The sequence below is a fragment of the Pan troglodytes genome, chromosome 21 (genome assembly GCF_028858775.2).
Source record: "Pan troglodytes isolate AG18354 chromosome 21, NHGRI_mPanTro3-v2.0_pri, whole genome shotgun sequence".
Classification (NCBI taxonomy): domain Eukaryota; kingdom Metazoa; phylum Chordata; class Mammalia; order Primates; family Hominidae; genus Pan; species Pan troglodytes.
In genome coordinates, this window is record NC_072419.2 from 14485889 (window position 1) to 15639321 (window position 1153433).

Consider the following 1153433-nt stretch of genomic DNA (forward strand, 5'->3'; position numbering starts at 1 on the left):
TGAAATATGGGGCATCCATGAAATTCAGGGCTTCTGCACGATATAAAATTTAGCTGATTACAAACATACACATTTGGCTTTAACATGGAACATTAAGGCCAAATTGACAGCTAATTGTTTTATTCATTCTGTATATTTGAGGTTTACAACATGATGTTATGAGATACATATACACAGAAAAATGGTTACAGTAGGGAGGCAAATGTAATATATGTATCATCTCACCCGTAGTTACTTTTTTGTGTGTATGACAAGAACAGCTAAAATCAACTTATTTAACAAAAATTCCTAATATGATACAATTTTATTAACTTTAGTCCTCATTTTGCACGTTTGCTTTCTAGACCAGGGGTCCCAAACCCCCCAGCATGGACTGGTACCGGTCCGTGGCCTGTTAGGAACCAAGCTGCACAGCAGGAGGTGAGCAGCCGGTGAGCAAGCTTTACAGCCTGAGCTCCGCCTCCTATTGTGAACTGCACATGCGAGGGATCTAGGTTGCGCCACTCCTTATGAGAATCTAATGCCTGACCATCTGAGGTGGAACAGTTTCATTCCAAAACCATCCACCTACCCCCACTGCCCATGGAAAAATTGTATTCCACAAAACTTGTCCCTGGTGCCGAAAAGGTTAGGGACCCTGTTGTAGACTTATGTATCCTACGTGTCTACTATTTTGTATCCTTTGACCTATATCACCCCTTTTCCTCTTCCCTGCTTCCCACTAGTGGTATTCACTGTTTCATTCTCTAGCTCTGGGCATTTGAAATCTTTTTTAAAACAAAATCCCACCTATAAGTGAAATAATGCAATAATTTCCCTTTTGTGCCTGGCTTATTTCACTTAGCATAATGTTCTCTGGGTTCTACTGCAAATGACAGGATTTCCTTCTCTTATAAGGCTGAATAATATTTCATTGTGTGTATATCTATACATTTTCCTTATCCATTTGTCTCTTAATGGGCATTTAGGTTTACCATTAATTCTTTTTTTTTTTTTTTTTTTTTTTTTTTTTTTTTTTTGAGATGGAGTCTTTCTCTGTCTCCCAGGCTGGAGTGCAGTGGTGTGATCTCGGCTCACTGCAGCCTCTACCTCCCAGGTTCAAGAGATTATTCTGCCTCAGCCTCCCAAGTAACTGGGACTACAGGCATGTCCACCACGCCTGGCTAATTTTTGTATTTTTATTTAGTAAAGATGGGGTTTCACCATATTGGCCAGGCTGGTCTCAAACTCCTGACCTCAAGTGATCCAACCACCTCAGCCTCCCAGAGTGCTGGGATTGCAGGTGTGAGCCACTAATTCTTAGAGTCTTATCTTTTCCTGGAGAGGGTATAGGGAAGTGCTATTCCAAAAGACCTGTGGTCTCAGTCTATAATTTCACTCAATCATGGAACACCTGGAGAAGATTCACATTAGTAGGATATGCTTGAGAAAGCAATGATTTTAACTACAGTTAGACCTGAGTTTCAAACTAGGAGCCGCCACTTAAAGCTGCTTGCCAGTTGTTCACTATCTACATTCCAACCACCTACACCTGTAGGAGAACTTGCTCTTGAACTTGGAGCCTGCTTTTTTCATAAACATAGCATGCCAAATAGTATAGTTCCATACCCTGTGGAACAGCCCTCAACCACGAGCCCAAGAAAGTTCATTCTTCTGGTGGGATTACTCCTAGGATTATGTTCTACATTGCAGGTTTCAGTTATCCACAGTGTGAGCTGGTTGATAATCTATGCTGTGTTGGCTATGTTCCTTTTTTGTTTGTTTGTTTGTTTTTTGTTTTGAGATGGAGTCTCGCCCCGTCACCAGACTGGAGTGAAGTGGCGCAATCTCGGCTCACTGCAACCTCCGCCTCCCAGGTTCAAGCAATTCTCCTGCCTCAGCCTCCCGAGTAGCTGGGATTACAGGCTCATGCCACCACACCCAGCTGATTTTTGTGTTTTTAGTAGAGATGGGGTTTCACCATGTTGGCCAGGATAGTCTTGATCTCTTGACCTCGTGATCCGCCCACCTCAGCCTCCCAAAGTGCTGGGATTACAGGCATGAGTCACCGTGCCCGGCCTGGCTGCCTTCCCTTCTAATCAGACTTCCCTACTCCTCATTGGTGCTCCCTTCACCTCCCAAATAAACTCCTTGCATTTGAATGCTTGCCTCTCAGTCTCCTTTTGGTGAAACTCAAACCAAGACAAAGAGAAATATTCATCCCTACCCTGAGGAGTGACTGTGAGGACAAAGGATATATCATCGCTTAAACACCTGGCATATAGTAGGCACAGTTGACCTTTGAACAAAAAAAAGGTTCCACTTATATGTAGATTTTCTTTAGATTCTTCCACCCCTGAGACAGCAAAACCAACTTCTCCTCTTCCTCCTGCTCCTCATTCTACACAATGTGAAGATGACAAGGATGAAGAGTTTTGATGTTCCACTTACACTTTATGAATAGTAAATATATTTTCCCTTCCTTATGATTTTCTTAATAACATTTTCTTTTTTCTAGCTTGCTTTATTGTAAGAATACAGTTTATAACACATGTAACATATAAAATATGTGTAAGTTGATTTTGTTATTGGTAAGGCTTCCAGTCAACAGTAGGCTACTAGTTGTTAAGTTTTGGGGGAGTCGAAAGTTATACACGGTGGGTCGGTACCTCTAACCCCCATATTGTTCAATGATAAACTGTATTTCATTAATATTACCCACTCTCATCTTCTCAATATACTTTACCAACACATTTTTCCGAAAGACTTTTGTTTAATGTCAATTATATAAGGACAATTCCCTAATGTAGGAGAGATTGGACAAAGGGATTCTTGAGCTTCTGGAAGGCCATTGCCATTTTTCTTCAAGTAAGTTAATCCCTTTGAGTATTTCTTTGCTAGATTTGCAATTAGTCCAATTTATTTTCTACACCCCCAAGAGAAGTGTCTTTCATAAATAATGTATGTTTATATTATCAGATCTTTTTGAAAATTGCCTTATCCCATGCTTCATAAGGCTTTATATGGTAGAAAGAATAGGGTGTAAAATCATATCTTACAGTGGATAAGTACCCTTTGAGTATATTTTGGAGAAGGAAAATCGTCTAAGATGAAGAAGAATACTAAGGGGTTCAGTATGTAATCTGTGACTTAGTTTTGACCTGTGGCCACAGAGTGAACACAAAGCACAGTCACCTGTTACATGAAATTCCCATGCTGTGGGTCACCAAAAGGAGCAGGAGAGAGGATATGGATCAAATCTATTTTTACTACTGACAAAGCAACTAGAAACCAAAGATGCAGGCTCCATAGCAGCCTATTAGGCAAACTGGGAATGAAACCAGAACCAAAAATATAAGCCATTAGGTCTTTCCCAGCTGTAATGATATAGTATATAAAAAATAAAGGGTTTTAATTTAATCAAAGGGTCATATGCTGTTAAAATTGACATAGAATTTTATAGTACATAGGTTTATTCTCAAAGTTCACAAATGCTTACTTTTTGCATCAATGTAGTGACAGATAAAATGACATTAAAATCGCTATTAGGATGTGAAAAATCTGCCAATAAGATAAGCAAGTTCTAAATAATTCAGTTTCATAGTTAACAAAATTATTATGAAAATGTGGTCAAAGGGATCTTAAATTATGGCTTATAACTCATTCAAAATGTAAAGATTAAAGCATGACCTTTTATCTGCATATTTATGTGCAAATTTAGCATTTATTAAAATAATTAGCATCCTGCAACTAACGTGATTAGAATGAAGAGGCAATCTAACATTGTTAATCAGGTCAAGTCCTGGTGAAACTAAAGAAGACACATAAAGGCCATTGGTTCTTAAAGTGTGGCTTTGAACCAGCAGCATCAGCATCACCTAGGAAGTTATTAGAAATGCAAGTTCCAGGCGTCATCCTAGTCCTACTGAATCAGAAACTCTACAGCTATTTGTGCTGTAACAAGCCTTCCAGGTGATTTGATGCACAATATTGTTTGAGGACCATGGTTTAGGCGAGATGGAATGTAAAGGGGGACTTTTTTCTTAAGAGGCTTATTCTTTTTTATAATTTCAACTTTTATCTTAGATACCGAGGCACATATGCAGCTTTGTTACCTGGGGATATGGAATGATGCTGAGGTTTGGGGTACAAATCCTGTCACCTGGGTAGTGATCACAGCACTCAATAGGTAGTTTTTCAATCCATGCTCCCGTCCCTCTCTCCCCACTGTAGTAGCCTGCAGTGTGTGTTGTTCTCATATTTATGTCCATGTGTGCTCAATGTTTAGCTTCCACTTCTAAGTAAGAACATGCAGTATTTGGTTTTCTACTCTTGCATTAACTCACTTAGGATTATGGCGTCCAACCATCTCCATGTTGCTGCAAAGGACATTATTCCATTCTTTTTTATGGCTGTACAGCATTCCATGGTATATATGTACCACATTTTCTTTATCCAATCTACCACTGAAGAGCACCTGGATTGATTCCATGTATTTGCTATTGTGAAAACTGCATCAGTGAACATATGGGTGTATGTGTCCTTTTGGTAGAATGATTTATTTTCCCTTGGGTATATACCAGTAATGGTATTGCTGGGTCGAATGGTAGCTCTATTTTAAGTCCTTTGAGAAATCTCCAGACTGCTTTCCACAGTGGCTGTACTAATTTACATTCCCACCAACAATGTATAAACATTCTCTTTTCTTCACAGACTGTCCAACATCTGTTGTTTTTTTGACCTTTTACTAATAGCCAGTCCGACTGGTGTAAAATGGTATCTCATTGTGATTTTGATTTGCATTTTTCTGATGATTAGAGATGCTGAGAATTTTTTTATGTTTCTTGGCTGCTTGTCTGTCTTCTTTTGAGGAGTATCTGCTCATATACTTTGCCCATTTTTTAATGAGGTTATTTGTTTCTTGCTTGTTGATTTCTTTGTGTTCCCTATAGATTCTGGATATTAAGCCTTTATTGGATGCATAATTTGCAAATATCTTCTCCCATTCTGTAGGTTGTCTACTTACCCTGTTAATAGTTTCTTTTGCTGTGCAGAAGCTTTTTAGTTTAATTAGGTCCCACTTTTCCATTTTTGTTTTTATTGAAATTGCTTTTGGGAACTTAGCCAAAAATTTCTTGCCAGGGCCAATGTCAAGAAGAGTGTTTCCTAGCTTGTCTTCTAGTAATTTTATAGTTTGAAGTCTTACATTTAAATCTGTGATCCATGTTTAGTTAATTTTTGTATATGGTGAAAGGGGTCCAGCTTCAGTCTTTGGCATGTGGCTGGCCAGCTATCCCAGGACAATTTATTGAATAGAGAGTCCTTTCCCCATTGCTTGTTTTTGTCAGCCTTGGCAAGAGTCAAATGGTTGTAGGTGTGTGGCATATTTCTGAGTTTTCTTTTCTGTTCCATTAGTCTATGTGTCTGTTTTTGTACTAGTACTATATTATTTTGTTTACTGTAGCTTTATAGTATAGTTCGAAGTGGGGTGGTGTGATGCCTCCAGCTTTGTTCTTTTTGCTTAGGATTGCTTTGGCTATTTGGGCTCTTTTTTGGTTCCATGTGAATTTTAGAAGTTTTTGTTGTTGTTGTTGTTGTTGTTGCTGTTGTTGTTTTTTCTAATTCTGTGAAGCATGACATTGGTAGTTTGATAGGAATAGTGTTGAATTTGTAGATTGCTTTTGGCAGTATGGCTGTTTTTATGATATTAACTCTTCCAATCCATGAGCATGGAATGTTTTTCCATTTATTTATGTCATCTTTGATTTCTTTCAGCAGGGTTTATAGTCTCCTCGTACAGCACTTTCACCTCCCTGATTAGCTGTATTACTAGGTATTTCATTTCTTTTGTGGCTATTGTAAGTGGAATTGTGTTCTTGCTTTCACTCTCATCCTGGACATTGTTGATGTATAGAAATGTGACTTATTTTTATACATTGATTTTGTATCGTGAAACCTTACTAAAGTCACTTATGAGTTCTAGGAGCCTTTTGGCAGAGCTTATAGGATTTTCTAGGCATAGAATTCTATCATCAGTGAAAAGAGATAGTTTGATTACTTCTTTTCCTATTTGGGTGCCTTTTATTTTTTTCTCTTGTTTGATTCCTCTGGCTAGGACTTCCAATACTATGTTAAATAGACATGGTGAGAGTGGGAAATCTTTGTCTTGTTCCAGTTTTCAAGGGGAATGGTTTGAACTTTTGCCCATTAGGTATAATGTTGGCTGTGTATTTGTCATAGATGGCTGTTATTATTTTGAGGTATTTTCCTTCAATACCTAATCTGTTAAGGGTTTTTGTCATAAAGTGATGTTACATTTTATCTCATGCTTTTTCTGCATCTATTGAGATAATCATATAGATTTTGCTTTTAATTGTATTTATGTGGTGAATCACATTTATTTATTTTTGCATGTATTTCCTACTTGATTATGGTGTATGAACTTTTCGATGTGCTGCTGGGTACAGTTTGCTAATATTTCGTTGAGAATTTTCACATCTATGTTCATCAGTGATATTGGCCTGAACCTTTTTTTCTGTTGTGTCTGTGCCAGATTTTGGTATCAGGCTGATTGTGGCTTCACAGAATGAGTGAGGAGATTCTTCTCAAATTTTTGAATAGTTTCAGTAGGATTGGAATCAGTTCTTCTTTGCACATCTGGCAGAATTTGGCTGTGAAACCGTCTGGTTCAGGTCTTTTTTTTTCTTGGTATGTTCTTTATTACTCATTCAATTTCAGAAGCTGATATTGGTCTGTTCAGGGTTTCAATATCTTCCTAATTCAATCTCAGGAATTTGTGCGCTTCCACGAATTTATCCATTTCCTTTAGATATTCTAATTTGTGTGCAAAGAGTTGTGCATAGTAGTCTCGGAGGATCTTTTGTATTTCTGTATTCTTGTATTTTGTATTTCTGTAGTTGTAATATTGCCTCTGTTATTTCTGGTTATGCTTATTTGGATCTTCTCTTTTTCTTTGTTAGTCTAGCTGGTAGTTGATCAATCTTTTTTTTTTTTTTTTTAACAACCAACTCTTGGTTTCATTGATGTTTTGTTTGTATTTTTGCATCTCAATTTCATTAAACTCTTCTCTAATTTAGCTCTTCTTTTCTTCTGCTAGATTTGAGGCTAGTTTATTCTCTTTTTTTCAGTTCCTTTAGATGTAGAGCTAGTCTGTTGATTTGAAATCTTTCTAACTTCGTGATGAAGGCACTTAGGGCTACAAACTTTCCTCTTAACAATGCATTGGCTGCATCCCAGGGATTTTGCTAAGTTGTGTTCCTATTTTCATTAATTTCAAAGAACTTTTTTATTTCTGCCTTAATTTCAATGTTTACTCAGGAATTATTCAGGAGCAAGTTGTTTAACCTCCATGTATTTCGGTGGTGTTGAGAGATTATCTTGATAATGATTTCTGGTTTTATTGCACGTAGTCTGAGAGTGTGCATGGTGTGATTTCAATTCTTTGAATTTATTGAGACTGGCTTTATGACTGAGCATGTGGTCAACCTTAGAACATGTTCCATGTGCAGATGAGAAAAATATATATTCTGTGGTTGCTGGGTGGAGTGTTCTGTAGATGACTATTAGGTCCAACTGGTGAAGAGTTGACCTTTTCCAGAGTTTCTTTGTTGGTTTTCTCCCTTGATAATCTGTCTAACACCATCAGTGGGGTATTGAAGTCTCCTCTATTAGTGTGGGATCACCAAGTCTTTCCTTAGGCCAAGAACTTGCTTAATTAAACAGGGGGCCCCAGACTGGGTGCTTATATATGTATGATAGTTAAGGCTTCTTGTTGGATTATACCCTTTATCTTTATGTAATGCCCTTTGCTGTCCTTAATATTTATTGGCATAATGTCTGTTTTATCTGATGTAAGAATAGTGACTCCTACTCTTTTTTGTTTTCCATTTGAATGGTAAACCTTTCTTCATCCTTTTACTTTGAGTCATTGGTGTCATTACATGTGCAATGGGTCTCTTGAAGGACAACAGATGATAAGGTCTTATCAGTTTATCCAGCCTACAACTCTATGTATTTTAAGTGGGGCATTTGGCACATTTGCATTTAAGGTTAGTATTGATATGTGTGATTTTAATCCTGTCATCATGTTGTTAGCTGGTTGTTACATAGACTTAATTGTGCAGTTGTTTTATAGTGCCTGTGGGCTATGTGCTTACACGTGTTTTTGCGGAAGCAGGTATCATTCTTTTGATTCCATGTTTTGCACTCCCTAAGGGCCTCTTGTAAGACTGCTCTAATGAAATGTACTCTTTCAGCATTTGTTTATCTAAGAAGTATTTTATTTTTCCTTCACTTATGAAGCTTAGTTTGGTTGGATATGAAATTCTTGTTTGAAATTTCTTTTCTTTTAGGGCACTGAAAATAGACCCTTAAACTCTTCTGGCTTGTAAGGTTTCTTCTGAGAGGTCTGCTTCTAGCCTGATGGGGTTCTTCCATAAGTCACCTGCCCCTTCTCCCAGCTGCCTTTAAGATTGTTTTCTTTTGCATTGTCATTGGTGAATCTGATGACTGTGTGCCTTGGGGATGGTCATCTTGTATAGTATCTAGCTGAGGTTCTCTGTATTTCTTGGATTTGCATGTCAACTGCTTTAGAGAGATTAGGAACATTTTCACAAATTATCTCTTCATTAAATATATTTTCCAGGTTGTTCATTTCCTCTCTTTCTCTCTCAGGAATGCCAATGAGCTGTAGATTTGGTCTCTTTACATAATCCCATATTTCTTGGAAGTTTTATTCATCTTTCTTATTTCTTTCTTCTTTATTTTTGTCTGACGAGTTGATTTGAAGAACTGGTCTTTGAGCTCTGAGATTCTTGCCTCATCTTGTTCTTTTCTGCTGTTAATACTTACAACTGTTCTACGAATTCTTATAGTGATTTTTGCAGTTCAAGGAATTTAGTTTAGGTCTTTCTTGAAATGGCTACTTTGTCTTTCAACTCGAATCATTTTACTGGATTGCTTGGCTTCCTTGGATTGAGTTTTAACTTATTCCTGGATCTCAATGAGCTTCCTTGCCATCCAGATTCTGAATTCTATGTCTGTCTTTTCAGACTTTCACACTGGTTAAGAACCATTGCTGGAAAGCTAGTGGGCTCATTTGAAGGTAGGAGGACACTGACTTTTTGGATTGCCAGAGTTCTTACACTGATTCTTTTGTATCTGGGAGAGTTGATGTTCCTTTGACTGTGTTATACATTGAATATAGTCCATTGGCTTCATTTCTGGAAGTATTCAGAGAGCTAATGCTCTGTACAGGGTCTTTGTTGTTGAATTATTGTAAATATTATGGCTTCGATGAATGGAGGAACACCAGGTTTTTTGTCTTGAGTTGAATTAGATAAGACATGAGCACACATAAGAAGGTTAAATTAAAAAAAAAAAAATCCACTTTTTTTCTTTTTGTACTACTGCAGCCCAGCAGTTGATTTGGAGTACCATCTTAGTAGGCAAATTCTGAAATGCAGTCCCCACATTGCTTAATCTCTTGGTGGATAGAATGAAAAGCAGTGGTTGGAGATTAGAACAGCTTTTGTTAATTTGCAATGATTGCATTGTTAAAATATCTCACATTCTTTCAGACACAATACATTCTTTAAAACTTCTCTCCAGGTCTCTGAAGTCAGATGCTAAAGAGGCACACCACAGCAAAACAAGTTCAGGTCTTTTCAAGCTGCTAAATGTTACATTTGCACACTCATCACACCCACTCTCCCCACAAGTTTGGGAATCAGAATGGTAAACATCAATGCAAATGGCATCTGCTGGGTTCAGGCCCCCTCCTTCACCATGGCCAGAAGAATAGGCTTTGGTGTTTTTTGTGTTTTCTTGCCACTGGACTTAATAAAATCTTAACTTCTAATCCTCCCTAATATCCCAACAAAATCTGCAGAATAGGCTAGGCATGGTGGCTCACGCCTGTAATCCCAGCACTTTGGAGGCCGAGGCGGGCGGATCACCTGAGGTTGGGAGTTTGAGACCAGCCTGACCAACATGGAGAAACCCCATCTCTACTAAAAATACAAAAAAAATTATCTGGGCGTGGTGGCATATGCCTGTAATCCCAGCACTTGGGAAGCTGGCACAGGAGAATTGCTTGAACCCTGGAGGCAGAAGTTGTGGTGAGCCGAGACGGCACCATTGCACTCTAGCCTGTGCAACAAGAGTGAAACTCCATCTCAAAAAAGAAAAAAAAAAGAAAAAAAAATCTGCAGAATGTCCCGACATCTCCACAACCTATAGATATTTTCCAAACCACAAGGCCATCTTGAGGAACTCTCTCCTGTTCCTTTCTCTCAAGGGTAACTAAGCACAACCTAGAAGGAAGCAATAAGAACTTCACATCCTCAACTGGATTTTTTTCATTATTTGTCACAGATGTAATTTATACTATTACATCTATTACTATTACATTGTTTAGAGAAATGTCATATTTCCTGTTTTTATCTTTTTAAGAGGCATTTTATTTTAAATGAGGGATAGAGTTTGGTTGAGTCTTAGTTATTTCCATCCTTCTAGACATTAGAAGAGGTTAAGTTGTCTCAAGCACTAATGGCTGGGAGAAACGAGTATCCTGGACAGCTGGAAAGAGTGCCCCTTACAAGTATAAAAACCATTTCATTGTGGTTTTACTTTACATCTTTTTTTTTTTAATACATGTGCACAACCTGCAGGTTTGTTACATATGTATACATGCGCCATGTTGGTGTGCTGCACCCATTAACTCATCATTTACATTAGGTATATCTCCTAATGCTATCCCTCCCCCCCTCCCCCCACCCCATGACAGGCCCCAGTGTGCGATGTTCCCCACCCTGTGTCCAAGTGTTCTCATTGTTCAATTCCTACCTACGAGTGAGAACATGCGGTGTTTGGTTTCCTGTCCTTGCGATAGTTTGCTCAGAATGATGGTTTCCAGTTTCTTCCATGTCCCTACAAAGGACATGAACTCATCATTTTTTATGGCTGCATAGTATTCCATGGTGTATATGTGCCACATTTTCTTAATCCAGTCTATCATTGATGGACATTTGGGTTGGTTCCAAGTCTTTGCTGTTGAGAATAGTGCTGCAATAAACAGATGTGTGCATGTTTCTTTATAGTAGCATGATTTATAATCCTCTGGGTATATACCCAGTAATAGGATAACTGGGTCAAATGGTATTTCTAGTTCTAGATCCTTGAGGAATCGCCACACTGTCTTCCACAATGGTTGAACTAGTTTACAGTCCCACCAACAGTGTAAAAGTTTTCCTATTTCTACACATCCTCTCCAGCACCTGTTGTTTACTGACTTTTTAATGATTGCCATTCTAACTAGTGTGAGATGGTATCTCATTGTGGTTTTGATTTGTATTTCTCTGATGGCCAGTGGTGATGAGCATTTTTTCATGTGTCTGTTGGCTGCATAGACATCTTCTTTTGAGAAGTGTCTGTTCGTATCCTTTGCCCACTTTTTGAATGAGTTTGTTTGACTTTTTCTTGTAAATTTGTTTAAGTTCTTTGTAGATTCTGAATATTAGCCCTTTGTCAGATGGGTAGATTGTGAAAATTTTCTCCCATTCTGTAGGTTGCCTGTTCACTCTGATGGTAGTTTCTTTTGCTGTGCAGAAGCTCTTTAGTTTAATTAGATCCCATTTGTCTATTTTGGCTTTTGTTGCCATTGCTTTTGGTGTTTTACTCATCAAGCCCTTGCCCATGCCTAGGACCTGAATGGTATGGCCTAGGTTTTCTTCTAGGGTTTTTATGGTTATAGGTCTAACATTTAAGTCTTTAATCCATCTTGAATTAGTTTTTGTATAAGGTGTAAGGAAGGGATCCAGTTTCAGGTTTCTACATATGGCTAGCCAGTTTTCCCAGCACCATTTATTAAATAGGGAATCCTTTCCCCATTGCGTGTTTTTCTCAGGTTTGTCAAAGATCAGATGGCTGTAGATGTGTGGTATTATTTCTGAGGGCTCTGTTCTGTTCCATTGGTCTATATCTCTGTTTTGGTACCAGTACCATGCTGTTTTGCTTACTGTAGCCTTGTAATATAGTTTGAAGCCAGGTAGGGTGATGCCTCCAGCTTTGTTCTTTTGGCTTAGGATTGTCTTGGCAATGAGGGCTCTTTCTTGGTTCCATATGAACTTTAAAGTGGTTTTTTCCAATTCTGTGAAGAAAGTCATTGGTAGCTTGATGGGGATGGCATTGAATCTATAAATTACCTTGGGTAGTATGGCCATTTTCATGTTATTGATTTTTCTATCCATGAGTATGGAATGTTCTTCCATTTGTTTGGGTCCTCTTTTATTTCATTGAGCAGTGGTTTGTAGTTCTCCTTGAAGAGATCCTTCACATCCCTTGTAAGTTGGATTCCTATGTATTTTATTCTCTTTTTAGCAATTGTGAATGGGAGTTCACTCATGATTTGGCTCTCTGTTTGTCTGTTATTGGCGTACAGGAATGCTTGTGATTTTTGCACATTGATTTTGTATCCTGAGACTTTGCCAAAGTTGCTAATCAACTTAAGAAGATTTTGGGCTGAGACGATGGGGTTTTCTAAATATACCATCATGTCATCTGCAAACAGGGACGATTTGACTTCCTCTTTTCCTAATTGAATACCCTTTATTTCTTTCTCCTGTCTGATTGCCATGGCCAGAACTTCCAACCCTATGTTGAATAGGAGTGGGAGAGAGGGCATCCCTGTCTTGTGCCAGTTTTCAAAGGGAATGCTTCCAGTTTTTGCCCATTCAGTATGATATTGGCTGTGGGTTTGTCATAAATAGCTCTTATTATTTTGAGATACGTCCCGTCAATACCTAGTTTATTGAGAGTTTTTAGCAGGAAGGGCTGTTGAAGTTTGTCAAAGGCCTTTTCTGCATCTATTGAGATAATCATGTGGATTTTGTCTTGGTTCTGTTTATATGCTGGATTATGTTTATTGATTTGCATATGTTGAACAAGCCTTGCATCCCAGGGATTAAGCCAACTTGATCATGGTGGATAAGCTTTTTGATGTGCTGCTGGATTCGGTTTGCCAGTATTTTATTAAGGATTTTTGCATCGATGTTCATCAGGGATATTGGTCTAATATTCTCTTTTTTTGTTGTGTCTCTGCCAGGCTTTGGTATCACGATGATGCGGGCCTCATAAAATGAGTTAGGGAGGATTCCCTCTTTTTCTATTGATTGGAATAGGTTCAGAAGGAATGGTACCAGCTCCTCTTTGTACCTCTGGTAGAATTCGGCTGTGAATCCATCTGGTCCTGGACTTTTTTTGGTTGGTAGGCTATTAATTATTGCCTCAATTTCAGAGCCTGTTATTGGTCTATTCAGGGATTCAACTTCTTCCTGGTTTAGTCTTCGGAGGGTGTATGTGTCCAGGAATTTATCTATTTCTTCTAGGTTGTCTAGTTTATTTGCGTAGAGGTGTTTATAGTATTCTCTGATGGTAGTTTGTATTTCTGTGGGATCAGTGGTGATATCTCCTTTATCATTTTTTATTGTGTCTATTTGATTCTTCTCTCTTTTCTTCTTTATTAGTCTGGCTAGAGGTCTATCAATTTTGTTGATTTTTTCAAAAAACCAGCTCCTGGATTCATTGATTTTTTGAAGAGGTTTTTTTTGTGTCTCTATCTGCTTCAGTTCTGCTCTGATCTTAGTTATTTCTTCTGCTAGCTTTTGAATGTATTTGCTCTCGCTTCTCTAGTTCTTTTAATTGTGATGTTAGGGTGTTGATTTTAGATCTCTCCCGCTTTCTCTTGTGGGCATGTAGTGCTATACATTTCCTTCTACACACTGCTTTAAATGTGTCCCAGAGATTCTGGTATGTTGTGCCTTTGTTCTCATTGGTTTCAAAGAAGATCTTTATTTCTGCCTTCATTTTGTTATGTACCCAGTAGTCATTCAGGAGCAGGTTGTTCAGTTTCCATGTAGTTGTGCGGTTTTGAGTGAGTTTCTTAATCCTGAATTCTAATTTGATTGCACTGTGGTCTGAGAGACAGTTTGTTATGATTTCTGTTCTTTTACATTTGCTGCGGAGTGCTTCCAACTATGTGGTCAATTTTGGAAAAAGTGCAATGTGGTGCTGAGAAGAATGTATATTCTGTTGATTTGGGGTGGAGAGTTCTGTAGATGTCTGTTAGGTCTGCTTTGTGCAGAGCTGAGTTCAAGTCCTGGATATCCTTGTTAACTTTCTGTCTTGTTGATCTGTCTAATGTTGACAGTAGGGTGTTAAAGTCTCCCATTATTATCGTGTGGGAGTTTAAGTCTCTTTGTAGGTCTCTAAGGACTTGCTTTATGAATCTGGGTGCTCCTGTATTGGGTGCATATATATTTAGGATAGTTAGCTCTTCTTGTTGAATGGATCCCTTTACCATTATGTAATGGCTTTCTTTGTCTCTTTTGATCTTTGTTGGTTTAAAGTCTGTTTTATCAGAGACTAGGATTGCAACCCCTGCCGTTTTTCATTTTCCATTTCCTTGGTAGATCTTCTTCCATCCCTTTATTTTGAGCCTATGTGTGCCTCTGCACGTGATATGGGTCTCCTGAATACCGCACACGGATGGGTCTTGACTCTGTATCCAATTTGCCAGTCTGTGTCTTTTAATGGAGGCATTTAGCCTATTTACATTTAAGGTTAATATTGTTATGTGAGAATTTGATCCTGTCATTATGATGTTAGCTGGTTATTTTGCTCATTAGTTGATGCAGTTTCTTCCTAGCATCAATGGTGTTTACAATTTGGCATGTTTTTGCAGTGGCTGGTACTGGTTGTTCCTTTCTATGTTTAGTGCTTCCTTCAGGAGCTCTTGTAAGGCAGACTTGGTGGTGACAAAATCTCTGAGCATTTGCTTGTCTGTAAAGTATTTTATTTCTCCTTCACTTATGAAGCTTACTTTGGCTGGATATGAAATTCTGGGGTGAAAATTCTTTTCTTTAAGAATGATGATTATTGGCCCCCACTCTCTTCTAGTTTGTAGAGTTTCTGCCAAGAGATCCACTGTTAGTCTGCTGGGCTTCCCTTTGTGGATAACCCGACCTTTCTCTCTGGCTGCCCTTAACATTTTTTCCTTCATTTCAACCTTGGTGAATCTGACAATTATGTGTCTTGGGTTGCTCTTCTCGAGGACTATCTTTGTGGTGTTCTCTGTATTTCCTGAATTTGCATGTTGGCCTGCCTTGCTAGGTTGGGGAAGTTCTCCTGGATAATATCCTGAAGAGTGTTTTCCAACTTGGTTCTATTCTCCCCGTCACTTTCAGATACACCAATCAAATGTAGATTTGGTCTTTTCACATAGTCCTGTGGGGAAAAGAAAGAGAGATCAGATTATTACTGTTTCCATGTAGAAAGAAGTAGACATAGGAGACTCCATTTTGTTCTGTACTAAGAAAAATTCTTCTGCCTTGAGATGCTGTTAATCTGTAACCTTACCCCCAACCCTGTGCTCCCTGAAACATGTGCTGTGTCAACTCAGGGTTAAATGGATTAAGGGCTGTGCAAGATGTGCTTTGTAAACAAATGCTTGAAGGCAGCATGCTCCTTAAGAGTCATCACCACTCCCTAATCTCAAGTACACAGGGACACAAAACACTGCGGAAGTCCGCAGGGACCTCTGCCTAGGAAAGCCAGGTATTGTCCAAGGTTTCTCCCCATGTGATAGTCTGAAATACGGCCTCGTGGAAAGGGAAAGACCTGACCGTCCCCCAGCCCGACACCCGTAAATGGTCTGTGCTGAGGAGGATTAGTAAAAGAGGAAGGAACGCCTCTTTGCAGTTGAGACAAGAGGAAGGCATCTGTCTCCTGCCCATCCCTGGGCAATGGAATGTCTTGTTAAACCCGATTGTATATTCCATCTACTGAGATAGAGGAAAACCGCCTTAGGGATGGAGTTGGGACACGCGGGCAGCAATACTGCTCTTTAAGGCATTGAGATGTTTATGTGTATACATAGCTAAAGCACAGGACTTAATTCTTTACCTTGTTTATGATGCAGAGACTTTTGTTCACGTTTTTACCTGCTGACCTTCTCTCCACTATTATCCTATGACCCTGCCACATCCCCCTCTCTGAGAAACTCCCAATAATGATCAATAAATACTAAGGGAACTCAGAGGCTGGTGTGGATCCTCCATATGCTGAATGCCGGTCCCCTGGGCCCCCTTTTTCTTTCTCTATACTTTGTCTCTGTGTCTCTTTCTTTTCCAAGTCTCTCATTCCACGTAACGAGAAACAACCACAGGTGTGGAGGGGCAACCCACCCCTTCATAGTCCCATATTTCTTATAGGCTTTGTTCATTTCTTTTTACTCTTTTTTCTCTAAACTTCTCTTCTTGCTTCATTTTATTCATTTGATCTTCAATCACAGATACCCTTTCTTCCACTTGATCGAATTGGCTACTGAAGCTTGTGCATGCATCACGTTGTTCTCGTGCTATGGTTTTCAGCTCCATCAGGTCATTTAAGGTCTTCTCTATGCTGTTTATTCTAGTTAGCCATTCGTCTAATCTTTTTTCAAGGTTTTTAGCTTCCTTGTGATGGGTTCAACCATCCTCCTTTAGCTCAGAGAATTTTGTTATTACTGATCTTCTGAAACCTACTTCTGTCAACTCATCAAAGTCATTTTCCATCCAGCTTTGTTCCATTGCTGGCAAGGAGCTGCGATCCTTTGGAGGAAAGGAGGCACTCTGGTTTTTAGAATTTTCAACTTTTCTGCTCAGATTTCTCCTCATCTTTGTGGTTTTATCTACCTTTGGTCTTTGATGATGGTAACCTAAAGAAGGGGTTTTGGTGTGGATGTCCTTTTTGTTGATGTTGATGCTATTCCTTTCTGTTTGTTAGTGTTCCTTCTAACAGTCAGGACCCTCAGCTGCAGGTCTGTTGGATTTTGCTGGAGGTCCACCCCAAACCCTGTTTTCCTGGGTATCATCAGCGGAGGCTGCAGAACAGCAAATATTGCAGAACAGCTAATGTTGCTGCCTGATCCTTCCTCTGGAAGCTTCATCTCAGAGGGTCACCCGGCTGTATGAGGTGTCAGTGAGCTCCTACTGGGAGGTGTCTCCCAGTTAGGCTAATCGGGGGTCAGTGACCCACTTGAGGAGGCAGTCTATCCGTTCTCAGATCTCAAACTCCATGCTGGGAGAACCACTGCTCTCTTCCAAGCTGTCAGACAGGGACGTTTAAGTCTGCAGAAGTTTCTGCTGCCTTTTGTTCAGCTATACCCTGCCCCCAGAGGTGGAGTCTACAGAGGCAGGCAGGCCTCCTTGAGCTGCAGTGGGCTCCATCCAGTTTGAGCTTCCCAGCCACTTTGTTTACCTAGTCAAGCCTCAGCAATCACAGACCCCCTACCCCAGCCTCACTGCCGCCTCACTGCTGCCTCACAGTTCGATCTCGGACTGCTGTGCTAGCAGTGAGCAAGGCTCCATGGGCATGGGACCCACCAAGCCATGTGCGGGATATAATCTCCTGGTGTGCCATTTGCTAAGACCGTTGGAAAAGTGCGGTATTAGGGTGGGAGTGTCCCGATTTTCCAGGTACTGTGTGTCATGGCTTCCCTTAGCTAGGAAAGGGAATTCCCCAACCCCTTGCACTTCCCAGTTGAGGTGATGCCCCACCCTGCTTCGGCTCACACTCCGTAGGCAGCACCCACTGTCCAACCAGTCCCAGTGAGATGAACCTGGTACCTCAGTTGGAAATGCAGAAATCACCTGTCTTCTGTGTTGCACTCACTGGGAGCTGTAGACTGGAGCTGTTCTTATTCGGCCATCTTGAAACAATCCTCACTTTATATCTTTTTATATGTTTATTGGCCTTTAATTTTTTCACTTTTTTGAAATGTCTTTAGCCTTTTTTTATATTACAGTTGTTGTTGTTGTTATTGATTGATAGGCTTTCTTTATACTTTTTTGGACATAGATCTTTGAGATTATATGTGTATGAGTTACATTTTTCCTAGGTTTACTTGTTTTCACACATGAATAATGCCAATGTCAGCCTCAAACCTGCATAATTGAGAGCATGTGGTTGGTTATTCTGGTTTTTTTCTCTTTCTTCCTCTCTCTCCCTCCCTCCCTCCCTTCCCTTTTAGTTCTTTCTTTCCTTACTTTTTCTCTCCTTGTTTTCATATTTACTTATTCACTCATTTATTTTTAAAGACAGTGTCTGACACTGTCACCCAGGTGGGAACGCAGGGGCACAATCGAAGCTCACTACAGCCTCAAACTCCTTTGTTCAAGCCACTCTCCCACCTCAGCCTCCTGCATAGCTAGGACTAAAGACACATGCCACCACAGTTGGCTTGATTTTTTTGTTGTTGTTTTTTTCTGGTAGACACAGGGTCTTGCTATGTTGCCTGGCCTACCTGGTCTCAAACTACTAGCCTCAAGAGATCTTCCCACCTCTGCCTCCCAAAGTACTGGGATTACAAGCATGTACAACTGTGCCCCCCACTCTTCATCTTTAACTTAATGTTCTTTGTCTTCTTTTATTTCTTCTTCCCTTTTCTCTCCCTCCTCACCTTTATTTTCTTCTTCTTGTTCCTCTTTCTCTCTCACTCTGTCTTTCCATGTTGCAATCATAACCTAGTCCTAGATAGGCAAGTGGCCTTTAGCTAGATTTTTTAGGGTTTTGTTTTTGTTTTTGTTTTGTTTTTCTGGTTCACGCTCTAAATGTGTTGCCCTTTGAGGTCCTGGATTTAAGCTAGGCTGAATAGGTATGCCAGTGGTTACAAGCTTCTGGGAAAGATCTCCCTCTTTCATGCTCTATAACAACAATACAACTTGGCAAGGTGTTGCCTGGGGGTGGGGTGAAGATAGAAATGAGAGTGAGAAGTGTTTGCATGTATTGCTCAATTAGCTCAAGTTAACAATCTTTTCAGTACTCACCTTTAAAGTAATATGCTTTGCCTGCACTTCCCCCAGCAACCATGAAGCCATTAAAAATAGAGCTCCAATGCAGGATTGGGTTCAGCACATGCTCTTGGGGGTAAAGCAGCTTTAGGACTCTGTTTACTTCTCCAGGTTCTTACTCTCACAGATTTTGGTCTGTTTATTCATTATTATTTTATGAGCATTTTGATATCTTCAGAAATATAATTTGTTATATCTCAAATAACTACTGTTTTTAGCAGGATGATTGAACTGGTATATTTTAGATCCCTCAGCATGAATATGGGAAACAAATCATTCCACTACTAACTACTGGTCATAAATTATTAGTTTTGTTTGGTTTTATTTCATTATCCCATACCCAGTATGGAAATTTTCCCTTGGATCACCACCTGCATTGAAGGATTTTCCTCTACTATCCTTCCACTGAGGATGTCATCTTTCAGATTCCCATCATTACATGGAAGTCTCTATGCCTTAGTCTCCGCATCCACATGTAGCTACACACAGGTGCTCTATAACGGCTTAGTAGATGATCTTGAGGAAATCGTGTGCTTCAGTGTCATTTACCTGCCTGTTGAGGTTGTACTTGTTTTTGGTAGTTCTTTTCGTTTTATTTTATATTTGGGTTCTTGAGAATATCCATTACTTTCTTGCTATTTCAGCCACACATAGTAAAATATGCTTATAACATTTTATCTCACATCTGTAGATGTTTTGTAAAAGACTTTACTTCAGTAAAGCTAGTCCACGTATTTCTAAACATTTTAATTATGGTTTTAATTATGGACCTGTTGTTGTACAGAAATTTAAATGTTTATTATAGTGAAAGATATCAATAGTGCTACTGAGGATCTGGGCTTTTTAATCTCGTTTGGAAAATCCTTCTGCAGTCTTAAAAACATTTTCTCATGTTTTCTTCCATCTGGACCTGATCTTTGTGCACTGTGTAATCACTATTTTATTTCTGTTAGCAAAGTGGGCCAAATATTTGGTTTAACAAATATATCCAGTTCTTTCCTTCAAGGCACATAGTGAAATTGCATGTACTAGTTTCCTTGTGGATAGGGCCATGCTGGTTCTGGGCCATATGACCAGTTCAGGACAATGAATTGTTAATGTCTGATGATCACCAAATTGGGGTTGAAGCATTTAATTGCCAGTGCAAGACCTGTCTTAGCTCTCTTTTCCTTGGCAGATCAGCAAGCTGTATTCTAATGGTAGCTGCTTTGTCAGCCTGGTGAAGATGAGAAGAGTCCCAGGCAATACATTACTGGCAAATAGTATGTCACTTTGAATGCCAAAAATTATATCTTTGATATCCAAAGTCACATAATGTATCCTAGTCTTACTGATATACATAAGGTCCAAGATAAGAATTAATTTATTTTTCCAAATAAGTAACCTCACTCTCACCCTCACTCATCTCACCCTCACTGAGTGAAAAGCCCCTCTTTCTCCATTCATTTAATGATACTTGTTAAGACAGAATATTTCATACCATGGATATAACCAAAAACTAATGTTTCTGTTTAATCAAAAAAAATTTCCCATGTAGACATAAACATATTTTCAAGGTTAATGATGGAATAAGATGGATAATGGATGCTAGAAATTATATTTTCTGTAAGCAGCATGCAGAAATCTCCAAAGGAGGCTATTTCTAAAACACAGTTGTAATTGGAACCAGTGAGCGAGAGTAGGCTGCTAATGGGATGTCATTCTTTGATTTTAGAGATCAGGAATCCAAATTGAAATACCTTAAACAGTACAGTTTTGTTTAAACTGTAGTCTTCTGCTAGGAAGAAAAGTTCCCAATATTTAAAATGGGACAATTTCTTCAGGTAGATAATTTGAATTTAGAGAGGAAGGGTAGCTTTACCTGAAAGGTGATGCTGAAAGGAAATCACTGCACTTGGAGGCACATCCTGGAATAGATTCTCATCCTGCAGGCTGCTTGTCTTAGAGGATGAGACACAGATGTGTGTGGTATTCCTAGAGGTATTGAATTATTTAACCCTTTTATGAATTTTATTGATGACTTTTTTTTTTTTTTTTTTGAGACAGGGTCTCACTCTGTCATCTAGGCTGGAGTGCAGTGGTATGATCATGGCTAGCAACCTTGAACTCCTGGACTCAAGTGATCCTCCAGCCTCAGCCTCCTGAGTAGCTAGGACCACATCACACCCCTGCCCCACCACATGCCCACTGCCCAGCTAATTTAAAAAAATTTTGTAGAGACTGACTCTGGGTCTGACTATGTTGCCCGAGCTGGTCTGGAACTCCTGGCCTCAAGCAGTCCTCTCACCTCAGCCTCTACGGATGACTATTAATAGCATATTTATAAATGTAACATTTAAAAATATATGTAAATTATTTCTGATCACTAAATGCTGAGTCATATTGAAGCATATTCGAAAACTAGAAAATCGTTAGGACGAATTTCTTTTGGAAATTACTAAAAAAGAGTATATTGTTATGTGAAATATGTGTGGGAGCCATGCAAATGTATTATAAGCATATGGACTTGGGAAAAGAAGCACACTGAATGAATTTTTACCCCTTCTCTCCTCATTTTGTCCATAAGTGTAAAAAATTAAAAACTCATTCTTTTTAAGACATGTAAAATGGTTTTAAAAACATTCTGATACTTCAACTCAATTGCTGGAAATATCCTTTGTGGTAAGCAAAGATAGTTGCCTATTCACAAAAGATAGCATAATAAGAAAACAATATTTGGCCAGGTGTGGTGGCTCATGCCTGTAATCCCAGCACTTTGGGAGGCCGAGGCGGGTGGATCACCTGAGGTCAGGAGTTCGAAACCAGCCTAGCCAACATGGTGAAACCCCGTCTCTACTAAAAATACAAAAACTAAGCTGGGCATCATGGTGGGTGCCTGTAATCCCAGGTACTCAGGAGGCTGAGGTTGGAGAATCACTTGAACCTGGGAGGCAGAGGTTGCAGTGAGCCCAGATCATGCCATTCCACTCCAGCCTGGGCAACAGAGCAAGACTCCATCTCAAAAAAAAAAAGAAAGAAAGAAAACAATGTTTATCTTCTACTTTATTATTATGGAGGGATTGTTTGGCAGGACTGTTTCTTTTATCTGCTTTGGTACCGTTAGTAGCAAATGTTCAGTGTGACCAACATAAGCTAATGATGTGAGGACTGATACTAATAATTTTTTAAAATTCTCAATGGAAATCATGAGTTTACCCAGCATTAGGTTTCATAAGCTATAATAATATAGTCTCTTTGCTTTTCACTGTAAATATATTCATTGAATATAATATTATATTGGTATGTATTATATAATATGATTATGCATAATATATCATTCTAATATATACAATTAATATGTAAACTCACTCAACAAAAGATATACAGATCTTCAGCTAAGGCAAAATTGGAAAACATTAATTCTTCTTACGAAAGGCAATTTCTGTGGTTGTCCCTTCTTTAGAAACATTGGGTCCAGTTGCATGAAGGGTGACGGAAATAATAAATGAAGTCTTCATTCCTCAGTAGCAAACACTGGAACTACCACCCTGATCTATGCAGAGAATGTTTCAGCATCATTCTCTGCCAGTTAACTCCAGTATTCATATATTACCAAGTGTTTTTTTGTGTGTGTGTGAATTAATATTAAATCTAGGTACATCAAGAATCTTCCAAATTTTATATTGTCAGGTCCTAGGAAACAGAAACGATGGTTAAATCTCATATTAGTACACTAGACTACCCAACTGGCATGTGTTTTATTTGTTAATAAATAAAATTTTAAAAATGCTCTCCATCTTCCACCGGTCACCTTGCCACTCCCCTAAATAACTTAAGACGGCTGGCTTGGCTGGGAGGCCCACTCTTTGCCCTTCCCATCTTCTTTCCTCTTTCTGTTCAGAATGCAGAAAGATCCAGCAGTGTCTTGGGATGATGAGATGCCACGAGAGTGGGGGCCAGAGATAAAGGTGACAGGGCAGAAAGAGACAGGATTCTGGGTCCTGAGGCCCACAAAGATGCCATACAAACCCCCAACCGCTTGCCTCCTGACTTCTTTCACACAGCAGAACATGACCTCCCATATGTTTGGAATGTCTTTTTTTTTTTTGAGATGGAGTCTCGCTCTGTCGCCCAGGCTGGAGTGCAGTGGTGCAATCTCGGCTCACTGCAAGCTCCGCCTCCTGGGTTCACGCCATTCTCCTGCCTTAGCCTCCCTAATAGCTGGGACTACAGGCGCCCGCCACCACGCCCGGCTAATTTTTTGTATCTTTAGTAGAGACAGGGTTTCACCGTGTTAGCCAGGATCTCCTGACCTCATGATCCGCCCTCCTCGGCCTCCCAAAGTGCTGGGATTACAGGCGTGAGCCACCGCAACCGGCCTGGGGTGTCTTTTACTAGCATCCAAACGCAGCTCCTCAGTGACCCAGATCTCAGTTCACTGTGATGCCCAAGACAGGATGTAATAAGGTTAACAACAAGATATATATTTTATTTACATACATAGATACACGCACATATACTATACACACAATGTTTTATATATACAAATAAATGAAATTGCAGTTTACCTTACATATAAACTCAGCTGTAATTTATGGTTAGCTGAAAGTTAATTGTAGCAATAGTCTAATATAGTATCTGTAAGACCAGAGATACTAGAAGTCATTGAAATTAGTCTCATGGAGTAAAATCCCAGAAATACGCATTAGAAGTGATTCTTGTTTTGTTTTCTCTAGGATGGGTGTGTGTATATGTGTGCATATTCTGTGATTTTTATACTCAATATTATAAGAAAAATCTTGATTTGACAATTCATTTCTGGTTCTTATCAACTGAAATATTTTCTCAAACTCCTGGCCTCAAGCAATCTTCTCGCCTCAGCCTCCCAAAGTGCTAGGATTACAGGCATGAGCCACCGTGCCCAGCCTCAAGTGAAATTTTCTAAAGTAATCAAACACTGTCAGCGAGAGCGGAACAGAAACTCTGAGAATATTCGAAGTGCCCAAGAATGTAGCTTCTGATGCCACAAGAGTAGAATGATGGATTGCCCTCCAGTTTCCTTGTAAAATCCTACTATAAAACCATGTGCCAAAAAAATGGAGGACCTCATAGTTTGTTACATTATAAAGAGATAAAATATCTAATCAACTGCAAAGACAGGTCACTTTGCATTTTGAAATCCTAACTGAAGAAGTTATCTGCTCTATACAAAAAGATAGATACAAGACAAATATTCTAACCTTGAACCCCAGCATCTAAGTGGATATTAACCCTAACAGTTGTGTCAGGGTACTGCCAATGGGATTCTGTCCTGAGTAATGGGCCTTTTTTCTTAATGAACCCATTTAACAGCTGTCAAGTTCAAAGAAAGACTCAATGTGTTAAATGAGACCATCACTATCCCAGATCTCTCCTGGATATTAAAAAACAAAAGAATGTCCAAGGTTCTGTAAACTCTTATGAATTTACCTTATGTGAATAGCCTCATTATAATAAGGAAAACAAAGACTGCTTGTCAACTTCTATGCAGCACCCAGGGAAGTATACCTATTTTCATTATAGAAAATAAAAACAGACCATTTTTCAGGTGTTCCATTTTTTATGTCTCTGTAAAGCCCCAGCAATGGGTAACTCAGAGGCACATCATAGGTTTTTCCATGGTTGGCTTTCTTTCCAAGTTACAATGAGACAATGTTATAATAAAACCTTGTTGGTGGGCCAGGTGTGGTAGCTCACACCTGTAATCCCAATACTTTAGGAGACTGAGGCTGGAGGATCCCTTGAGGCTAGGAGTTCGAGGCCAGCCTTGGAAACATAGCAAGACCCTATCTATTCAATTAGAAGAAAAAGAGAGGCCTGGCTCTGTGGCTCACGCCTGTAATCCCAGCACTTTGGGAGGCCGAGGCAGGCAGATCACGAGGTCATGAGATCGAGACCATCCCAGCTAACACAGTGAAACCCCGTCTCTGACTAAAAATACAAAAAAAAACTAGCTGGGCGTGGTGGCAGGTGCCTGTAGTCCCAGCTACTCAGGAGGCTGAGGCAAGAGAATGGCATGAACCCGGGAGGCAGAGCTTGCAGTGAGCCAAGATATTGCCACTGCACTCCAGCCTGGGTGACAGAGCAAGACTCTGTCTCAAAAAAAAAAAAAAAAAAAGAGAGAGAGAGAAAGAAAGAAAAAGAAATCTTGCAGCTCTTTTATTTTCTCAGCCTTGCTTTACCCACTGTGGAATAACTCCTGAAATTTAAATGAACAGAGATTTAAGAATTCTACCTTACCCCTTCCTTAAGAGAGAAAAATCACACACAAAATAGAAATATTGATAATAATATGGTGAATTTGCAGCAGAAAGAGAATTAGAAAAAAAAATCTATCTGAACATTTTCAATATCAAGCGACTGTCAAAATATTATCTAAGTCAATTGTTCCCTCTGACCTCTTATGTCACTTCTGGAAACAATAACATTAGCCTCGTTTTCACACAAGTCCTCAGCACACACGCTTCTACCTTTTTCTCCACTTTAGTATCTGCATTTATCTCTTTAGTTAGACAGTCGTTAGACAACATTGGGAAGCAGGCCAGCTCACAGTTCTTACCCCTTTTATCTTAATAGGATTTTCCAGAAATCATGTGGATAGATATGATACAAATTATTCTGCCCCTTCAGCTTTCAGTAACAGGAAAGTTTCTGTTAATTAGGTTTCAGTATTGTTAGGCATCAGTATTTTCCAGAAAAGAGATAGCATCATTTCCAATTTACAGGAAACAATTTCTCAGTGGACAGTTGAAAAAGCATAGAAATATAAAGTGATGGACTTAAAAATTACGGTCATATAGTCAGATTTTTATTTTAGTCAACATTTCTAAGTAGAAAGAAAATGCATTTTTATGATTCTTCTAGTCTGGAGTTATCTACTGCTGAAAAAAATCTAATAATATTATTAATAAATGGTTCCTGCACATAGAGGATATGTAAGGTCTCAAAATGTTTAGATACATATAAAATGAGCAGTACTTGGAATTCAAATTTGACTAGTGAGGCACATAATCTATCAGTCTATCTGCCTTTTTTTCACCGCCTTTGTTTGGCACACTTACAGAAAAGCAACAACTTCCAAAGTAGTTTCCCAAACTAGGTTCCATGGATTTCTGATAAATATTCCTTCACAGAGAGTATCTATATGTAGGAAAAAAATATATGTGTGATTCAATGGAAAATTACGATTGTTTAGATCACAACACTCCAGATTATCTGATACTTATCTGTCATTATCTTTGAGCTATTTTACAACCCTATCAGTTGTAGATGTCTGATGGAAATACAAAATAAGATATTCAGTTCTAACAGTAGCTTAATCCAATAATTTCATCTTTCATGATCATTCACCCATGATGCACAAGCCAAAACCTAGGAAACATTACTAATTCTTTTCCCTTTCATCATCGACATCTAATGCAGTAAAAAGTCCTATTTGTTTTAACATGGAAATTATATCCCAATTCCCACCATTAAATAGCGTGTGAATTTCAACCATCCTCATCCAAGCCTCATCCTCTCTCATTTGAACTAATGACCAGATGATGAAACTTAAAAACTTAAGTCAGCCAGGCATGGTGGCTCATGCCTGTTATCTTGGCAGTACAAGAGGTCAAGGCAGGAGGATCCCTTAAAGCCTTAAAGCTCGCCACCAGCTGGGGCAAGAAAATGAGACCTCCTGTCTCTAAAAAAAAAAAATTTAAATTAGCCGGCATGGTGGCATGTGCCTGTAGTCACGGCTACTCAGGAGGGTGAGGCAGGAGCCCAGGATGTGATGTAATGCTGAAAGTAAAGATTGGAATGATAGAACACAAGCCACAGAATGCTGGCAGTCTCTAGAAGCTGGAAGAGCCAATTTCTTCCCTGAAGCCTCCAGAAGGAATGCCATTTACTGACACTCTGATTTTAGCTGCCTAAGACTCATAACTTCTGACTTCCAGAATTGTAAGATAATAAATTTGGGTTATTTTAAGCCACTAAACTTGTGAAAATTTGTTACTGCAGCAATAGCAAATCAAGATAGATGCATTCAGTACATATTGGCTTAAGGAATCCATTCCTCAACAGAGGCACTATATAGTCAGGTGCTGCAGAACAATGTTTTGGTCAGCACACATGCAGACAGAGCTCATATATGACAGTGGTCCCATAAGATTATAATACCATATTTTTACAGAACCTTTTCTATGTTTGGATACATTTAAATAAACAAATAACATTGTGTTACAATCGCCTACAGTATTGAGCACACTAATATGGTGTGCAGGTTTGTAGACTAGGAGTAATAGGCTCCATATAGCTTAAGTGTGTAGTAGGGTCTACGATATAGATTTGTTCACTCTATGATGTTCTTAACAATAAAATTGCCTAATGACATATTTCTCAGAATGTGTCTTCATCATTAAGCAATGTGTGACTGCAATAATGATTTGGCGCACAGATTGAGAACTAAGACTTTTGGGGTTCAAATCTCATCTCATAATGAGATAGTGTATGTAAAACACTCAATAAATGCCAACTATATTACTGTTGTGTTTTATAGCTCAATGAGAAGTCCTCGTCCTGTTTCTTAACACTGGCTGCACATTAAAATCACTTGAAGAGGTAAAAGATGTTCATGCTTTATCTCCGGAAAGCAGGGCCAGCTACATAATTTGCAAGCTCCATGCAAAGTGAAAATGCAGGGCATGGTGGCTCATGCCTGTAATCCCAATATTTTGGGAGGCCAAGGTGGGAGAATCGCTGAAACCCAGGAATTCAAGACCAGCCTGGGCAACATAGCGAGCCCCCATCTCTACTAAAAAATACAAAAATTAGCCGAACATGGTGGCACGTGCCTGTAGTCCCAATTACTCGGGAGGCTGAGGCAGGAGGGTTATTGCTTGAGCCCAGGAGGTCAAGGCTGCAGTGAGCCACAATTATACCACTGCAATTCAGCCTGGGTGACAAAATGAGATCTTGTCTCAATAATACTAATAAAATACAATAACACCAACAACATAGCATCTAAGCACAGCTCTGGGCCCTTCTGGGCATGGAATCCTATGGGACTGCAGTCACATCCTTAGAGGCCCACCTTGCTCAAGGGATTGTGAAATAATTCTGAAATAAATTATCTGTAACGTTTAAAAGCCAAGTTATTCTAGTATAAAATCCCAATTGAGAACCACCAGTGTAGTCCAACAATATCATTTAATAAATAAAAATTACTGAGTCCCGTGTCCAATGCTGGCTTCCCAGAATCTCCCTACAACAACCTATTCATAGGACAAAGTTGAGCTTATAGATTACTACGGTATCACAGCACTACCTCAACAGTCTTAATTAATTGTATCTCAGAGGGAGGAATAGCAAAATTGGGAGATTTATTGATATTTGGAAGTTTCCTTTAAGTATTTCTTTGAGAGTGGCAGGAGGATTGGTTAGGCCTGGGTAAGGATCAGAGTACAATAGCGTAGGATCAGTGAACACTGTAAGGCAAAAAAACTTGAACAGTATCATTTGATGCCTTCTATTGAAAAGTCTGATTAGTCTTTTAGAAAGTTTCTGGAGAAAACACAATATAGTTATTTGTAACTTTCATCTTTCTGATCAAGTGTTTTCTGGAATAATAAAATTATGTTGATGAAGACTGTGGAATAATCAAGTCAGATTAATTTGGATACTAAGCCATAGATAGCTTGGATTCTGAACAGAAGGGTTAAATGATTTACACAGTATTACGCAAGTAGTGGGTAAGTCGAGGGAGACCTTAAGTGTTCTGACTCAAAGGCAGTGCTCACACCAGGCTGCTTCTACAGAACACAGGAATCTGAATCAAACCACTCACGTTATCATAATTTTCACAAAACACATTTCAAAAGACAGTATCCTCAATTGGCATTACACTTCCAAAAAAATTGTAAAGTAGCAACTTTCAATTGGATTATTATAACAGAAAAGCTCAAAGTATTCATTTTTCATCATTAAAGAGCTATTTTCCAGTCCAAAGGTAAATTATGAGAGTTTCTGAGGATTTTGAAATGGTGCCACACTTAGGTAATAACAAATCTGTAAATCTCATGGTTAAGTTTATAGCAGAAAACACTGAGTTGGTTCAGGAAATCAGAATTCAGAAGGCTTCATAAATTATTATTTTATGGCGGTTACTGTAAATTGAGACATATTCTAGTCTTTCAGCCTAAGTGCTTTCTTTCTTATTTTTTTTGTCAAATGATGCAGCAATGCATGTTTTAGAAAATTTTACAAGAACTCTCAATCTTTCTGTGTTCACTGAGTTATGTCAAGAATAGAAGTCATTGTTGAATTTTAGCTAAACTAGAGAAGTTGTAGTTCTAAAGAATCAGCCCGCACTTGTGCAAACTTTCACAATAAGTCTTCTCGAGTATCCCATTGGCTGTAGATTTTTTTCTTTTACAAAAAAGAAAACTAATTAAGAATGATCTCTGTGACTGGAAGGCTATATCCTTGAGTAGAGAAGAATGAAATGAGACGAACTAATTCCTCTGGATAAATTTTTACATATAAAATTAAATTGCTTTCAGAATTAAATACTTTGGCCATTCCATACTCTTGTTTGGTAACATTATGACAGTGACATGGAGAGAAAAAAAGTGGCAGAAGGACAATTCTTTTCTTATGCTGGAGTAGCAAGTGTGAGATTTTCTTTTTCTACACCCTCAAGGCTAACTCACTTCTGGGCATACAGGAAAAACTGAATGGAATTAATGTCACTAACTTGGAAACTCAGTATAACATCTTTCACTCAAATGTGAACTTGCTATAAGTAAATGTTGGGGAAGGAAAGAAGAACAATTGTCTTATTTCTGGTTTTAGATCGAAGACCCAAAGATGGTGATGGTGAGGTAGTCAACAAAAATATAGTCCACAGAGGTAACAAATTATATCAGCTTTAATTTGTAAGTGTTTGATGATTTCCTCCTGGCCTCAGCAAGGAATAACATAGCTTTCTCCTGTTTCTTCCTTCGTCTGCTCCACCTACCCTTTGACCCTATTATACAAACTCAGGGCAGTCAGGTAAAGAGGAAAGAGAAATTAGAAATATTTGTAGTGGAAAAGGTTGAGACTTACAAAAGGAGAAAAATTGGGCTTGAAAGAGAAGGAGAAGGAAAAAAGCAAGAGCTTATGCAAAAAGCATGGAAGGGAAAGTTTGTGAGGGAAGAAAATGGAGAATGGGAAAGAAGGTAGAAGTCGAAGAATAGCCCCAGGGACCCATGTATGAGAGAGTAGAATAATAAAAGAAATGCGTGGAGCTTTTAAGAAATGTTAGTCTAGATAATAAATTAGACTCTCATTATTTTTCCAGAGATAAAATAATTTGTTTCTGGCTCCTGGGCTGAGTTTCATGGGCTAGAAATACTGGGCCATGAAGAGTCATGGAATTTAGATGGGTTACATTCTAGACATGAATCCACAGGTCTTTGAGTGTATGTTGTGATACCCAATTGCACCTTGATTTAAATTATTACCTGAGTCAATAGTGTATACTTGGCAGGAAAACCAGACTCTTGGAACAACAGAATAAATAAATGAGAAATTAAGAGTGAGTTCTTATAACTCCAGAAAGCCCAAGCAATGTGGTTGAGGCTTTGATAAAATAAAAACTGTAATTTGGTAGGGAGGAGGACAGACACATGGTTCCAATTTGAAAATCAGACTTATGAAACAAACATAATGCAGTAAAATTGAGATTATCTTTAAAAGAAAAATATCCCTTGTGAAACTGCAAACTTGACATTAAGTTTAAGACAGCTTCAGTGGCCCTCTCATTTCTCAAGAACATACATTGCATTCCTCACAGAGGCAGACAGCCAGTGTCAATCCTGCTTGGAGCAGTCAAATCCGCTGCCTGCCCTACTGTGCTGAGCACATTCATTCCAAAGGCATCTGGCTGCTGCCATGGAAGTCAACTTCAACCAGGCTTTGGAACTGTTGCAACAGGCTAATAGCTCCCAGAAACTTGAGAAATTTGTGGAAAATAACAGGCCAAGGAAGGGCCAAATCAAAAAACCTTGAGTTGTGATTTGAGCATTGCACTAAAATGTTATAAGATGTATGGACACAAAAATAAGAAATGCAGCACCTACTATCCTACACCAGGGGCAATTTATAAAGTTAAAGCTAGAAAAGCTGCCATTCATGTTATAGATGTTTCTGAGAGGATGTACCCATAAGAAGTAAGTGGCTAAAAGAATTCCTAAGGTGGAATGTCTGCCAGGAGTGATGGAAGGAGGCTTGGCAAATGTCCTGGTTGGAGCAGATGGGTGAGCAAACCATGATTTTCTGGGTTTTAATCCTGAAGCAAGAGTCATATGACCTCTCATTATTGGTGAAGATGACCTAACCTGAGGAGGACAATGAATGAAATGTAACGCCTCCAAGACCATCTAATGGGGCTCACACTGGAGGCTTTGAGCAGATTTAGGGAGCTAGAAGTCATAGTAAAGCTACTCCATCTTCGTTAGTCTTTTTATAAGGGTGAACATAAGCAGGATCCAAATCCTAAGCATGGGCCCACAGAGAGCTCTTCTTGGAGACTGGGCACCAATTTGCCTCCAGGGCAAGCAGGTTTCCTGCAATGAGAGATTTTAAGAACTCAACATGGATGAGTCCACATGAGGGTCACCCCTGTCTGCCTAGCCAAACTGGGAGGACTGGACATGATTGGTGTTTACTTCTATCGTGGAGAAGAGGAGCATCTAGTGATAGTTTCCACCCTGAGGGTATTTAATACTAAATCATCTTTCCTTACCCGAGGAATGGGGACTGGAGGAGAGGACTAGAAAGTCTCCAAATGGGGAAGGGGGAGGGAGAGTGTCATTAAATCCTAAATGTAATATGTTGGCCATCAGGGAGTTCTCCCATTCTCTGCTTACAATGTTTGCAGAGAGGACAATGATGAATTTTGGTGGAGGAAGCTAAGCTTGAACTTCTTTGCGAAGTGCCTGACAGGAACTTTGATCTACCCAGTATACATTAGAGAAGTTAGGGGGCAGCAGATGTAAAGTGTAATAGACACATAGGCTCAGCTCCTTCTGACACATGGATATTCATGGCCTCCCACCCACCTCCTCCCCAGTCAAGGAAAATTCTGGCAATGCCATTTTGGTATTTACTACTTTCCTGGAGCTCCATGGCTTTATTATGCAGTGAGAAGAATCTTATAAGCAGAGATGGGATATCTATGTTAGAAGGGAACTGTGGAGAAAGGAGCTTTCTCTCAGGAGTAAAGACGGAGAAGTAGTAGGTAAGAGGAGAGTGGTTAGGAAAAGAGAACAATTAGTGTTTGCACTTTGGAAACACCCTAGAGAATTTTCAGGCATAAAGACAAAAAGAGGGGAAGTGGAGCAGGAGGATAGCTTTGGGGACTAAAAGAGGCAAAGAATGAAAGAAAAATGAGTCAATTTTCACTTTTGATAGCTAGATTACAGTCCTTTGAATGTGATAGTCCACAATGATAAAGCTTTATGAACCTCAGGATTTACTAAAACTATGGCTTTCTATCTCATAGCAAAAAAAGGTAGAAAACCCACCATCCAACCTAGGAACTCAACCTCTACCAGTTAACTTCCCCCAGCATTTACACTTACTTCCAGGATTGCATCATTCTGATTTCAGAACTTGGATAGACCAAGGCTGAGTTTCAGTGTCTGTGGGGTCTGCTGACTTATGGTTCATCCTTATTCCTAATGTGAGTCCTTCACAGGCCCTCCCATCCTTAGCCAATCCCTGTCCCCTCAGAAGACAAAGCCCTCATAACCATCACTCAGCCTCTCAACACACCCCCTACCCCTACTCCAGGAACAGTAAATGCCCTCAGGAGAAAAACAGCCCCAAACAACAGGATCACATTCCTGACGTTAAAATTTCTCCTGGATCTTGGCCTGATATCCTTCATCATCTTGTATACTTTGATGCCTTCAAGTGTGTAGCTATACATATATTTTAAATTCAGCTTTCCTAGTTGTCTTCATTGGGAGGAGTGGTTAAAATTGTCTAGACCTTCATTAGTGGATGTGGAAGTCTTTTATTATCCCCATTGCAAATATGAGGCACAGAGAAGTTGGGTAACTTACTCAAGTTCACACCGCTGGCAAGTGGCAGATCCCAGAGTCTTCCTGGGATCCAACCCCAGGAAGACTTGTTCTAGTGTTTGTGTTCTCAAACATCTACTCCTTGCTAGGGTAATATATGTTGCTTTCTGGTGATAAAAGAACAAATCTTGGGAAATCCTGAGGAATATATTTCTAACATTTTGGCATTTCTCCCAAAGATTATTAGTAAAATAGTCCAGGGAATGTCTCACAATCAAAATATTCAAAGGACCAGCTAAGAACTAGAAAATCCCTCTGTGTCTATCAATAGTGGAAGGTATAAGCAACACATTGAATATTTATACAATGAAATACTACACACCAATAAAAAGAATTGAACTACTGACACATGCAAGATGGATGAACCTAAAATACATTATTTTGAGGGGAAAAAGTGCCTAATTCTTTTGTGTTATGTGTTACGTGCTTATTTTTCTTTTAATTTAAAACTTCTATTTAACAATTTTATCCCAAGGATTTAGGCAAGTCTCACCTTGCTATCTGATAAATAGTTTCCTTGTGTGATTTGTAACTTTGAATTACAAGTTTATTTTAAGTGAGACTTCATCTATGGGAATCTTTATGCCAGACTGAGGGTGTTTTCAAGAGCAGCTCTGTGCTTGCTTCTGCTAGTATATCCACCCCGCCGCCCCACCATGTACACATCCCGCCAACCCCATTAGCGTTTTTATGAGAATTGTTTTGGTTTAGGTCCTTTTGAGACTATGAAGCTACTGTAAATTCAAACTCCAAGTTGTGTAAGGTCAGACCATTGATTGTGATTTCTTAGGGAAGTCTATTATTTTTCAACACATAGACCAGGCCAAGACAGAAAAGGTTTCTTGAAGTGTCTATGTTCTAGTGAGATTTTTTTATTTCACCAAGGATGTAGCTGGGAATTTTATGTAGTTTCAGTTCCAGCTTTCTAACTTCGCTATAGTCAGGGCTTTTGCATCCTATACCTACACGGACAATAAAATGTACTCTCCCTGGTTACCTAAGGGAGCAGCTGCTCTCTCCACCACCACTGGTGGCAGTTCCAGTATCAGGTCATATTTATTGACCTCTTGGTTTTTGGCTTTGTGAATTTTTCTTACTCTCTTTTGAGCTCAGTTCTATCTTTAAAAAGATACTGGTTATATTTTAGCCAGCATTTCTAGTTTTTGTAGTGGGATGGTTTTCAAATAATGTATTTCACAATATCACTTTTCAAGTAAGTTTGGAAATGCTAGAAACTAAACTTATCCTTGGAGATTCACATGATTAGCCTTTTAAAGGTCAGGCACCACCAAGCCCGGCTAATTTTTGTATCCCTTATAGAGACGGAGTTTCGTCATGCTGCCCAGGCTGGTCTCGAACTCCTGAACTCAAACAATCCACCCACCTCAGCCTTCCAAAGTGCTGGGATCACAGGGCTGAGCCACTGTGCCCAGCCTACTGATTGGGATATCAAAGATATTGAAATGAGAAAAAGCTCATGCAAAGATTAGTAAGAAACTGTGCCTCCATCCCTCCCTCAAAAAAAAGAAAATGAGGGCAAGAATCTACCATGACATTCTCTTTGAGATAAATGCTATCTTCTGTTTCCATACATGCTGCTTACAGTTTGGTTGTGTGTGCCTAAGGGGTCCCACACCACCTCAGCCTCCACAGCCCCTAATTAGCCCTCCTGGTCACATATACCATCTACACCCTCAGCCTAGGTCAGGTTCCTTTTTATAAACTCATATAGCATTTGTTAACTTTTTCACTTGTAACTCTTTTCCTGCTAATATTCACCTTCCCAAGTAAAATACAAACTCCATGAAATGACAATTCTCGGTTTGAAAACTCTGGTACCTTGAAGAGCCACAGTGGTCAAGTCCAGCAGGAAGACCTCCAGCACTGGGGCCATATGTACTCTGTCCTCTCCTGCCATATGTGCATTCATACTATGTCCCAGGAGCTTACTCTATAGAAGGTCCTAGGCTCACAAAGGTGGGCAAGAAAAAGTCATTGTGGCAAGAGATTGCTAGCTCTCAAGTTCCCTTTGTTCTTAAGCACACAGCAAGATTACACATCCTAGTCTTCCTTTAAGTTAGGTATGACCCTGTGACTAAGTCCTCTCACAGGAAATGTGAACATAAATGATGCACGTGCGGCAGCCTTGCTTTAAAATCTCTCAGCAATGTTCCTCCATCTCTTACTCCTCTGACTGACTGGGATGGAAATGATCACAGCCACCTTAGCAGCCACATTTTTTTTGGTTGTTTGTTTTGAGATGGAGTCTCGCACTGTTGCCAAGGCTGGAGTGCAAAGGCATGATCATGGCTCACTGTAATCTCTGCCTCCCGAGTTCAATTAATTCTCCTGCCTCAGCCTCCTGAGTAGCTGGGATTATAGGCACCTGCCATTACGCCTGGCTTATTTTTGTATTTTTAGTAGAGACAGGGTTTCACCATGTTACTAAGGCTGGTCTCGAACTCCTGATCTCAGGTGATCTACCTCCCTCGGCCTCCCAAAGTGCTGGGATTACAGGCATAAGCCACCATGCCCGGCCCAGCAGCCACATGTTAAACAGCAAAGCCTCCCTTGACCTTGAGGCCCAGAAAAACCTGCATGGGACAGAGCCTGCCTGGGATGCCTGGCCTGGGCTACGTGAATCAGTAATACAATTGTTGTTCTTAAAGCCCCCGAGATTTGCGGGTCTGTTAGCACAGGCTGGACTGTCGTAATACAGTTATCAATCTCAAGAAGCTCACATGTTCCAAGAAAGAATTTCTATTACTGTGAAATATGTTCCAAAGAGCATTCAAGACTAGAGCAAAGCAGGGGGTTAAATTTGTAATTCAGTGTTGTTGGCTTGAAAGCTGCATTTTGCTATAGGCAAGGATGAATAACCAAAGTCATCTAGGCAGACAGCACGACAGACATTTTTCTCTGTATAGGCAAATAAGCATTCTGAGCCAGTATCTCTGAGGGAGGGCCTTGGTGGTATGCAGGTTTAATAACTGTCTTCTCACTACACACATCCCCCAACATCTTCCAAAAGACAAAAATCAAATCTCCATTGTTTCAGTCTCTGAGGGTGTTTCAAGGACCCACCTTACCACCTTGATGCTTTTCCACTATAGTTGTGGGGAGAGTTAGGTGTAGAAGGGAGTTTTCTGAAAGCCCCAAAGACAAGACCAATCCATAGTGTCTTGGGGGATTAGTAGCATCCCTTGCCATCTGGCTACCCCAAGACCTCAGGACAGAGGGAGACCCCAGAGGTTTCTGATGGCAACACACTGGCTGGAAGAGCCTTGGATCTTTGGACCCTGCCTTGGTTTTGTGCACTTTCCAGAGCAACTAAAGGGCACATGGTCTGAGTTTCACCGAGTCAGGAAGGGAGAAAGAGAGAGAATGAATGAACAGACTAGATGGAGGATGGACACGAAGGAAAATTTTTTTTAACAAATTAATATTTTTTGCTGCCTAGGCAAATGGCTTTTGTGAAAACACTTGTATGAAAAGCAATACACCATTTGTTTTTACTTACCAATCACTATCATTAGGTTTTGATGCAAATGGGAATTTACAATAAAATGAAACAAATAGGATCAGGGGTTATATACAATACTGTGATCAAGTGATTTGTGATTCAGGAAATGTACTGCTTGAAACACATATCTGGATTTCTCATTCCAATTGCTGCAGATGCTATTTGAGGAAGCAAAGAATACAGAAAGAAAAATAATTAGGTTCATTAGGCTAAGACTAATACCAGTAATATAAACAACAAATTTATAACATATTGCATTGCAAATAAGCAATGTTTTTAGTATAAAAATTGCATTTCCACAAAGAAGCTAATAACAAATACGATTAAACCACTTCAGAAACACGTCAAAGTTGTATGAGTCACACATATACAGTGTCACAGTCTACATAAAGCTTTACTGAGAATAAGCCATCTGAAGGGCATGTCCCAGGCTGAAGCGATCAAAGGGCTTTTCAACTGAAGTTCTTACTTCCGGAAAGCTGTTCAAAAAGCTGCCCATCAGGTTCAGCAGGCTTGATGACTCCAAATTTGGCTTTTTAAGACAAGCTAAAATCTCCTCCAGAGAATCAAAATGTAGGACTGAGGTAAAGAGATATTAAACAAGAAGGAACTTTTCTGTTGGCATAAGAGATTTGAATGAATTCTTTCGAAAATGTTGGTACATTTGACAGGATGGGTCAACCACATATTCATAATACTGACAGAAATAACACTGTAACACCAAGATGAGGGACACAGATAACCTATTGATACGAGCAACAGAACCAGCCTCCCTCTTCTTTCTCTCACGTCATACTAAAGATTTTATGCTGAAATCTCAGGTTTACCGTAACTTTTCCACCTTTTTTAAAAATTTATTTTTCTCTGGACTTCTGTTTCCATCCTATGAAACAACATACCAGCTCCACTACTGACGCATTTGGTAATAAAAAGTCACATGGTAAGTATTTGCCTTAAAAATGACTTTTATCATCTACCCCAAAGGTGTTTTTACAGGATGCAGGTTCTGTAGACTGACATATTCCCAAATCATATTAGAACATCACAGCTGTCAACAAGGAATTTTGGCCATAAAAAGTCAAATTTTGTTTTTTTCCACTATCAAAAGCCAACTCAGCTGAAGCTTATCTATTTTCTACTACAGTAGTTATTTTGAATGTATAGAGTAAAAGAGGCCTGTGGCTAACAGACAGGGATTCCATGCACAAGAGCTTTTAAGTATGTGCCCAGGCAGTGCAAGGCCCTGTGAACCCAACAGGCCCTGTCCCTCAACCCATCCAATGACTATACTTCAAAGGGAAAGAAAGATGTGGATTGCCTGTATGTTGCTTCAATATGAGATCTCTGAGCAAGCTGGGTTGGTTTAGCAGATCTAGCAAGAGACAAATAATAAGAGAAACCAACATAAAGGTAATCAGAAGTTTCAAACTTTCCTTCTAATTGATGAAAAGATACCCTGCTCCAACTCCCCAAACATAAAGCACTGCACATTCCCATTCCAAAACCAGTTACCTGCATTGCATTCACCTAATTTTAATTTACATAAAATACCATTCTGTGACTAAATAACTGATACTGCAATAGAGGGAAGCATGATTTTAATTTTCTTTTTTTTTTAGATTTTAAAAATCAAAATCATGTTTCCATGCACTTGAGTTCTGGATCAAATATATTATCTACAGAAAAAATCCACAAACTCTTATTGAAATGTTCATATAAAGTTTAAATTATTTCAGGTTGGCTTTTCTCCTTTAGTTTTATATTCATTAAGTATTGAAAACAAACCTAAAATCTTCAAGTGGAAAGATATTAAATTAAATTTTGTTGGAAAAAAAACCCATCTTTGCCATGATGTTAAAAAAGGGAAAATCAGGAAAAATGGTTCCCACAGATATTTAAAGTTTTAATGGGTCCTCTTCTCCAAGATGTTTTTCTCCTCACCCTTCAATTTTTTTAAAAAGTATTGCTGAGAAAGAAAGTACATTTTCTGCCAGGTACGGTGGCTCACACCTGTAATCCCAGCACTTTGGGAGGCTGAGGCGGGTGGATCACCTGAGGTCAGGAGTTCAAGACCAGTCTGACCAACATGGCGAAACCCCGTCTCTACTAAAAATACAAAATTAGCCAGGCATGGTGGCACATGCCTGTAATCCCAGCTACCTGGGAGGCTGAGGCAGGAGAATCCCTTGAACTAGGGAGGTGGAGGTTGTAGTAAGCCAAGATTGTGCCATTGCAGCCTGGGCGACAAGAGTGAAACTCTATCTCAAAAAAAAAAAAAAGAAAATACATTTTTCTTATTATATAATTAGATATAGGTCAAATATCCCTTATCCAAAATGTGTGGGACCAGAAGTGTTTCAAATGTTTTTGGATTTGGGGATTTTTGTATATATATAATGAGGTATCTTGGGAGTAGACCCAAGTCTAAACACAAAATTCATTTGTTTTATATACACCTTATACAACATAGCTTGAAGGTAATTTTATCCAATATTTTTAATAATCTTGGGCATGGAACAAAGTTTTGATTGCACTGTAACTGCCACCTGTCAAATGAGGTCAGGTGTAAAATTTTCCACTTCTGACGGAATGTTGGAACTCAAAGTTTAAGATTTTGGAGCATTTGGGGTTTTGGATTGTTGGAATGGAATGTTCAACCTGTACTATTTGGGGTCCGGTTGGAAATTGGCTTTACATTTTTAAAAGCCAGTGTAGACTGTATTTCTGCCTTACCTTCTCTCTAGTCAAATACTCCACTAAAAAAATGAATATTACAGTTTGAGAGGGAGACATTATATAGAAAAGCCAAACTATGAAACCATTCTTATTCCATAATACCTCTGAACCTGAGTTTACTGCTCTTTGAGAACTCTGTTTCAGCTGATTATAAGAGAAAGAAACCCAGTGACACGAGGGCAGGCAGGCCCCGCTCTGCTCTGATCGAGAAAAGCTTCCTGATGTCAGGGAGATGGAACTGCCACCATCAGAACCATGGCACTTTGGGTGAAGGTGTGTCAGCGACCAAGGGGGCAGGAAATGGGCAGTGACTAAGGGGGCAGGAAACAGGCAGGCACATGGCAAGGTTCTCCCAGCCCATCAGCCCAGTGATGGCCTCGATCTTGAAGCTGCACTACTGTCTGAAAAGCACAATTACTGGTGACTCTTAACAAACTTCAGCATACTGGGGAAGGAGACTGTCAAGTAACTGAATTGGAAAGATGAAAAAGAACCATCTCTAAAAGTTGATGCTGTCAGAAGAATAACCTCCTTTGTGCAAGTCTTGCAACATCTTCATTCAACCACAGGAGGGCAGAGAGTTTCAGAACCTCCCCCACCAGTGAGCTCCATGCTCACAATTAATACAAGGAAAGGGTTATCTAAACAGCCAGATAGAAATATACTGTACGTTCCTTTTTAAAGACGACAGAAACTTTTAGAATTTCATAAACCTGTACTCATTATTCTGTCTGGATCCAAGGAGCATAGAATCAACTTTAGGCATCTTTCGTATGCTTGGAATCGAATTTCATGAATTTATTCTAACAAATAAATCAGGTAAGAGAGAAGTAGATGGATAGATTTTTTTTTTTTTAAAGAAATTAGCCTCCCTGGGTACTTACAGCAGATTGAGTATTGAGAGATTTACAAAGATATAATTCTTTGGAAGATTACAGACGATGGAAACAAAATCAAATCTTTCACTTTCAGGTACTGGAGTTCATTAATTCTTTCACCAAAAGCACATCACTGAAGGAAAATCAGAAGTGGTTTTTTAGCTATTATTAAAGTAGTTCAAGACCCAGGGAACCCCTTGAGATGAAAACAAAACAGTATTCAACTTTTCTTCACAAGACTACCTTGTACTGGCAAGACTTAGAGGACTTCTGGCTTGAAAAATATTGCTTAGAAAACTTAAAAAAAAATCAACAACAACTATATTTTGGACGAAACAATTTTTTTTAATCTGTCTTGTAAAATCCTTACTTCCTTTTGAGTCTCTGATGGCTACAACATTTCATTTGAGATGTTTGGCAGTCACCGCTTCAGGGGTTATGGTTACTGATTATCTAAACCCCTTAGGTCAGAATGAACAAACACAGTTCATGTAAACCTGGCTGTTATTGGAGTCCTCTGACCAAGAGATAATAGTGAAGAGTGTGGAGAGCCTGAATGCCCATGGTGGAAATGCTGGAAAAATTAAAGGTAAGAAATAAAACATAGCACAGGAGATTCAGAGGGCTGGGATGACTTCTGAGCTGCTCTCTATACCCAAGGCCCTTTCAATTTCTAGCTGTGAAAGATTTTTCATGCACTGTGGTGCCTGATGTTTCCTGCAATTTGACAAAAATAAATACTTTACACAAGAAAAGGATGCAAGGCTTCTACGTTACACTTTGGGGATGCTCAGGAGCCAAGGCTCCTGCTTGGCTTTCATTTCACAGGGCCTGCAGCCTTGTCTCTGGAAGGTGCTGATTAGGACTGGGAATGGCCTCCTCTGGTCGAGACTCTCTGACCCCTAAGTAAATGAACTTGTTCCCATCCCAGTCTCCAAACAGATCCCAACACTACGTTTGTTTTTCTATATCCTGATTGTCACACCTGGAAGACTCTCCTTAGTATACATGAGGCTTACTGCCATGAGACCAAATGACTAGAGAGCATCTTTTAAGAGAAGCTTGCTCATTCAGGAAAAATTAAGGATTTGGTACAAACTGCAGGCCAAAGGGAAGCTGACATATTGTTTTGGTGTGTATTCTTGAAAACGCATCATTAAATCTACAGTCCCTTGTCAGCATGCTGACTTTTACGCTGCCTCAAGGAGTCTTCCACCACCTCTGTGTCAGCTGGGCAGGGTTGCTCAGAGATGCCTTCTTCAGCCTCCTCAGGCTCTACTTCCTCCCGGGTCACACCGTCCTCTCCTGGGGGCCCCTGGTCATTGGCCTCACTTCTCTCCTCATCCACACCAGCAGCCAGGTTGTCCTCCTCCTCTTCTTCCTCTGCTTCATCCTCATCGCCAAGATCTTCTTTCTCTTCTTCATCATCTACAAGGCTGTCTTTGTTTTCTTCTTCATTTGAATCATCTTTTTCCTCCTCCGCATCCTGTAACTGTTCAGCTCTATGAGCCTCCTCTGATCTCCGATTCTGCTCTATGAAGGGAAGAAAGAGGAATATCCTCTGAATAAACAATGGTAATTCGGTAATCAATTGAGTGTGTTTAGCTGTGAAATAAAAATAGAGGGTAAGTGACAGTTTTTTCTATCTTGAAACTATGGTCATACAGGACAGATTCTCTGGTTGGCATCCTAGCCCCATTTAGGGCTTCTCCACCTGTCTCTGGAGATTTCATGGACCATAATGACTTCAGCAGGGCATGTGGGCAGCAAGGGCAAAGTTTCCTTTACGCTCGGTATTTTGTGTCTTGTAGAAAGCTCAGTGACCCTATTGGTCATGGTGATTGGTTCAGAAATGTGACATGCTAAGCCACTCAAAGTACTCCACAGAGGTTCTGGGCCAGAGTCAGGAGAAATAGCCTCTTTTTCTTCAGGGATTTTTAAACAGAGAAAATGCACAAGGACTATCAACAGCTCTTATGAATAAGCCACACAGACAGAGAAACCTAACATCACTTGGGCCGTGCTTGAAGCTAGAATGTCCCTGGGCTTTTCAGTTATGTGAGCTAATAAATTTTCATTTGTTTTCCTAAAATCCTTGATATTGGGTTTCTATTACTTTTAAGAAATCTAAGAATCATATTTTCAAATTATCAATGGAAGTCTCAAAGCCTCAAAAACTTCAAGAACTAAAAAGAAACATGAGCTTATTTAAACTCCCACATAAAATTCAACAATTAGAAAGTCTCATGAACATCTTTATGCAGTCTCAAAAATAGTCTGGAATAAAGACATGCAAATCCAGAGGCACCTGGCCCCAGAAGAAGTGTGGAGCAGTGCAAGGATTTGGGAAGACTGCTTTCAAAGGACTTAGAAGAGTTACTAGCACAGCAGACGCAGTATATATTGAGTTTCCCTTCTTCCCTTCTAGCTCTAGTTAGCATAAAGGAAAATATGACACTGATTAATGAAGAGCACATACTTAAAAAGAAAAAGCAATTGCCAAAATGAAATATTTCCTAATTTAAGAAAGGGAGAAAATAATTTTGTTCAAATCTACCTAGAAAACATATTTTAAGAAATTTGGTAGTGATGATTTGGTCACCTAGTAAATCACAGAGAAAACCCACTATCTATATGAGCACAAAAAGGCACATCACAGAATTCCAAAAACACTCTAGATCACAGGAGCTTATCCTACTTACCAGAACGCTCGGATAAATGCCTTGGAAGTGGCACATAGAAACATTCTGATATTACCACCAAGACCTGGAAGGAAAAAAGTGATTTTACAGTGAATAGATAGGACATTTATTACCAAAGGACCTCAAAATTAGGCCTTGCTTCTATAATCAGATATTCTTAGACTAATAATTAGCAGCTAGTCAAAAGTCTTCACAAGAGACAAGGATATAATTAAGAATTTCCTACTTTTCAAATGTGACATAATACAGGAAAATATTAATTTAGAAAGTGGTCACAAAGCCAAAAGTCTACAGAGAACCTACTATAAATAGATGAACCAAGCAGGTATAAGAAGATAGACACTATGAACCAAGTCTTTTTAAATACACTATTCTGGACAACCAAACCACTCTGTATATAGGCTGCCCCTCACCAACGGGTAACCCCTGATTGAATGGAAGAACATTTCACAAATGTTACAGCCAGCTGTGGGTGGGGAAGGATTGAGGATGACTTTGAAGGAGGCGGCATTTAATGCCCTGGGCAGTCAGGAGAGAACAGCAGCACCGCCTGGCTGCTCTAAGCTAAACTAAGTTGGATCTCCATGGGGGTCTTGGATCCAGAGAAAGCCCTGAATGTCAAACTGAGGAGACCCAGGAGGTGGGGCAATGAGTTGCAGGAAGGCTTGGTGGGTTGGAGAACAATAAGCTCTAAGCCATTAAATCAATTTGAACAACAAAGAGAAAAAAACATTCCATCTGAAATGATTCAGGTTTGAAAACCTTACCTTTTAATGTGATAGTTATACGCTTACTGGCTATTCTAGGACATAATGTTTTTTTCTGACTTTTCTTTTTTATTTATAATTGACACACAGTAACTATATATACTGATGGGGTACAATGTGATGTTTCAATGCATGTATTACAGTATAATGATCAAATCAGTGTAATTACCATATCCATCATCTTAATTTATCCTACTCTTCTATTCTGGAAAATTGTACACTCAACAATTTTATCTCAGGTTTAGTCTATCTAATTTACTCATTTAATTTTGACTCAGGTGGTGAGGTTACAAAAAAAAAAATTTAGATCCTAGCTTCCCAACAGACATGTCATCCTTCAAGGAGTCTGGGCCATTCAGAGCCAGCCTCAGGCAGCTTTGTCCCTCAGTATTCCTTTACCCTGGCATGCTACATAAATATTCTCTATGTGGCTAAGATATGAAAACAATTGACCAACACTTTTCTATCATCCTAGAAGTTAACAAAAATGTCATTCTGGAATAGATGATTTAAATTGGGATAAGAATGCAGCTGTTTCAAATTGTGTAACTCACAAAACAGAAGTTGAAAGTACATAAGAAATTAAAGGTTACTAAAAGCAAAAATTCTAGCAGTTGTGTGTTTACTTTAATATACTTAACAGTTATAGAAAAGGCATTCTGTGTGTGTGTATATATATGTGTGTGTGTGTGTGTGTGTGTGTGTATATATATATATATATTTTTTTTTTTTTTTTTTTTTTGAGACAGGGTCTAGCTCTGTCACCCAGGCTGGAGTACAGTGGCAAGATTATGGCTCACAGCAGCCTCGAACTCCTGGGCTCAAGTGATCCTCCCACCTCAGCCTCCCGAGTAGCTGGGACTACAGGTGTGTGCGACCATGCCAGGCTAATTTTTGTATTTTTTGTAGAGACAGGGTTTTACCATGTTGCCAAGGCTGGTCTCAAACTCCTGGGCTCAAATGATCCACCTGCCTCAGCCTCCCAGAGTGCCAGGATTACAGGCCTGAGCCACTGTGCCCAGCCTAAAACAGGTACTTTGAACACAGATATGTGTTTGTTATTTTTTGGAAACTTATTAACAGTAAATGTATGAATCTTTTATAATTTATGATTCATATGCTTTGAAATTATTATTTCGTTAATAAAGTTAATAATATTTTGTTAAAGTTATTTTCTTATTAAGGAAGGGTAGTCTATCTCACTTAATCACTTGAACAGGCTAGAATCACTCTCTCCTTTCTTCAGGCCAAGCCTCCAATAACCTTTCTACACTGATTATCTGAATCTAGGTTTCCAAAGGAATCTAAGGCATAGGCAGGCAGGCCTGACTCAATTTCATGGACTTAAAGTCAACATCAAAAATAATATTCTAAAACTCTAAGCATTTTCACTAGTCTTCCAACAGGGTCACACACAACCTACATTCCCTATAACTCCATCATTGACTCGCCTGGGACCTCATACTGTTTCCCCCTACAAAAACCTCACACTATGGTAGCCCCAAAATACACTGCTAGAAAAATCTCGCACCAGACAACAGATGGGAGAAGCACAGACAATCACATTCTATTTATATCTGGTGTCAAATCCCTTTAGACGAGAGCAATGGGGACATGTTAATTAGCAAAAAGATGAATGCAACAGAACAGAACATACCCAGGACCTAATGAAGGACATATACAGGTATCTAAGTAAGTCCCATTCTTATCCCTGAAGTTAACATCAGGAGCCAAGTTTCAAAGATAAGCCATGATATGTATTAAGCATGTTCATGGAAAAGTCAAATCGAGCCTCCTTGGCCTCTTGGGGTTATGACTTACTATAAGTCAATTGTTAACATTTTTAAAAAGAACTTGCTAAAGAGCCAAAATTCATTATAAAATATAAGGATAGACTTTAAGATAATCTTACCTTAAAGTCTGTTCTTTGACATAAATTTTTAGTAATCATCAATTATTCCCATTACAGTGTTTAGGAACTATGTGTTTAGTATACAATATAAAGGTTTTTAAAAACTTTTTGGTTTAATTAGGGTTTAAAATGCAATCAAACTAATCAGGATTAGGTTAAGAGAAATAAAAAATAACAAGAAGTACAACATGCTGAACATTTATAGTTGCCTATGTAGTTAGATAAATAAATTTATTATTCAACTCTTGCCTGAAATACCTGGGGAGAAAATACCTGGGGAGATATATACTGCATACTGATTTTCATGCCCAAAGAATAATTGTGTTTTTTTAACTACATTATCTATCTCAGGAAAACCAGAGTGTATGCATAAGCAGCTAGTCAGGATTAGTTTAACTGGAGGATAAGAACAACAACAACAACAATCTTGCATCTACCCAAGGAACAAATTCAAAACATTGGCCTTATCACTACAGTGTTTCTAATTAAGCAGGCAATGTGTGAAATCACAGCTGACTCAGTTGTCTTAGAAACTATCAATTCTCGTAAGGTCTCCTTTTTTTTTTTTTTTTTTTTTTACTGTCTATAGGCAGTACACATCTTCAAAATACTTAAGGGATAGGATTAGGGGATAAGAATTTAATAAATTTTCTGTTATATCTCACATTACCATTGAATGCAGTCTCAAACAAGCAAATGCTATTTAACTACTTAGATTGCACAAAATACTATTTTTCATGTGCTTTTTCTTTCTTGGCTGCCTTTTAGTTGTACATGAAATTCATTTTGCCTTAAAGATAGAAAAAGTTTGGTATTATCTCTTACCAGACCCATAAAAAGGCCAAAAACCAAGGTGGCTATGACGAAAAAGACATAAGAACACCAAGCAGGAATTCCAAGAGTCACTGTGAAATAGTTGTGAAGATGCTGGAATCAGAAGAAAAAAAATAAAACATTAATTTTTAAGAGAACCAAAAATATTTCAATCTCTCTCTCTAGCTGTTGTTTCTACATACATAGGTTCCCACAAAGCTTTATGTATCTAAATGACTCTTAAAGAACAAGTCAATTTTATAATATTGGGAAACTGAGAGTAGTAATTAAGGTCATTACTAAAAAAAAAAGTTATACTTGCTTAGAGTTCATAATCTGGATAGAATTCTGGTAGAATCGTTTTGATAGTCCTTTCTTCCATCATGATGGATGCTTTTGGCCCTCCTCCCCTAATAATTATATACATCTCAATGTTTACTTATAATAGGGCATTCATGAACAAATTAAACTTTTTGGGCCTCTGACTTTTTAGTAAAACTAAATTACGACTTACAGAACGTCAATCATTTAAAATGTCTCCATACCTCTTTTTCCTAATTAGACTCATTGCTCTACACCTATTCATCCTTTCAAAGTTTGCTAAATTACCAGAAAACATAAAATGTAACAGTAGACAGAAGAAAGTTTTTCTGATTAATTTATTATGAGCAAATGAGATTCCAGCAGTATTTGAATAGAGTGTATATCCCTTCATGCTTACTGTTCCCTAAGACTCTATTTGATGACAAACACTCTAAAAATGAGTGAAGGGACATAATCACAGCTAGAAAGTATTTACATGCTAAATCATAAAGAAATTAACAGATATGAACTTGCTATTTCAAAGTCAAAACCTACTTAGATGTAGAGTTGCAGGAGCCATGCTTCCTCACAATGACTTAGTCATTTGTTTAAGACCCTGACAGCTTCAAAAATGGCCATTAAAATTCAAGTAACTACTGGATACAGGATGATATGGCTCCAAATATCATCAGCAAGAGAGGTAATGACAATGACTTCCCTAGAACCAGTAAGGTTGATGAAAATGAGTCCAAGTTTCTATTTTAATTTCCTATTTCTTAAAATCTAAATCACTCCCATTGGTTTCTTATTTTATGTCAATGCAATTAAAAAACATTTTATTCTGGATTAATTTGGAATGATAAAGAACAAAGCTTGTAAACTGATTTAGCAAAATCTGAAATATCTCTCTACAATTTCTTATTCAGCAGAAGAGATAGAGCTAAAGACGCAGCAAGTAGTTTAAACACTGACACATGGAATCAAAGTGTTAAATCAGTATTTGTTGAATAAGGAAAAGATGCATCAAATGCCTGAGCTATTTATTCATACGAAAGGCAAACACACTCTCAAACTGTAAAGCTGGCATCTGTCCTCTGTTGATGGCACTGGTCATCAGTGTGTGTTTAGCCAGGACAACTGTTTATTAAGAGTAACTTGGCTGGACGCGGTGACTCACGCCTGTAATCCCAGCACTTTGGAAGGCAGAGGCGGGCAGATCACGAAGTCAGGAGTTCGAGACCAGCCTGACCAACATGGTGAAACCCTGTCTCTACTAAAAATACAAAAATCAGCTGGGCGTAGTGGCAAGCGCCTGTAATCCTAGCTACTCAGGGGATTGAGGCAGGAGAATTGCTTGAACCCGGGAGGCGGAGGGAGTGGGCTGAGATTGCGCCACTGCACTCCAGCCTGGGTGACAGGGCAAGACTCCGTCTCAAGAAAAAAAAAAAAAAAGTAACTTAGCATTTTACAACTCAGCAAGCAAAAGGCGTGTTTGAGATATCAAAACATCATTTCATTCAAACTCTTTTCAAAGAAAGTTTTAAAATTTACTGTATAGTTTCCTACTTTAGAAAATACTGTGTATTAAGCTTATGCTTTTCTTGGAGGACTCAGTATCATCAAGATTAAACCCTGAAATGTGCCAAAGAATTAGAAGATGGTCAAAGTCAATCTGCCTCTGTGTCAACCCATGAATGTATTCTAGAACTTGCTTTATAAGTATCTGCTGATTTATCTTACTCATATGGTTAGGAAAAATAATGTGCAGTTTTAAGTCCTTCTATACAGTATCTCATGCCCTTTCTGCAAAATAAATGATTAATGCAACTCTCAGGAAACTTTCTAAATTATTTTTTAATTTCATTAAATCATTTGCTTTTGAAGCATTGCATTCTGACTCAAACAGTACTTTCAAAACATCCTCTTATTTTAATAAGCTGCACTTCAATTTTCTTGTATCAATTTCCTCTTTAAAGGAATTTGAGTTTCTTGGAGAAACTCTGCCATCTTCTGGTCTTTTAGGTCATTATTAGTAACTATTCATTAATCAGGTTGTACTTTCACAACTACAGATATAAGTATTTATCTGTTTACTTTGTCTGAGTCTACAACGGCTTTAAAGCCCCTTATGAGTGTTAGGATTAGTGGTACCATGTTCTTGAAGTTTTGCTTTATATATGTTTCCAAAGGAATAGCTTATTAAATAAAATCCAATTCAGTTTTAGATCATTGTGTTTCTGTTTCTTTAACTACCAGGCAAAGTGACAGTTTTCACTTGTGGAAAATACTGATCCTTATTCAATATTATATGTGCTTACCACAAGGAAATATCTCATGCTGTTCACTGAAAATGCACAAAAATGTAAACTGATGGGTATGATACCTTATACTATTGTACTAGATGAATAAGAAAGTATCTTACTCGGGCTGGGCGCAGTGGCTCACGCCTGTAATCCCAGCACTTTGGAAGGCCGAGGCGGGTGAATCACGAGGTCAGGAGTTCGAGACCAGCCTGGCCAATATGGTGAAACCCTGTCTCTAACAAAAATACAAAAATTAGTGGGGCTTGGTGGCAGGCGCCTGTAGTCCCAGCTATTTGGGAGGCTGGGGCAGGAGAATTGCTTGAACCCGGTAGGCGGAGGTTGCAGTGAGCTGAGATCGCCCCACTGCACTCCAGCCTGGGTGACACAGTGAGACTCTGCCTCAAAAAAAAAAAAAATCTTAGTCTGTTCACTGAAAATGCACTAAAATGTCATCTGATGGGTGTGATACCTTGTACTATCATAGTACATGATTAAGTTAGAGCTAACTTTTGGCTACATACATATTTGAGTGAGAAGATGAAATTAAAACATCATTACAACAGAATAAATGAGAAGAGCATTCTAATCAGTGGTCAGACAGACTTAAGGAAGACAGCCAAGCCAAGGCCTCCATGCATCTGAGGTAGAGCCTTCCCTCCCCAGAAAGGCAAGCACTCCCTCTGGAAGTCTAAACTACTGCAGGTTGGATTAAATACTGCTTAGTCACACCCACTCATCCAGCCCAGTGTTGCAGAGTCTCATTCAAACCTAGACTGGCCCTGAAGGACAGAGAGCCTTTGGATTTAGAGTTCACCTGTGTCATAGGATATACTCTCTGAGGAGTTCTGGAACAAGCCCTTTATCTCTTTCAGACACAGATCAGAATCCCCAAAATATCTTCCCTGCAAGGAAACAGCTAGAAAAGACTCTTCAATGATGGCCAAGGGTTCACCTCTTTCATGTTTTAGCTCTTAGCACTTGTAACAAAACATAACCTTGCAGCCTCTTGTAGGATCTATGAAAGGTACCTTACAGATGTGCACCACTGTCCCACTATAACATTCTACAAAACATTCTAAACATTTTTATACGAAAAAAACATTGAGAAGAGGCATGCTATGTAAATCACAGAAGAATGTTTTCAAGTTTTAAAATACACTTTGTTCTTCTCTAGTCTAAATGTTCATGGCTTTTAATTCTCATCATCAGATATTTTAAATAAAGCCTTAAGTTTTCTGTCACGTCATTCTAATAAAAAGGGAAGGTAGCATCCATCACACAGATTGTCCTCCCAAGGATGTAGCACATCTTATTTTAGCTAAAATCTGCCATATGCCTACATCCTCTCAAAACGACAGTAACATTTAGGAAAGGGAAGTTACATCCTATATTATCAGTGAGCAGCAGAGATTCACCAAATCCAATAAAAAATGCTTTAAATACATTTAAATGCTAAACTTAGTTAGCAAAAGCATATACAGGTTGAGTATCCCTTATTCCAAATGCTTGGGACCAGACATGCTTCAGATTTCTGATTTTTTCAGATTTTTGCATTACACTTACCAGGTGAACATCACAAATCCAAAAATCGGAAATTCAAAATGCTCCAGTGAGCACTTCCTTTAAGTGTCATGTTGGTGCTCAAACAGTTTCAGATTATGGAGCATTTTGGATTTTGGATTTTTGGATTTGGGGATGCTCAACCTATATGCTGAGCAACTGCCACGGAACCCTATTTTAAGCCTGCTATCAGCATTGGCTAAAAAAATTAACAAAAGTTAAAGTATTCCATGTTGGCTATAAAGAGAAGGAAAAAGTAAAATAATGAAGACAATAATGATTAATACATATAACTAACAAAAAGCAATTATCAAGCACATTAACTAGGTACCAGATTCTGCACTAGGCACTCAAAGGGTTCTAGGAACAAGTCTATGGCCGGAAAAAAAAAAAATAGGATTCAGAGGCCTACACATAAGGTGTGAAACAATGATGTGTTTCTGGAAGAGAAGGATAGTGCCACTCTGTAGCACTGTAGCCAACTGTGAAAAGAGGGAAGACAGAAGACTGGACAGTCTCTCTCCACACATGTGCCACACACAAAACCCAAGAACTTCTAATCCTAACTATGCCACCAGACTTGGCAGTGATGCTTCCTGAAGTTCAATCTTCTGCACATTGCTTTTATGATATTCACCTCACCTTGTACTATCCATTAGAGTATTAACATTTTTCATTTAGTCACTAAGTTGCATACAATTTTAAAGAAATTGGATATTGCTACTATAATATAAAATCAATATCAATTTTGTCCTTTGAAGATGTCAACTCTCTGAGAAACTCCTCTAACTGTCCCATCTCCTAGGCCTCAGTGACTCCATCTGTGAGATGGGTAAAATGTTGAGACTATTTGTGAGGATAGATATTAACAGCTAATGAGGTAATTACTTCTGTGAGTTTATATAAAAATTAAAATATACAGGTGAGCGCCATCATGAGTGAATTGGAAAGAAAATTTAAATTTAGTGATGGAAAGAACACTGGAGATCATCTACTCTTGTCCATATTGTGGTATGAATGACATATCGAGGATCCCTGGGATTCAGGGTAACAGCAGGAAGCTGACAGGAACTGCCTCATAAGACTATTCAAGGGACTTTCTCACCTCAACAGTTTACTCAAGCAAGAACATAGGGGAGGTTGGTATGAAGTTAAGAAGGCCAAATGCAAACCAAACCAACTCCTGAGTTGATAGGAATTCGGCCATGTGAGTGTCTCATCACCAGGTGATCCTAGAATCTTGAGGACCAGCTTTTATCTCCAGAATGTGCAACCTAGCAAGTTGGCTTCACTTCTAAGGCAGAAAGAAACCCAAGCCCCTTAAGGAATCACTAATTCAGTAGGCTCTGATCTTCTAGATATCTTCTAGATAATTACTAGCTCAATAGGCTCTGATCTAAACATATTGTTTTCATTTTTTCATTACAGAAAAAAATAGAAGTTATAGAAAAAACGTTTTTAAAAATCACCCATATCAGAGAAAACTACTGTTGATCTCTAAGCATTTTCCTATATACACACAAAAACGCCATATAAACATCCGTTATACTGTTTTGTCATCTTCCCTGCAGATATACTTACATCTAACAAGCTACCCATCCAGGGAAGACTGTTGCTGAGGAAAGACTGATTTCCATCTGTACATGTATCCAGATATTTCAGTAAGATAAAGAGACTATGGATAGGCATAAACAATCTTGTCTCACTGGCATTAGCCATTCTACGTCTTTCCTTCTTCCATCTTTATAATCTTCTTTCTCTGAGACTTTACACTTTTTTGGTTCCACCTTCCATCCCTAGTCTATTTCTGTCTCACCATGTACAGTTGTTTCTTCTGTTCATTATTAATATATTTGCATTGTAGTTTCATATGATCTAGACATGAGTTAAAAAACAAATAAGTTTGCCACAATTATACATTCAACATTGATTTGAGGAACTCTGACTAAAGGAAGAGTCAGCTAAATGAGCTAACTGAGCAGGCAGGGCAGTCAGCTGGAAGGATTCACTGAGTAAGTGGCTCTATAAAGACAGGAAGGCAAGACCATAACTAAAGGTGGAAGTGGGAACCAGAGACCTGATGGGTAGCCAAGGACTGGGTCTCTTTAGGTCAGAGATTATATACCTTATAAATAAGAGGACAAGAGCCAAATTCTAGAAATACAGGTGGCAAGAGACCTACCTACAGATTTGATGAAAGGATGGGGACTTATTTCTAAGAATAAATCACAAAAGTTGGCAAGAGGCTTGGGGAGGCTACATGCTGATATGGAGGGCAGTATCAGATTTCACAAATTATTAAGGTAATGCACACACACACACACACACACACACACGGAGATCAAAATAACACTGTATCATTTGCGTTCTTTTATGTGCAACTCTCTTCCATTCCCCTACATACACACACCCTACAATCAGGACAAATGTTTTAGTGATCCCAATAAATATAAATGGATTAAATTCATCAGTTAAAAGAATTATATCTTGCTATATACTTTTTATAAGATTTATTTAAAACATAATAAAAAGGTTGAAAATAGAAAAATTACTCCATGCAAATGCTTATAAAAAAGAAAACACATGGTATTAATACTAGATAAAACTATTTTATAATTATACATTTATATAATTGTACATTTTGCATTCTACATTTTACAATTATAAAATGTAATTACTTGTGTGCCAAATTTTAGTTTATCTTATAAAATGATCATTTTTGGTTCCTTTTGGAAATATCTGGAAAGAAATTATTAATATACATTTATATAACATATATATTCTACTTCTCAATCATTAAGAAAAACATATTCATTAGTTATTCAGACATGGATCACATTCTGTTCTCCAAACAGCTCTTTCTCTCCAGTTTAATGCATCCACACAGAATACATCTGTGTTGCCCATAGCTGGGCACTGTGTGTACAAAGATAAAACACCCACTCCTGGCCTTGACACACTCTAAATGTTACACATTGTAATCATCTGCATGACATAATGAAAAACTGTAACTCCTTATTTAAACTTGTTTGTCTAAGCTCCAAATTACAAGCTATATGAGGTCAGGGCCATTATGTATCTTCCCTGCTATCGTCTTTGAAAGTAAAACTTCTCTTTTACAGTCAATGAAGGCCATAATCAGCTTCCATCTAAGCTCTTCTTAACCTGCAGAACAAATTCTATTGCACTTATCATAGGTTTGGTGCTAAAATTTCACAGTCAATGCTGCCTGACAACCATCTATTACAATTTTTCTGTTGAATTAGACAGTATAATGCTACACGGCTCAAACAGCCATCAGGCTACATGATTTTGTCAGTCTTTAATATCGACATACTGCAAAAGGCAGAATCTCTTTTCAATTCCCAGTTTGCAATTCATAATTCTTAGCCCTTGATTAAAGTTCTCACCAATGTTAAGAAAGCAGCAGAAGGAAACCACATGAAATTCAAACTATCTGGAGAGGGGGAAATATTAGTTATTTTTTATTGTGAGACAAATGCCAAAAAAAGTTAAATTTTAACCTGAAAGACTGAAACCAAGTCTTCAATTAGCCTCTGTTGTAAAAAATAAACAACCAAAAAACCTTGTGGTAGGTATTCTATCTCACAAGGCAGAATATAAATGGAACTGAGAAAGTGGAATACGAAAGGTTTTTCTTAAATGTCTTTCAACATATATGAATGTGTATGAGAAACAGAAAAAGAGTCTTCACAAACTCTGAATATTATGTTCCAAACGTGACACCATAACCTACAATCATAGCATAGAAAAGACATATATAGGGAGACTCGCTTCTAAGACTTTTTGAAATATTTTGAGCTATATTTAATTCCAGAGCAATTTTGTTCAATCTGGTTGGATTTAGTCCTCCCCTACAGAGAAGGGAAATAAAAAGTTATGGGACATACTCAACATTATATAATGGTTCAAAAATTAAACCTGAATAACAGTTCTAACCCACTGAAATGACTCAGAGAAATTATACGATCACATATAGCAGGGGTCTACTACTTAAAGGCCAGATTGTAAATATTACAGGCTTGTGAACCACAATTCTCTGTGTCTGTCACAACTATTCAACTGTACCATTGTAGCATGAAAGCAGTCATAGACAATAGGTAATGAATAAATGTAGCTGTGTTCCAATAAAATTTTATTTACAAAAACAGGTAGCCCATCCACAGGCTAGAGTTTGTTAATCCCTGACATACAGAACTACTTTCAGTCTTAGACAATCTTTCCTTTGTAGGGAGATATGCCTACAAAGAAATACATAAGATAAAGTAAAATCACATAAGCCGTTTTGCTTGGATGAAAGACTCCACCACTGATTTAAGAAAATAAGACCTCGACACAGTAGTTACAGGTTCCTGTTCAGATTATGCCCTTCTACATGAAGACATTACCACTGGAAACCCCACATGAGAGTAGTTGCATGGCTTAAGAAAAAAAGTGAAATTATAAATGTACTTATAAATGTTTGTTTTCCTATTGCTTAAAAGCTGTATTTTTATTCTTAACAACCTCTCTGCAAATATAAACGTTTTATTTAAGATTACTTACCCATATCTTGCCAGAGATGCTAAAAAGACCAGCCATTCCAGACATCCTTAAAAAAAAATAAAGAGAAGAAACAGTGATCATATATACTCTAAAAAAAAAAAAAAAAATGAAAATCAGGTCAGGAGGACTGGTCTATTTCCCTCCACTTCTTGCTAAATATTGCCCCCTCTCCCAGATTCATATCTGTTCTTACAGAGCTTAGATTCAGTGGCTATCATTTGAATAACTCTGCTGTAAATCTATTCCAACTCCTTGGCCCTTTCTCCTTTCATTGTGCCTACCCGGCAAAAATCTCAACACTGAGCAGCTGAATGTCTCCAGGGAAAAAACATCACATAACCAGATGACAGTTCTTTCTGCTTCATAGTCCCAAACCTAAGTGGACACGTAATACTGTCCAGCACTTTCTAAGCTCTAAGAAAATAGCTCATTTCCTTTTCCTTCTCTTCAAAACGTACACATCTTCCCATCCCCATGTACTCAGCTAACAAGCACTCCTCATATGTCACTGTGAAATCAAAAGCCACCATGTGCTTTCTCTCATCTTCCCACTACCAAATCTGAGCCTGGGTATCCACCTGCATCCACCTTCTCTTGTTATGACAGGAAAAGTCTAACTCTCTTATCACAGTCCAGTTCCTCCACTTGTGCCTTGGATCCTATCCATTTTGTCTTATTAGGACTTGGTTCTTTCTCTCATCCTCCCTTCCTGCACGAGCAACTTCTCTCTCTCTCCTAGAACAGTCTCACTGGCATATGAACATGCTCTACTCTCTTTTACCCTTTAAAAGGAGTATCCCTGGACCTCACATGACCCTCCAGCTTCACAGATAAATTTCTCCAGATTACTCTACACATGCTGTTTCTTCTCTACTGTACCTTTAATCGATTAATATCTGGCTTCCACCCTCACCACTACAGGAACAGATTGTCAAGGCCATGATGACCTCACCATGTTTCATTCAATGTCCATGTCTCAGACCTGATCTCCCTTCGCCTCTTAGTAACATGGGATACAAGAGACTACGCCCTTCTTCTTGAACAGTCATTTGGCTTCTGGAAAATGGCAGACCTTGGTTTTCATGTTGCCTCTCTGGTACTCATTTTCAGTTTCCTTTGGCTGACTTCTCAACATAGTTTCTTAATTTGGGGGTGGCCCATGACTCATCCTCAAGTACTCTTCTCTTTTTCCTTCTTTCTAGGTGTTCCCCTCACCTCAACATTGTCTGTAGGTTTTTTTGTGTTCCTGAATTCTTCATGGGGACCCATTTCCATGCATCTGATATGCTTTGAATCTGTATCCCCACCCAAATCGTATGTTCAATTTGTGAGATATGATAAGGTTTCCCTTCAAGTAGCCTAATCAATCTTTTAATTCAGAGTTAACCACCCCCTCTTTTTTTCCTTTTTCCTTTCTGCCTTTGTTAAATGCGCAGGCATGCCACAATACCAGGCGTTATCAGTACCAACTCACATTCCTTTCCTTATTAAAAAAAAAACAACTTTCTGACTCACTACAGACACCCTTTCCCCTTTCCTCTTTCTTCTATGTGCCCACCTTATCTTAAAAAATTCAAATGTTTAGCCAACTAAAATCAGTTTAGATTATACATCTGACCCCAGCCAATAAAAAAAGGATACAGGGGCAAGACTTGCGTCAAAAATAAAGGCTCTCGTACTCCTTTGTTCAAGTGTGCTCTCATGGCGACTGGCCAAAAAGGCACCCCTCTGCGCAAAAATAAAATTGCTTTGCTAAATATCCTTTGTTCAAGTGTTCAATTTCTTAAAATTGTAAGCGTTATTCCTAACAAATTGTAATCCCTAATGCTGGAGGTGGGGTCTGGTGGAAAGAGATTGGATCATGGGGGCGGATTCTCATGAATAGTTTAGCACCATCCACTTGGTGCTATTCTCTTGATAATGAGTGATCTCTCAGGAGATTTGGTTGTTTAACAGTGTGTGGCACCTCCATCCTTCTCCCTTGCTCCTACTCTGGCCATGTGATGTTATGTGCTTCCCCTTCGCCTTCCACCATGATTATAAGTTTCCTGAAGCCTCCCCAGAAGCCAAGCAGATGCCAGCATCATCCTTCCTGTACAGCCTGTAGAACCATGAGCCAATTAAACATCTTTTCTTTATAAATTACCCAGTCTCAAGTATTCCTTTATAGCAATGCAAGAATGGACTAATACAGCATCCACCATGACAGTTCTACAAAGTCTGCATCTCAAACCCAACAAGTTTTATACAGAATCCTTAATTTTCTCTTGCCCAAGGCAATAACAAGTACCAAGATCCATCATGTACTCAAACCAGAAACTTGTAAGTTTTTATTAATGAATCCTTCTTCTCCTTCACCTTGGCCAAGCCTACCTTCATAACATATTTAAAATCCACTCAGCCTCTCCATCCCCACATCCCCACTGCTGCCACCTGACACAAACTACCACTCTAAGCCTCGACTCACTTCATCCATTCTTGCCCTCTCCAATCTCCTCTCCTAAGGGTCACCTTCTCCTTGTGTATGCTTATCACTTCCAACTTCTTTCCTGTGGCCACAGGCCCTGCATGATCTGGCTTCAGCCTGCCCCTCTTACTCAGCTCATCCTACATTCCCTTCCACTATGCTTGACCCTGGTCACCATTCTGCTCCTTAAGTACACCAAGCTCCTTTCCAAACTGGGGCTTATGCATATGCCATACCCATTCCTGGGAATAATCTTCCCTCTGCTCTTTGCCTAAGCTAGTTCCTTCTATCATTCAGATCTCACCTAGAGGCGTCCCTTCAGAGAAATGTCTCCTACTCCCTCCATCTAGAAGAGCAGGTCCATAACCCCAGAGCTATCCCATCTTTGTAAAATATGTTGTTGTGTTTTTTATCCACCCTTATCCCAACTATGATTCTCTGTACCTGAGGTGAATGTCTGTCTTGTTCAGTGTTGAATACCTAGCACCTAGGAAAGCATCTGGCTAAATCAGTGCTCAAATGGTTGTAGAATGAAATGTGAGAGTTGTTTTTAGAGTAAGCTATGTGTTTCCTTAATATTAATATAGATGCCACTAGATGATTTACTCCTGAAATATTGCTTGATTTGCTCCTTTTTGAGTAGGGAAATTTCTTACACTTGTATATACTAATATAAAATTATCTATATATATGACAATCCATTCAAAACTAAAACCAACTGTGGAAAAAGCTGTTATGGTTTGGCCTAATCTACCTCACCAAGTATTATACAGTTTGCCATCAAGGCCAAAGCTATCCCCTGTGGTGTTTTGCAAGGCAGCCAAAGACTCCACAGGTTTTGTTTTCCACATAATATATAATAGCAATTCCTTCATAAACTATAATTCAATAAACGGTTATTCCTCTGTCTCATCAATAACTTAAAAGGAAGAAAGAATGGTAAATGATGTTCAATGCCATATTTTGTAAAGAGAAAAATAGTCATTGTGGCTTAGTGTAAAAGCTGGAAAAGAGGCGTTCTGTAACCCACTCAAATCTGGCTACTTAATTCCCAGTATACTAAAAACCAGCTGAAACATATGTAGGTCACAAAATCAGAAATACTGCATGGGCTAAGCATGGCCATGAGTAATCTGGGTAATTGGAAGTAAATGTGAAGAAAAACATAGGCTTTTTTGAGACCCACAGGCTATTAACTTAAAACCTCCTGTTTTATTAGTAACACCTTGTCTTAAAAAATTGAGTTACGTTAGAGAAGCCGGGGATTTCCAGCCAGTCAGAGGCTCAACTGATTGCCATTTCTTCTCTAAGATATAATTCTGCAGGTCTTCAAAGATTCCTGGGCCACGATAACGGCGGAATATCCCATCCTTTGCACTATAAATTATGAAAACAAGTAGAAAGCAAATGCATTAAAATAACAGATGTTACAGATAATAAAAATTAAAATAGCTACTGGTGATACATCTGAACGCCATCTGAATTTTAAATTGACTCAACTGAAAAATATACATAGACATAAATCAGAAAGAGTTAATAAGCTTTACTATAAGTGAGAAATTCAAACCTAAAAGCGTTAACATTCTACGTTATCACCGTACAAAGTGTGACTAAAAGCAGAGTTCTTGGCAGTGTTTAATATGCCAAGTTACTTTTTATTATTTTTGCTACCAATTACTTTTTCTCTTACAATAGCAAAACAGCCATTGTTATCAAGTTTAAAACATTGTATCCACATTTTCAAATTTATGTCGTTCAAGGCCCTCTCCTCAAACATCAACAAAAAATCTCATACCCCCCTTCAACCTGGCCTCCCTCTCACCTACTTGCAGCAATCAGGGCCCCCAGGGAAGAGTCTAGGCTTGCTATTTTCTCCTCTTTATGTCTCATTCACTACTTGGTACAACTGGGGGTTCTGCTCCCAGGACTCCCTTGAAACCACTCATATTGGGGGTCTCCAATGACCCCTAAGTGCCGTATCCATTTCTGTTTCCTTCACCTGTTACTGGCATTGTTCATTCACTGCTGAATACCACTTCTTTCTTCCTTTTGCTTGGCTTTCATGACAGGAGCTCTCTGGACTTCTTCCTACTGCTCTGAGCATTCCTTCTCCATTTCCTTCACTCACTGTCTTCCTTGCAGATGTCCTAATGTTGGCGAATCCCAGGTTCCATCCTTGACCTGCTTCCCTTCCCCACCATACATGTTCTCTCTAGATATATTTCAACTTTTACCTCAATGCTGAGGAATTCTCAATATGTATCTCCAGTCTAGATCTTTCTTCTGAACTCTGGATCCTGACATCAAACTGTACCTAGACTTCTCCATTTGGAACTGGGAAGGGCAAGTCACACTTATCTTTTGGATTTTTGTCTCTATCTTCCAAACCTCCTCTTATTTTAATGGCTCCTAATCTTGAAGGCAGGCAATAGCTTTTACTAAGTTAGTTACACATGGCCTGTTGGTAGTCATCATAGACTCTTCCTTCCCACAGCTAATCAGTCACCAAGTCCCACTGATCCTACCTCCTAAGTATCTCTGGAATTCACTACTTTCTTTATCTTTCCCCTGCCTGTACCTGAGTCTCTCTGGCCTCATCACTCAGCATGATCCAGCTATACCTGTGGTCCAGCCATAAAGAACTAGTTCAAAGTTCTCAAAAGGTAGCTCATTCTCTCTTGGGCTTTTTTATGCTATCTCCTTTAACTGGAAAGACTTTCTCTACCTTGTTGGCTTAATGCATTCCTACTTAGATATTAAGAATTACCCCACCTCTGATATCACCAGAGAAATCTCTGACTTCTCCTGCTCACCTACGCCTGACATTAGGACCTCTGTCTCTGCAGCACTCCAGGAAAGCTTCTCTTGTCACAGCTCTCACTCAGAGCACACCAGCCTTGTTTCCCTCACATGTTAAGCTGAATGAGTGGCAGTCATGGAAGACAACTTAGAATTCCTGGTACACATCTGTTGATTTCTAATATTTGCAAGATTAGAAGATTATTTAAACTTACTGAAAAAATGCTGGGAGAGTGGTGACAAAGAAGCGGCCACTCAAACCTACAAGAAGCATAAACAGAACAAAAGTTACACTTAAGTCCTCCAAAAAAAGCATTCTTGAGCTCACTTTCATAATCACATTATTAAAATCACTGCAATTATTGACTCACATTTACTATTTTTTTTGACTTACAGAAATTTCATTTCTACCTATTTTTATTACCTAACACTTTCTAGTAACTGACATACAACTTGCATCACTTGGATTGTAAGGAGGCTGAAAGGATAGGATTTAGAGTCATGCAAACTGGGGTTTTGCAAAGTTAAATACCGACTTACCCATTTCCTAACTTTATAACTTTAGATTATTTAACCTTTCTTAGTCTCAGTCACCTTTTTTCTATAAAATGGGTATATAAAAGCCTAACTTAATGGTTCTAAAGTTAGATTAGGGCAAGTGTTATTAGGCTTAGCATGGTGCTGGGTACATAGTGAAGGACTCAACAAACTATTGGTATGATTACATCAGTTATCAGTTTAAAAAGAATAAGTAATATGAAATGATTAAGATCATGTATAATGTTTGTACATTTATAAAATCTGTAAGTACTGTAAAGGGAATATATGTATGTGAAAAATATTTTTTCCAATTTGTTTTAGCAAACCTTTACTGAACACTAAGTACATATCAAATGCTATGCTATGTGCATGTAAAGACAAAGATAAATAAAACCCTTAGTACCTCAACAAATATTTACCAAGCACCTTCTTTGTTCCAGAGACCGCGGTTACCACTCAAGACACATGGATGAATAAAAACATGTACAACCTTTATTCTCACAGAGCTTATAGTCTAGTAGCAGAAGGAAATAACTTATTCAAATAATCACAATCACAACCACAAACAGAGAATGAAAATATTAAAAAAAAGAGTAGGTACGCAAAAAAATGCTGAATGAGACTAGGAGTAAAGAACAGATCCTTGCCCTTTAAATGTTACAAATAAATAATATTTGCATGGGCACCAAGAATGAGTAAAGAGAATGAAAGCTTAAGGATCCTCCTGGCCAACATGGAAACAGGACAGAGGCATCATTTTAACATTTTCCATCACAGCTGCCTTTCCCACTGTAGAACAATGTGGACAAAATCAAATACCCATTCAAATTAAGTTGCTCAAATCATACATCCCTGTGGTAACTTGCAATTCAAAACACTGAAGCTTTACTTTTAATAACATGGAAAATTTACTTTCACCCATTTTATAAATTAAATCCATATTCAACATAATTTAGTAACAAATGATGCATCTTCTCAAAGAATTCTATATTTTATTTCATTTCAGACCAAGTGGATTCCAAAACATCTCAATTGTATTTAAAAGGAAACACAATACTCTGGATTAGTAAAAGTCAATGTCACAAAAAGAAACATTTACTACAAAAATTTGTCATTGTACATTGGAAAAAAAAGTTTTGTCACCAGTAACATACACGTGAGTGACCCAAAAATAGGTCAACTGAGGATTGTAATAAGCGCATTTTCATCTCTCACATTGCTCAGGATTTCACCCTGGAGGGGAACAAGGGTATCCTACAGTATACTTCCAATTCTAAATTGCCAGGGGAAAAAGTACTGTTATTCCTAAATACTTAAAAAACTAGTATATGCCTTTGGTTTAAGATAATTATTATGAACAGCTTCATACATTACTTCTTACCTAGCTATAGTTCCTTATGACCAGCCAAAAATTTTATCTAAAGACAGTTACGGTATTAAGAATGTATATTTTATTTGTATGGTTTTTTAAAATGGAATGAAGAAATTAAATAGTATCTCATCACCTCTTAAAGTTTTTTACTTAGATTTTATTTTTATCAGAATAAAGAGACAAGATTTCTATTAAATGTTAGGTATCACTTAAAGTGATTTTTTAACTTGCTCTTTTGTATGTTCTTAGTCATCACTGGCTATGACAATAAATAAACAAGTAAATAAGTAGAAAAATATTTCATAAAACACATTTAATTATACAATATACAAAACATTTCCAGATTCAGGAGGCTTTAGTCTTAAGTCTTTTAGAAATTGCATCTCATTTCAGAAAACATAAATTATCTTTACAAATAAATGTACTCATGAAAATCAGTGAGTACCAAGAAAAAGTATCAAAGTCACGGATGGTCTCTGAGGTTTTTCTGCATCTTTCTGGTTCTGGCTAAAAGGAATAACAGGAGAGTTCTTCCCAAAATTGCTAGATTAAAGGGTATAATAACTTTATGTCTCTTGATATGAATTGCTATGTTGTTTCAGTGACTACTGTACCAATTTACAAGGCCATCAATTAAGGTTTATTAAAATAAAGACCAATAAATCATATCACCTCAAGATTGCTTTCATTTATGTTTGTCAATATTTCTTCAAATGACAACCTATGTGGAATATTAACAATGAGGTTGCAGCACCCAACTCAGACACGAGTTCAGTTTGCTGTCTGGAATAATATTCTGTCATATAATGATATATTCAGTAAAATCAACAACAACAAGATCCAGAACAGTCGAAGTCTTCCTTGGATGATGACATGCTACTAAATCCCTGTAGATCCAACACCATAAGAAATTCATCTCAAAAAAAAAAAAAAGTAACTTCTGGGAGGCTAAAAGACATCCGAAAACTCTGGGTCTCATCTCAGTACTCCAAAAATGTCTTCTAACCTTTAACACTGATTCTATGACGTGTCAAGGGAAATTTTCATTACCTGAAAATTAAAACATGACCACTTGGAACACAGAAGCACCATCTGAGGTTGTGGCTTCAGGGTTTAATAACATTAAGTTAAATGTGGATCTTGACAAAGAATTTGAACATCATAATAGCAGCTTGTCTCAGGACAATAGTTCACTGCAATAACTTCAGTAAGCTTGGAAGAAACAAGTATACTCCTAAGCTTTTCAGTAAAAAAGATAAAGTTAGGCCACAAAGCCTTCCAAAATTTCTACATGCCTTTTTTACTTTAAGGGTAACTTCCACTTTAAAATGAAGACTGTGACGCAACATAAAGTAGGCACAAACGGAGAATGCAGGACAGATTTTAACACTGTATCAGAAACCTTATCTTAAACACATGCAGCAAAAGAAAGAAAAATTAAAAGCTTAGAGAAAGAAAAAAATTATGGAAGAGAATTACATTTTGATAAGCCAAAACACAACAGAAATTATTTAGGTTCAGTATTAAGAAAACAGAGATAGCTAATAGCTATCTATTAGCCATTGTTGTACTATTTATTAGCATGTTATCTTTGTCATGTTACTAAACCTATCCTGGCCTCAGTTTTCTGAGTAAGACAGAGATAAACAGTTTGTTCTTCACAGGGTTGTTATGAAGCTAAAATGCATGTCAGTGTATAGCACAATCACAGGCTGAAGTAAATGCTTACTAAATGTTATTATCACCAAAGAGGGTAGCAGAAGGAAAACACAATGAAAAAAAGGAGAACTAATGAAAAAAAGGAGAATTAACCTTACTTTTGAGATTGAAATAAGGTTGTCAACATAATAGAAAACAAGATAAAATTTACATTTATAAAATTTAAAATATAACACTAAAGTACAGTAAACTAAATTGGCTTCTGCATTAATCAGTAGTTTTAAAGACAATGCTTACACTTGGCTGTGGCAGGAGACTGGCTTACCTCTAATCTAGTGAAATAGCCATCACTCAAGGGTGATCTATGAGCAGCTGCTGTTTTCCTGACCTTGACAACTAAGCTCATCTGCATGGAACAGAAGGTTCAAGTATATACTCATTAAATTTAATTTCCCAAAGTCAACTCAACTGACACATCACCTGATCTATGCAGTATTAAACAGGCAATGTAATGTAACCTAATCTAAGGGCTGCCCTTTCCTCGGCTTCTACATCTCAGCCATAAAAATGCAACATGATTATAGTCTCTAGTTTTGATGATATGGGAGAGGGCAGGGAAGTGCTGGGAGGGGAAAGACGGGCCCCTGGAGAGGGCTCCACCCTCGGGGCTGTGCCCATGGACCTAGGCGAGGACAGGCATTTCTGTTTTTGTGCCCAAATGTTGCATTTCCGAAGACCACCCTGGCCCGCCATGCTCCCATCCTGTGCATATATAAACCCTGAGTCTCTAGCAGGCACACAAACAAGCAGCTGGGAGTCAAGAGGAAGACATCGGCAGAAGAACACACAGCGGCTGGACATCGAGAGGACATTGAGAGGAGCACACCAGCAGAAGAACACACCAGCAGACACTGGCAAGTCGACCCGCAGAACAACGGAAAGTTTGGCCAGGGTAGTTGGAGGACAGCCCAGCCGCTGGGTGGCCCAACTCCAGGGGAAAACCACCACCTTCCCACTCCATCCCCGTTCTGGCCTCCCCATCCACCTCGCTGAGAGCTACTTCCACTCAATAAAACCTTGCACTCATTCTCCAAGCCCACATGTGATCCGATTCTTCTGGTACACCAAGGCAAGAAGCCCTCTGTCCCTGTGATAAGGCAGGGGGGGTCTAATTGAGCTGACGAACACAAGCCACCTATGGATGGCTAAACTGAAAGAGCACACGGTAACACACGCCCACTGGGGCTTCAGCTGCAAACATTCACCCCTTTATGCTGCCGTGGGATCGGAGCCCCACAGCCTGCCTGTCTGCATGTTCCCCCTCGAGGTTTGAGCAGCGGGCACAAAGAAGCAAGCCACACCCCCAACGCACACCCTGTGAGGGGAGAAGGGAACTTTTCTCGTTTCATTGATAAATCTGAAATCTTACCTTGCTTAAAATACTTAAAAGAATATCTTAATAGATCTACTGATGGAAGAGTTTAAGAATAACTAAAGAGTATGCATGACACTTCAAAATTATTGTTTCCCCTCTTTAAATTTTACTTACAGGGAAAGAATTGAAATTATTCCTTACTAGCACTTCTGTGGCAAGGCAAGAATATACTAATGAAGATCTGCAACCAAATAGAAATTTGTATACAGAAATACACAGTAAAGTGCTCAACTGTGGGGAAAAATAATATCATTTCAATGAATTTTTACTATTCATTCAAGACGTTAGTGTTTGTAAAAAGTAAATAAATAAACTGCTTCCAAGATAGAGGCAAACTGCCCTGGAGGCTTGCCAGTGGGTTAGTATCACATTAAGACAATCTTTCTACACTTGGCTACCAGACCCTCCTACTTCTCCCTCTCTATCTCACTAATTTTCCTTCTCCTATGATGGAACTTCTTCTTCTTTTTTTTTTTTTTTTTTTTTTTGAGACAAAGTTATGTTCTTGTTGCCCAGCCTGGAGTGCAATGGCGCTATCTCGGCTCACTGCAACCTCTGCCTCCCGGGTTCAAGCGATTCTCCATTCTCGTGCCTCAGCCTCCCAAGTAGCTGGAATTATAGGCACCCGCCACCACACCCAGCTAATTTTTTGTATTTTTAGTAGAGAAAAGGTTTCACCACATTGGCCAGGCTGGTCTTGAACTCCTGACCTAAGTTGATCCGCTCGCCTCGGCCTCCCAGAGTGCTGGGATTACAGGCGTGAGCCACTGCACCTGGCTGCAACTTCTTTTTTTCTAAATGTTGCAGTGGCCTGTTCTCACTACTCTGGCACATACAGATCATAGATAATCTGAATTTTTCTTCTAGCTCCAATGCCAAGTATATTGATGGTCCTCAAACTTATATCTCTAGTTCATCTCTATTTGGATATCTATTTAACATCCCAAACTTAGCCCCTGTCCCAAACCTACTTCTCCTCAGTCTTCTCCATTTTCTCCTTTTCCACCCCCTCTGGCAACCAATCCAACAGAAAATCCTAGTATCTCAAGAATCCCACCACTTAACACTGCTGTTACTGGTCCAAGCCACCATCTTCTCAACTCTGGACTACTGATTTACCTCCTAACCATTCTCCCTGCTTTCTTCTGATCCCCTGTAGTCAATTTTTTCACATAGCTGCCAAAGGAATTATTTTAAAATATAAATCATATCATATCTCTCTCCTGCTCCAATCTTCCAGTAGCTCCCTATCATACTTTGTAGAAAATCTAAACTCCTTGTCATGGCCAACAAGACCTCACAGGGTGTGGTCCCTAGCTACTTCTCCATCCCCATTTATCTCAAGTACTCCACTGCTGGTCCTATTGTTCTCCAAATAAGCCAAGTACACTCCTACCTGCACATGGTGTTTGCTCTGCCTGGAATGCTCCTCCCACAAAGCTTTTTGAAATTTACTTCCTCAATTTATCAAGACCTCTGGCTAAACAGGTCTTGATAAATTGAAACCTATTTATCTCTGGTCCTTCCCTGGCCATCCTAATTTAAGAGGTAGCTCCAATCATTTTGTACATTTTTATCCTACGTTTTCTTCATATCCCTTACCACCATCTGACATTATTTGCCAATTTTCTTTTGTTACTATTTATCTCCTCCACTAGAATGTAGCTCCATGAGGAGCAAGGCTTCTGTCCTCCTTATTCACCTTTGTATCACTGGTATCTAGAACAGGGCCTGTTTATGGTAGAAACTCAAATACTTGTTGAATAAACACCTTACTTCTAATCACTATTAAAAGATTAACTGAAAGCATTAAATTTGTAATTCAAAGTAAAATTATAAATTTAAAACAGTATAATATGAAATGAAATATTTTCTATGTCTCTCAAATAATCATGCATGTAGAAGTTTATCTCCTAATTTTTATTTATGAGTTGCACTTTTAAAATTTTTATCATTTAAAATAATTCTAGAGCCTCTGCCTATAAAAAATTGTTCAAACACATAAAATAATAATCTTTTATTAGACTTTGTTTTTTCAATATTCCTACAGAATACCAGAAGTTTTTCCTTCTTCTTTTAATATTTCAAGTATATATATTTCAGATATACATAAAACCAAGTCAACACTGAATGTATTAATATTTCTTAAAATCAATTTCTCTCTTATTTCGTTATCAAGAAAACCTAATCAATTCATAATGTTAAAAATAACTGTAAGTCTACATTTTTAGAAGGAAAGACTATATTTAATTAAACATAAGATTTGTGAACCCATCACAAGGCTGTTTAATTCTTTTAATTCAAATTATGCTATAAATTCTGAGCAGGTGTGCCAAATTCCTGAACTGCAAATTGACCAGCTGCATTTTTAAGAAACCCATCATAAAATGTGCATGGTGCCCAGTAATTAACAAGTCTTATACCTGATTTTATTTTACTTAAACTCTAAAGATGAAAACAAGTTTCTGGCAAAAAAGCATCTGCAATGATTTAGCCTCCAAACAGAATTAACTTATTATAACAGCCAAAACCATGAACTAACAGCTTTTATTGTCCATCTCTAGATGGAGGACAATGCTTACAAAGATAGAGGAATGAGGATTCATGGCTTTTAATAGAAATCTCGCTCCACGGGTTTGCTGACACATCAATTTTAACATGTACCATCTATTCTGTTATCCAAGTAACTGGTACTTCATTATTTAAGTGTTTTTTGAACTCACAGTTTATTATAGAAAATGAATGTCTACACTTCTATACCCATCTTCTTTTTGCCCTTATAAAAGGATGAAAGGATGCAGTAGGTATAAATTGAATGTCAATGAAAAAGATGACTGTTAAAATTTGAAAATAGCCACATTTTAGAGATTTAGATTATAAAAGGCCATCTTTTCTTCTCAGTTTATATATAATATACAGTTGTTTTAAAACTACAAACAAATTTATTGTATATATCTTTTCAGAATTTAAAAGTCTCTGTATCACTCCACTCTTTGGGGTAAAAATGATTCATTCATGTGAAAAATTATATCATTCACAGCTAATCAGTGTAGACAGAATGACAGAACTAGAAATTCACTCTCTGGAACCACAGTGAAATATAATATCTGATTCAGGCAAGAGCATCATGGATCTTAAAACCCCAAAAAATCATCCCAGAGGTTACTTGCTAATCACAATGTGAGATCCTTTCTTCATAATTGAGATACTTAGTGTCACCACCATATCCAAGTGCTCAAAATTGGCATTACTAATGGTGATAGCATATCCCTTCTAATGAGATGTAATATGAAGTCACAGCATCATCTTAGAAGTACTCTTGCCATAAATGTCTAAGCTAAATCATGCATCTAAACTCTCAGTTTGCAGAAAATACTCGTATAAGTTAATATTCCTATAAGTTCCATGTCACCATAAGGAAACACCTAGGAAAATTGTAGCTTTTTCTTTTCAGAATATCAATGTCATTTTAAAAAATGAGGGATAATTGTTGATTGCAAGAGACTAAAAAGACATAACAACCAAATGTAATTTATGAACCATGATTGGATCCTCAGTCAAAAAACTGTAAAAAAAAAAAAAAAGACACATGGGAAATAATTAAGAAGCCTTTAACGTGCTAAAGAATTGAAGGGTAAATTATCATGATGTTGATAACTTACTTTCAAATGATTCAGCAAAATAAAAATAGAAAAAATAGAAATATATATGCAAATATGTATGTGCAAACACATACACGTAAAGACAGATCCAAGTATGCAAAAAATGTAATCTGCTAATTAAAGGTGGCCAGTTCATGGGTAATCAATATCCCAGACTCCCAACTTTTCTATATGCTTGAAAAAAATTCAAAATAAAAAGTCGGTAAACTTTTGCATTTTATGTTCAACATTCACAGTACCTGGTTCTTGAATGACATCTACCTTCCCCACACTGATCTGAAGTATTTCACCATTCTTTGCAAAAGCCTCCCATTCTGAATCAGTCTGCTGGCAGGATGGACACCATGGGGCGTAACTATAAGAAAAGAATAAGAATTATATTGATAAATATACAGAAGAAATCTGCAAAACAAAATAGAGAAATCGAGTAAATTAAAAAATCAATTATTAAAAAAGGGAAATTATAAAAGGAGGCTTTTCCAAAGTCATTTGATATAGAAAAACAGAAGCACATTGTCCCCACTAGGATTTAATGTATGAATGTCAATTCTGTAGGAAAAAATTTGGCCAAAGTTTGAGAATATTTCCAATAATTATTATTATCCATAAACATTTTATTTCAATGCTATTCATACAATTATGTTTCTCTCCAGATAGCTTTTGATCTTTGAGGGTAAGAGCTCTTTTTAGTGCCCCACTAAAGGAGAACAATTTTCACAGGGTGACCCTAAACTAGCCAAACCAGTTTCAAATCCATCAAAGCTACAGATCTGATGGGCAGAGACCAAATCTGTTGTTTGAGCATCCTCAAGAATGTTTCCAAGATCTGTGGTAATTCTGAACATTCTGAAAAGGAAAGTAGAAGCTATAGGCTAAACCAGCTCTACCCAACACTTTCTTAAATTTAGCAGAATTTAAAAATACCTTGGCTTTCAAGTCAGAACCCTACTTTTTACAGTTATTTTTCATTCAATAAATACTAAGAAAGCATTATGGTAGAAGCTGAGGCTACAATTGTGAAGGAGATTTGGTGCCTCCTCTCCTTGTGGATGGTACAATCCAGAAATGAACAGAGATAAGCATGGGGGGCAAACATCATATTATTCTTATTTTTGCGTCTGTTTAAAATTTTTCATAATAAAGTCTTGAATAAATAGAGAAATATACCAACTTGTGGGTAAGCAGGCTGAGCATTTTTAAAATGCCAATTCCCTCCAATTTATTTTTCATTTGTTCCATTCCTGAATTGTTTTTACAAAATGTGGCACCTATTATTTCTGTATTAAGGGAGGAAAGGGGCCAGGGGAGAGAAAGAGAAGTAGAAAAGAATGCCTGCCAATAGAATATAACACTCACACACACAAAATGCCTTAGGAAGGGAAACAAAGTAAGGGGAAAAGTACAAAACTGATCAAATCCTGTAACAAGATTTAGGCTCAGAGGTGCCTGTCAGGTCATCATTTACAAATCCCTTCAAAATTCTGAACTGTGCAAAAGCATGCTGGTAAGTATCATTAAAAAAAAAAAAAATCAATGCAATGACACATATAAACCAACTTTGCTGATTAACAAAACAAAAAAAAACTGAAATTGGGCAAGATTTTGATCTTTCGCATTATAAAAGATGAGTCAGGGGTTAAAAAGCGAAGACTAGGGGAAGGAATGCATTTATTTCACAAAAAGTACTGAAAATTAGGCAGAACCCAGAAGAGAATGGGCTACCCAAAGACAAAGCATTCATTACTTTCTCCAGACAGGCCCCAGAAGCAGCAAGACTTAGCAAGCACAGTTGTTCACCATCTCTAGAAAAGACTACTATATAGCTAATTCCAAGATCATGCTAAAACATCATTAATCTTCCCATTACAGCTCACTGTCCAAATCCTGAGATCCAGAAGACAGGAACAACAAAATAATCTGCTGACATCTTTGAATGTAGATTTTTTTAAACCTTCGTGTCTCTGTATTTCCAAGGCAAAGTACATTCTTGATATACAGTAGGTGTTCAATAAATGTTTGCTGAATAAACAAGTGTATCAACTTTAATGAAAATCATATTCTTCATCTGAGAAAATAAGTTATTTTCTATGTAGTTTCTAAATATCCAAGTAACAGAAGAGACTCAGGCAGTTGGCAAACTTTAGGAAAAAAAGGAATTCTGAATTATCAAGTACATTTCAACAAGCGTTCCATGATATTGGATAAGAGCTCTGCCAGAACAATCAGAAAGATCAACCAGGAATTAATCATGATATTCTGGGCAGGTTAATAATCTCTCCATGCCTCAGTTTCCTCAACTGTAAAATGGGATAATAACAGTAGCTACCTTAGGTTACTGAGAGATCAGATGAAATACGAAGCAGGCACATATTTATTTAATAGGAGCAACCATTAATACAAATTTCATTTGTAATACTGCTTGGGGTTCAAGACACTTTTACGATGCATTAGCTCATCTGACCTTACAGCCTCACTCCCAAACAGACAAAGCAGGTATAGAGATGTGCTTAAGACCACTCAGAGCAAGAACACAGATGGAGGTATTTCTTTGATAAAAATCGTCAAGGAATATAAAACTCAACATCAACATTCAGAGGGAGAGAGAAGTTATAAGAAAGTAACAAGAATAAGGAAGTTGTCTTGAAGTATAATATAATATAATGAACTTCAGATCCTCTTTATTTCCCTAGGACGCTCTTTGCATATAAATCACAGGCACATTTGCTGCATCAGTAATTATTAAATCATGCATGTTTCATAATTTAAAAAATACAGGACTTAATCTCTAGATAGGCTATTACTAAGTTGGTTTTTGGTGAAACTGACCTTCAGATATACAATTATAATGCATCCTCGGATATGCCATTGAGGTAATTTTAGATATGCCATTTCTACATAGCTGGTATCCACTGGTCTGTGGCATTGTTAATGCCATTATTTCACAGATTTAATCACAGCTGATTTGTGTTGGAATGCACCCAGATGTTCTTTCAGTGGTAGAGATAAGCCAGCTCTGAGTCTTTAGCATGGGAACTGGTCCATTGTTGCTGCAGTTTTTAAAGTTTTTAATATTCTTTTGTATCTAAAGAACAGTAATTTGTATAAGAATTTAGAAACTAAGTAAAATATCTCTAGGGACAAAATGAATGCAAGGATCAGTCATGTGACCTTCATGTTCCTCTCTCACTCTGTGTACACATAGATACATATATATATAATTTATGTATATATGCATAAATTAAACACATCAGAAAGAATTGAACATGATCTTCATTAAATTTATTTCAAACTAGTTCACACTGGCAATCTTCTCCTAAGAACTATAAAAGATATGACCTGCCATAACTTTGTCTCTTACACATAATCCTTAAGAGCCTCCAAGAGCAATTAGCTCCATTATAGTCATATAAACTGTAAATTGTTATCTTTTCTACTGAACTTTTGTTGACTTGTTTGCAGGTCACAGTGGTATGTAAAATTAGTAAACTTCATAAACATATTTGAAATATATTCCAGATAGCCGAAAAGCTCTGGTAAATTACACCAACTTACATGTCAGTGCAATGTTTTTAGCCATTTCTGGGAAACAAAATTCAACAGCATGTTTTTGTTGTCCACGTTTTTTGTTCAACAGAATGTTTTTGTTGTCCACGTTGTCCGTGTTTTGTTGATGGAACGAGGTTGAAGGACCTTGAATCTTTTATTCCATGAACTTACTGAATTTGGTTTAAGATTTCATTAGGTGTGCTAAATATTTCAGAGAAGGACTTACTTATATTTATTTCCTAGAAAGGAAATTTTATTAACGATAAATTTTTATTTACCAATAATGAACAACTCTTCTTCTGTCTTGACTCTAATTTCACCAGTGTTTCTCAGTACACTCTCTTTTCTCCTGACTTTTTCTTATCTTTGCAGAAATGAGACAGTCAGTAACAGATCCAGTCAATTTTCACTTAGTAGAACTTACTTTGATCAAAATGCTCAGAATACTCAGCAACAATGAAGAGGAAAGAGGTATACTAGGTTCATCTTTCTATGACTTAATAAAGGAAACTAAATCAAAGTGTCAACAAAAGATGCCTTAACTACATCAAGTGTTATTCTTCCTTTTGGCAAATGTGGAATGACCCATGAATTGAAAGCCTTATGCTCAAATTTATTTCTTTGGACAATAATTTCTAGAACGTGTTATCACAAAAGGTAGAGGAAACAAAAACTGGCAGCTCTATGAAAATCATGACACCTGCTAGAGAAAGTGGAATTCATGACTTTCACTAGAATTAACACTCCACGAAGCAGTGACTGCTGCATGACTTGCACCACAGAACAGAACCTGGAAGGTCCTAGGCCACCACAATAAATATTCCATCAGTGAACAAATGGGAGATGATAGTAATTATCCTTAAGACTTCAGAAAATATATAAAGATGTCTCCTTCAGTGATATGCTTGAAGAAGTGCCTGATAAAAGAGCAATTAATCTATTATTCACTCATTTACCTAGTCACAAAGTATTTTTTGAACACAAACTACTTGTTAAGTTATTAAAGCTTTGGAGATAAACAGGGAAGGAAAAAAATAACCTTGTTCCTTTACTTAAAAGCTTATAATAGAGGTAGTCAAAGAAAGACCTAGTACAAAAGCATATCAATAAATGTGTAATTACTGGTTGTGATAGGACCATGCAAGACACAACCAAAGCATAGTAAGAAAGAATTTTCCTGGGGCATTGCGATGATGGGAAGGCAGGGCACCTGTTTAAGTGGTGAACAATGTCAGGAACGAGTATACAGTAAAAATGTTCTTTACTTGCAGAAACTAGAGAGATGGTAAAAGCTTGGATGGGCCTTAGAATCCAGCAAGAACAAGGCCTGCCCTCATGTGAGTCAGGGTGCTGGCTAGCTGAGGGCCAAAGCAAGAGTCCACCAGGCCCTGTGCCTTCCTCCAGGCTCCCCAGGAGAACTGGGAACTGCAGATCAGAAACTGCAAAGCTCAGGCCTGCATTATAGTTATGGCCTTGCTCCCCACTTACTAAGGATCTGGCATTAGCCAGCTTCTTTTTTTTTTTCATCTCCACTAGTCAGTAAGAATGGGAATAATACCGCACTAGATTGCTGGAATGATCAAATAGAACAGTTATTTGGAACATGTGATGTAAGCAATGTAACTGTGAACTGTGATTGTGATGATGAGGAAGTGGAGGAGGTGGATGGAAGTGATAAGGATGACAAGTTTTAATGAGGCTTTAAACCCTTTGTGGAAACTATCTAAAATCAAACATTCGCATGTTTTTAAATACCCATAAAAGTATCTAGAGCAGTGGTTTTCAATTAGAAGCATTTGGAAGTATGCACAGGGAATGGGAGTTACAATTTTTTGATGTCGCATGACTGAGACTACTACTAGAATATAATGGGCAAGTATGCCAAAGGTTCTGCAACATGTGGGCCATTCCCGCACACCAAAGAACTGTCCACCCAAAATGCCAATAGTGTCCTGTTGGGAAGCACTGATGAATGTCGAACACAGAGGAAGCATTCATTAAACATTTACTAAATAAATGAACATAACTTATACTACATATTTCCTTCAGAGCACAATCTCTTGGAAGGCTCATTCTTCTTCACCTTCCCAGCTCCCCAACACTGAACCTGACACACAAGCATTTAGTGAGTTATCTCTCAAACATTCCATCAAGACATCAAGACAATCTATTAAACTGCAAGAAATTCTAACTTGACATGGGCAAGTTAAGGTAATGATGTTCAACACATTCTCTCCAGGTATAAAGGAAGGCTGGAAAGATAATACTAAAACCTAGATGTCCTATGGAAATAAACAAAGCTTTGCTCCATCACCAGGTGTTTAATTTAAATTTTGAAACATGATCATTCCAAAAACAAAAATAAGAAAAGGCAATAATTTATAAAGATTTATATGCTTTACAGAGGTAAATTAACCCAAAGACATACTTTTCTTCTGAGTATCAGCTTGAACCTCAGAATTAAGCCACTTGGCTATCTATTTCTTCTGGGGGAAAAAGCCACCAGAATGTATCATATTACATACTTCCGTGTTTCAAAAGAACAAAAGTCATTTTCTCCAGGACTGACATAATGAGAGCCAAGCAAATGTTGAAAGTAGCAAAAGGTTGCAAAGGAACTGAATGAAGAGTAGTATAAAACAATGGCAATAGAGAAAAGCATGCATCATACAGTAGTTTAAAGATTAGATCATTTTTCCTAATTCAGAAAAAGGGCAAACGAGTATACAATAAGCCCATAGCCGGGTGCCTGTATTCCCAGCTACTTGGGAGGCTGAGGCAGGAGAATTGCTTGAGCCCGGGAGGCAGAGGGTACACTGAGCTGAAATCGCGCCACTGCACTCCAGCCTGGGCGACAAAGTGAGACTCCATCTAAAAAATAATAATAATAACAATAAGCCCATAGCATTAAAGAAAATGTATGTAGCAATGGGAGAACTTTTCAGATTTCTAAAAACATCAGAATAGAAACGGTGAATTACTGCAAATATACTTTTAACTCATACATTTTTAAAACACTGGAAATTCAATTGCAAGAATCCAAAAAATTGACTGTTTGAAAGACTAAGAAAAAATAACCAAATTTAATTTCATAATAGAAGCTTTTCATGTCTCAGGGCTGCCAAATACTGCTAGATTCTTAAGAATAAATTATCTATACCAATATAACCAGAAACTGCATTAGAGGGGATCTGTATGACGTGGCGTATAAAAGAAAAAATTCCCAGATGAAAGAGCGCATATAAGCAAATGAACAAATACAGAACTGTCATTCAAAGTAATGAATACATTTTGATATCGGAAAGCTTCTCAATCTGTGTCTTTAAAGAAGTTAACTACAACAAAAGCTTCTCAATCTGTTTCTTTAAAGAAGTTAACTACAACATCTTTGAACTACTAACAACTTCCATTTATGTGTGACCAGTTCATCTGAACTAAGTGTTAAGATGAAGCTAATTTTAATGCATTTTGTTTTTCTCTGTTATATACATAAAAAAAAATCTGGTAACGTATAGGCTATTTAAATGAATTCTTAGAAATTCATAGCAGGCCTCTAGTGGTACCGAGGATATAATGAATTTTATATTTTTTTAAGTACTGGAGTTTTTTTCACAGCAAGGAGGAAGAGTATCACCTGATAATACAGAAAAAAATAGATCACAAATAGATAAGAACCAAAATATTTCTTCAGGATGAGCACTTGGGTTTTAGTATGTATAAAGAAGTTGGATGGAATGGTTTGGATCAATTTTCCTTGACAGCCTTGCTTCCTAGCCACCTATTCTGAAGTGCACTCGATAAAAAGAGAATGGCTACTAAAATGACCTTGTGTCTACACAGCTTACTTCCAGATTACAAGACTCATCTGGCATCACAGGCCAAGCATATTCCATACAACTGGACACATGACAAACTCAGAGCAATTGATTACTATGTTTAGGTTTATACATTCATAAAAAAGTAAAATTTGAACCATCAACATGGCCAAGCACAGATGTTGTTGGCTCTCACTCACTTAAAAACTTATTGAGGCTTTAGTGTTCTTAATTCTATTACAAAAAAAAAAGCAATTCCAAAAGGAACCATAGAGGAGTTGAGGTCATTAAAAAGGAGGAGGCCTTTCTGTTTTAACTTTCGTTACATACATATGCAAACTCAGTTTTACCCTGAAAGATGACATCTAGGAAAAAGTCCATTTTGTAAGCACCTACTGAAAAGAGAACTTTCTGTAGTATTGGCTGACAAAATGCAGTTTATCTCAAACTCTTAAAATTATTACAAACATGGAAGTCTTAACACAGCTCCACTTATTTTAAAAGTTTCTCAAATAGAATATGACCCCCTCACCTTCTTCCAAAAATAGTTAAGTGGAATATTTTAATAATTCATGTCTACAGTCCCCTTTAATAATTTCACTGATTTATTATGACACCAAGGGTATTTCATTTGGAGGTCTAAAATATCCCCTTCTTTGTGACTAAGAGGTAAATGCACATTTGAAGGGGTGATATGCCTTATGTTCTTCGAGCAATGTAATCTGCTGTGTGACATAAATTTTGGCTCTGATCTCACACTGAGGTTTTCACTCCATAGGCACCTGCTTGCAATTTAAATTGAAAGAATCAAAACTTGGTCTTGGATAAAGGAAAGATCCAATTTTCTCTCTGTGTCCTCAACGTAAAACAAAGATTCAATAGTAGTATACAGATTGCCAGAAACCACAGGCTAAAGAGATGTGGCAATTTCCTGAAAGATTTTATGTTTGGGGGGTGGGGGCGGGAGGGGGGCAGGTAGGGTGTAAAGGAGTTGGGGGGGGGGAGAGAGAGAGAGACAGAGAGAGAGAGAGAGACAGAGAGAGAGAGAGTCTCAGCAATCATTTCCCGGGACATTCTTCATTTTCCCTGCAAGCCCACCATGATGGTCTCTCAAGCCCGCTCAGACATCTGCCCACCGTCCACTGCAAGCCTCTTTCAAATGGTCACTTCCTATTATAAGGTTAAACTATAATCAACAAATCCCTTTCTTTCTCCTAACTCAAAACTGTAGTTTCCCATCTCCTTAAAGAAAAGGCACTATCCACCATTTGCCTTCTATTGTTAAAAGGGACAATGCGTATCTTCTTTTCTTTATGGCACAATTATTAATATTACTCAGAAAGTCCTACCTTTACAAGTTATAATAAATATCAACATTTATTTGAAATCATATTGTAAAATTTAAAAGGCATCCATATTTATGTTTTATTTTCACAATGACATCTCAAGGTCTTCAAACGGAAGACTACGACACAAATGGCCTGCCTTCACCGTGCTGCAATTTCTTCAACAGGTAACTTGCTTAGCCTGTGCTACGTATTCATACTGCACATGGATGTCACTGAATGTCCCTTCTCTTCCAATACATATCCGTATCTAAAAGCACACAGTTTGCTTGCAGATTTTCTCCCTTCCCTTCTCCTCCCTATGGGAAGCTGCCCACTCCACCCCGAAAACACTGTCCCCCAAAGCAAGAGGACGCGCTGCACCCTCGGCTGTCACCGCGAGGGCTCGGCGCGCATGCGCGGCGCGAGCGGCCCGGCCCCACAGCCGCAGGTCGTTGGTAAGGCGGGTCCGCGGACCCCAGGTCGAGCCCAGCGGCAGTGCAGGATCGCAAGCGGCCCGGCACCGGCGCCGCAGGTTGTTGGCAAGCCTGGTCCGGGGTTTTAGGTTGAGCCCAAGCGGCAATGCGGGATCGCCACCGGGCCGCGCGGGCTTGGGAGGGTGACGCCCGCGAGGACACTGCGGCGTCCGGGGCGGGCGGGCACACTCACAATTTCAGCATCCACTCGCCCTCCATCACCAGCGTCCAGTTGGAGGCGGTCATGGGCTGGACCCGGCTCTGCTCCGGCGGCAGCGCGGCCTCCTCGGGGCCTGCCGTCGCCGCCACAGCCGCGATCCAGGCGGCCAGGAGCGCCGTTAGCTGCGGGCCGCAGCGCCCACCCGCCATGTTGGGCGCCGAGCGAGGCTTCTCGGCGGGGAGTGTGGGGAAGGGCAGCGGCCGGCCCGCAGCCTCGCTCGCCCGCCCGGGTTTTTCAAGGAAGCGGGAGACGCAAGGGCCACCCCGCCTACGCCTGGCGGCGCAGACAGGCGGTGCTCGCAATGCCGCGGAGGACGCCACCTCTTATCGCCGCTTGCCCGTCGAGGCCACGCCCCCTCCCGCCCCCACTTGCCGTTGCCCGGGGTGTCGGTTACCCCAGCAACCACCGCCCTTTCTTCCTGACCGCCAAGCTGACAATAAACAGATGACCCAATGTTGCCCAAGTTAGAGCATGCACCGCTGCTGCCCAGGCCTCCAATAAGGGCAGGGTTGGCGCGTGTGGGCTTCTCTAAAGGGAAACATGGCAAGTAATTTTAAAATCCATCCCCTCTTCAATGATAGCAAATATAAAAGCAACGGGCTGCAAAGTACACGTATGTTTAATGAAAAATGGAGGGACGTGGTGAGTATCTCTTGCTGAAGAGAGAGGAAAATTTAAGTACTCTCTACATGTGTATACTGAAGCATCACTAATTTAGGATATTGATGAAACTAGCCTGTGCAATTGCATTTTTTTTTACAAAAAATGTTAATTTCATAGAAACTCTTAAAAACATGGGTACTAACCGATAAAATGAGTCAGTTAAGACTATTGCCACCTGCAGTAAAATGGACCTCACATTTCTCTTGACTACAGTTTTGTCAGATCTAAAATGAGGGTAGCCTTAAGTGATTTCCAAATTTCTTTCCAGGTCACATTAGATGAATCTGTACCTTGGGACCACCACACCGTTAATATATAAGACTGGATTACAATTAAAGGATGAGGAAGCTTTCTCAAAGGGTGCTTTATATGTGTTTACTAGTTGTGCAAACCATGAACCTCGGTAGTGTGGTTAATAGATCATGAAAAGGATGTGGTTTCTGCCCTCGGCTTAAAACAAAGACAGCAATAAGACTAAAAGTACTTCAGGGCACATGAGAGCAAATTTCAATCAATACTTATAGGAGAGGGAAATTAATTTTGCCTGAAGAGAAGATCTGGCCTGCATTATGCATTAATTAGTATTAGCTAAAAACTATGTGGACCCAGCCCTTATCATTAAACTAAAACACTCAAGGGTTTACAAACTATTGAAATTTAAGGAAATGTCTTTGCAATGAATGCTACTAAGACTCACTGTTATTAAGTACATACATATCAATTCCATAAACTCAATGGAAAACATTTTACTGTGCTTATAAAAAGAAGTGACTCATAAACAGGAATTCTGTCATTTTATCACTTTCATGATAGAATGATGTGTAGAATTTGTTTTACAATACTCCAGAAATAAAATATAGGGAATGGAAAGAAGATAGGTGAAAGAAAAGTGGTGCAACATCAGTCAGTGTTGAAGCTAAGTTCATTTTGCTACTTTACCTACTCATGCATATGTTGGAAAATTTACAAAATGAAAAGCTAAAAGGAGAGAGAGCATCTGCAGCATAAAAGACAGCCATTACCAAAGCATTTCCTATCTTTAACAAAAACTGAAGTCTTAGCCTTCAGACTAAGGATGGTAGGAAGAAAGTAGCAAGGAAGTATGGGACTGACCTTGCCGTAAGGAGTCATAGACCAGGGTAAGGGACCTGTTGCTGTCAGACCATGATTGGCATCTTAACCCTGACACTTCCTAGCCATGTGATTTGGGGCTAAAACTAGTCAACACCAAAGTTCTCTTAAAATACGGGTAGTAATAGAACCTGCTTCAAAAGGTGGCTGTGAAGATTATATGAGATAAGAATAATGCCTAGCACATATTCTAACTCAAAAAGCTTATATATTAGGTTGGTGCAAACATAATTGTGGTTTTTGCCACAATATTGCCAACACTAATATTATTATTTGGAGGCAACAATACGCTGTAATGTCTATTTTTCCTATACTAAAGTTAACTTCACTTAGCATGATACACAATGCCTCTCACAGCCCAGCTTCAGTTTTGCCCACTTTACATTCCACTATTCCCAGAGTTCTCTGTGTCCTAGTAACACAAAGCTACTCCCCATTCCCAAAGCACATTGTGTACTTCAGTGTCTCCTTGCTCCTTCATTCTGATTAGAACACTCTTCTCCAGTTGTCCAGTGAATCATTCAGTCTCTGTCATGTAGTCCACACTGTACCTCTGATAGCTCATGCAGAATGAGCTGCTGTCTCTTCTCAGATCCAATTGCTCTTCTGTATAACTGATATGGTTTGGCTCTGTGTCCCCATCCAAATCTCATTTTGTAGCTCCCCTAATTCCCACGTGTTGTGGGAGGGACCCCATGGGAGATAATTGAATCATGGGGGTGGGTCTTTCCCATGTTGTTCTCGTGATAGTGAATAAGTCTCGTGAGATCTGATGGTTTTAAAAATGGTAATTTCCCTGCACAAGCTGTCTCTCTTTTGGCCTGCTGCCATCCATGTAAGACATGACTTACTCCTCCTTGCCTTCCACCATGATTGTGAGGCTTCCCCAGCCATGAGGAACTGTGAGTTGAATAAACACTTTTTCCTGTATAAATTACCCAGTCTCGGGTATGTCTTTATCAACAGCATGAAAATGGACTAATACAATAACTTCACCACATACCTTTCACAGTATAATGTATTTATATGTAGCTATCACCCTCTACCCTCACTCCTCCAACCACTACTAAAAACTCTTCAAGGTCAAGGGCTTTACCTTGTATATCTTTGTGTCCCCTGTATTGCAGAATACCCATCATATAGGTGTACTTGGGATAGACAGCTTCTGGCACTCCTCCCAAGATCTCTCCCTCCTGGTATTCAGGCCCTTGTGTGATCCTTTCCTCTTGAGTGTGGGTTGGGCCTGGTGACCCACTTCTAACAGAAGATGGGAAAACTGATGGATTATCACTTCTCTTTTAAGGTTACAAAAACCTGAGACTTCCATTTTGCTGGAACCTTCTTTTCCTCTTGCACACTCACTCTGCGACTCTGTGTGGAGAGCTCCAAGTGACAAGGGAGGTCTGCAGCCTAAGCAACTGACACCTCAGCCCAACAGCCCTCAAAGAACTGGATCTTCAAACAACCACATGAGTGACCTAGAAGCAAATCTGTCACCAGTGCTCTTGAGACGGGTGAGCCTTATAAATGACCCAGAACCAGGGGGCAAAGCTTAGCTTAGCTGGGACCTCCACCCACGGAAACTGTGAGGTAATCAATGTTGTTACATAATATCAAGCCACTAAGATTTGGGGCAATTTGTTATGCTGTAATGCTATGCTAGGTCAGTGTGTGATCCATGTTTATGTTTAAAACGTGGATTTACAGGTTTAAGAAGATTGGTACCTGGTACTAGGAGAAAGGGCTTTTTCCCCCAGAGTGATGGTGGCACTGCAGGGCAGCTATGATTGCACAAAAATATGTGGTTCCTAGTAGGCAAAGGAATTCCTAGGACTCTAATGAAGTAACATCATTAGCAGGAGAGAGGGGAAGAAGAGTGTGGTAGATCCTATCTAGTCCCCCTCTCTTTCCCTGCCCCACAGAGGAGGATGCTCCTACACCCCTCAGAAGTTAGTCATATTTATATGAATTGGCCAATGGGCTACAAATGGAAGGGGTGGGTATGTATCATTTCCAGGCTGAAGTATTTAATCACCGGCACAAAATGTCCCAGTGTTCTGTTCTCCTGCCGTGGAAATTTTAGAGAAAAGATCATGATCTAAGAGTCTACAAGACCAGAGCAGCCTAAATTGCTGAGCTGCCTGGTGGAGAATAGCAGCATTGGGTGGTTCCCAGGATTCTTAAAAGGACTTTACAAAGGTAAGAAATACGTTTTCACTATGAGAGATTATTCAGGTTAACTATTTCTGCCTAATCAACCATCCCAAAACTCACCTTTCATGGTTTTGGGGGTTCAAGAGCTCAGCTGGGCTATATTTGCTTGTACTCTTTTATATGGTGGCAGACCCCTGGAGGCCGAGGCCAGAATTAGTTGAAGTCCCTTGCACCCACATCTGGCACTTAGTGTAGGCTGGCTGGAACAGCTGGGGACTGCACAGGCATTGCTCTTATGCACGCAGTCTCTCCATGTGGCTGGCTTCGGCTTCCTTCAGCATGGCAGTTTGAGGGCTGTCATACTTAATTTCTCTAGAGCAAGAGTTCCCAGAAGGTGGAAACTGCATTGCTCTGGAAGTCTAAGAGTGTGGTTTCTACCTCATTCTATTAGTCAAGGCACTGAAGACACACCAGACTGAAGGGGAGAGGAATTAGACTATCCTTTAATAAGAAGCAGCAAAATAAATTGCAGCCATACTATCAAAAAGCCACTCTGAAAATTTGGAATTGTCACTGAAGCATAGTCTAGCCTATTTTGACTAACTCACTGCCTTCCTTTGAATACTTATTTATGAACAGCTGAGAGTTCTTTATTTTGGAGGGGAGGTGATATTTTCAGAGAGCAGAGTAAGAACTGCCTCTCCGTTTTTACCTTCTGTGAGTAGGTCCTGTAAGATGCATCTTATGCAAAGGTATTGGAGAAAATGATTTTCAAGCCTGTGGGCGGGTAGATGGATTGATGCCTTGGTATTTAAGTGTTCATTAAATGTTACAGAATTTTTGTTAAGCTTATTGAAAAAAAGATTCAAAAGTGTATGTTGAGAATTATGTAAACACACCTATTTTACCCTTGAATAATGGAGTAGGAAACGATTTACCAAGAGGGATAAAACTTATATTCTAATGGTAGAAAATTTTAATACATAGCTATAGACAATGCCTTGATAAAAGTAGGTCAGGACTTGATATTAAGAGGATAATCAATGAAAGATAAGGAGATGATATTCAGATTACAAACTCTGTAATAATAGGGTATAGTTATACGATGGTTTTCCTAACGAAGATGGTAAAACCAGTGTGGAAATATTAAATAAGTTAAGCAATGCTGTAAAATTAGTCCATAAAGTAATAATAGTACAAAAATTTAATTACACAAACAGATTTGCTAAATGCCTTACAGGAACAAGAGGTAGAATGGAGAATTTAAATAGGACACAGTAATATTTCCTAGAACAGATGGTAGAAGAAACCATGAATGATGAAAATACACTGAATTGCACCCAGGCTTGTGCCTAGAGACAAATCCAGAAGACTTGATAAGCCTCTAAGAAGCAACCCCAGGACAATGTCATGGTGCAAGAAAATCATCTAATTATTTTCAGAACTAATGAATGAGCTGAGGAAAAGAGCAGTTACATGCAAGAGAAACATACAAATCAATTATTTTCCTGTACACTGCTTAGAATTAATTTTAAAATGTAGTGTAGACAAAGATCTCATTCAATAGCAAAAAAAAAACCCTTATGTTTCAAAAAACTAATAGAAATATAAAAGACATAGAAAAAACTGCAGGACCTTATATGACAATTATCATAAATTAATCTATAAATCTATAAATCTAATGCAATACCATTGCAAATCTCACCAAGTTCTCTTCTATAGAATTCTAAAGATCTACCTTAAAAATAATGCTTAAAACCAGCCAACAGGATTTTGAAAACGAATAATGATGTAGGTCTTGGCCCTCTTAGATATTAAAATCTGCTATAAAGTTACAATTGAAGAGGGAGGTATTGACATGAGAAGAAGCAAATAAATGAATGGTTCAGAATGAAGACTCAAAAAACAAAACCATACGCTTACGGGTATTTAGATATGTTAAAGGTGGTATATTAGTCAGGATAAGATAGACTTAAGCAGCAGTAAAAAAACAACCCCTAAAATCTCAGAGGCTTAACTCAAAAAGCTAAGTTCTCTTTTGTGCAAAATTGACTTTGGGACGAAGAGGTTCTGTAGGGAAACTATAACTTGGGGAGGGTCTACACAATACACATTGCTTAAATCTTGTATCTCTGCTGTCTCAACATGAAACTTTTTCCATGATCACAGAAATGTAAAAGGCGGCAAGAAGCTTTTTCTTTCTTATCCACAAGTAACACCTACCAATCCAGCTCATAGGCCATTGGCCAGAACTAATCATAAGACCTCGCCTAAAAGAAAGAAAAGATGGTCTAACATGGGAACTAAATATTGATGAACATAATAATGCTCACACATGACATTTCAAACCAGTGGGAGAAATTGGACTAATATACAATAGTGTTAGAACAATTTCCTCTTCATTAAGAAAAAAAAGTATATCTCTACCTCAATCTATATCCAAAATAAGTTCTAGATCCACTAATGAAAGAGCACAAAATTTAAACTGCTCTTGGAAAAGTGTTTGGAAAATAATTATATAATCATCTAGTGGGCAAAGCCTTCCTACGTAACATATGAAACACAGAAGCTATAAAAGGGCTTTAGGAAATTTGCCACACAATTAAAAAAACATCAAGCAAAGTCAAACCAGGTGAAATGATCTGAACTATAGATAGCACTCAAAGGTTTAGTGTCACTGAAATTCAAAAAGTTCTACAAATAATTAAGAAAAAGATATTCAAACCAGCTGGAAAATATGGAATATTATATTACTTATAGAAGAACAAAAAACAAATGACATATGTATATGAAAAGCAGTTCATACATACTGCTGATCAGAAATATACATTTTATACCAATACAGTTTGTTGGATGATTCCTTTTGGGGTTAAAGCAATTGTGATTAGGACTAGCCATGCTGTTATTGTAAAACCTTCAGTGGACTCAAATCACAACAGCTTACGTTTTGTAATTATTTCCCCCTTTCATTTTTTTTATTATACTTTCTGATTACATGATATTGGGAGACTGGCATGTGTCAATTTTAAGGTAAGAGTAAATGGAAATGAAATATTGGTATAATATTCTATACCAATTGTGTGCCTCAAATTGTACATTAAGGAAACAAGAAAAACAACTTCAGTGTATGAAAAATTTGCCTCAGTAATGTTTGCTGCTCTCTAATAATCACCAGTCCCTAGATGTCATTTTGATTAATACAATTTCTTAAAGTTTTTAATGTATTTACCTACACTTTTCTTTTTGTTAGTACCTTTTGTGACCTATTTAATAATTTTTTTTTCCTTAATGTAAGGCTACAAAGCTACTTTTCCTATATTATCCCTAAAAGTTTTCCAATTGTGCCTTCATTTTTTCAGGCCTTTTCACTCTTTAACTTTTTAATACTGTGAAGTAGGAGTTTAATTTAATCTTTTCTCAAATGGGTCCCCAGTTGTACCAGAAACACTTAGTGAACTGTAGTAACTTTCCCTAGTAATCTACCACTCTGTGGTAGTCTATTGGTACACATGTAATTCAATTTCTGAGTTGTCTGTTTTGTTTCATTGAACTATTTGTCTTTCCTGTACTAACACCATACTGTTTTAATTAGTATATTTCATGGCACATTTTGATATCTGATAGATAAAATTGTACCCCTTTGTCTTCTTTATTAGTTCCTTGGGTGTTCTTTTCTATTTTTTCATATACATTTTAGAATTATTTCATTTTAGCTAATCCTAAAATCAAACAAACAAAAATTGCTTATTAGTTTTATTGGGGTTGCATTGGTTATATAAATTCAGGTAGAGTACTCCTTTTAATACACCTTAACGTCCTTCATTAAAGTTTTATATTTTCTCTATATAGATTATACAATTATTCGTCATATTAACTACTAATTATTCAACTTTTAATTCTATTTTAAATGGTCTTTTTATCATTTTTTTCAAACTGTATTTCTGGTACATAAAAATACAAATGTTTTTGTATATGTATATAAGTTTTATAAACACCAATCTTGCTAAACTCTTACTAATTTTTAAAAAATTGTCTGAAGCTTTGTGGCCAGAAGAGTTCTAAGATGATCCCTAAGATTTCTGCTCTCTGGTGGGCACTCCCTTTGCGTGTGGGCAGGGCCTGTGAGTATGATGGGATGTCACTCCATGAATAGGTTTAGCTGTGTGGCAAAGATAAAAGGATTTTGCAGATGTGATTAAGGTCTCCAATTAGCTGACTTTGAGCTAATCAACACGGGCTTATTCTGGACAGGCCTGGCCTAATCAATTAAGAGCTCTTAAGGAGTGAATGGGCTCTTCCTGAAAAAACAGCTTCTGCTAACCCTGAAAAAGCAAACAACCACCCTGTGAACTGCTATGGAGAGAGATGGCCTCTAACAGCTGAGGACCTCAGTCCTACAACCACAAGAAACTGATTTCTGCCAACAACATGAATGAACTTGGAAAAGGCCCCTGAGCTCCAGATGAGAACACCCAGGTCAACTCAGGTCATGAGCAGAGAACCCTGTTATATTCTCCTTGGCTTGTGATCCATAAACAATGAGATTATAAATGTGTGGTTTTTAAGCCATTAGGTTTGTGGTAACTTGTTACACAAGCCTCTTTTAGATTCTTTACATACACAAATATATTCTAAACGAATAATGAGTCTTCCTTTCCCATCTTTATACCATTTACTTCTTATTCTTCCCTTACCGCTTTAAGACCTCTAGTATAAAGTTGACTAGAAAAGGTGGTAGTGGCATTATTGTGTAGTTCTTTATATCAAAGGGAAGATTTTCAATGTTTTGATGTTAAGTATGACACTTACTATAGGTTTTTCATAGATGCTCTTTAATCAGTTTAAGCAATTCTTGTCTATCCCTAGAATTATTGTCAGGAATAAATGTTGACTTTTATCGAACACTGTTTCTGCACCTTTTAAAAATATCATATTTTTTCCTTCAAATGGTTACTGTGTTGAATTATATTAGCAGACATTCTAATGTTAAAGTAACCTATCATTCCAGAGAAAAGGAGGTGAGAATAGCAGTTTAGTTATGATGCTGTATCCTGTAGGGGTGGGTTGCCCCTACACACCTGTGGGTGTTTCTCGTAAGGTGGAACGAGAGACTTGGGAAAGAAAAAGACACAGAGACAAAGTATAGAGAAAGAAATAAGGGGACCCGGGGAACCAGCGTTCAGCATATGGAGGATCCCCTATGGAGGATCCCGCCAGCCTCTGAGTTCCCTTAGTATTTATTGATCATTTGTGGGTGTTTCTCCAAAAGGGGGATGTGTCAGGGTCACAAGACAATTGTGGGGAGAGGGTCAGCAGACAAACACGTGAACAAAGGTCTTTGCATCATAGACAATGTAAAGGATTAAGTGCTGTGCTTTTAGATATGCATACACATAAACATCTCAATGCCTTACAGAGCAGTATTGCTGCCCGCAGGTCCCACCTCCGGCCCTAAGGTGGTTTTTCCCTATCTCAGTAGATGGAGCATACAATCGGGTTTTATACCGAGACATTCCATTGCCCAGGGACAGGCAGGAGACAGATGCCTTCCTCTTGTCTCAACTGCAAGAGGCATTCCTTCCTCTTTTACTAATCCTCCTCAGCACAGACCCTTTACGGGTGTCGGGCTGGGGGACGGTCAGGTCTTTCCCTTCCCACGAGGCCATATTTCAGACTATCACATGGGGAGAAACCTTGGACAATACCTGGCTTTCCTAGGCAGAGGTCCCTGCGGCCTTCCGCAGTTTTTGTGTCCCTGGGTACTTGAGATTAGGGAGTGGTGATGACTCTTAAGGAGCATGCTGCCTTCAAGCATCTGTTTAACAAAGCACATCTTGCACCGCCCTTAATCCATTTAACTCTGAGTTGACACAGCACATGTTTCAGAGAGCACGGGGTTGGGGGTAAGGTTATAGATGAACAGAATCTCAAGGCAGAAGAATTTTTCTTAGTACAGAACAAAATGGAGTCTCCTATGTCTACTTCTTTCTACATAGACACAGTAACAATCTGATCTCTCTTGCTTTTCCCCACAGTATCCCTTTTATAAATTCTTGGATTCAATTTGCCAATATTTGGTCTAAGATTTTTGCATTATGTTAATGACTGGAAATGAGTCTTAATTTTCCTTTATTTTTCTGGCTTCTTTGTGTTTCGATATCAAGAATATGCAAGTCTCATGCAATAAATTATATGGAAGAGTTGGTTAAGATTGCATTTTTTTTCCTTACATGTCTTATAGAAATGAGTGGTAAAATATCTGAAAATGGAGCACTACTGAAGAATTGGATATGGTTTCTTCAGGTTGTAAAGAAAAATATGTTAAGTATGCTAACACTTAGAAACACTCAAATATAGCAAGCTAAAGTTGTTTAATCAATTAACCACTTTTGTAGAAACATATCTGCAGAAATGGAATGAGACTATAAATTAGTGTTTCCTGAACATATTTCACTATCAAACACTTCTTCAATTTCAGTTTGTAAAATAAAATGTATTTTGTTTATTTAAAACTTTCTTCTTTCATTCAAAGATCCAACACAAAGAATGTGTTTAGTCTAGCGTTTTATAAACATGAAATCCTGAATATGACAAATGCATGCTGAATTTCAATATTTAATCGGCATACATCAGTTTGTTAATAAATGTTCCTTATGTATTAAAGCTCAGATTTTGCATTTATGATGCATGAAGAATTATAAATCATGTGGTTTCATCCCGTTGCAAGAATACAATGCCACACTCAAAAGTAATCTCAAAATACTTGTATTTCTCAAGTCTTTTGAAAGGGACACTTAAGCCACATAGTGCTTCTTAAAATAAATAAATAAATAAATAAAATAAAATTCTATTTCTTTTCCTACCCAATACCTTCTACATCAAAGCTGTTCTTAAGTCTTTCTCTAATGCATGCACATACACACACATACACACACACACCCCTAAAAAACATAACACTTTTCTTAGACCTTGGTCTCTTGTTCCTCTCTTCCTTCAACAAGAGCCACTGAAGTTACACATTCTCTCAAGGATGGGAGAGAAGAGACTGAAGAAGACAAAACAGACTTCACTTCAGCAGCCAAGTGGAAAGCTGGGAACACAGATAAACATGAGCCTCGTGGGCTTCCTATTATACATGGATAGACCACACCATTTATAAAGGCGAATTATGGCACGCTAACAAGAGCAATTATGTGTACCGATTTGGCAAATTTTACTTGTATTTCTGAAGATTTTCTAGGTTATTTTATCCTCTTGATTAATTTTTTCTTCGATAATGCACCTATCAATTTTCTGTGGACTAGTAGGTTTCCAAGAAACATGATTTCCACAAAATGTACTGTTTTTTAAAGCATCATTTAGTATTTGGACATCTTTTTAAATTACTTCCTTCAAATCACTATCTTTTAGGTGACTTAGAAATGTCCTTGTTGAAGATGTACTGAATAATAAAGTTTGTAGGTGCAGCCTATAGCCCAGTGTCAACCATATAAAAGATATTTGAATATTGTTTGTGGCTTTAATTCATCACAGGCCTTTATGACTTTTAGTCATGTGAGTTTATATGGATAACTTCAGCTTCACATACGTCATAGACATCTCATAAGTTCATATTTGCAAATGATCAGCTGAGGTTTTATTAAGAAGAGCATAGTAAAATAAGCTGCAGTTAATTTATTGACAGAAATTAAAGCCATAGCTCTCCTTCTATTGCTAATGAAAACTATTTTGTAGTCTCCAAAAGACAAGATTTAGAATATATATCGAACACTTCCACTTGTTAATATGGGATTCTATTTCAAACACTGTGAATTCGTGAACAAGTTAAGAGAGAGGATGTAGGGTTATCATGGATGTTCTGAAGTGGGTTGTTCACTCTTTCATAATTTATCAAGCTACGTGCTTGTGGTTTGTATACATTCCAATATTTGGATTTTCCTTTAATTAAAGTATTTGAAATTCGTGTTGTTGAAGTTTATTAACATGATATAATGTTGATCATTTAGGAAATTATAATAAATAGGTTATAAAGTAGCCCATTTAGTGTGATATCATGTTGGAAAAATATATGTTTAATCAGAAAGAAAAAATAGTTGAAGGGTATACACCAACAGCTTGCTAGTGGTTAATGAAATTGAAAGGTTTTCTAGTGGTTAACAAAAAGCATTGTAGTGTGTGCTGTAGCTAATACAGTTTGTAGACATTTCTTTTTCTTTTTTTTTTTTCTGAGACAGAATCTCTGTAGTCCAGGCTACAGAGTGGTGCTGTGGTGCGATCTCGGCTCACTGCAACCTCTCCCTCCTGAGTTCAAATGATTCTCCTGCCTCAGCCTCCTGAATAGCTGAGACTACAGGCATATGCCACTACGCCAGGAGAATTTTTCGTAATTTTAGTAGAGACGGTTTCACCATGTTGGGCCAGGCTGTTCTCAAACTCCTGGCCTCAGGTGATCCACCCACCTCAGCCTCCCAAAATACTGGGATTACAGGCGTAAGCCGTCACACCCAGCTCATTTTGTAGACATTTCGACATCAGGACACAAAAAGCTTCCTCATTTTTTAATGGCTTCTATGTATTTATGACTAATTGAATCAATTTTCCATTGATGGCATTTAGGTAGTTTCTAAGCTTTTACTCCTGTAAATAACGTTGCAAGGAAAATCTTGTACATACACTGCATTGCATATTTGTAAGTACATCTGTAGAATAGTTTTCTAGAAGTAGAATTGCTGACTTCAAGGAAATATGCATCTTAATTTTGACAGCCAGGTGCTCCACAGCAATGGTGCTCCATGGAGTTTGTCTCAATTATGCCCCTGTAAGCAATGTATGAAAGTACCTGTTTCCATGCATCTTTGCTAATGAAGTTTGTAGTCACCTCATTTGTCTCTGAAACTTAAAGCAAAATATGTAAAAAGCACAAGGACAAATATTTTGGTAGTATTATAAGTGATTGACTCTCCTTTTGTCTTTTCTTTTTAGCTTTTGTAAGATTTTCAAATTAACAGGAAAAAAAATCAAATTATAGAACAGTATTTATACTATACCACCATTGGTGTAAAAAGGGTTAGGAAAAGAATAAAAGTATGTATGTATGTATGTATGTGCTTAATCATCCTTTAGGAGTCCAGGTAACATACAGACTGTCACAAATCAGAGATACATTTCCCTACGGCATGCTTTATTTAGGAATGGCAAGGGCCTATGCAATTAAAACACTCAGATGCAGCAGAGAGGCCTGGGGAGTCATGGTGGCTCCACAGGTGCTGCCACCTAGAAAGCCTTTCTTTTGGTGAAATTACAGAACTGTGAAGCATTTCCATTATAGACCTGGATACTGCCCATGCCCAGCCTACTTGAACTCCTGGGAGCTCCCCCTCCTGAGTGATTCAGGGTTCTATTTACTATGGTATCCTAAGCCAGGACTGCCTTCTAATGGCCCTTCAGAGATAATGCCTCTTCCTCCTATAAATATCAGTTAAGTCTGTTTATCTTGAGGTCCAGATGACTTGGAAGTTAGACTAGATTCCCTGCCTTTCTCCTAGGGACATGTCCCCTAAAAAAAAAAAATCCAAAAGTGAGTGGATTTCAAGTAGCCAACTTAATCCTTCCTTTTAGAAGGATACACAACAGTATTTTAGGGATGCAGGAGAGCTGAGATCAGGATAAGATGGAGATTTTAAAGTGAATTTTTTTGGGGCCATGTAAGTGTATTACTTATTTTAAAATGATTACATAACTATAATTAACAAAAGTAATAAAGTAGAAGCCTGCAATTTATAACCAATACCACAAGATATTTTTGGATTCCAATTGTATCTATATTCATGGAAAATGCTTCTATGCATGGCTAATCTAATTTTGGTAATGGAGTATTTGGCATAGAGAAGATTGGGACCGAGGAGGAGAATGTGACAAGATTAAAACCCTTGAGAACATTATAGATTCTTGTGTTTGGTTTTGGATCTCTGCCTAATCAAAGCCTTTTTTTTTTTCCCTCCTGAAATATATTAGTGGATTTTATGTGCTTTTTGAATGTATTAATGACATTACCATTTTTAAGTTTGCCCATTGTATTTGTAACTGTGCTTTCTGACGTAATGGAAAGGCTTCAGGACATCACCATATTAATCCTGTCTTTGTTACTTTATGGCCTTAAGAAAGACAAAACTTTTTTGTCTCGGGTGCAGATATAGTATGGGATGATGAGGAAAGCCAGACAGACCTAGGATTTAGGCTGGACTTGGCCTGCCCTTGCTGTTTATGTGACTCAACTTCTCTGAGTTTCACTAACCTGATCCCCATCTGTAAAATGGGACTATCTGTGCCAACTGTTTTAGCCTACATTCCCTAGAAAACAAAGCCTATGGCCAGGATGAAACCATCGATATTTAATTTGGGGGGTAGGAGGGCAAAAATCTGGAGCAGCAAGTAAGAGAAAGAAGAAACATGAGGCAAAAGGATATAGAGAGGCATGGTAATCAGCAGCTGTATCCACTTGGCACAAGATTTCCTGGATGGTTAAAAAGATAATCCATGCATCCAAGGAGGAAAAGGGAATACAATTGGCTGAGCTTCACACATCTCTTTCCCACTGGCTGGAGTTTGCCTCCGTGGACTTTACCTCCCTGCACCATCTAGTGACATCCTTTGGCCCCTTCAGCTGCATCTTGGAATGCCATATGCCAAGTCCTGTGGTGTGACATTTCACTGAAGTCCTTGAGTGGCTGGAGGAGTCAGAACTCCAGATGAGTCTGCCTGGCTGCTTTGTGGTGGCCAAAAGGGAAGTTCCAGCATTCATGAGACAAGTAACCGTCAGCCCCAGGAGGTGGGCATGAGCCGGAGCAGAGTTGGCATTGTGTGGAAGTGGCTGAGACAGAGAGTAGCTGAGGTTCTGGAAGGTGGCTGGTGCCCAGAGAATTGTGGACATGTATAATAACATTTGCATCCAATATACCCAGCTTGCTTTGTGTGTGTGTATAATGGCTAAATAAAATAAACTATTTCATACCTCATATATAGAGGTACTCAACAATGCTAGTTCCTTCAAATGTTGTTTGGTGAGAGGCCCGTCTATAAAAGCAGCCACCAAGTGCCAAAGGAGCGAAGAAACCAAAGAATGAGGCAAACAAATCTAGTTTATTGGTAAAAGATATTTTACTGGGGGAACTTACAGACTGAAGCAGTGGTCTTGGGCGGCCACAGGACAGATATATCTCTGCACCTTTACTCCCAGACCCAGGACTCATATACCATACAGAAATGTATAAATGCTCTGTACAAGGCAATTAAAGGCAACCCTCCAGAACAGGCAAGAATACTGTGTGCACCATAGCCTATAATTTGTGCAATAACATCAAGGATGACATATTCTTAACTAGGGACAGTAAATAAAGTAGGAATCAGGAGGCATTCACAGGACTGGGAGTAATCAGAAGTCAACATGGTGGATTAGCATCCAAGATGCAGTCACTTTTGTCTCCATAAATGGATATAACAGCTATTGTAATTTTTTATTAGGGATACAATTAAAACTAAGAATATATTAGGTATGTTTTCTTTGAACATTCCAGAAAACTCCTCTAGTAATCACCTAGTTTTAATAATTAGCAATGTTTTCTACACCTCCATCTTTATTGCAGCACTATTCACAATAGCCAAGATATGGAATCAATCTAAGTGTCCATCAACAGATTAAGAAAATGTGGTGTATGTATACACAATAGAATATTGTTCAGTCATAAAGAAGAATGAAATCCTGTCATTCAAAGCAATATGGACAAGGCTGGAGGACATATGCCAAGTGAAGTAAGTCAGGCATATGCTAAGAAAAATAAATACCATATGTCCTAACTCATACGTGGGAGCTTAAAAAAGCTGAGCTCATAGAAGCAGAGAATAGAATTGTGGTTATTAGAAGCTGGGAAAGGTAAAGGGTGGAGGAAGGGGAGAGATAATGGATACAAAATTACAGCTAGATAGGAGGAATGAGTTCTAGTGTTCTACAGCACTGTAGGGTGATATAGTTAACAATATAGTGTATGTTTTCAAATAGGTAGAAGAGGATTTTGAATGTTCTCAACATAAAGAAATGATAAACATTTGAGGCAATGGATATGTTAATTACCTTGATTTGATTACTACATATTGTGTATAGGTATCAAAATACACTATACACTATATTGACACAATTATTATTCAGTTTTTAAAAAGGAATAATAATTAGCCATATTGTTATTCTTGCTTTGTTAATATCTCCCTTCACATTGCTTTTGCTACAAATTTTAAAGCAAATTCTTGGTATAATAGTTTTTTAACAACAAAAAATTCAGAGCTTATTACTAACAAGTAAGGACTTTTTAAACAAATGAAATCACCTTGGTATTATCATATCTAGTAAAATGAACAAAATTTATTCAAGATTTGGGAGATTTCTTGTTTTGTTTTGCTTTATTCTCCACAGATAATGTGTCTTCCTATCAATGCAGAAATAGATGATCACAAGGGAGGAGAAATGTCCCAGGAGGGCAGACACCAGTACAAAAGGGTCTCTATTGCCTTCCCTTTCCCTCCTTTTTCTACCTCCTCTACCTGTAGTTCCATCTCAGCCTGCTGAGCCACGACTATCTCTTCAACCACAATTGACTCTTTCGCCTCCACTAAATGCTGCTTACGTGGCTCCTGTCCATTCAGTTCCCATGACCGCCACCTCTGCCCCTTTTTGCTTCACTTTTTCACTGGTATAACTTCCACATTTTGGCGGCCAATTTGACTACACAGTCACTTAGCTTCAGGAGACCAAGTAATCTCATTACCTACAAGAGACTTAAGCCTAGTCAGGTCCATCTATTACATAATAGAAGACACTCAGGTTTGGGAAAGTTAAACAAATTATTCAGCTCTTTCCATTAGGTGTATAAGATTATACTTTTTTCTCTTATGTAGATTTTTTGCCTGAATCCAGCACTTTAACCCCTCAATATCATGTTAAAGCTTGGCTTTGTGCTTGTACAGATATTCTTCCTAGCTTAGCTTCATCAAAAATTTTTCTAAGCCTGCTTTTTATATTTTCAACCAGGATTTGTTAAGAATATTCAGAAGCCTAAAGTAGTTAGTCCACCTGAGACCTTTTTTGAGGATACCATCTGGTCATTGGTTCTGATGGTTCAATCCGAATTGCTTAATGCTGTCTGATATTCAGATCACCCCGGTTTCTTAAACATGTCTTCTAACTGTTGATATGATCAGGCTGTAAGGTTGACACATTGTTTTTGGTTGATGTGTCTATAAATTTTAGCAGTAACAGACCCTCTTTCCATACCCCACAATTCTATATCATTTATGTTTTGAAGAAATGTGCCAATTTGTCCTGTAGAAGTTTCTCAGTTTTAATTAATATCATGTCGTCAAATCCACTTCCATCTTTCACTCCTGGCAACTATGACCTGTTATTGGTTGGTATAGTTTTGTTTAACAGAATGTCATATAAATGGAATCATAATATGTAGACTTTTAAGTTTGGCATGTTTCATATAACATAACGCATTTGCGATTCATCCATGTTGCTGTGCGTATCAGTAGTTTGACGAATGTACTCCATTGCTTGTGTATCTATTCTCTAGTTAAGGAACATTTAGTTTATTTCTAGTTTTTGGCAATTGTGAATAAAGCTATTACATACATTTAAGTAGAGGGTTTGGTGTGAATTTACGTTTTCATTTGATTTGAATGGAATTTCTCTGTCCAATAATAAAGGCATGTTTAACTTTATAGAAAACTGCCAGTAGGAAGTACCATTTTGTATTCCCATGAGCAATGGATGAAAATTTGAGTTGTTCCACATCCTCATCGGCAATTGGAATTGTCGGGATTTTATTTTGTTTTAGTATTTTAGTTATTGTAATACGAATGTATATAAAGGACTATTATTCTAGCATAAAATGAAAGAATCGATACATGGTACAACATGGATGAAAAAGCATTATGCTAAGCAAAACAAGCCAGAAGACACAAAAGGACAAACATTGTTGGATTTCACTTTATGAAATAGCTACAGCAGGCAAATTCATAAAGACAGAAAGTAGATTAGAGGTTACTGGAGGTGTCTGTCCTCTGTGCGTCTACAGTTTCATTCTCAGCCTCAGCACTCTCCCAACAGGCCACAGCCACAATACCAGTGTCATAGAATTGGCCACTCCCGGGGGTAAAAGGGTGGAGTTTGCCCCACTTAGGGAGAGATGAGTAATGTTTTTCATCATTTTAAAAAACAGTTTCTGAAAAACTGATAGAACATTAAGGTGACCATAAAAACTCTAAACGTTCAGTTCTCTGATGTGAGCAAGAAAACATGCTACACATTTACAGGTAATATATAAGGTATTTAGGAAGTCTTTTATTTTGTTGCTGCTGCTGCTGCTGTTTTTAAAGTACAAATGTGGAGTTCAGCTTAAGGTGTGTGAAAACTGAGCAGCCTTTTCTTTATTGGTAAGTAAAATAATAAATAGCAGGTAACCAAACAAGAGAAAACATGTTTAAGAAATATACACGCATAGAAATATACACAAGTTTTATTTTTAAATAAGTTTAGACTTACCGGCATACAGTTCCTATTTGGGGTGATACATAAGTTTAGCAACTAGATATCAGTAATACTTGCACCATATTTTCAATATAATTAATGGTGCTAAATTGTATACTTAAAAGCTATTCAAATGGCAAATTTTGTGTTATGTATATTTTACCATAATTTAAAAGTAATTATAAAAATCTAAAAACAAAAACAGATTTTTCAGATCAATTTTGATCAATTTTAGGAAGACAGTAAAAGGAAAGAATTGTTGGCCAGGCCTGGTGGCTCATACCTGTAATCCCAGCACTTTGGGAGGGCAAGCAGGGCAGATCGCTTGAACTCAGGAGTTTGAGACCAGCCTGACCAACATGGTGAAAACCCATCTCTACTAAAAGTACAAAAATTAGCCAAGCATAGTGGCGGGCAACTTTAATCCTAGCTACTCAGGAGGCTGAGGCAAGAGAATCGCTTGAACCTGGGAGGTGGAGGCTGCAGTGAGCCAAGATCATGCCACTGCACTCCAGCCAGGGTAACAGAGGGAAACTCTGTCTCAAAAATAAAAAAAAGAATTGTTGAGCGTTCTAAGGTTTCATGCACTGTTGGACTGCACTATCAAGATAGAACTCATGGGAAAAGAGAAAAAGGAGTATAGGAAGAAGTGGGAGACATTCATTGGGTTTTGATGACATTGAATTTGAGATTGTTACAGGCTATTGGTAATATGATTATGGAAATCCATTTGAAAATCATTAGCATTTAGCGTTAGCTGAAAAAACTAGAATGATAATTAAAAATCGAGATGATTTTAGGAAAAGTTAACCTCCTCTCCCAGTCTAATAAATTTGGTTACATTATACAAAAAAAAAAAAAAAAATCAGATGGAAAACAGCTCCCTTCTTACAGTAGTCATAATTCTTTTCTTGACTTTTCTCAAAAAGGAAAAATTAGGGTCAACATTGTTGTGCCACTTCATAGCAACAATCTAATTTGGTTTTCTTTTGTTTATTGCCAAAAACTTAATTAGATACATAATCCACGGTCATTATTTGTCTATTAACTCCAGGGGACAATAGGCTTTTGAAGGCCGGTTTAGAGAATCAACTTACGTGCCCTTGTGCCTTCTGTGTGAGTGGGGATTGTGGCTAAGACCCCTAGATACATATCAACAGAAAAGATTAATGGGCTTTACCCTGGAATGACCTCACTGTGATGGCATCCCAAGCCAAGGTTCAAATGAGGTAACACATGACCTTAGTATAGTTTAAAGCTCTATATAAATGTTATTTATTATTATTATTGTTATAATAAACTTAGGCTGGGTCAGTGGAACAGCTTGTATCTTTAGCAAAACCATCTTAAAAGGAAGCTCAGTAGTGTGAAGACTTTATGTGTGTGATACTAGCAGGTTTCTCTAAGGACTAAATGTCTCTGACATAGTTCCTTAACTAGTACCTGAACAAACTGCGCCATTAGTGTGTTGAGGGATCTTCAGCCTCAGCAATAATAACATATTGGACCAGATAGTTCTTTGTGTGGTGGGTTGTTCCGTGCATTTTAAGATGTTTACTAGCATCCTTGGCCTCTACCCACTAGATGCCAGTTCCACCTTCCCAGTCCTGACAATCAAAACCATCTGCAAATATTGAGAAATATTTCCTGGAGGTCCAAATTGCCTCCTGCTGAAATACCTCTGTAGACATTTACATCTTGTCTCATTTATAACAGAGATAAATAGTATTCAAGAGCAATGCTCCAATTGTTATGTAATCGGACTATTGACCTCCAGAGATGCTGAATGAGAGATGTTTAACTACTGGAGAGCAAGAAAGTTGTTCAAAGTGCAGCAGTTGATACCAGAACACCTATCAGCACAGGGTGCAATTGGAGCAATCCAATGGAGCTATTATGTAGGGTGATCAGGTCAAGATTTTCTCACCACTGGAGGCGTCTGTCCTCTCTGCATCTACAGTTTCATTCTCAGCCTCAGCACTCTCCCAACAGGCCACAGTCACAATACCAGTGTCATAGAATTGGTCACTCAAGGGGGGGAAAAGGGTGGAGTTTGCCCCACTTAGGGAGAGATCAGTAACATTTTTCATCATTTTATAAAACAGTTTCTGAAAACCTGATAGAACATTAAGGCGACCACAAAAGTAAAAACTGATAGAACATTAAGGTGACCATAAAAACTCCAAACATTCAGTTCTCTGATGTGAGCAAGAAAACATGCTACACATTTACAGGTAATATATAAGGTATTTAGGAAATCTTTTATTTTGTTGTTGCTGCTGCTGTTTTTAAAGTACAAATGTGGAGTTCAGCATAAGGTGTGTGAAAACTGAGCAACCTTTTCTGTATCGGTAAGTAAAATAAGAAATAGAAGGTAACTAAACAAGAGAAAACATGTTTAATAAATATACATGCATAGATATATACGTAAGTTTTATTTTTGAATAAGTTTAGACTTACAGAAATGTAAAAATAATACATGTATAGTTCCCACGTGGCCCCTCATCAGTTTCCTCTGATGTTAACATCTTGTAATCATCAACACAAGGATATTAATATTGATACAATATTATTAACAAAGTTACCTTATTTGAAGTTCACCAGTTTTTCCAGTAGTGTTTGTTTTTCTGTTCCCAAATCTAATTCAAGGTCCTACATTGCATTTAGTTGTCATGTCCACTTGGTCTCCTCCAATATGCAACATTTCCTCAGTCTATCCTTGTTTTTATGGTCTTGGCAGGTAGATGGTTCCTCCATTTGGGTTGATGTGATTTTTTTTCTCAGGATTAGGTTGAGGTTCTGCATTTTTGGCAAGAATACCACAGACGTGATGCTGTACCTTTCTCAGTGCAGCCTATGAGGTGGTTCATGAAGAAAATGTATCATATTATCAGTGAATGTTATCCTCGTTCCCTTAGTGAAGGTGGTACCTGCCAGCTTCTACACTGTAATGGTAATATTTTTCTATTTATATTTTATTAATATCTTGGAGAAGACACTTTGAGACTATGCATATATCTAGCTTCTCAAACTTTTGCCTACAAAGTTTAGTATTTTATCAGCGGATCTTGCCTACAACCATTATTTTTCTGGTACTTGCCTAGAAAGATTGTCCATTTCCTTCATTCCTTCTACATTCATTCATTAGAATTCTTCTCTAAGTAGAGCTTTCCACACGCCCACCCTCCATTTATTTATATCTTCCAATAATTACTCTCTTAGCATGAGTGCAAGGATATTTCTTAATTCTCTTCTATCATTATGTGTTTAGTTGTACAGATTGTTCTAGTTTGGCTGTTGGGTGCCTTTTCGAGTTGTGCGTGTGTCTATGTGACATGCCCACACCCTTTTCTGAGCATCTCTTGCCTTCTGGCACCTTCAGAGGTTCCAGGCTCATCTTGTATTTTTAAAACTAAATCTTCTGTTTTTTTTAATTTAAAAATGCGTATTGAAAGGGTTTTCATGCAGTAAATAAAAAAGAACTAGGATTTACAAAAGCCAAGTAATTATCCTAAAAAAAAAATGACAATTTTGAGGCTGGGTGTGGTGGCGCATGCCTGTAATCCGAGCACTTTGGGAGGCTGAGGCGGGTGGATCACCTGAGGTCAGGCGTTCAAGACCAGCCTGGCCAACATGGTGAAACCCCATCTCTACCAAAAAATACAAAAGTTAGCCGGTGTGGTGGTGCTCGCTTGTAGTCCTAGTTGCTCGGGAGACTGAGCGGGATCGCTTGAACCCAGGAGGCGGAGGATGCAGTGAGCCAAGATCGCGCCACTGCAGTCCAGCCTAGGCGACAGAATGAGACCCTGTCTCAAATAATAATAATAATAATAATAATTTTGAAAGAGAAGTGGTAGATCTGGGGAGGAAAATATGAAGAGAACCTACAGAAGGACAGTGCAAATGTGCAAGAAACAGGTTAATCTGGGAAGAGGAACAAGTGAGAGCAGAGAGAAATAATTTTTACAAAAAATTTAAATATCATTAAAGCACAGTAAATGAAAAAAGAAAATTAACCAGAAAAGAGAAGTACATTGATGTTTTTACAGCAAGGAGTAATTTAAATCTGAGTTAATATAACATTTGAGCCTTTTATAATGTTATAATTAATATTCATTTGTACTATGAATACATTTATGAAAATTTGAGGAAATATCCAAGATTCCAATCTTGGGTTGCTCAGGATCTCTTGATTTTAGAATTTGTTAAATTTGTGGACGGCTCCCTTCTCTGAGACAAAACCTACTTTGGCTAGATTTTTTTTTTAAATGAGATAAAGGAAGAAAAATGATCAGAAGACTTTATAAGCCCTTTCCTCCTTATCAATTACAATGCCAAGCCTTGGTTAGCCATTACCCGTTCTGGTTTTGGTCCGTTCCCTGAAGGTAGTGATCTTAAGTTCTAACTCTGGGCTCAAGCTGGTGTTGATCTCCCTAGTCGCCAGGGAATGGTGACTCCTGAGGTGGCTCTGCCCCTCTAACCATGTCCCTGCTGTTTCCACAGAAGCTCTGTGCTAGACAAGTTCTCCTTAGGGTAGGAATTGTGGGCTGTAGATGAAATCCAGTCCCACCAGAAACAAAGACATGCTACAGGGCATAAAAATAAAAACAAAAGTCCTGGAACAGACTTGGTTGCACTTCCAATCAGTGGGGAAATGATGGCTTTTGTACTGGAAGATGTAATGTTATTAAACTGGATAAACAAAGTCAGATTTCTTCCTCACACTATATGATCAACTGAGTGTGAGTAGGTAATGATTTTTTAAGAAGTACTGAAAAAAAAAGGGCACAAGTAAAATTTGCCTACAACAAAATTGTGAGTTCCTGTTCAATGTAGGACATCACAGACAATTTTTGGGAGAAGTTAAATGTTCTTTCAAAAATGTTAAGATATTAATATCAATAATATCCAAAGATATAAAGAAAAGAATAGGTACCCAATAGAAAAATGGGCAAAATATATGAATAAGGAATTCACAGTAGAAACAAAAATGACTAACAATTATATGAAGATGGACTTTACCACACTGGAAATCAGAATATTGAGATGTAACAGTAAGGACTTCAGCAAAGACAATCCCCCACAGGCATATATATCAAATATTGATAAGGCTGTGGGGAAATGGGAAGCCCTTCTGCACTCAGGGTAGAAGTCTGGACAGTATCGTATACTGAAGAGAAATCATTACTTTGTGAAATCATATCTGTAAAATCCCTATAGTTTACAGATATGAAAATCCCTGAGAATATAAACCAGGGAAATTCCTGCATGAGGGTCATATGTAAAGGTGCTTTATGTAAACATTACTTGTGGTACCAAGAGGAGGAGGCAACCTGGTTTTCTATCACCAGAAAAAATGGAAACAAAAAAGTGGGAATACTATGGACACACTAGTCACAAATAATTGGAAGTAGAAACAGTAAGGGGAAGAACCTAAGAAGAGCTTAGATGAAAATAAATAAGAAACCGAATGAAATTGAGAGTGAAACAGTGGGGGAGAGGAGAGTGTAACAAAATAGAGGGGCTTTGTATAAAATAAAGATCGTGTCCCAAGAATTGAGATATGTGATTATTTTAACTCTGCACCCTGTAAACCCAAACCTAACATTTCTGCATTTTTTCCTCTGTGCAGATATGCAGCTTGTTTTATTTAATCTATGTGATGCCTCTGTGATGAATGAACATTAAGGTCAAGGCAAAAATAATTGTATATCCCATATACCTCCTGTTTTATACTCAGCACATTTATTTAAAAATAATTTTGAGTCACTTAGCCAGACCAAAAAACAATAAATTCAATTATAATGATCAACACACATGCTTATAAATTTAAGATAAATTAGAAAACGATGTTATAGAAACGTATTCACTTAATCACATGGCCTTTCCTACAAGAATGAGTTAAGGCTCATATGTCTTTCAAAGTTTAACTGGTGTGCCTTTTTGATATTATGCCAAAAGAACTTTAAAAGCAAAATTTTATTCTTATTTTATTTTTTCAGGGTATTCTTATTAAATCTGATTGTCACTCTTCTAATTGCTACTGAAACCAGGGAAAAAAAGCTCAGAAAAGATGTCATATATCTTCAAATTGTTTAAAGAAAATTAATCACAGATAATTTTCACATTTTTATCTAAAAGAAGATATTATAAATATTGTTTCTGAAGCAACATATACCTTTGATGTGCTAAGAGGAAAATGAAAATTGTTTCTAAAGTGAAGATAATGTAGGTTTCTAAGTGAAATAATGCATAAACATGTTTTATATTCGCTTTCACACCCTTCTTTTAAAGTCTAAATAAGAAAGCTTATAATTAATATATAAACTGCCCACATCACTCATTCTACTGCATACTGACCAAAAACAAAGAGAGAAAATCACATTCTATGGCATGTGGTTCCTGAGGTAAGGTTGAATCCTCCCGGACAGGTGAGTTCTGAATCGCTTCCTGCTGATTGGTTCTAGCTGATTTTAATATTGTTGCCGCTAGATGGCGATAGAGATTATAACTACGCAGTCAAATCTTGCATGCAGTGGAATCTTCTCAGTATTCCGTTATTCATGCACCGATTTATTTATTCCAAAGTATTCTTTATTATACAAATATTATTATGACTCAGATAACTGCAAGTTACTATGAATTCCTAGAGGACAGAAATCTTTTCTTCTTTTTTTGCAATTTTTAATACTTCACATAAGCATAATATCTATATTTAAAATGATATTGCTGGGCGCGGTGACTTACGCTTGTAATACCAGCACTTTAGGAAGGCAAGGCAGGAGGATCGCTTGAGCTCAGGAGTTCGAGACCAGCCTGAGCAACAGAGTAAGACCGTCTCTACAGAAAAATTTAAAAATTAGCTGGGGCCTGGTGGTGAACACCTGTGTTCCCAGCTACTTGGGGGGCTGAGACAGGAGGATTGCCTGAGCCCAAGAGGTCGAGGCTGTAGTGCGCCATGATAACACCACTGCATTCCAGCCTAGGTGACAGTGTGAGATCCTGTCCCCCCAAAATATTAATATAATATTAATATTATATTAATAATAATATAGGTAATAATAATAATATAGGTTTATATGTATAAATTATATATACTATATGCATTATATATAAATTTAAAGTAATGCAGAGGGCAAGTGTTAAACAGCAACATATATACCTTTGCTTATTGTCTTGTAAATAAAGGCTAAGTCCAGAACTTGGCTGACTTTCCAACTTGCAGAATCAATTTTTTGTTTACCCACCTAGGACAGAGTCTGAAAAACAACAAGAACTCAATAAATATTTGTCATATGAATGAATGTATTCAGTTGGCTGTTGTCTCTCCATTCTTCTTAAGCTAATTATCATTCTAGTAATATGCTATTTCTTTTAAATGGCAATTAAGTGATACTGAATTTGCCACTTGTAACAGGGTATCAAATACAATCACAGAGTCACTAAATTGTGTCTTTGTTTCATCTCCTTAATCATATTTTCCCACACTTGCTTTAAAAGTTTCCTTGTCATAGTGATTAAACACAAAGGGGAGTGAAGAAACTATAATTCTTCAAGTGTCTAAAATCAGATGATGCTGAAATGGATCATGTGCTTACTAAATAAGACACAGAGTAAATTCCATATCTGCTTGGAGCATGTGACTTCCTGTGTAACGTGGAGAAGCCACTCAAAATCACTTAATCACCATATAACAAAAGAGGCCCGTTTAATTATGTGAGGATGTGTAGAATATGTTTAGTTAATAGCTATATATTTCCTATTATTGTCTTCTCATTTCCAGTGAGCAGTCTATTTCTGACCTAGTATTACGTTTTAGAATTAACTTTAATATGTAGCCAACTTCTCATGCCGTGAGGATCCTCCTCTGAGCTCAGAGACACCAACATCCGCTACTAATTGTCCTCCTCAGAGGTCGGGGTCCCAGCCCCACGGGGATCCTTCTCCAAGATGAATTAACATCCCTCTATAGAGGTCTGAGTTTCAGCTCACAGGGTCCCTTCTCTACAGTTCTCATTTTAATCAGTCCGATACCTTGCCTATGTTCTCCTAGCCCATGGGATGGTCCTTGTTTCCTGCAGCTCCAATTCAGTGATACCTTCTTTTGCCCTTTATTTATTCACTGCTGCGTTACACTTCTTTACATTGAATTCCTCACCGTCAACAGAACTGGTGCAGTTTGTGTCTCCTGAGTAGACACTGACTGATAAACCCCTCTCTTCATCTGAAGTGCTCTTCTAATCCTCTCTATTGAAATCTTGGTGAATTTCTGATCTAAGACAATAAGAATTAAACCAATACGTAGTAAACATTTATATTTATTCTGCAAATAAAAGAGCTTCTTAATGATAGGACAGAAAAAACACAAAGGGAGACTTAACAAACACGTCACCAATTTTGGCTAAATATTTACCTTGATTCTACAACAAAAACATATTTTTACAAACATTATTACTTAAACTGACTGGAAAAATACAGTTCAAGAACTCCTAAAAAGAGAAGACACTTTGATCCTGAAACTGAAAACATTAGTATCCTATATAATCGTGAAAGGAAATTGGATATGTTTAATGAATCCTGACTATTACATTGTTCATAGTTAGCAAGAACAGATTATATTTTATAAAACTTCTTGCTTCTCGGGGTCAAACTAAACCATTTGGACATTTCTTTCTCATTCACCAGCATGACTTTTTCAAAAATTAGCCACAGTTTAATTGGGAAGAAGTTCTGTCAGGAAAATTAAATTAGCTGGGATGCAGATTCAAGGATTATGATTTCTTATCTATTTTGGTAGCTTCTGTTTATCTGTAACATTTCTCAGATAATGGACTACAGTAGATGGCTCAGTTTTATTTTGTTTAATGAGATGTTGAGGTTGCTTTTCTTATTTAGCATATAAATTACTGTAACTACTGATTTTTGAAGAGTCACATTTTTTCTTTTAATGAACCTACCTTTACTGAACTTTTTTCGGATTACATAATGCTTGCTTTTTAAAACAATTTAGAAGATACATCAAATTATACAAAAGAAAGTAGAAGTTGCCTGAAATCTCACTATCCTATTATGTATGCACATTAATTTACATAATTTTATATAAAAATGGAATATAATGAATTTTTTCATATCACTTTGTAAAACTTTTTGGCATTACCTTTTAATGCTGACCATGAGGACAGCCTGCAACCCAGCAATCCCAGCCCTAGGTATACACCCTAGAGACACCCTTGCCCATATGCCCCAGGAGACATATACAGGGATGTTCATAATAGCCCCAAAGAGAGTAAAAGGAAAATAGAATCTCAGGACTCCAAACTCACTATGCTGAAGAGAAAGTTAAGCTTGGGAACTGAGTCATGCAAAAACCTCCTTCCTTTCATTCACAAAGTGATGGCTATAATTTCACAGGCTTACTTTATGTAAAAGGTAGATTTACTGAGCACAAGATGAGTGCATAACTGACTTTTTCTTCTATTCCCTTCTTTTCCCATGTAAAATGTAGATTCACTGAGTGCTAATCAGAACTTCACAAGAATGTAACCACTTGCTTCCTTGCCTATCCACCCTTCTATTTTTTTTTCTTTTTTCTTTTTCTCTCTCTCTCCTGCTTGCTCTTTACCCTTTAACTATTGAAATCCCCAAACCCTCAAGCTTTTTTTCCTGGAAAAAGCACAAGCTCCCCAAGATTTTTTGGGGAAAAACACAAGTCACAGGTTCTACTGTGACTTGAATTTCTTTTTCCCAGGCATGCCCTCCACCTTGGCAAAATAAAATTCTAATTGACTGAGATCTGCTTCCATCACTTTTTGGTCTACTGAAGGGGCAACACACCTGTCCATCAATAGGACTGGAAGCACCAGACAATTGTGCCTTTCATCTTATGTGATATTTCTTTATCCTGTTAAGGCTTTCAATCTTAAACTCTCTCTCATGTGCTATTAATATTGTAAAACTTGTGTTCTTTTTATTTTTGTCTTGGAACTACAGTGTCAGTATTAAAATTTCCCTTTTTCTTAAAGAAATGTTTTCCTCCTTTCTTAAATTTTGTACAAATTTATTCTTCAAGTTCAGGAAGTTTACCAGGGAATTCCAGATTTCATTTATTCAGCTCTGTCAGGAGCTCATTTCATCCTTTAACCATGAAGAAACTATCTTGCCTCCACTTAGGGTGGTTTTTTTCTATTATTTAATTATTGCCTCCCCCTCATCTGTTCCTATTTACAGCATATTAGAGTTTCTGGAGTTTCACTCCAAATTGCTTTTGGTTTACCTCTTGATGGCCAAAATCCTTGTAATGTGTTTGTGTTTAGAGAAATTTAAAAACACAGGGTCTTCTTGCCTGTTATATCTGGTCTGCTGGAGTCTGGCTGTGTCGCCCAGGCTGGAGTGCAGTGAGGCAATCTTGGCTCACAGGTTCAAGCAATTCTTCTGCCTCAGCCTCCTGCATAGCTGGCACTACAGGCGTGTGCCACCACGCCCAGCTAATTTTTGTATTTTTAGTAGAGACAGGGTTTCACCATGTTGGCCCAGATGGTCTCCATCTCCTGACCTCGTGATCTTCCCGCCTCGGCCTCCCAAAGTGCTAGGCGTGAGCCACTGCACCCGGCCTGCTCTTGTTTTCAATCTTTCTCCTGAATTATAAAATTTGAAAATGATTTGTTTTTGTTTTCAAAAGAACTTTATTTTGTAATTAAATCTTTGTACATCTCTATTTATTGACTTACCAACTTTAGATTGTTAGTTAAAGTTGTCATCTGTTTCCTGGAGTGGTTATTTTTGCTGGAAGCTACCTGTGGAGGGTGATCGGACCCATATCTTCCTTCCTGTGACTTCTGGGTTCACCTCACTTTATTATTATTTTTCTGCCTCCTGTGGATGACTCACCCTTAAGTCTAGCCTTAAGTAAATATTTGATATCTACCAGGAGCATTCAGGAAAAAAAAATCACACCTATTGGTGATGGATCAGAGGAATTCCCATTAAAGTCTTAAGGCAAGGATAGTTGCTATCATGGTCACTGCGCTGGTGATCATAACCAAAATAATATGACAAGAAAGAAATTAGGTACATTGATTAGAAGTGAAATGAAAAGACTGACATTATTTACTGATGATATCATCTGCCCAGAAAATCTAACCATATCAACCAAAATATTGTTAGAACTAGTAAGATAATTTATCAAGATGGTCAGATGTAAGACTAACCTACAAATCTCAGGTAGCATTCGATACCAGTAATAAATATTACAAAATATTTAGAAATAAATCTATCAAGAAATAAGTGTAAGACATAAGAAGAAAATTAGGAAACTCTACAAAAGGGAAGAAAAGGTAATGAGTATATAGAGAACCATGCAAAAATCTTAGATAAGAAAATTCCATATTATAAATATTTCAATTCTCCACACATTATGCTATAAATTCAATGCAACTACAAATAAAATTCACTTTGGAAATTGTTATAAAATCTTGAGAAACTATATTTAAATCTCATCTGGAGGAGAAAAAATAAAGATAAAAATAGCTAATGTACTTTTTATACAAAACAAAAATAATAAGGCATTACTTTCCTAGTCTGCTATCAGAACTTATTCTAAACCTGCAGTCATTAAAACAGTGTGGCAATAATTTTAGAAAATATGGAAGAGTCAGATAGACTAAATAGGCCAAAAGCCGGACCTCTTTTGCGTGGGAAATTCAATAGGTGATAAAGATGGCATTTTAAATTAGAAACCAAAGGATGAATTCTTCAGTAAAGTATATTGAGATTGTAAATTCTGCATTTGGAAGAAAAATAAATTCGATTAACTGCTTCAAATTTGTTACAGATCAGGTTCTTCGGGAAGCAGTTTATGAGACAGGGATGTGTTGGCAGGAAGTTTTTTGGGGAGTTGCTCTTTAGATCGACACCTGGGGAATGTAAAGGAATCAGCAGTGCGCCCCAGGAAATGTCGAGCTGCAGTTTAGGCTCAGTTGAGGCCTGGGCCAACCCTAAAGGGAGCTGTGAAGCTGGGGTGTCCCTTCAGAGCTGTACAGTGCTGGGGTCAGAGGGCCAGCATTTATAGTCCCACAAGGATCAGTCATTGGATGTGGGCTGGCCCCAAGAAGGGAGCATGAACTTGGGCGAGGCAGCTCTCCCCCGCTGAGAGGGTTGACACTACAACATTCACAAAATGAATTCCAGATGTATCTAAAAAACAATGGTACGAAACTAAGATATGGGGTGTGAGTTTTTTAAAAAGTAGAATATATCATAATATAGGGTAAGAAGGCATTTCAAATGATAAATGAATTTGACAACTAAAAGATTGAGAAAGTCTATAAACATATTTTAACATAAAGTCAAATGGCACACTGGGAAAAAAATATTTGCAATGTGTTTTAATCAATATGTGATGCACAGAATGCAACAAAAAGTAGCTTTCCTTTTGATTTCCAAAAGACAACTTCAAAATTTTTTTATTCTTTTTTTGAGATGGAGTCTTACTTATTGCCCAGGCTGGAGTGCAGTGGTGTGATCTCAGCTCACTGCAATCTCCACCTCCTGGGTTCAAGAGATTCTTGTGCCTCAGCCTCCCGAGTACCAGGAATTACAGGCACCCACCACCATACCCAGCTAATTTTTGTATTTTTAGTAGATAAGTGGTTTCACCATGTTGCCCAGGCTGGTCTCAAATTCCTGACCTCATTTGACCTGCCCACTTTGGCCTCCCAAAGTGCTGGGATTACAGGCAAGAGCCATCACACCCAGCCTCTCAAAATTATTGAGTAGAAGCTTCAGAGGGCCCCACGACTTTTCTGTCCTATGTTCATGTGAAGTCGAAAACACACTCTCATTTTAGTTCAGGATATTAATCAACACTTCGAACTTCCTTCTGGGATAAGATTTCTCCTCCTTCTCGCCAGCTCTGTGCTGCATTTGGTGGGGCCCCCGGCCATTAGAGAGGGGGATGTGGTTGGCTTCTGTTTGTTCTTTTATTTCATCTTCCCTCATACCCTCTAGCTAGCTGTGGCTTTAGACCCTGCCTGGCAGAAAAGGGTGGGCAGGAGGAAGGAGAGGTGAAGATATGGAGCTGGAAAACTTCCACTTTGCTGGGGATGGATTTTGTCACCGCTGACTTCTTGTGTTCTGGGGCTGGCTGATGTTTAAAGGGAACTCTCTTACATAAGATATTTGGTGGGGTTTTTGGATACCCCAATGGCCTCTCTCAACCCCAGCCACAGCATTCGCACCTTCCTGGTTCATGCCTCCGATTCACTGGTGGACTATACCTCAGACTCTTGCTGTTAGAGCTCCCACATCCTTCCAGATCATTTAAGCACAGTTGAGAAAGACACTCACATTCTTGGACCCACTGTGAGTGGAAAAATATTTCCTTCCCCAATGTAGCCCTTTACAGTCTCTCTAACTAGTTTGTCACCGTCTAGACCTCTTGAACAAGAGGCAGACAGTAGTCTGCTTTTTCCCACCTGCAACCGCATGGAGAATGTTGCTCCTTGGTGTGAAGGGAAGGAAGGAGCTTTGCTGGTTCTGTGGGGCCTGGGCTCAGGCAGGAGGACTTGCACCAGGCAGAGCCTCTGTTAAGAAATCCCTTACGAATCCCTGTCCATCTTCTCAACCTGCTGTGCATAAAGATTTTCATTTGTTTGTTTTAGGTTCAAATGTATTCTTTTTGAGAACATCCTGTCACGATATATAACTGAAAAGTGATTACCGCCCAGAATTCATAAGGAGCTTCTACAAATCAACAAGAAAAAGACAAATAGCACAGTAGAGGAATGTGGGAATGGTATATACAGACAAATACAGAAGGAGAATTAAACAAAGAAAAGATGCTCAAAGTCACTGATCATCATCAGAATAGAACTGAACTCAATTGGCACTTGGATGTCAAAATTAAAGAGATTTAAAGCATCTAGTTTGGCAAAAATGTAGGGAAGTAGATGCTCTCATGCACTGTAGTGGGAGTATGAATTGGCATTTTGACAAGGACTACACAAATTTTTGGAAAATGTTATTTGGCCATATAATTAAAAATTCAAGTCCTCATACCCTGCAATCCATTAGAAGAGACTATATTACGTTTTCCAGTGATGAGTGAAAATGGACCATCAGAGATCAGGAAAATATGCACAGTTGTAAAACAGAGATTTATTTTTGTGCACATCTGATTTGTGATTATTGAAGTGTTTGCAGCATCTGTTTTACCCATGTTTTTATGAGAATATATTCCTGCAACACTTACGCACTTAAATTTAAGAAGTCGTTTCATTTTATTATTGTTTTGCAGTAACGTAGTTCCACAAATACATTTGTTTTACAAAACATAAAATGATTTCATCATCACACTCTGCTCTTTCCCGGGCTACTAGCTTTAGAGGAGGTAAGCAACACCTTCTTAACAATCATTTAATTGCAGCTTGGGAAGAATTACAAAATCACAGAATTAGACAAGCACGACATTTCTTTCAGCCCTGGTTTACCCATTTCACTAGGTCATCACCTATATTCTTTTGAGATTAAAAAAATCAGATTAAATTCTAATTTTCATATTAAAATTGTTTCATATTAAAATTGTAGAAATAAAATTTTCTACAGCCAATCCATATTCAAATAATCTTCTGCTTAAGAAGGTGTCTCCGTGGCCCATTTCCTCTTCCATAGAGTTGCCCTTCTAAGAGAACTTGGGCCTCAACAATCATATTTCCATTAAAACGGGACCGTGTCCAACCTATTTCTACAGCTAATTGGATCTTGATGTTCAGGTGACCCAAGGTATATTAATCAAAATGTCTCTCTTCAGTATCTGGGAGTAAGATTGGGACACTAAAGAGTCTGGACTCGTTGCTTGAACAGGAAACAGAAACAAGAGAGTTAGACGTGTATTCAGAAGGAGTTCAAATTATTCTGCAGAGAGGAAAAAATAAAAGCAGACACACAGAGAGAAGTTGAGAAGGAGACAAGGTACAGCTGCCTACTCCCCTAATTCCATAATGGCTTATTCCGTAACGGTTCATAGTCGTTTTCTTTGTATTGGAAATAATCACTATCAGTAATAACATTTATTGAGCATGTACTGTTTGCCAGAAACTATTCTAACCACTTTACATATGATATACTGTCTCTTTCAATCTCTATAGCAGCCAGATGACTAAGGACTCTTACAACCCTATAAATGGAGGCAGAGTTTATCTACCTGTGGCCTCAGAACTAGTAATGCAAATAGCAACAATCTGAACCCAGGCTGAATGACTCCAGAGCCTAGATTTGCTCTCTCCTTATCTCTCTTAATTAGCTTTTCTTTTAATTTTGTTCCCTGCTACCACAAGTCCTTATTTTGAAAATTCCCTCTTTGTCCCTAATATTTTCTTTAGCGTCACTCCCACCCACCGAGGATAAAATCTGCATCATGTTTTGCTTTGAGTTGTCAGATTCTTTTAGTCTCCTTCAATCTAAAATAGACCCCGATGTTTTGTTGTGTTTTGTTTGTTTGTTGGCTTTCTGTCCCATGCCTGTTCACGGTTATCTACTGTTGCATAACAAACTACCCTAAAAGCTTAGCAACTTAATGCCATTAAAAAACAACCATTTAATTTTGGCCATAGATACTGTGAATATAAAAAAAATGGACAGGGCACAGTGGAGATGGCTTGTCTTTGCTCCATGATGCTGGTGCTTCAGCACCTGAGTAGCTGGAGGCTGGAATGCCCTGGAGTGTTCTTCATTGACATGCCTAGGGCTTGGGCTTGAATGATTCTAGGATTGGATTCAGCTGTGACTATCACTCGGAACACTCACACATGGCTTTTCCATGTGGCTTGGGCTTCCTTACAACATGGTGGCTGCAGGGTAGTTAGACATCTTACATAACTGCTCATGGCTTCATGACCACATATTCCAACACTACATTCAGAAGCTGCAAGGCCTTTAATAACCTAGCCTCAGAGTCACATGCTGTCACTTCAGCTCTACTGTGTTGATCAAAACAGTCACAGAGGAGGGAACCCAGACAACCCCCCTCCCCCATATATTATTGGGAATAGTGTCAAGGAATTTACATCCATGGTTTAAAACTACCACAATATCCTTGATATTTTTGAAGCATCCAGGTCAGTTAAACAGATTTTGAACTGTCATGTCATATTGTTGCCTTCTACAAGTTATCCTGTTGACTTTCCAATTTTTATTTTCTAACTCTAGTTTGAAGTGGATTTCTGTTAAAACTTAAAGAGCTCTAAACAATAATGAAGAATATTTCAAATGTTTTAATTGTGCTGAACTCTTAAGTATATTGTGCTAGTAGCAAGCAGGCATGTCTTCAACAAAACTGCTGTTTATTGTTGAAGAAAAAGGCTATGACCTTCACTTTCTCTTGCTCACATCACCGAATCAAAAAACAACATGTAATGCCTATAACTCAGAAGGAATATTGAATCGTAACATCTTCTGGCATGCATCACAGCATATTGCAGGGAGAAAAAGAAGACTGGTGTGCCATTTTTTTAATTGTTATTTTACTTTGAGTTTTGGTATATACATGCCAAATGGGCAGGTTTATTACATAGGAATATATGTGCCATGGTGGTTTGCTGTACCTATCAACCCATCGTCTAGGTTTTAAGCCACACATCCATTAGTTATTTGTCCTAATGCTCTCCATCCCCTTTCTCCCCATTCCCCAAAAGTCCCTAGTGTATGATGTTCCTCCCTGTGTCCATGTGTTCTCACTGTTCGGCTCCCACTTATGAGTGAGAACATGCGGTGTTTGGTTTTCTGATCCTGTGTGACTTTGCTGAGGATGATGGTTTCCAGCTTCATCCATGTCCCTGCAAAGGGCATGAACTCATTCTTTTTACGGCTGCATAGTATTCCATGGTGTATATGTGCCACATTTTCTTTATCCAGTCTATCATTGATGGGCATTTGGGTTGGTTCCAAGTCTTTGCTATTGTAAATAGTACTGCAATAAACATACGTGTGTGGTGTGCCATTCTTTTAACAAAAATTCTAAGGATATGAAATTCTCAACCAAGAAAATTTTTTAAATAAGGTTTATTGATATATTATATAAATGCATAATTTATATATGGTAAAATTTACCCCTTTGTGGTATGAAATTCTGTGAGTTTTGACAAAATGTAGTGTGTAGTCAGTCACGGAAACACCACCACAATTAAGATATAGAACAATTCCATTTACTTCAAATGATTCCCTACTGTGCCTTCATAGTCAATTCCCTTTACCCACTCTCAGCCTCTGGCAACTACTGATCTCATTTTTAACATTGTAGTCTAAAATTTTCCAGAAGGCCATATCTGTGGAATCAAACTGTATGCAGCTGTTTGGGTTTGGCATCTTTCACTTATCACAATACATTTGAGATTCATTCATGTTGTTGCATTTATTCGTAACTCATTCTCTTTTATTGCTTAGTTGTATTCCACTGTATGAAGGTACACAATTTTTTCTTCCATTCTCCCACCAAGGGAAATTTGGGTTGATTTTAACACAGAACTTTTTTTTATATATAAAACAGCAGACTTGGGTAAAAACGAATCTTGTTATAGAGTCTTTAATTTCTTAACTCTTCTCATATTCAGGTCATCCTGAGTTTCTTATTAATAAAATTTAGAAATCATCAGTCTGAAAGGAATGATGACAGTTTTGAGGCAGCACTGGTCTTTTCCTAATCAATCTTTTTCCCACTGAATTCTTTTCAGTTTGATGCAATTGCTCCTGTTTCTTAACAAGCACGATTATGGAAAGTGTTAAAAGAGGATTATGATCTGATTGGTGACAGCTGGCTTCATAACAATTGGATGAACAAAGGATTATCTAAGTGTACAACTTTAAAAAATAGGGCCAGGAGCTGGGTCAGAGGATGAAACAAACACCCTCTTTGGCTGACTTTTAAGCTTTAGGTCCTCAAATGATGCTGTTGCTTGGGTAATCGTGGACTTGCTGCAGGATCAAGAGGGAACAGGCAGTGGGAGGCACTAGAGAGAAAGAACATGATGAATATTTCGGTTTTTTCCATTATCCAGCTCCCTTTCTGCAATAATCAGAGTCATTTCACATGGTGTGCATGATTTCAATAGGTTAGAAACTAATTTTAAATCCATTAAAAATGAGCCCATGTCAGCATTGTCTCCATGACCTCTTGCCTTTAAAACTACTGAGAACAATGCTGCCTCGCTGATTTTCTCATGCTATTGTATCATTTGGCATAAAACAGGTGCGCCATAGATGTTTCATTGTCAGCTCAACATAATGTACCTGCACAATTCTCTAATTTCACTGTCAATGGAGCAATCTTTTGTCCTTTGTTAAAAAGGTCTCAAAATCACTGTAAGTAATGCCAATGCATATTGAATTTAAGTCAAATAATACATTTTTGCCTTTCCCACTAACTTTGAATCTTTAAAAAGCAAAATCTGAAAAATTAGAGATGAGCCCTGGTGTGAGTCACTCTTGCTAAATGTCTCTGGTTTTGTGACGTCAATATTTCTAAAAAGAAGAAAAAAATAGTAGGAAAAATTTTGAAAGTTCTTCATTACGCTTGAAGTCTCAAGTCTTTTGTCTTCTATTTATTTTCAGTTCTTTTTTTTTTTTTACAATAATCTTTTCCTTAAAGGAGTTTCCATTGAAAAACAAAATGAGTATCAATGTGGATTCACATGCGACCATCTGTTTCCTTTCCCACCTAGCTTCCTAATAATGCTACTTTCTTAGTACCTCTCTTGAGCAGTGTCTTGGTGAGGTACATAACTAGATACTTACAGAGTTATTCATAGTTACCTCAGCCAGGATCACAAAATGCACACTTATTTGTCTATGCTGATCAGTTTTTGTGCAATGAATGGGAATGAAAATTGATTCCATTATTTTTGTTATACATATAAGTTAAAGAGTCCAAAAGAGAAAACACAAAAGCATAATGAGGAAATGAAAAAGACAACTTGGGACTTTGGGGGTTCCAAATTGATGTTTCAAAATGTATCTGACAATTGAGGACTCAATTCCTGAGAGGAGGATTTTTTTTTCTTCTTTTTTTGTTTTTTAAATTTTACTTTAAGTTCTGGGATATATGTGCGGAATGTCCAGGTTTGTTACATAGGTATACATGTGCCATGGTGGTTTGCTGCACCTATCAACCAGTCTTCTAGGTTTTAAGCCTCTCATGCACTAGGTATTTCTCCTAATGCTATCCTCCCCTTTCCCCTGACCGCACCAACAGGGCCCGGTGTGTGATGTTCCCCTCCCTGTGTCCATGTGTTCTCATTGTTCAACTCCTACTTATGAGTGAGAACATGTGGTGTTTGGTTTTCTGGTGCTGTGTTAGTTTGCTGAAGATGATGGCTTGAGAGGAGAATGTTTTGAGAGAGAAGAGGCTATTTGAACATTCACATTGTGAGAGAGGTCTTGAGAAGAGTCGTAGAGAATGAGGTAGGTGGGTTGAGGGACCTAATACTTCTGGCAACATTTCTCTGACTACCTTTCTCTTCTTCAACTTAGCAGAAAAAGAGGGACTTTTGGATATGCTGGAGATTGACAGTGGCTTTAATAATGTGTTAATATCATTCAATAAAAATAGTTATCATATACCTGTTATGTATTTCCAGGGACTATTTTATGCATTGAGGTAATCATAAGCCAAACAACACAAAATCACTGTCCTCGTGGAGCTTACATTTGAGTGGTCAGAGGTAGTTAAATAAGCAAAACTTTAAAATGACATAGGTAATAATATCAGTGGTGAAAATAAAGTAAGGTACTGAGGTGGACAGAAGTTGCTATTTTATTTTATTATTATTTTTTCTTTTTTTTCTTTTTTTTATTATACATTAAGTTTTAGGGTACATGTGCACAACGTGCAGGTTAGTTACATATGTACACATGTGCCATGTTGGTGTGCTGCACCTATTAACTCGTCATTTAACATTAGGTATATCTCCTAATGCTATCTCCTCCCCCCTCCTCCCACCCCACAACAGGCCCCAGTGTGTGATGTTCCCCTTTCTGCATCCATGTGTTCTCATTGTTCACTTCCCACCTATGAGTGAGAACATGCAGTGTTTGGTTTTTTTTCTTTGCGATAGTTTGCTGAGAATGATGGTTTCCAGCTTCATCCATGTCCCTACAAAGGACATGAACTCATCATTTTTTATGGCTGCATAGTATTCCATGGTGTATATGTGCCACATTTTCTTAATCCAGTCTATCATTGTTGGACATTTGGGTTGGTTCCAAGTCTTTGCTACTGTGAATAGTGCCACAATAAACATGCATGTGCGTGTGTCTTTATAGCAGCATGATTTATAATCCTTTGGGTGTATACCCAGAAATGGGATTGCTGTGTCAAATGGTATTTCTAGTTCTAGATCCCTGAAGAATCGCCACACTGACTTCCACAATGGTTGAACTAGTTTACAGTCCCACCAACAGTGTAAAAGTGTTCCTATTTCTCCACATCCTCTCCAGCACCTGTTGTTCCCTGAGTTTTTAATGATTGCCATTCTTTTTAAATAGGGACATGAGGGTGGGTCTCTCTGATGAGATGACTTTTAAGCAGAGGCTTAAAGGAAATGAGGAAGCGAGCTTTGTAGCTATCTTTGGAGAGACAGCATTTGCTGCAGATGAAAGAGTTTGGGGCAGAGGCTCTGAGGCTGGAAAGAGTGTCATGTGTTTGAACAGCTGCAAGGAGACTCTGAGGCTGAGCTTGGTTAGGAAGAGCAAGAGTGGTGGAGGTTGAGACCAGAGCATAGCAGGGACATTTTGTTGTGACATTTAAACTCTACATTATTTCCAACTCACCATTTGACCTCAAGTCAATCTGACAATTGTGCATTAACTGAAGAGCTATTTTGTGATGAAGTTGCTTCATGTTCACAGTTTGACTGCTGAGTTTCAGCCTCAGATCACAATGTAAGACATTAAATCTTTACTCTTACCTATAAAATTTCAATTGAAGAACAATATACATATTGAAAAGTGCAAAACTTCTATGTGTGAAGCTTGGTGAATGTTCACAAACTGAACACATCCATATAGCCAATATCCAGATCAAGAAATAGAACATTCTTCTACCTCTCGAGGGTAACCACTGTTCTCACTTCCACCATTTGTATTACATTTACCTCTTTTAGAACTCTATATAAATGGAATAAAATATGTATTCTTTAGCATCTGACTTCTTTTGCTCATTATATTTATAAGGTCCCTCTATGTTATTGCACATAGTTAAATTTTGCTCTTTCTCTTTGCCATGTGCGAATTATGTTGTAAATACACCATAATTTATTTATTCATTCTGATATTGGTGGGCATTAGTAATTTTTAGTTTTAGCTATTACAAATATTGTTGCAATGAACATCCTTGTCCATATTTTTTTATGAACATATTTGTGCATTTTTGTGGGCATTTAATTGGGAGTCAAATTTGTGGCTTAAAGGATATGCATATGTTTACCTTTAGTAGATTATGCTGAACAGTTTTCTAAAGCTATTTACCAATTTTTTCTCCTATTAGCAGTGTGGGAGAATTTCTATTATTCCATCTGAGACAACTGATATTGTTGTGTGTCCTTTTCATTTTAGCCATTCTATGTAGAGGTGTATGATTGTAATTTTATTGTTTTCTTTTTCTTTTCTGTTTTTTTTTTTTTTTTTTTTGAGACATAGTCTTGCTCTGTTGTCCGGGCTGGAGTGCAGTGGTGGGATCTCGGGTCACTGCAGCCTCTGCCTCCCAGGTTCAAGCAATTCTCCGGCCTCAGCCTCCCGGATACCTGGGACTACAGGAGCGTGTCATCACACCCAGCTAATTTTTAGTAGAGATGGGGTTTCACCATGTTGGCCAGCCTGGTTTCGAATCCCTGACCTCAAGTGATCCATCCGCCTCAGCCTCCCAAAGTGCTGGGATTACAGGCATGAGCCACCAGGCCTGGCCTCCTTTGATGATTAATAAAGTTTGTCACCTCATATTTTTGCTGGCAACTCAGTGTTTATTTCTGAAAAATAGTTTATCAGTAACTTCAAAAGTGGTTGTGAGAATTATAAATGGGAATAATAACAACACAGGGTGGGACAGGACTGCATGAAAGTGTCCATGTGAAAATACTTAATATGATGCAAAGCAGAGAATAAAAGCTAAATTAAAATTATGTATTATTGTTCTCATTTTATGAGATAAACAAAGAATAAGTGCAAAATATGATGGAAACTTTGGCACTAAATATTCCACTTGAAGAAATCCAGAAGCAGTGATGGGTGAAAACAAAGAAAAGATGAATCACTTTGATAGAACAAATAGGAACAAAAATGGCACTGGAACAGAAATAAATGAATCAAAATAACTTCAGAGGCTGCACCCTTTTTATTTCAAATTATAAATTCAGTGTTGAACATCAAGTAAGAGTCAAAATAATGACATTAAATAAAGCTTCATCTTTAACAACTTCTATGCACTTTAGTTTTCATTATTGACATATCTTATTGAACTAGATATTTTCATCTTCGCCCTGTGAATTCATACTCTTTGAATATAAGTAAAATGCATTTTGTTACATTCAGTACAATTCATCTGTGGCTAATTTTTACAATTTATCATCATTAAGTATCTGTTGAGTCATTAAGTGGAGTCTGGCCCGAATTAGGCCAACCCAATGCATAGGTAGAAGAAACAGGAATCAGCATGGTGGAATGCTAATACCAAAACTTTGTATCTGATCACAACATTAAAGGACAAGGAGAATTTAATGGAGTCAAAGGCAAAACAGATGTATCAAGCCACTAAAATAATAGCAATAAAAGAACAGACGCAATATTGCACATGTTAGGTGCAAGGAATGATGCAGTCTAGAAATACAGCTGTGTAATAGGTGAGTGGAGGGATGAAGGCTGCAAAGGTATAAAGGAGCAAGATTATGAGGGATCTTGACTTCATGCTGAATTTGTTCTGTAGCCTTTAGGGACTTGTGAAATGATTCTGAATTGAGAAATGAGGAATGACACGTACGTATTCTGGTAAGGTTACTTTGGGAATCTTGCACATAATAGATGAAGCGGCCCTTGGGTTAGGAATGACAAAGTTTTAAAGACTGCCAGAGAAGAGTGGGTATTTTATGCATAGATTTTTCTATGTATACACAGATTCTCTTTCTTGGCATCTCCACTCCAACCTAATCTAAATGAGGAATCATCAGCACCATATTAAGAGAGTAATTAAATGAAAGCATAATAATTAACGTATATCCATATTTTTAATGCCCTTAAAATAGAAAAAAGCAATCTTCCAAATAATATATACATTTAATGGGTCTCCTTACACTATTCTTTTGTCAACTCTTTGTATTACTATAATTTATTCATTCAAAATATATATATATTTTTAAATCTCTTACTATGTTTCAGGCACAGTTCTAGCACTGGAATGTAGCAGTATACACAACAGACTGAAAAACCTCAAGAAATTTAGTGATTATCCAAAAAATAACTTCCCCCCCAAAATTCACAGCAACTTCATTATGTATTTACTTTCTCCTTCCCTTTGTCAAGGACAACTACAGCTAAACATACCCATTATTGTAATATACAACCTGCATTAGGCTTGGCAACTACCATAGGCCAAGAGACACCTGTCTCATATAGATAAGTGGCCATTAGGATTTAGCATAACTCTGCTAACTGTAAAATGCTAAGTAAACATTAATGTGTCTCTGTAATTCAGTAAGTGAAGCCTATATTTTATGGATAGAATTTAATTCGTGTTCAAAACTGCTTTAATTTTTCACATCATGAGAGCTTTTGACATTGCACAGTTCATTTTCCCAAAAAGGACAGTGAGTCCTTAAAATAATTATTTAACTAACCTCTGAGTGAACTGGCTCTGCTGTCACTGCTAAAATTTGGATGTACTCATTGTATTAATAGGTTTTGGCTCATTTCTGCTTCTTCCATCTTTGAAGACTAGATCTTTTTCTCAGTGGGCTACATTGTGAAAAGATAAAAGGCATTTTTAAAAATAAATCCCACTGTTACTTCTATTATTTCCTCTTAGAATTTCATTCTGGAATCTAACATAGTTAAATCATAAAATAGATGGCATTGAAGATGCTTCATCATTGTGAGAAATTCCCTTATATAATGTTAGCTGGCTCACACTGTTAAAACTGTCTGATATTTTATCTCAGTCCTAGAAAAGTTCCCAGGATTAGAAGCAAATACAGTAGAGGCTTTTCTTCAACTGATCATTAAAATTCAAAATGTTTACTACTAACATGTTTGCAAATTTGTATTTGAAAATCATATTTGGACATGTTTTGATCTTATTTGAACTATGACCTCTGTGTATTATAAATCTTGCTTTGAAAATCCATTGTTATTGTTACATATTTTCTGCTGCTTTGATAAATATAATTCCTCACTTCAATAAGGCAAATTCCTGCCAGAATATCAAGATTCACAAGTTGCCCAAAACACTATAATTTCATCGAAATAAAGCAAAATGTTTCAGAATAGCCATCTGGAACAAATCCAGAATTTAAGAAATATTCTTAACTTGGATGAGCAAAATTTCTGTGCAATAGGGTTCTGTTCCATTGTATTTATAGGTTTAACAGATGCCTTCACATATGTTCTTTTCCTCTGAGAAAACATGAAGAAAGCTAAATATCTGTAGAAATTCCTGAGAAAGTATGTTTTAAGGAAAACTGTCTATGTGGAGAGAAAAAAATAAAAATAAAATGAACAGATTTTTGTTTTTCTCAACACTGACTAGTTTCCTTGAAAAGGTTCCAGTAGGGGAAATCATAAAATAAAATTACAAATAAGGTAGCTTGCTAAAATTATTATGCATGAAAAACTTCCTCTACAGTGTGTTCCAGATGAAAGGAATTTATATCCATATTTCAGTGTTAGTCATATCTTCACTACATAATTCGTTCCGTTCCATTATGTATTCCACTACCTTCCCATGAGATCCTGAATCTTTTTATACACCAGAACTCCAAGATTTTATTTGCAGTATTGGCTTAATTTTTTTAAACATATGAATAAGATGTTTTGTATGCATTTTTATTTTTAACACCACGCTGAGTATATTCCAGGCACACCATGTCTATATGAGAAGGTTACATAAAAAAAAAAAAAATCACATGGTCATGCTTAAAGAAATGAAATGCAGAGTTTACTTCTCACTCTACTGAAGGTCAAAGTTTATTTCTCACTTTACTGTAGTTCAAAGTTTAAACTTCTCACTCTGCTGACGTTCTAAATTTATTTCTCACTTTACTGAACACTGCAAGATATAAACAAATCTCTTTAAAAATAAACCACCAAGAGTGTATTGGAGATGAGCGTCCACTGTGTTATTTCTTTGAGTGAAAGTCAATCATGTGACTAGAGCTACACGGACTTTAAAAACAAGCTGATTGAACATGGCGTTTAAAATATCTGAAAAATATAAAGGCATGCATATTTTAACCTTGGCTTTGGATATTAAGAGTGAGCCCAAATCATCCTAATTGTGGTTGACTGAAGCTATCAGGATGGTATTCCACAGTTTACGACTCCTGCCAGGCCACAGTATTTCCAGGCTCCAAGGTCAGCAATCATCCCGTACTTGTTCCCACAGCACCCATCATTGGAGGAGGGTGTAGAGAGACTTATGCCCCTTTTTTACTTCTGAGAGCTAAAACGTTGCCTGTTCAACTGCATCACATGAGACAGACCTTCAGAGTCGCTGTTTCCCTGTATGGAAACCAAGGAAAGAAAGCCATCAAACGATTCTGTAACTAAAGAGAACAAATTTAAAGAAAATAATTTCCTTCCACTGGGATATAAAATTTTATAAGAAATAATAAGATTTAAGTAGAAAAATATTTTCTATTTTTAACTGGATACATACACAGGAAAATTCAGTGAATAGATTGCAGACATATTATTTTAGAAGTTTTAAAGAGCATAGCTCAAAAATATATTTGTGAATTCTTTTCAAAATTCTTTTATTTCTCATAGAAAACTTTATATGCTACTTGATGTTTATTTTATACTGCTTTCTTCTTATTTTCTAAGGATGTGAACCCTTTTAATAAAAATGAAGGACAAGTAAATTTGTCATTCTTATATGTTAAACTTACATGTTAAACTTTAAATATGAAAAAAATTTCCTTTATTTACAGTAAGATAAGTTAATGTTTTTAGCATGTCTACTAAGTGCTAGGCACTGGGTTGTAGAAATTCATATCAAAATTTTTTTCATTAGAGTGAGGAAATGGATGAGAAAGTCTATAAATAATAAGAGGTAGGATGTGGTTATTGCAAATAGCTGGCATAGACAATACATAAAATGAAAATTTAAAGGAGATAAATTACTTGAGGTTAGGCACGCAGGGAGGGTTTTATGGGAAAGTAAAGAATGAAATAATATTCTAAAGTGGAAAAACATTCATTCATTCCACAAACTTCCTAAAAGTACCTTATGTACGCAAGGAAATTCTCAAACTTCTGTGGGAACAATAGTAAACACATATGGCTGTGGCCTGAAGACACTTAGAGTTTGGTAGGTTCATCAGTTGTTTATTGCCAGACAATGCTGCATTGTGATAATCATAAAACCTTGGTGGCCTACAACTAGAAACATTTATTTAGTTCGCAAGTTCATGGTTTTGATGATCTTGGCTGGACTCGCTTGCTCCCACCTGGGCTTGTTCCTGTGTCTGAGGTCAGCTATGGGTTGCTAAGGTTGCTCTGTGGGTCTTGGTGGGGTCTGCTTATATGGATTGGGGCAGAGGGCAGAAGGGAGCCGGCAGTTGCCAGATGCCCTGGGTTGACAAAACTTTGGCATATTTCATCTGTCAGCAGGAAATTTTCTACTTATGTCACTTTGACTAACATCCCATTGGTCAAAACAAGTGACACGGTCATGTCTAGTGTCAGAATAAGAAGATACAGCAAGATTAACAAGGTAAAGAGCATGGGTACTGAAGGGGGCAAAGCACTGGGGCCTTTGATGAAATCTCTCTACCAAAGCGACGGAAATGCAAACTACAAGCTTTGTTTGCTTAAGGAAGGGATACATTCACTTGGGATTTAAGAGTAGAATCAGGATAAATTCAATCTGCGGTGGGTTTGTGAAAAAATTTTCAAAGTAAATACAATTTGAGTAGGATTTTGAAGAAAGGATTCGATGTGAGAAAATTTCTATAGATTTAGTGGAGCAAAGACACAGAAAGCAGGTCAGAAAGCAGTCAGCCAAGCCAGGTGACAAAAGAGACACCAATTTGACTCCAGCCTTAGGTTAGGGTAGTGAAAAATCTTGAGAACAAGATTTCCAACACAGACTCAAGTGAGAGTTTAATTTTTTTGGAATGCTTAGCTAAGGAGTCTGGATTTTATTTGTAGGCAACAGGAGTCTTAAAAATTTGCAAACAGAGGTATGCCTTTTCTCAGGATAGCTGATATCCAAAGGGGAACTTGTGTTCAGCTATATAAGTCTGCTACTACTTATGCTCAAAATATTTATTAGCCCTAACCAGAGCATCCCCACTGCATGGAATTTCTTTAATAATGATATAAACTGAGGTGGAAAGAGTTAAGATGTTAATGGACACTGATGCATGCAGTTTTGAAAATGACTTCTGGAGTAAGTTGTGGCTCATTCTTGTTTCATACACTGATTTTGCAAAGTCTTGAAATGTTTTTATGGCAAATAGAAAAAATTAAGACTACTCCAGATAAATAGGAATTATGGTTCCTAGTTAAAAAGTAGGAACTGGAACAAAATACAAAGGAATTTTAGAATAAGATATACTTTCTTACGTGATATACAATCTAATGGGAAGAGAAAGCATAGTGTTAAAATATGTTACAACAATTTTACGTGATAGAGGTGCTTGAAAGAGTTTTGGGATCACTAATAAGAGAGGTCTTATGGGATGAAATTTTTAGTGAACTGCATAGTAATTTCATTTGTACTTATTCTAGGACAGCCTAGGACAGAACTGTTTGAATTATAGAGTAGATGCCATCGATACCCTGTCTACAACCTTCAGATCTTATCGCTTCTGTGTCCACTGGCCTACTTTCAGCTGCAGGTATCTGCATCGCTTTGCTGGAGAATGTTATCCAAAGCTGCTGATGTCCTTTCTGCTTCACTGCCCATGTACATGGAGGTCTGAAAATGACAAGGAAATAATACCCGTAGAGAGAATCCTCAATCTATGATTGAAGGAATTGGCATGTAATAAATGCCTTGCTCCTCAATTGGGGTAACTCTTGGGTGTGTGTTCTACACTGTCTCTTAGAGTTCCCCAGCAAGATTGATTTTTAGTAAACTCACAATGGTTACTTGCCGGATAGCACACCATTTATTGACTCCCTTCTCCTCCATGTCTCACTTCCCCACTTCCGTATGCGTACCTCCTGGATCACCTCCCAGATAAGCTTCTTGCAGCCAAATGCTTATATTGGAGTCTGCTAATGCCGGAACCCAAATGAAGACATATGGTATACATGTAATTGATTTTGTGTTAGCCAGTCATGTCATGTTTGACTAACACTGAAAATGATGCATGTGTATATACAGAAGTGATGGGAATGACTAGAGAACTACTGAAACATAAAAGCTCTCCTGAGCCACACTTGTACCGGTCTTCTCTCGAGATGCTTAAGGCTCCACTTTACCTTCACCAACAAATTAGCCTAACATTATCTTTTATGGTCAATGATATTCCATTCTAGCTCATTCTAATACAATTAGAGCCTACTGAAAGTGATTTTTTAAATGTAGAGAGATTTATTTGGAAAAAATACAATTCCATTTACATTGCTTTTGTTGTCTAGGCAGTACAAAGCTTTAGGTGGGACACGATAACCAGAGATGTGTTCCATAATTGGTGATGAGAGACAGCCACTAGCATAAGTGAAAGACCATTTTCACTTGGTCTTTCACTTAGGACTCATTTTGTAGTCCCTCTCTTTCAGCCATGAAATTTCCAGAAAGAATCACAAATTTGATTTTATAAGAATGATCTCAAGGGACGCTTAGTAACACCTATTTTTATATTTTTTTTTTGTGAAGTAATAATAATTCCCTCATCTCATGTTAAAATCAGGAGAAGTAAAGGCAGGAGCTACTACAGGGTCATATATGAGAAGCTTATTCATTGGTCGTAGTTAATTATCTTCTCGATTCCTAATTACATAACTGGAAGAAAATAGCCTTTTAGTCCAAGGATCAAAGCTGCCGTGGTTTTTCTCAAAATGAAAGCCCTTATTAAGACAAAATACAATGAATTAAAAATTTTCCCAATTTTAACCCCATAAAATTATATTCCCAAATTATATTTATTTACCAAGTCAATTCACACTTTCCAAGTCAGTTTGTTTCTAGCTCCTTGCAGCTTCCTTATCACAAGCACATACGAGAGTAATGAGTAATGTACAGACCTGGAAAATGGACCGCCCATTAAAACAACCAGGATAAATAAGAAAGTATGACCCTGTCCTCAAAGGCAGGACTGAAGAGATGACACATTAAAAAGTACAACGACTTCCTTCCTATCCCTGGAACATCAAGAGTACTTCTGTCAAAAATTGAACTGGTATCCTCCTTAGCTGTAAAATATAATGCCTACATTAAATCAAGATATGAAAAAAACAATTTTAAAACATTAGTAATTCTTATGCAGCATAACCTAATTAAACAAATTACTTTTAGAAGTGAGCAGTGTCTGTCAGATGTCCAATTTTTAAAGTTGCTATTACTAGTTCCATTTCATAGATAATGAAATTGAGAAGTTACGAAACTCTCCCGAAGCTTGTATTTCTGGATCTAGAAACGATGTCATTAACCATCATATGATAGCTAAAAAGAAACAGGGTCCAGGAAGAATGTAAGATACCATCTGTTAATTTGAAAAGCAGATGAAGAGATTGGGAACATGAGGTACTGCCCCGCTGGGCTACAGTAACTCCTTTGAACAGAGAATAAGCCAGTCTTAATTTCATTAGATTAGCTTCAGTTATTCGTAATTTATGGTACACTGTTAAATTTATGAAAAGAATAAAAATTCAAAACAGACATTGCCTTTGAAAATACATGAAGTATTTTTTTTTCATGTCATTTGTTATGTCTTTGTCCTATGGCCAATTATATATATTTAGGGAGAAACAAACAAGTGAGGGAAATCTCATTCCAGAAACTTTCTACTCAGTTACTTTTCAACCTTTCATTATGTAAGGTCAATCTTGAAAGCAAAACATCATCTGATCATATGAGAGTTTTCACGTTAATGAAATGACTGTGATAATATCTAACTAATCATCAAAAGGGGCACTAGTTCTTACTTTTACCCAGTCCCATTATTTTTCTTTTTCCATTGTTTGTTTGGCTATATCTCGTAGATTTCATGAAAGACAAATGGCTGAGATAAAAATGTAAGCCATCAACACATTGTACACATCTTTTAGTGATGTTACTTACTTTCTGTAAGGAGCAACATACCATAGTCAAGTTGTGCCAAATCTACCGATTAAATAATGTCAAAATCTTAATAAACCCTGGTAACTTTGTCTAGTAGTAAATACACACTCATCAAATAACGAAAAATGTTAAAGTCATTAAAATAGGAACAATTTCATAGAACTTCTCTCCTGGTACCCTTGGTGACAGGGAGACCAGTCGGTCACAAAGATAAGGTATTCACCTAAGATTAAGCCATAAAATCCACAAATAATTGAAGTCCAACAAACCAGACACTGGGACTGAACCTATTAGTGGCACTTGACATATAACATGGGTCTTAGATTGTGTTCTCCAGAAGCAAACCGTGAGACCAGGGTACATGTGCAAATGATTTATTAAGTGGGTGTTCCCAGAAGAAACTGGTTAGGAAGAGGCAGAAAGAGAGTAGGGAAGGGGAGGAAGTTAAGCAAAGGTATAATTTCAAGTGAAGTGCCAACCTTCACTTGAAGGTACCCTGATCCCAAGGGTACCTCTAAAGCTTAAGTTGTATGGTGGAGTTGGCCCCGCTTCAAGACAAAGGAAGCGGAGTTGTTTTGTTTGTTTGTTTGTTTTTACTCCAGTGGCAGTCAGTTATTGGCTACAGATTGCCTCTAGGGAGACGTGAAAACCTAAGTATTTCTGACACCTTAAGAACCTGATGAAATAGCCTTATGGTGGTCCTTTGAAGAAGGTTATAGGTGTGAGTTGTTAGGAGTGAAGCACATAAAAGCAGAGAAGTAGGGACATAAAACCTGTAAAGGTTAGCCAAAGGCTTCTGGAGTTGGGGACAGCAACAGCACCTACTACGTATATACGGGGTCATGATAGCACTAGTCATAATGCCAATTAATATTTGAGGTTAGTTTTGCTACATTAGCCAGCTGTCTTGGTAAAATAGAAAACCCAGTGTGGCCGTCTTATTGCAAAAAGGGCTGAATTTGCCCCACGCTGTGAGCCAGCCATAGTTTGATGATCTCTGATCAAGATTAATGGTAAAAAATAAACTTGCTACACAATGGGTACCACTGTTAACACTGAATTCCAGGATTTGCTGCCTAAGCTAAACAAGGCAAATCTACCGTGTGACCCCATTGATGAAGTGTTGCCCATAGCACCAAAAATATAAATTCAATCCATAAAAGTCAAAGTAATTCTTTTTTTCTTTTTAAAGTTTTCTGTTCCCATTAACTCAGCATTTCCCTGCACTTTCAACAAGACAATTTGCAGAAGAAAGAGAACCTCTAAACTAAAAAGGGAAACAGAATTAAATACGCATGTTTCTACTGTAGGACTTCTTACTAGTATTAACGTACATTGTAAATCCCCAAGAAGGGTGATACTAAATACAAAAAAGTAAGAGTAGAAAGAAATTTTAAGTTCTGACAATTTTTTAAAAACCCTAGATCAAACACCATTCTAAATGGAGAAACATTTAAAATATTATTTTCAAAATTAATTCTGAGGACTTCTTCTATCATTACTTTTACTTATTGTATTAGAAGTCTTGGCCAGTATAATAAGAGAAGAGAAAGAAATGAGAAACATAAGAATTTGAAGCAGGAATTACAGTACATCTCTCATTAGTTGCACGGGATGGTTGTTGACATGGGAAGCATTGTGAACTCACAGACAGATTATTAGATTTAATAGAATTTATTAAGTTGGTTAGTTATGAGATTAATAATAAAAAGTCATTTATATATTTATATATTAATAATAGTGCAAACTATTAGACAACATGAAGAAAAATATACCACATCTTATAATAGAATAAATCTAATAGAAGATATGCATGACCTCAATGGAGAAATTATAAAGTTATATTAATAGATATTAAAGAAGACATAAATAAATGAAGATTTTCAAGATTAAGAAGAGAAATATTATAAGTATTCTATTTTTTCCCCAATTGACTTACAGAGTCCATGCATTTCCAATCAACATACCAACAGAATTCTACTTGGAAATTGACAAGATAATGGTACAATTTTAACAGGGAAATATAATAGGCCAGGAATAGTCAGAATCCTTTTGAAGAAGTAAGCAAAAAGAGAAGATGAGCTGTACCAGGAATCCAGACATACTATGAAAAAAAATGGAATTTAGGACAGGAAGGTAATGGGATAGTGGGATAAATATTAATCAAAGGAATTGACAGAAGCACAGTTCCCAGTAAATAATGAACTTTGGTTCATAGCAGAAGAGAAATGGATAGACTGTTCAATAATACTCACAGAACTACAGAAAGTGGTTAGCAATTTGGAAAACAATGCAGTTGGATTTTATATTCCACCTCATATTAAAAAATAAACTCCTGTCAAATTAAAGTCTTAAAGGTTTTTAAAATTTAGAAAATATAGATACATATCTAGAATCAGGAAAAGAAAACCAAGAAAAATTATGAATATAGGATTCAGGATGACGGTTATCTACGGCGATGAGTGGTAAGAATGGGACGGGAAGGAACCATATTTACGTAGGTAGTTATCAAAATTTTAGCTTTTTTGTTGGATAGTTGGCTGATGAGTGTATATTATTTAAGATAATAAATTAAATAACAAAATAAAACCACAAAAGCATGTTATATATGAGAGTATCACAAACTCAGGGTTGTAATTAATCCATTTATGTAAAACTAAGGTCCTAATTCATAAACATACTATTGTTTTTAACATATTAATGCTTCACAATTCAGTATACATGAGAAAAGAAACATCATAACATAATGGCTTTTAGCACGGACATTGGGGTTAGGGACACATGGGTTGACATCCTGAATTTGCTCTTTAAAGCTAACTGGCTCTGCAAAGTTTGTTAATAATTTTAAAGCCTCAATTTCTTCATCTGTAAAAAAAAAAATAAACAATACCTTACTTGGCTTGGTTTTGAGGTTTTAAAACAAGAACATAAAATCATTGTTGCCAGTGATTCCCAATATTTCACAAAAGCTTTTCAAATAGAAGAGGAGAGTCTGCATAGGCATCTCTGGGTAGAAGTAGAAGGAATCTTCCACAAGCATAAGCTATCTTTAGACTCTGTTCTACCTCTCTCAAATTTCATGCTAACTTTGACTATTTTAAAGTTCTCTTTCTAAAATGTTTTAAATCTCTTATCATGGGTGGAAATAGGGAAAAATAAAACTAAGAGAAGATACAGTGATCCTCAGTTTGTGAACTTGTGTGTGCGTGTGTGAGAGTGCACGTGCTGTAGCAGGGAGGTCCCAATTTACACTTGGCTCCGGGGGTGACGGGCCACAAGCTAAAAATGTGAATCATCAGGACGGTGCCGCCTTCTGGAAAGGTGGAAATGTCTTTAGCATATCTAAAGGCAGGTGTGTTCAGTTGGGCTATTGAATCATGCTTTGAAGTTTGCTGGGATTCTAATGAACTCTCAGAGGACCAAAAAAGAAAGTAGTCAATTCTCCATGTCTTACTAGAATAGATAAGAAAAGATGTTTTAAAATTTGTAAAAGGTAGGTACATGCAGTTCATCACTTCCGTGGTGACAGGGCCTTTGAGGAGCAGGGCTGGCTTCCATGGGTGGAATCATTGGAGGTCCCAAATTAAGAGGTCATGTATTCAATATTCAATATGAATATAAACAGAGTAATAGATCCTTGCTGGCCCAAAATGATCCCAGTCACAGCATGTCTCAGCAGAAAGAATGGAGATCTCAAAAATGGATGCACTTTGCATCAAGGAAAAACAGTAGCAAGAGCCAAGTTAGAGCTTAAGTCACCACAATTCCTACCCACCAGGAGTGTAAGTCTGAAATCCACTTTATGGATTACCAAATTCTTTCAACCAAATTCATCAATGCTGTGATGTGAAGACAGCTTGAAGTCACAGGAATTTCACATTGGATCTCCATGGGAGAAGACTTAAAACAAATTCTAATTTAATTTTAGCAAGAAATTAAAATGATACTCCTTGTACTCACATTTTCATGGAACAATTTATATCTGTTTCTATTATGTTAATATAGGAGAAATAATGTTGAATCAAGTCTTGCCATGTCAGAAGATTGGGCTAAACTGAAGAGAGCTGATACACAGGCAATGTCTCTTTTCCATTTTAATAATCCAATTTGTAAGAATTCAGACTTGCCCAAACAGAGCATTGGAACCAATTTTATATAAAAAGACATAATTTAGAGTAGTAACAAAATCTGTTAAGTACCTAAGAATAAATGTGAAAAAGCTGTGTAAGTCCTTTTGGGGGAAAAATTATTTAAACAAGTTGGTAAAGGAACAAAAGAAAGGCCTGAATAAATGGTGAGGTATATCCTAACCTGGGTGAAAGAATTCAATATAAAAGATGGCATTTCTCTCCATTCTATCCATAATAGGGAATATATTTGACAAAATTTATCAAAGAACTTGACAAACTCATTCTAGAATTAGGGAAGAGAAAAACTACAAGAGTAACCAAGACACCATTCCCTTTTTTTTTGTTTTTTTTGGAGACAGTGTCTCACTCTGTCCCAGGCTAGAGTGCAGTGGCACAATCTCAGCTCACTGCAACCTCTGCCTTCCGAGTTCAAGCGTTCAGGTGACTCTCCCACCTCAGCCTCCCAAGTAGCTGAGACCACAGGCACATGCCACCATACCCAGCTAATTTTTGTAGTTTTTGGTATAGATGGGGTTTCATCATGTTGGCCATGCTGGTCTTGAACTCCTGACTTCAAGTGATACACCCGTTTCAGCCTCCCTGCTGGGATTACAGACATGAGCCATTGCACTGGGCCCCAAAACTATTTTTTAAAAGTAGAAGAAGGAGGGGTAATTTGCCTATCAGTTACCAAGATACATGATATACCTATAATAATTAAGAGAATGTATTTTTAAAAGATAAGGTAACAATGGTGCTCAAATAGAGAAAGACACCAAAAGCAAAAAAAGAAATAAAATCATGTATGGGGCATTGATACATGAAAGTAAAGAGACTTCAAATTTGTGGGGGCAGAATGCTGCTGGGATATTTGGTTTTCTGTATGAAACAGGATAACTTGTAATTCATATCATGAAATAAAACAAAACTTGATAAAGATTAGCTTTAAAACAAAGTAAAACTATAAAAGTCTAGCCTATTATCTTAACTACCTCAGAATACAGAATGATTTTTGAAAAAAGAGATAAAGAAAAAATTAAAACAATAAACAGAGATTATCATAACAAAAAACTGATATATTGAATTGCATCATAATTAAAAGCTCTGTACATACAAGAAACTGCAATAGGCAAGTTCTATGATGTGCTCCTATTATCTCTTTCTCTTGGTATTCATGACTTTAGATAATCCCCTCTGGAGTAACTTGCTTCTAACAAACAGAATACCTCCACATCGAGGTCATGTCATTTCCGTGATTAGATTACAAAAGATTCTGATTACCATCTTGCTAGCACACTTTCTCCCTTGCTTACTTTACTGAAGCAAGTTGCCTTGTTGCCTTGCTAACAGCCAGGCAGGAAGTAAGGCCCTCAGTTCAGCATTCAATACTACCAAAACCACATAAGTGAACTTGGAAGCTGATCCTTCCTCAGTTGATCCTTTGGTTTAGCCCCAGCCCTGAGTAATATCCTGATTGCAGCCTTGTGAAACACCCTGAAGCAGGGGAGGCCACAGCTAGGCCAAGTCAGATTCCTGACCCACAGGAAATGTCAGATAATAAATGTGTGTAGTTTTAAGCTGCTACATTTGTGATAATTTGCTTCACAGCAGTAGATAACTCCTATAGAGGCCATGAGCAGGTAGGTATGAGTCAGAGTGGAACGAGGCATTACAACACATATTACAGTCAAAGTTAAACCTTTGACTTAAGATTACATAAGAAACTTCTACAAGTTATTATAACATAAAACAACTCAATAGAAAAATGGGCAAATGAAATGATCAGGCAATTCATAGAATAGAATCTTGCGTTGACAATAAACATGAAACAATGGTTATCCTCACTAGCATTCAGGGAAATGAAACTTAAAGAACAAATAATATTTCATATCTGTCTAATTAGACAAAATTTTAAACAGTTTGATAAAGTCAAGTGTGTTCTGAATATGTAGAAATGAGAATTGACAGACACTGTTGGTAAAGTGTAAATTGTCCCAACTGTTCTGTGAAGCAAGTTAGCACTATTTTTTAAAAATTAAAAGATGCGTAATTATGACCCAGCATTTTCATTTCTAGGTATATGCTTAAGAAGATATGAGCAAGGATATTTATTCTGACTTTTTTTGCAATAGTGAAAAATAGGAAACGGCTCAAATGCACATCAATAGTAGAATGATCTAGACATTAGACATGCTTAGCCGTAACATACAGCAATTACAACAAATACATTGGATCTGTAATATTTATATAGATCCCAAAAAAGGACATTGAAAAAAATAAATTAAATAACATAATACATGATGTGACATTATTTATGTAATTGAAAAATTAAAAAATAATATGAATTAAATACTGTGACGATATATCATAAGATCTTTATTATTATTATTCAAAAACCAACCAAATTCATCAGGGTCATCACCTTGGGAAAGAAAAGAAAAGAGTGATCCTGGGGGAAATCCAAATTTTTTTATTTTATTTTTATATCTGTTTTTATCATTTTTATTTTATTCTTTCAAAGGAATTATATTTTATCTATATTAATTATATTTATCTATACAAAATATAAGCTGGTTCAAATTTTGGGTGGTGGTACAGAGATGTTTGTTATCCTTGCCTTTTGGGGGGGATATTAATTTTCAAAATAAAATAAATTAAAAACTAAAATATTAAAGATAAAATTATTGTGTGGCAATTATTTCCTCATTGCATGAGTGATGCCCAAGAGTGCCATTGAAAAGAGATTTCCAGAAAATGGCTGAAATACATACATGACAAGGTTTCTGACTGCTGTGAGTGAAAATTTCAATGAAGAAATTTCCTTGCTTGAAAGTCTTATCACGTATCGCCATGATGTAAGACTGGAAAGGTGGTGTATGTGTATTTGCTGTTTCAACACTAATGTAGCCTTCTTTCCACACTAAAGGATTTGGAGATAAATATTCCTCACAATCAGCTCTCTTTAACTCACGACTTCACATATCATTGCTATAATCTGATTGTATGATTTTTCATTTGCCATTGTGTAACAAACTACGTCAAATCTCAGTGGTTTAAAACAACAACTTATTATTTTTCACGGGTGTATGATTCAGCTTAGTGGTTCTGCTGATCTTGGCCAGGCTCATTCATGTATCTGATGTCAACTTTGGGTTTGGCTGGGACTGGATGATTTAGCACGGCTTCAATAGGACCATGACCATCTGGATCCAGTCCATATATTTCTCATCCTCCTTCAGGTTAACCCAAACACATTCTTATGGTAATGCCAGGGGTCCGAGAAAGAAAGTGGAAATACCCAAGTGCTTTTTCAAAGCTTGCTTGAGTCAAGCCACCGGTTCAAGGAAAGAATCAGTACAGGGTAGCACTATTACAGTATATAGTTGCCAGGAGGTGTGAAAAAATGGGGACATTAACATAGCCAATCTACCATAATACGTAAAAACTGTCGGTTTTCCTTGTAGCTCTTATAATAAGATTTACTAAGTTGGTCAACTTTGGAAACCACCACATTGTTTTTAAATCGGCAACTTTATATTATTTGTGGACAAATAACACTCCAGGCAGTCCCCAAATTAACATATTTTATTTCCTGATGTGAATAATGGAAGTCCTGCAGGTGAGTTCACTCCCCTCCACAGTTCTAGTCTACTCCAATAGAGACCAGGAATCACAAATAGAAGAGACAGCAGTCCTGTCCACTTTGGCCTTACAGCATTGGAGGGTTTTCAGCTGCCAGTTGAGGTTGCGATGTCCTAATTTTGAAGCAACTCTGGATGGTGGGGTAGCACCTTGCTTTGTGCTAGATTCTCCTCAAGGTCAAATTGACCCTCTGAGGGATAGATCTGTGTTCTTTTAGCCCCTTACTTGGATATTTTCCAGGTTCTATTGGGTCCCAGAATGGTAGAGAGACACAATTTGCTGTTGGTAGCCCTTTGATGGAGATTAAGACTGCAGTGGAACAGAACTTCTAGGGGCCACCATACCTTTCACTGATACTCTTCTACGAAAGGGTGTCCTACAGGCAGGTGAGATGCTATCCACACTAGTGAAAGGATCATTGCTGTTTAGACACCTGGCAAGGAGAGACACTAGCTACCATCAAAACCATAGCTGAAAACATCCTTGGGTTGTTAGGACCAATGAGAAGAGACATAAATCCTGGCTATTAGAATTCTCCGTGCCCAGGCCTTTCAGTTCATACACAGTAAAATTCTTTGGCTTGAGGCAGACCTAGTTTTACTATTTAAATAATTCTTACTTCAGAAACACTAGTCTCCTCCATGGATTGCTCTGCTAAACTCAAATATTGGATCTGATTTTTGGATCAACTAATCTCTGGACTTATAACTTTATTTCAAGTTATCTGTAGCTCTCTGCTGCTCCTGGATCTTTGTGGCTGTCACTGTGGTTTCAGCCTTACAAATCTCTCATTTAGCAGGAAGCATTTAGATTCCTGCTTCCCAGGAGATCCAGAGTATCTCGTATAAATTAACCTGCCTCCTCTATCTGAGACTAGCTCTGACAATCAAGCAATTACCTGCTCACAGCACCTTCCTTTGACATTACAACTTTGCCTAAATGATAAGTATTTAAAACACACATTAAAAAACCATTTTTATTATCCCAGTCATTGGATAGGCAGAGAAAACCAGGTGACAGGCTCTTTGAGGTTAAGTGTATAATTTTCAGAGGATTGAAAGGCTTCATTCAGGATGAATACAAGTTAGTTCCGTTGTAGATGTGGCCCCACATTTCCACACATAAATCTCAGTCCATACTTCATTCACTACAAATACACACGACAATTAATAACACACACACACACATATATGAATACATATGAATAATACAAATTCAGCCTTAATCCTTTCATGAACAGCCCTTTGCTCAGTACCCACCTCGTGCCAGGTACAGTGCCCAGTGCTGAGTTATATCAAAAGAAAATGAAGACAAACATGATATGGTTTCAGTTCTTAAGCACCTGTGTGGTTTTAAGGCAGGAACAGCTATAGGAAAAAATGAGCATTTTGGCATCAGTACATTTTTTGTAATTTTGCATAAATATACACACATGTTATTCATCATCAGAACTCAGAGAACATGGAGAAGTTGTTTGCAATTCACAAGGCCAAAGCAGTTTTTAAGCCTTCAGAGATGCTTTAAATAAAAGTTCCAGGACGGAATTTATCAGAAGCAGGCCTATTGCGTACTTGGAAAAGATAACTAAGGTGAGTCAGCTCCTGGCTTTTTCTTTTGATATAACTCAGATGACTGTGATTTTGCCAAAGTTATAAATGGCCAGCAGGCCCTTTGCTGAAACATATTTTCTTTATCCTGAACTGTAAGTTTTATATCTTCTACCTTGGTAAATTTTATGCACGTCAATTAGAAGAGGCATTTTAGAGAAAAGGCATAGATGCATGTTGAACAGTGATACCTGTCTCACTACTCAACATCCTCATTTGTACCTTGTTTAAATTACATTTTTGGAAATTCTCCATATGGATAATTATGAATTGATAAAGGATTCTTTCAACTGATGTCTACATTCAGCACTAGAAAGATTATTAAATAATCTCTCCCACATTGTTGCCATTAATGATTTCACTCTGAGCCAGGTTTGATACTTATAGAAACAACTGAGTGTTAGCATATCATTTCACTTTCAATAATTTGAAACATAGGGTGATACCAATTTCTGAGATGTATACTCAGACCTCAAGTAAAAAAGACAGAAGCAGAGTAAAAGAATGGCAGAGAGAGAGAGAGAGAGAGAGAGAGAGAGAGAGAGAGAGAGAGAAGGAATGAATTTCCTATCTAGATTCCAGAGATAGAAAAGGGCTTAATTCTTTAACAATATTAGAAGGACATAACTTTTCTTCCCACTCACTGGAGTGACCCTTGAAATGTGGAAAGAATCTATTATCATTATTTTAAAGGCCTAAAGCAGAACCGTATATTTAAAAGCATATGCCTAACACTTTTAGAAAGCATGAGACATTACAAAAGAATGCAAGCCATAAAACATAATTATTTTTCAGCATTTAAGGAATTGATTTTACTCACTTAAGGAGTTGGGAATGGGTATACATCAGTTCCTAATAATTAGTAATATAATTGGCAAAAAGTGATTATATAATACCTGAAGTCAGCCAAACATGGACAACCTAATATGGTCAGGAAAAACAATAACCCTTAGGATGCTAAACAGGAGGTCTGGTCTACATTTTTAGAAGGGATGTGGACACAAGGTTTAGTATTTCATGTTGGTGTCTCTAAACTTAATATGGGTATTTCCCAGGATGTAAAGAAAGCTAATCATTTACTCTGTAAACATTTGTTTTATATGTTTATTCTAGTAAATAACAGGAATATTGGGCATTGAGTCATTACACAGAATGAATTTTTGTCATTGTTTGGAAGGACACTTGTTTATTATAAAACGTTTTTGAAAATAGATATTCAATTGAAAGGACCGCATTCCTGTCTATTTCTGAAAATGGTCAATTTTCTAGTTAATTACTGGACAAGATGTTGTTCTGCTGGAGGACACTGGTCATGAACTCCCTTTGGCTCTCAGAAAAGTCAAGTGGCTGCCTTCCTGTGTCTGCCTCTCCCCAGGAAATCACGGACTAAAGTCAGAATCCTGAACTCTCTTATCAACAACCTTAAATGCTGGGAGCAAAATCTGACGTCATGAGTGTCCATATCTTTCCTGCTTTCTGGAAATGTCTGTTGGATCACCCATGGAAATGTGTAAGAGGAAAATGAGCAATAGGGATTTTTCAATTTGTTAGGTAGAACTAGTGCTTCCAGTTAATTATTCATTTATATTCCCCCTATGGCTTTTAGATAAGTTTTATATTATTTATTTTTATTACACGAATTCATATGTAGATTCTATTGCCAAATTTTGTTCCTAAAATAGCAAATAAAACTAAAGAGCTTTTGAGTGATCACCAAACCCATACCCTTCATACTATATCTTTTTATTCCTTTTGCCGTGCATATACATTGTATGTGACTGTGTATGGATGTGTGTGTATGCATTCATATACTTATAAACTATATGTAAAACATATGGTTAAACATTTTTTCCATATAGTTTGGCTATTTGCATTTCCTCCACATTAATGTCCTGTCTATAACATTCAAATGAAGAGCTTATCAAAATATAAATATACAGGGATTTTTGATATATGAATTATTTCATAGGTTTTATCACTGTACAGGTCACTTAGAAAGATTTTAGACATCTTTCCTTGTCAGAGCATAGAGAACTACCAATTTCTTTAAAATTGCTGAATAGGTTTTCCATAGAGTATATTTAACAGATTTTATTCAAATATTCCCTTTTTGTGCCTCTTTGCACATGTTTCAGGTTTTTCTAGCATAACCAGAAGTAGAATTGTTCAAAGGAACTACATATTTTAATTCTAATTTTAAAGGAATTCTGTGAAATTCTCCTTCAAAATAGCTGCACTAAATTATTCCCAGCAGTCATGCATGAAAGTTAATGTATCTCTCATCCTTGCCAACACTTGAGACTGACAAAGTTTTAATTTTTTGCCAAGTTGATGCAAATTATTGCATCAAATTTTGTTCAAATTTTCAGTTCCCTGGGTAACAAGTGCAGTTGAGCATATTTTCCGTATAGTTATTGGTCAGTTGCATTTCTTACCTTAAATTTCCAATTTATGAAATTCAAATAAATGCAATTATTATTGTTATAGTATTATTTTTGTCTATCTTTTACCTATGAAAGTATTTTCTTGTCAAATTGAAGAAATTACTTATATATCTTGAATATCTATTTAATTTGCGTTATAAATGATTTCCCTGTTTTATGGTTTGTCTTTTAATTTCAATAATCACATATTTTATAATATAAAACCTTAAAATTATGATTTAAGTTTGTCAGACTTTTTCTTTATAGCATTGTCAGACCTTTTCAAAGCCACAAACATACTCTCATTTTTGTTAAAGTTTTTTTTATATATGTTGATTTTAATCCATCTGGAATTATTTTTTGTAAGTGGTGGGTGGAAGGTAGGGTTTGAATTTTATTGTTTCCAGATGGAAAATCTGTTGCCCAAAATCGTTTAGTGACTACTTTATTCTCTTGCTGATAGGAGATGCCACCTCATTTACATATGAAATTCTCATAGATGCACATGTACTCTTGACCAATTTCTCCCATTTAAATTTATAAAATTATACCACTTACAAATATTAGAAATTCAACTACTATTGGCAATAATTATGCTCTTCATTCATTTAATAATGTTTACTGTTTACTGCATGTCTATTATGTGCCAATCCCACTATTCTAAGCCTTGGGAGAGAGCAATTAGCAAAATAGACTAAGGCCCTGCACTCATCGCTGTTATGTCTGTAAGGGGTGGTGGGCCAGAGAGCACCACACAACCGACAGGTATGATGTAGCTGAACTGCAGGGTGTCAAACTTAAAAAAATGTTGACATTCTCTTATATAAAGGTCTCATCCATTTTATCTTCACCAAGATAAGGTATCTGGTGTGTTTTTTTTCTTTGGGACAGAGTCTCGCTGTGTTGTCCAGACTGGAGAGCAGTGGTGTGACTTCGGCTCACTGAAACTTCCGCCTCCCAGGTTCAAGTAATTCTCCTACCTCAGCCTCCTGAATAGCTGTGATTACAGGCATGTGTCACCACACCTGGCTAATTTTTGTAGTTTTAGTAGAGATGGGATTTCACCATGGTGGTCAGGCTTGTCTCGAACTCCTGACCTCGTGATCTGCCTGCCTCAGCCTCCCAAAGTGCTGGGATTATAGGCGTGAACCACCGCGCCTGGCCTAACTTACTTATTTCTAAACTTCACATCAGAGGTGATCACTATGCAACACTCTGAAGCTATAGAAAAAGTACATGGCAAGTCCTTTTTCCTCAAAAAATTTGAAATCAATCTGAGGAAATGAGACAGCAACAATCAAAAGGATATGATATAAATAGTCAAAGGGCCTAATAAATGAAAGGCTTCAAGATAGTACAGCGTTAATTTTAATATTAATAAAATAAACAACAAAAACCATGCCAACCTGAGGGACCAGGTCTTTGTGCTGTGGACAGATTGGTCTAAACTCTACTCTAGTTATAAGTATACAAATGATTGGATACAAAAGCATGGCATTCTTGATCGGGGAATTTCATTAGTTTTACTGAAAAAAAGAAAAGGATGTGTCATTAGAGAATAGATGGAAAAAAGTAGTATAGAGTGAGCTTTTAGAGGTCCTTAAATAGCTAAGTAGTTTGTATCTTATCTACATCAAGGGAAATCAAAAGAAAACTTTTCAGCAGAAGAACATGGTCAATGTGTAACTTCAATGAACCAGTGGTCCTGGAAACCTTGAAGATAAGACTTCTCTAGACAAAAATCTGTCTTCTTTACCTTAACTTTTCTTTACATTTTTCTCTTCTCCCAAAGATGCTCAGTATCCTTGGGCTGACCTTTTCTCTATATTAGTGCCTTTTGGTATTTTGGACACTCCAGAAATACAAAATATTCTTCTCTATTTCTCAACTCCCAAGGAAAAATTAAATAGCCTCTGCCACATATATAATGAATCTAAAGATAAACCTCAAGCACAGATTATCATGGCTGCTCTTGAACCTACCTCTCCTGTAAAATACATTTGCATGTAACATGAGTTGCTGAAGAAAGTCAAGAGACAAAAATCTCTTTGCTCAAAAGTGTATGAGAATTTCTGTTTCTGGGGTAGCCTGGGAGGAGAGATGCTTTTGTCTCTGGGTAAGCTTTAGGTCTTGTGGTAGCCTCTAAAATGATTTCCAATGATCCCCACCTCTGGGCTTTCCTCTGTTCATGTCATCCCCTTTTCTGAAATGTAGCCTGGACTTCTGACAAACAGGGTACGGCAAAAGTGATGAGATGTCACTTCCAAGATTAGGTTATAAAAGACTGTTTTCCATCTTGCCTGTTCTCTCTGGCTCTCTCTTTAGGTGATAATGAATGCAAGCCAACTGCTATGTTGTAAACTGAGTGATAGAAGGCCCCTATGGAAAGGGACTCAAGGAGGACCCAGTCTACCAGCTAATGAGGGCATGAATACTGTTAACAAACATGAGAGTGAATTTGCCCCTAGTGGAGGTTTGAGCTGGCTGCAGCATTAGTTTGATTGCAGCCTTGTGAGAAACTTCCAGACAGAAGACCCAGCAAAGCCACACCCAAATTCCTGACCCAAAGAATCTGTGAGATCATAAATAATTTATTGCTTTGACAAGCTGCTAAGTTTTGGGTAATTTGTTGTTCATCAAACATAACTAATACAGGCCACCTCCCAGCGGAACATTTTGTAGCTGTTGTAGGACTCACAGAATGTTGGCATAGGAAGAGATTGAAATCAACTGAATTTATGCCCTGTTAGATGTTTGAGACCCCTGTAATTTCCTGCTTAGAGATGGTCAAGTAAGACTTGCACATCTCCCATGCTGTAAACATCTTAACACAATTTTCGGTTGACTCTGGAAATTTCCCCTGTAATAGTCTGTTAATAATGATGAACTTTTATGCCTCCATGATCAACTGTCGTTCATGTTGGCTTCTCATTTGTGATAAGAAAAATTATATTATCTATTAAAATTGATGGGAAAGGAAAAGTATGTCGTTTAGAAGATCATCATTCTTGGTCTAACTCGTCTTTCTGTAGCTGAGTTTCCCGTGTAACAACATGTAATCTCAGAAAATTGAAATGTAAAATGTCAACATAAATGTGCTCTGAAGCCATGATAAAAAGTGAAAAATGAATTGTCTCTGTAGTTGTAATAAATACCCACAAATATTTCTTTTTTAAAAAAAGATAAAATACATCTAACAAATTGTATAGTCATGTCAGTGATTTGGCTTTTTTAGGAAGAAAATCTGCACAATGATATTCCATAAACTCATAACATTAATAACAAGCTCTCCATTAATAACAAGCATGAGACAGCTGCACTGCATCTTGAAATCCCACAGCATTTCCCAACTGCACTGCTAACAAATTGAAGTCATACACCCAAATGTGGTGAAGCAATCCATTTACTAGCAGCTGTGAAACACTGGTCAGCTGAAACAGACTCTGAAGATAATTTAACTGGCAAAGGCAATTGAAAAAATACTGCACTCATGGATGATTTGTGAATCTGAGGCTATTGATAGCCTGCCCTTATCCCTTGGGACTCATCCCTGCACTGTGAAGGCTGCTTATTTCAAACACCTGCTGCTCTCTGCCTGTGAGCTTTAATTCTGACCTATGTTCAGGGCAAACCAGAAATGCTGGAGGAAGGATAATGTTCTTTATCCAAGCTTCAACCAATGTTGGAGTAGAAGTTGGAAGATAGATACACCATCTCCCTTCATTTCTGTTGGTGTAACTTCAATGTATATTCTACATTGTCTCCCAGAGTCTCCCCTCCCACCTACACACATTTAAGCAGCAGTTGCCCACAGTAGGAACTGCTTTATAATGTAGCCTTTATTGCCTGACTTTCCTTCCTTATCTTATTTTTCTACCCCACTACTAGTGTTTCCTGCGATCACTTCTAATAACTAGCAATGTCCCGAATATCACTCAAAGTATTTGGACTCAAATCCATGTCTCCACTTCGGTTGCTAGGGAAACCCAACCTAAGACAACTTATTTGGCAGTTGCACATTTAAACCAGGTATTATACCCAAAGAATTTGGGAAGTTTTATACCCACTGAAATGCTTAACAACAGAGGACACAAAATGCAGCAAGTTTTCTCGAGTAAGGAGCCAAAACCAGACTTGGGACATTACCTTTTGAATTTTTGTTACATTTTCTTTTACATATCTTCAATTTTGAAGTGGTTCCAGAAGTCCATTAGCTTTTGTTACAACAGAGATTTCCAACATAGTCTTCAAACCTTCATGAAACAGAGGGTTAAATATAGTATTCCACAACCCAAAGAGACTGTGGATATATGTATCCACAGAAAGTTTCACAATATTAGCAATAACTATACCTTAATAAATGCTTATTATGGGACAGGAAATGTGTTATTATACATATTTACCCTTTCTGTGTTCAAAATAACCTTAAGCTTTAGGTTATTTTGTTCTTGTTGTCTTATTTTGTCATTTTCTAACAGATTTATTGTTGACATAAATGACATAAAATATTTACATAAAGTACAATTTGACAACTCTAGACATATGTATATACCCATGAAATAATTATCATCATTAGGATAGTGAATATACCCCAAGCTCCCAGAAACTTTCTCATGATCCTTTGTAATTCCTGTCTATTCCTTACCTCTTCTCCCCTGCCTTCCTCAGGCAACAGCCAGAATAGATTAATTTACATTTTCTAGAATCTTATGTAAATGAAATAATACAGAATGTACTCTTGCTATCTGACTTCTTTCATTCATAATTATTTTGAGATGCATCCGTATTATATATATATCTATAATTCACTCTTTTATTGTTGAGTTTATTCTGCTGTATGGACCTACTACAATTTGCTTATCCATTCACCAGTTGAAAAACTACATTTTTAAAAATCCATTTACCTGTTGACTTATTCTTTCCAGCACTTTTGATTATTATAAATGTAAACATTTTTGTATAAGGTTTTGTATGTATATAGGCTTTCATTTTGGAGATATAAATAGCAGTGCAATTACTAGATTGTATGGTAAATATATGTATAACATTTTAAGAAATTGCCATTGTATCATTTTATATTCCCACCAACAATGTATGACAATTCCAGTTTTCCACATCCTCACCAACACTTGATATTATTAGGCCTTTAATTTTTAGCAGTTCTTACAGTGTGTAGTGGTATCTCATTGTAGGTTTAATTTGCATTTACTATTGATTGACGTTGAACATCTTTTCATCCGCTTATTTGTCCTCTGCATATCTTCTTTGGTGTTCAAGTAATTTGCCAATTTTTATTGATTTGGAGTTTTTTGTATTATTATTTGGATTTGAGGGTTATTTACTTATTCTTCACACAAATCCTTTATCCAATATATGTTTGTCAAATATTTCTCACATTCTGAGGTTCATTTTTTTCATTCTGTAAATACCGTTTTTTGAAAATAATTTTTAATTTTGATGAAGTCCAATTTGTCAATGTTTTCTTGTATGAACTATGCTTTAGGCATCTTATCTAAGAACTCTGCCTAACCAAAGGTCATAAAGGCTTTTTCCTTTGTTTTCTTCAAGATGTTTTAAAGTTTTAAGTTTAATATTGAAATCTACGATTCATTTTGAATTAATCTGTATATATACTAAGAGATATGGATCAAAATTTATTTTTTGTTTATTCAATATATCCAGTACTACTTGTTTAAAAGACTATTCATTCTCCACTGATTTTCCTTTGCGCCTGTTCCTAAAATCAATGGTCAATGAATATGTAGGTCTATTTATGGAATTTCTATTCTGATCTATTATTATCGTTGTCTACCGTAACACAAACATGACACTGTCTTAATTATTATAGCTTTATAAGTATTGAAATCCAGTAGAGTTACTCCTCCAAATTTGCTTTTCTTTTTAGTTATTTTGGCTATTTCAGGTCCTTTGCACTTTCCTTTGAATTTTAGAATCTTGTCAATTTCACAATAAAATGCCTACTCTGGTTTTGATTGAGATTGCGTTGAATCTATTCATCAAATTGGAGAAAATTGCCATATTAACAACATGAATCTTTAGATTCATGAGCATGAGATGTCTTTCTATTTATTTAGATCTTCTTTAATTTCTCTCAGTAATATGTTGCAGTTAAAATTGTAGTTTTCAATGATTAGCACTGCCACATCTTTATTCAGGCTTATCCTTAAGTACTTTGCATTTTTGATGCTATTGTAAGTGGTGTTATTTTAATTTCTGAATAGTCACTGCTAATATATAGAACAATAATTGATTTTTGTGTATTGCTTGTACTCTGAAATCCTGTTCAAGTCAATTATTAGTTCTAGGAGCTTTTTTTGTAGATTTATTTGGATTTTCAAGATATAATCTAGCTGTCTTTGAATGAAGACAGTTTTACTTCTTCCTGTCCAGTTGGAACAATTTTAATTTCTTTTTCTTGCTGTATTCAGTAGATGAAATCTCCAGTACAAACTTAAATAGAAATGGTGAGAGTGAACATCATTGTCTTGCTCCTGATCTTAGGAAGAAAGCATTTAGTCTTTCACCATTAACTATGATGTTAGTTGTGGGTTTATTGTAGATGTTGTTTATCATGTTAAGTAACTTCCCTTATGTTGCTAGTTTGCTAACAATTAATCTAGGAATGGATACTAGATTTTATCAAATCCTCTTTCTGCATTTATCGACAAGGTCGTGGGGTTCCTTTTAGGTCTACTAATATTGTGCATTACATTGACTAATTTTTTTTAATGTTACATAAACCCTGCAATCAATGGATAAAACCTAATTATCCATGATATATTACCTTTTTTATTTATCAAGTGATTTCATTCGCTAAAATTTTGTTTAGAATGTTTGCACATGCATTTCTGAGGGATACTGGTCTACATATAATATAACGTATCTTGTCCGTCTTCTGTATTATTAGTAGTGCTACTTCATACAATGGGTTGGGAAATATTCCCTGCTCACCAATTTTCTGGATGTTTTTGTATGAAAATTGATATCATTTCTTCCTTAAATGTTTGCTAGACTTCAGCAGTGAAGCCAGTTAAGCCTGGAGTTTCCTTTGTGGGAATGATTTTAATTACAAATTCAATTTCTTTAAAAGATATAGGGCTATTCCACTTACATATTTTTCTTACATGAGCTTTAGTCATTTGTTTCTTTTAAATTATTTGTGCATTTAATTTTTTGTTGAATTTATTAGCGTGCAGTTGTTCATAATATTTCCTTGTTATCCTTTTAAGATCTGTAAAATTTGCAGTAATATCACCTCTCTAATTCTTAATTCTTATAATTTGTGTCTTCTCACTTTTTTTTTCCTGGTCTGTCTGCCAAGAGGTTTATCAGCTCTATTAATCTTCTCAAAAAATCAGCCTTTGGTATTTATTTTTCTCTGTTATTTTTCTGTCTTGTATTCCATTGATTTCCAGTATGATTTTTGTTATTTCCTTTCTTCTGCTTATGTTAATCTGTTCTTTGTTTTCTAGTTTCTTAGATGGAGGTTAAGATAATTGACTTAGGATCTTTCTTGTTTTATAAAATAGGATTTGAGTACTGTAAAATTACCAGTAAATGCTGATTTTAGAGCATCTCACAAATTTTGAAATGTTTTGTTTTAATTTTAATTCAGTCTAAAATATTTCCTAATTTATCTTTTGATTTCTTTTTTAACTTATGGATTATTAGAAGTTATTACCAAATAATTGTGGATTTTTTAGAGTTTTTTAATGTTAATGATGTTTATTTTTCTCCCAAGTTGACAGAGAATGTATTTTGCATGATATGAATCCATTTTCATTTATTGAGATTTATTTTAATGCCCAGAATATTATCTATCTTAGCAAATGTTTTCTGTGTACTTGATAGTAATGGGTATTCTCCTATTGTTGGGTTGGGTTTCTAGAAATGTAAATTAAATCAAGTAGGGTGATTATGTTGTTCAAACTTCTGTATTCTTACTATTCTCTGTTTTGTTCTACCATTTGTTGAGAGAGACATATTGACATATTTGACTATAATTGTGGATTTACTCATTTTTTCCTATGGTTCTATCGGTTTTCACTTATGTATTTTCAAATTCTGTTATTAAATGCATAAACAATGAGGATTGTTACATCCTCTTGATGTGTTGACGGCTTTATCATTGTGAAATGATCTTCTTTATATCTGTAATATTTTTTACTCTAAAACTGCCTTTTTCTGATATTCACATAATCTCTTCAGCTTTCTTTTGCTTAGAATGAGCACAGTATATTTATATTTTTTCACTCTTTTAGTTTTAACTTGTTTATTATTTCATTAAATTATATTTTGTTTTACACAATATAAAGTTGGGGCCTTATGATTTTCCAATATAGTACATTTGCTTTTTAGTAGGAGTGCTTGAAACATTTGCATTCAATGTAATTACTGTTATGCTTAGATTTAAGTCTGTCACCTTGCTATTTATTTTGCATTTGTCTCATCTCCCTTTTTCCTTTTTCCATTGTTTGGATTAAGTATTTTGTGATTTTATCTCCTTTGTTGGCTTACTAGGTATAATTTCTTGTTGCATTTGCTTAGTGGTCTTTTTTGGGTTTGTAACATGCATCTCTAACTTAACACATTCTACCATCAACTGATAATATAGTCAGTATAGAGTTTAACAATCTTAACAATCGTATATACCATTTCATATCTCCTCTCCCAAATCTTGATTGTTACATTTTTACTTATGTTATAAATCCCACACTACATTATTATTTTTGTTTAAACAATAAATTTTCTTTTAATACAATTTAAATAATAAGAAAAATAATTCGCTTATATTTACCCACATAGTTAACATTGCCAGTGTTTTTCATTTCTTTGTGGGTCTATATTTCTACCTGCTGTCATTTTTCTTTTGTTAAGAAAACTTCCATTAAGATTTCTTGTAACATAGATCTGTTGGAGATGAATTCTTTCGACTATTGTGTGTTTGAAAAAAATTCATTATTTCATATTTGTGTTTAAAATATGGTTTTTTTTCTGGGCATTTGGAACTCTGAGTTAACAGGCTTGGGGGGAGAATGGGCAAGGTTTCAGAATTTTCAAGCTGTTGCTCCCTTGTCTTCTCTCTTGCATTGTTTTCTGAGAATAATATTTTTGTTCATCTATATAGATATCTTTTTTTCTTGCTATTTAAAAATTTTTCTCATTATTACCGAGTTTGAGCAATTTGATCAAGCTGTACCCAGGTATACTTTCTTCTTCTTCTCCTTCTTCTTCTTCTTCTTCTTCTTCCTTCTCCTTCTCCTTCTCCTTCTCCTTCTCCTTCTCCTTCTCCTTCTCCTTCTCCTTCTTCTTCTTCTTCTTCTTCTTCTTCTTCTTCTTCTTCTTCTTCTTCTTCTTCTTTTTGGTGTTCATTGAACTTCTTGGATCTTTGGTTTTTCATTATTCATCAAATTGGGAAAAAATATCAGTTTTGTTTCTTTAAAAACCCTGCTTTTTGGCATCTCTATTTACTTGTGTAGGTAAGCAACGTGAAGTTGTTCCTTAGCTCTTGGCATTTCATTTCGGATAGTTTGTATTGCTATGTCTTCACATTTTCTAACAATTTACTCTGTAATGCTCAATCAGCTATTAATCTCATCCAGTGTATTTTTTATCTTAGACATTATAGGTTTCATTCTTAGATGTGTAATCTGATCTTTCATTTCTCTATTTATCTTTTTGAATCTATGGAAGCTGCCTTAATGTCCTTGCCTGCTAATTCTAATATCTGTGTTAGTTCTGGATTATTTTCAATTAATTGATTTTTCTTCTCATTGTGAATCTTATTTTCCTGTTTCCTTTTAAGCCTAGCAATTTTCTATTGGATAGCTGGCATTGATTGCAAATTTTATCCTTTTGTGTGTTAATATTTATATATTACTATAAATGTGTCCTGTAGCTTTATTATAGAAGAGAGTTAAGTTACTTAGAAACAGTTTAATCCTTTCAGGTCTTGCTTTTATAACTTGTTAAGTGAATCCATAGGATACTTAGTCGAAGGTTAATTATTCTTTACTACTGAGGCACTGTATCCAATGTTATATGAATTTTGATGTTCTCCAGTCTGGCTAGTTGGTACAGCCACTGTTCTCAGCCCTGTGTGAGTGTTAGACGATGTTCATTCTAATCCTTTTGACTCATTCTTTCCTTGGTCTCAGGTAATCTCTATAGAAGCAAGTGCCGATCACTGCTCTGCTGAGTAGCCACAGGACACCCCTTGCATATTTCTGGAATGCTGTCTCTATTCAGCTCTCCCGTTTCCAACACTTTGTCAAGAGAACTGTAGACAACTTGTACTCTCCACACACAGCTCCTTCTCCTCAACTTAAGGCCAGAATATTCTGGGCTTTCCCTGGGATTCTCCCTCTCTTTGCCAAGGCATAAAAATTCATAGAATGGGGCCACTTAACGACTCACCTCCTTGGTTTCATGTCTCTCTGGGATTGCCATTCTTGCTTGTCTAATGTCCAGTGTCTTGAAAACCATAGTTAATATATTTCATCCAGTTGGTTTTATTGTTTCTGATGGAAAGATAAATCTGATCCCTATTATTCTATTGTTGCTGGAACCAGAAGTCCCCTGCAATTCCTTATTGCAATTTAATAAATGAATAAACTAAAACACAGGGAGTATCTTGCTTAAGGTCACACAGTATTAAGTGGTAAGGGCAGAATTCAAACATAGAATTTCAAATTCCAGAGCATTTACTCTTCACTACTACTCTACAGTTTATGTAAATCATATTTCAGTCCTTGCCACCTAGTTAATACTCAACAACTATTACTTTTAATATTATTGATAATAACAAGAAAGCTATTAAATTGAGGCAAAAAACGTACATGGAACAAAAAAATTAAAAGATCAGATTACTTACATACAGGCAAGGGACTCTAAATCACATAAAGTAATAACATAAAAAACAACAGTAATTCAGGTACAGACATTAAAGAATTTTTTTCAAATAGTTAAAGTTGAGCAAGAAAATATGGATCTAAATCTTAACACAATAAATTCAGATTAGGCTTCAGGAAGAAATTCTAATTGTGGAACATTTTAGAAACCTTTACTTGGGTTGCAAAAAACCAACAAAACATTTTAGAACGTTTAGAAACAAACTGAGCTCCTCTGCATTTCACACTAAGGCCATTGCACGGCATCCGGGTCCTTTTGCTCCTCTTGGGAGTCCCTTTTTCACAGTTTCTGCCTTAGGGAAAGGTCATCACCCCAGTTTTTCTCTTGCATTATTTTCACCTTTATCTGTTTCTTCCAGAGATTCTAGTGAAAAGCTGAGAAGACTGCACTGTGAATCAGATATACATACATATATCCCTGAAGGTGTTCTCCAGTGAGGACTCCCCCGAAAGCCACTGACTTAAACCTTCTCAAGACTGATTCCTGGAAAATGTAAATAGCTCACTTTTTGGAAATCATGCGAATGAGAGGCCCAGATGATAATGTAAAAGCATTACCAGAGTTAAGGGGAAAAAATAAGTTAGGTCAGTCACTAGTTTATCATCACATGTGTTTTATTTTTTTTTAATGGGGGCATCTTTATCATTTTGTTTCTGATGAATATATAAAAGTGTATACTGGACTACGCTCTCTATATATGCACATATTATATATGTACATACATAACATACACACGCACACACACACAGACGTGCACACACACACGCACACATACATATCCACAAAAGGCTGAGAAACTTGAAGTGACAGCTTTCAATCTCTCCTCCAGTCCTTTGATTCTGTCTAATTAAATCTAGCCATTTCTCATACATTGCAGTAGCTGGCAGGTAATATTCATCATTTGGCAGCCAAGAAGGTGATGTTTATTGCAAACCTTGAGAGTGAGAAAAAATACTATAATAGTTCCTTTTCTTCCCAATCTGCCTCCATACAGCTAGAGATTAAAATTAATACTGTAAAACATCTGGCTTAGGGCCTGGTACAGAATAGGAGCCTAATAACTGACACCACACATTTCTATGAATGAAAATTTTTGGGAAATAAAAATGTTACTGATGGAGGGAATGAAATCAATTAGAAAGAAAAAGAAAGAATGGGGAGGACAGGGTAGCATGGCACTCAGAACAATTTTTTGCTCAATCAGAAATTGGAAAATGAGTAGAATGTATAGATAAGACAATGATGAACATAAGCAATCAATTTTTTGGTTTAATTAAGGTCAAGTTAACAACATATCCCAGGGGACTAAAAGTTACAAGGCACTCAGTAAGTGTAGTTAAACACCATCTCAATGGACCCTTGGGACAATCTCCATTTTCAAGAGGATTTGGAAGCTCCTGAATCAAGAAGTGAAGTGCAAAACTAAAGGTTTCAATATGAACAATGAGATCACATGGACACAGGAAGGGGAATATCACCCTCTGGGGACTGTGGTGGGGTGGGGGGAGGGGGAAGGGATAGCATTGGGAGATATACCTAATGCTAGATGACGAGTTAGTGGGTGCAGCGCACCAGCATGGCACATGTATACATATGTAACTAACCTGCACAATGTGCACATGTACCCTAAAACTTAAAGTATAAAAAAAAAAAAAAAGACTAGTGGAAGGGAGGAGAGAGCAAGTATGTTTTACAGAAGATACTTCAGGATAAATGATAAATCAGGCTTGGAGGACAAACGCCTCTCTCACTATCATCTTTTCTCATCTTTGGTAATTCCATACTGGCCCGAGTGGCTTTATTCTAACTTGCTTACTAATGCTTCAATTTTAAAAAATGTTTTTGCTGATTTAACCTTGTTGAAACAGGAATCAAGTATATAAAATACAACGAATATTTAATGGAATACTCATATATTTTATCAAACAATTTTACATGGTAAATATAAACTTCCTGTTACTTTTTCCTTTAAAAAAAAACTATTCTCAAATATATCATAGTGTATCTCATATCCCCACCACCATGAAATTTTTTGACTGAGATTTGCTCTTTTCTTTTGCACCCAATTAGTAGTTTTGTTCCCGAATCCACTGTACTGAGTCACTCACATCTGTAGAGCCCTCATGGTTTTTCCTCACCTTTTCAGACAATAGAAATATGATCATTGCAGGCAATGGGTTGTTATCTGCAACTCCCAGGAGACACAGTTCCTTAGATATTCCAAATATTTCATCACAGGCCACAGCATCGTACATTTAGGAAAGAATGGGAAAGAATTGCATATCCACCTGTGCATGATATTTCTGTAGTTGCAAAAATTATTCTAGAGAAATTGCATTTTCCTCCTCCTTCTTATCATTTAATAGCATGCTTTGAAGTGCATACATCCTCTGGGAAGATATGCTGTCTGCCCAATGGGGTTGCTGCTAAGAAAAGGCCCTGACTGACCGTTTCCATCAAACCCACATCAACCCTTTTTGAAGACCGAGCTTTTAATCATGTATGTATTTAGCTCTGAATTGAAAAATAAATGGTATTCAGGGCTAAGTGACTTAGCAAACAAATGATGCGTGGAAATTACATAGCCGTGTACTCTCTTGAATTGTCCCACAGAATTGGTTTAATGAGATGGAGATGACAATTAACTTTTTCCAATTAACATGTCTCTAATTCAACATTCAGTTGCTGAATGTCAAAGAAAGCTCCACAAATCATTCAGGGGTCAACAACTAAATGCTGTGAGCAGAGTTTTTAATGATCTTACTTTCTCGTTTTAATATGAATTTCATTATTACATTAACATCCTCTTCCCATTTCAAAACATTAGACCGGTGGGCACTGCCCCTCCTTTGCTCCAAAAATGCAGAGAAAACAATAGCATTTAGAAATCGGAGAACTTCAAAGAACTTCTTTATTTTTGTCTAGATAGGAATAATTGCAACAGTCCAAGACCATGACATTTGGGGTCAAAAGAATTGGATTTGAATCTTGATTCTTCCCTTCCTAGCCGAGAGACATTCTGCAAAGTGCATAGTCTCTGGTTCATTTTCTGTAAAGTGGGAGAAATATTAACCATTTTTTAAAGAGCTGTCATGAGGATCAAATAGGTTAACATACATAAAATGTCTGACAATGTCAATTCCTCCTATTTTAATGTAAACACAATATTGTGAGTTAAAATCTTATTAACTGCCATAGTTAGAGGGATCGGGGTGGTGTCCATATTTCCCTGCCAGAATTTATAGGTTGCAGTGACACACGTGTCAACTTATTATTATAAGGAGTCTTATCCTCTGTGAGTAGATTTTCATAATTTTTCTTAGTATTTCTCAACTCATTACAGTTCTGTAGGCAATTGTCATGCTATATACAGAAAAGCTAGAGAAGTACTTGATAATTTGTCTAAAGCTTAGCAGATTCTTTGACTCTTCTAGCCTACCCTGTGGCATGTTCTGATTCAACTGTACTTTTAGCTTCTGGGTTCCCCCAAATCACACCTTATCATCTAAATCTATGATATTGAACATTTTAAACTCCAAGTGCTCATAAGTAAAAAATAACTTATACATACCATCTATAAAATAGATTTATTTATAAATGATATGTATGCACTTCTGTACTAATGCAATCCATACATTTTAAAACATGGATTACAAAATAAACATAAATAAAAGTGCTCATATTTTCCTTACATATTACAGTAGATCATCTTGCACATCCCTTGGTGTGCATTTCTTTTGAGATATAACGCTTCTCCTGTTGCAAGTTGTATGATGGTGGGGAATGAATGAGGCAGAGCAGTTGATGCTAGAAATTATCATTGCTTTGTTTTAAATTGTTAAAACTTCTTTATAAGGCTATACATTGGCCATATTTTTGCTGTAGCAGATTCTTTTACTCTCATTTTACAGGCAGCCAAATCAGGCTTCTTTACTTTGCCAACGAGAACTGGAGGGAACTGGGCTCTTGGCTGAATGCCAGCCAACACTTTTACTAGCTTCATGTTTTTGTTACCAAACATTACATCGTGTCCTTTGAGATTTACAAAGTTGGCTTCGATCCCCAGACTGAATTCTGTGCAAATTTTCTTGCCCTCTCTAAGATTTCCACAAGTTCCACAGAAGGTTTATATCCCCATGGTTACCTCTCCCTTCACTTTCTCATTGTGAAATTCTCTATCTTGTTTACTTCTTGCTACCCTGCAGGGGTTCTGTCCTCTCACCTTGAACCTACCCAGGAGAGAAACATGGGTCACCAGCATAGGAAATTACTATAATAGCTGGAAGAGCTATATCACACTGCGGAGGAGCAGATATTTACAAATAAATATTACTTATCTTCTCATATTTATTCTTAAATATTCTCCCAGTCTTGAGCAAACTTTTTCAAAGAGGTGAATTGCAGGACAAGGGAGGCCAACATTAGAGTTGTGCAATAGCACTTCAAATAACAATTGTTGATCCTTGCGTCACTATACCAATATGCCACATCGTGACGTGTGATACAAGTAATTTATTCATAACAGACTATGACTAATACATATTATTACTAAATCAGAATGGAATCAGGGCTACTCTCATAAAAATGTCATTTTCACTTCCTTGAATTGTTATACAAATTACAGAGTAGGAGAGAAAGTGGTAGCATTGCAACAAGTGTGCTGGGAATGGTGCATAAAACTGGTGCATCTCTGAGAGTTGCCCCATATGTGAACTTTAACCATGCTTAAAGCTTCAGCAAGAAAATGTTAACTCTCACTCATTTAGACCAATGAATCTCCAGTATGGTATCCATAATCAATGAGCAAGTAAGTTGATTCAGTGGGTCAAAAATTAAATATTATAACTTATACTAATACTTACTTTTATCTCATACTTTAAAATTTATCTTTTGTTTGCATGTAAATGTAAAAATACATGCAAAAGTTTTAAAACACAGCCATAAGTTATTTGACATTTTTCTCATCAAGATTTGGGTCTATGTTCCCTCCCCTTGAATTTAAATTTTTGTATAAATAGAGGGTGGCCAAAGAGATGCTATGTGACTTTCAAGGCTAGGTCATAAAAGGTGATGCAGGCTTCACCTTGTTTACTGGAACACTTGCTCTTGCAACCCTGAACCACTATGTAATGAGTCCAAACATCCTGAGATCCCCATGCTGTGAGGGAGCCCAACCTACAAGGAGAGTTCTCATGTAGGCACTCTGGTCCATCACAAATCCCAGGTGAACCCAGCCTAAGCACCAGACATGTAAGCAGAGAAGCTTTCAGATGATCCCATACTTCAGCATTTTGAGTCACTTTCAGCTATTTGAGATTTCCTGTTGAAACTCCAGCCATTAAGGAACCAATGCAAAACAACCTCTGTCCACATTTCTGACTCAGAGTACATGAGCATAAAAAAAAAGTTTGTTGTTTTATGCTATTAAGTTTTGTGGGTTTTTTTAATGCAGCATTAGATAATTTAAAATCCAAACAATATATCAATATATTAGTACATTTAAACAATTTACAGATAGATTTACGTTGTTACAGTGTATACAAAACAAATTTTACAGATGGAATGAGAGCAGGATCAAGGGGCTTGAAGACCACTGAGCTCAATAGCAGAGAGTGAGCCAGGGCGTATAGAAACTAAAGGTAGACAGGAAGAATGTGTAAACAGATGGGCTAATGTGATCCAAAAATAGAGCTGAACATCAGATAGGAAATAGTATATTGGCTAATCAGTAATTATAAATCAAATTGGCAAATGCAAGAATCAAAGACGTGACAGAGATTAGGTAAAACAAATCCAATTGCATAGGTAGAGAATTAGGTAACAGATCTCAGAGACTTTCTCAGGTGACCTAGAGACAAAGGCAAAAATTCAGTGCTGCCAAGAGCTTACACGCACTTTCTCTTAGAGTAGAAACAAACTTCAGGCTTGTGAAGCAGTGGAAGCAAGTGAATAAAAGCACCACATTGAAACAAAGATTGTAGAGGCAGCACTGAGAATGCTGGCAAGTAAGGATTTTCTCGACCAGGAGTAACCTGTTACTTTGTCTCAGGGCTCTGCACATTTCCTTGAAAGTAATGAGATATAATTCATTGATCCTACACTCACTCCATCAGTAAAATTTATTTTGTATACACTGTGACAATGTAGATCTATCTGCAAATTATTTAAATGTACTAATATATTGATATGTTATGTTGTTTGAATTTTAGATTAATGTTGCATTGAAAAATACCATAAAATACATACCATAAAATTTTACCTATTAAGAAAGTATATTTTAATAGGTAAAAAAAGTTATGATGTTTGCATAACTTTGTGAATATACTAAAAAGCACTGTTTTTGTTGTAGTATATTCACAAAGTTATGCAAATATCACCACTCTCTAATTCCAGAATATTTTCATCATCCCTAAAATAAACTCTATCCATTAGCAGTGACCACAGTCTCTCCTCCCAGCTCCTACCAAACTCAAATCTACTTTCTGTCTCTTACAATTTGCCTATTCTGGACATTTCATTATAAATAGAATCATACAACATGTGGCCTTTTGTGTCTGGCTTCCTTCTCTTAGCATACGGTTTTCAAGGTTTATCCATGCTACAGCAGGTATCAGTACTTCACTGATTTTTGTAGTTGAATAATATTCTATTGTACTACATTTTGTTTATCTGCTCATCAGTTGATGGAAATTTGGGTTATTTCCACTCTTTGGATATTATAAATCATACTTTTATGAATATTTTTGTACACATTTTTGCATGAATATATGTTTTCAATTATTTTGGCCATACACCTAGGAGTGCAATCGCTAGATTGTATGGTAACTTTAACTTTTTGAGAAACATTCTGTTTTTCAGAGGTTGAAAATTTTACATTCCCACCAGCAATGTGTACAGCTTTCAATTTCTATACATCTTCACCATTTGTCACTTATTATTATCTATTTTTTAAAATTATAGTCACTCTAGAAGTTGGGACATCTCATTGTGGTTTTGATTTGCATTTCTCTGATTAGCTAATAATATTGAGAGTCTGTTCATGTGCTCATTGGACATGACTAAGTTAAGTTTAATTTAGCTTTTGAGATGTATGTTTTGTACAGCAGGTGATAAAATTAATGTATGAAAGAACCATGTCTGTTTTGCTCACCTTTCTTCCCTAATGCCTGGTGCACAGGAGAGCTGTGTCTATTCGCTGACTGAGAAATTGATAAGACAAATGAGTGAATGGACAGGCATCCTCCTTTATAATGGTAAAGGAACTCAAAGTTGCTCAACATTAATGGTGTGTGAAAAGAATAAAAGATTTTGTCATTTTGTCTAGATTCACTTTTTCTTGAAATTCTAGCTCAGGGTTTCTTTCCAGTACAAAGGATACAACCGTTAGGAATTACACAATGTTCTGTGTGTCCCTAAACTGGTCAGTCTTTCTCAACATATTTCAATAAGGGGAGAGAAATTTATCTCAAACATTGTCAAATATGACAGGGTTGTTTGCTGTGGCAAATGATCCCCAGCTACAACATTATCATTGTGTGTTCACTCTGGGATCTGCCACACTTGGTCATAGAGCCCAGAGGGGGTTATAGTCAAAGACTCACCTATTTGGTGCTTGTTCACCCACCATCTCCCATTCAGTTAAACCTGGCGAATATCCCACAGAAGATGCTTAATATCATTGAGAGACAGCTGATTTAGGTCTACAGCTGGCCTGTCTCTATTACGGATTTCTTGCTTTTATTCCACAGCGTGGATAACCCACATGATCTGTATTTTCAGCATGACACAATATTCAAGAATATTGAAAATGATTCAGTCAAAGAGATGACCAGTTCTTACTGGAGGACCACTTTCCTTTTATCATGGCTATTGTAATAAATGGCATTCTTATACACTCTTTGAAACAAAGGATTAAAAATGATCTTTTCTTCATGCCCACCAGCAGCAAGAGTTACCTGCTTGCCCTACATTAAAACAATAATGGATAGTACCAGGTTGTTCACTCTTTTACTTTTAAAACTTACTGCAGCCTTCAAAAGCTTTTTGCTCTTTGATAGAATATTTCAACGTGATCAGAAAGACTACCTTGCTTTGAGATGAAGTTTAGGCTTTGTCTTTTGAGAAGTATACCCAGCAAGTTGGTAAAGCCAGAAAACTGCAGTTGTTGAGATTTAATGCATTGAGTTTGTTTTTCTGTTGAGCAGTTGTTATATAAAGCCACTCTATTAAGCCAGGAACACTGGAGGAACTGGTTTATCTTTGACTTTTGAATTTTGGGGAAGTTCCAATTTCCTACAACTTTCAATCTTTCTATGTTGCTGATTTGTAGGAAGTCATGTTGTTTCATTATCACTTGAGATATTAGTATCTATATATTATGAACATGAGCCTGAATCCTCCAAACATTTTTAAAAAGATGCCAGCATATCTAATATGAAGTTGAACTTGCTACCTCTTATATTGTTTTTCCCTATAAACACACAGAATAGTGGATACCCATGCATTTTCCAATACTGCCTAGTGAATTGCAGGGTGTTCTTTATATAATCTATCAGCAGTAAAACATCCTGAAACATGTAGTAATTGCTTAGGTCAAATAATGTAATATATCTTTGATGCGCTGAAATAGACAATGAAGAGTACTAGCTTTTCAGTGATGCCTAGGTGGAAATATACTTCCACAAATTTCTGTTGAGGCCGTGTCTGAATGGGTTCACTGAGGGGAGACAGAGTTACATACCATGTATGTTGAGAAAAACTCGACAGTGTTAGCTTTCTGCTACTAGCGCTTCATGAACTATTACTATTTTTTTTTTCCAGTGGACCCTTATTGGAAAAATCTCATGCTCACAGTTTCCTGTAGGGGGATCTAGCACTGGATTGGATCAATGTCTTTAGGGCTCATTGATCAAGAGTTTTTCAATGATTAAAAGAATAGTTTTCTGTCATGCTTATGGTGGCTAAGAAATTACATTTGACTATAAGAGTTGCTTTATTTTTTCACATTCTATAAAGTCAGCTGGCACTCAATAGTACTTTGGAACAGTGACTGGATATTTGCCAGTGATCTGATGATGACATAGTGGAATCAGAACATTCTGATACTCCTTTGTTTGTTTGGGATTTCATCTTCAAACTCCATCAATCAACATGTAAAGAAAAAGATGGAAATTCACATTCACAATAGCTTACTTTCAACTGGCTTGTACTAGTATCTATTAGAATTTTTTAAATGGTGTCCTATAACCTTCTCTCAAGAGATGCTTAAGCTAATGGTATGCTTGAACTAGCCCACACTGTCTTGCAAAGCCAATTGGATGCATCTCTTCATGACTAAGAATGCACTTACTTCAGGTTGGCAACTTGCAGTCACCAATGGATAGAGTATTAACATAATAGAAATGGGCAAATGCTACAAATCAGGGTGCTACTTTCCTCCAGAGTGTTAGTTGTTAAACATTTAGTGGTCCATCGCTGATTATACCACTTGTTTCTAAGAAAAACTATTAGGAGAGGACCTAATGCATGACATTGTGATTTGTGTCATATGACCTTGGTAATCTGCAGTCCTAATTTTGATCCCTCTAGACACTAAGGCAAGTATTCAAGTACAAGTAATTTTTTGGGAGTTTAGAGAACAGCAGCTGGGGACTTGGGAGCTGAGGCTGGGAACAGAAAGCAACCAACACAAGATTCATTCTTAAGTCAGCTACCAAGGTGGGCAACTCCTAAAACTAATAATTGAAGTCAACATGGTTACAGGATTCAAGACAAACATATTAGAATCAATTGTATTGATATACTAGCAATAAACACATGAACACTGAAATTAAAAATGTAACATCACTTAAAATTGCTCAAAAATACAATTCTTAAGAGTACCTCTAAAAACCATGTACAGTACTTATAAGGTGAAAGTTCACAATGATGATTAAGGAAATCAAAGAAAATCTGAATAAAGATGCATACTACATTCATAGATTGAATGAATCAACACAGGAAAGATGTCAATTATCCCCAAAATTACATACAGTTTTAATGCAATTCCTGTCAAAAGCCCAGCAATTTCTTTAGTAGATATGGAAGAAACTATTCTAAAATTTGTATGGGGAGGGAGACAAACTGAGAGGGATCAGTCTTCTTGATTCTAGGAATTTTTAAAGAGCTATAGTAATCAAACCCGTGTAGCACTGACAAGAGGAATAGACACACCAATCAATGGAACAGAATAGAGAATCCAGAAATAGATTCATACAAGTATGCCCAATTGGTATTTTGACGAATTTACCAAAGCAATTCAATGGAGGAAAAATAGCCTTTCCAATAAGTGGCAAGTGGTGTTGAAGCAATTGGAAATCCAGAAAGAAAGAGAGAAAGAGGAAGAGAGAGAGAGAGACAGAGACAGAGAGATAGAGAGAGAAAGAGAAAGGAAGAAAGACAAAGGGAAGAAAAAGAAAAAGAACCCCAACCTAAACCTCACACTTTATTCAGAAATTACTCAAAATTGATCACAGATTTAAATACAGTATACAAATCTATAAAATTTTAGAAACCTAAGAGAAAATCTTTGGCATATAAGACTAGGCAAAGCATTCTTAGACTTGACACCAAAAACATGATCCAAAAAAGGAAAAAATTGTAAATGAAACTTCAAATTTAAAAGTTTTACTCTGCAAAAACCCTGTTGAAAGGATGAAAAGAGAAGATACAGAGTGAGAGAAAATATTTGCAAACCACATATGCAAAGAAGGACTAGTTTCTAGAATATACAAAAAGAACTGCCAAAACTCAACAAAACAAGCAATCAAATTAGAACATGGTCAAAAGACATGAAGAGACATTTCATGAAAGAAGATACACAGATGGCAAACAAATACATAAAAAGTTGTTCAACATCATTAACTATTTTGGAAATACAAACTAAAACCCCAATGAGACATCATAGCGTGCCTGTCATAAGAGTTAAAATAAAAAAAAAATTGATAATACCAAATGATGGCAATGTTGTAGAGAAATGAGATCACTTGTACATTGATGAATAGAATGCAAAATGGTACAGTTACTCTAAAAAACAGTTTGACAGTTTCTTTAAAAACTAAGCATGCAACTCCCATATACAACCCTGCAATTGTACTCCTGGGCATTTGTCCCAGAGAAATCAAGATTTACGTGTACTAAAAAACCTGTATATAGATATTTATAACAGCTTTATTTATAATAGCACAAAGCTGGAAACAATCGGGTGTTCTTTATAATGGGTTAAAGGTTAAACATTCAGTTATATATTCAAACCATGGACTAATAATCAGCAATAAAAACAAGTTATTGATACATGCAAACACATAGGTGGATCTCCACAGTATTATGCTGAGTGAAAAAGGGCCAATTTGAAAAGTTCATATACTATATGATTCCATTTAGATAACATTTTGAAATGACAAAGTTAAAGAAATGGAGAACAGATTGGTAGTTGCCAGAGTTAGGGAGGGCTTGGAGTCCAAAGCTAAGTGAGTGAAGCTACAAAAGGACAACAGGTAAAAGTATTCCCTTTTCTCTGCAGCCCTGGCATCTGTTTTTTGTTTTTGTTTTTTTTTTTTGACTTTGTAATAATAGCCATTTTGACTGGTGTGAGATAGTATCTCATTTCGGTTTTGATTTGCATTTTTCTGATGATTAGTGATTTGGAGCATTTTTTCATATGTTTGTTGGATACTCGTATGTTTTCTTTTAAGAAGTGTATGTTTTGCTGGGTGTGGTGGCTCACACCTGTAATCCCAGCACTTTGGGAGGCTGAGGCGGGCGGATCACCTGAGGTCAGGAGTTTGAGACCAACCTGACCAACATGGAGAAACCCCATCTCTACTAAAAACACAAAATTAGGTGGGTGTGGTGGCCCATGCTTATAGTCCCAGCTACTGGAGAGGCTGAGGCAGGAGAATCGCTTGAACCCAGGAGGTGGAGGTTGCAGTGAGCTGAGATCACGCCATTGTACTCCAGCCTGGGCAACAAGAGCAAAACTCTGTCTCAAAAAAACAAAAAACAAAAACTAAATAAAAAAGAAGTGTTTGTTAATGTACTTTGCCTATTAACTTTTTGGTGTGCTGTTGGATTCAGTTTGCTAGTATTTTGTTGAGGATGATTCCATCTATGTTCATCAGGGATATCACCCTGTAGTTTTCTTTTTTGTTGTTGTGTCTTTGCAAGGTTTTGGTATCAGGGTGATGCTGGCTTTGTAGAATGAGTCAGGGAGGAGTCCCTCTTCCTTGATTTTTTTGGAATAGTTTCAGAAGAATTGGTATTGGCTCTTCTTTGTATGTCTGCTACAATTTGGCTGTGAATCCATCTGATCCAGGGCTTTTTTTGGTTGGTAGGGTTTTTTTAATTACTGATTTAATTTCAGAACTTGATATTGGTCTGCCCAGGGTTTCAATTTCTTCCTGATTCAATCTTGGAAGGTTGGGTGTTTCCAGGAATTTATTTATTTCCTCTAGATTTTCTGGTTTGTGTGTGTAGAGGTATTCATTATAGTCTCTGAGGATCTTTTGTATTTTGGTGGGATCAATTGTAACATCATCTTTGCTGTTTCTGATTGTGCTTATTTGGATCTTCTGTTTTTCTTGTTAATCTAGCTAGTGGTCTATTGATCTTGTTTATCCTTTGAAAAAGCCAATTTTTGGTTTTGTTGATTCTTTGTATGATTTTTTGGGTCTCAATTTCATTTGGTTCTGCTCTGATTCCAGTTATTTATTTTCTTCTGCTAACTTTGGATTAGTTTGTTCTTGTTTTGCTGGTTCCTCTAGATGTGATGTCAGATCATTAATGTGAGATCTTTCTAACTTTTTGAGGCAGGCATTTATTGCTATAAACTTTCCTCTTAACACTGCTCTGCTGCATCATAGAGATTTTGCTGTTGTGTCTCTATTTTCATTTTATTTAAAAATTTTTTTTATTTCTGCCTTAATTTCATTGGTTACTCATAAGCCATTCAGGAGAAAATTTGTTTAATTTCCATGTAATTGTGTGGGTTTCAAAGATTATCTTGGTATTGATTTATATTTTTATTTCACTGTGGTGTGAGAGTTTGCTTGGTATACTTTTTATATTTTTTAACTTATTGAGACTTGCTTTATGGCCAAGCATGTCTTTACCAAGCATGGTAAATCTTGGAATATATTCCATGTGCAGATAAAAAAAATGTATGTTCTATGGTTGATGGGTGGAGTGTTCTGTAGATGTATATTAGAGCCAATTGGTCAAATGTTGAGTTTAAGTCCAGAATTTCTTTGTTAGTTTTCTGCCTCGATGATCTACGTAACACTGACAGTGGGGTGTTGAAGTCCCCCACTATTAATGTGTGGCCGTCAAAGCCTTTCATAAGTCTAGAAGTACTTATTTTATGAATCTGGGTACTCCAATGTTGGTTGTGTATATACTTAAAATAATGAAGTCTTCTTATTGAATTCAACTGTTTATCATTATGTAATTCCCTTCTTTATCCTGTTTTTTACTGTTGTTGGTTTAATATCTGTTTTATGTAGTATAAAAATAGCGACCCCTGCTCTTTTTTGTTTTCCATTTGTATGCTAGATCTTTCTCCAACCCTTTACTTTGAGCCTATGGATATTGTTACATGTGAGCTGGGTCTCTTGAAGACAGCAGAAGGATGGGTATTTTTTTTTTAAAATCCCATTTGCCATTCTGTGCCTTTTAACTGCAGTGTTTGGACAATTTACATTCAATGTCAATATTGATGTGAAGTTTTGATCCTATCGTGAGATTGTTAGCTGGTTGCTTTGTAGTTCCTACTGTGTGGTGGCTTTATAAGTTCTGTATGCTAGGCACTTAAGTGTGTTTTTATGGTAGCAAATATTGTTCTTTTATTTCCATGTTCAGAACTCATTTCATGATTTTTTTTGGAAAGCTGGTCTAGTGGTAATTAATTCCCTTAGTGCTTGCTTGTCTGTAAAAGATTTTATTTCTCTTTTGCTTATTAAGCTTAGTTTGGTGAGATATGAAATCTTGGTTGAAATTTCTTTTTTTAAAGAATGCTGAAAATAGGCCCCCAATGTCTCCTGGCTTGTAAGATTTCTGCTGAGAAGCCTGCTGTTAGTCTGATGGAGTTCCCTTTGCACATGATCTGACATTTTCTCTAGCTGCCTTTAAGATTTTTTTCTTTATTGTTGACCTTGGATAGTCTGGTGACTATATGCCTTAGTGATGTTTATTTTGTATTGTATCTTGCAAGTATTCTCCGGATTTCTTGTATCTGGACATCTACCTCTGTAGCAAGACAAGGGAAAACTTTATTGACTTATTACCTTAAATATGTTTTCCAGGTTGTTTACATTTTCTCTTTCTCCTTCAGGAGTGCCAATATTTTGTAAGTGTGGTTGCTTTACACAATCCCATATTTCTTGAAGATTTTGTTTATTTTAAAAGCTTCTTTTTTCTTTACTTTTGTCTGACTGGGTTAGTTTGAAAGGCCAGTCTTCAAGTTCTGAAATTCTTTTTTCCGCTTGGTCCAGTCTATTGACAATGGTTTCAGTTGTATTGTGAAATTCCTTAAGTAAGAAAATTCAATTCTAGAAGCTCGAATTGATTTCTTTTTAAGATGTTTATCTCTTTCTTCATTTCCTGAATTATGTTACGAATTCCTTTGTGTTGATTTTCAACCGTGTCTTCTATCTTACTGAGCTTCTTTGAAATACATGCTTTGAATTATTTATCTGTCATTTCTGAGTTTTCATTTTGGTTAGGGACTTTTGCTGGAGATTTAGGGTGATCCTTTTGTGGTGTCACTACATTCAGATTTTTCATGGTGCCAAAATTCTTGTGCTGGTTCCTTCTCATCTGGATATGCTGGCACTGCTAATTTTTGTAATTATTTTCATGTGGGTAGGATTTTTTTCCTTTGTACTTCTTTACCTGTAATATTGTTTTGTTTTGTTTTTTTCCCTTTCCCTCCTGTACCTCCCACAGGGGATGCAGCTATAGAGAATGGGTAGGGTCTTTTGGCTTTGCTTCTATAGCCCTATGCACTTCTTTTGGCAGGTTTTATTTTGGGCTGTGCAATTTGACTACAGGTGCAATTTAATCTAGATGCATACAAAGTCAGCCATTCCTTGGTGATCTGGCAGTGTGGCTGTGCAAGGATTTTAGTCTTGGGCCAGAGATTGGAGCACTTGCTCTAGAACAGGGTAGAGGCCTGAACAGCCGGAACTGTGGAACATGTTCCAGTAGGCAATGGAATTGTGTTCTCCCCCATCACAAGCTTGGGGTGGGAGGAGAACTGCTACAGCTGTAGTTTCTCCTGGGTGGTGAGACTTGCAGCCAGGACCCCCTTGGTGACCTGGAACTAGTCTGCGTGTGCCATTTCTGGGTGCCCTAGGCTGTTGCCCTGAGACTTTGGTACAGCAGAACACTCTTCACTCCACCCACAGGCAGAAATACAGGCATTTGGACACCCACTTGGCTGGACCAGCAGCCTGAGTTGCCCCACCCTTCTTGGACATAGATCATGGTGCGGCAGGGCCATTGCTGATCCATGCCCAGGAAGATCTCTAGGCATTCGGAGCACCTGCTTGCCTGGATCAACAGCCTAAGCTGTCTCACCCTTCATGGACATAGATTGTGGTGCAGCAGGACTCTCTCTGCTCCATGCCCAGGAAGATCTCCAGGCATCTGGAGCACCCAATCTCTGAGATTAGGAGTTTATGCCACTCCCCATCCTTATGCAGAGAATTTGGAGCCAAGGAGGTTTTCCAGCTCTATCCCTAGACACTTCTCTGTGCACTTGGTGGTTGCTGACTGGATTCTCCCTCAGTACTGGTGCATTCCGCTCTTGATATTGGGTTTGGGAAAATGTCTGCAGCTTTTCCCACTGTCTTTCCCTTACAGCAACTCTGAGCCTCTCCCCAAGTTAGCTCCAGGGCTTGGGAGAAACAAAGTGTTCTCCCTTGGCCTCGGTTGCATAGTCCCCAGTGGAAAGGTGAGTTACAGTGGAAAGTTCTCTGCCTTTCTCACACACTGAAGCTTTTCTCACTTTTTTCAGCCGGATGCCATCATGGGGGCTGTTTGCTAGCGTTTTCCTCCCTGGATCTGTGGCGTCCTTCACAATTCCAGTGGATTCCCATTTTCCTTCTCGAATTAAAGCTCACAGAGTTGATTCACACACAGGTTCTTGTTTTTGCAAGTGGCTAAGGCACGCTACAAGCCTCAAGTCCACCATCTTGGGGGAATAACACAACACACTCATTTTTTTATTGATTTCAAATATGAATCTCTTTCAATTTATCCAGATTTTGGTGAGCAGTGAGGCTTTTGGGAAGACAACATATATTTTAATTTGGCAATGGAAATTGCCCCATTTCTCAATGGAAAATTGTTGTTATAATTTCTGTGGTTATTTCTACTAGTTCTCAATTTCCCACCCCCAATTTCTGTGTTATCTTTCTGAGTCTTCTATTATATAAATATTGTCCCTCCTCAACTGACCCTTGATGATTTTAACTTTCTTTTAAAATAATTTTTCTCTTTTTTTTCCCTTTGTATTTGTGCTATTAGTTTGGGCATTTCATGGTGTCTTCCTAAAACAATAGCCACAGAGTGAGCCAGGTTTAACATAAGTCAGATTAGAACATTCTTCGTGCAAATCTTCCTCCCTATCTTTCTGAGAACCAAAACCAAAGTCCTTGAATTCACCTATAAAACCCTTCATGATTTGCCTCTGGAACCTCTCTGGCTCCACTTTGCACTACTCTCACCCTCACTCATTCCACTCTAGCTATACAGCCTCTTTGCTCTTTCTCCCGTGCCCCAGCACACCACTGCCTTATGGATAAATTCTGCACAAGGTGTTCCCTCTCCCTGGAACTCTATTTCCCCTATATACCCTCTTGATCCCACTCCCTTGTTTCTCTCAAATCTTTATTTGTATCTTAATTTCACAATGATGCCGACATGATAGTGCCATTTAATTCCAAAATCTGCCTCCTTCCCCAGTATTTCCCATGTCCATTTCCCTGCATGTTTATTTGTTGCCTGCCATACTCTGATTTTCATTTGTTCATTATGTTTGTGTTTATTGCCTGTCCCCTGCAGCTAGTAGGTCAGTTCTGCAAGGATGTGATTCTGTGTCTGTGTTGTTCATTTGTATAACTCACACCCCTTGTACATGGTACTAGAACAAGGCACATAGTAGGTATTTAATTAATATTTGTTGAATGAATGAATAACTTTTTGTCCTAGGAAATGAAATTATTTGTTTTACTTCTGACTCTTTAATTAAACGTATTCAGTAATTCTATTTCAAATGTACATAAACTATTTTTCTTGAATCGTTTCTTAATTATAGCTTCCTATTTTGTTATAGTTGCAAAATTATTTCATATTACTCTGAAAATTGTAATTAGAATATTTCAAAGTTCATTTTTCCTTAAATTTTCTTAAGAGAAAAGGTGAATTTAAATGTAAATTTCTAATTTATTTAGTCCTTTTCATTTTAAATTAGATATCAATATGCAATAATCAAGACTTGTCAGTGCTAGATACTTAAATAAAATTTGCTTAAGCAAAGAAAGAATTCTTTCATTCCCCGCTGATGTACTAGGAAAGTCCATGGGTATATATGTCTTCATGTATGTCTGAATCATGTATTTCACTGTCTGTCTTTTGGATAAGCTCTCTTCTCATGGTTGGCAGGTTGGCTACCAATAGCATAAGATTTTCATCTGTCAATGTGCTAACTTCAGGGTTATGTGGGAGTTTTTTTCTGTTAGTTGCAGCAGAATAATTTCAATGCAGATCCTGAATGGCCTACCTTGAGTCACATGACTAATCTTAAGCCAAACCTTGTGACCAAGTGTTTGGGATTCTCTACTTTTTCAGGCCTGGGTCTCATGTTCACAAGGTAGAAAGAGGTAAGTGATGAACAACCCCTGCTAAACTACATGGATTAAGTTCTCCAAAAGGAAGAGATATTTTTATTACTTTAAGAAAGGGTAGGCAAAAACTGTGCATCAGACATAATCTCTGTGCATTTTAAGAGTTGAAAACAATTCTTATTTTTGGATCAGATATCTTTAGTTGTAATGCTAGATAAGGATACAGAAGAGCTTATCTTCGGGGATAGCTACTCAAATACAACCAATTAACTATTTTATTAATTACTATTTCAATTAATAAAAGCAATATACAGGATCTTCAAACTCCTATCTGGGAAGTTATTTATTATTCAATAGAATCATCAGGATTCCACTAACTTCATGACTTAATATTTGTAGTCTATCACAAATACTGCTTGCTGAATATGAGATTAAATTTATATAATTAGATGTTCAAGGTATTTGTTCTTATTTCTTTTTTTTTTATTATACTTTTAGTTTTAGGGTACATGTGCACAATGTGCAGGTTAGTTACATATGTATACATGTGCCATGCTGGTGCGCTGCACACACTAACTCATCATCTAGCATTAGGTATATCTCCCAATGCTATCCCTCCCCCCTCCCCCGACCCCACAACAGGCCCCAGAGTGTGATGTTCCCCTTCCTGTGTCCATGTGTTCTCATTGTTCAATTCCCACCTATGAGTGAGAATATGCATTGTTTGGTTTTTTGTTCTTGCGATAGTTTACTGAGAATGATGATTTCCAATTTCATCCATGTCCCTACAAAGGACATGAACTCATCATTTTTTATGGCTGCATAGTATTCCATGGTGTATATGTGCCACATTTTCTTAATCCAGTCTATCATTGTTGGACATTTGGGTTGGTTCCAAGTCTTTGCTATTGTGAATAATGCGGCAATAAACATACGTGTGCATGTGTCTTTATAGCAGCATGATTTATAGTCCTTTGGGTATATACCCAGTAATGGGATGGCTGGGTCAAATGGTATTTCTAGTTCTAGATCCCTGAGGAATCGCCACACTGACTTCCACAATGGTTGAACTAGTTTACAGTCCCACCAACAGTGTAAAAGTGTTCCTATTTCTCCACATCCTCTCCAGCACCTGTTGTTTCCTGACTTTTTAATGATTGCCATTCTAACTGGTGTGAGATGGTATCTCATTGTGGTTTTGATTTGCATTTCTCTGATGGCCAGTGATGGTGAGCATTTTTTCATGTGTTTTTTGGCTGCATAAATGTCTTCTTTTGAGAAGTGTCTGTTCATGTCCTTCGCCCACTTTTTGATGGGGTTGTTTGTTTTTTTCTTGTAAATTTGTTTGAGTTCATTGTAGATTCTGGATATTAGCCCTTTGTTGGATGAGTAGGTTGCGAAAATTTTCTCCCATTTTGTAGGTTGCCTGTTCACTCTGATGGTAGGTTGCCTGTTCACTCTGATGGCAGTTTCTTTCGCTGTGCAGAAGCTCTTTAGTTTAATTAGATCCCATTTGTCAATTTTGGCTCTTGTTGCCATTGCTTTTGGTGTTTTAGACATGAAGTCCTTGCCCATGCCTATGTCGTGAATGGTAAACCCTAGGTTTTCTTCTAGGGTTTTTATAGTTTTAGGTCTAACATTTAAGTCTTTAATCCATCTTGAATTGATTTTTGTATAAGGTGTAAGGAAGGGATCCAGTTTCAGCTTTCTACATATGCCTAGCCAGTTTTCCCAGTACCATGTATTAAATAGGGAATCCTTTCCCCATTGCTTTTCTCAGGTTTGTCAAAGATCAGATAGTTGTAGATATGTGACGTTATTCCTGAGGGCTCTATTCTGTTCCATTGATTTATATCTCTGTTTTGGTACCAGTACCATGCTGTTTTGGTTACTGTAGCCTTGTAGTATAGTTTGAAGTCAGGTAGTGTGATGTCTCCAGCTTTGTTCTTTTGACTTAGCATTGACTTGGCGATGCGGGCTCTTTTTTGGTTCCATATGAACTTTAAAGTAGTTTTTTCCAATTCTGTGAAGAAAGTCATTGGTAGCTTGATGGGGATAGCATTGAATCTATAAATTACCTTGGGCAGTATGGCCATTTTCACCATATTGATTCTTCCTACCCATGAGCATGGAATGTTCCATTTGTTTGTATCCTCTTTTATTTCCTGAGCAGTGGTTTGTAGTTCTCCTTGAAGAGGTCCTTCACATCCCTTGTAAGTTGGATTTCTAGTTATTTTATTCTCTTTGAAGCAATTGTGAATGGGAGTTCACTCATGATTTGGCTCTCTGTTTGTCTGTTGTTGGTGTATAAGAATTCTTGTGATTTTTGTACATTGATTTTGTATCCTGAGACTTTGCTGAAGTTGCTTATCAGCTTAAGGAGATTTTGGGCTGAGACAATGGGGTTTTCTAGATATAAAATCATGTCATCTGCAAACAGGGACAATTTGACTTCCTCTTTTCCTAATTGAATACCCTTTATTTCTTTCTCCTGCCTAATTGCCCTGGCCAGAACTTCCAACACTATGTTGAATAGGAGTGGTGAGAGAGGGCATCCCTGTCTTGTGCCAGTTTTCAAAGGGAATGCTTCCAGTTTTTGCCCATTCAGTATGATATTGGCTATGGGTTTGTCATAGATAGCTCTTATTATTTTGAGATATGTCCCATCAATACCTAATTTATTGAGAGTTTTTAGCATGAAGGGTTGTTGAATTTTGTCAAAGGCCTTTTCTGCATCTATTGAGATAATCATGTGGTTTTTGTCTTTGGTTCTGTTTATATGCTGGATTACATTTATTGATTTGCGTATATTGAACCAGCCTTGCATCCCAGGGATGAAGCTCACTTGATCATGGTGGATAAGCTTTTTGATGTGCTGCTGGATTCGGTTTGCCAGTATTTTATTGAGGATTTTTGCATCAATTTTCATAAAGGATATTGGTCTAAAATTCTCTTTTTTGATTGTGTCTCTGCCTGGCTTTGGTATCAGGATGATGCTGGCCTCATAAAATGAGTTAGGGAGGATTCCCTCTTTTTCTATTGATTGGAATAGTTTCAGAAGGAATGGTACCAGTTCCTCCTTGTACCTCTGGTAGAATTCGGTTGTGAGTCCATCTGGTCCTGGACTCTTTTTGGTTGGTAAGCTATTGATTATTGCCACAATTTCAGAGCCTGTTATTGGTCTATTCAGAGATTCAACTTCTTCCTGGTTTAGTCTTGGGAGAGTGTATGTGTCGAGGAATTTATCCATTTCTTCCAGATTTTCTAGTTTATTTGCGTAGAGGTGTTTGTAGTATTCTCTGATGGTAGTTTGTATTTCTGTGGGATCGGTGGTGATATCCCCTTTATCATTTTTTATTGCATCTATTTGATTCTTCTCTCTTTTTTTCTTTATTAGTCTTGCCAGCAGTTTATCAATTTTGTTGATCCTTTCCAAAAAACCAGCTCCTGGATTCATTAATTTTTTGAAAGGTTTTTTGTGTCTCTCTTTCCTTCAGTTCTGCTTTGATTTTAGTTATTTCTTGCCTTCTGCTAGCTTTTGAATGTGTTTACTCTTGCTTTTCTAGTTCTTTTAATTGTGATGTTAGGGTGTCAATTTTGGATCTTTCCTGCTTTCTCTTGTGGGCATTTAGTGCTATAAATTTCCCTCTACACACTGCTTTGAATGCGTCCTAGAGATTCTGGTATGTTGTGTCTTTGTTCTCATTGGTTTCAAAGAACATCTTTATTTCTGCCTTCATTTCGTTATGTACCCAGTAGTCATTCAGGAGTAGGTTGTTCAGTTTCCATGTAGTTGAGCGGTTTTGAGTGAGATTCTTAATCCTGAGTTCTACTTTGATTGCACTGTGGTCTGAGAGATAGTTTGTTATAATTTCTGTTCTTTTACATTTGCTGAGGAGAGCTTTACTTCCAAGTATGTGGTCAATTTTGGAATAGGTGTGGTGTGGTGCTGAAAAAAATGTATATTCTGTTGATTTGGGGTGGAGACTTCAGTAGATGTCTATTAGGTCTGCTTGGTGCAGAGCTGAGTTCAATTCCTGGGTATCCTTGTTGACTTTCTGTCTCGTTGATCTGTCTAATGTTGACAGTGGGGTGTTAAAGTCTCCCATTATTAATGTGTGGGAGTCTAAGTCTCTTTGTAGGTCACTCAGGACTTGCTTTATGAATCTGGGTGCTCCTGTATTGGGTGCATATATATTTAGGATAGTTAGCTCTTCTTGTTGAATTGATCCCTTTACCATTATGTAATGGCCTTCTTTGTCTCTTTTGATCTTTGTTGGTTTAAAGTCTGTTTTATCAGAGACTAGGATTGCAACCCCTGCCTTTTTTTGTTTTCCATTTGCTTGGTAGATCTTCCTCCATCCTTTTATTTTGAGCCTATGTGTGTCTCTGCACGTGAGATGGGTTTCCTGAATACAGCACACTGATGGGTCTTGACTCTTTATACATTTTGCCAGTCTGTGTCTTTTAATTGGCGCATTTAGTCCATTTACATTTAAAGTTAATATTGTTATGTGTGAATTTGATCCTGTCATTATGATGTTAGCTCATTATTTTGCTCGTTAGTTGATGCAGTTTCTTCCTAGTCTTGATGGTCTTTACATTTTGGTATGATTTTGCAGCAGCTGGTACCGGTTGTTCCTTTCCATGTTTAGCGCTTCCTTCAGGAGCTCTTTTAGGGCAGGCCTGGTGGTGACAAAATCTCTCAGCATTTGCTTGTCTGTAAAGTATTTTATTTCTCCTTTGCTTATGAAGCTTAGTTTAGCTGGATATGAAATTCTGGGGTGAAAATTCTTTTCTTTAAGAATGTTGAATATTGGCCCCCACTCTCTTCTGGCTTGTAGAGTTTCTGCCCAGAGATCCGCTGTTAGTCTGATGGGCTTCCCTTTGAGGGTAACCCGACCTTTCTCTCTGGCTGCCCTTAACATTTTTTCCTTCATTTCAGCTTTGGTGAATCTGACAATTATGTGTCTTGGAGTTGCTCTTCTTGAGGAGTATCTTTGTGGCATTCTCTATATTTCCTGAATCTGAATGTTAGCCTGCCTTGCCAGATTGGGGAAGTTCTCCTGGATAATATCCTGCAGAGTGTTTTCCAACTTGGTTCCATTCTCCCCGTCACTTTCAGGTACACCAATCAGACGTAGATTTGGTCTTTTCACATAGTCCCATATTTCTTGGAGGCTTTGCTCGTTTCTTTTTATTCTTTTTTCTCTAAACTTCCCTTCTCGCTTCATTTCATTCATTTCATCTTCCATCACTGATACCCTTTCTTCCAGTTGATCGCATCGGCTCCTGAGGCTTCTGCATTCTTCATGTAGTTCTCGAGCCTTGGTTTTCAGCTCCATCAGCTCCCTTAAGCACTTCTCTGTATTGGTTATTCTAGTTATACATTCTTCTAAACTTTTTTCAAAGTTTTAAACTTCTTTGCCTTTGGTTTGAATGTCCTCCCATAGCTCGGAGTAATTTGATCATCTGAAGCCTTCTTCTCTCAGCTTGTCAAGATCATTCTCCATCCAGCTTTGTTCCGTTGCTGGTGAGGAACTGCGTTCCTTTGGAGGAGGAGAGGCACTCTGCTTTTTAGAGTTTCCAGATTTTCTGCTCTGTTTTTTCCCCATCTTTGTGGTTTTATCTACTTTTGGTCTTTGATGATGGTGATGTACAGATGGGTTTTTGGTGTGGATGTCCTTTCTGTTTGTTAGTTTTCCTTCTAACAGACAGGACCCTCAGCTGCAGGTCTGTTGGAATACCCTGCCGTGTGAGGTGTCAGTGTGCCCCTGCTGGGGGGTGCCTCCCAGTTAGGCTGCTCGGGGGTCAGGGGTCAGGGACCCACTTGAGGAGGCAGTCTGCCCATTCTCAGATCTCCAGCTGCGTGCTGGGAGAACCACTGCTCTCTTCAAAGCTGTCAGACAGGGACATTTAAGTCTGCAGAGGTTACTGCTGTCTTTTTGTGTGTCTGTGCCCTGCCCCCAGAGGTGGAGCCTACAGAGGCAGGCAGGCCTCCTTGAGCTGTGGTGGGCTCCACCCAGTTCGAGCTTCCAGGCTGCTTTGTTTACCTAATCAAGCCTGGGCAATGGCGGGCGCCCCTCCCCCAGCCTCGCTGCCGCCTTGCAGTTTGATCTCAGACTGCTGTGCTAGCAACCAGCGAGACTCCGTGGGCGTAGGACCCTCCGAGCCAGGTGAGTGATATAATCTCGTGGTGCGCCGTTTTTTAAGCCCGTCGGAAAAGCGCAGTATTCGGGTGGGAGTGACCCGATTTTCCAGGTGCGTCCATCACCCCTTTCTTTGACTCGGAAAGGGAACTCCCTGACCCCTTGCGCTTCCCAGGTGAGGCAATGCCTCGCCCTGCTTCGGCTCGCGCACGGTGCGCGCACCCACTGACCTGCGCCCACTGTCTGGCGCTCCCTAGTGAGATGAACCCGGTACCTCAGATGGAAATGCAGAAATCACCCGCCTTCTGCGTCGCTCACGCTGGGAGCTGTAGACCGGAGCTGTTCCTATTCGGCCATCTTGGCTCCTCTCTTCATTCTTATTTCTATAAACCCATGCTAAACAAAATTTTTCCTCGAGGACAATAATGTCTAAGTTGCTGATAACTGTCAGAAACAAACACTATAACTAATTCATTTTAAATCAGTAAAGAGTAAAGCAAGTAACATAATAACACAACATGATAGTAATACTTCTAGTAGTAATAACTTTACTGTTAAATATTCTTAAATATTTCAAAATATTTTCACCTGTATCATCTAATCACTGCGTATCTCATTTCATGAAAATTGACAGGAAAACTGAGGGTCACTGTGAGTAAATATAACATTTATACATACCACCACATAGCTTTTATCATATTGTACAAGATATCTTTGTTTTTATCTCTATCTCACCTGTTAAGATTAGGAGCTAGATGAAGATGAATATCTTGTATTACATTTTTTTTTAAATTTGCAAGTCCTAGCCAGTGCCTGGCATAGATCAGATGATTTTTCCCAGAAAAGGTTTTCAAAATAGAATTTAGTTGTCTGTGGTCGCAAAGCTAAGTCACATATGGCAGGGATGAAAACCAAGTTCTTGTGCTTTTCAATACAGCATGTAGATTGCTCTTTGAAATGCAATCAACACATCACATCTGCTTTTAAATAAGTGAACAGAAAAGCCTGGAGTGGGTCTAGTGAGATGCCATCCAACGGAGTGTGAATCAGGGGTCTTGGCAGGAAGCAGATGACACATTCAAGCTGGGTGATTGATGAAGGTTGATAAAAGAACTATTACAAAGTTTAGAGTGAAAAAACAAGGGATGCAGGACACTGCCTGAGCCACATAATAACATCAGAGAGCTACTACCACTCCTAAACCTGAGGAAGTGAAAAGAAGTGGCTCCCAGAACCTGTGGAGAGAGCTGTGAGGGCAACTTGACTGGAGCTTGACAGTAGATGGGACCAGCAGATTTACTGAGATCCAGCCGGCAGGGAGCCAGGGGAATAAATACTCTGACATCACACTCCTTCCTTCCTCCCATCTCATCCTGATGTACACTTTGGCTGAAGCCACCAGAAGACAGAGAGCAAGGTACCCCTGGTACTTTGAGATATTCATTCAGCTTAGCGTCCCAAAGGCTAGGGCAGACAGCAGGGTAGAGAAGGACGGGGTCAACAGAAGACCTTCAACGTGGAGAGTTTGCTACCTCAAGCCTTAGTGATAGAAGTCAAAATTCACTTGACTACTTGGCCTATGCTTGATTGGAGACTGAGGAAGCTGATGTCCTTGGAAGGACCTGGTGTGCTAACTGGGCTGCTGCCAATCTTTGGAAGAGTAACTTGTTCTTGTTAAGAAGCATAACCAGATGGGGTCCAAGGTTTAACTTCCCACTTTCATGGTGTGCAGCTGTCAGTTGTGGCTACAATCCTGTATTGCAGAGGGTTGCAGGCTGTAATTTTGTGTCCAAGACCTTCCAGAGAACAACTAGCATACTCTGTGCACAATAAGTACAGGCTCGATCTAGCCACACTGCTAGCATCAAAGCGTATTCTTCATTAATTGAATGTGACAGTGCACTTACCCTTCCTTTTTGAGAGAACAAAATACTGATTCAAAGATTGTTCTGACTATGAACTCCAACAACACACACAATAGAAGCCAATGAATCAGTTTGGTCTATTTGTTCATGAATAGATTCTTCTGTGTAGTGTATCACAGTGAGTTCTAACTTGCAAAGTCTTAACACTGCTCACTCGAGTTAAGCCAGCAGTAGACTTCCCTTTAACTTATTTGGCATGGATTTTCCTCTTGGGCCATGATGATCTCAGCTACATTAGTGTGCAACTTGTACACAGAGAATGTTAAGGAAATGACCTGAATAAATCTCTTTCAAGTAAAGGGCCAGACTCAGGCTTCTGGTATTTGTGTCTAAAAACTGGGATGAACCATATCTGGTTCCATCATTGTATGATCCTGGTGACCTCATTAGCCCCTCTAAACTTTGGTATTTCCTTCTATGGAGAGAGACATTTAACTTCCCTTCCTACATCCTCAGGGTTTGGAAATCTCACAAGTGCCACCAAATTATGAGATAGTATAACCATATAGCATACAGTTATCAAATATAAATATTAATACTAAGTATCTGAAAACATGTACATTTGTCTTTTGTTTTCTGCTGAATAGTGCCTGGGACTCACAAGGTATGTCTTTACACTAGACTAAAGGAAAGGTCTTTTATTTTATGAAAAGTTGCATGAAAATGGAAAAGTCACTTACTTCTTTTAAGATTCAAATTTCCTATGTAAGAAATAGGTATGATGAGAATATTTACCTCCAGAATTTTCTCAGAAACTAAAAGAAAAGAATAAGTACTTAAAAAAATCAAGTCATAAAAATGAAAGTTGCTCCTGAAGTTACTGTAGGTGATACGTCAATTTATTTTCATGTTACTTAAATAGTGTTTGTTACCCCTGACTAATATTAGAGTCAGGATCCCAGTCTATAAAAATGGAAGGTTTCAGAATTTCAACAAAGAACATATGAAAGTCATGACCTGAATAACTTTGGTAAAGTAGAAGCAAACTCTGGATTTGCAAAGAGAAAGAACACCAAAGAACGAATGGAAAACAAACAAAAAAGTCTTTTATAGGCTTAGTGAGATTTTGGTTTAATAATTAGTGATATCCATATGCATATCTTTTATCTATTGCTATGACAATGCTGTGTTATAACCACCCTAAAACTCAGTGGTTTAAGACAACAGACATTTATTACCGCTAATGAGTACGTGGGTCAGATGGACCAGTCTTTTGGTATTGGCTGAGCACACTCACACATCTGCAGTCAGATGTGGGGTGGAAAGGCAGCTCCCTTGAACTTGGCTGAGCTCTCTCACATATTTGGGAGTGGGCTGGCCTTAAGCAGGTCTAGATTAGGATCAGCTGAAATGACTAAGCTTTTCTTCTTTGGTTTCTCACATCCCTCCAGCAGGCTCGCTAGGGCTTATATCCTTATGGTCCCTGGGCATGGTTGAGGCATAGTCTCAGAATTGACCTATTTCACTTTGGCACCATCCTTCTGAACAAATTAGTTACAAGACCAGCCCAGATTAAAGAAGCAGCCAAAAAGACTCGACTGCTGAATGGGAGTAGGTGCAAAATTACATTGCAAAAGGTGTAGATACAGGGAAAGGAGGAGAATTAGGGCCACTTTTGCATTCAGTCTACCATACTATTCTACTTGAATTTCCTTATGAGCAGAAGGCAAAGGCTTATAAACATCTGGAAAGCTTCAGAAATCTGGACACTGCTGCAGGAGCATGCCACCATAACCGGCAGGCTATGTAGAGCAAGCCAAATTTGTACTTAGAGGGATCTATAAGACTTGCCAACTATTTTTATGAATGTACGAGTTTGGCTGACATACATTTTCTAATATCTGAAACATCCCATTTGTGCCACTTGAGCAAACAAATCAGACACAATAACTGGTGGTGTGATCCCCTTCTCAGCCATCCTTATCACAGGAGAATTAAGTTGCTATTTATTTTACATATTCGATTTAATTTACAGAATACATTTATGTCATTGTCAATTTTTGTCTTACTTGCTTATATTTTTAAAGGAAGGAAAGTTATCTTTACCTACTCATATTTGGAAACATGGTCCCTAATACAAAGGGTAGTTGTATAGCACATTTACTCTTATTTGTAAACACCAAAATAGTATGTGGGGGCAGGGGGAGGAGTACTTACAATTCTTTGCTTCTGCAGCTGTAGACAATTTCTTCATTTAAACATGGAGTTCTAAAGAGGAATTTAGATCAATTACAATAATATTTTGTTGCCTGGCCTTGTTAATAACAAAATTTTTGCTTGCATAAATTGCATACAGAGAAAATAGGATTAAAGAATATTATGGGGAAAATGAAATGAATAACGACAATGGAATCACTTAAATCACTGCAGAAAAATGTAAAATTATATAATTAAGAAAGCTATAACCCCACTGATTCTTTCAGATATTTCAGAATACAGCCAAGGCAGCTTCTCAGCCATGGTCACTCCCAAGATAAGATTTGAAGTTATGAAATGTAGCAGTCATGCATTTAGAGGAGTTGAACATTTTCTAACCAGTCATGAAGTGAGAAAATAATCTTACATGTTAGGCTTCAACTTGCAACGTTTTTACTAGTTCTAGTCATGATTTAAAGCATCAGAATATTGTATGCGTTATGTATGTAGCAAGAGTTACATGGGGAAACTACTGCTACTTCAGCAGTTCATTTTCCAGAGTTTGAATTAAAATCCTTGTTTCTCTCAATTTTTCTTTCTGTTTGCCTGCTGAATTGCTTTTGAGTCCAAAGGCCCGTGCCAATCTACATGCTCTGTGTAGAGATTAAAATCTTGTGCAAGCCTTGGATTTAAGAGTTCTGTTTTGGCTTTTATCTCTCCAGTGTTACTAATTGTCTATTTTAACCTCCTATCCACTGAATTCATGTATTTATTTAAGTAGAATATTTATAGCATTTTAAAATAATAACAATAATGTTTAAATCTTATGTTGGAGAAAGCTAAAATTTGGGGTTAAATCCTGGCTCCTACCTTACTAATTATATGACATTGATAAGGGTTTACATCCCAAAACCTTTTTTTCCTCACCTTTAAATTGGAGATAATAATGTTGCTTACCTTAAAAGATTGTTGTAAATAATACAATCAGGTAGCATTCGTAAAGTAAACACGTAGTAAAAATTCTATAAATAATGATAGCCAGAAGTCACACTTTAAAACACACCAGTATCTTAATCCATGGAAGAATCTTTGCTAGGGAATATGACCGACATAAGAGAAAAAAAACTAAAAATATGGATATGGAAGTTACTCATCCAAAAGCCCAGTCTGATTATCCTACAGTATGAGCCACATGTAATGAGCCCTGTCTATGCACCTCAAGCTTTCAATCGGCATTTTTCTCTTGTTTCACTTTTTGAAAAATAAACCGGCAGCCAAAAAATCATCAGATATTTATGGGAAGTGTCTAATTGACACTTGACATCGTGATGACATGATGAAAATCAGAGGCAAAGCAAGCAGCAGGGAGCAACCAGGTGGAGCAAAGACCAGGTGAGACAAAGATCAGCCTTCAGAAGACTTTAAAAATAAACAAAGTAGATCAACATTATGGAGACAACTCGAAATGAGACTAGGATGCTATAAAAATGATCATTCAGAGAACAAAAACAGTTCTTCAAAATTAAATACATGATAGCAGAGAGGAAAACTGAAGCAGAAGAGTTGAAAGATAAAGTTAGAAAATGCCGTAGAGGGTATAGCAAAAAGATAAAAACATGGAAGACAGGAAAGAATATATAATAAAATTAGAGGACCAGTCTAGGAGGTCTGATATCCAAAACATGAGTCTGCTAGAAAGAAAATGAAGGAGAAGAAGTAAGCAATGAAATAATTCTAGAACATTTCCCAGAATTGTAAGTCATGATTTTCTAAATTAAAAGAGCCTAATTAATGTTCAGCATAGTGAATGAAAATAACCCAAACCACAGTCCAAAACTCACATAAAATCAGAACTCTGGGGACAAAGAGGAATAGCAATAAATTTCCAGGTATAAAATCCCACAAAAACCAAACAAGTTTTCATATGGAGGACCAAGGAATACAATTAGACTTTTCAAAAGCAATATTGCTAAAAGACAATGGGAGAAAGAAAGCCTTCCAAATTTTGAGAGAATATGATTTCTAAACTAGAATGTTTCTGTTTGGCCAGTGTATCAATTAATCATGAAGGGCAGAATAAAGGCATTTTGGTACCCGTCAGCTTTCAAATATTTTACTTCCCTTGCACAATTTCTCAGGAAGCCATATAAAGAAAAACCCATGAAATCTTGTTGGGTTGAGCAAAAATGAAGGCAAGAATTAGGAGTTCCAATAGAGCCATGAGACGAAGGGAATTCTCAGCCTGATGATGAAAGGGACCTCCAGAAGATAGTGGTGCAGAGACCCAGAGGACAAAGAGAATCCACACTGGAGCAGGGCAGAAGTCTCCAGAAAAGGCCTCGTCCAGAAGGAGAGATTGAAAGAATATTCAACCTGTTTGCATTTATCACAAGGAGGCTATCTCTGCCTTGAATTAGTGGTAAGGACAAAAGGAGCTGATCAAATGATAAAACAAAGCGTGCAGAACAAAATATTCAGGAAATGAAAGGTAATTATGGCAACTGCATAATTCAGACTCACCTGTAAATATATATATATTTATAAATAAGTATATATATATATATCCTTATATAATATTAAGGAACTATATATAGTATTATATATCATATCTAATAATTACAATGTGAACATGAAATATTGAGCTAACCAAAATGAAGATAAATCCATCTTTATGATGGTATTATAAGGGCAGGAGAAAGAGGGAGAGGATGGTGAAAAAAGACATTTGTCGTCTTCTATACCGAGAAGGCAACAGATAATGAACAGAGTGAATCAGTAATCAGCAGTATATTATTTTGCAATATGTGGCTAAATGCCAAAGAATCAGCTAGAATAATTAAAAGTACTTGCATCTAAAGAGAGGGAAGTTGTGTAGATGTAGGATAAAAAGCTGCTTCTATTTATAAGCATCTTTGTAGATTTATTTGATTCTTAAAAGTTGTTGGTATAATTTGATGGAAATAAAACCTAAACGTTGGAAACAATGAATCTATGACATTACTCTTATTAGTTCAGTGTTTTAAAAAATAAAGACAAATATTTTTCCAAATAAACAATTTGTTGGCATTTTTAAACATGAACATATTGACATATAGACACACACACGTGTGTTTGCATACAAATTTACATCATCATCATACAAAGCAACTATTTTCTAAATGTAAAACACATTTTTTTCTGTGAGTACTGCAGTGCTTGTCTAACCTTTATCTGTAGATTTTATTGTACATTCTTGAGAACCCAAACCTGTTAAACAACTTTACAGCTAAGTCTTGGCAGCAGGAAAGCAGTGACCAACATTATCCTCTGCATCCTTCCCCTGGATCTATTTTATTACTAAATATATATACATACATACATACATATATATATATATATATATATTTGGAAGCATGCATATGTATGCTTCCAAAACTAGACCAAAATAATAACTGGTCTTATTAAAATATATAAAAGGCTTCAACTAAATGAAAGATCAAAAATTAAATATGTGTAAATGAGACAAATAATTACGTAAACAGTCTCATGTTTAAAATTCAAATATCAAGTGTTATCAACTTACAATCCTGTAGTGCCATTTTTCTAAGTAGCATTGGTCATTGTACTGTGAGGCCAAAAAATCAATTCTCTCAACATTCAGGCATAAAAAAGGGAAGGCATTAAGATAAATTAACTCTCTGAGTATAGAAATTAGGCAGTGTGTTAGCTTTGTCATGTTGTTCAATCTTAATTTCCACCACAGCACCTCAAACGATATTCTAACATGAATAACTAAGTGATTAGTATGTTTCCCATGCAATGTGGTATCAACGTAGATATTTTTGCCTGACCTCAATAGCCCATCAAAGCTCAGCATGTTACTCCAGTAAACAGAGTTGGTCTCAGCTATTCTGTAAAGCATAAACATCTTTGGAAACGAGGCTTGATATACATGCCTAGAAGGCACTGTGATTATTTTATGTATAATAAAATAGTCAAATTTTCTGCAATGCCAAGATATTCTTTGATAAGAAATTAGTTCCTAAGGAAGCTGGAACCAGGATGCCGGGACACTAGAGAATCACTTACCTGACTGTGGCGCTAATAGATCCCACATAACTCCAATGTGCACACAACCCCCTGGTCTTCTGGTACCTAAGTTACCCTCTGATACAGTAGGATTGGAGTGGGGTCCAAGATTCTGTATTTCTAAGAAGCTCCAAGCAATGTTGATGCTGCTGGTCTATGGACCACACGCTGAGTAACCAGGCACTAAATGATATCATAAGCTGCTCATTTACTACATTGCCAAATTTCATATGTTGGCACAGAAGGCAGAAATCTAATAATAGATTCCATTAGATTTTCTATCACATAGTAGGAACTCAGCATATTTTGGGTAACTATACTACCCTTGGAAATGTATAGGGAAATCCTAGAGAACAGGTCTTAGCTATATTTAGTGAGAGCTAGGCTATTATCTGTATATGCTTGGTGCAGTTTTGCATTTACAAATAATGCTAATGAGAAGTGCTATTCACAGAATTTCTCAAGTATTTTCAGAGATTAATTTGCATAGTTATAAATTAGATGTCCCAAATATTATTTTATGGGTAACGTGTATTTTGCAAGATGATTTCCTTAGAGAGAGAGAGGGAGAGAGAGAGTGTGTGTGTGTGTGTGTGAATTAGCTGTTGCCAGGCTATTTTTGTTGCTACATGGTTGTTATGGGCCAAAATCTTTTATTCACTTATCTTTAACTAGTTTAGTCTGTTGCCTATCTTCATATATAAAACATATTCTGCTTCAGATCTGTTGTAGTATATGGGTTTACTTGTTTATAGTATAGTAGTGGAATTTACTAAAGCTGCATATTATATATCACAGAGAAATAAATAAATGAGACTTTTATAAAACAGTAAATGCTCAATTATTTTAGGGTAGACTGTGAAAGTTTCAAGAAATCTTGAGATTACTTCTTCTTGTAAGGGTTGGCAAACTATAACCCATGGGCCAAATCCAGCCTGCTACCTGTTTTTGTAAATAAACTTTTATTGGAATACAGACACACTCTTTCATTTACACATTGTCTATGGCTGTTTTTCATCTACAATGGGAGAGTTGGGAGAGTTGGGTAGTAATGACAGAGATCATACGGCCCACAAAGCCTAAAATATTTCCTCTCTGACTTTTGCTGAAAATGTTTGTCCATCCTGCCATACAACTAAAGATTATATTCTAATACCTTAATTTGAAAAGGTAACAGGAGATAGCTTTATAACCTTCACTTGGTAAGATTAGAATTAGACTGTAGGATGATTACAAATCCTATCTTTTTTCTCTCTTTGGAAGATGCAGTGGCAATATATCTCAAATCACAGAATAGAATCTGTTAGGGAAGGGGGAGATTCTCTTCATTGCCTTTATTTGCAACTTAATTTTTCTTTACCACTCCAAAAAAAGGGGACTATTTGCTTTTTTTTTTTTTTTTTGACATGGAGTCTCCCTTTGTGGCCCAGGCTGGAGTGCAGTGGGGCGATCTAGCTCACTGCAAGCTCCGCCTCCCAGGTTCATGCCATTGTCCTGCCTCAGCCTCCCGAGTAGCTGGGACCACAGGCGCCCACCACCACACCCGGTTAATTTTTTGTATTTTTAGTAGAGACGGGGTTTCACCGTGTTAGCCAGGATGGTCTCAATCTCCTGATCTTGTGATCTGCCCGCCTTGGCCTCCGAAAGTGCTCCGATTACAGGCATGAGCCACTGCGCTCTGCTGTGGGGACTATTTGTTTTTCAAGTGTTTTCAGTTATTTTTGTCTATAGTCAAGAAAAAAAGCGGGTGTTTTATGCATCTTCATCTTGATGATTTGAATTTTTTACTACAATTTTAATTTAATCATTTTCCAAGTTATTTATCTTTTCTCTATTTTTAACATAACCAATGTCATCTCTTGCTTGACTTAGCTGTTCTTTCCTGTTCTTTGTACATGTTTGCATATGTGCATTTGATATTTAATAGGTACCAATGGGCATAAGATATAGTAAGGGAATGTATATACATTTAAAACTTATCTGGATTTACCCAACATACATAGGTACAATTTGAATTTAATTCAGTTGATTCAAAACTTTAGTGTCTTAAACCGCTAACCTAGAACCTCTTTTTGTGAATGCAAAAAAATCCCAGCTCAACATTATTCCTTATCTGTATGATTCAGTTTGGCATTACAAAACTAGGTCAACAATGATGTAGGATTATTTACTTATTTCAGTTTTCACAGTCTGAGAGAACCTGGAATAAATTTGAGTCATGCTATTTAGTTAAATGAAGAATGAAATTGTCCAAAGCCTTGTTCATCAATTCCCTAGCATATTATAATATCAACATTAACAAAAAAGATGTGTATTCAAGTGAGAAAAAGCTAAACTTCATAATAGAGTATCTGTAAATCACCATAGATTGACATTCATGGTGACACCTACTTTAATTATGTAGCTGCTACAATAGCATTGGGACTAATTTTTAAATAAAATGCATCACTATGTAAGTTCCTTCGTTACCTACTTTTGGAAATACTTTGAGTACAATTATTCTCCATAAAAACCAATATTTCTATACTGGTCCTGGGGAGGCCAGGTGGGGCAAAATTATTTCAAATTTTGGAGGAATGAATGAGAACCAGCAATTTATTCAGGAACAGAACCTTGGGGGAAATACTTGAAAAAAACAAAAGACATTTTTCCCAACCTGCTGGCACAGAGCTTAGAAAGGCAATTGAAGAACTGATGTAGAACAAAGCAATAGTGCCAGTGTTCGGTATTTGCCGCTAGATCAGTGAGAGTTGATTGTGGTTGCATAGGATGGAAATTGCTAAATTATAGGGGTTTAAACAAGCTAGGAACTTTTTTTCTGTCATTTAAAATCTAGATGATCCAGGATGGTGTGGTGGTTTGGAGACCCAAGGATTTCTTTCTTCTCTACTAGTCTAGCTCCTGGCTTTCATGCTCAAGGTCACCTCCTAGCTGGAACTTCAGCCCTTGAGTGGCCATTCCAGGCCACAGGAAGGAGGAAGGGGGAAGGTGAACAAAACACATTGTGACTTCAAATTGGGAGTCCTGCTACTGATGGACACTAGGAAAATAGATATTGGATGGCAACTAGAAATCTCTAACACAGCTCCTTTGAAAAGTGACTTTACCCCCTCCTTTGTATGCTTTAAAGAATAATAGGAATAGTTATAACCAATAAAAAAGTCAAAGAGTTTGCTTTTAGTTTCCTAAGATGGTGCCACTACAGTGAAATGAGGGAATGCTAGAAAGAGAAATCTTGATGAAGCAAAATCATGTTGTTCTTTGTTAAAATTTCTACAAAAATGTGAAAAGGTGATTATTCATATTTTATAGTTGTCACTGTATCGGTAATGGTGGTTGAAGTCTTTGTATACAAAAGGGAGGCACTGAAGTGTGGAATTTAACTCCAGCAAAATTTGGAAGAGGATTTTTACCCCAAACAAATTGAAAGGCAAAAAGATGTTTTTTAAAATGCAAATCTGTTTACAGTGCCCTGAGGTGAAAATAAAATGAAACTTCCTTTAAATCCTGTTGCTTACAACAATAGATATCATTAGAGACCTAAAGCTCAGTGATTTTATTTGAAGTGAGAGAGAATTGGGGGTATGCTGGTGTTTATTTTTATAGAACAGGGAAGATACATATCTGGAAGATAAACTGACTCATGAAGATTATATATTTACACTGGTGTGTCTCAGTTACTATATCTGAGGGCCCAGAGATGACGGAGAAGGAAATAGGGTGAGGTGAGTGCTTCTTACCATCCTGAGGCATCATTTCCGCAGTCTTCTCTGCAAACACCTGCATTTTCCATGAAATCTGGATTGTGCTGAGAGTGTCTCTCCTTAAACATTTTTTGGATCTGAGCTTCCAAATTCTTTTTTTGAAATTGCGTTTAAGGCGATCAGCCAGATTTCAATGAAAGCCTTTGCTTTATATGAAGCATAAAGTAGAGTTTAAATGAACAGAAGGTCATTTGTCTTGTTTTTCAAAAAGAAAAAAAAAAAACCTCACCATTTTTGTAACATAACTAAAGCAATCTGAAGGCTTTTTTCTTTTGTGTGATAGAATTTAGAGAAACGTACTGTGCTATCAAGAAAGGGTTCAAATAAGAGCTTCTAAGGAAGATGTTCTTCTCCATGTGTGGGTGATAATTTTAAGTTGTCTTCCTTTGAGACTCTGCCTCTGTCAGTGTTTTACTTGATAACAGAACTCACTGAGTCAGAAGCTGGCAATTTCATCATGATGCATTTTCTTATTTACCATTCAAGAGGTGTAAGCCTTATCTCTTGTATTAATGTGAAAAGTAATGAAAATAATGATGCCAATGGCATTTAATTCTTGGCTCTAATACTTTATAAGTGTGCCTCTTGTTCACATAATTTACTGGGCAGGGGAACAAGTCATCAGGGTGACCTTTTTCCATGGAGTTAATCAGGGACTCAAACTAACAGAAGCTCTGCCTGCTTCAGTGCGTGGCTTCCAAGGTCACCACCAGGATCACCTTCATTCTGGCCAGCCAGGCAGGGAAGAGCATGGATCAGCACATATGGGAGGGTTTGACCTGCCAAAGGCTACTGACTGTAACCCAGATGTGGTTATTATAAAGCTGGTTCTGGGTAGTTTTTCTCCATATCTCTCTTATATCAAAAAAGGTGAGTTAAAGGAGCCCTGATTCTTAGATGCAATTAGAACTCATTTATTCATGATGGAAAAGAGCTTTTCAATTCTAGAAGGTTAGAGACGAAAATGAATATGATTAAAGTTTATAGAATCAATGCAGCCAAAAAGAAGTTTACTAAATCACAGACCACAGAATTAGAATGCTGTCTTTTAAGACTAAAAGAGTTATTTAGGGCATAGAAAGGGAATATAGTAGAATTTCAGAATAACCATATGTGTGTTAACTACTATTGATTACCGCTGTGACAGGGACTTTGATATATGATTTCATTTAATCTTTGCAATACCTCTTTAAGACAGCTTACTGTGGTGGTTAAATATGTAGGCTCTGGGGTCAAACTGCCTAGTTTAAATTCTGGTTCACTCACTTACTAGCTGGAAAATGTTGAACAACTACTTAACACTTCTCTGACTCAGATTACCCAGCTATAAAGTGGAGATAATAGTAACCCGGCTCCTAGGGGTTAATATGACAGTGAATGCATTAAAAATGTAAAACCCTGAGAAGAGTATGTGACATAAAAAGCTTTGACATTATTATTATTTCTCCATTTACATATTAGGATATTGTATTTCAGAAGAGATAAGAGACTTTCCCACGGTTACATACGTAGTAATTGGTAGAACTGGCTGTTAAAAGATATGTCTATTCAAATCAAAACACTGTCCTTCCCACTGTGGCAGGCCTCAAGTGAGTTATGAGCTGACAAGAGACTGGAGTACATACCACAATCTAGTTTCTAGGGAAATTAGGACTATTTATATTACACTGTGGTTAAAAGGAGAGAGAAACTACTCATATCTGCCTTATAAGTTGTAGAAGTATCTACCATGGTAGTTAAGAGTCTAGGTTCTAAAGTCAGACTTCCTAGGTCTCCATCTCAATTCCGAATTTTGTAACTGGAGGAGGTTAATCCATCCTCCAAACTTTAGTATATAAATCAGTAAAATAGCATACAATAATATTATCTACCAGATCAGCTGAGAGTAACAATAAAGCTTAAATAATAAAGAGATTTATTATCTCACTCATTAAAAAGTCTAAAGAAAATTTAAAGGGTTTAAAAAGCTCATGAAGGACCAGGTTTCTTTGCATCTTTCTTGTCAGTGTCCTCTTTACATAACAATATGAGACAGAGAAAGAGAATTTCCCTGAAGACATTAGTCAGAACTGAGCCCCTCATATAGCTCCTAAACCAGTTACAGACAAAGGGGAATGGAATTATTGACATTAGTTTAGGCCAATCATAGTTTGTTCCTTGGAAAGAGAGAGGGGCCATGTTTCCTAAGCATGACGGCCACCCAAATTAAGTCGGGGTTTGCTTACAAGAAAAAGAGGGTGGAGAGTGGTGTTGAATAGGAAGGGTTATGTTTTTGAGTGTCTGGGAAGTGCTTAGCTTAGTGCTCTGACCCACAGTGAGTGCTCAATAAAGGTTAGCTTTGCCAGCTCCCTGAGGCTGACATTCCCAGAGGGCAATTCTGTGCTCTCACAAAAAACAGACCTTCCTATTGTTTCAAAAAACAGTACACAGCACCGAACTTGACGGATCACAGGCCTGGCTCACACAATTTTGGATTTCTTACAGATCCCTTTGCATAGCAAAAATCTCCACACTTGGACACAGGAAGGGGAACATCACACACCGGGAACGGTTGTGGGGTGGGGGGAGGGGGGAGGGATAGCATTAGGAGATATACCTAATGCTAAATGACGAGTTAATGGGTGCAGCACACCAACATGGCACGTGTATACATATGTAACAAACCTGAACGTTGTGCACACGTACCCTAAAACTTAAAGTATAATAATAATAATTTAAAAAAAGAATGGGAAAAAAAAAACAAAAAAACTCCACACTTTAGAAACATTTCTCTCTTGTATACTGAACAAAAGGTGTGGAAAATGAGGGAGTTAAACCATGCTGCTTCAAGCATCATGCTACATGTTGAAGGGATTTATCCTGTAGTTCTCCTTTAACAAACGGCGTCATTTTGCTGGCTGAAGAAACTCTTGCAGCCCATGTTTGTCTTGAAGACAAATCCTGTTCAGATTTCTACAGCGTTCTCTCCTTTTTACATCCACGTTCACAGCAACAGCTGGGAGGAATCAGGGATGCTAGATGAAATACTCAACTATCCATTGCCAATAATGGTGGTTACCAAATGACTCCCAAGTCAGTGCCATTCAACAATGAACGTTTATTGTGTTCATGAGTCGGCAGGTTGGCTGAGTCAGGGAGATCTAGGATGGTTTCTACTGGACTTGCTTCCAAGCTGTAAATGGGGCTTAGGTCTGTCCTGATTGTCTCCTTAGATCAGAGGCTCCCTGAGGCATGTTTATCTCATGGAAATGATAAGAAACCCAAGAGGGAAAGCCCAACCTCAAAGCATATTTTGAGCCTTTGCTAATATCACATCTTCAAACATGCCATTGGCCAAAGCAAGTCACATTGTCCAACATCAATGGGATGGATAAATAAACAGGGTGTCTAGTAAAAACTGTAAGGTCACAAAGAAAAATGTGTGGACACAGAAAGGAGCAGGGAGCAGAGAGCTATGATGCAATAAACTACCACAGGAGGCTCAATCTACTTTCTTATTTTGCTTAGAGCTCATTGTAACTCTCCCATCTCCTCTTCTAGTGAGCGCAGCCCTGTCTTGCCTTCCTAAGCCACTGTGACAGGTAAAACCTATTTGGCCAATAATCTTTCCAGTAAATAACAAACAGATAGAAGGAGAAAAGGAAAAGAAAGGAAAGGAAAGGAAAGGAAAGGAAAACAATTTGGTATGATCAGTTGTAAGGACAATTGAGAAGTTCTGGAGCCCTGGAAGCAGAGTTTCATTGCAGTACTCTGAAGTAGAGAAAATCGACTTGAGACGGTGACTGATACCTTCTGTGAGGTAATTAGCAAGCCAAGGCTGCTGGCTAGAGGGACTGTGGACCATTCAGGTTTTAGTTTAGGGACATGTGATCAAAATGAAACCAGTCAGTTTTTCATGAAATTCTTTGTAGCAAGTGGCTTCCAAGCACAAGGCAAGACCCTCAAATGACAGCAAGAGTCATGGGTCTTGTTCACCAGGTTATCCATGGTGATTACAAAAGTGGCTAGTATACAGCTGGCTACCAATAAGTATATTTTAAATGCATTGAAATATTTAATAGCAAATTTCTGTATTGGATTTTGGTAATCTTTTGACTGAGTTCATAAGCATTGGGCCTTGGAGTCCTGAGGGCAGAGAACAGGGAGAATGAAGAATTAAGAGAACGTAGTGTTTCTCTCCATTTTTCTCTCTTCGTATTCTTTCTTCTTTTTAAAAATCAACTTTCTTGAGATATAATTTATTTAAAACAAACTGCACTCAATTTAGGCGTACTTACAGAACTTACAAGTTTTGATAAACACACACGCGATATAGAACATTTCCGACATGCTCATCAGGTGCTCGTAGCCCTTCCCTGTCCATCTCTACCTATCCCTGGCCACAGGCAAGCTTTCTGTCAACATAGAATATCTTGCACATTCTGCAATTCCTACACATGGAATCAGGCAGCATACAGTCTATCGTGTCCGGCTTCTTTTACAAAGCTTAAAGTCGCGATTCATCCCTGCCCTTGCATGCCCACTCATTTTTATTGTGGAATAGTATTCCAATATTTGGGCATACCACAGTTTGTTTATCCATTCACCTGTTGATTGACATTTGCAGGCTACTAAGAAGAAAGTTCTTCACATCACTTTACAAGTCCCTGCGGACTTAAACGTTTTCATTTCTTTTGGACAAATACTTAGGAGTGGAATTTCTAGGTTGTATGATAAGTAAATATCTTACTGTATAAGAAACTATTCTCCAAAGTGGTTTTACTATTTTATATTCCCTCCAGCAATGAACAAGAGTTCCAAGCTATTTCTCTCTCTCTCCGCCCCCCCCACCTCCCGCGTCTCTCTCTCTCTTCTTTCTCTCTCTCTCTCTTCTCTCTCACACTCACTCACTCTCTCTCTCCCTCTCCCTCTCCTCTCTCTCCTTAATAATAATAAAAAAGAGTTCCAGTTGCTCCACATCCTTTCAAGCATTTGGTATTACCAGTCTTTAAAATTTTACCCATTCTGGTCCTCCTCTTTCCCTTCTTCCCTCCCTCCCTTTCTTTCTTGAATTGAGAAATGTTTGTGGAAGGAGTGAAGACAAACATTCCTGGACCTATGTTCCTAAATGAGCAAGTTTCTATTAATAAGACTCTCCCCCGCCCGCCACACATCCTACACACTCAAGGAGAGGAGCGGGAGAGGGCATCCTCTTTCTTCCTCGGAAAATAAAACCTTTGCTTTCTTTAGGATGGGCTTTCTGTCTCAAAAGCACAACGTAACCGTTTGCCCGGGTTTCAAGATCAGCGCGCTGCAAACTCTCAGGCGCGGAGAGGTTTCCTCAAAGAGCCTCTCAACTGCGCTCTTCTCTGCTGATAAATGATAATTCTCTTCAAAAAGCTGGTTTGTGGCCGGCGCTGGAGAGCTCCAGCTAGAGCCAAAAGCCAGGGGTTGCCTCTTTGGTTCCTCCCGATGGGCCCCTTTTCCCACCCAGTTGGGATCCAAAGACGCTCCGGAGCTCGAGCCCAAATTCCCAAGAAAACCCCAAAGAGCGTAAGGCTCCTGGGGACCCCTAGGACCTCTGCAACCAGGGCACGGGGCATGCTCAGAGCGAATGCGGGAGGCAGGCGTTGGCTGCAATGGGGCTCGGGAGCCAGGAGGTGCCGCTGCGTCCCCGCTTCCTGGCGCCTGACCCAGCGTGCAAAGTTGGGCTGGGAGCCGCGGGGGGAAGGAAGGACCCAGCGAGCGAGGGTGGCGGGGAAGGGGGGCGGGGGGGAGGAGGAGGGAGGAGGGAAAAGAGCGGTTAGGGGGGGCGCCGGGCGTGTGTCACTCGCTCTCTCCCTCTGTGTATAGAGGATGTGCTGAATGGTGCGCTTTGAGGCGGCGGCGGCGGAGGAGCAGAATCCGCCGCGACTGGCAGCCTCGGCTGACCGGCTCGGCTTCTCTTCGCCTTCCGAGGCTCCTCATCCACCGCGGGCTCCAGACCTCGCGTCCCGCCCGGGGCATGGCCGGGCGCTGCGCCCCCGCGCGCTCTGCCTGCTGAGCGGCGCCGGAGGGAGGTGCGGAGGCCGGGAGGCCGGGGAGGCCGGCGGGGAGCAGAGTCGAGCGCCTCCGGAGCAGAGAAAGGAGCCCGCGCCCCGCGCCCCGCGCCCCGCGCGCGGTCCCCAGTCCCTGCCGCGCTCGCCCGGGCCGCCCGGAGCCCAGATGAGCCCAGATGGCCGGGGCTCAACCCGGAGTGCACGCCTTGCAACTCAAGCCCGTGTGCGTGTCCGACAGCCTCAAGAAGGGCACCAAATTCGTCAAGTGGGATGATGTAAGTATTGGGGCGGCCCGAGTCGGGGCGCTGGCTCGGGCACCGGGCAGGGCGGGCGTCGTGGGGGTGGGGCAAGGGGCGCGTTATGCAATGGGCGCACTGGGAGCGGGCAGGGGCAGCCTCGGGCGCACAGGTTGGCATCTGCCAAAGCGGATGTCCAAGGGCAGAAGCTTTGCGCGCGCTCCTGTTTCATCGGGCTTCAGTAGTTGCCATCCTTTCTGGGTCTGGCAGGCGCCCCCTGAGGGTCTTACATCTTTTGGGCCAGTGGAGAGGGAGGGGCAAGCTTTGCCTGGTGACAGGTCCTGAGAGTTCGGAAAGTAGGGAGTGTGAAGTTGGGACCAACTGGAAAGCGCCTGGTGTGAACAAATCGCGTCCCTCTCCGCCTGCGGACGCACCCCCTATTACCTCTTTTGCCCGATTTCAAGAAGGAAGGGCCTGAAGTTCAAAACACTTTAGTGATTGCGAACCCTCTTGGCGCTTTTGTGGGAGCCCACGCGGCGGAGGACACAACGGTCCAGCCAACAGGTGGTCGTTGATGCCAAACTTCAGCGCCTGGCTCCGGAGTGAGGGTCCCTGAAAAGGGCTGCAGGGACACATCTGGGGAGGGCGTGAACAGAATGGGGGCCCTTGAGGGGTCCTGGGGGGCTCATGGGCCTGCAGGCAAGTGGGGAGGGCTGACTTTTGAGAACTGAGCTGATTGGAGTCTTCTGCCTGAAATAGACAGGTTGAGAGTTTGCCCCACGATTTACCTGCACCATTTGCCAGGTAGGGCAGAGCCTAGCCCAGCGCCGGGGTCTCTAATGCTTTACGAGCGGCCCAGACCCCAGGACTTCAAATGACTTCCCCTTCCCCTCTACCCCAGTTGTCTTCAAAACACGTAAATTAGTTATCCAGCTGAAAACATGCGAATCTTCGGATGGAGAACATTATGGTATCAGTTTTATGTCCTGGGTGTCATTCTAAAGGTTCGATAAGAAAAACCTACTGAAATAAACCCGAGTTGCCAGGCTCTAAGCAAATTTAAGTCCAAATGACTAATACATCTCTTAATCAGAAGGAATTATAGGAGAATGAGGCGTTCTTCTTGCCGAAAAGATTTTCCACCTAGTAAATTATAGCCTGTTATCCTCTAGGGTATTTTTCTTTAATCTTCTTAAGCCATTTTCCAGTGTCTGAAAACAATTTAAATATTCCAGGTAGTGAATCCAATTACTTAGCTGAGTGCGTCTGTGTCTATATTTTGTCCAGCTGGAAGCGCAAACGGAACTTGGAGTATGAACCACAGCTTCCTTGAAAGCTTGTGCCAATTATTAAATGCTGTAGGCAAGGATGTAAACATACATCTTTTTACCATGGGCTTCACACTTTTCTTCTTTCTGTTCCAGTCTAATTGTACTGAATGTTTCTGTAAATGGAATAGAATCTAAACAATAAATTCAGACGCAGATTAAATGCTTTGTGTCAGGGAAAAAAAAGACAAAGAAAATGCAGTTCAGCAATAAACAAGACGGTCTTGCCCATTTTGAGATCCTTGAATAGAGAGGTGATGTGATGATGGATTTACTGAGAAAGAGAGTGAAGGGCAGAGGAAAGAGAAAGAGACTTTGCAGAATTTAGAAAAGGGAGTTTCAGCGTAAGCTCTGGATTTGTATACAGTGATGATTCTAAACTGTATTTTAAATAATTCTCTATAATTTCTTGTTTGGGAGAGAATAGCCAACATCACATTGAGAATGAAAGTATTCTATGAAAACACATTTTGGTATATCCAGGTAGATGACTTTCATTATGTGCATTTCTGTAACACATATTTCTTGCTCACCTATTACTGCCAATCTTAGACTGGATCCTGGGGTGGTGAAAAAAGTAGACAAAATCCCTGCTGCTACGGACCTTACATGCTAGGTGGAGGAGACAAAAATCATCAAAAACCCCAATGAGAGAGAGATTGGGTGATGCGTTGAGGGTAATAGAGAGGACGTTAGTGAAATACCGACCAAAGAAGAAGTTGAAAAGAGCTCCCTCTGAGCATTGCAGCAGTGAGTTTCCAAGGAAGCCCTCCTGGAAGGAAGGACATAGTCACTAAGGAGAAGACCAGAAGAATTTCAGGTCTTTTTTAAAAAAAAAAAAAAACAAAACCTAGACTGCACTCAGGAGTCAAGTTATCTGGAATATAATGAGCTATCTTGCAGGCTCTTTGGTTCTCTGGGTCTTCATGCTGATCAGTGGACTACAAGGGACCCAGCCTTTCTTAGGGTTGCCTTTTTCTTCCCCAGGCATCCCTTTTCTACTCTTCTCAGCTCGTATTTGCCCTTCCAGAATCAAGCCAGTTCAAGTTATCTGGCTATTTATATTGTACCTTAGTGAGACAGTGTGTTGAAGACAAAAAAGAACCAGATCTTGAATCAAAGGCCTGAGTTTACCTCCTAGTTCTTTCACCAGTAAGCTGCATGACTTTAGGCAAATCACTTAGCTTCTCTGTATTTTTGCTGCTTCTTGTGTAAAAGCGTGGTAATGTTACAGGCATTCAAAAATGATGAATTTGGGGCTGTTTAGGATGTGAAGAAATTATCTCTTGTTCCTGAAGTGATTAAAGCAGTATAATCACTGGTCTTGTTGTTTTGACCACCATATGGAATGGAAGATGTCACCCAGAGGTTGCAGTGCCATGCATAATTTGCTGGCCACCTACCAAGTCACAGTGAGGCTGTGGATGCTCTAAGGGTGGTAGTCAAAAGCTTTAACATAGGCACTAAACAATCACAACAGACAGCAGGGGGGTAATAGATCCTGGAGATACCCTGTTGTACCAGGGCCAGGCGTTAATATTTTTGCTGCTTGGTCATGGGGAGGTCTGGGAGTCCCCAGGGTCTGTGGATGGGTGGGTAGGTAGCTGGAGTTTTTTGACTATTTCAGTATTTTAGAACTCATGGTGTATATTGTCTGAACATCAAGGCTATACCTGTCCTTCTGAACTTGGCATGAAGATACAGGACTGACCTAATGATATTTAAAAAATTCAACCTCATGTCTTTGCTTTTGTTTTGCATTTGTCTGTTAGCAGGCTCTGGTGGTAGGAGGTGGGTGTAAAGGATTATGGATATTTGTGGGAGAATTCTGGTGAGGTAGACAGTGGAAGGAGAGTTACTTTCTTGATCTAAGCTAGGGAGCTTGGGAGATTGTGAGAGAAGCTCCTCTCTCTTCTGGATCTTGGCCTTGGTCTGTATTGGGCAGGACATGGAGAGAAAGAGCAAGGACTGTAAACTGTGCAATAGGACCCCCAGCCACTGATTTGGCCCTGTTTTCCATGCCTAAGCACTCTGTCTCACTGTCGCACAACCTCTGAGGGATGGAAGGGTTTTCATTTATTTATTCCTTCTGTTTCTTCATTCTTACCTTTCAAATTCAGATCTTACTGTGGGCAGGTTGCTTAATGCATCCCAACTTCAGTTTCCTCAACGGTAACATGCAAATTGTAATATTTCCTAACTCAGAACAGCTGTTGAGGTTAAATGAATGAATGCATATGCATTGCTTTGTATAAAGCCTGACATACAGGCAACCTTCAATAAAACATGTTTTTAAAAGTTATTGTCGGCCGGGCGCGGTGGCTCAAGCCTGTAATCCTAGCACTTTGGGAAGCCGAGGCGGGTAGATCACAAGATCAGGAGATCGAGACCATCCTGGCTAACACGGTGAAACCCCCTCTCTACTAAAAATACAAAAAATTAGCCGGGCGTGGTGGCGGGCGCCTGTAGTCCCAGCTGCTCAGGAGGCTGAGGCAGGAGAATGGCGTGAACCTGGGAGGCGGAGCTTGCAGTGAGCTGAGATCGCGCCACTGCACTCCAGCCTGGGCGACAGAGCAAGACTCTGTCTCAAAAAAAAAAAAAAAAAAAGTTATTGTCCCTCAAAAATAAGATGGACATGAATTTTATCAAAGTGATTAGCAGGTGTTCCATGGCTCTTTTATTCTACTAGTGGAAAAATTCAGACCTTACTTCCATTCCCTTTAATGTGTGTTTTGATTTTATACTTTATAATTTGGAGAAAAATCAGGTTTCTCACCTTCTTTTAAAAATCCAGGTGTTTCACGGAAAATAAGTACGTAATTTAGAGCAGGATCCATTCTCTACAGCAAGTCAGTTTACAAATAATCCAAAAGTTTATTTTTACTTAAATTCCATATAAAATATATTTATGTATATATGTGTATATAATTTAACATTGCACGTTCTGTCTTACAAGCATATTCTAACATGGAAAAATAATTGCTAGACTAAGTTGTCTGAGAAGTCTGATGAAACTCAGAAGTTTGGATTTGCATTAATGCCACCTGGATTTGAATCAAGTAACTCCCTCCTTTACCACACCTCCAACCCCCACAGCTAAAACAGGTAATTTAAGAAATACTAGTATATTGCACACTTCCCAGCATCCTACACAAAAGCTTAGAACTTTTGCATTATGTGGAATCTGCTGTTCCAGTTTCCAAAATGATGACAAGTAAATGATGACAAGATGACACTCACAAGATTAATGAGAGAGCAGAGGGGAAAAGGGTTTGCGAGGTGGGAATTTAGTAGCATTCACTCTGGAAAGGTTATGGGAAACAGAGGAAACTTCTCTGAGTTGGTAGCTGGCTGATGTGGATGGAGCAACTACAAAGTGCAAGGTGGATTTTAGAATGGAAGGCTAGCAGATGCCCTCTAAGGAGCCACTTAAATTTGCCCAGTTATGTCCATTTTTCTTGTCCAAAGAGCTTTGAGAATTTCTCATTGGCAGTCAATAATTACTGTAATCTAAGTGTAAGAGCATAACTCTTTTGCAAGCAAATCAATAAAACTACTTGAAACTTTTTAAAAAATCAGTGTGACATGCATACAACAAAACACACAAATCCTGTGTCCAGCTGGATCCATTTTCACAAAGTGAACATTGCCATGTCATCAGTACCAGATCAAGAAACAGCATCACTTGCCCCAGAATTCCTGAGTGCTCTCTTCCAGTCCCTACATCCCCTTCTAAGGGTAACCCTTATCTTGACTTCTAACTTTATAGTTTGGTTTTGCTTGTTTTTAATCTAATAAGCTATTTTTACTTTGAATGAAAACTTTAAAAAAAACCTCTTCAGCCTAAAGCATTTTTATTATTGCTGAACTGATCCTCTTGAACAACAGCAACAAAAGTGACTTACAGTCAGTTTAGATGGCCATTGATTCTGTTCTTGTCTGTCCCAAGTCTGGGAAGTACAGCAGGTATAGTAAATGCCCTGAAGGAGCAAACAGTTCAACAAAACCCTAGTAATTTACAGAGGAAATGTAATGCCTTCAGGCTGTTATTGGCATGGCAAAGCTGACTAGTACAGTACTGTTGCTGGAATATAATTTTCTCTCATAGGTTTTCTCTCTTATCTTGCTTAACACTAATATTTCCCCACCTATGGTGAATGAGGATAATTTGCAGTGGCTATTAGTTTCATTTGAAAGTTTAGCCTATCAGTAAATAGCTTCAAGTTATATTTATCTGCAATGGTATATAAATGGAATGGGAACATTTTACTTTTTTATGTGGGATTTGGTAAACTGTAAATGTTTCCTTATCAGAATTGTTTCATGTTATCATGAACAAGAAGCGCCAGCAGAAAATGGAAGGGGATTGCTGGTGAATTGTTGACTAACGCTATGGGTCTCCACTTAAATAACAAACCCCTGGTAACTGAAATCATTGGTCTTCTTGTTACTGGAGCTAATAATTAGGTTCATGCAACCTTTCAGATCATATCATAAATTCCAAATGCTCAGGCATATTTCACAGTCTATTCCATCTAATCTTTTCCCTTTCTGTTCTATGTCTGATCCCCCTAAGCAGAGCCTTGTGCCCCTATGTGTAAGTAGGCAAAGGAAATATAGACATATTTCTGAGGTCATTTACATATATGACCATAAAAAAGCCATTGATTTTTGTAACTAACTAACTGAAATAGGATATAAAGGAACTAACTAATTGGAATAGATTATAAAGGATGCTTATGTTCTTTAAGAGTCTCTCTGGTTTTCCTCTGATCTCTTTAAGAGCTAATGTTTGATTTTATTATCATTACCACGTGTTAATTCTCAAAATTTTTATTTAAATTTGTATTCCAAAAATGGTTTGCATGTACCTATTAATTGAGGTTGACTAAATCTATACATTTATCAAGAAACTAAATTATTATAAATTGAGTAACAAACTATTATATAAAATTGGAAAAAAGTTATTTTTTTATATTACAATTATTTATATTACAACAGAAATAAAAGCATCCTACATCTGTCTTTTATTTCAAGGGTTTTTTTTTTTTTTTTTTTTTGAGACAGAGTCTTGCTCTGTCACCCAGGCTGGAGTGAAGTGGCACCATCTCGGCTCACTGCCAACCTCTGCCGCCGGGTTCAAGCGATTCTCGTGCCTCAGCCTCCGGAGCATCTGGGATTACAGGCACACGCCACCATGCCCGGCTAATTTATTTTTATTTTTATTTTTAGTAGAGACGGGGGTTTTGCCATGTTGGCCAGGCTGGTCTGGAACTCCTGACCTCGGGTAATCTGCCCGCCTCGGCCTCCCAAAGTGCTAGGATTACAGGTGTGAGCCACCGCACCTGGCCTTCAAGGGCTTTTTTTTGTTTACAATATTTGGTTAATGTTCTGTTTCTTTTTACTGAATTGACGTTTAATGTACAAGATCACAGAAAGTGGATTAGTTAGTAAAGAAAACATTTACCTGAAGTAGTCACATGGATGTCAATATATAGCATTGATATCTAGAAGATTAAGATATTATTTTGCCATTTAAAAAAAAACAATTTTTTTTGGAAGTTGTCTATGAAATAGTTAAGAGTAAGGGAAATTTAATTTAATTTTAATCCATTTTATAGAAGAAGCTATATGAGCTCATGAAGCTGGAAAACCATAGAGCGAATCAGCAATTGATCTGGTCAAAAAATGTTAAAGATGCCAATCATGATCCTCCCTAGGTGTGCTGTGTTGGATATGGTTGAATCTCACATAGCATCGATTCCTACATCCTCTTAGTAGGACTTCTTATAATACAAAGTCTGGACTTCTAAAGCTACATTTACCAGACTCCTTTTTGATGAACATTCTTCTTGAAAATTAATATTTCCACCAAATAAATTCATGCATATGAGATATGGAGGGCAGAAACATTAAAGGGGCCAATTTCCTGCATCCTTTGGGTTGTTTCTACAGATACGTGAGATGCTAAAAGAGGTGGGACTTTCTGTAATAGTTCTTCAGTGTCTCTGAGAGGCAGTGGTGACAGTGGCCACTCCCTGCTGGCAGCTTACACTTCTTTGGCTTCAACAAAGCTGGTGTTTTTTTTTTGGACCCCGGGAGTTCCTTCTTGATTTCTCACCTTTCTGAATGTGGTAGATACAATAGCTCTCCTCAAGGGTCTGTGCTGCTATGTTCTGAGATCATTCATGGAGAGCCAACCTAAAGCCTGCTCCTCCAACCCTTCCAGTTTTTCTGTCAAGTGCTTACTTTATATTAAGTCCCTTTATCTTCAAAATTCAAGGAAATTTCTGTTTCTCGCACCAAATCCTGGCTGATATGGCCTTTTGTGGTTCTAGGATTTCACAGCTTTCAGTCCTAAATACAATAATCATCTAAGTATCCTACATAGTTTTCTCCTTCAGTACTACCGTTGAGTAAAATGAAGTTTTACTGTAATATTTCCTCTGGAATTCAATATCCAGACTAAGTCCTAATAGCAGGCATTCATGCTTATATAGCAGCCCTGCTTACCCCTGTTCAGTCATCAAGACCACCTCGGGTGGTAGGAAAAAGAGCAAGGGTTCGTCTTTTGCATTTCACATAGAAGTAAATCGAGGCTAGTGATTGTGATTTGTCGAAGGGCACATAACTAAGTAGATCTGGAATAGGAATTTAAAACTACGTCTCCTGGCCAAATTCAGTGTCCTTTCCAGTCTACCATGATGTCCCCGAACAGGGTCCTTTTAGTAACAACAACAACAACAAAAAACTTTTTATTTTTTTATTTTTTTTTAGATGGAGTTTTGCTCTTTTTGCCCAGGCTGGAGTGCAATGGCGCAATCTCGGCTCACCGCAACCTCTGCCTCCCCAGTTCAAGCGATTCTCCTGCCTCAGCCTCCTGAGTAGCTGAGATTACAGGCTTGTGCCACCACGCCCAGCTAATTTTGTAGTTTTAGTAGAGATAGGGTTTCTCCATGTTGGTCAGGCTGGTCTCAAACTCCTGATGTCATGATCCACCCGCCTCAGCCTCCCAAAGTGCTGGGATTATAGATGTGAGCCACCGAACGTGGCCAACAAAAAGCTTTTAATAGAGTCTAAATGAATACAAGTTTAAAGAGATTGATAGACTTTTCCAAAGAATCTCTGTTATTTTTAGGATTCATACATATGAAGCTTAGATCCCTGCAAACTCAGTTTTTGAGCTATTGTCTTCAAAATAGCTCTTTTTCATGGTGTATGTACAGTCCGTTTTTGTCTACACTGTGCAAGATGTGTGAGCATTGGAAAACCTCATTGCTGCTTTGAGACAAAAAGGTCAGGCCAGCTGCAGTGGCTCACGCCTGTAATCCCAGCATATTGGGAAGCCAAGGCAGGTGGATCACTTGAGGTCAAGAGTTCAAGACCAGCCTGGCCAATATGATGAAACCCCGTCTCTACTAGAATACAAAAATTAGCTGGGTGTGGTGGCGCACACCTGTAATCCCGACCACTCGAGAGGCTGAGGCAGAAGAATCACTTAAACCCAGGAGGCAGGCAGAGGTTTCAGTGAGCCAAGATCGCGCCACTGCATTCCAGCCTGGGCGACACAGCGATACTCCGAAAAAAAAAAAAAAAAAAAAGAGGGGGCAATGTATGCTCTATAGTCTTTAAAGATATTCTACATCAGTCAGTCAGCGTGGAAACATGCATGTGGAAAGACAGGTATTCAGGTATGATGTTAAAGGTCTTTTTTTCATTGTCGAGTAAGTGACATTTCTGCATTCAGCAAGACTCTTTATATCTGTTACTCCACCTTTTCTTCTTCTCGACATACGCGTAAATGTTGTCTTTTGCTGATTCCTATTTAGGCTTGTCCCATGGCCTCTCATAGAAATCATGGACCGTGAAAGAATAAGAATATGGTAGACATGAAGGAAATGTAGAGGGTGAGTTGCCTGCTCTCAAGCACGATGCAGAATGCAAGACAGTGTCAACTGAGAGGCCAGATCATATTACTTGTGCAGGGAGGTAGATAGGCCTTGTTTATATTACAACTAGAGCAGGACTTCTGGAGGGCTATAGCTTTATAATTATCATTATTATTTTTTTCCCTAGGGGAGAGCATAGGCCTGGCACTGGGAGGTGCTGATGCTCAGGGGATATTTGTGGAATGAAGGAACTGTCTGGTGTTTGTCTGGCTCACAGTGGGTTCACACAGGGGAGTGTGCAGCCTTGAGGCAGACCTGGAGGGCAGTCATGCTCCTATGAGACCTTTGTGACCTTTGAGGTGTTGTGTTACATTGGTTGGAACACCTTGCTCCTTGTCCTTCCATTCCATCTGAAATCTCCTAGGGTCCTAAGGGACTCTGTGGCCTTCTTAAATGGGATTTCTCCATGTGTGTTTGAGAAGGAAACTATTTATTGGCAATGCAGAGCTCACTGCTGTTACAGTGCTGATTTCATTTAAGGTCCAAATATGTCTTAAGATTGAGTGTATACTACACTGCAATTCAATATTGGTTGAAAGTGATGATGCTTAATGTATTTATTTCTCATATTCTAAATTTTACCATTAGTTCCTATTTTTCTGAAAAACATGCTCACCCATACACCCAAATATTGCAATGAAAAGCCCTTAAAGAAATTCAGAAGCGTTGGGAGTGACAGAACAAAAGATGCATGGTTGTGAAAACATCCTATCGCGATAATGATTCACAGAGAGAAAAAAGAATACTTGTGCTTTATTGCTAAAGTGAGAAAAGTAACAAGACATAGTTCTAAACCTGATTTATAATGAACTTCCACCTACACTATTCTTTGTGTACAGAGGCAATGGAAGTCCCTGGAACAATGCTTTTCATTTCCTCCTTTCTCCACTCCTCGTTTAATGTACTTGGGCCACCTCCATTATTCCAGCTGCCCTCCTGCCCCTGAGAAATACCTCACCTTCTGCATTTATATTTTGGAGCTCGACCTTCCTGGCATCTCTGAATCCTGACTTCATTATTATCTGACACCACTCCCCTTTCTTTGAACAGTGTCTATATGAGTTTCCCCTCAGTTGAAGCTTTCCTAAGAACATAGCAATATGCCTTTACTAGTAAAATTCCCAACCTCAAAACCAACACAATGTTCCCCAGTCCCTTTTCCTCCTTTAGTTACCGTCTTCTTCTTCATCTCCTTCCCTCTACTATGCAAGTGTAACTTATAGTCACTGTCTCCCTGTCCTCACCTCCTACCCACTTCTTCTCAGCCTTCCAGAGTCTTTTTCTGCCCTCACCACTACTTTGAAATTTCTTTATCATGGCTGTGGGCAACATGGCTCCCAGCAACCCCAACTGATGTTTTTCAGAATCTTCCTTGTTTTTATTTGCTGCAGTACCTTCCACCCCTTCATCCATTCATTCACCAGTCATACTTTAAAAATGTACTCATGTCTCTTTTAAGCATTGTGCTAGTGTTGTGGATTGATGATGATTAATGATTTCATGCCTGCCCTTATTGGGGAGACAGATGCTAAGCAAATAGAGGTACAATTATTTTCATTATAACTGCTATGAAGGAAAAAAAGTACAAGTGAGTATAGGAAGCATGGAAGGTTTCCCTGGAAAATTCTATTTATGACAAGTGGGATTTAGGCCAGCATGAGTAGAAGAATGTGTCAGGTGGAGGGAACAGCAGGTGTGGGTATTCCAAAGAGCCAAGGAACACAAGATTTTGAAGGAGAGAAGCAGAATTAGCACAGGAGAGTGCGGCTCAGATAATGTGGTTGGATGGCAAGGGCCTGCATATATACTGCGTAGGTCCTTGCAGGATCTTAGACGTATAAAGTCAACCAGAAACCATCAAAACCATGTTTTCAACCCTGGCACCATTGACATTTGGTCCCAGTAGTTTTTTGTTGTGGAGTCTGGCCTGTGTATTATACGATATTTACCAGCATCCCTCGCTCTAGATACTGGGTGTCAGTTGCAAAGCCTCCCAGTAGTGACAACCAAAATTGTCTCCAGACATTGCCAAAAGTCCCCTGGGGTGCAAAATTGCTCCCAGTCGAGAACCACTGATGAAAATGATCAGTGATATACTATGCTTTTAAAAGTATCCGGCCAGTTCACTGCCCTCCCCGCCACCCCAAAGGCCAATAAGTACATGAAAAGATGTTTAACATCATTAGTCATTGGAGAAATGCAAATTAAAAAACACATTGAGGTGCCACTGCATACCCACCAGAGCTATATGTTACTGAAATTATTGGTTTTTCTCATCTGATGCCCCCACTAAGCCAGGAGCACCTCGGTTGATTTGGGATCTGGGCTTTAATTTGGTTCTCTCGTGGATTATCTGAAGGATCTTGCATGACACTTGAAGAACAATTCTTCCAACATTTCCCTACATTGTGTTAAAAGGGATTTTTCTGCTTGTTCTGTAGGAAGCCAGTATCTTCACATTGCTTCTCTCCACTGTTTTGCATCCTCTACTCTGGACCTTCTTCATCTCTTCTGCTTTTCTTTATTTTGGGAAATTTCAGAGTAGAGACACTCCTGGAGGAAAAGTCTCATCAATGCTGATACACATGGATGTTTTACTTAAATGATCTTAATTCCTCACCTGGCATCCAAGACTATGTTTATAATGTTTTCATTTCATAGTCAGGGCTGTATTGCTCATGTTTAGTTTGACAGGCATCACATCTGATTTTCTGTGACCCTGAGAACTCTTTGTCCGTTGCATAGCTGTTTTCCCCCCAGTGTCTCTATTTGCTGTATTTGGCCCTGCTGCTTCCTGATGCAAGTCTTGGGCAATCCCTGTGGAACATCGCTTGTTACTTTTCCTGTTGACTCTGTGGTATCGATTAGTTTAGACGTGCATGCCTCTATTCATGTGTGTTCTCTTGTAATACCATAAAAACATGAGAATCGCTGTGGAGTGAGAATTGTGGTCAACCTTGGCCAGGAGACTTTCTGACAGTGGTGCTGAGGAATGTGCCATGGGTCTGTGGACTGGCCCTTGACATGAGCCTTGAGGTTTAGGGTTATGCTTTGTAGTAGTTTACTAAGACTTCCATAGCAAAGGACCATAGCCTGGGTGGATTACACAACGGAAATTTATTTTCTCACAGTTTGGGAGGAAGTGGGAGATAAAGGTGTCAGCAGGGTTGCTTCCTGCTGAGGGCCGTGAGGGAAGGATGTGTGCCAGGCCTCTCATCTTGGCTGGTAGATGGCCTGCTTCTCCCTGCATCTTCACATCATTTTCCTTCTGTACATGCCTGTGTCCAGATGTTCTCTTCTTATAAGGACACCAGTCATACTGGATTAGGGCCCACTCTAAGGCCTCCTTTTAACTTAATCATATCTGTAAAGACCCTATCTCTAAATAAGATCACACTTTGAGGTACTGGGGATTAGGACTTCAACATGTGAGTTGTTGGGGAGGAGGCCACGATAAACCTGGTGACATACCTCCGCCTGGTAAAGCGTAGCTCAGAGGGTAGCAACATGACAGCTCTAGTTAGATATTGAAGAACTGACACTTAGAGAAGAAGTTAGATTTATTTTGTACTACTTAAATGTTAAAAATTAAATGGTAGCTGCATATGTGGATAAAACCATAAACTGCCTTGCTGGAATTGTGTGACAAGAGCACTGAGATTGCTTTGTGAGAAATCTCCCTGTTAAAGAGTGTCCCTGTGAAGGTTTGGAGTTGCCCTGCCTAACAGAAATATAACGTGAGCCACATAGGACACTTGTAAATGTTCTAGTAGCCTCATTAAAACAAGTAAAAAAGAAACAGATGGAATTAATATGAATACTATATTTAATTTAATCCACTGTAGCCATTTTGACATGTAATCAATGTCAGAAATCATTAGTGAGCTATTTTCTATTCCTGTTTCCATTCTTAGTCTTTGAAATCTTGCAGCACATCTTAGTCTCAGCAGTCGCATTTCAAGTGCTCAGTAGTCACAAGGGAGCCACAGCAGCTCCTGTACTGGACAGCACCAGTATAGGGCATCCATTCTCAACAGGGGCCATGTCGCTTCCAAGGAAACGAAAAGTGGTTTTGGGGAACAAAAGAAATCTTCTTACTGTTTTTGTTTTTGTTTTTGTTTTTGTTTTGGTATAAAGCACAGTTATACATACAGCATATAAACAGATATTCAGCCTATCTGCAATATTGAAATGTCATGGGGGATGATTAGAAAAATAAAAACCTAAAAAGCCTCCCTTGCAGGGCAATAATGGAAAAAGTTGAGAAGCACTGTTATAGAGCGTGTACTTGAAGGTTTAATTTCCAGTGCTTCCCATACCAGCTTAACTGGCTTTCCTTGAGGAAGTTACTTAGCACAAGCCTTGGTCTAGGTATCTGTAAAATGGGAATAATAATAGTGTCTACCTCTTAAGTTATTGTAAGTATTAAAGGAGAAAAGCCACGTGAAGTTCACCACAGTGATTGGCTCAGAGCAAATGTTGAGAATGTATCAGTTACTATTCAGTCAGGGATTTTTATAAAAAGGTATACTGGTATTAGAAGTGAGTTTGGATTAGTAGTGCCTTTGTCATTTCATCTCAGTTTCTTTAGTATTTATTATTGACTTATATCAGTGCATTGATGAGCAAATCATTGTAATGTTAATGTTGATTCCAGTGACTCTTTTTTTTCTTGCTGAATTGTTTCTCATTCTTCAGGATTTCGAGGTTTTGTTAAGGTCTTTTGCTTTGCCCCTTGATTGTTTTTGATTTGGCTTAAAGACTCTTTAGAGATTCATGTAAATTACTAAATAACATCTTAATTACTATATTAATCTTCACTATTGATGATATAGGAATGACAGTAAAACATATTCTATCAAATAAAGAGCAGCAAGTAGAAATTTACTGAACATTATCTGCTATTACTAACTTAAGACAAGTATGTTTATTGGTTTTCTTTTTTACAGACAAACATTTATCAGAAAAAATATCTTATAACTTTAAGTAAATTAGAGTTGAATTCTTAGAAGCAATAGACTCACAAGATACGGTTTGCCTGCATTCTAAGGTCACAGGTGTTCTTGGAGGTAAACATCATCCTATTCCTGACCCAAAGCCTCACCTATTGTAGGCCTACATCCATGGTTTTGTAAGTGTGGCCCCTGGACCAACAGCATCAGCATCACCATGAGCTTCTTAGAAGTCCAGATTTTCAGACTCCGTCCCAGAGCTACTAAATGAGGGACTCTGGAGAAAGAGCCCAGCAATCTGTGTTTTTACAAGATCTCTCAGTGAACTTGATGCATATGCAAGTTTAAAAACCACAATCTTATGAAATACACACATGTTATAGATGTTGATGGAGAGGTAAAGGATTAAAATATAGACCATCTGAGAGCTGTCTTCATCATTCTACAGTCAAAGGTCCCAAGAGTCGCAACCCATCTGCAGCTCCTTTGTCAGTGAAGGATGGTCACATATTTCAAGTTTCAAACCTGGGCGTATGTTCTGACAATTAAGAATATTTGGGATCTGGGTTGAGTGGCTACTTTGGTATGGGGAGAATATAGATACTAGCAGCTATGTGGGAGGTGGGAAAACAAGCAGGTGGAATTGAAAATAGACATTCATATATTTCTGGGTCAGATCCTACTTTGCATGGCAAGAATGCCAAGTTCCAGCTGATCTTGGAATGTTAGAGGTGATTATGAAGGAAGTGGGCAGGGAGCCAAGATAAATGATCACTTAACAGAGGAACTGTGGCCGGAAGAGTGGGGTCAAGAAAACATTGAACAAAGAAGGGTTAATTTTGAAGGAGGGGAAGGAATAAGCTAGAAATGGAAGTATCTGAAACAAACTAGGCAGCATAGAACAGTGTTCCTAAATATAAATTTTGAAAAGTTTTTTTTTTTTTTTTTGAGACGGAGTCTCGCTCTGTCACCCAGGCTGGAGTGCAGTGGTGCGATCTCAGCTCACTGCAAGCTCTGCCTCCCGGGTTCATGCCATTCTCCTGCCTCAGCCTCCCTGAGAAGTTTTATTCTGCTCACTTAAATATTTGATTGTATGGGATCCTTGCAGGGAATCGCCACCAAGATTTTGATTAGAATTTTGTCAGATGCTCTGATAAGAAAAGAAACTGACCTGAAAAAGATAAGTTACACCTACAGTTTATTCTAAAGTCCTCTAGAAGTGGGAATGTGTGCTGTGTGCAGCCTGTCAAAACTTTTATTTTGGCAACTTCTAGAAGTAACAAAACAGGACTGAAAATATTGCTATGATTTATTGGAAACATTGGTGTGAGCTGTTATGCATGCAATCTCATGAAAGAAGCCTAAACTATTTTAAAAATTAGTCTTTCATTATAATATCAAGTTTATTTCCAAATGTCTTTTTTTGACATTTAGAAGTAATGGGGAAATTTAAAAATTCTAGCTGAAGTTCCTTGCAACAGCACAGTCCTTGTAAAAGATATTTTTCAAACTGCATGTTAAGGATGTATATATGGAATATCAGCATAAAACAGAATGGCAGTTCCTCAAAAAATTAAACATAGTACTATCATATGATCCAGTAATTCCACTTCTGGGTATATACTGAAACCAAGGACTCAGATAGATATTTGTGCCCCTATGTTCATAACAGCATTATTCACAATAGCCAAAATGTGGAAACAACCTAGATATTCATCAGTGGATGAATGGATAAACAAGACATGGCATATACATAAATGGAATATTATTCATCTTTAAACAGGAAGGAGATATGACACATGCTCCATGAATGAAGTTTTAGGGCTTTATGCCAAATAAAATAAGCCAAACACAAAAGGACAAATATTATACAATTTTACTTATATAACTACTTAGAATACTCAAATTATTTAATTACCTGGAGTAGTCAAATTCATGGATACAGAAAGTAAGACTGATGGTTGCCAGGTTATAGGGGCAAGAGGGAATGAGGAGTTAGTATTTAATGCATGTGGCATTTCAATTTGGGAAGGTTTAAAGTTCTGAAGATGGATGGTGCTGATGGCAGCACAGCAAGGTGAATGCATGTAATACCACTGAAAGGCATATTAGAAAAGAGTAAATGTTATGTTCTGTATATTTTACTACAGTAACACAGAATATCCTGATAAACTTACATTTAGTATTTTGATACATCTGTTTTTAATTATAATCCACTATAATAATAATGAACATTTTTATGTGGCAAACATGCCCAGATGCTTTACCCCAAATTATCCTAGCTATTTCTCACAGCAACCTTCTGAGTTAGGTATTATGATTATCCCCTTCTTTTTTCAGTTGTGTAAAGCTATGCACTGAGATGGGACAGGCAGGAATTTGAACCCAGAGAACATTTTCCAGAACCAGGCTCTTACAATAAAACTTAATATGTAGATTAAAATCATTCATACTGCTCTGCCCATTAGGAAGAAAAAAGTCCCAAATGCCAAAATTATCTCTGCAAGTTCTAATTTTCATTACAAGTTCTTTTAATAAGCTAGATGATACGACACACTATGGTTATGTGTATGAAAAAATTGAAAAAACTGGCAATTTATGTCTCTCTAAAAGATGCAATTCCTGCAAAGGCCTGAGTGTTTCAGTATAAAAATCCATATCCAGTGACATGTATTTTCTTGTGCAGATGGTATGTCTTTCTGAAAATTGCTAAGAGAAAAGAACACATATTTTAGAAATGTTTAATATTATAATTACAATGTATCCAAGTTTTGCTTTATACTATGCATGCTTTAAACTCAGAAGACTATTTACCTATGATGTTTTATTTTAGCATGTAAAATTGAAATTTGCAACAAGTTTGTATGTATCTTTCTGAATATGTAGAAGATGGCCTTATTTACTGTTACCTTGGAAACAGTGATGCTCAAATACTATGTTTTACTCTATTACAATTAAAAATCATTTTATGGAACAAATGTAATTTAAAATACTATTCTTAAGCATGGATTTTAGTTAATATTAATCATAAAAATAAGTAATGATGTTTAGTGTTAAAATTACTTGAAAAGCTAAGTATAGATTTTTAATAGAAAACATACCTTAATCAATAAATCATAATGCTTTTTCCCTTACAAGTTATGTATAAGTCTTCTGATTATTAGGAAAGAACCTCAGTTACATAATGGATAATTCCATGAAGTTAAAAATGCCATGTCTAATTTCTTTTGAAATTTTTCTTAATAATTGACTACTTTGGAGAATCTCTACAATTATTACTTCTTAAATAACTCCTGGATAGATTTTTCTACAGTGATATATGTTGATATTCATGTTTCTTCTTACATTTCTAGGACTCAACTATTGTTACTCCAATTATTTTGAGGACTGACCCTCAGGGATTTTTCTTTTACTGGACAGATCAGAACAAGGTAAGAAATGAGGTACGCCTTTCTTACATTTTTCAGTCGTTTACTACTTTGAAAAGTATTTATGTATCTTATCTATAGAAGAACATCCATTTCACAGATCTTTTGCAGTTTATTTAAAGGTTCTACTTTTAAAGAATATCTAAGGTATTCTTAGGACTTAGGACTTTTCAAAGTCACTAGTTTGAAATATTAGATTTGCTAAATTCTAGAGCAATTGGTATTTTTGGTTCTGTTTATATTATGTGTTAGGATAAGAACAGGGAAATTTGAATTACATTTGGTGTAGCACATAATTAGTCAGCGTTACTGATTTAAGTCCCCACCCATAAAGGATGAAGAAAAATGATGAGAAAATAACTTTTGACCCAATAGCCTTACCCCTTGGCTTTTCTTTCTCTCTCTTTTCCCCTGTGCTGTTCATTAAGGACTCTCTCAGAATCAGCAGGAATTTGGCCCTGATAATTTGTTCATGTCAGAAAACCAAGAATAAAATTCCTTTAGCCTATTCCTTCAGTTGTCAGGAATTTCTTACTAAATTAGCTTTCTGCCCACAATAGCATGAATTTATTATCTCATTTGTTATGAAACCAATTGATGATTCTGTACTGAATTATTAAAAAGTAGAATATCTGCTGATCATAACATTTATTTGGAGTTTAATGGGCAGTTAGATGATGAGAACACTCATGGAAAGTGGTTATTATTTCAAGCATCGTTGCCACAGTCCTACACTTGAACCTCAGAGGCCACAGAATATAGAATGTTTTTGTTCTCTAAGTTTTGATATATGGAGAAATGGGATAGGGCTTACTGAGAATGCTAAATACATACTGGAAACAATAGAATAGTAATAGTATACCATTAAAATAGCTGGAACCTCCACAGTTACTGATGAAGGAGGAACAAATTGTTAGCTCTTTCAAAACTCTACTTTAGTTTCTTATATCCAAAGTTCCTGGAGTTGCCTGTCAGCTTTGCCTTCTGTCTCTGAGGCAAGCTCAATTATACCTGTGTCTGGTCTCAGGGCCACTCCTGAATGAGCCTGTTTACACATCATTCAAAAGGTGAATTTCAGTCTTGTTGTCCTGGAGTTAGACTCTAAATCACTGTGCCCTGGAACCATGTGTGGCTGTAGAAGTGGAGGTAAACCACAGACCCTATGCTAATGTCAAAAATTGTATGAGTAAGATTTCCTACTTAACGCTTACATTTATTATTGGGTGTGTTAATCACTTTGGCTTAGACATTCTGTTTGGTTTCCTGCTGTTATGTGTAAAACAATGGCTTGCAAGAGGTTTTGTTTTTTGGGTGTTTTTTTCTTCTCCTAAAGGATATTTTTAGAACTGTTGAAACTATATTCATGAACGATGTACTTATAATGCCTAGAGCATTTCTAAAGGTTGGGTATTGGTACGAGAGACCAAACTGTCAGTTTGATTTTTCAACTTGTAGATCAAGCTTCTATAAAAGCAACGGAAGATATTCTGGGATTTTTAAATAATTCATGGCAACTCAGTTAAGCTCCCCTCTAGACCAATCATCAATATTTATATCCTTAATAAAGAAAAAGGGTTTAGGACCAAAGGCTCTTTGTTGCATCTGTATTGTGAACCCAGTATTTTGACCCATGCTTATTTTCAAATGTAGGAAAATTTGTTTTCATTTTTTACACAAACTTTTAAATCTTGGTTGTAATGCTGTTTATGACCAAGCGAAACAGATAATGTGGTAGCAATTCCTTTTATCACGTTATTGCTTTTCTTTTCATGGATATTACTCTTACAGTTCTAGCCAAGAGATAGAAATAGTAAATTTTACTTTTCACTTTCTAAATGCCAAAGTCATCTCTCAGTCATTTATCAGAATTTGGAGGCTTATTTCTTAGTGATCATATATCTTAGAATCCAAAAGATGAGAGGATTTAAGAAAAAAAAATTAAACTTACCATGCTTTCAAGTTTGTCATTTTCTTTCTGGCTTGAAGCCCAGCCCTGGAACCAGTAAGAGTGATTCATCCACTTTTAGGAGATGGACGACTCCAAGTGATGAATTAGAGTAAATGTGTGCTAGAAGAAATGGTGCATGCAAATAAAAGATGGCACGCCAAGCTTTTAGTGGGTATTTTTGCATAAGATCATTTGAAGGTACATGAATGAATGGTACATTCATGATGCTACTTAGAGGGCCACTTTTTAAAAAATATTTTTTATCTGGCAATTAGTTTTAGGAATCTGCCACATGTACCATAGAGATAATCTCTCAGAAAACAAAAAAAAAATGTGATACCTTTAAGTTTATCCCTTGATTTTATACACTGTGTTTTCCATTGGTTGGGAAGGTTGCACTGGTATTTATTGTAATATGCCTCTCTTCTTCCTTTGGGCTTCTTCCAATATATTCCCTCTTTGGTCCACGAAGCTTATACCAAAGCACTTGGATTAGCAATCATCTGAGGCCTAGTCTGCTCAGAGGTGAGCAGAAATCCCTAGCAGAGGGGATTTTACAAGTGTTTTTTATTTTTCTTTTTTATAGCATTGGAGGTACATGGCCACATTTTATGATGTTCTATGCATGTCCTTCTCTTGTCATGGCTACATCAGATCTTGTATCAGAGCCACTTATTTCAAGCCACTGGCTTTCCCCTCTGTAGACAATGACATGCTACCTTCCAAAACCCCTCCTTTGATTTGTCACCACAGAAATGATAGGTGACAAAGAAGACAGCACAGATGATGAATTTAGGAATTAAAAACTAAAGCTAGCGAGTCATTTTTAGGTAGCAGAAATGTGCTTTAGTGAAACACTGACAGGATGTTTGGAGTTGGTGGAAGCAGATAAATATGAATATCATTTTTAGGGATAAATGTTCATGCTTTGTACCAGCTCTGGACTTATTTTAATAATTCTTTTCACTGTATTGTTGGCTCTGTAAATCTTATTGAATAAAATGAGCAAAAATGAGTTTCTGAATATGACTATTTTAAGCAGAGTGGTTTTTCTTGTGTAAGTGTAGGTGATGTGAAGAGGATGAATTTATCTGTAAGTCATGGGTGAGAAGGGAGTCCTGCACAGCCTGAGTACTTGAGAGGTGGCCTACATTAGGCTATAACTTTTCTTTGGATCCGTGCCATGTGAACACTAGAAACCAACACAGGAAGTGTTAGCTGTGAAAACCACGTGAACTATAAGAATCTGCTCCACCGGTTTTGAAAGAAAGGCTAAAGAAGAAAAAAGTGTCAATGTTAAAGAGCTAACCAAAACCTATCCTGCTAGAATATGAAAAAAATTAGACCTTTGTCTTGCAACCTGATGCCCTGCTTCTGTGCCAAGGTTGGTGTAAAAATAAAACTAGTCACCACTAGTTCAGATCCAAGAAGTTCAATATAGTTCAGTAAACCCTTCCTTGTCTTCATAAAACTGGAGCTTGGGGGAAGGGAAAAGGAACACATCATTAAATTTGAAAAGGAATGGGAGGAAGAACACACGTTTTACATGAAGAACTCCCATTACTTTCTTTTTTGTTACAAATTTTATTTATTTTTAATATTGTGGATAATATACAAATATCTTTTTATCTGTAAAATAGTAAAGCAATGTAACTATCTTTAAACCGCACTCTCCCATTGACTCCAATCCTAGTTCTCTATTCAGAGTCAACTAATAGTAATAGCTTCATGGTTTCTTTCTAGGTCTCTTTTGAATAAATTTGTGCATGTGTAACTATGGAAATATTTCATTTTGTTTTGCTTATGTCCATTTTTATACTGTCACATCATATTAACCATTCCACAATTTCCTTTTCACCATATAGTGTGTCTTAGAGAACTTTTCAAGTTAGTACATGTGTGTCTATATCATTCCGTTAAATTGGTCTATCTTAGGGAATTTTTCATGTTAGTACATGTGTATGTATCACATTCTTTCATATTGCTCTATCGTATGTTAAAGAATTGATTACCACATTTTATTTAAGAATACAGAAGTTCTCACTGATGGATTCTTGGTGTTTGTCTCTAATTTGGGGTTACAAAGAATCCTATAATATGGAGTAATAGTCAGCTGTGTGTAGCCCTCTCTGGGAATATGGGTCAGGGATTCCCTAAGGTAAATGCTCAGAAGTGCGATTGCTGATTTAAGGCTATACCTATCCTAAATTATAATGAATGGCTGTACCATTTTATAACCCTACCTGTCTTATATGAGTGGAACTGTTTTCTTAAGCCCAACAAACAGTAATAGGAAATATTTTAATTTCTGCCCAACTGATGCAACTGTTATATCACCTTGTTTTAATCTGCCATTGCCTGATTTGCTAGTAAACTGTGTATATTATCATACATTTATTGATCATTTCAGTTTTTCCTTACATGGATTGCCTATTTATATCTCTTGCCCTTGTGTGGCCAGTTCTCTGTGTATTCTAGATGTACTCCTTTAGCTGTTATAAATGTTGCAATTACACTCTTCCTGTCTGTGGTTTGTCTTTGACTTTCTTAACATCTAATTTAGGGGTAACAAAAGATGACTTGAAGCTTTAAATTTTGATGTAGTTACATTCCAACTACCTCCCCACTTTTTGCTTCCTTTAAGATATTTCTGATTCCTTCTCATCACCATTATTAATCTAGGTTTTTAATCCATATGTAATGTATTATGAGGACTGGTGTAAGGTGGAGCTCTAACTTCAGTTTCTTCATATCACTCGTAGAGCTGACATTTCACTACCTGGTTTGGATGGCCCAAAGATCTGTTATGTTTTAATGCCTGTGGACTGCTGGGTTCTGATTTCCTACTTCATTCTTATCTCATTTATTTTCTGCCTTTCTTACTTTGTGGTTCAAAATTGTAATTCTTTTTGTTTACCTGTGATCCTATATTAGAGATTTAAATTTATACCTGCATATTTAGTCATTTCTGGAGACTTAGGACAAGAAAGATTGGTTCTACCATTCATGCCATCTGCCATCTTGTTCTGCCCTGTGAATTTGCATGAGACACCATTCTGGATGTTTGTACAGAGTGATGATTCAGTTTCCATTAATGGCAACCATAGATAGTCTTCTCTTATGATAACCTTAAATTTCTACAGAGTTCAAAAGCAAAGTTTAAAAGTTAAATATTTACATAAGTCACAGTGACATTTTTCAGCATGAGTCCAGAGTTCAAAAATATTTTGAATGATGCATCATAAATGTCAACAAGAAAATCTAGTGATTTCCTATTAAAAATAGTCTGGCTTCCATAAAGAACTACTGGGTACCACACATTTCATTAATGATTTTTAGCAGTGGGGCTTTCTCTTTGGGATATGCTTCTCTAGGGTATCCCAAAATTGTCACCTTTGACCCTTCTTGTGTATAGTAAATGGGATAGGTCATTCAAGAGTCCACTGAGTGATTAAATGCAATGATGTAGTTATAAATTTAGAAGATAAGTGCTATTTATTTTATTTGGTAGCTTTCTCTAAAAGTTGAAACAATAACTTACATTATCTGGGAAAAAAACCAGCAAAATTCACGTGAGGATTGCTTTGTGAGGCCTGGGATTGTTCCTTGGCCTGGAGCAGTGTGTCAGTCATTGTTGACTAAGCAGCAGCATCTGGGGACTAAGTCCTTTCCTTCACCTTCCTTGAATTTCCTTCACCAGTATTGATGATATTAATAGCTAGAACAGACACAGTGCCATACCCGCACCCTCTTCCTCACCACTCCTGAGAACATAAGCCGGGCTCCAGTGGCTGGCCAGTGCCTGCATTCTTTTGCGTTGTCTGGCTACTAGAACTCATGTTGCTACCCATGCAGCTGCCCAGAAGTTCCTGGCAATTCACACTCACCCTCACCAATGGGATTCAGTGGATAAATACCACAGCTCCCTCACCTCTTGGGTGGGATAACTTAAAGGTGCATTCTTTATATTATATCCCAGAACTCTCTAGTGGGATTAAGCCCAGTTACCCACAGCGGCAACTGGCTTGAAAATGTTCCCCTTATGGGCTTCCTTCCCTTCCTGTCTCACTTCTCCACTCCTGATTGTGTTCTAAAACCACCTCTAAAATAAACTACTTTTACTAGAATCCTTATCTAGGAACTGCTTAATGCAGATGCACAGTGCTTAACAACTTAATATAGATGCCCCCAAATGAAGGGTTTTAAAATGATTCCTTGGTTAAGAGAGATTGGAACATATTAGGTGAACACTTTTATTTGAAGCCAAGTCTGATTTTCCTAAAACAGTCCTAATTTGGGAAGCCCAAAGCTGGTTGAGGAAACCAGCTTTGAAGCTGTGACAGATGTGGATTGTCACAGTCTGGCTCTGCTGTGTATTTAATGAGTCACCCTCAGTGAATCTCTTTAAAAATCAAAGCCTTGGTTTCATTATCTATAAGGTGGGTATTACTCTCTTAGTGTTGTTGTGAACATTCAATGTGTAAAATGAATGACTTAGCATAACACCTGCTACTTTGTAAACTCTCCATCCTTTGTGGTGGCTTTTATTATTGCTACATAATAAACAATTACTCTCTGACCAAACAATTGTCCATAAGTATTAGAGACCACAAAAATGTGCTGTTTTGAAAACCAAGTGACCATTTATTTATGTATATCTTTTTATTCCTTTTTTCTTCTTCAAGGCAACACTGACTTGTTTTCTATTTAGACTCTGCTGTGGTCTTTTGATCTGAAACATTGAAGCTTAGGTCTGTTTGGGCAAATAAGATGTTTATTTATGTATTTCATAATGTTGTGGGAACAGAGCCATGGAAGGCAAAAGAAGGATTTATTGTTTAAAAGACTTTCCCTCTGGGGATAATTCGCTAATAAATACTCCATCATAGGTGAAAGTTTCTTGGACCCTTGGAAATTTGAAGCATCATATGGAACAACTTTTAAGATGATTTAGAGGACTTTGATAGGAGAAAATTGTATTATTCACAAGAAAAATTGGACACAATCATGGTTGCCTGTGCCTTTTTCCTAAGATAATCACTTTAGGATTGTGACAACTACATGGGCATCAGGCCACTCCTCTTCCTCCCTACTGACCAAGACCTTAGAGATTAAACCTTTAGTGTTTTTGAGGATAGTTTAGCCACTAAGCCAAGGTTCAGCTTGCTGAGGAACAAATCTATCCTCACCATATCAACTTCCAGGTTAAGTTTTTCCATTTTTATTAACATTATCTTCTTTTCACTTCTGTGACTCCTCAAAGATTTTGCACCAGTGAACTCTGGCTAGCGTAGAATAGACATGTCATGATGCCTTAGCTTATGTAGACACAACATACAAATAAATGTTATTAGAATGGAATCATTTACAAGTTCTTCTTAGAGGATGTGATGCATGATTTTTTGGTAGAATTTCTAATTGAAGTGTAGCCTTTTAAAGTATATTTTAAAATTAGGCTAGTCATTTTGAGATGGTTTCATTGCAGCTTCTTTGGAATCATTTTTAGAGTAGAAATGCATTAGTATAATTTTTATGTCACCATCACCACACTTCATTATGGGCATAACAACAGCAATGCTTGTTTTAATACATTGTCACCAGAGTTTAGAAACAGGTAATACCACAAAAATTCATTACTCCTAATATAATTTAATTACAAAATTGTTCCTTGGTTTCATAAGTTGCATATATTTAGCTCTTCCCACTACTTTAGGAGAAATTAAATTGGATACTTTCCATGCTGTGAAGCTATTATAATGGAATATTTGTACTTTTTGATGCCAAAAAATGGTTCAAGACAATGGATTGGCAGAATATGTGAAGGAAATGCATTCTGCATATTGTTCATAATTTTACTTCCTGTTACGGAGAAAATTCCTTTGACTTTGTTACAAATAGAATCCCCGGGTACTTGGTATTGATATAATGCCATGCTCTTTTGTTTGAATTACAAATGTTGTAGGTAGAGTAGGCATTTTTGGTCGTTCTGTAGTTCATTTTCTTGCCAACTCAAGATTGTTGATGGTACTGATGGAGACATTATTGTATTAGTCCATTTTCATGCTGCTGATAAGGCATACTTGAGACTGGGCAGTTTACAAAAGAAAGAGGTCTCACCCACAACATACGGGAAATCAAGCTGAGATTTGGGTAGGGACACAGGCAAACCATATCATTCTGCCCCTGGAGCTTCCCAAATCTCGTGTCCTAATATTTCAAAACAAATCATGCCTTTCCAACAGTCCCCCAAAGTCTTAACTCATTTCAGCATTAACTCAAAAGTCCACAGTCCCAAGTCTAATCTGAGATAAAGCAATTCCCTTCTGCCTATGAGCCTGTAAAATCGAAAGCTAGTTACTTTCTAGATACAATGGAGGTATAGGCATTGGGTAAATAGAGCCATTCCAAATGGGAGAAATTGGCCAAAACAAAGGGGCTACAGGCCTCATGCAAGTCCAAAATCTAGCAGGGTGGTCAAATCTTAAAGCTCCAAAATGATCTCCTTTGACTCCGTGTCTCACATCCAGGTCACGCTGATGCAAGAGATGGGCTCCCGTGGCCTTGGGCAACTCCGCCCCTGTGGCTTTGCAGGGTACAGCCCCCTTCCTGCCTTCATGGGCTGGCATTGAGTGTCTGTGGCTTTTCCAGGGGCATGGTGCAAGTTGTAGGTGGATCTACCATTCTAGAGTCTGGAGGATGGTGGCCTTCTTCTCACAGCTCCACTAGGCAGTGCCCCAGTTGGGACTGGGGGCTCCAACCCCACATTTCCCTTCTGCACTGCCCTAGCCGAGACTCTCCATGAGAGCGCCACCCCAGCAGCAAGCTTCTGCCTGGACATCCAGGTGTTTCCATACATCCTCTTAAATCTAGGCAGAGGTTCCCGAACCTCAATTCTTGACTTCTGTGTACCCACAGGCTCAACACCATGTGGAAGCTGTCAAGGCTTGGTGCTTGCACTTTCTGAAGCCATGGCCCATGTTCTATATTGGCCCCTTTCAGACACAGCTAGAGTGGCAGGGATGTAGGGCACCAAGTCCCTGGGCTACACACAGCACAGGGACCCTGGTTCCAGCCCACAAAACCATTTTTTCCTCCTAGGCCTCTGGGCCTATGATGGGAGGGGCTGCCATGAAGACATCTGACATGCCCTGGAGCCATTTTCCCCATTGTCTTGAGGATTAACATTTGGCTTCTTGTTACTTATGCAAATTTCTGCAGCCGGCTTGAACTTCTCCTCAGAAAATGGGATTTCATTTTCTATTGCATTGTCAGGCTGCAAATTTTCTGAACTTTTATGCTCTGTTTCCCTTATAAAACTAAATATCTTTAACAGTACCCAAGCCACCTCTTGAATGCTTTGCTGGTTAGAAATTTCTTCCACCAGGCCGGGCGTGGTGGCTCATACCTGTAATCCCAGCACTTTGGGAGGCTGAGGTGGGTGGATCACCTGAGGTTGGGAGTTCGGAACCAGCCTGACCAACATGGAGAAACCCCATCTCTACTAAAAACACAAAATTAGCCAGTCATGGTGGCACATGCCTGTAATCCCAGCTACCTGGGAAGGCTGAGGCAGGTGAATCACTTGAACCTGGGAAGTGGAGGTTGCAGTGAGCCAAGATCGTGCCATTGTACTCCAGCCTGGGCAACAAGAGTGAAACTCCATCTCAAAAAAAAAAAAAAAAAAAAAAAAAAAATTTCTTCCACCAGATACCCTAAATCATCTCTCTCTAGTTCAAAGTTCTCTAAATCTCCAGGGCAGGGGAAAAATGCTGCCAGTCTCTATGCTAAAACATAACAAGAGTCACCTTTGCTCCAGTTCCCAATGAGTTCCTCATCTCCATCTGAGACCACCTCAGCCTGGATCTTATTGTTCATATCATTATCAGCATTTTTGTCAAAGCCATTCAACAAGTCTCTAGGAAGTTCCAAACTTTTCCACATTTTCCTGTCTTCTTCTGAGCCTTCCAAACTGTTCTAACCTCTGCTTTTTACCCAGTTCCAAAGTTGCTTCCCCATTTTTGGGTATCTTTTCAGCAATACCACACTACTGGTACAATTTACTGTATTAGGCCATTTTCATGCCACTGATAAAGACATACCCAAGACTGGACAATTTATAAAAGAAAGAGGTATAATAGGATTACAGTTCCACGTGGCTGGGGAGGCCTCACAATCATAGTGGAAGGTGAGAGGTACGTCTCACATGGTGTCAGGCAAGAGAAAAGGGCTTCTACAGGGAAACTCCCATTTTTAAAACCATTAGATCTTGTGAGACTTATTCACTATCATGAGAACAGCACAGGAAAGACCTGCCCCCATGATTCCATTACCTCCCACCAGGTCCCTCCTACAACATGGGGGAATTCAAGATGAGATTTGGGTGGGGACACAGCCAAACCTATCACTTGTCAAGCTCTTTCTATATTTAATCAGCAAGACAAGTCTCTTTTTGTCTTTTGGTAAAATAAATTTAGATTGATAGTTGGATTATTTAAACATTTACCACACACACACAAAATATTAAAATAAATAATTACTTTCTTCCACTTTAAAATATTTTAAATTTACTTTAAGTAATGTAAAAGGCAAAAATGCAAACTTTGAACAACTGACTTATTAGGACGCTGGTACCTATTATAAATAAGTTTCTCAAATCTAGCAAAGTATGTAATATTCACTAATTTACTTTGCACATACCTTTTTATCGTTGTTATCATTATCCTTGTTATCCTTAGCATCACCAACAGCAAACACATATATGCTGTTTTATCCTTGCCAGACACAATTCTAATAGTATATAGTCTGTATATTTATAGCATATACGTATTTTTATACATATATTTATATAGTATATGTAGCATAGGTATACTTATAGTCTATAATAGTATGTATATAGTGCATATATGCTACATATATACATACATAGTGTGTCTATATGCCGTGCTACGTATATACATACATAGTGTGTGTATACTTACACATATATATAGTGTGTGTTAACAGACCTATGCAATTTCGTCATTTCCATAATCCTATGAATGACAGTGCTACTATTATCTACATTTAAAAGTGAGTAAACTGAAGTGTGAACAGAGGTTATGTCATGATCCCTGGTGGTACAGTTGGTTAATGGCAGAGTCAGGAATAGAAACAACAGTGGCAGTGCAGTCTGGCTCTATGTTCTGGCTCTTAACTTTTTGATGTTTAAAGAACCTGTTTAATATGTAAAGTTAAGTTTGCCTGCAGGATTTTTTTCCTTGGATTTGTTTGAAAAAGAAACCTCAGTAGGCCTAGTACATTTGCTAGGAACAGACAAACTGTATGAAGAAGGTATTCTCAAGTTGGGCTGCACAATGAAATCACAGGGGGAGCCTCAAAGGACGCTGCTGCCTGGGCTTCCTGTCTCCAGAGAATCTGACTTAATTGGTCTGGGATGTGGTCAGAACGTTGGACTTTTTTTTTTTTTTGAAAGCTCCTCATTTGATTCTAATGTACAGCCAAGGTGAACACAGATAGAAAGCAAGCTGACCTTACAAATTAATTCAGTAAACTTCCTGAAAGGATGTGCTCACTTTGCCTTTCCTGCCTGTGACGTGGCCTACTTTCTGCTCAGAAGTAACACTCCACATGAGCAACTACAGGCCCTACCAGATTCTGAATTATTTGACTATGACTGGATAATATTCCTTACACTGTGCTTAGTAAGGCAATAAATTATTAGGATTTTTTTAGAATTAGTCTCAATATCTAAGGTTGAATCAAAATAGTTTTTTATTATATTCTGTCGATGAAAATTTTTTTAACTTTCCATTCCCTGAATGTTACAGGTATTAGCTGTTTGTTTTATCGTTACCAAACATGTCCTCAGAATTCAAGTCCTGTTTATTAACCTTATATTTGTGTTTTTTGAGACCCTTGTTTAGATCACAGTACTGTGTAAATTCCATACTTAATTAAATTAGCTGCACCCTTGAATGAGTGAATGTGGTTTTAAGAATGAGTTCACGTCCTTTGTAGGGACATGGATGAAATTGGAAATCATCATTCTCAGTAAACTATCGCAAGAACAAAAAACCAAACACCGCATATTCTCACTCATAGGTGGGAATTGAACAATGAGATCACATGGACACAGGAAGGGGAATATCACACTCTGGGGACTGTGGTGGGGTGGGGGGTGGGGGGAGGGATAGCATTGGGAGATATACCTAATGCTAGATGACGAGTTAGTGGGTGCAGCGCACCAGCATGGCACATGTATACATATGTAACTAACCTGCACAATGTGCACATGTACCCTAAAACTTAAAGTATAATAAAAAATAAATAAATAAATAAATAAATAAAAAGAATGACCTTATGTAACTATTTTATTTTATAGCTAATTTTTCATTTCTGGGATACAAAGGCAGATGTTATCTTATTAAATTGTAGCATTATGTCATTTCTTATCAATTTGTAGGAATCCTTCCTTAACTGAGACATACACTCAACTGGGCAAACCAGAGAGAGCTAGATAATTTCAGGTGTGATAGGAAGTTTGCCTTTCATCACCTCTACACGATACATTTCAGGATAGTAAAATTCACATTTCTCCTGTTAGAATGTTTGGTTTTTTATTCTGCTTCTATAGGGAATGGGGATTGTGGTAATGATTTTTCATGAGATTTCTCCCTGGCATTGTGCAAAACTCCACTTAGGAACAGTGGTCTGGAAATTATATTGCATCACGGCAAACAATGCACCTGTGTGAAATGAATGCTTAAGTGAAAAGTTTTATGGGACAGAACTAGTTGCTATGCTAAGAAACTAATGACTGTGCTGGTATACATAATAGATTCTATTTTTAGATGAACATTTGGTCCTATAGCATGGCTTCATTATGCAAGAGGACAGAAGTTTCAGCGTTATATTGTGAATATTGAGACATTAACATATCAGAGTATATGCCTTCTTAGATACTAAAGTGACTTTTTCATATATTTTAACCCTGACATAGTTCATAACTAGAGGAAAAAAGTAAAGAACAAAAACAGAATTTCAAAATAATTTCAGGTCTGGTGTTTGTAGGTTGAGTTTTTCCAACAGTTGACTGCAAGGAAAGGATTCAAGTTCAAGTGGTTCATTTGGGAGGTGACCCCAGAAAGTGTGGGCAGGGCCATGGGGAAGTGAGATAGGCAAGGGAAGACAGCCATTAAAGGGTGCACTATTAAATAAGTTACCATGGTGTACAAGTGAAGCTCCGTCCCATTGGAGAGCCCTGGGAGACAGAGCAGAGAGGAGAGGGAGCAGTGGTATACCCACCAGTTCCTAATAATCAGTGACTGGGGGCAGCTCTCTCAGGGGTTATTTTCTCAGCTCTTCTGCCAGCCTCTCCTGGAGACTGAGGGGCTTCCAGGCCAGTGGGCCCTAGGCTTTGAGAAATCCCTCAGACATAGATGCAGCTGGAAGCTGTCCGTTGGCATACATGAAAACACATGGGCACCACCAGCAGCAGCCACTCTGGTGGCTTTAATTTCTGGTAAGTCAGACTTTTAAAATCTATATTGCAGTGTGCAAACTGGAGCCTGCACCCATTCACGAACAGTTCTTGCTTGGCCTGTGCAAATAATTAAATACATAAACATGAGTTGCCAGCATTTAAAAATCTGCAGGTTCATATACAGATCTGAATTTCTCAAAAAATCAGAAGGCATGGAAATGCCGGCCGACATACCCCCATGGCCACATTTGGCTGGGGCAGTGCAGCAGCTGCCTGCTTTAGACAGGGTGTGTGGTATGCAATCTGCCACATTTCCCACCAGGCTAACCTACCTAATTTACATGAACTTTTAAGCTCATTTAGATGTTTGAGTATAAATATCGGGCCTCTATGGTAACATCCTATACTGGAAGCTTCAATAAGCTAATGATTGCAAAGCTTCATATGGAATGAGGTTAATTCTGTCACAGTGGGCCTATTGGAGTGCTGTGGCATAAAGACTAGATTTTTACAGTGGAAAAATGGCTGAAGGTCAGCATATCCAGGTCTTGCTCGTAATGGCCATAAGCAAAGCAATTATGCTCCAATCCCAATTCTTCTCTGTGATATATGGATCTAAAGTGTAGGAGCCCTGAGGTCCCTCTCTGACTTAAAAGGCTATTATTCCAAAGTGAGTTTCAGGTGTCATTTTGCTAGGTAAGATTTATAAATATGAGTCCTTGGCAAAGGATTTTCATGTCGAATTGGGCCATTAATCTAGGGAAAATAAGAATGGTGGACTCCAGGACACCAGGCAGAATGACTTCCCTTGGTTCCCTTGGTTGAATGAATGGGATTAACTTCACCCCCAGATCAAGGCAGTGAGCATTGACTGGTTTAGCCAACCAATGTAGTCCACCCTTTTCTCACCGTAGAGCTGTGCTGTCTCATACAGTAGCCTCTAGACTCATGTCACTGTTTACAGTTGTTTTAATTAATTAAAATTAAATTAAAAATTCAGTTTCTCAATCCCACTACCTACCTTTCAGGTGCTCACTAGCCACCTGTGCCCAGGTGCCATTTCCATCATTGCAGAATATGTTATTGGACATCACTGCACAGAGCTTGGATCAGGAATGGCTCTTCAGAGCCAATGCAAAGTTTCTTGCAATAAGAAGCTTCCTTGAACTTGTGGGGAAAGAAACTTTCCTTCTTTTTCTGGATTATGTGCTGCAAGGATGTAATATCTGGACTCACTTTTGTTATCTTGTTCCCATGAAAGAAGATATTGGAGTAGCTCAGATGCCACTTTGGGAGCTCAAAGGGGAAGCTAGCCCTGCAGAAGACAAGCCAGTGAAGAACCAAGTCCTTAATGATGTCATTTGAGATACCAGATCAGTCCATTTCAATTCCATGAATGAATCAATCCCCTTCATAGGCTATGCCAGTTTAAGATAGAGTGTTCGTCCCTTTGCAGTTAGAATTACTGACTGACACATTGGACAATCATTTATTTGAAGGAAGGCAGAGACTCAGGTGTTAAGGATCCAGCTAACATCTGGCCCATAAACTTGAAAGAGAAATAAAAGCGGGAATAGAATGTGTTAACTCTGTCAGTGGCTATCATTCCCTGTACAAGACATTATTGTTAGTTTTGTATAGTTTTCTAATCTGGGCTTTAACATTTCAAGGATAATTTTAGTGGCTTCTAGCCATCATGAGGAAAGAACATATCTTGAGAAACATGGGGAAGATTGAAAACTGTACAGAGAATATAAGTTTTTGGCAATGTTGTATGTTAACCTAATAGCCTTAATGGTACCACGATAATTTCTGGGGAAGGAAAGTAGAACTTATTAATAAACTGTTGTGCTGCAGACATTGTGCCAAGGTACCTTATGTGGACAAACTATCACATGAATTCATCAATTGATTGATTTTTTTCCATTTTGCATTGAGGAAACTGAGGCTATGGAGAGGGTGATTTTTACCCTGGAAGACTCTCTCTAACCCTGCCAATTTAGAATGAAACCCTCTCTTCTGTTCTTCTGGAATACCTTGTGCCTTCCTTTACCTTAGCACTTTTAATGCTATGTTGATTCTGTCTGACTCTTTTTCCTTTCCCAGTGGATGATGAAGGCCTTGAATTCAGGGACTTTACCCCATTTGTTTGGCATTTTGAATACACTGCTAACATACAGTCACTGCTCAATCGATGTGTGTCAAATGAATGAGACTTACAAAGGCTGTGCATCTTGTCTAAGGTTACAGGTTACTAAATGGTGGAAAGCCAGATCTGTCAGGTCCAAAGCCAATGACCTTTCGATAGTTCATTCATTAAAACCCTCTCCTTCTTGTTTAAATCTCCAGCTGTCTTACTCTTAGCAGTTTATGTGACCTCTGCCTCCTGGAGAAGAGAGAAAACACAGTATTCCCTGCCACCAGACCTAATAGCACACTTTCATTTACAGCTGCTTTCCTCTGTCTCCCTCTTCCTTTCCCAGCCCATCCTTTCCACTTTGACCCTGGACCCTAGCTTCCCAATGATTTCACACTAAAATTGATCCCTTCCCTTTCTTATGTTGTCAATATTTCCCCTGTAACCAGATCTGTACATCAATATTAAACATGACATGCTTACCCATCTTAAAAGAAAACCCTATATCCCCTCTTGACCCTCACTGACTACTTCCTTTCTTTCTCGCTTTCACTCATAGCAAGCTTCTTCAAAGACCTGCCTATGCTCTCCCCATTATTCTCACCTTTCACCAACTTTTCAATCCATATCAACCTGGATTCTGTACCCACTACTCCTCCAAGTTAGTCTTTCTTAACCCATCAATGACCTTCACATTTTAAAACATGCTGGCCATCTTGAGCTCTGTGGTGCTTGATTACTTTTATATAATTTTACATTGTTGATAACCCCATTTTCCTCGAAACACTTTCTTTTCTTGTCTTTCTTTTTCTCCTACCTCTTCCTACCTCTTCAGCCACATGTTCACAATCTACTTTACTGGCTGTAAGTTGCAGTCCTTCTCTACTCACATGTTAGGGAATCTCACCTGCACTTAAAACTTATTTTACCATCTGGATACATTGGCTCCCAATTTCATATCACCTTCCAATACCCTGTTCCTGAGATACCGGAAAGCAAACATTTCCAAGATTGGTATCATGTTCTTCCTCCCTTAAACCCTGACCTGGTCCTGGTCACAGAGTGGCACAGTCCTGAACCCTGAAAGTCTTCCTTAACACCTTCTTTTCCACCTTCCCTCCAAGTTCTTGGCCCCTTTCCTTTTGTGCTCCGTCCACAATAGCCGCCTTCTGTTTCCCTAGACACGGCATATTTCTTTCTGCTGAAATTTTTCACAATACTTTTCCTCTGCTTGGAACACATGTTTTCTCCCCATGGATTAGCCCCTCCCCTGCTTCACCACACTTCTCACAGTTGTAATCAAATGTTTTTTACATAGTTATGTAATATCTAGCTCCCGTATTAGGTTTTTGACTCAATGAGAGCAGAGTCCAGAGTTGTCCTTGTCTGTGTTTAAGACCTGGCTCTCTTGGTGGGGAAAGTAACTTGTAGCATTCGCCAATTTCCATGGTGTAAATACTGTAGTGTCTGATTTCGAGATATGGATACTTCATCACTGAACACAGATTTGGAAAGTGAAGGGTACAGTTGGGTCTCATAAGCTTACAAGCTTGCCCCAGCTCACTGCCAGGGCAGATGCTTGTCTGTCTTATTGACTGCTGTATTTTCATGAGTTAGGGCAGTGCTTGGCACATCGTAGGAACTCAAAGACTATTAGTTGGAGGAGTGACTGCGGTGTTTTTATTACCATTGGAAATATAGTAAAAACTGCTGATGTTTCAGAGAAAAATGAAATAATTTTTTAAATTTTAGAATTGGACCCAGCCTGAAAGTTTATCATATGCCATCCCTTTGTTTTTCTTCATTAGAATTGAGGGTCAGGAAGTGAGATCTGCCACAATCACATAGCTACCTGGTAAATGAGCCCAGGTTAAAATGCACATCTTTTAATTACCAACCAACACTCCTTCTACTGTAGTGCATTATCACTTCTAAAAGGAAAGTAATTTCTTTCCACTGGTGATTTAGTTCAGATTGCATTATTAGATAGTGACGTAGTTGAATGTATAATTAAATCTGCTTTACAAAAGAAAAAGCAGTATTTTATCATTTCTTTTTAAATTATGAGTTTTCTCTTAAGAGGGATTTCTCTTTTATCTTTTTCTTCTTTAATATTCTGATGTACTTATTTATAGAACAAAGACATTAGTCAGCTTTTGTGGTGTAGCAAACCACCCCAAAACTTATGCCTTAAAACAACAACCATTTTTTTGAGGTCACCCTTCTTTGGGTTAACAATCTGGTGCAGGCTCTGGGGGATCATTTTTCTGGTCTCAGTTGGGCTCCTTCTGGCTTCTGCAGCTACTCATGGGTTGGATGTGTGGCTCTGCTGATATGGCTGGCCTCTCCTGTCTGAGGCTTCAGCTAGGATGGCTAGGCTGACTTGTATCTGTCCCATGTGGTCTCTCATCTTCCAACAGGCTAGTCCAGCTTGCTCTGGTAGTTCACTGGCAGAGTTCTGAAACAGGGTGGAAGCTGCAAAGCCCTAGAAGCAGAATTGCCATACTGGCACTTCTGCCACATTTTCTATGCCAAAGCAAATCATTCATAGGTTGGGGAAATAGATGCCACCTATTGATGACAAGATCTGAAAAGTCACACTGCAAAGAGGCATGGTTACAGTGAGAAGAATAATTTGTGGCTGTTTTTGAATTACATACAAAAAAGTAATTTCTTCTTCAAATTAGTAGAAGATTGTCTCTCTGATGGGATAGAACTGACTGATAGCTTCCTCATCCTTCTGAAATATTAAGGCAATATGAAGTACCCCACCTGGACAATTGTGTTAATTATATATGCCCAATATTAGAGCACTTACGCTGCAGTGAGGTGGGTGTCTCTCACCATACCCTAGACTTGGAGGTCCCTGATAGGTGTTCTGAAAGAAGATCCCTGTAAGGTTATAGGGAAGTAAAGCCGCATCCCAACATGGTGCACAGACAGCAGCCTCCTAGCAACATCTCTTAAAGCAGATGGTGTTTTCAGACATATTGAGGAATGAGGTGGGTTGGGAGCAGTTGCAACAAGATAGGGAAACCTTAAGTCATCTTTGAGGATACTAGTTTGTTGTGCTATTTTTTTTCTTCCTAAATGATTTGGAAGTGATTTTTCTGTGCCTGATGTAGTCTTTTTTTTTTTTTTCCCTTTCTTTGTATCCTGTGTTGGGAAATGGAAATAATTCAAAATCTGTAAAAACACTGGGAAAATGGAAATTAAACTTTGGGATTCTTTACTGCTGAAAAATGATGATGGGAAATGTTCTGCAGTAGAGAGGTGGAAATCATTTCAGACCGCTTCTCCTAGCCGGGGCCCACAACATGCATTTTTCTGGGATGAAAAGCACATGAGTTTGACCAAGGAAAAGTTTGGTAGATTTTGTCAATGAAGCATGAAAAGGGATCAGTCCTTACTCTGAGCTCATCTTTTTTTTTAAGCTGAGTGTGCTCTTGGAAGATGCAGGCATCAGTGTATTTATATCTGGGCCGACAGGGCATGTGGTGAAGGGGAAGGAAGGCCATTACCTAGTGAATGTATATTGGGTGGGGAGCCACTGAGGTTAAAAAATTCAGCCTACTGCCATCTCTTTACTTTGGGCTGTATGGAAGTTGTTCATGACCTCTGTAATTGTTCTTTTGTAGGATACCCTGTATCAGATTATAGACTCTGAAATCCAACTCCCAGGGTTCAAAACCTGCCTTGAACACTATGTATCTCTGAGGAAGACATTTAACTCACTCTGAGCTTCCATTTTCTCTTCTACAAACTAGAAATAATAAATAGGAATCTCATGAGGATTAAATGAGATAACACATCTGAAACACTTGGCACAACACACATGCTGATAGGTGCTTCACAACTGCTACTGATTTTTAGGATAAATTTTAGTAAATTTTAATATATATTGTGTGAATCTGAACTAGGACAGGTATTCGGATACTTCTGATTCATATTCTGAGTCTTTTTGCACCCTATTGGTTGAAACATCAGGGCCCCCAAGGAATGCCAGTGTCTCAGGTTGCAGATAATACTGCCAAGTTGCAGATAAAGTCCTTGATTGGACAACTATCTAAGAGTTAGTAGATCCACTCAGACTCCCAGGAACTTGGAGTGCAGATTTCGATGCCTGAATTCAGAGAGGACATGGTGCGTGGTGCATGTGGCCTAGTCTACAATTGCTTCTGGCCTATTGAATCTTAGGAATGGAAGGCTGAAGGGGAGAAGATAGTTTGTCATCAAAACTAAGGTTCTGGACAAATTTGGAGGGCTCACTTGCTGGGCTGGCCCTGGAGAATGAGACTGAATTCTCAACCCTTTGAAAACAGGTGCCATGTTTGATTTCTTTTTGTGTCAGCAATGCATCTTCTATTAAAAGAATGGCATTAGGGTCTCAGTCAAGATGGCCTGAGGCATTCAGTTAAGGGTACACTGATTTATTCCTCCTGCTGGTCAGTGTCAAGATTCTGCTCCTGTTCTCCTTCATCCCTGTGTACCCATCTTAGGTATTTTTGAGTGCCCACGATGTGCTCTTTGTTGTAGTATCTGAGATCTCTAGTTGGGGGAACCTACCAAAGTAATAAACTATTCTATCCATTGTTAGGACAAATAGGAAAATCTTACTGACTCTAGGAGAAAATAGCAGGTATTTCTTTCTTTCTTTTTTTTAAATAGACTATTTGAAATCCTAAAGTAGTTTTACTTGATATTTACAGAGCACATGTCATCAACTCTATTTAAAAACAGAGGTAAAAAGGGGGAAGCACTCAAAAAAAGTAATCAGTTTCATTCAAAATGTAAGTGGGAGAATCAGAATAGAAAATAATATGATTCGCAGATTTATTTTAAATCAGATCTAAATTTTTAGATTTGCAAGGTCTGAGTGAAAAAAAAGAGTGTCATTGCTTAGAACTTCTTAGGAAAACAAATCAATAAATCTGTAGGAAATAGGCTGTGTGCTGAACCTTATTTGGTTTCTGCTTTTTGACCGAGAAGAAGCATATTATATTGAAAGGGTATATACTTGGTACATAGAAGGAAGGCGACCTTTAATCTCTGACTTTATATAAACATAAAAACTGTGAATAGAAAAGACTGAGCCTAGGAAGAAATAAAAAAGGAGCCCTGAATCTATGAGGCTGAGCCATATGAAACAGCCATAACTGTAGGCCAAAAATGGCCAAACACAGGCGGTTTCTCATAGGCCGACAATACAGTCGTTCTGAGAGAGCAACAGCATTACTTTTGCTTAGTTGACCATCTAATTATGACAGTTTAGAACCTCATATTGATGTGGCAAACATGAGTTAACTTCTCTATTGTTAATGGATATGATTTTATTCTAATTTAGATCTGATTTAAAATAAATCTGCAAATCACATTATTTTCTATTCTGATTCTCCCACTTACATTTTGAATGAAACTGATTACTCCAGTTATATTTTCGAGTGCTTCCCCCTTCTTACCTCTGATTTTAGATAGAGTTTATGACACATGCTCTGCAAATATCAAGTGAAGTTATTTTAGTATATGGTGCAACATTTTATAAATAACAAGAAAGAGTATGCTACTTTCAAGAATATCATGTTTAATATACATAAAATATATAAGCATGTAAAATATATGTAACATATATACTTAAAATGCATATACATTATATACATTTAACTAAGTACAAATATAAATGTTGCCTAAGAGGTAAGCTTCAAATTGGAATTTGAGGGAAATAAGCTTCAAATTCATTTCTCATATATTCATCATTTTATTTGTTCATATGTTATGTTTTTTGTTGTTGTATGGGAGAGGTACTGATTTAGGTTACTTGTTTTGTAGTAGAGGATGGTAGTTAAAAATACATACTCTGAACCCCATCTTCCTGGGTTTGAATCCCAGCTCTATCCCTTGTGAGCTGTGTGATTTTGAGTAAGTGACTTAAACTTTCTGCACCTCAGTTTTAATATATATGAAAAAAGGATAATATTAGTACTCCCTTAAGGTTGTGTTAGGGATTACATGAATTAATATAATGTGTTTGGATCAGTGCTTATGTTGGAAGCACTAGGTAAGTGTTTATTATTATTACTTCTCATTGTAGTCTCCTTTATGAAACATGTGTGCATAGCCTGTCTGGAGGATGACTTTTTGTCTTTTAAAGAGAGAAGCTGTACTACTTCTATTGTACCAGAAATTCATCTGAGAGCAGGTTACTTTCTCATCATAAAGTCCATGCAAGCCAGATAAACCTACAGGGCAGCACTTCCTTAATTAGTTTACAATTTCTGAGGATAGGTTGGTGGGAGTAAACTGCCTCTGAGTGTTCACTTGTCTGGGAACTGTCCCATCTGTTGTTGCTTATCATATGTTCTAGTGCATTTTTTTTCAGTTATGTCCTTTCCCACAAAGCAGTTTGGTGTAACCACTGTAATCCCAGTGAGCGATGGTTGGGGTCTATGTATAGGAATGTGCACGCTGAAATTCATTCACTTATTCAGCACAATTTTATTGCGCATCTACTAAGTGTTAGGCACTCTCTGTGTCAGATATATTATAGATAATATACAACTACCTAAATGCATAGTAAGCAAGATATTGTACCATTGAGAGTAGTAAGAGTGATGAGAAGAGTTCAGGGAGGGAGTAGTAGTAACTGTTTTACATAGGTACTCAAGAAAGGAATCTCTGATAAGCTGATCTTTGAGCAGAGATTTAAAGGCCATGAGGGATAAGCCATGTGGTTGGTTATCTGGAGGAAGAATGTTCTAAGCAAAAGAATTGGTAAATGTGAAGGTATGTGACTTCTGGGATAGTTTGACAAACAGTTCAAGAGCCCAGTTGGCTGGAGCATAGTAAATGGGGATTGGGATCAGTAGTAGGAGGTGAGGTCAGAGAGATCGCTGAAGACAAGGGCGAATTATATTAGGTTTTTACAACCATTGTAAGGGCTTTGGCTTTTCTCTGCATGAAATTCAAAGATGTTATAAAGTTTTGAATACAGATGTGATGTGATTGGACGTGTGTTTTTTAAAAAAGGATCACTGAGACTTCTGATCTGTACAAGATGGCCAGATTAGATATTGGACCTGAACATTTTTCTTTGTTCTTCTTCCCTAAGTACAACTATACATCCCAGACATAATGTGAGAGGCAACCAGCAGAGGACTCTGAAAGGTGCTAAGAGGAAGGCAGACTGGTTTCTGGCATCAGGACCAGAGAAGCAGCACGGGGCAGGGTATCTTATGTTTCCCCCAGCCAGTAAAAGAAGGTGATCAGGACCAGCATTTTACAACCTGTGACCTAGCAACAGAAGGTGGCTCAGGAAAGCTCCTTCTTTTCATGGAATCCATCCAGTGTCAACAGGGAAGCTCAGCACCATTGGCAAAGGGATCAGTCAGGAATTCAGTTATGGCTAGCCATACATGGGCAGGGTAAATGCTCTTCTTCCTGACCAGGCCTGGGACTTCTCCCTCTACCAAGAGATACAACACAGGGTCAGCAGGTTGTACCAGCAAAAGGGAGCCCATGCCCATGACAACAAGCAGCCTGGCCTGGGATACCTCTTTCTCCATGGGCCTGAAACTCCTCTCTCCTGCCCAGAGACACTGGGACTGCTGAGTGACACCGGTAAGAGGTATTTCACTACAACAAGCGCTTGGCCTATGAAGCCTATTTGTCTCCATAGACCCAAGATGCTATTCTCTCACCAAGAGACACTGTAGGGTCAGACTGAAAAAAACCTGTCAGCCCTCTCAGGTACAGGGACCTCTGGAAGCCCCTCTCATATCATATAAACCAAGCAGACCAAAATAACACAGCAAAGGTTCTGAAAATTAAACCATCAGTGGAATGACAACCCACAAAAGTAGACCAGAACTCATGTGATAAACTTAAACCAGGGTGACTACCTGCTAAAAGGAAAGATTTGAATAGAATTTAGAGTCTTCTAATATACAAAAATAAAATGTCCAGGATACAATTGAAAGTTGCTCATCATACTAAGAACTGAGAAGATCATGGCTTGAGTCAGAAAATTTAGTCAACCTCAAGATGAATCAGATTTTGGAATTATCTTACAAGAATTTTAAAGCAGCCACCATAAAAAATGTTTCAGCAATCAAAAACAAATTATTTTGAAACAAGTGCAAAAATAGAAAACTTCAGCAAAAAAATAGAACTTTTTAAAAAGAACCACATGTAAAGGATAAAACTGAAAAATATAATGGCCAAAATAAAAGAACACAATAGGTGGGTTCAATAGTGGAGTGGAAATGACAGAAGATAGTGTCAGTGAATTAAGGACAAATTGGCAGCATGTGCTCAATCTGAACAACAGAAGAGATAAAATAGATTTTAAAAATGAACTGAGCTCCGGGGACCTGTGGAACAATAACAAAATTTCTAAGATTTCTATCAATGGAGTTGCAGAAGAGACCCAGGGGAACTGGGCTGAGGAATATTGGAATAAATCATGGCTGAAAATGTCCCAAATTTGGCAGAAAAACACAACCTAAGAATCTGAGCGCACCTCAAACAGGATACACCTTAGCAAATGTACACCAAGATACATCATGTGTAAACTTCTGAAAACAAAGGCAAAGGAAAAAAATCTTCAAAGCAGACTAAGAGAAATGATGCATTAACTACAGAGAAGTAGCGATTCAAATGATAGCAGTTTCTCATCCGGAAACATGGAGACCAGAAGGCAGTGCATCTTTCAATGGCTGAAAGAAAGTATCTGTCAACAGTGACTTCTGTGTCCAGTGAAAATATCCTCCTAGGATTTCTCTCAGATGATGAAAACTGGAATTTGTAAGTAGCGGACCCACCCATTAAGACTGACTAATGGAATTTTATAAAACAGAAAGGAAAGTATAGAAGAAGGAAACTTGGAGTATCAGAAACAGAAAATAATGGAAAGAGCTGAAATATGTGTGCAGGCAGTAGACCATCCTATGCCTCAACAGTTTGTAAATCATATTTGATGGTTGAAACATTATGTCAGCATCCGATACTCAAGGCAATGCTATTTAAAAGTAGGAGTCAGTAAAGGGACCTAAATGAAAGTAAGATGATTTCCACTCTTCAGCTGAAGTGTAAAATATTGATACCCATAAAATGTAATAAATCACATATGCATATTGTATTAGGCCAGGTGCGAGGGCTGATGCCTCTAATCCCAACACTTTAGGAGGTCAGTGCAGGAGGATTGCATGAGGCCAGGAGTTTGAGACCAGCCTGGGCAAGATAGCAAATTCCATCTCTACAAAAAGTTAAAAATAAAAATAATAAAATAAATAAATAAGATGGGTGTGGTGACATGCGCCTGTAGTCCCAGCTACTCTGGAGGCTGAGGCAGGAAGATGACTTTAGCATAGGAAATTGAGGGGGCAGTGAGCTGTCACTGTACCACTACACTCCAGAATGAGTGACAGAGCAAGACCCCATCTCTAAAAAGTATTAAAAGTAATAATAAAAACTGCAATTACTTTTGCACCAACCTAATAACAAACAAAAACTTTACACTTAAAAAATTTATAAAGAAATCAAGATAAAATCCTAAAAAAATTTGACTAACCTCCAAGAAGGCAAGAAAAGGAAAACAGCAGAACAAAAACCAGAGTAAATAAATGGAAAACAAATAATAAAAAGGCAGATGTAAGCTCTAATGTATGAATAAATACCTTAAAGGTAAAAGCAAAGAGAACCTAGATATAGACCCATACACATATGCTCTGCTGATCTTTTACAAACATGCAAAATTAGTTCAACAAGGCAAAGGACAGTATTTTCAACAAGTGATGATGGAGAAATTGGATATTCATAGGCAAAAAATAAGTAAAAATAAAAAAATAAGTATAAAATGAAGTTCAACATAAGCTTCACACTTCATACAAAAATGAATTCAAATAGATCCTAGATATAAATGTAAAACATAAAACTGTAAAACTTTTAGGAAAACACATAGGAGAATCTTTGGAATATGGATCTAGGCAGAGTTCTTTGACATCAAATCCATGATTCATAAGAAGAAAAATTGGATCTCATTAAAATTAAAATAATTTCTCTGCGTAAAATCCTAAAAAGAGGATGAGAAGACAAGCTACAGACTGAGAGAAAGTGTTTGTAAACCACATATCTGCCAAAGGACTTGTATCTAGAATACATAAAGGACCTTCAAATTCACAGGAAAAAAAACAAAACACAAAAAACCTAAACCAAACAATCCATTTAGAAAATGGGCAAAAGGTCTAAGTAGACAATCCACTAAAGAGGTTACACAGATGGCACATAAGCATATGAAAAGATGTCGCCTTCATTAGCCATTAGGGAAATGCAAATTAAAACCCCAGTGAGATCTCACTGCACACCTATCAGAATGGCTGGAATTAAAATAGTGACATTACCAAATGCTGGCAAGGATGTGGAGGAACAGATCAATGGTAGGTTAAACAGTCTGGCAGTTTCTTATAAAACTAAACATGTAGTTACTATATGATATAACTGTTGTACTATGAAGCGTTGATCCCAGAAACGTTTTAAAAGTATGTTCACACAAAAAATCTGTACACAAATATTCAAAGCAGCTTTATTAATAATAGCCCAAACTGAAAATAGACCAGATGCCTTCAGTGAGCAAATGGTTAAATAAAGATGGCATGTCCATACTGTGACATATGCTACTCAGCAATAAAAAGCAATGAACTATTGGTGTACTTAGCCTGGATAAGTCTCCAGTATGCTGAATGGAAAAAGCCAATCTCAAAAGGTTTCATACTGTATGATTCCATTTATATAAGAGTTTTGCAATGGCAAAATTTTAATGAGGGACAATTTTGTGTCTGTAAAGTGTTAGGCACAGGCGTAGGCAGGGAGGGAGGCTGCTGTAGTTATAAAAGAGCAACATGAGGAATGCTTGTGGTGACGTACTGTTCTATATCTTGACTGTGGTGAGGAATACATGAACCTACAGATGATAAACTTGTATAGAATTAAATACACACACATGCACACCCACACACGCAAGTCAAACTGGGGGAATCTGAATTAGATTAATAGATTGTATCAATATCAATGTCCTGGCTGTGATATTGTACTATAGTTTTGCAAGATATTACCATTAGGGAAAATTGGGTAAAAGGTAAAAGGGCTTCCTCTATATTATTACTTACAACTGCATATGAAATCTGTAATTATCTCAATAAAATTTCAATGAAATAAAAAGGAACCTCCAGAGTAGTGCCTGAGGACTCTCAGTAATAGCCTTGACCTCAGAACATCTCTAGACAAAAGTGATAGAATGAATATTACTTTATTAAGAGTTTTTCATAATATATTATCACCACTCCCTTCTCAGTAATCAGTAGTATAATATTATGTTTATAGAAAAATATCTCATGGTATGTCAATGTTTGTTGGTATTAAAATCAAATTAAAATAATTTTACACAAGAGTGCAAATGGCTGACAGATTTAACTCTTACGTTTTTGTCCCCCCAAAAAATCATATGTTGAAACCTAACCTCCACAGTGATAGTATTAAAAGGTGAGTCTTTTGGGAAGTGATTAGGTCATGAGAGCTCTGCCCTCATGAATGGGATTTTTGCCCTAATAAAAGAGGCTTGAGAGTCTTTTTACCTTTCCACCACATGAGCATTCATAGAAGGCACCTTCTGTGAGAAACGGGCAGTCACCAGACGCTGAATCTGCCAGCATCTTGATCTTGGACTTCTCAGCCTCCAGAACAGCGAGGAATACATTTCTGTTGATAAATTACCCAGTCTAAGTAAGGCATTTTGTTATAATATTCTACCTGGACTAAGAGGATGATGTTAATTCAAATAAATATGACTGCTCTGGGAGAAATGATTTTGGGCAATATGGCTTTATTGCTGCTGTTTCTATTCTAGGCTGCTACTCCCTCCTATAAGACACAAGGGCAGAAATCAGCAACTTCACCCTCTGTTTATGAAGGGTGCTATGCAGGGCCCAAGTATTATTTTTATTATTATTACTATTTTTAAAATTTTACTTTACTCATGTTTGTTCTGGTATGTGATTCAGCTTTTTAAAAAACTTTTATTTATTTTCAGGGGTATATGTGCAAGTTGGTTCTATAGAAAAATTAACAGGTCCCAGGGATTTGCTGTACATATTATTTAATCACCCAGGTAATAAGCATAGTACCCAATAGATAGTTTTTCAATCCTCACCCTCCTGCCACTCTCTACTGTCAAGTAGGTCCCGGTGTCTATTATTCCCTTCTTTCTGGACAGAAATGTGTACTCAATGTTTAGCTCCCACTTATACATGAGAACATTCGTGATGTTTGGTTTTCTGTTCCTGCATTTGTTCGCTTAGGATAATGGCCTCCAGCTCCATCCATGTTGCTGCAAAGGACATGATCTCACTCTTTTTTATGCCTGCATAGTATTTTGTGGTGTATATGTACCATATTTTCTTTATCCAGGCTACTGTTGATGGGCATTTAGGTTGGTTTCATGTCTTTGTTTTTGTGAATAGTGCTGCAATGAACATACATGTGCATATGTCTTTATGATAGAATTATGTATATTCCTTTGAGTATATATCCAATAATGGGGTTGCTGGGTTGAATGGTAGTTCTAAATTCTTTGAGAAATAGCCAAACTGCTTTCCACAGTGGCTCTGAACTAATTTACATTCCGACCAGCAGTGTATAAGTGTTTTTTGATTTTTCTGCCTGGTGTGAGATGGTATCTCATTGTGGTTTTGATTGGCATTTCTCTCATGATTAGTGACATTCAGCATTTTTTCATGTGCTTGTTGGTCATGTATTTGTCTTCTGTTGAAAAGTCTCTGTTCATGTCCTCTGCCTACTTTTAATGGGGTTGTTTGCTTTTTCTTGTTAATTTAAATTTGTTATAGATTCTGGATATTAGACCTTTTTCAGTTTGCAAATGTTTTCTCACATTCTGCAGGCTGTCTATTTACTCTGTTGATAGTTTCTTGTGCTGTGAAGGAGCTCTTTGGTTTAAATTAGATCCCATTTGTCAATTTTTGTTTTTGTTGCAATTGCTTTTGGCATCTTCAACACAAAATTGTTGCCAGGGCCTATGTCCAGAGTGATATTTCCTAGGTTTTCTTCAAGGGTATTTATAGTTTTCGGTTTTACATTTAAGTCTTTAATCCATTTGGAGTTTATTTTTGTATATGGTTTAAAGAAATGGTCTAGTTTCAGTCTTCTGCATATGGCTAGCCAGTTATCCTAGCACCATTTATTGAATAGGCAATCCATTCCCCATTGCTTGTTTTGTCGACTGTGTCGAAGGTCATATGGTAGTAGGTGTGTGGCTTTATTTCTGGGCTCTCTATTCGGTTCCATTGGTCTACGTGTCTATTTTGTAACAGTACCATGCTGTTTTCGTTACTGTATAGCCTTGTAGTATAGTTTGAAGTCAGGTAATGTGATGCCTCCAGCTTTGTTCTTTTGCTTAGGATTGCTTTGGCTATTCAGGCTCTTTTTTGATTCCATATGAATTTTAGAATAATTTTTTCTAATTCTCTGAAGAATGTCATTGGCAGTTTGATAAGAATAGCATCGAGTTTGTACATTGCTTTGGGCAGTATGGCCAGTTTATCAATATTGACTCTTCCTATCCATAAGCGTGGAATATATTTCTATTTGTTTGTATCATCTCTGATTTCTTTGAGCAGTGTTTTGTAATTCTCACCATAGAGATCTTTCAACTCTCTGGTTAGCTGTATTCCTAGGTATTTTATTCTTTTTTTGTGGCTATTGTGAATGGGATTGCATTATTTATTTGGCTCTCAGCATTGATATTGTTGGTGTATAGAAATGCTACCGAATTTCATACATTGATTTTGTATCCTGAAAATTTGCTGAAGTTGTTTATTAGATCAAGGAGCTTTTGGGCAGAGGCAATAGGGTTTTCTAGGTATTAGGTATAAAATCATATCGTCTGCAAACTGAGATGGTTTGACATCTTATCTTTCTATCTGCATGTCTTTTATTTCTTTCTCTTGCCCGATTGCTCTGGCTAGGACTTCCAGTACTGTGTCGAATAGGAGTGGTGAGAATGGGCATCTTTGTCTTGTTCTTGTCCCAGTTCTCAAGGGGAATGCGTCCAGCTTTTGCTTGTTCAGTATAATATTGACTGTGGGTTTTTCATAGATGGCTCTTATTATTTTGAGATATGTGCCTTCAATGCCCAGTTTGTTGAGGGCTTTTAATGTGAAGTGATGCTGATATTTTTAAAAAGCCTATAATCATGTGGTTTTTGGTTTTCGTTCTATTTATGTGATAAATCACATTTACTGATTTGCATATGTTAACCCAATTTTGCATCCCAGGGATAAAGCCTATTTGATCGTGGTGGATTAGCTTTTTGATGTACTACTGAATTCAGTTTGCTAGTATTTTGTTAAGGATTTTTGTATCTGAGTTCATCAAGGATATTGGCCTGAGGTTCTCCTTTTTGGTTGTGTGTTTGCCAGATTTTGGTAGCAGAATGATGCTGGCCTCACAGAATGAATTAGGCAGAAGTCCCTCCTCCTCAGATTTTTAGAATAGTTTTAGTAGGAATGGTACCATATTCTCAGGGCTATATAAGAAACAGAGTTGAATTTGGTTGAATTTGGAAACAGAGATTAAGGAATAGGCCAAAAGTGATGAATACAGGGGCATGTAATATACTTTCAGGAATCCAAAGTCCAGTTCATTGACAAAAAATGTATTTGTCAATTTCCTTTTAAATTCCAAATGAAAATTTGGGTTAACTCAGAAGAATATATGCCATCTAGGATAACAATAAATGAGGCTAACAGTCTTTAACTATCTGGTGATATGGGATTGCCTGAATCATGGTACCTCTAAACATTGCAACCCTTAAAACTCATGCTATGCGTGAATAATTAATGCCACAGGAAATACTTATGAGACATTAAATTTAAAAAAGGAATTGCATTTGTCATTTTTTCATACATTCATAATGTAAAAGTGTGTGTGTGTGTGTATGTATGTGTGCGTGTGTGTGTAAAGAAGAATAAGATTGGGAGGCCGAGAGAGGCGGATTACCTGAGGTCAGGAGTTCGAGACCAGCCTGGCCAACATGGCGAAACCCCGTCTCTACTAAAAATACAAAAATTAGCCAGGCGTGGTGGCATGCCTGTAATCCCAGCTTCTCGGGAGGCTGAGGCAGGAGAATTGCTTGACCCTGGGAGGCGGAGGTTGCAGTGAGCCGAGATCATGCCACTGCACTCCAGCCTGGCCAATAGAATGAGACTCTGTCTCAAAAAAAAAAAAAAAAAAAAAAGAATAAGAAAAAAAGACTAGAAAAATGTATGTCAGAATTGTAACAGTGCCTTGCTTTGGGGAATGGTAGGAATGTGTGGGGGATTTATTTTCTTTCCAATGCCATTGTGCATCTTCAGATTTCCTTATGATTTCTTTACCTTATTGTTGTAATAAAAAAGCAATAACAATACACAATTATTTTTTAAAAGGAAGAAATTTAAGCAAAGGGAAAACTAGCATATGACAAAATAGCTGAAACCAGAGGTAGAGCTTATAAGCCAATATGCCAAAAGACCCTGCACTTGGCCTTTTTAGTCCAAGTGATCTATATTTTGGCTGAGTTTCCTAGAAGTATATACAAGGATTCTCAGTGGTGACTGGAGTGAACAGACTAGCTGTTCAGGAATCTAATGCCTACCATAGCTATTAATAGCTACCACTGGCTGTTCGTGGTGGCTCACACCTGTAATCCCAGTGCTTTGGGAGGCTAAGTCAGGAGGATCACCTGAGTCCAGGAGTGCAAGACCATCCTGAGCCACAAAGGAAGACCCTATGTCTACAAAAATAAAAATAAAAAATATCTGGGCATGGCAAATCACACCTATAGTCCCAGCTACTTGGGTTGGTGAGGCAGAGGATCACTTGAGCCCAAGAGTTACAGGTTACAGTGAGCTATGATTGTGCCACTGCACTCCAGCCTCAGCTACAGAGTAAGATCCTGTGTCTAAAAAGAAACAAAAAAGCTACCACTAATACTGATATTTAAGAGATTTCTCCAGTATATGCCCATAAAGATGAAAAACCACATCTTTTAGTGAGTGACATCCCTGTAAGACACAGGGGCAATAGCTTTCACAGGAATTAGTCTCATATCATTCTGAGACACAGATCAAAAGTTTTTCATTACTAGCAATTCTAGCAGATATAAAACCATGTGAACCAGGTGTGCAGCAGCTTTCCAGTGTTGAGTGTGAAGGATGGGTAGCTCTAATATTCCCTTTCCTGTGGCATACCTCTTTGCAGTTTGACTTTGTAGATCCTCCCATTGAGAGTTGGAGACTATTTCCTCACGCTTTAAAACTGGGCTGGGGTTGTGAGTTTCTTTGTCTGGTAAAATGTGGTAGAAGTGATGGTGTGTCGTATCTGAGCTTGGTCTTCCAGTGGCCTTTTGTGTTTCTGTTTTATCCTGTGGACCCATACGTCTGTCAAGAGAACAAGCTCAGATTATCCTGCCATCCTGCCAGAAGATGAAAGATCATGTGGAAGAGACAAGTCATCCTATACCATCAAGCTCCCATTTGGCTTGCCTGTTGATCACAGTTGATTATCTTTTTTTTCTTTTTCTTTTTTTTTTTTTTTTGAGACTGAGTCTTACTCTATTGCCCAGACTGGAGTACGGTGGCACGATCTCGGCTCACTGCAACCTCCACCTCCCAAGTTCAAGCAATTCTTGTGCCTCAGCCTCCTGCGTAGCTGGGATTACAGGCGCCCGCAACCATGCCCGGCTAATTTTTGTGTTTTTAGTAGAGACAGGGTTTCACCATGTTGGCCAGGCTGGTCTTGAACTCCTAACCTGAAGTGATCCGCCCACCTCAGCCTCCCAAAGTGCTGGGATTACAGGTGTGAGCCACCGCGCCTGGCTGCACAGTTGATTATCTTATTTGCAGCCACTGAGATAAAAGTTGACTCTATATCCTTAACTAACTATTAGAATAACCACAAATATGACTCTTTTGGTTAAAAAAGAACCGTTTTTTGGTATTTGAGCCCATGAAGCTGCATTCAGCTGAGCTGGGCCCAGATCAGCAGAACCATTGATATGTCCCATACACACATGAGCAAAGATGAGGCTTTGCTGTATGCTATTGAGCTTTTGTAGTTGTTTGTTATGCGGCAGTGTTGCGGTAATAGATACATGATCCATCTGGCTTCATCCTTGTAGAGAAGGAGATTGGCTATCTTTCCTTCAGGGTTCCAGTCCTGGTTCTTCCTTTAACTAGCTATGTGGCTTTAGCAAATATTTTAACAACATTAAGTGGCATATGTAAAGTGGAAAAAAACTGATTTTTGTCTAACTCACAAAATTGCTAAAGTGAAGTGAAATATGTGTAAATGTATTTATTATCTATACATCACAATGTAAAATTTGATTAATTTAAAACTCTCTGCTCTGTAATAATGTACTACATTTAAGTTTTTTTCCAATGCATTTGATCTTTCAGCTACTACATAAAAGAAATAAACAAACATAAGGACTATTCTAATGCCATGCCTGTCACAGTGTTAAAATAACTTAGGCATATTTTGATACCCCTTGATATGTTTATGATGAATTTGAAATATACTAGAGAAGAAATTTTGTTTAGTTTTATAAGTGTGGCTTACAGAAGGAGACTTTAAATAAAATAAACCCAAACAAGTTTTGATTTACTCACGGACATGTTTTGGTTCAGAATGTCAAGTATGAATGTCAGTCTCCAGGGATATCAGGGTGTGAATCAGATGCACATGTTTCACAATCCACAGGTTTCCATATGATTTTGAAATATAGAAAAAACTTCACTAATTTAAGCTTATCAGCATTCAAAATTATCTTATTTGCAGCCACTGAGATAAAAGTTGACTCTGTATCCTAACTAGCTTACTATTTGAATAACCACAAATACTGGTTAAAAAAGAACCAAAAATAGTCATCTTGGTTTGACTGTAAACTGCATTCTTCCATCTTGAAAATTTTGAATTTTTCTAGATTTTCAATATGTTTTTGGGGTAATAATGATATGTAATATTATAAAATTTGAAGTAATAATAATGAATGAATAAAATTAAATAAAATGGACTCCAGATACCTTCACCTAGAGACTTATGCTGTTAATTAACTTTTAGAGACTACAAACTCAGGTATCAGCCTGTGCATATATACACATAGAAAGATAATGCATAAATAGGAGTGCTTTTAGAACAACTAGAATATAGGATGCATACTAATTTAATTAACGTCTTAAATTTAACTTTACTTGAAATTAAGCATAAAAAAGAAGCTGAATATAATCTAAGTGGCTGAACTCTAGTAACAATTTCACTGCAGAATAAGTTGTTTCTAAAAGATCCCTCTAAAGTTCATAAGAAATGATTATGAAGAAATTGAAGCTTACATCATTACTTATGTAACTAAAAATTTTCCTTTAACCTCTCTAATTTTGTTATGAAAGACAAAGAAATTAGATTAGGTGGGCTTCTTTTTTACTTTACCATCTCAGCCTCTGAATTTGTTAGTTATATTATTTTTATATTTTTGAGGCTTCTGCCATGCTAGGATGCTTTGTGGCAATAATTTCTGAAATTCTTCAAACTTAATTTTATCAGATTTTATAAGAAACTTAGCAATTCAATTAAAATTGGAAATGCAAAAAGTCTTCAGTTGCATAAGAAAACCCATTCATAATAGTAGAAATGTAAATTGTAACCACACTGAGTTTCCATTTCTTACCTATCAGATTGTCAACATTTTGAAAGTTTGGCTATACCTTTATTAATTATTATTATTATTTTTATACTGTAAGTTCTGGGATACATGTGCAGAATGTGCAGGTTTGTTACATAGGTATATATGTCCCATGGTGGTTTGCTGCACCCATCAACCCGTCATCTGCATTAGGTATTTCTCCTAATGCTATCCCTCCCCTAGCACCCCACTCCCCAACAGGCCCTGGTGTGTGATGTTCCCCTCCCTGTGTCCACGTGTTCTCACTGTTCAACCCCCACTTATGAGTGAGAACATGTGGTGTTTGGTTTTCTGTTCCTGTGTTAGTTTGCTGAGAATGATGGTTTCCAGCTTCATCCATGTCCCTGCAAAGGACAGTAACTCATCCTTTTAATGTTAAGGCTGTGGGGAAACAGGCTTTATCATGCATTGCTGGGAGGAGTGTAGTTTAGTGATATCTACCAAAACTACATGTGCTTAGCTTTTGACCCAATAATTTCTTTTCTGGGCATTTATCTTTTTATATATATCTGCATGTGCACAAAAACGATGTGTTTACAAGGTTAGTCAGCTGAGCTGCTTATAACATTCTAACTTACAAAGAACCTAAGTGTCCATCAGTAAGGGACTGGTTAAATAAATTATGGAACATTCATACAGTGAAATATTTTGCAGCTAATGGGGAGCAGAAGGAAAAGGTAGAGAAGGGAAAAAGAAGAGATCTCTGTATTGATTTAGGAAGATTTCTAAGGTATGTTGATCGGTAAAATGTTCATGTCCAGAAAGTGTGTGTAAAGAGATAAGATTATATTTGTTTGTGTATACATACATATATTTATTTATTACCTATATATATAAACACTTTATATATAAACACTTTAAGGAAAATGTTTACCTTGTGTGAGAGGGGACAGGAGAGGAAGGGCACTGGGAGACTGGTAACTCTGTCTCTTTAATTTGTTTTTATTTATTTATCACTAATAATTACTTACTACAAAAAAGAATGTTAAAGCATTAAGTGGATTCATTCTGAACAGCAGTGCTTTGTCTCAGACTCCTCATTCATGACTTCCTTAATTTGATTGACTTTTTGGTTAGCTAGATTTTGCCGTCTAGTTAATTTTAAAGGAAATGAATGAATGTTCTGTTTCCTAAATTGCTGCATGAATGAGGATATCTATCAAAATTGTGTGTATCAATTCTCCCTTGAAAACCTTTAAAATCTTTTGGTCTCCCTTGTTTTCTACCTCAAAACGTTGTTAGTAGTATTCCAGTGTCCTCTGGAATGAGATTGTGGCACTTTCAAAAAGTAGAGTTTTTCACCCTATACTTTGCTTTTGTTTTTGTTTTAGTGAATTTTTTTTGAGGTGGGAAAGGAGCTCACTAAAATGGTTTATACTTTCTGATTTTACCCCAAAGTTTGGATTTCTTTTTGGGTTATCTTTTAATGTTGCATTATTTTGTGGATTTTAGCTTTCTAACTTTCTGCTATGGAATATACTCAGGGAAGTGTTTTACATCTGGAGAGATTTAATTCAAAATTTTCTCTATGCAATTATTTATACATTTTTCCTGAGTGTGTGAAACAAATTTAAGAATAATCGGAAGTTTTGTGTTTGTTTTAATTGCATATACCTTGAAATTGATGTTAATTGATGTTGTCTTTACTTTTACTATATTGTTTAGGTTATGAATTGTGTGAGTGTTCTCTAATAGAGAAGTAGGCTGTTTCATGTCTTTATTCTATATTGACTGTGACATAAGCCTTGTAGATAAAGTTTTTCTATGTGCAGAATGTACAAAATATCTTGCAAATCTCTGTGAGTTTGCCCCCGTGATGCTTGTTTCAGCATCATGACTGAAACAATAAAAGGAGGAACATCATCTAGTTTCTCTATGTGCCTGTGATAAGTCCAGATTCTCTGAGAAGCAGACATCATCATGGGATTAAATGTGCAAAAACCTTATTAGAGAGAAAACCTGTGCGAGTGAAAAAAGGGAGGCAGCTGGGGGCAGCTGACAGAGCCCTCAGACTGTGATGCACATTTGACCCTGAGTGAAGGAGAGAGGGAGACAAGGTTGGTTGGAAGTGTCCTGGACTGGCATGAAGTTTCAGGAAACCTGAAGGAGCATCAAAGTTCACAGTTAGAGGAGTCCCATATCTCCTAGGAACAGGCATGCCTTAATCTCTCTGTTGGCAGTAGTCATTGCTGGGAGTGCTAGATGGCCCCAGCCTAAATGGGATGATGGCTTTCAGAACTAAGCAGGCTGAGCACCTTGGTCAGCTGAGATCCCTATAGGGATTCTTGCCAGTACATCTTTCTAAAGCTTATATGGGACTCTTCGTACGTTACATTTGTTCTTGGATGACCTCATCCACTACTATGAAGTGGATTATCACCTAGTCTCAGTCTGTAGTCCTGATCACTATCTTTACCTGGCATGCCAAGCCTATTTTCCAATTGCCTTCTGTGTACTTTGCTGCCCTGCAGACCCTCAAACTCAACACCCCATGATGAACTTATGATCCTTCACCTCCCCCAGTCCCACCCTTTATTCCCGTATTAGTTTACCATGTCTCCTTTCTTCCCCTTTCCCATATTGAAAACTAGGAGTCATCTGTACCTCTTCCTCTCCTTCACATCAAATATCCAACCAGCCACCATGTCCTTTGCATGTATCTAAAGTTCTAAACTCTGGTGCCTCCTCCCATTTCTGTAATGACAGTTCTAATTTGGTTCATAGATTCTTCTTTAGAATCACATACTTTAAGATGGAGTTTGCCACTATAGGTCCATCGTCTATTTTTTAACAGTAGTGACTGGCAGGTATCTTTCCACTTCCTAGAGTTTTCCTTGCTGATCTCATCCTCAGCCATTCTTCTGCACTTAGACTTGTAGAAAAGGTCCAGATCTGCAATGGTGGATGCTGTTGGAGTGCTGGCATTTTTTCCTTCTGCTTGTCACACGGGTATTATGAATGATAAATTTTTATGATGGATGAGTTCCTGACACCAGAGCCAGCAATTCCTACTCCCCATATAGTAATACAGAAAGCATGAAAAGTAGATAACTGAATCTATGAATGTATAGGACCACTACATATTTGGTGGGGGTGGTGGTGGTGGTGTTATGTGTGACTGTGTACATATATGTATGTTAAAACTAGATATGATAAAACCTTACCACTTTATTGCTATATGAATCAGTTATTTGTGTAACCAACAACCACAGAATCTCTGTGGCATGTAACAGTGGTTGTTATCTCTAGCTCTCTCATGCGTGGCTTGGCTGAGGTTTGGCTGATTTAGGCTGGGCTCACATAAGCTTCACATCAAGCTTTGTCTTAGGCATTTTCTGTTCCAGGCTCAGGATGTGTATGAGGCTCTGGTCTTCCCAACATGTGTTTGTTGTGGGGCCCAGGTTTAAGAGCCAGCAGCCATGTGAAGAAGTTTCTTTTCATAGATGGCAAAATACAAGAAAGCAAGACCAATGGCACAAGTACATTTGAAATCTTTCCTTATGTACTGTCCACTAACATTCCTTTGGCCAAAGCAAGTTACATGGCCAAGCCCAACATCAAATGGTCTAGTGGGAGGGGCTACAAAGGAAGTAGACACAGGGAAGGATGAAGTGCTGGGAACAATAATGCAGTTGAACACAATTATGATGATTGCTTTCCATAAAAAGAAAATAAATAGAAAAAAATTGGGGTTAGTTACGTGCAAATGCCTTTCCTGTTTTATGTTTAAGTCTAATTAGCAGAGGAGATGCATTTTCCTAAAAAATTAGAAACTAAAAGAGGAGTAATGTGGATTGCTAGACAGAAGTATGTTTATGACATTATTATGTGCTAATTCTTTCTTAAGAGTAGCCATCAATTTATAAACTTCCACAGTTCTTTTGGAAACTTCCTGGGAATTGTCTATTTTCATCCATGTTTGTAATCTCTGAGCCATATAAAGAGTGAAGTGTATTGCGATGTTTTCACTTTCAAAACTATTCTTAGCCAATTTTGTTAGGGTCTTATAAAATGTGCTAAAGAGTCAAATGTTAACATATCAGCTTTGAATATATCAGGATATAGAATGTCAGAAGTTAAACTTAGAATTCTTACAGTATTGTGTAGCAGACTGCTCAAATTAGTATATGATTGATGACATTGTGATTTGATAGGTAATTCAAATATTTTGTAAGTGTTTCAGAGGAAAATATTGCTATAAAGCAACTGATTTAGAAATTGAAATGAGAAATGTCCCAAGAGGTGAATAGTTGTAATATTTATTTAAAAGTAATGTTGCCTATCCTGCTCCTGATAACCACTATTTCATTCTCTATCTCTGTACATTTGACTGTTTCCTTCTAGGATTCCGCATATAAGTGAATCATGCAATTTTTTTTTCTGTGTCTGTGCCAGACACAGAAAATTATGCTTATTTCACTTAGCATATTGGCTTCCAAGTATTGTATTCGAGATTTTTGCTAAGTGAATAGCTATAGCTGCTCTTGCCATTGGAGAGTTGGGGGATGGGTAACTATGTGAGATAGTGGATATGATAATTTGTTTGACTATAGTAACTATTTTAATATATATATGTAAAACATAATATCATGTTATATACCTTAAATGTGCACAATAAAATGTATTTTAAAATATGGCCTAAATGAACATGATGTAGGGTTTCCTTTATTAGTATTAGGAAGGATTTTAATTGTGCATGTAGATATAAGACATTTCCCTATGAAATTTATATAATAACAAAGATATTACACAAGGAAAATGGGTCTCTTTCACTTCTACACCTGAAATGTAGGCGGCGACACTTTTATGTAGTCATAGAAAACACAATGAACTTGTGGTTGAATGTACTCAAATTTTCCATCAAATTACAAAATTTGTCAAAACTGTAACACATTTATCATCCAAATTGTCTTAAGAAACGTGCATATGACAATGTCTTTAATTTTCAGTCACCCAAATTTTCAACAGTTGTATTATTCACAGTGAGATTCATCCAACAAATGTATATCCGTTTCAACTTGGAAAATTTTAAGAACTGACAACTTTCCATGTCTGATATTTGTCATTCTCAGAATCCCTTAGAAACCTCAACACTTAACCATTTACCATGTTTCAAGGGAATGTTTTTCCAGGAAAAAAAATGCACAAGTGTGAAAAAGCAGGAGAAAGAGAAGTGCAGTTTTAATAGAATGTCCAAGATTTAAGGTTGTGATATGAAAACTAGGTGGCATGTTCTTAGCAAGTCTTGAATTAATGGCAAACTTATGACTTCATTGATTTTCTTTCCCCCATCCCCTGACATATAAATATATGAGAAATATAGCTTCCATACCAACACCTAAAGACAGATTTCTTATTCAATTTCTTTGAAAAACTAAATTCAATGGCAGATGACAGCAATACCAGTGTACTGCAGAAATATGCTCTGCGTTCCTGTGTTTTGTTCATGGTATACATTCCTAATGCCTTTTTTGTGAAACCTGGTTAATAATTAAGCAAGTCAGGATGTACGAACCACCTGAAATTCTCGGATAAGTAGTTTCTTAATATCTCTTTTTGTACTTGCTATTGAAAGTATTTAGAGTTATTTTTGCTTGATTATTTACAATTTTACACTTTCTTTATCAACTAATTTTTCCTAAATACCCTAGTGTGATTTTAAAGTTTGAAATGCCTTAACATTCTCCATCAGGGACAAGTTATGTTTTGTAGTTAGCGGCTTGATACCCACATGTAGCTCTGTGTTTATGATGGCAGAGCAAAGTGAAGATTGCAGACAATTATCTTGATGGTCAGGCCTCCAGGTCAGCTGGCTGCTGTGTTTACAGATAAAGTGAGCTGGACATTGGGAAGTCCACAGGCAACTTGTTAAATACATAATGGTCTAAATTGCCTTCTATTCTCAGGGCCCAAGCCACTTGCTAGTGTAAGTTGGCTATTTAAGGGCGAGCATTAACTCTCGTGGGTCACCAGGGAACCATTTAATAAGTAACTAGAGGCCTGGAGATGTTCACGTATTCCTCTAAATGCCCTGGTTTTGTTACTGGTGCAGTTCACTCAAGGTCATTCTGCAGCTTCAAATATTTAATGTCCTTTCTCAAGTGAATGACCGGGTCCGGTGGAGAAGCTGGCTGATTTGTTATTTGTAGTCAGCCAGTACATAGTAAGCTAATCAAGTTCATAATAATTATATTCTGGCAAGAAAAAGCTGATTAACAGATGTAGTAGGAGTTTAGAGAGGCTGAAATAAATCCGAGTTATGATAAAACAACCTCATTAGAGAAGAGTATATACATGCATAAGGATTTTGAGCTGAATACCTTTATGGTTTTTTTGTAACTTTTAATTTTGACATAATTTCTTATTTTTAATTTTTTAATTTTTATGGGTACATAGTAGGTTTATATATTTATGGGGTACATGACATGTTTTAATACGGGCATACAATGCATAATGATCACATCATGGAGAACTGGGTATTCATCCTCTGAAGTATTTATCCTTTGTAGTGATATAATTTCAAACTTACAAACAATTTGTAAGATCAAGACAATGAACAACTGCACATCCTTCATACAAATTCACTGATTGTTTCTCATTTTTTTCCATCTGCTACCTCATTATATCTACCAAGATATCAATCCACTTAATTTTTTTTTTCCTGAACCATTTCACGGTAAGTTGCAGACAGGATAGCCCTTCACCTTAAATAATTCAGTGCATATACTCCAAGAACAAGAACATTTTTTACGTGACCACACTGCATAATTATCAAAATCATAATGGTGCATACTACTATCCAGTTGTGGTGTATGATTTTAATATGTTATATAGAGAGAAACAGAAAAATGAAAGTGAATGACTACTATTCCAAAATGCAAACGTGTGAGTTGCATTGGGACAGATTAGTATGCTCTGTAAAGGGGAAATTAAGCTGACTTAATTATTTAAGTCATGTATTAAGCTAAATTTCAATTATGAAATTACTGGATGATCCAAATACATATTAGATGAGGGTCAGTCACTTATTCAATAACTCATTTGCCTATTTTAGTCAATGCTCAGGTGTCTTGTTTTTCCTAATGACTTCCAAAGGTGATGATTACTGGCACTTACTCAAGCCTAACTTTCACATACCACTTGTAAAGCAGGTTTGAATAAAAGATGCAAGGAAGGTTGACTTCAATATTCAGCCATAACTGGACCTCTTGGTGTGTTGGATTTCTGGTTTTCAGTATATAATTCAGTATAAATATAGTTAGGATACAATAAAAGGCTGATCAAATATGTCTAAAATAAGGAGTCAGTATAGTAACATAAGTAATATAGACAAGGCATACTATTTGAATTTTGGATTTTAAAAAATGTCATCCTTTTATTGAGACTTTCTAATGGTGCACTATTGCAGTGATAATTAGCAAGGTTAAAACCCTCTTCCTGAAGACTTTAGGGAGATGCTTGCCATTAGAATAATCTGTTTATACCTATCTCATGTTTGTTTTTACAGCCTGTGTTTCAAAGAATAGTATTAAGTCTGATGGATTTTCTTGCCCGAGAAGCTAATTTAAAAAAATCGTATGCACTAGGTGAACTGCAGACTGCTAAAAGGTGGGACTAAGATGAACACTAAAGAACAACATAAAGGACAGATATCACTCACCTGTGAGGATTTGGTTAGCGATGTGGGAGGAGAGCCTTCCTGAGTATCTTAACATCAGTGCTTCTCTGAAGGCATTGGTAGATTTTTTTTTTTTAAAGAATGCAACATCATCTGCAACCTGAAGTCAGTTCTGGAGGCAGGATGTACCTCATCCCTAAGCCAGTTATGGAGGCAAGACTGTACTCATATCACTGTACTCACATCATTTACAAGGAGTAAATGCTACATAAGTGGCACCAGTGTAAGTATCTAAGGATTCAGGGGATGGGGAGATATCTTAGAGACAAATAGAGCAGACTTAAGGAATTGGATAGGTAGAAAGGAGGGAAGAGAATAAGAAATGATGTAAATAAACATATATAACTGCAGAGAAGCAGATAACTGTTGAGGAGTGGCCAAATATGGAGGGGGCCTAATGTGTGTGTCGGGGATTTCCAGTTTCCAGTTCTCATGAAACAGGATGGGTGCAAAGGAGTGGTCTCTACCATCCAGTTAGTAGAACAGGATGTACATAATGAGTGGATACCTTTCAAATATTCAATTACATTCAAAATTTTGCTAAAACATTTGTTCATGCACATCTTGCCATAGTGAAGTCCAGCCCAGGAATTTCTGCCTTTGCATATGTAATGGGATATAACCAGAGACTGACAAAGAACATTCAGGATAAAGAGAACTATTAACTTGACACGTATTTTGTAGGAGATGCTGTGGGAAAATAGGCACATTCACATATTGCTGGTGGGAGTGTAAATCATTACACTACCTATAGGAGGGCAACTTGATGATAACTATCAAAATTCCAAATATGCCCTTTGCCCTGAAAGTCCAGCTTCTGTAATGTATCTTACGGAATTACTTCTGTACAATGCATAAAAAGCAGAATATTAAATCCCAAACCAAATATTTGAAAATGGAAACTGGTCAAATAAACCCTGCCAGCCATAGAATACTATGCAGCTGTAAAAGAAAAAATTTAAAAAAAAAAAGGAGAAGAAAAAGAGGAGGAGGAGAAAGATGTGCTCTATGGGTTGATTTGGAAATATCCCCTAGAAAGAAGGCAAGAATAATCACATTTGCATATATTTGCATAAAGGAACTAGAAGGAGATATAAAAAACAGAATAAAAGTGTTTTGTAGTGGGTGGAAACTGGTAGATGGAGACAAGGGTGGGTGTGAAAGTCTTCACTCTGTAAAACTTTTTATACTTCAAAATTTCTGAGCTGTTTCTGTACTAGTTAATGGAAAAAATGAAAAGAGAACTATTGTGTTCTTATAAGAATGGCAAGGACTGCTAATTTTCTACCCTAACATTTATTCTCCCAATTGTTTTTTATTTAAACCAGAACATTGCCCTGTAGACTTAAAATAATGTTTCCAGCTTCTCTTGCAGCTAGGTGTGGTTGAGGTCAATGAGGTATAGTAAATGCTGTGTGGTACATCTTGGTACTTTTTAAATGGATCTGTTAAGCTATGAGGGTCTTTCTGCCTTGCTTTCTTCTTTCCAATATAGATGTGATGTTCAGAAGCTCAGCAGACATCTTGGCAATGAGGGGGCCTTGATATTGGAAACCATGTGCTAAGAGGACAGAGAAAGACAGACCCATGAGTCCCGGGTGATACTATGGTGCCAACATATTGGCTGCTTCTTGGTTTCTCTTATATCCAAGAAAGAAAGCTCTACCCTGTGTACATCACACTTATTTTGATCTTTATGGTGTTGATTAGGCACTGGAGTCTAATCCAGTATTTGCCCCAAATGTAGAATACTGTTTTTCTTTAAGATCTTTTCTTTGCAAACTTTGCTTGGGCCCTCTAAGCTTGTGACTTTACTTCAAATCCAGTTCCACTTTGGGTTGATATAATTATGGCATGTGAAAAGTGTTTCTGGAGAATCATGAGATGTGACTATTATCTGGTAAAGTGTGTTGCAGTCCAAAGTGCCAATGGTGGAAAAACTCCCGTAAGTGCACCCTGTCATTTTTCTTTTGAATTTAGATGTACAGCTGAATTTTTAATATTTCATATGCAGTTAAATTAACCATACTTCTTGTGTCAAAATAAATATGCAGAATCTCAATCATGGACTTAAAGATGCAGAAACACATTGATTTTAGGAAAAGTACATGTCTGTTTTATTACCACACATATAATTCTGGTAAAAATTATGATGAATAATAGAGAAAAAAATATGGAAACATGGATGAAATTTGTTTTATAGATTTGCAGGATGCTTGCTAACATGGTGGTAGGGAGGGCTGATGTATTTTCAGTCTGACATCTGTTAATGTGACTATAATAAATAAACTGTATTTACTAAGTAAACATTAAACTTTTCTCTCAAAAAGATTTGGTAGTAAAAGAATATGTCATTGTCTCATTGCTGGAAGCCTCATACTTTTTCATATTGGATGGGGAAGGGAATTCCATTAGTGGCAGCACAAGTCCATCTGTCTTACATTAGACATTTGTCTAAACCAACTTTGCTCACTGAAAAGCAATGTAATAACGCCACTGAAGAGAGTTCTTAATAGACTGAGGAAGCAAACAAATTCAACTGGTGTTTCATAATATCTAAATTTTTAGACCTGAGATCATTTCTTTGGATTCCCTTCTACAGATTTTAATTTGCATGCCTGATTTAGCAGCCTCTTTCCCTGCTTTAAGTAGAAAGTAGAAATAATATTTTAAAACTAATTTTTACATCATTTTTTTGCGTTATGGAGATTGGGCTTTCCTGCGTGCTATTAGTAGAAAATCTTTTAGGAAAGTAAGGAAGAAACCATGCAGAGGGACATAATTTTTCAAAAAAGTCTCAGAAGATATAGCAGTTTGTCTTTATGTTTTTCAAGTTAAGATTCTCCCATAGATATATTAAACCTAATCCCCAATGAGAGGGTATTTGGATTTGGGGCCACTGAGGGGTGATTAGGGCATGGGGGCAGAGCCCTCATAAATGGGATTAGTGCCCTTGGAAAAGAGGCCCAAGAGAACTCCCTTGCCCATCAGCCAGGTGAAGACACAGCAAAAAGATGGCTTTCTATGAAGCAGAAAATGGCCCTCATGTAGTGTGTCTGCATCCTCTTCATCCAACTTCCCCTAACATCTTACATGACCATAGTCCAATTTTTAAAAGCAGAAAATTAGCATTGGTACAATACTGTTAAGTAAACGAGAGACCTAATTCAAACATTACCCGTTTGGCAACTGATGGATTTTTTATTCTAGAATCAACTCAATTTTCCCACAGTGAATTTAATTGTCATGATGTTATTTAGTCTTCTGAAATCTGTGACAGTTCCTTAGTCTTTCCTTGTCTTTCACATCCTTGGCACTTTTAAAAAGTATTGGTCAGTTACTTTATGCAATGTCTCTCAGTCTTGATTCGTATGATGTTTTCTCATGATTATATTGAGGTTCTGCATTTGTATTAGTCAATTCTCACACTGGTGTGAAGAAATACCTGAGACTGGGTAATTTATAAAGAAAAGAGGTTTAATTGGCTCACAGTTCCGCTTGGCTGGGGAGGCCTCTGGAAACTTATAATCATGGTGCAAGGTACCTCTTCACAGGGTGGCAGGAGCGAGAATGAGAGCAGAGTGAAGTGGGGAAAATCTCCTTTTAAAACTACAAAATCTCATGAGAACTCACTATCAAAAGAACAGCATGGGGGAACCCGCCCCATCATTCAATTGTCTCCACCTGGCCCCTCCCTTGACACATGGGGATTATTACAACTTAAGGTGAGATCTGGATGAGGACACAGAACCAAACCGATCAGCATTCTTGGCAAAAATACCACAGAAGTGATGCTGTGCCTTTCCCAGCACATTCTATCAGACAGAAAATGATATTTTGAAATACCATTTGGCAGTTGGCTCTTTGACCAATTTGCCTCTAATTCAAACTCTGTATCATTATCGAGCAAGCATTTAGTAGCTTGAAATTTTAGCTGCATATTCTCCAGTTTGCTTACAAGTGTATCACATTTAGAAAGAAAGATGGGATTACTTTTACCAACTAATCTGGTGTTTTTTTCTACCTCTGTAGAAATGGAAAATAAAAGCTCAACATCTGATTATTGTAGGTGTTCTTACTAGCTGGGTTAGGAAAAGGGATAAAGATACATGTGCTGCAGTGCGTTTATAGAGGCAGGTGATGGTCAAGTATTCTTTGATGGTCAAGTACTCCTTCCATCTAACAGCCTCAAAGAAGCTCCTTTTCTTTATATATATATATATTATATTTTAAATTATACTTTAAGTTCTAGGGTACATGTGCACAACGTGCAGGTTTGTTACATATGTATACATGTGCCATGTTGGTGTGCTGCACCCATTAACTTGTCATTTACATTAGGTATATCTCCTAATGCTATCCCTGCCCCCTCCCCCAACCCCACAACAGGCCCCAGTGTGTCATGTTCCCCTTCCTGTGTCTAAGTGTTCTCATTGTTCAATTTCCACCTGTGAGTGAGAACATGCGGTGTTTGGTTTTTTGTCCTTGAGATAGTTTGCTGAGAATGATGGTTTCCAGCTTCATCCATGTCCCTACAAAGGACATGAACTCATCATTTTTTATGGCTGCATAGTATTCTATGGTGTATATGTGCCACGTTTTCTTAATCCAGTCTATCATTGTTGGACATTTGGGTTGGTTCCAAGTCTTTGCTATTGTGAGTAGTGCCACAATAAACATACATGTACATGTGTCTTTATAGCAGCATGATTTATATTCCTTTGGGTATATACCCAGTAATGGGATGCCTGGGTCAAATGGTATTTCTAGTTCTAGATCCCTGAGGAATCACCACACTGTCTTCCACAATGTTTGAACCAGTCCCACCAACAGTGTAAAAGTGTTCCTATTTCTCCATATCCTCTCCAGCACCTGTTGTTTCTTGACTTTTTAATGATCGCCATTCTAACTGGTGTGAGATGGTATCTCATTGTGGTTTTGATTTGCATTTCTCTGATGGCCAGTGATGATGAGCATTTTTTCATGTGTTTTTTGGCTGCATAAATGTCTTCTTTTGAGAGGTGTCTGTTCATATCCTTCGCCCACTTGTTGATGGGGTTGTTTTTTTTCTTGTAAATTTGTTTGAGTTCATTGTAGATTCTGGATATTAGCCCTTTGTCAGATGAGTAGATTGCAAAAATTTTCTCCCATTCTGTAGGTTGCCTGTTCACTCTAATAGTAGTTTCTTTTGCTGTGCAGAAACTCTTTAGTTTAGTTAGATCCCATTTGTCAATTTTGGCTTTTGTTGCCATTGCTTTTGGTGTTTTAGACATGAAGTTCTTGCCCATGCCTATGTCCTGCATGGTATTGCCTAGGTTTTCTTTTAGTGTTTTTATGGTTTTAGGTCTAATATTTAAATCTTTAATCCATCTTGAATTAATTTTTGTTTAAGGTGTAAGGAAGGGATCCAGTTTCAGCTTTCTACATATGCCTAGCCAGTTTTCCCAGCACCATTTGTTAAATAGGGAATCTTTTCCCCATTTCTTGTTTTTGTCAGGTTTGTCAAAGATCAGATAGTTATAGATGTGTAGTATTATTTCTGAGGGCTCTGTTCTGTTCCATTGATCTATATCTCTGTTTTGGTACCAGTACCATGCTGTTTTGGTTACTGTAGCCTTGTAGTATAGTTTGAAGTCAGGTAGGGTGATGCCTCCAGCTTTGTTCTTTTGGCTTAGGATTGACTTGGCAATGCGGGCTCTTTTTTGGTTCCATATGAACTTTAAAGTAGTTTTTTCCAATTCTGTGAAGAAAGTCATTGGTAGCTTGATGGGGATGGCATTGAATCTATAAATTACCTTGGGCAGTATGGCCATTTTCACAATATTGATTCTTCATATCCATGAGCATGGAATGTTCTTCCATTTGTTTGTGTCCTCTTTTATTTCGCTGAGCAGTGGTTTGTAGTTCTCCTTGAAGAGGTCCTTCACATCCCTTGTAAGTTGGATTCCTAGCTATTTTCTGTAGAACCTCTTCTCCATTCAAGGTTGCAGAAGTCTGTGACAACCAAGGAAAAGAGACAGCAATGGGGCTCTCTTACCTGTGCCTAGGAAGAATCTTACCTAGTATCTTCTTCTGCTAGGAAGAGAGAACAGATGTATAGGATGAAGTATCTCACCTTTTGGGATCTTTTTTTAAAATAATCTCAGACCGTGTAAACTCCAGCCATCAAGGGAAATGTGCTGATTCCCACAGACCGTATTTCTTTTCTTTTTTTTATATTGCCTCAGAAACAGAATGCATGGAACTGCTGCTGCTTCAAACTAGATATCTGACACTAGTGCTAATGGCTGGTTTCTCAGCTAATCCACCTGTCCTTCACTTCTGAAGAACAGAATGATAGTCTTTGTATTTCCAACTACAATTACAAATTACATGAAGCAAGAACAAATTTTTAGTTTTATGATTATGTGGTAAGCATTTCAATAAAGCTCCACAAATAATGGGAAGTGTGAAGGAGAGAAAGAGGGAGAGAGAGAAAGACACACAGACAGACACACACACACACACACACACACACACACACACACACACACACACGGACCCATTACCCATTATCTGGACAGAAACATCTTAATTTGCGGGAACATTAAAAATTTTTTTTTCTATGTGGCTATACATAATTATTTATAAATCTAAATTTTATTTACCAAAAGTGTGTGTGTGTATAGTGTATACTTGCTTTTAATAATAGATATATTTTCCTTGACAATGAACATTGAGCAAATATTATCATTTTTAAAGGCTGAACAGTAGCCCCTTCTGTGGATGATCCGTACCTGATTTAAAAGGTCTCACATTGATGGAAATTTCGCCATTGTTAGCAGTGCTGTATTGGACATCCTTGCATGTTGATTGTGCATTCTACTCAGATGTTTCCCTTTGGGTAAAAGCCTAGAATTGGAATTATTAAGTCAAGTATATAAAAAATTGAGTCTTATTGCATATAGTTAAATTGACTCTCAGTAAAACTGCTCCAATTTCAACTTCCACCACGAATGTATGAATGTGCCTGTTGCCATGAATGTTTGCCGAAATAAATCTTTGGCAATATCAAAATATATCCATGTAGCCTCTATTTTATTTCTTTATTTTGAAGTTGAGCCTCCTTGCCTAAGTTATTTTTCCTATTATTTCAACCTTATTTGGTGATTTGTTGCTTATATTTTAATTAGTTTGTATGTGAGATTCTTAATGATTTTATATATTAAGGATCTTAATGATTTTTCAGTAACTGCAAATAATTTTTCTAGTTTGTAACTTATCTTTTAACTTTATTTGCTTAAAATATTACTTCTGAAATAATTAAAAATAAATTACATAATGAAGATCTTTGTACGTACTAATATTTAATATATGATAATGCAACAAGTATTTGTGAATACTGTAATAGGTAATATCTTAAGCATTTACAAATGTTAACTTATTTTATTCTCATAAAATTATTTAAGGTGTATCCTGATACTAAGTCGATTCTATAGTGAGCATACTTAGGCACAGAGAGGTTGAATATACTGCCTAAGTTTACACAGGACCAAGTGAAGAAACTGAATTCAAAGCCAGGCAATTACCTTTAGAGTTCTTGTTCTTGCCACTGCATTTTATAATTGGTTAAAAAAATATTTATTTATTCTGGCTATTAATTCATTGTCACTCATTTGCACTACTAATATCTTCTCCCTCTTGGAAGTCTCTCTTTTAATTTTGTTTATGCTATATTTTGATATACACAAGTATGTCATAGCCATTATATGATTATAATAATGTGATCAGCCTTATCAATATTTTTCTTCCTGGGTATTGTTTTTGCAGCATGCTAGAAAATCCATTGTTACTCTTATGCCATGAAATAGGCCTTAATATTTTCTTCCAAAAATCTTGAATTTTCATTTTTAACATTCAGAGCTTTAATCTACCTGGAGTTGATTTCTATGTTTGGTATGATAGGAACTGAATTATATCTATTTTGTTATAGAAAATGTGTACCATCAGCAATATTTATCAATGTAACTAACTTTATTAAGTCCTTGAACTTCCCATTTTATTTCTATGTGCTTTCAAAATTTTATTATTACAGAGAATGAAATTCTTTTATTGCCTTTCAAAATTGGTTATTCTTGTGTATAGGAATGCTATTGGAGCTTAGAATATTGATCTAGTAACCCAGTAACCTTGCTTAACAATCTTTTGAATTTTAATAGTTTTTTTCTGAAGATCCTCTTGGATTTTCTATGTAGAAAATTCATAATCTATACATCACCACACACTTTTCCAACTGTTTTACCATTTTATATTTTTCTCATCTCCTTGAATTATCTTGGGCCTCTGATAAAATACTGAATAAAAGCAGTATTTATCTGGACCCATGTATTTTCTCTGATCTTACAGGGAAGGCTTCTTGTGTTTTAATATTAAGCATAATATCAGCTTTAGATTTGTAGAAGATATTTCTTAACAGATTAAGATCAGTTCCCTTTTATGTCTGATTCGCTGAAGGATTTAGAAAAATTATACATAGGCTAAGTTTTGTCAAATGACTTCTCTGCATATAATAAAATAAGCTTTTCTCCTCTGCTGCAAACTTCTTGCTATTATTTTATTTTGCATCTATATTTGTAAGGCAGGCCCACCTAGGATTATTATTTCTCAGACTTTTCTTGTTCAATATCAAGATAATACCACTTCATAGAATAAGTTAGAATAATTGTCTTATTTATTTGGGTTTCTTTAGTTAGTTATTTAAGCTTTGTTATGTTCCCAGTTCTTCTCAGCCATTTACTACTAGTTTCTGTCTTGTGTGTTTTATTTATTAAAAAAGGACCCCCCTCCAGCAATAGTATAAAAATAATCACCTCTGTTTTTCTTATATTTTGAAATATTGTGGGTTTTTTTAACCTTTAAATCTTAAATAGATAACTTAGAATTGACCTCTCCATGTATGTAATCAAAATAGGGTTATACAATTCTTATTTTAAAGCCAGAGGAAAAAAATCCAAAAAATTTTTTAGCAAGAACCTCAAATGGATTCTTCATGATGACAGCTGGGGTGCCCAAGAGAACTGCTATTGGTTTCAGGTTTAAAATAAACCTGAATCTCTACGTAATTCAACATTATGATTTGGTACTTAATGCAAAAGTAAGCCTTCAACTCAACATATAACTGGAGAAGAAAAATTTAATTCCAGAAGCTTTCCATCTCATATAGGTTATTACTCTGCCAGAGTAAGGATTTACTTTCGCAAGCAGTTGGAATTCCCAAGCATACTGAAGCAAGTTATAGATAGCCTGAAAAGCAATGTGAAAAGCAATGCTTCATCTCTGAAGCAAAATTTCCTTTCAGCTTTACAATCAATGATGCTATCAGTGACATGGTTTTTAAATTCTCGTTGAGAAAATTTAAAGGAAAATGTTAATTTTTTAAATGAGCAGACATGAAGAACACAGTTTACCTACAACATGAATGAAGAAGTATAGAGTTATTGCCTGTGTTGGGTTTTGTAGATCCTTCTTGATTCCTGCTTATATTTAATAGAGATGTCAGAATGAAAATGTCCAACATGGTTAATATTAATCTTATTCCTCAGCCAGTATATTCAGGAAGGCAGTATAGTTATTTTATAATGTTGTTCTTTTGTTTGTGTATTTTGTTGTTGTTGTTGTTTTGAGACAGTGTCTCACTCTGTCGCCCAGACTGGAGGGCAGCGGTGCCATCTCTGCTCATTGCAAACTCCGCCTCCTGGGTTCAAGCAATTCTCATGCCTCAGCCTTGTGTGGTAGCTGGAATTACAGGCATGCGCCACCATGCCCAGCTAATTTTTGTAATTTTAGTAGTGATGGGGTTTCCCCATGTTGGCTAGGCTGGTCTCCAGCTCCTGGCTTCGAGTGATCCACTTACCTCCGCCTCCCAAAGTGCTGGATTACAGGTGTCAGCCACTGTGCACAGCCTATAATGTTTTTTTTACAACATTTATTTCTTGGCTTACTTTTTATTCCTGTTAATGTTGATATTATACCATTTGGAAATTCAGCTATTTTATGTGTACACACATATGTGGGCACTTTCTACTTAGTCTGTTTCTACAGTGATATCTATCTTTCTGTGGATATTTATGACAGATAGGCAGACATTCAAATGCAGAATACATCAAGGTATTTGTTGGACTAGATAATATCAATATCACACAGAATAGGTTTGCTTGCTTGTTTATTTAATTCAATCGCATATGTTGAGAGTACAGTGTGTGCCAGGCAATGCATTGTGTTCTGGGATCCCACACAGGGATAAAGACCTCATAATGGTGGGAGGTAGATGGTTTGCCTGCAATAATCACATCAGACAATATGTTGACTGATAGTCCAGTGTCATCAACAATGTGTCGAGGGAGCACAGGGATGGAAATAATTTGTTTTGCAGGGACTTGAGGGTGAATGTGGGAGCAGAGATGAGGAAGAACACGCAGAGAAAGTAGAATTTGGTCTAGGCCTTGAAGAGAGTTGTATTTCATATGAGGGGGAGCGAGTCAAAACACTGAATCACCAGGGTACTTTGCTTCTTTAGTGAATGGGAAATATTATAGTGCACGTGGCAAGTAGTGAGTAGTGATTACGGAGCAGGAAAGTTTAAGCTGAAAGAGCTCAGTCATTCTGGGTTGTATGCACACACGCGCACACACACACACACACGCACACACACAGAGGCAGTGGCATGGAGGATCATTTGGAAGCTGGAGAAAGTAAAAATCACTAGAGTTGAGGATACAGATGAGAATCTGAGCAATGGGAGTAGTCTGAACAATAGGAACGTGGGAGCGACATAAGAAAGGGATGGAATTGATGACAAATTTAATGTGGGAAATAAGGAAGAGGAAGAAGCAAAGATGATGTGGAAGGGTCTAGCTTGTGTGACCAGATGGAAAGTGACTCATTAATGGAAGAGTATTAGGATGGAGAAATTGTTTTATTTTTAAAATAATTTCAAATGTAGTGATGAAAAGAAAAAGATACTGAATTTTATTTTGAACATACTGAGTTTGAGGAGCCTGCATAACTATTTAGGCGGAAGTGTCACTTTACATAAGGAAAATGAGTTTGAGCTCTGAAAAGAGAGAAGTACATGTCACCAGGCCGGGGGTGGGGTGGGGGATGATTGAAGCCAAGGGAGGAGATGTGCTTGTTCAGGGAGAGATGCACAGACAAATCAGGTTCCTGAACAACAGAAACATTTAATGCATGATGGGAGGGATCTATTGTCTTGCTGAAGAATGATAAGTGAGATGCAGGGAGAAAACTTGGAGGACACTTTATTGAAAATTAAAGCACAAATGTTTCTAGAGGGAAGAGGAAACAAAATAGTAGATTTTTAAATACGTGCCTTAGTGTTCTTGCCCTTGAATTGGTACAACCCTGAAGCACATTGCACACAGTCTTCCAGAATCCCCTGCAGGATTCAGCCCCAGTTGCCCATAGCGAAGGACTTGTACTTTATAACACCTTTCATTGCCTTCCATCCCTTCTCTGTCTCACTTCTCAACTTCCCTCTTGGTGCCTTCTGGGGTCACCTCAGGATAACCTACTTGCAACCAAATCCTTGCATCAGGATCTACTTCTGGGAGACAAAATACCTAAGACAAAATAGAATTTTGGTTTCTTTCTTCCTAAGAATGGACTGGAATGGGTTAGAAGGAAGATGAACTGTGGAAAGAGAGCTAAGAATGACAGGGTGGGGAAATAATTGAATACGTAGTCCGGTGTCATGAGCAATGTGTCAAGGGAGCAGAGGGATGGAAATAATTTGTTAAATTATTAACAACTAAATAATTGGAGTTGGAGGATTAGGGGCTTTTCCTCTCTGGAGAAACACAGGAAAAGATTGGAGTGAAGGCACATAATGTTAGTGGTGTGATCATTCTTGATCATTCATCCTGTCATTTCTCATAGAAGGAGACAGAATTGTTTACTGAACTCAGGCATCTTCATAAGCACCCTAGGTGATATAGTTTGGATGTTTGTCCTGGGCTCCAATCTCGGGTTGAATTGTAATCCCCAGTGCTGGAGGTGGGGCCTGGTGGAAGGTGTTTGGCTCATGGGGGCAGATCCCTCATGGCTTGGTGTTGTCTTTGTGGCACCTCCTTCCACCCAACCTTGCTCCCACCATGTGAGATGCTGACTTCCCCTTTTGCTTTCCACCATGATTGAAAGCTCCCTGAGGCTTCCCCAGAAGCCAAGCAGATGCTGGCACATGCTTCGGGTACGGCCTGCAGAACCGTGAGCCAATTAAGCCTCTTTTCTTTATAAAATACCCAGTCTCAGGTATTTCTTTATAGCAATGCAAGAACAGCCTAATACACTGGGATAGTCCATTCATTCTAAGTCTGTTGTCATTCAACAAATATTTATAAATCATATCCTATGTGTCACACCTATGATTTTCTGCCTTAAATAATAGGGTTCCCTTTCATCATTTTTTTTCCTTGCCACTTATTTGACAATACTGATTGCTTCTGCTTTCTGACATTGAATTCAGTTAATCTTATTCTGCTTTTGCCATCTGTGATAATAAGTTATTATCCTAGAAATATGTTTTGAATTTAAACTGAATATCCATCTTGAAGTTGCCTTAAATTCTTTATGATAAAATCCATTTAGCATAATAATCCGAAAAGACAGAGTGAAAAAAACATTATTTAAAATAGTTGATTTAATGTTGTTATGAAATATAACAGGACTCTTGAAAAGGTGATTAATATTCTTACACATGTTGAAACAGAACAATATGAGTTTTTTCTTATCTACTTTTCTTATCTGGTCTTCTCTGGCTTCTAACTTTATTAGCATTCGTATATTTTATTAATTAAAAGTCTTCTTGATATACATTCTGTGAAATACTTATACAAAAACAAATATCAAACCTGAAATTCTTCAAGCTTCTCGATCCAGCTACTGATTTATTGAAAACACTGAGAAGAGAAATGTATGATTAAATGATGTAGGATGAAATTTGTCCATACTATACTATAGGAAGTAGGAAAATCTTCAGGACAATCAATCTGGTTTAGTCAACAAATAAATTCCAAGAAAAAAATAAGACAGAAGGGGAAACGATAGTTTAGAACACATACAGCTCATCTTAAACAATTCCAATGTATGGCTTTCATTTAGATTGGGATTTTTAAAATTATGGCACTTGTGAGATAATTTGAATATTGAGTATTTGATGATATTTAGGAATTACTATTAATTTGCTTTAGGTATTTTAGTTATTTGCAAAAGAGGGAAACTACACCGTTAGAGATACATTCTGAATTATTTACAGGTATAATTATATGATATCTGGGACTGGATTAAAGTAGAATAGGGGCACGGGAGAAGGGGTTGGGGTTGGATAGGATGACCACGAATGAATGGTTTTTGAGGCTGGTTTATGGCTTTGAGTGTGCATTATACTATTAAGTTTACTTTTGTGTATATTCAAAATTATCCATGATAAAAATGGAAAAAATTAAATTAATATATAGGTAGATCATCCTCAGTGTATGAATAAATTATAGTTTATTTTTTCCAATAAAAACTTTGTTATGTAATAGCATGGTTTCTTAAATTCACCTGTTTGGTAGAAATAAGGTTAAACAAGTTCAAGAATCAACTAACATCCTCCTACAGTAAGCTTCATTGCAAATCCAGTTTTGACCTTTGCTCAAAGAAGAGAATGAGAAAATAACACATTTGTGTGTGCTCTTTTCCTGACCTATGACTTGTATAGATGTTAGCACAGTGGCTTTGGTTTTAAGGTAAACATTCTTTCAGCATTTCTCATCCTTCTCCCATTTTCCTGCATTTCTCATCCTTCTCCCACCTTCTTGGTATTTCAATCATTTATGTATTGTGAACATTTTAGATAAGATGTAAAAGTCTTATATAGTGCCCCTCAGTTAAATTTGCTTAGTTTCAGAGCTGTGGGATTCAATAAAATGAGACAGGAATTATGGGTAACCTCATAAGGGAGTATGAAGGCATTGTTATCGTTGCTACCTTTTTGAGGGAAATATGCCCTCACTCTGACTTGGAAATTAATAGTCTTTCATATAATAATTTGATAAATTTAGTAAAATTCATTTTTGGACCTGCATCTAGATTTGCTTCTGCCACAACTAATGTGAAATATAAAATAAATACTTACTATATTTTAGCTAACATACTTTTTCATTATTTTTATTCCTAAGAATGGTAAATATTAAGAATTGTCTAAATTGCTGTGCTGAATCATATAAATGTATCCCAAGAAAATATTTCAAAAAAAGAAAACATGCACAAAGGTAGTCATTATAAAGGATAACAAAGTCAGCAGAAAAAAAATATTGTCATTATAGTATTTTCAGGACTAAAACAATTAGACATGAATCAAATGATAAAAAGTTTCAAAAAGTAAATACATAAATCATGATATTTCAGCAACAGGAATTATTGAAGTACCATGAGAAATAAATTTTTAAAATGCAACAATATGGAAATATTGAGATGTAAAATTAGGGAAAAATACAAGGAGAATAAAAATTGTGCCTTCACTCTGATATAAATATGTAAAATATGTTAGTTTATAGACAAAAGACTGTAAGAGGATGTTCAAAAATGAAGCCAGATGTTGCATTATAGTGTTGGTATTAAGGATGAGTTATTTTTCCTTTAAATTCTCTTCTGCTATTATATGATATTTATAAAATTTTAAAAGTGCAGAAAACAAAAAAAATTCTGCCATGAAAAACTCTAATTATATTGAAAATACCATCCTACAGGGAAGAAAGTACAAGATTACTTTTAAGTTAGCTCTAATAAATACAGTGAATGATTTGCAATGAACTGCCACATATTTTAAAGTCTAGTTTATATTACACGGAACAATGCAGAGAATCTCCTGGCTCTGTCCTTCTTAAACAGAAAGGAAAAGTGCTGTTATAAATCTTACACCCTTAAAGAAGCATTGCATCACTATGAAGATAAGCTTCACCTAATGTCCAGTACAGTGCTGGACCCAGGTGGGTACTTACCAAACACTGTGGAAAGTCTGAAGGGATGCTGGTGAGTGCCTTAGTCACTCATATAGTGCCTCCCAGAGGTGGTATTTTCTTTTCCATTGCCCCATTTTGTTCCTCTATAATATTATTTTGCTTTTTTAATTCTTTTAAGACACGAGATCTTGGTCTGTCACCCAGGCTGGTGTGAAGTGGCATGATCACAAGTCACTGCAGCCTCAAACTCTTGGGTTCAAGGAATTCTCCCACCTCAGACTCCTGAGTAGCTGAAACTAGAGTCATGCACCACAACGCCCAACTAATTTTTTAATATTTAGTAGAGACAAGGTCTCACTCTGTTGTCCAGGCTGATCTCAAATTTCTGGGCTCAAGTGATCATCCCATCTGGGCCACCCAAAGCACTGGGATTACAGGCATGAGCCACCTGCCTGGCTAAGTTCTTGTTTCAATAACTGCCTCCTTTCTCCTCCTGCAGCTTTTAAATTGTAGATAAATATTTTCAAGTGCTAACCTAGAGTCTTACTCTTCCATGTTCATATGGGGTATCTGCATGCTGGGGGAAGGAAGAGGTTGAGGAGGGAATTGGCCTTTTGCTGGGGGTTTAGTGCACTGGAAGGCATTTTTAGAACATCTGGAGATTTGGTTCCTTTTGTCAGAATCCCAAAGACTAGACAGATATTTGAACCACACCGTAGATAACTGTTTTGAATTTTTCTTTTTCTCTTCTTTTCAGAGACATCGTAGGTCCTATTCTGGGGCCCCAGTGAATTGTTCCATAGACTTTAAGAAATTCTTGGGCTGTCGGATGGGAAGGCAAAACCATGTAACTGGATGGAGTGATTCTTAACTTATTTCTTTTCACTCTACAGTTAAGCTAAAATTAGAAACTCTGAAAAGCTGGCTGCTTTTAAAAGGAGATAATGGACACAACCTTTGAGAAGGGCTGGTGATGGAAGGGGAAGGGAGGAGGTGGTCATTTTTCCATGCATCATGTTTATTAACCATAGACATGCTTGGTTCATTCCACCACTAGGTTATTGCTGCTGGGAAGCAAATATTACCCTGTCTCTTGTTTATGGAGTAGTTTTTTTTTCAAATTAATTAAAGGGTTTATCATCTCACTAAACACACAGATGTCTTAATAAAATGTAGAGCTATGTTTAGTATCATGCATCTGTTTCCTAGATGTCATGTGGAGTGCTCTTGGAATATAAAAATATGGTCCCTGCCCCAAGGAGTTTGTATATGCTTTTTGGTGCACATACACAAACATAAGAAAATTGGCAAGTCAAATTATAGATGAGGATGATAGTGATTTTTTTCACATTTCATGAGATTATTGAATATAATTTAATAAAAATGAGAATACTCTTTCAGATAAAAGTGTGCAAAATATTTTATTTATGAATGTAAATTTTTCCATCCAAAGCCACTGATCAATTAGTTAAGTAAAATAGAAAGCGGAAGAAATTTTTGTTCTGAATGATATTAAAATTTTTCTCAGTTTTTGTCTTGGCTCTCTTAAAAGTAAAGATTATAATCAGATAGTCAAGATGGTATTAATGTGTTTGTTTCTAAAAATGCTTTGCAGGCAGTTACCTTTGAAGAGGATGATTAATAGTGGTAGAGATAACATTAAAGAAAAACTGGTTCTATGGATTGTACAGATGGTCTTCAAGGGGTGGCTGTCCTGACCACAGGAACTCTGGCTGCTATTTTAATTAAACTTGAGGGCAGAAGAAAAGAAACTGTTTTTTGGTTTTTTTTTTCTAAGTAAGTATTGAGGTTACACAATGTGTTTAACCTCGGGGTTTGTCAACAGTTGTAGAAAAACTGAACAGTTTACAAGAACAAGCCAGTTTGCAGTTTTTCAGTTCAGTAACCAAATGACTTTCTTATTGTAAGTGAAAGTGGGAAACAGCTTTTCTTAGCAAATGTAGACTTTGTTCTTAGAGGAGTTAGTTATCGTCTTCAAACAATTGGTATTGTAAAATGTGACTTAGGAACAGAAAAGAAGTGTGTAATCTTATGGTAATTTTACTGTGATGTGTTACATTGTTTTCAAATGTTATTTTATTTCCTTAAACTTATTTGTTTTTCTTTTTTTAAATTATAAAAGTAGTACTTGCTGGTTGAAAATATTAGATGATTTTTCAATTCCGGCATCATAATTTCTGTTGGGAAAGAAGAACTAAATAATACAGAAGTATGTGAAACAAAAAGGAGTTTCTCTCTTCATTCCCTGATCCACCCAGTGGTCACGCTTGTGATCAATTTGATATGTCACTATATAGAACATTTTATTCTAAGTAGAGGCAAACATACTGACATAGAAAATCATCATATATAACATGCACAAGTGTTCATCCCAGCCCTGTTCCTATTTAAGTGCTTTTATACACTTTAGCCACTTCAGTTTTACTCACTCTGTCACCCATGCTAGAGTGCAGTGGAGCGATCCTAGCTCTATATAACATTGAACTGCTGGGCACAAGTGATCCTCCCACCTTAGCTTTCCAAGTAGCTAAGGCCACAGGCTTGTGCCACTACACCTGGCTAATTTTTAAGTATTTTGTAGAGATGGGGTATTATTATGTTGTCCAGGCTTGTCTTGCACTCCTGGCCTGAGCCACCGAGCCCAACTTTATAAATATTTTTAATGTGAAAAGTATAACTTTACTGGAAATATATCTCTTAATAAGATAGATGAGACCATCTTTTCAAAAAATTATTTCATGTGTCTGGGGTGAAAATTATTATTACTAAAATGAAATAAGCATTAATATCAATAGTATTTCTCTTTTTCTTTTTCATAAATGTACATGCTGAAAATAATGCTCACATAAATAAATGGATGGTAATGGAAGTATGTTTTATAGTCATGCCTCTCCAATCTTTGAACTCCTAAGTTATATGCCAAAAAACATCATCAGTGCTTTGTCACCAAAAGCCATTTTATTAATCTGTTGATGGAAGACTTAAGTAGGCTTACCTTTAAATTCATTAAATCTGAGAAATTGGAAACAACCTGACTTGTAGGAGGATTTATTTACCAGCATTGGAGTCTTTTACTTTCTCAATTTGGGGCAAGGGATCAAAGGATCATTCTCTATATCAGTTACTTTTTCACATAGCGGAATCATGTAAAACTTAGAAAGGTTCAGAATATTGGTAATTTCAGTACACTTTTGCTCATATAATTTTTTTTAAGGAAAGCTTTTATCTGAAGTTTATGGGTATTCAATCCTTGGAGTTGTAGTTTTAATTCATTCAATTCAATTCATGGGAAATGTTATTTACATATAATTTAATTGGAGAACTCAGCCCTCAATGTCAGACAAACTCTGATTTCATTTCTTAGTTCAAGTGAACATGTTAATATGTACTGCAATGATCTTCATTTCATTTCTGAAATTTTGAATTGAGATAGAAGAGGCACAAGGCTTGGTGACGTGACACTCTGCTGCTGTCAAGGTGTCTTCCAACTCATTCCCATTTGTCCTCTTGGGACTATCCCTCAGGATGGATGCATGCATTCTCAATAGCAGGGATAAAGAGGGAAGATTATTCAATGAAAACTGTTAGCTCTACCACTGCCTCACTCTATAACCTGTCTGCATTCTGAGCGTGTGTATGATGCAGGGAAAACCAAAGCACCTTTATATGCTTATGGTGCCTTGGATGGAAGAAACTTATTACATCCCTTTGTTTGGTGCCCCAGAGGATTCTACTTCCTGAGATTATGCCGCTTAGCAAGATTCTGTTTGGATGAGAGACTTGGCTTTATTTTTTAAGGGATGAGAAGGACACCAGTTTAGGGTGGATAAGAAAGGAGCAGGAGTAGCCAGCAGTGCCACAGACATCCTCAGGCTTATCAGACTTGGGAAAGTTGAAAACCTACTGGAATTTCATTCACTTAAAACTCTGCACGCCCATGTTTCTCTTGAAAAATCTTTATGTATACTTCTATCTCTATTTGCATAACACCATTTTAGACCATTTACATGGAAGTGTTTGTTGGCTACTATGAGAAAAATGCCAGTGATGAGCATTTACAAATTTTACTGAATTTGGACTTTTAGGTTCTCTACATATAATTACATTCAAATGAAGTTGTAGGGATATAGATTGGTCTATAAAAATCTTCAGAGAAAGGAGAGGATGCAGAACGATGGATATTGATGATGAAGTAAGATAGGAAGATATAGACTGTTGTTTTGAGTTGCCGAGATTCCTTAAATTTTACTTAGTTTTGTGTTTTAGAGCAGAAGATGTATTCATTTCAACTTCTCTTAACATCTATTGCAGTTCTTTTGTGAATTATGATTGGAACAGATTGCAAAATCTCCCAGTGTATCAGTTTTCCTAAAATAAATCATTAAAAGCAGTTCATTATCTATAAATCTTTCCTGGGTCAAAATAAAAATCTGCTTTCTAGGTCAATCTTCATTAAGCTATTAATATCCTTTTCATATTATAAGCCTTTTAATTTCCTTTATTAGCAACTGAAAGTAGCTGAAATATGAATGTCATTGTTTTGAATATTAATTGATGTTTGAATTATTTTTAGTAATTATGCTCCGACGTCAGTGAACTTCATTCCAGCCCACCCAGGGACAAGGAACTTCTCCAATATATTTATATTTACTGAACTGTATTTATATTTGTATATTTGTATTTTACTTCTTGTGATAGATGTTCCTAGTTTCTATGATTTTTATTGCAGTAAAATTCAAGAATTGTCACAAGGGTGATTCATTAGTGGTACATTAGAAAAGCCTGATTTTTGTTTTGCTTTATTTTCAAGCAAATCAAAACTTCTTCAGCATAAATACATGATAACTCAATTTCCTAAGTCTAGAACAGCATTTGAATTTTTAGCTCATCATAGTAATTGTTCAATTTTTTCCAGAATTACTATCTAACCATTTTGTATGCATTTTATTCTAAATACAATTGACATCAAGAAAATATGGTGGGTGAAAAGAGCCCTGGAGTAAGAGTCTGACAGGAGACTTCCTCTTTCTGCTCTGTGACCTTTTTCAAGTAAACATGTCTCTGAGTCACTTTGTTATCATTTATAAAATGAAATGGTTTAGTCATGGTGATTCTTCTTAATTGTTACTGAGATTTATAATTTTAAAAGCAATATAAAATTAGAGAAAACACAAACCACGTAGGCATACAAAACGCAAAAGATGAAACATCTCTACAATTTCAGACCTTGGCCAAAAGCATTGTTCACTGCTGATGGCTGAATGATATACCCTTGCATGAGTATGCCATTATTTATTTGCCTCTCGAGGGACGTTTAGAGCACTTTGAAGTTCCAGTTGCACTCCACATGCAGAGACTCCCAAAGAACATTGTAGTACATATTTTAGAATTTATATGTGAAAATGCAGAATCAAAGTATGCGAACATTTAAATTTTCACCTTTGCTACCATGAAAGCTATATCAAAAGTTGACATTGTAGATTTTTTTTCTTTGCAAATCTGTATGAAGAAAAACAAGGTTTCTTCCTTCCTGAGTTCTCTTCCTCTACTCCTGTCTTTGTGAATGGCCACTTCATTCAAGCCTCTTCAGGTACCTTTGAGATTGCACACCATGTTTCCTTCTGAGTCTTCACAACTCTATTGTCTCAAAGCTTGATGGTGACAAAAAGTGTGTTCACTAATTCATCCAAGAATTTTGGGGGCTTGGTGTTACACTGAAGGCTAAAGTGGTAAACAAGAGCATTATGTTTCATAGTTGCTTTTGTGAAGCTTAAGGTCTAGTGGATCAAGAAAAAAATGTCCATTAGATAATGGCAGGAATGCCTGCGCTTTTCCAAAACGAGAAGGGTGAATACAGAAGGACATGATTCAGTCTGATGGTGGCTGGCAGTGACCAGGGTCTTCAGGGAAAAGCTCACTGGGAAGTGATCTTAGCTCCAAAGGTGAGTAAGAACTAATTATCCAAAGTAATGGGGGTAGGAAGTGGGCTGGGAGGAAGAGCTCTGAAATCAGAGACATACAAAGGCCCTGCAGCAGGAGGTAGCAGAGCAAGTTAGAGTTGTTGAAGTTAAAAGGCCCAGTGGCTGAGCCCAGAACACAAGGTGAAGTTTGGTCAAAGGTAAAGCCAGAACAGGGGTCAGAATAAAGCTTGCCCTGTTGTGCATTTTTTATTACATCTGAAATGCAATAAGAAGCCAATGAAGAATTTAAGCAAGGTGGAAATAGGGGAAATGGTGGTGGTGGTGGTGTGTGTGTGTGTGTCTGCATGAGAGTAACATGATTAAGTTTGCATTATCACAAATTGTCATGAAATATAAAAAGAATGCTTAGAATTTAAAAGTTAGATCTTGCTTATCTTGTATGACTTGTAAGCAGATTGTAAGCGTGTAAGCAGATTGTTCATGATTCTTTTGGAGGAATTTCTCCCCAATAATGCGGTTACTTTCCAGCATTTAGCAAGGAAATACAAATAACGTCATCTTCCTACAGGGCAGAGAGTCCTAGTCTAATTTAGCGTCACAACTAACAGTTCTGTTATACTTTAATCCTTAAATATTAGACCAAAGCAGGGACAATAGAAAATGTGTTTTACAAACCCTCCTGATTAAGGTGACTAAAAAGCAAAAGTGAAACAAAGGAGGTTGAGGTAAAGAAAAGTCTTACACATAAGCTTCCACCTTTGGGACTGATTTACAAACCACAACTGAGTAGAAATGGGTATTATATATATGCTGATGAAAGTAGCTATGTAACATAGTTTGGATCTCTGTCCCTGCACAAATCTCCTGTTGAACTGTAATCCCCAGTATTGGAGGTGGGGCCTGGTGGAAGGTGATGGGATCATGGAAGCAGATTTCTCGTGAATGGTTTAGCACCATCCCCTTAGTGCTGTCCTCACGATAGTGATTGACATCTCAGGAGATCTGCCTATTTAAAAGTGTGGCGCCTGGCTCTTTCTCTTTTGCTCCTGCTCCCACCATGAGAGACCCCTCCTCCCCCTTTGCCTTCTGCCATGATTGTAACCTTCCTGAGGCCTCCCCAGAAGCAGACATCTGTGTTATGCTTTCTGTACCGGCTGCAGAGCCAATTAAACATTTTCTTTATAAATTGCCCTGTCTCAGGTATTTCTTCATAGAAATGCAAGAACAGCCCAATATGCTGTGTCTTCATTCATTAAAAGGCTACTGAACTATGCCTACTACTGCATTTTGCAGACTTGCTTTTCCTCCATTTAGAACTAATGTCTTTTATTTCAAGACTTAATGTCACCTCATTCTTTTTTCATGTGATAATATCCTCTGATATGGCCTGCGAGTTGCCCATAAGGAATTGTGGAGTTTGGGATGATAGTTTTGGGGGTGTGTGCTATTTTGCCTTCTTTTTTCACTCTCAAATATAAAAAGGATCTAAGTGCTACTCCTGAAGTTATTTGGGGGGACTGTTTGCACTTTCTTGCTTGAGGCGTTGTGGCTGTGGAGGGCAAGACAGACAAAAGGCCAAACTAAATGGAAAATGGTGCAGTTATTGCTGAAATAGGTTTCCCACCATCTAATTCCTTTGTGTGCTACTGGCTGAAAAAGTCCTTTTCCTTCTCAGCTCCACAGCTACTTTTTCAGGGCAGAGTCTGATTTACATAGACAAGCTGAATGCAGAAGCTGTGTGTTTACCATGTGAATTTGAGGCCACTGAGAAGATTATTTTGTTGTTCTGATCTCTTGACCTTCTGAAAGCTCCCATCAGACCTTTCTCCTCCCACCTTCCACCACACTATAAATAAAAGCCAACCCATAGGCACCCACTCAGATGTATCTGCTTCTTAAATTTCGGAATTGATTTGTTAATCTCAAAAGGCCGTAAAAACCTGAAAACTTAAGTAGCTAACAGAGAAAAAAAAAAAGTTCAAACAGATTCTTGGAAGACTTTGAAGCTAGGATGCTTGGGGAGCATCTTTGTAGTCTGTTGAGGGATTAGAGACGGCAACATCATGTCGCCTCACAAGCCAGAGGACAGCTTCGAATTGCAGCCAATCAGAAGCCATAGTATGTTTTTGGAAGGTGGTGGGGGCCAGTTTTTTCCCTTCAAATAGCTGACATTTCACAGCCCCCGTCCCTCTTGGAGCACGACAGCCAGAGATTATGCAATTTGTTTGGAATTCTCTCACAACAGTCCTAGTTTGAGGCTAAGGCTAGGTTGTGAACATTTAGAGTTTTTGTGAGTCTTGACAAATTTGTGTTCATCAGGTGCTCCGTGACCATCAGTATTGTTTTGGTTATACAGACCAAGTGTTCTGGGCTCAGATCCAAAACTTGCACAAGTAAATCAGCCTCAGAAGGCAGCCTTAGAGATCTTTGAAAACTGCTGAAGTAGGGTGAAATATTAGACAATCTGCCATAATTTAAGTTTATATGTATGTATATATATTTATATATATTTAATTCACAGCAGGGAGCAGTACACACGTCGTAAGAGAGAAATCTACTTTATGCAGAGTTAATTGGATGATACCCTAATTTGATGATACCCACATCATTCAATAATTCAGTTTTGAGCTTTCTTTCTTTTTATGCTTTTCATTTAAAAAGCCTATTTATACGATGTTGAGGAGTTTGTTAAAATTAGCTGATATTTTAGGATCCTTTTGACATTTTATATGATTATAGGACATGGGGACATGAGTTCAGAAAAATTGGAAGGCTCTCACAGTTGAAGAACTGCCATATTTGGGAGTCCTTGGCAAAGTTTTATGTAAACTGTATGTTTTTTACTTAGGGAGTCTTTATAATTGAAAGCACCCATCATACTTTGTGCATGGACTTCTATTCACAGAATGAATTTAGCAAAGCTATTGGGCAATATAAAATTTTAGGATAGGGAAAACATAGCTCAAATGCTATGGTCATTGTGGATCTCAGACTGAGTACAAGGCTGCAATATTCACTCCTGAAGCTAGAAACAAACCTCAATCTGAAACCATGCTGGAATTCTGTAATTCTCTTCCACAAAGCTAAAGTAGAATGTGTTGTGTTCTGTTTTGGTCTCCACAGTTTAAAAAGGACTTCTAAAACAGAGGCAGAGTTCAGAGATGAATTTGAGTTTAAAAATACGATTCTAAGTAAAGATAGAAAGTGGGTATGGTTGAGTAGAAATAGAAACCTGATCATGACTCATGGTGTCCACTCAACCAAAGGTAGTTTCCTGGGAAGTAGAAGATCCTTCCCCTCAAAAAGGTCAGAGAAAAGGCCCCACAAATCCTCATATTTAAAGATATCTTATAAGAGTACACAAAAATGATATAGCATAAGAGGGAGAAATTCAGAGTATTTCTCTTGCTATAGATGAACATAAAAATATTTGACATCTGCGGTGCCTATATAGAAACTCATGTACATGGAGCTCTAACTCTATTCATTATAGAGCATTCAGAACCCTGGGCAAACCAAAACCAAAATAGTGGTGTCAACCCACTTCTTTGACATGCCACAACTAGTGGCAGATACCTCCTATTCTCCCCCTTACCAGGGACATTCTCCCAAATGTGTCCTCTTGTGCGTGGCTCACCACTGAGGTGCTTTGTCACTCACCTTCTCTATATGATTTCAGTCTGACTGTGAGTGGGTACTGTGAAGCCTTTGTCCACCTCTCCTAAACCTTGTTTTAAACCCACTTTACTGAAGGTGACATTTCCCCAGTTATTCCTTATTCACATCTCCTTTGTAAAAGCATCTGAAACCTTCACGCAGAAGCCAAAGTGTGTTACAGTTCTGAGTAAAGACCCCATTAAATATGAAGATTCTAGGGCTAGTGGATCTCTAACCCTAGGTGATCTCTGCAATAAGTGCAGTGAAACCATGGGGTCAGAGCCTCAGGAAATGGTAGAATTGAAGGCCAAGATCTGCTGATTGATAACTTCACAGAGAAGAAAACTCAAGAAGAAACCAAGGGACTGAATGAAGAAGAAAGAAAAGAGATGAGATGGAGTACCCCATCTCTCCCTGAGGATGGAAGGAGGGAGGACAGAGGAAGAGCAGCACAGAGGCTTCCAGGTGGAGAGAAAGGTGTAGCTGTTCAATAATCTGATGAAAGTGATAGGAAGGAATTTGTGAGACTGTGATATCAATGACCTTGGACTTCTTACCAAAGTATGAAATGCAGTGTGATTTTTCCAGTAGGATGATGCATAGAGCTGAAGATCTTGAGGAAAGTTGTAAAGGAATGGTGCTATGGTTTCAGTATGTCCTCCAAAGTTTATGTGCATTGGAAATTTAATTCCCAGTGCAACAATGGCTTTTCAGAGGTGATTAGGTCATGCATGCTCTGCCCTTATGAATGAATCAATGTCATTATTGCAGGAGTGGGATAGTTATTGCGGAAGTGGGTTCCTGATTAAAAGGATGAGTCTGGCTCCTTTACTCTCTTGTTCTTGCTCCCAGTTGCACTCTTTTGCCCTTCCACCTTCCATCATGGGATAATGCATCAAGCAGCCCCTTGCCAGATGCAGGCACTTGATCTTGGACTTCCCAGCCTCCAGAACTATAAGAAACAAAACTCTGTTTATTATAAATTACCTAGTCTGTGGTATTTTATTATAGCAACCACAAAATGGACTAAGACAGGTGGGCTAACTATTGAACTGAATTTTTGGTTCACATTTATTCATTCATCTATCCAATAATATTCATGCTCTTCATTATATATCCATTATATATGTTAGGGGCATGTGCAGTGAACAAGGCAAGCGTGTTCCCTGTTTTCATTGGTGGGGAATGCTCTTGCAAGTATGGTTTCTAAAAGGGCAGTGTTTTATCCCCTGGGAGAGTGTTAGAGATGGGAGTATCTAAAGGCGCTTTGGCTCTTCCCTGCATAATACATATGCTCAGAGTTCAGATAGGTCATAGAGTGAGGCAGTGGTAGAGCTAACAGTTTTCATATAACAAACTTGCCTCTTTTTCCCCAACTAGTAAGAAGCATTAGTACACAGAAAAGCGTTGATTCTGGAGCCAGACTGCCTAGTTCAAATTTCAGCTTCCACCACTTACCAGCTCTGTGGCTTTGGGCCAGTGATTTAATTCCTCAGTTACCTCTAATGTACACTGGGAGTAATAATAATACCTACTTCACAGAGCTATTTTGAAGATTAAATAAGTTAGTGTTTATAAAATGTCTTGGCACATAGTAAGCACTCTATAGGTATTGACAAATAAAAATAGGCCCTTAGACAAAATCTAGTATGTAAAAGGCAACAGAGAGCATGAATTAGTCGGTCTCAAGGAAGGGGCAATGCTACTCCCTAGAAAATATTTCAGAATTTTGTGGGCATTTTGGTTGTTCCATGGATTGGGGAATATGGTGGGAAAGGGCCAGCACATTCCTGCACAAGTTTCAAATATTCTAGCAGATATTTATGCAGATGCAAAAAAGGCATTTTAAAATGATCTGAACTACATATAATTCCACCTTATATGTAGGTGTGTCAGTGTTTTATTGAGCTGTGAATTAGAAGTTTCAGAGTTTTATTCTACACTGGATTTCCAGGACTGTGACTGCCTTCTAAATTGAGGGATGATTTCCTTTGTTTTGTTAAGAACATTACCAAGAGTTAGTCACTATTTCAGAATGTCACTGATACACCAATCCTAGCATTTGAATCCCAATGTAATGCACCTCCATCAATGTGTGACACTCATTGTGGTTCTCCTTATTTGTACAAGCATCTCAAGACTTCACTGTGTTTTCTAGTGAAGCTGTAACCAATCACTAATGTATTGAGATGCATATGCTGTTAGAATAACTTGCTTTCCTTTTACATCTTCATATTTAAATGAGAGTATTATATTGTCTTTTAAGAAATCATATCAGTGGCTAGACAGATTACATGATGAATACATTTTATTTTCTTGTACGTATTTGTTAGTGGCAGTGTTGGGACTGCTATGGGTGAGAACCTCTGCGACAAGCAAAGGCCCTGGGGCAGGTGTCAGTTAGAGTTATAGAGCCTGGATAGTTGTTAGAAGGTGGGATGCTCTCTATAAGGGAACTACTGCTCTCCATAAGGAAAGCATTTGTTAAATGGGCAGGAACTGTAACCTGAGGGACTTAGCATTGTCTTAGCTTTCCAAGCTCTGGTTTGTTGATGTAAGATACTGACAGTTCTCTTTAAACCTTTGTAAACAAGGTAGAAGCTCATGTCTTTCTGATAGAGAGTAGACACTACACCTAAACCAACAGCTCAGATTTATGTCCAAATCTATTTACATACTCACACAATTCTAGAGTTAAGTTCACTTGCTCACACAAATGTGTTATTTGACCCATTTCTCCCACAAATAAAAGTTACATTATTAGAGGGATACATAAGAATTTGCATTGTTATATGTTAAAAACTTGTTTTTTCACATTGATGCATTTGATATATTATTATTTATAAGTAGTACATGTGGCCCATTTAAACAATGTGAGGGTTTCATAAGTGATTTTTTCTTTGGGTTGCAAACTATTGACAGGTGGGGAGTCAAATTTGAATATCTTTGTGCTCTTGTTAACTAAAACAATGCCTGGCATACAATAAGAATGCAATACATCTTTGATAAATGAATGAGCCCTTATTTGTGGGGTGGTGGATTTGGGAATGTAAATGGAGTTAAAGTTATACATTCTAGATTCTACTTCCTGATCTGTCACTTAACTGAGTTTTGAAGTTTGAGAAATGACTTAAAATCTTGGTATCATCATCCAAAAACTGCGATTGGTATCACATGCCCAGGTTATGTATAACATTTTTAAGATCAAAAGAGAGAAGACAGATAAAAACATTTGAAATCCACAAAGTGCTAATCAAATACAGGTGTACTAAATTCCACAAAAACAATAGAATCAGATTAGGGCTTATTCAGAGAGAAATGATGCATTCACTAGGGGTTTAGTTGGTTGAATAGTGTTCCCTGCAAATTCACATCCACCCAGAACCTCGGAATGTAACCTTGTTTAGAAATATATTTTTTGAAGATAAAATTAGTTAAGATGAGGTTATATTGGATCAGAGTGGACCCAAAATCCTATGTGGCATCCTGATAAGAAGAGGAGATGATACATGAGGAGTCACAGAGAAGAAGCCCATATAATGGCGGAGGCCGAGATTGGGGTGATACAGCTGCAAGCCAGGGAATGCCAAGGACTGCCAGGAGCCACAGAAGCTAGGAAGAGGCAAGGAAGGATTCTTCGCTGGAGCCTAGAGAAGGAACATGGCCCTGCTGACAACTTGAGCTTGGACTTCCAGCTTCCAGAACTGTGAGAGAATAAATGTCTGTTGTTCAAAGTCACCCAGTTTGTGATAGTTTGTTATGGGAGCCCTAGGAAACTAATACAAGTGTTCATTATTTTTTCCTCTTCTGAAGAAAGGGACAGGATCAGAGGTGAAATAATGCTTCTGGAAATTTGCCTCGTGCCCTGGCATCAGTACAATTGGCCAGACCTTTGTGGAAATAGAAGCAGTTAGCCTAAGGTTTAAAGTACTGGCTTTGAGACACAGATGAGATTATGGTTTCATCACTGGCAACACTCTGGGAAGTTGGGAATCTTCCACTTCCCACCTGTAAACTCCAAGTGATGATAGCCATATCCAGTCCATTAGTTGACTTGAAGGTTAAATGAAATATTATATGCAGCTTGAATATACGCATACATATATCTTGGAATAATACCTTCTCAACGTTAATGATTATTACTATAGACTAGGTAACTTGAGGCAACCATAGTTCAATTTCAGATAGCTCTAGTTTATAAGACTGTGAGCCAAGAACTTAAAAAAAGAAAGGTGACGTTTTTCATTTTGATTCAGGACTCGATCACCTCTTTGTCAGAGCATCTGAATTAGCCTTTGTCATCATGATGATGATAACCAAAACTGGTCAATTAACTTCACTTGGCTGATTTGCATTCTAATTGCAATTTTTTTATATATCTTTTAAGTAACTGCAACTTTTGGACACTGTTTAATAAAACCAAGAAATTGAAAGTGAGGAGCTTGAAAAAGTCCTTGAACCTTACAATTTCTTTACAGATTCTATATGTTTCACAATAAAGGCAAGGTTTTAAATCTCAGTTATCATGAGAAGGTTCCAGGCTGGCTCTTTGCCAGTGTGTTTAATTGAGAGATGAACACGTCAGATTCATCTCTCACACACTATCACTATCACTGTCCTCTCTGAGCTCAGGCTGGGCTCTTCTGTCCCCCGTCAATAAATAATTCTTCATTAGGTTTAAAATCTCAAATAGCAACCTAAGTGCATTAACGAAATATATATTATATAAGAAACATTCAGAGAAGAGAAGTTCAAGGTCAAAGCTAAAATTTACACAGAGTTTCAATATTTAAATGGGTCTGAAAACTCCATATTCCATAGCCCTGTACATTTACCTATACTCCTCAAACATCTCTTTGCATAATTACTTATGCTGAATTGAAGCAAAAACATCAAAATGTCTGGAAATTTAGGTTTCACTTTCCATTATTTTTCCAAGAACTTTTAGTAAATGTTTTCAAAACAGCTTTAATACTATATCTCATCATGTAGAAATCATGCAATCATAGAGGCTCATTTACATGCTTCTTGGTTCCATAGTGGTTGTATGCTAATTACACCTACATACTTTCTGAACCTGACAAGAAAGTGTTTATAATTTTGCTTCAAATGCTAATATATATTTTAAAGAAATTCAGATGGAAAATCATCTTTAAAAATACCTTATTCACATATTTACCACGATCAGTGCTTGTTATTAATTTCTGAAGTTCTGAGTTTCACTTCTCTTCAGCCTAGCTTCCTTTAGCATTTGCCATTGTACAGATCTGCTGGAGAAAAGTTCTCTTTATTTTATTCTGTTTAAAAATCTCTCTACTTTTCCTTCATTTCTAAATGATATTGTTTTCTAGATATAGAATTCTGGGGTAACGTAGTTGTTTCCTTTCAATACGTTTATGATATTTGTCAACTTATTGTGCCCGTTGTTATTAATCACTCAAATTCATAGTTCACGTCTAAGTAATATTTTGTATTACTCTAGTGGCTTTCAAAATTTTCTCTTTACTTTTGGTTTTCAGCACTTATACTATGATGACTCTAAACATGAATTTCTTTGTATTTATTCTACTTGGTTTTTGCTGAGTTTCTTCAGTCTGTAAATTCATGTCTTTCACCAAATTTGGCAAAATTTTGTTCATTTCTTCAAATATCTTGTCCCACTCTCTGTCTTCTCTTCTTTTCCAATTACATGCTGTTAGACTTTTTTATGTTGCCCTATTTTACATTATTTTTAATAATTTTGTTCAATATTTTTCTTCAATATTGTAATCAGATGCAAATAAACTGGCTTTCTCAACCTTGATTACATCAGCCTTATCTGTGAAATAAATTCAATCCTTTATTATACAGTTTTTTTTTACAACAGCTATTCAACAAATGTGTATGTCATCCTTTCTGTAAATGTGTCATGGTAATAGTATTTGATTAGCTAAATTATCATTTCACTCATGAGTGATTACCTATGTCCATATGTCTACTGCCTGTCCTAAATTGAACAGTTTTGTCCACTTAAAACAAGCAAACTTCCACTGATAGGTAAATGTTCCAACTTTACTGTAGCTTGCAGCAGTGCCTCTGTTAAGTGGAATTCTATTTCTGCCACAGCATCAATAAGCTTTCCTGTGTATGTCCCATATAAGGACCTGGTTGCATTTCTATTATGGAAGCCATAGTTGCCCTGCTAAGGAGTCTTGCCCTTTGAGGGAATATGTGCTTCAGATAAACTGCCAAAACCCAGGCCTTCTTTGAACATTTATATTGTCTCACAGCTCTATTTAGAACAGGCTGTAAGATCACTCTGTCCTGAGTAAGACTTGAAGACTCATTTTTACCATCACATTGGATAATACCCTGCAAGCCAGCCCTTTGGAGGAATCAAAATTGAACAATCAAGCCTGAGGACTTGATAGAGTCTCAACTTTGACTTTTTAGTTTTTTTTTTTCTCTCTCAATCTTTTTCTTTCTTAGAAAATAGAAAAATGACTGCTTACTACTGATTGTAATGTGTCTCAACTTTTGAAATTCAGCCTTAAACTTGTTTTACTGTGCACATTTGCTTTTGTTGAATTAAGTCCAGGTCTCTTCATTTCCCAGGGCAAAAAATCTTGGTTAAATTCCATGGGAAAGGATTGTGTTTTGGGTATGTAAACATCTATCCAAATACTTGTAGAATTCAAAAAGAGCATACATTCTTAAGAGTGACTCAATTCAAACACATGCGTGCAGATTAAACATCTTCTTTAAGGAAGCATATAGTTAATAGTTTTAAAAATGAATTTCCCCAACCTGATTCAAAGAACTCTCATTCTTCCAGAATAAAATATATCTTAACTTCAAGTGGGATAATTGGCCTCACCCCTACAGTGCTTGCTTGGCGTCTAGCAATTATGCACTAGAAAGCACAAAAGGGATAGAATTAATAGGTAAATTTTGGTGAGATTTGGCATGTGTGAGGTTAAGGGAATTTTTCAAAGTTGCTTATAAAGTTGCATACAGTTTCAAATTGTTTTCATTTTGAGTTATTTTGGTTAAAAACAGAAACCACATTTTAAACAAGCAGTCTGCTTAATGTAAAATAAACATGTAACTTAATTTGCACATTTGTTGGGTGCTTGTTTTGGAAATCATTGTGGTAAATGGAAATAATCACAGAGGCTTCTGAGCCAGGTAGATGTGGATTTGAGTCCTGGCTTACTAATTCTGTGGCATCGGGTAAGTTTCTGAGCTCTTCTTAGCCACCATTTCTTTTTCTATACATTAAAAATGATCGTATCTATCTTTAAGGGTGGATTAGAGGGTTAGCCGTTCAGCACCCACAGGGTTTTTCATAAGTACTTTGAATTTTGAGAATAGACAAGACCGAAACATTAAAGTATTTTGCTTTTGACTAATAACTTCTAGATTATTAGTCTAATAACTTCAGGTTGTTCATAGTGATCTTGCTGGGTTGAGGCAATTGAGACTATATTTTGAAATCTTTTTTTTTTGTGAAGTATACGCCACACATAAAATGCATAAACCATAAATGTTAATGAATTTAATAGTAATAGACACCTATGTAATCATCACGCAGCATATCAGCTTTAAAAAAATTTTTAAAGAACTTTTTGATGGTATTATAGCAAAGATACAGAAAAGTGAACAAATCATAAAGTTTATAATTCAAAATAATTTTCACAAACTGAACAACCTCATAACCATTGCCTGATCAAGAAATAAGACGTTTCTGGCACCATCCCCCCGCCCACCACGCCACCCCTAGAATCTCTGTGTGTTCTTTCTATTCACCATCCATCCTCACCAAGGTAGAATATTTTGACTTCCTCTCATTAGATGAGTTTCGCCTGGTTTTGAACTTTATATACACGGAATCACAGTGTGTACTCATTTATATCATGGCTTCTTCAGCTCATTATGCTTGTGGTATTCATTTTTTAACCACTCATTATGGAAAATTTCAAATGTACACAAAATATGAGAAAGTATAGTGAACCCTAATGTGTCCATCACTTCTTTAAAACCATCCTTAACTCATAAATACTTTGATCTAAACACCGACTTAATTCTCTGCTGTCCCCAAGGCAATGGATTATTTTCCCCAAACATCCTATCATTTCATCCATGAATGTTTTAGTAAGTATCTCAGCAAGAAAAGGATTCTTTTTGTCACATCTACGAACTTAACAGTAATTACATGTTTTCAATATCCTATCTTGGATCAGCATTTCTCCATTGTGTCATAAGGGTTTTTTTGTTTTGTTTTGTTTCTTCTGTTTTGTTTTTTTCTGCAGTTGGATTTTTTACAATAGGGTCTGAATGAAGTGTGAAGATACCTTATTTTAAATGCCTAATTGTAAATTGGGGGAGAGTCCCATTTATATAAACTGAGTCTTTGAGTTCTTTATGGCTCATGTGAAGAAACAAACATTCTGCATATTTTCAAATTAAATATGTTGAGGCTTATAGTATTTTAGAATATTAGAATTCGAGATAATCTTATAGTTTCTTGATATCTTGTGTCTTGGCATACTTGGAATCCCCTCTGTGTTTTGAAAGTGAACTTTTAGCTTCACCGACTTTTTCACCTTTGGTATTATAGAGTCTACTTTCTGCTATTTTTGCTCTCTCGATTTACCTGCCAAGTGGCAGGCACAATGGGCAATTTTAGCTCAGCTCATCTGAAGAAATTCATCACTGAGACCTACAAAAATTCCTTGAAAGGAACAGAGAAAGCCAAGGTTGTTCTCACTTTCAGTTCTCACTTTTGCCAGTTGGATGGGACAGTGACTTTAAGGATATAACAATACAGCTGACACAATTAGGTGTTTGTTTAAATGATTTTTCATTTCAAGTTTATCTTTGTTTAAGCTGACCACAGCAAATATTTGATGTTACCAGTTAAATATCTTGCAGTCTTTTCACGTTTAAAACTTTTTCAGCCTTAAGTTTCTGCTTTCTTATTTGTAACCTGTACAAGGGTTTTCCTCTCTGTCTCTTCCATCACGGGATGGTGTCTAGGCACATGGTAAGGGCCATCTTGTTCTTGCAGTTGTCACTGGTTGGTTGAGGGCTCTTATATTGTTTAATGTCGAGCCAGGTCTTCTGTGGTTATTGAAAATTAAGTGTCTTTTGCAGGTCATTCTCACACCCCTGTTGATGATCTTCACTGTTGCTTCGAGCCGTAAGCTTACCTTTCACTGTGAACTCTGGCCCCAACCCCAGACCTACTTCTGTCCACCAATCCTACAGCTTCCCTTGGTACTTGTGCACTCCCTGCTGCTTTCTCTCCACTAGCTGTAGTGTGTTGGACCCTGTGAGGTCACCTTTGCCTGGTGACCTCCCTCACGTTTGCCATTTGACTGTGCCCAGGTCATACTGAGCACACTGCCAGGAGGAAGGTTGAGCTTGGAGGACATGAATGAGGAGAAGCTGGGGGCCTATAGCAATGATTTTAGAATCATTGATTCAAAGTTGGATGCTTTCCTCATATCTTCTGCATTTCCCTGAAGAAGTTTCCAGGACCTCTCTGTCTCCTTTATATTATAACCTCCTACTTCCTTCTCCATAGCTTGTTTCAGTCTTCCAGAATTGATGCAATGACTTCCTTTAAATTAACAGGTAATGTGAAATAGTCTAGTTGCCAAATTAAAGAGAAATGAAAAGGAGCAAGTAAAACTAATTTTTTTTTTTTTTGAGACGAAATCTCACTCTGTCTCCCTGGCTGGAATGCAGTGGCGCAATCTCGGCTCCCTGCAACCTCCACCCTCTGAGTTCCAGTGATTCTCCTGCATCAGCCTCCCGAGTAGCTGAGATTACAGGCACCTGCCACTGCGTCTGGCTAATTTTTTGTATTTTTAGTAGAGACGGAGGTTCACCATCTTGGCCAGGCTGGTCTTGAACTCCTGACCTCGTGATCCACCCTCCTTGGCCTCCCAAAGTGCTGGGATTACAGGCATGAGCCACCGCGCCCGGCCAAGTAAAACTAATTTTTAAAATATTTTTATTTAGCCTAAAACATCTGAAATATTATCATTTCAACATGTAATCAATGTAAAAATTTATTGAGATATTTTACATTCTCCTTATCTTCTTTTTTTGGGAAGGAATGGGTAGAGAGTCTGGATCCCAGAGTGTGTATTTTTCCCTTACAATACACCTCAGTTTGGACCAGCCACACTGCAGGACTAGAGGCTACCATATTGGACAGAATGAGTCTAGGTCATGAATGAGGAAGCTTCTAGATAATTTTAAGAGAAAAGCAAAAACAATAAATAAACTCTTAGGATGGTGCGGCTTTGCCTGTCTACCTTAGCATTTCATTAACTCCACGTGCTTGTTTCCCAGTGCCACTTGATATGTAAAATTTGTCTTCCACTCAACCAGGCAGATTTTTGATCACAGAAATTAAGCCTCTGGTTTCCTCTCAATCCACCCAAACACATAGCATACTGCTGACCTCACAGCAGGTACTCCAGCCAACCAATCCCTGAATTAAAAACTGATTACAGGCAGCTGCTCGATGCCTTGCCACTTCCACTCTCAGTGAGTCCATTTTATTTGTCTGACAGCAAAGCTCCAATTCTGTCTTCACCCCTACCCACCCACACTTTTACAAATTGCTTTTTAGCTTAATGTTGAAACAGCCACGCTTTAAAAATATCATTTCATTATGTACAGGTTGGCAATCAAGAAAGAAAAATTCCCATAGGACTCAAATGAAACAAATCTAAAAATTTAGGACTGAAGCTCGGGAATGGTGAATCTGATTTTAATGCTCTCAAGAGGCCACATAAAATATATGGGCTTAGCAAACTTTCTGGGAAAACCCACTCAAAGAGATGACTTATTGATGCATGGATGAAGCAAGAGTGACTCCCAGATTTTATCCAAAAATATATCTAATGATATATGAAAATGATCATTCTAGTTAAATATATTCTAATGATTTGAACATATCTAAACAAGTTGGTTCTATCCCTCATAAAATCTAATGACAAACTTCGGAGACTTAAAAAGTGTGAAAAATAAAAGTCGAATTCTGGAGGGTGAGGCAGGAGAATTGCTTGAACCTGGGTGGGGGAGGTTGCAGTGAGCTGAGATTGTGCCATTGCACTCCAGCCCTGGCGACAGAAGTGAGACTCTGTCTCAAAATAAATAAATAAATAAGATAAGATAAAATAAAATAATAAAATAAAGATGAATAACAATTGGCCCATACAATTTTTACCCCAGCAAGAGGATGTTTGGTTAAATGGCCAGCATTGGTTATTGATACAAGTACCCACCTCCCCACTATCTCATACACCCACTCAGTCACCAAACTTTATAGAGCACATCTTTTTAATTCCCCTCAAAGCTGCACTTTCCTCTCTGTTCCTTGCCATCCACCTATCCATCTGGATTGCTGGAATGGCCTCCTGACAAGTCTCCTTGCCTGCTCTGTGCATCCCCACCCCCGCATTTGTCCTCCAGGTCAGTGTTTCAAACTCTGGTTTCTGTTTTGTTTCGTTTTTGAGACTGGGTCCTTCACCCGGGCTGGAGTGCAGTGGCATGATCATGATCACAGCTCACTGCAGCCTTGAACTCCCTGGCTTAAGTGATTCTCTCACCTCAGCCTCCCACAGAATACTGGAATTACAGATGTGCTCCACCACGCCCCACTGATTTTTTTTTGTATTTATTTATTTATTTATTTGTAGAGACAAGGTTCATGTTGCTCAGGCTGAACTCTCCACTTGTTTTTCAGTTTTTAATTTTTTAATTGGCATATAATAATTGTACATATTTATGAGGTACATAGTGATGTTTTGATACATGTCTAGTGATCAAATCAGGGTAATTAGCATATCTATCACCTCAGAAGCTCACCATTTGTTTTGTTGGGAACATTCAAAATCCTGTCTTATATATATTTGAAAATATATACAATTTTTGACTACAGTCATCCTACATTGCTATCGAACACTAGAACTCATTCCTTTCATCTAGCTGTAATTTTGTGTCCTTTAACAAATCCCCCCATGTACCCTCCCGGCTACTGTTCTCACCCTCTAGTAGCCACTGTTCTACTCTACTTCTAAGAGCTCAATGTTTGTAGCTTCCGTATGTGAATGAGAACAAGCAGTATTTATCTTTCTATTCCCGGAGGAGAGCAGGCTTTTTCCTGAATACATTGCTGTCCAATATTACTATAAAACATAATACACATGAATTATTAGAAAAATTAAATGAGAAAAACCCAGGCATGCAAAATATTAAAAAATATTTAAAACATTATTTTAAAAATTTAAATAATTATTAATTTAAATAGACTAAAATTGCTCTCTCAACTTGCTCTGTAAGTTCCCATATTTACTCTCAGTTTCTGTACTTATCTTCCTGTGAAATTTTAAAACAGCTTGGTTCATAATTCAGGTAGCACTGATATAGATCCACAGTCCAATACTATAGCCAGTACTCACATGCAGATGTTTAAAGTTAAATTTCAATTAGTTTAACTTAAATTAATTAAAAATTCAATTCTTCCATTGCATTAGCCACATTTCAGGTATTCAGTAGCCACGTATGTCTAGTGATAACTATATTGGACATCACAGATATGGAACATTTCCATCATTGCAGAAAGCTTTATTGAACAGTACTGCTGTAGACCCTTGCTACTTACAGAGTGGTCCATGAGCCAGCAGTTCTTACTTCACATGAGAGCTTGCTAGAAATGAAGAATCTGAGCTGGGTGCAGTGGTTCATACCTGTAATCCCAGTACTTTGGGAGGCCAAGGCGGGGGTGGGTCGCTTTAGCCCAAGAGTTTGAGACCAGCCTGGGCAACATGGTGAGAGCCCATCTCTACAAAATAAAATAAAATAAAATAAAATAAAATAAAATAAGATAAAATAAATAAAATAAAATAAAATAAATAAATAAAATAAAATAAAATAAATAAAATAAAAATGATTTAGCCAGATATGGGGACACACACTTGTAGTCCCAGCTACCTGGGAGGCTGAGGTGGGAGTATCACTTGAGCCCAGGAATTCAAGCCTGCAGTGAGCCATGATCACATCACCACACTTCAGCCTCGGCAACAGAGTTGAGACTTGGCAGCAAAAAAAAAAAAAAAAGAAATCTAAAAAACAAAAAACAAAGTAGGCCTAAACCTCTTGAAACAGAATGTGCAATTCAATAAGTTTCTTAGGTGACTCCTATGTACTTTAAAAGTAGAAGCCCTACTCTGGGATGTTTCTAGGACAATCTAAAGTCCAAATCTGATCAGACTATCCTACTAATCCTTCTAAATTGATACATAATATGTGTACATATTTGGGATACATGTGGTTATGGGATACACCTGATCTTTTGGTACATGCTTAGAATGTGTAATAATCAAATCAGGGTATTTAGGATAGCCATAACCTTCAACATTTATCATTTTTTGTGTGTGTGTCGGAAACATTTCAAATCTCTCCTAGCTATTTTGAAATAAACAATATATACAATGTATCATTGTTAGGTATAGTCATCCTACTGTTCTGTCCAACATTAGAATTTATTCCTTTTATCTAACTGTATATTTGTACCCACCACTAATCTTTCCATAGCTTGCAAGACCAGCTCTATCTAAAGTGGTAGGTATTAGCCACATATGTTTATTTCAATTTCAGCTAATTAAACTTAAAGTTTAAAAATCATTTGAAGTTCAAAAATTATTTTCCCAGCCCGCCAGTCACATTTCAAGTACTCATTTGTCGCATGTGGCTGGTAGCTACTGAGTTGGACAGTGTAGATGTAGAACATTTTCTTAACTGCAAGAAGTTTGATTGCACATTGCTGATTTAGACTCTAGTTTAACATCCAGAGATCTCATCATCTAGCAGAACTACCTCCTGCCTACCTCTCAAGCCTCCAAACCGTGGTGCCCCAGGTTGGCCCTTGTCTCTAACACAATGAGTTACGTAATTTAGTTCCTATGCACCATCACCCTCATTGTTCCTTTACCTTGACCACTATTTTTCCATTCCCTTCTTTCCATTCACCTCTCCGTAATCTTCAACTAATCTCTGTGTCAAAATTTACCTCATGGTCAGCTGCTCCAGAAAGCTTTTCTAGAAACCATCCCATGCTGCAACCCTGCCAGAATTTAGATTGTCCCCTTTCATTTCTTAGGTAGAAGCCTATGTATGCATGTATCACATGCTTTTGCTGTTGATTTATTCTCTCCATTTAGATCAGCATTTCTCAGCCTCAGCACTATTGACATTTGGGGCCAGATAAGATAACTCTTTCTTGGGAAAGTAGACAGCTGTCTTGTGAGCTGTAAAATGTTTAGTCTCATTCCTAACCTCTACTCACTGGATGTCAGTAACCTCCCCAATTGTGACCATCAGAAATATATCTGCATATTGTCAAATGTTCCCTGGGGAGCAAAATCACCAATGCATAAGAACCACTACCTTAGACCTATCTGTTTTCTAAGGAGAGCCTCTTGAGGTCTGTGAGACACTTCAAACCACAGCATGGTACATAGGTCCTGCACACAATTGGCACTATGTTGGTATACATGCTGAATGAATGATTGATTAGGAAATCTGTTGTCAGCAGGTGTTTCTTCTTTCCTTGCATCCTTTGTTTCTTCTTTCTTTTATTCTGCTTCTTTGCACACATTCCCAAGTCTAAGCAACACATTCCCAAGTCTAATTCTATTTCATGAGTGAACCCACTGACCAAACAGGAGAGCCCTGCAGGGCAGTCATTGATCATAGGTGTCTCCCGTGGCCAGTTGGTTTGGTTGGCTGATCCACAGCAGAGGGAGAGACAAAATTATCAACCTCTTAAAATGAAGACTGGGACTGGGAATGAATCAGATGTAACAGCCTCCCTGTGATGCTCAGTTTTATTAGCTATTTTATATATACTGTATATATGTATGTAAAATAGCTGTATCTTATGTAACTATTTTATATAGCTTTTAGCTATGGGTCGGAGTCGCCAATCTATCAGCTTTTCAGCCAGCTGTCAACACACGGTTTCAGAATTTGGAAGAAACCTAAAAGATTATGCATTCCAGCAGGGCTTGGTGGTGTGCTTCTGTAGTCCCTGCTATTCAGGAGGCCAGGGTAGGAAAATTGTTTGAGCCCAGGAGTTCAAGGCTGTAGTGCACCATCATGGTGCCTGTGAAAAGCTACAGCACTCCAGCCTGTCCAACATAGCAAGAGCACATCTCTTTAAAAAACAGAGAGAGAGAGAGAGAAAAGATCATGCTTTCAGATTCCTCATTTTTTTCTACATCTGGACACTTTCCTTAGGTCCTACTCCAGCCATCATTAGCATCTTAAGATAGAATTTTGAGGTTCCATCATTTATAACCAATCAAATGCAAAATTATAAGACAGTGATATTCTTGATTTGAAAGCTCTAAACTCTGATGTCTGCTGCTCCGCTCTTCACTAGTAAGTTCCCTGGCACTAGAGCAATGTTATAGGATGGTGACCTAGTTTAGCTCTACCATATTTCTCGAGCCAAGTAGAGAAGAACTGGAAGTTCTCTGCCATCCAGGCCTGCAACAGCTTTGGAGTCTCTCATTTGCTTTGCTCTTCTTCTATCTGGAATCCTTTCAGAAGCCTGATCCCCCACTTCGTGCATTCTGAAAGTCTGGGCCTTATAGTATTTGTGCTTCTTGCTGGGCACCATTTCTGCCCAGTGTTACCTGATATGTCTTTACACACCTAGCTGTAATTGTCCTAATATTGGCATTCTCTTGTTTTGGACTGGAGGAAAGATGGTTAAGTCCTCTCTCCTTTCTTGGTTTAGCACTTCTTGCAATGTTTTTCTAGATTTGACCTACCTTTAATCTCTGCAGGCATGGTCCAATACCCTTCTAGCAGCTGGCGCTGGCGTTGCAATGTGAATCTGCCACTATGCTATGGGCTGGGCTCTAAGTGGAAATATGTGTACATTTTTTCACTGCAAAGAATCAGCTCCCTCTGTCACTCCAGGAGATGGTTGCCTCAGCACTGTCACACTCTTGGTCCTAGGCAGCTTTCAGCTTCCTCTGTAACTCAACCATATGGCCAGTTAGATGGATTGAGAGCATGACCGCCAAATCACCTGGGATCCTACTAATCACAAAACCATGAAGCTTTGTTACAGTCATTTATTCAATCCCATCAAATATTCATCAAATACCCGCTCTGGGATAGCTCCAGTGGATACAGTAAGATGTCATATTCATCAAGCTGCTGGTCATCTAATGGGAATAATAATGAAGCAAAAACATGATTATTGTACAGTGAGAAATGGATATACAAAGGGATATGGAACACAGATAAGGGGGAAATCAGAGAAAGACAATAAGAATGAATCCTTTTTAGTAACAGTGTGCTGTGTGCCAGGCAAGGTGCTTGTAATTTCTATATAGTTTACATTTCTATTTAAAGTCTCATAACCACTTGGTGAGGCAGACAGGCATTCGAAAATAGCGGAAACCCTCTTTAGAAATTGATACTTGGTTAAGTTGATTATTTTTTTCTTTCCTTTACCTTTTCTTGAAATATAAACTGCAGTTAAAAAGGTACACTCTTCTAAATAGTATAGCTCAGTGAGTTTTTACAAGATGAGCACATCCCTGTAACCAGCAGTCTGATAACCACATCAAGAAACAGGACATTTCCTGCATCCCAGAGGTCCTCACATCCCCCTAACTGCACCCTCTTCCCACCACCCTGCTCCCTTCCTGAATTCTGCTGCCTCTCTACCCAAGGCTAATCTTCTGGCTTTAACAGCATAGATAAGCTGTGCCTGTTTTATTCTTACGTCAATGAAACAAACTCATCTACTCTTTTTGTGTGTCCACATTTTTTCACTCAACGTGGTGTTTGTAAAATTCATCCCACATTGTTGCATGCGATTGTAATTCTCATTGCTGTATAATATTCCATTGTGTGGATGTTCCATTTATTCATTCTACTGTTATGGGCAGTTGGATAGTTTCATTTTTGGATCATAGTTCATAGCATTGCTATGGGTATTCTAGTGTTCATATTTTCTTGCACACATGTAAAAATTTCTGCTTGGTGTGTGTCTTAGAGTGAAACTGCTGAGTTATGGGCATTGGTGGGATTGAAGGTGGAATGGGAAAGAGACGTATGCAATCAGCTCACGAGCTGGTGACACTGCTGGTAAAAGGGAGTGCCTATACCTAGCTTTAATAGATATTGCCAAATGGTTTTCCAAAATGGTTTAAAAGTGTTGAGTTTTGAGGAGCATGCAGGAGTTGACCAGAAGGTTAAAGTAATAATAATAATAACAACAACAATAATAAAAGGGAGCAGGGTGGAGTTACAGAAATAGTGTTACAGAAATATGCAGTGTATGATTGTCAAATTTGGTTGTTACTGGTTAGCTGGGTGCATGAATTTGCAATCCTGTCATGTGTTCATTTTGCTTATTCTTCCCTGAAATTTCCAGCCACTAATGGAATGTAACACTTTACCCTTTATGAACTTCTTCCTTCCCAATGCAGTACCACATTAAAGGTCAACTGTGAAATTTCCACGTCCTATTAAATACTATTCCTAGAGCTGGATATAATATTTCAGAATGCTACCCCTGTTCCAAGACATGCGCATACTTTAGTGAACATGAAATTCTGTGTTTGAATATCCAGATTTCTTTTTTTGCCTCTATTGTCTTTGCTTTGACTTTGTGGATTTGGCAATGGTTGATAAATTGTTTTAGAGTAGAAGATCACTAGATTAGAAACAGCATTTAACTAAAAATAGACCTCTTGGCTGATTATCAGTGTCTCAAGGGACTGTGTGAGTGAATTTCTGTTTCTTTTTGCCATGATGCTAACTATCACCCGGAATATAATGCTTACTGGCTTAACCCCTTTTGTTTTTTATATTATGTTTAGAATGTATATGTCTCCTTGTAAGAATCCAATTTGAGGGGTTTAGAAACACATAGTGAATATGCCTGATGAGTAGTGATTTTTCAATAATGATTTTTACATGTTATGTCTCCTCAAAGATAACAACAGAGCACCATGTTGCCTAGATTCATGTAACTTCCTTCTGGGTTAAACTGTTTATTGGACATTTCTGAATATATGCACCATATGTGGCTATCTTTCAAAGTATGTGTCTGAGATATTATTCAGAGCCTTTTCCAGCCATTTAGAGATATATGTGGAGCTTAGAGAGAATAAAAATATAATGTGCATTATTTACTAGTAATTCACATAAAATATTCCATTTCTAAAGCATGTTGCAGAATTATTCTACTGGTAAATTAAGATTGAAGTTGTCCTTAGATAATAGCTAGCAGTATAAGAAAAATACCACATAATAGAAATTGATTCTGAAATGTAAGAATGTTTTATTATTGGAAAATATATCCATATAATTATTACTTCTACAGATAAAAAGAGGAAAGCCACATGATCATACTGATAAGGCAACAAAAAGATGTGACAAAATTCTAATAATTTTAAAAATCTCTTACAAATTAGAAATAGTAAGATGCTATCACAAACCAACAACATCATACATGATAGTAACATTCTTGAGCATGTCTCTAAATTGGGAAAGAGCCAAAGTTATTCGCGCACGTCCCTATTATTGAACACTGCTTAATAAAATGAATTAAGCACTATAAATATTAGAAATGTCATTTTATAACTTGCGTATGAGATGATTGTCTACCCTGAAAAAACAAGATCAACTAAAACGTTAATCCCCAGGAAGAGTTCAACACGGATATTATTTCTAAAATACTTTTATAAAATGAGAAAGTTTTTTATGTCCAGTAATCAAAAGTTAGTGAAGCTGACATTGAAAACCTCAAGCTCAAATATAAAGGACCTATATTTTAAAAAAATCTTAAGGTGTGTATAGGATTCTTGTATTAAATTGAAACTCTCAAGGCAATCCAAAGTAGTTTTAAATAAGTAGAAGCACTATATTTCTGGAAGGAATAATATTTTAAAAATACATGTTCTTTCCAAATTAAATTACTGCAAATTCAGTTAAAGTTAGGAAGGTATTTTTCAAACTTGGAAAATGACTCAAGTTAATTTGAAATTTTTTGAAGAAACTACTAAAAAATGCTGAGGGAATTGTGCCAACCAAAATTTCAAATATAGTGTAAGACAACTAATATAGCACTCTATTGATATGGAAATCAATTCATCAGTAAAACAGAATAGAAAGTTCATAAATACACTAGTTACTATAAAAAATAACACAGGCACAGTGACTCACACTTGTAATCCCAGTAATTTAGGAGGCTGAGGCAAGAGGATGGCTTGAGGCCGGGAGTTTGAAATCAGCCCGGATAACATAGTGAGACCCCTGTCTTTACAAAAAATTCAAAAAATTAGCTATGGGTAGTGGTGCCTGCCTGCAGTTCTAGCTGCTCGAGAGGCTAAGGCGGGAGGATCGCTTGAGCCCAGGAGTTTGAGGTTGCAGTAAACTATAATCTCACAACTGCACTCCAGCTTGGGTAACAGAACAAGACCCCATCTCAAAATATTAATTAATTAATTAATATAAAATAAAGATACTAAATCAATTGGGTAACACAGGATTATTCAATGAGAGGCAGAAACTACAAAAGGAGAGTAAAGACAAACTTGATAGCACCATTATTTAAAAATACTTCTACACAAAACAATTCACAAATGCCAAGTCCGAACCAAACAAACTGGAATATTTTTGCAAAATAGATGACATTTTAGAAACTTTAAATCCTTATTCTGTACTAGCCTTTATAAATTAAAGAGTAATAGAAATATGGGTAAACGATATGAATGGGAAAGTAAAGCCCCCCAAAGAAAGAAAGAAATACAAACATAAATAGGTATGAGAAAGTTATTAATTTCAGCAATAATCAAAGAAATGCGTACTATAGCAATAATTATTTTCACCCATAAAATTTCCTTTATTTTCAAAACTAAAAGTTCCAGTGTTTGACAATGGGGAGGTTAAATACCACTCCAAGGTATTTTGCAGATAACTTACATTGGTTCAGCTTTTCTGGTAGCCTTTGGCATATTTATCACAAGCATGAAAGTCCTCAAGCCCTTTAATTCAAAAATTTTATTTTTAATGTATTATTCTAAGGAAATTATAATGAAAGTAGGCAGATATTACAAGGAAATTGCTTATAGTACTGATCAATAGTATAACAAATTGAAACATAAACTGTAAGTATTCAGCCAAAGGAATAAATTAAATAATCATAATATATGTCAATAGTGGAATCGTAGGCAGACATTAAGAAAGCTGTTACCAAATTAAATAATATATAAATATGTTCATGCTCTAGTGTCAAGGGAAATATGCAGATTATGAAGGAAAATGAACAATAAGATCTTATTTTTTAAAAACAAAAAATGCCCAGAAGTCATATGGACATGCACAAAAGTAACAGTGGTTTTCTCTGTCTTGTGTGATTATAAATGATTTTAATTTACTTACTTGTACTTGCCTCACATTTGCAAGTGTTTTTCTACAGCAAGCATATATTACTTTTATAACATCATGATAAAAATCATATTTCATTGTATTTTACAATGGACATTTTGTTTTCTAAAATCAGAAAACAGAAATGAAATAATTATAACTATATCTTAATTCAGAGTTTAAAGAAGAAATCTCCATTTGCTGGTTTCCCCATTACTACTTAATTGGCTAATCTAGTTTTTCATTTACCCTGATGTAGACACAAATAGAATCTGCAATATAATCAGGCACCAACCATGGGATTAATTAGCTAACTAATTACGTAAATGGGATCCCAGTTTTAACAGTCATACCTCTGCAAAAATTGTCTTTTTCTTTGCAAAAACAATGAAGTGTCAACTTTTAAAAATTAATCCTGCCAACTTCTTATAAAAAGATTGTGTAATGTCTTGGGGAAAGATTTAAGATATACAAGTTAAAGATGGCCTTTGAAAGACAGACAGATTTGAATTTAATATTTGACTCTTTTCTAAGAATTTAAAATTATTCTCAAAGAAGAAAATGAATGGTCTGAAACTCAACGAAATCTTTTCCATGTGAGTTATGCAATCATGGTGTCCCTGTAGGAGTTAGAGAGGTGAATAAATTGAACGAGTAATGATTTGTACTCTTAAACTTCCTGGAAGGAGAAGTGGCTTGGAGGGTGTTGGTGGGAATAGCCAAGGTATGACTGTGATTTCAGGTAAGATAATTTGAGGAGCTGACAATTTACCTGCGTGGAAGTATCCAGCAGGCATTTGGGAATATGTAATTGGCTCCTGAATCAGACATGTCAGTGAGGTGATACTCATATAGGAGTCAGTTACCTAAAAGTGACAGCTAAACCTTATGAAGGCAATGAATTCCAGGTTAGTGCAGAGCCTCTGTACAGTTCCAAACCCAGGGGATGCTCTTCTCATTCTCTTATCTGAAGTTATGCTCCAGGGCTTATCATTCACATAAACTACATTATGAACAATGCTGTTTCCATCTCTCTATCATGCCAGATGTCATATACTAGATGAGGTCTCTCAGAAGAGCTAGACAGAAGTATAAGGACTCACCTTTATATATACAAAGTGAGGAACAAGACAATATGTACAAGGACTCATATTAACATATGCAGGATGAAAGGGGAAAAAGAGGTCAGTTAATTGGTTTTAAAAAAAGATGAAATAAGACAGGCTCAAGGAAAACGGAAAGGGGGCAAAATTGCGGGAAGTGTTTGGCCTGTGGTTTCAAATGTTATAGACAGACCTGAGGCAATGATAACTGAGACAAGCCACTGGGCCTAAAAGTATATAGAAATGGGTAATCTTAGAGATGGTGGAGTCCATTGAGTAAATGGGTGGCGGGGGGAAGACATCAGACCCCGAGAAGCAGAAGCTAAGGCCTGGGGAGGAATGGAAGACTATGGACTTAGAGTGTAGCATCATTGGTGGAAAGACTTTTATTTATATTTAGGGAGACTAGAGCATGTCTTTAGGTAGAGCCAAAGGAAGCAGGAGAGAGGGGAACACTGAAATACAGGAAAAAGAGGGGATAGTTGAGTAAACAGAAAGAACCCTAAGTGAAAGCAGGAGGAGATTGGAGCAGTATACCAGGACCGGGATGAGCCCTGGAAAAGAGAAGGAGCACCTATTTCTCAGAGCTAGGATGAGACTGAGGTGGACAGGGAACTAATGCCTTCCAGAACAGAAATATGTGGTCCGATGAGTATTGAATGCAACTTAAAATCTAGTTGGAATGTGATGGATAAGAAGAGACCCAAAGTCATCAACAAGCCTTCTCATGAACTTTCAGTCATTAACATTCCTATATGGTAAGGACAGAAATGATGATTTAAGCCATCTTAGGCAAGGCAGTGCTAACAATATGCTTTTGTAAAGTCACCATCCGGTGTAAGGAATAGGCACCAGCTTAGTGATGTTTGCAAATAAGCCAGTGGTGGGTGTGGATAAATTAGAGAGAGTACCAAATGCAGTTTGAAAAGTGTTAAGTTTTGTCTCTAGTAAATTGCATGTAGTTTTACCAAATAGTGCTTCAGTGTTCTCTTTGTGTTTCCTCTTTCTGGTACTTAAAAAAAAAAAGTAAAGTCAGTTCATGTAGCTGTGAGATAAATCTTGAGAAAAAGAGTATTGAATAGGGTACTGAGTTTATTGGTTAACACTTAGGAAAGATACGATGCTTGATAGGAGATCCTTTTTATTAAACACAAAGAATAGCATTTTATTCTATGCCTTAGAATTTTGTGATAGAATTGGCAACAATTCAGTTCACAAAGAGCCTTAGCACTGTAGCCACTAATGCACTGTAAAATGGGTTTTTGTTGATGTTGATTTGGAGGCTGTGTTAAATATCTTGCCCACAGCTCTAAGGTTTTGGGTACAAATCTATAAAACCATTTCACATTTATGCTACTTCCTTTTAAGATGATAGGTAATTCCCAATGATTTGCTTATAAATCAGTTATGGTTTACAAAGCAGACCAAGAGACATTAAGATTTCTGAAAACAAATTATCCATAGTTTTCTATTAAACATAGAACTGGGAAAAGACTTAATGATTACTTAGACTATGCCTCTGATTTTTAAAACGAATTGTAATTACAACCATAATCTATGATTTTTTTTCATGAAAAAAACAAAAGCTGTGTGAATGAGGTCAGTAACTTCCTCAACACCTCTCAGTCTCCCAAACAACAACACAGGTTAACCGTTATCAGTTTGCTATGAAACCTTCCAAAATTTTCATGATATTGACACACACACACACACACACACACACATTTGCTTAATATGCAGTATTTAATGTATGTTCAATACATAGCATTTTTTTGCATTTTGCTTTTTATACTTAGTGATGTATCTTAGAGATTTTTGCATATCAGAATGCCTAGAGCTACTTCACTATTTTTATTTGATGCACAATATTTCATCACATGGATGCGCCATCATTTTTTTCACTTTCTCCTTAAATGGATATTTGGCTTGTTTTAATTTTTTTTCTGTTACCAATGATGCTGGAATGCACACACCTCCTTGTGCATAAGTATTGGCCTTCTTTGGGATACATAGGGAAGCGTAAATGCATTTTACATTTTAAGTGGCATTGCCAACTTATCCTTCAAGATGATAGTATAGCAGCCTTTTAATTTTAGAAATTAAGAAGGTTAAGAAGGTAAGGCACAGAGATTTTATAGCTTGCCAAATAGCATAACAATTTAGGAACTAGAAATCAAATATCCTATTTCCTTTATAGATTTCTAGTGTCTACATCAAATTTTTTCCAAATTTATAAAAGAAGAAAATAATGTATATTAAACTAGCCCCATTAAATTTTGCTTCATACTTTTCCTATTCTTTACCAACAAAGCAAAACCAGTTCTGATTGGTCATTTAAATCAATGAGTTGAATACGAACAGAAGTATAATTGCCAAATTATGGGTTATGGGAAACTATGATGAACACGAGATTCTTTACTTGTCTGTTTTAGGTTATTTTTCCAGGTTATGTGATCCTGTGATCACATATCTGCCAACATTTTCATGTTTTGGGTATTTCCTAATGTAATTGAATTTCTCCTGGTTTAGAAATTTATCAACAGAATCTTCTTTATTTCTTCCCTTGATGTATTCCCAAATGTAAGAAAAATATGCATAGTGAGTTGATAAAAAGAATGCAAGTAATCTACTTGAAAAATTAAGCCTCTACTTTCCAGGAAAGATAATTTTAATGGAGTTTGGGTTCATTCTCTATGAGTCCTTTAATGTCATATTGGGTCACAATTGTCTGATGATCCTGGCTAAGCATTTGGTTAACCTCATTTTGGGTCCTCTTTCTCTCTTCACATGGAGGAGCACAGCACTTGAACTCTCTCGTGTTTGAGGACAACTGGGCTGACATCGAATATATTTTTGGAAAACTATTATGTCTTTGTAGTCACTTAATGTGAGCTTGATGTTGAAGCAAAGTTCCGTAGGAGTAAAAAAAATACAAGAAGTGCAATGAAATATTAATTAGGCACCGAGTAGAGGCAAGGAGCTGGGCTAGGCATTTTTATGTATGTTATCTAATCTATGCTCACAAGACTTACAACCCATGTTGTAAGTCTTGTTTTGTTTGATTTCCGTATCAGGAAATGGAGGCTGAGAAAGAGAATAACACATCAACTAGTATATACAGAGGTTCTCTAGCTTTCCCTACTTCTTTCTACCACCCTTTCTCCCACCTCAGTAGAAATCAGTGAACACTGGAGCAAAGAGGGCCTCTTGGAAGAAGCGGAGTTGGAGCTAAGTCCCGGAAGGTGGCTGAGATTTAGATGATTGAAGGAGGAGGGTTCCACATTTAAAGAGGGAGAGTAGTCTGTGTAAAGGCACAGATGAAGACAGTCATGGTACACACATGCTTTCACTGGGTTAATGTACAAGAACAGAGCTCTGTTCAACTGGCTTTGGGAAGTATAATTTTGGAGGATAAAGGGCATTGGCAAGAAACTCACTGGGGTCTCATGATAAACAGCCAGATATTAGGAGTCAGGAGCTAGAAGGACTCCCTGTGTCTCTCCAGAGAACTTAGTGTCTCTTCTTTCTCCCTTGACCTTCCTGCTACATTTTTTTGTTGTTGTTGTTTTTATTTTTTTTCTCTCTGCAGAAAGGCTTATTTGCTCTACCCAGCGTGTGGTCACATCAGCTGCAGCAAAGATTCCAGCTACTAGCATCACTAGGCCTCAGTGCCAGATTCCACGGGCCAGATGTCTATCCCTGGTCCACTCAGCTATGATGAGGATAATGCTTTCAGATTCTTGTTTACCTCAGCCTGGGAGCAGGTTCTTTTATATCATGGCACAAGCAGCTCCTCTAAGAAGGCAATGATTAGTATTTGAACCACAAGGAACAGGAGAAGTGAGGGGTCAGTGTGGTCAGACTTACTAAGGAGTACTTAAAGGCCACTGCTAAACCAGACACTTTATCCTCTAATTGAGAGGGGAAGTTTGCAAGGGAAAGGTGTTTGATATATGGCAAGTTGAAAGGGTGGAGAGGCTGAGCGCCAGAGGTGAGCTGAAAGGTAATGGTAACAATAGAGGCCTAGGGATAAATTAGTAGACTTAGAGAGAAAAGAGAGGAATGGCAAATTACTGAGGATGCAAGAAGTTACCTTGAAAGAAGGAAAAGCAGGATTTATTGACTGGTTATAAAGGCAGCTTTTAGCTCCAGGGATAGGGACAAGGTTGTGTGGCTTTGGGACATAAAGAAAGGAGAAGGAGGAGGAACCTGAATGTCAGGAGAGACATAATGCTTCTGGTTTGGAAATGTCATCTCTGGTTCAATTGTGCTATGGGAATAATGGCCATAAGGCTACAAATGGGGTGTGCAGAGTGAATTGGATAAGATATGAAGCTATGTTAATTGGAAGTTAATGAGATGAGAAGTGGGGAATTTTGGAGAAAAACAGGAAGTCAGTGGCCAGTAGCCTCAAATCTAAATTTGCATCATTAGGGGCATGCTATCTGTGGGTTTGTGATAGGATTTCACTCAACTTCCAGGTGGCTAGGTCATATTATCAGGTGGTGAAACAGTTAAAAAATATCACGACCTAAGATAAAGTTTTGGTGCTTGCTGGAGCACAGTAATAACAGATGAGTTCTGTTCGGTAGGGAAAACTCTAGAAGCAAGCCCAGCACTTCTGTGGATAAGACTGATTCTGGAACGTACTTTAAAGCTTGTGCTAGGCAAATGGCCGATGATTCCCAATGCTTGCCTTAGACTACAAATGCAAACAGGAAAAGGTTAATTTTCTAACACAAATCTAAATATTTCCTTCTTGTACTAATAGGACCTAGCCATTCTGTAATGCAGGCAACAGGTCTGAAAGAATGGTTGTATTTTGGCCAAACCACGAACTTCTTTTTGAGACCCTGCCAGTTCCTGGTGGAAGCCAGGAAATATATTTTTAGGCGTCTATAACTCCGGCTAAGGGAACTATGTACCTCCTAATGGTTGTCATCCAATGGATATAAATAGAACCTTTAAAGAGACAAGCCATATGCTTTGTGGTGCTTACTTTATTTAACTCCAGATCTGATTTACAAGCACTTTAATTCCTAAAAACCACTCTATTTTGTTCATTAAGAATATGCAATGCACATAGGAATGCTTTGTAACTTGGCTATGGAATCAGAGATCAAGAATATTTTCCTCCCCAAAACTTGTGATAAGGTCAAATGCTAAAGGCCTATAGTAATTGTTTTTAGCTGTTCTCTTAGAATTGAAAACAAATGTTTTCTAATACCACCAAAGTGGTGTGCTGTTAGTAATGAATCTGTATGGCATAATTTCAGTTTCCTCATAATTTTTATGCATGACCTCAAAATTAAATGTGGTTCTCTAATTTTTTAATAATTGAAAGAATAGGTTTTTACTAATCAAGATCAGATTTATACTCTTTTGTATCAGAGAATGTCATGGTGAAAATTAATATAACAAAGTCATACTGACATTTACTTTAGATCAGTGTAAAGATATACTACATGTCCACTGGAATGGCAAAAATTGAATGACTGGCAATACCACATTTGGCAAAGATACAGATAACGAGAACTCTAATGCATTGCTGGTAGCAGTGTAAATTGGCTACTACCACTTTGGAAAACTATTTATTAATGTTTGTTTGTGCCCTACATATATCTACTGTATCAGTCTAAGATAAATGATCATATGTGTCCACTAGAAGATGGTTACAAGAATAATCATACAGTCGTATTTGTAATAGCCCCAAACTGTGAACAATAAATTATTTATCAACAATTGGATAGATAAACAAATTGTAGTATATTCACAAAATAGAATACTGTTCAGCAATAAAAAGAATGAACTATTAATCCATGCTACAATATGGATAAAATTTCAGAAATGTCATGTTAAGTGGAAGAAATAGGACACAAAAGAGAAATATGATTCCTTGTATATGAAATTCAAGAAAGGCAAAATTAACTGAAGCTGGTAGACATCAGAAGAGTAACCCACTCTCTTCCTGGGGAGGGTTTTTCCAGGAAAGAGGTGCCTGATAATTTTGGAGATGGAGATGTCTAAGTGGTGCTTTCATGAGTGTGTACATATGCAAACACTCATCCCACTGTGCACGAAGGTTAGATACTTCCCCGTGTATGTACTATACCGCAGTAAAAGTATGAAATATATGTTTTATACCTCAAAATGTTTCACAACACATTATTTTCTCCTTTCCAATTCCACAGAGAAGAGAGAGGCTAAGTCTAGTACAAAAGGTTGGTTCTGGGCCAAACTGGAGAGGAGATGATGCAATGGAAGTATCCAGGCAAATACAAAGGGATTTTAACAAGTCTGTGTTTATTGCAAAAAAGGAAATTTGTTCCATTGTGAAAATAGTAAAATAGTGTGGCTTAGGAGAGGTTCTATTTTGCGGGGGGGGGATGTATGACAAGTAATATTTTTATATTTTATATCATATCTAATCAGATACATTGAAGAAGAAAAAAATGTATTTTAATTTTAAGCAGAGTTTTTACTTTTAAAATGTTTCTATCTATATAAATATATACCCACTCTTGTAAATAGAGCCTTATGCATGCTTGTGGAGCATTTTGGTGCAGTCTTTTTTGAAAATGTTTTCCCTGTTTCTTCTACCTCTTTTACTTTACCTCTCTATTGTCACAACCTATGTGTGTCCTACTTAATATGTAAGCTCATATAATAAGGCATACTTATCACATAAATATGTGTGTATGGGTGTATATGTGTACACCCACACATACTAACATTCATAGGTAAGTACAGCTTTATTTGTCTTTGTGCTATAAAAATGATATTATAGTATGCAAACTTCCCTGCATTTTGCTTTTATTCACCCAGTAAAACTTCATGGAAATTCCTGTAAGTCAACTTGTATGTTATGGTGGCCCAGTAGTCCCTGCTGTAGATATAGCATAATTTACTTAACCAGTTCTTTGTTTATAGGTTTTGGTTGGGCAAGGTCTTTTGTGTACTACAGTGAGAAAGCTTTGGCCTCAGAAACAGCAATCAGAGTTTGTCACTTAAATGGTCTGAGCCCATGTCTCCTCATCCATCAAAGGGAGATAAATTTATACTTGGCCACTCACAATAGAGAGCAATTATAAGAATCAAAAAGACTATATGTAAGAGTGTATGCGTTTGGTATGATGGAAAGAGCATTGCCATTGTTAACAATCAAATTCGTTTGTGTTTAGTACTTGCTGTAGGTGAGGCACTGTTCTAAGGTCTTTTCATGTATTTATTTAATATTTACAATAACGAAATGTGGTACTGTGTAGTATTATTCTTTTAACTCTTTCCAAATGAGGGAATTAAGAAAAAATTGAAATAATTTTCACAAAATCAGCAGGAGACCTCAGATTCAAATCCTGGATTTTCCATTTGAGTGTCTGTGATTTTATCTACCATGCAATATTACTTCTCAAATATGATGTTCACCGTACCTTTTATTTTGTACATGAGCATTCATTGGTAACATGAAATAGGGTGGTTTATAGGAGAATGATCTCATTACATTGCCAATCATAAAAAATACTAAAATTTAAAACACAAAGGGCATGCATCAGATAGCTATTTTTGTGCAAAAGCCATCCCAAAATGTAGTGATTTGAAATTACAACTACATATTTAGGCTTTGATTATGTGATCTTCTGGTCAGGGCTTAGCAGCAGGGTTCTTCTGTTGCATCTGGGCTCATTCAAGCATCTATGATAAGCTGCTGAGTCAGCTAGGTTGCTTTGCTCTGAAGATTGACTTCAGCTATGAAAATAGGGGCAATTGAGCCATAAAGCGCTTATCCTCCAGCAGGCCTTTTCAGGCTTATGCACATGTAGGGGTATGGTTTCAAGAGAGAATGTAGAAACGTACAAGAATTCTTGAGGCCTGTTGTTAGAACTGACACAGCATGGTTTCCACCACATTTTCTGTTAAAGCAAGTCACAAAGTGATCTCAGGTTCAACCACCTGATGGGAATTACTACCAGGACACATAGCAGAAGGCAAAGAAAGAGGTTGAAGAATAATTGCAGCTATTTCATTCAGTGTAGGAAGCAAAGCAAAATAAATTTTCTTACTACTTTATTTAATTCATCCCATAGAGCCTGGACACTGATTTTTTATTATTACTATGTAAGTATGTGTGTGCATATGTGTTTCTGCTGAGAATACCTTCTACATAGTTTTTATCTTTTAATTTGCAAATGGTTGGTTTTCTTTTCTTGGGGAGTTTTTTTCTGAGATGAGGATTTGCTTCCTCTGAATGACTAAGCTGAACTGAATCTTTCCACTCTTTAGAGCTACCCTCATGCTCTTGAAGTCCTTATGTCTGCAATGATTTTAATCTCTATTTCTCAGGTAGCCAGAAGACAGGATGTTATACTGTGGTTTTTCACAGCAGCAGGTCTGTTTGGCTAGATAATCAAGGTATCAAAACTAATTCTTTAATGCAGATGGCTTACAATACTTGTGAATTGCATTTTCCAAGGAGCACTGTCATACTTCTCAATATTACCACACTTCCTACACCTTTAGCATCCTCCCTCAATACTATCAGTTCCCAAAACCTTTGCCCTATTGTGCCAAGAAAAGACATTTATCAGATGAGTAAACTGAGGCATAGGAAATATCTATCAGTTTCATAAAGGGTCCATCACCTGAGATGCATGGGTTTCTTATTTCTTGGCCCTCAGCCATATGAATTATCCAATTTGATTTTCAGATTATTCCAGGTTTCTCTTTTTTTCTTTATACAGCTTTAAAATGACATATTCTCTAACTCATTCATTCAACATATCATTTCTTCTTGAAGGCCTAGTGACATAGAAATGAGGGTATCTTTAGAAATCATTAGAAATTTTAAATGGTTAAATGAAGGAGCTTTAGAAAACCATCTTAAATTAGGAGCTTAGTGAATGTTGCTCTATTTTTTAATTCACATACAGTAAATGAAAACATGAATTTAAGAATTGGCCAGGCTAAGATTCAAATTCCAGTGCCACCATTTATAAATAACATGAGTGAACTTAGACAATTTAATACAGCACACACACACACATACACACACACACACACACACACACACACACACACACACTTTTGCCTAATACCTGGAACATAGTAGTAAATGCTCAATATTTTTTTACTCTCAAAAGCAAGGGCAGCATAGGAAATGACCTTCTCAAGTCAGATCAGGAGTGGTGACTAAATGACAAAGGACCACTTGTGCAGACGTCCTTGTGTTTCTTCATCTTAGCTTCAGGGTTTTCTTTCAAGTGTCCAGGTTGCACCTGTATTACCCTTGGGTAAGAGCCAATGAGATAATCCATACAGAATGCCTAGGGCAGGGTCTGGAAGGAGTAAGTGCTGTATAAAATTATCCTTCTTCTTCTTTCACTTCCTCTCTTTCTTGGGGCTGACCAGCTGATAAACTAGTCCTCTGTCCTAGATTGTGTTCCCCAGAAACAGACCTTGAAATGAGGATTATGTGCAGGGGATTTATTAGGGAAGCATCTCAGGAGAGACTGGCAAAGGAGCAGGCCAAGGAAGGGAAAGAAGACACATCTGGGTTCCATTTCAGGTGAAGTCCCAGCCTCTTCATGACCTCATAGAGTACTCTGGAACATAAATAGCACCTCAGAATATGTCCTGCCTGGAGGCAAGGTAGCTTGGCTTTTATATTCCTTCATCCATCTGTCACTGGCTATGGGCCCTCCTTGGTGGGCTATCATCTCCCAAGCACTTCCAGCCCTCCATAGTGTTACGGCAGTTGCAGTAGCAAAAGAGAAATTTCTGAAGAAGGCTGCTACAGATACTGCTGCAGCAGTATCTTCTGTTGCCACCCAGATTACCATTTCCATTCTCAGCCTTCTGAAGAAGGCTGCAGTTGGAAATAAAGCATGTAAAACCTGGGAATGGGAGCACAGACCCTGCAAAAGGGACAAAGGTGGCAACTCTGGTGGCAGCAGCAGTATCTGCTACATCCTCTTGGGTTTTATAGGCACCAGCAAAACACATCTTTTGTTAAAATGGTGGCCTTCTGATGGGAAGGGCAGGTCTACTACTGAGGTCAAAATTCATGTGTTATTTTTGTAAGCAGCTACTAAAGCAGTATCAGTCCAGAGAAACGAGTCTATCTTTGAAGACCAAATACCCAAAAGATCTGCTTCAACCTTCCCCAGTTAATCTTTTGCCAGAAGATTCACAATCTGAATGTGGTTGTGAGTATTTGATTAGAGTATTAGTAGGTGAAGGAAGGTGGTATGCAAGAATCAGCTTTAATATTATCCCCGTAGAAGGGAATAATTGGTGATTAGTTTTCAGGCTATATAGGACTATTCCTCCTAAATGAATGGATAAGCTGAGAGATTTACTTCAAAAGAGGTATGGTCTTTTCATTTTATCTGTAGATTTTAGGAAAGAGCAACTTAAAAAGAAAGCAAAGGAAGTTTCAGGAGATTTCAGAATTTAGAAGGAGTTCTGAAATTCTCTTCTGGGGAAATGAAATCCTAAGACTTGCATGGATATTTCTGAAAATCAAAATGAAATATTTTGGTTGCATAAATCTTCAACTGTAGTTTTTAACTAAGGAAATGTAATAAAAAAATCCAAGTGTTCGATTTACATAAGAAATAGAGTTATTTAAATAGAAGATTTCCAAAACGCTGTTAGGGGTCTTTGACGTCTTTAAAAAGGCATTTATATTTGTGGAAAGATGATCTATTTTAAGGTGTAATTATTTCTAATGTGCCTCATTTTGGGGTCTCTTGAGAGATTAGAAATTGCTAATAAGCAATTTTAAATATTTTCGAGGTAAGTTAATAAAACACTTCATCGGTAATTCATGACTTGTTATCATTCTCACATTATCCTTGTGTGGGTAAAGACCTGTCCATCATTGGAAGTAACTGGAAAGAAAACTTTGCCTGAAGCTACATGAGAACTGGAACCATTAAATCATGAATGGTGGCAAGATTCCAAAATTAATTATGAAGACTATTGGAATGATGTGGCATCCTTTAACTCTTATTGTGATCGACAGAAAGTATCATAGATGGACAACTCACTTTCCCTTTGCTCTGTGCTTCCTGGTGATTTTAGGTCACGTCCACTCTGAAATCTGAGCTGTCATTAAAGCCATGTCTTCATGTCTGTCTGTCTGAAGCAGCAAAGATGAGACAGTCTGTCGCTGTGTGTGACCCCAGTGAGCCCCATAAGCAGAAGGCCCTGAGTCTCAATTTGTTTCTTTTGATTACTGGCAGATCACTCACTGTGCCATTTCTCTGATGTGACTGTTTGAGCATATTAGCTGTGCCCTCCCCTAATTATTCATGCTTCCAATGTTACCCATTCAAAATTTATGACCATGAGGATGGTGGATTAGAAGCCTGAGGAACTGAGGCTCAAGCCTGTTGCCAGAGATTTACTGTCATTGTTTTAGGTGCAAAGTATTAACAGGCAGGCCAAGTCACTTCAATTCCTGACTTAGTACATTTAGTGGAGAATTAGTTGAGAATGAGTACATTTTCCCTGACACAGCTGCAAAATCAAACACACGAGGAGTTATTGAAAAACTGGGATTTAAGCTTAAACCTATCATTTCTATATCTGATGGGCGCCATCCCATATCTGTGAAAATCTGACATTGGGGAAGTGAAACGCAGGCTTAAAAGAATGCTTTCAAGGTGCATAGCAAAAGCAGTCTTACTCCTTTAGTGTTTCCCATTTAATACTTTTCAATTTTTAGTTAGTTAATTAAGGAGAAAATCACTTAATAATCACATAACATAGATTGCTACTATAAATACCTGTATTGTCTATGTTACAATTATCGCATCTATTTTACTTTATTATTTGTAATCTGTTGGGTTTTGTGACCTCGTACTCCAAATGATTTTGCATCTGTAATGTGGTTGGGAGTTAGATACCCTTCATCATATCTTTTGCCATCTTTGAGTGGCTTTTTTAACCTTTCCTTTTCAAAAAAAAATCCCTTAATCCACAGTCTAATAAAGTAGGAAAAATAATCAATAAAGCATACCTACAAAAGTTCCATTTTAAACTTTTAGTGAACTTAAGTTTACTCATAGTGCATTTAATCTTCCTTTCTGTCTGTCAGTTAGCAAATATTTATTAAGCCCCAACAATATAACAGAGACATTGCTGGCTGCCAGGTCAGGGGGCAAGAGCCATGATGCATTTCATCTTACTTTGAGGCTGTCAGTCTACAAATATTTATTGAGCTCCCAACAATATGCCAGGGACTTTGCTAGCTGCTGTGGATTCAGAGATGAAAAGACATAGTTCCTTTTATTCACAGAATTTACAGGAGTGATACAAACAAAACAACATAGGAGACATAAGATATGTACTCTGATTGTCTTGGTCTGTTCAGACTGCTATTACAACAATACCTTAGACTGGTTAATTTATAAACATTAGGAATTTATTGCTTAGAGTTCTAGAAGCTGGGAAGTCCAAGATCAAGGGCACCAGCAGATTCAGTGCCTGGTAGTGGTCTGTTCTCATAGATGAGTGCTTTTGAACTGTGTCTGCACTTGTCAGAAGTGCAAAGGGACAAACAGGCTCCCTCAAGTCTGTTTTGTAAGGACACTAACCTCATTTATGAGGGGATGTCCTCATGACTTAATCGCCTCCCAAAGGCCCTACCTCTTAATATGATCACAGTGGGAGTTAAGTTTCAACATAGGAATTTGGGGGGAACACAAACATTCAAACAACAGCAGTGATGATGGTTAGGCCAAGAACGGTGCATCCTCAAGGAGAAAAGCTTTATATCTGCTAGGGAGAGTAAGGAAAGTAGCCTTGGAGCTGAGGCTTGGTGCACAGAGAGGAGTTTGCCAGGCGGATAAGAGCAGGACAGGTCTTTCAAAGCAGGGGAAACAACATGGTCAAAAGCATGAAGACCTGCCAGAGCTTCCAGAATCTATCAGAGACTTTGAGTTATTGGAGAATGAAGTATAAGGCAAGGAGTGACTGCAGCTGAGGCATGGTTGGATGAGGGTCAGATTACAAAGAAACTGTATATGCTGTTCAAAGTGGTTCCTATATTTTCTTCCTGCTGGTTATTAGAAGGGCATGTGCCCCTTCTAGGAGGCATCTGCTATGGTTAAGATAATAGAAAAGGGAATTTTCCTACAACTCAGATTACATAGTTGCGAGTGAGACACATTCCTAGGTCCCTCTCCCCAAAAAGCCTTCAGAATTGGAACAGATTTTTTGATGGTGAAGTTTGTTGCTGACATCACTGGTTTGCTGCTCTAAAGGCCACTGGAATTAGGAATGCCCATGGATGAAAGATATTTTTTGCCATGGACTTAGGAATCTGGGTGTGAGTATTTTCTCATTGGTGGGTCAAGACTGACAGCTGCCCTCTGCAAGCTCTTTGAAAAGGTAGGAAGCTCTGAAGGACCTAGGTGATGCTATTACTTGATAGCTCAAGCAGATCTTCACAACTTCAATACGTGAAAGATAGGAAGTAAGACGTATGAGTGATGGGGGAGTGAGGTTAGAGTGGTACATCTATCATAGACTGGATAGAAAAGAAAGAAAAGCAGAGGAGGGGAGGATACACAACTTGGCAATGTCGAGATCCAGCCATCCAAACAAGCGTGGAAGTCCTTGGTGAAGCTTGACTCCCAAGGGGCATTGCTTTGCATCAGGCACCTGCTAGTCTCTGTATGCAAAGACAGCATGGCTCTTCTAGACTGTAATGAATAGCCACCGAAATCTCTTGGATGTGAACCTGCTGACTTCCCTTGTGAAAACTATGCCTAAAGGTCAGTGAATCCTGTTTTGGAGCTGCTTAGGGTCACTAACACCAAGAAAACTTCGTACTTCACTTTTCTCTTATCCCTGCAGAATGCTGGAATGGAAGAAAAAAAAAGATGAAAAGTAGGTCATATAAATTGGTAATGCCTAATTCTAATCCAGTGATCTCATATAGCATTAGAATAAATTAGAATACATTTTGATGAAAATTTCCATTTTATTAAATAGTTGCTTCGTGCATAAGCAGTGCAGCTGGACCACACTGTTTCTAAGATTGTTTTCAATAAAATCTCATTAGCTCACAAGGCAAATTGAATTCTCACTTGCTTTCCCCATCCACTGTCCCTTACTCACCCCTGCTGTATATAGAGCACTGAGTGTAGAATTTCGCTAGCCAGACCACTTACTATTTGACAGAGATGTGTATGTAGGGAACAACCTTAAGCTATGCCATGACTTCCTGTCATGGCTATAATTAGCATCAGTTCAATAGGCTTGAGTTAAAATGGTTTCTATGGTGCCATTATAGCTTTGTTTTGCCTTACTTATATTTAGGTGACCACATGTTCAGGTTTTTCTGGGACAGTCCATTTTTATGCCTGTTTTCTCAGTAGAAATTCTTAATAATGCCCATTCTCACTCTCTGAAGTATTCCAGTTTGGATTAACAATAATATAGTCTCCTATAGCAAATACTATGAGTGTTCTCATAGCCCTCAGACCTGAGCATTCCAGAATATTCTTACTGGCATCAGCCTGTTGATATCATGTGCAGAGTGCTCTATTGAAACGACAGAAACTCTTGGCCCACTCACCAAGCTGGAATTCAGAGGTATTGACTTCCCTAAGGGCATCCTTCAGCCAATAACTGATAGGAATTGGTGGTCAAATTTTATTTGTTGTTGTTGTTTTTCCTTGTTGATGTACAGTTACTCTAGCACTATTCACTTAGACAATTTCCTTTTCCTAGTCCATTTCATTGGCACCCTTGTCAAAAATTAATTGATTTTATATATGTCAGTCTATCTCTGGACTCTCTTCTGATCCATTGACCTACCCATATACCAATACGAGACTGACATATTTATCCTCAGGTGACTTTAATTTTCCACTAGGTCTGAGAATCACCATTTTCGACAAACCATGATTTATTGCCTGGGGCTAAATGCATTTCTGGTCTACATGAATTTGTGGTTCTATTCACAGAGGACAGGAAGAATATTGAGTTGATATCTAGCAGTGTCTCTCTTCACATATATTTATTTATTTTCAACTTTTATTTTAGATACAGGGAGTACATGTGCAGGTTTGTTACCTGGGAATATTGCCTGATGATGAGGTTTTGGGTATGAATGTTCCCATCACCCAAGAACTAAGCATGGTACCTGAGTTTTTCAACTCCTGGTCCCTTTCCTCCCTCCCCACTCTAGTATTCCCCAGTTTCTATTGTTGCTATCTTTGTGTCCACCAGTATCCAATATTTAGTTCCCACTTATAAGCGAGAACATGCAGTATTTGGTTTTCTGTTCCTGCATTAATTTGCTCAAGATAATGGCCTCCAGCTGCATCTATGTTGCTGCAAAGGACATGATTTCGTTTCTTGTTATGGCTGTGTAGTATCCCACGGTGTACATATACCACATTTTCTTTATCAAATCCACCCTTGACAGGCACCTAAATTAACTCCGGGACTTTGCTATTCACACATATATTGAAAACATTTATACTAAACAATATGTTTGTTATGAATAGTGCTATATTGTACACATTTCAGAGAACCTTTTCCCTGCTAAATCTTCACGTGACTCTTGGACACATTGTCTTTGTGACCACTGGAGCACATTTTGAAGTCATCTAGTAGACTTTTCCAGAACACATATTTTTCACTTATATTTATATTGTTTGAGGTGCTGCAAACCTCTTTAAATTGTGTACAACATTTGCAGTTGTTAGGTTATACCCACCTGGGAATAATTACTAAGTCTGTGCTCATTTTTGTTTAACTTTCTGATATATTTGTTTCATTTAAGTAAACCTCTAGAAGTATCCAAACTAGGATTAGTAGAGGTAATTTTGGGCTAATGTATCTTCCCCAAACATTGTTCTGTTGTTCAAAATAAGGTAATTACGAAGACACTGGTAACATGAGTGACTTTGTTAGGACTTGAGTATAAATCAGGCTCCTCTTTCCTGAGGAGTGCTTAATCAAGAAAAAAAAAAGGCTTTTCTTCATATACAGGCTTATGTAATATACAGGCTACCAATCTTTGGCTTTGTAACTTCGTTTGACTATAGTGCAACCTGATATGGTTGACTTATTAGGTTGAATTATTTTATACCGCTACGAGGCACTTTTTGTTTAAAATAATGTATGCCTCTTCCAGAAGATCCCTGCATATCACACATTCAAAACTAACTAGATTACCAGGACATGGGAAAATGGTGTCATATGTCTTAGTTGCTGAAGGTTCACTTTATCTTGAATAATAAAATTACAGATCTACCTAGAATTGAACTTAATTGCACAATATTGTATTTCCTTTGCCAATTAACCCAATGGAGGTTTGAAGTAATATATTTGAAAAATGCTTTGTAATCTGAAAAGCACCAGGCACTTGTTAATCGTTGTCATTACTATATTGGAAAAACTACCTGTGGCCACTTGCAATGGAGAAAAAAGTCTTAACACTGAGCAAAGAACAGCTCAACCCTTAGGCAAGTACTTTATCATCAAAACATTTTCCAATGACCATGATTCACAGCAGATGTAAACTAACTCCAGTGTTTTTCAAACTAGTGGTCTTGACCCACGAGTAGGTTATGACATCAGTTTATTGGTTGGACATCAGCATTTTACAAAAATGAACAGTGCAATAAAACATAACAGAATATACTAGAAAATGGTAATATCAGAGGTAGTAAGGATAAATATTCTTTTGAGAAGATCTCCATATATATACATATACACAAACACACAGATACAAACACTGGATGGAAGTAGAAAATGTTCTAATTGTGACTCATTGCTCAGAAACAAAACAGAACAAGACAAATTCAATAACAATGTCATTGCCCTAATCCTTATTTAAGATTTTTAAAGAATGTTATAGTTGTCCTTCAGCTTAGCAGTTATTGTATTACTTAAGGTATGATACAAAATGTTAAGACTTTTATATATCATACGCTTATAATTCCTGAGTTCATAGAGGGTCTAAGATTTTACCATTAATATCCTTCTAATAAAGCATTGCATTATTGAAGACAACCAGTTAGCCAGTTCAAGTCAACACATTTATTAAGAATTAGGAATGTATAAAAAATATACCAAGGAAAATAAATTAAGCTTATATAATTATACTTTATGTTAAATGACAGTTTAATTTCTTCTATGGGGTGTAAATATTTAATAAATTGTCGATATTCAAAAGACCAATACATATTTTAAAATATTCTGGGGGTTATTTTTACATATATTGTCATGATCCCCATAATGACGTTTCAATCAGCGACGAACTACATATATGATGGTGGTCTTATAAGATTATAATATCAAATTTTTACTGTACCTTTTATATGTTTACATATACAAATACTTTCCATTGTTTTGCAGTTGCCTACAGAGTTCGATACAGTAACATGCTGTATAGTTTGTAGCCAAGGAGCAATGGGCTATACCATATAGCCTGGGTGTGTAGTAGGCTACACCATCTAGGTTTGTGTAAATACACTCTGTGATGTTTGCACAATGAAGTCAACTAAGGACACATTTCTCAGAAGTTACCCCCTCATTAAGTGACGCATGACTATATTTCCTGTAATAGACTGTATCTGTTAACTATTGCTATATAACAACCATCCCAAACATAGTAACTTCAACAACAACCATTTATTTAGTGCCAATTCTATGAGTTAGCAGTTTAGGCTGGCCTATCCTGAGTGGTTCTTCCCGGCTTCCTTGTGTGTATGGTCAGCCATTCTGCTAAGCCACTCTGGTTCTGAGAGTCTTTTGGCTGTTTGCCTGGGGCACTTCAGTTCTCCTCTACCCTGGTCGTCTCTAATCCTCAACAGACTAACTAGCCCAGGCCTGTTCAAAGGGCAAAGACAGGGCTCCAAGACAATGGAAGAATTGAAGGCATGTTGAGGCCTAAACTGGATCAAGTGCAGTGTCACTTTGACCACATCCTGCTGGCTATAGGAGGTCACAGGCCAGCTCAGATTTAACGGGAGGGGAAAATAATCTCCAATTTTTTGATGGGAGAAATGGCAGAGTAACAAGGCAAAAGGTAGAGAAAAAAATAAGGAGGCCATTAATGGAGGCCATGAATGCAGTCAACTTATCAGATACTCTTCTCCTCCCTACCCTTTTCATTGGAGCAATATAAAGAAATCCTTCAGCCAAGTTTCCATAAAGACCCTCTTTCCTGCTTCTGGCTGAGCCCCTACTAAAAAGAAGATTAATGTGGAAATTAATCTAATCCAGGATTAATAGTAGAAGACTTACTTAAACTGGGCAATTTTCTGTCAATTTGATTATAATAAATATTTTGCATTTAAGAGTTTACTATTGCTAATGGAAGGATTGTGTTTTCTCTCGGAACATTGTGAATCTTGTGTTACTGAACAAATGATTTCCTAAAAGGGTATGGGTAAATGGAACTGTAAATCAAACCAAATTTTTTATTTTGAGCCCGCAATTTAAAGGGATCATTTTACATGTGTTCTGTCTCCAGAGATACCTCTAAAAGTTTTAGGTTTTAGATGAACGATTCCCCAAAGCAACCTTCACCTGGAGAACATAATTCCTATATTTAGCTTAATACTTGGGCCAGAAAGGCTAACATGTCATTTACAGTTTACAGGTAAGATGAATGTAATCCCCTTAGAGTAGTTTCATCAACCGAGTCTAGAAAAATCAGGTACTGGAGTGATTTTTACACAACTGTTTCTTATTGAACAAATTACAAAATTAGAGAAAATGAAAAAGAAAATTAGAAAGGATAGACTTAAATATCTACTCATATGGTAATAATTTTATAAGGAAAAATCAAAATATAACATCTGTTTCTACCTGCCTGGCCTGTGAATTTTGTAGTCTAATATAATGAGAGAGATAATATTACAAAATAGTTAGGATGGCTGACTTCAAAGACAGACTGCTTGCATTTGAATTTAAGCTTAGTTATGTGTTACCTGTGTGTTCTACATTATTTAATCTTTTTACACCTCCCAGTAGAACAGGGATAATAATGGTTCCTACGTCACAGGGTGATTGTGAGAATTCAGTAAGTCAGTATGTGTGGAATACACAGGCCAGTGATCAATGCCTGGTAGGCAATAAATGTTAACTCTCACTGTCAACACTACAGTTGGTTTCTATTCCAACCTTCATGAATTTTCACTGATTTTTTTCACACTTGTTTAAACTTACATGCTGTATGCCTCTGCCAGGGGCCTGAGAGATAAAGGACCAAGACACTGTTCCCAAGTAGCTTGAGGTATTGGATGAATACCCCCTGACCACACACAGATGCACAGATAGTGATGCCACTTGTAAAAGGGATATAAGACTTAAAGGTCATTCAGAATGTCCATGAGACTCGTTTATTTTTAAGGTGATTTCTAATATATAATTTTGTGAAGCAATATGCATTTTTTAGGCTGTTGGCTAAAATGCAATGAATTACCTAGATTTACTAAAGTTTACACTCATTCCGCATGTTTTTCTAAATACAGAAATTTCTCATTATGTATGGCATGATTTTTTTAAAAAGAAACATTATATATAAAGAGTATATGAAGCCTAAGAAAAGTGGCACATTCTTTACTCTTGTAATATGCCAGCATCTTATTCTTTATTTGGTGGTTTCTAAGTGTTCCCTAAAAATGTACCAACCATAATATTGACTGAATTATGCCACAAAGAAAAGAAAGTGATTATAGTTCTCTTCGTAGATCCTTGGACCCCATATAAAGCATTGATTGATTGTGGAGCCTGCCTGGAGAACAGGCTGTATCAGTGCTATAGAATCTTTACTACTAACTTAGATACTCTTGATTTGGTCTCATTCATGGGTTTACATTTGCTCTGGAAGTGGTGAGCTTAGATGATAGAAAAACGTTGGGTATGTGAATTTCATACACTTGAAGAAACAGATCTTGAGTTCAGTTTTTCCCTGCAAAGTGCTAGACCTTAAAAATCTGATTTGCATAGACTGGAATTCATTGATTAAGAAGAGGAATTTATTACAGATTAATAATAATTACTTCTGAAGAGAAAATACTTTGAATTTGGGATTCTAATACTTATTTAAAATTGGCGATAATTTCACTCTTACCAATAAATACACTAATTCTGTTTTTAAAATTTCAATTAATGTTATTTTTGGCTTAATATGCATGTTGTTAAGCCATGTGGGGTTTTTTTTTTCTGTTTTTAAAATTTAAGTATACTTTGCACAGAGTAAAAGGTACCTGTATGTGTCTACAGTTGTGCAAGTCTTAACAATTCTATACATTCATGTATCCATCACCAAAGTCAAGATATACAACAATTCTGTCACTGGCAACATTTCCATGCATTCTTTTGTCATCAACCCCTTTCTCCAGTCTCTGGCAACCATAGATTTGTTTCCTTTCCCAAAATATAAATGGAATCATACAATATGTAGCCGTTTGAGTCTGGCTCTTTTCATGTAGCATAATGCCTTTTAGATTTATCCATGTATCAGTAATTCATTCTTTTTCACTGATGAGTAATATTTTATTGGATGGATACTCACAGTTCCCATTCCCCACTTGAAGGACATTTGTTTCTAGTTTTTGGTAATTACAACAAAAGCCATTTAATTATGTTCTTACTTGTTTTGGAAAAAATCCAATAAAATGGTAAAATAATTACTTTGTGTGTATAGGAGTAGGGTGCGGTAGGGAAGTCTGAATCCAAAGGTGTTACTGAAAGTCTCTGCTGGCTGGGCATGGTCGGTAGTGCCTCTAATCAAAGCACTTTGGGAGGCTGAGGTAGGCAGATCACTTGATGTCAAGACTTAGAGACCAGCCTGGGCAACATGGCAAACCCTATCTCTACTAAAAATATAAGAAGTAGCCAGGCATGGTGACACACTCCTGTGGTCCCAGCTACTGGGGAGGCTGAGGTGGGAGGATCGCTTGAGCCCCAAAGGCAGAGGATGGTGTGATCCAAGATCACACCACTGCACTCCAGTCTGGGTAACAGGATGAGACCCTGTCTCAATAAATAAATAATATAAAGTCTCCACTAAAAGCAATTGTCTGTTGCCTACTGGTATAATCAGGCACACCAGTAGATCTCAGACTGTGTTCCCATTTGATTACCATTGTTCTGTTGCTTAAATCCAAAATATGCCAATTTTAAAAATAATTTTCACAATTAGTACATTGCATTTCATCAATCTTAAGTTTTCCTCTAATAAATCATTTGAAATACTTGGGTATCTCACAGAGGATCCCGTGTTACCTGGTTTGGCACACAATCATTACATTGATTTTCCTGAAGTTGAATCTAGTAGTTTTTGGGTGTCTCACATAAGCATGTAACTTTCAGACTCTCTCTCCCTAAAAAAGGAGTGTCACAGGAACATATTCTAAATCAGTCTATCTGGATGTGAAAATAGGACTCGTCTTGTGTTCACAGTGGCCAAGGAATAAAGACTACTACATTCTTTTTCTTTTCATTTCTTGTTTCTTTTTTTTTCTTTTTTTTTTTTTTCAGACAGTGTTGCCCAGACTGGAGTGTAGTTTTGAGATCATAGCTCACTGCACCCTCAAACTCCTAGACTCAAGCAATCTTATAGCCTCAGCCTCTTATCAGCTGGGACTACAGGCACACACCGTAGCACCCAGCATTTTTTTTTTTTTTTTTCTGTTAGAGACAAGGTCTTTCCATGGTGCCCAGACTGGTCTCAAACTCCTGGGCTCAAGCAATTCTCCCCTCCTCAGCCTCCCGAAATGCTGGGATTACAGGCATGAACCACTGCACATGGCCTACCACTACATTTCTTAATGAAAATCACAAAGTAAGACTGGGAGGCTTGGAGAGGCTGAGAAAGCTGAGAGTGGGTCCTGTGGAGGACTTTAGGGAGAGTCAGGAATGTTGTCTGAGTCCTCTCTTACACCTCTAGTGCAGTGAGATGGGGCCTAACAGGACCACTTGCAGGATGGCCTGTGACCAGTGTGGGAGTATTCTTAGATTCTGTCCAAGGTGCTGTTATAGGAGGGACAAGCAAATCCTAGCTTAGATAAGCTAGAATCATCTATGCCTGGTGCTAAAGAGGGAATAAACAATGAGCTAGAGGGAAGCACAGCATGACCATCCAAAGAGCTCCTAAAGAAACAGCTCTTGTGGGAGCGTGGTTAGCAGATGTTGTTCAAGTCATCTATAACTTCTATACCCAAGGCATGTGCATTCATTCTCAAGCTGCTGCAGGTACCAGTTACTAGAAACTCATAGCTGCCGCCATTCTCTGGCCAACTGCCCTGGGCTGACAGGAGTCCCCTTTCCCAGAGATGCCTTGTAGTTTATGCCTTCCACCAATCTGGAGACAGCCCATGGTCAGCGACCGAAAAATGCAGAGGTATAAAAGAAAGCACGGCTGCCTTGCCTCAAGACCTGACAGCCCTTGTGTTGCAATCCATGCTCCAGAGGTCTCCAAGGGATCGGGTGGGGACTAAATTTCATCTGAAACAACATGTTTGTCAAGCTCCTTCTACTGCCCCCTTCTGCTTCTCTTGATCTTTTAGAGGGTTCTTCTGAGAGCACTCCCTCAAAAATCATCTGCACAAGAATCCCTGTCTCAGGCTCTACATTTAGGGAACCTAACCTGATATAGGGAACTCTGAGAAACGCCCCCAATAAAACATTAAGAGGAGAGAGAGAGAGAAAGAGAACTTCATACACTTGCCGTGCTTAGAGAGCATATTGACATGTTACTACTTTAACAATCAGGTAAGAACCCCTCTGCCTCCCCTTCTCTCTTCACTAAGCTCCTCTAAGTGCCAAAATTCATGTTAGCAAGGTAGAAAAGGAGATGTCTAACTAAGCTATTTAGGGAAACATACCTTAAGGCTATTAAACTCTTTCCTTCCTATAAGATTCCAGCTTTGCGGTTGATCTTGAGCCTTATGAAGAGAAGCTTTAACGTGAAATGAACGTGATCTTTCCATGAGCCATTAATTGTTGACCAGGGGATCTGGGAGAGTATAACTAGAAAATTTATGGAGACTTTTATCTAGGAGCCCAAGAATAACCAACCCACCTAATTTATTGAAGGTGACAGTGGGGTAGAGTGCATGATATCTCCTGAGTCTTGCCTATTTGGTTACCTGTTATCCTAAAACAATTGAAAGGACAAAAACATAATAAATGCTGAATCCTGACAAATGAAGACAGAAAACTTACTTTTCTTCTTAAACCAAGAGGATAAGCATTGTATTTAGTATTGAGATTAATTCTCATTGAAATAAAGTCCATCAGACACACAAGTCTCCATGTATTGGTCATCCAGACATTGAGATCTAATCCATCACAAAAGTCTCTATGAGTTAGACATCCAGGTAGCCCCACATACATCTCAGACAGGGCACTCTTAGCTGCTTTCTTCTTGATGGCAGCTGGGGATTATTCCTTCCCTTCATTTTTTGTTTGTTTTTATGTGTGTTTTTGTTTGTTTGTTTGTTTTTGAGACAGAGTCTTGCTCTGTCAGAGTCTTGCCAGGCTGGAGTGCAGTGGCATGATCTCAGCTCACTGACTGCAACCTCCGCCTCCTGAGTTCAAGAGATTTGCTTGTTTCTCCTGCCTCAGCCTCACAAATATCTGGGACAACAGGCACACGCCACCACGCCAGGCTACTTTTTTTTTTTTTTTGTATTTTCAGTAGAGACGGGGTTTCACTATGTTGGTCAGGCTGGTCTCGAACTCCTGACCTCAGGTGATCCACCTGCCTTGGCCTCCCAAAGTGCTAGGATTACAGGTGTGAGCCATTGCACCTGGCCTTTCTTCCCTTCTTAACACAAGGAAATACCCAAATATTAGAGGGATGCAGCAGTGGGGAATGTATAATCCATGGCGTCTTTGTTTTGTGAGAACCCCAGTGAAGAAAGAGAAACAAGGAGACATAGTTTAGAGCATGCCGCTCAGCAGAATTTAGAATTGCCTTCAGTCACTGGAAGAGTCTAGGTGTACCTGGCTATTTGAAATATATAAATACCCAGCTTCATTATCTGAATGTTTTATGCTCCCCAAAATTTGAGCTCTCTTTTTGTACAGGCTGCTATAACAAAATATCATAGACGGAGTGGCTTAAACAACAGACAGTTATTTCTCACCATTCCAGAGGCTGGGAAGTCTAAGATGAAAGTGCCAGCAGATTCGGTTCCTGGTGAGGACCTGCTTTCTGACTTGAAGCTGCCTTCTTGCTGTGTGTTCAACTGACCTTCCTTTTGTTTGTGTATGAGGGAGAAAGAGAATGAGAGAGAGAGAGAAAGATTCGTCTTCCTCTTTTTACAAGGGCTCTAACTCCATCATGAGGGTCCCCCTCTGATGACCTAATCTAAACCTAATTACCTCCCAAAGGCCCCACCTCTAAATGTAATCACATTGGGGATTAAGGGCTTCAACAAATGAATTTGGGGGAACACATAAGCATTCCTAATGCAGGACAGGCAACATTTCAGCTCTGCCACTGACTGCCCAAATAATCCTGGACAACTTACTTAACCTCTCTAAGCCTCAGTTTTGTCATCTGTTAGATGGGAATGAATGAGTTAATATCTATAGTACCAAAAAAAAAAATGTGTCTGGCACAGAGTAAGTGTTCAGTAACTGGTAACTGTTGATTATTAGCCTGGGTTAAACTCTGGAGTAGTTAAGAAATGAGGCAATTTCTCATTACTAGAAGAAAAATCAAAATGACTCTATTAAAAAGGAGATGCTGAGCATCATATCATCAACAAAAGTTTTAATTGGTTCAACATTATTTCAAATTGTGACATTAAACATCACTTTCAAATGCTGAGGTTATTTCCTCAAATATGACATCAGTTGACTCAATCCCATTAGGAGAAATTTGAACGCCTTCACTACGTAACATAAAAATTGCTAATTCTTTCCTTATTATATATTATAATCATGTGTCACTTAATGCTGGGGATTCATTCTGATATTGTGTGAACATCAGGGACTGAACTTATGCAAACCTAGATGGTAGAGACTACTACATACCTAAAATATATGGCATAGCTTATTGCTCCTAGGTACAAACTTGTACAGCATATTACTGTGCTGAATGCTGTAAGCAATTGTAACATAATGGTAAGTATTCATGTATCTAAACGTATGTAAACATAGAAAAGGTACATTGAAAATACGATATAAAAGATAAAAAAACAATGGACCTGTATAAAACACTTACCATGAATGGAGCTCCTAGGCCTGGAAGTTGCTCTGGGTGAGTTGTTGAGTGACTGGTGAGTGAATGTGAAGGCCTAGGACATTAATGTACACTACTAGAGAATTTATAAACACTGTATACTTAGGCTAAAATAAATTTATTTTAATAAACCTTTCCCCTCAGCAATAAATTATCCACCTTAGCTACTTTAACTTTTTTACTTTATAAACTTTTAAATTATTTAAACTTTTGACTCTTGTAAGAACACTCAGCTTGAAACGCAAACACATTGTACAACTGTACAAAAATATTTTATTTCTTTACAGACTTATTCTATAAGTTTCTTCAATTTTTAAATATTTAGTTTTTACTTTTTAAACTTGTTTGTTAAAAACTAAGATGCAAACACACACATTAACCTACTCAGACACAGAGTCAGCGTCATCAATATCACTGTCTTCCACTTCCACATCTTGTCCCACTGGAAGGTCTGCAGGGGCGATAATATGCATGGAACTGTCATCTCATATGATAGCAATGCCTTCTTCTGAAATTGCCACTGAAGGACCCACCTGAGACTGTTTTACAGTTAATTTTTTTCTTTAATTATTAGGAAGAGTATACTCTAAAATAATAATGAAATGTATAGTATAGTAAACACATAAACCAGTAACATAGTTGTTTATTATCATTATCAAGTATTATGTACTATACATAATTTTATGTACTAGAGTTTTATACAACTAGCAGCAATATAGTTTTGCTTGTACCAGCAATACCATAAACGCATGAGTGATGTGTTGCTCTGTGACGTTATGGCAGCCATGACATCACTAGGTTATAGGAATTTTTTCAGCTCCGTTATAATCTTATGGGACCACCATCATATAGGCAGTCTCTCATGGACTGAAATGTCATTATGGGGCACATGACTGTGTGTGTGTATTTAGGTACACACACATATGTTCATCTCTTATGCCTGATTTTGATTATTTATTAATGTGGTGTAAGTCAATATTTATTGGCAGCAAAGGATATTTTCACCTTAGCAAAGGACAGATATGAAGTTTCATTCTAAAGAATTTTGGTGCTTTCCTCCTACTGCCCTGGGGAAATGTAGCAATCCCATGTAATCTGCCAACATGTATGGTTGGAGATGCATTTTAGGGGGTCAGGGAGATAATTATTGAGGAAACCTTGAGAGTCCTATCCCTATTTCTAGCTCTTACCTCAAAAGGAAATTACTCGTAAGTCCAGGAAATGGCTACGCTGAAAATACTTGTCATTTGTCTGACACTGTACAGAATTCTATGTTTAAGATCATCAGTTTTAGTGGCAGGTATTCTTGGACTTAATCCTACCTCTACCAATTACACCAGTCATCAGCTGCATAATTTTGAACAATCTCAATCTTCTCCATAAAATGGGAACAGCAGTGTCTATTCCTTAGAGAAGTTGTGAGGATTAAATGAGTGAATGCATATAAAAAACACTTGGTCCTGAATCTGACACATGAGAGCACTGGGATAGTTGTTACCATTTGAGTTGTCTAATTCAGGGCCTTTTCATTCCACAAGCGAATGGCGAAGTACCATTTAAGACTTGCCAATGGGTGGGGGAGGCATTTACTATCCAAATAATTATATCACTGATCATTTCTAACTGAGCACATTTTTGGCTAGAAGGGAACTTGGATAAAATATAAGAACAGAGCTTTCACAGGCATTTTTGTTCTTTCATTTACACTTTGAAAAAAATATTTTGGGGCACCTACTATTATGGGTAGCTAACCGCATCTCAAATTTATATCTTAATGTGTTCTTGTCCTTTAATTTTTATTCTGCAACATATGAACTTCAGTAATTTCTAATTTCCAGAATGGTGGAACATAAATACATGTCTCCAGTTCCCATCAACTTTGCTAAGTCATAATAATATTATTAACAAAATCATAGTCTTTTTCTTTAACCTAGCAACAGTTACTTAACAATAAAAGCAGGTGCCAACGCAGCAGGAACAGTATTTAGTGTTTTGTGAGTCATTGTTTTTATTATTTTTAACTTTTTTTACCATCACCTTAGGAAATCATACAAATGTCATTGTGGAAATCAATCATTAGAGTAAGGTGGAGGACTAATTTTTATTGTAAAAATAACCATATTTACCTGGATACTTATTTAGAAGCTAAGTAAGAATGCCTGTCTTCTTGAATCCCTTACTTTATTTAGTCAAATGCTAAGTTAACTTGCTGTTAAGGCTTTGGGTTCTTCTTTTTCAGTCGATGTCAGTGTTGAGGCTTTGTGTGTTGGCAATTTTTAGTTGTGTATCGATTAGCCATTGCTACAATAATGCTATGTAACAAGCCACCCCAGAACTTCAGGCTTACAACACTTACTTGTAGTTTCTAGTAATATGGTTGCATTGGTTCTACTGATCTGAGCATATCCCATCAGGGCTCATTCACATGCCTACACTCAGCTCTGTATTAGCTTGTTGGTTTCATTTGACTTGGAGGGGCAATGATGTGGCTGGGCTCTCAGCAGAGAAGAGTGGGCTCTGCTCCACATGGTACCTCATCCTCCAAGAGGCTAGCGCTGGGTTTTTCTCAGGCTAGTCCAGTCATAATATCATGGCAATCACATAGCAGCAAAAAGAAAGCATAAATGCTCAGGCATCATTTCTTCTTGAATCGAGTCAGCTAATATCCTGTTGCTTAAAGAAAGTCTATGGCCAAGCCAAGAGCAAGCGTAGGAGGGAGCTACAAAGTTATAGGGCAAACGATGTGGCTACATGGAGGCTATTAATTGGGGTGCTAATGAAACCAATCTACCACAGATGGCATGGATCCACTGCATATGGAAGCCACCACCTTTCAGGAAGACCTCCCCAACTGGACTTTAAAAATAGCCTTTCTGTCCAGATGCCCTACCTATCATCTCATCTGCCTGTTAAGAATGGGTACATCTGGGCCGGGTGCAGTGGCTCACGCCTGTAATCCCAGCATTTTGGGAGGCCAAGGCGGGCGGATCACCTGAGGTCAGGAGTTCGAGTCCAGCCTGGCCAACATGGTGAAACCTTGTCTCTACTAAAAATACAAAAATTAGCTGGGCATGGTGGCAGGCACCTATAATTCCAGCTACTCGGAATACTGAGGCAAGAATCGCTTGAACCTGGGAGGTGGAGGGTGCAATGAGCCTAGATCGTGCCATTGTACTCCAGTCTGGGCAACAAGAGCGAGACTTCATCTAAAAAAAAAAAAAAAAAGGAAAAAAAAAAAGAATGGGTACATCTGGGATGACCAGATAGGTATGCTGCTACTGGTACCTTAAATACAAGACATGACCTGTTAACACTGCCAAAAAGAAATGCTTCAGTGATACCTTCTAATGGTGGAGGAACATAACTTGTCACTACTCAGCAAGCAATAATCATGCCTTAAGGGTCGATGTTGGCTTTGTGCCCAGATCCCCTTGGGCTGATGATTCTCCAGCTGCTGCTAGTGTTGGCTTTTATTAGCCCCCAACTGAGTCCTATGGAGAACTGCTCCTAGCCCACGGTTCACATCCCACCCACTGCCTTCTGGGGGGTAGCCTGTCTGACACAGTGCAAACATCCCAACCACTTTTCCTCAAGATGGGACATCTCTGTGGTATAATCCATGCTCCAGAGCTCCCTTGGGTCCACGCTCAGGGTGGACTCCAGCTGAGGCCACAGCCTTGCTCAGCTCTGCCCCATTCACTTTCTGCTTCCCTCCTTCTCCTGTTCCTGAGAGTCACTCTCAAGAAATCACGGGCATCCCAATCCCTGTCTCAGACTCTGGTTTTAGAAAACTCAACCTGAAATACATGTTACAATGTTATTTTCTGTCATTTTCTTTTGTTTTTTTAAAGCAAAAAAAGCATAGATTTATTGAAACAAAAGTATACTCCACAGAACGGGAGCGGGCTTGAGCAAGTGGCTCAGGAGCCCAGATTACAGAATTTTCTGGGGTTCAAATACTCTCTAGAGGTTGCCCATTGGTTACTTGGTTACACCCTATGTAAATAAAGGAGTGGCCCATGACCAGTCTGATTGGCTCTAGGAGAGGTCCAATCATTGGCTGAAGCAGAGTTACAAAGTTACATATGAAGACTTGGCCCACAACCAGTCTGACTGGTTGTGGGACAGGACCAATCAGAGGTACTTTCCATCTTTCTTTATTATTATTATTATTATTATTATTATTATTATTATTATACTTTAAGTTCTAGGATACATGTGCACAACGTGCAGGTTTGTTACATATGTATACATGTGCCATGTTGGTGTGCTGCACCCGTTAACTCGTCATTTACATTAGGTATATCTCCTAATGCTATCCCTCCCCCCTCTCCCCACCTCATGACGGGCCCCAGTGTGTGATGTTCCCCACCCTGTGTCCAAGTGTTCTCATTGTTCAATTCCCACCTATAAGTGAGAACATGCGGTGTTTGGTTTTTTGTCCTGTGATAGTTTGCTGAGAATGATGGTTTCCAGCTTCATCCATGTCCCTACAAAGGACATGAACTCATCCTTGTTTATGGCTGCATAGTATTCCATGGTATATATGTGCCACATTTTCTTAATCCAGTCTATCATTGATGGACATTTGGGCTGGTTCCAAGTCTTTGCTATTGTGAATAGTGCTGCAGTAAACATATGTGTGCATGTGTCTTTATAGCAGCATGATTTGTAATCCTTTGGGTATATACCCAGTAATGGGATGGCTGGATCAAATGGTATTTCTAGTTCTAGATCCCTGAGGAATCACCACACTGTCTTCCACAATGGTTGAACTAATGTACAGTCCTACCAACAGTGTAAAAGTGTTCCTATTTCTCCACATCCTCTCCAGCACCTGTTGTTTCCTGACCTTTAATGATTGCCATTCTAACTGGTGTGACATGGTATCTCACTGTGGTTTTGATTTGCATTTCTCTGATGGCCAGTGATGATGAGCATTTTTTCATGTGTCTGTTGGCTGCATAAATGTCTTCTTTTGAGAAGTGTCTGTTCATTTCCTTTGCCCACTTTTTGATGGGGTTGTTTTTTGTCATTTTCTCTATGTATTTTTTTTAAATTCTCAGTGCCTTGAAAAAATAGAGAAAACTTCACAGATACAAAATGAGATTAAATTCAGACATTTATGAGATATATTTTTAAAGGCCCTATTTCAAAATATTCAGTGCACATGTATGTATTGAGGCAGTCTTGGAGGAAGGGACATCAACTTTGCTTCAGAGAAAATGAATTTATCTCCTCAGTCTACCTGGCTCTGCCACTTATTGATCCTGAGAATTTATGAAGATCTTTTTTTAAATAATTTTTTATTATGCTTTAATTTCTGGGGTACATGTGCAGAATGTGCAGGTTTGTTACATAGGTATACACGTGCCATGGTGGTTTGCTGCACCCATCAACCCGTCATCCACATTAGGTATTTCTCCTAATGCTATCCCTACCCCATCCCCCCAACCCCTGACAGGCCCCGGTCTGTGATGTTCCCCTCCCTGTGTCCATGTGTTCTCATTGTTCAACTCCCACTTATGAGTGAGAACATGCAGTGTTTGGTTTTTTGTTCTTGTGTTAGTTTGCTCAACTTGATTCTCTGTATTCTCATATGCAAAATGGTAATAATAATTACTATTGCAAGGGATTTTGTTGAGAATTAAGTTAAATGAGATAATGCATGTCAAAGGAGTTTCAAGGGCTACAGATATGCTATTTTTACTTGTAGACTGTATTTTCTTATAACTCAGAGCTTTAAAAACCTGATGCAACTACCTAATGCCAGTAAAATGGAGTTGTAAAGTAATAAAGAAAACTTATTGTCTTGTTTCCTATTTTTTTTGAAAACTGATTTTGTTGCTTACTGTTTTTATCATTTGGTCAAATTTGAAACGTAAGTTTTGTATCCCTATCCAGATACAAAGACAGATTTTTGGCTTTCGTTACAACAGCACAGTAAGATACAAAAATGTTCACTTCATTTTAATGTTATATTTTGACTTCCTCTCCTGAATGCTACTTCAGGCATATGGCAAAATAAACTTTCAAAATTAGGAAGCTCTGAGAAATAAATAATAATTTAAACATTCTTTATTTGTGAAATGTAGATCTTTTCCTTTAAAAAAAAAACCTGGCTAATCTTATTTAATTCTACTGAGCTTTACAATTTGGGGGTATTATGATCAGCAGATTGCAGATTCGAGCTGAAAAGGACACTTTTCTTGGTACCGCATCAGTGGTAAAATTCACCTGTGTTTTGGGTTAGTCCAGGGTTAAATTGAAAATAATACTTTTTAGTATTTGTGGCCAGAATGATTACCAAACAATCTCTATCAAAACAGCAATTTCTTCTTAATAAAAATAATGTTCCAGAGATGTTACATAGCACTGTGATCCAGATTCACACACTTGTGCTAAGAGTACCTGTGTGTGCAAAGACTTCTCTTGTCATCACTTTCCTAATCACATTACATTGACTTTCTTCATTTCTTTCTCCCCCACACCCTGCCCTTCAACTTGCTAAGTACACAGTGTATTTTCTTCCTAAAAGACTTTCTTTTTGGTTCAAAAATATTTTTTTCAGGAATTTGAAAGATTCAAGGGAAAGGAAAAGAGTTAGCTGACTTAGATTCAAGTCAAGGTTGATGCTGATTGTTTTGTAACATGGGCATGTCATAAATGGGAATGCAAATCTCCAAGACTGTTGATACTGGACAAGGTTTGGGGAATTTTGGACAGAGATTTTCATATATGTTATAGCATCTTCAGTTAATGAGGAGAAACTATATGTGCTTAGATTGATAGATAAGTAGATTGATTAATCAGTCAATATACTGATTAATCTGAAAAAAATAGGAATCACATTCTTCAAAGAAAACTCAGTGATGAGAATTCTTAAGATGAAGATCTTAAGTTTTCATTCTTTGGTATTTATTCTTTAGTGTGTGTTTATCCTGCTGTCTGTGATTTAAATCCAATGTTTCCTCTTCTACTTTTTGAAAGTGAATACTGGTAGAAGATTCTTGCTTATTTCTGTCAATAGGGTTTGAAATAATTAATCTGACTTCATTCAATGCCTCAGTCATATAGTAGCATTTAGAAGATTATGGAGCCACTGTTACATAATTGGCCTCAATCCCATCTTGTACCCCTTTTGCTGAGAGAGCAAAACAAACCTACGCAAATATGGAAGACATTACCCACAGCAGTTACCAACCCCCGTGCTGCTTAGAAGAATGCATTGTTGTGCATAAACTCAGGATAAAAATACTGAACATTTTTCAACCATGGCTGTGTGTTGATTTCTGTGCCATTGTGTTTTGTTTGCTATTTTAAATTTTTGTCTACAATGTTTCACTGACAGTGGTAGACATCATTCCCTTAGATGCTTTTGGTTTGCCTAGAAGAGATGTGGGAATAAAAGAGATGAGGACGATTACACTTTGGCTTCCTTCAATTTTTCTTTTGGCAGTTTAGTCTAACCTCATCTTCTTTTGTTGATTTTGTAATATGAGAATTTAAGGCATTCAATAGTAGGTTATATGATTGAAGTTGTTGGCCATCTCTGCTTCCATGAAGTGTGTGTACATACCTACCTCCAGTAGAATCTCAATATCCCATTGTAATTCATGATAGAATTAAGAATCCATGCTTTAGAATGAATGAAAACCTTAAAACCAGGTTAAATTTATTTTACAGAAAACCATTTATATTACTTTAAGTTCATGGTTCTTATTTGTTCCTCTCATTGTTATTACTTTTTGAGTCTTTGATCTTAAGTGGAGAAATTTCTGCAGAGGCTTCTCAAAGAAGTAGCACATATATAATAGCCGGGTCATAAGAGAGCTTGATTTATAAAATGTTTGATTAATAGAGAAAAGAGGCAAGGTAGAGAGTCTTGTCTCCAAAAACAAAGTTGTCCTTAAAAGTATGTAAAATTAAAGCTTGAATCTCTTGGAATCAACCAAGACAGAAATAAAATTAATATTCGTGTAGGTGTATGGGCTGAAGCATCCTACAATCCAATTACATAACAGGGACAAACTAAGGTAACCCTGGTGTAACGTCTTGTAAAAGAAGAAGTGAGGTTATATAATTAGACTGCATTTATCAAGTAGCACATTCCACCTACACAGGCTCTGAAGAAAGAAAGAGGAAGTGGGGAGGGAAAGATTTCTAAGGAATAATGACTAAGAACAGTTTGATATGTACATTTGTGTCATCCTTTCAAGGTTTTTTTTGCTTTTGGTATTATGCATAGCATCACTTAGGCGTCTAATGGCTTACAGTTTTGTCCTTCAAAGACCTTGATCAAGCTAGTCTTTGGGGCAAAAAGAAGAGCTTAGATATGGGTGGAGGGAAAGAAAAACTGGACCCTTTAAGAATTGTGTCTAAGGAAAACGGTCAAGAACAGTTAACTTAGAATATGTTTATTTGGAAAGATCATTTTCGTATTGGTAAGTAGAGTTATTAGGTGAATAGAGAGCATATGTTTTGTGCCTTGAGAGGATTAGACTAGGGTAATATTATCACTGTTGATAATGCAGATATTGCAGTATGTTTTGTTAATCCAACAAAGGTATCATAGGAAGGTACAAAAGATAGAAAGAAAAACCGAGATGGTAATAAGGAGCTTTATTATGGTGACCAGTATACAGGAGGGGCAATGGATAGGGCAGAATCATTCGAACCACCACCTTTATGGTTGTCTCTGTTTCACTCGTTCAGCATCAGTCCTTGTAAGATGTTTCTCAGTGCTGTGCTATTAAAGTTGAAACAACAGTAATTCCTGCTGAAGAAGTATATTTAGCCAATTGACCTCGAGTATACCCACATTAGAAAACTACACTCCAAACCAGTTTCCCAGGTTGTTTTCTCCTATTCTTTCCAGTGTTGGAGTTTGTTGGAAATGCTAAGGAAATGTCCTCACACCAAATTTATCAGATATCAGAAGTGTAGTACCTTTTGCTTGTCTCAAACTTGGGGTGATAGCTGTTGATTGAAGAAATAAAAAATATTGAAGTCCCTGCTAAGTTAAATGTAATTGCTGAAATGGCCAACATTTCATGCAATCAGTACAATCATGCAATCGTACAATCAGTACATGAATCCTCTGCCATCGTTAGTGTTTTTGCTCCCTCTGAGTGCAAAACCTCTGGTGAGGAGCATGCAGCACATGCATGTATGACTTCCCCATTTTCAGTGGATGTACTCATTCCTGACACAAAGGAGAGCAAATAAAAGTAAAGCAATGACAATTAAAATGTACCGATTCCCCAAATACAGACTGATGCAATAATAAGTTTAAGAGACAGCAATAATGAACAACAAAGATTGTTGAATACATGAGAAAATTTGTTTCAAATTCTACCCTTTGGAAATAATCATCATTAAAGCTGGGTGAACTAAATTTTAACAAGGAAGTTGGCGAGTAACCAAATCTATATTTAAAGGCTTTCAGCCTACCAAGTCTTGCATGTATGTAACCCTCATTTTATGACTTGGCTTTTCATTTCATTAATATTAACCAACAATAACTTCCTTTTGGCTCTGATGGACTTAAGTCTAAAGGTCTCGAAGTTGAAATTGGAAAAATTGAGTTGCTTTTTATACTAATTTCTGATGGCTATTTTTACTTCTTTTATGGTAGAGGCTATATTTTATATATACATCATTTGGAAACAGTAATTCACTTCTAAGCTTTTATGGTGCAAAATCAATTGCCAATTTGGTGATAATATAGGCAGGCACTAATAGTGCTGCTTTGCCACTTCAAAGCATCCAGCCCGAGAAATTTCATAAGCAGGAAACCTAACCCCGCTGGCTGAACTGATATAAAGAACTGCCTCTTATGTGTTCCCTTAGATTTGAATTTTTCAAAGCTCCTCTGGAATATTGTATATTTGGAGCAATCACAATTTTCACTTATTTCAAGAAGTTGATTTCCTGTAGGCTTCAAAGATATTACAGTTCTGCATGGATTAGTTTTAAAAACCGGAGTGAGCATATGAATTGTTTCTAAAACGTATGGTGTAAATGCCATGGGCACTGGTATGGAATGGATATGGATTCTGATCTTCCCTCTTCCATATAAAGTGTACTTGGGAAAATCTGTTTCCTGATCTGTAACATTCAGACAACAATAGTTCATAGAACTAATGACTCAGAAGATGCAAATGTATCTCCATATGTTAATACTATTGAAAATAATAGGAAGATATAGGAGAAAAAAATCATCATATTGAAATTAGTAGAAGTGATGAATGGAGGCAGAAGAAACTAGCTGGATATTTTCAATGGAAAAACTCATTTTAAATGATGAATAACCACTGTTAGCAACTTTCCATATTTGCTCTCAGTATTTTTTAAAGTGTGTCATTGTTTTTGCACAACACACACACATTTGTGTTTGTATGTGTGTCAAATAGTGAAAAACATCACAAAATCAGAGCCCCAAGTCTACCACCCGGAAACAACCATTATTTCATTGGCTTAACATCATTTTAAATATATATGCAATTATCAATATAGATAAAAGCATATAAAATAGTTTTATAAAAACTAATTATACAGATACTATTTTAACATGAAGCCTTAAAATTTTTGTTTTAATATTGATTGCCTCTCTGTGAAGCATGAGAACGTTTGTCCCCTTGTGTGTCCCTCCCTCTCTGCCTCTGTTTGGATTTTTGTTACTTGTGTCGTTTTTTTTTTACACTGTGTATCTCTAAAACATTCATGGTGACTTGAACCATGATTTCCATATTTCATTAGTACTAGCACTATATTTAAATAAGATCAATGTTCTCCTGCCTCATTTGCCAGGGCTTTGCATTCTTAAATTATTCATCTTGCTTCTTCTCTAAATTGTCTCTATTTCATCATCAAGGTCTATTTTTTAAATATTTTTAGGAAGGGTTCAGAAGTGTATGTGTTTTATGAGATCTTCCATGTTGGCCAATGTCAGTCATTTGCCTTAAAAGTTAATACTTTAGCATAATATAATATTTTTGGAGTCACATTTGTAGCCATTGCTCCATGGGCTTCTAGCACTAAATATTGCTGTGCAGAAGTCTGAGGAGAACCTGTTCTTTCCCTGCGATGAGTTATTTGCTTTTCGTGCCTGGATGCTTGAAAAAGTCTTCTCTTTATTTTCCTCTGGACAAGGATATTTTTCATAGTTGTTTTGCCCTTTTTTAAAAATCTTGCTTCAATGCCCCTTTTCAAACATTCTCTCTTGTCTTTTAAAGTATTGGTGACTTCTTGACTTTCTTTATCTGAGAACAGAATGCTTCTTTTTCACAGGCTTTGGTTTGAGAGCTGAATATTTCACGTTCTTTCTGATTTTCTTGAGAAGGGAGGCTGAAGGGAATACTGATGTCATATATGTTCTTTCTAGAATTTCAGGTCTGTTTTCTCTCCCGATACTTTGTTAAATGTCCTGTACCAGGTTTGCATCAGCGTGAGTGTGTTTGTGTGTGTGTGCATGTGTGTGTGTGTAGGTGTGAAGCGGCACATGGTCAGGCTTTATTAGCTTTCTCAAATCATTCTGAAGCAGTGGATGAATTCTTCCCTTAATTCAAAGAAATTATTGTTTCCTATTGTCCTCAGTGAGAAGCATCTTTGCTATTACTCAGACTAGAGAAACTACCAGGACACCCATTCAACTTGTTTCTTTCTCAATTTGTGGTTATGAACAAGAATTCTCAGTAAGTTTGGACTCAACCATTGACTTGGAGGAGGCATCAGTGTTAGGAGTCAGTGACTTGCTCTGCCCTAGAAATTTCTGTTATTTTCTTAGCTGTCAGAGTTACTGCATTAGGTCTAGCTTTGTTTCTTGTATGTTCTTGTTTTATTTTGTTTATAACTGTTTTGCCCATGTTTAAATGTATTCTGTGAAGTAGTTTTTATTTTCTGTCTTAACCTGAAAATCAGTAAAGGGTTTTAACCTAAGCCTGGAAAGTTACTGCTATTTCCTTTGCAGATGGTGCATTGTCCCTGTGGGGGAGCTGTCTAGAGGGTATAACCAACTGTGTGAGCTAGGCCTATCAGAAGGACATTTCACTGAACACCCGCTGGCTTTTATTTTTTTACTTTATCTCTTGTCAGTGTCAAGGGTATTATATTTTTTTCTTTTTTTTTTTTTTCATCACCACTTACAAGCCGGATAAGACAGAACATTCACACCTCACTGACTTTCTTTTTATTGGGAAATTTTTATTTTTCCTCTTGATTTATTTTTTCTTGCTCTGAGTAGGTTTATAAAACTAAAGTGAGGAACATTCAGATAAGATGCACTGTCAAGATTATTCTAAACCCCAGCATCTTTACTATTTTGAAAGCAAAACTTAAAACAAAAAAGATTAATTAAAAATGTTCTTAAAATTTGAAGGTGTTTTCCTTTCCAGAATGTATTTCTGCAGGAATTCCCACTGATTTGAAAGATAAAATTGTATCAGATCAACACCTCCAGTTAAAAAGCTAGTTTTCCATGTTTTATTTCCAAATGCTATCAAGGGGATAAAATTTAAACTTTTTTTGTGCACACATGTTATTCTCATGTGAGAATAATGAAACATAATATTCCATTTTTCTGCTGTATCCTTTGCTACATGTAGAGTGCTGCTTGGGAAACCTGCCTCACAGTATGGTTGTGAGGATTAAATGTGCAATTATATAGAAAGCACTTGATAAGCACTTAATACATATTATCTGTGGCTGCTGCTCCTTTCATTGTTATGTCATACAATGGAAATTTCCTCATGGATTTCTTCTTTTGAGTGTTCTTTTTTTTACACTGTTAACTCCTTAAATGAGATTTTTGCATAATATTTAAAGTACAAATTCTATTGGTTGTCCAAAGCTCTATTTGAGCTTTTTTCCAAAATATGTTGTTTTGTTTGATAAAATGGGATGTAAGGGAAGCCAATGGGCTATGTTGGAGATAGGCCTCAAGTGCATCCTTTGTGCCCATCTTCAGAAACTGGCCCTCAGCCTGAGTCACCAAGCCCAGGACTGTAAAGGATTCATATATACAACAGCGCAACCATAGCCCCTCCATGAAATACTGCTGGAATTCAGGAGTTGGACTTCCATATCCTTGATTTTAATCTTAACCCCACTCTTGGGTAGCTTCTTCTTCATCTTCTTCTTTTTCTTCTTCTCCTTCTTCTTCTTCTTCTTCTTCTTCTTCTTCTTCTTCTTATTATTATTATTATTATTATTATTATTATTATTATTGTTAGAGATGGAGTCTCACTCTGTTGCCAGGCTGGAGTGCAGTGGCATGATCTCGGCTCACTGCAACCTCCGCCTCCTGGGTTCAAGTGATTCTCCTGCCTCAACCTCCTGAGTAGCTGGGACTACAGGTGCACACCACCAAGCCCAGCTCAGTTTTGTATTTTTAGTAGAGACGGGGTTTACATTGCATTTCTCCAATAGTTCAATTCCCTTTGCACACATGAAAATTATATGTGAAATCATTGTATATGAGGATCCCATCATACCAAGCCACGTATAAAAGAGAAGGTATTTTGAGCATAGCATCCTAAATCTGGATTATTTTAAATGAATAGTTATTGTACTTGATGATTTATTTCAAATTTCCTCTTTAAATTACTGCAAATGTTTCACAACATAAATGCTAATCTAATATATTTCTTAGATATATAAATGCTACTCTAATATATTTCTATATATATATAAATGCTACGCTAATATATTTCTTAGATATATAAATGCTACTTTAATATATTTCTTAGACTCACAGTTTTGACACTAAGTTTGTTATAAGTGCAGAATCTCAGGCTCCAACCCCAACCCAGACATACTGAATCAGAATTTGCATTTTACAGAGATTCCCCAGAAATTCCTAAGCATGTTAATGTTTAATATTACAGAACTAATGTAGTTGATACTGTTAATAGGGAAAGCCATAACACTCAAGAGAAATATGGATTTGAAAGGCCTTTAAACATATGAGACTGAAGCTCTCCATTCATAATTTTAAAAATCACAGTCTAAAACTACAACCCAATACCACTGTTCTCTTCATAGACTGGTAAAAATGCAAAGGGGTGACAATATACTGTGGGTTGTCCAGAAAGAGCACTAGCATTGCTGGAAGTTGAGGAATGCAGGGGGAATAATCCCTAGAGGTTTTTGGCATATCTATCAAAAGTGTATGCTTTAACCCACCAATCCTACCTCTGAAAATTTATCCTCCAGATATGCTTGCAAAATGAAATATGTACAGAAATATTCATTGCAGAATTATTTGTAAATGGGAGTTGCATAAGGGTCAATGAGGGACTAGTGCAATAAATGCTGCAATAAAATATTATACAGCTATACAAAAGAATTAGAGCATATCCCCTTATACTGATTGGTTAAACTGTTCAAGTACATTGGTAAGGGAAAACAAAAGCAAGGTGCAGAAAAATGTGTATGATACTGTTTTTTTGTGTGAACAAAGAAACAATCATATATATATAAATATATTATATAAATATACATTTATATAATATATAAAAATATATTTATATATTATATAAAAATATATATTATATTTATATAATGCATTTATATATTATATATTATATTATGTATATATATATATTTGAATTAGCCTGTATGGACATTTTAAAAACAACTTTGCAGACACACATAAGAAACAAATTAAGTATCTATGATACATGTAACTGATGAAGAGCTTGCCAAGACATAAATGTAACTTCTAAAACTATATAGGAAAATGACAGATAATGCACTGGGAAAAAAGTAGACAAAGATTTTTGACCAGTCTATTCATGAAAGAGGATATCAAACAGCCAATAAATGTATAAAAATGTTCAACATCATGAATAATAATGCAAATTAATACCAGGAGAAGCTATCACTATATGTCCATCAGCTGGCCAAAATTAAATTTTCTTACAATAGCAAGGGCACTAGGGACTTGGATGCATGCTGGTAGGGTGTAGATTGGTGTAAACACTTGGACAAAACCATGTTATGAATATATTTTCTATTAAAGGTGAACATACACATGTCTTATGGCTAAGCAACCCCAATTCCAGGTATGCACTGTTGGAAATATATTCTCCTCCACCCTAGGAAACAGGCACAAGAATGCTCTTCTTAACATTATTCTCAGTAGCCTCAGACCAGAAATAACCTAAATTAAATATCCACCAGCAGCAAAATAAACACGACTATACAGTGTTTTTTTTTTAAAAAAAAAAAAAACAGAAAATAGCAAGTGTTGGCAAGGATGTAGAAAAATTAGAACTTTTGTGCATTGCTGGTGGGAATGTAAAATGGTCCAGCTGCTGTGGAAAAAAGTTTATCCATTCCTCAAAAAGTTAAACATAGAATCATCATATGATCCAGCGTTCCATACCTAGATATATTTGCAAAAGAATTGAAAGCAGGGACTCTAACAAATACTTGTATGCCAGTGTTCCTAGCAAAACTATTCACAATCAACAAAAACTGGAAACTCAAATGTCCGTCCCAGATAAATGGATAAGCAAAACTATTTAGCCTTAAAAAAGCCATGAAAGTCTGATATTTCCTAGAAGACAGATGAAGCTTGGAAACATTACACTAAGTGAAGTAAGCCAGTCACAACGGACAAATATTGTAGGATTAAAATAGGCATATTCACAAAGACAGAAAGTGAGATTACAAGGGACTGGGGAGAAGGAAGAATAGGGAATTATTATTTAATGAGCACAGTGTTTCTGTATGGGATGATGAAAAATGTTTTGGAAATAGTGGTGATGGTTACACAACATTGTGAGTCTACTTAATGCCACTGAACTGTATGCTTAAAATGGTTAAAACTGTAAATTTTGTTATGTATACTTTACCATAATAAAAAAACAAATTATAGTATGTTCATATAAAATAGTATTATACAGTGATGGAAATGAATACACGATAAACGCACTCCACAGGTTGAATCTCTCAAATATAATGTTGAGTGAAGAAAGTCATATACAAAATAATACATAAAATTAATTGTATGTAAGTTCACTTACATAAAGGGCACACAGGCACAACTAAACTATGATGTATCGGGATGCAACTATCAGGATGAAGTAAAAAGAAAAGTAAGAAAGGAACCGCCCTAGAAGGCAGGTTAGTGGTTATCTTTGGTGAGGAGCAGATGAGGCGTCTTTGGGGTGCTGGCAGTGTTCCATCTCTTGATCTGGGTATTCACTTCATAATGATTTGTTTAGCTGTACATTTCTTAATGCATTTTACATATGTGTGTTACATATCACAATAAAATGTTATTTAGGCAGGGCATGGTGGCTCACGCCTGTAATCCCAGCACTTTCGGAGGCTGAGGCGGGCGGATCACCTGAGGTCAGGAGTTCGAGACCAGCCTGGCCAACATGGTGAAACCCCGTCTCTATTAAAAATACAAAAATTAGCTGGGCTTGGTGGCAGGAGCCTGTAATCCCAGCTACTCGGGAGGCTGAGGCAGGAGGATTGCTTGAACCTGGAGGCAGAGGTTGCATTGAGCAGAGGTCACACAATTGCACTCCAGCCTGGGCAACAAGAGCGAAACTCCGTCTCAAAAAAAAAAAAAAAAAAAAAAGTTTTTTAAAAAGAAGTGAAAAACGTGGTTATGTGTTGAGGTTGGTAATACAAGAACTGGATGGTGTGGGCATGATTCCCTTAACTATACTATTTTCTATTTGGGTTTTTAACTGTAAGGCTTATGTCATTTAATTTTTTTCAATTCAAATAACTAAACCAGTAAACTACAAAATGACCTGGATCAAATGACTGCAAGAAATTTTGATTCTACATATTTAAACAATATAGCCTTCCAGGAAATGTAAATACTTGTTTTATATAAATATAAAAACAAGTGTCTTAAATATAAGTATTTAATTTGATTTGTCTTCAGAATCCAACATTCAGTACTAAGTTCCACTTTGAAACCCTGTTTTTTGACATAGGTTATTAAATGTTAAGCATTTAATTATTACAAATTAAAAGGAAATATAAAGGAGGATGGATTTGTTTGTTTCTTTTTCAGATTGAAACTGCTTGGCCAAGGCCTAGCCAGGATAGCTGGCCTACCCATGGCAAGGACTTGCAGCAAGCCAAATTAACTTCCTTGTTTGGATCACACATTAAATTTCGGAATAAAGCCATTTCCCCAGAAAGGATCAGGAAGCATTAAGCAGTAGTGCTCAAGAAGATTAAACTTCCATGTTGAGAATCTCACTGGTTATCTTTGGCCTTCTGGATAGCTAGTTCTTTTCTGGCCTGTGTACCTTTTTATGGCTACATAAAAAAATTAATAACCTTTCTAAAAGTAAAAATCCTATTTGGAGTAAGATGGCATTGCAAATTAAATAAGTATTGGAATAAACAACATTAGCATATTTTTTTCAAAGCTATGTGTTTAGCACTCAAAACAATGTCATGTTGGGCATCTATAAAACAGCTTATCAACATTTGCAGTTGGTGAATAGGTGTGTTTTGGAGATGTTATGAGCCCTTCTTTTAAAATCACTAAGATTTCTTATTAGTGTAAAGAAACATCATGTAAGTAAACCCAGAGCTCTTTTTAATACATTTTTTCTGTTTTCTCTTGTGCTACTGTTTTATTTTTTTAAAACCTTCTTAACATAGATGTCATGGACTCTGTTCATAATTCAGCAGCAAAGATCAGATTTTTTTTAAGTTCATAGAAATTGAAGCTGTTTGTTTACTAGATCCCCTTAAACTTTGAGACTCATTTTTACCAATAAATCTTTACACACTAAAGAACAACGATCTATATAAATAGTTCAATTAGGTAGCCTTTCTCTCTGCTCCTTAATCTGTTTCCAAAGAGACTTTGTAACTTTGGCTTAGAACTTGCATGAAGATGTTTTCTAGTGTTATTTTCTTGGTATGGTTGCATTGCCTTTTACTTTTTTTTAGTTTTAAAGTAACACATAATTCCTGACATACTTATCATTCAACACATAAGTGCTTCTATTTAGATGTCTACTTTCATTTTATTTTTTAACATTGTACTGTAAAAAGACAAAACATACCTACTACAACAACAGGGATTGTTCTAAATGCTGTCTACCTACTAACTCAATTGTAGGGAGGTTTGATTTTCCATTTTATTTGTGTGCACTTCTAATATACTTGGCAACTCCCTATCATATTCATTAAAGAAAAAACTTTAGATAAACTATCATAGGAAAATCTAAACTGAAATATTTAAAAAAAATTTTAAATCAGCCTTATTTATTTACATACATGTACAAATACACACAAACATGTTAAAATGCTCAAGTTATCCATTTTACATTCCATACCTCGTAACTATTATATACATTTAGTATTACCATGTACTATATATTTGTATGTAGTGCAGTTTATCCAACAGCGTAAGTCATACCTTCTGGGAAGATGAGGTGTATGTCAAGCATTGGTGTTCTACTGCCTGCCAGTTTTAGTTTTTAATAAAAAGAAGAGAATCACAAAGATGAAACAGAAGCAATCCAAAGTGTATAAATCATGCTTCTTTCCCTTATGATCCTATTCTTGACTTTTATTACCTCATTGGAGGACAAGGTTATACATCTCACTGTTAATCCTGGGCTAGGTCACCTGTTGAGTAAAAGAAAAGCCTTTGGTTCTCAGATTTTAAGTCATCTGACATTTTAAATTTGCATTTGGAGACAATAAAGGAATATAACCAACTTTTTCTGTTTCTTTAGATCTTGAAAAGGAAGTTGTTTGAAGTCAATTCTTTGTTTTGATTTTTGGTCAATAATGAAATAATCTTCATTTTATGTTATATCCGGCAAAGAAAAAACAGTAACAGCAATATGGAGCCAGGATGTAAATAGATTGTATTGCTTGAAATCCACTTGGGTAAAAAATAAGCATGCAAAGCAAGGGAAAATAATCAATCAAAGGGGTTGGTAGATGTTTTTCTTGGTTGTGGCTTTTTGGGTGGCTTTTTGGACTATAAGCCTCCAAGTTGGATCTTGTCCCAACTGCTTTTAATTAAACTCCTTTTTCTTTTAATACTATTTTTTCTCATAAAATTAGTAAGGGATCATGGTAGGACTTTTGGAAAGTATGAGTATTAATTAGGATATGGGTCTAGCTACTCTAACAGACATCCAAGTGTCTTATGATTAGAGTTTGTTTCTATCCCACACTACTCTGAGATAATTAGGCAAGAGCTGACGTGGTTCTCCATGGTGTTCAGGACTCCTAACCTGGACTCCCTCCATATTGTTGCTATGCTGCTGTCCTCCAACATTGCTTCCACCTCCTGATCTAAGATGGCTGCTTCAGCTCCAGACTTCACAGTCACCTTCCAGTAAGAAGGAGAACAGAGGAAAGGCTACTCTGGACATTCCCAGAAGTGACACATATTATCTCCATTTAAAATTCATTAGTCTGTGCTCAGCCACAACAGAAAACTGGGAAGTTTCATCTTAATTCTAGTTAATCCTATGCCCATGTAAAATTGGTGGTTCTACAGAAAGAAAAGAAGACTGGTTATTGGGAGAGAGCTAGCAATCTTTCCCAGAATGCAAAAAAGTATAAAGAAGAAAATAACTATTACCCATAAATTCAAAACCTAAAGATACTGTTACCTTTAATTTTTGGCATAGTTCATTTCATTACTTTACTGCATTACATATTTTTAAAAAGAATTATACTATATATTATAATATGCTTTTTCTTTTTTTAATAATAAATGCTCTAACATTCTAACAGTCTTTAAAACTTTATTTTAATGGCTGCATAGTATCATATACTTATAATAAATAAATTAAATCAATCAATAAATAAAATAAAAAAATTATTTTTCAGTTCTCTAAGATATGTAACTTATAGGTTAAAATACTCACTTTAAAGTTTTTATTTTTCATATTACCTCTCAAAAAGCTGGTGTAAAATTATACTCCCACAGTCATATTTGAATACTCACTGCATCAAATATTTCTCACTACTAAATAGTACAAATTTTAAGATGATTACTCATTTAATAGTTAACAAATGGTCTCTTATTGTTTTGATATCTATTTCTTTGTTTGTGAACAACATAGAATCTTTGAAAAAACAATTCTTGGTAATTTGTCTCTCTGGTTTAAATTTTCTCTATATGACCGTTATCTGTTTTTCTACTTATAAATTTATGAAAACTCTTTCAATAATATGGATACAACTTATCTTTAACCATGGTGAAATATTTTCCCAGGTTTGAGTTAGCCTTCTCTTTCAATATTTATATTCTTGGAAATTTGTTCTGTTACAATATTTAGAATAAATATTTATTTGTATCTAGTAAGCAATCCATAAATGTTAATTTGATAAGGGATTGAAAGAGTGAATAATTAGATTTATTACCACATTGTATTACTCTTAATGCTTACTGCTATTCTTTTCTTCTTTTAACTAGGTCTCCCCCTTTTGGATGCTTTTCATTTTGGTTTTCATCTTGAATGACTAGAACATATATTTTAGCAATACTTTTGAGATGCATATATGCTTCATATACACATGCATATCAAAATATCCTTCTATTGACTTTACCCAAGGACTTGGGTGATTGTATAGAATTCATTAATCCTGTTTTCCTTCAAAACTCTGTATACCTTTTCCTACCTTCTGGTATGTGACATAACGTGTAAGAGTGGCCTGAGTTTTATTTCTTTGTAAGAAATTATTGGCCAAGCACAGTGGCTCATGCCTGTAATCCCAGAGCCTTGGGAGGCTGAGGTAGGAGGATCTCTTGAGTGCAGAAGTTCCAGACCAGCCTAGACAACATAGCAAGACTCTGTCTCTGCAAAAAGAAAAGAAAAGAAATTATTGCTCTTTTGGTTTTATCTTCCTGGCAGTTCTAAGGTACTTTTTCTCTCCTCTTGAAATTGCCCCCCAAAATTAGCTCAATATAATATGAGTGCGCATTGATAACATTTCATAACTTCCCCTGGGAATATCAAGAATTATATTAAATAGACAGATCTGGAAATGTTTCCTTCCACTTTGCCCTTAATTCTTATTTCTCTTGGGTCTGCTTGGCCTTTTCCTCTGGAACATCAGTTTATACTACTTGAGTTTGCTTTTCATATATGTTGTCTTCTTTCTTAGTCTAAGAATCTGTTTGTCTTTTGTGCCTCTTCATTCTGGGAGAATTTAGAGGGTTTGTTCCTGTACCAGTGGTTTGCTTTTTCTGATCTGACATTTATGTGCTCATTTTCTAATAAAGATTTTAATATTGTTATGGTATTTTTATTTCTCAGTGTTATGTTAGCCTACCCTGTTCTTGTTTTGTTTCTGCATGTGTCTAGCTCCTGTTTTATCTCATTCTCTGGCATTTTTGTCTCATTGTTTATAGAGTTATTGTTTCAAGGAATTTTATTGATCCTATAAACCAGATGCTTCACTTGTGTTTGCTCTAGTAAATATTTTCCCAAATGTATGCTCCTTCTCTTCGTTTTGCTTTTATATATTTCTATACATATAAATATAAAATATTTCTAAATATATATATTTATATCTATATACATATAAATCACAGTATCTTCAGGGCTCAATCTTTTGAAATGTTTTTATTCCTTTTCATATTTATTCAGAATTGAACATAGAGACTATGAAGTAGGCCAGATATTTGTCCATAAACATGAAATAATGGTGGCTAGATTCTAGTATATTTTCACATCCAATTTTTAATTTTTATTTTTTAAGAACCCTATCTCATTTCTTAACCTGGAAGACTGGATATTACAGTCATAGGTTCATGTGGCTGGTTCATTGATCCAGACACTTGAAGGACATGGCCATTTTCTGTGTTTAACTTTCTGTTTGGACTGGTCTCTGTATCAGGTACATAGTGTGACCATGGATACATGACCCTCCTTGAGCAGCTACCCACGGCTTTATTGAAATGAAGCTCCAGGTCAGGAAGATGAGCCATAGTTTACTTGGGTAGCTGCTTCATAAGATAGAGCAACCTACTCCTATGGCCTTCACACCTGTACCCACCAGTGCGGGGTTTGTAGGATACTGTGAGCATTGTCATGTAATCATGCTGTGTTTATTTCTCAAGTGGGAGGCTTCCAAGATAGTTCCTGGTGTTTCCCTTCAAACAATTTCTCTTCTCACTAATATTTAGCTAAATATTTATGTTTCTCAAATATTGATGGTATTTTTTCAGGGCTGGATACATTAGTCCTTTCATATAGTAGTCCATTGGTCATTTTATAAGGAATCCAAGAAGCATAGCATAAGAGAAAAGGATAAATTTTCATCCTGGCACAGTGGCTCACGCCTGTGATCCCAGCACTTTGGGAGGCCAAGGCAGGCAGATCACCTGAGGTCAGGAGTTCGAGACCAGCCTGGCCAGCATGGCTAAACTCCGTCTCTACAAAAATACAAAGATTTGCCGGGCGTGGTGGCATATGCCTGTAGTCCCAGCTACTCAGGAGGCTGAGGTAGGAGAATCGCTTGAACCCTGAAGGCAGAGGTTGCAGTGAGCCAAGATGGTGCCACTGCACTCCAGTCTGGGTGACAGAGTGTGACTCCGTATCAAAAGAAAAGGAAAAGGTACATTTTCTCAGCACCGAGTTTACATGAATGCCATTAACTTAGCCTGTCTACTGCCCTGATTCCTGATTTCTCATATTATGTAATGATATTTCCATGTTATTCAATATACTGACAAAAATTATTTTATATTACTATTTCATCATAGAAGCAATATATACATACTCCCAGAAGTATTTGAACCAGAGGATAATGGACTGTTGGCCAGTAGAGCAGATCTGGGCACGGGACCCACAGCATCCAGTACATTAATCCTTTACAGTTCCTTCCATGTGAGTTGTCTGAGTGTGCTCTTTGTCCATTCCTCCTTTTGTTAATTAATTTTTAACAATTCAACAGTTATTGTCTACTATATGTTAGAGCTCTTGAATCTTTCTAAGCGCTGTCCTTCAATGAAACACAGGGATTTATTTGCCAGTTCCTTATATTAAAGAGAGGATCTCCTTATAGTAGCTGCTATATAATAGTCTCTTGTCTGCTTTATTTTTAATACAATACTTTCTCAGTTTCCTGTTCTCCTTGTAAGTAAGTATCATGGTTTTGGCCTGGACAGGGTGAAAATTCTTATACTGTAGAAACTATCAGTGGATTTTTGTCTATACTTCTTCCATTTGCTTTGTATATAGTAAGACCAGCCAAGGATATAAATTCTCATATCCAAATTTTTCATCTAATTATTTTAATATTTAACTTTTTATTCCAACAGGATTTTATGTTGAATTTTTTGTGATAAGAGAGATTTAAAGGAATGTATTTTCCTCAGAAAACAAGACAAATTCTACAGTGGTGTCTATTAAATATTTCCTACCTATTCATGTGTGACTCTACTCTATATCCCAAAACAATCTCACCTCAGTATAAGTAAACTTAGTCCATATTTATGTTTATGTATAAATATATTTAATATTTAATAGTGTGTTATATATGATGTTGTAGTAGTCTGTGATATAATATATACATGTAAATTGATTTTTTTATATATTTAGCACAGTGTTTCTGGGATCACGAATATTTAATAATATAAAATTTGTGATTAGAATAAAGAAGAGGATAAGATGTCACCAGCTTATTGATGATAACTGCCACCCCCAATACCTCATCTTGTCCCCAGGAGGCTTGCTAAGGCATGTGGAGGAGGAATGGAGAGCCAGATGGTGCCTGTGGCTCCATGTAGATGATTCCTACAGGGCTGGAAAGCAATTACTCAGTACCAGTCCCCTGGGAGGCTGCCGACAAGGCAGGCATGTTCCCTGCATTCATCTTTACAAGGTGTAATAATTAAGCCAGCAGAATCATAGCGTTGCCTGATGGATGTACAAAGAATCAGCATGGACCCTCTTGGCTTGTTCATTACCTCAACGTCACCTACACAAACTAGTAATTACTCACGGAATTTATGGCATTTACATGTGACAATGATCTTTGCTGCATTAACGCCTCCTAAAACTAAGGTCCATGGGGCCAGTTAAAAACCTATTTATTACCAATGAAGCTTAAGCATTGAGGATTTGGGTAGATTTTACTGACATTACACTTAGAGAAAGATTTTAGATGTCTTCATCAAGAAGAAGACAAAGGTGTGTGTTGGACGCAGCCATTTTGAATATATTTGGCAGCAGCTTATTAAATGCCCTAGAGTTAGCCTGTTTAACTCTGCTTTAAACAAGCACTTGACATGTACTAAACCAAATAACTTCTCTATTTGAGGTGTAACTGTCTATTATATTTCTTCCACTGACTTAGGCTAGTTGCAGAGGACCCTTCAATCGGTACATTGGGAATTCTTGGCTGAACTTGAAGGCTGTGTTTTAGGTCTGCCCTTCTCTATCTTGCATTTCTATCCAGATGCCAATATGAACTAAAATAGAGCTTCTTGTTAGTCAGCTTCTTGTCCTTGAGGGGCCTGGAGGCTACAAAAAAATGAGAAGTGGCCATTCATCTTGATATCTGGAACTCTTGCCCTGGGATGCTGTCAAAGAAAGAAAATTGTGGAGAGAAGAGGAGAAGTTACTATTTTTTGTCGGATGGTCTAGAAGCAGAGCTTGAGATGGAGATTCTGATGCAAGTGATTTTTGGAGGGAATGCTCTCTGGAGAAAGAGAGTGAGAAAGAAAAATAGGGTAGGATTAGAAATAAAGTAAAGGTGGGACAGAAGGTCTAGCCTCAACCTGGTCCCACAGGGAGCTTTGGGGTAGGAATTGCACCACAGAGCTGTCCTGCAGAATGTCATGGACTACCAGCAGCCTACCTCTCCCAGAGGTGCATGCATAAACTTCCAGGCATCTTCAGCCAGGATGGTACTCCTCAGCCAACAACAGTCCTTCAGAGAACGGTAGAGGTGCCAGCTGTTAGCAGCTGACACCTTCAGCATCTGCAGGATGGGTGCAATGGCCCCGTGAAGGGAACCTGAGTGGGGCACGGAAGTACTAACTACAGTTACTGACCCACCTTCCTCTTTCTTGCCTCTAACAGTCACTCTATTACTCTGTTATGTATAGTCATAGCATTTATCACTATCTGGAAATAGCAGGTATATTTATATATTTACTGCTTATTATCTGTCTCCTTTCCACTAGATACCATAAGCTCCAGAGCACATCAGTGTTGTATCATCAGTTTCTAAACAAGTGCCAGGCACATAGTTAGGTACCGGGGACACAATTTGTTGAATGAGTAGGGGCAGGATGAGGTAGGAACTTTGGAAATCTGTGTCATGCCCAACTGTAGTGGATGCTATCAGTGTCCCATCCAGATCACCTCAGATCCTGGCTTTTTCAACCCGGGTTCCCATTCTCCAGCTTCTGCATGCTTCACTCCTAACAAGTGTCGTCTGCTTATTAGTGTGTGCTTTATTAGTTGAGATAGTAATAGCTAGAATTGATTGAGTGCTTTCAGCCTGTCTAACACTGCTTTAAACAAGCACTTGACATGGACTAAAGCAGAGCTTCTCAGGCTTTAATGTGCACACAAGTCCCCTGTGCATCTTGTTAAAATGCAGACTCTTTCAGTGGGTCTGATGAGGGACCTGAGGAACTGCATTTCCACTGAGATTCCCGGGAAAGCTGATGCTGCTGGTCTCCAGACCACACTAAGAGTGGCAAGGGATTTGTTCATTAATCTTCATAACAGCTCGGTGAAATAGGTTCTATTATTATTTCCATTTTACAGATGAGGAAATTGAGGCAGAGAGAGGTTAAGCCATGTGCTCAAAATGACACAGCTGGCAAGAGATGGAAGCAGAATTTGAATCCAGGCAGCCTGAATCCCAAATGTGTCACCTGAAATACTCTGAATAAAGGCCTCTATTGAAAGATGAAGTTATAAGTGAGGTTGACCAGGCTAACAAGTAAAGACAATGCATCCCTCTGGTGGATCTCACAGTGAATAAAGTCTATACACTGCCCCAGGACACTCGGAATCTTGAACGAGCATGACTCAATGGGAGACTATTCCACTGTCAGTTTCTCTTCCAGCCTCCCATGACTCCAAACCATTAGGCTGCAGTTTTGACAGTGTTTCCCAATGGCTTGAAAGTAACTAATGAGTGAGTGCCAGTGCCTAAAAGAGGTGGATGATGGCAGTTATAATTTCTCAAAGATCATTTGATTCATCTTTTGTAATATTTCAACATTTAATATAAAACAGCAGGCAACTGGAGATTTATAACTTGATTCATTCTAATTGATTTCTTGGCTTCCTTGGGTCTAATTAATTTTTACTGTGTACCCTAAAATGGTGCAATAGGCTTCCTGAAAGCTGTTAGAAGGCAGCTGTATCATAGTTTATAAAAAGCTGAAACTTGGCTTTTATTTGATAGGTAAATAGAAATTGATTTTGCTTTTGAGGTCCAGACATAAAAGAGAAAAATTGACTCCAGAACTCAAGAGAAGATCCTGGATTACTCTGTCTTGGTTTGGGTTCCCCCAGGAGGAGATTCCGAGACAAGGACTCTGAATGCAAGTAGTTTTCTGGAAGGTCGTGCCAGGAAACCTGCCAGGAATGGGAAAGTGAGACAGGGAGAGGAGGAAGCCAAATAGGGGATGCATTGTCAAATAAGTCATATTATGGGCAGCTGGTGTTCAATCTATGGAGTTGTCTAGGAGACAGCACAGGTTCACACTTAGGTTTTATTCCAACCAGGAACAAGTCACCAATCACATCGGTCCTGGGTTGAGGGCTACTTTTTCACATTAACTCCAAGCATTCTGGACATAGGCCTGGCTGGTTTTGACAGCCAGAGAAAACTCTCCATCAAAGAGATGAAAGCACTTGCACTTGGAGCTGTAGGGTTGGGTCTACCTGGGAATAATAAATGGCAAGGGGATATAGACAGAGAACACAGTGTCTGTTACAATGTCCAAATATAAACTGTGCTGCTTTGACCTTTTGTGCACCAGTGACTTCTCCCCAGTTCCCAGCCACTTGCCCCTGACCTTGTGTAGAGCCCATAATCAAGATTCCTGTGCCACTGACTTGAAGACCCTTAACTAAGGCAGTTGTCCATCTTACATTTTATAATACAACACTGTATCACCATTTGGAAGAACATAAATTATAACTATAAATTATATAAATTATAAGTTACAACTATTGACAAGATTGTGCATAGTGTAAAGTGCTTTGAGATTTTATTTATCAGTGCTCAGAATAGACCTCATGGTGACTTGGCTTTGAGTGGACCCCCCAGTAACAATCTTTTTGTGAAAAAAAAAAAAAAAAAGAAATGAGAAAAGAAATGCCCCATCAAACTGAAAATTGAGTAGAAGCTTCTGTGTTGCAGTAATTTTTTGTGGGCTTAAGATTTAATCTTGAAAATGCAACATTTGTGTTTAGCATTGTCAAAGGCAAAAGAGGAATAAAATAGTGCCTTCCAGGTCAATGAAAAATAAATCCAGCTCCTGATCAGGCTCTGCTGCTTGCAGGGTGTTGTTCTCTGAGTGTTCTGATTGGCACAACACAGGCTTTCTTGCCACCTCCCAGGCCCAGCTGCTGTTTGCCCACCTGTGAGCCTTATTCCTGCCCAAAACAAGGAAAACAGCAAAAACAGTGGGGCCACTGAAACTGGGCTCAAGGTCCAAGAACAGCTTTCCCTTTGGGTTCTGTTATTGCCACCATGAAGCTACTTGTGGAAGCCCAGGAGCAACTAGTTATTAATCTGTTCCTCTCAACTATTTCTTTAGGAATCATGTGAGTGTATAGACACTACAGGCAACGAGGATGATTTCAAAACCAAATCATGATTTATCTGTTGATATTTGGAAATGTACATTCAACTTCTTGTGTTTTGTTACACAACTCGATGACACATTTTCATTTTTGTTTTATTTTAATTAACAAAGGGTGTGCTCACCGTGTGCCAGACCATACCAGCACTTGGCAAATTAAACTCATCTAGTCTTCATAACTTCACCATGGTGTAGGTGCTGTCTTTATTCCCATTTTACAGATGGGGAAGTTGAAGCACTGAGAAATTGTCATGGTGGTATTATCATGAAAATAACATTAAGATTGATGAAATGTATATATTAACTAATTTTGACTCACAGGTTAATCCTTCTGCCCTTCCCTGATCCTATCCCAGATGGCTTTTGGAATGCTTTCCAATACATTTAAAGGGTTTATCTGTGCTATCTCTGGAATGTTGCCCAGGCTCTGTTATTGTGAAGGGTAGGTTATAAAGTCAGCACATAGTGGAGAAAATGCCATAGAGTCCAAATTAACTCTGAACATGCTTTCAAATACCTCAAAGTACTGCAGTGTGGTTTTATGCTTATGACCCTCTGTGGTAATTCTAAGGGAGCTAAAGTTCTAGAAAAACTGAGCCTGACTGAAGAAAGAAACTTTCAAATCACTCAGCTTTTAAGATAACTCTAGGGTCAAATGGGGATTGGATGAATCAATCAAAAAGCTTCTGCTTGCCTGCAAAGTTGATTCCTTTCTAGTTACACATCAAGATTCTTTAATCTCAAGGTCTGGTAATAGGCTTATTTGTTACCTTAAACATATTTGTTCAAGCACAGTTGTGCTTTTTAGTGAAATGTAACCAATTGCTTAAGAAAAGGGTCTCAAGAAGTAGAAGGCCTGAGTTTGATTCCCAGACTCTTCATAGATATTTAGCAATGACAAATTACATAAAGTATTTGACCTTCAGTTTGTTCATGTTTAAAATGGGTGCATAATCTGTACCTAACCTTATAGGTTCAGTGTGAGGACTAATTCCCATGAAGCTCTTTGAAGGGTGCCTGGCACTTAGTAAGGATGCTTGAAATGTCAACTCTTCCTGTTATTCTAAAGTCAGGAGGAAATTTAAAGAATGGGTTATGAGATTCAGCTGTACCATATTGTCCTGCATAATGCTATAATTATGAATTGACTTAAAAGGGACCTGGTTCCATTACTTACAAGCTTGTGACATTAATCAAGTTACTCAACTCCTATGGCTCAATGTCCACAACTACAAAAAGAGGTTTTTAATATTACATTTCTTATAACATTATTGTGAGCATTAAGTTAATTAACATATGTAAAACTCCTTGGACAATGTCTGGGATTTTAAATCTGTTACCACTGCTGTACCCAGAACGTAGCACATAGTAGGTGCTTTTGTTAAGTGGGTGAATACACTATCAGTAGCCATAGTAGGAAGAGCTTATCACTGTAAAGTGTTATGTTTTGATTGACACTGTGGTTGCAAAAACATGGTTTTTGGTCACAGTGTGATTTGATGTCATATGTGGTCACATTCATTAATGTCGCCACTGATCTCATAAAAAAAAATCTGTAAATATTGAGAAGCCCATCAAGCTCACAGTGGTGGATACAAGCTTCCCAAAATTCTAAGTTTTGCTTGGTAGCTTGCATTTTATTATTGGCAACACATACTGTCAGTTATTTACCTTGATAGACCCACTTTATTCATTTTCAAGAAAATATCTGTCACATATCCAAGTCTGAATAACCCTAGTTTTCCTGTCAGTTATTCTTTCAAGTAAAAATGGTGTTACTTGGGAAGAATGACTGGTTCAGCTTAAAACTCAGTCTCCTAAGTGTTTCAGTATACCGGAGAATTATTTTATGCATAGTTCTCATTTTGTCATACAGAACATTTGAAAAGCCACAAAGAGTAAAAAAATTTAACAAAATTAATAACTTTTAGCACTTCAAGGATGACATTCTTGAAGTGTGTTTTTAACAGTGAGTGTGTAGAATGAATAATCAAATGATTTCTGGTACACTGGAAGTCTGGTGCCATTGTCTTGATTTGTATGAAGACATTAGCAGTTTTTTTTCAGCATTGCTTTTGTATAAAGTGCAGATTTCATCTCAGTGAAAAAGACAATAACCTCTTAATATCATTATGAAATTATTTTGACCTCAGGGACCCTCAAAGGGTCTTGGGGAACCCCAGAGATCTGTATACTATGCTTTGAGAATCACTTAGCTACGGAAACATTCAGTAGATAAAACTGGCCAGTGAAAGGGATAGCAGAGTCAAGGATGACACCATTTCCCATTCTAAGAAAGTGAGTGGGCACAGATGCCATTGCAGAGAAGTAAGGGACTAGAGAAAGGGCGGGTCTGTGGCAGAAAAGATAGGTTCGTGTTGGTCATGAGGCATCTAGAAGATCTATTTGAGTTGCACATCTTGGGACGTCTTGTGCAATCGTTCATTCAAGAAAGATTAATAGAACATCCACTGTGTGCTGGAAATGAGAGGAATGTTTTTCATTCCCAACCTTTTTAATGCAGAAGTCATTTTCTTAGTGAAATTGTAAGCTTCTTTAGAGGATGACCTAAATTATATATTTAGAAAAAAAATTGTATGAACCTAACACAATGCAAGACATTGACAAAATATCCCAGTTTACAAAAAATGATATTCTCCTTCCTGACTTCCCACAATGACATACAGTTTTTCTTCCACCCTTTATCCAGGTCAGACAGTAGACACAGTCATTCTAAACTTCATCATTAATCACGAAAATGCAAATTAATATCACAGTGAGATATTGTATATACCCAGTAAACTGGTGAAAATTTAAAAATCTGACATTACCAAAAGTTGAGGATAAAGTGGGTCATTAGGGATATGAAACATACCCTGTGACTCAGTGTATGTACACACAATTTATATGCATATATATACACATACTTACACATATGTGTGCATGTATATATTTATACATATTTATACATGTGCATGCATGTATATGTGTGCATATCTACATGTCTATATGTATATGTATCTAAGTATAAAATTGAAGGTAAGATGACCCTAGACTAATCTTCCAACTAGCAGAGAACAAGCACTCCTGATAAGATGGCCTTATCAGGAGTGCTTGTTCTCTGCTAGTTGGAAGATTAAATTGACACCACCATTTAGAAAACAATTTCACACAATCCTGTACAATTAGACATTACACTCCCTATAGTCCACAAAATCCACTTTTAGGGATATACCCTGCCAAAAGCCTAGCACAAGTTTACCAAGGGATCTGCACAAGAATGATGATAGTAATATGTTAATAATGGCAACTTAAATGACCATCGATAGGAAAATAACTAGTGGTATAGTCCCACACTGGAATACTACACTGTGGTAACAAATGAATGAACTACTGCTACATGCAGCAACATCTTGAAATCTTAGAAATATAAGCCTTAAAGAAAAAAGAAAAATGCAAAAGACTACATGCAGTATGATACATTATGTTCAAAGCAAACATAACTTTAAACATATTATAGTGGATAATACCTGTTTGATAAAACTGTACAATGAAACAGGACTACATTTAACACAGAATTTTAACAAGGTGTTTTCTCCTGGGGGGTGTGTAGACAAAACGATGTGATACAGGAAGAATATATAGGTCAAGGCAATGATATAGGTAACCTTCTATGTTTGAAATTGGGAGGTAGATAAATTGGTTTTTATTATAATGACAGAATACACACAAATGTGTGATACACATATTGCTGAGTATTTTTATATTTATAACAAAATAATATTAAAATATGATAGGAGAAAGGTTTCTTTGGTAAGCCTTTACTTTAAAATTTTGTAACTTTCATGTTTTACACATGTATTGTAAATATGAATTTTTCTGCATGTCTCCTAATAAATTATGAGAGTTTCCAGGGCAAAAATCTTATTTCAGTCATGTTTACATCTTGCCTTAAAACAAAAGAATTTCTAGGCTCTATTATGGACCAAATCTATGTTTGCTAACCAAAAAGAATTAATCAAAATAAATAAATAAATAAAAGCTGCTTTCTAGATTGATCTATAGCCAAAATAATTCACTGATGTTTTCACTTATGTACTTGCCAAAGGATATTAGCTATCATTTGGCATTTAGTCTATATATATATATATATATATATATATATCCTCTTTTTTATTATTTTATTTTTGAGACAGAGTCTCTGTCACCCAGGCTGAAGTGCAGTGGCACAATCATACCTCACTGTAGTTTTGACCTCCCGAACTCAAGTGATCCTCCCACCTCAGCCTCCCGAGTAGCTGGGACTACAGTTGCACACCACCACGCCTGGCTGATTTTTTTCTATTTTTTTGTAGAAATGGGGTCTGACTTTGTTGCCTAGGCTGGTCTCAAATTCCTGGGTTCAAGCAATCCTCCCACCTCTACCTCCTCCAAGTTTACTTATTTTTAACAGGAGAAAGATTACTGAACCAATTTTGACTAAGTTTATGGGGTGAGTTCGTCTCAACCAAATACTACAGAGGATTGAAATCTATATTAAGATAGTCACTGCAATTATTTTCATGTTAAGACCAGATGTCAGAACATTTTTAAAACAAATATGTGGTGTTCTGTCAGTAATTAGCCATTGAATATGTCAAGTTAATCACCTAATTATGTCTTGCTGTAGCTTCACATGAGAAACTTACAAGCCTGTTTTGTACAACATTGTGTCTTAAACACTGTGTGTGATCCATCTGTCCTCTGAAATTACTTGGAGTCACCTCCCATCACCCATCAGTGTTCTTTCAGGAATCATACAGATTAATAGAGTCCTCACTTCCGTGCTGTGCTCTGAACCTTTTTAACTTTAATTTAGTCCTGACAGTGGGGAACAAGGACAAGTATATGCCCTCCAAGAACCCGAGAGCTCTCTACATTTTGTCTAGCTGAGGTAATAACCATGTTTATTGGCCTAGGCAATGTCTTTTAGGTCCCTTTTCCCATTAACTTTGTAGTTGTGAACAGTTGTCTTGAGGTTAGGAGGAAAGGTGATTTAAGGAAAAAGAAGGAGCAGAGGGATGGAATGTGTACATAGCCCTTTCTTTCTGAATTATGTCTCCTTGTTTGGCGTTCCTTCCTCTGGGTGTTTTGTTTCATTGGCTGTGGTTGAGCCCAGCCTTTATTGATCCCCCTGTCCCACCAGCACTGTGTGATGTAAATGCAAATGTCTGGAGTCATCGGGGATGCTTCATAAAGTGTGGAGCAGACCTAGAGAAAGGTTATGAAAATGTACAATGCTTTTCCATTGTTGTAGCTTCATGCAGACATTGTATATCATGAAATGACCATATGTTTGAGTAACCATTTATATGGAAGATGAGAGAGTTTGAAAGTTCATTTTTTTGATACAAAGTATTTTCTACTCAGTCGCAGCCTTTTCTATCTCAGTATATCATCATTTATCTTGCTTTGAATGAACTTGAGTACATATAGTTGTGTGTATATGTATATATATATATATATACACACACATGCAAACACATGCATACACACACACCTATATATACATCTGTATAGATGTATGTATATGTACATGTACACACAATATATATGCATACATATATACATGCGTACTCCTGTATGTGCATATGCATGTATGCATGCATGTATATATTTATACATATGCCTGTATATCTATATGTATGTATCTATATGTGTATATCTATATGTGTATGTTTATAAGTATAAAATGTACGTATAAAATTGAGGATAAGATGGACCTAGTATGCCACTATACCACTTGTGTTTCTTTTCCATATTGAAAATTATCAATCTTTCCCCATTTTTGTAGAAAAAATGAATTTACACTCAAAAAGTTGATTAGCCATGTTAATAGTAATAATGTTCAATATCTGGAAATTAGCTGAGTACATCGATATACAAATTAGTCAATACAAAAGTAGTATATGAAAAAGCCACTAAATAACATGGCCTCTTTATTGATAAAAAATTCCAAAAGGGAAGTGGAGAAAATGGAGAAAGGCAATTGAATGCCAAGTAATAATCGTTATAACCACTGAGGGGTGGCTGAGAGTGGATAGAATTGATTGGCAAAAGAAAGCTTTCTTAGGATTCTGAGGATGTCAGTATCATTAATGCACAACCACTGAGAAGGATTTTAAAAGGTGAGGCATAGACATCACTGTTAGAAATAACAGCAGGGCATTTTTTCAGGAAGCTTCTGGCCATTTGGTCAGTCAAGAGCTATTAATTTCAGTGAATTCTGCCTGCATAATATGTGCAGCCCCTAGAGAGGCCACCTTCAATTCTAAACCTCAACATTCATTTCCTGTCTTACCACCTTAGTAGATTTCTCTTTGGGTTTTTTTGTTTTTGTTTTTTTTTTTTGCCAAAATCTTCACTGCATGATTTTGCAGGCTCACATGCTTCTTGTTTGCCATTTTAAATCACAGTCCCCATCAAATGCCCATTATCTTTAATAAGGTGAAGCAAGAGGCTGGGTGCTTGGCTCACATCTGTAATCCCAACACTCTGGGAGGCCTAGCCAGGAGGATTGCTTGAGCTCGGGAGTTCAAGACCAGCCTGAACAACATAGTGAGACCCTGTTTCTACCAAAAATAATTAAAATATACAGACACAGTGGTGCACATGGGTGGTCCCAGCTACTTGGATGGCTGAGGTAGGAGGATCGCTTGAGTCTTGGAGGTCAAGGCTGCAGTGAGCCATGATCACACCACTGCACTCCACACTGTGTGACAGAGCAAGACTCTGTCTCAAAAAAAAAAAAAGATGCAAGAACTTGAATCAAGAATATAAAGCTCTGCGTCTGCACCACAAGAGACAAGAGTAATTGGTAGAGTTTGTGTTATCCTTTTAAGAGTGCTTGTGACTAGCAGATGCTGAGAGAAAAACCAACATATTTTTCTTGTTCCTCAAACTACTCATTATTATCTTGATAATATTTCTAATATTTATTTTTTTAAACTGACATGCTTTAAAGTAAATATACTGAAAAAAACCTTATTCACTGACTGAACTAAGTATTCCATTTAGAAGTGTGGAATTGGGGCTTTTTTTTTTTTCCTCAACATGTAATGAGTCACTGTGGAATATTGATTATTCATCTGAATATTTAAATCTTGTTTTGTTTTTGGTTTTGTTTGCATGTGGGTTTTCTTGGCTCAGAAAAATAAATAATTGCATGTAAAAACCATTTATTCTTTAATTTCAGAAGTATTTATTCAGCATTTCTTCTATTCAAATCTCTGATGGTATTACATAGCACACAGGAATTCAAATGCAGCAGAGCATCTAAAACATAACCAAACAGATGCGTGGGGCATGTGTTATGCTAATGGGAAAGGCTATGCACAGCATCACTTTAACCATAAACACGCTCCATTAAGATTATAGACATAGACAGGTAGGTATTAGGTTGGTGCAAAAGTAATTGCAATTACTTTTGAACCAACTTATAGGTAGGTAGATAGACAGACAGACTAGATTCATTCATTCATTTATTCATTCATTTTTCTGAAGAAGTAGCAAAAGAGAGACTGCAAAACTTTCTAAAATCCTCTAGAGGCAAAGCCAACACATTATAGCACCTGTACTTCCCATGCTGCATCACACACCAAATCTCTTTTCTTGCTGGAGTGGCCCCATGTCTTTCTGCTGGAATTCAGTTTAGACTCTCTTAGTCTGTTCTCTCTATCCATTATCCTGACCAACATATAAAGGCGTATAAGCCAAGCTACCCAATAATTATGCTGTAAAACAGTGGTTTTGAGTACTTTCTTTCCTTGTGTTTTTGATGAATGCACAATAAAATCTACATTTTTGTCATTTTGCCTTGGAATACAAGTAACCATCTCACACACACACACGTAGACACACACACAACTTTCAGGCCCAGGCACTCTCCCATTCTCAATCAACATTCTTGCCTCAAGGACATATCATTCAATCTCATGGATGGAAACATACCTGCTGTCCACTCCCAAATTCACATCACTGTTTCTTCCATATGCCCCTTTTGAGTTTAAGGCTGTCTGTCTGACATTTCCACTTATATGTTTCTCATGCATCCTGATTTCTCAACTGCAACTGAATTCTTAATTTTCATATACCTCCAAAACTGCTGTTCCTCAATCTTTCCTTTTTAGTAAATTCGTTAGCTGTCAACTTAGTTGCCCAAACTGGATGTCAAGGAGTCTCTTTGGGTACCCCTTAGGTTCTCATCTTCTATGCAATCTATCACCACCACATCCTGTTGATTTAATGTCCAAAATACATCTAAAATCCACCCACTTCTCTCCATTTTCACTTTTTCTCAAGGCTCAAGGACTTACTCTTGCTTAACTTGGCTCACTGCTCCTCAGGGCGCAGCTATAATGTTGCCTTATGTATCAGCTATCTCTTGTCACAATAATGTTGTGTAGCAACAACAAAACCTCACTGGCATAAAACACAACAGTAGGCATTTGTCACATTTGAGTGGGTGGGGTTCACCTTGATGACTCTACTGACCTTGGCTGAGCTCACTCACATGTCTGGGGATCATCGAGCTGCTGGCTGACTTAGGATGGCTTCAGCTAAGAAGACTGGGATGACTCAGTTCTGCTCCATGTGTCTTATCCTCCCGTAGGCTAGCTAGGGAATGTTCTCGTGGGAATGACAGAGGCACAACAGCACAAGTAGAGATATCAAGTACGAGTATTTGTTCAATGCTCTGGTGTGTTACATCTTCTAATATTCCATTGGCTGAAACAAATCACATTTCTTAACTTGTGATCAAGGGGCAGAGAATTAGACTTTGCTTCCTGAATGGAGATCTGTTAATTCCATAATAAGGACAGGGATATAGAGAGGATGATGAATTAGGATGATTAAAGCCATAAATCCACCACGCTAGGTCAGAAAGGCCTTTCTCCCCAAATTAGAGTCTCACCTCTCTCCCATTTATACTCTCTCACAGCACCCTTTCTATGACTCCATAGCCATTTGTTTGGAAGTGGTTTTTTTTAATTTTATTATTATTATACTTTAAGTTTTAGGGTACATGTGCACAATGTGCAGGTTTGTTACATACGTATACATGTGCCATGTTGGTGTGCTGCACCCATTAACTCGTCATTTAGCATTAGGTATGTTATTTTTAAAGAACTATGTACTACCCAAACTTGTAAGCCTCATGAGAGCCCAGAGAAAGGAGCTCCCTTTTGTTTATTCACTCACAGAGCCTAGCACAATGCCTGGTACATTGTTAAGTGTTCAGTAAATGTGGAGTGGAAGACAGGAATGGATTGGCAGTGGAATTCTCAAGGTGCAGATGATATATCCTCACTATAGCCCCAGGCTAGAGTGCTGCTTACACCTGCAGGTAAAGATAAGGACTTCAGCTAATAAATTGGCCCTCCTACTACAAGGCCTCTGGTTTCATTGAGCCTTTTGGGAAATGTACCAGTTCCCGAGGCTGTGATTGTGATGTACTTCTCACCCTGGACCAGAGTCAGGGCAGGAGTCAGTTCTACAATGCTGCATTACGGAGAGCCTTGCCTGCCTATTTCTGCTGGTTAAAATTCCATTATTACAGGACCCAGTCAAAGCAGCTGGAGAAACTCTACTGTATCCCTGAAAATTCAGCTGTCCTTTGAGGAGTGTAACCTAAGACAATGTGTACTCTGGTAATGCCATGTTCCGCAATATCTTCCATGCCAAGGGTGGCATTTTTGTTAGTAATACTTTCTTATAGTGCAAAGAAAAGAAGCTGCTTTTAAAGAGCTGAATTTGGCACCTCATAATTTAATAGTCAAATCATTTGCTGTCTATTTTCAAGGGTTTTCAGGGGAATTTAAGAACCAGGAAGGACTGAAAGATCCATAATACTTTCTTTTTCTAGCAAATTATTAATGCAAACAGCATTAGTACAATTGAATACAATTGCAAGGAATCAAGGGGATTATAAATCCAATGAGAGAAAAGGCAGCCAGAATGCTAAGAGAGCCACCACCCACTGCTCCACCATGACCCGCCATTCCACGTCCCATGCTATCCTCCACACACTAGACACATGCAACTCCTGCTGCCACTGGGTTGTGATCCCCATTGTCCTTCTGGTCATGCTGTTTCTACCATCTGGAATACCCTCCCCCACCTTTCCTGACAGCCCAGGCTCTACTCAACATCTAGGCACTAGGTATAAATTTAAAATGTGCAAATGCTTTGACCCAGTACATTTGCTTTGAAGGATTTATCCTCAGGAAATAATTGGAGTTGTGCCTTGAGTTTGCACGGCAATATGCCAGGACATTTGCAGTATTTACGTCATCTCCAGGAGTTAGGATCTGGTGGTCAAGAATGTGGCTTTGGCATCAGACTGCCTTGATTCAAGTCTTGCCTTCACCATTTGCTGGTTCTGTGACTTTGGACAAATCATTTAATCCTTTTGCCTCAACTGCTTCATACCTAAGATAGAATTGATATTGGCAACTAACTCCTAGGTTTACTGGGAAGAGTAAAAGTGTCAGTAAATGTGAAATACTTTGAACAGTGCATGGTGCTCGGTAAGAACTCAGTACATGTAAGCACCTCTGCTTTCAAATGGACTCTCATTCGTTGAGAATTTTTCTTCATTTTCTTGCTGTAGTTGCTATTAGTGGAACAGTTAGAACCTTCTCTTTGTATTCTTTGCAAGCTTTAACCTACTGTTTTAGAAATATTTGATCTTCAGTGAACAGTTGTTAGTATGTCAAGAAAAGTAATGAAGGTTCTTAAACTAAACTTAATTTTTTATGGAGGAATACAAGGCAATTTGCTAATTCGGGGATCTACTTCTCTTTCATGATAGCATCTGCAGATGTCATGACAGTTTTTCAAGACCCTGGCAACTTGATAATGTGGCCCAAATAGGGGGCCAATTTCATTCTGCTATGAGTCCAATTTAAACAGGCTCGATTCGTCAAAATTAGACTTTTAATCGTACTTTATCTAATGTCAGGAATCAGTGTTGTGCTTTAGCTATTTAAAACTTTGGCTTTCAATTAGAAATTTGATAGCAACGCATTGAGTGCATCTCTTCATCATGTTTTCAGAATGTAAATATCTAGCTTTTTTCTTCTTTGATTAAAGAGGATTCCAATCATTGCTGCTTGTATACATTGTAAGTTGCATACGCTAATGCCTCTTCAGTTTTTAATTTTTTTAATTTTATTTTTTAACATGCCCCTTCATTTATCTATATACAAATTGTGTCAGAAGACAAAATTATTTCTGTGTTTTTCAAATAAAAAATAGGGTCCCTTTTATTTTTCAAGGAATGATCTTCTTTATTAAATATTATATTATACCACAATATAACATCTAGACATTGGGATGGATCTTTGAAGATGGTGGAAGACAGTCTTTATATAATAAGATTGAAGATGAAAATAGGTTAATAGAATTGCAACCGATTATACTGGGTGTACCCACTGCTATGCTGTGAGGTAGGGATCAATGACAAAGCTTTGTGTACTTCCAGAGATCGGAAATATCTATACAAAGAGAGGTAAGGAGTAGCCTTTCCTTGTAAAAGTAGAATTGATTCCATATTAGATATCCTCTGTATGTCCCCGAAATAGAAGGTCTGCTCCCATGAGCAGCTTCTCAGAACATAAGAAGAGCATCTGGGCTGAAAGAATGTTTCTTGTTTCCTCCTTGTTACCTATTCTTTGTATAGATCCGGGGTTTCAAAGTAAAGGTCATGATTTTATCTCCTCAGTCATTTGTTGCTGGGCACAATTTGCCTTTATGGCAAGTGTTGTTGCTAGTTCTTAAAACTACCAGAAGAGATACTTACCCTCCTGAGCAGACAGAAGCTCAGGAGTGCCACAAAGATGAATATAGATTTTAAAAGAAATTTAGGTAAGAAACTAGGGAAGTGATACATCATGGCCCCCTGTTAAACAGAAAACTCATTAACTGGAATACTGTGTTCTAGTTAAGTGACATTTTACTATCCTTTTTTGTACATAGTGCATTACTTCTTTAATAAAAGGATTACAGAAGCACAATATAAAGAGGATAATTTAAAAATCTCTAAACAGTGAAAATACTACTTTTTACGCTTCGAAATGGCTTTTTATGTCCAGTCCGAGTGATACTTTTCTTCCTTAGTAAAATCATCAGGCACTTCCAGGTGGCTGAAATCCACCCTGTGCATTGTTGCTGAGAACATTTATAGCACATTGTTCAGAATAGAATAGCTGAGAACGACAGGGGGCTCTTCAAATGTGCCTCATCGAGTCCCAAATTGGAGATGTGTTTTTGTCATTTCAAAGTTTCGGCAGTAGGGTCTAGGATTCAAAGCAAATACCAGCTCCTGCAGAACACAAGCCTTAATTAATTTCCAGCAGGAAGTGAGTGATTGCCAATAAGCCATGAATTAAAATGGAATGGTTCACCAAAAACCAGGTCCTCATCTCAAATGAATAGCATTTCTTGCTGTTTTCTTGAAAGATCATCTCAGACTAAGAAGTGAGCAAGCTCCCATGACAGCTCTCTGTCTGTAAGGGGGTAGTTGGTATGGACAAACACCAAACAGTAAGTCCTGGCCCAGTAAAAAATGGGGACCAAATCTGATGGACTCAAGGGCATTTTGTCAGTATCTGTATCATGTAGCCTGCAATTTTTATGGAGAATCTGTCTATTTTTCTGGCTTCATTATTTATCATGTTGTCATTAAGATTCAGTCTTGAGAAGGTCCTTAAAGGTCAGCTGTTTTCATCATTTAGTTAGTGCTTACAGTACACTGGGGCTACTTCTGCCAAAGGGGTGTCCAGTTGCTGCTTGAACTCCTCTTGTGGCCAGAAACTACCCCCTCTAAGAGAAGCCTGTTTCATCTCTGAGCAGCTCAGCCAGTTTTCATTTTTTCTTAAAATTGAGCAAAAACGAATCCCCTGCTGCTTAGATCCATTGAGCCTGGTTTATCCCTGAGGGCCAAACACAATGAATCAAAAACCTTCTTCTGCTTGATAGCTCTTTAATAAAAGGGGAAGGCAGGTCTCACACTCCCCCTGAGGGGCCTCTTCTGTGGACAAACATCTCTGAGCTTTTCATATCTTCTTTGAGAGTGCTTTGTGTGTGTGTGTGTGTGGGTGTGTGTCCACTTGCTCTTATGTAAATTCTAATTACTATTGTAATAATAAATAGCCAATACATACAGAATGCTTCCAGTGGGCCAGGCGGTGTTCTAAGTCCTCCCATAATCCTCACAACAACTGTATGAACTGGTTACTAGGATTATCCCATTTTACAGAGAAAAAATGAGGCACAGAGAGATTAAGAAACTTGCTCACCAGGATCTGAATCCACTATTGCACACTCTTAACCCCAGCACTATAAAGTTTCTCATGTCCTCATTTGTCTATTTCAGCCATACCTGTCCTGGAGACAAGAGCCATTGCTAGTTTTCTATGGGGAACTGACATTGCTATCATCTACTCCACACTGGCTATATGCTAGGAACTATAGATTAGTTGGTCTGATTAATCCTTTCAACAGTCAGCAATCATTGTTTTTGAGGATGTGTTGTTGTTATTGTTGTTTGGTCCAGCACTTCCCCATACCATCCCCATTAATCATTAATTATGTTGTTAATTAAGAACACCTGTACTTAACTCGTGGCCATTTATTCCTTTTCTAGAACTATTTATTGTCTATATTTTAGAGAACCTTAAATATGAAAATGGTTAATCCAGAATTTTTTGCTTGGGCCAAGCAAGCAAAATGCATTGCTGCTTTATGAAGAAGACCTTCTTTTGGTAAGAAGACAGTTTTTCATATTTTCATAGCCAGCAATTAAAACCACATGAGACAGGAAAACCTTCAAATTCTTTCTGAGCAAAATACTCTTCCTAGTGAGAAATGTGCTCAAAGTGGTTAAAGATAATGGGAAGCAGCAGAATTAGGATTTGAACTCGTGTGCTTCTGGGCCAAAACCATGGAGTTCCCATTTTGCAAACACACCTTGGGGTCTGTAACCAGGTGCGGCTCCCTGCAGGTGCCAACCACCTGTGGTAAAGGCATGATGAGTCCACTTCCTGTAAGGCTCAGCCCTGCTAGTCGCGACTAGTGCCCTCTAGTGGTCTAAGAGAAAGGGTAAGGTGAGTTCCGGTTTATGATTTGACTTGAGGCATTCAGAGGCTAAACATCCACAAGGTTAGTTCCCTGAACCCCCATAAACCTTGCTATTTATATCTCTTCCTCAACTCTGAGGCCCTCACCCTACATCGGCTGCAGTACAGATTCAGCCTTTAGCGACGGAATTATGTACTGAAACGCTCATTTCTGTGCCGCTGCAGTGGTTTGCTTTGATTTTTATAGAGATGCACATGAGAAAACGGTCTGAGCCTGGAGAATACTTGTGGGCTGCTAAGGTAAATTGAACCCATGTGTGTGGTATCCTCATGATTGGGAGCAGCAGCCCATGGTGGGCTAGGATGCCTCCAGAAATGGGCTTCGGAAGCATAAAATAAGGACTTGTTCTCTTACATCTGCCTCTGTTGGGGTGTTTAAAGATTTGTTGGGATTAATGCATTTTTCATTTGAAGTTTAAACACTCTCAGAGGATGTTTAGCCGATGGACTATTCTCATTATAGAATGAATTGCTTCACTGGGTTGCACTTTGCAAAGATTGGCTGCAGGGAGTAAGTGATTTGTTGGAAAAGAAGGAGCAAAAAAGGGTGGAAAGAGCAAAGACTCAGTGTCTCAGACAAGTCTTCAACTTTTCCTCTCCATCCAAAATGAATTCATTATGACTGAGAGGTTCCAGTTGGACTCCTGGAGACATTTAGAAGTGCCCCAGAAATGCCACCTGCAGGTCAGTGGTCATGTCAAACTAGAATCTTCTGCACAAGTCAAATATAAGAAGGAAACTTGTTTCATTTTAGTCAGATTTACTTAAGTTTTGGATTGACTCCTAGATCGGCTTCTCACTTTGGGCAAGCTCCTTAATGTCTGCAATCCTCGTTATTTTCATCTGTAAAGTGGAGCTTGTGATGCTTACTTTGTGAGATGTCTTTGGAATCAAGCGAAGTAATGTCTGTAATGCGAATAGCCTAGTGCAGGCATACAACAGATGCCCCATCTAATGGGATTATATTAAAATTATTGTTGTTTTAATATTGGTTATGAAAATATTGCAAAGTGAATGAAGAACTCTCCTTTTACCCAAATTTTTTGTTCAATTTTGTACGTGAACAGTTTAAGGAATCTTTTAACGGAATTTTTAAAAACACTTGGAGGCAGTGACTCTTTAAAAGCTAAACCATGAAATGTTAGCATCAGAAAAGAGCTGCTGCTGCCATTTACAAGCATTAACCAAATCCTCAAGAATTAAGCTAGAACTGAGCACATTCTTAACAAGGTGGTTTCGAGTTTTCAGATACATCTTTATTTCTTCAGCTCATTTGCAAATACTTACCTCTGATTTAAATCATTCAAATGACTTCAGAAACACAATGGAAGCAGAGCAGAACTAAGTGTTTCCAACTGTCAGGTCTGGTGAGGGATGATGTAAAACGGGACATTTAGCTGGCATCCTGCATAGTCTTTAAAGAGAAGTAACAAAAGCTTCCACGTTTCAATGGCTAAAGGTAGTGTTTATTGCAAAGGCAGCATGCCTGGAGACCTAAGGGTGGGAGTGGGGGGATGGGCATCGGCACGTGTGGGTGCAGGCAGGGCATTCTGAGGGGTCAGTTGAAAGGCTCTGTCTCTGGATTCAGCTTTAACTGGTTCTAAAATAATGAAGCAGGAATGACTTTCCTTCTCTCTCTGGTGTCAGCTTCAAATGAATTATGGATACTGAACCTACAGAGGTAATGCTGATTAAATAATTGAACAATCCATTGATTAACTACAGATTGTCAATTGGAATAATCTGTCGACGACCTGACTGCCCACCTTTAGCATTTAGACAGTATTTTAATGTTAATGAGGTTTTGAACTTTTTGTGCTTTTGGTTTGGTGGGGTTTTTTTGTTAGTTTTTGAGGGTTTTTGGTGGGTTTTTTATTTTTGGTTCAGCACTTCCCCACCTAATCCCAATTAATCATTAATTATGTTGTTAGTTAAGAACACTGGGCTGGGCACGGTGGCTCACACCTGTAATCCCAGCACTTTGGGAGCCCGAGGCGGGTGGATCACCTGAGGTCAGGTGTTCGAGACCAGCCTGGTCCAACATGGTAAAACCCTGTCTCTACTAAAAATACAAAAATTAGCCAGGCATAGTGGCACGCGCCTGTAATCCCAGCTACTCGGGAGGCTGAAACAGGAGAATTGCTTGAACCTGGGAGGCAGATGTTGCAGTGAGCTAAGATAGGGTCACTGCACTCCAGCCTGGGCAACAGAGCAAGACTCCATCTCAAAACAAACAAACAAAACAAAAACACCTATACTTGACTTGTGGCTGTTTATTCCTTTTCTAGAGCTATTTATTGTCTGCATTATAGAGAACTTTAAATATCAAAGTAGTTATTCCTGAACTTTTTACTTGAGTCAAATAAACAAAATGCATTGCTGCTTTGTGCTTTGTGCAGAAGAACTTCTCCTGGTAAGGAGACAGTTTTTCATATTATAGCCAGCAATTAAAACCACATGAGATAGGAAGACTTTATTCTAATTCTTTCTGAGCAAAATACTTGCTCTTAATTTATTATTTAATAAACACATATATAGCACTTACCATCTGCCAAATTATTTATATTCTTTTAAATATTAACTAATTTAATCTTCATAGGGACTTTCTGAGTAAAGAACTATGAATGTTCGGCCGGGCGCAGTGGCTCATGCCTGTAATCCCAGCACTTCGGGAGGCCAAGGTGGGCGGATCACCTGAGGTCAGGAGTTCGAGACCAGCCTGGCCAACATGGTGAAACCCTCTCTCTAATAAAAACACAAAAATTAGCTGGGCACGGTGGCAGGTGCCTGTAATCCCAGCTACTCGGGAGGCTGAGGTAGGAGAATCACTTGAGCCTGGGAGGCAGAGGTTGCAGTGAGCCGAGACCGTGCCACTGCGCTGCAGTCTGGGCAACAGAGCGAGACTCCGTATATCGAAAAGAACAAAAAGGACAACTATGAATGTTCCTGTTTTACAGATGAGAAAACTGAAATACATGGAGGCTACATAACTTGTCAGAGATCACTAGTGAGTGGAAGAGGTGGGATTTGGACTCAGGTAGCGTCCATAGCTTAATCAGTGCTCTCTCAGTACTTTTTGGTCATAACTCTTAATTAAGTGTAATAATAATAAAAAATAATAATAATGTCTGCCAATCATAGCACTGTACTTCTTCTGCCTTTGTAGTGTAGTTCATTTTGAATCCCAGATAGGGACTCATAGATTTTTTTCTTTTTAATATTTAAAAAATCTCAGATTTGGTGACTTAAAATCCATATAGTTTTTTTTTTTTAATGTGGACCTAGAACTGAGTATTATTGGGGGGAAGAAAAACATTGTAAATAAGTAAGTAGTGTGGTTCATGGGATCATCAACTGTTAGTGCTGGGAGGAATAGTATTTTTCTGACCCATTTTATTTTGGGAATGAAGAATCTGAGGTGGGAGAATCTCTGGTTTTATACAACAGTAGGTTGCCCATGGCTTCCTTTCTGAGGAGACTGGGGGAGACACTTGCATAAGAGAAGGACTTCTGTGAACAAGGGGATATGCTTTTCTAAAAATGATTTGATTAATCCTTGAAAATATCCCTCTACGAGGCACAGAGGGAAATCCTCCCTACCCCCGAATAATGCACAAGACCTTACTGGTCTACAAAGGTCCTACAGATAGAACTAAGGACAAGAGAATTCCTATGCCCTTGTAATGGCCTACATAGGAAAAGCATTTTTCTTGTTGTTGAATAACAAAACATAACATCCTCCAGATTTCTACCAATGTTTTTCTTATAACTGGAAATAGTAAGTAGAACAATGTCATACTTGGACAACTATATTCAAACTGGCTAATAGTTTTGTTAATTGGGACTACAAATGAGAAATAGAAGTTCCATGATGACCTAGTCCATTGAAGTGTCAAGTTTAAGTCTCCTAGTTCAGAATCAAAGGGAGCAGCTATAGGGTGAGAAGCAATCGCGTCCATAATTCCGTTGACAGCAGTTTTCTTCGGGCTTTGATTCATAGCTCATCTGCTCCCTGCTGATTGCCCTGAGCTCAGCAATGCCATGCTGGTTTCCATGGTGCTGATTTGCATACCAAACCAGGACTTGTATTTTTGTGTTTGCCTCACACATTTCCAGTGCTAAGTGTTCTTCTAAGAAAGGGATTAGCACGCTAGCCAATTAAGGGAGTTTGCCAGAAATAAAGCACCCAGGGAATTTTTCTTCAGGTTATATATTGCTACTGCTATGCCTAAGTACTGATATGGTTGATTGGTTTTCTTAGGCCAGCAATGAGTCTTAAAGATAAAATTTCTACTGTGTAATCTTTAGTGTTTTCTGTTTTTTTCCAACTATCTTTTAATCAGTTTCAAACATTTTCAGTGATTAAAAGAGAGATTTGTTGTGGTTTTGTTGTGGAGCAGAAATGGATTTCAAGGAGTTTACCTTCAGAGCTTTTGTTTTTGTTACGGTGGGTCTCTCTAGTGGAAAAAAAATTTCCCCATCCCTTTGGAAATATTTTCTTTAAAGGAAATCATGTTTTTAAAACAAATTATCGAAATCAGCATTCTAATCAACTTGAATCATCTGAACAAAAGCTGGAAAATGTTTAGTTGTAAATTTCACCAATGAATACCACTTAACAACACAAAGTTGAATGAAGTTCAACTGTTAGTCCCAAGCTTATGGATCAATCTCAAAACATGATGCTGAGTGAAAGAAGCCTTTTACCAAGAGTATATACTGTTTTATTGCATTTAGATGAATTTATAGGACAAACCAAATTAATCTATGGTGAAAAAAGAAACAGCAGTTACCTCTGGGTGCTGGGACAGGGATGGCCTGGAAAGGGGTATTTGGGGGCTGTCTAGGGTGATGAAAATGGTCCATTAATCATCATTTATCTTTTGTTTTGTTTAATTTCCATTTTTATTTTAGATTCAGGGGTTACATGTGCAGGTTGGTTACAAGGATATATTGCGTGATGCTGATCCCGTCACCCAGATAGTTTTCTATTGATCCCATCACCCAGATAGTTTTTCAGTCCTTGGCCCCCTCCCACTCTCCCTCCTTTTGGAGCCCCCGTGTCTATTGTTTCCATCTTGATGTCTGTGTTTACCCAAGATTAACTCCCACTTATAAGTGAGAACATGTAATATTGGTTTTCTGGCTTTGTGTTAATTTGCTTAGGATTAAGGCCTCTAGCTGCATCCACGTTGCTGTAGGGGACATGATTTGTTATTTTTTGTGGCTGCTGCATAGTATTCTATGGTGTATATGCACCCCCACTGATGGGCACCTGAGTTGATGCCATGTCTTTTCTGCTGTGATTAGTGCTACAATTTTATACTACTCTCACCAGCAGTGGGTAAGCTTTCCCTTTTTTCTACAGCTTCACCAACATCTGTTATTTTTTGGCTTTTTAATAATAAAAAATGGTCTATATTTTGTTAGAAGTTTAGGTTATGTGTGTGCATTCATCAAAACTTGTAAATGCCCACTTAGGATGTATTCATTTCACTGTATATAAATTTTACCTGAATGTAAAAAACAAACTGTAAAAATAATGTTCTTCATTGTAAAATCTAGAGTGATCGTTATCAAAGACTTAGAAAAACTAGAAACTGAGAAAAGGTGGTATGATTTGTGGCAGTTCAATTGGCAGAATTTAGAAATCATGTATAGATATGTTTATTCTGCTATTTCAAATACTTATGTGAATCTCTAGAGCCATGTGGGAAGATATCGGCTTCTTGAAGCTCTGCATTCATTTATAGTTTTATGTGGTCAGGGAGGATTTGATTGAGTTGGAAAGTGGATCATTTGTACTTCACTTTGATCCATCTTCCTTTTTAGAAACGAGAGAAAAGGCATCTGTGATTGTGCCTCTGATTGGGTGGCATCCAAAATCTTGTTTCTCAGGGTGAGCTTAGGGTTCATCTCTATTAAACGTATCATTTGTCAGACATTGGCATGTCTAGTGATTCGGAAAGCCCTTGGAGTAGCACAGAAATGCTATCATAACTCCGGAGTGATCTTTTGCCCTTACCAGTACTTCGGCTTTTTTAAGTTGCCACTTGAACTTGGGTAAGAGGCCAAGGAGGTGGTGGCTGAGGCAGTCAAATCTTGTGGGATGTGGCTGTCAATTGATGCCCTGAAGTTAAGGTTGGTCTGTATTCCACAATTGACAAAAACACATATACAGTTGTGGGCCCAGAATTGGAGTGATGAGAAGACCTTGCGTAATGTCTACACAGGAGGAGAGCAAGCCTTTAAACTCCAACTGCCTTGTGAATGTTCTTCTCTTTTGATGTCCCCTCTTCCCTCTCGCTGCTCAACCTCTAAGTCCATGCTGCTTGCATATACAGATAACAGTGAGTTGCAGATGATATTATAGGTGGCCTATCCAGATCCATGTCACCTGGCCTGTGCTTTTAGAGCCAGCTGCTGTGAGGATTAGTTGGGAAGACTCACAGCTGCCCTCACTCTCAGAGAGTTATCCTTGATTGCTGGAAGTTATCTAGCCAGGGTTGGTTATAGATCTACCCACCCACCAATGACATCCCCTCTCCCCGCCTCCTCACGTCCACTTCTCAAGCACGCACACAATTCTTCTACCCCGCAAAAGCCTACAGGACTATCCCATTCCCACAGTTAGGAATGACTCCATGGTACTTTTCATGGTCCAGAGCTCTCTGTGGGATCAGGCCAAAAACTGCACTTTATTTATCTTCTTCATGAAGATGGTGAAGAATCTCAACAGACCTTCAAAGAGATCAAGGCTTGCATCTAAGACAGGATCAATGATTGCCTCTAAGAAGAAATTACACCTGGATATTTGGGTACCTGTAATTAGGTGTTGGCTATGTTAATGTTTTGCCTGCTGTGAAGCTACTGCATGCGGTGCTTGGGGAGTGCCACTCTTCTTATGTGAGGCAGAACCAAGAGGAATGACCCTCCCACATAGTAATGAGGGGGAAAAAACAAGGCAAAGCATGTTTATTTTTAACATTTTGCTCTTCTTAAAAGGGCATCGTTTACACCCATTCCATCTGTAGAACTTTCAACACAAGGGACACATACTGAAGTAATATAAACTCTGACCTTGAGTTATTAGAATATGCCAGAGACTTTGTAGTTCCTGAGAGCCACAAGCCTCCATCTTTTCTCTATAGAAAAAAAAAAGGCTTAAATCATTGGTCAGCTCTCCTGTGCTTGAAATTGTCGCCGTTTGAAGAGTGGCTGTCCTTTTCAAAATATTTGGCATTATAGAGTCACAGAAAAAGTGTTAACTATTCTGTGCATTTACTTATGTTGAAAATGATGTCATGTATATTTGTATTTAATAAAATGTGAAAGGAAAGGAAAATAAGTTCTTTTCAAAATAAAATTTTGGTGCCCTGGAGGGTTTCTCAGCCTGCCTGCAGCATGAGTTTTACTTAAAGCAAAAAGCACTCGCATTTTTTTTAATATAATGGGATGCAATAGAAGATAACTATATCAATCATCTATTTGTAAAATAGTGCTGTGTAACAAACTATCTCAAATTAAAATAATTAAATTAGCTCAGGTATTTTTAGTTTGTCAACATAGACTGGGCTCAGCTGGCAGTTCTTCTGGTTCTGGCTGGGCTCGCATGTGACTGGCAGCTGGCTGGTGTTTGAGATGATGGAGACAATGAAGCTACATGGTTCTCATTCTCCAGCAGGCCACTCTGAGCATGTTCTCATGGTGGTGACAGAAGAGCAAAGATGAGAGCAAGCAAGGCACTTACACCCTTTCAAGCCTCCACCTGTGTCTTACTTCCTAAGATCTTATTGACTAAAGAATGTCACCTAGTAAAGCATAAGGTCACTGTAGGAGGTCAATACAAGATTAATGATCAAAGATGTGAATGCTGGGAGGAGCAAAGAATTGGACACATTGAGAAAATCTACCTTATACAAGAATATACATACATAGGAAATTTTATTAAGTGAAACATGAAACTCACTAGCTAGAACCCCAAAGCTACAATGTACTTCACATTTTCTCTCTGTTTTCTTTCCAGAATCTTGCTCCTACTCACTGACCTTGACCTTTCTCATTTTGAACACTTCATTTCTCTTTCTTGGAATATCTGTTTTTCTTTTCTATCCAAATCCAAAATATTCCTCAAAGCCCAGCTCAAGTTTATACTTTCCTGGAAGCCTAATATCTGTGTCATTGTTCAAGTTTGTTTTTATATTACTTTATAGTCATGATTATTTTTATCTGTATAACAATGTCTTGTTGCTTCAATGTAGTCTAAGCTCCTTCAAGTAAGGAACCATGTCTTATACTTACTTGACTCTCCCGAAGTAGGCTTATTGTATAGTAAGAGTTTAATAGTAAGTTGATTGACAGGTAGTTCCGTTTTCAAAGTTCTACGCTAATCCCTTTTTTCTTTGTCTCTACCAACATTATCTTCCTCTACATCCGAGATGGCATCTCGAGAGTCATCTTCAGTCCATTAGTAACAGCTGTCTTGGAGAATTATATAAAGAACAACTCTAGCCATAACTAGGAAAAGTTGGAATGAGTGCTACCATAGATTAGTAATGTCTGCCATAAATAGAAGAAGGGGATAGGCCATTCATATTTACTACCAAAATAGTTCTTAATTTTTTTTCAGAGTTGTGTCTTATCTTCTAGGCTCAGTGGAGAAATAGTAATGATATTCACTGAAGAGAAATGATAGTGATGGCAAAATATCAGAATATATGTAAGAAGCCATATATTCAGGAAAAATCACTCAATAATAGGCAGTATTGTGCCCACAGAAGGGCTTTCAGCCAACAGACCTGACTTCAAATTCTGGTTCTGCTGATTACTATCACTGTGACTTTAGGCAAGCTATATAACCTTTGTCTGCCTCAGTTTCCCTATGTGCTAATAAATGGCACCAAATGAGGGTTGTTTTGAGGATTTAGTGAATTAATATACTCAAAACGCTTAGCATTTGTCTTGGCCCATAGTAAGCACTGAATAAAATACTAGCTACTATTTTTCATTAAGTAGTGGTAAAAATTACAAATAGGTAAAACATACCTTTAAAGTTAAGATACAATGTAACTCCTCCATTTGGAAATCTTAGATGAGGGCAGTTGATGAGAGGAAGGGGAGGTGAGTGACCCTGGGCCTAACAGAGAGCTAGGCTATTCCTATGATACCAGGAACAACTTTGAGCAATGATTTTGCCAGCTACTGGCACTTTATTTCAGTCATATTTAATTAGAGACACAGAGCCACTAATCATGATTGGTTACCGGATTTGACCTTATGCAATTGTGGAAGCTATTAAACAGTCCCTATGAGTCTGTAGTCTTCACATCTGAGGATGGAGCTCAAAGCCAACAGGGAAGGAAGGATGGATGTAAAGTGGAGGAGAGCAAGGCAAGCTGGGCTCATGAGCTAGAGCCAGACCTTAGGAGAACAGACTGGAACTCAGGTCAGTTCTTACTTCTTCCATCCTTGGACTAAGCAGGGATCCTGTAGGAGAAGCTGGCTCCTTCGTCATGGAGCTGAACATATGTCTGACCGAGGAAGTAACATATATGTAGGGACAGAAAAAGGTGAAGCAATTGCATGCAAAATAAATGAGCCACCAAAAAAGTGACAAAGGGCACCTGCCCTGACCTGAGTGGGAAGAGAAGTGGGGACACTTTACTTTGTTTTTCCAGATTTTCTGCAAAATGTCTCTTGTGGCTCATGGTAATCATAAACAGTGGGAAATCTTGTTAACCCTACTTAAGCTGACACATTTTGGAGTCGCCATACTCCTCTAGTGACCATGTGGTACAACAGAAAGAGAAATAACTGGCCTTCAAGTCAAAAGATCTGGAAGTGTAACCTTGGCCAAAATCACTTACCCTTTCTCACTTGTGTTCTTGTGTTCTTAGTTTTCTTATGTATAAAATGAGGGAGGAAGGTGGACTTTTTCATCCTTAAGGTCCCTTCCAGCTCTTAGTCTGTAATTTTGTCACCTCACTGCCTACCTTCATTAAGTTTCTTGTGTCTGCCGGTCTTGCTTACATATTTCCTGCTATTCTGCCCCAAGACAGCCAGCCAAGCCAAAATGAGCGTAGGCAAGGGAAAGAAGCCTGAGTGTTTGCCTAAACACTCAGGGCTGCTGAAGTCAGATGCTGAGGGCAAAGGGCAACCGTAAGTGATGGAATTAAATATTTACTGTGTTAACCGTTGACCACTCATGGATTTCAGAGAAAGCTGACCATATTGATTGGAGTTTTCACTCCTGTTTTTCTAATGATATGCAATCTTAACTAAATCTGCCAGCTCTCAGGGGGTTGAACACTATTCAGCAACATTAATTTCTTTGCCTACTTCCAGTTACAAGCAATTATAATCTTGGCAGTTTTACTCACCTTGAATAAGCACTTGTATGCTTTATTGATATCTGGCAGAGCTGACTCCTTCCATGCAAAGACCCACTTATGTTTCTGACACTGCTAACTCTACAAAGCGCTCAAGCTGCAGATCAACATTTGTTGGACATTCTGGGGGAAGATGTTATTTCTGAATATGGCGGGACAGAAAGTTCCAAGAAAGCTCAAAGAAATTGTGTTTATATGCTCTTAGACACATTTTTTTCATCCCCTCCCCTCAAAATCAGTGAATGAGCCAGTCCTGAAAGACACTTGGCACAGTTTCACAGTCTCTTATTGACAATTTCCTTGCTGGGAATTCACCTAGCCTGGAGAGAGCAATCTTACCTATAATGCCTCCTTCTTTATAGCATACAATCAATTAGTGCTTATCCAATATTTAAGACCCAACCCCCTCACGCCAATTCAGGACAGTTCTGTTGGTCAGTCTCAACCCGGAGTTCCCATGAGATTGGCCGAGACTTCTTTGGCAACTGTAACACAGCCAAACTTCTTCTTTTACCCCAACTACTCCCTTCCATAGTTATTAATCCCAGAACTATTCTCTAATAAATGCCTATATACAAACCCCTATCTCCGGGTTTACTTTTCCAAGGAATCAGTGATATAACTGCCATGACAATGAAAGAGATCAAAATTTGGGAGACAGAAAGACCAGGGGTGGGAAGTTGAATTTTTTTCCTCATTTATAACATGATCTGGTTGGGAGGATTCAAGGCAGACCAGTTAGTACAGATCCCCAGTCCCTTTTGGGGATCATAGGACTCTTGTTTTATCCCCTCAGAGCATTTATCACCTTCTCTCATAAAAAATTTATTTATTTATTATGTTTTATGTTGTTTGCCTACTTTCTGTCTATACCCACCCCCTGCCCAGATACCCTCAAACAAGAAAGTAAAACCCACCAAGATAAAGTTCTTTGGTTTGTTCACCAGTGGATTTCAAACACATAATAGATGGCAATAAATGCTAAGTTAATGAATGAATGAGTGAATGAATACAGTCAGGGAGAAGAGCTGGGAGGCCATGACAGTAATGTAGGTGAGCAGGGATAGAGGCTGAATGACATCAAAGAATGGGGATGAGAAGTGGATAGAGTCTAAGGTTTTGTGGCTAATAGAATGCATAAAAGTGCTTTAGAAACACATAAAGTTCTCACACTTGAGGGTACATCAGATTCCCTTGGAGGGCCTCTTAAAACACAGATTACTGGGCCCTATCCCCAGAATGGATGATTCTGGATGTCTGTAATCAAAGCCCCGTTTGGGTCATTATTTATTTTAGCAACATCCACCATCATAGATTGTGAGCCCCATGGTAGGAGGGGCTGTGCCACTCTGATCACACAGGCTGTCTCCCATCACTAGTGGAGTGTTTGGCACAAGCTAGTACTCAGCAAGATTTGTTGAGTGAGTAATTTACACCCCCCCATCCCCCCCGACACACACACACAACACCATGCAAATCTATGCAATCAGGGCACTTGCAAATCCTTAGTATTATCAAAAGAAAAATGCAAATTCTAAGGCATTCTTATGTCCCAGTTTTGACCAGAATTGACCTGTGAAGATGAGCTCAACATCCAATCCAGATTATTCTTAGTGCTGTTCAGAGTGGGAGGATCAACAGCCTCTGCTGGTGTATGCTCTCACTAATCATTATCCTTATTTCCAGTTAATAAGGTTTTTGGCTATTTTATTCATTGTAGAAATAAAGAAAAGAGTTAGTGTTGACCTTGTAACAATAAAGCTTCATAGTTTTAAAGTCAATTATTAAATAACCCATTCATCTTTCTTCTTTTAGTTTGTTTGAAACTCTCTTTTTTTAAAATTATTTTCTCCTGGGCACTACTGGCAACATTTATTTTTCTTCCATTGAGAATTCATTAAGAATTATTTCTTTTCTTTTCTTTTTTTTTGAAATTTATCTAACATCTCAACTTCTTTATTGGAATACAGAGACCAACACTGAACTTGGAATTCATAAGTAAAATGGCAGTTACAACCAGATATTATTTCTCTTAAGCCTTATCTCTGTGATGCATCCTAGTATTCATAACTAGGTCTTAATCAAAAAATTATTTTGTAAATTTTTAGACAGTGTATGATGTTATATGACTTCTAGGACTTAAAAGTCTTTTGACTTTTAAAAGTCAGAGATATGTATTTTCCTTTTTGACCTTACAGTCTACCACATTCATTATTAATTCCTAACCTGATTTTCTAGTGGGAGAAGGGGGAGGAATGAAACTTTCAAATAATGTAATGCACCTGAATTAAGACCATTTTGACTAATCAAATGCAGATATGCAGATATTTTTAGGCCTTTTGAACCTTTCATTTCATAGAAATAGAAATTGCCCCCCCCTTTTTTTGGTAGTCATCCAGGTTGTTTCTCTGTTGTACAAATAAAACAGAAATTAGGACAGGGCTGAGATTGTTTTATTCATCCCTGAGTTCTCAGAGGTTAGCACGATACCTTCCACACAGAAGATGCACGGAAAATGTTTGTTGAATGATTACCAATAATGAAGTTTTATTATCATTTTTATCCAAGGGCACTGTATTTCATTCTGTCTATACCCACTCCTGTGTTTATTTTTTTGGGGTTGTGTGACAATATTATGTTCCTCGAAAACCAAATAAGAAAAAATGGAAAAAATAAATGTTTTCAGTGGGCCAATAAGATGGTTACTTTTGTGCATATTTTTGTGGTCTGATGTTCAAATAATACAACAGTCAGAGAATAAAATCCTTAAAAATAATGATTTATAATCTATTAAGTGTCAAAAGTGAGAGTAGTCATCCCTTCTTACTTTTATAAAATTATCACTCTTTTTTGTTTGGTAAAAGTGATATCTTTTTACCAGTCCTTCCAACAGCTAATTCCTTCCACTGCCACTTAAAGTAGTCTGTGTTTAGCTGTATTACATTTATACCTACTCAACTTATCTTTTAGTAATGTAGTGTATATTATATATAGGCACCCATACACATATGTTTAATTATGCAATGACTGCTTTCTTACAGCTTCTAGGACATGGGTCTTAGAGTCACAAAACCTAGTGTTGAAATCTTACTTCTATTATTGCATCAGTTATTTACTGCCAAATAATGTTGCATAACTAATTACTCCCAACCTCAGTGGCTTAAGATAATAAGCGTTTATTTAGCTCATGTATCTGTAGGTTGGAAATTTGAGTGGGGATCACCTGGGCAATTCTGGTCTTCTGGGCTGGCTCACTCATATGTCTGGCGAGTAGCTGACTTCTGTGATGGGGTGACTGGGTCATGTGTCTCTCATCATCCAGAAGGCTAGCCCAGGATTGTTCACATGGTCGCTGGGCAGGGCTCTGAGAGAGAGTGGAGAGCATCAGGCCCTTTGAGACCTAGGCTCAGCATGACACACTGTCACTTCTGGTGCATTCTTGGCAAAGAAAAAAAAAATTGCAAAGCTAGCTAGAATGAAGACTCCACTTTTTGAAGGCAAATGGTGTGAGTACAAGAAGGAGGGGGTGACTTAGGGCCATCTATGCAGTCCACCAGAGCTATTCACAAGCTGACTTGGAACAGTTTATTCCAACCTTGGCTAGATAAACAAGGAGAGTTCATGCTTTTCTTTTTCTTATTGTGACCCCATGGAGGGTGCATTACTCTAGTGAAATAAAGATTCTCCTTATTTACCACCAAGACATGGGAGTGAACCAGCATACATAATGTCACTATCCAACACTGGGAGGAAAGGAGAAGCCTCTTGGGGTGGGGGGAAGGGGGAGGGATAGCATTAGGAGATATACCTAATGCTAAATGATGAGTTAATGGGTGCAGCACACCAACATGGCACATGTATACATAAGTAACAAACCTGCACGTTGTACACATGCACCCTAAAACTTAAAGTATAATAATAATAAAATTTTTTTAAAAAAAGAAAGAAAGCGTTTAGCATGAGGTTTTGGGTGAAGAAGATGAGACATGTGAGGTCCGGGGGCATGGCATTTTGGCTGCCTAGATATCCCAGGATTTAGGGGAATGCATAACTTTCTCACTAAGTATATGATGAATGAGTAAATATGCTTCTCTGTATGTTGTTATTGTGTTGTTGTTAATAAAGTGTGTTTTTCACACTGTAATCTTTCAGAGTAACACAGACTCATATACATATGAAATTGAGGACTGTGGGTATCAACTACAAAACATCCACGTAATAGCAGTTAATACTATTTGTTACATGCCAGACTCAGTTCTAGGAGCTCCCTTCTGGTAACACAGTTAATTTTTAGGAGGTAAGTATTAGGTAATATAAACTTCCCTATTTTGGAGATGAGGAAATTAGGTTCCTAGACATTAATTGTGTGTCCCGAAGTGACACAGCTAGTAAATGGCAATGGCAAGATTTGCCCTCAGGCAGGAAAGCTCCAGGCTCAGAACCCTAAACCCCTATTCTACAGCTGTGGCTTCAGTTAGGGTTTCCATATGTGGTCACTGTTGTAATTCTGGCTTTCTTCCTTTGAACCAACTCTCAGGAAAACCAAACCATGACTTGCATGTTGTTCCATGGGTGTTTTTCATCCTTCTCTGGCTTTGTCTTGACAAAGTCATTTGGTACATATCTAATAAGACTTTCCTTTGCCATCCATTCACGTGTCATCAAGGAATGCAAAACAGTTTTAATGCAAAATACTTGTAATATTAGGACAGAAAGAAAGAAAGGGAGGGAGGGAGAGAGGGAGGGAGGGAGGGAGGGAGGGAGGGAGGGAAAGAGAGAGAAAGAAAAGAAAGAAAAAGGAAAGAGAGAGAGAAGAAGAAAAGAAGAAGAGGAAGAAGAGGAAGAAGAAGAGAAGAAAAGGAAGGAAGGAAGGAAAAGAAAGAAAGGGAAAATAGAAAAGGAAGGAAAGAAGAAAGGGCAGTAAAACAGGGAGGGAAATAGAGAAAGAAAGAAAGAGAGAGAGGAGAAAAAGTATAATGGATTGCAATATTTTTCTGTCATCCTCAATGCTCGGCTCATACTCTGTACTTCTGTGTTAGCAAACATAATTGAAATAAACCGTTTAGGTAGTAAGCTAATTCTGCAGCATTCAAAAAAGACAGCGTGCAATACTCACAATTTGCAAAACTGTTCTCCTTTTTTTGTTTGCATAGGTTTATACATGTTCCCTTTTTATAGCACAATGTAAACACATGTGAGAAAAACTGATTTGAAATAGATTTTAAACCAGGCAGCCCTTCTGCTGTTTCCTAATTGGTATTCATCATACCTCTTATTGTTGTGTTCTAAGCATTTCGTTCATTTGTTTTTCAGTCCTCAGTTTCCTCATGTAAACTTCCATGTTCTGCTGCCTAAGAATTTGGTATCTGTTAATGAAAATCAACTTTTAAAATAAGCATTCTTCCTGCCCTGGCAATTAGGAGAACCTTTGAAGACATTGGGGGAGTGATATGGGTCCTGGGATGGGAACAGTAGGATTCTGATAACAAGCCGAAGAGATCAGAAATTCCTTTAAGTGTTTTACCAGTACCCTATGGTCCTCAAAATCACATATACAAAATATCATGGGTACAGATCAACAACAAACTTAGACTGGCTTTATAAGAGTGCAAGGTCTAAAACTTTGTTACCAAGTCACCAAAATATTCCCAAATAAGTAAAAATCCCACATTAAATGCCACCATCCTTTGTCTCCTCTCTCCCCCGCATTGGGTTCTGGAGGACTTTGGTCATCGTAGCCGACATGTCAGTGTCCCCTCGATAGACATTCCCTTGGCATGCAGTATATACTGCTAGCATCTTGTTATAAGTGCCTGTGGCTTTCTAAGAGATTTCTCTGGGTTCCACAATGTTTTCAGTTACATGCTGGGCAGGCTGAAAGTATCAAGGAATTAAAGCTTCTAGAAGCAGCCGTCCACTAGTTACTAAGGGATTTGATAGAAAAATACCCCAGGTCCATCAGGTTTTAGTAGGGGCGGATCTGAGGCATGTTCTCCTGATCTAGAATTCCCCAGCAGAACTGAGCCCCCATTGCCAACAATGGTTGCCCATTTATTAATATTCTTTATTTTGGCTTCTTTCTCTTCATTGTCTTGTATTCCTGCTCACCTGTCATTGCTTCCTGGGGTTCCTTTCCCCAGATAATCTCCCTCCACTTCAGCTCTAATTCAGAGTGTGTTTCTGGGGGGACTTTATAGGAGACATCTACCATAATAGTACAAAAATTAAATTACTGAAGCTATTCAAATTATTTTCTGATATTTTCATTCTGTCCTTTTCTTACTTCTATAAACCCATCCCCATTTATCTTTTTCCCCTGCAGTCCAAGATTATTTAGCCCCATCCTACAAGGTCAAGTATTTTATACACCAGCTAAGGAGTAAAGTGTAAAATTAAAAAAAAAAATCAGTAGGTAGAATATTACACTGGAATCTTAATAGTTCTTGCTGATAGTGCCCTTAAGGTTAAAAAAAAAAAACTCATTAAATTCCAAGAGAGAAGATGGTTATAAAAACTGAATGAAAAGATAGAAGTTATTCCACAAGCATTTCTTAAATTAGTTTGTTAAGAGCCTTAGATCATCAGACATCAAGTAGAAAAACACTTATCCAAATCTACAGAAAGCATTTCTCAGAAAGTGAAAGAATGCAGAAATTTACTTCCAAAGTTTTGAATTAAACGCGACAGAAGAAGGCATCAATTTGGAAAACTTTCTCAGAACTCTCCCTTGCTTGGTAGAGTGGGCAGCTTACTTGATCTGTCAGAGGAAAGGAAGTAGCTGTTACTGACCAGACGGCATGTGTTGAATTGTTTGAGGCTGTACCGCATGTCAAGCTTTGACAGAACTGACATAAAAAATATACCTCACATTGTGTTAGAATTGAAGAGAACAGCTCTTGTTCATTAGAAGGTGAGGCTCTTCAAAGAAGCTTCCTGGTGCAGCCCGATCTCCAGCTCACAGAATGAAAAAGGTTTCCTATAAATCTCAGTTAACTGATTGCTTTGGAGACACAGTCCCAAGAGGGATTTGAAGCCAGCATAAACTTGATTATATGCACAGCTTGCGGGATTTGGTCATTCTCTTTCTTTCGGATATGTTTTGTGTTCTTTCTAAAATATAGTCAGTGATATTTTAAGTTGTTTATAAGGTCTTTATAGGAAAATTTATTTATAAAATACACAATGTTCCAATTATCAATTGCTATATAACATAACATCCCAAACTTAGTGGTATAAAACAATAACCATCATTTGTTGTTATTATCTATTGTGGTTCTGGGGGTCAACTAGTCCAGGCTAGATAATAATCTTTCCACGTCCCTCAGGAATCTGCATTCAGAGGATGCCTGGGGCTAGAGCATCTCAAAAGCTTCCTTCCCCACTCACATATCTGTTGTCTTGTCTAGGGAGACCCAAACAGCTGGGCATTGGTATCTATTCCTATAAACTCTCTCCTTATGGCTTCTCCAGCAGGCTGGATTCAGGATAGTAGGGCTTCTCATTCGGAGGTTCCAGGCTCCAAAGATTCATGTCCTACGAGGGAGCACCAGGCAATGGCTGTGTTGCCCTTCACAATCTAGGCTTCTCTAGGTTAGAAGCAAGTCACTAAAGCAGCCTATGTTCAAGGAAGGGGCATCGATTTTACCGCTTGATGGAAGAATTGTCAAGGAATTTGCAGACTTTTTTTAACCATTACATTTAATGATTACCTTTCATCATCATAAGGCCTTATTGGTGTTTGCAAGCCTACTTCACTTAACCTAATACCATGCTTAGTCATTGTCAAAAAAAAATCTGGCTAATTTAATGTATCAACGATTATAATATAGTGATACTTTTACTAATTTTTATGCTCTATTCAACTATCCTTTAAAATATACTTATCTAGAGGGAAGAGTTAAGTGAGAAAACTGAAGATTTAGAAGTATGATGTTGATTTCTAAATCAAGAAAAACATATGTACTATTGCTTTTTCACTGAATTAAACTGATTTTTACAGAGTGACTGCTATAATCATAACACTGGGCTAGACTACTGTGATTAATACAGGTAAGTAAAGATGGTTTTAAAATTATGAACAGAACTTAGTCCTAGTTCACAGTCTCTAAAATGGTAGGGGTGTGTGTGTTTGTGTGTGTGTGAAACTACTTGACAAGGATTATTTACACACCATTATAGAAGTCACACTAATTAAATCTAATGAAAGACATGTATTCAGTTTTGATATTTTCCGTAAGAGTCAGGCAAGAGTTCCCAACAACCTTCTAAATCTATAATCAATCCAAAGGAAATTATAAACAATAGGCTTTGTATAGAGAGAGTAGGTGGATCATATTAGGCAATAATCACATAGTTGATTTCTTTTCTTACTATAAATTATGATTTATGTATCATAAATAGCATACAAATGTTTGTTAAATGAATGAGATCTTACAAACTATCACTGGGAAAACCTTTACTTGGCAGCTCTTCTCTGATAGGGGGACTCCAAGGATCCTTGGAACCTGGGGACTGGGGACTTCCTGAATTATTTTCAAGTAGAAGTGTTTGATTTGTAGTTGAAAGAGAATAAGACCATTAATGTTCTCTCATTTTTTTTTTTAAAAAGTGTAAGCTCTGCCAAGGGGCATTTTCTCATTGGCTTTCAGTGTTATTTTGGTCTCGTGAATTCATAAACATCAGCATCTCTACCTATTTCCAAAGAAAAAAAATTTACTTGTGCTCAAATCCTTGTCACAGCCACTGCTTCTAGGGAAACATAAACTAAGGCAGGGTGATTGCAGTTCTGGGTATTTGAAAGAGGTTCTTATGGATTTTTCCATGTGGGAATAACTTCTAAGTAATTTTCCAAGAATGAAAAGACTAAAGTTTTTGATAATTAAAGATACTGACACAGTACAGACACAAACAGGTTTTTCGGGTGCTTTTCTTGTGAAGCTTTGCATTTAAACTGAAGTTTTATTCGTGTAATAATCATGGTACCAACAGTACGATGCCCCTACTATTCGCAGGAGTAGGAATAATGGGAGTTAACAGGTGAGGCAGAAAAGAAAGGACATTTCAGAGATGCTCTGTAATAAAGAAGTGACTGAAAACTATAGCACTGGTTTTTCTTGGTTGGATGAATTAATGCACATTCTGAAAAACAGTGTTTTAGATTTCAAGTTCCAGGTCTTCCAGAAAGAGCTATCATCTGAGCTAAGATTGATGCATTCTAGACCATTATTCTAGACTCTTCTGTGATAAGCCCGTGAGATAATTTTGTTGAGGTGTGATCATCCCAGCATTTTAGTTATGTTTCACTGGAAAATTTAAAATATTTTAATAAGCAACATTTGTTTGGGAGAGATACACCGTCCCTGAACTTGGCCTACTATGATGGGAATCCTCTGTTCTGTTCAAAGGCGGTTTTCTCAGGCACCTATGGAGTCAGAGACTGATGTGACACTTAGGTGGTACTTACTATGTTCCAGGTACTGAGCTGAGAAATTTATCATGTATTAATTCATTTAATCCTCACAGCCAGCCATTTAATCATTTCATCTATTTTAAAGACAAAGGTCAGGAAGGTTAAGTGACACGTGTAAGGCCACACACATATGATTCGCTGGAACTTGGATTCAAACCTGTCTGTCCTTAGAGTCCATGCTTTTGTGAGACTCCACCTCTGGCTGTTCCTGAGGAGTTCCTAGTTAAGCGGGAATGGGGGTGGGCAAGCCAATGATGACAGGGTTAGGTGGATACTGGAATATTCAGGAAGTGCCAGAAAGTACAGAGGATGAAAGGCTTGACTTCACCTTGGATATTTAAAAGCTCCAGAGGACAACACCTTCATTTGAATTGGAAAGGACATAGCCCATTGGAAAACTTGTTGTTTCCAGGGAACAAAACATTTTAGACTATTTTGAAAATCTGTATGAAGCTACAAGTACTTGTATTTGGTTTTATAATCTAGGTAACAGTAATTAAAAGTTGATTCTTTTAAAAGAGATTTACCCTTCGAGGTTGTTTAAGTAAATATTTTGCTCTCTGTTAAGTGTTCCTACTTGGAAGTGTAAATATCTGCAAATGTGTTTATGTGAGTCCTCTAACTTCAGAAAGAGTCCTAACCTATTTTCTTCAAGCTCTTCATACTAAATATTAATTCTCTGGGAAATTATATAGTGATATATTGACCTCTACAGAATAGATTCTTCATATAAATTAAACTATGTGGTTTAATTTTCTGTTGTTACTCATTTCTGTAGCTTGTGAGTGTTCACCCATGTCCTGAGTGTAAGATTGTGGGGTTGGAAGGTTTGCATTCCAGCCCAGCGCTTACAGCACAGCACAAGCTGAAGGCCAAAGAATAGGCGATTTTCAGTTGTTTTTAAGCTTTGTAGGAATGATAGGTTATGATTTCCCTTGGCCTGTGATTTACCTAGTTTCATAAAAAGTATATTTTCCTTTTTTATGACTGACAAACTTGTTCCTAGTGTAAGTTACCTGCTTTTTCCGAAAGGTTTGTTGGTGACTTAGTTTAACTATTAACTCGTGAAGTCTCTGAAGCAACAAATGCCTATTATTAATCATGTATTTTGTCTGGGAAACCCCCAATGTCTTTTACTTTTTTAAAAGAAATATGTATAAGTCAATGCCAGATTGCATCCTCACTTTTATTTTACTTCTATGACCCTCCAGAATTTTCTCAAAAGTACACCTGCTTATTGGGTCTGAAACACCACACTGAAACAGATGCTGTTACTTGCTAGAATGTTGACAGGCCTGCTTTTACAGCGTCCAAATAAAACTGACTTAAACTAGATGGAGGTTTTTTGTTTTTTGTTTGAGACAGGGTCTTGCTCTGTCGCTCAGGCTGGAGTGCTGTGGCACAGTCATGATTCACTGTAGCCCCAACTTCCTGGGCTCAAGCAATTATCCCACCTCAGCCTCCTGAGTAGCTGGGACTACAGGCGTGCGCCACCATGCTTGGCTAAGTTTTGTATTTTTTGGAGAGACTGAGTTTCGCCATTTTGCCCAGACTGGCCTTGAACTTTTGAGCTCAAGTTATCCACCCACCTTGGACTCTGAAAGTGATGGGATTACAGGTGTGAGCCACTGTGCCTAGCCTGTTTGTTTTTCATATTAAGGTCTGAACCAGAGGGCAGTTTAATGTGACCCTACTCCATTTGGTTGTTGAGGTGTCCAGGCTTCTTTTATGTTGTTCCGCCATATGCTAAAGTATTTGTATGTCTGAACATGGGTTACAGCACCATGTCCTCATTCCAGTTGTGGGGAGGGAGAAGAAAGTGGGAGGAAATTTTTCCCTTGAAGGACATAATGCAGAACTTTCATAAATCACAGATGTTCACATTCTATTTTGGCCAGAACTGAGACAGATGCCCATGCTTAGCTGCAAGGGAAGTTGGAAAATGTAGCTTAATGCAAGAGTTCAACCAACAGACTCAGAAGTTGCTCTTGCCAAAAGGAAGAAAGGAAAACCTGGGTATTGGAAAACAGCCTCTGCCATAGAAGCGTCCTCTGCCATAGAAGGCCTCTACCATAGAAGGCTTGTTAGCGGCCTCTTCCATAGAAGGCCTGTTCATCATAACTCAGTTCAGAATATCAGGGTCTTCCTAAGTTTCTGTCATGATAATTCTAATTTCTAATGTTTAAGTTAACTTGTAGTTCACTTATGCCTTCAGGTAGTTTTCTGAGGGTTTTCTGGCTGTCAATTTATTTCTCACATTGTTGAAAATTATGTTATCTTCTAGTTGCCACCATAGAAAATTAATTATCTTGTAGTTCATTTCACTAACTACAAATATATATTATATAATGTGTACATATGTATTGTTTTATATATATATGTATACACACACAAATTAGTGTTATATACATATACAGTAATACACATGCTTATATACATATATGCACATATATAAACACACACAAATCACACAAATGCGGGTTGAGTATTCTTTATCTGAAATGCTTGGGGCCAGAAGTGTTTTAAGATTTTGGATTGTTTCAGAGTTCAGAATATTTACATTATACTGGTTGAGAATCTGTAATCCAAAAATCTGAAATGCTCCAATGAGCATTTCTTTTGAGCATCATGTTGGCACTCAAAAAGTTTAGGATTTTGGAGCATATTGGATTTTGGATTTTCAGATGAGAGATGCTCAACCTGTACATGATAACATGACTAGGGGTATTTTTTTTTAAATATTTTGTTCACCAAATCTTTTTTTCTCTCATTTATCTTGCTGAATGCCTTTATCATAGCTTAAATTTGAATTTTCTGCTTCTGAACAGTGCTTAAAATGGAAAGAGGAGGCAGATGCTGGAGTTGCTGGTATCTGCAGCCAGCTTCTCTTGTCGCTGTGTTGGCTTTTCTTAATTTTTAAGCATATGACATATGACTAGTTGTTTTTTGTTTTTTGGTTCATTGCCTGATTTTGGCCCTAACTATTCCATTTTAATTTTAGTTATCCTGCATCATTTCTGTAGGTGTGTTTTATTTGTTATTTCTGGGTGACTAATAAATATATACATTTATATATTATTATATATGAATTATATAAACTTTACAAATTAAATGAGCATGTATATATAAAAAATAATAGCCTACTGCCACTCTAATATGCAACTTTGGGTATATGAAAGTTGATTCTGTTTTGAGTATTCATATGCTCCGAGACAGATGCCTCAAAATAAGATACCTAACGGAGTACTTGCTGCTCTAGGCTTCTAGAGGACTCCCTGGGGTGAGGATTGTTCAGAAAGGAAACACGGAACATAAGCATGATATTATGTTATGGCCAACTAATTAGACATCTAGTCAATTGACTAACAATGTGTGTGTGAGACCCTGTGCTGGGTACAGAGTCAGGGAAAAGCTATCAATCCTGAATAGCCCCAGTATCTTCAGAATCAATTACTGATGCTAACAATATCTTCCAGTGTCAAATGAGAATACAAGATGCACATGACTTTCCTAACTCATTACTATGACTCAATTGGTTAGTTTGGGGAGGTCTTAAATGACAAAATTTAATTCTGTATTCCTGTATATATAGCCAGTATTTTGTAAAAGAGAAATTTGGTGAAATGGTTCTATATGTGTTGCTATGAATTGAAACAAATTCCAGCCACTTGAAAAGATTTTTTAAAGTCTTATTTGCTTTTCTACCAGATGTGCTTGGAAGTGAGTGAAAGTCTCTCAACTAGAACTGCCAGGTCTTTGAGTATAGGTGGCATTTTGTCTTAGCCTAAAATAAATACTTTTTTTTTTTTTTTGAGATGGAGTCTTGCTGTGTCACCCAGTCTGGAGTGCAGTAGCATGATCTCAGCTCACTGCAATCTCCACCTTCTGGGTTCAAGTGTCAAGTGATTCTCATGCCTTGGCCTCCCAAGTAGCTGGGATTACAGGCATGCACCACCACACCTGGCTAATTATTGTATTTTTAGTAGAGACGGGGTTTCATCATGTTGGCAGGCTGGTCTGGAACTCCTAGCCTCCAGTGATCCATCTGCCTCGGCCTCCCAAAGTGTTGGGATGGCAGGCGTGAGCCACCAAACCTGGCCAAAGACTTGTTTTTATCCACCACATCAGCTGTTTGGTTTTTTCTGTTTGTTTGTTTGTTTTTTGGTCCTCATCCCTGCATTCAGACAATCAAAATGTTTTCTTCTTTCAATTTCCAGAAAATTACAATGATTCAGGTTCTTCGCTGAAGCTACCATATCTTTGTTTCTTGTGCAATGATAATGTCACTGATGGCATAATGTCTTCCTCTGCCAGTGGAGCCTAAAGCCTGATTTCCAATGAAGCTTTTCAGCATTGCTCTGTTTCTAAAATCCTCATTTGATGTGGGCTGTGGTTTGCTTTTAGAGTTTGCTTCAGAGTCCACCTATGCAATTCTCAGAGCACTGCCACAGCACGTTCTGAAATCAGAGTTGTGTCTGTTTAGTCTAGCAACCTCATGAGGACCCTGTCTTATGATTGCATGAACTCTCCTACACAGTGGAAATGTGTATTTCTATAGGCATTACTTAAATGTTTGCAAAGGAGCTGTGTTTCAGTTTTCCCTCTTGTAATTAAATGCTGACATATTTTGCAATTGAAAATAGGAGAAAATAGGTAGGTGGCAAGCAGGTGTTCAAGAATAATTCTTTCCTCGGGCAAAAACCACTAAGATCAAGATTCCATCCCCCTGATTCTTCTGCAAAAAAATGTAGGACAAAACCATGGGGCCTTAAAATGAATGAGAACAATAACATTGAATCAATAATAATAGCTATCATTTATAATTGCTTATCACGTGCCGGGCCTTGTTCATAGTACTTTACAGTGTATTAACTCATCATTTCATTATAGACAATGTAGAGAGCAGATATTACTCTCATTTTCCTTTTTAGATTGGAAGCTGAATCAGAGAGAGGTTGAGCAACTTGCACCAAGCCTCACAGCTGTAACTGGTAAAGGTGAGGGTTTAACCCAGGCAGTCAGATTGCATATAAACACTCAAGAAGCTGCATTTTATAGCCATAGAAGAGCCATGCTGCATTGATAAAATGTGCTCCTTAGCAGGCTCTCAAATGTTACACCAGCTCACTGGCTTGAGTAATCAGTCCTCCTTTCATTGGTTCAGTTGCATCAGACGAGTGTTCATTTTTCACACCCAGCAACCACTCTCAGTTCTTAATTCTGATGAATGCATGTCAGGCTATGGAGCTTTCTTGTTTCTGAAGAAGTTGTTGGCTCAGGATTCCTATTTTCTTGATAGCATTCAAGGGATCCTGCAAAGTCAGCAGAGTGTTCTACAAGTATGCTTTGAGGACAAACTTACTGACATGTAACAGATTCTGAAGATGGTGTCTGGACATTTTCATGCCATTTGTTGCTAGTTGAGTTGAAGGAATGCTGTTGGCACCTACAACATTAGCATCTACATCCTTTGCTGTGTCATAAAGGATAGATGTAAAATACAATGAACTATGAAGGAGGGAGGTAGGAAGTATGACATCATATTCTCTCAGGGCATAAAGCAGATTTACAGTGTACATTGCACATTTAATATGCACAAAGCACTTCTGGTACATATGAGGTTAAACTATATAAAATACCATTTTGGTAAGTCAAAAACAGTGGACTAGCAGAAAATTCATCCACATACATGCACAGATATACACAGACTCACGTGTACACACTGCACTGTGTAAAGGTATTTATGTTGTCACTTTAGTTAATAAAACAAATAGACAAAGCTCAGAATTACACAGTGGAATTGGGCTTAACCTCCAAAGAACAATAAAACCTTGTATGACTGAAATTAGAAAGTGGTCTGAGGACCCATTCTTAAAATTCTATCAGAAAAGAATGTTTTACAGACAAAGACTTGCTTTTGGAATACTATGCCTGCTACCATATTCTCAAGGCAAAATTCACACATTGAAACAATGAGATTCAATACATGTGAAGTTTTTTTTTTTTTCTATGTTCAAATCGGGAGAAGGGCATTATCCAAAGCTGACATATTGAGGTTTCTTTGTTTTTTGTTTTATGCCAGTCTGCTGAAGGCAAAGCCTTTTCTCTTGGCAGGCTGATGCCTTTTGCAAGGTTTTGTGGTTAGGGGCATGCCTGTGCTGCAGTGATGTGAGCAGTTTATCAGCACCATTTTTCTGACAGAAGTTACTGAAGCATGGTGTCTGAGTCCACCAAACCATTACATCTTCAGTTACAAGGCACTTCACTAAAAGAGTGGCTTTGGAATATTTTGATCCTAAACAAAGAGCTTGTTGTTAAAGTGGTGTTATTTTGTTTTATTAAAGAAATGAGGGCAAATGCTCATAGAAGGTGGAAACTCACTTTCAGTTTGGGGGAAATATCCCTTAAACTAGAAGAGGTATATGGAAGAACTTGACACCTTACTAACAGGTATTCTGTGGATTTTTTGTGTTTGCTTCATATGGCTTAATATCACTTCACTCTGCAGAATTATGGAATGTAAGGTAATACACATCAAAGCAGCATAGGTAAGACAATTGGATCGAGAATTAGCAAATGTAGGATTTAGGCTCATGTGTCCCGTTTAACCATGGACTTTTCTGGACTTTTGTCTCCTCATCTGTAAAACAAGTGATTCAAGACCGTGAACTGGAAGATGTGATTGGGTGCCGGGTGTCTGTTCTTAAGAGGCTCTAGAATTTCTGGTCGCTGACCTGGCAGAGGAACACACAAAGCATTTGACCTTGCTCCCATCTTTCATAATGCCCTGTGCTGCCCTTGGTATTTAAATGAACATGATTCTACTGACTTGCTGTCAGCGGGACTTGCACTTTGGGCTGCTTTCCAGCAGTGGGGAAGGATTTAGGCTGATTCATCGACGCTTGCTTTCCCAGATGCCTCTGCTTCTGCATTCTACTGTCAAATTGAGCAAATTTGCCAAAGTCAATGACAGATTTTATTTGTTCCTTGCAAACAGGCTAAGGTGGAAAAACCTAAATAGATCCCAAAATACATAGAATTTCAATGTGATGTATATTAACCAGAAAATTCTGTAAATGTATAGATTAAGTATTGGTTATCACTTGTGGCATATTATCAATAATCAAAATGTACTGGACACTATTTTAAGTGTTTTCCATGTTGCATCTCATTTAAACTTCATGACCACTCTATAGTATGGTAACTATGATTATCCCTAGATGAGAAAATGGAGATGCGGAAAGACTAAATGACTTGCCTGAGATTACACGCAGCCATTCAGTGGCAAAGCCAAGGTTAGAGTAGTCAGACTCTAGTGACAGTGCTTATGACTGCTACATTGTCCCTCTCTTTGGCTAATGGTGCTCCCTACCTGGCTTTTGAGGCAGGAACTCTCAACTCATAGCCAAAGTTATGGAGTCTAGCCCTAGGATGTCAACCCAAGTCAGAAGAACTATTTGTGTGCAAACTTTACCATGTATAAGATGTGAAAATAGCACATACATGATTAGAATCATACTTGCTTAACTTTTAGGGTCTTATTTGACTAAAATATTTATGTAGCTGCTTTGGAAGGTGCGTAGCTGTGGCACAGACGGCTAGATGATCACTAAAAATACACGTGCCTTTTCATGGCATAGGGTAATTGCTGGCAAAAGTCTTCTCAATGAGGGACTACGTGACCATTTCTCACCAATAAAATGTGAGGAGAAGTGATGTGTGTCACTTCCAGGATGACATGGTTACACAGATGCGCTTTCCTCACCATCTTTTCCCCAGTCCCTGATTGAATGGAGGGAATTCCAGTCATGTGCTGAAGATTATGGAGCCAAAGACATTGGAGCCTGAGTTCCTCAATAATCACCTGCAGGAAAGCCATCTGACCGTGAATACCCACGTTGGATTTTCACATGAGTAAGGATAATCTTGCAGTGAATTAAGACACTGAATTCTGTGTTACGGCAGCTAACTAGTGCCAAAAGTAAAAAGTGTTGTTGCTTTCATCTAGGTGGGGATTCCATGAATGTCCAGCTTTTTACAATGCTGAGTAAGTCATTGAACTTAGCAGTGTCTTCTGTTATGTTTTGATAACGAAAATTTTTATTTCATGGCCTCAGAGCAATGTTTTCCAACTAGGGGCAATATTGTCCTTATCTCCGAAGAACATTTGGCAATGTTGGGAGACATTTTTGGTGGTCACAACTTATGAGAGGTTGCTACTAACACCTAGTGGGTAGAGGCCAGGGATACTACTCAGCTTCCTAGAATGCACAGGATGTACTCTTATAACCTAAAAAGCATCTGGCCCAAAATGTTGATAGTGCTGAAGATGAGAAACCCTGTCTTAGGAGCATGTTTGCAGCCACAGGTGTGAGCATCTTTACTGCATTCTTGTGACATGTAGTTCAATTCAACTGGTAGAGACCCTGTGTGGCCCCTGCTCTGCACTGGATCTTACTTACTGGATATATCATTCAGGGCACATATTCTTTACAACAAGACTGTTTTGGTTCTCAATTCGCATTCTGTGGTGGAATAAACATTGAGTGGAATAGAAAACATTAGCTTTGGGCCTGGCGCGGTGGCTCACGCCTATAATCCCAGCACTTTGGGAGGCGGAGGCGGACGGATTACCTGAGGTCGGGAGTTTGAGACCAGCATGACCAACATAAAGAAACCCCATCTCTACTGAAAATACAAAATTGGCCGGGCGTGATGGTGCATGCCTGTAATCCCAGCTACTTGGGAGGCTGAGGCAGGAGAATTGCTTGAACCCGGGAGGTGGAGGTTGCGATGAGCCGCGATCGCGCCATTGCACTCCAGCCTGGGCAATAGGAGTGAAACTCCACCTCAAAAAGAAAAGAAAAGAAAAGAAAAGAAAACATTAGCTTTAAAGCTAGATCTTTCTGTTAACAACTATGATTCGAGGCAAGTTAATAAGCCCCTGCAAGCTTCACTTCCTTTACCTGTAACTGAGAATAATATCATCTGCCTCATAGATTTATAAGCATTAAATTGAATGATATACATAAAACATTTACTATAATCACTAGCAAATAACAGGCATTCATTATAAATATTCTTTTCCTTCCCCGGACTTCATAAATGTGACAAAAATAACTTGTTAACAAGATTTGAAACCATACAGTGGAATAAATTAGAAATAATTTACTGAGTGCCATAATGTACTGACCCATATTTTTATATATTCTTACTTTATTGGTCAAGTAAATAACTGGTTTCCAAAGAAAAAAAAACCACTCAAGTTAATATTCAACTCTAATTCATGCCATTCCAGTTTTAATTCCAGTCACTTCTTGACAAAGAATTGGTGAACCTTTTGACAGCCGTGACTTAGAGAAATGTTGCTATCCTGAAACAGGTCCAAATTCTTTCTTCTGTGGTCATTCTGGTTCTATGTGGTCTTTTGTTCTTTTATATCCTAGGCTAGTCTATGACCCAGACCTGCCTCTGTCCCATGCTTTTCCATGCATAGCTGCTTATTTCCTTGTAGCAAGGTCAACATGCCATTGCAGAACATTCTCAGGTGCTCTTGGCAATTAGTCAAAGTTCAGACATCGAGTTTCAGACTCTTCATAAAATGTCCTATAACCATACCTATTTCTGTACCAAATTCTATTGACACAGATTAATGCAATGCTAAGTCTTAATGAATGAAGCTCTATTCATCAATACTTGAACTACAAATGTCTTTTCCTATTGCCTGGGGAGTGTTTGCTTTGCTCCAATGCTATAATAAATGTTTTCAAAGTGGCCCTGGAAGTTGATGGAAAAAATAATATTTTTATACCAGTGCTTGTAATTTTTTGGTGACATAGTATACATAGTAAAAATATATATGCAGACCATTTGGTGCTGGAGGTGACAAGCTGGGACTTTGTACTCCTGAGGTCTCACCCAGCCAGGGCAAAGGGTCAATATCTAGGCAGAGCTGTCACAACCATTCATGACCTGCTGACTTATTGAGGAGCTCTATTCTAGACTGCCTTGGTGATGAACCATAAAAATGACAATTTTAACACAAAGTCCTAGACACCTCCCTCTAACCCACAACCTCCTAAATAGTTCACATTAAAGTCTTGTCCTTTATTTTTATGCTTTGTGTTGTTATATGAATTGTCACTTTATCTTTAGGAACTTGATTCATGTTTCATGATTTTCCCTGTTGGCTACATTGAGGGTCTCTGTGTATATATGAGTAGATCTGGTCCCCACCCATAGTTGCTCTCCTCCTGCCTTGGAGATTGCTTGGTGCTCCTGCAATGTCTTCCTTCAAGCATGATGCACATTATAATTATTCTGTTCTGCTTCAGGAATGCATATCAAGTTCTATGCAATTAATGCCATTACAAGGCAAATACAGAACTCTTCTTGGCATCTCCAGTACATCTGTAACACTGCAGAAGCAAAGCATTGTAGTAATTTATGTGACTTAGGAACTTCTTTTTTCTATGACTGTTAAAATGGCATTTTTAAATGAAGAAGTTATTAGCCAAGAAAAAAGGACTTCTGGAGAATAGCTGACTGCCTGCAATAACGCTGGTCAGGGAGGATTGGGTTCTGGTGCTGCTTCTGGAGGCATGTTGATCACAGCAGGGAGGGATTCAGAAGGGTGAGGCAAGGCTGGTAGAGCAGCAGGATCCAGTGGAAACATTTGGAGAGTCTTTAGCCTGGAGAAAAGTAGTCCAAGGGAATGTGGGAAGCTATTTTTAGCTCTCTGAGGAAGAATTCCTAAAACTGATCTTGAATTCTGCAGTCAACAGAATGAAGACTAAAGGGTAAAAAGGTAGTTACAGAAAGAAATGCAAACAACACATTTAAAAATTGGTTACTAGTGTCAACAGTTAGGTGTTATCCTCTCAGAAGATTATCTATGTAAACCGAAACCTACACCTATATACATACATATTTTTAGTTATGCATATATATTTAAGAATAGTTTTACAAAAATGGGATTATGGCCCATGTATTTTCCTTAAACTGGGAATCAAATTTGGATTTCATATAATAAAGACATTCTATGAATTGGGAGTATCTAGGATTCTCAGTGGAATAGTATTACCAGTGGAACAGACTGCCTCATGAGTAGCAGGCTTGCCATGAGTACAATAGCATAGGCCAGCAGGTCTCCACATTTAGTATTCATGCACATCTCCTGGGGATCTTGTTAAAATGCAGATTCTGATTCAGGAGGTCTGGGCTGGGGTGTGAGATTTCAAACAAGATACCAGGTGATCGTAGTCCTAGGACTACACTTTGAGGAACAGGTGTCTAGCTTAACATCCCTAGGGATGCTAGAAATAGATTCCTGTCTTGGGATGGGATAAAATAACCCAAAATTTCCATATAACTTGAAGTTTTTATTTCATCTTGATTTTAACTTTATTATTTTCTATGGAAAAGAATGTTGATTATATAGGTGTTTCATTTACTGTCTCACCATTATTCATCATTTTTTTCTTTTCTATTTCTCTCTTTTCTCCAGTATAGCCTACAACACTGTGATGATAACTATGATTATAATCTTTCCTTTTTTAACATTCAAAACAAATATTATAGCTCTTCTACTGGTTGCTTATATCTTTATTTAGAAAAACATGTATTTACATATTTTAGGATCATTTCTATATGTCTAATTCAGTTCCCATAGTAATATGAAGATTATATTTAAATTATGCCCCTAGTAATGCTAATAGAAGGAACCAGAATGAAAAATAAAAATAGATAATAATGACTAAGACCAATTAAACACAACTTATGTGATAAACATTGCTTTAAGGGGTTTGTTTATATGCATTAAATTATTTAATCCAAAGTGTAGACTTATGGAATAGGCATTATTTTTATCCCATTTTATTGATAAAGAAAGTGAGGTATAGGAAAATTAAATAATTGGTGAAAGTCACCCAGTTTGTGTGGTAGAATTGGAACTTGAACCCAGGCAATCTAGCTTCCAAGTTGAGGATCTCACTGTTAATAGCCATATTGGAACAATTCATTAGGATGATGCAAAATAAGATGTCATCTTATATCAAAATGTGGGTTTTCATTTTTGTACCATTATGGTACCATCTTTGTTGATAATTTAGTCTTTTAAATAGACATTTAGCCTTTGAGAGTATCCATGCTGCATTTTGTAATTTCTAACTTATTTATTGAATTGCCTTAGACATATGGAAAATGTTGGACTATCCTATTTAAATTTCATGAAATAGGCCTTAAAATCGCACTTGTAAGATACATCTGAAACTTTTGTAAATTCGTAATGATAATTTGGTGACCCTTGCTAAACTAGAGGACACTGGGATTTCAATGTTGGTTTGAACAATTCAGAAACCCTTTTGCAAAGTTACACCCGGGTTTTAAGCATTCTCTCTTAAAAGACAAGTGGAAATAAGTGATTTCTTTTCCAAAGCGGTTTATCTTCTTGGTAAGTTAACTATGTTTAAGATTTAGTATTCACTCCTTAAAATGTTTTTCTATAAGGAAAATGAAAAGGATTGATTAAATGAGTAAGAGTGAGGTCCTGGCATCTAGAGTTGTAGAGTTGTTCATGGCAAGGACACGTGCTCATTTCAGCACATTATGACCATTCCTGGAGACAAGGATGAACAGAGAGGGATGAATGATGCCCAGAAAGGTGCCTGTAACCAAGACTGTGGTTCTCAGGAAGCCAGAGACGTCCAGGATTCAGAGATGTGAAGGCAGTGGCGGTACTTCCGGACTGATTCACAGTTCTAGGAATTAGCAGGGGCTGTCTGTTTCTATTTCCCAAATACCTTAATTTATTAAATTTTAATAATATGTAATATATTCTCATACTTCCAAAAATATAAAGGGCAGGATTTTAACAATGAGAGGCATGTTAATTATTCACGGAGTTTTGCACATTCATAAGGAAAGCTTAGAAAGCCCTATTTCTCTGTGGGAATATATTCCGCCAGTGGAACCCAGCATTATAATTATTTTGTTAACATTAATGGGAGGAATGTCTTTTCATCGATACCCTTTTCTTGAAGAAAGCATTAAAGTGTTCTGGTGCCAAGATAATTGTTAAATAGAAAGGGCACCTCTGATGGGTATTCTCTGTTTCATTGATTCTTTTTCCATCTTGTGATGTTGATGATAGTCAAGTCTAAGAAGCAGAGCTAGAACAAAGATGAACTTAAAAGTCATCAATAAAGAGGTATTTTTTACCCAGCTGTCAGAACAAGAAAAGTTTTTTGTACAATTTTTAATCTTGTATATTAACGGTTCTTCTTTAAGATATAATTTATATAGAGTAGAATGCACAAATCTCAAATATAACACTCAGTGAATTTTGACAAATGTATACACCTGTGTAAACACAGCGTAGATTAAGATAGAACATTTCATGGTCCCAGAAAATTCTCTTGTGCCCTCTTCCAGTCAATACCTCTCCCTCCTACCCCTGCACGCACATAAAATACCCAGTGATGACTATTATCTTATCATCCAGCTTAGTTTACTGATAATTACCCTTCATTTAGGTGGAATTACATGGTGTGTTTTTGTGTTTGGCTTCTTTCGTGCAATGTAATTTTTTTTTGAGATTCATCCGTGTTGTTCCATGTTGCATTCCTCTTTTTTATTGCTGTGAAGTGTTTCTTTGTATGACTTTACCACAATTTGTTTATCTACTGTCCAGTTGATGGACATTTACATTCTTTCCAGTTGTAAGCTATGATGAGTACAGCTGCCATAAACAATTTTGTACAGGTCTTCTCATGGACATACATTTTCATTTCTCTTGGGCAATTAACTAGGAAGGGACTTACTGAGTCATGGAGCAGGTGTCCATTTTGCTTTATTAGAAACCTCAGTTTTCTGAAGTTCTGTGTCACTTTATATCTCACCGGGAGTGTGGGAGATAACAAAGATGGTCTTGATCACAGTGGTATGCTGTCACTTGCTCCTCATGTGGGCACTTCCACAGTCTTATATATCACTGAGCTGGAAAGAGGAGGAGAGAATGATAGGCTGGGGACAGGAGGCAATGGAATTACGGAGATAGTGTATTGGAGAGGTAATTGGTCCTGCCCCTGCCAGCAAGACCAGCTCATTTACTCCCAGAACTGCTCCTCAGCCCAGCGATGCCTGCCAACCTTCCATTAAAAGTTACACCATGCAGACTGGCTGTGTTACAGAATTAATTCCGGGACTGGCTTTCAGCCCACTTGCACCTTGACCTCACCTCTGCCTGTTTTCTCTCACGCCCAGTTCATGTGTATTCATACAGCTTCACAAAAACTCTCTTCTGTTGTTGGTGATTTTTTTGGTTGATCCTCATCACTGAAACTTCATAGTCATGAGCTGTCTCTTACAAGATACATAACTTTGGGCCAGTTACTTAACAACCCCAAGTTTCTGTTTTCTTGTCTATAAAATGGGGATCAGAATGCTATATTAAAAAGTTAATGGGGCCAGGCACTGTGGCTCATGCCTGTAATCTCAGTGTTTTGGGGGGCCAAGATGGGAGGATCGCTTGAGGTCGGGAGTTCAAGGCTGCAGTGATCACACCACTGCACTTCAGCCTGGGCAACAAAGTAAGACCTTGTCTCTTCACAAAGATAAATAAACAACTTTTAAAAAGTTAATTCAATCATTAATGCCTATAAAGGGCTCAGCACATAGCATGTGCTCAGTAAACACTACTGTAACTCCCAGCACAACCCCACCTGTTGTACTTCCTACATATGATTGGTTTTCCAACTCTCTAATTCCCCTTAATTGATAATTCTAATGAAATACCCTCCTGGGAACGGACCTAGGAATTCCTGCCCAGGCCTCTGCCTTTCCAAGGCTCATCCTCAAACCGTTACTCTGAGACAATTGTAATGAAACAAGCACCATTTATACGGCAAACTTTAAAGCTCCTGCTAGCTTGAGCTCGGGCTCTTTGGATTTCCTGTTTCATATTTCCCAGGATGAGGATTCGATTTTAAGGATTACATGCTAAAAATAGACCTCTATTACGCATTTTCAAGGACTTTAATATATTGTTAAATTCTAGTTTTAACACATAGAGTACCTCCCCTTTAAAAATGAATTGTTACCACCGGCCGAATACCTAAACACTATCATTCTGTGCTCCTGATGTTCCTGTGATCTCATGGAGTCTAGGGTGCCTTTCCCAGTCTCAACAGAGAGGACTTCATGAGCCCTGGGTACAGAAAGGTCATTGGTTTTATTTTAAACAATGTCAGCTACCTGCTGCCCACTTTGTTCCAAGCTCTTCCTTGGCCCTGCTATTTTCAGGCAAGATGCCCATGAACCAGTACAGCTCTTCACACTCATCCCTTCTGCCTCTTGCTCCAGAATCATGCTTGGGTATCACAAGCCTACATGTGGACCAACCTCCTTTCCCTTGTTCCACCATGCTCCCCTCCCATATACACATCACAAAGCTTCTCTTCCCCATGCCTTCACTCACATTACCCCTCTCTGGTTAGTACTTCCTCATCACCAACATGAAATCAACAGGTACTACTCATTCCATGACTTTGCTGCTCTCCTGTACAGCCAAACTCCTTAGAAAGTCTTCATTAACTTCTCTAAAGGAAGACTTTGTAGAGAGTCTTCACTGTGCTTCCCCTCCTCCCAGTCTCACCCCAACACACTCCATTATAGCTGTTGTCCGCTCCACTCTGCTGAAAAGTTGCCAATGTCCAACATCTTGTCATTCCTTTTCATCTAACTTGACGCCTTAGGCTCACTGTATACACCTGATGGGCCTACTTCTTTTTTGAAAGGTGCTCTTCTCCTAACTTCTGGGACACCGGATTTGCTGTTTTTTCTTCCTGGATTCTTTTCTCTCAGATCTTCATGGGGATGTTCCTTCTCATCATGGATATAACCCCTTTGCAGAGGCCCTCCCAGTCCCAAGCGATCCTAATCAAAGCAGCTTCCTTCAACCTTTAGCCTGACTTTCTACCTCCTTTATATTTTTAATAGCACTAATTATATCTGACCTTCTCATTTATTTATGTAGATGTTAACATTTCATGTGGAAGTTTGTAACAATTGTACATTTGTCAATAATGATCCCTGACATTCATTAATGACCTGCTATGTGCTAATTGTGTCCTAAATTAGCTCATCTAATATTCAAAATAATGTTATGAAGTAGGAACTACTATCATCATTTTTTGTATGTGTAAACTGAGGTTCAAAGAGGCTAGATAACTTGCCTTGATCCCAAAGCTGTAAGTAACATAATGAGAATTCAGACCCATCTATTTTGATGCTAAGATCTGTGATATAAATCATTGACAGAAAAAAAAAACAGTGAATTAAGCTGTGTCCCCATGCTTTCTAGGGGCACAAAGAGAGATTTGGTGAGACAGAACATCTTTAAAGGCACCACCTGGAGAGAACTAACATTTTGTTTGCTCTGGAGTGTTGAGAATTTAAAGGTTTGGCTTTGTGATGGCTCAAGCAGTAAATAGATCACACACAGTGAGGAATTCATCTCATTTTGCATCGAGTGTGCAAAGCAGTCATAAATGATGAAGAACTGCATTATGGGTCTTGTGTAAGTCTTAGAGTAAGACTATAAATTTCTAAAACTTGAAGTTTGTAAACAAAATATACATTAGTTTACTCATTAATGAATTTGTAATCTAAGATGAACTGAAACTAGATCCTAATTAAAGCAAAATAAGGAAGATGCACTGGTCTATATTTTCTTTCCTTTGACTTTCCACTTAATCATTAAAGCCATGGCCTTCATGGATTATTGGCAAGGGAAAGCAGATTGTAACACATTTTGCAGATAGAGAGAGCAGGTGTTTCCCACCTGTTCAGTTCCATCTCCAGGATGAACTTTGCCTTCATTACATGAATCCAGAGCATACTCTCCCAACTTGTTAGTGCTCCTGTGAACTGTTGATCTGTTACTGGCAAGCCTGAATAGCCCGGCGCAAGAGCCAGTCTGCCTAGAAACCCTGAACTGAGTCTAACCTGTTCTCAGCAAATCCCATCTCTGCCTCTCTGGTGGGTCCTCACAGCACCCTTGTCTGCTGCCTATTACTTCACAAAGAAAGAGACAAAAAAATCCTTGGAAGTGTTACACTAATGACTTTACATATAAAACCTCTCTCAGAAATGTCTGCATTTTTCTGGAAGAGGATGAGTAGAAAGGCCAATAGGTAGCCCCACAGAATGAAAAGTATTATTCAGCTACAGTAGATGCTGGGGGCCCTCAAATCCCAACAGGCCAGTAAATCCCATCCACATGGATATCCAAGGAATAGTTTTATACAATTGGATTATAAGTCAAGTATTTGAGGGAGAAGCTGTTCACTAATCGCCCAAAACATTCCTCCAGTCTGCACCTCCTTCTCATTCCCACAGCGACTCTCCCTTTTAGGATCTTGTTATTCATCTCCTAGTCCACTTTTCAAACTTAATGTGCGTACCAAGCATGTGGGGCTCTAGGTAAGATACAGATCCTGGCTCAGCAGGTATGAGATGGGGCCTGAGATTCTGCATTTCTGGCCAGCTTCCAGGAGATGCCAGTGCCATTGGTCCACCAAATCACACTTTGTATAGCAAGATCCTAGCCCAGAACTTTCCAAGGCAGAGGAGGCCTCAAAATCCCCTGTAGGCATGTGAAAACACTGATCTCTAGGCCCTATGGCAAGACATTCTAATTGAGTAGGTCTAGGATGGTGCCCCAGAATTTGTATCTTTAACAAGTTATCAGGTGATGCTGCTGCTGATGGTCTGGGAACCCCACTTTGAGATCCACCATCCTAGATTATTGTAGTAGCCCGTGACTTCTCTCTGTCACCTGTACTTCATTGTTTCACTGTCACCAGAATTATCCTTTAAAATTCTAAAAATAATTACTTTGTACATGTTTTAAAAACTGCTAACGATTCTCAATGGATCATTTGATATACTTCCAGGCTTCTTGGCATGCTGTAACACACAGTTAGGTATAAGCAGCCCTAAGAAGTTTTTCAGAGGCCTGCCCCTCTGGTTATCTCAATAGCTGCTATGAGATATAGCCCACCCAGTTCACATGCCTGTATTTATCAGTGATTTAGAGAATTCTTTATTTCAGGAACTTGTGCAGACCACAAAAGCATTTATTGAAAATGAATAAACATATACTATAGAGTGATGTGTGCAAACTTTTTAGTAACCTGTAATAAGACAATACCAAGTACAAAGCCATCATGCTTTGTAGGATATCAGGATTGGCTGACGTACTCGTTGACATCAGGATTCCACTGTCAACCTCCATGTCCAATGTCTTGAGAAAGTGGCTAGTGTCAAGCCAGAGAGAGGCTGTTCTGTCCTGCTCTGACCTAACCTTCACATTGGTCTGCCCTATTTTTGTTAATTGTCTTCTGTGGGATCTCATGCCATTTCTTTTCCAGGCAGCTAGATGCAAGGATTATTTGTTGTTGCTGATGTTTGTTTTGTTGTGGGGATCTTGGTCCTAATTCTTTTTCTTTGAATCTGTAAATACTTCAAGTGCAGTCCATAAAGAAGCTTGACTTGCCTCCAGAATGCACTGCCAGATGCTAGCTTCCAGCTTTACTAACCAACCCGAGAGATGGATTTTGTGGGTTTGTTTGGTCTCGCAGTTTGTGCCAACTGGGCACCGTGTCCTTAGTCCACCCTCTTCTTTGCACACAAGTACAAAAGGGAACATTTTATTCTGCTTCTTTGGGTGGGAACAGTCACTTTATTTATGGGGTCTGAGCTAAAATTTGATTTCTCTATTGCATGGTGCACTGGCTTTATCCATGTACATCCACATCCTTTATTATTTTCCCATTTCATGCGCAAGTTCTAGGCTTCTCATGGTGTTCCACCCTTTGTGGCTTCAGCCTTCCTTTCCAGCTTCACCTCCCAGTACTGCAGCCCATCTGCTCCAGCGATTCCCTGAAAAAGTCACGTCGTCTGTAGTATATCTGCTCCTGGTGCTCACCCCAACAGGATTAAGCCCACACTTGTGGGCCTAACCAGATCCTAAACTCAATCTTGTTAAGCCCAATGAAAATCAGGTGGTGTGACTCACAAAGGCAATTGACTTTAACTCCTCTAGGTTTTACTTTTGTCTGGTTTTCAAAGGAAAGTGCATGAGGGAGCAGGGAAGTGTTTGCCGCAGGCAAATGTTTGAACGTTCAGGACAGTTAAAAGAAGAAAAGATATAAGCATTGGTGAAAGTGAGCACAATTGATGCAGATTTGGCACGCTGAAAGGAATTTTTGCCCCTTAATGATCTGTGTTTTCTTTATGCAGCATAACCTGAGGCAATTAAAGGCAGGAAACTACTCTAACCAACTGGCAATTATGTTTTAGTATATTTGGTACAATGCATACTCGCTCTCCATATTTTCAGAATTTTTGAAAAGTAAAGAAGCTTCAAAACTTTCAAAGTTGGCTCTTCTTTCACTCTTCACGAAGCCTTAGTAGGAAAAAGGAAAGAGCTGGGCTGTTTGCTCTGGGTCCTTTTATGTGCTGACATGGATGCATTTGAAGGATTTGAAATGTGCTGCAGTTTGAAACTTGGGTTCCTTTTACTGTTTATTCTTTTTTGTGTTTTCACCCATTGGTACCCTTGATTGATAGTGTTTAAGTCAGGGGACAAGCCGGGGGTTTAGAACATTGATGTCCTCAGTGAATGACCCTAAGCTTAAAAGGGAGCCCAAACTCATCAGCCTTGTGTTTAAAAATAGTTTATTTTTGATGATGTTCATGTGAATGAGCCATAGTCCTACTCCTCAGGGCTGTGGAATGGAAAGCCTTGAGTAGCAAATGATCGTAGTTGCCTGGCCAGACCCTCTTTCTGGTCCAGGCACTGTCCTCCAGCAGTCACAGGTGCTGCCCTGGGCATTGTAGGATGTTCAGCAGCACCCCTGCACTTGACCCCTTAGATGCCAGCAGCATCCCACCAGGGTGACATCCAAAATATTCCTAGACTTTGCCAAATGCCTGGGACTAGAGAAAGGGCAAGGTGGAGGCAATGGGAGGCAAAATTGCCCCCAGTTGAGAATGATTGATCTCTAGGGATCCTGAAGATGTGCTGGGTGAAAGCCAATTCTCTTCCTAAGCTGATCCAGGCACAAAGGAGAGCAGAGGCATCTGCAAAATGAAAACTACATTCTTTTAATGATATCACTCTTTCCTCTTGACCCAATTTTGGCCAGTTTTTAGAAAATCACATCTTCCCCAAGCATCTAAACTGGCAGAAGAGAGAAGATGCCACAGTTTCTGCTTTGAAGGGTCCAGTGAGGTTTGGTATGGTCCTCACATAAAGTAAAGAGGCCAAGGATATTTGTGTTTTACGTTAGGTCTTGGCAAGGTAAAAAGTATAAGAGAAGTTTTATAGTGTACCAGATTTCTATCGTGTTTTTAAAAAGAAAATAACTTATTGAATATAATTGCCAGACAAGGTGAAGATAGTAAACATATTCAGGTTGTCACCCCAAACTGCAAAGCTGACTAAACTAATTTCAACCTTTTCCTGCTAACAAACTTCACCCTTCTGTGTTTTCTCTCCCTCCATTTTTGCCTGCCTGTACAACTCAATCCTTTGTATTTACTCATGATGAAAGGCCTACATGCAATAAAGAAAATTAAGCAAACCTGATTTTCAAGGCTCGAGTAATTTAAAAACTATGATTTTGACATTTTAAGAATGTTATGTTGACCTTGTTCTTGATCAGTCATGAGAATTAAATGCAGGAGCTTTGCACCAAAGCAAGGCCCCTAGCTTAATAAAGATTTAATTTATACTGTTTCCTAACATTCTCTTTCTTTTTAGTCTACACAGCTCACATTGTACCTTTTCTCAAAGTAATCATGAGTTATAATTTAAACTGTTAAATACACACTGCCTTAATCTTGTATTTTGTTGTTATATTAATCAAGGCAGTGACAAGCAAAATTCTGTTTGAGGACTCTTAACCTGCCTTGCAAGAAAAGTAATGTTCACTTTTTAAATGAGCCATTAAATAAATCCATTGACTTTTTGAGTGAAAAGCCTCTCCCTGTCCCAAGAGCTCAAACTGCATTCAACAGTTGCTTTTGGAATCCCAAAGAGAGCAGCAAATAGTAGGAGTTATGTCTCTGGAAGGCTTCTTGAGTTCCAAAAGGCGATTTCCTTCCTCTCCAGAAGGAAATCAAAGAGGAAATAAACAGGAATCATCTGCAAGACAACTCAAGAAGTAAATGCATAACTCAGTGGAAAGCTAGCTAGCTAGACAGATAGAAGGAGGATACAGGCTTTCTAGAGAAATTGGGATTTTAAAGCATTTATGGAGTGGAGAAGAAAAGACTGCAAACAAAGCCAAGTGCTAAATATAGAAACTATGGAAATAAATAGCCCATACTCCCAGGATAGCCTGAGCTTTGATGTTAAGCAGCAAAGCAGATCCAGAGGGTTCCTGTGTAAAGCTATAAACAGAAAAGAATTAAGAATATGCTGATTGAGAGAAACAAATGTGGTTTACCTTGGGAATTACCTCTGTATTGTGCTATTTATGGAATAAAAGACAATAATGTCATAGCAAGCACTTTGTATAATTAAAGTTCTAGAGTTTATAGTGGAAAAAATATGCAGTCCATTGTCTCGAAATGTCTATTTCATATTTTGTTGTAAGGGAGCTTTACAAAGGTAAGTCCCTTATTCTGACAGTGCTAGCTAACTAATAAAGTAATCAAGAACATGAACTCTGATAAGCAGACCTGAAACCAAACCAGAAGGCAGAAAAGGGAAAGAACAGACTCCAATTCGAGCTAGGTGATATGTCTAAAATAAATTTCATGTGTGCCTTTCTTTTATATTTCCTTGGATCCATTTTAATGGAAATTTCCATTAGTGGGGCAACCTCCATAAGTAATTGATAGATATACTTAATTTATTTGCTGATAAGTTGAGAATATAGCCATATTAATAGAATTGGAATTGTCAAAAATATTGTTGGAGTTGTCCATGAAAATACTCAGTATTTCTTTTAGGGCTACTTATAATGTTACTATAACAACCAATGAATGGACTTAGGCCTGAAAGATAAAATGAAACATAAAGATGATGAATTTTTTAAGTTAAATTTTTTATTGAATTCCATGAAGAAATAGCTCTGAAATCTCAGGATTGCTCTAGTTTCAAGTGATTAGAAGACAAAAAGAGCCTGAGGCAGGAGAATGGCATGAACCCGGGAGGTGGAGCTTGCAGTGAACCGAGATCGTGCCACTGCACTCCAGCCTGGGTGACAGAGCGAGACTCCATCTCAAAAAAAAAAAAAAAAAAAAAAAAAAAAAAAAAAAAAAAAAAAAGAGCCTGGCTTCTTAAGAAACCAGGTAGTACGATGGTAAATCATGTAACTGGAGAAAATGATTGGGATATTTTGGGGAACGATATGGTTGCGAACACTGCAAGTTTCTGTAGGGGAAGAGGTGTTTGTAGTCATGACTACAAAGATGACCTTCTGGAAAAGTCTAGGAAGCAGGTCAAAGGACAATTCCAGAAAGAAGGAGAATTATTCAATCAGTGACTCCACTGTCTTTCAGCAAATGCTTGCCTGATTACTACAGAACATGCAACTTTTGCTGATACAAACATGCACGAAGGAAGGTACTTCCTCTAGATAGAGGGACCTTGTGAGTAATTGACCTTGTGGCTATTCTCCCCTTATACTTTCCAGCGTCCCTTGCAGCTAGATGTGCCTCTGAGCTAAATTCTGGCCAAGAGGTGTCAACAAAAACTTGTGGGAATTTGGGGATCTTTTCTTAAAGGTAGGGACATGGGGTGCTTCTTCCTTCCCTCTTTGCTGCAGGCTGAAATGTAGCCAATATGAATTGTGCTGGAGCAGCCCTCTCTACCATGAGGGAGATGCTGCATACTGGGGATTGAGAGGTTGTCAGAGAGAAAAAACTGAGACCCAAACAACTGTGTGATGCAGGCCTAACGGCCTGGTCTCCTACCTCCAGGCTTCTTTCACATGGAAGAAATAAGTCTGTATCCTTTCTAAGCTGCTGCTGTTTTGGCCTTTTTAGAAACTTACAGCTGAGCTTAAACTTAACTCATACACATTTACTGTGGTTATAAGTAGAACTAAAAATATACTTAACTCATATTTAGCAGTTGGTTTTATTTCCCCAGTTCATACTGAAACTAGAGCAATGTCTTTGCTTAAAAACAGAAATCAAAATCAATCAAACATAATTGATTGAATACAGATTGCAAAGAAGTATAAAATGGAATTTTGGCCCTCAAGTGGCTTTCTTCAACATGAAGAAACATTTAAAAAGGTATATGCATATATTTATATATGTATATGTATGTATATACACACATACATATATATACACACACACATAAATATATACATATCTACATATACACACCCATGTACTACACACATATACATATAACAAAACAATATTAAAAACTCCATTGTGTAATAGTTCGATAGAACCAGTGGTGCACAGACAATAAAATCCTTGGGAATTCAGAGGAAACAACTGAAAGAGATGGGAGTTTGGGCAGAGAACCTGGTTGTGAAGATTAAAAGGAAAGATTAGACAGGTGACAAGAAGAGGAAATAGGACACAATGAATGTATTGTCAGTAAAATGAAAGAGTTTTAGGTTGATATCTCAGTATGACGTATTTACAGTCACAATTCAATATAAAGGGTCTTTTGCTAGCGTTCATGTATTTTATCTGGTCTTAATGAAATGTATAAGTGACCATGATAGACCTCACTGTTCCACAGGTAGTGTTTTCAGGAAAATTGTGCAATTAGTGTCTGAATTTATTCTATGAAGAGTCCTTACAGTTTGTCTTCAACTTGCAGTTCTGTGGTCAAAAGCTGTCTGAATAATTGCAGTATAGTAATTGTGTCTACAGAGGACATAAGCAAAGCATTTTGCTTAAGCAAAAACATTTTGTTTTGTTTTGGTTTTTTGTTTGTTTGTTTATTTTTGCTGGCAGCATTGCTAGTCAAGACTGAAAAATTAGGGCATTTAAAATAGTGGAGTAAGAATGGTGGTTGTTGCAGAGGAGCTGAGTAAGATAGAGCAATGTGACAAGCAGGTCTTATAAGACTAGGTAGAAGATCAATACTCTGAGAAGGAGATATGGAGGGGTCAGAATGGTCTGTGGAAAAAGTACTGAATGTGGTCCAGTTGAAGAGGAAGAGAATCAATATATTAAAAAAAACCCAAATGAAAAAAAGAAATAAAGCTGTCTTTATTTGCAGATAGCATAATTTTCTATGCAGGGACACCGAAGAGTCTATTAAAAAAAACTTTCTAGAACAAATAAGTGAGTAAAGCAAGATGCAATATCAATGTACAAATGTCTATTGTTTTTCTATGTTCCAGAAATGAACAATTGGAACTTGAAATTTCTTTTCTTCAACTTTTATTTTATCTGGGGTTCATGCACTGGATGTGCAGGTTTGTTACACAGGTAAATGTGTGCTATGGTGGTTTGCTGCACAGATCAATCCATCACCTAGGTATTAAGCCAAGCATCCATTAGCTATTTTTTCTGATGCTCTCCCTCGCCTGACCCCCACCCTGGATAGGCCCCAGAGTGTGGTGTTTGCCCCACAGTGTGTCCATGTGTACTCATCATTCAGCTTCCACTCATAAGACAGAACATGTGGTGTTTGGTTTTCTGTTCCTGGGTTAGTTTACGGAGGATAAAGGCTCCATCTCCATCCATGTCCCTGTAAAGGACATGATCTTGTTCCTTTTTATGGCTGCATAGTATTCCATTGTGTATATGTGCCACATTTTCTTCATCTAGCCTATCATTGATGGGCATTTGGGTTGATTCCATTTCTTTGCCATTGTAAATAGTGCTGCAGTGAATATAGGTGTGCATGTATCTTTGTAACAGAATGATTTATATTCCTTTGGGTGTATACCCAGTAATGGGATTGCTGAGTCAAATGGTTTTTCTGCCTCTAGATCTTTGAGGAATCACCACAATGTCTTCCACAATGGTTGAAATAATTTACATTACCACCAACAGTATAAAAATGTGGAACTTGAAATTTTAAAAATTACTGTTAAAAATATCACCAAAAAATGAAATACTTAGGGGTAAATTTGACAAAATATATCAAGGAACTGTATGTGGAATACCAGAAAACTCTGATAAAATAAGTCGAAGAAAGTCTAATGAGATTGGGTGATATTTCATGTTCATGGATGGAAAGATTTAACATTGTAAAGATATTAATTTTTTTCACATTGAACCACGGATTCAATGTAATCCCAGTCACAATCCCAGCAAACTTTTTTTATATGTTGGCATAATTGTTGCAAAATTTATATGGTAATGCAAAGAACTGAGATTAGCTAATACAAAACTAAAATGGAAGAATAAAGTTAGAGAACTCATATGATTTAAGACTTATTATAAAGCTACAATAATCAAGAAAGCATGGTGTTGGCAAATTAGATACATAGATCAATGGAAAATAATAGCAAGCCCCCATATAGACCCAGATAAGTATAGTAAACTGACTTTTTTATGAAAGTGCAAGAATAATTCAATAAAGAAAGGATAGTCTTTTCAAAAAATAGTGCTGGAGCAATTGGGTGTCCATATGCAAAAATATGAACTTAGAGTTCATACTTTACAAAAAAAATTAACTCAAAATGAGTCATAGACATATATGTAAAATGCAAACCAATTAAACTTCTAGTAGAAAAATAGAATAAATTTTGTACAATCTTGGATTTGTGGATGAGTTTTTAGATACAACACCAAAAGCATAATCCATGAAAGAAAATTTTGATGAACTATAATTTGCTTAAATTTAAAACTTTTGCTATGCAGAAGACAGTATTAAAAGAATGAAAGGAAAAGACATAGACTGGGAGAAAGTATATGGAAATCACATTGTGATAAAAGAATAGTATTCTGAATATGTAGAGAACCCTTAAAACCCGACAAGAAGAAAATAAATAATGTAAATTAATATTTGGCAAAACATATGAACAGATATCTCACCAAAGAAAACATACAAACATAACAAATACCCATATGAAAAGATGCTCAACATCATTTGTCATAAAGGAAATGCAATTGAAAACCCCAATGAAATATACTACACACTATTAAAATAGCTAAAATTTAAAAAATTGATGATACTAAGTGTTGGCAAGGATGCACAGCAACAGTATCTCTTATTCATTACTAATGGGGTTGCAAAATGGGTATAATGAAATGTAATACAGTTTAGCAGTTTCTTATAGAACTAAACATACTCTTACCACATGATCTAGCAATTGTGCTCCTAGGTATTTACCTAACAGATTTGAATATTTATGTCCCACAAAAACCTGCATGCAAATATTTATAGAAGCCTTATTCTTAATAACCCAAAACTGGAAGCCACCACGATATCCTTCAATAGGTGGACAGACAAACTGTGATATATACAATGGAATATTATTGAGTGATAAAAAGGAATTAGCTTTCAAACCATGCAAAGACATGAATGAACCTTAAATGCATAATGCTAAGTGATATAAGTCAGTCTGAAAAGGCTGCATCTTGTATAATTCCATTTATATAATATTCTAAAAAAGGCAATGCCATAGAAAGGGGTTTTCGGATTAGTGGTTACTAGGGGCTGTAGAGGAGATTGAAAAGGTGAAGCACAGTGAATCTTTTTAGGATAGGGAAATTTCTTTTGTATGGTGCTGTAATGGTAGTTACTATGCACGTATGAGGTACTATGCATTTATTAATGTACTGTGTACTTTGAAATGTACAAATGTACTATGCATTTATAAAAATCTATAGAATTTTGCAGCACAAGAATAAACTTTAATATATTCAAATATTAGAAAATTATTTAAAACATCAAGAGAATCCCAGGATGGAAAGCAGATTGTGACAAATAATATCTATATTATAAATATAGACAACAACCTTACTGAAGGCAATAAGGGAGGAAGTTGCTAACTGAAGTAACTGGAAATGAATGGAATCTGTGAAACTGAAAGCAAAAAGAATGGTTGTTAACAACTGTTAACAGTTCTGAGACCAGTATTCATATATACTGGAATTGAATAATTAGTTGGATGGCTGACGGTGGAAGCAAGGTTTCTCACTGTTGGAGCAGGTAGTTATAGAGCAAAGGAAAGGTGCTAGAATGATCCATGTAGACATAGGTTAGAATTGTGACATCAGTGTGAACTCATTTTTAGCTTAATATACATACAGATGGATGAATATAGAAAGTTCTGTGTGTATATACATGGGTTTGTATACACACCTGTATTTCCAAACTGGGTTCTTGAAGAGGACCTACAAACAATAACACTTTGGTATCAATGAGCATAACCAGCCCCCTGAACTTGGTTTCTAGTGCCGTTCTTCAATAAAAGGAACTAGGGCTCTTGGAGAAATGGCTGATTCTAGAGCTGGGGAAGGGAATTTACAAGATTAGGCTGGAGCATCTAACAATGCCAGGAAGCAAGAAAGTTTCTCAAAGGAACATATGGAACCAACTAAAAGACTTCTCAATGGTCAAAGCTGGAACAATTTAAGCAACAAAATAAAGATGTGATATTAGATTGCAACTCAAAGTATAAAATAAGTATCCATAGGCCACGTTATTATAAATCAGTCATTGAATGAATAAATAATTGGGAAGAATACACAATTCTCCCATATAGGATACCAAATAATTTATGTAGGAGCATAACTGCCTTCTCTTAAGTGTGGGATTCACATAGCAACTTCCTGCAAAAAAAGCACAATATGGAAAGAGGGGATAAAGAGTAATTGTGATGCAGAAACTGACAAACACTGCCTCAGTCAGCTGACCAAGGATAATCTCATCAGTATTAAGTCATGTTGATAGTAGGTACCTTTGACATGATGTGATGAAAATGGCATTTTACCTCTGTGATCTCTCTCCCGAAACCCACAACTTCAGCCTAATCATGAGAAAAACATCCTGTACCCATATTAAGGGATATTCTAGAAAATACCTGACTAGTACTCCTCAAAACTGTTAAGGTCATCAAAAGCAAGGAATGCCAAAGAGACACCCTAAGATGACAGGTGGACTAAATGCAGTATGGTGTCGTGAGTGGGCTCTTGGCACAGGAAAAGGACAGTAGGTCAAAACTAAGGAATACCAATGAAGTATGGGCCTTAGTTAATATTAAAGTATCAATATTGGTATATTAGTTGTATCAAATGTATCATACTAATGTAAGATATTAACCATAGGGAGAACTGCCTGTGACATACATGGAAATTCTCTGTACAAATTTTCTGTAAATCTAAAATTATTCTAGAATAGAAGGCTATTTAAAAAAAAAAAAAAAGACCAAAGCTAAACATATAATCGTGGTGGCCTGGGGCTGGAAGTGAAGGTTAGAGAATGGAGAGTTATTGCTTAACATGTACAGAATTTCTATTTGAGAAGATGTAAAAGGTTCCTGAGATTTATGGTGGTGATGGTTACACAACAATGTGAATGGACCTAATGCCACTGAGTTGTATACTTAAAAATGATTAAAATTGTAATTTGTATCATGTGTATTTTATCAAAGTAAAACAAGTATTTCAAGAAAAAAACTCAAAGACACAGAAAACTAGAGAAGAGAAACATCAGAAGGACTAAAAACAAAATTTAAAAGTTGACCAACAACAAAGCAATGGGATAGGAAGGAAAACTGTGTAAGATTCACAGGGCAAAACACTTCCATTACTAGAACACCAGGAAAGAAAACACCTGTTTAGAAATCACAGCGAATAAATTAGTACTCACGGTTTTCTCTTTACTTCGTAATTTTTAAATTGTACACACCCTCTTCCAAAAACCTTACAACACAAGGCAAGAAATACAAAACAATCTTTTTGTTTATTAGTCAATTAAATACTGTATTGAATGTGGAAAAACAGAACAAAAAGTGGAGGCTCTGATACACTTTGGCCCCGAATACTGGCCCTCTGAGAGGAGGAGAGTTGGGGAAATCAGATGTTATATTAATGGACTGGCATTTAGAAGCCAGGCATTGAACTCTGTTTATTTTATATATTATTTTAACCCTCACAACAGCATTATATGCTAGTACTATTATTTCTCACTACAGAGCTAACATTTGAGATCATGGTTTTCTGTCAATGACTTGAATTTAGTAACAGTGAAAATTCCATACACATAGGAATATAGCAGAATTTTTTCAGTAAGGCTGTAACGTTTAAGTGAACTTAGCTGATCCTACATATATTAGAGAACGCTTGCTATAAATTCATGGGATTCTGTCTACCAAGTCAGAGAAGCGGTTTAAATGTGTTGATGTATCTGGCGTATTAGAGTCTACAGTCATGAAATGGAACCCTAGTTGTACAACTCATTAGCTATGTGCTGTCAAATTACTTAACATGTAGAGATCTCAGTTTTACCATCTATTAAATGGGGATAAAACAGGTTCTTTGCTTATAACATTCTTTTTCCTTTTCTAATATCCCATGTGCTTGTGACTTTCTATGATCAGAGATAGTGGTATTTGTCTTAAAAAAAAAAAAAGAAAGAAAGAAAAGGTCATTTAAGCCCCATATTATTTGGAGTATCATAGGTACAATAAAAAATAAATGCCAGGGTTTCAATAGCTTAACACATTAAAAAGTATTCCTCATTTACTTAGAAGCCTAGTGTGGGTGTTTTTGATATAAGGTGATTTTCTTCTACCTGGTGATTCAGGGACTTAGACTCTGTCCAATCTAACAGCTCCAATATCTCCTAGGGTCTCTCTGTCCTCTGTAAAAAGGACACAGGAGAAAGAAAAAGACCTGAAATGACCCTCGTCTCTTCCATTAACCTTCCATTTGTGAGAACTAGTCATATGACCCTCCTTAAATGCAAGCAAAGGGTGATGTGAAATATGGCTGTATTCAGGCAGCAATTTCCCTGTAATTCTTTGAACTGTGTAAGGCAAAGTGCAAAGTTTGGTGGCGAATGAACAACCTGTGCCTTAAGCTCTGTGCGAGCCCAGTATTGCTGAACTGTGCAAACCCACTCACCTGTATGGGGAGAAGAGTAGCACCATTATAGTAAGGACTCCTGCAGTAATCACCAAGTATAATGGGGGCACTTAACCCTCAGCTTTTTTGCACCTTAAATGGTTTAATAATAATTCCAACAAAAAGTATTTATAAAGCATTCGGGAATGCTTATAAGGGATTAAAGTAATATTAAAGAAATCACTAGAGTCTCAGCATTAAATGATTTTTAGTGCAACAAAATCTCATCATACTGTATTTTTTCTTCTTAACTTTAAAAATAGACCTGCAGAATAGATATGGTATAAAGTGAGACTCCATAGTGTCCAGAATTCTTTTCTTTGTATTTGTACTGATATTCTCTCTCTCTTTTCCAGTGTATCAACTTTTAGTTATATATTTTGTTCAAAAATAACATCTGATCATCATAAACATCAATTATTTAAATAGGATAACATGCTTCTTCTGAGTGCTTTAAAGTAAACTTGAGTGTTTGTAAGTAAGGGAATTATTAAGAAGAAACCCTGGTATATCCACAAGATAAATGTTACCAGTCTCTAAGTGTGCGTCTCAGTGGTTCTCAAACTTAAAAGTATATCAGAATCACCTGTAGGATTTGTTATAATGCAGATTGCTAGGTCCCAACCTCTGGAGTTTTCAGTTCAGAAAGTCTGGGATGTGGGCCAGGAATTTGTGTTTCTAGCAAGTAACCAGATGATGTGATGCTGCTGGTCCAGGGACCATACTTTGAAAACCACTGATTTTTCTATAAAATAATGCCGAAGAAGGTAAGGAGGAAGGTATCAAATCTACGCAGTTTCTCTGAGGTTGGACTACTTGATGTGTCCCAGCTTTTATGTTTAAAAAAAAATAATGCCGAAAGACATACAGTGCTTAAGACTCAGGTTAATTTAATTCCATAATCATACGGCAGAATAGCACCAATTTTGGTACGTAGAGTCTTCTGTACTTAATTTTGACTGACCCACATAGAGCAAATGTGATTTATCTGACTTGAAATTGAAAACCCAAATAAGCTAGGTTGTGAAACACAGTAGGTTTTTACGATGGGGCCTATAAGGAGACCTATGAGTTATTAGAGGGATAGCAGTGGTTAGGCTAAGGGTATACAGAGAATACGTTGCAAAGCTATTAAGGAAAATAAGAAAATTATGGAAGACTTTAAGGAAAAGCACTAAATATGAGTTCAGGGCCTGAGCTAAGTGGATTTTCAAAAAAATTTCCTGGGTATTTACTTTCTTAATACAGAGGAAGTAATTTGGAGGAAGATTTATTTTTAGGTTTTACTTTCATCTGAGCAAGAAGAAATATATTGTGCAATAATGAAAAAGTGATCTATCTTCTTGGGTGCTCAAAACCTATGTCAAGGATTTATGAATTATTTATTAAGAAAAATTATACACCCAGGGATGGTGACCCTGGTCAATATTTAAGCTTCAAAAAAGATAATGAAATTCAGTTTTTCTAAACTGTAGAGGATAAAGTGTTTTATCATAACATTACAAATTGTGGAATGAATGAATGAAAGTCACAGTGGGTTCTTTTTTGAAAGTCTAGGGCTACCCGGAATCAGCATATAGGACCCAACTTCAAAAGGTGAACAATGATATTAACCAATAATGTGTTTCTTTGAGGAAATGATCTGAAGCAAAAAGATACCTCACAGACCGGGGAGGTAATATTCAAGCAACTAAAGAAGCTAAGGACTATTTCATATGACTATCTTGCCCTTGGTGAGAAATCCTAATACAGTGATTTTTTTTCTCCACTATATTTACAAAGGAAGCATAAAAATAAGAATGTTGGCTGGGTGTGGTGGCTTACACCTGTAATCCCAGCACTCGGGGGGGCCGAGCGAGGAGGATCCCTTGAGCCCAGGAGTTCAAGATCAGCCTGAGCAACATAGTGAGACCTTGTCTTTACAAAATAAAAAAGGAAAAAAAGAAAGAAAAAAGAAAAAAATGAGAATGTCTGGATTTGAAGGAAGAAAAGGATTCAAAGAAATTCTGCCCTGCGTTCTGCTGATGGCAGTTTTATTTGAGAACTCTTGCACTGTCAAATGTTTCTTAGTTCATCGCCCAATTTAATATTTCAGAAAAGTCATCCAAAGACTGTTTTCTTTTGTGGTTTTCTTTCTGGCAGCATTCTATGGCTTCTCTGTTCTTGGAGTGTTCTGCCTTGACAAGGTAAAGTTCATGCCTAAGCATGTGCAGAAACTCAAGGTCAAGTGCACCACTGAGCACCTTCAGAGTGAATTTTTAGGGGGCAATGTTGTCACAACTGTCTTCATCATCAAACAGCAAGCCTTCATGATAGGCCTACCAGGGAGGTGGCCCTGCCAGCCTGCTGCCTCTTGTCCCTTTCCCAGTTTACACTGTTATTTCTCCATCTTGCCCTGACTTTTGCCCAATAACAGCAAGCCTTTGGGTTGAACCTAGCATACCTGCTTTCCTTGTACTCCAGGGCCATAAGCTTGCAGAGCTACCGTGGTGGCATGGCCCATGGTTTGTCCTGCCCTATCTTTTTTGTTTTTGAGACAGAGTCTCACTCTGTCGCCCAGGCTGGAGTGCAATGGCATGATCTCGGCTCATTGCAACCTCCACCTCCCGGGTTCGAGCGATTCTTCCACGTCAGCCTCCCGAGTAGCTGGGATTCCAGGCACCCTCCAACATGCCCGGCTAATTATTTTTGTATTTTTGTACAGATGGGGTTTCACCATGTTGGCCAGGCTAGTCTTGAACTCCTGACCTCAGGTGATCCACCCACCTTGGCATCCCCAAGTGCTGGGATTACAGGCGTGAGCCACCGAGCCCGGCGTGTCCTACCCTGCCCCATCTTGCTTCCTTCCTCCTTCTCTCCCTTTATTCCTTCCTTCCGTTCTCTTTAGAAATATTTTTGATATGTAACAGAAAAATATAGAACATAATAGGAAAAAGTCCCTCTTAAATGTTTTCGCTTTTATTTTTTGCATTATCCCAATAACCTGTTTCATTTATGTACTTTGTCTTCAGGGTGCAATTGTATGCAATATGTTTGGATTCTCTGCCACTTGCACTAACATTCTCTGGCCTTAATGCTGTCTCTTCTTGTCTACTCATTTTCTGTTTCTCATCCTTTAACTTTTTTAAAGATTCTGTGCTTCTCACCAATGTATTGCAATAAACTGCACTGTGCTTCCACCTTTCAGGCTTTTTAATGAAGGGAGTAAATTTAAGAATGAACTTGTTTCTCATGAAGGTCAAGTCAAGGATGTGTTGGAAGAAGACAGATGTCTTCTATTAGTTGTTCTTCTGTATTTTGTTTCAACCTCCTGTTCTGAAGCAGCAATAGTAGTAAACATAAGGCCTTGTAAAAGAGTTTTTACACAATATTATTTCCTTCCTCGTTGTTACGGAGTGCAGATGGGAAGCATATAGGCATATTGCTCTGTAGCTCTCTGTTCAGAAGCTAAAGAATTCCAACAAGAGTGTGTATTTAAACTTCCTCTTGACAGCAACTAACCCACTGCCCACTTTCCAAATCTGTTCACATTTTACTCTAATAACTTAAATTCCTACACTCCCTCTTTAAAACATTTCAATGTTTAATTAACTTACAGAAAGGTCATAAAAATCCCTCCTTTTCATATTAGCTAGATTCTCGCTTTTAAATCTGTGCCCTCCCTGAGTTATCCCAAGATTTCTGGTGGGTAACCTCTATGTAGATGCCTGCTTTATCCTTGAATTTTAGCCTTGCAGTAAATATCTAGTTTGATGCCTTAATGATTAAATTATTTTTCTTTTCCCTCTTCCTACGGGATCTCCTCTCAAGAACAGTCATTCTTTCATTTCCCAGTCTTCCTATCATTGTCTTTAAAATCTGTCCCCATCCCACTTTTGGTCTGACAGTGATTGCTTTTTACTTACTCCCTCTCTGTTCATAAAGAGGTAGTAATACTAAATTAATAGTGTTTGTGAAAATTCCTAGAAAAAAATGTTATTCACATAGGATCTTTTTAAAAATTATCCTTATTCATTTTTAAGTGAGGTTTTAATGAAATGATAAAATGAATTATGTTTATCAACTTTGGAGTAGAGCTTTATATATTCTGTTATGGATAGTTTTTTTTATTATTTTAATGAAAGGAAAGTCAGAGTAGGGGGTAGAAAATAGAATAAACCTTTACCAAGAAGAAAGTAAAATAAAGAGAATATGAACATATTTCTTTTTAGCTATGGGTATGACAAAAATGAACTCTGATTTGGAGATTAGGTAAACTGATGTTTTTCATAGCTTTTATTTATTTATTTTTAGTAAGGAATATTTCTTTTTTAAAATCAGGCACTGTCTCTCACGTGATGATGAGAAAAAGCTTTTGGGAAAACCATTTGCACGTTAGATTACAGGGTATTTATGCATATGTTTTCCCAGTAGTACTCACTATATTTTAAAACCTGATTGAGATGACATAAGATAAAATGTGGCGTATTGTGACTGAGAACCCCTAGTCTCGAATGCTCATATTTAGTGGGTATAATGATGAAAACTATTTTCGAGGAAATTTTTTAAAGATTCCTAAAACATACAGAAATATATCTAAAGCCAAAAAAGTAATTAATATAAAAATATGAGTTTAAAAATAGTAATATGTGATTCAGAATAATTTCAAGTTTAACGTTATTTTCTAAGTTGATTATTTGCAAATGATAGCTATTTGGATCCTGTTCTCTGAACAGACCCAGATGCAAGGGGTTGTATACAAGTAATTTATTAAGGAAGCTACTTCCAGGAGACATCAGTAAGAGAGTGGAGGAAGCAAGACATGGGTGGAGAAGAGTTAAGTAAGGGTGAGCTTTCAGGTGAAGTCCCAACCTCAACCTAAGCTACTGAAAGCTGCAGAGCACAAATTACACCTCGAGTTGCTTCTCCTGCATCTGTCAGACATGAACTATCAGCTCTCTGGGGAGATCTAGCATCTCAGGCACTTCCTGCTCTCTACACATCTGAGTGAAGTAGCTCCAAGAAGCCGAAGGTAGTCAAAGGCTGCAAGTGTCACTTGTTAGGAATAAAGCTGATAGACGCTGGGGGATGGGTGTCTAGCCAGTAAGGGAGCCTAGCAGGGAACCAGGTTAGTATCAATAGAGGTTCCTGCAGGAGCTTTAGGCAAACTTCCTGAGTAATTGGAAAATGGCTCTACATTGATTTTTTTTCAATCATTCATAGTTCTTAATATGAACAGCTAGCTTCATTTTGTGTACATACATTAGTGTTGAGATTGATCAACAGTCGAATGAAAAGGAGAGTTCCTTTTTGGTAAAATTTACGCACTTAGGCAAAACCTTGGGGCTGATTTATTGATTGACTCAGTGAATGTTCTTCTCAGGAAAATTCATTAAGCATGATGTTCCCTTTTAGACATATCCAGCTCCTACCCCCACAAATTAGCATCGGAAAAGATTTGGTTGGATTCCGTCTGTCTTGCCAGAAAGCCAAAAGCAATGTTAAGAAGCAAATCTTCTTTGAAAGGGAGGGGAAAAAAGACCACACTTGTCAACTTAAAATATCTCATTTTGGAAAATAGATTAACTCATTACATATTCACAATGTCTTATGAGATGAAAAGGTCGTCAAAATGCAAACCTTTGGCAGAAAAAAAATTGTGATACATTTTGGAATAAATAACTGGAGAAAATAAGACTATCCAGATGGATATAACCAATCAGCTACTAAGGTAAAGCAAGGGTAAATGCCGTCTATCTATACTTCAGAAAATATGGAAGTCACCAGATATGCCATACTGTGTGATGAGAGAGAAAAGAAAATACGTTGGTTGAGAAAATACGTTGGTTACTCACTCAAATGTATCATGCACAGGGCTGAATCAAAACATGTGGAAATCAGCCGAGCATTTTTAGAACCTCTCCTTGACACAGTCTGGCCTCTAGGGCCCAATGTGGAAATGCTGCTTTAATCTACAGTGATATTAGAGCTACTGATAAGCACAATAGTCTGAAGAAGACTTCTCAGTTTTATTAGTAGTTTTCTCATTGCTCTTAGAATTCTGATGCAGCTACTTTATAACTGGATGTAGGAAGCCTGTCCAAGTGTCAGAATGCCCTACCCGTTCTAGACCTAATTAGCCTTCTCTGTGGGCAGCCATTGTCTTCATTTAATATCTAGGGCAGAGATTCTCAAACTTCGGATTGCATCTGAATCACTGGGAGGTGAATCACCCAGCACAGATTGTCGGGCCACCCCAGAGGTTCTAATTTAGTAGGCCTAGAGTTGAACCAGAGAATTTGCATTTTTCACTTGTTCCCAAATGATCATGATGCCATAGGTCAAAGGACCACACTTGGAGAACCACTGGCGTGGAGAAATGAAGGCATTTAAGTCCTATAAGCAGATGAGTGATGGATTCAAATATTATATTAAGGTAAGATTGAGGGAGTAGTTTGCACTGCCAGATAAAAAAAACTTGGCTGGCTGTTCAGCCACAGTGAAATAGGTGTAAACCAGAGATAACATTTTAGATGATTCAAAGGGGAAATCTGGCTACATTTATATCATCTGGAGTTTTCAAGTGGAAACAGCTTGTTTGCCTGATGAATCTATATCATTCCATATTTCTTATCAAAAGACCTTTTATGAAAATCAGATTCTATGCTCACCCAAAATATTCAGGAAGATACTTTTTAGCACTTATGAAACTATTTGCAAAATGATGGACGCTGTTTCTAGTTAATCTGATTAGTCTGAAATGAGGAATTTAGCTTATCACAGGCAGTAATAGAAAATTGTAACAATGCCATCTTTATCATCATAGTTGTGATTTTTTTTAACTCTGAGTTCTGAATACATGCAACATCATTCATTCTTCATCCATAAAGATGTGGAGAATTCCTCTGTGAGAAGCCTGTAATATATAAGAACTAGAAAAATAAAACACGTGCTATAAAGAGCCAATATATTTCTGAAATTATTCATCTTTAAATATATATAGATTATCCATGGTGATTATGGAACTTTTTCTCAGGTTTTTAATGTCAACCTAATAAGTTGACATCTCGTTAAAATGAAGGCAGTTACTAGCATGTTAAATCTCACCTGTTTTTCATTCATCATTTGAAAGAAATTACTAAAATATATCTCTTAATATGTTTCCTAGAATCCAGAAGCAAGTGTGGCAGTTTCTTCCCTCAGAGTCATAGATGCATGCAACTATACCATAAATACTGTTACAATTAAGTTTTATTCATTTTACCTCTTAATAAAGCCGTGGTGCTATACATATAATTTTATGTTTAGCTGCATTTAACTTTCAACTTTGGAAGTGTTTTACTCTTAGATGAGTGTGTAAGAGTTTCTAAGGTTGCTGAAGAAGGAAGTAAGAATGAGAATATTTGGCTATTGCACAACCAGCCACCAAACTATCTCACCTGGCAATCTGCAAGGAATAAATTAACTGCATATCTGCTGATATAGTTCACATTGCCTTGTGCAGACACAGCCTCTGAAAACTAGTGTTATATTTATTTATCATGATTATTTTTTCTTATACATGAAAAAAGACTTAAGTGGTTTTCTTTCATTTATGTTACACAATACTCCTGCTACCTTATCAATATCCAAAATTTTTAGAAAAAAGTAAGTTTGGGGATATGTGGATTACTTTTTCTATTATGTACATAGGGTCAATGATCCTGGGCAATTAACATATTTTCTCTGGGACTTAGTTTCCTCATCTGTGTTCTCTTTCCGTTCCCAGTTACTATGATTCTATTATAGTAATTGTTTCTGTTTGGGCACATTCAATAATGGTGACAGCATTGCAGTCATTTTTATGCAGGGTGGGTGGAGTGCCAAGATACGTAAATTCATTTGCATTCCTTTTTAATTAATTGCATTAGAACTTGGAAACAATGGGGTTAGTGTATTAGTTATCTATTGCTTCATAACAGACTACCACAACTTAATGGCTTAAAACAACAAACATTTATTATCTCACAGTTTCAGTGGGTCAGGGTCTCACCTGCTTAGGTTATCCTAAGGCTGAAATCAAGATGTCTCCTGAGCTGTGTTCTCATCTGGAGCTCAAATTCCTCTTCCAAGCTCATTTAGGTTGTTGCCAGAATTCAGTTCCTTGTGGTGGTAGAACTGATGCTCTTATCTCCTGGAGGTCTTCTTTTCCATAGTCAGTACACAGCACAGCCAGCAGATTAGCGTCTCTGCTGGCTTCAAGTCTCTTGCTTCTAAACCCTCTTTTGAATGGCCTACCCAAGATATCTCTCTTTTGGCTAACTTTATGTTGTCTGATTGGGAACCTTAATTACACCTCAAAATTCACTCACTCTTGCTGTATTACATAACATAATGGTGGGAGTGATAGCCCAGCACCTTTGCCATATTGTATTGGTTAGAAGACAGCTGCAGGTCCCTCTCACACTCAGAGGGAGGGGATTACACAAAGGCATGGAAACCAGGAGACCCACATGAGGGTGGCCATCTTAGAGTTCTGCCCACCAAAGATAGGCAAAAATGCAGAGATTTGTGAGGAAATTGTGCAATTGACCAACAGTAGTCGATAGTAGTCATAACTATCTCTGTTAGTTTTCTCATCTGCAAAACAGAGAAATATGATAATTAGGTGACAGTATTATTGCAAAGACTAATGAGATAATACATGCAAATTTTGTTTTACAATTCTTGGTATGCTGGTTCTCCATTATAAATACATACGATTATTATTGCTGTTATTATTAAGGATATTATTTGACTTTGCCACCTTTAGTGTGGGAACCTTTAATCTCATCAATAACAATTTCTCAGTTTTTATTTTATTTGTACCGAGCAGACTCTTTAGATTAAAAAGTGCATTAAGAGAGATTGTCTGGGTTTTTTTGGTTCAGTATCTTCCTGTATACTGACCTTGGCTCCCGGAAGAATGCATGAACTCCAGACCTTGGTGGATTCCTTATCTCCCTAGGACAGGCAATGGGACAATGAAGGAAGCAAGGAAATAAATTAAAAATGAAAAGTTATCTTCCACATTATCTGCCGCATTCATATACTTGCCAATAACATTGGGCCAAATACTTTGGAAGTAGGTCCAGGGATAACATTCAGACTGGAGAATGGAACCGATAATATCCGCAGGCATTGGATCACCCACTTTTTCCCCAATTTATGCTATGATATTTATGAGAGCATGAGAGCATGGAAGGTAATTCCAACTGCTGTATTAATGATCTTTCAATGTCCCTAGGTTGCTTGCAAAAATAAGGCATCTTGTTGGTTTTCTGGGTAAAGATGAGTCTGACTTGTATTTTATGTACTGTGTTCCTGTTAGGGCCAAAGTCTGAAATACCTAACATCTTCAGCAGGGTGTCATTCATTCATAAACCAGGATGAAATACAGCCTCTGTGCTGAACTTTATGTCAAACACTATACAAATCAGGATAAAAGTCCAAGGTCTTTTTGTTGAGGGATTCACACCAAGTGGTGAAACCCCATGTCAATTGACAGTTACAATACAACCTATAACACATGAACGTTTTCATTGCTTGTCCCATTTCAAAGGTTGATCCTATTTTTCATTTACCTATAACACATAAAAGTGAAAACTAGTTTCTCTAGAAGTTTTCTCTATTACTTAGGTTTTAAGTTTTTATGAAATAGCTATAGAGTTCCAGGTTTTCAGATCTTTTTTTTTTCTTTGTTTATTTACATTCCTTGTGTTTCTTCTAGATGCTTTACCTAACAACGTTTAACTTTTCTGCTAGGATCTTTCCCCTTTCACTTAGAATGGGAAATCTTGCAAGCATAAGAATTTCTATATATTCAGTACTCACTGCTTGCTAAGTGGAGATCTTAATTTAATATTTCAGTTGGTTTAGCAGCAGCCGAACGAGGGAGATGTTGCTGGCTTCTGCACCTGTGTTTGACAGATGAGGATACAAGGCATGCATGAGCATCTGTAGCAACTTGTTTAATACTACATTGATAACAAGTGATAATTTGAGGGAAGAACTTACATTTTCTGCCTCCTACTTCTATGAAATTTGCACTATATTAAATCTAAGTGTGTTTAAATACAGAAAGCCAGATGTGTCATCTTTCTCTTTTCTCTGCCTTGGTTCTTATTGATGACCTATACCTCTCATTTCCATTGGTGTTTCTTACTGTGGGTCTCCATTGAAAGTTGTGGAAATAAAGATGAAAATCATGCCTAGGAAACAAAGGAAAAGAGAGACCAGGTGGCAGACGGTGGAGAGATTTCTTTGAGAGGTACATTGCACAGATTGTTCACCCCCTCAGAAGTGGAATAAAGTTAAGGAACAAAGAATTGAGTCTAAGTCCATCTGCTTCTTGTTAAATGAAAACTATTTGTTAAAATACTCTAAAATCATTTTTTTTTAAAAAATTGTGCATTTTAAGGAGGTTTGGCAGTCAATAAAATATATTAATATATTCTACTTTTGGTAAATCAAAATAGACCAACTTAATGACTATACCACACATGTATGTGGAAATATACATAATCACAATGCACACACCCAGCCATTAATATCTTCTCTGTGAAATGTTTATGACTGTAATTGCTGTTCTGATTATATACTGTGTGAACCTGAAACACATTATTATATTGGGTGACTAATGGAATTCAATAACAATGCACAGAAATTGGGATTCTGGAAAGAGTTGAGTTTTAAACTGTATTTCCTCCTCAGTTTGAAGTGGATTTCATGTCTCATCTACCACACAGTATGCTTATGGCTGATGGATTGAAATCTCTCTGCTAAATAGTAAACAACCAAGACAATTCAGTCTTCTCTTAGCTTGCCTGCTTTCTCGTCACTCATTCAAAATATTTTTGTTAAATACCCAAAACCCATTAATTAGTAATAATGGGTTTTGAGTATTTTGTTAAATACCCAATACCTCAGTTTGTTTAAGAGTTTAAGAGTTTCTGTTTTCCAGCTTTGTGGAATTCATTATTTCTTTACAACTTTCTTTGAAAGAGAGATCACAGGGTATATATGTGGAAAACTTGGGTTTGAGTGAAGACCCTAAAATTAATTATTCATGTATTCAGTCAGTAACTTTACCACACTAACAATGCACAGAAATTGGGATTCTGGAAAGAGCTGAGTTTTAAATTGTATTTCTTCCTGAGTTTGATAATTAACATCTTCAGCAGGGTGTCGTTCATTCACAAACCAGGATGAAATACAGCCTGTGTGCTGAACTTTATGTTAAACACTGTACAAACAGAGATAAAAGTCCAAGGTCTTTTGTCGAGGGATTCACACCAAGTGGTGAAACCCCATGTCAATAGACAGTTACAATATTATTGTAATATTACTGTTAATTCACTTTTATCCATGCTGTTAATTCATTTTTATCCATACTGACAAAAAGAGAGGGCATATCCATCAATGCATCAGTGGATGCATCTGAGGTCCTAAGAGTGTGATCTCCAAGCTTTGCAGGGTGTCATTAATGGCCTTGGAAATAAAGGGTTCTTTTAGTACATGCCTCCTTTAATGATTCCGGTAGGTTCTTTTAGTACATGCCTCCTTTAATGATTCCGGTAGGTTATGTGACTTTAGGCACTTCAATTCCTTTCTCATTGTTGGATGGACTTCAAGGTTAGAGAGAACAAATTTTAATTTCTTTATTCCACTTTTCTAAAGAGGTATCTAATGTTATGAAGTATAATGCAAAGGTTCTATAGGAGAACATCCGTGACAAACAAAACGATTTCAATAGTTGCTTGAGTTTCTGAATACCTAGGACATTTGCTTGGATAGAATATGATTTAATCCTAAAGAGAAATTATTAAAATAGCAGTCGATGGCATTTGTCATTCAATACTTTTTTCTTCAGCTAAATCTCACCACTAGGCACACTTTTACATTCAGTAAGTGTAATATTTTTATTTGAAAGTTCCCAATATAAAGAAATGATAGTTATAGATTCTTCATATTAACAAAAGTAATGTATTGCTTTTTCAATGATATTCACATGAAAGGCCTTATAACAACATGAGTGAGTATATAATTAGTGCTTCTCAAAGTGTGGTCATTGGACCAGCAACGTCAGCATCACCTGGAGGTTTATTTGAGATGCAGATTCTCAGGCCTGCCTCAGACTCACGGAATCAGAAAGTCTGACAGGTGACACGGAGCAAATCTGTATTTTACTAAGCTTTTCAGGTGACTGTAATGCAGGCTACAGTTGGAGAGCCACTGATACGGAAGGTATGATCATACCCATTTAATAGATGACAAAATTGATGCTCAGTGTGGTAAAGTTATTGACTAAATACATGAATAATTAATTTTAAGGTCCTCACTCAAACCCAAGTTTTCTGCAATATACACTCTGTAGTCTCTCTCTCAAAGAAAGGAGTAAAGAAATAATGAATTCCACAAAGCTGGAAAACAGAAACTCTTAAACTGAGGAAGGGCAGAAAGGGACCATTTCACTGCTTTATTGTAATGAGTTGTTAAAACTATTGTCACGAGACAATTAACCTAGAAAAAGTTTTAATGATACAAGAAACACTTTTGTGGTCATGCATTGGGTTCCTCATTTTCTTTTTAGTGGCAGAGAGAAAGGGATGCAGTTAAACTCCAGAGGGGTGGCTGTGGTATGTTAATAGAAGTGGGAGACACTATTTGAATCATCGCTTTCTAGCCGAATGAGTTCATGGACGGCATTTCCACCCAGGTCTTCCCCACGCCACATTACCCTTGATGATAGTGCCCTGCGGTGGTTTCCATGCACACAGTTGGCGTTAACTACCCTTCCGTGGCTTGGGGAATGAATCCTGGAAGTGGAATACAGAGTTCATTATCTGTAATGCAAAAGTCTATATAATGATGCCTGCTAAGATCTAGTTCTTTGTTAATTCAATTTGGGCTTTGCGTATATAATCAAACAAGTTATGTTTAAGTCTATTGTTTCTTCAATTGGGAGGAATTTCCTTAAATAGAAAATATTACGGGCCGGGCACGGTGGCTCATGCCTGCAATCCCAGCACTTTGGGAGCCCGAGGCGAGTGGATCACTTGAGGTCTGGAGTTTGAGACCAGCCTGGCCAACATAGCAAAATGCCGTATGTACTAAAAATACAAAAATTAGCAGAGCATTGTGGTGTGTGCCTGTAATTTCAGCTACTCAAGGGCTGAGGCACGAGAATCACTTGAACCCGGGAGGTAGAAGTTGCAGTGAGTTGAGATTACACCACTGCACTTTAGCCTGGGTGATGGAGTGAGACTCTGTCTCTCAAAAAAAAAAAAAAAAAAGAAAGAAAAATAAAAGAAAATATTACTATTGATTAGGTAAAAATACTGTGTGTGAGAGATATATTTTTATCCTATATAGATGTAAAACATCATGCAACATATATGGAAAATTACATCAAACGTAAATGTTAGTGTTTTATAAATAATTATAAAGAGAACACCCATGTAATGACCACTAAATCCCAAAGTGATTGTTGCTAATGCTCCATATACCTCTGTGACATACCCTAAGTGGGTTGTAGTTTTCTGCACACAATTCCTGCTTCTGTGAGTTTCTACCCGCAATTTCCTCTCTCTGAAACCACCACCCACCCTCCCAGCCCGATCACACAGTTATAAGGCTGGCAAACTCTGTCTCATCCTTGTGTACTGGCTGAAATCATGCCATAGCTCTCTGTAGCCAATGTCTATAGGGCACTTTGAAATATTTCCTTTAGCATATAATATTTGACTTGCTTGTGAACTCATCGAAACTGGGATCTTATCTTCGTATGTTTTAGTTTCTCAGTACTAGTGTATACCTGATACATCGTAGGCATTCAATAAATAATGCTCCAGTGAATTAATTACTGGCATTTTCACTTGGATAAACCCCTCAAACCAACATCTCCAGAATGCGCAATCATTTTGCCCAACCTTCTGAGTCTCAGTGTAGGAAAGGTGGAAACTGCAGCGTGTTTTATGACTTCCCTCTTTCCTTCAGTCAGTTCCTCCATTGCCATCTCTCTCCTCTTTCTTCCAATTACTTACCTTCATTTTGTCTCTCATCTTTCATCTCTCAGATCTCCACTTATTTCCCATCTTCTAGATTAAACTTCTTCAAGCTTGATTCCCTTACTGTTTCTCCTCTTCCAGCAAATATTTTGGTTGTCATTGCTGTAGAGATGAAGAAACCTGGACATATGCTTAACTTACTCATGTCTGGTTTTTCCACCGTTTCTTCACAGAGGGTTCTATAATGTGCATTTTCTGAAGTGAAGCATTGAACATGGTTGAGACCATTGTTTTCTAACACTCATAAGGTAACCTCCAATATTGTGGATGGTGTGGCCTTCGGGGAACTGTGGCACCAGTCACTCTGTATTGCAAATTCCTTGCTGGGTTGCCACCTGTCACACCCCAGGGGTTTGGGAGAATTTCCACAGGGTCAGACACAGCATGAAATGGGCTAAGGAACCCTCTAAAATGGGGAAAATGAAACTTACAAGGTCAGAGTGAGCAAGAGCAGAGACCCACTGTTTCCTGTCCACCCTTCATCTCACAGAGAGGTGTATCAGGAGTTCTGCTGGACCTTCTGTGTGGGTTTGCATTCGAGGAGTGAGACTTCACCTTTAATTTGGCCCTTACTACAAGGCAATCTTAGGTGCAGAAAAATAATCAGACCAGTTTGCACCAGACATTTGGAACTGGCAGCAGCTGTTTGAAGAAGCTGACTAAGAGCAAAAGGTGCTGGTTCTTAGGGAGCTTGGCCTATAAGAAGTTACAGCCACTCCTATCCAGAGGTTCTATTGGCAGCTGAATTAGGATGCAGTGCCTCCTTCTGGGAGAAGGGGATTCGATGCTCCATCCAACTTGCTCATTGCCCAGGAATCATAGTTAGGACATCTGGAGTCACTTTAAGACAACTGCTCACTGCACCACAGTCCTACCTGGCTGGTGGTAGAGTCCACTGTCTAATGCAGCAACCTGTGTGTGTCACAAACCTCATGGCTCAGTCTCCTTAGCCAGACATTTAGGGTTTCCATTCTTTGGCCATATTCCTTTCTGATGTCATCTCTCATGACTTCTTGTCACGTGTTCTGTGGTCTAGCCAATGGAATATTGAATGTCCTCCCACGTGAATCCGCTTCCATCCTTCTACAATACCACTGTACCTGCACCTTTGCAGTTCTTCCCTCCTGGATGCTTCTCTATCCTTCTCCCTACCTCCTTTCCCCGCAATGTTCTCTGTCTCTAAGTGTCTAAAGGCCACGAACACCTCAAGGTTCAGCCAAAACCTCTGGGCCTTTCTCATCTAGGCATTTGCTCATATTTTCCCCTCCAACTGGGAGGAACCCCTCCCCAACTTCTTTTTTTCCAAGCTTAATGATTTCTCATAAACTTTTCTCTGAACCCCTAGGGAAAAAACTGTGTTTTCTTTGCTGCCCCCCAACCATAGTAGTCAACTTTAAAATTGGCATTAACACATTCCCCCTTGTCTTACACATATACATTTCTTTACACTCCTATTAGATGACAGGTCCATCCAGGAAAGCAATCATATCTTCTATGCCTTATTCCCTAGAGTAACTTGTGTATTACAGGTGTTCAATGATGGGTAACGATTAAGTGAAAAGATCAGGGCATGAGGTATGTGTGCAAAAGGCTGGGGGCTGTCAGAGGCAGATTCGTATCTCTGCCTTGGCCAGATAAGCTGGGTATGTATGTGAGCCGATGGGAGCATCCCACTCCGTCCTCCTCCCTAATCTTTCTCTCTACCGACATACCCTCATACCCTCACCTGTGCTCAGTGACTCCCAGGATTATATTCAAAAGTAAGAACAAGAAGACCTGATTCATCATGATTTAGGAATGGCTTGTAGGATAGACTGGGGACATAACCACACACTTTTTGCTTTCAAAATGTATAACTGAGCAGTTAGCAGTTAGCTGTCTTTTGTTTCCAACCTAATTCAATTGAGAAGTGATATAAGAGGAAAGAAATATCCCAACTGCAGAGAAGTCTTCAGTCAAGTCTCAAGATAATTTTTTTAAGTGATGTCAATGACATAAAACAAAGAGGAAAGGTCTGTGTCGTTGCTTAATGATTTCACGTTTTTGCCTTCCAGGAGACAGAGCTACTGGATCTCAGCCTTGTCAAAGATGCCAGATGTGGGAGACACGCCAAAGCTCCCAAGGTAGGAGGTTGAGTGTTGTGCATGCACCAGATGCTGCCTTGATTGTTTGGCTGTGTCACAATATCAATTAATTGCCCCAATTAAAAGTTTCTATGTTATAGATGTTGTAAAACACAATAGCCAGTATGCCCTAAACACTTTCACTTTTATTAAAAGACGGAAACAATGAACAAATATGTGGGCTCTTGGACAGAGGGGCTTGCTTTATCTCCTCTAATTTTGCCTTTGTTTGAAAAAAAAAGACAACGACAACAATGCCCAAGTTACTGGGTAATTTTAAATGATTAAAAAGTACTTGAAATTATTTGAAAAAACCTTTGAACCTCGTAAACATATGGGAACTAACCGTTAGACATGATGAATAGAACTCCCATATAGCTGAAATGCTCTGCAATTGAAATGATTCCATCCACAATGCCAAAAGGTGTATAGTCTTAATTCTGCAAATGTTACTAGTAAAGATCAGCATACTTTGGGATGAATTGTGTGCAGTGTCATTTGTTTTGGTTTGAAAAACTTACTGAAGAAATATTCAAAGAAGTGTTTGCAGTCTGTTTATTTTTTGAAGATAATTTTTAAATATTGGATGAAGAACATAATTTTTTAAGCTTAGATGATCTGGTAGGATATAGTAGCAGGATATGTTGTCTTGCCATCAAAGTTAAAAGCTATTCTTCATTTTATTTAAAATTTAGTACTTTACATACTTCATTTCTGGCAGAGAGGGTATTGGCAAACACAGAAGTACAGTTGCCATTTAGGAGCTCAATGCGTCTTTCCATACTTGATATAAAACTAGCTATTTTCTATTTGAGAGTCTTCCCACAACTTTTGTTTTATCTTTTAAAAGTCAAAATTCTTTCTCTGACATTAAAATGATCTGTTGCTTTGGAGATGCAAGAAAAAAAAATCACCTGGAATAATTATTCTTCAGAGGCGTAAAAAGGCAGTAGGTGCCAGCATACTCTATGACACAGCAAACACACGGCTGCTGGGTTTTTAAATTTTTTACTTTTTATTTTATTTGCTGAAAGGGTTAAAATGATCTATGGTAAAATGTAAAAAACAAAGATTTTTGAAAGAAAAATTAGAACTGTATTCAAGAAGGCTTATATAAGTGTTTCATGTGAAACTAATCTGTTATTTACATTTATCTCCTTAGTAACATGGAATTTCAATAGTTTAGCCTCTCAGTTTTGTATCAGACTTACTATAATTAATGCTTTGTTGATGATTCAAAATTGCTCACAGTTTTTAGTATAGGAAAGAATATTTTTTCTTCTTCCCCCAACAACATTTCAGCCAAATTTCATATAAGCCTGTTAGTTCCAAGAACTATATTGATAATGTAGCTATGAAATTTATCTTTGAACCTAAGTTTATTGGCCTAACTTGCAATTTCAATATCGATATTAGTTTTAAAGAGAGTTGCCGACACTGCATCAGAGCCCCGTTTGTCCCCAGGCATTGGGAGTCAAAGTGAATTCTGCTGCCACATGGAGGGTTTCTTTCAGGCTTGAATCTGTCTCTTTTATTGCGGTACACAGCTTGCTTATCAGTTAAGTGTTTCGTTTATGGATGTGGTTTGATAAATGTCTACTGAACAGTGACAAATGAACAGCAGTAGGGCCTGTACTGTGCTCAGCTGATAAACCACTGTTAGATCCTCAAATGCTTCTCGTGAGGATGGATTTTTAATACTTAGAATACTCTGACTTCGTCAGCTTTTCTCCATCAGCTCTTTCTTGGAGGGACTGATTACTTCCTCTTTGAATTATCTATGCTCCTGGCTTCCTTTTTTTCCCTCCTATTTATTGCTGATGTTCAAGAACCTCACTCTCCTTTAATATTTTCAAAGCCTGGTTCTATTAAACATTACCTGTGTGGCTTTCCTGAGACTCCAGCTTCTTCCTTGTTGGCTAAATGGTGATGATAATGATAATAAGAAGTACTTGAAATGGTTGCTATAAGGATTAAATGAAATAATTCATTAGGAAACCTTTAGCACAGGAGTTCTCAAATTTAATTGCTCATGGAATTACCTGGGAAACTTTCAAAAATGCTGATGTGTGTTTTCCGCCTCCAGAAATGCTGGTACCATAGGAATCAAATTGATACAGGTGTGGTGTGGGCATGATGGATTTGAAAAACAAATTTGCAGCAAAATTTGAGCACCACTGCCTTAACTTATTCTTGGTGTATAATAAGTACTTACTAAATATTAGCCAATATTGTTGGTAGTAACATTGTTGTTTTTGTTATCACTAAAAAATTCAAGTCAGAACTGTAGAAAGCCACTTTTCATTTCACTCACTTAATTTGGAAATGTTTATGTCAGCAAGAGGGATCAGAGGAGGGGCTTATCTCAAAGGGGGTTGTGGATTGACAGGCAAGAAAGAAGTTGCTATTACTATCAGTTTAAAATCTTCAAATTTCCAGAGAAAACCTCAGCTCAAATTGGACAAATAAAAATATAATTTATTGAAAATGACTGGAATGTATTGAAAATTTCAGCGGAATTGCCAGGTTCAGGTGAAGTTTCATTCCACTGCTCAGTTAATGTCACCAAGGACTAGGTGCCTCTTTTTTTCATCAGTATGCCATCCAAGGTTCTGGTAGGGGTTCTGATATGGCTTGGCTGTGTCCCCACCCAAAATCTCATCTTGAATTGTAATTCCCATCATCCCCATGTGTCGAGGGAGAGACCAGGTGGAGGTACTTGAATCATGGGGGCAGTTCCCATGCTGTTCTCGTGAAAGTGAGTGAGTTCTCACGAGATCTGATGGTTTTATAAGTGTTTGGTAGTTCCTCCTGAGTTCGCTCTCTCCTGCTTCCTTGTGAAGAAGATGCCTGCCTCCCGTCGTCTTCCAGCATGATTGTAAGTTTCCTGAGGCCTCCCCAGCCATGCAAAACTGTGAGTCAGTTAAACCTCTTTGTTTTATAAACTACCATCTTGGGAAGTTCTTTATAGCAGTGTGAGAACGGACTAATACCGGGTCCTTTTCCATCTTCAGGTTCCCCTCTGCACACCACCCTTGGCAGCTCCTGGCCTCCCCACCTAACAGTGTCATATGGGGTGGCCCAAAGGAGAGACTAGCTGCCTATCAGAGAATTGTATCAGGATTACAGTATAACTACCTTGTAGAAGAAGGTGTAGGGCCTGCAAGAGGAAAACTAGACCATTGAGTTGGTTAGAACAAAAGCAGCAACAGGACTTAGAGTAGATTAAAAGTATAAAGATATCAGGATAAAGTGAAGAAAGCTTGGAAACTGGGGACAGAAAGGCAATGTAACAAAAGGACAGATTGAGTGCAAGACTTTCTGCGGGGGCTTATAGACCATAAAGGAAGGAAGAACATTTGTGAAGCAGATATTTATCAAAATACCCAGGCACCCCACAAATATTTATCTCTATATTCATATTATTTTTGTTTTTTACAGCATCTCATTACATAAAAATTCAAGATCTGGTTGAAAATGAACTGTTTTTGTGCCTGCAGTGATTTGAAATAACATTTACAGGAAATGGAAAAGCTTCCATGTGTTACCCTGTTTATGAATTTAAATGTCAGCCCCCAACACAATACATGAAATTCCAGATCTTCTTTTCTGTATATAACCTTTGTTCAAGTTGCCAGTTTTAAAATTTCACATTAGAGAGAACTTGGGAGATCTTTATCCAAATGTAATAACCAAAAGAAAAACACTGTATCCTTTGAAATCTAAAAGGTGCTTACTTTTTTTCTTGCTCTCTCTCTCCCTCCTTCCGGCCCTCCCAGGTTTGTAGAGCACACGTAAGGGCAAGATGCTGTGGTATATATATCTTGTCTGTGCTATGTACATGTACTTTCTGGGTCGTCACTTCAAAAAGATCTTTGCTTTTAAAAAGAGTGTTTATCACTGCGGCCTCTGATCTATTAGTAGTTCCTGACCCATCAGATCCATTCAGTGGCTCATGTGCAGCTTTCATAAAATAAAATAAACTTGATAAGAGTGGAAAATAATCTTGTCTTGTACAGAAAAAGTTGTTTTTTGAAACTTTTTTCATGTATGTGACTGTATGTTCTGAGTCACAGCATAAAGTGTAATTTTTACTGTGGGCAATACATATCGGAGAAGTTTTAAAAATGATGCTGAACGAGATCATTTCTTCAGCCTCATGATTCTCAGCATGTATTGAGTGCTTAGGGGTATGGAAAAGTGGGGAAAGTGGAGATGTGGGTTCAAGTGCCAGCTTTGCCATTAACAGGCGTAAGGAAGTTGTGCTGTCTGCCGGCATCTCTACTTCCTCATCTATGAAATGGGGCATGGGATACATGGTTTTAGGTATGTAAGTTCCGTTAGCCCTTGATTCCAGCTTTTAAATTGAGAAGTTAAACACCCATGACTTTCCACCTTACAGATTGTAAAACTGATATTGAATAAGTTTACATAACCTGAAACTTCTTACCTCCTTCATCATGCAAACCAAGTGAACAAAAAAAAAAAAAAAAAAAAAAAAGGTCACACTCTAGCCAAGGTAAGGTACTATGCCAACAAAAAGGATTAAAGACTTGTGTCAAGCTTCTTTATGTGTGGCTTCTCAAAAGCATTCTAGGATTGCTTTTGGACACCACAGGGAGCGACCTCACGGTCACAGAGGCTCTCCCAACTTTAGTACATGAAAACTGTGTGCTGCCAACTTCCAGCTCTCAAGAATGCATGCAGCAATGTCATTGAAAAATATTTTTATAGTTACACAAAATAAACTGCTTGTCATGCTGATCTGACAACTAGTTTATTCTATTGGTAAAGGGCAGTTATTTCAGATATGTAGTATTAATTTTAATGTAGATTCTTTGTAAATATCTAGGCCGCAATTAAATTCTAGGTTGTATGTAGTATCACCAGAATCACATATGGTAGATTAGAGTAAAATCAAATTTTAAAAATTGATTAGGCTTTTCTTTCCTAATCTCTACATAAACATGATAGCTTTTTTACTTCATTCTTTATTGATTCATTGATTCATTGATATTCAATGACAGAAGTCATTGAGTGACTCTTTCTGCCAGGTACTGTTACAGGTGCTGGAAAACAGCAATGAACAAAAAAGACAAACAGCTATGCTGTCATATAGCATTTTATTTAAGAGTGAGAAAGTGGTGGTAGTTTTAAACTGGGTCTTAAAAAAAGAAAAGAAATCAGCCGGGCGCAGTGGCTCATGCCTGTAATCCCAGCACTTTGGGTGGCTGAGGCGGGCGGATCACGAGGTCAGGAGATCGAGACCATCCTGGCTAACACAGTGAAACCCCGTCTCTACTAAAAATACAAAAAATTAGCTGGGCATGGTGGCAGGCGCCTGTAGTCCCAGCTACTCAGGAGGCTGAGGCAGGAGAATGACATGAACCTGGGAGGCAGAGATTGCAGTGAGCCGAGATCACACCACTGCCCTCCAGCCTGGGCGACAGAGCGAGACTCCATCTCAAAAAAAAAAAAAAAGAAAAAGAAAAAGAAAGAGAAATCCCTGATTTGCTGTGTTGGCTGACTTCCTTTGGGTAACTATTTCCATGGAGGCAAATTTCAAGCTACCAACCTGATGTCATTGAATGAAGAGTTGGAAGGCAATACACACCATGTCCAGTAGACCTATCAGCAGGTTCCAGCACCTCATGGGGTAGGGGAAACAGATAACAGATAAGTCCCACTGAGAAGCATAAAGTGGGATCAGAGACCTGAGAAAATGAGTGCTGGGAAGGGGTCTGCTGCTTTACAGAGCCATAGTGGGGACAGGTCTCTTGATAGGAGGCAGTTATATGAGTAGAGACATGAACTTAGTGAGGGAGAGCATTCCTCTTTGCTGGGGATACAGCAAGAGCAAAGCATATTTCAGGAATAGGGGAAGGCCAATGTGGCTACAGTAGAGTTCAGACCTTTTAGGCCATGAAAATAACTTGGGCTTTTCTTCTGATGGAAGAGGGAAGGCTTCTGAAAGTTCTGAGCACAGAAGTGACAGGATCTGAGCTTTTGAAAGTTCCACTGGTGGCTGTTGGGAGTAAACTACAAAAGAGAGAAGCAAGCAGACCAACTAAATGGCTGCTGCAGATATCCTGGGGTGATGATGATAACTTTGCCTGAGGTGGTAGCTGGAGAGGTGGTGAACAAAATGACATAATCTGAATATGTTTTAAGATAGAGACACAGGGTTTGATAATGTATTGGATGTGAAGTATGAGCAAAAGAAAAGATTCTAGAACAACTATTAGTGTTTTGGCCCAGAAAATTGGGAGAATTGGGTTGCCATGTCCTCAGATAAGAAGGAAGGAAGAGCATATTTAAACAGAAAAAAATCCAGAATTTGGTTCTGGATATTTAAATGTTGAGATGCCTGCTAGACTTTTACCTGATAATGTCAGGACAGTTAGACACAAGTCTGGGGTTCAGGGAAGATGTTGGCCCTGGAGATATAAATGTGGGCATTTGAGACTCAAATCCTGGGTGAGGTCTCTTAAGGAATGTAGGTGTAAAAGAAAGAGGTTTGAGATCTGAGACATGGGATTGCCAGCATTTAGACTTTGAGGAGACTTGGAGGAAACAGCAAAAGAGACTGAGAATGGTATATACCTAAAAGAATAGAAGGCAGGAACTTGAACAGACACTTGTGTATCAACGTCCATCGATGGATGAGTGGATATACAAAATGTCGCATACACTTACAATGGAATATTGTTTAGCCCTAAAACAGAATGAAATTTTGACACATGCTACAACCTGAGGGAACCTTGAAGACATTATGCTGAGTGAAATAAGCCAGACATAAAAGGACAAATATAGTAAGACTCTGTTCTTATATGAGGTACAGGCATACCGCAGCAGCATTGCAGATTTGGTTCCAGAACAACGCAATACAGTGAATATTGAAAAGACATAAGTAATACACATTTTTTGGTTTCCCACTGCATGTAAAAGTTATGATTACACTATATTGTAGTCCATTACATGCACAATAGCTTTATGTCTTAAAATCAGTTATTTTTAGACATAATTTTACAATTAAATTAAATAAAAAATATTTTATTGCTAAAACATGCTAATGATCATCTGAGTCTTCAGCAAGTCACAGAGGGTCTTGCCTCGATATCAAAGGCTGCTGGCCGTTCAGGGTAGTGATTGCTGAAGATTAGGGTAGTGGTGACAATTCCTTAAAGTAAGACAACAGTGAAGTTTCCAACATCAGTTGACTCTTCATTGCATGAAAGATTTTTCTGTAACATGAAATCCTGTTTGATATTTTACCCACAGTAGAACTACTTTCAAAACTGGAATCCATCCTCTCAAACCCTGCTTCTGTTTTAGCAACTAAGTTTATATAATATTCTAAATCTTTTGTTGTTGTTTCAACACTGTTCAGTGTATCTTCACCAGGAGTAGATTCCATTTCAAGAAACCACTTTCTTTGCTCATTCATAAAAGTAACCCCTTGTCTGTTCAAGTTTTATTTATTTATTTTTACTTCTTATTTTGTTTTATGTTTTTAATTTTGCTTTAATTTCTCGGATACATGTGCAGAACATGCAGGTTTGTTACACAGGTATACGCATGCCATGGTGGTTTGCTATGTCTATTGACTCGTCCTGTAAGTTCTCTCCTCTCACCTCCCCCACCCCCCAACAGGCCCTGGTTTGTGACATTCCCCTCCCTGTGTCCACATGTTCTCATTGTTCAACTCCCACTTATGAGTGAGAACATGCAGTGTTTGATTTTCTGTTCCTGTGTTAGTTTGCTGAGGATAATGGCTTCCAACTTCATCCATGTCCCTGCAAAAGACATTATCTCATTACTTTTTATGGCTGCATAGTATTCCATGATTTATATGTACCACATTTTCTTTATCCAGTCTATCATTGATGGGTGTTTGGGTTGGTTCCCTAACTTTGCTATTGTAAGTAGTGCTGCAATAAACATATGTGTGCATGCGTCTTTATAATAGAATGACTTATATTCCTCTGGCTGTATACCCAGTAATGGAATTGCTGGATCAAATGGTGTTTCTGGTTCTAGATCCATGAGGAATCACCATACTGTCTTCCACAATGGTTGATCCAATTTACATTCCCACCAATAGTATAAAAGCATTCCTATTTCTCCACAGCCTCACCAGCATCTATTGTTTCTTGACTTTTTAATAATCACTATTCTGACTGGCATGAGATGGAATCTTACTGTGGTTTTGATTTGCATTTCTCTAATGATCAGTGATGTTGAGCTTTTTTTCATATGTTTCTTGGCTGCATAAATGTCTTCTTTTGGGAAGTGTCTATTCATATGCTTTGCCCACTTTTTGATGGTGGTATTTGTTTTGTTTTTTTTTTTCTTGTAAATTTGTTTAAGTTCCTTGTAAATTCTGGATATTAGACCTTTGTCAGATCGGTTGATTGCAAACATTTTCTCCCATTCTGTAGGTTGCTTGTTCACTCTGATGATAGTTTCTTTTGCTGTACAGAAGCTCTTTAGTTTAGTTAGATCCCATTTGTCAAACTTGGCTTTTGTTGCAATTGCTTTTGGCATATTTGTCATGAAGTCTTTGCACATACCTATGTCCTGAATGGCATCGCCTAGATTTTCTTCCAGGGATTTTTATGGTTTTGGGTTTTACATTTAAGTCTTTAATCCATCTTGAGTTAATTTTTGTATAAGGTGGGAGGAAGGGATCAAGTTTCAGTTGCCTGCACATGGCTAGCCAGTTTTCCCAGCACCATTTATTTAATAGGAGATCCTTTCCCCATTGTTTGTTTTTGTCAGGTTTGTTGAAGATCAGATGGTTGTAGGTGTGTGGTGTTCTATTCCATTGGTTCTGTATGTCTGTTTTGGTACCAGTACCATGCTGTTTCGGTTACTGTAGTATTGTAGTATAGTTTGAAGTCAGCTAGTGTGATGCCTCCAGCTTTGTTCTTTTTGCTCAGGATTGTCTTGGCTATACAAGGTCTTCTTTGATTCCATATGAAATTTAAAGTAGTTTTTTCTAATTCTGTGAAGAATGTCAATGATAGTTTCATGGGAATAGCATTGAATCTATAAATTATTTTGGGCAGTATGGACATTTTCATGATATTGATTCCTCCTATCCATGATGATGGAATCTTTTTCCATTTGTTTGGGTCCTCTCTTATTTCCTTGAGCAGTGGTTTGTAGTTCTTGACAAGATCCTTCGCATCCCTCGTTAGCTGTATTCCTAGGTATTTTATGCTCTTTGTAGCAGTTGTGAATGGGAGTTCATTCATGATTTGGCTCTCTGCTTGTCTATTGTTGGTGTAAAGGAATGCTTGTGATATTTGCACATTGGTTTTGTATCCTGAGACTTGGCTAAAGTTGCTTATCAGCTTAAGGAATATTTGGGTTGAGATGATGTGGTTTTCTAAATATAGAATCATGTTGCCTGCAGACAAAGACAAGTTGACTTCTCTCTTCCTATTTGAATACCCTTTATTTCTTTCTCTTGCCTGATTGCCCTGGTCAGAACTTCCAATACTAGGTTGAATAGGAGTGGTGAGAGAGGCCATCCTTGTCTTGTATTGGTTTTCAAAGAGAATGCTTCCAGTTTTTTCCCATTCAATACAATATTGGCTATGGCTTTGTCATAAATAGCTCTTATTATTTTGAGATATGCTCTATCAATGCCTAGTTTATTGAGAGTTTTTAGCATGAAGTGATGTTGAATTTTATCAAAGGCCTTTTCTGCATCTATTGAGATAATCACATGGTTTTTATCTTGGTTCTGTTTATGTGATGGATTACATATATTGATTTGCATATGTTGAACCAGCCTTGCATACCAGGGATGAAGCTGGCTTGATCGTAGTGGATAAATTTTTTGATGTGCTGCTGGATTTAGTTTGCAGTATTTTATCGAGGATTTTTGCATCAATGTTCATCAGGGATATTGGCCTGAAGTTTTTTTTGTTGTTGTTGTGTCTCTGCCAGGTTTTGGTAACAGGATGATGCTGGCTTCATGAAATGAGTTAGGGAGGAGTCCCTCCTTTTCATTTGTTTGGAATAGTTTCAGAAGGAATGGTACCAGCTCCTCTTTGTACCTCTGGTAGAATTCAGCTATGAATCCATCTCGTCCTGTGCTTTTTTTGGTTGGTAGGCTATTAATTACTGCCTCAATTTCAGAACTTGTTATTGGTCTATTCATGGATTTGACTTCTTCCTGATTTAGTCTTGGGAGGTTGTATGTGTCCAGGAATTTATTCATTTCTTCTAGATTTTCTAGTTTATTTGCATAGAGGTGTTTATAGTATTCTCTGATGGTAGTTTGTATTTCTATGGGGTCAGTGGTGATATCCCCTTTATCATTTTTTAGTGTGTCCATTTGATTCTTCTCTCTTTTCTTCTTTATTAGTCTAGCCAGCAGTCTATCTATTTTGTTAATTTTTTCGGGAAAAAAAAAAGAAGCTCCTGGATTCATTGATTTTTTTGGAGGGTTTTTCATGTCTCTTATCTCCTTCAGGTCTGCCCTGATCTTAGTTATGTCTTGTCTTCTGCTAGCTTTTGGATTAGTTTGCCTTGCTTCTCTAACTCTTTTAATTGTGATGTTAGGGTATCAGTTTGAGATCTTTCTAGCTTTCTGATGTGGGTACTTAGTGCTATAAATTTCCCTCTTAACACTGCTCTAGCTGTGTCCCAGAGATTCTGATACACGTTGTCTCTTTGTTCTCATTGGTTTCAAAGAACTTCTTGATTTCTGCCTTAATTTCATTATTTACCCAGGAGTCATTCAGGAGCAGGTTGTTCAATTTCCATGTAATTGTGTGGTTTTGAGTGAGTTTCTTTTTTTTTTTTTTTTTTTTTTGAGATGGAGTCTTGCTCTGTCGCCCAGGCTGAAATGCAGTGGTGTGATCTCGGCTCTCTGCAAGCTCCGCCTCCCGGGTTCACGCCATTCTCCTCCCTCAGCCTCCCGAGTAGCTGGGACTACAGGTGCCCACCACCACACCTGGCTAATTTTTTTGTATTTTTAGTAGAGATGGGGTTTCACCATGTTAGCCAGGATGGTCTCGATCTCCTGACCTCATAATCCACCCATCTTGGCCTCTCAAAGTGTCTTTTTTTTTTTTTTTTGAGACACAGTCTCACTCTGCCACCCAGGCTGGAGTACAGTGGGTCACAATCTCAGTTCACTCTTGCGCTCCACCTCCCGGGTTCACACCATTCTCCTGCCTCAGCCTCCTGAGGAGCTGTGACTACAGGCACCTGCCACCATGCCTGGCTAATTTTTGTATTTTTAGTAGAGACAGGGTTTCACCATGTTAGCCAGGATGGTCTCGATCTCCTGACCTCATGACCAGCCCACCTCGGCCTCCCAAAGTGCTGGGATTACAGGCATGAGCCACCACACCTGGCCTTGAGTGAGTTTCTTAATCCTGAGTTCTAATTTGATTGCACTGTGGTCTGACAGACTGTTATGATTTCAGTACTTTTGCATTTGCTGAGGAGTGTTTTACTTCCAATTATGTAGTTGATTTTAGAGTAAATGCCATGTGATACTGAGAAGAATGTATATTCTGTTGATTTGGGTTGGAGAGTTCTGTAGATATCTGTTAGGTCCAATTGATCCAGAGCTGAGTTCAAGTCCTGAATATACTTGTTAATTTTCTGTCTCATTGATCTGTCTAATATTGACAGTGGGATGTTAAAGTCTCCAACAAGTATTGCATGGGAATCTGCGTCTCTTTGTAGGTCTCTAAGAACATGTTTTATGAACCTGGATGCTCCTGTATTGGGTGCATATATATTTAGGATATTTAGCTCTTCTTGTTGAATTGATCCCTTTACCATTATGTAATGCCCTTTTTTTGTCTTTGTTGGTTTAAAGTCTGTTTTGTCAGAGACTAGGAATGCAACCCCTGCTTTTCTTTTTTCTTTTGGCTCCCATTTGCTTGGTAAATTTTCCTCCATCACTTTATTTTGAGCCTATGTGTGTCTTTGCATGTGAGATGGGTCTCCTGAATATGGCATACCGATGGGTCTTGACTCTATCCAATTTGCCAGTCTGTGTCTTTTAATTGTAATATTTATCCCATTTATATTTAAGGTTAGTATGGTTACATGGGAATTTGATCCTGTCATCATTATGCTATCTGGTTATTTTGCACACTAGTTGATGCAGTTTCTTCATAGTGTCATTGCTCTTTATATTTTGGTGTGTTTTTGCAATGGCTGGTTTTCCTTTCCATATTTAGTGCTTCCTTCAGGAGCTCTTGCAAGTCAGGCCTGGACTAAATCCCTCAGCATTTGCTTGTCTGGAAAGGCTTTTATTTCTCCTTCGCTTATGAAGCTTAGTTTGGCTGGATATGAAATTCTGGGTTGAAAAGTGTTTTCTTTAAGAATGGTGAATATTGGCCCCCAATCTCTTCTGGCTTATAGGGTTTCTACTGAGAGGTCTGCTGTCGGTCTGGTGCACTTCCCTTTGTAGGTGACCTGGCCTTTCTCTCTGGCTGCTCTTAACATTTTTTCCTACATTTTGACCTGGAAGAATCTGAAAATTATGTGTCTTGGGGTTGATCTTCTTGTGGGGTATCTTAGCGGTGTTCTCTGTATTTCCTGAATTTGCATGTTGGCCTGTCTTGCTAGGTTGGGGAAGTTCTCCTGGATAATATCCTGAAGTGTGTTTTCCAGCTTCTTTTCATTCTCCTTGTCCCTGTCAGGTACTCCATTCAATCGTAGGTTCAGTCTTTTTACATAGTCCCATATCTTGTGGAGGCTTTGTTTGTTCCTTTTCATTATTTTTTCTCTAATCTTGTCTGCATGCCTTATTTCAGCAAGGTGGTCTTCAAACTCTGATATCCTTTCTTCTGCTTGGTTGATTCGGCTATTGATACTTGTGCATGCTTCACAAAGTTCTTGTGCTGTATTTTTCAGCTCCATCAGGTCATTTGTGTTCCTCTCTAAACTGGTTTTCTAGTTAGCAGCTCCTCTAACCTTTTATCAAGGTTCTTAGCTTCTTTGCATTGGATTAGAACATGCTCCTTTAGCTCAGTGGAGTTTTTTATTATCCATCTTCTGAAGCCTACTTCTGTCAGTTCATCCATCTCATCCTCTGTCCAGTTCTGCACCCTTGCTGTAGAGGCACTGAGGTCCTTTGGAGGAGAAGAGGCACTCTGCATTTTGGGTTTTCAGTGTTTTTTTGTTGATTCTTTCTCGTCTTTATGAGTGTGTCTAGTTTTGATCTTTGAGGCTGCTGACCCTTGGATGGAGTATTTGTGGGGACTTTTTGTTGTTGATACTGTTGTTGTTGCTTTCTGTTTGTTTGTTTTTCTTTCAGTGGTCAGGTCCCTCTTCTATAGGGCTGCTGCAGTTTGCTGGGGGTTCACTTCAGGCCCTATTCATCTGATTTGCTCTCGCACCAGGAGATGTCACTCAAGGAGGCTGGAGGACAGCTAAGATGGGTGCCTGCTCTTCTTCTGGCATCTCTGACCTCAAGGGGCACCAACCTGATGCGAGTAGGATCGCTCCTGTATAGGGTGTCTGACAACCACGTTGGAGGGTCTTACCCAGCTGGGTGGCACAGGGAACAGGACCCATTTAATGAAGCACTTTGACTGTCACTTGGTGGAGGGGATGTGCTTCGCTGGGGAGAAACCCACTCTTCTGGGCTGCCTGGATTCCTCAGAACTACCAGGATGAAAGGCTAAGTCTGCTGGTCCACAGAAACTGCGGCCACTCCTCTCCCTGGGGCTCAGGCCCAGGAAGATCAGGGTTCTTTCCCTGAGCCTCTGGCTGGAGTTGGAGTTCCTGCAAGGAGTCCCCACCAAGTGAGAAAGGATGAGTCAGGGTCAGGCCTGAAGAGGCACTCTGGCTGCAGTCTGCCACAGCTGGTGTGTTGGGCTGTGGGGGAACCTCTTGGGACCAAGCCACCCAGCCTCCCTGGCCCCAGGAGAGGAAAAGCATGGCCTGGAGCTGTAGAGATGGATGCTGTCCTTCCCCACCCAGGGAGCTTAGCGTGACAGGCAGTTACAAGTCCCAGTGCTGGCTGCTGCCCCTCCTCCAAGGAGTTCAAATGGCTTAGACAGCAGGCAGCCACAGCTGTGGTGCTGGTGGCCCCTCCCCCTGGGAACTTGGCAGCCTTAAGCAGATTCGAGCTGAGAGGCTGTTGAGAATCTGCACAGCTCTGGGGTTGGGACCCTAGGCCCCAGTGGCGTGGGTTCACGAGTGGGATCTTCCGATCCATGGGTTGCACAGTTCTGTGGAAAAAGCATGGTTTCCCCGGCTGGGTAGCACGCTCACTCGCTGCCTCCCTTGGCTGGGGGGTGAGGGCTCCCCTGTCCCATGTGGCTCTCAGGTGGACCACCACACCACACTGCTCTTCCTTCCTCTCTATGGATCATGCCAGCTGCCTGGTCAGTTCTGATGAGAGAACCTGGATATCTTGATTGCTGGTGGAGGATTCACACACTATTATGATTCTTTTTGATGGAGCCTCTCTGATGGCTGCTGCTCCTAGTTGGCCATCTTGGCCCTGCCTCCCCGTTCAAGTTTTATTATAAGATTGCAGCAAAGCAGTCACACCTTTAGGTTCTAATAATAATTATTGTCCTCTAGCAATTTCTACCACAACTACAGTGACTTTCTCCACTGAAGTCAAAGTCGTCCATGAGGATTGGAATCAGCTTCTTCCAAACTCCTCTTAATGTTGACATTTTGACCTTCTCCCATGAATCTTGAATGTTCTTAATGGCATCTAGAATGGTGAATTAAGGTTTTAAATTTACTTAGCCCACATCCATCTGAAAAATCCCTGTCTATGGCAGTGTAGCCCTACCTAAAGTATTTCTTGAATAATAAGATTTGAAAGTTAAATTTATTGATCCATGGGCTACAGAATGGATGCGTTAGCTGGTATAAAACAACATTAATCTCCTTGTATATCACCATCAGAGCTCTTGAGTGGCCAGGTGCATTGTCAATGAGCATTAATATTTTGAAAGGAATCCTTTCTCAGCATTAGGTCTCAACAGTAAGCTTAAGGTATTTAGTACACCATGCTGTAAACAGATATGCTGTTATCAGATTTTGTTGTGCTATTTATAGAGCTCACGTGAAATAGGTTTAGCATAATTCTTAAGGGCCCTAGGATTTCCAGAACAGTCAATGAGCATTGGCTTCCACTTAAAGTTACCAACTGCTTTAATGCCTAACAAGAGAGTCAGCCTGTCCTTTGAAGCTTTGAAGTCAGGCATTGACTTCTCTCAAGATATGAAGGTACCAGATGGCATCATCTTCCAACAGAAGGCTGTTTTGTCTACATGGAAAATCTGTTGTTTGGTGTAGCCACCTTCATCAATGATCTCAGCTAGATCTTCTGGGTAATTTGCTGTAGCTTCTCCATCAACTCTTCCTGCTTCACCTTGCACTTGTATGTTATGGAGAAGGCTTCTTTCTTTAAACCTCATGAACCAACCACTGCTAGCTTCATACTTTTCTTTTGCAGCTTTCTAGCCTCTCTCAGTTGTCACAGGACTGAAGAGAGTTAGGGCCTTGCTGTGGGTTAGATTTTGGCTTAAGGGAACATTGGGGCTGGTTTGATCTTCTATCCAGATGGCTCAAACTTTCTCCCTATCAGCAATACGTTTGCTTTGCTTTCTTATCATTTGTGTGTTCACTGGAGTAGCAGTTTTAATTTCCTTCAAGGACTTTTCCTTTGCATTCACAACTGGGCGGCTGACTGCTTGGCACAAGTGGTCTAGCTTTTGGCCTATCTTGGCTTTTGACACGCCTTCCTCACTCAGCTTAATCTTTTCTAGCTTTTGACTTAAAGTGAAAGGTGCATGATTCTTCCTTTCACTTGTACACTTAGAGGCCATTGTAAGGTTATTAACTGGCCTAATTTCAATATTGTTGTGTCTCAGAGAGAAAAGGGTGGCCCCAGGAGAGGGAGAAAGATAAGGGAACAGCTGGCCAATGGAGCAGTCAGTACACACACAACATTTATTCATTAAATTCAACATCTTATATAGGTGCAGTTCCTGATGTTCCAAAACAATTACAATGGTAATATCAAAGATCACTGATCGCAGATCACCATAACAGATATATTAATTATTCAAATGTTGTGAGAATTACCAAAATGTGACACTGATACATGAAGCATACACATGCTTTGTAAAAATGGCACCAACAGACTTGCTGGACTCAGGAATGCCACAAACCTTCAATTTGTAAAAACAAACAACAAAAAACCCCCACAATATCTGCAAAGCGCAAGGAAGCAAAGTGCAATAAAATGAGGTGTGCTTGTAGCTATTGTAGTCAAATCCATAGAGATAGAAAGTTGCGTGGTGGTTGCTGGGCCTGGGGGAGGAGAAAATGGGGGGTTATAGTTTAGTGGGTACAGAGTTTTAGTTTGAGAAGATGAGAAAGTTCTAGAGATGGATGGTGGTGATGGTTGCACAACAGTGTGAATCTACTTAATGCCACTGAACTGTACACTTGAAAATGGTAAATTATATCTTATGTATCTTTTACCACTTAAAAAAAAAAAAAAAAGAGGAAGAAACTGAGAAGGAGCAACCAGTGAGGAGGGAGAAGAACCAGAAGAGTGTATTTCCTGGATGCCTAAAAAATATTTCATGGAGGAAATCAAATGGTGAATTCAGGTCAAATGATGAATTTCCTTCTAGCTTTTCTTTTTTTATTGAGACTTCACTTTGGCACACTTGTAACTTTACTGACAATACCCTTTTGTATATGCTTTTTTTTCCCCTATATCATGACCGTTTCCTGCTAATATTCAAATTAGGCCGTTTATTTAAGGGTTGTCAAATCTCAAATAGCTCATCATAGAATCTGGATGCCAATATATAAATCTCATAATGAGCTGTTATTTGGATGTTATACAACAGTGGTTTCAATGAATCATCCATGAGGCCTGGAGTTGAAATGAATGCTTTATTTATTGTCTCCCATTGCTGATTATAAGCTGTTTCCCTGACTTTGTACAGATTTCACCATTATGTGAAGCCACAGTCATAAAATTTGGTATAGATATTTGAGGTTTAGGAAAGAAGAAGAAAACTCTTTATACAACAAAGTAAAGGTTTCTCCTTTTTTCTCCTGATTGCTAAGGAGATCAACCTTTGACCCTTATTCTTGGTTCCAACTATTTCTTAATTTACCTAACATGCTTCAGTAGTTTTTTTGGTTTGCTTTTTGTTTTGTTTTGTCATTTTGTTACTATAAATGTGTTTTTATTTACATCTTTACTAAATGGAGCAAAATAGGGCTAACAACTTATTGAATGATCTGTGTGTGTGTGTGATGGTTTTGACAGCTATTCACATTTATCTTTAGATGTAAATTATATGGCATAGTTCCTTTTTTATGTTCATTAAATTCCATAGATGTCAGTGGTTTCCTTGGAAACAAAAACCTTTATATAACTAGTCAGAGATTTGGTAGCAGAAATATCAGGATGCTGGCAGGGGTTCAGGGGTGGTTAAGGAATGGTTCCCTTGGCAGATGTTTGCATTTAAAACTCTTCTGACTTTTCTCCCTGCCCCTTACCATCATGGCCATTCAATAGTGCACAAGATAAGATTTTTAAAGCTACTATTAAAATGTAGAATATTTTCTTTAATGGCTAAAAGCGTTTTACTTTTAAAAAAAATCGCAGATATGTTAAGTCTTTTCTGGGATGGTATAATTTCCCAAATTTGGGAAGAGGTTGGTGTATCTCCTATCAACAGTTAAATCTGCACGTTTAGGCAATGCCTACATTTTTCAGTATATGTGGTGTCCATTTGTAAAATACAGTGAACTGCATATGTGTGTGGTTGAATCAAGATTCTATGTCATTTATAATGGCCAGCATCTGTCCTATTACCTTATTGCCAAAGGGTTCTAAAGGACCTGGAGAGGTTGTAGAGAAGGTAAGGGAAAGGTCACAGTTCTGCTCAAGGGTAATAGTAGGTGAAAAGCCTGGCAGCCTAGAACATTCTCACGGAGGCCCAGAGTGGACCTGTTGTTGAAGACAGAATTAGTACCATGAGTTAATCAAACCCAGGTCTTTTCAGAAGATTGTGACTCATTTTTATCATTGCCCCTGTCTGGTGTAATTTCAACGTAAATCCAATTTGTTCTACATGCAATGGTACATAGTTGCATTTGGGAAACATTTCTCAATTTTAATTCTTTTAAATGCAATAATGCGCCATCTTGTGGACATATCCGATATTAAATTCTTAAATTAATTCTACATAGTGAACTGCTCTCTAAGCCAGGGTTTTCAATCATGGGTTCTAATATAGAGGTATGAGAAGCACTTGGGGAGCTTTTAAAATCCTGATGCGCAGGCCACACCCCAATCAATTAAATTGAAATGTCTGCTGTGGGGCTCCAACACTGATATTTTCTTTAAAGTTCCCAAGAGATTCCAGTGTTCAACCAAGTTTCAAAACCATTCGTCTAAGTAAAAAGAGTACCAGCTTAAATGGATGATTTCTCTTTTGAAAATAGAGATTTTACACAGAAAAGTATTGAGAATTTTCCTACAAAATATGCTTGTCAAAAGGACCACTTTTCAGTCTAGTTTTCCTTAAACTTGACCACTATAATTAATGTAGAGAAGTACGCCACGGTACTTGTATCAGTCTTCTCTGGTTACCACAGCAAAGTACCACAGGCTAAGTGGCTTAAAGCTTAAACAACAGAAGTTTATTCTCTCACAATTCTGGGAGCGGGAAGTCTGAGACAAAAGTGCCAGCAGGGTTATTTTCTTTGGAGGCCTTTCTCCTCGGCTTACAGATGGCTGCCTTCCCCGCATCTTCACGTGGTCCTCCCTCTGTTTCTATTCCTAATTTCCTCTTCTAATAAGGAACAGGTTGTATTGCATTAGGGCCCACCCTCATGAATGCATTTAACTTAATTACCTCTTTAAAGCACTATTGCTAAATACTATTACCTTCTAAAGTACTGGGGGTTAATACTTCAACATATAAATGTTGAGGGGACACAAGTCAGCCCTTAACAGTGTTCCCTCATTACATTACAAAGCCTAGCTTAGGATTTGCTTCTTTATAAGGAGTAGCAGTGTATGATTATTTTGCTGTTGGTTTAATATAGAAAAGTAGATTTTTTTCTTTATAATCAATACAATGGTCAATGTGGGTAAAACTGCATAGTCAGAATCATTTCAGAAATACACAATTGCTTTTGCAGAGTGGCTTTAGTGCAGAATATGTTGATTTGGCATTATCAGCACTAATTTCTGCATGCCCCAGGGCACCCAGTATGTGTCTTTGTGTATTGCAAGTGCCTATAAGAGTATAGTTATTAAGGTCACAAGCTCTTGGGTCAGAAAGCCAAGCCACAACACCAATAACAAGCTGTATAATCCTGCAAGTTATATCATATCTCTGAGACTTAGTTTCTTCATCTGAATTATAGGAACAATCTCCATGTTTATATCATCTAGTTGCGGTAAGGACTAAATGACAAAATGCACGTAAGGCACCTAACACAATTGTCACATCCATTGTTTGTCTAAATGCATTTTGCCATCATTATTAAGTAAATAAAATATATAACTTACATGTATGTGATGTAGTGGGAAAAAGCAAGTTAAATAGGCATAATTTACCTATTTACCATAGAATTCCATGCACTAATATAGATTGTCACTAAGAGATTTATACTTTTGTAGCTGTGGCATTTAAACCTACTGATTAAAATCTAACTTCTATGTATTAGCTATAGAAAAATGAACTTGAGGCATATTTATCTTTGCAGCCAAACACCTACCCCCGGAGAACTATCACAGCAATATTGTTGTACTAAGACTTACAGTTCTTATTTAGAAAACTGTCTAGATTTGCCAACAGTTAAATAGATTTTCCAACCATCAAAATAATTTTAGAGCATTTTACTTTCAGTTAAGAACATGCGGGTATCTTTTTCTGCACTATGAAGTCATTGAAGCAAAATCCAAAGCACTGTTTTGAAATGGAATAACAAGGTTAGGGGTCAGAGAGACCCAGATTCAAACTCCAGTGCACTTATTAGCTGACAGAACCCAGGAAGGTTTATTGGTTTCCCTGTGAATGATAATACTTGCTGTATTGATTTGTCTTGCTAGTTGGATTTTAACTGGTAACAAGACATAAATCATAATGTTTGATACTACTTACTTCCCTGTGGGCCTTAAGTTCACTTTTCAGTGTATTCTTCTTAATGTTCTGTGAGACTGGTAAATAATGAAGTATATATATATGTGTGTGTATATATATATACACACACACATATATATGTGTATGTATATATATACACATATATATGTGTGTGTGTATATATACATACACATATATATATATATATTACTTGAACTTCCTCAATTTTGGAGATTAGGTCATAAACTAATGTGGCATGTAATTTGATACATGTTCCAGCAGGGGAAAATACTGGGATGTAATTTAACGAAAGAAACATTTTGAAATGGGAATATTCTCTGAAAATATGGAGTATATCATTACAATTCCTTTTCAGCCTTAGGACTCATAATAAACTGGGCACGGTCCAGTTTATGAGCAGCGAGTTCCTATAGTTTGAAAGTTTGCGTCCCCTCCAATATTCATGTTGAAACTTAATCGCCGATGCAATACTATTTAAAGTTGTGGCCTTTTGAAGGTGATTAGGCAATGAGAACTCCTCCCTCATGAATGTGATTAAGGTCCTTATAAAAGAGATTTCACTCAAGGTTCAGTCTTTTTTGCCCTTCCTCCTTGGCCCATCTGAGGACACAGCATTCGAAATGCCACCTTGAAACAGAGAGCATCCCTCACCAGACACGGAACCTGTCTACGCCTTGATTTTGAGCCTCCCAGCCTTCACATCTGTGGAAAATAAATTTCTATAAATATTTCCCACCTGACAGATCTTTGCTTATAAATTGGCCTGTCTGTTTGTTATAGTAGCACACATAGACTAAGATACTAGTTTTTAATTTGGGTACTGCTGCTGATGGAATAACCTGGGTAGAGTCATACCATCTTTTAGGAATCTCACCTTCCTCATCAAAAAATGAAGAGACAAGCAGGATGATCCCTGGGGACTAAAGGTAATATTTGTATCCATCATGGAGCTATTGGGAGAACTAAATGACATACATCTCTCAAATGGATTTGCCAGCCATAATGTGTGATATAGTAATATCAATTTGTGAGCAAGTTGGGTAGAGTGGAAGGAACTTAGGAATGTATACCAGTTTATTCTGAGAAATTTATGTTTTGTCATCTTTGAATGGGAAATGGCTGAAAATTCTTAAATTCCTTCAATGTACCATAAAAAAGTGAAATCCTATATCACTGCCTTTGGATGTGATACATGACCCATAGTAGGTATTTTCGTAGATGAAAGAATTCCTATCTATGGCATTTATCTTATGTGAAAAGTGGCAATTAAGATAGTAACATATTTGCCACTTAACAGATATTTGTTAATGATGAAATAAAGTTTTCCGGAACTCCTGAAATTAATGTCCATAGAGATTTCAAGAAGATGGAATAACCTAACTAATTAGACAGTATGTTTGTTGGTGTTTAAAGGTGAGACAAGACCACTGAGATTAAAAGATCAGAAAATCCTCCTCACACACCTAATACATTTTCTCTATGCCACCTGGTACTTCTGTACTCAAATGCTGCTTGATTTTTAAATTTATGCCCAAGCATTACTGGTTTCAGGTAAGACCAGAGGGCTTGAGAGAAGAATTTGCTCATCACTGCCTGCCATGAATGGGCATAGCTCTGTGAACAGTTATTGTATTTTTTTTCTTAGGTATATAGAATACTTTATCAAAACCAAAACTCACTGTTTCTCCAAGTGAGTTCCTTGGAATACTAATAGATGCTATAAAAATGTCATCTAGGTGTGGTGGCTCACATCTGTAATACCAGCACTTTGGAAGGCCAAAGCAGGAGGATTGCTTGAGGCCAGGAGTTTGAGACCCAAAGCCCTATCTCTTAAAAAAAATATAGCTGGATGCAGTGGGGCATGCCTGCCTATACTCCCAGCTACTCAGTATAGGCTGAGGTGGGAGGATTTCTTGAGTCCAGAGTTCAAGGCTGCAGTGAACTGTGATTGCACCACTGCACTCCGGCCTGGGTGACTGGTCAAATAAGTTTGGGAAATGCTAAGGGTTCCTTTATTGCAGGATTTCTCACAGCTTTTGATGTGTTGGACATGGGTTAGTGTCACTTCTTTCTTTTTTCTTTAACTATGGGTCTCTTGGTCACAAGCATCTTATAGGATTAATATAAATGTTCTAAAAGCCATTTATTATGAAGTTAACCACACTTAATAAACTAGAACACCAGTTTATGAGTGATGCTTGTCTTCACAGTAGTGCAGATCCTAATTAAAGATGTTTAGAGAACAGGTTCTTAGGTGATCTAAACCAGAAAGGCCTTTTTCATATATCTTGATAATATTAATATAATGTTGAATTTTGTCTTGTATTATATTATGATGTTTTGAATTTTAAAGTTTACTATTTGCATTCTTCCCACCTAATTTATTTTTTTAATTTGAGACCTTATGACAGAAAACCATCAGCATTGCCCACATATTACTCAAAACACAAGAATTTCATTTATTCCCATAGCACCTGGAATCTATGCTGGCATTTAGACAAGCCTAATGCCTAGTGTACCACTAGAGTGAGATGCTCTGTCTACTCATAACTATTTCTAGAGCCTATTTTTCTATGGTTTCACATCTTATGACTTATATGAAATTGGTACTACTTGGCCTTTGTGGAAGGATTTTAAGTCAAGGTAAACCTTGAATTGAGGTTAGATTAAAAGTGGTAGAACTTACTTAGGGAGCAATAACTTTTAATAGTCATAGTTTCTTTTTGGTTCCTGGTGTGTGTGTGCAGAAAGAAAGAAGTCTGATGATTCTGTGGTTCATGGGAGTTGACTTTTATGCCCTGAAAGTGAGGCTTTGCTTCTGTATCCTCACACTGGGGAACAGCAGTGGTTAAGAGGCTCCACCAGTATTACCCATGTGGTCACAATCAAGTTGCTTAACTTCATGTCTTGCTTTCTTCATCCATAAAATGAAGTTAATAGTACTATTTCTCAGGGTTATTGTGAGGACTAAAGGCCATAACATATATTTCATAATAGGGGATCTGTAAGTTGTAGTTACTGTTATCCTTAAAACTACAGGCCATTAGTGCATATGTTTAATAGGCTTGAAGCTGTGCCATTATTTGACAAGTTAAACTCTTGGTTGCATCATCCATATTCTCAATGTTTTTCTTTAGGTATTTGCATTTGCCATCTATAGTATATAGGCTTCTATCTGGCAAAGTTTTCACTTTTAATGGTATCTTTAACAATATTTTTCAAAAGCTTTGAGCATCACTCATATTTCAAAAATAGTAAGGTCATGTTAAACTTTTACATTAAATCGTTTCTTCCTAGACTATTTCAAGATTTGTAATACCTGGTTAAAATTGTTTAGCAAACACAATTTTTCTTTTTATGAATGTTAATTAAAAATTAAATTTGACTCTCTTTAGTTGAAATTAGTCATTTTGTCTCTGTGCATGAATTACATTTGCCTTGATTCTTATAGTACCTTAGTGTAAATAAATTTAGTAAGAGTTTAAAAAGAAGTTTCATTGGTTGAGACACATACAAACAATATGGGAAATTAAACACCTATTGACTTTATTATTTTTGCCACAGATAAATCTCTACTGTCGAAAGCAGTAGTTAATGAGACATTTATTTTATTTTATGGGTCTCTGAAACATGCTTCTGTATTAATCAATTTGCTTGCAATTTTGTTTGAAGATTAAAGATTTTTTAGAAGGCATTGTCTACATATTATTACTTATGGATACCAGATGAAAATCTAAATAAAATTAATTTAAGATCTCTTATATTAGTTCTGTCCTACACATATACCAAAGAATGTGGAATGGCTGAATAAGGAAAATTAAATTTTAAGTTTACACAATTTTAAAGTCAATAATGCTTTCAAATAAATTATCTATACATAATATTGAAAAGGAATAGCTCTTAGAATATCTAAAATAAAAATAGATGATTGAGTGGGATATTTCACATGAGTTGGTGGTTGATAAAACTTTGAGAAAGTATGTTAAAGAATAAATTGTGTAAGTAATAGCGAACTAGACTCAGTATTTAATTTTATGCTTAGCTGCTCAAAATTTCATGGTTTGAGTTGAGAATTCTTAAGTCAAATAATTTATTTGAAGGATACTGTAGAGCATTTGAAATACTGTGAAGGTGTGACTAGAAATCTGTTTTTCCCACTAAAAAAAAACCAAATTGTTATTCTAGACTATAAAATATAGAAAGTCATAATAGATGGATACTCTTCTCTGTAAATATATTTTCCCCCAATACTTAACTGTACCATGTTATTCTAAATTATTTCTGGTAAATGCTTACAACTCTTCCAAGTGTCTGGAAACTCATCAAGCTTCTTTTAATCATGTCCCTCAAATATTCGGCTTGTAATTTACTAATATTCATGCCCTATTTAGATTGTAAACGGAGAAACTACAAAGTTGTAACAGAAAAGTAATATATTGAGCTGAATCATGCCTTACTTTTGTAAGTTGAGCTTGTTTCTCTGGCAACAAGATGTTAGATAATAAATCATATATCTAAAACCATATAACTACAGAAGTGGGGAGCTGAAAGTTCAGAAGTATCATCTGACTGTGTTGATGGCATCTTTGCCTCAATTAATAAGGTGTGGCAATGTTGACTCAAGGACAGAAATTCAAGCTGTGGTGGATCCAAGGGGATTCAAAATATTTCTTTTAATCCAACCAAAACATATTGCTTTAACGGCATTAGTTGGTATTAGTTGCATGTGGCAAAAATTTCATGCACTATTAATCCTAGCACTACACTGCAATACTAGAATTGTGTGTCCTTGGCCTTAAATAAATTATTCGGTTGTATGATTGAGAAGAGAAAAACCAATTATTTTAGAGGCCAGTCCTGAATTATTGCCTTAATAAAGGTTCCGTTTCAAAAAAATGGGACGTTGCTCAGTCCAGTTTAAAAACAAGGTGGGAAGAGTAACAGCAAGTGAGTCTTTAATTTTGTCAACATCTGATGCTACTATTAACACAAAAAGTTGCTTTGAAAAAAATTCAACTAAATAAGTTGCCTTCGTGGTTTAGTAATTCCAGATATACACAATCGTCTGTTTATTTTCCCAAAGATCAAACTGTGTTCATCTATATATTTGCATACGTAACATATTAAAGTTTTCTCATCTAACATGACACTGTAAGCATGGCCATGATTCTAAATATTTTTAATATTTATCAGTTGTATAGCTGAATAATAATGCATTGATTGGAAATCATATTAACTACTTACTATTTACTTTTGAATAGACAATTTCTGTTTTATTTTTGCTATTATAGGTAAATCTGAAGCAGATATGTCTTCTTCATTTGACGTTTTTATTCTTTGGTAATGCCTCAAATTGTAATCCTAGCAGTGAGATTACAGATCCAAATAGATCTAATTCAATCCATTATCACAGGTTTCTTCCTCATTTCCTCTCCTTTCATGTATATCTGTTTTTGTATAGTGGCAATTTTGATTCCTTACTGCATTAATGTATTCACTTCTTTGTCATAGTCTACACAAAATAATTCTAGAATAAAAATACTGTTGCTACTAATACAAGTCCACTAGAAAAAATCCAACATTTCTTTGCAATTATCTTTATTCCTTATTGTATGCTTCACTAAGAATATATACTCCAAGATTATTAAAATTATTTTCTATAGAGTTATATTATTAATTTGCTATACACTTAGATTTATATATTTATAGTTACATTCAATTTTAGAGATTAAAATGCTCTATTGCTTTTATCAATTTTACATTTGGAAAGTATAAAATATTCCTATGCCTCAACATTCAAAATTATATAAAGAAGAATGCTCAGGGAAGTCACTCTCATCCATATCCTTCCACCCTATTCCCACCCACCTTCTGGTTTTCCTTACCATGTTTCTGTTTACAAAAATAAGGAAACACACACACAAACACATACCCTGCTACCCAGTCCTCTCATCTCATTTAATAAAAAGTCCATCTTTCCCCAGTGAATTGAGACACCAGTTTTTTCAAAGTATATATAAATTGCCTCAGTCTTTCTTACACAAAATGTAACGTTCCATCTATATGCTTTTATAGGTTGCCTGTTTTACTTAATATAACGTCAATACCTCTTCATATGGGTCATGGGAATCTTTTTCATTCTTTTGTACAGCTGCATATTGCTCCACTATATGGAAGTTCTGTAGTTTTTTCAGTCTTCTGTGGATGAGCATTTAGGTTGTTTCCATTATTTTTTATTATGCATAAGGCTACAATTTTTTAAAAAAATGCCTTCCTTTACATATGCAAAAGTTCAGTTTCAGGATAAATTCCTAGATTTGTTTGTTTTGCTAACATCTTCATAGACTTTTTCTTTGTTTAGATTTTACCATTTTCTACCCCCCTTGCAGTGTATTACAGAATCTTTATTCACACACAGTCTCACCACAAAGTGTATTGTTAAGCTTGTTATTTTTGCCACTTTGATAGGAAATGTGATTAATACATTTTAACTTACCTTTTTCTTACCTATGCATGAAACTAAGCCTCCTTTCACATGTTTAAGGACCATGCATGTATATACATACATATATTTCTAAAACATATATAAATATGTATTTATACACACATATATGTCTTAATAAAATATATGTCATATATTTTAATATGTCATAATATATGTCTTAATATACATAAATATGTCTTAGTCACTTTGGACTTCTATAACAAATTATAAATATGTCTTAGTCACTTTGGGCTTCTATAACAAATTACCATAGACTGGTGGCTGAAATAAAAACATTGCCCACAGTTCTGGAGGCTGGGTAGTCCAAGGGCAAGGTGCCAGCAAATCTAATGTCTGCTGAGGGCCCACTTCTTGGTTTGCAGATGGCTGCATTCTCATTGAGTCCTCACATAGGGGAAAGCAGAGAGAGGGAGAGTTGACTCTCTAGTCTCTTTTTCCAAAGACACTAATCCCATTTTGAGGGCTCCACCCTCATGGCCTAATCACTTCCCAAAGTCCCTACCTCCAACGCCCTATCACGTTGGGGTTTAAGCGTCCATATATGAATTTTGAAGGGAGACAAACATTCACTTAATAGCACAATGCTCATTTGCATAATTTGCACTTTTTTTTTTTCATCTGGTATTTCGTCCTTTTTTTCCCCCTTGGTTTTTTTAAGCTCTTTATATATCAGGAGAATTAGCTCTCTATCGTACCCTAGAGGTGCAAAAATGTTCTCCCGGTTTATTTTTTCCCTTTTGATTTTGCTTTTGGTGTTTTTTTTGTTGCTGTTGTTGATGTTGTTTCTGCCTTGTAAGTTTTTGTTTTTATTTTTATCTAGTCAATTTATCAATATTTTATCTTATTGCTTTTGGCATTTGAGTCACAGTTAGTAAGTTTTAATCATGCCTAGTTTATGAAGAAAATTCACCTATAGCTTTTTTTTTTTTTTTCTAGTATGACTTCGTGATTTTCCATTTAGATCTTGGAGCATCTTGGAGGTTTTTTTTGTTTGTTTGTCATGAGGTATGAACCCAATTTTATTTTTCTAACTTACCGTTCTTTTGTCCCAACACTATTTTTTTCAGACCATCTTTTGCCCTATCCTGGTATCTAGGTGTTCCAATAACATTTATTTAAAAGTCCAATTGTATATCTCTTTTTATTTGCAATCCAGTTGTGCCAACACCACTTATTTAAAAGTCTATCTTTTGTACTACTTATCAAAAAGTCCAACTTTTGTCTAGGTGAGTTGAAATACTTACCTTTTTCATATATAATGTTTCCTTCCGTGTGTACCTGGATCTATTTCTGGAATATTTTTTACTATTTCATTGTTCAGTGTGTCTATTAATGCTTACTGAAATACTTTAAATTCAAGTTCTATAAGGGAGAAGTGGATTCTTATTCTAGAATAACAAAACAATCAGAAATTGGCATTTTTTACCAACCCATTATATCAAATATTACTCTCAATACTATTCTCTCCTTTCCAACAACCACCTCCCAAGAAAAAACTATTTTTCCCTAAGACAATTTTTGTTTGTTTCATATATTTTATGTAAGTAGAGAATGCCATTTTCTAGTTTTCAAAACTTTATTTTTTTTACTTGATTTTTTCAAATTCCTAGAAAATGACAAAATCATTACTAGTTAAACAATTAGCAATATCTTGTAGATTTACCCACAAAGTCCCGAAAATAAAAATAAGAAAAAAAACTTTTGGTTATTCTGCCTTATAAACTTTCATTTTTAGAAATCCATGCCATCATATAAGTTGTTTGTTCTATAATTTCTGAGCTCATTTTATGTAAAAATAACTCCTGTGCATTATTCATGTTGACAGGCCCTTTAAATAGCCGTAAAGCCTGTGGGAACAGATTAATGCTGCATCTGCCCTGTGCTTTTTAAGTCTATCATTTTTATGGAATGGAAATCTTGCATAATGTCAGAAGTTTTCTGACATTGTCAACTGCTTGTGGTGGCATAGGGAAGTACCTTAGCTGCACTATGTGGGTGACAATGTCATATTTCCTGATTGGATTTTTATCTGAGGAGGGTGAGAACTGTCAGTTTCACTTCCTCTTAGAAAGATATTCTAAGTTGAATAAGTTTTCCTTTAAGTGACTTGTCACAGGTGGCAACTGTCTGAGCCTGTGTATCCTATTCTTTGTGCCAGAATTTTCTTACCACTGATTACCAGGCACATAATCACTCTTGCCATTTATGACCTTTGGGAAATGAAAATTAAAATGTTATTAGTCCATGTGGGTAGCAGTGGAATTGGTCTGATGTAATGTTTTTAAATTGTTTTTATTTTTTGAAATAAATGATTTTTACATCTACTAAAAAGTAAATTACAACTATTAAAGGTTATCTTATTAAAAAGTATTTCCCCTTCTCCATTTCTTCTGTTCCCTTCCCCTGAGGCAAGGATTCATAGTACTGCAGCTTCTTGTTTTCGTTTCCCAGAAAACCTGTAAATGATGACATGCTATCAAATGCTATTTAAACTTAGCAATTTGTTGCAGAAATTATGCCGTGTCAGCACAAATACAAGTCCTCATTCTTTTTCTAGAGGTTGTAGACTATTATTTCATTTCATAGATGTGCCATAATTTATGTACTTAGTCATTTGTTAATAGGCATTTTATTGTTTCCGGTTTTTTGCTGCCTCAAACAATGCTTTGATGTGTATATATATATGTATATATAAAATATCATCTTTGGGCACAATACAGGTATATTCGAATTTCCTATTGGTGAAATTGCTAAGTCCAAATATATGTGCATTTTTAATTATGAAATGCATTGCCAAATGGCTCAGCGAAGAGATTATATAAATTAATCAATTACACTTCCACGAACAACAATCAAGATTACCTGTTTCTTCATACTCTTGCCAACACCATGTTTGATTGAATTTTTTTGATCTTTGAAATGTTATAGATGAAAAATTGGGAGCTCTTTATTACTTAAATTTGAATTTCTTCTACTGTGAGTGGAGAGGAAACTTTTCATATGTGTTGTTTGTATTTCTAACCATATCCTTTGCCCATTTTCCAATATATAGTTCTTCTCACTGTTTCATAAGATATTTTGATATATTAAGAGCTATCATATACTGGAAATATGATCTCCAGCTTTTAATTTTAATTTGACCTTGTAGAATTATTGCCTTCCAGAGTTATGTTTTGTAGTCAAATTTATTAGTCCCTTTTTAAAAACTGTACTTCCAAACAGAGCACTGCCTGGAATAACTATTCTAAAATAATAAAGATTATTTTGTGATTTCTTCCAGTGTTTTTATGATTTTAATTTTTATGGTTGTATCTTTGAGCTATCTGGATCTTATTTTATGACAGTGACAAAGGAATCTTTATTAGTCAGGATTAAAGTAGTCCATGATAACAAACAACTCCCAAGTGTCAGTGGAATAACACATCAAAAATACATCTCTTGCTCAAACCATCTGCTGAAGGTCTGCAAAAACATTCCAAGATAGCTATCCTCAGTGATCTAGGGATGTTTCTGTCTTGAGTTCAACCATCTCAGCAAGAGGCCTTGCATTTGCTGTGGCAGGAGAAAACAGCTAGAGAATCAAAGAGGATTCCTCAATGCCTCAGCCTAGAAGTGACATGCATCCCTTCTGCTTATTGACCATGTCTAAGTCACATGGCCCAGCCCAATTCAAGGAGGCTGGGACATACAGATTCCAGTATGCCCAGGGGTGAAAGGAGAACCAGTGATTAGTGAGCTCATAATGTTTACCATAATATCTATTTTATGTTACTCTAGATGGCTGCCAGGTCATCTAACATTACTTATTGCATAGCCTATTTTTTTCTCATTGATTTGGAATGCTATCTTGGTTATACACTGAAAGCTTCTGTATCTTTCCATTTTCCCCTGAGATCATTGACTTTTCTATATATTTTTAGACTAGTAATAAAATGTTTTAATTATTATGGCTTTACAATATATATTACTTGGTATAGTCCTGCTTTATCAAGTTTTATTTACATTTATATTAATTTTCATTTGAATTTCAGAATCAATTTATATTGTTCTCCTAAAAACCATGTGTATTTTTTATTGGTATTTCTTTAAGTGATGAGATTAATGTTATAACACTTTATGTCTTTAGCATACTACTTTTATGCAAGCAGAAAATATGTCTTCATTTATATTCAGGTTGTCTTTTGTATTCCTTAGTAATGTTTTAAGGTCTTTATCATATAGATCTTACAGTTAAAGTTAAGCTTCCTCTGAGTGTTACATCACTTTGATGTTTTAAGTGGAGCTTTCATTTACATTTCTAACCACTTTTTATTAAATAAAAGGAAACTAATTTTTGACTAATATGATGTATCCATGTACTTCACCGAATCTTTTAAAAAATAGTTTTCAGGCCGGGCGTGGTGGCTCATGCCTGTAATCCCAGCACTTTGGGAGGCTGAGGCAGGCGGATCACAAGGTCGGGAGATGGAGACCATCTTGGCTAACATGGTGAAACCCCGTCTCTACTAAAAATACACACAAAAAAAAAAATTAGCCAGGCGTGGTGGTGGGCGCCTGTAGTCCTAGCTACTCGGGAGGCTGAGGCAGGAGAATGGAGTGAACCTGGGAGGCGGAGCTTGCAGTCAGCCGAGATCATGCCACTGCACTCCAGCCTGGGCAACAGAGCAAGACTCCATCTCAAAAAAATTAAAAAAAATTTTTTTTAAAGTTTTCATTTGATTTTTTTCATTTTAACTCATACTCTCTGTAACAATTACAGTGTCACCTCCTTATTTCTAAATTTTATGTCTATTTTTTGTCTTTGAATTTAAGTTTATGTATTTTGATGACTTGGTAAAATTCTCATCCCTTTGCAGTTGGGCAAAAATTAATCAATGTTGTATATGATATCATTTTATTAGATTCTAAACTCTTTGTGAGTTGGAACTATTTAATTCAATAAAAATAGTTGACATCTCTTATAGGAAAATCACTGTGTGAAGTCCCAAATGATATAAAAAAAGAAATAAAACATAGTTCTTATGCTCATGATTCTTACCTTTGAAACCCTCCCTCCTCAGCCCCACAAAGCCAGGCACAGTGGCTCATGACTGTAATCCTAAGGCTTTGAGGGGCTGAGATGGGAGGATTACTTGAGCCCAGGAGTTCAAGGCTTCCATGAGCTATGATCGCACCACAGCACTCCTGTCTGGGTCAATGAAGCGAGACTGTGTCTCAAAAACCAACCAAACAAAAAACAACAGGGAGTGTCCAAAGGCTGTAATACAAGGTCAAATGTAGTAAATGATGTAATTGGGAATCGTAAGAAGTGTTTGGAAATATTAGATTTTAATTTGCCCAGTGGTGCCGTAGGTTGGAATGGAGGGAATGCAGGAAGATGGGCAAGGCTTCACAGAGAAGGAAGCATTTAAGTGATATGTTGATGTTCAGAAACAAGATAGCATGTGAGCAGGGTGTAGTGACACGTACCTGTAGTCCCAGCTACTTGGAAGCCTGAAGCAGGAGGATCGCTTGAGCCCAGGAAGTTGAGGCTTCAGTGAGCTCTGATAGTGCCACTGCAAGACAGATTGTGGATTGCAGAAATGGCCATTGCATTCCTCAGGGGAAAATCTATACTCATTTTTAAAGCTTAATTTTTTTCAGCATCTAGAATAGGTGCACCCATGAACATTCAGTATCTTCAGGAGACTAACCATATGGGAATGGTTTACTAGTAACTCATTTGTACTTGAGTATCCATTATAATGGAAACTAGGACCATTTCTTTCTCATTAATTGAGAGTCATGATTTGTCTATAATGTCCTTTATGATGCAGAATTTATCTGATACTTTGAGTTAAATCAGGCTTGCTTTTTGGCTCATAAGTATTTATGTATAGACAGAAATTGTGGTTTTTATCTATTTTTATTAAGTAAAATTGTGACTGATTTTGTAGCAATTAAGATGAATTTTTCTTTGCAGACAAATTTTATTGAAGGAATATTGACAATCAACTTTCATTGAAAGCAATGGGTTTTGTGATTTCATGGAATAAATGCTCTGTTCTAAGAGTTAACTGACCTATGTTTTTGTTTCAGGGTTTTGGCTAAATAGCTGCACATCTGTAGCACAAAGCCATTTTTCCTCAGTTTCCTATTGTGTAGAAAAAACATTTGGGATCACAAAATTCCTAGGTTCCTTCCATTCTGAAAATTTTTACGCCAATTCCAACTTTGCCTTGAATGTCTAATGATTTGCATTTCTCTATGTAAAGCACATCTCCTGGCACCGAACTGAAAATGAGATTAGAAAACACCTAGTAGAGAGGATAAAAGGTCCAAGTCCTAAGCTTATTTTGCATTCCCCTTCTTCCTTTTTTCTCCCCTGAGAAGCAGGATGTCAAGCTCCTTGGAAAACTAATATTTCAAAGCAAATATCAATTTGCAACTGAAGTATGGGATTGAATGATTTCATTGTCTCAAAATGATACGGTGGTGAGGGTAACATTCTGTAATTTAAATATTCAAAGTTTTGAAAATGTACAGATTCTTTTAGTAATTCTTCCCCAGAAACACTAGTATTTACTAGTAGTATTTTTTAAAAGCAAGTCTTCTTTGCAAGATATAATCAGTATTGAATCCATAAAACAGAATATTTTGGAAGTATGGCTTTAACACCATGGCATAATTATAGCTGATTATGACCAGAGTTTTGAATTCAAGTAACATTAACGCACCACAATTATTGAAGTTGTATGTGTCCAGATTAGCAAAATGAGCAATATTTTTCTCTCAACCCTTAATTCCTACATGTTAGTCCTATTTCCTCTGATATTTTCAGGAGTCCTCTTTGCTTTCCGTAGATATTCAAATGATGACTCTTTCAGTTCTCCATATAGAAGACAGAAATTAGTCTTATTCTCAAGCTCTAACAAACCTTCCCAAAACCCAGTGACATAAAACAATAAACATTTGTTATTGCTAATGAGTTTGCAGGTCAGCTGAGTGGTTCTGGGTTCATGTATGTGTCTGTGGTCAGCTGTGGGTTGATGAAGTGGCTCTGCTGATTTGGGCTGGGGTCTCTCACATGTTTCGAGGTCATCTGGCTCTAGACTAGTCTAGAGTTGTCCCTACTCATCTCCGCGTGTTTTGTTCAGCTCTCCCTTAAAATCAGCACTCTTCTGGCTTCTCCACCCTGGGGATATCCTCACAGTGAAAGCAGAACAGTAAGAGACAGAGTGGAAACACACAAGGCCTCTTGAGGCCTAGACTTGGAACAGGCACTCCATCAATTATGCCACATGCTTTAGCCCAAAGCAAGTCTCAAGGTCAACCCAGTTTTCCCCCGATTTAGCAGTAGGGAAATAGAAGGAGCTACAGTCATGTTGCAAAAGGATGTGGATACAGGGAAGGTGAAGAATTGTGGCCACTTTTGCAATCAATCTACCCCACTTTCCTTCTGAGAAGCTGGTTGTTTCCACTGAAATCAAAGCCAGCTGAAACCTGGACAATCAAGTAGCCAAAAACCTTCCCTGTTAGACTTCAGCATATTGAATTTGGCTTGTACCAATTTCCAGAGCCAGTTGTTAAACACAGCTATTAAACTACATAAACTTCAATCTAAATACATTATATTGAAAAAAGATGATCATGTTAATACTGTCACTTCCTACTTTTTATTATTATCCATGTTCTCAAAGTTATTTATAATCATTATATCCAAATGGTAGGAATGCTATATAATGATGCTACTGACATCTCTGCCCAAATCTGTGCTCAGTGACACCATGTTGATAGATTGAAATTGGCCATGAGAGTATTTACACAAGAGAAATTGACAAACACTACTAATTAGGGCTTTTTTTCTTCCTTTTTTTTTGATAGCTGCTTGTTAACATTTACCAGCCCATCATTGCCTGTATGTGTGATGGAGGATTTGAAGGCCCAAGTCAAGTCATTCCTGCATTTTATAGCATGAGTTACAGATTTACTTTATTGACTTTTATGTGTTCTATGGCTTTGATGGAAGAAGGAAAATATGTGGATAGAGTAATTGAAGAAACGAAATTGCTTAAAGCTACATTTTAAAATCAGTAATGACCATAGTGATAAAAGCTGTTTCTCTCTTTCTTTAGTAAACTTTATTGGATGTAATGAAAACAAATTTATTCAACTTACTAGTGTCAGTGTACAAGAATAACCTTAAGGAAAAATGGAAGAACATGCAGGTAATGTTTTAAATTACAGCTTCAGTCATTAAAATATGGCATATGCATTCAGGCAAAAATTGTCTTGTGTTAAGTGTTTTCAACACATAATAATTTCAGGATGAAATTATTGTGAATTGAAAAGCAACAAAAGGAAAGTGAGGTTCACTATCTTCTATCTCCTTGCTAATGGAGGCCAGAACTTATTTAGTTTTGTGAGTCAGATGAGTTGAAATTTGCCTCCCAGTATTCCAAGGCAGCAAAAGGTCATTCTATCTACATAAGAGCCTGTCGAGCAGAGAGCCCTTTTCATAAAGAAAATTCATTGAAGAAGCACTAGAAAATGAATATAATGCAAAGAGTAAGGCTGTTCAAATTCTATTATTCAGTTTTACCAGTATTACAGTAAATTCCCAGAAAAACAAGAATTATAGTGATTTTATGTGAGGGATCAACTTACCTGGGCTCTTTCTGGCTTTTTAAAATCCGTTTATTGGGGGTATTTTAATGAATTGTTAGAATGTGGTATTGGACAGTGGGAACTTATAATAAATATTTGAGATGTGGTGTTTCAGAGTAGGAAAAATGAGACTGCTAAGTAAGTAAAGAATCAGGATTCTATTTATAAGCCCCTGACAATCCAAAGAAAATTGTTTTAACTTTCAGTGTAACTTCTGAGGCTACACAGCCCATTGCCTCCTGATATTTTAACTGTTACACATAACCAAGGGAGGAAAGCTAGAAAGAATCATGTGATACTAAAATGAGACATGCATAGCTTAATTTAACAAATGGATAAATTTGAAAATAAAATTTTTTTTAATGTGAGCAAATAACAAATCTTTCATACAGAATAGTCCCAAGTAATTTATGTGGTTAATGCACCCTTGATAGGCTGGAAAAAAACTCCCCAGCCTTTAAATCACAGATAACGAGTATCTTCCAAAGAGTACAATATGGAAAAAGGGAAAAAGAGTAACTTTCTCAGTGGAGAAACCTGACAAACACTCTGTATTAGTCCATTTTCACATTGCTGATAAAGACACACCCAAAACTTGGAACAAAAAGAGGTTTAATTGGACTTACAGTTCCACATGGCTGGGGAGGCCTCAGAATTATGCAGGAGGCAAAAGGAACTTCTTACATGGTGGCAGCAAGAGAAAAATGAGGAAGAAGCAAAAGCGGAAACCCCTGATAAACTCGTCAGATCTCTTAAGACTTATTCACTATCACAAGAATAGCATGGGAAAGACAGGCCCCCATGATTCAATGATCTTCCCTTGGGTCCCTTCCACAACATGTGGGAATTCTGAGAGATACAAATCAAGTTGAGATTTGGGTGGGGACACAGCCAAACCAAATCACACTCCCTCAGCCGGTGATCAGGTCAACATTTTCAGTATTAAGTCATGTTGCTGGTTTGTAACCTTGGTGTGATGTAATAATGACATTATCTGCTGGTCTTCCTCCCCGGAACCTTAATTCCAGTCTAATCATGAGAAAATCATCAGACAAGTCCAGATTAAGGGATATTTTACAAAATACCTGAGCAGGATTCCTTAAAACGGTCAAGGTTTTCAAAAACAAGGAAAGTCTGAGAAAACTCGTGGTATAGGGGAACGTAAGAAGGCATGATGAGTAAATGCAATGTGGTATCCTAAATGGGATCCTGGAACAAGGAAAGGACACTAGGTCAAAACTAAGGAAATATGAATAGAATATGGACATTAGGTTTTTAAAAATATCAATATTGGTTGATTGACTGTGACAAATATATCATACTAATGTAAGATATTAACAACAGCAGAAACAGTTTCCCCTGTTGTAGAAGGTATAGATAGGAGTATTCTGTCTATTCTCTTTGCAACTTTTCTGTAAATCTATTTACAGACATCTAAAATAGTTGCTGTAGTAGGGCATGGTGGTGTGAACCTATAGTCCCAGCTAATCATGAAGCTGAGGTGGGAAGATTACCGGGGGCCAGGAGTTCAAGGCTGCAGTACATGAGGATCACACCTGTGAATAGCCACTGCACCACTCCAGCAGCCTGGGCAAGACCCCTTCTTAAAAAAAGGAAAAAAGAAAGAAAAGGAAAGAAAGAAAGAAAAAGGAAAAATGAAATAGGTATTGTAAAACTGTTCTGAATTGGAAGTTTTTTTTTTAAAAAAAAATCAGATTATGGCGACATAAATATTAGACATCCCTTAGCAAATTCTCTGATATTTTAAATCAGATGCATGGGACATACTGTAAATTTGTAGGTAGCTGAATGCAACACATATTTAATACAATGATTCTTAACTCTGGATAGCTTTACACCTTTAAGCATATTAGCATTTTTGTCTGAGTAGCTGAAATCACACTGTAAAAAAAGTCAACTGTGTTAGGGTCTATTTCTAGCTGTGCCACTACCCAGCTGTGGCATCTGAAACAAATTACTTCATCTCACATTCGGCAGCCTTTCTGCCCATGCCACAAATATAGTGCTGTGTGTTCAGGACACTTAAGAAGTCATGTAACAGTAATAATTATTTTTTTGTTGCTAATAGCTATGTAATCTTATTAATAATATTAACTGTTCAAGGTCTATTTGAATAAAGGGCTCTACAATCCAAAATATAGTTGATTTACTATCAAATAAATTTAATTTTCAGTATTTTACATGGTATTCAACATTGTAATTTAAACATTTCGTTTAGAAACAAGTAGCATTTTTGTGGGTTAGAGACTGATTTGGAGAGACCACATCCACATTCACTTACCATGTGTTCCCAACTAAATTAGCTGAAGATGCAAAAACCCAGTGGACATAAAGTCAGCGCTAAGGGAGAGAAAGCGTGTATTATCTAGGCTTTACCTGGGTAAGGAAAGGGCTTTTCTGTGATGGCATGCAACTGCCTATGACATTCTTTCTACAAGTAGGGTCTTGATGGAATTAAAGACCATAACTCGAACTTGCTATGCTACAAGCCTTTTCTATGGGGGACTATATTCCCATTCCACATAAACAACATTAGCAATCAGGGGTCTGCAGATATTTTCTTGAATGAAATTTGACATCTCTGAGGACCGACAAGGATACTGCTCATATGGAATGTATATTATTATTATTATTATTATTATTGTTATTATTAATTTTGAGATGGAGTTTCGCTCTTGTGGCTCAGGCTGAAGTGCAATGGCATGATCTTGGCTCACTGCAACCTCTGCCTCCCAGGTTCAAGTAATTCTCCTTCCTCAGCCTCCCAACTAACTGGGATTACAGGCGCCCACCACCACGCCTGGCTAATTTTTGTATTTTTAGTAGAGATAGGGTTTCACCATGTTGGCCAGGCTGGTCCCAAACTCCTGACCTCAGGTGATCCACCCACCTCAGCCTCCCAAAGTGCTGAGATTACAGGCATGAGCCACTGCACCCAGTTGGATTGTATATTCTGTTAAGAGTGGGGATCAATAATAGGAGACAATAAACAAGCAAATAAATAATATTATTTAAGAAATTGATATGAACTATGAAGAAAACTAAAGCAGAGTCACAGGAAAGAAGATGACGGGGGATGAGGTCCCCCCATTGAATCTGATTTAATACACTTTTATTTGGGTGGTGCAGATAATGAGTTGAGTCTGAGGAAAATGATCATAAATCCATTTTCCTGATAGCTAAAAAAAATTAGAACTAATAAAAACTGTAATTTTATATAAATAAATTCACACTGTGTATGCTTTTTTTCTCTCTGGGTTGGTTCACTCAACATTATATGCATATATTGTTGGGTGTTACTGTAGATTGTCCATTTTCTTTGCTGTGTAGAGTTTTATTGTATGAATATACCAAATGTATTTATCCATTATACAATTGACAGTCTTTTGTATAGTTCTCGGTTTGGTGCTATGACAAAGAGTGTTGCTTTCAACATCCTAACACATGAGTCTAACACAAACACCTATGGGTGGAATTGCTGAGTCCTAGAGTGTGCTTATATTCAATAGAGCAAAGTATTTTCTCAAAGTAGTTGCCCTAATCTACATTCCTATTAAGAGTACAAGAGAGATCTTGTTCTCCACATCCTCACCAAAAGTTGATAGTGATCCTTTTATTCATTTATGTCTTTCTAGTGAGTGTTCCATGGTAACACCTAATAAACGATCCTTTTATTATTAAATTAAATTTATATAATTTATTTTTATTGAATTTGATGTGTGTATTATGCCCAGTTATAAGTCTTGATGCATGAACCACACTTGACACGTGAGCCTCTACTCATAGGCCCATGCAACCTGCTTTTTTTTATTTTTAAGTTAATTTGTAATTTTTAATTGTAATGGGTTGAATAGCAGTCCCCAAAAAGATATGGCCATGTCCTAATTCTCAGAACCTATGAATGACGCCTTATTTGGAAAAAGGCTCCTTGCAGATATAATTAAGTATTTTGAGAGGAAAAGATCATCCTGAATTACCCAGGTGTGTCCTAAATCCAGTGACAAGTGTCCTTGTAAGAGACATACTAGGAAGATTTGACACAGGCAGAAGAGGAGGAGGCAATGTGAAGATGGAGGCAGAGGTTAGAGCAATGCCAAGGAATGCCTGGAACCACCAGAGGCTGAAAGAGGCAGGGACCTGAATCTCCTGTAGCAGCGTGACACCGATGACACTTTAATTTTGGACTTTTGATCTCCAAAACTTTGAGAATCAGTGTCTGTTCTTTTAAACCACCAAGTGTGTGGCAATTTGTTATGGCAGCCTCAGGAATCTAATACATTGAAAGAGACAATTTATCACATCATCTAAAACTGCACCAGTGTGCTAACCAGCAGCCAAATTTGAAATGTAGCTGGTCCAAACTGGATGTACTGTAAGTGCAAAATACACAGTGAATTTTGAAGTCTTAGCATGAAAAAGGGATGCAAAATATATCATGAATACCTTTGCATGTTATTAATAGGTTGAAATGACAATATATTGGAAATATTGAGTTAAATACATCTTAGTGTTAAAATTAATTTCACCCATGCCTCTTTACCTTTTCAAAAAATGTGACTACTGGAACATTTTAAAATATATGTATAACTCACATATTCTATTAGATAGTGCTACCTAAACAAGAGTGGGAACATTTAGAGGTCTGTCTATAAGAATTACAGCCTAACTGTTGTCAGTACATCATAAATTCATTCTTTTAGTCTTTGTTCACCCAATGAAAGAGTAGACTTTTATTGGGCTTCTGTTTTCAAGTTCTGTTGCACAGATTGGGGTATAAATATAGAGATCCTGCATTCCATTTGTGTAAACGATTGGGGTCTATACAGAGACCCCAATAGCAGAAGAGCATGTGGATCTGCTACCTGACAAACAGAGGCATTTTCCTGCATAACCCTTTCAAATAGGAGACAATTTCCTGGCCGGGCACAGTGGCTCACTCCTGAAGTCCCAGCGCTTTGGGAGGCCAAGGCCAGTGGATCACCTGTGGTCAGGAGTTTGAGACCAGCCTGACCAACATGATGAAACCCCATCTCTACTAAATACAAAAAATTAGCCAGGTGTGGTGGCGCATGCCTGTAATTCCAGCTTCTTGAGAGACTGAGGCAGGAGAATCGCTTGAGCCCAGGAGGCAGAGGTTGCAGTGAGCTGAGATTGCACCATTGCACTCCAACCTGGGCAACAACAGCAAAGACTCCGTCTCAAAAAAAAGAAAAAAAAAGAAGACAATTTCCTCAGTAAAGAAATTGACGCTTATAAATAATAAAATTATGGATCAGCTTACCCTAATTATTGCATGTGGAGGAATACATTGTAAGGTATTATTAGTTATTGCTACAGTAAAGCTGCATAACAAAACCCATCAAGCACAATAGTTTACAACAACATGCATTTATTTTATTGTTCAGGTACATATATGCTGGTGAGTTATGCTGTGTGCTGGCTGAGTTTGGATGCAGATAGCCAGGATCCAGTTAGCCAAAACCAGTCACATGGTCTAACCCCAAATCAGTGGACAGAGATGTACACAACCCCCTACACTGTGGGGTTCCAGAGGGTGGGACTGAAGATTTGAGAACAATTATCACATCCACTACACAAGAAAACATCATTTTCCTCTTCTATCTGACTGTCATTTCAATAGCAGGTTCACATTCATTGATTATCTAAGATGTGATCAAATTATGCAGTAAGAGAAGCAGGAAGTCAGAGATGAGTAACTAGCTAGGCCCTGCCTTAGAGGGTTTTATGGTCTAATAGAGGACACAGGTCCATTATTTGACCTCCTTGTGCTTCCTCATCCATAAAGCAGATAGCACTACTGCTTCCTTTACATGGTTATCCTGAAGATTCATATGAAGGGCAACTCATCAAGATTATAAGATTATAAAGATATAGCTGTTGTCTGTATCTGTCTATCTAGTTGTCCATCTAGTTATTTGGTTTGGCCTTGATTTTTAAAAACTAGCTGCAGCTATATTGATATGTGCTTTGGAAATAAAACAACATGGAGGAAACACAGCATGTTAACGATGCCTATATTTGGGTTTTGGCATAATGAAGAATTTGTTTTTCTTTTTATATGTTTCAGTATTTCCTAAAATTTCTTTCATGATCATCTGTGACCAACAAAAAAAAATCAATATGCATTTTAAAAGATAATTTACCCAGCGAATTGGTTTAACTGGGGAATTCTAGCTCCAAAATTTGTTTTATTTGCTAAAGACTTTGACCAAATTGTGTAGATAATTATGCAAACATCAATGTTTACTTTGTTTTCATAGCTACCACCTTGGAATTTTCTAGAAAATGTTTTATTTTTAATATACATTTATGAATTTGATTTCTAATAATTTGCATTATTTTTATTTTAATATTACATATGTTTAAACTATAAACAATGAAGTCAGACATGTTTTTCTTGCCTCACCTTATTGTTATTTAGAATTGTCAAGTATTAATGTTTCCCTTTCGTTGACAAAGATGGGGTGTGCTGCCACGAGAAACCCTTGTTATATGGAGGCTCTTCCAGGTTTATTTAAATTGTGAACATCTGTACTTAATAACACGAACAATGAGCAGTCTGGATTTTTCTTTTTCAAGTTGTCAGTGCAAGTAAAGGCATTTTAAAATCCGAATCTGCTTCCACCAGCAGTTTTGATAATTAAAGTACACAAAATGTATCAAACATTTGAGATAGGCCAAGTATTCTGTTGAATTTGTTACAGATCTTGAAGTTGACTCAATCACTAATTGCTACTTTTCAGAGAACCTTTCCAGGTATACTAGCTAGGTATGAATATCAGAAAGCTATTACCACTGTTTGACCACAAAGGTAAAGAACATCCAATAGACAACTAAATTCTAGATCTTTCTTTATTTGCGGTATGGGAAATTTTTTAACATATTCTGAATCTTTTACTTTTTGCAACTTTCACTGTCTCAGATTAGACTTTAAAACTCAAGAGCTAGAATAATTGGTCTAGCACCATCTCTCGTGTCTTCTATGGATGCGTTGCCTACAGTATATTCTGTCATCATCTGTGGTTTTCTAAACTGAATTGCATTTAATTACAATCAAGCAATTCATGCTGTATTTGAACTTCAGGCATATCTTTATTTTCCAGAAAGCCTGTTTATCATATAGCCACTCCTGACTTCCTGAAACTCCAACAGATTAACTGAGAAGAAAACAAGTATTATATTTCTAAGGCATTTTCAGCTAGTGGAAAAGATAAATGACTATATGAGTCAATAAAAAAGTATAATTTTCATTGAAAGGTAGATTGGAAGAGCACTATCAAGACAAAAAAAGAATCTGTTTTTAATGAAAATGAAGAGATCTGTTTTCTCAATCGTCATACTAAAAAATGAGTGGTGTCTGCACATATTTTTATTTGGGATAATAAAATTGAACAAGATTATTGCTAAGCCAGCATACTAAGGAAACAGCATACTAGGGAAAGAGGACATATAAGCCGTATCAAATTTAATGTAATTGCCCCACACTATCTTCTACGAGAAACAAAAACAAAAAACAAACAAACAAACAAAAACTTGGAAATAAGATTTGTGAAGTGCACATTGTCTTGATGACCCATGGAATTTCAACCAGCTCTTTTAAAAGAAGTTTACCTATAAGATGCCTTAGACACACCCTCCCTTTCTGAATCCTGTATGAATGCGTAAGAGAAGAAAAAATGCCACAAACATAGCATGGGATGTTGGAAAGAATTGGGGAATGTGAGAAATAGAAAGGAAAGATTGAAACAATCAAAAATCAAAGAAATGTAAAATATTATTTGAGAACATTTCTCCGATGTTTAATCTAATATTCTATCCAAAGCTTTCTGCACTGCTAGAAATGTTCTGTATCTGTGTTGTCTGTATAGTAGCCATTAGCCACGTGTAGCTATGGAGCGTTGGAAATGTGACTTTTGTAACTGAGGAAATGAATTTCTAGTTTTATTTCATTTTAAGTGTAAATAGCCACATGTGGCTAGTGACTGCCTTATGGGAAAGCACATGTTCACAGCTCTACCTCTCAAAGTATGTTTGGGAGTTTATTAGAAATATAGCATCTTGGCTCCCACCCAGACCTACTGACTCAGAATATGCATTTTAACAAGATCTCCAGGCAAGTGGTTTGCTCCTGAAAGTTCCAGAGACCCTGCCCTACAGCAATGTTCACTTGCTAATTAACCACCCATTCAGAAACACTGAGAATTCTTTATTGTTATCATGGGCGAGTGAATATTAGCAGTGTGTTCATTTTATCCACAGAGGAGTCCTTGATGCAATAGGGTGAGTCATAATAGTGCTTGAACTGCTTACTTTAAATCTTTTCCCAAATGTGAACAAAACTTATCCTGCTGATTGATCTGTTGATTTTCCCATTCATGAAACAAACACAGAGTCCTTACATGGCAGGTGGAAGGGCATTAAGGTTTACCCAGCATCTCTAGTTGCAGCTGGATATGTACCTTATTTCTCTGTAGTAAAAGAAGTCTTGACACCTGAATTTAAAAATTATCATTAAAATTTTTAAAGGAAGGAAACATTATAAGTGTTCGAACTAGAAAATGATGTTGACAATTTATTGCATTTGGCCCCTTTCCATAGGTCTTAATTTGGAATCCTGCAAAAGCTGACTCTGAGAAAGGCACTTGTATACAGGTGGATTATTTGAAAGTGTTCCCAGGTACTATAGTGAGTGGAGTAGGGGGATTGAAGCAGAGAAAGGAGAAAGGTCATTAAAGTGTACTTGGATGAGTGGGCCACTGATATGAACAACTGGGGCTCAACCCCTCTTGGGGCCATCTGAGAGGCTGGGCATGTAAGGGAGGAAGACATCAGCATGTGTGGGAACTGTGCACCTAAGCTGCAGGAGTCACCTTAGATGGTGGACATGGTGTAGGACACCAACAGGGTCTTGTACACCATAATAGGAATTGCTTACGTAATGGGATCCTACCCTTCATGTGGGGCAGAGAAATATCAGTGTCTGCTGGGGAATGAAAACCAAGCTCCAGGGCAACACCATGAATCTGGTAAAAGTCTGCTAGTGGTCAGTTTGCCTTAGGTAGGTTGTTGCTCTTGGCCACAGGGTGTAAAGGAGGCTTTGGACTTAGTGATCCCAGAGGTTATTCCCTGCTCTCATGCCAGTATTCTTCTGCAGCTTTCCTCATCAATGTTTATATATTTCTTTCTTTTTTCTGAAACTTGCTCTTTCACTCTGTCTCTCCCCTAGGGAACACTAAAAATAACCTGTAGGTTAAGGAATCTCCAAAACACAGGTATGATTTGTTTGAAATTCTGTTTGACTCATGTGTGTTGAGTTACTTCTAAATTCAAGGTATTGTGACTACTTGAATGATATTTTTTAGGAACAAAATAATGAGAAAACTTGGTCTGACAAGGGAGATTTTTCTGATCCTTGTATGCATTTATTTATGATTATCTGAAGCGTGATGTAAAATAACTTATGTATATACATAGCACAGTGAGTTCTGGATGGAGAGAAGACTAATTATTTATAGAAAAAGTCTTTTTAATGTAAAAATATTACATTAAATTAGATTTAGTTACATATGATCAAATTGTCATTTCTAAATAAAACAAAATTCTTAAGGCTGTCCTTGAAAATCAAAGAGATGTGTCACACTAGCTGCAGGGGGTGCAAAAGTATGCTCACTAACATTAAGTAATTTACTGTCCCTTTAGAAGGTAATATATATTCCCCTAAACAGGAAAAGTAAGTTTACAGGGGAGCATGGTGTATGTACAGTCACAGGAGTAGGGCTTGTAAAAGATTCTATAGATATTGAGGAGGAGGTATGTGTGAGACAGAGCATGGGATTTAACATGGCTAGTAATGACCTGCTTGGAGATGGAAGGATTTGAGCCAAGTTTTGAAATGTGAGAGTTTTGTTTAGAGACTCTTTCAGGAAAATGAAGCAAACAGGGCTGAGAATCATCCTGGTAGCCTGACTGAAGAGTACTTGGCAAATTAGAGAAGATATAGTTGCAAATGGCAGGGAAGAATGTGAATGCTAGGCATAGCGCTTTTGGGAAATAGTCCTTGATGGTGTCTCTTTTACAGTTGAAGAGACAGAATACACACACACACACACACACACACACACACACACACACATACACACATACACAGTCGCTTCAGCTGTAAACACATATATATGTAGTTTTAAATACATATATGTGTATACACACACACACACACATATATATATATATATATATATTTTTTTTTTTTTTTGAGATGAAGTCTCACTCTGTCGCCCAGGCTGGAGTGCAGTGGCGCAATGTCGGCTCACCACAAGCTCCGCCTCCCAGGTTCACGCCATTCTTCTCCTTCAGCCTCCTGAGTAGCTGGGACTACAGGCACCCACCACCATGCCCAGCTAATTTTTTGTATTTTTAGTGGAGACAGGGTTTCGCCATGATACACATATATATTTTTTGTCTCTGGTGTGTGTATATATTATGTATACACACACATATATAACATACGCACCCACATTTATAACACACACATATATATGTATATAACAAATCAAATTTGATCTTAGCACTAGGACTCTGTTGTACCAATAATTCAGGGTTTTTTTTTTTTTTAGTTCTAGGTAAAAACAGTGTCATTGATTTATTATCAGTGAATTCATGCAAATTCATATATTTGCATTGGTCGAGTGCCTTGTACTACAACTACAATGTTGTAGTACATGTTCTCTCTTTTAGGGGAGCTCAAGATACAGGCAAACAAATGACTACACTTCAGAGCCATGTCATAATAAAAGTGCCCATGAAATGATATACAATCTAATTCTAATCAGATTCTCCAATTGACTTGCTATTTTATTCCTGTTCTCAATGGACTCCCATGTACTTTGTAAGGAGACAGAATGTCTGAGCAGAGAATCTTTAGAGAGAAAACCGTCAAATACCATCTTGGATACCAAATGTCCATCTTGTACTTGTGAATAATAATTCAGTCTAGCAGGATGTCCTCTTGCAAACTGAAATGAGCCTACAGTCCCATCTGTGGGAAAACAAGAGGACTCCTAAGCGTTACACACAGGATGTTGCTGATTTTGGGTCACCTGGCTAGCACAGGGCAGCTGTCTGCAGTCCTTTACCTCTGGCTGGATTTCCTCCTTCAACTTCTCAAAGTCCAAGGCTTGAGGACAGTTCCCTGGTGAAGATCACCAGCATCTTCTGTGGGCCAACTGAATTGTTGAGGTGGGAAGCAGTAAAAGTCAGAGTTAGGGTCTAGTTTGTCCTCCCTCTCTCTCATTTTGTGTCCAGCTTTCTTTCCCAACTGCCAACCTTGATTTACAGTTCAGTTAAGTCCCAAAAGTAGATGCAACAGCAACAATCTTCAGTGGACTTCAACAGTTCCCTCAGTTTTGTAAGAGTGAATTGCTCTGAAAATCCCCGATTCTGTGTCACTCTAAGTGGCTCTGCCTCCCTGATCAAGTGTCAGCTGCATTCAATCCTAGCACCAGCCCAACCTTCAGGCCACCTCCACCATCACTCACTGGGTGATGTGTTCTGTGCTTGAATATCTTCAGAACATGCAGATTTGTCCTAAACAGGCCTAGGAAATGAATATACAATTATACATAAATTTTTATTTTATTGAAATTTGTTGTGAGTAAAATGGCAGTCCCTTATCTACTGATGGAGTACCTTCTAAAAGCTTTCCTTATTCTTATTCTTTATCAAATTATTCATTTAATATAAATTACTTATATATTTTTATGTATTTTATGTATTTTTTCAGAGAGGATCATTTGGGTTTTGAAAAATTATATTGTAATAAAAAATCAAAATATTTACATTTATATGAGGATAATTCCTTTGTCCATGAATTTATGGACTTATTTAATGGTAGTCTAATTTTCTTAAAGCACTAAACTCTAGAGGCATGGGTTGGCTGAAACACACAGATGACTTTGTTGACTCTAACCCAACTATCCTAGAGTAAGATTGGTTCTACTGGGTGAAATGATCCCTCTTCTCCAATGCTTCTGATACCCCATTTCATTGTCTGCCTACACAGAGGGGAGAGGGCAACAGCTGAGGTTTCTTACAGTCCCAAGAGAACCATTTTTAAAACTCAGTCTATATAAAATATTTCCTGGATGTTTTCACCAAAGCTCATGAATGTAATTTTCACATCATTATTGCAGCTAATGATCATGTAAGCGTTCCTGATCATGTGGAAAATTAAAGATGTTAAATTAAAATATTGACACTGATGTTAGTAAGTAATGATTGTTTATAAGATGTCTGGATTTAAAAGCTTTGTTTACTTAATCTGTTAAAAATGGAAGTTTACTTGTCTTTGGTGTAGAAAATTAAACATGTGACTCTGAACTTTGTAGAGTGCTTAACAGCTTTTATAATACATTTATAGGGGATTTACATTTGTTATTGGAATAGTCTTTTTACTGACTCTGCTTATATTTTCAGAAATGTGTCTTTAGCCACTAGCCGAGGACAGACCAATAAAAAGCATCCAAAAATGTTAATGATTATAGATGGTTCCAGAATTTACAATGGTTTGTGTTATGATTTTTTTAAATTTTACAGTGGCTGGAAAGTGATACACATTCAATAAAAACTGTATTTCAAATACCCATACAATGATTCTACTTTTCACTTTCAGCACCGTATTCAATAAGTTGCAAGCGGTATTCACATTTCACTATAAAATAGGCTTTGTGTTAGATAATTCTCCCCAACTGTAGGCTAATGTAAGTGTTCTGAGCATGTTTAAGGTAGGCCAGACTAAGATACGATGCTCAGAAGATTAGGTATATTAAATGCATTTTGATTTATAATATTTTCAACTTACAATGGGTTTATCGGAACATAGCCCCAACATAAGTAGAGAAGCATTTTTATTATAGTGATTTTACATGGAGGCAATGGCAGGAAATGGAACCAGCTGTTCAAAAGCATACTTTGTAACTTAAATGTTTATATATCCAATCTTCTTACAAAGTTTGAATTTTTTTAAGATAACTATACTCGTCTTAATGTTGTGGTAGGTTTGTGACTGTCCTTGATTTTAGTCCTCAAATATCTATAGCAGCAGCAGTTTGTATCTGAAATTATTACAAGGGGATTTGCCTATTAGAAATATGCCTAAGTTCCATTATTCAATAAGGTCACAGCAGCAATTCTGATTAATGGAGCTGATTCTTGACAGCTCTGAGGATACTTCCAATACATATTATAACTTTTACAACAGAGAAAGCCCTTAATTTCCTTACCTGTAAAATCTGAGTAATAATTCCTGCCCTATGAATTGTAATGAAAATGAGAGAAGCTCCCAAAATGATCTAGATGAGACAATCAGGTGGAGATAAGACCAAGATACTGGGAAGTCAGCTAGCCACTTTCTCACATCTAGCAAACTGCTCCTACCTACTATCCTTGCAAGAGGCAGAACTCAGATTTGTCATTTTTAAATATTCAGTGAACCACTGGGCTTATTCAGGATTATTTGAAACTATAAATACATATATTTTTTAAAATTCTTGGATTCAAGGGGTACGTGTACAGGTTTGTTACATGGATGTGTTGCATGATGGTGACGTTTAGGTTTCTAATAATCCTATGGCCCAGATAGTGAACACAGAGCCCAATAGATAATTTGCCTACCCTTAACTCCCCACCCTCTTTTGGAATCCCCAGTATTTACTGTTGCCATCTTTGTGTTCATCTGTACCCAATGTTTAGCTCCCACTCATAAGAGATAACACGTAGTGTTTAGTTTCCTGTGAAACCATAAATATTAAATGTAAGAGTAACAAGAGTCTACTGAATAGCTACAGCAGCATTCCTTAATGTTATCTTTTTGAATAAATACAATTTTGAAAGCTTCAGCCCTGCACATCAGGTCAATGCACTTAAGTAGCTAAACAAGAATGTCATAATTTGGTGCAAGACTGCACTTCAGGTATTCCAAGTATATCTGTGAGAGTAGCAGAAAGGTCCAAATCAGAAGAGAAAATTTGCCATCTTCATTCAGAGTTTCTTAATCTTACTGGAAGTACATAAAATCTGTTTTTGTTTTAAGTAACCTGATGGAGTAGACCAATTTGGCAGTCTGAAAAAGAACTAAAAAAGCCCAGCTGTCCAACAAAGTCATGTCTCTAGGAAGAGACACACTGAGGGAAGGATGTAACTGAGAGAAATAAGACATAGGCCTCAGGTTTCCTAGTTGGGCCAATGAGAAGAGTGAACAGCATCATTATGTGGAGAAAGTGAATTATAGAACCTGATTGTTATTTGTGAGCTCATTGATGTAATGAATTTGCTTACACAGTTTATATGTGACAAAGTTTTGTATGTACCCACTTCTCCTTGTCCTTAGGCAATAAATTGCCAAGAGTGTACAGACTTGGCCTTCTTGCCGAGAAAATTTGTGGAAACTGCCTTTTCAGAAAGAAGCAAAAATTAGTACAAAACATTGGGACTATTTTTTTTTGTTTTGCCTTGTTTAATTTCTTTTTTTAAGACAATCAAACCCCTGAGGGTGCACCCTTGGAATAACAGAAGTTTAGGATAGGAAAGAGTCTCTATGGTCAGCTTGCCCTATTGAAGGAGCACCCAAGACCATCAGATGGTCTGCAGAGAAAGTGTTTGTGATGTAATATCAATACATTTGTGAAACCTCATATGTCATAATGCTCTCTTGAAGAGTGACAATTCATATTATCATGTTAAAGACTTTAAGTCCTACATTAAAGAAAACACTTTAAGTTTAACCCAGTGGTTCCCAAACTTTTTTGGCCAAAGATCCCTTTAATCCCTAAAACCTTTGCATACTTGTAAATGTTTATTTAATCCAAGCCTGAATTTGTCTTTAGTAACTTCCTGCTCAACATATGGTCCTTAGACGAACGGCATCAGCATCACCAAGGGCTTATTAGAAATGCCAGTTCTCAGGTCCAGTCTTACATCTATCAAATCAGAATCTGCATTTTAACAAGATTCTCAGGTAAAATGAATATGCATGCTGAAGTTTGAGAAGCACAGGCTCAGTATTCCTTCTGACTCACCATCTTCACTTCTTTGAAGTTAAAGACCTGCTGAGGAAATGTCTTATGCACAGCATTTAAGCAATATTAGAACTGCAGGCAAGTTGTACCTGCAAATAGTATTTGCACATGCTGCCTCTCTAGTTTCTGTGATGCTGGGAGATGTCTTTCAGAGGCCTGAGTGAGTCTTTACAACCTGCTCAATTTGTTTTGTGAATTATGAGTGATGAAATGCTAGATTACAAATTGCAGACAAAGAAGTCTGTGCCTTTCCCCAGGCATAGCGTCAGCTGGTGAAGTTTATAGAGCTGGATGTATTTAGTAGAAATCAGAGCGTGACTAACACTTCAAGAAGAAGATTTGCATATGCACAAAAAAGAGCAGAGAAGTCCAGAATTGCAGCTTGGCTTTCAAATATGATTATTGGTTTTTTCTGACAGGTGAAACATTTATAAGGAATCAAAATGCTACTCATTATGCAAAATGCCTGCAGAAATATCTCTATCAGAAGCAACTAAAACGTATACAGTTGACCCAGACGGAGAACAAGGGCCCCTTCTCAGGTATTAGAAATGGTCTATATATTGATAGGGGTTACATGGGTCTATGCATTTGTCAAACTCAGCAAATTATTTAAGGTCTGTATATGATTTCACTGTCTATGAATTATACCTCAATAAAAACGTATAACATTTATCTTATGAAATTTGAGTGCAGCTGATATTAGATACAGCAATGTGGGCTGTCAAGAATACTTTAATGGAGATGTGCATTTGGAAATAAATGCCCTTCACCTGGTATATGGAGATATTTTTATGGGAGGGAATAGCCATTGAGTAGGCTGGGTTCCAGTGACTTCATGGCCATGCCAGCCAGCGTTACCAGCAATCCAGATGGCAGAGGGGGTTGTAGCATAGACTCTGAATTATAGATTCTGGGTTCAAATCTGAGCCTAGTTCCCAGTGACCCAGCACATGTGATTTGACCTTTCTGTGCCTTAGTTTCCCTATTTATAAATGGCAATGATAAAAATATTTCCTTCACAGGAACGTTTGGAAGACCAAATGATTTAATATTTGTGAAGAACTTAGAATAGTTCTGGCACACAGCAAACACTATATACATATTTATCAGATAAACAAAGTGACTCCAATAAGCTAGCTGCAACCACCGCAACTGTCATCTACAACTTAACCAGTTTTATTTTTTTACAGCACTTATCCTTCTTTAAGATGATCTTATTTTGAATAATTTATTTGCATGTCATTGTCAGTTGCCCACCCACCTACTTCATAAGCCCCAAGACATAAGGGACTGATCTGTTTTGTTCTTCCCTGTACTCCTAGAACAGTGCCTGACACACAGTAGATCATAACACACTGAATGAATGAATAAAGGAATGATGTTTAAAGCAAAACAGGTTCTTAAAGAAGTGAGTCCTATGATATTAATGTTCCACCAAAATCATTTCCTTAATTACTGGTTAAATTATTATGTGCCTATCCTGTGTGCTGAGTGGTACGTAAACAGCTTACTGGGGATGAGGTATCTGGATTGATATGACCAAGGAAATTTCTTGAGTGAGAAGGAGCCAATAATTGGAAAACCCCTCATTACCTAATGCTTGTAGCATGTCCCAGGATCTGAAGAATTTTTTATATATCAATATTTTGAATAAAATTCGTATTTGTCCTCAGAGAGACAAAAACTTCTGCTTTTAAGAATACTCAGAAGCTAAACTAAGACATTAATTATACCATCTAATTGTGCTAGATTGACATTTTTTCCTTCAGGATAATAAATCAAGTAAGATTAAGCAATTTATACTATGACTGGGAGGAAACTCAAATTAACAACAGACTAGTTCTGCCCCTTAAATTTGGCAGATGCTCTATTTCCATTCATCTCTGCACCTGGCTTCAAATTTCATGAGGCAGGGTCCTAATCACACTCATCTATGCATCGCTCAGAGCTTCCTAGAGTGTCTTGTATTTAATACACACAATAAATAGATGAGCAAGCTAAATGAATTGAATTTGAAAGTGTAAATACATGCACAAGAGCTTGAGACCAAGGATTTAAAGTAAGGCTTTGTGTTTTACCAAGACTGCCCTCTGGAAGAACAGAGGGGTCACCCACACAATCTGGAAGTTAGGGTCACTCCTTCCATTTTACAATTCCTTATTGGCCTTGCTAGGCCTACAGGTTATTCTCACAAACCCGACACACACACAGAAACACTCCCACACCCCTCCTCCCCCACCACACACAGTGTAGTGATGGATTTACTTCAAGGACCATGAGTTATGAGATAAGCCACACAGAGCAGAGCAAGAGTGTACAATACTGAAAAATATGTTGTGGTGAAGATTCACGTTTGAGTCATAGGACGGGAATCCAGATGTTTATTTTTAGGGGTCTCAGATAACATATCTTTACATTTGAAAGGCAACAGGGTATTTGTTTGGTTACACTATAAGTATGTATTATTTCGTTGAGACTAAATTACTTTTTTTGATTTCTATGATGCAGCACTCTTTTAGTATGGAGAGGCTCATTTGGCAATTCCCTCACCTTTTTAGTAGAAATGAATTTTGATACAAGACCAAATGAGTGTCTCTTTCTTTTCACTAACTCCCATGACCTGCATTCTGAGTTGTTGTTGTTTTTTAACTTGAGATACATGAGTCCTCTGTGCTGCATTCTGTCATCCCCAATATCATTTCTACAGAATGAATTGAGCAAAGATGGCCTAGCATTCGTATTTAGCAAGCAAATACTATGTGTTTAGCAAGTCTTCCACCAAAATACTTAGAAAGATCATGTTAACAGTAGAGGGTGGTGACTGCAAGTTGTCCAAGTTCTTGGCGTTTTGCACAAAGAATTGGACAAAACGTCTAGCAGAGCAAAGAAAGAATGAAGGAACAAAGAAGGAAAGCAGGGATTTATTGAAAACAAAAGTACACTCCACAGTGCGGGAATGGACTCGAGCCACAAGCAGCAGCTCAGGGGCCCAAATACAGAATCTTCTTGGGTTCAAATACCCCCTAGAAGTTTCCCATTGGCCACTTCGTGCTCACCTCATGTAACTGAAGCAGTAGCCTGCAGTCGGTCTGATTGGTTGCAGAAAACAGCCAACCAGAGGCTGAAGTGAAGTTACAAAGGTCACACTCCCATGCAAACATCTGATTGGTTGCTTTTTGCAACCAATGACCTGCATTCTGAGTTTTTGTTTTTGTTTTTGTTTTTAACTTAAGATACATGAATCCTCTGGGCTGCGTTCTGTCCTTGGCTGCTTTTTGCAACCAATCAGAGGCTAGGGTGAAGTTACAAAGTTGCCAAGGAAGACTGGACCTGCAATCAGTCTGATTTATTGCAGACAGCCAACTTCCCATCTGCCGCATAGAAAAGGTCAACTTAGGCGTGGAAAGTTAGGGTTTTCCTTTCAATTTAGTTCTAGGAAATTGGCATGAAACAGTCTTAGGTTCCCTGCCTCCAGGCCCTATTCTCCTGCCTCAATCATGTTATCTATGGCAGTGCTTCTAAAACTATAAAGTGCATCCACATCCCTGGATGTGCCAGTGTGGATTCACCAGGTCTAGGGGGCACCTGAGATTCTGTATCTCAGACTGGGCCCTGGGTGTTGCTATAGACCACACTCTGAGTAGCAAAGTTCTAAAGGGAAATATATTTATCACCCTTCCACAAACGGATTCTATTTAAAAAAAGAAAAAAGAAAGAAAAGAAAAAAATAATGTTCTCTTCCTTAAAACATAGTTTCATATTCTTTGCCTCTAAATTAGGTGACTGTAAACTCCCTAGGCAATGAGGAGATTCCCAGCTATGGTGGTCTTAGTGCAAAACAATTTTTTCCACACCATCAGCAGCAATGTCCACGCTCATTAAGGCTGTATTTCTGGATTTTCCTTTGCAATGGGCTTCCATGTTAGATCTTCACTACATCCGATTTCAGAAAAAAAAAAGTTTTGAGAAAAGTTCTCCATGTGAGAGCACTTCTGTGCTGTTTTTGAAACTTCCTTCTCATTTTTCTGGTATCTTCCAGCAGGTAATGGGGAAACCTGCTTAAGCTCACCCCTCTTTCACTTTGAGCTTTATGGTGACACTTTTCTGGCACATATGTCAGCAGAGCCCGCTTTTTAGCTGAGTTGAAAGGAACATGGGAAGCACTGCTTCATTTCTGCCTGGAAAAGCCAGGGACACGATGAAATGTGATTTTGTTTCCTGAAACGTGGAAGGATGGTTGGCGAAAAATGAAACATAGCACAGCCATCGCTCTTCACTAAGGGCCAACTCCTTGAGAAATGTGCTACTTTAACTCTCAGTAGTTTCTGGACAAGGCCTAAAATCAATCATAATCCTAAAAGAAGAAAAAGTTCTATTTCTTTTCCAGTGGTATTTCAGAGAATAGGAACTCTGTTACAATTTGATTTGCACTCTGTTCGCAGAAAACCGACCACGCACACTGGTTTTGCTTATTGGTATGTTTGGATACACATGTGCGTGCACATGCTCAGACCACAAAATTGAAGCTCAGAATGGACAACAGAGGTTTCCATTGAGGTTTCAGCTAAAATAAATTTAAATTTAAGCCTTTCTTTGCCAGTTTGTGCTTCAAAACTTCAGAAAGTGAGGAGATGCAGGTCAAAGGGCACAGAGCAGCAGATATGTAGGATGAGCAAGTCTAGAGATCTCATTTACAACATGAGGACTGTAGTTAGTAAAACTGTATGGTATTGGGGTTCTTTGTTAAATAAGTAGGTTTTAGCTGCTCTTGTCACAGACTCACAAAGTAACCATGTGAGATGATAGATATGTTAATTTGCTTTAAAGTAGCAATGATTTTACTGTCTGTGTATCTCATAACATCCTGTCGTAAACCTCAAATATATACAATAAAATATATTTTAAAATACATATAGGCTGAGTTTTTCAGGACATAGAAAAGAAATATGAACTGGATGAGAATGAGAAACTCACATAAAATGGAAGAAGATTACCATTATTATTATTACTTTGAGACAGAGTCTCGTTGTGTCACCCAGGCTGGAGTGCAGTGTCGTGATCTCAGCTCACTGCAGCCTCCTGAGCTCAAGGGATTCTCTGACCTCAACCTCTCAAGTAACTGGGATTACAGGCACCTGCTACCACATCCGGGTAATTTTGTATTTTTGGTAGAGATGGGGTTTCACCATGTTGGACGGGCTGGTCTCGAACTGCTGACCTCAGGTGATCTGCCCGTCTCAGCCTCCCAAAGTGCTGAGATTACACACATGAGCCACTGTGCCCAGCCAGAAAAAGATTATTATATGAAGATGGTTTTATAATAATGAAGAATAGGAATCTGGACATACTCAGATTTGTAGCATAGACTGATGGACAGTCCTGTTTGCTCTCCCAAGCAGAAAATCTAAAAGGAAACCTGGCTTCTAAGGGTTTGGAGATTCAAACCTCGAATTCTGATTCTCTAATTACAAGTGGACTTCAGTGAGTTAAAAATACAGGCATCAGCTGGAACTTGAACGGAGGGTAGGGGCTTTGCTGGGAGTTGCCTGGTGAGGGAAATATTTTAAAAAGACTTTGAGTAAAACTGTTATAAGACCAACAGGTTCGTATGCCCCCATTTGCACAGTAACAAACCATTTGCAGCAGAGAAAGAGTTTAATCATTGCAAGTGCAGATCAGGGAGATAAGAGGAAACCCTCAAATCCGTCTCCCTGAAGGAGTTCTGGGCTGGGATTTTTAAAGGGATTATGAAGAGTGAGGGGCTGGAAATTTGGGATTCTTGATTGGTTGGAGTAAGGAGGATGAAATCATCAGGTTTTGGAAAATGAATTATTTGGCAAGTCAGCTTCTCTTGGAGCCCTACAGACCAGCTGGCGTCAGTACTTTTACTGGTATGCAGGACCTGAAAGAATATCTTAAAGGAAAAACTGAATGTTTCATAATGTTCAAGTTGTTATCTGTACAGCAGTTGAGGGGAACTATATCTTGTGTAACAGGGTCTATGTGATTCTAGAACAATACACAAACATCTATGAGGAAGCAGGTCAGAGAAAGCTGACCTAATAATTTGTGCTGAATGTGTGGCAAGTTTGGTTTATTTTCTTCCCCCACAACCTTCTTCCCTGATTAATTTTATAAAGTTTATAGGGATGGTTTCAAAACAAAGGAAAACAGATACAACCAGGTTGGCTCCAAATGATTCAGGACATTCTCAGCAACAACAGCCCCCATGACTTGAGTCTCTCTAATAAAAAAAGAAAAGAAAAAATCTGAGGACAACTGTAAGGGTAGTCAGGGTTTTTATTTTTATTTTTTCTGTGACAGAGTCTCACTCTGTTGCCCAGGCTGGAATCCAGTGGTGCAATCTCGGCTCACTGCAACCTCTGTCTCCCGGGTTCAAGCGATTCACCTGCCTCAGCCTCTCGAGTAGCTGGGACTACAGGTGTGTGCCACCACACTCAGCTAATTTTTGAATTTTTAGTAGAGATGTGGTTTTACCATGTTGGCCAGGCTGGTCTCCAACTCCTGACCTCAGGTGATCCACCCACCTTGGCCTCCCAAAGTGTTGGGATTATAGGCATGAGCCACCATGCCCAGCCAACTGTAAGGGTTTTTATAGATGTGTTTACATAAAAGAAAATAGCACAGGGGAAAAGTGTGCAGTGTCAATAAATGGGACAGGATTATTCACTCCTGGTTTGTATTCCCCATCCCAAGAGAACAACCATTTCACTGCAAAGGCATTTTAAGAGCCATGTAGAGGAATTGTGGCAGATTGAATAGGAAGTTCTACCTGGTTCAAATGAGTTCAGATCTCTCGGGGAAGCTGGTGACTGTGGACCCAGGTAGTCCAGGTCATCTTTGAGAAATGATGGAGAACGTAGTGTCAGAGGTGAGGGGATTCTGTGGCCTCCATCTAGCATTCTGCTTGGCATCTCCTACAAAAACTTCTCAGAAATATGAGAAATACAGGGGAAAATGTTTGAATGCTATCCCATGGCAGTTAATATGGAATCTGTTGTGGTTTGTGGATTAGTTGTGTGATTCAGGTGCCATTGGAGGTTTCTGGAAGAGAAGGGCCTTTTAAAAGCCTCTGAGAGGCCAGTATTATCCCCAGAAAGAATGAGAGGAGGTTTATTGTATGCACGCGAGCAATATCTATGAATCCCTTTACTTGCTTATATCTTACCCTCTTCTGCCCTGGGAACAGGCTCGTGGGAGAAGTGACCCAACTACACCTTCCTACCAGTCTCGAGCATTTTAGGTGTTAACCACCAAAGTGGCTGACACATGTACTTACTCATTTGGTTTTAATTTGCAGAGTAGGAACAATGGACTTAGATTTTTTTAAACTTCTCTAACTCTTTAATCACTGAATGAAATAACTCATGTTGGAAAGACAAAGAATTTCCTGGTAGACCTTTTGAACAAGAGCTCATAGATTTCAGTGCCATTGGTAGCCAATGTGATACCATGGCATTGTTGTCTATTGTGTTTTTTAGGTTGTGACCTATTTGTGGGTTATGAATTCAATTTTGTGGATTGGGACCTGCAATTTAAAAAAAAGATGAAGGAAATAGAACATAATAGAGTCAAGCGCCATGCAATACAAAATGTCAGAGGTATCCCAACTAATAAGGGTGAATGATGGTTTGTAAAATTTCAGTTACGTATGTATACGTGCATGTATGAGTGTTCTGAGTGATAATATAAAATGCATTTTTTACTGAGGAGCATGATCAGAACAATATCAAACCATTGACCAACATCAACATATTTCTATTAGGAAGATATTTAAATGAAGTTTGTATAGTAAAAGGAAGAAAGAACACTAAAATATTTGCAAATCTACCCTGCACAGTCACTTTAATCTTTTCAGCTTCTAATTGAGATAGATGCTCTATATTACCCTGTTTATTAATAAACCCTCAAAGATCTAAAAAGGTGAATTAACTCTCAGGGGCTTTAACAGATAAATTAACTTCAACCTGCCTAGTTGTCTGTTTCAGAGCCAGAATTCGAACATGGATTCATTTTAGCCGCAGTAAGCACCTGTGTTAGTCAGAATTCAGGGTGGGTAACAGAAGGGCAGGCCAGATTGGAGAGAGCTGGAAGCATATTCCAGGTAGAGACAATGGTGCCTGATGAAGCCTGAGGGTCTGAATGCTGGAGTAAAGCCAGGGGTTATTTACATTGTGACTGGGTGTAAATCTAAAGATAGATCTGAAACTAGAAGATAAGCCCATGAAGGAAATGGGAAAATGTGCCCTGATTTTGAGTTACATTAGCAAAAAAAATCAAAGCTGAGTCCAAGATGGAAGAACGTCTACATAATTAGAGAGGACAGAAGTGATCACGAAGACCTAGGGGACAGGGAGAGGCCTCAGGTAATGCAAAATCTGTACATAATGATTGAGGTCAGGAGAACAGATGCTCTTCCCGGGTCAGTTTTAAGGCTGAAATGTTTCAGGAAACCTGGGAACAAAGCATGGTTGGAAATAGCAGGCTAAGCTGATGCATCAGGAGACTGCAGATCTCAGTGTTACCTTGCCTGGGAACAGGATGGGCCCCAAGTATGGCTGAGAATGCAAGTCTCATGGGTATATGTTTAATGAACCTAGTTGGGAGATGTTAGGAGGAAGACTGGTTCTGATGTGAAAGTTTCCTTCCAAAGAATAGGCCAACCTAACTGCAGCAGTGCTGATTATGATGGAAATTTCCTATTTTGATTCTTCATCAAAAGAAAGAAGAGCCGGTACCATGGTTCTTGCCTGTAATCCCAGCACTTTCGGAGGCCAAGGTGGGAGGATCACTTGAGGCCAGGAGTTTGATACCAGCCCCTATAGGAAACATAACAAGACCCCATCTCTACTAAAAATTAAAAAATTAGCCTGGCATGGTGGCTATGTGTCTGTAGTCCTAGCTACTCAGGAGGCTGAGGCAGGAGGCTCTCTTGAGCCCAGGAGTTGGAGACAGCAGTGAGCTATGATCACACCACTTGCACTCTAGCCTGGGTGACAGAGCAAGACCATGTCTCAAAAAAAAAGAAGAAAAAGGAGAAATTAAAAAGTTTTTCCTTATGGTTTATCTTTATTAGTTTGACGTATTAAAGAGGTTTATATTTTATTATTATATGAGCATTAATATATAATCAGATATTAATTAAATATGTATTAATATACTATACATTAACAAACTTACATTGTCATCTTCTTCAACTAATTCTAAGCCTCAAATGAAGTGTAAAAGAAAACTGAAGCATCAAAAAATTAGTCAGCTTCAGGCACTATCCCAAATGTTGAAGTTTTCCATGTAAATAAATAAAACCTCTAAAATTAACAAGAGGCTATTTTCACTGTTGCCTGTTGGACACAAGCCTTAATTATGACAGTGATCTGAATAGCCAAGTTACACTGTAAGGCTGTTTCCCTGAATGGAAACACCAACCTTTTTTGCCTTTTTGAAAAAGAAGCAGAAACGGAAGCAGAAGGAGAGGGAGAGGGAAAAGAATTCTGTCCAACAAAATGTATCAAATGTTTGACTCTTCACTCCAGAGGCAATTTTTAAATACCAAAAATTGTTTCACATCTATTCCCAATAAGGTTTGCCACCAAATGAGTTTGCTCTAAATTCGTGACTGGATGTTTGGTTTTCAGAGGTTTCAGGATTTCAGAATCATGGTAAGGGATTGTAGACATGTATTTGGTATGTGCAATATTGGGGGACTTGAATATTAAGTCTGATTGGGAACATCTCTGGGTTTCTGTATGTGTACACATTCTACACAATAGTGTAAAGTTTTCTAGAAAATTTAGAGTGTCAGCAAAAATTACGCTGGGGTCTGAGTTTTTATGTGAGAATCTTATAAAGATCAAAATATTAGCTAAAATTTAAAATTTGAGTTGAAAGGGCTTGAATGCTGTATTAGTCTGCTTGGGCTGCCATAATAAAATGCTGTAGATTAGGTGGCTTAAACAACAAACATTTCAGTTTGGAAGGCTGGGAAGTCCACTATCTGGGTGCTGGCAAGGTAGGTTTCAGAACATTCCTTCTCTTGGCTTGTCGGCAACCACCATGTCACTGTGTGCTCAGATGACCTCTTCTTTGTATGTGGTGGTGGGGGTGGGAGCTGGGAGGTCTCTCTAATATCTCTGTTGTGGGATTTTTCCTTAGTTCAGCTGAAGACAGGGGTCCTTATCACATGGCCACGAAAAATTTGGCTTGCAGACAATCTGAAGCGTGAGGAGGGCAGGGTTTATTGGGTGAAAGAGGGAAACAGGGACGCTCCGCAAGGCCAGAATCCCTGCTACAGCGCTTCCTGCCTGAAGATTGAATCCCAGGTTCCACCCAGGAATAGGAGGGGCCAGGCTTCCCCCGCTGCAAACAGCACCAACTCCTGTGGCTCCATGCCAGTGCGCAATCCTCCCAGTGTGCAGGCTGGTTGGAGTTTTTCCAAGGACCTCTTCCCACCTGGCTGTCTCATCTCATTTTGTGAGGACATAAATCCAATCCTATCCTATCCTATTCTATCCGAGCCCCACCCTTATGACCTTATTTAACCTTAATTACTTCTTTCTAGACCGTATCTCCAACTACTACTGCTTTAACATGTGAATCTGGGAGTGGGGGAGAAAATTCTATCCTTAGCAGGTGCTAAAACTCAGAACTTGAAACTGCTTTACCAAATGATTATGTGCTGTGGTCTGAAGCAGTATTTTTTTTAACCCAGTGTTTTTCATTCCCATGTTTTTTTCTTTTCTAAGAAATTATTTTCTTCAGGATCAAAGTGACAGAAACTTAGAAGTGGCATTTGAAGTTGCCAACATTAAACCTTTGATCAATCCAGCCTAGTCACCAGCCAAACAAGGAGGAGAGAGATTGTTGCTCATCCATCTAAATTCACAGCTCAAAGGTGCAGAAATCCAGCTGGAGTAGAAAACATTTCCTGTACTGAGTTAAATTTAACTGAACTCCATGCCTGGATGATTTCTGCCAGTGGCGCCCGTGGGATTGTGTGACCCCCTCTGGCTTTGCTATCTGCAGGTTTCCTGATCACACGTGGTATCCATTTATCAGTCCTGGCTGGAGCCAGTTTCCCAGAGCAAACAGATTCAGGATGATCCGCACTATCAGCAGAGGTTCACCAAAGTTCTAATTAGACCAGGAAGGTTTATTAATACAATTAGCTTTAGGGAGGACAGTTACAACAGGAAGCAAATTCCTTGCAGCATCCGGTCCTCTCTTAGCCATGTTAGTTGATTAAGAGGAAAGCCTCAGACTTCAAAATCAAGAGCAAAATTGAAAATGTCTGGGAATTTAACTTTCCAGTAACTGTAAAGTTTTAACCGTGAACTTTCTATTAACTGTAAAGTAAAATTTAACTTTCTAATAACTGTAGAACAAGAAAGGATTCTAGAAAAATCTTGGGAAAAATTATTAATGAGGGGCCTGAGGGCTTAAGTTTGGGGAGAGTGGGCTTGTTTTGATTTGCAATGTGGAAGCTGCTTTTGCTCATGCTTTCTGAAGGTCTTCCATAAAGAGGGGAACTGTGAATTGCAAAGTAAAGCCCCTGCTGTGGAGTGAATTTGCTTATGTCACACTCTATCTGAGTGACGCTTAGGAAGTTCCCTAATCTCCCATGCCTGTTTTCTGGGTTGTAAATGCAAGTAATAAAAGTAACTGCCTCATAGGTTTGTTGCAAGTATTAAATAAGAAAATTTATAACGGACATAAAAGGGAGTTGGCATAGAGTTAATGTTCAGTAAATGACGAGTGTATCCTTCTGCTCTTCCTCCTCCTCCTCCTCCTCATCATGGACAATTGGTTTCATCCATCTGATAATGCAACACTGTGAATTGCCCCCAGGAGTGCTATAAATGATGTCTACTCGTACATAGATGCTCAAAATTGTTGAATTCTATCAGTATGACATCTAGAAGAGTCATGGGTGGCACCAAGGAATAAGCTCTTTCTCTGGAAGAATAGTACATTTCTTTCTATTAAAAAAACATGAATTAGTCAACCCATTATGTGTTTGTTTTTGCCCTTATTACCAGAAAATTACAAGATGATTTTCAATCAGTGAGGATTAGTTTCTGTGACTAACATGTTTATTTCTTTCTCATTCTTATGAGTTTGATTTCCCATTCTTAAGCAAAAAAGCACAATAGGTGTGATTGTGTGTACCATTTTTTTTGAATGAGGCAGGAAGATAGTTGACAGTTGGTTAATTCATGTATTCATTCTAGTTAGTTTTGTGTCTGCACTTTCTTCTGGAATTTAAACGTTTTTGAAGATACGGTCTCTGTTCTATTTTTTATTTTTCATTCCTATAAAGTTTTATTGAATGCCTATATGTGTCCAACATACCAGATCCTAAGGTTTCACATAAGTCAGATTGGTCTCTGTCCTTAATGGTGTTATCATATAGCAGAGGACAAAATCATAAAATAATAATAATATATGAAAGGTATGTAAGCATGTAAGGTCAAGAGGGTGGAAATTTCTTCTGTCTTATTCACTGCTTTATTGCTACTCCTAAGGGAGTGCCTAAAACAGATTAGATGTTCAATTAGTATTTATTCTATCAATTACTATCCCAGGCATTTTACACATATTAGAAATATGAGAACTAATGTTTATTGAGCAATTCATATCTGTATACCAAACATTCTACTGGTATTTCAACACCGCGAACTAGAAACAATTAGTAAGGTTATGAAATAGGAGTGAACACTGAAGTCTAGAGAGGTTATGCAATTTGCTTATGGTCACACAGATAATAAGAGCTAGATAGAGGTCTCCTCTAGAGCTCATGCACTTAACCAGTACCTCCATCCATGACACTGTCTTACCCTAATACTGGAGGAGTTGAGGAATAGGTTTCCCCACATCGTGGATAATAAAGCTAAAATTTTCTAAGGCAGGGCCTGGTTAATGGAGGGCACATGCAAGCTGACACTCTCAGGACTCCAAAGTGTACACACTTTTCACTATACCACACAGCCTCTCATGCACGTAGACAATCACACACATACAAACATTCTAACAAAAGTTTGTAGGAATTGTGCTGGGACCATGCTGTATAGCTGTAGTCCATGGTGTATAACATGCCTGCAGTAGAATATCTATTGAAATGAATAGAGCTACAAGGTTAATCCATTGGAGAAGGAATTTGGTGTGATACTTACAAGCTCCCCAGTGGCATGAATGTGTCACTGTTGACAACACTGCCTAGTTCTTGTGTAGATACACTATAAGCATTAAGACAATTTATCCTTACTGTACAAGACTATGGAGTGTAGATGTGGTAGACCTAATTCTGAGATGGCCTTCAGAATCCCATCCGTTGGTGTCCATGCCCTGCCCATTAAGTGTGGGCAAAACCTAAGGTTTGCTTCTACCCAGTAGAATATGACAAAGGTGAAGGGATTTTGCAGCTATAATTAAAGTGTCATGTCAGTTGATTTTGAGTAAATCAAAAGGGAGATTATCCTGAGTGAGCCTGACTTAATTAGGTGAAAGCCCTTAAAAAAGGAACTGGGCCCTTCTGGAGGCAATAGACTGTTCTTGAAGACTTGCTGAAGTTAGTGGCTCTTTTGGAGAAGCCTACATATCAAGGAAATATGACAGCCTCCGGAACTGCAAGCAGCCTCTGGTATCCAAGGCCCCAACAAAAAGCCAGAGCCCTCCGTCACAGAGCTCAAGAAATTGAATTCTACCGTCAACCTGAATGAGCTTGGAAGTGGATTATTCCCCAATCAAGCCTCCAGACATTAACCCAATCTGGCTGGTCCCTTAGTTACAGTCTTATGAGACATTGACAGGAGAGTTGGTTTAGACGTTAATATCCCATTTCCGTTACCAGATATACTGCAAAGACAGAGATCATTTTTTCAAGGAAGTTGTGACTAAGCACCATTTGAAATATCACTATTGTGGTTTTGACTGACCCCAGATGAAAAGATGAACTCTCCTAAGATTTCAGGCATCTTTAAGGATAGATTGTAATGATGCCAGGTGATTTCTAGATGAGATACACTAAAATTCCTCTCCACACAAGGAAAATAACAGTGTGTTCTCTACTTCTCTTGGAAGTTCCATCATTAAGGATATTGAATATGACCAGGCACAGTGGCTCACGCCTGTAATCCCAGCACTTTGGGAGGCTGAGGCAGGTGGATCAGTTGAGGCCAGGAGTTCGAGACCAGCCTGGCCATGACGAAACCTGTCTCTACTAAAAACACAAAAAAGTTAGCCAGGCATGGTTAATTAGCCCTGCCACTTGAGAGGCTGAGGCACAAGAATCAAGAATCACTTTAACCTGGAAGGCAGAGGTTGCACTGAGATCACGCCACTGAACTCCAGTCTGGGTGACAGAGTGAGACCCTGTCAAAAAAAAAAAAAAAAGAATATTGAACATATTTTACATAAATTAATTATTTTGAGCAATGACTATTTCTGCTTCAGAAAATCTAGACTTCTTAAGTTGTGTTCAGAAAAAAAAAAACCAAGAAAACAAACACTTCAGGTTTATCCTTTTATGTTGTGACTATGTGGGAAGAGATTGTTAATTTAAAAAATCTGTTAACACCAAACTCTCTTTTTTCTCTTTTCCTCTTTTTTTTCTCTCTTCTGTGTCTCTCCTCATTTTATAGGTTTCGGTGTCTATTTTTTTTTTCTCCATGTATTGCCACCCTTTGCTCTAGGCTTACATACTTTTAACTACAAATCCAGGAAGGATCCCTGATTCCACCTGTTCCAGTGAAAACCCTGATGTAGCTTTCATTAGACCAACATAGAATATGTGCCAACACTTGACCTAGCCACTGTAGCCATGGAATTTTATTTATTTATTTATTTATTATTTTCTGAAACAGAGTCTCACTCTGTTGCCCAGGCTGGAGTGCAGGGGTACGATCTTTGCTCACTGCAACCTCCACCTCCCGGTTTCAAGTGATTCTCCTGCTTCAGCCTCCCAAGTAGCTGAGATCACAGGCGTGTGCCACCACACCCAGCTAATTTTTGTATTTTTAGTAGAGATGAGCTTTCACCATATTGGCCAGGCTGGTCTCAAACTCCTAACCTCAAGTGATCCACCCACCTTGGCCTCCTAAAGTGCCAGGATTACAGGCATGAGCCACCGAGCCTGGTCCGTAACCATGGATTTTAATGATCTGTCCAGCCAGGCCTGGAATGCATGCCTTCCCCTGTAGCCGGGAGTAAAATAAGCCTATCAGAACCATGCAGGCTGGAGTTACATTTTCAAACAGGAAAATGGATAAAAATGTTCCATTACTGAGACAACCTCAGATATTTTCCTCAGAGTGGAAATCAGGAAACCAACTTAGAGTCATCTCAAGATTAGAGGGAATTTGGGCTAGAAGGAGAATATTCTAAAGCTACTATTTACTAAACTATTACCTAATAGTACAGGAATAGACACCTGTATCAATGGAGTAGAAGAGATTAGAAAGTGTTCAAGGCCGGGCGCGGTGGCTCACGCCTGTAATCCCAGCACTTTGGGAGGCCGAGGCGGGCGGATCACGAGGTCAGGAGATCGAGACCATCCTGGCTAACACGGTGAAACCCCGTCTCTACTAAAAATACAAAAAATTAGCCGGGCGTGGTAGCGGGCGCCTGTAGTCCCAGCTACTCGGGAGGCTGAGGCAGGAGAATGGCGTGGACCCGGGAGGCGGAGCTTGCAGTGAGCCGAGATCGCGCCACTGCACTCCAGCCTGGGCGACAGAGCGAGACTCCGTCTCAAAAAAAAAAAAAAAAAAAAAAAAGAAAGTGTTCAAACAAGCATAACTCATTTAGAATGGATGCATGAAATGCTATTTCATTGTAGCACTATTGTTTTAGAAATGGTTTTATTAAACTATACACAAATATATGAACACAAATCCATTACAGTACTGAGTAGTGCAGTTACTATTTCTCAAATAACTAGTCATCCAGTACAGTAGACTGACATCTTACTGTTTTTACCATCTATTTGTTCTCTCTGGTATGGTGTTTATTTCTACCATTATTTGTACTTATATGAACATTTTTGGGCTAAGATGGCTATCAAAAATGTGCACCGGAGTGGCAAAGAAAAATTCCCTATTCAATATAAAAATACCACTTTTACTGGGGCTCTGGGAACCTTCAAGACAGTGAGCAAGGAAGTATTAGGTAAAATTACCAATTATGTAGCTAATTAGATATGAGGGGAAATCCTTGAAAACTTAGTAGGCCACATACATATCACTGCAGCCTCTAAAGATTGACAAGTAGAGGGAAATAAATTGCCAATAAATGATACTGAGAATATATGTCCAAACAGACTATGCCTTTATAAGTTAATCACTCCCTGAAACATAAAAAAGTCTATTTTATGAATTTTATATACTTATAAATATAGTTTATTTTATTATTTGTAGAACTTTTAAAATTTATATCTTCATATATGAATTTCATTTTTATTTTGTATGTTCTATCATATATTTATAGATATTTCATAAATGTTTATTTTTGCTAGTTAAGCATCTGATATAAATGACATTTCCAATTAATAGTGAAATGGTGTTTCCAGGAAAGATATTGGAACAATGAATATCCATATATAAAAGTAATTTTGGCAACCTACTTCACACCATATAAGCAAATAATTTCCATATTATATACATACCTAAATATTGAGGGAAAACCAAAATTGCTAGAATATGCATAATATACTTTTTATAACTGTAGAGTGGGAGAAAACATTTTTAGACATAGCACAAAACCCAGAAACAAAGTAAAACACTGGTAGGGTATCTGCTTAACACTGTTAAACTTCTAATGGGCAAAAGACAAAGCAGACAAAGGTAGAGACAAGTTACAGGCTGGGAGAAAACAGTTACAAGATATATCAGAAAAAGGGAAACATATATCATCTCTAACATACTCTTACATGGCTCTTACAACCCAATAAGAAAGTGAAGTTCTCAGGTATCTGTGAATGCAAGCCACAGTTGTCTCTTAGCCACAATGTCTAGGGTGCGTCAGGATTCAGATGACTGCAGTTCCTGGCCAAGTACCCCCTAGCTTTGCTGAATGACATGCCTCTTTATGGCTTATGGACAGCAACCATTGGGTTCAGGTCTTCGCCCCATTTCCTGACCCAAGGGGCCACAAAATCCTTTGTCCTCACCCCAGGCCACAGGAAGAGCATCTCCTCGGAAAGTGGCCACTGGTTATTTCACCTGGCCCCAAGACGATGCAAGGCACCCACTCTGCTTTTTTGTGATGAGATGGAGCATGACTGGCCTTGCACATGACCTTCAGTCACTGCCTCTTTGCTCTTTGGTTGTTGACTTTGTCGGCAGGGAATTCAGAGGGAAGGAGAGTCAGCGACGTGCTCTCATAAGGTCATCTTAAAAGACCACTCTCTCCAATTATTTTAAGCAGCTCTTTAGAGCTTTCTACATTGTAAAGTTCTTTATTCTACCTTTGTATCCCTAGTGCTTTACAGAGTGGAGATTCAGTAAATATTTTGACAAGAGTGAGCAAATGATTTAACAGTCGATGGAGTGCAAATTGCCAACAACTTACTGTAGCGTTTCCATCCACAGCATTCAGGGTCAGTGGCTAAAGTACTTGTAGTAAAGGTGCCAAGCCTCCAGGCATCTAGCAGGGCATTAGCACACCGAAGCATTTATTAGACTCAGGAATATACTCTTTATTGGCTCATTTCAAACAATACCTAAGAAAGAAACCTCTTTTTTTAAAGCCTTCAAAAGATGACAGGATGTATTTTTTCCTAAGACCCATAAAACAGGTAACATAAACTGTTGCTATTTCATAAGAAAAACTTAGGTACAGAAATACTCAAACACTTATCCAAGGGAGCTGGAATTTGTGTCAAATTTTCTTGAGGAATTACATGGCTCGTACTATTTAGACCATGTTCTAAACAAGCATTTATCACTCTTTGAAGTTGTGTCATATTTAGAAATTTAGATTCATAATAATTAGATATTTAGATAGATTATACTGGAATATTTGGGTGGCATATGGACAGCAGGTCTGTAAATAAAATTTAAATCTTCATTACTATATTTTCTACATTCTGTCTTATGCTTGATTTAAGCTTTTTTCCCTTCTTTTCACTGGTTAGATTTTTTTTTCATTTATTTTTTCTTCTAGGTCATTGACCTTTTTATAGGCATAGAAAATGCCTTGTACCGTGCACCAAAGTTCTTAAAATTTTAAAAGCTTTCTTTGACTAAGTCATCCCTTGCCCTCTTTTGAAGCTATTCTGACCTCTATTTTCTATTTTATTTTAATTAATCATATCTTAGGATTTGTAGGCTTATACGTGGATGCATGTATATTATCTTGTTAAGGGTACATAAGGCAATTATACAAAAGATTATGTTGGCTTCAAAGAATGTTAAACAAAAGGAATGAGAAGATTCCTGAATAATATAGTTATGCATACTCAGAGCTTCTTTCATAAGGACATTTGAAATGTATGCTGATCACCTCAAGGTCGCCATGAAATGGGAAGATTTAAACTAGTGGTGTTTGGACAGAAACAACTTTTACCTTGAAAGCCAGCAATCAATGACTGAAAAATGTATCTCTAAGGCTGGAAAATCATTTCAGTATTATTAAGTATTCTGATGACAAAAAAGGTTCAAACATTTGTGACTCCCATAGCTAGTATTGATATGGGTGATGGGAAATAAGGATGTATTTATTTTATTTGGACTTTAGTCATGTTTTTATTGTCTGTAAAAACGACTTAACTGTTATAGCTAGAACATTGAAGAAAGAAGGGAAACAGGTCAAATGGGTCCCCAGTGATTCCCTGTGGCACCTGGACTTTCTCCAGGAATTGATTGTTACATATTATTCCATCAAACACCTTTTAACCAGTCCAGTTCTTGTCTATGGATCCAGACAATTCAGTCTTCCCAGGGCTTACCCATGTTTCCATATATCCAGAAAGTTTGTATATTATGGCTAGAAAAGCAGTTAAACCACTTTGGAAGGGTTGGGGGAAGGGAGGGTTAGGGAGAGACTTGTTAAAGGATACAAAATTATAGCTAGATAGGAGGAATAAATTCTAGTATTGTATAGCGTTGCAGGATGACTAAAGTTAACAATCATATGGTATATAGTATCAGATAGCTAGAAGGAGGATATTTAATGTTCCCCACACAAAGAAATGATAAATGTTTTTGATGATATATATATATATATGGATATATATATGGATATATACATATGGATATATATATGGATATATACATATGGATATATATATGGATATATATATGGATATACATATGGATATATATATGGATATATATATGGATATATACATATGGATATATATATGGATATATACATATGGATATACATATGGATATATACATATGGATATATATGGATATATATGGATATACATATGGATATATATATGGATATATATATGGATATATACATATGGATATATATATGGATATATATATGGATATATATATGGATATATATGGATATATATAGATATATATATGGATATATATGGATATATATATGGATATATATATGGATATATATATGGATATATATATGGATATATATATGGATATATATATATGGATATATATATGGATATATATATATGGATATACATATGGATATATATATGGATATATATAGATATATATATGGATATATATGGATATATATGGATATATATGGATATATATATATGGATATACATATGGATATATATGGATATATACATATGGATATATATGGATATATACATATGGATATATATATGGATATATACATATGGATATATATATGGATATATACATATGGATATATATATGGATATATACATATGGATATATATATGGATATATACATATGGATATATATATGGATATATACATATGGATATATATATGGATATATACATATGGATATATATATGGATATATATATGGATATATATATGGATATATATATATATATGGTAATTACCCTGATCTGATCACTATACGTTATATGGATCAAAACATCACTATGTACTCCATGAATATATACAATTATTATGTGTCAATTTAAGAAATTAAATTAAAAAGAGAAGTTAACCCAGCCTCACCATTTTACAGTAGAGGGACTTGAGGTGGAAAAAATTCAAGAAACTTTACTCTCGTCATTCAACGGAGTGATCTTTTGAAAAAGGTAGCATTACAAGAAATCCAGTATATACCCACAAATACATGGCCACATTTCTTGACAATGTTCCAATTATTATTGATATCTACAATTAGAATTAAATCGTTGTTTCTAACCAGTAATATTCCAAGTAAAGTAGTAACATTGTTTATTCATTGGCATTAGGCATCTATGGTTAGCTCTACAGAATTTATAGTTGAAATCTATGTGAAAATATCAATTTTTACACTTACCAACCATAATAGGATACTTACAGAAGAGCTTGATACCAGACTGTCAGCCAAAGATTTTCTGAATTTGGCATGAATTTTCTAAAGGTGGAGTGATTTGCTACAAGAGAAAATTGCTTTGAGTGCATTTTGCAGTCAAGAACTTTGACGCCTTGCAATTTACTAGTTGCAAAGATAATCTGATCACAAAGTCAGAAATCTGATCGTTGTAATTCCAATTTATATCAATAAGAAATAAATAATCTTTATTTTGGAGGTTTGCTAAGTGACTGAAAGTTTATCTAAATACAGATGGTTTTGCATGAACACTAGGGACTGAATGAAACACTGTTTGCCTACCAGTTAACCAGGCAGGTATGAAACATAAGCAGTGACCGACCACAACAGATGATCTCTCAGATATTGATCACTCTTTTAACAGAAAAATTCCTATGGGCAGATAGAGGAGGGGGAGAGGGCAGCATTCTCTTGAGATTGTCTTAGGGAAGGATGATCATGAAACCCTTTATATCTGAAAAAATTTTTAAATCCTTTTAAATATCAATCCAGGAGGATTAGCTAAGCAGCAATAAAGCACCTTATAACTGTTACATAGTTAATTCAAAGAAGCATTGTATCAAGATAAATAAATATAGAAAATAAGGAATCCATTTTCAAGAAACATACTTTGTTCTAGTTCTGACTTCAGATTTAAAACACACACACATACGCAGAAGACACACTGAATATGATTGAATCTAGAATATAGAAATAAAATAATTGAATATATTCCATTTGTTAATGTGTGCATGTGTTTTCAAGACATGGCTCAATGATTCTGTAGTTTTTTCCTTATTTTTATTTTGAGAATTTTCTAGAAAAAATATGTTTTAAATACTTAATTTTTACTTCTTGGTTATCTTAGTCCATTTGTACTGCTATAGCAGAATACATGAGATGATAATTTAAAAAGAACAGGAATTTATTTTCTCACAGTTCTGAATACTGAGATGTTCAAGGGGCCGGCAGGTTTCGTTGTCTGTGAGGGTGGCTCTCTGCTTCCAAGATGGTTCCTCTAGAGGAGGGAACACTTTGTCCTCGCATGGTGGGATGTGGGCTCAAACCCTGTATGAAGCCTCTTTTATAAAGGCCTTAATCTCATCTTTGAGAGAGGAGCCCTCATAACCTAATCAGCTCTTAAAGGTTCTACCTCTTAATACCATCACAATGGCCATTAAGTTTCAGCATCTGAATTTTAGAGGGGACATACTGAGGCAATAACAAACATTATGTTTTTGAGAAGGTCCCATTTTTTTTAATTTAAAGCTCAGTCCAATGAATATCTGTAACAAAGGGTTAGTGAAATCCCAGTCCAAAATTATCATCTTTTGAAGGTAATTCAGATGGACATTTCTTGAGTTATCAAAATGTATAATATTATTTATTCAAATCTTTTCTGTTTTATTAATTAAACTCAGGAGATTAAAGTACCTTGCCATGACATTGAAACTAGTAAAACAGCCAAATGTGAAAACCAAGCATGCTGGGAAAATCCTAATAATGATGGAATGGCTACCAAGTCTTTGTTATTCCCTTGGATAGTAGCACACCTTGGAAAGACTTAGCAAAGCCCAGATTTCAGGAAAGTAGAAAAATTGCATTTAATGCTTTGATTATAAAATTATCTTGTGAGTTTCTTGTTTTTTTTTTTTTTTTTTTTTTTTGAGATGGAGTCTCGTCCTGTTGCCCAGGCTGGAGTGCAGTGGCACAATCTCAGCTCACTGCAATATCTGCATCCTGGGTTCAAGCGATTCTCCTGCCTCACCTTCTCGAGTAGCTGGGACCACAGGTGTGCGTCACCACACCCAGCTAATATTTTTGTATTTTTATTAGAGATGGGGTTTCACCATATTGGTCAGACTGGTCTTGAACTCCTGACCTCGTGATCTGCCCACCTTGGCCTCTTGAAGTACTGGGATTACAGGCATGAGCCACAGCGCCTGGCCATCTTGTGAGTTTTAATGCAACTGGCAGTTGACTGTGGGTCCTAACCATGGGCTCTGTTTTTCTCAAATGTAAAATTATTGCCCGATGTGGAAGACCATCCATCTTGTAGGGTGAGGCCCTGCTTTTTATAAGGTAATGGAAGAGTATGCTATTCAATATCAAGTTAAAAATAACTTTTACCAGTGTGGAAAAGAAATGAGCAGGGAAACCTATTGACCATTAGGCTTAGTTTTCTGTTTGGTGCCCCAACTTCACTCCATCTGCTATCTTTTGGATCTCCAGGGTTTTCTTTCCTACTCCTTACCCCAGAAAGCTGCATTATTCTGGCTCCCTGAGCAACTGACTTCAGCCTGAGTTTCACCAGTGGGAGGTGCTGTCACGCTATTGGAGGGCAGAAGAAGAGCGGCATGAAATGGTTATTTGGTTATTCCCTATTCCCTTCTGCTTCTGCATCACATTTCTGGCAATGGCTGAATATCTCCCTAACTACAGCTCCCAACAGGCAACCTCTCTTTCATGGTTCCAGCTCTTACCAGTTACAATAATTCTATTTCTATCACAACCCCTTCTTCCACCCCTACCCCAATTCTTCCAGTCCAGGGGTCACAATAGCACCCCACAGTGACTATTTCCTGGGTGTACCAACTTCTTTTGTTGGTTCTTCCAACCTGCTTACACCTCCGACTTTTTTCCTCATTAAAGTCTCTTCACTTAATTTATCTGATTTGAATTTGTCTCTTTACTGAGATCTTGACCAATACCTGATTTTTTTTTTGTACTTTAAGTTCTAGGGTACATGTGCACAATGTGCAGGTTTGTTACATATGTATACATGTGCCATGTTGGTGTGCTGCACCCATTAACTCGTCATTTACATTAGGTATATCCCCTAATGCTATCCCTCCCATCTCCCCCAACCACATGACAGGCCCCGGTGTGTGATGTTCCCCACCCTGTCTCCAAGTTTTCTCATTGTTCAATTCCCACCTATGAGTGAGAACATGCAGTGTTTGGTTTTTTGTCCTTGCGATAGTTTGCTGACAATGATGGTTTCTAGCTTCATCCATGTCCCTACAAAGGACATGAACTCATCCTTTTTTATGGCTGCATAGTATTCCATGGTGTATATGTGCCACATTTTCTTAATCCAGTCTATCATTGATGGACATTTGTGTTGGTTCCAAGTCTTTGCAATTGTGAATAGTGCCGCAGTAAACATACGTGTGCATGTGTCTTTATAGCAGCATGATTTATAGTCCTTTGGGTATATACCCAGTAATGGGATGCCTGGGTCAAATGGTATTTCTAGTTCTAGATCCTTGAGGAATAGCCACACTGTCTTCCACAATGGTTGAACTAGTTTACAGTCCCACCAACAATGTAAAAGTGTTCCTGTTTCTCCACATCCTCTCCAGTACCTGTTGTTTCCTGACTTTTTAATGATCACCATTCTAACTGGTGTGAGATGCTATCTCATTGTGGTTTTGATTTGCATTTCTCTGATGGCCAGTGATGATGAGCATTTTTTCATGTGTCTGTTGGCTGCATAAATGTCTTCTTTTGAGAAGTGTCTGTTTATATCCTTTGCCTACTTTTTGATGAGGTTTTTTTTTTTTCTTGTAAATTTGTTTGAGTTCTTTGTAGATTCTGGATATTAGCCCTTTGTCAGATAAGTAGATTGCAAAAATTTTCTCCCATTCTGTAGGTTGTCTGTTCACTCTGATGATAGTTTCTGTTGCTGTGCAGAAGCTCTTTAGTTTAATTAGATCCCATTTGTCAATTTTGGCTTTCGTTGCCATTGCTTTTGGTGTTTTAGACATGAAGTCCTTGCCCATGCCTATGTCCTAAATGGTATTGCCTAGGTTTTCTTCTAGGGTTTTTATGGTTTTAGGTCTGACATTTAAGTCTTTGATCCATCTTGAATTAATTTTTGTATAAGTTGTAAGGAAGGGATCCAGTTTCAGCTGTCTACATATGGCTAGCAGGTTTTCCCAGCACCATTTATTAAATAGGGAATCTTTTCCCCATTTCTTGTTTTTGTCAGGTTTGTCAAAGATCAGATGGTTGTAAATGTGTGGTATTATTTCTGAGGGCTCTGTTCTGTTCCATTGGTCTATATCTCTGTTTTGGTACCAGTACCATGCTGTTTTGGTTACTGTAGCCTTGTAGTATAGTTTGAAGTCAGGTAGTGTGATGCCTCCAGCTTTGTTCTTTTGGCTTAGGATTGACTTGGCAATGCGGGCTCTTTTTTGGTTCCATATGAACTTTAAAGTAGTTTTTTCCAATTCTGTGAAGAAAGTCATTGGTAGCTTGATGGGGATGGCATTGAATCTATAAATTACCTTGAGCAGTATGGCCATTTTCATGGTATTGATTCTTCCTATCCATGAGCATGGAATGTTCTTCCATTTGTTTGTATCCTCTTTTATTTCCTTGAGCAGTGGTTTGTAGTTCTCCTTGAAGAGGTCCTTCACATCCCTTGTAAGTTGGATTCCTAGGTATTTTATTCTCTTTGAAGCAATTGTGAATGGGAGTTCACTCATGATTTGGCTCTCTGTTTGTCTGTTATTGGTGTATAAGAATGCTTGTGATTTTTGCACGTTGATTTTGTATCCTGAGACTTTGCTGAAGTTGCTTACCGAAAAAAGTCCAGGACCAGACGGATTCACAGCCGAATTCTACCAGAGGTACAAGGAGGAGCTGGTCCCATTCCTTCTGAAACTATTCCAATCAACAGAAAAAGAGGGAATCCTCCCTAACTCATTTTATGAGGCCAGCATCATCCTGATACCAAAGCCTGGCAGAGACACAGCAAAAAAAGAGAATTTTAGACCACTATCCCTGATGAACATCGATGCAAAAATCCTCAATAAAATGCTGGCAAACCGAATCCAGCAGCACATCAAAAAGCTTATACACCATGATCAAGTGGGCTTCATCCCTGGGATGCAAGGCTGGTTCAACATATGCAAATCAATAAACGTAATCCAGCATATAAACAGAACCAAAGACAAAAACCACATGATTATCTCAATAGATGCAGAAAAGCCCTTTGACACAATTCAACAGCCCTTTGTTTTAAAAACTCTCAATAAATTAGGTATTGACGGGACGTATCTCAAAATAATAAGAGCTATTTATGACAAACCCACAGCCAATATCATACTGAATGGGCAAAAACTGGAAGCATTCCCTTTGAAAACTGGCACAAGACAGGGATGCCCTCTCTCACCACTCCTATTCAACATAGTGTTGGAAGTTCTGGCCAGGGCAATCAGGCAGGAGAAAGAAATAAAGGGTATTCAATTAGGAAAAGAGGGAGTCAAATCGTCCCTGTTTGCAGATGACAATTGTATATTTCGAAAACCCAATCGTCTCAGACCAATACCTGATTTTTAAGCCTAAGGTTAGGAACACATAGGAAAAATCAAGGTGAGTATTAGAAATTAGTAGAAGGAGACCGTTTAGTGTACTACTCAGATTAGTAGCTCTTTGTACAGTCATCCTCAATAAATGGGTGCTTCTGATGACTTACTTTTTTTTCTTTCTTTCTGATAAATTGTTCTTATTAAGGAATTCTATTAAGTCATCATGGAAGATGTTATCTTCTAATTTTACCTGATGCACAATTTGGAAATATAATTAGTTTACTGAATAATATCATCAAGGTTCAAAGAGGACTCGGTGATCTGGAATTCTAGATACGTAGAATAGAAATTCTGAAATTGCATGCAAATCTTAAGTATGTGTGTATAAATATACATATACTGAGTGATTTGCTTTGCAACATGGTGATTTGGCTGTTTAGAAATATTAATGATATTTGAACATCATTAAATGAAGTCAAAGGCCAGCTATACCCTGCAACAGTCAGACCACATATGGTGACATGCTGCCACTTAGGGGCACTATGATAAACAGGTAAACAACCAAGAGAGCTGTGTGGCAACTAGTTTCAAGCTCAGGGTTTTAAGAGCTAGATTTAGGGGCCTGGGTTTTACTCACATATTCCTCCGGTGCTAGCTGTGAAATTTGGACAAGCAGCATATCTTTTGCTCATCTCTGAAATGGGAGACCTAAGACCATGGGAATACTCATTAAGTGAATGTACATGAAGTGATGCCTGACACATTCCAAAAACTCTCCAGACAATACCTAGAATACTACTAATAATTACCAGTGTGTAATTGGTCTGGGAACCACATGTTGTGAGTAACAGTCTAGGGAACTGGGAACAATTCAGTTTATGGACAAACATACTGAGGGATAGAGTAGGCTGCTTTCAAAATGTGAAAGATTGTCCAAGAGGAGAGAAAATTGTTCTAGGAAGGCAGGAGACTCTCAGTGAAAGGTACAGAGGAATATAATTTGGTCCAGTAGCAGAAATACCTTTCTAACTCCTAGAGCTGTCCAACAAGGAAATAGGCTGATAAGCAATGTCCTTTTGAGCCATTTGTCAACAAAGGCTGGATAATCACTATGCGGAATATGATTTTAGCAGGAACTCCTGCAATAAGGGCTGAAGTGGGGGAGGGCAAGGACAGGGGAAAAGGTCACAACATGACCCTTAATTTCCCTTTGCACTCTACAATTTCAGACTCTATGTGTGTGTTGGACAGAATATCAGGAAAATGGTTGCCACCTTTGTTTGCATTCATGTTGTCCTCTTTCAAATCAGGCCCTTGGCAAAGGTCCTGAGACACATTGTCCAAACTTGCTAGTGACAAGCCTACATATATTTTCCTGTTCAGATGCTTTGGCCTGCCAGAGGCTCACTGGGTGTCATACAATAGTCTTCTGTGTCACCAGCCTTGCAGATTTCTTCAAGAAACTGTTTGTTGAGTAGGCGCTTACTAGCTGGAACAAATCCCTTTGCAAAGGTGTACCTTCCTTTTCTTGAACAGAATGAAAAATGTGTTGAGCAGGAAAAGAAACTTCACAGTATTTGTGTTTTTCTTTTGGCCCTTCCTGCTAGGTATCCTCACTCTAATTGAGCAGGCTCTGGAAACCTGAAACGCACATCAGTCTTGTGCCTTTTTCTGTTTCTTCCACTAGCAGTTGATAATTATAGCTTTTCATAGATACTCAGCACATTCCATGTTTTTGATGGGAGCAGAGCCTTTGTATGACAAAGTTGCTGATATACTTTTAACTAAATCTGTAGATGTGTTATGTTTAGAAGGCAGCGGAAGAAGCCTGAGCTGGCAGAATAATTGCTGTGTTAGGGCGCCACTGAAGACAAATAGTGTGCCCAAGATTGTGAAAATCCTTTCTTGTAAAAACTTTTTCCAACACCAGGGTTCCTTTTGGGACAGAAATAACAATATCTGTTCTTTCTGAGAAAACTTGGAGAGAATGTCAATGTGATATCTCAGGGATAATTCATTTTTGAAAAAGGAGAGTCCTTTCTACTGAATACTTTTTATAAGGGACATTTTTAGCTTTGGAACTGCATTTCTCTTCCCTGTCTGGATGTTAGCTGTTTGTATGAGTGGTGAGGACAAAAAGTAAAGGATTGCATCCCACAAAAACCAACCTCAATAGTTTAAGGTCACACAGATGGCTTAGAGGTAAGAAAGGAAATTACATCTCCTGAAAGGCAATGCACAGGCTATTGAATAGGATGAACTTGGAGGTCTCTTCTAGTCCTGAGATTTTATGATTCCATGATCACAGAAACTACTAGTGAATGTGACACTTCATATCTCATCCATTGGCTATTTCAAATGGCAACTAAAGTGAGAAGGGAAATCATTTATTCTTAAATGCAAATTCAAACTAACAGAAATTGGATATATTTCTTGGTGTTCATGAGCATTGCTAGTAGTAAAATATATGTTTAGAGATAAGAAAATAAAAACAACTTATACTTATTGAATGCTTATTACATACCAGGTCCTATATCAAACATTTTATATGCATCATAGATTCTATTATTGTCAACATCTTATGGAGGAGGTAACTGAGGATTGTAGATATTCTGAAGCAGTGTCATGAAGCTGACACTAAACACTCTTGGCTACCATAGCATCCTGCTTCTCTGTAGCAGACGCTGGTGATTCATCACACCACATTTCTTTGGCACTCTGGATTTCAGCACAAGTGCTGTAGACAGTTAATTGCCTATTGCTAGTGTCCCGCTTCCTTCAAGTACATGTGGGAAAGAAGGAGAGGGAAGAGAATCTGAAAGACCGTTCAGCAGGCAGGTGCAACTCAGAATTAAGAGAGAATAATGTACTCTACCTAAGGACAGACTCAACCAGTGGAATGATGGGGATGGTTTCCAGGTAAACTCCGACCCTCATTGTCCTGAAGGAGAACACTTCCGGGGCACATACTACAATCGTTTCTTAGAGTGTCCCTAACAGGGGTGAGCCCCCCACTCAATACACAGTGGTAAGAAACTCATTCCTGCGTTCTTCTAATACATCTTCCTTCCCTATCTCATTGTCTATGCTCCTCATTTCTGCATCCTAGGATCAGCTCCCAAATAAACTTCCTGCCCTCAAGTCCTTGACCAAAGTGCTGTTTTGGGGAGGAGTCAAAGTAAGATGTTTTTAAAGAACACACACGTTACTGCTATGTAGTTACAGGCATAATCTTACTAATGGACTATAATGTCCATCATACCATGGGGTTGATGGTCATAAAACCTAGGTGTATTTGGGAATATTTCTGTGGCATTAAATCTCTAACTATATAATAGAAGCTAATGGTAGTAAATTGAAATTTGTTCTTTGGAATTCAATTATTCAGTAAAATAAGAGAAATCTCTACCACACGTTAGCATGACCCCGTTGAAGTCTTCAGAAAGCCTAATGATTTAGCATGACTATTTCAAGATCATTTTTCCTAGGCTTCTTCCCATCCTACTCCTGGAAGTGCTCTGCTATTAATTTCCTTTGTGGTCTTAGATAAGTCTCAGATTGCAGGTGAAATGATTAAATTCTCATTTCTCTTCAAAAATTTCACACCAAGTCTCTTTTCATCTATTTCAATACCTGATATTTAATTTGAACGGAGTATAACAACTACATTGATATAGGGTAAGTTTTATTGAATGAACAAAGCCATCACATAAATTTTTCTTTCATTTTTTTTTGTCAGTCTCTGAAATTAGTGAATAGGTAGAGACATCTATCAGTTGGATCATTCTTAGGTAACATTTTGTTTATAAGAACAGGGCAGTGCTGGAATGTGGATTTACCCACAATTCTCAAGTGAGATTTCTACCATTGTACTGCTGTTTTCTTCTTGTCTCTGATTTTTTTCAATCTCTGCTCCTCAAACATCCAGGTAGCTTTGATCAGTGCTTCAAGCAGGGTACTGGAGTAAGTAATATATTTTTCTATAACCTTGTAATGAAAGCATGATCTCTTCTTAAGCACTCTCTACTTAGCGAGGCATCTATCGGTGATTGTATACTTTGTAGATTTTATTTGGGTGGTTCTACCATCCTCCATTTATTACATATGACAAACTCAGTAAGATTAGGCTAAGAAGAACTGGTTCCTAGAAGCTAATGTTACCCTGGACAGTTAACAAAATTTTTGTGAAAGTACTGTAGAGTTAGAAAACACACCAAACAGTACAATTCTCCACACTGGATTTCTTCAATTTACTGTTAAGTTGTAGAAAGTAGGCTTGTACCTGATGAAAACATTTGGCAAATTTGTATGCAGTACCAGTGAAAAATATGCACAAATTGGCAAAATAAGGCAAGATTCTAACTGCTGTCCATGTTCAAGAACTATAACAGTAGTGGGGTGAATGCTAAATCTTTACAATAATATATAGATTGTACATTTGTTTTTCATGGATTATAAGACATTTTTCATTTTTCAGCCACACGGTATTGATTCATCACTTCCATATTCAGCTATGCCTATATATGTCCATGTCACAAAGTTATTTTCCCATTAAAAATTTACTCTGTCCTTGCAATAAGAAACACAAAAGAGTTAGTTCAAAGGAAAAAATGACAATTTGCATTTGGATAAAAATGGTAAATAGATTTATTTTTGACTCATCCTGTGAATCCTTTTCAGATTGCCTTCTTTATTTTTTATTTTTGGAGACAGAGTCTCACTCTGTCACCCAGGCTGAAGTGCAGGGGCACGATCTTGGCTCACTGCAACCTCTGCCTCCTGGGTTCAAGCGATTCTCATGCCTCCACCTACTGAGTAGCTGGGACCACAGGTGGGCGTCACCACACCCAGCTAATTTTTTTGTATTTTTAGTAGGTATGGGGTTTCACCATGTTGGACAGGCTGGTCTCAAACTCTTGACCTCAAGTGACCCACCCACCTCGGCTTCCCAAAGTGCTGGGATTACGGGTGTGAGCCACTGCACCCGGCCCAGATTGCCTTCTTTAGATAAGTATTTTAAACCTCTTATGAGCTGTTTCCTTCCTTCATCCCTCCGTTTCCTCCTTTTTCCTCCCCTCCTAGGACTCTCTCTTTTCATTTGCCTCTATTTTCCTTCATTCTTTTCTTCCTTTGCTCATTCCTTCCTCCCTTCTTTCTTCCGTCTCCCTCTTCTTCTTTCTTCCCTCCCTTCCTTTTTTCCTCCTTATTTCTTGCTTTCCTTCTTTCTTTCACTCATCTAAAAAAAACCTGTAGTATAGATCTTTGAGGAAATTATTTTAGTTTTGACATTCATTGCACAGTTGTCTGTAACCCGGTTCTGGAATTCTTTCCTATTTTTAAAATGAAAATAGCTGAGAGATTTGTGAGGAAAATTTGAAACAATGTTGATTCTGAATGTTTTTAAAAATTTCTAATATTTATAAAACAACTGTATCTCAGATGAGCTTCAATTTGCAAGGCATCATTCTATTTTCATTTTTAATTCTCGGTTCCAATGCCTCTGCCAAGAAATAAGCATTTTCTCATAGGAAGAGATTATTTCTTTTAACTTTTTTTTCAATTTTAATTTTTATTCAGCCTCTTACCTTTTTGCTAAAACCAAAAGTTCAAAAGAAAGGTCACTCCCAGGAATTTTTCAGCCATGTGAGAATATATGATGAAATGATTCAAGTAGATGCAACATGGTCTACTGGAAAAGCACTGAGATTTTGAGGATAAAACTTAGCTCTGCCATTAGTTAATTGTCATCAAGGTTTTCCTATGAAAACTGTACTTCAATTTTCAAACATTTATTGTTTTTCTCCAAAGTGCTAGGCATATGCTTTTGTGCTGGAGATGAAAGATGAATAACATGTAGGTGCTGTTTTTGAAGAACATCACTGAAGAGAGAGTGAGCTAAAACAAATAATGATTTGTGTGCTAGAATAGAGCCAGGTTGTACAGAAAGGTTCTATTAATAGTGCTCAGTGATCCCTGCAAAAGAAGCATTTGATTCTGTCCAAAGAGATGAGTACAGAAAATGCCAAAGAGAAGAAATGATATTTGATTTGGGATTTTGAAGGATGAATAGGATTTAACCAGATGAATACATTGGAGGAAAGATATTCTGGTAGGAACACTGTCAGTAAACAACTGTAGGACTTTGGGAGGGATTGTGAGTAGAGTGTGCAAGATGGAAAGTACATTGGCATTATAGTGATTCATCATCAACAACGCCGTGTTTGCTTGCCTGGTTGAATGTCCCTGAGTACACCAGCTGACATGGATGCCAGAATTCCAGCTATGAGAATTTCTCCTCTATTTATTTTAAACCTAGGTACAAATCAGTTCTCTTTGAACCCTGCCTGACTTTGCATCATGGTTTCTTCTCCTTATCTACTTCTTTGTGAATGTGATAACTCAACTTTGGAATTGTAACTTTGTTTCTGGCATTGCATCCTTCCTAACATGCTCATTCCAAAAACTACTCTTTCACTGCACTATTTAGGCAAGAGGCCCCCGGCCATGAGTCTCAGAGTTCTCCTCCTCATATCACCAAAGTGTCCCATGGGTTCCAATGGAAGGTGAGCAATAACAGTAGCTCCTGCAGCCACCTCACAGAACTGTTGTGAAGAATAGAGATGATAATAGATGGACTATGTATTCACTTTGGAGGTAAATAGACTTGGATTTAAATCCTGAGTCTGACTGAGTAAGCCAAGTCAAGTTATTTAACTTCTATGGTCCTCGATATTCTCAGTTTCCTATGATGGGGCTAATAGTACCTACTTGGTAGAATTATTGTGAGAATTTTCATTCAACGAATGTGGACTGAACACTTGCTATATATAGGCTACTATTCTAGGGCCTGGGGATGTAAAAGAGAAACAAGTCCTTGCCTCCTTGAATTCAGACTGTAAATAAACAATTAACTACATAATATAATATCAGAAAGAGTTTGGTGGCTGGAAGAATAGCAAAGGGTAAGGGGAGAGAGAGAGAGGAACAGAGTGAGAGTAGTGATATTGCAGAGGGTATTCAAGGAAAGCATCTTACCTGCATGAAATAAAGGGATAAACCATGTAGAAATCTGGAAGAAGAGTATTTCAGGCAGAAGGAAGAGCACATACAAAGCCTCTGTTATGGACTAAGTTGTATCCCTCTAAAAGGCAAGTGCTGAAGCCCTCACCCACAGTGTAACTGTATTTGAAAATAAGGCCTCTAAAGAAGTAATTAAGGTTAAATGAGGTCATAAGGGTGGGCCCTGATCCCATGGACTGACGTCCTTTTAAGAAGAGGAAGACATCAGAGCTCACTCACTCTGTGCACACACAGAGGAAAGGCCATGTGAGGAGACAGGGGAAGGTGGCCGTCTACACGTCAGGAAGGGAGGCCTCACCAGTAACCACCCCTGAAGGCACCTTGGTCTTGGTCTTCTCACCTCCAGAATTGTGAGGAAATAAATTCCTGTTGTTTAAGCCATCCAGTCTGTGGTGTTTTGTTATGGCAGCCCAAGCTCACTAATAATACAGGCTCTGAGGCTGAAATGTCCCAGGCATGTGACTGCAGCAGAGTCAGTGATGGGAGGCAGTGCTGGGAAATGCCTTGGAGAAGTAGCCAGGATCCAGGACACCTTTGCCATGATGAGGAGTCAGGACTTGATGCCAAGGGAGATGGCTGTCTTTGAAGCATGTGCTTCAAGGAGTAAAATGACATGTGTTTTTAAAAGATCAAACTGGCTGCTATGTGGGGAATTGACTCTGGGCCAGAGACCATGGTCTTGAGAGCAGTTAGGTAGACGACAGGAGCCCCTACTGGAGTTGGTGAGAAGTGGTTGGGATACATTTTGGAGATGAAGCTGACTGAATTTGGTAATGGATTGGATGCGGAATGGAAAGAAACGAGTCAGGATGACTCACTGGTTATTGGGCTGAGCATCTGAGTGAGTGATGGTGTTTTTGTGGAGACTGCCACTCTTACTTCTGTAATGCTATTCTGCAGACACCAGTGTGGCTCACTCCCTCTCGTCTTGCATGTCTTTCCTAAATGTCACCTTCTGATTCAGACCTTCCCTGGGCAGCCTTTTAAAAATTGCATTGTTTCTCTGTTTCCCTGTCATGCCTTTCTTTTCTCTATAGCATTTATCCCCATCTAACATATTATATATTTTACTTACCAATTTTGTTTATTTTCTTCTAAAATGTATATTTCATGCATTTTTATCTGTTTTGTTCACTGCTTTTTAGTTCACATGTCTTGAACATGGTCTGGTATACAACAGGTGATCCATATTTCTTGAATATAAGGATGGATGAATGAATGAATGAATGGGTGAAACCTGGGGAAGAGGAATCAAGAACTTTGTTAAAATGAGTACTAGTTGGCCAGGCATGGTGGCTCACATCTGTAATCCTAGCACTTTGGGAAGCCGAGGTGGGCAGATCAAGGTCAGGAGTTCAAGACAAGGCTGACCAACATGGAGGAACCCTGTCTCTACTAAAAATACAAAATTAGCTGGGCGTGGTGGCACACACCTGTAATCCCAGCTACTTGGGAGGCTGAGGGATGAGAATGGCTTGAACCTGGGAGGTGGAGGTTGCGATGAGCCGAGATTGTGCCATTGCACTCCAGCCTGAGCAACAGGGGAGAAACTCCATCACAAAAAAAAAAAAAAAGTACTGGTCAATTGGAAATATCTGGAAGGTAATTGGCTATACCATTAAATGAGATATATATAACAATTATTATTACAAGTATTCTTCCTCTTCTTTTTTTTTTTTTTTTTTTTTTTTGAGACGGAGTCTCGCTCTGTCACCCAGGCTAGAGTGCAGTCTTGCAATCTCGGCTCACTGCAAGCTCCGCCTCCTGGGTTCACGCCATTCTCCTGCCTCAGCCTCCCGAGTAGCTGGGACTACCGGCACCCGCCACCACGCCCGGCTAATTTTTTGTATTTTTAGTAGAGACAGGGTTTCACCATGTTAAGTATTCTTCCTCTTCTAAGTGTGCTGCACCCTTCTGTTAGTAGACTTTGGTTGGGATTATCTGAGAGTAGTCTTTTTTAGTTCTGTGGCTGTGTGAGCACCTGGTTGGGAGAATGTGAGGAGGATGTGGCCATGACCAACTTTATCCTTTTGTAGCCACTCACTCCCCACCGTCACACAAATGGATGCTTATGCAGATTTCCTATTTCCTCCATAGGCTCCTATCTTTGTGCCGAGTATTAATTCCCATCTGTGTTCAAGGACGGTAATCAGGCAGGGGCAGTAATCAAAATGATGTGTACAGCAAAATCAAAGCTTTTGCATCATAATCAAAACCATGCAGTAAATTATAGGAATACGTGTTCTGGTTTAATCAATGACTGATCTTGCTTGGATGCTTGATACAGAGAAAATCAAAGATTTGGTTTCAAATTAGCCAAGGGGAACATATTATGAATGATCTCATATAACTTAGCATGCTATCACAGTGATTATTTTTTAAATAATAAGATTTTGCTGTATGTCTCACCACACTACTATTTTAGCACACAACGACTAAGAAAAATTCTTTAGTATTTGTCCTTACATAGTGTCTTGAAGAATGACCTGCCCTCCAAAAGCTTGTTACAGGAGAGATGATATAGGCATGAGCAAAAAATGGTGAATGTGCTTGTACCCAGCAGTGTTAAGTAAATTCCGATCTTTGCTGTGAATTGCGAGTGAAAAGTTTGGGGTGAGTATTTTATTTTTCATTGAGAAGTGAAATAATTGTTAGTTTGTTTAGTAGCACTGGTTTTTGGGGATTTTTTTTTCGTTTTTGTGTTTACACATTGCAGAGTAGCAGTAAAGAATAGGTTGGTCTTTTAAAGGGTGTATTTCCTGCTTTTAATAAACACAAGTTTTATGAGAAAAATAAATAAATTTCAATATAAAATTAAGATGTACAGAGTATAGATTTAGCACGTATAAAAAAGGAAACAAAAATCATTTTACCTTCACTTTAGCCTGGGCTGATTTAACAAAACACCATAAACTGGGTAGATTTTTAACATCAGAAATTAATTTCTCATAGTTCTAGAGGCTGAGAAGTCCAAGATCAAGGTGCTGGCAGATTTGGTGTCTGGTGAGAGCCCACTACCTCACAGATAGCCTTCTTCTCACTGTAACTCACATGGGAGAAGTGGCCAGAGAGCTCCCTGGGACCTCTTTTATAAGGGCACTAATGCCATTCAGGAGGGAGGGCATCGCCCTCAGGACCTCATGACTTCCCCAAGGCTCCATGTCTGAACATCATCACCTTGGGGGTTAGGATTTCAACATGTGAATTTTGGATTGGGACGTAAAGAGTCTATTGCAAATTTCTTCATGTCAGTCACATTTTAACCAAAATCATCTTATATGGACTTCTCTAGAGATAGTTATATTTTTTAACCAACTGCACTTTTATATGATAACATATTTTTATATGCCACCTGCAAAAGGGCTACCTAATGAGGCCACCTATTTTTTGTAAGTGTAAGAGACCCAGCTGGAAGCAAGTTCAAGCGTGAAGCACTGTCCCCTCTCTACCTGGGACATGGTGCATACAAATGGGAGTAACATGAGCTTTGCAGGGGTCATCTTGGCCTCCTGTCCCACCTCCACCACTTACCAGTCATCATTCATTATTGTTATTTACTTCCTAACCTGTTCTCCATGAACAATGCCACCCACAAACCTAGAGTGACTCTCAGTTCATTGCTTGTCTTCACCCAGCGTAATGCCAGTTGTGTGTCCTTAACATCTTTCTCATCTCCTTATTTTGTCCTCACTTCTCTCCCCACTGCCAATGTTTAGGCCTGCAGCAACGATTTCCTAAATTGCCCACCTTCCATCCAGCTTCCGTCACACTGCTAGAGTAACACTTCAGAAAATCCAAGTTCAATCCTATTAAAATCTTATTTTAATAAGTCGCCTATTTAATTATTTTTATTATTGCCCATTACTAGGATAGAGAATTCCAAGTTTGTCAAGTAATGAACTGCATGATATTCCTGGTCTCTTTATTCAAAGTCATCTCCTACTTATACCCCTAATGCCTGTGTGCGCACACACACACACACACACACACACACACACACGTACACACCATCTTGCCTTCCAGGCACCCTCAGCCACCTTTACTACTCCTGGCATGCTGTCTCCTGCACAAGTCTCATTGCCTTTACCCTCTGTGGAATTTCCCTCTCTGTGCTCTTACCGGATCACTTTATAAAGTTATTTTTAAATATGCTTGTGAAAATAAATGAAGATCACATGAACAAGAACAGAGGTGATTTATTTAGAGTTTGCAAGAGAATCAACCACTATCAATTGCATTTGGCACAGACTTAAAGGAACACAGAAAGATAGGAAACCTTTAGAGTGAAACAAAGAGCAGGTTCCAGGTATGCTGTGGCATGAGGAAGCTGGAGTTGAGCTAACTAGATGTGAACATCTGATGTGGTTGGTTTGGGAAGCAGATCTTGCTTCCTCCGGTTGATTCTGAGTTGAAAGGAGGGAGCCAAGAATAGGGAAGCTGGCAGTCATTGACTATATCATGATTGTTGGGGCCAGTTGCTGTAGAGGTTGTGGTTTGGCTTCCAGCTGGTTGCTGCAGAGGTGGTGCTCAGAATTCTGTTGTCATATATTGTCTGGCCATTGTCCATTTGTATATTTCATCTCTCATGATCAATCAATATTTTTTGAATGAGTACATGAATATTTCATCTCAGTAAGTGATCATTCCCTCCTCATCCATCTTAATGATAAAATTCTAATGTCCTAGGTTCTTTATCTTTCAACAAATTATGTTTCCCTTTCTTAATGGGTAGAAAAGGAAGCTTTCCCATAGGCCTAAATGTGCTGATTTCAAGAGAAAGCATACTTCTTTGCAACAATAAATTGCCCAGGCCTTCACTCTTAACCACTATGCTACATCAACGTCCTTAGATGAAACAGAGACTTGGGGGCATATATTTCCCAATTTTTCAAAATCCATTTTTATCGCATATTCAATTTGGCCTGCTTACCTTATTTACATTACCTGCCTGGGATGAAAGACATTTGAGGTTGTCATTCTGGACTCTTAAGTAAGTTCTTCCTTTAAAGTAAAGAAGCTGACCTTCCAAGCTAATTTATCCCACTTAACAAGAGTAATAATAACACACCACCCACTCCAGAAAGGAAATCATGCAGATGAATGAAATAATGTTTGTACAGAGCTTGACACTCCATAAAATTCTCTAATAACATGGTGTCTACACTTTGAAATGTTCAAATCCTATTTCAATAGAATTAAAAGCCATGAAGAATAAAATGTGAATTGCTTGTCAGCCTTTTACATAAAGGCGCGGGGTGATACTGATGCCATTAGACAATTTAAAAGCTGGGTTTTAGCAAAGTTTCTGAGGAATCTGATTGGTTTGTGGGGGAGGAAGTGATGGTGGTACTTATTCATATCCATTTTTGTAGAAAAACAATAGGTTATAACATGAACCGAGAAACACTTATGCAGCTAAATTTACAGAAATCTGTCTACTCATCTCCGAGGAAAAGTTTTGGCTAAGCAAGTTAATTTTGTCGTTAGACATTTGCATAGTAATTGTATTGAGTCTGAATGTGCATCTGCATGGAAAGCATGTTTTTTCAATCCTGTTCTTTGGACATGGATTAATATAGATCCTGGCGAGTCCTTAAATAATAAATTATTGAAGTTGAATGCTTAATTACTTTACATTTAGATCTTTTATAACCAGATGCTTGAACCCCTAGTCAGCCATGTGTTACTGCTGCCTTTATTGATGTTACCACGTAATAGTCACCTGAGTTTTTCACGTGGTCTTGGTTTGAGGGTAGTCTACTAAAGAATGCCCACATATAGTGTTTCAAATATTATTAAAGAGTGATAATTAAATGTGCCTGATGTATAAGAAGCATGTGAGGTCGTTTAAACTAACACTTTTATTGTGATTGTTGTGAAGGTTATGAAAAACTTGATCATGTAAATTATCTAAAGGGATTGTTACAAACCTCAAGTGACTTCAGGTCATTGAAACCATTGCATGTGGTGACCAGCTACAGAGGCCATGACATTTTTCCCTTGCCTATTGTATCCAAGGTTATTTTGCAAATCACCGCTTTGCATGGTACAACCTTCGGAGTTTCTAGAAATTGCCTGGAGTGATAAACCAGAGTATATGCAACAATAGGATTTCCTAGAATTAGTGGGAGAGGTGTAATTAAGTTACTGTGTAATATATTTCCCCCAAATGATAAATATCAATATGTGAACACTGAATATGTGCTCCTATGAAGCCACCTTAAGTGGCAGTTTTTAGCTCAGAAATTGTGAACTAATGTTTTGTCCACCTGAACCATTTTGGGTGGATGGAAAAGACTTAAGGGCAGATTTCAGAACTTGTTTTTCTTTGTTAATTCAAAAATGATTCTACTAAACTCTAGATGAGATCAAGTGGTGATAGAGATATCAGCTGAGTGAGTTCTGTTTTCTGGAACTTTCTTGAATCTTTATTAGTAATTCATAGCATTTTTCTAGATTTCATGGCTGCAGTTTCATATTGACATCATCCAGTATCACTCTAAAGGGACTCTAAAACTACCCTTCCTGGCATTCATCTAAGAGCTGGGAAGCCATCCGCTTATACCTGGCTTAGAATATCATTTTTAGAGACATGACCACAAGCCTGCTGACATTCAAGAGCATGGCTTAAGTGCATCCCACTCAGAGCTTTGTGAATTCTTCTTGTAAATTATGATGCCTATTCAAGATTTAGTGGGAATACTCCCTCTTCTCAAGCATTTATCAAAACGCAAGGTGAATCCATTATCCACATTAACTACTGTTCAAAAATTCTGTCCAAAAGTTTTGTTTCAATATAGGCAAAGTTTCTGTGTGATGCCTGGCATATGGCCAACTATATAGGATGGCCATGATCTTTATTACTGATTTCTTAGTGTTTATTTTGAATGTAAAGTTCTTTATGTTTTTCCTAAAAGTTCCTCACTGTTTCCCTCACTCACCCACTAGCCCATATATTCACATATTTTACTTGGTTGTGACTATTTGAAGAAAGCCCTTAAAGCTTTTTTCTAAAGCCCCCCATTTAAGATTTTCAAGTACATAGGAATCACTGGGTACTCTTACTACCATTCTGATTCTGTAGGCTGGGGCCTGAGAGTCTTCATTGCTAACTAGCTCCTAGGTGATAGGAACGGTGCTGAGAGCACACTTTGAGTGGCAAGTCTCCAAAGCAGTGCTATCTAATAGAACTTTCTGTGATGATGGAAATGCTTCATATCTGTGCCATCCAAATGAGTGGCCACTTGCCAGATGTGGTTAATGAGTATTTGAAATGTGGCCAGTGCAACTCAGGAACTAAAATTTAATTTTATTTAGTTTAATCTAAATTTAAATAGATACCTACCTTATTTGACTATGCTAGGGGACTTAATTAAAGTCTTTATAGCTCCTTGGCTTTCCCCAGTCTTGAGAAAAAGAATCTGAAAGTCGAGGGCTCTTTCTTATCTCCAATTTTCCAGAATCTTGCATAGGGCCAAGAATATTATGTATGCATAGTAAATGACATTCCTATTAAGAGGTCTAGTCTGCAGTTTTGGGGGCAGACTCATAGAACTGTCAAATAATAAAAAGATTTGACTTTGAAGCTATAAGACATGGTGGGTAGGTGGCTCAGCCTCTACCACTTACAGGATAATTTCTGACAAGTCACTTAATCCCTCTAAGCATCAATTTCCTCATCTCAAAATAGCAATCATGATTATGGTAATGTAATACCTATCTCACAGAGTTGCTGTGTTATGCACATAAGATTCCTGGCAAATTATTTTTTTCAGGTGATATTTGCTCTGCAAATGCTAGTTTTTGTGGTTATTTCAGCATGAATTTCTTTTTTCCCCTAATTATTTATATTTCAGTAAAACAATAGAGGAAGGTACCCTGTGTGGACATAGTTGCAATCCAATTGAGAGGTTAAATAATAACACAAAACTACATGCAGTTTTGTATCATTTCTCATGTGGAGAAAGTAGTTTCGATGGTCAAGGAGGAGGGCTTCGGCATGTTACCTTGATTCTTTGCATTTTATATTATTTTATGTGGAAGTAAACAATATTTTTGGCCTGGGATTTTGTGTTGTTTGATTTAATTCCCTCATAAAAGTGTGTCATAAATGCTTTGCTAATTGTGATTGAAATTTCATAACTCTATCTCATCTTAAAAATATCCCATTCCAATTTGCTGAATACATAATTTCCCCTTGTTTAAAGTTATATAATGGACATATTTTCTCTTTGTTTTTCTTGAGTATATTTGCTTTGAAATAGCTTTTTTGTTTTTCATACCCTCTGTTTATATATATGTGTATATGTAAATATATGTGTATATATATAAACGTATATATGTATTTACACACACACACATATATACACACATATATTAATCAAAAGCATTGCCTACTTCAAGAAAATAAGAAAAATCACAAGGGGTAACATTTCGCAAGTGTGCAAAGCACTATTCTAAACACCTTACATATATAAACACATTGAGTTGTCACTGAGGCTGAGTAAACCTTTAAGCTCTTTTACTGTCTGCTGTGGTGTTGAGTTCTGAAAATATTGATAGTCCTCTTATCACTGGTAATGACATGAAATGCCATCCAATGACCTTTGTACAATCATGATTTATGTATAGGTTGAACTAGGGGCATCACCATTTAAGAACGATTAAGACAAATCAAGGCATTTCTGAAAGAGAACAGATTGATTTTGTTTCTTAAAGTATTTATAGCTTGTAAGGCAGCTGTCTGCTTTTGTATATTCTTAAACAAGCATCATAGACCTTATTAAATAATTTAAGTGTTTTGTTTAGAACTATTTTGCAGCAAACCCAACTTCCCATTTGCATTGATCAGTGTTTTCACCTTCATTCTAGATTACATTTTAAAGTAAACCAACCAATTTGGATAAATGTAAAAGCAATCACATGTTAACAATCTTCTGAGACTGAATCGGTGCTGGGTATTTCTGAGTTTCTATGGAATGAAAATAGTTCAAAGTTCAGATTGGCTGTCTCACCACCTAAGCTCCATGCCTTGCCCCTTGCTTTCCTCCACAATAAGGCTTAGACGCAAAACACTTCGTTTTCCTGATCACCACTCAGGCATGAGAGACCAGGTGATCTATGGCTGGTCAATAGGCCAACAACAAGTAGGGAGAACCTCCTTTCATTAGTAGAAAGGCAAAGCATTGTGAAGGGAGCACCTTTCTATATTATTCCAACCTCGAATAAATGAGAATTTATTTATTTATTTTATTCCAGTTTGTTCATTTATTTCTTATACACTCTAAGAGGCAACTCAGTATGTTGATTATTTTTTTCAGATTCATGCCCATTCATCTTCTTAAAGAAGAGTTTCTACAGATGCTCCAGGATCAGTCTGACCTAGTACAGAGCTGTGTGTGTGTGTGTGTGTGTGTGTGTCTTGTGTGTGTGTGTGCTCCTGCATGCTTTTACTTATATATTGAAGATATGCTAAAATATTTATAATGCCTCTCAAAGATTCAAAGAATAATAATAAAATAAGCAGCTTTCCCTACCTTAGAGACCTTCTGTGTACCGTTCCCTTATCCCTTCATTTTCTTCCCTACCAACATAACCACTGATCTGAATTTTGCATTTACTTTTCTCATTCTTCTCTTACAGTCATAGTACATACCAGGCAGCTCTAAAGATATATTGTTTAATTTTACATATTTCGGACTTCTTTAAAAAAAGAATCATACTGAACAAAAATGGAATCATATTGCATGTATTCTTATGAAACTTCATTTTTCATCCAATAATGCTACTTGAAATGTATTTATGTTGATGTAGTTACTACAGCCATTTTTCACTGCTCTATATTTGTCTCACTTTTGCCAGGTTTAATTTTTTCTATTTTATCCTTTGAACTAGCTTGAAATTATATACTTCACTCTTTTTTCTAATCTCTTGGTTACTCCAGAAATTTTGGCTTGTATACGTAACTTTAATCAAAATCTTTATGATTCTCTTGAATGATAAAATATGTTCAGCATTTTAGCTTCAGCTATTGTAGTCTGGTATTTAATTACACCTTCCTAAACCACACACATTAGACATTTTTACTACAATCAGTGCTTATAGAAATTCACTCACATATTTATCAGCATTTTTTTTTATTTACCTCTCCTTCAGGCATCTCTGACTTTGCATTTGGGATTATTTTCCTTCTGACTGTAGTTCGTTCTGTAGGAAATCCTCCCGGGAGTATTGTTAAATATTTTCCATTTGTTTGAATGAAAAATGGCCTTTTGAAATCTTTTGTATTAAAAGTTGGATGCACTGGGTTTTCAGTTCCAGGTTGACAGTTGTTTCTTCTTGGCACGTTGGCAGCAGTTTCTCCTATAGTCTAATATTCACTGTTGCTGTTAACAAGTCATGGCAATTGTTATTCCTCTGAAGTAATCTCTTCCTCTGGTTGCTTTTAATATTTTCATGTTGTATTGGGTGTTCTGAAATTTCACTAAGTCTCCAGGTGTAGATTTCTTTCTAAGTTTCCTCCTCAGGATTTGCTGTGCTTCCTAAATCTGAGGTTTGAGGTAATCAGTTCTCTAGCATCTATAGCCCATTGCTACTTTGCCTTCCTCCCATTCATTCTGTTTTCCTTTTCTCAATAGACTTTTCCACTCTGTCGTGCCCTCCAACAACTTTCTTATGATTCCAACCTAACTGTCTCACTGTGCTGCCTTCGAAATCACTTTTTCATAACTATCTTCTAGGTCAATAATTTTTCCTTCAGCTGTGTCTAATCTGCTGATAAAACCTCTATAAGGAACATGACTGTGCTGCACCCAAGAAGGCATAGGCCAAGGTAAATAACCTGGATGACTCAGCAGGTTTGTGGTACAAGTGCATAGTCCCATGTCTTATATAATCATAGCTGTGTAGAGATAACATAGAAAAGCTCACCGCCATAGCCATAACATAGAGAAGCTCACCACCTAGCTCTCAGCCACTATTGTTTGTGTAATGTATAAAAGTAACACTGACCCTGTGAGGCAGCTGCTGAATAAAGTAATGTCTCATCTACCTGCTGTTTCTCAAGTGTTCTTCCAGCTCCCTGCCCCACATCCACCCACTCCCCTCAGCCCTCAGCTGGGGTTGGAACTTGACCCCAAGCATGACAACATCCATTGGTTTTTAATTTTAATTACCATATTTTTAATTCCTAGATATTCTTTTTGCTTTATTTTAAAATTGATTTGGTCATTTTTTAATAGTGACTTCTTCCTTAGTCATATTATCATCTTCTTATTTATTTCCTGAAATGTGTTAGACATTCTTAGATAATTCCTATATCTATTAGAATTATGGGTTGAGGTTGTTTGTTATTTGTGCTCTTCTTATTCATGTTGACTTGTTATTTTATATATTATGTATTTTCATGGAACTTTCTTTTAAGTGTTGTCTGAGACCTGGGTTCACATCAAGGATGATTTTTGTTTGCTTCAAGTAGCTGTCCACAGAGGTAGAGGTGGGAAATCAACCAGTGACCAATAAATTCATTCCCCAACTCCCTACAAAAGTAGTATGATGCAAGCCATAAACTCAAATACCGACCAGGTTGTGGGTATGAAATCTCTTTGGAGATTTTTTTTTCCTTCACTTAGTGCTCAATTCATCAGGCAATTTCCCTTCTTGTTTTCTGAAAGAATTTATTGCCAGTTCCAGCTTATGCTGCTGTTCCAATTGTATAAGGGATCTCTAGTGAGACTCCCCACATTGGAAAGTCCTTAGACTTTTTCTCTGATTACTCCAACTCACACATTTGAAATCATACAAATGGAAGCTCATGGTTGCCAAGACTCAGCAGATATCTTCAGGGTGAAACCTACAGTCAGTGTTAATGTCTCTTCAGAGTCTTTAGTTTGTTTTCATCCTTTTCCAGCAGAAGAGCCCTACAAAAGAAGACATTTATGCAGCCAAAAAACACATGAAAAAATGCTCACCATCACTGGCCATCAGAGAAATGCAAGTCAAAACCACAATGAGATACCATCTCACACCAGTTAGAATGGCAATCATTAAACACTCAGGAAACAACAGGTGCTGGAGAGGATGTGGAGAAATAGGAACACTTTTACACTGTTGGTGGGACTGTAAACTAGTTCAACCATTGTGGAAGTCAGTGTGGCGATTCCTCAGGGATCTAGAACTAGAAATACCATTTGACCCAGCCATCCCGTTACTGGGTATATACCCAAAGGACTATAAATCATGCTGCTATAAAGACACATGCACACGTATGTTTATTGCGGCATTATTCACAATAGCAAAGACTTGGAACCAACCCAAATGTCCAACAATGATAGACTGGATTAAGAAAATGTGGCACATATACACCATGGAATACTATGCAGCCATAAAAAATGATGAGTTCATGTCCTTTGTGGGGACATGAATGAAATTGGAAATCATCATTCTCAGTAAACTATCGCAAGAACAAAAAACCAAACACCGCATATTCTCGCTCATAGGTGGGAATTGAACAATGAGAACACATGGACACAGGAAGGGGAATATCACACTCTGGGAACTGTTGTGGGGTGGGCGAGGGGGGAGGGATAGCATTAGGAGATATACCTAATGCTAAATGACAAGTTAATGGGTGCAGCCCACCAGCATGGCACATGTATACATATGTAACTAACCTGCACATTGTGCACATGTACCCTAAAACTTAAAGTGTAATAATAATTAAAAAAAAACAAAAGAGCTGTACAGGGAATCTAGGCTGGCATAGTGTGAGAAACAAAACACACATGGCAGCTCTTTTTGCCATCCACAACAAAATACTAACAATTGAGCCTATAATCAGCTAAATCCAAAGCCAACATAATGTTCTTCCCCATCTTTTACTTGTGCAGTTGTGTTTTGGATCCAGATTAAAGACCTTAAATTTAGTACTATTAAGTTTATTGTTTGTAGGTTTGACTGAGCTCAGTAAAATTTTTTGGATCTTAATATTATCACTTAACAGTCACAATTTTCCCCAATTTCATGTCATGCATATATTTGGCCATCACAACTTGAATGTTTTTACTACGCTGTTGTAAAAATGTTGACTCAGATCAGATTAAAGCCTCAATATCCCCTCTAGGTAGAGACTCGTGTATGATGTGGCATTGACTAGGTCTGCTGTTAGGAATACTTTCTCTTTCTTTTCTTTTGTTTTATTTTTGAGATCTCCCTCTGTCACCAAGGCTGGAATGCAGTGGTGCAATCTCAGCTCACTGTAACTTCTGCCTCCTTGATTCAAGCGATTCTCATGACTCAGCCTCCCAAGTAGCTGGGATTATAGGCATGTGCCACCATGCCCAACTAATTTTTTGTATTTTTAGTAGAGATGGGGTTTCACTATGTTGGCCAGGCTGGTCTCAAACTCCTGGCCTCAAGTGATCTGCCTGTCTTGGCCTCACAAAGTGCTGGGATTACAGGCGTGAGCCACCGTGCCTGTCCATATTTCTTTATCTTCAAGAACATATTTTGCCAAATGCCTTCCTGAAGTCAACACACATTGTATTTATGATTTTTTTAGCCAGAGAAGAATTAAATCAGTTAACATGAATTTGACTTATAAATCCACCTGTGTATTAAACAAAGGGCTCCATGGATAGCCACACCCGGTCATCATTTATCATCTCCATTTATTCCTCACTGGGGTCATTTGAAGATTCTGACTCAGAATTACATCCTTGATACCTTGCTAACAGTCAAGTTAAGCTATTATGGAATTGTGCCTATTTTCATGAATATTTGGGCAGCCTCTTTTCCTAAAGCTTATAATAAAGGCCTCTATGAACCACCATGAACTCCACGGACAGTAGGTATACAGTGTTATATTTGAGTTCCTTCCCTTTTCACCAGATGTCCAGGTAATCTGTACTTTATTTCTATAATGACATAGCATCCATCCTTTTCTCCTTTTATCTTTTGAGCATTTTCCAGGGTGCTTTCATCATCTTGGTTTTGGATTTTTATCAGAACATATGTCCTTGAACTTGCACACAAGAAAGACTTTCAGTGATTGACACATCCAAGGCTTCTTATTTAGTTTTTCTTCAACTCAACCACATTGTCTAATAGAAACCAGCCAGGGCTCTGCTGTCTGCACCATTAGGATGATTATGAAAAGAATTTAACTAGCATTTTCCTATTTATCTTTCAAATATATAAGCTTCTACTTAGCAATATGAAATAACAAACCACTGCTACAGGAAAAATGTGGATAAATCTCACAGAGGTTGTGTGGAACAAATAAAAGAAATGAAGTCATGTGCAAAAGACTACTTACTCTGTTGTTCTGTTTATAGGAAATTCAAGAACAAGCAAAACTAATAAATGGTCCTGTAAGTCAGAATAGAGTTTTCCCCTGGGACTGGGAAATATTGACTGGAAGAAGCGTGAGGGAGCCTTATAGAGGCTCTATATGTTCTATATTTTGATCTAGGTAGTAGTTATAAGTCTGTTTACATATATAAATATTCATAAAGTTGTACATTTAATATGTGTGCATTTTACTATATGTATGTTATACCTTAATAAAGAAGAAAAACTCATTTAGGTTACAAGTGAGAATCAGTTTTAGTGCAGTACTTATATGAGTATGGACTCTGGAGTCTTGGATATATAATCAGTTGATTACAATCAACATCTGAATGATTTTGGAAACTAAGTTTCCTCATCTGTAAAATGGATGATTTTCTGTGATAACTGTACATTTTTACTTTTTGTATAAGGCATAATGGAGCGATGTGTGTAAGTCACTTACCATCATACCTGCCACAATACATGCAAGTTTTAGTATAATATTGTCCTGATTCAAAACATTTCCTGCTTTTTAAAACATCCTGCTGTTCAGACAGATGACTGACATTATTCAATACATCAAATGGTGTGTTTTCATTAGTTATCTATTTGTGACTTGCTTAGTAATTATAATGGCAACTGCCATTTATGTAACTCTTTATATTTAAAAGCTAATTTATATACATTATCTAATTTAATTATTCACAACAGTGCTATAAAAATGATATTAATTTTATCCTCATCTTGCCAACCTAGAGCCTGAGATGCAGAGACCTGAAGTAACTTACCCAAATGACATAGTCAGGAAATATTAGAGAGAGTCATAACTCAGTCATTTATCTTTCCCTCTTCAAACGGAAGGGTACATTCGAGTCACCTACAGAGCTAGTTACAAGTTCCACCCCCCGTAGTGTCTGATTCAGCAGGTTTGAGGTGGGTCCTGAGATTGCTGCATTTCCCAGGCGATGCTGACACTACCGTCCTATGGACCACACTTTGAGTAGCAAAGCTTTGCAGATGCATAAAGCGTAAGCAGCAGACCTGAGGTCTGCCTTCAAAGAGCTTGCATTTCTTTTTTCAGGAAACAGGACTGAAGTATGAAATAATAGAAGCCTGCCTAAGGTGGTTTATATCCTGAGAACACCCTCTTTGCTGGAAAGAAAGTTTCATAGTAGAAGAGAACTTAAGAATACTCAAATTATATACAGGAGAACAAAGTATGCTTAGATACGCTAATTTGAATGGTGTTCAATGACTTATATGCCAAAATGTTAAAATGGTGGGAGGCCCCTAAATTAATATTCTAATTCAAGTATCCTAGTCGTGTTATTCTCACAAATTGTCATTTCATTATGTCGAGTAATATTTTAGGGTGTTTTAACCATCGTTATTTAGGTCTTTGATTGATGTGAAAATTAGTCTCAGTGCTGTAACCGCAGGTTTTTGTCAGTGTAACCCTACTTAGTTCCAGCTTCTTTTTTTAAAAAAAGTACATATATGTACCCACAACCGTTGTTACTAATTGAAATACTTGAAGAAAAGGGAGAAAACAGTGACCAAAATTCTGATAAAAATAAAAAGCTTTCAATTTTTTCCAGCTTTGCTTTGTTTCACACCAGCCACTTACCAGAGTTTTAACAAGTAGCCAGTCACCTATTTTTTAAGTAACAGCATTATTAAGATATAATTCACATACCATACAATTCACTCGTATAAAGTGTACGATTCTGTAGGTTTCAGTGTATTCATAGAGTTATGCAACCATCACTACAATGTAATTTTAGAACATTTTGTTACTTCCAAAAGAAACCCTGTACCCATTAATAGTCATTCCTCATTTCTCAATTCACTCTGCCCTTTGCAACCGCTAATTTACTTTCTGTCTCCATGGATTTGTCTCTTCCAGACATTTCATAGAAATGGAATCACAAAATATGTGGTCTTTTGTGACCAGCTTCTTTCATATAGCCTAGCGTTTTTGAGATCCATCCATGTAAAATGGATCAGTTTTTTATTCCATTTTATGGTCAAATAATATTCAATTGAATGAATATGCCACATTTTATCTACCCATTCATCAGCTGATGGACATTTCAGCCACTTCCACACTTTGGCTGTATGAGTAAGAACACATTTATGTACAAGCTTTTGTGAGGACATATGTTTTCATGTATCTTTGGTATATACCCAGGAGTAGAATTCCTGGGACATATGGAAACTATGTTTAAACCATAAGGAACTGACAGTTTTCCTAAAGAGTTGAATCATTTTACAATCCCACTAGCAGTGTATGATGATTCCATGTTCTCCACATTCTCACCAGCTCTTGCTAATATTTGTCTTTTTGTTTATAGTAGTGGGTGTGAAATGGCATCTTGTTGTGGTTTTGATGTGCATTTCCCTAATCCTAGTGATGCTGAGCTTCTTGCATGTGCATTTGCTTACTTTGTTTTCTTTTTCCATCCTTTGAGACAAGGTCTCACTCTTAGTCCAGGCTGGAGTGCAGTGGTGCGATCACAGCTCACTGCAGCCTTGACTTCCCAAGATCAAGTGATCCTCCCACCTCAGCCTCCCGAGTAGCTGGGACTACAAAGCACAAACTCTTTAGTTTTTTAGAAATGGGGTCTCGCCATATTGCCCAGACTAGTCATTCATTTATCTCTTTTGGAGAAATGTGTATTCAGATTATTTGCCCATTTTTTAATTGTTTTTTTTTTCTTTTTAAAATTTAATCGTAAAATTTGAATCACTCTTTTGTGCTCTTTCTTTGTTTTGGTCTTGTTTTGTTTGATTTGATCTTGTTTTGTTCCTTAACCTTTTGGTGACTAGTGAGTAGCTATTGGTAGAAAGTGGGTAATTACTAAACAAATTGCAATGAGAAAGAAAAGAATTAAATAGTGTGGAACACTTGCAAATATGATAACTAAGTTTTACCAATTATGAACAGGTTAATATTTGGTTTACTGTTTGGAAAATAATAATGTACAATTTACACATTGGTTCTAATACAGTATTTAATCTGTATCTTTGTGTCATATTTAATACCACCATTTTCCAAATTGTTCCATGGAATGTAATAGGTTTTATATCAAAAAGGGGTCTGTGGCTTAATAAGTCCGGAGAACCATAGGCTCAATAAACGGGATGGAGTGTTTTAATTCAAGGGCTTCCTTGAACCTTTAATATGTAAATAGACATTGTAAGTGTTCAAAGAAAGGACTGTACATGAAAATAAAACCCTTTTCTTTCCCTAATCATTTCTTTTGGGACTTGTGTTCTGTGGAACACACTCAGGGAAGCATTGCTTTAAGGATGTTAATTTTTCTTAAAGAAAGTATATTGCCCTGGAGAGCTCAGATTGTGACAACTGGACAGGTACAAAGACTGGATGAAACAGCAGCAATTGTTAAGTTACATGTTACAAAGTCAGAATTAATATGGGAAGGATCCTGACATTTTATGAAATTAAAACTAATATTAATTGAACAGAAATAGAAAAAAACCTGGGAAGACTTGAGACAGTTTGTGATTCCTCTCAGCTAGCTGGCATGTTTATTTTGTATTACAGTGCATAATTGACCCCCTGCTAGGTGAATTGGATTTTGCAGGCTCGCCTTGTTATGTATTTCAAAGAGCTCTAAATGTAACACATGCTGCTTCTCAGGGTTCAAGCTTTGAATCACCCTCCTTTTCCTGTGTTTTAGCTGGGTAAGTTTCTCTCTATTCAAGAACAGCAACTTTTTCAATGCAGACAGTTTAATTATAAAGATCTTCTCATTTCGGTAATGTTTTAGTGAATCTCGTATTTCCTCATAAATTTAGGGAGAATGGAGCTATTTCTAGAAATAGGAATTAATAGTTGAGTTGTTACTGGCTTTTTTATTGTCCTTTCCAGAATTACAAAAAAATAGTCTTTGGCAGTTCACATTGCTTCAGGTTGAAAGTATGCAAAAATTTTAAACTATTCCATATTCATAATAAGTGAAAAGATAATTATTTTTGATTCCTCCCCTAAGGTACTAGCAATGTGTCCATTAGGAAATTTAGCTCTTATTTTTGGTGAAGTAGCAGAATTTTTGTTTCAAGGCAAGTTAAGCATAGATACTTGATTGTAAAGATATTATTGTTTGCAAATCTTTGTGGAGTTTTTTGGGGGCCAAATTAAAGCATTAACTCAAAAGAATGGCCCTTTTTTTATTGTTATGTTCTTTTCATTTTATTTATTTGCTTTTATACATTTTCTTATTAATTTTATGTTTTTACCAATACCAGCCCCATCACTGGTGTTCTGGTGACCACTTAATTTTACTGTGAAGTAGAAGCCAGATGATGGGTAAGTCAAGCCCCAACATAATAAAGCCACTTAACTAGCTGAACTGATATAATAGAGCTTAGCTCTGACTCCAGATATACATATATACCATTACTTTATAGAATGACTCTCTCTGGAATAGTCGTGTTCTCTTTAAGCCAGGTATCATGCTGCATGCCTGTAGTCCAGCTACTGGGGAGGCTGAGGTGGGAGGATTACTTGAGCCTAGGAGTTCAAGGCCAACCTGGGCAACACTGCAAAACTTTGTCTCAAAAAAAAAAGTTATCTTTGTCATTGAGATGTTGCATTGATCACCCAAGTATGGTGAAGAATTGAAGAGTAGCCAATTAGAGTGCTCGATTATGAAAATATGATGCAAGATAGGGACCAGGAAGGTCACCACAGTTCTTCCTGGGGCTAGTTGCTATGAAAGATAAACCCCCACATCTCAGTAGCTTAACACTATTGAAGTTTGCATTGTTGTTTACAAAACGCTCTTTCTGGTGGACTGTTTCCCTTCAAGCCATGATTCACATGGCCGGCATTCTTCCATCTTGTAAACCCATCATCTACAAATAGAGACATCCAACTTACCCTGCTAGGCTGCATCAAGCCAGAAGGAGAAAGAGTACGGACGGTCACCAGTGGAAGGTTTCTGTGAACGTGACTCTAGCTCTAACTCTGTGAGCTAGAAGTCAGTCATATCACCAAACCTCATCCCAAGGGACACTGGGGCATGTAATCCAACCACATACGCTCAAGAAGATGAAATGGATTTTGGTGAACATGCAGTGATCTTGACATACACTGCTGAATATTTGCTTTTTTATATTTACAGTGTTGAAATTAATCTGACTAATGAATTGGAGTTAGTTATCTCCAAAGGAAAAAAAAAATGACACATGCACACACACATTAATTATACATTAGTCTTAGGCTAATAATTAATATATCCACATGTTAAGTAATTTCTTTAATAAGTTCTCTTCAAATTAGTTCAAAGATGTCTTTGGCATTCCTAGAAGGCACATTTTAGTGATCTGTTCTCAATTTACAAAACAAATAACTGACTCTTTATATCTCCTGAATCTCCTTTGAACATTAAACTGAGTAGCAAAGCATCACACATAGCAAGAAAATTGATTTTGACAGTCCAGCCTTGTTAGTTATCATTTCAACAGGTGCCATTAGTATCAAGACCGAGGTGCCTGCCACAGCTCTAGTGCAATAATGTGAAGTAAATATCCATCCAAGCACCCTGGCCTCTTCTCCAAAATAGAAAATGACATCATGTAATTGGTTTTGTCTGAACTGCTCAGTGAGTGAAAATGTGTTTCAGAAGAGTTAAGGCATGATGTCATTATTCCTGAAGTGGATTCTTGCAAAGGCTGGGCACTTAGCAGCCTGAGTCTTAAAACCAGCAGCAGTACAAAAACCTGATGCAGAACCTTAACCCCATTTATATAATATGGTGACTTTTTTCTCAAATGGGAATATGGTGCATTATCTTTAAAAACAAGAAGTGATCACATGCTCCAGAACACCACTGATGCCTCTAAGAAATCTTATTGAATTAAGACAGTTAATTAATTGTCTGCAATAGTCTTGACTCTTGCCTGTCTCTCACTTGAGCATGTGTTGTAAATTAGGCAGGAATATCATTAGGGCATCCAGTTCGTTCCCATGCCCCAGTGGCAAAGAGGGGCAGGACATGAAGATGATTTTATTTATTTAACAAATACTGATCACCTGCTATGTGCCTTGTAATGATCTTAGTGCTGGGTATATAGCCATGAATAAAATGAGATTCCTCTTTTTATACATAATAAGCAAATAAAAATACAACCCAATGGCAGGTAGAGTTTCATGCTAGGAAGAAAGATAAAGCAAAATGACATGCTAGAGGGTGATGCGGGAGTGGCATGGCCTGGAAGATGGGCTGTCAGAGTATGACATTTGAGCAGAGGCTGAAATGCTCTGAGGAAGAAAATCATAAATCATGTGGATATTTGTTGGGGAAATGATTATAGGTGTAGGGAACAGCAGGGGCAAAGTCCTTGGATCGGAGTGTACTTGTCAAGTTTAAAGATGAGCAAACATGAATGAGGGGTAGAGTGGTGGGGATTATGGTGGAGGAGAGGCAGAAGGAGCAGAACATGCAACATGCTGGATGCTGCTATAGGCCCTCATAAGGGACTGACTATTGAGCCATAAAGCCACTCGATTTCAGGCTTGGCATTCATGCTCTAGCACCAGAAGTGTAATGCTGGGTGGTCTGTGGGCTCTGCATTTAGGCTGGGGACTAAGATGTGACATTTCTGGACCTTGGATGATTGTCAAAGGATGGGAGGTTGGTTCTGGGTTCAGAGAATGGGGAAGTACATTGCCCATTAAGAATTTTAAGAGATCTAAGTGTGACCACAACTGATGATTTTATTATCATCACTTCACTGATAAAATTCTTCACCCTCCTCATTCCATAATATTCTGCTGCTTTCACCTGAAGTTCGCCAGGTATGATTAAACATTGAGTAATTCAGACCAAAGCTTCCAGATATCTAGTAACAATATACACTAGTCAAAAAACAAGATCACACACACACACACATACACACACACACACACACACACACATTCTTTAGTATATTTAGCAAGGAGAAATCATTGAGTGCATGAATTTATAATGGGATTGTATATTTTCAATCAAAGATCTTACATGAAAAATGTTCAATCATTAAGATAAGGGAGACATTTATGTTATGTGGTACCCAAGATATGCCAGTAAGGTTTTTTAAAATACATTTTATTCATTTGTTCAAAAGCCATTTTGGGTGGCGGAGGCTTACTCTGTGCTACTGAAGACATAATGAAGATCAGGAGATACCCTGGCAGCCGAGAGCAGTGGTGCATGCCTGTAATCCCAGCTACTCAGGAGGTTGAGGTGGCAGGATTGCTTGAGCCTGTGGGTTGGAGACCAACCTGGGCAACACAGGAAGACCCTGTCTCAAAAAAATAAGTGGGAAAAAAAGACAGAGATGTCCTTGCAACAAACCAGAAAATGAGGTATAACTATTCTAATTTTACAAACAAGGTAACTGAGGCACAGAGGAGTTCAGCCTGTGCTCAGAGTGACACAGCTGGTAACATGAAGTTGAAACACAAATGTAACTTTTTTCTACACCTTGTCTTTTTAAAACCAACAACATCTTTCAGACACTTGCACACTTTTTTTCAGATAATTGGTGTATGTAAAGGATTTCACTCCACATGGACTATTTGGTAGATATATAACATCTTAGATATAGCCAATATCTTATATAGGAACAATGTTTGTATGAAGTAAAGAAAAACAATAGGATAATCAATGCAAGGTAGAAAGTGATAGCACACTTCTGTGATTAATACTAGGATAACTGGTAAAGAGTATACGCTATTTTGTATTAATATTTCCATAACTTCCAATCATGTACATGGCTGCTTCTCTACAACTCTACAAAGACAGTATCTAACACACTGTCATACACCACTGCTTCCTATCTTGTTAAAATGCCAATTCTGACACAGGTCTGGTGTGGGACCTGAGATTCTGCATTTCTAACAGACTCCAGGGATGCAGATGTCATTGCTCTGTGCTCTTAAATGTGGAGTTTAAGGCTATTACAGTCATTTCCGGCACCAACCAAAACACTGTGCCTTGGCCCCCACGGCTACTGGTGGTCACTTTTGCAAGAATGTTTCCTGGGAGACCTAGTAGAGCAGCTTACAGGAGTTCACAAAGACACAAAATGATGGTAGGAAGGAATAAAGAGGAGAAGTAAAAGTGTTGCAATGGATTCTGTACCTCACTCCTGAAGAAACCACAGATCAGTCACTTCCTTCTTGTTCAAGTGTGTCAAGTGTGTCAGCCTGATTTGGCACAGCTGACTTGATGAAGCATGATCTCACACAGCAAAGCTGTTGATCACCTTGAAGAATATGTACTTTGCTCCTTGGTGTAACCTAAATTTTACCTCGCTAAAACAGAACAAAAAGAATCTAATATTCTACTCATATTATTCATTCTGGCTGGATGCTAAAGTTAATTTCCTTAAGTGCTTCAGATACTATATTAAAACTATCCTTTTATCAAATATTTTAATATAAAGCTTTTGAAAACATGCAAGAGAATTTCTTAATTAGAGCCTTCTCCAATTTTAATGAGCACACAAATCACCTTAAAATCTTATTAAAAATAAAAATTTTGACTCAGTGAGTCTGGGGTGGGGATTGAAATTTTCCTTTTCTTAAAAGATCTTAGAGAAGGTGGATACAGCATCCTTGGAGCACTCTGAATAGACGGGCCTTGGAATGTCTTATCTTCACTTGTATTAGGATGGCTTTTTTGTGTGTGTGATGTTCAAAATGATGAGGAAGCTATATGTTTACATATCACCAGAAGCTTAAAATGATGGAAAGGAGGCTCCCACCCCATCATAGAGGCCATTGATCAAAGATTCTGCAGTCACACTATTTCCTTACCATGATGGATTATTCAAACACCAGCTGTAGAAAAAGGATTTTTTTCAGCAAACTGATGGTCCATTGTAGTTTTTCTGAAATCAGGCTGTACTTGAGGATTACTCAGCGGGTTCCAAAGAGTACAGACATTTAAGATCCACCCCAGACCAACTAAATCAGAATCTCTGGGCATGAGTCTAATGAGTAGTCTCTAGACCAGCAGCACCTGCAAGCTTATGAGCCATACAGAATCGCAGGCCCCTCCAGATCTACTGAATCGGAAGTACAGCTTGAAAAGATCCCCAAGCAATTCCAACGCATGTTCAATTTTGAGAGATGCTGCTAACTGGGAGGCAAAGCTGTAGAGTTGCCGCAGCAACTTAATTGTAAGGTATTAAAAGTCTCCTTTCCTATCTAATCGTTTGGATGTCTGCCAGGTATTAGGACCAAAGGAAGACAGGCAGACATAAGAACCCATCCAATGGTGGTTACATTGATTATATCCTTCCTGAGGCATCTGAAATAGTATAAAATAATAAGAAGAGAACACCAAAAATGTATCAACTTCCACGTAACTAGTGTGTATTAGCCCATTTTTGCTTTGTTGTAAAAGAATATCTGAAATTTAGAAATTTAGTAATTTAGAAAGAAAAGAGGTTTATTTGGTTCGTGGTTCTGCAGGCTGTACAAGCTTGGCACCAGCATCTGGTGAAGCCTCAGGAAGCTTTTACTCGTGGCAGAAGGTGAATAGGGAGCAGGTGTGTCACATAGCAAGAGAGGAAACAAAGGAGTGGGGAGGATGTGCCAGGCTCATTTAAAGAACCAGCTCTCGCATGAACTAATTGTGCAAGAACTCACTCATCACCAGGGTGATGGCGCCAAGACAGTCATGAAAGATTTGCCCCCATAATCCAAGCAGCTCCCACTAGGCCCCATCTCCAATACCGGGAATCATATTTCAGCTTAACATTTGGATGGGACACACATCCAAACCACATCTTAGTGCTTTACATAGACTGTTCCATCTGTCTCTCCTCTTTGTCATGGGTTTTGGTTGACTTTCTCCCAGAAAGGCCTCCCTGCTTGTTTCTGGCTTTAAATCTATTGACTAAAATTTATCTGAAGGAAATTTAATCAATAATTCAAAACAGGAATAGATTATTCATAGGGAGAGCTGTGCTCACAGTTTTGTTAATTTGCAGTGGTAGCATTCTTTATCACTGGCTGAAACTCAAGTAAAGGAGTGAAAGATCAAGTATTTGTTGAGAAACTATTTTGTGCCTAGCATCATGCTAAGGATTATGGTGACAACCGCAAAAGGTTAGTTTCATGGCACTTGTTGGAGATGCATGTATTTAACTTGCAAATAATGTACACAACTCGTGTGTTATTAAGTTATGAAATATTGAAAAAGCATAACATGGGAGTTTAATAATGGAACACAGACAGACTGAGCAGAAAAAAAAAATTAGTGAAGGGAGGTGTCATTTTGAATTAGGCTTCACGGAGCCAACAGAACTTGAGTAGATTTAAGATGTGGACATTCCATTGAGAGAAAACAGCTTCAACAAAAGCAAAATATATAAATATACATATATAAATAACACACAGATGACAGGAAACAAATAATAATGAGAGCTTACCCTTAAACATGCAGCACTATTTTATATTTTGCATTTTTAATTTTGGGCATAGAATTTCATGTATGTTGGGGAAACTAGAAATTCTTCTTATTCTAATTAAGGAAGGTAGCTTTGAAAATAAGCATATTTTAAATAGTTAAAATTTTCATTATTTTTTCCTCAAAGTTATAGATTGTGGTGCTTTTTTGTAATTTTTGCTAACTTCAAAATGTAAAATTAAAGGTTTTATGAAATATCAATTCTGAAAAAAAATTTTCTGCTACTAATGATCTAAAAACTGCTATGTTAAGCAGGCTCTTTTCATAGATTAAAAATGCTCAAAATTACTTTGATGTAAACTTCATTCATTATACATGTAAAAAGCTTGGTTTACATGGCTTATAAGCCAGTTTTACAGTCTGGCTGTTAAGCCTAATTCTTTAGATAATTACTATGTGAAATTTTTGTTGTCATTAATTCTTCATTGTGGAAAACTGGATTTACAACTTCAGTTAACATGAGTATTCTCTATTATGGAGTAATAATATTAATAAGAAGAGCACATATTCAAAATAGTGTAGAATTATATGCACTATAATTTACATATTTGTTTAATGTCTTATTTTTTATTATCAACTTTGCTTGTTTATTTGTTTTATGTCACCTGCTGTAGAATGCTAATTGGTAACAAATTATAGCATTATAGAATAGGTGCAAGCCATCAAAGTGTACATTTTTATGTATTTTATTTTTATTATAGAATGAGTAACCTAAAGATAAATGCAGTGCATTCTCAGCAATAAGATAATGCTGAAATACATTTCAGAAGATACAATATTTTTAAACCTGACAGGAAATTATAAAACATTAGCTTACATGAAATAAGTTTCATTCTATATGAGCTTTAATACTGCAAAATCTATGTCTATTAACTGACAATGGAAAGTTTTGTGAGGAAAATGGTTGTATGCTATATCTTTGCTTCCACTAACAGGAAACATTACAGAGTCACAATTCTTAATAGACCGCAGGCTCCTTTACAACTTAGCCATCTATATTACTCACTTTTATGTCCCTAGCATTGGTGATAGATGGTGTTATTTATTCACAATTCTTTTGCTTTCCATCTTTGCCATGAGTGTAAGTGGAGTTGACAATCTACTGCATTGACTTGGCCCTGTGACTTGCTTTGGCTAGTCAAATGTTAGTGGATGTAATGACTTTACATGTGCTTGTGTGGTATGACTCCTTCTCTTGCATTTCTGCCCTTTACTATGAGAAAAATATCTTTTAGGTAGTTGACGATTTCAAAATGAAAAGGATATGAAGATCAGAACCCAACCTGTAGCATAACACAAATCTATATGCACAAAGCACGTTCCACGCAGTCATGTCTTAGTTCTGAGATTTCTAGGTATGGGATTTCCTTGAGCTGAGCACTACATGTAATAGTGATGGTGAACTATCTAGGTATCGGTTTCTAAAGGTTTTCTCAGTAGTGGGACAGTAGCTGAGAAATAAAGGAGAAATTGGCTAGGCCAGGAGACTTCTCCATCTCTGGGGTCGCCAGGTAATAGTTCAGATTACTTCAGAGATTTAAAGGTGCAGCATTAGAACATGGTTTTCCAGGTTAGCAGGGTCAGGCAGTTACCAGAAGATTCTGCAAGCATGACTTGGTGCCTGAGTGGGTGGCGAGCCAGGGGTCCTTGTCCAATCCCCAAGCTGAACAGAGAATAAAATCTGGATTATGATTAAGCTCATATCCACCACCACAAAATGGAGAGAAAAACAACACAGATTTGGTTAACACCCAGTGTTCAAGGAATGAGAAAAGGGATAGGAAGCAAACTTGAAGCATTGAAAAAATATGTCAGGTCCTGAAACTGGGGGGAGGAGAAGTGGGAAGGAGATGTTCTGAAGAGCGTCACTGAGAAAGGCATATTTATACCTGAATAAGTTCTCTGCAATCTGCCTGCAATTTTTAGCTAGTTTGCCTAGTGTAGCCAGATTACAGCCTTTGGGTGTGTTCTGTGTCACCAATGAGGAGGGCTCTGTAGCTGCTGATGATTGCCATAGAAGGGTGGGTTTCCTGTCAAGTCCTCCAGGTTCTACCCAGATGCTCCCCCAGGATCTGACAGAGGCTGGACTAAGGGAGCCTTCTGAAGAATAGAGTAGCACACAGCTTGAGAACTGCAGTGTGGACTGAACTTGAAGCTCAGCTACATGGTGTTATAAGCAGACTTACAAAACTATCTCTCAGTTTGGGGAACTGAAACTGAAAGTTTACTTTTGAATATAGACAAATTTTGGCCAGGCGCTGTGGCTCATGCCCAGCACTTTGGGAGGCTGAGGCGGGCTGATCACCTGAGCTCAGGAGTTGGAGACGAGCCTGGCCAATATGGCGAAACCTGGTCTCTACCAAAAATACAAAAATTAGCTGGGCGTGGTGGTGCGTACCTGTAGTCCCACGTACTGGGGAGGCTGGGGCCAGAGAATAAGTTGAATCTGGGAGGCAAAGGTTGCAGTGAGCCAAGAGCGCACCACTGCACTCCAGCTTGGAGTAGACAGAGCAAGACTTAATCCCCCTACCCCCCCACCCTCCCAAAAAAGAAAAAGAAACATGTAAAATACATTTTCATTTAAAAAGTTAAATTGTAGTATATTCACTTTTAGTAATAAATTTTTTATAATATGTCATTACCAGGCAGACAAAAAAAACTGCAGATATTTTCTTTCAAAGTGCCTTGAGTGCCTTCTGATAGAACTGCTAACGAGCAAAACTAGTACTAGTTAAATAGCACTAATTTGATAATACTAATTATTGTGAATTGTTTGGATGACTTCTGATACATATATTTTACTTTGAAGGGGCTTTTTCTAGGAATATTGATATTTAATACCTGTTATATCTTCTATTTGTAAATGATTATTAAGTTGGCTACTTGCTCTGCAGAGTATTAGGAATTTCAGTTTTTACTGGTTGGTGGTTGCATGTAGTTTTGCCAAACAGAATGCTTAATAAACGTTTTAAGCTTGTTCTGCCTTGGCTGTATATTTTAGTTCATTTTTTGTAAATTTTCTCAAAATTAATTGTAGGCTAGCTTACCTATAATAGTCCTTAATTACCATTTTGGGGGGAAATTCTTTTGTATAGTAGTTGTTCTCCCCCAACTAGAGTTTATGTGCCTTCTCTGTCCTTCTCTGTCCCTCACCTGAATAATATAATGCTGACCATCATGGAGTAAGCACTGAACTTATAAATCATTTGAATTGGTTTTTTGATCTGAAATTCACAGCTGATGAAAGCAGTTGAAAGTCGATGTTTTCTGTGAGTCATGATTTTTTTTTTCCCCAAGCTGGAGTTAAAATCTACTTGAATATCTCTCTCCTATGACAAAGGCAAAATTAAGTATCATGATAACTTTCAGGATTAGAATAAAATAATCACTTAATAGCGATGTGAATTTTCATGAACATTCGCAGCTTGAAGAATTATTTTAGTATGCCATGTATTTATAGTTTAATAAAACATATGTTTCTCTATAGTTCAATTTATTTTGTGCTTGAAGGAATTTTTTTTTTTTTTTTTTTTTTGAGAGGGAGTCTCGCTCTGTCGCCAGGCTGGAGTGAAGTGGCGTGATCTCGGCTCACTGCAACCTCTGCCTCTCGGGTTCAAGCGATTCTCCTACCTCAGCCTCCCGAGTAACTGGGATTACAGGCACATACCAGCACGTCCAACTAATTTTTGTATTTTTAGTGGAGACGGGGTTTCACCACATTGGGCAGGATGGTCTAGATCTCTTGATCTTGTGATCCACTCACCTCGGCCTCCCAAAGTGGTGGGATTATAGGCGTGAGCCACCGTGCCCAGCCGGAAATTATTTTTAAAACTGTGGTTTTGTATTCCCAGGATAAAATGTGTATCTTTTGTACAGCTTCACGAATTAGTATGTCCATTTACCTATAGCAGTGCATAAAAGGATATTTCTTTAAAGATCTATTTGTATAACATTCTATAGTCCCCTCTTTATTGAAAGTACTAATAACAATATTTCTAAAATTATTTAATTTTCCAGTGAACGCCAAAGAGTCCCAATTATGGGAAAATGTGTTCCATTTTGGAAAATGCTACATGCAGTTCTCATTTTCACTCAGAAAAATAAAAGGCAATTTAATTACAAAGGACGCAATTTTATAGATTGGAAAAATATAGAAATCCAGACTGCTTGCCAAGGGGAGTGAAACTGTGTGTAATAAAGTAGATTTTGAAAACTTATGCTCAAAACACAATCAAAAAGTCACAGAGTGTGAGGGTATTATGGATGGCAAAGAGATATTTGGCAAATGTAAGTAGGGCAGGCAGTCCTTCATTTTTTTTTTTTAACCTCTTTTTCTAAATGCCCTCTGTTGAAATGGGATAGTTATTTAGGGGTAAGGAAATGATGGTGGGAAAAAATGTGGGAGACATTTTTCTCTCCACGTGCCTGAAATCTTGACATTGTTCTCTCGATCGATGGAAATAATCAAAAAGGAGAAGGCCATAGCCCTGGTTAATTAACCAGCTCACTATTTAAGAGCACAATTCTCCAAAACAGCCATTTATTTCTATCTAATAAACATTAATCTCAAATAAATAAAGACATATTCTCTCTCTAATTCTATTGTAAGCACCTTAAGACAAAACCTGAGTCTTCTGTTTTGTCCTAACAATGGTGCGATGTGCCCTCTAGAGAAGACCCTTCCTAAGTGTGATTGGCTGGGATGGGCTTAGCTGTTCTACCTTTTTCTAAAGGTGGCACTCCCACATACCTTATAAATGCAGGTCTAGTTTCATCATTCCATTAATCACATGCTGACATATCAGCTTCAATTATTTAAATCAAATATTTACAGTTGACATTAGTTATATGAAGTCGGTCCTCAGAAATCACTGTATGGAACACACTTTTATAGTTGACATTTTATTGTTTAACAATGTCCTTCTAAATGTTGGCCAAGTAATTTGCCTGAAGAGCCCTTCTCTGCCTGAAGCCATAAGTACTTGAACAGACAGTTTTTTGGGGAGATCTTCCTAGTTAAAAATATTGAGCTAATATCTAAACTTATAGATAACTTTGGGACATTTGATTTGAGTTAAGGTTAGAACAATGATGCGTAATTCTGGCCACATATATAATTAATTTAAATTCTTCTAGATTAAAAAAAATTGTTGCAGAATGCTACAGAGCTGCATATGAAGACTAGTATCCTGTTAAAACCATTTGATCTTTAAACTGGCTTGCTTCATTTCATAATGGATCGAAGACAATGGGCACAAAGTATATAGGCAGTAAAATAATGATAAAATAAGTGTTGGTACTCTAAAATAGAAATAAATTAGAAAATTAAGAACAAGGAAAACAAAACACAAATGCACACACATAGCAGCTAAGCTGGCTCATACCTCAGGGCCTTTGGACCTGTTGTTCCCTATTCTTGGACCCGTTGCTTCCTTAGATCTTTGGTTTTGTTTTACTTTTTGAGAAGGAATTTTGCTCTTGTTGCCCAGGCTAGACCATAATGGCACGATCTTGGCTCACCACAACCTCAGCCTCACGGGTTCAAACAATTCTTCTGCCTCAGCCTCCCGAGTAGCTGGGATCACAGGCATGTGCCACCATGCCCAGCTAATTTTGTATTTTTAGTAGAGACAGGGTTTCTCCATGTTGGTCAGGCTGGTCTCGAACTCCCAACTTCAGGTGATCTGCCCACCTTGGCCTCCCAAAGTGCTGGGATTATAGGCGTGAGCCACTGCACCCGGCCACCTTCTCAGATCTTTTGCTAGCTGCTGCTGCTTCTTCTCTTTTTTTTTTTTTTTTTTTTTTAAATGGAGTCTCCCTCTGTCGTCCAGGCTGGAATGCGGTGGTGTGATCTTGGCTTACGGCAACCTCCACCTCCCGGGTTCAAGTGTTCTCCTGCCTCAGCCTCCCAAGTAGCTGGGACTACAGGCACCCCTCACCATGCCCAGATAATTTTTTCATTTTTAGTAGAGATAGGGTTTCACCGTGTTGGTCAGGCTGTTCTCGAACTCCTGACCTCAAGTGATCCTCCCGAAGTGCTAGGATTACAGGCATGAGCCACCGGCCTGCTAGCTTCTTCTTTCTTGTCATGTGTCTCTTTTGAGATATCACTCTTCCAGAGATGCTCTCCTTGACCACCTTGTCTGAACTATCCTTATAGTCCCCTTGTGTCATCTCCTTTTGCTTTCTTTTCTTCAGATCATTTATCAAAATCAAGTTGTTTCTTGTTCACTTCCATGTGTAAGTATTGTTGTCTGTCTACCCCAATTCAAATAGAAACTCCAGGAGAGTTTGCTCACTGCTATATCCCCCAGTTGTGCATGTGGGTACCAGGTGACACTTTCTAAGTAGTTTAAAGTGAGTACATGTTCTTAGGAACTTGCTATGTGGCCTGAAGCTTTCTAGAACTCAAAATGAAGAGAGAGAAATTAGAAAGGCAGATGCTTACCACTGCTCCCCAGGGAATAATAATTTGAAAACCAGCACTTAATTATAATAGACTTGTATTGCCAGGAACCCCATCCAGTGGGTACTGAACTGGTACAGTGAGAAAACTGTCAAACAGAACTTTGTACAGGAGATACTCTTATTGTGGTCCAAATCTGGAGGGTTCTATTAGATGAAGTTCATCCAAACACAGAACTTAGATTAAGGGAGTAGATGTATACTCCACAGTCAATCCTTCACAAAACTCATTTGTCTCCATTGGGTTGTTTATAAGCTCTGGAAAACAAACAAACAAAAGAGATATTTAATAAGTTATCTATTTTTTTCCAAAGTTTCCCTTGTTCTCGTGCTGATGATTAACTTTAACTCTTCAAGTCAATTGTAAGCTGCCTAAAGGCAGAAAAGATAATGTATTTAAATATGTCTTCTTATTCTTAGGACAGAAGAAGGTCCCTATACATGGCAGATGTTCATTAAGGATCAGGGTTTAGTGATGTTAATGCTATTATATAGGTTCATTAGTCACATAAAAGTTCATTATGTGCCAGGCACTTTCAAGGCAAGTTCTGAGAAACAACATTAATGATTGGGCACAGAATCTCAGACTAGAGGACCTCATCTGGTGAACTTGGGCATGAATGAGCACAGCGAATTAGTGGCAGAGCCTAGGGCTTATTCTGCTAATAGGAGCAATTCTAATGTTGGCATGCACTCACACAGGGAAATGTGTGATATATGTTTCCATCACATAGGGAAAGCATTAAAAATCTACATGCTTGGACTTTACTCCTAAATCAGAGATTTGGGGTCTACAGAGGTGTTGAAACCCTCCCTCAATCTTGGAGGGTATATTAGTCTGTTCTCACGCTGCTATAAACAACTGCCTGAGACTAGGTAATTTATAAAGGAAAGCGGTTTAATTGACTCACAGTTCCACAGGGCTGGAGAGGCCTCAGGAAACTTACAATCGTGGTGGAAGGGGAAGTAAACACATCCTTCTTCACATGATAACAGGAAGGAGAAGAATGAGTGGGGGGATAAGCCCCTTATAAAACCTTCAGACCTCAATGAACTTACTATCATGAGAACAGCAGCATGGTGGTAACCGCCCCCATGATCCAATTACCTCCACGGGGTCCCTCCCATGACACATGGGGATTATGGGAACTACAATCTAGATGAGATTTGGGTGGGGACACAGCCAAACCATATCAGAGGGATACACTGAGATACAAGGGGATAAAGCAGATAAAAAGGCAAACTCTAGTCAATTGAATTTCTCATATATCTTTCATTCTAACCCGTTCAGATGTACTAATTTGTCACATGCCATTGTTACTTTTCCCTCTTTAGACTTTCAAGTTGGAAAAAGCTGTTTTCAGATTCAGAAAGATAAAATATCAGCCATGTATTAAATGCATTAAATTTTTTTCTCTCAGCTGCTTTTATTGCAAAATATTTTCTTAAGGGTCGCTGACAATCTTGCAAGGATGTAAATGACAAGCTGTATTTGTTTGTTGACATTATCTATCAAAGAGGCTTCTAAACACTTTTGTGTTTCTGATGTGAATAAAAGAAATACAACATTGAATAATAATCCAGGCAGGTTGCAGGTGGCATAAGGCTTCAGAACTCCACCATAGAAATGAACGTGATTGGAAATGCAGCAATCAACATTTTGACAGAAAAGTGAATGTTTCAACTGCTTTATGTTCACAAATTGTTTCTATTTTCTTTTTGTATTACAAAATGTAAGCAGTGTGAGTTTGTGTGTATATGTGTGTGTCTATGTGTGTAAATTCAAAGGTTTATCCTGTATTAAGATAGAATCAGAGATAGATTCCTTGCTATTCTCAGGTTATTTTTTCCTTGTTCACATTTTTTTACACTTGAGTAAAATACTTCTGCAAGACATACTGGAATAGTTTTGTGACTAAATCCTAGAATTTGCAAAATAGTGAATCACAATATAATGTTTCCTTTGGATACTATTTTGGCCATACTTGGTTGGCTTTCTGGAAGTATGAAGTGGAGGTTTCCCAGTGACACCTGTAGCAGTGCTTCTCAGGGACATAGAAAGACACCAAATTCTCTTATATTGGGATTCATCCAGGTGACCAGCATTTGCTTTGCAATAATCATCTGTGGTGATTGCTCAAGTGTAGAAGGGTTTTCAAGAACTCCATCATGGAGTTTTGTAGTGGAGATTAGCTGTCCTCTACTTCTCCTGGAGTGGCTGGGATTCTTCAACACCAAAAGAGGCATTGAGTCTTTCTTAATTGGCTTCAGTCAGAGAGGGTGGGGATATGTGAAACTTCTCAGTCTGATCTGTTCTTCAGCTCCTCAGAAAAGTTCTACAGCTACTCCAGATCTGTTTCGATAAAGGGGCGGTGGTGCAATGAAATTATTCATAACAGCCCACTTTAGAGGTCTGCCTGAAAAAGGTGGAGTATTTTTAATGGTAGATGTGTTGAGTGTCTTATCCATATCCTTTTTACCGAGGCTGGTGCACCCAGCCCTTGAGATGCCAATTACATTATGTTGCATTCCTCCCAGGGGTGGCACACAGGCAATGATTGACTTGTATGAGGGTGTAAACGTGCAGCTCCCTTGCCTCTAGGTGGGATGTGGGATCTATGCCAGCACTGTCCAGGATAAAGTCATTAAATCTAGAAAATTTACGTGGATTCAATGAATTCCTCTATTCGAAGTCTTACTATGTTTAATAGCAAAACAAAATAATTACCTAATGCAGTTCAATACATTTTGATATGTTGTTATGATGAAGAAACATGAAAATTCTAAAAATGCCCATTTGTTGATTACAGAGCAATTAAGTTTTAAATGATTCAAGTGAGTCTAGGAATGTAAATCTTAACTATTGCAGAAGTGAATTAAAGCATGTTTAGAGAAATCACAATTAGTCAAAAAAGGTAAGGTAGATTATTCTACCTTACCACAGGGCTCAACAGGGAACTCCACAGGGATCAAGCTCATCTAGATGCCAAATCTTTGCCAGCTCCTTCCTCTGCCCCATCCTACATCTCTCACTCCCTTACAGGTTTCCCCTAAATGCATTCCCTTAATAAATCATGGGACAATTATTTTCATCTCAGCCTCTGCTTCTGGGAAACCCAGCTAACAATATCGAATATGGAAACATCAAACCCCTGAATATAACCAGGGCTGCCTCTTACTTAAAGACTCATGCGTGAAATGACCTGAAGTGCTTAGAATAATCTACCTTACCTTTTTTGACTAATTGAGATTTCTCTAAACATGTTTAATTCACTTCTGCAATGGTTAAGATTTACATTCCTAGACTCACTCGAATCATTTAAAACTTAATTGCTCTGTAATCAACAAATGGGCATTTTTAGAATTTTCATGTTTCTTCATCATAACATCATATCAAAATGTATTGAACTGCATTAGGTAACTATTTTGTTTTGCTATTAAACATAGTAAGACTTCAAATAGAGGAATTCATTGAATCCCCGTAAATTTTCTAGATTTAATGACTTTATCCTGGACAGTGCTGGCATAGAGATAAACATTTAATTGATAGCTTATTTTATGAAAAATATAACATGGCAAAGGTTTACAGTTCTGTTTAATCTCAGCAGTGGCATGTTAAGAAGACAAACGGAGATTAGGAAACATTTTTTCTAAATAAAATACCTCATTTTATGTGGTACTGATAAGCAGTATTTACAACATGAAATAAATTATTCCTCATATACTTATTGAATACCTTAAAAGTATGTGCTAGGAGCTGGGAACCCAGAGTAAAATATAGGTCTTGTTCCTAAGAGGATACGTCTATTATGGGGAGATGAAAGGGGGGTTAGGGGCAAGCACAGACTTGTAAATCATCTATGAGTAAACGTCTATACACCAGATTTGCCTAGAGGATGGTGTATTTGCATGGCAGGATATTGGGTATAGCTTTAGCAGTGAAAAGAGCAAAGTGCAAAGAGAACCTAGAAGAATGCACCACTGGGAGCTGACTATTATTATTTTCATTAAAGGTGAGTATCGCATAACTAAAATATTTCAGCTGAATGACCTAGTTAAATAAATCGTTGTAATAAATAAAAATGTCTTCCTGTCTTTATATAACTGCTCATTTTGTGAAAAGCATAACTTGGCTGCACACCTTTTTTCCGCCTTCTTCTGATAAATTCTTGGAGTCCAAAAGGTATCTTTCATTTAGTAGATTTTTCAAAATGTTTATATTCATAGCAAGTTCTGGTTTGGGTCAAGCAGGTGGTAGAAATCATAACTGCCTGCAGAAATCAGGAGGGCCCACGCAGTACAGGACTTGGCAGGCCCTGGTGGCCTAAGGTCAGCCAGAGTGCAGATGCAATGCCGCAACCATAGTACCAGCATTATTCTAGAAAGTTCTTACTTCTTGGAAGTACTGACTTGTAAGTAAAAGAGCATTTTAACTTGATCATATTCACTCTGGAGTCTTCTACATCTGAATCTAAAGGGGAACTGTATTCTTCCTGCAAATTTGGGATTCTCTAAATAAAGTTCCAGGGCACCAGAGGTTCCACTGGGTTAGACCTTTGATTTATTTTAATGAAGAGCCCTTCTTCTTTGTTGATGTCTGACAGCACATTCACAGTGATCCAGTCATTTTTGGGGTAAGATAGAAGGAATCCAGGTAGAATACAATATAAAAATGTCTCAAACTAGGCAAGAGAAGAGTCTAGTCCTGTGGTAGGTCATATTTGTCAAAATATTTGCTACCCTCTTAGCTGTTCATCCTCACTGAGCCTCTCTCTTCAAAAGATTATCCTTCATATCCCACCACTGTGAGGCTTGAGCACGTGCTTTGCTTTGAACAATGAAATACAAGGGAAGCAATGTAATCCATTTCTGAGCCAAAAAAAATTAAGAGCCATTGTGTGATTCTGCCAGGCAGTCTCCTGGGTCATCTCCAGAATCTGGAGTGCAGAGCCACAGTGACCCATAATGGACATTGTGTAAGCAAGAAATAAGTATTTGTTATTCATAAATTACCAGTGTTTTGGGCTTGTTACTGCAACATTGACCCATTGGTAGAAACAACTCAGCTTCTGGTTAATAGGGTATTATTTTAAAATCTGCTATGAACATTCATGTATAGTAAGTCTTTGTGGATAGACACAGGCTTTCTATTTCTCATAGATAAATTTTGTAAGCAAATGGCAAACTGTTTACAAAGTGGTTCTATGATTTCACTGTCCCACTAGCAGTGTATGAGACTTTCAGTTGCTCCACTTTCTTACTAACACTTGGTATGACAGCATCTTTTTAATTTTAGTCATTCTAATACATGGGTAGTGATATTGCAGTATGGTTTAATTTGTATTTCCCTAATGACTAATGATGTGAAAATCCTTTTCTAGTACTTATTTGCCATCCCAGTTTCTTATTTGGTAAAGTGTCTGTTTATGCTAATTTTAGGAGAATAGTTTCTTTTCTTATTTTCAGATTTTGAGAGTTGTTGGCTCATATATATAGGCATATATATATATGTACGCATATATATGTACACATATATATGTACACATATATATGTGTACATATATATTAGCATATATGTGTGTGTGTTTTTCTTAATACAAATCCTTTCTTTAGATATATGATTTTTCAAATATTTTCTCCAAGTCTGTGGCATGTCTTTTCATTCTTATAACACCGTCTTTCAAACAGCATAAATACTTTACTTTTATAAAATCCAGTTATCAATTTGTTCTTTTATGGATTTTGGTGTTAGTGTCATATATATATATAAATATCGGCCTAACTCAAATATTTTATCCTCTTTTTTAATAATTTATTTTTTAGCTTAGGTTTTATGCTTAGGTCTTATAAAAAATATTGAATCATTCCATCTTTGAGCATGGTATATCTCTTCATTTACTTAGTTTTTAAATTTCTTTCAGTATTGCTTTTTAGTTTTCAGTGTATAAATCTTTCATATTTCTTGCACTTAGGAAGGCATTCAGCTCCTTGATCTATGAGTTTAAATTTATTCTCACCAAATTTGAACGTTTTTCAGACATTATGTTCTCAAATGTTTTTCTGCCTCTCCCCCTCTTTCAAGGACTCTAATGACTTTTACATTAGACCACTTTTCTGGGAACAAGTTCCAGACTGGAAAAGTGGTCTAATGTAAACGTTGTCTAATGTTCCACTGGGAACAAGTACTGTGTGTAGTGCTGACCATTGTTACCCCGAAATCTTGAAATCTTGTGGGTAGTCTTTCCTCAACCTTGGGAAGTCAGTACTCAAGTGAATACTCACTGGGATCCTGTACAGATCTTCAGAGTTATTGCTCTCTGAAGCTGTTTTCCAATATTCTTTTCTGTGAACTCAAATTGCCTTAATCTTCCTGGATTCTCAGCAATATCTCCTCAACTCAGAATCCCTGGGTTCTCCTTTCCTGTACCAAGGATTGCCAATTCTCACAAGACAATAAGTTGGGTTATGATAGGACTCATCTCATTTGTTTACCTGCACCCCAAGGATCACTGTCCTTTGTTACCTGACATTCTGTGTCTTAAAAACAGTTGTTTTGTATGTTTTGGCTGTTTTTTGTTTGTTCTTTTTTTTGTTTTGGTTGTTGTTGTTTCAGGTTGTTGAGGATAATTCTTATCCCTGTTAATCCATTTTGACAGTAAGTAGAAATAACAAAATTCACATATAAATTAGTATATATATTCTTGGTTCAAGGAGTAATGAGCTAAAGTAATTTTCTCCAAATTGTGTTATTTGTCTTGGCCACATCATTAACTAGCAAACCTACTCAGTTTTAATAAATGGTTGCTTTGCCAAACATTTTTTTTTTCAACCAGCCCCTCTCTGTTTTAAAAAGAAAATTAAGCTACCCACTTTCTGTTTACTTACATAGAATTCCACTATTTAGGCTTTTGAAAATAGCCCTTCTGACTTGTAAATAACTTATTTGACTCTGTGTGTGAGTCACTCACTTTTATGTAGCTTGCATTGTTAACTGCATCTTCCAAATTGAATTCTGGTGATGCTGATAAACTGTTCAAATAGGTCTTTTGTATGTTTGCATCAGAGAAAGTTTTATGGGTATGTTTGGTATAATTAAGTGCTTTTTCTCTGTGTGTGTGTGTTTGTGTGTGTGTGTGTTTAAATAACATGGCATAATGCTAAATAATCCAAGCAGGAATAATTTGTTTTTATTAAGTCAGATTGCCTTCTGTACATATGTTGGGGAGTAATTTAGTAGATTATAGTTTCAGTGTAATAAAAAATGGTGGGGTTGGGGCTGGTGGAAATGATGCCTTTCTTCTGTGCCTAAGTGATAATGTAAACATAAGTCAGGAACTAAGAGTATCTGTCTGGGAATATATAATAGGATCAAACCTAAGCACAAATATTCCCAGAGGTAGATTTTTCTTATGCTGATTTAGTTATGAACTGGTAAATTTGTTTTCATGACTCAATTTCTACAAAGCAAACTTTATTATATATATATATATATGTGTGTGTGCATTTTTAATGTATGTTCATTTTTTTCTGTTGATTTTTTAAATTATGTTCATTACATAAGTTCCTAACTGATAGCATTCTCATCGTAAACAGGTCAAACTCTTCAGATAAAATAAAATTCCCTTATATCACCTTCTTATCTCCAGCTGATTTCTTTCCCAGAAGGTAATCACTGAAATGAGCTTAGTGTGGGCACCTCCCAATGGGGACCCCAAGATCCCCTTCTGTAACATACCTGCCACTTTTGAGGTTTGAATACTCATGGGCTGCCCTCCCCTTTTCAAATGCCTATCCCTGCACCATGATTTTCTGTTTTAGTCAGTCCTATATGTCATCTATCTTTCACTGATTTCTCTCATTTCTGGTCGTCAAGGGCACCCCTTTTTATTCTATCATTTGGCTGAAAAAGTGGCAAACATGAACACTGACTTAAAAAAAATACTCCAAAAATAATTTGAGTTTAGAGCAAAAGCAAATCTATCATTGGTTAAAATTTCTTGTGTAGGTTGTATAACAAATTTAATTTCCATGAATTTCTAAGGTTGTGATTTTACGTCATTTGATTTTAGCTAATAGTTTAATTTTATGGTAGGTTTCATTAGAGGAGATAAAAGGCTTTGGTTTGCTTCGTGTCTCTGGAAAATTTATTAAATCTCCATAGTTTTCAGAACCTAGCAAATGGTAAGCTTGTTTCCATTCTAACTTTATGAGATGCTTTGTTTCTTGTAAAGTGAATTTTGAGAGTGCTGTGTGCTATAGCATCACTGGAAGCCGAACCTCAGGTAGTAGCCCTTACCTTGGTGTATGAGAGTCTGCATGAGTGCTGTGTGCTTTAGCATCATTGGAAGCCGAACCTCAGGTAGTAGTCCTTACCTTGGTGTATGAGAGTCTGCATGAGTGGTGTGTGCTTTAGCATCATTGGAAGCTGAACCTCAGGTAGTAGCCCTTACCTTGGTGTATGAGAGTCTGCACGAGTGCTGTGTGCTATAGCATCACTGGAAGCCGAACCTCAGGTAGTAGCCCTTACCTTGGTGTATGAGAGTCTGCATGAGTGCTGTGTGCTTTAGCATCACTGGAAGCTGAACCTCAGGTAGCAGTCCTTACCTTGGTGTATGAGAGTCTGCATGAGTGCTGTGTGCTTTAGCATCATTGGAAGCTGAACCTCAGGTAGCAGTCCTTACCTTGGTGTATGAGAGTCTGCATGAGTGCTGTGTGCTATAGCATCACTGGAAGCTGAACCTCAGGTAGCAGTCCTTACCTTGGTGTATGAGAGTCTGCATGAGTGCTGTGTGCTATAGCATCATTGGAAGCCGAACCTCAGGTAGTAGTCCTTACCTTGGTGTATGAGAGTCTGCATTTCCACCTTCGAAGATTCTGAAAAGGAATTAAAAAGTAGTGTCTTGAATATTGGATAAACTTAAGATTACAAGAAAACATTCTGGAACATGACTTTCCTCCAGCTTTTGAAGTTTTTCACTTCTTCTTCTCTAGATCTTTTTATAGATGTTCAGAGGCATTTTACGTTGAATTATTATGTGTTTAAGGAATTCTAAGATAATAATTACCGGGAAGTTAACTCAAATTACATAATCATGTATTCTAGGTAAGATACGTTGTATTGTTGTGATAGGCAAAAATGCCATGACCCAGCAGAATATTTTAAAATTAGCAATGTATTTTAAATACTTGAACGCTCTCTTTCATTTCAGAAGCTAGCCTGCACTTAAGTCAGAAAACAAAAGCTAACTGCCAGAGTGAATGAAATACTTTAGGAAGAGAGGAGAGAAAAACAGGCTTTTCTCATTCTGTAATTCTGAGTGTTCTTTAAATGTGTCAGAATATTTGCTTTGTCCATTTTCTGTATCAATTTCTACTTCTTTCTTCTTGCTCAGAAAGTTTCATAATGCTCCCTCTAACATAATTAAGTCATTTATCTTTCCTCCCTCTCTTGCTGTTTACTTCCTTGCTTCCTTCCTTCTCTACCACTTCCAGTTTACATAGTAAGGGACTCTTTTGGCTTTTGGGTAGTAATTTAAGCTCCAAATTTCAGTTTCATGTTATGTAAAACACAAATGATACTTACCGTATTTTACATGGTTGTTATGTTGAGGACTGAGCCGCATTATGTGAGAAGGCTAAACATCATGCCCTTAATACTGAATATACGTTCTTTTCCCCTTTTCCCCTTTTCTTTCTTCTTTGCTGTCCCACTCTGAGACTCCTTTCTTCCAACTCTGAGATGTAGTTTTAAATCTTTTATGAAAAAAAAAAAAAAACCTTATGGAGAAAGGGAGAAGAGGTGGATTCATGAGCAGGAGGAGAATGATAACTGAACTTTTGGCATCAGCATTTACTGTGGCTGGTCACCATTTTAAGCCTGTCACTAAATGAAGTTATATTCATTTAGTCTCATTACAATTCTATGACAGTGCTATCATTATGTCTATTTTATACTTAAGGAAGCAAAGTCTTAGATTAAGGCAAGATCACATAGCCAGTAAGTAATGGGGTCAAAATGCAGACCTTAACATTTTGGCTTCAGACTCTGTACTTTGAGTTCAGCCGGTGTTTGTGGACTTTGCCTTACCTTCCTTTCTTTTTTTTTTTTTTTTTTTTTTTTTTTTTTGAGACGGAGTCTCGCTGTGTTGCCCAGGATGGGGTGCAGTGGTGCCATCTCGGCTCACTGAAAGCTCCGCCTCCCGGGTTCATGCCATTCTCCTGCCTCAGCCTCCTGAGTAGCTGGGACTACAGGCGCCCGCCACCACGCCCAGCTAATTTTTTGTATTTTTAGTAGAGACGGGGTTTCACCCTGTTAGCCAAGATGGTCTGGATCTCCTGCCCTCGTGATCCGCCTGCCTTGGCCTCCCAAAGTGCTGGGATTACAGGCGTGAGCCACCACGCCTGGCTGATTTACCTTCCTTTCTTAACCAATCATGCCACTAGCTTGCACTGGCCTCAATACCCAACGTTTTTCCTACCTTAGGGACCTTTTCCTATCGTGGGGCCTTTGTATTCTCTATTCCATCCTTTCTGCAATTTTTCCAGATCTTTCCAGCTCAGCAAAATTGCCATCTCTCCACATTGCCTTCTTCACTCTATTCGAAGTAACGAAGGGTACTTCCCCCAAAGCAACTGATGTTCCCGTGGCTTGCTTTATTAATCACAATAGGACATGATCTTCTACATTAGGTTTTCCTCCATGTTTTCTGGCAGCCCCTGAAGTATATGAGCCATAACAGAGCATAGACATTGCTTTTTTCTCTGTAGCTTAATCTCCAGTGCCTAGTATCGTTCCCAGCGTATAACATGTTTAATGTGAACTGAATGAGAAAACTAAATGAGAGGCTTAATTTTATACAGCAGTGAAGGTATGTCCCAGACTTATAATTTAAGGAGAACTTACTCTCTAGAAATGTGGAGTAGCTGGTCGTGGTGGCTCAAGCCTGTAATCCAAGCACTTCGGGAGGCCGAGGTGGGTGGATGACTTGAGCCCAGAAGTTCGAGACCAGCCTCGGCAACATGGCAAGACCCCATCTCTGCAAAAAAAAAAAAAAAAAAAATACAAAAATTAGCCAGGCAGGGGATGCGCCTGTAGTCCCAGCTACTCAGGAGACTGAGGTGGGAGGATCACTTGAGCCTGAGAGATGGAGGCTGCATTAAGCAGTGATCGCGCCACTGCGCCCCAGAGAGAGAGGGACATGCGGGGTAATTGACTTGTACCTTTACTTTGAAATGTTTAATAATTAGTGATCTTCTCAGTCCTCTCTTTTTCTCATGGGCCCCTTTAGTAAATGCTGATGGACAAGATTCACAGGCCATACTTTAAAGCCATTGATGGAGGTAGATTTTCTTCCCAGGGTGCTTTTTTGGCATGGAGTTGGCTAAGAATGTCCTTAAAGGCCATCATACATAGGTGGAAAGTAGAAATCAGTTCAAAGAAAGACTGGCAGAGCAGATCATAAGTCAATACATGAATCAAGTTGGCCCGTATCCTACCAAGTACAATCTTTTGTTTAGTGGTGTATCTACTACCACACTCTCAAACTCCTAATGATACTTTAAAATTAACCTTCATGCTCATTTTTATAATAATGTTGAAGGTCAGGCAAGAGATAATATCCTCACTTTATAGGTGGAGGAACTGAGTCAAAGAAGTACAGGACTTGTATAAAGAAAAGCTAGTCTATATGATGTCTGTAAATCCTGGGTCTGAACTACTTTAACGACATTAAAAGCTTGCTTGACATAAAATTTTAAGACTGTTACGATTAGAGTGAATGTCAGTAATATATGTGTCTAAGGAATTTGATAAATATACATGAGATGCTCTAATGAATTCAGTTGCTTGGAAGTGAAGGGGAAAATGCACAAAATTTTTACTTAGGCTCATGCTTTTCATGTAGAAACAAACATTGAAATTTGGAAGTGAAAAATCTACCTCTTATCTTGGGTATATATGCTGCCTATATATATGCATATAGTAAGATGTTTAAGTTTTTAAAATTAACTGCATTGTTGAATATTTGAAATACACATCTGATATTTGTTATTGAACTTTAAAATGATATATGAGGATTTAGGTAAATACTGTCTGTCTAAAATTAATTTTGGAAAGTAACTCATAAGATGATATTTTCAATACAGTTTTGCCAGCAATTATTAAATATGTTTCGAGAAGAAAATTGCTATTCAAATTACCCATCTCATCCTTGGCACTTTCTAAAAACCAGACAAATATTTTTTAGTTTGTGAAGGCTGCTCATAATAGTTACAAGCTAATTAATTATAAAAGATTTAGCCATGCCTTTGACCATAAAATAGATTGGTTGTGGCTGCTGGATTATAGTTTTAGATGATTTTATGATCCAGGTATTGCCTTGACTTACTGATGATTTAAATGATTGTGTGTGGGTGATTTAAAAAGCAATAAGATTAATAAAATATTTATTTTGGGTAAAGGTACAGAATATGTTTTGAATAAATAAAGTATGGAAAAAGTATCTAAATTCCTCATACATTTTTAAAATCAGTTAATAAATAGTAAACATGCAAGAAGCTCATTAACTATAGAAATTTAGCCTATTTATTAGGGAGTGTTCATTTTTAACCACTATGTTCATTTTCTAGTCTAGTACATAATATTTTTCACAAGTCTTCAGAACCTCATTTTTCCTTTTATATAATAATGACTCTCCAAATATCTTTTTGTTTCTTGGTCGTTATTTATCTTTTAATAAGACAATAAAACCAATAATAAAAGTGTATTCCTATAGCCAATAGCCAAGAATCAAAATATGCCTTTATGGGTTTTTCTTTTCTTTTCTTTTTGAGATAGAGTCTTGCTCTGTTGCCAGGCTGGAGTGCAGTGGCACGATCTCAGCTCACTGCAATCGCTGCCTCCCAGGATAAAGTGATTCACCTGCCCTAGCCTCCTAAGTAGCTGGAATTACAGGCACGTGCCACCACGCCCGGGTAATTTTTTGTATTTCAGTAAGACAGAGTTTCACCATGTTGGCCAAGATGGTCTTGATCTCCTGACCTCATGATCTGCCTGCCTTGGCCTCCCAAAGTTCTGGGATTACAGGCGTGAGCCACCACGCCCGACCACCTTTATGTTATTTTATTTAACCTTCAAATAATTATATAAAATTGATATTATTTCTTTACTCCACCAATGCTTATCGGGCAACTAACAACTATGAACCCTTCTGAGAATTTGGGGTACAGCAGCAAAATAAAGTTGCCAAAGGGCCCTGTCCCCTTGGGGATCACAATCTCAAGGCGGTGGGGAACATCCAGAAATAAGATAGTTATAGTTGGTGATGCATTACCAGAGACATGTGATGCCATAATAGTGACTAACCCAAGGACAGTGAGTTAGCTTTTGTTGCATAAATTACCCCCAAAATTTAGTGGCTTAAGACAACTCTTTGTTTAGGCTCATGTTTCGGCTATTTGAAATTTGGGGTAGGCCCAGCTAGCTGTTTCTGCTGATGTAGGTCAGACTAAGTTCAGTTAGAGGAACTTATAGGAGAGCTGTGAACTTCCAGATGAGTCAAAGACAGGCTGAGGGTATCCTCAACTGAGATGGCTTATTTCTGTGTCACATGGTGGTGGTAGGGATCCCCAGTACAGCACGGGTCATTAGTAAAGCAGACGTTCTGACCTTCATTTCATTCTTTTGAGTGTATGCTGTATAAAAATTGACCAAATTATCCACAAATCTTCCTGTACCACTTGTCAAGGTTGAAAACCCAAGAAAAAATAAGATTCTTTCTATCACTGGAGTGATATTACTGAGCTTTTCAGAGTCTATTCTCATGCCGAGATGTATGTTTGTTAAATTTTGAACCGGATGTGGTTTTCATTCAGAAAGTATTTGATGATGACTTCTCAAGCAAGGAATAACTATAATAGCTTATGTGCTTATGGGATATTTTAGGTAAGGGTGAAAATAATAATTCTGAGAAACATACAAGTATTGCTTTTTTCTTCACATTCCCTAATTTTCTTCTTTTGTACATTCCACGGAACAATGCCTTCTCATATATTCACCTGATGTGTTGAACATCAATACAGGATCGAATGAAGCAAAACCTTATGTACGAGTTACACTGGAGAAAATCAAATAACTATATATTTTTTTCTGGCATTAGGAAGTCAGAAAGATATACAGAATTAGTGCCAATGACTGTATCAGTTGTTCAATGAAGAGAAGATAAAGAGGTCATATAGCAGAGAATTGTATTTGTATACTCTTGTCTATAAAATTTAGAACATTTTGGTTGTTGTTTAAATTTATATAAGCTTGTTTTATTCTTGGTATATGTGCCAATATCTACCCTTTAAAATCCATGCCATTCAGGTAGCTCAAAGGATATACTCAACTCTGACATTTGTAATAAGTGAATAGGCTAACTTGCTGCAATTTGATAAAAACAGAAGCACACATTAAGTTAAATATTTGTGGAGATTTGGGTGTGATTCACAAAACTTTTCTCTCTTATTTTATTTTTCATTAATTCATTCAACCAATGAATACTAAAAGTGTGTTATTTGTTAGGCATTGTTTTCGGTGCAGGGAACACTGATAAATAAACAGGTAATGTTACTGCTGCCTTTGAGCTTCCAGTCTATTAAACATTAGATGGACAAGTCAGTCTTTCTACTTTTTAGAAACAACCAGTAGATAATATTTGTTAACAAAAGTCATGATGTAAGGAATTTACTAAAGGAATTCAGAAAAGATTACATATTTTTCAGGTTACATAATATAAGAAATTTACTGAAAGATTATAGAAAAGATTATGACTAAACTGTATCCAGTATTTTAGTGATTTGTTTAGCAGATTATTAATTTAGGTAAAGGTCATTTTGATTGGAAACATCTATCAAATCAGTCCATGAGGTAAAAGAAAGCGAAAGAAAGCAGAGTCTAACAAAGGAGACAGAACATTTTAATAACAGATACCTTTAAATTATATTTTATACCATATGAATTGGTCTCTTTGTTTGAGAATTCAAATATTTTACAGCCAATACAACATACATTTACATTCGGATTCTAAATACTCTTCTAGTTTCTAGTTATATACAGATATTTCAGATAATAAGAACCAAATCTTGCCTCAAATGCTAACATCGTGGATGACAACATAGAGCCTAGTGTAATCCATTGTGATATGAGCAATGATGGTAGGTTTGACAGCTGCGTAGGGATCACAGGAGAAGCTGTACCTGAGCTGTACTTGTATCAAACAACTACATAATTTTTTCTGTCATTGGGAAGTCAGAAAGATATACAGAATCAGTGCCATACCTGAGAGTTCAGCTGTGTGCAAATAGCTCACACCATCTCTAAGTGTTTTAGTTCTGTAATAAGAAAGGTAAGATTTACCAAACTCTTTCTTCTTTATTTTTATTATACATCCTTTATTAGTGATTACTAGCCCATGCTCAAATGTTAGCTTGCCTCGAATCAAATCCTAGAGTCACTCTTAATTATTTTTATGGTATTAGGTAAGTGATTTCACCTCCCTAAGACATAGTTTCTTCTTCCATAATATGAGATTCATGAGGAAGGTCCTAACTTGTGGTAGGGTGGTCAGGAGGCTTAAGTGAAATCATAGCTAAAACAGTTAACAATTCCTGAAACCACACAAGTACACTGGATATCCTGACTATTGGTACTTGTATTTATACTTGAATTTATAATACACATTTCTCAGATACCCCAACAGTTCATATCCAGACACCCCCAATGGACACACCTGAGACTGATACCAGGTCATCCTTTTTCGTTCTCATGCTGCCAGCTACACAGGAGGCACCCACTGTGGATCCACAGACGAAACAGACAGAGGCTATGTTCCATTCAAGACCTGGAACAGATGATCCCTCTTCCACGACAAGGACCAACCTCTGCCAAAACAAATCACTTGGCACAATTTCTAACTCTAAATTAATGTCTTCACTTATTTGCTTAATAACTCCCTCCATCCTCGCTGTCAGATCAGGCTAGGAGAGACTCCATTGGATGAGCAGTAGACTGCTCTTCCCCAGGTGCCTAGCACAGTGCCTGATGCACCACAGGCTCTCAGTGTGTGCTTGTTGAAGAAACAAAGACACAGTCTGCCCTTTGCATTGAAAGCAGTGCCCCAAGGCAGCGGGTCCAATCCAGGTCACCTCCTTTGTGCCTTCCCATGAGGGCTTGCTCAACCCTCTCCCACCTCCTGTGGCCACCTCTCTAGAGAAGCTTCTTCCAGCTTGCCAGACAGTCTAGCTTGGAATGCTGAACAGCATCCCTGGTCCTTCTGAATTTTCTAGCTGGGGAAGCAAAATGTCAGTCTATGATTAATCCCACACAATAGGTGGTAGGAAACATACCGATGCCATATCTTGGCCTGAGGCACAACTCTTCTATGGAGTTGAGTTTCCTGTAAATTCGTGGCTGTTGATTGTTAGTGTGCAGTCTTAAGGCCTTAACATGTATTTATAAACAGTCTTCTTTTTAAAAGTGCAGGAGCAGTGTATATAGTATGCGGTATGCCACTATTTTTTTAAAAAAGATATATCGCATATATATATATATATATATATATATATATGACTTTTTCTTGCTTGTATTATCCCTATGTTTTATTTTATTCTCCAAAGTTGATATTGTTTTCTTCTAAGGAATGCAATTCCAAAAAAACAAATATTGAAACCAATAAAGAAATAAAATTTATGGTTAATAGCTTCATTTCATTTGTTAAATGTAATTAACATGTATCTTTTTATTACTCAGATTATTTACCATTTTAATGTATATAATGACTATTGCATTAGATTTTATTTTTAAAATGCTGTTATGCAAACTTAAAACCAAAATTACCAGTGTTCTATGGGACAGTTCTAAATACAGTATAGCTATTAAAAATATATATTCTTAAAGTGTGCTAGGAAGAAAAAATACTTGACATGAACTATTCTGACATTTAAATCTTCTCTTATTCTTGTCAGCACTGCCACAGCAAATGATAAAGGTGGTATTAATAGCCATATAATTTTCTGAAATTTTTGTAACATTTTTTAACTCACAAGGCAGCTGGACATGTTTATAGCTTGAAATCTTTTATTGCATTATTTGTAAGATATTAATATATGGATATCATATATGAAGGAAATAAAATGCATAATTATTTTCTGGCACATTGACTTGCATTTAATTAAATAGTTTTTTCCTACTTAAGTTCATCTATCTATCGAACATTTCCATGTTCTAGTTATGCTTTGAACAACTGCCTTCTTATAGATAAGAAAATTTTCGGTTTGCTGATTGGTAAATTGGCAGTTACTCCTCCATTTTTGGTTCTTGTTAGTTTTCTAACACTAGGTTCAAACTCTTGAAGAAAATATTTTGTTCTGCATGCACCTTTGCAGAATTCTTCGAAAATTTGCTGGCAGAATAGTTGTAGAAAACCCCAATTACAGATAATAATTTTGCCATTTTCCTGATGACCCCTAGAGAGGAATAAATTTGCAAAATTAGTATAATTTTGTTTTACTCCTGTGTCTTGTGCTTTCTCATTTCCTTTCCTCAAGTTATAGAAAATACATAAGCCCAGTACAGATTCAGTCCCCTCTTCCACTCTACTCTGGCCAGTCACCTCTCTTCATCAATCCTGGGGATGACTAAAGAGAAGTAGGGAATATACGATCCTTCCACTGACCAGCTATGTGCAGGGACATTTGGCAACCGAGTTGACCTTTATCTGGACAATGATAGAATGAGAACCCCTCTTAGAGGTTAATGTGAAGATCAAATTAGTTAATAGAAGGGAAGACACTTTGGAAAGTGAACCACAAGGGCCACCAGTAGGAGTAGAATACTAGGAAATGATCTTTCTAAATGCCAATCTGGTCAAGTGCTTCCTGCAGCCTGCCTCCAACAATACAAAGTATCCAAGCTCCTTAGAATGGCGTTCAGATCTCTAAGGATAGCTGATGGCTTCTTGGACTGCCCTTTGCTTCCTAAGAGATACTGCCCGTGGTTTTTCCTTTCCTCAAATTCCTGGTAAGACACCTCTGTCTTCCTTCTACACACTATTCAATACCATCTTCTCTTTGACATGACCTTTTCCTTCCACCTCTTTTCACTTCTCTCTTACCTGCAGGGTTAGGAGACACCTGCTGTGTGAGTGTATGTAAACCATACTTCACAGAGCAAGCCTTAAAAAAATACCAGCTTTCATCCTTTTTCCTTCCCTTCCTATTAAACCCTATACAGTCATATGTACAATGTATTGAATAAGTATGGTGAGAAAAGAAAGTGATGTATTTGTATTTCTTGTACAGTCTTCTACAAATCTCTGAAATTAGACATGACTGTGATTTTTTAAAAAAATAAGTGGATGTTAGGATCTGGGCTAATAGGGTTGGGGGTATGAGGGAGACTTTTCATCGTATACATTGATCTGATCTTTTGAATTTTTAATCATGGGAATATATTTCTCATGTCAATATTAAGTAACATAAATAAAAATTTAGTATAAAATTTTAAGTCTAGAAAAGTCGAATGTAAAAGTTTCACTCACTCGCCTAACATCTAAATTATGTGACTTACAAGCATATGGTGGAGAAAAGAATATGGCTCCCATTATCAATATTTCCTCCCTTCCCCTTGTCCTATTTCTCCTCCATTACTCAGTAGAACACTCTGACATCCTTAGGGTTGAAGCAGAGGTGGAGAGGAGAGTTAAGGAGCATAAAGATTTTACTTGAAAGACATTGGTTTAATCAGTTTTTGGCAGCTGAACTTGACAGAAAAACAATGTATTTCTCAGTCTGGCTATGGTCCCATTGCAGATCAAGAGGGGGCTGTGCTCTGTGTCACCTCCACTCTAAGGCCCAGTGACGGAGCCTGCACCGTTTCTAATGTTTCCGGTTACTGTGGCAGAAGGAAAAAGCGTATGATGAATCACACACTGGCTCTTCAAATGTCTGCCCAGAAGTGACACAGGCCCCTTGAGCTATAAGTTCCTGGTCAAAACAAACAACATGGCCACACCTAACTTCGAAGTGGGCAGAGACATGCAGTGACCCATGTATCTAAAAATACTAAAAATAATGGTAAATAGCACTGATAAATATTTTCTGAAAAATATAAATCAAGAGTGGAATTCCTTTTAATTTTTCATTTAGTTATAGTTTGGGCTGTGAGATGGTTGTGTTACACATGAAATTCACATAATTAGAAAACTATAGGTGAGTATGCTTTAACCCCCTGCCCCAACTTCCTCCTCTTTCTTTGTTCTTGTTTTCTTCCCCTCCTCTTTCGCTTATATTTTCCTCTGACCTCACCCTAAAAACACAGTTTAACCTACAAGGTACCAGAATACCAAACCAAACCAACCAAACAAAAACAACAACAAAAATTGGGTGCCCTCTGGAATATTTGGCTCCTAAAAAAATATTGAAATCTACAGCACCACTGAAATGTCTAATATTACCAATGTGGCATTAATAAATGGACAGTCGTGCTCTTTTGTAGCTTTTCTCTCTGGAAGGAAGATATTGGATAGTTTTTGTTTTTTAGAGACAAGGTCTTACTTTGTCACACAGGCTGAAGTTCAGTGGAATGACATTGGCTTATTGCAGCTTGACCTCCTGGGCTCAAGTAATCCTTCTACCTCAACCTCTAGAGTAGCTAGGACTACATCACCAAGCCGGGCTACTTATTTTGAAAGTTTTGGTAGAGATGGGCTCTTGCTATGTTGTCCAGGATGGTCTCAAACTCCTGGCCTCAGCAATCCTCCTGGAGGCCTTGATATCCAAAAGTGCTGGGATTACATGTGTGAGCCCCTGTACCTAGCCAGATAGTTCTTACTGTGACAAGGGGACAAGAAGCCTTTTCTCAGGGAGGACCAATGGCAATTCTTTTTACCCCACACTGTCAACAATGGTTCTTCCAGGACCATTTCCATTTCTTCAGTCTGTTGCCTCCTTTCTCATTGAGTGGCGAGCACTCTTGAGACCCAGCAGTTTGCTCTATCTCAACCCACTGTGACAAATAGGTAAACATAGGCTGGGATGTAAGGAATGGATAATGGATACTGGTTTTAGTTACCCCCCCAGAGACATTTTAAGTTAATGCAATTGATGGGTAAAGCAATGTGTATGGTTCTCTCTCACCAGGAGAGGAAAGGAATAGAAAGAATAGAGAAATATAGCCTACTAGTCAGTTTGGTGTTTGTTCCAAAATAAACCCTAAAATCTTTGCAGAGGCAAATTGCTTATTACTGTACCGTCAAGTGAAATGCTCCATGAAATATGTTCTGTTTTGCTAGATGTGTTTGGACAATTTCCCGAAACTGTTAAATTGCTCAATGGTATTAACTCTTCTCCAACAGGCCATTAGAAATTTTAGCATTTAAAAGAGAGAAGAGGGAAAATACAGTTGGCTCAGTTGAGAAGCAATCTCTTGGAGCTGGTAATTATGTCACATCTGTTTGGAGAAACAAGTTGGCCTTTAAGAGAGTGAATGGGGTAACAATTTAATTAAAGATGGGTTAGATTGCATGCAAATTACTTGCTATTATTATTGGAGGAATCTATCAAAATGGACCACTGGGAAAGCACTGTTTTCACTGTTTCTTGAGGAAATTGTTCTTGGCATAACAGTAGAATTTAACTTCCTTTTCTGAATGTAAGTTTCAGCCCTGCTGTATGGAGGAGTGAGATCATTGCATAGGGTCTGTGCACTTCCCCAGTTTCTGTTTTCTTCCTTTCTTACTCAGATGCTGTTCTTTTATAACTTTGTTTAACATAACACTTGAGCCAACATGGTATGATCTGGTTTGTGGTTGCTTTCTTTGGTTTGCAAGAATTTTGAAAGGTATTATTTGCGTTTAAAACAAACTATTTGCCTATTGGCATCTGGCCAGTAATTCCAACGTAGAATTCTAAGCTCTGTGAACTTGAACCTAACTCAATTGAACTTGCTAATCTAATAATAAGTCTATTGCCCCACCTCAATATTACCAGTGGGATGGTAGAAGGTTTTATAAGCACCTCAGTTTTTTTTCTCAGTGTGAAATCATCTATATCAATCTTTTTGGTGCTGTACCCTATACTGAACATGGAAATTCCACCATTTAACATGCTAAACAGCTAGCAAAGAACTATTCCATAGATATTGAACTTGAAAACTATACATTTTAATAAGCCAAAGTACATCAGGAAAAACCAGAGCTTTAGTGAAGCTACAATTGTAGATATGTTAAAAAAAGACACCAAGTTCATTGTAAATGAATTTCCATTTGTTGGTTGATTATTTATAGGGTGAATTGCCAAAAAAGATAGAGTTAAATAATCAGTCCATCTAACTGACCTTAACTAATGTAAAATTACTTTCTCTAAGCCCAGGTTAGTTATAAAAAGATTGACCCTTTACCGCAGTTTATCTGATATAATCTCAGATTAATTAATCTTGATTAGTTTGTTATTTGCCTCAGATTTTTAATTTTAAAAGGATATTATTGGAATTTTACTTTTTGAAATAGTTTTAATAAAAATATTACATAGGTCTATTCATATAATAAAACTATAGTAGAACCTTGAACAAAATAGAGGTGAGGAGAGCTGACTCTTTACATAGTCAAAAATCCACTTATAACTCTTGACTCCCTAAAAACTTAATGACAAAGAGCCTACTGTTGACCAGGAGCCTTACCAATAACATAGTCAATTAACACGTATTTTGTATGCTATGTATTATATACTGTATTCTTACAATAAAGTAAGGTAGAGAAAATAAAATGCTACTAAGAAAATTGCAAGGAAGAGAAAATATATTTACTATTAGTTAAGTGGAAGTGGATCATCATAAAGGTCTTCATCCTGTTTGTCATCACGTTGAGTAGGCCATGGAGGAGGGGGCATGGGAGGACTTGGTCTTACTTTCTCAGGGGTGGCAAAGGCAGAAGAAAATCAGAATATAAGTTAATCTTGCAACTCAAACTCATGATTTTCAAGGATCAACTGTAATTTCTTAGTAATAAACCCTTTAGTCTCACAAGTGTCATGATTTGAACAACAAATTGTATGGTCACGTTGGTCACCCTAGGTAGAAATTTGCTGATTTCAGCAAATTGGAAGTTACTGCATGATTGTCAGGATCTGAGAAAGCAACTGAGAAGTAACAGTTATAATAAGTTACAAACCTTTTAGGACAGTGAACATTTTAAGGTGTATGTTTTCTCCATGTGTCACAACCAACAGTAAACAAAGATCAAAATCATGGTAGAAAAGCAGGATTTAATGGACATCAGAGAAATTGCAGATCTGGAATACAAGGCAATAAAAATTTACAACAAGGAAGTGGTAAGCCAGAGAGAGCTGCTTCATGGTGGTAGGCCAAAGGGGACTGGAGAGAGTGGTTCCAGAAAGTTGGATAGAAAAGTTAATGCAACAATTATAAAGAAGATAAGAACGTAGTATTTGAAAATAAATATTTTAACAAGATAAATATAATACAAATAATGGAATAAGAAAAATACATTATTATCGAATATTCTGTGTTGAGTTTTGGAAGTTTATGTGTCTCCTTTTCTAATGCCATGATTTTGCAATGCATTACTGTTAGTAATTTTTAGGTCTGCCTATCCAAATTAGGCTTTTGCAGCATCTAACACCCTCCACCCTAGCTCACTTGGTGGGTGAGCCTCCAATGACTACACCCAAGGAGGATTTAACACAGGGATTTTATGACTTGCAACAAGTCAGGAGGACATGGGGTTGAGGTAGTTCAGCAGTGCCTGTCTGAACAAAGGTGAAAATTGGGCTTTTATTGGGCTGATCAAGGGGGAGTAAAGGCAGCCAGGAGCAGTCGCCTATCATGCTTCTACCCATATTGTATGTATAGAAAAGGGAAAATAAACTCCTTCCTGGGCAGGGTTTTAGTATGCTAAGGAGGGGAGTTATTCAACTTCAGTCCAACTCAAGCATCAGCATTGCTGCGTCCATTCCAGTTTTGTTTTGCTGGGGCTGAGCTTCTTCCTATAACTTTTTGAAACAACAAGAACTCAAGATGTGACAGTTACAAGTGGGTACTTTTTCACAGTGTGTACCTAAACACGTGAGGACCCTGGATTACAGAATGACAGACTCGAAGTGACTCAAGTTCCAGTTGTTCATCTTTAGATGGTAAAGATGGCTGTACGTACTATCCCTGCTTATTTCCAATCTATTGTTTAAACTCTTGTATATGTAATACTGCAGAGGCTAGAGATACAACCTTTGACCAAATGAGTGAATTCAAGTAATCCGTTACTAATGTGATCTGGAAACAAACATGGTGTTGAATGTGCATATGTCAGCTCTATGTTGGGAGTTTACTGTAAGTAGGAGTTCTCCAAAAGCACTTCCACGTAGAATGCAATGATTATTTAAAAATAAGTAATAAAAATGTGCAAATTTAAAACATGTATATGCTTTGAATTATATATATATATATGAATTATATTTTACTATGTATACAATGAAAACTGAACAGTAACCTCAGCCATTGTATAAAAGTGAAACCAACAAAAGATTTTTTGGGGAGGAAGTTTATTTTACTACTGACATAAAGAATTGCCAGGAAACAATGACAGCAAACACAACCAACTTTTAGTTGTCATTTAAGAAAAATTCTTTCAGATAATGCATTCCTTTATTACTTGAATGGAGGGCAGACCACTCCGTCCATTCTACCCTTGGCACACATCACTTCCTAAACTGTCTTATTGCTTTTAATTATATATTTTTTCCTTTAATTTCAAGTAAAATCTATAATTCATTAGCCATCAAAACCTGACCTGTTTGAAGTAGTAGCAATTCAACATTAAACCTCGACTAGTGTTGAATAATATTTTGGGGCTTTGTGTTGTATGCTACAGAGTGACCCCCCCCAAGTTCCTTGCCCATGTGTGGCTAGACAATGGAAATAGTTCCTTGCTTCAACATATTCCCCAAACACATTCCACAGGAGAGAGCATCCGAGCATCAATTCTTGTAAGACAACTGGGAAATGATGTCATAATTTGAGCTGAAGCAAGGAAGATTATTAAATATATTTTCCATGTGCTTTGAAAATATATGCAAAGTAAAGCAATCAGTGCTTGCCACTTTGTTTGTACTCTAAAAGAAAGCTAGTTAAGGTTTTTCATCAAACTGTATTCTTCTTTAGGCTTATAAAGTACCATGAAGAGGAGGTAAAGAGAGAGTGGATATATCAGTGGCTAAACCCAAAGTTTTTTAGCATTTAGACTATGGCACCCTCTAGAAAAGCAATTTAAAATGTGAAAAAAAGAGAGGTGAGTTAAAAAATAGATTAGATAGATAGGTAGATAGATGGATAACAGGTAGGTAGACAGATGATTGATAAAGAGATAGGCAGATCATAGATAGATAGATAGATAGATAGATAGATAGATAGATAGATAGCATGAAGACGGTTGAGGTGACTACACCCTATGCTTCCTTCTGAAGTTTCGGGAATAATTGTTCATTTTCCAAGTGACTGCTCAATACAACATTGCTCTGTTAGGTAATTTAATGACTGGTGTAAGTACAAAAAACATTGCCATCTGCTTTGTTTCTTTTGGCCTTAATTATAATGTTATCTTCTTTTCAGAGGCTATATTGTGAAACACTTATTATTCACCATTATTTCTGGCAGTGATTATAATTTATGACCAACAGTGCAGCACTGAATAATGTCTTGATTGATTGACTGATTAATGTAGATTTTGTAGGTGATAAGGGACAAAAAGCCTGAGAAGATTTTCTGGAAATGTAAAAGTAATTTTATTTTCTACTATGTTTGATGCCCAAAGATCACTGTACTGATAATTTTAGTGAATAAAGTGTCAACTATAACGAGGAGCTTGTTTATTCTATCAACCATGTGATTTCAAAACTGGAGCTTGCTTTCACTTTTGAAATTTTCCATAAGCTAAATCTAATCCTCTATATTTACAACGAAATTAATTTTCTGAGTTATTTATTTTAGGATAACGCTGATCTTTTTCTTTTCTTTTTTTTTTAAGATGGAGTTTCACTCTTGTTGCCCAGACTGGAGTGCAGTGGCGCGATCTTGGCTCACTGCAACCTCTGCCTCCCAGGTTCAAGCGATTCTCCTGCCTCAGCCTCCCAAGAAGCTGGGATTACAGGCATGGGCCACCACGCCCAGCTAATTTTTTTTTGTATTTTTAGTAGAGACGAGGTTTCACCATGTTGGCCAGGCTGGTTTCCAACCCGACCACAGGTGATCCGCCCGCCTCGGCCTCCCAAAGTGCTGGGATTACAGGCGCGAGCCACCGTGCCCGGCAACCCTGATCTTTTTCAAACTGCAATTTAAAATTTACTGATCACACAGAACTGAATTGATTTTTAATTGTCATTCTGAAGAAGTAATTAAACTTAATTACTACTTCTGAAAGAGAGGGTTTTTACCAGGACTTTTTCTGACAGGACAATAATTATTTCATTTTTTGCAATTTTTATTTATAATTGACAAATAATAATTACATATGTTTATGGGGTACAATGTGATGCTATGTGTATATATTGTTGAATGATTAGATCAAACTAGTTATCATATACATCACCTCACACACTAATCATTATTTTGTAGTGAGAACACTTAAAATCTGCACTGTTAGCAATTTTGAAATATATATTATTATTAATTATGGTCACCATGCTGTGCAATAGATCTAAAAAATTATTCCTCCTGTCTAACTGAAACTTTGTACCTTTTGATTAACATCTCTGTCTCAGCCTCTGGTAACCACCATTCTACTCTCTACTTCTGTAAGTTTGATTTTTTTAGATTCCACATATAAGTGAAATCATAACAGTATTTACTTATCTTTCTCTACCTGGCTCATTTCACTTAGCGTAACTTCCTCCAAGTTCATTCATGTTGTTGCAAATGACAGAATTTTCTTCTTTTTTTAAGGCTGAACAGTATATATATACATACAAAACATTTCTTTATCCATTCATTAACTGATGAATGGAGATAAATATATATAAAACATTTCTTCATCCATTCATTAACTGATGGACACTTAGGTTGGTTCCATATCTTGCCTGTTGTGAATAATACTTCAAGAACATAGAAGAGTAGATATTTCTTTAACACTTGATTTCAAATCCTTTGGATATGAACACGGAAATGAGATTGGTGAATTCTAGGGTAATTCTATTTGCAGTTCTTTGAGGCATATCTATACTGTTTTCCATAATTGGCTATACTAGTTTATATTCCTGCCAACTGTGTACAGGGGTTCCCTTTACTCCACATTCTCGCCAACGTTCGTTATCTTTTGTCTTTTTGATGATAGCCATTCTAACAGGTATGAGCTGATATCTCACTGTTGTTTTGATTTCTCTGACAATTAGTGATATTGAGCATTTTTTCATAAACTGGTTGACCATTTGTATATCTATTTTCAAGAAATGTCTATTTAAATTCTTTATCCATTTTTTTAAAAAATTCGATTCTTTGTTTTCTGCTATAAGATTGTTTGAGTTCCTTATATATTTTGGATATTCACTCCTTATCAGATGTGTGGTTTGCAAATATTTTCTCTCGCTCTGGGTTGTCTCTTCAGCACAGAAATGGACAGTCGCACGTTACCACCTGTATGATCATTATTTTAAACACAAGCAGGAAAAGCTTTTGGGTTCCAAAATTTCAGTCCATATGATTGAAAAACTGCCAAACTGGTAGTGAAACATTTATTGGATTGGGGATTAAGCTATTCATTCTTCTGGCATTAAAACAATGATGTAGTTTTATTCATAAATCTATAAAGTTAAGTGCACAGTCATCACTTTTAGTACGTTCTGATTCATTGAAATCCTGTAAAATTTTATGGAAAAATCTGTGTAAACAAGCTTTAAATAAGGCAATATTCCAATACCAAAATTCGGGATTTAGGCATAGGTGCTATATTTACAATTCTTAAGTAATTTTCATGTATTTCACATATTTTTAAAACTCATGTTACAAAATAGCCTAATTCTCTTTACTTTCTGTGTATGAGGGAGGAATTAACATTTTGTAATATAAACCTCCCAAAAGTTATTCAGAATATTTCTAAAATAAACTGTTTTAGATTCTTGGAGAAATTCTGTAATGTCAAAATTTCTTTCCTTTTTTTAAACAATAAAAAACATTGTGGCTTTGTTTTTTTAATTGATAAATAATAATTATATACATTTATGGGGTGCATTTATGGGGCACAATGTATACATATATCAAATTTTACCCCATATTGTACATTGGGTACAATCTGTACCCTCATAATACAAATTGTACCCCAATGTACAATATGGGGAGCAATTTGATACATGTATACATTGTGGAATGAGTAAATCCGGCTAATATATCCATTACCTCACATACTTATCATTTCTTTGTGGTACAAACATTTCAAATTCATTCTCTTAGCAATTTTGAACTATACATTATTATTAACTCTAGTCACCTAATGTTTAATGGATCACCAGGAATTATTCCTCTTGTCTAATGGAAACTTTGTACCCTTTGACCATCATCTCCCCTTTTACCTCCCACCCTCTCCCAACGTCTGGTAGCTACCATTCTACTTCCTACCTCTACGAGTTCGAATTTTTAGATTCCACATATAAATGAGATCATGTAATATTTGTCCTTCTGTGCCTGGCTTATTTTACTTAGTATAATGGCTTCATTTTTTAAAAATGTTTAAACCAAAGGTTTCAATACATAAATCTAGACACAAACAAGTACTGTGTGATTCCATTTTTTATAAAGTTCAAGAACAAGCAAAGTTGATCAAAGACAAGAGACAAGAAACTTTCAGTAGTGTTGGACATATTCTTTAATCTTTGTGGAGGCCACACAGGGATATAGATGTGAAGAAATTCACTAAGCTATGCAGTCAGTATTAGAGCCCCTGGATGTACATGTGTTATGCAGTAATGAAGGGCACGCACACACTCATTCATTCACACACAGCAAAAGTAATCTATGAAGTGACAACACGACACAGTGAACACTGTTTTCATGGTAAAGTTGCAATAAGACAAATTACATTATTTTTACAGTATAAACAATTATATTCAATTAAATGCACGAAGTGTGCTAGAATATATTGGATAATTCGGAACGAATACCTATACTGCAGGTGCTGAAGCCAAGAGAGAAACATCCCCATTGAAGTATTGTAAGAATTCTGTCCCCCCTGCCAGTTGCTATGAGATATCACTGAAATATGGTAGTGTTTTCTAAAATCTACTGCATGAGGATAGGACAAACATGCTTTCAGTGAAATGATAAAACGCTACCAGAACTAAAAGAAACAAAAGTGGTCAGGTGCAGTGGCTCATGCTTGTAATCCCAGCACTTTGGGAAGCCAAGGCAGAAAGATCGCTTGAGCTCAGGAGTTCAAGACCAGCCTGGGCAAAATAGTAAGACCTCTGTCTCTATTAAAAAAACAGTTAAAAATAACAACAAAAAATTAGCTGGGCATGGTGGTGTGTGCCTGTAGTCCCAGCTACCAGGAGGCTAAGGTGGGAAGATGGCTTGCCCCAGCAGGTTGAGGCTGCAGTGAGCCAAGATCATGCCACTCCATTCCAGCCTGGACAACACAGCCCCTGTCTCAAAAAAAAACAAAAAAGAAGAAGAAGAAAAAGTATTTTAAACCTGTCATTAAGAAGAAAAAAGATGTAATTCCAGCACTTAGGGAGGCCAGAGTGGGCAGATTGCTTGATCCCAGGAGTTTGAAACCAGCCTGGGTGGGCCGGGCACGGTGGCTCACGCCTGTAATTCTAGCACTTTTGGTAGGCCGAGGTGGGCAGATTGCCTGAGCTCAGGAGTTCGAGACCAACCTGGGCAACACGGCGAAACCCTGTCTCTACTAAAAATAGAAAAATTAGCCAGGCGTGGTGGTGTGAGCCTGTAGTCCCAGCTACTCGGCAGGCTGAGGCAGTGGAATCACTTGAACCTGGGAGGCAGAGGTTGTAGTGAGCTGAGATTAGGCCACTACACTCCAGCCTGCGCTGGGCAACAGAGCGAGACTCCATCTCCGAAAAAAAAAAAAAAAAAAGGAAAAAAGAAACCAGCCTGGGCAACATGGCAAAACTCCATCTCTACAGAAAAATACAAAAAAAATTAGCAAGGCATGGTGGTGTGCACCTGTAGTCCCAGCTACTCAGAGGCTGAGAAGAAAACAGATTATCTACCGTAATAAAGCAAGAAACCCAATCCCTAAACAATACTGTGCCCCATAGAGTAAAGCCGTTTCATTTCTCTTTTAGTACTTTTTCTACCCTAACAAAGAAAATTGTGGCTAAAAGTTAAAACAAAAACAGTATCTTTTTGCTAGTTTCATGATATATCTTATATGTATGTATGGGTGAATATTCTTATATTATTATTTTTGGTTCATGTAATTTTTCCAAGTGAATATCTAAGACCAATGCTTCTGAAACTTTAATAGTCATACAAATCACCTGAGGATTTTGTTAAAACTAATATTCATCTCCAGGAGTTCAGGGGTTAGGCTAAGATTCTGAGTTTCCAATAAGTACCCAGGTGATAGTAATGCTACTGGCCTACACACTACTCTTTGAGTAATAAGGTCTTAGATTAAAGTGGACTTGGGCCCACTAACATTGATTAGCTTATGACAGGAAGGCAAAAAACAAAAACAAAGGAACAAACAAAAACATAGAAGGTAAAATGTTAAAATCAAGGCACAAAGTATTGCTGTATGGAAAGTGTCTGAATTTTCAATATATTCAGCCCTGGAGGAACAGCTTCCCACTACCACTTATTTACTGTTTCTGTTCTAAACTGGCTATAATAGCCCTTCAATTATAGAGCTGTTTCAGTAATAGCATCTGCTTCATTATAACAGCAGTTTTATTAAACTAATAGTTGTTAGCATGAAGACACCATTACAGTAAATTACATTTATAATTATGGCTCTAAATATACTCAGGTTGCATACAATTATTAAAAATTTCCACCCTAATCATTTACCTTTCCTGAAGCTTTCCTCCTATCACATAGACACTGTGAGTGTGTGTTAGTGTATGCAGGCTTTTCTATGAGGCTGCTTTCCTATATCCCATACAATTATTCAAACTGATGCCTGGTGTATCTAGAAACTTGTGTTCCTAGCTCAGAGAGCAGCTAATTAGAACCTCCTTCCCAATCTCTACTTCCCACAATCTGGGTCATTTCCTTGTTTAGTGCCTTGATCAGAAATAATTTATTGTCTGGTTGTGCATGGCTTTGAGGGAGGCACAATATAAAGAAAAGTTCATATAAGAAATGTGCACATTTAACATCAATGCATAACAAACACCCCAAAGCATAGTGGCTTCAGCTAAAAACTGTCTATCATTGCATTTGGGACAGCTGGGAGTGCTTATCTAGATTTGACTCAGCTGGGCAGGTTAGTTAAGGTGGCTCTGTTACACAGTGTCTTTATTAGTCTGTTCTCATGCTGCTAATAAAGACATACCCAAGAATGGGTAATTTATAAAGGAAAAAGGTTTAATGGATTCTACATGGCTGGGGAGGCCTCACAATCATGGCAGAAGGCAAAGGAAGAGCAAAGTCACATCTTACATGGCAACAGGCAAGGGGGCGTGAGGAGGGGAACTTCCCATTGTAAAACCATCAGCTCTTGTGAGACTTGTTCACTAACATGAAAATGGCACAGGAAAGACCCTCCCCCCTGATTCAATTACTTCCCATCAAGCCCCTCCCACAACACGTGGGAATTATGGGAGCTACAATTCTAGAAAGACTTGGTCTGGGACACAGCCAAACCGTATCATCATCTCACATGTCCCCTCTGAGCCCAGGTCCTCCTGGCAGTGACCCAAGCCCATGAGAACACATTCAACCATGACAGCACATTTCAAGCCTCCGCTTCATTGCTTCTGATAATATTACTCTGGCCAAAGCCAGTCACATAGTTAAGCTCAACTTGTGTTCATTTTGCCCACAATGAGGCCAAAGCAAGTCACATGGCCAAGATCAACATAAATGGAGCAGAGAAGTGTCATCTCCTATGGAAGTGAACAGAAATGAGTGATCATTTCAGAACAACAACCTACTCTATCAGAGATAATTTCCCTTTTATACATGTAAGTACAATAATGTTGAAAGTCTCTGAGTTTATTTTCATAACGTGCTAAATAGCCACAGTCATATTTAGCCAAATTACAAACATTGGAATTGCATGGTTTCTTTTAGAATCTAAGGTTTTTATAGAAAATATAACATCATATATATATATATATATATATATATATATATATATTCCATTTTGATGCTATATACTACTAGTCAGTCACCTGTAAGAGTTTTTGACTAAAGTTTTCGGCAAGACAGATATAGTTGAGTCATGGTCAAGGTGAAAAGGGTATTCACTCAACAAGAAAACCATTCATCAAAGATTTCCTATGTGCCCTTTGTTACGGCTGTGCAGCTAAGTACAACACAGTTCCAGGCTTTACAGTTCTTAGAGTGTTTACAGACAAATAAGTAAGATGCTCAATATGAGGTGGTAGGTCCTGTGTACTGGGTGTATGCCAGATTTCACAAGGAGTGAGTTTAACCACTGGACAGCAGAGTGGGTGCAAGAGCACCCACTCTTGAAGGATCAGAAAAAATTCACCACAACAGAGGGGTTGGGCGTTCCACATATAGAGATGACATTGGGCTGCATTCGGGGAGCCCACAAGTAATGGCATAGAAGTGTTTGTGTCTGATATCCCCTTCCTGACATCCCACAGCCTAAAGAGCTAGACACTGAGGGGGCCTGCGTGGTGAGCCTAGAGCCAACTCAAGATGCAGGAACAAAACAGAATTTATTGGAACATAGAAAGATATGAAACAAAAGTAGTTGCTCTGAGAGGCGTCGTCTACATTTGAAATTGCTGGGTGTTGTGCTGAACCCTTATTAACCCCAATAAGGAAGGCACAAGATTCAAGAAGCCAAAGAAGAGACCCAGAGGCAACAAACGAGACATGGGGTTTTATTAAGGCTCACATACAGGGGAGAGAGGCCAGTGGTGGTGAGCTAAATATGATAACCTCATAGCCCAGTGGCAGTGGGCTGGGCGGGAAAACAGCAACTGCTAGCAATCAGCATGCACTTTATATGGCATTTCCACTTAACACCCTCCCCCAGTGACCTCCACCTGACAACCTTCATATTGTAACCTAAAACTCTGGGCCTCAATCCCCTGTACGGCCTGTGTTCCACAGGACTGAATAGGATGGGACCGGGGCTCAGATGTTCCTCATGGACAAGGAATGAATCTCTGGGTTGGCTACTCCTGGATTCCCTAGTTCAGAACATACATTCAGGTGCCATACAAGGTCATTCTAAGGTTATGCTTAAGTTATTGCTGTCAGGTATGTTTATCCTACACCAGGTTGATAAGACAATGATGTCATCAGTCAGAGCCACATAAGCTTGACAGCCATTAAAAGTTTATCTTCCTGGCTAGGCGTGGTGGCTCACACCTGTAATCCTAGCACTTTGGGAGGCTGAGGCAGGTGGATCATGAGATCAAGAGATCAAGACCATCCTGGCCAACATGGTGAAACCCCGTCTCTACTAAAAATACAAATTTTAGCTGGGCTTGGTGGCATGCGCCTGTAGTCCCAGCTACTCAGGAGGCTGAGGCAGGAGAATCGCTTGAACCCAGGAGGTGGAGGTTGCAGTGAGCCAAGATCGCACCACTGCACACCAGCCTGGTGACAGAGGGAGACTCTGTCTCAAAAAAAAAAAATTATCCTATTTTATTTGTTTTTAAGATAGGTTCTCGCTCTGTCACCCAGGCTGGAGTGCAGTAGCAATATCATAACTTACTTGTCTTCATTGACTAATGAATCCCAACATGCTGAGTTTGATTGTCACCTTCTCTCTCCCAGCTTCAGCAATACTATATATTTAGAATTATAGAATTTTTTCATAGCTCACAAAGGAGCCTCTCAGGGGTGGGATGTAGGATAGGACTGAAGAAAGAAAACCCTACTGGGGAGAAAATATCAAGTGGAGACTGAGTATTCGTTTCTACTCTTTGCTAAAGAGTAGTTAATGTACTCACAGTTTATGTTCAGAACATTGTCAGTTTCAGAGAAAGATTTCATTAGTTCATTAGTTTATCTATAAATTTATCCATCTTGTACTTATTGGGCATCTACTACAGCAGCAGTCCCCAGCATTTTTGGCACCAGAGATGGGTTTCATGAAAGACAATTTTTCCATGGACCAGAGCAGCAGGTTGGGAGGGCTGATGGTTTCAGGATGATTCGAGTGCATTAAATTTATTGTGCACTTTATTTTATTATTACATTATAGTCTATAATGAAATACTTATACAACTCACCATAATGTAGAATCAATGGGAGCCCTAAGCTTGTTTTCCTGCAACTAGATGGTCCCATCTGGGGGTGAGGGAAGACAGTGAAAGATCATCAGGTGTTAGATTCTCATAAGGAGCATGCAAAGTAGATCCCTTGCATGCAAAGTTCCCAGTAGGGTTCTTGCTCCTATAAGAATCTAATGCTGGGGCCAATCTGACAGGAGGCAGAGCTCAGGTGGTGATGGGAGCAAGGGGGAGCAGCTGTAAATACAGATGAAGTTTCACTTGCTTGCCTGCTGCTCACCTCCTGCTGTGCAGCCTGGTTCCTAGCAGGCCACGGACTGATAGTGGTCCATGGCTCAGGGGTTGGGGACTCCTGTACTACAGCATGCCAGACAAAATGCCCACTGAGGTTGGAAACGAAGCAAAAACAGACACAATCCTTGCTTTCTCGGGAGCTTATAGACTGGAGAGTAAGAAGGGCATTACTACAGTGGTGAATACTATAGAGGAGTAGTAGACAACGTGTGTGAGTGCATTTAGTATGGAGCTGGGAGACATTTATGGGAGGAAAAGATAAGGAAAAACTTCTCCGATGAAGGGACTTTAATCTGACATCAGAAAGAAGACTAGTAGCAAACTAGGTAAACAAGGATGGGGATGAGGAAGTAGGAGGTACAAAATACAAAACGAAACAAAGCACAGAATATCACCCAGAACAAAGCCCTCTTCATCCTGCCTGCTCTCTCTCCCCCATAGTGATTGACAGTTTGAGGAAGGGGGTTATTCTTAGGGATCAGAATATTTTTGTATAACTGCTTCCATTTTGTATAATTGCCTAGTTTCCCAGGGTAAATAAAGGCAGGAGACACATTTGGGGCCAAATACAGAACTCTATATTCTTACTTGAGAAACACACCAAAATGATATGCAAATATTACTATGTAGTATTTATGTCTTCCTTCTCTCCCCAAAATTCCCACGTGAAAATAAATTTTCTATGACCTATATACTGTCATTTTGCTTAATCATTTTAAGGCAATATGAGGACATCATGTATTAAATCCTGGAGAATTCTTAGTTTTCAGATTTCTTGTTGGTTATTTCCCGATCAATAATGTGCAAAGGGAGATGATATTTGGGCCAGAACCATCACTTTAAGCGTCTCTATATTATAAGAAATTCTGACTCAGGCTACTTAATGTAGTTTCTTTTTTAAAGCATGAATGCTTTAAAGTTCATGTTTTAGTCAAGAAGGAATTGCATTTTCTCAAACCTGGCAGGCCCAGAAAAAAGCTACTTAGAAAATCACACTTAGGTGACAGAATGATAAGAAAAGTCCCTTTAGGGGCCATTAGCACTTTGCCTGAAGAAAAACTGTTAGTGGTTCTTCCTAGCTTTTTAACTTACAGAAGCAGCACTGTTGGAAAGCTCTTGGTAAAAACAACAGAAGTAAAGCAGTTTATTTTGGAATCTCATGTTAGGAATTCCAGAATATCCCATTGGTTAATTTTAAGTTAGAGTCCTTATTATTGCAATTTCCATCATAATAGACATATTATATTTGTAATAGGTGGTGGGACAAAGCCTAGAGTTTGGATATATCATAGAAATCTATATACTAAACTTTCATTAACTATTTTGCCAGTTAAGCATGGCCAACTGATTTTTTTTTCTTTGTTCACCTCCTCCATAAAGTTAGATCTAAGATTCAAGTAACAACCTATGCACCTTTTTCTAACAGTACTTTATTAAAGTACAATTTACCTTTAGTAAAATGCACAAATGTTAAATGTACATCACACAGAACTTTAACAAATATACAAACTCATCTAACATCCAGATCAAGATATGGAATGTCATCCCAAAAATTCCATGTTGCCCTATTTTAGCTAACCACTCCACGACTAAAGGCAACTGCTATCCAATTTCTATGGGTATAAATAACTTTTATTTCTTTTCAACTTCATATCAGTAGGACCATACAGTATGTAGTCTTTGGGGTCTGGCTTCTTTTACTCAAAATCTGTGCATTTTGAGGATTTCTGAAATATTAAGGATAGCCCAGGGCTTCTGCAAATGTCAGATGGACATACAACTCAATTTATATAAACACTGTGGGAAGTAAGCTAATATTTGTTAACCTGAAAGTTTCTGATTATCATGAAATGTCCCTAGGCAGGGACTATGTTGTTAGCTACACAATATCTAAGAAAACTATCCTAAGACAAATTAAATATAGAAATAAAATCACAGGCAATAGCAGATATATCTAAGCTTCTTATAGATAAGCTCATCCTAAGTACTCTTGAGGTGCAAAAAGAAAAGGCTAATTATAAATTATTCTTATCCATTTATTGAGGCTGTTCCCTTAAGGGCTAATTCTAGGTAATGCTTCATTAACCTTGTATCAGTTACTTGTTCTTGAATTTCAAAAATTCATTTTTTCCATAATTTTTATTAATTCAGTGAGGCCCTCCTTCTCATTTGTACAAATTAGTAAGATGTCAACCTACATGTGGAGTTCTGGAGATTCATCTTAAGACTTATAAAAGGGAAAAAAAAAAAAGAATAAGTAAAGGTATTGAGGGCCTACTACGTGCTGATGGCCAAGGTACTTTCACCTACATTAACAAATCAAATCATTTCAATAGGCCCTGTACGGTGGGTCATGTCTGTAATCCCAGCACTTTGAGATGCTCAGGTGGGTGGATGGCTTGAGCCCAGGAGTTCAAGAACAGCCTGGGCAACATGGAGAAAACCAGTCTCTATAAAAAGTAGCAAAAATTAGCTGGCTGTGGTGGTGTGTGCCTTCCTCCCAGTTACTTGGGAGGCTGAGGTGGGAGAATCACTTAAGCTCAGGAAGTTGAGGCTGCAGTGAATTGTGATGGAGTGAGACTGCCTAAAAAAAACCTTTCAATAAATTATGATTCACAGAATCCAATACATCCAACGATCCAATGGAGTGCTAGTTCAAATATATTGGTACTTAAGCATGGACTGCATTCTAAAAGTTCACCTCTAACTCAGCTATTTTATCATAGAAACACGGATATATAACTAAACACCACTTTTTCAAGAAAAGGTAAAATTATGAATTGCATTTCAACCACACAGAAACCAAACAAAGTTCGGGAGTGCAAACTATATTCTCCTTCTTTCTTAACATAAGACTTTTCCATTGTAGCAAATGTGATTAGGCAGGGCCTTGACTAAATCACTAGAACAGTGGGTGCTGACACTAAAGCTGGAAGCTGAAAATGCCTCCAGAAGATTGTCCTTGAGAGACAGGAGTCACCTTCTCCTGTGATAGGCAGTCTGCTACTATCCCTATGCACCCTAAAGCTGGTATGCAAGGACTCTCTAATCGTGTGGTGTGAAAATTCAGTCGCCTCACCTCAAGGCTAGACAGATACAGAGATGCAATGTAGGATCTGGAGCTCCCCTTGGATTGAACACACATCTTGCTTCCCTTCTTCCCTTACAAGCTTTTCCTGAGAGCCCTTCTTCAATAAATCATTTTCTAAGAATCTCTGTTACTTCCCCATCTCAGGCTCTGCTTCTAGGGGAAACCAACTTAATACACCCATTTTATCTATGACATCATCCTCATTCTGGCCTGTGGTTACACTAACAATTATCTTCTCCTGGAGTCCACTAAGAAGGACAAAAGCCATTCAGAATAGACCAATAAAATTCAAAGCCTAGTCTTCTTCCAGCACCCCATGATCTACACTTTCTCCCCAACTGACACACATGGTCAAGCAGAATGCAAGCCCTTTTCTTGGAACCCAGAAAAGTCAAATTAAGGAAAATGAGTTTGGAACAATGAAACAGTCTCCTGTGCAAATAAAGCAGACACTACCATTTTAAGTATGAATAATTGGAAAACAAGGCATTGAATAGTCTTAATTACAGTAAGTATACGAAGCTTGCATTAGTCTTAATTACAATAAATATAAGAAGTTTTAAAAATCAGTGTTCTAAGACACAAAAAAGTAAAATATGTCCTTGCTTGTACATTATTTCAAACATAGGAGGATAATTAAGATAAGAATGTGAAATAAAGGCTTATCTTTATTTAAGACTAATTTACTGAGGCAAGAAAGTTGGTGGGGTGGGATGAGGCCCCTGCTTCTCAAATAAGGAAATCTTAAATTAAATCAATGCCAGTCAATTGCCGGGACATTTTAGTCAAACTGGGTGTAATGTGCTGGTTAAGCTATCAAATAAAATATTGGCCATAGAGCATGATTCGTGGTCCTCAATGGAATCGGCAGTTGAGGATAAGATTGCTGTAGATGCTCATCATCCTCGACAGAAGTGATGAACTGAGAGCTTGTATCTTTGAAAGGGTCATATAATCCTTGGACAAAGGGGGTAGTAGGCCTGTTATCCCTGCTGCCTTTATTCATCCACCCATCTAAACAACCCTCCCCTCAGTGTTTACTGAATGCCAACTCTGTGCCAGGAACTAGTCTAGACACTAGGGATATAGTGGAAAGAGAATGTATAAGGCTCAGGAAGTTGTGATTTAGTGAGGATTCAAAAGAAAGATTAGCAAGTCTTTGGAGCAAAAATTAGAGTCAAGAGGAAGTTTTGCAAATGATCCTGATCATACCAAATATGTGTGTGTGTGTGTGTGTGTGTGTATGGAGAGAGAACAACAAATATATATATATTTGGCTCTCTCTCTCTCTCTCTATATATATATATATATATATGGAGAGAGACAACACCTCCAAAGAAAAGAGAAAAAAAGGAAAGCACATGACCATGAACGAATCTAGCAGTATGAGAATTTGATTGAAAGTCACAGGGAAGACCTGAGATATAGTGAATAGTTGGCCACAGATATGGTGTTAGTAGCAGACATCAGTTGGGTTACTGAACAACACTTTTAAACCCACTAAAAGGGGACAAATGGAATTTACTCAGAGCTTAGTATATTAAGATTACTCAGATCATTGCGCATTGGGAGGGAAGAAGATGCTTGTACATTTTCAGAGTTGAGAACTAGAGACTGTGTGCCTGAGAAATGCCCAGTGAGACACAGAGGAAGCAACTCCACGGATGCAGAAACCATGCCACCCAGAGGCCTGCATGGGGAGCATGTGTTGTATGGAATCAACTGGGCGGAGTTAATACGTGAAATTTCACATTAACTAATTAATTGGTTAATCAACTAATTGATTTTAAAATACCAAAAAGCTTCCAACAATCATTTCAAAATTTGATATATATGTTGAAAAATATAGCAACAAAACAAAGTATAAAATACAAACAAAATCTTAATTTATTTCAATGCTATGTATTAAAAGCCTTCATATCCAAAAAGTAGCAAGATTGTTATTAAATATATTTACATACTCTAGTCAAAACTATAATATTCTATAAACTAACATTAGAGAAGATACTTGAAGAAAAATAAACATTTAAAATACACCCATATGGCTTTAGGAATTCAGAAAATTCAATAAATCATGAAAAAAATGAATCTCCTGGGTTTTGTTTTGTTTTTTCCTTTGAGGGAGGGGAGGGGAACACTATGAGTTTTCTCTTTCTTTTTATTTTTTCAGTTTCTTTCTACAGGATACCTAAGCCTAGGTCAATTGCTTTTAATAACTTCATTTTGCTAATCGGTCATGGCACTTGTTTCTCTCCTTAAATGCAAATTAGGATGAGAATAACCTTGTAAACGTGTCTTTGTCTTCTCAAGGTCATGTTTGGCCAACAGTATCAGTCAGAGTTTCTTTTTCCTTTTTTAAGCAGGCAGCCATGTTCTGATTAAATATTTATAAGTCTAGTTGAGTAAAGTTAAACGGAGCAGACGAGGCAATTAAGAAGTAAAACCAAGTGTCAAACTGCAGGGTCTCCTTAAATGATGCAAGACCTTGGGATCCTGACACTTTTCATTGACACTCTTTGTAAGCCAGAGTTGTTTTGTTTGTATGAAAAGTGGCAGTGCTGTCTAAGATTTACTGATCCCTGTTTAGAAGTCATCTAAAAATAATATCTGAGTAACTCAAACCCTCTCCATTTTCCCCAGAAATAGTTTTACTGTAGGGGTGAGATGTAGGAGAGGGAGGGAGCATCTGTGTACTGGCACAGCTGAGAACATTACTGCACCCACTTCCTAGTGCCTTGCAGGCACCTTTGGGGCTTGCTAAGAACCTTTGGAGAAGTGTAAGCAGAGGTTAATTGTTCAACCACCTGCTTTTAGAAAGATATAAATTTTATATATGTAAAATAATTTTTAAAATCATGATTAATAGCCTATATCCCTTCAGTTACTTTTACAAAGCCTTCCAATGTCCAGAAGGAAACTGCTGACAGTGACATTTATGGAGAAGGGGGAAAAAAAAGTAATTTTTCAATCTCAAATTGAAGGGCAGTGGATAGAGAGGGGAACATAAATTCATTATAAAATATCTTCTTGACCCATATATATATATATGTGTATATATATATATATATATATATATATAGCCAAAAAAAAAGGAGCTAATTGCAGACCAATTATGGAAAAAACCTGACCTTGGAAGAAAGGCATGCTATTTATTTATAATCAGTATTAAGGATTTAGAAGCATTTTCAAGGTTTGCATTTATTTGGGGTTGAAATGTCATAAATATTTGTCAGCATGGCAGTATTCTAGTTAATTTGATTTTGGTGTTGATAAGGCCAAGTTCAAATAATCAATCTCAATTAGGCTGATTCATTTCACACTAAAAAACTGTACTGAGGGGACACAATTTACTTAAACCCTAATTGACCGTGTTGTGCCTTTGGGCACAGAGAGATCTTAAAAAGGAGAAATCAGGGAAATCACTATACACAAACACTGGAAAAACTGACTTAATTTTCTTGTTTTTACCAACAATTGGTTGTGTTGTTGTCAAATGGATAAAGTAGAACTTTAAAGAAAAATCAACTTTGTGCAGTCTCTTAAAAATACCTGAATGAAATGAAATAAAATTCATAAAATTCTATCCAACAATGGAAAAAAACAGCTTTTTTTTTTTTTTTGCTTGGAGGCTAGAGGATGATGCTGACTAGCTCTATTCTGTTAGCTCTTTCTGTAGCTCTATTCTGTTAAATTGTCATGACATTTGTTCAGCTCCTAAAAAATGAAAATTGGGATTGAAAATCAATTTTTAGTATTTTTTTTCCAAAGCAGCAGTATACTTGAAGCCTGTGTTACTATGAATGGTTACCCTTAAAATGAAAGAATAGTTGTTACTTTTGGAGTGGCATAGTAACCAGGATAGGGCATATGAGTGGCTTATGAAACACACTAAATATCCTATATCATGATCAGCGGTGGAGATACCTGAGTATGTTAATTTTGTGAAACTTCATTGATTTACACGCTAATGATTTATGCACATACAATTTTACTTCCTTTATACTCTAATTTTTTAAGTTGTAAAAAGGAATTTGTATTTAAAAAAAGGTTGGACTCCTATGTTCATTTCTATAAATGAAGCTGTCACACAGACCTGAAATTTTATTTGAGCACTGGCTCTATCATTTTCTTTTGATGATGATGTTTCTTTGATGTATGCATTTTTATCAAATATATCTAATTTGATGTTTCTTTGATGCGTTTTTACCTAGCTTTTAACTGGGACCTGGTTTCTGTAGTGTAAAAATCTATTTGCAATTTCTAGTGTATTATACTATTTAATGCCTTCTTCTCATTTGGAACTAGAAAATCACTTGGGTTAAATGGTGTCCAGCTGCCTTCAGAGATAAGCCCTGGCTTTGACTTATTATTACATTTCCATCGGCCTTTCCTGGTAATAAACATTCTTACTGTCCTCCAATATGGTAAAATATTTAGTGTAAGAGTAATCTTGGCTCACAGTATAGTTGTTGAATCCATGCTGTTTTTCAGACATTGGCTGCTCTGTTCATTAAATTCTATACAATTTTGTATACTGATGTCTTGGGGTTTTAATTGAATTTTAATGAAAAAATGGCGCGGATTAGCAGTAATATGGCCAGCTGTGGGCTGCAATGTTAATATGCACCTACTGTTTCAATTTGCTGGTAAAGCTGATAATGACTGAAGAGGGCAGCTAATGCAAAAAACTATGCCTGGCAATTACATTTGTCATCAAGTCAGCTTTTCACCCCTCATTTTTAGCAGCTTGTCTCCAGCTTTTAATAAAGAGCAGAGCAAAACAGGGCCAGTTCAAGCATCCTCTGATGTTTGTTTAGACTTTTCTCTGTTGACTGAGCATTTGTAATTTTAAAGGTCTGGTCTCTAGTGTAGTTATGGGCAGTGGTGTCAGACACATCCGGGTGATGCCAGACACACTTGAGTATGCATTCTTCAGCCATACTAGCCCTGTAAGACTTAGTAAGGTAATTTTATATCTTTTAGCTTCAGATTTCTTATACAGAAAAATGGGTATAATTGTATCTTTTTCTTGGATTATTAAAAAGATTAAATGAAATTATGGATATAAATTCCTTAAATAGCACCTAGTATCCATTTCTGAGCTCACCAAATGGTGACCATTATTTTTGTTAAATATGCTTCAGGTTTTCCCCATCAATATCAAAAATTAAGATTGGACTTGGAATAAAAGTTCTATTTTATATTTTAAATCTTACAAATGAAAATAAATAAACAGCACGGATTCAATAACTATACTGCGAGTCAAGACTACTCTTATTACACTGAATGTTTTACCATATTGGAAGACAGTAAGAATGTTGGTTGCCCAGGAAAGGCCAATGGAAAGGCAAGTCAAAGCCAGGGCTTGTAAAGTATATGATTTCACTTATATGATGTATAAACACAAGTACAATCATTTTATGGGATTAATGTCAAAATAGTAGTTCCCTTTGTGAGGCATAGTACAGTCTGGAAGAAGCAGAAGGGTTTCCAAGATGCTGAAAATGTTCCATTTCTTCATCTGGGCCATAGTTGTTGTATTTTATATATGTAAAAATTCATCAAGCTGTAAACTTAAGATCTATGCACATTATTGTAATTATGTTACAACTCAATAAAAAGGAAAGGGCTTAGCAACAATTTTTTTAATTAATTGAAAAAATAAACTAGCACAGACCTTTGGGAAATTAAAAAGTCATAACAGTGCTCAGTAATCCCACCCCTAGTTTCTCTATTCAATATTCCAATAGCAGAACTATTCCAGTAACAGATAAAATATTATTTATATGAAGGTGTTCAATGCAGCATTTCCTATTTTAGAAAAGCAACACTGAAAACAATATAAAATAAATGTCTAATAATGTGGTAACAATTACATAATTGATGATGCATCAATTCCAAAATTATGCAGTCATCAAGAATAACTACATTATGTAAAATGGTGCAGCCACTTTAGAGGGCTCTTTGGCAGTGTCTTCTTATAAAACTAAACATACCTCAGCCCTATGACTCAGCAATTCCACTTCTGCATTTCTACCAATGTAAATGAAGACATATGAATCCACACAATGACTTGTACATCAATGTTCATAACAGCTTTATTCATAACAGCCAAAAACTGAAAGCAATCTAAACATCTGTCAATAGGACAATGGATGAAGAAATGATGATGTATTCATACAGTGCAGTAAAACTCAGGAATATAATAACATGAATAGATCTAAAAAAAGTTGAATGAAAGAAGCCAGACACAAAAGTTATTCCATTCATAACAGGTTACATTCTAAGTTATTCCATTCATACGAGGTTCTAGAAGGGGCAAATTAGTCTGTGGTGACAGATATTAGAACAGTGATTTACCTCTAGTGGGAAGGTCAGGAACTGGCTTGTGATGAAGATACTCTATCTTCTTTGGCAGGATCTACAGCAGCCATCATATGACACTGAGGGTCTGCCCAGTAAAAATGTAAAAGTTTCAGTCCTAAAATTGTTGAGCTGGTGAACCAATGCCGGGATTTCCGTAACTCTTACGTAAAAGAAAGTAAAGCCTTATTTGTTCAATCCATTATAGCTGGTAACATTCTGTAAAAGAGGACGCAAAAGGCACCCATGACCAATACTAGATAATACGTATTCAATCATTAGACCCTTTTATGAAAACAAGGGGCTAAAAGTGCTGCGACAATTCCCAGAGAAATTGAAATGGATATTTCCTATATAATGCTAAAAGAGCATCAAATATGAAGTAAGAGGGTGTGAGGAGAAGCTGCTAACTATATAATGCTTCAACACTGAAAAAAACAGTTCTACACAATAACCTTCTACCGATTCCTCATTGTGGACGGGTAGGTGGTTTGTACTTCCAGTCCCTTCAGTATCAGATGTTTATCATATATCAAAATCACACACTTGACGTTTTTCCTTTGTACTGAAATTTTTAACTTGTTTTCATTCTATTTCAAGAAATATTGATGAATCATTTTGAATGATGCTGTTATGAAGACATTCATGTAAATCTGTAGTAACATCATAATTGTATTTAATTATGTATCCATTTATCATTTTCCAAAAGATTAAACCATGCACAAAAATACCCCTCTGTGTTCTTTATGGCAGTATTAATAGTTGCATATACCTAGGAGAAAAAGGCAATTTAAATTTTCTCCCATGTTATTTTAGATGTATTTTACTCCTCCTCCTCAAAGTGGGTATGAACAGCAACACTTCCCCCAGAACCTCTCGCGTATGCTCAAGGAACATTTGCAGGGATTTTATATGGTCTGTCCTCTCTTTGGATATGTTTTTAAAAATAAGGAAAAGTTTCATCTTTTAAGGAAGTGCCTTTTATTGACATTCAACTAGTTACTGACAGATTTTCACTGTTCAGTCTCTTAAAAGGGTTTGAAAGAATGAGAACTGGGTAGTTGTGTTGCTGGTCATTTTAACATTATTTTATTTATTTTCTCAATAGTTAATACAAGCATTGTACTGCAGTCACAAAATTCAGAAGGAGCAAATAAGCTTGTCTCCCTCACACCCTCCTTCTTCAGCCATCCTGTGCCCTTCCCCAGATGTAATATTTTCAAATAGTTTAACATACGTTTCTGTGCTGATTACTTTTTTTGCTATTTCCAACAATGTTGCTATGAATATTCTTGTCATTGCCCCCAAGTGCACATGATTTCAAGAGTTCTGTAACTCTTGGAGTATAACAAGGACTAGAATTTTTGCATTGTATGCTGTGAGTATTTTCAGCCTAGCTATGTAAAATTAGTTACTGTTTTCCAGATAGTTCTCATTTATCTTCCCATCAGGAGTGGAGGAGAGCTGTGTGGCTCCACAGCCTTGCTCATAACTGTCAGTGTCAAGCTTTTCAATCTGGTGTGTATGAAATCATATTTCACTGTGATTAAAATGTGAATGTTCTGGACTAACAAAGTTGAGCATCTTTTCGGATGTTTATTCAGGTTTTCACTTCTATGAATTATCTTTTCAAGTGTTCTGCACATTTGTTTTTCTCTGTTGAGTTTCTTGGATTTTTTCTTATTGACTCATAAAGCGTCTCTCATATGCTTTGGATGTAGGTATTTGTCAGTTATATTTTTAAATGCCTAAATTGGATGCAGCATTCCCTAACTTCAAGTCTGTCTTATTTTCTAAAGTAAATATTTAAGACCATTTCTTCTTAAGTCTTAACTACATCTTACAAGCTTTGATACCTAATATATTTGCTATAATCTACTTGTTAATACAGTCTGATTTCCATTATTTCTCCTTTGATCCATGAATGTTTAGAAGTATGTTTTTGTATCTATAAAAAAAGGAGTATTCCTTAATTTTTTGATTATTTATTTAAACTAAATTGCATTATAATCAAAGAATATGTTCAGCATGATACCAATACTTCAAAATTTGATAAGATTAGCTTTATTACTAAAATGTGGTTAGGTTTTACGAATGCCCACATGTACTTCGACATGTATATTCTCCACTCAATCAAAATAGTATATTGCACTTTTCAACTATTATATGTCTTTACTGTTGGCCTACAATCACAAGAGTCTGATTTGTCCATTATTAATGAACACTTTCAGTTTTTATATTCAAGCATTTGGTTTGATCCAGGTTTATTTTTACATAAAGTGTGAAACTAAGTTCAGGCTGTTTTTTTCCCCAGATTCCAATTGTAACAATAGTTTTTATTGAATAATTATCTTTTTCATTACCAGTTTGTTTTGTCAAGTTTGCTACATACCAAATTGTCTTATTTTTATTTACTTATGGATTTTTATTTTACTTCATTAATCTATTCATGCAAGAATGGGACATTTTTATTAGGTGACAGTAATGAAAATTTAAACTAGGTTTTGATGCAGTGATATACTGATGGACCCAAGGTAGAAAATTAAACCAGATTTAGAAGAGAGAATTTAGAAAAATGAATAGGGTCATGGTCTTTTTTGTCTAAAGGAGAGTGTGTGAATAATAAGTGGAAATGAAAAACCTCAGCAGAGGGAAGTACACATTGTTAACAATTATTCAGACCCATGTAACAAAAGACCGTAATTCTCTGCTCTGTAAAAGAATTATATTAAAGAGACAAATGTCACACTAAATGATACTTGCAGGACTTACACAGGTCTCCAGAGAAAAGAGTGAGTATAATTAGTACATGTGTTATGATGTTTTGATTCTAGTCCAAACCAACTAGATTAAATACATTTACTTTGTGAACAAAAATGGCGAGACATAATTATTACAATTGGAATGTGATAGTAATATATATAATATGTATATCTTAGTGTGTGTGTATTTATATATATATGGATGTATTCCTTGTGCCTAAAACACTTCCTGCTAGGAAATTAAGCCAGCCTTCTATATTTGTACTCACAATCTATCCTCCAAGATATGTAGAGTTGATAAAAATTAATGCTTGCCTACAAAATTTCAGCAATGCTTCTCCTATCTCTGTACCTCCCCTCTGTATACATTTGAAAAATTAATCCTGACCATCCCAGGAGGCAGAAAGGAAAGGGTGGTAAAATAAATAGTTCCCTGAGATTTTATAAATTCATCCAGATTAATATATATATATATATATGTATATGCACACTTGTCTTGAAAAAGTTGTGATGATGTTATATATCAGAAATAAAAAATTGTTTCCACTCATCCAAAAGTTTAGGACTCACAAATTTTTTTCAAGCAGAAATAATTTTGTTTCATAAATTTGGTTTAATTTCTTTTGATTACATAAAAAACTAGAAATGGAAATTTATGTATATAGCAATGTAAAAATGATAGTGAGTTTAATGCTAAAATCTGATCTACTGGGCTCTGTTTAACCTAATACCCAAAGCTTAACTAATGGTTAAGTTGGGGTTTAGAGGGGCCTATTACCTTCTTCAGGGCATTGGTATTTTGTTTCCTACCTTAATCTAAAATTAGTGTCTTATTTGCCAGTCTAATATATTTTACAATCAATCTACATTGCCTACCTTTTGGAGTATTTCTATTTAAATAAAACAAAATGAGCGTTTAAACTGGGAACGTATTAGATTCTTCTGAGCTATTGAGCAGTATCAGATCCTTCAGCAAGAAAGCTGTTTTACCATTTACTAAGTACCTAGGCACTGCATCACCTTGCCCATTAAAAGCCATGTCAGGTACACATTTTGGTTGCTAGGCAGCTGCTGGGGAAGCAATCTCTTCCACACATATGGTTTATGCCACCTGGCCTGCATTTCACACCAACCTCCCCAAACTTCCCAGGGAGTTGCAAGAGAGGTTCTCATGTTCCTGTCTTCACTTTCCATTTCCCTGTCATAAGCACTCCATTTCTTTGTCAGCTTTCATTAAGGACATTTCCAGGAGCTAAATATGGTAGATTTCTATTAACTGATTCTAAAGATTCACATTAAACAGAAATAGAGCAAAACCATAAAGCCATCTGTGGAATTTGAGAGTATGGAGGGGAATATATTAAGATTAAAAGATAATCCCGGTTACACTTCCATTTTCATGAAATTCAATAAAAACACTTTGGAGGAAAGAGAAGAAATGGGCCAGTGAGAGGGAGGAAGAAGAAAGAGACCTGGAAAGGAAAAAAGGCAGGAAGGCAGATGGAAGGAGAGGTACAGAAGGATGAATGGAAGGAGGAAATGCACTTTTTTTCTTTCATTTTTTTAAAATTTATTTTGTTATTATTATACTTTAAGTTGTAGGGTACATATGCACAATGTGCAGGTTAGTTACATATGTATACATGTGCCATGCTGGTGTGCTGCACCCACTAACTCGTCATCTAGCATAAGGTATATCTCCTAATGCTATCCCTCCCCCCTCCCCCCACCTCACAACAGTCCCCAGAGTGTGATGTTCCCCTTCCTGTGTCCATGTGTTCTCATTGTTCAATTCCCACCTATGAGTGAGAACATGCAGTGTTTGGTTTTTTGTCCTTGCGATAGTTTACTGAGAATGATGATTTCCAATTTCATCCATGTCCCCACAAAGGACATGAACTCATCATTTTTTATGGCTGCATAGTATTCCATGGTGTATATGTGCCACATTTTCTTAATCCAGTCTATCATTGTTGGACATTTGGATTGGTTCCGAGTCTTTGCTATTGTGAATAGTGCCACAATAAACATACGTGTGCATGTGTCTTTATAGCAGTATGATTTATAGTCCTTTGGGTATATACCCAGTAATGGGATGGCTGGGTCAAATGGTATTTCTAGTTCTAGATCCCTGAGGAATCACCACACTGACTTCCACAACGGTTGAACTAGTTTACAGTCCCACCAACAGTGTAAAAGTGTTCCTGTTTCTCCACATCCTCTCCAGCACCTGTTGTTTCCTGACTTTTTAATGATTGCCATTCTAACTGGTGTGAGATGGTATCTCATTGTGGTTTTGATTTGCATTTCTCTGATGGCCAGTGATGATGAGCGTTTTTTCATGTGTTTTTTGGCTGCATAAATATCTTCTTTTGAGAAGTGTCTGTTCATGTCCTTCGCCCACTTTTTGGTGGGGTTGTTTGTTTTTTTCTTGTAAATTTGTTTGAGTTCATTGTAGATTCTGGATATTAGCCCTTTGTCAGAAGAGTAGGTTGTGAAAATTTTCTCCCATTTTGTAGGTTGCCTGTTCACTCTGATGGTAGTTTCTGTTGCTGTGCAGAAGCTCTTTAGTTTAATTAGATCCCATTTGTCAATTTTGGCTTTCATTGCCGTTGCTTTTGGTGTTTTAGACATGAAGTCCTTGCCCATGCCTATGTCCTGAATGGTAATGCCTAGGTTTTCTTCTAGGGTTTTTATGGTTTTAGGTCTAACGTTTAAGTCTTTAATCCATCTTGAATTAATTTTTGTATAAGGTATAAGGAAGGCATCATCTTTGAGATGAATGTGAATAATCGTGGAATATTCCTTCTGTGACAGACTTTATTTTTGAGACAGGATCTCACTCTGTCATCCATGCTGCAGTGCAGTGGTGCAATCACAGCTCAGTGCAGCCTTGAACTCCTGGGCTCAAGGAACACTCCTAGCCTCCCCAGCAGCTGGGACTACAGGTACAGGCGCTGCCATGCCCGGCTATTCTGGCTTCAAGCAATCCTCCCGCCTCAGCTTCCCAAAGTGCTGGACTTACAGGCAGGAGCCACTGCGCCCCCCGCCCTTGTGACAGACTTTTAATGAAACCATTATATTTACTTCTTTGACAGCCTGTTACTATATCAATTCCTCCAGCCACTACAAAACCTGTCCTCATGGTTTAGAGCATTGGCAGTCACTCCCTAAAGTTGGAGTGGAGTGAGGAAGGCAGTTCTGTAGGAGGGGCTTATGGACTCCTTGAGGGCATAGGCTGTTGGAGTCCCTGCTGAGAGATCTCTGCCCTACCTTGTGGAACTGGAGTGAAACAACGGGGGCGTTGCTTCCAGCCATCTGGGAGAGAGGATCCAGAGCTTCCCCTCAGAGAGCTGGGATGTTGTCAGCAGGCATTAGACAGAGCAAAAAGCCGTTTTTCTTTATTCTATTCCTGATACAAAGCAACTGAGATATGCGTTTCTTTTTGGAATTGAGGAAGGGAGAATAATGGAGCTTTTGCGGTGATGGACAGGGAAAAAGTGGGGGAGCACTTAATTATCCATCTTGACAGGTGTAGACACAGGATGGGAAGCTGGGTGTGTCTTCATCCCTGCTCCTGAACCACCGTGGGGAGCAGGAAGCCTACAGTTTCCTTATATCAGCAAATGCATCATGTTGAAACAATTTTACTGCTTGCTTTCTGATTTAAATATAGATTTTCCCTGAGAAGGGCTCAAGCATGCAGATGGTAAGAAAAACAACAGTCTAGAAAGATATCTTCAAGTTCCTTCTCCTGGTTGGTGGAAATAGAGCAATTCTTTTCCAAAATATAATTTTTAGAGTTTTAAATTAAAAAATAAAAAAAAAAGGATAGAGTCAATTTGGAATTTCTTAGCTGACCATTCTATTAGAGCATAGGTTTTTCAGAAAATAGAGTTTATGGGCAAAAAAAAAAAAAAAAAAAAAGAAAGAAAACTGTTTTAAGTATGATATCTTCAGTGCAATATTTAGTTAACATATACTATTTTGTTGTAATTAGTTAGAATATGCAATTATTATATATTAAACATATCTACATCTGTAGTAAAATATGTTGTCCTATATTTCAGAAAACTATAAGACTTTTGGGAAAGAAAATTTAGGAGTATACATTAAAAGCCATGTCAATGCCATTCCCTTTAACACAGTAGTTCCATTTCTAAGGGAAAGAAGTTAAAAAATTGAATAAACTCACATGCATGAAAATGTTTCAATTATAATCATGAAAAAGGAAATAATATAAGTAACCAGGATAGAGGATTGATTAGGGTAGTTGCTCTCAATTTTGCCCCCCAGTGGACATTTGGCAAAGGACAGCGCCCCTACAACAGAGTTATCCAGCCCAAAATGTGAGTAGCTCCAAGGTTCATAAACTGTACATTAGTGTAATTAGAGTGTACTGACTCAACAGAAGAATGTGCAGTCTTTAAAGCTCATATTATAAAGGCTAAGCTTCAACATGAAAAATTATTTTGATATAATAAAAGAGAAAATAACAGGATGCTATTTCATATATACATTATTATGGTCAAAGGTAGTTTTACCATGATGCTGGTGAAACTTGAGTTGCAGGATCTCTCACTTACAGAAGCCCTTCAAAGGCCCTTATGGAGGCTGTAACTGTGTTTCATATGGTTATAGGCTTTTGTATAAATTTTAAACTAAGATTATTTTAATTTTATTTTAATATAATATTTTTCTTTTTTCCTCCTGAAGTTATACAAGTTTCAGGCACCACTAAACTTGATTTTCCTTTGACTGTCATTTTAAGGAAGTGAAACTTAATGATGGAGGAAAAAGAATGTGATGAGAAATTACCAAATAGCTAACTGAAGTCATGTAAGGATGAGGGGATAATGGAGAAACATTTTTCTCTTCTCTAGTTTCCAGGTGTTTTCCAGAGCTATTATATTAGTTTATAATGAAAGAAATGATTCTTAAGAGAAAGAAAGTTCATGGATATACAAGAAGAAAAAAAAAATGTGGAAAAAAACCACCATGTTAGGCACCAGATGAGTTTGTTGTGGTTTGAGTTTTGATCTTCTCATGCTGATCCTTCCGGCTTTGTAGTTCTCTCTCCTCTTGTAGTTCTCCATCATTCATGCTTGTGTCCAACCACAGTATTTTACTAAGAGAGCATGTGTTCTAGTGCCCTATTGCTGCAGAGCAAACCACCCAAAAAACCTACTTGGGCTCTGCTGGGTGGTTCTCATCGGGGGCCTCTCAAACAGTTGCAGCAAGATGGTGGTTGAAGCTGAAGTCATCTGAAGGCTCACTGGGCTAGACATCCCAGGTGATCATCACTCACATGCCCCATATCTCAGTGCTCCTATCTGTAGCATCTCTTGACAGCAGAGTAGCCAGGTCTTCCTACATGGCCACTTGGTACTACGAAAGGCAAGAAGAAAGTGCCAGTCCTCTTAACAACTAGATCGAGAACTGAGAGAGAATCCATTTTACCATATTCAGTGGTTCAACACAATCCCAAGGCAGCACAGATTGAAGGGGATGCAAGGGTAGACTCCTTTGCTGCATGGGGGAATATCATACAGTGCAGCAAAGGAAGGGCTTGATGGTGGCCTTTGAACACAAGCTACCACAGCAAAGAACATTTGATTTCCAAGATTCCCATAAGGTAGGGAGGGATATGCAATATAGAGCAAGCGTCTTCCCTAGAAATATGCATGTGATAAAAATATCTACCTACAGAGATATTGTTAGCAGTGGAAGTTATTCAAGTTACTAATGGCAAATTCATACGGGTCTGCAGCAACCTCAATTCTTGCTTCCTCAGAAGAAAGAATTTGACTGAGGGGCATAAGGCAGAAGATGAGATAGAGGCAAGTTTTAGAGTAGGAGTGAAAGTTTATTAAAAAGCTTTAGAGCAGAAATGAAAAGAAAGTAAAGTACACTTGGAAGAGGGTCATGTGGACATCTTGGAGGTCAAGTGCACTGTTTGATCCCGGACTTACAGTTTTTACATGCTGTCCTACTTCCTGCATCTTTTGTCCCTTTTCCAGTGGAATGCCCTCCGAAGGTCATATACCAGTTAAACTTTGCCATTTTGCCTCTTAATGTACATATGTGAGCTCACTCGCCCAACTCCTGAGATCTCATCAGGAAGCTGCGCATCACCAGTTTCAGGTATTTCCTATCTATATAGGGAGACTGCCTTTCCCTGGTGCTGGCTGCAACCAATTATTATTTTAGAGAGACAGTTAACAGCCACCTGCCCAGGGTCACCTGACTTTCTTGGTGGGGTGTGGGGGGAGCCCTCTCCTGCCCCGCTCATGCCTGACTAGCTACCTACTGTAACACCATGTGTAACACCATGAACACAAAATGAATATTTCTGACAATCAGCTATAGAGTGTAAAAGCTTTTAAGTAGCACTTTGCCAGTTAGAATGCTCTAAAATGGAGCCTCCTAAAATTCTCCAATATAATAATTTTCTACGGAAATCTATCAGAATAGAGCAGTGACATCCAGAGGAAATTTGGAAATGTTTAGTAGTATAGTGTTTTATGCATTTTAAAATAAACAATAACTAATATTTTAATTGGAATTTTTTGAGAAAAGATACAAGCTACTTTCAACTGAAGAAAAGTGTCCTGAGCTAAAAAGACTACCTTTGCATCATCATAGACTGCTTGATAGAACAACTAAGGAAATAAATGAAACGGAACTCACTAGAGGCCACCTGAATCATCAACAAATTAGTCAATCAGAAATGTTGACTAGAGTCCCTCTTTGATGAATAACAAAATTCCTATTCTGTTTCCAAATGTAAGAATAAATGACCAGGGCTGTTATTTGCTCTAGGGGATTAATATTCTGTACATTCAGTTAATCTTGCTTGTGATTAATCAGCAAATAGTCAAGACAATTAAAATATACACATATGTTATGAAATAAAGAGGTATTTGCAAACATCAACAAAAAAGGACATTATGTAAAAAATTCACTTATTAGAAGCATGTCAGTAGGCCACAAATTAACTAACCCTAAGCATTATTTTGCTTTCTTTGTAGCACATTCCCCTTATATGGTACTCTTTTCTGGGAAACATGGTCTTGCTCTGTTGCCCAGGCTGGAGTGCAGTGTTGCAATCATGGCTCACTGCAGCCTCAAGCTCCTGGGCTCAAATGATCCTCCCACCTCACCAGCTTTTCTAGTAGCTAGGACCACAGGTTATGCCACACCTGGCTAATTTTTAAAAAATGTTTTGTAGAAATGGAGTCTCCCTATGTTGCCCACCCTTGTCTTGAGCTCCTGGGCTTAAGTGATCCTCCTGCCTTGGCCTCCTAAAGTGTTGGGATTACAGGTATGAGCCACTGTGCCCAGCTGATAAGGTACTCTTTTATGTCAGACATATTAAACAACCCTATTTATTGATATCAAAGTATAATGCACCAATTCTGTGACCAGAAAATAAGACAATAAATAAAAACTATCTTAAACTTTCTATTCCCCATTTTATTTTTACAGCTAACTTTTTTTTTTTGAGATGGAGTCCCACTGTGTCACCCAGGCTGGAGTGCAATGGTGCCATCTCTGCTCACTGCAACCTCTGCCTCCCGGGTTCAAGTGGTTCTCCTGCCTCAGCCTTCTGAGTAGCTGGGATTACAGGCGCCTGCCACCACGCCAGCTAATTTTTGTATTTTCAGTAGATACAGGGTTTCACTGTTTCAGGCTGGTCTTGAACTTCTGACCTCAGGATCCACCCACCTGAGACTCTCAAAGTGCTGGGATTACAGGCATGAGCCACTGTGCCTGGCCTACAGCTAACTCCTTAACTACCCCTCTCCTTAAAAAAGTAATCAAATATTTTTATCGTGCCCTTAATTCTCACAGTTTATCATAGCTGTAGAATAAATGGAACTTAGGATTAATACAGAACAATTTCTTCAGTTACTTACTCTATATGACAAATGGAACCAGTTATATGAATGCTAAGACCTAGTATCTTGAAGACTCTCAAGTAAAAAAATGCTCTGGGGAAAATAATTTAAAACCATTTGTCTCTGGTTTTGACACACTTCAAAGAAACTTGTACAATACATTTTCCCAACCTGAACATATTCATTCATTCAAGGACAGATCAGTCACCCAATGGACATATATTTAGCAATGATTCTATGTGCAGTGATGATTCTGGGAACATAGAATTAAAGATTATTAACAAGTTAAAACATCTGCCTTTGAGGTCGGGAAATATTCACCTGACTTTGCTGTTATACTGTTTTATCCCCCAGTGCCTAATATTATGCTTGGTACAGGGTAGATACTTGCCTCTTTTCTTTATTTTCTTTCTTTCTTTCTTTCTTTCTTTCTTTCTTTCTTTCTTTCTTTCTTTTCTTTCTTTCTTTCTTTCTTTTTCCTTCCTTCCTTCCTTCCTTTCTTTTCCTTTCCCTTCCTTTCTTTCTTCTTTCTCTTTTTTCTGTCCTCTTTCCTTCCTTCTTTCCCTCCTTCCTTCCTTCCTTTCTCTCTTCCATTTGTTGTTCTTTGTTTTTTTGTTATTTAAATAAGTAACATTAATAAAACACTCACACTGGTGGAAATAAACAGAAGTGAGAACATAAACAGCTTAGGTGACTGGGATTTAGGCATATGGCTTTCTATGTCTTAGCAACCCTCATGTGGTTGGAGGTTGTCAGTCTTATTCCCTATTTGACCTCCAGCATTAGCCCAGAGGCTGGACAAAAGAAGTAATCAATTAATAATTGATATCAAAATAAATGATTCAGTGTCTTTTTCACATAGGACAACACAGTCAGTGAGGCTAACAAGAATGATATCAATTTTTCAAGATGTTAAATGCTACACATTATACTATACTAAAGAAAAACCAAGAAAGTTTGCATCTCTTTTTTTCATTTATCTGGAAAATTTATTTATATTGAAGTTCTCATTTAGTTTTGGTGCCTGATGAATGAGCTATTACTTGATATTCTCTTGCTTTCTCAATAACCATCTCATCTAGAAAGCAGGGTGGGACTTCTCTTTTTTTTACTTTTTTGACGTGGTGAAGCGTCTATCAGAACATCTTTCCTCTCATTGGCAGCTCACTACGCAGCTTGCAAAGGTTCACAGGTGGCTGAAACCCAACCCAGTTGTAAATCACAACATGGGTACATCTTGCATATTTTAGAAGACAGAAAAGAAAATACCTTGTCAGCCAGCAATCAGAAGCACATTATATGTCAGCAAGTCTGCCCCTTGTGCCTGTCAGCCTGAATGGGACCTTTCACACAAACCTTCCTGCCAATTCACTTAGAGCAGCCAGACAACTCCCTCCCTCCCATCTTTCAAATTACTCCACATGTCTAAGTTTTCCTTTAAAATGTTTCCAAACCACTGGAGCACACCTCTCATCACAGACCCCCATTGATGAGAGACAGGATTAAGGTTATGTCAGATATAACTGATGATTAGAGTTATTTCCACCTTCTCCACAGTTGTTGACAGACAGCAAATAAAGGCAACATTGTTAGACCTACAATTGATCTATTGAAGTTAGGACTTATTTCTTGACTCCTTAAAATACAACCTTCTACCAGGGCTATTCTAAGCCAGTGATTTAGAGCCCTGATGCCCTGTATTTATTTATTTTTTTTACTAATTTTTCCACTGCTATGCAATGAGGCATATCATTATTATTATTATAACCACCTGGCTCTCAGTGGCATGTGCACAAACACCCAGAAAGTAAAGGCATACAGAATCCTCCATTAACGTTGAGAAGGGACAGACACCATAATTGTTTTCCACTGTTCCTTCCATTTTAAGCAGTGGGGATCTTACCTATGTTAAGCATTTCTAGGTGAAGCATAGACTGCTTAAGAGCTGTATGAGTAGAAATTAGGAATTTAGGCTTCAGATCCAACCCCACCTGGGTTGGTATTTGGGTTTCAACATATAGTAGCTTTGTAACTGCTGGCATGCCACTAATGCTCTCCAAATATTAAGGAAGGCTTTGAATGCTATTCCAAGGTGTTTAGGCTTTCTTCCACAGGCAGAAGAGAGCCTTTGAAAGCCTTGGAGCAGACGAGTAACATGGTAGAAAAAAATGCTTCAAGATAACTTGCAAAGAGGAGTTGTCAATCTCCAGGATGTGCTCAGCTCCATTCTCCTTCTGGGCACATGGAAGTTCTCTGTGTCTGGCACTGCACTGGTTCTCCAAATCTCACAAACAGTGCACTGAATGACTGTGATGATTGAATAATTGACCAAGAAACCCAGATAATGAAAGAAAGAAAGAAAGAAAGAAAGAAAGAAAGAAAGAAAGAAAGAAAGAAAGAAAGAAAGAAAGATAGTAATGAAATGTGGGCATGGTTGACTAATGTATGAGAGTTCATCAGATGTATAACTTACTTTTCTTTTGAATAATTTGTATTTATTTATTGAACATTACCTGGATAAAATACATAACTGGTTCCATGCTTCACTTAATGGTTTAATTATCAAGAAGTTTTTAATCAATACTGACCTGCAAGCAATGTCTCAAATCTGGAAGCTACCAAGAGTTCTGAGATCCAAGTTTTCTTTCAAACTTCCCTCCCTTTTGCATTTTGAAGTGGTAGTACAATTTGGATCAGATAAAGAGGAACAAGGTGGTTTCAGCTAGCTGCAGAACACAGATATGACTTCATTACCCAGCTGTTAGTAATTTTCCTCCCAATCGGAGGCAGAATTTTGAATAGACTGAAAACATGTTTGTGCAGGGTTCTAAGATGCTACATGAATTCAGATGTTCATTCATTTAATTCGTATAATAGCCTCAGATGATATCTTTCTTTCTCACCACAAGGCTATGCTTTGTCTAAATGGCCAGGTAAACATCCCAGAAGTGAGTGGTCCCTGAAGTGGTCCGTGAACCGGTTTCCACGACCGGTTCTTTCATACGTGTGAACCCTGCTCTGCTGCAATCTACTAGTGCCTCGGGCATTCCTCCGGCCTTTGTCTAAGCAGAAAGGGTAGAACTTCCTGAACACTAATAAAGGAAACATAAAAGCAGAGGTCAGCTGGAAGATTGGCAATAGGCTAATGAAACTGACAGTCATTTTTGACCATTTTAAACAATAAGTTTGTTGCCCCTACATCCTCCACATTAGCTGCCCAGTCTTGTCAAGTGTCACGCGGGATATTATGTTGAATTTTTAAGGTGCTTCTTGGCTGTGAATATGGCCTGGGAGCTTTCTTTCCTTTTAATAATACTTAGCACATAATTGTTCTGAAATCACATGTTGGAAAAGCTCTTGACTAGAAATGTTGAGAGCGGGGGAAAAAAAGAACAGCACTTAAGAAAAGAATGGAAAAGTTTCAGTGACATTTGCAAAATTGCTTTTCCTTCTGATTTGGTTGGGAAAATTATTTTTCAGACTCTAGGGAATTATTGTTTCTCACACACTTCATATAAGAATATATTTCAAGCCAGAAAGGACCTTAGAGGTGGTGCTCAGTGTCCTTTGTTCTGATCAGGAAAGGAAACTGAAGCCGAGGGACGTTAATTGAATTGCCTCGGTTGTGGCTGCAAAGTCAGCCAGTGAAAACAAAAATTCTCTAGGAAGCCAGCTTTGTTTCCTTATATTTAAAAGTCATTCACTCATGTATTCATTTGGCCACAGACTATGTATTGCACAGCTATTAATATTATGTGGCAGGCCATATCAAGGCATGGAGAATACAGCGGTAAACAGAACAGATCAAACCTCTGCCCTTATGTTGGTGATAAATGCTCTAGCACCTTGGTAATCAAAATACCTCCGTATTAGCAGTTTGTCGGAGATGCAGAATCTCAGGCCCCACCCCAGATCTATTGGATCAGAATATCCTTTAAACAACATCCGCCTGGAGTTTCATATGCATTTTCAAGTTGAGAAGAAATAGATTAAAAAAAATAAAATAAGGAAAATAGGAAGAGTTTGGGGAGCTTAATAGGGAGATTATGTAAGAGAGATACGTGGAGGTCAAATGCCCAGGGCTCTGTGGGTTATTTGAAGGACGTGGGCTTTTGCTCTGAGTGGGGTGGCAAAACTGGAGAGGATTTTGAGACAAGGCATGGTGTAATGTGACTAAGTATAAATTCTATGTAGCACAGCCTTAAATGTTAGACAGGTAGAAAACAGATCAGTGGCGGCCTGGCAACAGGGGATAGGCCACAAAAGGGCACAAGAAACTTTTAAGGGTAATAGAAATATTCTGTACCTTGATGGTAATGGAATTACACTCATGTATATATTTGTCAAAACTCATCTATTGGCGCACTTAGAATGAATGCATTTCGTTATTTGTAAACTACTTCCAAAGAGTTCAAAAAAAAAAAAAAAAAAACCTGTTGGATACATCTGATACGGTTTGGCTGTGCCCTCACCCAAATCTCATCTTGAATTGTAGCTCCCATAATCCCTGTGTGTCATGGGAGGGACCTTGGGGGTGGTGATTAGATTATGGGGGCAGTTCCCCCATGCTGTTCTCGTGATAGTGAGTGACTTCTCACAAGATCTGATGGTTTTAATAAGGGGGCTCACTCTCATTCTCGCTCCTGCTGCGCTGTGAAGAGGGACCTTCCACCATGATTGTAAGTTTCCTGAGGCCTCCCCAGCTATACAGAAATGTGAGTCAATTAAACCTCTTTCCTTTATAAATTACTCAGTCTTGGGTATTCTTCATAGCAGTGTGAGAATGGACTAATATACAATATCATAACCAGGATATAACTTAAATTGTGTAAAACAAATAAGCAGGATCACCTCCTTATGGGTGACAGGTTCAATCACACCCCAAACCTCAGCATCATGCAATATACCTCTGTAACAAACCTGCAGATGTACCTCGGGTTCTAAAGTAAAAGTTGAAAATTTAAAAAAGAAGGCAGATGAGAGAACAGCTGTTGCAAAGAGTATCAGTTGAAACCAAATTTCTCTCTAAGCCAGAAGAATAGTGGGTATGTGAGCATGTGCAAGATTTTGCACTGCAAAAGATCATTTCAGGAGTCCAGAACACTTGAGAATATGCAGAATAAGAGTGGAGAATTCAAAGTGATACCGAAATGCAAAAGCACACTAGGTCAGGATTTATGAGATAGATTCTATTTTTGCCTCACTTCTACTACTGCCTAACTTTGTGACCTTGGACAAGTCACGTATTATTCTTGGGAATACAATTTTCTTCTCTTTCAAGTGGCAATCAGAGCACCTGTTTCCACATTGCTATGTGGGGGTCAAGTGCAATGTGAATGCTGGAAAAGTGCTTTGAAAATGAGAAGGCACTGTGTATGTGTAAGGACTGCTAAAATGGCCTTTTCCAAGATGCATTCACATCAGTGAGCCCAAGAAGTTGGAAAGGACACCAATTATTAGATGTTTCTGACACTGCCTTAACTTCAGGGCATGTGCAAGTTTTCCTGATGTGCATGTGAAACTGTGTCTATTACATATGCTGAAGTTTTCCCCCAAATGGGACCAGCACCCACATGTCTGATATATTCCTTAGGTAGAGCCATTCTTCTCAATAAAACACAAAATAGTGAAATACAGAAATGTCTGATTTGTAAAGAGAGGGTATCTGTAACAAAATTGAAAGTCACAGATTTGATATCTACTTTTACATTCTTGTGTCCAGTAACATTTTTTTGAGCATCTGCTACTGAGTGAAGCATGGAAGGATATACAAAGATGAATAAAACACAGTCTTTATTGTCAAGGAGATGACAGTCTAGAAGAATGGATAAGATGTGTCTAAAAGTAACTTGAATGCAAAGCCATATGTGGAAACTATAAGACAAAAATTAATGCAATGGAGTTAGATAGGGGGAAAAATAAACACTTGTCTCTTGGAAACCTTCCTGAGAAAAGTGGTGTTTGAAGTGAGCATTAAGAATAGATTAAGTCATGTCATAGAATCAGGAAAATACAAGGCATTTCTGGAATGATGTGGTGGCCTGTTTGGCTGGGGACAGCTTATGTTTGGGGCACTAGTGTGATACGGAAGAGAAGGCTAAAGAAGGTTAATTGAAGACAGGACCATGGAAGGTTTTCCATGCTAGCCTTTCTAGGCTGGAAATGGAAAACCACTGGAGGTTTCTGAGCAGAAGCATGGTATGACTCAAAGTGTGTCAGCGGAAGAGGACTTTGGCAGCTCTGTTGAGCATGCACTAATGTTGGGACAGACCAGTGGTAGGAAGGCCAATTAAAAACTAAATGCAATGATTTAGGGGAGAGAAAATGAGGATTTCAACTAGTGTAGTAGATTATAGGTTTGGACAGATATGAATGAATATAAATAACATTGTATCAAAAAATTGGCTGGACCTTAAAACCATCTGGATGTGGGAGGTGAGAAAGAAGAAAGTACCAAGGATGACTCTCAAATTCCCAGCCAAAGTAAAAAGCCCTGAAAGAGTGCATGGGTGAAAGATAGTGGATTTATTTTTAAGACATGCTGACTTAGTGGTGCTAGTGGAACAGCTAACATTATTATTTCTTCTATACTGCACACATTTACATATGTTATTCTATTTAATAATCAAAACAGGCTTGTGAGAAGAGTAAGATCATACCAGTTTTACATAGAGGGATTAAGGCTAAAGAGAAGTAACTTGCTTAAGGTGGCAGAATCACCATTGGAGAAGAAACATAAATATTGTGTTCTTTGTATGCCATCATTGCAAAAATCTAGCAGATTGTTGAACATAAGAAACTGAAATTCTTGGCTGGGCGCGGTGGCTCATGCCTGTAATCCCAGCACTTTGGGAGGCCGAGGCGGGCGGATCACGAGGTCAGGAGTTTGAGACCAGCCTGGCCAATATGGTGAAACCCCGTCTCTAATAAAAATACAAAAATTAGCTGGGCATGGTGGCGTATGCCTGTAGTCCCAGTTATTTGGGAAGCTGAGGCAGGAGAATTGCTTGAACCCAGGAGGCGGAGGTTGCAGTGAGCTGAGATCGCGCCACTGACTCCAGCCTGGATGACAAGAACGAGACTCTGTCTCAAAAAAAAAAAAAAAAAAAAAGGAAAGAAACTGAAATTTGTGATTTCCTGGTCCAGTGATCATTTCTAATTGATACCAATGAATCCCTCTGATGAATATTTCACTGGTATTTTTCTAATATATGATACATTCATAAGTTGGTTCCTAAGCTGTATTTTAAGAGAACATCATGATTTAGATTTTTCTTATACTACCAAGAATGCCACTCTGATTCTATATGGAAACTGAGACCATACACTTAAGCTCTAGTGGGGAGGTAATGTAATGCAACCTGTGTTTCTAAAGCACAACCACACTATAAACAGACCTTGCTGCAAAAATAAGTATATTCAGCACAGAGCTGATAAACCTCAGATCTGTGGCTGAAATGATCAGTTGATGATATTATAGTAAGCACCATTACCAATGTTGTGTTCTGGATGTTTTTCTTCAAGCTGTGTGTTTGTAGGAAATGACTAGTATCATAAACCCTCTTGACAAAAAAAAAAAAATCACGTTTCTATTTTCCAAAAAGAGTTTTTTAAAATATCATAATAAATGTGTTCTTTTGAATTCATCTGTGCTTTTCTAAATATTATCTTCTGGCAATGACTTTGCCTTATCTCTACTCTGCTGTTTCTGGAGAGCATAATTTTGCTATATGTATCTGAAGATTTATAATTGCGCCTCTTAACTGGAAATCAAGGCTTGGCATTAGTTAACAGTTACTGGTGAAATGGCCCACTGATAAAAACAAATGCTTACATTTCTAGAATAATAACAGGAATTCTTCTCTGAAGAACCCAGAGTGGCAGACTATCACTTCACAAAACTTTCTCATTTCCCCAAACTTGTAATAAAGCCAGCTCATTGTTTCTTCAGGCTACTAAGCATCAAGCAATTTGTTTTCTGTGTTCAGTCTGTCATCTTACGGCTCGCTCTCGTGTTCACTGAAGCCCTACGGCAGACTTTGGGACTATTGTTTTTTTAAATAAACAATTATGGCATTTTCAGATATGGATATTATCAAAGGAATGATCTAATTGTCCACCACAGATTTGGATCAGGTAGTTATTCCTCATAATACCTCAAGCTGAGACTCCGGAAACTAGTCCTGCATGGGGACATATGTCAAATGCATTACAAAAGCATCACCTCCTTAGTCTAAACAACGTCACCACCACCCACCCAGTTATGCAAGCAAGGAACTTAGACAGTATCCTTTTTACCTCCCTCTTCCTCATTGCCCATATCTAACCCGTTCTATGTTCTGAAATAGTACTTCTGGATTCATTCTGTCCTGTTGTGTTTTTGGATCCATCCATTTTTCTCTTTCTCAACTACCCCACTGTCAGTCCACCTTGACATTCCACAGTGGCCTCCTCACTGTTCTCTCCATCCTTCATTCATGCTCCTCTCCAGTGTTTTCTCCACCTACATTGAAAGCAATGTTTCCAGATTAACTAGTATATCAAGTGAGTCCTAGGTTTGAAAACCTGCAATCACTTTCATTGCTTTTAGTATAAATATCAAAATCCTTATGCAGGACCTTGAAGGCTCTACATGCTCTAGCCCCACTCACTTCTACAGACCATTTGTTCTAAGTCTCCCCTTCTCTGGGAGGAAGAGATCCCCTCTACTGAGAATGCTTCTCTTCTCCCATCTCTTCCCTTAGTTATACTTTTCCTCCACCTTCATATCTCAAGTGCTAGTTCCTCAGAGAAGCCTTCCTCACCACCCACACACTCCTGGTCCAGGGACCTCCCTTCCTCCCTTTCTTCCTCCCTTCCCTTCTTCCTTCCTTTTCTTTTTTTCCATTCTCTCCTTCTTTCTTTCTTTCTCTTTTTTTCCTTTCTCACCATTAGCTTTCTTTCTTCCCATTTTGTTTCCTTCCTTCCCTCCCTCCCCTCTTCCTCTTTTTCACCCTTCCTTCCTTCTTTCATTTTTTCTTTCTTTCTTTGTTTTTCTTTCTTTTGTCTTCCTTCCTTCCATCATTTTTTCTTTCTCTTTGTTTCTTTCTTTCTTTTGTCTCTCTCCTTTTTTCCTTCCTTCCTCCCTTCCCTTCCCCTCCCTCCCCTTCTTTCTTTCCTTCCTTTTCTTCTTTCAACCTGTTTTCATTAATTTGTTCTTTCTTTCCATTATCTATCTTTCTATCCTTCCTTCCTTTCTTTCTTCCTCCCTCCCTCCCTCTCTCTCTTTCTTTTCTTCTATTATCTACTATCTATGTTTTTGTCTATTATCTATCCATCTATTCATCTATCTGTCTATCTCTATATGTATATATTCAATAGAACCAAATCTCTATATTTCAGATCACTTATTTCTACTTATAATCTTATATTTATTCATATCTACAGTCTTAACTCTAGGCTGTAAGCTCCATGAGAACAGTGGTTGTATTTGGTATTACTTAATTTTATGTTCTCAAGCCTAACTTTGTGTCTGACACAGGTGAGCTTTCAATAAATATTAGTAGAATAAGTTAAAGTGCTTTACTGAGCTCTGAATGTTGATCAAGAAGTAACCACTGCAAAATATTGGATGCCAAGAAAATAAGCTATTTAACATTTCCCAGCAAATGATTTTCAGTGAAGCAGTGAGGATGGGAAAGACACAATCCCTGAAGACTGAAAGAAATTTAAAAAGAAAATGGGAAGGCAAATGAAAAGCACATAAAACAAATACCTAATACATGCAGGGCTTAAAACCTAGATGATGGGTTGATGGGTGCAGCAAACCAGCATGGCACATGTATACCTATGTAACAAGCCTGCATGTTCTGCACATGTATCCTAGAACTTAAAGTAAAATTTTAAAGAAGAATAACCAGAAAATAAATAAATAAATAAATATATATTTTTTAAAAACCTGCTTTGTCAGGTACTGTTATAGTTGAAATAGATGAAGTGAAATCTAAGAAGAATGTCTAGGCCCAAGATGCCTAGTGCTTGCTTTTAACTATTTTCATTTTTTAGCCAATTACTAATTAACAGAGGACTAGTTCAGGACTCATTGGAATGTCCAGATGGCTAAGGGACTGCACAGTGTTTGCTTTTGATTACAAAAACAAGCCCTAGCTCATGCACTTCCTGATAAGTTTGGTTCTGTGTCCCCACCCAAATCTCACCTTGAATTGTAATGATCCCCATGTGTTGAGGGCAGGACCAGGTGGAGATAAATGAATCATGGGGGCAGTTCCCCTCATGTTGTTCTCGTGATAGCGAATGAATTCTCATGAGGTCTATGTTTTTTTTGTTGTTTTTTGAGACAGAGTCTCCCCTGTCACCCAGGCTGGAGTGCAGTGGTGCAATCTCGGCTCACTGCAACTTCTGCTTCCTGGGCTCAAGTGAAGCTGGGACTACAGGTGTGAATCACCAATGCCTGGCTAACTTTTGTATTTTTGTAGAGACAAGGTTTTGCCATGTTGCCCAGGCTGGTGTCAAACTCCTGAGCTCAAAGCAATCTGCCTGCGTGGACCTCCCAAAGTGCTGAGATTACAGGCATGAGCCACCGCACCCGCGGAGATCTGATGGTTTTATAAGGTGCATCCCCCTTCCTTTGGCACTCATTCTTTCTCCTGCTACCCTGTGAAGAGGTGCCTTCTGCCATGATTGTAAGTTTCCTGAGGCCTTTGGCTGGATTTTGGACTTGCATGGGGCCTGTAGCCCCTTCATTTTGGCCAATTTCTCCCACTTGGAACAGGTATATTTACCCCATGCCTGTACCCCCATTGTATCTAGGAAGTAAGTAACTTGCTTTTGACTTTACAGGCTCATAGGTGGAAGGGACTTGCCTTATTTCAGATGAGAGTTTGGACTTGGACTTTTGGGTTAATGCTGGAATGAGTTAAGACTTTGGGGGACTGTTGGAAGGGCATGATTGTGTTTTGAAATGTGAGGACATGAGATTTTGGAGGGGCCAGGGATAGAGTAATATGGTTTGGCTCTGTGTTCCCCCCACCCAAATCTCACCATGAATTGTAATAATCCCCATGTGTCAAGGACAGGACCAGGTGGATATAATTGAATCATAGGGGTGGCTTCCCCCGTGTTGATCTCATGGTAGTGAGTGAGTTCTCATGAGATCTGATGGTCATATAAAGGGCTTCCCCCTTCCCTCGGCTCTCATTCTCTCTTCTGTCACCCTGTGAAGAGGTGCCTTCCACCATGATTGTAAGTTTCCTGAGGCCTCCCCAGCCATGCAGAACTGTGAGTCAATTAAGCCTCTTTTCTTTATAAATTGCCCAATCTCAGGTATTTCTTCATAGCAGCATAAGAATGGACTTACATACTTCCCCAAGACCTCTTCATTGCTGGGCCATCACAGTACCTTGAATATGTTCTTAAAATCAAACTTTAAACCAGTTAGTTGCTTTTAAGTTTTTTCTATGGTGTCTTGTGCACCTTACATCAAATTCACCATGTATAATGAATTAAAAAGTATAACTCCTAGCAACAACTCCTAAAGAGTTTGGAGACTTCTTCTGGTGGCATCTCTCTTGCTCTTGTACTCTCTCTCTCTTTTTCTCTCTTCCTCTCCCCAAGTCTCTGAATAATAAAATTTCTATCAGGAGTGGATTAAAAGATACATCTATCAGTTCACCAATTTAGATTCTACAACAGGAATGACAGGCATTAAGACATTGTATCCAATAATGTCTGGGGCTAACTTTTTTGTTGTTGTTCTCACATCCTTTCCACTGATTAACACAAATAATTGAATTAAGTATAATTTCATAAGATATGAATGACTGCATTTCATCATAAATCACTCATAAATTCTTTTGCTAAATTGTTGGTTTTCAATTTAGGATAACTGAAGGATAGGAATTTTACCTTCAGATTAGCTATAACCAAAAATATGAGGAAAAAAACATGATCTCTGCCAGAAGATCACTGGAAGAGATTTAGTGTGAGATGTTCCATGGAAAGATCAGAGCAATACAGACTGGCTCAAAGAGAGCACATAGCCTCAGACTTTTATTCTAATGTGTAAGAAATGGTTTTTATGTACTTTGTGTTCATTGATACTTATTTTCTTTCTTGGTTTCAGCCAAAATATGAATATACCCTCGGCTTTCCTTTTTCATGGCAATCATTGATTCTAAAGGCCTGGCACAGATATGTTCTTTGAAGGGTGTGACCTTTACTGTCCTGTGCACATCAGCCATCTCCCCACCCCATACCTGCATCCCTTTACCAGAGGGCTTTCTCTGGTAGACTGTCCTTTTGCATGATGGAGAGTGAGCCCTTCCAGAGGCAGCCCTCAAACCATGATCTGTGGGAGCTGACAGATCCTCAGTTGTGTCATCCCTTAGGTGACAAACTGCACCATCCCTGGAGCATCTCATGGTGAAGTCCTGGTTCCCACAGTGGTAGCTTGCTCAACAGTGCAGCCCTTATTGGCTCTTTTCCATCCTCTTTCTTGCTTTCCCACTCTTCTACCCATATTTTCTCTGATCACCTCCCAAATAAACTATTTCTCTAGAACTCTTGTCTCAGGCTTAAATTTTTTCTGCAAAAGGGAATGCCTTTGGATTTCTGTAAAAGGGTCTGCTTCAAGGAGAAATGCAACCTGAGAGAGAAGGTCATGGTATTCACAAAAGGCTGTGGTTACAATGAGATTTGAGGCTTAAATCCAGGCTTGTGTAAGACTGTTATGTGTTACTAGTTGTTAAAATATTGAGTGCTTTTATGCTTGTTTGCAAATAGCTACTTCTCCCAACTCTGCAGTGGTCATGACCACTTCATGGTCACCCATTCCTTCCCATGATTCAACAACTAAAGTTTATAACTTGCCACAACAGGGGCTTCTAAGACCCTCATTAAGTGCTATGGGCACCGACTGTTTGAATGATTGGTGTGCTTGCTATGTGAATTATTAAATATTTTAAATATTATTTATGTTTAATGTGGTGCCCACCAGACCCAGATGTAAAGTACAGCTTTTCCTTGGACGGTATAGAGAAGACCTTGAAGTTATGTTCTTTTAACTCAGTCTTTAGTATTTCTCTGCATGAAATCCTTCAGCTCCATGTCCAGTTGCACTGTGGTAGATTTGCAGGGAAGTGGATGGATGAAAGAGACAGGAGAAGGAAGAGAGGACAGAACAATCAATACTTGATGATGAACCTCTGGGAAACTGCGAGCATTTCCATTTGAAACAAATAGAGTGTGTCTTATACAATAGCCGTATGTATTTGTAAACAATAAAATGCCTGCTAGTGTGCAATGGATTGCACTTCTCTGATATTATACTTATATTCTTGGCTCTGCTTTTTTTCTGGATTCAAAATATTCATAAGAAATGAAATATGGAACCAAAAGTCACACATACATACACACACAGATACATTTTATAGTAGATACTTGCTGCTTGGCCCAGATATGTTTTGTGGATTAAATTCTAGGCCCCATGCTGAATGCCAGACTCACTACCCATGTTTAGACCCCTAGACATCAGACATTTACTGCCTGGCCCTGTGCTCCCAGCTGCCCATCCAGGTGGTAAGTTTTATATCTCGAAAAGCTTTTTCAGGCTGATTTCATGGTGAATATGTGTTAATCACCTCAGGGAGTTATTGAGAATTTGGGATAAACTTGTTTGGGTGAACAAGCAGCATGTGTCCAAATATAGCTATTCCTGAGCTGTATCTTTGATATATTTGATGATGCTTGAAAACAGTCCGATTTACATCCATCGCTGCATTATAAAGAACAGGGCTGAAGATTTATAAGTTGAATTTTGTTGCAAATGCCAAAGCATGGGCCACAGATAAATCAGTTACCAGAATAAGGGTGATTTTATAACCTGCATGTGTTTTATAGTTTCTCATGACACAATAATCATAAAATTCAAAAGGCACACTCTTGCAAGTATGAAAAGGCAATTTCAGGGTTCCTTTTGGTTTCTGCTATTGCAAGGCAGGATATAGATACAGTTTCTCACTATTTAGATTTGCTATTGAAGTTTTAGTGGAGTGCCAAAGATTTCAGTTAGCAAGTGTCAGTAAATGATATCAACACAGCTCCAAGTTCAAGGTGGAATCGTTCCTTGAAATAAAGTGAGCATTTGGTGCCCAGAAATCTTGTTTTAAAATACACCAACTTCTCAGTTTTGGAAGAGCTCTTTATTTTTAAAAAATAGATTCTTATTATGTAAGCATACAACTTTTCTTGTATGTTCCTGTTGCTCGTATTTGTACACATACACAGTGAAAGTTATTTTTAAATCTTTTATTCTTATCTGTAACTGCTGACAGCATTTGGGGTGTGGAAACTTTTAAGACTGCAAAATCAAGTAAAGGAAAATTCAAGCAAATGAATACAGAAAAACATTATCATTAGGAGCCTTAATAAAACTGCTGTTTAGCTTGTCACGCTGGCACATTCCTGTAATCCTAGCACTTTGGGAGGCTGAGGCAGGTGGATCACTTGAAATCAGGGGTTCAAGACCATCCTAGCCAACATGGTGAAACCCTGTCTCTACTAAAAATCAAAACAATTAGCTGGGCATGGTGGTACATGCCTGTAGTCCCAGCTACTTGGGAGGCTGAGGCAGAATAATCATTTGAACCTAGCAAGCAGAGGTTGCAGTGAGCCAAGATTGCACTACTGTTCTCCAGCCTGGGCAACAGAGCAAGACTCCATCTCAAAAACAACAGCAAAACTGCTGTTTAACTCCACAAAAGTCATTACACCACTATACATTCACTAAAATTGCTAAAATTAAGGAAAAAAACAGTAGTAAGGCCAGGTGTTGGCAAGATTGTAGAATAGCTGAAACTCTCATACAGGGGTGATATGAAATGGTACAACTACTTTGGAAAACTCTCTGGCAGTTTCTAATAAAGTTGAATATGTACTTACCTCTCCTATGGCCTAACAATTCCATTCCTAGGTATTTACCCAAAAGAGATGAAACATATATCCGTATAACAACTTGTAAAAGAATGCTTATAGCCCCTTTATTCATAAAAACCCCAAACTGGAAACAACCCAAATTTCCACCAACTGGTAAATGAATAAACACATTGCGGTATAATCACATAATGGAATACTACTCAGCTATAAATAAAAATGAATTGCTAATGCATTCAGTCTAGTGATGAATCTCAAAATTATAGTGTTTTTGAAGAGAGCTGAAGAGACACAAAATGTAGACCATACTCTACAATTCCATTTATATTAAGTTTAAAGACAAGGAAATACTCTGCAGTGATAGAAACCAGAATAGTAGCTGATTGTAGAGTACAAGAGGACTGATTGGAAAGGAGAACATTCCAGAGAGAGGAAGTGTATTATACCTTAGCCTGGGTGATGATTGCATGGTCATATACACTTGCCAAATTGCATTGATCCATATGTTTATGATTTGCATTATTTGTATATAAATTATACCTCAATAAAATGCTGTTAACATAAAAAAATTGCCCAGCTTCTGAGTTCTTGCTTAATAATATTAGTATCACCTGTTGCTTTTCTACGTTAACTCAGGAGCTAAATTCAAATTCAGTGTATGACAAATCTTATTTGGGTGAAATTACTGGGACATGTACTTTTGCATTTAAGAAAATGCTCCAAAAAACTAAAGATTCTCCCTTCGTGTTAGAAACTTAAAAATAAAATAAAATAAAATAAAGATTTTTTTGGGAGGAAGGGAATCTTAAGTTAAAATGTCACAAATCTCTCCTATCATGTTAGTCACTTTTTTCTTGACTTGGCATTTGCTTGGTTGCCTTAAGCCTTTGTCTATTTTTCAGAGTTCTGACAGAGTTGAGTTTGATAATTTTTTGCTGGTTTTATCAGTATTTTTGTGGAGAAATGGGCCCTTGGGGCTCCCTACTCTGCTGTTTTTGCTGACTTCACCACCAACCCTCATATTCTTAACTCTGTATCCTTAATAGGGTTGAATGGGTTTCAAAAGGCAAGGTAGGCAATGGATCATGATACTAAGTCAATGATAGGAGCTTTGAAGTGAAAGAGGTGTTTCTAACAAAAAGTAGATACACACTCTCCACCTACACTCCTCTTCCTCCATCATATCATACAATTCAGAAGCAAGAAGAAAACACAAACTCATAGACTGAGGCCATCCACCACTACCTGAAATGCTGCACCTCACTCAACATGGGATGGGGCTTCGATTGTTATGATTTAAGCACTTCTGAAAACACACTTTCTACTTCCTGTTTGGTCTTAAGTCTTCCCTGGAAAGGTCATCTATCTCCATGTATTTCCTATAAATATCTACCTCTCTTATTAAGTGTTACATTCAAATGTGACAAATTAAAATCAAGTGGAAATATTTTGTGTTAATGATAAGGTAGAATATGGCATGTGCTCTTATCATAAATATTACAGGAGCTATTTGTTTGTCAGGGCTTCATCAAAACATCTGAAAATTGCTTGACTTGGAGGAGAATAGACTATAATTTCCATGTCTGCCCCAAATAATCAGTCACTGACAACTTAGAAAATTCTTATCAATAAAGATGGAACCAATGTTTTCTATTCCACAAAATGTAAGCATATCATTTTGAGACAAATTTTAAAATCGTTTTAGACTTGACAAATTACATGAAAGAGACACTTAGTCAGAAATGATTTTTTTTTAATGAAGTGAAATTTAATAAGTGACTCTGAATGTCTGTTGATGTGCTGGGAAGCCCATCTTTGCTTGACCAAAGATTTATCCAGTAATACTCAAAACATCTAAGTTAGTCTTAGAATTTATATATATTTCCCATCCTGGCTAACACCCTCCTCAGCATGGCAGCAGTAGGAAAGATGGCGGCCACATTCTCTCTATGGGTACCTGATTCTGGAAGGAGCACAGCAGACCTTATTACCAAAGAATTGTGTTTGTCTGTTTTGACCTGAAGAGTCCCTAAAAGTACTTGCCTTCGTTTTACCTAACTTGGAACTCTCTTAGGGCAGAAAAGCAGCCATGTAGAGGACATTCCTCCAAAACATAGAAAGGTAAATGAACAAGCCTCTGCCACTTAGGGCAAAAGATGATAGTTGTTATAAACAATAGACAACCCTAAATACTGGAAGGAAAAGCTGGAGAATGAGTTACTTTAGGGAATAATTGCTTTGAAAAAGATTCCTTATAATAGAGAACCTAAAAAGTGATGCATATGCCCAGGATAGGACCTATGCTCAAAAGATTTGAGAAGACACTAAGCTTTCACCTTCAGCTTGAGATCTTAAGGCTTCACAACAGCAGGAAATGAAGGCTAAGGCAGAGTTGTAAACAGCCAGGCTAGGAGAGGGTTGGGGGTGTGTGTGTGTATGTGTGTGTGTGTGTGTGTGTGTGTTTGCTCTAGGCATTTAGGGAAATCTGCCAAACCACTAGCTAACCACAAGCTAACAAAATAGAGACTTCAGAGTCCATACAACAAAATATATAGCCTTTAAAAATAGTCTGGAAAAATGAGCAAAGTGTTTGAATAGACATTTATCCAAAGAGATATTTAAATGGAAATAAACACATGAAAAGATGCATAACATCAGTAATCCCTCAGGAAATGTGAATCAAAACCACAATGAGATACCACTTGACACCATTTGGATAGCTATTATTGAAAAAAATAATAAAAATGGAAAAAAAACAAGTGTTGGTGAAGATGAGGGAAACTGTAACCCATGTATGTTCCTAGTGATGATGGGAAATGGTGCAGCCACTGTAGAAAATGGTATTGTATTTTTTCAAAAATAAACATAGAGTTACCATATAATTCAGCAAGTTCACTTCTGGGTATATATCTCAAACAATTAAAATCAGGGACCGAAACAGGCATTTGTACACTCATATTCATAGCAGCATTATTCACAATAGACAAAAGGTGAAAACAACCCAAATATCCATCAGTGGAGAAACAGATAAACAAAATGTGGTATATACTTACAATGGAATATGATTCAGCCTTCAAAAATAAAGAAATTCTGACACATGTTAGAACATGGATAAATCTTGAAGACATGCTAAGTGAAATATGCCAGAAACAAAAGGACAGATATTTGTATGATTCCACTCGTATGAGATAACTAGAGGAGTCAAATTTATAGAGGCAGAGTGGCAGTTGCCAGGGGATCATCAGAGAGAAGTATAAGTAGTTATTGTTTAGTGAGTACAGAGTTTCAGCTTTGGAAGATATTAAAAAGTTCTGAAGATGGATGGTGGTTGGTGACGATTGCACAACACAACATTTTGAATTTAGTTAATGTCACTCAACTGTACACAAAATGACTAAAACAGTAAAGTCGGGCTATCTATATTTTATCACAATAAAAAATAGTTTAGAAAAGTCACTAAAGAAAGAAACAACTCCAACCCACAGCAAGCAGCAAAAATAAACCCCAAGCAGTGGCAAGAATCTGGTTTCTGGAGTTACCACATAATAATATTCAAAATGTCTTGTTCTCAACAAAAAATTATGAGTCATGAGAAGAAACAAAAGAGTATCCCACTCACAGGAAAAAAATGAACAACTCTCCTTGAAAAAGCACAGATATTGGATCTACTAACTAAGACTTTAAATCAACTCTTACAAAACGGGTGATTACCAGAGCCTGGGAAGGATAATGGGTAGCGAGGTGGAGGGGGAAGTGGTGAGGTTTAATGAGTACAAAAACATAGGAAAAATGAATAAGATCTAGTATATGTTAGCACAAGAGGGTGATTATAGTCAAAAATAATTTAATTACACATTTTAAAATAGCTAAAAGTATATCATTGGATTGTTTGAAGCCAAAGGATAAATTATTGAGATGATAAATATCCCATTTACCTTGATGTGATTATTATGCATTGCATGCTTGTATCAAAATATCTCATATAATACATAAATATATACACCTACTACGTATCCACAAAATAAAGAATTAAATAAATAAATATAAATGAATCAACTGTTATATATACTCAAAAAGATAAATGAAACCATGGACAAAGAACTGAAGGATAAAAAAAGAATAAAGAAAAATGAACAGAACCCAAGAGACCTGTGAGACACCATCAAGCATAACAATGTAAGGGGAGTCTCAGGAAGTGAGGAGAGAGAAAAAAAGGCAGAAAGAATATTTGAAGACATAATGGTTGTAAAACTCTCAAAGTTGATAAAAGGCATAAATCTACACATTCAGGAAGCTTGATGAACTCCAGGTAGGATAAATACAAAGACAGCCACACTAAGAGAAATTGTAATCAAACTGTTGAAAGCTCTAGACAAAGAATCTTGAAATTAGCAAGAGAGTTGCAATTAATCACATACAAATGATCTTCAATGAAATTAATAACTGATTTCTTATCAGAAACAATGGAGGCAAGATAGCAATTGGTATATTTAAAATGCCGAAACAGGAGGAAAAAAACAACCTGTCAACCAAGAATTGTATACCTGGCAAAATTAGTCTTCAAAATTTAAGAAAAAAGTAAAATATTTCCAGATAAAAGCTGATAGAGTTTTTCACAAGTAGACCTGTCCTACAAGAAATGGTAAGGAGATGCCTTCAGGATGTAATGTCAGCAAACTCGATAGTAACTTAAAGGCGTACAAAAGAAATAAAACACACTACTAAAAGTAACTACATAGTCCTATATAAAGGCCTATTTTATTGTATTATTGGCTTGTAACCCCTCTTTTTTCTCATATGATTTAAAAGACAGATATATCAAATGATGAATACAAATCTATGTTAGTTTAGTTTACATACAATGTATAAAGATATAGTCTGTGACAAAAACAATATAATGAAAGAGATATGGAGAATATAAGAGCAAAGTAATTGTATACTCTTGAAGTTAAGTTGGTGTTAAATCAAGCCAGATTATAAGTTTAAGATGTTAGTTGTAATCCCCAGGATAACTACTAAAATATTAACTATAAAATATACAGAAAAAGAAATGAAAAGTACACTTCAAAAATCAAACACAAAAGAAGGCAGTAATGGGGGAATTGAGAAACAGGAAAGATAAGACATATAGAACACAAATAGTAAAAATGTCAAAAGTAAATCCTTTCTCACCCATAATTACTTTTAAATGTAAATGAGCTAAACTCTCCAATTAAAAACAGAGATTGTCAGATTAAAAAACAACAAGATTCAACTCTATGCTGTTTACAACACATTCACTTTAGCTCCAAAGATACAAATAGGCTGAAAGTGACGGAATGTAAAAAGAGATTTCATTCAAATTCTAAAAGAGAACTAGAATAGCTATACTAATATCAGTCAAAATAGACCTTAGGTCACACATGCTACAAGAGACAGAGGACATTATGTATTGATAAATGGGGCAATTCATCAAGAATATAAAACAATTGAAAACATATGTGCACCTAAGAGTTTAAGGTTTGATATAGAAAAGGGAATGAGCCTATGTCGGTCTTGTACTAATTCAGTTTAATTTACCTCTCTGAGTTTCATTGTGTATAACTCTGCAAATCCTCTTTTTTTATAACATAGAAATTCCTTCCTACCTTTCTTTCTTCCTTCCTTCTTTTAGGAGGCAAGTTTTGAGTACCTACTTTTGACAAGCCCTGTGCTAAGTTCTGGAGATACACATCTCAGTAATTATAGTCCGTGTAATTGTAGACTTTATAGTCCAAGTCAGTAGCTTTCAAATTTTAGTTTATATGAGAATCCCCTGGGAGGCTGATAGAAAATTCAAACTACTGAGCCTCACCCAATGTGTCTGATTCAGTAGGCCTGGAGTGAGGCCCTAAGACCTGCATTTCTAACAAACTTCCAGGAGATGCTCATGCTGCTGGTTTGTGGACCGAACTTTGAGAACTACCCGTCTAAGTCATGGATTCTCCATTTTGGCTGTACATTGACATCACCTGTGAGCTTTAAGAATACCAAGGCCTAGGTCTCATCTTCAGACTTAACTTAAATTGCTTGGGAGTTGCCTGGTCATCTGGATTTTTTTTAAGCTTCTCACATGTTTCTAATACAGAACTAAAGCTGAGAACCACTTCTCATTTCTGGCTGCTTATTACAACCACTTGGGAAGGTTTTAAAAAAAATACTGATGTCTAGAAAGCATTATGGATTAATGCAATCAGAATCTCTGAGAATTGGGCCCCAGCACTAGTATTGTTGAAAAACGTCTAGTGTTGTTCAACTAATTTGAGTGTTTAACCAGAGCTGAACTCCATCTAAGCAAAGGTAACATACAAAGAGTGAAGGAGAGAGGTAATTTTAAATGTCATCTTTTTTTGTTTGTCCTTTTAAATTATCAAGAAGCAGACAGGAACATAAATGGAAAACCAAGTCTCCCATAACCTACCACTATAGTATGTCTATTATAATCGTACATTTTTCCTATCCAGTCTTTGACCATATGTGTGTATTTTTATATGGATCATATATGTGTAATTTGAGATTCTGCCAAAAAATTTCTTTAAGCCACAGAATAACCTTTTAAAAATAATAAGTAAAATGGGTGGCATTGTCGGATTTTCTCCATGTTCACTGAGGAAAGATAACAAGAATAAACTTCATCTCAGCAGGATAATTTAGGCTTGTCACTGGAAGGACCTTCCTAGTCAGCAGAATTAAACTGCTCAAGGAGAAAAAGTGGTGATAAACTAGGATATGGAACGAGGAATCAAAGTCCTATCTAGAAGCCAGATGATGGGAAAATGGCCACAGAGAGATGATCTGGGACTTGGCAGGGACTGTTCCAGGTAGAATGCTGAAGACCGTTAGTGGAGAGAATTTGTCTCTTCATCTGTATTTCACTTAGAATCTCCTGTGTGTGGTTCAACATTTTGTTGTGGTTTGTGGATATACTTTCTAGTCTAAAGGAATAGAACTAGATTAATATTTTCTATTGTAAAATTTAGTATCTTTAACTTAGAACATAATATAATTATGAACCGTATAACTAAGTTTTGCAACTCATGCAGGGGGATTATAGATAACCCTAGAGCACTCATTCTTTATCTGTTCTAAGATAGTCGGGATATGAGCAGTTGAAGACATTCCTCTTAGTTAATCCAAGTGGGTGCCAAGACCCATGCACTGGAGAGTTGAAACAAAATACAATGAGTCTGAAATTTCAAGCAGAAGTTCAAGTGTCTCTTTCTATTCTGTCTTGATACATTGCATTGAAAGAACTGCTATGGTTTAATTCTATCAGTGAAAATAACAGGGTTTGTGATGTTTTTAATTTATTTTTCCCTCCCCACATTAACTTTCCTCATTTGTGTTCTGTAAATTTGCTTCAACTGCTCAATTTGCATGAGGATTAAATTTCATTAACAGATGCAATTAGAAAGTGGAATTTATAGAATAAGTCTTCTTTATACCCTAACGTAATTGACATAAAGATTACCGATGTAATTGACTAGAAATCCTTTCAAGATAGTCAAGCTGACATTTAATAGTGTTTTTTTCTACAAAATTAAGAATGTTCACTACAATCTACATATAAGAACTAATAAGCCTATTCCCTCCACCCATCACCTAAAATTATAGAGCTAGGTCAATTTTATATTCTTGCAGCAAAAAACTCCCCTGGCATGAGGTTGAACAAAGTCTAGTTAAGCTTGCTATTTTTTTCCTTTTAGCAGACCCTCCCTTGAGTAAAAAAAGACAGAGAAGAGAAAGGGTCTTCGCTAAGTGAACTCATAGCTTAGCCAAAGTCTTTCAGAGCTGAGTACGGAGGTGCTGCCTCAGTGGGAAGCAGAAATTAAGACCTGCTCCTCCATACATCCTACTTGCATCTTTAGCCTCGTTTCTTTACAGCAGTTGTTTGCAACCTTGGCTGTATATTGAAATCACCTGCAGCACCTTAAAAATTGTAATGACAAGACCCCACTGTAGGATTCTAATATACTTGGGCTGAGATGCAGTCCACACTATGTGAGTGTGAAAAGCTGCCCAGCGGTCTTAATGTTTGGTCGTGGTTAACAGCTGCTGCTTTACAGTAAGCAGTACTTTGCCTGTGGCCACATAAGGCAAAAATGTGCCTGGGGACTTTGGGAAAAAGAAGCAGGTTCTCTCAGTAAAAGCTATGCTCCGGCAAAAAGCCGGTTAAGTGTTCCTTGCTGCCTATTTAAGAAGTAACAGTGCCAAGGCAATCCCATTTCCTCTGGCCGTGTGATAATTAACAATTGATATTTGTGTGAAGGCAGCCTGCCTAACAGAATGGTGTGCAGTCTTTCAGCCAAACAGTACACTGGCTCCTCTGTGGACTTAAAATTGCATTCTAAAAAAGTAGATGGCATTTTTAATAAGCAAAACCCCAGTTTAAATACAACCAACTGAAATTATAAGTAATTTGGTAATATGACTTCATGTGGGGGTCATCTTAACATTAATAATACCTGAAATGAAATAATTTCTAAAATATTTCTAATCTCAAATTACTACCTTTGGTGACATTTTGGGTGATAGACTATTTTTACAAACTAGAATAGATTCTAAATCAGGAAAAGTACATAACTGAGGTCTGGCTTTTTGAAGCACACACTCACTTTTTTTATGAAATACCTGTTTGCTGACCATGGTGTAGGCCATTAATGTCATTACCTCTACCACTTGAATAAAAGTGAATCCTTTTGTAGCTTATAGTGTGTAAACCTATGAGACTTATAATATGTAGATGTATGATACTGACAGCCAAAACAGTATGCATATTATGTTAAATCACTGGGTAATAAAGTAGCCAATTTGGAAAATTCTCAATTGGAGTAGTCCTTGTGTGTTGGCAAATAAGACTTGCATTTATACAGTGAACAAAAAAGTTTGCCTAAGAATTAGAAGCAAGTAATTGATTTTTTTTAAATGATGTGGTTCGGGTGGAAGTAGTATAGCCCTACCAAGTAGAAAAAAAGCAATCAATTGAATTAAAAAGTCTCAGCTGAAAAAAAATTTAGTTCCCATCTATAGACAAGGGCTCTGTCCTTAGATACAGCAGGAAGATTCAAGACCCCATCATCTCTCTGCTCCCACTTCTCAACCTCCTCTTGGTGTGTTTCATTGTCCAAACTCAAAGGGAAGCCAGGAGGTGAAGGCTGGCTGATGCGGTTCAGAGAAGTTTGTCTCCTGGACACAGTGCAATATGGAGAAGCTAGAAAGTAGGTCTGAAAACAGAGACAATTTGACTTTTTGCAGATGACATGATTGTATATTTAGAAAACTCTATTGTCTCAGCCCAAAATCTTCTTAAGCTGATAAGCAACTTCAGCAAAGTCTCAGGATACAAAATCAATGTGCAAAAATCACAAGCATTCCTATACACCAATAATAGGCAAACACAGAGCCAAATCATAGTGAACTCCCATTCACAATTGCTAAAAAGAGAATAAAATACCTAGGAATACAACTTACAAGGGATGTGAAGGACCCCTTCAAGGAGAACTACAAACCACTGCTCAAGGAAATAAGAGAGGACACAAACAAATGGAAAAATATCCCATGCGCATGGATATGAAGAATCAATATTGTGAAAATGGCCATACTGCCCAAAGTAATTTTTAGATTCAATGCTATCCCCATCAAGCTACCACTGACTTTCTTCACAGAATTAGAAAAATTTACTTTAAATTTCATATGGAACCAAAAAAGTGCCCACGTAGCCATGACAATCCTAAGCAAAAAGAACAAAGCTGGAGACATCACCCTACCTGACTTCAAACTATACTACAAGGCTACAGTAACCAAACAGTGTGGTACTGGTACCAAAACAGATATATAGACCAATGGAACAGAACAGAGGCCTCAGAAATAACACCACACATCTACAACCATCTGATCTTTGACAAACCTTACGAAAACAAGCAATAGGGAAAGGATTCCCTAGTTAGTAAATGGCATTGGGAAAACTGGCTAGCCATATGCAGAAAACTGAAACTGGATCCCTTCCTTATACCTCATACAAATTTAACTCAAGATGGATTAAAGACTTAAATGTAAGACCTAAAACCATAAAAACCCTAGAAGAAAACCTAGGCAATACCATTCAGGACATAGGCATGGGCAAAGACTTCATGGCTAAAACACCAAAAGCAATGGCAATAAAAGCCAAAATTGACAAATGGGACCTAATTAAACTAAAGACCTTCTGCACAGCAAAAGAAACTACCATCAGAGTGAACAGACAACCTACAGAATGGGAGAAAATTTTTGCAGTGTATCCACCTGACAAAGGGCTAATATTCAGAATCTACAAAGAGCTTAAACAAATTTACAAGAAAAAAACAAACAACCCCATCAAAAAGTGGGCGATGGATATGAACAGACACTTCTCAAAAGAAGACATTTATGCAGCCAACATACATATGAAAAAAAAGCTCATCATCACTGGTCATTAGTGAAATGCAAATAAAAACCACAATGAGATACCATCTAACACCAGTTGGAATGGCAATCATTAAGAAATCAGGAAACAACAGATGCTGGAGAAGATGTGGACAAATAGGAACAATTTTACACTGTTGGTGGGAGTGTAAATTAGTTCAACCATTGTGGAAGACAGTGTGGTAATTCCTCAAGGATCTAGAACCAGAAATACCATTTGACCCAGCAATCCCATTACTGGGTATATACGCAAAGGATTATAAATCATTCTGCTATAAAGACACATGCACATGTATGTTTATTACAGCAGTGTTCACAATAGCAAAGACTTGGAACCAACCCAAATGCCCATCAATGATAGACTGGATAAAGAAAATGTGGCACATATATACCATGAAATACTATGCAGCCATAAAAAAGGATGAGTTCATGTCCTTTGCAGGGACATGGATGAAGCTGGAAGCCATCATTCTCAGCAAACTAACACAAGAACAGAAAACCAAACACCCATGTTCTCACTCATAAGTGGGAGTTGGACAATGAGAACACACGGACACAGGAAGGGGAACATCACATACTGGGGCCTGTCAGTGGTTGGGGGGTTAGGGGATGGATATCATTAGGAGAAATACCTCATGTAGATGACATGTTGATGGGTGCAGCAAATCACCATGGCACGTGTATACCTATGTAACAAACCTGCACATTCTGCGCATGTACCCCAGAACTTAAAGTATAATAAAAAATAAAAGAAAGTGGGTCTGAATAGGCAAACAGAAATATATGGTATATCTGTTTAACCAATAGCTTTCCTCTCCTTTCTCTGGAAATCTAACCAGCTAGAAGACTGGAGTAGCCATGTGACTAATTCTGACTAATGTGGTGTAAGTAAAAGTGGCAAGGTAGGACTTTCAGGAAGATTTTTTTCTCAAGAGGATATAGACCCCAGAACCTGTGTTTTGTCCTCAGTCATTTCCTCCTTCATGATACCTGCAAAACGGAGGTGAAGATTGAGGTTCCAACTGCCATTTTGGACTGGATTTAGGCAAATTTGCAGTTGGATGTCATTGCTAAGGATGAGAGAGCAGAAATTTACAAGAAGTGTGTGCACTAGTGACTAAAGCCACCACAGCAGCCCTGGATTCCTCTTCTGAATTTATTCCCTGTGAAGGAAAATTAATCATTATGTATTAAAAAAATCAACATTTCAAAAGTTTCATCTCATTATGTATTTGCTATCAATTATATAATCAAAGTATGATGTAGGAATTTTTAAATCGTCACTTTTAAATTTTAAAAATTAGTTCTAAGACCCCAAACTATGTGCAATTTTACAAAGTATATTTGACTGCCTTACAACAGGCTACTGTCTACTTAGGTATTGTGCTTACTTCAGATGAAAATTGTGCCTTATCAACAGGTGGAAACAATCATTAAATATTAAAAATATTTGCTTAATGTAGCAAGTGAATGGGTGGACGAATCATCTCAGTTTCTATCGGGTTTTCAGCATGTGAACCTAGTGTTTACCTTGTCAAAAAGTTGATTGTTTCTAATAAGCAGGATAAGAGATACTCTAGCACCTTCAAAGTCAAACAGAGCTGAGAAATGAAGTGTGACTTATCCTGTGGAATGTAAAAAACAACATTTTTTAGGAAGCATGTGAATATGAATGAGAGGATGATCGTCATTTAAATATCACCAAAGAAACATAACATTTCTGTTGGGCACCTTTTGAGCAGTTAGATTTTCCATGGAATATGTTCCAGCTTTGTTTTGCTTGGTTGGTAATCATAGCACTGAATTTAATAAATAGATATTATTGAATTTCCTTGGAATGTTCCTGGTGTTGTAACATAAATTTAGTGCTTAACTGGCTATGATATATGGCTACATATCTATAGTACTTACAGGTGGTGAAGTCTGTTTTAGGTTTTCTGCACTTCGGTTACTTAGCTTGAGCTATCTTGAGATTATAAATCACTTTTTTTTTTTTTTCAAACTACACATTCATGACATACAGCATCAATAGAAGATGATTTATTCTGTGACCCTACTGGCAAAAGAATATATTGATACTATAATTTTGCTAGGTGTCATTTGTTCTTGAGGGTTCCTTGTGTTGGTATGCAATAGCAAATTAATCCAGAATTGCAAGGTAGAAGGAAATATAACAGAACTCGTAATTCTGATCCTGAGTCAGTTAGCTGAATAACTTGATCAGATCACATCTAATTTTTCTCAATGAGAGCCCTACTGGCATCTCAGGCCATTGTGTGATATTGGCCTGGGCACTGGCCTCACAAACACTGCAAAGCAGTAGCACTTTCAGCCAGTTAAAATGTCACGGACTTCTGCAGCAGCCTCTTGATTTGTGTGTTCCAGAACTTGAGCTCCAGGGACGATGGGCCAAGTTTGGGAGCAAGTACTAGAGTTTGGGAACAGTATTGCACTTAAAGTTAAAAGCGGAGGGGTGCTAAAATGTTGACTCTGATATAGGTCTGTGGCAATTTAATTCCATTTCCCCCTCTGTCTTGAACCCCTTTTACTTGACCACTAACAGTTTTTAGCCTAAATTATCCGGATACCCAAGTCTTCACTTCACTCTCCCCTGTGGACAACCCAATGCCTGGGAACATGATGTTCATAAGTTTAGTATTCTCCAATACATCAAGATCTTGAAGGAAAATCTCTCTAAAATAGTAATGGGAAAAATCTTCCCTCCAAAATTCCAATTATTTTGAGTGAACATCATCATGCATATAAAACCAATGTCACTGGCATGCATCAGAAACTTTAATTTAACATAGGTTAGTAATAATCATTAGTAGTCGAAACTTCATTGCTGATCAGTAGTTGGATGGTGCCTGTGAATAGCCACTGCACTCTAGCCTGGGCAACATAGCAAGACTCCAACTCTAAAACACATAAATAAATAAATACTTTAAAAAAAAATCATTAGTAGGTGGTATGTTCCTTCTCTACTTAAAAGCAACCAATGTTGAAATGTCCATTTGAAGTGTTAAAAATTTTTAAAGACATGACTTAGAAATTGCGACTTAGCAACTAAAGCTGTGGCTTTGAAGTCAATTTATACTTTAAAGGGAATCTATTATCAGTTAAGTTTTCAGATCTCATAACCAAATTGGAAATCTGAAGAAGTCAGAAGTTCTAAAATACAGTGTTTTGAAAGGACATTGATATATAGTTGTGATATTGTCTTAGCAACAAATTTTTCTTTAAAAGAAGAATTTCTTCTTGTATTATCAATCCTTAAAATGGGTCATGTATTCTTGGAAAACAGGGTATTCATGCAATCTTTAAAACACCGTCTAAACTTCAAGTGAACTTCAAACAGCCCAAACCAAATATATGCTGGATAAAGTGTATTGTGGTTACTGGAAAACTTTAAAATATGAAACATTCCTATTGCTGTTGATATTTTACCTCTGAGAATTTTCTAGCCAAAGTTCTATTTGAACAGAGGTCAAAAATCAGTTACTGCGTGGGCTTTTCTTAAGGGATGAATTTAATGAAAGGGCCTAGTTATTGCAACATATGCTGCCTTCATTTCAAAAGATCTCCTTAAAGCATAATGATTAAAGCCTGTGGAGAAAAAAATTTGTACTTTTCAAAAGCTCCATGAAGTACCCCACAGAAGAAAAAACAAAGTTCTGAATCCACATATAGAATGAATAAATATTCCTTTTAGCTTAAAAGTCATAAAAATCATTAGTTATTTTTGCTCCCTTTTATTGAAAGTGTTTTAAGAGTTGTAAAAGACCAGTGTACACTGTATCAAATATTCCTGCTTATTTCCAAAGAAAAGTGAACTGCTTTATTTTGAATTTTTTTTTCTTTACACAGAGTAGGGAAGAATTCAAATGTTCAGCAAGTATTCTTAAGCACCTAAGTCATTGCACTAAAGTAAATCTCATTTGATGGCTCTCTTAAGGTGGATTCTCTAGAACCAAAGACTGAGAGACACTTTTGGGTACAAAGAGTTTATCTGGAAGGTGATGTCAACAAGCACCAGTACAGTGGGGAGAAATAGAGAGAAGGAAAGGCAGCAAGGCAGCCAATATGGTGTGAGTTAACAAGCAGGTTACTATTGTGGACAACTGGAACCTAATCCCACTGGAGTATTGGGGATGAGAGGTTATAACACAGATCTTACTGTTATCCCACATGAGGGGCAAGGGAGCAGAGGTAGTTATCCACCAACAGGTTTTGATTGATGGATGCATCTGGTTTGTAAGGGAGCTCTCCCTTGAAATGCTCTTTCATTCAACCACTGCTGCTCATCCCATACTTGGGCCTACTGGACACCAGCAAGAGTGCCTTTAGGCAGAAAGCTTCCGTTGTTTGCCTCGAAAGTCATCGTAGGAATGATGGGAACTCAGAAAATATTGCCAGGACACTGACTACATCTGCCACAATGAAAAGCTGTCTATAAAATCCAACTACAAAGTAAACAAGTATTTCCCCAAAAGATAAATATTAATAGTAAAATACATATCAGAAATTATCCAAACTGTCTAGTAATCAGAAAAATACAAATTAAAACAGGATTAATCCAAATTGAGGGGTATTTAATTATTAAATTTTTATAAAACTGTGATAAAGCCTAATATGGCAGGGTACTGTTGGTACTAAGAATATTATTTTTAAAAGCCACTTGGCATTGTGTTTCAATAGGTAAATCAATGTTCACATACACTGACCTAATGATTAAATTTCTAGGATATAAGTATGAAAGAAACGAAATAAAACTTGAAGAGAGTGACAATATCCTATGTGTCCACAAAAATAGGGAAATGATTAAGTAGATTATAGTGTATGCAATCACTGATATTTTTATAATCAATAAGATTAGGGTTGTTAAGGTAAGTATTAGCATGAAAATAAATGCTTATACTGTAACAATAAGTAGAAAAATGATACACAAAAGTATACATGCATTCCAGTTGCAGTTATCTTATTTTTCAACAGCATTAAAAACTACTGGAAGGAAATACACCCAAAAGGCTAATAGTGATTAAAATTTACTACCAGTGTCAGTTACAATGTTTTATTTGCAAGGAACAGAAAATCCAGCTCTCACTGGCTTGAGCAATGAAATATATTTCTTCATGTAACTGTGTAACTAGAAAGCCCAAGGGTTGGGCTTCAGGTTTGAACCAGCCAGCAGCTCAACCAGGTCATTAAAGGTCTGGTTGTTTCTCTTCACTCTTCCTTAATGTTTGCTTCGTGCCAAAGCAGGCTGTCCTCTTGGTTGTCATTTTGATGCCAACAGAAACTAGAACTAGAAACTAGATGCTTCCATGGTCACACTGAGGGTCAGAATGCGGGCTTTTATCCCTCAATCATTGAACAAAATTTCAGAGGTCATCTTACTATCAGCTACAAGCCTGTCGGTGAACCCAGAACTGTGGCTGGGGGATAAGATTGGTTGTAAGCAGATCAGGGCACCCCTCTGCAACTGTGGTGGAGTCAATTCCCCTCTATGTCTGTGGCTTCCACCCAGTGAGGAAGGTAGAGAATGAGTGAAGAGGAGACAATGCCAATATCTACGGTAATATATAAATATATATAGGTATATATGTCGTTTTGGCATGTGGGTGCATATATGTAAAGATACATATATACAAACACACCCATCAACAGAGGAAACACAACTGCACTTACCACGCTGATTAATTTTTTTATTTACTCATTCAGCTGACACCTACTTTGTTCCAGACACTATCTTAGAGACCCCAGAAACAACAATAAATAAGACAGTTAAGGTCCCTGATCTCACGGAGCTGACATCCCAGTGAAGGAAGACAGGCAATAAGCAAATGAGTTCATGATCAGGAAAAATGATATGAAGTAACTAAAGCAAGGTGCCAGTTGGAGTAACCAGGTGTATTTTGTTTTCTTTTGAGTGGTTAGAGGAGGACTCTTTGAGGAGGAGACATTTAAGCTGAGATCTGTATGAAAAGAAGAGCCATCCAGGCAAAGATCAGGGGTCTGGAGACACAGAGAAGAAAGCTCATTAGTACAAAAGGGCTTTAAAGTCAGAGTAATCCTGGGATTTTGGAGAAATCACAAGTCCTGTGAAGCAGAGCCATGGTGTATGAAAAGTGGAATGGAATAAAGAGAGTGTGGAATGGTATGTAGGCACCAGGTCATGTAAAACTTTGGAGTCAATGGTTGGAATTTGGGTGTCATGCAAAGAGCAAGGAGACTCATTTGAATGTTTTTAGTAGAAAAAGGGAAATACCTATTTATGTTTTTTAGAAATCTGTTTGGGACGCCAGGCATGGTGGCTCACGCCTGTAATCCCTATCCCAGCACTTTGGGAGGCTGGGGCAGAGGGATGACTTGAGGTCAGGAGTTCAAGACCAACCTAGCCAACATGGTGACACTCCATCTCTACCAAAAAGACAAAAATTAGATGGGCGTGGTGCCACACGCCTGTGATCCCAGCTACTCGGGAAGCTGAGGCAGGAGAATCACTTGAACTCGGGAGACAGAGGCTGCAGTGAGCTGAGATCATGCCACTGCATTCCAGCCGGGGTGACCAAGTGAGACTCCGTCTCAAAAAAAAATAATAAATAAAAAATAAAGGATCTGTTTGAGGATGGTTTATAAGATGGCTTGTGGAGAGACAACAGGAAATTCAGGGCTGTGCTTGTCTAGGCAAGAGATGGTGATGACTTGAACTAAAGAGTAATAGAGGATTGAGAGGAATGGAAGGCCTGATGTATACTGTGTGGAGATAATGCCCTATGTCCTACTGATGGAGAAAGTCATGGAATAAAGGCTAACTCTCAATTATTTTATTTGAGCAACTGGTGGGTTGATGGGCTGTGACCAAGATGAGGAAAACGAGGGAAGATTTTGGAAAGAAAGGGAAGAACTAAGAACACTTTATGGACATTTAAAGCTTGGGGTGTCTGTTAGTCATTAGGGCTGATTACATATTTGCTGGCACACTCCAAAAGTGAAACTGAGGGGCCCTTTTCCAAAAAGCAACGGGGGAAGTGCCAATAAAGATACTAAAATAGAACACTTTTCTTTCTTCTGCAATCTCTCTCTTGACTGGTAATGGTATTTTTTTAAAAATTACTGTTTAATGTCATTCTAAGTAAAAAAAATTAAAATTGTTTATTACGAGTTTTAACATTCATTCTTATATTGTGCAATGCTATTTTCAGCAAATAAAATGCCATTTTAATCATTTAATTTATATACAGAATCACAAAAATTATACAATTCACATTTCATAGATAGTACATGCCTATGTTTTTTGTTCTTATCAAGATAGAGGAACTACTGTACAAAACTAGTATCATTGTTTTTATTTTACTTCTTGATACATGAACACCCTACCAGCCTTCTGTACCTTCAGCTTACTTATGAGAAAGGAAGGACTGGAAAGAAGGGGAACTCTGGGTTGTTCCATCTTTCTCACTTTTTCTATGTCATTATATTCAGTGTAATGGTTGGCTAATAGAAATAACACATAATGATTAGGATTATTGGTGTTTCATGTTTTAGAATGCTATTTCTGCATTTGAAGCAAGTTCTGATTCTAATGGAAAGCATGACTTTTCATAGATGTGAGAACCTGGAGATGTAACACTTTTATCATGTAGTTGGTTTGAGCCTCATTGAACTCTCATTGTGGATCCATGGACATTCTGTGCACCCGAGCATTGCAAATTCAATATGTGAGCAGGGCAGCAAAGAACAATGGACATGTATCTTGCACATATCTCCTCTGCTTATGTGCATTCTCCATTGTTCCATCAGACTTCGGTTACAAAACACAAGCTCAAAGATAAAATGATGGAGAATTTCAGGACAATGACTGCAGAACATTAAACTAAGCATGGGTCCTTCTGAGTACTGGGCCCTGTGTGACTGCAGAGGCCTCACACTCATGAAGCTGACCCTGCATTCATGTGGAAATGTGTAAAAAATAGATATTGAAGTCAGGAGAGCTGGTGAAAGGTCATTTTTGGAGATGTAGGCTTGGGAATTATTAGTATTTATATATTTAATATTTAGGGCATAGACAGGGTGAGACCACCTACAGGGAGTGTGCAGATGAAGAAAATTTCTCGGGAAAGAATCCTAGACACTCCAGTAACACAAAAGGCCATGGACCTGAAAAGTATATTGAGAAGGAATGGCCAGAAAAGTAGGAGGATAGCAGGAAACTCCAAAATTCTAAAACCCATTAGAAGACAATAGTTAAAATAGAGGGATATGATCACTTATCTTGAAAGCTACTGAGATGTCAAGCAAGATGAGAAAGGAAATGTCATTATTGGATTTGCCAACATGGGGGTCATTGGTGACCTTGGTGAATACAGCCTCTCTAGAAAAAGGAGGACAAACATTCAAGTGAATATTCAGGAGATAATGAATGGTGAGAAAGGAGACAGCAATGTTGACAACTTTTTCAAGAACTTTAACTAGGAAATGGAACAGAGAAATGGTGCTGTGTTTGCCGAAGGATGGGGTATCAAGGGAATGATGTCAATATGTTTGGCAGTAATTATTTTCAATGCTGCATACTATTCCATTCTCTGAACCTATTGTAAACTATATATTCATGAGTGTTTAGTATATACACATACCTCTGTTTTGCAAAGCAGTTTGTCATGCTACTACCATCAACAGGGACAAGAGGTCCCAATTATTCGCATTCTAATTCAAAGAGTGAGACTCTGGCCAAATGATCCTTCTGACCTCTCTGTAAAAAGACCAAGTTCTAAATGACTTTGGCTTTCACTTTGATCTCTGTTAATCAAGATTTACTCTGAGCTCCCAAAGGCATAAAGAGCTTTTTCCTTCTGGTTTCTTGCTTCTCTCCAAGCAGGACTTTGGAGTATCAGTGGGTGATTACAGCGATAGTTTCCTTCATGGCTTTCAGGCCACGAACAAATGAAAACAGAACAAAAAGCCAAGAATTCCATGCTTCTGTAAGTCTGTTATTTCAGGGTAATTACACATTTACATTTTTGCAGCTAGCAGCTGATGGACATTGTGCAAAAGGGAAAAAAAGATAAATGTAGATTTTTTAAGGTTTTCTTTATGACTTTGTTTTTAAAGACTACTTTGTGTTTGAAACATACAAATTAGAGCTCAAAAGCAAAAGAGAAGGAATCAAGGCCAAAGAACAATCTTATTGAAAATGCTGTGGTTGGCCTGGCATGGTGGCTCATGCCTGTGATCTCAGCACTTTGGGAGGCTGAGGCAGGCGGATCACCTGAAGTCAGGCGTTCAAGACCAACCAGTATGGGTGAAACGCCATCTCTATTAAAAATACAAAAATTAGCCAGGCATGGTGGCGAGCACCTGTAATCCCAGCTACTCTGGAGGCTGTGGCAGGGGAATTGCTTGAAGACAAGAGGCAGAGGTTGCACTGAGCCGAGATCATGCCACTGCACTCCAGCCTTGGTGACAGAGCGAGACTCCTTCTCAAAACAAAATAAAAAAAAATGCTATGTTTAAGAAGAGGGTATCTGAGGATCATAGAATTTTAGTCACAGAAAAGAACAGAAATACTAAGTGTTTATGATTCTTAATCAGTTTCATCACATGTAGGTCCTGAGTCAAGGACTTGAATGAAAATCGTTTATTTTGAAGAAGTTCCCAGGAAACAGCATTAGAAATATGTCGAAGGGAGGAAGGGAAGTGATGTAGTCAATAAAGGATATGTTATCAAGCCATTACTACTGTGGGCAATCAGAGTCAATCCCACTGGAAACTGGGAGGCATGATCAAATACAAGCCTCAGAGTTTCCCCACTGGAGGTGCAAGGGAGCTGGGATATTTATCCACCAACTTTCTTCAGTCATTGGTTGATGGTTGTTTCCAGGAGACATCAACTCTCTTGCACTTCCAGCCTGTTAGGCCTTAAGCAGGCTCTGGCCATGGAAAAATCACTTCAACAAAAAAGATAGAAAGGCTGATAGTTAGAAGTCGAGTCCAAATTCAATAAGATGGTAAAGAGAGACACAGCTGGGGAATCAACAGAGGCCTGTAATCGGTATGGAAGGGACAATAGTAGTTAAAACAAAGCTCCCTCTGTACTTGTTTCTGACACTAATCCAAATGAGGACCTCCCATTCCCCCTTAGGAAATCATCCATTTAGGCCAACCCATAGATTGGCTTATAAGGACATGGAGGCTCAGTGATACTTAGTGACTTGCTCAAGGGTGCACAGATGCAGTAGAGAAATTGGACATCTTGATGTATTAATATGTGAGTTTGATGAACATGAGTAAAATGTGTCTTCAAATATTTAGACAGAGAGAAAGAAAATAGCTGTCTGAGACATTCAAGTGAAGCATTTCAAATGGAAACTTCTTAGCTTATACTTAGCCCCAGCCAGACTCAGAAACAGATATAGGCACTAGACTAGACAGCATCAACATTCCAACAGGAGTTTTCCCTTCACCGTGGAAGATTATTATTGTGCCCACAGAAAATGTCTGTGCATAGACAGAGCCCGTATGACTCTTGCATTTTCTTTCCTGACTTAGACATAAATTTGGCAAAGGAGCATCATGCGAAGTGGACAGAACGTTCCTTTTGTCCTTTGAACTAGACAAGAATCAGGCAATGACCCTACCTTAGCACTTTATTTAGAGATGAATTCCCCCGCTCTAGGGTTTTGGTGGACAGGTTTATTTCACTGTAAGTGGGAAAATTCCTGGCTGTTTCTCACCTCACCCAAGAGTGCTAACAGAGGGATTCCCATTGATCTGATTTGTTTGCACTGTAAGGCTGGATTCAACTTCAGCGTGAAATCATCTTGCAATCTGAAATAATCTTGATTGGATTTCCGTTTGGATTAACATCACGTAAGAGTTGATATCCACTCTACCATCAGAGATTGTGGTCTATGCTACTTCTTTTGTCCCTTTGTTTTATATAAGTAACGAGCTTGGAGATGTAAATCAGTCACCATTTTAAACTGATTGATCAAACTCAGTAAGAAATAAAACCTCTTCATGGAACTCACTCAGCCTTCAAACATTTGCAAATTAACTAAGTCATAAGTACTCTAGACCAATTTATAAAAACACAGTTAAAATATCTCAATTAAAATCATACATACTCACATGTTCAAATAAACTGCAATAAGCTTCTATAAAATTGCTTAGAAAATATAATTTCTGTTTTAAATTTGTAAATTATTTCCCAGGTCATCAAATTAATAATTGAAAAAAACCTTCTAATAGTTGGTGGGTATTTCTGCCTAATTTTCATTAAAAGTGGTAGTTTAGTCTGTCCTCCTGAAGCACTTAACCTGATTTTATATCTTAATAAAGGAACACTATTTAGGAGTTTGGGGACTGTGCTATGCTGTGAAAGCCATTCCTTGGAGCCCATTTTTGTTATTGATGAAATTCTTCCAGTCTGGGATGAACAAACTGTAAAGCCATAAATAAAAGACCAAGGAGAAGAAAGACACTCTGATCAGACATTCCTAATTCTAAATATAGTTTAAGAATCTGTCTCCTGTTCATTTTAGCAAAAGGTCTGGAGATAACATTTCACACTGACATATTTCCATACAATCATTTAAATTTATTATTTCCAGTTTTTAGTGTAAATATACATATACACATAGTCTCTCTTTATATATAATTAAAAATCTAAGCTCATCCTAGAAATATTTTGGGAATATGTATTTTATAAAGAAACAGAATCAGAATATAATTTGTTACTCATCTCTCTTTCCAAAGGCAACCCAAGTTAATTTCCTGGAATCTCTCCTAGTAGTCTTTTTAAGCATTCATTTGTCTTTTATCTAGCTGAAATTAAGTTAAATGTGGGATTGTGTTTCATGCCATTGTTTTATATTGTAAGATATTAAAACATAATATTTTTAAGTTGTAGCCATCAATTTAATGATTAACTACACAATAATTCATACATTACCTACATTTCTATGAGTTTTTCAAGTCTACGTGTGATGGTGAGACCTGCATTTGAGATAAGGAGCAAACCGAGTGCATGGAAGGAGGTACAGAAGTAATATTAGAGAGCTGACCTTAATCCTATAGAGCCAGGTCATGAAAAGGGAGTAGAGAACCTCAAAAGAAGAGCAGAGGGAGAAAGAATGTGAGTTTGACGACTAGTTGCATTAATAAAAAACCAACAATCAAGTCATGTATTATTTGTAGACATACAAAAGATAAATACTTTTTAAGAGTCTTGAGGCCGGATGCGGTGGCCCAAGCCTGTAATCCCAGCACTTTGGGAGGCTGAGGTGGGCGGATCACGAGGTTGGGAGATTGAGACCATCCTGGCTAACATGGTGAAACCCCGTCTCTATTAAAAATACAAAAAAAAAAAAAAAAAAAAAATTAGCTGGGCGTGGTGGCGCGCGCCTGTAGTCCCAGCTACTCCGGAGGCTGAGGCAGGAGAATGGCGTGAACCCGGGAGGCGGAGCTTGCAGTGAGCCGAGGTCGTGCCACTGCACTCCAGCCTGGGCAACAGAGCGAGACCCTGTCTCAAAAAAAAAAAAAAAAAAAAGAATCTTGAAAATAACAATGTTGAATCATAAAAGCATTTCACATTTTCCTTGATGACCTTCTAACTTAAGCAATCTTAACTGGCAAAACTAAAAAATCAAAATATTAATAATTCCCCCACGATATGTGTCCTAGTTTAGTTTATAAGTCTTGGCACTTAAGAGATCTAATGAGAACTTACATTTAAAACATGTTTTAAAATAAATTTAAAAAGCTAGAGATAAATCCATGGACAATAAACCATGCTAGAGGTAAATCCATGGGCAATAAACCATGCCAGTTCTCTTTTCTGTGCTAATTATTAGATTATCAATGCCTTTATTTTTCTCCCCTTTCTGTCTTCCTTGTTTGATTTTGTTTTCAATGTTAAAATGCCAAGGCACTTATAATGCTTCCCATATTAGGTTTTCTTGTGAAAACCATTTGTCCTTTTCTGTATACCAGATTCTCATTATAACTGGGTCTGTGCGTGTGAGCTGTGGAGCCTCCACCTTTGTAAACAAGCCTAAAAAAATTGCTTCTGTAACTAATAAGCCTGATGCCTTCAGCCCATAGGGATCTCTTTCATCTCTGTTCTAATAAAACTTACTAGCAATTAACTCATAATCCTAACCTCTGTAAGCCTTTGTAATTTATTTTTGGTATACTCATTTCTTTGTCTTCACTGCTTAATACCTTATTAAGAATAAGGACTATGCAAACTTTTGTGTGTGTTTTTCAGACACCAACCCAGTATTTGGCACATAATATACCTGCCATTAATTAATATTTTTGCTGAGTGAGCCAACTTCCTTTGGATGGGCATGAGATAACCACTTCTGTATAGTACATTCTCTCCAGGGCAATTAAAGCAGTTTTTCAGTGTGTGAAGGTTGTAAATGATCAACTCTCAACAGTCCTTGATCTTTTAAAGCACAATGAGTGAAGGAAACAAAGCTGTTGACTCATAAAAATGAATTAATAAAAAGTAACCTCTCCTAAGTAAGAAATGGAATATAAAGGATGAGTGTTGAGTGGCCACAAGGGCCATAACTGGAAGTTGTGATGGAGAACACATGTGAGTTATTTGCAAGAAAAGTAAACATATTAAAGTTGAAAAGTTCTGTGCAAAGAATAGTCCTAACCAATACTGTTTAAAGGACTATGCAGAGTACAGACGTTAGATGGAATTCTTAGGGAAACAGCCTGTGCTTGTTCCCCCAATTATTTCTCTGGGCTTTGTAAACACTGCATATTTAGTGTTTGTCCATTACCATTCGGGGTCATTACAAAAGAACTCAGCCTTGACCTGGATTCCTGAGAAATAAATTACAGCTTTTCTTATTACCTTCCAGTAGAACTTGAAGCAATAATTCAAACTCTACGTTAAGTCATCATATATAATCACAAGTGAGTATGTTAATAACAAAATGGATATTCATATACAGACCCGAGTAAATTTCTGATGGCAGTCACATCTTGATAGGAATAAATACTGATTCATTACAAATTACTTAATAAATGTACATCTGGATTCTCAAGCATTATAACAGATGATAGAATATTAATCTTGTTTGTTTTCAGAGCACTTCTTTTTCTTTAAGTTATACTTGCTGCTATTTACTTCACCAGAAGATTGATTGCGTTATTGGCCCCAATTCTTCATCATTACTACCTCCCTGGATCCGGGCCCTTAGACATGTAACTTTATAATTGCCTTCTACTCAGCAATGTGACACATTGCAAATGAGATGTTGGCAAATGTCACATATACAGAGAAATAAAAAGCAGTTGTGCAATTGGGCTTGCTCTTAGGGTTGTCCTCTGACACTGCCATGAGAAGGATAGGCCCAGGCTATCCGGCCAGAGGAGGAATCACATGGGCTAGAGCTGAGTATCCACAGTTGTCTCAACCAAGGCAACCCTAGATAAGCCAACAGCAAGTCTACCTTCACACATGTGAGCAGGCTCAGTCAAGGCAAGCACAACCATGCAGTCAACCCATACAAGCGTAAGCTAAACAACTACTTATTGTTCCAAGCCTCTACATGTTGGGTCAGTTCGTTACATGGCATTAGTATGAAAATACCTAACTGATACACCTTGATTTCTCAATATTCAAATATAATTGCTTCTTATTAATCCTAAGTATAGAAGCATATGGACAATGACTAGAAAGACTTTGAGTAGGTCCCATTCATAGGATGTGATATCAAATTAAATTAAAAATACAATGTATTTTTCCCACAAAATGCTGAGAAAGTTTGAACCATTCTGTCTTCATTTTTTTTTCCTACACTAAGAACCAAGTGACTATAGAAGAGTCTAGCTGGCCTTATATTGGGTTCTCTAGGATTATGTATGGAGGGAGCATGCCGTGCCACAGGGGCCCACATAGGGAAGCACCAGGATCATCAGGAGACAGAGGGAGCAAGGGGAAAATGTGGGCAAGGTCTTTTATTGTTGTTTCCACAGGAACAAATAGGCAAGGTAGTGTAAGGCAGGCTTAGGATTGGCTTGTTTGAATAATTTCAGCAGGCTCTGGGGTGTAGGAGCTCTCTCTATTGTCTGGTACCTGGCCCTGGGTGATGGAGCAGTAGAATATTGGCCCTGAGTATGACAGCCTAATGAGGAGGTGGTGGGTATGTGGGCTCTGGATTGGTTAGTTTGTATATGACAGGTGTTGTCCTTGTTCACTGTCTCCAGGAATTAGCTAGCCCTCAGTGGGGCAGTGCTTCCAGTGTCAGCAAACTCCAAACTGGGGTGGCCCCACATGTCAAAGCATCAAAAATACAGAAAATAAAAAGGCATGACTAATACAACCTTCCCTTCAAAAATACACTCCTAAGGCAATAATATATTACTGTTCTTACAGAGAAAAGTTAAGGGAGTTGCACTGTACTTAAAGTCATGTAGTTACGCTGTGATAATGATACAATGACCACAAAAATCTCAAAATATTTTTAAAGGAATCCTCAGTCTTATATAAAGTTTGCAGTGTTAACTTCTTGCTATACTGTCCTCTTTCGAGGGTTTTCTTTCCAGTGATCAACATTGATTGATGTAGGACCTTCTTAGCGTTCTGCTAAATATGTGGGAAAAATACATGGCATGTTTCCTGAATTTGTGGAATTTTTGCAGGGGAAGCAATAAGAGAGAAATAGAAGGCAATGTGAACTTCATATGCTTTAATAATGATTTACTGCACAACTACTGGGTGCTAGGCACTATGATAGGTGCTGGGGGATTTCAGTCAAATGCCATTTATGCTTTCAAGGGACTCATAGTTTAATGAGCACAAATTATATGAAAACAAATGATTGAGCTATGGTGAGCAGTCAACTCTGTTGGAATTAGTCAGAAAGCTTCAGGGAGGAGATCATCAAGGTGGGCCTTCAAGGATGAGTTTGACACAGGGCTGTAGGTGACACTTCGGGCAAAGGGAACTGTATGTGCAAAGGCACAGAGTCAGGAATTAAATTGTCATAAGAAGCTACAAACATTTCCTTTACAACCAGGAACTGGGGTGCGTGTGGGAAAGTGGTAAGACATTAGGCTAATCCAGAAGCAGTTTGTGATCAAGAGGAGCTCAAAGTCTGTACTAAGGAGTTGGGGCTTTACCCCACTAACAATAAGGAACAATTCATGAGTCTTAAGCAGAGAAATAATATAAACAACCTGCCTGCTTAAAAGGTTATTCAGGCTTTGCTATGAAGGACTTTAAGTTCTCTGAGGGTAGGAATTCTATCCATCTTTTTCACAATCTGTACCCCAGCACCTAGGACCTGGCACCTAGGATGTATTCATGTAGCTGAGAACGCTGTGCTACTTAAATGTTCCAATGCTCCCCCGTACTTCCTAGTTCTCCTTGCAGTTAGACTGGAGCCCTGTGATTAGTTCTGTCCAGTGGTTATAACCAGAAGTGACTTGGCGACCATTTGGATATAGGAGGTGAAGATGAAAAGTCAACCTAGGATGACACTTGAAATCTTGCTTGGGGTGGTTCAGAACAGGTTATAAGGAACAAGTATGGGACAATTTTGGATGTCCTGAGTTCAAGATGACTGTGAGATGAAGTTTTTAATGAGAACAGAGCTAAATGTTACAAGGTTTGACATAGGCAACAGTTACTATGGGCAATCAGGAAGGTAAAGTATTAAACATGTAGCACTTTGTGGGTTCTGCTAGAGTGACTCACTATCCAGGTTTGCCCAGGACTGAGGATTTTCTTGGGATGCATGAAGGACTGTCAATGCCAATACCAAGAGAGTTCCAGGCAAACCAGGATGGTTGGTCATCCTAAGTCTGCTATACCTTACCACCTGCAAAGAATAGCTATTGGGTATTTCTACTCTGAATTCAGAAGTTTGTATTCCTCCGAACCTCTGTATCTCAACTACCATTCAGTTGTATGGAAAATGAATCCAAATTGGCCAGAGTAGACAAGAAAGTATAAATTCTGTAAACCAGTGTTGTGCGAGAACCAATTCACACCAGCTCACAAGAGCTGATTTTACTCATTTCTTCACAACTCTACATTTGCTGAGTCATGCGAATAGGTTGCAGTTGGCCATGGTGGGAGAATTGACACTATGGAAATTAGCAAGTTCTACATATCAGAACTTCTCTCCCCTATCCCCAACCCCAGAACTGGTTGTTAAACATTTACCAGCACACCTCTGCCGTAAGCTGAGTTGAAAAGGTTTGGAAGACATTATATTGTGGGGATCGCCCAATGTAGATGCTATTGGTACCTCACCCTGCATCCCTTTACCTAAGGAGTGCACTTATCCCCCAGGTGCTGTGAGTGTTGGCAGCTAACAACTCACAGGCACCCCTTTTTCTAGGAATTGTCCTCAGCCAACAGGAGTTGCCGTGGCTGGAATACCTGGGAGGTAACGCCCTACACCCAACAGTGGCCCGTAGCCCATGATTGACTCATAGAGTGGTGTCAAAGGTCAGGCTTTTTACCCCAAGTTGGGACAGCACCGTGGTACCATTCATACTCCAGAACTCTCCAGGATCAGGCTGAGACCAATCTCCAGCTGTAACTACATCCTTGCCTAGCTGCCTCTGCTTCCCTATCTTGCTTCCCTTATTCCCTCATCTGTTTCCCCTGAGAGCTTCTCTCAATGAATCCCTGCCTTATGTTCATATTAATAATAGCCAAAAGTGAAAGCAACCCAAATATCCATTGATGGATGAGTGGTTAAACAAAATGGAGTATATCCATACAATGCAATATTATTTGGCCTTAAAAAGAAAAATTGGCTGGGAGAGGTGGCTCATGCCTGTAATCCCAGAACTTTGGGAGGCCAAGGCAGGCAGATCACTTGAGGCTAGGAGTTCCAGACCAGCCTGGCCCACATGGTGAAACTCTTTCTCTACTAAAAATACAAAAAATTAGCCGGACATGGTGGCACATGCTTGTAATCCCAGCTACTTGGGAAGCAGAAGCAGGAAGATTGCTTGAATCCAGGAGGTGGAAGTTGCAGTGAGCCGAGATCACACCGCTGCACTCTAGCCTGGGTGACAGAGTGAGACTCCGTCTCAAAAAAAAAAAAAAAAAAAAAAGAAAAGGAAAATGATTCTAACACATGCTCCAACATTGATGCACCTTACATTGATGAACCTTGAAGATATTATGCTAAGTAAAGAAAGCCTGTCATAAAAACACAAATACTGTTTGATTCCATTCATATGATGCATATAGAGCAGTCAAATTCATAGAAACAGAAGGTAGGATGGTGGTTGCCAGGGGCTAGGGAGAGGAAGGAATGAGGAGGTTATGTTTAATGGGTACAGAGTGTCTATTATGCAGAGTGAAAAGAGTTCTGGGGATGGATACTGTCAATGATTGTACAACAACATGGATGTCTTTAACACTGCTGAACTTAAAAATGGTACAAGTGATAAATTCTTATGTTATTTCTATTTTATCGCAATTAAAAATAAAAAATAAAAGACATTAAATAGTTTTTTTAAAAAACATAAAATACAAAATAAATAAATTATTTAAAAACCCTCATCTTAGGCTCTGCTTCAAGGGAATCTAACCTAACACAGTCAGCCCAGGAGAATTTCTATGGAATGAACATATAATCTCCAGTACATATGCCATGTGCTAACAAACACATGAGAGAACTTTATGATCTGTGTGATTTCGTTGAGCAAAGAACGTCCCTTTGATTCCTGAGCTTACTGGAATATCATTACGTAATTCTCCCCCATTTCCTGCTACATACCTACAAGTAATCTCAAAAATGCTTTCAAGGAGAGTTTTCAATTTTGCATTTTGAACTTTGGATCTGCCTTTATTTAACTAAGTGGGAGAAGGAGAAACAAAATTCCAGTGTATTAGCATGACATTTAAGGTGGAGAAATGTAGGCAGCAGGCAATCATGTGGAGCAGCGGTTTACAGCTGAATTCTACCATTTGTAGCTACTTAACATGCTGAACCATTCCTCTCTGTCTGGAAAAATCATAAAAAGGGGCCCGTCAGCACTCTGAGTCACTGCTAAGAAGCCTATGCAGCCTCACACCTGCATTTAAATGAGTGTTTCCGGGGCAAAAATGAAGGACCTCAGAGAAATGAAACGGAGCACTCTAGCAGAGAAAAACGATATTGGTTTCTGTCTGCATTTGTAAATTAACTACAAGAAGAACACTTCTAGAATTAGTTTAATTATTAATAGAAATCGCTTTGAACAATTTTTTTGCTTCACATTTTATTTTAAATGAGGACAGTCATAGAAGGTTTACCATTAGGTGGCAAAATTTGATCATATCCAAAATGTAAAGAAACAGCCACTGATACCAAGGCATGGTGCCTCACACCAAGTAGGAATTCTGTACATATGGGGTGAACTCATAAATTACGTCAAACTCAAACATAGGTTTCAAAACCAGGGCTTGTGCATACTTCATCTTTAGTTTCTTCTTTCTCAAATTTTACTTCTTAGTAAGGTATAGCTTACATAGAGTACAGTGAGTAAATTCTAAGTGTTATGTTTTGACTAATTTACACAAACACACACACACACACACACACAGACACACACACACACACACACAAACACACACACGTGGAGTCCCCATCCATATTGAAATAGAGAATTTCTAGTGCCCCAGCAACCCTCCTTAATTACCTCCCCACCAAGAGGCCACTACTATAGATCTTCCTAAATTTTCACGCTTCCATGGAAGAATTGTTTTTCCAAGTTGGAGCAGGAGTAATCTAGTCATAGTATCCCTTGATTCTTATTTCAAGATTCTCTTTTTTTTTTTTTTTTTTGAGACAGAGTCTCACTCTGTCACCCAGGCTGGAGTGCAATGGCACGATCTCGGCTCACTGCAATCTCTGCCTCCCAGGTTTAAGCGATTCTCCTGCCTCAGCCTCCTTAGTAGCTGGGACTATAGGCGCCCGCCACCACACCTGACTAATTTTTGTATTTTTAATAGAGATGGTGTTTCACCATGTTGGTCAGGCTGGTCTTGATCTCCTGACCTCGTGATCCCCCTGCCTCAGCCTCCAAAAGTGCTGGGATCACAGGGGTGAGCCACCACGCCTGGCCCTCAAGATTCTCTTTAGCCCAACATGATCCCAAGAAATCATTAGTCTTTTACTGCTTACCCTCAGAAGGGATCACCCTTGCACTGCCCTCATTGGGTGCTCTTGCCCATGCCATGGCCAGGGTCTCATTGTGATCCTTGGAGCTTCGGCTTACTTTTGGGGGGCAAAACGCTTCCAAGACTCTCAGTATTATAGCTCTAGGTCCATTTCTAGATGCATGTCCTAGGTGCTGAACTAGGTCTTTTCAGACATTCCTTACCTGCCAGAGGTAAGACTTTCTCTGTGCATGTCCTGGAGCCAGAGCCACCATGCTGTCCCATAAGCTGCGGTCTGATGGCAGAGGCAGACTCCATTGCCAAGACTCCAGTTCACTGACCCTGAATTGTGCACAGCTCAGAAGAGGTCACAGTTTGGCTCAGACTTCTTGAATAGCTTCTGGAAGAATTGTTTGAAATGAGAAGATGTTGGAAAGAACTAGAAACTCTTCTTTCATGATCTACTCCACACACATTTCACTCCAATAATACTAAACAGCTTCCAGTTCCTGGTCTACCATATCGGTTCATGTCTCCCGGTCTTTGATCACGTTATTAACTCTTTTTAGAATATATCACGTTTTTACCCCTCTTGACGTGATGCTTTTTCTTTTTCCAAGTCTGAGCTGAGATGTCATATTCTAGAACCACAAGTTCAGCTAAGTCCCTCTTCTCTAGGGCCTCATGCTAATGAGCTTCTTTAGCATTGCTTCCACTGTCTCCTAAATGTGAGGTGGTCTCTGCTCCTTGCCAGCTCCAAGTGACCAAATAGTATCTTTTTATAAACTCAAATGTAGACACTATCTCCATGAAATCTTTTCACCTCTTCTCCAATGAAGCACTTTGCTTCTTCTCTATGTATATTTGACAGTTCATTAATACCCCTCAGTGGTTTTTCATATTTTTATTTTTCCCGTTAGATTGTAAAACCTCCTTCAGAAGAGTTTTGTTTGACATTGAATTCCAATCTACTCCAGTGCCCAGCTCATTACCCCAGATTCAATAAATGCTCGCTGAATGAATGCATGCAGAGCTGAGTGGATAAGCAAGCCTCCTTGATTAATCACATCAATTAAACTGGGTCAAAGATGTTTTGTTATATTGGTTCCATTATCTGACTTTTGGAAAAGCAGTGTGACCTATAGAGTTGACATGCCCTTGATATGGCAAAAGATGAGTTTCATCCTCAAATATCCCATTAGCATTTTATTTTCCCTGCTTAGAGTATATGGTTGACTTATTCCTGTCACAGACCTAAGTAACTACTAATATTGAGATTTTCTCTCTAATTCTTCTGACACTTCTTCTTTTTCTTTTTTATTTATTTATTATGGTTATTTTTTTGCCTAAAAAGCGTCATCTTTCTGGATCACGTCACCAACTCTAGCCTTTGGCTTTCTATCCAGGGACATTTTTCACAAAGAAACAAAACTGTTTAGTGATGGTAGCAGAGTTATCAACATGGTAAGTAGGGAAAAACATATTTGCATTTAAAAGCAAATCCTGGACCTGTGGCAGAGCCAGGCTTGATAATTACCTCCCTTACATTGGCCGGCCTGATAAAGCTTAGATACTCACAGTGACAAGTAGCAACCTGCTATAGACCTTAGCGGTCACTCACAAATAGGAAAAAAATCTTGGAATGTTAAATTCGCAGATTAGAGAATCCCCTTTTCACATTTTCTGCAAAATCCATTTTGATGCAAATTAGATTACAGAAAATTTAAGATTCTCATAAATGTACATCATATTTCTGTTAGTGACGTTTTACCCTTGCCCCTCCACACCTTTGTGTTTAGGCTCACACATTTCAATTTCAAAACCCAGAATCATGGTATTCATTCTAAAGTCTGAGCTACTAAAGCTGGGGCCCTCAAGTAAGTACACCATGGAATCTGTGAGATGCAAATTCCTAGCCTCGCATTTTAGTTTAAAAAGTTTTAGTTTGAAAGTATGGGGGATGAGCTGGTGGCATAAGCTATATAACAATGATATTTTTATTAAATTTGAAGGCCTAAAAATATCCTGTAGTAGGGGAAAGTACTTTTACCCACCATAAATGTTATTAGGTTTGTGTAATTGTGCCAAAATTGTAAGGGCAAAAATGATCTGCTTTCTTTGCTATTGTCTAAAACTAACGCCAGCACTATCAATTAAAAAAAAATATATATATATATATATGATCTCAAAAAGGGAGACGGTGTAGAATCTACTTAGCTTTGAGCAGTACCAACAGAGAATTCTCCTAGGACTCATACTAAATGAGTTGGGTTATTATTAATTAGTAGGAGTTAAAACAATTATCAGATCATGTACAGCACTGTTCTTAATGCAGCCTGCCTAGGGACCCTGTTAGGAGGGTGTGTGGCCATTTGACTCTTGCTTTCTTTATGTAATATCATAATGACCCAAGCTAGGGGGATTCCAACAATGACATACAGCAGCTTATACAAAAGGGGACTTCATGTCATTCCAAAGAGTGAAAGAAAAACAGGAAAGCAGATGCGAGAGCAAAACCATTCCTTACTGAAGACATCATGAGTCCTTTGTTTTTCTTTTTCTATTTTCTATTGTCAAGAATATTTATATTCATCCAGGCAAGATTGCATGGGGAGGAATATCACAGTTGTACATTTGTTGCCATTGGGTTCTGGTTTACAACTGTCTTGCCTGGGATTATAAATTTTCAGGTTAATGCAGTACTAATGCAGAATTTGTTCATCCTGGAATTTGTGTATATAGCATATTAAGTAAATCCAAAGAGACAAGTAGCATATGAGGTAAGGAGTCCTGGGTTTGAGCTTTTTCTAGTAAAGTAGCCAGAGATTGTAGTTAGTAAACATTTCTGAATGTTCTACAGTACATAACTGTAAAATAGAATGATAAATGAGGTGACTTACCAGGCCACTTCCAATTTTGAAATTGTAAGATTTCATTCAGTCTCTCCCAACCCCCACCAAAATAAAAAACTTGTGAAACCAAGTCTGTACCAGACTGACGTGTATCGAAACTGTCACTCTGGTGTTGAGATAAATAGCCATAACTCTTAGTTACTGTAAAAAATAGTTGAGAGTTATGGAGGATATGATTTAATACATGCTTATTGAATATATACTTCATGTAAGGCTCTGCACTGGGAATTATAGAGAAGTTCAAGTATATTTAAAACACAGCTTCTTACACAGTACCTGGTCTGAAGAGGCCTCCAGGGGAGGTGGGAAGATGAAAGAAATAATTTTCAAAATTATTTTGGAGAAGGGTAGAGTAGCTCACCATAGTAGTGGTCGGTCTCTTCAACAAATGACATTTTTAAATTGCTTTGATTTTTGTTTCTAACTTCTTAAAAAAATGTGTATGCAACCAGGATTCATATTTTATTACTTATATAGCCAATGTTAGGAACTAAATTGTGCTCACCCCATATTCATATGTTGGAGCCCTAACCCCTAATGTGACTTTATTTGGAGATAGGGACTTTAAAGAGGTTATTAATGTTAAATGAGGTCATAAGGGCAGGACCCTAATCCAATGAGACTGGTGTCCTTATAAGAGGAAGGACACCAGTCCCGCATCTAAGAGGAAGAAACATCTGAGAAGCATGTGCACAGAAATGAGGCCGTGTGAGGACACAGCAAGAAAGAAGCTATCTGCAGAACAAGGAGAGAGGCTGCAGGAGAGACCAAACCTGTCCACACCTTGATTTTTGACTTCCAGCCTCCAAAACTGAAAGAAAATATAATTCTCCTGTTTCAGCTACCAAGTATGGTGTTATGGTCTGGCAGCCCAAGCAAACTCATGTAGCTGATTTCATGAACTTTCATGTTTTCTGCACCGTGGCTTTTCTGATGTTTGTAATTTTCCCCATTCCCTCTCCAGTCACAAAACTAGAACACAATCTTGGGAAAGGACACTTGTTCCCACCTCCCATCCCCAGCACAAAAATCTTGAAACACATATCTGACAAGACAACCCACATTGGGCCACTGTCTTGTGAGGGGTGTCCGACATCATGGTAAGTCAGCAAGAGGGGAGAGACGGCACTTCTAAAGTGTCCAGTGCAGGCTCCAAGAGCAGGTGGCATTTGAGCTAGGCCAGGTTAACTCCCATCACTGTTTTGTCTTTGGGCTTAGTTGTGCACTTCTCTCATTTTATCAGGGTAGACAGAATGAAGACATGAACATGTTTTGAAACTCACTCCTTCATTCATTCAACCAATAATTGAACACTGGGCACAGTTCTAGGTGACTGAGTTACATCGGTGACCAAAACAGACTCATATTCTACCTTTGGAATTTACACTCTAGTAGCATGTGGAGAATTAGACAGTCCTTGCCTTTGAAAAATTCAGCATCTTGTGGGGAGATGGTCCCTGTCTTAATCTGTTTGGGCTGGTATAACAAATTTCCATAGATTGGGTGGCTTACAAACAACACAAATTTATTTCTTACAGTACTAGAGGCTGGGAAGTCTAAGATCAAGGTGCCAGCAGATTTGGCGTCTGATGAGAGCCCACTTCCTGGTTCGTAGACAGAAGACCATCTTCTTATTGTGTCCTCACATGGTAGAAGGGGTGAAGGCTCTCTCTGGGGTCAATCTCTCTCTCTCTTTTTTTTTTTTTTTTTTTTGAGACAGGGTCTTGCTCTGTCACCCAGACTGGAGTGCAATGATGCAATCACAGCTCATGCAGCCTCAACCTTCTGGGCTCAAGTGATCCTCCCACCTCAGCCTTCCAAGTGACTGGGGCTACAGATGTGTGCCACCATGCCAGGCTAATATTTTAATTTTTTTGTAAAGATGAGAAGTCTCATTATGTTGCCTAGGTTGGTCTCAAACTCTTGGCCTCAAGTGATCCTCCCACCTCAGCCTCCCAAAGGGCAGGGATTACAGGCATGAGCCACCACAGCTGGCCCTTGTGGTCTCTTTTACAAGGGTACTAATCCCATTCATCAAGGCTCTACCCTTATGACCTAATCAGCTCCCCAAGGCCCCTCCTCCTAATATCATCACTTTGGTGGTTAGAATTTCAAAATATGAATTTTGGGTGGGGACATAAACATTCAGTTCATTGTAGTCCCCCTTAAACTGATGGTTTCAATAATATAATAAATGTGGAGAAAAGGAAGCCTGAACACGGAACTTTGAAAGGGCCTGGTAGGAGCCTGGGAATGACTCAACTGAGACATCCTTGAAGAATTCCTGTTTGTTTTTTGTCCAGAGAGTACCAAGGAAATTCCCAGCACAATGTACCTATGACAAATTCGGAAGTTGTATGTTGGGAATTAATCCTGCTTTATTTTCAACTCATTATATGAATGTAAAATATATAAGAAATATCAATTGGGTTAATTTTAGCTCCTTTTATGGAAATTTAATTATTTATACAATAAATTTAGTTCATTAAAATATAAAATCGATGTCACCTTTTTCTTTGCTCTTTGGTAGTTTTTTTTTTGTTGCTGTTTCTATTGCTGCTGTGACAAATTACCACAAACTCAGTGACTTAAAACAACACACATTTATTATTTTACAGTTCTATAGGTCAGAAGTCTGACATAGAGGTTACTTGGCTAAGATCAAGGTGCCAGCAGGTGCATTTCTTCCTGGAGGCCCTGGGGGAAAATCTGTTTCCTCACCTTTTCCAGCTTCATAGACCCCTTCCTCCAACTTCAAAGGCAGCAAGATTAGGCTGAGTCCTTCTCATGCTGACATGTCTCTGGTTCTTTCTTCAAATTCCCTCTTCCACTCTAAAGGGCCCTCTTGATTCCATTAGGCCTACCTGGATAATCCAGAATAATCCTACTTCAATTTTTTTTTTTAAGTTCTGGGGCACATGTGCAGGATGTGCAGGTTTGTTACATAGGTAAACATGTGCCATGGTAATTTCCTGCACCTATCAACCCATCACCTAGGTATTAAGCCCAGCATGCATTAGCTATGTTTCCTAATGTTCTCCCTCCCCCTCCCCGACCTTCCAACAGGCCCCAGTGTGTTGTTCCCCTCCCTGTGTCCATGTGTTCTCGTTGTTCAGCTCCCACTTATAAGCGAGAACATGAGGCGTTTGGTTTTCCGTTCCTGCGTTAGTTTGCTGAGGATAATGGCTTCCAGCTCCATCCATGTCCCTGCAAAGGACATGATCTTGTTCCTTTTTATGGCTGCATAGTATTCCGTGGTGTATAAGATCAGCTGCTAGCGTGCTTAATTTCATCTTCAACCTTAATACTCACTTGCCATGTAACCTAACACATCCACAGGTTTCCAGGATTAAGACATAGACAACTTTGGGGAGCCATTATTCTGCCTACCACATGGGTTTACTTAATCACCAGGGAGACAAAGTAGATAATAAGCACAAAGTAGATAATAAGCAAAAGAAGCCAAAAAAAACTTCTGTGTGTCCTGCAACACTAAAGAACATAAAGAATCAAAGAGCTTTATTTTTCATCTAACTCAGTTTGGTAAGATTCCAATTTAGAAGCTAAGGTAAAGGAAAACTGACTTCCTATGGTACAATTTAAATTCAGTATAAATTCAGGGCTTGCCCAAGTAGAATGTCCAGCTGTGGGTACGGAGCAAAGGTGTCAGTAAACTGTATTCACACCCAGGGCACTTAAGAGACGTTATTTTTTGAGACTTGCAATTGATATGCTTTGCACTGTAGAGGCCACGTGGGAATTTCCACCTGAGAAGCATTTGTTGTTAAACACTCTTTCCCCCTGTCTTTGCTTCAGATTGTATACCTTCCAGGGACAGATATCAGTATTATACATAGCTCTTTGTATATTTTGGGGGGTGACTGAGAAACATATTTCATTACATGTAACTTGCTGGCCATCCCAAATATTACAGTAACAATAACCAGTACAGCTTGGGTATCCCATATCTGAAATGCTCAGGACCAGAAGTGTTTTGAATTTCAAATGTTTTCAGGTTTTGGAATACTTGCATATACATTGTGAGATATCTCGGAGGATGGAACCCAAGCCCAAACAAGAAATTCACTTATGTTCCATATACACCTTATACATGTAGCCTGAAGGTAATTTTATACACTATTTTAAATAGTTTTGTGCATGAAATAAAGGTTTTGTACATTAAACAATCAGAAAGCAAATGTGTCACTACACTATCTCAAGCCCATGTGGCCAATCTTTGACCACTATCATCCCTGTCTCTGAATTTATATGTTACTGATGAGCAATCATCTTCTTACACTTATTCACACCTAAGTACCTAGTAAAACAATTGACAAACCATTAATACAGTAAAAAAAATAATGTGTTCAGGATAACTAAGCAGCAAAGTAGCATCACCAGATTACTTGTATTTTATCACTATTACCCATAGAGGTATCTGTAGGCCTTTTTGACATTTTCAACAATATCTTTACAGAGCAGAGAATAAGCAAAAAGTAATGCATGCAGGTCTTGGCTTCATGTGGGACATCATGGGAACCGTTGGCATGTCTGGCCGGCATACGTGCCATTTTATTAATTGTTCTGGGCAATGCTTACAGGAGGGAGTCTGGATAAGGGCAGAAAATATATATTGCAACTGAAGGGGCCTGAGAGGGTCTTTTTTTCCCCTTGGAGAAGCTGAATAAACTGTGTGTTGTGCACCTGCATTTTGATGGTGACTCGTCACATGTGATCAGGAGTGGAATTTTCCACTGTGGCATCACATCATCACTCAAAAAGTTTCAGATTTTGGAGCATTCAGATTTTGGAGTTTTGGATTCAGGATGCTCAATTTGTATTTCTGTTTTTAATCTAGCAGTTACACTGAGGGCCAATACTCTATGTTAAATGCCCACCATATATTATCTGATTTAAACATCACAGTGATGCTGCAGGGAAGGCCCTGCAGTGGCCATTCTCAATGCTGGCTGCACATTAGGGCCCCCTGAGCAGCTCATGAGATTCCGGAAACCCAGGCTGCACCCAGTCCAGTTAATCAGAATCTCTGAGGGTGGGATCCAGGCCCCTCATTTTTTAAAGCTTCCAGGATTTTCTGTCACACAGCCAGGGTTGAGCCTAGATTCATCTGATTCCAAGCCCAGATATTTTTGCCTGCTGAGTAAGTAGTATTGTCCAGGCCTTTCCCCATCTTTTGCCCCAACTCTCTCACTCACAGGCCCTGCCCCCCATATCTTACACGCATACTTAGTTTTTAAGAGACAGAGTCTTGCTCCGTCACCCAGGCTGGACTGCAGTGGCAAGATCATGGCTCACTGCAGCCTCAACCTCCCAGGTTCAAGCGATCCTTCTGCTTCAGTCTCCCAAGTAGCCAGGACTACCTGCACAAGCCACCATGCCCATCTAATTTGTGTGTGTGCGTGTGTGTGTGTGTGTGTGTATGTGTGAAGACAGGGTCTTGCTATGTTTCCCAGGCTGGCCTTCAACTCCTGGCGTCAAGCAATTCTCCTGACTTAGTCTCTCAAAGTGCTGGGATTACAAGTGTGAGCCACCACACCCAGCCCCACGTAGGCTTTTATTCCCAGTTACATTTTTGCCCACAAAATGAAAATTATAAATTTTTGAAGTCCTTAGTATAATACCAATGATAATCTGACATTGTTTCTACTGAAAATAAACATTACTGTTATTGGCATTTTACTTTTGTTTTTATTAGATTTTTTGTTTTTTTTAATGGGGGGAGGGAGGTGTCTTTATAAGTAACAGTGATAGTAATTTTGCAATACTAATTTTGATAACTAAGAATGTATCATTTTATATACCAGGAATTTTATGGACTTTGCCTTGCATGTTTTGTGACATTTTTTCAGTGAAGATTCTATCATCAGGAGGAAACTGAGGCTTACTTTCTGCAAAGACACAGCCCTGACATTTAAGCCCAAATCTGTGTTATTTTATTTTATTTTAGAGGCAGGATCTTGCTCTGTTACCCAGGCTAGAATGCAGTGGTACAAACATAGCTCACTGCAGCCTCAACCTCCTGGGCTCAAGTGATCCTCCACCCTCAGCCTCCTAAGTAGCTGAGAGTAGAGCTGTGCACCACCATTCCCAGTTAACTTAATTTTTTTTTATAGACAGGGCCTTGCTATATTGCCCACGCTGGTCTTGAACACCCTGCCTCAAGCAATACTTCTGGCCTCAAGCAGTCCTCCACCTCAACCTCCCGAAGTGCTAGGACTACAGGCATGAACCCTCATTCCTAGCCCAGATCCATGTTATTTTAGAACATCAGTTTATAGCTTCTGTTTGATGTATTCTAAACTTGACCGAAAATAAAACTCTCTTGAGAAACTTGTTGCCCTCCTGAAAATTCTGGCTGGAATGGGACTTAGCAATCGTATTTTTAAGTTTGGTCCTTGGTGTTCCTGGGCTACTCCATCACGCTACAATACATTGCCTTCAATCAGGGCTTCTCAAACACTCATGTGCTTGCAAGTCATGTGGGGATCTTGTTAAAATGCAGAACCTGATGAAGTAGGTTAGGGGCGGTGCTGAGATTCTGCATCCCTACCTAGTTCCCAGGAGATGTGATGCTGCTGGTCCACAAACCACATTTTGAGTAGCCACTTAGTGCCTGGTAACTTAAGTTTTCTGAGAGCAAAGTTCTGAGAGCACTGTTGATTCTCCACTCATTGTAGTGTCTTTTTGCACATGGACTTGCAAAATCTCCTTAGTATATCTTTGAGGAAACCAAAAAAAAAAAAAAAGCACTTTTAAGACAATGACATCAACATGAACTCAGTGCTTTAAGTGCATTTTATAAATAGCACAGCAGATAAATCACCTCTTTTAGAAAGAAAATATTTAACCAAGTGTATCTTGTCTCCATTAGACACTAAGCACATCTCTAATTCATTCTTAGATAACAGAGTTCCTTGCCCAAATTAGGTGTTTAAAAAGGCATTTCTGAAAGGAATAAATCATTTTACAAACTTTTGAATTGTTTTTAAATTTTGCATCCCATATTCTAACACCGAGGTGCCTTTTTAAAGATGCATCTGTGAATTTTCATTCAAAAATATATATAGACTACATAACATATGCATCTTAGGTGTACTACAAAGACATAGAATTTTTAAAGGCAATTAATATGTCTATACAAAATATTTATTTATTTTTTTAATTATACTTTAAGTTTTAGGGCACATGTGCACATTGTGCAGGTTAGTTACATATGTATACATGTGCCATGCTGGTGCGCTGCACCCACTAACTCGTCATCTAGCATTAGGTATATCTCCCAGTGCTATCCCTCCCCCCTCCCCCCACCCCACCACAGTCCCCAGAGTGTGATATTCCCCTTCCTGTGTCCATGTGATCTCATGCGGTGAGATTTGCGGTGTTTGGTTTTTTGTTCTTGCGATAGTTTACTGAGAATGATGATTTCCAATTTCATCCATGTCCCTACAAAGGACATGAACTCATCATTTTTTATGGCTGCCTAGTATTCCATGGTGTATATGTGCCACATTTTCTTAATCCAGTCTATCATTGTTGGACATTTGGGTTGGTTCGAAGTCTTTGCTATTGTGAATAATGCCGCAATAAACATACGTGTGCGTGTGTCTTTATAGCAGCATGATTTATAGTCCTTTGGGTATATACCCAGTAATGGGATGGCTGGGTCAAATGGTATTTCTAGTTCTAGATCCCTGAGGAGTCGCCACACTGACTTCCACAGTGGTTGAAATAGTTTACAGTCCCACCAACAGTGTAAAAGTGTTCCTATTTCTCCACATCCTCTCCAGCACCTGTTGTTTCCTGACTTTTTAATGATTGCCAGTCTAACTGGTGTGAGATGGTATTTCATAGTGGTTTTGATTTGCATTTCTCTGATGGCCAGTGATGATGAGCATTTTTTCATGTGTTTTTTGGCTGCATAAATGTCTTCTTTTGAGAAATGTCTGTTCATGTCCTTCGCCCACTTTTTGATGGGGTTGTTTGTTTTTTTCTTGTAAATTTGTTTGAGTTCATTGTAGATTCTGGATATTAGCCCTTTGTCAGATGAGTAGGTTGCGAAAAGTTTCTCCCATTTTGTAGGTTGCCTGTTCACACTGATGGTAGTTTCTTTTGCTGTGCAGAAGCTCTTTAGTTTAATTAGATCCCATTTGTCAATTTTGGCTTTTGTTGCCATTGCTTTTGGTGTTTTGGACATGAAGTCCTTGCCCATGCGTATGTCCTGAATGGTAATGCCTAGGTTTTCTTCTAGGGTTTTTATGGTTTTAGGTCTAACGTTTAAGTGTTTAATCCATCTTGAATTGATTTTTGTATAAGGTGTAAGGAAGGGATCCAGTTTCAGCTTTCTACATATGGCTAGCCAGTTTTCCCAGCACCATTTATTAAATAGGGAATCCTTTCCCCATTGCTTGTTTTTCTCAGGTTTGTCAAAGATCAGATAGTTGTAGATATGTGGCGTTATTTCTGAGGGCTCTGTTCTGTTCCATTGATCTATATCTCTGTTTTGGTACCAGTACCATGCTGTTTTGGTTACTGTAGCCTTGTAGTATAGTTTGAAGTCAGGTAGTGTGATGCCTCCAGCTTCGTTCTTTTGGCTTAGGATTGCCTTGGCGATGCGGGCTCTTTTTTGGTTCCATATGAACTTTAAAGTAGTTTTTTCCAATTCTGTGAAGAAAGTCATTGGTAGCTTGATGGGGATGGCATTGAATCTGTAAATTACCTTGGGCAGTATGGCCATATTCATGATATTGATTCTTCCTACCCATGAGCATGGAATGTTCTTCCATTTGTTTGTATCCTCTTTTATTTCTTTGAGCAGTGGTTTGTAGTTCTCCTTGAAGAGGTCCTTCACATCCCTTGTAAGTTGGATTCCTAGGTATTTTATTCTCTTTGAAGCAATCGTGAATGGGAGTTCACTCATGATTTGGCTGTTTGTCTGTTGTTGGTGTATAAGAATGCTTGTGATTTTTGTACATTGATTTTGTATCCTGAGACTTTGCTGAAGTTGCTTATCAGCTTAAGGAGATTTTGGGCTGAGACAATGGGGTTTTCTAGATATACAATCATGTCGTCTGCAAACAGGGACAGTTTGACTTCCTCTTTTCCTAATTGAATACCCTTTATTTCCTTCTCCTGCCTAATTGCTCTGGCCAGAACTTCCAACACTATGTTGAATAGGAGTGGTGAGAGAGGGCATCCCTGTCTTGTGCCAGTTTTCAAAGGGAATGCTTCCAGTTTTTGCCCATTTAGTATGATATTGGCTGTGGGTGTGTCATAGATAGCTCTTATTATTTTGAAATACGTACCATCAATACCTAATTTATTGAGAGTTTTTAGCATGAAGGGTTGTTGAATTTTGTCAAAGGCCTTTTCTGCATCTATTGAGATAATCATGTGGTTTTTGTCTTTGGCTCTGTTTATATGCTGGATTACATTTATTGATTTGCGTATATTGAACCAGCCTTGCATCCCAGGGATGAAGCCCACTTGATCATGGTGGATAAGCTTTTTGATGTGCTGCTGGATTCGTTTTGCCAGTATTTTATTGAGGATTTTTGCATCAATGTTCATCAAGGATATTGGTCTAAAATTCTCTTTTTTGGCTGTGTCTCTGCCCGGCTTTGGTATCAGAATGATGCTAGCCTCATAAAATGAGTTAGGGAGGATTCCCTCTTTTTCTATTGATTGGAATAGTTTCAGAAGGAATGGTACCAGTTCCTCCTTGTACCTCTGGTAGAATTCGGCTGTGAATCCATCTGGTCCTGGAGTCTTTTTGGTTGGTAAACTATTGATTATTGCCACAATTTCAGATCCTGTTATTGGTCTATTCAGAGATTCAACTACTTCCTGGTTTAGTCTTGGGAGAGTGTATGTGTCGAGGAATTTATCCATTTCTTCTAGATTTTCTAGTTTATTTGCGTAGAGGTGTTTGTAGTATACTCTGATGGTAATTTGTATTTCTGTGGGATCGGTGGTGATATCCCCTGTATCATTTTTTATTGTGTCTATTTGATTCTTCTCTCTTTTTTTCTTTATTAGTCTTGCTAGCAGTGTATCAATTTTGTTGATCCTTTCAAAAAACCAGCTCCTGGATTCATTAATTTTTTGAAGGGTTTTTTGTGTCTCTATTTCCTTCAGTTCTGCTCTGATTTTAGTTATTTCTTGCCTTCTGCTACCTTTTGAATGTGTTTGCTCTTGCTTTTCTAGTTCTTTTAATTGTGATGTTAGGGTGTCAATTTTGGATCTTTCCTGCTTTCTGTTGTGGGCATTTAGTGCTATAAATTTCCCTCTACACACTGCTTTGAATGCATCCCAGAGATTCTGGTATGTTGTGTCTTTGTTCTCGTTGGTTTCAAGGAACATCTTTATTTCTGCCTTCATTTCGTTATGTACCCAGTAGTCATTCAGGAGCAGGTTGTTCAGTTTCCATGTAGTTGAGCGGTTTTGAGTGAGATTCTTAATTCTGAGTTCTAGTTTGATTGCACTGTGGTCTGAGAGATAGTTTGTTATAATCTCTGTTCTTTTACATTTGCTGAGGAGAGCTTTACTTCCAAGTATGTGGTCAATTTTGGAATAGGTGTGGTGTGGTGCTGAAAAAAATGTATATTCTGTTGATTTGGGGTGGAGAGTTCTGTAGATGTCTATTAGGTCCACTTGGTGCAGAGCTGAGTTCAATTCCTGGGTATCCTTGTTGACTTTCTGTCTCGTTGATCTGTCTAATGTTGACAGTGGGGTGTTAAAGTCTCCCATTATTAATGTGTGGAAGTCTAAGTCTGTTTGTAGGTCACTCAGGACTTGCTTTATGAATCTGGGTGCTCCTGTATTGGGTGCATATATATTTAGGATAGTTAGCTCTTCTTGTTTAATTGATCCCTTTACCATTATGTAATGGCCTTCTTTGTCTCTTTTGATCTTTGTTGGTTTAAAGTCTGTTTTATCAGAGACTAGGATTGCAACCCCTGCCTTTTTTTGTCTTCCATTGGCTTGGTAGATCTTCCTCCATCCTTTTATTTTGAGCCTATGTGTGTCTCTGCACGTGAGATGGGTTTCCTGAATACAGCACACTGATGGGTCTTGACTCTTTATCCAATTTGCCAGTCTGTGTCTTTTAATTGGCGCATTTAGTCCATTTACATTTAAAGTTAATATTGTTATGTGTGAATTTGATCCTGTCATTATGATGTTAGCTGGTTATTTTGCTCGTTAGTTGATGCAGTTTCTTCCTAGTCTTGATGGTCTTTACATTTTGGCATGATTTTGCAGCGGCTGGTTCCGGTTGTTCCTTTCCATGTTTAGCACTTCCTTCAGGAGCTCTTTTAGGGCAGGCCTGGTCGTGACAGAATCTCTCAGCATTTGCTTGTCTGTAAAGTATTTTATTTCTCCTTCACTTATGAAGCTTAGTTTGGCTGGATATGAAATTCTGGGTTGAAAATTCTTTTCTTTAAGAATGTTGAATATTGGCCCCCACTCTCTTCTGGCTTGTAGGGTTTCTGCCCAGAGATCTGCTGATAGTCTGATGGGCTTCCCTTTGAGGGTAACCCGACCTTTCTCTCTGGCTGCCCTTAACATTTTTTCCTTCATTTCAACTTTGGTGAATCTGACAATTATGTGTCTTGGAGTTGCTCTTCTCGAGGAGTGTCTTTGTGGCATTCTCTGTATTTCCTGAATCTGAACGTTGGCCTGCCTTGCTAGATTGGGGAAGTTCTCCTGGATAATATCCTGCAGAGTGTTTTCCAACTTGGTTCCATTCTCCACATCACTTTCAGGTACACCAATCAGACGTAGATTTGGTCTTTTCACATAGTCCCATAGTTCTTGGAGGCTTTGCTCATTTCTTTTTATTCTTTTTTCTCTAAACTTCCCTTCTCGCTTCATTTCATTCATTTCATCTTCCATCGCTGATACCCTTTCTTCCAGTTGATCTCATCGGCTCCTGAGGCTTCTGCATTCTTCACGTAGTTCTCTAGCCTTGGTTTTCAGCTCCATCAGCTCCTTTAAGCACTTCTCTGTATTGGTTATTCTAGTTATACATTCTTCTAAATTTTTTTCAAAGTTTTCAACTTCTTTGCCTTTGGTTTGAATGTCCTCCTGTAGCTCAGAGTAATTTGATCGTCTGAAGCCTTCTTCTCTCAGCTCGTCAAAGTCATTCTCCATCCAGCTTTGTTCCGTTGCTGGTGAGGAACTGCGTTCCTTTGGAGGAGGAGAGGCACTCTGCGTTTTAGAGTTTCCAGTTTTTCTGTTCCGTTTTTTCCCCATCTTTGTGGTTTTATCTACTTTTGGTCGTTGATGATGTTGATGTACAGATGGGTTTTTGGTGTGGATGTCCTTTCTGTTTGTTAGTTTTCCTTCTAACAGACAGGACCCTCAGCTGCAGGTCTGTTGGAATACCCTGCCGTGTGAGGTGTCAGTGTGCCCCTGCTGGGGGGTGCCTCCCAGTTAGGCTGCTCGGGGGTCAGGGGTCAGGGACCCACTTGAGGAGGCAGTCTGCCCGTTCTCAGATCTCCAGCTGCGTGCTGGGAGAACCACTGCTCTCTTCAAAGCTGTCAGACAGGGACATTTAAGTCTGCAGAGGTTACTGCTGTCTTTTTGTGTGTCTGTGCCCTGCCCCCAGAGGTGGAGCCTACAGAGGCAGGCAGGCCTCCTTGAGCTGTGGTGGCCTCCACCCAGTTCGAGCTTCCCGGCTGCTTTGTTTACCTAATCAAGCCTGGGCAATGGCGGGCGCCCCTCCCCCAGCCTCGCTGCCGCCTTGCAGTTTGATCTCAGACTGCTGTGCTAGCAACCAGCGAGACTCCGTGGGCGTAGGACCCTCCGAGCCAGGTGAGTGATATAATCTCGTGGTGCGCCGTTTTTTAAGCCCGTCGGAAAAGTGCAGTATTCGGGTGGGAGTGACCCGATTTTCCAGGTGCCGTCTGTCACCCCTTTCTTTGACTCGGAAAGGGAACTCCCTGACCCCTTGCGCTTCCCAAGTGAGGCAATGCCTCGCCCTGCTTCGGCTCGCGCACGGTGCGCGCACCCACTGGCCCGCGCCCACTGTCTGGCGCTCCCTAGTGAGATGAACCCCGTACCTCAGATGGAAATGCAGAAATCACCCGCCTTCTGCGTCGCTCACGCTGGGAGCTGTAGACCGGAGCTGTTCCTATTCGGCCATCTTGGCTCCTCCCCCTGTCTATACAAAATATAAGGAGCAAAAGAAGACTGTTAAGAGGCTAAAAATAACCTAAACATGCCAAAGAAGTAGAGAGAAAATCGAGGGTGTTTTTAACATTTATTTTAAGTTCAGGGGTATATGCGCAGGTTTGTTACATAGGTAAACTTGTGTCATGGGGGTTTGTTAATACAGATGATTTCATCTCCCAGGTATTAAGCCTAGTACCCATTAGTTATTTTTCTTGATCCTCTTGCTCCTCCCACCCTGCACCCTCTGATAGGTCCCAGTGTGTGTTGTTTCCCTCTATGTGTCTATGTGTTCTCATTATTTAGCTCCCACTTATAAGTGAGAACGTGTGAGTTGGTTTTTAATTTATTTCCCTGACTTGTGATGCCCATTGTGAAAATGTATATTATGGGTTTAAAAATAATAGTGGTAATAACAGAAATGTTAAAAGCTAACATTTCTTGAGCACTTCCTATGTGCTAATTTGTACTGATCACTGACTGCTAAGCAGTAAGCCTCTGAAGGGTACTGTCTGAGCCCTTGTGTAGATGAGGAAATGGAAGAGTTGAGTGACTGCCCCCACTAGCATGGCTGTGATGTGCAAAGCCAGGACTCACCCAGGTTATTCATTCCTAAACTAGAACACCTCTGAGCAAGTTTTCTTTGCACTTGAGTAAAGCAGATGGATTAATGTTTGCTAGAAAGCTACCAGACATTGATAGAGAGCCAAGTTTGCAATGGAAAATTTGTCTAAACCTGCTAGTGTTAACTGGTATGATCTCCCCTTGTTTTGAGACCAGGCTTGTTCTGGAAGTGTTGCGGCTGTTTTCTTCTACAGCTCTATCAATCCCTTCCTCTTTCCCTCCCTTGCAGCACCAACACCTTCACCATCATCACCCTTTTATCTCTTAGGTCTTGATGCCTTCCACATTTTAGGATATCTGATGGTCCTCCAATGTCACTTAATGTATTTTCCATTGGGCAGCATCTTCTCTAGCCTCAGATAAGAATTAAAGTTCTCTCATGAGACTAGTTTGAAAAGCTGAACCTATGAGACAAAGTATAATTTTCCAATACCCATAATGATGGATATTCTAAATAAAGAAGAGTATATGACACCAACACCAAGTTTTTTTTTTAATCAAAAGCAAGGTTGACTCTTGATATTCCTAGAATAGAGGCTTTTATAACAGACCTTAAACTGCCTTAATTTAAAGCAGGTGTATAAAATACAAAATGGTATTTAAAGAGGTGTAGAGATATTAATTAAAATAGGCTTGCTGAAATGCCAGGGATATCATCACTTCTGAAAATTGAATTAAGCCCTGAATGTCAATGGTGAATTAACATGAATAGACTTATCTATCCCTGTCCAAATATATTTTATCCACAAGCTGTGTAATACACGATGATTAACCAGAGGTTACAGATTCTAGCTGAAACCCAATCAAATTCTTCAGAATCCTAATTGAGGAATGCATTCAGGTCAAAGAATATTAACAGAAAAGCCTCTGTCATTTAAAGGGCAAGCAGAGTGAGTGCTTAAAAGTGTTCAAAATTTTGCTTAATTGTTCTCTTCTTGAGCTATTGTTCTTGATGATTTAGAAAACCTGTGTGCTGCAAGTTTAACTGCTTTAATTACAGTGATGTCAAATACGTAGGCCTTTCTATTTAAAGGGAGTTTAATTTCTGTGGCTTATGAAAGAGAAACTGAAAGCATAGTTAAAGTGAATATGTTAGTTGAGAAAGTTCCTGTTCTTACCAAGCAATAAAATTTTCCTAAATGGATGTTTGAAGGAGAGCTGGTGTTCAGAGGTGTGGTTCAGTTGAAGCTCCTCTGGTAGAAGCCCAGCATTTTGTCTGTCTAGTTTTTTTGTCCTTAGCATTGCTTACTTTTATAAAGCCCCAGATATATAAAACTCATTGTTAAAGTATCACATGGTTTGTACAGCAGGATGATTTGCATTATATGAAGGACACCGAAACACAGAAAATGAAAGGTCGACCGTGTATGAAAAACAGGACAAATGCTCTAGCAAAAATAAATTCTACTTTCTCTCAAAGTTAGCATACTTGTTATTTAAAGAAATGTGCCAGAAAAGAAATACAAGATTTTCTTTTCTTTTTTCTCATTGACTTTAACTCTCTCTGAATGGCACCTATAACTAAAAATACATCTCGGGAATCAAGTAACCCTCTTTTATATACATCCCTCTAAATCTATGGCTAAGTTCAATGTTTAAGGTTGTCAAAGTGGCTCCCGTCCAAAATCGGGTTAACATTTGCACTTTGCCTAAAGTGGGACTCCTAGATAAAATTCAAACGACCTTTCTGGTAATCCCAGGGTGTGGGTTTTAGCATCACCAGCTGGCTCCAAATGGGCCACTGCTCTCTCTACAAAGAGGAGGGAGCCTTCAACACAGGGGCCATGCTTGTCCATTCAACTGTGTCTAAATTCACAGATCAGTGTTTCTCTCAGTCCCTAGACCAGCAACATCAGCGTCCCTTGGGAACTTGTTAGAAATGCAGAGTCTCAGGCCTCGCCTCACCGAATCAGCACCTCTGGGATTGGACCTAGCAATGTGTGTTTTAACAAATCCTCCGGGTAATTCTGATGCACACCTAAGTTTGAGAACCACTTTTGTAAATTTGTGTTTCAACTCGACACTAACCAATAATTCTACCACTTAACATTAACAGCTTTCAATTTTATGATCCTTTGTGTTGGACAGGTCAAAGTGGGTGATTTCAACTGCTTAATGGGTACAGAATTTTATTTTGGGGTGTTAATAATATTTTGGAACTAGATAGAGGTGGTGGTTGCACAACCTTGTGAAGGTACTAAATGCCACTGGATTCTTCGCTTTAACAATGATTACTATTGGCCGGGTGTGGTGGCTCACGCCTGTAATCCCAGCACTTTGGAAGGCTGAGGTAGGTGTATCACATGAGGCCAGGAGTTTGAGATCAACCTGGCCAACATGGCGAAACTCTGTCTCTATTGAAAACACAAAAATTAGCTAGGTATGGTGGCATGTGCCTGTAATCCTAGCTACTTGGGTGGCTGAGGCATGAGAATCCCCTGAACCCAGGAAGTGGAGGTTGCAGTGAGCCAAGATCATACCACTGCACTCCAGCCTGAGTAACAGAGTGAGGCCCTGTCTCAAAAAAAAAAAAAAAAAAAAAAGAAGGTTACTTTGATATTTTACGTTATGTAAATTTCACCTTGTTTTTAAAAATATGTAATGTAAATGAAACTCAAGTGTTTTAGATATGCCAGTCTAAAGAAATCTGCAAATTAAACAATTTCCAATTCTTAATCATTCTTATTTTGAGTACATCCTAATTCTTTTTTTTCACATATGATATGATGCATTCTAATTATACAATTACTAAGGTTTCCCAAGTAAACATATAAAACAGAGTATCTGTAAAGCTGTGATTTGAGTGCTTTTCATGGAAAGTTTCTCATTAGAATTTCTTGATCAGCCAAACAACAGTTTTCAACTACAAGCAAAACAAGGGAAAGCATTATTTGGTTGTCTGTCATTGCTAGGGTGAAGACTATAAAAGAGGCAGGAAGAGTAAAAACCAGGCTTTTAAAATTAAATTTCAGGCAATATCTTATAGTACCTCCACCCTCATGTTGGGCAATTCAAGAGGTCTATTCACATTGCATTGTATGAATAGAATTTTATTTCTTATGAAATGTAATATAGAATATTTTATTTTATAATATGATCTGAGGATGCCTCCTGGAATTGTGCAACACAAAGGTCTTGGGTGTTGTCCTTTCTGGGTAGAGGGTTTGTTAGCTACTGAATATATTTGTTATGAATATCACTGGGGATTTTTTAAAGTAAATTTATTTTTTAAAAAACCCTAATCCTATGAAGTTTCACTAAATGTAAAAAACATAAATCAATTAAGGCTTGAAGTAACATTTTATTTTACTGTATAACCCTGTAATCCCCCACACACACATCTATTATAGACATAATACATTACTATATAGAATACTGGAAAATATCGTAAAATACATTAAAAAAACAATTTCCCTTACTCTCAGAACTGAGAAGTAAAATCTGTTGTATCTTGAGAGAGTATATATGTATGTGTGAACACATATCACACATATATAGAGTACAGTTAATAACAAACAGCATATTCCATTTTAAAACCTATTTTCCCTTACCATCTCAGATTTTTTTTCTTAACAAGAAATATTCTTCTACAATATCAATATCATTTGAAGGCCATATAGTATTTCCACTTATAGACGTAGTTCACTTGATTAATTCTGAATTCCCCTTAATTGAACACACTTAATACTTCATTTTTCTTTAAAATATAACAACCTTACCCCTATATTTTGTGCTTTTGCTGATTGTTTGTCAAATATATTTATGTGTAGTATCTCTTTTTATACTAGAAACATCAACCTCTTTGTCAAATTGTTCTTCCAGTTTATTGTATTTTTGTTAATTTTGATTTTAACATGTATTTTATGCTTGGTGTTTTCTTTTTTTTTTTTTTTTAAGAAAAAAGCTCTCATTCTTTTTAAAAAAAAATAGACTCAGGGTATACGTGCAGATTTGTTACATGGACAAGTTTCATAATGCTGAGGTTTAGGCTTCTAGTGTACCCACCACCCAAAAAGTGAATATCATATCCAATAGGTAATTTTTCAACGTTCACTCTCCTCTCATCCGCCCCACATGAGGAGTCCCCAGTGTCTATTATTGGCATCTTTCTGTCCATGTGTACCCATGGTTTAGCTCTCGCTTGTAAGTGAGAACATGTGGTATATGATTTTCTGTTTCTGAGTTATTTCTTTTAGGATAATGGCCTCCAGCTTCATCCATTTCATCCATTTTGCTGCACAAGACATGATTTCATTCTTTTCATGGCTGTGTAGTATTCCACAGCGCACATACAGTACATTTTCTTTATTCAGTTATCCATTGATGGGCACTTGGCTTGATCCCATGACTTCGCTATTGTAAACATTTTATGTTCAGTGTTCTCTTTCATAGTGTTGCCTTCCTATTCCAATATTATGTACAAATTTTCCTATAGTTTCATCATCATGGTTTTGTTGTTTACATTTAACGCTTTATTTGAACATCAATGTGATCTGTGAGATAGTAAAAAGATCTAAGTCAATTTTTCCAAACAGTTAAAACATTTTTTTATCATTTATTAAATAACACAGTACTTTCTCCATGGATTTGCAAAATAAGATTATCCAACCAGGAGCATAAACAGAGCAAGTTATTTAACCTCTCTGTGCCTTCATTTCCTCCTCAAAAAGAAGAAAGCCAGTAACAGCATCTCCCTCAAAAAACTGATAAAAAAAAATCCACAAGGTGCCTGACACGGAATAAACTTCATCAATATTATATGACAACCACTAGTATGATTACAAGTATTATTATTGCCCTAATGCTACCACTAGTATGATTACAATTATTATTAGTGCCCTATCTACCCAACTCAATATGCTAGTGTCTTTTTTAGGATATTTACAATTATATTTGTAAGTGAGATGGCCTATGTTGTCTGTGCTTACATCAATTCTGTCAGGCTTTGAATGAGGGACTTGACGGCTTCATAAAATTAAAAAGTTCTGCATCTGTTTATTTTATTACTAAATGTAGAATTTATCCTTGTTGTGATAGATTGACAGAATTTCTCTCAAACCTTTATGAGCCCTAAACATTTCTTTAAAACAACACTTGGAAAAGTATTTCAAGGTCTTTCTTAATTTTTGATCTGTTGTTAAAAATTTCCCTTTCTTTTGGATCAGTTTTGGTAATTGCTACAATTCTAGAATGAATTTTTGGGGAGCATGCCTAAAAGTAGACACCAATAAGGGAGTTGCTCTAACAGTTTAGGCAGGAGATGGTTCCCAATTCTAAATCCATAGCTTTCCCTAATATCGGGCTTGATAAATAACAACACAGTACCCCCCATTTATAATGCCAAAACCGGGGAATTCTCCTGAATTTCTTTCTTTCCCTTAGCACCACTTACCACAGTCCCACATCCCATTCCTCAGCCAGGCCTGTTGCCTCCATATCCAAATTACATCCAGCGCATCCACTTCTCTCCATCTCCATAGACCTCACATTAGTCCAACCTCCATGAAATAGACTCAGTTGAAATAGCCTCTTAATTGGCTTCCTGCCTCCAGTTTTGCACATGGCAGACAAAGTGATCTTCCAAAAATATAAATTAAATCATTTCACTCCCCTGCATTAAACCTAACAGACTTCTTTTGTGTTTCAAATAGAAATCTGAACTCCATCCCTCTAAGAGCCCTTGTGACTTGGATTAGAATTTGCCCTTTGCCCCAACCACCTCATCACAGATCACTGTGCCGCTCTCTTGCTATGTTCCAGCCTCTCTGGACTCTGTGTTCCTAGAGCAAGCCAATCTGTTTCCTCCCCAGGGTATCAGCACCTCCTGGAACTTTCTTCTCTTCTCCAGACTTTGGTGTAGCCCCTTTTTCTTTTATCTAATGTTCCTACCCCAATCCACTCATTATTTTACCTTACCCCATTTTATTTTCATCACTGACTTCTTCTCTGAAATGTTCTTGTTCATTACAGTTGTGTGTTTATTGCTCTTCTACCTGTAAGCATTATATGCTTTATTTACATGTGCCTGATACATGTTTTGCCTTCATTAAATATGTATTGCATGAATGAATGAGTGAATGAATGGATATAGTCAGAATGATTTTAAAAATGAATAGATTGAGAAATTTAAGAATTAGAATTTTTAAAAGTTAGATATAAAAATGATCCCCCAAGCTGATATGAGGTAATGCTCATGTTAAATAGCTTGATTTAGCCATTCCACAGTGAATACATATATCAAGACATCATGTTGTACACCATATATATATACAATTTTTACTCATCCAACAAGTTTTTTAATGACTAGAATATACAGGGAGCTGGGAGTGTGTGCTCTATCTCTATGTACTTGGGTGTGATTACAGGATGTGTAAAATGTAAAGATCATCAAGTTGTATACTTAAAATTAATGCATTCTGTGCTCTTTAATGCATGCATATTATTTCTTTAAAAAATAAAGCCATAAATACATGTTTAAAATAGCCAGAGAGAGCACAAAATTTAAATAATATGTGTAACTTAAAAGCTTCCATTTTTACATAGTCTAGGACCTAATATCACATGCAAATTTAAAATTTATTTGAAAATGAGCTTTGGGATTCTGTAGAGCTTTGGGATTCTGTAAAGATTTGGGGCTCTACCATGTGGTTGATAAACAAAATTACTCTCTTTACTCAAGGTCCTAAATGGACTTTAAAATGAGCTGGAAATCAACTCTGGCTTCAAGGAAAAGGGTATACCCACAGGGCAAACTTGTTTTGCCTCAAAACATACTTTATCATGTAACGTCCCATTCCTCACCCAAATTAGATAGCTTTACATTATCATGTGACATCTGTTAAATAATTCAAATAAGAAAATACTTCCTGATATTTAGATAAGGATACTTAGATTTATAGGGTATTTTCCTGCATAAGACACTAATGCCTTTTATAAAATGTGTCATAAATGTGTTTTGTGAAAACACAAATATGAGTCAGTTGGCATAGCAACATGCACAGTGTAGCAACTCAAACATTTTCTGAATAAATAAATGAAGGAATGAGGATAAGAAATAAAAATATTAGAGGTAATTATTTGGGTTCCAGATAGAGCTTTATTTTAATTATAGTTTCTTAAATTTGAATGAATTCACTATTTTACCATAATCAGAAGACTGCAGCAATCATCAATTGCACAACAGTGATGGCCTCTGTAATTTGGCACTATTAGCTCCTGAAATGTATTGAGATGTATAAATATAAGCATCTTAATCTTTTCAATATACCCTAGCAAACTGGCCCTAGCATCCCTAGGGCTTTCGGAGCTAAGGGGAAGTTAAATGCCCTTCTCTTATTCCCTGCCATAATAAGAAAAACTTCATTGATTTTAAAGTGTTAATTTCCTCCAACTTTTCATATATGCAGTAGGCATGTCAACAGAGCAAAAATAGTCTTAGCTATTGGAGATGAGGCTACAGATTTTATTAGGTTGGTGCAAAAGTAATTGTGGTTTTTGTCATTTCAATGGCAGAAGCTGCAATTACTTTTGCATCAACCTAATAGATTGACTTATGTCATAACTATATATTTCCCAAAAATACAAGACATGGTTCAAACATTAATATTTGTGACTTAGAGCATCAGAATGAGGAGATTAAAAGTTTGAAAATGCTCCAGCACTTGGATGAGGCAAGAATAGTGAGGTACAGTTTAAGAGAGTTAAGAATTAAAAGTCTTTATGCCAAGCTAAATGTGTCCTTCAAAAGCTGTGCATGTTATAACTGCTGGCTCCAACGCATCTATCTAGTCAGTCTCCGCTATTTTAACCATCTTTTTTCTCTTCAATTTACCACCTATTATTAGGCCAAGAAAACTTGAGCATCTGTCAAGAGTAAAAATATTTTGAAGTTTTCTTCAAACACACTGAATTCCATGATTTACACATGGTTCTTTTTTTTAAGAGATGGGAGTCGTGCTGTGTCAACCAGGCTTAAGTGCAGTGGTGTGATCATAGTTCACTGAAATCTCAATCTCCTGGGCTCAAGCAATCCTCCTGCCTCAGCCCACTAAGTAGGTGGTCAGCCACCTACAGGTGTCAGCCACCATGGCCAGCTTCATACATGTGTTCTGAAGCAACTTTTTTGAAAGCATGGTATACACATCACAAAGGGTGCACAGGTACTTTAGGGTGAATATCTGTATTTGCACACCAATAAATTAACCCTTCTAATGTAAACAATTCAGTGGTTTTTAGTATATTTAGTATATTCATAGATGTAAAATGAGCATCACTATATAATTTTAGAATGTTTTCATCACTCCAAAAAGAAACCCCCTACCCATTAATAAGCACTCTGCCTTCCTTCCTCTTCCCAGACCCTGGTAACCATTTACCTTTCTGTCTCTATGTGTTTAACTATTCTAGAAATTTCATATAAATGGAATCATATAATATTATGTTGGTGCAAAAGTAATTGATGTTTTTGCTTGTGAAAGTAATGGCCAAAACTGCAATCACTTTTGCACAAACCTAATACCTGGTATGTAGTGACTGGCTTCTTTCACTTAGCATAATGTTTTCAAGGTTAATCCATGTTGTAGCATATAACAGTACTTCATTGCTGTTAATTGTCAAATATTACTCAATTGCATGTATATACCATATTTGATTTTCCATTCGTCAGTTGATAGACATTTGGATTGTTTTTATTTTTTGGCTATTATGAAAAATGCTGCTATGAACTTTCAGGTATAAGCTTTTGTGTGGACATGTTTTCATTTCTCATAGGTATATACCTAAGAGTGTAATTGCTGGGTCATATGATGGCTGTGTTTAACATCTTAAGGAATTGCAAACTGTTTTCCAAATTGGCTGTGACATTTTACCTTCCCACCAGCAGCTTATTTGATAAATTCCTTTCAGATAGAATTCATAAATATTTTCTCCCATTCTCTTTGTTATCTTTTTACCTTCTTGATAGTGTCCTTTGTAGCACGAAGTTTTTGTTTTTTATAAAGTTCAATTTATCTATATTTTCTTTTGTTACTTGTCCTCTTGGTTATGTAAGAAACCATTGCCTAACCCAAGATCTCAATGACTTATACCTAGGTTTTCTTCTAAGATCTTTAGAGTTTTAGCTCTTACATTTAGGTCTATGATAAATTTCAAGTTGATTTTTGCATATAGTGTGAGGTAAGGGTCCAAGCTCATTATGATAATGATGAGAAGTTTTATTTTAAATAAACATATTTTAATGTATGAAATTTGCTAATTTAAAGAAAAATCTTAAATAAATGGCAAACTATAAATATCTAAGAAATGTATCTCTTTTCAGGTTTTCTAGGAAAATCAACCTAGGATTTATATTAGTAAGGAAATTTATACTTAAAATTTTACTTTTATTTATTTTACTTTTTATTTATAGAAGGTAAGGATGAAATGATGAAGTGGGATAGAGGTTGACACCTATATATGTGCCAAGCTCTTTGTGAATGTAAAATTCTATTTTAAGGAAAAAAATATTGTGTTTTGAAGGCTAAGAAAACATGTATACAAGAAACTAAAATGGCGCCATTGGGCACCATCTTCTTTAATTCTTAGTTTTAAAATGCAGAGAAATACTTTGGTTTTGATAAGCTTAAGCCTAAGTGTTGAAAAATTCTTAAGTAAGGTTTAAAATTAAAACGACATCAGTATTGTTAATAAAGGGATCACCAAAAAAGGCTTCACTATAGTCAGTTCATTCACATCAAGTTACCTAGTCAGTCTGGGTTGATTACCTTAAAATGTAAGAAGCCTGTATTATGACTTTATTTTAATAATTAAAAAAGTCCTTTCAGTTCTAAAAACATGGCTATCTCATGTTTTTTACTTCTTGAGCCTATAAAAACAATTTCTTTATAAGGACTAGGATAACCAGGAGGCCTAGTAATATCAACTAAAAAACATTTTATTGATGAAATAGTTTACAGAGTTTTATTGACTGTGCAGGAAATATTCAGGGACTCTTCAATCAATTCTGTTAGTATTTCCAGTGGTAGTTTGAGAACATTCCCTTGGCACTGTTTCTATATCTGCAAACTTTTAAGAGATGTATTAGCTGGGCATGGTGGTTCATGCCTGCAGTCCCAGCTACTCGGGAGGCTGAGGCAGGAAGATTGCTTGAGCCCGGGGAATAGAGGCTACAGTGAGCTGTGATGGTGCCACTGTACTCCAGCTTGGGTGATGGAGGGAGACTCTGTCTCTAAAAGGATAAATAAAACAAACTAGAGATATATTCACCTCAAGTTTTCTCTGTTGAAAAACCAACTAGCTTTTAAGGAAGTTTGTAACTTCCTTAAAAACAGTTAGTTGGCCTTTCTCTGTGCTCCAAAAGCATTTATCCCTTTATCCTAAAAGGATCTACGTATTTTTCTCTTCTACCAGATCATTAGAAGCTTGAGGGCAAAGACTGTGCCACATTCATAAACATAACCCTGGTATAGAAAATGGCAATAAAGGCATAAAGTTTGTTGAATGAATAAAAAACACAAATGAAAAAGTATGTTTATGGTATTGGTGGAGCTCCTGGAACATTCATTTGCATATAGGTGAATCAATTATTGTAGGGGAGGTCGCTTCAGTAAATGTTCAGAGTTTTCCTGGGATTCTATGACATAAAGATCCACAAGTCAGCTTTGAAGAAGGCAGCTCTCAAGCCCTCATCTTTGCCGTCCATTGGATGGAGGAAGGGTGGCATAGCAACAATGGTTGTTTCACTGCTTAACCCAACTCCCTGTAGTAAAATTCCAGAGGTTTCACCAGGAAGTCCAACTATACTCTGGTTTACATATTCCATAGGGATTAAATGTCCTGTGCTCCATAGGTGCATTGGATTATCGCGCATCCACTAAACCCCATAGATCTGTAGATTACCTTAGACCCTTCTGCCTCAGTTACTGATTGAGCCACATGTATCAGGTTGTTTAGGTTTCCATAGCCTCCCCTGTGCTCTTGAGAGCTTAAAGCCCCTTCCCTAGCAGAGCTTCATTACACAAAAATGGAACTACCAACCTAATTAATGACACAGCCATACTTCTTTCTATAAAAAGGACATTTTCTGAAGTCAAATACTCTACCCCTGAGCTGTACCTGCAAGAAGGACATTTTCTGAGACAATCTGAAGAAAGTCACCATCTGTTAATGGCTTTTCAGGAAGAATTTGGAGTTCTAACTAGATAACCACATTTCAGTGTTACCCTTAGACATGGCCCAGCTTAACACACGAGTGAGCAGAGACAGATCTGGATGTGAGATGTGTGGGTGGGTACAAACCCATTCTGTTTGCTTTATTTTTAATGATAAAGCAGTAGAGCTTGGAACAGTGGATATTGGCTCTGTTGCATACATGAAATGTGTAAATGCTTGTCTCTTTATTTATTTAAAAGAAAAAATAATATGTTGAAAGGCACCACAAGAAGTGCCCAATACTGTCCAATACCATGCTGAATTCATAATTTCTTCTATGTATAAGGAATTGTGTGCCACACACTTAGCCTAAACAGCAATCATATAAAATGACATCAATGACCACAACTATCAATTATGATATTTTTATTCAAGTGCTCAGGTATTAGAGCATAACAATTGCAGAGCCATTTCAGGGTTTTCTGGGGGTGATGAGTTTAACAACGGACAACATTTGGGTACTGAACTTCAGGGACATTAGCTGTGTCTGTTAGCAACTCTGCAAGTTGCTTTTGCTGTATTTGAACTTACAAGGTACAAAATATACCTCACAAGGGGAAATTCAGAATACAGTCTAATAGGTGGCTCCCTTCTGTGCTAATATGTGACTTTCAATCCATGTCATAAGATTCTTATAAAAGGTTTAGCATTTGTAAGTCCTCATGTATAGATTGAAAAGAAACTATCAGCACAAATTCCCACTGAAAAGAAAACTTGATTCTTAGTTGTTTTGAAAAATGATTTTATTTTTATATTTTTCTCAATATTATAGTAAGGAAATGAGTTCATGGTCTTGTAAGCATTTATAAAGTATATAAAATGATGAAGAGAAAATAAATTCCTGTAAATTGAATATTTTTATAATCTCAAGGTAAGGAAAGCTTTTTTATACATGGCAATAAATCAGAAAAATTATAGTGAAAATATTGATAGAACCAAATATAAAAAAATTAAATTTCTATAGGAGAAAATACCACATCATTTGACATTAAACCAAATGATACATTTGAAAAAATATTACAACATATATATCAGGCAAAGGGTCAATAAACACTTAAGCAGCCCAAAAAAAGGTTGTTTATAAATCAATAAGAAAAAAAATCCTACTTGAATAGGGGGATTATAGCCTTAACAAACTCCTTCTACTCTAAAAGACATGTGAATGGCCAATAAATAAGAAGATATATTTCCAATAACTAGTCATTTTAAAACACAAATAAAAACAGTAACAAGATATTCTATTATTTTTCAGCAGACTATCAAAGATAAAAAAAAATTGTCAATAACCCATGTTGGTGATCTCACATGCTGTAGGTATGATAAGTTGAAATATCAATACCTTTGGCCCTGCAGTTACACACCAGGAATTTATCCTAAGTAAATTATCATTCAAGTATTCAATTATATATATATATATATACACACATATACACATACACACACACAGATGCTCACTGAAGCATTGTTTATAATAATAAAACCTGTCCAATGATGAGAAATATGTTAAATTATGGTGCATCTATATAGTAGAATACTACAGAACCAAATTAAGAGGGAAATATATTTCTATATTTATAAATATTTTATCAGTATATCAGTAAGCAGTCAAGTTACAAATAAATATGTTTACTTTGATTCCAGTTATGTAAAATTCTGTGTGTGTGTGTGTGTGTGTGTGTGTGTGTGTTTATGTAGAGAAATGTCTACAACTGCACCATTCAACTTGGTAGACACTGGCCTCATGTTGCTACTTAAATCTGAATTAATTTAATTTCAACCAAATTAAAAATTGTGTTAGCCACATTTCAAGTATTCAATAGCCATGTGTATCTAGTGGCTACCATATTGGACAGCTCAGATTTGGAATAGTCCCAGCATCACCAAAAATTTCTGTTGACAGCACTGGTCTGGAAAGATGTTCTCCACCATGTTTTTCATGGTTGCTTCTGGCTAGTGGGATCTGGAGTTAATTTCATTTAATTTTCTAAATTGCTTGAACTTTTTATGAGCATGCAATTAATTCATATTCAGAAGCTTCTGTCATCTGAAAAAAAACTCACCTATGATTCCACCATGTAGAAATAAGCATTGTTAATATTATGTTGTATTTCCTTGCAGTCTTTGTTCTAAATGCTCATAGTTGCACAGAATTACAATATGTACATGTTTTTAATGTTGTATTTATATCTAATACACCATAAGCATTGTATCTTATTCTTTAAAGCTCTTCATAAACATTACTTTAAAAAGCTGCATACTGTTCTGTCTAATGTCCTTAAATGATTTTTGTTATATATGTTGCCTTGAATGTACTAAAATATTTAAGAATTTTGCAAATTAGTTGGGTTTGGGAAAATCAAATTTATAGGGAAGACAGTGATTTATAGTTCTTTTGTTATATGTAGAGGACCATCTAATACATCACACTTTGGAGATGCTTTTTTTGTTCCAAATCACTATTCAAAACCACCTTCACAAAACATAATAGCTTTAGAAATCAATGTTTTTGATAAAGTGCCTTTATTTTCAAGTATCCACTTTCCCTACTGAATGCAACAATGCACAGACATCTTTGTTATCATCCACCTTCTGAGGAGATTTATCCAAAATGTGTCACCTCTCTTTGAATCCCTTTAGAAACCATTCTTTGATGAACATACTTTATTTGGCTCTCCTGGACAACATTTTGATAAATATAAAATGACTTTAACACAAGAATCAAAGGGAAAAAAATTTCAGAATTAAAGAACAATGACCTGAAATCCATGGAAGAGGAGCATGTGTAACAAATTTACTTGACATCTTGCTCTGCAAGTTGCTTTTGCTGTATTTGAACTTCTATCCGGAATAAAACTGAAATCAGGGGCTTTGTGTTCTATACCATACCCTGGTACATAAAACCTTTCCAATTACATTTATGTTCTCCTAGGAGGGATGGCCCCAAAGGCACCTCAGACTTTGCATATCAAAAACCAAACTCATAATCATAATCATACCCTGTACTCCTCCCCAACAGGGTCCTTCTCCAGATCTCCCTGCCTCTCTTGACTACAACTCCTTTCTCTCAGTTATGCAGTTCAGAAACCGAGGGTTATTACTGACACCTCCATTTCTTCAACCCCAAAACTGAATCCAACATCAAGTCAAGCTGATTTTGCCTCTTACATATCTCTCCAAATCTGTCCCCCATATTCTAGCAAGTCACATTCCATCCTTCCCCCGTTTAAAGCCATTTGGTGGCTTCCCCTTGCTTGAGGGCTTAGAATGCCTTGACAAGAACAAACCTTACTTCCTTGCAGAATCCGGCTCCTTACCTATACAGCTTCATTTCACCCAACCTTCTCTACTAGCTTTTAATTTTCTCATCCTTGCTGCTCTTCCTCCTACCACAAGAAATTTGCATAACATGCTACTCCACTGCCTGAAGTGCTTCTTACTAAACCCTCCTTCATCTAAGACTCTTCTCCATCTTTCAAATTTCAACTCATCATATGCTTGTTTAGGGAAGCCCTCTCTGATTTCATTAATTATGTTAGACTCACCTACTAAACTCTTTTGCACACATTAATGAGGCTGTTTGATTAATTTAATGCCTGTTTCCTTGCCAGAATGTAAGCACCACCAGGGTGTAAGCATCTGTTTTTGTTCACTGATGTAGCTCCATTAACTAGCACAGTGCCAGATAAATAGTAGGTGCTCAATAAATATTTGTTTACTGGATGAATAAAGACCATGAGACAGATGCCCCCAAGCACAAGGAAAATGCTGAGTCTTCTACAAAAGAATCTTGGAGCATTGGTCAACAGCAGAGCCTCTCTAAAGAAACAGATTCCCCCATGAGGTGAAAGCTGCATAAGTCATCAAACTTTATAGTGAAATATCCTAATTACATTTCCCTTTGAGTTGGACTGTACTGTATGTACTGCACTCAGTATTCCCCAAGAATAGTTTGTATCTGAGATATAGAGCCCAAGAGGCTAGGCCCAACAGGACTATTCTTGGGGAATACTCAGAGTGGATTCTATTTATGTATCCCAGAGAAGGCCTAAGGAGAGAGATCTTGAAAGCATTCATGATGCAATCTCCTGCTGGGAAGAAGAAAGCCAGATGGGAGCTAAAAATTGATGCCAATAAGAGATTTGGAGCAATGCTGTTCAAACTGAGGCCTTTTCCTGTTTCCCAGGAGCATAGAGTCATCCTTCTACTAAGTTTTAAGACTTACAGACCACCTGTAAATGTAACTGGCAGTGTGCTGAAGCCAGCTTGTACCAGTTCATGAGAGCCAATTGTTAAATGTTTGCTAAATTTGCTACAGATTGATACACACAGCCATTATGATAAATTAAATAATTTAAACTTAAAGCTAAAGAAATTATACTAAAAATGCAGGTAATGAATACTCAAAACTCATCACTTTCTAATTATTTTATTAAATGTTATGATTAAGTATGATTTTGAGGCTATTGATAGTCTTGTAGCTCTATGGTGAAATTGTGTGCTACTGCTGATCTTTTTTTCAATTCTGAATTCAGTGAGATCATCAGGGTGGCTTGAAATTGGCTATGTTGGGAGTATTTACACCATGGAAAACAGTAAATGCTAACATTCGGGGATTTGAAGGGTTTTGTTGTTGTTGTTTTGGGTTTTTTGGTTTTGTTATTTATTGTTTGTTTTGATTTGTTAAAAGCCTGTTGTTGAACATTTACCGGCATACCACAAGAGGCAACCAATTCATGGCCCAATGTAATCTGTCTTTTTGTACTTCATTGTTGAAATTACCTAGCAATACTAGGAAATCTTAGGTCGAAGTGGAATTGTGAATCTTCCAATCATCTAAACCACATTTCTTCTAAACTACATTTCACAAAAACATATTGGGTGGGACTCGTTTGAGAAAAAAAGACTATATATATATCTTTTTAATCCCATATCATATACTGCTATTTTTTAAGTACCTAAGATAGTGTTTGGTATAAATTAACCATATAGAAAATATTTGAATAAATTAATTATAGGAGTCAAGAAGTGTAATAATTTGAGTTAATTCTTGACAATAGGATGATTTGAATTCTCTTCATATAAAATGGGTGGCATTATAATTCATTTCAAAATATTTCATGCATTAAATATCTTCTTAGGAAGATGCAAGAACACTTGACTTCCCAGTTTCCAAAGGATTTTTAAAATCCTCTGGGAAAATATTGGTTGGGGAGAGAAATGATGGCTGCGAAGAGGGAGATGAAGAGAAAAATGTGAAAAAAGTGAACGAGATTTGAGAACAAAAGGAAAAATAATTGCCTAAAAATTAATCAGTGCAGGCCAACAACTAAAAGAAGCGACTAATGTCCTGGGAATATTTACTGCTTTTTTGTAAAGTTTTTTTAAAATTAAGAGAGCTTTACACTCCTTAAATTTCCTTTCTATTCCCTATTTAGAATTGTACTGGCTGGGTGCAGTGTGTCACATCTGTAATCCCAACACCTTAGGCAGGCAGAGGTGGGAAGATAGCTTGAGCCCAGTGGTTCAAGCCCTGCCTGAGCAACACAGTAAGACCCCATTTTCCACAAAAAGGGAAAAAAAAAAAACAAGTTAGAATTGCAGTAACAATTCTGGTGATAGCTTTTACAATCACATAACATAACTAACAGTAGACACAATCACATAACTCACAAGACTATTTTTTTCTTATTGAAAATTGAGGTCTTAGAGATGACAACTTTGGTCTTCATGTATAATGTGTTTTGATGGATCAATAGTAAGGCATTTTAGAAGACATTTTCTTACTTTCACCTCAAAAGAAGCACACACACACACAAAGGCATATTGAAGACAGGGCTTATTTAAATGCAACTAGTTATTCCTTATAAAAGTAGACATCAAACCTTATCAAGGCTTTGAATTGTTAAGATCTTTATATCCCTGTGTTTCTGATGGTATATTATTGATTTTTATGTATTACAGAATATAGTTAACCCATGTGTATCTAGAGTAACACAAAAGGTATATAAATAAAACAAAGGTAATAAATCTGAAAATCAAATAGTATTTACTCTTAGAATATTTTTATAACTTTCAGCAAATACGTATTCACATCTATATTTAGCTTTATAGATAAATTACCCATTTACTTCAAACTCCTTCAGTTACCTGTAGTGAACTGGTGGGAAATTTTCTTGCTTCTTTTAACTCCTACAATCATTTATAATTTTAATAAGAAAAAGAGGCCAGGTGCGGTGGCTCATGCCTGGGAAGCTGAGGCAGATGGATCATGAGGTCAGGAGTTTGAGACCAGCCTGACCAACATGGTGAAACCCCGTCTCTACCAAAAATACAAAAATTAGCTGGGCGTGGTGGCATGTGCCTGTAATCCCAGCTACTCAGGAGGCTGAGGCAGGAGAATTGCTTGAATCCGGGAGGCGGAGGTTGCAGTGAGCCAAGATTGCACCACAGCACTCCAGCCTGGGCGACAGAGCGAGACTCTGTCTAAAAAGAAAAAAGAAAAAGAAAAAAAGAAAAAGATAAGTATCAGCTAACATTTATTTCACTGCATTTTTTCATAGCATTCTTAAAATAAGTAATCATGTCAGACTCCACAAAAATGTATTAATTCTTTATGTACATGTGATACATTAGAGTTTGAGGATTTAATTTTGATCACCACACTAATGATATAAGGTGAACAGACATTGCTATTATCATCGTTAAAGCTTTGAGAATATGAGTTGCCTAATTTACAAAGCTAGTTAAATGGAAGAACCAGGAACTGAAAAGATCTAGAAATGACTTGTCCTTTAGCACTCTTTAAATTAAGCTTCCCATGGAAAAATGAATTAAGGGAAAAACAAAATTAAAGTGCAAATGTTTAGAATACAGGTAGTCGAGTATACACAAACTATGAATGTATTCCTAAATGTGCACACAAATATACATACTGATCGACAAATCTCAAAGTAAGTAAATGGATATACATACATATACTAAAATGTTCTTGTCTCTCTAAGAGATTAAATTATTCAGTATGTTCCCCCCATATTGTGTTTCATTTTCATTTGTAGAACTTTTCAGTGTCTGGTTCTTCCATTTAACTAGCTTTGAAAATTAGGCAACTTGTATTCCCTGAGCTTCAACTTAGTTTTCCCTCAAGGTGGATGATAATAGCAATGCCTGGTCACCTTACAGCATTAGTGTGGTGATCAAAATCAAATCTGCAAACTCTAATGTGTCACATGTACATAAAGAATTAATATATTTTTGTGGTGACTGACATGATTGATTACTTATTTTAAGTATACTACCAGCTATTAATTTTTTTTCAAGTACTCACAACTTGTTATGTGTGACTCTCAGCTCTTAACATATAATGATTCATTCATTTCCCATAGTAACCTTTTTAAGGGGACACTACTATTATCCTCATCCCACAGTTTGGAAAACTGAGGCACAGAATGATTAACAAAATTTTTTAAGGTCACATTTCTTCAAACGACAGAGCTAGAACTCAAAGCCAGACAGAATGCAGGCTGTCTGGCCGGGCACGGTGGCTCACACTTGCAATCCTAGCATTCTGGGAGGCAGAGATGGACAGATCACTTGAGGCCAGGAGTTTAAGACCAGCCTGGCCAATGCAGCAAAAACTCATCTCTACTAAAAATACAAAAATTAGCCAGGTCTGGTGGTGTGCACCTGTGGTCCCGGCTATTTGGGGGCTGAGGCATAAGAATCGCATGAGCCCAGGAGGTAGAGGCTGCAGTGAACTCAGATTGCACCACTGCACTCCAGCCTGGGTGACAGAGAAACTCTGTCCCTTGCCCCCACCAAAAAAAAGAAAAGAAAAGAAAAGAAAAGAAATAGAATACAGGCTGTCTGCTGTTTTCCTCCATGTGTCAAAAGCTCACAGCATAGATGATGGATTTTCTTAACAAAGGGAACATCGTGTTTGTCATTATTAATAAATTGTCTCCTCCTTTTTTGATATGTTTGATTTTAAATTATGCTCTGAGGTTTTAGAAGCCCCTTTGACACATCTAACTGTAGCACAGTACCATGGAAGGAAGCAGATATCATTACAAAATAGGAAAACTTAAATCTCACCAATAAAGAACTCATCAACTAGGGAGATGCTGCGGACTCATTGTAAAAGTGTCTGTGCATTCTGTTAACAAACAGGCCTCATTATGATAGCTAGAAGCATTGACCTTGGATGAAAGTTGAGGGGAATATAATGCTTTTCATGCTTTGTCGGGGGTTTAAACAGGAAGGCACATAGGATCCTAATTGTCTGCTTTGCACACACCATTACCCCTCAGGGCATGTGGATTTTTTATGCATTGCAGTGGTAAGGGCTGTGCATACAAATTTTGCTGGCAGAAAGGTGGTAGCATATGTCAAAAAGACTGGGGGGATAGTTTAAAACATGGCTGAAAAGTTGTCTATACTTTAGAATTTTTAAGTTTGACAAATACTGACTCAATGAGGAGGAAAAAGCTAACTACTTTTTCCATTGACTAGTTTTCAAATTGCTATAGTTCATGCACTTTTATTTTCAGCAAGGATGATTGTACAAATGATGACTAAAATTGACCATTTAGCTTCGACTCTTTCCTAGGAAGGCAAGCACTTCCATGAGACCACCTTTCTTTCCTATTTTGATTTCTCATATGCATTATTTTATATTTTTAACAAACTGCCCAAAATATCGCTAAACAAGGTAACTTGAATGAGTGCTATTTAAGTTTTATTCTGCCAATTGAACTATTTGCACTATTTTATATAAACTGCATCAAATTGGATATACTTTGTAACACAGTGTGATATGGAGAGGGCTTAGAGTTTACCATCAGGTGTACTTGGATTCAAATCTCCCTTTACACCATTTTATAAAACTGAGCAAATTACTTCATCTTTCAGCACCTCATGTGAAACTGGAATAACAATAGCTATTTCTCTGTGTTAGTTTGCAGATTAAATAGGTGGAAGAAGATACAGAACAGCTGGTGTGGTAGTTGACACAGTCACTAATTAGAAGAACTTGTTGTTATATGTATCATTTTTATAGAGAACTGAACAGAGTCAGCACTTTGGGAGGCCGAGGCAGGCGGATCACGAGGTCAAGAGATGGAGACCACCCTAGCCAACATGGTGAAACCCCGTCTCTACTCAAAATACAAATTTAGGGGGTGGTTGGTGGCGCGTGCCTGTAGTCCCAGCTACTCGGGAGGCTGAGGCAGGAGAATCGCTTGAACCAGGGAGGAAGAGGTTGCAGTGAGCCAAGATCACGCCACTGCATTCCAGCCTGGTGACAGAGCAAGACTCTGCCTCAGAAAAAAAAAAAAAAAAAAAAAAAAAAAAAGAATCTTAGTTAGCCTATCTGATGAAATTCTTTCAATTGTAGATCCCATAGAATACATGAAGATTAATCAATATTGAGATAACATTTCCTTATTTCCTATAATCACTTCTTTAATGTTGTAACAGGTGTATTCAATCCATTGATATTCTATTGGCTCACTCACAGAGGTTACCTAAAGAGAGTTCCCATATAGTCCTAAGAATGTTTTCCGGCTATGGAAATGCAAGAGAGCACACCAGGAATGACTGTCCACCAGTGATGGATGAGACTGAACAGATAAATGCTGCAGTTTCCAGGCTACTTAGGGACATCCTAAGATGTGTTCTTCATTCTGTCTCCAAATGGCACTAGTGTTTTGAGCCTCAGTTGCCCAAAATGGTAAACCGCTAATTAACGCAGTCTTTAAAGACCTTCTTCCCTCCTTGTCTTACTTCCCCACTCCTCATTGTGCTTTCTGCAATCATCTCCAAAATAAATTACTTGTCCCCAGATCTTTGACTTGGGTCAGCTTCTGGGGCATCCAGACAAAGATCCTGTCTGCCAAGCGTGTGTATTGCAACCTGGGAAACTATTAGATTGGTGCAAAAGTAATTGGGGTTTTGCCATTACTTTTGCACCAACCTAATAGCTCAGGCAGTGCAACTTTTTGAAATAGGTAATAGCAGCATTTTCCCAGCTCTGAAGCTGTCTCTCCACATTCTGAGCCTAATTTTCTTGGTCCAAGGACTGTGGATACTTTATTTCAATCCCATTTTCTGCTTCTTCTATGGTCAGCCTGCCTGAATGCCCTCCAGCAGCCCCTTATCTTTCCTTGCTTCCTAGCTCTCGAAACTGCATTAAACCAGACCCTGAGCTTGTTCCTGGAGATGAGGAAAATCTAGGATGCTATTTAGGGATGCTCCTTTAACTTTATTTATCTCTTCTCTCTGACCGCTTCCAAGAACAACCAAACTTTTAGCTCCATGGGAACTCCAGGGAACTTTTAGCTTCTCTGTTTGTGAACCAGGAGAATATTATCTGGATGATCGCCTTCCTGTTTCTTCTAATTTTTTTTGTTTTAGACTTAAATAGTGTGTTCACTTTAGCTCAATCAATTCAAGCCTGACAGCTTCAAACTGCTTTATTTCAGATGAAGATGCATGGCTAAGCTAATTATATTTTCTCTTCTTCATCAACAGTTTTCTATACTTATACAGTGACTTTATAAATTCATCATTATTCCATCCCAAAACAAATATGAATACTCTTGTTATGGTAATGCCATTGCGGGATATGAAAGGGCAGTCCTCTACCAGCTCTTTTTTTTCCTAGTATGTACCCATAGTTGCTTTTCTTTGACATAGTCAGTCTGTTCTCCTTCTACTCCCTCTAGTTAAAAAAAATAGCTAAAAAATATTTAAAGATTTTCCATCTGTTACTTGCAGGAAAGAAATACTTAAACAAGTAACATCCTCCGAGTCTTTTGCTCTATTTAGAAGAATATTCACAGCACCATATTTCAGAGCCATCATTGATGCAAGTGGATAGGTGTTTCCTCTATAAAGGCTTGCTGGCTGTGTGAGCCGCCTAAGCCACTGGTACGCCCTGGTGAACACAGTGACATCCTTCATCACACTCACATATAAAAGAAAGAAACCTTGAAAATGAGAGGTATGAGGATAAGCATTGATTCAAAGGGAATTTGTTAGCCTGTGTTTTATTTTCTGAGATGCAAATGTTGAATTCAAGGGTTTGATGGGAAACCAGCCTGGACGTAAATTTATATATTTCCTCTACAATGAAATTTGAGTAAAGCATAGCAAGTCGGCTCTGCCTTCAAAGAAAAGGTAGCTTTATCACGGTGAAGCTGAATCACACGAATCTCACTGAAGTATAAGGAATCCATCTCTTTCATTTCCAACTGTTGTACTGAGTGCTACTGGAAAGCCTCTTATATGCTTGATGATTGATAGGAATGGATTTGAGTTCCATCCATATAACTGTAATTCAGATTGAGAATATTGCATTAAGTGCAGGGAATCAAATTAACTTACACAAATCATTGGATAAGCCTACAATCCAATAAAGATACATTTCATGAGTATGAAAAAATGAGTAAGGTATATCTTCTGCACCAAAAATGTTTCTGGTATCAAAAATAAAATCTAAAGGTCTTGAAGAGATGTTTTATTTTGTAGATACTTGGCATGCAAATAAAATAACCTTTTTAAAAAGTGATATTAAAAAGTAAGGATTCAAACCAGCATTTAACTCTTTTTTTAAATCATCCTTTAGCCTGCGTTTATTCCTTCTATTAATTTTGAATATTTTAAATGATATAATGCAGTAACACATGCTGTAATTGAGTCCTTGCTTCTTAGATGTAGAACAGTCTTTACTTTCTTCAGTGGCCAATTACCTGAAAATGGGAATCATTAACATGAGCTTTAACAAGAGCAAAACTCAACTTTCTTTGCAACAGACATGAAGTAATTTAATCACAAATCCTGATGATTGAGAGAAAATGAATTTACTTAGTCAGACAGTCTTTATTTGGTAGCACTTATGGGAACAGAAATGATCTAGATTTAACTTTAAAAGTGGAATTCAATTATAGCTGCCAGGATTCTGAGTTGGTCTGGTTAATTTCAGCTGTGGAGATACATCTAGGATATTCTGCAGGTATTTACCTACTTGAGTAGGTAAATCCTTCTCTGGAAACTTCTTAGGAAGTTGAGTCTATAAGAAATACTCAGACATAAAGCTCCTTGGTAGAATAGGTTTGGGAGATAAGGTGGTTTGCATGCAAGTTGTCTATCAGTTTGTGTTATTGTTGCTATTTTGATTTTATTTGTTTGTTTCTGAAACACAGCCACCCATTTCCCAAGAACTGAGAATGTCATACTCTGGAAAACAACCACTTTTTACACATCTGTTTTCATCAAATTCCTTCTACCTATAAAGTCCTCTAAAAACTTGATGCATTTCCAGTTTGTCCTTCCAGACAATCCCCTCTTTGTGTATTCTCTGAAAGTCTGAAAACAACTGAGGACAACTTGAAGGTACAGGTGTCTTTCTCGGTCTACCCCTTGCGTATCAATATGCTCAACAAAGAGCTGCATTCAAAAATAGATACGTTATTGAGTACTGGTCAAATAAAGAGTGAACTTGTTTCTTAAAGGAGAATTCTAACATAATCAAGGTTAGTGTTGATAAAAATGAAATAAATGAAGAAAAGATACAGTTTTAAAGATAAAATGACCAGTGCTGGAAAAGAAAGCAAAGCATAGTTTAAATCAATGTGCTCCATCACCGAAAAAGGACGTTAGTAAGAAACTTGGCTTGTTACATACTTTAAATTCTCTGTTTACATTCAGAACTATATGGTTTTAAAATATTGTGGTTTCTTCTGAGTAAGTGTTTCTCAAATCTAAGTGTTCCTTTAGTTCATACACAGAAACCTTTTTTAATTTTTTTTCCCCAAATGTTAACCATCCAGATGTAGAATCATGCGGTGAGGCCTCAAATACTTACCCTTCAGATTCAATCAGCAGCATCATTTTACCAGCCTGTTTCATCCACCTGATTCCAGACATCACTTCTAAATACTTCATTATAAATTTCTAATTATATAAAGACCAATAGTCTTTTTAAAAAATATAAAACACCTGTAATCCCAGCACTTTGGGAGGCTGAGGTAGGTGCATTAGCTGAGGTCAGGAGTTCGAGATCAGCCTGGCCAACATGGAGAAACCCCGTCTCCACTAAAAATACAAAACTTAGCCGGGCGTGGTGGCACACCCCTATAGTCCCAGCTACTCGGGAGGCTGAGGCAGGAGAATCACTTGAACCCAGGAGGTGGAGGTTGCAGTGAGCTGAGATCACACCACTGCACACCAGCCTGAGCAACAAAGCAAGACTCCATCTCAAAAAAAAAAAAAAAAAGAAAAGAAAAGATATATGAGCAACAATTACTGGGGAAACTTTTCAAACAAAGATTTCAGAAAGAGTTGGTCATGTTTCTTATAAATTCTTAGTGGAAATCCCAGAAGCTCTTTTCCAGAATTGTTTTCTACTCTGAGCACCTACTCTGGGTGGTCTTTACTTGCCTCGAGTTCCTTTATCTTAAGGATGATTCAAGAGAATCCCTGACCCCCAAACCTAGTGTCTGCAATTCTGAGAGGTGGCGATCTTTAACCAATCATCTGTTTATCAAGTTTTGAGCAAAAATATTTTGAATGGACATGAGAATTAGGCAGTAAAATAGTGTAGACTGAACAAAAAATGCTTGGGGGAGAAAAAAGCCAGAGAATGAGTTGTGTGGCTATCACTGGAAGGAAAGAAAGGGTCCAATGTATAGATCCGATTCATCTCCAAATATTTTCCCACTAAAGACTGTGGAAGTAAATATATTGATGGACTCTGTAATCACTGATTTAAAACGTGTGATTTATAATTACAAGTTTCAGGTGATTTCTGAGAATGCTTTTTCTCTTCTGAGTATACCAAAAAGAACCCCACAAAATTACAAGTACTAATATGTTTTCTCTTTGAACCTTGTCTCAATGGTGTTCAAAAACTTTGATGCAATTAATCAATTCATAAAACACCTTGTTATCAAGTTTAATTAGCCTTCACAAAACATTCATTCTTCCCGAACATTCTCCTTTAATCTTTCATTAATGGTAGAGTGCTAAATGTTTCCCTTTTTTGCTATTATTGTTTATTTAATAAAACTTTTTATATAGACCTCTCCTTTTCTGGGTCATGCAAATTGATGTTTTTGTGATAGCATTTGATCTTTCTAGGAGGCTTGATGTACTTGATAAGGTTTCAACTTGTTAGTGAAAGTGAGATTTCAGTTATATTAGGCAGAGCTTTGAAATGGGATTTTCTTTCTTCATAACTTTCCTGAAAAGGTGACTTTTCATGCAGCCAAACAGAGAAAGTTTTATTAACTAAAGAGAGAATTAATGGCACCAAGTAAAGTAACTCAGCTGGAAAGGTTTTGTTTGTTTTCTTTCTTGGTTGTGTGTGGTTTATTTAAACATCTACTATTTTTTTAAACATCTACTATTTAGATTTTTTTTTAAACATCTACTATTTCTTCATAAGGATGCTGTATATCAAAACCTCCAAAAAGAGGTCAGAATAGCCAGTCTAAGTAATCAGGACCTGTTGGCCCAGTATTTAGCTAAATAAATAAGAATGTAAGTGTACTCCTGGCTCAGAAGCTGGCCAGCAAATTTGCTAAGTGATTGATTTGATGCTAATTTTCTGCATGGACTTCTCATTTCCTTCAGGGCCTGTCCTATGGGAGGAAATAACTTCAGCCAAGCTGACTGAGCCCTATTTTAGGTTTCACTTTGAGCTTTGAATGTTTGGAAAACTCCCTTTCCCAGCAGGACTACATCTCCAAAGGATTTCCATTTATGATGACCCAAAGAATGCAACTTGCTCTAAAAAGACTGCAGAAGTTCCCTATGTCCAAATCCCAGTACATTCCGAGGACAGAACTGAAATCAACATATGCATGGCAGGCACTACGGTTTTGCTCACGCTAATTCTGTGTCTCTTTGCATCAGTACTGACTGTTGGAGCAGGTCTACGCTGAGAGCCAGGGCTGTGTTTCTTCCCTAGTCCTACGTAGGCATTGTCATATTTTAATTTCAGAATAACCACCTTCTTTGTCTTAGTGCATTCAGGAATTAAGGAGAAGAATAGAGATTTTTCATTGCAATACACAATTTATGGGATGACTGAAGGAAATAGAGAACCATGACCCATAAAAATGTGTGATAGGATCACAGAAAGAGCACTTAACTACAGGCTATAGTCTTGAGCCAGAAATTGTCTCTCCATTACCTCTGGGCAAGTTGCTTCATCTCTCTAGGCCATTTGTGGAATGGGAGCCTTAAACTCCTACAATTTTCTAGTAAGAATAAAAGCAACTTTGTTTTGAAATCATTCTAACTCAACAGAAGTTGAAGTTATGCTATCACGTTGGAATCTCTAGTTATAGACTAATTATTTTCAATATTTATTATCCAGGACCCCAAATTACGTGAACTTTTGGATGTGGGGAACATCGGGCGCCTGGAGCAGCGCATGATCACAGTGGTGTATGGGCCTGACCTCGTGAACATCTCCCATTTGAATCTCGTGGCTTTCCAAGAAGAAGTGGCCAAGGTATGGTGGATGGAAATCGCTAAAGCTTATCATCATGATCTGAATCCTTGAGCTATCATACTAATGCCTGCAAAAGACTGAATTTTTGTCATATTTAGCATGTGTTAAAATTTCACCTAAAAATAATTCAGCTGCCGAGTATAAGTGCAATTAAAATACTTCTAAATAATGGCATCAACTTAAGAATTATGGAGATTTTTTTCATAAAGAATAAGCCATTTGGCCGGGCACGGTGGCTCATGCCTATAATCCCAGCACTTTGGGAGGCTGAGGCGGACAGATCACTTGAGGTCAGGAGTTTGAGATGAGCCTGGCCAACATGGTGAAACCCTGTCTCTACTAAAAATACAAAATTAGCCGGGTGTGGTGGCGGGCACCTGTAATCCCAGCTAATTGGGAGGCTAAGGCAGGAGAATTGCTTGAACCCAGGAGGTGGAGGTTGCAGTGAGCCAAGATTTGCCACTGCACTCCAGCCTGGGTGACAGAGTGAGACTGTATCTCAAAAAAAAAAAAAAAAAAAGAATAAGGCATTTGATATAGTTTCTTTGCATAACAAAATACAAATAAAACCACATTCTATTTTATCTAAACACTTTCTCCCAAGTCGTTCTCTCTTAGCCTCATCCCTATGCCACTTCTAAGTCCGTGTCATTTCCAGCTCTCTCCTAGGGGACAGACATCTTCAGCCCTCTTTAAACTTCTTAATCCCTGGGCAGCACCTAGCCCACCATAATCCATGTAGTAGTTACTCAGTTAATATGTAGAATAATGAAAAACTAACACTTTAAAATAAAAATTTTAGATAATAATGAAAATAATATTAAGTAAGAACAAATAATATTTATTCAATTACGGATTAGAAAGATAAATTAGATATGGCCCACCCATTGAGGAGCTGCCATTTCACTAGGAGCAAGCCTTTCAGATACTTACAAAAATAGCTAGAAAACAGGTATAATATAGCAAACAAGAAGCTGTGAACATCTAGGACCGCTGGATTCAAGTGCAATGCTTTCTCTAGAAATATCCAATTGTCATTGAAAGAATGCTGAAATGAACATATTTAAAGAAGAGCTTTCTTTTTCCATTTTTATAGTTTATAAAATACTAGTGATAGTCCTTCTCCTTCATATAACTTCCTTCAAGAGTTGAGAATATGAATCTAAGAATACTTTGAGTTCTGCATATAATATATGTGCCTTACAGAGCTTCTCATGTCATGCATCACAACTACAGGGTCACTTCATGTCAGTGTGCATTGTCTAAGTATTGTGATCTACAATTTTTTAACCCTCAGTGCTCTGGTGATTTTCTGAGCTACACCAGATGTGTTGGCCTGGTTCCTTCCTTCCTTCCTTCCTTCCTTCCTTCCTTCCTTCCTTTCTTTTCTTTCTTTTCTTTCTTTCTTTCTTTCTTTCTTTCTTTCTTTCTTTCTTTCTTTCTTTCTCTCTCTCTCTCTTTCTTTTCTTTCTTTCTTTCTTCTTTCCTTTCTTTCCTCTCTTCTTTCCTTTCTTTCTTTCTCTCTCTCTTTCTTTTCTTTCTTTCTTTCTTTCTTTCTTTCTTTCTTTCTTTCTTTCTTTCTTTCTTCTTTCCTTTCTTTCCTTTCTTTCCTTTCTTTCTTTTTCTTTCTCTCTCTTTCTTGTTTTTTTTTTTGATGGAGTCTCACTCTGTCGCCAGGTTGGAGTGCAGGTAGTGGCTCCTGCACTCCACTTGGCTCACTTCAACCTCTGCCTCCTGGGTTCAAGCCATTCTCCTGCCTCAGCCTGCCGAATAGCTGGGACTACAGGCGCATGTCACCATGCCCAGCTAATTTTTGTGTTTTTAGTAGAGACGGGGTTTCACCATATTGACCAGGATGGTCTTGATTGTCCTGGTTTCTGTGTCATTAGTGATTATTGGCAGGGATTTATTTCTAACACTTATGTAATATTGACTTTAATTCTTATAATGGGATGCATAAAATGCCAACCAGTTTTAATATTCTAATGTCTTTAGAAACTACTCTTTCCAAGTATGTTGTAAACAGAATCTACTTTCTCTCTTTATAAGCCAAGTTACCCATTTATTTCTATAGTATCATTTATACTTGGAGAGATTTCAGTTCAATGAACATTGTCTGTGTGACATATACTTTATTTTGCTGTATATGAATGGATAGTTGGATGGATAAATTAATACGGAAAAAACAGATTCTAAGTGTTTGCAAAATATTTTTAAAATATGTTTCCCCAAATGAACTATATTCCTTTTAGAAAAAGTGACCAATTTATGGGATGCACTAAATCTCAATTAGAAACATGCAATAAATGGCAGTGGCTTTCAGGGAAGCTTTTGCTAAGAGTAAATATATTTATATTACACATCGATCTGCATATCTTAAGTTGCATTTAGCCTTTGTGCAGTCCTATCTAAAATATATTTAATTTCCTCTTCTCTGTGGGTTCCTAGACACTAATTTTCCTTAGGGATTTTTATCTCCAATCCCTGTAATATTCCCTCTCAGGAGTGCATCTGTAGAGATTTTCCCAGGGGCTACTTGATGTTCTCAATATAATTAATGAAGCTATGGAGAATATTTTGCCTTCCCTGGCTGTGATGTTCTATAGAGTATTTTCCCCCACACTGAAAGTGCTCAGCCAGAAACTTAAGATTTGCAAGTACCACTGTTACCTTGGAGCATCACGTATCACAGTCACACAGGGAACCTGTTAAATCACAGATTGTTGGGCCCCAGCCCCAGCAGGTCTGGGATGGAGCCTGAGCATCTTCTTTTCTAACTGGTCCCAGGTGATGCTAATGCTGCTGGTCCAGGCACCACACTTTGACAATCTCTTCCTTAGAGAAGTTTGGGCACAGTGTTGCCAGATCTTGAATTTTCTTCTAAAAGGAGCTGCAAAATCCATGAAAGATGTTAAATATTGGCAACAGTTGTTTAAAAACACCATGTGAACCAAAAAAACATAACTATGGTCTGAGTAAGACTTGGGAGCTTCCATTTGGCAGCTTTTTGGTCTAGATTCACATTAAGTAAGAAAAACATTGTGCTAAATAAAACCTCAGGTCCTGACCACTGAATACAATGGGGGAAGCACGTAACATTATCTTGCAGAGCAGAATCAGCACTCTCCACCACATTTGTTCATTCTCTAACTTCCAAACCATTCCTAGAGCCCTCTGGGTGCCTAAGAAATGTGACCTTTTAGCACAGCATTTTTCAGTAGACGGAGAACCATCTGCCCCCTTAATGGTCATTGTGGAAATTTTTCAGAAGTTTTATAACAGGCCACTTTTTTGTGACTTAGATTGGATCCTATTCTTAACCACAGCATCTCTCATCCCCTATAAAGGAAAGAGAGACAGAATAATATAAAAAGAAAATCTTTTGGATGTCTCCAGGTTCCATTTTTAAACATGTAACTTGAAAATTAGAGAATAAGGGAGACAAATCATGCCTTTGGGCCAAATCTAAAAGTCAAGAAGAACACAATCACTACACAATGTTCTACAGGTTCACCTTACAACACTCAACCCATTAATTCAACAAATGAAAACCAAGCAAATGAGAAATTACTCCTGGAGGAGACAAATATGGTTGTTTTTTTTTGTTTTTTTTTTTTTGCCTGCTGAAAAAAGTAAGACTTTGTTGCAAAGAAAATATGTTCCCCTGAAAGGCCATAATTTTGACTCTTTTTGAGAAGGAACTAAGTGGGACAGAACTTATACTCATGAGTTCTGTAATTTGGGCCCCAGGAAGGAACACAGTAAAGGGGAGAGAGCACTAGAGAAGATGTCTATAAATGAGAAATGTTAGCAATACTCTTCTGCCAAATGGATATGAGCCTTCAAGCCCTTTGACAGTTTGGGTACATTCTTCATCCATAAAATGAAGAACTTGGATTCGTTCACTCATTTATTCAACAACATTTTGTTAAGCCTTCTGCAATGTGCCAAGTCCTATTCTAGATACTGGAGACCAAGCAGTGAAGAAAACAGATAAAGACCCTTGCCGATGTGGAGCATACATTCTAGTGTGGGAGACACAATAAGTAAAATAAAGAAGTCAGCCACGCAGTGTATCAGGAAGAGAGTGATATTGACAAAAATGAGGTAGGGATGGAGAGCGCAGTGGAAAAGGGCATTAAATAGGGTGGTCAGTGTAGCCATCTCTAGGAAGTGACACTTAAGCAAAGACTGGAAGGAGGTGAGGGAGTAAGTCAGGAGGATGTCTGGAGAGACAGCACTGCGCTTGCACTACAGCAGGTGCAAAAGCCCTGAGGCAAAAGATAGTCTGGTGTACTTTAGGAACAGCCAAGGGCAAGCGTGACAGCAGCTGGGTAAGCAAGATTGAGGGAAGGTAGTAGCAGAGGGAACTGAGGAGGCAACTGCAACTGATTTTGCTGTAGGGTGGCATAGGCTTTTGAAGGACTTTGGCTTTTACTGTGAGTGAGATGGAAGCCCCAAGAGGGTTTCAGCTGAGGACAGATGTGATTTGACTTAACATTTAATCCATAATGGACTGCATGGGAGAGGGGAAATAATGGAAGCAAGCAGATTCATTACCAAACTATTGAAATATTTAGGTGAGTTGCTAATGACTTAGACCAACGTGGAATGTGGAGGAAATAAAAAGGAATCCAAATTTGCATGTATGTACACACACACATGTACACACACACACACACACACACACACACACACATATTATAAAGAAGGAAGTGATGGCATATGTTTATGGATTTTATGTTGCATGTGAAAGAAAGATGCATGGAATCAAAGATGATGTTAAAGTTCTGGCCCAAGAGGAAAAGGTAGAAATATCATTTACTGACATAGGGAAAATATAAAATAGAATATAATTTTTTGTATAGAAGTATATAGCAGAAGTTCAGTTTTGGTCACGTTCAGTTTGAGATTATTATTAAATACTCAAGTGGGTGATTTTGAGTAGGTAGTTGGATATATGAGCCTGGAGGTGAGTGCCAAATATAACACACAAATTTGGGGGTCATTGGGTATTTGATTGTATTAAAAAGTCATCATACTTTTTAATGAAGCTGGATGAGATCAGCCAGGAAGTGATTGTAGATAGAGATGTCCAAGGGCTGAATCATTGACAGTCCAACATAAAAAGAATCAGAAAAACGGAAGCTGAGAGGAGGCAGCCAGTTAATGCCATGCTCATGGGAACTGAGCCAGATTATTTAATGTTTTACTGAAATGTAGCATACACAGAAAAGTGCACAGTTTCTTCCTCTATACCCTGATGGAGTTTTGGAAAAGGAATATATCCACCTAGTCAACATCCAGATCAAGAAACAGAGCATAACCAGCACCCTAGATATTCACCCTACTAACACCTCTATATCGGCAGTTAACATGATAGATTAGTCTTACCTGTTTTTAAAATATCTGTAAATGAAATCATACAATAAAGTCTTTTTGGTCTGACTTCTATTATTCAACATTATATTATGAGATTTATGAGATTCTTCTATATTTTCTGTGTAATTGTAGTTTGTCCATTCTCTTTGCTAAGTAGTAGCCAGTAATTTACTTACAGTTCATGGGCATTCTTGTAGTTGTAAGTTTAGGGCTGCTACAAATAATGATGCTGCAAGCATCTGCCTTTCAGAGAGCTAGATATTGGAGTGTAATGACTGGTCATAGATCTTTATGTGTACTGCTTTGATAGATACTGTCCTTTTTTCAAACTTGTTGAGCCATTTTGATTTTTTAATATTATTTCACACATAAAAGAAAAATTTATCAGAGGATCTCTGTAGGTTAAATTATTACATTTTGAAGTAGCTGTCATGTCACAGAAGAAATGCGCTCTCTAAAAATATGTTATATAAAGTGAACATTAGTCTTTAATGTTTGTAATTTTAGATTCTTCCCCCTCTGTAGCTGTGAGTATCTTGGAGAGTCTAATTCACTTATTTCAAGGATATGAGTGAGATTTTCTGGAAGTTTTTGTTAACTTCGTCTATATCAGTTTCTTGTGCACAATCTAGATAACACACCAGCTCTCTGAATTTCCTAACTAGCTCTCACATCTCTTTCCTGCTCCCCATTCTTCCTGCCATCTTGTTAAGCCCTTGACAGGTCTCATGGATAGTCATTACCTACCTATTTCCTGAAATTCTCTCACACTTTGCTCTACAAATCTGCCTGCTCATCTGCATAAGAATGGCCTTTTAAAACAACAAACTCATTCCTGATCATATTTTAAATCATTTTCATTCTCTATTACCTGCAAAATGAAGTTTCTGTGCATTTAGTGAACAAACATTTATTGAGGGCCTAGTAAGTGCCAAGCACCTCGCTGGGCACTGAGGATTCATCAGTGACCCAACATAGTCCCTACCCTCAGGTACTGATGATTCACCACTTTGACTGTTGCACCATTCTGTTCTAGCAGCTCCTAACTACTTGTGATTCTTCTACCTTTACAATTTTAATATTAATGCCTTTATAATATGGTAGTTTCCTAGACTGCCTTTCTCTCTTTTGTCCACCAAGAAAAGTCCTAGGCCTCCCGAGGGACTCAGCATCAACTCAGTTCATCCATCTCTCGCTCTATCTCTTGACTTCCATGCATAGCCCATTGTTCTTTCATCTGTTGTTCTGTGAACCTTGAACATATTTTCAATTACAGTCATTACACTGTAATTATCAATCAGTGTGTCTTATAATCTATCCTGTATTTGCGAGCTGATGAAAGTCAAAAACAGTAGTTTAGTCTGTTTTGTGTTCCCAGGATCTAGCTTAGTGCTTGGCTCAATAAATGCGAGAGGTGTGAGAGAGGAAAGGAAGGGAAAGGAAAGGAAGGAAAGGGGAAGGAGAAGGGAAAGGAAACGGAAAAGGGGAGGCTTTTGAACTCTTGAAAATAAGTGATAGGTCACGTACAATCTTAGAGTCATAGTGGCTTTTAACATCATGTGCTCCAATCTTTTCATTTAGAGTTGGAAGAAATTAAGGCCCCTTAGCAGATTGGTTGCTTAAGGCTTTTCCCAGAATAATTCTCTCTCCAGCTTGCCAGGATTCTCAGTAGGAGGACCTAGGTGGCATTCACTACGATGGCTTCCATTTTCCTAATCTTTTTTCCCAAAGCTAACCTTATTCCCACTCAGAGTTACTGTGACTGTCACTTCCCTACCCAGCAGTTACTCCACGCTTTCTTAAGCAAATGAAAAATAGCTTCTATTTACCAAATAGTTGACCCCTTTCAGGATAAGGAAATGAGAGAAGATGTCACGGAGAGGGGAATTTCTTTTAAGCAAAAGAAATTATAGTCTATGGAATAAAGGTGGGAAATAGAAAAGAAAGAGGGACAAGTGAAGGGTTCTGCTAAGGCCACCTCCGGGCCATACATCAAAAACTTCAGGAATTTTCTTAGAGTTGCCCTAAAATAATAGTATTAGCTATTTAAAAGTGACCTCAAGAGACATGAGGTTCTTATATTTATTTTTATTCTGGGAACATATGCATTGAGGTACGAATTTTCAAACACTTGCGTATATTCTGTACAAAATGTGCGCTTTATCTCGTTTCTATTTTGAATTTCAAACAAATTTATGATGAGTAAGCAATAGCTGTAAGTTTGACTTTAAATGAAAAATGATTAAGAAAAAAGAAAAGGTGGTGCCATAAATTATGTTCAGCAATTTGTTTTGGGACGTAATGGAAAACTGTGCATGACTTCCTTGCAGGTAGAATACATGTGCCAAAAAGATCACTGTTTGCAAACATGAAAAGTTAGATCCATGTTATTGTGTTTTGTGAGATCATCATTACCTGCTATTCCTGACCTTATTATATTAAAAAAAAATGCCTGTGTCATCTTAGGCTATTCTTCCACCCAATCATAAAAGGACCAAATTCGTACTGTGTCAATACATTGCACTATTTGTCTTGGAATTTTATACTGGTAGGTGTCCTTTGTTGGAGAATGAGATTTACTCTACATTCTGCACATTTTGGATATGTGTCAGGCAAATGAAGGATGCACAACTTAAACTTTTATATTGTGAAAACATCATCTATCTGGAACATTTGTTTAAAAGCTCATAAGTCAAAAGAAAGACATTCATATTAAAAAGATTTTTATTAAAAAAGGGGCAACTTGGATTTCAGTCTCTCCCTTACACACACAGAAGCAGCAGCAATTGCTATTCTGGTGACTGTGGAAGAAAGCACCCCTGCCTTCTGTCTCCTGGGTGTCTTTTCTGCATTTGCTAGACAAGAACTTTTTTGGAGCCAGACAGTGCTTAATGGTGCCCACATAAAAACAATTAATGTCAAACTGAAGGGAAAATGTCAACGCTGAGACATAGAAATGACTGTGATTTCAGACTGTGGGCTACTGTTAGTACAAGCCCACCTCTCCCCTGAAAGAGAGAACAGAAAACTGCATCAGCAATAGCATCTCTTCTTTCCTTCCATCCGCTCCATTGCAGAGACAAGCTACTCTTCTGCATACCTCCATCTGCCTACCTTCTGATGCCTGGCAGCTAAGTAAGCCCTGATTGCATTACCGGTGTGCCTAGCCTGGAAGCAAGAACATGAGCACCACAAAAAAAAAAAAAAAAAAATCACCATGACTTTTTGGAAGGAAGAAGAGTTCTAAGAAAATCTGGCTTCCTTGTTTAAATTTCTCCCTCCACATATAAAATATTGGTGTTGGTGGGGGAATACTGACATACTTTGAGAAAGGCAGGTTGATCTGTTTCACCTACTACCTTGATATTGGTTGTCATCTTTAGTAGTTAAGCCAAATGATGCCCAATGAAAAGCTGGCACTAAGGATTAAAAATACTTTTTGAAAATACCTTGCTAGTAATTTTCGTAATAACTATATTATAATTTTCATTCATTCAACAAATATTTACAGGCATAATCAGCCAATGAAAAGGTGAAATCAGAAGAGGGAAATTAAGGAAGATATTACAAGAAAATATCTGAGAGCTAAACAAAAGTACTGGTCTTAAAGTCTAAATAGCAAGTACAGGAATGGAATAGGTTCAGGTAATGAGTAGGAAACTGGAAGATGACAGATAAATGAAAAAGACTTAATTTTTTTCTCTCCAAAAGAAAGTTAAGGTAGAAGGGTGGGGATAAATGTACCAGAAATGTATTATCCAAATATAAACCATGCTAAAACATGTAAGATTTTCAACAACTGAAGAAAGAACTTAAAAAGATACATATATACTTGTTATTAGGAATGTTCCCTTCGGAAAGCCATGTGGGTTATGGTGTTGGAACTGAAACAAATAATCTGATATATTCTAATATATGGCCTAGCAGAAAATTATAGTTGCAATTTCATACTCATGTAAATTTTTATTATATTTGTTTTAAACTTTCAGAATCAATTTATATGCAAATAAAGTCATAATTATGAATGCTGAACAAGATAAAAACTGACCATTTATTTTATTTATTGATTGATTTTTGAGACGGAGTCTCGCTCTGTCGCCCAGGCTGGAGTGCAGTGGTGCCATCTCGGCTCACTGCAAGCTCCGCCTCCCGGGTTCAGGCCATTCTCCTGCCTCAGCCTCCCGAGTAGCTGGGACTACAGGTGCCCGCCACCATGCCTGGCTAATTTTTGTATTTTTAGTAGAGACGGGGTTTCACCATGTTAGCCAGGATGGTCTCGATCTCCTGACCTCGCGATCCGCCCACCTCGGCCTCCCAAAGTGCTGGGATTACAGGCGTGAGCCACCACACCCAGCCAAACACTGACAATTTAAAAGTGAGTTTAAGCTAACGAGAGTTGGAAGTAAAAGGAATGGCAGGTAAATGTCCTCCTATCATAAAGGAGCCAAGGGATACTATTTTTAATGAGTGGATCAAGAGAGTTTGAGTATGTTGCTTGAGATTGTAGAGGTGACAGGGAGGAAAGGGCACTAGTGATAGAACTCTATCACAAGCAAGGAGAAAGGGCAGGTGAGAGATGGAATCAGAGATTTAAAGCCTCCTCAATCAGAGCAGGATATTATAGTCAAATTCTAAAATCAGTCAAGGAAAAACATTATACACGCACACACACACACACACACATGAAAAAAGCATTACACACCCATATATATAAATAGAAATGTGTACGTAAACCCCAGAAATTTAAGAATAGAAATGCTGAAAATAGTTGTCAACAAACAGAACTAGGACGTAGAAGTGATCATTGCCTTTCCAACCCCTCTGAACAACTTTTAAGAAACTCTGTCTCTGTTTCATCGATAAATAATAGTTTTTTAGGTTACTATCATTTAACAAGAATATATTACACCTGTCACTGGTCTAACATGAATTATCCCAATTCTCTCAAAAGCCCTATGAAATAAATTCTATTATTGCTTCCATTTTATAAGATATATGAATATTGGAGGACAAATTTAAAAAGACTTGTCCAACATGATTCTGTCACTCAGGACTTGCATTTGGCCTGGAGTAACAGAAAACCAAATCAAACAATAGCTGAGACAAATTAAGGATTTTTAATTTGTGTTTTGTTCAGTTTTTCTTTTCTTTTCTTTTCTTTTTTTCTCATGTAGCCGGAACCCTGAAGGTAGTGTTGTGGGTGCCACTGGCTGGGGTGGGCGTTGTGGGTGGTAAGAGAATTTACCAAGACAGTGACAGGTAAAGAAAGGCAGATTTATTAGAGAAAGTTTGAAGATATGTTGCAAAGGTGCAGTGGGCAGCACAGCAGAGAAGGGGCTGTCTGCAAAGAGGCAGGGATTGGAGGGAAGTTTCACAGGGTCATGATGGAGGGGTTATGTGCAGAATGAGGTCATGCTTCTGGAGTTACTGGGACTACGTGCTGAAGGAGCTATTTGGGAACAGAGTGTTGTGCCAGCGGGTTGTCTGTGATTAGCCATCTCAGATTGTTCTCCCCAACCTAGGGCCCTTTCCTCATTGTTGCTTACTTATCTTATTAGGACTCCACAGGTGGTTTCTGGCACTGATTCAGGAGCTCAGGGATAACAAGGCTGAGTGAGGCCCCTATGATTCTCGTGGCCTTTTTCTCATAGATCAAGATGCCTCTGTAGCTCTAGCCTTTCCATTTACATTCCCTACAGTAAAAGGAAAAGAGATCTATATCAGGAAACACATTTCCCCAGAACCCTCCAGCAGGCATCTGCTTACATGTGATTTGCCATGTGGCACATGTTGGTCACCCAGCTGCTAAGGACATTGGAAAATGGATATTTTTTTTTCAGTTGGACATATTATTGGCCTGAGCACTGTTAGGCCTCTGTTAGGCAAGAAGGATAAAATAGATATGAGATAGCATTTGGCAGAAGGTCCCAGCTAGAAAATGGTAGAATTGTGTTCTGAAATCCAATAAATTATATCCATGATAAGCTAGAACAAGGATCTGCAATATGAAAGTCAGGAAGAGCCATTAAATAAACTGATATCAATATTTTACTTTTAAATTAGAAGACAAGAAAAAAAAAAACTGTGTTTAAGAGTCACTATTCCAAGGCCTTCACAGGCAGTGAGAATGGTCAAAGATGGAACAATCAAGGCCAAAGACAAAGAATCGTTCTTATAGCAGAGGAAGAACTAACGGAATTGAGTTACCAAGGGCAAAATACCCTCTTCATTTGAAGAGAAGAATCTAGCTTGCAAAAAGGTTTAAAATAAAGTTGGAAGGTATAATTAAGGTAATTTAAAACAAATTTATTTCCAAATGAGAAAATTATATTTCAGCAGAATTCTGTCATTAAACTATAAGTTAATGAGGAACTACCTTGCCTAGTTCACTAATCAGTTTTCAAGTAATGCAATTTTAAGTTTGTCGAACTGATTTCATAATAAGCAGATAAGCAGCATGCTTAATGCCCAAGAAATTGCGATTGCTCCCCTTTTTCTGTTTCACATACATCTTACTAAGGAAATTAGCAGTGCTTTTTTCTTTTAAAATCCTTTTTTATGTGATCTCTTCAAATGGAATTATTTTTGTAATGAACAACGATATCAATTATAATTACAGACCCCGCTTACATTTATTGTCTATGGTACACAGCACTGAGGCAGATACAACCAAAGTAATAATTAACACTGAGACTGCTAGGATTCAAAGGCATAATAGCAAGTGTTTTCATAAGAGTGACATGAGACTGTTGGAAGAATCATTTCAGGAATGTGAGGGATTGACATGAAATCCACAAAAATGAAACTTTGGGGGTTCTGTATGTGAGCACACAATTAGCATTTTCTCAGTTGTACAAATGAACAATGACTCAGGAAACTAGCAGGAGGGAAGGGAGGAGTTCTCCCCAGTGGATGCTAGGAATACACCTGAGACTCCCAGTGATACAGCTGCAGTCGTCTCATTGTGAAAACTTCAACAGAAACAAACATCTCTCCGTTCTTCTACTCTGTGCCATGGACATTGCTCTTTGGGGGAGTTTTAATTTTTCCCGTTGAAGAATTTTCTTTAAGTTCATTTTCATTTCATTTCACCACATTAAACTTTTCCCATTTGGCAAAGGAATGTCAAGAGGACTGGGACATACTAGAACTGGCAGCCTGAACTCTTCCTTAGAGTATCAGGATACCATTTAGAACAATATTGCTTCACTTACCTGAAAAAACGATACTTGAGCAACAGTTCTTCAGAATACAGCCCAAAACATCAACCAAAGCATAATAAGTATGTCTACATAGCCAACATAGATGCCCAAACCCTTACACAAAAGCTTCTGTACTTTATTAATTGGAGAGCTTGCTAGTCCCATGTTATATCCAGGACTCCTAATGTTTGCAAACCATTCCAGTATAGTTCACATTACAACAGAAATGCATAAACCCAGTATTACAAGCCCTCTAACCAAGAATGGTTATTGAAACTTATAACAATAGAGGAGATATAAAAATTAATTTCAAAAGACATAAATCATAAAGCATGGAAGTCAGTCTCTTTCATTTACACATTCATTTATGCAGTCAACTCAGTGAATATGAATCTATTACCTATTTTATAAAAAGAATGCGAGGCAGAACTATGAGATCCCACATAAGTTATGAAACAACACACACCCTTTCCTTCCGTCTGCTTTCCCACAGGACTCCTAGGTAATGGGCATATGCCATGTTTGCTATACTCTCCCCTCTTCTGGTCATTGCTTCCTTCCCAGATCCAATTACTTGGTTGTCATGGACACTGCTAGGTTCTTACCTGATTGATTGTTCAAGAGGTAGACCAATCAGACCTTTCCCAGCATTCTTGTTACTGAAAATGGAGGAATTAGCCAGACCTTCTCTGGTGGTGAAAGATACCATATGTGACAACTCTTGGTGAAGTTGGTGGCCATGGGGAAGAACCCATCAGTAGGGAAAAGAAAAATGCCCTCAGGAAGAGAGCAGAGTAATAGCAACCAAGAAAGCCCTTGTGCATTCAGTCTCCAAATTCCTGATGATCATGTATTATAAATGCATTTTTTGGCTGCAGTTTGTCCAGTTTTTCCTTCAATTACAGGAAACGACCCATTGCACTTGATACTTTCTCCTATTTCTTAAGTTAGTTTGAGTTGTGCTTTTGTCAGATGTAGCTTAAAGACATTTGAATAACATGATCTGAAAATAATTATGCATCTTTCCTTGATTTGAGTAATATTATTATGCTAGTTGTCCTAATCATGACAATACTGAGTCCTAATATGTTTCCTAGCTTTTTGTTAGTTGGGTTTTTTTGTAATTATGTATGATTGGCAATCATTTCTCTTTTGGTATAAGATAAAAACGAGAACACTTTGACTATGATGTAAGATCCACAGAGAAACTATACCAGAATTTTTTCCAAAATTCTAGATGTTCAGTATAGTATCAAAAGTGCAGTCAGTTATCAGATAGTCCTTTCTGATTTTAACAAAAGGCTTTCCAGCTCCTGTACCGTCTTTCACCATGAAAAGATTCTTCACTGCGTCATTAAGACATTAAATGCTCAGCAGGATGAATTCTGATGCATGCCAGTAGTGAGAGAAATGTGTTCAGCCAGGTGAGGCAACACTGACTGAATCACACAATGTTCCTCCTTACTCACATCACACACTGCCACCCCCTTATGAGTAAAGGTAATCAGAATGACACCATTATCAATGACAGCAATAGGAGTTTGCCAATAAATAAAAAACAAATATAAAACATTAAAAAATAGGACCTTTACATGTCTCACCAATATTAAAATATCTTGTTTAAAATTATTATATATCCCAGTAACTTTTAAATATTAATTCAATAGAGGACGAGATAAATAGTGAAACACAGAGTATTTTTAGGGCAATGAAACTACTCTGTGTAAGTTAAATCTCCCCAACTCTTTCTAATGCTGTACCTTTTTCTGGTGTGAAACTAGCCTCTGGTAAACATACAAAACTGTATCTTGCCCTCAGTTATAGATACTTTTACCAATGCAGAAAGTTGGCATGGAGCTAGAAATGTCTAAAGCTTGGCCATGAGCCTACAAAATATTATACCAGAAACATATTTTTGAAACCAGTGGTTATTATTCTTAGTTTAAAATTATCTATTTTAAGGAAAATTGATTTGTAATTTGTTAGATAATTACTGTGAAATGCTCTTCTGTGTCTGCATAAAGCTTGGTGAGCAATAATTTTGCTTCTCTCTTGCAGCTATTCTGTACTGTCTTTTTAAGTCCTCCTCTAACATATAGAGTTCAAGGTCTCAGTATTTCTCACCTGGACTACTGGACTATTATAGCTTCCTAACTGAGTTACCCTTCTTTGGATTCTCAGCCTCAAATCCATCCTTGACCTGGCTGCCAGATAATCTGTCTCATATGCAGCCTAGCCCTGGCATCACATTTTTTACTAATTTATCTCCAGACACCTAAATGCTCTTTATCCTCTGACCACAACTCTAGTTTGTTGTCGCAACCGCCTCTCTCTTTTCTAATTCCTATTAGACTAGTTTTTGTTTGCTCTAACTCCTGCCATGTTAGCTCACCTCTAGTTCTTTTCCCAGTTTTCTCTGCTCAGGATTCCCTCTTTTCTTCCCCATCACTCTATGTTCCCTGCTCCTCCAGTTCCATCTTGAATGTTACTGTACACATGACAGTGTATTATCGGTGCCTTAAGTCAGGAAGCAAAAAAAAGACAAATCAAACAAAAGTAGAAATAACAAAAAAACAGGTGGCAAAGCAATTAAACTAAAAGACATTATTTCATTGAAGAGGGAGCCAAGTCAACTACAACAGTATCAGATGATGACCTAGCTCTTGTGTCATCTTCTCTTGGAGAATTTTGTAGGGGTTTCGGCCCAGAATGTGTTGTGTGTTTCAAATAATCACCCAGAATGGAACTTCTATATTTTTTTGTAGACTTGCTCTTTTCCATTATCTTGGAAGCCTAGTGAGATCATTGCTTTCTGGTATGAGGTAGGGATTATGATTAGGAGATTAGTGAGACATTGACAGTGTTGGGAGAAGGGAGAATATTGCATATTATGTGGCATTGTGACTACGTGGTATGGAGAATTTCTAGAACTGTAGTTAACTGTTAAAGATACCAGATATAGCTGCTTTGGCATGAGTAGTAGAGCAGGAAGATTATGTTTGCATGTTCTGCTGGAAACATATTTGATCATATTTTAAATTTTTAATGACTCTTTATCTGTTTATAATTCAAGGAAATAGTAAAATGTGCTTAGTTATTGAAGGGAAACAGAGCAATTTTCTATTTATACAAATTTTAAAAAGCAGAAAAACCTTTATGTACAAAGAACATCTCCTTTGGAAAAGAGTAGTCTCTCAGGGACTTGAATTTACTTATGTCATTTTTACCCAAAAAAGGGATAATAATACAAAACAAAACAAAAAACCTTTGGCATGCACATTGAACTAATGTGTCTTCCTGGAAGCCAAGCTAAAAGCATGTGTCTAATGACTGTGCAGTATTTAAGCTAATGCAAGTGTTATTTACATTTTTCAGGAATGGACAAATGAGGTTTTCAGTTTGGCAACAAACCTGCTGGCCCAAAACATGTCCAGGGATGCATTTCTGGAAAAAGCGTAAGTCACTCTAATTTTATTGCTAAGGGCGTTGCTTCTTCTGAGTCAGTTTCCTTTCTCCTTTGTGAGTCTTCTGTTTATGCCATACTGACTTCTCACATTGATAAACACAAATTTTCCTTTGGGATTTATTAGAGAACTGATACCTCCCCTGTTCAGAATTGGAAGACTTCCAAGAAAGATTGCTCTTTCCTCCAAGCTGCACATCCGTGTTACACCTGGGCTAAGCTCGCATGAATGTCAGTGCTTTTGACACACAACAAAGAGACACTTCCAAATCCTGGCAGCTGTGCTCACAACTAAAAATTATTAATTTCAGATAATCCTCTGCTTCTACATCTGTGTGTGTCCTCTCAATTATTAATCTGAGGAATAGCATATGTTCCTCATTTCTCTAGAGTTATAGATAGATGCTACAATACCTTTCCTGACTACTTAAATCAATAGGCTGACATCCTGATTCCATCCCATGTAGATGATCCCAGCAAGTATTAGTAAGAAAAGAGAAAGGATCTAAAGGAAAGAGAAGAAGGAAAATAAGGAAAGAAAAGCAAAACAAATCGCCAGATCACTCTGGAATTGCCACAGCCTTTCTAAAAATTGTTTGACCAAGGAAAATAATGACTTAGGCAAGATGAGCAGCAAGGAAAGCTGGTTGTGTTCATTTTGGAAGCTGTGGTTGGTCAGGAGGTTAGGAAGTCTTTAAATCAAAACCACAAGTGGAAACATTAATAGGTGGTCCTCTATTTTGTTTAACAGAGTTCTGTCTTCCCTCTTCTTATGTAAGACATACCCATCATTCCAGACCTAATACCTCAGCCACATTCCTTTTTTTAACCCTTCTATGAATTCCTTTTGCTTTCAGTCAATACCTCGGGTCTTCATTTAAGGGCTTTTTTATGGGATCGCCTCCTCTCCTGAGTTTGTTAACTTAAGGACTCTTCCTTCATGCCTCCACCTCTTCCCTTCCTTTCTTCCTCTGTGTTTTTACCTTGTCTTTGATTTTATCATCCTTCTTCTAGAATATGTTTTCCAGACAATGTTTCTAGAACATTCATTCTTCCATGAAATGTTAGTGAAAGGGGACACAGAGGTAAATAACATGTTTTATCTGAAACATAGCATGTTACTGCTAGTTGGCTAATCAATCTCTATTACAAATGTCTATTCCAGAAAGATGTCTCCCTATGAATAGCTACTATGGACATGTCTTTTAGTGAACATATTGTTAATATTTTTGTTGCACACATCTAGCTTTGGGATTGCTGGGCCTTAGTGTGTGCAGCTTCCTGAAGTAGAATTCCCAATGTATGCATCCATCAACAGTGACCTAGAGTTCTCATTCTGAGAATGAATATATAAACAAACAATAAGCAAAATATGGTTAGTTCTCAGAAACATGCTATTGAGTGAAAGAAGCCAAACACAAGAGTATGATTCCTTCATGTAAGGTGCAAAAACAGGCAAAAGTAATCTACGCTATTTGTAGTCAGGATAACAGTTCCCTTTGGCAGGGCGTTTGGGAAGGGCTTCTGGAATGCTGCTAAAGTGACAATGTTCTATTTCTTAATCTGGGTGCCAACTGTGGAGACTTGGGCAGTTTGTGGAAATTCAGCAAAATGTACAAAGGCATGGGCTTTTTTGAGTGTATTTTATTCTTCAAGGAAAAAAGCTTTTTAAAAAAAATCAAACCCTTGTTTTTCTGCTTCTCCAACAGCTATACTAAACTTAAGCTGCAAGTCACTCCAGAAGGGCGTATTCCTCTCAAAAAGTAAGCTTTGTGAGCATTTCTCATTATTCATTTTATTTTCCTCAAAGATCTGAATCCATGCCATGGCTCTGTTTTGTTTCTCCAGCAGCCTAAGTGGGAGTGTGGAAATGCGTGGTAGCCCTGTCCTCCCTCACGCATGTCTCATGTCAGTGCAGCTGCTTTCCTCACAGACATCTCCCCGGGGCTTCCCTTTCCTCTGGCATTATTTTCAAGAAATACCAAAGCAGGAAGTGGGTGGAGGAAGTGGAGGGACCCTTGCTACTAAGGCCGAAAGGGCATCTGAGATTCAGATCTGTTCTAGGAGTGGAAATTGGCCGACCTCAGTGCCTCTTTCTACCAAGATGGCTGTAGCCCTCAAGCAGGGTTTGCAACCTCAGATGCTAACTGGAGCCAGGCAGGGAATGTAAATGATGAAACAGGTCAGGAGGAGGAGGAAAAACTAAAGAGCAAACCCTGTCTAAAGGAGACAACAGCTCATCTCCACCATATATCCTGTGGGACTGGTGAGCACCTGACACTAGATTGTCTAATGTCTTTATAGAACCCATAAACCTAAATTAGTATATTAAATTGTCCAGTACTTAAGTTCTATTTTTAAATCAAATTAGTAACCAAAAAAAGTCCATCTCTAGGTCATATCCAGCCAAAAGTCTTTAACTTTTGACTTACAAGCTACTAGAAAGCTTCTGCGAATACACAAATTAAGCCAAGCACAGTGGCTCATGCCTGTAATCCCAGCACTTTGAAAGGCCAAGGCAGAAGGATTGCTTAAGGCCAGGATTTTGAGAGCAGCCTAGGCAACATAGTGAGACTCTATCTTTGCAAAAATTTTTAAAAATTAGCCAGGTGTGGTGGCACATGCCTGTAGTTCTAACTACTAGGGAGGCTGAGGTGGGAGGATCACTTGAGCATGGGAAGTGGAGACTGCAGTAAGCTGGGATCATGCCACTGCACTCCAGCCTGGGCAACAATGTGAGACCCTGTCTCTAAAAAAAAAAAAAAAAAGAAAGAAAGAAAGAAAAGAAAAGAAATTAATTTAAAAGTAAACAAATTAAAAATTAAATTTATTAATAATGCAGTGTACACCTTGGGGCAATGGGTAGTAGCAGCAAGGGGACAGAATTAATAAGGATGTTTATTTTAGTGCTTAATATTAGAGATTATTTAATGCAATATTTTTTAATTGGGTCAGCACCATAGTCCTAAAATATTGATTTTATACTAGACACCTTAATTTTAAAAAGCACGCAGTTGATCTTTCAGAAGACAGATGCAAATGCATGGAGGAATGGTTATCTTTTAGTTCTTTAAATATGAATAATAAATAGATTTGACTGAATGGAATATTTTGAGTTGGCATCATCTGTTAGTGCTGTGATCCATGTGCCATTTAAACCTCTCTCCTTTGTTGTGTTCACTTCACAGCATATATCGCTTGTTTTCAGCAGACCGGAAGCGAGTTGAAACTGCTTTAGAGGCTTGTAGTCTTCCATCTTCAAGGGTGAGCATGTGTGTTATGCTATAGTTTGAATGTTCAGCCCCTCCAAAACTCGTGTTGAAACTCAATCCCCAATATGACAGTTTTGAGAGGTAGGGCCTTTAAGAGGAAATTAAGAGCTTCCATGATTAATGGGTTAATGAATTAATGGATTATCATGGGAGAGGAACTGGTGGCTTTATAAGAAGAGAAAAACAGACCTGAGCTAGCATGTTCTTCCCCCTCACCATTTGATTCCCTGTGCCACCTCTGCCAAAGTGGAGAGTCCCCACTAGCAAGAAGACTTTTGCCAGATGTGCCCTCTCCACCTTGGACTTCCCAGCCTTTGTAACTGTAGGAAATACATTTTGCTTCCTATATATTATACAGTTTCAAGTATTCTGCTATATGCATCAGAAAACAGAGTAAGACTGAAAATTGGTACCAAGAGGTGGGGTTTTTGCTGATAACAAATACCTGAAAACGTAGAAGCAGCTTTGGAACTGGGTAATGAACAGAGGCTGAAAAAAGTTTATAGAGCTAGCTAGAAACAGCCAAGACTTGGTGAGGCCTCTTTTCACTCCTATAACCCCAGTCTTTCAATCTAGAATGACCCTTGCTTTTTGTAGATTAAAAAGTCACCTAATCAGGTAATATTTTTAAAATAGTCAAAAAAGGCTAACATTATCAAGATGACAATTTGAAATGTGGTTTCAAACTTATTAACAATAAACCCTTCTTGTTTTTTTTTAAGATATTAGCTAATGATAGTGTTGAGTTAGGAGGCGAGACTCAACTCTGGTGGTGGGGTATGAACACCGGACCAAATTAAGGACCAGCTAAAACAGGGGGAGCGGAAGCAGCTTTCCATAAGATATGTCCATGTCAGTTTACCATTGCCAGGGCAACACCGAGGAATTACCACCGCTTTCCACGGTAATGATCCAATGACCCAAAAATTGCCACTCCTATCATAGAAATTTCTGTATTAACTACCCCTTAATCTACATGTGATTAAAAGTAAGTATAAATACAACCTCAAAACTGCCTGAGGTGCTACTCTCAGCACACTGCCTATGGAGTAGCCCTGCTCTGTGGGAACAGGCATGGAGCTGTAACACTGCTGCCTCAGTAAAGTTATTTTCTTCTACCCTACCACTGGCTCGTCCTTGAATTCTTTCCTGAGTGAAGCCAAGAACCCTCGCAGGCTAAGCCCTACTTTGGGGCTTTCCAGCCCTGGATCAGTGTGAAGCCGTTATGTTTAGGAAGATATTTGAAATATTAATTTCATCTCACCTTAGCATTTTAAAATGTTTAGTTTTAAGATGTATAAGCTATGTAAGCAATTAGTATGCTGCTATGTGCTTATAAATAAATATATTTACATACTTTACAGAGCTGTGCTTAGAAAATTTTTACTGAGAGGGGTGCAGGATCTAAACAGTTTGGATCTAAACACCTACTTTGCTCATACGGTGGTAAAGTAGGTGAGAGGACAAGCATGTAACGTGCTTTCATTTTTATGCCTGACACACACAGGGTACATCATATACATTAACCACCTCAAATAAAATAATTTGCTTTCATTTTGATTCATTTCTACATGACTGGCTCTAAAATGATTTGTTACTATTGTTTCTGGATGTCCATTGCATAAAATTTTTTTTCTCGTGCAGAGCTCTCCTTTCATTATTTTTATCTGAGTATCTAAGCAACAAGGAAGCCTTTACCTAAGGATAACATGACTTTATAGGAAGAACCTTTGAGCCCCTCAAAACGTGCCAGCAATGTTCAAGTTGCACTGAATAAGTTTGCAAAGCCATTCTTAGACTTATGATTGAATTATAAAAGTATTGAGTGCTATGGTTAAATTTATCAGCCAATTATTGTTGTGAAGACTTTTCAAAACAGCAAAGTTCATTAACAACTTTGGTGGGTCACAAGAAAGAAATAAGAGCACCTCTTCACTTTCACCTTTCTTCTATAGGTGGAAAAAGCTAATGAGGCTGCGAAAAGTGAGCAGAACTGTGGAAAGGCTCCCCCAAAACATTTTCACCTTCATTTTATAAAGCAAAATAAAATGCTTGAACCTGCTTGCTATTGCTTTTTTGTTAGATGCTTTGGAATAGGAAAAATATAACAATTAAGGTCCTGTCCCCGACTTCAACAAATATTTCTTGAGCTCTTACTATGTGCCCATAGGCATTTATGGTGGTGAAGAAAATGAAACTCAAGGTTTCAAGGACAATAGAGTCTTCTGGGGAAACTAGCCAATAAGCATGCCAACAAATGCGTCTGTAAACTGGGGGAAGTGCTATAAAAAGAAAGACTGGAGAACTGCTATTGAGAAGAAGGGAAGCCCACTCCAGAAAAAGAAAACAAGGCATGCAAATCCCTGAGGCTGGAAATAATTTCCCTACTGGATTTAAGCAACTGAGAAAAGACCACCGCATTCAAGCATAAAGAGAAAACATGAGAGATGGATTTGCAAAGACATGCAAAGAATTTTTTTCCCTTTGCAATCACTTCTGATTTTACCTTTTCTGGATAACCTCTGGTAAAATATAATAATCAAAATATTTAACTTATGAATCTAGCTAAGGGAAAGAAGGAATAGAAAATTAAATGTATGAACCAATTCCCCGTGAATTGTAATTTTCTAAACAACTGGATTCTGAGCAGTCAATAAATATACATTGAGTAATCTACTATGTTTATTATATGTTCAAACTCTCAGACCAATGTCAACTGCAGGCAAATTTAAAAGGAAAATGAGATTCAAATAACATGAGTTATGTTTAAATTGGAAAAAATTATCTCTAACAAATTAAATGTAATGATAATTATCTGAAGTTGGAGAAAACTTTAAAAAACAACCTCTATGCTAAAACTTTGAAAAATTATTATTCATAGTAAAGTATAATTTACTTGGATGACTTATAGAATTAGAATGCTTTTTAAAAATCTAAAAACCAAAGACTGTTTCAGAGCTAGGAAATAAATGTTTCTGTGAACTGACTATGACGTATCAAAACTCGGTTATAAATCTCTGTGATAATTTCATTCCTACATAACAATGACTCTAGGAAATATCCACTAATTAGCAAAAAATTTTGGCCATATTCACAAGAGGTATTTTAAACAAGCCACGGAAGAAAAGGGTTATATAAATCATAGTTGGTTCTGCATAAATGTGAGCATATTTTGTAGCCAAGTCATTTAAGCTAGATTTAATTGTGCTCTGTAAATAGAAATATTACCAGAAACACAGTGGATATCCTGTTGAGATTTCTTTTTAAAACGTGATCTTAGTGCACATTGTTAGGGATAAATAAGGCACTTGAACTTGTATCCTGGCCGACATGATCCACTAGAATAACACATTCCTTTAGAAGATGCTACTCTTTAGAAATCACAGTTGCTAGCCTGAAGTTACCCTAATTGTTAAAAGGTAGTACTGTATCCAAAGAGAGAGACAAAGCAATTACTGTCCTTGTGTTAACAACCCAAGCATATTTTCCAGTGAGACCCTTGAAAACTGTTCTGTATTCAAAAAATTACCACTTTACCCACAAACTTTCTGAGAACTGAAAATAGTTTATTTGCACCAAATTCCCTTGATTTAAGGCTTATTAAGTTGAAAAGAGCTCAGTGACATTTGGAATTGTATAATAGTCTTGCCACAGCACTGGCATACGGAGTTGCATTTTCACGAAGAAGATCAGGAATAAACCCATGTATTTGTTTCAAATAATAAAGTTTACTGTAGTTGATGGGCACACATGTAATACAAAGAGAAATTAATTATTTTAAATTTGAAGAATTGTATAAATTTTACTAAATACTATGAATAAAATGTGTAAAATAACTTCTGTGTGTAACTTACTAGTATATTGCCTTTCTTCTATGCCTTACATCCTGAATATAAATCAGAAACAATCACTTTTGTAGTTGTGATTCTTAACATGACTAATATCAAAATTCTACTTTAAAACCAAATTAAGTATTCCGTTCATTAAGAGTGATTTACTTGTAGTTATTTCATGTATTCCATGGCTAATTAAATGTTTTATTTATAGTTTCAGAATAAAAATATTGACAATATGTTGAATTTCTGAATTTACTGGGAAATTGTCCATCAACTTGTCAAGAAAAACAAGTCTATATGTGGACTTTATTCATTAGAGTCTGCTTCAGTGAATTAATATATTTTAAAATAACATTTTTTCTGATTTTTTTCCGAAATTTAAGTACCCATTTCTCGTATAATTATTTTTTAAATCAAGAAATGTATAACGAAGAAAATGCAAACCACCGTCCCAAAACTAATAGGAATATTTAGTGTACTGGTTTACAGTATAAGGTATAGAATTAAGCAACTCAGATTCAAAATATAGTCATTGTCACCTCATCACACCCGTTTGCTCAACCCAGGACCTTAGACAAGTTTTGTAACCTCCTAGCACTTGAGTGTTCCTATCTATAAAAGTAGTACAGTAATAATGTCAACTGCATAGAGTTGATGGGATTACATGAAAATATTCAAGTAAAGCTCATAGAACTATGTTTGATATACTGTAAATGCTAATTATTATTCTCATTTTGAGTATTTTTCATATGCATATATTGGGGGGATCTTGTTTTTATTTTTAATTTGGCATTTGGATATGACATTACCAGGTCTATGGAATCTAGAAATGCAAATGCCACCAGTACTACCGCCAAGATTGTTAAAATCTTTTCCCTTTTGAGATTCCTTGTATATAAGCATGGTATTGAAACACTTCCATTTTTTCAAGTTTGCCAGTACTTTGCAGTTTCTAAAATAAATGGGCCTCGTTCAGATTACTAATTTAGATTATACTAGCCTTCTTAAGTCATCCTTCAAAAAGGCCAAACAACAACAAGTCATCACTGACAGTGCGTTTTGTATTGGGTGCCTGATGTGATGTACCACGTCCTGGATTAAAACAGAAGACCCAAGGTCTGGTATCATCTCCTGGGTTCATCCAGCAAACACTGATTAGGTATCTATTATATAGCAGGCACCATGCTGGGAACACAAAGGAATTAAATAAGAGATTGTCATGTCACTCAAAAGCTCATAATTCAGTAGAAAATAAGAAATATAAAAAATAAAGGAAAAGCTGTGAAATGGATGCAATGATGAAGATAGATAAAGGGAGACTGTGAACACAAAGAAAAAGTAGTGTCATGTCTAGCTGATGTGGTCAGGAAGGGTTCACAGAGGAATATTTGAACATTGGGCAGGATCTTTAGAGTATTAGACCTTGGATTTCCTCCTAGACAAACAGGAAAAATGAATCCGTGCCATTCACTTCACCAAGCTGTGAGATTGAGAAAGAGAAAGTCTATGAATTAGCTTTGTGAATTTCAGTCTTGTTTAAGATGCAAGGAATTAGGGATTATCCATAGCTTTTATCTAAACATCTCCCCTATAGCCTTTCATCTCAGCTTTTAATGATGCTTACTTATTTTAACTCCTCTTTATGGAACATTTTTTCTTCCATTTTCACCTACTAACCCCAAAGACTTTGGGGTATCCTCATCAGTCAAGTTGGGCAAGAGAAAAATGAGACAAAGAAAATCAGCTGTATTGAAATGTTTTCTTTCTTCAATATGCTATCATCCAACTCGCAATGAAAATAATGTTGTGTTTATTCAGATTATCTCATTAATTTGACTCCTCCTAATTCATAGCTGGTACATAAACAATGCTAAGATTTTAGTAAAGCATATTGTTCTATCAAATTATGTGTCAGGACTCTTACGTAAATGATGTTAGTTAAATTTGATATTTCAAAGGAAATAACAGCACATGAGTGCTCGCTATCCATTTCTCCACACTTCTCAATAAATTACATCCATTCATTTAGTAAATATTTATTTATACCTACTGTATGTGGCACACTGGAAATAGAGCCATTAACAGACAAGACACATATCCTAGCTCGTGTACATCTGCAGATTAGCAAAGAATAGACAGAATTGTATAGCTGGGAGCACAATACATTGAGTGTTGAAATGTGAGACATGCAAGGTGTGATGTGTGCACAACTGGAAGACAAAATCCAGTTCAAGGGGAAGGCAAGGCTTTCCAGAAAAAGAAGTTATAAATAGACGGGAAGGAAAAGAGAGGTCAGTAAGTGAAGGATGACAATTATTGCTATCCTTAGATCAAATTAATTTATGTGTACGTTGAGTGAAGTTGGTGAAAGGGGGAATGAGGTGAACTCTATTTAGTAGGGAAAATAGGAGAACACCCTTGGGGTTCATAAAATCCAGTAAAGCTGGAGGCACTTGAGTTGGCCAGCAGTGCCATTGAGCATGTTCTTGCAATTGATTTTAAATATTTCTCTTCCTTGTGTCTAACAGCCAATGAGTATGGTAGATAGGGTCATTTTCATCTATTAAAACCATTTACAGAGCTCTAGGTGTCCACTTAGAGAGAAGGTGGTACTGAAAAGTGAGCACTCTCCGGCTAAAGAGATTTATCTCTTTCTATAAATCAAGAGGACTTTTGGAAACCTGCTTGCAGGTTATACTTGTTCCCTTTTTATGAATGGCAAAATACTAATAAAACAATTCACAAGAAGTCCCCACTGCTCTTGGATTTGTCCGCTTGTGCTTATTTCAAAGTTTGTGCCCAAGTAGCCCAAGTTATAATGATACAACACATCTATGTATAATGATTCATGTATTGTTTGGTTGTCTCAAAATTCTGTTTTGCAAAATAGATTTTTTCTATCTCTGTAAATAGATTTAGTAAAGGAAATATTACTTCATTCATTCAATCCACAAATATGGGTCTTCTGCTATCTGCCAAGTGGTGAGCTAAGTTCTCTTATCTGTTTGCAAGTGGTGAACAACTTCAGACAATAATTTTTAGACATTTGTATAACTGTACATTTCAAAACATATGAAAATAGTAAAAGGAAGGGTGTGTTCTTTTGTTTAAGGGCTTGAAAAATAAAAATAATCACATTAACACATACCTGAAATAGGAAGACTGCATGAAAAATGTCTTTCCTGTTAACAAAGGCTTGAATACATGCTTCCGGTTTCCATGGCAGCCCAACCAAACAGAAAAATAAGTCATAGAAGTGGCCTTTTATATCAATGACTTGCTTCCTAAACAATAGGACCAGGAGCAATCAGTGAAAAAATAATGACTGGTGCTGTCCTACTTATGAAAACTGTTTTACAACTTATCAGATTATTTAAACCAGAGGGAACATAGTTTGAAAATAATTGACACAAAATTGGAATTTATGTTTTCATTTTGACTATGTCTGTCTCTAGGGTCATTACTTAAAAAAAGAAAAAAAAAGATTCAAGTAGAAAAAAAAAAAAACCTAAAAATAATTCTGTCAAACAGACTATCTTTCCTAGATCTAACTTACTTTAGAAAATGTATATAGGAAATTGCATTAACATCCCTTTAGCAGGAGACAATTCTTAAGCTTAAATTAAACTGAAAAAGCCACAGAAAAAAAGGGTTTGACACCCTAAAGCCAGTGTCCAAATGAACGCTACGGTTGACCTCATAGGTGTGTTATGAATGTTTACCCTGACCTCCTAGAAGAAAAGGAAAAAGAAAGGAAAGAGAGAGGGAGAAGGTGAGGGAAGAGAGGAAGAAAAGAAAGGAGAGAAAAGAAGACAGAGAAAAAACAGGGAGGGAGGAAGCTGGGGAAAGAAAAAGACCATTTGCTGACTCTGTTGTTTTATTTCCCAGAATGATTCAATACCTCAAGAAGATTTCACTCCAGAAGTGTACAGAGTTTTCCTCAACAACCTTTGCCCTCGACCGGAAATTGATAACATCTTTTCAGAATTGTAAGAGTACACATTTTAACCCATATCCTTTTCAGCTTGCATTGATTCTCAGGTGGCTAGAGCAGGACTTGGAGTGGTAATTGGAGATGGAAGAACATCATACACTGTGTCTAAAAGCAATATTCCTGTGTGATGTTTTGGATAGGATCACACAATCTTGCCCCTGAGGTGCAACCACTGCTTTTAATGAGTACAAGTTTGCTGTGATATATTGCTGGAGGTAGCTGTTTTTGTATGCTCAGATAACTTTGTATGGTTGAAGGATTATGGGTAGAACAGGGAGTCATCTTGGCTTAGCAGAGATAGACTCATGTCACAGGAAGAACTCTGGATTGGGAACCAGTTATTTTATCTCTCTGAGCCACATTAGCGACATGAGAAGTTTGGATTACTAAGAACCCTCTCAGCTGAAGAATTATTTGCTTTTCTGTTAGAAATTATAAACTTATATCAAGGCATTACCTTTTTTTGAAAGATTAGAAGAAAAAAGAAAAAAAAAGAAAGAAACCAAAGCACTAAGGCAAATATGGGGAAAGTAGCAGTTTACCTTTCTTAAAATACTGAAATCCACATGACAGAAAATCAATACAAAATGTGGTAAACAAAATAAGGATTTCTTCAAATGGAAGACAGGTAAACAGTACTGCTGAAAATGACATTGCATATTCTTGCTTTGTGCTGTTCATTGCCATCATATATTTACTGAACATCTGCAACATTTGTACCACTGAATTTGTCTTTAGATGGTCAATACAATTGAAATGGGAAGTTTGAACGATATGTTGAGGAATTATACTCTCTTGTTGAAGCCTAACTGTAAGTTTTAAAAACGCTCAAACGGGTTGTTTACTTTAAGTAATGACAATAAATACATCTTTAAATGATTACAGAGATATGGAGTTGGATGATTAAACCAAAAATTTACTGTCATAATCAAAAAACCTCTGTGTTCGGTTTAGAGTGGTGCACCCTTATGCACATGATGCAGTGTTTTTCTACTGTGGGTTTTCTTACCCATTTGGTATTTTGCAAGAGCATTGGGTTTTAGCGGTAGCAATTGCACAAGATATTTGTAGCCCATAGAGGTATAGGAATTATGGTGGAGCAGCACAGTGTTTACAGGGCAAGATAGGAGTTTCAATATATCATTTTCTTATCAAGTATAAGATTTTATTTCCCTAGAGTTAAATGCAAATATTAGAATGAAACTTAGTTTAAAAAATTCTTATTGCTTGGTTTTTCATTGTTTTTAGTGGTGCCAAAAGCAAACCATATCTTACCGTTGATCAGATGATGGATTTTATCAACCTTAAGCAGCGAGATCCTCGGCTTAATGAAATACTTTATCCACCTCTAAAACAAGAGCAAGTCCAAGTATTGATTGAGAAGTATGAACCCAACAACAGCCTCGCCAGAAAAGGTCAGTACTTTCTTTCATACCAAAGGGAAGCTCTTGTTTCTGATTGGGGGTAGTCACACGCTGGGAGTTAGGAACACCAGTGATCGTTAGGTTAGTTTCCTCTGTTTACAAGGCATTCCTTTCGGTCTGAAATCACTTGGTGGTTCAGTGCACTAGGTTTTTCTTTAAACTTTGGTGTGTGATTTTTTTGTCATTGTTGTTATATGTATAGGTGCATGTAACATATTTTTAAAATGTCTAATCCTTTATTTTGTTTCAAATTCACCCAGTGACTGAATGCATATTTCATACAGGAAATCACTATCTTTAGGTTACCCTTTTGTCTTTTTCTAGTAAGTTCTGTGAAGTGGCCCACAAGTTTTTCTAACGTTCTAAAACTGAAGAGAATATTTAGTCTGTGAGACCCTTATCTTTTTCCAGTATATACTGTCTGATAAATACTATCTGATAAATTTTTCTACTTGGGGAAATAGTCTAAAATTTGGCTCTCTGTGTAAAAAAGCCTAGTGTTGTAAATACAAAACAATCCAAAAATTGATAGCCCAAAGGCAGCTCTAAGTTACCTGGAAGTTTTTAAGAAATTTATATTTTTGATTCTGGGAAAATGAATTGCCAAAATAAGATCATGAAGATGTAATTACTGCAAATTTTCAACTATATGTGGCAGCACTGTCCCTGAACAAGATCTTCCACTGAGAAGACTAACTCTCATCTGGATTGAAATATCTTCACCAAGAAAATTAGTGTGTTATCACTGATGTTATTGCAGATTGCCTAGATATTCCATAGGAAGGAAAATAAAGTACAATTAACCAATTATTGAAAAGAAATCAATTATATATTAATATGCAGGCATTTTCTATAGTAACAGAAATAGCTCTAGCAAGCTTATGGTCATCAATAAGAATGATTATCATAAAAGTAAATTTAAAAGTCTTTTAATCCATTGTGTTTAATCTGGAACTGGTCCTCTAAATTGAAAATGAAAGCATGAAGTATAAATGGGCCCAGGCACTGTGGCTCACGTCTGTAATCCCAACACTTTGGGAGGCCAAGGCGGGTGGATCACTTTAGGTCAGGAGTTCAAGATCAGCCTGGCCAACATGGTGAAATCCTGTCTCTATTAAAAATACAAAAATTAGTCTGGCATTATGGTGCATGCCTGTAGTCCTAGCTACTCAAAAGGCTGAGGTAGGAGAATTGCTTGAACCCAGGAGGCAGAGGTTGCAGTGAGCCGAGATTACACCACTGCCCTCAAGCCTGGGTGACAGAGGAAGACTCTATCTCAAAAAAAAAAAAAAAAAAAAAAAAAAAGAAGAAGAAGTATAAATGTAAAATCTAAAAATCTATTAATCATATTCTACATACTACTAGTTGGGAATTTTTAGATGCAATTTTTTAGTTTTCATTTGTTTTCTTGGTGAAGAACTTTGCCTTTGTTGTTGTTATCATTTTCACTGATGCTGTGAAGGTGAGATTAGTTAAAGGAAACAACTAGCCCAACAGTATGTCTTGGCATGGCCAGGCCTGCCCCTCCAAACCTACTTAAATAGGTTGCCCTTCCTTCCCTAGTACACAAGAGATGAGATTTCCCCTTATCATGAAGCAGGGAACATCTTGGAGGTTTTGCCCATGTAGCTTAGCATTTCTCTTCTAAAATCCAAACTTCTCCAAAAATAACGAACACATTGTTACAACAAATCCAACAACACTTCTGAAAACCAGTTAGCCCACGACACTAGGAAAACAAAAAGCTTTTGTGAAACCAGTGAAGCACTCCAAAGTGTAAGCCTTTTCCTTTTCTCCTTCCTTCACACCACACTGCTGATGGCACAGGCTTCAGCTGGTATCCAATGCCTCCATACATCATCTTCTGATGACTTGCACGATGTAGAGGGTACAAAGAGAAAAAATTGTGATAGATTACTGTAAAACCCCATAATCCTAGAAAAACTGATTTTGATTCTAATGGAAATTAAGATGATGTCTCCTAGCATTTGCAAAATTATTTAGTGCCATTTTATGAATTTCAAATCGAAAGAGGCACACAAAATATTTAAAAATTTAAATATTTTTAAAGGCAACTTTATCTGTTTTTCTATACCTTAATATGACATTGATCACAAAACCTCTGTGTCAACCTTAATAGCAGTATAAAGAAGCAACATAGAATAGTGGTTCCACTTTTGAGTTTCAAAGCTGAGATCCACCTCACTAGTTATATAGCCTTATGCTTAACTTCTGTATGCCTTAATTATTTCATCCTCAAAATTAAGGACAGAAGAATTCTTGATTCGCTTTTTGTAGATTTGAATTAAATAATACCTGCAAAGCATTTGGAAAGAAGAATCTGGGCCTGTGTAATGCGATAAATAAGTGTTAACTCCTCTCAATGTTTTGAAATGTAGTATGTTGGTTTTCATTCCTCAGGTGTCATTGTCCATTTTTTCTAGGAGATCCCATGATTTCTGGGCCTTAAACTTTCTTCTGTTTTCCCCAGCACCTAGAAGATGCACCTGCTCATGATGAAATCCTTAATGTAGACTTGTAGTTGTGATCTAATCAGTGACCCAAAGCATTTATGCCCCAACTTATCACTTAAGAATGTTGCCTAGTGGTCTCTGTACAGAAAAATTTTGGCTAATGCTGTCTCTACCTAAAGCCTTATCTAGCACGTGGGAAGGACAGAGGCTTTGGAGTCCAACAGCTAGAACGTGGCTAAAGGGCCAGCCACCTGCTACCATATAACATGCATCCTCAGTCACCCCAGGGGACTCCAGCACCCGTTCAGAAGTTCTGGCTGGCTGTATTTGTAGCTCCTTCTTCTCTAGAATCCATATGAAAGAAATTCAACTCTTGAGGAGTTAAAAGTCAAATTACAAAGACCTTAGTAGGGTCACTCCAACTCTAAGGCATGTACACAAAAACGGACTCATGATAGCTGCCTTGTTTTAGGATAAAGTGAGATTGTGCCTGTTTATGTTTAGTTCAGCGCACAATAGTTGTTCAGTAAATGGCCTAAATTGTTATTATCACTGTTTAAAGCAGGCCAAATAGTACTAGAGGAAGCACACAGTCTCTGGTGTTCTAGTCTTACAAACTCAAACTTACAAGCCAACCTACGTTAAGTCATTCATAACTTCAGTATTTAATAAATCTTCAGTGAAAGGCAAGAGGCTACACACAGTGACAGACCCAGAGATAAACCCTGTGCCCCTAGAGATTTGCACTCCTCTTAAAAGTGTATAGATATATTATATATAATTATATATAAATATATAATTATTTATATATAATTATTTATATATTTAATTATAATAATTAAATATATAATTATTTTTATATAATTATATATAATTATTTATTATATAATTATATATTATTTATTATATAATTATATATTATTTATTATATAATTGTATATAATTATTTATTATATAATTGTATATAATTATTATATAATTGTATATAATTATTTATTATGTAATTGTATATAATTATTATATAATTGTATATAATTATATAATTGTATATAATTATTATATAATTGTATATAGTTATTTATTATATAATTCTATATTGTATATAGTTATTTATATAATTCTATATTATATATAATTATTTATTATATAATTCTATATTATATATAATTATTTATTATATAATTCTATATTATATATAATTATTTATTATATAATTATGTATAATATAATTATTTATTATATAATTATGTATAATATATATGTTTATTATATAACTATGTATAATATATATTTATTATATAATTATGTATAGTATATATAATTATAATTATTTATTATATAATTATGTATAGTATATATAATTATAATTATTTATTATATAATTATGTATAGTATATATAATTATAATTATTTATTATATAATTATGTATAGTAATTATTTATTATATAATTATGTATAGTATATAATTATTTATTATATAATTATGTATAGTATATAATTATTTATATAATTATGTATAATATATAATTATTTATTATATAATTATGTATAATATATAATTATTTATTATATAATTATGTATTGGGTATAATTATTTATTATATAATTATGTATTGGGTATAATTATTTATTATATAATTATGTATTAGGTATAATTATTTATTATATAATTATGTATTAGGTATAATTATTTATCATATAATTATGTATAATAGGTATAATTATTTATCATATAATTATGTATAATATATATAATTATTTATTATATAATTATGTATGATATATAATTATTTATTATGTAATTATGTATTATATATAATTATTTATTATGTAATTATGTATTATATATAATTAATTATATAATTATAATATATTATTAACATAATATCTAAATAGATTAATAATCTAATATCTAAATAGATTAATCTAATATCTATAATTAATATAATATATAAACCTTACTTCTTGAAATCCAACGTGCACCTGAATCACCTGAGCCGTTGTTAAAATGCAGATTCGAGATTCTGCATTTCTAACAAGTTACTGGGTGAGGCAGAAGATGCTTAGCAAAGGCCCACACCGAGTAGCAAAGCTCTGAGAAGTACAGAGAAAGCGCGTTAAGCATGAAGATAAAGAGATTTCTTCCTGTAGGGGACAGTTCATGGAAGAGATAACATTTGGGCTGAATTGATTTTAACACAGATGAGCTACAGACTTTAACACTTTAAACTTTTAGTCAAGTAGTTAATACATTTGGATCAATAAACACATAAGAAAATAAGTAGGGGAGTTTAGTATTACATTATAATTTATTCTTCTGCTGCTTTCATTTTAACTGTTTTCAGATGTGCCCAGGTGTTAGTTAAATTGGTGTTGATCTCAGTGCTGATGTGGAAATTGAGTCTTATTTACCTGAGAAAGGCACTTCCATATAGCCTATACTTGTTATAAAATGCTAAGCATAAGATACACACATAATATACATAATAGAATATAAACATATATAACATATATATACACACAACATATATATACACACAACATATAGTTGTGTGTGTATACACATACACAGAGACACACACACACTCTCTGATATCAATAAACATATCTTAAAGTAGGTGTTAAGCAAATAAATAATATACAAACCTGACATATGCTGTTTAGCTTTTATGTGCATTTTACATAATTTTTACATAAAAGATAGACTTGAAATTAAATGAAAAATTTTTAATGTCACCAAAAGCCCAAATGCCAAAGCCGACCGTAGTTTAACTGACTAAAAGTGTGACACATGGAAGTATGAAATGAAACTCCAGAAGAGACAGTAGACTTTGATCCTCTGAGGACCTGCCGTAATTAGCATGTCAGCCACATCTCCATACTGGAATTTCTGTTTTGGGAGATGTGTATATTGGTTATAAATAATCAGAGGATTTCTGTGCAGTCTAAGGCCAAATGGGTCATGTATGTGGGTTCCAGAAAGAGAGAATTTGAAGCTTGTCACAGAGGATACTATTCTCCTGGGAGTGTGGTTTATTTTTACTATTTAAAAATTACACACTGAAAAATGCCATGGCCTCTGGTCAGCAAAAGTTTTTTCCTTTCCATCTTGTTTGCACTGTAGACTTAAATATTCCTGGCACAGGAATATGCAGTGACCCCTGCCTCTTCCAAACAAAATGTTCATGAATATCGTACTTTCAAGATCAGTGTCTCCAAAACAGTTATTTTTTATCACTTAAACTCTTCAGATGAAAGACAGTGAGTAAAATTAGCATGAAAAATAGAATAGCTCTATAGGTACCTTTGGTAACAGAATGCAGACTTCAACTGATATATCTATAAATGAAGTCCAAATTTTACTTAAATAAACTGCCAAACCAAAAGAAAGCAGTAATTTTTTTCATGCTTTTATTCTGTGAAGATCAGGTGTTCATGAGTGTTTGTTAAATAATTGAATTAATGTAGCAGATTATAATAGCAGATGTTTCAAACTACATTCCTTTTATCATCAGTTCTTCCTCCTAAATTTTTATAAGGTACACTATACAAAAGCTTCCCCACTTTGTTGTAATTAAGTCATAAAAATGAAGCTCTATAATCCCTTTTAGTGATCACTATTCGCTGAGTTAATAGTTTAATAGTTGAAATGAACTCAAGATTATAATGGCGAAGCAATTTGGTTTTAGGCAAAGTTCAGATATAGCAAGTGCTTTAGCTTTTTTTCCTTTAAATAGACCTAAGCCAATAATGATTGTATCAGTAGGGAAAAAACCCTATTGCATTTTCAATATAGTTTTATTTAAAGTATTATACAATTAAGCTATATTCTCTCACTGTCAACACCAAGAAATAGGCTGAGAGTGATAGAAAGAGACTGGACTTGGGAAACTTGAAAACTATAGTTTTAGTTGAGACTCCTTCAGTTGAAAAACAGCAGAAACTTAACTCAAACTAAAGCACTGAATAAATTTGCTTGTGCATATAAGCAAAAAGTCAAGGTGTTAATGGTTTCAGGCACGACTATATCCAGGAGCTCAAGTCATGTTATCAGTAATTGTCTTTTTTCATCTCTCATCATTTTCTCATACTGGCTCTAGTTCTTGGGCAGATTTTCCTGAATGATAAGACAGCCACCAGCAGCTCCAAGCCTATAGCTCACCAGTCCTAGTATACAGAAATCCTTTTTACTCATGGTTCCTGTGAAAGTCCCAGAATCCAGGGCATGGCTTCGGTCACTCAAGGCCACTTCTAAATTAGAATCACAGTGTCCTGAAGGATGGGATAAAAATAAATGGACAGGCTTAAGTCATATGACTCCCCCTAGAGCCCATAAGGGGTCAACTACCTAAAGCACAAACCACACGGACCGACAATTGGAGAGAGATGGTTCCCTAAAATTCAACCAGGATGTGCTTCCTAAAGGAAGGAATAGTGGTCTCTTGGCAAATAAAAAGAGTAGATCACACTAAAACTAGTTCAGAAATCATTCATTCATTATGACTTTTTATTTGGCCTTACAAAGCCATTTAACTTCTTTGACTAGCCCTGCTCCCTAGTTTTCTCAACTTTGAAATTATTTCCTGACAGAATTACTGGAAGAATTAAATAAGATGCTTTTGTTAAGGAGGTTACATATATTTATTGTTGTTGGCTAAATTGTCATTTACCTGAACTAATGAAAAGTGATCATTGGCATTTATGCCAAATTATTTTAAAACATTTATGAGTCTAGAAGTGAGACTCAGAGCCTTGGGCTGAGGCATTCCTGAACATTGCTGTTTCTCATCTAACAGGCTTATTTAATGTACTGCAATTAAGGATAAGTATAATAATTTATTAATGAAACTTGAAAAAAATATGGCATGTCACATCTGTGCACAAATGGTCCTTTCTGACTCAATCATTCTTTTTCTATACCTTTTTATTAAAATGGAATTATAATTATAGTCATAAGTGTAAGGATGTACACTTGACTCTTACTATTTACTTCATTATCACTTCAATTTCCTAGTAAATTTTTTGAATCATATTTTTCCAGCACCATTTCGCTTTACTAGGTAGAAGTTATAAAAACTAACGATGGTGATGATTATAATCTCTATTCTCCATCCTTGAAAGATCAAACATGCCCTAATTAAAGAAATAGGCTGGCATAGTGTCATGATGAAGCCAGTAAACCTCAGGCAAGAGACTTGACTTGTGTGAGCTTCAGGTTCTTCATCTGTAAAATGGGATGAGACCAGCAATGTAGCAGACACCTGTGCTATTCCCATGTCCCTTGGCAATCATGGTTCCAACCCAGCCACCTACACACTTGGCAACTCTTCAGGGCCTTCTATCAGTCCATCCACAGCCAGGCTACAATTCCCAGGGACTGCATGCCTCAGGAGTAGTTGAAGAATAAATACCTTATCTTCCATGCCCCTTGGGTTGCAAAGTTCTGATGTGTGTTCTCTGCTTTCTCCCAGAGTTCCTCGGTGAGACTGAGCCCTAACTGCCCACAGCTGTAACCTGCCTGATACCCTTCTCCTTCTTAGCTGCCTTTCCTTCTTGTCTCACTTCTCTTCTCTACTGTTGTTTCATAGGGTCAACTCCCAAAAAAGGTGCTTGCACTCAAATCCTTGTCTCAGATCCTGTTTTTGGAAGAACCCAAACTAAGACAAGCACTTTTCTATAAATGGCCTTAAGGGAATCAAAAGTGAAAGATGGGTAAGGTCAGAGTTGCTGAGCATTGAGAGAAAAAAAAATGGAAAGAGGCTGTGCCTCATCATTCCTGCCAACCTATCACGTTATTGTCTTCGTTGTTTCCAATCACGAAGCCCTGGCCAGTGGCCTCCAATCATAGATTTCCAGTCTACAAAGGACTTAGCCATTTAGCTTAGTCAAACTGTCAGTTTATTAGAAGAGGCAGTTTGCAGAAATGGCAATGTTGGGACCAAGACCATGTTTTCTTTGTCCCGCTACTCCAGACATCCACCTAGGCACTCCAACAGGACTTGCTTAGAAAAAAGTTGCAACACAGACCATTTAGAAGTTAGTGATCGATGTCTATAGCAGTGGTTTCCAAGCTGGTCCTAGACATAGCACCCTTTGTTTGTTTCTTCTAACAAAGTCTCGTGAGAAAGGCCAATATGTAGGGAAAAGCTTTAAAGGTGCTGTCTGGGTGGAATAGAGGGGAGCCTGGAGTACAGGTGATGGTGGCTGTTGCCCTACCACTCTTTCTCCTCCTGACCTACCCCATTCTCTGCAGGGATGTCTGCCCAAACCCTGGGATATTCAGGATACTCAGTTTAAAAACCACTCCTCTGAAGGAAATACTCACTAGTTTAAAGATCTGCCTCACAATTAAGGTGGCATCCATTTAAGTCATTTTATATAGATTACCTACAAAGTAGTTGAGGAAACAGAACCGACGTGAATCAACAAAGTCAACATAAATAAGATCAGTTTTCTCCCAAAAGACAAAAACAGAGGAAAACTATATGATGTAGCCAATGCTTTCATGCCTTAATTAAGTTACTACACTGAAAAAGCTGCTGAAAAGCTACTCTAGGATTTTATTGATCGAAATCTCATTTAAATTCCTCCTATTGACTCTCTAACCTCTGCGGAAGGTTACAGAAAAATGGCATTGTCGTCCCCGAGTGCATTCCAAGTTCTTCTTAACTTCATGTTTGGTATGTTCATAGACTTCTCTGAAATATTTCAGATTGCCTAAGAATGAAAAAAAAATTTTTCAAGATCGTAATTGTGGATCTATTGTTCATTGGTTGACTTGGCAACTCCCTTTGCTTTCCTTTCCGTTATTACATTTCCTTTATTCCCAGAAGGCAGGGCCTGGGCCTGAGGAAAGGCAAAGGCCTGGCCTAGGAATTCTGTTTCTTTTCTCCTTTATTTCAGTGACCTCAGTGTCTGCTCAGGCCCACAGCTCTGGCCAGAAAGTCACAGCCCTGTCTACTCACAGCTGAAATGTTCTTTGTTCAGAAAATAACCAGACAGGAAAAATATAAATAGTAAAAGGCAAAATAAAATGCCAGTCCACAGGATAGATAAGTGAGCTTGGTAGCCTCATCAACCCCATAGTCTGCTGAGTCTTGTTAAAACTTCTTTCCTGCATCACACCTTTCAGAGGTGCCTTGCCATTTCATGGGAGAGCTGTTGGGACAGAGCAGAGAATGGCTTCTTTCCCCCTAGATGTGACCTCCCAGCAGAACACAGCATTGACAATTGTTGGCTAGTATAGCTTTCCCCTTGTCAGCAGGGTCTAGGAGCAGGTTGCAGTGCGTGTGGGGTGGGGTGGAGGGGACTCTGGCTCAGTCAAAACTGCCTGGCAGGTTGTACTGTGTTGGGAGGGAGAGAGGCCACAGGGGTTTGGCTCCTAACTTCGGCATTATCCAGGGTCTTGTCAATAGTCAATGTGATACAACAGATAAGTGGGAGGGAAATAGGTCGAATGCAGAAAAAAAAAAAAAAAAAGCAAACCACAGGGAAACCAGATTAAGTGAGGGATGGACCTTCCACCCTAACCCTTAATAGAAAAGCTGAAAAATGTACCATAGTAGGGAATCCTGCCAGGAAGTGGACAGTGACCAAGGATTTCAAAAATCTCTTATGGAGATTCTGAAAGGTCTATCTTAACTCTGAATCACTACAGTCTCTAGGATGCCAGCTGTGACAGCAAAGATTATCTCCAAGCTAGGGATAGCATTATTTTAACAGGAGAGTTAATTGAGAATGATGGACAAAATCAAGCTTCTTACCTAAGCATTCTACCTTATATGTAGAAAATGAGCCCCAAAAATGCTTCTGAACAATGTGGCTATATGTCTTTGTTGAGGGTTTTCCCAGAAGCCAACTTTGAAAGAAGATTCAAGTCCATAGAGTTTGGAAGGTGATTCCAGGAAGTACTAGTAGGGCAGTAGGGAGTGTGAACGAGGAAGAGAAAGCAGCTTACAAAAAAATGTGTTGTCAAGGCAGTCATTCCCAACTACAGCCATTGTTGGAGGATGCTCTTAGAAAGTTAATTCTTAGGCCCTTCCAGCCTGCACCACATAAAGTCAGCCATCAGGCAGAGATGCAGATACAAGTCCAGCCCGGCTGGATCTCCTGGAGCACCAGTACAGTCTGCTATGATATTATTACCAGCAAAACACTATTCACGATACTATAAAAAGGATATTCCCACCTCACTCTGCAGCTTTAACAAGAATCTCCAGCGTGTCAAAAAAGAGATCCTTCAAAGTACCTGATGCTTATTGAACGCATTTCTTTATTCTAACATATACCTAATGCAGTTGCGTGGACACTTTAACAATCATGTATTACCCATCTAACTTATGAACTGCTAGAAAGGGGAACAAAATCCAGATAAGATATTTGCTCTCAAGGAGCCTATAATTACAAGGAGAAAATTCTAATATCACAAATAATTATAAAACAAGTTATAATGTGATTCACTTCCATTTCTTCATCTAGCTAATATTCATTCATTCGTGAATATACTTCCATTCATTCATCTAGCAAATATCTATTGAATAACTATGTGCGAGGGAAGCTTGAAGGAAAAGGGAAGTTTTGTTTATTGACATTGTGGGGAGTTTCCGGAATTGCTCTAAGCTCTTTACCTGCAAATTGCCATGGTACATTTTTCAGCTTTTCTATTTCTTGTACAAAACCTCAGACAAGTCTTCAAGTGCATATTATTATTCCCATTTTACAATGAGGAAACCGAGTCTTTGGATGGTCCAGACATTTGACTTGTTATACTGTTTGGGAATGAGTTATTGAGAGGTAAGTCTAAAAATGTAACATTTGTGACCTGAATGGAAGCCTTCATGCTATTCTTGATTTACTCGTTGGTTTATTTACTCAGCACACAGTTTTTTGAGTCTTGCTACCTGTGTCAACCCTTGAGTCAGACAATGAAAAGGCACCATTCTTCACCTATCTGGGCTCTCAATGTAGTAGAACCTCCTCTGTAGTCAGTACAGTGGGGAAGGATGTGCTGAAGGCATCTGAAGAGGAAACTGGCATTCCATGCTGTGCTTTATGCTGCAGAGCAGAGGGCCAAATGAGAGACAAGTGGCACTTAGGGCACTAAAAGATAACATGTTTTAAGTAGCTCATCAGAAAGCATTAATGAGAACATAATATTCTGGGCCTGCATTTATGCTAGACTATGGAAGAGATGTAAATAAAGTGAAGGCCATGGTCCTTGCTCATACAAAGCCAATGTCCAATTTGATCAAGGAACATGACATTCTGGTGAAGGAGCTAGAACATTTTTCCTCCCATGCATTACGGTCAGGAACCACTGTGGAGGGTCTCCGCTCATAAAGCACTGTGACAGTGTACTCATAAAAGGCAATGGAATTGGTTTCCTACCCTCTGAGAACCTCTAATTTTAAATGATAAATAAGTACTTACACAAATCCATGTTCCAAACACAGCTCTAAAGCTGTATTTAAGAGAGACAGGTTCTAATCTGGATTCTGTTCTTATCTTTCTATGTCATTTTAAAGGGGCTATTTAATCTCTCTTGGGACAACTTTGCTTATCTGTCATGTTAAATAATAAAACTGTCTTCTACCTACCAAATAGAATGATGAGGAGTAAATAAACTCACAGATGTGAGAATACTTTGAAAAACGGAAAGTGCTAAATCAAAGTAAGATGTTATTATTAAGAATTTTCACACAAAACCGCATCAAATAGTACAACTTAATACAGGGAAACTGCAGGCACACAGAAAGCTGTGAGCACTGCGTGAAGAGCTAATCTGCAGGAGCTTTTGAGAAGAGTACATAGCCATTTAGGGGCCATTATCACACCATATCTTGGAGCTGTATTTGCACATAGTTATGGTAATAGCACAGTTTTTGCAATCAAGATGGAATAACAATATATGACACTTTTCAACTTAAGATAAAATAATAACACATGAAAACAGGTGCAGAACATATTGACTCCAGATTTAGGGGAAAAATGGTAAAATAATGAAAGAAGCCAGTGAAGTTCATGTAATGTACAAAAGCACAGTTAGCTGGCCAGTGTGATAGGAAAGTTTGTGCCCGGGCAAAGATAACTGAGAAGGGAACATTTAGATTATTTCTTAAAATAGGCAAATAGACTTTGGTGAGCCATGGGATATGAATGCCATCTGCACTTACTTTCTCTGAGCTGATCTGGCAGAATTCGCAAGGGCCAAAGCACCAGGAAAAAACGTGAGCCGAGAAATTGCTTTTCAGTGCTGTGCTTAGAAGTGATTTAAGGAGGTGCTAAACCACTGGGCTGGTAGCTTTCCAGTATGCTCTGGTATTATTGCATTAAGAGTGAAGATTGAGCAATGATGAATGGATTCTCAACCACCTAATCCCAGTGACATCCAAACATCTGAGTGCCAGATCCTGCCTAATTGGCATTTGGCACAGTAGAAGGAGGCTGGTGTCCATGCAAGCTGGCAGACACATTGTCCAGTTTTCCCATCTTGACTGTGATTATTCTACGTGGATTTATGGGCCATCTGTCTTCCAAGGCAAAATTTGTAGATTTTTCTGTGCTGCAGAGCTCTGAAGATGTTATTTGCATGTGTTTAGCTGTTTTTATTTTTTAAAGCTAACCTGCATATTTTTTGCAAAGCCCACAAAACAATGTCACTTCTTGTGTTCAGCATTTCTCTTGTCCTCATGTTGGCATGACAAGTTTTCTGTTATATTTCATTTTTCTTCCTAAAAATCAGATTCATGGGTTGAGGGATAAAAACGCTAGAGGACACCTTTAAATTACTTGCAGAGATTAGAATGTAAATTAAGTCGGGAAAAGAATTTGGACCTTGATAGACAAATTCAAATCAAAGAGCTAATCCTCACGCCTCTGCCAGATGGGTCATTTGTCCACCGGAGCTCAGCTTCTTTACACAGAAAGATTAAAGTAACACGTTTTAGAGAGATAAGTAAATCATGGGAAAACTCTGCCTTGGTCACATTTAGGATTATTTTTAGGACCAATGCAGAGTGTCCAGATTGAAGCCAACTGCCAAGAAGGCAGGATACCTTTCCTTCCCATCATCCATGCCCCCTATCCAGGCCAGTGTTAGGAAAGTTATGTGGATAAGCACCATCAACCACACCCACCACTATCTGTCTTTCCATTGCCCAGGCATGATATCCAGATCCATTTCACACTAAATAACCCCGTGCCCTCAGACAAGTTGCTAACATCTCTAAGCCTCCGTGTACTCAACTGAAAATGGTAATTTAAAAGTACGTCTCTCATAGGATTTCTATGCCTGGCATGTGGTCAATGCTCAGTAATAGTAGCTCCCATTATTATGATAATTATTGTTATTTACCTTCTTCTACCACTAGATGATGTGTGATGTCTACAGCAAGCAGCATAGCATCATGTTTAATGGCATGAAACACAAAGCCTGACTGCCTGGGCTCAAATCCCAACTTACTCACTTATGAATTGTATAACCTTGAGCAACCTTCAGCAAGCTACTTGAGCAACCTCATCTTTGCTTGGGCACAAACCTTGAGCAAGCTACTTGCCTCAGGTTTCCCATCTATAAAATAGTCATAAAAGTACCCACTTACAGAGTTACTGTGAGGATAAAATGAGTTAATACTTGCATATAGCAAGTAGCATATCATAAAAGATTGTTAAACAATATGCTGGAAATATTTGAAATCATGAAACTCTTCTAAGGCTCTCTTCTTCCTTGCACTTTCCTGTTATACTCTTTTTTTTTTTTTTTTTTAGTACTGCATATGTAAGCATGGCCTGCTACATGTTCTTTCCTTGATCCTTTTTCCTTTAGCACTTTGCTACTGCTGCCTTAAACTGCTTTTGGGACTAGCTCAGGAGCAGTTCCATGCTAGTTCTTTGATGCCATGATGTGGGCATTTCCTAGCTAACCATCCAGATATGCATATCGAGCAGGGAAGAGCCTCAGTGGGGGCCCTTCCAGAGACGTTAGCAATGTGCCATGAGTTGTATTTAGGGATTAGTTTTTGACTATGCCCTATGTACTTTGTTCTTGCCCTGATTCACAGAGCTCATGCAAAGTGTAATGAGAGAATTAGGTGCTGAGGACTTGCTACTGAGCTCAGAAATTTCAGTTAAATGAGGGGCATCAGCTTGTGTTACCTGACCTTATTTAAAGTTACATTCAGCTGGGCACGGTGGCTCACATCTGTAATCCCAGCACTTTGGGAGGTTGAGGCGGGTGGATGACTTGAGATCAGGAGTTCAAGATCAGCCTGGCCAACATGGTGAAGCCCTATCTCTACTAAAAATATAAAAATTAGCCTAGCATGGTGATGTGTGCCTGTAATCCCAGCTACTCGGGAGGCTGAGGCAGGAGAATCGCTTGAACCTGGGAGGCAGAGGTTGCAGTGAGCCGAGATCGTGCCACTGCACTCCAGCCTGGGCGACAGAACCAGAGTCCATCTCAAAAATAAATAAATAAATAAATAAAGTCACATTCATGAACTCAGTGGAAAGTGAGAGCCTATTAAATTATTTCAGATACTTTACTCGTGAACTTCATAGGAAATTCTACCAGGGCTGAGCAAAGGAGGCTAAGAAGAGATGGCACTGATGGAGCAGGTGGCTCGCAATGTGCAATACCTTGAAGTACAGCCAACTCTGCTGTCACTTAAGGATTGATTTGGCTTATTCTGAATTATTCTAGTCCCCTTTTCCGGTCTATTTTGATAGCTTTGAGCATTTAATGCTGTCTGGTTAGCACTTCTTCTAGGCAGAGGTAGGGTGTAAGGATAAAACTTTCAATCTCTCTAAGACTTTGTTAGGACTCAGCCCCCCAAATCCCTGTCTTTCTTCCGCATATTTGTTGGACTTCAAGGTACCGTTAGTCAGTGCCAGCGAGGCCTCTTGGTTCTGTTCTGTGAGCTGTTCATTGCATTTCTTCGATGTTTTCTTCTTAGTCCTTCCTTTGTAGTGTCATTTACGGCTGAATTTGGAATTGCCGTTTTTAGTTGTCTATGGTACAGTATCGTTTGAGATATCTGGTTGCCAAGATGAAGCACAAAACCACTCACAATATAAATTAATACATAAATGTTAATATTTGGGGACAAAATAATCATTTTTTCAATTAATATTTATTGAGCATTTACAAGCCAGGCACTGTTGTGAGTTCTAAAGATCAGCAGTGAACTAGAGAAACACTGCCTGTCTGCTGGACTTCCCACTGAGTGCCTGCATCTCTTTGCTGACGGCTCTCTTTAGCTGCCAGAGCCCCCTCTTCCCAAGGGCGCAGTTGGCCAAAGAGTATTGGGGAATTATCCCCTGGAAGCCGTCCTCAAACAATGACTGATGGGACTTGGTATAAATACTCCAGCTCCCTCTCCCCTTAAATGGGATCACCTTCAAGTACATGTTTTGTCTCATTTCCTTCAAGGGAAACACAAACTAAGACACTCCATCCTCATGAAACTCACAGTCCCTGGATGAAGAGACCAAAACTAGCATACCAGCAAATATATCTATTAGTACAATGACAGATGGTGATAAATGCTATGGAGAAATATAAACAGCATATGAGACAGGAGTGCCAGCAGGAGAGAGTGCTATTTGTATGGGCTACTCAGGAAAGACTTCATGTTGTGGTAACATTTGAGGAGACTCTCAGTGCACTCAAAACAAGTCAGTCTCTCTCGCTCTCAATTTCTATTTTGAAATAACCTAGAGTGGTGGCTAAGCACTAAGAGCCTTCCCTAGTGCCTGGGCATCAGAGAGGGAATCTGGTCCAAGCTGGTAGCCCTGCGTTTACCTCATTCTTTTCTGGTCTTGGTCATTGACCATCCTTTTGATAACCACAGACTCAGCTCCATCTTTGCCACCCTTGAGTGGACCGAGGAGGAACTCTCTAAGGCTCAGGCCCATCTACTTAGACACTTCTGCTTCAATAGGTTCTGGCTGCTTGGGAATACCAGCAGCAACTTTCTGGAGCACCTTCTGGGAAAGGAGCCACAGAGCTTCTCTCTTTAGGACATCAGGCTTGTCTGCGGTTTCTCCTAGACTTGAGGACAAGGAAGCCTCGGTATGAGAATGTCCTCAGGACCAAGCAGAAGAATGTACCTTTTCATTCTTCTTTCTCTGCCATCCCTTTCTTCCCTGAAGCAAAAGGTCAAATGCTTTGTTGCTGCTTGTTTTGGAAAAGAGTAAGAGGGACTGGTGAAGGATAAAGGAGGAAATATGTCAACTCTCAAATATGACAGGATTGAACACATGATTTATTTTATCACCTTAGAATTTAGTTCTAGAAGTCTCCTTATTTTTTTTAGATTTAATGGTATAATTTCTCTGGCAGTGTTTTGAATTCAAATTGCAACTTTACATGACAGACTTAGGGTACAGAATTACGAATCTGGACATAATTTCCTGGCGATTGAATCAAGTATCAACATATCCGATGACCACCATGACAGGAGTTGGACAAGTCACCAGCACTCAGAAAATCAAAGGTCAGCTTGACTCAATGATCACTCCTTTAGAAACGTAGGGAGTTGACTTCTTCTTGCACGCACCACCGCACCTGTTCCACACAAGCGGCCTTGTGAGATTGGCAAGAGAAGCCAAGATATCCAAGCTATTTCCCACCTCATAAGTACCTGGGAGCTCAAGCTTCCTCTGTGGCTCTGATGGCACTCTACCTGGGAGAAGATATAGCAAGGAGAACCTGACAGATCATCCATACGGTGCCATCTGTGGTAAGAGATTAGTCACTGCATACTTTTCATTAGAAAAAATATAAAGAAAGCCAGGGAATCCCATGATAAGTCCCAGCCAGGCAAAGCAGAAGACCTTCTGCTCTTCCCATCTGATTCACCATTACCTACAAATACAAGATCAAAGATAAGGAATGTAAGATCTGACTTTTAAACTTAATCAACAAAAATATCTGCGGTATGGTATAGTAGAACCATGGAACTTCAGGATAAATATGGTAGATTGAACATATTCAACTAACTGAACTTTCTTGAAACCACACCAAAACTCCATTAAAAGAGACTTTTAAGGGCATAATCTGGCAAGGGTGAGGGATAATAGATAAGAAATCACCATCACATAATTTAGGCATCTGGCTGTATGTTTACAGCAGTTGACAGATCTGAGAACCTGATCATTGATCATCCGTGTGAAAACCTGGAACCAATCCAAGTTATTTTATAAAAAACCTTAAAAGTCTCAGAAATTGATGATGTTTGTTTCCTCTGGAAGTGGGATTCAAGATAAGGCATAAAACAAAGAGGATAGTTGACAGCTACTTAAGGAACAATCAGAACTCCCACCTTAGAGGGACTATTTATGTATTTATTCTTTGGAGTCAGGAAAACAGAGGGTGTGAGGATGACACAAAGCCCAGATGAAAGCAGGCTACAGGCCGGGCGCGGTGGCTCACGCCTGTAATGCCAACACTTTGGGAGGCTTAAACAGGCGGATCACCTGAAGTCGGGTGTTAGAGACAAGCCTGGTGAAACCCTTCTCTACGAAAAATACAAAAATTAGCTGGGCGTGGTGGCATGTGCCTATAGTCCCAGCTACTCAGGAGGCTGAGGCAGGGGAATCACTTGAACCCAGGAGGCAGAGGTTGCAGTGAGGCAAGATAACACCACTGCACTCCAGCCTGTGTGACAGAGCAAGACTCTGTCTCAAGAAGAAAGAAAAAGAAAGAAAAAAGAGAGACAAAGAAAGAAAGAGAGAGAGAGAGAGAGAAAGAGTACCATTTTGAAAGCAAGAAGATAAAGTGATTGTAAGCATACGGAAAAATGCTGAGACCTCCTGCATTCTTCTCCAATCTTGCTCTAGAATGCTGGCATCCAGGCCTTCACTCTATCCTGGCAAGAGATTAGATAGAAGTTCTCCCAAGAATCTAATCTGCCTAAGAGGAAAGACCTAAAGATATCAATATTAGGGATTACTCCGAAAGAGACAAAGACAGATCCCTCTGCAGTGATGCCTTACCAACTCTCATACTTTTCAAGTGCAGCAAACACATCCAGAAATCCAATCAGCTTTTTAGTCTGCCAACTTGAAATATGAACAGATAATTAAGTGTTACTAGACATATGAGGAAAACTTCCTTAAAAACAGGAAAAAGCAGGGAAAAAATAACTTTGTAGGAAATAATGACTAAATAGTGAGAGTTCATTAAGTATACACATATCATTAATGTCCATAGAAAAATAACCAAATATATTATGTCCGTGAAAAAGAACAGAATGCTAATTTTTTCAATAAATGTCAGAGAACATAAACTGGCTGTTAAACACAAAAACAAAGCACTCCAAAAAAAGGTGGAAACACAGTTGAGGAAATCTTTTAGAGAGTAAAGCAAAAGAATTAGATGGAAGATTGGAGAGAAAACGTATAAAAGTTTAAAATCTGGTCAGGCATGTTGGCTCAGGCCTGTAATCCCAGCAATTTGGGAGGCTGAGGTGGGTGGATCACCTGAGGTCGGGAGTTCGAGACCAGCTTGACCAACATGGAGAAACCCCATCTCTACTAAAAATACAAAATTAGCCGGGTGGGGTATGGTGGTGCATGCCTGTAATCCCAACTACTTGGGAGGCTGAGGCAGGAGAATCACTTGATCACCTCCACCGGGAGGTGGAGGTTGTGGTAAGCCAAGATCGCACCATTGCACTCCAGCCTGGGCAACAAGAGCGAAACTCAGTCTCAAAAAAAAAGTTTAAAATCCAGACAAATAATATTCCAGAATGAAAAAACAGAGGAAATTATCATAATAATTCATGTTTTTTTCCAAACAAGACAACAGCTTTCAGACTGAAAGGTTTCAAAGAGTGCCCAGCATAGGGGATAGATAAACCTATGCCAAAGCACATCATTGTGAAATTTTAAGAAACGGGGACCAAAAGTGCTAGAAATTGCCAGAGGGACAAAAACCAAAACAAAACAGGCCACACACCTGTTTTTAGGATGGTGAATCACAAAGTCTTCAAACCTCTTAACAGAGCTAAAAGACAGTGGAGCAAATTTTTCCCACAAAAATCTTTTAAAAAAAAATCCAACCCAAAATACTGTGTCCAGCAAAACTAGCAATCAAGTGTGCAGGTGTAAAGAAGTCATTTTTAGACATGCAAGGCTCAAGAAACTTAACATTCATGAACGCTTTCTCTGGAAGCTACTGACCAATGTGCTCCAACTAAAATTAAAAAATTAACAATTAAAGGGGAAGACATGGCATAAATAAAAGAGATTTAGCACAGAATAGAATTGAAGAAAACAGAAATTAACCAATCTAGATTGGGCAGATAAAAGGCTCCAGAAAAGACTTCAAGAGAATCTAACCAAGAGAACACTTGTTATATTTGTACATATTGCAAAAACATTTAGCTAACCGGTGGATACTTTGGAGTTGGACTGGAGATATATGCAAAAAATTAAGCAAATGATAAAACAAGATAATTATTAACTATAGGGAAAATTTTTAAAAATTGTGCATGAAGATAAAAATAATTGTTAGGTTACTGTATGACTCAACCCTGAACACACTGTGTAGTCATGATAACATAAAGACTGAACACTGTAACTAAATTATAGTATTACTGTCTCTGAAAGAATGAGAGTAATGTATACATGTGCTACAGGAGTAGAGATGAGAAAGAGCAATATTCTCATCTTTCATGGTGGTAAGTCAAAAATAGCAATACATGCGTATTATTTTGAGATACAGAAGTAAATACCAAAAGCTTCTGCTAAAAGATTTGAAGGTGTTTGCTTCTGAGTAAGGAGACATGAGGAAGACTGTTTCTATTAACCATCCTAGTAAAAGTGGTGCTGGATGGCAGCCATAGAATAATTCTAAATTTAGCAGATAACCCTTGGCTTCTCGACCATGTTGTTTTTCCTATACTTGTCTCCTGAAGTGGTATCTGCACATCAAGAGCAAATCACACAGGTGGCTTCTTAGCTCCCCTTGGTGACTCCACACACTGGAGACATTCAGCCCCTCCCTACTCCTTCCTTCTAGACTTAGCCCATCAGCAATCAACGCTGACTGATTTTTCTTCATCTTCAACCAGACTTGGGCAGCAGAATGGTAGAAAGGAAACTGGAGCAGAGCTGGATCAAAATGAATTGCTTCTTTCAGAAGAGTCCTGAAATTTACATCCCCAAGAAGGTTCCTATCTGGCCAACATGAAATTAGTGTGTCCACTAACTGATTGCATCGGCTGCAACTCCAAACTCTTTAGTGTTATATGCACTAAGAACAACACTAAATGAATAGAAACCTGAACTGATCAGCAACAGGAATCAAGGAGGAATTTTATGTGCCATGTTTTTAAGTTCTTAAAAGGCAGTGCTCTGATGGACGCATCCTTGGTTATTTCCAACCCTTGACACATAGAGATGCACCCTCAGTAAAAATGTGTTCATTGGTAACCACCAGTAAGGAATGCCCCAGCTCCAGGGTGCGTTCAAAACATTTTGCTGTTCCTGGAGAAATATGAGCTGAAAACATCTTTTCCCATGTACGTGAAACAGGAGAGTCAACCCAGAATGTCTCCTTAAAAGTAGGTTTTTAGAAGCCAATAGATAAAGGGATCTGAACCTGAGAAGATGAGAGAACCACTCCACAATGCTCTTCTAGACCATTCTTCCTTTCTGTTCTCCAGGGCTCCCTTTTCTGGATACAGATCTTCCTCATTCTTAATTGTTGCAAGGCCAATGAGATGGCCCTGAGTGTAGAGGAGGCATCAGAGTAGCCCATAGCCCAGTAAATACTCAAGGGCCTTTGTATGCATTTGCAAGCATGATGGCATCCAGCTGAGTGTCACTGGATACACTTCAGGGTTTTAAAGCATGATTTTAAAGCATCCCTGGAAGGTATCATTACGTCATAGCAGAATTTTGAATTGATGTCTTTCTGACATCTTTAGGAGCATTGTTTTTTCCATTCCTTGAGGGATTTACATTTTTTGTACTTCAGCTGGAAGTGGTACAAACACTTTGTTTGTTTATAAAGACTTTTAAATGCCATTATATGAGTGACATGTCCAATGGCATACTGATTTATTATTAACAAAATATATAAGGTAATTTATTTTTAGCCTTTGTCAACTAACTTTATCCTTCTGAACTCAACCTCTCTTTCTGGTGATTTTATTTCAGAAAATAGTAGCATTGCTTTTACTGTTTCATAATCTCACTCAAATATGGGACATTTTGTTTTAATTTAGCTAGAAATAATTCCTAATATATTAGCCTGATTGAATTCATAGACTTTTAGAGCTAAAGGAGACTGAGGCATCCATATAGTTTACTCATCCTATAATTAAGGAATTTGTCCCTGACCAGTGACCACTGGCAAGAATGGAAGAAAACTGGATTTCTTGTGCTGTTACTAAGTTTTTTAGAAAAGCAATGTGTTTTGTTATCTTAATTCTCAAGGTTTTTCATTCTTCTATGTGCCTCAGTGGACCAGAGTGGATCAGAAAAAAAATTGTAAATTTTTCACAAACAGTGCAAGTTTGATAGAAAAGGGCTAATGCATTTAAGTCAATGGCGACAATAATATTCCAGCTGAAGGTTATATGGAAGGGATATCCTCAGAGTTTGTTCTCTGCCCCGAGTCTTTACTAGTCAGAACTATTTTTTAGGCTAATTCATTATGACAAAACATCTGTATTTTTGCAAATACTCTTGACCCCTTAGCTGACACCTACAAGATTACAAACTGACTGCTCTTTATCTTTACATTTTATTGGCTTTCCTTGACTTTGACATATCTCTGCCTAATCATTTAATGTATCAAAAATCTTCAGCATTTGCTCCTTTTGTTAGCAAGGCAAAGCTTTGGGATCGAAAAGTTGATCCCTGGTTCACAGTTACAGTTCCCTGACTGCACAGTTATTTTATTGCTATGATATGCATGTGTTTACAAGAAGCTCACTGGTAGTCTACAATCATATTCTACCCAAACTACCCTTCAAACTCAATCTTTGTTCTTATTCAAGGTTAGGTAAATTCCTTCACTAGGGATTTTTAAATTCTTTAATATAATTATAAATAATCCTCACACTCACTCACCAAACTATTGTTGTTTGTTGATTTTAATCTATACTAAAAATTATGTTAAAATATTTTATTCCAATGAGATAATAAAGGTAGAGAAAATAACCAAAAAGGTTATGGTTTAATTGACCTGTAGGGTATTAACTAGTCTGTATTCAATTTAGTAATATCTGTCTAGTTTGTGTTTTTGGTTTTTGGTTTATTTGCTTGGTTTTTGTTGACAAAAATATACAAATACATACATACAAACACATACACATACAAACACATACATATATTTGTGTATATATATTTATATGTATATATGTGTGTATATGTGTGTGTGTATATATATATATATAATATATATAAAATCAGTGTCTCATAGCCTCCTTTGACCTGTCTTTGACAACTTCTGGATTCCTCAACAATGGATTAAATAAAACTTGGATACACATTCTTTGCATGTTCCAAATTATACCTTGACCTTGATTATAATATCTTCATTTGAGTATGACAAATATATGAAGTGTACACCTTCACTTTTCTATCCTGTACCCAAGGCAGACATCAAAATTAATCACAGGCATGGTTCAGAATCTTTCTCAACACAAGCACCCAGAAGACATTAACAATAAATGGAATTTGGAACTAAAGTTAAAATCCATTTGTCATTTCTGCCCTATTGGCCTATGTTGTTGTTTTTTCTTGCTTTTAAAAGTTGCTGATCAAACCAAAGGATGTTTATTCTTGCATTTCATTCTTGTTCTTCTTTCATGTTCAATAAACCATTGTATTAGATTGCACAGTTATTTTATTGCTATGATATGCGTGTGTATACAAGAAGCATACACTTGCCAGTTTTCCATACCCTGTGACTCCCCCAGTATGCACACTCATCCAGCAGTTACATTACTTTCCTTTCCTGGCCCCTGAAGATACTTGCATTTATTGCCTGTCTTTTAAGGAATTGCTATAGTTAGAGATTGGGTTGTGTGAAATTGCCTTCTGCATAGGTGAAAAACAGCAAATATTACAAATTTCGTATCATTTGACCTAATCAGAACATAAGAATCAAACAAAATGCTGCTGTCTTTGGTGATCTTCCAGTTTCAAAACAATTTATTTTCTATTTTGAATCCCAATAATCATCCAAAAGAAGTAGTGATTTAGCACCCACTGTACACAAAGCATCTAGTAGACACCAGGGACGACAAAGATACATGCACATTCAGCTTTTAAAGGTGCTCGTGCCTGGGTTTCAAGGGGTGAATGGCCTTATTTTCTATTAGAAAGTGAGCTCTTTGAGGGCAGAGGCTGTGTTTTACTGTGCTTTATTTTTCTGTGCATTTATTGTATGGTAGATGTTCAATAAACCTTTGTGAAATTAGTGAAAGGAAAAGAGATAGGGGAGAAGGAAAGGAAATAGAGAGAAAGGGAGGAATAGAGATTCTGGTGTGAAAAGCACTTGCCCAGGCCCAGCTCAGTGGCTCACGCCTGTAACCTCAGGATTTTGGGAGGCTGTGGTGGGAGGATCGCTTGAGTACAGGTGTTCAAGACCAGCCTGGGGAACATAGGAAGACCCCTGTCTCTACGCAGAGAAAAAAAATTACCTGGGCATGGTGGTGCATGCCTATGGTCCCAGCTACTCGGGAGGCTGAGGCAGGAGGATTGCCCGAGCCCAGGAGGAAGGTTTTTCTTTTGCAAAACAGCTCCTCTCATCAAAAGAGCCAAAACAAACTTTCCTTCTTATTTTTTATTCTTGGACAATAGTAAAAGCAATTTAGCTATTGAGTTTCCAGAACTTGGGAAAAGCAGTCATCAGTCACCTTGAGAAATGTATTGAATGTGAAAAGATTTTTACTGTGGTAAATAATCAGTGCTAGCTTTGCCATTTACAAATGACACATCTCTTAGCAATCAAGAATAAATAATGTTTAAATCAGTAAAAATTAGAATTGTTAAATGTTGTCATTTTACTGATAGGTTTGGCAGTAGGGGAGAAGAGAAGGAAAACAGATACTTTTATATACCATTGGTGAAAGTCAATTGCTAGGACTTTAACAGAAAGAAAATTGGTTATGTGTATTAAAATCCTCAAAAGTATGTGAAGTCTTTGAATCAGAAATTCTATTTCTGGGAATTCATCCTGAAGAAATAATTAAGTATTTATACAAAGATGTAACCATCAGAGCAGTCAATGCAATGTCATTTATACTAGTGAAAAAATTAGAAACAACTTTAATGATCAATGATAATAGAATATTATTTCATATTATACTGCTATATTTTATGATATAAAAATAGATAGTTGCATATTTTATGCTATAGTTAAATATCTGCATAGAATTTATTTTTACATTAAAAATGTTCATAATATATTGCTCAGTTAATACAAAGGTTACTAAATTATATATATAATTATATGTATGTGTGTATATGCATGATTACAGCTTCATAAAAGAATTATACACACACACGGGTATTTTTCTGGAAGGATACACACCAATGTTTTAGCAGTAGTTATCTCTGAAAGAAAAGTTAGGGATGTTCAAAACAAGTTTTATTTTTTCTCTCTGTTTATCTCATTTCCCAATTTTTCTTTAATGAACATATTCCACTTTTATAGTAATAAAAACTGTTTCAACAAGAAAAAGAAAAAAGAAATGCTACCCTCCGACATTTGTTGGCAACATATTTACTACCCACAAATATGTTGTTTGAAGCTTTGATTGTCAAGATTGAAGAAACAAATTGTAGTGATAGACCAAAATACTTAAGATGATCCTATGTATCTATGAAGATTATGACAAAAAATTGTCTCAATACGTGTATCAAAACATCCAGTTGTACACGTTAAATATATAGTTTTTTAATTATACCTCAATAAAGTTGACAAAAGAATTTTGTCAATATTTAGTATTAGTCAACTCAGAAAGGTTACCACATAGAAAAATTTCTAAATAGAATCTGAGTAAACTAAATTACCTGTGTCATATTTCTGCCATCTGAAGTAAAATAATTCTTAATATGAGATTTAAAGATCTTTTTTCATGAGCATTCAAATTTTTATTTTCAGGAAAGACTCATTTGTGGGCATCTTTATTTTCTGTTTCAGAGAAAAATATCATTATTTGAAAACGCCTTTTTTTTTTTTTGAGACAGAGTCTCACTCTGTCACCCAGGCTGGAGTGTAGTGGTGCGATCTCAGCTCACTGCAAACTCCACCTCCCGGGTTCAAACAATTCTCCTGCCTCAGCCTCCCGAGTAGCTGGGACTGCAGGCACCCGCCACCACACCCGGCTAATTTTTCTGTATTTTTAGTACAGACGAGGTTTCACCCTGTTAGCCAGGATGGTCTCGATCTCCTGACCTCGTGATCTGCCCACCTTGGCCTCCCAGAGTGCTGGGATTACAGACGTGAGCCACCGCGCCCAGCCCCAAAAACACTTTAACATTATTTTAAATAATAAAACCACTTGTAAATTATTTATTTATTTATTTATTTATTTATTTATTTTTATTTTGAGAAGGAGTCTCGCTCTGTCGCCCAGGCTGGAGTGCAGTGGCGCCATCTCGGCTCAATGCAACCTCCACCTCCTGGGTGCAAGCGATTCTCCTGCCTCAGCCTCCTGAGTAGCTCGATTACAGGCGCCCACCATGCCCGGGTAATTTTTGTGTTTTGGGTAGAGAGGGGACTTCGCCATATTGGCCAGGCTGGTCTCGAGCTCCTGACCTCAAGTGATCCACCCGCCTCAGCCTCCCAAAGTGCTGGGATTACAGGCCACTTGTACATAATTTTGATTATAAAGTAACATACATTAATAAGAAAAAAAATTGAAAAATTACCCCAAATTCTATTACACAGAGATAAGCACTGATAACATTTTAGTGCCGATCCATAAAGTTAATACCAGTCTTATATTGGAAAACAGGAGGTTGGTGTTTATTTAAATCCTCTGAAAAGTTGGTGGGGCTCATGTAACTACATGTTTTCTCTATTGTCTGTGACATTTGGAAATAATTGTAGTGAAACAGAATAATCCTACACTCTTATTTATCCATACTAAAATGTCTTCTACCTTGGACACTACAAGATATTTCTGGAAAAAAAAAAAGAGGCGACTTGACACCCATAAAAGAATGCATTCACATCCTTTCTAACTTCATTTCCTCCAGGACAAATATCAGTGGATGGGTTCATGCGCTATCTGAGTGGAGAAGAAAACGGAGTCGTTTCACCTGAGAAACTGGATTTGAATGAAGACATGTCTCAGCCCCTTTCTCACTATTTCATTAATTCCTCGCACAACACCTACCTCACAGGTATGAATTTTCTAGTTCTTTGTTACTTTAGCCAGTCTCACCAAATTTCACCAACTTTCTGTTGTTCAGAAGCTGAAGTGTGTTTTCTTCCATTTCCTGCGAAGTGCCTCTGAGAACTCTGGGGTTCCACCACCAAAGCCTCCCACCTCCCATAAGCAGTCATGTCCACATGTGTATGAAGCAATAGCATCATTTCTCCACAGCCTAAGTTTTTAAGTCTTCTAAAATGCAACCATGGCTGACATTTTCAGATCAATGGGATTTTTGTGTAACTGAACTCATTCTTCAGTGTACTTGAAGCCATGTCCAGTCCTACCCGGTCCTCTGGGCTGTGTTCATCTACATGACAGCTCAGAAGTTCTTAAGTGGTGGCTCCTGCTTGTAATCCCAGCACTTTGGGACACCGAGGCGGGCAGATCACCTGAGGTCAGGAGTTCGAGACCAGCCTGGTCAATATGGCGAAACCCCTGTCTCTACTAAAAATACAAAAAAAAAAAAAAAAAATCAGCCAGGTGTGGTGGTGCGTGCCTGTAAACCCAGCTACTTGGGAGGCTGAGGCAGGAGAATCACCTGAACCCAAGAGGCAGAGGTTACAGTGAGCCGAGATCACACCACTGCACCCTAGCCTGGGTGACAAGAATGAAACTTTGTCTCAAAAAAAAAAAAAAAGAAGTAATTGCTTTTTGTTCAAGGTAGGACAGGGCTTTAGACAAAAACAAATTGACCTTTTTATACTTTATTGTAAATATTATAGTAAAGTAGGAAAAAACATCAATGTGTTTCCTAATCTGATCTTAAATTAAGCCTTGACCTATTTGTCAGTCTGGTGAAGTGTATGCACCCTTCTCAGAATGCTAAATGCATAAATTAAGTACCTAGAATTAAAGAGGAAATAAATTTCATTGAAATATTTTTATAAAATGTTATGATATATAACCTTGTATATCTCAGTATTAACACAATTTAAATAAGTTAAAGTAAAATGTTGTGATAATTTGCAACAATTGGAATATAATACACAGATCTTGCTAGTGACTTGTAAACTACATACTTAACTGAAGAGAATGTTAAATTTTGTGTAGAGGTTAAAATTAAAACTGTAACCATTCTTTCTCATCCAAGTTCAAGGAGGTTCATGGAATATCACTTTAACAGTCTAGATCTTTGACATGATAAAATTCAAAGAAGTATAATTTTTAAAATCTGAGCACATTATAGAATCTTACATTTATCCTATATTTAGGACCACAAAACTCAAAAATACTTAAATATGTGTCCGGTTGAATTTTGGGTATTGTGTGTGATTTTGTTTAAGTGGAAGTCACAATATAGCGTAGATTTTTTACCAATAATCTTTTGAGTCCAAAATACCTTCCAACTGATATATTTATATTCATTACATTCTATTTTATTTGTTATATAATAAATGAGTCAGTAATACCAAAATGATTGAATGACAAGACTGTTTGGATATACATTTTATTTTTTCACCTTCTTTCAGAGTATATCAATTTTTCCCTTTCTGAATATCACTAGGGTTTTCAGATTTTATGTATGTTCATTCAATCACGGCTGCCATTCTCCTTTTGAGAGACCAAATTGTCTCAACTTTGGTTAGGAGGAGACATTTTTAGGCTATCATCTGTGTCCTCTTGACATGACCTATTAATCTTTGAAAGTGTTCTGGCACATAAAGGTCTTCCAGACTCACCTTATTCTTTTCTGCTCCAGAGATGGAAACAGACTAGTCCCCAGTGAGCCCTGGTTCTTTTTGATGGGAAAGAAAAAGTATGAGTAACAGCAATTTGGACCCTGAACATTGCCTGGACTGTTTCAGTGAACAAAGGAAGAAAAGATAATTTTTTTTGTCTTTTTAAGGCACGAGTTCACATAAATATTTCTACTTCTACCTACCAATTTAAATTATTATTATTATCATTATTATTGAGACAGGGCCTCACTCTGTTGCCCGGGCTGGAGCACAGCAGCATGATGATAGCTTACTGTAGTCCCGATCTCCTGGGCTCAAGCAATCCTCCCACCTCAGCCTCCTGAGTAGCTGAAACTACAGGCATGTGCCACCACACCTGGCTAATTTTTTATTTCTTGTAAAGACAAGGTCTCACTATGTTGCCCAGGCTGGACTCAGACTTCTGAGCTCAAGCAATCCTTCTGCCTCAGCCTCCCAAAGTGCTGGGATTAACGACATGAGTCACTGTGCCTGTCCCCAATTTAAATTATTTTTTTAATTATTTTTCCATAAGTTATAAGGGTGCAGGTGGTATTTGGTTACATGAGTAAGTTCTTTAGTGGAGATTTGTAAAATGAGATCCTGGTGCACCCATCACCCAAGCAGTATATACTGAACCATATTGGTTGTCTTTTATCCCTTACCCCCTGCCCCAAGTCCCCAAAGTCTATTATATCATTCTTATGCCTTTGCGTCCTCATAGCTTAGCTCCCACATATCAGTGAGAACATACGATGTTTGGTTTTCCATTCCTGAGTTACTTCACTTCGAAAAATCGTCTCTAATCTCATCCAAGTCATTGGAAATGCTGTTAATTCATTCCTTTTTGTGGATGAGTAGTGTTCTATCATATATACATACCACAGTTTCTATATCCACTCATTGACTGATGGGCATTTCAGTTGGTTCCACGATTTTGCTATTGTGAATTGTGCTGCTGTAAACATGCGTGTGCAAGTATCTTTTTCAAATAGTGACTTTCTTTCCTCTGGGAAGATAACCATTAGTGGGACTGCTGGATCAAATGGTAGTTCTACTTTTAGTTCTTTAAGGAATCTCCACACTGTTTTCCATAGTGGCTGTACTAGTTTACATTCCCACCAGCAGTGTAGAAGTGTTCCCTGATCGCTGCATCCATGCCAACATCTACTGTTTTTTGATTCTTGGATTATGGCCATTGTTGCAAGAGTAAGGTGGTATCGCATTGTGGTTTTGATTTGCATTTCCCTGATCATTAGTGATGTTGAGCATTTTTTCATATGCGTGTTGGTCATTTGTACATCTTCTTTTGAGAATTGTCTATTCATGTCCTTAGCCCACTTTTTGATGGAATTGATTGTTTTCTCCTTGCTGATTTGTTTGAGTTCATTGTAGATTCTGGATATTAGTCATTTGTCAGATGCATAGATTGTGAATATTTTCTCCCACTCTGTGGGTTGTCTGTTTACTCTGCTGACTGTTCCTTTTGCCGTGCAAAAGCTCTTTAGTTTAATTAGGTCCCAGCTACGTATCTTTGTTTTTATGCAATTGCTTTTACCCAAAAGCAATTTTTGGTCATGAAATCCTTGCCTAAGCCAATGTCTAGAAGGGTTTTTCTAATGTTATCTTCTAGAATTTTTATAGTTTCAGGTCTTAGATTTAGGTCCTTAATCCATCTTGAGTTGATTTTTGTATAAGGGGAGAGATGAGGATCCAGTTTCATTTTCCTACATGTGGCTAGCCAATTACCTCAGCACACTTTGTTGAAAAGGGTGTTTTTCCCCCACTTTATGTTTTTGTTTGCTTTGTCAAAGATCAGTTGGCTGTAAGTATTTGGGTTTATTTCTGGGTTCTCTATTCTGTCCCATTGTTCTATGTGCCTATTTTTATACCAGTACCACACTGTTTTGGTGACTGTGGCCTTAGAGTATAGTTTGAAATCAGGTAGTGTGATGCCTCCAGATTTGTTCTTTTTGCTTAGTCTTGCTTTGGCTATGTGGGCTCTTTTTTGGTTCCATATGAATTTTAGAATTGTTTTTTATAACTCTGTGAAGAATGATGGTGGTATTTTGATGGAGATTGCATTGAATTTGTAGATTGCTTTTGGCAGTATGGCCATTCTCACAATATTGATTCTACCCATCCATGAGCATGGGATGTGTTTTCATTTGTTTGTGTCATCTATGATTTATTTCAGCAGTGTTTTGTAGTTTTCCTTGTAGAAGCTTTTTGACTCCTTTTTTAGGTATATTCCTAAGTTTTTTTTTTTTTGCAGCTATTGTAAAAGGGTTGAGTTCTTGATTTGATTATCTGCTTGGTCACTGTTGGTATATAAAAGAGCTACTGATTTGCATATATTAATCTTGTATCTGAAAACTTTGCTGAATTCTTTTATCTGTTCTAGGAGCTTTCTAGAGGAGTCCTTAGGATTTTCAGGGTAAACAATCATATCGTCAGCAGTCAGGGACAGTTTGACTTCCTCTTCACTGATTTGGATGCCCTTTATTTCTTTCTCTTGTCTGATTGCTCTGGCCAAGACTTCCAGTACTATGATGAAGAAGGGTGGTGTTTTGTTCCCGTTCTCAGGAAGAATGCTTTCAGCTTTTCCCCATTCAGTATTAAGTTGGCTGTGGGTTTGTCATAGGTGGCTTTTAATTCATTAAGGTATGTCCCTTGTATGCCAATTTTGCTGAGCTGTGCTCTCTTTAGTAATCTTGATACCTAACAGATTATACATACTAACTCATTTGCTTTACTGAAAGCCTTATAATAGTATTAAGAAAATTTTCAATATTAATACAAATAATAAAACTACAAAATGTAGTTCAAATTTGTGTATGCAGTTTTTAAATTACATTTCACTAAAAATTTACAATCAAATTAATTTCTTCTAAATTAATTTCTTCTAAAGTCATTCATATGCCCTTCCTATGTATAACTTGGTAAACACAGATGTGGTAAAAAATTTGGCTCCATTGTGTCAGGTTAGTTTAAATTTGAGGGTGTTGGCATATTAACAGCTAATCAGACTAAAAAGATGATGTGATACTTTCAGCTATTAGGAAAGAAAAGGCTTTGCCTTTTTTATGAGGAAAGAACTCTAATAGCTGTCTCCAAATTTCTGTACAATGGTTTTGTATCAACACCATCTGATTCATATACCTCGTTTCTGGTCAATTATCTCTTCAATTATTTAATTTCTAGTACTGTTAGAATCCACATATTTTCAAATACTCAGTTTTTAAAACTATATTAACTATGTTAAATTGTATTCTCATCTAAGGGGTTTTGTTTTTGCTGTTGTTTTTTTTATCTTGCTCCCTTTTCTGAGCTCTGTATTATTATACCAAGGTTTGCATTAGATAAATCTGTAACCACCCAACTGGGTTCTTCTTGCCTGCTGCCTAGAAAAAGCCAATACACTGAGAACAGCAGGTGTTACAGCAGAGAAAGTTTACTTATTGCAAGGCAGCGGAGCAGAAGGATGGGACATATTTCTCAAATCAGTCTCTCTGATAATTCAGAAGCTAGGATTTTTCAAGGATAGTTAGGCAGGAGGGGGTTGGGAAGTGGTTAGGGAATGGGGAATGCTGATTGGTGGGTCAGGAAAGAAATGACATGGGAGTCAAAGCTGTCTTCTTGGACTGAGACAGTCCCTGGGAGAAGTTAAGTCTGTTTCTTGGCATGGGTCACAGGATGGGTGGCAGTAGTTGGTCCATGAGAATTCAAGGCCTGAAAAATACCTTAAACACCAGTCTTAGGTTTTATAATAGTGATGTTATATATAGGAGCAATTAAGGAGGTTACGAATCTTGTGACTTCAGTCCTAAACCATAATTCCAACCTTGTGGTTAATTTGTTAGTCTTACAAAAGTTGTTTTGGTCCCCAGGAAAGGAGGGGATTAGTTTTGGAAAGGGACTGTTATCATCTTTGTTTTAAAATCAAACTGTATACTAATTTCCTCCCATAGTTATCTTGGCCTGTACTCAGGAATGAGCAAGGACAGTTAGTTTGTGAGGTTAGAAGCAAGATGGAGTCAGCTATGTCAGATTTCTCTCACTGTCATGATTTTTGCAAAGGCAGTCAAATCTACATCCTCACAGTATTACCTTGCCCCAGTACCAGCCATTTATTTTCCTGCAAGGAAATAAGGAGAATTCCATATAATTAGAAAAAAAACTATATAAAAATATAAATACAGGCTCTTGAAGTTTTGCCTGAAATGCTGTTTTGACTCATGGGTCAAAATTTGGTTTTACTTCACATATTATTGGTAGAATCATTGTTTTAATTACAGATGAAACTAATGTAGAAGTCCTGTTTCTCAGAAGCCTTTGGATAAACTCAAATTTCTATGATATAAACATTCAAGCTACCCCAAATCAATTAAGAATGTTATAAGATAAAAATATAACCAATGCCTAATCCAATTGAATCCTATTAAATTTTTAAATCAATATCTAGAAAATAATCTAGTTTTTATACTTTACAGCAATTTTCAGAACAAGTAAAAACTGTATTTATAGAAACATTATTTCATATAAAGAGTGGTGGAAAAAAGAAAGTTTTCCTATTTAAATGAGTTTAAGAAATGCTAGGTGCAAAGGAAGGTTAGCACCTACCGTAATGTGTTTTGAATATAAAATAAAAGGATCAGAGTCTCACAGTCATTAACTCTTCATCCTCCTTGTCACCACCCAACTTATTTTCTTGGAGCATTTAAGGACTAATATTCCTGAAAAATGCTATCTAAATCCAAATAGGAAGAATTTCAATATTCAGGATATTTTCTTTGAGCATCCAAAGGGACTGTAAAAATTAAATATACAGAATGAAACCAATCAGTTTAGCAATGCATTATTATTATGTCTATTTCTCTGCTCATTATTGCCCCTTTGTTGAATATCAAGATGCCCAGAAGTAAAAATAAATTGTATCATTGAGAGAAACAGATGCACCGAATGAGTGGTTTTTAATTATCATGGTCACTTTTTGGATTTGGGTTGATTTTGGCAGTACCCTCAGTACTGATTATGTTTTAAATTATTGCTTTTCCTTGAGGAATCCGCCCTTATGACTCAAGAAAAAGAAATCTTCCTAGGAAGAAACACTATGCAGTAAATACAACCTATACTTGTGCACCTCTTCATAAACTTTCCCATACTCCCAACTATTTGGGAGATAATGGCTTCAGAAACACTGGAAAGGCAAAGCAATCTATCTCCGGACAGCTAATATCTTCATTCAGATAAGAAAGAAACCATTAGATTTGAGGGTTTTGCTATCCCCAATAATCTGATGAATTAAATTATCTGACTGAATGTTTCTGATAATTATTCAACTCCTCTCCTCATGTATAAGTTCTTGGCTGAAGAAAAGTTCTAAAAATGATTTAAGACCTAGCTGTACCCTTGCCAGTCATCTGCTACAAACCCAGACTTTGAGCACCCCTCCTCTCTTTCCCATCTCTCCCACTCATTTAGCCCTTAGCATATGCAACGTTTTATCATTTGTTTTTGCTTTAGAGCACACACAGACCTAAAAAGTCAGGTGGTAGAATGAAAAGAAGATGAGCTTAGGAAATAAACAGGGCCCAGTTTAAAATGGCCTTTAAGTAAATGACATACTTAACTCATTTGAGCCTTGGTTTGTTTGTAAAATGGAGATAAATTAAAACAGCCAGGGTTCTTGTGGCTGAAAGTAATAGGATGCTCTTATTTAATGGCTTAAAGATTTAAGCAGTGTATTACCTCACACAGCAAGGCACCCAAGAGCAGAGTGGTTGAGGATTGGTTAAATCAGGAATTCATTAATATCATGGAAGACCCAGGTGGTTTCTGTCTTTTTGGTCTCCTTATGGTTTCAAGATGACTGTGTACCCTAAGCATTACCTCCCTATGAACCAAGATCCACAAAGGACATGGCGAAAGTTCTTGCGACCCTTCTAAGAGTGAAGAAAATGTTCCTAGAGGTTCCCTGACAGCCCCCCACCTCCGTCCCCTCAATCTGGTAGTCATTCTTTATGCCATGTTATATATAGCTCAGAGTCACACCACACAGCAATGCCCACAGTAATTGCTAACATGGGCCATAGAACTACCATGACTGACTGAGAAGAATCAAGATTTACCCCAAGGCTGCAGAGAAGACCCTGAAGCGTATCAGAACCTAGATAAAATATTTTACTGGCAAGGAAAAAGAGAAAGAAGAGACAGAAAGAGCAACCAGAAGTGTAAGAATGGGAAGAAATTTATGTTTGCCTCCCTACCTGGATGGTAAGGGTAAAGGAATATGTCTCATATCACTTTCATATCCCCAGTAACCAGTATTTTGCCTCCCACAGAAAATGTTTTGGGGAATATGTACAAACACATAATGGTGAAGCTCCTATAATCAGTAAAGTATATACTTGAAGTCATTTTCTTAAGAGTGGAAATGACTTTAGGCTCTTACATAGACACTTTGTCTCCTAAGCCATCTCATGGCAACTGCTCTGTGTTCAAGAGAGCACCATGGTTTCACTGGGGCAGCAGGCAGATACCACGTAATTGAGAAATCAGATCAAACAGATGCATCTAGAGAGGGTCAAGACAAATAATACATTCTCTGCATTGTGGACAGTTTCCTCAAGTGTAGCCATGAGATTATATGCCCTGAATGGCTGTCATAGCATTGAAAGCAAGGAAATGTAGTCCTCATCTCCATCTGTTGAAGGGGACAATGACTATTGAAGAAGGCCACTGAATTAACAAATATAACACATTCTGGAACCTTCTTACCCTGGAGGTTGAAGGGAAGACATTAATGATAAATATGAAAACAGGCAATTAATCATCAGCAACTGCAAGATGAGAAATTCTTCAGAAGTTTGTGTTAATGGAGGGATTGCTATTTTCGATCTTCTGGTTTTTTCTATCCCTGGATGCCTTGGGTAATCTGAGACAAAGCTCAAGGGAATGTAACCAACCACCCAAAATGAATGCAGTCAAATGAGAAGTTGCAGAGCTGTGACTTGGGGCAGTATTATGAATTACTCTGAGAAGGAGCTTCAGCTCCCAAGTTCAATCATGGGCTTGGAATGTATTCCAGAGGGTGTTCAGAGCCAGGGAGAGATGATGTCAAATACTAGTTTCAGAAATACCAAGGGTTGAATGACTCATGACCTATCACTAATCTCAACCTTCAGCGATCCGCTAGCCCCAGAAGCTATATTTATTCAATATATTCAAATGGAAATATAATGGGTAGATGAGATGTAATAATGAGTTAAGAATTTTAGGGAACAAAAATAAATCAGCTTTGAGGCTTAAGGCAGAAAAGAGAGTAACAGAGAATATGAATACATGTGTTTGAAAAATATTTCCATAAATGAAGTAAAACATACAGGGAACCTAATATGCATTCCAAGGAATAGGATAATTATGGATAAATGTGGGTTTTCTCAAAGTATGCTTTCTTTGGGAGGGTTCCATTTCTAATAAAAAGTATTCATTTTAAGAATGAACAATGAGTTTACCTTGGAGGGATTCTGTTGGTCTTAGGTGGACAATAAACTCTTTCTCTTTTTTATTCTTCAGTTTTTTTCCCCACATTCCTTTGCATCTCCCAAACCCAACCTCGTGCCTTACCATGGTTTTCAAAACATTAACTGATCAACATTCAAAAAATACATCAAATTCCTTCTCATTGTTCTTTGATTAAAAATATTCACAAGAAAATCTAAGGAAATGTTTCTCAAAACTTTGAACCTCTTATTACAGAATGCTCTAGTGTCTGTTAGGTATTTATCTACTTTGATACACTGTTAAATCTGATTAAATTCTTCACACTATCATTACTAAAGTTAGTAACATTCAACTAGTATTAATGAAATTGATTCAGAAATTGTACAATATGTAATTGTGTTGATATAGTCAGTGATGTGCTTAAACAATTCTCTATACAGTACACACAAAAATCTGCTCTATTCTTTAATACCGGTGCAATTTTCTGCAGGAGCAAGCATTTTAAATTAAATAACCTGATAATATTTGAATTATTCACTTCCTTTAGCTATAGTAGCTCCTCTTTAAGTTTAGAAATAACATATAAATGTTTGTCTTTTCCCCTTTACTCCCACTGTCCCCTTGTCCCTAATGCAGAAAAGACCTTTGTAAATCTTTGCCATGACAATGAACTTTGAAAAGGCAATTAGGAATGGCAATTTGATTATCCAGCATCAGGAAGTTTCTAGATCATTTTGTCAGCATTTCTGCTTTTCCAAATGCATCTTTGTGTTGAAAACATCCCATTTTTCCAGTAGAGAAAAGTTATTATGCAGACCCACTTAATCAGCCTTTCAGTGCATTTACCAGGGCTCCATAGAACTCAAAAATGTCATCCTTTTGTTATGCTGGTGGTTGAGTATTATGACATGCATATAAAAATAAAATTAAGCTGGTAGGCTTAATCCCATTTTCTTTGTCCTGTGTGTCTCCACAGGGCACATCTTGTCCATGTCAAAGTCATTTTAACAGTTTGCATCAATATGCCATCTTTTAAGTGGCTATTTTAAAAAATGATGGTAGGCCAAGTGTGGTGGTTTATACCTGTAATCTCAGCACTTCCTGAGGCAGAGGCAGGAGGATCGGTTGAGCCCAGGAGTTTGAGACCAACCTGGGCAACATAAGGAGACTCTGTCTCTAAACAAAATACAAAAATTAGTTGAGCATGCTCGTGCACATCTGTGGTCCCAGTTACTTAGGAGGCTTAGGAAGGAGGATGACTTGAGCCTAGGGGGTTGAAGCTTCAGTGAGCTATGATCACACCACTGCACTCTAGCCTCGGTGACAGAGTGAGATCCCATTTCAAAGAAGAACTTTTTAAAAAATGATTGGGGCTTATAGAATATAAATCAAAGAAAATATTTAATAGGGAAAACCAAAGACTTCAATTTGTGTGTTGCTAATGGGCCTTTGCAAGAGCTATTTATTATTACTCTTTCAAAAATAGTTTATCCTGAAATTAGTGACTTCCACTGACTTAAGTAAAATGGGAGCTTTTGGCTTCCATGCCCTGTGTATTATAATCAAGGCCCTCAGACCTTTCAGGTGCCTTCATTATAACAATTCTCATCACTTTAGTAGGGTATGTTAGTTCTATTCACAGAAGTCCCATTCTGGTAAAGTTTATCTTTTTCTTCCATTGCTTGTGTTTTTGGTGTTGTATCTACAAAACCATTGCTGAATCAAGGTCACAAAAATTTACTGCTGTGTTTTCTTCTAAAGGTTTTGTAGTTTTAGCTCTTATATTTGTACACTTGATCCAATTTGAGTTTAGTTCTCTATGGTATGAGGTAAGGATCCAAGTTCTTCTTTTTTTATTTTTATGTGACTATCCAGTTGTCCCAACACTATTGAAAAGATGGTTCTTTCTGCACTTAATTGTCTTGGCAATTGTTGAAAGCCAGTTGACCATAAATTGAGGGTTTATTTTGGAAATCTCAATTCTATTTCCATTAATCTATATGTCTGTCTTTATGCCAGTACCACATGGTCTTGATTACTGTAGCTTTGTTTTAAGTTTTGAGAAGTGTGATTCCTCCATCTTTGTTCTTATTTTTCAAGATTGCTTTTGGCTGTTTCAGGTTCCTTAACATTTCTATATGAACTTTGGATCAGTTTGCCAATTTTTTCCAAAAAATCCTGGTGAGATTTTGATAAGAATTGAATCTTTAGGCCAATGGTGGGGAGTAGTGTCATCTTAGCAATACCAAGTCTTCTGCTCCATGAACATGAGATGTATTTCCATTTATTTGGGTCTTCTTTAGTTTCTTTCAACAACATTTTGTAATTATTAGAGAATAAGTTTTGCGATCCTTTGTTTAATTTAAATTTATTTATTTATTTATTTATTTGTTTATTTTTGAGACAGAGTCTCACTCTGTTGCCCAGGCTGGAGTGCAATGGCACCATCTCGGCTCACTGCAAGCTCCGCCTCCCGGGTTCACACCATTCTCCTGCCTCAGCCTCCTGAGTAGCTGGGACTACAGGCGCCTGCCACCACACCCGGCTAATTTTTTGTGTTTTTAGCAGAGATGGGGTTTCACCATGTTAGCCAGGATGGTCTCGATCTCCTGACCTCGTGATCCGCCCGCCTCAGCCTCCAAAAATGCTGGGATTACAGGCGTGAGCCACCGTGCCCGGCCTTAAATTTATTTTTTTTTTAAAGAGCACTTTTAAAAACAGAATGTTTAGCTTTTCTCAGCATTTGTGCCTTTGGCAAACATGTCAGAGGCAGCTGACTTATATAATAGAACAGTCTTCCAACAATAAATTCTCATCAGGAGGCAGTCAGAATTAAAAGAGTGAGTTTTGATGCTATAATCCTGGATCTTCTACTTCCTAGCATTGGAAACTTGGGCAACTGAACTCTGTGCCATTTTATTATGTGAAATGGGTATTTTTTTATTAAATAGTTATGCCACAGAGATTTTTTGTGAAGATTAAATGTTTAGTATATATACAGTCCAAAAACCTGTAATTGGCACATGGTAAATAGTCAATAAACATGCATCGTTGTTATTGTTTCAATGCCCTATCTTTCCCCAAAGCACTACTACAGATTCTATTTGAAATTGAGCCATTACCTTCTGGTATGTTGAGGCAGAAGAAAGGCAAAGAATAACTGCTCCAGCTCTTAGACTCTTTGTTTTCCCGTTATTGAGGAGCCTTTCTAAGAAAGCACCACGGTCTTCCTTGCTTCATGGGAATCTGGGCTTTGTTTTGTTGGTGTTTTATAGCTGGCCAACTGGCTGGAAACTCCTCTGTTGAGATGTATCGCCAAGTGCTCCTGTCTGGTTGTCGCTGTGTGGAGCTGGACTGCTGGAAGGGACGGACTGCAGAAGAGGAACCTGTCATTACCCATGGCTTCACCATGACAACTGAAATATCTTTCAAGGTAGAGTATATGAATGTTACTAAGAGAGGCAGCTGGAGACACCTGATTCCTTTTGGTTAAAGCCTCCTAAGGTAGAAAGTCCCAGTGGTCACAATTAAGTCCAAAGGCTGTTAATCATCTTTGCAATTTCAGAGGCTAAAATTTGGCTGTTTATTCATGAATAATTGGCATCAGGTGAATTAATTCATGCTAACCAAATTCTAAGGAAACTGTCTTGTGAAAGGAAATATCAATGTATTTGTCTTGTCCTCTTTAGCACTCTTACTCCTAATTTCTTGCATTTTATTTTTGTGAATATACATAAAGAATACAGACAACTTATTTCTATGCTTTAACTAATGGCTATAAAGTATGCATCCATGTAACTACCATCTAAATCGAGAAATAGGAACTTGGGGAGTACCTGAAACACTTCCATGTATCCATTCCCATCAGAATGACCTGCTTACCCTCGGAGGTGACTACCATCCTGACTATTACAGTGGTCCCTACTTTGCGCTTCTTTAGAGCACAAAGTACAAATTTATATGCAGCCCTAAATGATGTAGCTTCACCAATTTTTTTCACTTGTAAATTGATTCACACTATAGTATACATTATTTTATGACTTGCTTTTTTCACTCCACATTGTTTAGAAGGTTCATTAATATTGTTTCAGATAACTCTAGATTTTTTGGCTTTCTTTATCATGATGATAGTATTAATTATTACTGTTAATTATTGTATAAGATTCCATTCTGTGATGCTAGCTTTTGGAATGTTGATGTCTATCAGTCAAAGACCCCTAGGAACATACCTATGGTCAAGTTGGGTTTGTTTGCTCATACAACAAAGGAGAACACATGTTGTAGGGAGCTGGGGTGTCTCAGTAAAAGTTTATTACAGAGGACTTACAGGACGTGGGCTTAAAGTAGGTGATTTGGGGGACGGTTCAAAAGAGAAGGGTTTTGCAATGGATTGGGTGCTGTCAGGAGGCACAAACAATCCTATGAGAGGGTATCTTAGTAAATCCTATCTAGGAAGCAGGACTAAAGCTGTTACTGATAAAGATGCATCAGCCATTCTTGTTAGTGAGAAATGAGGTGCATTTGGTCTCTCTCTTTTTCCACCTTTAGCTCTATTTTGCACCACAAGGGGCCACACATTCATGTGTATGGACACCCAAGCCCAAATATCTAAAGTCTGTCCACATGTCCTGCAAAGAGCCTTCCCTGGGGGGTTGGGGCCATTGGAGTAGGGGAAATCTGGGGTCCTAGGTACTTGGAGAGTGACTGGAGAAAGAAGCTGTGGGCTTCAGGGAACATGTTCTCTCGGCTGACTCCGGCTTTTTCACCCCTTTAAACGGAATCAGAAGAGAAGGGCCAGAGGACAACCTCTCGCACTAGGTCCCAAGGCATAAGCCCTGTTGCCTGGGATACCGGGGTCTCAGGGAAATGTCACTAACTCTTATCTGAAGCAACCAAGGAAACAGAGTCCAAGTATGTAAGTAATTAAGGTGAGTGGAGACAAGGCCATTGAACATGGGAGATCAGAGTACTGAGAAGCAAGAATATGGGATGAATTCAATGTTAATATCACCAAGGTTAGTGACGAAGCTTTGGATGAAGAAACTGTGAGCCACTTGCCAACTCTTTTCTGAATAAGAGTGGCTCATTAGATGGCAGAAGTGAAGAAGAGGTAAAAACTCTTTTGGCTGCCTCATGGGAACTAGGATTTTTTTTTAAAGAAGGTTGAAAGGTAGTGTTTTAGAAGTAGCAGTGAGAGCAAAAAGATCCCAAACCCCAGCTTCTTAATGTGAAACACTTGAGATGTGAGAAAATAAACAGTGATCACTGAAGAAAGCAGATAACAAGAAGCAAGATTTTCAAGGGACAGCCAAGTTTCTGTTTAGACAAAAGGATTTTTCTGATTGAAGTTGCTGTATTAGACAATAATAAAAATGTTTTCAGCAGTAATATCATTCACACCTAAAAATATGTGTATTATGTTGTGCCTAAGGAATACGACTTTTCATTTATTCAACTTAGCCTGCAATGCAATAATTAGAGCAAATAGCACCCTTCACTTAAATTTTACAACAAAGTTTAATATGGGGTTGACATTAATTCTGATCAAAGTCTTTAAAAGCTGTGTCTATTCCTGAAATTGAGCATGATTATGACCCTTGCATTTTCTTAAGTGGAAAATCAATGTTTAATTCATTTCCATAGTCCCACTTCTTCCCTCTCAGACCTTGCTATGGTCCTTTGTCAACTACCTAAGATGCAGTCTAACAGTTGGGCTCTTTAAGAAAAAGTGGAGACAGGTTACCCCCATGTGGAGCCAGTGCAGCTTGGGCTCATCTGTCTGTTGATGGATGATGATGCTCCTGGAATGGCAGACAGCACGCCCTGATGGAGCTGAGAGCTGGTGGCACCACACACTGTCCATCCGCCAGGAAGACCTGCCCCACTCCCCAGGCCACTGCCCTGTCTACCCTCCAGAGACATTGTGAGAAGCAATTGTTATTTTCTTAATAATTTAAAATCCTCCAAGTTCTCTGAGTTCCTTGTGGGAGAATAAACACCAAGCACATCCTAAGGCATATTTATTTTATGTGGAGCATTTGCTTCTTGGCCTCTGCCTGCCATTGAGTCAACTTGGAGTGACTCTCCTTGTGCACTCGATCATACAAGTGGTTCTTCAATTACATCTGTAATCCCAGAGTCACGGGCTGATTGAACATCTCTTTCTGGGCTCTGGAAGCATGGCTTCTCAACCACGTCCACACACTTGCCAGTGGGTGAGAGGCTTAAAGACTAAAATCTAACCCAGAATGCTGCTTTCTCTCTCTGCCTGCTGGAGTTGGGAGTGGGGAGGTGACCAGGATGGCTAAAGACAGGAGTGAATTCATCATCCCAGTTGGTTTTTCCAGCTATTCCTCCTGCTAATGCACATAGCAGGATAGACAGTTCTGGCTGAGATGTGGGTAGGTGATAGTGGGTGAGGATGGATGTGGGGAGTGGAAATGCCAACCTATTTTGCAGGCTGATATACAGTAGCAAGGATGCTTTGCATCAGGACTGAGACTAGGAAAGACAAGTAAGTCTCCTAGCAAGTAAAATTTAAGGACGTCTTTGCTCTCAGGGCTGTGTAAGCACAGAGCTGGCCCTAGAGAGTGAGTGTCTCTTTAAATTTTGCACATAGTCTCCTCTCTTGCCTCGTCCTAGTCCCAACACTGCTTGCATGATTATCAGCATGCAGTCTGCTTTCCCTGAACCCAGCGTGTAAAGTGACTTTGTAATAAGAAAGAGTAAGAAGATAAACAGGGCACAAGGCACTACATAATCTGCAATCCCATTACCTTGTTTCTTACTGCTTTCCCCCTCACGCACTGGGCTCCAACAGTACTGACCTTGCTATTCATTGGCTGTGCCAGGCTGGTCCCACCTCACAGCCTTTGCACAGGCTCTTCCCTCTGCCTGGAATGGTATTCTCATAGGTATCTGCCTGGTTCTTCCCTTGCCTCCTTGAAGCCTTCCTCAAATGTCACCTTCTCAGTGAGGCCTCCTGGGACCCATCTATTTAATACTGTCACCAGCCACCACTCCCAATCCCCACACTACTGACGTAACCCCTGACACCCCCACTTTTTAGTAATGTATTTTCCTAAGGCACTTATCATATCACCTTCCAACAATCTGCCTAATTTGCTTAATTCCTATGTTCCTTGTTTATTGTCCCTTCTACTAACGCATAAGCTCCACAAAGACAGGGCTCTTTGTTCTGTTCCCTGATCTGTCCCAAGTTCTCTTCTTTGAGCAGAACCTGACATATAGTAGATGCTCAATAAATGTTTTTGAATGAATTTTCCCTTCCCAGAGCAAGTAGATCAAATACAGCATAACCTCCATTTTCAGTCTTTCTTGCCTCTGCTCATCAGATAAGTGAATTTGTCTTTCTCCATCCTACACATAATATGTTGGTAGAGGCAGGGAAAACATTCCCCCAACATTTGCCAGTTTCAGCTGCCCTGAACATTTGGGCCAGATATTCACAGTATAGTTAGACTATATTCTATAGCTACACTGCATAGTGCAGCAGCAAAATAAACTGATTGCAGAGTTCATTTTTATGTCACCCAGTGTATCTGCTTTCAGTATGTGTGACCTGGAAAGCTTTTGTGTGATAGATCCCAAAAGCAGGAGATCCTATTGGCATTTGCTCCCTGTTTACTGTATGGGTCAAAATAAAAAGTTACGTTCTGGGAAAGGAGACATTCAGCTTCTTTATGAAGGGCTTTTTGTTTTGTAGTCTGGCTTTATTATTTATCCCATATATCTGTTTCAATGCCTCATCACCTTAGCCTTCCTGGTAGCCATGACATAGCAATTCACCACTTAGTTTTCATTCTCTCTTCTCCCACCCAATATCCTTTCTCCTTACGCTTGACACCACCTACCCACCTCCTTCCCAGGGTGGTTTTTCTCCCTTTAGGCAGCTTCCTTTTAACCAGCAATTATATAAGATGGAAAAATGGATAATGTAATAAAATATATGAGGAAAACATATTAAATTAGAGTAGGTTAAATCCAGCGTTTCTGAAAATAAAGTGTCATTCATTCCCTGAGAAAAACAATAATTTAGGATGCAGTTTTACTGCTACCTAAATGCACATATAAAATGGATATCCAAATACACCCTACTGTTGTCTGTCGAGGATAAAGGATTTCAAGGCCAGTTTGTCTCACTGGAGTTTAGTAATTGAACCATATGGCTTATAGATTATTGAATCTAGTGTTACAAGTCTCTGAAAAACAATTTTGGCTTGATAAAGAGCAATGGAGCATTACCGTACTTTCACATCCAATGTCCACCAATTATAGCAAGTATGAAAGAATGTAACTTAAAAGCTATAACTGGTTTTCTCATCCTAACTGATCACGCACACCATACAAAATATTTCAAAGGCACAAAAGCATGAAAGTTCTCCAGTGGAACTTCTAAAGTTTTCAGTTGCTCCGAACTAAAATTATTAGATGAAATTTAGTAATTTTTTTTGCTTTAATAATTGGAAAAGTTTTCCTAAGCTGCTAGCTAAAGTTATGGTAGAGATGGGGAGAGGTGGACAGAGAGAGGAGGGAGAAGGATGGGTGAGAAAGAGAGAAAGGTGAACACAGAAGGTAAGGATGCTACTCTGGAGATGACTGCCAGGGGTCCAGTACAAGCTCTTCCACTTAGTCACTGCAAGACCTTGGAGAAGCTTCCTTCCCAGTGCAAGTCTCCTTTGTTATCAGCAAACTGGAGATGATAATAGTGCTTACCTCCTAGGGTGGTTGTAAGTAAGCATTCAATAACCCTACTTAATACACAAATATTGCTTAAACTATGCATGGCATGCAGTGCCTACTCTATAAATGTTAGCTTTGGATGTTATCATTGAAATTCATAAAAGCCAAATGTTAGCTTTCTTTCTGTAAATATAATGGTTGTGTATTACATAGGCATGGACTTATTAAGCCAGAGTGAAGGTGGGGGGCTGAATTAAGTCATCTGTAAGGCTAACATGGTAGAAGGTGTGGGCATCCTCTACGCTCAACCCATGGCATCCACTTCACCTCCAGGAAGGTACCAGAAGCCCAAATTATAGTAAACTAAACACAGCCCAGGCCTTGGTTAGGGGCCCAGTAGGAGCAGAGAAGGGAACAGCAGATGAGCTTGGATGCTCTACTGCAAACATGAGTCCTTAGCCAAGCACACAAGATCAGAAGTACACAATGTCAGAGGCAGGACAAATGGAAAAGCAGGGGAAACAACACAGGAAGATCTAGGAACCCCAGTGGCCCAGCTGTAGTTCAGACCACACTAGCATCCCCACTGTGGGAAGAGAGAATGAAACCCAGGGAGCCAGGAAGATGGGGGGCATGGACTCCCTACAAGTCTAAGAGGCCCAGAGAAACACTCACATTTTATCAGCCAAAGAAAGATACGAGAGAGATTTGACCTGGAGCTAAATACCCACTTCCTAAATTAGAGGAGGGGAGGAGGGGTCTTACCCACCTTCAGATTTGACTCTCCTTGGCCGAAATACCAATGAGGTGAGCCTACAATCCACTTTCATTATTAAAGGCAGCTGGAGAAGTTCTCAAACAGACAATGAAGACAGCCATCATCAGAAAAGTTAGCAAAGATGGCCAGGCGCAGTGGCTCATGCCTATAATCCCAGCACTTTGGGAGGCTGAAGCAGGCAGATAACTTGAGGTCAGAAGTTCTAAACCAGCCTGGTCAACATGGCAAAACCCCATCTCTACTAAAAATACAAAAAATTGGCTGGGTGTGGTGGTACATGCCTGTAGTCCCAGCTGCCTGGGAGCTGAGGCACAAGAATCGCCCAAACCAAGGAGGCAGAGGTTACAGTGAGTCAAGATCATGCTACAGCACTCCAGCCTGGGCAACAGAGCAAGACTTCGTTTCAAAAAAAAAAAAAGAAAACAAAAGTTAGCAAAGACTAATTACACTTTTATTTACATGTGTATTTGAAGGACTTTTTTAATGTTTATTGGAAATTTCAGCCATGAAGTTGTTAACAAGTTAATCTGGCTATTAAGTATGAATCAACATTCAATCTTCTGTAATACAAAATTACATTTATCTTTGGTTACAATCAAGTTTTAAGCTTTGCTTAAGCCAATGATCAGACTAGTCCAAGGGTCAACAAACTATCTTCTGCAGGCCACATTTATCCTGTCATCTGCTTTTGTGAATTAAGCTTTATTGGGACACAGCCACATCCAATTGTTTACATATTATCTGTGGCTGCTTTGGGGCTATGCATTAGTCTGGACTGTCTCTATCTCTAGAGAGACAGAGTTATTAAAAGGAACTGGCTTATGTGGTTATGGAGGCTGAGAAATCCCAAGATCTGCAGTTGGCAAGCTGGAGACCCAGCTGACCTAATGGTACAATATCAGTCCCAATCCAAAGGCCTAAGAATAAGGAGAGCTAATGGTGTAAGCTGCAGTCCAAGTCCAAGTCTCAAGGTAGGAGAAGACCAATGTCCCAGCTCAAAAACAGTCAGGCAGAAACAGCAAATTCTCCTTTACTCTTTTTTTTTTTTTTTCCTATTCAGGCTTCCAGTGCCTTGAATGAGGCCCATCCACATTAGGGAGGGCAGGCTGCTTAACTCGGTCTACCAATTCAAATGTTAATCTCATCCAGAAACCCTTCACAGAGACACCCAGAAGAATGTTTAACCAAATATCTGGGCACCCCATGACCCAGTCAAGTTGACACATAAAATTAATCATCACGAGCTACAAAGGCAGAGTTGAACAGTTGCCATAGAAATAGAAACTATATGGCCAGCAAAGCCTAAAATACTACCTGGTCCTTTATGAAAAAATGTGTGCTGACCTCTGAGCTAGTCAATAGAAGAATAAATGGGAACACAACTAGATAAATTCTGTTTCTCTTCTGTCATATATTAGGAGTTCATTCATTCATTTGAAAGTATTTCCTGAGCATCTAGAATGTGCCTTAGCAGAACAGTGAAGAAAACAAGTTCTTACCTCAAGAAGTTTACACTGTCTAGTGAGGAAAGATAGATCAAAATAAACACAAAGATATGGTGCATAGAAACATGCCCTTTAAAGCAATCTAAATCAGTGGGCAAGGAAAAGAGAGAGCTGAATTATGCTGTCTGGATGGTAGAGGCAGGCCTTTGGTAAGGTGATGTTTAGGCACAGGTGCTGTACTTACTCCCAAATCAATGCAGTAAATCATGCTTTAATGTGAGTATTTTTGACTGAAGGAACAAAGTGCAAAGATGGTGAGATGAAAGCATGCTTGATGTATTCAAGGAAAAGCAACAAGATCAATGGACTGTATCCAGATGACAGAGAGGGAGAGGAAAAGGAGATGAATTTAAAGAAATGGCAGGTGCCAGATCAAATTAGGCTGTGTAGATTATGATAATGAATTTGGATTTCATTCCATGTGAAATGGGAGGTCATTGGAAAGTTTATAGAAAGGAGCGAAACTGTCTACTCATGTTTAGGAGCAATGACTCTGGCTATGGTGTGGAATACAGCGGCAAGTACTAGAAGCCAGGAAAGCAGTAAAAAGACTCTGTCAGTCAGCTTCTCCTAGGTTTTGCTGCAATAAGAAGAAACCCTAGGATCACAGTGATTTACAACCACAACGGTTTACTTCTCACTCAGGTTAGATGTCAGCTGTTGCTCTGATTGCTATTGTTTGGAATTCATGTTGAAAGAACAACCCACATCTATGATATCACTGGACTCATGGGAGTAGAGAAAGAGAAATGGCTGGACAACAACATGGTGGGTCTCCAAGACTCTACTCAGCAGCAGCACATGTCATTTTCACACACAGGCCCTTGGCCAAAATAAAACCACGGCCAAGCCTATGGTCAACAGAGTGTGTAGACAGAATCCTCCCAAAGGAAGGGGGAAGCAAATACGTGGGAATAGTGATAAAATCTACCACAGCAGTCACTGCAGTGGTTTTTGTATCAGGATGATAGCAGTAGAGGTGCTGACACTTGACTGTACTCGGGACCTATTTTGGACAAGATTGCTGATGAATTGAAAGGTGTGAGAGAAGGAGAGGAGGCGAGAATGGCTCTACTGTGTTTATCCTTTACCTGATACACTAGTGCCAAATTTATGAAATAAACAAAATCCAGCTCTTTTTTTCCACACTTAGCATCCACATCCTTGATGACCTCTATTCTCAGTTCTTTTGAGGGCTTTGCTCTTAGCTGGCTAAGATTATTAGCTGCATGGAAGTTACTACAATGGTTGGGTATTAATAAGCTCTAGAGTCAGACAAATCTTCCTGAGGTTTAATCTTGGATTCTCTTCTCTATGACTTAAGGTAAGTCAGTTAATATCTCTGCACCTTAGTTGAATCAAGAATATATAACCATCATGAGCTGAGTCCTTTGCCTTCTCTTGCTGCATCTTCCCAACAGATCTGTGAAGTGAGATTTATTGCACTTTATAGATTAGCAAACCAATACACAGAGGCATTAAGTGATTTTCCCAAGGTCACACAGCTTGTAAATCTCAGAGGCAAGGATTCAAAAGTCTGTTTGAATCCAAAGCCTATACTCAAATAAATCAAATATAGTATTTAAAATCTGGATGTTGCTTGCCTTTTATAGTGCTTGTTTTTTTTGACAGACTCAACTATCATAAAAGTTAAACTGATTATGTATGAAAGATAATCTGTGAGTTCATTTCTAAGAAACAGTAAAAGTGATTCTTCTCGCTCCATGCAGGCAAATCCTTCTTAGAGGATATATGCAAATGTAGTACAGAATTAGAAAGCCTTACTTATACTCTGGGGCCAGGGAAATAGCTTTCAGGAGTGGATATAAAGAACGCATATATTGAATGGGGAAGGTAGAGACGATAGCAGAAAAGGCTCAGGCATAAAGAATAGGAGTGGAAATCCCTATTTAAAAGGAGAATATGAAAAAAATAAATGTAACTAAAAACAAGTGTATGGGAATATGCAACCTCACTACTACTGAAAGTGATATAATTAAACAATAAATGAGACTGCACTTTACTACCAGTTAAATAAGAAAAACATTTTTAAGAATAATGCCCAAAACTGGTGAATATGCATTGAAATCTGGTCCTGCATGCATTACTCTGGGCAATCTAAAGTGAAAAGTAATTTGAAATACATGAGGGACTGTAAGAGTATTCATATTCTTAAATCAAGAATTCCCCTTCTGAGAATTCATTCCCAGAAAATCAATCAAGATATTAGGGAAAAAATGAAGATGTTCTCTGTAGAATTATTTGAATGACAACTCTGAAAATGTAGCTGTCCAACAGTTGGGGAATGGTTAAATCAATTTTAATACCTTTACTTTCTAGAATTTTGTACATATATTGAAACTTGTGACATATACATTTTAAAAAATGCAGATTGAAAATTGAAGTACTGATACATGTTACAACATGGATGAACTTTGAAACCATGCTAAGTGAAAGGTGGTCGGCACAAACAACCATATATTGTATGGTTACATTTATATGAAATAATTAGAATAGGCAAATCTATGAGGACATAAAGTGATGAATGATTGCCTGGGACTAGGTGTGTGGGGTGGGGTGCAGGAATGAGGAGTGACTGCTAGTGGGTACATGGTTTCTTTTTGAGGCGATAAAAATGTTCTAACTTATATTGGGATGGTGCTCGCATGACTCTCTGAATATACTAAAAACCATTGAACTGTACACTTTCAATGGGCAGATTATATCTCAAAAAAGTCACATCGCAATAACAAAGCTTTTTAAAAATACAAGTTGAGTATATACTGTAATTAAAACTAAGCTACATAAATACATGAGAGACAGACTAGAAGTGAATATAATGAAATGCTAACAATGGTTTGGTTCAGAAAGTGGATTTGTGGGTGAAATTTTTTGCCTTCTCTTACTGTCCCAAATGTTTATAATATGATTAGATTTCTTTGATTATTAAAAAATAGATACAATTAGCAAACAGGAGAATCCTCTCCTTTGCATTTCTCTCTCCCCTCCACCAAAATCCAATCTTCTTATAACTTTCCAGAATCAAGAGTCAGAATTAGCACCGTCCAGCAGCCCTCAAAATCCCTTCTAGCCATTTCAGGCCATTCGATACAATTCTCTGAATGGAAAAGACAACTATATTAATAGATTTAATACCTTTCAAGAATATACAGATGAAAAATTCTGGCATACTGAATATACATGTGTTCTCATTTTTAGGAAGTGATAGAAGCAATTGCGGAGTGTGCATTTAAGACTTCACCTTTTCCAATTCTCCTTTCGTTTGAGAACCATGTGGATTCGTAAGTATTCAACACATTCAGGAATGAGTCTTTTTCCCGAATAGGGCATACTGAGTAATTGTTTATCAGATTTAAGATTATTTGACATGATTAATGGTGTTCTTCAATCATGTTGTATATTAACTGGCATGTTTTCATTTGTAGGTGATGGAATTCACTTAAAATAATCAACATTAAAATTATCCGTTGGACTTGTAGGATCTATTTTCATACCACAGTATGGTTTTTAAATTAAAAACTCTTCTTTTTGCAATGCAGTGGAACACGTTTTTCTACACAATACATGTCTCTGTTATAGATTTGGGGTGCTGTGGGCCACTTTTATAACCCTCCTTCATTAGCTCCTTCTATCGCACACAATTTGAGTCCACTTCATCACTTTGTGGCAGGTGGGGGGACAGCTGTGAATTCCATTTTACCAATTTGCACTTACACAGAACTCAGTTCAGCAAACCTCCATATTCCCCCTTTTCACTGGCTTTCCCCTGTTTGTTAATATTTGTATTTGCCAATTTCAAAATAGCCTGCATGTATTGCTGAGCTACACAAAGAAAAGGTTATTTTGACTTCACTGTTTTATATTCATTTTATCACACATTACCAAAGAGAGACACATTTATATCTAATAGATGTATATTAGTTTATCATGTAGTTACTTTAAAGAGCTTCGGAATGAAAGATTCTTATCCATATTGAATGAAAGCCTCTCTTTCATTTCAGGAACCTAAGCCAGATTTTTCAACTAAAAGCCAGCAGCACCTGTCCTAATTTGGATTACAAGTTTCTTTTTACCCTCCTTCCTATTGGGAGTCTTTCCCAGGTCACTGAGCCTCTTTGTCCAAGTAATTTGTAACATGTGCTTCAATTCTCTAATTCTTAAAGAGTTCACTAGATCTTAAAGATGCAGACTGGTCATGAGCAAATTTCAACTTGAAGAATTTCTAAGTAGTTAAATGTGACAATTTTATAATTATCTGTATTTTTTCAGTTTGCCCACCAGAAATCCATATTATATTTACCGGCTTGTGGTTCTGCTTCATTATGCAACAATCATCCAACGAATGATGTAATCCTTTGGCACATAGTTTCTCCAACGCTTCTGAGGGTCAAAGGAAGAGAAAGGAATTTATTCTGTTCCATGCTATTTCTGTTCTTACTCAAAGGGGCATCTCTAGAGGCTGTATTTAATACCTAGTTTGCTTTGCAACTAGGTTCTGCTTTGCAATTGACTCTGTTAGACAATTTCTCATCTCTGTCAATTCATTTATAATTGGCCTGTAACAATACGTATAAGTCCATTCTTGTACTGCTATAAAGAAATGCCTGGGTAACAGACTGGGTAATTTATGAAGAAAAGAGGTTTAATTGGCTCACAGTTCCACAGGCTGTACAGGAAGCATGGTGGCATCTGCTCCTGGGGAGGCCTCAGAGAGCTTTTACTCATGGGAAGACAGAGTGGGAGCAGGTGTCTTACATGGCAGGAGGAGAACTAAGAGAGAGTGGGGAGGTGTCACACACTTTTAAACAACCAGATCTCATGAGAACTCACTATTGCAACAACAGTACCAAGGGGAATGGTGTTACACCATAAGAAATCTCCCCCATGATCCAATCACCTCCCACCAGGCCCCACTTCCAACATCGGGGGTTACAATTTGACATGAGATTTGGGCAGGGATGCAGATTCAAACCATATCACAATACTTGAGCACTTTTCTTTCAGGTATTATAGTTTCGACTTGAGGATGCTTTTTTTTTTTTTTTTTTTTTCTTCCTGAAGCGGAGTTTCACTCTTGCTGCCCAGGCTGGAGTGCCATGGCACAATCCTGGTTCACTGCAACCTCCGCCTCCCGAGTTCAACCGATTCTCCTGCCTCAGCCTTCCGAGTAGCTGGGATTACAGGCATGCACCACCATGCTCAGCTAATTTTGTATTTTTAGTAGACACGGGGATTCTCCATGTTGGTCAGGCTAGTCTCGAACTCCCGACCTCAGGTGATCCGCCCACCTCGGCCTCCCAAAGTGCTGGGATTGGCATACTTATTTTCTTAAAGAGAAGTTTCTATTTAAATTAGACAAAATGAAAGGCTATGGTTCCATTCTGTATTGTCACACCTGCTACACTGAGCTTCCCCTTGGCATAGCCAGAAAAATATCAACCGCCACCACCAACAACAACATAATAGCTAACCTTTATTAATAGCGAACATTTATTAAACATTTTTGTGCCAAGCAGTTTTTGAAATATTTTACATGCCTCAGCTCATGTAAGCCTTACCACAAACCCAGGTGCTTCTAAGAGTAAATATTATGATTATCGCCATTTTACAGATGATGGAACTGAGTCCTAAAGAGGATGAATAACTTGCTCAAGGCCATGTAACTAAAACATGACAGAGATGGGATTCCAATCCAGTTAGTGTGGCTTCAAAATGCACACTTTTAACCAACACATCTCCTACGCCTAAACAGAAGCATCGCGAGCCTTCAAAACATCAAATTCAGACAACGAGAGCATCCACCAGGCAATGGCCAGCAAATGTTTGCCTCTGTGGCTTGTAATCCTTAAACACAAGATGTTTTTTGCAGTTCTTCACACTAGTCATTTAGAGATCAAAAACTGGACATGAAAACTAATTTCTGCACTGTGCATAAAGGCAAAGAGACTAGTGCCATTGTACGGCCCTTACTGGCTTAAAAATGATAAATTTAGCTATTAAAAGTTCATTAATAATTTCTATGTGACACAAGAAAACAGGAAAACAGCCTTTCCAGGATGCCATGATTGTGTCCCAAGCCACTGAGATAATGTAATGGCAGTGAAACACTAAAAGATAAAATTCTATTGTGGAGGAAGTGGGTGGGAGTTGCTTGCTTCATATTTCCCTTGTCCTTCAGATATCAAAATTGTTCAGCCACGATTCTTTCCTGGGAGGCTAGCACACACCCAAAGAAAACCGATAAGCTTTCCCTTCGCTGGTAAAACCCCATGCTTGACTTGTGAGCCACTTCATCTAGTTCCTGAGCCCATGGTAGGCAGTAGCAGCACTCTTTCCCACTAACCCTAGAAATAACCTCAGAATCCTTCTCAACACAGTGACCTCAGAATAGACCAGCAAGACATCTGACACCTATTTGCCATCTCTGATGAACTATTTTATTTCCCTGTGTGCTGCATATATGGAATTTCAGATTCAGAACTCTGGTCCCAGCTCACTTGGGCCACACGTCCAAAACAAATTTATACTAGAAAAAAGGAGAAAAGGACAGGGCACGGTGGCTCACGCCTGTAATCCCAGCACTTTGGGAGGCCGAGACTGGCGGATCATGAGGTCAGGAGATCGAGACAATCCTGGCCAACACGGTGAAATCCAGTCTCTACTACAAATACAAAACAGGTGTTATGGCGGGTGCCTACAGTCCCAGTTACTCAGGAGGCTGAGGCAGGAGAATCGCTTGAACCTGGGAGCAGAGGCTGCAGTGAGCTGAGATCACGCCACTGCACTCCAGCCTGGGTGACAGAGTGAGACTTTGTCTCAAAAAAAAATAAATTAATTAAAAAAGAAAGAAAAAATGAGAAAAGCCACTGAAACTTCTGGTTTTCTCTGCCAATATCTGAAGTCACCTATCCATAGACAATAAAAGGGAATCTGCTATTAGCTGCTTTCAATGTATCCTGTTGCTACATCAGAATCCCATGAAGTGTCTTCAAAATGCAGATTCCTGAGCTACACCCTTACCCTGACTGAGAATTTCTAGAAATAAGACTTGAAAATATATTTTTAAAAGCCCTACTTGACTCTGACATCCTACTTGTGAACTAACACTTTTATAAAAAGAATTCTACACCAAATTCAATTGAAGTAATCTTTACCCATGTTCAGCCACAGAAAGCTGTGAAATTTTGAACAAGGTTCTTAATTTCCATGGATTGCAGATTCCTCCTTTATAGGGAAAGAGGTTGGTTTAGTTCAAACTGGAGGATTTGCTCCCAAGAAATCAAGTGAGTTCCTCGGTCAGAAAAACTGACCTCTGCCCCAGATGCTCACACCTTGGGAGTATTTTATTATGCTCAGAAATGTCTGCTATGACCTGAAGTTCAAAATGCATTTGTGATTTTTTTTTCCCTCTCACTTCGTCTCCATGGTAGCTGATATTGATGCTCCAAACACTTCAGGATTTTGTTTTTTGCTAATTGCAATTTTAATGCCTTTTATTTCTGCAGTTCTGACCTGCAATTAAAGTTGGTTTGTTTTCCTCTGACTTTTTCAATTCAATTTGCTCTCTGCTCTGATTTAGTTCCATCAGGTGGGTGTGCATGTTTACTGAGAACATGAATAGCCTGATTACCAAATAGCTCATTTTACTTTTTGCTTGGACACCTACCTCTTGTTCTGTCCATCTCAGTTGATTCTGAGGCAGGTTTTGTTTTTGTTTTTGTTTGTTTGTTTGGTTTGAGGGTCTCACTCTGTCACCCAGGCAGGAGTGCAGTGGTGCAATCTCGGCTTACTGCAACCTCCACCTCCCAGATTCAAGTGATTCTCCTGCCTCCTAAGTAGCTGGGATTACAGGCACGCACCACCACAACTGGCAAACTTTTGCATTTTTAGTAGAGACAGGGTTTCACCATGTTGGCCAGGCTGATCTCAAACTCCTGACCTCAGGTGATCTGCCTGCCTCGGCATCCCAAAGGGCTGGGATTACAGACGTGAGCCACCACACCCAGCCCTCAGGCAGGTTCTAAATGTCTACATTAGACATAGATTCTTGTTCTTAAAAGTGTGGTCCTCAGACAGCAGCATCTGCATCCCTGGAGAGCAAGTTAGAGCTGCAGCTGAGTCCTGTACCCCACCCTGGACTCTGTGTTGGACTCTTCATTTTAATAAGACCCCAGGTAATGTAAATGAAATAGAAGAGCTAAGCTGTAACCACCATGGTTTATTAACCACCTGCATCAGAATTATCTGCAGCCTGGCTTAAAATGCATGTTCCGGGGCTTTGGTCCCAGCTACATGAATCAGGGGACTGTGGACTTGATCCTGTCACCTGCAGCATTAACAGCTCAGGTGATTCCTTAGTGGAATTGAGTGATAATCATGGCTCCAGTAAAATCTTTATCTGGGCCTGATTGGGGACTTCCTGACAGAGGACACCTGTTTGGGGATATTTGGGACATCTCCCTTAAATTCCTCTAATGGAAAGAATATGGTTCCCTGGAAAATCCTGAGAGAAGGGCATTCAGGTAAAATGCCCTGCTTTCACTCCAGGTGTTTGATCAAAGATAATTCGGGGCTCCCAATTTCCAACAGTCAGGAAAAATGTCATCTACTTTGGCACATGCTGACTTACCTTAATCAATCGCAGTGGTTTTCAAACTTGAACACACACCAGAATCAAGAGGGCTTGTTATGATGCAGACTCCTGGACTCCACTGTCCCGGAGTCTCTGATTCAGAATCTGCATTTCTAACAAGCTCCTGGTGTGATTCTGCTGATGGTTCAGGGGCCACACTTGGAGAAGTAAAGCTCCATGATACTCAGTAGCATCTTTCTGTGAAAGGGAAATGGAGGGTTTGGCCATTTCTTTTTTTTTTTTTTTTTTTTTTTTTTTTGAGACGGAGTCTCGCTCTGTCGCCCGGGCTGGAGTGCAGTGGCGCGATCTCGGCTCACTGCAAGCTCCGCCTCCCGGGTTCACGCCATTCTCCTGCCTCAGCCTCCCGAGTAGCTGGGACTACAGGCGCCCGCTACCACGCCCGGCTAATTTTTTGTATTTTTAGTAGAGACGGGGTTTCACCGTGTTAGCCAGGATGGTCTCGATCTCCTGACCTCGTGATCCGCCCGCCTCGGCCTCCCAAAGTGCTGGGATTACAGGCGTGAGCCACCGCGCCCGGCCTGGCCATTTCTTTAGTGCACTCTGGAACATGTCATCCCAGCACAACTGTACTTCTTATCAGCAGCAGCCACAGAACAGGCTGACCTGGTAGAACCCCTGTGCAAGTTGTCATTGGAGGAAGAAGACTTGAACCCGAGGATGCCCGGGGCTGGCCCTACCAAATCAGCCACTTCTCTGCCTGCTCCCAAAGGTCTCATAGACACAGTTTCTAATGACTTGTCCTTCAGCAACGACCTCCAATGCTTTTCAGGATCAATTCTCTGATTAGCAGTTTTTCTTCTCTCCCTAATACTGCTGAGGAATGTGGCAGTGTATTCTGATGGCCGCATAAGCCATTTAGTAAGCTCCCATACAGACCAAGAGAGGCCTGGTGAGAAGGGGCAAGGTTGCTGTGGAGGACGTTGCAAATCCTTTGAATCTCTCCTTAGCCTCTCCCTGCAGTTCCAAGAAAGCAGTGACTTTGGGGTTTCATATTCAAATGCCAGAGAACTCACTTTCCTCCCAAAGCACACACTTGGTTTTTTAAAAAGAAAAAAATGAGTACAAAATAGTGACTTTTCCTGTGGACCATTTCAATATGATTTGAACCGTCAATACCACCCCCCTAACCCCAGTAAAAAAAAAAAAAAAAAACAGCCCATGATCCAGGCTTAAACATTCATGGAAAAGGGAATGAAAATAAGAATAAGAATCACATTTTATGATCAATTTGAATTTTCATCAAGAAGGCTTTTCATCGCTGTTACTTATTCTTAGTACAGTCACAGTCCTGCTAAAATGTATATCATTGCAGCATGTAGAGATAACTATTGGAAATCAAGTTCGACAGACTGTAGATCAAATTCAAAGTCCATAAAACCCAAAGGAACTGGATAACTTTGTAATGATATTTAACATTCCACGAAAGGAGAAAAAAAATTATTGCTTTTTGAAAGGTCAAGGGAAGCAGTAGCATTGAAAGAATATGAATGTTCCCCTATATCAGCTGTGTTTACAAGTTACTGGGCGTAGGATTTGTCTAGTCTAGCTGGCGGACGCCGCCTTGTAACAGTGGAATCATCTTACATTTGCCCTGCTCTTTTAATGTTTCAAAGGCGTTTGCATCCATTACTTCATTTCATCTTCTCAGCATCCTCTGTCCCTTTCCAAGAATGGTTATTATTCTCCTCATTTTATAGACCCAGAGTGGTTCAGACCTTGTCGCTCAGCTCAGCAAACCCTGCAGTGCCAGCCTTTTTCCATTATACCAGGTCCCTACTGGCAACATATTCAGAATGATACCACCTTTGCTTTTCTATTATGTATATATGAGTTGCACACACCTTTCCCCAAGGTGCCTGCTACTTTTATCTTTCCTCCGGGACCCCCTCCCCAAGTGGACACACTGTTTGCCTGTCTGCCCTTTTCTACATTTTGAGATTCTCTCCCTCTCTTTTTCTCTCTCCGTTGTCTCTCTTTCCCTATTCAGCTCCCTCCCTGCCATCCTTCCTTATCTATCCTCTTTCATCTCCTCATAAACACTCCTTTGCAAAAGTGGTTTACAAATTTCACTTGATAATTTACATGGAAATATGAAAGGGTTCTTTCTCCAAGTGTCTTGCAATTGACTTGGAATCAGCGAGTTAAACAAAAGGGACTGAGCCTCTAACTCTGGGAATTTCAAGGCTCCAGTTACAGCAGATGACCTGCTGTCCCCTCCACCTGTGTCTATGCAGGTCTGCCTTGGGAACCACCTCACACATCAATGCCTTCACTGTCCATCTGTGTATGTTATTCAAATTCACATAAGTTAAGATAAAGATCCAGGATGATAAAAACCAATCCTGATGGGTGGGATTAGAGAATTACTTCTTTCTGTGGTTAATAACACAAAGCAATCCTGTTCAGGTTCTTTGGATAAGCCTCCCTACTTTCCTTCTTCTGTTCTTGTTCTCCCTTAGCCCAAAGCAGCAAGCCAAGATGGCGGAGTACTGCCGACTGATCTTTGGGGATGCCCTTCTCATGGAGCCCCTGGAAAAATATCCAGTAAGCAGTTCTGATGTTTGTCCTTGAAGGAATGTGTGCATTATTGATGAATGAGGTTGAGGGAAAACTTACTTCCTTTTCATATTTATGTTTCTTGGTAAGATTAATGCAGTTGGTGATGAAATCTTTGACAAGGAGGATACCAGCAATGGGCCCCACTAAGGGTAGAGGAATGCCTCTGCACCCTTCCTCTTCCCACACTCTTCTCTCTCGCTGGCTGCCTGATGAAACTCAATCAAGAGTGCAGATTTCCCAACAATTACAATCAGCCCATAGAGACAGTCCAAGAGGACAGGCCTCTGCTCACTCCCAGGGAACCTCGTCACACCCCTTTGAGATGAATGGATTGGCAAAACAGGACACTGCAGGTGGCACAGTGTCTTCTTGGCCTGTCCCTGCTAGCTGTTCTCTATTTCCTTGGATGCACCTTTTGGTGTGGCACAACTCAGGTCGCCCATTGCCATGACGATATCTCTGCTTTGGGAAGGAAAGCAGCAGAAATATCCTAAAGTAGCATTTTCCTTCCTGCACCCTTTTGCCCAATCTCCATGCATTTGTAAGTGAGTTTATACCAGTCCCTCCACTCATTGCAAGCCATGAATAGAGGACTAACTTAGGCATTCTATAGATTTTCTTAAAGTAACCTATCTTGTGGCTTGCACACATGCTCTCTGATACAATATCTAATGACCCCCTCATGGGAAATTGATTTTCCCGTTAGATGTACAAACTTGAAACAGTCAAAATAAGGCTTGCAAATATGGTAGCTTGAATCTTAGGGCTGGGAGGAAATCTGAAGCCACCTCATCCACTTCTGTTGATGCCAGGGACATGTGCAGCTAAACTACCTAGTACCAGGATGGGGATTTTGCCGATTTTAAGGGACATCTGAAAAAATGATTTCATGGGCTCACCTGGAAGCTTCTGCCCGTCTTTACCAACTCCTCCTGGCAGATGCCTGGCTTCCCTCCTTCGAAAATTCAGGCCAGGGCCTTCTTATCTTTCCTAAATCAAGATGATTGGGTTTCTATGGTCCATTGGAAAATTCATAAATGTTCAGATTTAGTACATCAAATCTACCAGTACATTTCTATGGTCTTCTTCATGTAGAATATGTTGCCAAAAAAAGTATAGTAATGAAAATATATCTTTGATATGAAAAGAAATTAGCTCCCATGTAAGATACACTAAGAGTTTAATGAGCAGTGTTGAAGGTAGGGAAGAAGTCTAGACATTTGGTATCCACAGCTGATCTGGGGGTCTGGGGAGGGGATCTGAAAGAGGGAGCAGTATTTTTAAAGAATATGCCTTTCATTTCTATTAGCTGGAATCTGGAGTTCCTCTTCCAAGCCCTATGGATTTAATGTATAAAATTTTGGTGAAAAATAAGAAGAAATCACACAAGTCATCAGAAGGAAGCGGCAAAAAGAAGCTCTCAGAACAAGCCTCCAACACCTACAGTGACTCCTCCAGCATGTTCGAGCCCTCATCCCCAGGAGCCGGTGAGGGGCTGGTGGGCTCTCCCCGTCATGTTGTGTGTTGGTTTAAGAATTGCTGCTCTGTCTGGGCTGTGCGCGGTGGCTCATGCCTGTAATACTACTACTTTTGGAGGCTGAGGCAGGTGGATTATGAGGTCAGGAGTTCGAGACCATCCTGGCCAACATGGTGAAACCCCGTCTCTTTGGTGGCCAACATGGTGAAATCCTGTCTCTTGCAAAAATACAAAAATTATCTGGGCGTAGTGGCACATACCTGTAGTCCCAGCTACTCGGGAGGCTGAGGCAGGAGAATCGCTTGAACCTAGGAGGCAGATGTTGCAGTAAGACAAGATCCAGCCACTGCACTCCAGCCTGGTGACAGAGTGAGACTCCGTCTCAAAAAAAAAAAAAAGAATTTGCTGCTCTGAAATTAGCTTAAAAGGACTTTGACCATTCCTATTTCTGCACAGTTTTGAACTACTGGTTTTCTCTTGCTGCTACAAACTTAGCGGCTTAAACCAGCACAAATGTATTATCCTCTAGTCCTGTAAGTCAGGAAGCCCCCTGGGTTTCACTGGGCTACACTCCAGGTGTCAGCCGGGCTGTGTTCCTTCCTGGAGGCGCTAAGGGAGAAGCTGTTTCCTTGCTTTTTCCAGCTTCTAGAGGCCACCCACATTCGTTGGCTTGGGGCTTCTTCCAGCTTCAAAGCCAGCAAGGCTGCATTTCACTAACCTTTCTCCTGTGGTCACATCTCCCTCTGACCACAGGCAGGAAATGTCCTCTGCTGGCAAGAACTCAAGTCATTACATTGGATCCATCCAGATAATCCAGGATAATTGCTCCCATGTCAAGGTCTTTAACTCCATCTCACCTGCAATGTCCCTTTTATCATGTAAGCTAACATATTCATGGAGCAGAGACATCTCCGGGAGGTCATTATTCTGGCTACCATGTAAGCCAAATAGTCTTCAGAGTGACCATATGACTTTAAGCTTCATAATGGGAAATATTAACTATAGAACTGAGCACTGGATGCATTGTCATTGATGATATGCTGAAGGGTTCTGGGCATTTCAATTTTTTCATGTTTTAAAGAACTTTTTAAAATCTGTGACATGACAAAATTACTTAAATTATCTTTTGAAGCTCCTAGAGGATGCCTAATATCATTTCTTTTCCTTTTAAGTTAAGGGTGAAATAGATTTCTGTGGTTGATGAGAAAAGAATTCAGTGGCACTCATTTCCTTGGGATTATTTGTCATTTAGTCTGATTTATCTTCCAAGTTCAGTCAGAAGCTTGGCAATCTGAAAATCGCATTATAGACATCTCCTGATTGCAGGGTGATTAAGTGGAAGAAACTTTTAAGCTTGACTCTAGGAAGTTTTTCAGTTATAAGTTAAACATAGGAACAATCAATTGGAAAACTACTTAGCAGTGTCTACAAAAGCTGAATATATGCACTCCCTGTACCTCGGGAGTTCCATTCCTAGGTATATGCTTGCTAAAGATGTGTATTTAGGTTTACCAAGAGACACGTACAAGAATTGCTTAAAGCAGAGGTATTCAGAATAGCCAAATACTGGACACCAAATACTCGTCAACAGATAAATGAATTATGGTATATTCACACAAAGAAAGAATATGCAGCCATGAGAATAATCTATAACTAAATGAAAACTATGGATGAATCACTATAAATAAACATAATGTTGAGCAAAGGAAGTCAGGTACACAAAAACTACATACTGTATGATTTAATCTATATAACACACAAAAACAGGCAAAACTAATTTATGCTATTTATTAGAAGTCAGGATAATGGGTTCCCTTGGGAGAAAAGCAACCAGAAGGGAGCCCAAGAGCCTTCTAGAGATTGGTTATATTTTGTTTCTTGATCTGGATATCATTTACTCAGACACGTTTATTTGGTGAAAATTCTTTGCACTGTGGACTTACGACGTGTACTTTTCTGTACGCCTGTTATACATCAGTTATAAGATTTTAAAATAATTAAAATATAAACTCTAGGACAATCAGGGTTGAAAAAAAGTAGCCTGAGACCCTGATTTATCTTTTCTTCTATTTTTCTGTCTCAATTGCCTGTTTTTTTATTGTTTCGATTAAAATCTTTATCAACAGATGTTATATAATTCTTTGAAAGGGTTTTGTCCTGTAGCTTTTGAATGTGTACTTTCATCATTATTGTGCATGTCTTTCAACATTTTTTCAAAAATAATTTCTGTACTCAGTAAAAATGTTCTCTTTGAAGTTTGGAAGTGAGTATCATTAACAGGCCTTTCATTCACACCTATTTCCTAACACAACTCTATCCCTTGAATGATAGCAAGCAAACCTTGTCTTCCTTTGCATGTGGGTGCTTGTGTTTTTTACCATCTGCCTTTCCCACTACCAGTTCTCTTCCTCTTATTAACAGGATGCATAACACAAATGACGATTTTTACAGGCAGTGAACATTATTGCTTAATATAGAGAAAGGGCAACAATCTGTTAGTTATTCAGTAGATTTCCTAAGCTAGCCCTGTTGTCTATTATGCAATCAGTGGAAACTTTTGGACATTTTAATATGTAGGTACCTGAATAAAGAGCACCGCTAATTTACCATTTGGTTCGTAGATGTTCACAGTACTGGGAACTCAAGTAACTTGAAAAACGTGACAGGTATTGTATTTCAAAGCTAGTTTACTTATCATGGCCCCTGTTGGCCAGATGCCTCTTGCAGGATTCAGCCCTTTGCTGGTAGACTTGTCCTAAGGAACTAGGGTAACATAAGATATTTTTTATAGTTCAACAAGATTCCCCCAATATCCCTCCAAAGATTTACAAGAGAAAAATCAGGTTTCTGCTTTTTACAGTAAAGAAAGACAAATTCTTTCTTTCCCACAGACACTAAAGAATGACCTGATTGGCTATTTGAAATGACTGCGAATTGTTGGGTCCCATGAAGTATTTTATAGAAAGCTCTGCCAAACAATTTTTTAATTACTTAATTAAAAGAATCCCCTCTCTGATTTTTTTTTTTTTTAAAAAAAGGTAATAAGAACTTGGGACAAAAATTTCATTATAAAAATGCTTAAGTGGCAATACCCTAAAATAATGTGTCTCTAATATTGTAGTAAGATACGTTTTCTATCCAAAATATAATCGATTCACCTTATTAACTAACACAATATCAGCATTATAAAGTGGTTGTATGTGGCTTTCCTTAATAAACAATCCAATACATAAAAACCCTTGCTGGTCCCAGAAATCTTTTTTCCCCTGGAGATTTTTAAGCAATACTTTTTTCACTGCTGTCATTCAGTAATTGAACTGTGTCAGCCAAATGAAAACTTTTATAAGCTTCTCAGAGGACAGTGCAGTGGTACTGTCTCCATTTATATAAATCGAGTAGGGCAGCTAACTTTCAGAAGGCTGGCAGTGGGCAGGGGTGCAAGTTACTTCATTGTTGAACCGTTATTGCCATCTATTGGACTCATCGTGCTATTGCATTGTGTGAACCCTGAAAGATAGTAGTTAAATCAATTTAGAACTTTCGAACAATTTAGAACAACCTCGCTGACTTTTTACTTGAAAATCTTTTTTATATAATGGATATTACTGGGTCTGACTGAAGCCCATAGCTATGGAGGAATGTAATGCTTCATACTGATATGAATATTTAACCTAGCAGAAATGTCCATTAATTCTTCAGGGGAAAAACAATTCATTTAAATGACTGCATATTGGCTAAATATGAAGCTGAATTATTTCTGATGGAGTTAGATTTCCAATCATGCTGATATTTAAGGACTCACCCATGTTATCCTGCCCTCTTAAAAATAATATTAGCATTTTCTACAATATGCGCTTCGTTGTGATACTACATCCGTCAAATAAGCTTGCAGACAAATCATAGGATAAAGTTGGCCCTTCACGATTTTTCTGTAGTGACTTTGCTGCCAAAGCCCCAGAGTTCCTGCCCCAGCTCCTAACTTCTTTGATTCTGCAAGGTCCTCTCTGGCCTTGGGAAAAATGTCAACACAAGATCACTGAGCTATGTGCTGGCCACGCATTGCATGGAAGAGTCACGGCTTGGGAAAGGAGGGAAAGATGAAGGAGGGATAGTTTATCTGTTTTCGGGGTCATAGAGACCCTGAGAGAGTGTTTGTATATCAAAATAGAATACATGTACCATAGAAAGCAAACTGTATTAAATGCCAGCAAACTGTTTTCAATGCCACGTGTTTAAAAACATATAGAGAAAAAATATTGACACGCATTTTTTAATAGAATTTTGAAATTTTAAGTGCTATTTATTAACAAATCCAGTTTAGGAAAAAAATCTATATTCAAAATGTCAGTATAATTTTCTATAACGAATAAAATTTAAATCCCTGAAAAAAATAATTTTAAAACAAACAGAAAGCCCAACTTCCAAGGAAATCTGTAATTGATTTTAGGTAAAATATGTGTTACAAATGCTGTAAAGCTAAATGTTGAAATGGTGACATCATGATCTGTTATTAAAATTTGACAGGAGAAGCTGATACGGAAAGTGACGATGACGACGATGATGATGACTGTAAAAAATCTTCAATGGATGAGGTGGGTACTTAGGGCTTCTGGTCCCTAAGGCATTCCACCACCCTGTACGCTCCTGGGTCTGTCTCATGGTCACTTTCTGCCATCTAGTGGCAAAAAGTAGATTTGTGCCTTCCAATTGCCAGCTTCAATTTTTGAGGCAATTAAATGGCTCATGAAATGTTCCAAAGTCCAGAGAAGATATGGCGTTTAGAAAAATGATCAGAACTGTGACATTCATTGCATTGTTTTAATTTTGGAACACTAGAGCTACCTATTTAGATAAACTTAGGCATCCCGAGTAACTTGATTAGCTCAAAAATATTAATTGCACAGAACCTAGAAGAGAATCAGAAGCAGATCAACTGGAATTTTAGAATTTTGTCTTAGCAAAAGTTTATACTGAAACAATCTGGGCAACAGAGAGAGACCTCACGCCTTTAAAAAAACAAGTTAAAATGAAAGATAAAACACATCCAGGTGCAGTGGTGTACACCTGTAGTTCCAGCTACTAGGGAGGCTGAGGCAGGAGGATGGCTTGAGTCCAAAAATTTGAGGCTACAGTGAGCTATGATCACACCACTGTGCTCCAGCTTAGAAAACAGAGCAAGACACTGTCTCTCTTTAAAAATACGTATTTTAAAGTTTATATTGAATCTGCTTTCAAATTTGTTAGATACGTTCTGTCTCAACGCTTGTAGCTCTACAATTTAGTAAAAATGAAACAAAAAATAAGCTGCTCTTACTTGATGTCCTTCCTCTTAGAATTATTTTTTAATGTCTAAAGTTTTGCTTAATTATGTTCCCCCACTAAATTTCGATTTTTGATTTCCAGGAGGAAAACAGCTTACCATGTCTGGCAAAGTATATGTTCCTGAGAATGATTTCAATTGTGTATAATTTCTGATCAGTGATTCTAAATAATTTTTAAACTCTCTTACTAATTGGATAGTCCATTTGCAAATGAATGTTTCCCAGTTAACATTTGACCTAAATATTACTACCAGAATTTTTAAAAGAAACTCATCTGCATGCATTCTCTCTTCTAAAAATGTGAGACAATATTAGATCACTCTACAGAGGCCCATCTTGTGCCAACACTGCATTATTGGTTTTCTTTTTCATTAAAAACTCTATCAAAGTAATATGTCATAGCTAATAATAGCAAAAGCAACATGAGATTGTAGTACCACTTGCCAGGCACTGTTCTAAGCTCCTTTACATAAATTAACTTATTTTTTAATCAAAAACCCCTATATGCTGTAGGAACTGATTTTATCCTAATTTTACAAATGAGTCAAGTGAGGTACAGAGCAGTTAAGTAAGTTGCCCAAGGTTGCCCGGTTTCTAACTAGTGGACTTGGGATTCGAAATCAGGCAGGCTGGCTCTAGAACCCGAGCCATTAATCCCTGCACTATGCTTTCCTGCTTGTCTAAGACACATCAGGAGCCAAGAAGGGAGGGAGGGAGGAATGTTGATGAAGGAAAGCAGTTGTTTACCTACCCCCGCCCATTTCCACAAAGCAATCTTTTTATTATTATTATCAGTTTTCCGTTCATTTGGTGGTCACCTACCTAACAATTTTCTTATTGTACAGTGAATTCTTAATTTATGAATCCGATGAGAACACATGGACACATAAAGGGACATGGGGCCTACCTGTGGGTGGAGGTGGGAGGAGGGAGAGGATCAGGAAAAATAACTAATGGATGCCAGGCTTAATACCCGGGTGACAAAATAATCTGCACAACAAACCCCGGTGACATGAGTTTACTTACATTAAAAAAAACCTGCACGTGTACCCCTGAATTTAAAATAAATGTTAAAAAAAATTACTAACCTTAGACAACACCTATGGACACCCTGCAACGGAAGATGAGCTATAGCTCAGTGCTTCTCAAACTTTGATGGGAATTCCAATGACCTTAGTAAAATGCAGGATCTGAGTCTGAGGCCTGCAGAGGGGCTAAGATCAGGCATTTCTAAATGGACAGGAGGGGGCAGGGGATAGGGAGTGATTATGCTGGGGCCATGCTGCCAGCCACCATTCAACCTCCCACCTCCCTTCCTCCCTCCCTTTTATAAAATGAGGTGTTGCTGTTGCCTTTCTCCTGTAATGAATTTTCATTTTGTAATTTTCAGAAAGGGAGGGATGATTTTCTGCATGCTTGAATCATGTTGTCATTTTCCTGGGAAAATAACTGATAATATAATGCTGACTCTGGAAATGTTTTCTTTTTTATTCCTACTTCCAGGGGACTGCTGGAAGTGAGGCTATGGCCACAGAAGAAATGTCTAATCTGGTGAACTATATTCAGCCAGTCAAGTTTGAGTCATTTGAAATTTCAAAAAGTAAGTTTTCCCTGGAGAAAAACCCCTCTTGTAGCATATAATGATTATATTTTAAATACGGAGTAATGGGACCAAAGAATGTTACCCTTAATAGAGCGATTTATGCTTTTGAAGTCTTAAATATATGTACATTTTGACTGTCTTGTTACCTTTACACATATAATACATATACATGTATTGTAATATATAAAAATAACCATATGAGAAAGTATCAGAGTACAACTAATTGGGAACTGTACTTTGCTTTTTGTTCGCAACACACAGTGAGATCCATCTATTACATAAGTGATAGTGTTGAAATAAACTATCTACCTATTTCCCAGAAGGGAAGCAGGCAGAGACTTGATGAACCCTGATAATTAGAAATAGAACCAATTTATCTATGTTCCATTTGTCCAGCACATTTATATATTTAGAAGAAAATGCATTAACTTCACATCACTTTGTGTTTTCCCTTTATTCAACTATACATCCACACTTGTGCAAAGAAAAATATCATCTTTACCCAGACAAAAGGGTTCTTTTGTGAAAATGCCCCTTGTATTTACATGAAGTGTAAGATGCTATCAGATTAAGGGAATCCTTGAAACTTACTAGCCGCTTATAAGGGTGTGCCCTTAAAAACAGAAATGTTGCCTAAATGTACTAGCTTCTAATCAAGGATGGCTTTGCAGCTATATCAAAATCCAAGCCTCTACCAAACACGCTTGTTTATATTTGTATAATTTTACAAAAAGTCTTCACTTAGTGGTATATGCAATCTAGATCTCTACAACAAAGAATTCAACTTCCAAGAGTTTATATATAATGATTTCTCAACATTTAATTCGATGTCCTAATTTCTGATGTTTCTTACAAGTTGTTTTCTTTGAAACATCCTAGCGTAGTTATTTTTATATCACTGTAATTTCATTGGCTGCAATGAGTTTCTCTAACTCATTAGTTAAAAGTTCCAAGACGAGTAGCCAAGTGTGAGAAAGAGCCAATAAATTTAGATTCTTCAGAACCTGGAAACAACAGCGCCAGCTAGACTCACAAACAAGCACTTTTCTCCTTGTGTTTAATATCATTTTATAACCTTAAAAAAAGAATATTCAACATATTTTACCAAGTACCTATTAATGTTGACTGAATTTTAATTAATAGTTATGTTAATTTAATAAGTCATATAAAGGTAGATTTATGATGGACCAAAATAAGAGAAGCCAAGGTTTGCCTTAGAGTGGATTGGAGAAGGTGAGAAGATGGATGACGAAGCCTGGAAATCATTAAGAAGAACGAGGTTTTAATTTTGAAAGAGAGGTCAAAGAGGGAAAATATCTCAAAGATAACTCAGTTTAAAAAAATTCAGAGCTATATAACCACCCTGTGCTATACTTATCTAAAATACTGCTCATAATAGTTGGTTTTTAGTGGGGATGAGGGTAGAGAAAGTGATTCTCGGTCTTTCTAAACTAAGATAACTTTGTTTTGTTTCTCTCACTCTAATTGGAGGCTTGAATTTCACTTTCAAAATGTTTCTCTTGTGTTTAGCACATCCTCCTCTCTGGCCTCCATTTTATTTTATACTTTATTAGTCCCTTCTCGTGCTGCTATGAAGAAATATCCGAGACTGGGTAATTTGTAAAGAAAAGAGGTTTAGTTGACTCACAGTTCTGCATGGCTGGGGAGACCTCGGGAAACTTAACAATCATGGCGGAAGGCGCCTCTTCACAGGGCAGCAGGAGAGAGAATGAGTACAGACAAGGGAAATGCCAGATGCTTATAAAACCATCAGCTCTCATGAGACTAATGCATTATCATGAGAACAACACAGGGGAACCACGCCCATAATTCAATTACCCCCACTTGGTAACCCCCCTCTTGACACTGTGGGTATTACAATTCAAGGAGATTTTGGGTGGGGACACACCCAAGCCATATCATGTATCTAATATGAAAATGACGCCATGAGACTGGAAAATTTCCAAGGATCTTTCTGTTTTGAAAGACCATAATTCTGTCATATTAGTTATTTGAACCAAAAAAGTATATACAAACTGATAAGGTGGCAATGTGGGTATGAAAGAGATAGTCAGCACCTAGCACAAACATTCCCATGGTCTCTTTTGTTAAACCCCATATTGGCCCTAAGAAAAAAATCTGGGTGAATTTAGAACAAAAGATTCCCACGGGGTCCCTGCTCTTTTGACAATTTTTTTATTGCCACACTATACTCATCTAAAATTCATTCATGTCCCTAAATTACAAAAGCATAAGTAGCTCTGACCCAAGTAGCAAACGTTAGAAAAGACAACTAACAAGACTCAACTTTTGTTACAGGTAAATAGTGCACTAGAAAAAAAAATTAAATATTGAAGTTACATTGAGGATTATTTGCCCTCAACTTCACTGAATATTTACCCATTTCTTTTATAATGTTATAATTTATAACAATGAATTGTATTTCTCACCTTCCCCTTTTTTGTTTTGTTGTTGCTTAACTCAGAAAGAAATAAAAGTTTTGAAATGTCTTCCTTCGTGGAAACCAAAGGACTTGAACAACTCACCAAGTCTCCAGTGGAATTTGTAGAGTATCCTTGATTTGACGAATGACTGCAGAATGAACACAGCTGAAGTCTTGTGCTATTTGTTCATTTGGTTTTTTAATAAGGAGAAAGATGCATAAAATGGCTTACGTATATAGCCTGGGGTGGATAAATAGTTTCAGGTATCATATACAATGCTGGGGCAGGGTAGTCTGGCCTATAGAACAAAAAACTGGTCTTGGAATAAAGGAAGCCTAGATTTCAGGGTTGCCTTCACACCACCAAGCTCTGTGTCTTTAGGCAATTTGCTTAATCCTGACTTTCCTTGTCTATAAAGCAGAAATAATTATACTAGCTTTATGGTTTGCTCTTTGGATTAGGTACAACATATGTAACATGAGTGTGCATACTTTACACATATATAAGATACATGTAAAGAAATATATACCTGACTTGGCATCTCACATACTTATATGTACTATATGTCCAAATAGTAGGGATGATGATGATGACATTGTAAATATAAATATACATTACTAAGACTGGATTTATTGATATTACTGACAACAAAAATTTTTGCTATTATCCATGAACTAAAATAAAGTGAAACAGGCTATTAAATTTCTTTCATAAAATTAACAGTAAATATCACAAAGTGCTCAATTTCATGTAATAAGTCCTAGAATAAAGTTAACCTTTAAAATGCATCAATGGAAGAAGAAACAAACGTTGACTCCATAAATAAAGTCCTGCTAGAAAATTATCATCGTTAGTATTCCTTATTGACTGTGTGATAGATCTTGTCTTATCTCATTTAATCCTCACAATAGTCCTATGACATAGAAATTGTTAAATCTATTTTATAGATGAGGAGACTGAGACACAGAAAGACAAAATAACTTGTCCAAGGTTATTCAGCTAGCAAGTTTGAGAGTTGAGGTTCAATTTCATTTTGCCTAGCTCAGAACCCTAACCAACCTTCACCTAACTTGGTGATAGGAACTAGTCAGTCATGTTTTAAAGACATAGCATGGTCCAACAACTACAAGATTCTTAGGATAGAAAACTGATGATGATAGGAACCAAAATATTAAGCAAGATCAGAAACTTCCATGGTACATTGACCTTGCTATCAATTATAAAGAGTACCACAGTCTTGGCAAATAGCATTCCCAGAGAAAATTAATAAAAATGAGCAGACAGCATTTCAAAAATAGCTATACAGTGCATATTATCTACTTCTGCCAAACACAATATCATTCTTTCAAATGATTTAACACATTCCAGCCTCCTTGTGTGTCCTTAGTCATTAAGTCTGTCCTTAATACTCTCCACAAAATCACATTGACTTTGGCTCAGCCACTTTTTGCTACCCCATTGACTTTTACCCACGGGGCTCTGCAAAGGTGATGCTATGCCTATGTGATAAGAGCATACTTATTCTGTTTGTTTAGAAAGCTTTTTGCATATTTGATATTACTGACAACAAAAATTTTTGCTATTATGCATGAACTAAAATAAAATGAAACAGCCTATTTAATTTCTTTCATAAAATTAACACTAAATATCCCAAAGTAGCCCAACGAGATCATCAATATTTACTTCATTTTCCAAATGGAGAAAGATGGAAGGTAGCTTCTTAGTTACTATTATTGACTAAATATTTTTATAATTGTATTCACTACTTAACATGATGGTCCAGATATAACAAAATGCAGCTTAGCAGGATATATCCAAAAGGAACACGTGTGGATTCATCCAACTATATGCCTCAGCTCTTCTGGAATGCAGGTTGTCAGATGGTGGCACTTAATTTCCAGACAATGGGTAAGTACATGCTTGTTCCCATTCTGCTATAAACTCACATTGCCAAGTGTCCAAAAACCATTCTTACATAATTGGGGAGAGAAAATTGCCAGACTTCACTGAAAAAATAAATAAAAGCAAATTTCAATGAAGGGAATATCAATGCATTAAAAAAGTGAATTTTGAAAATCGAGACATGTTCTTCAATTATTCCGTAAATGGATCTTTATTTCTACAGGTTTTGCATTATTTTTCAAACAAAAATTTTTATGCTTTTTAAGATAATACATATTTATTTTGAAAATAATGGAAAATTCAGTAAGTATTTTAAAAACAAACAGCCAGGAATGCTACCAACTCAGAGATTCCACAGTGTTGACTTTTAGCTTTGTAATCTATGTCTTGTTTGTCTACATATAAATGCTTTTCTATGTAACTACTCATTTAAAATAAATACATATATATTCATATATACGTATATAAACACACACTCACCTAAGTGCCATAGAGAGACATGAATTTCAATAGCTGCATACTAAGCATATTTCACAATTTGCTAAAAACTTATTTCTATTCCCTAAATTTCTTTTGGAAAATATTTTAAAAACAGAATTACTAATGTTAAAAGATGTGAACAGTTTAAGTACCTTTATGAATATTGACAAATTGTCTGTAAAAAATGTTGTGCTACATTACTCCGCTGTCAGCAATGTTTAATATGACGTGGCCTCTCATTTGTGATCTTGGTTAAGTATTATCATTAAATAATAATAATAATTAAACCAGACAAAAATGTGTTATTTCACTGTTATTTTAAATTCATTTCTTGAATCATTATTAAGGTTGAACTTTTTAAAATATGTTTCTTGGTTTTTGTATTTCTGCTTTTATGAATTACATATTCAGGACTATCGTCAATTTTCTTGTTGATTTATAACAGCACTTTTTATTTAAAGGGTATATTGTCTTTTGTGAAACAGAGACAAATTCAGCGGATCAGGTCAGGCTGATTAATGTTTAATTAAAGTTCTTGGTTTACTTGTATGATTACAGCCTCCTCACCCCAGGATGAAAGCCTTGTGCTCCCATTTTTCTCATGGTTTCTTTTTTATTTAACCTTTTCATCCATCAAAATTTAATTTTGGTCCATAGTCTCAGTGAGATCAATCTTTTTTTTCATCCTAAACAATCATCCCACTGAACTGGAATTACACGTTAATAGATACAGCCTTTTTCATTGTTGTTGTTAATTCAGACACATTTTTTCACTTTATATCTTTTCCATTAATAAATTTGTCTGCCTTCCTGGATGCATTAACTCACTGTTTTCACTGTATTTTATAATATGGATTAATACCTGGAAGTGGTGATTCTCCTTTACTACTATTAATTTTCAATTCCTTTTTTGCCATTGCCAGTGGAATTCTTATTTCAAATAAACTTAATTTAATTGTATTATGTTTCCCTTGACCACTAAAAAAAAGAAAACTATTTTTAAAATCATATTAACTTCATAAATTTATCTGACTAAAACTGACACCTTTTTAATTTTTAGCTTTTCTGTCACAGGAAACATGCTTTTCTCTTTACTTTAAAATTTTTTGTATTAAGTCCTCAGCAAAATCACTTGTCTTCATTAGAGGTCTAGTTTTCTTAGATTGAATCTTTCTTTTTATTATATTTTTAACAGATTGTTTCTGGATATTTATATTTGTATATTTATTTTATAAATGATTGTATTTTACAAATGATCATCTTCCTAAACTCTTATAATAGCCTATTTTTTGCAGTACATTCCATTGGAATTTTTAGACACACAAAGACAGTAATTTAATCATATCTCATTTCTCCACCTGCCTTATTTATTGCTTTGGCCTCACCGTTCTCAGGTATTAAATGAGGGTTCCGAGTGGGCATCTTTCTTTTTCATTCAGTAGGAAGTTCAACGTTATGCCTTTTATTAAGTATCTATCAAGCTCTAAGCCACGATTAAGAGTAATTTGCTAGATATTTATGGCTTTTTAAAATCAATTAATTTATTTTTATTGATACATAATAGCTGTACAAACGTTTGCAGTACGTATGATAATTTAATACATTTATATAATCAAATCAGAGTAACTGGGATATCCATCACCTGAAATATTTATCTTTACATTAGAAACAATCGAATTGCTGTCTTCTAGCTATTTTTAAATGTACAAACTATTAATGTTAACTATAGTCACCTCCTTGTCTATCAAACACCAGGTCTTAACGTCTTCTATCTAAGTCAAGAGTGGGCATCTTTCGCTTCATCCTGATCCTAATATAAGTTTCACTGTTGTGATATCATCAAGTCAGATATTGGCTGTGACTTTGAGTCAGATATTCTTTAACATACTAAAGGACACGGGTCCTATTGACTAATGTTTTAGAAGTTGGTATTGAATGTTATTAAATGTCTCTTGGACACCCTCTGGGATGATCATATGCTCATCTTTCAGACATAAATGTGATAAGTTATCTTAATAGATCTCATTTCCTAATATATAATTATCCTTTTGTTCCCAAAATAGGCTCTACTTATTTGTTGTGTATTATTTTTAGAACATATGACTTGCTAATGTAATTTTTAGGCTTTTGAAGCTAATTTTTTCAAGTGTCATAAATTCATTATTGTTTTGAAATTTTGTCCAATTTTGACATCATAGTTATGTTTATAAAATAATAGTTTAATAAGAGAGAAAATTTCACTGATTTTTTCTGCTCTAAAAATGATTTGTTAAATGAAACTTTAGAATAATTCTGCCATCACCTCTTTATTATGCACATAGAGATGAGTCATGACACAGATAATCTGGAACTGTTGACAACTTCCCAGATTCTTTACAACTTTAATATGTATTCTTTCACTCTATCAGTTGCAATATGTGTGAACATTCATCTGACGCACTGAGTCTGAGGAAAATTTTGACCAGTAACCTTTGTCCACTGGAAAAGGGTCTATGTAGAATTAGATGTTCGTTGTAAGTAATCACAGAAGTGCAAATTATCAAAAAGAAATTTTTTGTACCAATTAAAAAGCAGGAAAAGGAATAATAGAATCCTCTTTTAATGAGGCATGGAGAAGTCCATTCTCAAAAACATGGCTTGGTAGTATAAGCTGGTTTAAGCTTTCTGAAGGGCATTTTAGCAAGGCATCAAAGAAAAATTTTCCAATGAGGACATCATTTGTCCCAGGAATTCCTCTCATAAGAAAATCACTGATCATGGCTTCAAAGATTTCACCACAATGATGTTTATCAAAACATTATAAGGGTGAAAAATTAGAAAAAACATAAATGTGCCCAAAAGGGGAATGGTTAAATACATTATATTCTAATATATTGTATTAGATATTATATTCTAATATATTGTATTAGATATTGTATTCTAATATATTGTGTTAGATAGTGTATCATATTAGAAATTAGATATTAGAATTAGAAATTAGAAATTAGATATTAGATATTGTATCATAATATTCTAATATATGCTTTATATATTAGAATGATATATTTAATATATTATTCTAATATATCTAATATCTAATATATTAAATATATTATTCTAATATATATTAGATATATTAGAATAATATAAATAATATATCTAATATATGTTAGATATTAGATATTTTGTATATACTATATTTATATATAATTATATATTAGATATTAGATATATGTATATTATATTACATTAATATTTAACATATATTATACAAATATATTATTCTAATATATTTAATCAAAGGAATTTGAGACAGCTGTTATAATTAAGGCAGATACATATTAAATGAAATCAATATACTGTATGTCAAAAATATATTTGAAGTGGAAAAGCAGACTGCACACCCACCAGTTGGCAGTGATTATTTCTGGACTTGGGGATTAGAGGTAATTTTTTTCTTATCTGTGTTTCCTACATTTCTACAATGACTCTCTTCCAAGGGAATACAGTCACAAAAGTAGACTGGGATCAACTTTACTTTACAATCTTACTTTCTTACCCCAAATATAGATAAACTCACAATAAGGCTTGTGTTTTTGATACTCAGACCTGGCTATGCAAATAAATATGGGGATGTATGAATACAACGGGAAGAGTGGCTACAGATTGAAGCCAGAGTTCATGAGGAGGCCTGACAAGCATTTTGATCCATTTACTGAAGGCATCGTAGATGGGATAGTGGCAAACACTTTGTCTGTTAAGGTAGGTATACCCCATCACAAAATTGTTCCTAACAATAGTGTTGAATTTATCTACATTGCATAAAGAAGTGGCTTAGTCATTAAAAATTTAGTAACTAGCAAAGATTCTACTTTCTTCCTACATTTTTTTTCTCTAAAGATCAAATACACATTAAAAGTTTTCGTAAGGGGTCCGTGTGTTCTCATTGTTCAATTCCCATCTATGAATGCACACGGGAAGGGGAACATCACACTCTGGGGACTGTTGTGGGGTGGGGGAAGCGGGGAGGGATAGCATTAGGAGATGTACCTAATGCTAAATAACGAGTTAATGGGTGCAGCACACCAGCATGGCACATGTATACATATGTAACTAACCTGCACATTGTGCGCATGTACACTAAAACTTGAAGTATAATAATAATAATAATAATAATAATAAAAGTTTTGGTAGGGTCGGGCGCAGTGGCTCACGCCTGTAATCCCAGCACTTTGGGAGGCCGAGGCAGGTGGATCACGAGGTCAGGAGATCGAGACCATCCTGGCTAACACGGTGAAACCCGGTCTCTACTAAAAAATAAAAAAAAAACAATTAGCCGGGCGTGGTGGCGGGCGCCTGTAGTGCCAGCTACTCAAGAGGCTGAGGCAGGAGAATGGCGTGAACCTGGGAGGTGGAGCTTGCAGAGAGCCCAGATCGCGCCACTGCACTCCAGCCTGGGCGACAGAGCGAGAGAGCGAGGCTCTGTCTCAAAAAAAAAAAAAAAAAAAAAAAAGTTTTCATAGGCCACATGAATAAGATAAAGCGACTGAACTTTATTCTTAATGATAAAAATCTGACTCTAAATCAATAAAATGAGTTGGAGAGACTCATCATAAGCAAACCTCTTTTTTGGTGTAACTAACCTACTGTGAAATTTACATGATAATTAGTGGCCCATATTGGAGAGATTTTCCGGTCTTTTTTTCCCCGTTTGGTTCTTAGAAAATTAGAGACAGAACATTCCCTCAATAAATTATCAAATATTAAACAAAAGCTTTCAAGTTACTTTAAATGGTTTTTGAAAATCTTCCAGAGTATTCAGAGATTTTAAAACACATATTAATGATCATTAAATAAAAGAGTTGCTTTATTAAATATATATGTATATATACATGTATGTCATAAATATATAAAAATCATAGATATATACACATACATATGTATATCTGACCCTAAACAATTCTAAATTTTTTTAGTCTTTGAAATTGATTTTATATCAGATATAATTTTTTAGCTACCAGAAAATATTTTTAATACTATGAAAGGAAAATCAACTTTTTAGAATACATTTTACATGGATTCTTCATCGTTAAAGCTTTTCAAAAATATTGTCTGTTTTCTGTTTAACTGAATAACTATAGAACTAAGAAATTTTTTTACTGGACATAAATGTAATTTTTTGATTAACCTTAAACAAAGGCATTTGAAAAACTATGTAAAAAGCTTTCTATAACAGCTTCACTAATTTCTTTCTACCCTAAGCAGTTGAGCACATTTTTACCTTAAAACTTTCGTCACTTTATATCAAGGGTTTAAAGAATAAAATTTCAGTGAAGTGTCTCATAATTATATCTTTTGAAATTACTTCAAGCCACATGTATAAAGAGTTCAAGTTGGCAGAATTAGAGTTTATTTTAGGACGGTATTTTCAGAAAAGGCTGTTTAATTCCTGTCAGGTGTGATAAAGATAAACTCATAAGCTTCATGTACTGATAGAATGCTACTTTTAGAATCCTTGTCAATTGTTGTTATAGTTCTGTTGAATTAATAATATTTTTGCTTTGCTTGCAGATTCGTCTTGTTTTGAATGTATTTGTTTGCTTATTTCTTTTTTTGTCTTGAAAATCCTACTGTGACAGTAAGCAATTATAAAACAATGACACAGAGGCAGGAAAGTACATTGAGTTGTGAAGGGGAAATAGTTGAACCCCAGACAAGTGTAACCTGCTGCTCCTGTCCAGAATGGAGACGCTGCTCCAGAGCTGTCAGTCTCCCCTGAATGGACAGTTCTCACTGCAGTAGAGTCCTACCTTTGACATTATAGCTAGAGCCAAGATGCAGATCATAACTTTCCAATTATGCCTTTGTTTTCATCTTCTGGCATAGATTTTATAATGCCAGAATGGACTTATGAGCTCACATGATGTTCTACCGTCCTATGTTACTGACGAGAGCATTGTGGTTTTGGTGTCATGAATTTAGTTTAGGACTCCGCTTTGGTCAAACATCTTAAACATACAACATCTTCTGTGCATCTGAATTCCAAGTAGGACTTGCATAACTTAGAAGTTTCAAACATGTTTTGAAATGCTTGCTTATTTCATAGACATAGTTCTCACATAGAACCTCAAGTTAAACAAAGAGATTGTTGCTAGCAGGTCCCATGCACTCAAGCCAAATAGAACATACAGGGGAAATGAGTTGTCCCAGGGCAAATTCAGAGAGCCTTCCTGATGACTTTCTCTCTGAATTACTCAGAATTTCTGACAACATCAGCATATAGCTGACTTTGACTTTACTCAGCCTTTGATAGCTATTCTCATGCCACCATTTTGTCTGATTTCTGGCCCAGCCATAATTCTGTCCCCTTTCACAATCTTGAGCTCAGATTGTGAGCCCAGCCGTAATGCTGTCCCCTTTTCACAATCTGGAGCTCAGAAAGTTCTTGACCAGCAGGCAATTTTCTTGTAACCACATAACCCAGATTCACCAGGTTTGCTCTGTCAGCACTTGCTTCCTGCTTTCCCCTTCCTGGTATACAGCAGAAGCACATCTTGTTTGCCTCCGCTAACTTTTATGACAGCTGATGGATAGTTCAGATTTTGAAAATTTGGATAGAAACAGAGGCAGACATGGAAGACATTTATAAATACGTAATATTAAAAATCTCTTTTAAGTCTATAATATCCATTAGTTCTGTAGCTAGACAAAGATGGTGACATCATGTGAGATTAGGGGTAATGATAAACTTATCTTGATGGTTTAAAGTGAATACTTGTTCATTTATTCCTCCTACAATACTGTGTCTTATTAATTGACTACTTCTAACCTCACCATTTTCAATATCCTTCTACCAACCTGTGTTTGTCCATTTTCACACTGCTATAAAGAACTACCTGAAACTGAGCAATTTATAAAGAAAAGAGGTTTAATTGACTCACAGTTCTGCATGGCTGAGGAGGCCTCATGAAACTTACAATTATGGTGGAAAGTGAAGGGGAAGCAAAGCACACCTCACATGAAGGGAGAAGAGAGAGAGTGAGGGGGGAACTGCCACACACTTATTAAACCATCAGATCTTGTGAGAACTCACTATCATGAGAACAGCATGAGAGAAACCACTCCCATAATCCAATCACCCTCCCCAAATATGTGAGGATTACAATTCAACATGAGATTTGGGTGAGGACATAGAACCAAACCATATCACAACCCATTAAGTGAAAGGGAAATCATATTTCTACTCTTGCTTCTATTCCATTTTGCTTATAATTCAACATTCGCTGAAGAGCATTTGTGGCTCTTTAAAGTATTCTCTTATGTCTTTGTTATTTGCATATCAAAATTCCTTATGGATTGATTGATTGATTTTCTAGATTATTTCAGGTCAGTTTCTTTCTGATAAGAAAGTTGGGACTTACGTGGAAGTGGATATGTTCGGTTTGCCTGTGGATACAAGGAGGAAGGCATTTAAGACCAAAACATCCCAAGGAAATGCTGTGAATCCTGTCTGGGAGGAAGAACCTATTGTGTTCAAAAAGGTTGGTCACATGTTCTTGATATGAGTTATAACTGCATTTTTCAGGTGTTTTACACTGAGAAAATAATGAAATGGTGAATTATTTGTTGTCTAATTTGAAAATTTACACATTTATAAAGCAATTACCTTTTGAAAGCCATTCTGAAAACCCTTCAAGAATTCTGTTAATCACTGGTTTGGATTTTCAGAATTGTATTGTAAATCAATTCATTCTAGTATGCCTCAAATGGACGGCCATAAAAACATATACATTTAACTCATATCATCTGATAGTACAAATGATAAATGATACATTTTAATTATAACTCAAAGAAGTAGAGTGGAAGTAGGGAATAATATAGTGGCTGAGATAAAGAAAATTCATATTTCCTTTAAAAGGAATATTATTTAAATTCCCCAAAATCTCTAGCCTCTGAGAGCCAGTCATTCAATCTTGTCTGGGTTCTATCTAATAAAGCTGAAACCTTTCACACTCAACTGGGCCCTTCTCTTTCTTCACCAAAAAGCAAATCTTCACACATGCTTATCATGTAAAGGAAGAAAGTAGGTTCAGTGAGAAGTAGACTTTTTAGCCTACTCTTTGCTTTTTTCTGGCCAAAATATTTACAAAGCCAGTCTTCTGCAAGAGAATAGCTATATGGAAACTCTCTGTGCTCTGGGATTTTTCCATATGTTAACTGAGTTTAATAATAATGTTTACTATAATGTTTACTTCTTACAGTTATTATGAATATTCCATAAGTAAATACATTAACCACACTTAAGAAATATCTAGCTCAATGAAAATATTCAATAAATGTGAGTTTGCTGTTTTTGTAAACAATACATTTTTAAAGAGATAGTCGACTTCATGTTCTTGACATAAGATATAACTGCATATTTTAGATGTTTCACACTGAGGAAAGAAATGAGTAGTTGCTCTTTGCTTACTGTGTGAATTTACAAATTTATAAAGCAATTGTATTTTGAAAGCTGTCCTGAAAGTTATTCTTGTTTTTCAGTGGTGGTCGTTTTCACTTTTTTTGCTTTCACTTTGAAGATGCAGAAGTCATTTGCTTTGAAAACATAAACGACTTCCACAATGGTTGAACTAGTTTACAGTCCCACCAACAGTGTAAAAGTGTTCCTATTTCTTCACATCCTCTCCAGCACCTGTTGTTTCCTGACTTTTTAATGATTGCCATTCTAACTGGTGTGAGATGGTATCTCATTGTGGTTTTGATTTGCATTTCTCTGATGGCCAGTGATGGTGAGCATTTTTTCTTAGTGGGTGCAGTGCACCAGCATGGCATATGTATACATATGTAACTAACCTGCACATTGTGCACATGTACCCAAAAACGTAAAGTATAATAATAATAATAAAAATTAAAACACAAATAAAAAAAAGAAAACATAAACGAAATATTCACATGGTGATAAAACCACTAAACTTTTTATTTAAAGATAGAACTTTTGTCATTTCCACATTGAGAATGTTCATGTAAAAATAAAACAGCCTATTTTTTTAACAAATGCCTCATTAAGGCAAGGTGATAAAACATAGATGAAGCCCTATCTCTGGCAACCCATGTCTTCTCTTCTGAAAATGAAATTTATAGGGCAACATCTCAACTTTTTGTCTAACGTAGCTAAGTAGAAACTTCTAGTTGGATCTGAAAAGCTGGTCCTGGCCAGGCGCAGTGGCTCATGCCTATAATCCCAGCACTTTGGGAGGCCAAGGTGGTGGATCACCTGAGGTCGGGAGTTCGAGACCAGCCTGACCAATATGGTGAAATGCTGTCTCTACTAAAAAAGTACAAAAATTAGTCAGGTGTGGGGGCATGTGCCTGTAGTCCCAGCTACTTGGAAGGCTGAGACAAGAGAATCGCTTGAACCCAGAGGCGGAGGTTGCAGTGAGCCAAGATCATGCCACTGCACTTCAGCCTGGGTGACACAGCAAGACTCTATCTCAAAAAAAGAAAGAGAAAAGAAAAGCTAGTCCTGATTGAATAATACCTTTCTAATTATTTCTTGGAATTGTTCATTCTTATAACCAGGTGTGTCCTTAATGTCCTTTGTAGGTGGTTCTTCCTACTCTGGCCTGTTTGAGAATAGCAGTTTATGAAGAAGGAGGTAAATTCATTGGCCACCGTATCTTGCCAGTGCAAGCCATTCGGCCAGGTATGGGTAGTGTGCTGAGAAACCTTTTATCAAAGTTGTAAAGAAAATCATTACTGCTTAAAATATTACTAGAAAATGACTTAAGAAACTATCTTCTGCTTTGTAATTTTGTTATGTAACAAGGGCGATGAGATTTAGTTACATGTTTTTGTGACATGTTGTAGTATTAATGTTAGTCAACTCCTTCAACAATAATTATGTGTAACAAACAATCTGAAAACTTATATGCAAATATTTATCTTCGTGCTCATAGGTCTGCGGGTTGGCCGGGTTTGGCTGATCTAGCCTGGGCTCAGCAGCATAGCTGTGCTTCAGGTTCTGGGTTGGGTCTATGTCTGTCCCACATGCGCTCACTCTGGGGTCCAGGCCGAAGTGGCAGTTGCTTCTACAATATGGACTTCTCTTGGCAGAACACTGGAATGTCTAACTCTGCATGTGCATTTTAAGCCTCTACCTACACCAAATTACTAATATACTGTTGACTAAAGCAGAGCTTAAGCACAAGTCAAGAAATCACGTCAAGGCTGGGCATGGTGGCTCACGCCCATAATCTCAGCACTTTGGGAGGCTGAGGCAGGAGGATCTCTTGAGGCCAGAAGTTTGAAACCAGCCTGGGCAACAGAATGAGACCCTGTCTCTACAAAAAATAATAATAACAATTTTTTAGAAAAAGAAGTCATGTCAAGTATAATTCTGTTACAGGGGCAAGTTTGGATCAATAATTCAGTCTATGACATGTGATTTTGAATTATCTTTTGTGGGAAAAAACATATGGTTGGAAAGGAAAAAATCACAATGAATGTTTTCTTGTCTGATGAGAAAAATAATACCTTATCATTCATAAATGTTATTAAAATGAAAAAAGTGACTTGTTTTTCATCTAAAGTAACCTGAAATACATGCTTTCATCACATAGATGCGCATAATTATAACTAACATTGGAAAGGAAATATGTGCTACACAGCATTATTCTCACCTTCCAGGCTATCACTATATCTGTCTAAGGAATGAAAGGAACCAGCCTCTGACGCTGCCTGCTGTCTTTGTCTACATAGAAGTGAAAGACTATGTGCCAGACACATATGCAGGTAAACAACTTAACTCAAATACCCCTTTACTCAAAGGGGTATTTCTGTCTGAGTCACCATATATTTTTGGGTTAGTGAAAGGAAAACTGAACCAAACAAAGCAGGAGATTCTGGCTTCAGAATCACCCCTACTTTCGTATGTATGTTTAGAGGTAAATTGCTTGAGCCATTGTGAATACATTTTAATTTAATATATTTTAATTAAAATCACAACACCTCAGTTTTTTGAATATTTATTCTCTTTTATTCTTATTCTCATGGGCCCAGCACTTATCAACTCATGTTATCCATTACAACAGATGTCTAGGTCTGTATACTGAATTTGTCTTCCACCAATTTTAGAATGCTGATTATTTTCATGGGTGACATCCTAAATTTAAGGAATTAACCAAGAATCATAAACATAAATGCTTATAGTGCCAAGTAGCTTGGGTGTAAGACACTGGGGAGTAGTGGAGACCATGGTAAGCTTGGGGCACATGGTCCATCCAAAGCTGGCAACCATAACTCATTCCAGCTAGGCACTGCCCTTCGAATGATAACTATATTGGCAAATCATTGGGTTATCCCAACAGTCCAGAAAGCAGGCTTTTTATGTAAAATGTCTCCATTTATGAAACATCATTTGGGCCAAATAGGACAATTGTGTGGGCCATTGCCGGAATGGATGGGACCCTCAAAAAGAAACTAAAGAATCAAGAATATTCAGGGATCCTGAGTTGAAGCCTGTCCAGTTTGACTCTCAGAACTAAACTCTTAATTTCTCTCTTCCTGAAGTTTCAACAGAGTCCTAACCCTTGTCCATGTTCAAAGTGTTGGATAGAGGAGTAGATAGTTATATGGGTAGACAGAAGAATGGAAGATGGATAATGACTGGGTGGATGGATGGATGGATGGATGGGTGGGTAGATGGGTGATGAATGAATGCATGGACTGATGGTCAGATAGATGAGTAAGTAGATGAATGATGGATAATCAATACTTCCAGGACCTTTGATCTAAAATATCTCTCCCCTATTTAGATGTCATCGAAGCTTTATCAAACCCAATCCGATATGTGAACCTGATGGAACAGAGAGCTAAGCAATTGGCTGCTTTGACACTGGAAGATGAAGAAGAAGTAAAGAAAGAGGTGAGAGGGTGTTTTAATTTTACATATAGCATTAAGCATGATCACCACACCTACTTGTTGGCTTTGCCTAAGTAATATCACATACCTTGGGAGAAGAAATAGCACATTGGAACAACACTTTCATGCAGTTTAGCATCATGTCACAGAACATCTAGATGATTGACTTAAATTTTTCACATTTCATTTTCTTTTGGCATTCTGTGGATACCACGAGCATCTTATCTTGTGATAAAATTAAACTGCACACATCTTGCTATTTCAGATGAAACTTTCTACATGATTCCATGCTAATTAAAGGTGATGAACGCACTTAAAAAGGAAGATAATCATCAAATCATTTAGGGTTTCCCTTTGTCTTTAATGTAGTATGCAGGATTTTCAAAGTGCTTTTCTGATTTTTTATAGTACGTAAAATATTTAACACAATACCTGGAAAATAGTATGAGTCATAAAGAGTCTACTGTTATTATTAGATGGTATATTTATGTATTATAATGTATGTCCTGCAAATAATTGATATATTATTCCAAATTAGATGTCACAATGCAAAGCATAATTAAGGAAGGGTCTAAAAATAGTAGAAATGAAGTTTAAATATATAAAGCTTCTATGTAGACTGGCAGTCTTTTTGCTTTTAAAAAAAGTGAATTATAACTTGATTATTAAGGGTGACACTAATGTTAAAAATAGTGATAAAAATTTGCTATTTTCATATTTTATTCAGAGGAAAAATTTGAGAAAAAAGATAGAAAATGGAGAACTGTCAGTATTGGGGGAAAAAACCTTGAAAATTGTTTTAATAAGTATAACTAATAGTTATCCATTAAATAGTCCATTTAAATAGTCTATTAAAGTTGACATTGTTAAGTAATGTTTTTCTTATTTCTAAAGCATCCTCGATTTATTATAGAAAATTTAAAACGTAAAAATGACAAAAGAAAACAACAAAGAAATCAACTGTAATTCAAACATCCCATCCGCTCAGAGATAGCCACATTAAATGTGGGGTGTATACATATCTAGTCTTTTTATGCACAATTGTTACTTTTTCATAAAATGGGATAATATTCACAGTCAGTGTTTTAAGTGAAAATAAAAGTATTAAGTATCTCATTGCCCATGTCATTAAATATTCTTCTATGACATGACTTTTAATAACTCATAGCCTTCTATCATATAGCTCCACCATAATTTAATTACTAAGTCCCCAATTATTGGATATTTGCAATGCTGCACTATTTTATTTTATTTATGGGTACATAGTAGGTATATATGTTACAGGGTGCATTTGATATTCTGATTTTGTACACTGATTTTTAATCCTGCAACTTTACTGAATGTTAATCAGTTCTAATAGTTTGTTGGTGGAGTCATTAGGTTTTTCCAAATACAAGATCATGTTATCTGCAAACAGGAATAATTTGACTTTTTCCAGTTTGGATGCCCTTTATTTTATTTTCTTGTCCAGTTGCTCTAGCTTGGATTTCCAGTAGTATGTTGAATAACAGTGGTGAAAGTGAGCCTCCTTGTCTTATTCCAGATCTCAGAGGAAAGGCTTTCAGTTTTTCTTCATTCAGTTTGATACTAGCTGTTGAACTGTTATATATGGCTTGCATTGTGTTGATGTATGTTACTTCTATACCCAGGTGGGGTTTTTTTGAGGGTTTTTATCAGAAGGGATGTTGAATTTTATCAAATGCTTTTTCAACATCAATTGAAATGATCATATGGGTTTTTTTTTCCTTCATTCTGTTGATATGATGTATCACATTGATTGATTTGCATATGTTGAACCATCCTTGCATCTCTGGGATAAATCCCACTTGGGAGAATCATACCTCAGTACCTTGCTTGTGGTGGGCAACTTCTATGTTGCAATTCATGCTCCAGAGCACCCTGTGGGATCAGTCTGAGACTGGAGTTTGCCTGAGGCCACATTTCGACTTATCTTCTTCCCTGTCTTAACCTGCTTGCCTCACCTCCCTGCAGTTTTTTCCTGAGACCATTCTCTCAGTTACTCATGTGCTCAACATGTGCTCAAGAATCCTCATGTCCACTTCTGCTTCTAGGGAAACCAGCAATGCTAAGTAGCTTGCTGTTTTATAAATAAATACAAGAATGAGTTCCCTATCTGATTTAATTCTTAATCAAAATTAATTAAGAATTTAAATATTTGAAAATAGTTACATTTCTCATTCTGATATTTCTTCAGTTATAATAGTGCTTTTTCTCTTTTCCATGGCCTTTAAAAGATTAAGACTATTCTATGAGTTTCTCATTTTACTCATATGAACATCAGTATGAAATTAATTTCTCTTTGGAAATCCACCAAATGTTCTCAAATTCTTTTCTCTTTTTCCTGCTTTACTTAATAGCATATTTAATAAACTATAATTAAAGGTAAAGATAATTTACATAGATATAAATAAATCACTATTAATATCATTCTTCTCTAAATAGAAAACAGGACCTATTAGGTACAACGCATATTACCTGAGTGGCAAAGTTATCTGAATACCAAACCCCTATGACACACCTATATGACAAACCCTCATGTGTACCCCTGAACCTAAAATAAAAGCTAAAAAAAAAAGAAAACAGAAATGTCCTTTTTCAACTGGATGAATTTTATTCTGTAAGAAATAGAGGTTAAATAAAAGCATTTTCAAGTGAAATTACATGTATTTTCAGTATTTAGAGGAAATACTTTTTAGATTATCAACTTTAACCCATTAGTTAGCCATTGTCTCTAAGGAATAAGCACTTGCTTCAAGAGAACATTTCAACACTACCATATTTCAGCCACTTTTTCTATTGTCTGACTCACATGTTCTTGTGAGTGAGCTGAAATTTATCTAAAATTGTTTCAAATAGCTGGGTGTGCTGACACATGCCTGTAATCCCAGCTACTCGGGAGCCTGAGGCAGGGGAATTGCTTGAGTCCAGGAGACAGAGGCTGCAATTAACTATGAATGCACTACTATACCCTAGCCTGGGCGACAGAGACCATGTCTCTTAAAAATAAAATAAAATAAAATAAAATAAAAATAAAATAAAATAAAATAAAATAAAAAATTGTTTGTAAATATTTCCTGATTCAGTGTATGGCCCCGATTCGATATAGCAATTGAGCTAAAGGTCTCATAATGGAACATTTTACTAATGGTGCTTCAGAGATCATTTCTGTAATGACTAGGGGAAAATGTCACTCTAAAGAATGGGAGACATAAGGCCTTTGAGGTTGTAGGGCTCTTTTCACAAATTGATGTCCTTTGAAAACCTTATCTTTGCACCATCAAAAAGTTATTTTAGGAGGATAAAATGTACAAAAATACAGAAGTAGAGTTTTAGGTCAATCTTATTTTTGTTTTTCTTTTCTTAAATGTGAGCAGAAAGCATTTTTAGAAATGTATAATATTGTTTAAATTTGGACAGTATTTGGACATTTTTCAGTTTTAGAAAAAATTTTAGAGGCATGGAATCACATGGAGTCTATATTGGTCTAATAGAGAAAATATGATTTTTTTTCCTTTGACATGTCTAAACTCTTAACTGGCCTCATTTTTACAACTCAAGGAAAAAAAAATCATTTGCCCTTAACATGTAATGCTAGGAAAGAAAAGTCATTTCACACTTTGAGCATCAGTGTGTCTTTTTTCTTGTCTTGGAATAATGTAAGTTTGTTTGAATGATGCCACTGAAAATAAGTAACTGTGGTTTTCTCTAAAGAAAATTCTATCTAGGACATGGCAGGCACTGGGACACTGTTTTAGCAGCAAAGACTTTTTTAGTATCATCATTTTAATGTGATGCTTGTAAAGGTCATTTCTACTTGAACATTAAAAATGTCATTGGACTGCAAAATATTACCAGATGTTTAATAGTCCTGTAAATTATCTTTTTAGAGTAATTTATAAACCAAATAGATAAGAAAGTGGAATTTCCCCCATGATTTGAACAATAGATATTTATTTCAGATAAGGCGAAAATACATTGTTCAGATTATATTATACATATATTATGTGTATAATATATGTATAATATTTAGGTTATGTATTATCTGAATAATGGTTGGAAGTTAAGGAATAATAAAGATTCGTTATTGGATTTATTTTGTCTTTGTAAATTCAGAGTGGTAGATTAGTCAAGTTGTAGAGTAAGTGCCTAACTGAATCCTAACAAAGTATAACATTCACAGTTAATTCCTTTAAATAAAAAGTCATGTAGAAAAATATAAAAACATAGTAAACTGAAGAAATAAAATTTTAAAACCCTCTAATTCTGCAAATACTGGTAACATTTTTAATGTATATCCTTCTAGCATGTTTCCTATGTACATTTTTGTTTGTTTCTTTTTTGAGACAGAGTCTCGCTGTGTCGTCCAGGCTGGAGTGCAGTGGCATGATCTCGGCTCACTGCAACCTCAGCCTCCCGGGTTCAAGCGATTCTCCTGCCTCAGCCACCCAGGTAGCCGGGACTGCAGGCACCCACCACCATACCTGGCTAATTTTTGTCTTTTTAGTAGAGACGGGGTTTCACCATGTTGGCTAGGTTCTTCTCAAACTCCTGACCTCAGGTGATCCACCTGCCTTGGCCTTCCAAAGTGCTGGGATTACAGGTATGAGCCACTGTGTCTGGCCTCTATGCACATTTTTTAAAATAATTTTTTAAATGTTTTACAGACCAAATAATGTAATTACAGAGATGCCTAGTGAAATATCATAACACTTTTTTCTATTTTTAAAATACCTATAAAAGGAAAAAGTAAATATCCAATACATTTATTAGGAAATATTATGTGATAATGTCATAAATGCAATATATGAACATGACTTTTTTAATGTTAGAGAAGTAAAGAAAAAAATATAATGAGCATTTACTGAGTACTTACTGTATATCTGACACTATATTAAGCCCTTTATTTTATTTTTCTTTTCTCAAGACAGGGTCTCAATATGTTGCCCAAGCTGGTCTTCAACTCCCAGCTCAAGCAATCCTCCCACTTCCGCCTCCCAAAGCACTGAGATTACAGGGGTGATTCACCATGCCTGGCCATGAAGCTTTTACTGTATTCACTCACTTAAGTCTTAAAACCTCCGGATGTCCTAATTACCATTATTTCCATTTAACAAATGAAGAAACTAAGGCACTGAGGAGTTAAATTGCTTGCCCTGTGCCACACAATTAGTAAAGAAAGGAGTTAGGATGAAAACCCAGGCAATCTGGTTCTACAACTCAAGTTCCACATCAGCACTTCTGCATGTTAAGTGTCAAGACCAGGGCATCATGATAAATTGCTGATCCTGGTTCACTGGATCTGGGGTAGGGCCTGGGACTCAGCATCTCTAATAAAGCCCCCAAGTGATGGGATACTGCTGGTCCTTGGAGCACAGTTTAACAAGCATCTCCACCCCACACACGCACTCCCTCTGTAACAAAGCTGTAATTTTCTGGTAACCTTTAGCAAGGATGGGCCCTTCATTCATCTTTCTGTCCTCCATAGCAGGTTACCTGAATGAGTGAGCACAGGATATAAGACCTTTACCTTAAATAGTAACATCTTTTGATTGAATTTTTAGTTGAATGTCGAGAACTTCCCCCCTTTAATCACTGGATGTTGTCAGAACTTATTCTTCAGAAAGTTAGGTTTATCTTTGTGGGTTCTATTTGATTGATTTGTGCATTGGCTGGCCAAAATACATATCCCTCAACTTGGAAGTTACGAAAGCTGTATTCATTTGCCAAGCATTCATTTCCATACTTGGGAAAGTTGTCATCTAAGACAGAGTACCTGACACTACAAATCTTACCCAGCCCTCAAGGCCAAAATTGTTCACAAGAATTCCCAACATCGTCTGTGTTTCATCCTGCAAGTGGAAGTGTGTGAGTGGTCTTTGTGTAATATTGATGTTGAAAAGGAAAAGTTGTTTGGTAATACTAAAAGTTTATTTATTCCAAAGGGCCTACTTTTTGTATTGTCTGACTCACATGTTCTTGTGAGTGAGCTGAAATTCATCAAAAATTGTTTGCAAATATTAGCTGGGTGTGCTAACACATGCCTGTAGTCCCAGCTTCTCGGGAGCCTGAGGCAGGAGAATCGCCTGAGTCTAGAAGGCAGAGGCTGCAATGAACTGTGAATGCACTACTGCACCCTAGCCTGGGCAACAGAGACCATGTCTCTTAAAAATAAATAAAATAAAATAAAATAATTGGTAAATATTTGCTAATTCAGTGTATGGCCCCAATTTGATTATTTTAATAATGATATGAATTCAACCAATAAAATTATGTGACATCAAAAAAAATCCAAGGTAGTGCTTTCATAAGGTTACAACATTTTGCCCAAGGCCTTGGATACCATTTAATTATTCAAAACAGAAACTTGATATTTCATTCACAATTTAAGAACTTGACACTAAAATCAAAGATGAGGTTTACAGCTCATTTTGGATTCTCTTTAAATAAAATTCTTCCTCCTTCAAATCTTCCTCCTCAAATAATAAATTTGCAAGATATTAATTTATAGAAACAATAGTTTATCAAAATCCCTGAACTTTAAAGCATCCAATACAGTAAAAAGAAAAGGTTTTCCTTTAAATAGTGATGCTATCTCTTTCATTTCTATACTGTACAGATTTGGCATTCACAATGCACTTTCATTGGATGCCTTGGATAAAACTGGGTCCTAACTAGGTAAACCATAATAATCCCCATTTTTAGAGAAGGGAACAATTGCTCATTATGGTAGAGTGATTTGGTGCCTAATATCAACAGCCAATGAGTTGAAGAACTAGGGTCTTTTTAAATATGTATCAAGAAAAGACCATTCATTCACTTGAATTGAAACTGGTCAATGATTGGTTCAATTCAGCTGCTTTTATGAATATCCTCCATAAAAACTTCTAAAATTTCAATGGATTCTAATGAGGAGCTTCGGGTTCATCTGCCTAAAATAGGGATGAGTACAGTAAGTTCAATATCCATGTCATGTCCAATTATAAAATCATGGCTCTCAATTAATGATGAAGTTTTTCACTTTGCTTTAGAGCAGGGCTTCTCAAATTTTAATGTGCATACAGGTGCAGGAAATGGGGGGGGGGTGTAGGTCAAATGATACAAAGCAGGAAATGTGTAGGATGAACAAGTAAAAAAATCTAATGTACAGCATGAGGACTATAATTAACAATCATGTATCATAGTCAGAATTTTTTCTAAATGAGTAGATTATAGCTGTTCTTGCCACAGGGGGACAAAGTGGGTAACTATGTGAGATGATGGATATGTCTATTTGTTCCCTTATAGTAACCATTTTACTGTACATAGGTATCTTATAACACCATGTTGTATGCCTTGAATTTACACAATAAAATTTATTTTTTTAAACGTGCATACAGATCACTTGAGAATCTTGTTACAATGCAGATTCAGATTCAATAGGTCTGGCACAGATCACAAAACACTGCATATTTAACAAGCTTCCAGGTGATGCTTATGGCCCGTGGACCATATTTGGATTAGCAGGGCTCTCAAACTTTAGCATGTACCAGAATCACCCAGATGGCTTCCTAAAACACAGATTGATGGGTGTCATAGCCAAAGTTTCTGATTCGGTAGGTCTGGGGTGGACCCAAGAATTTGCATCTCTAACAATCTGCAGTGAAGCTGATGCTGGTCTGGGGACCACACATTAAGAACCGCTGCTTTGAAGCCCTGCATCTTTCTTTCGCAAGAGTGTGGCTCTCCCCAGATGAAACCCATTAATTCCAGCCACTCTAAAATGTCAGCTTAATCACAGAAACCTGGGAAGGGCTCCAGGAGACACTTTTCCTGGGAATTATCCAGAATTTGTCCCGCAAGTGATTGACCATAGTCTTTACCAAATGATTTGACTTAATTAATCTCAAAGATGTATTTCCACAAAATTAACGTAAAGAGTTGTTGGTCTACTTTCCTTTAAAAAGAGAAATCCATGATTTCTACCTAGCAGCCAAGAGTTCATTCCTTCTGAATTCTTTGTAAACTGTATCAAAACACTTCTAATAAATTCAAGTTGGTAGGAACTTTTTATATACATATATTAAAGTTTATATATGTAACACATATAAAAGGGTCAGCAGAACTATGTTCTTTTACCCTTTGATAGCCTTCTGAGTAACCTGTTGTTATTATGCATTAAATACAAACTTGTTACAGACAGCAGAAAGCAGCATCTTCACTCTTTTCATTCATTGATTTATTCATTCATTCAAATTTGTTTTATTTTAGCATAACATTTAGGTAGTTCTTTACTTTCAGGACTTTGCCATTAATAATAGAGCTATTTATTATGTACTAACTGGAAACTAAATATGAATTATTCATTCATTCAATATATTTTTTTTTAAAAAACCCAACTATGTGTCAGTCACTCTGATGGCCATTATATATGTAATGCTGAGGAAAATCAGGTGCTCTCATAGCCCTTACAACTTGGAGGAAGAGAGTGACATTATAAAATTTATACATCTATGTGTAAAATTGCAGCTGTTACTAATGTTCAACAAAATGATACCATGTGAATGCTGTTGACTCATGTGAGTGCTTATATGATGACACAGCCATGCTGTGTCAAGATTCACTTGAACCCATGCTCCAGTTACCGCTGGAAGAACTTGCTGGACATTAACTGTGCAAAACACCAAAAGTACTTTACTTGGTGTTAATGAAGAAGCTCAAAAAACTGAAGTCAACAGATGAATTTATCCAGCTCACTAAAGCTCTCTTGTTTCTAACTCACCCTGGTAGACTCTTCAAAATTAGGAGTTTTAACATATTTCATTATGAAAAATTCTAAGCTAACATTGAAAGACCTGTACAAGGAACACCTATATATCAGCCACCCGGATTCCATAATTAAAATTTTGATGTTTTCACTTGATCACATATAAATCCCTCTATCCATTTATCTATCCATCTTGGTTCAATATGATGCATTTTAAAGTAGGTTGCAAACATCAGTATAGTTCACTCCTAAACATTTGGGAGTGCATACAGCAGGACAAAGTTTGTAAGAATGATTCTGAATTTCTTAGAAATATGAGGCAGATACATTATCTAATTTCATTCAACTAACAGAAATTTAAGGTACAAATTGTACTCATGTTTGAAGAAGCTCCTCCTTAAGGGAAAGGCTGGCTCTAACAAAGCTACTTTCTGACAATATTTGTCCTGAGTAGAGTGGATTTCTGCATGATGAAATTATGAGACTCACCCATAATACGCTGGAAAAACTGATGGCCTTACCTCTTACCCATGTGGTGCCCATCCAAAGCAAGATGCTGTCATAAGGTAAAAAGAACTGCACTTTTTTTTTTTTTTTTTTTTTTTTTGAGACGGAGTCTTGCTCAGTCGCCCAGGCTGGAGTGCAGTGGCGCGATCTCGGCTCACTGCAAGCTCCGCCTCCCGGGTTCACGCCATTCTCCTGGGTCAGCCTCCCGAGTAGCTGGGACTACAGGCGCCCGCCACCACGCCCGGCTAATTTTTTTTTTTTTTTTTTGTAGTTTTTGTAGAGACGGGATTTCACCATGTTAGCCAGGATGGTCTCGATCTCCTGACCTCGTGATCCACCCGCCTCGGCCTCCCAAAGTGCTGGGATTACAGGCGTGAGCCACCGCGCCGGGCCGGAACTGCACTCTTCAGATGACTCGGACAAGGAAAGCATGATCCAACACCTCTAATAGCCCAGTAATACATATGATATTTGAAAGGCCCTTCATTTACCATGTTAACCATTCAGTTAAATCCTCCAAATCCTAATTCTCTGCTGCTCAACCATCAGATCCAAACTTTCAATGCCCAGGACGGAAATCTTTTCAACCAACACATCAAATGGCTTTTCCTCCTTCTATAGAACTTATAAAAATGATCTTTTCAGTTACCATTTTACTGGTCCATCTGTATTCTATTTTGAATGCACTTCTGTTCATTTTGGAATTAGGAAGCGTACAAATTCTTTTTATATTTAATTTTAACATTCAAGTTAGGCATATTTTGAAGAAAAAGATATTGCAATGATTGCATTTGTCCACTAGAGGGCAGGAACTTACTTCTGTGGTTCATTCTGCCCTTTTTTTTTTTCACTACCCACCTAAGAAAAATCTGGTTAATGCGACTGAAGTACTACCACCTTCTGAACCTTCTTTCCTTGATAATTGCTTAATTGGAATTTAAGTCTTTGAATCAAATTAAGAAACTAGACATTCCTAGTTTCTGTTTCTATCACAATTTCCAGTACCAGATTTTTATTCACTCATAAAAACAAATAATGGGGGAGAAATAAAATATTGACTTCTGCTGATTCTCTTGAGTGGGATAAGGAATTTGGTTTTTGCACTTTGGCTTACAGATCCATATAGTGGAATTATTCGATCTTCCAATTATAATATCAGAAAGTTCAATTTTAGTATTGTACTCCTATAGGTGCTGTTTTCATTTTTCAGCCATTGTTTTGCTTAACTTATTTAACTTTGTATGTACGGATGCCTTTTTAGTGCAACAGGGTAGTTCTTTGAGAATTATGTTTACATGTAGACATCTCTATCTCAGCAGCAAGTTAAGTTATTATTACGGTTCCTTAAGCTGCTATCATAGAGTGGACTGCTGTAATAGAAAAATTTAGTCTTTAGCATATAGTCCATATTCAAATACTTGTTCACAGTTTCCTGTGTGACCTCTGGCAAGTTACATGACTTTTAATACAGTTTTTAATAAGGACTTTTAATAGCACCTCCGATTTCTTTGCTTTATTATGGTACTGTGCGTGTTGCCTACACTGACTGGCTGTGAAAAAGCTGTTGTATATAACAGTGTCTAACCCAGGATGATCTACAGCCACTTCTAATTGCAGTCTCCATTCGGTAAATGGAGTCAATTAAAATGTGTACCTATGGGCCGGGCAGGGTGGCTCATGCCTGTAATCCAGCACTTTGGGAGACCGAGGCAGGTGGATCACTTGAGGTCAGGAGTTCGAGACCAGCCTGGCTAACATGGTGAAACCCCGTCTCTACTAAAAATACAAAAATTAGCTGGGCATGGTGGTGCATGCCTGTAATTCCAGCTACTCGGGAGGCTGAGGCAGGAGAATCGCTTGAACCCAGGAGGTGGAGGTTGCAGCGAGCCAAAATTGCACTACTGCACTCCAGCCTGGGTGACAGAGTGAGACTCCATCTCAAAAAAAAAAAAAAAAAAAAAAAAAGTTTAAACATTAGTCACATGTATATGTTATAGAATCTTACTTAACTCAGGCATCCCCAACCAGTACTGGTCTGTAGCTTATTAGGACCTGGCCTGCACAGCAGGAAGTAAGCAGCAGGTGGGCAAGCAAGCAAAGCTTCATCTGTATTTATAGCTGCTCCCCATCACTCAAATTACCACCTGAGCTCTGCCTCCTGTTAGATCAGTAGTGGCATTAGATTCTCATAGGACTGTGAACCCTATTGTGAACTGCACATGTGAGGGATCTAGGTTGTGTGCTCCTTATGAAAATCTAATGCATGATAATCTGTTACTGTTTCCCATCACCCCCAAATGGGACCATCTAGTTGCAAGAAAACAAGCTCAGGGCTCCCACTGATTCTACATTATGGTGAGTTGTATAATTATTTCATTATATATTACAACGTAACAATCATAATAGAAATAAAGTGCACAATACATATAATGCACTTGAGTCATACTGAAACCATCCCCTCGATAACCTCCTCTCCCCCTGGTCCATGAAAAAAATATCTTCCATGAAACTGGTCCTTGGTGCCAGAAAGGCTGGGGACCACTGACTTAATTTGTATATAACATTTGTCTCCAGAAAATCATGAGGTCCCTGACAAGAGTCAGACTATGCAAGGATCTCCAAATTCCTTAGCCCAGTGTTTAATGTCCTCATTACTGACCCTCTTCTCTATGCCTTTGCTTGGCCACTGGGTGAGAAGGTAAGGAGTTGTGCACTGCAGACTAGTTGGCTCCTGGCCCACCGAGTTCCCAGCACAGTCCTGTCCCTTCAGCATTGCTAAGGATGCATGGCTCACTCTTGCACCATCTCAGAATTCCAGGCAAACTCTGCTCCTCCTGGCAGAGGGTACAGATTGGCAACTTCTGGGCCAAATGCAGTCTGAAGATGTGCTCTGTTTGGCTTCTCAGTGACTGGAAACTGGGAGAGTTCACTCAAAACTTTCGTTTTTCCATTTTTCTCAAAACCTGGGTGGAAATAGGCTAAAAATGAACAGCAGCCACTGCCCCATTTACAGGCTGTCTCTCTCCTGCTCTGGACATGACCTCACTTTGCCCTATTGCATTAAATCTACTTCACTGGTTTCTATCATTTCCATTAACTGCCTATTACTCTGCAGTGTGAATAGTATCCTTAGGGGTTGTGTCCCGAGAGTGACACAGTCCTCTCTACATGGAGACATCACCAGGTGTGACCCCTGGACTAAGCATTTCTCCAAAGCCCAGCACCGACCCTTGGTGCCCCCTTTATCCCCGACTGCAACCATAAAGTATTTGCCTGAATGTTTACTTAACATCTATCTGCTTTTTAAAAATATCTTTGATTTTATATAGAACGTCCCTTTTTGGAAGGTGGAGGCTTTGTCTCACATGCCCTTCATAAGCAGAGATTTATTTTTTCCTTTATTTGACTCAAATTGACAATCGAACTTGGTTTCCCAAGGGCTTACAGCTACATGGAGTATCTGAAAACCTAATGGAAAGCTAAAAATAAACTTGTTGGATCCAGTTTGAATGCACCTCCAGTCTAACACCTCAAGACACTAATTTTAGTTGCCAAAAAAAAAAAAGCCACCATTATTACTTTCACAGAAGCTGGTTTTCCCTAACTTCCATTCTTTCCTCCATCAAAATTTTCTTTTTCTCTGTCCTTTTTCAGAGGGCTAATTTCAGTGAGCTGTCACATTGGGAAGAATCTGGTTCATTCCCCACATGGTTTTAGAAACCAACTTGGAAATAATGGGGAAGGTCAGATCCCCACGGAACAGGGACATCTTCCTACCTGCTTTCTAAAGCAGCTGAGTTTGGTAACCATGGGCACCCTCTTCAGCTGGGAGGCCAGGAAAGCATTACCCCTGCTGTATTTAGGCCAAAGAACCACCCACTGTGGGTGTATAGGTCCCATGTAGTCAAATCTAGTTTTTCAAGGGAAGTAAGAAACCCATTGTTTCAGTATAAGATCACCTTAATTAAAAGATTTGACAACAGTGGTTGAGCCAAAGAAAATGCATCCATGTACTCCATTGGGACCATGAGTTTCCAGTTTGCAATGTCTTGCTGAACAACATATACACAATCCTTTCCCTTTGCATATTATTCTAGGGAGAATTTTTCTGATGGATGTAACTAAATAGTGTGACCATACTGGCACTTACCCATCAGAAGTAGTCATTTTTCAAAAGAAAGATTCTGCCATAGTGAGCTATACAGGCTGCCCCGGTTACTTGTTTAGGCTCCTGTCTCCCCTAACTGATGTCCAGCCACTGCTACTAAGGGCTCTTCCAGCATTGAGTAGGGTGTAGTAAACAAGCAGGGATGATTTGTTGAATTAAAGTAAGTTCTGCCGTCACTTAATGCAGTTTTGGAAGAGGCTTTAAAGATGATTTGGGAAACAGATTAAAAGCCACTGGTGACAATCAGTGTCACTATTTTCACTCTTATCTTATTTTTTATAAGAAGGTTATTATAGGTCAATTTTTCATCTGTAATGACATGCCAAAATGTCACAATGTTAGACTCCAAATGACTTCTGGAAAAATATATTTCCTAATGTATTTTTAAAATGTGCTACAAAGTAGAACATTGGGATAGCCTCATTGTCAGTAAAACCTGCCAGGGACTTGGAAGGCAATTCTGATAAAGAGTTACAGAGAATTTAGCATATTGAAAAGCAACATTAAAAGAGTATGTAGGCAATTATTTTATAAGGATCAGCATTTATTCAACAAACATTTTTAAACTGTTTACTGTGTATAAGGTATGTGGAATTAGCTGCTGGAGGGTGTCAAATGAAGATTTTACGTTTCAATGCATTTATTATTATTATTCATTGGTAGTATTCCACAAGCTTAAAGGTTTTATTTGTTTTATGTCAACATAAATAACAAACAGATGCTCTCTAAAAGAAAATGGTATTATTTAAGAATAGGGCATACTAAATTATGTGCTTAGTCAGGGAGGGAAGGAAGACAAAGGTTTGTAAAGGATAAATGAGGAGGGTTACATAATTGTTTTCAGATGATTAGCCTTGGCTACAAGGATCAATAACAAGAGTGACATCAGTCTGAGGTTGGACAGGGAGTTGCTAGGCAGGTGTCCTCACAGAAGTATTTTTTGTGTAAAGTTGCTACAGCCTTTGTACAAGGTGATGGCTTTTGCACAGTCTTTTGTGAGAGTTTTTCTTATCAGGCATTTATGAGTGAGAACCTTCTCTGTATGACATTCCCTGGCTCTTTTTGTCAGGGTTTTTTGGGTTTTTGTGGGTGTTGTTGTTGTTTTAATGTAAGGGACTCCATTTAGATTCTGACAACTTTCACATTATTTAACATCCACATATTTACTCTGTGCCAGAAACAATTCTAAGTACTTTATAAGTATTAACTTATTTAATCATCTAAACAATCTAACAAGATAATATTATCATCCCCAGTAAACACCTGTCTTCATCTATAAGGATAAAGAAATTGAAGCACAGAGAGTTAAGCGAAGTGCCCAAAATCACACCGCTGGTAAATTGCAGGGCCAGCATCTGAACCCAGGCAAGCTGTGCTCCAAAATGTGTGTTCTTATCCATCACATCAATTAGCTCATTCTGTAAAACAACCCCAAACTTGGCAGCTTATAACATCAACTAGTTATTATTTTTCATGCATTATCTGGTCAGCTGGGCAGGTCTGCAGATCCAGACCAGACTCATAGACTCAGCTCATCTCAGCCGGGTTCACTCAAGTGTATGTGCTCAGCTGGGGACTGGCTGGTCCAGGACATCCTTGACCAGGATGACTCAGCTCTCCTCCAGAAGAGCTGGATGACAGACCAGGATGACTCAGACCTCTCATCCTCCATTGCTATAATAGGACCCTGAGAAACAGTGGAAACATTTGCAAGGGTCTTTTGTATCAAGTTTGCTATTCTCTGATTAACCAAAGCAAATCACATGGTCTGGTCCAGAGTCAGTGTGGAAGGGCACCACCAACGGGCATAGACATAGGTTGGTGTAAAAATTGGAGACTTTAATACAATTAACCTCCCATAGTCATGGCTCAACACTATGCTGTTTTAACCCTGCTTTCCAGGGAGTATCAAATTTGATATTTCCAACTCCAAAAGAATTGTGAAGATGCTACAAAATGTAGCCTTGTTGGTTTAGGAAGGCAAGAAGAGAATAAAAAGAAATGTGGAAAATGAAAGGATATTTATAATTTTAGGCTGATCCTGGAGAAACACCATCAGAGGCTCCAAGTGAAGCGAGAACGACTCCAGCAGAAAATGGGGTGAATCACACTACAACCCTGACACCCAAGCCACCCTCCCAGGCTCTCCACAGCCAGCCAGCTCCAGGTAAGCCATCTGGAAAGAGCTGGACAACACGAGCAAGATCCTCCAGTTCATTAGTGCCACTGACGGAGGCGCTGTGATGTGGGTGGCTAAAGCATCAAGTGAGGAAAGATGTGTGGACTTAGGAGGAGCTCCGTCAATGTGCAATTGATGAATGAAAGCCAGAAGAGAGTCATATGTGCTCATCTGGCTCTGCAGATAACTTATGAAACCACAACAAAAAAAATCACCCGGATTTCCGGTGTCCTTTTTCAGTGATGAGTTATGACCCATCTGCTGGCACAGTTTGAGAAGAATTCTCCAAGCAGCTTATCAACAACCATGCCTTAGAAGTGCATTCTTAGTCCTGCTTCATTAATTCTGTGCCAAGCGCTCCTTTCCCTCTTTCTCCAACTTTCTTTTCAACATCTTTGAGTGTCTGCCCTGTGCTGGACACATTGCTAAGCTTTTCATATGGATCATTTCAATTCCCCCCTATACCAGGCCCAAGAGTAGATTCTATTATTGTCCCCATTGTGCAGATGAATAAGCTGCCATTTTCAGGTGATAAAGTACTTATTGAAGGCCACAGTGCCAGGGAAGAGTGACCTTAGGCCTGATGCAGTTCCCAATGATACTAACATTCTTGCTTTTAGCTCCTATATTACAGCCAAAGCCACACTCTTGTCTCATTTCTCAAAATGAATAAATGAATAAATAAATAAATTAATTAAATAAAATAAAAATCCTTTGATTTCTACGCAGCTGACTTTGACATTTAATCTTATGCAGCTTTGTGTAACTATTCCTTGTGCGTATGTCCTGTTTACCCCAGTAGATGGGAGGCTTCCTAGGTAGACTTCAATTTGATGCCTCCTCTGTACATCACACAGTGCTGGGGAATAGCATGTACCTGATAATTTCTTGTTGAATTGGTTAATAAAGTAAACAAAAGGGAGCAGAATTTCCTTCCATGAAGGTGTGGAAAGGAGCTCCTTTCTTTGTCATACTAGGTCAGGGTGCCAATAGATCCAGATCTTTTATTTAGGGTGGAAGGGTATTTCTCATGGGAGAGAAAGAGAATAAAAAAAAAAAAAAATTATATTTAATTTGTATCAGACACGCTTGAACTGCTTTTTAAAAGGTTGCTGGCCAGGCATGGTGGCTCATGCCCGTAATCCCAGTACTTTGGAAGGTTGAGGCAGGTGGATCACTTGAGGTCAGCAGTTCAGGACCAACCTGGCCAACATGGTGAAACCCCCATCGCTACTAAAAATACATAAGTTAGCCTGGCATGGTGGTGCATGCCTGTAGTTCCAGCAACTCAGGAGGCTGAGGCAGGAGAATTGCTTGAACCCAGGAGGCGGAGGTTGCAGTAAGCTGAGATCGCACCACTGCACTCCAGCCTGAGTGACAGAGCGAGGCTCCATCTCCAAAAAAAAAAAAAAAAAGTTGCCAAAGTCAATAATAGTAAGAAGATGACATTATAAACAAGAAGTAAATTTTCAAATAAAGAGTTTTATATACCAAATACAAACATCTTGAATGCTTCTGAAATATAAATCCATCATTTAAATGTGTGAGTAAATAGTCATGTGTTCCTGAAAGTAAAAGAGAATTTAGCATTTTCACATTTAATTTTTTTAACTTGATATTTTGGAATAATTGAACTTACAGAAAATATTTTTTAAATGGCACAGAATACATTGCAAAAATAACCTCTTCTTCCCCTAAAGTTAACATCTCACGGGATCATGGGGCAATCATCAAAACCAGGAAAGTAACATTGGCACGATACTCTGACCTAAACTGCACACTTTATTTGGACTAACCTGCTTTCCACTAATGTCCTTTTACTGTTCAAGATTCCAACGCAGGATCCCAAATTGTATTTTATTGTCATGATTCTTTAGTCTCCTTTAACCTATGGCAGTCCCACAGTCTTTTCTGTCTTTCATAACCTTGGTACTTTGGAAGAACTCTGGTCAGTTATTTTGTTGAACATCCCTCAGTCTGGGTTGGTCCGATGTTTCCCCATGATTAGGTTGAGGGCACGCATTTTGACAAGAGCACCACGCAAGTGATACTCGCCTTTCTCAGTGCATCACATCACGGGTATATGATGTTGCTGGGTCTCATCAATGATGATATGGGATCACTTGGTTAAGGTGGTTTCTCCACTGAAAGTTATTATTTTCCCCTCTTAGATATATTGGGAGAGCTACTTTGAGACTATGCAAATATCCTGTTCTTCCTTAAACTTTTACTTACTGATTTTTAACATTCACCAATGGATCTTTCCTGTAACAGTTATTACTGCCTAGTGGTCAACATTTGACTTTTATTTTTATTTTACTTTATTTTATTTTGAGACAGAGTTTGGCTCTTGTTGCCCAGGCTGGAGTGCAATGGTGTGATCTCAGCTCACTGCAACCTCCGCCTCCTGGGTTCAAGCGATTCTCCTGCCTCAGCCTCCCGAGTAGCTGGGATTACAGGCGTGCACCATCACACCCGGCTAATTTTATATTTTTAGTAGAGACGGGGTTTCGCCATGTTGGTCAGGCTGGTCTGGAGCTCCTGACCTCAGGTGATCCATCTACCTTGGCCTCCCAGCGTTTGACTTTTAAAAGGTCACTTGTCATTCCTGATTTAGCCAGAAGATGGCAATAGCATTGCCTAAACTGAATTTGTTTTGCTTCCAAGTGGATGTCTTTTCTCTTTTCTCTCGTTATAAATGGGGCATATAATATCACTTTTTTTTTTTTTTTTTTGGAGACAGACTTTCACTCAATCTGTCACATAGGCTGGAGTGCAGTGGCATGATCTCAGTCCACTGCAAACTCCACCTCCTGGCTTCAAGTGATTCTCCTGCTTCAGCCAACCAGGTAGCTGGGATTACAAGTACCCGCCACCATGCTCCGCTAATTTTTGTATTTTTAGTAGAGACAGGGTTTCACCATATTGCCAGGCTGGTCTTGAACTCCTGACCTCAAGTGATCCGCCTGCCTCGGCCTCCCAAAGTGCTGGGATTACAGGAATGAGCCACTGCACCTGGCCTAATGTTACATTTAATTAGGTTTGTCACAAAGCTGCAAATGAAGACTTTTTAAGAATAATTTTTATAAAGAATTTTCTCACACAATTTGTCATTTCTCTGAAAAGAGATTTAGATTCAAGGCCCAAATATGTTTGTTTGTTTACAGGAAGAATAAAATTTAAAAAGTTGAAGAGGCTATTTATTTTATCTTTTTTATTACAGGTTCTGTAAAGGCACCTGCCAAAACAGAGGATCTTATTCAGAGTGTCTTAACAGGTAAATGCCACCCTTTCCCCCCATGGAATTAAGCAGCTCAGTATTACACAGTGGAAGTATTTAGAGGAGAGGAAATTTCCATTCATATCTGAAAAACAACATCATTAATATTTCTTCTTCTAAAAAATCTAGAGACATACACTTTTAGTTTAGTCTACATGATATGATATAATCACAGAGAAGTAACCATACTTTGTAGCTAGAACCCTACTGGCATAAAAATAATGTAGTTTCACAAGACAGCTATTTCAGCATCAAAGAATAGTTTCATGCTGGAAATGTAACCCAGTGAACAAGAATGCCTGTCTTCCCAAATTGCCAATAATAAACTATATTTTAGATATGCAGAATATGATCCATTTGTGAGCATAAAATGCACAGTGTTTAAGAACTGTGATACAGTTTGGAGTTATTTTATATTTGGTTAGTCACATAAACTAGTGGAACTAAAATTGGTACAAGCTTTGTGCAGTACAATTAGCAGTATGTAGTGGAATCTTAAAAATATTTATAATACTTGGCTCAATATACAACAGAAATGTACACACATGTTCACCAAAAGCAGCACCACTGGTAAGGGCCAAATCTAGAAACAACCCAATGTCCATCAGCTGTAAGGTAGGTAAATAGTGATAAATTCCTAGCATGGAACAGGAGGCAACTGCAGGAATAAATAAACTCAAGTCACACACAACATGGATAAAACTCAAGCATAATGTTGAGGAAAAAAGTCAGACACAAAAGAACATTCTGTAGGATTCCATATACACCAACTTCAAAGACAAAACTAATCTGTGCTGTAGAAACCTGGATTTGGATTATACTTGGTGGGAGACAGGAACCAAAAAGGAAGGCTTCTGGGATGCTGGCCAAATTCTAACTTTGACCTAAGTGATGGATATTGAAGCACACTGACTTTGGGAAAATTTACAAGGCTATACTTTTATGATTTATGCACTTTGATGTGTATATTTGCATTTCATCGAGAAATGCATAAAATATGCGTAGAAAAATTACTTGAGGAAAGTATTAAAAGAAAACAAAACATGGTTTTGTTTTGTTTTGTTTTTGAGACGAAGTCTCACTCTGCCACCCAGGCTGGAGCACAGTGGTACAATCTCGGCTGACCGCAACCTCCACCTCCCGGGTTCAAGTAATTCTCCTGCCTCAGCCTCCCAAATAGCTAGGATTACAAGCACGTGCCACCACACCCGGCTAATTTTGTATTTTTAGTAGAGACGGTGATTCGCCACGTTGGCCAGGCTGGTCTCGAACTCCTGACCTCAGGTGATCCACCCGCCTCAGCCTCCCAAAGTTTTGGGATTACAGGCGTGAGCCACTGTGCCCCTCCCAACAAAACATGTTTTTAAAAGATTTAGTTCTAGGCTGGGTGTGGTGGCTCACGCCTGTAATCCCAGGACCTGGGGAGGCCGAGGGGGGGCGGATCACCTGAGGTCGGGAGTTCGAGACCAGCCTGACCAACATGGAGAAACCCCATCTCTACTAAATATTACAAAATTAGCCACTGTGGTGGCGCGCACCTATAATCCCAGCTACTCAGGAAGCTGAGGCAGGAAATTCGCTTGAACCCAGGAGGCGGAGGTTGCCGTGAGCCAAGATTGCGCCATTGCACTCCAGCCTGGGCAACAAGCGCGAAACTCTGTCTCAAAAAAAAAAAAAAAAAAAAAAAAAGAAAGATTTAGTTTCATGGGAAACAATACCATATTAATGCATACAACAAGAGACAGAAGTGTTCCTAGAATGTTGTTTAAAATAATGTAAATGAATGGACAAAAGGCAATGGTCTGTACCAATGCATTAGCTGTGATTATATCTTGGTGGCTTATTTATAAATGATATTTGTGTCTTTATATAGGTGAGCATTACCTTTATACTTAAGAGCATAGTCTAAGGAACAGCCTCTCATCTACAGACTTTTTAAAAATAATAGTTTATGTGGATTTATTTCTAATCATAGGTTAGAACATCTAGAGCCTTATTTCCAAACTGCCTATAGCTGATATGCTGTAAACCACTTTTAAAGAAATAGAATTGCATCTGCCTCCAAGAATGCAGCAATTCCTTGGGATTATAAATTCTTAATGTAATAACTTATTATGCAACCATAATGAGTCAATTTGGGCCTGAAGGAAACCATTAAATAAATGTACCTGGTTTTCTCCATGGCCTCATTCTCAAAAGAGATCGAATGTCAGGAGAATAGACACAGTATAAGAAAAGGAAACATATTTCTACTGCTTAAAGACCTTAACATTTAATAACATAACTTATTATTCTAGTTTCAATGTTTATTCACTAGACATCTTATTTTCTATTCAGGTCTCTTGTTATTCACAGCATATATTATTTCTGAATCTCTTGATAGTTTCAAATATTTATGGTAACATTTTTTGTTCCCAGAAGCAGGACATTCAATTCAAAGCATGGAAACATGTGAACTATGACTTGATCTAGGTCCATATAAATGATAATTCACTGGAGTTAAGATACCATCAGTTGTAAAGCATCCTATGTTCATGTATTGCTAAAAAAGAAAAGCACTGACCAACCATCATACCCCACCAACCATAAGATGCATCTTGATTTCGGAAATGTTAACATATTTTTTAAATGCACATTCTAGAATTGATTGAATATATCAGTAAAATACAGATTAGTTTTGTTTTGTTTTGAGACGGAGTCTCACCCTGTCGCCCAGGCTGCAGAGCAATGATGTGATCGCGGCTCATTGCAACCTCCGTCTCCCGGGTTCAAGTGATTCTCCTGCCTCAGCCTCCCGAGTAGCTGGGATTACAGGCGCCTGCCACCATACCTGGCTAATTTTTGCATTTTTATTTATTTATTTATTTATTTATTTAGAGACAAGAGTCTAACTCTGCCACCCAGGCTGGAGTGCAGTGGCACAATCTTGGCTCACTGCAACCTCTGCTTCCCAGGTTCAAGCAATTCTCCTGCCTCAGCCTCTCGAGCAGCTGGGATTATAGGCATGTGCCACCATGCCCAGCTAATTTTTGTGTTTTTAGTAGAGACAGGAGTTTTGCCATGTTGGCCAGGCTGGTCTCGAACTCCTGACCTCAGATATCCACCCACCTTGGCCTCCCAAAGTGCTGGAATTACAGGCATGCGCCACCACACCTGGCCTAATTTTTGTATTTTTAGTAGAGATGGGGTTTCACCATGTTGGCCAGGCTAGTCTCGAATTCCTGACCTCAGGTGATCCTGCCTCGGCCTCCCAAAGTGCTGGGATTACAGGCATGAGCCACTGCGCTTGGCCCAGAATGTTTTAAGGTCAGACTCTATCACATTCAAAGTTTTCTCAGCATGGGATAAAAAAATCAGCCAGGCATGGTGACTCATGCCTGGAAATCCCAGCACTTTGGGAAGCCGAGGAGGGCAGATCACTTGAGGCTGGGAGTTTGAGACCAGGCTGGCCAACATGGCGAAACCCCGTCTCCACAAAAAATAGAAAATAATTATCCAGGCATGTTGGTGCATGCTTGTAATCCCCGCTACTTGGGAGGCTGAGACATGAGAATCACTTGAACCCACGAGGTGGAGGTTGCAGTGAGCTGAGATCACGCCACTGCACTCCAGCCTGCACAACAGAGCAAGACTCTGTCTCAAAAAAGAAAATAATAATCATAATCATAATAATATAGTAAAGTGGGCTGCTAGTAAGCCTCTGGTGACTTTGTGCAAATTATATTAAGGTATCTTGCCTCAAGACACTTTACTGCTATATGCTTTTATGATAAATGTACCAGCTTACGATGTTTATACTGTAAATGATACCTTTTAGAAATGGTGTTGTAGAACCTGCACAGTTATTTTCTAAGCCTCCACAGGCACAGTGCCAGAAACTGAGTTAAATACTTTCCATGAGTTCTTTTATTTCATCATCTTAACAACCCTATAAAGTTATAGAAGTATTATAATCCTTATAGCAATGCTGTTGGTGCCCTGCCCAGATTCCTTGTACAGCTGGTGCACCCATCTCCTGGCTGGTGGTGAGGGTTGGCTGTTAACAGCTCATAACTTCTCCTTCTCTGCAAAATTGCCCTCAACCAAAAGGAAGCCCCCTCTCCAGATGGTTATGCCTCCCTGCACTGAATGTTCCAAATATGCAAGAAGCTTGCCTTCTTGCCTCAAGATGAGACCAGCTCAGTGGTACAACTCACACTCCAGCACTTCCCCATGGGATCAGGCAGAGACCAGACTCCATCCTTCTGAGACCACACCCTTGCTCAGCTCCTTCCCCAGCCCTGTCTGCTTTCCTGGCTCCCCTACTCTGAGAGTCCCTCAGTAAATCACGTGCACCTGAATCCCCATCTTGCATTCTGCTTCTAGGGAACCCAAACTAAAAATATGTGTATTCGAATGAAGCAACTGGGTCTCTGAGAAGTTTAGTAACATAGTCTCAAAGTTAGCAAGTGATAGAGCCAGACTGGAACCCAGATAGAGCTGACATCAAGCTTTGCTCTTAAACTCTAGCTGGGCAAGATCAACCATTTCTTCCTAAGAAGGTAGCCTCTCTTCTTTCCATCTGGATGTTCAGCCCTCCCATTCCCTTAGCTTTCATATTCATTTGTTGCAGAAGTGGAAGCACAGACCATCGAAGAACTAAAGCAACAGAAATCGTTTGTGAAACTTCAAAAGAAACACTACAAAGAAATGAAAGACCTGGTTAAGAGACACCACAAGAAAACCACTGACCTTATCAAAGAACACACTACCAAGTATAATGAAATTCAGAATGACTACTTGAGAAGGAGAGCAGCTTTGGAAAAGTCCGCCAAAAAGGACAGTAAGAAAAAGTAAGTTCAATGAATATTTTTAGTTGGTTTCATAGCATGAAGAGTTGTTAACATGGATTTTTAATGTTTTATATCATGTTTTTGGACCTGTACCATGGCAAGAAAACCACCTAACCTCCTCCGTTCTCCATAGCTTTTGTGGCACCTTAGCCCAGATTTGCTTGTGAATTGAATTTTTTTATTTAACCAAATTCTGAGAATAAATATGCAGGAAGTCCTCCTGTGAGTCTAGCCTGCGATCCCAATTCCAATTAACTAACTTCCTATCTTACAGCTGCCAATCTCATGGGTATGAGACTTTGCCTGGAGTACCTAGAACCTAGTTGGAGAGGCAGCTGATTTTTTTTTTTTTGAGACAGAGTCTTGCCCTGTCACCCAGACTGGAGTGCAGTGACATCATCTCGGCTCACTGCAACTTCTGTCTCCAGAGTTTAAGTGATTCTTGTGCCTCAGCCTCCCAAGAAGCTGGGATTACGCCACCATGCCTGGCGAATTTTTTGTATTTTTAGTAGAGATGGGGTTTCACCAGGTTGCCCAGCTGGTCTTGAACTCCTGGCCTCAAGCAATCTGCCTGCCTCGGCCTCCCAAAGTGCTGGGATTACAGGCATGAGCCACCATGCCTGGCCACAACTGGTCTTATAGAAAAGAGAAGCTTACTATCCTTTGCTACCCTGTCTGAAAGCCATAATGCCCTACACAGGTGACTCTAATTTGGGCCTGGGTTCCCACAGCCCCATATACCCAAACCTTGATGATGAGAAGCATCTCTCACACATTCACTTAATTAATATTTTTTGAGTGCCTACTGTGCCCTGGGGACACAGCAATAAACATGACCTACCCAGTCATCTCAAATAGTAACACGGTAATGTGGGAAACATAAATAATAAACAACAAACACACAGCATCATCTCAGGCTGTGATGAGGACTATCAAGGAAAGAAATAAACAGGACCATGGGGTAGAGAATGACTGGAGATAGGAGATGCCTTCTGACATGTTGATCTGCAATAAGGTGGCACAGAAAGAATAAAGCCTGGTCAGCTATGGAAAGAACTAGGGAGACTTACTCCAGGCTGAGGAAACAGCAAGTGCAAAGGCCCTCAGGCAGGAAAAAAATGTGCCTGTTCCAGGAACAGCAAAGCTGGCAAAGTGGGTGAAACATTGTAAACCATGAGAGGAGTGAAACAGGATGAGATCAGAGAAACAGGAGGGAATCCCACTGCTAGGTTCTTTAGAGCTGGAGCAAGCAACAGTTCAAAATGTATTGAACGTGCAATAAGATTCTACTGAAGAAAGAAATTGATATGGCGAAATTTGAGAGTCTCAGAGCAATGACTCTAGCTGCTGTGTGGAAGAGGGACCCTCAAGCTGTGCATCTCAAATGGACATGAGTCACCGGGGATCTTGTTAGGTGCAGGTTCTGCTCCATGTCTGAATTGGGGCCTGAGCAGCACCAGGTGATGCTGATTCTGCAGTTCCATGGACAACACTCTGAGTAGTGAAGATCAAGGACTCAGAGTGAAAGCAGGAGACCAGTTAGGAAACTTTTTCATGAGTCCAGCTGAGTAATGATGGTGGTTTGGTCTAGGATGACGCTGGTAGACATGGAGAGAAGGGGATGAATTCTTGATTTGTTTTAAAAAGATCATAAAATATGGGGTCAGAGGCCTGGAAGAGAGAAGCCTGCTTGTATGTCTCTGCAATTCCCAGGTGTCCTTTAGAGAATGAAACTCATGCTGTTACCCACACCAAATGTGTTCATGACACTCCATTATCTAGCCTAGATCAGTGCATCTCAAATTTCAGTGTGCATGTGAATCACTTGCAGCATTTGCTAAACACAGACCCTCGGGCCCTGACCCTAGAGTTTCCGCCTCAGGGGCCTCCTTCGGTAGGGACTGAGCTTCTGAGCTTCTAACGAGCTCCTAAGGTTTGCTGATGCTGCTGGTCCACAGACTTTCCACTGATGGGCCCTGGTCTATAATCATTCAGGAGCATCCTAGAAATTGAAGGGTGGCTGAAAGGCCTTCTTTGGTCTAATCCCTGCCTCCCTTCCCAGCTGCCATCTCCCAGCACTTCACATGAAAACCTGTACTTTCTGCCGAGTTCCCACCATGATGAGATAGGGCAGTTAGGATTCTCTGGGCTCAGGGCCCTTCTTCAATTGCAAGACTCTTGTGTGAATAATGCAGACGCTGCCTCTAAACTCCAACAAAGACCTGCTTCCAAATGTGAGGATGCCTTGTGGATTTCAGAGTGTCACCCGCTCTCAGAACCCCACATGTGGACTGCGCATCATAGCTTATCATGGGACTTTGTGGACACAGGGTCTGGCGGACCACAGGGGGCTTCCTCTCTTGAACCCTGTCGAGGGCTGTTCCCAGTTCTGGAATAGCATTTCATTGAGTGTCAACAAAGTACTGGGCATATGTGTCATATCAGTTTCCTAGGATTGCTGTAAAAAGTACAGCAAACTGGATGGCTTAAAACAATAAAAATGTATGTTCTCACAGTTTTGGAGGCTAGGAATTCAAAATCAAGGTGTTGGCTGGGCGCAATGGCTCACTCCTGTAATCCCAGCACTTTGGGAGGCTAAGGTGGGAGGATCACTTGAGACCAGCCTGGGCAACATGGTGAAACCCCCATCTCTACTAAAAGTACGAAAATTAGCCAGGCATGGTGGCACACACCTGTAATCCCAGCTACTTGGGAGGCTGAGGTAGGAGGATTGCTTGAACCAGGAGATGGAGGTTGCAGTGAGCCGAGATGGTGCCACTGCACTCCAGCCTGGGCAACAGAGAACGACTCTGTCTCAAGACAAAACAAAACAAAACAAAAAAACAAAATCAAGGTGTTAGTGGACTATGCACTCTCTGAAAAGTCTAGGGGAAGAAACTTTTTTTTTTGTTTCTTCTAACTTCTGGTGGTTGCTGGCAATCTTTGGCATTCCTTGGCTGACAGACATATCACTCCAGTCTCTACCTCCATTATCACATGAATTCTCCCTGCGTAGGTGTGTCTTGGTCCAAATTTCCCTCTTCTAATGACAGACACCAGGCATTAGATTCAGGTCCACCCTAATCCACCATGACCTCATTCTATTACATTTGCAACAACCTCTTTCCAAATTAGATCACAGGCTGAGGTTCTGGGCAGAACCTGAAGTTTACCGGGATGTTATTTAACCCAGTATATGTGCTAATCACTTCTATGTACTATTCCATATATTTCCCACAGCAGCACTGTGAAGTAAGTACAGGCATCACCCACATTGGATAAGAGAGGACCTAAAACTCATTGAGGCCAAGTAACCTGGCCAGGGGCACATGCAACACACAAGGCCATAGTGACAGTGAGGTCATGGCGTGGTGCCCCCTGAGATACTACTTGTGTCCGATGACATAGCAGATCTGGAATCTGCATCTCTGTAGACCTGTGACTGCTTCTGGTCCGTATACTTATAATCTTCTATCTCTACACAACAAAACAAACAGATGCGTGAAATAAATATGCCCAAATAAATTCCCTCATTAACTATCCCTAATGTTAGGAGATTTCTCTTCTAAATTTAGATTCCTGAAATTTCTTTGAATATCTTTTGCAGGTATATAGTATGAACTTCTTGACAATAAATAATGTTTTGCAACATGAAGTTGTCTAATCAACAGCATTAATTTTTACATAAAAATCTTTTCTTCAAAGTTGAATAATTAGGGAAATGGAAATAAATGCAGTGAATTTAAATTTTGTTGATATCTTTTGAGGTCACAGACAGTTCTTGTCTTCCTCAGGGCTTATTTAGCTGTCAAGAATATTTTTAATTTCAGATATTTAGTGAGCATTAACAGAGCGTTGTGTAAGACATTGCTCTTAAGTATCTTTAAACATCAACTCATAACATTTTTAAAATAAAAATTAACATTTTATTTTTAAAATAAAATGTTATTTGTGGTTTTAAAAAAAAGTGTATCATTTAGAAGACTTATAACTTTCAAAAGCAAAAGTATCCCTTAGTTCTATTTCTATATATATATAGCATTTTAATGAATTGTAGCATCAAGAGAAGTGAAAAAAAGCCTTTTAAGTTTAAATTATTGCTCCACTTAATTTTCTATACTATAGTATATAAATTACTCTTATCAGATAGCCTATTTTTCATATGTTGGCTAACCAATGGACAACGTATTGCCAAAGATAATCCAACGACCTTCACAGCTCTAGGAAATCTTATGTAGAATTGGTTGTACATTTACTGAAAACTTTTTTGGAATCATTGTCATCAGCTGTCTCAGTAAAGATTATCTCAAAAGCTTGACTGATAATAATTGCCACTGAGAAATAAAATTTCATTCTTTAACTGAAAACTTTATTAATTACCCTGAAACTATGTAAGTATGTAAGTGACCTGTCAATGAGCAAAGTATAAGACGTATTACATCCTTCCTTTACTGAATAATCTTCTTTTGATGCCAAGTCATAGAGATAAGATGCATTTTTTAGATTTATATTGTGACATATGATTTGACACATGCTTAAATTGAAAGCACTATCAAAACCTAATACTTGGGCTTTAAAAAGTAATAAAATCATCTTTTTTGTTGTTTGTTTGTTTTTGAGACGGAGTCTCACTCTGTCATCCAGGCTGGAGTGCAGTGGTGCTATCTCGGCTCACTGCAAGCTCCGCCTCCCAGGTTCATGCCATTCTCCTGCCTCAGCCTCCTGAGTAGCTGGGACTACAGGCGCCCGCCACCACGCCCAGCTAATTTTTTGTATTTTTAGTAGAGATGGGGTTTCACTGTGTTAGCCAGGATGGCCTCGATCTCCTGACCTCGTGATCCGCCCACCTCGGCCTCCCAAAGTGCTGGGATTACAGGCGTGAGCCACCACGCCCAGCCAAAGTCATCATTTCTTAAGCCTGGAGCATCCTTAAAGGCCATCTAGGTGATATTTGTCACTTTTTCAAGGAGGAAGCTGAAAGCTAAAGGTATTACCATTTACCTGTAGTTACACAGCCAGTTCAAGCAAAGCTTGGCCTAAAACTTCTCCTGAATTTCTGCTTTAGTCGTGTGTACTATGAACCCCGAAAATCTGAGACAGTTAATTTAGCAAGTTTATTTAGTAAGTTCATTTTTCCAAGGTTCAGGACGTGCGCCTGTGACAGCCTCAGGAGGTCCAGATGACATGTGCCCAAGGTGTTCAGAGCAGTTTGTTTTTATACATTCTAGGGAGACATGAGACATCACTCAACCTATGCAAGATGAACACTGGTTCTATCTGGAAAGGCGGGACAACTCGAAGCAAAGGCAGGAAGATGGGAAGCCGGGAGGGGGTTTCCAGGTCATAGGTAGATAAGAGACAAATGGTTGCATTCTTCTGAGTTTCTGATTAGCCTCTTGGAAGGAGACAATCAGATATGCATTTACCTCAGTGAGCAGAGGCATGACTTTGAATAGAATGGGAGGCAGGTTGGCCCTAAACCATTCCCATCTTGACTTTTCCCTTTAGCTTAGTGATTTGGGGCCCCAAGATTTATTTTCCTTTCACTGTACATATTTGTTTATTAATTTTTGTATTTACTTGTAAGTCATATCCTGCAAACTTCCAGTAGAATATTGAAGGTAACATCATAGAAGATTTGTATGTAAAAATCCCATGAAAATAGAAAGAGAAACAACACACATGCATAGACTAAGCTTTGGACAAATTATCTAGACCTGCTGCCCAATACAGGAGCCACTAGCTACCTACCAGTGGCTCTTGAGTCCTTGAAATATTGCTCGTGAGATGTGTTATAACTATAAAATACATACCAGATATCTAAGACTTCACTTTTTTAAAAAAGAATGTAAAATAGCTACAACATATCTGTTGATTTTATTTTAATTACATGTTGAAATGATATTTTGGATATATTAAGTTAAATAAAATATATTATTAAAATTAATTTCACTCATTTATTTTTACTTTTTAAAGTGACTACTAATAGTTTGAAATTACATATGTGAAGGGAATCACATATGTGGTTCTCATACTGTTTCTACCGGACAGCACTAGTCATTTAATGTCATCTCTGTCCTTGAACACTGAATTCAGCTCTTAGCTTCTGAGAAAAGGAGTATGGGTTTGATAATTCTCCTCATCTGATTAAAGGAAACTTGCTGACTCTTCCAAGAGAGACAAGCGTTTTCCTAGTATTTAATTGCCAGAGATTTAATTTCCTGGATCTTATACAAGCAGCAGAGGGGATAATGCCTTCAACTTTGTTTTTATAGAAGATGCAGAGATGTTGTTCACTTGTTTTTTTCTTGTATTGTCCTTTAAAACAAAACAAAACCAAAAAATCCCTTAGTACATAGTATCTAAAGATACGTCATGAGGAGCTTTTCTTCAAGTGGCAAAGCCAGTGGGTCTGATTATGTCTACCTGTCTTCCATCTCTCTTGATATGCAATAAAATCCTGAAAACACCTCAGATAAATGAATGGATGGGCATTATGTACATTGAATTTGTTTCCTTCCTTCCGTCCTTCCTTCCTTCCTTCCTTCCTTCCTTCCTTCCTTCCTTCCTTCCTTCCTTCCTCCCTTTTGACAGGGTCTTGCTCTTTTGCTCAGGCTGGAGTGCAGTGGCATGATCACAGCTCACTGCAGTCTCGACCTCCTGGGCTCAATCAATCCTCCTGCCACAGACTCCCGGGTAGCTGGAACTAGTCGCGTGCCACTAGGCCCAGCTAATTTTTTTTTTTTTTTTTTTTTTTAGAGGTGGGGTCTCACTACCCAGGCTGACTTTGAACTTCTGGGTTCAAGTGATCTGCCCACCTCGGCCCCCAAAAGTGCTGGAATTACAGGCATGAGCCACCAGCACACCAGGCCTGTTCCTAACACTCTGTCTTTCCCTGTTTCCTACAGATGATAATATAGAGTACAAAATTGGAATGAATCACACCAATTTCTTTAATATTCATCATCTCAAGTGAGCTTTCTACATAATGTGAAGAACAGGTTACTCAAAAATAGTTTTGGTCCAGACATGGCATGCAGTCATGCTGTGTTGCTCTTAAGAGCACAGGTGTTGCCCTTCTGCCCCTGTAATTTTTGACCTTGGGCAAGTTGCACTACTGCACCTCCATGCTGTGTCCTTGGCCAATTATCTCACAGAGCCGTGGTTTCCTCAAATGTAAGCTGGTGATGGGTATACCGACTTACTCAGATACGAGTGTGCCCGGCATATGGGGTGATGGTCGGCAATGAGAGCTACCTCTGCTGGAGTGGTTGGAACTGATTGAAGAAATGCCTTTATGCCCTGGCTACAATGATTTCCTGCTATATAAGATCATTCAGGCCGGGCGCGGTGGCTCATGCCTGTAATCCCAGCACTTTGGGAGGCCGAGGTGGGCGGATCACCTGAGGTTGGGAGTTTGAGACCAGCCTGACCAACATGGAGAAACCCTGTCTCTACTAAAAATAAAAAAATTAGCCAGGCATGGTGGTGCATGCCTGTAATCCCAGCTACGGAGGCTGAGGTAGGAGAATCGCTTGAACCTGGAAGGCGGAAGTTGCGGTGAGCTAAGATAGTGCCATTGCACTCTAGCCTGGGCTACAAGAGCAAAACTCCATCTCAAAAAAAGAAAGAAAAGAAAAGAAAAAAGATAATTCAATGTTAACTATGTCATGCCAAGAGGAAAGTTTCCCTCAACACTGCAGTGAGGAGCCTTATAGAATGTCCGTCCTCATTTGGCATTGCACATAAAAATGCAAAAAGAAACTTGAGAAAATTCTGCATCCCTTATTTGACAAAATCTGATTCTAACACCAGCTTCAACCAACTCCCTTCCCCATGTGATGCCACTGATGCTGGCCCAATTCAAAGAAAAAGCAACTAGAATTACTGACAGCTGATTCTAAGAAACTTAACCTGGCCTATCGGACCACAAGTGAAAAATATGGAGGCAGAGTCTGATGTGTTGAATATCTTAGGTAGTCTTTCGGGAAGGGATTCCATATAAATGAAAAGAGCATACCTACTCTTTGTACCCTGTTCCCAATACTCTGTCTTTCTTTCCATTGTTTCCTACAGGTGATAATACAGAGTACAAAATTGGAAGGAATCACACCATAAGTTAATGATAATTGCTTTAATTTATTTTGACATTCACCCTAACCTTCTAAATATTTGTGTAATTCTCTAAGAACAATGCAGAGAAAGTCATACTGCTAAGAGGAAGCATTCGAAATATTTTAGAATGAACTAACGCATCTCTTTCCCCTTGTAAGCTTTGTGTGGAAAGTGCCATTTGGGTAAAGATATCAGTGAAGTTGGTGAAGCCTCCAAAGAGCCTTATTTTCATTGTGTGTCTTTGCTGTTAAAAATCTTGTTAAGAGGCCGGGCACGGTGGCTCACGTCTGTAATCCCAGCACTCTGGGAGGCTGAGACGGGCAGATCACTTGAGGTCAAGAGTTTGAGACCATGCTAGCCAACATGGTGAAACCTCATCTCTACCAAAAATACAAAAATTAGCCAGGTATGGTGGCATATGCTTGTAGTTCCAGCTACTCAGGAGGCTGAGGCAGGAGAATCACTCAAACGTGGGAGGTGGAGGTTGCAGTGAGCTGAGATCATGCCACTGCACTCCAGCTTGGGCAACAGAGCAAGACTCTGTCTCAACAACAACAATAAAATTGTTAAGAAACAGAACTCAGATGTCAGCCAGGAGGGTTATCTGCACACGGCATCTACACGTGCTCTCTGTTTATAATCATCACCCCTGATGCTAAACAAGGCACATCTTTAGCTTCCTCTAACAAAGTCTACTCAATGCAGCGTCCTCTGAAGTTTTCATACGAGAAAGGTAACTGGGAATGCCATTACACTTGTCACATTTTAAAATAACAAAAAAGATTAAAACCTGAAAATTTTTTATTAGACACTGTTTTTCCCAAAGGGAGATTATTATTCTCACCACTGCCATGCCTAGGGCCCCCAGCCTCTTTGCTTTTCTTTCTGCCCCTGCCTCTTTCTAGAGCACCATGAATTCCATTCAGTCTCTGGGATTGGAGACACTCTGTTGCTAAGCTTGTCCTTGGGGTCTCACCCTCTACCCCAAGTGGCTTATGAAAATATGTATTTCCAAACAGAGAACTTTCTCTGGGAGGAATTCTGGTGAATAACCTTCCCTCCACCTTGTTATGGCCTGTCTGTTTTGTGAGTCAAACTCTGTGTCTTTGCAGATCGGAACCCAGCAGCCCTGATCATGGTTCATCAACGATTGAGCAAGACCTCGCTGCCCTGGATGCTGAAATGACCCAAAAGTTAATAGACTTGAAGGACAAACAACAGCAGCAGCTGCTTAATCTTCGGCAAGAACAGTATTATAGTGAAAAATACCAGAAGCGAGAACATATTAAACTGGTGAGCCTGAGAAACATGATTTATGTTTGTGCAACTGGAACTCCCTTATAGGAAACTTTGGATACTTTTGGATAACTGAAAGGAGACAAGGGTGGGTGTGACTGGCACCAACTTGAGAGATTGTTTAGGTGACACAGTGTCCATCACAGTATTGTTTTTATAAGCCCCACTGTCTTAGCATCTTTACCAAGCTTCTCTGTCTTCTGCCAATAAGGCTGTATTTTATCATTTTTATTTTCACTAACTTATGTTGAGTTTATAATTGCTTTTGGGAATCTTTGAAATCTCATAAGCAAATAGAAAACACTTATCTTTGTTTAAGAAATTAAGAACATGTTGCAAACAAATTTTCCCTTTTTTTTTTTTTTTGGTAGCACTGGGCTTTGTAAGAATTTTTTTAAAATTATACAGTCCACTGTCCTATATTTAGAAAAGTCAGTGCCTAAATGGCCAACATGGAATGTTGGCTACCCAATTCATAAGGCTCCCTATGAAAGGAAATGCCATCCTCACCATTAATAATCAGTTTTATTTTCCAAAATGTTTTCTCACGAATTGAGACATTCTCTCCATTTTTGTTGATTCCTTGATACATAGTAGGGACACAATAAATATTTGTGACAGATAGATTAGATAAATTTAGCAATAAAATATCCTTGAAAACAAGCTTATGCCAAAACCAAAGAAATAAGTAAGCTTGATAGAAATTAAGGTAGTGTATCCAGAAGAAATGGGTTTTAAGAGATATTTGTATAAACTGTCTATTTCTTTGCTGAGGGTCTGTGCATATAAGAGAATTCTGAGCAGCTTCAGCTTGTAAGGTTGGAAGCCTATAGATGATTTAGCCATCACTGTATAATAGGTGATTCAGTGTAATTCTGTTGTTCTAGTACAACAGTCCCCAGTGACTGTATGCAATGAGTAGATCAAAATCACATGAATTGCTTATTGAAAATCAAATTCTAACTAGGCCCGTTATTCTCAACTTGAGCATGAATCAGAATCACCTGGAGAGCTTGTTAGAAGAGATTTTTAGGGTCTACCTTAAATTTTCAACAGATCTCTCGTAGGGCTGATGTTTTCATATTTCTGATCCCAGGACCAGACTTCAAGAACTGCTGCCCAATACCTAAATGTGAGGCTCAGGATTTACTTTTTAACAAGCCCCACATGATTTCGAGGGGTTGCCTTATTTGTGAACTACTGAAATAAGACCAAAGCAGTGAAAGAATGGCTGGGCAGGGGTTGGATCAGGCATAGGGAGGGATTGCCTTGACAGACCCGAGCAAGTCAAAGTAAATTTTAACAGGCAATAATGGCTTTGAGATCCGGCTATAACCACTGCCTTCTGACTTTCTCCAGCAACTCATCCCCAGTAGTCCAGAACATAATAAAAATTAAAATAGTGGCCGCATATATTAAACATTCACCATGGGGCTATATTCTGTGCTGACTCATTTACAGGAAACAGCCTATTTAATTCTCACAATAACCATTAGAGTTTGGTACTATTGTCAGCCCCATTTTGCAGATAAAAAAATGTATATAGCAAAATTTAGTGACTTTTCCAAGGATCCACAACTAGAAGGTGGTACAGTTGGGATTTGAACCTTGGTCCTCGGGTTCTAGAGCCCCTGGTTTATAACCATTGTGTAGATGCCTCTGCTAATTCAGGTTTCAAGCCAATGTCATCATAATGAAGGGAGTTGCTCTGATGTCCTGCTCACACAGAGAGCACACAGCAAACTTCTTCATTATGATACCTGGAATGCCATGCCTGTCTCTCTTTAAACAGCTTTATTTCCCAATCATACAATTCACTCATTTTAAAGTGTGCAGTTCAATGGTTTTTGTATATTCATAGATACGTACAACCACCACTAGAATCAATTTTAGAGCATTTTCGTCACCTTAAAAAGAAATCCTAATAAATTAGGCATTCAGCCATTCATTCATTCCTTGAAACAAATGCTTATTAGACACCTGCTTGTTAAATATTTTTAAACAGTATTAAATAAAAATAACAATCCTAGGCTTTATGGAGCTTATATTGTAGAAGGATGAGTCAGACCATAAACAAAATAAGTTGGTAAAACATGTAGTATGTTAGGTAGTAATAAGGGCTTAGGAGAAAAACAATAACAGAAATGGGGGAATAAGGAGGGGCAGTTTGGGGAAGGATGATGAGGATGCTTGGCGATTTTAAATAGAGTAGGCACGGAAAGGTTTACGCAGAAGGCAACATCTGAGTTAAGAGGTGAAGAACTGACAACAGCCAACACAGGGAGGAGGATTCCTCCAGGCAGAAGGATTGGCATGCAAAGACTCTGGGCTGGAAATGGGCCTGAGTGTTGGGGGAACAGCACAGCGGCTCTGCCTGAAGAGGATTATAGGGCATCAGGTCAGAGAGATGGGACTGTTGAGGTGGGAGACAGATCTTTTGGGGTCTTTAGGCCTCTGTGTTTTCACTAGGAGTGAGGTGGGAACTGTTGGAAGCTTTTGAGCAGAGGACTGATGTGATCTGAAGAAACTTCCACAAGGACCACTCCGGGGCTGTGCTTCCCAGTACGTTACGGGAAGTGGTCTCAAGTTCAGGAAGAAGCCGTCCCAAAGTTCAGGCCAACAGCAGCCCAAGGGGTTAAGGACTCCTGGGGTCTCCAGCAGATGACTCAAGTTTACTAACAGGGTGAATGTTGCTTAGAAGTCTGGACATCCCAGCTGGGTGCGGTAGCTCACACCTGTGATCCCAGTACTTTGGGATTCCGAGGCAGGTGGATCACCTGAGTTCAGGAGTTCAAGACCAGCCTGGGAAACATAGTGAAACCCTGTCTCTACTAAAAATACAAAAATTAGCCAGGCATGATGGTGGGTGCCTGTAATCCCAGCTACTCTGGAGGCTGAGGTATGAGAATCGCTTGAACCCAGGAGGTGGAGGTTGCAGTGAGCCGAGATCATGCCATTACACTTCAGCCTGGGCGACAGAGCAAGACTCCATCTCAAAAAAAAAAAAAAGAAGTCTGGACACCCCAATATTAGTCCATTTCCATGCTTCTAATAAAACATACCTAAGACTGGGCAATATGAAGGAGGTTTAACTGGACTTAAACTTCACCGTGACTGGGGAAGCCTCACAGTCATGGCAGAAGACAAGTCATGTCTTACATGGATGGCAGCAGGCAAAGAAAGAGTGCTTGTGCAGGGACATTTCTCTTTTTAAAACTGTCAGGTCTCCTGAGACTCACTATCATGAGAACAGCATGGGAAAGACTTGCCCCCATGATTCATTACCTCCCACCAAGTCCCACCCACAACTTGTGGGAATTCAAGATGAGATTTGGGTGGCACACAGCCAAACCATATCACCGACTATAATCATCTGGAGTTTCCCCAGGGCCCCAACCCTTGGGCAAGACCATTCCCCAAGGAAAGACACATGGCAATTCAGAAGAGAGGTGGCAGAGTGAGAGGGAAGCCTAATACTCACGGGAGATTCCTGAAAGAGGAATTCAGAGTACAGAGGAAAACAGAAGCCAAAACATCCCAAGAAGGCCTCTTGGGGAGATTTGAGCTGCAGAAATAGGGGCCGAAGTCACAAGAAAGTCATGCAAAACCTAAACATCCCAGGAACAATGCCTGAGCATGAGGCACCATATGGAATCCCACTGATGAGGGTGTGGAAAGCAGCTCAGGAGCTTTTCTCCTGGAGGAGAAGGTTAGTTGGGAATTGGGGAAAACCAGCTGAGCTTGTAGGTGGGAAAATTGCACTTGAGGAGCTAGGGAGGTGGTAGAAATCCTACTAGAGGTGGCAACTCTACCATATGCCCTTCCACTTCCTTCTCACTAAGAAGGAATGTGAGTACACATTGTAAAAGTTTTGAAGACTGTTCAGAGGGACATAAATACATGCCCAAGTCAGCCTGGCCCTTTCAGGCCAAATGTAAGCCACTCACTCAAAGTGCTCACCCCTGCACCACTGTGATTGTGGATTTGGGTTTCAGATAAAGCCCCAGTGCCTGTTACACACACCTATCCCAGCCTTGTTAGGAAGGCTAAAGCCTGAATATCTTGGAATTAGAATCACACAATGTTTATTTTATGGCCATTTGGGAGCATTTACAATTTTTACTACCTGCCTTTAGCTGCGACGTGTGTGCCAAAGCTTCCTACTGGCTCCATTTGTAAGAATCAGAGATTGTTCTGTCAGGAAATCTTTTGACTGAAAGGCACCCAGAAGTGTTAGTTCTATCTTTGCTGGTGGTTCTAAGTAATGAACAGGCCTCCCAGGCTAAATTAGACAAACCGAAGTGTAATTAAAAAAGAAGTAAGCCCCAGGTTAAAAGAAGTATTTGGGTGATGAGGAAAATTAAGCCGACAGTATTTCATCTCCCAAAATTGCTTTGGGGATTAAATACCAACGTGCTTTGGTTAAGGATTATGCATTTCAAATGCCACATCCACAGTTCGAGAGTTAAGAAAGAAAGCATGGCATCCGTAAACTCCCTGTCAGATGTTTATTGAAAACTTAGTATTTGCACAACATTCTGATAGACACTGGAGATGAAAATGAATAAAACACGATCACCACACACACTCAGGGGATGTGTATAATAAACAGTACTAAGAAATGAAATAATAAAAGCAGGAAAAAATGGATATGAAAGCACAGATATAACTATTTGCCTAACTCTATCAATTGATAAGCACCTAGAGGATATTTTTGATGTAATTGTTCATATCATGATAGGAGATGTAAAATGCACACCAAGCTCTGTAGACTCTACTTTTGTGCAAAAAAAAAAAAAAAAAAAAAAAAAAAAAAAAAAAAAAAGGATCTGTATCCCTAGAGCTCTACATCTAAATAACTCTACAGTCTGGCTACTCAAAGTGTGAAGTGTGGGCCGTGAATCACCTAGGAATGTGTTAGACATGCAGAGTCTCAGGCCCCACTTCAGACCTGCTAAGTCAAAATTTGCATTTTAATAGGGTTCCCAGGTGTCTTGTAATATGGTCAAGTTGAAGAAACAGTTTTAGAGTGTGTATCATTGCCCCAAATGCATTTTAGAGTAAGCCTACAATTTCCGTTATTTGAAATGGGAAATACAGTGAGCTCTTTACAGCTTGTCATCAAGTTGAGTGTATTATCTGCTGGTGACGAAGTCATAGTTCCTGTGGAAATCACCCCTGTGGTTCCCTCCCTACATCCACAGTAGAAGGTACTGGTTGCTTTAGTCGGAAGTGAGTGAAAATAAAGATGGAAGTTCCTCCACCCCATTCACGTGCTTGTGCTCCATGATATCTCTCAATGAACAGCTTGGGGATCTGTAAACCCCAGGTAAGGACTTTTGCTCCAGAGAAGAACTACAGGATCAGGGAATCTGTTCTAATTCATTTATCTGTTTTTCATCAACTGCCACTGGTTAAACCTGTGTTTCGTCTATACCATTAGGGTGAGGTTTTAATTTTAAAAGTGACTTTGGTGAGGCGTGGAAATTCTTAGGGATTTACCTGAGGTCCCCAATCACTCTGGGTATTCAGCTCTACCATCACATTCTACTAAACACCCACAGCCCAGTGAGCAGGGATTTCGTTGTAATGTTCAGGAGTTTTTGCTTCTCAGCCACAGATGTGCTCGACCCACCATTTTGTCTTCTTTCTTCTTCCTCCTTTTTAGCGGCTTTACAAAGAGATTTCCTCATTTCTTTCACAGTCACCATATGTGTTATCCTCTGCAGAGCCTTGCTTTGCTTCACTTTGCTTTGCTTCCTGTCTTTTCTCCCCTTTCCCATATCTCCTACATGTTCTAATCACATCCATTCACCTCTTTCTTTACATCAAACTGAATGGCTCGCGTTCTTCTTACAATCCTCATGTCTGTCCCACCAGCAATCATTTCAGGACCCCAAACCAACGTTAGTACCATCAAACTGAGTTCAGCCCCAGAAAGTTAAAAAGTTATGTTTCAGACTGCACGCTCTGGGCAGATACAGATCAGCTATGAATGGACGAGCCCACCAGGACAAGCAATCAGGTGTTGAGTGGGGGGTCTAGGGTCATATGTCCTCATTTCAGGCCACTGCTCCTCCACCAAGTCACTGCATGACCACCTGAATGTCAATTTTCTCACCTGTTCAATGGAGATAAAAATATCTCTTACCTCATGAAACTGTAAGGAGGAACAACAAGATAATGCACCTAAAATATTGTTTTTAATGAAAGCCTTTTTCTGTACAATACCTGAATTGACTAGGAAATCTATATACATTTCAAATATAAACAAGTATTACAGTTTTTTATATCTTGCTACAGCTTGAGGGAACTCATTGTCTCTCCTTGAATGATTTCTACCAGCACTATGTGCTCTCCCAGCTATCTGGGAGCCACACTTGAATGTTCTCCTTTCTGTGGTTGCCTAGGTGAAGTATATGTGCCAGGAGTAATTGCAGTGTCAGGAAGTATCCCTACTGTCAGTTGTGGTAGTGTCATCTGTCTTCCTCCAATATTTGGACTTTACATAGGGTCATTTTTTTTTGAAAAATAATTTAGCTTTCCCAAAAAATGTTGCATTTTTCTACTAAACAAGAAATGACAAATAAGCAAAAGATGTTAGTAGTGAAATAAGAAATAAAATAATTGTTGACATTTTTGTCAATTTTCCTGATTATTACCCCAATGGGATTCACACACACACACACACACACACACACACACACACACAAAGATCCAAATCCATATAGTTTTCAATTTGCTTCTTTTACTTAGCATTATGTCATGGTGATTTTTCATGTCATGCTTTTTAACGCTTTTTCATGGCTTCGTATTACTTTATTGCATGAATGTAGCTTAATTTATTTATCTAGTTCCCTACTCGAGGTGGTGTATTAGTCCGTTTTCACACGGCTGATAAAGACATAGCCAAGACTGGGCAATTTATACCCAAACTGTGAGGCTTAATTGAACTCATAGTTTCACATGGCTGGGGAGGCCTCATAATCATGGCAGAAAGCAAGGAGGAGCAAGTCACGTCTGATGTGAATGGCGGCAGGCAAAGAGAACTTGTGCAGGGAAACTCCCCAATATAATACTATTAGATCTTGTGAGACTTATTCGCTATCACAAGAACAGCACAGGAAAGACCCACCCCCATAATTCAATCATCTCCCACCAGGTCCCTCCCACAACACATGGGAATTATGGGAGCTACAAGATGAGATTTGGGTGGGGACACAGAGCCAAACCATGTCAGGTGGCAACTCCACATTGAATAGAAGCCTTGGTCAGACCTTCACATTCATTTTTTCTTTGCTCAGCAAGGAAAAAAAAATGTCAAAGATTATTATAACATTGAGACTCAAATAAGCAGCTATTTTTAATATAAGTTCTATTTAGCTATGGAAATTTTAAAAATAAGAATTTTATAGGTGTGAAAGAATATCTCATAGAATGATCAAGATGCTTGACTTTTTTGTCCAAGACTTTCTCCTTCTGAAAAGAGAAGGGAGCTAGTAGAGATTATAGCTCTGGGTAGACAGGGCCCTCTCTGTCTGCTCACAGAGAAAGGTTGGACCGTCAATACTAGCATAGTACTGGCACATAGCAGGTAAATATTCTTTGAATGAATGGTCAGGTCACACTCCCATATAAACATCTTCCTTGTTTTTGTTTTTTTAGAGACCAAGTCTAGCTTTGTTGCCCAGGCTGGAGGGCAGTGGTACAAACTTGGTGCACTGCAGCCTCCATCTCCTGGGCTTTAGTGGTCCTCCTACCTCAGCCTCCCAAGTAGCTGGGACTACAGGCACGCACCACCATGCCCAGCTAATTTTCTCTATTTTTTAAGAGACAGGTCTCACTGTGTTGCCCAGGTTGGTCTCAAACTCCTGGCTTTGAGTGATCCTCCTGCCTCTACCTTGTTTTCAAATTGTTGGTGATGTGCTTGCTGTGTAGATCGTTACTTAGTTCAGATGTTTTGTAAATTAATTTCTTGTAGAAGAAAAACAATGCATAGTGAAAATCCAGAGTAAATGCTTTGACTAAAAGGAAAGAAAGAGGCATCTTCTTTAGACATTAGTGGAAGGGAAAGGAAGATGTGTTGAGCCCGAAATATGAATATTCTAGACTTGGCTTTTTGCCTATGTTCCAAGATTATCCTTCTTAGAAGAGACTCCAAACATACAAATTTCTGTCCACATATTTTTTATCCCTTTTGAGTTAGAGTCAAGGAATTATTCTCCTCCATGGAAACCATTTTCTTGCCCTCAGATGACTAAACCAAGTGAAATTTAGCAGAGTTGAGAACAAGCGTGAAGTTTTATTCCCCAGGGCCTTTCTGTTAACTCCTTAAAAGGTTTGGAACATTGAGCTGGGAGAGTTATCATGAATGGCAAACAAACCAGCAAAGTAATTGAGATGTGTCTGTTCCTTTAGGACAGAAAAAAAAATCATACCAAAAGTGAAAATTAAATGTTGTTTACTACCATTCAGTTTACCACATACCTTCTTAATTTATTTCCTAGGAAGTCCAAGTGAATTTTTGCTTCTTCTCTACCTTTAATAGTTTACTTTCAGAGTTTTGTGACTAATAAATGATCAAATGGCTCTTTGAACAGAGCCAGCCTGCTGATAAATACACCAAAAGTTAGTATACCTTGCCTTTATGTTAGTCACAAAGCACTTCAATTATTATATGAAAAATCACTCTTCTGGGTACTATTTTCACATCTTATGCAGTAAGAACTTTGAGCCCAAAACACAGAAGTTTATCTTGTTTAGAGATTAAGCAGAGTTGTTTTATTTCTGTTTTTGTTTGTTTTTATTTTGTCCTTATTCTTTTGATTGCAAGCCACAGAATTCCATGCTGGACTAACTTAGGCCAGAAGGGTATATACTAGAAAAGTACAAAGGGTATATCACATAAGAAAGGGGGCTGTCCAAACTCTGCCCCTGCTTTTCTCTGCATATTAGTGTTATTCTTTTCCAAAGTAGCAGACAGGCTTCCCCTTGATTGAAAATACAGGCACTGATCCCTTCTGAGTTTTATTTCTCCATTGACATGTAGGAAAAATCTTGGGACAAACCTTGTTTGGGTCCCATGATGACCAAGTCTGCAACCAGAAGTCAGAGTATGACTGACCCAACTTGGATTAATGCCTCCCCTGGACCAATTACCTTGGCCAAGAGATGGGGGGTAAAATATACAGCAGCTCCCAAGGGAAGCATGTGGGTGAGGCCATTCTCAGAAAGCAGAGGAAGTTCTTCCTGGAGAAGTAGTTAGTATTGGGTAGAGAAAACTACAGGTGTACCCCAAATCCTCTTTGTAGCATAAAAAAGAGATAAATTATTGATGCCCATATAAAATCCCATTGCCAATTTAATGTGAGTTGGGCGGTAGTGGCATACTATTTAATATTAACAAAATCATAATATTAATTATTCTGTCTCCTGGAGCTTTGGTAGACAAAATTTAAATAAAAATAGTAAATGCCGTATGGGCAGAATTTCAGTAAGAGAGAGGGTCTTCTGAAAACTAGCTGAGGTCGGGCTCGGTGGCTCACACCTGTAATCCCAGCACTTTGGGAGACTGAGAAGGGCAGATCACGTGAGGTCAGGAGTTCGAGAGCAGCCTGGGCAACATGGTGAAACCCTGTCTCTACTAAAATTACAGAAATTAGCTGGGTATGGTGGCACATGCCTGGAATCCCAGCTATTCGGGAGGCTGAGGCACTACAATCCCTTGAATCCAGGAAGTGGAGGTTGCAGTGAGCCGAGATTGTACCACTGCACTGCAGCCTGGGCAATAGAGCGACAGGCTGAGATGAGCAGAGGTGGGGCTGTGTAGTAAGGCACTGTGGGGGAGATGAAGGCAAACTGAGCACAGTAGGACGTTTACATATTTTACATATTAAACAGATATCCTTTTAAAACATATACTCCTTGGGATTCTAGGGAAACACCATTTTCATTTAATTGCATGCAAAAGCCTCAGTTTAAAAAATACACCTGGATTTCACATTAAGATGCTTTTTCCGGAAGGAACAAAATTTAGCTTGTTAAACACCAAACCTATATAATTTTAAAAGTATTTCCAATAAGGCAGCCTGTGGCTTGAATGTGAGCTTTCACAGCTATCGCTGAGGTCGGGTCCAGTGTAGTTTTGAAACTTAAAAGATTTCATTCACAATCATTTTTTTCAGTGCCTATTTTGTATAGAGCCTGGGATTCTAAACATTTATTAAGAATGGAAGGCTGAAATGGTGACATACCTTTGTGGGAGCAATAATAAGATATTTACATACAAAAGGTATGTCTGTAAATGATACCCTATAGGAAGAACCAATTAGGGGGCCAACACCCAGAGTTATCTGGGCAGTCAAAGGGGAGAATTACCTAAGGCTGGCTTAGAAAGGGAAGGGGCAGAGAGAAATTGAAATGGTTTCTTCCAGATTGTCTCCATCTTCCACAACCACCAAGACAATGCTTTTCAAACTCTAATGTGCACTCAAATCTCCTGGGAATTTTGTTGAACATGTAGCTTCTGACTTAGTTGATCTGGAGTGGGGCCCGAGAACTTACATTTCTAATGTGCTCCCTGGTGATGCTCTTGCCACTGGTATGTGGACCACACTTTGAGTAGCAAGATCTAGAAAGCCAGGTCGTCAGCTCAGAGTTTCTAGAACAGTGCCTGCTATTTAGTAGGTGCTTAATAAATATCCATTGCATTGTGGCTGAATCAAATAGTTTAGATAAGTGTGTGTTCTGGGACCACAGGAGGTGGAAACTAGTTCTGCAAGGGGTAAAGGGCAAATGCAGGGGGTGTGATGGGAGCCAAGAGGGAGGCAAAAGGATGCGGCAGACAGGGAACTTCTGGGGAGTCTGGAGGGAGTGTGGCACTGACAGTGGTGTGGAGCCTGACACCAAACCAACACAAAAGTCAGAACTGAGTGGGCAGAAGGTCTGTGAGTTCTCCAGCTTAGTCTCAATATTGACTGGAGGCCGATGCTGCTGAGGATAAGGGCAGTAGGTGGAAGGGAAACAGTACATGTGAGCAGATGCTGGCATAATCAAGAAAATATTCTGAAGTCAGGTGAATGATAGAGATGAGAACATGGAAACAGGAATATAATTGTTACTGAATTCAAAAGAGTTGCTGGGAGACTTAGCAGTGGCTTGTAGAATGAGGGAGGGTCCACCAACACAACCTCCCACTTCAAGTCTGGCACAAAGCATCCAAATCACCTCAGGAGATTTTGAGAATATTGATTCCCAGGCCCTACCCCTAGACATTTGGAGTCCATAGGTCCTGGAATCTGTATTTTTAAGAAGTTCCCCCACATGATTCTGATGTTGCAGCCAAGGAAGGTGATCCCTGGATAACTCTCTGTAACTCCTTCACGTGGTTGGAAGAGGAGAAAAGCCCTCTAGGGAAGGGAAGGTGCTAGTGAGGGGACACTTTCAGCTAAATAGAGGCGCTGCAGGAGACCCCAAGGAAATGGCCAGAGTCTTTGCACACTGGAATTTTACATCTAGACAGCTTGATAAATGGCATAACTACAAAGTAATGCCTCATGATTTCTTTAATTGTGATAATCATGATTAGGCAATCCCTTTTGAATGATCAAATAGGCTTTCTGCTGGCCCAAGTCCTAGTTAATATTTGTTCATATTTAATCCACTTCACAGATGAATGCATCAAATTTCATGATAATTTTAAACGAATGTGGATTCCGTATCGTAATTCTCTTGCAAGCCATGGAACCTTATTTGTCTGGGTTTGTACCCATCTCAGCCACTTACCAGCTTTGGGGCCCTGAGCCCAGGACTGGAGCCAGATGTGTCAGCGTGTTCTTATGTAAAACAAAAATAATAACACCAATCGCATAGGGCAATTCTCAGAATTAAATAAATACATGTGAATCTTTTTTGTTTTTTTTTTTTGAGACGGAGTTTTGCTCTTGTTGCCTAGAGTGTGCCCAGAGTTGCTGGAGTGCAGTGGTGCAATCTCGGCTCACTGCAACCTCCACCTCCCGGATTCAAGTGATTCTCCTGCCTCAGCCTCCCAAGTAGCTGGGATTACAGACACCCACCACCAGGCCTGGCTAACTTTTTTGTATTTTTAGTAGAGACAGGGTTTTACCGTGTTGGCCAGGCTAGTCTCAAACTCCTGACCTCAAGCGATCCACCTGCCTCGGCCTCCCAAAGTGCTGGAATTAAAGTGTGAGCCACCGTGCCCAGCCACATGTGAATCTTTTAAAACTATGCCTGACATATAGAAATTATCAGTTAAAGTGTTGTAGGACCCTATCCTTAGTTCAGCTAAAGACGGGTTCCTTGTCACATGGGCCACAAAAAGTTAGGCTTGAAGGCAATTTGAAGAGTGAGGAGGACAGCGTTTTATTGTGTTAAAAGGAAAAGAGAGAAACAGGTTCTCTCCGCAAGGCTGGAGTCCCTGCTAGTGTGCGTCCCACCTTGCAGATTGAATTCCAAGTTCCACCCAGGAAGAGGAGTGGCCAGGCTCCTCCCTGCTGCAAATGGGGTGGATTTCTGTGGCTCCACCTCAGTGTGCATTCCTCCCAGTGAGCAGGCCCGTTGCAGTTTTTCTGGGGACCCCCTTATACTTGGCTGTCTCAAAAGTTTGTGGTATTATGATTTGTCTTGTCACTATTACAGCTGCCACTTATAGAAGACTAGTCAACTCAGCTTGCCTTATATGTTTTTGGGAAAGAGAATCTCCATCTATGGGAAAAGCAGCGGGGGCTTTCAGAGGATGCCCACACCGTCTATTTGGTGCTCCAGTAAGAAGGGTTCAGTCCAGTTGCTACAGTCACCTGAAAACCTTGCAGAAGGTTCTCCAGGTTCCTCATGAGGAAAAAAGGAAAAGATTACCAGGCAGAATTACCTTTATGTAATTGGCAAACACTTACTGGGCATCATGTGAATATTAGGAATTGTGCAGAATACCAAGGATACAAAAACACAATTGATGCCCCCTTGGGGCTTGATTTGATAATAGATGTATGACAATAAATACTTGTGTTCACAGTGATGTAGTGACAGTTCAATGAAAGCACAAAGAGAATTTCTGATGTTCTTTATATCTACTAGAAATTACCCATGCAAGAACATAAATGTCAGCTTCTAAGATGGGAAACTCATGTCATCCTCAAAGCAATTCAACAATGAATGACAGTTGTGAGCCAAGAATTATAACTTGCTGTTGATTATAACTTACATTTGTGTCATACTTATTTTTATTCTGAGCTTCACAGCACCTCCAAGACGTAAAGACAGTGATCAACTGAGAAAATGTAGGTTCTGAAAATGTAGGGTCTTGCCCCAAATTTCACTTTTAATAAGTCTTAGGGTAGAGATTGGAACCAGGTTCTAAACTGTAAGTTGTCTTCGCACTGAGCTGGGCTATAGTAACTGCCACAACAATCTAATGAATTCTGTTTAATTAAAAAGAGATAATAAGAAGAATTTCATATTAAAACCCATAAGCCTAGATGATATGATGGTTCTCAATTGTCCTCATTGCCAATGTTAGATTCTGACAACTTTAACTATTGTGAAACATCCATCACAGATATTCTAACTATAGATTCTGTTGTTTGAGGGAGGTGGGAAGGAAGCTCTGTTTGCAATCATTTGAAATAGCAAACTGACATTTTCTTTTTCCAGCTTATTCAAAAGTTGACGGATGTCGCAGAAGAGTGTCAGAACAATCAGTTAAAGAAGCTCAAAGAAATCTGTGAGAAGTAAGCCTTCATTCCCATTACAATTGACATGTGCATCTGAATTTATTCAACACAAATTCCCATCTGATTTGCCTCTTTTTTCTCTTTTACTTCCATTGTGACTTCAGAGAAAAGAAAGAATTAAAGAAGAAAATGGATAAAAAGAGGCAGGAGAAGATAACAGAAGCTAAATCCAAAGACAAAAGTCAGATGGAAGAGTAAGTCGAAAGTGTCCCCTCTCCCCAGCAGTTCATCTGGGAATTATTTTATTCTGTATGTCAGAGTCACAGGTTCATAACCAGTCAAAGACTCCTTCGTGAAGTTTCTCCTCTAGTCAGCCTTTCAAAAGATTGTTTTGGTAAGGTTTTTAACAGGGAAGGCTCAAGCAAAGACTGGTTCAATAAAGGAGTGAGGCACACCCAGGGCCTTTTAGATAAAGAGTAAGCAAAGAGCTTCCCTCAGGGAAAGGCTAAATCCTCACTTCCTACCCATAATCTTCCTGGCATTTAGTGAAAACAGAGCCTGTGCCTTGGGAGGAACCTGACCTTTGTCCAGAGGCTGGCAGATTATACCTTCCTTGTAGCAGTAATAAGAATGTTGCTATGGCTCACACTTGTAATCTCAGCACTTTGAAAGGCCTAGGTGGGAGGATTGCTTGAGGCCAGGAGTTCAATAGGGGCCTGGGCAACACAGGGAGACTCTGTCTCTACAAAAAAATTTTAAAATTACCTGGGTGTGGTGGTGCACACCTATATTTCCAGCTACTCAGGAGGCTGAGGCTGGAGGATGGCTTCAGCGTGGGAGGTCAAGGCTTCAGTGAGCCCTGATGGTGCCACTGCACTCTACTCTGGGCAACAGAGCGAAACCTTGTCTCCAATAAATAAATAGATAAAAATAAGGAAAAAAGAAAAAGAATGTTGAGAGTTCTGTAACCTTTTATCTAGAAGTCTGAGATTCCCATTTGTCAATTTTGGATGAGTTGGTATAATGATGTATTCATCATTTGCTTTTAGGGAGAAGACAGAGATGATCCGGTCATATATCCAGGAAGTGGTGCAGTATATCAAGAGGGTATGTGGGCTCATCACGCTCTCTCCTTTGCAAAACATGTGTGAACATTTGGTGAGCTCGCTGTGAGCTTCTGGAAGGAAATGTCATGCCTTGTCATATCTTTTTATCACTAGCACCTAGCAGAGCTGTTTCACAGGGTGGGCACTCCTTAATCAACATTTCTGCAAGTTGAATTGCAAACCAGTTTGTAAAAGGATTCATCTAAAAATAGAATCGAGTCATTTCCAAAGTCAAGAGCCCAGAAACATATTGTAAATGATAGTGTTCCCAAAAGAACCTTTAATTGTCATCAATGATAGAGATGACGGCAACCTTGAAGGGCTGTCCTTTTTTTTTTTTCCAATTTAATGTCATAGAAATGTTTACATATTTATAAAAAGGTAAGAACAGTGCAGTCCATTGATCACCACCTCCCACCTTTATGTTCCTATCACCTAGCTTCAACACTTACTACAGTTTCCTATACTTGTAAGTATAGTTCTTGATCAGGAGATCAAATAATCAAATGTAAGCCATAGATCTGAAAAGCTTTCAGTATTTTCTGAAAACGTGCACTTTTAAATGTTTAGATGAAAGTAATGTTTCTTGTAACTTTCTTATAGCTAGAAGAAGCGCAAAGTAAACGGCAAGAAAAACTCGTAGAGAAACACAAGGAAATACGTCAGCAGATCCTGGATGAAAAGCCCAAGGTAAACGGAACTGAATTAAAATGCACAATTATTTTATTTGATTTCCATTTAGTAAGAGTAAAACCTTCCTGGTTTACATAAGTACCTTGTACACAGTCTCAGATCAGTTCTTGCATATGAAACTCATGTATCTTTCTCAATGAAGGAAAAAATATAGCAACATTCAGTAAGCATTTATCATCACCTGGTGAGCTTTTAAAAACTGCAAATACGCAGAACCCAGCCCCAGAGATTTGGCTTTAACTAATCTGGGGTATGGCTCAGACAAAGGTATTTTTATAGTCCCTTTCCCCTGGAGAATCAGAGACTAACCAAACCTTCAGTTTGGATACTACTAAGTAAACTTCAGTTCTAAATAGCTGATGTAATGTTGTAATGCCACCCTCTGTCCAGCAGAGGATGCCCTGCACCAAAATCACTTTGGTTTTTATCTAGCAAAATAGTTTCATAAATCAGAGAAAAGCAAATCTTTTGTTTCCCATAGTAACAGTTGATTGGGGCTCTGCTTTAAAATTATCTTATGTTCATTGGTTAAAATTAATTGTCTTATGAATATTAACTTTGAATGAACTGAGTATCTGTAGATCAAATACTTTGAGGTTACCAAATGGCATCTCAGTTTTAGAACATTCCTTCCATTTTGATCATCACTGAATAGTTTTCTGTTTGTGGAAATTGTGTTTTTCAATTTTCCTGCCCTTCTATTTTCAATTTAAAATATCTACTCTAAAAAGTACTGCCATTCCACACAAGCATTTCTCGAGTCCTCAAAGTTAAAAAACGTCAATTTTATTTAATTGTATGTTTCATTCACCAGTTTACTTCTTATAGATTTCTTATGGATAATTCTAAATATACTTTCATGGTTCTTTGTGCTCTTATGCTTTCATATTTATTATATAAGACATTTATTTAATATTTTTAATTTCTAAGTTTTTAGGTTTGGCAATATAGATTATCAAGCAAGAATTAATAATTACTTAGATATGGTGCTAATTCTTATGCTTCTCCTATAAACATATAATGTAGATCTTCTCAGCCAGCCTCTCAGGTTGATTATGCACTAATAAAGTGGAATAAATTTTAACATAATTTCAGAAATTGCTATACTTTCCAATCAGGATTGATCTTTTTAAAATGCTCAAATTATTTAGAGCAAAAGATCCAGTTTGACTGAAATTTAAGAAACACTTTAATAATAATCAGTCTCAGGTGATATATTCAGATACATACATTTCTAATCTATGCTGTCTGGTTTTAAATTTGTCATTACTTTGTACACTGACATAATAGAATTTGCTTATGGTTGATGGCTCAGCTAGTTTTTGTATTTCAAAAAAATTTAGGTAATATGGTTCTTTTCAGAGTTTCATTTTGCTTTTGTTTTTTCATGTGTGTTTTGGTTCAACAATGTTAACTATTTTACTTACAGATAAAATGTGAATGTAAAATCATTAACGTGTTTAAATTATATAACTCTCAGTATCAGTAACCCATACAAAGATTTTCATGTTACTGCTCTAGGTCATCATGATTAAAATCAACCTCAGTAAATATGGAAGCACCCTTAAACTTCTTCCCTGGATATAACTGGACATGAAAAGAACTAATAACTTTTGGCCGATTTATTAGCAGTCAGGGTGCATTCAGCTGCAATTTTACAATAAGCCCAATTAAAACTGGCTTCAACAGTTATAGTATTTAGTAAGTCACGTTACTGGAAATTCAGAGGTACTACAGTTGTAACAATGATTAATTTAGTGGCTTAACAATTTCCTCTCCAGGTATTTTTAGAATTTCCACTGTTGTTGCCTTCTAGATCCAGGCCGTGAACTCAGTCATGAGATGGCTGCCCTAGCTCCACACATCATAACCTCACGTGAAACCACTCAAAGGCCTTGCGGCAAATGTCTTCATTTTGTAACCCTTTCTAGGATTGAGAAAAACCTTCCTACATCCCCACTAGCTGGTGTTTCCTCATTGGGTACAATGGCCTCATATTCCCATTCTTAAACCAGTCATGGGCAGTAGGGTATCACTTTCATGATTGGCTTAGAGTAATTAAGATTCACTCACAAGGCTAGAGAGAGTTCAGTTTTCCTCAATTCCATGGTCATCAGGTACCTGAACAAAACTGATATTTTATCATCAAAGAAATAGAGGGGAAATAGCAACTGGGTAGACAGGTTACATACAGTGTACGTTACAGCCATGTTTATAACAATTTTTTTTTTCTTCCTTTTTGGCCCCTTGGAAAGAGATCTGAAGTGTTTCTATGAATTTTTAGTAGTTGTATTGTCTGCATTTTTTATTGTAAATAGGTACCATGATGAATTCCTCTGTGCTTTTCTACCATGAGGTTGCTCCATGACCATCTTTTTGTGTCTGGATTTGAAGGTTGCCCATGAAGATTGTTGGTTCCATGTCAAACTAAAGCATTTCTTGAGGGTTTTTCTTCATGGCTTAAAAACGTTGTGCCTTAAAGCTGTGATTTTATTAATAAAATAGTAAATCATGACTGTTAACATTGTAGGACATGGTGGTTAATAAAGGGAAATGACAATGACAAGAGGAGCAGCAATAGACAGTAGAGTAAAAGAACAAAATCAAGTGTGAGACATGTGAAGAAAGACCAAAGCACAGGACAGCAAAGTAGGTATTAATAAATGGGTGGTGAAGAGAGGCCAGGCCAGTGTAGCAGTCGCTGATGCTCCTGTAACTGTGGGGCATGGATGGAAAATACAGTAACACTGGCTTTGAAATAATCCCTCTCCACATCTAGTACTGAAACAGGCTTTGAATCTTGACATAGACATGAGGGAAATTAGCAAAAGCAGAAACAAAACAAGGAACAACCCAAGGAAATGAAACTGATCAATAGTATCTCTAAAACAAGTCCACGGAGTCAGTTCCATTCAGTCAGATAAGAAAACAGAGTGATTTCGTGACATCTAGAACTTTGTGAATGGTTCCATTACTGGGTTTTGGATGAGGAACGTGAGCTGACATTGCAGCAGGTAATATTAAAGACAATTGTAACCTTCTTATGAAGAAGAAAGCATGCCAAACTTTGCCACAGGTTACTGAGGAGAATAGAGTTCCTCCCTCAACTAATTTACAGGTGGTATCGGGGAATCTGCCCCGATATTCACGTAGGTTCTTTTCTATTTTTCCTAAGCATCGGCTGGCTTAAGAAATAAAGGGACAGAGTACAAAAGAGAGAAATTTTAAAGCTGGGTGTCCGGGGGAGACATCACACATCGATAGGATCTGTGATGCCCCACAAGCCACAAAAACCAGCAAGTTTTTATTAGAGATTTTCAAAAGCGGAGGGAGTGTGCAAATAGGTGTGGGTGACAGATATCAAGTACTTAACAGGGTAATAGAATATCACAAGGCAAGTGGAGGCAGGGCGAGATCACAGGACCACAGGACCACAGGACCGAGGCAAAATTAAAATTGCTAATGAAGTTTTGGGCACCATTGTCATTGATAACATCTTATCAGTAGACAGGGTTTTGAGATCAACTGGTCTGACCAAAATTTATTAGGTGGGAATTTCCTCTTCCTAATAAGCCTGGGAGCACTATGGGAGACTGGAGTCTATTGCATCTCTGCAGCCTCCACAGTAAGAGACAGCTATGCCCAGGGGGCCAGTTTAGAGACCCACCCGCAGGCGCACATTATCTTTCTCAGGGATGTTCCATGCTGAGAAAAAGAATTCAGCGATATTTCTCCCATTTGCTTTTGAAAGAAGAGAAATATGGCTCTGTTCCGCCCCGCTCACCAGCGGTCAGAGTTTAAGGTTATCTCTCTTGTTTCCTAAACATTGCTGTTATCTTGGTCTTTTTTCAAGGTGCCCCAGATTTCATATTGTTTAAACACACGTGCTCTACAATTTGTGCAGTTAATGCAATTATCACATGGTCCTGAGGTGACATACATCCTCCTCGGCTGACAGGATTAAGAGATTAAAGTAAAGACAGGCATAGGAAATCACAAGGGTATTGATTGGGGAAGTGATAAGTGTTCATGAAATCTTTACAATTTATGTTTAGAGATTGCAGTAAAGACAGGCGTAAGAAATTATAAAAGTATTAATTTGGGGAACTAATAAATGTCCATAAAATCTTCACAATCCCCGTTCTTCTGCCATGGCTTCAGCCGGTCCCTCCGTATGGGGTCCCTGACTTCCCGCAACAAGATGGGATGAAGTTTTTTAACTAGAAAGTGATCATAGCTAAGTTTTTGCAGACAGCAAAAGTATGTATAGGCTACATGACATCATATTTCTTCCTGTTCTTCCATTTCTTTCACCATGTTGTTGTATATAATAATTTACTTTCTCTTCATCCACTTATTCTAACTAATGTAATAGTGTGTTTCATGTTCCTAATCTTGTCTTAACAGGGAGGAAGCTCTTTTTTTACATTACTGTTTGCTCTGGGATATTACTATTTTGAGCTATTCTGAACCTTGATCAACTTAGAAAATCATATCAATATAATTTTCTAAGCCATTGGTAAATAAACAACTCCTTTGAAAGTAACAAACAGATATTTTGTAAATCTTTCAGCAAAAGAAATTTGAAAAGCCAATGGCTCAAAGTTAACAGTTTTTCAGTGGCAAAGAAGTATTTATTCTGGCTCAATTTAGAGCAAACTACACATGAAACCTCATTCAAAGTGTGACTTTGCTAGCGGTTTACTCAACAATGGGCGTGTCGTCTAGAGTTCCCAACATTTTTACCATCCTGCAACAGCAGTCATAGGAGAATATCCCTCAATCAAAATCAGGCTAAAAATTTGTTTCAATTCTGCATGTGAGCCGGGACCTTAAGTCTTTCTGGTCGCTATTTGGTAGGGGACCAAATGTGGCCAGTCACATTGGAAAAGTTTATTTTAGATTGTCCCACTTTGTGATATGCACTAGGATCTTTTCATGTGGAGAGTTCATTTTTTCCCTATGAAAAAAGAGATTCAATTAGTTTATTCATTTTGTAGGTAATTTTGAGGGCATTGGGGAAAACAGAAGTAGGTGGTCCCTCGAAGCAACTTGTACAATAAAATATTTTGGCCTCAATTTGACACAAAATGATGTTGTACATTGCTGCACATAAGTCCCATGGAAACTTATTATGTTATAAACAACAAGAGACACTCTTAGAAGGGAATACTTGGCTCCTTTCCAGTAGAGTTCTGAATTCTGGAGAAACATTCGACTGCATGTTTTCTAGCAATGAGATATTCGATTCAGTCCTTGAGTGTATGTGGGTTTCAGTTTTGTTTGAGTTGTGCCTTTTTATGAAATCCATAGTGGTAGAATTTTCAAGATGGATGCAGTAAACACTGGCCAGTCTTCTGACTCAGTGAAATAATTGGTTTCCTGGGGATTTCCATACCTGGGTTTGCCAAAGCCAATAGGAAACATGGGGAAACCCCATCTCTACCAAAATACAAAAATTAGCCAGGCGTGGTGGTGGGCGCCGGTAGTCCCGGCTACTTGGGAGGCTGAGGCAGGAGAATCACTGGAACCCGGGAGGCGGAGGTTGCAGTGAGCCGAGATCGCGCCACTGCATTCCAGCCTGGGCGACTGAGTGAGACCACCCTGTCTCAAAAAAAAAAAGAAAAGAAAAGAAAAGAAAACACGGTTAATCACAAGTTGCCTTGAGTCTGTTGTGAATATGCCAATGTTTATTGATCACTTTGCTGCTCCTGACTCTCTTTATAAGAAGAATCAGCTTTTGAGGGGAATATTTAATGAACTATCTCCATAACCTCATAAAACTGTCAATAAATGTGTAATTTACTTTTTCTCTGATGCTTAATTTGTCTTTGATGCTTCTTAGAACACAGGTTTTCTGTTTAATTTAGCTCATCGTCAAGAGAGAATTCCGGGAAGCTTTAGGGCATTTTAATTCATTCCCAAAGAACATTTCATCATGTAGCTACTGGCTCTTTTTTTTCCCTCCACCAAGGGAATATAGACTGATTTTCCTTATTTCCCCTCTGACATCTTTGTAACAGGCTGATTGACTCATCCCTCTGCTTGAAGTTAGTCTTGTTAGACCTACCGCTGGGCTCTGAGACAGAACCTTAAATGCGGCTGATATCTCCTGTGTTTGGGAGAGAAAAGGCAAACTTAGGGATTTAAAATAAAATATTTTTTAAAGTAATGCATTTGTGCCTCCTCTAATCTTTTGCGGCTTGATGGGGAAATGGATTCTTCCTTGCCAGCACTTATTGGATCTTCTCCCAGAAGCCAAACTTGCAGAGTGGAAACTGGCTGCTTATAGACAGTGTTTCTGCTCATTGTCAAGTCTCAATTAACCACACAGTGGTTTGTTTTTGTTTGTTCTGTAGAAGAAAATTCTTTTTCATTTTTGTCAATATAAAGAATTGCCTTTTTAGGAAACAAATATAGTTATGCCTTATTTTCTTGAGTATAAAACTTAGACATGTTTACTCTCCTTCTGGGCAATACCAGGGCATTGGAACAATTTTAATTCCACTGGTCCCTCATCAGTTTATTTTTGAAATTTAATCTAATAGACTTTTAAACACATAAGACATTATTATGTTATGATCATGGTTCATTTAGATATGTCTACATATTCACATATTCTTTGTGAAACGTTTTTTCTTGTATCCTCTGCCCATTTCGGATCATCATCTTGTACTTCCTCTAGAAGTTCCTTTCATGCGGTCTACTGGTGGGAAACTCTTTGGAGTTTTTATTTTTGTTTTTGTGCGGAAATGTCCTTATTTGTTTAATGTAGTAATAGATGAGAATCCACATTTCCTCCATTCTGGAATGATATTTTCACTGGATATAAAATTTTGTGTTGGTGGTTATTTTCCTTTAGCACACTGAAGATAAACTTCCACCACCCTCTAGCATCTATTGCTGTTCTTGAGAGGTTAACTGTTAGTCTTAATACAGTTCTTTTGATGATAATTTATATTCCCCCTACCCCCACTGACAGCGTTTAGTATTTTTTTCTTACATTTTGTGCAGTTTTTCTATAGTGTGTCTAAATATGTGTTTGAGATGGCTAGATGGATCACTTTCCTCAGTTCTGCAAAAACTCTAAACTATCATGAAAGCAAATATGGCTTCTGTCATTTTTTTTCTTTCCTTCTAAGATTCCATATGTATATTTGCATGTAAAATAAAATGAACCTTTTTACTCCATCTCCTCTGTCAATGAATTGTTTTTAGTATTTTCCATCCTTCGTCTTTCTTTACTGCTCTTTGGGCAATTTTTTTTCCTACACTTTTTGCAATGCACCAATTTTTTGTTTAAACTTCTATTCTATGCATCCACTGAGTGTTTAATTTCAGGTTTTGTATTTTATTTCCAGATGTTCTATTTGGTTTATTTTCAAATATATAATCTGTATGTCTTAGCTTGTTGTAGGGAAGCTTTCCTGTGAGATTTCTCACTCTGGGAAAGCCTCAGCTCTTGACTGTAGGCTCCTCACCTTTCAAGGCTATCAAAGGGTGAACACACAATTTCCATCATGAGCAAAAGCCTATCAGGGCAAAAGCAGCTTCCTTGCTTATTGCCTGTCTAGGTTCAATGTCCCCTTCAGTTTGACCCTGATCATTAAGTTGTTGTAGTTTTCTGGGTCTTTAAAGATAGTTTTAATGGCCAGGCATGGTGGCTTATGTCTGTAATCCCAACACTTTGGGAGGCCAAGACAGCAGGATCACTTGAGGTCAGGAGTTTGAGACCAGCTTGGCCAACATGGTGAAACACTGACTCTATTAAAAACAATACAAACATTAGTCAGGCATGCTGGTGTGCACCTGTAATCCCAGCTGCCCTGGAGGCTGAGGTGGGAGAATTGCTTGAACCTGGGAGGTGGAGGCTGCAGTGAGCCGAGATCATGCCACTGAACTCCAGACTGTGTGACAGCGCAAGACTCTATATCGAAAAAAAAAAAAAAAAGTTTTAGTATCAAACCCAGCCTCTTAATTTTTTTCAGTGGAAAGGATGGTCCAAATAACCTAATCAGCCATTACCAGAAATAGAAAGTCCCCATATTGCATTTCTGAAATATTTGAATTAGTTAACATCTGTATCAGTCGGGGTTCAACTAGAAAAACAGAGCCAGTAAAAGATTGTGTGTGTGTGTGTGACAGTAATTGGCTTATGCAATTTTGGTGGTTGGCTATCTGCCCCGTTCTCAATGCTGTCTCTCTAATGATGGACCCTAGCAGGCAGGCAGGAAAGGAAAATTGCAAGTAGGCTTGGTGACTAGAGTAACCTGCAGAAGCTGAGCCTCTTTGTCACAGAGTTGAACATACACACATACACACACACACACACACACATACACACAAACACACACACACCTGGCCCAGGAGTCAGACAATTAAAGGAAGACCCAATGGGCAGGGGAAGTGATTGCAGGCTCAGCTGCTGCTTCCCATCAACCAGACACATAAATCAACAGATCAGCAACAATGCCTGCGTATTACACAATGACTGCTGCCTCCCCCATCAGCCTTCCAATTCTCAGAAGAATCTCCATGGAACCCACAATAGCTGGAAACATACAGAAAGGGAACTCTGGGAAATATAGTTTGGCTGAGACAGTTGGCACAATAAGAAGCATCACACTGTTATGTAAAAATCAGAAAATGTTTTATTTCAAAAACACTCTGTGTCTCTTGAAAAATTAGATTCTAAGATTATAATAGAAACATGCAAAGAATTTCTAAAGCTAAGAAGAAGCTGTCCCTTAGGGCTACATGGTACTCCCTAGGCTGTTTCATAGATTTCTATTGTCTATTGACCCCATAAGGTAACTGAGTTTGAGATTTAAACAAAAATTAAAACTTAGATTCGCATGGATGCCGTTGATTCCTGCCCCTTTTCTCTACCATATCAACTTTCTTTCCCCCTCCTTTGTCCATATTTTTCTTTCTTGAGGATGAGAAAATGTGGACATATGGTGATAAATGTACTGGATAGAGGGCAGAGGCTCAGAATCTTCCCCACCTGCTAGAGTAGGGGGCTACATGTTGGTGGGGTTCAGCGTCTTCCCAGCAAACAACGATTTTAACACCGGGAATAGGATGAGGTGGCCTTTTATCACACTGGCTTTCATCTGCCCACCTGCCATACATGAAAAGTCCACACAACCACGGATGGAAAACCTTTTGGGTTTATTTCCACTTCTACTTCTGTGTGCTTGTCATTGGGCATGATTTCTATGAATTTTGCTAATACTCATTAGATTTTTTTAATCCTCAATGTATCTCTGTTTTTTTTAAAGCCCTATTTTGGTATAACCAGGATAGTGAAAATTATCAAACACACACATCCAAAACACTTTAAAGCAGCTAATGTAAAATTTTAATTGATTTCTAGAAACCAATAGCTGATTTAACTATGACCTTCAATATTTTAAAGGGAAAAGATGGCCAACCTCAAACCAAGAGAAATACTGTCATCCCTTGGTATCTATGGATGGTTGGTTCCAGGACTCCCCTCAGATACCCAAATCCACAGATGCTCAGGTCCTTTATATAACATTGTATAGTATTTGCATATAATCTATGCATATTCTCCTATGTACTTTGTCATTTCTAGGTTATTTATAATACCTACTACAATGTAAGTTCTATGTAAATAGTGTTATACTGTATTGTTTAGGGAATAATGTCAAGAAAAAATGTCTATACATGTTCAGTACAGACACAACCATCCACTTATGGTTCTTCTGAATAGTTTTGATCCAAAAGTGGTTGAATCCACAGATGTGGAACCCATGGATATGAAGGGGATGACTGTATTTACCTGCAGAAAATCCAAAGAGGAAATCTGCTAGATGCTTTGAAATATGTGATGAAGAAGTACTTGGAGATGAGAGAAAAGGCTATTGCATGAGGGCAAATGCAGGCATACTGGGCTGAAGAAAACACTGAAGAAAGTTTTCCTTCCAAATAGGAAAGCAGTTGCCAAGAACAGCATTACAGTCTCTGTTTTCCATGTATTATATTATATCTAAGGCCATATTCATGCAGCAAATTCACCACTTGGAGTGCTGTTTATACATTTTCTGTCAACAGAAATCAACAGACACAAGTGTTCTGTGTTTATTATAATCATTAGTTGAGGTTAATCTTTGAATTTGTCAAGGAGGTGTTTGAATTTCCTCAAATAATATTTTCAGATTTTAAAGAGTCACACACACACACACACATATACACAATAACACATTTATACAGACACACAAACAACTTTATACAATTGGAGAGAAGCTTAACAGATTAACCATTTTGGCATCAAAATGGATTTTGCCCTATCTAATTATGCTAGTATATAAAAATTTGTGTCAAAGAGAGTAGCCAGCAGCATGTGCCTGTGTTTGGTACATAAGAGAGAATAGAAAATACATTGTTTTCTATCTTTGGCTGAGAAAGATTTGTTTCCTTTTTATTTGCACCTTTTGTATTATCCAAAAAAGAAAAAAGCTTACTCTTAGGTTTTGCAAAATACACAGTGAGCTGTTACAATTCTTAAATTTCTTATTGGGTCTGTGTTTTAGGTGGAACCAAAAAACCCTAGGACTTGAAAAAAATATTGTAAAGCAGTCAAGACATCTTTATAATTGTTGAGTACCAACTGCAGTGCAATCACTTTAGTCAAAGCCTCCATCATCTCTCCCCTGGATTTCTAAGTAGCCTCCAAACTGGTCTTCCTGCTGCCACATGTACACACTCAAAATCTATTCTCAACATGTCACCCAGAGGCATCCTTTTAGAACTCAAGTTAAATCAGGTCGCTCCTCTGTTGAAGACCCTTCAGTGGCTCCCATAATCCTCTAAAAGTCCAATACAGTCTAACTCCACTTTTGCTGCATTTTTTCTTCCTTTCCTCCTTGATATACTCTCTGCTTAGGCCACACTGGGCTCCTTGCTAGGCCCCAACAAGACAGGCGAATCCCACCTTGAGCCATTGTTTCCTCATCTCCCAAGTGTCTGTTTGGGCAACTCTCTCCTGTCTTTCAAATGTTTGCTCAAATCTGTCAGAGGCTTTCCATGACCACTTTATTAAAATTTACAACCCCCCTCCACCACTCTCCCATCCCTGCCATCCTCTCTCCTGTTTATTCTGCTGTGCTTTCTGTTTTTCATAGCATTTGTCACCTTCTCTCATTCAGTCATACCCTTCTTTCCTAAGTGTGTCCTTGAGTACTGTCCCACCCATCAGAATATAAGCTCCACAACGGGAAGAGGCTTTATCTGTTTCGTTCCCTGATGCTCTTGAGTTCCAGACATCCAAGAACATCGCCTGCCATATAGCTGGTGTCCAATAAATATTTTTTGAATGCATGATGTATGTAGAGGGCAAACAACATTAACTTTGTATGTTAAAAAATAGTTCTGGCTCTTTGCGGGGAGAAAAGTACTGCCCTTAAGCCCAGACTCCTTGGACTGTGTTGTTCACTGAACAAACAGCTGTCAATCATTCATCACTATCTTTTCTCAAGTTTCTTGATGGTAGTGGGATTTTGTGGAGAATATCTCAAAAATAACAGCTGTGATCATTTTTAACAACTAATTTTTACAGAGAGTGGGGAAGGCCGAGGAGAACTCAATGCCAATTCCACTGCATGTGTGCGAGGCCAGGTGCCTTGTCACACTGGGGGTGTTGGAGCAGATAAAGGCAAACAGAGGAGTTAAAACTGTACTCTAGAAGGCACTCCAAGAGACGTCCCAGACAAATAATGGGAAACACCAGGTGACTTAGAAATCAATTTCATTGCCACAAAAATGACAGCCTCCCTTTTTTTCCACACAGGGGGAAGGTTCCTCCTCATTCTTGTCGGAAACTTGCCATGAGGATCCCTCTGTTTCCCCCAACTTTACTCCCCCCAACCCTCAAGCTCTCAAGTGGTGACCACCGTCCTTCCGGCCAGGTAGGACTGGATGGGAGGGGTCGCTTTTGAGAGAAGGGTGGTGTGTAGCCATCCGGTTTTCAGGCATCATGGACTTGCTCCTTTGTCCTTCATCCTCCCTTTCTCTACATTCCCATCTTTTTTTTCTGCTAAAGTTCCCAGCCACACCCATGATCATTTCCTCATCCTTTCTGCCTTCCTCTGGTATGAATTTCTCCATCATTGTGCTCTCTCTTCCTGACATCAATCTCATTCTTCCATATTGTATTCTTCCTCTTTCTCCATTTTGTTTCTCTACTGGCAAATTTGGCTTCCTTTTTAATCTGGATTTTCTCTCTTGCACTCAGACTATTATTCCCACTTTGGAAACATTTTTTTTTTCCATTTCTGCTTCTCACTACACTGTTTTCCCGTGGTCCTATTATCTTACAATCCAGTGGGATCAAGTTAACTCTCAAGGAGTCTGTTTCAATCCACTCCTCTCAACTTACCACAGCCCTCCTTTTGGAAGTCCAGCAAAATTTACTTTATTCCCACATGGTGTTTAGAGTGAATGGGGACAGCTTGTGATTTCCTGATTCTCTAGAAGCAAGAGCTCTTGGAAATATCTCACTAATAGGGATGCTTGGGCCAGGAGCTCTTTGTCAGAGCAAACTTCAGCTTGAAAATCAGAGCAGACTTTAACTTACCCAAGGAGATGCATCACGAAAACTATTATATTCCCTTCACTAATAAGAAAACTAGCATAAGTCATTCCAAAGAGTGTGCAATTCTTAGAAAAAAGAAGCATTCTTGTGATTATAAATAAAGCAAACTTTATTCTGATGTAATGAAAATAAAATTCTACAGTGAGACTTGTACTGTTTTTGTCTTCAAGTATTTGTTGATCTGTGAAATAATGCAGTTTAAAAACATGTCAAGGAATTACTGAAAATAACTCTTTACTGAGAAAGAGATATGAGTTATTCCTCTTCCTCGACATCAGTTGTTGCTCTGGCTCAGAGGTTTTCAGACCTTTGTGGGTATCTGAATTACTTGGACATCCTGTTAAACTGCAGACACTTATCTGGGATGTCTGAGTGGGGCCGGAAAGTCTGCCTTTCTAAGTAGCTCCCAGGGGATGTTGATGCTGCCACAGTTCCAGGGAGCACATTTTAACTGGCCAGGATGTAGTACATTCCTACCTCCAGGCTTAAGCACCTGGAAGAAGCTTGAAGCAACTGTCATGGCATTTTAATGTATTTTAACTTTTTGACCCAATCACAAGCCTGGGCCTTTGATTTTTTTTTTTTTTCCTACTGCCTGTAACACTAGAAAGAGGGACACAGGGAATGCCATGTCAGAACAAAGTCACAACATGGCTATGAATTCTGTTCATGTCCTCTCAACAGTGATCATTTTGTTTCTGTATTGCCTTGTAATGAAGGCCATATTGGAAGGTGAGTAGAGGACCGACATATAATATCAATTTCTGGCTTCTACAAGAAGGCATCAGGGAGACCTTGAAAATTTCTTCTTCATTTGGATATAAATGTTAAGACTATCTTTTAAATCATCAATGATGAGCATCATTCGATTTTTTGTTGTTGTTACTCTTGTTACTGCCCTGGTAGTTTTGTGTTTTTTGTTTGTTTGTTTGTTTGTTTGTTTTTGAGACATTGTTTCGCTCTTGTTGCCCAGGCTGGAGTGGAATGGCGCAATCTCAGCTTACCACAACCTCCACCTCTCAGGTTCAAGTGATTCTCCTGCCTCAGCCTCCCGAGTAGCTGGGATTACAGGCTCCCTCCACTACGCCCAGCTAATTTTGTATTTTTAGTAGAAATGGAATTTCTCCATATTGGTCAGGCTGGCCTCTAACTCCCGACCTCAGGTGATCCGCCTGCCTCAGGCTCCCAAAGTGCTGGGATTACACGCGTGAGCCACGGTGCCTGGCCTGCCCTGGTAGTTTTTAAAGCTATTGTGAAACATCTAATACCACAAGTAGAATATCTTATTTTCTCAGGGGATGCAAATGACAGTGGGTGGAGGAGCTAAGAACACATGACTTAGGTTTTATTTTTCAAAACAAATGCAATAGAGACAAAAATGCTGCATTTTTGTTGCTGTGCTCTTTCAGGCTTGTAATAGCGTGTTCACAACTTGTATTCCCTTTAGAATGTCAACTGAGATACCCACTGGGGAAAAATATTTATTTTAAGAAAGAGACAAATATCCCCACAATACCTAGACTTCAAACATTTAATCATATTGTTAGTTTGTTTGGTCCCTTTAGCTTTCCACATATAAAAGATGACATAAAAATAAATATTTCACACTTTTCATGTCAAAATAGGTCTCGTGGCTAAAGCAGAAAAAGAAAATCCCATTATAGCATTTTATATTTGAAAAAAGAACAAAATGTTCTTTTATAATAGTGTATGGAAAAAAGATTTTTGTACTAATTTTAATATTTCCCCAAATGTTTTTTGCATTCTTGTTCTTTCCTTAAACATCTTCATTCATACACTACAGCTGAAAACAAAATGATGAATAAAAAGTAATAGTACATAAGGCCGGGCATGGTGGCTCATGCCTGTAATCTCAGCACTTTGGGAGGCCGAGGTGGATGGATCACCTGAGGTCAGAAGTTCGAGACCAGCCTGACCAAAATGGTGAAGCCCCATCTCTACTAAAAATACAAAAAATTAGCCGGGCGTGGTGGCAGGTGTCTGTAATCCCAGCTACTCAGGAGGCTGAGGCTGAGATGAGATAGGAGAATCCCTTGAACCCGGAAGGTGATGTTGCAGTGAGCCAAGGTTGCACCATTGCACTCCAGCCTGGGCAACAAGAGCAAAACTCCATCTCAGAAAAAAAAAAAAAAAAAGGAATAGCACATAAAGCTATAAAGCTGTCATGTGTTTGCCAAAAGATAATGTTTTCTATTATGATAGAAGATTGGCCCCAAGAGTAGTCATCACATAAATAGTTGGAATTTTACATTTTTTAATTTGTGAGTGCAAATCTTCATTGGTGAAAAAATATATTCCTTGTTATCAGCTAGACCTTAATAGGTGAAGCTAAGTAGGTGAGTTATACTTTTAACTGTGGTAACCCATTTTTTAAATAGCTACAAATCACTGTAGAGCGAGATATAAAATAAAAAAGATGTTTGCTCATTTTATGTATACATAAGTCTTTAGATAAAAAGCTATAGAATGACCAATTTCTAAAAACACCAATGAAACATTAGAAAATTATAAATATATGCCAAGTAATTATTAATGCCTGCTTTATTCTAGGATATGCCAATTTCAATAGAAAGCACAAAAGAACAGAAAACATAGTTCCTACATACTTTAAAATAATAAAGGTCAGTTTAAGGCCATAGAAAGGCATCAAAATATTTTTCTGACACATAATACTAAAAACAAAAATTAGCATTTATGGAGCACTTACTGCATCATCAAACACCTTTAAAGCACATAACATGTGTTATCTTCTTATTCTTACCACTGTACATTTGGAGAAAGTAAGGTTCAAAAAGGTTAATGAACTTTACTAAGGTCAGACAAGAAGTACCAGACCTTGGACACACCATGTGTCCTTCAGCTTTCTAAGTATATGTCTGAAGCTAAGATTTTATGGTCTAGATGTCAAAGTAGGTGACTTCTCTTTCTTATGTTGACATGGATAAACAAGCAATAAGGGTACAACACCTGTGCCTCAATATACTTATCTGTAAAATGGAAAGACGACGAGCCTCTTTGTTAAAGAAGCATATCTCTTTGAGTGGCTAGAAGGGATACACACCACACATGTATACCAAACACTGTTTCATTTGCTGGTGGCATAGCCCAGCCTCCACAAGATCGTGGCTAAATTGTGCCACAGATTTCACCCCCAAACTGATCACAACAGCACAAGGCATTAAACATCACAGGCAACACGTTCACATTGCTCAAAGTCACTTGTTTTTAACAAACTTCTGGGAGAAGAACATCTCTGAGGACTAGATTTTAGAAAACCTCCAGCTCTGTGAAAACAGGGCTCACCTCTAGGAAACCACAGTTAGTCACAGTTTCTGTCACTGAGAGGTGGGCAGCTGTTTTCTGTGTTCATCACATCTGCTGGGGAAGCAATGCCAAGCAGAAGGAAAGGGAGACACCTGAGGCACAGCGTGGCCTGCACAGTTGGGTTAAGATAATTTTGAGTCAACCTTCCCTGTCTATGGCTGCTGAAAACTCATAGTTCCCCTCTCTAAAGCAGCAGGATTGAGGAAGGGCTCACCCACTCTCACCTCCTTCCAACTTTGGCTTTCCTCCTTCCTCTCATCTCCTCTACTTGCAAGCCATTCGGCTTATACATGTCAATGCTGTTTAAACAACAGACTCGGTGGGTTTGCTTCCCCTGAGGTCTTCTTTCTCTCTCTCCTCTGCCCATTCGTCCTCTTAAGTCTGTCTCTTGCCCCAGCCTTAGAACAGAATCCTTGTTAACTAACCCTTCTTCTGTACTATATAAGAGAGGAGTTAGAGTACACATTGGGCTTTGCAACGGGTCTGCTTTCATTTTTTAAGCAATTGTTTTTTATTTGGATTTCATTTATTCATTTAAATATTTATGAGGCCCTACTACTTACCCTCAGGATGCTAGGAATTCTAAAGGAATATCTTGCTAGAGAAACATCTCCGTTTAGATTGTACTTTAAGTTTCAGTCACAGCACAGAAAAGGGCTTCTTTGGAACCTGTGACAGGTGACCGTCTTCTCCTTTTCCTCTGCAGTTAGATTCAGGGCGACTGCTTTGGGCTAAATTATGAAAGACTTAAGCAGGAGTAAAGAGATTTTTCTGAAAGTAAAAATATCTAAATACCTAAATAGATTCCCGAGGGCTGTTGTGTGTCTCTTTGAAGATCTTTAAATGCGGAGACAAAGAAGGCGTCTACCAGCAGAGGGTTGCATATGTCTGAGTGACCTTTTTATGATCTCTTTTGAGTCCGTGAAGGATGCGATTAATTAAAGTCGGAAGTTTGTCACTAAAATAATAGTTATGAGATCCAGAGAATTCAAGGTGTTGGAGGACTCATTAAGTAGTTGCATAAATATCATGCTGAAAGATTTAATGAGACCATAGGGTCACTTATAGAACGATGGTGCAGAGATGGCCTAGAAAAAATAAATTAGAATCGATATTGTGCTTCTGAATTAACAGCTATAGATTGCTATATTAACACCTGAGACATAAATTCTATAATTATATCTTAATGATGAATATTGATGTTCTTGTCACGGAAAAAATGAAAATTGCTCACATTTAGTATTTTACTTATCAATAATAAAGTAAATGTATATATGTGTGCTTATTTCTGTGACATCTGGGAACCGTGAATGCTTTAAGTAGCTACAATTAAATGAATAGTGTTTTTTTTTTTTCCTTTTAATTCAACCAATAGTTATTAAATGCCTACTACACAGCAGGCACTGGGCTAGGTGCTGGGAAAAAACACAGATGCACCCTTTTCCCCCCTTCAAGTTGATTATAGTATAGTGCTATCCAATAGAATTTTCTGCAGTGATGGAAATTTTCCATGTCTCAGTGTCCAGTGCAGTAGCAACTAGCCACAAGTAGTTATTAACCATTTGAAATGTGGCTGATGCAACTAAGGAGTTGAATTTTTTATTTTATTTTAACTGTTTATATTTAAATATAAATATAAACAGCCACATGCTTAATCTTAGTTTCTAATGTGTAATCCACCGTTGTGTCAAAAAGGATTGCACTGGGACAAAAGACTATGTTCATCATTATAAAAGAGCTGTTTACATGGGAGGAAAGGCTGACACATAATTGAGGAAACCAAGGAAGGCTTCACAGAGGTGGCAGTCACTGAGCTGAGACCTAGAGGAGCAGATAGGAAGGACTTCCTCATGACAATGTGAAAAAGCCTGAGATGCGAGTATCATGTTACTTGCATCGTGTGGAACTGTATGTAATTTCATCATTTGCATGTTGTGTTACTCTGCTCAGCTTCCATAGCAAAATATCACAGACCGGGTGGCTTCAGCAACAGAAATTTATTTTTTCACAATTCTGGAGTCTGGAAGTCTAAGATCAAGGTGCCCGCGAGATTCGTTTCTGGGGAGGCTTCTCCTCTGGGTTTGCAGACAGTGGCTTTTTACCATGTCCTCAGATGGCCTTTCTATGCACGTGCACAGAGAGAGAGAGAGCGCATGCACACGCTGGCACTTCTTCCTTTTCTTATAAGGACACCAGCCCCATCAGATCAGGGACCTACTCATAGGAGCTCATTTAACCTTAATTACTTCATTAAAGATCCTGTCTCCAAATATAATCACATTGAGGGTTAGGGCTTTGATATATGAATTTGGGGTAGACACAATTCAGTCCATAAAGGAAGTATATCTCTCACACATAGCTCACACAAATTCTGTAGAAAACTATCATCTATTTACCTAGCATCTGGTAATTTTAATCACTGCTTTTGATTTGCATAGTGATAGATAACATAGGGTTCTAGAATATTAACAGGTATAAAAAATACCTAAACCAAAGTATCCACCTCACAGAACTCGAATGTATTTAAATATTGCTTAAGCAAATATTAATTTTCCTTTATTCTTTGAAGACAAACCAGTGGTGAGTTGGAGCTTACTATCTAAGCTCATAAGAGTCCATTTTAAAATTTTTCAGGGATTTTGTGACCTGGTTATTCAACACAACCATTACTACAAATTAAATTATATAAACTTTCAATGAAATAAATTTATTCAAAACAAATGTAACAAATACTCATAACTCATCATTTACCAATTTTTTCCTAGAGCTTTGTTGAAGCACTTTTTAAATTTTTTTTAAGACAGGGTCTCACTGTGTTTCCTGGCTGGAATGCAGTGAAGCGATCATGGCTCACTGCAGCCTCAATTTCCCGAGGTCAGCTCAATGGATCCTCCCACATCAGCTTCCCACGTAGCTGAGAATACAGGCTTACCACCACACTTGGCTGATTTTTTTTATTTTTAGTTTTGTAGAGGTGGAGTTTTGCCACGTTGCCCAGGCTGATCTTAAACTCCTGAGCTCAAAGCGATCGTCCCGCCTCAGCCTCCCAAAGTGCTCGGATTACAGGCATGAGCCACCATGCCCGGCTCACTTACAAATAGTTTAATACCTCTCACTATTGCCGGTGCTCTCGAGGTACTTTGCATCTTTACATCTACTACGCTCCATCGGTAGTGGTGCCTCTGACAGTCTGCTGCTGTACACTCCTCCCAACTCCTTATTCAAGGTCACCACTTTGTTACTTTGAGACGGGCTCTGGGCAAGTATTTACACCATTGAAAATCAACAATCTCTAAAACTGGGCCCTTTCGTTTTCCAGGAGAGCCGTATATTAATCATTTACCAGCATACCACTGGCTTTCATGGTACAGGGTTTTCCCAGTATTTATCTGGAGTTCCTGTTGCAGCTTTCCATGGTTGAAACATTATTACCCATCCTTTAAAAACAAAATGAAACTTTTTACTGAAATAAATTACCTTCTTTAAAGCTTTTTTTTTCTGTTTCCTCCACTAGACAGAGCCTGTACTGCTCTGTTGATCTATGAACTTTCAGGCCCTCAGTATAAAATGTTTTAAGGACAACAGAAAAGTCCCCTAAAACTTACACCTAGCATTGACAACATTTTTCTAGCCCCCTCAGCAATGTCTTCTACCTAAAATTGCCTCAGCTGTAACGTAACATACCTCCTGCTGCTAGTACTAGCTCACAGCTAATACTAAGGGTAACACTTGACTCCATTTTACAGGGGCCACTTTTTTTCCTCTAAAAGTTTTATGTAGCAGTAAGTGAAATAGAATAGATGCTGGGGTAAACAGCAGTTTCCAGATTAAATGTTATTTTCTGTAGGAAACATTTCTCTCCAATGTTGCCCCTTCACACCATCCCCAAACAAGTAAAAAGTTGCTCAGACTTTGAAAATGTAATACCATCTGGCAGAACTCACATTCGACCTTTTATTAAAACTACAATTATGTCACACCTGTGAGATTTAAAATTCAAGGCTCCGGAAGTTAAAGCGACGTGTCCAAGGTTACATGGAAAATTCTTGAGAGCTCACAGTTTCCTGCCCTGGCCTTTCACTTCGGATGTACACCATAGTACGTGGGTTTTCTGATTAGAGCTCTCTTCAGTTATGATTTATTTTACCATCATAACATTTTGGGAGGCTGGTATGAGGGTGAGTATAGAAGAAGGAATTCAAGCAGAAAAGGTTAAATGATTTACAGTTTTCGCCCTTTCTCCAAGGGAAATTTATGTGCCCCCAAATTTGAGAATCATGAATTTAGATTAAATGAGAATGGATAAAATCCATTTACAGTCAATTTAGATTGTATAAGAATGGATGAAATCCTTGGCATATCTGAAGAATGGAAAAGGGATCCCAGGAGGTAGTTCTGGATAACTTTTAACTTGAAAACGTCTGGTAGAGGCCGGGCATGGTGGCTCATGCTTATAATCCCAGCACTTTGGGAGGGCGAATCAGGCAGATGACTTGAGCCCAAGAGTTTGAGACCAGCCTGGGCAACATGGCAAAACCCTATCTCTACAAAAAATACAAAAATTAGCTAGCTGTGGTGGTGCATGCTTGTAGTCCCAGCTACTTGGGGGGCTGAGAGATGGGAGGATTGCTTGAACCTGCGAGGTCAAGGCCGCAGTGAGCCAAGGTCGCACTACTGCACTCTGGCCTCTGGCCTGGACAACAGATTGAGACCCTGTCTCAAAAATAAATAAATAAATAGTCTGGAAGGATAGAAAAAGCAAGTGAGAAACAAAAAAGGGACCACCTATGAGGTAGGAGGAAAACCAAGAGTGTCGAAGAAACCCAGAGGAAAAGCAGTGCATGAGTATGAAGGGCATGATCCCCAGTGTCTAAAGTTGGTGAATGCTACAGGAGAGTCTTCTTTGGTTTTAGTATCCAGGAGGTCATTATTGGCCTCGATCTTAATGAGGAATCAGCCAAAAGGTGGGGAAGGGAACCAGGTAAGAGTGGATTAAACAGGAGACCAGGAACAGGAGACAGCTTATCTAACACTCATTTGGAGGTTTAGACTCGAAGGGAAGCAGGGATCTGGTCTAGTAATGGAGGAAATAGGAGGGAAAATCCATTTGAGAAGAGATTAATGAGTCCTTCTAATTCATGGTTCGGTTTAGTTTATCATGAAACACTAAATCAAATGAAAGAGTTGCTTCTATAGCCCTGTGCACTTCCATCAGCAGATTTTATATTGGGTTGTGCAGATCAACCCCATTGCCAAGGAAGAACAAGAAAAAGATATTTCACCTACATTAATGGTTGGCAGAGTGGTTTTTCCCTCTGATAAATTAATATTCAATGGAGGAACAATATGTTAATGAGTATACAGCATAGATTATTCAGAACAATAACAATAAAGGATTTCTGTAGACCTTGTTTAAATGTTAGATTTTCTTTTGCTGTTGAGTACATGAACAGCAATACTTACACAACTTACATCATGATCGTCAGAGCCGACACAGAAAGCCACAGGCCTGCCTGGCTGCTACACTGAGGTGTCTACAGACCAAGAGGCTTCACACGTGCCTTTCTGTAATTAGTATTTACTCAGCCTCCTATAGCAGGGAAAATATTTTGCACATAATAAACTCATATATTTCCTTACCCATTAAGGGGTAATGTACTTAAGCACATTTTCCTGTAGGATTTTTACCAGCAAGGTCGAGTCATAGCTCCAGGAGAGGAAAGAATGGGACTCCCTAGAAGAGAAGATCCTCATTAGCAAGTGAAAAATTTTGTAAAACAGGGATTACAAGAGAGGAAGGTATTTTTTTTTCAAACTTTTCAAATTCCTTTAGCTTCTTCTAACATGGAAGTCAGATCTGGGGGGCTAGAGCCTTGCTTGCTATATACCCAAAGATGACAGAACTCAGGATAAGACATAGAAAAAGAGAAAAGCCTGCCCCCTTCTTCCTCAGGCCTTGGAATCGTTGGAAGAAGAAGGGGAGAGAGAGAATAGAGCAGGAAATGAGACTTTGTATGTACCTCTCTGACTTCTACCGTCCAGGCGAAAATCCGGAAGATTCTGGAGCAGGCTCATGACTCCTCATATCTTGTGTGTCTTAGAAGGGACACGAAAGCTCTTGCATGTCCTGGTGATGGGAAATGGTGGTGTGAGCGGGGGCTGGTGTGAGCGGGGGCTGGTGTGAGCAGGGGCTGGTGAAAGCTGGGACAAGACAAAGAGGCTCCCTCTGGTGTTGACTTCATAACTGAAGTCCGCTGGACTCAAGTAATGAGTGGACTTGGCCAGACTCTACCGGGGCATCTCGCCCCAAATGGCCAGCAGTCTTGTGTCCATGGAGAAATCTAGACCAACCATTTCACAGCACAGACCTATGAGGATGCAGAGAGCAGCCTGGCAGGTCTAAGTCTGTGCCTTTCTCCCCCTTGGAAGACACACTGAGTTCCTGAATAGATTTACCCACCATTTGGGAGAGCTGAAAATGGGAAGGACAACTTTACAAGCTTCAACTTTACCCAAAGAGACTGACTCATGCAAAAAAACGTGTAAAACCAATCCTACGGGGAGTGAAATGTTGAAGAAACCATAAGGAAATTGTCTATTTCCTTTAACAGTTAGAAGGACTAGGGCAGCTTCCCTTCCTGTCATGGGAAGTGTGGCTCCTACGCCCTCTGGGAGAGTGGTTTGAGAAGTGTTTCCGCTGTGACTTAAATTATAGCCATTTCCTGAGCAGGCAGCCCAGGGACTGTGGTAGGCAGTGCCAGCTACTCGGAGTCAATTGAAAGGGAATTGGTCGCCTGGGAGGTTTCTAACCTGATTTCAGGTTTCCTGGACACCGCGTCCTCTCCTGACCCAACACCTGCTGTGACAGATAGATGTTTGTAATGAGGTGAATAACAAACAGTCTCATGAACATTAGGTCACATGGAACAAAAGGCACACTGGCTTAGGTGGAGCCTGCATTTTCCTGTTTTTCTAATACATTTCTCTACCAAGTCTACTCACTCGCGGAAAGCTTTGGCAAGATTTTTAGGCAAAGCCTTTAAACTCACATTTTTTTGAGGAAAAAAATGTTTGCTATTTCATGGCTGAAAGAGAGACTCAATTCTGCTGTTACATTCAGAAATCTGTTTTTTTTGTTTTTAAATGTCTGTTTCATACTTAAAATCTCAGAATATCTTACTGAGACCAGCTCTAAAGTAAACTATTTCACCACACTCAAAGAAGACCCAACCATCATAATAAAGGGGGCAGAAAGAAACATTGGGAGGTGATGGATTTGTTGTAAAAATGAATGAGGGCCAGGCACGGTGGCTCACACCTATAATCCCAGCACTTTGGGAGCCTGAAGTGGGAGGATCACTTGAGCCAAGGAAATCGAAATCAGCCTGGGCAAGATAGTGAGACCCTATCTCTAAAAAAAATTTTAAAAATTAGCTGGGCATGGTAACACATGCCTGTAGTCCCAGCTACTGAGGAGGCTGAGGCAGGAGGATCACTTGAGCCCAGGAATTGCAGGCTGCAGTGAATTATGATCACACCACTGCACAGCCAGGGCAACAGAGCAAGATTCTGTTTTAAATAAATAAATAAATATTAATGAATAAAATCAAATATTCCTAATAGACAAACTGGCTTTTGACTTTTCTGGTGGTATTTCAACTGATTTTTCCTGTAGCGGAATTAATAGGTGAATGCCTGCCACAGCAAGGGTCCAGTGTGAATGAAGCTTTCTATGTGATTTGTAGGTTTTTCCTCTGCCCTGATGTGACTACCAGAAGTGGGGCTCAGCTGGGAGTTTTAGAAATGACTTTTTCTTTTTATTTAAATTTTGTGCCTAATTATATTCTTAGATGTATTAGTCAGAGCTTTATCATGATCATTCGTATTTCTACAGTCCCTCAGTATTTAAGTCTTATTAGCAAAAGTAAATGTGAAAAAGGTATTGTGTGAGATTTTACAACAGCCCAAGATGAAGAGTATAGATGTGTGTGGTGTTCGTCGATGGCATTATGCTTCTATCCTTGTTCTGACAGGATTCTGGCCTTTTGGAACATTCTGTCTAAGGATTGAAACTAATTTAGTTGAGAAACCTAAATATTACATTTCGAGAATGATTTTAACACCTAGATTTCCAATCTTGAAATTACAATAGTCACTCACTTATCAAAGAGTAGAGTAGAAAATAGGTCTTTCCTTTTAACATCTTTTCTCTCTTAAAATTGGAGGACAGGGATTTATAAGTAGTGTTCCATCTATCCATCCATCCATTTATCCATCCATCCATCCATTCTTCCATCCACCTATCCACCTATGGTATGTACTTGCGTGTGTGTGTGTGTGTGTGTAAACATATTTAAAAGGCAGGTTTACTCATTGCTTTTGGTACAGTTCTCTAAACTAAAGAAGCTTATGTTGGTACTTTTATTGTCCATGAAACTATATTATGAAACAATAACAGGTAGGAAGGATGGGTTCCCATAAATATCCTCTTACTCTCTTTGCATTTTGTATCATGTGCACTACTAATCTCTTACATTTGTTAATCCATTGCTATGGTTTTGACATAAGTTGGACTGACACCTTCATTTAGCAGATGTAGAAAGAGGCCCAGAGAGGTCCACTTACAGGCAGGAGTAGGGCCAGGCCAGAAATCTAGTCTCCCGTCTTTTTGCTTTTCTTAGCAAACAGATTCCCCAATGAGCAGACTTGATTGTGTCTTGCTGCACAGCAATCCACACTAACTATACAGGTGTAATGTCCATTATCTAAAAAACCCAGTCCGCTTTGATTTCGGATCATGTGCTTCCCTTCTCTACTGTGCAGATGTCAGGTAAACAGGTCATTGCTGCCCTGCTTCATTGTTTGTTCCGGTCTTCTTTTCTCTGGGTTCCTTCCTTTATTCATTTTCAGCTGTTACGAATTTATACACAATTAAAGGGGGAGGGAGGCATATTAATTGAAAAATTGATGACATAACCTTGAGGGCTTTGCTTTAATTACCTCCAGTGTCCAGGAATGACAGTTCTTCAGATTTATCTTCTCTTCCTTAATAGAGGATTTTCCCACTGGACGGACTTCTGGCGATATCTGGTGTTCAGACTGTAGTGCCATGCTCTGCTATTTTTATTACTCACACAAAAGTGAATTGATGGGCCACGAGCAAATTAAATTTATCATCATGCAACGGTGGGATGAAAGAGCCATTGCTAACCCTGGCAAACCTAAGGTGTACAATTTCACAAAATTACATAGATGGTAAGAGGTGGTGTTGACACAATTGGAGCTGACACTTTCATTTAGCCAATGTGGAAAGAGGCCCACAGAGGTCCACTTACAGGCAGTGGTAGGGCCAGGTCAGAAGTCTAATCTTCAGCCTCCTTGCTTTGTACTCCCGACCTCAAACCCAACCACTCTCTTCTCCCAACCATAATGCATCTTAGTGAGTTATAGTACAACACAAGATCTAGAAATATCTATTAAAAAATTATCTGCTGATCATAAAACAATTGAAAACGTAGAGAAGAATTTAGTTAGGGGCTAGATGTAGTGTTTACAATTTGAAAATCAATAGTTTTCCTCTATAGCATCAATAATATCTATCTGTCTATCTAATTATGTATAATATGAAACAAAACAACAGAAACCATAAGATATATTAATAGAACACATATAACCTGTTTATAGATATTCCTAAGGAGGATTGTGGCAAAGATTCCTGGAAGTGATATTTAATGATATCTTATAAAATGGTAGTGAAGAGAAAAGTAAAACAGTGGCAAAGAATATGAAAGATGAGATACCAGTGTATAAGAGATCAATAAATAATTAAAAGCAAACAAATGGGAAGGAACTGATCTTTCAGAAAAAACCAGGAGATACAGCTAAGTGCCCAGAGCACAGGATCCCGTCTGAGAGGGACACTGGAAAGAGAAAACCAAGGGAGGTAAATTATCAAAGAAATATTATAAGAAACATTTTCACAACTGAAGAATATTAATTACCAGACTGAAGGGCCAAACTGAGTGCCCAGCCACAAGAAAGAAATGACCCACACTTAGGCTCCAAACTGGAAAATTTTGGAATACCAAAAACAAAAAGAATTTTTTTCAACATTTCCAGAACAAAAACTACCACTCACAAATTGAAAGTCAGAATGAGATCAGGCATCTCTACAGAAAATGAAATTTGAAGAGTAAAGCAAAGCATTCAAAGTCCTAAAATAATTTAATGGGGATTTCTAAAGCCATACTATCAAGCCAGAGAATAGAACAAAAACATGTTCAGACATACAAAATACTGTACCATCTATACATTTTTCTAAAAGGCAAAACAAATTCTGTTCTTTCTATAAGCATATATATGAATAAGAATGAACAGAGAATTTCTGGACATCTACATACCAAACTTAAACCATGGTTTACCTGGGGGAGGGGACTGGGATTAAGGAGGTGGCCAAAGGGTGCTTTGCAGCTATCCATATTGTTTGTTTGCATGTGTTTACTGAAATAATGTAATTATGTATTATCTGGGTGATTAAAAGTATTCTTCATGTTAATGCAAGATAATCCATTAGTGATAAAAGTTAGTTTTAAATGAGAGCTTGTTTGAAATTCTAAGCTTTCCTCTGACTGTTCATCTGGAACCACTTCTTTCAAGTGCCCTTTCTATTTCTAGCTTTAAAAAGAAATCCAATTCAGGCTAAAAGGAGCCATTATAGTTTCTTGATATCATCACATTTCTGTTAATGAGCCCTTCAAACTTGATTGGTTCTTAGTAGAATTACAGTGATTCTGAAGCAATCCTGAAGTCACCTGTATCCCTCTGCCATAGAAAATGCCGCATCTGTTGCTGATATAATCTAAGATAACAAAATATCAAGAAAACAAAACAGAGAGACCTGAGCTTCCAATGAAAACTCTGTATAACTTTTTAAAATATGTTTAAATGCATCAATGAATGGGAAAAAAGTAGAGAATGCTCAGAGGACAAGGTCCAAGTGAAAGCAGGTACCAGAGACGTGAGCAGAGCATGCAAGCTGTCCTTTATCTTGAAGGTGTCTATCAGTGTCAGCTTGGTAGAACTTGGTATTGAAACTTGGTGTAGAATAGAGGAGGAAAAAATTCTCCCTGAGAATTCATGATTGCAAGCTGGTCCTCACTGGGGGTTTGAAGCCTGAATTCACCCCACCTGACAAACTCAGGGCCAGACTGAAGGGCCAAACTGAGTGAGTGCTCAGCAACAAGAAAGAAATGACCCACGCTTAGGCTCCAAACTGGAAAATTTCAGAATACCAAAAACAAAGAGATTTAATTTAAATCTGTCTCATCCTGGAAATCCTCTGGGCTCCTGACATAATTAATCAGTTTGTTTAAAAAGGAACCCATCTTTAAACCAGACCTTAAACTATTACTACAGATAAAGTTCCAGGAAATTCACCACATGAAAGCAATCACAATGAATACAAAGAAAGTCCATGAGTGAGAAAGAGCAAAAATAACAGACAGCAGAATGACCCCTACAAAAACTTGAGATTTTGGAATTATGAGAAACAGAATATTAAGCAAGTACTTTTAAGGTTGACAATATGAGTAAAAAGCAACTGACTAAAAAAAGCGATGAAGCACATTTGCAAACAAACAAATTGATTCTCTATAAGTGAAAAATATATTTAAAATGCAATGCATAGTTATAGCAACAGAAAGAGAATTAGTAAATTTTTAGAGATCTATATAATTAGCAAGAATACAGCAAAGTATCAAAGACATGGAAAATATGGTAGAGAGATCAAGAGGCACGAAGGATAGAATGAGAAGAGGTGAGAGCAAATAGGTACAGGAGATTATCTGAAGAGGTTATGTTTCAGAATTAATAAAATTAATTCTGGATTAATTCATAGATTCACAAATTCATAGATTAAGAAATCTCAAGCATAGTGTATTTTAAACAATGCCACATCTAAATATAAGTATCATATTTAAGTTCCAGAAACACAAGTATCATTTAACAATGAAAGTAATAAAGAGATTTTTAGCACAGCCCAGGAAGACAAAAGATGGGGAGCAAGGATACAGTGAGGACTGAGGGTTTCCCACCAGCAAATCTTCACTAAAGGAAATCATATCTCCATATGCTAGTCAGACAAAAAAATGCCCACTATTATCCCTTTCTGTTCAATGCAGTAAGACAAGAAGAATAAATAAAAGATACAATGTTTAGATATTAAATGAAAAAATATTTGCAAATGATGTGAATAACTATTCAGAATAATCTACAGATAAGTTAATGAGTTAGCAAATATGCTGAATATAAAATTAATTTATAAAAATCCATTTCATTTCCATATATAAGCAACAGGCAGCTAGAATAACTTAAAAAATATATAACATCATAACAAGTAAAGTTATTATTGGGTATAACATCAAACAAGGTCTATTATAACATGCTTATGAATTGGAAGAGCCAATAGCATAAAAATAAGTTCTGGCCAACATGGTGAAACCCCGTCTCTACTAAAAATACAAAAATTAGCTGGGTGTGGTGGCATGTGCTTGTAATCCCAGCTACTTGGGAGGCTGAGGCAGTAGAATTGCTTGAACCCAGGAGGCGGAGGCTGCAGTGAGCCAAGATTGTGCCACTGCACTCTCCAGCCTGGGTGACAGAGGGAGACTCAGTCTCAAAAAAAAAAAAAAAAAGTTCTCCCAAATTGATCTATAGATTAAATGCAGTACCAAAAAAAGTCAACATTTGTAGAATTTGACAAGCTGATTCCAAAATTTTTATGGTAAAGCAATGGCCCAGGAATTACCAAGATGTTTCTGAAGTGGGACAGAACATAAAGATTCATCACATATCAAAAATCATTCTGAATATGTAGTAATTAAGATATTAGTGGGATACTGGCAGCTTTAACATTGGCACAAATAAGTGATCTATGAATAAGTGCACACTGATGTGAGAACTTGATTTATGAGAGAGATGGCACTGGAGACATGTGGAGAAACTCAGGCTTTTCAATAAATATTGAAAGAACTATTATTATTGATATGGAAAAAAACTAAATTGGATTCCTACCTCACCTCACACACAAAAATCCTATCTATGTGGTTTTAAGAAGTAAATATGAAATATAAAACTATAAATCTGTAGAATATTATGTAGAATACCTTTGTGCATTTGGGAAAAGGAAGGTTTTTCTTTACCAATATAGAAAAAGAACAAAATTTAACAGAAAGATTGATAATTTGGGCTAAATTGAAGGTAAGATATTCTGTTCATCAAAAGACACTTTGAAGAGAGTAAAAAGACAGATAACTCCTACACTTAAAACTTAATCAAAAATTAGTGTTATACATCATCCTTTGCTAGCCATGGGGGATTTGTTCTAGGACCCCCCCCACAGATACCAAAACCTGCAGATGCTGAAGCACCTGACACAAAATGGTGTAGATAGTCTCAAATTGATTTCCAGAGGGTTTGCACCAATTTTTACTTCCACCAACAGTTTACAGTTGTCCCAGATGCACCATATCCTTGAAAATTACTTAATATCATTAGACTTAAAAATAAAAAGTAGCAAAACATGAATCCCTGGTTTAGTTGGTTAAATAATGGTCCCTCATATTCCTAAACACTTCCTCAGATATGCCAGTGTAGAGGTATAAAATAGTATAACACTGTGGTTTATTTATATGTATTATAAAGATATATTATATATATTGTAAAACCTATTCATCCTCCTATATATATTAAATCCTCTCCAGATTACTTATAATACCTAAAATGCCATATAAATACTTGTTACACTGTATTGGTTATAATTTGTATTATGTTTTATTTATGTTTTTTTTTCAAAATTTTTTGAGTTACAATTGGGTGAATCGGTGAATACGGATTCAACCAGTGGATACAGAGAACCCATGCATACAGAGTCAACTGTATTATATAGTATTATATATACTCTATATTATATTAATATATTATAACATAGTATTATATTATTATATATGAAATTCCTACAGATTAAGTGAAAGACAAACAGTAGAAAAATGTGGAAAAACTCAAACAGGTGCTTCTAATATGGAAAAACACAAACGATTGGCAACATATAAATAGGCTCAAGCTCATTAGTAATCAAAGAAATGCGCATTGAAACCACAGTGTTATATTATTTTATACCTTCAGACAGGCATATGTTTTAAGTCTAACAATATCAAGTGATTTGCAAGGATATGGTGTATCTGGGACAACTGTAAACTGCAGGTGGGAGTAAAAATTGGTGCAAACACTCTGAAAAACAATTTGAGATTATCCAGTTAAGTTGAAGGTGTACAGTCCTATAACCAGAAATTCCTCATCAAGGTAGAAACTCCCTAGAGAAATTGTAGCGTATGTGTATCAGGAGCGTTGTGCCAGAGTGTTCATAGCAACACTCTCTGTACTAGAAAAAGAAATGAAAAATAACCCACCTATAATAGTAGAATAAAGCAATGTTAATATATTCCTACAAAAGAATATTACACAACAACTAAATAAATATGACTTGTAGCTACACATAACAACTTGGATAAATTTCATCATCAAAATATTTAGTTAAAAAAACAAGTGGGAGGAAAATATATACAGTATGATTCAATCCAATAAGTTTAAAAGCATGCAAAATGAATCAATATATTATTTTAGTATACAAATATGATACAAATAAATTTTTTAAAGTATGAGAACAATAAAACCAAAAAATTCAAGACTCTCATTACCTCTGAGGAGTCAGGGAAGGAGAGAGGATTTTATAAACTAGTCAGTAGGTGTTTATGCTTCAATGTTCTTTATATCTTATGACTATTTTACCCTCTTTTATATGTACTCAATATTGAAGAGATCAAAGCTATCTTGAGTAGAGGTAAAAGAAAAATGTTTTTAATTAAAAAATATATTTAAGGCCGGGTGCGGTGGCTCATGCCTGTAAACCCAGCACTTTGGGAGGCTGAGGTGGGTGGATCACGAGGTCAGGAGTTCGAGACCAGCCTGGCCAAAATGGTGAAACCACATCTCTACTAAAAATATAAAAATTAGCCAGACATGGTGGCCTGCGTCTGTATCCCAGCTACTCAGGAGGCTGAGGCAGGAGAATTGCTTGAACCTGGGAGGCGGAGGTTGTGGCAAGCTGAGATCACGCCTCTGCACTCCAGCCTGGGCAACAGAGCAAGATTCCATCTCAAAAAAAAAAAATATATATATATATATATTTAAATGACACTTTTAAAAATGGAGGGAGGAGAGTAGTTATGATATATCAGTTTACTGTAAGAATAATTTTGACAGATGGGATATTTTCGCATGTCAGCATCATTCAAATTTTTTATTATGTTAAACTGATGAACAGTAATTACATATAAAAAGTGGACATTCAAGTCATTCAGATAAAGCCACTACCCCGCTCTGTGGGTTTGTCAAAAGGTGTCAAGTCCTACCTTCTCAGTAGGCGTCTACACAGCCTGGCGCTGTATCCCTCTCCACCCGCCCCCTCGCAGTGCGCACTATACTTCCACTGTCCCAGCTCTTTGTCTGTCCCCAGATGGAACCGTGCTTCTCCTGTTTCTTCTGCTAGGCCACAATTCCTCCAGATATCTCCACACTGGTACCTTTTTCTGCAGTTCTTGGTTCAAATGTTTCTTTGCAGAGAGACTTTCTCAAATGGCAGAGTAGTTTCTATCTTTTTTCCTTTTTTTTTTTTTTTAATGTGTGGCACCATCATTCTGAAAATATCTTATTCTTGTGATTACTTGTTTATAACTTGTTTCGTCCCCACACAGGGGCCGCATCTCTGTTATTTCTCCAAGCACCTGGCATAGAGGAGATATTCAACAACTTTATAGAAGGAGTTAATATTTTGCAGACTAAATAGTTGGGCAATAGAAGGTTGCATATATATTCTTATTTTTTAAATTGGGGTAACAGTAAAGTTCAGACCCATTCACTTTAAATATTCATCCAAAAGATATTTATTAAGCATTTAGTATGTGTCAGGCACTGCGCTACATACTAAGGATACAGAGTGAACAGGAAGGTAGCCAGGAACCCTGTGCTGGGAATGGACAGGCCTCCAGGTGCCTAAGAAGATCAGAGTAAAATCAGGAACCACATGATCTGGAAGCTAAGTTGCCAAAATACTGTGGGTAGGATTCTGGGCATTTTTCTTCAATAATTCTATAGTGATACCTAAAGCCAGTGTGGAGATTAAAGGATGAGACTATCAGAGTTAAGGGGAGCTTTAGGACACAAAGCTAGTCATTGCACCAATGCCAGGCTTTCCACGAGAAAGAAAAACTAAAAAACAGCAAAACACAAGTCCCTGGATTAGTTGGTTAAACAATAGTCCCTCATCTTCCTAAACACTTCCTCAGATACGTCATTGAAAACCCCAGCTGGGAGGACCCCTCTGAGTTCCAAGACTGACTAATGAAATGATATTTCTACCTTTGATCTGTTGCAATAAAATTAAGATGTGAGTAGAAGAGAACAGAGATATCTCTATAAAGTTCCCTGTTACAGCTCAGTCAGCCCTTTGTATCCATGGGTTCCACATCCATGGACTCAACCAACTGCAGATCAGAAATATTTGGGGGGAAAAACGGTGTCTGTACTGAACGTGTATAGATTTTTGTCCTTGTCGTTATTCCCTAAATCATTGAGTTAGGTATTATCATTATTCCCTAAATTTACATTGAGTTAGGTATTATAACTAGCCTAGAGATGATTCACAGTGTATAAGTGGATGTGCAACGGGCATATGCAAATACTACACCCCTTTTTTGTTTTTTGTTTTTTGAGACAGAGTCTTGCTCTGTCACCCGGGCTGGAATACAGTGACGCAATCTAGGCTCACTGCAGTCTTCGCCTCCTGTGTTCCAGTGATTCTCCTGCCTCAGCCTCCCTGGTAGCTGAGATTACAGGCATACGCCGCTGCGCCCAGCTAATTTTCGTGTTTTTAGTACAGATGGGGTTTCACCATGTTGGCCAGGCTGGTCTGAAACTCCTGACCTCAGGTGATCTGCCCGCCTCAGCCTCCCAAAGTGCTAGGATTACAGGCCTGAGCCACCATGCCCGGCCAGAGCCACCACCCCCGCCTGCACCACTTTAAATAAGGAACTTGTGCATCCGTGGATTTTGGCATCCAAAGAGGGTCCTGGAACCAATCCCCCATGGATGCCTAGGGACAACTGTATTATATTAGGTTGCTAATCAATTCGTGTACACTTTACCCAGTTTTATACCATATTGAACTATTGATATTTGATTTGACATACCTGTGGCCATTTTTGAACAAGGCCATTCTGAACTAATATGTCTTGATGTGAGAGCATATTCCCTAGTGGCATCTTTGTTTCTATGGAATGCTCTGATTCAATTTATATCCCTTTGATTTATATCCTGTTTCCATCAGGGAACAAGCTCTCAGCACTAACGCCTTCTACACAGGAATGCCTCTACCATCTCTTTCAGATAGTTCAGAAGGCCCTTGAAGATCTTACACATTCTAAATACCCTGGGACACTTTCCACCATATCACAAGGTCATTACAATTGTCTGCCAGTGATAATTTTGTTCCTTAGGTTCCTAAACATTTACTCCTGGTTCTCAGTGGGTTTGTCAGCATCTCACAGGGTTGGCAATGACACCCACTATACTTCTCTCTATCCCGCCTTGGGGAATCAGTTTAACATCTTATCTCCTTGCTTGTTGGAATTGACACATCCAGCATTCAGACTGTCCATGCTACATGTAGGATAACCAACAAACAAAATTGCGTTTTTTTGAAACTTAAAGGCTCAATACCTTTATTTACTATTAGACTGCAGATTGTTGGGCCTGTAAGTAGGACACACATTGCCTAGAGTGGTCCGGCTCTGTCCTTTGCCATCTGGCTGCATGAATCAATGTCAGCTGGATACAAATATATCTCTGGAAAGGGGACATTGGGAAAAAGGGTAGATACACTAAGCACAGACCCCAGAACCTGTTCCCAGAAAAATATTTTCATGGTAAATCCTAATATATTAAAGCACAGGTTTAAAATGCTGGCTGCATGCTTTCTCTGTCTTTTATTTTCATTGGATGCTAGAATTTGAATGGGCCCTGTTTCTGCTTTATTAATCCATATTTTATGGCAGGAGAAATTCAGGAGAACTCAGGAATGGCAGGAAGTGGATGAGAAAGAGTGTGTGATAGAAACTACAAGTAGCCTTAAAGGCAAAACAAGAATAATGCTACTGAGATGATGAGGCTTGCATATCCAGCTGGCTACTGTATTCTGGCCACCAGAATTGGATCTCAGCTTGGATTTTCGAGGCTTAGCAGTACAATGAGGATTGGGATTCACAAATTATAATTATAAGTATTATTTATTAAAAGGTAGTTTTGGTCTCAGAAGGAACCAAATAATAATAATGCATGCATCACTGAAAGATAAAAATCCATAAAAAATAATTGGGGAATATGAGATAAGGGGAAAATTGAGAATAAGAATAAAAAGGTAACTTGGAGTAAGGGAGGAATAAATTAGTAAGCCAATCATAACACACACCCCATAACATCCTGGATATTGGTTGATGTCTGGATATTGAGTTCATGGGTCAACACTGGCCACAGAGGTGAAGCATCATTGGAGTAGCTTGGGCTTGCAAGGAAGGTTGGCATTATATCCCTTCCCATCCCCAGATGCCACCATAGACTCACCTATACTATCCCCAGGTCCTTATTGTACTCATTTTATTCATTCACACGTTTTTTGAATGTATTCAATATGCCAGTGACCAAGTTCTGGAGAAACCATACTTTGTAAAAAGTAGACATTGTCCCTGCTCCAGTGAAATTTACCCCCCCAAAAAAGGAGAGAAGGAACCAATAAACAAATGATTTCATGAACTAATTGTCTAGCTACAAACCCAGACAAGTTATCTGAAAGAAAGGAGCATGGTGCCAGGAAAACCCAGACTGGTCTGAGCAAGGTAGGTATAGGGGATCGAAGATTAGGCAGAACATCTTGGAGCAAGTGATGTTTGAACTAAGAGCCAAAGGCTGAGTAGGAATTAACTAGGTAAATGGTATAAGGTCTGGTAGAGTGAGAAAGAGTGTGTGGACGAAGAGAAATCCTTTCAGATACAGAGAATAATACACGCAAAGTCCCTGTGATAGGAGGGACCATTGTGTGTGCAAGGAACTGAAGAGTCATGGTAGATGACCACAGAGCATCAGGAAAAGAATATACAATGGAGCCAGAAAGGTAGACAGAAATGAAACCCATAAAGCCTTGGCTGCTGCATTAACAATTTTGGCTTTTATCCTAATAAGACTTAAGGCTGGCTGAAGGTAGTGATATGATCAGATTTAGGCTTTGAAAATATTTTTATTGATTAATGTGGGGAGCAAATTAAAGGGTAGAAGGGGCAAGCGGTTTGCAAAAGATTAGCTAAGGATATAATGTTAGTGCAGGCAAGAGACATTGGCAGTGTGGAGTCGGTTTATGACAGTGGTGATGGACAGAGGTAGAAGGATGTGAGAAACAGGGCCTGGAGCCGGATTGGCTGTAGGATACAGGGAAAGGGAGGAGTCAAGGAATTGCCTAGACATGTGGTTTGTGCAATTGAGTGGATTTTGACTCCTATTCCTGGGCTAGGTGTCAAACTGCCAAACTGGGAATGAGGGGGAGGGAGCCATGACAGCAACATTGGACATAGTATGACTGAGATGTTTTCAGGCATCTAGAGAAGTCATGTGGATGGTGAAATGTACCACTTTGGAATTGAGAAGAGAAGTCTTAGCTGGAGATAAAAGATTTGTGAGTCATACATATTAAAATGGAAGGAAAGTGGAGAAAATATAGCATGACAAAGAAAAGAAGCCCTCACCAGGCGCAGCGGCTCACATCTGTAATCCCAGCACTTTGGGAGGCCGAGGCGGGTGGATCACGAGGTCAGAAGATCGAGACCATCCTGGCTAACATGGTGAAACCCCGTCTCTACTAAAAATATAAAAAATTAGCTGGGCGTGGTGGCAGGCGCCTGTAGTCCCAGCTACTCGGGAGGCTGAGGCAGGAGAATGGCATGAACCCGGGAGGCGGAGCTTGCAGTGAGCAGGAGATTGCACCACTGCACTCCAGCCTGGGTGACAGAGCGAGACTCCATCTCAAAAAAAAAAAAAAAGAAAAGAAGGCCTCAGATGGATCCATGGAGAGTTTTCAAGGAGCAACTAGGCCTAGGATTATTCTAAACTCAGCACTAGGATTGTAAGGGCAAGTGTTTATTTTCTCACCATTAACTTAAACTTCTTCTCTATTGTTTTGTGTTACCCATGACAGAAACTGTCACTCATCTCTCACTCTAGAATTTCCTCAGTTAACCCTAAATCATCTTTGCCAATGATGATAGAAGTTTCACTCTAAATGGGTTTAATCAAGATGAAAAATATAATCGCATCATTTTATAATGAATAAGACTTCACAGGTATGCTAAATGATTGTTACCAAAGCCATTTAAATAGTAGTGATTTTATGCTTCTGTGTTTCAGTGGTCGGCTTCTCTGGCCTTGACCTGTGAGCTCAGCATGAAGTGCTGAGATTTGATTTAAGATGACCTAGAGTTTATGTACTGTCATTTACTTGGAAATTATCACTTTGTGTATTTCAGATGACATCTCTTAGGTCAGTTTTGCAAGTTCATTATTTCAAGCTGTCTAAAGGAGGTATAGGATTTTGTAACAAGTAATTAAGGAAACCACCATAAAAGTTTAAGTTTATACTATATGATAGTTTTCATTATCCAATGCTGCACTTTTTATAATAGACATTGAATAGGAGGGAACTATCCTTACTAAGTGGTAAGCATTTTTCCCCATGATTATTTGTTCACTGAATTTGGAAGTGATGGAATTCCAATGAAGAGCTATATCAGGATCATATGCACATGTGCAGTATAGGTATTTGCATTTGCTATGTGTGTTTCCCTGTGTTTGCAATGTAATATATAAAATCAAGACATCAACTGTTGTCTCCCCAGAGTTATAGCTATATAACTTAAGCAGCAAAGGAAAGGATTTAGGGGTCCATTTTAATGTAGGCAAGAGATAAGACCATTTTTTCAAGTTAATAGGAAAGAAAATTATGGAGCTGTACTGTCCAAGGTGGTAAACACTAGCCATACAGGGCTATTTAAATATAAATTATTGAAAAATTGAATAAAATTTAAAATTCAGTTTCTCAGTCACACTAGCACATTTCATGTGCTCAGTGTTCCCATGTAGCTAGTGGCTGTGGTATTGGACAGTGCCAATATGCAACTTTTCCACAATTACAGACGGTTCTATTGAATAGTGCCAAACAAGAACAGGGTTCAAATCCAGGCCAGTGCCTCTTTTTGCACAGCCAGTGCACTAAGAATGATTTTGACATTTTGAACTGATTGAAAAATAATCAAACGAAGAAGAATATTTTAGAGCACATGAAAATCATTTGAGATTCAAATTTTAGTGTCCTCAAAATTTCTATTGAGCACAGCCATGTGCATTCTGTTATGCATTGTCTATGTGTTCACACTACAACAGCTGCATTGAGTAGTTGTGACAGAGACTTTATAGTCTGCAAAGTCTAAAATATGTACACTCTGGCTCTTTAAGAAAAGTTTGTTAACTCTTGAGCTAAAGGAAGGAAAGGAGTAGTATCACACATTACCGTCATGAAAAATATTCTGTATAGATTTGGAAAATGAAATCAATAAGGAGAAGGGAAAGTGTATCTAGAATTCATGCCCAGATTTGATGGCTGTGGGATATCCTGCATTGGGGGGTGTGATGGTGGATCGGGTTGAAAGCTCTGGAAACGTTGGCAATAGCCTTTAACATGTATCCAAAAGGCTCCATCAAACCCTCAGCTTTCTCAGTGTCTTTGCAGGTTTTTTAGGATACTCTCAAAAGCTCACTTCTCTCTGTAATTCACCATCTTCCCCATTGTAAAAGGCAAATTAGGTCCTCTCAAAAGTTTGACAATATGAAACAAGGAAATTCAGTTAGTCTCTTGACAGCAATGCCAATTATCTTTCTTTTTTTTTTAAACATTGTCTTAGGCGAATGCCTAAGACAATGGAAAATTATTTTGCAGTGAGACCCAAGCTAATCCAGACACAAGCTGCTTTCATTACAACCATCTCTTCTCATCTCTTGAAGATGAGCTCACTAATAAGAGTACATTATCTCTTATTGGGACAGGCTTAAATACATGCAAGAACTTCATTAAGTCATTCCCTATCAGAATAGGAGCTATTGAGAATTTCTGCAGAACTAGGATTGTGTCTTCTCTGCCTATGAATTGAGTGGTGTCATGGCAAAGCACTCTAGGGAGCCCTGCCAACCTATTTGATAATGTTGATGGACAAGATTGTGTGAGGAGTGGGGAGAAAAAACACCTTTTATATTCTTCCCTGATGTACGTATAAGTAGTTCTTTAGGAAGAGATGAAATGCATGGCTTTGTCCTGAATAGATTCCCTTAGGGGACACCCAGGGAATTCCTAGGCCCAGTAGAATTAATGTTCTAGAAAGAGAATCATGCTTCTGTTGCAGAGCCCCCTTCTTAATCCTCATGAATCCTAGTTAATAACACATATAATAAAGTATTCTTATTGATGCCTGTAACTTCCTTTGAAATGCACCCAAAAGGATAAATGATATAGACATATGCTAAAGCAAGTATGGTGAAATGCTGCTGGTGGAATCTATGTGGTAGGTATATGGATGTCCACTGTAAATTGATTTCAACTGTTCTATATGTGTAAAGATTTTCATAACAAAATGTTAGGGAAAAAATCCTCCTGGAATACATTTCATGTAAGCCTCTAATTCCTCAGCATTAGCCACAAGCAGAACTGTCTTCAAAGGAGTAAATCATCAGGAAAAGTCCGTGACCCCAAAAGAGTGCTGTCCAGGTTTTCTCGGGCATGGCTCAGGTTCAGGCACAAATGCAAGTTCCCAGTTCCCATCTCCTCAGTGTGTGCCCGCTGACCTCCCTGCAACAGTTCCGCCCATTGACCAGTAGGGGATAATTCAGATGAACACCTTCGTGCTTGGAATATGAAAACTTAGACTTCTAGATTTTAAAAGGATTTCTGAGCCCGATCCTTACACACGTGCTTTGGTTTGTACTGTCTTTCTGTACATCCTCAGTTAAGAGATGCTTTCTGGAGTGTTTTGTAGATGGATTTGAAGACTTCTCACTGCTTCAGTACAGAATGCCCTGGCAATGCACGCCTGGAAGGAGTCCATGGACTGATATTTTCTAGCCAAAGGGAGCTAAAAATCAGCCATTTTGACATGTGGATTTCTCATTGATGTGTCTTGTTTATTTAATTCAATTTAATATGAAAGAGTAGAGAGGGTAGAACAAACTGTTCAGCAACGTATAGATCATTAGGTTTTAAAACCAAATAAAAAGTATTCAGTGTAAAAATTTGCCTGACTGAAAGGATTTTGAAATTATTCTTGAAAGCTCTGAAGCACGCAGAGGCAGCTTTGGATGTGATGGATATTTTTGCTGCATAGAGTATCCAGTGCCAAAGAGATGATTCTGTCAGAAAATATTACGAAGCCAACCTAGCTTTGATAATTGCTTCAGATTGTCTACATATATAATCCTAAATCTCTTTTCAAAGTACTTGCACTACCAGTGGTCTTTGATTTATAACTGCTGGTCCAAGAGATGGCCTACTAATAATATAAAACAGGGTCTTAGCTTCACTGCATATCATTTCCAGAGGATGTGAATCTTAAGTCAATATAAGAGATGTGTGAGTAGGAATGAGAACTCTTAGAAATCATAGGAAGGGGTTCAAGTCACAGGGAACAGCAGATGTAGCTGGCCTAAGGCAAAGGGAACAGTGCAGGATCAGAAAGAAGTCCATTCCAATGAAAAGAGCTGAGACCAAGGGAAACCATAATGGGGCCAGAGCATGCAAGACCATTGCAAGAAGCATCAAGGGCTTGGAGCTTTATCCAGAAGACAGGAGCAGCTATTGAGAGGGCATGCTCCAGCTTTTGTTTTAGCAGAATCTCTTTGCATGTGATGTGGAAAATGAATTGGAGAGGGGAATCAGGAAACCTGTCAGGAGGCTACTTCTGTAATCCATGAAATGGCAATATTCTGCTTTTATGTCCCTGAGAAGAAAGCATAGGTAAGGACCACTGAATACACATTTGGTAGAAAAAGAATATTCCCCGGCTAAGGATTGGAAAGATAAAACAATCAGGACCACCCACCCATTACTTCATTTTCCTTTATGTATCCGATCAAGTACCCTTTCTAAAAGAAGGTAAACTTTACAGTTTTTTTTTTTAATTTAAGCATCTCATTAGAACCTACTGAATATGAGTCTCCATGTACTAATTGTAGTAAAATCTCTCTGAAGGCTGGCATCAGCATGTCTGGACAGGATGTATATTCTAGCCCAGATTTTGCATAGATGTCACAAGGAGTCCAGAATCCCTTGATTTTCAGACATAGCCATTAGAAGCACACTGATCTTCACAGGTGGAGGCCTCCACTGCCATCAGTCTATTACTGCTGCTTAAATTCACAGCACCCTGGACAAGAGGAGAAGGTAGCCTAGCTGTTACATTGGCCCCCGCATCTCTCTGCCACACGATGGACAGCCATATCAGATTGCATTAGAATGTTGACTGCATGTTAACTGGTGATCCTTCTTTCTCTCAATACTTATTTTAAAATCACTCTAAACGCCCTGCTCTTATTACTAATTAGATTATTTGGCCTTGGTGTATAGTGTCTTGGGGTCATCAGTATGAAGGTCAGGTCACGAAAAAAGAGTGGGGTCTCCAGTGTGGATACACCCAGGAGGTCACTCTCTCCCCAGGCTGTGTCCAAGTAGCATAGGGGAGCACAGGGCTCTGTCCCCATGATATACAGTCCTTTTCCATGACATTGGAGATGAAGCTGGGCCTCAACTCTGCACATGCGTATTCCTACAACTTCTCAGAGTCCTGTGGATAATGACGGAGGAGAGAAACCATGCAGGAAATAGCCCCCTAGAGCACCCAATCTGGATCTAAAACATGTAATTTGTCTTACATGTTTAAGAAAAATTTGCTTTAATTTATTTTACTGTATTAATTGATTAATTTTTAAAGAAATAGTGGAGTCCATCACTAAGACCTCAGGCCATACCTTAGATATTGAGATGTTGAATAAATCCCACCAGTCTATTTTATTATAATGTGCCTCTTTTTTCCTAAAAACTAAGCCCCAAAATATAAAAGTTTATGTTGTTACTTATTTATTTATTTTAGAGACAAACTCTCACTCCGTCACCCAGCCTGGAGTGCAGTAGTACAATTGTAGCTCACCATAGCCTGAAACTCCTGGGCTCAAGCGATCCTCCCACCTCAGCCTCCCAAGTAGCCGGGACTACAGGCACATACCACCATGCCCAGCTAGTTATTTATATTTTGCTAAATGAATTTTTGAAATAAATTTCACAGATATTTCCCCATTTTCAGTTGAAATTTAATTTTCTTCCTTCCTTTCTTTCTTTCTTCTTTTTCTTTCTTTCTTTCTCCCTCTCTTTCTTTCCCTTTATTTATTTCTCTTTCTTTCTTTCTTTCTTTCTTTCTTTCTTCCTTTCTTTCCTTCTTTCTTTCTGTGCTTCTTTCTTTCTTTCATATTGCTCCTTGTGTAGCAGGGCTATCCCATAGGCAGGGTGCCCAGGGTAGTGAAAGTTTAATTTTCAAAGAGTTTTTAATGCCAGAATCCGACTTATGAATTCACTCAGTAGATATTACATGTCACTGGCATATGACCTTTTAATAGATATTTTATTGGCCTAGGAATGGTAAGGTCAGAGACTTGAGTGGTTCCACTTCTAACAGCAAAAAGAAACTATTTCTGGGTATAATAAAATTTAGCATCTTAAAATTTAGATAGAATAGTTGTTTATACTTACTCAGGGAACTGGAGGGTCATATGGGATATTTAAATAAATTGTGGAACACTTTGTCCTGAAAACTGCCCATTATAATACTTTAAACTAATTAAATTTCATTTAAAAGTTTCAAGCTGGCCGGGCGCGGTGGCTCACGCCTGTAATCCTAGCACTTTGGGAGGCCGAGACGGGCGGATCACGAGGTCAGGAGATCGAGACCATCTTGGCTAACACGGTGAAACCCCGTTTCTACTAAAAATACAAAAAATTAGCCGGGCGTGTTGGCGGGCGCCTGTAGTCCCAGCTACTTGGGAGGCTGAGGCAGGAGAATGGCGTGAACCCGGGAGGCGGAGCTTGCAGTGAGCCGAGATCGCGCCACTGCACTCCAACCTGGGAGACAGAGCAAGACTCCGTCTCAAAAAAAAAAAAAAAAGTTTCAAGCTTCCTGAACATCAGGGAAACGTGAAAATACAGTCCTGGGTTATAGAGACTAGCATCAGGAAAAACAGCCAGAAATTCTGAACTTGGATCTCTTCGCATGTCCTTGTTCTGCTTAAGAGATTGCTTAAGAGATGACCTTGATAACATTTTAAAAATTTGAGTGCGAAGTGCAATGTATTGCCTTTCCATGGATTAGAGCACATGATAACTCTTGAGCCAGATTATAGGAATCCCTATCATAAGATTAGGAGAAGTGAGAGAAAAGAATCAGAATCGAAAGCCTGACCCACAGGTGACTCCCTTGTCTAAAGAAAACGCTTGGTCTTGCTTTCAGCACATGGCTTCCTGAAAACGAACTTTACCTTAATAAGTAACTGTTTAAAACTTTACTTATTAATTTGAATTAGTTTGAGTCCTTAGGGAACCCTGAGAGGGTTTAGTTGTCTTGATTACAAAGGCCCACATCCCTCAGAAAGTACCCTCATGTCGGCAGCTGGACAACAACCTTAAGGATTGTCATTGTGGAATCACGGCACAATCCAATTTCTTATCTCACTGTTATGAGTTGAGTGGTGGTCACCAAAAAGACATGTCCTTATCCTGTTTCCTGGAACCTGTGAATGTTCCCTTGTTTGGAAAAGAGATATTTAAAGATGTTATAAAGGTAAGGATTTTGCAATGAGGAGATTATCTTGGGTCTTCCATGTGGGCCCTAAATCCAATGATGTGTGTATTAGTCTGTTCTCATGCTGCCAATAAAGACCTCCCAGAGACTGGGTAATTTATAAAGAAAAAGAGGTTTAATGGACTCATAGTTCCACATGGCTGGGGAGGTCTCACAATCATGGCGGAAGGCAAAGGAAGAGCAAAGGCATGTCTTACATGGCGACAGGCAAAAGAGCATGTGCAGGGGAACTGTCCTTTATAAAACCATCAGATCTCATGAGACTTATTCACTATCATGAGGACAGCACAGGAAAAACCCACCTCCATGATTCAGTTACCTCCCACTGGGTCCCTCCCATTACTCATGGGGATTATGGGAGCTACAATTCAAAATGAGATTTGGGTAGAGACACAGCCAAACCATATCGATGTATGTCCTTAAAAGAGTGAGGCAGGGAGAGATTTCACACAGAAAGAAGAGGAGGAGGAGGCAATGTGTCCACAGAGGCAGAGATTGGAGTGGTGCAGGCTCAGGTCAAGGAATGGTGACAGCTACTAGGAAGTGAATGAAGCAAGGAACTGATTCCCCCAAAGGAGTGTGGCCCTGCTGACATGTTGATTTCAGATTTCTGGCCTCCAGAACTGTGAAAGAATACATTTCTATTGTTTTAAGCCACTCAATTTTTGGTAAGTCAATATAGCCGCTGTAAAAAACTAATACACTAACAACGAATTCTGTTTCCTCCATTTATTCATACCTTCCCTAATGTCTGCTTTTCCAGGTGAAGTATCTGAAAGGTCTTTTTTCCCTTCCATGCTCTTGCCCATCCTTCTGGAATATTCTCTGTGGCAGTTATGCAGACCTTTACAACCACATTTCTTGTGGGTTGTATGTGTGAAATCTTCAGAGCTCAGAAAAAAAAAATCTGATCAAAAGCAACATTTGAACTACTGAATTTCTTTCTTTTCAAGTTCATTCATTCAATATTATTTGTTGCATAAATATTCAGCAAATATTTATTGAGCATGTACTATGTGCCAGGCATTGTTCTGCATGCTGGAGAAGCCTGGGGAAGTGAGGGGAAAGATGAGCAAAAATCCCTGCTCCCATTAAGTTTTCATAGGCAAGCAATACATAAAATAAAGAGGTAAAGTTATAGCATGTTGGATGTAGTAAAAAGAAACTACAGAGAATTAAGAAAGAAAGAGGGATAGGGAATAGTTTTCTGGTTTAATAGGATGATTATGGAAGACTTCACCGAGAAGGTGACCTCCAGAAAGGAGATATATCAGTCAGAGTTCCCCCGAGAAATTGAACCAATAGGAGATATTCACCCTTACATATGTATGTGTATGTGTATGAGATTTATTGCAAGGGAATTGGTTCATGTGATTATGGAGGCTGGCAAGTCCAAAATCTGCAGACCAGATGTCCCAGTTTGAGTTCAAAAGCCACAGGCTGCTGGTCAGCACAGTGGCTCACACCTGTAATCCCAGCACTTCGGGAAGCCAAGGCGGCCAGATCACTTGAAGTCAGGAGTTCAAGACTAGCCTGGCCAACATGGTGAAACCCCATCTCTATTAAAAATACAAAAATTAGCTGGGTGTGGTGGTGCATGCCTGTCATCCCAGCTACTCGGGAGGCTGAGACAGGAGAATTGCTTGAACCTGGGAGGCAGAGGTTGCAGTGAGCCAAGTCCGCGCCACTGCACTCCAGCCTGGGCGATAGACTCTGTCTCAGAAAAAAAAAAAAAAAAAAAAAAAAAAGCCACAGGCTGCTGTAGAATAAAAAAGAACCAATGTCTTAGTTCAGAGGCCATCAGGCAGGAGAATTCTTTCTTACTCGGGGGAATGTTAACCTTTGTTCTATTCAGACCTTCAACTGGTTGGATGAGGCCCTCCCACATTGGGGGGGTGGTAATCTGCTTTGCTCAGGCTACTGATTTAAATGCTAATCTCATCCAAAAACACCCTCACAGAAACATTCAGAATAATGATTGACCAAATATCTGAGCACTCTGTGTCCCAGCAAATTGACACATAAAATTAACCATAACAGGAGAGGAGTTGAGTGAGCCATAAGGGATCTGTGGGAGGAGGTTTCTAGGAAGAGTAAATTTCAAAAGCTAAGGGCCTGGCTTGTTGAACAATGAGGCAGCAAGAGCACGAGGGACTGAGAGCCACAGGAGATGAGTAGCAGATGAATTCGGAGTGCCCTTGAGGTGAGGCTGGTAGCAGGCTTGATAGACCATGGACGTGGCTTTTTGTCTGCTTTTGGTTACTTTGTTAGACCTATTTCGGGGTCTCCACCATTGTCACATTCTTTCCTTTTTATGAGTATTTTTTTTTTCTGGTTATACCCATGAAACCTTATTTTAAGTCCCTAACCACAGGCTTTAGAGATCTGTGCTGTATAAAAAGTAATTCATCCAATTCTATTATGACTTATATATAGCAATCTACTCATTTATGAAACAAAGAATTCCAGGCGTATCTTGTGTTACTAGCCTGTCCTGAGTATTGTGGTTCGAATTCATTTGTGGACTCTTGAGTAGGGCTGTCTGTCTATAATGACAATGCATATACATGTAGAACCAGCTTATGAGAGTTTATGTTTTATAAACTGCATAATAGATTTAAAAGTTTCTCCATACGTATTTCATGATTCCCACCTCAGAGGGCACAGGAAATGGTCCAAAGCAGATGCCTCTAACTTAAAATGACTGACAAGGCATCTGGGTCAGTGAGCTTTGGCTGCATAACAAACCACTTCAAAACTTAGTGACTTGAAAACAAATCACTGTTGAGACAATAACCATGTTACTGCTCACAAGTCTATGGGTCAGCTGAACCTTTCTGCTGCTTTGCCTTGGGCTTCATTGATCCCAGCTGGTCTTAGGCAGGTATCTGTGTTCAGCTAGCAGATCAACTGAAGTCTGGCTAGTTGAGGATGGTCTTACCTACCTGGCTGGCAGCTGACTGGCTGGCAGTTGGGACAGCAGGAGTGACTGGGCCCTGTGTCTCTCTTCTTCTAGCAGGCTAATCAGAGCTTGCTCAAAAGCAGGAGCATAGACTTCTTAAGGCCTAGGCCCAAAACTGGCATATTGTCACTTTGACCACATTTTACTGTCCAAAGCAAACCCCAATACCTGCCCAGATTCAAGTGGGAAAGAAGTAGACTTTAAGTGTTAATAGGAGGAGCTGAAAAATAACTGTGGCCATTTTTTCAATCTATACATAATATGCTAATTAATTGTATGTGTTAACTTGACTGGTCCACAGGGTGCCCATTCATTTGGTCTGAGTCTGATGGCCTGAGAATGAGGAGAGCTGATGGGGTATTACACACACACACATACACTATTGATTCTGTCTCTCTGGAGAACCAAGACTAATACAGACTTTTGTCCCAAGAGTGGTTCTAGAGGAAGAGAATTTTTAGGATGAGTTTCCTGAATTGGTTCTGAGGTTTCTGGCATTGGTTCTCTCATCTGATTAGGTTTAACGATGCTAATAACTCTGTTTCCATTAATAAAGAGGGCACTGATAGATAGTCCATGGTGTACTCTGTCAATAGAGATATATAAAATAGTACCATTGGATACTCCTAATCAACCACTTATAAGAAGCAAAGATTTTGGTGACTGTGTATATGATGCTTTTGAACATGATTGGCAAAGTAACAAAGAGATTGGCTTCTATTGTCATTGAACAAAGAATGAGCTCAGGGTTTGAATTCCCAGGTCAAATGCTGCATACATGATCTAAAAGCTGCTATGTCTGCCCTCAAGGAGACCTTTATCTCCTATAGCCTTAGGACTAAGATCACTGAAAATCAAATGCAGGATCTCATCCTGTGACTGGCTAAACCAACACAGTTTGAACCCTCAGCCTCACAAGGTGTCTACTGTTAAAATCAGTGTATTAACTAGGAAGGAATTTGTTGCTCAAAGTTGGAATGGAGATCAGCTTCAGCCCCGATGAAGCTGAGGACATTGAGCCCCTAAATTATGACGAGGGTTCTTTACCAGCAGAAGAGCCCTCTCCAGCCTCTTCTAAGGGGATTAATCCTGCATCACCAGAGGAAACTCTAAGGGCCTCCCCCAAGGCAGTTGCCATGCAAGATGATGCTGATTCTATTCAGGACCCCTCTTTGTTTCTAGACCTGTAACTACATTCAAGTCCAAAGAGGCCCCTAAAGGTGACGTACAAAGTGCAACTCATGAGGATTTATGCTATACTCCAAATAAGTATTAAGTATTTACATTTTCTAATTTATAATAGAAAAGTTTGGAAAACTGTGAGGGAATGCATATTAAGAACATAGGATAATGGTAGGGGAAACACAAATTAGATCAAAATGAATTTATTGATATGGATAAAGGAAGCAGACAGCATGCATTTAATTCTGCAGCTCAGGCATTTGGAAAGTGCTGTAATAGTTTGCTTAGTCCGTTGGCTGAAACAGGGGCCAGAAGGTCACCCACAGTGAGCAAGTTGGAAATGCGGAACTTCCCTTGGTTTAATGTAGAGGGAGGTATTAAATGACTTAGAGACATTGGGATGTTAGAGTGGGTTTGTCATTCAAGAATGACTCACTCACATTGGGAGGGTCCTGGAGACATACCTTTCACCATAACTGTGGGAAGTAAGTTTGTGAGGGAGTCCCAGCATCCTTGAAGAGCTCTGTGACACTCTACTCTGTAGGCCAGAACTTACAATGGAAACTGCAGTCACTGAATTGAGAAATCTAAATGTAATGGGAATAATTGGATCCCAGGGTGGCAGGGGCCAAGTGGCAGCACTCGACCATCAAAGGCAACGTGGCCATGATTACCATGATAAACAGTGGAGTCAGGCAGCAACCAAAATTCTCTAACTCACAGAGAACCATGGCACTGGCCAGTTGATCATGGTGTTCCTGGAAAGTAAAAGAGATAGGCAGGTGACTAAATTCTTTTTTGCTCTCTGTAAGCAGAAAATTTCTATGTCAAATAAAAAAAAAAGTACTACCTGAATCATGAAAGCATAGAGTCACTATCCTTCAAGGAATTCCCACACTTGAGCCATTTTGTAGACCCAAAACCCTTTCAATGAAGGGGAGGCTGAGTCTCTTTGAGGAAAGACCCCTGTACATTACTGAAAATTTATACTGTTCATCTTTCTCCCATCCTTCTCCAAATGGACCTATGGTGTTTTACCAGGTGACTATGCATTGGAGAAAAGGAAATAATCAGACCTGTTGGAGACTACTGACCACTGGCTCTGAACTGACACTTATTCCAGAAGGCCCAGTATTTCACTGTGGTCCACCAGGCAGAGTAGGGCTAATGGAGGTCAGGTGATCAACAGAGTTTTAATTCAGGTCCATCTCACAGTGAACTTCATGAGTCTCTAAACTTATCCTGTGGTTATTTTCCTAGTCTGAAATGTATACTTGGAATAGATAAATTCCCTGACAGAACTGCTACATTGGTTCTTGTGACCTGTGGAGTGAGGGCTATTACAGAGGGAAAGGCCAAGTGGGAGCCACTAGAACTGTTTCAACCTAGGAAAATCGTAAACCAAAAGCAGTACCACATTCCTGAAGGATGGCAGAGATTAGTGCTACCATCAAGAATTTCAAAGTCGCAGGGCTGGTGAGTCTCACTATCCTCCCATTCAACTTACTTGACCTGTGCAGAAAACTGGATGATGGAGAGTAACATGGAAAGTTTAACCAGGTGGTGACTCCAACTGCAGCTGTTGTACCAGATGTGGTTTCATTACTTGAGCTAATTAGCACATTCCCTGGTACTTGGTATGCAGTTATTGATCTGGCAAATGCCTTTATTTCCATCCTTGTCAATAAGGCTCATGAGAAGCAGTTTGCTTTCAGCTGTCAAGGCCAGCAATACACCTACACTGTCCTACCTAAGGGGCATATCAACTCTCCAGCCCTATGTTATAATTTAGTTCACAGGGGTCTTAATTGGCTTTCATCACTAGTCCATTACATAGATGACATTATGCTGATTGGACCTAGTGAGCAGGAAGTAACAACTACTCTAGTTTTATTGGCAAGAGATTTGCATGTCAGAGGGTGGGAGATATATCTGACAAAGTTTAGGGACCTTCTACCTCAGTGAAATTCCTAGGAGTCCAGTGGCGTGGGACATGTTGAGATATTCTTCTGAAGTGAAGGATAAGATATTCCATCTGGCCCCTCCTAAATCAAAAAAGAGATGGACAATGCCTAGTGAGCTTCTTTCAATTTTTGGAGGCAATATATTGCTCATTTGGGTGTGTTACTCCCATTCATTTATTTAGTGACCCAAGAAGCTGCTAGTTTTGAGTGGATCCCAGAACAAGAGAAGGTTTTATAACAGGTCCAGGCTGCTATGCAAGTAGCTCTGTCACTTGGGCCATATGATTCAGCAGATCCAGTGGTGTCTAGATTTAATATTATGTGTCATGTCCCAATAAAGCTTGGAAGTAGATATTAACACCATTGCCATCACCCACGCACACACATCCCTACAAGTGAAGAAACGGAAACCTCAAAGCAGGTAAGTGACTGGTCACAAAAATCACAGGTAATAAAGCCAGGAATCAAACATTATCACAGCATGCTAGAAAGCTTATCTGCTTTTGATTTCTCAGTCACATTATTTTTTAGTAATTCTTAAAAAAAAAAAGCCTTGACCAGGTGCGGTGGCTCACGCCAGCACTTTGGGAGGCTGAGGCAGGTGGATCACCTCAGGTCAGGAGTTTGAGACCAGCCTGGCCAACATGGCAAAACCCGGTCTCTACTAAAAATACAAAAATTAGCTGGGCGTGGTGGCACGTGCCTGTAGTCCTAGCTATTTGGGAGGCTGAGGCAGGAGAATTGCTTGAACCCAAGAGATGGAGGTTGCAGTGAGCCAAGATCGCGCCACTGCACTCCAACCTGGGTGACAGAGAGAGACTCTGTCTCAAAAAAAAAAAAAAAAAAAGTTTGTGTGGTGGACTCTAACCTAATCAGGGCTGATTTATATGTTATTTTTTTTTTCACATATTTTCCTCAATGTTCTGTTCATATCGCATAGAATCACTGAGAATTCTTCTCTGGCATTCACAGGGCCCCTAAGTACTGCTTCACAGACTGAACTGAAGCGATATTAATGGGTCTCTTCCTAGATAAGCCCAAGCCTCAAGCATAGCCCTGTGCCTCAGTCAGCCAATCTAGAAATAGGGCAAGCTTCTAAAGATGAAAGGGCACAGTCTCTGCTTTTAGTAATCTCACTAGGGCAATATAGCCAAGTGGAATGAAGAGATGAGACAAGGGCTAGACTGTGTGACATGGGCCATAGGTTGACAGAAGCTCCAAAAATAGAGTGAGTGCTCTGAGGAAGCTACACAGTAGCAAGAACGTGGTGAGCTGGGTGGAAAACAATGAGTTAGGTCTTGCAGGATGCCTGGCAAAGGTGGGACGTCTGTAGAGGGACTGGCTTGAGCAAATGGTCTCAGAACAAGCTGTGGATTCCCTCTTTTAAAGTTCCAGACTTTCATAACTTCACTTTGGCCTGCATGCTTTCTTTTTGGAGGCAATATCTTCATAAATGCCATAAGAGGAAATTCAACACAGAACCCTCCATTGATTTCATTTTCTATTTGAATTTGGCAGAGACTCCCTTAAGACCAAATCTCATCAAGAAAAATATAATCTGAGCTACATATCGTACTAAATCACTTCCCCCCTTTTTAAATTTGAAATCAGCTTTTCTTTTATATATATTTATTTTGAGATGGAGTTTCGCTCTTGTCACCCAGGCTGGAGTGCAGTGGTGCGATCTCAGCACACTGCAACCTCTGCCTCCTGGGTTCAAGTGATTCTCCTGCCTCAGCCTCCGGAGTAGCTGGGATTACAGGTGCCTGCCACCACGCCCAACCAAAATACAAAAATACAAAAAAAATTTTTGTATTTTTAGTAGAGATGGTGTTTTACCATGTTGGCCAGGCTGGTCTCGAACTCCTGACCTCAGGTGATCTGCCCATCTTGGCCTCCCAAAGTGCTGGGATTATAGCTGTGAGCCACTGCACCCAGCCATCAGCTTTTATTTCATATGCATGCATAGCATCCTACCACAATAACTTTAAAAAAAAAATAAGACATCACCATTTTCTATGATTGCAACCTATATAGAGAAACAGCCTGGTGTTATCCTACAAGACAATTTCCTTAAAATGTGTGAGTAATGGCTATTAAATCATTTTATGGAGCCATTTCTAAAACAATACTCTTTGTCACTGTTACCATAATTACTTTTAGTTGTGGCCATATTTTAAACAGAATGCTTTATCGTGACTGTTATAAATACAAATTATTTTTCCCCTTGTGGGAATCATGAGGCTAATTTGTTTACCATTTTCCTTCTAAAACAGATCTTTATTAAAAGGAAATCAGTACAATGATTGTGATTAAGATCAACAGCTCTCTTAATTCTTTGTTCTGTTGAATATCAAGTTTTTTCTGCCTTCCTACCTCTGTCTTTCCGTAAGACAAATCCTTTTGCTGGCAAGGGGTATATGTGTGCATGCAACTCCTGACTTATATCTCCACTCTTACACTTGTGCTAATTGATCTTAAAATTAAAGTCCAGGATGCCAATGAAGGAAATAAGCTCTGAACCACGCAGGTCACAGTTTCTGTTGGTTGTATTTGTGTCAGGGAGCTGTCAGACTCTGCAGTTTCAAATTTAAGTTTTCAATGGACTCTGAGCGCATATCCTTGATGTGTGATTCACACCTGTGGTATCATCACGGGGTCATTTTATTGAAATGTTGAACTTGTTTGCAGGGGCCTTAATTCTTTAGCTTTCTGCAAAACCTAGTTATTTGATGTGTTCTCTGTTTGGGGATAATAGAGAGTAAATGGAAATAAGACATTAACATTGCCCAACCCCTATTATAGTTGGTGTTAATAATCTTTGCCTATAGGTTTGGAAGTACCTTGGCTTATATAACCACTATTCAGATAAAACAAGGAAATGATGACATCAGTGTAAGATTGAATGAGATTTGACCACTGCACATGCCATGCTTTGCAGTAGTCTAAAAACCTGGACAGAATGATCAGAACCATCTAACTCAAGCCCAGGGATAAGCAAACAATCAGTAAAAAATGCTTACATAGAAATCGCATGATATTTTAATATGAATTTTTAATATTTAATTAATTTTAGTGGCTATTGTCTACCTTTTATCAAATAAACAGCTATTTATTATTAGAACTTCCTGCTAATGATTACTGATTTTGACTGTTTGTAAGTCTAGCCTTACAATTTATTCAGAAGTGTGGTTTTAAACACATAAAGTGCTTCATGGCAATGCAAAATCTTCTACTGAAGTGTTTTGTATTATTTTGATTTGAACTTAAGAGATTATGTGGATTCTGTACATAATAGGTTTTATTCATAGACTTGATAGTGTAGCAGGACGAGCCGCAGACAAGAACCCCTCAGACACCGAGTTGTAGAAGGAAAGGGCTTTATTCAGCTGGGAGCATCGGCAGACTTATGTCTCCAAAAACTGAGCTCCCGGAGTGAGCAATTCCTGTCCCTTTTAAGGGCCTACAGCTCTAAGGGGGTATGAGTGAAAGGGTCATGATTGATTGAGCAAGCAGGCGGTGCGTGACTGGGGGCTGCATGCACCGGTAATCAGAACACAACAGGACGGGATTTTCACGATACTTTTCCATACAATGTCTGAAATCTATAGATAACACAAGCAGTTAGCTCAGGGGTTGATTTTTAACTACCAGGCCCAGGGCGCGGTGCTGGGCTATCTGCCTGTGGATTCCATTTCTGCCTTTTAGTTTTTACTTCTTCTTTCTTTGGAGGCAGAAATTGGGTATAAGACAATATGATGGGTGGTCGTCTCCCTTAATAGTTAAATGATTTGGCAATAACAACAGGCCGAAATATAAAAGAGAAAAATTTAGGTTGGTGCAAAAGTAATTGCAGTCTTTGCAATTGAGAATAATGGCTAAAACCACAATTAGTTTTGTACCAAAATATGTATTTGGGTATATATTCTTTAATTGATGTTAACTTACACATTAAGTTTTTAAAATATTAGAAAACCTACAAAATCTGGGTTGAAAATGAGTATTTGAACTTGAAGCATGGCAACCTTTCACCCATTTTGTTTTACCAAATTGTAAATAAATCATAACCTGGTACCATCACCTAGACAGAAATTTTGTGGAATATCTACACTATAAATAATGGAACCCCTGTAAAGTAGTAACTATTTCAAAGTTAGGATCTCCTGGCTTTGGCAAATTTTATTTTTGTGAAAATTAAAGTTGGGCATTGGCAACCCAATACCTTTTAGTGTTCCACTAGAACAAAATTAAATATTAGGCCAGTAATTTGACGCAGTGGTATCCAAACTTTTCCATTTCATGCCCTAAAAATTACACGCTCACAACCCCCATCATAGGCATATTCACTTATTTGTGTGTTCATTTTTACGTTGTAGGTATTACTAGACTAACACATGTGTTCATCATAAATGAATGTATAATATATATATTTTAAATGATAAAATATAATGAGAAAGAATAAAGATGAAAATGATGTTTTATTTTATTTGTTAATGATTCAAAACAAATCTTTGCCCTCCATATAGAGAGTCCATGTGTTTGAATAGACTTTATTATTTTCAAAACTCCTCACTTAACACTTTGATACAGGAATCCAAAACTCTGATCTTAAGTTTGGATTTTCTTTTCCATATTTGGTTTTAATGGCTGTCACTGCTGGGGAAAAAAAAGATTCCTCACACAGATTTGAAGATTAAAATGGAAGGTGTGCATTCTTTGCCGAGGCTACTGCTTCATTACACTCCTTTTATTCATTCCCATCTACCAGTTGTAAAGGTTTGACTTTCTGATGGATGCTTAATTTTTAAGTGCCTGCTAATTACAATGGCTTGCCACTTTCATTAACATGCCATACACTTAAGGCAAAGCTCACTGTTAGCTGTGAGAAAGTAAATACATATTTCAAACAGTCTTCTTCATAAAATTACTTTTTAAATGGATTCTCCTGCAATATCTGATTGTTTTCACCTCAGAATGTAGGAAAGGAGAAAACGTCAGCTCTCAACTCTGCCGTTCTCCTTTTGTTTGCCGTTGGCACAATTGCTAATGTGGTTCATCTCAATGTCTTTGCAGGGTTTAGTCCATTTGGTGAGGGTTTGTTTGGTTAAAATAGATAAGGTAGCCTGTAAATCCACTGAATCTGAGCATGTGTACACTGAATGTGTTGAAACGAGCTGAAAAGTCATCGTATAAGCAAGGGCACCACTGTCCAAGCCCTTGAACGTGTGGGACAGGCCAGGTTCCATGGCTAATGCCTGTAATCCTAATGCTTTGGGAGGCCGAGCCAGGAGGATCACTTTAGTCCAGGAGTTCAAGGCATTGAGCTATGATCAGGCCACTGCACTCCAGCCTGGGTAACAAAGTGAGACCTGGTCTCAAAAAAAAGGAGGGGGAAGGGGAAAGGTATGGTGCCCTCTTCTTTCCTCAGGTCTCAAGCCCTGTAAGTCACTAACAACCTTTTAACAAACTAATGTGGTGCCAGTGTCAATAGGTATGAGTAAAGCTAATTTCCCTTACAAGTGAAATTCTAGTACACTTTTCCCATAATCCAATAGATCATCTTTCCTTTTATCCTCTGAACATATGCATGCATCTTAAAAGACTACAGATTTAAAGTACTAGATTAGGCCAGGCACGGTGGCGCACACCTGTAATCCCAGCACTTTGGGAGGCCGAGGCGGGTGGATCACGAGATCAGGAGATTGAGACCATCCTGGCTAACACGGTGAAACCCCATCTCTACTGAAAAAAAAATACAAAAAATTAGCCGGGTGAGGTGGCGGGCGCCTGTAGTCCCAGCTACTCGGGAGGCTGAGGCAGGAGAATAGTGTGAACCCGGGATGGGGAGCTTGCAGTGAGCCGAGATCACGCCACTGCACTCCAACCTGGGCAATATAGCGAGACTCTGTCTCAAAAAAATAAATAAATAAAATAAAATAAAATAAAATAAAGTACTAGATTACGTTTTTCTTCCCAATTAAACAGATCATGAGTTCTTTTGGTGACTAGGGTGTTGTGGTATTTTGGAGGCAGGAAAGATACAGGAAGTTCCCATGCTATAAGCCTTGTCTCTTTGAACATATCTAAGCATATTAGATCTGTTAATTTTTGCTTCATATAGTTTGAAGGTATAATTATTGGGTGTATACATTTTTAGTATTGTTTCTCAAATACATTGATCTCTTTATTATGAAATGTTCTTTCTGTATTTTCTTGCCTTAAAGTAATGCTGTTCGATACAGTAGCCATTAGCCATGTGCTTATTTAAATTTAAATTAATTAAAGAAAAATATAAAAATTCAGCCCCGCCTTTGTGCTAGTCACATTTCAGATGCTCAATAGGGCTATTGGTTACCCTATGGGATAGCACAGAGAACATTTCCATCATTACAGAAAGTTCTATTGGGTCGGGCTGCCTTAAGGCTACTTCATCTAATATTAAAACAACTATATCAGGGGTTTTTTTGGTTGACAATTATATGGAGAATTAAATAAATCCTGAATCACAGATGAAGATTTTAACATATCCCTCTCTGTTACTAACAAAATAAGCAGGAAGGAAAAAAAAAGAAAATCACTAAGCACACGGAGGATTTGTTTAACACAATTAACCAACATAATATAATTCACATATTTAATGCATTACATTCAACAGTTATAGAATACAATACGCATTAAGTACGCAATGCGGACACATTGGAAGATACACCTGGCTGCCAAGTGTCCTGTAGGGAGGTGTTGATTGTAGAGACACACAGCAGGGGCTATATAATTCCATAATCAGGAAACCCAGCAAAACTGGTATCACACAAAGGAATTGCACCTATTGTATTAGTCCATTCTCACACATCTATAAAGAACTACCTGAGAGTGCGTAATTAATAAAGAAAAGAGGTTTAATTGGCTCTGCAGGCTGTACAAGTAGCATGGCTGGGGAAGCCTTGGGAAGCTTACAATCATGGCAGAAGGTGAAGGGGAAGCAGACACTTCTTACATGGCTGGAGCAGGAAGAAGAGAGTAAAGGGGGAGGTGCCACACACTTTTAAACAACCAGATCTCATGAGAAGTCACTCACTATTATGAGAACAGCAAGGGAGAAATCTGCCCCCATGATAAAATCACCTCCCAGCAGGCCCCTCCTCCAACACTGGGGATTACAATTCAACATGAGATTTGAGGGAGGACACAAATCCAAACCATATCACCTATGGTTTGGGTTTTGGTAGCACAACACTGGTACAACCTACTACTCAGGGATCCTCAAACTTTAATATGCATGCTAATCAACTTGAGGTTCTATTAAAATGCAGATTTTAATAGAGTAGGTCTAGGTGCACTTTGTAACAAGTACACTTTGTTACTGACTTTAAAACGAGCTCCCAGGTCATGCTAATGTTACTGGTCCGTGGACCACACTTTGAGTAGGAAGATTCTAACTCAAAAGCCCAAACTAGTAGCTTAAACACCAAATCATGACAGAAGCTGTTTCCCCTGGCTTGTATCATATTGATTAACACAGTAAAGAATTAGCTGCTGACATGTACAAAGTGTGAAGTTTCACATAAGCATAAGCACCTGAAGCGTCTCTTGAAGTCTGGGAAGATCCGGCCAGGGCAAGTCTGCTTCCATACATGGTCCATACAAAAGTCCACTGGAGCAGAGTAGAGGCCACTAGCTTTCGAGAGCCCATGATTTATCCTTCACCATAAGTCCCACCTCCACTACACTGACACCTTGCCAACCATCCATCTCACTTCTTTATTTGCCTTTCTAACCTTCTGAGACAAGGACTCTCAACCTAAGCTAAATATTGGAATCAGAGGAGCTTTGAGAAATACTGATGTTTTGGTCTCAGTCCCAAAGATCTTGATATGGTCATTTCAAGGGGTGGGAAAAGCCTGGGCATTTTAAAAGCTACCCAAGTGATTCTAATATGAAGCCAAGGTTGAAGACTTCTGTTTAAATCAATTTAGTGACACTAGCAAGATTCTCACACACCATCCTCAGACATTCTGATTCTGAAGCTCAGGATCACCACTTCCTAATATTTGCAGGATCTGAGACAAAAGGAAGCTCTCAATCTATAGCCTTTCACCTTGTCTTTCTACTTCCCACCCATTCCTATACTTTCTTGCACCATGAAGGATCTTCTGTATATAGAATTAGACACACATCCAAGATCTGTCCTTACTCCCTTTCAAACACCCAGCCCTTGGTCACTCTTGAACTTAGACCTTTGCAAAATGACTGCAAGGTCTGCCATTAGAGGAAGAGGAAGAGGAAGAGGGCCTAAAAAGGGGTCTTGGGGCCAGTTGGGAAGGGAATTTTGGTATCTTGTTGGAGTGTTTTCTGACACCAATCTCTTCTCCAACATCGGCTGAATGTCGAACCATTCAATTCAATTTTGATGCTACCTGGATTTAGGGCAGACCCCACAGCTTAAGTCCCACAAGACTGCCCCCACTTCAGGTGCCAGTTGCAAGACTTGGACCACCCATACTTCTGACCAACCAGCTGTAAGTCAGAGGTTCCCACAACACTGTCCTCAGCTTCAATAATTTACTAGAACAGCTCACAGAACTCAGAAAATCCACTTTACTTACATTTAGATTTACAGTTTATCAAGAAGGATACAGATCAACAGCCAGATGAAGAGGTATATAGGGTATCGTAGTCTGCTCTGTGCTGCTATAACAAAATGCCTGAGACTGGCAATTTATACGAACAGAAATCTATTTTCTCACAGTTCTGGAGGTTTGAAAGTCCAAAATCAAGGTGCCAGCAGGTTCGGTTGTCTGGTAAGGGCTGCATCTTCCAGAGGGGAGGAACGCCATGTCCTCACATGATGGAAGACAGAAGAGCAAGGGAGACCAATGCTATCAAAAGCCTTTCTAAGGACCTTAATCACACTCATGAAAAAGGGCCCTCTTGACTTAATCACCTCTTGTTTGCCCCACCTCTTAATACCATCACATTGGCCATTAAGTTTCAACATTTTAACTCTAGAGGGAACACATTCAAATCATAGCACAGGACAAGGTCTGAAGAGTCCCAAGAACATGAGCTTATGATCCTATGGAGTTAGGGTGTGCTGCCCTCCTAGTTCATGGATGTATTCACCAACCTGGAAGCTTTACATCATTATTTAAGAGTTTTTGTAACTCAATCTTTAGCTCTCCCACCAGGTTAGTGAGGGAGGCTGAAAGTTCCAACCCTCCAGTCACTTGATCTGTCTGGTGATCACCCCTATCCTGAGGCTCTCCAGGGGCCCTATTCTAAATCTACTTATTAACATAAATTCAGATATGATTGAAAGGGGTTTACACAAGGCACTCCTTATCACTGTGAAAAACCCAAGCGTCTTAGGAGGTCTATGCCAGAAACCTGGGACAAAGTCTAAATATATTTCTTATATCACATCTGGGTACCCCAGCATTAGGGAGGCCATGTCTCCATGTGCAGGAGTCATAGTCTTGTGTATTAAGCTACTCACCTCATGAGGAATATGTGGATGAAGGAGGGCTGGGGGGCCATGAGGGCCCAAGGGATGGGCCTGTCTTGCCCACATCTGGAAGTCCAGGATGAGGACTGAGAGTCTCTTTGTAGCAGGTTCCCCTCAGTGATTCTGATGTCAGTTGTCCACAGGGTGCACTTAGAAAGACAAACTCTGCAGAAGGATCAGAGCTAAAGAGGAATAGCTTCCCCTCTTTTCTCTCTTCTGCCTAACATTTCTTAGTACTAGTCAGAGCTTGGGAGCCACACTTGGAATTTCAAAAGAGGAATTTTTCATGCTTTTCTAAATGGATTGCATTTTGGGGGCTTGGAAGCCAAACACTTAGAATCTGTAAACAGTTTGTCCTGGGAGAGAATGGCTGCAGGCTTTCAGAACAAGAGAGGGAAATTTAGGCTGACTGCACCCTCTGCTTCTCAAAGCTCTTTCTGCTAAAATGCTATAGTTATATGTGGTCGTAGAAATAAAAGAGAAGCCAAACACTCAAGTGGGCACTGCTTCCCATTTTTTGAATAATGAGAGATTATTCAAATCTTGATATTTTCTTACTACCTACCCAAGCACTGAGCTGTCTTCTGTAATCATCCACAATATCTATGATGTCAGCTCCATCATTATCATTTTATGTAAGGAAACTGAGATGCAGACTGGCCACTGGCTCAAGCTCATACAACTATTCACTGACAGAGTTAAGAACCAAGCAGGGCCGGGTGCGGTGGCTCACACCTGTAATCCCAGCACTTTGGGAGGCCGAGGCAGGCAGATCACCTGAGGTCAGGAGTTCGAGACTAGCCTGGCCAACATGGCAAAACCCCATCTCTACTAAAAACACAAAAATTAGTAGGGCATGATGGTGTGCGCCTGTAGTCCCAGCTATGTGGGAGGCTGAGGCTGGAGAATCGCTTGAATCTAGGAGGTGGAGGTTGCGTTGAGCCGAGATCATGCCACTGCACTCCAGCCTGGGTGACAGAACGAGACTCCATCTCAATAAAATAAAATAAAATAAAAAATTAAAAGAAAATATAAAAAAAGAACCAAGCAGGGCTGAGCGTGGTGGCTCATGCCTGTAATCCCAGCACTTTGGGAGGCCAAGGTGGGTGGATCACGAGGTCAAGAGATCGAGACCATCCTGGCCAACATGGTGAAACCTCATATCTACTAAAAATACAAAAATTAGCTGGGCATGGTGGTGCAGGCCTGTAGTCCCAGCTACTTGGGAGGCTGAGGCAGGAGAATTGCTTGAACCCAGGAGGCAGAGGTTGCAGTGAGCCGAGATCACGCCACTGCACTCCAGCCTGGCGACAGAGCAAGACTCCGTCTAAAAACAAAAAAAAGAACGAAGCAGCCTGGCCCTAGAACTCATATGCTCTAAACCACTACTCTAAACCAGCTCTTTAAAACACGTAAGTGTAAATGTGCACAGATTTCAATTTAGAGCTGTGTGACTCCCAGCAGATTTCTTTTTTCTTGAGCAAAGGAGATGCCACTGTGAATATTAATGTCTGTCATAGCCAGAGCAGACACTCTTCAGCTTTTGGGCAAACTAAAATGCTCAAAAATACCCACAGGCACAACATTTTCTAATCGTGCTTCCAGAGCCAGGCAGTGTGTTCATGCATGTAAGACGCTGTATAAATGTAGGTAGTAGCACCAATAGTGCTCATGAATTATGGATGAAGAGGAACATCCAGAGTCAAACATTCCTGAGAAAGCAGACCAGGCTCCCTTTACTGGGTTAGGAAAAGATAAAAGGCTAAACTTCCCAAGGCAGTTGACTGGTGATTTTTCATTCTAACATCTGAAAAAATAGGAATAAAGTTGCTATGGTTTGAATATATGTGTCCCTTCAAAATTCATGCTGAAATTTAATCCCTAGTAAAACAGTATTAAGTGAGGACTTTACGAGGTTTAGGTCATGAGGGCCTTACCTCCATGAATGGGGATAGTGCCCTTATAAAAGGGCTTGAGGGAGCCTGCTTTGCTCTTTTTGCCCTTCTGCCATGTGAGGACACAGCAAAAAGGTATCATCTTGGATGCAGGAGATGAGCCCTCACCAGACACCAAATCTTCTGGTGCCATGGTCTTGGAATTCCCAGCCTCCAGAACTGTGAGAAATAAATTTCTATTAATTATAAATTACCTGGTCTAAGATATTATGTTATAGCAGCAGGAATGAACCAAGACAGCAGCCTATTTCAGAAGCCTGTCTCTGATACTCCTATTCCAACCAAAATCTTTAAGCCAGAGATCGCAACCAGTAACCTGGCTGAATAATCCACAAACATGGTTTATTGTACTCACACATTGTTATAATGTTTTTTTCTTAGTGTTCTTTCATCTTCTTGTTGAACAGGATGCCAACTTTAAAAATAAGGAGATATCCTTTAAAAATGTTTCCTTGCTTTATTTGAAATGTTCAAAGACCTGGCTCACTGGGGCCATGTTCCAATGGACTTGGCAGCAATTAGCTGGATCTGAGGAGTGGAATCCCCGATTAGATGACCTTGTGTGCTCCCTTTAGCCACAGTCACCATCACTGTTTGTTACCTTATACTCACATACCACCACTGACTACCACCAGTGCTTTTCACTCTTTTTCTTTACCTCTCTTCCTCCTAAAGTCATTTGCATTTAATAACTGCTAATTTCCTGTTATTCAAGGTCCCTAGCAATTTATGATATATGTGTTTGCTTATATAAACTTGCTTCAACAGGCCACAGTAACCTAGGAGATAGTCATTGCTTGAAGATTTATACTGGGCTGCAAAATAACCCTGAGTGTCTACTCAACTTTCAGTTCGAAGTGCCTTATCCTGTATGGTAGTGGGTTACTTTTTGCATGCCAACTCCATCATATGGTAGCAGATGCCTGGGACGTTTTGTTGATAAGGATTCCAAGGCTATCTAGATGGCCTGGAAGTACCACTAAGATTGATTAGTGATGTCTGCCATAGTCACCCCAGCTGCTGCTATCCATCAGAAGTCATCAGCCCTGTGCTTCCATCTCCATTTCTTTTTTTGTTTTTTTGTTTTTTTTCATTTTTTTCATTTTTTTCATTCTGAGTGTCATCATTTAGGAGACTCACACAAAAGTAAGAGAATCTTTCTAGGGAAATGTTCCCTTTTCCTTGCTTGAACTGAAGTTGCAATTTAGAGGCAGTTACCCTTAACCCTGGCATTTTTTTCCCCCAGTACAAGTGTTCATAGAAGCACCACATGTAACAGGCAAAAGCTGGAAACAACCTAAATGTCCGTCAACAGTGGAATGGGTAAATGAAGTGTGGTGTATTCACATACTTTATAGCAATTTTTAAAAACCCAACTACAGCTATCTACAACAACAAAAAAAGAAGCCAGATGCAAAGAACTATAGACTGTATGACTGTTTATATAAAGTTGCAAAACAGAAAAACTAATCTCTGTGTTGACTGACGTCAGAATAGCTGTTACTTCCGGATGGAGGTAGTACTGACTGGGTTGGAGCACGAGGGAAGTTTCTGGGGTGTTGATAATGTTCTGTATCTTGACACAAGTGGTAATTTCATAAATTCTGTAAAAATTTGTCAAGCTGCATACTTTTTATCTGGGCATTTAATTTTTTCCTGAGGCTATCTTATATGGACTAATAACCTACTTTATTTTATTTATATAACTAATTGTCATGAGCATACTATTGGATTTATTTCCTTATGTGCCCAAAGTTCCTTTGATAAATACTTTTTTTTAATTTTGTGATTTTTCAGAAAATTCAATATGCACATGTTTTCATATCATCTGTAAATTCATGCATTCTGTGGAAGTTGTTTTAGAGATGCTTCCACTTTCCAGGTGGTGACACTCACCTGACCTGCCTGACACTCATGTCCCCAATGGTCATGGGGGCTGCCACACTGTAAACTGACATAAGGTAACTTCTGACCACCACTCAGGGGCAGTAACAAAATCAGAGGTCACTTCATGACACCTGGAGCCAGCCAGGGGCTATTGGATGTGATCATTCTGGTATACTGTGCTTCTGTTACCTGTAGGATCTAGCATTGGTGAGGTAAGATGGTTGGTAAATATTATAAGAAAACAATAAACATTACAAACCAGGAAAGAGTTGAGAAAATCGGAGAGCAAACTATGCTTTTGGAGATTTGTGGGGGCCTCTGGCACTTTCCAATCTTAGGATGTAAAAGTGAGCCTTCTCACACTAAGCCAATTAATCCAAGAAGTGAGTGCCTCCTTATTCACTGTGTGCCCCTTGTCTGTGACTGACCCTCTACTGATGTGGCTTCTGTGGACGAAGGAAAGGTTAGAAGAGCAGATTTCCCAGGACCACAGGCCCATCTTAAGGAGGCTGGGATATGGCTAGTGGGAGTTCTGCCTTCCTCCACTTCTTGGGACAGAGGCCCTGATGTCAGTCCTGGAATATCAGGAATAAGGTAACTCAGAGTAGTTTCTGTCATTAGACTCAGACTGGATTGGACAGAATTGGTTTTGCTCAACTCTGTCCTGGAGGATTGTTTTGTGGATGATGAAAAGGAACACTTTGTAACACAGCAATTTTCTTAGGTTCTTCAATTAGGAGTTAGAAAAATGATGGATCTTTCTTTTGGGAGACCAGCAAAAAGATATTGGCTAATGTCAGTAGGTACAATTTAGAAATGACACTTAGTAACCCCAGATGTGGCTGAAATGACAGAATAATTAGGAGGCAGAGATAAAACCTGACAGCAGGAATGAACTGAGACAGCAGCCTATTTTGCAACTTTATATAAACAGTCATACAGTCTATAGTTCTTTGCATCTGGCTTCTTTTTTTGTTGTTGTAGATAGCTGTAGTTGGGTTTTTAAAAATTGCTATAAAGTATGTGAATACACCACACTTCATTTACCCATTCCACTGTTGATGGACATTTAGGTTGTTTCCAGCTTTTGCCTGTTACATGTGGTGCTTCTATGAACACTTGTACTGGGGGGAAAAATGCCAGGGTTAAGGGTAACTGCCTCTAAATTGCAACTTCAGTTCAAGCAAGGAAAAGAGAACATTTCCCTAGAAAGATTCTCTTACTTTTGTGTGAGTCTCCTAAATGATGACACTCAGAATAAGACGCTTTCTTCTCCTTCCACAGTCCCCTGTGCTGAGGCATTTTATGTGATTGTGTGTGTAATCTTCAAAGCGTTATTCAACAAAGAAGCGCTGTTCTCCCAAGCTCTAACCATTTACTCGTAATGGGCATATAGTATTTCGAGTGCTGTACTTTACTATTTCACCACTAGAGGGCAAGAGGAGCCCCACAATGCTTGACATTGCCAGATCTGCAGTCAAAATGATTAATCATGAGGCAAAAACAAGAAGCCAGAGGGAAAAAAGGAAGAGCTCACAAAGGCAAAATAAGCATCCATAAACTTAAACTTTCCTGGGTAGGGAAGATCTGAAAAATGTCACCCATGAGCCACTTTCTAACACTCGTTCCATCTTTCTTTTTCCAGTGTGCAAAACTCAATTGCACAGTCCTCAGTTGCTGAAACTACCACCCAACAGGGTGGGACTAGATCAGGCAGACAGATCTCAGAGGGCATTTTTTTTTTTTAGCACTGCCTAGAGCCTTGGTTATTAGGAAGTCGAGAATCTTGCAAAGCTCCCAGGCCTCAGGGGCTCTGAACAAGCAACAGAGAGTTCTGTGATTTCTTCTTCATTCTAAGTAATATTTCTTCCAGTAACACCATGGTGTTTACTAAAATCAAGGCACTAATGAGTAAGGCTACCAGCCCCAACACCTCTCCTTTTTCTCCTGTTCTCCCTGGGTCCAGGCCCTTCTACCTGCCACAAACTTAATCAAGATTACAGAATGGAGATGTGTTGTTTTTTGCAAGGGGAGGGGAGTAGGGAAATTAATTACGAAGCCAAGTTGCTGTTAAACTATTTATAATAAATTTCTACTGGAAAAGGACCTTTGGCTGACAATCGTTTTCTTCTGCCTCGGCATGACCAAATACAGTAAGAATTCAAAAGGAGAACTGAAAAGCGAGGAAGAGCCCACAGCTGGAGCAGTCTGTTTTCACGTCTCCACGCTGGCGAACGACAAACTCGGCAAGGAGCCTCCTGTGTATTTCCTGTCCTCGTTATCTCAGTTCTTGCTCTGAAGGGCTAAGAAGCCTTCACCGTTAGCCAAGACTCCTTCGTGCTTCAGCTTAATTTTCCTTGCATAATTTTAAATACAGATCATGTCTACAGTACAGCAATTAATGGATAGCCTAAAGACTTATTATTTCAAACTAATTGATATGTAGGAAAAGTTTAAATAACATAACGGAGAGGGGAAATTTTAAACGATGTATGCACAATGAATTTAAAATTTCTCTCTGTTGCAGATGGTAGCAAAAACATATGATTAATAGGGGGATGTGATCAAAATGTAGAACTAACTTGGAAATCTTTCTCTTTTTGATATCCTTGAGCATATGATTGGAAGGAAGAAAGATTCTGACATTTCAGAAATGGGGTAAGGGGTGCAGGGGAGAGCAGATTCTTCCCCCCAACTCACCCGCACCAATTCTAGGGAGTTATCTCACAAGATAAAAGAACACCTGAGTATATTTTGAGTTGTGCTGTTAGGTAAGAAATAAGAAATGGGAGGAGGATGCCATTATTTCCGTTCTAACTCTTTGGCCAAATCCCCCTCTTGAGATAAACTTGAGAGAGAAGTCTACAAAGACCAAGTTCACCCAGCTGCAGCAGAACCTGTTCCAAGTCACCAGCACTCCCAGACCCAGGATTCCCTCCAAATCCTAAGAAATGTGCTGTGATTAATCACCTCACTGACACACAAAAAAACAAAAGTCTTTCTAATTTCCCCATTCACATTCCAGCAAGTTTAATAGGAAAGTTTAGAAAACTCATCTGAAGAAAGAATACTCTTCAAATGGGAGAGAGCAGGAACATTTTGTTCTAAGAAGGGATTGAGACCTAATGATGCCAGACAACATTTTAAATATCAGAACACAGCATTTGTAAGAAAATAGAATTTGCTTCAACCATAAACCATAAGGGGGGAAAACTACCTTTAAAATGTATTTTCTTCATATCAAATTCATGTCATAAGAATATCTGAATGACTTCTGGCCAAGTCACTTAAATTTTGTGGTCTTCAGTCTTTTTGGTCTTCTCAAATGTAAAATTTGCCACAGACTGGTTATTTTTTAGAACCCTTTCTTCCCTTCTGTTCTCCTACTTTATTTAGGTAGCTCTACACACAGATTTTGAAAATTGGATGAACAACCTCCTTCTCATTGGTCCATGCAAGACCATATTACTGTATTTATAATGTAATACACACCCATATACACCACAAAAACTACAATACTGGTTTCTCCCCCCTCTGGTACCCTGGCCTTTCATTCTCCACCCTCTGCCCTTCAAGGCAACAATGAATCTGAAACGTGTGCATGTATATATTCCTGTTCTTTTATATTTACATGGTTATAGATATACATGTGCATATATATCATGCATGTGTATTCCTATAACACTTTATTTTTTTATCTTATTTGTTTTAACTTCATAAAAATAGTATCATATGGAGTATCATATTGAAATATGATAATGTAAGTTAAAGGACCATACTGAACCTACACTGTATAAAATTTGGGGGAGCCTACAATTTTTCACTTAAAAATATGTTGCTTACTTTGGGAGGCTGAAGCTGGTGAATCACTTGAGGCCAGGAGTTCGAGACCAGCCTGGCCAACATGATAAAACCCTGTCTATACTAAAAATACAAAAATTAGCTGGGCGTGGGGGCACACGCCTGTAGTTCCCAGCTACTGGGGAGGCTGAGGCATGAGAATTGCTTCAGCCAGGGAGGTGGAGTTTACAGTGAGCCGAGATCACACCACTGCACTCCAGCCTGGGCAACAGAGCAAGACTATGTCTCAAAAAAATAAATAAATAAAAAGAGCCAGACACAAAAAAGTATATACATTATTATTCAGTGTATATGAAGAGTTAGAAAATATGCTATCTTGGGTAGGGGACAGGATGGCTAGTGATTGGAAGGTGGCAGGTAGAGGTCTTATGGAGTGCTGGTATTGATCTGAGTGCTAGTTAAATGGGTGTGTTCACTTTGTGGAAGAAAATCCTAAGTCCATGAATTTGTTGTTGTCAGTTAGCTATTGCTGTATAACAAATTCCACCACAAAACTCAGTGGCCTAAAACAATAAGCATTTATTATTATCCACAAGCTGGTGAGCTGGGAAGTTCTTCTGGTCTTAGTTGTTCTCACTTATGTGTCTGGAGTCAACTGAGCATGAGGTGGACAGCTCTGCTGGTGATACTGGTTGGACCCGCTTTCATGTTTGAGGGTCACTTGGATGTAGGTTGGTCTAATATGGCCTCTGCTAGAACGACTGGATCTCTCCACTTAGTCTCTAATCTGTGAACAGGCACGCCCAGGCTTGTTCACTTGCTGGTGGCAGGGTTTCAATAGCAAGAGTAGAGGCACATGTTGCCCTCTGAGAACAACTCAGCACTGCAACAGTATCACTTTTATCATATCCTATTGACAAAACAAGTCACAAAAGAGGAGTGAAGAATGGTGGGTTTTTGAAAACTCAATCTACCACACTTCTCTTATATGAACTTCTCTCTGTGTACTAATGAAAAAAATCTAAATAAAGTATATCTATGTATAAGGTATCTATATTGTTAAATGTTGCTACAGTTTATTTTGACTTATTCTATTCCATGAATGTATTGCACTTATCCATTCTACTGTCAGTTTGCATTTAGTGATGTCCAGTTGATTGCTGTTTTAAGCAGATCTGCTGTGAACATGCCATCTCATATCTCCTAGTATGCGAACTCTGTACCAGAAGTTTTCTTGGTTGTATACCAAACTGTGGAATTACTGGGCCATAGGGAATATGAATCTTCCATTTTACATGATGATGCTAAATTGTCTTCTGAAGTAACTATACCACTTTACACTTTCTTCAGCAATATATGAAAGACTGTATTACCCTGACACTTGCCAATAGTTGATATTAACGTCAGACTTCCTAATATTTCCTACTAAGATGAGTGTGAAATGATATCTCAATGTGGTCTAGATCTGCCTTTTTCTGATCAGTGAAGAAACTGACCATCCCTTCTATTTAGTTTGTTTTTGTTTTGCTTTTAGCCACATGTTCCTTCTTAAGCAAAATGCCTCTTTGTATCTTTTGGTAATTTTTTTCAATTGAGTGATTGGTCTTCTCATTACTTCATAACAATTCTTTATATATTCTCAATACTATTCTTTTGTCAGATGTGTTTGTTGTGAAAATATTTGCCCAGTTTATCACTTGCTTCTCACTTTATTGAGGGTGTTATTTGAATAAGTTTCATAATTTTAAGTATTTGAATTAAATTTTTATTTAATTTTTATTGTTAGCTTTACTTGAGGCCTATTTAGCCAATCCTTAACTACCCCAGGATCTGAAATAGATTAAAGGTTTAGCAGTCAAAACATAAACTACAATACTGTTTCATTTGCACACACACACACACACACACACACACCACAGCCTGTCCTTGTTACAAGCAGTTTTGGTAATGCGGCTCCTGTGTTCATTATGAAATATTTAGGTATGGACTTGTCCTCAGTAATAGCATCTAAATATCACAAACTCAGGAAATCTAAATTGTTCTGACAAGTTACAAGAATAATTTCAAAGAACATTTTCTTTTGGCACTAGACCCTGATGTTGTGTAGTAATGGAAATGTTTAAATTCCAATGATAGGACAGGGATGGCCCTGGCTAGAATAACACAAAAATCATTCAAATCTAAATGGCATAAGGCTGCAGCAGTCCAAGTGAGATCCCTCGGGGAGTCTTGGACCTTTTCCAAGATGTAGGCTCTCTTCAGTGTGAGTGTGCAGAGATTGTATGATTCCACTGGGGTCACTTCCACTGATGGGTTCAATGGACTACAGCACTGACCTTCACATGGCTTGTTTTCATAGCTTTGAGTCCTAAAGGGAGATAGGGTCATAGGAATATTTCAACAGTGTAAACAGCTCACAAGTCTTCCTTGCTCACTTACTTAGAGGTGACCAGATGAACTGAACATACCCTAATGCTAGGCTCTTAAAATAGGATCTTGTTTTAAAAAGGGGTTCAGTAGACAAAGAAGGCCATTCCCTTTTTCCCAACTCTTGTTCTTAGGGTAGTGTTCTCAAACTCTGGCAATTTGAGTGTGCAAAAAAAAAAAAAAAAAAATTAGAGTAGTGGAAGTGGGACAAATAGTTCCTCTTTAGCCTCCTGACATACCTCTTGTTTGGAGGGATAAGATAATCTCTCAGATTGCCACCTGGGCAAGGAAACTGGGCAACACACTTCCAACTCAGAAGCCCTGAGGTTGGTGGCCTGCTACCTCTTTGCTGGTCCCTCTTCCTCAAGATTTCCGCTTTGGAAGTAGGGACTGATTCTTAATTGGTTCATCTACTTCTAAGGCCAGCACTTAGGAAGAGTTAGCTTGTTCTTGATTGGCTCAAGAACTTTAATTAATAAAGAAGCACTGAATCCAGAATATTTATAAATAACATCTGCTCACAAATAGAACATTGTTCCAAATAGTTCAGCCTAAACACTTTCAGCTTCACATCCACATTAAGAAAATCATAACAATTACTTTTAAACTCGTGTTTCCAAATATGTGATGTGTATGTGGATTACCTGTGGATCTTGTTAATATGCAAATTCTGATTCAGTAGATCTGGAGTGGGCCTGAAGTGATACTACTGGTCCTAGGACCACACTTTGAGTAGCAAGGCTTTCTAAAGTTCTGCTCTCCCGCACAGCTGAATTGAATCTTTTCCTTCTAGAGATGGCATCATGGTTAGCTTTTGAAAACCTTTTGGTTTTTTTTTTTTTACTTCAGTCTTCTAGTACTTCAAGAAAGCTGGCTATTTTTTCAATCTTTCTGGATGTTTTAAGGATCTCCTTCTAATTCTGAAATGTTGCTCAGGTATTTCTTGTTGAAGTCTTTTCCACAGGGTAGACTCTAGCTTGGGGTCTATTGGAGCAAGTTAAATGTCTTCAAAGGTGATGGGTTATTCAACTGAATAAATGTTTTCTAGAATGTGGTGAAACCTGGAAAATACAGTGGGAGTAGGAGAGGGAAGAAAAAAAAAGACAGAATATACTTTTCTCCACTCTACCTACCATGATAATACATATTAATCTTGCCTTTATTCTTTCTTTATTGTATATAAAAGCTTCCACTAACTTTCCATTCTAGGGAGTCATTGAGAGAATATAAATATGTGGGCTTTTTGTTAAAGCCTGATAGGAGAAGAGATTATTATACGTAATTGGAGACTGTGGAGTCAGAATAACTGAGTTTGAATTCTGACTTCATCATTTACCAGCTGTGTTGCTTAACCATAAAATGCTCATAATATTTACTCCAGCGAATAATGGGAGAATTCACAGAGGTAATCCTTGCAGATAATCCCTGCTAATCATTTAACCTAGTGCCAGGATATAGTAAATGCTCAATAAATATTTATAGTAGTAGTCATTGTTATTTGATAACTGTTACAGAATAGCTCCCAAGGGCCTACTGAAGAAAAGCTTTGTGCTTAAGACACTGGCAATAAGTTCATTTCCATGTGGTGTAACTTGAAGCTTTGGTTTTATAGATTAACTCAGCGACAAGTCCTACCACAGTGATTCACAGTTCCTGGATTCAAAACACTGTGCATATCACTGATTTGGCATTTCACCTTATATGACTAGCTCATGTTATTATTTAACTTTGCCTTGGCTCACTAATTATATTTTCAGTTTCTAACCTTTAAGAGGTAACGGTTTTATACTATTCAAGACTCCCCAAACCAAATACCACAGAGCCATTTGTTTACATTAGTAGGTCCCCAATAAATATTCATTAGTTATTTCACTGATTAATTAAAGTAATCCATTCATCTCCACAGGGTCTCAGGCTGGCTGAATCAGGAGAGACATCTTCAGATCTATTCCTCTTTGAGAAATTAGTATAATGTCAGTGCATTCTCATGTGTTTCTTGAATTATGAGCTCCCTGATGTCTAAAGAAGACTCACAGGGAAGAGTTCATATACTGATAGAACAATCATTAATTAGTTTTCAAACTAGTTTTGATTTGAAACTAAGTAATTTCAATCAGTTTTTTGACTTTCAACTCAGTGTTGTGACATCATGGTGGACACAACTTTCTTAGAGGAATCAGTACCATCATCATGTCCATGTTTGATTTGACAGACAAATATTGCAATTTTATTCTGTTGGACATTTTCCAAAGAAGTTGGTTACTGATTTTTTAAATAAATATACACATTTTAGGGTAGTGGAAGAAGAAGGTGAATAGAAATTAATGGGTGAGAAAAGGTGAGGGAAAACCAAATCACCAGTTTTCTTTCTGATTATATTTTAATCTAAAAGGCTATGTTTTTAATCAGGTTATATGTCTTGATAAGTGGCGTTTCTACTTAAAAAATGTTGGTTGTATTTGTATCCCAAGTAGGAAATGCAAACATACTTGTATAAAGCAAACAAGTTTAACTTGTGTGTTTGTATTAATGATATGTGATCAAGGCACAGGAAATGTTAGTAAAGAATCATACACTTATTATGTTTGTTTGGGACAGAACAAAGGATAAGTCATTAGTTGGTGAGTTCAGTCATTTTCTTTGAGATAAAACATTTGGTTAAAAGGCAGGCTAGCCCAGGCATCATGGCTCATGCCTGTAATCCCAGCACTTTGAGAGGCTCACGCCTGTAATCCCAGCACTTTGGAAGGCCAAGGCGGGCAGATCACGAGGTCAAGAGATTGAGACCATCTTGGCCAACATGGTGAAACCCCGTCTCTACTAAAAATACAAAAATTAGCTGGGCATGGTGATGCGCGCCTGTAGTCCCAGCTACTCGGGCAGCTGAGGCAGGAGAATCGCTTGAACCCGAGAGGCGGAGCTTGCAGTGAGGTGAGATCGTGCCACTGCACTCCAGCCTGGTGACAGAGTGAGACTCCACCTCAAAAAAAAAAAAAAAAAAAAAGAGAGATCAACTTGAGCAATGTAGCAAAACCCCATCTTTATAAAAATCTAGAACTTAAATAAAATTAAAAAGGCAGGCTGATGGAAACAATTTAATTAACTTGATTTACTGGGAAACATTGATTTATTGGAAAAACAATGAAAATGTACATTGATTTATTGGAACTTGATTAACTTGACTTATTGGAAAACATTGAAAACATACATTGGGACAACTGGATATTAGATATTTATTTTAATGCAGAAGACTTTTCTTTAAAATTGTATTTCCTTTAAAAATAGACTGGCATTATGTTATTATTTAATTATTATTTTAATGCAAAAGCTATTTTCTTAAGGATACTATTTATATTTCTGCTACTGAATACAGCACAGTAATATATTTCCTCTTGTAGAATACATTTAGTCTTGTTTTGATGGGATAAACTGCTTTTGAATATACTCACTATGTCATGCATGATTTATTTATTTAAATTTCAGCATAATTTTTCTTGACAACCTGTTCTTTCACTTGAAATGTTATGTAACAAAAACACCAGGACCAACTGGCATTTTAGTTTATCCGTCTATTCCATATGCTGCTGGATGAAGCGGAAAATGAATGTGTATCATCACTATGCTGGGCACATTTTATTCGCAGCCTGTCTTTTCTCCTGTACATCAATTTCTCTTCTCCATTTGGAAATAGCTTCATAGCAGGTTAGGTCTATAGACCTTAACCTGAGTGATCACATATAATGTAACAGGAATCTAATTGGCTATGGTTAGAGTCAGGGACCAAAATATATTCAAACTTACTTGGATTGCTGCTTGAATATAATCACTTCAAGTCCAGGTAGAACTATTTAGACTCAGAAAGAAATGGATTTTTTTAAATCTAAACATAGTTACTGGGTAATTTATGATAGATCTCCAGCCCAAACATTTCATAAACAAGTCAAATAAGGTCAGCATGCATCAGGGACTAGGGCACATTAATCCAAAACTACAAGAAAACCCTGCAATGTGTCCACTCAATATATGCCAGCCAATAAATTCAAACTAAGGACTAGGCTAAGGTCTTCATTTGGGTTCCCCCAGAAACAAATCCTGAGATGAGGATTTGAGTATAATAGTGTTTCTGAGCAGTGGTCCCAGGAAACCAGCAGGGAAGTAGAGAAGTGAAGCAGGAAAGGGAGGGTAGCAATTAAAAGGTGTGGCTTTTCTCAGACAAGTTACAAATGTGGGCAACTGGTGATCAATCCCAGCATGGAATTCTGGGAAACCATGTAGACTATGCACCTTAGAGTTATTTCTTGCAAAGGGCGAGGGAGCTGGAGTCTATATACACCAACTGAGCAGGCAGTTTCAGCCATTTTTGCACCCTGCAAGAGAAAGCAAGCTGTTGGAATTAGGACAGTCTGCATGACAATGGTTAGGCCAAAGAGCTATAAACTGGGCACGAACAATCATTAGCTTCAAATTGGATGAGAAGTTGGCCAAGATTATAATGCTAGAGTCTCCATAATTCAAATTTCAGTGGCATTAAACCCACACCTGCATCTGACAATAATCAAGTATGTTTGGGTTTAGAAAATATTTTCCAAACTGACACTACTTTTTTGGCAAGACTTAGCCATTAAATACATGAATGATCCTCAACAATTCATGTAAATGAGAATCACCTGCAAGGCTTCTTCAAGCTCTAAATCAATAGTTCTCACACTTTGGGATTCATCAGAATCAGGTAGGAGACAATAAAACACAGATGACTGGGCTCCCACCCCCAACGCTTCCGACTTAGTAAGTTTGGGGTGAGCCTGAGAACATGTGTTTCTAACAAGATCCCAGATGAAGCTGATGCTGCTGTTCGGGAGACCTCAATTTGGGAGCTTCTGCTCTGTATAACCTCACACACTGTACTTGCTCCTGCCCTAATCAGTTTTGTATTTTACCATTATAACCAAAAGAAGTACATTATATTCTTCAGATAAAGAAAATGTTAAGAGGCCTTGATTTTCAATCTACTTCTAACTGGAAGAGTTAAGCAAAGGAAGTTTTTTCTACCTCTGAAGAAGGCAAACCACACAAAGTTGGAATCTTCTATCCAGAGTTGAAAACCCTATTATACTTATAATCATTTTTTATTAACACATACTGAAAGATGGTCATTCATAGCAAGAACATAGGTAAAGATTAAGTTGGTAGGGTTTCTGAGTGGCATTTTACATAGCACTATGAAAAATTATGCACATGATTATCTTTTCTTATTCATCACTGATGTATCAAGAGATATCTTCAATTTTCAGAATGTTTTATTCTTCTTGGCATACAATTAGACAAAATATTTCAGTTTTCAAAAAACAATTCAGAGTTCTTATTATTTTTCCTCTTTTAGTTATTTTAAAATTTGATTTGAAGTGCTGCAAAGAGAAAGGGGGAAATGATGTGGTAGGCCTTTGATGAAGTTAAGTGGCAGTCACCTGGACAAATGTGCAAAAAGGCTGGCATTCAGTAATATCCAGTTCTTCTGGTCTTAGATAATTTCTATTCTGTGATGCCAAGGAGAGGTAGTCACTCCCTCCTTTGTGTTACGTTTGTATGTTGCATATAATTTTCCCATGTATATTGCAGTATACCATGTATGTTGCATATAATTTTACATATCTCAGCATAGCACCTTATTATTTTATGTTTCACATTCTCCTACTAGTCTTGGGACTTCCTGAAGCCAGGGCTGTGTCTCACTCATGTCTCTGCCTAGCACCTGTCACAGTGCTAGGTTTGCAGAAGTACACTTGATAAATTTTTGGATACATGAATGAATAAATCAATGAATGTGTGAGGGAGAGGAGGCCACAAAAAGCGAGTAGATGTAAATAGAGAATGAGCCATGAATCAGTGGTATTGGCCATTCAATTCAGTATTCCAAGTATTGCAGTATGTTCCCATGATTTGGAATTAGGATGGCTCTCTGGCTGACATGTCAACCAAGAACCAGAACAGGCTTGTTAGAACTAGAACCTAGAAGATTTTTCCTGTCACTGGTAAGATTAGTTGTAGTTTTCTCTAAAGCCATTTACCCCTGTGTAAGTAAGGATGCCTATGATGCATCAGAACGGCTTTTAATCTCCTAGGTTGAGTGATCTGAAGAAACCCCCAAGTTTTGGGAAGCAGCGCCAGAATTATACATGTCAGGATATGGTTATCTGATGGGAAGATGGAAGGAGAAAGTAAGATTTAGCAGACCAGCTCTGCCTTGTGAATCTAAGCAGAAGAAGAATAGTGTTTTAAAACTAATTTGCAATTGTACTGAATTGAAGTCACCGGTTCCTGTCCTTATAAGAGTAACTTCACTGCGGCCATAGATTCTGTATATACCTTAATCCAGTGATAACAATGGAAGAAAAGGGAGTTTTTTTTCATCCTTGCACTTTCCTTGTAGAGGAGAAAGAGATAAACATTGATGGAAAGTAAAAGTGCCCCTGGGCTTTATAACACTAGCTCTTTCTTTCTCATAGTTATAAGGTAGTTATAAAGTACTCAAGATTTATAGTTAGGATTATTCTCTAATTCTACTTTAACTTCAGAATAACCAAAAAGGCCCCCAGAAATTTAAGAGGCCATCCTTATGGCATAAACATTGGCTAATAAAGATTAATCATAAATAAGAGAAACACTCATATCTGCATGTATATTCATCATTCCCCTGACCTCAAAATAAGTCATGCAACACAAAATATGTATGTGAGAATGTATTGGTTAGCATAATACTAGCTGCTGTGACAAACAGTACCAAAATATCAATGGCTTCATACAATAGAATTTTATTTCTTTTTTGTACAATAGTCCAACATAAGTGTTTCCAGTTGATGAACAGTTTATCTCATCATGGCAATTCAGAGAACCAGGTTCCTTTCATAATGTGGCTCCATCATCCCCTAGGATCTTGCTGGAAAAGGGAAAGAAATAGTAGAGATTCCCCATATGTCCCCAAAAAGCCCTGCCCTAACTTTTCATTGGCAAGAATTTTTCAAATGGCTATGCCTGGATTAAAAAGTGGTAGGGAGGACTTGTAAACATTGTCCTTGGATTTGGCAGCTGCACCCAGGCACAGCAGACACCGTGGACAGGTGCCTGCAAATTTTGAGGATACCGACTTATTTTCTGCAATGTAGACCAAAATACCGGAATCCAAACCTGCTAAATGTAGAATTATTCTAAATTGACTGCTACTCACAAAGACCCTAAAGATAAAATCAGTAAAGTGACGACTTTGTATTCCAAGTCATCTCTGTAGACCTCTTCGAGAAATGGATCTATTAACAAAAGGATCTGGGCTAGAAGACTTACAAAAGAGGATTTCTATAAAAACAACTTGCTATTCAATTTATCTGACTTTTCATTCCAAACCCGATGTGTGTAGCACAGTTACATCACCACACTTACGTGACGAATAAGGAAATGGGAAAAGAGGGAGATGTCCAATATTCTCTAGCAGATGCCTTTTATTCAAGAATAGGATCAAAAATTTACCTGGGGGTAAGGAAAGTGTCTTCCTCTTCCCAGTGACAGTTGCCTTGTTAAAGACTTTAGACACCAGCGCAATGTGGTTAAGTCTCCACTAGTGCAACAAAGAAAAGGATAGAGGCCAGTCCCTGAATAGGGAGGCCCCAGCAGACTTTCGGATGGTGAACTATCAAGTCCAAAGACAGACAGATGGAATACATTACCCAAATACTCCGGAAGTTGCAAATCGACCTGCATGGTGTTTTGTAAATTTCTAATTTAAGGCAACACTGACAAATTAGAAGGTTTAACACAAAATCCAGATTTGTGGATTCTTTTGAAAAATCAGAAGAATAATCTAGTGAGTAGAACTAGTTAGTAGAACTAGTTAGTAGTAATCTAGTTAGAAGAACGGGTGTCTGCTGTCTGTAACCACCCAGCTCCTGTCACTCGTTTGCCTTTTGATCTGGCCCTGCCTCAGTTTGCTCTCCCTGAGAAATCCCATCATTGTTTTCAGCTTCACCTTGCGGGGAGAATTCAAGCACAACGAGCAGGCTTCTCAAAATGCCTGTGAGGCCAAGAAACAAATGTCTAGTTTCCTTTCAGATAAAATTGTAAATACTCACCCAAAAACCACAGCAATTTAAGCAGGAGACATAAACATCATATTTAGAAGGCGGGACTATGTAATTAGGACATACTCCCTTAAGCATCAAAATCAATTATCCTGATAAAACCCTAGGACGGCTAACCACTCTTGAAATATACATTTATAAAAAGAAAAAGAAAAACCAAAACTAATTTTAGGTGATCGGGAGAAGGATGTTCTCCAGGGACATAGCTGAGTTCATTCTAGGACATTTGATTCAGCCTGTCCCTTGTTTTGTAAATGCCATGCACAGGCTTTGAGTCGAGAAAGTGGTTGTAGCTAGGGCTCAAGTTCAGTAATTACTAATCCTTGGTTAATCTTAAAAGGAGTTATCATAAAGGCATGCACCAATGAGGAGACTCTGATCCGAGCTGAGGCCAACACAAGGGCAGGACCCCCACAGGAAAAAGCCTTTGGAGACCCAAGACTTCCTGAAGAGGCTGCTTCATGGGACTCCAGGTTCTCTGAGATGGTTGCTTACACCGTCTGCACTATTGACCTTGCTTCTAATGTGACTCGGTGTAAGAACTGAATTCATAATGTATGTTCAGTTCTTTCCTGTTGGTGGCATTCCACCTGACTGAAAAGAAATACATCCTTCATCTAAAAATAATTAGCCTCTGAATGGCCTTTTATTTCAATTGCCCGGAGGGCTTTTATTGATTTTTTTTCAGGGTTTGTGTGGTTAAGAGAATGGGATTCTTCTGGTGGTGTCTTTCTTAGCCTCTCTCGAATAGGCTGTCATGCCCTTGCTCCTCATGTGCGGCTAAATCAGAAGCTACAAAGTAGTGACTTGCAGACTCAGTTGGGCCTTTTATTGGACTCTTGGTATATGTTAAAATTGCTGAATTTGAGTGTTTTACACAAGAAATGCAATTCCACTTGGCTACAGATTCCACTACTTCTCAACTGCCTTATACCAGATCTAATTCACAGATTTGTGTTGCTTCTTGAGCCCCATAGATATTTGAGTTCAGAGATTCTGAAATTAATGTACATGTATTAAGTTAATACATGTAAGGTCCTAGGAACAGTGCCTGCCACACAATAAGCACTTAGTTAATTTTAATGTTACTATTATTATAGTAAATAATTATTTTATGGTTCTATATTTCCTTGTTTATTAGCAATTTACTAGGTTGGTTATAACCCGAGAGACTTTTTTCTTTTTCTTTTAAGCTATGATTTTTCCTTATTCCAGTTTTCCATTTGCTTGTTCTTTTTTATGGTATCCGATTCTTTACAGAAGTATTCTGATTAAATTAGACTGTACTTAATGGAAAACAGAAAAACAACTAGCTGATCAAATAAACATTTCCTAAACTGAAGAATGACACAGAGGGAGTGAAAAACCAGGATCTTCCAAGTATGACAGACACAAAGAAAAGCCTGTGATGATTTAGAAATTTGCTGGGCTAATTGCAGCTGGTTGAGGGTCCTCGTTGTTTTCCATAAAACCGTATTGTATTATGAAGAGGACAGCAGGTCAATAAGACCCTGGGCCATGGGACCCCTCTTCAGCATCACTTTTCAGTAAAAGACAATTCCCGATTATTTTGTGAAAGCAACTTTGAAATCCTAAACATGAAAGGAAAACACATTGGAATGTTTTGTTATATTCCCCTCAACACACAAGAATATCAGGATCCTGAGATCTTCACACATCCTGTTTTTACATAGTGAACAGTTGGCCTGGAATGGTGGGGATGGAGCCCTGGATAGGAGGCAAGAATTTATTTATTTTACTTATGTATTCATTTTGAGACAGCATCTCACTCTGTCACCCAGGCTGGAGTGCAGTGGCACCATCTTGGCTCACTTCAACCTCCGCCTCCCAGGTTCAAGCGATTCTTGTGCCTCAGCCTCCCAGGTAGCTGGGGCTACAGGCGCCGGCCACCATACGCAGCTAATTTTTTTTTATTTTTAGTAGAGATGGGATTTCACCATGTTGGCCAGGATGATCTCAAACTCCTGGCCTCAAGTGATCCACCTACCTCGGCCTCCCAAAGTGCTGGGATTACAGACGTGAGCCACTGCACCTGGCCAGGAGGCAAGAATTTAGTATTCAGATCTTGATTCTGCGCTGAACCACTTGGATGGTAGGCTTTAGTCTCCTCCCTTCATGATCGATGGGATTTGATGAACAATGTGCTGAATGTTTATTCTCTCAAGATTATAAAACAAGTATCTTAAGCTTCCTTACCCCAGAGCACAGGATCTTCAAAGACTTAGAACATCTTTTGGTATTTCAAATACAATAGTAACTTTCTGTTTGACAAACGTCTTTGGGTTATTATCTTGATTATTATTTTTTTATTATACTTTAAGTTTTAGGGTACATGTGCACAACGTGCAGGTTATTTATCATTTTTGTAAAATCAAAATTTGTTTCCTAATTCACAATCATTTTTATGCCCAGCTGAGTCTTCCAAAAGAAAACACCTAACTAAAAATAGAAAACTTCTAGGCCTTAATCGCAGGCCCCATAAGGAGAAAGTATTCCAGTGCTGACATAAAAAGTTCAGGGCCAGGAACTCACATATTAGCTGGGCTGACGTGGCCTGCTGAGTAGCATAATTATTGTCCTAAATTGTAGTATAAGTTGCTTTTAGGGTAAGTGGCTTGGGTATGTATATAAAGCAATAAGAATTTTGCTCCTGGAAAATGGTAAACAACTCATTTCATGTCAAGGCCACAGAACTTAATGCACACTTTTGAGAGAAATTATAAGAGTCATGGGGAAATGCAACAATAATACCAAATAACAGACACAAAACTTCACTGGCTTACAATAATAAACATTTATTTAGTTCATAAGATTGTGGGGTTCAGCTGATCTTGGCTGAGTGTGGCGGAGCTTAGCTGGACTTGTTCATACATCTGTGGTTCATTACGGGTCAGGCAGGTAGCTCTGTAGCTCTGCTGATCTTGGCTGACTTACATCTCTGGGTATCAGTTGGATGTTGATGAATCTAGGATAATTTGGGGTATGGGACTGGGATGACTGAGGTGATTCAACTCTTTTCCTTGTGTTAAATCTTCTACTAGAGTAGTCTAAGCATGTTCCCATGACATGCCATAGGAATAGGAGTGAAAGCTAAGTAAGGGCTTTTTTAAGCCTCTGCATAGGCCATGCCTGCTAACATCCTATTAACCAATGTCATCGCATGACCACATCATCTTCAAGGAATGGAGAAATAGACTCCTCATCTCTCATAAGAGAAGCTGAGAATCATAAAGCAAAGGCTCTGGGTACAGGGAGGAGCCATTAATCCAGTCAATCTACCACAGAGGAGAGAATTGACGAGGTCCTAGTCCTGGTTTTGCTACTAGCCAGCCATATCCTTCAGAAAGACCCTAACTTCTCTGGGCCACAGATTTTCACTAAATAAAAGGAAGGATTTGAGTATAATTGCTAAAGTCATTTTCTGAGACGTCAAAGTCATGAAGGGTTTGACTATGTAATTGTTAAATGTTCTTTTTTCAGGTTCCTACAGTAATCTCTAGACACCTGTGAGATGATTAGAAATTTTGAAATATATTTCAGGACTCAGAGGAGGTATAAAAGCGTGGACTATGTTAGGAGTTTTCCTCTGTGGCAGTTTCATGGAATATATGCATATATAGAGGAGTTCACACCTAAGAACTATGTCAGAATGCATTTGGCTTTTGACTTGAAATAAAGTTTAAAAAGGAAATGCATGTTAGGAACTGTGCTTGGTAAATCACATGGTCTCTAGTTTCTGTCTTTCCTCTTTTATTGATTCAGTATTTGGATTTACTTAGCATTTTGCCTACCTCGTCCTTGACTCCTCCAACCTTCCTTTCTGGCAACTTAGCAACCCTCATTCTGCCCTTCACCCAACAGCCTTATCAACACTTTGAATCTAAATCTGAGCATTAGCATTCCAGAAGTCTGAAGATATGAGATCTACAAAAGAATTGTTTAATATTTATCTAGACCCTGAAGTAATGTTGTTGAGGAAGGAAGAGAATGCACAAAAGGAGAAAATTGTTGGAAGACCTTCGTCTGAAGTGGTGCTATTCACGGTGTGGTTCTTAGACCAGCAGCAACAGCATCACCTTGGAGCTTGTTAGAAATGCAGGGTAGCATGCCCCACCCCAGATCTTCTGAATCAGAATTTGCGTCTTAACAAAATCCCCAGGGATTTTGTATGTACATTACCTTGTCACTTTTAATGTGCATCCATCTGTGAAATTAGCCAGAGATTATGAAAACAGAGTATGTGAGAATTGTAATCCCTCCATTGTAATCTATGGCTAATTCATGAAAGTAAATGTGTGATAATTTAATTTTTCTATATTAGAGCAGATTCAAAGTTGAGATTCACGTTTTCTATCACATCTACATACTTACATATATACCTGTAGATTGTGTAGGGAAGAGGGAATTTACAGCTAGAGAGCTGTGTCTCCCCAGTGAATGTCATCTATTGTATGTCCAATGGAGGAAGTGTTGAGAGCTTCTGCCCAAAATAAGGATAATGCTAAAGGTATTGGCAGATTCTACAAGGCTCAATTTTTAAGTCTCATGTCCTTCATAAAGTATTTCCCATATTACCTTAAGGCTACAATAGAGTCTTCATTTTCAGCATCCACAGTCCATCTTGTGTGTGGCACTCATTCAGTCCAATGTTTTATTTTCCCCGTATCCATTGCTTGTCACCTAGGACGGATTCTAATTTCTCCAGTCACCACAACACCAAACAGGGCCTTGCATGGGTCAGAGTGTTCAAAATACCATTTATTGACAAATGCATCAAAATCAACAACAAACCAGAATATAGTCCCAAAAGAGAAATCCACCAAGTACCATAACTGACCAAATAATGACTCAAATTAACTGGAAAGAACAAGGACCAGTTCATAGGCAGGACTTTAGATTTTTTTTGCTGTAAGTGATTTTTTCTCTCTTTTTAAAAATGAGGTTACACAATATTAATTAATAAGCAAATCAGAGTATGCTAAGCATTTAATATGTATGATCTTGTTTAAACCTTTTAACAGCCCAGGAAAATTGGTTTTATTATTCCTATTTTATACATGAGACAGTTAAAATTCCAAGAGATTAAATAAGCTGAGCAAGGTCATATTTCATAAAATGCAAGCATTCTAAACCCTATGTGGAGAAAGAATCTTATCTATCCCAAAGTGAATTGTCTACTTTGTGTAGATCTATGGCATCAGTTTAACTTATGTTGCCTTCTTAGCCCTGTGTAACAGGTTCTATTGCTAGTTGGTATTTGTTCACAAGATAAAAATTAATTTTAATATTATTTTGAAGCAAATATAATTATTTAGGAAAATCTACCCAAAATATAGGCATGCACCAAACTCCAGCACCCAATAAAAAGCAGCAGTAATTGATTTCCATTGTGAATGGCCTGTATTCTTCTACATTGGCATGGACTATCCAATTTACTTCTGTTTACATCTGGAGTATTTTCAACTTTGACCTAGAAATACACTGATCACCATTTCACTCCTCATCTTTAGATTTCAGTTGCCAACAACCTTGAATTACAAAGTTGAACAAAAGCTGCATTTTACTTGAGTGGTTTGTAATTTTGAACTTGAGTTCATGTTTCCTAGGTGTTGTTTGTCTGTAGGTGTCAGTCCTGCCCTTGGTTGCCGCGGGACCCAAACATTCTGAATTTGCTATGCCTCTGCTGGGACTCAGTGGGCTTTATCAGTTTCTGAACAGTTTTTGCTTTAATTTATTGGGACTGGGTACTCAATTCACAGGGGTAATATGAATTTGGAAACTGCACTCATTCACGGGTTTCTAATTCCCTTTGTGGATGTTTTTCCTCAATGTGCTCCATGAATCATTTGCTTCCTTGCCTCATCTCCAAGTTTGTGGATTGGGTTTTCCTAGTTCCCATTTGAAGGGTGGGCACCCCTGGCTCTATTCAGGGACTTCAGGTTCCGCACTCCAACACCCGGCATCCTGAGGCCTCCTCTTCCAATCTCTCCTCGCCCCGCAAAATGGAGAATCAACTCTGTTAACTGTGAGTTCCTTTGTTATTTCTGCGACTTAAGGATTTCTTTTCCTTATATTCAAACTCAGCTGTAAACTTAAGTGAATATGTCTGTACTGTTTCATTTTGCCTTTCCCTAGGTTTGGAATAGAAAAGGAAATTTTCAGTCAGCCATATTGACTCAAAGTCCCATGGCAATTTATTCTAAGGAAACTTAGTGGAAAACAAATAAACAAACAAAAACTGAAGTGGTTAGGATATAGCATGTGGTCCCATTTTCCCACATGTCACTTTCCAACAATCCTTGGGTAACATGACTAACCTCAGTCTATAAATTTCTTATGATCCTGTTATTTTTATTCTTGAAGCAAAATTCATGAGATTATTCTAAAAATAAGATGAGGCCTTGCACGTTTGCTCAGGCTTAATTTTGAAACCATTCATTCTATGAATGTATGATTTTAATGCATTTCCCATTGCTTTTAATATCCACTTAGCTAACTGATGATGTTGAGGTTAAAATACTATAGTCCTTGCAGTAATTCTCGTAAAATTGTCCTAGTCACTGTATCCCACATTCAGAGTTCTACATTTTTCTTTTTTGTATTTTATAGAAATTATATTAGATTTTGTTTTCATTTTAGAATGCTATTTTTATGCTAAAAATGAAATAATCACATTACCATAAAAGTGAGAAATAGAAAAAATAAAGATACTCATAATTCTAACACAGTTTATATTTTAGTGTTTCTTTTCAAAGTCGTTTTGTATTCTTTAAAAAAATGGTCATAGTTATTATCACAGTATGTATACAACTATAGGTACATTTTTTCACTTATCACAAAAATATAATTATTTCTCCCTGTTTTCAAAGCCATTGATTTATATTATTTGACTACCTCATAGTTCTTTGAGTGAGAGCCTTATGATTTTTTTACAGAAACACTTAAGTTTTATTCATGTTTTTGCTGTTGCTTGGCTTGTTTGTTAGTTTTACTATTTTCCCTGATCTTTAGCAGTAAATTCCAAAATATTCTGAGCAAGATAATTAGAGTACCATATTATTATTCCTGCCTCTCAAAGGCTAGGAGATATATTTTTAAAGTGTTAAAAGACTATAAGGAATTAAATTTTAAATATATGCAGCATGTATTTTACATCTCAGAATTGCTAAGCGATTAAATTTCAAGTGTTCTCACCACAAAAAATGGTAAGTATTTGAGGTGATAAATATGTTAATTGGCTTTATTTAATTACTCCATGTTGTATTTATAAATCATGACATCATTCTGTACTACATAAATACATACAATTTTAAATTGTCAATTTGATTTATATATATGTGTATGTACACACACACACACACACGCACAACAGATGCTCCCAGAGAAGAAAAAGAATAAAATAATTGAAAATGTCTACTGAGAAAACAAACTGAAACAAGTGATCCTATGTCTATATTTAAGGTAACATAACCATACAAAGAATATAATTACTTTCAGTGAATTTTGGCAGAGTAATATAATTGTGCATCCTTAGTAGGATATATTTGATGAATAAAAAGAACTTCAAAAAAGTCTCAAGCTTCATTTGCTTATTTTATTGACAGGTCATAATATTGAAACTATTTCTGGATATATTAATATAGAGCAAATAAATAAATATGCTAATGCTATCTGAAAGCAACCTTTTTAGGAGACGTATGCTTCAGTCTTTATGGGTGAAATGTCATGATGCCTGAAACATTTTCAAATGACTCAGCAAAAAAATATAGAGATAGACAATACATAATGCATATGTGGCAAAACATTGAAATTAAGGTAGTTTTCACAGGCTGGTTTTGTTTTGTTTTATTTTTTGGTTGCTTTGCCTGTACAAACAATGCTAAATCAATGCTATTTTTCCTGTACAAAAATAAATATCTTAGTGTATTCATTCTTATATGTTGGTGGTTTTGTTTCTGTGGGCCAAATTCCCAAAAATGGAGTTGCTGGGTTACAAGCCTATGTTTGCCTTCTTATAAATTTTGTCAAATTATTGCCCAATGTTTCAAAGTGTCAATTTCTCAGAATGTTATTGCTTCTTTAAAAGAAATTTCTTTTAAATTTAATGAATTAAATTAAATTAATCAATATGATAAATGTCCCTTGAAAAGGTATTGTGCTATTGCATTTCTCTAATTGTTAATGAGCTGCTTTCATCTATATTTCAAATATATATATAGTTGTGTTGTATATATATTCTTTGTATTTTATTTCTTTTCCTATGAATTGCTTTATTTATGCTCATTTTTCAGAGAAATTGATTATCTTCATCTAGATAAAGATATCTATATTTTTCTTTCTTATGTTTTTCTGTCTTGCTTAAAAAGGTCTCTGTACCCCATGATTATACAATTATTCACAATCACAATTATACTTTTGGCACATTCTCCTAGACAGAAGCAAATAACAAGCAAATAACAATCCTAAGATTGTTATTGGCTTCATATTTTATATTATAAAGTGGTATATATGCTATACATAGTATATATAATATACATAATATAAATATTAATATATGTAACACATTATATTAATTTATTATATTATAAAATATTTATATTATAACATATAAAATATTTTTATATATAAATATATTAATATTTATGTTATAAAATACATTGGCCTTATATTTTATATTAAGATCTTTCATACACTTCATTGGGCAAAATGACCTGAGTTAGACTCTGGAATTCCAAATTTTGAAAACCTTGCAAATATCTGTCTGCACATTATCCAGCTGCATATTTTTTTTTAAGTTTTCTCAATTCTTCTTTGTTATTCCACTGTGGCTTATTGTTCTCTGGTTTCAATTTGTTTCCTTAGGAAATTGGTTTGATTGTCTCTGATTCATAACTCAGTAACCTGTCTTATATTTATGCCACATTTATGTTATACTGGGTTTTGTTTGTTTGTTTTCTGATTGTAAGCTAACCTTCAAGAGTAACTTTGCTTGCTCCTTGGCCTTCACTTATGTTTTTTTATCTAAAAGCTTTCCTTAACTAGATCAAATCTCTGGCTTTTTTAAAGACAGAAGAAAAGAATGTCAGAGTCAGAAAAGCATCCCAAGTACAAAAATCTTTGACAACACAGGAAGAATTGAATACATTTGAACTTGACCGTATTGCCTTTTCCTGCTTAACTACCCAGAGTTCACAAAAATGACTAGTGGGCAACGTCTTTTGAAAATCAAGTTAACTGAGAAATTTAGAATTTGAGCCCGACTAGTCAAATTAAAGAACTGGGCCTATAATAAAACAAACTCTGACAACACTCTTCTTTATTAATATCTGAGTATAATAATAACTCATCTTAAATTTAGAGGTTAAATTCAATCATGTTCTTTCGTCTTTCTTGTTCATTTTCCAAAAAGAGGTCTTATGAACTTAAGATTAAACAAACTCAAGTTTGACAATGTTATGCTAGAAAGGCTCCAAGGCATAGCCTACAAAATCACATTTGTCTTGAAAATCTATCTGTCCTGTGGTGATTTTTTTTCCAAGAATATGCTTTGAGGCCACAGCAATGAAAGGATGGGGCCAGCTGAGTTAGCTTATGAGTATTTCATGGGTCCAGGCCACATAATGAGACTACTTTCTGTTCCCCTCACTCAAAGTTATAGCCATAATACTGCTGCCTAACAACCAACCATAAAAATCAGTCACAAAACAAGCATTTGCTAAGTTAATGGGTCTATGAACTGGTTCTGGTCTGGACCAGGCTCACCTGATCTCAGTAGGCTTGTTCATGCCTGTGTTTAGCTGGTGGTCAGCTAGGGGTGAGCTGGTTTAGAATAGCTTCACTTTTATATCTGATAGTCAATTGAAGTGATGCAAAAAGTATAATAACTGGGCCATGTGTCTCCTCTTCTGGCAAGCTAGGCTGAGCTTGTTCACATGATGGCTGAGTAAACTTCTAACTGTGAAAGCAGAAGCACACAAGGCCTTGTGACATCTGGACTCAGAACAGCATATACTTTTGACACATTCTCCTAGACAGAACCAAATAACAAGGCCTCCCCAGATTCAAGAAGATGAGAAATACACTCCGTTCTTTGCTGGGATGGGATGAGCTGCAAAGTCACACCACAAAGGTTATGATTACAAGGAGGGGTGAAGAATTACTGCCATTTGCACGACCAATCTACCATTCCCACCTAACACCCTGTTTCACTTGCACAGAATAGAAATTCAACACATATTAGAGTACAAAACCCAGAATATGGCAATTAGATAGTATGATGCTGAACCTCAGAACAGAGGCAATCAAAAGGAAGCCCTGGTGATCTGTGGAGGACCATCTAAGCCTAGGATTATGGGGAAGGAAAATTAGGAAGAATCTAAACTGGAATTCCACAGTTGGACCTAACTTTGGGAGTCCCCTGGTTAAAGCCAGATTTAAATCTGCTAGGGGAAAGGTTGTAAATTCTCCATGAGCCCAGTGGGGCTGATGAATGTGATTTGAATTGATTGCCAACAATAAAAACTCAGGCTCTTACATGAAGATGTGGATTTCTGACTTCAATATTTAATCTGACAAGCATCAGCTAGAACTGAGTTGTTTGTACTCCCTTTAGACAGGGCCTGTCATCTCTAGCTCTTCAGAAACCCCACAACCCCCTCTTTCTTGCACATAGCCTGCTACTTATTTACATGACTTGCCTGGCCCCTGTAACATCTGAGTTTGCAACCCTTGGGCTAGAATAGCTCTAGACCACTGATGGGTGGGGCTTTGTTGGAATGGAGCCAGAATTACCCTGTATTCTTTTCATATTTTCTTACAATGAACAAGTATTTAGTTTATAAGAAGAAAAAGCAAAAGCTCTAACTTGGAATGTAATAAATACAATTTTGAAATTAGTTCATTAATAATTGTATGGCTTTTTAAAAAGAGTGAAATATATGGCACTTAATATGTCATGAAGCAGTGACTTAGTTTAGAATGTAATAAAATCTACTACTAGCCCATGATGAAAGTCTACTACAGTTATAACTTAGCCACAACTGGGTCAATTATTATAAATTATTAAAAATCATTATCAAAATTAAATTACTCAAATGTAGGTTTTTCTTAGAATTAAATTATTAAAAATGTTAAAAAGCATTGGTTTAGGTATTTGACATTTTCTTGTATTTTACTTCTTTTGTTAATAATTAAAGAAATAGTACTTATCAAGCACTATGGGGTCTTGTCCACCAATGAGCATTAACCTGAGAGAAATTATCTGCTAGGTCAGGTACAATATATCCATAGCTGAAGGTCCCCCAGTTCAACCTATAAGAGAACAGCAATCTGTTGTTTTCTTAAAACAGGGTCACTTGCTTTTCTTCCTTCCCTATCTTCCTTGGAAACACATGTGTGACTGAATTAAAATTGAGGTGAATTGATGATGAGGTCTGAATGGTAGTAAATGGAAGCTGTCAAACAACAGGCTAAGATTTCATTCATGCAAAAGAGTATGACATTGTAAAAGCCCCACTTCCTTCTAAATTGTTGGAACAGCAGGGAAAGAACTGGCAATTGTCTTCTTCCTGTTTGATGCTCCAGTGACTCGTATGTGCCGACATGGAGAGTAGGGCCCTGTACAAGGTGCTCCATCATAGCCACATGAGTCCAGGGCCCTGAGCGCCCCCTCACAGCATGTTTCCTCCTCGGCTTATAAGAATTTATATGCTAGCAAATAGATTCATAAATACCCCACATTTTATATGTAGGGAGAATAGTTGACTTTCAATACTCAGCCTAAGCCATTTTTACCAGATACCATTTTTATTTTTATGTTTTCATTTTCTATTTTTATTTATTTTTATTTTTCTTTGATATTTAAATAATTTTTATAAATTTTTTAAAATTTCAACTTTTATTTTAGATTCAGAAGGTACATGTACAGGTTTGTTACATGAGTATATTGTGTGTTGCTGAGGTTTGGGATACGAATGATCCTGTCACAAAAATAATAAACATAGTACCCAGCCATTAGTTTTTCAAGCCTTGTCCCCGACTCCCTCTCCCCACTTTATTAGTCCCCAGTGTCCATCATTGCTATATTTAAGTCCATGAATACCCAATGTTTAGCTCCCACTTATAAGTGAGAATGTGTGGTATTTGGTTTTCTGTTCCTACATTAATTTGCTTAGGATAATGGCCTCCAGCTGCATCCATGTTGCTGCAAAGGACATGATTTCATACTTTTTATGGCTGCCTACTATTCCACGTTATAAGTACCATATTTTCTTTATCCAGTCCACCATTAATGGGCACCTAGGTTGATTTAATGTCTTTGCTATTGTGAATAGTGCTATGATAAACATACAAGTGCATGTCACACACCTTTTGATGTGAAAAAAAAAAAAAAAAACAAGTCATTTAAACTAGATCCATAATCTATTATCTGAGATTCTTGGGGCCTGTTGTTTTTCAGAATTTTAACTTTTCTGATTTTAGAAAGGCAATGTGATGCATATACCATGAGCATAACACTCCAGCGAGACCTGAGTAATCCTCAGAATCAAACAAATTAATATGTCTGCAGTTAAGTTCATGAATAGTCATATGACAGGGCATACATGAAATTATACATATTTCATGTATCAGTATCATCCCAGTATCAGTTCATGTCGATGAGTCTGCCACAAATTTGCCAGAAAAAGAAAAAGAAAAAAAAGGAAACTTCTGGATTTCAGAACTTTGGGATAGATAAGGGATTACTTAATATAAATTAAATAATTTAGTATTGGCAAAATTTATCTGTCACAGAAGTGAGAGTGAAAGGAGTTGAACTAAAGAGGATGCTCCCAAGCTGCTGACACTGTCTAGAAGGAGGCTAAGACTCAGGAAGACAGATGTCCTGGAGATTGACTTCACCCTGGCATTCCAGGGATCAGAACAAGGCCCAGAGGCTGCCCTGAAAGCTGCAGATGGAGGATGCACAGCCAGGATCAAGACAAAAAGTAGAACTGGGGGCTGAGAGTAGAACCCAGACAGGGAGCTATCAGAGTGGCCAAAGCAGATTAACCACCTTGGCATCCCCCAAGAGCTATTGAGAAACACAGGAGCTCGGGCCCCACTCAGGCCTCCTGAGTTGGACAGAATCAAGATCAAATTCCAGACGATTTGTGTGCACTTAAAGTTTGAAAAGCAGGGGGAAAAATCCAGGTTTTAAGTCCATATCTTAAAAATTGCCTCCAAGCTAATAAGGAGGTATGGGGGAAGCATTTAACCTTGCATGGTGTTTCAAGGATTATTCTCCCTGCTCACCAATTGATAAGCAGAGATAATTTTCTTTAAACTTCAAGGTTTTCTCTTGGACTCAGCACAGCACAGCTCCCTACCAGACAACTCTCCCTGTTGCCCCCGTTCTCTCCCTGTCTACCGGAGAATCCCAGCTTTTATACTATTTTATGACTAAGACATCCACGTAAGTCTCCATTTGAAGAAAGGCTTCCAGGACTTTAAAACATCTGAAAATTCTCCAGGGCATAAAATAGACACATTAAGAGACAGTTTAAAGGGTAGCTAAAATAGTTTACAAGGCAAATAAAAATTAATTAGAATGAAAAATGAATCAAAATAAAGTGGTGGCAAAATAAGTCAAAATAAAAGTTCAAGTTGGTTACACGAGTTTGTTTACTTTGTGAAAATGCATCAAGCTGCTCCTTAGACCCCAGTATTGGCTTCCAGGCCTCTGACTAAAGCTGCACATCTCAAAGTCCACTCCACACTGCTCTGTCTATTCTACTCAGCTTCTTAGCTTCCCCCAGCCAGGTTCATGGCTGACCTTGGAACGCTCACCTATCAATATTTCTCAACCCCTAAATGTAAGAACCTCAGATCATTTTATATTATTTCTGACACATTTTTCTATTTTTCTTTCTTTCTCTTCCTCTTTTTCTTTCTTTCTTTTTTTTTTTTTTTTTTTTTTTTTTTGGTTTTGAGATGGAGTCTCACTCTGTCACCCAGACTGGAGTGCACTGGCGCAATCTCAGCTCACCACAACCACTGCCTCCTGGGTTCAAGCGATTCTCCTGCCCCAGCCTCCCAAGTAGGTGGGATCACAGGTGCACGCCAGCATACCTAGCTAATTTTTGTATTTTAGTAGAGATGGAGTTTCACCATGTTGGCCAGGCTGGTCTTAAACTCCTGACCTCAAGCAATCCACCTGCTTCAACCTCCCAAAGTGCTGGGATCACAGCCGCACGCCACCATACCCAGCTCATTTTTGTATTTTAGTAGAGACGGAGTTTCACCCCATGCTGGTCTTAAACTCCTGACCTCAAGCAATCAACCTGCCTCAGCCTCAACCTCCCAAAGTGCTGGGATTACAGGTGTGAGCCACCATGCCCAGACTCTGACACCTTTTTCAAAAGACCCGTGTGTGTGTGTGTGTGTGTGTGTGTGTGCATTTGTAGATACCGCTATTCATCTTATTCTGAGTCTTTAGCCTTATTATGCCACACATAACTTGAAGTTGACTTTCAGCTACAGACAAATGATGTGTCCAACTAAACTTTGTTACATCTCCTCTATAGGTGACCAGTGAATGATATTTTAAGTTAATGTATTCATCGGCCCCCTTTGTATATCTTTTTCAGAGAGTTTCTATGGGAGTGGGTATAGAAACATAAACAACTTCAAGTCATCTCCCCTCTTGATGTCTCTCAGCTGCAGGTGGAGCTGGAGCAAGAATACCAAGACAAATTCAAAAGACTGCCCCTCGAGATTTTGGAATTCGTGCAGGAAGCCATGAAAGGAAAGATCAGTGAAGACAGCAATCACGGTTCTGCCCCTCTCTCCCTGTCCTCAGACCCTGGAAAAGTGAACCACAAGACTCCCTCCAGTGAGGAGCTGGGAGGAGACATCCCAGGAAAAGAATTTGATACTCCTCTGTGAATGCTCCTGCCAGGCCTTCAGAAATTGCATGGCCACTCCAGCGTCATCGGACTCTCTCTTATTACAAAGATCACTGCCCAGGACCATTTTCCCGAGAAGCATCCCTTAGCCTAAAATCCACACCAAAGGGAGAGTTCCAGAGGAATCCATGAAGAATTCCCATGCCCAGGCTCCATGTGTCATGTGGAAACCTCCGCAGGTCTGCTAGTGAAGAATGCATGTATGTGAGATTTTTGTTTTCTTTCCAATAGCAAATTCAAAGCAAGCAACTTGCAGGCTCCATGGAACTTTTAATGAAGGACAGTGTCTTCTTTGAAGAAAATCAAGCTCATGTTTTTATTTGAAGCTCTGGTGTAAAATATTTCAAAGTCATAGAAATAGTTTGAGAAATGCATAGCATTATTTAACACTATTGAACAGCCGACTTTGAGCATTGTTTTTTCTAACTGCCCCTCAACTACCATTATCTTCAAGTCAACATGCATATTACATTTTCATCCTTTGCTTTGCAAGCACTGGTGGCTTGCAGTTTGCTAATTTATTTATCATAGAGTCATCAATGTATTTGTTGCTGACATGGTTTTATTAGATACTGTAGTGATTCAAATAAGTTTGTTTTCTATTAAAAAAAAAAAAATCACTTGATTGTATCCTTGCCCAGTGAAGCCATCCTAAGACTTAGCAATATGGATTGTACATTTGACTCCATGAGCAAGTCGGCCGCACACTTCCGACAGTGTGCTGTTTGAATTGACTATTTGCACTCAAAGTCTGGGTATTCATTGGTTATTGGCCTGAAATGATCAAATAACTACAAATGGTCTGTTGAATAAAAATAGTTGAGCTGATATATGTTAAGCAGATATTCAATCAGAATGAACAGGTTCCAGTGGTTATTTTGCCGTTTGACATTTTTTATGGTTCATTTATTTTTAATATAGAGAGGAAGATTGAATATTTATCTAGAGAATACAAAGACCCACATGTAAATGATAGGTATTATCTCCATGTATATATGTACCCACTTAGTCATGTAAGTGCATATACACATACACACACATGAGTGTAGATATGTGTTTATTAATTGACAATGACCCAAATCTCTTCCACAAGACTTAAAACCAAATTCAGGGACAAATGGATAGAGAAGAAAAGGGTCAAACATCTAGATTACATGGATGTTAAATTATATGGAGACGCTAAGAAATAATTGATGGAGCCATTGATGCAAACTGAAGTAGATTTAGAACTTATTATATGAATTTGATTTATATTTTGCAAGATCAAAAATTAGATGTTAAGTATCAGATTTTAAGCTTGTTTTAATGGTCAAAAAATTAGGACAGAAATATGGACATTTATTAGTATCTTCCATAATTTTTAAGTCTGACACATTTCTATTTTATTCTAACATAAAAAAACTTCCATTATATATTTACTAAGTATATTTAATTCACTTAACTGTGTCTTTATAAGTTCCTATTTTAGATGGCATAAGAGAAACAAATTATATTAAGGTAAAACTGATCAAAAGCATAATTGAAAGTTCTGAAAAAAGAAAAATAATAATATGTAGAAAAATGTAACTTAGAGAGTAACACATGAACATTGAAGTTAAAACCCAGAAGCCAGATGCTCACAGTTTTATTTTACTTTAAAATAAACCTGTCTGATTGTAGCTTTGCGAAATATCTTGAAACGCAAAAACCAGTTGTGTCCTGAAAATTGTTTCAAGAATTTAATATTTTTATGAAAATTATTTTATTTAACTTTAAGCAATAACTAGAGATTACAATTAAATTTTAATCAAAATGAAGGCTTAGTTCAAACATAAGGAAACAGTGTTTGATTAAAAAAAACACATCTAGTAAGACGTAAGGGGGAAAATCATATCCTCTTTGGAGATGATTATATTTTGATCTGAAGGGTTTGGGGTGTTCATTAGACACTTAATAAAACTTAACTTCCACTGAAAAAGAAATCTTTTGTAAATCATTCTACTTTTGCACTTTGAAAGAAAGGCATTAATCATAAAGAAGCAAGAATGGTCAAAATCGAATGCTGCATTTTTATAAACAAAATTACAGACTGTCTGAAATTGAAGAAGAATGAACTAATAATAGCATTCATAACCAAACACAATGGTGATTATTGCAGAACATTGTATCACATTTTAGTCCAGAGATAGAATAAAGTTGAATAACCTTGACTTACACAAAACTGTTTTGGTAGTTGGATTTCATTATCTTAGTGAATTTAGTCATTTTACAATATGTTTGTATTTGGCCATTTACTGTAATCACATTTTTATATCTGTACAATGACACTTTTTGCAGTTGTGGGGTAGTGTGTAACACTGTCCATCTTGCATCATTGAAACTACTACAATGATACTATCATTTAATAATATTAATATTACTTGAAATAGACTAAGATAAAGAAAAGGGGTCTGTATGATGTGCAGTTTTGTGCCTTTATGTATTTGCCTTGTTCTTTGTTGAATGTGTGAAATTCTGTACTGTGGTTTTTCCTATAATAGAAGGTAGAGCTGTGCATTAAATTAGACTGTGTCTCTCTGATACCTTTACACTACTGAGAATAGCATGGTTTTGGCCATGTAAACCAATTTTCAAAGTTCTAATGACATGCCATGTGTTTTTGGTTTTTTATATTTCATTTTAAAATTTGAGTATCACCATACATTAATTAATACTCCTGTAGTAGATAAGCCTGTCATTAAGTAATTCCCAAAAAAAAGGGCCATTGCTTGCATTACTTTGAATTTAATGTTGCGCTTGTGCACTGTGTTAATATTGTTTGTGATGGATTGGACGTTGTGACTCTTGCCTTTAAAGAAGAAAAAAAAGGACAAAGTATTTGAAGCTCTTAAAATGTACATATTTTGGTTCTTCTATCTCAAATTATTTAAAATGCATAATTCACATTTTTGTAATAATTCTATGCAATTTTGTGGCATGATGTTTCTTCCACTTGTAATTTTATGTGCTTTCATCACAAATCCAAAGGAAAGAATAAAAATTTCTTAACACAACCCAGTGGTTATTTCTTGGTGTCAGAGTCAACCTTCTTTTGACAGGGAAAGTGATGGGAGCGGGCATAATGCCAGTCTTTAGGGCCATCATGCCTACCCTGACAGGGCACATCCATGCCTGTAAAAGATATTGGGATGCTGCAATGTGTGTGCCAGAGGACACAGTTGTCATTGCTATCATTCCACCACCCTCCATCCAGGAGTGGAATTACACTGGCCATTGTTTCCATAATGGAGACCCTCTCTTCCTTTCTCTCTTCCTTCCTTTCTCCCTGTCTTCCTTGACCAAAGTTAAGCAAAGCAAAACAGTCAAAAGTTTTTTGACATAAGTTGCAGTGACAAGAACTGACAGAGCACTTGATGTAAATTTTCTTATAAAACAGATTTTAAAAGTGTTTACAATATTGATAGGATAAGAAATGTATGTGTGAGTTTTATGTAAATGTTCCAGAGGCACCCCAAATGCAGTGTATTAGGTACTTATTTCTGTATTACAAATGGCTCTAAAATCTAGGGGCTTAAAACAATCAGAATTATCTCTTATCTCTTAGCTTCTCAAAAAAAATGTGTGGGTACATAGTAGGTATATATATTTATAGGGTACATGAGAGAGAGATGTTGATACAGGCATAAAATGTGTAATAATTACATTAGGGTAAATGGGGTATCCATCACCTCAAGCATTTATCCTTTCCTTGTGTTAGAAACAATCCAATTATACTCTTCTAATTATTTTTAAATGCACAATAAGTTAATTGACTGTACTCACCCTGTTGTGCTATCAAACACTAGATCTTATTCATTCTGTCTAACTACATTTTTGCTCGTATTAATCATCCTCACTCCCTCTTTTCCCCAACTACCCTTCCCAGCCTCTGGTAACCATCCTTCCACTCTCTATCTTCATGAGTTCAGCTATTTTAATTTTTATATCTTAAGAATAAGTAGGACATGTGACGTTCGTCTTTCTGTGCCTGGCTTATTTCACTTACCGTAATGACCTCTGGTTCCATCTACGTTGTTGCGAATGACAGGATCTCATTTTTAATGGCTGAATCGTACTCCATTGTATATATGTTATCATGTTTCCTTTATCCATTCATCTGTTGATGGACACTTAGATTACTTTCAAATCTTGGCTATGATAAACAGTGCTGCAACAAACATGGTAGTGCAGATATCTCTTCAATGTACTAATTTCTTTTCTTTTGTATATGCCTAGAAATGGGATTGCTGGATCATATGGTAGCTCTACTTTTAGTTTCCCAATGAATCTCCAAACTGTTCTCCATAGTGCTTGCACTAATTTACATTCCCACCAATAGTTTACAAGGCTTCCCTTTTCTCCTCATTCTCATCAGCATTTATTTTTCTCTGTCTTTTGGATAAAAGCCATTTTAACTGGGATAAGATGATATCTCATTGTAGTTTGATTTGCATTTCTCTGATAATCAATGAGGTAGAGTATACCTGTTTGCCATTTGTATGTCATCTTTTGAAAAAATGTCTATTCAGATCTTTTGCTCATTTTTAAATTGGATGGATTTCTTTTCTATAGAATTCTTTGAGCTACTTATATATTCTGCTTATTAATCCCTTGGGAGCTGGGAAGTCTTAAAATGTTTTCTCCCATTCTGTGGATTGTCTCTTCACTTTGTTGATTGTTTCCTTTTCTGTGTAGAAGATTTTTAATCTGTGTGATCCCACTTGTCTATTTTCCCCCCAGTTGCCTGCACTTGTGGGGTATTCCTTAAGAAATCTTTGTCCACTTCAATGTCCTGGAGAGTTTCCCCAATATTTTATCTTAGTAGTTTCATAGTTTCAGGTCTTAGATTTAAGTCTTTAGTCCATTTTGATTTGATGTTTGTGTATGGTGAGAGATAGAGGTCAAGTTTTATTGTTCTGTATATGGATATACAGTTTTCCCAGCACCATTTATTGAAGAGACTGTCCTTTCTCCAACATATGTTCTTGGCACCTTTGTTCAAAATGAGCTCACTGTAGATGTAGTGATTTATTTCTGGGTTCTCTACTCTGTTCCATTGGTCAATGTGTCTGTTTCTATGCCAGCACCATGCTGTTTGGGTTACTATAGCTCTGTAGTATAATTTGAAGTCAAATAATGTGGCCTCCCCAGTTTTGTTCTTTTTGCTCATGACAGCTTTGGCTATTCTGGGCCTTTTGTGGTTCCACATAAACTTTAGGATTTTTTTTTTCTATTTCTGTGAAGAATGTCATTGGTATTTTGATAGGGATTGCACTGAATCTGTAGATTGCTTTGGGTGATATGGACATTTTAACAGTATTGATTCTTCCAATCCATGAACGTGCAATATTGTTCCTTTTTCTTGTGTCCTCTTCAATTTCTTGCATCAATGTTTTGTAGTTTTTATTGTACAGATCTTTCAGTTCTTTGGTTTAAATTTATTCCTAAGTATTTTACTTGTAGCTATTATAAATGGGATTATCTTCTCGATATCTTCTTCAGATTGTTCACTGCTGGTATATAGAAATGCTATTATTTTTTGTATGTTAACTTTATATCCTGCAACTTTACTGAATTTATTTCTCAGTTCTAATAATTTTTGGTGGAGTCTTAGCTTTTTACAAATATAAGATTATATCATCTGCAAACAAGGATAATTTGATTTTTCCTTTCCAATTTGGATGCCATTTATTTCCTTCTCTTGTCTGATTGTTCTAGCTAAGACTTAAAGTACTGTGTTCAACAACAGCGGTGAAAGTGGGCATCCTTCTCTTGTTCCAGATCTTAGAGGAACGACTTACCATTTTTTTCAATTCAGTGTGATACTAGCTATAGGTTTGTCATATATGGCTTTTCCTTCTGTGTCCAGTTTTGTTAGGGCTTTTATCACAAAGTGATGCTGAATTTTATCAAATGTTATCTCACAGCTTTTTTGAGTCAGGAATTCAGAGAGGGCAAAGCAGATATGGCTTGTCTCTATGATATCTGGGGCCTCAGCCAGAAGATTAGAGGTCTAGGGCTAGAATCCACTCACACATCTAGTGGTTGATGTTGTATCAAGTGGGAGCCTAGCTGGGGCTCTGGGGTGGAATACTTGCTCATGCCCTTTCTATGGAGAAGCCTGGGCCTGGGCTTTTTCACAATATGGTAGCTGGATTCCAAGGAAGAGCCTCCTGAGAGAGCCAGACAGAAACCATCAACATTTTTATAACCAAGCCTCAAAGTTACATACATCACTTATGCCAGACTCTATTCATTGGTGCTATCACAAGCCCCTTCCCAGATTCAAGGTGCAGTAACAAACATAGACCCCATCTTACCTTGGGAACACAGTTGATCATCCTGAAGAAGTACATGAGGGATGGAATGAATATATAGGCATGACCATCTTTAAAAAATACAATCTGCCACACACAGTATGCATGAAGCCGAATTTGTGTTACCTTCAAAGCTGCTCCACCTCCTTTGCTTTCTACATCAGTGAACAAAACCAGTATTACAAATCACACTCCAGCCTACACAACCTTATGGACCATTCCACCTCATAGGCTTTTTAACTACCATTTCTTTCAACTGCTTCATCCATCCTTTCTCTTTCTCTTAAATCACTCCCCCAGTACACACACACAGACACACAAGTTCCTTTGGTTCCCTCCTTTCCCTGGCTAACTTCTATTTATCGTTCAGTTTATAACATAAATGTCAATTCCTCTAGGAACCCTTCTTGGATCCACCAAAGCTTCTGCCAGGCCCCTTCATCTATTCTCCCCATGCAACCTGTATCAGTCACCCACTGCTGCATAACAAGCCACAGCAAAACTTGATGTTTGAAATAACTACCACTTACTATTGGTTGTGGGCCTATGGATGGGTAGATGGCTCTGCTGATCTGAGCTGGGCTGGGCTTATCTCAGCTGGGCTCATCTATGCCGCTACGGTAAGCTGAGAGCTATCTGGTGGCTGATCATGGCTAGGCTCATTGACATGTCTGGGGCCTTGGCTGGAACAACCGGGCTGATGTGACTCTAATTCATAGGATTTCTCATCCTCTGGGAGATAAAATGGGTATCCAATAAAATATTCTCCAACTATTAAAAAGAGTTAAATACTGATACATGCTAAAACACAGACAAATCTTTAAAACTTTATGCTAAGTGAAAGAAGCCAGATGGAAAAGGTCACATATTGTATAAATCCAGTTGTATGAAATGTATGGCTTTTTCACATGTCAGAGGCAGGATATAAAGAACACATAAAAGTGCTCAAGGTCTCTTGAAGTCTAAACTCAGAACCATGCACCATCACTTCTACCACATTCTATTGGTGAAAATAAGCCAAAAGGCCAGCCCAGATAAAGAATAAAAGGAGCCTCCAATGTCACAAGGAAAAAGATATAGACACAGGGTTCTTACTAAGGTAATCAATCCAGCAATGCCTTGTTATTTCTTCCACATAGAGAGTGCATGCCAACTCCATGTAATGGCCTTCTTACTAAATACATCCTCCATGGACACCTTTGATGTCAGATGTCATGTCTCATTTACGATGAATCTGCACACTCACCCTAATGTCATAACTTAATAAATATTGCATTTAGAGTGAATAAATCCATTTGCTTATCTAGCTATTAGTGCTACATTAGAGGAAAATAAACAATTGGCTAGGTACAAAGGCTCATGCCTGTAATCCTAACACTTTGGGAGGCAGAGGTGGTTGGATTGCTTGAGCTCAAGAGTTCAAGACCAGCTTGGGAAGCATGGTGAGACTCAATATCATTTTTCCTATTTTAAATATAATTTTTTTCCCTTTCCTAAAATAGAAAAAATTAGCTGGGCATGGTGGCATGCACCTCTAGTCCCAGCTACTTGGGAAGCTGAAGTAAGAAAATCACTTGAGCCCAGAAATTCAATGCTGCAGTGAGCCATGATTGTACCACTGCACTCTAACCTGGGAGACTTAGAGCAATACCCTGTCTCAAAAACAAACAAACAACAACAACAAAAACAAACAAACACAAAGCAAGACCAGAAAAAGAAACAACTGATATCTCAATTATCTCAATAATAAATGTCATTAAGTCAATGCTACAATGCTATTTAGGTACTTTCTGAGTCAGCAACACTATAATAGTAAGGCTAGACTACACAGGAGCCACACTCTTTGCCTTTGACTTAGGGTACCAACTCCAAAACATGAAAGAGCTAGTAACTGATGAAACCAAATATTATTTTCTGAGACATTGGTGAAGAAAGTGGGGCTTACCTTAGATCCTGGGGTTACCAAGCAGCCTCTTTTTGCCCATAAGAGAAAATTCAGGAGCAATTCTTGCCCCTGAACATTCATGTATTGTTAAATTGCTTCTTTGAACACTCTGGATATTGTATCTGTATGTTTGTTTTATGTTTCTCTCTGATTCTGGATCTTTTATTCTTTTTAATATTGTATTTAATTTTTTTAGAGAGACGGTCTCTAAAAAAGGCATAGTCTCACTCTGTCACCCAGTCTGGAGTGCAGTGGTGCATTCATAGCTCACTGCAGTTTCAAACTCCTGGGCCCAAGCAATCCTCCCACATCAGCCTCCTAAGTAGCGGGGACTACAGGTGTGCACAACCTAGCTAATTTTTTAAATAACAACTTTATAATTCATGTTCCATAAAGTATACTGTTTTACAAAGTACACACTCCAGTGATTTTTAGTGTAATCACAGTTTCTCATTAATCATCACCCTAATTTCAGAACATTTTCATCACCCCAAAAAGAAACCTCATACCCATAAGAAAACACTTCTCATTCTCTCCCCCAAACATTCTCTCTTCAGCCCGTGAAAACCATTAATTCTTTTTCTGTCTCTGTGGATTTGCCTATTCTGGACATTTCATACAATTGAATTTATACATTATGTGACCTTTTCCATCTGGCTTCTTTCACTTAGCATAAAGTTTTCAAGATTCATCTATCAGTATTTAACTCTTTTTAATAGTTGGAGAATATTTTATCGGAAATATATTTTATTTATTCATTCACACCTGATGGACATTTGGGTTGCTTCCATTTTTTGGTTATTATGAATAATGCTGCTATGAACATTTGCATACAAGTTTTTATGTGGAAATATGTTTTCAGCTTCTCTTGGGTATATACTTAGGAGTAGAATTGCTATGTTATATGGTAACTCTATGTTTAACCCTTTGAGGAACTGCCAAACTGTTTTCCAAAGTGGCTGTACCGCTTTAAATACCCAACAATGTATGAAGCTTCCAATCTCTCACATTCTTGCTCACACTTGTTTTCTGTCTTTTTGATTATTAATATCCTAGTGGGTGTGGAATAATGTCTCACTGTGGTTTTCATTTGCATTTCTCTAGTAACTAATATGTTGTGTATCTTGACCATATGCATATCTTCAGTGGAATGTCTGTTCAAATCCTTTGCCCATTTTTAATTGGTTGAATATTTGTTTTTAAATCTAGGTCTCCTTTCTTGATTTTTGGCCTCTGGTGATTTTGTGGCTGTCCATCACAAAACCTCATCTTAGGAAGGCTCTTTCAATTATTATTTCTCCGAGGCTACTGAACAGCTGTAGGTTGCATAGAAATAGTCCTGGTTGTTTTCTACGTGACTCCAGAAAGCCATTTGTCTGCTTATTGTTTTACTAAATGTCAAATATTTGTTTATTTCCCCAGACTTCTCTTTCTTCTAAAATTAGAGTACATAAAATGTCTGATAAATGTGAGTTGCATTAACTTGCATCCAGTAAATTTCTTACAGAAGAAAATGTATTTATTAAGGGCAAGTGAAAGTTTGAATATTGCAATGGCTATCTTAGCCCCACACACTTTATAAGTTGAAGCAAATTACATAACACATTATCCAACTGATGCTGTCAAGAAATTCAATGTGTCAATAAGAAACACACCAATAACAAAGGAAAACAAATTACCAATTAAATTATGACTCCTCATCAAACATAAAGGCATTCAATACAATTTCAGGAAGGTTAAAAGCAAAAGTATATCTTAGAATCAGTGAAATATCATAATTTGCTTTCTTTTTTTTACTTCCAAAACTACCTGTTCTATAAGAACCTATGGTTGTACGTTAATTTATTTAAAACCAATAGAAAGCACAATCTCCAGGCAGGATTGTATTCAAAGTAAAAATACCCCAAGACCAGAAAAATAGCTGGAAAGCAGAGATAAGTTTGTACTAAACTTGCTACAAAAAGTGCCCAAGTAAGACTTGATTCATAATCTACCAGAGTCTCTTAACATTGCTTTCATCCCCTCTCTGTCTCTCTCGTGATTGTCACTGATAAAGAAACTGCCACCAAAACCACCCTTAAAACCCAGCTTGTACAGCTCTTGCCTTTCTCCCCTCACCCTCATCTCTGTATTTACTCTATTTTCTTGAACCATCTTTAATCTTTGCATGAATCCTTTAAGCTTTCCAATGTGAATCACTGTATTCTTTCTGAATGCTCTAGTGTTGCTTCATTCAGCTCCCCAAAGGCTCACAAATAAAGCAGGCAAAAATAGAATTATCTTTACACTGGGAGAGGCTACAGCTACACCTTCGTTAACATATTTTCCAGTAATATACTCAATCAACACATATTTAATAAACACCTACTATATTCTAGGCATTGATTCTGCCTTAGGCTCAGTCAGATTTAAAGTGCATGTTTCTTGGTAATAATCATTCTCAGGTAAGTATATCTTTAAGTCCACTCTCTGTGCCTCTACTCAGACTCTGTGTCTCTACCCCAACACAGTTTGACAGAAGGAAGGGTCTATTTCTCTTTTCTCACAGCTAGGCTAATGCTATGCAAGTATGCACTCTTGCACGCTCACACACACACACATACAAACCCCAGATTGTGGCAGAGGGTCTTCAGCATCGAATGGTATTTACCATCTTTTTATCCTCACTTGCAATTTACACGCAGCAAAGGGCCACCCCAAGTTTTGGAACCTAGGATATAGCCCAAGAGACAGTTTATGAGTTCAAGTAGTTTATTTGGGAGATGAATTTGTACTGAAATCTCTATTAAAAATGCCAAACTAGGATTGATTCACAACACATTACAAAGTCTCTACTTTCCCCATCTTTTCATCTCCCTGTTTATTACAGTCACAGATTAAAGACCTGCCCCTAACATTTCCCTCAATTCCCAGTTGATTTATTCCATTTTCTTTCTTTCTTCTATTTTCTTTAAGTGAGGTGGGGGTGTGAGGAAAGTTATTTTGATGACTGGGTTATCACTGTGAACAAAAGTGCTCAAGCCCCCCAGTCAAACTCAAAAGGCCTTAGGTGCACCCCTCACAGTTAACTCACCAAGACATGAAGAAGCTGGGACATTTACCCACCATTTCCCATCACTCATTAGTTGAGGCTTTCTGCTCAGGCACTAGCTCCTTAACACTTCCAACTTGTGCAATTTATTAGCCAAGCATGCTCCTGTGGCAAGAAAGCATCCTCAGGCAGAAATAAAAAACTCTTTAGGTGAAGAGAGATTTTTCTCAGGTGATCTCTGAAGAAGGCTAAGGGCTACATCCTAACACCCAACATGTCAAGAAAGGTTGCATTCCATCTGTAAGTAACATACACGGAAGAGTTAGGTAAACTGGTTTCCATAAAGCTACCTATGCACTAGGAATTATAGATCTTTAATTGTTAAACCTCAAGGCACCCCCTTGCGCAACTCTGAGACTTATATGTGACCATAATTATAGCTTGACTCATCCTCAAATGGAAGGACCCAGGGAAGAAGCCTATGCTAGCCCTAGAATTGGGCTTGGAAACATTTGAGCCAGGAATTCTAGGGTGCTGGTTATAGTCTAAAAAGGGTATGTTGCCTCCAGTTTGGCATTAGGCCAAACAGATTTCTCCTTGTGGAGTAGACACAACCAGGCAAAGGCCAGAGTTAAGACCTCTAAAGCATGAGGCCCAAGGCAAGCACTTCTCTTGCCTGGATCCAGGACAGTATTGTTTCCAAACATAAGCAGCTGGATAATTTCAAAAATATTAAATAATATAATATTGTCCCTATCTGATATGGCTTGGATGTTTGTCCTGTCCAAATCTCATGTTGCACATGTTGAAATGTGATTCTCAATGTTGGAGGTGGGGCCTAGTGGGAGGTCATTGAATCATGGGAGTAGATCCCTCATGAATGGTTTAGCACCATCCCTTTGGTGATAAGTGAGTTCTTCCTCAGTTAGTTCACATGAGACCTGGCTGTTGAAACATCCGAGACCTCATTTCTCTCTCTGTCTCTTGCTCCCACTCTGAACGTGTGACATGCTGGCTTTCCCTTTGGCTTCCACCATTAGTAAGAGCTCCCTGAGCCCCTCACCAGAAACTGAGCAGATGCCAGCACTATGCTTCCTGTACAGCCTGCCAAACTGTGAGCCAATTAAACCTCTTTTCTTTATCAATTGTTCAGCCTCAGGTATTTCTTTATAGCAGTGCAAGAATAAACTAATACACCATATGATCTTTCATTTACTCAAAAGTCAAGCCTTTCTGTGTTTCATGTCTCAGAGAATAAAAGCAGTAGGGTGGAAAGCTGAAAGTCTGTGAATCTCTTCCTGGCATTTCTCATTCAAAAACCTGAATAATTGGAGGAATGGAAAGGATTCCAGTTATGGACAAAATGTTGAAAGAAATCATGAAACAAAATAATGTCTGCCTGATCTGAGAAAAATAAACAAAATAAACAGACATGGGGGGTGGGTATGTTAAAAGTATAGATGTCAGAGGTTCTTGAGAAAGAAATTTAGTCTCTTTATGCAAAACACCAAAGAAAGAACGAGAGCTCAGAGGGACCACAGTCAACCTTAGCAAATTGTACTACGGCAGCTTCAATAAATTCCTATATTCTAGTGTGGCATGGAAACAACAGAAAAATTCCAGAATTCCCAAGGTTGAAACAGACAAAGCAGTGAGAACTATTGAATATAAATGGACTAGGAGGACAGCAACAACGTAGAGTGGTGGATGTCTCAGCAGAGGCCTGCATAGAAAGACGACATTGAGGATCAGTGGGTTCTCCTTCTGGCACATCTTAGCGCTATGTAAGCCTCTTGGAATTTAGCTACAACTGAAAATAAGTGAGTTTCTCTTAGCAGATGGGCACTAAAAAAATGAACTATTGAGTTACATAAAAACATCTTACCAAAAGCTTCTGAATCATGAAGAGAGTCATTTATACCCAAAATGACTGAGCTTATCCGAAATGTCCTTTAAGACCTGAAGGAATACACATGTATATGACATGAAAGATAAAAGGTTGTTCCACTGGCCAACTATGATGAAGAAAGAGCTCCCTTAGAGATTCCCATATTGACCACTGATTTTTCTTCTCAGTGCTTGAAACCTTGCTGATAATGTTTTCTTAAATTTCCAGATTTGCCCTTCCTCTTCTTCTAAGATTTGGGCATACCTGAATATTTACCTTAATATGCTTAATGCCATACACTGTCCTTTCTATTCCAATGGCCCATTACGGTAGTCTGTGGTCCAGTATATTGTATTATCCTACTTATTATGTGCTGGATTCTAATTCTGAGGAAAGAAAGCCATTGTTTATGCTGTTTATCTTATTTACTGCCTGCCTAAGCACTGCATAATGCAAAGGGAGATTAGATAACCACGTTAGCTATTCCAGCTGTCCATGGCCTCTCAAATCCTCTCTGCTTTTTGAAAGTTCCTTCTTATGTCATTCAGCACATCAACTTTATAATGGCCTCTGAGACAGCTACCATTTTCAGTTAGCTTCCTAGTTCCCAATTTTCCTAACCTATCTTCCAATTTAATGATTCTCTTTTCAGCTGTGTCTAATTTGCTGTTAAATCTGTCTGTTGAGTTGTTTGCTTTTTATTTCAACTCTTGCATATTTTTATTTCTAGACATTTCTTTTGGCATTCTTTTGGAAGTGCTAGATCACTCTTCATAGTTTTCTGTTCCCTGAACATTATTTCTACTTGTCTTTTTTTCCTTTAAGTATAGTAAGATGTTTTATAAATATCAGTTTCACAGGTTAGTTTCTACTGGTTCCTGCTTAAAGTGCTTTATTGTCTTGTGTGTTTAATTTTTACTGAATAGTACTTATTTTCCTTGAAAAATTATTTATGGCCATTCTCTAGGATCTAGGATGGAAGTGCCTTCTGAGAGAAAGAATTCATGTTTATTTCTACATGGTGCCTAGGGGAGTAGCTAACCTAGATCTCTTCAGTGTTTGTTTGTCTATTTTTGATTTGGTTTTGTTTTTTAATGTCTCTAAACCACTAATGTATACAATATCTCATTTTAAGAATACAATTTCTGATCTCGCCACTGCATTCCAGCCTGGGCGACAAGGGAGACTCCGTCTCAAAAAAAAAAAAAAAAAAAAAAAGAATACAATTTCTTGTGAGGCCAGTTTTGCAGATACAGCCTTTTTGGGAAAACTTTTTCCCTAGCTGAGAATCAAAGAAACTTTCTTTGCAGGCCCTATCATAAAGACAGTGTTAAGATTACTTCTAATTTTTCTTTATCCTAATTTTGAATCCTTTGGGACACCTGCTTAATGGTCAAATGGCCTCTTATTAGACTTTCTGATTTAAATTAACTCAGACTTTCATTTTTGTCTGTCCCATGGGGCCATCAAAATTGAAGTTCAAATTTGCCAGGATTGGTAAACAATGGCTTCAGTGCTCTACTTACCTCTCTGGATTCTAGATTTCCCTTAGAGTTTGGCCTGATAATTACATGCTATCTTGTATCTTCATTATTTTTAAAAGGTTTTGTTTTCTACTTTATCTAGTACTTTAGTTGTTGTCTCAGAAAAGTTATTGAGTTCCTACCGGATATATTTGAACATTTTTAACTATTTTTCTGAAAAATACATTCAGTGATACCCAGACCTGGCCCTGCATCTGGTTAACATGAAATGTTTACTCTTAGTCTCCTGGGAAAGTAGGCAATCAAAGTCTAAAAATGAAGTGGCTCATTTGTTGTTTGGGGACGCTCCATAGCATCACACTCATAGCAACTAGATAGAAAAATATCAGGTAGGGATGGCAAAGCCTTCTTCTATAATCTAAAGACCTTCAAGTTGTCAAATGTATGTATGATATCCTTGTAAGCTAAATTTAGCACCTAGAGCTCCAGTTTCTGTCTAAGATGTGTAAAAACTCATCTAGCCTGACAGTTCCCTGTTGGCTGCACCTCTGAGAAGTCAATTATTCTCAACAATGCCAATTTTAATTTATCCACCCTAAATTACTCCCAAATTTCTATGTGTATTTTTAATAGAAGGTATAATACCAAATTTAAGTGCTAATGGCTTTCTGGACAGTGATATAAAACCTGACCCTTGGTCATCAAATTGCCTGAGGAAACAGATGTTTTGATTACATTATATTTTTCACTAAGAAATAAGTATAAGATCAATTATTCTTTATTTTATCCCCAGGGCTTATAGTAGCAATGGGCCAGGCACAATTAATGACAATTAATAAAGGTTGAATAAATTAATTAACCTGTGGTAGATTGGTTGCAAAAAAAAAAAATGGCACTAATTCTTCACAGACTTCCTGTATTTTTATAATGTGACTTTGCAGATCTTGCCATGAAGAGGCCATGTCTCTTCTCTATCCCTGAATCTGGGCTGGTCTTAAGATAGGCCTTGGCTAAGAGAGTGAGTTACTCTATTATTACAGGTCCCAGATTAGGCCTCTTTTTTTTTTTTTTTTTTGGAATCCTGTTACCACCATGAGAACAGGCCTTTGCTAGCCTGTTGGAGGAAGAGAAACCTCATAAAGCAGAGTTAACCTCATTTTCCCAGCTGAAGGACCAAACATAAGATAGAGCCCAACCAGGATCAGTTCAGCCACCTAGCCAAGCAGCAGCTGACCACCCAGCTGAGTGAGCCCAGCTAAGGTAGCAGAGCTGGTCCAAAGCAGCGGAACTTTCTAGCCAATCTGCAAACTTGTAAGCATTAATGAATGATTTTTTTGTTTTAGCCACTAAATTTTGGAGTGCTTCATTTACAGCAGTAACTAACTTGCACAAAATCATTGTTACAAACCCTTCTAGGGGTATTTTAAAAGAAAGGACACCAGGTTGGGAATCAGAAGTCTTCAATTCCATTTCACTCTCTGCCATGAGTTTGTTGGTCTTGCACAAAACATGCCTTCTCTGGGCCTTAGATTTGAGATTCCTTTGAGTTCTAATCTTATTTTTCATGTGGAATCTTCCAAAATGTTTTACTCTGCATTCCTGCCATCCCTCATGATACAGCGAGAAAAGCTGATTTTTTTTGTATACTTGAGAATGTATTGAGTCTCCAAGGGATTTGCTTGCATATCAAGTATTGGAAATTCTAGAAAATTGAGCTGATGTATCCTTACTCTAAGCCTTCTCTAAAAGCATATTTTTAGAATGAATCCTTACTGGGAGCTTTCTGTGATTTGTGTTTTCTTTTGTTTTTGTTATGTTATTCTCAAAGCAGAAGTCAAACAAACAAACTCTATTAAAATAAATATCCTTGTTAATCAAGGCTTTAGTGAACTTTGTTCCTTTTCATCATCCCAAAAAGGAACACAAAACAGAGATTTAATAATGGAACAAAAATATCACTCAAAAAAAGAAAGAATCCTGGCTAACACCTTGAAACCCCGTCTCTACTAAAAATAAAAATATTAGCTGGGCGTTGTGGTGGGTGCCTGTAGTCCCAGCTACTCAGGAGGCTGAGGCAGGAGAATGGCGTGAACCTGGGAAGGGGAGCTTGCAGTGAGCCGAGATAGTGCCACTGCACTCCAGCCTGGGAGAAAGAGCGAGACTCCGTCTCAAAAAAAAAAAAAAAAAAAAAAGAAAGAAAGAAAGCACTCCAATATTCATCTGATTTTTACTAATTGTTTATATTATTGGAATAGAGATAATTGTACTTCATAGCCCTCAATTCTGAAAAGTATAATGGATTCATATGTAATGGACTCAAGCACACAAATCTGTGTTTATGCAAGGGGAGCCCATGTGACAATGATTCTTAGTAGTGGAGATTAGGGATCTCTTAGAGATTCTGATGTAAACTGAGAACCTTGATTCAGAAAATCACACAAATGTAAACATTCACATAGTAGACTTTTTCATGATTTTTGCCTCCTCAGCACTTTATAAACACTGTTCTTTTTTTTTTTTTTTTTTTTTTTGTGAGATAGAGTCTCACTCTGCCGTCCAGGCTGGAGTACAGTGGCACGATCCCACCTCCCAGGTTCCAGTGATTCTCCTGCCTCAGCCTCCTGAGTAGCTGGGATTACAGGCATGCACCACCATGCCCAGCTAATTTTTGTATTTTTAGTAGAGATGGGGTTTTACCATGTTAGCCAGGCTGGTCTCGAACTCCCGACCTCAGGTGATCTGCCCGCCTCGGCCTCCCAAAGTGCTGGGATTACAGGCGTGAGCCACCACACCTAGCCGAAACACTTTTCTTATGTTTGAGAATTTTTTCCCCTTCTTAATCTGCATACCTCCGGAGTAGAATCTAAAAATTCACTTCCCATGGTTGCATCTATGACACAGACACATGGTCCATAATCAACTATTCAGGTAGATATACACAGGACATCTATTTGAAAGCAAATGATATTCAGACACATGCACTCACAGATCCACTCTGGCTAGGTTGGAGGTGAAGACATTGAGATTTCAGACACAGTAGTGCGTGGGCAGAGGTACTAGTACATTATAGTGCATGGCATCTAAGTGAGGTGCAGTGACTCTGTTCAGGAGTCGGGGCATCAGAGTATTCCCTGAAGCATTGTGCAGTGTAACTTTAGAGATGTTCCTAGCTGTCCAACTTTCAGCCTAATTCTTAGACCCTTTCAGAGATTCTGGGAGTCATCTGATGCCCTTCAATAAATGCTTAAATTATGTCTGCAACAGAGAACTCTGACCAATATATGCATATCACATAAAAAAACAGATTTTGCCCTTAATTTCAAGATTTTTACAAGATCTTCTGAAGATCATGCATGGCTTAGCTCTCAGAATACATGGATGCTCATTTGTTATATTGTCAGTGGAGAGGTGATAGGGAATGATGCTGCATAAGGCTTCTTGGTACAGAAGAATTAACACTGAATAGAGTAAGCAGTCTTGGCCCTAGTCTTGGCTTTGCTACTATTTACCTAGTCATTGCACAGTAAGTGGTGTCTATGTCCCCTGTCCTGAATCTGGGCAGGATTGTGACCATTAGAATAAGGTAGCAGTGGTGCTGTGTGACTTCCAAGGCTAAGTCAAACAAGGCAACAGATACAACTTCTGCCTTGTAGCTTGGGACACCCTGAGCCACCATACAAGAAGCCTGATTACCCAGAGGCCTCTATGCTGTGAGCAAGCCCAGACCATACAGTACAGCCATGTGAGTTGCCCCAGTTGAGAGGCTCAGCTGAGGTGCCAGCTGAAAGCCAGTAACAGCTGCCACATACAAGTCTATAACTTCTCATGCAGATTGATATATGAGCCCAGGACATCAGGTATCACCCAGGACTGTCTTGGGAAAATTGATGTATGGCCACCCTTTTGAGCATCTACTCTGCGCTAAGCACTTGTGCCTTCCTTTACCTCTGTGAACTCCTTAAAATGGGGTGAGGGTTGTTGAGCTAGCATATATCACAAATCTCAGTGCCACAAGGATAAGGCAAGTAACAAAAACACATGAGACAGCTGAATTTGAGTAAGAGAACATGTCAAGGACGTCAGTAAACTGAAAGGCACACACGAAGTCTAGAGGGAACAGATATTCAGCTCCCATATGTATTATCAGAAAGCAATGCAGGCGCAATTATCTCCTAATACTCTGATTTTTTTTTCAAAAGAAGTTAAAAATATACATTTTTCCATTTAAATTTAAAACGTTCTAGACAATTTTTAAGGTAGTCTTTATGGGTTGGAGGATTTCAGTGGACTCTCCAGGCTAATAGGCCAAAATAAATCAATTAATGTAAATACCCCACAACCACTCTTAGGTATCTGCTAATCCTGGCTCTCCAGCAGGCTCACTTTGGGGATAGCTGTCATTTTTGTTAGAGGGGAAACCACTTCTATAAAAAGCCACTCTTTTGTCTCAGAATTCTAGATTGAAGGTAATTAAAGCTCCCCCCCGCCTTTTTTTTTATCTTGTGTGAAGAAGTTTTAAACTATCATGTTTAGTTATATAAATGTCCACCCAGGTGCAGAAAAAAAAATACCAATCATGAACTCTGTGTATTAGTCAGCTATTATTGTAAAAATGTTATGTAGCAAATACCCAAATAACTTACAACAAGCATTAATATCACAGTCATAGATTTTGGGGCTGGCTAATCTAGGCTGGGCTCAGTTGGATGGCTCTGCCTTATGCTGTGAGGCAGCTAAACTATGGCTTACATTCAGGTCTTCTCCCTCTGTGTTTCTTCTGAGATTCAGGGAGAAATAGCAGCATCTATCCAGCAGCAACTCTCCTCACAGCAGATCACCAGAATGCAAGAGCTAAGCCTAATTGAACAAGTTCAGCTAAGGTCTCTGTTTGCCTCACATCTGCTAATATATCACTGACCAAAGTTAAGTCACAAAGCCAAGCACACCCTCAAAGGGCCCAGAAGGACACTCCACCAACAACAGAAAGGGGAAAGAAGTGAATGCTTACTGAAACTAACCCGAACTCTCATATCCTACGTGTCTTTTTGAAAAGCTGGGTTCTTTTCTAAATCATCCCCGAACAACCTCTCTCTCAGGCCTCACTGGCTCCCCATGGAGCTGCTGGACTCTGGGATGTCACCCCAAGTGGATTTTGGCCTGCTGTGAGCGAAACACGTGGTGGGTGGAAGCAAATGCCGAAGACTTGGAACTCTCAGGACAAGTGCTCTAAATTAGGAACAAAGCATTCCATGAACTACGTCAAAACTTTAAAAATAAGCCTTGCTCCATGCACAGCTAATGACCTTGCTGAAGACATTAAAAAATGTCTCATTTAAGATGTTTAAGTAATTACTCAGGAGGAGTGCCCATAAGGTTTTTCCATCCCATCTGTGCCCTGCCTCTAAGCCCTCTCTTTCCCTTCATTGCTACGGGTCCTGGTTCCCTTGTAGGCTGTTCTTATGTAAGACAGCAACCTAATGTAAGAAATCTACAAATCAATCGTGCCTTTGGGTGGCTTCTTTGCTAAGAATATTGTTTTATTTACTCTGTTCTTTTCATGCCTTCTAAGGAGAAAGAAGCCAACTACTGTCACAGAGAGTATTTCTTTAAGGCTGAGCCATAGGGGACCAGAGGATAGAGAATACCTACAATGGTCTCTGACCACAAACTCCTTTAAAATATTATTTTTTAAAAGAACCATGAAACAAGGTGAACATGCTGCAAATTCAAGCCTGAGTAAATAAAAAAACCCCACATAACACCTGATGTTTTGTAGGAGATGCAAGAACCAGGGTGCATAGAAAACCTCGAAGTATATATTAGTCGGAAGTAGACTGAGATAGTAGGATAGACTGACCCAGGCTCTCAAGTTTCTTATTTACTGTGTAACTCAAGATAATTGGGCTACCTCATGGTCAATCTTGGTACGTGGTTACATTCCGAAGAAACACAAATGTCTCATCAAACAAACCAACCAAGAAATATGAAAATCTTCCATGAAGACTCAAAGAGATGTCAAAGATAGAGGCAAATTGTATTGCATAACACATCACACTCCTCTTCCCTAGCTTCTTGAAGTCCTACATCTCACAGCAACGATTTAATCAGATTTATTAATTTCAATTATTCCCATTTGTTTCTCCACAAATTTTTTTTTCTCTTTTTTAAAAAAAAAAAAAAGACTTGGGGCCAAGCATAACAGCTAATGCCTGTAAACCCAACATTTTGGGAGGCCAAGGCAGAAGGATTGCTTGAGGCCAGGAATTTGAGACTAGCCTGGGCAACACAGCAAGACCTTATCTCTACCAAAAATAAAATACTTAGCTGGGCATGTTGGTGCATGACTCCTAGGTACTTAGGAGGCTGAGGCAGGATGATCACTTGAGACCAGGAAGTAGAGGCCACAGTGAGCTATGATTGCACCACTGCACTTTAGCCTGAGCAACAGAGCAAGACCCCTGTCTCAAAAAAAAAAAAAAAGGAAAAAAAGAGCAACCTGGGACCTAAACAGATACACAAAGGATGCACTGGAAGGTAGAGAGTCAGTGAATATGTATCAGTAGAATGTATGCCTTGGTCACACTTGCTAGGGTCAATTTCCATACCTCAGACAAGCATTTGCTCTCATGTTGGGTCCAGAGCTCCCCTGGTTGGACATCGTATGCAAAGCCACGCTCCAGTTTAAAAAATAGAATTGAGGCCTAAAGGCTTTGGTTCTAACCCCAGTCCCATCACTTAACTAGCTGTTTGCACTTGGACAAGTTACTTTGTTTTTATGAACCTATTTCTTCAACTATAAAACAGGAATTTAAAAAAATCCTACCTCAAGGTATCATCATCAGGATTAAATGATATCATGGAAATGAAACCTGGACACAAGTGGGGACTCAACAAGGCTGTGTGAATTCTGCACAACAGTGAGGTTTAGAAAGTGCTTTGATCACCTAGATACGCCATTTTTCAAATTTCTCTTTTACTTATATTCATCCCCTAAAATTATATTAAGGCTTCCTTACTGCTGTGGACTGAATGCTCCACAGCCTGCCACAAATTCACACATCGCAATCTAAATCCCCAATGTGATGGTATTTGGAGGTCAGGACTTTGGAAGGCAATTAGGTCATAAGAGTGGAGCCTTCATGATAGGATTTGTGCCACTATAAGAAGAGGCACAATAGAGATGATCTCTCTCAGCCAAGGTGACAATACAGCAGGAAGGTGCCATCTGCAAACCAGGAAGAGCATCCTCACCAGACACCAAATCTGCTGGCACCTGGATCCTGGAATCCATCCCAGTCTCCAGAACTATGAGAAATAAACGTTAGTCATTTAAGCCACTCAGTCTATGGTATTTTATTACAAAAGCCTGAGCCAAGTAAGACAGACTCATACAGTGCCAGTCCACTGAAGTGTCTTTTGAATTTCTATAGGTAGGACATCCAGCCTTGATTTCTTTTCCACATGAGATGAGGACAAGTTAGTTAAAAAGATGACAGAGGATGACTTGGGCTACCCTAGATGATCCTTTCTCAGGAAAGAATGACAAATCCCAAGGAACCAGGTACCTGCTTTCTGAGACACTTCCTCCACTCCTCAGTCCCATTCATATGTTTGCCCTGTTGGTGGCTTTTATAAACCTCATTGAGCTTTAGTTTGTCTCTGCCTGCCTTTATTGACTATTTAAACATGCCTGAAACATCTGGTCCCCTGAGAGCTTTTACCAAGGTCTCTGGAGTACAGATTAGGTTGTCATTTGTCCAATTTGTTGTCAAATTCAAAAGAAGTTCTTCTAAACTGAGGGGATTCAGGACAGCTGCATGGACTCATCTGTGAGCACCCACTGAGAGGGTAAAGGAGGTTGAAATTAAGCCCTGAGTCATGACACTGGGTTGAAGCATGGTGAGAGGGATGTCTTCTTTGTAAGTTGACTGCCTGGGGGAAATGCTTTTTTTTTAATCTGGTGATTCTCAAAGGTCCTGCAGGGCTGGCTGCAGTCCTAAGGACTTTTAGTACACCTTCTGATTGTTCATCTGAGAAAATTGAGACTGGAACTTATCAGAACTCCTTAGAGGGAAGATATTACTATATGGACAAGATCTATAATTGCTCTCAAGGCTTTTCATGGAAGCTATTATCTATCCAAGAGAGAAAAAAACTCAGCTAATGTCCACAGTCCAAGCTAACATATTGAGTAAAGGGCCTCAGAAAAAGTAAAAGAAATATACGCCATTTTAAAACTACAAAAGTTAGTCTTCACAGGAGATACAAGTTGTCAAGAATTGGTGGTTTCATTTCATTCGCTTCAGTTATTTAACAAAACAGGATATTTATCAAAACAAAATAGTGTCTTCACACTATTAGACATTCTCCTCTATTAAGACAATAGCCATCTGCTGGAGTCATATGTTTACTAGGACAAGAATTTTTGGTGGGGTGTGGTGGTTGACGCCTGTAATCTCAGCACTTTAAGAGACTGAGGCAGGCGGGCAACTTGAGGCCAGGAGTTTGAGACCAGCCTGGCCAACATGGCAAAACCTCATTCTTACTAAAAATACAAAAATTAGCTGGGCATGGTGGCGTGTGCATATAGTCCTAGCTATTTGGGAGATTGAGGCACAAGAATTACTTGAACTTGGGAGTGGGAGGTTGCAAGGAGCTGAGATTGAGCCACTGCACTCCAGCCTGGGCAACAGAGTGAGACTCTATCTCAAAAAAAAAAAAAAAAGAATTATTTCTCATTCTACACCTGCATTATTGACCATTTCAATACATGTTTGTAAACTGAAATGTCTTCTCAGGCTTGATAATGAGTCAAACTCTTCTTCAATATAGAAAGAAAAGTTCAGCAAAGAGATCTATTATCAAAGTTGCCATGTTCCTTAGATATTTATGTTTGCTTCTTGCACTAGAGTCTGAATCCCCATCTCCCACCACTGAGTGTGGATATTACCCTGATTCTTTTCCAGTGCCTGATTTAGATGGATACTAAATAAATGCTTCCTGTTTTAATGAATGAATAAACTAAAGTTATGTCATTACATTGTCTTTCTTTTCAAACCTTGATGTGAAATTTGTTCTATGTTGGCCTGGCAGGAAAGTCTCCTTAATGCTGGAATTCTCACATAATATAAGTTATAGTATATTCCATATACTGTATAATAGTATATGTTACAAATGATTATACTATACAATAACATACTATTATTATAATACAATAATAAGAAGGAATGTATTCTTGCTGGTGAAAAATGTTTTTTATATACACATATTTGAATGTGTGTTTTATGTTTGTTATACTCTTTATATATAATACACTTTATAAAACACACACACACAAACATATATATATGAAGATTTTCTGTTACTTTATCATGATCCCTAACAAATAAATAGCCTTGTCTAGCCATTGTTCGGAATTGGGAAGTAGACAAAATTTCTCATTGCTTTCAATTGATGAGACAGATGTCCCAAGTATTGTCTTTCCTGTTCAGGTAGACATAATCTGGTAGATGTATGCATTTTAACACAATAAGGGTGCTTCTCTAGACCATTTTTCCTTGAAGCGTGGTCCATGGACGTCATCTGGGGACTTGATAGAAGTGTAGAATATTGCCCCTATCCTAGACCTACTGAATTAGAATCCACATTTTAATAAGATTCTGGGTTAGAAGAACATAGTTAAACCAAAATTTGGAGACCTCAATGACTGCTCAGCTATACCGTGGGAGGTAGTCAATGCCTACGACAAGGAAGTCCCTACTATCCCTCCCAGTTCCTGCATCTTCCTCCTTGAATTTGCAATAGATGGGAGGGCAGTCATTCCTAAACCCATCCTTTTCTCTCAGAACTGGTGACTGGGGCAAAATATGTGCTTTAAATGGAATGAATAATAAAATATTAACCCTTCATGAATTTGTGAAAATATTTCATCCTATGTTTGTTTTCTGGGCTTGTCAGCCTGGGCTCTCCTTCTTAGAATGAAGTCACTATTTATCTTGCTCTTATGCTCAACCTTGAACAGACTGCTTATGAACATTTAGTTGTTAGTGTTTTCTAAAGATGATGACGATAATGATAATGACAGTGATGGTAATGATATGCTGAGAGTGCTTCAAATGCCTCCTCCTAATCATTCTCAACAATCTGCTTAGAATTCTAAGTAACCAGTGATTTTCAAACCAAGACCTGCAGAGGCCTAGGTGCTGGGTCACTGCAAGGGGAGAGGAAGGCAGGAGGTAGGATGGCTGAATGGCATGGCTGACCCACAGGGACTGAGGTTAAGTTCCAGAGGATGGGGGACACAAACCCGAGCATCTTTACTTTCATCTGCTTTTACATGTTGAAGCCTGGCAAAGCCATTTTTTTAACATAAATTTCTTAGGACCTAATATTCTCCTACTAAAGCAACCTAGATTACTACTGTGAACCATAATTAGTATATCTTGAAATACTTAGTATTCATATTTTCCTGGGAAGGAAAGAGAAACATTTAAGAGAATAAAAAATTATATTTTGGCTTGAAGCATATTTTTCAATCCATGCAGGTTGATAGACTTTGTTTGCATATTTCAAATTCAGACTTCGGTTTTAGTAACACCATGAGATGTTATGATGAGGGAAATCCAGTACTGACAACATTTTAAAAGTTTTAAAGGCCCTGAATTCTTTGAAAGAACCTGGAACACACAACCAAGAAATGTCATGGGAGAGTCTCCTTGGATGGGTACATTCTGGGAAGGGTGATGAAAAGAAAAAAATCTCCTTGGAATGTGTTAAATTCAGTTTAGTCTGGCATCAAAGGAATGGGCTAGATACTCATTAGTGACCTGATCTATTACAATAATTCTACACTTCCAAGTTTACTTTTGAATTCCTGAGGTAGAAATCCATTTTAGTTGAGAACTACAAAACTGGCAAATTAATTGTATTGACAACAAACCCAAATTTCCAATCTTTCCATTGTCCATTCCTTTTGCCATCACTTGGATTCATAATCTTTTCAATCCTTAGAAACACATTGAAATAAGAAGGAACAGGAATTATATTCATTTCAAAATTGTTCCTAGGTTATGTGTGTGGCAGACTATATTTTCCAAAGACAACCAGCAGATCTTGCTCCTACAGTGTGATGGTGACACCACTTCCATCCGATAGGGGACTTATGTCCTTTTCCCTTGAACCTGGGCAGACCTTTTGTGACTGCCTTGATCAACAGGGTATGGAGGAAGTGACACTATGAGATTTTCAAGACCAAGTCAAAAAATACTGGCACTCAATTCTGCCTTGGTCTCCTTGATCACTAGCTCTTGCGAATGCACCTGCCATGCTCCGAGGAAGTCCAAGCCATGTGGGTAGACCACATGTAGGTATCCCAGCTTACAACCTCAGTAGAGCTTCCAGCCAACAACCAGCATCTACCACCAGACATGTTCCTCAGGGAGCCTTTACATGACTCCAGCATCAACCACAATTTGACTGCAGCCTATAGAGGAAGAAAAATATCATTTCCTTCTACCCATCTTAGGTTATTGGCTGAAGGCCTTGTAACAAAAGACAGATGAACAAGAGAAAAACATGCATTTTTATGCAATATAAGTTTTACATGTCATGGGAGCCTTCGTTAGGAAATGAAGACTAGAGAAAGCCGCTAAACATGGGTGTTTCTATGGTAGGTTTCGTGAAGAATGGAAAGTAATGGAGAAATATGACAGGATAAAAAGAAGAGTCTGAGCTAACTGGAGAAAACGGCAAGATGTGTTTGTTCAGATTCTTGTTGACATCCCTTATCTTGGAGGTAAAGATGTTCCTTTACTCTGGGTATAGGGAGGGCACCTCTCACATGAGGGTCTTATGACCTGCTTCAAGGGAGAAGGGTAGGGGAAGGTCAGAGAGGCCTTCCTGCACATGCTGTTTCTCAAATTATTTCAGCTTAAAATGTTTAATATGCCAAGGTGCCATATTTTGGAATAGCATGTCACAAACTCCATCAAGATCCATGACATACCCCACCAAGCTGAACCCCAGTCAACTCTCAAAACCATGAGAGATAAGAAGAAAATGCTTAGAGTTGGTTTAAGCTATTGATTTTGGAGTGATTTATTACACAGCAAAAGAGAAGTTAACACTCTGTTAACTAGGGCAGAAGACCCTGTGATCCTGAATTGTCTAAATTTTCTTCCCTGAATGATTATCTCATCATTAGAAGTAGATGGTATTAATTTTAGGCCTTAATAGCCTTGATTTCCTAAGGGAGCTGCTGGACTTAGTTTATAAACCAAACACATCATTCTACCCTCAAAACCAGCACCTCTTTCCAACTTTCCTACTGCTGTTAATGACACCAATTTTCCAGGCACTTCAGGATCATCTCTGACTAGAAATGTCTCCATTTTCAGCATACTAACCACTCAGTTATCAAGGTCTTTTGATACTTTATATTTGCACTGTCTTCTAAATTCAGATACGAAAATTTCTCTAGCAACGTCAGCCTGTTGACCTCCTGCCTCCACATCCCCAGTCCTACCACCAGAATAGCCTTTTTACACATTACATTGATCATGTCATCCTATTGCCCCCCAAATCCCCTCACCTGCAAACAGTTCCACTACTTAAACTAGTGTTGCAGACTAATGTACTGATGAGGCTAATCAAGTAATGGGAATGAGTAAATTAGGGCAGGTGTAAGACAATAGTGAGTGAGGGAATTGCAGTAAACTAGATTATGCATTTCTCATCTAAGAGAAGTAGAATCGCCCAGCTCACAATTGTTCTCAAACAGAAACGCAGGCCCAGTATTTTCACATCATGTGATTTTTTTTCAAGGGAAGATGGCATATTTCTATGAGATATCACCCATCAGATGTTGGCATCTGAGTCAGTCCGTTTTTACTGGGTAATACACCATTCCAAAACATAGCTTAAGGCAGCAAACTTTTACATAGTGGATGATTCTACAGATTAGCAGTTTGGGCTGGACTCAACTGGGTAGCTTTTCTGATCTTAGCAGGGTTTCCTTTTAGATCTGTGTTTTTTTGCTATGTTGGATTGGGGAAGGGATCAGTTCTTTTAGGAAAGGGTCAGCCATGAGGGCTTGTCTTTGCTCCATAAGTCTCTCATGCTCCAGCAGACTAGCCTGGCTTTATTCATACAGCAGAGTCAAGGTTCCAAAAATAATTGGAAACAGCCAAGGCCTTTTGAAGCCTAAGCTTGAAACTAGCACAGCATCATTTCCTCTGCATTCTATTGTGCAAAGCAAATCACAAGACTAGTTCTGATTCACCTAGTGGAGAAATTGACTACATGTATTGAGGGGAGGAGATAAAAAGTTACATTGTAGAGTGAATGGATATTGGAAGTAGAAAAGGATTAGGATCTTTCCTACAGTCTGCCAAAATATTTTTTTAAACTTTAAGAGATTCCTGCTAAAAAGAATATGAATCAAAATTATATGCCTCCACTTGGCTACCTGTGCTTCCCTCTTATGCCCTCACTCATAGAGCCACACTTTTCTCTTACCCTTTCTCTTTCTCCTTGCCATTATTAATGCATTGGCTCCAAGCACAGTTCCGTGCAGGTCATTTGTCCTTCATACCTGCCCTGTTCATTTTCATATTTGAATGTGAAGCCTTTGCTCACTCATTAGGAATGGCTTTTATTACCTCTTCTGTAGTTCATTTTCTCATTTCCTCAAAAGCTTCCTCAAATCTCTGCATTTCCATGAAGCATTCTTTAAATGCATCATATTTAATCTCACCCATTCATTACATTAGCTCGTGGGGTTTTTTTTGCATGTTATTTATACTTTGATTGACACTACTTTATATTGTTCTTTAATATTTTTGCTTGTGAATGCTTTGTTTTCTCACCAAAATTATAAGTTTTTAGAATAACAAAACCATGCAATTTTTTCATGTAGTAATCACAAATTGGGATATGTATTATTAAGTAGCTATTGCTGAGTAACAAATAGTCCACACTAAATGATTTAATTATAACCATACATTTAGTTCACAGTTCTGTGAGCTAGCAATTTAGGGTAGACTTAGCTGAATGATTCTCCTTGTTTTAGCCAGGTCCCCTCATATGGGTTGGTTTTGCTAATCTTGCTGTATTCTCCCACATGTCTGAGTCCTCAGCTGGGTGAAATGGACAAATTTGTCTGTGATCCACATATTCTCTCTTCCTCTAGCTTAGGCCTGCTCACCATGTCACAGCTAGGAAGAGTGGCAAGAAAATGAGTGAAAACTGCCAAGGCTTATTGAGCCTAGGCTGAGAACTGGCAAATTGTTACTTCTTTGAATTCTGTTGATTAAAGGAAGTCACAGGGCCAGCCCAGATTTAAGGAAGGAGAATACAGACTCTTGTCTTAAGAGGAGAAACTAATATCACATTGCAAAGAGATTTTGATACAGAGAGGAGAGTAGTTGCAGCCATTTTTACAAATAATCTACCAAATAATGCTGGCCTGGCTCCTATGGATTCTTGGAGGAACCACATCTGTTTATCCTTCTCATTGTGTGGAATTTCTCTTTCCTCAATTTGAGCTATGTCATTAGTGTAAAAATTGTATCTTCTTCCATAATCAATGCTCCTCTGGACAAAATAATTGGATAAAGGCTGGCCTCATGTCCCAAATATGTTGATCACAATAAGTTATCTACCATTTTTCCTCCTGATTCCTGTAACAGTGACCTCTAAGACTGGTCTAGAGATGTGCATACAATCTAAGCTTTTCCAGTGAGAATACTTCTCCAGGGCTTTTATTATTACAACTGGTGATAAAAAGCTACGTTTTTCTCCTTTGTTCTTGGACTAAGAGCCCAGCCCTGCCATCACCCATGTGCCCAGCAGCATAAAGAAGCCTGCCTTCAGTAGAAAAGCTAAAACTCAGAGAAAGCAGAGCTGATGATGTCCAGGTCCCTGCTCTAGCTTCTTTTCTACAGATTACTTATGCAGAAGATAAATTTTTCTGGTTTCGCTTGTGCTGGTTCAAATTGAGTTTCTCTCACTTGAAGGCAGAGAATCCTGACAAATACATTAGGAGTATCCTTCATAATCCAGCACAGTGCTAGGTCCACCATGGGTTATTTAATAAATACATGTTAAATACAAATAGAAAATAATATGACGTGATACTATACAACCCAAAAGAATGACTAAATTTTTAAAAGACAGACAATACCAATGTCAGTAAAGATGTAGAGCAATTGGGACTTTTATACAGTGCTGGTGAAAATAAAAATTAACACAACCATTTTGAAAACCTCTTTGGTAGTATCTAGTAAAGCTGGCTATATCTGTGCTGCACTCTAGGACCCAGTGATTCTAACTCTAAGCATATATACAGCAATACTGTAAAGATATGTTCAATAAGACATATTAAGAAAACACTACTCATAGTAGCCCAAACTAGAAACAACCCAAAAGTCCATCAATAGTAGAATAAATAAATTGTAGCATATTCTTACAATAAAATACTATACAGCAATCAAAATGAATGCACCACAGTTAATGTAACAAACATAGATGAATCTCAAAAACATAATGATATGATTTGGCTGTGTCCCCACCCAAGTCTCATCTTGAATTGTTGTTCCCATAATCTCCATGTGTCATGGGAGGGACCCAGGAGAGGTCATTGAATCATGGGGGTGATTACCTCCTTGCTTGTTCTTGTGATAGTGAGAGTGAGTTCTCACGGTATCCAATGATTTCATAAGGGGCTTCCCCACTACTTTGCTCTGCACTTCTCCTTGCTGCTGCCATGTGGAGAAGGATTTGTTTGCTTCCCCTTCTGCCATGATTGTAAGTTTCCTGAGATCTCCCCAGCCCTGTAAAACGGTGAGTCAGTTAAACCTCTTTTTTAAACAAATTACCCAGTCTTGGGTGCGTCCTTTATAGCAGCATGAGAATGGACTAATACACATGATATTGAGCAAAAGAAGTCAAATACAAAAGAGTACATCCTGTATGATTTTATTTATAGAGTGCAAAACAGGAGAAACTAATTTTCACTGCTAGAAATTAGAATAGGCATTATCCTTGTGGGGGAGTTGTTACTGGAAGCAGAACAAGGGCCTTCTATACTGGCTCCATGGGTGCATAAACTTATGATTTGTGCACTATTCTATATGTATGTTAAACATCAATCTAAAGTTTACTTAAATAAATTGAAGAAGAAATGGTTCTGTGGATCTTTGGACAGTTGTATGCTGGCCAACTTCTTCCTCTCCCTCCAAGTGCTGTGCCTGACGCCTCCTTTCTCTGTAGTAGAGGGGAGAGGAGGTGAGAACTGTAAGAAGCACAGCTATCCCCATAAAAGAGCAAAGCCATCAAGAGAAAACACTTCTGTGACAAGGGAAAAACATGTTCCTCGACTTTCCCCATCTGTCACACCATATGCCGCACCATCTATCAACACTCAATTTGCTGTATGTAGTTGAGGACATTCCTTCCACGTAGGAGAATAACTTACCCCAATTAGATCTTAAGATTAATTTTTTTTGCATCTTGATGCTTTGTGAGTCATTATCATTTCAGGCAGCCTTAACTGAACAGAATTGGATCTTGAACTTAACAAAACTCAGAACTCCACACCTAAAATCTTAAATTCCAAAAATCCCATGACGGTCCATAATCCTTTGACTTTCATTTCTTTCTTCCAATTTCTCTACATTTGGACTTCATTTTAATTTTAACTCCATAGGCCATTCTACTTCCAGGCATTATATGAGCACCTTCTAAGGGTGATAGTTTCCCTAACCCATCCTCTTTCAATAGCTAATTGAAATCTATTAATTTCAATTAGTTTAATCGTTAACTTTTATTCCTTTGTTCCTTTAATCTTCAATCACATTTGCCCAGATAAACTTTATTCCTACCATTCTTCATTGTTTTAAGCTCTATATTTGGTCTTTTGAGAACCAATGGTGAAAAATCACAGTGATACTCCTACAAATTCATGCTCTCCAACCAATGCCTAGCTTTCTTCCTTGCCTAGTAACTCTCTTTCAAGTCCATAGTTGATTTTCTCTCTAATTCCCCTCAAGGACAGTTCCAAATTTCACCCTTTCTCTCATTTCAGCAGCTTTAGTACCTCCTCTCACTTCTTATTTCCATAAGAAAGCCCATCTGGTGAGCTCTGCCTCCTCCAGGGCTAGTTCATAAATGTGCAAAACCTGTGTAACCACACAAGGTTTCTAAGGGCCTTCTCAGCCCCACACTTAGAAGAGCCCTGTGCTTGCTTTAATGCTCTGCAGTAACTATCTTGAAATTCTTCATCATTGTGAAGAAGGGGTCCTCAATTTTCATTTTGCACTGAATCCCACAAATCATGTAGCTGGCCCTGCCTCCTGCCAATAGAAACATGTCATTTATACTCCTCTTGGCATTCCTGCCTCAGGATTAAGAAGGCTCTCCTCCAACCAAAGTGAATTCTTTTTTTTTTCCTTTTAAGTTTTTTAAAATTGAGATACAATTCACACACCATCACATTTATCCATTTAAAGTGTACAATGCAGTGATTTTTAGTATATTCACAAAGTTGTGCAACCATCCCCACTACCAAATTCTCAAAAACAAAAAACAAAAACCCTATACCATTAGCAGTCATTCATAATTCTCCCCTCCCAAAAGCCCCTGAAAACCACTAATCTACTTTCTGTCGCTATAGATTTGCCTATTGTAGCATTTTATACAAATAGAATCATGCATTATGTGGCCTTTTGTATCTGGCTTCCATGGAAACCACCTTTGCAGAATTAAGTCAGTGAGAGAAATCTGATATACCTGACTCCATCTTGCTTCTAACCTTACAAGCTGTCTTTGCTCATTCCTGAGCATAGGCCAAACTAACTATGGGAGGAATTTAGTTCATGTTTTAACCATAAAGCAAGGATAATAATAGCTCCTTCCCAAAACTACTCCCTCCTTGTTTGGGAACTGAAACCACCTTTATAAAACTAATGAGAAGCCACAAAATTAGAATTACGGGAGAGGTCTGAATTTTGCTAAGACCTACTTATAGTTAAAAGATAACTAGTCATTGTGTTTGCTCAGGGGTCTCATATGGGTGGTCACAAGATTTGTAACTTCCCTAATTGCTCCTACAGATAACATTGCTGTTGCAAAACCTGAAACTGGTGTTTGAGATATTTTTCATTATTTTTCATTCTGGCAATTGATTAACTACCCATACCAAGGATCTGATTCAACTTGGCCCTGTGACCCCCACGTAGGAAATGGCTCAGCCTAAGAAGACAGCTTCCATCCACTATGATTTCATCCCCAACCCAACCAGTCAGCATTGTCCATTCCCTAACCCCCTGCCCACCAAACTATCCTTGAAAAACTTTAGCCTCTGAACTTTTGGATAGGCCAATTTGAGTAAAAAACTCCCATTCTTCCATCTGGCTAGCTCTGTGTTTATTAAACTCTTTCTCTACTGCAATACCACTGTCTCAGTGAATAGCTCCATCTGTGCATCAGGCAAGAAGAGCCTATCAGGAAATTACACTTTCACCTAGCATAATGTTTTCAAGGCCAAGGTGAATTCTTGTGTTCCTTCTTTGAACCCCAGCCTCTCCTACTTTAGAGACAAACTCAGAGTTGTTCTCACTCTCCATCGTTCCTTTTACAGATCCTGAGTAGAAGGTGAGTCAATGTAATTAAATCCTTTCCAATCTTTACAACAAAACCAATTCCTTCAATCTCACAATTGCTTCCATGAGTCCGTGCTCTCTCATTTTCTCCCTAGCCAAGCTTCTTAGCTCCCTCTGCTTTCTCGTCTCTCATTTACTCACTGCCTTTTCATGTCTGGCTTCTGTTCCCACCAGGCCAAAGAAAATGCACCTGTTAAGTGACAAATGGATTAGCTACCAAACCAATGATGTTTTCTGCCCTTGGCTTTCTTGACCTTGCTGCAAGGTTTGACATGATTGACTGCTCCCTTGTTGATACCTCCTTTTCCATTACCTCTTGGTCTCCCCCTAAATCTCTCTGGCTATCCTTCTCACTATATTTTTTTTCCAGAATCTTCATGTTTCCCTTGATCTCCAAATTCCAGCACATCTCAGAATTCTCTATTTGGTTCTTATTCTCATTCTATATATTTTCACTGGGACCTTCATCCAAACTGAACTATCACATATACGTTAAAAATTCCCAAGTCAATGTTTCTAGACATGCTTTTTATCCTGAGTTTCAAACCTATATGCAAAGGTCTATTAAATATCTCTTTACCTGGATATCCACCAATTCTTCAGCCCCCTTAAATATGCTTGTCGTTAAACCCACAATCCTTTTCCAAACATATTCAAGTGAATTAGATCCTTGTCTATCATCCAAACTATTCTGTGCAGAAGCTGGGACTCACCATGGACTTCCTCTTACCCATACACAATTAATCTCCAAGTTCATTTCCCATTCTCCATTAACATCTCCCAAGCATTGTGTTAGTCTGCATTCTCTTCCTCCCCACCCCCATACCACATCACCATTGGTAAAGACCTCAGCCTCACCCTGCCCCAAACAATCCGTCCCACAGTGCTTGCAGAATAAGCTTTCTGAGGCTGGGCACAGTGGCTTATGCCTGTGATCCCAGCACTTCGGGAGGCCAAGACAGGTAGATCACCTGAGGTCAGAAATTCAAGACCAGCCTAGCCAACATGGTGAAAATCAATCTCTACTAAAAATACAAAAAGTTAGCCAGTCATGGTGGCATGTGACTATGGTCCCAGCTACTCTGGAGGCTGAGGCATGACAATCATTTGAACCCGGGAGGCAGAGGTTGCAGTGAGCTGAGGTCGCACCACTGTACTCCAGCCTGGGCAACAGAGTGAGAGTCCACCTCAAAAAATAAAAAATAAAAAAAGAATAAGCTTTCTGAAACACATGTCTTGTTATTCCTTTCCTCTGCTAAACTCTTAGCTTGGTAACTAAGGCCTAAACTAAACTACCCCATGACTTTCTTTTCCACTGCTCTAATCAGAGCATGTCATATGATTTCACAGCTCTGTCTTTAAATACATATTTTTTTCTCTACCAGAATTATCCCCATCCACTACCCCATTTCTCAGACTAAATAATGTTCTGTAACTTTGTAAAATATTTTCCCAAGAGTTTGCTCTTCCCAGAAGCCTAATTGGCACAATTTAGATTCTCCTTTTTGCACTCAACATGCACATCTCTCTAATTGCATGCTAGCAGCATCTATTAATTTACGTGCCTCTTTCTCCTACCTGAGTGCAAGCTCTTGATCAATCACATACCATTTTAGTCTTCATATGCCAGTGCCTAGTAATGTGAATGGCACATAGTAGGTGCTCAGTTAATGCATAATAAATGAAATGATAAATCACTTCTAGAGGTCCTATGTGATTCTGTCTCTTTTTTTAGCTGATTCTCAAATAACATTTTATACAGAAAGCAGCACAATATACTCAATGGATTGGAGACCCGATAGAAAGCAATAGAATCCTGAAAACTGGTTTGTGGTCATCAACCCTTTAAGAATCTGATTATATCGGGATTCTGTCCCTAAAAAAAATGCTCACACATACCCAGGGGTTTGTGTACAATTTTGGTAAATTCCTGAAACTTATTCATAGGCTCTGCTTGAAATTTTAAACCTGAGTTCTGCTTTCTCCTGTGCACTTCTGAGCAGACCTGGCTCCCAAGAGGAAGTCCCTTCTCACTACCAGGATTGAAATAAGCAGACTAGCTTGAGGGCATGAGGACTTGATTAAATATATTAACATATCAAAGGAAAGATGTGCACAGCGGAAGGGAAATAGCTTAGCCCTGGAAACACATAAAAATATAGAGTTGTTGTCTGTTTGTTTTTTGGTTTTTGTTTTTGTTTTTTGTTTTTTCGTAATTTTATTTTATTTTATTTTTTTATGATTATTATTATTTTTATTATTATACTTTAAGTTTTAGGGTACAAGTGCACATTGTGCAGGTTAGTTACATATGTATAATGTGCCATGCTGGTGCGCTGTACCCACTAACTCGTCATCTAGCATTAGGTATATCTCCCAATGCTATCCCTTTTTGTTTTTTTTGAGACAGGATCTCACTCTGTCTCCCAGGCTGGAGTGCAGTGGAATAGTCTCCACTCACTGCAACCTCAAACTCCCGTGCTCAAGTCATCTGCCCACCTTTGCCTCCCGAGTAGCTGGGACTATAGATGCACACCACCACACCAGCTAAGTTTTCTATTTAATTTTTGTTTGCTTTTCTGTAGAGACCAGGTTTCTCCATGTTGCCCAGGCTGGTCTCAAACTCCTCCTCGCCTCAAGCAATTCTCCCACCTTGGCCTCCCAAAGTGCTGGATTTACAGGCATGTGCCTATAATGCCTGGCCAAAACCAGTTTGATAATGACAAAATTTAGCAGTGTCCACCTTGGCACCATTGGATCAAAGTGAACATTGCAGTTGTAGCCCACAGAAAGCATATCCGATCCCAGAGACAGGAACTTCCCTGGTGGGAGACAGAGGCATCAGGCTCTTCCAAACCTGAGCCACTAATTCTAATTCTCCTTTATCATTCAGTTACATGACAAATTTTTATTGAGCACCTACTACGTCAGCTACTGTGCTGGTGAAATCATCCTATCCCCACAGAGTTGACAAGAATTGCATGCTGGGTTCTGGACAGAAATATAGTTAAAATTAAGCATTAATCAGGCAGCATTTTGGCCCACTTCCTTGTTGCTAAAAGTCATATAGTGCTAGATGCTAGCCATTTGCATCCCCATTTTCCCCATGGATAGGATTTCCAAAATTTTAGGACATTGGAAGTCTTATTATTGGAAGAATTGATTTGCAACCCATCATTCCCATAGACAGGATCTCTGACATAGGAATCATAAGGCTCTTGTTTAAGGATTCCTTAAAAGGTTTTTTAGACCCTGAATTCCAGCAACCAGTTTGAAGACTCCCACAGAGGAACTGGATCAGCATGAGAATACAGCGTCTTTACCTCCCTGTCCCATGACTTCACCCTGCACTCTTCAACCAATCAATGATCTCCACACATTGGCCCACTCCCAAACCCTTAGAAACCGTAACCCCCAATTCCTCTGGGAGGTGGATTTATGATTCCCTCCTATCCCTCATTTGGTGACCCTGTAATTAAACCTTTCTCTGCTGCAACCCAGTGTCTCTGCATATTGACTTTCTATGTTCATGGGGCAATGAATCTATTACAGTTACAATAGGGATGGAGAAACAAGGGTGAAGATGATAGATTTGAACTCAGCTCTCCTGGAGTTTGCCTTGTGTTTTGTTTCCTTGCTTACTCAGCAACCCTCTGATTCCAATACTGCAGCAGCCTTTACCAGAGATTTTGACTATTAGATATTACGATCCAATTATTTTCTTCTCTTTAGTGAGAGATATTTCTAGCTGCTCTGAGTAGAGACTCCAAAAAAATACACCACAAAACAGATCTTCTACCAGTAAAAAATAAAAATAAAAAATAAAAAATAAAGCCACATAAGTGATGTCCTTACTTATATATATAAATGGAGGTCTGTTGGTGCCATTGTTCTAGAAAATGGGGAATTAAAAAGCAACAAAAACAAATTTGTGTTTTGAAAAGCTTGGGGGGGACAAGGCACGGTGGCTCACGCCTATAATCCCAGCACTTTGGGAGGCCGGGTCGGGCAAATCACGAGGTCAGGAGTTTGAGACCAGCCTGACCAACATGGTAAAACCCCGCTTCTACTAAAAATACAAAAATTAGCAAGGCATGGTGGCATGTGGCTGTAATCCCAGCTACTCGAGAGGTTGAGGTAGGAGAATAGCTTAAACCTGGGAGGCGGAGGTTGCAGTGAGCTGAGATCATGCCATTGTACTCCAGCCTGGGCGACAGAGTGAGACTCCATCTCAAAAAAAAAAAAAAAAGGAAAAAAGAAAAGCTCAGGGGGGAAAAGGCTCCTGAATACCTTGTGTAGGAGGTAAAGGTGGGGTAATTTTTGAGACCCTAAGGAGGAAGTAGTCCTTCTCCAGTGTGAAGGTAGCTGTAATCCTTGGGGCTGCTGCAGATCTAACAGCTCACAGCCTTTGATCTGAGAAACACCAGGCATCACCTTGAAGCTGAGCAACAGGAATTTAGGTTTTACTACCACACTTCTGTTAAAAAAAATTGTCAATGGTTCTGCTAGCAAAGACAGGACCAGCATTCACTGGAGAAACATACACCCCACTCACCAACCTTTTCTCTAAGTCACTGTCCTCTTAACACAGCATTGATCGACCTTGGCCTATTTGGCAGTAGGCACAACAGCTGCGCCCATCATCTAACCCCAGGTTGAACCCAAGGAGCTTTGGTCAGCTGGGATGAGACCTCCCTATACTGAGTTTTGTCCTGCTGACAAGGAGACCACTATCAGAGTTGCTACTGCTGGGGCAACACATTGACACTTGGGGCTAATACAGGAGCAAGAAGCCCCTCGCCCTGCACCAGCTTCCCTCCCTTTAATGATTCAACAAGGACAGCTTCGACTCAGCAAGCAGGCTCCCTCCAGCATGGTCTGGGTGCTGAGATGGGATAAAGAAGGAAGGTACTATTTCCCTGAGGTATGGCTGTAAGCACACAGGGACCCCTGAGCAGACACTCACAGGAGGGGGAGAGACCTGGCCATTATCCTACCTACTATGACTGGCATTTGAAAGTTTGAAGTAGTGATCGGGAAACTTTTTCTAAAAATAGCAGATATTTCAGTTTTGTGGGCCATATGGTCTGCCGCAGCTACTCAACCTGCCTTTGTAGCAGGAAAGCAGCCACAGACAATGTATCCAGGAATCGGCATGTCTGGATTTGGCTGCTGGTTGTCTTTTGCCAATCCCTGCTTGAGAACTGCACTCTGGGAAATGGTTTGTGGCACCACAAGATGTGTTTGACTACCCTGGGACTCACTCCATCCTAACAATTCCTCAGCCTCCACCTTTGCTCTGCACAGGAAGAAAGCAGAAATAAATAAATCCTGATTTAGCATGTTTAGATCTTCATGCCTCTTAAATGAACAAACTTGGCTAAAGGAAGCCCATCCCTGGGGGATTGGACCTGTCCTCACTGGTTTTTGAGCTTCAGAGCCCAGGGTCATTTTAAATTCTCCAAACTAATGAATGCCTCAAATTCCCTCTGGGGGAATGGCCAGATTTTGTTTGTTTGCTGGTTGCATTGTACTGCCAGTACTATTTGTTTGCCTTCTTGTGAAGGCAGTGATTCTGATATAGTATGTGGAGAGAGAATGAGATATTGGGACTCAGGCAACACGGTGCCAAATCTCAACCCAGTCTCTAATTTGGGGAACCATTTGTCCTCCCATGTTCAGCTCTGTCACTGTCTATCAGGGATTCCAGCCCAGGGCCCTGGGATCTCACAGAGCATCACAAGGCTCTGGAAAGAGCATGGTGGAAGTGCTCTGCAAACAGGATAATTCCGATTCTTACACTGAATTATTCAAGATGTGCTATCCCTTTGGTTTTCTCATCTTTAAAACAGTGATGGGGCTGGGCATGGTGGCTCATGCCTGTAATTCCAGCACTTTGGGAGGCTGAGGCAGGCTGATCATTTGAAGTCAGGAGTTCAAGACCAGCCTGACCAACATGGTGAAACCCCATCTGCACTTAAAAATACAAAAATTAGCCAGGCATGGTGGCGGGCACCTATAATCCCAGCTAATTGGAAGGCTGAGGCAGAAGAATCACCTGAACCCAGGAGGCAGAGTTTGCAGTGAGCCAAGATGGTGCCACTGCACTCCAGCCTGGGCAACAGAGTGAGACTCTGTCTCAAAAAAACAAAACAAAACAACCAACCAAACAAACAAACAAATATATATATATCTGTTTTATATATATATATGTGTGTGTATGTATATATACATACACATACCCATATATACAATAGTGACGGAAGGTGCTATGTCCTCATAGAGTTGTGGTGAGGATTAAATGAGAAAATCCATGTGATGTTATCTGCATGCTCTCTGGCACATTCCAAGTATTCTATCCATGATTTTGTCCTTTCTGTTGTTTTAGAACAGTTCTCTACCTCACCTTATTTTAGCATAGTCATGAAAAGCTTCTGGGGTGCAGTCCATGCTATGCCTAGTCTGAAACCAAGACTAGTTTATGGTCAGTAGCCATCATCATAAGTAACCAGGTCCTAAGCCTACTCTCAACAATAACTACAGCCCATCAGAGATTTCCCTAAATCAGCTGGCTTAGAAAAGCAGGACAATACCTTCTGCACCATCATCTACATCATTTAGTTTAAATGGCAGAATCTGAAGGTTAATTGCTTTATTTATTCATCTGTCCTTCAAAAAAGCCTTTCATTATTTATTATTGACTACTTTTTGTAAGGTGTCAAGAATATCCTCTAAAATGGAACCTGTTTTGTTTTGTGTTTTAGAGGGTCTAGGGATGAAGAATTTTTTTTTTTTTTAAGAAAAAGAAATGCATTTCTAGCTTATCTTAGTTCTCACCTCAATACTTGAGTATCTCCTTCATTCATTCATTCCTTCATTTATTCAACAAGTTTTAACTGAGCTCCTACTATGTGTAGAAGCAATCATAGCAGTGAGTAGAACTTATGTTTCAATGTAGCTAAGAGATAATAAACAAATAAAAATATAAGTGTACAGTGATCAGCTATCAAAGAGTGCTATGGAGGAAAAGTAAGTAGAAGGATGGGAATGCTGGAGATGGGGGAAGACTTGCTGTTTTATAGAAGATGACTGAGGAAGGCTGCACAGATATTCAAGCCAAGATCCCCGGAAATAAGAGAGCAGGCTATGCAGATGTATGCAGGAAATGCAAAGAAGAGGCTACAGCAAGGTTTGTAAACTCATGGGATATCAAGGAAGCTTGGGTGGCTGGAGCAGAGCAAGCTTGCAGTGAAATAAGTGATTTAAGGTCATAGAGGTGAGGGCACAAAGGGGCCATCATGTGGCACCTTGTAGTTTTTTCTGAGTAGATTGAGAAAGCCTATGATAGTTTGAGCAGAGGAGTGACAATGTCTTTGTGCTGGCTGGCTGCTGTGGGAAAACAAACTGTAAGGAGACCAGGGGGGACATAGGAGTCTCAGCAAATCCAGGGAGAAGAGATGGAGCTTCAGTACAAGGTAGTGATCAGTGGAGGTCCTGAGAAGTGGTAGATTCTAAATATACTTCAATAAACAGTTGCCAGAATTGGCTGGATGGATTTGGATGAAGGCAATCCAATTTGGTGGATTGGGTGCCACATGTAACAAAGAAAGAAGAGTCAGATGATTCTGAGGTTATGCAATTATAAGGTGAGCAGGAACACATGACTCCAGAGCAGTGCTTCTCTACCGTGAATGAGCTCACAAACTACCTGGGGATCTTGTTAACATGAAGTTTCTGAGTCAGCAGGCCTGGGAAGGGCCTGAGAGTCTGCATTTTGAACCAGCTTCTAGATGCTACTAATAATGCTGGCCCATGGAACAAACTTTGAGAACCACTGTTAGAGAAAAGTAATGCATCTTAGTCATTAACAAACTGGTCTTTGGAGCCAGAATACCTAGGTTCATGTTCTGGCTCCACCATTTCCTACCAATGTCACTACAGATAAGCTAGGTATTTACCTGTGCCTCAGTTTCTTTATCTGTATCATGGGGATCATTGTGAGAATTTCATGAGTCAGAAATATAAAGTACTTAGGGGATGTGAGAATAGTTCAACATATGCGAATCAAAAAACATGATTCACCACATAAACAGAACTAAGAACAAAAACCATATGATTATCTCAGAGAAAGCATTTGATAAAATTCAACATCATTTCGTGATACCTTTGACAAACTAGGTACAAACAGAACATACTTCAAAATAATAAGAGCCAAATATGACAAACCCACAACCAACATCATACTGAATGGACAAAAGTGGAAATCATTTATCCTAGTAACTAGAACAAGACAAGGATGCCCACTCTCACCACTCCTATTCAACATAGTACTGGAAGTCCTAGCCAGAGCCGTCAGACAAGAGAAATAAATAAAAGGCATCCAAATTGGAAAAGAGTAAGTCAAATTGTATCTGCCCACTGATAACATAATTCTATACATAGAAAACCCTAAAGACTCCTCCAAAAGACTCCTGGACTTGAAAAGCAACTTCATTAAAGTCTCAGAATACAAAATCAACATACAAAAATCAGTAACATTTCTATATACCCATAACGTTCAAGTTGAGAAACAAATTAAAAACTCAATCCTATTTATGATAGCCACAAAAATAATCTAGGAATACATTTAACCAAGGAGGTGAAAGATCTCTACAAGAAAAACTCCAAAACACTGATGAAAAAAAAATTGCAGACAATGCAAACAAGTGGAAAAATATCCCATGCTTATGGATTGGAAGAATCAACAGGTAATATTGTTAAAATGACCATATTACCCAAAGTAATCTACAGTTTCAATACAATTCCTATCAAATTGCCAACATCATTTTTTACATAATTAGAAAGAACAATCTTAAATTTCATATGGAACCAAAAAAAAGCCCAAATAGCCAAATCACTCCTAAGCAAAAAACAAACAAATCCAGAGGCATCACATTACCTGACCTCAAATTATACTACAAGCCTCTAGTAACTGAAACAGCATGGTACCAGTACAAAAAAAGACATAGTGATCAATGGAACAGAGTAGAGAACCCAGAAATGAAGCCACATACCTACAACCAACTGACATTATATAAAGTTGACAAAAATAAACAGTGGGAAAAGGACACCCTATTCAATAAATGGTGCTGGGAAAACTGGCTGGCCATATGCAGAAGAGTAATCTGGACCCCTATCTCTCACTATATATAAAAATTAACTCAAGATGGATTAAAGACCTAAACATAAGACCTGAAACTATAAAAATACTTGAAGAAAACCTAAGAAAAATTCTTCTGGACATTGGTCTAGGTGAAGAATTTATGACAAAGACCCCAAAAGCAAATGCAGCAAAAACAAAAAATAGGCAAATGGGACTTGGAGTAAAAAGCTTCCGCACAGAAGAAAAAAAATTCGGCAGAATAAACAGACAGTCTAACAGAATGGGAGAAAATATTTGTAAATTATGCCTTTGACAAAGGACTAATATCCAGAATCTACAAGAAACTCAAACAACTCAACAACAACAACAACAACAACAACAAAAATCCATGACTCAATAGTGGGTTATTGTATTGGTCTGTTTTCACGCCACTGATAAAGACATATCCTAGACTGAGCAATTTACAAAAGAAAGAAGTTTAGTGGACTTATAGCTCCACATGGCTGGGGAGGCCTCAGAATCATGACTGAAGGCAAAGAGAGGCAAGTCACGTCTTACATGGATGGCAGCAGGCAAAGACAGAGAGTTTGTACAGAAGAACTCCTCTTTATAAAAGCATCAGATCTCATGAGATGTATTCATTATCACGAGAACAGCACAGGAAAGATGTGCCCCCATGATTCAGTTACCTCCCACCAAGTCCCTCCTACAACACATGGGAATTCAAGATGAGATATGGGTGGGGACACAGCCAAACCCTATCAGTTATAATATCAATTTAGTAGTTCACATTCATCAGGAAAAAAAGAATAGGTTTTTAAATATTAAGGCTATGCATTGTTCCATGACTTTTTTTTTGTATGTGTGTCTTAGATCATGTTGTGAAATGTATTTCTTCTATGCATTTCTTCTGAGGGTCTTGGTCAAAAAATGTTTAAAATCACTTGCTATAAACACCAAAGCAATGTAACTTTCAAAGATTAACCTGGTGTACAGCACCACCCCATAACAAATTCAGACCAGCATCCTACAGCAATGGGCAGGCATTCTTGGGGCTGTGCAAGGTTTGTGTTCAGCAGTGACCCCATGTGATAGCAAAGCAAATGCATTAGACTGGTCAGCGCTACCAGTCCCCTCTCTGCCTGATGATGGGAAATAAGTCTGACCCCATTGAACTGAGCTAGTGACCCATATGCACTGAAATTCTGGACAATTTGGGGAGGAGAGAAGCCTCAGGAGGCATCTTGCTCAGCGGGGCTGTAACAAACATGATATAGTAATATTTATACTCCCAGCTAGTTCAAAAGGTTATGTAGTTGCAAAAGGTTTTCTTAAAGATTTTTGTAGGGAGAAACCAGGATCTTCAAAATTGTGTTGTAAAATATGTTGTTTCTCAGTGAAAGTCCTTCCAGAGTGGAGGGAGCCAGATGGCAGCAAGGTGTACGCCTAAGAAGCTGAGAAAGGTTGCAGGTAGAAATAGACTGAATAATCAGTGACTATACTTCAGGGGTGGTTGCTGTAATATGATACATGTGTGACATCTGATGTTATAAATTACCTTAAATTCTCTGCTAATAATTCTATAGTAGGACAAATAGTTAATACAGTTGTGTGCCTCATCATGACTTTTAGGTCAAGAATGGACCACTGAAGTGATGGTGGTCCTATAAGATTATAATACCACATTTTACTGTACCTCTTCTATGTTTATATATATGTAGATACTCAAATACTTTGCACTGTGTTCCAACTGCCTACAGTATTCAGTACAGTAACATGCTACACATGTTTGTAGCCTAGGAGCAACAGGCTATACTGTATAGCCTAGGTGTGTAATAGGCTACACTATCTAGGCTTCTGTAAGTGCACTCTAGGATATTTGCACAATGACAAAATCACCTAATGGCGCTTTTCTCAGAACTTTATCCCCATCATTAAGCAACACATGACTATATGTTAATATTTGGTTTTATATTACTAAATCCAAACAAGGAAACTTGTTTTAGGAGGGCAGAATTTTCCTTTTTATCAGTATGCTGCAACTATTAACACTGGTACTAGTTGTGACAGCCTAGGTTTTTGTCCCAAATTGCTATTTAAAAACCCAATATTAAATGGAATAAGTAGAGAAACCATTGCCTCAATTAGCCTAATAGAAAGTGTAGGTGAAGAGGGAGTGTAGAAGGCTTTGTTGGTATAGATTCAGATCCCAGGCATGTGTAAGGATGGCTTCAGCCTTATCTCAAGTAGTTTCCCTAAATAGTCCCATATATTTTGCAAGACCAGATACCACTTGAAAAAATCTCTCTTCCAGATAATAATCATGGTAATTTTAAAACATGTCCTCAAATTCGGGGGGCTCTGCCTGTCAAAAGATGGGTTCTATGTGCCCTTCACTTGAGTCTGGACCAACCCTGGTGACTTGCTTGTAGTCAACAGAAAGCAGCAGAAGTGACACCGGGTAACTTCCAAGGCTAGGTCAGAAAAGGCTATGTGGCTTCTGCTAGTTCTCTTGTGATGCTCGTTCTGGGGAAGCCAGTTATGATGTAAGAAATCCAACTACCCTGAGGCCACTATGTTGGAAATGCCATTTGAAGGTGCCTCCATCAAGAGCCTAGGTGAGCTCGCGGCTGACAACCAGTATCCTATGTCAGCCACAAGAGCCACCTTGGACACCTCGCCAAAGAACAGTGGTGTGGTCATGGCTCATTGCAGCCTCCACCTCTTGGGATCAAGCAATCCTCCCACCTCAGCCTTCTGAGTAACTGGAACCACAGGCATGTGCCACCAAGTCCCACTGATTTTTAAAATTTTTTGTAGAGATAGATTCTCCCTATGTTGCCTAGGGTGGTTTCAAACTCCTGGGCTTAAGTGATCCTCCTGACTTAGCTTCCCAAAGTGCTGGAATTAGAAGTATGAACAACCATGCCTGGCCAATCATCTTTCATTACAAAAATCACAGAAATAAAATCTTCCTAAGATTCCCTAACTGGCTTCAGGAGGTAATGTTTTCTGGTTAAAGCTAAAAACAAGCACCACAAATAAATTTTGCAAGACCGTACATCACTTGAAAAGTTTCTCCTCCAGATAACAATCGTGGTAATTTTAAAACATGGCCTCAAACTTGAAGGGACTCCTCCTGTCAAATGATGGGTCCTATGTCCTCTCCTCTTGAATCTGGGCCAATCTCTGTAGTTAGAAATTAGGGCTTTTTCTAACTACAGAGAGCTCAGAGAGCAAAAATATATGTAAAAGTAAACTGTAGCTAATTCTTAAAAATAGGAACTATGCTAGCTTAGCAAATTCACTGATTAGAGTCAGGTTTACATTTCTGCTTTCAGCTGTGGTCATTTGTGTATTTGGACAACAGATACCCTTTGATCCAGACTGAAGGCCCACAATGTCAATGTGTCACTCCTCACATCTCACATTGGGGAACACACATGCAAGACTAAAATTGGAGTCAACACTAACAAGGAGGCATGAGGCGGTCTGCGAAACTAAACCAACTGTCAAACAGCACAATTAGAAGGGTAGGGGTCACTTAAGGGAGCAAAGGATGATGTTTCTGGATGAGAGAGATGAGCTAATTGTCCCCATTGAGCAAGGGTGTGGTTCTGAGGTTACTGGCATTAAGATAAAAAGAAAACATGTCAGTTTTAGGATCTGATACCAGATTTGCTTCTTCAGGCAAACTCCTCCCAGGAACTGAACTCCCGTATTGTCTGGGTATTGTCTGGGTATTTGTAGAGTAGACAGTGCTTCCAACCACAACTTTGGGCAAGACATAGAAATTTACAGTTCATTTAAAATGACTGAGAAAATAAGGAGGTGGGTACAGTAGGGTGTGCCTGGAGGCTAAGGCTGGAGGATCACTTGAACCCAAGAGTTAGAGACTAGCCTGGGCAACATAACAAGACCCTATCTGTTAAAAATAAAAAATTAAGAATGACTGAGAATATGGTCAATAATCCAGATATGCAGAGAAGGGCATCTTGCTGGTGCTGCTGCGATACTGCTCTCATGTGCAGGGTGCCCACAGGCTGACTTTCTGGTGGGAGCCTGTGAAGATGTTTCCAAGGGCATAGTTCCCTGGCAAGAAGAAGCTCTCTACTCTACAGGGACCTCATCAGACTCTTCTCCATCTCTTTATCTTCTACCCTCAAGGTGTACTCCACAGCTCATGTTGTCCCCTCTGACTCTCTACTGGCTGGGGTACTGAAAAGATGGCTCAGGATCAGGACCCTATTGTCCATTTGACTCATCTGGAAACTCAAGAACTTCCCCTATTCAGAAAGTGGAGGTGGAGCTGCTCCCTTCCCTCTATCATCTCTCACCAATCACTTTAATCTGATCAAAAAATCCAGAGATAGGGCAACAAATGCACAGAGCAGTGAGGCAAAGAAAGCAAGTCCCTCTTTCTTCCAAGTAACCAGACTTATGGTGCCCTTTTCCCTTGACTGGAGGAAGGGAGCACCTTCCCTTCCCATATCCTATAGGACGGAGTAAGTTTCCACCTGAAACTCAACCCCAAAGTCTCCAACAAAATCTGCTAACTCTTTTTTTTTTTTTTTTTTTTGAGATGGAGTTTCACTCTTATCCACCAGGCTGGAGTGCAGCAGTGCGATCTCGGCTCACTGCAACCTCTGTCTCCTAAGTTCAAGCAATTCTCCTGCCTCAGCCTCCTGAGTAGCTGGGATTACAGACGTGTGCCATCATGCCCAGCTAATTTTTGTGTTTTTAGTAGTGACAAGGTTTCACCACGTTGGCCAGGCTGGTCTTGTACTCCTGACCTCAAGTGATCCACCCACCTCGGCCTCCCAAAGTGCTGAGATTACAGGTGTGAGCCACCATGCCAGGCCCTGCTAATTCTTTTTATATAGGCTGGCAGTAGGGGAGTAATGGGGAGACAGTTGGAGATGCAAATCATCTGAGAAATATCTGGCAGCTCTTTAGTTTCCACATGGCATTTATCTCCACCTCTCCATCGTTCAAAGACAACTAAAAAAGTTATATGTAACATTCTCTTGCACCTGCCCCAGTTACTCTTGGTATTGATCTAGTTATCTACTTCACCTTCCAGACTGTGATCTCCTTGAAGGCAGGCATGTATCTTCCCATCTAGCATATCTGAAGAACTGGATAAATATTTCAGTGAACAGAACCAGTTTTAAGATTGGGACTTCACTTACCTTGAAATCGTTACTGCCAGCTTTCATTTCAGCAGAGCTTTTTATGATGCAGATTCTAAGAAAAATTAATTACCTAGGTATTTCTGAACTTGCCGAACTGGAAGAAATGTGTTCTTAGGATAATCAAAGCCTGGCCGTGTGGCTCAGTTAGAATCAGAGAGGGTACCCTCATCTAGCCTCTTCCAAAATACCGAGCCAGGTGGCTGGATGAAAAGAGGGTTTGACTCTCTGAGACTGCAGGCAGGAGATGAGTTCCTAATAAATAGGTCTCCTTTTGTTATTGTGAAATAAGATCAGTAACAGCCTCAGAGTGAGCAGAGATAAGCCTTTGTGCCTGTGGGGACTTGAGTTTAAGGGGTCCTACAGCAACACTACCTATCATCCACATAGCTTGGAATGGCCAGATACAGATCAGGAAAGCAAAATTCAACTGTGGTCCTTGAGGTGGCAGGCTCAAAAAGGGGTCAGGTATTTATTTGCTTTCTCTTTTTTTTGTGTGTGGTTTTATAACCTTATTTGACAAGCAGCAATTAGCTCTCATCCACATTGACTGTTTATAGATTTTTGATAGTAACAGGTACATAGGGAACCCAAATATAGAGCTTATTTGATGAAGATTTATCCTCATTACATTTTCTGGACAATTGCACGTGGATGGGACATGCCTTATTCCTTTGGTCCAAACAGCTTTGTTGAGCCAGGTATCAGGGTGGTGGCTGCTGAAAGTTGGGGTTGCTGTGGCACTTACTTAAAATAAAACAATGGTGAAGTTTGCCACATCAGTTGACACTTGTTCTCACAAAAAAATTCTCTTTAGCATGTGATGCTCTTTGATAGTATTTTACCCACAATGTAACTTCTTTTGAAATTGGAGTGAATTCCCTCGGCCCTGCCTTTATCAACTAAGTTTATTTAATATTCTAATTTTTTGTCTTCATTTTAACAATGTTCACAGCCTTTTCACCAGGAGTAAATTTCATCTCAATAAACTACTTTCTTTCTCTGCTCATCCAGAAAAAGACAATTGCTCATCCACTCAAGTTTTATCATGAAACGGCAGCAATTCAGTCACATCTTTAATCTCCACTTCTAATTCTAGGTTTTCGTTGTTGCTGTTTGCTATTTTCACCATATCTGCAGTGACTTCCTCTAGTGAAATCCTGAACACATCAAAGTCATCCATAAGAGTTGGAATCATCTTCCAAATTCCTGTTAATGTTGACATTATGGCCATGTTCATTAATGATCTTAACTAGATCTTCTGGATGACTTGTTGCAGCTTCTCCATCAGCACTTGCTGCTCCACCTTGGCCTTTTATGTTATGGAGATGGCTTCTTTCCTTAAACCTCAGGAACCAACCTCTCCTAACTTCTAACTTTTTTTCTGCAGCTTACTCACATCTCTCAGCTTTCCTAGAATTGAAGAGAGTCACAGCCTCACTCTGAATTAGGCTCTGGCCTGAGGGAATGTTTTGGCTAGTTGGATCTTCTATCCAGATCACTCAAACTTTCTCCATATTGCCGGAGGCTGTTTTGCTTTCTTATTCATGTGTTCACTGGAGAAGCACTTTAATTTCCCTGAAGAACTTTTCCTTTGAAAACTTGGCTAATTGTTTGGCACAAGAGGCTTAACTCTTGGCCTGTCTTGGCTTTCAACATGCCTTCTTCATTAAGTTTAATCATTTCTAGATTTTGATTTCAAGTAAGAGATGTGCAACTCTTCTTTTCACTTGAACACTTAGGGGGTATTGTATGGTTGTTAATCGGCTTAATTTTAATAATGTTTCATGTCAGGGAATAGGGAGGCTCAAGGAGAGGTAGAGAGATGGGGAACAGCTAGTTTTTGGAGCAGTCCAACCACACCCAACATTTATCAATTAAGTTTGCCATTTTATGTGGGTGCAGTTTGTGGTACCTCCAAAAGAATTACAATAGTAACCTCAAAGATCACTGATCAGAGATCACCATAATATGTATAGTAATGAAAAAATTGTAAGCATTGTGAGAATAACCAAAATGTTACCCAGAGACACAAAGTGAGCACATGTTGTTCGAAAAATGATGCTGATAGACTTAGTTGACACAGGGTTGCCATAAACCATCAATATGTAAAAAATGCCATATCTGCAAAGCACAATAAAGCAAGGCACAATAAAATGATGTACGCCCATATTATTTAAAAGAACATATCAAACCCAGAGTTTCTCTCTGTCTCTCCCATACCCGGAGACTGTGGAGCTCATCTAACTCCCTTTGTCTTCAAAGCTAGCACAGTGGAGAACGGTTAGGTGATGAGCAAGGTCAATTAAAACATCCATGTTGTGCCCAGTATACCTGGAGTCCTTGCCCTTGTGCAGTAGAAGGAGGAGCTTGGTAGGTGTCCCAGATCTCTGTGCTGATGGATTTTTACCTACAACCCCAAATAGAGAAATGCTTAAACCTTACTTGGAAACAAGAGAGCGATTTTCCTTTTTTCAGAAAAAAGGGAGAGTGACATACACATTGGTAATCTACTAATTGTAGACATATGCACAGTTAGGGAAAATCTCCAGTTAGAAAACAGGCCTATATCCCCTGAGGGGGTTCCATCCACCCTTCTCTTTTCCAGAGAGTAGCTAGGGATTCATCTAATGAAACAGAAGGGAAAGAAGCTAAAACAAGGTTATGAAATAGCTTCCAGAGGAATCATTAAGTGGATTCCAAGTTTTAATATGCCCCAATACACATTAGATTGAACTAAAATGTATTAATTACTGTCAAAGATTGATCCCATTAATGGCCCAATTATTTTCCCTCTCTATATCCATGCCCCTTGCCCTCTGACTTTGCAAGTCATCCTACTGAAGAGAAACAGTCAATTCCCCCAGTCTTTAAATAGGCTAGACTATGTGACCTGCTTCGGTCAACAGGATGCAGTGGAAGTGATGGTGTACTACTTCTAAGCCTTGACTTCAGAGAATTTATGTGTTTTCATCTGCTCTATTGTGCCTCTGCTATCACCATGACAACATTCTTGGGGTAACCTGCTGGAGGATGAGAAATAAATGGAAGAGATGAATCACCCAGTCATCCAAGTGAAGGCCAGCCTAGTGCAGCTGACAGCCAGCCTAACCCCAGATACATGAATGAGTCCAGCCAAGATCAGCACAACTGCCTAGCTGGACCCTAACTGACCCCAGTTGTGTGAGCTATCAATTGATAGTTTTATGTCACTGTGGTTGCATGGTTGTCTGCTTCACTGTTGTGTATGGTGACCATGGATGACTGACATAACTACCTATCTTCCCAGTGGTCAATTTATCACCATCTAAACCTCCCAATCATCTGTGAGAAATGTGTCATTATTTGCACTTTGCAGATGAGGAAACTGAACCATATAATGAGATTAAGTGATTTGCCCAAAATCACAAATACAGTAAGAGAGGGAGTTTTTATATCCAAGTCCAGGATTTTCTCTAATGCATTACAGATGAGTTGGAAGAAAGCAAAGGGTTTTTAAAATAAATATGATTGCAGACTGACTTCCTGGGTTAAATTCCTGGCCTTCCCATTTACTAGATTTGGAACATTTTGCAATTTTCTTAGCCTTTCTGAGTCCCAGTATTCATTTCTGTAAAATGAGGATTATGCCATCTGCCTTGAAGGACATTCATCCTATAAATATTATTGAGTGATGACTATGTGCCCAGTACTGTTCCAAGTGCTGGTGAACCATTACTAATTAAAAGTAAAAAGATCTCAATGTGGGAATCTATCTTGCATGTTTGACTTGCATGTTTGAAGTACAGCTTAAACTTCAGAAAAAAAGGGAGCATTTGGGGTATAGACAAAACATTTTGGTCAGTGTCTTGGTCATTTTGCATTGCTATTAAGAAATACCTGAGGGTGGGTAATTCATAAAGATAAATTTTTATCTTTATACAAAGTTTTGTTTGGCTCACAATTCTGATAGCTGGAAGATTCAAAACTGGGCACGTATATCTGATGAGGGCCTAAGGCTGCTTCCACTCCTGGCAGAAGGTGAAGGAGAGCAGATATGTGCAGAGGTCACAAGGTGAGAGAGGAAGCAATAGAGAGCAGGAGGGAGGAGGGGACAGGCTCTTTTTAACAACCAGCTCTCTTTTGGGAACTAATAGAGTGAGAACTCGTTAACTGCTTAGAAAGGGTATTAATCTATTCATGAGGATTCCACCATCATGACCCAAACACCTCCCATTACAGCCCACTTGCCAACACTGTGACACTGGGGATCGAATTTCAACATGAGATTTGGTAGGGAAAAACAAACCATGTCCAAACTTAGCAGCCAGAAACTTGAAAGAAGGATTTCCCTTCCTAAGATTTATTGCTACACTCCTCCCTTTGGGATTAGGATTGGAGAGTAGTGCTTGAAAAACATCTGGGATCTCAGAGCAAAGGGAAACAACATCCTTCTACCTCAGTGCCTCCATTCTAGGGGACTGGTTTGTGAGAAGACACAGAAAAATTCCCATGCCCTGAGAATAGCCTAACAAAATCACTAGAACTAAAGAGCACGACTTCTTCTCTAGTGGACATCTCATGAGGACCCATGTCAACAATAATCCGTCAAAAGATTCCTGCCCCGATCCCCAACATTTCAGAAATCCATTCCAGAATTCTGACATAAATTCTGGGAAGGAAACACTTTAGAGACCCCAGTTAAATTTTCTTGCTGTACTGAAGGGATGATGCTTCAAAATGCAAATTATTTTGAGTTATAGGAAATGAAGTTATATTTTTGTAACCTAATTTTGTAGCCTTAGATTCACACATTTTAATTAAAATTAAACAAATGTCATGTTGCTGTTTCTTTTAAAATAAGGTAAAATGTAATGTCCAACACTTTCTGTAGAAGAGACAGCTAGTTCTCCACCAAAATGTGTGCTTTGTGTTCCATGATACAGTGTTTAGCTAGAAAGCAGCTGCCCAGCAAGAGATGACATTTCCCAGAACCCTTTGCATCTAGGCAAGACCTTGTGATTAGTTTCTATGAGCAGACTGTGAGTAGACATGATACATGTCTTTTCCAGTTTGAGATCTCTTCTGTATTATCTCTTTCCTCATCGTCGTCTAAATTACATAGGCCCCTGAGGCTCTGAGGAGGCAGAAACACAAAATGGAAGGAAATTGAGCTTCTGAATGTTTCCTGGAATGCCCACCTTTTGATCAGGAATGCCAACATCACATTGCGACATAAGCAAGAGATAAATGTCTCATGTTAAATCACTGATATTTGGAGGCATTTTTTTATATTAAACAATCTTTATTTGAAAAATAGTACCTTGCAATCCTAACACGATCTATCAAACTTCAGTGAAAGCAATTTCAGCAACAAAAAATGAACAGTAGCTAAACTGACAAGAGATCAATCAAAAGTATTTTAAAGTGAGCAGCACCAGCTGATGTTCTGGTGAGTCTCTGGGTGTTTAGGACCTGGCTACAGGGAAAACAGAATCAAATCAGCAGGTGCTGTGGACCCAAGCTCACACATCATGACCAGCCTCCCTCCTTGGGTCCCTAGTAGCCCACAGTCCCCCTGGTATTTCCAGGCCCCTGTGGGCTATAGGTGGAGCCCTAGGAGCCAAAGGGCCCCTTGGGAAAGGCTGGAACTTGGCCTCTCAGTCAGCCAGCTTCTGCCTGTTGCATTTACTTTCTTTCCAGAGTACCTGGAGTGGTCTCTCAGTAGATAAGGTGGTCACCCAGCCTTCCTGGGCCGTTTTCTCATAGAAGAGGATTTCTCTCTGGAAACTGGAAGTGTCTTACTTCCATTCCTCGGCCAGGTCTTGGGCCATCTTCCTGTAGTGATCACAGGTATGTAAGACACAGTTCAAGTTTTAGTACACTTTACTGAGGTCCAAGCAGTAGACTTCCTGCTGAGACCCCACCGTGTGTTCTTGGTGCAGTCCAGGCAAAGTGGGAGTCGCCAGCTGTAGCTTCCAGAGGTCCCTTTTCAGCTGTCCACTTGCACCCTACAGAGAGGCCTGCTGGCTGAGCCAACTTTGGATTTACGCTATGAGTACTTTACGCCTTTGGTTTTCTTCCCACAGTTGCATGTCTGCTTCTCCAATCTCCCCCTCAGGACATTTAAAGAACGCACCTAAGTCACTGTCATCATCCACACTCTTCAGAGGGACTTGTGCCCAAGACGCTGGGTGACCACGATGTCTTGCTTCCCTATTTCCCTTCACTACCAAGTCCTGATGGTCCACATGGTCTCTACTGCCCCTGAGCAGATGCGGGATTCTCAGTGGGGTGTGGGCCAAGGAGGTCAGTCACCTCCCTCCAACACTCACTGGCACTAGTCCCAGGATTCTGCACATCACTAGTTCTGCCATCCACAGGTGGCCCATCAGCAGCTGAGTATGCATCTCCTAGCGGGCAACAGGCTCTCCATGACTCTTGAGGGCTCTGCAGCTCTGCCTCCACTTGCCAGTGGTCTGTGGGCCACAACTGACCACTTGGAACCCTGAGGACTGTCTCCTCTCCAACAGAAACAAGGGCCCACCAATCAGGATAGACCATCTGTCGGGCTGGACTGTGGGGAGGGGAAGCACCCTGTGTTTGAAAAAACTGTGTCCCTGATTTTGTGTTAATATAAAGTGACATTACTTATGCAGTGCCTTGGGGGAGTGGAAAAAGCTCACTGCCGCCCCTACCTCAGGCCACTCCAGGCCCCACCGGGTCCTAAAGCACAGCTAGAGGGTCAAAGCAGAAGCATGCCACAGCCCGGGGTCCACACATGATCCTCTCAGGGCAGCATGCTGACCCGTCCCTGCTGAGGCTCATGACCCTGATTTCAAGTCTTCTTCTGCTGCAGGGAAGCCTGGTCCTGCCTGTAAAGAGTCTATCTACCTTGCTAGATTGAGCTTCTTGAAGAAGGGACTATGTTTTCTTCATCTCCGCATCCCCGGTAGCTAACCAATGTCCAGTATACAGTAGGGCGTCAGTCACTGTCTTATTTTCTTGTTGACTCTACTCTGACTTATGACATGACACTTTCCCCCTCTTGACCTCTCTCTCTATATTTTTTTTCTGAGATGGATTTTTGCTCTTGTTGCCCAGGCTGGAGTGCAGTGGTGTGACCTCAGCTCAATGCAGCCTCAGCCTCCCAGGTTCAAGCCATTCTCCTGCCTCAGCCTCCCGAGTAGCTGGGACTACAGGCACGCACCACTATGCCCAGCTAATTTTCGTATTTTTAGTAGAGACTGGGTTTCACTATTTTGGCCAGGATGGCCTTGATCTCTTAACCTTGTGACCTCTAGCTTTAAAACCCCTCCAATATAGACAGAACTCAAACTGGAGCCGGACCTGAGGAATGGTGAATGGAGCATTTTCCCTGGTGTGACGGAGAGGACCTACAGATCTGGCTATCTTGTCCCTTGCATCCCTCTGCAGAATTTGACCCCAGTTTTCAAATCAGACTCAAGAATGATCTTTAGTGTTTATGATTTTGTGTTTTTCTTTTCTTTTTTTTTTTTTTTTTTTTTTTGCTTTGTTATTGACACAGCTTCTGGAAATCTTTTTCACAGAGAGTATGGGGACTTTTTGGCCAAATTGGGCAGATGCAGGCTCCATCTGCTCCACCACCACTGTCTGGGCCACAGCATGTCCCCTGCGTCCTGCTCCTCTACAGGGGTTTCTGCAGTGGAATCTGCTCCCTCACAAGCCCATCTACAAGGTGCTCCTGTGCTCCAGCCCTGCTGTTTCCAAGAAGACAGGTCCTGGGACTGCCAGGATCCCTCTCCCTCAGACAGCGCAATCTGTGTGGGCAGCAGGCCGGATGTGGTGACAGCCACCATGACAGTCAGGGCCGAGGGCAGGACGATCACATTAGAAAACAGCATCCGGCCTCCAGGGGCGAGCGGAGTGACTCGGCCTCCATCTCCCGCTTGAGGCAGCCATCTTGGCGCCGCTTTCCCCAGGAGCACTGCGAGCTCGTCCCTAGGACCCGCTTCTCGGCTTTTCTTCTCCCAACTCTTTTTACCAGGCAGTGGCGTGGCCTCTCTGGCCGAGCAGGGAATGGGCGCAGGGAAGGGAGTGGTAGTAACGACCGAGGCATGGAGGCTTTTCTGTAACAGCAGTTATGTTACCCTGATTAATACAAAATTGCCTCCACGAATCACAAAATTACCCAAGCAAAAAATAATGTCTAGGTTTTAAGAAACTAACTCCTGAAAGAATTGACTCGTCCTGGGACAATGTACAGAGTTGATGTCTGGTTAATTAGAGGTCACTGGGATAGAATTCTTCCTGATATAGCGCGGCATAAAGGTGTGTATTAAGGACTCTAGGTAAAGAATCACGTGGAGAGAATCTTCAGGTTTAACACAAAGATCCCAGTTTTTCAACAAAAGGGAGGTAAACTACTCAGATGGGGATCTAAGTTGTACCCCAATGTCACAGCCTGCTCCTGCCACAATTTCTTATTGATGCCAGGAGACTGCCTTTGTTTACTGCAGTCATCATGGCTGTTGGGAAGTGCTAATAACTTGCTTTTTATTTTAAGCGGGTGTGAATTGCATGGATTCTATTTCCTAATAAGAGTCTAGTGTCACCTGATATTTTCACATAAAGAGAGCTGCCTCGTGGCATGTCTTCTGAAGCTAGCATGTGCTTATCCTTCACAAGCCCACAAAAACTGCAAACTGTAATTCAGAAATTTGATTTGATCATTCCACTAAACCTCTAAGCACAATGTTTTCTTCAGCTCAGTGTTTTCCTTGCCATAAACTTACCCTCAAAGGGAACCACTGACATTTTAAGAGCTGAATCCTCACAGACACTGAGGCCAAAAGGACTTCAGTGCCAACTCTGCATTTTGAGGCCATTAAAAAAAAAAAAACATCAAAGACTGGGGTTGCCAATCAGAGGTTCTCCATAGTGAGTGTCCAACAATAAAATCATAGTGACTGCTTATTCCAAACCAAAGTTACCACATTCGATACTCAAGGTTTTCAACAGAATTGATGCCAATTAGAGCTTCACATTTTCCATTAAGCTGTATGAAATATTATAAATCTATTGAGAACACCAATAGAAGAATGGCTAACTAAATCGCAGTATACTGGCACAAGGGAATACTATACTGCAATGAGAATGAGCAATCTTCAATTATACCTCACCACATGTATGAATTTCACAAACATGATATGGGGCACAAGAAGGCAGACAAGAGAGTGTACAATGTGTGAGTCTCATTATATAAAGCTCAAAAGCAGACCAAATTAATCTATTGTGTTAGAAGCCAGAATGATGATTAGGTAGAGTACTTACTAGAGGAAGGTATAAGGGAACTTGTGGAGAACTCGTCATGTTCTGATTTCAGACTTGGTCTCTAGTTCCCCAAGTGTGTTCAGCCTGTAAAAAATTTACTAAGCTGTGCACTACCTCCTAGTGCACTTTTCTAAATATGTTATACTTAAATAAAATGTTTACTTAAAAGCCAATAAAAAATCTTAAGGACCCCTGGAGAGACACCTCAAAGTTTAATGATCCCAGGTAATGAATCACTACCTCATATACTTTTGAAAAAATTTATTTTTGCATTTTGTCATACATTGCCAATTAGAGTCTGTATTAGTCAGCTCTAACACTGCTATAAAAAAATACCTGAGTCTGGGTAATTTAAAAGAAAAGAGGTTTAACTGGCTTATGGTCCCACAGGCTGTACAGGAAGCATGGCAGTATCTGCTCAGTTTCTGGGGAGGCCTCGGAGAACTTACAATCATGGTGGAAGATGAAGGGGGAGCCAGTACTTCACATGGCTGGAGCAGGAGGAAGGGGTGTGGGGGAAGGTGCTACACACCTCTAAACAACCAGATCTCTTGAGCAGTCACCCACTGTCATGAGAGCAGCACCAGGAGGATGGTGCTAAACCATTCATGAAGGTTCCTGAAGATTACCTCCATGATCCCATTACCTCCCACAAAGCCCCATCACCAGTATTGGGGATTACGGTTCGACATGAGATTTGGTCAAAGACACAGATCCAAACCATATCAGGGTAAATCAGGTTAAAAGAGTTTTACAAATGTGAGATTTGGAAAGATGTATTTATGATTGGATTCTGTTTCCCCCTTTTCCCCCACGTCTTTCAATTTTTGATTATAAGGAAACATACATGTTTTAAAGTGGTGGCTAAGATTCAGGTGTGGCCTGTGCTCTTGGCAAAAGCCAAATTTCAACAAACTTAAAGATCTAATTGGCTTTTTCATGCCTTGGGGGGCATCTCATCTAAAGAGTTAGAAAAGGCTCTCTGATGACCTGAGCAGAAGAAGTTGGCTTTATAGGCAAAAAGGGGCTGAAGAAAGCAGAAACAGGGAACAAAAAGCAGATTAATTAGCATCAGGTTACTTCACATTACTCTTTTTGAAAGAGTTAAAGTCGAGGGAACTTCCTTATCATGCTGGCTAAAACTGGCCTTTTGGGGAGTTTGGCTACTAGCTATCCCTCTCCTGATTTCTTGGAAAGTCAGATAATAACACTTAGTTTTATTATCTAAGTAATAGAGTAATGGTAATGGAGAACTTGAACATGACTGACTCCATTTCGGTTTGGTCTGTTGGAGCCTAATGTAGGAGCTCAGTCCAAATCAATGGCCTCTTATAGATTTTATGTAACACTCCATAGATAATCTATGGACTTAAAACCAGACCTTGCTTGACAGTGTTAAGCAGTCATGGGTATTATGTGCTTAAGAGTCAGTATAGCCCTTAAAAAGTTACCTCCATCACCTCAATGGGAATGAAATGCAACAAAGATTTGTCCCTCATTGCTTCCATTATGCTTCTCTCAACTCATTGCTTCCATTATGCTTCTCTTTTTGATTCTGTCCTAATGACAGAAATAAGTCCTAACCAATATGTATCCATCTAACATTGCTAAGCTGTGTTGTTTCACCACCACCACCAGCATCTCCACCATCACCCTCAAATGGTTAGAGTAATATTCACTTGCTATTGTGACTGTATTTCTTGTTATTATTGCTGGTATTATTGCTACATAACAGATTACACCAAAACTTAGCAGCTTTTATTATTTTATCTTGTTCTTGGTCTTGTGGGTTAGGAATTCAGAAACAGCCCAGCTGAGCAGTTGTCTCTTGGAATCTCTCATGCAGTTGCAATCAGATGTTGGCTGGACTGCAGTCATCTGAAGGACTGGACACGCAAGATGGCTCACTCAAGTGCCTAGCAGGAGGTGCAGCCTGTCAGTGGACTTAGCTAGGGCTGATGACTGGGGCATCTACATGTAATTCCCCAGCATGTTGATGTCAGGGCAGTCAGTTTTCTTATGTGGTTAACCTCTAACTTCCCCATAGCGAGTGTTCCCTGAGAACCCAGGGGAACTGACTTTGCCTTAGAAATCATACAGCATTGCTTCTGTTGCATTCGGTTAATTATAAATGAGTCACAAACCCAAGCAAATTCAAGGGGAGGCGATTAAACCCCACCTCTAAATGGGAATAATATCAAAGGATTTTCAGCCATTTTTAAAAAACCACCACCCTGTGTGACCAGGGCAATAACCAAATTAAATTTAGTTGATTGTTTTTCTCATGCTGATGTCCTTTGGTTCTTCACCCAGAATGTTGTGTGCAGTCATAGAAATGCAAATCAATTAATCCAGTTGCTGCATTAGGTATATTATCAAAGAAGCCACAAGATGTTTCCATTTAACGAACACAGATTTTTATAGGGCTTGCTCCTCCAATTCTGTGGGAAAGAACTTTTTATTCACCTGTTCCATTTGAAGAAATGGAAACCTAGAAGGGCTCACAGTTTCCTATCTCTTAAGTTGCAGGGCCAAAATTTAAACATATTTTCTGACTCTAAGTCCAAGATTTACAAATACATCTCCGATAGTTTCAAGTTTAAATGAGCTTCATTCATTTCAGTAACATATTTTGCACCAAGTACCTGGATGTTTTGAAGATGAGTATATCTTACATCCTAGCATTATATCCTGGGATATTCTGATCTATTTGTTTAAGCTAGGAATTGTGCTAGTGCCAGTGGATTGAAGTATCTGCTGCTCTTCTGATCAAAGAAATGGAATAAACAATTTTAGGGACTTTAACAGAACCATGCACCCAAGAGGAAGGACATTTTATTCTGGGTGCAGAATATCTTTATCAATTGCCTGGCTGAAAGAACTGGGGATTAATAAGGATTAGAATGGCAAGCAAAATGAAGATAGATGGAGTTGCTAAGGGATCAAGGGACTAGACTAGAATTCAATATGATCCTGGGTAAATTAAAAAGACAGCTTGTTAGAAATGAGGAAAAAAAATCAGTAGGAACAAATGCAAGGTGGCTAATCCCAACAAAAATCCACATTGCTCAAATGTGGGTAAGACTGGCTAGATATAACCATAATAGACACTCGCCTCAGAGCCAGTGAGTACCATGTGATGGATGAGAGTCAGCAATGTTAATTTCAGGTATAGGAGTTCATGGGCAAGACAAGAAGACTTTAGCTCAATAAATGGGGAATTTCTCTAACCCCACCCTCAAAGTAAATCAACTCTTCTTGCAATACATAATCAAAACTCCTTTATCTTTTATTTCATGGACTTTATTACTGTTGTAATTTTTAACATTTTGATGTAATTATGTGATTAATATCGTCTTTTCACTAGATGGTCAGTTCTATGAAAGCAGGGTCTGGATCTGTTTGCATCACGCATGCAATGCCTGCCATGCAGTCAGTGCCTTCCATGCGCCTAACGTGCAGCTGGTGTTTTCTCAATGGTTATTGAATGAGTAAATTAATATTAGGCTAAAAATAATGTATACTAGTGCTTGGCAAACGATGGCCCACTAACCAAATTTGGCCCATAACCTGTTTTTGTATGGCCTGTAAACTAAGAATGGTTTTATATTTTTAATGGTTGAAGAAATCAGAAGAATATTTTATGATGTGAAAATTATATGAAATTCAAGTTTCAGGGTCTATAAAGAAATGTTTATTGGAACACATCCCACATTTGTACCTATTGCCTATGGCTGCTCTCGTGCTAAAACAGCAGCACTGTGTAGTTGCAACAGAGATCACGTGGCTCACAAAATCTAAAATATTTACTCTCTAGCCCTTTACAGAAAAAGTTTTCTGGCCCCTGGTATAGACAATCTGGTTCTCATCATCCTTGGGGTTTTGTCAACTCATGGGCATGTATTCCTAAGCTTTTGGCTGATATCTAATGGATAAAGTGACTTTTGTGCCCTCTCTCCCCCCATTGAAACAAAATAACCACTCTCTTGTTTTCTAAAAGACTGAAGCTTATAAAATAAGAAACTGCTCAGGTCTCCAGAATGGTGGCAACAATTATCGAATGAATAAATTAATATTGAGATGAGAATAATGTAGACTAGGGATTGGCAAGACTAGGAGCTCTGGAGGCATATGGAATTGGTTTCAAATCTTAATTCTGCCATCCAAATGTGTAATCTTAATCAAAATAATTCTCTAAGCCCCAACTAACCTTTTTGTAAAATCCTCATAGGAAGCTGTGGTGGTTAAATTAGGTATGATAGATACCTTTTAGATGAGTTTGCCCATCCAAAGTCCTTTCTCTGAGAACTGTTCCCCCACTTCCAACACCAGGAGCAACCTGTACAGCCCTTTCTACCTTCTCTCCTCTGACCACAATGGATAGGACAAAGCATGAACAAATGATGCAAAGTTTGTCTTAGGCCAACTAGATGTTTTCCCTCAAAAATTTGAAAATGAAACTTAGAAATTCTAGTTAGTCCACTTGAGGCACCTGGACTAGAACCACTTGTTTGGGCAACAAGCAAGGATAGAAGCAACTGGTTTGCAGACAGAGAAAAATGAACACAAAATGAGGAAGATATTTGTGTAGAGAATGAAAGTAGCCCCGCTCTGTTGGGATGGGAACCCTTCTGAACCTGTTATGAATGGCAGCAGGCATTTTCAACTCACGGGTAGAGGTCTAAGTTCATTAAGTCCTGCCGATGGAGCCCAGCCCACCTCCGTCTCCAAGCTGCTTATACAATTCAGCCCCTCAAGCATCCACATCTCCCTATGGATAAGCTACAGAAACAGGGGTGATTAAAGGTGACTTGCATTCCATTATTTGTGCTAAACATTTGGTGCAGACTTCTTTGTTCTGAATTCTTTAGCATCAGAGGGAAAAGACTGGAAAAGAGAACAACTACACACAGAGGTGGGTGATCCCATTCCATAAAACCAAAACTTCGGAACTTGAACATCAAATCTTTCAAGTCTCAGGTATGACGTCCTAGCAACATATTGTTAAAAATTGAGCTTCAGATCCAAACTGCCATAGCAGTTTCCTGATTGCCTACTCTCAGAAGACTGAGTTCCTTCTGCAGCTGCATAGAAATTGGATATACACAGAGATTTATAAGAGAACAGCAGTAAAGGGGCCAGAGATTTCCCTTGCTACAGATTTTTCAGGGAAACACATGGCAGTTTGGGGAAGTCCCTAATGCTAATGACTTTCCACTTCCTAGTTTCATTCCCTTGGTTGCAGCCTGGCTACTTTTTTGTCCTTGGTTCAGGGAGATAGTCATGCACAAAATCCTGTTTTAAAACTAGCTCTAATGGAGTTCAGTGTATTCTCACAAACATGCCTGGACTGAAATAATGAATTTCCTGGTGCATACTTGTCATTCAACAATGTAATGATTGTCATTATTTTTCAAAGTATTATTAGTTGGCATTATTATTATGGAATAATGGAATATTGCTATGGAATATACAGTGAAAACCAGTGACCACAGTTTTTATAGATTCAGACTGCAGTGTGCAGGCATAAAATGACATGGTGTCTGGGATTTGCTTCAGAACAATTCCATGATAAAACTTTCTTTTTGTTTTATTTTGTTTTGTTTTGTTTGTGTGTGTGTGTTTCCATGATAAAACTTTAAAAACAGAAAAAGAAAATGAGAAAGAAAGAAATAGATAGAGCAATTTTGGTAAACTCTTGGTAATTGTTGAGTCTGGGTGATGGGTATATGGGAATTCATTGTATTATTCATTCTGCTTTGTGTATATTAGAATATTTTCATAAGAAAAATTAGATTAAGATTATTTTTAGAGTTAAAATAATTAGATTTTAAATATAGTAAGTTGCTTACATAAAAGCTCTAAAAAGTCAGTTCATCATGACAGTTTGCAAAGAATATTTTAGAACTATTTATTCTTTCAAAATAGAAAGAAACCTCTCTTGGATGACGTAGAGTGGCCCTGAGACAGGGAAATGGACCAAATGACATTGTAAGACACCCTCCGCACACACACATACTTGTCACCTCTACTATTCTTCATTAATGCATTTCTTCCTAAACAAATGGTAAAGCATTCTTCCAAAGAATATTTAGAAAACCATCAATAATCCATATGTGTCAAAGATTGCAATATGTCTTTAAATCTCAGAAGGAGAGGGAAATCACATTATAGATTTCTTCTTTTTCCAATACATCATGCTAATGACAACGAATTATTGGGTGCTCTTTATTCTCATGGGATGAATCAGGCCAAGGGTTCTGTTCTCTGTGGCTGGTAAATCAGACCCTGGAAACTGTGTCATCCTGGCTGGCCTCTTTCCCTAAGTACATGCAACCAGCCGCCCGCTAGTTCTGGGCTAATGAAGTCCAATTGCTCCATAGGCTGAGGTTTATTCAGTTTGTATAAATGGGAGAAATAAAGACCAAATATGGCCTGGCCTAAGTAAGACATAACAGTTTGAAGCACAGAACTGAGCCAAGAAAGGGAAGCATAGGAAGAAAGGGGCATAAAACAAAGGCCCCAACATGCTCTCTGCTCTAGAGGCAGCCAGAGGAGGAGCTGCTCAGTCCAACCCTGAGAAAAAGAGGCTACCCAAGGTTGGCAGAGAGGGTGTGCTGATGATGGAAGGAGAAACTTTGATGCCTCCTTGGTCCTTTTATTCCACCACCTCATGACCATAGCCTGAAACTCGTAACTCCTGCCCATGCAGGTTGGAGAATTGAGAAGAAATTCTACTTGAAGAAAAGGTGGTACCTGGGGGCAAGTGAACAGAACTGGATGACTGAACGTCACCCTAAAGAAAGGAACAAGGCAGCACCTAGCACAGAACCTGGTACATAGGAGGTTCTCCATAAATTTATTCATTCATTAGGAAAAAAATGGAGTGGGTGCCTACTATGTGCTCTGTACTAGGAAATTCGACCCTGAAGGAAATAAATATAAAGTTCTTGGCCTCTTGGAACACAGAGTCTGTTGAGAGGATTGGTAGTTATGCAGATAAACATATAATCGCTAAGTCTGATAATCAGAAAAACACTGATCTGGAGGGGCTATGGGAGTCTTTAAGTGTTTTGTGCCCAAAGGCACCCAATGTCAGAATAACATGATTAACTAGGAGTCCAAGCTCCAGAAAGAGTCTTCCTGGATTCAAATTCCAGTTCTATCATTCCCTTTCTGGGTGACCCTAGGCTGGTTACTTAACCTCTCTGTTTTTCTGAAAAACAATCATGTTAATAATAAAGTGAATGTGAGATCCAGCCTCAGCCCGGAATAGGAACCTGATCTCTAATGGCTCTGCCACCTGGCCCTCTTGCCCTCTGACTTCTGGTTCGATTTGACCAATGGAAAGCATGTTCAAGAGATTAGAAGGCTGTGGTTTGGCAATTACCAATTTCTTCTGTCTCCTGGCCCTCCCCTAGGACTCTCACTAACTTTGAAACCCACCCCCTCTAGAAAAGTGTCTGGTAAAGGCAAAAAGCTCTTTGCTGTGGCTAGAACAGCAACATACCCTGTTGGTTTCTTATAATAGTCTCTTCACTAAACACCCTTCAACTACTCTTTTTAAATGTACCATGTGCTTTCCACTGAGGCCCTGACCAGGGTGCCTGAAAATAATTCTTGGCCCTTGATAAACACCTGATAAAGAGAAGCTAATATTATCCAAGTAAGACACTGTTTTAGATTTGTGTTATGTTATAGACAGTGTCTATGACACCCCCTATCATTGAAAACATGTTGAGAGGAGATAGTCTAACTCTTCCCAAACTCCCTAGAAGCCCATCAAAAGAGGATAATAAAATAAGGACCCAGCAAAACACTAACATAAAGTGGCCATTCATGGGTGAAGCAATAATAATTCTGGTCACCAGCAGCCCTTGCCTGTGTGCAAAAGTCATGATGCCGTTATAAAAAATAAAAACACTGTCGGCCCTTTGACAGTGATGTGAAAGGGGAGATTTTCCAGCAAAAGAATCTCAGCCAAATTTGAAGCTATTATTTACCCGCTTAAGACAGAAAGTATCCTCTCTGGGTTCCTCGTGATCTAATCCTTTAAGCCTTCTGCTGGCACTGGAAACAATGTTAAGCTTTGGGATCAGGCCCTTTGGTTTCTATAATCCATGGGAATTTGAAGATGATAAATTTGTGGAGAGCCTGAAAGTTCCTAACATGTAATGGAGCCCAAGGGGGAAATAATTAGGATACAGTCACGTAACTCCATTAACTCTTCTGGAAGGCTCTGAATTATGTAAGTCCCCTGCTGCAGCTTTCCTCCCCTGCAGCCCCATTTTGCCATGCAACAAGGAAAAAGGCAGAGGCAATGAAAGCAAATGAAAAAAAGGAAAGATCTTTCCAATATGACTATTTATTTGCATTTTCTATGAGAAGTCTGGTGGGGAAAGAATTCAAACTGACAACACAAATGAGGGGCAGGAATCAACATTAGACTGAACTTACTCAGGCTCTCTGAGCCACCCCCAACCCTTGACCATTCTTTCCAAGGATAACTGACAACTACACACAACAAAGAACACATCGAACCTATTCTCATTAATAGGATTTGTGGGGGCAAGATAGTCCTAATTTATGCTGGCGTGGGCTGAACTATTGAAAATAAAAGGATGAACAAGAAGTTTCTTTCATTTCAGCTGTAACTGTCACTATAAATAGGACATCTACAAAGAGACTGGACTTTTGTGGGCTGTTTGAGCAATGCCTGTGAAAGGTTGTAACAAAACCTCAAAAAATAAATTCTTATTTCTCTGTTTGTCGGAGGCACTAACCTAGATTTGCCATCACACCTGTGCCAAGAAGAGAGCCTGCACCACTGCCTCTGTGTGGGTACCACTGAGGGGTTGGTAGCAGGGAGTATCAGCTGGTTTCAGAAAAGAGGGACACCTCCTACACTTCTTGGTTCATGCTGTGTGCTGCTTACTCTCTTCTTCTCTCACCTACAGTCTCATAAGATATTATCTGACTCATTTTCATTCCAGTAGACTTGGTAGAAGAAGTCTATGGGGAAGCCAGACAAAAAAGATAATTGAAAGCCATCTGTGAATTTCAAGCACAAATAGCTCTAAACAATAACTGGCACAAAGTATGGGCTTAGTAAATGTTTGTCCGACTCAAGTGAAGTCAGTGTGCAAGTTTTTGTTGTGGAGCAGACATGCCTTGGTCTCAAGGCATGCTCGTGCACCTGCAGGTTTGCCATACTTGAGATAACCAACATCCAGGTGGGCTATGAGGAGAATGGACCTAGCCATAAGCAAATGTGGGACAGGTAAATTCAGGTAGGTGGCACAATCTGAAGAATTGTCGGGACTGTTCTATTTCCAGGCTCTTGCAATTCTACTATTAGTGGATCACTTCTGGGAGCAAATGTTGCCTTCCCAAAAGAATTCATCTGGGGAGCAATTTCTATAAGATCTCATATTTTTAGGCATTTAGGACTTTTCTGTTTGTTTTCATATTCTTTAATATGCTTAATTCTCAAATTGTTTGTTTTCATCTAGATGGAATCTTTACTGGTAACCACTGTACAGGTGAGGAAATTGCCATCTTGACTTTGAGGGAAATGCTTTTTAGAAATTTGACTCAGGTGTTCCAGGACAGGTAGTGTGTAGGGTGCTGATCTATTTTGCAGAACAAGTTCTCTCACTGGAGAGGTAGATTTGTGGGAAGCCTCAGACCTCTTGGGTTGGGAACTGAAAGCAGAATCTATCTAAAAGCTCCAAAAAACTTTGCACTCTGCATATGGTTCATTATGAATAATTTAGTAAAGTATTCTTAAATTCAAAACAGAACCTGCACCCCAAAATGATAGATGGATCTTAAGAACACTTGATGAAGGCAACGTCTGCACACTCTGACAGAAATGCTTTCAATGCAGCTTTCTTTTCAATCATTTGGCAGCAAATGTCCATGTTTGCAATCTCATCAGGGAGACTAACACTTGTGTCTCCTGCTGATCATGCCATTGTGCAGACAGACTTCATCAACAGGCTTGATTGAACGTTCTGATTGGAAATTTTCCTAGAAAGTTTCTGTGCAGAACATGTGGATACTGCCTTGCTTTCAAAACATTTGTCTACACATAGGCAGAAACCAGTGGGCTTAGAAGGAAGAATTGAAAGAATTGTTGCCAAGCCTACGTTCTTGAAGTAATGCAGCATAACTACAGGAGACAGCCCTTAAGTATACTGAAGAGGCATTTCTTAAGTGTGCTAAAGAAGCAGATCTTGTCCAAGATATTCCTTGGGCAACATCTGCTCAGTAAGAATTCATCTTTTGATCCGTTCCTTCAAGGATTCTTTACTTCATCTCATTTCTTGGCTTCTATTTTGGCTTGACCTGAAATAGTGGTTTCCTCTGTTAACATTACATCTTCAGCTTCCTCCACCTAGGCCTGCTTCCCCATTGCCCTCTTTCTAACACTGGGGATCCAAAAAGAGTTCTCAATGTCTCTCTGAAATTTCCTGATGGAGAACATGATACTTTACAAAGAAAGCAGCACAGAGTTAGGAAAATACTGCTCAGAAAGCTTTTGTTTCTTGACTGCATCAGTTATTTATTCTGCAAAACAACCATCCCAATTTAGTGGCTTAAAATGGCACCCATTTTAGCTAATGATTTTATGAACTGGCAGTTAGGCTTGGCTCAACTGGGTGATTCTTCTGGTTTCTACTGGGTTGGCTCAGAGATCTACAGACTTGTGCTTATCAACTGGAAAATCATGTATAAGGGGGTCTAGCTAGTCTAAGATGCTCTCACTCAAATATCTCATGGTTGGCTCACTGTTACCTGGGATGATGAGGGTGAATGAACCACGTGTTTCTCATTCTTCCACAGGATAATCTGGACTTTTACATATGGCAGCTTAAAACAATTCTGAGAGGATAGAAGTATATAAGTGCTCTTGAAGCTCTATTCAAAACTAGTATGTAAATTCCACCGCATTCTATAGGCCAAAGAAAGTCAAAAGGCCAGCCCAGAATCAAGACTTGGGGAATTAGATGTCTTGATGGGAGTTGCTGCAATGGAAGGTGGTTACAGAGATGAGTGAAGAATTGAGGACATGTTTACATGACTCAGAGGAAGTTTATTGACTAGAGAACAGAACCTACTTACCTAAATACAGACTTATTTCCTGACCCCATGCACCTCATTCTTTGCCCTTTGAAACTCCAAGAGAAGTTCAAAGAAGTCAGGGGACTTAACACAATTCCGTCTGAATGAATTAGCAAAATATGGGTCAGAGATAACTGTGTTTTTCCAAAAGGTGGAGTTTATCATTAATGATCTCACAGAGCATGGAGAGCTCTAGATTATGCCATACAAGACTAAACAAAACCCCTGATCTAGCTATCACAAAGCCTTGGCATATAAGGACTTTTTCACTTTAGTCACAAAATATGCTTCATCCAGCACTTGTCCTTACTAACTAAGCCTTTCAGCATTGTAGGCTTTTTGATCCTATTCTTGTATTCTTGATCCCTGCCCTTCAGGGTCAGCTCTGGGATGCCCAGATGTTTAATCAAACTCAATATATGAGGGCTATCAGCCAGTCTAAATAGAGAGGCAGATGGAACAAAGACAGATTAGGGAGGCTTGTTGAAATTTGGCTTTGTTTTTTTTGCCCTTCACAGTACAATTGTGTTCTCAAGACTAATGAATGATATTTTCCACAATCATCTAGACTTAAGGAGGCAGAGAGGAGTATAATCAACTTCTGTAATATCCTCAGCTATTCCAATGACTGCTTCTCCAACATACTGATTCAGATGGGCCTGGCTCTTCCACATAAGGACCAGAACTCTGTACATACGGTCTCCAAAATAGCATCCTTTATCCATCCTCCATTCACTCTCCCTATACTGACAGTTCTGTGACTGCTTACTTCATTTCTACAGGGTTTGCCTGTCTGGACAAAGAATATCTGACTGAGGCCCCCAGTTTGCTTTTGGTTATGAATGGTGCTACATCTAATTCTTTTCCACATACTGTCTCCTGTCAGATGAAAGGGAATAATCAGACAACAGAAAATGTCTCACAATTACAAGACATCAACCTCTATTACTTATAATTTCTGTAAAGTAACTGTCATCCCATTTCTAAGCAGAATATCCCCTCACTCTAGTGGGGGTTTTACCTCTAATCACCTCATCCTATGGGTTTTTCCTCATGCCAGCCTCAATTGCTACCCTTTTTGAAAGGTGCTCAGCCAAGCTTTGTTTGATTGATTTATTTATTTTTTAAATTTTTTGTTTTGAGACAGAGTCTCACTCTGACACCTAGGCTGGAGTGCAGAGGCACGATCTCGTCTCACTCAACTCTGCCTCCCAGGTTCAAGCAATTCCCATGCCTCAGCCTCCCAAGTAGCTGGGATTACAGGCACTAGCCAGCACACCCGGCTAATTTTTGTATTTTTCATAGAGACGAGGTTTCACCATGTTGGCCAGGCTGGTCTTGAACTTCTGACCTCAGCTGATCCACCCATCTTGGCCTCCCAAAGTACTGGGATTACAGGCGTAAGCCAATGTGCCCGGCTCAAGCTTTGTTTTAAAATGTAGGTTTTATAATGATTTAGATATGGTGAGACCAACAGATAGGAGACAGCTGCCGTTGAAAAGATAGTTTATTACTCACAGTTCTCAAGAGGGAGCAGCTGTGCCCTTCAGCGCCACACCAGGAGAAGCAGCTGGGTCCATCAGGAGGCAGAGGGAGCAAGGGGAAAGTGTGGGTGAGAGCCTTTCTTGTGGTTTCCATGGGAAGAAACAGGCAAGGCAGGGTGAACAGGCTTAGGGTTTGCTAGTTTGAATGATCTCAGTGGGCTCTGAAGGGCCCAGGCTGTCCTGAGTTGTCTGGGATCTGGTCCTGGAATGATGAGGGCAAGGGAATATTGGCCTGGAGTGGAAGAGCTAAGGGAGGTAGTTGGGGTTATGAGCTTTGGACTGGTTGGTCTGCATATGAGAGGCATACTCTAGTTATTTTTTCTGTCTAAAGATGTGCTAATCCTAGGAGGGGCAGTCTCTCCCTGGTCAGCAAAGCCAGAGCATCATTAATATAGATTCCAGCCCCGTCTAATAGGCCATTTTCAGAATGAAGGGGCTACTCACTGTCGATGGCCCCTAGTGAGTCCTTGCACATCGGATACCAGATACTCTTAAGACTTGGGGACCCTTCCTCACAATATGCAGAGTCAGATGTAGCTTCCCAGCTCCACCTCCCTCTGTCCTTCCCTTTGGCTTCTCTGTGCTTTGTTTCAAATGGCCTGCACCCAGGACTCTATTTCTACAACTGCCTTTGGGCTACCAGAGCTGCTCTGCCCACTTACCCTGAGAGCTGTAAGTTCCTAGAGGGCTATGCATTCACCCCTCTCCTGGGTCCCTGTGTCCATTAGCCTAAGACTGGCTTATATAAAATACAAAAGTCCAGCTCCTTTCCCTCCAGTGGGGACAAACTCTGAGGCATGTGTAGCTTATGTTCCTAAGCTCCCCTGCGGGGTCAGGGTCAGGCTGAGGCTGAGGCCGCACCTGAAATCATAGCTTCCACTGGCTTCTTCTCCTTCCTTTTCATGCCTGCCTGTCCCAACTCCTTTTGTGGTTTCTCCTAGGCACATTTCTTTTGAAAAAATTTCACTACACATAAATCCCTATCTCAGGATCTGCTTCTAGGGAACCTGACCTAAGATAAAGAGGAAACCAGATGAATTTATCTGAACCATGGTAGGCTCTTAGTGCATCTATCAGCATCTGCAATACAAGTTAGTGTGAATCAGCTTTTTATATCATCTGCCTAGGAAAATTGGTTTCCTAGATGGGTCTTGTGGTGTTTGATCTCTTGGGGAAACATCCTACTGAGAGTCACAGGGGTCCCTCATTATCCTATTCCCCCAGATCATAGCTTATTGCACCCATCCTGACCCAAAGTAGCCCACTGGTTGACATTTCAGCAGCCTGTGTGGCCAAGCCTGATAATATAGTGGACCAATGAGATGCTATATTAGTCTGTTTTCACACTGCTGATAAAGACGTACCAAGACTGGGTAATTCATAAAGGAAAGAGATTTAACTGACTCACAGTTCCACCTGGCTGGCGAGGACTCACAATCATGGTGGAAGATGAAGGAAGAATGGCAGCTGGTGATGAGAGAATGAGAGGCAAGTGAAAGAGGAAACCCCTTATAAAACCATCAAATCTCATGAGTCTTATTTACTACCATGAGAACGGTATGGGGGAAACTGCCATCATGATTCAATTATCTCCCATTAGGTCCCTCCCACAACACATGGGAATTATGAGAGCTATAATTCAAGATGATATTTGAGTGGGAACACAGCCAAAGCACATCAGATACATTTCTTGGGATTCTGAATTTGTAAAAGAGAGGGACTAAAGCTGTTAACAGCAGGGTAGGCACTGAGTGAACTAATCCCACATTTCCTTGATGAATAAACCTAGGGATATCATTATGAGTGTCCAGTGGAGCCCATTTTATTGACTACACATCATGTAATGTTTTTGCCTCCATCCTTCCTGAGTGCATAACATATAGAAAAAGTGCAATCAAAATTGCCTTTCTGCAATCCTCTCACAAAACAATCTAGACGACCCTCTGCCCTTTCCTGTTTTCCTGGCTACATTATCTTTTACTGTGAGAAAGACTTTGAACATCGCTTTGGGGAATATTAACATGTCCAAAGTGTGCTTTGTTTTAAGAAAATGTTAGGGCAGCTTGACAGACACTGAGAGACATGAAACTAAGGGAGAACAAAATACAAATTCCAGATACTTAATAGTAAAATAGCATAAACTGGGCTCCACCTTTGGAGAAGAGGGACTGCAGGCTAGGGGGCAGAAGATGCTCCCAGCAATGACTCCCCTTGTACAGACCTGTCTTTTGTTTCTTTGCTCCTGCAGGGCAGAGAGAAACCCCTGGGAAGGAGAATAGGGCAAGGTGGATGGAGTGCTCTCATTTTGTGTTTTGACCTTTCAGTTCTTCCCTTTCCCTCAGGGTTTGAAAGGTACTTTGTGGGTGGTAGACTATAAAGCCTAAGACTTTACTCATTTGAAATACTAGATACAAGAATATTTTCCCTAGTGTCCTTGTCCATTTAGGCTGCTATAACAAAATATCATAGATGGGGTGACTTATAAACAATAGAAATTTATTTCTCACTGTTCTGGAGGCTAGGAAGTTCAAGATCAAGGCACTGGCAGATTTGGTGTCTGGTGAGGGCCCACTTTCTGGTTCATAGACACTGTCTTTTGGCTATAATCTTGCATGGCAGAAGGGACAAGGGATCTCTCTGGGGTCTCCTTGATAAGGGAACTAATCCCATTATAACAGCTATGTCCTCATAACCTAATCACCCACGAAAGGCCCTGCCTCCTAACACCATCAACCTGTGGGGTGTTCAAATTTCAATATAAGAATTTGGCAGGGATGTATACATTCAGTCCTTTGCACCTACTTACACCCATTCTGGGTCTAATCAAATAACTTATTAGTACAACAGCTGCATGCTATATGCCATGGTCCCTTAATCCAGCCCTGACTTATCCACAGCTGTGATGCGGACAGTTCCTGATGGCTCCATCAGCTCCCCACCTGAAGTACCTGCTTCTCTCCTTTTCACTGCAAGAAGTCTTTCTCCAGAGCCTTGAAAGTGTTCTCAGACTACCTGTGATATGGCCAGGAAGTTGAGGATTTAATGCCACCAGGAGTGACCCTCAGCCAATGAAAATCAGAAGTCAGTAGATAAAGGCCTCAGTTTCTTCATTGCTCAGGGAACAGATCTAAAGCATGTTCTATGCAATACCATAGAGAGTCTCCATAGACGTGAGTGCCAGGTATAGCAGTAACCTGCTCATTGGCACACCTTTTATTGGATTCACTTCTTTTCCTTCTTCTTTTCCCAACTCCCTCATTAGTGCTTTCCTGGAATCACTCAAAAATAAACTACTTACACCCAAGTTCTTTTCTCAGGATCTGCTAATTAACTAGGACACTTGTGGTTAAGTGGAAAAATATGACCCTTTTCTCAAAGTCCACTGACTTTGTCCTAAGACAATGCACTGAGTACAAGTTGAAATTAGGATGGAACAAAAATGCTGAGCCCGAGAAAGCCATTTGATAGCAGAGACAGTAAGAGAAGTCCAAGTTGCCACAACCACTACAGCCTATATGATGCCTTTTGCAAATTTCAAAAATATTTTACTTCCTCAAGACACTTTTCACCTATTGAAACATTTTCTGATATAGAACAAGGCACATTATTGCCATATGCCAGGAAATTGTCATAATAACTATAAAAATGTACAGTCTCTAAGATGTGAAAGGCTAACCCAAAGTCCCTCACTTTCACAACCGTATATGGTAACTCTGCCTTTACTTGGTTTCAGTTACAATTCTTGTTCCTCTAAGGCCCAGCCAGGCCATGATTCCTGCCCTTGAATTCTGGTGAGAAACCGCATTGCATTCTCCCTGTCCTTAAACAGAGCTTGAATGGGTCTCTAGCCTTTAAAGAAACAGTAGAAAGAGTCCTAAGTCAATTATTACATGTAAGTCAGGACCTCCAGGCCAGTGGTGTAATCAGTTTCTAGCTCTAAAATTTGTTGAATAGATACTGATGAACTCCAGTTAGAAAACTGGTAGGATAACTTAGATCAAGGTCAGTGACACCAACTAATTATGTAGCACACAATTGTTAATGTAAATTAGGTGTTTAAATGTGTATTTCTTTATTTAAAAAAATATTTAGGTGTATTAGTTAGGTTTGTCTAGTGATAATGCTCCATAACAAACAATTCCAAAATCTCAGTATCTTAAGGCAACTAACATTTATTTTACTAATACAGCTGTGGTTTGGCCATTTTCAGCTGGGTTTGGCTAGGCTAGACCCCAAGTTGACTTCAAGTTCAGGTCTGCTCTATGTTTTTTGTTCCAGGATGTGGGCTGAAGGAATAACATCTACCCAGAGGACCCTCTTTTCATAGCAGAGGGTGGAGAATAAAAGGCCAAGTCAGGCCAGGTGCGTGGCTCACACCTGTAATCCTAGCACTTTGGGAGGCTGAGGCAGCCCGATCAATTGAGGTCAGGAGTTCAAGACCAGCCTGGCCAACATGTTGAAACCTCATCTTTACAACAACAACAACTACAACCATATATATATATATATATATATATATATATATATATATATATACACACACACACACACACACACACACACACACACACACACACATATAGAGAGAGCTGGGTGTGGTGGTGGATGCCTGTAGTCCAACCTACTTGGGAGACTGAGGCAGGAGAATTGCTTGAACCCAGGAGGCGGAGGTTGCAGTGAGCCAAGATGGAGCCACTGCTCCAGCCTGGGTGACAGAGTAAGACTCTGTCTCAAAAAAAAAAGAAAAAAGATTAATAAATACATAAATAAAGGGCCAAGGCGAGCAAGCAAGTACATTTAGTCTTCATGTTCATAGGCTTGATTTACTCATTCCACAATGTATACCTATTTCAAAACAGCATGTTGTACACCACAGATACATACAATTTCTTGTCAATTAAAAATAAATAAATAAAAATTATATATAAAAAAGAAGTCTCTGCTTGGACATTGCCCATGTCAGGTCTAGTCACATTCCATTGACCAAAGAATGTCCTTGGGCTGAGTCTCATCTGAGAAGAAGTGTATCAGTGCCTAGCAAAGTGGGAGGCACTGCACAAACAGCAGAGTGTGCATATGTAATTCTATTCAATGGGGAGTAAAGAATTGGAAATTAGCACAAAGTGGAAATTCTTAAACATACCCTAGACAGAATGTCATAATAAACTCCAATGTACCCTATCACACAGCTATAACCATCACCTCATTATTAATCTTCTTTCACTCCCATATAATTTCGAAGCAAATTCTGGATATTATGTCTTTTAAAGGAAGAAAATGAATCTATATTTTTGAAGATGAGAGTTTATTTAGACCTTAAAGAGTTTACAAAACAATACAAAGGATTTACTACTAAGTCAACTTGATATAAAATAAGACACAAATACATATTCAATAACGTTAAGAAACAGTGGGCCGGGCGCAGTGGCTCACACCTGTAATCCCAACACTTTCGGAGGCTGAGGCAGGTGGATAACTTGAGGTCAGGAGTCCAAGACCAGCCTGGCCAACATAGGGAAACCTCATTTCTACTGGAAACACACACACACACACACACACACACACACACACACACACACACATAAATTAGCCAGGTCTGGTGGTGTGTGTCTGTAATCCCAGCTACTTGGGAGGCTGAGGCAGGAGAATCACTTGAACCCAGGAGGTGGAGGTTGCAGTAAGCCATGATCGCCCCACTGCACTCCAGTCTGGGCAACAGAGCAAGACTCCATCTCAGGGAAAAAAAAAAAAAAAAAAGAAACAGTCAATTCCAGGATGCTGTACATGGGTGTTTTACACTGAATATTGATGAATTTTATACTTAACTTCCTGGTCTAGCTGAAATAATGAATACTACCAAAGATTAAAAGTAAATGCCCACTGTTTATCTAGTTCATTAATCTTAGTGACAAAAGTAAAAAAAGAATTTGCAATAACAGAATTTTAAGATGCAAGCCAAAGTTACTTTGGACTAAGCTGTGGAGTAGAATTACATCGTTTTTGGCCAAAGCCTTGCTTTCTCAAGACACTTTACTTTCATCTTCGGGGACATCTTAAAAGACAACCACAAAATAAACTTCAAGTGAGTTAGTTACAAATGGCAAAGAAGAGCAAAACTTTAAAAAGTACCAAAATAAAATTGTCAGAGTGTGGTTAATAAAAGGAATCATCAGATCAATCTATTATCATGTCACTTTTGACTCATACTTAAAATAACATCTCAGTTTATGAAATGGCCAATAGAAATCCATTTTATTTTATTTTATTTTATTTTCTGAGACAGAGCCTCACTCTTGCTGCCCAGGCTGGAGTGCAGTGGCGTGATCTCGGCTCACTGCCACCTCCACCTCCGGGGTTCAAGTGATTCTCCCGCCTCAGTCTCCTGAGTAGCTGGGATTACAGGCATGTACCACCACACTCGGCTAATTTTGGTATTTTAGTAGAGACAGGATTTCACCATGTTGGCCAGGCTGGTCTCCAACTCCTCGCCTCAAGTGATCCACCTGCCTCGGCCTCCCAAAGTGCTGGGATTACAGGTGTGAGCCACTGCGCCTGGCCAGAAATCCATTTTTAAAGTCATATGCATGATTTCTGTATTAAGTTGTTAGGGCTGCCATAACAAAATACCACAGAATGTGTGGCTTAAACAACAGAAACTTATTTTCTCACAGTTCTGGAGGCTAAAAGTTGAGACCAGGTTGTCAGCAGGTTTAGTTTCTTTTGAGGCCTCTTTCATTGGCCTGCAGATGGTTGCCGTCTCCTTGTGTCCTCATATGACCTTTTCTCTGTTCTCTTGCATCGCTGGTGTCTCTTTTTTTCTTATAAGAACACAAGTCATATAAATTAGGGCCTCAGTCTTATGACCTCATTTAACCCTTATTACCTCTTTACATTCATATTGGGGGTGCTAGTGTCAACGTGTAAATTTGGTAGAGACACAGTTTGGTCCATAACAATTATATCAACCAGTAAGTATTATTACAAGCTCTTAACAACTGATACCAATACTAAAAATAGCTAATTAGCTAACAACATAACTAATAGTTAACAGGCCATAAGATAGCACTGACTATGTGCTAGGATCCTTTCCATGTGCTTTACAAATATTCACTGCTTTAAAACTTAAAACAATCCTGTCATGTTGGTATTATCAATTCCCCTGCCTTACAGATGAGAAAACTGAGGCTTGGAGAAGTTAAAGAAGTAGGCCAGGTGCAGGCCGGGCACAGTGGCTCACTCCTGTAATCCCAGCCCTTTGGGAGGCCGAGGCGGACGGATCACGAGGTCAGGAGTTCAAGACCAGCCTGACCAATATGGTGAAACTCCATCTCTACTAAAAATACAAAAATTAGCTGGGCATGGTGGCACATGCCTGTAGTCCCAGCTACTCAGGAGGCTGAGGCAGGAGAATCACTTGAACCCAGGAGGCAGAGGTTGCAGTGAGCCAAGATTGCACCACTGCACTCCAGCCTGGGTGACAGAGCAAGACTCCATCTCGAAAAATAAAAATAAAAAAGAGTAGGCCAGGTGCAATGGATCACGCCTGTAATCTCAGCACTTTGGGAGGCTGAGGTGAGCAGATCACTTGAGTCCAGGAGCTCAAGATCAGCCTAGGCAACATGGCAAAACCCCACATCTACCAAAAAATACAAAAATTAGCTGGGCGTGGTGGCATGCACCTGTAGTCCCAGCTACTCAGGAGGCTGAGGCAGGAGGATCTATTGAGCCCAGGAGGCAGAGGTTGCAGTGAGCTGAGATGGTGACACTGCACTCCAGCCTGGGTGACAGAGTGAAACTCCCATCTCAAAAAAAAAAAAAAAAAAAAACAAGTAGAGATAGAGTAGCCAGTTAAATTAGGATGCCCAGTTAAATTTAGATTTCAGATCAACAATGAGTAAGCTTTTAGTATGTGTATATTCCAAATATTGCATATGACATGTCTATGCTAAAAAAAGTAGAAGTTGCTGAAATTCAAATTTAACTGAGCATCCTGAATTTTTACTTTCTAAGTCTTATAACCCTAAGTTAGAGATAAGCTTTTTTTTAAATTATACTGGAGCAGTGAGTTTTAAATTGCTCAAGAGACCCTGGAATTTTCAAGAGCTACATTAGGAAATTGCTGACAGGGCAAAAGAGAAGATAAACATTGAGATTCTCCCTTTCAAATATAGCATCTCCTTTATAATATCTTTTTATATGTTACTGAGATTTGCTATGAATATTCACTTGAGAAAAATATTTCTTTGACTTTAAAAAATAAATGTGCAAACCTACTGTTTTTCAAGTAAAATTAACATAACTTCTGGATGTTTTGTTTTTTGTTTGGGGCATTTTTTCCCCCAAAATGGTACCTTTGTCTTTTCCAAATCTGATATATTCTAACTTTCTGTCTCCGTAAAGAATTCCCTAAGACTGGCTCATTTGCTTGGAGGACCCTCAAAGAGAGGTTTGCAAACTCTGGCCAATGGCCTACAGGCTTACTCTGTTTCTGTAAATAAAACTGTATTGGCATTGTCCATTAATTTACATGTTAGCTCTTGCTGTTTACACATTGCAGGGCAGTGTTGAATGGTTGTAACAGAGACCATGTGGCCCAGAATGCCAAAAAATATTTTCTATATTATTTCCAAAAAAAAAAAAATCTGTCAACACCTAATCCCTATGTATCTGCTTCTGATTGCTAAAAGAATGGCTTAGAAACAAGTTGTCATGAAGAATTTTTTTTTTAAGTTTAAAAGAGGAGATCAACTGGGCAGATCGATTTTCTATGGTCACTTTTAACTGCTTTATGTCACTTGGAAAAATTGTCTTATAAAATAGCCAAGTTATCCAAAGTGTTCTTATTGAAGATACAGTCACATGGGTTGTTGCTGGTAGTGATCTTTAATTCTGGAGAGATGAAAAAGACATGAAGCTTCTACTGAGACAAAGTCTATCAATATTTTTCTGCACTGATGACGACTCTTTTCAAAAGTGAACCTTGAAGCAGAAACCCGACAATTTCTTCCCTGTTTCCACATCACCCTCTTGTCAGTTCTCTTAACAAGTTACAATGGTCTGCAACGTTAGAATTCCAGACAAGGCATTTAAGGCCACTGGACTCTTATAATAATCTACAAGGGTTTAGGTTGATAATCCCAAAATCAGCCCTGGAAACTTTAATAGAACTGCTGTGTCTTTGAAGTCATATCTTAGCGACATCTTAGTCTTCCTTCGTGGAAAGTTGTCCATAAACACATTATCCACCTCTTGACCCTGGAGAATCAGTTCATTATTGCCGCCTCCTTTTGCATTTTAAGCAGTTATTTTCTGTAGCTCCCAGATTCTTCCTGAATCACCAATAGTCATAATTCTTCCAGGGCCATGAAGGACTCAGGAGAGTGAAACCACTTAGAAAAATGTTCCTCTCTGAAAGTTGAACTCTACATACTTAGTACTATAAAAATCACACTGTCAATCTAGCTGGTACGTATATCAGTAATATTATAATTTCTTGCATTTTTCTTATTTACACTTTCTTGTGATGTGGATCATGTATGATTTTTTAAAATTTAGAGTGTCCAAAAAATTAAAAACATATTTTAAAAGAAAGATGCTATAACATAAAGAACCACATGAAAAAACAGGCGTACAGTCATATCATAGAAACGTCAACTTTTCCATGATTATCATGGTTCAGATTTTTTCCCTTGAAACCAAAGAGCCACATTAATAGTATGTTTCAAAAACATATTTATTATAAGTGACAAGACAATCTCTTTACATCATTTATAATGTCTACATCATTTATATCTATTTATGATAATAGAAACGTATTTGTCTTAGTCTCTTTTGCATTGCTGTAAGAGAATATCTGAGGCTGAGTAATTCATAAGGAAAAAAGGTTTATTTGGCTCCTGGTTCTTGCAGGCTGTACAAGAAGCATGGCACTGGCATCTGCATCCAGTGAGAGGCTTACGGTCATGGTAGAAGGTGAAGGGGGAGCAAATGTGTCCCGTGGTGAGAGAGGGAGCAAGAGAGGGAGAAGGATGCCATGCTCTTTTAAACAACCAGCTTCCACGTGAACTAATGGAGTGAAAGCTCACGTATTACCTCTGGGAAAGCACCAAACCATTCATGAGGGATCTGCTTCCATGACCCAAATACCTCGCACCAGGCCCCACCTCCAACACGGAAGACCAAATTTCAACATGAGATTTGGAAGGCACGCATATCCAAACTATATTAACATTAGAAACCACCTCCTTAGGAATGAGACATCCCTTTGGTGCAAACAAGGATCAATCAGTGATTTTAGAGACTTTTTGAATGTGTAAAAAATGTTTGGGTTGTTAGGGAAGGCAATGTGCACTATCTCATTTGATTGATGTTATCCACAGTAACCTCGGCAGTGTCTGGAGTTTGGTGATTCATTTGAGATTGGTGTTGGTCCTGAGATGCCTCTTGACGATGAAGCAAGTTGATGTATGTCTAGGGCTTAAAGGATAATTGGCCGGGCGCAGTGGCTCACGCCTGTAATCCCAGCACTTTGGGAGGCTGAGGCGGGCAGATCACGAGGTCAGGAGATCGAGACCATCCTGGCTAACATGGTGAAACCCCGTCTCTACTAAAAAAAAAAAAAATTAGCCGGGCGTGGTGGCAGGCGCCTGTAGTCCCAGCTACTCGGGAGGCTGAGGCAGGAGAATGGCGTGAACCCGGGAGGCGGAGCTCGCAGTGAGCCGAGATCGCGCCACTGCACTCCAGCCTGGGCGACAGAGCGAGACTCCGTCTGAAAATAAATAAATAAAATAAAGTAAAATAAAGAATAATTTCCTCTAAGGACCTCAATAAGAGGCACCTGAATTTCCACGTAGAAGTTGGGAAGAAGTCGTCCCAGGGGATATTGGGAGGCTGAGTGTTTTTTCAGACAGAATGAAACTTCACTTTCTTTCTGTAACAGTCATGACAAGAAATAATTGGCTTGTGAGAATCAACATTGAAGCTGGAAAAATGATGGCATCCGAACAAGTAGACACAGCCCTAGTCAAGGCAATAAACTACACTAAAGACAGAGGAGAAAGACCCAAAGTTGTTCTAACATGTGAGTATCTAGGGATGCTGCATGCCGTTGTGTGGTTTGTGTACTGCATAGTTGTACTCAGCCAAGGAAGTGGATGTGGCCACAGCTTTAACATGGGCTGCTGTCTGCCCAGAAGGATAATCTTTTCCTTATTTTATATCTCATTTGAGGGGTTCTCCAACTTCTGAAATCCATCCAGAAACTCCCTGTATTTGGCTAACAGTATTATAACTTTTTGCACCAGGGCTTTTTTGTTTGTTTGTTAATATTAATTGATTTTTCTTATGTTCTTTATGAAAGAATAACTCATCCATTAATGAAACCAAATGTGAACTTAGTGCCTTCTGTGTAGAAAAGGCTAGGAATACATATTGTGGGAGATTCATTACATCACTGGCCTTAATACTACACCTTCTCATGTTCCCCCTTGGCTGTGTAACTTTCTAGTGTCCATATGCTCTCTCTTGGGCTTGGCCAGTGTGACTTGCTTTGGCCAATGGGATATTAGCAACCATGACATAACCCGAGGCTTATAAAGTTGCCTGCTCATTGGGACTTGTTTCACTGTTGCATCCCAGTTATTCACATCACTCCAGCTGACAGCCAGCCAACAAACAGCCAGACACGTGAGCCCAACCAAGATCAGAAGAACTGTCCCACTGAGCATAGTCTAAATTGCTAACATGCAAATGCATAGTAAGCGCTACTTGTTTATGGCATTGAGGTTTTCTTGGTTATTTGTTACACAGCTTTATTGTGGCAGTAGATAACTGATACTGATACACGTGGTGAACATGACAGATAAGCTCTCTGTTCTCCCAGGCTTACATTTTAATGGGGAAACAAGATAATAAATGAACAAATAAAGGAACAAATGAACTAGAAAAAATAGCTGGTGGTAAGTGATATCACAGAATTACATCAAAACAGGAGAGGGGTGGTAGAATTAGTTAGGGCCTACACAATGGCTTTACTTTTGATGCTGAAGGATGATCTTAATTAGTTTAAGATCTGAATGAAAAGAGTCAGCCAGGCAAAGACCAGTGAAAGTAACAATCTAGACAAAAGGACTAGCTAGTGCCAAGGTCCTAAAAAGGGAACGAACTTGGAGAATTCTAGAAACAGAGAAAGCCACTAGGCTTGTGGTGTAGGGAGTGAGGGAAAGAGGAGCAGCACAAGATAAGATCAGAGAGGAAGACAGGATAAGATCAGAGAAGAAGATAGGCCAGATTACACAAGGTTTGTAAGCCAAACAAGGAGATTAGAGTACCCACCAGAGATGGCCTTTATGTACACACCATAGATGGCCTTTGCATTCCCACCAGAGATGGAGTTTGATGTCTTTTGTCTCAGGCCTGGGTCAGAGCACAAAGCAGCAATAACAGAGAAGCAAAAGAGACATTGTTGGAAGAAAACAATCCCATTCCTGGCTTCTGTAAATGGAATAGGAGGGGACACAGAGGCAGATTCCTGGGGATGGAAGAATGGGAAGGAGGGGAAGAGGGAGGAGATTCCCCTAGACTGGGCAGCAAAGGGAGGTCAGAAGGTCTGCCCCTCCAGAAGGGGCCAAGGCAGAGCCTTCAGGAGGGACAGGAACTCCTGGGGCACCTGCAAGGACACCTAGGATACCTTCTCTAGGCACTGCAGCCCTGGCCTTGGCAGGTGCACTTTGTCTAGAAATTGCAGGGAGCCTCCATGGTCTCAGTTTCCAAGCACCATGGAAACTTCCCAAGATGCCATTCATTGTGACTCTGGCTCAGACAATGGGAATATTAGGGAAGCCAATGTGCACCATCTTATTTGATTGATATTATCCACAGTAACCTCAGCAGTGGCTGGTGTTTCGTGATTCAGCCTATGGGGAATAAGGAAGGGAGAGGCCTTGCCAAATATTTCTGTGCCCGAGACCTCCCCTCCTCTGTAGCCAGAGTTGCCATGACCTTGTAGCTGAGGCTGGGGCTCAGAGCCCCAATTCTGACTCAAAAGAGTGTCCAGGAACCCAATGCCATGAGGCTCAAGGTCAAGTAATTTGATTTTTAAGAAAATTAAGAAATATGCCCTCTTCATCTCAAAAACACTATGTTGAGTGAAAGAAGTCAGACACTTAAATGAAATTCAAGAACAGGAAAAACTCACCTATGATGATAAAAATCAGAACGATGGTTTCCTCTGAGGGTTGAGGCGGGGGCCGAGTGACTGGTAGGGGCATGAGGAAACTTCGGGGGTGATAGAAATGTCATTCTCTTGATCCACATGAAGCTTTCAGGTCTTGAGCTAAATGTCACCACCAAACTGTACACTTAAGATTTGTCCATTTCACTGTATGTAAATTTTGCCGCTATAAAGTATTGACTTGAGTCTCCCGTGGCAAGGAAGGAAGGAAGGAAGGATGGAAGGAAGGAAGGAAAGAAGGAAGGAAGGAAGGAAGGAAGGAAAGAAGGATGGAAGGAAGGGAGGAACAGAGGAATGAAGGCAGGAAAGGAGAAGGAAATAAAGGTGCACGTGTTGCAGATCCCAGGCTGTCACCCATTGCACACTTTCCACCTGTTTTTTCCACAAAATAAGCACCTAGTTTGTGAGAGGTTGTGCCAAGCATCTAGTCTGTGCCAAGTGGCCAGAGAGAAAAAATATGTAAACAAAGGGTAAGCATACAAAGCTCAGACCTGGGCAGTATTAGTTCTATCCAAGGGTGAAGGAGACAAGCTCTCAGAAAGATTTAAAGGGGAGAGAAAGGGTCATGAGGGCTGGAGGGATGGGGATTCTCTGAGAACTGAATTCACCTTGCACTTCTTTTTCTTCTTGAGAAACAGACCACAGCAAGGTAATCTTACAGCCCAGGACTCAGCTGCTGCAATCTCAGTGAAAGGTACTTATGACTAATGCTGATGCCACCATGAAGCTCAGGAAACAATTTACAGGGACATGGGCTGTTCTGAGACCCCACAGCCATGAATCGCCTAATCATTCTGACAGATTTCTGCAGATGCTGTGCTCAGGTCACTGAGTTTCCCAGTTGTCAGTAGTGAACTGGAGCGGAGGCAGAAGGAAACTCTTCAGACACACTGTTCCCTTCAGGAAACAAGGGACAAAAGGGCTGCCCTGAGGAGACTTGGGAAAGTGACATTTCCTCAGGCTCGAGGACATCCCGAGGTGACTTTCCAAAACACTGGGTTAAATTGGCCTGATTGTTTATTTTCCTCAGCTCGCTTTAGAAAAAAAAAAAAAAAGTCCATCTGTCCTTTGATATCAATAAAAAGAGCATTTGAGACTATTAAAAACACTGATGGAGATTTGTTTGGGAGAACGGAAAATCATGCCACCATTGAAAATGGCAACACACACAACCTTCCATATGGCCATTTCTCTGCCTCGGTACTTCCAGGCTGAATTTCTTGTCAGCTCCAGCTTCTCGCCATTTTGTTCTCAGGGAAAAAAACTCAGGAACTCTCCATTCCCATGTATTTAAATGAAAACTTCCCAAGATGCCATTCATCTTGAGTCTGGAAGCAAAATGTAAACATGTTTCGTAAGGAGTATTTTGCCGACACCCTATAATCTGGTTTATGACACTGCTTTGTCAAGAGGCAAAGGTTTATTCCCTCCTTTTCAAATGAATTGGAGATGTTCTAAGTCAGTGGTTCTTGAAATGTGGTCCCTGGACCAGCAGCAACAGCATCACCAGGGAACTTGTTACAAGTGCAAAATCTCAGCCAGGGGCAGTGACACGCAGCATAGCAAGACCCGGTCTCAAAAAAAAAAAAAAGAAAAGAAAATCCTCTGACTCCAGCCTAGACCTATGTAATCAAAAACCCTAGGGGTGTGCCCAGTAATCTGTGTTTTAGCAAGTTCTCTAATGCAGTTTGGGAAATGCTGTTTTGAAGAACCAAGAAGCTAGGCTCTCTCAGTTCAGGATTGAATTCAGCCTCAATTAAAAACTTTCAAAATAACAGTGACTTAAACAAAGTAGAAGTTCATTTCTCTAACACATAAAAGAAGTCCAAAGGTAGATGTTCAGGGCTAGTATGAAGGCTCCATGGTGACAGAGGATACCTAAGTTTTTTCTATTTTTCTGCTCTGCTATCCTTTATGTATGGTTTTTTATTTCAAGCTGGCTTCATGGTTCAAAATGGCTACAGGAGCTCCAACCATTAATTCTCTGTTCCAGGCAGAAAGCAGAAGTTGGGGGATAGAGCAAGCAAGTAGGGTCTACTCCTGCTGTTTGTGTCCCTCTGCAGGAATTTTCTCAACAGTCTCACCTAACAATTCCATTTATATTTTTGGCCACCTATAGTTGTTAAGAGAAGCTTAGAAATACGGTCTTTTATCTTAAATTAAAATTGTCATTACTGATAGGTAACTCACTTTCTCTGCCACCGTGAGTCCAGACCCTCTTCCATATAAATAAACATAATTCCAAATATAAAGCGAGGTTAAACTCTTCTATCCCAAGGAAATATCAAACATGAGTATGACTACATTTTTAGTAATTTTATGAAAGAATAGTAAATGATATATTGAGAATCTCATAAATGATCTTATTTTAACTTTCCATTTCACAGATGAACAAACTGTGGCCCAGAGAGGGAGATTTTCATGTCCGTAAGAGCTGGTGAGAAACAGACCGGGGTGCTAGAACCTGGAGGAGCTAGGAATAAATCCAAAGCTTCCTGAAATGTATGCCAAAGCAGTCGTCTCATGGCAGACTCCATGGACAAAAATCTCCGTGATCAAGTGTTGTCAGTTAACATTACAAAGAACTTGGAGCCCATTAAGATGAAATTTTTTAAAAAAACAGGCTGTTCTTCATACTCAACACACAGACTATTTATCACTTAAAGTGAGTTCTTAGAACATTAAAAGTAAAATGGTTGTATCAGGAACAAATTTTATTGCAAATTCTCAGGACTTATTTCAGAACTCCTGAAACCTGCTTTGATGATTTCAGGTTCTGCTCATGAAACAGAGACAACCATGTGTGGTGCCTGCATTCTTGGCCTGCGGGGAGTGGAAAGGAGACAAAGAGTAAAACACGGTGGGAAAGAAGAAAAAGAGGTTAAGAAAAGCAAATGTGCCTACTCCAGGTAATTTTGACTTAGGAACCCTGATTAACTTACACACTAATTAAACCATTTCCAGATTTTGTGCAGTCTGAAAGTGGCCCATTTTCCCCAACACGAGGTCGCTCAAGATGACCACAGGAAGGTTGTCATCTCCATGTCTAAAAGCCAGTTGACACTCAAGGGTGTCATTTCACTTCAGTGAAATGAGAAGCTTCACGGATGTGTAGACTCTGAAAAATCTAACTGGAAAACAAGACAGGGAAATAGCAATACTAGGCATCAAAGCAGCAAAAAAACTACTCAATTATGTGATATGGGGATTATCAATGGAATAAATGTGGGGTTTGTTGTTTGTTGTTGGGATTGTTGTGGGTTTTGTTTCATTTTTTAGGGTCTCACTTTTCTCCACCAATTAGATCTGTGCTGTGAGCCACACAGGTTTTGAGTACATGTTTTGGGACTTTATATCGGTCAGACTTTGCCATGGTAACACTGTGTAACGAGCAGCCCCAAAAATCTCAGTGGTGGTCAAAAGCAAACCTTTATTTCTCATTCATGGGTTTTCAGTTTGTTCAGGCTAAAAGTAAAATACACAGATTCTTCACCTGTCTTTCATTCCATGCTGAAGGAGCAATTGACTGCCTGGGACATACTTTTCTCATAACAGAGGCAAGGGTGAAAAACACCAAGTCATCTTGATTATGCAATCCCATTTTTAATGTAAACAATGTCATGTCTGCTTCTATTTCATTGAGAAAAGCAAGTCATATAGGCAAGCCCAACATCAGTGGGGTGATAAAGCATACTCTCCAATGGAAGGAGGAGGGGAGCATGATTATTTGCTGAACAGTAATGCAAGATAGCACAAGACTTGTCTGGGGTGAGAGAGAGATCAAAGCTGTGGCTCCCACCCAGTCTTCAACCAAAGCAATGTGGCTTTGGCCTGTTTTCTGTCTTGGACTTGAATAATATTTTATTTGAAAGAAGTGTTAAATTGTTCATTAAAAAAAAAGACAAGTTTGAAAACCACTGTTTCCAAGTCGCTTATTTTGCCAATAAAGAATCTGGGGTCAAAGGGTAAATGCTTTGCTGATTTTATCTGTCTCAGGACCAGGGCTATGAGATTTAAAGTCAACCAAATCTGGATTTTTAAACCTAGCTCTACCATGTTTTAGTGGAGACACTCTGGACATGTTCACTATCCTTTCATCATCACAGGCAAGGGTCTGTCCAGTGCCCTAAGTCCTAGGGCTCTCCAGTTGCTAACCACACTGAAGGGATGAAATGTATGAGTGGGCCCTCCACTGGTGTGATCTGTAATCAGAATGGGAAAGACTCTCTTTGCTCCACCGTGTCCGTGGGATGAGATGGAAAAGTGCCCCATTCCTGGTGGTGATGCTTCTATTTAAAATACTGCTAAACTGAGTTTCCTTCCTTGCTCTTCTCTCTCCCTTTCTTTGACAAACCTGTGCATGACTCGAGTATACAGCTGTCTCCCCTAGTGGAGCACAGGCTTTTTGGAGGATAAGGGTCACTCTTTCCATGTTTATTTCTTCCCACGCCTACACCTCACACCTCATTCCAACTCCACAGCACAATAACCATCCTATCTTCACAGCAGCAGAGATTATGTAAATGGTTATAAATTAAATAATATGTTTTCTTCTCCATGACCCTAGTGTAGCATTTTGGAGAAGACATGGCTTCAGGAATGATTTCCCAGAAATTTTGAAGGTCCTTAAAACTAAAGAAGAAAGTCCTGTGATATCTGCAAAAGCTCATTTGCAGAAACTGGCCCAGCCCAAGTGTACAGAAACAAAGAAATGCTACAGCCAGTCAAAACCATTTGGCTCACTGGTTCTTATTTCAAATCAGCAGAATAAACAAACTGCAGTCCAAGTAGGAACTGGTTCTGCTGTCCTCTTCTTTTAAGCCAAGGTACAATGTTTGAATGTTTCAGAAGTTTCTTTCTAATGGGTTTCCTTTTATTGTCTGTGCCAGATGGCCAATGGATCCTAGGCTAGTAAATCAACATGCTCACTTTAAACTCTGACTTCATTTGTTTAGTACTTTCCTGGCATCACTTGTGCATATTATAGGAAGAAAGGTGTGGCTATTGCATTGTTCTATAATAAATCCAGCTGTGTTTTACCCATATTTCTACTCTAAACATTATGACTTCTGGTTATGCACAAGTTGACAATAAGAGCAGGGTGTATGTATACATACATCCCCCATCCACCCAGCACTCCTGGTAAGTAACCAAATCCATCCTCCACCCTGAAATTCAACAACCTGGTAGTTAAAAAGAATTCTTTGAGGCACAATGAAAGACTCATGTCCACACTCTTGTTCTAAGAATTCGTAAGCTGGGATACATTTTACTTTTCTACATCCAGCTCCCTTTTTATATGTGCTTTTCTAAGACCAGGACAATTGATCAAACTATTTATCGTGAAAGAGCTCTTCTCACTCTACACATTTCAATTTCACAATATAAAAATGAAAGAGGTAAAATCGCCAGGGAGTCTTCAACTCATGTTGTCACTGAAAGTGTGGGGATTATTCAGACAGACTGCCCCAAACTGGACAACACAGTGATGTCATCCAAGAGAGCCTCATATCTGAACAGACTTGTATTTTTAAGTAGTCAAGGAAAAAGCCTAATCAATAAGAATGAACTTCAAATATGTCCACCATCAGAAAAGCAGGACACATACAAATGCTCAGAACTTAATTCTGGAGGTAAGTGGCAGAAAACAGGAGAGCCTGCATAACTGAGCCTTCTGCTCCAGCTGGTGAGGGTCATCTCTTAGCTTTCCTTACAGATTCAAGATGGTGGACTGAGGGTCAACCTCGTAAGGAGAATCATTTTAGAGGAGTGTTTCACTCCATGCTTGGCCTTCACATTCCAGCCCAGACATCCCCTTCTTTCTGAAGACTTTCCCTCCTATGTTGGATCTACGAACCTTGCATATGTTCCTGTTGCAGCACTAATCACACAGCACAGTCATTTTTCATGTATACGATTGTCTCTTCTACTAGGTTCTGATCTCCTTGACAGTAAGGACAATGCCAACCTGCCCAAAGAACTTAGCACCATGCCTATTGCTTAGTATAAAATTCTGGGGTGTTCTAGCAGCTCACATCACCTAGTGTCAGTAGATTTCTTTTTCCTTTTGCAACAGTGAAAACCGGGAATCAGCAACTGTAATCTCTTCTAAGGATTTAGAATCAAGAAAATATAGACAAAATTTATCAATGGCTGATTCTATGGAACTGAGGTACTAGTTTACTTGCTTATTCCTAGCCTAGCCTAATCTCACCCTTTCCCCAACCCCCCTCCCCCATAGCCACAGGTAACAGGTAGGCTCACCTGTCAATGATCATAGCTCATTGGACTAGCATGGTCATTTAACCCACAAGATAGAAAAAATTTGATTATATAATTCAGGATTTTGAATGAAGAAGCCTATAATTTGGTCATGCAGCCTCAAGATGAAATAGCCATTTATTTTTTTTATGGCCACAAAGGTTGAAGGATGATTATAGAGAGAACTGGGATGATAAAGCTGTCACATAGAGAGAAGCAGAAAATCGTCTGGTCCATGTGTCTCCAGAGAAATACAGACAGAGAGAGAGAGATAGAGAGAGAGAAGGGAATACCCAGAGTTTTCTTTTTCTCAATTCTTGTCCGATAGGAAGCTGGTTATTCTCATAACATTGAATTCCATATTACTCCCTTCCACTATATATTCAATATTTATTTTAGCTTATTTACATGAGTCTTAGTTTCCCATACAAACTAAATTATTCCTAACTAAGGCATTGTAAAAGATAGCATTCAACCTTGACCTAATGTATTCATTATTGGTATATACCCATAAATTGGGGCTTGATTAATTATGTTCTGAGCAGTAGAAATTCTCCCTGCAAGGGCTGCTTATGAATAAACCCTTAATTAAAGATCATTTATTCTGCATCATATTGTTTGCAATGTAAAGGTCACCAATTTTTTAGTCAAACTACTCTAGGTTATAATCCCAGCTGTGCTTAGTTAGTAACTAAGTCAATTTTAGAAAGTTATATAACCTCACTCTGCTTTATTTAAAAAAAAAATGTTACTTCTACTATGGAAAATTTCAAAAATACCCAAAAGTAGAGAGAATAATATAAGAAAAACCTAGATATACATCACCCATCCATAATAATTATTAGCATAATCTCAATGTAATCATGAAAAAAAAAATCAAGCAAGTGCAAATTGAGGGAGAGTCTACAAAAGAAATAATGAGTGCTCTTCAAAAGTGTCAGGGACACAAAAGTCAGGAAAGGCCAAGGGACTGTCACAGATCAGAGTAGCCCAAGGAGACATGACAAGTAAACGCAATGTGGGAGGACCATGGGTTGGATTCTGAAAAAGAAAAATGACATTCGTAGGAAGAAAAGGTGAAATTAGATAACATGTCTAGGTCAGTTAATAGTGCTACCTTGTTAATTTCCTGGTTTTGATTATTGTACCATGGTTATGTAAGACATCACATTAGGGGAAACTAGGCAGTGTGTATTTGGGCCCTCTGTGCTTAAAAGAAGTACAACTTCTCTGTAACTCTCAAAGTGTTTCAAAGTTTCAAAAAAAAAAAGCTTTTAAAATAATATTTATCAACATTCTGCCATTCTTGTTTCATCTACTCCTCCTACTCTCTTTTTTGTTTCTTTTCTCAAGTATCTTAAAGCAAATCAGACAGGATATAATTTCACCATTTGTTCTCTGACTGATAAGGACTCTGTTTTATAGCTTAGTAACAGGACCACACCTAACAAAATGGGCAACAGTTCCTTAATACCTAATACTCAGTTTATGTTCCATTTTACCAAATGTCTCAGCAATGTCTACTGATGGGTTTTTTGGTTAAATCAGATTTTTAAACAAAATCTGATATTGTAGTTTGATATGTCCCTTAAGTCTCTTCGTCTATAACAGTTTCTGCCCCTCCTCCTTTTTTTCATGCCATTCTTTTTATAAAAGAAACTGGGTCATTTTTCCTGTAGAATTTCCCACATTTTGCTCTGATGGTTGTAAGCTTGTGGTTCAGAGTTTTATTATATGAAATGGGGACAATAACACTCATAGCTAAGAGAGCTTTTATAAGGCTTACTTGAGAAAATGTATGAAAATAAAGGTCTAGAGTTTAGCAAATGTTCATCTCCAGGCCCTACTCAGCACTTCATCCTCCAATCCTTTCTGCAGGCTTGTAATGTATTTGGTTTTGAACAGTCACCATTTATTTAACACAAAGTTATCAGCAGACTCATTTGCAGAGAACACTCACTAAGGCCAGCAGATAAGTTTTCACAAATGATATATAATAAAGATCTGATTCTAGAAAGAGACAAATAAAATTGTATGCAACCTCTAAAAGTGACCGTGTAACCCCACTACTCAAGGTGTGGTCTGTGGACAAGCAGCAGCTCATCCTCTGGAAGTTTGTTAGAAATGTAGCATCTTGGGCCCCTTCCCAGAAGTGCTGAATAAGAATATGCATTTTCACAAGATTTTCCAAGATATTTGGGTACACATTATAGATTGAGAAACGCTGATCTTTAGAGAGCACTAAATGTGGGTTTTAGTTTAGAAATTGGGGATTCCCTTCCTTCACCCCAGGAGAGAAGATTCTGGTCTCAAACCCTGGTAGCCTTAGAAAATCTTGTCTCCCTGCCCTCAATTTCTGTCTCTCTACATTTCATTAAGGAGCTGGACAGTTGTACTTCTATGGGAAAAGGGCAGCAGGAAGTGAATCACTTCTTTCCTTTCTTTCTCCACTGACTCTGTCAGAGGTGTTTGAACCAGAGCAACTCCATCTTGAATCGGATCTGAGTAAAATAAGGCTGACACTTACTGAGCTGCATTCCCAGATGGTTAGGCATTCTAAGTCACAGGATGAGATAGGAGGCCAGCACAAGACATAGGTCTTAAAGATCTTGCTGATGAAAGGTTGCAGTAAAGAAGCCGGCTAAAACCCACCAAAGCCAAGATGGCCACGAGAGTGACCTGTGGTTGTCCTCACTGCTACACTCCCACCAGCATCATGACAGTTTACAAATGCCATGGCAATGTCAGGAAGTTACCCTTTATGGTCTAAAAAGAAGAGGCATGAATAATCCACCCTTTGTTTAGCATAATCAAGAAATAACCATAAAAATGGGCAAGAACCCCCTCTTGGGGTGTGGATCCGGACCCTTTTCCAGTAACAACTCCTCGGAAAAAGTATTGAGAAAGAGATAGGATTTCTTAGGGTTTCTTAGGCAGCATTTGGGTAAATGATCCTTGTATTTGTACATTCCTCAGCTATATATGTACAAGGAAGGGCTTTCAAAAATCCTTGAAGATAAGCTGCCATTTTGCCTGTAAGTTTTACTCACTTCCAAGCTTCTGAAACCAAAAATAAAATTCTAAGCCCCTCAACTGACTGAATGGACCCCCCTCTCAGCCAAGGGGGATTCCAGAGAAACCTGAAAAACTAATGCAGGCCATGATGGGAAGGGGGATTCAGACATGCTTCATTGTACCCTCTCCCTTTTGGAGTTCAGGGACAATTCTCCAGCTTTAACCTTAAAACAGAGCTTAAGACTGACAAAACAGATTCTCTTTTTTTTTTTGAGGCAGGGTCTGCTCTATTGCCCAGGCTATGGTGCAATGGCACAACCACAGTCCACTGCTGCCTTGACCTCCTGGGTTCAAGCAATCCTCCTACTTCAGCCTGCCAAGTAGCTGGGACCATGGGCATGTGCCACCACAACTGGCTAATTTTTAATTTTTTGTAGAGACAGGATCTCACTACAATGCCAGGGCTAACTCCTTGGGCTTAAGCAATCCTTCCTCCTTGGCCTCTCAAAGTGTGTGAGCCACTGCACCTGGCCGAAACAGACTCTATGTAGCAATAAGAGACCAAATTCCAACCTGACTCTAGTATAATATCACAGGACAGATAAAGAAGGACATCAAAATGTGTTTCTTTGGCATATTTTAAAATAGTCTTCAAAGCCAACTTTTGTGGGGGAAAATTTGCATCTGTAAAGAATCTCCATTAAAATAAGGAGAACTTTCCCTTTCCAGATCCCTCCCAATCCTAAAGAGATTAACTGAGATTCTAGCTCCTCTTAAAGATCTAAATAGGAAACATTTACCCCATCAATTGTCTCTAAGGGCAGCAACCTATGAGACTTCATCTACATAATAATAACCTCAGTCTCCACAATCCCTTATCCTTACCTAGACACTGTTCTATCGATTTCAGTTCTCTTTAGATAATAACTTAATTCTTTCAACTAATGAATTGCCAATCAGAACTCCCCTCCCTTCAAGTTGTCTCCCTCCTTCAAGTCGTCCCACCTTTCTGGACCAATGTATATCTCACATGTATCTATTGATACCTTATGTCTCCCTAAAGCATATAAAACCAAGCTGTAACCCAAACATGTTGGGCACATTTTCTCAGGACCTCATGAGACTGTGCCTTGGGCCACAGTTATCGTATTTGGCTCAGATTGAGAGTTTGGCTTTTTTCATTGACACTATGACCACACTATAGAAGGGAGACATTCTTGCTTTGGGTTAAAGAGATGCTTCCAAATGGGACATCTCAGGTAACCTTGGAGGGTTTGCAGTGAGCATGGGCCACTGTGGCCCCACAATGACAGCTGCCTCCCAGGGGAGGAGTGGAGTGTTTCCATTACACCTGAGCGCATCAGTCCACAAACACTTTTGATTTCAGAGAAATTCGATTTTTTTGTAACATGCAGTCATATTAAACACATGTGAGGAATTTTCATCTTCCCTCAGAATACATGGTAGAACTGGTATCTGAACTTAAAGCCATACCAAATTAATGGCTCTGGGTATTATGGCTAAAAAACAAACAAAAACAACAACAAAAACCAAATACCAACAGCAGCAACAACAAATGCTTTTAATTGTACAAAGAGAAGAACACATCTGAGTGTTTTTAAGTAAGTCACAAACACTGTATCTTTCCACCTATAATCATTTAAACATGTATCTGTAACACATTATTTTTAAAACATAACCAAAATAATAGTTTTATACCAAAAAGAACTCACAACAATTCTTAGTACCAGTAACAATATTTAGTTCATGTTCAACTTCCCCAGTTTTCTCAAATTATTTTCTTTTTACAGTTGGTTCACAAGTTATAAGTCATGTATTATATAATGGTCCCTATCTTTTTTTTTTTTTTTCAGACAGTTTCGCTCCATTGCCCAGGCCGGAGTGCAGTGATGCCATCTCAGCTCACCGCAAATTCTGCCTCCCAGGCTCAAGCAATTTTCATGCCTCAGCCTCCCAAGTAGCTGGGATTACAGACATGCACCACCACACCCAGCTAATTTTTGCATTTTTAGTAGAGACGGGGTTTCACCATGTTGGCCAGGCTGGTCTTGAACTCCTGGCCTCATGCAATCCGCCCACCTTGGCCTCCCAAAATGCTGGATTACAGGCATGAGCCACCACGCCCAGCCCCTATCCATTTTTAAATACCATTTATGTGTTGAAGAAATAACACATAAATTTGCCCTGTAGTATTTCCCTAATTCTGGATATGGCTGATGATTTCCTTGTCATATGTTGTGACATACTTCTCTATTTCTGTATTTCTCATAAATGGTTAGTTAGATATTATGTGATTTTAAGTTAATATCAGGCAACACAAAGTTCTTGTACTTAGGGGCTACTATGAACTGAAAGTTTGTATCCCCACTAATCCCCATCAAATTCATATGTTGAAATCTTAACCCCCAATGTGGTGATATTAGACGGCGGGGCCTTTGGGAGGTGTTTGGGTCATGAGGACCCAGCCCTCATGAATTGATTAGTGCTTATATAAAAGAGACACCAAGGAGTTGCCTCATCCTCTCTCTGCTACTTTAGGGACACAAAGAGAAGTCAGCAGTCCCAGAAGAGGGCTCCCACCAGAACCCTAACATGTTAGCACTCTGCTCTCAGACTTCCAATATCCAGAACCATGAGAAATAAATTTCTGTTGTTCATAAGCCACTCAGTTTCCAGAACCATGAGAAATAAATTTCTGTTGTTCATAAGCCACCCAGCAGGTGGTACTTTGTTATAGCAGCCCAAACTAAGACAAGACAGGGGCTGCCTGGGAAGGATGCAAGGAAGTGAGTATGGCTTTGAGGCTCCACAGAACCCACTCTGCTCAGCTCTGTAATTAGGCTCCACCTGTCACTTGAAGTCAACCATGCCATGATTTCTCACTTTATGCTTCTATTCCTCATAGCAAGTGGTGAGTACGCAAGAGGTTACCATGAAGATTTGACATTTGCAAAGCACTGATCTAGCATACAGTTGGTACTGTATAAACGTTTATTTTTCTTTTCCTCTCTTAGTCTCACATTTCTTGATGGTTAACTGAAATGACTAGAGCACATGGCCTGAAATTCCTCTCCAGCTAGGAAATGCCATGACCTTTGCTAGATTTTAGCATCAGGGACTGGGTCAGTCAAATTGGCATGGAAGAAAACCCACTGCTTACACTTTCTTTCCAATATAAGAGGCTTAAAAGTTATTTTGAATTATTTTTTCATTCTACGAATGTTCACTTGTCCCCAACTGTGTGCAGAGACATCCCCCTGGGGGCATACAAAGATAATTGAGACAGTTCTTCCACTCAGTCAGCTCACAGTTTGGGAGTCAGGGAGGAAATGAACATACAAGATAAAGAAACTATGCTAGGCTGCGTGCAGAGGCTCATGCTTGTAATCCCAGCACTTTGGGAGGCCGAGGCAGGTGGACTGCTTGAGGTCAGGAGTTCGAGACCAGTCTGGCCAACGTGGCGAAACCCTGTCTCTACTAAAAATACAAAAATTAGCCGGGCATGGTGGCACACGTGCCTGTAATCCCAACTACTCTGGAGGCTGAGGCACAAGAATGGCTTAAACCCAGGAGACAGAGGTTGTAGTGAGCCAAGATCGAGCCACTGCATTCCAGCCTAGGCGACAGAGTAAGACCCTGTCTCAAAAACAAACAAACAAACAAAAACAAACAAACAAAAACGCACCTCCCTCAGACCCCTAGTATAGCTTTTTTTTTTTTTTTTTTTTTTTTTTTTGACAAGAGTTTCACTCTGGTTGCCCAGGCTAGAGTTCAATGGCATGATCTCGGCTCACTGCAACCTCTGACTCCCAGGTTCAAGCTATTCTCCAGCCTCAGACTCCCATGTAGCTGAGATTACAGGCACGCGCCACCACGCCTGGCTAGTTTTGTATTTTTAGTAGATACAAGGTTTCACTATGTTGGTCAGGCTGGTCTCAAACTCATGACCTCAAATGATCCACCCACCTTGGCCTCCCAAAATGCTGGGATTACAGACATGAGCTACCGTGCCCGGTCGGGAGGTGCGTTCTTTAGAAGAGCAATATAGAAAACAAAGACAACATCAACATTCAGCTTGCGTTTGAGTAACTCTTCTGTCAGTGGGGGTGGGTTTGGGCTAGTCGTGATTTATTAGGAAATACTCAACAGATAGAAATAAGAGATTGGGACCAAAGGACACTGTGTTTGGGACGAGGCCGGCATACTCTCATTGCCAACCAGGGAGTTCATGAGAATGCTGCCTCCAAGGCTAGCTTCATAGAAGACAGCATTGAAAAAGTTGGGAATGGACAGTTGGGATGGGTGCAATGTATGATGATTTGGAGAGTCAGTCAAAGTAAAAAGTCAAGAATACAATGTAAAAGAAAGGAAGAAATCTATCTCTAAAAGTTCTAAGCAAGCAGAGTAATGAATGTTTCGTTTTACACAATTAGCATTTTCTAATCTTCACAAAGATAGCGGAGTCAGGATAACCAAGTTCAGTTACATAAAAAAGAAACATCTGACCTTGACAGGCAGTTTCCTATGTCAAGGTCTTACCATCAATTTTGTTTATAGATTATTGCTTTTCACACATTGTACAATAAACATACACCTATAAGCACATAGAGTTTATACACACCCATACATATATACACATTTATATTAGGGATACTTAATGTTATATTACACCTGATAATACTAATAGTGTGATAAACTATTAAGTATAGTAAAGCCATGTGGCTATGATATATAAGTACTATATAGCACATTTGTTAAGGAAGACTGGGGTCCTAAAATTTTTTAAAATTATGTTTTCTACAGTTCTTAAATCCTCTCAAGCACAGTATTCAAAACTATTATAGATAACTTGAGACAACATCCTGTGCATTTGCACAGAAGCATCATAATATAATTCTATCACTGACTTTCCCCGAATCAGAAAAGAAAAATCAGAATTTAAAAATGCCATGAAATAACAGGATAATCATCTTAGTGACAAATGGTGGACCTCCAAACAGCTGCCTGCCCTCCTTCCATATGAATACACTAAAGAACCCATCTGAAATTATTTCTTGGTATTAAGAAAATACAAGCAATGTTCAAATATCAAGAGCTTTTAAGAAAAAGAGAGAATTGCTTATTCCATGATCCATTTCAATGCTTGATACGTTTTATTGACACATCATTTAAAAAGGTATAATTGGATGTGAGATAATTTTATCAGAATGCAATGGTATGTTTAACCACGATCCCCCGTGACAATCATCTAGTAAATAAGTAACGTGGATTCATCCATTGAGAAATACAACACCCTACACCTCAACCAATGGGTTGGTGCCCAAGTAGCTAACACAAAAATCAGATCACTTGTACTATGGCCCGTTCAGAAAATTACCAAAATAACTACTACAACCCTCATGAACATGAAATGAGGACTTGAGTACACAGTTGCTAAAAGGGTCTGTGGCTTGTTGTAACTATGAATTTAAATATTTGGAAGCCCTCTGTAGTGACACCCTACATCCCCGAATCTCCTATATCAGAGGTCAAAAAAATTTCACATAAAGGGCAGATAGTAAATATTTTCAGCTTTGTGGGCCATTCAGTCTCAGTTGATCACAACTATTCAAGTCATAGAAAATATGTAAATGAATGTGCATGATTGTGTTCTAATAAACTTTATTTACAAAGCACAGGGCTGGCTGGATTTGGCCCATCGGCCATACTTGGTTAACCACTGTCTATATTTTCCTGAGTAATTCAAATGAAATTTCTTCTTTAATATGCACTTTCACAAAAGAAGAATAAAAGGAAAAAAGAAGCAAAACTCAATAATGTAAATTTGATTCATTTGGGGCAAGTGGGTACCTTATTAATTATTTTTATATTATTTTACTGAGGGGATCATAGAAACATGATTTCAAGTGGACTCTAGTTTCTAGGAGTTAGCCACATGCTGAAATTGGGATTAAATGTAACATTCATTAATCTTGAGTTTGGTGGGAAGTATTTCCTTCTATTCTTTTTTTTTTTTTTTTTTTACTTTAAGTTCTGGGATACATGTGCAGAATGTGCAGGTTTTTTACTTAGGTGTACATGTGCCATGGTGGTTTGCTGCACCTATTAACCCTTCATCTAGGTTTTAAGCCCCACATGCATTAGGTATTTGCACTAATGCTTTCCCTCCCCTTGCCCCCAACCCCCGACAGGCCCTGGTGTGTGATGTTCCCCTCCCTGTGTTCATGAGTTCTCATTATTCAACTCCCACTTATGAGTGAGAACATGTGGTGTTTGGTTTTCTGTTTCTGTGTTAGTTTGCTGAGAATGATGGCTTCTAGCTTCATCCATGTCCCTGCAAAGGACATAAACTCATTCTTTTTTATGGCTACATTTCTTTATATTCTTAACCTTTGCATCCTATTCACAACTTCGGATTTATAACACCAAATTGATTTTCTTATGAGTTAATGGAATGAAAATCATGGTTTCATTGAATGCATTTTATAGAATCAGTGCATGAGATGACAATTTTTCTTGGATATTTGGTTCTAAAATACTGGTCACCTGCATAATGAATTCTTCCCTAATATCAGCCTGATACAATATGAGAACACAGATCTCTGATCTTACCTCCCATTGCGATTGTGAACAAACTCTTGCAAGGCTAGAACCACCATTATGCACAATTATGATATGGCATATAATATAAAGGAGCTGCCTCACTTTGCATTTTATACTTGTTTTAAAAGCCCAGTGAAGGATGATTCACTTCTGGGTCAACAGGTGAGACTGACACATGCTAGGACTAAGTGGTATCCCGTGTAGAACAGTGGTTCTCAACCAGGGGTGGTTTTGCCCTCCAGGGGACATTTGGCCACGTTTGCCAAACATTGTCTATGGATACCTTTTTAAAAAATTATTATTATACTTTAAGTTCTAGGGTACATGGACACTTTTGACTATCACAACTAGGGGGATGCTGTTGGCATCTAGTGGGGGGAGGTCAGGAATGCTGCTCAACATGCTACAATGCACAGGACAGCTCTCACAACAAAGCAGTATCTAACCCCAAATGTCGATTGAGAAATGTTGTCCTTAACCACTCTTGAACTTAGTCACCCCTGACCCCTGTCCTGGGCCCCAAGCTTCAGAGAGCTCTAGACCTCCTCTAATTATGTGGCTCCCCATGGGGCAAGTAGTCTGTAGGCCAAGAGGACAGGCCCACCCAGAGCCCACATCTGCTCTTGTAGACCACATCGTGGGTACACAGAAGCCCAGAAATCCTGAGCAGGGCTTGTGTGGGCCTCTTCCTGCATCTGTCTTTCCTAGGGAAGACCTCTCTGGTACCCTTATGCCCAAAAAGTTACATGCCAGCTGGGGAGAGGGTATATGTACACAAAGTCCCTCACAGTAGTGGGAACATTAGGGATGGAGTGGTTCTCAAACTCCATTTGTAATTTTGGCCAAACCACACTGTTGTCTGAAGTGGGCCTGATCAATTTATCCTATGGGGGGATTACAGCCCCAGCTCACTTCCCCGCAGGTTTTGGGAGCCCCCACATGGTGGCCAACAGTCTCTTCAAGTTCCAAATGCCCAAGTGCTTCCACACTGATGTGTGTATATGTGTGTATTTTATGGGTGAGAACAGGGTTAGCACATCATGTCAGCCCAAATATTGTCTCAGTCCCAATTGGATTAATAGCAATCCAGAGTTATCAGATAAGACTCAAGTCTGCAGAAATCCCCAGATATCTAAAAAACACAGGGGATTTTCAGTGCATCTTGGGCCCAACTGATCTGGCTCTGGGCTTCTCCTAAAATAGTTCTGGGGATCCTGTTATGGGTCTAAGTTCCAGGGCAGATATTTGCAGAAAGGAATCCGAAGACCTAGCCATGGGCCCAATTCCCAAGACCAGTGTTCTGTTTGGCCCTGTTCTACATACCACTAAAGAGTCAACACTCTCTATCCCTATGAGAGATGGGCAGTGGGCCACTGTTTATTACTTCTAGTTTACATTCAAGCATGCACTTGCCAGTTATGAACTGGCTAGCCTGCAGGCATGCCTTGCTGAAAGCAGCAGAAATGTTCTGAAAACATGACTTGCAACGAATTGTCAGTGGGATCCTATTTAGGTGCAAGAGGGAAGATCAATATCTCGAATCAACTACTTGTTGAATATCTTGGGCCCCTGTACTAATTTATCTGGTCTAGATTTTTATATATAATGTTTGTTTAAGCATGGTACAATAGGGTTGCATAAAGGATATTTAAAAAATACATTTTTAAATCCCCTTAGTGAACCTAGATATTTAGTTACTTGAAGAAAAGGGTACTAAATACATACAAACACATACACTTAGACAAATGCCTTTAATTCAGAGGTACCGTCTCTTCTAAAGTAACATTTTCCAGCTGGAAATGCCTTTTGAGACCACCATGAATTACACTGTAAACTATGAAGTGTGATCAAAATGGTCATTTTTGTTATTACAAAGTAGTCTCTGAGATTGAGAGGAAATTCATTCTGTATTAAAATCATCATTAATCTGCCCAAATGATCTTTTAAAATATAACTCAAATTATGTCCTGCCCTAGACTGTGACCCCTTGTGATCCTATAAGAGGCCAGCCATGGCCTATAGACCAATATCTTTGGCACACCTGCAATCCATGAGCAACATCTGGAAATAAGCCAATCATAGAGAGCTAAATATACTGCATGATTCCACTTATATGAGGTATCTAAAATAGTAAATTCATAGAATCAAAGAGTGGAATGGCTGTTGCCAGGGGCTGGGGATGGGGGCAGGGGAAATGGGGAGTAACTAATGAATGGGCATAAAGTTTCAGTCAAGCAGGATGAATAAGTTCTAGACGAAATCTGTTGTACAACATTGTATCTAGAGTCAACAGTAATGTATTGCACACTTAGAAATTTATTAAGAGGGTAGTTCTTGTTAAATATTCTTAGCCCATGAATAAGTTCTGGAGATCTGCTGGACAATATTGTGCCTATAGATAACAACACTGTATTGTACACTTAGAGATGTAGAGATGTGGAGCTCATGTTAACTGTTCTTACCCCAATTAAAAAAATGTTTTAAGCTCAAAAAATTAAAATAAAAATTCTATTCTTTGCAGGCAATATGGTCTCTGTTATAGCTGCTCAATTCTGCTATTGCTCTGAAAACAGCCACAGATAATATGTAAATAGATGGGTATGGCTGTATTCCAATAAATCTTTGCTCACACACACACAGAGAAAGGTGAGTGTGGGATTTAGCCAGTGAACTATAATTTGCCAACCCCTGGCGTATGGGATAGAGGGTCCTCAGGTGGGATCCTTCATCTTATTTTCCCATGACATTCTATGCTGGACTATAGCCACAACAGTCTTCATGCAATGCCAACCATGCCCATCTCTTTCACCAGAGTGTGTGTGTAATCTTGCTGATAGAGTCAATATAACATCATGTGGCAGGAAGTGAAAACAGGAAAAGTTAATAAGAAAAATAAAGAAAAATAATTAGCAAGGAAGAAAGTATTTTAACTTGCCAAAGTGATCCCAAACTCAAAACGTTTAAAAACATCTTTTAAATATTCCCCCCATCCTCCAACTCTTTTTCCTACTATTAATTCAGAAATCAGACATTCTTTCCAGTAAAGCCTTCTTTTGGGTTTTACTTCATTGAACACCTTCCTAAAACTTCAGTTCTCAAATATCATGGAAAAGCTTATTCTGAGTTATATGCTGCTGCTATCACAGAAAAAAAAAAGAGAGAGAGACTAAAAAGTAAAACAAGAAGAACATTTAATGGAAAATGAAGGGAGGCTGTGGACTTTCTGCTGCTGATGTTATCTTTGCGATATATCTGAAGCCCTTCAATGTGTCTAAGTTTCACCTCTGACCTCTGAAGAAAAAAGGCGATTTCAGTTCCTCCCTTGTCTTTACCCTTCCATTCACACAGACAAACCAAAAATATATTTTAGACAACTTGTATTTTTAGTTCACTCGAAGGTACTAATTCACATTGAATAAGAAGTCATATTTCAGTTTCTACAGTTCTATTAGAATTAGGAAGAACAAGAATGAGGTAATTGGGTGAATTATTCATGTATGTGACCACAGAGTCACTTTCATACTTGCACTAGCTCCATAAATATGTGTCACACATTAAAAATGTTAAATTGTTGTGAATTGCTTTACTATTTTTCATTTAAATAAATAACTATCAATGTTATCTTTCTGTTGGAAAGTCAGCTCAGCAGTATAAGAAAGGGTCAAAAAGATTAGTAATAATACCTGGAGCTAATTACAACTCTATGATTTCCCTTTTGATAATACTATCTCATGTTAAATTATACATTCTACAAACTTATGTTATACAGTGTCTTCCCATAGTTTCAGTTCAAAATGAATAATAGTGCTCCCTGAGCAACGACTGTGAACAGCAGTTTCGATCCCTCCTTTGATCTGGAACACTGCACAGATTATCGAGAGGGTTTCTATTTCTCTGAATCAGGCAGACACTTTGATAATTCAGTTCCCGACGTTAGTACCAACAATTGCAACAAATACTGAGGCATTCAATGTAGAGCCTTGAGTTAGCAATACAGTTTTAAAGCAAAGCAGAAACTTTCTGAAATTAGCCATAATTATAATGCACTGATTATAATGTAATTAAGATAGTATAACAGGCTGAGGAGCAAGGTAGACATATTTTTGAATGTTCATACATCACCTATGTCTGAAAAAGCACATGGGAAACAATTTGGAGCTCAATATTATTCAAAGGCAGGAATGAATGCATGCTTGAGTCTCTCTAATCCCATCATACTAGACTTATACACAACAATTACAGAACAAATAAGGAAATTCCACACTTCAAGGCTTATAGAATAAATACAACTTATCTGTTGTCTTCAATAGCAGTAATTCCTGGTTCCGGGTCCATTAACCTGTAGGAGTCCAGAGATTAAGCACCTCTGACAGCTCTTTGTCTTGCTTATCCATTTTGGTCTCATGTTGTCTTTCATTTTGTTCTGAAAATCAAAATTCTTAAGGGGAAACTTCTGTAGATTGTTCCTCAATGACATTACAACAATTGAGCTTTGGTTCAACTGGAATATGCTCAACGGCAAAGCTGAGGGAACCGCACTGCTATATATAAACGTAGCTTACCTTCTGTGCTTTGGATATTGGAACATATTTTTTAATGAGTAATATCCTTTTTCTTCATTATAACTGGGATTTTAGTTCTAAGGGGAAATCACATAAAAAGTAGGTTACCATATATCGTTGTTCGTGCAGACTGTATAGAATCACCAATCTTATTCTCTAAATATGCAATCAAAATTTTTAAATTTTAGTCTTCAAAAATCAGTTTCTTGATACAATTTTAATTTTATGTATTACCATACGTTTTGTTTTTAGGTGCGTCTTTTTTTTTTTGAGACGGACTCTTGCTCTGTCGCCCAGGCTGGAGTGCAGCAGGGCAATCTCGGCTCACTGCAAGCTCCGCCTCCTGGGTTCACACCATCCTCCTGCCTCAGCCTCCCGAGTAGCTGGGACTACAGGCGCCCACCACCACGCCCGTCTAATTTTTTTGTATTTTTAGTAGAGATGGGGTTTCACCATGTTAGCCAGGATGGTCTTGATCTCCTGACCTCGTGATCAGCCCACCTCAGCCTCCCAAAGTGCTGGGATTACAGGCGTGAGCCACCGCACCCGACCGTGTCTTCTTAACATAGGTTGTTGAATTAATTAATCTGCCAAAGTGTTAAAATCTATGTGGTCTGCATTTCAAAATCGACAATTGATTCCTAATTGCATGATTGACCCTAATTGTATCAGGGAGTGTCTCAAAGCCCTAAATTCATTTATTTCCTCTTAATTTAAATATATATACATATATTTATACGTATATACACACATACATACATGAAGCACAGAGTACTTTGAAGACAGAGGGATGTTTGTAAAATTCAAGCCACAAACTGACACAATCTAAAGAAACTACAATCATGTCTATAGATATGAAGTACAGTCATCTCTTGGCATCCACAAGGGATTGGTACCAAAATTCTCAAATGCTCAAGTCCCTTATATAAAATGGCATAGAATTTGCATATAGCCTACGCACATCCTCCCATATACTTTACATCATCTCTAGATTACTTATAATATCTAATACAATGTAAATGCTATATAAATAGTTATTAAACTGTATTTTTTGAATTTATCTTAGTTTGATTGACTTCTTTTCTCCCAAACATTTTCCATCCACAGTTGGTTGAATCTGAGGATACAGAACCCATAAATACAGAGGGCCAACTGTATACCCATTCTCAGATTTGCTATTTTAAAACTTCTTTTTACAAGTGTCAGATTATATAAACACTTGGCCTGTATTCTTCAAAAATATCAATGTCATGAAAGACCAAAAAAGGACAGGTTGATGAAATTTTCCAGATTAAAGCAGACTAAAAGGATTAAAAAATTAAATAAGAGACCTGAGAACTGTGATGAAGGTGGGAGTGAGAAAAGAAAAAAAAAATGTTTTTTTTTTTTTTGAGACACAGTTTTGCTCTGTCACCCAGGCTGGAGTGCAGAGGCACAATCTCGGTTCAGTGCAACTTCCGCCTCCTGGGTTCAAGCAATCTTCCCACCTCAGCCTCCCAAGTAGCTAGGATTATAAACATGCACCACCATACCCGGCTAATTTTTGTATTTTTAGTAGAAACGGGGTTTCACCATGTTGGCCAGGCTGGTCTCAAACTCCTGACCTCAAGTGATCCACCCACCTGGGCTTCCCAAAGTGTTGGGATTACAGGTGTGAGCCGCTGCATCTGGCAAAAATTTTTTTAATTAAATAAAATGCCTACTCCTATAGTGGATACTGGATGGGGAAGAATATTGCTATGAAAGACATTATTGAAGAAATTAGCAAAATTTGGATATGTATTCTGGATAAGACCATTGCAACCATGTTAAATTTCCTGATTTTGATCATTGTACTGTAGTTATATTTAAAAATATACATTTGTCTGTGTAGATGCACGCAAAAGGTGACGTCATGGCTTACTCTCAAATGATTCAGCAAATACATGTGTACATGTCTGTGTGTATGTGTATACACATATATATACACATGTGAAGGACAGACACAGATAAGGGGAAATACAGAGAGAGACAGAGGGGGAGAAAATGGGCCAAAAAGAACAATTGGTGAATCTAGGTGAAGGATAAAAGAGCATTCATTGTGCTATTCCTAGGACATTGAATTTTTCAAAATAAAAAAAGGATTTTAAATGTCAGTACAATTGATAGCTAATTCTGATGCTAGAACAATGTTATCAAGATGTTTTCACATATATCTATGTTTAAATATAAACTATTATTTTCATGTTTATAATGAATGTGATGCATTTTTCCAGTCAAAAGACATGGTCCACAATGCAAAGTCAGGGCCCACATCTTGGTGTTATGCACAGAAACACAGAGATTAGCACTGTAACTTCCACCTACAGAATATCCAATAGTTGCTTGTTAAGGCCGTGTAGTTTTAGGGAACATTGTTAAGGACATGAAAGATTTTTTTAATCACTGTGACTGATTCCCTAGTTGAGAACAGGAAATTACATAAAATATGGAGAAGTTTTCCTTCTTCCCACTTCAGCTACCAGATGGCAGAAGAGAAGCAGATAGTCTTTAGGGAATGTTAGCAGCCCCAGAGAAAAAAAACCAAAGACACTGTCAATGGAAGTTACCCAAGACACAGCCATAATATCCACCAGCTTCCCCTCCACATTGGTTGAGCATCGCCATCTTGCTGGAAGGCTGAATGGCTTCCCAAGGCTCTAGATAAATCTCCAAGACAGAGAGCTGAAAAATAGAAATTTCTCCAGATGCAATGCTGCCAGCAAGGGGGCTGAGCTCACACAAACTATCCACAGCAGCTGCAGCTGAAATCAGGTGAGCCAAGAGATTGTGATGTGGGAAACCACAAGTGTCCACAGGCTGCTTTCAGGAGGAGACTTCTGCCAATACTTCACTGCTCCCCGCCCACCTCTACTCATTTGCTCCCCCATCTCCCGAAAAGGAGGAAGATTGATTGATCCAACTGGGGAAATAGTGATCTTTATTGGGCCCTGTTTCACTAGTGGGCTAAGTTGCCGCATCTCAAAAGCAGATACCTCATCAATATTTTGTCTCTTTAACCACTCAAACTCAGGCACAGCTGGCCCTCTTACCTACTTTTTCACTTCGTAGATTTCTGACTGCATGTGGCAGGGACACTTGGCAAGGTCTACCTGAAGAGACTTTCTAAACTTTCTCTCTGTTCTGCCAAAGTGTAAGGTTAACCAGGTAGATCTGTACCACAGACAAAGATGTCTTTAATTTAGTGGGAGGGAGCAGAATCTGAGATCTTTGGTTTTAATGGGCGGACAAAGGACAAAGGAGGGTGACAGGTCACCAGAATAAGACCTATTCAAAGAGCAGGTGTTTAACTTAACAGATGTGGAACAGGAAATACGTTTGTTTAGTTGTTTTTGCTTTTTTTAAGTTCAAAGGATACGGAAATAATGACAAAGAAACAAGGGACTATTAATATTTATCAAGCAGATTTGAAAAACAATCACACAGATGTTTTAAAGGTGAAAAATATAACAGGTAAGTGAGAAATCCAGTGGATTAAATAGTAGATTAGACACTGCTGAAGGATAAGACAGATATCAAGAAATTATCAAAAGATCAACCCATAGAGCAAACAATGGAAATTACAAGAGAGAAGTTAACAGATGTGGATGGTAGAGTGAAAAGTTCCAGCATATATCTATTCAGTGTCAGAAGGAGAAAACCAAGTGAATGGAGGAGTGGTAATATATGGGAGATAATGGCTATCATTTTCCAGAATTGGGTAAGTTTCATAAAGTGCAATAAAATGTTAGCAGCATAAATAAAGAGAAATCTGCACCTAAACATATTTTAGTAACCAAAAAAGAGAAGGTCTTAAAAGCAGCTGGGGAGAAAAGATATATTGCATAAAAAGTAGTAAAACTTAGACTGATAGCTTATCTCTTCTAAAAACAATGGAAGACAGAAACAAGTGGAAATATATGTTCAAAGAGAAAATACAGGCACACCTTGGATATATTGCATGTCAACTTCCAGACCACTTCAATAAAGCAAGTCGTACACATTTTTTGGTTTCTTAGTGTATATAAAAGTTATTCTGAGTTATTCACTTAATAGACTACACTATTTTATAGTCTATTAAGTATGTAATAGCATTATGTCTAAAAATATGTATATACCTTAATTTAAAAAAAATGCTTGATTGCTAAAAATTGCTAATAATCATCTAAGTCTTCAGCAAGTTGTAATCTTTTTGCTAGTGGAAGTTCTCACTTCAATGTTGATGGCTGCAAACTGATCAGGGCGGTGGTTGCTGAAGGTTGGAATGGCTTTGGCAATTGAAAAAAATAAGACAACAATTAAGTTTGCCACATTGATGGACTCTTTTGTGAAAGATATCTCTGTAGCATTTGGTGCTTTTTGATAGCGTTTTACCCATAGCAGAACTTCTTTGGAAATTGGAGTCAATCCTTTCAAACCTGCCGCTGCTTTATCAACTAACCTTATGAAATATTCTAAATCTTTTATTGTGATTTCAACAACGTTCACAGCATCTTCACCAGGAGCAGATTCCATCTTAAGAAGCCACTTTATTTGCTCATCCAGAAGAAGCAACTCCTCATCCGTTCATGTTTTCTCATGAGATTGCAGCAATTCAGTCACATCTTCAAGATCCACTTCTAATCCTAGTTCTCTTGCTATTTCTACGACATCTGCATTGACTTCCTCCACTAAAACCTTGAATCCCTCAAAATCATTCATGAGGGTTGAAAGTAACTCCTTCCAAACTCTTGTTAATGTTGATATTTTCACCTCCTTCCATGAATCGTGACTGTTCTTAATGGCATCCAGAATGGTAAATTCTTTCCAGAAGGTTTTCAATTTACTTTGCCCATATCCATCAGAAGTATCACTATTTATCACAGTTATAGCCTCATGAAATGTATTTCTTAAATAACAAGACATGAAAGTCAAAATGACTCCTTGATCCATGGGCTACAAAATGCATACTGTGTTAACAGGCATGAAAACAACATTACTCTCCTTACACATCTCCATCAGAGCTCTTGCATGACTAGGTGCATTGTGAAAGAAATCCTTTTTTCTGAGCAGTAATACTCAACAGTGGACTTAAAATGTTTAGTAAACCACACTGAAAACAGATTTGCCATCATCCAGGCTTTGTTTTTTTTAGTTCACAGAGCACAGGCAGAGTAGATTAAGCATAACTCTTAAGGGCCCTAGGATTTTCAGAATGGTCAATTAGCATTGGCTTCAACTTAAAGTCGCCAGCTGCATTCGCCTCTAACAAGAGTCAGCCTGTCTTTTGAGGCTCTGAAGTCAGGCCTTGACTTTTCTCTAGCTGTGAAAGTCCTAGGCGGCTTTCATCCAATACAAGGATGTTTTGTCTACATTGAAAGCCTGTCGGCCCAACATAGTGGCTCATGTCTGTAATATCAGCACTTTGGGAGGCTGAGGCAGGAGGATCGCTTGAGACGAGGCCTCATCTCTACAGAACAATTTTTTTGTTGTTGTTTGAAATTAGCCGGGTGCAATGGCACACCGGTAGTGCTAGCTACTTAGGGAGGCTGGGGTGGGAGGATTCCTTGACCCCCGGAGTTCAAGGCTACTGTGAGCTATGATTGTGTCACTTCACTCCAGCCTGGGTGACTGAGCAAGACCCTATCTCTAAAAAGAGAGGAGACGAGAGGCGAGGAGAGGAGAGGAGAGGAAAGGAAAGGAAAAGAGAAGGAAGGAAGGAAGGAAGAAAGGAAGGAGAAAGGAAGGAAAGGAAGAAAGGAAAAAAGAAAATAAAAGAAAATTCTTATGGATAACTTGCAGCAGCCTCCCTCTCCATCAGCATTTGCTTGCTTCACCTTGCACTTTTATGTTATGGAGATGGTTTCTTTCCTTAAACCTCAGGAACCAAACTCTGCCAGTTTCAAATTTTTCTTCTGTAGCTTCATCACCTCTTTTGGTCTTCCTAGAATTGAAGAAAATCAGAGACTTGCTCTGGATTAGGCTTTGGCTCAAGATAATGTTGTAGCTGATTTGGTCTTCTATCAAGACCACTCAAAGTTTCTCCACATCAGCAATAATGCTGCTCTTTTGCTTTCTTCTCATTTGTGTGCTCACTGGATTAGCAGTTTTAATTTCCTTCAAGAACTTTTCCTTTACCCTTCTAATTTGGCTGTTTGGTGCAAGAGGCCTAGTTTTAGGCCTATCTTTGCTTTCAACGTGCATTTCTCACTAAGCCTAATCATTTCTAGCTTTTGGTTTAATGTAAGAGATATGCAGCTCTTCCTTTCAGATGAACACTTAGAGACCATTGTAGGATCATTAATTGGCCTATTTTCAATATTGTTGTGCCTTGGGGAATAGAGAGGCCCTGGGGAGAGGGAGCGAGATGAGGGAATGGCTGGTCTGTGGAGCAGTTAGAATACACACATTTATCAATTAACTTCACTGTCTTTTATGGGCATGGGTCTTGGTGCCCCCAAATGATTCCAATGGTAACATCAAAGATTGCTGATCACAGATAACCATATCAAATGTGATAATTTTAAAATTTGAAATATTGCGAGGATTACCGAATGTGACACAGAGATATGAAGTGATCACGTGCTGTTGGAAAAATAGCACTGACGCATTTGCTTGACCAGGGTTGCCACAAATCTACAATTTGTAAAAAACATAATATCTGCAAAGCTCAATAAAATGAAGTGAAATAAAATGATGTATGTCTATATTTTTCAAGCCCAAATTCTATACTCAGTAAAAATATCTTTTGAGAGCAAATGTTAAATATAGACACTTTCAGACAAATAAAAACTGAGAAAGCATAAACTGGGTGGTGTTTGTTTAAATAATATAGGAGAGAGCTATATAGTGAAACTGAAATAACCTTATTAATTATATAAACATATATATCATATGCACTCTTACGTCATACTTTGTGAGAGAGAAAAAATAGTGAATCAGTTTACTGGCAACAATTTTATTCTAAAAGATCATCTAAGGAATGTGTTTAGGCAGCAAGAATGCCCACTTTCCCCACTGTTATTCAACATAGTACAAGAAGTCCTAGCTACAGCAATCAGACAAGAGAAAGAAGTAAAGGACATTCACATTGGAAAGGAAGAAGTCCAATTATCTTTGTTTGCAGATGATATGATCTTATATTTGCAAAAACCCAAAGACTCTACCAAAAAACTATGAGAATTGAAAAACAAATTCAGTAAAGTTGCAGGATCAAAAATCAATATCCAAAATCAGAAGCATTTCTATATGCCAACAGTGAACAATCTGAAAAAGAAATCAAGAAAGTAATCTCATTTATAATAGCACAAATAAAATTAAATTAAAATTTTAAAAATGGAAAGATATTCTGTGATCATGAATTAGAAGAATCAGTATAGTTAATATGTCCATACCACCCAAAGCAATCTACAGATTCAATGCAATCCCTGTCAAAATACCAAAGATATTCTTCGCAGAAACAGAAAAAATAATTCTAAAATTTATATGGAACCACAAAAGACCCAGGATAGCAAAAGCTATCCTGAGCAAAAAAATAAAGCTGGAAAAATCACATTACCTGTCTTTAAATATACTACAGAGTTATAATAACCAAAACAGCATGATACTGGCATACAAACAGATACACAGAACAATGGAACATAATATAGAACCTAGAAAAAAATCCACACACCTGCAGTGGACTCATTTTCAACAAAGGTACCGAGAACATATACACTGGGGAAAAGACAGTCTCTTCAATAAATGGTACTAAGAAAACTGGATATTCATATGCAGAAGAATGAAACTAGACCCCTATCTCTCACCATATACAAAAATAAAATCAAAATAGATTAAAGACTTAAATCTAAGACCTGAAACTATGATACTATTACAAGAAAACACTGGAGAAACTCAGAATATTGGTCTGGGCAAAAAAGTGATTCCAGAAACATAGATATGAGATGCAAGAAGGGATTTTGAGCAAGAAAAATGGATGAAATATGCAAAGGGCCAAGCAAATATTCACAGTGTAAACAGTAGAAAAATACAAAATTCAAGATAGAGCAACAAAATATATAACTTGGGGAATAAGTCAACTTAAAGTAGTTTCAAATATTTTATTATTGTGCAGGAGCAGATAAACACATTGATACTCATTTTGAACTCTTCAGCTAAATAGTGATATTAATATTTCCAGGATATTTGCTTAAAAAATGGAATTTTCTAAAGAATAGACACTATTAGTAGAGAGAAAAAGTTAGAATGAGGTGAAAATTCATTAAAAACAAAGTAGGAAAAGAAAACAAAAAATGTTTTTTAAAATAGGTCAAATAGAAAGTGAGAACTAAAATAGCAGAAATTAATTGAGATACACCAGTAATCAAAATAAATATAAATGAAGTCTCTAGATAACAAATAAATAAATAAATATAAATGAAGTCTCTAGATAACAAATAAATAAATATAAATGAAGTCTCTAGATAACAAAAAATAAATAAATATAAATGAAGTCTCTAGATAACAAATAAATAAGTATAAATGAAGTTTCTAGATAAAAAAGATTGTTAGGCTAAACTTATTTTAAAATACTACAAATGTTTTCAATCAAATATTCAAATTGGTCACATCTGAGTTTGCCTTTATACAAATAAAAGAAATATGGAATCAGCAATCTTAGATGGAAAACAGTGGTAGAGCCAGATCTTGCAAATTATTTGTTTTTTCTTTTGAGAAACTGAGTAAATTTGAAGCTAGAAAGCCCATTTGAAACAATTTTTTCAATCTCAATGTTTTTGTTCTATGCAGTGTAGCTTCTGTGAAACTCAGATGTTAAAATAGCTCCAAGTTAACTGGCTTGAGATAAACATGTTACTGGGGCTCCTACTGACCCAAGGCCCCCCTACAAGTGGTCCCCCATCTCTTCATTCCACACAAATAGTTATTTACCCAGTGAGTGTGTGTAGTAAATAATCTTAATATTATTAATTGTTTGGCCTCATTCCTGAGATGCCTGGGTTACCCACACTCTATTGGCTTATTGGACTGACATTTTCTTTCTTTCTGTTTTTTTTTTTTTTCTTCTTCTTTTTTGAGACAAGTTCTCTGTCACCCACACTGGAGTGCAGTGGCATGATCATAGCTCACTGCATCCTCGAAGGCTGGGGCTGAAGCAATCCTCCACACCCGGCTAATTTAAACAAAATTGTTTTTGTAGAGATAGGATCTCACTATGTTGCCCAGACTAGTCTTGAACTCCTGACCTCAAGCAATCCTCCCATTTCAGCCTCCTGAGCAGCTAGGATGATAGGCACCAGCCACCATGCCTGGCTAATTTGAACTGACATTCTCTTAACGAAAATACCACAATGAGGTTTGTGGCCATGTCAGAGCAGGAGCTTAGATGTGACAATAAGAAGTAAACAGTCTACTTCCCCTCACCCTCCACTCTACCCCCATGACTATCCTGCATCTAGCCACATCCCCTAATATGTATGTGGCTCAGGGTGACCAGGAAGAAAATAATTCCAGACTAAAACTTCATAAATGAGACATATGCAAATATTTGAGAGTCTTTTAGAGGGGAAGAAGGGAGACCATTGGTGCGGAGGGCAACAGTTCTGCAGAAATTGACTAAATTGGGCTAAACCCGGCCTTGCTGAGGGATCCTATGCCTGGTAACTTGATCTTTAATCCTTTCAGGCTAATAACCTTAAATACCTCAAAATGAGCTGAGGTTATTTTGTTCCAGGTACTATACCTGCTAAATAGTCTCCAGAAAAGACAGGTGGGATGGTGAAGTGCGGAATGCAGGAGTGTATAAAAATGCTTTGTGGAAGAGGAAGGGTAGACTTCTCACTGCTGCTACAATCCTCTCTTTTTGGGGATCAGTGTAGCAGCTGATTGTCCCGGTAGCTATTCGGGGAATTTAGAATTCTGCCCTTCAGGTTAGGAGCATGCTTCAGGGCTCTCCTGCCTTGCATCACTATCTTCATGGATTTCCATATTCTTTGTCTTTAAAGAAATGTTTCATCTTCTAACTGAGCTTCTTGGCTGTCCATAAATTATACCACCATTCCATCATGATACCAAATAGGGATCTTGAGATGAAGGTTTCCTGAATTGAGGAAGAATCTGAGACCATAGCCTACACTCAACAAAGCCTGCATATTGAAAATGGCAGTGGGTCTGAGTTTAGTGGTTATGCCTGCAGATTCTGTGAGAGGGAAATTTGGAAAAATAGGAGTTTCCCTGTGCTTGTTTCCTCATCCATAAAATGGGCATCATAATCTCTTACTACCAGACTAAACATATTAATTCACTATAAAGCATGATAACCAGTAAGAATTCATTATAGTGTTCCCTAATAATAGTTACTTTTATTATTGTGATATCATAATTATTGTTATTATTATCACATTAATGTGTACTTGAACCAATGTCCCCAGGTCATTCCTATATGCACATGGAAGGAAAGGGTTATATGATAAAACAGAAAGAGCTATATTAGTTGACGCCCAAACATCTCTGCTGCAGAACTTATTTTCAGAAGATATGAAGTTTAGAGGGAGAAAGTTTTTCTTGACTGGCCAAACAGAGATACAAACATTGGAGATTTAGGGGCACGTGGAATAAGGAAAGACCAAAGCCCCCAAGGAGAAGAAATAATTAGAGGTCAAGGGCAGATCAGCATCATCTCAGTGGCTCAAGCTGAGCACTGATTAAATTAATTGGAGTTAGGGTTAAGGCGGCAAGCTCTGGCAAAGCTGGCAATGTCACTTTGAGCAGAAAATCAGAGTATCAGCCAATGGCACACATGTTATATAAAGCCATCCTTGTCTCGTTTGGAAATTCCCATAGAGAGTGAGCTGCTGGTCTAGCAGACTATTGAAGTCCTGTTACCTAATAAGTGGGAATACTTAGATGGAATACGTATTTTATAAATAGATTCCTGATTACATTAAAGAATAGAAAATAATTTTCTGGCCAGTACTGATAAGAGCCCCTTCATTCTCCATTGCAATTATCAGGATAAACCAGAGTGTTTTGTTCATTATGATCAAGGCATGAGCTGCAAATATTGCACTTAAAAAGCATTTGCTCTTATCTCAAAAAGAGCAAGTGGTCTGTCGCTATTCTTACTAGCTCCCAATTTGTAGAAGGTCAGGTTCATAGACTCCCCAGGGATACATTTGAGATATTTTGTGCGTTCTGGATGATATTGTTAACTGGATGACTGAGTTCACTGTAATAGCTCTGACTTTTATTGTTGGGGACTGAAGACTTCAGGCTTCTTGGCTGCAGCTACTTCAAATCCTCATCTTTTCTGATAATTTAACAGAAGTTGTGAGGGAAGGCAAAGCATGGAATGGTTAGCCAAGTGGGAGTCCTATTGAGGTTTTTAATGGTCTCAGGCAATTGGAACCATCTCTGGTCCCGAAGGAGGCTCCTTCCCCTGTAGTAGTGATTACTTACTCCTTAGAAATACTTAATGCCCTGGGGTTAAAGGTTTTGAAAACTACTGCAAAGGCCACTTTAGCCACAGTGCTTCTACAGGGCAATGAGACTAAGCTGGTTATGCATCATACTTAATCGAGGCAGTATATGCATGAGTAGTTTCTCAAAATATCATCCCCAGTCAGCAGGAGCTACATCACCTGAGTGCTTGTCAGAAATGCACATTCTTGGGCTTTACCCCAGACCTACTCAGTCAGAATCTCTGAAGATGGGGTCCAGCAGTCTGTTTTTAAAAGAACTCCAGAAAATTCTGATGCACACTAAAGTTTGAAGAAACCTGGTTTACAGAGACCAACAAGTCTTGACTGTTTTATCAGAACTGACCTGACAAGTCAGCTAGACCAAAATCATGTTGGCATATCAAAAAGTCCTGAACTATGGAAAAATTTACCAACTGTAAAGTAAGTTTCTCAAAGGGCCTAACTCTCTTCTATAAACTGGTGCCCCAGGCTAGAGGAAGCACTCTAGGCCATTAGCAAAAATAAATAAATAAAAAATAATACACCAACTCCAACATTCAGGAATTCTGATGCAATTGGTGTAGTGTGCTGCCTCAGCCTCGAGCATTATCCCCAGTTGATTTCAATATGCCACTGTTGTTGGCTGATTGCCAAAACTGACCACATGTTATGCCCCTTCTAGCATCCATACTTTTTGCAAGGTGCCTTTGTCATTTCTCCTGTTAAGAGAAATCTGTTTTTCCACTCTCTTGAAGGTAATGTTGGCCACATGACTTGCTTTAGCCAATGGGACAGTAGCAAACATAATATAAGCAGAAACATGGTGCTATATGTTGGATATTTGCCCCCTCCAAATCTCATGTTGAAATTTCATCCTGAATGTTGGAGGTGGAGCCTAATGGGAGGTATTTGGGACATGGGAGCAGATTCCTCATGAAGAGATTAATGCCCTCCCTGGGGGAGGGGATGAGTGAGTTCTCACTCTATTAGTTCCCAAGTTGGTTGTTAAAAAGAGCTTGGTACCTCCCTTCTCTCTGGCTTTCTTTCTTGCCATGTGATTTTCACACATGCTGGCTCTGCTTTGCCTTCCACCATGAGTGAAAGTTTCCTGAGGCCCTCACCAGAAGTAAATGCTGGTGCCATGCTCCTTGTATAGCCTGCAGAACTCTGAGTCAAATAAACCTCTTTTCAAAATAAATTTCCCAGCCTCAGATATTTCTTTATAGCAACACTAAATTGACTAAAACACTTGGAAGGTACTTATACATTGGAGCTTGCTCATTTATTGCTTTTGGAGCCTGAAACTGCTATATGAAAAGCTTGGAGGTTGAGAGACTATGCAGAAAAGACCCCAGTTAGCCCATCTGTCACAACTCCAAACATCACAAATGCAGACAGCTCCAACTCACTTGCTGACAACAAATGCATGAGCAAGCCCAACCAAGATAAGCCAAATGTGAAACAAGAACTGAACCACCATATTATGAGCTAAATAAATAGTGGTTGTTTTAAGCCACTAAATTTGGGGGATGTCATTAAGCAATCATGGACAGGTGGAAGTTAATGTTTGCTGTCAATGAATGGTAAAAGGAGCTGAAAGGAGAATCATCAAGTCAAGGTCGTTCCAAACACCCCTCTCTTTAGGATTGCTTGGTTCAGCCCACGAGGCCACTCTGAGCCTTCACATCCCCTCCTTTCAGGCAAGAATACCCGATAACCAGTAGATTCCATGAATCTCCTGATTCACTCAGCCATCACTAACGGCAAAAGGAGAACTGGATCATAAAAGCCTAAAGAATTTGGAGAGCTTCAAGGAAGATATAACACAGATTTGAGTCCAAAATATGTTTTTACAGGAGAATACTGAATAGAATATTTATTGTTAAGCATCTGAGACAGCTTTGTTTCTGGATTATCCCCAGCAGGGATTACAGAAAGCTTATGAGATTTGTATATTAAATCATCACAAACATTTTTTCAGTATGTATAAGGAGATGTATTTCTTAATAGAAAGGAAACCAGTAGGAAATAATAATTAAACATGATCCTTCACTCATGATGTATGGTGGTTCCAATATCCTTCTGCCACTCAAGGTACAATAAGGAGGATGATATTTTCACTAGGGGGTGGGTTTGATTTGACTTACCTCTCGTCCTTGGTTATGTCTCATCTCTCCATCCTCATTGGGCTTTAGTCCCTCCCCTCTTCTAACTCTATTATCTTACTGCTATCTTTTCTAGCCGGGCCTCTATCTAGTTCCCTTAACCCTTTACCTAACCTATTCCTTCTTTTACAATGTTTTAAATTTTTATTATCTTAAAAGACAGGGTCGGCTGGGCATGGTCGCTCACGCCTGTAATCCCAGCACTTTGGGATGCCGAGGCGGGCAGATCATTTGAGGTCTGGAGTTCTAGACCAGCCAGGCCAACATGGTGAAACCCCATCTCTACTAAAAATACAAAAATTAGCCAGGCATAGTGGTGGGTGCCTGTAATCCCAGCTACTCGGGAGCTGAGGCAGGAGAATCGCTTAAACCTGGGAGGCAGAGGTTGCAATGAGCGGCACTCCAGCCTGAGTGACAGAGTGAGACTCTGTATCAAATAAATAAATAAATAAAAGACAGGGTCCTGATCTATCACTCAGGCTGGAGTGCAGTAGCATGATTATTATAGCTCACTGCAACCTCAAATTCCTGGCCTCAAGGGGTCCTCCTGCCTCAGCTTTCCTAGTAGCTAAAACTACAGGGACATGCCACCACACCCAGCTAACTTTTAAAAATTTTTTGTAGAGACTGGGTCTTGCTATGTTGCCTAGGCTGGTCTCAAACTCCTGGCCTCAAGCAATCCTCCTGCTTTGGCCTCCCAAAATTACAGGCATGAGCCACTGCACCCAGCTCTAATTTACTCCTTCTTATTTCCAGATTTTATCTTGAATTTAACTCTTCCAAAAGGCCCAGTCTAGACTAAGTTACTGGTCTGTTTTCCATATTCATTCTTCCTGTATGTACTTTTATCATAACGCCGTCACCTATATTGAGGTGACTGTAGACGTTGGGTAGCTTCAGAGTAGAATCAATATCTTATCCATTGTTGCATGTTTTCTATTAGAAAAACTTTTGACTACACGTGACAAAAACCTGGCTAACACAGCCTTAACAAAGAAGGTTTATTCTCTGCCTGCTCAAAGTAAAAAGCAATCTGGAGGTAGGCAGTTGGTGGCTGTGATTCATACAGTTTAAATTGCAAATAGGAATTCTAGCCCTTTATGCCTTGCTGCTTCAACATCCTGAGGTCATGACTGATTTTATTTCATCTTTATTATTATTAATAAACTCGTAGGTGCAAGATGGCTACTATGCTTCTGGGTACCATGCTTACAATTAAGTCAGGAAATGGAAACACCAGCCAGGTTTACCCGTTTTTTCATGAAAGCAAAAGTTATTCCGGAAGTTGCACAGCAGAGGTCTGTTTAGGTTTCATAATTTAAAATGTGTCTTATGGACTTCCATTACCATGAGAGAGTCTAGAGTAGCAAGTAAAAGCAGAATATTTATGTGTGCTGCGTGTGTTACAGTAAGTAGCTAGTCAGACATGAGCAGAGCAGGAGAGGGCTCCCTGTACACACACACACACACACACACACACACACACACACACCCCGAGAATGTCAGGCGACCATTGGGTGATGGTCAGGCGGTTGTTAACTGTCTCTCTAAAGTAATAATTTGCCATAGCCAGCACCAGGGAAAGGCAGTTTCTCAATAAACATAAACACCTGAAACTGGTGATCAGAAGCTTCCTAAGAAGATCTCAGGAGCTGGGCGAATGGGTTCATGCATGTGCATTAAGAGACAAAATGGTAGAGTTTAACTGGTATATGACCTTCTAGGAATATCTGACCGGTAAGGGAAGAATACCTCAAGCGAGCATGCGTACAGCTCCAGTAAACACACTGCGGATGCTCCACTCCCAAGGGCTTGCAGGCCACTGCACATGTACACAGCCTACCCCACGGAAGAATCAGGGGAGAAGGACCACAAGACTCCGGAAACATGCCAACATATAAAACTTCAAATCAAAAGGTCAAACCGAGGACTTGATCTCTCAGGTCACTCTCTTGGCCCTCTTGCAAGTGTACTTTACTTCCTTTCATTCCTGCTCTAAAGCTTTTTAATAAACTTTACATTGAACTTTAGACAACTCTTGGTCTAAAACTTGCCTCAGTCTCTCCTTCTGCCTTATACCTCCTCAGTCAAATTCTTTCTTCTGAGGAGGCAAGAATTGAAGTTGCTGCAGACCTGTAGGGATTCGCTGCCAATAACACATGCATATTTGTTGAATAACTATATGAAGAAATTGCATTGCAGATAAGGGAAGATAATACCGAACTTCTCCCTTTAAGAGTCCTTGACTCTCACATCATGAACGCTACAGGACAGCAATATTAGGCAGAAGGTTGTCACACCTGACTCACTGGTGGCAACTTTAATAAAATCCAAGGATTCATGCATTAAACTTTTTGCAGGACATTGGGTGAGCCATGTAGGTGGTATAAATTATGGAATCCAGCCATTCTACAGTCTAATGGAGAGGCTATGTATAGAGGTTGAACTGGAAAAGGTCATTTCAACTTTAGAAAAATTTCTTCCAAGGAAAATTCATGTGGGAATTTAAGGAAGTTAATGTCTAGCACCCATTTTTTAACCCATCCAAATTTGGAACCAACAAGGAGGTGGATGCAGACATCAATCAGAATTCAAAGTATAACTTTTATGTCTCAAAAATGCTAAATGCAGGAAAGTGCTTTCTATCTGCTCTCCAATATGGCTTCCTGAGTGGAATTTGTGTATGAATTACAGGTTCTTGGGAAAACACCAGTTGCCCCATGGGGGCCTGTTCCTGAAAAACTTACATAATGAAAGGGATGAGAATGTGAATGATCTTTGCTAGCAGGCTGGTATCACAGAGCAACTTGACACCAGCTTGGAATTGAGCTTCTTCTGAACTCACCTATCAATTGAGTCTTTTCTCCTGTCCTTCAGAGGACTGGGTAAGGGAATGGAAAAAGACCAGAAGTGTTACCCTTTAGAAATCTCTTTAATGGAAACATGAAATCAGGGAAGGGAGACTCCATCCCCAGCAGACAATATGAAAATGCCTTCTTACCTTCTTCTCTAGGTACACTGATAAATTGTTTTCTTAGCACCTGCTGCTAAACTAGAAAGGTTTAAGAGACTTGTATCTTAAGAGATGCCATGGCAACAAGGATAAAGAACCTGTGGCAGATGGGACATGTTTATCCAGAGACAGTGTTTGCTAGTGGCACCTTACAAAGAGTAAATAATGATGATGATGATGATGACAATATTAGTAACAATTCTACTCTGGAAGTTACTCCAGAAGTGAAGAGAGACGGGTTTTATTTTGAGTGAAAAATGGAAAATAGAAACCAGAAGCATTAAAGGATATAAATTAAGATAAAAAATAAACAATGTGAGAGGGATATGATGAAGAAATTATTAGCCATGACAATTTGGTGTTAGCCTCTGTTTAGAACAGTGTTCCTCAAATTGTTCTTTATTACTGCCCCCGTAAAGAGACTTTTTAGATGTTTTCATACTAATCTCCTCCCCACTCCACCCAATTGATAAAATCCTAACACCACGATATCCCGTGTATCTGTTTATGTTACTCTGGTCCTTTGATGGGCCAAAGGCCACTGTAACATCTAAAATCCTGCCCCCCACCCACAACACCACACACACCAAAAACCAATTTTATTTCCTTTGGAAGCAATATTGCCCCTGTTGATTGAGAATGCATGGCTTAAGACAGTAACAAATACTTTATATTCTGCGTCCATTTCTTCAGGCCTTTTGGATTCCTTCAATTCCTCATAAAGAGACCTAAAACTCATGACCCAGGAAGAAACTAAAAATTGTTTTAATAAAATGACCAGGTATTTTTAAAACATTTCACTGCTTGAATTAACATTTTAGCAGCCAGGTAAGGTTTTATGTCTCATAATAGCCCATTCACACACCCTGCCCTAGCAACCAATACTTCTTCATATTATCACCATACAAAACTACACAGTCCATCAGTCAATCAGGCAAGCAGTCTAGCAACTTTTAAAAATCAGTTTAGAGGGGTTTTAAAAGGTAGATTCCAAATTTATCATCCTTTAAAACCAACAGTGCAATTGGTAGAAACTATGGTGGTTTGTCTATGTCAAATCTGTGACACAGGCCCCTAAAATAAGGCATTGTATCAGTTAGCTACTGCTGCATAACAACACATCCCAAAACTCAATACCTTAAAGTAATAAAAACTCATTATTGCTCACATGTCTCCAGGTCAGCTGCATATACTTGTGGTCTTGACTGGGCTCATTCATGCCTCCATATTGTATTTTGAGGAGGCAGCTCTGCAGTTCTTGGCTAGGCTCTCTCATATGTTTGGAGGTTAGCTGGCTAAAGGCCAGTCTAGGAAGCCTTTAGATGTTATAATTGGGCTCCCCTCCATGTGATCTCTCTTCTTCCAGAAAGCTAGCCTGGCCTTGGTAGCATGCAGGTATCAGGGGTCCAAAGAGAGAGTAGACACTACACTAGGTAAACTAAGTAGCTTTTATGATTGTTAGATAAATTAGTAAATCACAAGTAAAATAAACAAACACACAGCACTGATGCCCATAAGTACTGATTTCCTTATGAAAAAGAGAAACCGAGTGGCATAATGGAAAGGGAATTAAAGTAAGGGCCAGAGGCTGGATTTCTTATTCTAACTTTCCTAGGATGTAACTTTAGACGAATAACTCATGCTCTTTCATTCTCCATTTCCCCACCTGTAAAGTGTTATGTCTTTTCTTCCCATCTCCAAAGCTTGTTCTGATGAGCAAATAAGATATATATATATATATATATATATATATATATATATATATTTTTTTTTTTTTTTTTTTTTTTTTTTTTTTTGAGACGGAGTCTCACTCTGCCACCCAGGTTGGAGTGCAGTGGGGCGATCTCAGCTCACTGCAACCTCCGCCTCCTAGGTTCTAGCAATTCTCCTGCCTCAGCCTTTTGAGTAGCTGGGACAACCATGCCCTGCTAATTTTTGTATTTTTAGTAGAGATGGGGTTTCTCCACGTTGGCCAGGCTGGTCTTGAACTCCTGACCTCAGGTGACCCACCTGCCTTGGCTTCCCAAAGTGTTGGGATTGCAGGCATGAGCCACCGCGCCTGGCCTGAGATTTGAAATGGTGAAGCTCCATATAAACGTGACTTATTGTCCCTTCCCCCATGTGTTTGCAATCTCTGAACCATTCCTTTTACTAATTGCTATAATTAATAAGCAGAAATTTTCTGTGTTACTTGAGTAAAAGGATTGGAGAAACTGTTCTTCAAGAAAAATGAGGATACTTAGCTTTAATGTTTGGCTGTGTTGGTAAAAAGCCAAATGACTTTGGGAAACCCCTATGACCTTGGGAAACCCATATGACTTTGAGAAAGCCTGTGACGCTTGACCCTTAAATTCTTTGAAGGGAAAATCACAGTCCCAGATTTTATTATTTCTGAGGTTTCTTCCATCACTCAGATTCTAAATGAACCGAGCTTTTATTGCAACAAGTTAAAATCTACTACGTTTATGTTAGTAGAGTTAAAAAGCAAAGGAGATAGAACTAACTGACCCAGGCATTCTGGTGGATTAGAAGGAATAAGAGAATATTCTTAATACAGTGAACCTTTGGAAATGAGAGGAAAGAGAGAGGAACAGAAAGGGAAACAAGATTTGAAGAGGACAATAAAGAGGAAGAGTACCGAAGAGCTAGAATGAGAGGAATAGGCTTAGATTACGGCATTACCCACAGGTCTTAAACTAAAGTTCTATCAGCTGGAACCCAGAAGGGTGTTGAAAAACCAGCACAGGACTTTTACAAAGTGGAATGCTTTTAGTTGGGGCAAACATATTCCATTTGGCCATAGCTCCCAACACTCAACCCAAATCATGCCTTCGTGTTACCTGCTTGCTTCCTTTTAGGAATCTGATTTTGCAATCCCTGGTTGTTACTGAGCAGTAATTAAAACACAGCTCCTCGCCCCAGCAGCTCCAGTTATATACTGGATGGAAAAATTACCCTATGTCTCTATTTTCTCTAAACTGTAAGCAGTAACATCTGATTTAGGGGGTTTGTGGGAATAATGGGGATTAGCAAGTCTAAAGAGCCTAGCAAAGTGGCTGGCTCATAGGAGGTACTCACTCAATCTTCATTCTTTTCTCCTTTCCTTTCCTTCCTTCCTTCTTTCCTTCCTTCCTTCCTTCTTTCTTTCCTCTCTCTCTCTGTCTCTCGCTCTCTTTCTTTATTTTTGAGACAGAATCTCCCTCTGTTGCCTAGGCTGGAGTACAGTGGCCGGATCTCTGCTCACTGCAAACTCCGCCTCACAGGTTCAAGTGATTCTCTTGTCTCAGCCTCCCAAGTAGCTGGGATTACAGTCATGTGCCACCAGGCCTGGCTAATTTTTGTATTTTTAGTAGAGACAGGTTTTCACCATATTGGCCAGGCTGCTCTCGAACTCCTGACCTCAAGTGATCCACCCACCTCAGCCTCCCAAAGTGTTGGGATTACAGGTGTGAGCCAGGGCACCCGGCCTTCATTCCTTTTTTCTATCTGTGTCTCTTGTTTCTCTCTCTTCCATTCATTTCTCTTCTGCCTATTTTCTTCATTTGTCTGTCCGTTTTCTTTCTCCCAGTCTTTCTCCTCTCTTCTCTCCTGCCTCTGATGCAGGGGCTCACACCTCAGGGACCTCTGAGCTCAGCTCCTACTCCTCAGAAAGGGAAGTACTTCCTCCAAGATTAGAATCAGCTCCTGCCCCATTCCTACTTTTAGGAGAATTTTACTGCAAGATTCATGCCACAGTGACAAGAGGAGAATGAGGGTGTCTCAGAATACCTTCGATTGGATGGCTTATAAACAACAGAAGTTTATTTTTCACAGTTCTGCAGGCTGGGAAGGAAGCTCTCTGGGCCCATTTCACAAGGGCAATAATCCCGTTCATGAGAATTGCACCTTCATGACCCAATCACCTGCTAAAGGCTGCACCTCTTAATAGCATCACCTTAGAGGCTAGGGTTTTCAACATATGAATTTTGGAGAGATGAATATTCAGACAATTGCAGAGGAGGCTTCCTTTTCTGAACGTGGGGCTTCTAGAATCAGTTTCATATCCATGGACGAAAGTTTTATCAGAAAATCAGGATTCCAAGTACCAAAAGTAGAGAACAAAAAGTGATTTGGAAAAAAAAAAAAAGGCCAACAGCTGCAGCTACTTACCTCCCATATCAAAGGAAGTTATTTTAATTACTTTACTCTTTCTTCTTTTAGTTGAAATTGTTTGATACGGCCAATACCGAAATACAAATGGAAAAACACCATGGTTTTGGTTTTTAAATGATGATTTTCTTAAATAATTCTGAACTCAATGCCAGTTGAATTGTTTCATTTATTTCTTGATGGTGCTGCCCTTTATGTAAAGTTAACGGTGTGAAATGCACTAAAGAAATATAACTTGGATTTCTGTTAATAGTTTCTGAAACAATCTAGAAGATGATTGTAACCATTAATGAGATTGCTTTTAATTTTTTATTGTAATGGGTTATTTATTCTCTCTACATGGAATTTTGCTGGGTAATTGATTACGTTAGTTTCATTCCACTTTGCGACTTTGAGATTTTTTTTTTTTTTTTAGACAGTCTTGCTCTGTCTCCGAAGCTGGAATGCAGTGGCACAATCTCGGCTCACTGCAACCTCTACCTCCCAGGTTCAAGTGATTCTCCTGCCTCAGCCTCCCGAGTAGCTGGGATTGCAGGTGCCTGCCACTGTGCCCAGCTAATTTTTGTATTTTTTAGTAGAGATGGGGTTTTGCCGTGTTGGACAGGCTGGTCTCAAACTCCTGACCTCAGGTGATCCACCTGCCTCGGACTCCCAAAGTGCTGGGATTACAGGCGTGAGCCACCATGCCAGGCCTGCGACTGTGAGATTTATGTGTGTTCACAACATTGGAGAACAATTTATGTCTCTGTCATTTCTCTCTTCTCATTTTAGATGCTTGTATGTGCTCTTCTTAAAGAAAAGAAGTTTACCCAAAGTGTTAGGTGCTAAGACGTCTTCCCTAAACTCCACCTGATTGGCCTTCAAACCACAAGCTGACTTTCATGTCTTTAGGGGTTAGAGCCTCTGTTACCCAGAGCTGCAACCTCAGTATAAAAGTCTTCATAGAGTACTAGGAAGGTGAAAAGTGACTTTCCTGACAACTAGGCCATGGTGTTCCTTACTGAACATAAATAATGCTCACAGCTCAAACAAGATGGGATAAGACCACTTGGCACCCAGGAAAAATGATTAAACATGGCCTTCTATTGTTTAACAAGTGACAGATGATTCTTTATGAAATGTACATCCAGCCCTGCTTTAACCTTCCCGCATCCTAGAGAAAATTATTCAGATATCCCAGCTTCTAGACAATGTCCAATCCAGCATGGCCCCTGTTTTATTAAACCCTCCCTAGAGTCATCTGCTACGGGCTAAATGTTTGTGTCCCTTTGAAATTTATATGTTGAATCCTAGCCCCCAAGGAGGTAGTATTAGGAGGTGGGGCCTTTTGGAAGTAATTGGGTCATGAGAGCAAATGCTCATGAATGAGATTAGTGCCGTATAAAAGAGGCCCACGGGAGCTCAGTTACTCTTCCACCATGTGAGGACACAGCCAGAAGGTGCTGGCTATGAGGAACGACCCTCACCAGACACCAAATCCATCAGTGCCTTAATCTTGGTCTTCCCAGCCTCTCTAGTACTGTGAGAAATACATTTCAGTGGTTTATAAGCTACCTAGGCTAAATAGTATTTGGTTATAGCAGCCCAAACAGACTAAGACATCATCCAACATAAACCCATATCCTGTAAGAAGGATTTTCAACCCCATTACCAAAAACCCCTACCAAGAACCCCCCAACTCCTCAGGGAGAGGTTCCTCCTTTGCTGTAGCAAGCTAAATAAATCTCACTTTGGGCCAGGCATGGTGGCTTACACCTGTACTCTCAGCACTTTAGGAGGCCAAAGCAGGAGGATTGCTTGAGCTCAGGAGTTCCAGACCAGCCTGAGCAACATAGTATTATAAGACCCCATCTCTACAGAAAATTTAAAAAGTTAGACAGGCATGGTGACATGCACCTATAGTCCCAGCAACTCAGGAAGCTGAGGCAGGAGGATCACTAGGGCCCAGGAGTTCAAGGCTACAGTAAGTTATGATTGTGCTACTGTACTCCAGCCTGGGCAACAGAGCAAGACCCTGTCCCTAAATAAATTAATAAATCTCATGTTGTCTAACTCAAGGTGTGTTCCTGAAGGTCAGTGAGCTTTTCATAAGTACTTGATTAATGAATTTTCTTTTTTAAAAAATCAACTAATTTTGTGAGCGTCTTCCTTTCCAAACTGCAACTCAACTTCTATGGCACCATTCTCTCCTGATCTTCCTGCTAGTCCCTTATCTTCTCTGCCTCCTTTTTTGTTCCTTTTCCTAAGTCTGCCCATTACAGGGTGGTGTTCCCTAAGATTCCATCCATTTCCTTTTCCTAAGTCACAGTTTTTCATCTATAAAATGGATATAAATGTTTACATATACTGAGGTAGAAAATTGCTAGTTTCCACCAATATTCATTCTTTCTCTCTTCCATAGAAATCAACTAAATTTTTTTAATATTAAAAACTTTACACATATACTAAAAAACAGAAGTTTGTATAATGTCCCCTATGTACGTATCACACAATATTAACCATTATCAATTTGTGACAAATCTGGTTTCATCTGTATCCCTCATCCCAACCTCACCATTATTATTTTGAAGCCAATCCCAGAGACATCAGACATTATATCATTTTATTCATCAATATATTAGTATATTTTTCTAAAAGATAAGTAGTTTTCTCCAATGTATCACACTTAAAAAGTGATAATAATATCATCTAATACTCTATCTGTGTTTGATTTTCTCACAGTGTTTTCTAACTTTGTTTAAATCAAGATCTAAATAAGGTTTATATATTATATTTGGTTGACAAAATCTACACCTTGAATATTTTTGTCCTTGAAATTTTTGTTGAATATACCATTTCTTTTTCTTTTCCTTTTTTCTTTTTTGAGACGGAATCTTGCTCTGTTGCCCAGGCTGGAGTGCAGTGGCGCCATCACTGCAGCTTCTACCTCCTGGGTTCGACCTATTTTCCTGCCTCAGTCTCCCGAGTAGCTGGGACTACAGGTGTAAGTTACCACTCCTGGCTAATTTTTGTATTTTTAGTAGAGACAGGGTTTTACCATATTGGCCAGGCTGGTCTCAAACTCCTGACCCCAGGTGATCCGTCCACCTCGGCCTCCCAAAGTGCTGGGATTACAGGCATGAGCCACTGCTCCCAGCCAATAAACCATTTATTTTGTCCTGTTTTGTTTTCCACCGTCTTGATTTGATAATTAGCATTTCCTAGGTGTTGTTTAACATGTTCCTTCATTCACTGTGTTTTTTCATAAATTGGTAGTTAGATCTACAAGCTTAATAAAAATAAGACATCTTTTAGAAAAATTACTTCAAAATGGTGGTGTCTACTTTAATTGGAAGCACATATGTTCTGCTTTTTTTATGATGTCAGCAGGTATTGCAGATCAGTACCTAGATCAATCAATCTATCTCTCAGTCATTTTTAGGGATTGCAAAATGGAAATAATTCTGATTCTTTTATTTCTTCTTCATTTGTTAGTAAGAATATGTTAGCAAGAATACATTTAAAGAGAGAAAATGTGAATATTTTTAAGCCAGTGCTATTTTTGGTCTCAGTCACATGTGGCTGAAACCATGTTCTAATACAAGGATTGTTACAAGTATTAATTAAAATAACACAGGTAGCATGCCTAGTAAAGGAGGAACAAAACTCATCTGACACAATGGTTTCCTTTAGTGCCTATCAGCTGACAATTCCCAAATCTTAATCATCAACCTAAACCTTTCCAGACCCATGTATCCAATTCCTTAGTAACATCTCTACCTCAGAAACAAAGTGTCCATATCTGAACTTTCTCCATTCTTCTTCCTTTAATTGTATCTAAGGGGAATAATCACCATCAATTTAGTTGCCTAACACAGCAACTTAAAACCATCTTATAGGCTTTCAACTCTTTTGCCTTCCACGTCCATTTCGTTTCCATGTCTCATTATTCTGTTTCCTAAAAGGACCATGAATCTGTCCTCTCTACCTGTTCTAAGTCTTCACTTTCTTAATCACTGCTTTAGTTCAGACCTGTGGCATTGCCCTTTTTGACTCCTGCAATAAACACTTCCAGTCTCACCTTTATCATGTGAAAGCACTTCTTGTCTTTGTTGGCATGACTGTTTCCCCATTAGACTAGAAGACATTTGAGGATAGTACATTTGTTTTTCTTTATATACCTAGTGCTTAGCAGAGTCACTGGTAAATAGCAGTTACTGAATAATTAATAAGAATCTGAAACACCTACAAGCAGGTAACAGGGCTCTATGTGTGTTCATGTAATTCAGGGGTGTCCAATCTTTTCGCTTCCCTAGGCCACATTAGAAGAAGAATTGTCTTAGGCCACACTTAAAATACACTAACACTAATAATAGCCAATGAGCTAAAAAAAAAAAAAAAAAAAAAAAAGTCACCAAAAAATCTCATAATGTTTTAAGGAAGTTTACAAATTCGTGTTGGGCTTCATTCAAAGCTGTCCTGGGCCACATGCAACTCATGGACCGTGGGTTGGACAAGTTTGACTTAATTCATCTTCAATATACCCCTATGTGGTAAGTACTATTACCCTCTCTTTACAGAGGAGGAAATTGAGGCATTAAGTGGTTACATAATTAACAAATTTATTCAACTAGGAAGGGACAGAATTAAGAATAGATCCCAGATATTCACTAATTGATGAAAGAAATAAGAAAGGGTGAATGAATTGATAAACAGAGATTATTCTCTATTTTATGAATATCTAGTAAGCCTCTCATCTGGGCTCATTTGCAAAACACACTCTACCACGATGCCAGAGAGATATCTAGAAAAATCCATTGGACCCCAAAACATGTGCTTTATCTTTTTACTAATGCCAGAGATTTCACCATCAGAATCCATTGCCCTCTCTTGAAGTTTTGCTCTCCTAAGTTACCAATGCACTTTGGAAGACAAATACTTTTGGTTACTCACTGTCATGTATTCTTTAGTGTGGATGAATGAGGTTAGGATGGGTGGAGTTGGGATGGGAAGGATCATGAGAGCTGTGGTCTTCTAAGTTGGGTGGTGATATCTCATGTTGAATTGTAACTTCCACAATTCCCACGTGTCATGGGAGGAATGTGGTGGGAGGTGATTGAATTATGGGGATGGGTCTTTCCTGCACTGTTCTTGTGTTAGTGAATGAGTCTCACGAGATCTGATGGTTTTAAAAATGGGAGTTTCTCTGCACAAGCTCTCTCTTTGCCTGCTGTCATCCATGTAAAACGTTACTTGCCCTTCCTTGCCTTCCACCATGATTGTGAGGCCTCCCTCAGCCACGTGGAACTGTAAGTCCACTAAACCTCTTTCTTTTGTAAATTGCTCAATCTCAGGTATGTCTTTATCAGCAGCATGAAAACAGACTAATATAGTTAGAGAAGAAGAAACACTAGCAACAACAGAATCTGACTTCCCCTATGTCTGGATTCTTCATTAGTTTTTATTGCTGAATGTTTATGGGCTTTTATGTTTGTTTTTATTTTTTTTAATAGAAAGGCTTGGGTCGCCAGAACTGGAAATTAAAAGTGGTAACATGGAAATCTACTGCATCATTAAACTCACTATAAAGATGGAGGAAATCTCACAGCACCAGAATTTATGAGATCAGGCAGAGCCTGGCTACCCACCAGCAACTTTTCATCCACATGCCTGGGTGATAAATTACACTATCATTTTCAGGGACCATTTGCTATAGAAGAGCAAATTAACCCAGTAATTTTAAAATTATATCTGAGGCTTCATGAAGATGCATCCAGTCTGGTTATGTTTTAGTCCTAAGGCCCTGGCTTCCGGATTCTTCTCTGATCATACTAACTTCAGTTGCTGTTTGATTTAGGAGTACCATTATTTTTATAGGCTTGAAGCCTGTTATAGTGGAAAGCTAGCAAAGGTGAAGGTTTTAATTACCTCTCAATTTTCTCATGACTTTGAGTTCTACCTGTCACTACTGAGTTTCCTTAAACTAAGTTGACTCTGAAACCTGTATGTAATTTAAGAGTTTGAGATATTTGATTTTATTAGCTAAGTTGCATTTATGTTCACTTGAATGAGAAATTACTTCTTCTTTTATGATTGAATGCTTTATGCTATTAATTGATGACTATTGATAATGTAGTATTTGAATCAATACTATATGATTTTTAAAATTAATGTATTTTTACATATGAAAATGCCAAAATATTCCCTGACTCCTCAGCTTAGTTGGACATTGTTCTGTTGTGTTTAGAAAAGGAAAGCAAATTTCCTCTGCTGTTCTTTTTCTTTATCCTTCCAAAGTCACTCACTCACTCATCCACCCATTCCTTCATTGGCTAAATACTCACTAGGCATCAAATATGTCCCAGACATTTTATTAGGGGATAGAGATAAACTGGTGGGCAAGGGTGGCCCTGTCCCAACTTCACATTTGAGTGGGTTTTACAGAAAAGGCAACAGACAGTTGCAGAACAAGCCTATGTAGGTAAGTACAGAGTGATCTGGACAATTCAATAATGCCATGTAATCCAGCCTAAGCTCAGTGGGTGCTACCAGCTCTCTTTCTCTCCTTTCCCCTTCTACTCTCCTCTCCTGTCTTCTGCTCTCCTCTCCCCTACTCCACATGGCTTTCTTCCCTCTCTGTGTGTCAGCATCATTTATCTTTGGCGAGACATGCTTCTTCACTATGGTTATGCACTGACCCCTATGCATATTCTCCCAGCATGGAAACCCTGGCAGAAAACTCCTTTTTCCTCTGTGTATATATGAATTCCAGGAAAGATTCTAATGGGACTTTCTTAAATGAATCCCTGTGACCAGTGCAATAGGACACTATTTTTGGCCTGGCCTGAGCTATATTATTTTCTGTGTGAGGATAGGTAAGGTAACATGATTGTCCATTCCAACAAACCACCTAGAATGAGGACCATCCATCACAAATCTCATCAGCATCCTTTACTCCCCTTCTGAGCACTTATCATAATTTGTAAAAATATTATTAAATTTTTGTTATCTGTTAAATGTGAGTTTCTCTAGACACTAATGTCCATAAGAATAGGGACTGTGGAAAATATTGTGATACTGATCCACCCAGAAGATAATATCCTTATTCTGCTTGCATCCAATTTGTATACCTCTGTATCCCTACTGCCTGGCACATAGTAGGCCTTAAAACATATTTGTTGAGTGAATGACTAATGGGTACTATTGACTCACTACACTCCCTTGAAATGGTCCTCTTTATCTTTAAATTTCCTCTTTTAATTCCACTGGAAACTTCATATCTTTTTGAACACAGGTAGTTAGAGTTCAGTAGCAAAGAGAATGGGATTTCATCATGAATTCAGGCAGATAAGAGTTTAAATCCAAGTTCTGTCACTTCCTACCTGAAAGTCAGCTTACTTCACTGTCCTATGAAGATGTCTGCTTTGCATTGCTAATTTGATAATTAACTGAGATAGTATGCAGCGTGCTTATGATTGTGCCTATAGTGGTTTTACAACATGCCTGCAAATTCTTTGTCGTTCTATCACTCGATAGAGTATAATTCTCCTCCCTGAGGATGCACTGGCCTCAGTGACTCTGTTCTCATTAACAGAATGTGGCAGAAGTGACACTGCATGACTTTCAAGTCTCTCTCAGGGCACATGCTTTTGGAGTTCTGGGCTACCATATAAGAAACCTGGCTACCTGAAGCTGCCATTCTAGAGAGATCACATAGATATAGAGCCCCCGCTGCTCCAGCCCACAGCTGCTTGTGTCTTCCTAGCCCAGGCACCAGGCATGAAAGTGAAGAAGTTTCCAAGATGACCCAACTCTGTCCTGTGCCTAATTACACAGCCACCATCAAGCTGCAAGTGCAGGAGAAGCTGCAACCAAGAGCCTGCAATAGAGCCCATTTGACTTTCAGAACCATGAGAGGTAATGATAATAAACGGTTGTTGTTTTGTGACACTAAGGTCAAATTGGTTTGATATAGAGCTATTTGTAAATAATCATATAATGAGTTACATGGTAGATGGTCAGTAAATGGTAATTTTAAAGCATAAACTTTAAACCACAAACTACCATCTCAGAGTACAGGATATATCACATATCAAACAAGCAAATGAGGTAAATGATGTTAGGACTAGCTGTCACTTGTAATAATCTCAACTGCTGTAAATAAACTAGAACTGACTTAGTACGCTGCATATTTGATTTAAAAAATAATGTGTGAGACAATGTAGCCCAGTGGTTAAAGTCATCAGTTTTGGAGACAGACCACTTAGTTTCAAAATTTAGTTGGTTATTTCCCAAGCACAAGATATCCGACAAGTTTCTTGTCCTCTGTAATATTGTTTTTACATAAAACAAAGATTTTATAATAAGCATAAATGGAATAATTCATGTAAACTTAGCCCACTGGTTAGAAAACAGTGCCTGATAAATGATAGTGATTATTATTTCGGGAATCTGCACCCAAGCAAATGAAAGCTACTGGGCCAAATGGTGATGGACTTCCAAACCGTGAGATACAGGCAGTAAGGAGCCATTGGATTAATTCAGAAAGCCTGACACAGAGACAACAGTCCACACATAAAATGCATGCTTGACAGAATAGCCTGCAGATGCCATCTGAAGATGCCTAAATTATCCTATGGTAATAATTAACATTCTGTAGCATGTATTCATTATGCTTTTTATTAGATAATATTGTTGTTGCCCAGGCTGGAAATCTCATTGTGCCACATTCTTCTGGTAGTAAATTCTCTCCCTACACTTCATAAACTCTTTGAGAATTACATTAAAATTTTTATTTTCCTGGAACAAAATGTATGCCCATGGTAAAATTCTTTCACTTAAATTAGTGAAATCAGAGCAGTAGCACATTAATTTTTTAGGATTCTGTACTGCAAGCACAGATTATTAAGCCTTATCTACTCAAGTCAGGTTAAAATTTTAAGTAGCATTCTGTTATGTGTTGTTCATAAGTTTTCTTATCCATTTATGGTGGAAGAGAGGAGCATAGACATATTAATGCTGCAACTGCTGGATGTTCATTCAAGGTTTTGCCCCTGGGACTATATACAGATAATTGGTAAGGTTAGAGCTTCATATCTCTAAGTGGAATCAATTTTTAAGTGATTTCTAAAAAAAAAAATCAATGTTCAAGGTTTGCCTTTTCTTTCTTTTTGGCTGAAGATCTGTTCTGCTGGTACAGACAAAAATAATACTACTATTGAAAACTGACAAAACAGATGAACAAAGGAGGTTATTTAACAAAGGGAAGCCCCAGAAACTTCCCTCCTGTTCTCTCCAAGTCTTTCTGTGGCTTAAAGAAATAACCCTCCATCCCGGTTTTGCTGTCTTTTTCTTTTTCCTTGGTATCAAATGAGAACAATGGTTTCTTCAAAGTGAGTAAACACTGATGCACTGGGGGTGAAAGCTTTAGAAAGGTGGATGTTTCTGCAATTATTTTGTGGACAATATGCATAGATACATGCCTGTTCCTTACTTCAGGAACAATATTTTGTCTGTGAAAGGTTATAGGAGAGTGGTCGTTTTATATTCATGTGTTTCAGGAGACAGTTTTTTGATTGCTTGTCAATGGGTAATATGTAAGCAATGAATAAAATAAAAGCTTAAAATCAAAGCTATAGAGGTGTCTAAGTTTTTCAGGAAAGGTATACATAGGGAAATTATAAAGATGAATTTTTTAAATCATGGGGGTTTATTTTGTCCTTTTTTAAAAATTTATTTTTTATTTCCTTATGTTTTTGGGGGAACAGGTGGTGTTTGGTTATGAATAAGCTCTTTAGTGGTGATTTCTGAGATTTTGGCACACCAAAAAGAAGGATATTTGTGGCAATTGAACCATCTCAGTCTTCCTCATATAAATATTAAGCCAAAGAGCGTGCAGAGGAATGTCTTACCCATAAGTAACGGGTAAGGAATGTCTTACCCGTAAGTAACGGGTAAGGAATGTCTTACCCGTAAGTAACGGGTAAGGAATGTCTTACCCGTAAGTAACGGGTAAGGAATGTCTTACCCGTAAGTAACGGGTAAGGAATGTCTTACCCATAAGGAATGTCCTCCCTGAGAATGGGCTGGCCTCAGTGACTCTGTTCTCATGAATAGAATGTGGCAGAAGTGACACTGCATTGACATATGCATTGAGTAGATACCACCTGTGTGCAAAATACTCTTGTTACTTTATCAGTCTAATAATAACAGGCCTCACTCTCACAATTCTGAACTCAGACGATACATGTATTTGGTTTGAGGATTTGGCACATGGAATGCCTTCTTTCATCATAGCCCGCAGTACTCTGGCACAGGAAAATGAAAGTGGAACTCATGTCAAGTTTGAATCTCAAATTATGTCAAAGCATGAGATTATTTTCAGTGCAAAGAGGATTGCAAGGGAGGGCTTACATTTTATGGTTGTGGAAAATTAAGAAAAAATACCTTTGGAAGAGAGAAAGTGGAAATATTATCATATCTTTATTTGACTTCAGCGTTTGTATTTTTCATCCCAATTGATAGATTAAAATGGGCAAGAAAATAAATGTATATATTTAGAGAACTGGTTTGTCAAAATATAGCCAAATATCATATTAGTCACTGGGTTATTTTACAAATATTAATAAAATAATAATATTAAAATAACAAACTTAGGCAAACTTACTATCTGCCAGGCACTGTTCAAATTGCTGCATACACATGAATTAATTAAATCCTCTACTAATGAGAAAACAAGTAATGGAGAGTTTAAGCAAATTTTCCAATGTCTCTCAGAGCTGTGGTTTGAACCCCAGCATTCTGGCTCCAGAGTCTGTTAACCACTACATGTGTATGGCCGAAGTTTTAATTGTAAATCTATGGAAAAGATGAGTCAAATGTTATGAACTGCCACATTCAGTGGCATTATGGACTTTTTTGGATTATGGATCTTTTTTGATGGTTGGACATACTAACCAGAGCATAAAAAGTTCTGAAAATACAGGCATTCACTCATTTGACAATTAAATCCTTCTTCAACAACCGTACTCAGCCCTAAGGACATCACAGCGAACAAGACTTCCTTCCAATTCTTAAAGGGATTCAGTCTCCCAAGGAGACAGGAAAGCTGGGAATTTAAATACAGAGTTATAAGTGTTAAGATGGGGAGGCATCATGGGCATACAAAAAAGAAGCTACTGATTCAGACTTTTTGGTGGAAGGAAATCACAGAAGCTTTCTTGAAGGTGGTGACTTCCAATCAGAGATCCTGGTAAAATAAGACTTTAACCTGTTGAAGCAAAACTAAGGGGTTGCAGGTTTTGGAGAAGTGAAAGAGTCCAGATAAAGAAAGCAGCATACGAATGAGGCACTTCTCTTCCAATTAAGAAATTTTAAAACCACCTTGAGTATATGTGCCTATTATTATAGTAGTTTATAATTAATAATAATTAATACTTTAAATTGGATTTAATAAAATTAGCAGCTATTATTTTCTCATTTTGGAGGAATATGGGAATGGTAGATTATAAAATGACTGTACCTTTTTCTCCTCTTTATTTTTATTTTTATTTTTCATTTTTTTGAGACAGATTCTCACTTTGTCACCCAGGCTGGAGTGAAGTGGCATGATCTCGGCTCACTGCAATGTCTGCCTCCCAAGTTCAAGCAGTTCTCCTGCCTCAGCCTCCCAAGAGGCTGGGATTACAGGTGCCCACAAACTCACCTGGCTAGTTTTTGTATTTGTACTAAAGACAGGGTTTCACCATGTTGGCCAAGCTGGTCTCGAACTCCTGACATCAAGTGATCCACCCGCCTCAGCCTCTCAAAGTGCTGGGATCACAGGCATGAGCCACTGCACCTGGCTCCTCCTTATTTTTAGAACATAGCACTTTAAGATGTGTAATTCATTTAGGAATATGTATATGTGTGTGTGTTATACCCACGAGAGAGGTATTCAAAATCTTTGGGAATTTTGACACTGCATCAACCCATAAGGCCAAAACCCCGGTACTATATAAAAATGTATACATATTTTCCCCTACAAAGCTATTCTGCCCCAACATCACTCATATAAATATTATTTTTTACATCATTATGAAACGAACATCCATCATGTCTCTATGTATCCTCATATAAAAAGTACGGTTTGCTCATCTCTGAAAGGTTGTATAACCACTAAAAAAAAAAAAAAAAAAAAATTCCAGTAGTGTGTTTTTCATTTGTTTCAGTTACATAAGTAGGTGTCCTATTTTGCAATAAACAAAAGACCACCATTGATAGTAAAACCGCAGAGAACATTTTGTCAATGTTTCAGGAATGCTTTTTGAAGCAACCCGTGTCTTTCTTTTCTGTTTCAAGAAGATCTGTATCAAAGAGAACTAAAATACATTGAAACCATGCTAGTCATTAGAGCTGGCATCTCTCTGTATTAGGTTAGTGGTATCAAGGTACTTACACACCCCAAAAGCTGTATTTAGTAAGTGTAAAAGTACAGGCTCTTCCATTCAGACAGGGTAAGTGTTCCTTTATCCTGGAAGCAGTCTACCCTGAATTAACATGTGTCTTAACATAATGTTATTTTTTTTGATGCTGGGGTTTAAAGGAGACACATGAACTTCCCGAAGCCACCAAGACATCATCCAGTTTTGTTTATTTTTTTACTCTTTGATAATTTAAACAAAACACCAAGCAGTGCTGCTTCTGAATAATACTCACAGAATAATGTATTTTAATGTACCCTCTGTATTTCTTCACTCTAAAGGACATTTTAGACCTTTTGTTTTAGCATTATCACCCAGCTACAGATCTGGCAGAGCAACATGGTGTGCAATTTTGTGTCAGTCTACATAATTCATCAAAAATAAACAAGAAAAATTTAAGAAAGCAAAAGAAAATTATAACTAGTAATGAGTCAGTATATAACATAGGCTGAATTACATTATGGTTTGTACAAATATTAAAGTCGTGGTTTCATATTTTTTTTAATTTTTGTATCTACTCAAAAATCAATTGCAAACTAGAAGCTGACTATGGCTTATATAACTGGCTAAAAGCACAAAGATATGAAGGGAAAATGGGAAACCAAAATTGACATTATGGAAATATTGTTAGAACAATATAGAAAGAAAGTGTTTTGAAGAGAGATACAGTTATGTTATATAACACGGAAAGGTGCCCTGAAATGTTAACATGACTGTTTCCATTTTCTGTGAAGATTTCTATCTCCAAGTCTCAAGTACATCATAACGGGTACAACTAGATCCTATTACAGAAGAGCCTTGTGTCAGTGACTTCAGGGTTATCTACATGACATTGTTCCTGGTTTAACTGAATATAATAGTGCCGCATTTATTCAGCATCACTAGATAACCTTTAAATAATGAAATCCTCTTCCTGTAAGCTACAAAACTTTTTTTTTTCTTTTTTAATCAGGTTACTCTACCACTTAAAGATTAAGACCCCACAGTACTTGGGAGTACAAAAGCCAAACTCCTTGAATAGCCTGCAATGACTTCCTCACAGCATTTCTAGCATCTTCTCTGTCTTACTTCAAAAATAAATACCCCAGCCATGCAATTGTTTCACGACCCTCTGCTTACTCAAATCTGCCCTAGCTCACCCCCTTAACCAAATCAAAATGATCCTAAGACTTCCCAGCCTGTTCAGTTCCTCTCTTTATTTGTTTTCCCCATCTCTTCCCTTGTCATCAGTTTCACTCTTCGCTTCCTCCAGGACAATGGAAACAAAATTTAAGCATGCATCAGAATCACCTGAGAGGCTTGTTGAACCACAGGTGGCTGGATCACACCCCCACATTTCTATTTCACTAGGTCAGGGGTAGACCCAATCTTTGCATTTCTAGCAAGTCCTCAGCGCATGCTGATGCCCCTGGTCCCAAGATTATATTTTGAGAACTCCAGGAGATCACTTCTCTCCTTTTAATTGCTCTTTCAAATTTCCAGAAGGCTTTCAAACCAGATAACTAATCTTATTAGACTTGAACACACAGCTAAAAATAAATGTCAACTAAGAGAGAGTCTAAGGAGATTTCCTCTAAGACAAGTGGGTTTTGGTTTGTGGTCTTTGTGACATCTATTTTGGTTTCTCAGAGATCTTTTGCATAACACCCTCAGTGCTAGCCTGTGTCCTGGGTGGTTCAAGCTACAGAATCATTGATCTCTAGATGACTGAGTTGTTATTCTACCATGAGCTATAGTTGTTGTGAATTCTATCACCTTCAAATTTTTGCACAGTTATTACAACCAAGCAGAACTCACCAATAGAACATCTTTGAGCTAGTGTTCTCAAACTTTCACATGCATAAGAATCTCCTAGGAGATCTTGTTGCAAATTCTAATTCAGCCAGTCTGGGTTGGGGTCCACAGGATTCTGCAATTTTTGTTTTTTTTTTTTTTTTTTTTTTTTTTGAGACAGAGTCTCATTCTGTCACCCAGGCTGGAGTGCAGTGGCGCGATCTTGGTTCACCACAACCTTAGCCTCCCAGGTTCAAACAATTCTCCCTGCCTCAGCCTCCTGAGTAGCTGGGATTACAGGCACGCACCATCACTCCTAGCTAATTTTTATATTTTTAGCAGAGACGGGGTTTCACTATGTTGGCCAGGCATGCCTCAATCTTCTGACCGCAAGTGATCCACCCAACTCGGCCTCCCGAAGTGCTGGGATTACAGGCATAAGCCATGCAGCCAAGATTCTGCATTTCTAATGAGCTCCCAGGTGATGCTGATGCTACTGGTCCATGAACCATACTTTGAAGGAAAAAAGGTATTAGGTTGTCTTTGGAGAACTCCACCCAAATAATTTTTGACTTAGTTAAAAAACAGAGCATAATGAAGAAACTCAGTAGACACTCAAAACAATGGACACTTCTGCAGGTTAAAATCATCTTTTATCAAATCCTTATAATTACCATGTCTGTTACTCACTCATGTTGTAGTCATAGGTAGTATTTATCCACAAATTCAGCCTTGCAGCAATCTGTCATATTCAGGTGAGTGCCAAACACCAGCAAGCATCTCTTTGAGGGACAACAGACAGTTGTCAATGGTCTTCTACAGGCTCACTACATGTTGTGTTTGTACACCTCAAGGGAATCTGTTTGATAGCACCAAAAATAGCAGGGCTTTTTTTTTTCTCCCAAGATAAGACAGTATACTATGTACTACTCACTCTGGGATCAGGAGACCATTGTCTTGGGTTTTCTAGAAGCAGAGCCTGAACCAAGGATGTGTGTGCACATAATTTATTAAGGAGGTACTTTCAGAAGACCTATGGGAGAGAGAAGGAAGTAGAATACAGAATTGGAAGGAACCAAGCAAGGGTGAGGCCTCAAGAATGGTAGCCTCAACCTGATCGGTGTGGGGGTGCTCTGGAGCACAAATTGCATAGCAAAGTTGTCTGGTACTGGGTCAAAGAGACCAGGCTTTTGTGCCCTCTTACTTATTAGTCATGGCCACTTGGTCATGGGAGAGTTAACCTGCCAGGCATCTCCAGACCAGGTGACTCCCATCAGTCAAGGGCAATTCTCCAGGGAAGGGTGCAACTGTGAGCCATTAGCTGCAGCTCTCGTGGCAGCTGAAGGATGAGGGTGCAGGACAGTAAACAGGATACGAGTGGAGAACCAACAGTGCCAATTGGGAGTGAAAATGGATACACCAGTGGACACAGATTGCTTAAAATGAGGGCTCCTCTTCATGGGCAGATAAACAAACCCTTTCCATAGGGGGCCTTTAGGAGGGATATGGGAATTACGGGCTAGCATGGATACAGAGAGGCCACGTGAGAGAAGCAAACAGCTAGCCTGTGTCCTTGCTCATGACAGAAGAAACATGGGCACATTTAGGACCCAGAAGCAAATCTCTGGGTTTTAAATTAGGTCCTAGTCAGGAGCTCAGCAGGGAGGAATAGGGAGATGTCTTGGGTAACTTGTGGAATAACAATGCAGTCTCTGTTCTGCAAATCCTTCCCCAGGAGAAAGCTTGGCAGGCCTGTATGCATTCTATGGGGCTTTCCTTTCCAGTTACCTTTCCGCAGGCTTCACTTTCTCCAAGTTTGTGCTCTCCCAAGAAATCAAAGAGGCCTTCTGTCCTATCAGATGACAAACATCTCACTTTCTTGGCACCTCTCCAAGAATAAGCAAATGCCAGACTTCTAGATTTTCGTAAATGAAAGATTCCAAAACCTAGAAAATCCTTTCCAGGGCTGATGGGAATATATGTATATATAAAAAGCTGTCAGTTATTTCTTGACCCCAATGTCTGTGCATTTCAAAGTTAATTGCATTTATTTTCTATGTCATGTCTTTCTGGTTTTAAACAAAGTTATGTAAAACAAAGACAAATTTAGTTTTAAATGTCCTAATAGGCAATATTTTGTCCCCAGGATAAACATTCTAAACATTTCTTTGTGCTAAAATTGAATAATGCTTTCTAGTTGTGGAAGGTAAGTACCTTTGGGAACAAACACAATATTGTCTATTCACCACCTTAAAATTAATTAAAAAAAAAAACTGTATTAGCAAGGAGTGAAAGACATTGTCTAGACAGCTTCCTTTAGGCAGAATGAACAGTGGCCAGTGCAGCTGGATGTTCTGCCCTTTGGGATATGGGCAGTCATAGACAGCTGAGGGTTCAGGAAGGAAAGGAGGTAGCTAGGGAGATTCTCCACATCTTGACAGAGCAGTAGAGCAAGCTTCAGAACATCATGCTTCTCTGGGGTCCCATTAAGATCCCATTAAGGATCCATTAGGGTGGGCAGCCAGTACAGGCTGCTACAATGGCAGACTCCTGTATCAGTGGAGCTGGAAGCTCCAGAGAGCATGTTCATTCTGCATTCCAGATTTGGACATAATAAATGCCAAATGAAACTCTTGGTCTGCTCCCTGAACCTGCTCCATCCACAGTCCTGTCCACCCTAGTGAATAGCAACTCCATTCTTCTAGTTGCCCTGGCCAAAGTAACTGTGGTCATCTTTGCCTGATCTCCTTACCTCACAGTCCATGGCCAATCTGTTAGCTAATGTGGTTGGCATTCCCTTTAAAACCAGAACTTCATCATTCTCACCACCTTCACTGTTCTCATGGTCCCAGTCAGCACGATCTCTTGCCTGCACTGTTAGAATATCTCTCTGCATGGCCCTATGATATCCATCCCTGGCCCACAATATTCTTAAGAGGGCAGCAAGAGTGATCCCTCGAAAACACAAATCAGGCCAAGTGTGGTGGCTCACACCTATAATCCCAGCACTTTGGGAGGCAGAGTCAGGACGATTGCTTGAGCCTAGGAGTTACTCCCTGTGTAGCAACACAGGGAGACCCCATCAATACAAAAAATAAAAAAAACTTTCCGGGTGTGGTGGCGCACACCTGTGGTCCCATCTACTCAGGAGGCTGAGGCAGGAGGATCACTTGAGCCTGGGAGTTCAAGAGTGCAATCAACATCATACCACTGCACTCCAGCCAGGGTGACATGTGAGACTCTGTCTCTTAAAAAAGAAAAAAGAGAGGGGTGGGGCTGGGTGCTGTGGCTCACACCTGTAATCCCCGCACTTTGGGAAGCCAAGGCAGGTGGATCACAAGGTCAGGAGTTCAAGACCAGCCTGGCCAAGATGGTGAAACCCTGTCTCTACTAAAAATACAAAAATTAGCTGGGTGCAGTGGTAGGCGCCTGTAATCCCAGCTACTTGGGAGGCTGAAGCAGGAGAATCACTTGAACCCAGGAGGTGGAGTTTGCAGTGAGCCGAGATGGCACTACTGCACTCTAGCCTGGGCGACAGAGCAAGACACCATCTCAAATAAATAAATAAATAAATAAATAAATAAATAAATAAATAAAAATAAAAATAAAAATAAAAATAAAAAAATTTGAAAAAAACCTCCACAAATCAGATATATCCCAGTCCTCTGTTCAAAACCCTCCAGTGAACCCCATTTCACTCAAAGTAAAGCCAGAGGTTTTAAAAAAACAACAGCTTCCCAAGCCCTACATGTTCCCCTTCCCTCCTCAACACAGGTATACTAAGTTACCCTTTTTTTTTTTTGAGACAGAGTCTCACTCTGTCACCCAGGCTGGAATGCAATAGCACTATCTTGGCTCACTGCAACCTCTGCCTCCTGGGTTCAAGGGATTCTCATGCCTCAGCCTCCCAAGTAGCTGGAATTACAGGGGTACACCACAATACTTGGCTAATTTTTGTATTTTTAGTAGAGATGGGGTTTCACCATGTTGGCCAGGCTGATCTCAAACCCATGACCTCACGTGATCTGCCCACCTGAGCCTCTGAAAGTGCTGGGATTACAGGCACGAGCCACTGCACCAGCCCAACTTTTTAAACTCTTTACCTAATGTAACTCCCCTTGTTCCCTCCAACACTGGCCTCTTGCTGTTTCTGGAACACTCCAGGCATAATCTCACCTTGGGACCTTTGCCTGGAACAACATTTCCTCCCAGCATGGCTAGCTCCCATGTCTCAGGCAAGTCTTTACTGGAATGTCGCCTTCTCATTGCCTGATCTATTTAAATAATAATCCCCCTGCCCTAGCACTCAAACACTCCCTATCATTCTTCTGATTATTTTTCTCCTTTAATTCTTATCACCATTCAATATACAGTACTGAATATTTTACTCCTATATATGGTTTAATTGTGTATTTTCCCCAGTAGAATATAAGTGCCACGAGAACAGTGGTTTGCACCTGTTGTGTTTGCAAGTTGATGCCCAGTGCCTAGAACAGTGCCTGGCATATTAGTGGCCAGAGGAATATGTAATGGAATCTTGCAATGTGTGAAACACTCCACCAGTTACTGTCTAGACTTTGACCCTGCAACTAGATAATTAGCAAAACAGACAGGGCTTCTTGCTTTTATGGGGCTTAAAATCTACAGTTGTACTGCCCAAGTTAGTAGTACTAGTCACATATGACTACTTAAACTTAAATTAGTTAAAATTAAGTAGAATTGAAATACTATTTTTCTTTTTTTCTTTTTTATTTGAGATGGAGTCTTGCTCTGTCACCCAGGTTGGAATGCAGTGACGTGATCTTGGCTCACTGCAACCTCTGCCTCCTGGGTTCAAGCGATTCTCCTGCCTCAGCCTCTTGAGTAGCTGGGATTACAGGCATGCACCACCACGCCTGGCTAATTTTTATATTTTTAGTAGAGATGGGGTTTCACCATGTTGGTCAGGTTGGTCTCAAACTCCAGACCTCAAGTGGTCTGCCTGCCTTGGCCTCCCAAAGTGCTGGGAGTACAGGCGTGAGCCACTGGGCCCCGCCCAGATACCGTTTTCCAATCACACAGACCACATTTCAACAGTCTCATTGGCAACTGGCTTCCATGATGAACAGCCCAGAGGCAGAGCATTTCCAACATCACAGGCAGTTCTGTTGGATAGTGCTGACAGACATGGAGGGTTCCTCTACTCCAATTCCCTCATTTATAGGTGAGGAAACCAAAGCTCAAGGAAATAGTGACTTGACTAAGATCACACAGCTAGTCAATAACAAATCTAGTATGAAACCCAATTCTTCCGATTCCATGTGTAGATAAACCAATGTGTAGATAAACACATGCTGAAGTCCTACCTACTTCTTTAAGACAAATCAAAATATGAAACAAGTAAATAAAACAGACAAAAAGCCCTCCCTTTGCCTTATTGGAGTGAATATAATCAACTATAGAAACAGAAAGGGAGAATGTATTAAGTGGGTATTCTCTCTTTTTCCCTGCTATTGTCTGAACTCTTCTTATTTGGGAGATATTTCCTGCTTTATGAGGCTTGGTAAAATGTAGAGCTTAACTCCTTTTTAGACGCTGGGAAAAAAAAATGAATAGCTTTCCCTCCTTATGTGGTGGCTGAGTCATGGTGAATAGGCTTGGTTAATCAGATGCTCCTACTTGGAACTGAAGCCGCCATTGCAAAATTATAACTGAGACAGTGAAACAGATCTGACCTAACCAACTCCATCTTGCTTCTAACCTCCAGGCTCTCCTTGTTTGTTCTGGGCGTAGGCTGAACTAACGTTGGGAGGAACTTAGTTTATAATTTGAAACAAAGAATCTAACAGCCCTTTCCCAAAACAAACCTCCTTCTGGCCTAGAGACTAGACTGTCTTTGTAGGACTAACAAATTAGCCACAAGATTGGAAATTATGGTTTAGGAGTCATGCAGCTGAAGGTTATTTTATTTTATTTATTTTTGAGATGGAGTCTCTGTCACCCAGGCTGGAGTGCAGTGATCTCAGCTCACTTCAACCTCTGCCTCCCAGATTCCAGCGATTCTCCTGTCCCCAGTAGCTGGGATTACAGGCGTGTGTGCCACCATGCCAGGCTAATTTTTGTATGTTTAAGTAGAGACAGGGTTTCGCCATTGTGGTCAGGCTGGTCTTGAACTCCTGACCTCAAGTGATCCACCCACCTTGCCTTCCCAAGAATTACTTTTTCTCTATTGGAATTCTCCTGTTTTGATGAATCTTCTCTGTCTAGGCAGCAGGCAAGGTGAGCCCATTGGGGAGTTACAGAACTTTTCATGGGAAGCTATGAAGACAAAAAAAGGAATGTAGCAGCCGCTTAGGTTCTCAGGTGACTGCAACTGCATACAGTGAACAGGCCACAGACTCAGATTCCCCTTGTTTCCTGTGCATTTTCAAATCCCAACTATCTATCCTGCCTACCATTTGTGTGAGCTATCTGCTATTCCGAAATGTTTTTTTCAGCTCAAATCAGCCAGTGTTGAATTCAGTTGCTTGCAGCTCAAGTCCCTGACTGATACAGTGTACCAATCAAATTAAAATGCATTTGATTTTTATTTAATTTATTAAAAAAGGTTTATTTGGTTCATGATTCTGATATTTGGAATGTTCAAGATTGGTCATTTTCTTCTGGTGAGGGCCTCAGGCTGTTTCCACTCTTGGTGGAAGGTGAAGGGGAGATGGTGAGTACAGAGAGAGAGGAAGCAAGGGCTAATATGCATTTGATTTTGGAGGCAGGAAAACTCATCTTTTTCCCTCACCCCTCCTAGGTTTTTTGACTGGGGCTCTGTTAATTAGACTGACAGAAGTCAGATTAACAGAAGAAAAACAAACAGAAGTTTATTAACACGTGCATCATACATACACATGGGAGCACTCAGTAACTCAAGGTCATTAGGACAATAAATTTATAGAGAAGTGATAAGACAAAGGAAAAGGACTTTGAGTTTTTAGGGGTGGCAAATTGTAGGAAGGTAAATTTATGGGGAAACTAGTGGTAGATAAGAGCTAGTTTTAACAACGTCTGTTACCTGTATTTCTCTGGCACCATCTAAGGTGTCAGAAGAACTTCAGCTCTTCCTGGTAGAGATGGGAGGGGATGCGCCTTTAAAAATTAATGTCCTGCAAATAGGGGAAGGGCAGATAATTTTCTTCTATCTGCTATTTCTCAATTGCCTTCGGTTCAAAATAATTCTTATGCCAAAGTGACATATTTTAGGGTGGCATATTCCGATACCTTTCAATTTTAAATGAATGTTTCCTGGTGTTTTTGTTTATATTGAACCTTGAACATCAGGCCATCATTCTGGCTTATATGGAAAATATAATTCATAACCGAACACCAGCAGTAGAAGATAGATTGCTTGAAGACTTGAGCTTCTTATTTATTCAGCAGAATTGGCTGTTTCGATTGATCGTGTATTCAGTGATTAAGAAGAGCAAAACGTAAACATTTCCAGATTTATGGTCACTCTAGCTTTGTATAACCCTTGAAAAAGAAAATGCTTGGAAAACTGAGGCTTAAAGTGCTGTGATACTTCTAAAGTTCCGATGATAAATATTTTTTTGTGATTTGTATAAAGTTAGACATCAGTAACTGTGTTTAGTCATTCTCATCTACTCAGGAAATCTGTCTGGAAGGAAAAAGCAGTGAGCCATGGTGAGCTAGTGAGAGAATTTTCCAAGTTTGAGAATGTCAACAAAGTAAAATTGTTCATGTGTGCTTAGCAATAAAATAGTCTAGCACTTGAATTTACCGAATTTAATTTCTATTCCCAAAATGATTGGGTATTTAATTTTTTTCCTAAAACTAAAGAGACATTTTTAAAGTTTTTTCTAAAACTGTATTAACCACCTTGACCCAATTGATATTTATAGACCGTCTTACCCAATCACTGCAAAACGCACATTCTTTTCAAGTGCGAGCAGTGGGAGCAGAAGGTTCCCGAGTATAGACCAAGTGCTGGGGCATAGAAAACCTCTCATTTCAACCGGCTGAAATCCTACCGTGTATGTTCCCTGCACATGATGGAGTTAGATTAATAACATATGGTGGAAAACTTCAAATCTTTGGAAATTAACACACTTATAAATAACCCATGGCTCATGGGTTTTAATATCGCAGAGGGCATTTAAAAATATTTCTAACAGAATGATAAAAATAAAGGAAAGGAATTCAAGTGTAAGAATTTTCTAATATCATATATCTCAAGACAATAACAATGATTAAAATATACCTAAGATTTGCATAGCACTTTACAGTTTACATATATTCTGACATTTTATCTTAACAACCACTGTAGAGATGACGTTAATATACATGGATGTCACTCCAGTCCAGAGCAGTACATTAAACATCTCTACACTTTTAAGGAATGACTAAGAGGCCTGTCAGGCTGCTGGTCAACCCCCTGGGAGCATGATCTTGCCCTTCTACCCTGGCTTCCAGCCTTGTCCCATGCTCTCCCCCAATCGGTCCTCCCCCTTTCTGTGCCTGAGCCCGTTCTGTTACTTCCCTTGCAATGCATAATGATATTCAAGAACATTTGTGCATGAACTTGCATGTCTACCTAGCTGTGGGATAGTTTAAACCAAAGTTAGCTATCCCTACCCTCTCCTCCTCACTAAATAGGCTAGCACACATGCAGGCCTTCTCAGTGCAAGTCCAGTGCTTCTTCATGACAGGAAAACCTTGCTATTCGAACACATTTTGTACTGAGAAATTTAATTCCACTTAAAGTAGTGACCAAAATTTCATAGGAAGTAGTGAAAAAATGATTTAATATTGAAATAAGCCTGATATATGAAAGAGAAAAAATTATGAATTTAAGTTTATTTTATTTTATATACATTTTTAAAAATTGGGTGAAAATAATAGTTTTACACTAGTTGCTAGACCAAACAGCAAGTAAATCAAATGCCGGCTTTTGTGTATAAGTAGTATACGTGTAATTATGAACATATACAGGAGATATGTTTTTCATGTCACAAATGATTTCTGTAGCATGATCATAAGAAGGGCAAATATTTAAAAATAAATTTGAAGACTTCGCTAGCCTTCCCAATGGTTCCTCTTAACTTTTGATATTAAATTATTCAACTCTAAAGTACATATTTGATCAAAATTCTGGTCTCACTTTTCTTCTTCACTTGTTAATCCTTTCAACTTTGTCTTTATCAGATTTTGGGGAAGAGCTGGGAAGTATGGTTCAAAAAGTTCACTAATTTCATTTTATTAACAGCATAAAATCTAGCATCTTTTACAAGACGTATAATTTTCTGGCCGGGCACAGTGGCTCATGCCTGTAACCCCAGCACTTTGGGAGGCTGAGGCGGGTGGATCACCTGAGGTCAGGAGGTCGAGACCAGCCTGGCCAACATGGCAAAGCCCCATCTCTACTAAAAATACAAAAATTAGCCAGGCCTGGTGGTGTGTGCCTGTAATCCCAGCAACTCAGGAGGCTGAAACAGGAGAATTGCTTGAACCAAGGAGGAGGAAGTTGCAGCGAGTGGAGATCACGCCATTGCGCTCCAGCCTGGGCAACAAAGCAAGACTCCATCTCAAAAAAAAAAAATAATTATACTTTTCTTCGGCAATTGTTTGTAATACATTTACATTATACTATTTAATATCATCCATCAGATGATTTCAAATTAATTTTATATATGCTCATAGTGATCTCTGTAACAGTAGGCAGATGAATCATTAATATTTAGAAAACAAAGATCTCTTCCCCCTTTACTGCAACTACCTCAACAAGAAACATTCAATATAGAAGAAAAGTGTGTTTTAATTAAATTTTATGTTATTAAATGAGTGCCATTTTAGGAGTTATGCAAGGAAACATGTTACAGCTAAAACTGCTTGTTCTTCTCTTTTTCTTGGGCACACACTTCAACTACCCTTCCCAGCCCTCTTGCAATTTGGTGGAGCCATGTGAAAAGTTCTCCTAATGGGATGTGAGCAGGGTGATGTAGGCCATTTCCAGGCTAAGGAAGAGAAGAACTGTGAATATCATCTATATCGTCTTGCTTCCCTATCTGCCAGCCAAATGCAAAGGATCTAGTAGAGGACCGCAAGACCCTAGAGAATGGTGGTTCTCTCTCTTAAGAAATAAATCTCTAGTAGGTTAAGATATTGAGATTTTAGAGTTTTTTGTTATAGCTTGGTATAGCAAGGTACCTCTGTTAATCCATCTTGAATAGCATATTGCGTGAGTTCATTACACGGAATTATTGTGTCTATGTAGGATTACTGCTGAATGGGCTAAATTTGTCCTGGAATTTGAAAGATTTTGAGCAGTTATAATAATTCCATTGAACAAAAATTTATTGAGTGCTTATTCTATGTTTAGCAGTACATTGAACATTGCAGAGGGTGTCTGGAGAGAAGATGCTGAAGGGAAGGATAAATTGTTATCTAATCCCACTTCTCACCACCTCACCACCAATATGTCTTTCCTGGACCATTGCTGGTACCTACTCACTGCTCTTCCCAAAACCATGCCAGCCTAAATGCGATCCATCTTCTAAATCATGCCACAGTGTTTTTTCCAAAGCTCCAATCTGATGGTGTAATGCTCAGTTTAAAATCCTCAAGAGCTCAATCACCCCCAACTCCACCTTTGCTTTTGAGATAAAGTTCAATATAAATCAGGAACCCTGAGCAAAAACCTATAGATAGATATAGTTTATATATATATAATATACACAAACACATATATTATGTACATGTTTATATATATAAAAACACTACGTATATAAATTATAGTAATGCCAGCTACTATAACAAATAAACCCAACATTTCAGTAACTTAACACTGTAAAAATTTATTGGCTCTCATGCAAAGTCCAGTTTAAGTGTCTATGACTGTGGGAGCTCCACACAGTCATTCAGGGGCTCATGCTGATGGAGGCTCTGCCATTTCTGACAGGTGGCTTTGGAGGTTGCCCCAGATGTTGACATTTAGATGGTGCACAAAGAAAGAGTGTGGAGAATCACACATGGGAAATCAGTATGGACAAGGCCTGAAAATGGGCCACATGACTTTTGTGAACCTTCCATTGGCTACATTTCACTCAGGTGACTGCACATAACTTCAAAGGAGACTGGGAAAACAGGCCATCTGTAGCCCACATGAAAGAGGAAATGGATTGCTGAATATTTAGCCATCTCTTTTGGTTTTCAAACATTTGTTCTTTTTTCTCATGCTCCCTCCCCAAGGGAGACAACTCAAAGCCTTACCCAGTCACTATGCTCAGCTCAGTTGCAAGATCACAGGTGGTGGGAGAGACCACTGCACCCCCATGTGGCTTATGATAGTCCAAAGACCTATAATTTAAAAAGATAAATTATCTGCAAACCCTCACAATACACAATACACAGTGATCCAGTAGAGACCAAAGAAACCTCCCATTCATAAAAGGGAATACTGCGAGATGCACAACTAGCAAATTTGAAATCCTGCTACACACACATTGTGAACAGCTTTCCCCATGAGTACCCTTGGGGTTGTGGGGACTTTCTTGCTAGACCCTGATTCTAGCAAGAAACAACTTCCTTCTTCATTTTCCTCATGTCCTAGATCTGCACTCAAGGAGTCTCTTTCTTGTCCATAAACCTCTATGGCCATATCTGGGGAGACTATATCTTCCTTGGGCGATACACAGTTTTCGCAGCCAGATTCTAGCTGCAAATTTCAGATCTCTGATGGTTGTATTGTGGTGTTTTGGTTTCATTCATTCTTAACACATTTATTAGGCATATATTCTGTGTGAAGCTCCATCTAGGTACTGGGTACAGTGGTTTAAGAAGACAAACAAGGTCCCTTTTTTCATGTATCTTACATTCTAGGTAAGGAAACAGACTGGAAGTTGTTTTAAAGTTCAAACAATCCAAACGTTTTCAGTCCTGGCTCACAGTTTCTTTGGCAATGCAAGCGCTTCAAAAATGTAGTACACTCACGTCATTACATAGTTCTGATCCTAAACATAGTTCTCAAATCTGTTTTTTGTTAGTTTGTATTCTAGGCCCAACATCTTTCTTTTTAGCTAAGGGCAACTACTTTGAGGACATATGGAACAGACTCAGGTAGTAAGAAGTTCAAGGTGGTTTATCTGATCTTTGTATCTGGCTGAATAACTTTGTTCGATTACGGAAATTTCCTGGAACATTGTCAAAGTTCTTTCAGTTTCGTCTACCACTATATGAGAGTCCAGCCCCATAACAGGGATCCTTTTGATTTCCTTTCATATTGACTTGAAAACCAGCCATTTCTTGTCTAAGCCTATTGTGATCATCTAATATCTTGCTAAACGCCATCTTTAGTGGCCAAAATGCTGACTTTTCCATCCACTTTTCCCAGAGCAGTAGTTCTCAGAATTAGGTCCCCAGACCAACAGCATCTGTATCACCTGGAAAGCTGTTAGAAATGAAAATCCGGCTGGGTGTGGTGGCTCAAGCCTGTAACTCCAACACTTTGGGTGGCCAAGGTGGGTGGATCGCTTGAGCTCAAGAGTTTGAGACCAGCATGGACAGCATAGTGAGATCCTCCATCTCTACTAAACAAATACAAAAATTAGCCAGGTACAGTGGCACACACCTGTAGTTCCAGGTACTTGGGAGGCTGAGGCAGGAGAATCACTTGAGCCTGAGAGGTGGAGGTTGCAGTGAGCCGAGATCGCACCATTGCATACCAGCCTGGGTGATGGGAATGAAAAGGAAAACAAAAAAAAGAGAAATGAAAATCCACAGTCCAGACCTATTGAATCAGACACTCAGGGTGTGGTGCCCAGGAATTTGTGTATTTATAAGCCTTCCAGATGAGTCTCATGCATACTAATGCTAAGAACCATTGCTCCAGAGCAGGAAGTATATGTTTGTGGGTAGAATAACACAAAAACATACAGAGAAAGTGGGGCGACCAACCATTAGGTTAAGATGATTAAACATCGGGATATTTTCAGACATTGAGAAAGTCAGTACATTTTTTCCCCTGAACAAATTTTTAGGTAATGATTATAGGCTCTTTAAGGATAAGCTTATTTTTCTTTCTTTTTAACTTTTATTTAAGTTCAGGGGTACATGTGCAGGTTTGTTACATAGGTAAACTTGTGTCATGGGGATCTGTGGTACAGATTATTTCATTACCAATACCGATTAGTTATTTTTCCTGATCCTCTCCCTCTTCCTTCCTTGTACTCTCTGATAGGCCCCAGGGTATGTTGTTTCTTTCTATGTGTTTGTGTGTTCTCATCATTTATCTCCCACTTCTAAGTGGCGGTATTTCGTTTTCTGCTCCTATGTTAGTTTGCTAAGGATAATGGCCTCTAGCTCCATCCACGTCCCTGCAAAGGACATGATCTTGTTCTTTTTTATGGCTGCATAATATTCTATGGTGTATATGTACTACATTTTCTTTATCCAGTCTATCATTGATGGGCATTTAGGTTGATTCCATGTCTTTGCTATTGTGAATAGTGCTGCAATGAACATATGCGTGCATGTGTCTTTATAACAGAACAATTTATATTCCTTTGGGTATATACACAGTAATGGGATTGCTGGGTAGAATGATCACCTCATTTTGAGTCCTGAATCAACCATCTCATAGATTAGGTCCAAACTCACCCTTTGTAGTGACCCAAGCCAATAAATTCCCTCTATGCTCAAACAAATTTGAGTTGAGTCCTGACATAGATAACCTTGGTCAACTGCTTGACTTCTTTACTGATGCAGCTTAGCATTAATTCCTAAACATTCTTCTATATCTCTGCTAGAGTAGAAAGAGAGAGGGAAGAGAGATTTCTTTCAGTATGAAGCAGTAAATCTTTCTCATACTTTGTTTTTTGTACATTGCTTTATGGTTTAAAAACACATGCATTTGAAGTACAGATAAATCAAAATAGAAAATGGAAACATAAGAAACTCGGTTTTAAGAAATCACCATCTACTGTGTCATTAAGTCTTATAAAAATTTTTCTGCCATTGATAATTTTGGTGTCTCACCCAGACACCCAGTTGATGTAAATGTTGGCTGTTCATAGTTCATAGATGTACCCTTCTCTGGAGAGCTGTCCTTGGCTGTGGGAGCTGCCTCACCCACAATGCCCTGGGAAATGGTGGCTTCTCCTACAAAGAGCCCCCAGTTAGTAGCCAATATGGTGAATTTTTAAAAGCCCAGCCCCCTTGCTTTAAGGGAAGACAGCTCTGTGGTGCTGCTCTTGCTCCAGAGCTCCCTGCAGGAACAGGCTGAGGCTACCCTTTAGCTGAAAGTGATCCTATCTAGTTTCTTTCAGGTGCTATCTGAGTTGTTCCTGAGAACATCTCAGATTTTGCCTCTATAGAATCCTAGCTAAGGCATCATCATTAGCGCCTTCATACTCCATATTCATCTTTTCATTTCTATTCCTACTGAAACTACTCTCAGCATTCTATCTCTCATGGTGAGAGTTAGCTAGAGTTAGCTCTAGCCTTTCCTGTATAGAATAGTCAGTTTTAGCATTTACATCCCTACTAAAAATGCTTTTGAAGAACTTGGCGGCTGGGCATGGTGGCTCATGGCTGTAATCCCAACACTTTGGGAGGCTGAGGTGGGTGGATCACTTTGAGCCCAGGAGTTTGAGACCAGCCTGGCCAACATGGCAAAACCCCATCTCTACAAAAAATACAAAAATTAGCCAGGCATGGTGGTGTGCACCTGTAGTCCCAGCTAACAGGACACTAAGGTGGGAGGATCAGTTGAGCTCAGGAGGTTGAGGCTACAGTGAGCCATGATTATGTCAGCCTGTGTGACATAGGTTGTCTCAAAAAAAAAAAATACAAAAACAAACTTGGCTCTGCTTAAAGGTTTCTGTAAAACCCTCCTGAATACTCACCTCTATCTCCCACACACCCCCAGATTTTAAGCATTCTGCTTTGACCCTCACAACGTTCTGCTTTATAGTAGTTAGCCTTTTGCAAGCCTGTCTTATTTGAGAAGAGTTTGTGTATCTTTCATCCATGTGTCCCTAAAGCGTTTTTCAAAATTTTTCCCTCAGGATGCACACCAATAAATGCACTGGTGAGGATATCTTAGCTACAGCCTTAGAGCCCTTTAAATGCCCCCTGCTTGGCAGGGCTTGGTGACTCATGCCTGTAATCCTAGTCCTCTGGGGAGAATTACTTCAGGCCAGTAGTTGGAGACCAGCCTGGGAAACATAGCGAGATGCTGTCTCTACAAAAAATTTCAAAATCAGCCAGGCACGGTGACACATACCTATAGTCCCAGCTAGCTACTTGGGAGGCTGAAGCAGGAGGACCACTTGAGCCCAGCAGTTTGAGGCTGCAGATCACGCCACTGCACTCCAGCCTGGACATCAGAGTGAGACACTGTCTCTAAAAATAAAAATAAAAATATAAATAAATAAATAAGCAAATCCCCCTGGTGCACAGCAGGGCTGGCACAAGAGCCTAGAGCAGAACAGAAGGATGAGGAGAGATTAATTCACCCCAAGTGACTATAGAGATTGTGGAAGGAAAGGGGACAGGGAAAGGGGTAAATTAAAGGGAAGCCCAGATTTGCATGAGTGTAACAATATATTCATAAACAGAGAAGGCTTTGATTGTATGGGAAGAGGGGAGGCAGGTCTTTTCCTGGGCCAATCAGATAGTAGGAATGCGGTGGTGGTAGGTATAGCTGCTGGTGTACTTATTATATAGTCATAATGCACTAAGGTCCCAGTCAGGGTAAGGTTCTAGATAAAAGGCGCTATGATCTCAAGGCAGGTGGGGCCAGCTGGAGATAAGAGGTACTGGCATGGCTCCCAATCTTATTTTTCCATGAGTTTTCAAGGTCAATACGAGGTGGGAGACCACTCTCCATAAGAGGATGTCATTCTGTGTTGTAACTCATAAAAAGAATATGTCATTAGTGTGTATAACTTCTACTTGTGTCTGAACTTCCCCTTTTCCCAACAACCAGGGGCAAGAGGTCCCTCCCGCATATTCCTAGTAGTGATTAATCAGGGAACTGGCATTTTGGACACATGGGCTGGGCAATTTGGCATCTTTTTTTTTTTTTGAGACAGAGTTTCACTCTTGTTACCCAGGCTGGAGTGTAATGGTGCGATCTCAGCTCACTGCAACCTCTGCCTCCCGAGTTCAAGCGATTCTCCTGCCTCAGCCTCCCAAGTAGCTGGGATTACAGGCGTGCACCACCACACCTGGCTAATTTTGTATTTTTAGTAGAGATGGGGTTTCACCATGTTGGTCAGGCTGGTCTTGAACTCCCAACCTCAGGTGATCTGCCTGCCTTGGCCTCCCAAAGTGCTGGGATTACAGGCATGAGTCACCACACCCGGCCCACTTTTTAAAATCCTATCTTGACTTGGAAGTATATTTCTTCACAAGCCATGCCTTTGATTATAAGTTACATCATTACATTATTTTATGTACGGTAGCCCTCTTATTCATGATTTCAGTTTCAGTTACCTATGTTAAACCATGATCCAAAAATATTAAAGGAAAATTTCCAGAAATAAAAATGTATAAGTTTTAAATTTCACACCATTTTGAGTAGTGTGATGAAATTTCTGCCTATCCTACTCCATCATGCCCAAGACATGAATCATTCCTTTGTCCAGTGTATCCATACTGTACATGCTACCTGCCCATTGGTCACTTAGAAGCCGTCTCAATTATCACATCAACTGTGGAGGTATCACAGTGCTTTTGTTCAAGTCACTCTTATTTTACTTAATAATGACCTGAAAGCACAAGAGTAGTGAGGCTGACATATTGTTATAATTGTTATATTTTATTACTAGTTATTGTTTTTAATCTTACTGTGCCTGATTTACAAATTAAACTATATCATAGCTATGTATGTTTAGAAAACAACATACTATATACAGAATTCAGTATTATCCATGACTTTCAGGGGTCCTGGAACATATCCCCTGTGGATAAGCAGGAACTACTGTATCCTTAAGGGAAAAGAAATGTGGGCGGTGAGATTTTATGACATCATTGTTGTTAGTACATTCTAATTTCATAGCTATTAAAATGTGACAATACATATCTTACAACCAATATAATGCAGAAATATCTAGACTTTGGTTAAGAACTCTGGCTTTGGAAACTAATTTTGATTCAAGGTTCAAATTTTGGCTCTGCCATTTATTAGTTTAGTGATCTTGCAAAATTTACCTCATTTTTCAGAATGAAATAGAAAATTGTAAGCCTTTAAAATCACAGGGCCATTGAGAGTATTGGATGAGTCAGTACAGGCAGGACGCTCACCATAGTGGACAACGGCGCATAGTAAGAGAGGGTGAAGACATTTTGGTTGCCAATCCAACAGCCTTTCTTTTCTCTCTTCCTCATTAACTGAATGCCAATGTTATTTACCTGCCTCAGAGGAACAGCCTGTTAAAAAGTCCAGATTTCTCCTAAACACAGAGGGAGAAATCATAATTTGTGTAAGTCAATCAGAGTTGTTTTATCTCTTGTCAAGTGATTGGTTTAGACATTAGTATGTGATGTAATTTTGGCCAATGGGATATGATGGGAAGTGTCTTGTGAGGACTTTAATAGAGGGATGCATCATGGGAATATTTTGGAAGTTGTCATCTGCATAGGATTGCCATCTTGGTGCTATGAAGGTGCAACACCACCATTATGACAGAACAGAAACAAAGAAGCCCTTGGATTCTTTTTTTTTTTCTGGTATAACAGCCATTTTTTTTTTTTAGACGGAGTTTTGCTTATGTTGCCCAGGCTGGAGTGCAGTGGCATGATCTTGGCTCACCTCAACCTCCACCTCCCGGGTTCAAGCGATTCTCCTGCTTCAGCCTCCCAAGTAGCTGGGATTACAGGCATGCACCACCATGCCTGGCTAATTTTTGTATTTTTAGTAGAGACGGGGTTTCTCCATGTTGGTCAGACTGGCCTTGAACTCCCAGCCTCAGTTGATCCGCCTTCCTCAGCCTCCCAAAGTGCTGAGATTACAGGTATGAGCCACCGCACCCAGCCTGCCCTTGGATTCTTGAGAGATACTAATGAACCACTGGGAACCATACCTGTAATCTCCTTCCTCTAGACTTCTTGCACAATAAGTAATTAAAGACATCATTAAAGCAACTTCAGTTGAATTTTCTATTATTTGTTGCAAAAAAGGCTTGAAACTGATGCAGTGTTTAGTGGCTATGAGCTCATAAGTATTTCTGCTACTGTTGTTAGTGCTTACTTTACCATCTGTTCCTAAGTTTCCTCATCTAACACATGGGGAATAAAAAGATATTTGCTTTTGAAAATTGTCAATAGGATGGATGAGATAATGCATATAGAGAGCTTAGTCCATTGGCTAGCCCAAAGAAAGCATTTAATGAAGTGTAGCTTTTCCTCCTATTATTATTTTGTTGTTTTAGTGCCACTATTTAGGACAATGTTGTGGATTGTATTATTTTTTCACAACCCTATCTTTGCTCTGAGGTCACTTTTAACAGAATATACTTTTATATTCTGTTAAATTCACTTTTAACAGAATATACTATTCTACAACGTACTGACTTTGGGCTTGGCCATGTGTCTTGGTTTGGTCAATGGAGTGTGAGAAGATATAATCTATACCATGTCTGTCCAAAGGTTTTGAATGTGCTCATATAGTTCTGCTTGCTCTCTTGTATTTCTGCCATTTTCCTTGAGGAGAACATGTGCCAAGTAGTCTCTATTTCTTCATCCTGGGTCCTTGAATGAGAGGCATATGGAGAAGATCTAAATCCAATCTGTAGCCTGAAGCAGAGCTGGCTCAGCTAACCTACAGTTGACAGTCCAGGAAGCTGCTGCGGGAAAAGAATCTCAACAGAAACATAAATTTTCCTTTGAGTCACTGAGACTTGGGAATTGTTTGTTATATAGCTATTATTGCCATGAAAAAAAAAAAACTTGACTAATACAGTCAAAAAAAGAGAAAATACAAATTGAGCTTCAGAGTCTTCCCCAAATTTATTGCTTGGTCCAGGGAGACTTGTGACATCTGGGATAGGTCCTGAAACAGTAGAAGAACTGATCGGACCAGTGGATTCTGGGCCCTGCTGATGATCTTCTAAGAGGTGAAAGGCTCAGGCTACTAAAGAGAACTCCTCTTTGCATCATTTAACTGACATGTTTGGGCCAGATTCTTCCTACTTGATGTTTCTTCAGGGCTCCCACTAATGGTAATTGAGACACAGTTGGCTAAGATTGGCTTGGGAGGAGGGGAATAGTTTGGACACCATCAGAGGTATCTTTTGATTAAGCTGTGTGGAACGTAAATTACTTCGAGGGAAGTGAGTTTAAGAAACTGGAACCAGAGCCAGTGCAGAGGATAGAAGGAAGTCGGCTGGTGAGAAACAGGAATGGGAGACTAGGACAAGAAGAACCAAAGCTACAAAGCATGAGAAAGACAGAAGAGCAAGCAGCCAGATGCTCCATAATCGCACATTGGAAAAAATCCAGAGCCGAGTACTGAGTGGAGGTCAGTCCTGGAAAATAGGTAAGGTCAGGAGTGCAGCAAAAACAAAACAAACAAACAAACAAAACAACAACAACAACAACAAGAAGAAGCGTTTGTCAGGGTCAAAGCCATGGCCCATTTGTTTTAAGCCACTGAGGCTGGATAAAACCTACTTTTGAGTAAGTACTGGAGCCAAGAAATTGGGTGGATGGATCCTTAGTGTCCCAGGTGTCACAGGACAATGAGACTCTTCACTCTGGTTATCTGGCTGCTACCCCCATGCCTCTGGGACTCCATTTCGGAATTTCTCATCCTGGTTCTCTGAAAAACTAAGCCTGCCTTAAGCCTCAAAGTCGCAGTGGAGTCCATGGTGCCTGGCACTGCTGTCTGCTTGTCTGGATGTCTGCACATTGCCTATTACCAGATTCCTCTCCTATCTGCCAGGACTCCCAGTGGCTTCCTCTTGCTGGGCCTCCCCTACACTCACCTTTGGAGGAGCTAGGCCCCTGACTTCCACCTGCCACCAAGCCTTCCCCTCCCATGCTCCACCTCCCACTTTGCTGTGGCTCACCCAGGAGCATCCACAATGTTCAGCCTGGTCCTCAGTTTCTGACTGTTCTTCCCATCTTGCTGTGCTCCACTGCCCAGGGTCTGGCACACATGTGGGCTGGAGAAATGCTTATAGCCTCCTTGAGTGACCTTCTTTACTTAACTTTCTGATCCCTGAAATTATACTTTTATAGATATGGTCCTTTGGTTCACATTAAAATATAAATTCCCTGTGGGAGAGACCCTATTAAGCCTTGCAGGGAATTGCTAATTTACATCTTAATGTGAATGAGGTTATTGGATTTTTTTCCCCCCTTAAAGCAATCCTTGATGGAGGTAGGGGGAAAATAGAGAAACCATGATTATCAGATAATAATTAAAAAATGGCTACAGAGACAGGGAAAGGAAACAAAAGAGGAAATTTGGGTTCATGGCTTTTTGTAAGGTGTTCAGTGTGGATAATTGTTCCAGATGCTTCTTTTGACCTTGATGGGTAAACGTTTTGTTTTGTTTTGCTTTGTCTTATTTGAAATTTAACTCTTACTGCATTATTTCTATATGGAGTGATGCAAAGCAAAAGGATTAATGGTAAATATAAATGTGCCCTTAAAATGAAAATCGGTCTGCATAGGGAAGATGCATAGGATGATGGGTATAAATGAATCACAAAACTGTCTGACTATTGTGTAGGCTGTAGCTAAAGCAACCCAAGAAAGTAGATTTCTCTAAGGAGACTGATCTCTCTGCTGTGATATGACAGTGGGTATGGTCCTAAGTGTGCATTTTCAGAAACTCAGTTTTGCTGGCACATGCAAATAGATCAGCCTCAAAGGATTGACTCATAGCTCTCAAGCTCACAAGAGTATGATGAGAGACCTTTCTAGCTTGCATAATATTATTTTATACATTGTCAGTGCACCTTCTCCTAGTATCAGGATCATTGGGAAGCCAATTCAGTAGCAAGATGGCAGTCTGCTGGAAATGAGTGTACAGAAAGGCTTATCCTCATAGCTACAACTGAGTTATTAGGTGCCAGGAACCACTTTATTTCTCATTCTCAAAACAATCCACAAGCTAGTTATTTTCATTATCTCCCTGTTACAGATGGGTAAATGAGGCTCCAAGAATTTATGTGTTTACCCCAAGTCATCAGGCTAGAAAGTCCTGAGCTGGATTTAGACCCAGGCAAGTGAGTCAGTAAAACAAAACTATGTGGTCTTGGGCTACATGGAAGAACTGAGGGAGGTAGCCATTATCACCATGTGGCTCCTGAGCACTTGAAACGTGACTAGTATGACTAAAGAACTAAAGCTCAAGTTGTATTTATTTCTAATACATTTAATTTAAATAGTTATCTATAGCTAGTGACTTCTACACTGGACAGGATACCTCTAGATGCCTGCTTAGAGAAATCCAAAAGTGGAGAGAGATTTTTTTTTTATAAGAAGCCTTTGTCATACAACATCCATGAATCTTAAATATTATTGTCCCCAATTTTCAGATGAGAGCACTGATATTCAGAGAGAATAATTGATTTGCCCAAGGTTTTACAGCTGGGAGAAGAATCTAGGTCAGAGACACCAAAACTCCAACTTTTTCAAAGAATCGGGACTGCTCCATAATGCATGTAACCATGCGCCTATAGTTGGACATTTAGGTTCATTTCAATTTATTTTTCAGAATTCATCTTTCACTGAAATGAATATTTCAGTATATAAGTAATTGTCCCTGAAATGAATTATATATTTTGAAGAGGCTACTCTAAGTGAATTTATAGTGACAGAGTATATAAGTATTACAAATAATTTCCAGGAATATTTACACTTCCCTTAGCCAGGCTACAGTGTTTATTTCATCTGCTGTAAGTGTGGTCATTTAAGGAGGCCTTTGCTAATTCAGTCATTGAAAGATATTATATTGTTTTAGATTTTTATATTTATTAATTACCATAAGTGAAGCTGGACATTTTTCTCTTATTTCTTCTGTAAATTAGCTCTTCCTGACCTTTTTTGAGACCATAACATTTTTTTCCCATTGAGGCCTCCTAGATGGATTCTAGATCTTCAAAAGCTACAAACTGTCAGAAAAGTGTATTTGGGATAAATCAGACCTCTCCTTCGGCTGTTTTCTTCTTGTATTCAGAGGAATAACTTTTTAAAAGGAGTCACTTTGGAAGGTTGCATGGCCAGCTGCCCAAATGTGCAGGAACCGTTAACAATTTTACTATTCCTAGGCTTCTAAGAACAAAGAAGTTCTTAAGAAGCTTGTGGGTATACAAAATGAAAACCGAATACTAATAATAAATTAATGATCGGTGATTCTATGACATCATGATTAAAAATGAGCTCCCCTACACTTTTACGCTGCTGGTGGGAATGCAATTTAGGTTTCCACAGTGGTACAACCACTATGGAAAACAGTATGGAGATTCCTTAAAGATCTAAATGCTGAACTACCATTCCATCCAGCAATCCCACTACTGGGTATCTACTCAAAGGAAAAGACGTCATTATACGGAAAAAACACACGTACATACGTATTTATAGCAGCACGATTTGCAATTGCAAAGATATGGAACCAACCTAAGTGCCCATCAACCAATGAGTGGATAAAGAAAATTTGGTACATATACACCATGGAATACTACTCAATACTACTCATAAAAAGGAACAAAATAATGTCTTTTGCAGCAACTTAGATGGAATCTGGAGGCCATTATTCTAAATGAAGTAACTCAGGAATGGAAAACCAAATATGGTATGTTCTCACTTATAAGTGAGGGCTAAGCTAGGAGGATACAAAGGCATAAGAATGATGTAATGGACTTTGGAGACTTAGGGTGGGGGAAAGGCTGGGAGTGGGGTAAGGGATAAAAGACTACATCCTGGGTACAGTGTACACTGCTTGGGTAACAGGTGCACTAAAATCTCAGAAATTACCAATGAAGAACTTATCCACATAACCAAAAACCACCTTTACCTCCCAAAACTATTGAAATAAATATTTTTTAAAAATTTAAATAAACGATGTTAGTATATTTTGTAACCCAAGAACTATCTCCGATAGGTCTCAATCAATTTAGAAGTTTATTTTGCCAAGGTTAAGGACAATGTCTGAGAGAAAAACAAACAAACAACAACAACAACAACAACAACAAAAAATCAGGGAAACCCAGAAACTGTCTATGGTCCGTGCCTTTTTCCAAAGATGACTTTGAGGGCTTCAATATATAAAAGGGAAAAGTGGGCTGGAAGGGAAAGAGGGAAGGTATCATCATCCACATATTTCAAGAGAAAAGAAGCCAGTGGAGGTATCATCAATTATGCATTTGCCTTGTGCTCAGTGAATGGGCACTTTACGTAAGATAAGGTGAACAGAGTCGCTACCTATGGAGATATTTTACCTGTAGCTAACTGCTTAAGAACAAAAGGAAAGGCAGGTTCTTGCATGACTCAGCTTTCAGTTTAATTTTTTCCTTTTGGCATAGTGAATTGAGGTCCTGAGCTTTTAATTCCTCTCACAATTAAATGTGTATTTAGATCCTTAACTCCTTAGCAGATTAACCTGGGAACAGAGAAATTTAGTAGCTTAAAAGACGCTGCCACTTGAAGATGAATAAGGCAGAAGACAAAACAGCTCTAAAGCAAAGATATGATTTGACAGTAAAAAAGAAATTCAAATTTTATAAAATGTCAGGAATATATCACTAAGTGAGTTACACCTATGCATTGAAATTTGATGATGACGATAGGTGTGGGGTTAAGAGCTAATTAGTGAATCTTAAGTAATCATTATCTCTAAAATGAAAAGCAATAAGAAACTGGAAAAGTTAGTCTTTTTCCATTTGCTTCTCAATTGTATCAACATGAAGTATTAGTTTGGGCCCCACTGGTCATCACCTTGCTCAAACTTGTTTCTTTTTTTCAAGAATAAATGCTGTCTGGCCAGGTGCAGTGGCTCACACCTGTAATTCCAGCACTTTGGGAGGCCAAGGCGGGCAGATCACCTGAGGTCCGGAGTTCGAGACCAGCCTGGCCAACATGGCGAAACCCTGCTTCTACTAAAAATACAAAAATTAGTCAGGCGTGGTGGTGGGCACCTGTAATTCCAGCTGCTCAGGAGGCTGAGGTAGGAGAATCGTTTAAACCCAGGAGGCAGAGGTTACAGTGAGCTGAGATCTTACCACTGCGCTCCAGCCTGGGCGACAGAGTCAGAGTCCGTCTCAAAAAATAAATAAATAAATAAATAAATTCTGTTTATTTAAATTTCATTTCATTTATCATGGGTTTCTCTGCATTCATTTTTATTTTTTAATTACAGCAGTCCCCTTTTATCAGCAATTTCCCTTTCCTCGGTTTCAGTTACCCTTGGTCAACCACAGTTTGAAAATATTACGTTATTTTGGAGAGAGAAAGAGACAGAGGGACAGGAAGAGACCACATTCACATAACTTCTATGGCAGTATATTTTTACAGTTGTTCTATTTTATTATTGTTGTTGTTAATTTCTTAACAACAATCTGTGCCTAATTTATAAATTAAACTTTTTCATAAGTATGTATGTCTAGAATAAAATCATAGCATATATAGGGTTCAGTACTATCTGCGGTTTCAGGTATTCAGTGGAGGTCTTGTAGGGGGGACTACTATATTGCATTAAAGCATTAGTCATTTTGATTACTGAGTGTTTTGGCAGCTCTGTAAATTTTGTGTCTCGGGCAAATGCCTCACTTGCCCTAGTCCTGGCCATTCCCTGGGTGGGAAACATTTCTTGATCAGCAACCTGTCCGTGGGATCTGTGAACTCTGACCTCTGAAGCTTCTTCCTATTCCATCATCCTTTTCAGCCACATTTGAAATTGACATTTGGGAAAAGACTCTCCTCAGGTTGCTTTATACCTGAAATAGTCACAGGTTTATCTGATCTTAGCAATTCTTCCCCCAAACCTAGCAGGCTTATGACCTAATTGCCTGCAATCCGTTCCATGTGATCAATGACCAAAATCAAGGTCTTGGTTATTATTCTGAAGCCCTATTTGCTTCACTGACTCAGATGCCATGTCTCATTTTCAACTTAATGGGGCTTACCTTATGGGTATAGGGGTTCAGTAAGAAGGCTACCCACTTACTCTTATCTTTGCCTTGAGTCATTTTATCCAACTGAACAGTTTTACTCAAAACCATACCCCTAGGCACTGAAAAGTTTTACTCAAAACCATACCTCTAGGCTGGGCGTGGTGGCTCACGCCTGTAATCCCAGCACTTTGGGAGGCCGAGGTGGGTGGATCACCTGAGGTCAGGAATTCAAGACCATCCTGCACAACATGGTGAAACCTTGTCTCTACTAAAAATACAAAAATTAGCTGGGTGAGGTAGCATGCATCTGTAATCTTACCTACTCAGGAGACTGAGACATGAGAGTTGCTTCAACCCTGGAGGTGGAGGTTGCAGTGAGCCAAGATCATCGCGCCACTGCACTCCAGCCTGGGTGACAGAGTGAAACTTCATCTGAAAAAAAAAACAAAAAACATACCCTTAGTCTGTTTGCCTTGAGGTCTTTTAATCAACTGAAAGTTTATCCTGCTATTTTGTTACATCAATCTTTTATTTTTTTTAATTCCATCTCTTTCTTTAGGAACTGGAAGCAGAGGGCTTTACCAAAATTACGAGGTCCTGAATTTCTAGAATCTCCGTTTCCTCTCATTTTTACTTGCAAGTTGGCAATTGTTTCTTGAGCTCATTGCTTTCTTGTAGCACCTGCGCCAAATGCAGCCAACTGCAATCAACTCCTGAAGTTTTCATCCTCTTCTCCAAGAGCTACCAGTTTATTAGGCTCATACGACTCCTGTGTTATACAGAAAATGGCTGTGAAAGATATTCCCATCCTAATCCCTGGAACCTGTGAATATGTTATTTTACATGGCAAAAGGGAATTAAGGCCAGGCACGGTGGCTCACGCCTGTAATCCCAGCACTTTTGGAGGAAGGGGCGGGCAGATAGTCTGAGGTCAGGAGTTCGAGACCATCCTGGCCAACATGGCAAGACCCCTGCCTCTACTAAAAATACAAAAGAAAATTAGCTGGGCATGGTGGTGCACACCTGTAGTCCCAGCTGCTTGGGAGACTGAGGCAGGAGAATCACTTCAACCTGGGAGGCGGATGTTGCAGTGAGCCAAGATTGCACTACTGCACTCCAGCTTGGGCAACAGAGCGAGACTCCGACTCAAAAAAAAAAAAAAAAAAAAAGGTGGCGGGGCGGGGAGGGGGGGAATTAAGGCTGTGGACAGATTAAGGTGGCTGATCAGCTAACCTTAAAATAGGGAAATTATCTAGGTGGTCCCAATCTAATGGCATGAGTTATTTAAGAGCAGAGGCGTAAAAGTCAGAGGGATTCCACACAGAAAGGGTAAGTCAGAGAAAACAACATAAAAAGAATACACAGGCACGCCTCAAAGATATTGTGGATTTGACTCTAGACCAGCAGTCCCCAACCTTTTTGGCACCAGGGACCGGTTTTGTGGAAGACAGTTTTTCCTCAGACCCAGGCAGTGGAAGAGCTGGGATGGTTTTGGGATGATTCAAGCACATAACATTTATTTTGTACTTTATTTCTATTATTATTACACTGTAATATATAATGAAATAATTATGCAACTCACCTTAATATAGAATCAGTGGGAGCCCTGAACTTGTTTTCCTACAACTAGACAGTCCCATCTGGGGGGTAATGGGAGACAGTGACAGATCATCAGACATTAGATTCTCATAAGGAGTGCACAACCTAGATCCCTCCCATGAGTAGCTCACAATAGGGTTCGCACTCCTGTGAAAATCTAATGCCACGGCTGATCTGACAAGAGGTGGAGCTCAGGCAGTAATGCTCCTTTGCCTGCAGCTCACCGCCTGCTGTGCAGCCTGGTTCCTAACAGTTCCTAAGATATCAGTTGGTGGCTCCTGGGGTTGGGGACCCCTGCTCTAGACCACCACAATAAAACAAATATCACAATAAATTGAGTCACGCAAAATTTTAAATTTCTCAGTGCATATAAAATTTGTACACAACACTGTAGTCTATTAAGTTCACAAAAGAATTACGTCTGAAAAATGTACATACTTTAATTAAAAATACTTTATTGGTAAAAATACTAATGATTATTGGAATCTTCTGAGACCCATAATCTTTTTGCTGGTGGAGAGTCTTGCCTCAATGTGGATGGCTGCTGATTGATCAGGTTGGTAGTTGCTGAAGGAAGGCTGTGGTGGCTGTGGCAATTTTAAAACAAAATACAACAATGAAATCTGCCTCATTGATTGATTCTTCCCTCATAAATGTTTTATCTGAGGAGGCAATGCTACTTGTTAGCATTTTACCCACAGTAGAACTTCCTTTAAGAATTGGAGTCAATCCAAAGGTCTAATATCCAGAATCTACAAGGAACTTAAACAAATTTACAAGAAAAAAACAAACAACCCCATTAAAAAGTGGGCAAAGGACATGAACAGACACTTCTCAAAAGAAGACATTTATGTGGCCAACAAACATATGAAAAAAAGCTCAACATCACTGATCGTTAGAGAAATGCAAATCAAAACCACAATGAGATTTTCATAATCATCAGTCAGAATGGCAATTATTAAAAAGTCAAGGAACGACAGATGCTGGTGAGGCTGTGGAGAAATAGGAATGCTTTTACACTGTTGGTGGGAACGTAAATTAGTTCAACCATTGTGGAAGACAGTATGGCAATTCCTCAAATATCTAGAACCAGAAATATCATTTGTCCCTGAAATCTCATTACTGAGTGTATACCCAAAGGAACATAAATCATTCTATTATAGACACATGCACACATATGTTCACTGCAGCACCATTCCACAATAGCAAAGACATGGAATCAACCCAAATGCCCATCAATGATAGATTGGATAAAGAAAATGTGGTACATATACACCATGGAATACTATGCAGCCATAAAAAGGAATGAGGTCGTGTCCTTTGCAGAGGCATGGATGGAGCTGGAAGCCATAATTCTCAGCAAACTAACACAGAAGCAGAAAACCAAACACCACATGTTTCCACTTATAAGTAGGAGCTGAACAATGAAAACACATTGATACAGGGAGAGAAACAACACCCACTGAGGCCTGTCAAGGGGCCAGTGGGAGGCAGAGCATCAGGATACACAGTTAATGGATAGGTTGATAGTGCAGCAAACTATTATGGCACACATTTACCTACATAGCAAATCCTGCACATGTATCCTGTGCAGCCTGTGTGAACAGATATGCTGTTGTCTAGGCTTTGTTGTTTCACTTACAGAGCACAGGGAGAGATTTAACATAATTCTTTTTTTTTTTTTTTTTTTTTTTTGAGATGGAGTCTCGCTTTGTTGCCCAGGCTGGAGTGCAGTGGTGTGATCTCGGCTCACTGCAAGCTCCACTTCCCAGGTTAAAGCCATTCTCCTGCCTCAGCCTCCCGAGTGGCTGGGACTACAGGCACCCGCCATCACATCCGGCTAATTTTTTGTATTTTTAGTAGAGATGGGGTTTCACCATGTTGGCCAGGATGGTCTCAATCTCCTGACCTCGTGATCTGCCGGCCTCGACCTCCCAGAGTGATGGGATTACATGCGTGAGCCACCGTCCCTGGTCCATAATTCTTAAAAGCCCTTAAAAGCCGTAGGATATGCAAATCCTGCATATCCTGCATATGTATCCCAGAACTTAAAATTAAATTAAAAAAAAAAAACTGCAGTCAATCCTCTCAACCCTGCCACTGCTTTATCAACTGACTTTATGGAATATTCTAAATCCTTTGTTGTCATTCCAACAATGTTCACAGCATCTTCATCTGCAGTAGATTTCATCTCAAGGAAATACTTTTTGTGCTCATCCGTAAGAAGCAACTGCTTATCTGTTCAACTATCATCATGAGATTGCAGCAATTCAGTCACATCTTTGGGCACCACTTCTAATTCCAGCTTTCTTGCTGTTTCCATCAGATCTGCAGGGACTTCTTCCAATGAAGTCTTAAACCCTCAGTCATTCGTAAATGTCGGAATGAACTTCTTCCAAACTCCTGTGAATGTTGATATTTTTACCTCTTCCCGTGAATCACAGATGTTCTTAATGGCATCTAGAATGGCAAATCCTTTTCAAAAGGTTTTCAATTTACTTTATGCATATTCATCAGAGGAATCACTAATTATGGCAGCTGTAGCCTTACAAAATGTATTTCTTAAATAATAAGACATGAAAGTTGAAATGACTCCTTGATCCCTGGCCTGCAGATTAGATGTTGCATTAACAGGCATGAAAAAAATATTAATCTCTTTGTACATCCCCATCAGAGCTCTTGGGTGACCAGGTGCACTGTCAATGAGTAGCAATATTTTGAGAGGAATCTTTTTTTCTAAACAGTAGGTCTCAACAGTGGGCTCAAAATATTCAGTACACCATGCTGTGAACAGATGTTCACAGCCTAGCTGTTGTCTAGGCTTTGTTGTTTCATTTACAGAGCACAGGGAGAGATTTAACATAATTCTTTTTTTTTTTTTTTTTTTTTTTTTTTGAGATGGAGTCTCGCTCTGTTGCCCAGGCTGGAGTGCAGTGGTGTGATCTCGGCTCACTGCAAGCTCCGCCTCCCAGGTTAATGCCATTCTCCTGCCTCAGCCTCCCAAGTAGCTGGGAACTACAGGCACCCGCCACCACACCCGGCTAATTTTTTGTATTTTTAGTAGAGACGGGGTTTCACCGTGTTGGCCAGGCTGGTCTCAATCTCCTGACCTCATGATCTGCCCGCCTCGACCTCCCAGAGTGATGGGATTATAGGCATGAGCCACTGCACCTGGTCCATAATTCTTAAAAGCCCTAGGATTTTGTTTTGTTTTGTTTTGAGACAGAGTCTTGCTCTGTCACCCAGGCTGGAGTGCAGTGGTGTGATTTCGGCTCACTGCAACCTCTGCCTTCCATGTTCAAGCAATTCTTCTGCCTCAGCCTCCTGAGTAGCTGAGACTACAGGCACACCCAGCTAATTTTTGTATTTTTAGTAGAGATGGGGTTTTGCCATGTTGGCCAGGCTAGTCTCGAACTCCTGACCGCAGATGATCCATCCACTTCGGCTTCCCAAAGTGCTGGGATTACAGCACCGAGCCACCACGCCTGGCCTAGCCCTAGGATTTTTGAAATGGTAAATAAACATTGGCTTCAACTTAATGTCACCTGCTGCATTAACTTCAAATTTTGCAGCTTCTTCACCTCTCTGTCATAGGATGAAGAGAATTAGGGCCTTGCTCTGGGTTAGGTTTTGGCTTAAGGGGAATATTTGGGCTGGTTTGATCTTCTGTCCAGACCACACAAACTTTCTCCCTATCAGCAATAAGGCTGTTTTTGTTTCTTAACATTTGTGTGTTCGCTGGAATAGCACTTTTAATTTCTTTCAAAAATTTTTCCTTTGCATTCACAACTTAGCTAACTGTTTGGTGCAAGAGGCCTCACTTTCAGCCTATCTCTGCTTTTGACATGCCTACCTCACTCAGCTTCATCATTTCTAGTTTTATATCTAATGTGACAGACATGTGACCCTTCCCTTCACCTTGAACACTTAGAGGCCATTGTTAGATTAGTAATTGGTCCAATCTCAATATTGTTGTCTCAGGGAATAGGGAGGCCAGAGGGAAGGAAGATAGATGGGGAATGGGCAGTTGGCAAAGCAGTCAGAACACACACAACATTCATCACTTTATATGGGCGCAGTTTGTGGCACCTCAAAACAATTACAATAGTAACATCACAGATCACTGATCACAGATCATCCTGATAATAATGAAAGAGTTTGAAATATTGTGAGAATTGCTAAAATGTGACACCGAGACACAGAGCGAGAACACACTATTGCAAAAGTGGAGCCAACAGATGTGCTTGATGCAGGGTTGTCACAAATTTTCAATTTATTAAAAAAAAAGAGCTATATCTGCAAAGCGCAATAAAATGAAACAAGTAAAACAAGGTATGCCTGTATCTGCCCTTGATGGCTTTGGTGGTGGAGGAAGGGGATAACAAGTCAAGGAATGTGAGATAGCCTCTAGAGGCTGGAACAGCCCTCAGTTTACAGTCAGCAAGGAAATGTAAATCTCAATGCTACAACTGCAAGGAACTGATTCTGCCAACAACCCGACTGCAAAAACCCAGATTCTCCCTTGGAGCCTGAAGAAAGAAATGCAGCCTGCTGACACCTTGATTTCAGCCTGGTGAGACTCACATAGGACTCCTGCACTACAGATCTTTAAGATAATAAGTTTGTGTTGCTTTCAGCCTAAATTTGTAGTAATTCACTGGAGTAATAATCAAAATCTAATACATGTCCCAAGATTCCATTGACAACCGTTTTAAGAAATATTTTGCTCCCGTAATATATGCGTCACTGTTTTTCCAGACTCGGATACACATTAGCCAGTTGTTCACCACCTAACTGACAAGTCTCCACCAAACATTTTAGGTTTGTGTTATGACAGCCCTCTACTTCCAGTTTCAATTCCTACATGAGTCAGAATAGCTTAAACTATCCTGTCATTATAAATTAGCTAGGAATCCCAGTGATTTCACAAAGGTTTATTACTCATAGAAAATCTGCTATGGGCCCAGCAGAACTCCAGGACACCTCCCTTCCAAGAGGTGACTCAGAGATCCAGCCTGCTTACATCTCATGACTCAGTTTAATCTAATATGTATATTTTTAGGGGGCCACAGCAGGAAAAGAAAACCCTGCAGGATTTTTACTTTCTCAGATGAAAAAATCACTTGTCACTTTTGCTCACAGTCCGTTGATTCACAAATAAAACACAGCTCTGCCTAACTCCAAGAAGGATGAGAAATGTAAGGTTTTTTTTTTTTTTTTTTTGTATGTGCTCAGAAAGAAAGAACTCAATATTGGTGGTGACTAGTGATATCTTTCTATACTTTGTTACCTAAAAAAAAATCAGACTGGGTGTTATGACGCATGACTGTAATCCCAGTGCTTTGGGAGGCTGATGCAGGAGGATCCCTTGAGCCCAGGAGTTTAAGACCAGCTTGGGGGATATAATGAGACCCCATCTCTACTGACAAAAAAAAAAAAAATAGCCAGGTGTGGTAGCACATGTCTGTAGTCCCCATTACTTGAGAGGCTGAGGCAGGAGGCACGCCTAAGCCCGGCAGGTCGAGCCGGCAGTAAGCTTTGATCACACGCTCCACTGCACTCAGATTGGTCCACTTTAAATCTCCAGTTTAAATTAGTTTTAATTTAGACCTTTTAGAGATCTTCTTACCTCCTGACTTGGAAACTTGGAAATTTCAGGGAGAGAAGCAGTGTGGGCAGCATTATTAATTCTTCTCCCACGCAAGAAAGGAAATTCATTGTCTTTTTTTTTTTTTTTTTTTTTTTGAGATAGAGTCTCGCTCTGTCGCCCAGGCTGGAGGGCAGTGGCGCGATCTCGGCTCACTGCAAGCTCCGCCTCCCGGGTTCATGCCATTCTCCTGCCTCAGCCTCCCGAGTAGCTGGGACTACAGGTGCCCGCGACCTCGCCCGGCTAATTTTTTGTAGTTTTAGTACAGACGGGGTTTCACCATGTTAGCCAGGATGGTCTTGATCTCCTGACCTCGTAATCCACCCGCCTCGGCCTCCCAAAGTGTTGGGATTACAGGCGTGAGCCACTGCTCCCAGCCTGGAAATTCATTGTCTTTTATGGGAACATTTCTTTCCTCTCCTTCCAGGTTGTAATCCTTTGTTTTATATAAATAGTGAGGAAATAGGAGAAATGGAAATAGAAATGACTGTCTGTTGGTGGAAGAACATGCCCCAGTCTTCCTCTGGCTGGGTATGCAGCTGATGGCCTATTTCAAGGTGATTTCCCTTAGGATGGTGATGCATTGTTTCTTGGGGTGATGTCCAGCATAGTTTTGCCTCTGCCCCACCGAGGACCTTGTGGAGAGCAGCAGCCAAGTCTCCCTTTGTCCTCAGCCCCATCTCTGGGTTGGGCATCATATAGCCTGAAGTAGCTACTGGGTTTGCTTCCTTTTCTATCCTTTGTGCTTCTTCATGCATGGAAATTGCTGAAGCCCTTTTGTATGCCCTCTAAGAGTCTCAGAGCACTGAGATACGGTAAAGATTGCCCACATCTTCTTACCAGCATGCAACACCATAGTCCCTTCCTGCCTGGCTCCTCTCCCCAACCCACCACAAGTTCCTGTCATTGATAATGATCTCCACGTGAGAAGCAGGCATTATACTTTATGTCCTGAGACATAAGACAGAGTTACTTTCAGTAACTCTGCAGCTACATCTCAAGCTCTCCCAAGAACTTCCTTCCCCTGCTCCCTCATTCAAGCTCCAGTTAGCTGTAATAGCACAAAGTGGGCCAATAGGTTTTGTAGACCAGATGCTGCCCAACTACATGCCCCATGAGATGCCCATCTTCCTTTCTAAGGGGCAAAACAAAATCTTTAGAAATGGTTTATTCAGAGCATCTCTCTTTCTTTGGTGTGGTGTGGGAGAAGAACCCCTCTCCTTTCTCTCATGAAGAGGAAGGGAAAAGCCATGGTTCTCCTTACTATTCAGCAGCTGAAGATGCCAGTGATTCTCTTTTTACCTCCCTAGTCTCTTTGGGAAAACATAATGTACATAAACAATCAATAAAATGCATTATAATAATGTAAGTGCTATATAAAGTCATTCCTTTATAGTACTACCACTAAACCATTGTAGAAGTTCAGAGAAAGAAAGAGATTAATAAGCTCTAGAAGTAGTCTGAAAGAGTCCTGAGCCAGCATTCATTGAATTTTTGTAGGTGCCAGATACTGTACTAAGCACTTGTGATTGTTAATTTTATGTGGCTATTTGACTGGGCCATGGGGTGTCCAGACATTTGGCCAAACATTATTCTCTGTATGTCTGTGAGGGTATTTCTGGATGAGATTAACATTGGAATCAGTAGTAGACTGACAATCTTTTTCCTGATATTAACAAAATTATGGAGAAACTGGAGTGAAAGAAGCCACCTCGACGATCCTTTCCTAGATTCACCAAAACTGAACCTGGAAAACTCCATTGCACTAGTCAGTTCCTCATCTGTACCTACATTTAATTCCACTTAACTCATTTCTGCTTCTATTTATTTTTATTTTTCTAAATTTAGCCCAAAGGCTGAGTCAGCCTAGCCTTAATGTCCATAATCAGTTGGGCCTGGCTCACTGAAAAAGTACTGTGGTGCCTTCATGGAGATGACACTGAAATAGGCAAAAGAAAAATGCACGCAAAGCCATTAGCCAGATGAAACTAGAGTCATGCTTCCTTGGCAAAACATCAGTGCAGTATTAAAAAATAGTGAGGAACAGTGGGCAATAGATGCTATCTGTCCAGATGCCATTTCCAGGGTTCTAGATCTGCATTTTGGGGCTGGGAGCAATAGGGCCACTTTAAAGGGGCATCACAGAAGCTGTTGATGTTTCAAATGGGATTAAAACAAAACCAAATCAAACATTCCCCACATGCTGTAGGCAGTTTCAAATAAATGATTTGCCTTGAGATTTTCAGTAGTCTACATGGAAATTCTCAGAACTATTTTTCATTCTTTTTTAAAAAATAATGAATTTATTTATTTCTTCAAGGTGTCAGAGATTTAATCCAAGCTGTAATTAGCAGTTCACCTCTCCAAGTACATTTTACAACTAGATCCTAGATGTTTTCATTTGCATAATTCTTGAATGTCATTTGTGTTAACTTAATATTTTTTGTGCAGTCTTTCTGTTATCAAAAGCTTTCCCTATATTTCATCTCATTTGAAAGAATAAATTCAGATTTCAAAAGGTAATTTTAGAAGTGTCTCTTTTAATCATGATAAATTTGAAACATTTCTTCATTTATTCTCTAGATTTAGTATTTACCTTTTTTAATATCTCTGTGTCTATGTATCTATTATATAATATATTTTATTTATATTTTATACCTATATTTAAACTGTATATACTGCTTTATATTTACACTTAATTTTATATTTATATTTGATCTCCTATACCAGCCGTACCCAACCTTTTTAGCACCAGGGACCAGTTTCCTGGAAGAAATTTTTCATGGAGGGTGGTGGGGGGGATAGTTTTGGGATGAAACTGTTCCATCTCAGCTCATCAGGCATTAGTTAGATTCTTATAAGGAGCATGCAACCTAGATCCCTTGCATGCACAGTTCACAACAGGGTTCGCACTCCTATGAGAATTTAATTCCACAGCTGATCTGACAGGAGGTGGAATTCAGGAGGTAATGATCACTGGCTATACCGTCTTAAACTTCTGCTGGGCGGCCCGCTTCCTAACAGGCCACAGACCAGAGGGTCTGCGGGCCCGTCTTGTACTATTTACTATGTTGGTAACCAGTACATCTAGGAAATGCTTTAACAGACTTTTCGAATAATATATATTAAATGATATAGTTTCTTCCTAAAAACAGGATTAATCAAGGTATATTTATATGAGACAAAATATGATTTTCAATCCCACTCTGTAAGATTTTTACTTACCTCAGGATAGGCCAAGTATTTGAGTACTTTGAAACTTTACAACCTCTATTAATGCCAAATAGAATCCTGCTATTGTGTTGTAGAATTAAATCTGCATAAGAACCACTAACTTACTTTTTCCTTTAATTCCTTCCTTCCTCTGTAATAGAACAATGCTCTCTTCTGCCGAGATGTCCGTGTCCTAATCCTCAGAACCTATAAATAGGTTTCCTTACACGGCAACATAGACTTTGCAGACATGATTAAATTAAGGATTTTGAGATATTGGAGATTATCCTGGATTATGTAGGTGGATTGGATATAATCATATATTTACTTAAAAGTAGAAAGGGAACAAGAAAAGAAGGTCAGAGTGAGGGCATGTGGGAAGTGTTTGACCCGCCACCAGCATTGCTGCATTGAAGACGGAGGAAGGGAGCCATGAGCCAAGGAGTACGGGTGGTTCTAGTGGTTGGAAAATGCAAGGGAGCAGATTCTCCTCTAGAGAGTCTGGAAGGGAACACAGCTGTGCTGGCACCCCTATTTTACCCAGTGAGACTCATTTTGATCTTCTAACCGACAGAACTGAGATAATGAATGTGTGTTGCTTTGAGCCACTAAGTTTGTAAGTAATTTGTTAGAGCAACAATAGAAAACTAATACACTGTCCTTCTTTGTTTTCCTTTTAGCAATTTAATTAAGTACCTATCATACTAGACCTTGGAAATTAGAAGACAAATGAGCTAGAATATGGAAATTATTGCTATGCTTTTCTGATTTTAAAATTTCCTAGTAAAGAAATATTTCCTTTCCCTCTTGCAAAGCACACTAAAACAAAAGAAAATGAGGAAAAAACACAACTTTCTGACCCTTAACAAATATGTAAGTAAGGGGTGCAACATTCAATGATAATCAACTAGGAATATAGGAAGATGCTGAAACAAGACACCCCATTGAAGTAGATCTAAGACTAAGACAATAGAGTAGAATTCTCCAAAGCACACAGCCTATTTTTAGGGATATTTAAAAAATTTTGAAATGTAATTTACACATGATTGTTTTCAACAACAGAAAGGAAGCCTATCAGCTGGTAGTGAGAGCTTCCCTAGACAAAATTTTCTACCAAAGAGTCAGGGCTGATGAAGACTTACACAGATATGATTATTTGTAGGAAGCTGTCTCTCAGTGCAGCAGAGTGGAGGAAAGAGACCTTGCTTCGGGAATAGCCCTGAAGCTGCCTTTTTGTGGGCTGGAAGGATAAATGCAAATCTGTTTCACCAGGAAACTTCAGAGAAGATGAAGTAAGATATAACCAGGAGATTAGTTAGCACAGGTAAGGGAAAAATGGGAGAGAAAAATAAATCACAAAAATAAAGACTCCAGTGAGAAGTACAAAGAAAAAAAATCTGTGCCGAATAACACAGTAGCAGACATGGAAGATAGGATTAAGAAAAGTGAGCAAAATATAACGTAAAAGAATGAAGAGTTAAGAAAGATTAGAGAGAAATGACATATGGAAGACCAACAAGGCAATCTAAGGCACATATAGTTCATCTCAAAATATGAGAAAATATAACATGAGAAAATGTTAGTCATAACAACATTGAATTTAAAACTTGAAAAAGCATTCTGTCTTTCACTGTTAAATATTACCATTGATGTAAAAATATTTTAGTAAAATTATTTTACTTTTAAGATAAAGAATCCTTTGGAAATCTTGGTTAAAAAAATTAATGTTTAAGGGAAAAGGCATCAGACCAGCGTCAGACACCCTCACAGCAACATTATATGCTAGAAGCAATGCCTACAAAGTCCTCAGGGAAAGAAAAGGTAAAACAAAAATTTTAAACAAAGTCAAGCAATCAATTAAGTATGCAGTGAACAGACAGACATCTTGGCATGCATTCATTAAGGATTATGAATTCCATAATCCCTTAAAAAATTATTATAGGCCAAATGTCAGCAAACCAAGAGATGACTGGAGAAAATACAGCACATTCACTGTCAATGAAATGATTTAATTTTAAGACTAAGACTAAATCAAATGCCAATCAAACCCAGAAAATGTAGGAGTAACATAGTAACATTCAGGAAAGGAAGGAGGAGAAAGATGAAAAGCAATGTAAATATACTGATTACCTTTAGAACCAGATGTCAAAGATATTATAAATCAAATAAAGCAAGTATTAGAAGTAAAGATATATTTAAAGCTTCAAAGATTAACACTGAGACAAGTTATGTGGTAAGCAACTACAGTTTTGGATGATGAGGAGGAAAAGGAGAAGGGAGTGGGAATTATTACTTTCACTGTTTCTTATAGTAACGAATAGTCATGAATTGTACAGATGTAATAAATCATGGCACATCCATACAATGGAATGATATGAAGCTGTTACAAACATAGAGGCTGCTCTACATGCATATATATAATTTACAAAAATTTAAAGAGAATAGTGTATAAGAAGAACAAAGAACGTATGTATATAAGTTTGTATACATACACTGGTATAGACTCACAGGCAGGCTAAATAAGGCACAGGAATATAATGCTTCCCTCTCAGAACTTGAAGTCTTGGGGAAAGGCAGTCCTTTTCTCTGTATTCCCCCCAACCCCACCACCCCCCTGTTTTTTTGAGACGGAGATCAGGCTGAAGTGCAGTGGCACAATCTTGGCTTACTGCAAACTCTGCCTCCCAGTTCAAGCGATTCTGCTGCCTCAGCCTCCTGAGTAGCTGGAATTACAGATGCCCACCATCACGCCCAGCTAGTTTTGGTATTTTTAGTAGAGACAGGGTTTCACCAAGTTGGCCAGGCTGGTCTTGAACCCCTGACCTCAAGTGATCTACCCGCCTCGGCCTCCCAAAGTGCTTGGATTACAGGCGTGAGCCATAGCACCTGGCCATACCCCCTTTTTATTGATACTTAATAATTGTACATATTTATGGGATAAATATGATACTTTGATACATGCATACAATGTGTAATGATTAAAGCAGAGGAAATTGGATATCCATCACCTTAAACATTTATCATTTCTTTGTATTGAGAACATTCCAAATCTTCTAGCCATTCTGGAACATACCCCTTTTTATGACTTTTGAATTTTGTATTTTGTGCATGTACTGCCTATTATAAAATGTATACTGCAGTTGTTTTGGCGGGAAAAAATGAGTTAGAATCCTGATTTTACCCTCCAGAGTTTCACACTCCTTTGAGGTGAGACAGATAAACAGATAACTCTTAAATAATGAGGCAAGTGCTATGAAATAAGACGGTACCAGGTGCTTTGGGGAAGTCTAAGAGGCTTAATTCCTACTGGAGGGGTTAGAGAAGCTGAGTTTTGAATGGAAAGAATAATTTAAGAGATATTTGTAAATGGTGTAGATGAATCTACTTAATAACAGACTCGAAATAAAATATGAGGCTGCTGAAGAAGCCAAATATGGAAACATCATCTTGTACCCCATAAATATATACAACTATTATTTGTCAATGAAAAATAAAACAAAAAAAATAATAAAAGATTCACTGGTTCTGGTTCCAGCCACCTGGTAGATTGCAGGGCTACTTATTTTTAGTTCAGCAAATACTTTTTACCACCTCACTATATTCCAAGCACCATGTTGAACCCTGGAGATTAGAATTTAAATAAGAAACAGTCCTTTTCTTTAAGGAAGGTGAAATCTAATAATGTCATGTGGTAGATGGCAGTCATAACTTCAAGTATTCACTGCTCTCTCGATCCGTACCCTTTGCAGCACCCTCCCACTATGGGCAGGTCACTTTGCCCTATACCTAAACACCGGGCCCAACCCAGTGACTTGCTTTGGGCAAAACAAGATGGTAGCAGACACAATGCAAGCAGAGGTGTGAAATGGGCTTGGCATTGGCACTTCCTCTCTCTGGTACTTCTGCCATTACCATGAAGTTGAGATAGAATAAAGCCCTTTATGAACCAGCCAAAATGGACACATTCATTTCTGGTTGCATTAATATTATTTTGAAAGAGAAGGAAAAAGCATAAACATCACACAAATCCTTTGCTGTTAGTTATTTGTCTGCAAATCTGCTGCATTTTATAAAACACTATATATATAAGGTAAACCTGGTGGGTGCATCCACTCCAAAGAGTAAGACCTATACCACAATTTTGTGCAAAATAAAAAAGTGTACTACATCTTTGGGGCCAATTCAGCCCAGTGCCAAGCAAAAGGCTTTGCAAGAGGAGCATCTCAGCGAACACTTGGCCCATTGACTGAGTGTCCTTATGCAGTGCCCAACCTGACCTACTGTATGTGGTAGTCCTGCTTAAATTTTAGATGGGACTTTCTGGCAACCTCTGCCTCCCTGGTTCAAGCCATTCTCCTGCCTCAGTCTCTTGAGTATCTGGAATTACAGGCATGCACCACCACGCTTGGTTGATTTTGCATTTTTAGTACAGACGAGGTTTCACCTTGTTGGCCAGGCTGTTCTCGAACTCCTGACCTCAAGTGATTCACCCGCCTCAGCCTTCCAAAGTGCTGGAATTACAGGCATGAGTCACTGCACCCTGCCAGCTCAGTTTAATAAAGTCTAGAAAAGGAACCTCTTTGAGGAAACACCTATGAAATGCAAGGAAATTTTTCTTTTGATCATGAGCTAAAATATAAGCTTCATAAAATTCTGTAAAAATTCAATTAATCTTGTCTTCTTTCTTCTGGATTTTGTTGAACTGATGTGAGTCCAATTTCTGAAAAGGAAGCTGGAGTCCCATCAGCTGGGTATGCAAACTGACCAAGTCACACAGCCTCTCGGACTTAAAATGTTCACCAACCAGCACTTTGGGAGGCCGAGGTGGGCGGATTATGAGGTCAGGAGATCGAGACCATCCTGGCTAACAAGGTGAAACCCCATCTTTACTAAAAAATACAAAAAATTAGCCAGGCGTGGTGGCGGGTGCCTACAGTCCCAACTACTAGGGAGGCTGAGGCAGGAGAATGGCGTGAACCCGGGAGGCGGAGCTTACAGTGAGCCGTGATCCCGCCACTGCACTCCAGCCTGGGTGACACAGCGAGACTCTGTCTCAAAAAAAAAAAAGTTCATCAATTAGTTGAAATGATTGGATTACTTGATCCTCTAAGTCACTTCTAGGTGGAAAACAGAAAAAAATTATTATTATTTTGGTCAGTATTAATCACAATGGCAAAATTGACTAAAAAATAATGTAAAAAATTTATTTTTGTGTGTGGGTGAAAATTTTGGGCTTCCTGAGGCATAGAGGAACAATCATTTTAACTGAATTGTGCTTTTGTTGTGATTCCAACCACATGGAGTCAGTGAAGGAAAGAAAAGAACATTGAGTCTTGTTGAGTGTGCAATTGATATTTATATTGTAAGTTAATGTATTTTTCTAATCTTGTTGCAGCATAACAGAAATGGTAGGAACGAATCATTGTATTTACAAAACTGATTTGTTCACATTTAAAGAATGGAGAGAAACATAAAACCATGCAATTAGGCCAGCAGTTGAGCAGCCTCATTAAGTACTGGGTATATTTTCCATATGCTCTGATTTCATTTTACGTAATCCTGTCATAAACAACAGGTAAGTGGGAACAGTGCACTCATTTGTAAATCATATTCTGTAGGTTAAATGCTGATATCAGTTTTGAGGCTTTTCTGATTTAAATTTAACAGCACATATTCCCCACATTTCAAGGGAATGATTACTGATGTTTTGGCATCAGAAAAATACTTTAATTGTCATTTGAATTATTTGGAGTAAACCCCTTTTTATCCAGAAATATGTCATAATTTTATTTCTGTTCTTTTGAATAAAATATTTGGGAATTTACTTTACCATGACACAGAATATTCTTTATTCTCACGAAACAACCCAGTATTGAGCACTTAGTATACCACATTGTGCTAGGAATAGAGAATATGGAAAGAAGTAGTATAGTAGTACCAGGACCAGTTTTCTTTTCCTTTCCTTTTCTTTTCTCTTCTTTCTTTTCCTTCCTTCCTTTCTTCCTTCCTTCCTCTTTCTTTCTTTCTCTTTCTTTTCCTTCCTTCCTTCCTTCTTTCTTTCTTTCTCTCTCTCTCTCTGTTTTTTTTTCTGACAGAGTCTTGCTCTGTTGCCAAAGCTGGAGTGCAGTGGCCACTGCAACCTCTGCCTCCCTGGTTCAAGTGATTCTCCTGCCTCAGCTTCCCGAGTAACTGGGATTACAGTTGCGTGCCACCATGCCCAGATAATTTTGGTATTTTTAGTAGAGATGAGGTTTCACTATGTTGGTCAGGCTGGTCTCGAACTCCTGACCTCAAGTAATTCACCCGCCTCGGCCTCCCAAAGTGCTGGGATTATAGGCGTGAGCCATCGTGCCCGGCCAAGACCAGCTTTCAAGGACCTTTCATGTGCACTTTTAAAAAAATCCCACAATTTTTTTTTTTACCATCAAAACAGATTGTATAAATACCTTCTATTTTATTATACAATGATATACTGCACAACAATAAAAAGGAAGAAATTACAGATACAAGCTACAACGTGAATGAATCTCCCAGACGTACTGATGAGTGAAAGAAACCAGACACGGAAGAGTACCTTTTGCATGATTTCATTTATAAGAAGTTCACAAACAAGAGAAAGCAAATCTGTGGTGTTTGAATAGTGGTTACCTGTGGTGTGGTGGTGGTGGTGGTGGGGTGTGTGTGTGTGTTTGTATGTGGGAAGGATATTGACTGAAAAAGTGCATGAAGAAATTTCTGGAGTGCTATAAAGGATTTATATCTTTATTGAGGTGTGGTCACATAGATGTTTACAGAAGTAAAACTCCTCAAGCCCCCACTTAAGATTTTTGTACTTTATTGTACATATATATATATAAAATATCTCCATCACCTTCTTCATCATCATCATCCAGTCTAGTTGAACATCTGCAGTGTAATCATATCCTAAGCCTAGCTGATATATACAAAATTCTATTCTTAAGCAAGTAGTTTGGAATGGAATTAATCTTTATTTTACTTTTCTATTTTCCCTTTACACTCCAATCAATGATTAATTTAATCAAAAGTTCAGTGGGGTTTTTTTTTTTTTTACCAGACATTACATTGCACATAAACTCAATCCTTAGGCAATTTTCTTCATTATCATTTTCTTTGGTATTCAAAGAAAACCAAAGTTGTTTTAGTTGTTCAGTGCACAGGGGAACAAGACACAAAGTTAGGGAAAGGATACCCTGAGGTCCAGACAGCTCGTATCAGGCCTGTCTGTGTGCTGCCCACTTTTCAAAGATATATGTCTCTAATTAAGGTAAACTGGACAAATGGGCCAGTGGTGATCTCTGTCTTCCAAAGGACAGCATGCAAAAAGCTAGGTGAAAACTGTAATTAATGTGCCACTTTAAATGGGAACAAGAGATGTACTGCCCTTTGTCTAAAAGAGATACAACATGATCTTTTGCTAATACGGTTGAGACTATTCAGCTAAAGGTCCTTATTGTCACTATTATCCTTTCATATTAAGTAACAATGACAATAAGCAAGACTTTATACAAATCAAAGTAAAGAACTGGTGGCGTTTGCAGTTTGCTTTGGCTTTTCTTGTGGTGAATGTTAATTTTCATAACACAATGTTGCCAGGTAATTGATAACTAGAGTCTGCAGCTGAGCACGATGAGGTGTTCAGGGATCCACATTCTAGAGACAGTCTTCAAAATTGGTCTAGGCATCCTCCTTGCTGCAGAAACAGCTCCATCTTACTTGCCTTCCTGTTGGCCAACCCATTAGCCTGGCTGGGATGGGCAATTTTCTCTATTTTCTCTGGGCTTCCAGTAGATACTCTAGAAGGCTCTTCAGCTTAACTTTCTTGCAGATGCCTCACCCAACAGGGTGGCCTACCTAGCATGTGAGACCCAGCATTGAGATGCTCTAGGCTGGACCACCATGAAGAGAACTGTGGAGCCCGGGAAAAAAGGAGAACCTGGGGTTGGAATTCCAGAAGGACCTTCCAAGGGCCTCCCTTATTATCTCCATGGCAGAGAGCTTGCATTGCACTCCTGACAGAGTGTGTCCCTGATATCCTAGCCAGAGAAGCAGCCACAGTGAACCAAGAGAAGGCCATAATGGCTATAGGTCAAAGGTAGAGACACTGGCCTTTTCTTCTTGCTGCCCAACATGCTGGCGGAACTAGGCCTTGAAGGGCAAATGGCAGGGTTGGGGAGGGTGGCTGGGGAAGGGCAGCGGGTAGGAAAATGTTTAAATGCCAGATCCTATGCCACTAACCTTCCACTTCAAGAATTAAGGCACCTAGTAGGGCCTGCAATGGGACAGGGAGAAGACAGAAGACTGAATTTAAGTTGAGTTTGAAGGTGAAGGTTTAACCTGATGATATGGTTTGGCTGTGTCCCCACCCAAATCTCATCTTGAATTGTAGTTCCCACAATTCCCACATGTTGTGATAGGGACCCGGTGGGAGGTAATTGAATCACGGGGATGGGTCTTTCCTGTACTGTTCGCCTGATAGTGAATAAGTCTCACGAAATCTGATGGTTTTATAAAGGGGAGTTCCCCTGCACAAGCTCTTGACTGCCACCATCCATGCAAGATGTGACTTTGCTCTTCCTTGCCTTCTACCATGATTGTGAAGCCTCTGCAGCCATGTGGAACTGTGACTCAATTAAACCTCTTTCCTTTATAAATTACCCAGTCTTGGGTATGTCTTTATCAGCAGCATGAAACAGACTAATACACTTGGTCTGAGTTTTAATGCTAAAAAGTGATAAACTCTGCCCTAGTGGACCCACTGCTATATCCTTAGAATAGGCTGCTTTTCCTACCCTCCCTCCTATAGGCATTCTTAATGCACATCTTCCTAAACCATCAATCAGATCATGTCATGACCCTGTTTAACATCTTCCAATGGGTTCATGACACACCCAGACTAAAGTCCAAAGTCGTTTCTGTGACCTTACATGGTCTGGCCCCCTGCTGCCTCTGTGACCCCACTTCTGCTCACTCCATGTCTTGCTCTGCCACTCTGGCCTCCTTTCATCCCTTGGACATGCCAAGCATATTCTCATCTGAGAGCCTTTGCTGGTCTCGCTGCTGGAAACACTGTTCTCTAGATATTAACATCTCTCATTCAGCTTCCACTCAAATGGCCTTAGAGTGGCCATCTCTGACCCCTATCTAAAACAGCTGCCTCTCTACCTCATCTCAGGGAGCCTTCTTTTCACCATGGTTCTTAGTAACATTGAGTAAAACTACTCAATGTTTTACATATATATATATATAGAGAGAGAAAGAGACAGAGAGATTATATATATATTTACTTATATAGGTTATAAAACACTACTTAGCACTACTCAATGTTTTATATATATATATATATATATATATATATATATATATTTTTTTTTTTTTTTTTTTTTTTTTTTTGAGACAGGGTCTCACTCTGTTGCCCAAGCTGGAGTGCAGTGGACATGACCTTGGCTCACTGCAGCCTCCACCTCCCAGATTCAAGTGGTTCTCCCACCTGAGCCTCCTGAGTAGCTGGACTATGGGCACATGCCACCATACCCAGCTAATTTTTGTATTTTTTGGTAGAGTTGGGGTTTTGCCATGTTGGCCAGGCTGGTCTCGAACTCCTGACCTCAAGTGATTTGCCCACCTTGGCCTCCCAAAGTGCTGGGATTATAGGCATGAACCACCACACTCGGCCCAATGTTATATATTTTTAATATGCTATTGTCTATCTCCTGTGATAGTATCTAAGTTTCTTAGGGGCAATTATTTTTGTCTCTTGCTTATTTTAGTATCCTGGCCAAAGAGTAGTGCCTGGCACATAGAAGGTTTCAAAAAATTTGTTCAATGGGCCAGGCACAAACCTGTAATCCAAGCTCAATCCTTTGGCTCAAACCTGTAATCCGAGTACTTTGGGAGGCTGAGGCAAGAGGATCATGTGAACCCAGGAGTTCACAACCAGCCTAGGCAACATAGTGAGACTCTGTCTCTACAAAAAAATAAAATAAAAAAATTTACCAAAGTGTGGTAGCGCACGCTTGTAGTCCAAGCTACTGGGAGTGCTGAGGTGGGAGGATCACTTGAGTCCCTGGGTTTGAGGTTGCGGTGATGATGCCACTGCACTCCATCCTCGGCAACAGAGTGAGACCCTGTCTCAAAAAAAAAAAAAATTGAATGAATGACCATCTAATACGTCATCAAAGGCAGGGTAAGGGAATTTAGAATTTGGATTGAATTTAAGATTTAGAGAAAAAAATTATTTAATGTTTATACCTGAGTTGAGATTCCTTAATAAACACATTATTAGATTGAAGACTTAACAGTAACAACAAAGATTACTGTGACTTGGTTTACCAATATATAAAATGAAAGATAGGCTTAATCTACACAACTTTGAACTCTAAGGCAGGAGGGCTAGTTTTATGGAATCTGATGTGTGTGGTAGATTTTAAAAACAAAATACTACTCTATTTTGTGTCTCCTTTTATCAAAATTGAAGTTGATTTCTCCATGTTTTGAATCTGGGCATGGCCATGTGGCTTGCTTTGGCCAGTAGAACATTAGCAAGCAGAGGTATAAAATGCTATTTTAAATTGGGGCTTTCCTTCTTTTGCTGCTGGGAACTAGGAACTCACCATACGAAGAAGCCATATGGGAATACCCTGTCATCCTTGCCATCCGGATGAGGCTCCAAGCTCCGCATGTCTGCAGCTGCATGAGTAGGCCCAGGAGAACAACACTGCTCAGCTGATTTTAGCTCCAGTTACTGATTCACAGAATTGTGAGCTAATGAATAATTGTTGCTTTAGGCTACTATGTGTTGGTGTGGTTTGTTACACACTAAAGGCTAACTGATATAGTATGTTTGGGCATTATCTACTAATATTATGTTCTATTGTTAAAAACTGTCAAGACTCACAGCTTCAGCTCATCTGTCTGTGAGTGATACCTGGGGAATAGAGGAAAATACACAGGAAGCCCTGGAGAACTGGGTTTGAGCCTAGTGATGCTACTTCTTGGCCCTGTGACCTGGGGGCAAATTACTTAACCTTTTTGAACCTTGGTTTTCTTATACATATAAAAAAAAGAACAGGCCTAAAATACTGCCCTAACCTCTTGCAACTAAAATTCTATCTAAAGACAGCAACATCAGCATGGTGTGGGAACTTGTTAGAAATGCAGAATCTCTGATCCCACCCCAGATCTGCTGAATCAAAATCTGGAGTTTAACAAGATCCCCAGGCAACTTGTATGCCCATTACACACTGCCTTATCATGCTGGAATCACTCAAAATCACCAGATCCCTTTTTTTTTTCTTTGAGACGGAGTTTTGCTTTTGTTGCCCAGCGTGGAGTGCAGTGGGGCTATCTCAGCTCACTGCAACCTCCGCCTCCCGTGTTCAAGAGATTCTCCTGCCTCAGCCTCCTGAATAGCTGGGATTACAAGTGCCCACCACCACGACCGGCTAATTTTTTTTTTTTTTTTTTGTATTTTTAGTAGAGACGAGGTTTCACCATGTTGGCCAAGCTGGTCTCGAACGCCTGACCTCAGATGATCCACCCGCCTTGGCCTCCCAAAGTGCTGGGATTACAGGCGTGAGCCACTGCGCCCAGCCAAAATCACCACATCTTTAATATCCCTAACAGTGAAGAGCCACCAGCCTTTCCCTGGGATCTATCTTTCCTTTCCAATCTTGCGGGGAAACTTGGTCTGGGATATTTTTCTTGGCTTCTTCACAGGCAGACAGCTTCAGCTGCTGAGGAGCTTTTTTTCCAGGCTCAGCTAAAATTACAGCTTAGTAGTTGAGCTGGGGAGTGGTCAGTGGGGCCTCAGGTTCCTCTTGCTTAAGGATGCCCAGTTGGTTAAACTTTTGATGATTATTCCCCCCATCTCTTAGCCCTGCCTGGAAATGGCCAGGATGTGCCAGGGGAATGAGCCTTTTGCATCTACAACTGCCCCTGCCCATCAGAGCCTGGACTATTGTTTGCACACACATTCCCCCTCCATTTCTTACACTTCACGCCCCGTCTGGCCCTTTCTTTCCTCCTGGCCAGCCGGACCGGCTCAGGCGGCTGAGCATGCCTAGTGCAGCTGCGAGCATGGCCCCAGTCCCCAATGCGCAGGTGCCACGTCTCCGGGTTTTGGTGGCCGCCGGCCGGGAGAAGGAGGAGGCGGAGTGGGGAGGAGGGAGCCCTCCGGAGTCCGGGAGCAGCACGTTGTGAGGGTCCACACAAGGGTGATGCCAGACCGAACACCATTAGGGCCTGGGTGTGAGTGTGACTCGGAGGCACCTGGGGGCCGTTGTAGGGCCGGGAAAAGCCAGGAACTGGCTGGAGCAGCACCCCAGCATCCCAGGGACCAAAGTCTGGGGGGTTTGCATGTCTGAGGTTGCACTTGTGGGAAGACTTTTTGGAACCACTTAATCTCCGTGGCTCTGTGTAAGACCCGCGAAATAAAAAGAGGCAGTAGTACTCTTTGGAAGACTGTTTTAGGGATTAAATTAATAAAAAGCGTTTAGAACACTGCAGGACGCATTGTAGGCGTTGTATGGGTTTATGAAACCGAATATAAACAAATAAGCACGTCCCCCACCTAGCCAACGGCTTTGGGGGCCCCGTTCTGGCCAGTCCTGAGCCCCTCCACACGGCCCACGGCGGGCTGCGGGTCTCCCATACGAGGAGGGTGCCGCTCTTCTGCCCCCGCTCCCTGGGTTCTGCGCCCAGCGCCATCCCGTGCGTCCCCGAACCCTGGGCATGGGGCACATGCCGCGGGGAGCCGCCAGGGAGACCCCAGAGGAGCGCGCCGCGGGCCGGCTTCCCCGGATGCCCCACCCACCTCCTCTTGGCGCTGCCCACTACCTGGCTCGGCTGCTCGGCCCCCGGCTCGCGAGGCTGCGCCCCCGACCCAGTCGGCGCCCACTCCTCGCCCTGCGGGCTCGCGGCAACTGGGCGGCCGGCCCGGCCCCTGCCCACCCCCAGCCCAGCCCGGCGCGCCGCACTGGGCATGCTCCGTAGCCTGGGCAGGTTGGGGCTGCGAGGCGACAGCTCGGGCTCTGGAGCCGGGAGGCGAGAACGAGGAGGGAGGCTCGGGGGCAGGGGAGGAGGGAGCGGCTGGCCGCTGAGGGGCGGCGGGGCCCGGAGCGGGGGACGCGCAGGGCCCGGCGGTGGGCGGGCGGGTCGGCGCTGCCCCGTGGGCTCGCTGGGGAGCCACGGCGGAGACCCCCGCCCTCAACTGAGGTAAGGACCGCGCGGCGGGGAGACGGGGAGGCGGGGAGGCCAGGGAGGGGGGGCGGAGGCAGGCGGGAGGGCGGGACTGGGGTGCGCCGGGAGGGGGCTTGGCGGCGGCTCTTTATGGCGAGGAGGGGGTGGTGGCGCCGCGCCGGGAGCAGTAAGTGAGCTGCACCGCCAACAAGATCTCTCACACACAGACACACACACGCACACGCACACACGGGCGCGCACACACACGCGCGTACACACTGGGTCTCCAGGCAGCGGCCGTCGCCGCATCCCCGGCAGCAGCTCCAGGCAAAGTGACAGGTAGGAAAAGGCATTTCGGGTCCCGCCCGAGGATGCTGCCGCCCGCCTTGGCCCTCAGGGCTTGTTTGCTTTCCGCGGGTGCGTCCCGGACGCGCGCGCGCGCGCACCCGGATGCCCAGCGGGGACCCCGTGCAGGTGCCGGGTGCCAGGCGCCCTGTGCGCGCGGGAGGCAGGGGACCCAGACGCCATCCCCCTTCCCCTGTAGTCATCGCCTGCTGGGTTTCCTCAGACTCTCTCCAGACGTTCACCCTCTTCTGGGCTAGAAATAGCTCGGCTCGACGTGTACATGATTATTTTGGTTGGAAATAGTTGGCACCGTGCAACGCATGTAAATGTGTATGCGTGTGGATCTTCTTGCCTCTTCTGGGGAAATCATAGAAATGATTGACCGTTTCCACTTAAAACAACACTGACAGGCTTAGCACTCATTGGGGGCAGGGTTCGGGCCTCCTAAAAGCCTGTTAGTGAAGGAAATCCTTATTTTCAGAATTTTAAAGTTGCTTTTGCTTTAAACAATTAGACTCTGTATAGTACAATACTTCTGAGTGTAGACTTCGTATATGGTACTGAATCGAAGTATGGAAATATGGAATTCTCTAATTTCCAAGTGTGTTTAAGTGCAACTTTATCTAGAATCATAAAACTAGCATTTTCCTAGAGAGAAATACAACTGCCCACTATAGTTTCCATAAATATGGATATATCTGAAAGATGACCCTACTCTTCCAACTTTTTTTCCTCTTAACTTCTGTAGTGATTCTAGCTATTGTTCTAAAACATGTATTTGAAATTTAATTTTGGCCAGAATATTCAGGAAAGGTGTTTTTTTTTCCATATATGTAATACTTAGTGGTCTATATATTTAAGTTATAGGTATGTGGAGATAGCTGTTTAATAATTCTTTTTGTCTGGAAATAATGTTATTCAAACATAGGCAGCTATGTATCATTTTAAAATGATATTGAATTTCCCCTTAAAGAGAAATCAGATTTATAATGTAAACATGACCAGGAAAAGCAACTGGTGACTTTACCTGGGGAGGCTCCAAGGAGGTTAAGAAAGTATCTGAACAACTGTGTTTTTCAGAATAGAAAAATTGTGTGTGTGTTGCGGGGGAAGGTAAAATTTTAACTTTATTCTTTTATTGTTTTCAAGACGGCTGTTTTCAGAAGTGTGTGGTTGAACTGAGACCCTCATATTTTATACTCTTCAAATTTGAGTGGCCTCAGTTATAGAATCATACAGAAGATCAAAAGTCTAGCTCAGCAGGGGCATGTGGTGTAATCCCTCACTATCTGTGTTATGTAATCCAGAATGCTGTTTTTCATAGGACAGTCTTGCATGATCCTTAGCTGGTGTATCGATCTATTATATCATCTTCCTTTTGAACTGTAGTAGTTTAATAAATGATTGCCATCTTTGGAGAGCACCTGTTTTCATAAAAAATCACTTTTTGCAATGGCAAAACATTTTTATTGGCACTTTTATGAACGTAAGACTTGCTGCCAGACGAGTAACCTTTTGAATATGACGTATTATAACATATCTAAAGGTACCATGTGTTAGCTTATGGACTACACTTCCTTCCAACTATATTATTACTCAACAGTTGGAACTTAGTTTTGATTTAGTTTTGATGATATTACTACCCAGCTCTGAATTAATCGCTGTTGAAAATGCTGTTCTACAAGTAACTGTCAAAACAGAATTTCTAACTCCATTTGATCACTGGGTGCACATTTAAATCTGTCGGAATAACTCCACCTTTATTTTGCAAATGCATACCCACGCAGAAAGCTTTGTTCTAAAATACTCTATTGGAAGTTTTATATTTGTATGCCTGAAAATGTGAGTGATGTTAAACTGCTTACATGTCCTGGAATCGTGAGGCGGTGTGTTTTTGCCTTATGAGATAAAGAAATATATGGTAGTTGAAAAAGTGTTACAGGTTACCAAAAACCTTTTGCAGGGAAAGATTTTAAAAATTTGTATCACCTCTGCAATATTTCAACCACAGCAGAGTCCATTCAGTGCCCGTAGCACAGCTAGTTTGCCTTTCCCAAGATTATACACAACTGTCTTCAGATTAATGTATACTGCTGACTTTGGCAACATGGGACAGTTATATTTGGCAATTTCAGTAAACATGGTATTTTCCTAAGATACCACTAACTTCATTTTGGGGTTTGATTTATTAAGAATTGAAATGTTTGCCTGGTATTCATCTTTACCCCACCCTGTAAGTAAAATTGAGGTAAAAGTGAGCTTCAGGGCTGCTGTGCTGTTTTCCTTGTGATCACATTAGCATGCTAATTTGTGAAAGGATGTTACAATATAAGTGAAATTAGCTTCTGAGTTTAGTGTCTGAATTTTCATCCCCAGTTTTTCAGATGTAGCTGGAAAACTCAAATAACAGAATTAATGAAAAAATTTTGCAGATTATTAAAAAAAATTAGTAATTAGCTGAGTTTGATTTCTTATTTTGAAATCTTGAGAGTAAATGTTATCTTTTTGGATTAGAGCACTTAGGTAATGTAAGAAAGATTTTGGATTTCTCATGTTCTCCACACTTAATAGTAAACTATTTTTGGGGAAGTATAAATTTTCTTTGAAACTTAAAATTATTTAGCAGGCTGTGACTAAATTATTGTTTGTGATCACTTATAAAGTAAGGGAGAAACAGCATGTTGATTAGCACCGCTGACCCAGGTCTTTTAATAAACTGTCTATCTACCACAGTTGAGTCCCTGTAAAACCAAGAACTTCTGTATTTGATATGCCAAATCAGGTCAAGGACTAATGGAGATGCTTTAATGATCACCGTTGGTATTTTATGTCCAGATTGAAGTTTTTAAAATAGTTGCTTTTCACCTCATAATATATGAATGTGTAGGCCATATTAGTGTCAGTCAAGGAGACTTATCTGCCTGTTGGGAAATAAATACAGCTTTTCATCGCTGGTGGGAGGCAGCAGTGACTTTCTGTGGTTTTGCTGTTGGTTTTCAGATGTGAACTGTGTTTGCAAGGACACTGCTTCATTCTCAGTGCTGTCCATTCCACATTTTCCTATTTCCCTCTCATATTGGGAAAATGAATAAACTTGTGTAGCTCTTTATTCTATTCCTTAGTATTTGTTTGTTTAATAGTTTTGCTTTTGATAAAGCCTCACCCTTTAAAGTAGAAATACTTTCTCAAATTGTAATATTATTTATCTAGTTATGCCTTAGAATGATATAAAGGTTTTACATGTTCCTAGGCTGTGATTCTTTAGCTAACCAAATATAAAAATGAGTTTACTTCCTTGCCAGTGGAGGCAGACCTGGGTGATTATGCATTACTGAGTGGATGAGTGTGATGTTTACATTGTCTTGGTTGGAATTAAGCTTGCTTTGAAAATATCACCCTGGAATAACTTTTATTTGCAAGGCCCACTTCACTCCATTGCAACAACCACTCCCAAACCCCATTTTCTGGGTGGAAGGGTAGAAAGAGTCTGGGTGGAAGCTCACGACTTTGGATGCTTTTTTATGCTGAAGGCGTAACCCAAGTTTCTAGAGGAGATGAAAGTAATAATGCTGTACCTTTCAAATCTCAGCTAGGAGATCCTTATGTTCCAGGGAATGAATGACCAGCAGAGTCTTTATTTTCCCTGCATGCACTTCGTCTACTTTTCCTTTCCTTTATCAAATAAAAATAGTTGAAATGGACATAAATCAGAAGGTTTTTCTCTGAACACCTCTCTTACTCACTACTTATAAAACCTTCAATGAGAATGTCACACACCATGTGACCATAAGATAGTGTTATCTTCTCCCCTTTCCTGGGATTCTCCTTCAAAGCTCAAAGGATCTTTTGGTATGCCTAGGGCTGGGAAATTCCACCTCTAGCTACGGAAATACCCTTGGGCCAGGCAAATCATGGCTTTAAGATACATTGCCCTTCTTGTCCTCCCGAACAATTAAAGCATGTCTTTGGCTCCCAGACATGAGTGAATTGAAGTAGCCATTTCCTTAGAAACAGGAAGAAAAAAGCAACTTGAAGTAATTAATTGTAAGCAGCTCATCCAGAGAGCAGAGACCACAGACCCCTGATTTTACATTTGACATCTCCCTTTCTTCTCTAGAACAGGAGTTCTTCATTTTAGGGCCAAGGATGCAGTTTGGTGGGTCCACGAATGTAGCTGGCAAATGAATTACATCTTTATATTCACTTACTTCCAAGTGACAATTGGGGCAGGTGTTAGGGCTACTACTAGATCTTGGCATTTAGTGGGTTGAAGAGAAACACATGTATTACTTCACATATCCCTTTAAAGAGTTATTTTGATAATTATATTTCAATGAGATTGATTTCCATTGTACTTTTAGGTATTTAATTTTATATATTTAAACATATTATGCTGGGCCAGGCATGCTGGCTCACACCTCTAATGCCAGCACTTTGGAAGGCTGAGGTAGGAGGATTACTTGAGGCCAGGAGTTTGAGACCAGCCTAGGTAACACAGTAAGATCAATTTATGCAAAAAATACCAATAAAAAAATTAGCTGAGCGTGGTGCACATGCCTGTAATCCTAGCTACTTGGAAGGCTGAGGCAGGAGGATCGCTCAAGCCCAAGAGTTCAAGGTTATAGTAAGCTGAGATCGCATCAGTGCACTCCAGCCTGGGTGACAGAGTGACAGTCTATTAAAAAAAATAATAAAATGAAAACATCCTGCTGAAAAGGGTCTTTAAGATTTACCATATTGCGAAGGGCATTCATGACCCACACAAGGTGAAGACCATGTGCTCGAGAAATGCTTCTTCCCAGAGGCAGCTGGCTGGGTGGGTGTTTTCACTGTGGGTTTGCGTTGAGCAGTGGTTGCTGAGATCTTCAGGCGTTGGAATCAGGCACTGAATTCCTGACAAATGCCCTGTTTTAGCTTGAATGCTGACAGATGCCCTCTTTTAGCTGTGTGACCCTGGGCATTCACTCTGAGCCTCAGTTGCCCTATCTGTAAAATGAGGAGAATAACCCTATGGGGCAAAAGTGCTTGGTGCTGCACTGTGAATGATACAGGGTACTGTTACTGCTGCTACTACAGGTGCTCAAAGGATCCCAGGATCTTTGGGTGTGCCCAGGTTTGGGAAATTCCACCTGTAGCTACGGAAACACCCTTGGGCCAGGAAAATCATTACTTTAAGATACATTGCCTTTCTTATGCTGCTGAACAATTAAAGCATGTTTAACAAGTGCTACTGCCCCTTCTCCTAATGGTACTACTAGTATTATGGCTCTCATCTTGTTCTCTTTCATAGGGGTAGATGGCATTGACCTTATCCATACAAAGCAGCCTGAGAAAATTCCTATAAAACTTACAAGGGACACTTACTTTGCCACTCTGCAAGTACAGAAAGTTTCAGTCACCCCACAGGACCACCATGAAGTACCAGATCTTCCTTTGGACTTGCCAAGCCCAGTGACTGCATTCGGACAGAGGGACCTAATATTAACTCAGTCCTAATAGCTTCAAAATTCTGTGACTTTGGTGTTTCAGAATATAATTCAGTGAGCCAGATGCTGTCCCCAGGGTATCTGTCTCCCAGCTAGGCTTTTTTTTTTTTTTAAACAAAACAAAACAAAACAAAACATATTAAGCCATTTAGGCCTGGAGGGAGAAAGGCCTGCACTAGAAGAATTAGGGGTCTCTGGTGTTCAGGGGCAGTCACCACAGCTCTTGTTTTTCCATGGAGTTTCTCGGAGAGTACTCAACTTCTCTGCTTTACATAGTATTATAATAACAACAACAAAATAAAACAACAGACATTTGTTGAGCAGTTAAAATGTGCCACTTTATTTAATCCTTCTGACAGCCTTTTTGGGTGTGTCCTAATAGCATCTCCAGTTTATACTTGGGGAAACTGAGGTTAGGAGATGTTAAATTAATCATCCCAGGATGTTAAAGTTAGAATTGAGACTGAAACTCAGGTAGGCTGACATCAGAACTCCAACTTCTAACCACCGTACTGTGTATTACCTGTCATTAAGCTGGTACATGCTGCAGAAAGACTTGTTACCATAACAAGTTTTGTGATAATTATTTTAAGTGACTAGGCTGAGATATGACAAAAGCTTCTGGCAATCCTGCTGTGAATATGGAATTGGAATAAGAAATTGAGGATAAAACAATGCATTCTTATCTAATCCTAGGTACTTCTGTTTCTGCAGTTGCATGCCAGAAATCCGAGATAGGGAGAGTACTAAATGCTAATTCGTGGTAGCCTAAACAAATAGTTTTAGTTTTCTGGAAGGCCGGTTTTTACCTGGTGAAGTTCCTCATGGTTTTAATGAGGGTGTGGTGTACTCTGATTCCTCTAAGGGCCAGGTAAGTGAAAGGCCCAAGTGTGGCTGACCAGGTGTCAGAGACCTTAGGGAGTAGTGAGGCTTGCACCCATCCAGGGGCCCAATTGTGCCCCTTCCCATGGAGCAGCTACCACTCGGGTCTGACAGGTTTCTGCCAGGTGGGCCTAGGGCCCAGGATTACCAGTGCCTCTGCATTTTCAAGAGAAGCATGAAATCCAGATTTATTTGGAGTCTTCTCATTTTAAAATGTTTGGAAATAATTAAAATGGAAAACAAACCTGTCAGCCCATGGTGTGGCCAAACAAAGCATGTTTGTGGTTTGACCCAGGAGCTCCCACGTTGAGCCTTTTGTTAGCTGTAAGTGCTTGGAAACACCGTGTACTAGAACATGTCAATAGTTTTTGTTTTGCCCTTTAATTTTTTTGGCTGTAAAATTTCTTATAAAGGTTGTTATGGTCATTTATTTCCAGTGTACATAGATTTCAGATTCTGAATTTCTGCTTGTTTATTCTCTCCCTATACCCTATTTTTCCAAGCTGTTGGCAAATATACAAAGTTGAGGGGGGAAGGGCAGGTTTTTTCCTCCTGTTTCATGGTGCTCCTTTAAAATAAGAACACCTGGCCGGGCGCGATGGCTCACGCCTGTAATTTCAGCACTTTGGGAGGCCGAGGCGGGTGGGTCACTTGAAGTCAGGAGTTTGAGACTAGCCTGGCCAACATGGCAAAACCCCATCTCTACTAAAAATACAAAAATTAGCCGGGTGTGGTGGCAGGCGCCCGTAATCCCGGCTACTCGGGAGGCTAAGGCAGGAGAATTGCTCGAACCTCGGAGGCAGAGGCTGCAGTGAGCCGAGATCACATAACTGCACTTCAGCCTGGGTGACAGAGTGAGACTCTGTCTCAAAAAATAAATAAAAAAAAAAAAATAAGAACACCCAAGTGTACAGAAATAGGTGACTTCATTTATGGAGACACAGAGGTTCTCTTGCCTGCCTCACTGATTTGAACTCTAACCAGTCACAAGATGTCCCCCCTGCTATTTGGTAGTAGCTGTATTTGTCCTGAAATATAGAATACAGATCTGTTCCTGCAGACCAGTGTTTCAAGATGCAGTCCGCTTAACAGCCCTCATTTTCCTTGTTGCTTTTAAATGAGAGACCACACTGGATCAAATGAAAATGCAGTTCCTTCGGGATGTGTTTCTCTCATATCTGCCAAGATGCTATTATTGGACAAATCACCAAAGCCCTCTCTGGGATTTCTTTTAATTTTTTTTCATTGGTTTTTAAAAATGATGTAAGTAATACATTAATATGTTCCAATTGAAGTGATAATGCAGAAATATGGAAGCAAAATGCAAAGTACCCTTTTCCACCTACACCCATTCCCAGATACAGTCATTGGCAATAGTTTAGAATGTCTCTTTCCCTCCTTTTTTCTGTACATTTACATGTATAAGTATATATACATGTCATTTTCTTATTACATATACTGGATCATATTGTATACATTTTTGTCTGTGACTGACTTGCTTTTGTCCACTTAACTGTATATCATGGAGAGCTTTCCATGTCAATATGTTAGTTATCTTGTTCTTTCTAACATTGCATAAAATTTGGTAGTACGGATGTACTGTACTTTATTTAACCATTCTTCTGTGGACACTATTGCAAACTGAAAGATTCAAGATCTTTGTTCGTAGGTCTTTGTGCACATGTGTGAGAGTTTTTTTTGTAGCTAAATTTCTAGAAATGGAACTATTTGGTCAAAAGCCTATGCACACTTCAAATTTTGACAGAGCACTGATGAATTGCCTTTAAAAAAGGTCTCCATGAAATTTGTGGAACCTCTGATTATGCAGCTGAACATAGCCTCTAATTGCAGCATGTCCCACATTGTTACCTCGCTTTACTAATTCAGTTAGATTTCACTTGTATATGGCATACCAGGAAGTGATTTTAGAAACAGACTATGTCCTTAAAATCCCTTGAAAATACAGTTCTTAATCAAAACAAATTGATCAGTTAAGGGGCTAATGTAAAAACTCTTTTAAGAAAGACATATCTTGTAGAATCAGAGTTGAAAATCTGTTTTCTGATCAATTTGGTGAGCTGTGAAACTCTAGACCCTTCCCAGCAGGGACATGTCCATAAGCACCCTTTAATCTGTTGTTAGAGAAGTGAGGTGGTCCACAGCCAACACAGACAGATCAGACGTTGATACTGGCCTGGGAAAATTAATTTCATTGCTGAAAAATCCTATCCAGGTGTGTTTGTAGCTTTAGGTTTTCAAATACTAGTTATTTAAGAATCTCTTTGGCTTTTTACTTAAAGAATGAGAAGATTAGGAGATAATGCTATTTAATGAGTTTTATTTAATGGATACTTGAATTTAATGTCCTTGACTCTTATTTTTTTATAGTTTATTTTATTTTTGAGACAGGGTCTCGCTCCATCGCTCAGGCTAGAGTGTAGTGATGCCATTATGGCTCACTGCAGCCTCATCTTCTGGGCTCAAGCGATTTTCCTGCCTCAGACTCTCGAGTAGTTGGGACCAGAGGCGCACACTAGCACACCTGGCTATTTTTTTCTGTTTTTGTAGAGACAGGGTCTCGCTATGTTGTCCAGGCTGGTGTTGAACTCCTAGGCTCAAGCAGTCCCCCCACCTCAGCCTTCCAAAGTGTTGGGATTACAGGTGTGAGCCACTGCGTCTGGCCTGGCTATGTTTTTTTGAAATGATATGTTGATAAAGGACTATATAAATTAGAAACTATACCTTCTTTTCTTTTCTTTTCTTCTTCTCTTCTTTTCTTTCTTTTCTTTCTTTTTTTGAGATGGAATGTCACTCTGTTGCCCAGGCTGGAGTGCAGTGGTGCGATCTCGGCTCACTGCAACCTCTGCCTCCCTGGTTCAAGCGATTCTGGGTTACAGGTGTGTGCCACCAAGTCCGGCTAATTTTTGTATTTTTAGTAGAGATGGGGTTTCACCATGTTGGCCACGCTAGTCTTGAACTCCTGACCTCAAATGATCTGCCCGCCTCAGCCTCCCAAAGTGCTGGGATTACAGGTGTGAGCCACCACGACTGGCTGCTACACCATGTTTTCTTTTAAAGAGATATTGGGAGAAATATTGCAGGAAATCTAGGTCACTGATTGATTCCTAACTGTGTTCAGAAGGGACTACTTTGATAACTGTAATTGTTATTAATGATATGAAGTAAATTATTTGTGAATTTTACCACATTCCTTGAAAGACTGAGACTCAGTCAGGGTTAGTGAGTCTTGATTAGATAAATGACAGCAAAGTGAAATACTGTTTCTGTTTCCCAAAGATGGATTTCGTCCTTTCATCTGTTTCTCCAGATACTCATTTTTTAAGAAAAATTCTGGTTTGGTTGGCAGTGACATTCAGATTCTGATTGTATGCCTTCTGCATGTTTATTTTTACAACACACTGTGAATTGTAGAAATATGGTGGGACAGTCATATTTCCTTGGCATTGAAACCTTGCATATTCAAGAAAGTCTGTGCTAGGTTTTGCTCATGGAAATGTTATAGTGTTTCACAGTTTACAGGCAATTTCCTTTGATAATATCTGTGAAAGCACAGTGGAGGGCACCACCTGGTCACTCTTTCAACCTGTATCATTCAGGGCCCTGCTGGGGAACAGATGGCATGTGTACGCCAAGTCCTTTGAGGAGGGCTTGTTAAAGGGACCTTTTGCAAGGTGTGGGCAGGTGTAGGGAATACAATCAGGGTAAATGCTAAAGAAAGACCCAGCAGTGACGGGGAGTTAGTCCTACTCTAAGGAAGGGGCAAGAAAGGCTGACAAGAGCTGTATCCCTTTCTAGAGGGACCCCGTCTGCCTGTAATATCCCTCCAGGGAGACAGAGGGGAATATATATACCTTCCTCACTCTCTGCCTGTCCCCTAAACGCTGGCTAGTGTCTTCCATTAGCCGAACCCAGACAGAAGCCAGAGGGCAGGAGAGAGGAGGAAAAGGGTGGAAAAGGTAAGTGAATGGGTCTGGGAAGGCCAGTAGCAGACCCCCACCCACTTGCCCTCCAGAACAGAGGTTTGCATGGTTGAGTGGTCAGTCCAGGGTAGAAAGCTTATGGTCTGGTTTTGTGGACAAAGAAAATAAAACTGCATCTACAGTGATTAAATTGAAATTGGGAGTTTTCTACAATACCACATGGCTGGTATCAGTAAAATTTGTGGTGGGCCTTAGAGTAACATTAAAAAAAATTTTTTTTTAGTTCCCTTTGGAATGGATTATGCTTTATGCTTCTTGGGAAATGCGTAGAATGGGAAATGTTATGTATTTATCTGATTAACCAAAAATGTAGGCTTATAGATAGGACAGACAGAAGGGATTCATAAAGTCTCTCAGCATGGAGTTGGATTCCTAAGATAGATATAATTCCTTTGATTTTAATATTTTATAAAAATATTTTATTTAAAATGTCAGGTACCTGGGGGAAGAGACTAGGAGGAAATTAAGGTTATTAACAGTAATTTTCCTTCAAGGAAGTCAATTTAACAGAATCATTAGCATCACTGAGTAGAAATGAACAAGCTGTATTTCCCCATTTGTTCAGCATGGCAGCAAGACTCTGAAATTTCAGGCTCATTTATTCTCTCATTTTCTTGGCCCTGTTGCTTGAAAAGGTGAAGTCTGCTCTTTGGTTTGTGTACTTGTCCTGAATGAACAAGCAATGGAACTTAATTAGAATCATAAAATAATACTGCTATAAGATATATCAGAGTTCATTTCTTCTTACCTCCAAATTGTGTGCAGTAAGAAACCGAGATACTAGTTATTAGCAGCTACTACTTTGCAAGTTCTCAGAGTTGGTCACTCTGGAAAAATCATATCACCTCTCCATCATGAAGGAATTGCACTAGATTAATTCATTTTTGCTTTTACCCTTATATGTTCCTGAAGTCCTTGATTCCAAGGGTTTGGTTGTCCATTACTCACTATCTTCATAGATTAGAGGCAGAGCTTCTTGAGTACCTCTTCATTACTTAGCCCTTAAAATGGTATTCTCTGGAGGTCTCTACATTGCTTTTGACTGTGTTCACTCTGTAAACTCTTTCTGTATAAGATAACTCATTCACTTCTACCATTTTTATAACCCCCAATTTACTGAAGACTCCCCTATCACTGACCTCTTGTCGGAGCTCCAGATATATCCTGTTGTCTGCTGGAGATCTTGACATTGAAGTCTATGGGGACTTTCAAATCAAAGTGTACAAAACAGGAGTCCTCAACTTCACTCCAAACTTGTGTCTCCTTCCGGTTTCTAAATCTTCATGAAACAAGCTATCCATCTGTTGAGTTTACCCCATCAATATCCTTCATTTTTGTTCACTTTTCTCCATTCCTATTGCCGCTAGCCTGAATTTATGTCTGCAGAATTTCCTGTCTTGATTGTTCCAAGAATTTTTCATTCAGTCTCTCTATACTGTCTCTTTCTTATCTGTGCCTTCATTCATGTCTTCTATTGGCTATTCAGTGAGCATCAGGTACTTTAACAGTGAGATCTTGCTCTCAGGAGTTTACAGTTTACTGGAGGAGACAAATAGACACTACTTTATAAGTTTACATCTTTGCCCGTTGACTCTGTTCTCCAAACCAGCTAAAGTAATTTGCACAAAACAAATCTTATTATAGCATTACCTCTAAGATACTTCAACAGCCCCCTGTTGCTATCAGGATTAATTTGTTTTCCTAATTTGCCAAATGTAAGCCATCCCTGGCCTGACCTCTGTGATGAAGTTTTAACTCCTTTATTTGCATCACCTATACTAGGCTGTGTTGAAATCCAAGAACATAAAGCCTGCTGCACTGTGGACACTGTGGCTTTGCACTATGACTTTGCACTCAATCCCCTTCTTCAACTGGCTGACTCCTACAGGCCTTTAGAGACTCCATACAGTTGCCATCTTCCTATAAAGCCTTCCTTGATTTCCACTCCAGTCCAGATTGGGTGCCCTACTTTAGTCCTCCTGTTGAACAGTTTGCAAAGTTTAGCCACAGCATGACTCTCTTGGGAAATGGAACAATCTGGTGCATATTAGTGACTAAGTTGATGTCTCTTAAATGAATAAATAACTAAATGCCATTATTGCAAAGTCTGCAGATTGGGTAAATTAGGAAAACAATCTGATGATTAAGCAAAAAAAAAAAAAAAAGCCAAAGTTTAGTAAACCAAAGCCATCTGCAGACCTATTAAAGAAAAAAGTATTTCATGATTATTTACACTGGTCATTGAAAAGTAGCAGAATAATCAACTTGGAAATATGATAAGTAATTTGAAAATTCTATATCCATTATTTCTGGTAACAGAAATCCTGATATTGTAATCAGTATACTAGATCCAGAGGAGACATTTCCCTGAAGATAAGTTATCATTTTTTTCCTGATAGGCACATACTCATATTGTTTTTCCTATTTTATGAGTTCGATTTTAATCAAGTTATTCTTATTTTTCTTAACAGTGTGTTATAACCTGGAATTAGAAAAAAAATTTCTTATTTCAAACTTGGTTGGAAATTTAGGAACAAAATAATTTATTTAATCAGATTATTTTATTAAGTGGGACTCTTAGTAATTTAAAATGCTTTGTATTCATTTTCTTGTAGCATTTTCTTTTCAAAATGACCTGCAAGTACATCAGTGCCAAACAGAGAAAGCAAGAAAGCCATTAATTAATTGAAGGGAAATATTCTGCTGAATACAATACTGTTTTTGAAAGAACATGTTTTATAGTTCCAAAACCAGAAGGGAGCATTTTATTCGTAGTGGTTTGAATTTTGTGAAAAGAGTGTCTTTGACAGTCTTCACCAGGCCCCCCTCCCCAAGCTTGGAGCATTAATAGGACTTAAGAGGTGTTTTCTTCACATTTGGCTTCTTTTTGATTTCACAGATTTCTTTTAGCTTTGTGTCGAAAAGTGCTAAGTATGTTAATTATTAGATATATCATTATTCACATTTCAGTGCAGACAACATTTAGGAGGATTATAGTTTAGTTATTGCAGCTTTTCAGAAAACACTTCATAATAGCACTTGGAAATACAGATAGAGAATATTTCCTTTTATTTAGAGACTTTTTGGACCTGTGAGGCCCTCTGAGAATCTTAAGCTTGGCCCCATTCTGTCCATTTTTCATTTCCTTTGAAAGAGTTTCAAAGTAACTGGTTAAAGTTTCTCCCCATCTGCCATAAGTAGCATAGAGGGATTTCTTGTGCAGCTACCAAAGGGAAATGAGGAAATTTAAAAGTGCAGATGATTTGGGTATTAACACATATCCTGGCAATGACTCTGCTAGAATCAAGCTCTCCCAAACCATTTTGTTTTATGTTAATTTTTATTTTCTCAGCTACAGTATTATAAACATGGCAGACCAACAGGTTTTCCATAAAGATTGATGATCAGGAGGAATCCACTCCTTAATTAAGAGCAGCAGATGCCTTCTGAAAACCTTCTGGAAATGTTCTACTTTATATTGAACCAAAGTGCTTCCAGCTTTGTTGGAAAGGTTAAGGCAATAATTACATGGAAGGTATGTCTCATTTGTCAACAGGGTTTTTGGTCTAGAATATCTCAAGAGCAGTTCCTGTCCATTTCCTTCTAGAGGTGACGGCAGCCTTCTTATTGCAGAAGGGTTATGGTGCAGGGAACATAAGTGCTTACCAATAACTGCTTCCTATCCTCACACAGGATACGAGACACAGGGTATGAGACCCTCAGAAAGGAAGTCTCTTTCTCTACACACACACACACTCATACACACACACACACACTGCAGGTGCTTGAGCCACACTGTGGAATGGGATACATAAGAAATGGAGCCAATTCTTTGATATTTTTGTCTTTACTGGATGGCTTTGCAATATTTTAAAATGTTGAAACTTCCAGGATTCTTTAAGACTGGGCCCCTAACCCATTATTTATTAGGCTTAGGCATTGTGCCCTGGGCCTTCAGAATACAATCCCGTTTCATTCTCTCAGCAATTCTGCAGGTTAGGTATAATTACCACCATTCGATACTAAGAAAACTGAGTGATTACAGCACTTACTGAGGGTCACATGGTTCATCAGTGGTATAGACAAGTTTCAAAATAAGGTTGACCTGACCTGAATCTGAATGGCTGCATCTGTGACCGTACAGGCACAGAGGAAAGGCCATATGAGGACACGGGAGAAGGTAGCAGTCGTCAAGCCAAAGAGAGAGGTCTCAGGAGAAACCATGCTTGCTGGCACTGGCACCTTGATCTTGAACTTCTAGCCTCTGGAACTGTGACAAAATAAATTTCTGTTGTTTAAGCTAGTCAGTCTATGGTATTTAGTTATGGCAGTCCTAGAAACCTAATACAGTGGAGGGTTTCTTTTACATGCAGATGAAAGCAGTCCTTGTGATACAGAAACAAAGTATTACAGACCAAAAATATCAGAATAATAATTTTGGCATTTGAACACATGTTCCTAATTTCAAAAGGTGATTTTTGTCTTGAGTTGGTTTAGTTTAGAGAGTATTTGCTTTCACTGAGCTTTCGTAAGAGTTAATTTGTTTACAGGCAGAGATGAGATAAATCATGTCTTTCTTTAGCCTGTTTCTTTATCTGTTTCTTTTTTTCTACATGAATTTCACATACTTCTTTAAGGAGTCTTATAATTAAAACATGTTAAATGAGCTCAAATCTTTTTCCATAATTAGGAACTTGAATCATTGCCTAATTTGTAATTTGATAAGTAATGTGTATTTGTTGAATTTTTCTGCTATCAATGTAAGTCCTGGGGTAATTTTCTAAAACAAAATAAAACGGTTTTGGCTCTGTTTTCTTAACATATTAACAGTAGTCTACGAAATATTTTAATTTCTCTTTAGTTAGTTGGTGCTTTCTCTTTGTAATTTTTTTTTTGTGTGTGGGGAATAAATTATCATAAGACGTTCATTAAGTGCATTGTAGGGTTTTGCTTAATTTGGTGCCTGTCAGGAAAAAACCCAACAGCACAATGGAGGTGCTATGAATGAGTTATTTTATTTATTAATTTCAATCTAAATTTATCACCAATGGAGAAATAAAATATTTGTAGAATTGAGGTTATAAAACAGCAAACATAACTGCTGAATGATTTATATTCAGTACATTCTTTAATATAAAGATTGGATATAAAGACATCTTCAATATAAAGCATGACATTGATTTGCTTTAAATAAAAAAAGAATATATTTTCACAAGGTCAGGAGATTGAGACCATCCTGGCTAACACAGTGAAACCCCGTCTCTACTGAAAATACAAAAAAATTAGCCGGGCGTGGTGGCGTGCGCCTGTTGTCCCAGCTGCTGGGGAGGCTGAGACAGGAGAATGGCGTGAACCCGGGAGGTGGAGCTTGCAGTGAGCTGAGATTGTGCCACTGCACTCCAGCCTGGGTGACAGAGCAAGACTCCATCTCAAAAAAAAAAAAAAAAAAAAGAATATATTAATTTTTCTTTTTCACAATATTATTACTTGAGTGAGCTTTTTAAACAGTATGGTGCTATTTTATTAGTTAGGCAATGCATACATTTGATTAAGTGTGATATAGTTTGTTTAAAATACTATTCAGAACCTGACATAGCTACAGCATAGAATGGGGTCACATAATAAAGGTTCTTCTCCTTTATATATGTGCGTGAACTTTCAGTGAGTCACATGAAATGACCACTGGTTTGGTCATTTGAGTTTATTTGAATACATTAGTTATGAGCTATTTAGTTCTTTCAAGCAGTCATAATTCATTCTCAAATTTTAAATCAGATATGTACTGTAGCTAGCACGTAGTAGGGTTTTAAATGTGTCCTAAAACTAATATGTAAGATGAGGACATGGGCCACAAACTGTTATTTTGCTTTCCTTCCTTATTTCATGGTTTTGTATATCTTATTTTGGATTTGTATGCATTCTGCTGTTTCTAAAATTAGTATCTAAGCAATGCATTTTTTAACATTAATTATCAAGTTTTGTCTTACTTTTAAATTCTGCCTTATATAAGGCAGCATAAGTGGGCATTACTGCCTTGCTGACACCTACTTTCCTGGGGTGAAATATATTGACCTTGACTGTAACCTTGACATTTAAGATAGTTGACTAGACTCTGAAAAGAGAAAGACCAGCGTGATTGTAAATCACACCTATTTGTATAACATCCTCAATTACGTAATAAAAATAATCCAGAAAATTGCCAAGATACTTGAACATATTATACGGGGATTGGTCTTAGAAGCACAGACTTACCCATGGGAATTAGTTCATTTTCTGAAGAGTCCTTCACCAAACTGAAAGTTGAGTTTACAGTCCTGAGAATGTGATGCCTCTTTGGTTATTATAACCACAAAACAGTGGAATGGCTGTTTCTTCCTTTAAGCAAAATGATATGTTTAAACTCTTTTTTTGAGGGATGATTTAAAATGTGTTAATTATGTGGCTTAATTTGGAATATAAGAGATGATATAAATTAAATTATCACTGAAATTTTTACCCTGCCTGCCTCACTCACTTTGACCTTAGGACCTTACAAAGAGTGAGAAAAAGCCATCATGATGAGAAAAGGTGATCATCTCAAACTCGTGTATGTAGATGAAAAAGGATATATGTTTCTGTGTGAGGATCCCATGTAGAAATACCTTTATAAAGTTACTTGCAACTACAGCATCGGTAAATTGGGAAGGAAATGAACATTTTTTGAAGTGTCTTGTGAAGGTCAGGAACTCCTCTAGGGACTCTCCTTTGGGAGGAAGTTTAGCAAAATGGTTGTGAGCGTGTATGATGTGCATTGTGGGGTCCTGGCTTTGCTACTGAGAAGCCGAGTGACCTTGGTCAAGTCATTGACCTCGTCCTCCTTATCATCATTTTTTATATCTATCCTGTGAGATAGGTGGCAGTATCCTCATTCTACAGAAAAAGAAACTGAGGCACATTTAAGTAATTTGTTCAGGGCCACATAACTAGCAAGTTGTAGCGCCTCAGCTGGAGTCAGACCCTGCTCAGGATTCTACCCTCTTCTACCCCTTCTGTGTGGTCTTCCCCTCCTTCCAAGGCTGTGTTTGCCTAGCTACGAAGTTGACAGTTTTGATCAAATAGGTTGGTTGCTTTCATGTTGAATGAGCTCAGATTAGGAGCACCGATCATAGGGAAAAGGTTCTGAAAAGGAAATTGGGAGAAGTGACTTATAGCTGGCCATTGCCCTAGCTGATTATGTGTTCTTGAGCAAGTCATTTCACATCACCGGTTTAAATGAAGGGCTTAGGCTTCTAGAACTATTTCTTTTATATTTACCCTTTTATCATCATGAAGTGTTTCTCTTTGTCTCTAGTAATCCTCTGTGTGGAAGTCTATTTTGTCTTATTAATATAGCCAGTTCAACGTTATTTTGCTTACTGTTTGCATGATATAACTTTTTTCATCCTTCCAACTTATTTGTGTGTTTCCGTTTAAAATGTGTCTCTTTGTAGAGAGCATATAGTTGATTCTTGCTTTTAAAAAAATCTATTCTGATAATCTTTGCCATATAGATGGAATGTTTAGTCCATTTACATTTAAAGTTGTTGACATAATTATATTCTGTGGTTAACATTTTATGAAATATATTACATTTGCATTTTGATATTTCTATATCTTCTCAGTTTTCTTTCAGATTTAACTTTATGGAAAAAAGTCACAAGACTTATTTTATACTATACATAGTATACTATACATAGGTTGTATACATAGTATAATTGGTTTGTTGGATGGGCCACACTTAGTAAGACATAAACAGAAAATAGCTTTATTCTCTCCTCTCCTGTACTTTGAATGATATATTTTTTTGGCAGATCCTATAGCTGTTCAGTCATTTTACAGTATTGGAACAACCTAATTTTCAAATATTAGAAAAACATAGTACAATGTAAATCAAAACTTCCATTTTCCCATCCAGTTTGTAGCTTCTCCCCTTTTTTCATGCTTAGGCTTGAGCCCAGGCTTAGCGATCAGCAGTAGGGAAGAAAAGGAATTCCTGGTTTAACTCTCCTCTCTTCCTCTCCTACACATTATCTGGCTCCTCCAGAGTTGACACGGGGGACATAAAAGGGGCCAAGGCTATTGCACGTAGCAGGTGCTGTTTGTTTTCAAGGCCAGTTCTTTCTCATACACACCCTGATGGATTTTTTGGAGAGCCCTTGCAGGTCCATTGGCATCATGCCATTATTTGCTTTGAGCACTGCAATATCAGCTCCTCATATTCCAGTGGAAGATCACTGGAGTGTCTCTGTGTCCTTGTCCAGGCAGCCCACTCAGATGGAGGCTTTTCAGGATCATTCAAACATGACAACCTTCCATAGTATTCACAAGGTCCACAGGAAAACTCTCATCTCAACACCATCAGACCCTGAGGGCACAGCCTGCTTCTACTTCTACTGGGGCTCTGTTGCCTTGCAGATGGCATCAGCCAGCCAATCTGATGCACAAGCCATGGTTTCTGCACTGAAGCAGGCATCCAGGCAGGGAATAGAATATCAGCCTCTGTCATTGCAGATAGCCTCAATTTATTATGGCTTTTCTTTTCTTTTCTTTTCTTTTTTGCCTTCCTTATGAGGTGTTAGAGAGAGAAGCAAAGGGATCTGTTGAATTTTCTTTGAAGAGTTGGCTGCAGTGCAGTTCTTCTCATACACAGACTCTTGGAGGTGATCTCTGGACTGGCTTGGCCATGTGTAGCAAGTCCTATGGACGTATACAAGGAACTCATCATATCACCTTTGGCATTGAAACATTAGCAGAAAATTGAAACAATATTTCCTTTTCTCATCATTAGAAGAATTTAGAGATCACTGGCTTAATAGTAAGATGCACAGATAAGTGTTAAACCTTCAGCTACATTTATAATTCGTGAACTGCCACACTGTAAGCTTCTACCTTCACAGTAATGAGAAATACTAAGTACCAAATAAATGCTTAATGAATCAAGTCATGGTGATTGCAGGATATTGGTCTCTGGGAAAGGTAAAGGTGACCAATATAATAAGAGGAATGAGGTTGCTAATCTGCAAAATTCTTTACTGATTTGGTTAAACAATGGGTCACTTAAGTGGAAAAAAATAGAATTCAAAACTACTGTTAGCCTTGTCAAACTAGTTGGTCAGGCTGGCCTATATAAAACCTGAAACTGGATTGACAGGCACTTCTGCTGGAAATCTCTAAACAGTACAGATCATATAGGTATATTGATAAATGTATATATATGTAAATGTGTACTTTTTTGAGGAATATGTATATACTTTTGCATATATATGCAGACATATAAATATGTATTTTATAGACTAATATAACTGTCAGAGAAATGACATAATGATGTCATATAATATATAAAATATAAAAATATACTTTAAGAGTTGGCAAATAATAAATAGCACAGATAAAGGAGAATGGTTTGGAACAAGAAACAGGTAATTGCCCCTAATTTTTGGAGCAGAAATAGATGAATATGAAATGTATATATCAGTTCATTAGTTAGCTTATTTCAAAGTACAAAATAGCCTTAAAAGATTTAATGTGATTTTGTACCAGAATTTATAGGTGACAATATGATAAGAAGTTACTTTAAAGTTATAAATTTAATTTTGACTAGTTAATTATCAATATATTTAAAAATATATTAACATGTGCTTTATCCTAATTAAAAGGAGATTATATCTCAGTAGTGTCTAAGATTTTTAAAAATAACTTTGGTACTTATAAAATATGTGATTATATAAAAAATATTGGAAAATAACTGAAAAGCACAAAGAAGAAGAGAAGAAGGCAAAACTACCTTTAATCTAATTATAATAGGTGGTAACCAATATAGGCCAGAATGAGAAACACCAGATTGCTTTTTGTTTATTGATACATTTTTTCCATGAGTGACAAAAATTGGTCTTTTCATGGTAGAACTTCCTTTGATCTATATTTAATCAGCTCACTTAATTTTCTGTTTAAAACTAATAATTCCTTTCATGGCTAGACTTTGTATGTAGGAAGTGGTTCTAAGATTGTGTCCAATATCATCAGAAATCTGCTTAATATAACTCCTAAAGCTTTATTTGTAGACTAGATATTTGTATAATATTTGGAGCCTTTGTCAGTTGTTAGGAATTATTTTAAGATGTGGAGAAAGAAATAAAGTTAGCTGGTGAATAAGGAAGTATTTTCACACTTAGTCCTGTTTTTAGTTTTAACCCTGGAATTGCTTATAGCAGTTAGTGTGGACCTCAATATTTCATTTTGTAAATGAGCCGTGTCGGTATGATGGTGGGGTTAAATGCAAGGGAGATGCTTTTGTCCTACTTTTCAAGGTATACTTTAAGCAAGGTAAGCATTCATAAAGGAGTCCTAATTTACTAGAAAGCTTGAAGTTTTGGAGCAGAGATTTTCAAAGAAGTTGTATGCAGAGTTCTTTCTGAGCTATGGCCTGATAGTGTCTTTGTGAAAGTATCTTCTTCCCATTTCTTTTGTTATGAAGCCTGTTTTTTAAAATCATTGGCCTTTGGTGAAGATTGAACACATTGAAAAATAACTGTATCGGAGAAAAACTGTGAGTGTTATAGTGTTATTTAATTGAGAATACTATTTGTGTGTGTGTGTGTGTGTGTGTGTCTGTGTCTGTCATGGGAAAGTATTGAAATGATGCATTACTGAAGAAAAAAGGATTTGTTTACCTTTCCAAAGAGAATCGAGCTATTTGGGACAAAACTCAACATCCTTTTAAATCATATTTTTTTCAAATGTATGTGTATGGGAAATCTTAAAATAATAGATAACTAACTAATAGAAAGGGGGAGGGAAAAAATGGAAGCGTGCTTTGTCACCCGATAACTATCCCAAAATAAGTTTGGCTTCTAACACATTTTTAGTGTGTTTTTTTTTTTTTCCAAATGGGTATTAGATAGCTTCCGTGGTAGAAGTGAGGACTTGCAGAATACTCTGTGTTACTAAAAAATTGCTGGAAAAGTTAACCTGAAATGGCAGAGTAAAGAAGCTCATGTTTAAGCTAATATACTCCAGTAACTTTTGCATCTCTGCACGTTCATCACAGACTGTGAGCATATTGTGTATAAATAATTACCAAATGTTTCGGGGGTGGTGATTCTATTTCTTCTCCATGAGAATTTATAAAGTTGTTAAATTCGGTTTCTTTGGAGTCATCACAGTTTATTTCACTGAGATGTTTACTGGATAAATATTTTCACAGAAGTTTTCATCAACTTCAAAGAGGTAGTATTCAATGCAAAGTATTAGAAGCCTATTGCAATATACATGCAATTTTTTTTCTTTCGACAGTAGACTTGTTTCTCTTTTTGGTTCAAATGAATTCATTATTTTAAACTGCTTCAATCAATTCGATATGTTGTATTCATAGACACAGTGGGTTTTATTTGTAAGCCTCCCCAGAGACCAGGGTCCCCAGGGTCTTGGTGCCACATGTTCTGTAAATGTGACAGGAGAGCTGGGGTGTTTGTACCATACATGGGAGAGGGCTGATTTCTGAGAGAAACTAATGCTGTTGACTCATAAGTTTCTTTTTATCATTTCTAGGTCATACAAGTACATGGTAGCTTTAAAAAAAAAACATGCCATAGGTATGTAGAGCCTTTATAAGTCTCGACAACTGTAAAATGAGCTAGAGAAAGTCACTATCTGGGTCATGTGGAACCACATCTGGTTTATGATATGGGCATGTAGTAATTGTGCTTGAGATTACAGTGGAGCCTCACCTTGCTTATGTTTTTGGCCATAGACTGAAGGTTCCTTTGAATGTTCCCTCAGCTAATGTAGGTATGCAGTTTATAAATAATATTTTCATAAGGACAAAAGTGAGAAGCAGCATTGTACAGCAGAAATGTGAGAGCTGACTTTCCTAGGTTCTGACCTTCCTAGGTTTGAGTATCCAGTCTGTCTTTTGCTAGAAATGTGACCTCAGGTGAGCTCCAAAGCTCCCTCTGAACTTGTCCTCATGGGAAAGGGGAGAGACTAGTGCCTAACTGGGGAGCGGTGAAGACTGCATGAAATACTAGATGCAAAGTGCCTAACACCTCACCTGGTTTATACAATAATAGCTACCTGTTGTAGTTCTGTTCTTTTCTTTCTACAGACATTTGACCATTAAATACACAATTATTTCAACCCATTATTATATTTCTAGAAGTGATGCTTACAGATTTTTTTTTTCTTTTTGAGGACTGCATGCTTTTCATAAAGTCTCTTGGAAAAGTAATCTCTATGTAGTTTTGCTTCTTCATTCATTCAGCATTTGTCAATACTTGTTACTGGCTTGCTTCCTGAGGTCTAGGAGTTTATGCTGTATCAGGAGAGATCCACAGATAATAGAAGTTACTGTAGAATTTTAAGTTCCACAGAAGGTGCATTTCTGAGGCCCTATAAAGCAGAGTAGCAGCATTTGAATCAGGTCAGCTCTTCAGCCCTCGAGAGGTATTTTCATGTTCTTGTTTTCTGTTTTTTAGTGATGTTCCATTTCTGGTGTTTAATCTAGCCATGCCCCTAAATATTTACTTTTCTTTGTGAGACAGGTTAAGACTGTCTTAACTTAGAAGATTCTTCATTTCTTTGGTCACTGGATAGCATTGCTGTCTTTTTTGTCATCATTCCGTTTTGCATTGTTATCATTCTCTTTTGCATTGTTAATATCAGAATGTAATGGTCCTTAGGAAAGCACAGTGTGGCTCGGTAGAGTGATGTGCCTTGTTGTTTCTGATGCTTTTTTGATTCTCTCTGAAGCCTGTTGGTGAGCCTGTTGGGTGAGACATCCTTAGTGTTGACAAGTGGGAATTGTTGATGAGGTTTCCACTGCAATGGTGATGTATCTGTTACTGGTTATAGGGTGCATCGCAGTTAGTTAAAATAGGAGCAGCTTCTCAGGATACAGAAGGGGGAAAATAAGTTATTGCTGGTGTATATATTAGAATATTTTTGGCTGTGAGTGATAGAAAACAGCAGCCTAAACTAACAGAAGTTTAAGAGAAATGCACGCTTGGGAATCTAAGCATTTTGGGCAGATGTGGCATCTCAGCAGTGCCATCAGGGAACCAGGTTCCTTCTGTCTTTCTCACCACTCCTTATCATTTAGCATTTATTTGTCTTCATAGGTGTGAGATGGCTCTGCACCACTCAGGAGCTATTTCCAGGAAATGAGGGATTGGGACTTGTTTACATCATGAGAATGAACTTTCTCAGAGCTCTCTCTCTTGTATCTCATTGGTCAAAACTGTGTCATGTGGCTATCCCTAGCTGCCATAGTATCTGGGAAAGCAAATCGTTTTAGCTTAGTATATTGGCTCGTAACGCTATAAATGTTGGCTAAACAAATAGCTATAGCCACCATACCTGGGAATTTTGTTTTTGTCACATCTACTAGCTTAGTTTTAGATTTCATGATTTGGTAAGTATTAGATGCTACTTCATTCATTCACTTGTTTGACACATATTTATTAAATGCATAAGGCCTTAGGATATACCATTGCAAATTTAATAAAACTAGTCCTCATATTATGGCTGCATGAATGTAAAATATCTAAGTATGGTTGCGAGCTAATGGATGTTTCTCTTAGCTCATGTAGTAAATGGCAAGAACTGTGATTTTCAAATTGAAAACAACTGAATTTTGTTTAGCTGACCTCCGTCATGTAACTCGTTCGTAATTATTAACCCTACCCTCCCTCCTCTGACCCTCAATCCTTTTACTGATAAATTTGGAAGCCTGCCGCCTGAGGCTGAGTTGCTCTGGTTTTCCCATAATACTCCCTTTTCCAGCTTTTATATGCTTACCCATTAAGTCAGACAAATTTCCTTTTCAGAGTTTGGCATTGTTTCTTTATTGGAAAGGAAACAGATTGTTTTAGGCCAGGAAAGCTTGCAAAAGAAAATAGAAGACCATGAACTATGTTTTTTATTTTCTTGTTTTTAATCATCACATCTCATGTTAGGATTTAGTGTTAGATCTCGGTGTGTTTTCTGCTCAGAGGGAATGTGAGGTTCTTCTTGCACCTGGTTTGTCTTTGATGTGGGGTTGGCACAGCTTTACACATGGTCTTTCCCCAAACCATGACATAAATCCTGCTTTTTATTTTATGGCTAGGGTCAGGTTTCCAGTAGTGGCGTCTGGCGGGGTCAGTAAATCAAATTCCTAGGCTGTGAGGATGATTTTACTTGTGGGTGACTTTCCCTGCTTGTTGTG

At 38.3% G+C, this 1153433-nt stretch overlaps 2 protein-coding genes, 1 long non-coding RNA gene and 1 other non-coding gene across 10 annotated transcripts; 3 read left to right on the forward strand and 1 right to left on the reverse strand.

Annotated features, from left to right (window-relative positions):
* Nucleotides 1–40045: 40045 nt before the first annotated feature.
* Nucleotides 40046–78764, reverse strand: TMX4 (thioredoxin related transmembrane protein 4). Of its 2 annotated transcripts, NM_001246506.1 has the most exon segments (8): nt 40481–41689; nt 42859–42922; nt 46363–46464; nt 55083–55128; nt 58798–58926; nt 60564–60609; nt 69256–69371; nt 78372–78630. In NM_001246506.1, coding segments are annotated over 8 exon segments (1050 nt in total). In that variant the 5' UTR covers nt 78548–78630; the 3' UTR covers nt 40481–41318.
* Nucleotides 78105–88551, forward strand: LOC104003510 (uncharacterized). 2 transcript variants are annotated; one of them, XR_010154378.1, is made up of 5 exons: nt 78105–78237; nt 81496–81706; nt 82210–82391; nt 85355–85376; nt 86598–88549. It is a non-coding gene; the product is annotated as an uncharacterized LOC104003510 (long non-coding RNA). The 2 variants fall into 2 exon arrangements; XR_008541200.2 differs by having other exon boundaries at nt 78114–78237; nt 84516–85376; nt 86598–88551.
* A 103665-nt stretch (nt 88552–192216) lies between these two features.
* Nucleotides 192217–944438, forward strand: PLCB1 (phospholipase C beta 1). Of its 5 annotated transcripts, none has more exons than XM_016937426.4 (33): nt 192217–192358; nt 209902–209991; nt 431444–431512; nt 688801–688938; nt 704898–704977; nt 706695–706748; nt 708174–708249; nt 715982–716082; nt 717336–717502; nt 744215–744361; nt 756872–757029; nt 767802–767884; nt 775716–775800; nt 777125–777302; nt 781817–781884; nt 784117–784213; nt 786702–786786; nt 788444–788568; nt 792629–792783; nt 796398–796562; nt 798625–798724; nt 799708–799812; nt 800835–800944; nt 816415–816547; nt 819783–819836; nt 824452–824671; nt 833899–834079; nt 847751–847827; nt 847935–848024; nt 848820–848877; nt 849480–849566; nt 861385–861502; nt 941159–941311. In XM_016937426.4, exons 1-32 carry the CDS (start codon nt 192260–192262, stop codon nt 861481–861483), a joined length of 3534 nt encoding a protein of 1177 aa, XP_016792915.1. In that variant the 5' UTR covers nt 192217–192259; the 3' UTR covers nt 861484–861502; nt 941159–941311. The 5 variants fall into 5 exon arrangements, with proteins under 5 accessions (XP_016792915.1, XP_016792914.1, XP_063659407.1 ...); XM_063803337.1 differs by having other exon boundaries at nt 192251–192358; nt 209902–209979; nt 941159–944438; XM_016937425.4 differs by lacking the exon at nt 861385–861502 and having other exon boundaries at nt 941159–942937.
* Nucleotides 890406–890613, forward strand: LOC112206558 (small nucleolar RNA SNORA73 family). The gene has a single exon (XR_002940977.2). It is a non-coding gene; the product is annotated as a small nucleolar RNA SNORA73 family (small nucleolar RNA).
* Nucleotides 944439–1153433: the final 208995 nt, after the last annotated feature.

Bases quoted from the DNA above. Each gene is read 5' to 3' on its own strand.
- PLCB1 (XM_016937425.4), top strand. From the start codon at position 192,260: ATGGCCGGGGCTCAACCCGGAGTGCACGCCTTGCAACTCAAGCCCGTG. The intron at 716,083-717,335 runs GTAAGAGTACAC...CATTGTTTTTAG, and splicing joins GATAACATCTTTTCAGAATT to TGGTGCCAAAAGCAAACCAT. The intron at 757,030-767,801 runs GTAGAGTATATG...TCTCATTTTTAG, and splicing joins CAACTGAAATATCTTTCAAG to GAAGTGATAGAAGCAATTGC.
- TMX4 (XM_009436633.5), bottom strand. From the start codon at position 78,547: ATGGCGGGTGGGCGCTGCGGCCCGCAGCTAACGGCGCTCCTGGCCGCC. The intron at 60,610-69,255 runs GTACTGTGAATG...TGCTTCTTGTAG, and splicing joins AGATGTCATTCAAGAACCAG to GTTTGAGTGGCCGCTTCTTT. The intron at 46,465-55,082 runs GTAAGTAATCTT...TTCTGATTCCAG, and splicing joins GCATCTCTGGCAAGATATGG to CATCTTCACAACTATTTCAC.